The sequence below is a fragment of the Peromyscus californicus genome, unplaced genomic scaffold (assembly GCF_007827085.1).
Source record: "Peromyscus californicus insignis strain IS unplaced genomic scaffold, ASM782708v3 Scaffold_2__1_contigs__length_46816999, whole genome shotgun sequence".
Taxonomy (NCBI): domain Eukaryota; kingdom Metazoa; phylum Chordata; class Mammalia; order Rodentia; family Cricetidae; genus Peromyscus; species Peromyscus californicus.
Genome location: NW_026294540.1, coordinates 17,984,312 through 18,875,677, shown reverse-complemented (window position 1 = coordinate 18,875,677; position 891,366 = coordinate 17,984,312). Strand labels below are relative to the sequence as shown.

The window sequence follows — 891,366 nt, the reverse complement described above, 5'->3', positions numbered from 1 at the left end:
TGGTTGGGTTAAGTAAGTAGAGGGGATGTCATCTCACAACCGTTCACCCATATTTTTCCAGGTCTTAATGCTTTCCTGCCTTCTCTTCCGCCATGTTTCCCGAGCCTCAGAGGAGGTAGAATAAATGTCTTGTGTATGGCTGGGCCCTCAGTAAGTTGGGCATCCGTGCTTCTCTGAATACACCGCCTCTTAATGGAGAGAGAAGCTTCTCTGATTAAGGCTAGGAGCAGATTTGGCTATGGGGGTAAGCCCAGAGGTTTAGAAGACAGTTTGATGCTATGTCAATTTAGTTCAACGACAGTAGTAAGTGCTCTACCTGGACCTGCAACTTCCCAGGGCATGGGTTGTTAACTAACTACAGTACCAGTGTTGATTCCCTCCCATGGAACGGACCTCAAATTAAATCAAAGAACAGTTGGTTACCCCCAAAGCAACCCTTAAGCCCCACTTTTTACAATTTCTAGAACCTTCCAAAATAGCCCCACTACCCGGGTTATAACCCCTACAAACAGGAGCCTGTGAGGGTCATTTAATATTTAAGCCATAAGGGATATAGTTTGTTTGTTTGGTTTGGTTTCTCTGTGCAGCACTGGCTATCCTGGAACTCACTCTGTAGACCAGGCTGGCCTCGAACTCACAGAGATTCACCTGTCTCTGCCTCCCGAGTGCTGGAATAAAAGACGTGTGCCACCACTGCCCAGCTAGGGATATAGTTTTTTAAGAAGTGTAGCTTCTGAGGCCAACCTTCATGGCAGCCTGGCCAGGTTACAACAACACTTCCCCTGTCCTGTGGTAAAGGGATGAGGAGGTGGGTCTGCTTTAGCTGCTTTTCACATCACTGTGACAAAAACATCTACAAGCAACTGAAGGAAGGAAGGGTTTCCTGTGGCTCACAGTTTGAGGGTACACAGTCCATCATGCTGGTGAAGGCACGGCGGCAGGAGCGTGGGGCAGCTGCTCACATCACATCCACAGTCCGGAAGCAGAGAGAGATGGATGCTGGTGCTCAGCTCGCTTTCTCCTTTTTATTCAGTCTGTGACCCCGGCCCGCAGGATGGTGCTGCCCACATCAGTACAGGTCTCCGGAGCTACCTCATTATCCCTACGAAAGCCCCTCACAGACACACCCAGAGATGTGTCTTCTGGGTGATTCTAGATCTAAGCAGTTGACAATCAACATCATCCGTGATGACGTCATATGGGTGGAAACAGAATCCGTTTTCTCATAAGAAGGCAGAGGATCTTGTGCTTCCCAGATCTTTCTTACATGTGTGGTCCCAGCCAAAACCCTTGTTCAGGGAAAGGCTCTCTGGAACCCAGCCAGTCCCTACCTCAGACTTCAGGCCATCCACCGTGAGGAAGAAATGCCTATTGCTGGTTAAGTCGCTTCATCTATGGAACCTTGCTCTAGCAGCCTGTGTTGGATTCCAGGGCCACCCAGCTCAGGAAGGTCAGAGGTGACACGGTATTCTGTCCTCTGGTCAGGGCTCCCTAGCAATGGACTACGGATCAGTCACTGGCCAGCACATCCCTGCTTGGATCTTCTGTATGCCTCCTGGTACCCACCTGGATATAATTACCCCCACTTGGCAAGACAGGGAGACATGTTGTGGAATGTCTGTTGACCTCCACAGCCTGGTGCCCCAGGAGGAGGCAAGTTTAAACTTGGAATGAGCACGGCTGACTCCTCCTTGGGCCCTGCAAATCCCAGCCTCTTGAATCAAGGGCTTGAAGATGAGCTTGGCCAACACCAGGTACAGAAAACATTAGAAAATTTTATAGGGTGCCGTTGGGGGCGAGCAGAGCCTAGCTGATGCACAAGGTGGGTGTTGCTAATATTCAGGGCCAATTAGAGAAAATTATAGACTTTTACTCAATTGGACAGTCAGAGGAGTCTTTAATCACCCTGTAAATCACCAAATAGCCCGATGGCAGAAAGCTTGCTGCTTCTGCGTGTCAGGCCCACTACATCTTCGCTTTTCTTCACTCACGACTGAAGAAGTGACTAGCGTGTGCAATTCCCCTGAACTCGGCCTCATTCAGGAGTCTTCTAACTCTCAACCTACTATCTCCAAGGCTATCCCACCTGAAGGGACATAGTTTTCACACGTCCTTGTTACCCTGGAGACCAGCCTATGGAGACTCAGCTCATCCTTTCTCAGGCCAGCAAATAGATGCAGACAGGGTATCCAGCATCCCTGTTGTGTATCAGATTTTTCCCAGGGTGATGCAGCATGCACCAGTCTGTTCATCCCAGAAAGGGAACCCACAATAAATCAAAGTAAGGAAGTTGGTAGACCAATGGGTTACTATTGGGGTTCCTTAGGGGAGTGTGGGTGAGGGGTGGCTTCACAGGATGACACAAAAGCATCTGGGTCATCAAGAAGTCCACCCCAAAAGCTGCAACCAGGAAGCTTGCTGGTATTGTGGGGGGTATTGTTTTAACTAGCCAAAGATGTATCACATCTGATTATGCTGTGGACTATTACTTTAACTGTGTAAAGACGTGTTACATTTGTTTCTGCTGCGTTTGTTTAGTGATGTAAAGATGTGTTGCATTTGTTTCACCTTGCCTGCCTAAGGCACTTGATTGGTCTAATAAAAAGCTTGCCGGGTGATGGTGGCGCACGCCTTTAATCCCAGCACTCGGGAGGCAGAGCCAGGCGGATCTCTGTGAGTTCGAGGCCAGCCTGGACTACCAAGTGAGTTCCAGGAAAGGCGCAAAGCTACACAGAGAAACCCTGTCTCGAAAGACCAAAAAAAAAAAAAGCTGACCGGTCAATAGCTAGGTAGAGAGAGGGATAGGTGGGGCTGGCGGGCAGAGAGAATAAGTAGGAGGAGAAATCTAGGTGCCAGAGAGAGGGTGGGGGAGGAGAGAATGAGGGAGAGAGGGACACACTGTGTCCAGAAGCCAGACAGCCACCAGACAGACATGAGACAGCAGGAAAGTAAGATATACAGAAAGAAAGAAAGGTAAAAAGCCCTGAGGCAAAATGTAGATGAAGGGAACAGGTTAAGTTATAAGAGCTAGCAAGAAACAAGCATAAGATGAGGCTGAGCATTCATAACTAAGAATACGTCTCTATGTCATGATTTGGGAGCTGGTTGTGGCCCAAAAGAAAGCCTGTTATACTCTGGACAGTCTGCAGGCAGCTCCCTAGTCCAAGTACCTCTTCTCTCTCCAGTTCAGTTGGTCAGTCTCCTTTCCCAGCAGTTTACGCCTTTTTGTACCCTTGGAGTGTGACCCTCCAGAATCTTCCCAGTTCCTGTTCTTATGGATACATGACCTTTCCTTTACCCCCTCCCCCCAGAGGCTCAGGATTCTCCCCCCACTCCCACCTTCAAGGGAATATCTCAATATAGAGGAAAATACCATCCAACACTCCAGCACATCTGGCCTTGGTTGGGGGGGTCTGGTGCCCCTGAGGCATCTGATGGAGCAGTCCCACCATGATACCAGCTCTAAGAGATGTCCTTCTAGAAGCAGCCATGTTTAGCCTTTGCATGGTATGGAAAGGCAATAACTACAGCTCAGTAGTCTTTGGACTTTGGTACTGGCTTCCCTGGAATTCTAAATCATCCTCCAGTGTAGAGTTACAAACCAGAATACTTCAGGATTGTGACAGGGGCAGCAGGGGCTAGTCAGGTTATCCTGGCATATCACGCCAGCTTCCCAGAGACCCATGGATGTAATGCCTTGTCTCTAGGTCATTAATGTGCTAGAAGGATATACTCAGGTAATTCCTTCCCATGGCTTGAGGACTAACCTGAACACCACCCTGGCCTGAACATCCTGGCCATTTCCTCGGAACACCACCCTGGCCTGAACATCCTGGCCATTTCCTCCGTTCCTCCTGTTCCAGTCTTGAGTACCTCCTGAGCTCTGGGTGCCATACTGAGTACCGAGGGAGGATGGAGCAGGTCATCAGGAAGCATGTGGTATCCTGGGGGGTCTGCCTCCCCAGGCCTGAGTAGTCACAGTTGATAATGAGATTAAGCACTTCCTTTTCTGAGTGATTTGTGCTAGGTGATGGTCCAAGGGTCTAGCTTTCCTGTGCCCTGTGTAACTGTCACCCAGTGGAGACACAGTGAAGAGCCGTGGAGGTCAGAACCACATCCCTTCCACCTTCGGCTTTTCCCTGTCTTTTCTGACAGAGCCTAAAGGCTCCAGGATAAGCTTTTCAGAAAAATGTCATCTTTGACCCTCTCCAGAAGCCTTCAACCCAGGAGGGAGTTTGAATAGAACACAGATCGAAGGTTGTTCCAGGCTCCATCCCAGAGTCATGCTCCAGGCTTGGTGAAGTTTTATTTGGTAAGACACAATTTGATGGTGCTAATTTCCCCATTTGTAAAAGAAATTGGAGCTCTGGGTCTCTATATGAAATCCCTTAATTTAAAAAAGTTGGCGAAATGAGGAGATGAAAGTCAGGTAACATGTGGGCTTGAGAGAAGAATGAACCAGGACTGCCCTCTCCAATTTCCTGTGCAGCTTTCTACCAATGCCATCACATAGTCTAGCCTTAGCTAGCATAGGAGTCTAGGACAAGGGCTGCTTGGAGGAGGAGGTGGTGTTGTGGAATATTATTTTAAGGTGTGTTACTTTTGTTTACGTTGCATTTGTTTAACTCTGTGAAGCTGTGTTACTGTGCCTGTCTAAAACACCTGATGGTCTAATAAAGAACTGAATGGCCAATAGTGAGGCAGGAGAAAGGCTAGGCAGGGTTGGCACGCAGAGAGAATAAATAGAAGGAGAAATCTGGGAGGAGAAAAGGAAGAAGTAGCCAGAGGAGGAGGAGGGGGACTCCAGAGGCCACCCAGCTACACAGCCAGCCACAGAGTAAGAGTAAAGTTTGCAGAAGTAAGAGAACAGGAAAAGCCCAGAGGCAAAAGGTAGATGGGATAATTTAAAGTTAAGGAAAGCTGGCAAGAAACAAGCCAAGCTAAGGCCAAGCATTTGTCATTAAGAATGAGCCTCAATGTGTGATTTGTTTGGGAGTTGGATGGCAGGCCCCCAAAAGAGCAAAAACAAACAACAACATGGAAGAGGGGGAAGGGAGGGGGGAGAGGAGGAGGAGGAGGAGGAGGAGGAAGAGGAGAAGGAAGAGGAGAAGAGGGACAAGCTCTCACTAAATTGTCCAGGCCGGCCTTCAGCTCTGACTATAGCTCCGTCTGTTGTTACCTTGAACTTGCACTCATCCTACCTCGGCTTCCCAAATACTGGGATTATAGGCCTGCACTACCAGGTATAACAAGCATATATATCTTACCACAGTGAATGGTGGATGATCCCACATTATGTCGGATCCCCTTCTGGAGGGCTGTCCCCATCCTCAATCCGGGAACCTGAGAGAATTTGACTCCTCTATCCAGTAGTTTCACTACGATTCTGGGCACAATGGACCATGTGACCCCAGAAAGACAATTCAAAAAGAGAGGAACTATTTTTTTTAAGCAGACTTCCATATTCTAATGAATGCCCTATAAAGTCTTTTCTTTCAGCCCCCCCCAACCCTCCAACTCCCAAACGCATCATAAAGGTTCTGCCCATGGGGACAAAAGAGGCCAGCCCTGGGTGGCCTTGAATGGTCATGTATGGGTTGACCCTGGGTTAGCAGTTTCACACTGTCCACTGGGGAGAGACTGCAATGTGGCGTTTGCATATTATGAAATGTCTGGGTGGAGGTGTATAAAACTGGGGGCGACTCTGAGCATATGGCCACATCATATCCTTTAGCTAAATGACTTCATACTTTCATCATCCCTATTATGAAGAGTGCATATCACGCCTGGCCCACGCTACTGAGCCCGGTGTAGTCTCCAGATCTGCACCGGTGACCAGGTTGCAGTCTCTGCCGTGATTATGAGTGCAGGGCTGTTCTCCCTCGGGCAGGGAGCTCTCACCTGACCTCAGCATGCACTGTCCCTGGGCATCCCATTAATCGCTAAAGTGACTCTCCGCACCTCCGTACTCAGGGCACCAAAAAAGGACTATTGCTTCAGAATTCACTCGGCTCCACCTTCAGGAAGATGCTTGACAGCCAGGGAGAGTGACAGTGAAGCTTTGCCCTGGGGTCGTCCTATATTCTGGAGGACATTAAGCTGGATCTCTGATCTGTATTCACTTGGAGCCAGCAGCCTTGCCTCATAGAAATGACATCCACGCCTGAGATGCCCTCCCTCCCCCATCCCGCTCCACACAATCATCCTTCATAGCTGTCAGCGTGCTGGTCAGCACCCAGAGGCCACACCTGCTGCTCTGTGGCACTGTGGGAATGTCAGATCTGTGGAGCGAGTGCCTAGACATCTCTCTCACCTTAGGGTCAAGGACGCTTGTCCCGCCACGCACTCAACACAGGCCCCAGGAATGAAGGAGCAGGAGAGTGAATGGCTTGTTCAGCCAGGCAGTAAGAATGACTTCAAGAAAATGATTCTGCTGCGCCTTATATTTCCCTTCGGGAAAATGACTGATGGGCACAAGAATTCACACAGGGAGTTGGGAACACACAACTTGAACTTGAGTCCTTATTTCCTCTTTGCTTTACATTTTTTATTAGAATATAATTTTTCTTTCTTTTCTTTTTCCTTTCCTTTCCTTTCCTTTTTCTTTCTTTCTTTCTTTCTTTCTTTCTTTCTTTCTTTTTTTTTCTTTTTTGAGACAGGGTTTCTCTGTGTAGTTTTTGTGCCTGTCCTGGGACTCACTCTATAGCCCAGGCTGGCCTCGAACTCAGAAATCCCCCTGCCTCCGCCTCCCGAGTGCTGGGATTAAAGGTGTCTGCTACCATGCCCGGCCTTTTCTTTCATTTTTGTTTTTCTTTTTCAAGAATGTATTTTGAGAGTTATTTTTTTTTACTGTGCTATGCATTTATTTATTTAGTTTAATTTGTTATTTGAGAATTTAATATATGATTACAATGTATTATAATCATATCTACTGCCCATTTTACCCTCCAACTTCCCCAAGGCACCCTCCAACATGACTCCTTCCCCACTTTATGTCCTTTTTTTTTCTTCTTTTTAAATAACTCACAGAGTCCAGTTAGTGCTGGAGCATGGACAACTTATTAACATCTACACCCCAATGATTTTTCCCTCTCCAGAAGCCGTCTACTGTCAATAGTTTCCAGATTAGGGGTGGGGCCTGGTGAGTTCCTGCCCCATCTACACTGGCTTTTTGACTGGCTTGATCTTGTGCAGGTAAGGACAATTGCTGTGGGTCCCTAAGTGCAATGGCCATGTCATGTCCAGAGGCCAGCTTTTCATAGCTCTCCTCCCCATCCACAAGCTCGAACATGCTTTCCTCTGCTTCTTTAGTGACGGTCCCTTGGGGTGTTTATGGAGGTGTGCCCCACTTGGGGCTGAGTTCTCCAGCGAACTTAGGGGAATTTGATTTGGTGAGAAGAGAATTTTATGGAGGTGGTGAAATACACACACACACACACACACACACACACACACACACACACACACACATGCAGTGTTTTTGTTTTTCCAAGACAGGGTTTCTCTGTATAGTTTTGGTGCCTGTCCTGGATCTCACTCTGTAGACCAGGCTGGCCTTGAACTCACAGAGATCCGCCTGGCTCTGCCTCCCAAGTTTTGGGATTAAAGGCGTGTGCCACCACTGCCCAGCAGTGGTTTTTATTAAAAGGGAAATTCAATAAAGTTTGGAAAAAATGTAAACATCTACATCATCCTCATCCCACCAGTTGGGGGGACATTATCATTCCAAGAAGTTCCATTTTGCCCTTTAAAAGTCAGGGCCCCTCAGCCTTGACACCTGTCACTCTAACCTTGGACTTAGTTTTTCAGAAGGGAACCAAACTGCAGGTGTCACTTTGTCCAGCCACTCCCCTATGGCAGTGTCTCTGAGATTCATCCATGTGTAGCAACAGCTGGGATTCCTCTCTTCATCCAGCTGTGTCTTGCTTCATAGGCACCTAGAACCATGTCCACCCAGCAACCTGTTAGACATGGGCGGTCTACAGTTTGGGGCTACTGTGACTAACGCCGCTTTGAGCCAAGTTCATGAGTAATTCCAGCCCACGTACATTGTCTTACTCTGCTGGGAGCTCCATCTAGGAACAGAGGTGGTGACTTATGGGGCAGGTGCATACTCTCTCTTAGGGCTTGCCAGGTGAATTCTCATAGTGACCTTTATAGGCTCAGTCACCCCCTCCCCCATTCCTATGTGGAAGTCCCAAAGCCAACTGCCTCAGAAGTACTTGGCGCGACAGCTTTATAGAGATAAGTAAGGTAAAATGACATGATCACAGTGGCCCTGACAGGCTCTGACAGGTGTCCTTGCAACAAGGGACCAGAGCACAGACACACACAGAGGACCAGGCACTCAGGACTCAGAGGAAAGACACCAGCTACAGGCTCAGAAGGCACTCCAGAGGAAGCATGCAAAGCCAGGCTCCTGCCTCCAGCCCGGAGACACAGATGGCTGTCATTTGGGCCTTTGTGTGTAGGACTTTGTTGCAGGATTCTTTGCTGTCCCCAGGGCAGTGAATCCCTTTCCTGCTGTTGAGGTGAGGGCTTCAGCTGCCCTGTGTCAGCGATGCTGCGGTTTGTACTTTTCCGTTCTCTTTAGCTTTGCTGGGAGAGGAAGCATCTCAGAGTGGTTAGATTTTTCTTTACTTTTGCTGTGTGTGTGTGTGTGTGTGTTTAGTTGGTTAGATGATAAATAGATATACATGATAAATAGATGATAGATACACACATACATACATACATACATACATACATACATAGACAGATAGATGATAGAGGATAGATTAGAAAATAGATGATTGACAGATGGATATAAGATGGGTATAGATATAAGATGACATATAGATGATTGATTGGTAGGTAGCTGGTAGGGAATTCTGATTTTTCAGTCCTGGGATTGACATTGGCCTCATACCTGCCAGGTAAACACATTACCATTGGACCACACCCTAGACCTCCTTTAGCTTTATACTTTGAAACTGGATCTCACTCATTCACTCAGGCTTTTCTTGAACTTGGAATCCTCCTGTCTCAACCTCCCAAATACCTCAGATTATAGTATGCAACACCAGGCCTGGCTGGTGTGTGTGTATGTGTGTGTGTGTGTGTGTGTGTGTGTGTGTGTCCTCCAGAGTGCTCCACTATATCACCTTGGTGAATGCCTCAGGACATCGGCATCACTGTGGGAGGCACCCCAACCCTATACATCCACCCTGAAGCCACTGCCCATTCCTGGTCCCAGAGCCCTACATCCCTCGGGCACTTTCTGTTTGTGTGAATTATACTTCGAGTGGTTCCTTGTGTTCAGCTTTCTTTGCACATGTCACACTTCTGTAGTCCATCCACGGAGTGTCAGGCACCGGTACCTCATCCCTCTTCACAGCTGAGCCATATTCCATCATGTGCCAGACCACATTTGACTGGTCCATTCTCAGTTGATAGACATGAGATGGCTAGCTTTGGGGACTATGGAGAGTATCGCCTCTCTGTGATTCTAAGTTGATTTTTTTCTAGTGACAGACAATCCCAAGGAACTTCTCAGGGGTCTCCTGGAAGTCTGTAAATAGGTGGCTGTACACCTTGCTGAGTTATCATCAGAGTAAATGAGGAAATGGACATGGAGATGGCACAAGGCACCACTAATCAGACCAGCTGCCAGGCAGACTGACAGATGCCCAGAGCCTTGCTGGGAAATCTGCATTTGCAAGGTCTTCCATGCTCAGGGGAGCAGTTTTGAAAGTTAGAATCTGCGCCCTCCAGGTTGGTGGGTGATTCAAGGCCTGAGATGGTAGGAGCATGCAGTTCCTGACAGGGGTCCTCCTCAGAGACCTCGGTCTTTAACTGGTTGACCTACACACTTGTTTCCCTGGTTCTGACCATAAGCCAATGCCCCATCACAGACTGGCTGCGGTTATTTTGAGCTCATAGGCAGACAAAGGCTGTTGGAGAGGAAGGTGCCAGCGAAGACTCAGTATCCTGTGCAGACGTCTGTTGGGAAGAGGAAGTCAAAACAATAGCTCAATCCACTCCTCTGGACACAGAGGGATCAGATTTGCCTGAACCGGGGAGCCGCTTTCTGCCAGGCACGGGCGTCCCTTTTCCTGACAAATATCACTACCCAGGCATTCTGAACAATCTGGGATGGGCTCAGTGCTTGGGAGTAGCACAAGGTGGGTGGCTTTTATGAATGCCTGAAGCACATCGGTGAGGGTATTCTGAGAACCCTCACTGACCCAGTATGTGACTTCTGAGACAAACTGTCACAGAGCCCCCTGGGCCCAGGTTAGCCCTGCCCACCCACCTCAACAGGTGGTGTCCTGTCTCAGGCTCCGGGTACAGGTTCATCATGGTCTGAGCTGTCTGTGGGTCCTAGTTTGCTTTCTGTTGTGACAAATCTTGGGGAGGAAAGGGTTTATTTCCTTTACAGCTTGTGGTACATTATAAAGGGAAGAAGGAACTCAAGGCAGGAACCTAGAGGCAAGTGCTGATACAGAGGCCATGGAATGCTACTTACTGGCTTAATCAGCCTTCCTTCCTTCCTTCCTTCCTTCCTTCCTTCCTTCCTTCCTTCCTTCCTTTCTTTCTTTCTTTCTCTCCCTCCCCCTTTCTTTTTTAAATAATATTTTTATTCTATTTTATTCTAAAGTGCGTTAATGTTTTGCCTGCATGCATATGAGGATGTCAGATCTTGGGGTTACAGACAGTTGTGAGCTGCCATGTGATGTTGAACCTGGGTCCTCTGGAGGACCATCCAGTATTCTAGTCAGTGTTCTTAACCCATTGAGCTATCTCTCCAGTCCCCAGCCTGCTTTCTTACAGCACCCAGGACCACCTGCCCAGAGGTAGCACCACCCACCGTGGGCTGGCCCTCCTCCATCAATCATTACTTGAGAAAATGCCCCCACAGACATACCCACAGGCCAGTCTGATGGGAGCATTTTCCTCAATTGAGATTCCCTCTTCCAGGATGACCTTAGATTGTGTCAAGTTGACAAAAAGTACTGGCCAACACACTGCCCTTCCTCTGCTTGGACAGGTGACAGGGGACCCTGGCTGCTCTCTACATTTCCCAGGAGAGCCTGGCGGTATTCTGTGTTCTGGCTACACAATCTTCCCACGGTGTGAGCCCTTTCAGGCTGCACACACAGGACGGTCACATGACTGCCGAGAACGGGGGACACAGAGGCTCCCACAAGTTAGGAAAACACAGACACATGCCACTGGTGCCAGTGGGAGAGGCTGGGCTCCTCTCTCTCTCTCCCCCTTCCCTCTCCCTTCCCCTCTTCCTCCCCCTCCCGCTCCAAAAGCATAATTAACTCTGGGGCATTTTGGTCTCCGACCTGTGAAAACAGGCACAGCCCTGCCTCTTTATCGGTTTATCAGCAGCAGGTCTCGGGGCAGGTCTCTGGGATGCCCGGGACTTCTGCGGTTCCACGGTCACATCCAGGCCCCAGGGAAGCTGCCCGACTTCTGCATGGCTCTGATAGCTGTCTGTCTGCCTGTGGCACAGCCAGACAAGATAGGGAGGAAGTCAGTGGGTCATACAGAGGAGTGTCGAGTGTCGGGTTGGGCTGGGGGGCCCTGAGGCCTTTGATCTCGCTGGGGGGAACTTCACAGTGGTTCCGTGAAGCTCTGCTGTTGGGGCCTGGGAGACAAAGGGAGGGAAGTGTGAGCAGGACAGGAAACAGGAAACCAAGGGGCAGAAGCGGTGACTTTGAAGGGCATCTGGCCGGGGTGTTGTTGTGTGCACTGGATCCTTATCTGCTTTCCAGGAAGACTGTCTGTTCTCACCCGCTTTGAGCTGGAGATGTGTGAAGCCGGACTGTTGACGTGGGTGGGGTCTGGATGACCAGTCCTCATCTCTCCCCTGGCTACCTGAGGAAGAACAGGAAGTGTTCTGGGTCCCCTGAGCCCTGGCATCCCACCTCCCACCCAAGATTCTCTTGTCTGGCAGCTGCTGACCCGCTGTCTGTCCAACCTGTTTTATTTCAGGCTGGTGGGCTTGTGGTAGATTCCACTGTGGTCCATGGGCATCCTGTTGTCTCTGCCAAACCCACATTCTCAGGCAGGTACAGGTGGCCTGGGCTTGCCCTTCAAGATGCTCAGATTGTCACAGAGCCTCGGGGTAAGGCTAAAGCCTCTCCCCCCACCCCAAAGCAGGGGAGCCCTGTCCTGAGCTCAGAGTGTAAGCCTGCGCTGAACTTTCTGCTCTTTCTCTGCTTGGGTGGGTGGGAGGAGGCTCTGGGTGGTCTCTGCATCACAGAGGCTGTGAAGGGCAGGGGCAGTCTCTAAGAGCCTCTGGATGATGACAAAGGCAACACTTCAGGGACTCTTGGACAGAAAGTCCCTGTGGTCATTCTGTGCCCAAGACTCCTTAGTCCATCATCTCTTTCCCACCTCTCACTGCCCACCTGTTTACAGGCAACTAGACCTAAGGTGTGCCAGAGGCTTCCCAGAACCCAAGAGTTATTTTCTCTAACCTACAGACTCAACGCCCGAGGCTCCAAGGCAGCCAGGGCTTGGAGCAGGATAAAGAGGTGAATAAAGACAGGATGGTTTTGAGACTGACCTAGGGTGGACGCCTTCCAAAGTTGGGCTTTTCCCTATGATCCACAGGCCTCTCACTGTTAAGACTGGGGTATCAGCTTGGGGGCAAACCTGATGCTTAAGCCGAGTTTTTAAAGCTCATTTTCTTTTCTTTCTTTCTTTTTTTTTTTTCTGAGACAGGGTTTCTCTGTGTAGCTTTGGTGCTTTTCCTGGAACTCGCTCTGTAGCCCAGGCTGGTCTTGAACTCACGGAGATTCGCCTGCCTCTACCTCCCGAGTGCTGGGATTAAATGCGTGCACCACCACTGCCCAGCTAAAGCTCATTTTAAAACTCTTTAAAATTTTATCTGTATATGTGCATGTGTGTGGAGGAAGGCCAGAAGAGAGAGTCATACATGTTTTAGAGCTGGAGTTACATGTGGTTGTGAGCTACCCAGTGTGTGTGCTGGAACTGAACAAGGGTCCTCTGCAAGAGCAGCAAGTGTTTTTAACTGCTGAGCCATCTCTCTAGCCTCAAGAAACTTGTATTTCAAAATATAACTTTGACTTTATGATCTCTTGGATAGAATTTTTTTTTTTTTTTTTTTTTTTGGTTTTTCGAAACAGGGTTTCTCTGTGTAGCTTTGCGCCTTTCCTGGAACTCACTTGGTAGTCCAGGCTGGCCTTGAACTCACAGAGATCCTCCTGGCTCTGCCTCCCGAGTGCTGGGATTAAAGGCGTGCGCCACCACCACCCGGCTTTTTTTTTTTTTTTTTTTTTAAGGAGAAAGAAAACCCATTCCCATTTGATTCTGAACAATAGTAACCGGTAAAGTGTGATTTGCTTTTGTGATTCCTTGGATCCTTTTCTGAACCTTGCAGAACATCCCTTTAAATTCCTATCACGCAGAAGCACCCAGCTGGGCAAGGCAGTGCATGCCTGTCATCCCAGCACACAGGAGACAGAGGCAGGAGAATCAGGAGTTCATGGTTATCTTGGAGTGCATAAGGACGTTGAGGCCAATCTAGAGTACATAATGCCTTATTTCAAGATAAACAAACAAAGCAAACCCAGAAAAATCATCTACATCATGGGCAGCCATGCTATATGTTTTCAGGCATTTTTGGTACACAGATTCCTACTTCTGACACCAGAGATGGGTGAAGATATTTCCTGCCATTCTTTATGGATAAACAAAGCCAGCAACCAGGGAACGGAAAAAGAATGGCAAAATTCTGGAGGAAGCTGAGGAGACCAACTGTCTAGGGGCTGTGTCTCTGGAGGGAGGAGCAGGTGGGTCCCCCTCCATTCCCCTGTGGAGACCTTAATTGGCAGCAGAATTAGTGCCCACTGGTTGGTGTATGCAAGCTTCATGATTACATTCGGGTTTGGAATGCCTGCACAGGCCCGCCAGCCTCTTCCCTCTCTCGCATGTTCCCACAAGCTCTCAGAAAGACCACGTGTCTCTCTCTCGGGTCCCTGGTAGAGCCAAGTTTCTAGAGTAATAGCCTTTGGTGACCCGGAAGGAAAGGAAGCTAGGCACGCATGCATACTGTCACAGAGTCAGCAAAAATAATGTGCCCAGGGGCAGAGCAGGTCTGCATACTCTCCAGGGGTCATGGTCCCTCTCGTTGGGATTTTCCAGAATTCGTGACCCTCTAGGGGTGAGGAGACGATGTGGAGGGGAGACCTAGAAATGTCTTCATTTAGGGTTCTCTGTCCACGTCACATGTGACCTGTTACACTGATCTTTACAAGGCTACTGTTCCAGGCAACCCAAGCTGGAATCCCCCAAACTCATGTATTGAATAATGAACAAGGTAGGCTTTAATGTGTGAGCCACCTCCAAGGTTCACTTTCATTTCTTCCCTGTGCTTGGACTGTACCAGTGTTCTGATCCCAAGTAACCCTCTCTCTTATTTTGGCCACAGCATTGTAAAGAGTCAGGGGCCCGCTGTCCCTGTGGTCCCAAGGGAACCGTGTTAACTGAGACTCCCGTCTTTGACATGTACATCCTGGATAATCTCAGGCTGCCACTGTTCCGGTCAGCCACAAGGTGCAGGAAGCAAGGGCAAGGTCCAAGGACTGGGTCTAATGGCTCTTGCTCATTATTTTATGGGCCAGGGCTTGGGAACAGAACTAATTAGCATTGAATGGCAAAGGATCCTGGGAAACGCAGACCAGCTGTCTGCCAGGGAGGAGGAGGCAGATGAGTTTTGGTGAACAATCGCCTCAGGAATTCCCCCACATTGGTCAGGCTCTGGGAGTCTACTCCTCAAGTCCCCCTGCCTCCAGTCTTGGCCCAGGGTGTCTGGCCCACACTTGGCCAACTGAAAGTTTTCTCTCATGGCTTCTGAAGTTGAGTGGCATTCGCCAGGGCAGACGGAAAGAACAGACGTAAGCGGATTACTTCTGTGGCAGCCGGTGAAACCTTCCCGTTCCTCCGGCTGCAGTGACCCTGGGAGCCAGGTTCTTTGTTTACCAGCCTTCTGCTGCTCACCGGAGCGCTCTCATAGCAGCTGACGAGCTGTTTGATTAAACGAGACAAAGATGTTGCTAGAGCCGCGAGCAAAGAATGTTGACCCATAGGGCTGGATGCTCGGGGGTTCATGCTGACTCGTCTTGGTGATGTGTCATGCCAACAGAGAGCTGGCTGGCGGATTCTGGCCATCTCTCCATGTGTCCTGTTCAGAGGCCGCCTTCTGGGTCTTCTGGAGACCAAGAGCAAAAGCATGCATGAGAGAGAGAGAGAGAGAGAGAGAGACAGAGAGAGAGAGAGAGAGAGAGAGAGACAGACAGACAGACAGACAGACAGACAGACAGACAGACAGAGATACACAGAGACAGCAGCAGAGAGGGCAGAGACAGAGATCGGGAGACTGGAACAGACAAAGACAGAGAGAATATATGGGTGTATGAGAGAGAGACAGAATGAGACAGAATATATATATGTGTGTGTGTGTGTGTGTGAGAGAGACAGAGACAGAGACAGAGACAGAGGCAGAGAGAGAGACAGGCAGACAGACAGCGATTGGACAGAAAGCATTCAACCAAAATAAGAGTCTTCAGATGACTGGGAATTTGTTAGTCATGGAGCTCTACTCCCGTGGGCAGAGTTGGTTTCATGTATTTTATTCTTGTGTGTGTGTGTGTGTGTGTGTGTGTGTGTGTGTGTGTGTGTGTGTGTGTATGTGTGTGTGCCAGTGCAGGCCAGAAGAGGCCATTGGATTCCCTGGAGCTTGAATGACAGGTATTTGTGAGCCCCATGTGTGGGTGCTGGGAACCCAAGTCCTCTGTAAGAACAAGTGCTCTTATCCGCTGAGCCAGTCTTCAGACCCATGAAGCGTTTTTGTTTTGGTTTTTTTTGTTTTTTGTTTTTTAAGCACAAATGCTACACCAACGAAAAGTAATTTTGTTTGGAAACAGAGCCAGTGGGAAAGAAACGCAGGTGCAGCTGGAATGTAACTCACTGAAACAAAACAACCAAAATGCCAACTCTGTCTGCTCTGAAGGGGAACAGCATCCTCCGAGTCTCCCAAAGAGTGGTGGTGTGTAGTGGGTAGGGGAGAATACCGTGTTGGCACACGGCCAGACAGGTCCTCATGGGTCTGCTTAACGCCAGGCTCGAACTTTAAAACTGTCAAAATTTCAAAGCCAAGAAAGATCAAGTCCATGTTTTAAATTAATTTTTTAATATTTTTGAGAATTCCATACATGAATACTGTATATAATTTCTAGCCCCCTCCTTTCATTTCCAATTCCTCCCATGTCCCCCTCTTTCTCCCTCAGTTTCATGGCCTCATCTTCTTTAATTAATTATTGTTACACACACACACATATGCATATACAGACATATACACACACAACTCAGATCCCAGTTTTACTCATATGTCCATATGTTTAGGGCTGACCACTTGGGATTAAATAACCTATCAGAGGTTTGTCCATGGAGAAGACTGACTCTCCCTCTCAGCGGCCATTGATTGTCTATAGCTCTTCATCTAGGGGGTGGGGCCTTGGAGAATATCCCCCAGCCATGTTGGCATGGTGGTGTTGACTTTCTGCTTTCCTTGAACAATGGAGGATCCTGGTAGTTGACATGGCTTTGTTGCTCCATGGTGACTCCCAGCAGGAGAGGCTGGCTGTACCTGCAGGTCTTTAGGCAACCAGCCTATCCATTCATCTGTTACTAGCTCAGCCTGCATCTGCAATCCCAGGGGATGGGGGTGGGGGATTCTGTGAGGCACACTCTAGGAAATATGGCTGTGTACCTGAGCAATGAGGAGCCGCTGTGATCCATGGAGAGAGACGCCAGCTGAACACACCCCACCTCTCTTCTGCTTTTGGCCCTTTTGTGTGTGTGTGACTGAGAGGATTGCAAACCACATGCCCTGAGTTTCTGCTTCCTTCCTAGCTGCTGCAACATTTACCCGGTGTTCCCTAGGATCCTGTCCACAAGTCCAGGTGGAGGGCGGCCCCTGTAGTCTCAGTGGCGGGGAAGAGCGCCGTACAAATGGATCATAATTATTACCTGGAACCAAATTACTTTTAATGACTTCTGGTAGTTTCCCAGCCCAGTTCCAGCCCCCCACCCACCAGTGAGGAAAGTTTAATGGCCCCGAGGATAGTTGGTAATCCTGAAAGTATTAAACTGCTCGGCCAATGAGGAGGAGGGCACTTAAGAAGCATCAGCCGGGATAAGCATCGGGGAGGGTACCGGGTTCTCATGCAGATCCAAGGAGCCATTATTACAAGCAATGATATGAAAGGAAAGGCAACTTTGGGCTGCCTGGCAGGGCAGTTTTCCTGAGAGCGAAATCAATTAGCATGTGAAGTCTTGTTCTGAGGCAACAGACGCACTCCAAGCCTGGTTCAGAAGGACCTCTGAGGAAGGGACACACGTGCATGTCCCAATAGAGTGCAAGCCCAGGCTCCTAGGGTCTTTTTTTTTTCTCTCTCTCATTTCTTACATTCTCAAAGCAAATGTATTTGCTTTTTCTCCTCAAGGTCAACCAGTCTGATCCAAGTTTGCAGCCAGCTCCCGAGTCCTAAGAATTCTGTTTATGTTTAGTACCTCACAATTGCGACTCTGAAGATATCACCTTCTTCTTCTCTGCCCTTACCCACCCCTAGCCCTGGCTCTTGACCTCTGGGCCCTGACCCCTGGCTCCCGACCCCACACTTTTCTTTTTTTTTTTTTTTTTTTTTTTTTTTTTTTTTGGTTTTTCGAGACAGGGTTTCTCTGTGTAGCTTTGCGCCTCTCCTGGAACTCACTTGGTAGCCCAGGCTGGCCTCGAACTCACAGAGATCCGCCTGGCTCTGCCTCCCGAGTGCTGGGATTAAAGGCGTGCGCCACCACCGCCCGGCTCCCACACTTTTCTTAATCTCCTGATCATGGGTCCTTCTTGCTCAGTCTATCACGTGTCAAAACGGGCAGCCAACGTTGACTGAGTACCTGGTAAGCCGTAGACATGATAGCTAGTACCAGAGAGCTGAACAAGGTTTGGTCTGCCTCTCCACCCTCAGAGCAGTCCATTTAGTTCAAAACACCCAAAAGTACCTGAAGTACTCGGTTTCCCAGACTTCTCTGAAGGAGAGAAGGTCTTGTGACCCTGTCCTGTTAGTAACCCTCTTTTAAGGAGTAGCGGCTGCTCCTGCTGTGCCTTTGACCCTGGGTTATCACCGTTCTGAGCATGGATGCACCTGCAGTCATCTTGCAGCCGCAAGGACAAAGCCACATACGCTTGCAGGAGAGCTAAGGGCCTGGTGTCCTGCATGCAGGATGCTGCTGACATTAGAGAAATAAACCCCTCTGAGTCTTACTGTCATAAGATTGCTGATGGTGGTTGGATGTCTGCCTTGCATCTGAACCTAACTTTGATTGTGAGAATAAGTCACCCCCCCCCCCAAAAAAAAATCTACCATCTTGTTTCTTGCATTATTTCACTAAGGACATCTGGACATGCTGGTGAACTGCATCGCCAAATGCTCTTGCTCTGAAATATCCACTGCAAGGCTGGGCTCCATCCATCAGGCACCCTTGGGTGACATCTCTATGTCTTAGGGCTCCAACAGTGAAGGCTTAGCATAATGAGGAGGGAGGTCTACATGGGCTCTCTGTACCCCATCCCAGAGCCCCTTTGTGTTGGTATCCTTCCACTGTGGTCTGTGGAAAAAGTCACAAGTGGCCCAGATCCAAGGGCAGGAGATAACGACTCTCTATTACTCAGTGAGAAAAATCAGAGAAATGAGTCTGCTCTTAGACTTTATAGCCTCTGGGGTCCCTTTCAAGAGTCTCCCCTCTACACCCAGGCCTTCTTAGGTTTCCCACTGAGTAGCCCCAGAGACATTCATTTGGCCTTTAGTAATGCATTCATTTGACATTTGTACTCTCCACGGAACTACCCAGACTGTGGCGTGACTTCTTGTCTGCGGAGCCAGTCATCTTTGGGGCATAGATGCTGTCTCTTGTCTTTGTTTCTCCTTCCTTGTGTCTTTTTCTCTTTGCCTGTGGATGGGGATACTTTTAAAAGGACCAGGAGTGTGGATCAGCACTGGGCTCTTTTCTCTGCCTGGCTTCCCAGCTGTGTGACTACAGGCAAACAGCTTTGAGTGAGCCTGTTTCCTCATTAGGGAAGTCAGCATTGTGATGAGCATTAACGGCCAAATGTGTACAAATCTCTGCACCCTGCACAAGGCTTGAAATTGTGCTTGAGATGGTCTCTACTATCCTTGTTACCCCGTCACCACCACCAGCACCTAAATTATCATTTTGCTCCAGGTCCTCCACCAAGTATACATGGGAAATACTGCTTTGCCTGTTAATTTGGTCCCACAGTGTTAATAAATTGAATGTCAGCATACCCTTAAATATTTTTAAAGTTTAGATGTTGTTTCCCGAGGACCAAGTGCTCTGCCACTGCCGTGACCTTGAACAGGTCCCTCGACCTCTTTCAGATTGTGTCCTCACCTCAGCAGCAGACACCATGACAGGGCTGAACTCATAAGGGCGCAGGTAGAACATGATGCTATATGTTGTAGCTCTCGATGGATTTCCTATCACATGATTTAAAATGTAAACTGCACAGAAGTTCCTCCTTCCACCCAGGGCTCTGTAACCTGCTTACCAGTTGCTATCATCTGTCCTCTGATGATGAGAATCCTGGACCCATCTCTCCCTCTGTCACCCTGACCATGGGACAATAGCCCAAGCTGGTTTCTGTCCCTGTCTCTGCCTCAAAGGCTTGTTTTCTACCTAGGAGGCGGGGCAGGTCTTGTCTCTACCATCACCCACCATTGTTATAACAAAACTAAAGACATCACCATGTCTGCGAGGGCTCACGGCTCTTGTACTTCAGCCACTCAGCTTGGTTCTCTGTTTGGAAACTTAACCTGTGATTCAGCCCCTGTTGGCCCTGGCCCATACTGCATGCTCTACCTCCATACTGATTCTTCCAGTTTAGCCCCTAGTCACCTTCAGGCTTCTGTTCTAGGGCCACCTCCAGTGGTGTCCTGTCTGTAAACAGAAATTGCTGTGTGCCTTCCTGTGGCACCCATTTTGTTCACTGACACTATGTTGGAGAGGCACATGTTGGTCACTCCCATGTGTTGGGAGACTGGTCTTCCAAATTCTAGCCAGAGTATCTTGATCCTTTGCCTTTGAAGGTTTTTAAAATTGTGTATGTATGTATGTATGTGTGTGGTGGGATGTGTGGGTGGGAGGATGCCCTTAGAGGCCAGAGGTGGAGTTGAAGTTATAGGCAGCTGTGAACCAGTATTGCTGGGAACTGAACTTGGGTCCTCTGGAAGATCAGTGTAAGTTTTTAACCTCTGAGTCCTCTGTCTAACCCCAAGTGCCTGGCTATCACAGCCATGTGCCATTTAGCCCATGCCACATGACCGGTTGCTACAAAACAGGCCATTCTCACAGTGAACACTGCCTGTTGAGGTCAGCAGAATCCCATACCAACAAGGATTGAGTACATGTGAGTATACAACTCTCCCAGAATGTAGCCTTAGGCTGTCTGGGTGTGCTAGTTCATTTCTGTTGCTGGGATACAATACCTTGACACAAAGTACCTTAGGGAAAGGGAGTTTATCTGATTTACAATTCCAGGTTACAGTCCATCATTAAGGAGATGTCAAGACAGGAACTTAAGCTAGTCACATCACATCCGTAATCAAGAGCAGAGAGAGAGAGAGAGAGAATGAATGGGTGCATGCTTAGTGCTCAGTTAGCTCTCTCTACTCTCATACAGCCCAAGATCTAAAACCAGGGCATGGTGATGCCTACTTTCCAACTGGGACTTCCCACATCTATTAAGGCAATCGAGACAATCCCCTAGAGGCAGCCCTGAGAGTAATACCTCACTGAGACTCTCTTCCTAGGTAATTCTGGGTTGAATTACTGTTGACAATTAGAATTAACCATCACACTGAGCCTGTGGTCATCTCTACTGCCCTGACCCTAGCTAGGGTTCTGAGCCCAAGTTTGCATGGATTCTGCTGTAGACTTTGAGCCATATAAAATAGTAGGGAGCTCAGTAGGAGGGACATCGGAGACTCTTGGAAAACACAGTTGTCCACTGCCATCCACCAATCCACATCTAACGACTAAGAAATTCATTTTATTATTGACGATGGACTAAAATGAGCCATTCTTTGGACTGGTGGTCACATCCTAGTTTGAAAGCAGATGTTAATTGTTCGACTTGCCCAGATGCCGTACCTCAGCACCATTTAAAGTTTTCCTTACTTATCATTACTTCTTGTTTGTCACAGGCCATCGTTGGAGCACAGTGAGGTTTTACAGGGTAGATGTGCAGTCTCTAAGCACTTACAGGCAGCATGTATGGACTCTGGAAGTCTCTTCCCAACAGGAAATGTTCTGCTCAACCTGTGTGCTTCCCATGGCCAGGCTCTATGTGTTGTCTGATACACACATGCCAAAGAGCCACAAGGAAAAAATAGCCTTGACATGGCTGGTTGCCCCAAGGGTGGCCTTTTCCCCTTCCCTAAAGCATTGATGGTGGTCTTTAAATACACATTGAAATTCTTAGCCATTCCACTCTTCACTGGGCGGGACTGAACTCCTCTTCCTTCAGGCTGAATTTGAGTGGCTTCTAAGTAGTCAAGGATGATGGAAGTGTTGGAGTGTGACTACGTCATCAGGGACTCTATCATCGGAGACTACATCCTCAAAGCATGGGGGCCTCTCCCTTGCCTTCTTTCTTGAATTCTTCACCTAGGGAAAGCCAGACGCCCCGTTGTTAGAGCATTCAGACATCTCCTTTGAAAGGTCCACATGGCCAGAGCCATGTGAGGGTGCCATCTTGAAAACAGAGCCTCTGTCTCCTGCTGTGGCTCTTCAGCTTTAGCCAACATCAAGGGAGACACAGAATCAGAGCCGCTTCCTAGCACAGCCATGTGTCACCAAGTTCCTGACTCAGAAGCAAAGCTTTATACCAAGTTTTGGGGTACAGCGGTAGATAATGAACAAAAGAGCTCTACTTTGGGGACCCCAGGTTAACAACTGCCCCCAACTCCTTTTGAAGTTTCTGGCTTTGCTCACCCTCTAGAATGGGAGCAATGACTTCTATCCGGGTACAATGAGGGCCAACTTTAAAGCCTCCTGGAAGCCATTAGTAATGCTAAGTCATTTCATTCTTGGGCAGACCTCTATGCCCATCCTGCAGCCTTACACTCCCCATGTTCTCTCTGAGAAGGAAGGGCTTTACCTGTGTCCCCGCACCTGATAGTATACCCACAAAATGTTCCCACCTTTATTATTTAAGCCCTCCCTTCCCCCAGCTCCTTAAGGACATGAAGCCTCTAGACTGAACGTCTCTTAGGTATGCCATGTTGTGTCTGAATTCAAAGAGAGCATCTCCTGCTTCAGACTTCCTGTGTCAGGGTTAATGATAAACATGCAGACTGATGTGTGCCAAGGGGGTGTTGATCGGCAGGAGGAACATGGTAATTTTCTGGTGCTTCCTCCTGTTAGCTTTGGGAAATTCCTGCTTTCTCTTCCTCTGGCTCCATCATCTCCTCTCACACAGAAACATGAAGCACATTCAGGCTCTCTTCTTCCACGAGGGCATCAGGCTCCACGGAGTTTCCATGTGGAGGTTTTTGTGTCTTCTCTCGGCTCCATTCACAGGCAAGCATCGGGGACAAGGCTGATAGCGCTGTCTACAGAAAGTAGGGCAGCCTTTGTTATCGTCATGACCTACCCAGAAGTGGGTCTGAGCGGCACAGTACGCGCTCACAGCCCTCTGGGCTGCGTTGGAAGGCTAGTGAGGCACACGTTAGATCTGGGTTCCATTCAGAGGCAACAAACACATGGTACAGGACGCGTATGCGGCTTGAATGGCAAAGCTGGGTTTGAACGCAGTTTCTGTTTTGAACTTGGCACCTTTGTGACAATTAAGCAGAGATTTCTGCAGACTTTCAACTGGCTGTAAGCTGTGGTGGTCAGCGCTCAGCGCTCGATGCTGGGACTCTAAATAAACAGCTGAGGAGCTGGAACACTGGGCTTGTCTGTCTCCCTCCCTCTCTTCCTCCCTAGCCTCCTTCCTTTTTTTCTCTTTTTTGGGTGACGAATAGGCTCTCACTTCATAGCCCAGGCTGGCCTCAAACTCACAGCCATCCTCCTGCATCAGTCTCCTAGTCCTGGGATATTCTCATGCGAGGCAGTGTGCTCCTGGCTTGGGTCTCTACTCGGTACTCCCTGGACAAGTTACTCTACACACTTGGCCTCAGTTTCCACATCTGTACATGTTATGTGACAACAGCATCTCCCTTACAAAGGAAAGAGGTGTGGTCTCCCAGAGGTAATCCATGAGTGTAAACTTACGATGCCCGGCCCAGGGGAGTGATTTGAGGGTTTCGTTGATATTAACTCCTCATTGTATTTCTAGTTTTGGTGCTCTCAGATGATTGGCCATGTGCTCCCTCCCATTCTCATTCATTTTTTGGTGTCTATAAACACTACAGGCTCTGGCACTGGAGCCGGGTCTAACAGTGTGGCTTGACGGAGTCACCTTGTCATCGATGGGAGGTTACTAAAAAACAACAAACCTTGGTTTCTGTACTTTAGAATTTGGTTCTCAGCGGAAGGGGAACAGTAAGATGTGTAATGACACCTGTGTGATGAGATCATGAGGACATCCATTATTTTGTACGGTAACATAAAAATCATATCTTTAGAAAAGAATGTTAGTTCTTAAACACACTCTGCTGTATGATAAAAGCAGGATATGATAAAGATGATACATCAGTAACCAAATCAGCATGATTGGCAAGGCTTTGTCATGGAGGCCAAGGCTCTGCTGCAAAGCATGGTCCAGGCCCGCTCCCCAGAACCTCAGAATGTGACATTGTTGGGATAGACAGGATGATGTGTGGGCAGAAAGATGGATAGCCAATGAATGATGGACAGATGAGTTAGATAGACAATGGACAGAAAGGTGGGTGGGTGGATGATGAATGGGCAGATAAATATGAGAGATGGGTGGATGGATATGTGAATAGACATATATATATATATATATATATATATATATATATATATATATATATATATAGATGGATAGAAAATGGGTGAATGGATTAATGGGCAGTGAATGGATGAAAGAGGAATGATGAGTGGATGGGTAGCTAGATGGATGAATGGATGGATGGATGATGCATTGATCATATGTTGACCTGATCCATAGCCACTGCAAGAGACTCAGCAGGAATTGCCAACTACTTCTTTGTCTAGTCCCACAGGTTTAAGAAAAGGGGTCTTATCTCCATACTCTGCTTCCTAAGGGTGTCCAGTGTCCCTGAATCCTCCTCTGGGGCCCAGAATTGGCAGCAAGCATGTGTATGTTTTATGTGGGGGGTCAGACAGGCAGGATAGGTGAAGGCATTTATCCCATAAGATGGGTCCAAGATGTGCTGGTGCAAAGAGGAGGGGTGGGGGTTATGAGTCTCCTCAGCCTGGCAATGTCCATGGTCAACATTCTGGCCTCAGCTCTCAGTAACCATGTGTAAAGTTTGTGTGGTGGAGATTTCAAGAGGGTCTTGTCCGGAGACAGACTGTCTAGTCTCAAATCAGTTCTGGATATACTTATTGGGTCACTTGGGACAAATTATCTCACCATCTACTGTCTTAATTTTGGCATCTGTAAACTGGTCTCAAGAAGGCTGCTAAGATACTTGATAAGCTAATGAAAAAAATATAAACAAAAAAGAGATTGAACAGAGGTACCCAGTGTTTTGTGACTCCCCAAAGCCATAGGTTATATCGAATAAAAACAATGCAGGGGTGGGCTAGCTCCCTATAATTGTGGGTCAGGAGGCTCCTGAGACACCCCCTGACACAGGCAATTGCTGCTACTACTGTTTGCCCACCAGACAAGACAGCAAGACTCTACTGCTGAAGATGCCACTGTCCTTGGTCTCAAGACATAGAGAAACTTTCTCAATGATGGCTAGCTTTCATAGTACCAAAAGGTGCTGTGTAAGTTGCGGGGCAATATTGTCACCAGGGATCTTAGTCAGCTGTGGATCCTGTGTGTAATAATACTGACCATTTAGGCGAGACAAGCCCATTGATGCAACAGTGGCAAGTCTGTTACAGGCCAACCAAGCATTTTCTGGTTGGATTTGTGGCCCACTTCACAGAACGAAGGAATTTATGTCTAGTACCCCAAACTTAGTCACAAGCTCATGGGGGAAAGTCATAAGCCATAATGAGACACCAACTGCTGTTGGCTTGCTAAATGGGCATGATGTACCCATCAAATCGCTTTCTAAATATTTGTGTTTGTGTCCACAGATCAGCACTTTGGGCAGCTTGGGTCAAGGAAGCTTCTTCTTCTTTTTTTTTTTTTTTTGCAGTGAGTAGTGTTAAGTACAGAGACTTGTAACTAGTCAAAGGATTAAGAAGAAATGACCATTGAGTGCCCAGCCATAGATAGGACATCTACAGCATGCCTCTGAGGTTCAAGGAACATTGTGGAGGAAGAGGTGGAGGAATGTGGGGGAACGGAGTAGAATGCTGACTTCTGGGTTCGACACGGCTGTTGTATTCAGAGTAGCTGTGATGATACACAAGATGGAGTCATCAACATCCCATCCTTGAAAGTGGAAAGACTTTGGGGGCCCACCTCATACTGATTATTAATATACAGTTAATGGTTGATGGAGGAGAGGCGTTTTCTCTAATGGTATAGCCACTGGTGAGGTGCCCATACTCTTGAAAACAAACCCTCAATTAGCAACCCTAATTAAACTCACTGGGTCACGCACATTAAAAAAAAAAGTGGGGGCTGCAGTTAAGAACACACACTGCTTTCGCAGAGGACCAGGGTTCAGTTCCCAGCACCCACATGAGATGACTCCCAACTGCCTGCAACTCAAGTTCCAGGGGGATTCTGCCACCCTCAGGGCCCCGTGGGCACCTACATGTACATGATGCACATAAACTTATGCAGGCACGTATGCGTACACATAAATTTAAAAAAGTAGATCTTTTTTTTAAAAATGTCTTTAAAGTAGAAGCAGGGTTAGTTGGGAAGACAGGGGATTAGACGAGGTGGGATGGGGACAAAGGGTAAGAGTGACTAAATATGAACAGAATATATTATGGACACACATAAAATATCATAATGAAACCCATGAGTATGCATAATTAATATAGGCTAATAAAAATATTCAAAAGGCCGGTGAACTTACTCAGTGGAATTTGATGCGTACATAAGCTTGCAAAGGGACCTGAGCTCTCTCTCCAGGCACGCCCCCACATCACCATCACCACAGCTATTCCTCCCAGAGCCCTTCAGGACTGACTTCACTCTGAGCCTAATCATTTCTTCCTCTGACGGCCCAAGGGTACAGTACTCCACCTCCCTGGAGCCCTTGGCTGTGTGCTGCGCCAGGCTGTCTCACGGAGCTTCAGAATTAGATGGCGTAAGGGGACAGGGATCAGACAGCTTAGGCCCTGTGGCCACCACAACCACCGCTCGTAGTGCTCGGTGGCAGAGCTCCCAGGTCAAAAGAACTGCTAACAGTTCCACTTACTAAGTAATCATTTCTGACAGAACTCGCTCAGATGGTGCCTGACATATACTGTTTCCGTAGGCTCCGTGGGACCCCACAGTTCTAAGATTCCATCTAGCTTCAAGCTGTGGTGTGCACTTCCTAGCTGTGTAGACTAGGGTACAGCAGATTAAGCTCGTGGCTGCCTTAGTTAGTCCCCTTGTCTCTGCAGTGGAGTGGACACACGTATTTATTTCTCAGCGTGTAGAATGTGGAATCAAGGAAACTCCAGTATAGAGCTGGCCGAGTGCCTTGGGCCGTGTGCTTAGCAAGTGTCTTCATTAGCAAGACCTTTGTGCGCAGGGGCCATGGGCTGCAGGGCTCTGTGGTCAGAGGGACTTGTGTCAAGCTGGAGGAGGGTGGGTGGGAGGGAATCTACAGAGTTCTAGAAACTGAGGGACCCCTGAGAGAGCAGCAGAGGAGGGCAGTGAATCCATGAAAGAAGTTTCCACTCCCTCTTTTCCTTCCTTCCTTCCTTCCTTCCTTCCTTCCTTCCTTCCTTCCTCCCTCCCTCCCTCCCTCCCTCCCTCCCTCCCTCCCCTCCCAATCCTGCTCACTTGCACCCCCTGTAGGCCACTTGGGGATCTACATCGTGAGTCATCTCTCCTCAGAGGGGCTCCAGTGGTTCTGTTCTGTGACTACAGAGGCAGAGGTTTACAAACATTGATTCCTGGATCTCACCCCAAGCAGACGGATAAAATAGAAATCCTTTTTTTGTCTTGACTATCAGTGATTTTTAGAAAGTGACCTCCGAGGGGCGCCCATAGTCACCGGTTTGAGCTGTGCTGCACATTATCTGTCATGGCTGTGGTCCCCCGCCGTCCCCAATGGAACAGCTGACTTCCCACTTCACACTGCGGCCCAGGTGTGGGGCCTGTTGCTGACTGCATCTTGGAAGGGCCCTCAGTGACAATCCAGAGCTATGGGAGTAAAGGCATCCTTTACTTTCATTTGTCTTTATTGAGACAGGATCTCTTGTAGCCCAGGCTGGCCTCAAACTCATCATGCAGCAAAGGATAAACTCAAACTTCAGATACCCCTGCCTCAACCTCCCAAGTGCTAGGATTATAGGTGTGTGCCACTAATGCCCAGTTTATGTGGTGCTGGTGATTGAACCCAGGGCTTTGTGCATACCAAGTGTCTTAGTTTAGGATTCCTATTGCTGCGAAGAACACCATGACCATGGCAACTTTTATAAAGGAAAACATTTCATTGTGGTGGCTCTCTTAGAGTTCAGAAGTTTAGTCCATTATTGTCATGGCCAGAGCAAGGCAGCATGCAGACAGACATGGGGCTAGAGAAGGAGCTGAGAGTTCTTACATCTTGGCTCACAGGCAACAGGAAGTGGTCTGAGACGCTGGGTGTGGCTTGAGCATATATATCTCAAAGCCCGCCTCCACAGTGACTCACTCCCTCCAACAAGACCACACCTACTCCAACAAGGTCACGCCACTCTTTTGGGGGGGCATTTTCTTTCAAACCACCACACTAGGCGAGTACTTTACCAACAGAGCCACATACCCAGCACCCCGCGACTTGAACTTTTAATAGCTGCACCCAATTGTCTGAAAGCGCCTCTGCTCACTTACTTTTCCAGTGCTGAGGGTGGTCCCTCCCCTCACACCTGATAACATCCAACCTGGGTAACCTGAGTAGTTTTTCCTATCTGATATCTGATAGAGCCGTGTTTTGTTTTTGTTTTTGTTTTTTTTTTTTTTCCTTAAATGGAACCAGCTAAAACATAGTGATGAAGACTCTACCCACTGGTTTGGCAAGATCACCCAGATAAACCTTGAAGGGAGTGCAGCAGGTTTCAGGATGTCTAAAACCACACTGGAAATGGAAGAGACAAGTTACAGGATGGGGTGTGTCCCACTGCACCCCCACCATGTCCCTAGGGGCAGCATGCATACCGCATACCTCGGTGTAAATGAGGGAGGTGCTTTGTCGCCTGGGTGGTGGGGGTGGAACAGATGTGGGGGGGCGGGGTGCTCTCTTTGTCTGGAAATGGCAGCAGCTTTTGCAGAGAAGATGCACACTAGTTGAAGGCTGAACTCATGTACTGCAGACCCCATGTGCATGTGTGTGTGTCTCTGTGGCGTGCGTGTGTGTAGATATGCAGTGTGTCTGCGTGTGATATGTTTATGTGTGTGCAGGTGTGTGTTTATGCAAATGTGTGTCTATGTGTGGTATGGGTATGTGTGTTCATGTGTGTGTGGTGTGGTATATGTTGTGAAAATTCCTTCCCTGAAAGCCGGACAGTGGTGGTGGCACATGCCTTTAATCCCAGCACTCAGGAGGCAGAGCCAGGCGGATCTCTGTGAGTTCGAGGCCAGCCTGGTCTACAGAGCGAGATCCAGGACAGGCACCAAAGCTACACAGAGAAACCCTGTCTTGGGGGGAAAAAAATCCTTCCCTGAGGGAGACATAAATAATGTCTCCCCCTCCTTCTAGGGTCTCAACACACTGAGGCATGATTCCATCCAAATTCCTTCTGGGGTACCACTGTGTGTATTAGGCTTACTTACAGAGTAGTGGGTGACAGAGAGGAGCATGGGTAACCTCAAAGCAGACACACCTTGAAGGATCCTCGCCCAGCAGGGGTGACTCTCCCAGGGCTGCATAGATAGACCTTCCTCGCCCATCCTTTCAGCCTCTAGCCCCTCCCCCAAGACCGCGTGCAATTAGAGCAGAATTGCATACAGCTGGTTGGGAGGGGCGGCTGGTTATCCAGGTGAGGGCCCCATGACCTTCCCTACTCCTCCTTCTCTGAAGGAACGCCAAAGTCAACAGGCCCAGCTGTAACGATCTTCTGCAAGCAGGCCCAGCGGAACGCTTGAAGAGGGGGGCAGATTGGTTCAATGGACGGTCCTGTGCAACAGTGTGTGTGGGTATGTGCTTGCTGTGTGGTTGCAGTTGTGTGTGTGTGGTATGTGCATATGTCTATGTGTAGTGTATAGTGCACGTTTTTTTGTGGTGTATGTGTGTGCGATGCATGTATGTTGCACAAGTGTGTATGTGTATATGAAGACAGAAGAACACAGTATCTGCAATGTCTGAACAAAGGGGCCCTGCGATTTCTCTACAGCGTTTTGGAACATTTTGTAAAGCCCGAATGCATGCATATCAGAATCAAATACTTAAAACAGCCTTTAGTTTCACAGAATCCACCTTGCTGCCAATTGCTTTTAGTGCAGGTGGGCTCCAGCCTCAAGGTCAGAGGACCCTGGGAGAGGAGGCTTTTAGGGAAGGCCCGTGGGTAGCCGGGCAGAATGCTAGGGAGAGGGACTATGGCCCGAGTTCCCAGAGAGAGCATGGCTGCCCCGGCTAAAGCCTCTGGGACTGAAGTTCAAAGCCACTGCCCTCCAGTTCTGCAGGCGTGGCTGGGGATTTAGGGGATTACCCGGGTCCTTGTCAGAGGCAGTGGGTACCCAGGCCTCAGGTGCAAGGAGGTCTTTGATGAGCACCAGCTCTTTAGGGGCCCAAATAAAGTGAGGACAGGCCAGCTGGGCCGCCCAGGAGGGGGCCCCCACGGTTGATTCTTCTTTCTAGTCTTAGGAAAACAAATACTTGATATTCCAAAGGCTGAGTAAACTCATTAGAAGGATCTTGGGCTTCTGGACACTTCTGAGCCAGCTCCGTAGCAGGGGTGGGAGCTCAAGGCACGGCCCTCTTAGGCCGGGTCCCCCAGCTCTGCACCGCAATTCCTGCTAGGAGACACTGGGGCTGCAACTCCCCCAGCCTATCCTGCACGACCTGAATCAGCAGCTGCGTCCTGCATTTCGGTCCAGGCCAGCACAGGGCAGGGCCGATAGCTACAGCATCAGTGTGGGGACCGGCTCCGGGAAAAGGCAAAGTGATTACCAAGTCCAAGATGGGGCCTGGGCAGATTTAGATTACCAACCCCTGGGCGGGGCCACCCAGGCCCTCAAGAAGCCATTCTTCTGTGCTTTGGTTATCAGGAATCCTGCTATATCTTTCTCTCCTAAGGACAGTATCACTTTAGATCGGGGTCCATTCCAACAGGCGCATTATAAATCAACCACTTCTTCAAAGACCTTGTGCCCAAATGCTGCCAAAGTAAGGGTGCCAGGCCAAAGGTTCAGGTGGATCTGGGAGCAATTTGACCGTGAGGAGAGGTCTCCCTGGGACTCATGGGGAGGGTGCTGCTGGAAAAGAGGAAACTGGGTGTAAAGCATACAGATTTGAACTGGTGCAGACTTGCGCTGACCAGGGCTTGGGGAGCAGGACAGATGCCGAGGAGCGTGGGGTGGGAGAGCCACCTCCACAGCGGCCACCTCTGTGCAGGCCCCAGTTGGTTTCTGCCGCAGAACATCCCGCCTAGTTCAACGTGCTGGAGACAAGATTTTCCATGGTCACAAGGACAGTGCAGGCGTGGGTGGAGTCCATCAGTCTCTAAATGTTGACAACTCGGTTTATAAACAGTCAGTGGACCATACAAGAGACGTCTGTAAAGCAGGTGTGTCTCTCGACCCAGGTTGCAACATGTGGTCTCAGCAGAATTTAAACAGGAAATGGCAGGGCCAAAGGCCCGGCCGGGGAGGAGAGGAACCCCTACCAAGGTGTCATGCATCTGGGCACACATCAAGCAATTGTTATCTGTCCTATGAGATGTCGGCCTCTTCTCATGTGTGTGTGAGTGCATATGTGTGTATGAACTTCATACATATATGAGTATGCATGCGTATCTATGCATGTGTCTATGTGCATCAGACATATGCATGCATATGCTTATGTGAGCATGTGTGTGACAGTGAAGGTTGGGTTGCACATATATAGGAGTGTGTGCAGTCATGATCATGAGTATGCACATGATTGTGTGCTTGTGTGCATAGGCACATGTACAATTATACATGCTTGCTCATACTCATGGTGTGCATGTGCACAGATACTCACATGCAAGGACTCACTTGTGTGTGTGCATACACACATGTACGCATATTGGCAGGTTTCTGCAGTATATGTATGCACGTATGCGTGTGTACACATATGTATGCCTATATGCTTGTAGTAGCTCCTGAACTGGTGCACAGAGCACTTTGGGTCCATTTGCTAAATTTGGGCTGTGGGAAGAGGGCGGGAATGCGGAGGTTTCTGCTTTTATAGCTCAGATTCTCCAGTGATGTCGGGGAGGGGTGTGGGGGAGGGGAGGTGTCTCAAGTTCAGTTTAAACAGTGTGAATGCTGCCCCCTTGTGGCTGCTCACAGACACTGCAGACAATGGTCTCCCAGTGTCTGATGGGGAAAGTAGCTTTAGGATTGGACACTGTGGCGGGTCTGCAGAGAGGCCCCAATGGTCTGTTTGCAGGTTTTATGGATCTCAGGTTTCAGAGGCAGGCAACAGAGTCCGCAGCAAGTCTTCACACAGGGCGGTAACTTTTCTCAGAGTGGGCTCTGTGTGGCCTCTGGACTGGGCACACTTTCAGTCATGTCTGTGACTCTCTGGACAGAGCCTAGATTCCTCAGTGCAGCCCCGTGCCTTGGGGCATAGTGACTCACCGCATTCTGCCTCAGTTTCTCCATGCACAATGGATGATAATGGTTCAGGGTAGTGTGGGGACTGGGAAGATGGTGCCTCTGGAAGCTTCACTCAGGGCAGGCTCTTAGCCAGCCACTGAGAACATTAGGACAACACCATTCACAGTCTCCCTGAGATGCGTCCACCTCAGCTCCCAGCATGCAATGCGGACAGGGAGAAGACTGGGTGGCTGGCATTCAGTACTTCTCTCTGAGAAGGTTCCCACTGGTCGTGTCTGCTCAGGCTACACACTTTTCTTCCTTATACCCCTGGGTATGGAGGAGGGGACATTCTAGAAGAGGAAGGGCTTAGCTGTAAGTTGGCAGGAAAATCTGTATAATCTGTCATCTGTCATGTGTCTGGCTATCTATCTATCTATCATCTATTAATCAATCAATTTATCATCCATTCTTTATCTTCTATCTACCATCCATCATCTATTATCTATCTATCTGTCTATCTGTCTATCTATCTATCTATCTATCTATCTATCTATCTATCTATCATCCATCATATATCTTACACATACAAATATACAGATATAAACACACACACACACACACACACACACACACACACACACACACACACCCCTGCAGACTAATCTGCACACACAGAAACACAAACATACATATTAAAATGCTACATTCTACTGATACAGATCCTGAGTGGAAAAACAGAATGAGACACACAATTATGCTCTTTACAAATGCTACCGAATGCATTTAAGTCTCATAGACACTCTTGTCCATTTTTGCCATACTCTGGAATCCATAGCCAGCCTCAGGTCACAGTTGATCAGCAAGTGCCATTTTGCTGATGGGCAAGTGTCTTTCTAACATGACTGTGGGTCCATCTCATGTAAGTAAAACTGGTATCACATGGGGAGATGTGTTCTGGTCTGCTGTTGTGGAATGTTATTTTAACCGAGCAAAGATGTGTTACATTTGTTTATGCTGCATAATACTACTTTAACTATGTGAAGGTGTGTTACACTTGTTTCTGCTGCCTTTGTTAATGATGTAAAGATGTGTTACATTTGTTTATGTTGCATTTGTTCAATTATGTAAAGATGTGTTGCATCTGTTTCACCTTGCCTGCCTAAGGCACCTGATTGGTCTAATAAAGAGCTGAACGGCTAATAGCTGGGCAGAAGAGGGATAGGTGGGGCTGGCAGGGAGAGAGAATAAATAGGAGGAGAAAGCTAGGCTTAAGGAAAATGAAAGGAAGAAGAAGGAGGAGAGAATGAGGGAGACATAGAGAAGTAGTAAAAGTAAGATATACAGAAGTAGGAAAGGTAAAAAGTCCCGAGGCAAAACATAGATGAAGAGAAACAGGTTAAGTTAGAAGAGCTGGCAAGAAAAGAGCTAAGCTAAGGCCGAGCATTCACAACCAGTAATACGTTTCTGTGCCATGATTTGAGAGCTGATTGGTGGCCCCAAAGAAGCAGCCTGCTGGCTGGGTGGTGGTGGTGCACACCTTTAATCCCAGCACTCGGGAGGCAGAGGCAGGCAGATCTCTGTGAGTTCAAGGCCAGCCTGGTCTACAGAGTAAGTTCCAGGACAGTCAGGGCTACAATGAGAAACCCTGTCTTGAAAAACCAAACCAAGAAAAGGAAAGAAAAAAGAAAAGAAAAGAAAAGAAAAGAAAAGAAAAGAAGAGGAAAGAAAAGTAAACAAAAGGCCTGGTACAGTCTGCTCCTGGAGACAGAATCCCAGGGTTCAGGAGTCCTGGTGGTGAGCCTGCTTTAGGCAGGAGAAGGCTTCTGCACTTAACCGTCTCCTCTGGGGTCGACCTCAGGTGGAAGTTTGGGAGCCCAGCCTTCATGTGGGCCCAGGCATTCATTTGAGCTTCCTCCATTCCTTCTTGCTGCCTCAGTGTTCCCTCCAGTTAGGCTGGGCCCTGCCTCTCAGCACTCTGGCTGAGTCCACAATGAGCTGATCTGGGAGATGCCCCTGGGTGAGTACGTACTGGACTGATCTGGGCAGATCCCCCCAGATCAGTCTGCAGGGGTGTGTGTGTGTGTGTGTGTGTGTATTGTGTAAGCCTGTATGTGCATGTTCATGTATATACGTATGTGTGTATGTGCATATGTATGTATCTTCATGTGTATATTTGTGTCTGTGTATCTGTGTATGTGTACATGTGTATGTGAATGTGTGTAGGTGCAGGTGTGTGTGTGTGTGTATTGTGTAAGCCTGTATGTGCATGTTCGTGTATATTTGTATGTGTGTATGTGCATATGTATGTATCTTCATGTGTATATTTGTGTCTGTGTATCTGTGTATGTGTACATGTGTATGTGAATGTGTGTAGGTGTATGAGCCTATGTATATGTTTGCATGTGTGTGTGTTGTATGTGTATATTGTGTATATGTCTGTGTATGTGAGTGTGTGATGTATGAGTATGTATGTGTGAATGTGTGTGTATGCATGTGGTGTATGTGTGTATACATGATGTGTGTGCATGCACACATGCTCTGTTATTGCTTTCAGCATCTCTCCACACAACTGAAATTGGATTGGCAGGGTCAGGTGACTTATGGAGAAGCTTCCAAGTAGATCCTCGCAGTAGCAGCCGCTGCCACCGCTGCTGTAGCCCCGGCCCATCCTCCATGTCTTCCATCGTCTGTTCCCAGGGTTCCTGATCACTCAGCCACATGGCACTGGTTTCTTCTCTCCCACTGTCCCAAGGCATTTTGTTTCTGTTTTGGACAACATGGCTCCGCACGCTCTCATGTCATGGATGGGCTTTGCCTTCTGTGCAGACACTGTGCCCGCTGTCTCCCCTGTAGCAGAGAAGCCCCTAAGTTCAGGGCCCCTCCTCATGACCTGGGTCTCCTGTATCCATCCTTTGCAGGTCATCCAGGCTCTGGGACTCCCCTGGGGCAGGGAGTAGGTGGTGGTGCCCTCCACCCCGTCTGTGGCAAGGGCTAATGGTACCCGTCCTGCAGGCTGTCATTATGGTAGCTATTAAACCACGTTCCCATATGGGGAATCTGAGACACCTGAGGTACCCCGTCCCTTTGAGTACCTCAGTGTCCTGCAGACACGCAGTCAACTGCTAATATTTCTAAGTGTGCAGCGAGGCTGAGATGGAAGGCAACTCCCTGGTCAGGCCTGTTATTATCTAGATTCTTGCTTCCCAGTGAGAATGCTTTGGCGCTTCTCTGGGCTGGTGGGGCAGAGGCATGGGGGCCCCACTTGAAGGCTGGCGAGTCTCCTCTGATCCCATCGAGAATGCCCCCTGTTCCTTGCCTCACACCCAGCATTCCGTCTCTACTGAGAGGATGGCCGAGTCTGGGCCACTCACCTGAACCCTTTGCCAGTTCACAGGGTCCATTGTCTTCTTCCATTGCTAAGACGTTAGACTAAAATTCTGACACATTTCTACCAAACCATTTTTATTAATTAAAAAAAAAAATCCACACAAGGGAGGAGACGAGGGTGGGCAAACTGTGCTCAGAATATATTATACGAAAAGAAGATTGTTTTTGATTAAAAAAAAATAAAAGGGAGCAAAAAAATTCCATGTGGCCGGGCGGCGGTGGTGCACGCCTTTAATCCCAGCACTTGGGAGGCAGAGCCAGGCGGATCTCTGTGAGTTCGAGGCCAGCCTGGGCTACAGAGCGAGATCCAGGAAAGGCACAAAGCTACCCAGAGAAACCCTGTCTCCAAAAACAAAACAAAACAAAACAATTCCATGTGATAGTCAAATAGTGAGAAATTAACAAGACAGCAGCGACATCATCCAGGAGACCTTGCTGCTTCCTCGCCTGCTGGCTGTGTACCCACTCCTGTATAGAAGATGCTCTTCTCTTCACACTCAATTCCTGGGCTGCCAGCTCGTGACCTGGCACAGAGAGGCTTGAGAGACAGCATGTAGAAATCAGCAGCGACTTGTGACCCTGCAGACAGGGGACCTAGCATCGGATCCAGACCCACGATTCCTCAACTGGACGCTGCTGCTTAGCTTCCTGACCGGGGCACGTTTAGAGCAATCTGAAGGAGGAGACACATCTCCTTGGTACTGATCCGGTGAGGGAAGGACAGATGAGCATCCCGCTGTGGATCTGCTTTTAAACAAACCCCACACAGTATCGAAGCAGGTTTCTGCTGGAAACCTGAGCTCTGGACAGCCACCACTGTTGAGGAGTCCTGCTGGAGCCACTCAGATCCAGGAGGCCAAAGGGGAGTGGTTAGCTGGAATCTTGCACCCAGATATCCCTCCTTCCCCCCCAAGGAGTCCTTTGCACTCCCCATCGAAGCCGAGCTGCCCCAAAGCTCCTGTCAACATAGGGATCCACAGGGGATGAGCCATTAACTAGCACTCAGGAGGGCATGTGGTGGTCTCGTCGATAAGCAGGTAACTTAAAACTATCATGTCGTTGGTGACTATTGAGGTTGCGTGCCGTTTACCTCCTTCCCATTCAGCAGCAGCAAAAGAGCGGGATAACGGATGAATCTCTCTCCCTTTGATGGCTTCCTTTCTGAGCTAACTGTACTTTACGTGGGAAGCCGAGCCCTACCGAGCTCTGCCAGCCTGGGCGGGTCCTACTCACAGTGTGGGGAATTTCACACAGGCACAGAACAGAGGAACAACTTCAAGGCTTCGTGGCCCATCCGATTTCCATCATACAGGTCCCCCGGGGGAGCGTATCTGCGGCTTCTCATGAATCACTCGCAAAGAATCTCTTAGAATTAATACCCACACTCGCCCTGCATCTTCCGAGCGTGCACTGGGTCTGTAGCTTAAGCTGTTTTAAAAGAACACCCAGAACACCTTGGAAGCTTTTGTCTGAGGGGGACAGAGGGGATTGCCAGTGGTGTGCGCTCTCAGAGGTTGGCCATGGAGACAGCCGGGACACAGGCTGGAGGAGACGGCAGAGATACTGGGGGGAGATGTCTGCCCACCTGGTGGTGCTGATGCCATTCAGGCTGTGAGAGAGGCTCTGACTACATTGGGGACCGACCAGCTTGAGTGAGCTGGCCTTCCTTGTGTGTATGTGTATAGAGGAGCTGGGGTGCAGGGGGACTTCTATTTCTCATTGCCTTTTGACTAGGGGAGGCTTGCCAGTCAATTCTGCCCCTATAGCAGAATACACAAGACAAGTCAGCTTACAAAGAGTTGTCATCCCGGCATTGGAGGGTGTACTCCTGTTGCATTGGGTCTGTCGGGGTCAGCGTGTGTATGTGTGTGTATGTGTGTGTGTGTGTGTGTGTGTGTGTGTGTGTGTGTGTGTGTGTGTGTGTGACAGCATTTTGTGGGAAGGGACACACAGAGAAAAGCTGTACAGAGCACAGCCAGGAAGCAAAGAGGAAAAGCAGGGTGGGGTGGTACACACCTGTGATCCTAGCACTGAGGAGGTAGACAGGGAAACCAGGGATTCTTTTTGTTTTTTGTTTTGTTTTTTTAGAGACATGCTTTCTCTGTGTAACAGCCCTGGCTGTCCTGGAACTTGCTCTGAAGACCAGGCTGGCCTCAAACTCACAGAGATCTGTCTGCCCCTGCCTCCCAAGTGCTGGGATTAAAGGCATTTCCGCCACTGTCCGGCATATATATATATATATATATTGCGGGGGTGTGGAAACAGGATTCCAAGCCACACCAGAGTACATGAGATCCTATCTCAAGGGGTGGAGTGGGGAAGCTGGGGTTCCCTAACGTTGAAATTACTCTCCCATGACACAAAGACCTCCCATTAGGCCCCACCTCTTCAAGATTCTACAGCCTCTAGATAGGGCCTCCCTGGGTGGTGGTGGGGGGCAGTCCTCTAATGCATAGATATTTGGCGGGACGTTTCAGATAAGTTCATTCCAAGCAGCCTCCAAACACAGGGCCTTCAAGCTTTTTAAGCACCAGACACTTCAGGTTTCTTTGAGGGAAGAGAAAGTCATCAGCGCCAAGACATGGTGGAAAGCCCTGAGACCCAGCCTCAGAAAATCCACCATGTGGAGAGCAGTCAGTGGCTGTGGCCCTGCCCGAGGCCGTGGAGTCCCCTTCCTCTTCCTGGATCATCTTTGTCGTGGTCCCAAGGCGCTGCTGACAGCAATAACTGAGTCACTCCGTTCACTCAGAAGCCAGACATCACCAATGAATCCAAGATGCTCCAGAAATAATTTTGGGAGGAGAAAGTTAAGTTATCTTCAATACATACCAGTTCAAGGGCACTGTAAAGCAGGTTGCTGGGCAAATGCTTCTGGTTTTTCGAGACAGGGTTTCCTCTGTGTAGTTTTGGTGCCTGTCCTAGATCTCACTCTGTAGACCAGGCTGGCCTCGAACTCACAGAGATCCTCCTGGCTCTGACTCCCGAGTGCTGAGATTAAAGGCATGAGCCACCGACACGCTTCTGGAAGTTGGTTCTATTGCAGTCTCTAACTTAGTGGGGGAATCTCACACGCTGTAATCCGCTTATGTAGGTTCAGCAAGACTGTAAAACCACGGAGCAGAAGAGAAGCCGGGCTGTGATGATAGCAAATACAAAGTGCTGCTCTTTCCCTGGGACCAGGCATCGGCTGGAGCGACCAGGGCAGCCATGGCTAAGAGAAGCATGGGATTGAGATTAGGAGGAGGGGCTGCAGAAACAGCTGGCTGGTCTGAAGGTGGAGCGGTCCCAGCTGTGCATTGCTAAGGCAACAGGCAGCAAAGCCCCCAAGCTCTCCTACATCAGGGCTGTCCAGCTGCTGGGATGCTTCATTCGGTAAGGATACTTGCCACAAAAACTGGTCCTCACTATTTCCGTATACAGAAAGTGTTTGGACAGCATCTCGCTGGTCAGTCTCTATGTCCCCAGTGCTGGGATTTTTGGGGTGGGGCATCACAACTGGATTTACAATGCTGATTTGATTTTGATTTTATATGTATGACGGTTTTGTGTGCACGAAGGTATGTGTACCTTGTGAGTGCCTGGTAGCTGGAGTTATAGTCAGAAGAGAGCATTGGATCCCCTGGAGCTGGGATTATAGATGATTGTGAGCCTCCAGGTGGGTGCTTTGGAAGAGGAGCCTGTGCTCTTAACCACTGAGCCGTCTCTCCAGCTCTCTGGCTTTATGATGTGTGTTTTAAGGATCAAACTCATGTTTGCAAGGCAAGCGTTTTGCTAACTGAGCCACCTCAGCCCTGAAAACAGTTGATCTCTTATGAAGACTGTGCCGTCACGAATGATGATCTGGAAGAGTCCCCTACGACCTCTGCTTCGCACATCTTCTTTTTTTTTTTTTTTTTTTTTTTTTTTTGGTTTTTCGAGACAGGGTTTCTCTGTGTAGCTTTGTGCCTTTTCCTGGAACTCACTTGGTAGCCCAGGCTGGCCTCGAACTCACAGAGATCCACCTGCCTCTGCCTCCTGAGTGCTGGGATTAAAGGCGTGCGCCACCACTGCCCGGCTGCTTCGCACATCTTCTATGCTACTGCTTTTTAACCTTCCTAACGCTGCCACCCTTTAATACAGTCCCTCATGTTGTGGTGACCCCCAAGCATAAAATTATTTCATTGCTACCTCATAACTGTAATTTTGCTACTGTTATAAATCATGATGTAAATATCTTATATGCAGGATATTCGATATGTGACACACACACACACACACCCCCCGTGGGAGTCGCAACCCATAGGTTGAGAACCATTGTTCTGTATAGCGATTCCCAAGGCCTGGGGCCCGTGGTTGAAATCTTAAACGAATATGCAAAAGTCAAGATTCACGACAAATTATCGAAGTTGTGAATGAGGCCAGAGCGGAGAGTGGCGCTAGAGCCTGAGGCGGAGGGAGAAGCTGGAGCGGACACCGAAACTGCTTCTCAGCTCTGCTCCTGTGTTTGCCTTATTCTTCCATTGAGGGAGCTGCTCGCTATGTTTGGCCCTCTCCGTGCCGAGAAATGAGGCTTAAGCGAGTCTCAGGGAAGTAGCGTGACAACGTTTATTATGGAATAATGAACATATTTACACTTAGTGTGAGTCTTCATGCACCTGCCTTTTCCCTTCTTGCTATCTTCAGTGACGTCAATGTTCTAGAAAAAAAAAAATCATTAAAGCCAGATACAATCACATGTGTGAGACGCTCAATTTTCCTTTTGCTCCAGGCAAAATCAAAGCCAGCTCTGGTTACACACCCTTGTTTTGCCAAATGACAAAACAAAATTTGAAAACAAAATAAAACAACAAAAAAAACCCAAAAACTTTTTTTAAAAGTAGCTTTCTAGGACCGTGATCTTCAATGTTCTATTGAGCAATAAGTATTTACCATGCTTCCTTCTCTATCTAAAACAGGTCTGTGTGTTTGTAATGTACCAGTGGCAGCTGCTTCTTACCATCTTGTGGAATCAGAAAAACTGTGGCGCTCACAGTTTAAATCAAGGCCAAACTTAACTAGTTTGTAGAAAGAATTCAAGGCGCTCCAGTGTCGGTTCTCAGTGCTGCCACTAGAGGGCAGCATCCACCTCTGCTTTCCAAACCCCAGCACCAGTTCCTTAAAAAAATAAAAATAAAATAATAATGATGATGATGATGTCTTGAACATTGATGGAAGAGGCCTTTATTTTCAGATCAAAGGTGGAACATGGTTCTGACAACCTATTTTTTTCAAAGACTATCCCAGCAACACTGAAATCCCAAATGCTGGGTGTGTACTATTTGGACCCCAGCAAGCAAATTTTGAGAAGCAAAATATGCAAAGGCTGGAAAACTGTCACTCATGGTTCGGTCCTTTGTGTGGCTGACATCACTCTGGGCTAACAGAAAACTGGTTCCTTAATTTTCATTTGGGTTGTAAGTGGTACCCTTACAGAGCTGCTGAATTTGGGAATGCCCAGAAGCATTATGGGGAGTGAGAGTGGCCTCTTTCCCTGGTCATGTGTGATTCCCAATCTGGGAGAGCAGCAGATGGGGCTGTGTGCTGGATAGTTTTATGTCAGCTTGTCACAGGCGAACGTCATTTGAGGGGAGGAAGCCTCAATTGAGAAAATGCCTCCATAAGATCAGTCTGTAGGCAGGCTTGTAGGGCACTTTCTTAATTAGTGACTGATGGAGGAGGGCCCGGCCCCTGCCCATTGTGGGTGGTGCTACCCCCAAGCTGGTGGTCCTGGATTCTAAGAAAGCAGGCTGAGCAAGTCATGGGGAGTAAGCCCGTAAGCAGCACCCCTCCATGGCCTCTGTATCAGCTCCTGCTTCCAGGTTCCTGCCCTACTTGAGTTCCTGTCCTGACTTCCTTCAATGATGAACAGTGATGTGGAAGTGTAAGCCAAATAAACCCTTTCCTCCCAACTTGCTTTTGATTATGGTGTTTCATCACAGCAATAGAAATCCTGATTCAGACAGGCTGCCTTGGGGATTGAACCTGAGGTCCATCTGTGGCAGCAGCCTACTGGTCCACATCAGTTTCCTGGGTCAAATTCCTTCTCTTCCTAAACCAGCCAAACAGCCCTGCTTCTAGACACAGAACCCTTGACACAGACAACCTTCCCGCCCTCCACTGGGTCCCAGGAACACAGCACAGAGAAGGGTACCAGCTAGGCCCCCCTCATTACCAAGCAGCTCTTGTTGACAGTGCTCATCGGCTCCCCTTGCTGCCGACCACTAATTAAAATAACACCTTCCCTGTCCTCACACTTGGCTCCCCACGTGAGGAGAGCTCCCACCGTCTACCTCACGTGCTGCATTATCTCCAGTGAAGGACAAGCCCAGGGGCAGAGTGTTGTGAGTGAGATAGGATGGGGTAGAAAAAAGATCCTCATCTCATAGCGGGGGTGGCACCAAACGGAGCCCGTCTCTCGGTGACGTGGAATGTCCGTGTCTCCCTAAGTACTAATCCTTTATATGTGTGTCAAGAAAAGTCTCACATAAGAGGAAAAATCACTTGCCACTTAGACATGACCTCAAAAAAAAATATAAGACATGCATTTAATTTTTCCCACTAAATCATGGAGCCAGACATTACCATCAGGCCGGAAGTGAACACCCAGAACAGACATTTATAAATGGGGATGAGGGTGGGGGTGGATACGGATGTCTCCCCAAGTTTGTTCCTCTGGTGGCTGGAGGTCACTGGACCCCTCCCATCTTCCCCCACAGAAAGTCCATGATAAAGAGTGCATGTCTATAAAGACTTTTTCCAGTGTTGCTGTGGTTGTCATGGAACGAGGGGGTCCTAGAGACATCAAAGGCCATGGAAAGCTAATCAGACCACGTGGAGGGATGTTTCCATAGACAAATGACGTCTTCTACTGAAGCGCAATTTGTTGTCTACACACAACAATTAGACAGTATTAGATAAATTAATCCATCGGATGTGCTTGGCGCCGAGCTGACCTTGTTTTCTGTGACAGAATTAGAGAGCACAGTGCGGGGCTTGTAGCAGGCACTTGAGGAGTAAAGCCAGCAGACTAATAAATGCATGGCCTGCGTCCTTGACTCCCTGCCCAGAGGTTCCTATTGACTTCCTGCAGCCAGTCAGCTGCTACTGAGGCGGATGGAGTCATCTCAGAGCTCCAGGAGGTTTGTGTACACAGTGGCCGCCTCCAAACTCAGAGGAGAACAAGCCGTGGATTTGCTGAGACCCTGGAGCTGGCTAGGCTGGACGGGCATGTGTGGCTGGTGCTTGGCTTCCAGTGGGCTGTATTGTTGGTGTTGACCTGTGTCCTCTGCCAAAAAATGGGGGCGAGTGACTTTGAAGATGTTTCAGAGTGTACGCATGTCTTGAGTTGTGACCAAACCTGACAGGAATCAACTAAAGGGAGGGTCTGGTTTGGTTCACAGCTCAGGACACAATCTCTCATGACAGATGTGTTGGTAGGGCCAGCTTCTGCCTGCAGTGGGTGTGAGGGGGCTCATGCACACCTTAGTGGATCAGGATGTACAGAGACAAAAAGTGGGTCTGTTGCACGAATCCTAAATAGTCTTATAATAAAAATCTGGAGCCAGATATTGGGGTAAATGCTGAAAGATCAGAGAGAAACAAGCCACAGCCACTTCTTACCCTGCCAGCTCCTCAGCCAAAAGGGGAAGGGAGATCCTGTCTCCACAAATCCTCAGGCTGAATGCCCCTGAGTCTTCAGCCAAAAGGGGCCAAACTTCTGTCTCCTCCTGCCTTACATTCCTTTCTCCATCCAGCTATATCATTCTCTGTCTCAGCCTTCCTAGTGCTGGGATCAAAGGCATGTGACTCCCAAGTACAGGGATTAAAGGTGTGAGCCATCACCTCCTGGCTCTATTTCTCTTTTATACTGGATTAATCTTGTATAGTCCAGGCTGGCCTTGAACTCACAGAGATTCATCTGCCTCTGCCTCCCGAGTGCTAGGATTAAAGGTGTGTGTGTACCACCACTGCCTGGCTTCTATGGCTAACTCTGTGGCTGGCTCTGCCCTCTGATCTTCAGACAAGCTTTATTTGTTAGAGCATATACAAAATACCACCACATGGGTTCTCTACTAGCTTTCTCCTTTTCCTGATTCCTGTTCAGTTCAGGGCCAGGTCTCCTGGGAAAGCACGGGCCCACATCCTGGTCTTGCCTCTTCAGTTAAACATCTCTGGAAATTCCCTTACAGACATACCCAATGACTGAACATACTAACACTCTAGACGTTTCTCAATCTAGTCAAACATCCAGTTAAAATTGATAATCATAACTCCTATGGGTTAAGAGTTGTCGTACAGTGTGGTCCTCCAAGCGAAACAGCCGCCATCTTCAGATCGGCCAGGCTGCTAGCAAGGGAACATCCTCAGAGGCCATGCGGTTGATGTCCCCTCAGAGAAGAAGAGGGTGGGAAGAAGGCCCATTTTGTCCTCATTTGAATTTCCAACCACTCCTCCCAGCCACTTGTACACAACCCTGAGCTAACAGCACACAGCCTCCTGTCTCAGGGAGGGGATAGGGTATATTGGCTAGGGAAGCCTAGGGGAGGGGATTCTATTTGCACAGTCATGGGGGAAGCCATCATCCACACTGGGTGAAGACCTTTCAACGTATCTGCTTTGGGGTCACCCACACTCCTATCAGTAACCCCTCACCCATGCTCCCTAAGGGAGCCCAATAAACTCATTGGTGAACTTTGGTGGAATTGTACTTTGGTTTCTTCGGGGCCTTATGAAGAGGGAGTAGGCATTGTTCATTCCCATCTTGGTTTGGAGATCTCATGACGAAGGAGACATACTGATTTCTTCGAATGGAATGGAAAACCTCCTCCATCGTAGGGCAACCTCCATGAGATTTGTTAGCTGTCTGATCCTGAGTCACTGTCATCACAACACTGACTTCTTCCATCCCTCGCCATCAATCACCCAACCTGGGCTGTGGAGTACCCTCATCTGCCCCCTCCCTGTCACCTACATTGGATTTTCCACTAACGGAAGCTGACACTTAAGAGAACACTATGTTACATACACTTGCTTCGGCCTGTCAGCTTCTGTTCTCAATTCATTTTGTTGTGAGTTCAAAGTTGGTGTGGGTCCTGGTTTCATTTTTATTGCCATGATAAAATATCCTGACAAAACTTAGGAGACTTGGGGGAGAAAGGGTTCATTCCAGCTTCACAATTCCAGGGTACAGTCCATCATTGTGGGGGAAGTCAAGGCAGGAACTTCAAACAGCTCATCACATCACATCTACAGTCCAGAGCAGAGAAAGGTGAATGCATACCTGCTCACTTGCTTGCTTGCTTGAGCTCAGCTTTATTTCTCCACCCTTATAGAGCCCAGGACCCCCAGCCTAGGGAATGGTGCCGCCCACAGTGGGCTGGGTCTTCCTCCATTAGTTAACTAAGACCATTCTTACCGACATGTCCACAGGCCAAATGAGTATTGGCAATCCCTATATTGAGATTCTCTTTCCAATGATTCTAGGCTGTATCAAGCTGACAATAAAAAGCGAGCCAGCTCAGTGTGTTATTGATAAGAGAGTTGAGTGGGCAGCCTTGGTATAATAGGTCTTCTATTCATGAGGTTACATGAAGGTATGAGTCAATGACTATACATCTCCCTTCCTTCCTTCCTTCCCTTTTAAGACAGAATCATACTAGGTAGCTCAAGCCAACAGAAAACTCAATGCTCCTGTCTCAGCATCATGGATGCTGGCCTCACAGGTGTGTAAGGTGCCACGTCACCTGGCAGGATCATTCCTCAATTCAGCTCATCACTGCCAAGCTGGAGGCAGGCACATTCTGCCTAGAAGCACTTTCTTCCTTGTCCGTGTGGCATGCTTTATGCCTACAGAAAGTGTATCCGAAGAGCGGTGGACCCAGCGCCTGCTCTGAGGCCTTCCAACTTTATTGCAAGGCTGAACCAGCCATAAAGCAGATTGACAGAGAGAGGGGAAATGAAAGCCCGTATTTTACAGGCTAACGACATTATTTCACCTCACATTCCCACCAAGGGTGATGGATTGTCCTGGCATTTCTGAACGAGGACGGACCCTTCGGCTCCCGAGATGAAGGCTGGCAGCCACAGTGATGAGTGTCCATAGCCCAGCCCATTTAATCTCCCTAAATGGCTCCCTATTCATGTTTCTTTCAGATGGTTTGTTTAACGAGGGTTGTATTTCTAGGCTCCAGGCTGTATATGACACCCAGAGGCCAAACTGCTTGAAGTAAGTTATCAAAGGTCGAGTTGGGCTGATCCAGACATACAGCTTCCTGGATTTTTGTCCTGGGCTTTTGTCTAGATCGCTGATGACTAGAAGAGTCCACAGAGGCGGTAGTGACCAAACACCAGACTCGGTGTTTAGCCTCCAAAATACATTGCTTTCTAAGGACTGGAGGCAGCAAAACCAGACAGAAACCTTCTATTCTGTGTATGTATGGGGAGGGGTACATGTGTGTGCACATGCGTGTGGAGGTCATAGATCAACCTTGGGTATCATTTCTCAGGTGCTGCCCACTTCATTTTTTGAGACCGACTCTCTCCTCAGCCTGGAACTTGCCAATTAGGTTAGGATTGCTGGAGGGTGAGCCCCAAAGACCCACCCATCTCTGTCTCCGTGGTGCCAGGATTACAAACACATGCCACCATGCCTGGCTTTTCCACATATGTTCTGCTGCTCAAACTTAGGTCTTTAGGTGTGTAAGGCAAGTTGTTTATTAATTAAGCCGTGACCTCAGCCCTAGAAAACATTTTGACTTTCAGTAACTCGCTGTGATTTGCACAGAAGATCCTGGCTGTCACCTTGCATGGCCAGAACCCAGAAATCTCAGTTCCAGGAAATGGGGAGCCTTGTCCTGGAGCTTCCATGGAAGATGATCTGCATAGCTAATGAAGGGTGAAGACAGTGAGGAGAAGCTGCAAGTTAGTTACCTTTTTCATACCTGACGAACTCCTGGCCATCTGAAACTCCCATTCCAGGGGATCCAATGCCATCGTCTGGTCTCTAAGGGCACCAGGCACACACTCAGTACACAGACACACATGCAGGCAAATACCCATATAATACAAGTCAAAACAGACACCTGAGCCAGAGACATCATCTTAAGACCAAGCTGAGGGCCTTCACATTGCTCTTCATGCCCGCACAACCAAACAAGTTCCAGAAGTGTGCGGAAAGTACCCCTCCCCCCCGCCCCCTCCCCCAAGTTACAGAATGTCATCCTGACCCTCGCTCAGAATCTCAGCCCTCTCACCTGCACCGCCTGTTCTGGTCAAATGTGACGTGTCCCCACAGCCTCACTTGGTCTCTGGCTGGCGGTGATGTTTCCAAAGGTTGTGCAATCTAGAAGGCGGAGTCTAGCTGGTGGGAGTAGGTCACTGTGGGGGGTACACTTTGAGGTTTATATCCTAGCACTTGCTCTGTCTGTCTGTCTTTCTCTTGGCTTCCTGGTCTAGGAAGATGTGAACAGGCAGCTGTACTCTCCTGTGACCATACCTTCCCACCATGATGGATTGTCTCCCTTCAAACTGTGAGCCAAAATAACCCTTGGTCCTCACCTTCCCTGCTCTGAGATTATGAGCACATGCCACCATGTCCAGCTTTTTTATGTGGATCTGGGAATTGAACTCAGGACCTTCTGCTTGTATAGCAAGCACTTTACCAACAGAACCTCCTCCCAACTTCTCCATTGCACCTTTGATGGCTGTCCTTCTTCCCCGTGAAGGGCACCTTCCATTGAAGCCCAGTCTTGAGGCAAGGGTGAGGGTGCAGGGGAGGCATCCCTGGCTCCCACTCCAGCCCTGCCACTCCGTTTACCTGTTCCTCAATTTGTGATTAGATAGAATCTATGTGGTAGATGTGGATCTAGAAATAATTAGTTAGGTTCATGTAGCAAGTCACTAATATAGTGCTGGTGAGTATCTGCAGTGGTGTCTGGCACACAGGTAGCCCTCAAATGTGTTTTAATAATTGCGGTCATCAATCATCAGCATAGCAACATTGTCATTGTCACTTCACAGTGAGGCTGCAATGTGACAAGATTTATTTTCTCCATCCCTGGTGTCACAGCTCACGTATTTTGTTTTCCATTTCAGCAGATTCATTTGTCACAGGAACCAAAGGACTCTTAATTATTCACTGGCAAACACAAATGTATAATTGTGACTTGGCCCTTGGCTGTATTACTGATTGAAAGACAACAAGAGGGGCTGGAGAGATGGTTGTGTGGTTAAGGACCTTTGCTGCTCTTTCAGAAGACCGAGTTTAGTTCCCAGAACCTACTGTGGCTCACAACTGTCTGTAACTTCAGATCAAGGAGACATGATGCCCTCTTCTGGCCTTGGTGGGTACTGCACATATGTGGTACATATACACATTTGCAGGCCAACATTCATACACATAAAATAAAATTGAAAGAAAGCAATAGAGCTTCCTCATTTTTCATTGAATTGCCTAGACAGGGGCATCTAGCCTATAGCCCACAGGCTGCATGAAGCCAAGGATATTATGAACCAATATAAGATTATAAATGGGGCTGGAGAGATGGCTCAGAGGTTAAGAGCACTGGCTGCTCTTCCAGAGGTCCTGAGCCACATAGTGGCTCACAACCATCTGTAATGAGATCTGGTGCCCTCTTTTGGCCTGCAGTCATACATGCTGTATACACAATAAATAAACAAATAAATAAATAAATCTTTTAAAAATGATTATAAACGTACTTAAAACACTGGGTTTTAAAATTCCATGGTTTTTGAGTGTGACCCTTGTAGATGCCATGTCCCAATTTCACACACAATAAACATACATGCTCTTATCACCTGTGGACCATGGGTTGAACAACCTGGGATTTTTTTTATTCCAATGTAATATTTTTATTGATCACTTGGGAATTTCACATGTACCCTCATCACACTCACTTCTCAGTTCTTCCAGGTCCACCTACCCTTGTGACCTCCCCCCAAAAACAAGAAGAAGAAGAAGAAGAAAAAGAAGGAGAAGGAGAAGGAGGAGGAGGAGGAGGAGGAGGAGGAGGAGGAGGAGGAGGAGGAGGAGAAGAAGAAGAAGAAGAAGAAGAAGAAGAAGAAGAAGAAGAAGAAGAAGAAGAAGAAGAAGAAGAAGGAGAGGAAGAAGAAAAGAAAAAATATCCAATTTGTGTTGGCCCTATTCTCACTGGAGCATGGTCAAACTCCCTGTGGCCAGCCCCATAAAGAGAACTGAGTCCTTCCACACCTGTACCCCTGCCAGAAGCAATTCATTGTCCAGAGCTACACTTCAGCACCCTTACCACATTTTCTAAGAGTTCTCTCTGATGGCATTCTGTCTAGGCTGTTACTTCTTGGGGGTGGGATGGGGGTGGGATGGGGGTGGGGGTAGCATCCCTGGATTTGATATGGCTGAGATGATTCTTTGTCCATTGATGCACAGAATAACCAAAGGGTTGGATACTACTGAACTGGAGAACTATGCCAGGTATTCCTTGTGACCTGAATCTCCCTCTAGGTGCACTGGTGAGTAAGTAGTTGTGTATTTATTTAGGTGTTTTGAGTCAGGATCTCGCTCGGCAGCCCAGGATGCCTTTGACTTGCCAGGAGAGTCATGCTTCATGTTTCAGCCTTCCGAGTGCTGGGATTACACATGTGAGCCACACCCCCCCTTTCAGCATCCTGAATGATGGAATTACAGATGTGAGCCGCCATGCCCGGCTGACAGGTACATGTTTAAAGACTGTGTGTGTCATTACAAAATCTGCACCGAGCGGTCATTCTCTCCTTCGGAACAACATGGTCTGGAGATGTTTGTCTGCAGCCCAGGGTCACTGGGTTAGGAGGTGGCAAAGCTGGAGTCTGGAGGCCCTGGGAAACTTGCCCTGGAAAGCCTACATCAGTGGCCCAAGCACTGAGCCACATTGCAGACCCATTTTACATGGTACATATGGTGTTCAAACAAATCTCAGGGCGTTGAAAGAACTATGAGAGACCCTTGTTTAGGGACGAGAAGACTATCCCTGTGTTTAAGGTGCAATCCTGGTGTCTGTGTAGGAAGAATCACGTCTCTTTACATCACTTGCCCAGCCCCTGTGGCACTCCTGCTGCAAACCGTATATGTTAATTACTCACGGCAAGAGGCAGCTCTAGAAAAAGGAAGTGGAGAAGCATCCTATAATTCATCGGAATCTGACAAGTCTCGTAGCATCAGGGCGGACCCCTGGGACTCAGAACACTGACACAGCAGAGGCATGTGCCAGGAAGAACAGATGTCCCGCTCAACAGAACTGATATTGGCAGCTGAAATCTGAAGGATTTGTAGTGGGATGTGTTGTGTGAGGAGCAACCCAGGGGATGACGATGGCGATAGCGGTAATGGTGATGGTAATCATGGCCATCAATGATCGTGATAAATGTTAGATTATGGTGATAGTGATGTTGATGATGGTGATGGTGGTAGTGATGTTGATGATGATGATAAATGCTGGTAGAGATGGTGGTAGTGGCTGTGATTGGTGATGATGTTGATAATGATGGTGATGATGGTGATGGTAGACGGTAGTGATGCTAATGATGCTGATGGTGGTGGTGATGGTAATGGTGATGGTAGTGATGATAATGAGAGTGGTGATGATGGAGATGGTGGTGATGGTAGTGATAGTGATCATGGTACCAATGGTGATAGTGATGTTGCTGATAATAATGGTTATGGTAGCTACTCTTGGTTGTCAACCTGACTACATCTGGAATTAACTAAAAACCCAAGCAACTGGGCACACCTGTGAGTGATTTTTCTTGATTAGATCTTTTGAGTTTAGAAGACTCATCCTAAGTCTGGGCCACACCTTCTACATAAACAGTGTAGAAATGACATGGGAGAAGGGAACTTTTGCTTTTCTGCCTGTTTGTCCTTATTCTGACTGGCAAGTTCATATATCTTGCTTCTGAAGCATTCCTTCACTGGCATTGGAGCCTACTTCTTCAGGATTCTGACAAGCAGCCTCAAGGACTGAACAACTATTGGAATCTTGGCCTTTCTGTTGAGAGACACCCATCCTTGGATTAGCTGGACCACAGCCCATAAACCACTCTAGTCAATCCGTCTTTTAATATAGATTCATTCTCTCGGTTCTGTTCCTCTAGAGATCCCTGACTAATACAATGGTGACAATGGAAATGCTTTGGGCCATGGAAGTTTGATGGGAACTTTGTGTCTGGCCTGAGGTTTCCCAGGATATGTTTATGATGTCACTCAGTTTTAGCCCTAGTAAATTTGGGGCAAGTCACAGCATAGAGCTCATACAAAATGTTGCCTTATTTGTTCAGAAGAACTAACACAATTTTAACGAGTGGCATCATTTTTAGTTGTCCCACCCAGACAGTTATTCACAGAGGTCTGCATATGAATGATGGCTGTTGGACAAACTTGCCCTTGATACAAAACCTCGGAGCTGCAATATTCTCCAGGGACACGAGGGGGCAGCATTGTACTACAATTCCTGAATGCAATGCTGAGATGTTTCTGTTCCCCCAGCCTCTTCCCTCCCTCTTCACAAAGCTCTTTGCTTTGGCCAGACTTTGTGTCCTTCAAGACATCCCCCTTCCTCCTCCCTCCTTCATTTCCTCTCCACAGCCCAGGCAGTCTATTTCTGAGTACTGAGACTGACTGGCCGGTAATCAGTGAGTTTTCTAAGGGATGAATTCGTCCTGTACCTGACCTGAGACCTCCCATGCTTTATCTTCAGGTCCCCGCTGCCCACTAACCCAGACTGAAGATGTCAGAGCCCTGAGCTTACTGATTTTTATGTAGCTTGTGCCACACTCCGTTAAAGAAGCCACCAATGGCTTGTATGGTGTTGGTGCATTTGATCTATCAACCTGCAATGTGAGAGAGGTCTTCAGACAAATACTAGTCTAGATGTGAAGTTATTCATCTGTAGATGTGATTTGCATTTCAGTCCATTGACTAAGTAAATGACCCTCCATGCCATGGTGGGCCTCATCCAGTCAGCTGAAGTCTTAAGGACACTAAAACTGAGAGTGTCCAGAGAAAGAATTCTGCCTCCTGATTGCAATGTGGAATTCTTCCCTAAACTTTCAGCCTGCAGTCACTCCACAGACTGTGAGCCTGAGGCCAGGAAGGCAGGTCCTAGACACCAGAGCTGTCCTTCCTGTCTTCCTTCCTTCTCTTCCTCTCTTCTCTGTCTCTGTCTTCCTCCTCGTCTGTCTGTCTGTCTATCTATCTGTTTCTATATCTATCATGTATATTTATCTCTATCTATCAATCTCTATATCTATCTATGTATCTATCATCTGTCTATCATGTCTATTTATTATCTATCTCTCAATATCTATATCTATTTATGTATCTAGTCTATTAATATCTACCTATCATTCATCTATCTATCTATCTATCTATCTATCTGTCTATCTATCATCTATCATATCTATCATCTATCTGTCTACCATCTATTATCTGTATATGTATCTGTCATCTATCTATCTATCTATCTATCTATTTATCTATCTATCTATCTATCTATCTATTTATCTGTCTATCTGTCTGTCTATCTATCATCTATCTATTACCTGTCTATCATCTATCTATTATCTGTATATGTATCTGTCATCTATCTATCTATTTCATCTACATCATCTATCTATCTATCTATCTATCTATCTATCTATCTATCTATCTATCTATCTACCTATTATCTGTATATGTATCTGTCATCTATTTATCTATCTATTACCTGTCTATCATCTATCAATTATCTGTATATGTATCTGTCATCTATCTATTATCATCTACATCATCTATGTATCCTATCTTCCCTTTGCCCTCTACGTATCAGTCATTACCATCCAACCGCCTCTCCATCTGTCTATCCATGACAGTTCTCATTCCACAGGGATAGTTATTTTCTTTAATTTTTTTTTTGTTTTTTTTGAGACAGGGTTTCTCTGTGTAGTTTTGGTGCCTGTCCTGGATCTCACTCTGTAGACCAGGCTGGCCTTGAACTCACAGAGATCCTCCTGGCTCTGCCTCCCAAATGCTGGGATGAAAGGCGTGTGCCACCTCTGCCTGGATTTTCTTTAATTTTTAAATTTATTCTTCTCTCATATATTACGTCCTAACCTCAGTTTCCCCTCCCTTCTCTCCTCCCATCTCTTCCCCCCTACCTCCCCTCCTCCCCAATCCACTCCTCCTCTGTTTCCCTTCAGGAAAGGGCAGGCCTCCCAGGGATATCAACCAAACATGGCATACCAAGCTGCAATAAGACTAGGCACATCCCCTCATATTAAGGTTGGACAGGGCAGCCCAGTAGGAGGAAAAAGTTCTCAAAAGCAGGCAAAAGAGCCAGAGACAGCCTCTGCTCCCACTGTTAGAAGTCCCACAAGAGCACCAAGCCACACAACCCATAACATATATGCAGAGGGCCTAGGTTAGTCCCAAGCAGGCTTCCTGATTGTTGGTTCAGTCTCTGTGAGCCTCTGTGAGCCAGGTTAGTTGTTGTTTCTGTGATGTCCTTGACCCCTCTGGCTCCTACAATCCTTGCCTCTCTTCTGCAGGATTCCCCAAGCTCTGCCTAATGTTTGGCTGAGGGTCTCTGCATCTCTTTCCATCAGTTACTGGATGAATCCTCTTTAATGACAAATATACTAGGCTCTGTCTTTGAGTGCAGCGGAGTATGATCAGGAATCATTTCATTGACTTCATTTTTTTTTATTGCTAGTCATGATTCTATCCTAGGTCTCTAGGCTATCCACCCTCTGGATCCTGGCCCTCCAGCCAGTGTCAGGGGTGGGCTCCCTCTCATGGCATGGGTCTCAGGCTGGACCGGTCATTGTTTGGCCACTTCTGCAATTTCCACCCCACCTTTTACCCCAGCACATCTTGCAGGCAGGACAAATTGTAGGTCGAAGGTTTTTGTGGCTGGTTTGGTGTCTGAATTCCTCCACCGGAAGTCTTGTCTGGTTATAGAACATGGCCGGTTCAGTCCCGTGTCCCCCATTGCTAGGAGTCTTAGCTAGGGTCACCTCATAGATTCCTGCGAGTTTCCATTGCACTAGGTTTCTACCTCACCCCTGAAATGCACCCCCCATTCCAGTTGTCTTTCCCAATACTCTCTCCCTCCATTCTCCCCCAACCTGATCCCTCCTGTTCCCATTTCCACCCATCCCCCAATCCACCCACACTATCTATTCTATTTCCCCTTCCCAGGGAGATTCACCTGTCCCCCCTTGACCCCTCCTTGTTACGTAGCCTCTCTGGGTCTGTGGCATGGTTATCCTTCACATTTTCTTTATCCATTCTGTGGTTGGAGAGTTTATTCTTAAGCCAAATACAAGTGACTATGATCCAGGAATACAGATTCAGCCCCAAATAACTCATCCCAAGGTGGATTTTTTTTTTATAGTTACAGAACAAAAGGAAGTCATAAATCATGACATTTTTCAAATACAGTGATTGAGTAACCAGGTAGGCGGGTTACAGCCGACCAGGGAACTCTCTGCTGTAGACGTCAGATGTCATTTGAGGACATTACAGTTTGAGTGGTGGAAGTGACCCATCTGTTAGCACATCCCAAAGGTTTCACCTGACCATCAAAGGACGTTGGGTCCGTGTTCTAGTTTTCTTCCGGATACTGTGATAAATCACTCTGACCCAAAGCAAGTTAGGGGAGAGAAGGGTTTAGTTGGCTCATGTTTCCGAGTCACGGTCCATCACTGACAGACGTCAGGGCAGGAACCTGAAGGCAGAAACCACGGAGGAATGCTGCATGCTGACTCAGTCGCTCACTAGCCCATGCTCAGCTAGCTTTCTTACAGAGCCCAGGATACCTGCCTAGGGAGGGTGCCACTCGCTGAGTCCTCCTGCATCAATTAACGATCAAAAGAATTCCCTACAGACACGTGCCCACAGGGCAATCTGGTCTAGGCAATTCTTCAATGAGGTTTTAATGACTCTAGGCTGTGTCAAGTTGACAATTAAAGATGACTAGGACAGCCAGATGCAGAGGTGGACAATGAATGGTTATTAAGGGGACAAAAGATAACCCAAACTAATTCGGCCCTGGATCTACAATATTCTATACTCACCACAATCAAGGAAGATCTACTCTGCTGTGTAGAATCATTAACACAGATGTGGCTTATACAAAGAGAACTTCATGCCATCCCTTGTGAGCATATCAATTATCCATCTACCTGTCCATCTCTCTTCTACTAATTATCCATCTACCTAGCTATATCAATCTACCAGCCTATCGATAGCCTGTTAATTATCTGTGCTGGTCTACCCATCAACCCATCTATCTATAGTCTAGTAATGATATACCTGCATCCATTGGTCCTCTGATCATCACGTCCTATCTCTTCCTCCTTGGACACCCATATGCCGAGGAATCCTATCTGTCTCCATGGAGACCCTGAGGGATGTGGAGTTAGCACATTCCCTTTAGTAACTCTGGTGCTTGAGGACCCTGAGCTATGAGTCCCAGGGTCATGTTTGCTTTCAACAAAACCGCTCTTGCCACCTGGAGGAGGTTTGGAATGAGGCCATCAAATGACATGTTTTGTTTGATATGCTTTAAGTGCTCTTAAAGAAAGGATCAGACACGCTAAGCAAGAAAATACAGCAGTTTCTCTTTCATAAGAGTCATGGAAGCCCAGGGGTGATGGCACACACCTTTAATCCCAGTAGTCAACAGGCAGAGGCAGGTAGATCTCTGTGAGTTCAAGGCCAGACTGGTCTACAAAGTGAGTTCCAGGATAGCTAGGGTAACACAGAGAAGCCATGTCTGGAAAAACAAACAAACAAACAAACAAACAGAGTGAAGGTTGGTCTCAGCTGTCAATTTGATGATATATAGAATCACCTGAAGGAACATGGGCCTAGATACATCCTGTCGGGATTATCCCCATAAGGTCGATTGATGTGGAATTAACTACTTTCTTTTCTTCTTTAACCCCTTACACACTTGAGTCTATAAGTGCGATCTACTGAGTTCATTTAGTGTTGCTCATATGTACATATGTTTAGGACTGACCACTAGGGACTGGATAGCCTAGCAGAAGGCTCCTTCTGGAGAAAACAGATTCTCCTTCTCTCTGCCGCCATTAACTGCTTAGCTCTTCATCTAGGGGGTGGGGCCTTGTGAGACATCTCCCCGACCCCCACTGGCATATCTACTTGTGGTGTCCTTGTGTAGGTCTTGTTGAGGCCACCACAGCGTTGTTGGGATCCCATGCATGCGGCTTCTCCGTCATGTCTAGAAGACATTCTCTTGATTCTCTTGCGGCGGATGTTCCGGCCCGCTCTTCCTTGGTGCTTCCTTAGTCTCAGGAAATTTCTCTGTTGAGGGGCAAGAAGTCATCTAAAGATTTGGAGCTAGGATCCACAGATAAGAGAGAACACGCTGTCTGGCTCTGGGTTCCCTCGCTCAGCATGACGTTGTCTAGAAAGAACCAATGTTAACGGTGATGGGATCATTCCCTGGGCAGGAAGTCCTGGACTGTATGAGAAGAAAGCAAGCTGAGGACCAGCCTCCAGCCTCCACTTTCCGTCTGTGGGTGCCGCGTGTCCGGTGGCTTCAAACCCCAGCTGGCTTGATTTCCTGCTGTGATAGAGGGTACCGTCGTCCTCTGCGAGCCAAAACACACCCTTTACTTTTGTCAAGGCATTTGATCACAGCGACAGGAAAAGAAACAAAGACAATGAGGAAATGCCTGCTCCCCCACCCCGGGGCGGGGGCGGTGGATTAGGAAGAGGGGTGAGAAATGGAGCTTGGCTTTGGCCGCTAAGGACTAGAGAGATACCTAAGGAGGTGTTCTAATCCTTTCCAGTGAAGTCCAGAGCCCAATATCTGCCTCTCCCTCTCTCATCACGAGTTACATTGTGCACATGGCGCTTCTTTCCACAGCCTGGCGGGGCTCCGTCCCGGCACGAGCTCCTCAAGGCCCACATAGCTTCTTCTCTCTCTCTTCCGTTTGCCTGGGAAGTTGCTGGCTGGCGGGGTGGCTGGCTGGCTCTGAGCTTTGGGGGAGGCGGATGACGGTTCCGCAGCCCTTTTCTGCGAAGCCCTATTTATCACACGCAGATGCAGGAAGTTAGACTCTGATGAGGTGCTTGGCTGCAGGAGGCACGCTCCACAAAGGGGAGAAAACGAAGCATTCTTCCCCAAGAAAGGGCCCTGATTGGGCCGTCTGCGGATGGCAAGCTCTGCCAAGTTATGGAAGCCTTGTGTGCAGGGGGAGGGAGCTGATGGCGAGTGTTTCAGACCACAGCTCTCTCCCTGGGGGCTCCGTGGGCTTCTCTCCCAGGCTGGTGGTGGGTCCCTGCCGTTGTGGTCTAGTGAGTATGGGGTGAGCTGAATGAGCCTCTGAGGCAGAGTGGGTGTGGGGGTCCCTATGAAGCATGGGGGCTGCATAGGATGAGGTTTGGGCAGACCCCTGTAGGTGCCTCCAGGATGGGGTGTCTGATTCCAGATCCGTTATTGTGTGTGTTGTCATGCGCTGAGTTTCAGATATAAAGAGGCCCCAGCCTGACTGTTCTGGAAGAATATGGGCCGGGTTAAACAGCACCCACATGACAAGGGTCAGGGGTTAATGATGGAGGAGGGGTCACGTTTCTGGTTCTTTTTTGTTCGAGTCATTATAATATTATTATTATTATTATTATTATTATTATTATTATTATTATTATTATTATTATTATTATTATTATTATGTGTATGGTTGTTTTGCCTCCTCACCACGTGAATGAAGTACTGGCAGAGGCCAGGAGAGGGCACCAGATACTCAGGAACTGGCGATTATACGCGGTTGTGAGCTGCTTTGTGGACGTTGAGTTTCTGGAAGAGCAGCCCGTGTTTTTTGTCTCTGAGCCATCTCTTCAGCTCCGCACTGATCCTCTCAGCCAATTTCCTGTGCTGGCTGCAGTCCAGGGAGGCTTTTCATAAGATAATACCGTGTTGGGGCTAGGAAATGGCTCAGTATTTAAAGTGCATGCCTTGCGAACATTGGGACCAGAGTCTTATCCCCAAAACCCTAGTAAAAGGGAAAAAAAAAAAAAAAAAGCCAGGCACAGTGGTATGTGTTTATAACGCCAGCACTGGGGCATACAAAGACAAGAGATTCTCCGGGGTTCATTGGCCACCCAACCTAGCCTGCTTGGCAAGTTCAAGGCCAGTAATAGACCCTATCCCAGCTGTGTGTTCCTGTCTGGAGCCAAGGACTTCTCCGTGTAGGCTACACAAACAGCTCAGGGACGCGCTTCCCACAGGAAACCCAGAATTATAGTTGCTCATGAAGATGGCAATGAGGACAATAAAAAACCACAAACCCCATTGAGGGACCCCCATCTCCCACCCCCCCAGCATCCCTGGTAATTATGCAGTGTCAGCATAGGAATTGGGTGGATCACCATCAGGTCAGGTGCATGGAACCCAGGAGGCAGAGTCACCACCTAATGAGACACCACAGTCCCTGGTAGCATTTGGCCCGTCTGTCTTTGGTATGTGGTGAGCTTCCTTTGGTGAAGGGATGGCAGACACCATCCACATATAGAGAGGTGTGCGGCTGCCATGGCACTTTGCAAGCAAGGCCCCACGTTCCTGCATGTGGCCTCAAGGGGGCAGAAAAGACATGCACACTGTAGTAAAGTGAGACACTAGAACCTAGGAGGATCTCCCAATCTCACACCATGTGCGAGAATGCAACCGGTACCTGGGATGCTGCCCAGGGGGACAAGAAAGCAGATCTCAGCTGCCAAAGGCTGAGCAGAGAGAGCTGGTGTCTTAGTCACTGTTCTATTGCTGTGAGGAGACACCACGGCCAAGGCAGTTCTTATGAAAGAAAGCGTTTAACTGGGGGCTTGATTACAGTTTCAGAGGCTTAGTCCATTATCATCATGGTGGAGAACATGGTAGCATACAGAACATTGGAGCCGGAGCTGAGTGCTACATCCTGATCTATCTCCTGTTGCTTCTTGACTGTTGACTCAATTGTGATCAGCTGACCTACGCTCCTGCTGGTATAATTTTCCCCTGCCATGATGGACTGCACCCTGAAATTGCGACTCCCAAATGAACCTCTCTGTCCTTGACAAGGAAAGCAACTGATGTGGAACTGAAAGCTATAGGGTGCAGAAAGCATTGGGATGTGGCTTAGCCGGCCAAGATGGCTGCACTAAGGTCTGTCTAGGACTTAATCCCCACCTTTTGTTTTTACTTCTTTCATCCTTTTCTTTGAGGCTGTTCCTTGTAGCTGAGAGACTCCTTGGTAGGTAAGCTGTGCACCTGGAGCCTTCCACGTGCTATGCTAGAACCTTCTTTAGCCATGATGAGCTTAGGAGTGGGTTCTGTGGCTTCTGGATTCCGCACAAGCATTGAGCGTTTTAAAAAGTCCTCCCCTGGCCTCGGGTGGAATTTCTCACAGAGGAGTTTCCTAGGACCCAGGAAGGACCAACCTCTCTGAATGCACTTCTCCTTCCCGACCCTCACCATCCCTTACGCACGGCTTCCTTTCCAGGCTATCGATTGACTCTCTGTAGTCTACTAATGGTAAAAAGAGGATAGGCCAACTCTTTTAAAGAAAAAGAGGAAAGTTTCAGGTCGATACCAAAGCCACAATTTCCCTCTGATTCAGCACAACCGCCTCGATCCATTTAATGGCAGCTATCCGTCAGTTTCAGTAGTTTTATGAACCTCCATAAGAGGGAAGCCCTGCTTGGCTTTTATAGGCCCAGACATCATTGGTATTGTGATCCTTCAGAAGTAGTGAGAGAAATAGATCCTGGCTGCTGGGAGGGATGGAGGATGCAGATTTATTCAAGGTTCTATGAGAGCTCGGGGGGTAAGGCACAGGGTGTTCAGCTAGGCTCTTCACCCAGAGACACTAGAGAGAGTTGGGTGAGTCCAGAATGTAGCTAGAGTTTTCCTGCCTGGCCCACAGTCAGGACAAATCTCTCTCACCTGCCAGTCCCACAGCCACTCAGACCCAACCAAGTAAACACAGAGACTTGTATTGGTTACAAACTGTATGGCCGTGGCAGGCTTCTTGCTAACTGTTCTTACAGCTTAAATTAATCCATTTCCATTAATCTATACCTTGCCACATGGCTCGTGGCTTACCGGCATCTTCATATGCTGTTTCTCATCATGGCAGCTGGCAGTGTCTCTCTGACTCAGCCTTCCACTTCCCAGCTTTACCAGAAGACTATGAAAATGGGATGGGGTTGGGGGAATGGTCATTTGAAGGATATTCTGTGGAGACTTCAGTGAAGTTTTACCAAATAAGGATGGGGGTAGGTCTTAAGAGCCACCTTGGTCACCTGAAGATTGGGGGCTGAGTGGTTACTTATAAATCTCAGAGCCTAGAGAGATGGTTCAGCCAGCTAAATACTTTGCCACCCAAGCACAAGGACTTGAGTTTGATCCCCAGAACTCAAGTTAAAAAGTAGGGTGTGGGGGTGCATGCTTGTAATGCTGGCACTGGGCAAGCAGAGATGGGTGGACCCCTAGGGCTCCCAGGCCAGTCAGCCTAGCCAGATTGGTGAGCTCTAGGCAAGAGAGAGACTCTGTCTCAAAAGATGAGGTGGTTGGGATCTGAAGTTGACCACTGGGCTTCACATGCATGTACACATGTGTCCACACACAGGAACATGCACACACATGTGCACACATGCATCTCTACAAGTCTTAGGACATGAATCCCCAGTTGGATTTTTTTCAGCCTTCAGATTATAAAGGGGAGCCACACAAAGGTGGAAGGAAACTTGAAAAATCATAGTTTGGGGTTTTCAATTCCACCTCTATCTGAGAAGGGCTGGAGCACTGGGTTGAGTCGGACTCACCCGACATTCATCTTTGTGCCTTGAATTTGTTGGTTTGGGGGTGGTGTGCTGGGATCTCGATATTGACAGGGCTCTCTAGGTCATCTTGATGTGTGTTGTCAAATGAGAATCTTTGATAAGACACTTCCCTGTCAACACTCAGGGATCAAACCCTCTGGGCCATCGTCTTCTGTGAGGCTCACTGTTGAGTTGCAAGATGTCCATGGGTATCTTTGTATCCCCAGTCCCCAAGGTGGGGATCTCAAAGGCCAAGTCTTGACCAGTGAGATTGGGCAGAAGTGACATCACCCATTCCAAGTTCCCCTCTTCTTTTTTTTTTCTTTCTTTTTTTTTGTTTTTTGTTTTTTCAAGACAGGGCTTCTCTGTGTCGTTTTGGTGCCTGTCCTGGATCTCGCTCTGTAGACCAGGCTGGCCTCGAACTCACAGAGATCCGCCTGCCTCTCCTCCTGAGTGCTGGGATCAAAGGCGTGCACCGCTGCCACCCAGCTCCAGGTTCCCCTCTTAAAAGCATTTTGCAAGTTGTCCCCACTCTGATCTCACTATTCCCATACAGTCTGATGCCAAGTATTTCATAGGAAGGAGCCTGGGTGTAGCCATAAGTTTTCTAAGGTCCCACCAGGCCCCCAGTTCCTCGATGGGTCTCTGCCTCCCGAGTGACAGGATTAAAGGTGTGTGCCACCATTGCCTGACCTCTATGTCTAATTTAGTGGCTGGTTCTGTCCTCTGATCCCCAGGCAAGCTTTATTGGGGTAGGGTGCACAATATATTACCACACCTGGGTCCCTCCATCATGGAGGATAACCACCTGGAAATCCTATGATTTCCATTTGGCTGTGATGTGAGCATAAGGTCAAAGTTCACTCAGTGCCGACATGAGGATTTCTGGTTTGTTGCCTTTGAGCTTAGCATGAAGATGTCAGAGCACATGAAATGAACACTGGCTTTGTCTATGAGTGTCACCTTCAACAGCATGCACAGAAGAGAGCATTCTCTGCTTACACATTGGTGTTGAGTGTGACATGCTGCCATTAGACCTTCATCCTATGACTCTCGGCAATGTGTGGTGGGAGGTGTCACCAGTGGCTTCAGTAAAATAGGCTGGCTGAGCCTGCCAGGTTCTGAAAAAGAGCATGCATGTCTGGCCTCTGTAATCAGTCAGACCCCCCACCTCAAGTTCTGCTTCTGGCTGCTTCCTGCTGCTGTCCTCTCTCTCAACCTCTTATCTGGAAATGGGTCCATAAGCACACTCACCTCACAGAGATGAGGAAGACATGAACCATATATACGCAAAGTGCCCTGAGCAGAAGTCAGTTATTGGCATTTGTTGATTTGTCTTGACAGGAAGCCAGGAAAAACTAGTCTGCGTGTCTCTGCTTAGGTCTGCTGTATTGGGTTGGAGGCTCCTGGAGACATTCCATCAGCGTCTCAGTCCCTGTCATTCAGTGCTGGCCAGTCGTGACATCCATCCCAGCTCTGTGATAGCCCCCAGTTATAGCACACTGGTTAGTCTCCATCCACTGGATCGAGACGCTGTATTTATAGCGTAGAATGAGCCAGCTTCACTTACAGTCAAGAGCTGAGTTAACACAGCTGCCGTGTATTACCAGCATTCAACAGGTTGGCCAAGACCTGCAGTTCTTGACTCCAGTTCTGACAGCCGACTTCTCAGTGGTCCGGAGATGAGAACTCTCCATCTTTGAGATCAACTGTCACAGGGAGAGGCTGGAAGGGCTAAGTGTCCTGGTAAGAAAAATTACTTGACTTTCTCCATGTCCAAAAGAAAGACAAGTTCCTGCCAGAACTGTGCTGGTACAGTCCCATGTTCCCTACTAGAATCACCATAACAGGACAGCCATGTCCAGCCTTTTAGTTTCTTACCTTATTGATCTGTAGGAAATACTTAATATGTGAACATTGCTTTTTTTATATGTGATCTTACTGCTTTTGAAATGTAAGATTTTCTCCAGATTATTGTTTGTTTTTAATGTTCCTATCTTCAGATTGATGTACCTAACCTACAAAGAGTGTTCCTTGTTTGAGAACTCAGGACGCCCATTGCACGTGTCATAATTTCCATACCACACAGCTACTCATACGATACATTAAACATTGTGATGTTGGCTTATATGGATAAAGATTTCTGTTCCTCTGAGGCAGAGGAGAGAACAGAAATCTTGAATTCTGAATGCTGTTCTATTAAAATATATTCTTTAGGTATTTGGGGGTGATTGAGTTGGGATCTTATTAAAGTCCTCATGTTATTAGTATGCATGTCACTGACTCCATTTAAGAGAGAAATGGGCAAATTAGAAAAAAATATCGAAATCAAATAGCATTGGAAAAGCAAGCTCATAAACCAACAAGAATAGATCTGGCAGTATTGGTTTATTGAAGCCATCAACGCTCAGACAATGGGGACCTGTGAGGACTGCGGGGAACTAAAGAGAGGCCATCTTCAGAGAGAGAGACACTTAGGACTGTTGACAAGTGGAAGAGTCCAGAAGTACACATCGCTCTAGCTTCAGGTGAAGCTAGAGCTTTGTGTGAAATTGGTCAGTTTGAAAGTGTTACATCATGGGGAAACAGAACGGCCCAAATGTGTAGAGAAATTAAATGTCTGTGAGCTTCACTTGGTCTCTGCACTCTTGAGGGTGACAAAACTTAAATATTAACTAGTTACAGTGTGGATGACAATGAGAAAAATTGGCTTTCATTGTATTTCTCCTTCTGGGCCTCAATAATGGTGGCAATAACGGTGATGATGAGGTTGTTGGTGGTGGTGGTAGATGTGATGGTGGTGATGATAGCGGTGGTGATGGAGTGTTGATGACAGTGAGAAGTGGTGATGATGATGGCAATGGTGGTCATGGTAATGATGGTGTGATGATGATGATGTTGATAATGGGGATTATGATGATGATGGTAATGGTGGTCATGGTAATGATGGTATGATGATGATGTTGATAATGGGGATTATGATGATGATGGCAATGGTGGTCATGGTAATGATGGTGTGATGATGATGGTGGTGGTGATGGTGATATTGGTAACAGCAATGATGACAGTGAGGAAAATGATCATCTTCTGCTCCCATCCTTTTGCTTGTGTCTGTCTGTCCTGTCACCATCAAATGGTCAGTCCCCTACAGTGAGGGTATCCATATCCTTTACTAAAAACTCCACACCTGCATAGACCCTCTATCTCTGAATCGAGCAGATGGTGATGGCTGAACTCCTTAGGGTCACAGAAACATAAAGGACAGAGTAGCCCTGGCTATTGATGATCTGGTGCTTCAGCCTAACTTCCGTTGTGTGACATCCTGTGGCCTTCACTTCCTTCTCCCATCCACCCTCCAGAACAATGTTTTGAGTCTGTGTGAGGATCTCATAGGGTACACTCTGGCCCTGGGTCCCAAAAGTAGACTCTTATCTGTATTAGAACCTTCTCTGGGTGCCTTGGTCATAGGCTATGAAGTCTGCTTGATTTGATCCAGAGTTGAGTCCTTAGTGAGAACGGTGGTGCTTCTGGTGACTTCCAGATGAATGCCTCTAATGAGAGCAGCCCACACAGGAAAAGCCTCCGTGACATGCCCGTGGGTGCCTTCCTCATAGGGTTTAGGGGGAGACATCTTTTCTAAAGCAACCTGTACTTCTAGCACAGCACTCTGCATTTAATTGTTTTTAATCAGAGGCAAAATGCTAAGGCCCAACAGAACCCCCCAGACTCTGACAGTCAAATGCCAGCAGTGACAAATGGCTCCGTGGTCCGTGGCATTTCCAGTGCATCTGTCAAATGCTGTTAGGCTTTCCTAACGGCTGGCAGATTCATCTTTCAGAGGAGCGGTGGAATCACTCTGGCCTCTGAATTATGAAAAGTGATGATTTATCTCTTATGAATTATCATATATGGTGTGGCATCTATGGCTGGCTAATTCTATGGAATAAAGCACACTGAGAAGGAGGCATTGCTGTTTTCTGGACTGCCCTCCTCTGAGGGTTTTCTGTGAACTGAAGCCAGGGGACGCATCTGGACCAGAAGGAAAGAGGCAGTTTAATTTTCAGGGCAGGGGATGGCCCCGTGGCTAAGAGTGTTTCTCTTGCAGAGGACCAGAGTTCAGCTCCCAGCACCCACATCAGGCAACCCACAACAGATCGCCTATAACTCCAGCTCCAGGGGATTTGATGATGCCCTCTTCTGGCCTCTGTGGGCACTGCACACACTTAAATAAAATCTTAAAAAAAAAATTGTAGACCATTCATGGTGAGTGACCAGGATGTGACCAATGTTTTGAGGGTCTGATCTCTGCACCCCAGCTACGGCATAGATCCACATCTGTGTGCTGAAGGCCACTCTGCTCTGTGATCCTGAGGGCTTTGGCTTGGCCAGATGAAAATGAATAATTTATAGGATTTTTCCCCCTGGAGATTTTCAGCTTGTGAAATCTACTTAGAATGGGAATTTGTAGTCACAAATCAACATTTTAAAAAGAATGTAACATACTTACTTCCCCCACCCTCCTAAATTTTCTTTTCCTTTGCCACCCCTGGCCCTGCCATGACAAGCATGGGCATGTGACTTTCTTTAGCCAATGGACTCTGGGAAAAAAAATGAGTTTGCCTGTGTCAGGAGACATTCTGAGATTGGTGTGTATGGAGCTCTGCCATGTTTCCTCCACCTCTCAGCAGCTCCCTTAGTCTGCATCCCAGAGAGGAAAAACCCCCAGAGAGCCCTGCAGCTTACCAGGGAGCGGTATATTCTCTGGAGAGATTCAGATTTGTATCAGTGCATGGGGCTGTTTGTTAATGCAGCATTGCCTCGCTAGAGCTGACAGATACAGATACTCACAGATACCACTTCTCACCATAAGGAGTCAGACCCGCAGAGAGGAGACAAGTCTCTTCCCAGCCCCTGCCTGTGACTCATGTTTCTTGTCTTTCTTCCCCGCCCCCTTCAATCCATGGGACCTGTGTATAGCCTGGCAAGAGGGAAGGAGGCAAGAACTCACCTTTATTCCAGAAACCACACTTCAGTTTGCAGCTCAAAGCCTAAGCATCTAGAAGTCAGTATCAGTCCGCATCAGAACTGTTGGCAGGCAGCTTTTGCATGAAGTATAAGTGCTGGGCAGGTGTGATGGAAGGTGGGAACTGGAGAGGTGGGTTCCTACTGTTGTTCCCACCAAAAACTGAGTCAGGGTCCTTGAGACTGAACGTGTAGGGGGTGGGCCTTCGTGGGACAAGTTCCGCTGTTGGGAGGAGGAGGGAAGAGAGGAGGAAGAAATGTTCAAGGCCAAGAGGTGGTGGCATGTCATTGGTAGCGGGAAAGCTGCCTGCATGAGCAATTGAAAAGTCTTGCTCCTCCTGAGAGTATAAAATACACACACACACCCTTCCGAAGCAACAGTAACATCAACAACAAAAACAGGTGCAAATGACTTTTGTAATACTTTTTAGACCCATTTTTATCTTTGCCTTGTATGACCAAACTGAATCCCAGTGGACAGATGGGGGAACACACTTGCCGACAGCTCCCATCCTGGATTGTCTGCCTACAGGAATTCACTGCGTTCTGACTTATTTGGGTCCTTCACTAGATGTCTTGTGAACTGTTCTCTAGTTCAGCGCTGACGATGGAGACGGACTCCTGTTCCCACTGCTTCACAGGCTCCCAGACACGATGTCTCCAACCTTGTCCTTGTCGGGCAGTCTAGAGAGGAAGTCCCTTGGCTTGCCTTTCTCCAGGCCCCCACAGGTCACCTGACAGCTTCACCTTTGACATCTCGATCCTCCGCCCAAACTACCCGGACCAAGGAAGGATCAGGAGCCCTCATACCCTCCCTCAACAGCCACCGTCACCGCTTCTGCATCTGAGGACACAGCTGCCATGGATTTGGTCACTTAGAAACATTCCTAAAGCGAGGCTGGAGAGATGGTTCGGCAGTTAAGAGCACTGGCTACTCTTGCAGGGGACTCAGGTTCACTTTGCCGCACTCACAACCATCTGTAACTCCAGTTCCAGTGGATCTAATGCCGTCTTCTGGCCTCCACAGGTATCTGTATTCACGTAGTACACATAAACACATACAGGCACACACATACACATAAGTAAAAATAAATAAGTCTTTTTTTTTCTGTCTCCAAACATTACATTTTAAAAACAAAAAGGGAAAGCTAACAGTATCTCTGATGTTTATTCTCGTTGTAACACTCACCTCACCTAGGGTGATGTGTGTCTGATTCTCACTCTGGGAAGGTGAGGGTTGCGGGATGAACAATAAAAAGAGAAGCATTATCCTGCAACGCAAACCGCCGCTCACACCACGTACGATTCACAGGAAACAGCCCCTGGCAGATGCCGGAAGCCAGTATGGCTAGAGCAGGAACCCCGACCAGACACACAACTCAACTTCCTGTTTTGTTAGGAAAGTTTTACCAGAAGGGGCTCCGGCCGCTCTGGTCCACCCACGGGGAGACCGAGTGGCGGCGACAGGTGCCATGTGGTGTCGGAAGAGCCTAGGCATTCACTGTCCACCCTTTGCAGGAGAAGTGTGCAAACTCCCGACCCAGAAGAACTTTGTTGGCTTGTGTTTGTTATTGAGGGCAGAGCACAGCCATAGCGGTCGCAGGCCAGGCCAGCTGCACAGGCGTTGCCGGAATGCCAGCCAACCCCATTAGTCTGTGGTTGGCCACCTGTCGTCATGAATATCAGAACTTCTCCATCACCCTTTCAACAAATAGGCTATGGAGGTGAGGCCGGGCGGGCCATCTATTAGCTTATTAGGGAGCCCAGAGAAGAATGCTGGAATTCTGTTCTCTTAGGAGTTTTATGATGTGTGTGGAGCTTTTTATCATTATCTGGCTGACCTTCACACTGGCACCTGGGAGGCCTTTCCTAATGTACTTTCTTTAGAAAGATGATTAAAGACAGGAAATCGTGGCTTCGGTACGGCTGCTGTATCAGCAGCTTTGTCCTCCGTGGGGGAGGGAAGAGAGGTAGAGGAGGTTTGGGACTATGTAGCTCACAAAGTTGGGATGTCTGAATGCTAACCCAAATCGCCTGGGTCTCCATACAGCTGTGCGTGCTCTGGCCCGTGTGTCTTAACCATGTGTACAATCAGGAAAGATTGCTCTTTCTACTCGTTCATGAGAATCTCAGGCCTGAGGGAGGGAAGCTGGGGGCAGGCGGCGGGGGGAGGGAGAGAGGGAGGGACGGAGGGAGGGGGGGGGATAATGTATATATGTGAATATGTGAGTGTGTGTGTGTGTGTGTGTGTGTGTGTGTGTGTGTGTGTGTAGTGTGTGGTATGTGTCTGTGTGGTGTGTGTCTATGCGGTGTGTGTGTGTGTGTTGTGTGTATTCCCAGCCCTTGTAGGCATGGCTGTTTGCTTTCAAGTGATCCTTAGTGGAGATGTAGAGACCTGGCTAAAAAAGCCGTGGCTTTTATCATCTGATTGCTGTTATTGAGCTGATAGCCCATTTGGATAGATTTCTGGTGTTATCAATATGGCTAATTGCCTATCATTTTGTCTCCAAATAAACCCATCAGCCTTTGAGACCAGGCCTAGCAGGGGCCCCAGGGCATCTCTAGGTTGGTGAGGCCTGGCAGGGGCCCCAGAGCATCTCTAGGTTGGTGAGGCGTGGCAGGGGCCCCAGAGGATCTCTAGGTTGGTGAGGCCTGGCGGGGGCCCCAGAGCATCTCTAGGTTGGTGAGGCCTGGCGGGGGCCCCAGAGCATCTCTAGGTTGGTGAGGCCTGGCGGGGGCCACAGAGCATCTCCAGGCCTCCCTTCCATAGTAGCCTTTTGCTGGCTTTCACTTCTCAAAGTCCTGGAGGGTCAGTTAAGTTGGGCTTCTCTTTCCTTCTGGGAATTATACTTTAAAAGTCCTCTTACCCTTGCCTCGCCTCCTTCTTCCTTTGCTCTTTATTTTTATACATGTAAGATATAGAAATAGCCCTCCAGTGAGCATACAGATGCCTCCCGAGGCTGAACAAATGGCCGCACATTTGCTGTAGTCTCTCTCTCTCTCTCATCTCTGTCTTTTATCTCCATCTCTCTCACTGTCTCTGTCTCTCATCTGTCACTCTCATCCCTGTCTCTCTGTGTCTTTATCATCATTCTGTGTCTCATTTCTGCCTGTCACCTGCTCTTCTCTGTTTCTTTCTGTGTCTGTCCTCTCTCTCTGTCTCTGTCTCTGTGTGTTTCTCTCTCTCTCTCTCTCTCTCTCTCTCTCTCTCTCTCTCTCTCTCTCTCTCTCTCTCTCTGTGTGTGTGTCTGTGTCTCTCTCTCTCTGTCTCTCTCCATTTGTGTGTGTGTGTGTGTGTGTGTGTGTGTGTGTGTGTGTGTGTGTGTGTGTGTGTGCTTTTGGACCACTTGGAAAGAATCCTTCACCATTAACTGTCTGACACAATGATGGACATTTCCGTGCCTGGCTGCCGTGCACGGCTGTATCCCTCACCACTGTAACCGCAATTTCTCATTGTCTAATATCAGTCTGCACTCCAATTTCCCCCGAATACCTCCAAAAATGTAAAGATTTCTTCAGCACCCTTTCTGTTCCCTTCTTTCTTGATGAGAATTTAGAAACTGCTGCCACAAAGACAAAGGCACAGAGAGGCAGGGATGAGAGTGACAGATGAGAGACAGAGAGAGATAGAGATAGATAGATAGATAGATAGAGAGAGAGAGAGAGAGAGAGAGAGAGAGAGAGAGAGAGAGAGACACTGTGGTAAATGTGCCGCTATGTGATTTGTTCAATCTCAGAGAGTATCTGTATGCTCACTGTAGGGCTATTTCTATATCTCATATGTATAAGAATAAAGAGCAAAGGAAGAAAGAGAAGGATTCCAGATGCTCCCCCCAGCTGCTATTCTGCACAGCAGAATGACAGCAGCACCAGGCACCTCCAAGTTCCCTTGTTATTTTCCTGTGGGCGATGGGCTCTTCGGTTGGACCCAGCTGGGGGTTGACACAGCTCAGTGACCTCTGGGGCCCCAGATGAGAAGATTCCTGGCTGAGCAATGAAACCAACAAATCATTTGACGCCTTGGCCGCTGTCCTGTCCGTCCCGACCTCGAAGCCTGTGAAGCCCATGGCTATCACCGAGGCTTCTGATAGCCGTTCGGCACACATGCCGTAGTGGACCAGGCCAACTTGTCTCCTACCGGGAGATTCCTGCGTAAGGGCTTCAACAAATGCCCACTTGGGGACAGAGTCTGCAAAGTCACAGGACATAACCTCTACGCTATAGCTCAACCTTCCTGATGCTGTGACCCTTTAACACCGTTCCTCATGTTGTGGTGACCCCCCCCCCCCGACTATAACATTATTTCCATTGCTACTTCATAACTGCAATTTTGCTACTGTGATGAATTGTCATGTAAATATTTTTGGAGGGAGAGGTTTGCCAAAGGGGTCATGACCCACAGGTTGAGAACCACTGCAAGGGGAAGAGAAAACAGATCTCTTGGAGAGGCAAGATCAATTCGAGAAGGACACATGGTCTGTGGGGTGGGAGTCAGGGGAGGTCATGGCTTTCTGTGGAAAGTAGGACTCATCTCTATTGGAACCAGTGTTGCCTTGGGCTCTGATGGTCAAATGTCCACATTTAGTATGGAAGCAGCCATCTTCCTACAAGGTCGCTGTGCCTCCCATCAAATCCCCCCTCTCTAGTGCACAATGTCCCTTTCAAAGGTTCTTTAGAATCCTGAAGAGGCTCCCTGATCCCCCTACTCTGCCCTGCTTCCATGGAACCATTCTAGAAGTTTCTCAGGAGTGGATTAGTCCTGTGGCTTCCCTGATGCTATCCCCACCCTGAGTAACTCTGTATCCATTAAGCTGTACCTGGACCAAAGGAATGTGTGTTGTGAGCACTCATCAGACAGCCATGGGATTCACGGACACACAGCAGCACCCTGCTTCTCCTCCATCCTCAGAAGGCTGCTGTGTCCCATGTAATTAGAAAACACACTTTTTCATGCTATTAAAGTCAGTGTGGTGCTGTTGGTTGGCAGTTGGGGAATTTGCTGTGGACAGATTTCTTAATGGGTTTCGGGCTTTGGAAGTAAACACATTAGCAAGCTACAACTACTGCTTGAGAGAAAACATTTCCCACTGATGATTAGTTAAGACTTCCTGTACATACTTTTCTGAAGAGCTGCTGTTCTGGGTTAGACAGGAGAGACTCATTAATGATCGTGGCATTACAATCATTAACAGCCCCACAAGGAGCTGGTTGCGGCGTGTGATCACAAACCGGGCATATAGTTAGTGTCAATGTAACGCTGGTCAGACAGGCTCTGCTTGCGGGTGGCACAGTGCCTCCTGGTGACCTGTCCATTGCATATGTTCAAGGCTTAGGGGGTAAAAAATAAATAAATAAATAAACCCATCATGGATTGGGGAGTTGTGGGTAACTTGGTTCTGCTTGCTCCACATGTATGAAACTTCAAAGTGACTGTATCAGTTATTTTTGTCTTGTGGCTTTCACACAATGCTTGACGGGGCTGAAGAGATGGCTCTGCAGTTAAGAGCACTGGCTGCTCTTCCAGAGGACCTGCGTTTGGTTCCTAGCACTCACATAGCAGCTCACACTGGCCGGTAACTCCAGTTCTGGTGATCTAATGCCCTCTTCTGGCCACCACGAACACATACACTCACATGCACACACACAATACAATACACACCGGACAAAAGAAGCTTCAGAAAGGGAGGGTTTGTTCTGGCTTCCAGTACCAGGGCATACAGGCCACTATGATAGGGAAGGCATGGTGGCAGGAGCGTGAGGCAGCTGGCCACATTACATCCACAGTCAGGAAACAGAGAGAAATGGATGCTGGTTCATGGCTCATTTTCTCCTTTGCACTCAGACCAGACTCATGAGACGGTGCCACCCACAGTTCTAATGGGTCTTCTCACCTCAGCCGAACTTCTCTGTAGGCACCCTCGTAGATAGACCCAGAATTTGTCTCTTCCATGATTCTAGATCCTGTCAAGCTGACAGCATCAATCATCCCAGCAATCCTGTGGAAACCTATCCAAAAATCCACAAAGTGACATGTTATTATGACTTTTAACGGGTATGTGATCAGTAATCTTGGAGTGTTCAGAAACCTTGGTGGTAGACATGGAAGAAGGATTCTTCAGACTTCTCTCAAGATAAAGAAAAACACAGCAAATGTGTACAAGAGAAGCACTATCTTCTAGGACGGTCTGGGACAAAATGATGGGGTTGTTGGGGAGAGAGAGGAAGTCATTCTTGCTCACTCAATCAATGGGATTAACCTGGAGTAAAGCACTGTTCCTCCCAGGAGACAGCAACTTTTGGTCTAAGTGTACTCAAATGTACTTGGTTATCCATCAGTTAGCAGCAGGTTATTAGCTCATTGAGTTCTTCCTTTTCCAGGGAGGAAGGGAAAGGGATAGGAATTCCAACCACGCCCCCATGGTCGGGGGTACACTTAGTCATTTCTGGGTACGTCTTACTTAACCCATGCCCCGTGGCTGTGTGGTCACATAATGGCATGCAGCGTGACCACGTGATCTATGCGCATGCGTGGAGTACCCACACGGGCCTGTGTGCGCAGGTGTGAGCTGGCCCTTAAAAGACAAGTCCCATGTTCCCCCGGCCCCCTTCTCACACGTGTCCTTCCACAGGCCTGATCACATCCATCCCTTTCTCCTTGTCTTAATAAAGCTCTTGTTAGTGGATTCTGTTGTGTTTCATGACTTTTCCTCACAGGGTAAGAGCGCCGCTAAAAACCATCGGTAAGTCCAGCCACCTGGTGACAAGATGCTGGCTGGTCTCTTGAGTGCCACCATCTGCATTTCTACCAAGCAGAGGGAAGTTTCCTCCTTCTATTCTCTGCCAGGCTCCAGGCAAACAGCCCTCCCATGCCCCTTCCTGCTGGGAGCTGGGTGGAACCAGCTTCCCTCCCTGCCAAGGACCAAAGATGTAACATAATGTGTCAGCTGATTGGCTTCCGAGCTCGTCTTCAGAGCATGGTTTCTTTTAAAAAAAAAAAAATAATAATTAAAAAAATTTTCAAAGAAAAAGAAAATAGAACAAAAGAATGAGATTAGATTGTTTTTTTCTTTTGGTCGTCTCCCAACCCGCCCCCCCTCCTCCAGTCATTTAGAACCTGTTACGGCCACCCACAGACTTTCAAGTGGGATGGCTGAGAAATGCTTCAATTCATGTTTTAATGTCTTTTTAATTTTTTTTTCCTTTGCTCTCTTTCGAAACTCTTTTCTGCTGTAAACAGGAGGAAGGGTCCTAGCGTGTGGTGAGCACATGAGACACCCAAGCTTGTGTTGAAGGCTGAGTCCGAGAGGGGCTGGGTTTGGCCGTATTGGACTGGTTTGCCTAACGAAAGTGGAGTCTCTTCCCTGAGCAAAATGACCAGAGAGAAAGGCAGTGACCCTGTGTGGAGAATTGCTGCAAAGTTCTGGCAGAGCCTGCCTGGAGCTGCTTGCACCTGAGCCCCAGGTAGCTCTGCATTTACTCCCGCCCGCAGCTGGGGGCCTTTCTAATTAGCCACCTCCGTGTCCTGGCTGACCTCAATTTCTGCTCCCTTGAGAAGATGAATCATCTCCCTTGCCCCCGGCTGATGGCTCAGCCCAACCTTTGAGCTCATGATGGAACACCCCAGAAGCAGAGGCCGAGGAGCAGGACGAGGCTGGCTGAGTTTGGGAAGCTGCTTTGTAATTTCTTGTATTTGGACAGGAAGATGCCAACTGAGCTGAGCTTGCTTGTTGGCTCCACACTTGGTGAAATGAACGGAAACTGGCCACAGAGCAGTGCGCTTCTCAACCAAGAGGGGAAAGGAATCCCGTGGAGTTTTGCAGCCCACCAAGGTCACGAGGCCAGCTAAATCCATATCTTCAGATCTGGGTGGGGTGGAAGCCAGTGTGTAATGATTTCCCTCATAGAGCTGTCACTGGGCTTATTGGAAGACCTCCAACAGGGTTAGGGTTGTGTGCTCACTGAAGTGGAGGCTCACAGAGGGAGATGTATGGGTGCAGCAGAGGGCGGATCATTTAGGAGTGGGTGAGTTGTACTGTGTACCGCCTGTTTTAGGGGTTTTCACTTGGGATTGCTTACATAAGCAATTCCTGCACGGACTGGGCTAATGGCTTGGTGAGTAAGCACAAGATCCTGGGTTCAATCCCATGTTGCTCTGATTGATTGATAAATAAAGCACTGATTGGCCAGTAGCCAGGCAGGAAGTATAGTATAGGCGGGATAAGCAGAGAAGAGAGTTCTGAGAAGTGGAAGGCTGAGTCAGGAGATGCTGTCAGCTGCCGCCATGAGAAGCAAGATGTAAAGTAAGCCACGAGCCACGTGGCAACTTATAGATGAATAGAAATGGGTTAATTTAAGATATAAGAACTAGATAGCAAGAAGCCTGAGCCATTAGGCCAAACAGTTTAAATAGTATAAGTGTCTGTGTGTTTATTTGGGTCTGAGTGGCTGCGGGCCCAGGAGGGACTGGAGATAACTCCAGCTACAAATCTCTTAGAACCCATGTAAAAAAAAGCCAACCATGATGGTGCATGCTTCAAATCCTGGTCCCGGGGAGGCAGACACAGGAGGATCCCTGCAGCCCGGTGGCAAGACTAGCCTACTTGGCAAGTTCCAGACTAGTGAGAGAACCCCAGCTCAACAGAAAAGAAGGTGGATGATGCCTGAGGAATGATAGCTGAGGTTGTCCTCATGCTCATAGCTCAGTCCTGTGCGTGATGGCTTTTTCTCTGCTCCATTTTTCTCACAGTTAACCATCAACACTACAAAAGCCTCCCGTGTGCACTGAAATACCTCCCTCTTCACCTGTAACTCAGCTGAACATACCATCCCTTTTTATAATGGACATGGGCAACCTCCACATGAGTGTGCACACTCGTGCACACACACGCACACGCACACACACACACACACTCAATTGCTATCTAGTCCCAGACACTTTCCTAGGTGCTCAGGATTCAGCAAGCATGGAGCCGCCTTCTCTGAGGGTTATCAGCTTGGGATGTGAGGGAACTGAGCACAGGGACTGTTCCTTTAAGGGAAGGGAGACCAGAGAGGCAGGAGTCAACTGACAGCCTTGCTGTGACCTCTTCTTCACCTGCTTTTCCCCATCTCAGCCTGTCCATCCCTGTGTCCATCTCCGACTCAGGTAATGTATTGACTGATGAAAGAGACTACATCTCTCATCTAAGTTTGACGGAGTAACAATGGGATGGGTTTCTGTATGAATACTAGTCTATCAGAAGACCCTCTTTCCAGGAAATGAGACAACCCTGTGTTTATTATTTATTTTTCTTATTATATTTTAGGCTTCATGCATGCCAGGAAGGTGATCTACCACTGACCTGGGCTTTATCCTTACTCTTCTTTTTATGTTTTATTTTGAGAAAGGTTCTACTTGCTCTTGATTAGTATGTCTTTGACATAACAATATTTTTCTTCTTTACTTTCAACTTACTTATATACTTATATCTGAAATAAGTTTCACACAGACAGCATATTATTGGACCATTGTTTGCAATTCCCTCTGTTAATCTATCTTTTTAATTATTATTATTGTATGTGTGAATGCTTTGTACGTCTATGTGTGCATGTGAGAGCAGTACCCGCAGGGCCCAGAAGAGGGCGTTGGATCCCCTGGAACTGGAGTTGTAGAGGATTGTGAGTTGTGATGGGGGTGCTGGGAACTGAAGCCCTGACCTCTGCAAGAGCAACAGTGCTAACCACTGAACCAATTCTCCAGCCTCCAAATCTATCCTTTAATCAGTGTGTTTGGTGTTGAATGTAACTGCTGATATTAAGGGCTAATGTCTGCCATTTTATTTGTTTGTTTGTTTGTTTTGTTTTGTTTTCTGCTTCGGGCTTCCCTTTTCCGATTCCCTACATATGACATGAATACTTCCTAAAATGTCCATTGAATTTATCCCTAATGGTTTTGAGTGCATTGTTTGGCACAGATTTTTCTTAGTAGTTACTGCAGTAATTTCATTTTGCATAACTTACATCACAGTTCCTGGCTTTAAAGATTCAAGTCGGTCCCACCTCCCTTCATGTCCTTTATGCTCTCCTCCCCTCCCCCATTATGACATAAATGTCTCTGTGTCTCCCTCCCTGCAGGGAAACCATGCTGGTGTTACAGGTTTGTTGGTTTGTTTTTCGAGACAGGGTCTCTCTATTATGTAGCTCTGGCTGTCCTGGAACTCACTCTGTAGACCAGGCTGGCCTCAAACTCTCAGAGATCTGCCTGTCTCTGCCTCCCTGAGTGCTGGGATTAAAGGCATGCACCATTAAAACCATTAAACTACAGGTTTAATTTTTAACAATTTTTTTTTTTTTTTTTTGGTTTTTCGAGACAGGGTTTCTCTGTGTAGCTTTGCGCCTTTCCTGGAACTCACTTTGGAGACCAGGCTGGCCTCGAACTCACAGAGATCCGCCTGGCTCTGCCTCCCGAGTGCTGGGATTAAAGGCGTGCGCCACCACCGCCCGGCTTTAACAATTATTTTATTTATAAATTTTCTCTTGTTCTTTTCCCCCTTCCTTCCTCCCTTCCTCCCTCATTCTCTCTTTCCCTTGCTCCCTCACTCCATTCCTCCTCATCTTTCTGTCTGGAACACATCTCTCTGCCTCTGCTTCAGAATGCCCTCTTGGGAGTCCATTCTCTTGGTTTTGCTTTCTCTGTGAAAGCCTTCATTTCTCGCCACTTCCCAAGGATATTTTAATGACTGTAGAATCCTGACTTCGCCGTTCTTTCCTTTCTACCCTTACATCTACAGATGCTCGGCTCCTTCTCCGGCCCTCCACAGTTTCCAGCAAGATAACTTTTAAAAGTTATTTCTTCCTTACAGCAAGGTGTTGCTTTGTCTTTAGCACTTTCTAGAATTTTCCACCTTTGTGTTGTTTGAACTTTAATTTGAGGCTGCTTCTTCTTGGTATGAGGTTGTTTAGATTCAACGATTTGGGGGGCCAGCTCAGTCTTAAACCTGCGGATTTCTCTATCTTTTTGGCCAAAGTTGGGGAGGTGGGGGAGGGAGTGTGAGTTTCAGTGATTATTTCTTGCTGAGGGTTTTTTTAGCCTGACTATATTTCTCCCTTCCTTTGAGGCTCTAAAAGCAAGTGTTAAATCCTTTGTGATGCACCCAATGTGTCTGCAAGGCTCGTTTTCCTTTATTTTCCTTTAAACCTGTTTCCTCTGTGTCCAGACTGCGCCGACGTTTCTCCTGGCCTGTGTTATAGGGCCGGCTCTTTCCTCCCGGGCCTCCACTCTGGTCCATGGAACCTTTTGTTCCAGATCTTTTTTTTTTTTTTTTTTTTTTAAATCTTTCTGGCTCTAAAACCTGGCTCATCTTTGGGTCTTCTACCTACCTACTTGCCCACACTCGGTATTTGCTGTTTCTATTTATCGTCTGTCTCAAATGCTCTTTTAATCACCTACCAGCATTTCCACATGGCTGCTTCAATCCTCTCTGGATCATTCTATGAATGTGCCATCCATCTACTTTGGGGGGCTTGACTTCTCTTTTCCCATTGACGATTTCTGGTTTTTGTTTTTTTTTTTTTTCTTTCTGCAAGAGGAAGACTTCCTTTGCTTTCAACCTGGTCCCTTTAGCATCGGGCCGTAAGGCTCTGGGTTACCTACATCTTGTCTCAACAGGCCTCCTCGGTTGCCATGCCAGCCAGGGATGGAAGAGAAGTGTTAACCCCCTTATTACCCTGGTCCCTCCATCTCTCCTCTCTCTATCATCTCACCTGGGAGAGGGACTCTTGGTACTGCTGGGGGGGATGGAGAGCTCAAGGTCTAGGCTAATCATCCTTTACCATCTTCACAGGGGTGGGGTTGTTGTACCTTATCATTGCTCCTCCCAGCCTCAGGGAGGCTGGCCTTAATCTCCTGACCAACAGGTAGAACCAATTCAGGCTCTTGACTTGACCTCCCTGGACCACACAACTGTTTGCTGTCCTGCTACACTGGCTCTCTCCCTACACCCTGGCAGAAAAATCAGCTCCCCTTGGGGTTGTGTCTGGCCACGCCCCCTGGGGTTTCTGCAGTCAGCTAGCTCTCCAAGGTAAGAAAGAGCTCCAAAGCACAGCAGGACCCAACGACCCTACTACCTGGTTGTTGCCTGGGTCCTGAGATGTGGGTCGAGCCTGTCTATTTCCTCATCCTCCCTTCCAGGGCCTTCTCCTGTTTGCTGTATAGGTGGTGCCCGTGGTATCGGCTTTGCTTAGCAGGGAGGATGGGAAAAACATGGACGCTATCTTTCCTGGCATGGACACCTACATGAGCAGATTCAGAAAGTGCAGGTAGGGCAGGACCGTAATCTCACTCTGCCCCGTCATCTACTTTTCTCACTGCTGTGACCAAATAAATCACAGCAAGTTTATTTTTTTTTCTAGTGTGTCTGTACATGCTCATGTGTGTGTACATGCATGCGGTGGCCACGGGCCAGTGTCAGGTGGCTTCCTCTATGTCTTATTTTTTTGACACAGGATCTCTCACTGAAACTGGAGCTCACTGATTGGCTAGACTGGCTGGTTAGTAAGTGCCAGGGATCCTCCTGTCTCCAAGGTATCCTAGCCATTGCCTGTCTGAGGCTACTTTATTATACTTGTTTTCATTCAGGCTGTGGAAGACCATGGATCAGAACCCCAGGAGCACAGAATGGAGACATTCTGTTCCCTCTGCAGCCAGAAGTCGCTACAGTCTTGTCCCCTGCCTCTGGATGAACTCAGAAGGCTAAAAACTACAAACAGATGCTGTGGTGTTTCTGGTGCTTGGGAACATGGCAGACCGCCTCCAGCTAGGCAACATGTTTGAAACCTTTTTATTTAACACTGTTTATTTTTGACAGCCAATGTGTTTCTTTGTGCATTTTTGAGATGGAATGAGAGACATCCAGGAGGGAAGGAGACAGGAGCAGCATCCCCATTGGTGGACTAACTCTGGGACCCTGTGGGGGGATTACTGGTCCTGCTCATTCCTCTACAGCTTACTCATAAAGTCTGCATTAGAAGGATGCAGCATAATTCCAGTTTTGACGCCCTGGGGTGGCAACCAGAGACACATATAAAGGTCTGGGATGGTGCTGTTCTTTGGGGCTGCTTGCTGTGCCCTTAGACCTGAGACAGGGGATGGAAGATGGGGGACCAAGAACCAGAGAGTGTGGCTGAGAGAGAGCCATCTGTCTTTAGTATTAAAGGGTCACGGCATCAGGAAGGTTGAGAACTGCTGGTCTAGCAGGATGTCTGCTCACATCTTTTGCACGGGTCTGATATTGGATGTCTCCCTTTCAATAGTTCCTTGTGACGTCTTTTCAAAACCACCTTTTAAGATCTGCTTATTTTTATTTTGTGCAAGTGGGTGTTTTGCTTGCATGTATGTCTGTATACCACGTGCATGTCCGGTGTCTTCAGACGCCAGAACAGGGTGTCAGATACCCTGGAACTGGAGTTACAGGCAGTTGTGAGTCAGCATGTGGGTGCTGGGAACCGAACCCACGTCTTCTGCAAGAGCAGCCAGTGCTCTTAACCACTGAGCCATCACTTTCTTGACAGCTGACGGAAGCTGTCCCCCTCTCCCAATACTTCTGTACCCTGGTGCCAACACATTTTTCTGTGACACACATATCACTTTCTAATACTCTGCAATGAATATTTATTAATCCTATTCCCCACATCCCTAGGCCAATGACAACCTGGGACTATAACTTTCCTTTCCTGCCTCTATAACCCTATGTGTAGGCTATGTGGGGCTGGTTCACATGGTGTGGAACTGCCCCGTCAACAAAACTGAAGGTAAGTTCTAGCATGGCCTGACTCCTGTGCATTTTGCACACTGCCCCCTCCGCAGTGTGGAAGGAGATGATGTATACTAGGCACTCCAGAAACAGATCTTACATGAGAACATGCATTTTTTTTTTTTTTTTGGTTTTTCGAGACAGGGTTTCTCCGTGTAGCTTTGCTCCTCTCCTGGAACTCACTTGGTAGCCCAGGCTGGTCTCGAACTCACAGAGATCTGCCTGCCTTTGCCTCCCGAGTGCTGGGATTAAAGGCGTGCGCCACCACCGCCCGGCGAGAACATGCATGTTTATAGACATTAGCTCATCCCTTCCCTTCATCTTTTGTTTCTAGCCTGGATTCTGAGACCCACAGTCTCATGTGTTGAACTGAGACCCCAGGCGGCAATATCTTGAAAGCACTCTCTCGAGCTGTGAGGAGGTGGGACCTAGCTAGAGCTGATGGGTCACTGAGTATGTGCTTTTGAAGATTCTCCTGGATCTAAAGTCCTTCCCTCTCCCTCTACTTCCTGCCCATCAGTAGGCTCCTGTGCCACACCACATACTCCTGCCAGTGTGGAGTGTGGAGTCCCATGCCACCATGGGCCTAGAATCACTGGAGTCAACCGGAGAACTGTTACCTAAGATTATAGAAAAGTGGGAGTCCAAACAGACACTTCCTCCCTTGGTCTGTTTCCATCCGGTGATCTGTCCCAGGGAGGAGAAAACCAGGACCTTCCTCAGAGAACGGAATAAAATGGCGCTTTCTGGCCATGTGCATTGTGGGTACTCTAATCTCGTCATTCATGTCTTCTTCTCGGGCCGTGTCTGTCACCACTACCGTATCGACTTAAGGAGTTTGGGTGGGAGCACTTTAAATCCAGAGTGCTCATCTTCCTGTGGGTGCTCAGACATTTTGGAAAACTCAGTTTGCACAGCAGCCCTCTGTGTCGTTGGAAAACACAAACAACCCACCAGACTACAAAAGTCTCTTTCTCTCCTGTTTCCAGAAAAAAAATGCACACAAGGTTATGTTCCCAAGACGTTGGAATTCCATTTGTGTCTAACTCATCCATTATTGGCACAATCTATATTTCAGAAAGTAATTTATTGTTCCTCTGAAGGAAGTTCAATATTTGAAATCAGTCATCTCACAGTGAATGAAATAAAAATTTGAAGCTGATTTAACCTTTCTATTACCTGCAGCTGAGCCAAGGCAATTAAGACGCTTCTTTCAAATTAAAGTCGAACTGTGCTGTAATTGAATGGATTTCCTTCTAGGCTTCCCTTCCTATGACCTTACCTCAATGTCCCATTTCCTGTGGTGAGCAGTGGCTCTCAGCCCACTTCCTACAAGCCAGAGTGCTGTGGGCTCATGACCAGGAGAAGGTACAAACCGTGTGTCTCATTTGAACAAGGACACGGTACCCAAGGCTAACGTCTCTATATTGGGTGTGGTTCACAGCCAGGATGAAAGCCTTGTTACCAGAGGATGGCCCTCATGCCCATCCCAGCCCTCTATTAGGTGAGACACTTGGCAGGGGTTAAGCAAGAGTGCTCGGTAAAGAGCTATGCCCAGTCCCACATGATTCTTTCTGTAAAGTGAGAAACAGGAAACACGGTGGTTCAGAACACACCGAGTTGTGTGGTTTGATGGGCAGTGGGCTTTGTGTCCCCAAGTAGGGGACCATCAGACACATAGAGAGCAACATCTGTGCAAGCATAAAAGTTCACCCTAGACCGGGGGATGAGGGAGGACAGAAAGGAAGTAGAAATATGAGGCTATGAGAAGTGGGGGGAGGGGCGCTTACCCAGGCCTCTAGATGAGAAGGGGGGAGGGGCGCTTACCCAGGCATCTAGTTGAAGCCTTTCACCAGCAGCAGAGCAAGAATCCCAGCACCGGTGACCGTTTAAGGCCTTTCTCCTTCGCAGCTACAAATCCATAGTTCTCTCGGAATCTCACCAGGAGCCCCATTCACAGGAAAAGGACATGTACTAAGCCCCAAGTGCAACCCATGTCTCTCCTGCTTTCACCTTATCGTATCATAGCACTTCATCTGTCTTAGTTAGGGTTTCTATTGCGGTGAAGAGACACCATGACCACGGCAACTCTTATAAAGGAAAATGTTTTAATTGGGGTGGCTTACATTTCCGGAGGTTTAGCCCGTTATCCTCATGGTGGGACATGGTGGCACGTAGGCAGACCTGGTGCTGGGGAAGGAACTACATCTTGATCCCGCAGGCAACAGGAAGTGATCTGAGACACGGGGTACGGCTTGAGCATATAGGAGACCTCAAAGCCCACCTCCACAGTGATACCCTTCCTCCAACAAGGCCACACCTGCTCCAATGAAGCCACACCTCCTAATAGTGCCGCTCTCTATGAGCTTATGGGGGCCAATTACATTCAAACTACCCAGCCTCCAAGGCATCTCCAGAGTCACCTAGGGTGTCTCTCTTTTCAAAAATGGAAGAGGAGAAGATAACAAAGGTTCTTAACAATCATTGGAGATGGAACTGGAGAACTAACAAAAATGACTAAAGTTAAGCCAGATGAGCATAGCTCTCCCTTGGGAAGCACATACCCCCTTATGGTATGTCTTCCTTTCTTCTGAGTGCCTCTCAAATATCTTTCACAAAATCTCCAACTCTGCCTCACTATTCCAGCTGGACCTGAAGTTCCGTTACAGCATGGAAGCCACAGATCCTGGTTTGGCCCGAGTTGAGGTCCCAAGGAGTCTGGGGAAACTCCTCAGGCTAGTGAGGATGGCAGTGTAGAGTCATGTCTGTCCCTTCACTGATGCTGATGGGAGGTGGGGGTGTGTGGAGGGAACTGTCCATGATTAGGGTTAGATTGGAGGTGACCACTATTGCTGTGGATGGGTGAACACCTGTGGAATATGAGGGGGTCCACCTTGGGTGCTACTTGGAAGGACCTAGTTGGGTGACTCCCTAAATGTTAGTGGGATGCACCTGCAGTCTTTGAGACACCACAGTGCTCCACCAGATGCATGGGGTGACTGCAATGGAGAGAATAGCTTTCATTAAGATAACCAGAGACAACTGTGATTCCTTTGCCCAGATGGCTGCTCCCACAACTCTGCCCCTGCCTTCACGGTGCCTCCCGCTCTGTGGTGCGGTTTCCCTCCTCAGCACACTGACCCACCTGCCTGTCTTAGTTTCTTTTTCCTGTGCTGTGCTAAAGCACTCTGATAAAGCAACTTCAGTAAAAAAGGAGCTTATGTGGCTCACCGTGCAAGGGTTCATCCTATCGTGGTGAGAAAGATATGGCCGTAGTCAGGGAAAGCGTGATGGCAGACGTAGCAGGATGGCTGGTCACGTGGCATCCACACTCAGGAAGCAGAAAGGGATGAACACTTTGGTACTCTTCAGTTCCCTCCTTCTACTTAAGTGGGAATGGTGCCGCTCACAGTGGGCAACTCTTCCCACTTCAGTGAACATGATCAAGATCGTTCCCCACAGACCTGCCTAGCGTTCTGTCTTCCAGATGACTCAAGCTGGCAACACTAAGCATTACACAAGGCCAAGTCTTGTCTTTAAGAAGAGTCTGGGGCACAGGGTTTCCAGCCTTGGGAGGGCATTGGGCTGGGCTGACTTCTGGTCCTCCATCTTGATGGTCCATTCCGTGTTGCTTTATCTTATGATTGATAGCATCTCCCATTTAGTGGGACACGGGCTTCTCTGTCTAGCAGGGCCATCATTTAAAACTTGAATATTTCTAGAATAGAAATTGTGATCACTTCTACACTGGGAAAAATGCAATCACTTTTATACTGGACAGTCATTACATTTTATATTAATAAATAGAATTTAACCACAGGCCTAATTAATTCCTCTTAGATTCTTACTGTTGTCTGCCAAGGGCTGCAAGCCAATGACCTGTCCCTTTTTGCAGCTCCATGATGAATCCAGGCTTAGAGCTATCACAGTGATGTTAATGCCAAGGATGAATCTGACCTTAAAGAAATCAGGACAAACAAAAGGGGAATACTTTCACCATTGGTTGTTGTTGTTTTGACAGCCCATCTGTCACTCTAAGTCTTAGTTTTCCTTTCAGAGTTCAGGGTGCAAGCTGTTTAGAATCCATCTGACGAAAACTAAACAATTCTGAACCATCATGTTGAGGCTCTCAGGAAGAGAGACAAGACACACGGCTTGTGACCAAGCATCCTGGAGTTGAGTGAGTGACACAGGGTACTGGGGCTGGGGGATGTCTCAGTCTATTTCCTGTTGCTAGAACAGTTACCTGAGTCCAGGTGATTTATAAGTGAAAATTTTTCCTATTCATCGTTCTGAGGCTGGGGAAGTTGATGAGAATGATACTCAAATCTTCTGGGCATGAGCCACGGGGTTTCCTGCTGCGTACTCACACTGCAGAGAGCATGTCATGAAAAGAAAAAATAAGAATGCCAGCTCAGATCACTCCAGTCTTGCAGGTTTTTTTTTTCAAGATAGCATTTCTCTGTGTAGCACTAGCTGTTCCAGAACTCGCTCTGTAGACCAGGTTAGCCTCAAACTCACAGAGATCCGCCTGCCTCTCTCTGCCTCCTGAGTGCTGGGATTAAAGGTGTGTACCCCCACTGCCCCGTGTCTTGCAATGTTATTAACACAGACCTCTGTGACCTTCTCGGACCCTCACTGCTCCCCAGAGGCCCTTCCCTCACACTGCTAACCCTTGAACACGGCGGAATGAGGGGTAAGTTTTCAGCACATGAATGTTTGGGGGACATGCCATGTTTGGGATGCTTCTATTTCTTCCCGAAATGAAGCAAAAGTCTGTGACATGGTCAGCCTGAGTCACAGTGACGATGATTCAAGCTGGGACAGGGACCCTGGAGCCTGGCTGGTTCCCCCATCAGCCGCTGTCCACCCTGACAGTGTCTCACAGTGGTTTGGGCTCGCTCTTGAAGGTTGTCTTGTTCCCTGTTGTCCAAGTTAGGATTCTGTTCTAGTGAGGAAATACCATGACTCAGTGCAACTTGGGGAGGACAGGGTTTATTTGGCTTACAGGTTGTCGTCTATCGCTGAGGGGACCCACGCGGGGACTCAAGTAGAGTGGGAAGCTGGAGGCAGGAGCTGAAGCAGAGGTCACAGACAGATGCTATGAGGAATGCTGCTTACTGGCTTCCTCCTCCTGGCCTGCTCAGCCTGCTTTCTTTTGCAACCCATGACCACCTGCCCGTGGGTGGCACTGCCCTCCCATGTCAATCATCAATCAAACAAACACCCCAGAGACTGATCTGATGGAGGCTCTTCTTCAGTTGAGGGTCTCTCTTCCCAAACGACTCTGGCTTGTGTCAAGTGGACAAAACCAAACAATAAACAGTGGCCATAGCAACAAAACCAAACCTAATCAGCAGCCCTTCCCGCCCCGCCCCCCACTCTGCCACCCCCGTATCCCTCCCCCAGGTCTCTCTGTAGACATTCCCAGCACTGGTTCCCATCTCTTTCCCTCTCTGTCGGCAGCCACAAGAATCACTGACGGAATCCTGGTCGTGCTAACTTGCTGGACAAAACCTACTTCTCAACAGCCCCAGAGTGGACAGATGCTGTCCACCCACACCCTTGCCTCATGCTCCCCGAGGCATTCCTGGAGCTGGGGCACTCAGTGGATGGACTATGGTAGAAGGTTCCTTTCATCTGATTGGGCTCAGCGTCCTTCTGAGATGTGGCTGCCAATGGCAGACGGGAGGGAGATGTTTTCTATTGACGTGGCTTCTTGGGGGAAGAGAAGTGGTCAGTGATTCTTCCTGTGCGATTGGGTGTGGGCCTAAAAGCTAAATGGAAGCAGGGCTGGATGGTCTTGGAGGCCCAGGGGGAATGCCATGCCTCTGCTTCCCACCACAGGCTCAGAGACCCAGAAATGACAGGTCGAGGAGGTCTTCCTGTCTTGCCGCTTGGGTGTGTTTTCTCGTCTTGTGTTTCCCTGTCCCCTTTTTCTCTTCTTTCCTGCCCCAAAGATGGCGTTCCTCCTTTCTTCCTGCAGCCCACCACTGCGGCGCCTCCTAGCCATCATGTCCCTGCCTGATACCCTGCATAGAGTGACAGTGAGATCTCTCTCTTGCTTCTCAACAAGGGAGGACCCTGGAGCGATGGGAGCTACAGGGTCTCACCACATGACAGCATCACATGGCCCAACCCTTCAGGGACATGGCTTGATAAAGGCAGTGTGGTGGTTTGAATGGAAATGGCCCCCCCTTGACTCATAGGGAATGGCACTGTTAGGAGGTGTGGCCTCGTTGGAGGAGGTGTGGCTTTGTTGGAGGAAGTGTGTCACTGGGGGTGAGCCTTGAGGTTTCAGAAGCTCAAGCCAGGCCCAATGTCACTCTCTCTCTCTGCTGCCGGCCAGTTCGGATGTAGAACTCCTGTCTACCTCTCCAGCACCCTGTCTGCCTGTATACCACCATGCTTCCTGCCGTGATGATAATGGACTAAACCTCTGAACTGTAAGGCAGCCCCAATGAAACGTTTTCCTTTCTTTATAAGAGTTGCTGTGGCCATGGTGTCTCTTCATAGCAATAGAAACCCTAACTAAGACAGGCAGAGTCTGTCTCGAGTCCACAAGGCAAGGAACTGGGGGTAGCCTGGAGGACCTTGTGTCTGCTACCCCAGGGAGCAGTCCTCAGCCCTCATGATACAGAGATACAGTTCTCAGCGCGTGCAGCAAAGTCAACCTCAGACACCTGAGCCACAGAAATAATGAAGAGATAAGCACAAAGGAATGAATAACTACTTCAGTTCGCACCTGGTCACGCAGAATCGGTCTAGCATCTGTGACTTCCCCTTGTGTGTACAGTGCCTCATCAGAAAGGTTGCCACATTCTCCTAGTCTTTGCTTTCTCTCTTTTCCCCACAGTGCTTTGCCTTCAGCAGTTTTCTGGCTGGTTGGAATCTACAGAAAATAACTATTTTTGTGAATTAGAAATATCGTCTAAGAAACATGGAGCCCTACGTGATGGGGAGGGAGAAGAAACTCCATTTGTCTGAAGAGTCTAAGTTTAGGGGTCATTTGTTACGTAGCAGTAGCTGACACACACACACTTTTCTTGGTGGCCTCTGAAATGACTTCAGACCCAGATCACCCCGGGTCTAAACCCTGGTGTCCCACTCCCCCTTTGTCAGACTTTCGCCACCCTGAAGGGACAAACCAAGATGGACACGGAGCCTCCTCCTGCCAGGGATTCATGCGCAGCCCTCTTCCTGCTGATGCTGCACTCGGGCCTAATTTGTCTCAAACCGAAACCCTGGATAATTTGTGGGCCACCTTCCCTTTAAACTGCGTCGCAGGCAGCCGCTGTCATCGGTGGCTGACTTGGGCTTTTATAAATGAACTGAGTTATAAATCAACCAGTCTGATTCTTAAGTACACCGGGGTAATTTATGGATGTTATGGAGGGCGGCAACATCTCCTCCGACGCTCATGATTAAAGATGATGCTAGCCCTGAGTGGGAGGCCATCCCTCATGCCATCCTGCCGGCTCCCGCGACGCCCATTTCCCCGCAGTCTCTTCTCCCTGCTTTGCTGTGGCGGGCGGCGAGAACTACCCTCCAGTGGCTATGAGCTCCCCCTGAATGTTCTTCACTCCTTGGTCAGCCATTTCATGGCGGCTATCAGGGGCTCCACGGCCCTTGCATGCGTAGCTCACGTGACACCGGGCCAGAATTTGTCCCCCGCAGAGCAATCCCTCCCAGCCCTGTCATTTGGGAACAGAGCCCAAGTGGATTTTTCCTGGCTTTGTTTTCTGTTTGTTCTGAGATGGGCTCTCACGCTATAACCCTGACTGTTCTGAAACTCAACATGTAGCCCAGGCTGGCCTCAAACTCACAGAGATCCACCTGCTTCTGCCTCCCGAGCCGCTGGGATTAAAGGAGTGCACCGCCATGCCTGGTATCTTTCCGTGTTTGCCCCTCACACCCCTTCCCATGGCTCCATGCCCTAGGGGCTGAGCTTTAGTATTGACACCCTTTGTCCTGCGTTTTGGCTGGACTTGGCTCACAGGATCCTCTGGCAGGAGACAGAGGGTGGGAAGAGAGATACTGTGGGATCTATGCCACAGGCTCCGCTTCTGCAGGGATGCCTTGCATGGACCATATCCTTCTACAGCAGTGCTTCTCAACCTTCCTAATGTGCCATCCTTTAATACAGTTCCTCATGTTGTGGTGACGCCCCTAACCATAAAGTAATTTGTGTTGCTACTTCATAGCTGTAATTTTGTTACTGTTATGAATCATAATGTAAATACTTGTATTTTCCCATGGTCTCAGGTAACCCCCCCTGAAAAGGTCATTCAACCCCCCTCAAAGGGGTCATGACCCACAGGTTGAGAACCACTGTTCTACAGGCTCTCCCAGGCTCTCTACAGTTCTCTTAGGGCAGGCTCTGCCAACCTGTAGTTTTGGTACGATGCCAGGCTTCAGTGTGGCTATCCTGACTCCTGCTAGCTGTAGCCATTACATCTCCAACTCTGTCAATGGTCCCTCTCTTTTATTCATCTCCTCCATCAGTGGTCCCTTCCCTCCATTTTCCTCCTCCATCAGTGGTGCCTCCCCTCCATTCTCCTCCTCCATCAGTGGTCCCTCCCCTCCATTCTCCTCCTCCATCAGTGGTCCCTCCACTCCATTCTCCTCCTCCATCAGTGGTCCCTTCCCTCCATTCAACTCCTCTGTCTGTGGTCCCTTCCTGTCAGGTGCCCCATGGAGGGAAAAGCAGAATATGAGGTCCTCAATGAGTCTGACTACTAGAGGGAAGCAGGGCACAATATCTGCATGTCTGCGATGTCCACAGCCAGGGCGAAGCTAAAGATACTGGAGAATTGTCCTCCAGTGCCCACTGGGGGTGCCATTGTCATTCACACCAAGGACTCTCTGGTCCACTGGGAGGAAAGTGGAGGTTGAATTCATCTCTGAAAAAGCTGAAAGGAATGCTAACTAACATTCACCCCATCTCTGCACCATATAAAGCTGACACCCCTCTTCACAGACTGCCTGATTTCTCCCTTGAAACTCCATCCCAGAGTGTGACCCTCATCCCCATCTCTGCTCAGGGCCTCCTCCCTGACCTGTCTGCCTGAGCTTCTCAGATGGGCTTCATCTCCACAATGAGCAGGTTTCTTCCAGTCACTTCTGAGTGGTCCCCTGGTGAGGGTTTGTGTTTCCGTCCCTGGACCCAGAGCAGCACTGGGTAGACTTCAGGAAATGAGTTCTGGTTTGCTTGAATGAATGAGTCATTCTTAGACTGATTTTAGCTTCACTCAGATTCATCCTCTGCTTCCATCCATTCTGGAGCCACGCCTCAGGGTGCTGCTTGGACGCTCTAATGTACTTTTTGTTTGTTTGTTTATTGTGTGTGCACACACTCATGTGTACATTTGCATAAGCATGACTGTCTTATGTAGAGGCCATAGATCAATGTCCTTTCTTCCTCTCTTGCTGCCTACCTTATTCTTTGAGATGCTCTCTCATAAGTGTCCCCATTCAGTTAGACCAGCAGTTCTAAACCGGTGGGCCACAGCCCCATTGGGGGTCGCGTATGAGATATCCTGCATATCAGATACTTACATTACGATTCACAATAGTAGCAACATTACAGTTATGAAGTAGCAACAAAATAATGTTATGGTTGGGGGTCACCACGACATGAGGGACTGTATTAAAGGATGGCAGCATTAGGGAGGTTGGGTGTCACTGAGCTAGACTGACCGGCCTGTAAGCTCTCAGGGTCCTCCGGTCTCTGCCTCCCATATGCCAGGATTACAGGCACACATCAGCATCCCATGCCTGGCTTTTTACATAGTGCCAGGGATCATCCTCCGGTCCTTGTGTTTGCACAGGCAGCAGTTAACCAACTGAGCCATCTCTGCAGCTCCCCGCTCGGAGAACTGAAGCAGAATTCTATTCTTTTTGTGATCATGCAGCAGCTCCAGTCTCTCTCAGTTCACTTCCCTGTTAACTTGACACAGCCCAGAGTCTCAGTTGGGGGATTGCTGGGATAAGATTGGCCTGTGGGCATGTGTGTGGAGGATTTTCTTGATTACTAAGTGATGGAAGAGGGCATAGCCTCTTGTGGGCGATACCATCCCTGAGTAGGGGGCCTTGGGCTGTCAGGAAAGCAAGCTGAACTGAAACTGGGGAACAAGGCGGAAAGCAGTGTTCCTCTATGGCCTCTGCTTTAGTTCCTGCCTCCAGGTTCCTGCCATTAGTTTTGCTCTAACTTTTCTCAGTAATGGACTGTGACCTGGAAGTGTGAGCTAAAAAAACAAAAACAAAAACAAAAAAAACAACCCTTTCCTGCCCACATTGGTTTGGGCCATTGTATTTTATTTCCAATAACAAGAAAGCCAACTAGAATACCATCTGACTGTGGGGGACGTGCCTAAATGACACTGAGTTGGGAGTAAATACATCTGCACTTGTCAACAACTGGTAAGATCATTCATGTTATAGAGAACCACCGAAGGGCCAAACTGCACGTCAGGGGTTATTTGACTTGCTGATGAAGTTCTGTGCTTTTCCCAAACCCTCTTCATGTCTCAAAAGTACCAATTATCCACCTGCAGTGTGCAAACCCAGCGTGCCAGGGTCATATTTCATTTCTCAAAACCACCACCAAAAAGGTGATATCAAGTGCTGACAAGTGTCTCTAAAGTGGGTATGCACTGGTCCTGGATGGGAATCAGAGTTTTAAAAAGCACAGGACTTGACTGGAGACTTTTCTCCCTCCTCAAATCAGGGTGTTTATTTTAGCGCAAGTTTGTAAAGGGAATGGAAAACAATTGAGCGTGTTCATTAGCAGGGAGATGTATCGTTTTAACAGGGTAAGTTTCAAATATGTGGAAAGGTGTCTAAATGTTTCCAAGCTATATTTTTGGATAGAAATGTGACTTAATGGTACCAGAGCCTTGGCTCTTTGTGAAGTCCCCCACCCCTCAACACACACAACAGAGCCAAGCCTATTAAGATTTTTTGCTTGAACACCTCAAGCAGGTTCAGGGAGTGAGGTCTCAGAGAATCAGGATAAACAGGTGTAGCTAGAGTTTTCCTGCCTGGCCCACAGTCAGGACAAATCTGTCACCTGCCAGTCCCACAGCCACTCAGACCCAACCAAGTAAACACAGAGACTTATATTGCTTACAAACTGTATGGCCGTGGCAGGCTTCTTGCTAACTGTTCTTATATCTTAAATTAATCCATTTCTATAAATCTATACCTTGCCACATGGCTCATGGCTTACCGGCATCTTCACATGCTTCTTGTCATGGTGGTGGCTGGCAGTATCTCCCTCACTCAGCCTTCCACTTCCCAGAATTCTCCTCTCTCCTTGCCCTGCCTATACTTCCTGCCTGGCCACTGGCCCATCAGTGTTTTATTTGTACAGAAAGCTATCCACAGCAAACAGGGGTCTAGACAGTCTCTGTGGAAGGTGGAGAGTCTCTGTCTTGGGAGCAGTTGATGAGAACGTCAGCCTTCACCTTGAATTTTGATGTCTTCCCAAGAAAATACCTGAATTTATTTATTCCTGAGGCAATGAAAATGCAATCAAGTGATCCCACACTTTATACTTCACAAACCACAAGGAAGGGAGAGAAGAGTCACATAGCACTAAGGCCAAACACCCATATCAACTTTCTATGGGATGTTGAAACCATGTTCCACATGCTAGGAATGGCGTAGGGACATATCTTCATGCGTGAGTGGCCAGCAGGTCTCTGTAGATCACAGAGCAGCAGAGCATCCTGGATTCACACAGGAGCTGGCATATGTCAGCCTCTCACCTGGCTCTTATCTAAAGGCCAGGGGTAGAGCGTGCACTTTTATCTGCCTCTTGGCATCTCCCCTTGCTCTGACCATATTGGGGCCCTTCTGGCACCTGGTAAACCCCACCATCCCCTATGAGCAGCCACGTTTTTAATCCCCATCTCTCTGTCCCTCTGACATTGGGTAGGTCCATGGCTTAAACCCAGTTCAAGACATTGGATGAAACTGGGAGTTTTATGTGGCAGGGGCGCCATGGCTTTACAACCTAGGATCTGTTGCAGGCACATTTTCTACTCAACAAAGAATTCTGGTCCATGGTGAGTGAGGAGAGAATGAAGACAGATGGAATGTGATGAGAGATGCAAAGGAAGGGTCTAACTGGCCTTTCGATCCACTTCCCACTCTCCTGACTTTTGCTGGTCTTTAGTGGCCCTCCACTTCAGTTTCCACAAGCATTAAGTGCCACTCACATTAGGTTTCCTCAGGGGATAGAACTGAGACCACATCTGGAACATGTGCTCAGTGACTCAAAAGTGTGGGCCTCTGCAACTGTTCTTTTTCTTTGAATGGCTCCGATGTTGAGGCGAGGCAAAGCAACCACTTGTTTCTTTGATAATTCCAACTCTTTTTTTTTTTTTTTGGCACGAAAAAGGGTAAGAGAAGCCAGCCAACCACTTTAACACATTCAAGGGCGTGTATGTCTACTTCGAACCAAGATGATTTCATATTTATGAAAGAGATGTTGAATTATGCATTGCACTGCAAGGCTGTATCCAAGAGTGATTTCTGTGTCTACAGAATGTTTCACAAGTGCTGCGGTATAGAGACTGTGCTCGGCCTTATCGTAGCAGTAGTGGGGGATGCACGGCCCATTTCCTGTCTCATTCCATGGAGCTCAGCTCCTTTCCCAGCTCATACAGGCGGAAGGCAGGATGGGATTCCCCGACACCACGCTAAAGCCTCCAGGAAGGGGATAAGAGACCTCAGAACGGTAACTGTCTTCTAAGATGGGTACACTTCTGCCTGCTACCCACAGGATACCTTCCACAGTGCCTTTCAGAACACACTGGCATAGGGGATGGGTTAATCCACAAAGACACATCATCCCAGCAAAGCAGAAATGCCTGCTGCTAACCCCGTTCGACCACAAAGAATGTTCTCCAGTGACCTGTCTGGCTCACCTAGGAAAACATGCATCTCCCTAATCAGGACTGAACCAAAGCTGTCCACACATCTCTTTCTCTAGAGTGGGGTTTTATTTGATCGCACAGTCTCTAATTCAGACATACTGGATTTGGTGCCGGCACACATGCCTCTGCCCACACCTGAGAAGATCCTCAGCTCTCTCTCTCTCTCTCTCTCTCTCTCTCTCTCTCTCTCTCTCTCTCTCTTTCTCTCTCTCTGGGTTTCAGTTTCCCTCTCTGTAGCATGTGGATGAGACTCATAGCTGAGTCTCGTTATAAGTAAGTAGCAAGTTATTCTCAAAAGGTTCAATTTCTGAAGCTTTGCTTCAGTGTCCTGTCCAAGAGCAAATATCTGGGCCCCCTAATCTTTTCCTTGTGGTCACAGAATGGTTGCTAATGTGATCTTGTTACTGGATACATTGCATTTGGGGTCCATCAGCAGCATGTGAAAGACCCAGGGGCTCACTAGTAACTAATGGCTATTTTTTTTTGTGCTAGTCACACATCACCAGAGCAGTGCCCTGACTGCGTTGACCTTCACACATCATCTTAAGAGCCCCTTCTGTTCACATTAGCCGTACTTTTCTAGCGAACTCTTGCTGGGGGCACAGTTCCTGAAAACTAACCCTCCTGTCTCAGAGGATCTTTATCCTGTTGGAAATTTTGAACAGAGCCTGTCATTTATCTTTTCTCATGGAGTGAGGGGAGGCCAGGGTAGCTGCCAAATGCTGTCGAGTAGTAGCCTTCATGCCCGGCTGGGGCCCCAGCCTTGATGGAGCATGTTTTGTTCTGGGCAAGGTGTGCCCAGCACCTAACACCCATTGCTACACATCCTCTCTTCCATGGAGCGTTCTGCCCCCTGAAGCCCTTCTGTCTCAAAAATGTGCATGTGGGCGATACATCTGTATCACCTGTGAGCAAATGAAATCGCGTGTCCCAGGGAGTCTGTTTCTCCTCAAATCCTAGTCCCAGGGGATAGCTTGTCTCTCTTCCTGATAGACTCTCTGCAATCCGGTCTTCCCTTGTCCCTGGTCTGAGACCAGTAGGATGAAGAAATAGCCTTGCCAAGCCAGATTATTGAGAACCTCCTGGGGATGGATCACTGCTCCCGCCACCCCCCAGATATCCTCTGTCCTCATATACACACCCCAATTCCACTCGTGTGCGTCCCAGCTTCCTCTTCTGTGTCTGACTTGAGGTCTACATCTTTCTTGTGCATACTTCGTAAGCAGAGGTCAGGATCTGTGTGTTTCATCTGTCTGACCAGGCTGGAGGGATCCCCAAAGGGGCAGCTGGATCTTGGACAACTGTCCTGGGGTCTGACTTCTCGTAGAAATTTGTCCTGACTACTAGTAGTTAAAACGGTTGGAAATGCTCGATTCCTGTTTTATTCCTTGGCCTGGAGGCCAGAGGGGAAAGATAAATGGGGTGTGTGTCCTAAACTACCCAGACTGCCTTTGAATTTGCAATCCTCTTGTCTCGGTGCTTAGATAACAGGTCTGAATCACTAGGCTTGGCTAGACCCTGCCTCTTTTTAAAGAGTCTAGTGCACATCTCTGGCTGTACAACACCCCAGGACAGCGTTACTGGAGGTGACCGGGAGCATGAGAACCTTGGATTATCCAGGCTGACAAGATGACACCTCTGAGGATACGACAAAGGGCCCTCAGCAGAAATTGATGACCGTCAAGAGCGCCTGCCAAAGAGATGCTGGTGGGATCTGCCAGAAAAGCACTCGGCGGTGGACACTGGGCAAAAAACCAGTTGTCCCCAGCTCTGGTCAAGTGTCCTTGCTCAGAGTCAACACTTAATATTCTGTTATTTATTTTGAGATGAGATCTCATTCTGTAACCCAGGCTGTCCCCAAACTCCCACAAATCCTCCTGCCTCAGCCTTCCAAGTGCTGGGATTACGGGCTTGTGCTACTATAACAGCTTCAATACTTGGCATCAGTCTGTCCCAAGTGCTAGAGATTTAGATAAATATTGGCCAATAGACTCTGAGCTCTACGGCTTCAGGGAGGGCCAGGATGGCGCTGACCATTGGCTTAAGCATCTTTTCATTTATGAAAACAAGGACTGGCCACCACCCTCAGAGTCCAGAAGAGCTTTAGGGGCAGAACTCCAAACGAAGCTTTTCAGGGACTGCAGTGACAGCAGCTACATGTTGTCACCTCCCCTTATAGGAAGGCGATACGGGCCATGAAGCTGCTGTTAGCACATCCCATATAGGTAAGTGACACTCAACATGGTTGACCCTGCTGCCATTTGATAGATGGCATTGAGACCTACAGCTGACAGCTTGTCTCTATAGTAACAAGCATGCAATGTGGTTTCTACAGTAATAAGCACAGAGCGTGTCTTCTACAGTAATGAATGTCTGAGTGTTCTGTGTTGCGTGGGTCAGTGGGAGAAAGAGGTCACCCCAAGATGAAATTTTAAGGCCTGTGTGGCAGCGGGAACCCCGAACAGCTGTACAAAGCCGTATTTATTGATAGCTATACAAGGTTATTTTTTTGAGAGGGTAAAGTATCTCCTCATACCAAGGTGTTATCTAATCTCTATGTCTCTCTACAGGAAAGCATCACATGGCTCTGCTGTGTTAGTCTTTACCGTGTACTGTTTGCGGTACACAGTAACCCAAGAGCCTCAGGGGTGCCAGAAGCGTCTTGTGGCCAAAGTCATGCAAAGGCTGCAACACCCCTTTGGAAAAACAATTCTACAAATCCTGGGAAACAATCACTGTTGTCCACAAAGATTCTTCAAGGTCAAAGTACTTCCAGAAAACACCTATTCACTCTAAATGTTTATCTTAGATACAGTGAAAACTATTCACTCTTAATGTTTACCCTGGATACAGTGAAAACTATTCATTCTAATATCTACCCCCAGATACAACGACTCTGCTAAACTCCTACAACAATAAGCATGTGGTGTAACCCTTTGGGGTGGTGGAGCTTGGGGACTTGAATGGTGGTGATTGGGGGTGGTAGGAAGGACTGCTCAGTTGACTTGTGAGATCCCAAGGGCAGAGTTACTGAGTCTGGGAGGGTGACAGGCACTCAGGATGCTGAGTCAGTCATTTACCACTAGAGGGCATTGTAACAGCAGCTCCCAGACAAACCCCAAACCCTTAGTCCCCAGGCTACATTCTAGCTGGCTGAAGAAGGCCACAGGAGACTTGCTGCCGGGAGCTGATGACTTAAGACCCTCCTAAGAGTTCTGGGGACCAGAGGAAGACAAAGCTTGGGCAAGAAGCTAGCCATCACCCAGGGGATCCCCCAAGATGCACACATCCAGCAGGTAGAGACAGATGGTGGTCATCCTAGCTTGTAAGCCACAAGCTCACTCACTGCTCCCAACAGAGAGGAAGTCCCAGGTGTCGTGGTGGTGCAAACCATAAAACCCAGCACTCAAATGGAGGAGACAGGAACAGCAAGAGCTTCAGGCCAGCCTGGGCTACACGGCAGTCTCAGTCCAAAACTAAGAGGGAGAGAGACAGAGACAGAGAGACAGAGAGAGACAGAGAGAGAGGGGGGGAGAGAGAGAGAGAGAGAGAGAGAGAGAGAGAGAGAGAGAGAGAGAGAGAGAGAGAGAGAATGGGAGGGCTGACTTGAGTAGCCTGTCAGTGTCAGTCAGTGTGGGGGGAGGACCTGGCACTCCTCCTCCTCCTGGCTTCCGGGACCTGCCTTTGTAATGCAGATGAAGCCCAGGCTGCATCCACCCCCCTCCTAAGGAGAAGACTGTGCATAGAGAAAGCAGACAGCTTTTGGAAAGCTTATACTATCAGGCCCAAAGAGACTCAGGGTGCCCAGCCCAAGGGACACCTGTCTCCAATACTGCCTGTCCTCCCACTAGCGTTTCCGGCTGTGCTTTGGTTCCGTCTGCCTGGCAAGTTTGAGAGCAACCATCTTGAGGACGCTTCTTTTCCTTCTTATTTGTGGGAAGGCGCATACAGTGCTCAGTCTTGGCCTGAGCCAGAGTTGGGATTGTAAGGTCAGTGTTTCTGTGGGCCAGGTGCTCACTGAAGAATTTTGCGGGTGTGTCCAGAGAAGTCCCCTCTGAGCAACTGTTACAAGTTCACCTTCCAACACGAACTGTAAACAGGCAAGCTCTACTCACTCTCTCCCTCCCTCACGGCCCTCAAGTGTGGTTTAAAACCAACTCTCTCTTACATAATGGGATGTTACAGCCAATATTTCTTTATTTTTCCTTTCATTAGATAAATAGTATTAAACTGAGATCCTGGGGGAGGGGATACGGCAACGGTGGTACCCCATTTGAATGTATTTTGAGCTCCAAACTCAGGCAAATTTTTATCCCATGCAAATCACCATCATTATGCAAATAAGGACACCCTCCTTGGCATGCGAGTGTAAAATGGATGTTTGTTTTCATGATGATGGATTATCTTTCCTGGTAGCAGCCCTCTTTCAGAAATCTATGTAAGGGTTCGTGTTTGTTTTCTAGATGTTTCTGTAGGTTCTATCGGTTGCCAGCATGGGCAACATGGGGGTCCCTCTTTTCAGGTCTAGACTCTCCATCTTTCTATGGGAGCCTCACTGGGGTTCTGTAGTGTGAATCTGTTTCGCCGACTAGCAGTTAGAGCCGACTGCTAAGGCGAAGACTCGGCTTGTAGCTCTACCAGAAAGTTCCTTGCTGACTTCATGGTCTTCTCTGTGCTTGACAGAGAGCCCGGTGGCCTCTCAGAGTGAATTCGTACTTCATTATACCGCTGTGTGGCTTACTAATTGAATATGCCCATTCCAGCGTGTCATTAGCAATAAACATTTCCCGGACAGGGCCTGCTGAGGGCTCCGCTCTTGGCTTTCCCTTAAGGGAGTTGCTGATACTCACCAGCCAGTTTCACCGAGGCATCTGAGCTTGGAGACACTGGGTATAATCTCAGGGTAACATGGCTTGGGAGTGGTAGAAATGGGTTGCACACCCAGGTCGTGCATTCACAAAACTAAAGCTGCTGTAGACACCAAACATTTCCTTTAATTTTTTTTTTTTTCCTGGACCTCAGGACTGAATCCAGGGCCTTGCGCTTGCTAGGCAAGTGCTCTACCACTGAGCTAAATCCCCAAACCCCTTTAAATGTTTTATAATATTTATTTATTCGTTGGGGTGGTGTGTGTGTGTGTGTGTGTGTGCATGCTCGGGCATCACAGTACACTTGTAGAGGTCAGAGGGCTTTTTGGAGGATCCCATGCTCCCCTTCTACCATATGGGTCCTGGGGATTGAACTCAGGTCACTGAGCTTGGCAGCAAGTGCTTTTAGCCACTGAGCCATCTTGCCAGTCCCAGCATCATATATCTCTTAGGGGTAACGTAAGTTGGAGCCATGCATACTAAGCAAAGCAGATTTCCTGCCCAGGGGACAGTGGCTGGAAAGATCCTTAGGTGGAGATGTGTGAAGCATAATGAGGTTAGTTTTCATGTCATGAAATGATTGGTGTGGTGGTTTGAAAGAAAATGGCTCCCACAGGAAGTGGCACTATTAGGAGGTGTGGCCTTGTTGGAGGAGGTGTGGCTTTGTTGGAGGAAGTGTTCCACTGTTGGAGGCAGGTTTTGAGGTCTCCTATGCTAAGCTATGTAGAGTATGACACACAGTTGCTTCTGCTGCCTATGGAGCAAGATGTAGAACTCAGGGCTAAAGAGATGGCTCAGAGGTTAAGAGCACTGGCTGCTCTTCCCGAGGTCCTGAGTTCAATTCCCAGCAACCACATGGTGACTCACAACCACCTGTAATGAAATCTGGTGCCATATTCTGGCCTGCAGAGGCACATGCAGGTGAACACTATATCCATAACAAATAAATAAATCTAAAAAAAAAAAAAGAGCCGGGTGGGGGTGGTGCATGCCTTTAATCCCAGCACTCAGGAGGCAGAGCCAGGCAGATCTCTGTGAGTTCCAGGCCAGCCTGGTCTACAGAATGAGATCCAGGACAGGCACCAAAACTACACAGAGAAACCCTGTCTCGAAAAATCAAAACACAAACAAACAAAAAGATATAGAATTCTCAGCTTCTTCTCCAGCACCACGTCTGCCTGCATGCCTGCCACCCACCATGATGATAATGGACTAAACCTCTGAACTGTAAGCTAGCCCTAATTAAATGTTTTCCTTTATAAGCATTGCCATGGTCATGCTGTCTCTTCACGGCAATAGAAACCATAATTAAGATGATTGGTAAAGGCAGCTTAAGCCAGGAAGGATTTATCCTGACTCCTGGCTCTGGGGATCGAGTCTGTCGTGGTTGGGAAGACACAGTGGTGGGGGAAGCTTGGAGCATAAAGCAGCAGGTTACACTCAAGCAGAAAGCTTGAAGAGGTAGACTGGGTTATAAAACTCAACTCTATGGCCATGCACCAGCTAGCTAGACATCACATCCCAAATGTTCTACAAACTTCCAAAACAGTGTCACTCACTGGACGCCAAGTATTCAGAAATGGGAGCCTGTGGGGATAGCTCACATTCAAACCATAGCATGTGGTGCTTGTGCAGAATGTTCGGGGTACCAGAGTCCCCTCAGTAGCCACACAGTGTGACCACTGAGGCGTGTCATGGCTGGATGTGTCGGGGGAGAAGTAAGGAGGATGCTGAAGACCCACCTATGGGAACGATGCCCTCAGCATGGAACATCAACCTCCAGGACCAGAGCAAGACTGAAGCTGGGGGCACTTCCTGTTCTAGACTCTGGAAGACACTGAGGAGAGTGAAAGAGAAACTCACCACGGGTCCCACCATCTGGCCTTTCCTCAGCCACTCTTCCCTCAGCCTCAGGCTCTGTCAATTTTGCTTCGTCGATTGTCAATCTGATTCACCCGGGAAGAGGGAAATTCAGTTAAGGAATTGGCTCCATAAAATTGGTCCATGAGGCATGTTTTTGGTTTATGATTGATGTAGGCGGGCCCAGCCCACCGTGGGTGGTACCATTCCTAGGCAGGTGGTCCTAGGTTGTATAAGAAAGCAAGCTGAGCAAGCCCACAGAGAACAAATCACTAAGCTATGCTCCTCCATTGTTTTATGCTTTGAGCTCATAGCCTTGAGTTCCTGCCTCAGCATCCATCTGTAAGCCAAACAAATCCTTTCAACCCCCAAGTTGTTTATGGTTGTGATGTTCATCTCAACAACAGGAAACTAAGCTAGAACAGGCTCCTCCCTCCCTCCCATGGATCTTCATCCCCATCCATCCATCCCAGGCTTAGAAGGGACAGTGATGGGGTGAGTATCCCAGCTGTGTTGAGTGAGTGTCTTTCCCAGGCTGAAGCTCAGAAGTCCCTTGTTACTGTGTGGCATTTCAATTTTGGTTGTTCTGGGTCCTTTTATCTTCTTTTGAGGACAGCAGCCTAATTTTCTTGGTGGGAAATAACCATTTCCCCAATTTTCCAATTTTCTAGGCGACCTGTTCTTTCTGAGATTATGAGGGTCCGAAACCCTCCCTCCTTCGTGGAATTTAAACCTCGAAGACCAATCAAATGATCAAAGGAGGCATGACTTCATGCATTTCACAAAGATAAGCATCATGCTTTCTGCTATGGGACCTATGCAGGTGCCTTCAGCAAGATGAGTCCTCCAGGCTTCCTACTGACCCTCGGAGCATCTCAGAGTCCCTGCTGTGGGCCACCACATCTTGGTAGTCCCTATCAAGAAGACACAGGAAGGCTGTAGAGATGGCTCAGTGGTTAAGATCACTGACTGCTCTTCCAAAGGTCCTGAGTTCAATTCCCAGCAACCACATGGTGTCTTACAACTACCCATAATGAGATCTAGTGCCCTCTTCTTGTCTGCAAGGACACATGCAGGCAGAATACTATACATAAAAGAAGAAGAAGAAGAAGGAGAAGAAGGAGAAGGAGAAGGAGGAGAAGGAGAAGGAGGAGAAGGAGAAGGAGAAGAAGGAGGAGAAGGAGAAGGAGAAGGAGGAGGAGAAGGAGAAGGAGAAGGAGGAGGAGACACAGGAGAAAACACCCACTTCCTCTCAGGGACCAGGCTGGCAGGGTTTCTATGTGTCAATTTGAGGACAATCAGTTTATGGTAAGGACTTTGTTTTTTTGAATGAGAATGTTTCTCTAGGCTCAGGCACTGGAACACTTGGATCCCAGCTGGTGGCACTGTTGGTGTCCTTGCTGGAGGAAGTATGTCACTGTGGGTGGGCTTTGAGAGTTCATGTGACTTTTTTCCTTTTTAAAAATGTCCTTATATGTATGGGTATCTATCTGTGCACCATGTGCATGCCTAGTGCTTTTGGAGGCCAGAAGAGGGCATTGGGTTGCCTTGGACTAGAGTTATAAATAGTTGTGGGCCACCATGTGGGTGCTGAGACTTGAACCTGGGTCTTCTAAAGGATCAGCTAGTGTTCTTAACTACTTAAACATCTCCTCATACATACACACTATGTATGATTTTATTGTGAGCAGAGAGGGGTTGAGTTCTGTAGTTGGTTTTTTTTTTACTCTTTGCTCTTTTTGGGGCCCATCATCCAGCTCCCAAATAAATACACAAAGACTCATCCTTACTTTTGAACGTCTGGCCTTAGCTTGGCTTGTTTCTAGTCAAGTTTTCTTAACTTAAATTATCTCATCTATCTTTTCCCTCCAGACTTTTATCTTTCTCTATTCCTGTCTACCTTTCTTTGTTTCTTACTCTGTGGCTTGCTATGTATCTGGGTGGCTGACCCCTGGCATCTTCCTATCCTTCTCCTTTTCTTGATCCCCCCCCCTCTCCTCTTCCTATTTAGTCTCTATGCATGCCAGCCTTGCCTATTTCTCTCTCCTGCCTTGCCATTTATTAGACCAATCAGGTGTTTAGACAGGCAAAGTAACCCAGCTTCACAGAGTTAAGCAAATGCAACATAAAAGAATGCAACACATCTTTGCATCATTAAACAAATATCCCACAGCATACAAGAATAGAACACATCTCTAACTAATATTCTGCAACAGAGCTCACAGGCCTAGGGACCACAGCAGAGCAGCAACCATCACCACCACCTTGGTGGCAGTGGCAATAGCAGCAGAAGTAGCAAGAGAGGGACTGAAGTGTCCCAGAGAGAAACAGAAGCAGAGCCACGAGGAGCAGAGGTGGCAGGGATGACAGGGACAGCAGAGGCACAGGGACTGTGGGAAAGGACAGAGACCTGAGACCCGAGACCCAGAGCTGGAGAATGGAAACTTGGAAGAGGCAGAGATGAGAAATTACGGGCACTTTCCAGGAAACCTGTCCACAGCTCGCAAGGTCCCTGGGCTTGTTGGCTATGTCGTTTGAACTAGCCAGTGGCTAAGTTATCGTTGGACATTTGGCTTGAACAGCTGGATGAAAAAGAAAGGGGATGGCCCACCTCACCTGTCAGCTGCTCTAGTGTCAATCACTCTGAAGGAGCTGCCATGCCCCAGCCTCAGAGGGAATCATGCACAGGTGGCTCAGACATTGTTTGTTTGTTGTTTACAGCTCAAAGCAATTCAGCCACATGTGCGGAGCCAGGTTGAGTTCTTAACCTTTATCAGTAAGTGACAATGAGCATTGATTTGTTTTGCAAGATACAGGGAGAAGACGGTAGCCTCAAAAGGAAAATAATTAATACCAGCGCTCGGGAGCCAGGGGCAAAGGGGATTGCTGCAAGTCTGAGCTTAGCCTGGGCTACGTGGCTTCGGCTTCAGAAGTCTGAGCAGAGTCTAAGGAGCCCCTGACTAAGGCAGTGGAAGATGATGGCGTACAACATGGAGGGTAGTTCCATGACGGGGCAGGGCAAGATGTGTGAGAGGCCTTCTGCCAGGAGCAAGCAGGTATGTGTGGAAGGGAAAGGTAAGTATGTGAGCCATCCAAACCCAGGCCAGAAACCACAGGGTTTCATCGAGGGGGCGGGCGCTAGTTCAAACAGAGCTGCAGGAAGCCCAGAGAAGTGGAGCCATCCTAGGGGTGGGCGTGGCAGTTAGGAGGCGAAACTGGATGATGGAATTAACGGTGTGGGCCACCTTCCTGCCAGAGAGGAGTGGAGCTGAGCATCCCCCTGCCTCCTGCAACATCCTTCCTTCGAGTCTTCTGTGGGCTCACCTAAATAGAATGCCTAAAATGAACTTCAAGCACTGATGCTCACTGCTCTACTGAGCTGGGGCAGGACGAGTGTTGGGATACAGTGCTCCCCGACCCCCAACCAACCTGACATGGACCAGCATCCAGGCTTCAATCTGCTTTTCTTCCTCAAAGTCAGAGGCATGGTAGAATGCGTACGCTTAAAGAGAAATTACTTTTCCAATCCCTGTTACTGCCCACACGTTTTGTTATTAGATAATAATTAAGGAAGGGAGAAACTGTATTGATGCTCGTTCCTTACAAAGTGTGAGCACTGGCCCATGGGACCCGCATTTCCTTTTCTTACTTCGTAGAGGCCCTGAGCTTTTGGGAGGCAAATGCTGTTTATTCAATTGGTTAGGCGAAGCGATTCAAATTAGTTATTAATGGTGCTTATTAATTTGATATCTTGGGACTTTCTGAGCATGTCTGTTGTTGCTTGGGAAACAGACTCCATTTGTGGTCCTGTAAGCTGATTTGAGAGTGAATTATTCATGGGGTTGTTTAGTTTTCATGGAGTCTGATGGGGTAAAGGCTTTGCTTCATTTTCTCTTCCTTTATTAAGACTACCATGTGTCAACCTAGACCACGAAAGTCCCCTTAGGACTTGATTTCCCTGTCTCTTTTTTTTTTGAGCTTTACTGTTGTGGGAATAGCTTTTTTGAAAGTAATCAATTTTACAGATGTTTAGCAAGAAATATGTAGGCCTTGGAGTTGATGAAGAGGGCCTTGTAAGCATTTCCTGGACTGGAAGCAGCTTGTGGGCAAGGACCATTCGTCATCCCTCCTTTGAGGGATACTCTTTACATCTGAGGGGTGTAGAGATGCTGCAGTGTGATCTACAGGTGGGATCCAGTTGTAGTTTCACAAAAGGGTGGAGTCCATCCCCTTCCATCAGCATCTGCCTGCTCATCATCCCATCCCCTCCAATCAGCATCTGCCTGCTCATCATCCCATCCCCTCCCATCAGCATCTCCCTGCTCAACATCCCATCAGCCCAGCCCATCCTATTACCCCACCCCTTCCCATCAATCTATACCATCCCATCAGCCCATCCTTTTCCAGTAGTTCAGCCTCACCCATCTGTTCACAGTCATTCCTTGTCTAGCCTTGTACCAATGTCAGTCTCTGCTCTAATGTTGGGCCAATGAAAAACCCGTTCCCCCCACCCCCACCCCTGTGTCCTGTGTTCCTCTGACTAATGAAGAAACTCTCTTCCCACCTGAATCTGTCATCTTATCCCCACCCCCACCCCACCCCTCCAACAAACCATTGTTTTCCTCTTTCCCAAGTGCCTGGCACTTATGGCTCTCTTGAGAGAATGCATAGGTCACTAAGCTGTCCATCAAACACAGGTCGTGGGTGGAATAAGCAGGCGCCCCCTGAAGTCCTGTGGCAGAACAGCCCAGAGCTGAGAGACAGGGTATATGAGCTTTGTGGATGCTAATTAACATAAAATAGACCTTGGCATTTTTAAGTGCTTTCTATTGTATCGGGAGGGTTAGGTAAACACCACCCACCACCATGGATTTCAAGAATGTTTCACCGCTCCCACACAGCAACCTCGTCCATTGCCCCTCCCTTCAAAACCTGCAACTCCTGGTCTACTCCTCATATCTACTATTTACCTACAGGGTGTTTACCTACATGCCTGTTCATCATCCCATCCCCTCCCATCAGCATCTCCCTGCTCCTCATCCCATCCCCTCCCATCAGCATCTCCCTGCTCATCATCCCCTCCCCTCCCATCAGCATCTCCCTGCTCCTCATCCCATCCCCTCCCATCAGCATCTCCTTGCTCATCATCCCATCAGTCCATCCCATCCTACGCACAGCTATGGATAGCTCCTGTGCATCCCTACTTCCTTCAGCTTGTTTTCCAGATCCATCTAGACTGTGGCACCATGGGCAGCTTTTCCCTCCTCCCTACCACGATGATCAAAGCTACTTGTCTTGTTACCATAGCTATATATGTGATAAGAAGCAGCTACAGGGAAAATGGGTTTATTTGGCGGCGCTAGCTTGAGGATATATTCCATCATGGAGGGGAGTGGCTCCTGGCTGTGGTAGCTGAAGCTTGGGGGCTTCTAGCTTGCATCTCGAAGGACCAGGAAATACCCTGGGGAAATGCTGGTGCTCGGCTCCCTTTCTCCTTTTTCCCTTTTATTGGGACTTCAGCCTTAGAATGACACCATTCACATTCAGGTTGGTTCCCCCTCGGTCCCAGATATGCCCAAATGTCTGTCTTACCATACACTAAGCTTTTATTTGTCCAGAAAGAATGGGATGAACCATCATCCTCTCCATAATATTAACAGGTTCCCAAGGCTTCACTCCACCCCCCACCCAGTGGGGTGATAGCTCAGGTTATCTGTTGCTACCTTTAAACTTTATTGGGCTGGTCTTTAAGCTTGATTTTTAATCTGTTATTTAGATTTTTGGGTCTCTAAGTCTTTGGTTTTATGTTTTTGTTTTTGTTTTTTATTTTTCCAGCTTAAGCCATCATTGGTAGATACTGCTTTCTATTGCCAATGGGATATCTTCTGTGCATAGCAGTGCATAGGGGTTTGAGGGCTGGGGATGTAGCTCAGTTGGTGGCTTTCACAGATCCCTGGGTTCAAGTCCCGGCACCACATAACTGGGTACACCGGCGCAGTCTACGATCTCAGTGTGATGGCTAATATTCATTGTCAGTATCAGCACGGACCTGGAACCCACTAAAACCCAAGCAGCTGGCCACGGCTGTGAAGGGTTTTTTGATTGAATCCTTTGAGTTGGGAAACCTGGGCCATATCTTCTGGCGGCAGCCCATGTGAAAGGATGTGAAGTAAGGAAGCTTTTGGCTTTGTTCACTCTTGCTGGCAAGTTCAGCTGTCCTGCTTCTGAGGCCTTCCTGCACTGGTGTTAGAACCTACTTCTTTGCGATTCCAACATAGACTGAAGAGAGCAGTTCTCTAGGAATTCTGCAGGCCTTCAGCACCAGCCTGGGACGGCTGAACCACTATGGGACCTGTGGCCTTTCTATCTGGAGACAGCCATTGTTGGACTATTCTGACGATAAATCGGAAGCCAGTTTAATAAATACCCCTTTAATATTCTCTCCTTTCTTTTTCTTTCTTTCTTTCTTTCTTTCTTTCTTTCTTTCTTTCTTTCTTTCTTTCTTTCTTTCTTTCTTTCTTTCTCTTTCTTCCTTCCTTCCTTCCTTCCTTCCTTCCTTCCTTCCTTCCTTCCTTCCTTTGTCCCTTCTCTTCCCTTCTCTCCCCTCCCTCCCTCCCTCCCTCTCTCCCTCCCTCCCTCCCTCCCTCCCTCCCTCCCTCCCTTCATTCCATTCTTCATACTACCAGTTTTGCTCCTTTAGAGAACCCTGACTAATAGACCCAGTATTTGGGAGGTAGAAACAGGAGCTGAAACTTACCCTAGGCTACTTACTAAGTTCAAGGCCAGACCACATAAGACCCCATTTCAAGAGGTTATACGTGCATATACACACATGGGTATAGTTTCAGATTTGATATACCATTTGTAATAATTCCTTCTCAGCTAGCCTTAATGTCATCTCTATAAACACTCAAGTGAAGTCAGTCATCTTAACATGGGAAGATTTCTGTTTGCTTGGTTGGCAGCAACAGAAACCTCAGGAAAAACTAATGCAGATATGAGAGGTGCACACCATTCACAGTCTCACACCACACAGTCACACACACACACACACACACACACACACACACACACACACTCATACTCTCACACACTCATATGTACACACACATATTCACACTCTTGCACATTCACACATATTCTCACACACATGCTCTCTCACACACTTATACTCCCACATTTGCATTCATACATATATACTCATGTATATGCACACTCACAGACTTATACACTAACATACTCACACATGTTCACTCACTCACACACACTCATTCAGTCCTACATACTCACATACACACACTCTCATACACACTCATACAGACTCAAAGATACACATACACACTCATGAACTCACACATACACTCAATTTCACACACACACACATTCACAGTCATACCCTCACATGTTACACACATATACACATAGACACACTCATACTTACTCATACACCATCACACACATACACACAATCATACATACACACTAATGCATCTACGTACTTACACTCATTCACTCACTTACACACTCATTCATACATACTTACCCACTATTTCAGGAGGTGTAGTAGAAACCTCGAGAAAATGGGGTGCGTGTGTGTGTCCTGTTTACATGCTGTGCCTGTCCCATGCTCCATGTCTGCTAGCACAGATTCAGGCTGAATGCACTCAGCAAGTGTACTTCTCCAGGCAGCTAAAAGCTTTCCCAGGAAGCCTAGCCCCCTCCACTGTGTCCTTGCCCTCCACATGCAATTCCAGACTCTTCCCTGACATGTGTCCTCAGTTGCTCAGCTCACAGAGCAGATGGTAGACACATAGCCTACCTCAGGATTCGATTCCAAGGATCAGGCTGCCTGATCGTGTGAGTGGTCCATTTGGGAATAATGGCTCACTGCTGGTCTCATCCTCCACGGCTAGAGGAAATCCCATTCAAGAAGCAGTTAGAAAGCTCACACCCCTGCGTGGACTCCTCCACAGAGGCACACTCAAACTCCTGGGGGGGGGAGCCCAAGAAACAGGGAAGGGCAGATGGAGGAGAGAGAGAGAGAAAAAAAAAGGAGACTGGGCATGTCCACAGCTGGGAGAGTTCAGCTGGCAGCCTGTCCTGTGCTAATGGGGGGCGTCAGAAGGCACCTGCTGTGGCCTTTAGCATCTTGAGACACGTCTAGAGAGTCACAAAGGCCCGGATTATTCATGAGGCTCCCCAGACTTCTAAATAAGTTTCTCTCACGCACCACGTCTTCTGCAAGGCCAGTCTTTTCAGGCACTCAAAGCTCCGGGGGGAAAAGGGCACCTTTCAGTGAACCAAACAGAACCTCCATCTATTTGCTGAGGAACAAGGAATAAATAAATGGACTCGGAACTATAACTGCATAATGAATAAACTAACAGCCACAGGCTGACCTCGCCGGTTACCTGCTCATTCCAGCGAGAGCTCCTTTCCATACCTGTTGCCCGCTGTGCACGCAATCAGGATGACGTCTTTCTCCAGTGCCAGGCTCCCGCTGTTTGCCGATGACACTTGTACATTAGGGGAGGGTGACTACGTTGGGTTAAAACGTGACTATTAAAATTCTACAAGGCGGTTTTCCGGGAGAAATGGCGGTATTTTAGCTGTGGCAAAAGAAATGGCTTTGATTAGAGCTCCGTGAAACAACACAAATATTCTGTGATTATGTGCACAGGCTGGGTTCCCAGAAAAGAATGATTTACTCGGGGAAAAGAAACTCCCTGTATCAAGTAATCTTGCGTGTTTTATCGCGGTGGGGTAGAGGGATTTTGCTTAGGGGGCCTGCCGAGGCGGCTTAGCTAGCTGCCAAACCTAATGAGCAGAGTTTGATCCCTGGTACCGACGTAATGGAAGGAGAGAGCCAACTCCCAAGTTATCCTTTGACGTTTGCAGGTATGCTGTGGTGCTGCCCCATCCCCAATAAAAAATGTAAAGCAGCAACAATAACAAAGGGGTGGTAAGATGGCTCAGTGGGTAAAGGCACTTGCTGCCAAGCCTGAGGGCCCGAGTTTGATTCACATGGTGGAAGAAGAGAACCGACTCACACAAGTTGTTTTCTGATCTTCGTCCCACATGCGCTATTTCAGATGTGTGCCTCCCCCTGACATAAACAAATGAATAAATAAATGTAATTTTTTAAGTTCTTTAAGAGATTTTGCTAGATGCAGGTTAACTGCTAGATATTAAAATTATAATTATTCACTGGAGGCCGACTTCAGGAATTCCCTCAACGGAGTCTGTGATTATAATTTCCTGTGATTAAGATGAATGGAGGAAACTGAGGTTCATTGCATCAGACCATGATTTTATTATTACTTTTTGAGGTTTTATTTATTTTTTAATTTATGTGTATGAGTATTTGCCTGTATGTATGTATGTATGTATGTATGTATGTATGTATGTATGTATGCATGTACGTATACCATGTAGGTGCAATACCCAAAGAGGCCAGAAGGGGGCATTGGATCCCTTGTGCTGGAGTTACAGATAGTTGTGAGCTGCCATGTAGGTGCTGGGAATTGAATCCAGGTCCTCTGGAAGAGCAGCCAGTGCTTTTAGTAGCTGATCCAACTCTAGTTCCTAGACCATGATTATAAAGAAACATAGTTTTCCAGTCTTTTAAGAAGTTCAAGCATGCTGTTGATATTTCAATTCAGAGACTACACCCTAATCTCATACCACAATCAACTCCAGGCAGATGAAAAGCTACCTGTGAGAAAATACAACCACACAAATGTAGGCCACTAGTATTCCCTTGTGCAGTGAGCCTTCCCAAGGAGCTGTCCAGTTATTCCTGTTGGAGGAAATAGTGGCTTCATATAGAGGGTGACGATAGACTTGAACAGTGTATATTTTGGAGTCTTAATTCGTATATATGGTAAAGCTTGATAGTCATCATTAATCATTACTAAAGGCTTTCTTTCTCAGCAATATGTGCTGTCTTAATCACTGTTTTACTGCTGTGAAGAGATACCATGAGCAAGGACACTTATAAATGAAAGCATTTAATTAGGGGCTTGCTTACAGTTTCAGAGAGTGAGTCTGTGATCATCATGGCAGGGAGCATGGTGGCATGTAGGTAGGCATGGTGCTGGAGAAGTAATTGAGAGTTTACATCTAATCTTCAGGCTGGAGGAAGAGAGAGGCAAAACTGGGCTTGGTGTGAAACCTCAAAGCCCATCCCCAGTGACACACCTTCTCCAACAAGGCCACACCTCCTAATCCTTCCCAAAATAGTTCCACCAACTGGGGACCAAACATTTAAACATATGAGCCCATTGGGGGCAATTCTCATTCAAACCACCCCATGTCCCGAACTAGAAAGCAAATGTACTTCTGCTCGAGGCAAAAGGCTCTGCTACCCAGTAGGCAACTCACCTCCAGCTCCACATACCCCCAACCGTTCATCTCTAAGCCCCTGTCATTATTGGATTGTGCAATGTCACCTATGTGTTTGCGTTTTGAATGCTTAGTTTCCAAGTGGTGGTAATGGTCTTGAAGGCTGCAGAGGCCTAGCTGATAGAAACAGGACACTGAAGGTCACATTAATACTTGTCCCTGATTTGGATTTAGTTCCCGCTGTTTCTGTTGGCCACTATGTGAAGAGTCTGCTCCTCGCCCTCCTGCTGCCATGAGCTTAGCTGCTCCACCATGCTGCTGCCTCCACTGTGGTGGACTGAGACACCATGAGAGCCTTATTATTGATTAATTAATAATTAAATTAAACCCTTATTATTTCCATGAAGTTGTTTGTGCCTAGCATTTGGTCACAGTGATGGAACAGTAATGAACATTACCTTCTCGTCTTTTAATTCAGCCCAGTTGATAATGGGGTCTCAACCACTGCTGTTGGTCATGGCCAATATTAGCTTTCAGCTGTCACTGACCGGGCCCTGTGCTTAGCAGGCCACCTCCTCCCTGTGGCAGTCTCTGGAGGTTGCAAGTCCCTGATCCCAGCTCAACAGTTCACAGGTTTCAGAGCTGATAACCCCATGAGTCTTCTGGCTTTGCCTCTCTGTTGCAAGATGGCTGCAGGGCACTCAGGGTCACCTGCTGAGATTAGCTCACAAAGTTAAACGAAGGACACCAGATGCAAAAGAGCACAGAATAGAGAAGTGTCCCCAAGACACACACCCAAGACACACACCGAGACAGAATGCAGAGGGACAAGGGTTGTAGACTTACAACCAGAAGACTCTGAGATCAGGTGACTTAGGTCTATCCTGACTTGTCAAATATGCACATATCTAAGAGCTATGTGACTAGCCATGGAGGGCACTAAGACCCCAGGATGGGCATACACTTGGCAAATCACACCTTTTCTAAAGAAGTGTGCCAGCATGCTCCGAGCTTGAGACCAAGGCACGTGATGAGTGTTTAGAACGATCCAAGATGCTGAGTGTCCCTCCTCGTGGGTAAGCAGATGAGAGGCTCCTGGGGCAGATGGCATTTTGTTTAAAGCTACCAGGGACAGCAGTGGCCAAAGAAAACTTCGCTCTCTCTAAGGAACAGGGAGAGTGTATGCACAGGGGAGGAAGGGAGAGGCTGGTCCATCCAAGGGGTCTCTACTTGGAGAGTTTGGAAGTCTGAATATGTGGAAGAGAGGGGAGGAGATGGTTCTGGTAACCTATTAAAGATAACCTCAGTGGGGCGCCAAAACGTGGTAATGGCACATTAAGGAATGAAGACAAACTTCCTCTTGGATTAGTTTGACCAAGAGAAAGCATGACTCCTGGTGTCGTCTGTCAGTTTGCCATCAGTCTGTCATCTGTCTGTCTGTCTATCTGTAGTTTGTAGTTACTGGCCTGTCTGTTTTCTGTATGCTGTGTGGGTCTGATCTGTCTTTCCTTGTTGCCTCTGTGTGTGTGTGTGTGTGTGTGTGTGTGTGTGTGTGTGTGTGTGTGTGTGGTGTATGTGTCTGAGGTCTGTTGTGCCTCTGTGTCTGTGTCTGTGTGTGTGTGTGTGTCTGAGGTCTGTCGTGTCTGTGTGTGTGTGTGTGTGTGTGTGTGTTATATGTTTCTGAAGTCTGCCATGCCTGTCCCTCAAAGGACTCTGCTCTGTATTTACCACTAGGTACTAAGGAGCCACAGAACTTAGACAGAAAATGAATAAAGTATTTGTGTTTGCACAGTGGTAATCTGGTGTTAGTGTGGAAAGGATAACTAAGACCTTCCTGCTCCATCCTAAGTGAGAAACAGCCATGACCTGTGCAAGCAGTGCTGGAGAGATGGCTCGGTGTTTAAGAGCACCGACTGCTCTTCCAGAGGACCTGGGTTTGCTTCCCAGCAGCTGCACAGCAGCTCACATCTGTCGCTCCAGTCCTAGGGGATCCGACGCCCTCTTCTGTCCTCTGCAGAAACTGCATGCACCTGGTGCGTATGCATGTATGTAGGCAAAACACTCACGTGCATAAAATGAAATAAAAAAAACTACTCACAGCCAGTCAGGCACCTGCAATGCTGTGCGACGCTTCCACCTGCAAACACAGGAAAGATGGTACCAATCCAGCTAAGGAAGGGAAAACTTATGGCCTGTTGACGGAGAAAGACAGTTCCAACAGCAACCTCAAATGTGACAACGAAGAACGCGTAAGGACTTGTGCCCTGTGAGTAATGAACGAAGGAGCCCTCTGCTCTTAGGAAGATGGGATGTGAGCCAGACTCCCAGAGAAATGGCGGAAGCCACCAACAACGCCCAGTAGTTGTCGGGACTGTGGCTTCCAGTGCCATTTAGATGTCGGCACCCATTCTTAGAGGAGGTCAGTTACTGATGCAGAATGACGCTGCTTGGACGTGTGACACACACCAGAGAAAAGAACGTCTCTCATGAGAACTTCCAGGCTTCTGGGCTCCCTTAGGATTCTGTCTTCTTTTATTTGTCAAATATGAGCTTCTCTCTCTCAGGTTTTTTTTTCTCTCTCTCTCCCCAGTGGGGCCCTAGTGACTGCTGGCTCTCCTTCTTCGTTTTTCTCTCAAAGGAAAATGGACTCTCACCTCTATGTGCCAGTCTGAAGGTTCTCAGAGGGCCTGTAACTGCCCTGTCTCCATCCTCATTCATCTCCTAGACCAGCCGTTGCGGCCCAGGATAGATGGAGAGCTGACAAGGTGGGTGTATTCAGGCCCCTTGGCTGGTCAGACGCACAGAGAAGGTTCTGGAAGGACTCCTCTATTACAGTTCTGCTTTTGCCATCAGGAACTTGTGCAAGAAGCCTTCCTGGCCGGTCCCACATACATACAGATGCTTATACTCTATGCGTATTGGGTGCATCTGTGTCAATCTTAGGTTAGACTCCCTTATGGCTTCAAGCTCTGTCTGAGGTTAGGGTACAGGGTTACACAGGTAGATACTTGTGTGAACTGACCCTCCCTAAAAGCTGCCACCTGTGTTGAAGACGCCTCCGCCGAGATCAGGACCTCCTGACTCCGGAGAGTTGGAATGTTACAGATCCAAAGTCACAATTATCTTGGGCTCTCTCTAAACCTCCTTAGTAGCCATTTATTGTCTGCCTCCCTGCTTGACTTAACACCCTGTGGTTCTCAGGTACCACCTCTGAACTGTATTAACTTAGATCGCCTAGCTTCCACCAACCAAAAAGCTAGGAAATTCACCAGATAGCATCTGAGACCTACCTACATGAGAGATTTCTCTGCTTTGCTGTATGTACCCTGCTTGCCTGATGACCCCGCCAATGTCGCTGAAAAAATGCATTGACATGTGACTTTCTTTGTTCTATTACTATAAAAAGATCATGATTGCATTAGCCCTTTGGAACATGGTTCTTGGAACAACCAGAGTCCGTGTTCCTGAGCCTTGCTCACCCATATTTGCCACAAAAATAAACTCATTGTTTTGGAGAAAGAGCTGTGTCTTGTGCTGATAGCTGACACATGACTGGTTATAGTCACTCTAATAGGGACAGAGATTTGGGGCACCTTCCTGCCTCAGAGATGTTGTGACGAAGAAGTCGTCAGGGTTGAGTAGAAATTGCTCCTGGCTTATCCCCCTCTTTCTCTGAAGTTGGATTCTATTATCATGAGCCGAGGTCTCTTCCAGTTGGAGAGGGTCGTCAAGGCAGCATGTGCAATGTGTGGATGGTGTGGTCAGTCTGTGGCAGGCAGGAGAATAAACTGGAGCCCTGGTGACAGAAGATCTGCATTATTAGCCCTGGATTCCTTGGGGGGACCTGCACTAGCTGGGGCTTATTCTGGGGGACCCTGCATGACCTTGGCTTGCTTGCATTGGTTCTAAACCTTCCTAATTAATTCTGTGACCCTTCAATACAATTCCTCATGTTGTGACCTCCAGCCATAAAATTATTTTTGTTGCTAATTCATAATTGTAATTTTGCTACTCTTATGAATCTTAACGCAAACATCTGTGTTTCCAATCGTCTTAGGCAACCCCTGTGAAAGGGTCATTTGACTCCTAAAGGGGTTGTGACCCACATCTAAAGAACCACTGCTTTAGAAAGACATGCACGGACCTTGGTTTGCTCTAGGGGTGCTGTGTAGCAGCAGTCTTCTCTTGTCTCCCTAGAGTTTGTGTCTTGGTTTCTTGATCTCAAGATGAACAGACATCTAGAACTCCTGAATATCTGCATTCTAGAGTTTTTTTTCTGACTGTTCACAGGACCCCCAACACTCATTCTCCCCTCTAGAGCTTCTGTGGCTAGTAGATACCCAGAAAACATCCTTTGTGTGACCATGCACAGCATCTCCTGGTAAAGTGGCCTTTCCTTCACCACCCCCAACACACATACTCAACACCCCTATGTAAGTCACATCAGGTTCACCTGGGTAACCCACAAACTCTGGTCACAGGGATTTCTATAATCATTAGTCTATGGCCCTCTTCTGGGTAGCAGGCCAGGTTAACTTAATGAGGTGAAGCAACTTTATTTGGTTATGGTTTCAGGGTCTGTGGGTCAGAGATTCATGCAGTTGAATCAGCTGTCTTGCCTGTGGCACCCAGGACCACGGTAGGGGAGCTTTTAGAAGCCATAATGGTATGCTGGTGGATACAGGAGAACTCTGCAAGCTTATGGGTCTCAGCTGAGGGTCCTGCAGCTAGGACTATTCCTTGGGACACTCAAAAGTGGCCTTTCCATGGGGTCTAACTGTCTCTGCTTGAGGACATCATCAGCACATGGAGCCTCTGGATTCCAGCAAGCAAGGTGGACTCAACTCTGTCAGAGCCTCACCTGTCACCTCGTGTCACGTGGCCACTGTGCTGGTGACCAGTGAGGAATATACGTCCACTTAGATCCATGAACAGTGGCAGAAGCCCCCTGGGGTGGGGTGCGATGGTCACATTGAGAAGAATGTGGTTGGGAGGTCCCCTTGCCTATCTATCACTGGAGGACATGCTGTCCCCACTAGTTTGTATAAAGACAGTTATTTGGAGCATAAGCGGGATGGGCAGCAGTGGACAAAACCAATTGTTTACTATACATTTCTTGTGGGCCGCAAGAATATATTATAGAGATTCAGCTGCGTATGGAAGCTATACCTAGAAATTTCAAGGTGTTTTTCTAATGGGAAGCCATTTGTCACAAAATATTTGGTGTTATTCAGTTTTCAATATTTCAGCTGTCTTCTGCTATGAAATTCTTGCGGGCCCATATACTACTACCAGGCCATTTGGCAAACAGTTCGGCTTCTCAGACCTGCTGATCCACTAGATGACTAGGAGACGGGCGAGGCTGTAGATGCACAGCTTTGTTTCTTGTGCAAATGAAGCGCTGACCATCCCCTTCCTTCAGGCCTCAGGGGCACGGCAGAGAGACTGTCTGAGGACAATAGGGCTTTTTGCATAACCAGGTGCGGTAAGGACTGGAGCGGAATTCCGGAGGCAGACACAGAACGGCGGGGCCGGAGAATAAGGGCGGAAGACAGAGATTCTGGAGACGGTAAGGTAGGATGGCTCAGGCTGGGGAGTGAGGAGCAAGGAAGAGCTTCTTGTAGATTGTAGGTGAATCAGATCGGGAGAGGAGAAGAGGAGGAGAAGATGGAGGACGAAGACCAAAAGCATAAGGACTTAGTTATTACTAGGGCCATGAGGGGACAGAAAAAGTAGGTACAGAGAGGAACTGAAGCTGTATAGATAGAGTTTTGTCATAAAGGAATAAAGTAAATGGATGAAAGAGCGTAGTGTATGTAGATTCCTTTCTCAGATACCCCACACCTGACATAGGATTCTGAGAGGAATTTTCTCAGGGCTGAAACTTGGGAAAATTCTGTTATTCATTCATTCATTCATTCATTCATTCATTCAGGGCTGGAACTTGGGAAAATTCTGTTATTCATTCATTCATTCATTCACTCACTCACTCACTCACTCACTCATTCATTCATTCTCGTGCTAACATCTTTTTGAATTGCTTTTAAAAATGTATTTAGTTGTATGAAACCCACAGTGCACGTGTGGCGATCGGAGGACATCTCATAGAGACTGTTCTCTCTTTCCATCAGGATGTGGGTCCTGGGGTTTGAACCTAGGTCCCCAGGCTTGGCCAGCAAGTATGTTAATCCTCTGAGCCATTCCATAGGCTCTGAGCTTATTCTTGTTTTTGTTTGTTTTGAGACATGCCCCCAGTGACCTGCTTGCTGCAGCCAAGTCCTGGCCCATGTTTCTCACCAGTCCCATATGATGTTGTCATATCTTGATTCCATCAAGGGATGGGGCCCATGGATGAGTTCAGAGCCCTCAGAATCTACCCCTTCCTATCGAAATGCCAACACAAGAGCCCTACTGGGGACTATTCCACGTTCCGACTTGCTGTGAGACTCCCCAAAGCTGGTCATTTCCCAGCTCAATGTTGAAGCAGTCCAGCCGTGGGACTTAGAAAGAAACCTCATGCTGGTTGAATTAGGAAACTGTGCAACTGTGGCCAAGTTCCTTAGACCCCCAGAGCCTCTGTTCCTAGACCTCTGAAGCATATAAAGCCCATCACCACTCTGCTCATTGAGTCGTTAGACTATAAGCCTAGGGTGCTGGCAAATGTGCTCTTGAGTGGCTCCCAGCATGGAGCAAGCAGTCGGGGGTGGGGGGTGGGGGAGAGCAGTGGTTAGTGTGGGTTTTCTCCCGGGATGGAAATGCATTTTTACAAAACTGTGTTTTTCCCGCACCTGGGTCCCTGTCTGACTCTGCGTATAGCTTACTGGGCTTGTGCAAGGTCAAAGCTAGCATGGGTTTTCATAGCACCGTGTTAAATTGTTTCTGTGGGGAATGGGCTGGGAAGTGAACAGCCACGAAAGCGTGTTGCTCATCCAGGAAGCCAGAGCACACCGGTCCCAACCCATTAACGAACTCATCCTGAGGTTGGAAATAAGAACCTTAATTTTTGTTGTTGTTTTTGCTGCTATTAGAGTTCCTCTCTCTCTTTCTGCATAAAGGATGCTAAGATTTGGAAAAGGAACAGACACCTTTGGTTTTTGCATCTTCTCCGTGATGAGGGGCGGCAGGTGTGGGTCGGCTGCTGAGTCTTCATTTCCTTGCGCGGATGGAAAATGCTGACTGGGCTGTGAGCCACTCTGTCGCACATTTTTCAGAGTTTGTACTTGAGTTTGCTCGTTGCACCCCCAAGTTCAAGTGGAGTGCCAGACGTGCCGTTTTTAAAACAGTGTTGCTGGGGTGTCTGCATTACTGCCGCGTGGCAGATTCACCTGGCCGTGATTGAAGACAGGGCGACTGTCCTGGGATCAATGACTCCTAATCACAGAGGAGATCTTGGCTCCCCCTACAGGTGTACCCCGTTATCCTCTCCTCCGCTGTCTGTCCTTCTGCAGGTAAGCTTCTGTGGGTTCTGTCTTTGTGTCAGTCAGGGGGACTCAAGACCAGGGCAGCTGAGGTTGAGGACTAGGAACCATACACCTCTGATTCCATCTAGCAACTGACTTACTGAGCTGGACCTGGGAGCTCAGGACTTCATCCTGAGTGCCAGGGTGGCCGAGGCAGGAGGATTGCCTATCCAGGTTGGGCTATGTAGTGAGTTTCAGACCAACCTGAGAGACAGGATATGTGCCCTGTCATCATTCCTTCCTACATTCCTCTCCTCTCTGCCTTCCATCTCTGACATTAGGTGAGTCCCCTCTGCCACATCTCTCGTTCTCTGAAATGTTACCATGACTTCCTGCCTCCTCAGAGGAGCTGAGGGCTGTGAACTGAACCGTCTGAATCCAGGAACCAAAACAAATCATCTCAACCTGAAAATTTTCCATTCCAGATTTTGGTCACAGATAATCAAAAGTAATTAACACATACCAAAAAAAAATAAAAAAAAACCCCTCCCTGCCTCAGTTTCCCCTCAGAGAAACAGGAGGGTTGATGAACTCAATCAACTTCAGCCTTGGGTGCATCATTCTCTTCAATAAGTTGGACAATTGTTCTCCCAAGAGGCAGTAGCTTCATAATAGCAGAAGACACACAACGTTGGCACAGACAACCTGCCCCCTCAGATTGAGAGAGCCGTGGCAGCGGGGAAGAGGGACCGGCCATTCCTTAATTCAGTTTAGAAGTGCACAGAAGGCCTGCCTTGTTCTGTAGTGCTCTGAGCAGAGAAAACAGAACTGTCAATGAGAAAGACAAATCACCGGGGAAAATGCACACTCAGAATTAATAGTGCTGGTTCCTGTTAGGAAATCCAACCCCGGATTAGACAGTGCAAGATGAGGGCAGTTATTCACACATTACGTTGTCAGGAGGTGTTTGGAATGAGGCGCGTTCAACCGAGGCCTCAAGGAAATGGACAAACCGTGGTGGTCCTCGCAGAGGGAACTGTCTAGGCAAATGTTGCGAATACATCTGGGTTGGAAGCGGTACTGTGGGCGGGGATGTGGAGGGTGGTCACACAGCCTTGTAGAGCAATGTCAAGAACTCCAGCTTTTCACGTAGAGGGACGAGCAGACCGGGAAGCTTTCATGATGAGGACTATCAAGTCTGATTTATATTTTTCTTTGGTGAGTGTGTGTGTTCACGTGTGTTCATGTGTGTAGGTGTCCACATGTGTATGGAGATGAGCGAGTCCTCTCAGTAGTCAGGCACCATCCTCTGTGTTTATTGAGACAGAGTCTCTCATTGGCCTGGAACTCACCATACAGGCCAGGCTGGCTGACCAGGGACCCCCTAAGGACCTCCCTGTCTCCCCCTTACCAGTACTGGGATTCCAAGCATTTGCTATCACACCCAGGTTGTTTTTTTGTGTAAACTCTGGGGATTTAACTCTAGTCCCATGCTTTTAAGGTAATCGCTTTACTATAACTGTGTGGGTTCATGCCGGTCCATGCAAAAAAGACTTAGAGGCATCTTAAGAATGAATACAGCCTTTCATTTCTGCAGGGAAGTCCGGCCTCGAAGGACTGAGGCACTACCCCTTCACCTAGGGCATTTTTATTTCTCTCTAATGACAGTTTAGCCAGTAAATTTCCGTACCTTTAAAGCAACCCCAAAGGAGCTCCCAGAGACCAAATGCCAAGTGCAAATTACTTGATTTCTAGGTACCATGGTTTTCCGGGGTTCCTGAACCAAGTTTTGCATAGGCCTTTCATCCCTGGGAGACTCTCTGATCCTTGACGCTCAGACAAGATTCACATAGGGCGATAAGAGAAACAAAAGGTAAGAGAAACAAAAGGTGTGGTTAAGCAAAGGAAGGATTAGGGCTAGGTGCTACTCTCTGGAACCTGGCCAGAAGCTCAGCAGGAATACACTACCCTTTACCAACTGATCTCCCTCTTCAGCCACCACCCCCGTGATTTATATTTCCCAAACTACTCTATCCAAAGTGGACACAGAAGCCCAACACTGAAGAGAGACAATGAGTACTTTATCTTCTGTTATGAGGACTCAACTCACTGTGGATTTCTCCACGTGAGGTGTGTGTGTGGAGACAGAGAGGACTCGGAGCACTCTGGGATGAGGTAACACAGGACAGTGGCTGCCAGCCTTTTTCCATCTAGACCTCTCTGTCCCTTGTGAAAAACATCTGTATCATAAGAGCACTGGGGACTCACAGAAGCTCGAAAAAGAAAAAAAAAAACACACATTGTAAATGCTGACAGCACAGTCCCTTTTTCTTTTCAGGCTCACTGTTAGTCAGCCGGTATTCCAGGTGGGGGCAGGTGTGATTAACTCTAGCTTTGCTGACCCAGAAACTCCAGCCAGACTGAGAACTTCTGAAGGCTGATTTTTGAAAATATTTGCTAAATGTGTATACTCGAAGCCCAGATTTCTCATAATGGAATTTTCCAAAATTATTTCCAAAGTAGTTTCCCCTCCAGGAATGCCAGATTCAAAAGAAAAAGAAAAAAAGAAAAAGAAAAAAAAAAACCAACTCAACAGCTTGGATTCCGGTTCATGTAAAATATACAGTCGGATAACAGCCAGACACAAGTTGCTACTTGCAGATCAAGCTGGAGATGAACGGGAAGGGCCAATCTTGACAGGAAGTCCCAATGTGACCTTGTAAGGCTGTGTTTTACCAAGGTGGCAGGAAGGAACTCTAGGCCTCCCATCATTCTGCTTTTCAGCCATCTCCAGAGCTCCAAGGTTCTCTGTTCTAACTGGCCATTGTCAGAAACCTCAGCCCTCCTCCATGTCAGACAAATCTCTGGTCTGGAACTCACGGGCAAACACGCCCGAATCCAGGGCAGTCTGCAGCACCTCCCACACTCCCTCTGTTCTTCTTCTGCCATGATTTCAGCTCCCACCCCTTTCATGCCTTCACAGGGAAACCATTGGAGGCTGGAGAGCAGGTGCCATAGACCAAATGTGTGTTCCCCCCCAATTCATGTGTGGGTATCACCACTTCCATTCAGATGGCTTCAAGAGAGGCCTTTGGGAGGTGGTGAGATCATGGGGAGGAGCCCTCACCAGTGGGATTAACATATTTGTGAAAGGCACACACACACCCCAGGACCCCCCTGGGACCAGCTCTTTTTTTCTTCTTTCTAGTAATCTGCGGTATGAAGAGTAGTGCGGGAAGTCATTAGTTGCTTGGCAGATCTCAAAGAACTGCTAAATTTCCAATCAAGTGCAGATAAACTTGAAATAATTCAAATCACTTCTGTGATGCCTTTTTTCCCCTTTAAAACAATCCTTATGGCTATTTTCTGCATTTGAACTCACCTCCAACCTTTTCTCTCCCATACCCCTCCCTATTCTCCAGCGATGCATCTATTCTTCTTGTTTCCCTGACAATTTCACTTTTACCTCCATCCAACTTATACACATACGGCTTCATGTGACTCTATGAAATCTAGGAACCACAATAGAGAGGAAATGTGTGGCATTTGTCCGAGACTGGCTTAGTTCACTCAGTTCAATTATCCCCAGTTGCTTCCGTTTCCGGCAGATGGTAGGATTTCAATCTTCTTTGTGGCCCAATAAAATTCCATTGTGTGCATAAACATTTTCCGTATCCGTTCTGTTGGTGGACACCTACCCTGCTTCCGTATCTTAGCCACTGTGAATGGTGCAGCGGAGGAGACTGATGGGCGAGCATCCATGACTTAGGGTCCTTGAGGTAAATACCCATGAGCAGTGCCACTGCATGTTTTTAGTGGTAAAGACCCTTCTGTTACTCCATAGGCTCAGACACAGGGGTTCCATGATCTTTATTGCCTTGGTTACCTTCATTTGCTCAGGTGAGGTGGTGAGAAACCTTTACATATATATATTATATATATATATAAAACACTTGACTAACGTGTTACAGAGCATATGATGGTTACGAACAGATGTTGATCCATTTGTTTTCCGCGAGTCTAAACTGCTACACGCTACCACTAGGGGTCACTGCAGGCTCACTGATGTACCCAGCGCTGCACCTGCTGCTCTGACCAAGCCATCTGTGTGCCCTGGACCCACAGTGAAGCACAGCTGTGCTCTCCAGCTGTGCAAAATGAAACACTTGACATAGTCACTCCTCCTTGGCCCTTCACCACCTCTATAGCCATTAAAATAATAATAATGATAATGACATAGACCTCATGTTGCCCCCCCCCTTTTTTTTAAATGTAGGGAAATGTTTAAATTATCTTTTATATTTCCTCCCTCATAAGCAACTGTAGTGTCGTTATTGCCTCCGGATTGAAGCGGTCTCTCCTGGAAGGAGGTCGAAAGCTCACACAAGTCACGAGAACATTCCAAGACCTAGGAGGTGTCTTTCCAGAGGGTGATGAACAGCTGATGCGGGTGGGGGAGGGGATGGAGAATCGCTGGTCTACAAGGTGTATGGGAAACTCTCACAAGTCTGATTTGGGGGTCGTTGCTTGTGCTTTGTAGCGATGCAGTTCCCTGAGTCCAGCATGATCCCGATAAATGCACCGATCCCCATGCAAGCCAGTCTTGGATGGAATCATTCCTGTGGTCTGTCATCGGGTGGTTGGCACCCGATCTGGTGTGAGCGGATCCTTGTCCTTGTCTCCTTAAGAGAAGTCACACATCAGTTGCAGTACCACCTGGTCCCTGTATCTATTTTATTTCCAGACACAGAGAACTCACTCGTGAGTGAGTCATTAGTCACTAGTCACTTTTTGCTGAGACTGACGTTGCTTATGTGACAGACAAGTCAAATTGGAATTTACGAGCAACTGACTATGTGGAATCACATTGGAAGCATCCCATGTTGATCGGCTTAAGTGCCAAGCAAATGCAGACCTTTGTGATAAACTGAAAAGCTGGTGTGGACTTGCTAGAGCCTCCCTGAAGATGTGTATATCTGTGTGGGTGGGGCCATCCTGACTTTGAGTGACAGGTCGGTGCCAAATACGGGGCCAGCCAGGTGTATCCTTATCATTCCATCCCCACATCTCACACAGAGACTGACCCTGTACAGGAAGTCAGTTCCGCAAGGAAGCTGGAGAACCCCTGTATTAACTTGGTGGTGATGGTCGACTTGTCCTTAGTAACAAACACATGGGGTCCCACTAAGCGAGAATTCCCCCAAGCCTTATCACTTCAATATGTCTATTTCCCAGAAGCTCTTTCAGTCACTACAAGTTGGGCCATAGAAAATACCTCAGAGTAGCACACTGGTGAACGGCCATGACCACAACATAGCATGTTTACAGTGCTTTTGATGTCAGAAACTCACAAATTGGTGGCTGGAACTCCCCCATTTGTGGCTCTTAAGCCTTCCTCTGAGGTGGGCTTAACTCCCTGCGTGTCCATTTCATAAATGATTTTTGGTGTGGGCATGGGAATGAGGGGGGCATTTTGTATTGTGGTAAGTTTATATGCATGCCAGGTCGTGAGACACGCCCCCCCCCCCGCCCCCAGCATGCAGCCTTTCCGGCCCATTAGAAGATTTGATTTTTGAATGGACAAAAGAAACCAAGCCATTTGGATGTTTAGAGAGGGAAATGAATTGATCCATCCAACTCCTGTCAAATGTTGGGCTCGTTACGGGATCGTGGCTCAGGCCTCCTCAGTGCCGGTGCTCGCCTGTGCTTGTGACCCACTGGCTGGATGAATGGCAGCTACTGTCTTCTTCTGGGAAGGCTAGGCTTTGGCTGACCCCCTAGCTCCTCCAGGCTGATGGAGAGCTTCACAGAAGGTGGCCCAGGTCCAGCCCTCAGCTTGCAAAGTATCTGTTCCAGCCTCATGGCGGAGTTAAACCCTCCAAACTGGCTTGTTAGCTCCTGACTTTGAAATGACACTCTACCAAACACATTTCCCAGGATCAGCTGGACTCCTGAGCCTGTCAGCCCCACTTTCTATTTCCCCTGGTCCTTGAAAACAACGGTAGCCAGCGTGGGACCCTAGGGGAAGCATGCCACTTACTTATTGGTTGTTTGTCTAAAGAGAGCTTACGTCAGAAAGGACAGAGACCAAAAAATCAGAGAGAGTAAACAAGAATGTAAGAATTCGAGGATAAAGCCGGGCAGTGGTGGTGCACACCTTTAATCCCAGCACTCGGGAGGCAGAGGCAGGTGGATCTCTGTGAGTTCGAGGTCAGCCTGGTCTCCAAAGAGAGTTCCAGGAAAGGCGCAAAGCTACACAGAGAAACCCTGTCTCAAAAAACCAAAACCAAAACCAAAACAAAACAAAATTTGAGGATAAAAAGAATTCGAGTTCCTCTGCTAGGGCCAGTAAAGTCCGCCGTCATGGAACTCTGACAGGATGCCACGGACCCTCTGATTATCTTTGTGTGGGTAGCGCATAGCGTATGCCGTGGTGACACACTACCTCCAAGCCTTCCAAACTGAACATTCCATCTCCTTTCTCACCATTCAGGGAGCCACCACTTGGTCGTTGGCAAATGGGATGGTGTTGGTTTCGTCTCGTATTGATCGACATATGTGCCAAGCAAACACAGATGCGTTGTGAAAAAACAGAAAGGGGAGGTGGTCTCCCTGCATTCGGCTGGAGACTTTGGGAAGAACGGCAAGGTGGGAGGGTCACCCTGAGGTGTCCTGAGCTCCATGGGAAAGTCACATACACACACCTCCCACCTGCAGGCTTGGGGCCTAGTCACATGTCACCTTAGGAGGGCCGTGGTGTGGCATGGCTCTCTAGCAGGTAGGAGCAGCTGGTTTCGGGGCAGGGGGAGGGGCATAGACGGTTTCTGTCACAGACTTAGGGACAAATATGGAAGGCTCCAGTGGATTTTGGACAGCAGTCTTGCCATGCCGACTACCCGAGAGAATCCTTACGCTGTTAGCCGACCTTCAGTGGCAGGAAACAGTGGCAGGAATCGGGATTTATGTAGGCCCAGGAGCTCAGGGAGACTGTTTGGAATCTGACTTCCCGCACTGATCCTGATGGGGAATGGAGGCCCATGCTATGCTCACTTAGGGGCCATGTGAGAAACCTCAAACACCCTGGAGCCCTGGGAAGATATGAATGGAAAGGACTGAAGGAGAGCTCAAAACAGTGTAGATCGGAGCACGGTCACTGGGAAGAATGGAGGGTTGTGGGGATTCAACACAATATTTGGTTTCCTGCCAAATCTGCTTGTAGGTAGCAGAAGGCTTTGCTTCCCTCGTACCTGTGCTGGGCTGCGGGCTCAAGGGGGCGCCACCTGCCTATAAGAGCCACGGTTTCCATAGCAAGTGCAGAATGGGAAGCTACAGGTGGCTGTTGGCTGCCTCAGCTCAGTGGAGATCTTCGGCGCCTGTGGTCATAGCCCCAGTGGCCTGAGTGCTGGGAAGGACTGAGTGACTGATGGGCGGGACCTGCCCCCCACCTACATAGGCAATCTTTCTGCGTTGTGCCTGCTCACGAAAGAGGGCTGATCTGCTTTTCATAACTTCATCATGAAGTTTGGGAAGTCGTAAAGAAAAGGGAAGTTCAGGGGGCGTGTGGCCACCTTTCCCAGGTCTCCTTGTGCCAATTGCAATTTAGAATCTCCCATGCTTCTGAAACCGAGGGAACTTGATTTCAAAGGAGACACACCTGAAGGAAGGAAGGGGTGTCTGTGAAAGCAAAAATATTAATAACGTAAAACCTGTGAGCGAATTCCAGCATGACACTGCCCTTCGCACGGAAAGGCAAGCCTTCTGCATTTTACTCCATCCCCCCTGCCCCTCCATGCTGTGGACTGAACCTTCACACATATAGGTCGGCAGAGTATTTATCACGGTGTTTTGAAACCAACACACTGGTATTGCTCAAAGGATGCTTCACAGTGGTCCCCACCTGAGTTTCTCCTTGTGTCGTTGGAAGGATGGAGGGAGTGGGACTCAGCCTTAAGTGTCATGGTGTCTAGTGTCTATAGTGTCTTTATGCTCAAAATGGCACAAGTCTGCTCAACCGTGGACATTCACCAGGGGGCGTGGGGACCCAGCCTCTTTGCTATCTTTACCAGTTTCTTGAGCATACATAGCTAGTATTTCTTTAAACCGACCGGAGAGTGTTGTCTTTCTGTAGAACGGCAAGCCTGCCTTGTGTCAAGCTTCACACACCCAGCCTTAACTTTGCTATTTAGTCATCATAGAATTTGATTCATGGCTTTGCAGAGGAAACACAGATTCTGGGAGGAAAGCATGCTTGTGACAGCTGGTTTGGAAATGACAGGGCCCGTGGACCTAATAGGAAGGGGTCCCCCTGGCACCGGGCTGCACCTGAGGACCTGGCAGGCTGCCGTGAATGTCCGTAGGTCTTCCTAAGGAATGGCTCTCCCGCCATGAGCTGTGCTGATGGCCGACAGGGGAGTGGGCACACACGTTCCAACAGCTCCATGAAGAGAGTTGGAGGGGGAGTCATTGTTACTTCTTATTTTAGCTAATCATCGTGTTTGCACAGTTTGAAGAGAGGAAAGATTTGTCCAGATAACTAGGTATGATGAAGAAATTCCAGGCAACAGTTAGATGCTTTTATCTGAAGGACATAGATAGAGAAGCTGTGTGCGGTGATATGCCTAAAAGAGTCACCTGCTGCTTACAACTCGGGGGAAAAATGATTTAAGGAAAAAAAAGTAAAGTCATTTTTTAATAAAAAAAATAGAAGCCATTAACTTCTAGGAAATGAACTCAAGGATTGTCTTAAAAATAGACTTGAAACCAGGCAGTGGAGGCGCATGCCTTTAATCCCAGCACTTGGTGGTGGTGGTGGTGGTGTGCAAATCTCTGAGTTTGAGGCCAGCCTGGTCTACAGGGCAAGTTCTAGAACAGCCAGGGCTACGCAGAGAAAAACCTGTCTCAAAAAAACCAAAATAAAGAAAAATAGACTTGGGGGTCTGGAGAGATGGCTCAGTGGTTAAGAGCACTGGCTGTTCTTGTAGAGGACCCAGGTTCAATCCCCAGCACTCACATGGTGGCTCACCACAGCCTGTAACTCCAGCTCCAAGAGATTTGGCCTCTCCTGGTCTCTGTGGATACTGTACACATAGAATACAGACATGTTGGCCAGACACATACATAACCTAAAAATAAATAAATCTTTAAAAACTATACTTGAATATACCCAACTGGATCTGCCACTGAGGAGTAAAGGGGAAGCTTGGTTAGACACGAGGGGTCTCTCACTCAGAGAAATGTGTGTCAGGGATGAAGCCTCAGTTTCCCCCATCGGTCAGGGAAAGAAAGAAGTAATGCATACTGAGGGCTCCCAGCATACATTCTATCACAGTGGCCTCAGTGTGACCTGAGGCCATTTGTCAGTAAGGCAGCCTGGAGTGTCACCTGCCTCTGCCACATCAGCCTCAGGGATGGGCACAGCGGTCACTTCAATCAGCTTTCCAGCTGACGCTGGGGATGGCTCACATGTCAGAGGCTTGGGGTGGGTAGACTCCCAGGTTCTTTGCATCCTTAAAGTTTAGACAACACACACACACACACACACACACACACACACACACACACACACACACAGAGAGAGAGAGAGAGAGAGAGAGAGAGAGAGAGAGAGAGAGAGAGAGACTTAAGAACTAAACAAAAGAATGCTAGAAAGACAAAAATTAAGAAAGACATACAGAACCAAAAGGAAGCTGGCATCCCAAAGACAAGGATGCACAGACAGGCTTCGGGAGAACAGCCAGGCTCCTCTGACCTTCTTGGAAGTCAGGAAACTGAAAATGCTTAAAGCCAGGGGATTATTATTATTATTATTATTATTATTATTATTATTATTATTTTTGTAGCTCCCAGACATGGATTGGCCAGATTCTTTAAATCCTGGGATTGCTAATCTTGTCATAAGTTTAGAGTCACCATGGAGACACACCTCTGGGTGTTCCCACAAAGTTTTACCTGAATGTGGGTGTTTCCAGGGATGGTCTGGATGGAATGCAAAGGAGAATGCAAGCTGGGCACTAGCATCCATCCGTCTCTGTTTCCTGACTGTAAATGCCATGTGACCAGCTGCCTCATGCACCTACTGCCACACTGTCCTAGTTGGCATCTGTTGCTGTGATAAAACCCAGATCAAAGGCAACTTGGGGAGGAAAGGGTTTGCTTCATTTTACAATTTAAATCCATCATGGAGGGAAGTCAAGGCAGGAACTGACAGAGAAGCCATGGAGGGGTGCTGCTTACTGACTTGCTCTCCATGGCTTTTGCAGTCTGCCTTTCTTATACAACCCAGGACCACCTGCCCAGGGCTGGCACTGCCCACAGTGGGCCCTCCCACATCAATCATTAATCAAGAAAATACCCACAGGCTTGCCTATGGGCCATTTTGATGGAACCATTTTCTGTGTCAACTGGACAAAAAAACCTAACCAACTCACACGCCTTCCCTGACTGTATTTGAAAATACAATCTGTGTTCTCAAACTGGAGTCCAAACAGGCCCTTCTTCCCATGAGTTGCTTTTGTAACAAGAGAATTAATACAATCCGTTTTTACCCGCAGAAGTGAATTCACCTGTTGGAATGAGGCTGCGCTTCCTCTCTTGAATCCCCAGAGAATCTACTTGTTTCTGAGGCTCAGCAGAGCAGAGAGGAGAGCTTGGGCTCAGAACCCTAGCATGGGAATTAGATATCTTGGTGTGAGTTTGTCTTAGAGACTCCAGAAGTGGAGAGCCATGCCTGTTACTTTCTGAATGCAATGTCTTACCCTAACTGATCAATTTCCTGATACCCAAAGGCCATCGGGGAGCCAGGATAGAACTCTCCCAGGGACAGAAATTTGGGGATCATTTTGGGAACCCAGGGCTACATTCAAGAGATCACTGGGGACACTTAGGCTTATGTTAGGGTCCTGAGCTGTCCTTGCCTGAGGACCTCCTGCAGCCCGAGTCTTGAGAAGGCCGGGCAGATGGCCTTGCGACACCTGTTGTGAACGTGGACATCCATGCTGGTCCCCATGCGGGCTCCCGGGGGTGGGCGGGGTGTCCATTTCCTCCTCTGAACATCCCCCTCCCATTCGCGCACACAGAGAGGGCGACACGGAGGCTGGGCGCCCCGCAACCAGTAAGGTGGGACCTACTTTGTGGATTGGGGCTCACAGCTGTCACTCCAGAAGGGTGGGGCTTAAAAAAGAGAGAGAGAGAGGGAGCGGAGAGAGAAATTAGGAAGCAACAGCCCCAGCCCGCCTGGGCACGCTGCGCTTGGTGCGCTCGGATGCAGCCGCCCCGGGCCCGCGCCTCCTCGTCCGCGCGCCGCTCGCCCTCCGCCCGGGGCGCCGCGCGTCTCCGGAGCCGGCCGTGCGCCCGGCGCGCGTGGGGAGCCGGGCCGGGCTGGGGTGGAGCCGCAGCGCCCCGCAAACTTTGGGCTGCGGAACGCGCGCGCGGGAGCCCTGTGGCGCGGGATGGGGGCGGCGAGGCTGCGCGCCCCGGGTCGCCAAGCGCGCCTGGCCACCCGCCCGGGGACCCCCGCGCCGCCTCTGCCCGCGCCCCGGGCCCCGCAGCTTCCCAACCCCGCCGCCGCCCGCGCGCGCTAGCCCACCCCAGCCGCCTAGCCGGAGCCCCAGGAACGCTCTCCGTGATTGGGGACAGGGCAGCGGAGACCCCCCTCGTGGAGTGAAATTCAATTCACGAGCCAGTTCTCAGCGCGGTCGAAGCACTGAGGTGAGCCTGGCCTGCGCTGCGGGACACCAGAGCCCAAGAGGCCTGGCTATGGACCTGTGGGGACCCGGCTCAGGGCAACCCTGCTGCTCGGGTCCCTAGCCAGATGCGTGTTGGCCATCTAGCTCAGCTTCTCTTCTCCGGGGACCTGGCGACATCCCTCCTTCAGCCAGACGACACCACGGAGGAGCAGAGGACCCGCGCTCCAGGATGTGCCCGTCTGAGATGGGGACGCTGTGGCACCTCTGGTCTCCTGTGCTCATCAGCCTGGCCGCCCTTTTCTCCAAAGGTGAGGACCCTGAGGCTACCTGGGCCCTGGGACTTAACTTTGCTGGGAGTGTGTGTGTGTGTGTGTGTGTGTGTGTGTGTGTGTGTGTGTGTGTGTGTGTGTGTGAATGTGGGGCGGTCTGGGAGAGACGTGGGCGTGTGTGTGTATGTGTGTGTGTGTGTGTGTGTGTGTGTGTGTGTGTGTGTGTGCATACGTGTGTGTGCAAGAGGTTTGCGGAGCCAAGGTCTGGGGCAGGCCCCTGGCAGCAGGTGATTTCCCTGGAAGTCTTGGTAGGATGCCCCAGGAGAGTGTGCCTAAGCGACAAGGGGAAATGGGGAAGCCTATGCTGTCCTGGACCTGGAAGCTTCCTAGAATTTAGAGGGAACTACGCAACTGGCCCAAACCCTTTTGGAAATAAACCTGAACAGCTCTGCTGTATGGGAATGTCAGCTAGTGTACCATGGGGCTGCTAAGAACGGCAGTTGGCCAGAGTCCCTTTCAGCCCAGGGTCTCCTGGGTCCGCCTCCTGCAGCTGTTGTGGTGGGGACAGTTCTCCGCAGGATGCTCTGCTGTCTGAGTGACCCAAGTTGTTCCAGTGGGGTCCTGACCTGAAGCTGTGAGTAGAGGCAGGAAGCCCCTCCTACCCCCATTTACCTGCTCTGTTACCATCTCCCTCAACTCCCTGTCTGGTACAAGCAGTTTGGAAGCTTGGGACAGAGATGCCTTACAGAGCAATTGATATCAGTAGATGGACTCTATGCACTGTCCTGGTTGATCAGGTGCTTTCTATTTGTAGGTAGCTCCCTCCCCCCACCTCCTTTTCTACAGCGAAAGTCAAGATACTTTGCTGTCTCCCGTGTTCTGGAAAAATCCTGTAAACATATTTTTCTGTGAATATATTTCAGGTGACGCCTCTCTTTGAAACTTCCTAGCCAGTTGACAAGCACAATCTCTTAATGATATGTTGATTTTGGTTTCTGGCTTTTCTGGTATCTGGGAATCTAATTGCTTTGGATCTCATAGAGTTCGGCAGATCTCTTGCTGGGCTTTTGCGTGGGAATGGTTTGGCGAGGGAGGGGATTCGGTGTTTATCTACTCCACTGTCTTTTCAAGTGCTGTTGAAAGGGGCTCAGGTCTGCTAATGAGGAGTAGGCACCGCCCGCACCCCGGGAGCCACAGCTTTGGGGATGTGGAATACACTGGGAATCAAAGAGGTTGATGATATAGTCAGGCACTAGGTTAAAAACTTGCCTCCAGGACTGCGATGCCACTCCAGCATGACTGGGAGGCGTGCTGTGCTGTATCCTTGCCACTTGGTTTGATAAGAATACAGGTCTCTGTTTTTATTCTGTAACAACAAGATTTTATTAAGCAAGGTAGAGTGGCTTTGGATTCCACAACAACAATGGCGTTCCCTCCTGCCCTTACTGATTTCTTCATTATGAGCAGCAGCTGTGTTGAAGGGAGCTGCCTTTCCCTGGGTGCTTTTGAACTTGTCCTTAAACAAGATACTGTATGTTGGGGGCGGGGTGGGGGGAGACATCTCCTTTCTGAATGGCTAGAACCCAGCTTGTCAGTAATGTTCCTGGCCTGTCATGCAGGGCAGGTTCTGTGTGTGGACTTTGGACACTGAGCCTTGCTCCAGTCAGGCTGCTGAAGCCACTCAGCAGAATGAGGGGAACTTTCTGGGGCAGCTGGGCGTGGAGCTGAGCACGTGGGAGATCACTCGGTCATGGTCCTCAGCTGGGAAGAGTGAGGTGGGATGGTGTCAAGTTGTGTGAAAAGGGATTTTATGGGGGCAGACATGACATAAACCCCAGGACAGCCCAGTGTAGGTCCGTGTTTTCCTACTTCCCTCTCAACTTGTGTGACTGCCTGTAAGTTTTTTCTAAACACTTAATTGCTATGTGTATAGCAAGTATGTGCGCATGCAGTTTGCAAATGAGAGAGAGAGAGAGAGAGAGAGAGAGAGAGAGAGAGAGAGAGAGAGAGAGTGTGTGTGTATGTAGATGCGACTCTGTGTGCACATGCACATAGAGGCTGGAAGTGGACACCGGATGTGACTTCTTCGACTGTTCTCCATTTTACTTACTGAGACATGGTCTCCCCGCTGAACCCAGAGAACACTGACTTTGGCTAGCATCTCTGCCCAGCATACTTAGGGGATCCTCTGTCTCGGAGTCCATATTGCTGGGATTATAGGTGGTGGCTGCCATGCCTACCAGGCATTTACATGGGTGTTGGGGATTAGAACTCAGGCCCTCGCCTTTGCAAGCAGACACTTGAGCCACAGAGCCATCTCCCTGCTCGGTCTGCGGCTTCTAACTTACTTGAAAAGTATAGGCTATAATGGAGAGAATTTCAATCAAGTAAACACACACTCTAAAATGTCTAATTTGCCTGGGACCAAATGAAACGTGGGGTTAGTATCAAATATTAAATATCTACTTCATTATGTTACTGTTTTTACTCAATAGGAACCCTTGAATACAATAGAACACATATTTTCTGGTGCCAATGACCTTGGCTAATCAGCCCAGTGACCTTGGACTTCATGTATGTGTCAGTTTTAGGAGTAGATACTGAAAACTTACCCTCACATGGCTCTGGGAATTTAAACAGAAATAAAATGTTCTGTCTTGTATTTCTGTCTCCTCGGGAGACCTAGGGGGCCATGAAAAGAACCACACAATTTGCTGTGGACCTTGGTTTGTGGCCCCAAACTTCTCTGGAGAACGGCCTTCCACCGTCAGAAAGCTCATGTCTTGTGTTCGCACTGTCGTTCCGGTTAGAAACTTGATGTTGCTGCCTGCAGATGTGTGAGGACATGGCCCTGAGCTTTCCGAGGGAAGCAGGTATAAGGACACTTAGCTGAGAAGGAAAAAAAAAAAAATCTGCGGGCAGACTGGAGACAGCCAGAGACTGAGGTGGGCTTTAAATGCAGGGGCTGGAAAGCTGCCCCTTTGGGCCACTTGTCCCCACCTTCTCTTGCATTAGTCACTCTGCATTTTGGTCTCCGCCACAAGCCTGTGGGAAGCAGACATACCCATGGTGCGGGGAGAGATGCAGTGTTGTGGCGCTTGTGCCCGGGGCCACGATGCGATGCCGTGTGCGCTGCCTGCTGGGTGCATGGGAGGTCCTGGGGGCAGGGCAGGGCGGGGTGAGTTGGGGAGGGGGGTGAGGCTTGTCCTGGATTGCCTGCTTCGGTGGGTGTCAAGAGCTTCCCTTCTGTTTCAGACCGGGCCTCTGTCTGGGCAGTGTGGGAGCAGCTCCTGCTAAGGGAAGGTTGAGCTCCCGCAGCGTTGGATGGTAGAGAGAGAACCTTGGTGTATAGGGTTTATAGTGATTGTCCCATAAGAGGGGGTCCGTTTGGGGTATGGAAAACTTAGGAGAAGAGATAGCAAGGGAGTGTGTGTCTATATGTGGGGGAGGGGAGAAAGAAAGAAAGAAAGAGACAAACTGGCTTTATTGCTCCTGTTCAGTTCTTCTCTTCAAAATGAGAAGGCTAGGGGCTGGGGGGACAGGAAGCTTTCTTTTGTTTGAATTCATGATGTAATGGGATATGATTTTATTAAAAATAATATTTACACGTGGCTGGTTAGGTGTGGGGTATGCCTGTAATCTCCTCTGGCCAAGGTATGGGGATCATTAAGTGCCAGGCAAGCCTGGGCTGCACAGCAAGAACATGTTTTGAAAACAAAAACAATTTACATGCCTAAGGTTTGAAGAGTTGTAAGGTCTGTTTAGATGAGTTCCACTCTTAAAAAGCCAAGAAAAGGGACTGAACTATATATTTAAAAATATATTATTATGGAAACATGCATCACTGCAATATTTTTATTTATTTATTTATTTATTTATTTATTTATTTTGGATTTTTGAGACAGGGTTTCTCTGTGTAGGTTTGGTGCCTGTCCTGAATCTCACTCTGTAGACCAGGCTGGCCTCCAACTCATAGAGATCCGCCTGGCTCTGCCTCCCAAGTGCTGGGATTAAAGGCATGTGCCACTGCTGCCCGGCACTGCAATATTTCTAATTCATCCATTTGTCATCTATTTATTTAACTGATTATTATCCACCTATCCATTGTCCATGTAATCCAGTCAATCCATCTATCCATCCATCCATCCATCCATCCATCCATCCATCCAATCTTTTGTCTGTCTTATATCCATTTGTCCATTTCTCCATCCATCCATCCATCCATCCATCCATCCATCCACCCACCCATCCATCCTCTACCCATTCATCCATCCCCTGTGTTCTGGGGACACAGGGCTGGGTCCTCAAGAGTCCTCACACTGAACAAGTTGATGGCAGTCATCTCTCTCACATTCAAAGTGCCACACGCCGCTTTGTTTTAAGAGGCAGATGTAAACCTTGGTGGCTCTGTATTTAGCAACCCTCTCTTTCCGTTTGTCTTGTGGCTTCCTTCATCCCCTCCCTTTTCTAATTCATAATAATAATGTACTGTTCCCCGTCCACTGGATGCGGGGAATGTAGCAGTGAGAAGAAGGCTGTGCGCAGACTTGGTCTGGCTTCTCAGAGCCTGTGGTCTGTGGAGCAGTGAGAGAAAGCATACCCAAAGGAAACTGAGTTAGTACTGGGGCATGGACTTGCAGGGACAGGAGTGGTGCCTTGTGCACTGGCAGTGACCGAGTGACTCCCTGGGGACTTCTTTCTGATGGTGGCCCTCAGCTGTGGGCGCAGCCTGGGCGGGAATCTATGCAAAAAGAGGTGAGAGTCTGCATCATGGACTAAAGAAACTAGGATAAGGTGGGACAGAAGGGGTGATGGAGGGGGAGGGCAATGGGACCGAGAGAACTGGATGGACAGCATCAACATCACCTCTCAAAATTGTCCAGTGGATGGGAAACCTTGTGGTCTCTTTTTCATGAGAGGCTCAAGTGGTACAAACAAACAAACAAACAAACAAACAACAAACAAACAGAGGCAGCGAGATGGCTCTGTAGGTAAAGACATTTGCTGCCAACTGATTGCTGGGGTACACACAGTGAAAGGTTGTCCTCTGACCTCTACACATAAGCCGTGGTGTGTTCATGCCCACCCATGTATACGTACATGTAATAAAAAAATTTTGAAAAAGCATTCAAGGTTATCCTCAACTGTATAGTGATTTAAAAAACCAAACAAATAGCAACAAAATCAGGAGGAAGAAGAGACTGAGGGGGAGACAAGGATGGATTTTAGTACAAGTGAGTACTATGGCTGCTGTAACAAATGGTCCTCAACGTTATGGATTCAGACGGCAGCAGCTCCGGAGGCTGGAAGCCCAGCTTCAGGGAGCTCTGAAAAGGATGCTTCTGGCCCTCATGGTCCTTTGTGGCTGCTAGCCAGCCACACTAGGGCTTTTCCCCACCCAAGTGGCACACACGAGGTTCCTTCTGTGTTCCGGGGTCCCTCTTCCTTTTCTCTTTATGCTCCCTTTTCTTGCGGCATCTCCCATCACCCCCTGCTCCCACCTCAGGCCTCCATCCTGCTTTGTGTACTGTTCCCCACCCTCCCTGCCTTTTGCTAGAGTACATGCGGTTGCTTTCATGGCCACCCGATGATCCATGATTTCATTTACTCCCAGCCTGGTTTTTAATCTCCAAACGAGGTTATCAAATTCTTAGGACCCAGAGATTTGAATGCTAATAATTTTGAGAGGTTGGGAGATTTCCCCCACCTTCCACACGTCCGTAGGTATGACATTCAAAACCCATTTTGTAGCCCTTCTTAGAAACTTTAAGTTCCCCTAGGGTAACAAAAACCTATTTTTTTCCCCCTAACTTTGACTTCTCTTCAGTATTTAGCATAGCATTTTGGACATTGCAGAGGGTCAATAAAATTTTGTAAGTGTGCTTAAGAGTATAAAATATTGCCAGAAGAACCCTTGCCTGGCAGTAAAAGGCTCAGTGTCTTTTCCAGTAATTCAAACGGCTACAGGGATATACTGGTCAATAGTCATAATGGTTTATTTTGTGAGCAATTATTGATGACAGGAATCACGCTGAGAGATTTACCCAGGTGATATTTGCAAAGCTTGCAGACTAACTAGAGAGGTTGATGGTGAGCTTGAGGCTCAGGGAAGCTGGATAACCGGCCCAGGCTCTGATGAAGGAGAGCCACAGTGTCTGACTCCGATGCCCCCACTCTCTCAGCCATGCTCTGTGTTGGGGGTGGTTGTATTGCTAAGCTATCTGTCCAGCAGGAGGGGATTTGAGGTTTTAATGCAGTCTGCCTCCCTTTAGTGTAAGCTCAGAGCCCAGGACCTGCTACATGTTCAATATGAGTTGGGCAAACGACTAGAAAGGGACCATGCTGTTTGTTTTCCTCAAGCTTTATTTTTGTCAGTGGCAATCAGGAGTAACACCTCCTATCGACTGAGATCAAGAGTTGAGTTCCAGGACAGTTGAGGAGGTTATGTGATGGTAGGGGATGTGTTTGTGGGCTGCCTTGTAGATGTAATTCTGAACGGTCTTATTAAATAAGAAACACAGAGTCAAATGTAGAGTTAAAAGCCCAGAGATCGAGCAGCAGCCAAGAGCTAAGACCACCTTCTTACCTCTCGCTGTTGTCCTTCCCCGAGAAAGAGACCTACTTCCTGTGTGTCTATATTTTTATTGACTTTCTGTTCTGCCTTCTCAAGGGTTGTAAACCCAACCACATGACCTCCTTGTCACTGCCTATACAGACCTCCAGGTCTCTATGGTTGGTATTGAGATTAAAACCATGTGTCTCCAAGCTGGCTATGTCCTTGAACACACAAACTCTGCCTGCCATGTGATTGGATTAAGGGCGTGTGCTACCACTGCCAGACTTCTGATAAATGGCTTGCTCTTAACTCTGACCTCCAGGCAACTTTATTTATTAACATACAAATAAAATCACATTTCAGCACAAATAAAATATCACCATACTGCCTAGGACAGCTACTTGAAGAATATGGAGCTGGGGAGATGGCTCAGTCTGTTACTGTGTAAACATTAGGTCCCCAGTTTGATCCCCAGCACCCATGTGTGAAAGGCGTGCGGGTTATATGTGCTTGCTTTCTTCAGTGCTGGAGAGATGGAGAAGAGTGGGTCACCTTAGGCTTGACATCATCTAGCCTCACTGAGTTGGTGAATTCTGGGCTCTTGAAAGACTTTCTCAGATAATAAGGTAGATGGCATCCTGAGGAATGACATCCAAAGCAGTCCTCTGGCTTTGAAATGTGTGTACACACCATAGGATGTATACATGCATAGCAAAATAATAATAGTAATTTGCAGATGAAAACAGAGATTCATGGGTATGTTTGTATGTCCACTACACTTGTACACATGGCTTCCTGGGTAACACAAGGTCAACAGGTGGCCTCTTCTCTTCCAGGATTAGGGAATAGACGATCTTTAGTTGACTGCTGAGACGCTGACAAGAAAGGGGGAGGAACACATGGAAAGAAGACAGATACATGGTATTCCTGTTCACAAGAGGTGGGCGTGGGATCCTGTGAGCATATGGATTTGTGAGTTGGACTTTGGATGCCAGAATCAAGCTTGGGTGAGCTGTGGAAATAATATTGTGGGGGCTCAGGCAAAAAGAACAGGGAGCCAACCTGTTACGAAATGAGACCTGAGACTCAGGGGATCTTCATGCAAGTGTGCCATTTATTTATGAAATCTGCTGTAGCAAGAAGTAAAACAGAAGCCACATGTTTTAAGTGCTGGTTTTTGTAAAAAAAAAAAAAAAGTATTTAAAAAATATATGTGTATTTGTGTGTGTGTGTGTGTGTGTGTGTGTGTGTGTGTGTGTGTGTTTGTGTGTGTGTGTGTGTATGCAGTGCCCATAGATACCAGAAGAGGGCATTAGACCCCCTGGAGCTAGAGTTACAGGTGGTTGTGAGCTGCCAGACCAAATGAACTAGAGTCCTCTGCAAGAGCAGTAAGCACTCTCAAGTGAGCCATCTCTCCAGCACCTCAAATTGTTAATTTTTAAAGACAACTTAAAAAAAAATCTGTAAGAACATGGCATCCCATACCTGACCTCAGTTCCAGAAATTAAGAATCTATACAGGATGGAGAGCCCTCAAACGTGAACATGAACACGCTTGTGGCAGACATTTGAGAATGGAATCAAGGGCATGTGTTCAGAACAGGGAAGATGGAAGCCACCATGGAAAAGACAGCTTTTGGAAGAGGGTTCAACTCTGCCCCCCCTTTCTTGTCTCTTTCTCTGACCTCAAGCACAGGATTAGATATATACTATACAGAGGGTAGACTCAGATATACACATGAGAGCACAGAGTGGCTATAAAGGGTTTTCACTGGCATTGAGTTTTCTCATGTGGGCAGTGACATTAAATTGTCATGTTTATGGGACTCTGCACCCATCCGGTGTTGGTCACGTGTCACTATTTTTTTCGTTGGCTTGCTTTCAGCAAAGCCAGTGGGCTGGAGTGGGCGGGGGAGGGGAGAAGGAAGTCTCCAACTGAGATGGGAAGCATGATGTGACAATCTCAGGTCACCCCGGCAGTAGAATATTTTGGTTTCAAAGCAAGCCCTCTCTTACCAACACCCCTGTGTTCCCTGCAGCCACCTCTTGGGCAGGTGCGCGCCGTGTAGCAGGTGCACAGCATGGCAGCTGCAGCCTCTTACTAGAACCAAAAATTCAGGCTAGAACATTCAAAAGCCAAAATGCATCAGAAGTGAGAAAGTCTGGTAAACACATATGTTCCCAGGTATGTGGCTTTTGGGGCCCCTGTCTACTTTCTTGATTGAGTAAAGATGAGTAGAAATTTAGAGAGGGTTCCGATGTGGGTGTGCTTTTAAGATAGTGTCCCTTCAGGTCAGTGTCACAGTGGAAATGTCTAGGGTGTGTTTCCTAGCCTGTGGAGAGAATATGCCCCGGACTCTTTTTTTTTTTTTTTTTGAGACAGGGTTTCTTTGTGTAGCTTTGTGCCTTTCTTGGAATTTACTCTGTAGCCCAGGCTGGCCTCGAACTCACAGAGATCTGCTGCCTCTGCCTCCCAAGTGCTGGGATTAAAGGCGCACACCACCACCGCCCAGCATGCCTAGGACTCTTAAAACAGCAGGGCAGGTGTTGTGAAAGTGGGTGGCAGTCCCTGGCACGGTGCTTGGCACCGCAGGCTGCTTTGCTGGATGGCGAGTGGAGGTGTACATGTGTCTGCCGAGGATCAAGGTCAAGGCTGGGGAGGCACAGTAGTCTGAGGAGGAGACGCTACAGTCTCTTTAACATGACCAGTTGTGGGGCTGACTTGGGAGACCACCTCACCCACTTTCATCTGCATGGCCTCTGCCAGGAAGGATGTGCCTGCCTCCAGGGCTTCAGTGTTGGCAGGAGGTGGACAGACACCAGAGGAGGGCTCCACCAGTGGCCGGAAGTTGCAGGGCCAAGGGTTACTAAACACAGGTTACACTTAGAGTGGTCTTCTCACTTACTGAGTGTTAGTCACATACAAAGTGTTTTTTTCTGCTTACCAAATACCCCCTTGAGGCAGGCAGAGTCCTAGATATCCGACCTTTATTCACTGCTCAGAACCTCACCATCATCAGATTCATCACCCTGTCCACCCTACAGAGGGGAACCTGGGTACAGGAATTGCAATAACAGATACCTAGCCCAGGACATCAAGAAGAGGAATTTTGTTTCTAACCACAGTTTTATGAAGATGAATGAGACCATTTAAGGAGCTTGTTACTTTTGCATATCTCCTAGAGAAGGCCCTGGCGTTCTGTATAGGTTCTGTCGCTGGAGTACAGGATAGGGTGAGGGTGGGAAAGACTGCTTTCAGGGCTCCTCTGGGTCCCCAGGATCAACTCACAGCCCCAGTGGCCCCTTGAAATTCAGTGTAGGTTGGGGGAAGAAGTGGAGCCCAAATGTGAAGGTTGGGTATGCAGGGTTTTTTTTTTTTTTTTTTTTTTTTCAGTTTTATTTATTTATTATGTATACAGCATGTATGACAGCAGGCCAGAAGAGGGCACCAGATCTCATTACAGATGGCTGTGAGCCACCATGTGGTTGCTGGGAATTGAACTCAGGACCTCTGGAAGAGCAGCCAGTGCTCTTAACCTCTGAGCCATCTCTCCAGCCCGGGTATGCAGTTTTGATGAAGCCCTTTCCAATGGTCAATGGGAAAAGCTTTGTTCAGATTTTTACAGTAATAAAAGTGAAGTCTGGGGGTGTGGTGATAGAGATCTAAAGGTGATAAATAACAAAGAGGAGGAAGGGAAGCGGGAGAGGAGGGTGATGGAGAATGGGGAGGAAGGGGAGTTGAGGGAGGAGAAAGGAGAGAGGGAAGGGGAAGGAAAGAGAAAAAAGGCAGTGGTGAACAAGGAAGCAGAGAGGAAGAAGGGGAAAAGGAGGGAGATGGGGAAGAGGAAGAGAGAGAAAAGAGGAGGGGAGAAGGAAGGAGGAAAAGGAAAGGGGAGGGTGCTCGGCTTCTAGCATCTATACATACTGAGCCCCGTAGCTCTCTTCAGTAAGTATCTCTGGATATTTAGGACACACCCATATGGTGGTTTTTTGGATGACCCTATGCATTTAGACTCAGATCCCTTCTATGGTCTGCAGCACAGAAGTCCATTTCATCGAGTGCCAGAACTATGGAAAAGTCATGGTTTGCCCTTCTTGCCCTGTGAACTGGTGGGGTTTTTTTTTTTTTTTTTTGTGTGTGTGTGATCCAGGGTTGGTCTCTCTTTACCTGTGGCCTCTCAGGACTGAACTTGCTACTTGTGCTCTTGGTCTTTTTTTTTTTAAGACAGGGTTTCTCTGTGTAGTTTTGGTGCCTGTCCTGGATCTCTATAGACCAGGCTGGCCTTGAACTCCCAGAGATCCACCTGGCTCTGCCTCCCGAGTTGTGCGTTTGGTCTTATTAATAAGATTAATCCTCAGCTTTCTTTTGTTTTAAACTCTGTTCTTTTTCTTTCTGTTTGTCTGCTTATTTTACCCCACTGCAGTTACTTTGTTTCCCTATGTGTAGGTGTGTCTATGCTGCATGAGTGCAGTGCCCTTAGAGGCCAGAAGAGGGCATGTGATCCACTGAAGCTGGAGTGATAGGCCATTGTGAGCTCTGTGGGCATAAGGGCTAGGACTCCAGTGCAGGTCCTCTGGAAGGAGTCGTTAGGCTGTCTTAACTGCTAGCTTATATTTTCACGGCCCTGCAGTTATTTTTATTTATTAATTTCTGCGATAAGCTACTTCAGGTCATTTCAAAATGAGCAATAAAAAGAAACCGTCTCACTGCCTAATCCTGATGGCTTTGCATCTTTATGGTTTTTCTTGCTGGTTGCTTTTCTGAGTTCTTAAACCACTTATATATAGGGTGCACATGTAATTTATTTTCAAGTTTTTTTTGAGTTCATGTGTTTATGTAAGCATGTCCTTAAATTTTAAAAATATATCCTGAATATATATAATTTAATGCCTTGCCACAATTTAGGGCTTTCTGCCTTCGCTGGACAGTTATATAATGCAGCATCTTGCTATCATGTACGGCACGATTTTTGTTTGGTTACTTTCTTGAGTTGCACTTACTTGGTCATTGTAGACTGTTGTGAAGTTCTTTCCTGAAAGACTCTACCCCAAACTGTGAAGTGGGGGGGGGGGGGGGGCATCTGAGTTGCTGAATGACCCTCAGCTGTGGCCGTTGTCAGTTTCTGCCATTACCGGTGACCCTTGCTGATTACTTTGATGGCCTGTGAGTATGGTTTAGCCTTGCATACACACAGAGAGCTGTGCCCACAAGCGATGAGGCTTGGTTTCTCTCAGAATGTGGTCCTACACTCTGGCTGCTGACTTTTGAGGGTGGAAGGGCTGGGAAACAGGAAAGAACCTGGGGTGTGATGGAGATCTATTTATAACTGTGGTCCCAGTGTCTGCAGGGAGAGCATTGTGCCAATGCCAGTGGGCAGGCTGTGGAGAGATAGACTGTGACTTCATGGTTGTGAGGAGACAAGATGCATTTACATGTGGAATAGAAAATGCACACATGCTGGACGGTGGTGGTGCATGCCTTTAATCCCAGCACTTGGGAAGCAGAGCCAGGTGGATCTCTGGGAGTTTGAGGCCAGCCTGGTCTACAGATCGAGATCCAGAACAGGCTCCAAAACTACACAGAGAAACCCTGTTTTGAAAAACCAAAAAAAAAAAAAAAAAAAAAATGTACACAGGCGTACTTCCTTCAGATATCCATGTCAGGCACCTAACTCAATGCCACAGGTGCATATTCTTTCTTGGAATGAATGTTTCTCCCTGTAGCCTGCATCACATGCAAGCCCTTATCCCTACTCCCATACCCTGGCTACCTAAATAGTTGGATAACCTACCCATGTTCAGCTGAGAAATCTGCTTGGCTCTAGGTTTTATCTCAAATAGAGAATCTCAGATTATTTTTGAGGACCAACTATGAACACAGCAAAGCAGGCTGTGATTAGATATCCTGGTGAAATCACCTCTCAGGAGGTGACCAGTAAGTGGGGGAAACTCAGGCATGGGTGGTCCTCATGTTGGTGAGGCTGTGTAACACAAGTAGAGAAAAATGGCTTCCTCATGTGTAAAGGAGGCTGTCATCCTGCGTTCCCCTAAAGACCTTTCTAAACTCCCTCTGCTACCAGTTGGCCTTGCTTACTGTAGGCCAAGCTTATACTCAGATGACCACTATGGCAGAAGGTACCATATTAGGTTGTGCAGGTTTCTGGACACTGGGAGCAATTGGAAACTGTCCGTCATTGGAAATGCCTAGCCACAGTGTGCTCTTATTCTCACCTAAATCCCAGGACCTCTGGTGACTTGTGACCCTGAGCCTGGACCCTCCGCCATAGAGAAGGATTACTCCAAACCAACAGACACTGTATCATTGCATTCATAGTAGAGGCTGAACTGATGCAGGGCCAATCTTCCTGCTTGGTCTTCAGTTCAGCCGAGGCAGCTGCTCATGAGGACCCACCAGACCGAAGTTCAGACCTGAGTACTATCTGCATGTCTCACTCACAGGATCTTGGCATTCGGAGCTTGAGGAAGGGGCCCTGGCCCCTCCCTGGGCCAGTGTTGAGACCACAGGAGAATTCTTGTGGTTCAAATGGATTATTGACCCAAGTTAGCTCTCTGTTGCTCTGAAAACATGCCTGAGAGAATCCACTTAGGGAAGAGAAGCTCTCGCTGTGACTCGTGGTTTCAGGGTTTGGTCTGTGGTTCTACCTGGCTCTGGCAGAGAACTTGTACTAGGGAAAAAGAGGTTCATCTTGTGGTGGACAAGAGGCAGACAGAAAGGAACAGAGACAAGATACACATTTCAAAGGTACATCCCTCTTCCTCCAAATATTCCAAGTCTCCTATAGTTTCCATCCCTCCCCATTCAGCTACAGTCCCACCAATGGCTTCATTTCCTCATGAGTTCAAAGCCCTTATGATTTGGTTACTGCCCTCACCCCCAAAGTCTCTACCTCTTACTCTTACCATACTGGAGACTAAGCTCTCAACATGTTAGTCTTGGGGGTCATCGTTATTACACTCCTGATCTTACAGCAGTTGTGATTATCCACCATGCATGACCTCAGCAAGAGTGGGCCTGTCAACATCCTGTCATGGTGAGGAGAAGGGCTTATGAGTTTATCCCCAATCCAGGAACTATGGGGGGTTAATCAGAGCTGGGTGAAGAGTTCATGAGGCCCCTCCCTTTCCTGAGGATCCATAAGCAGCTGATGGAGAGATATTTTCTTTAGTAGTGTAACCATTGGTAAGAGCCCATGCTCCTGTTAATAACCTGTCACACCCATTCAGGTAAGCAACCCCCAGGAAACTGATTGGCTCACCAGAATAAAGGTCTCTAGGTGGGGGGGGGGGTTGGGGGGAGGAGAGGGGGTGTAAAATATAAGAAGGACCATGTAGGAAGAGAAAGGGGAGCAGCGGAGTGGGAGGAGAATGGGAATGGAGGGGTGGTGGTGGTGATGATCTAAGTATATAACATATGAAAATGTCTAATGAAATCCATAATGTGTAGTTGATATATGCTAACAAAAATGAAGACATTTCAGATCCAGAAGACTCCTACTGTCATGAAACATATGGCGACTGTCTCCTGTTACATTTTGCTTCCCAAGAGGATTATGGGAGGAGATTTAAGGGTTCTTACTTGGGTCTGGTTTGGTAGAGATCACTCAGTCCGTGGTGGTTTTCATGCGGCTGTTTCTAGGTAGCTGCTCATGCCTAGGCCTTTGAAGCATTCCTCATGACATAGAAGCCTTGGGGAAGAAGTGTCAGGTGTTTTATGAACTTAAAGGAGTCGATATTGCTGCCCTGGCTTAGCATTAGGGGATGCCACCTTACAGGGATCGTTGCAGATCTTCAACTGTGTACACCTCCAGAATCTGAAGCACCGTGTGAAGGAACCCTCTAGAATGATGAATTGGATGGAAGAATTCTGTCTGGCTTCATTGATTAAGCAGACACTTTTTTTTCCTTCTGACAATATTTTGGTAAGAGATATAGAAAAATCTGAACTTGTTGAAAGGTCACAGTAGCCAAGAGTGTATCAGATGAGTCCACAGCTGGGTGGATCAGCTCGAGAGGACTTAGTTTCATGTTTGAAAGAGCCCAGTTGGACCCTCTTCAGTTCATATAGCTGAGATGTTGGGAACAAGACTCGCTCTCAGGCAAGGCTTCATCTGGGGGCTTCAGTGAGACCTGAGGAACCCAGCGGATCTTTGATAGTTTCCCTTGGTCCTATGAAGGCCACCATCCGTCTGTCCATCCATTGGGTAAAAAGTTGCCCTAGTTCAGAGTTATATCTCCTTACCCTCAAATCAGAAAAACAGAAAGCTTTTTTTACTTAAAGGTTCCGTCCGAGTCTCAGCCCAAGCTTTTGCTCTGTGAGGGCTCTGTGAGGCAAGGACCACACTCAGTGGTGGGTGAAGGCAGCAGGGGCTGATGCTTAGGCTAGAGTGGAGCTCTAAGACTCTCACAGGAACACAGAGGGGATGCTGTGAGCATCAGAGAGAATGGATGCCAGTGACCAACAGGACACAGCATTCAGTTCTTACGCCTCAACAGTTTACAACCCAAACATTCAGCCTTTTCACTGGCTTTTAAACTTCCAAGAGATTCCATGTTTCAGCCTCAGTGGTGAGTCCCAGTCTGGAATCTTGCGGAGAAATTACTCCATCCTTTGAATGTGTATTTAAATGCAATGTAAGCTTTTGTTTCCAACGACTGTAATTTTTCCAAGTCCTTAATTAGATGTGGAAACTACACGCACAATGCAAATTACTGTGGTGAATAAATATTTGCATTATGCTCCCTTAAAAGCAAGCATCAAAACACACAATCGCTTGTTTTACAGGCATTCAGCGTTCCGAGACGCGGGATCTGTGGAGCTGCAGAGGATTCTTGGGGAGAGCGAGCAGTTTGAGTAATGCGATTAACATTCTGGGTGGGACTGTGTCAACAAGGGGTGTAGTGGAGGGGGGGAGCAGTTTTGACGTACAGACTTTCAAATGCAGTTTACAAAGAAGCCTGCCTCATCGTGCCGAATTCTGTGTATCTGTTCCATGAACATGTCTCGCTTGATTTCTCTAATTAGGTAGTACGCGTTAGGGAGCTGGGTTTTCGCCTGCAGTTTAGATAAATGTAATGTCAAAATGAGGAGGGAAACCAGCTTGGAAGACACACTGGTGTTATGGAGAGCCTAATCGTCAAACTTTGAAAAAACGCTTGCAGTACGCAGTGGGGCCAAAGGTCATGATGACGATCTCTTAGTTTTCCCAGAATGGCTTGGCAGGCCTTTCTTCAGTGCTGTAGATCATTTTGCCATTTAGAGTATGTGGGGTTACCTCAACTTTGGATGGGAAGAGGATGCTGGTATTTGCGCATGCCTGTGTAATGCGCATGCGCACGCCATAGTGCCTGTAGCCGTCAGAGGACAATTTTCCTTCTGTCTTTGTCTTCCATCTTGTTTTGAGGCAGGGTCTCTCTTGTTGCTTCCCCCACTGCGTATGATAACTGACCCCTAGGCTTCTGAGTGATTCTTGGGTCTCTGCCTCCCATCTCGCTGAGGTTGGCCGAGGTTACTGATGCTTACTTACCAGAGCATCCTACTTTTTACATAGGTTCTTAGGTCAGTAGGCTTGCTCAAGCTTTTACCCACTGAGCCTTCTCCTCAACCTCAGTTACTCTTTTATAATTTAAAAGCCCCGGTGAAAGAAAGGGGTGCAAAACGGATAAGCAGTGGGGTGAGGGGACCTGTGCAGGGGCAGGCCAGCGATAGGCAGACTGTTGTTGGATCTCTTTGAATTCTGTTACGTCAGAGGTGTGATTTTGGATTGACAGGTAGCTTGCTGTCCGTGTGTTTTGGGGTAAGGAGTGGGTTCAAGAAATGTGTATTTTCTTGCTGTTGTAGATTTATGAGCACACTGGCAGGCCTTCCATCCCACATTGGTCCTTCTATAAAGGGCATTCATCTCCAGGTGGGGGAGGGCAGCGGTCTATACAGGACCACCCCTTAGGATCAGCATGTTTTCCCTTTGTTCACTGCATGATCCCTGGGTGTGGGTTGCTGTGTGCCCTGTTAAGATATGATTTTCCGTATCTAGTCTCTTTCAGAAAGAGGGGGAATAAACACAGACAAGCGTACCCTGAGCTCTTGAATCCTGAGTGCATGGTTCAATTCCTGCCCCTGGCTCTGTGCAGAAGAAGCAAAGTTCCTTTTGATATATACAGTTTCTTTTCAATTTCATACATGTATGTAATATACGTACTGGGTGGCTTGTGTGTCAACTTGACACAAGCTAGAGTCATCAGAGAGGAAGGAGTCTCAATTGAGGAAATGCCTCTTTGAGATCCAGCTGTAAGGCATTTTCTCAATTAGTCATCAATGGGGGAGGGCCCAGCCCATGGTGGGTGGTGCCATCCCTGGGCTGCTGGTCTTGGGTTCTATAAAAGGTGGGCTGAGCAAGCCATGGGGAGCAAGCCAGTAAGCAGCACTCCTCCGTGGCCTCTGCGTCAGCTCCTGCCTCTATGATCCTGCCCTGTTTGAGTTCCTGTCTTGACTTCCTTCAGTGATGAACAGCAATGCTGAAGTATAAGCCTAATAAACCCTTTCCTCCCAGGTTGCCTTTTAGGTCATGATGTTTTATCACAGCAATAGTAACCCTGACTAAGACAATGTATTTTGATCATGTTTATTCTCTGTTGCCCACTCTTGTCTTGTCCCGTTGATCACTTTTAACTTTACATCTTGTCCCTCTTCTGTCCCCTTTCTACTTTCATGTCTTTTCTTGGTGACTGTCTTAGTCAAAGTTTCTATTGCTGTGAAGAGACACCATGACCATGGCAACCCTTATAAAGGAAAACATTTAACTGGGGCTGGCTTACAGTTTCAGAGGTTTAGTCCGTTATCATTATGGCAGGGACCATGGTGGCGTGCAGGCAGACATGGTGCTGGAGAAGGAGCTGAGAGTTCTACATCTTGATCTGCAGGCAGCAGAGGCAACTGAGTTACCACTCTGAGTGTAGCTTGAGCATAGGAGACTTCAAAGCCCGCCCCCACAGTGATACACACTTCCTCCAACAAGGCCACACCCACTCCAACAAGGCCTTGCCTACTTCAACAAGGCCACACCTCCTAATAGTGCCTTACCCTGTGGGCCAAACATTCAAACACCTGAGTCTGTGGGGGCCATTCCTATGCAAACCACCACAGTGACCCATTGAATTTCATGAGGGTTGCTTTCAGGACATGGGTGAGGGATTATTCACTGGAACATGGGCAGCTTACCAGCGTCCACACCACTGAAGAGAATCTCATCTCCCAGCAATCATTGACTGTCTGTAGATTTGAGGAGGAGCAGGCCCCCTAAGCTTACACACATCTCACTGTTTTCCTGTTAATTTCAAGGAACTTCTGGCGTTTTCTTCATGATCGATTTTACTTACACAGATTAGTTACATGGCTGTAGGCAATGGAGAAGCCACTTCCTTTTTTTTTTTTTTTTTTTTTGCCTATTTACTCTTTATTAAATTGTATTATGTTTGTGGTTTGAATTGCACTGTGATCACCCTTCCCATGTCAACTTACTGAAAAAAATTAAACAGTTGATGTATTTTTAATTTTAATGTGTATGAGTTTGTCTGCAAACGTAATCTGTACACAATGTATACAATGCCCGTGGAGGCTAGAAAAAGGCATGTGAACCCCTGGAACTAGGGTTACAGGTGGTTATGAGCCACCCATGTGGGTGCTGGGAGTAGAACCCAGGGCCTCTGCAGTGCTTTTAACCCTTGAGACATCCTTCCAGCCCCTTAATGAGATTTTTGAGTAATGAGAAGCCTACAGTAAGAAACAGCTTTAAGCTTGAGTTGGATATGTGAGATTAGGTTTTTCTTTTAGGAAGACACAATGGGATGACGGATGCTTGATTGTCAAGGTTAGAAGCATCTTTTGGGTTAAGGTAAAACTGCGAGGGAGAAGGCTCCTAAGCATTTTTGGGGGAAATGGAACAATGCAATATTTCTGATTGTTAGTGAAGACTTTCTCCTTGATTTTATAATGGATGGTGGTGGGTGTCTGTTATTTATATTCCAATAGATACATTCAAAGGAATGATGTAACTCCTGAACTTTCAAATGTCAAGATTTTTCAATACGCCAAACCTCGTCCCTAGCAACTGTTGAAACTCCAGTGGGGACGATTAGAAATCACTTTGGAAAAATGCAGGTGGGTGCTGAAGTTTGTGAAGTTTGCTTTTGGGGGAAGTTGGCAGTACCAGAAATACTGGAGAATCATTGTTGTTAGAGTCACGGTCTCAGCCTGGCTTACATATTAAAGTCAACGTGCCGGGACATGAGCCCCAATGTGCTTGAACAGATCCACCTGGGAGGTTTTATTTATTTATTTTAAATTACTTCTGTGTTTAGATCACCTAGTCTATCCTTTTTAAAATTATTTATTTTGTTGATGTTTTGCCTGCATGTATGTCTGTGTGAGAGTGTCGAATTCCCTGGAACTAGAGTTATAGACAATTGTGAGCTGCCATATGGATGCTGGGAATTGAGTGCAGGTCCTCCAGAAGAGCAGTCAGTGCTCTGAAACCACTGAGCCATCTCTCCAACCCCACCTGGGATGGTGAGGTGTGTTTAAAACAGGCTGAAGGCTGAGAAGCAGGAGGCAAAGTCACTGAGGAGAACCATCATGAAGTGTAATTGTTAATGTACAATGCAGAGCTCCGGCTGCCCACTACAATTGTGTGGTATTTGGAAGGAACTGAAACATAGTTTGAATGAAATAAAACTCACATATCGTGTGTGCACTTGTATATGGACCTGTGCATTCATTCACATGTATGCACATGTTTTGTGAAAGCCAGAGGTTGCAATGGAGTATTTTCCTCAATCACTGTCCACCCTGGTTTTTGACCAAAGGTTTCTCATTGACTCTGAAGCCCAATGATTTGACTAGGTGTGTTAGTCAGGGCAGCCCTAGGGCCCTCCTGTTTTCCCATCACCAAGATTAGAGAGACATGTCCTGCTGTGCCCAGCTTTTCATGGGTGTGCTGGTGAGCCAAGCCCAGGTTCTTGTGCTCTCAGGGCAAGTGCTTAATAAATCGAGCTATCTTCCTAGCCTTAAAATGCACTTTCTTATGGATACATTTTGATAAATGCATGTGATCTAATGACCACATCATAAGCAAAATATAGGGTCTTTCCACCTTCTCCAGGTGTCTTCGTGTGATACCAGGCCCCACCCCTTGCCCTCCAGGGAGGTCCACTCTGTCCTGGTCATTTTGCTTTTTACAAGATGGGAGTCCTGCTTTGTGTTATCTACAGAGCCCTGCTTATTTACCACCCCTCCTCCCCACCCCAGTACAACAATGCTCTTGGTATTTCTCCAGGTGGCTGAACATGAGTGTGGGTCTTCACACTTCCAAGTGGGCTGTCTCAAGACTTTGCTTAGCCCTCCTGGAGATAATGGATGCCTCAGCTATTTTTCCTGAAGCCACTGTATGGTTTTGGCATGAATATACTTTTTCTTTTCTAAGCAAATACTTAGGGATAGGATTGTGGGTTATGTAAAGGAACAACACTGGCTAGTTCACTCAGGCTCAGCTAGCATCCTTAAACGGCTCAGGCCCACCTGCCTAGGGATGGTGCTGCCCACAGTGGGCTGGGCTTTCCCACATGAATTAATAATCAAGACATCCCCACAGACATGCCCACAGACCAATCTGATCTAGACAATTCGTCAATGGAGGCTTTCTTTTTAAATGACTCCAGGCTGCATTAAGTTGACAATTAATGCTAACTAGGACATATGGGAAATGTGTTTGACATTAAAGGGACCGCCAAACTGTTTTGCAAATGGCGGGACCATTTGGCAACTCCTGCTGATCTGTGTGCCTGCCAACACTTGTTGTTTGCACCCTGGAATTTTACCATGTCGGGTTTAACATGGGTATGATAGCCCCTTGTGGTGGTTTAATTTTCATTTCCCTAATCACTAATGGGGTGGCACAGGCCTTAGTATGGTCATTTACCATCTGCAGACCATCTCTGTAAAAATGTCTGTTCAAACCTTTTACTGTTTTAAAACAAGCAACTAATTTGGGCCATCTTCCTGGGTATTGTCTGTGTATAATACTTTTTTTTCAGACGTATGATTTGAAAATAGTTTTTTTTTTTCCTTTCGGCATCTTGTTTAACGTACTCATGGGAGAGTGGATTACCCTTTTTATTTTGAAAACCTCTACTCCTCTTCTTTGAGAAAATTCCTTTTGTTGGAGTATCTAGAAGCCATCTTTTGGAAGTTTTGTGGCGACAGGTCACTTTGAGGTTTGTGACTCATGCTTGGTTATTGTTTAGTGTTTGGTGCAAAATGGGTCAAGATTTGCACTTTTTCTATAGGAATGATGAATTACTCCAGTATAATTTATTGTAAGACTGTTGTTTCTATTCTTTTAAAAAGATTTTTTTATGTAAATGAGTGATTGTATGCATGTACACCACGTGGGTACAGTACCCATGGAGGCCAGAAAAGTTCATGAGGTTCCCTGGAACTGGAGTTACAGATGGTCGTGAGCCACCATGGAGACGCTGGGAACCAAACCTGGGTCCTCACAAGAGCAGCCAGTGCTCTTAGCTGCTGAGCCATCTCTCCAACCCCATTAAGCTCACTTTTAGTTGACTTTTCTGGTAGGCATTTGGGAATGTTGTCCCTGGCTAATCTGTGAATTCCTTTGCTGTTGACATTTCAGCCTTTACTCCCTTATCCTTGTACTTCTCTCACCCGCTGCACTGGCTATGACCTCTAGAGTGACATTAAGCTAGAGCAGTCCTTCCCTGCCCTGTCCCCAAGGTTGGGTGCTCCATTTCATGCCTTTAAATCTGATGCTAGCTCTAGATTCTTGTAGATGCTCTTTGTGGAGATGAGAATATTCTGTGCCTCCCCGATTAGCTAAGAGGCTCTATGATACAAGGATCTCAACATCACCTAGCTGAGAGGCTCCATGATATATGGCACTCAACATTATCTAGCTAAGAGACTTCGTGATACAAGGTACTCAGCATCATCTAGCTAATAGGCTCCATGGTATAAGGTACTCAACATAATCTAGCTAAGAGATTTCAGGATACAAGGTGCTCAATGTCATCTAGCTAAGAGACTTCATGATACAAGGCACTCAACATCATCAGGTCCAATTGTTGGGTTAATTGGTTTTTTCCAGTTATCTTCTCTGGATATGGTGGATTCCATTAATTTGTCTTCAGATACTAACCTAATGTGTAGTCCTCTAGAAACCCAAATGACTCATGCTGTTACATTACTTATATATTGCTCTACTTAATCTGCTAATGTATAGAGGCATTTATGTTTTAATTCAGGACAGATATTTTCTTTATTTCATATGTGTGCATGAGTGTGCTTGAGAGTGAGAGAGAGAGATTGAGAGAGAGAGAGAGAAAGAGAGAGAGAGAGAGAGAGAGAGAGAGAGAGAGAGAGAGAGAGAGCAGGTACATATGTGGGAGTGCACACAGAGGCCAGAGATGGACGTCTAGTGTCACACTGCCCACCTTGTTTTATGAAACAGGATCTCTCACTAGCCTGGGAACTTACCCAGTAGACTAGGCTGGCCGGCCAGCTAGCCCCAGTTTCTCAGTGCTGGGTCACACGCATGCACTGTCAGGCTGGGCTCTTCATTTTTGTTTTTTTTTTAAAACATGAGTTCTGAGATTGAACTCAGGCCCTGGGCTGCCAAGACAAGCACTTTACTAACTCCGTTCTGCGGGTCTGCCTTTGCTTTTGTTACCTGGGTAAAGCTTGCTTCCTGGAGTGAGGTGAGGCATCCGCCACTCACCCCTGTTTGCATTTGGAGTTCATCATTCTTTAAATGTTTGGCTAGTCTGGTGAAGCCATCTGGGTTTGACTTTTTTTTTCCTTTCCCCACACGCTCTAAAAATTGTAAATTAAATTTCTTTGATCATTCTAGGATGATTCCAAGGGTCTGTTTTATAATGAGTGAAGATGAACTTTGGTAGTTAGCGACTGGTGACAATTCTTTCTGTGTCATCTAAATTGTCAAGTAGATAGAAATCAGCTGTCTGAGCTCTCGTGAGCCTTTTCCTGCCTTCCAGACCTTGGTGACAGGACCCATTTCATGCCTGCCATTTACAATATGTTTCTATTCTCCTTTTTCTTGGTCCGCCTGCCTGGAGTTTATGGACTCTGTCTGTCTTTTCAGAGAGCCAGCTTTCTATTGCTACTGAGTTTTCTTGGTTATCACTATTTTTTCTTTTGTCATCTTTTTAATTGATTCCTGTTCAAATATTATTTTCTTTTTCTGCCTTTGTGTTGAATTTTCTCCTCTTAGTTCCTTCATATGCACACTTACATAATTTGAGATTTTTTTTATTTTTCTGTACAAACCTCCACAATCTCCTGGAGGCCCTGTTTTAGCTTATGTCTCTCAGACTTTGTTATAATTTTATTGCTTGCAGTTTGTGCTTATTTTGCAAATGCCCACTGTGACTTGTTTTTGACTCATAAGTAGGTGGCTGTAGTTTCTACTGAAGTGTTGGAGGGCTCCTGGCCACCTTCCTGTTTGGTTGCGTATTGCATATTGAACATGGAGGGGGGTTACTCATTCTGTGCAGACATCTTCCTATGGAGCCTTGTTGCATCCCCAAGCTCTTTCCATCTCTTTGTTTTTGAAGTAGAACCTCACCAAGTTGCCCCAGCTGACTCTGAGCTTGTCATGTGGCCTAGGCAATCCTCACCTTGCCATCCCCCTGCCTCATTCTCCTGGCTAGCTAGGACCAGATTCTTTTCTGCTACACACTTCTGGTTTATCCCACGTTGCTCAGATAGTATACTTTGTTAATGAATGTGTACATTTAAGGAGTTCTCCTTTTATGATAGGATCTCACTGTCTAGCCTGGTTGGCCTTGAACTCCCAATCCTTCCTCTGTAGTATCTGGAGTTCTGGCATTACACGTATGCTCCAGTTCCACTGGCCTTTCCTGATTGCTTTAAAATAGGGTCTGTTGCCAGGCAGTGGTGGCGCACGCCTTTAATCCCAGCACTCAGGGGGCAGAGCTAGGAGGATCTCTGTGAGTTCGAGGCCAGCCTGGGCTACCAAGTGAGTTCCAGGAAAGGTGCAAAGCTACACAGAGAAACCCTGTCTCCAAAAACCAAAATAAAAAAAAAATAGGGTCTATCTTGCGAAATCCTCATTGTGCTCTTAATAAGGATGCTATTGCTGTTTCTGGGTGGTATACTCTGTGTCAGGTAGGCTGCATGGTTCATGGTATTGTCTAGCTTTTTCTACACCAAAATCACCATGAGGGTTTTTTTTGGCATTTCTAACTATTACTACAGATTTTAATGTTTTTCCTCAGAAGTCTGTGAGCTTTTGATGTTAGCTACATACATATTTAGCATTACTATGCATTCTGGGTAAACAGATCCTTTCCTAAGTATGTTTTGTACCCTTTTCCCCGGTTTTACCGCTTACTTAGAAATGTATTCTCGTGTTAGTATAAACACTTAAGTTTGAAAGATTGATGTGAGGATGGTAGATATTTTCCCACAGTTTTATTTTAGTCAGTTGCCATCTCGGGGCTGTGCCTGGGTGTGACACCCTGACAAGCTCTAATGTTCTAACCGGCGTTTTAACAGTTTGCATTTATTGTAATTTGGGTGCAGCTTGGACTGAGAACACTGTCTACCTGGTTGTGTGTGTGTGTGTTTAAAATAAAAAAAGCATTAGATGTATCTGTTTTATGTGTGTTTTGCCTACATATATGCTGTGTACCATGTTGTATGCCTGGTGCTCCTGGAGGTCAAAAGAGGGTGTTGGATCCCATAGAACTGATGCTATGGGTGGTTGTGAACTTCCATGTGGGTGCTTGGAATCAAACCCAAGTCCTCTGCAAGAGCAGTCAGTATTCCTAACCACAGAGCCATCCCAAGCCCCATTTGGTGGTGGTGGGGGATTCAGACTGGGTTTTTCTGTATAGCCCTGGCTGTCCAGGAACTTGCTCTGTAGACCAGGCTGGCCTTGAACTCACAGAGATCCGCCTGCTTCTGCCTCCTAAGTGCTGGCATTAAAGGTGTGTGCCACCAACTCCTGGCAGCTTTCTAAATTGAAAATTCATTTTATTTCATGTGTATGGTTGTTTTGTCTGCATGTGTATGTGCACCACATGCAGGCAGGTACCCCTTACAGACCAGAAGGTGTCAGATCCCCAGGACCGGTAGTTACAGGTCGTTGTGAGATGTCCGTGTAGGATGCTGAGAACCTGACTTGAGTCCTCCGCAAGAGCAGTAAGCACTCTTGACCACTGAACCATCTCCATCCCATACATTGGTTTTGAAATGATGGAAGAGCAGATGATGTCACAGATGACACAGATGAGTTGAAGAAGCTCAAGCATTAGCCACATAGCTGGCAGCTGCCATCTCTAGGATGATTGAACAATGGAGATGATGTTCCCAGAGGCCAAACAAGGAGCTTCCAAGAGAGACGGGAGCTAGGGTATGAGATACTGCCATAATATGATATGGGACAGAGCTCTGGCGGTGTCCTCCCCTGCCTGCTTCAGGTTCCTGCGGGTGGCTGCAGCTGACCCACTGCAGAAGGGAAGAGACAAGATGGAGATGCTGTAAGGCAAAGCTGTTCATCTCTCAATGGCCTGAGCACAGTTTCTTAATTAAGCAAAGCTAACTGTTACATTTTACAATAAAGGACAGGGCTGCCTGAGCCTCACCGTGGTGTCAGGGGACAGGGGTCAGGAGGTCTGTTTAGAGTTTAAGGGTCTGAGCCCAAGTGGCCTTAAGGCTGATTCTTCAACGTGAGGGTCAGCTAGACATGGCCAAGAGGGGAGACTGAGGTGACTCTTGATACAGTCTTTAAAAAAAAAATGTGTGTATAGCCCAGCTGAAAAACTACCTGTTGAAGCCAACTAATTTGGAGCAGTTTCCTGAAGCAACTAATGAGAACCTTTACTATTCTCAGCCTCATGTTCCTAGCAGGAATTTTCTGGAATGGGCAGTAAAAGTCGTTTTGATAAAGATGGTCTTAAGGCTTCAGTCTTGTCTGTTGAACTTTGTGGATACACGTGGTCTTGGTTGTCATGGAGAAACTTCTAGAAAGGGAGGCAGTCTACAGCACAGATTCTCCACTCCAGTGGTCTCTCTGCACAGTTTCGGTTTTATACCTGGTGGAGTGTATGTTACAAAGAGCAGTTACTATGGGGACGCTGGAGTGGCTTACCGTGGTGCTCTTGGAGGGCAAACCACCTACCTCGGTGCCAGTGCAGACATCGGGGGAGTCAGCGTTTAGAAAAGGATCGTTGGATCCCAGGCATGGTGGTGCATGCCTTTAATTCCAGCACTTGGGATTGGGAGGGGGCAGAGGCATGCTGATCACTGAGTTTGTGCTAGCCTGGTCTACATAGTTAGTTCCAGGCCAGCCGGGCCTACATTGCGAGACCCTATGGGTCGGTTGTCAACACGGACAGCTCTACGGGGAGCCTGCAGATGATGCTTCGGCTCCCAGCTGTGTGCACATTTAACAGGCAGCGCCAGGCTGTTGCAGGTTCCTGTGCCTGCTATTCTGACCCTCGGCCTTCCCAGCCTCTCTGAGGAGGCAGAGAAAGGGATGTCTCATGCCCTTTTCTGTCTTACACACTTGGGATGTTTCTCTGCTGAGCCAAAGGATGGCCCTTCTTCCTTTGCTCATTTTGCTGCATCTCTGATGTGACGTGTGTTCCTGCTGTGTGTAGGATTTAGGAACAGTCACAAGTCAGGCACTTTGCAATTCTCTTGCTCACAGTGTGGCCCTCCGAACATGCTTAGGTTCCAGATTTATTATGATTCTCCCCTCTGTTTCCGCTCTAGGGCAGAGTTCATAGTTTCCTGCCTGTGCTTTGGTCTTGTGTGGCTTGGGAGCTTGTTGCTTCATAACTGTTAGGCTTGTTCTGGGCTTTGGATGGGATTTGTTTTCCCTGTTAAGGACACTGATCTCATCTGGACATTCAGCCTCCACCTCGGCTTCCCGTCACAGCATCTTATTTCCTTTTGGGGAGCCATTCCCCATTAGCAGACTGCATGGTGAGGTCAGGCTCAGGGGATGCAGGAGGAAGGCAATGGGCCGTCTCCATGTGCCTGACCACAGTGAGTCAGAGGTTGGCATCGGATCCAGTCCTAGCAGAGGGAGGAGACACAGGCTTGTTCTTTTTGCTGGAGACTCTAAAGGCGATAAGGTCACATTTTGTGAAGACCAGTAGCAGTAAAGGTGATGTAGTCACAGTTGGGGCTGTCGCTTTGCTAGTAGAGTGCTTAGCGTGCACAAAACCCCCGAGTGTGATTCCCAGCACCAATTAAATAGCATGCTTGTAATTCTAGTACTTGGGAGGTGGGGATGGGGAAAGATCAGAAATTCAAGATCATCCTTGGCTACGTAGTGAGTTAGAGGTCAGTCTCAGTTATATGAAGCCCCATCTTAAAAACAAAATAAAACAACAACAACAACAAAAACAAAACAAAATGATGCAAGCTGAGGCTGCTGGGAACTTCAAGAGAGGCCTTGTATAAGGCTTGATCCAGCCGTGCCTGAAGTTAGCTTTACCACGAAGCTGTTTACCTACAGGAACCAATACATTGTAAATTTAAGCTAATAAGTTTGCCTCACTTGTGGTTAGAAGAGTTCTGACTGATACACCATGAGAGGAGCAGCGAGGTGTGAGCCAACTGCATAATCCTTCTGCCATCATTTTCACGCCAGCTCAATTACGCTCCCAGCCAGGGCACCGTGTCTGAGCTCCAGATACGAAGGACTGTTCTCTTCCTGGTGGGGCTTTGGTGCATTAAAACTCTGGGTGTCCCTGCCCTAAAATGGTTGGATCTGGCAGTGAGGATGTCACGGGTGACATTTGCACCAGCAGGTGATGATCTGATATGGGATCTATACACCTTACTAGTGTGTCACTTCTTTGGTAGAGTTCACATGGGTAATCTCAGGGCCTCCCTCCAGGTCCTTCTGCTCATGTGCTTGTCTTATTTCTCTCTTGTTTCTGGAGCTGGTGGTGAGTCATTTGTGACCAGGCAGTGTATGTGCCAGCACTCTTGAAGGGAGCCTGAGCATTTTAACCATGCTAAGGATGGAGCCTGAGGATACGTGAAGCCTCCGGTCAGTAATGAATGCTGGATGGAAGGATGCTGTGATGTTGATTACTCTGGAACTTGGAACTGCCCAGACTGGTGAGAACAAAATGGCAGCGATAGGTCAGCTGTTGCCGGTGGGCACAGGGCGCTAGGTCAAGTGTAGACAGCCTCCATTGCTTTTTGAACGGGAGTGTCAATATTTTCAAATCAAGAGAACTGGCATACAATTGGACTTCTGGTGTCTTTTGAAAATCAGTGGCAGAGTTGGCATCTCTGAGGCTCACTGGGGCCTGGATGGCTTCTGCCTGCTTTAGAGGAAGTCTGTGCTATCCCCTGTCTCACTCACCCTCTGCCAAGCAAGACAGCTTTGCTTGCTCATGTATCCTCTGAATAGCAGCCTAGTCTGCAAAGCCACCAAGGGCCACCTGTCTTCTCAGCTGTACCCATTGATTGTTCCTGTGTCTCCCCACCCCCCCTCTGTGTGTATGTAAACATGCGTGCTTGTAGAGGCCAGAGGTTGATGTCTGCTGTCTTCCTCAATTGTTCTCTTCCTTAGTTTTTGAAGCAGGATCTCTCACTGAGACCTGGAGCTCACCAATATGGCTAGACTGAGTGGCCAATGAGTCTCAGTCTCCTGTCTGTTTCCCAGAGTTGGGACTTAGTGATGTGCCCTGTCGTGCCCAGCTTTACCAGCTTTATAAATGTGAGTGCTGGGGATAAGAATTCAGGTCTTCATGATGTGTGTGTCAAGTGCTTTACCTACTGAAACACACCCCTAGTTTCTCCCTCTCACACTAACCTTAATTTTAACCCTCCGATATGTCTGTGTGTGAGATGGGGGCAGTCACACCAAAGAGGTAGAAAAGCACAAGTGTCCAAAGAAGTATCTACAACCCAGACATGGGTCTGTCCCTGGATGGGCTGTGCTTCACCTGGACCTGGGATGCCAGATTCCACAAATTCCTGTTGAGTTTATGCTGAACAGCAGGTTACATGACTAAGGGCCCAAGAGCTCTCTGGAATTTATATATATTAAAGACATATCATATCCAGGTCTTTCTTAGCATTCTTTCTCCAGAGTTTCCCAGCACAAGGCCTGGCTTGGGGAATGCAGCAACTCCATTTAGCTGCTCAACTCTGACCCTGTGTGAAAGCAGCTGGCCCACAGATGGACACATCTTGTCCAACAGTGTGCTCACAGACACTGAACTCACTTGCTTCAAAGGTCATGAATGAATTTCTAGAGTTTTCAGCTATTTGAAACTGTGAGCATAACTCTTCCTTTGCGGTTGCAGATACCGCATGTACCAGGCTTCTTCTGTGGGGCCACCAACCAGCTCCCAAATCATGACACAGAAACTTACTATTAAGTGTTGAATGCTTGGCCTAGCTTAGGCTCGTTTCTGGCTATCTCTTTTAACTTCAATTAACCTGTTTCTCTTTATCTACCTTTTGCCTCGGGGCTTATTACCTTTCTTCCTTCTGTGTATCTTACTTGTACTGCTTCTCTATGTCTGCTGGCTGGCATCTGCCTGGTTTCTTGCCCTGGGACTCTCCCTTGTTCTCTCCTCTCTTCTCTCTCATTCCTCTCTTCTTGAGCTTAGATTTCTCCTCCTATTTATTCTCTCTGCCCGCCAGCCCCACCTCTCCCTCTTCTGCCTAGCTATTGGCCATTCAGCTCTTTCTTAGGCCAATCAGGTGCTTTAGGCAGGCAAGGAGAAACAGATGTAACATCATTACATAATTAAAAGTAACAAACCTTTACACTGTTAAAATAATGTTCTGCAGCATAAACAAATGTAACACATCTTCGACTACTTAAAGTAACATTCTACAGCAGCCCCAGGAGTTTGTGTGGGTGGAATCTGGGCATCAGGGCTTCCTAACCCTTGTTCTTTGGTTGCCCTGTTTTCTTGACGTATAATTGATAGAAACACAGTCCTTAAAGTGTGCATGGGGTTGGATGCCTGTGTGTGTTGGGAAATGATCCCAGCAACTCACACACCCATCACTTCATAATTATTTTAAAACTTTTATTTGATTTTACTTGACAAGTAAAATCGTTTTTTTTTCTGCAATTTTTGAAAAGGTTTGTTTTCATTTTTAATTATATGTATGTTTTGGCTATGCACATGAAAGTACAGTTGCCATGGAAGCCAGAGAGAGGTATTAGATCCCCTGGAACTGGAGTTACAAACACACACACACACACACACACACTCATACATGTATGTATGTATATATATATATATATATATATATATATACATATACATACATTTGCACACAAACTCATATACATACATACATTCATACCCATATACCCATATAAACATATATACATATCTACATATCACACATATATTCACCACTTATACCACACACATAAACACACACCTGACGTGACCCACCTGCTGTGGGTGCTGGGAGCCAAGCTCAGGTCCTCTGAAAGAGCATCAAGTGCTCTTAACCACTGGGACATTGATCCAGCCCTGCCAAAATATTTCTGCATTTGGTTTAGAGGCCAATGCTTTGATACACGAATTTCTGCCCACTGGTTGAATCAGGCTGATGTGTTTCTCCGCACGCATTTATCACTTTGTGTGGTGAATTCGACATGAAAATCTGTCTTCTCAGCAAATCTCTCGTCCAGGCTCCAATAGCATTAACTGTGCCATGGGGATTTGTTTTATCCCTAGAAAGGAAGTGTGTGGCCTGAAGGCTGACTCCTGCTCTTAGCAAGTGCCCAGAGTTGGGAAATGGCTCCTACGAGGTGGAAGATGCCATGTTCCCATGTATGTGTGGAAGCTCACGAGGCGACAGATAGGTGGCAACCAGAGTCCAGGAAGGTGTGGGATTTCCAAGTGATCTGACCCATGGAAGGAGATCTGCTTCTGAGGCCCCGCCCTCCCTGAGGGACCCTTGGCAATTGGCGGCTGGGGGAGGGGCTGTGACTTTCTTCAGTGGTGTTGCCACCAGCAGGCTGTCTGTGCTCCACTCAGATTGGTTTTAGAATCTTCTACCTCATAAAGAGTTAAGCCAGCCAAGACTTTTGAAAATGACGTGAAAAGCCACAGTGAAGTTGGGCGATGGACAGTTGCTTCTGAGAGAAAGACTGTCCTACAGTCCACCTGGGCACTCAGCCTCGTCGCAAAGGCTGTGAAACTGGGCGGTGAAGATTCTCAGCGGGATGGCCCCTCCCTCTGTGGGAGCTTCAGGCTGGTCCAGGGTCCCGACCCTTGAAGTGACTTCTGCAGAGAGCAGGGATTCGGAGACTCCCGTGGCTGAGTTCTGACAAATCAGCTTAGGGTCCCCGTTGTTTGTGTTTGTAGTAACACAGGCGACAGCAGGCTGACTCTCTTTAATCGCCCGCATTTCTGCCCCCCATCCAGATGCAGTAAATCAGCAAAATGGGATGATCAGGACAGTTATCACAGCCCTCTCCCTCCTGGTGAGCCGTCTTCCCCTCCATTTTGTTAATTATGATGAGTGTAACACATCTGCTCTGCTCCAGGCTTCCTCACCCATCAGGTCTCAGATGTGAGGGGAGGGAGCTCTGAAGTTAGTCTTAGCTGTACATGTCTGATGCAATGAATGGAAGGAACAAGGAGTATCTCTCCCACAGAGGGGATCGGAGCACAGTGTGTTTCCTGGCATCCTCCTTTTCATATAGGCAGGACCTGGGACTCTTTTTTTTTTAGCATTTATTTTTGTTCTTTTGTTTGTTTATTTATAACTGATTGCCTGCATATATGTGTGTGCACCACATGTGTAGAGTACCCGAGGACACCAGAAGGGGGCATTGGATTCCCCTAGAACTGAAGTGACAGGCGGTTGTGAGCTGCCATGTGGGTGCTGGGAACTGAACCTGAGTCCTCTGTAAGAGCAGTCGTTGCTCTTAACTGCTGAGTCATCTTTCCTGTCCCTGTCTTTGAAGAAGTTGAGATTGAGGGATTTCCTGGGATTGCTACTCAGTCCCTTCTCACCATAGAAACATGCCTCGGCGTTAAGCAGGGATTTCTGATTTCCAGAGAAAGGTACTTGGGCCCCTCTCATCCTTCACCTGTGCAGAATGAAGTGTGAACAGCAGGGCTCCCAAGGTCTTGTTTCAGCTCCAAAGCACCCAAGCCTTGCAAAGATCATCTTGTATTAATGTCTTTGTAATCACTATTACCTTGACTGTTCAAGGAGGGACTTCCCACACCCTCCTCATCATTTAATCTGGAGCCTTTAATTTTGGGTCACAGACCATGGAGGAAAGAGTATTTGGGAATGGGGTGCCGAGAGCTCTTGTAGATTGTATTGGGAAAATATCATATTTCTGGCTTTTTGATGGATGCTCACCAACAATAACACTTTCTGGAAAAGGGGCACATATAGTACTTGTCCTCCTCCTCCCCAGAAAAAGAGAAGCAAGACTGGTCTGTCTGAAGACGTTACAGTGAATTGTTCCCAGTCAGGAGAAAAATCCTTCACAGCTCGTGTGATGGGGGTCCAGCCAGCTGGGTTCTGCACCGGATCCCTGTGGTGGTGGATGGCCACTTCCATTTGTAGTTTACCTCCTGGTACTGGAAATACCTGCCATTTTCCATTCCCGTTCAAACTGGATTCACTCTTCTGGACCTGTGTACATGTCCTATAAGGAACAGAATAGGAGAGCATTAATGGGGCCTCAGTGTTGACCTTGTAGTGAGGTTTACTCCTGTGTGTAACTGAGGAGGCCCATGTAGAAGTCACAGAGGGATGAATAGCCACAGATACTCATGAATTCCAGAGTGGAACTGGGTATGTCTCAGAAGGAAGTCTTTGTGCTGCCCATGTCCCTCTGTGCAGGTGAAGACACTATCTCCGTCCCTAGTCAGGTGACATCTCTGTCACCTGGTCAGTCCAGATACCAAGCCTAGAGTTGGAGCAGACCCCAAGGTCCAGGGCTTTATTCCTCAACGTGGTTGCCGCCTTTTAGCAGTGAGTGGAGTCCCCTGGCCCCTGTACTTCTGCTAGTGTATTTGGGACTTCATTCCTGTGACCCCAATTAGGTTTGATAACTCCCTAAATGACTCCCAGATCTCACTAGAGTCAAGCTGTACCTGTGCTTGCAGTCCAGTGATAAAGTTCAAAGCTCGGGAACACACAAATGAAGAGGCTGTAGGCTGAAGTCTTGTAGTAGAAAGGGAGGTGCAGAGCCGGGTGGTGGTGGCGCACGCCTTTAATCCCAGCACTCGGGAGGCAGAGCCAGGCGGATCTCTGTGAGTTCGAGGCCAGCCTGGGCTACCGAGTGAGTTCCAGGAAAGGTGCAAAGCTACACAGAGAAACCCTGTCTCGGAAAAAAAAAAAAAAAAAAAAAAAAGAAAGAAAGGGAGGTGCAGAGCTCCACATAAGATCCAGAACTGAATTCTACACTCTCAGCAGGGTCCTTAGAGAGGGCACATTCAGCAGGGTCCTGAGAGAGGACATTTGCGTTAGAAATGTACTGCCCCATTCCCCCTGAACAAAACAAAACAAACAAAAGAAGTCAAGGGGCTGGAGAGATGGCTCAGTGTTAGGAGAACCTGTTGCTCTTCCACAGGACCCAGATTCTGTTCCCAGCGCCCACATAATAGCTTACCACCTTACCTGTAACTCCAGTTTCAGGTCCTCTGAGGTCACCCATACACGTGTGGCATACACACATATACATAAATAATTAAATGTTTTTAATACTTAATTTTATCAGGATCATCAAGGAAGTAATTGTAAGGATGAAACCCGGTAATCTGCACCCCAGAGTGGGGTTCAGATTCGTGGATATGTGTGGCTGGTATACATCTTCCTGTAAAGTGGCTTGTCCTTCCCCACATAGCTAGCAGCTTTTTGACCTCTGACCTTTATGCCTTCTGCTGCATGATAGCCAGAGTCTAAGGTGCAGGATGGGTTAGGGGAACCACTTGGCCCTGAGCAGCTAGACAGAGGAACCCTGGGAGATTGGCTCATTCCTGGGCTTTTGAACCAACCCCCCCCCCACTCTCTCACTGAGTCTCTCTTGAGTCACTCCGGCAGGTGCAGACCTGGAGATGGAGGTGTGGGGTCGCTCATAGATGTTGGCATGCATGTAACATTCTCCGGTGCTGACCCAGGAAGATTTGACTCCTGCTTGTGGCTTCTGGGAGGTTCTGCTGGGGCCTGGGGTGGCCTTTCATTGTGTGGGGGGGCTGTGCTTACACAGGCAGAAATACGTCTCTCGTCGGAAGTGGGTGTGAACTTTTATGAACACCCCAACCTGTTTACTTAAGTCGTATTTGGCTTCAAAACCAAGTTGGTTTTAAGCGTGCATTTGGAGGGTTTTTTTTTTTTTTCTTTCAAGTGTGCACAGAGCTGTGTGAATGCTATCACACACAGACCCTTCCCATCACCCACCCAAAGCCCTCTGCTCCATTACAGTCATCCCATTCCCATGGTGGCTCAGGCGTCACTGCTCACCATCACAGCTCACTCACTTTTCCCTTAAAAGCATGTGGTTTTTTTTTTTTTTTTTTTTTTTTTAGTTTTTACACTTTCCCCAGCTTTGTGGCAATCTAAATACTGTTATTATACCGTCTGCAGGATGTGGTTAGCGCAGTGGCTGGAAGTACTTGCAGCCCCCTGTAGAACGGGCATCGTCAAAGAGCGAGCTGATGAATACATCCCCTTCTGCGTGATCCTTTCTCCACTTTTCTTCATGATGAAGATCCTGACTCTTGACAGACTTCTACAATAGAATCTGGTATCCTAAACCGTGGTCCCCAGGGTGCACATGTGACTTCTGGAAATAAATTACCCTATTACTGAGATGTTGAACTTTTGGACCAGGATCTCTCCCATTCTCCCACCCACTAGCTGCTGGCAGATGGTGTTATACTTGTATGGTGATGGAGGGGAAGAGCTGGGAGCCTGGCCTGTCACGGGGAAGCCATAAACCAACTGATGATGGCGGGCTTAGTGCTGTGCTCCACGGGAAGGCAGGTGTTCCTTTGGCCTTTTCGGAAGAGCCCGGTTCTCATCTGGGACCCACAAAATGGACTTTTCTGTAGCCCGAATGCTCTTTCAGCCATGGCTCACAACTGTCCTTTCCTGTTTGGTCAGAGTCACAACATGGCCCTCCAGTGTTCCTATCTCCTTGGAAACCAACCCTGTAAGTCCAATCTGAAGGTTGGTCGTCCGTGAGTCACACTTCCGCCCGAGCTACCATGATGGCGATCTTCATGTGACCGCTGATGTTTGTCAGGCAAGTCCATCGCCATTCCCAAGTCCACATTTCTCTGTGGTTCTCTGGAATGAACTGGCGAGTGGCCGCACGTTCCCACATCTATCCACGTGAGAACACTTCCACGCTGTTACCCCCTGGCAAGAAAGCACCAGGCCCGCAGCTTAGCCCCCTCACCCTGTGTGTTCTACAGCTCACCGACATGCTTGTTTTCATTTCTTCCACCTAAGCTGATCTCTGTGTGTGGAGCCAAGGCTGGTCTGACTCCCTATGTGTCCTCAATATCCTCAAGTGGAGTAGTTTTATTTTAAACAGCTAGCAGAGTGCTTTTGAGTCACAGACTGTATCCCTCACTTGAGTCCCTTTGATGGAATTCAGATAAATGGCTTTGTGCTAGAATATCCTCCATTAGATTGATTTCTAAATTCTTTCAGGGGTGTCAGTGTGTGTTCTAGGGGATGTGCGCTCTGTCCGAGGGCAGCTGCCATTCAATGCCAAGCATTGGTCCCCTGGTGCGGTGGGAAAGACTGTGTTTCTAGAACCTCGGGTTTTCCCTAGAGAAGGGATCTATCCAGATTTTTATGTAAAAGTCTCCAACACTTAAAATGCGGGCAACTAATTCATTGCAAGGAGACAGTACTGTCTTAGTTTGTTTGTAAGCGGGGTGACTTACAGATGGCAGGGCTCACAATGCTAGATGCTGGCTAGCCCAAATCAATGTGAAACAGAGTTGGTGCCCAGTGGGACCTTTCTCTGGCTCGCTAATGGTGGATTCGTACTGTAGCCTCACATGGTGAAGGAGGCGAGATGGTTTCTGGTTTTCTTTTGTAAGAACACCGTTATGGCTTGAGTGTGAAATGTCACCAGGGATTCATATGTTTGAACTCTTGGTACCCATTTGATAGTGCGTTTTTTTTGTTTTTTTGGGTGGAGGGGGGAAGGGGATCTTTAGGAGGTGGAGTTTTTGTTGGACAAAGTGCGTCACTGAGGGGCAGATCTTAAAGCTTTTACCCTGTATTTGGTTCTGGGCCAGGAGGTAGAAATCATGTTTGCTTTGTAAAATTATGTGCTTATTGTGTGTGTGTGTGTGTGTGTGTGTGTGTGTGTGTGTGTGTGTATGTGGGTATATGCACATGAATGTATTGCCTGTGGAGGTCAGAAGAGGAGGTCAGATTCCCTGGAGCTGGGGTTACAGTTGGTTGTGAGCTGCCCAATGTGGGTTCTGGAACAGAACTTGTGTCCTTTACAAGACAAGCTACATGCTCTTAACCACTGAGGCACCTCCCAGACCTGAAAACGAGGAATTTTTGAAACTTGGACCTTTCATGTGTTAGGCAAACAGGATAACCACAACACTATGGAAACCCACTACTTTTTTTTTTTTAAAAAAAAAAGCTTAAAAATTCAAAATACAATTATGACTTCTTTTTCTGAAAAGAAAATTATATGTACTTCCACTTTTAGTGTCCAAACACGAAGTCTTATTAAAGCGGAGCCAGTTCCCTCCACCAACATGTTGAGCTGCTTTTCACTGAAGTGGAATCGTTGAATAGCTGTGAAAAGACCCGGGGGCTTACAAAACTTCACTATGTACCCTTTCCCTAAATGTTGAGCTGGGATGTGAATGTCCTCTCTGGAATTTTGCACTGTACAACACACACAGCTGAAAAGAAGCAGGACTACAGATGAATGTGAGCGTGTGAGGTACCTGTGCATGTGTGTACACACACACACACACACACACACACACACACACACACACACACTCCTCTAATTATTGATGCTTGGTTGTGTCTAATTTTTTTACTATTACAAGTAAGGCTTCCGTCACCCCTGTCAATCCCTCACACAGTCATTTCGCTGTGACTAAAGTCACAATTATCTCCCACTGAGAGCAGTGTTAATGCTGCCGTGTGTGCAATTTAATGAACAATGTGGCGACTTGTGGTAAATGAACAATTTTTCAATTTAGTGTTTATGATGGCTGCCGGAGAGAAGAGATTCTGTTTTTACTGGTTGGGGGGAAAAAAAGTTCCTAATGAGTCAGGAGATTTTTGAAATTCTATCCATGAAAAGCGAGTCAATGAATTTTCAAATGGTGGAGAAACTATTCAACTTTTCCTGGGCTGGGACTAGAGACACATGCAAATCTGCCCTGGCTTATGTTCCAGAACTTTCCTATGCCCCGTTTCCTCTTTGTGCTCAACTGGGCTCAGTATTTGGTTTAGGAACTTTCTATCATGTTCTCAGAAAGGCTGCTTCTCTCGCAGGGTCAGCGTCAGCTCGAGCATCCCCCTTACTTCCTCCCTTAGGTGAGTGGGTGTCCATCACATTGGGCAACTCACAACCAACTGTAACTCCAGCTCCAGGGAAGGTGACCTTTCTTCCTGTGGGATGTGCTAGAAACAATAAAAATAAATGATGGGGTTGGGGGGTGTGGCCCACTTGATAGAGAGCTCACCCAGCATGCACAGAGACCTAGGTCTGATTCCCAACATCTCAGTTTGATTCTTAGCACGCAGCAGTGCATGTCTGTAACCTGGCACTCAGGAGGTTTAGGATCAGAAGCTCACGGTCATCACTGGCCCCATAGCGTGGAGACTGTAGCAGCAGGTAGTTCTGCTCCTCCTGTATCCCTTTCAGTGGCCCATCTGTGCTTGGTGAGTTGTTCTATAAGCTTTAAAGTACTCTATCTGCAGAGGGCGGAAAGGCCGAGGGTAGCATTGCTAGGGGCATGTTAGAGTATCCTCTACAAGACTCTCGGTCTGCTGTCTGGGTCACATGTACACTCTCTCCCCTACCCTGGGGCATGGGCTCTACCGCTGTTAACCTGAGTAGAGAAAGGCGGGCCCACCATTGCATCAGACTGTGGTCATCAGCCCCTTGGCTCTCACACTAGCACCCTAGAAGTTCATTCTGGAGGGTCACCGTTTTCATTTCTGTGGCTATGTATGGGAGTATAGAGTTTTAGCAGAGCCACCTATCAGGAGGAGGCAGAGGCCATTGCTGTAAAGCTGAGCCCTTTTTTTCCTCAGGCTGCTGTTGAGAACTGTTTGGCAAGGTAGGCAGTGTGGTGGGGAAACCATGGGCTTGGGCAGGTGCTCACATAGCCAAGGTCCCTGACTTAGTTTCCTTATCTGCATATCAAGGTACACTAATACAGATTAGATCCGGGTGCAATGACATGTATGAGATGCCTAGCATTGTGCCTGCAAGGAGGTACCTGGTACAGGGTTTGGCCACTCCCCTGCTACTACTACTCTTCTTCTTCTTCTTCTTCTTCTTCTTCTTCTTCTTCTTCTTCTTCTTCTTCTTCTTCTTCTTCTTCTTCTTCTTCTTCTGCTGCTGCTGCTGCTGTTGCTGCTTCTGCTTCTGCTTCATTGATTTATTTATTGTGCATACAATACTCTACCTACACGTATGCTTACATGCCATAAGAGGGCACCAGATCTCATTATAGATGGTTGTGAGCCACCATGTGGTTGCCGGGAATTGAACTCAGGACCTCTGGAAGAATAGCCAATGCTCTTAACCTCTGAGCCATCTCTCTAGCTCTTGTCCCTCAGCAGCTTCTGATACATGACGGGGACTTTTTAAGTGATGCAGACATTTCTTGCCATTCGGAGGTTATCATGTGTCTTTAGAGTGTCCCCTGTGGGCTAATGCACTGAAGGCATGGTTCATAGGTGCTGATGTTACTTTGGGAAGCAGTGCACACTTTAGGAGATGGGACACATCTGGAAGAAGCAGGTCAGTTGGAGATGTGACCTGGGAGCTTTTGCCTGGTCCTAGTCTCTGTCTGACTGTCTGATTCCTGCCTGCCACCAGGTGAGCAGGTTCCTCCACCATACACTTCCTCTATTGTACACATCAGACAGAGCCACCATGGCCACCACTGTAGACTCTCCTAAATCATTAGCAAGAGAAATCCTTCCCTTCTTAAAGATGTTTCCTGGAAGGCATTTAGCTACAGCTGTGTGCTGGTAACCCATAGTGCTATGAGTCACTAGGGAATGTATGTAAGGTACTCATCATGGGTAGCTGCCTACACACAGGTCTCTTAGAGGGTTCAAACTCAGTCACTGCACCTTTTAATTAGGGTATTTGCTTTTCTGTGTTGTCAAAGCCACCTGCCTCCCCAAGGCTTCTGGTTCCCTTTTCAGGTAGATGACTCAAATTCAAGTTTGCCTTTTCCCTAGAAAAGCAGAGATATGATTGCTCATATTTGTTTAGTGTTATTGATAAGAGGTTGCTCCTGTTCTGAAGGAGAGTGTTTGGAAAAGCTGCACATGCATATAGAACAATAAAAGAATGGAATGCGTCTGGGTTGAGAATATGGTAATTGGTCAAATATGACCATGCCACTTTGAGGGCTTGGGGATCCTGGCCTGTGGACGTGTGAAATGGCTCGGGCAGCAAATTATTCACCTTGCAAGTGTAAAGACCTGAGTTTGACCCACAGAACCCTGGTAAAAATGCTGGCTATGGTGGTGGACTCTCATAATCTCAGCATTGGGGAGAGAGACAGGTGGATCCCTGAACCGCACTGACCAGCCAGCCTAGTCTACTTGGTGAGGTCATGGTCAACAGCAAGAGATCCTGTGTTGAAAGAAATGGCAGATAATACTTGAGGAACAAAGCTGATGTTTTTCTCTGGCCTCTACATGCTTGTGTATACACATGTATGCATTTGTGCACACATGCATACATGTGATGTGTAGCCTGATTTTTCAGGGAGCCTGGTGGCCTTGTGGTGGCTTTTTTTCCCCCCAAATTGTGTAGAGCAAGCAGTTCTTCTCTGGAGCAATTTCCTTTTAATTACCAGGTCCATACTCCATTCTGGGTGAGAATGCATATGTCAGCCCCAAATGATGATTTGTAATTATGGGAGAGGCGGGAATGGGAAGTACTTGGCCAGCGGCCAACAGAGAGGGTGTTAACGGGAAACTTGAGAGTGAAGAGGCAGGTGAGTGCTGAGTAAGAATTCACTTCTCCATGCACATCTCACCTCAGGGACATGCCGACACACATCTCGTGAAAGGATTTGGCCTCCACTCTTCAGGCTTGAGAAACCTCGAGAGGCAATTGCTTCTTAGTAAGGATGGGAACGGCCCCTCAAAATTAGCCTTAGTCTTCTTGATTCATCTTGAGACATTTAAGAAACTTAAGTGACTAATTAAAGAAGTAGAGCTCAATGAAAAGACAAATAAGTTCAGATTTTCCTGAAAATAAGATACGTAATCTCCAATGAGCATTCTCTCTGTCTACCCGGTATACAGCAGCTCTGACTAAGAGGTTAGAGATGGTGTTTACTTTAATTTTTTTTTTAGTTTTAATTTTTAAATGATTTGTCTCCTCTGCATATGTGCACCACACGCATGCAGTGCCCATAGATACCAGAAGAGGGCATCAGATCATCTGGAGCTGGTGTTACAGGTGGTTGTAAGCTATCCATGCTGGGGGATGAATTTCAGGTCCTTTAAAAGAGCAGCACCCACTCTTCACCACAGAGCCACTCCTCTAGACCTTGCCTTACCTTCTTAAGGTCTCTTTCTATTCTTTTCTATTGTAAAATCATATAAAAATAGCCTTCTGAGATTAACATCTTACTGCTAGAACAAGCGTTTCACAAAGCCCACCATTTTTCTCTCAAGACTAAGCTACGGGGCTTATGCTCCCAGACACAGTTCCTGTGTTTATCAAGATCAGTCACTTGTATGTCCTAGATCCTGCAGATTTTCAGGGACAATCCTCCAGGGGTCACTTCTGAGCGAAATATCAATGCCATTTCTGTGATAATTTGTTCATCAGAACCATGAGGGAATGATCTTGGGGCATTTCCCATGTCAGATATAAAGTTCAGGCCCAGAGCTCAGAAGGAGACTCCTAACTCGGAGGGTTGGTGATCAGCTGGATCTCTTGTTTGTTGTGTTAGTTATTTCTCATTGTCAAGAAGCAGTTTAAGGGAAAAAGGGTTTGCTTTGACTTGTAATTCTCTATCATAGAGAAGACATGGCAAGCAGGTGACTCCTTGGCGCCATGAGTGTGCAGCTGAGGTACCTCCTTGATGCCCATCTGGGTAGATGAGAACAGGTAGAATGAATGGTAAAGAGCCAGTAGGCAGGAAGTTGGGATGGTTATATGATCTCAAACTGGGCCAGGAGGTGGTGGCACACGCCTTTAATCCCAGCACTTGGGAGGCAGAGGCAGATGGATCTCTGTGAGTTTGAGGCCAGCCTGGTCTGCAGAACAAGATCCAGGACAGGCACCAAAGCTACACAGAGAAACTCTGTCTTGAAAAAAACAAAACAAACCAAAAAACCAAAAAGCTAAAAACCAAAACAAAACAGGAAAGAAAACAAGATCTCAAACTCTGCCCCTAGGGATTCACTTCCTTTAGTGAGGCCCCACCTCCTAATGATTCCACAACCTTCTGAAATAGCTCTACCAGCTGTAGACTGCATGTTTATGAATGAACTTATGGGGGACTGTTCACATTCAAACCACAACAGTTGCCCTCATCGGAGAAGAGATTGGTCTACAGACTGTCGAAAGTCATATGTTATTGAAGATGTTTCATCTGGATCAGAAACATCTAATTTCAGATATCGTTTAAAGCACACACACATACACACACACACTAATTTAGTTGAATCACCTGGAAAGAGAGTCTCAATGATAGATTGTTTACATTGGTTTGGGCTGTGGGCATGTCTGTGGGGGATTGTGTTGATTGTTAATTCATGTGGGAAGAGCAAGCCTACTGTGGGCGGCACCTTTTCCTAGGCAAGAGTCCTGAACTGTGGAAGAGTAGAGTAATTGAGCTGAGCACAATCAAGAATGCATCATGCATTTGTTTCTCTTTGCTCTGGACTGTGGATGTGATGTGACCAGCTGTCCCAAGGAACTTCTGTTGTGATAACCCCTCAGTGATGGGTTGTGACTTCAGCTGGATTTGTAAGCCGAAACAAATTCTTTCTCCCCTAAGTTGCTTTTTGGCAGATTATTTTTTTTTTTTTTATCACAGCAACAGAGATGAAACTAGAATATCCACCATTTATTTCAGGCCAACATATAACATGATGCTTGTGACCATACAGATGTCACATCTTCTGTTGTTGGGAGCAATCTCTCACACAGCTCATCACCAGCCAAGAACCAAGTCTAAACTCCTCAGAAGGAAGAGGTAGCCATGTTAAAAGCCACTCCCGAACTACCAGCCCCAGAACATATTTCCTTTATAGGCATTATTTTCAATATGCATGCATTTCAATTTTGTGTTGATTTCCCTTGGTTCATTTACATATATTTTCCTTCTTACATATTGAGATAAAATCAGTGCAGGAGGTGATAGGTCTCCTCAGTTCTTCCTGTCCTGAGAGATGACTTTGGACCTCTTTGGAGAGAGCTCAGGAAGCCAGGAACTCAGTGATGTCTCCAGCTATTGCTAGAGTCTCAGACTGGCTCTCTTTGCTTTGTTCTGTGTAGCAGGTAGAGGTGCTGGGTGATGACCCAGCATAGTAGCCACATGGCTTAAAACCATTCTGTCCTGCCATTTAGATGACATCTGTCTTTGGTGGATGGTGGGAATGTGACTCCTCCATTTACTTATAGCAAGTGTTGTAACTCAGATTCCTGTTGCTGTTGGTCATTTAAGGATGGATTCAATTTCTCCTTGACGAACCTTGGACAATAGGAAGGAGGAGTCATGGCTATGTTGGGACTCTAAGCATGAATTTCACCACTGGAGCTGAAGACAGCTGTTTGTGCATTTTGGGGGCCGGGATTTTCCTCAAGACCCAATTACTGTTTTACTACTGAAGAACTTGCCTGTTTGCCCCTGACTCCTTCTGCTGTTCTCTTTCTTTTCTTTCTATCTGTACTTCTCTGCAACTTCATCTATTCAAAGGAAAGATCCGAGGGCAAAAGTTTGAGAAAGAGTTGAAATGAAAATCCCAACTAACATTAACATTTCCGTGCACTTCATTATTACGGTATCAGAGGGGAGGGCACACAAAAGGTAAAATTAACAAATTCTCAGCTGAAGTTCATGGCTTTGAGGAAAAAGTTTTCTCTGAGGAGTGATGGGGCCAAGGGTTGATTAAACCGGGATTTCGGCATCTCCCAGCCCCGGGTGTGTGAAATCAGAAATTGTCCTATCTAATTAGGCAACTCTAGCGGGGCTTTGAACCTCCCACCTGTGGTGGGTTTCTTTTTTTCTCCTTCTTCCTTTCTGTTTCTAATCTTATAAATAGATTTCCATAAGTAGAGAAGTCTTTCTTCCTTTGTATTGAAGTTTGCTACTTCCCAAGTAGAGCAAGTTTGATTTTGTCCTTGAAAACTGTGGTGACTCTCTTATTGAGACTTTAAAATGTGTACATAAGAGATGGGTCAGGAGTTAAGAGAACTGGTCGCTCTTCCAGAGGATCCAGGTTCGATTCCCAGCACCTGCATGCCAGCTCACAACTCTCTGTAACTCTGGTCCCAGGACATCCACCACCTTCTTCTGGCCTCCAAGGACACTGCTCACATGTGGTACACAGACGTGCATTCAGACAAAACACCCATACACATAAAATGAAAAAAAAAATGTATGTAAACATAAATAGCTTTTTTTGATAGTTGTACTGAAATACCACAAATACCAACTGGGGAGGTTTTTCATTTTCTTTAACCTTTTTATACGTGTTTGTAATGAATTTTGATCATTGTCGCCCATTACTCTCCCATCCCCCTTCCCCTTTGCTGATCTCCTCTGTGTTTGTTTATTTGATGACCCACTGAGGTTTTTTAGGGTTGCTTTTAGGAGGCTGGGGTGAAGGGTTCTTTGCAGAAGCCTGAGCAGCCTTACACCTCTCCTTCCCCCAGCTTGATAACCAGTCAGCACACTCAGGTCATTGATGTTCTTTTGGTTTGTCTGGTGTTTTAGAGACAGGGTCTCACTTTGCAGTCTGGGCTGGTTGGAACTCATCATGTAGCCCAGGCTGGCCTCCGTTGCCAAGCAATCCTCTAGTGCCTCATCTTGTCCCTAATAAGCCCCTGCTTTCTCCTCTTCCTAGTGACTGACTAAGGTCTGGGTCAGTGCTCACAGCCTTGTCAAGATTAGCTGTGACAACTCCTCATTACCACATTTAAATTCCTTTAATTAACCTAAAAAAACTTACTGTGTATGAGTCTGTGCACCACAGTGCATGTGTTCAGTCTTTTCTGGACAATAAGGGTCCACCCCGCCACACAACTAGAAGTGGGGAGTGACCCACCCCAGGCCAGTGAGTGATTTAAGGATGATGGTATTGACCTCCTGACTTAGGGAGAGTTCACCCTGGCTTTTAATTCTGATTTATGGTCCTTATTTAAGACCAGGAAGCTGGTGTAGCAATTTCTGTAATGGGAAGAGTAAATGTTCTTGAAAGGCTTGTTGAATGATCAGATTTTACTGGCAAGTAAAACTGTCTGAGGTTAATATCTTTGTTTGGCGAGACGGCTGTTTGTTTCTAAGTCTGGGCAGTTGGTCTCTTTTTTATCTGAAGCAGGGATGGGGGGGTTGGTAAGATGTTTTGGATTGCATTTTGTATGTAATTGTACATGACAGATGTATTAAATTAGCCTTGCCAGGCCCCTTTGGAGCTCTGCCTCCCAACTGTAAATTTTACTTGACTTTTTCATTTGTAGGTGGCACGGAACTGTTTCATGTATATTTCATGGACCACAAAGAGGCAGGGAGCCCGAGAAGCCACCCTGTGCTGCAGTCCATTCATTTGGAAGGAGACATGGGCATGTGCCTGTGAAATAAATTGTCTGCAGTTATAGTTGGGGATAAAAATATTAGCAACAAATCAAAAACTGCCAGGAGCTTTACATTTGGTGGGGAAAACTCCACTCTGAGTGAGGTCTGGGCAACAGTGGAAATTTATCCACTCCCCCTTCTTCTGTTAAATCCTGAATGCTTCTATTTGAGGACTTTCCTCGTTGAAGAGGATCAAATAAAGGTGGTGTCTCCTCCCCTCCTTCTTCTCTTCCCTTCCCCATCCTCTTCCTTTCCCTCCTTCCCATTCTCCTCCTCCTTCCTTCTCCTTTTGTTGAAGAGGAAAAATCCCTGATTTTACTACAGAAACCATTAAAAGGTATTTGTATACTTGTAAAGTTAATGACTTAACATTTGCATGTACAAGTTGTGTTATTCCATCTAGAGCTGCCTCCTCCTCTTCAGGGACACCCCAGATGTGAATTTTATTTGAGTATTAACCAACCAAGCAACCAGACAACCAGACAACCAAACAACAACAACAACAACTCTTGGGAATGAGTTCTTTTAGGAGGACACCAAATGTGACTGTTGTTGGAAGCATTTTCGTAAGATGCTGTGTGCTTAGCATACTCCTGGCCCTGGGTTCTGTTCTCAGCTACAAGAGTGAAGAGAGAACTGCAAGCATGTGCTGTGAATACAGCCAGTGGTACCTTGAAAGTCCATGTGGAATCTAGGTAGCACTATTTCCTTTCCAGTGTGCCTGATGTGGCCACTGATAACCATCTGTCACTCCAGTTCTAGTGGATCTGATGCCCTCTTCTGGCCTCCGTGGATACTACAGTCATGTGGAGTACACATAAACATGCAAGCAAAGAAACCTCATCCAACTACTGAGGGATCCGGATGCAGAGATCCATGACTAGGCCCTGGGTGGATCTCTGCGAGTCCAATTAGCGAGAATGAGGAGGGTTTATATGAGCGAGAATTGTTGAGACCAAGGTTGGATAAAGCACAGGGACAAATAGCCAAATGAATGGAAACACATGAACTATGAACCAATGACTGAGGGGTCCCCACTGGATCAGGCCCTCTGAATGGGTGAGACAGTTGATTGGCTTGATCTGTTTGGGAGGCATCCAGGCAGTGGGACCGGGTCCTGTGCTCATTGCATGAGTTGGCTGTTTGAAACCTGGGGCCTATGCAGGATTGCTTGGCTCGGCCTGGGAAGAGGGGACTGGACCTACCTGGACTGAGTCTACCAGGTTGAACTCAGTCTGTGGGGAAGGCTTTGCCCTGGAGGAGATGGGAATGGGGGGGGGGGGGGGGGCTGGGGGGAAGGTGAGGGGGACGGGAGCGGGGAGAACAAGGGAATCCGTGGCTGATATGTAGAACTGAATTGTATTGCAAAATAAAAACAAACAAACAAAAAAAAAACATGCAAGCAAACACTCTTGCATACAAGATAAAATTAACTTTTTAAAAAAGAGAAGAGAAAGATAATTACAGGGTATATGAAAATAATAGGAATATATCATATACATGTATGAAAATGTCAAGAATAAAACAAAGATTTGGCAGACATATATTTGAGCTATTGAGGGACATTTAAAAAAACATTAGGGCCACATTCATGATTTTCGGGGCAGGGTGTCTTTGGGCCACATTTCTTCCTCCTGTAAGTTAAGAACAGACTTTCAGAAGCATACTCTGTTTTCCCTCTGATTTGTCTTTCTTACTTTGCAAAAATTGCAATCAATTATAGAAGGATAGATCCAATAATGGTTATCTTAATTGGTCTGTTAAGAGCTATAGCTTCAAAGTATCTTTTAACATGCTGCCAAGATCTTTCTTTGTAGAGATATAAGGATAGTTGCATCGCTTTAGTTAATCTGCAAATATCAGTCATATCTAGGGAGTGGTTTACCAGTTTACCACAATCATTCATCTTTTTTCTGTGGGGTTAGGGAGCCTTTTTCTGATTTTAATGGTTCATCGGAAATGTTTATTATATGCACGTAGAAGGAAAACAGAGATGGTATATTGTTATATAAATACCACTTTTACTAGATAAAGAGACGATTTATACATTTTTACATTTATGAAATGTGGAATGTTCTTATGTTAGTTCACATTGTATGAAGACTACTTATGCGTGCGCGCATGCACACACACACACACATACACACACACACTCTTATGCACACACATCATCATCATCATCTCCATTCATAGAGACACAAGCCATTCATTCATTTATAAGGATTCCTTAATTAAAAATCAACAATTATATGGCCAGTAGGAAACAATGTGAAGACATTGAGACCCTGTGAATGTGTATCTCGAGGACTCCAAGCTCATGAAGGCCCAGACCCCAAATACCTGCAGAGATGGAGTGGGGCATTCAGGACAGAGGCTTCAGCCAACTGTGAAGAGGCAGTTAGGGGAGAGAGAACTGTTTTAAGGACTTCATAAAAAATAAATCTCTCTTCTTTATAGCTAGGCTCTGCTGCAGTGGTATTAAATGTGGGATGTGTGCTCATTCTATATTAGATATGACGGATAGGAAATTGTCCTACAGTTGACTTGATATTCAATTGCTGTCCTGGGAGAGTAGGCTAAGTTGTGAGTACTGTAATATCTCAGACTAAACACTCCAGGTTTCCTTTTTGAACCTGCTACATATTTAGGGTAGAATGGTAGAGTCCTGAGCTCAGAGATCTGACTGATGGGAACTCAGGCATATTGTAGTTCTGCCTTCTAGTTCTAGAGGGCTCTGCTAGCCCTGGGATAAGGGTGGGAGCTGCTGGTCTGTGGAATGAGTTGGCAACCAGGGATCTTGGCCATTTCGGCACTTGGTCACAGCTGGCTGTCATAGTCATTATCTGACAGCAAAGGCGCTGAGGGAACATGAGTGATCACAGGAACATCTGGTACATTGCCAGCATCCTGCTGGGTTATAGTATGAGAGACTCTTCCTGGGGGAGAAGCAACATACACAACCACTCACTACAGAAAGAGAACTGACAACAGACCAAAGTAATGACTGTATGAAAGTCAAACTTGGTAAACCAGTGATTTATTGGAGTAACTTATAGGAACATGAGTGAGAGGCTACCCTCTTTGGAGTAAGTCTTCATAGCAGGGGTGAGGGTTTTCTCACAGGGGCCTAGGTAAGGGGTTACCTACAAGAACATGGGTGAAGGGTTTCTCACAGGGGCCTGGGTGAGGGATTTCTCACAGGGGACTGGGTGGGGGAATTACCTACAGGAGTATGGGTGAGGAATTTCTCACAGGGGACTGGGTTGGGGGTTACCTACAGGAGCATGGGTGTCTTCAAATTGGTAGATTAACTCAGTGGTATAGATGACTCAAAAGCTGCTCCATCATCAAAAAAGCCCACGCTAACAGGGGTGAAGGCTCCAAAGAAAGTTGCAACCCAGGAGCAGCTTTCCGGCAGCTCCACAGGTGAGAGAGTGCCCTGCCTGAGCAGTTGTAGATTGTGTCTATAACAATAGAGAAGGACCCTGGAGAAGGGGAGACTACAAAATTATCCAAGGTAATCCCTCACCCAGGCCCTGTGAGAAACCCCTCACCCATGTTCCTGTGGGCAACCCCTCACCCAGGCCCTGTGAGAAACCCCTCACCCATGTTCCTGTGGGTAGCTCCTCACCCAGGCCCTATGAGAAATCCCTCATTCAGGCCCCTGTGAGAAACCCCTTAGACACATGAAGTTTATTTACCCCTCTAGTCTCACGAGCCTCTCCTCTCTTTTCTGAAGGGAGTGTTCACATCAGGAAGCTGGCATACAATACACATTTAATTAGACAACCCTACATGTCAGGGATTTTGCATTTTCCCAGAAAACACAAGTCTCTCCCATATTGCAGTATTTGGGGGTGGCTGTTATAAATCTAACAATTGAGTTAATCTACCAATTTGAAGACAAGCTGTGGTTAACTCAGCCAAACTCAGTTTTGTGTTATTTTCTGTTCGCCCTTGAGCTCCTCAAGCTGGTACTGTTTTTCTTCACCCATGGTGCTTTATGTGACACACATAGCAATGACCCTCAAACATGAATGCATCCTGTAACATAGGAATCCTCTCTCCATGCCCAGTGTTGAAGTTCAGCCGTGTTCATCTTCAGCATGTAAGACCTGGGCGTTCTGCTCCTGTCCATCAAATTTCAGTTCCCATAGTACCATGCTTGCCAGCCTGAGTGGCTGCCTGTAGAATCCCCAAGAGTTGCAGGCTCCACCCTCTGGCTCAGATGCCCAAGGGAGCACATGGCCCCAGTATGCAGCCTTTGCAGAGCAGAACATGTGGCTTCCACTCACCATGGTCAGCTGTGGGCTGTTTTTAAGCACAGTGCTGGCCTCAGCCCCTCTGTGTGGACTCAGCTCCATCTGTAGATCTACAGTGTTATTTTTAGGTGTGCAGGCATTTGGGGACAACAGCCAACATCCCCAGACCTAGTTATCTAATTTGGTTGAGAAGCAGTTCATGGGGGAGAGAAAGCAAAGCCAGGGCTGCAGTTGGGAACGCGTCTGCAGGGAAGGGGTGAGAAGGGGACAGGGTTGGTGTATGTGAGGGTGTGATGTACTCAGTCTGTGTTGCAAGCAGCTCCCTTATGGGCTGAAGAGATGGCTCAGTTGTAAAGAGCACTTGTCTTGTAAGCGTAAGGTCCTGGCTTTAGTCTTCAACACCACGTAAAAATATTGAGTGTGGTGGCTCTCACTTGTGTATTAGGACTGGGGAGGCAGAAGAAGGAGGGGACCCTGGAGCACCAAGGCTGGTCTAAACTATTTGGTCAGTTCCAGGCCAGTGAGAGTCTTTGCCACAGAAGAGGTAGATAGTTCCTAAGGAATGGCATGTCCGGTTGTCTTATAGCCTCCATACACATGCATATGCAAGTACATATGCACATGTTCACACACATACACCAGAACATATATGAGCATGCACACATCTCTACACACATACTAAAATATAACACAGCTTTGAACACCCCAAACAATATGAAGGCCATTCACCTGGAGTGATGTCTGAAAGGTCTAGGTGGAGTTGAGTTCAATTGGCTGTGCAATATGCACCTGAAACCAAGATGTTCTGTCCTGAGCAGGAGCAGTTTTAGGCAGAAGGATTCCAAATTTTCCAGAGCTTTTTGCCATTTGCAAAGGATGTTACTGTGAAGAATCTCCTATGTTAGGGGCAGGTGCTGATAATGGCCAGCTAGGGTTGATAGTAGAATGGGGTCCCAGAAAGTGCTAGACAGAAAGTGCCAGCCCACTTGCCCCCACTCTGAGACTCCAGCTTACAGTATGAGGCACCCTTGTCTTACACATTGGATTGAGTGATTTCTGGGAAGGACAGTGTCATTCCAGGTGACCCCAGTACACAGGGTCCACAGCCTGCCTCATTTTCTCACCCTGTGGCATGGCACAGGATCGCCAGCTTTGTCCAGCTCTGCCAAGTGATGTTGGGTGGGGCAAGGACCAACTCTCATTCCAGAGGCAGTGTGTCACCCAGGGTTGGCCAGGGAGGACATCCCTGTTTATGGAGTGTGGCTGAGGGTTCAGGGAACAAACCAGGCCAGCAGACTCTATTTCAACTGTGTGGTGGGACTGTAAGAAGTAAGGGGCCCATTGGCAGAGACACCTCAAGGGCTGAGCCGATGGGGGAGAGAGGAAGAGTGAGGAGAGGTAGGGTAGGAGAGGGAGGCAGGGGGAGAGATGAAGGGAGGAGAGAGGACATTTGAATTCTGAGTGTCAAGTGGTCCCCTCCTTAATCCAGGTGACTGATATCTCACAGGTCTCCCACACATCAGAGGATGGTCACAATGGTGGGTAAGGGAGAGGGCACATGGATGCCGATAGAGTTTGGGTCTATCTGTGTGGATAAATTGGAATTGTTTGTATTATTTATGAAGATAATAATTACATAATTTTTAAATTCACAAGCATAGTTTGGCTTAATGATTTTTAAATGTACATAATAGGACATTAGGTGGCTTTTATTAATTCTATTTATGTACAGAGAAGAGAGATGAAGAATCCTGAATCTTAACTATGCCCAAAGAGCAAGTTAATGGAGTCTTGTGACATGAGAGCAACTGCTGTCTGAACCCTGCCACAGAAGGCGAGGTCACTGTGCAGAACCCGGCCAAGGGTTTCTGCTTCCCAGGCTCCCTTGGGGGCCCCATATGGCTGTTGGGGGCACATTTGCATGTAATTTGCATATGATAATTTTTGCTGCAGTAGGAGAATCCAGTTATTAATGCTCCTGCCCCAAACTCGGGTGAGCATGAGCTTCCATTTACAGAGTCTGTCTTCGGGGCACACTTGGTTTCACTTAGAATAAATTATCATACATTTATCATTAGTTTGTGAGTTATTAACATTAATATAAACAAATACGTGGCATATCACTTCAGGAAGATTACTTTTTTAATCACTTAGCGAATGCAGAAAGCTGCTGCTTCATATTTTATTTCCGAATGGATCTGCTTTCTGGTTCGTGCTCACATTAAAGGCATCAGTCCTCACACTTTGCATCTGTTAGTGTGGAAGGCGCTTAATTGAGGTGTGTGTGGGGGGGATCAAAAATTAACTTTTCTCTTCCAATGAAAAACGAGAACTTCTGCAGCCGCCTCTTTACACTCAAGGCTCTCTGTAATCTGTTAAGTATGTCTCTGTCCGTGGTGGGGGAAAGTTTGAAGATTTAATTTAGTGAAATGTCACAGCAGGAAACAAAGTGAGCCTGGCTTCTTCAGCTGCACCTGCTCAGAACACAGGTTCTAACAACTGATAATTAGGAAGGACAGAAACGACTGGGGACTGAGCCTAATAAACCATGATGCCAAACCAGCATTGCTAGATGTTGTACAAAGAGCCAGGCATGGAAGGGATGAGCCAGAAGCTGTATGGGCACATGATCTCTCAGAGAAAGCTCTAGACCCTTGGAGATCATGGACCACCTTAAAGAGACCTAGCCCTGCTCTTGACTGTCTCTCGGGGATTTGGGGCTGCTTGTTTTGCTTCCTCATGCCTCAGTTTCTTCATCTTTAGAATGGGGATGGGAGCACCACTTGTTTCAGAGGTTGTAGGCAGAGTTTCAGGAGGCTAAGCAGGCAGAGAAGCCCCAGAGGAAAGGCTTAGTTGTAATTGCTCTGTTTAATGTTTTGAGTTTTCAAATGTTGCATTGCCTTCTGAACATCAATCAATGATGATGCAATACAATTCTGTATTAGTTATTTTCTTTGTCAGTGTGACAGAACGCCGTCAGAAACAACTTAAGGGAGGAAGGGTTATGTTGACTCATGGCGTCAGAGGGACTGCGGTCCACCATGGTAGAATGTGTGGCAGCCAGAGTGTGGGGTTGCTGCTTGCTCACGCCACAGCTGGTAGGCAGCAGAGACTGGAAGAAGAGGCAGATGAAACCTTCAAAGCCTGCCCCAGTGACCTGGCTCTGTCCATCACACTTCTACAGCCTCGACAAACAGCGCCACCTGCTGGGAACCAAGTGCTCAAACACAGGAGCCTGTGAGGACAGTTCACAATGGTCCATACTTCTATACACTGTGTGGTTCACCATACTCTAATTTCTACAATAGAGTTATTAGCACAGCCTCTCAGCTCATGGTGGAAGTATCACTGGGCACCTCAAGGAAGACATTGCCAAACTGTTCCTAACTCTCCTGTTTGACAGCCAGGTTGTGTGAGAGCTCTTCTATTCCTCTGTAATACTTCCCTCTGTCACTGCCATTGGCTCACTACTAGCTTGTCCCTGAACACTTCCATTTCTGGCAGTGCCTGGCTGGGCTCTCCATCACAGGCCATTTTTTTTTTTTTAAGTCCATGATATCTGGCTACATTTGTCTTTCCTGGGAAATCAAGTTAGATTATTGCATTTGGGCTTCATGTCAGCAGCTTTTCTGGCACTGTGATAAAAAAAGGAAAACAAAACAAAACAAACAAACAAACAAACAAAAAAACGACACATGACCAAAAGCAACTTGAGGAAAAAACAGTTTATTTTGGCTTATGGTTCCAAGGAGATAGAGTCCGTCACAGCTTAGAATGGCAGCAGGAGCCAGAAGTGGGCTGGTCACATTGCGTTCACACATAGGAAGCAGGAAGGGATAACAGGCAAGTGGGGTGAGGCGATAAACCCTCAAAGCCTACCTGCATTGACATTCTTCCTCCAGCAACCTCCCCGACCACCGCCATCTACTGGGACCAAGTGTTCAAACCCCTGGGCCTGTGGAGGACATTTCTTATTTCAACTGCTCCAGCCTTTGCACATTATTGTTGGGGCTCAGAGAGTGCTCCTGCTGGAGTCACCGTCCTGATGCAGGGACCTCAGCATCTCACAAGAGCTGAGTCAAGGTCAGGAAGACATGTAAAATTAGCCTTCGCCCACCAAACTAGGGTAGCACCAGTGCCCCATAGAAGTGATCTTTGGGGTTTATCTTGATGAGTTAAATGATCTTGTTAGGTGTTACCTGCTGTGGGATGTTCTGTATGGCAAATGTGTTGCTGATTAGTCAATAAATAAAACACTGATTGGCCATTGGCTAGGCAGGAAGTGTAGGTGGGACAAGGAGGAGAATAAATCTGGGAAGTGGAAGGCTGAGTCAGTGAGACACTGCCAGCCGCCACGATGACAAACAGCATGTGAAGATGCCGGTAAGCCATGAGCCATGTGGCAAGGTATAGATTAATGGAAATGGATTAATTTAAGCTGTAAGAACAGTTAGCAAGAAGCCTGCCACGGCCATACAGTTTGTAACCAATATAAGTCTCTGTGTTTACTTGGTTGAGTCTGAGTGGCTGTGGGACTGGCAGGTGAGAGAGATTTGTCCTGACTGTGGGCCAGGCAGGAAAACTTAAGCTACAGTTACCCATAGAATGGAGGATAGCCATAAATGGTTGCATGTTCTTGAAACCCCATCCCCTTTCTTACCAAGCTCCTTCTTTATTACATGTATGCATGTATGTATGTATGTATGTATGTATGTATGTATGTATGTATGCATTTACATGTGTTTTGGGGGACACAACACAGTGCACTTGTGGAGGTCAGAGGGCAGTTTTAGGAGTCAGTTCTCTCTTCCACCACATGCATGGGTCTTGGGGATTGAACTCAGGTCATCAGATTTGGTGGCAGGTCCCTTTACCCACTGAACCATCTTGCTGGTCCCCAAGCTCCTGTTTATTTGAGTGTAAGTCCACAGAGGCTTCAGTGCTACTTGGTGCTGAAGGTATGTGTTCCTTTGCATCCTACTCTTTCTCCTATGAGGGATCTGCTTATCTGGGCAGTCAATGTCTGAGTGCAGACTATAGAAAGGATGGGCTTGCTTGGCTTTCAGTTTAGAACAGCTAAATGGTGGTTTGTAGCTAGATATAGTTATGGCAGTTGGGATTTGATGCAAGACAGGGTAATGCTTTTGATGGAGTCGCCATCCTGGAGCATGTGAGTGGGGCCCTGGGATGGGATGCTGTTGTACCTCTTTCTGTCTTGCTGTGTCAATCATGCCCACTCCATCTCTCTCTCTCTGTCTCTCAATAGTTTCCTGCAGGGAATATCTGTTCTCACTTAAGCTGCGATCCTAACACTGGTCAGCAACACAGGTCCCTCACACCAGGATTGTTTAGAGACTCAAGCAGTAGAGGTTCCACCCTAGCCACTGGACAGCCACAGGCAGACTCCTGAGATTTTTTTTTAACCCCCAAATAGCTCCCAATACCTCAGCTTATCCATCCTGGATATACTTGTCATCCAGAATCTCTCAGTGTGATGTTCATGTCTAGGAGGAAGGCAATGCTTTTGGTGAAGTCACCATCCTGGGGCAGGTCAGTGGGGCCATTAGATGGGATTCCTGGCCTTTCGAGGAGACAGTATAATACAGAGTCACATGACTCAGGCTGTGTCATGCCATGGTGTACCTGTCTCTGGTCTGAAGGTGGTAAGTGAATACATCAAGTTCAGCATGTGGTGCTCCTGGGATGTGAAGAGGGACACTTCCGGGTCTCATGCTGTGCCAGGATGCAGGGTGCATGTGTTTCTTGTGGGTTGATCCAGAGGACACTGTGGAAGGTTCCTGGGCTTAAACTTCTCTCCAGCATTCCCAGGGACAGTCAGTGAATCCCACTGAATTCCCAGTGAATGAATGGGAGACTCCAGCAGCAGGAGAGAGAGGGTCACACTGCCAGGTTAAAGGAGACTGAGGAAGAGGTCGTGAGGGAAGCAAAAAAGGGGAGCAGGTTATATGGCTCCTGTGACATTTTAAAGAGCCCGGAGAGTAGCTGCCAGCCACCTGCCTAGAGGAAGTGACCGACAAGCCATGTTAAAGGGACAAATGACCAACCTATGAAACAGCTGCTGATGACTGACAGGAAACAGCCAGCTACCCAGGGACCACCCCTCAAAGACAGGCTCGATTTCTTCCTCCTCTGTATTCAGCTGTAGAGGAAATACCTCCTCAAGTTGGAGGGAGGGGCTGGAGGCAGCTGGACCCAGGCCCGACACATGACTCCTGGGTCTGTGGATCCTTGGCTACTTTAGATGGCGCAATGGTCAGCTTAGTCACAGACCCGTGTCTCGCTGTTCTTGGGGTTGGACAACCAAGATCAAGATGTTATTGGTTTACAAGTGGCTCCTCCCTAGTTGTGCACGCATGTGGTGGAGAGAGGGTACTGTTGTATCTCTCTATCTCCTCAGAATGGCACTGATCCCATCCTGGGACCCCACCCTTGTGACCACATCTGAACATGACCAGCCCTCATAGGGTCTCATGGGCCTCAGCAAACAAATTCTGGTGGCTCAAGTATCCAGTTGTAACACATGTTAGTGTTACCCTCTGATGGATTAGGACATGGTTGAAACTTTAAAAAAAAAAAAAAACAAAACAAACGAACAAAAACCAACAACAACAAAAACCCCCAGAGACAGGGCTAAATCGTCACAGCTGTAATAAACATTTTTAAAACACCAGAAAGTGTTAGGACAGTCATGTGAGGACTTAGCCAGAGATGCTGATGGAGGCTGTTCTGCAGACGGAAGAGCTTTGGCAGGGCAAGCTCCAGAGTATTTTCCCAGAAAACAACTAATTACTGCCTGACTCCATTTCACAAATTGAAAGTTGAGTGTGGGTGGAGGCCAGTGAACAACGTCAGCTATCACCCTTGAAGTGCCATCTGCCTTGGTTTTATTTTTTGAGACAGGGTCTCTCATTACTAGTGAGCCCTGGGAAATCTCTTGGCTCCATTTCTCTAGAGCAGAAGTTAGAAGCGTGCACTCCCATGGCTGGAGATTCTGGTGTGGGTTCTACAGATCGAGCTCAGGTCTTTATGCTTATAAGGCAAGCCCTTTAACAACGGGGGTGGGAGTGGAGTGGGGGGGGAGGGGATCTTTCTTGCTCCATGGGTTGAAATATGTAGTCAAATTGGTTTATCTTCTGTTTTCCGGGTTTCTTACCAAGTTCCCTTGCTGCTCCCAGCAGCTAGCTGTATGACCTCTTTTTGCAGTAGATCTTGGATTTGAGTCCGTGTCAGGGAGAGGTACCTGCGTGACCTCTCCTCAGTTAAGCCCAGGTGAAGAGTCTCTCTCTAAAGAGGTTGCTGGTCCCTTTGAGGCATTGGATGTATCTTGGGTCTCACTGGAGATGACCCCAGGGGCTCCTGTCTGGTGTCTTCTGGACTCTGCCTCATTTTGTTTATCTGCTCTTGCTTGTCTTTTCCTTGTAGTCTATAGTAGGTCTATGTGGGATCAACAGCTTCATCCCACGGGTCCTCCTACAGGATCTGGTCCTGAGTACTCTCTTAGCTCCTTTCCCAATCGGCCCCTCCTCCCTCCAGCATCCATGTCCATCCCCAGTATCCCCTAGCCTGGCCATGCCTGCATGACTGACCCCTCCACTTCTGCTCTCTGATGTGCCGCTTGCTCGTCTGTTCAAACCTCAAGCTTGTCTTTATCTCATACTTAACTGTCTGTCTGATGTACCTGTTTTCTGCCTCCCCACTGAGCTGGCTCCACCAGTCCAAAGACCACATCTGTCTTCGGCTCTGTGATGTCCTCAGTACCTAGCATGGTGCCCGAGCCATAGTAAGAGATGAAATACCCCTTCGATAAAGGAAGCCTCCACTCTGGCTCATTAAGCGGCTGTCATGACAGTGATACCAAAGAACAGTGTGTGTCAGGGTTGCCTAGATCTCTGCTGCTCAAACGTGGCCAGTGACCATCATCGCTGGGAGTTGGCTGGAAATGCAAGTTCATGTCTTTCTTAGAGGCTGAAGTCTGCGGTTGACCCAAGGTGGTACCCTGGGCATCAAGGTTTGAGGAGACCAACTCCAAATAGCCCAGGTGTGTTTTTATGCCATCTTCTGTTCCCATTTTTGTCCTCAGCTAAAGTTTGTTCGATGTTTTAAATTTCCTTTTTTTTTCTTTTCTTTTTTTTTTCCAGTATTCTTTTGGGGGATAGGAGTGTATGCATGTGTGTGTGCGTGCGTGCGTGCATGTGTGCGTGCATGCGTGTGTGTGTGTGTGTGTGTGTGTGTGTGTGTGTTATATGTATATATGCCTTTTCATGTCCATGTGGAGGTGTAGAGATCAGAGGCCAATATCAGATGTCTTGCTCTATCAATCTCCTACTTTATTTTTCAAGACAAGCTCTCTTACTGAACTTGGTACTGACTTATTGGCTAGCCAGGCTGTCCATCATGCCCCAAGTATCCAAAGGTTCTGCCTTCCCAGCCCTAGGATTATAGGCATACATCATCATCACTTGGCTTGTGTGTGTGTGTGTGTGTGTGTGTGTGTGTGTGTGTGTGTGTGAGAGAGAGAGAGAGAGAGAGAGAGAGAGAGAGAGAGAGAGAGAGAGAGAGTTATACTGTAGCCTTAATTGGCATAGAATTTACTACATAGAACAGGCTGCCCTTGAACTCACAGAGACGTACCTGCCTCTGCCTTCCAAGTGCTGGGATTAAAGGGGTGTGCCAGCACGCCTGGCTACACTTGGCTTTTTAAGTGGGTGTTGGGGATCTGAACTCAAGTCCTTATACTTGATCAGCAAGCACTTTACCCACTGAGTCTCTTGCCAAACCTCCAATATCTTACATTTCTTTAGCCCAGATAGACTGTATACACACACGAAGACCAATGTCTGCTATGGAATGTTCTGGGATCAACTTCCTAGTCATCTTGCAGTTTGGAAAGGAGGGCAGATGTCCATCACCTGGAGTTGTGAACCAAAAGGTCCATTAATGCCTTTGATGTCTCCTTGAGAGTCAGGCTGGAGGTTCCAGGTAGATTTGTCCCTGTTAAATCCAAACCCTGAGGCTGGGACCGTAGCTCAGTTAGTAAAGCGTTCCCCTCGCATGCACTGGGTTTAATCCTCAGCATCACATAAACCAGATGTGGTAGGACACACCTGTAATCCTATCATGCAGGAGGTGGAGGCAGGAAGATCAGGAGTTCAAGGCCATCCTTGGCTAAATTGGGGCTTGGAGGCCAGCCTAGATCCACATCCCATGGAAGAGCAGTCCTTTGAACTACTTCAAACACTCCCTAACCAAGGTGACCGTTTATGTGTACATCTCACATGTGAAATTATCCATGCAATTCACTCTGTCTGCTGGGACACATTTGGGAAAGGCAGGCTCACAGTACGCAGCATTATAATGAAGGCTCAGGGATCCCAAAGGGAGGAAATTCTGTGTCTATACCTTGAGTCCAGTGTCTCTCAGACACTTTTTGTCCAGTGTCTCTCAGACACTTTTTGATCATGGAATGTTTTTTGTTAGGGAATAAATGGTTCATTTCAGATTTATTCTTTAAACAGTTTAGGTAGAAGTATGGGACAGAAAAACCAGAAACAGGTAGAAGAGGAAGAGAGAGAAGGAGAAGGTTATGGGGGTAACCAGAGAACTGGAGTTATATTCACTGTCCTCGGGTTTTAATGGAACTTGGTTCAGGCCTCCTTCAATTCCTTTGGGTGTATTAATGAAAACTGGAGGGTCATCTAATTCAGTTTAGCCTTTTCTTCTAGGTTCTGTGTGCATAGTAATCGCATCTCTGTACTCAGAACATGAGCTAATTTGTGCTAGAGTCATTGTATTTTACAGTGAAGTCCCAAAGCCCTGTTGGAGGCATTGTGTGTAAAAACCCGAGTAGGTGCATTCTGAATTGAATGGGGTTCTGCTCTCTTTCTGTTTAAAGAAGAAGACAGTGTTTAAATTACACTGGGGTTTATTATTCCTGAGTTTAGAGCACGTGGGGAGACCCACACTGAGTGTGTGTATCCTGCACATCACACGCCTGCTCTCAGAGTGTAGTCTGGAGGTGCAGAAAGAACAGTGATGGGCAGGACTTTGAGGAGCTGTACCCGGGAACAAGAGTAGCATTCTAACTGCTGGACCTTATTTAGTGCAGGGACCACAGTCTTTGAGAAGATGCCCTGGAAGGATCCAGGTAACTGAAGAACTTGATCTCAGCTGTGGTTGGGACCTGAGAGATGGAGGCTGAGCAGTCCCATGGTGGGAAGGAGTTTGTGTTTGCTTCATGGAGAATGGAGTGGGAAGTTCAAAGATCTGGGGGTGGTGGGTGGGCAGAACTAGGTTCTCTGTAAATCGACAGATGGAAGTCCAGGTGCTGTGAAAAGATGCCCCAGAGCAAATGCTGTTTGGGGTTAGTGGATACGTCAGCCCTTTGGGCAGCTGGAATCCCTCTTACCTCAGCCTAGAATCCATAGCATCATCCATCACAATCCAATGCTTTGGGTGGGGAGTATTCTCCTGTCATTGAAGATGGTGAGAAACCTGTGAATGAGGAGAGAATGTGTAACTTGATAGTGTTGATGAAGAGGGTGATGATGGTGATAATAGTGATGATGATGATGATGGTGATGATGATGGTGATATTGATTGGTGATAATGATGGTAATGATTATAATGGTGGTAATGGTAATATTGGTGATGACAGTGATGGTGATAATGGTGGTTGATGGTGCTGATAGTAGTATTAGTACCAGTCATGGCAATGAATTCCTATAATCACCCTCTAACTAAGCTTCTTTGCTTGCAGATTCCAGAACAAAAAATTGAGGTTGATTAGTGGCAACTGGTTGAGTCTTTAGCTTAGCACATGCGATGTGTCAGGCCCTCTTTGTATCATGTCACAGTTATCAGTAACCCCAAGACATCCCTTAACCTTGCCTGAGAAGTTGACAGAGTGATGTAGAGATGAGAAGATTGTTGCTATTGCAGTTTATAGGCTCCTCTTTATACAAGTTCCCTACATGCCATGGAAAAAACTTGGCCTCACTTATACCTCCACGTGTGACAGAGTTGAGGGCTTGCTTTGATCATACTGAAGATTTCCCTTGCTCAGATCCATGTTAATTCAATATACTATTTTTTAAAACCATATTTTGTTTGTCCAGTTATTTTATAGCTCTACGTGTGAATGCATGTTCATATGTGCATATGTGCAGGTGCAGGTGGGTTCAGAGGTCAGAGGACAACCCTGTGTATTGTGAGATGCCATCCACCTTGTTTTTGGAGACAGGGTCTCTCACTGGCCTGGAGTGCACTAATTCAGCTAGGTTGACTGGTCAGTGTTTCTTCCTCTCTCTAACTCCCTAGTGCTGAGATCATAAGCACATGCCTCTGCATTGAGCTTATTTATTTACTTATTTGCTTATTTGTTTGTTTATTTGTTTTTAAGCATGGGTCCTAGGGATCAAACTCTGCTCCTTTGGCTTTTTACAAGGCAAACATTTTGCCAGCTCAGCAATCTCCCTCACTTTTGTCTGGTTATTTTAAGACGGAGAAAGGTGAAGCCAGATGCCAGCTCTCATCTGTTGACTTTCTCTTCCTGTGGTGGAGGCACAGTGTTGGCCACGTGGGGCAGGGTGGGGGAGAAGGGTGAGACCCGTCTCTTGTCTTGAAGGACTCGACAACCCGAGAAGGTGTCCTGTTGTTTAACAGCAAGCACCCAGGCTCTCATTCATTTTCAGCTTGTTCTCCAGCCAGCCAGGGGTCGTGATACCTCGCAGGAGGGGAAGAAAGAGATGGGGTGTCATGTCAGTTTCAGTGACTTCTTAGGAATGACAGCAAGGGGACCTTCCGTTCTCTTGTCACCACGCACATTCAGGAAGTGTTCAGCGGCAGCCAAGCTTGTGGCCTTTAGAGGGAAGGCCACCTGCCATCTCGGAAAACACGTATGCAGGGGTCACACACTCACCAGCTTATTTTACCTTATATTTTTTTCTCTCTCGCCCCCATGGCGTTCACAGCCAGTAAATGAAGGCTCTCTGAGACTGGGATAGACCGCCAGACACCCTGCACACAGTTAAACAGCACTTCAGGCTCGAGGCCAGCCTTTATTTCCCCAGTGCTCTTAAAAAACAGAAGCTCACTTTGTGAAGAACTTATCACAACACCTAACACTTAGTGGGTCTTCAGTCAATACGTATTAAACAAGGCTGGCTCATTCACTAAAGTGTTCAGTCCTCAGCACTCATCTTTAAAAAGCTGAGAGCAGCATGCTGTGTAAGCCTGGCTCTGGGAAGGTGGAGACAAGTGGACTTCTGGGGCTTGAAGGGGATAGCCAGCCCAGCATACTCTTGAGTTTAAAACATAAGATGTGGTACCTGAAGAATGACAGCTGGTGTTGTCTGACACACACACACACACACACACACACACACACACACACACACACACTGCATGAAAATGGGAAGGTGCTGTGGAGATTTTTCTGCAAGGCGTTTTAACTGCAGCCCTTGCATATTTATGAGAAGTGAGCCCACTGCACCAATTTCCTACATTACCAGCTTTAACCATTCTTTTGCAAGCCGTAAACAATTTTTTCATACAATCCATTTCTATTCTTATGAATGTCAGCTTGCGATTAAGCTGACTCCTGGCTAATTAGCCAAGTGCTATTCTTGGATGAAATTGGATGGCTGCAGTAAGAGCTGACTCATTATTTGAAATATGCTATCTATTTAGGTTCCTGTTTGCGATTATATTACAGAATTTCTGTCTTCGATAGAACTATGCTGGTATTTTAGAAGAATAATTCACTCACATGTTAGGACGTCATCTGACTTTGTTTGAGCAAATGCTGTGATCAGAAGCCTTGTACCAGCAAAAAAAAAAGTATCGATGCTACAGAGATGCCAGGGGGCATTCAAAGCCAGCCTTTGACCCCTGCCTTAGAAATCAGCCTTTTCCCAGAGACTTGGAAAGACATGCTTACAAATAGTCCTTTCTCCTATTCCATCTTAATTGTGCCTTCTATCATTTTCATCTTCTTTTTATAGGCTCAGAGGTAGAATTGACTTCTTTTTTTATTTCAGCTTTTCTACATCTGTGTGTTTTATTTGATGCTTACTTTCCTGTAACTAATATTGAGCTTTTTGTCTGGTCTGTGAAGATGGTAAGTCAAATAGGCTTTTTGCCACAAAATACCCTGTAGAGTTGAAGCAGGGACCATGAGTTGGCTTGCTCAAAAGAGTCAAGTGACTCAGTTTCCCTATCTGGAATGGAACTGATGATATGTCTTCTTGTTCCGCTCCACCCCAAATTGATGACCCATGTTAGACATTCTGATGGATGTCAGTCAACATCACAATATCGATGCTGGAGTTTTTAATCATGGCCATGTGAGTATCTACATTTGAATTCTGAATTGTCTCTTGCTACAGTCCCCAAAAGACAGACATGGCCCTAGAAAATATATTTTGAAATTTTTTTTTTTTTTTTTTTTTTTTGGTTTTTCGAGACAGGGTTTCTCTGTGTAGCTTTGCGCCTTTCCTGGAACTTGCTTTGGAGACCAGGCTGGCCTCGAACTCACAGAGATCCACCTGCCTCTGCCTCCCGAGTGCTGGGATTAAAGGCGTGCGCCACCACCGCCCGGCTATTTTGAAATTTGTAAATGGGAAGCTTTTGCCACATACCCGGTCCTGGTTATCTGCAGGCAGGTGTTGCTAGAAGTAATCAACAGATTAGCAGCACATCCCCGGTGCAGCAGCATCCTTCACCTGTGCCTCAGTTCCTTTTCTTGTTGCTGTGATAAAATACTCTGACAAATGCAACTTAAGGATGGGTGTGTCTCGGCTCACAGTTTGAGGGTATGGTCCATCCTGCTGGGGGGAGTCAAGTAGGCAGGAACCTGAATTAGCTGTCACTTCAGGTCTACACTGAATGCATACTGCTGTTCAGCTCCCCTTCTCCACTCACACGGTCCAGGATCCCAGGTAGGGAATGTCACCGCCCACAGTGGGCAGGACGTCCAACATCTATTAATGGAATCAAGATAAGGTGCCCCCCTCCCCAGGCCCATCTCTGAGGTGATTCTAGATTGTCTCAAGATGACATGAGCCACCATGACCAGTGGGTACCATTCACCATGGTAATGGAGAAAGGAAGAAGGCACACCCTGTGTCCTCAGGCTTCCAGCTGCTGCCTAAATATCTCTAGGCTTGTCTGGCTATAGATGAGAACTAAGCCTTGCCTGGCATATCCCAAATCAACACAGCTACTTAATCACAGCTTTTGTCTATATTTTTTTCCAGAGAAAAATAGCTTTAATTTCTAATTGTTAACGAAGTCCTTGAAGACAATTCGAACAACAGACGTCCCAAAAGCAGAAAATAACTGGTGTTTGGAATGCCATCAGGCAGAGAGAGAAAAGACTGAGTAAACTGGTTAAACCCAATTTGGGGGAAATCTTCTTTCAGTTCCTCAGATAGACAGACAGATGCGCACACATACCTTTGAAAACAAGAGGTCACATTAAAATGTGTTTAACTCATCAGCCATCAGGGGAATGCAGATTAGTACTACAATAAGAGTCCACCCCCCCCCCCTTCATTAAGAAAAGAGTAACAATGCATGCTGGTGAGGATGGGAGCAGAAAGAATCCTTGTCTATTGCTGGAGGGAATGTACATCAGTGCAGCCACTATGGGAAGCATTATAAAGTAGGGGTTAGAGAGATGACTCTGTGGTTAAGAGCACTGGCTGCTCATCCAGAGAACCTGGGTTCAATTCCCAGAGCTCACATGGTGGCTCACAATGATCATCTGTAACTCTACTTCCAAGGGACCCAATGTCCTCTTCTGGCTTCCATAGGCTCCTGGGCATGCATATGGTACACAGACATATGTACCATATGAGACCACTCATACACATAAAATAAAAGTTTTTTAAAAGTAGAATTTGTCAGACATGACTGGTCAACGTTAAAAAACAAAAATATGAACAAAACCCTGAAAGTAGACCTACTGTGTGACTCAGGTACAGCTCTCATAGATATTTTCTTAAAGGGCCCCCCCAGTCACCACATCTCAGAGACAACTGGCTGCTCGCATTCACTGCAGCATTGTATGAAGCAGCTGAGCTGTAGAGCCAACCTCCACAGAGCAGTCAGGAGTCAAAATGAGGGGCATATACACAGGGAAATTCTATTTAGCCACGAAGAAGAACCAAATTGCGGTGTTTGCAGGAGGATGGATGCAACGAGAGATGATTATTATATTAAGCATAGTCAGTCAGTCTCAGAAAGGGGAGTGTTATGTTTTCTCTCATCGTGGAGCCTAGATTTTATATAGACACGTAAAAGCCTGTGTGTCTAGACGAGGTGAAGGTAAGCAAAACTGTCTAGGGAAATAAAGGGGACTGACAGGTTAGAGGGGGGGAAAAAGGAGAAGGCGGGTTTAATATGCAATATATACTTGTATGAAAACTGTCCTTACGTGGGGTTGGAGAGAGAACTCAGTGGTTAAGAGCATTGACTGCTCATTCAGAGGACTCAGGTTCCTTTCCCAGTGTCCAGGTGGGTGGCTCATAGATGCCTGTCACTCTAGCTCTAGGTGATCTGATTCCAATCCCATGCTCCCTTCTGGCCTCCCCGGGGTACCTACACACATGTGGTAGACACACGCAAACACACAAATAAGAAGAAATCTTTTTTTTTTAAAGTTGTTATGTAACACAGTGTCATGTACAATGAATATATACCAGTTTTGGGGAAAAAAAAATAATCCCTGGCAGCTTTTTTATGTCACTAGCCAGAGTAGGCTGACTTAAAACGTGGGCTCTGTGTCCTTCTGGAAGAGCATTTGGTCCCCTTGGGGTAGGCTTGCTTCTGGAACAGTCATCTTGAGAGTGTGCGGTGCTTGGGAGTGTGATTTCTGTGCATGGGGACAGATCTCTGAGATACACTGGCAGGCTGCAGACACCGACTTACTCATGATGCTATTGTGCCTGGGAGAGTGGTGCATCCGCCCTGTTGAAACTTGCTGTTTTCGCTCCCTGGAACCTTCCGAGTCCCTTAGTTTCTGGGAGTTTCTTTTTCTAATTTGCAACACGGAGAGCTAGGTTGTTCTCTTCACCAACTGCGTATTAACCCTCGGAGTGTATGCACTAACCTTTGTTTAGCAGATGGCACGGGGTTAATTACTACACCGCAATTAACTTCCTTCGGCACATCTGAAAAATCTTCACAACAAATCCGCCAGTACTTCGTGGTGTCAGGAGAAGATTCCAGTCTTGTAGGGCCTCAGACTGCTGGTGGAGGAGGGTGGGGTAACAGTAGACACATTTGGAAACAGGTTAAAAAAAAGATTCCTTACAAATTGAAGGGAGTCTAAAGATTTGGTGGCAGACAGCTGGTGACAGAGGAGCTCAGGATAGGCTTGTTTGGAATTGTGTCTGTGAAGATGATGTTTGCGCTGCACCGGGGGTGGTGTGAGAAGGTGGCATCCGAGCTACTGGGTTCATTACTCTGGTCCTAAGCTTGGCAGGAGCTTGTGTGAGGGGGAAATAATGAGCCAGAGTAGGTTGAGTTTGGTTAGTAGAGAAGGGTGAAGCCGAAGGAGCTGCTGGGGGATGGGGGATTTCTGCTGTGCACAATAGGGTGCGTGTGCCAAGCACTTTAGATGTTATCAATCACAGAGAGATGGGAGGCAAGGGACTGTACGCTGGGAAGTGAGATGGTCTCGCGCTTCTGTTCTTTCACGTCTACACTGACAGCTTTGGAGGTGTGAGCTGGATGACATTGAGATCTGAGGGACAGGAGGCTGAGAAAATAGCTCGGTTGGTAACGTGGTTCCCAAGCAAGCATGAGGCTTCTGAATTTGATTTCTAGAACCCGTATAAAAAGCTGGGCATAGGGGCACCTGCTTATAAACCTTGTGGGGACAGGAGCAATCCTTGGGCTTGGTGGTCTACCAGCCTTGACTGGGTGAGCCCCAGGTTCCAGTGAGAGACCCTGTCTCAAAAATCAAGGTGGATGGTTCTTGAGGGGAGACATCTGAGATTGAGCTCTGGCTTCTACAGGTGTACACATGCACACAGACAAATACACACACAAATACCCCCGCCCCATAGACACACTCCCATAGACACATACACAGATACGCACACTCACACATACAGATAGACAAATTCATACACTCACACACAAAAGTTGAAGGAGTTTTTCCAGTGGGGAATGAGACAAAAGAGACAGCCTGAGACAATTGTGGTTGCCTGTAACAGAGGGTGACCCAGGAGAAGGGGTGAATGGGCAACAAAGGAGAAAAGCAACTGCATGTGGCCTCCGTGGTTCCAAGAGCAAAGAGTATGCCAGCACAGGGAGACTCACCAGGATGCCAGGCAGAGGCTAGGAACAGATGAGCATGATCATGCAGACATCTAGGACTGGTCCTGGCGCCTGCAGCCCCAGGCCAGTGGTGGACCCAGAGCAGACTAAGAAGGCTGAAAGATGGATATAGAGATAGCTTACAGAATAATCCTTGGGGAAGCTAGAAGAAGAGGTCTGAACAGTAGCACTAGGGAAAAGGGAAATTAATCAAGGTTAAAAAAATATTTTTGTATATGTTTTACCTATGTGTATGTTTATGCACCACAAGCACACAGTGCCCAATGGAGGCCAGAAGAGGGCATCAGATCCCCTGGAACTGGAGTTACAGATAGCTGAGAACCACTGCTTGGGTGCTGGGAATTGAACCCAGGTCCTCTGGAAGTGCAGCCAGTGCTCACAACAGATGATCTATCTCTCCAGCCCTGGGGTATTAATTTTTCAATAAACAAAATACCAGAACATTATTGTGTTAGTCAGATTCTCAGATAATAATAGGGTGATCTGTCCCACTCAATTTAAGAGAGAAACGAAGCAAAAGTGCTTTCCTGAAAAGACAGCATGTAGTTCAGAGAAACTCTGTGTGGACTGGAAGAGCAGGCACTGGATCTTCACCTCCAGAAAGGGCTGTTGATCAACACATAGGGGCTCCTTTGGGGAAAACATCGTGGATGGGGTAGAGAGAATAGAGGGGCGAGCTTGGTGATTAGGGACTTTTAAGATGAGGCACCCTCAGGATGTACCTATGGGGTGGAACTGCACACTGTAGGTTGCTTCATATGTGTATGTTTCCTTTGCTGATGACATGTGTTCACAAACTCCACGTTCTGTGGGCTGGACAGTTCAGGTATCCTTGGCTGTGTTTTCTGCTCAGATGACCCAAGGCCGATGTAGATGGGGCTCTTCCAAGATAGAATGTGCTTCCTGGATGCATCTGGCTGTTGGAGGCCTTCAGTTTCATGGAGATGTAGGAGTGGGGTCCTGTTTCCTGACTTCCTACACTCATGGCATATGTGTGTGTGTGTGTGTGTGTGTGTGTATGCGTGTGCGTGTGCGCGTGTGCGTGTGTTAGTGTGCGCAAGCTTCAGTGGTATCTGCAGAATCAAGGCTCCCCTGGAACTGGAGTTACAGCTCATTGTGAGCTGCCCTGTCCATTCCAGGAATGGAATCTCTCTTCTTCTCCAAGAGCAATGAGTGTTCTTAACTGCTGAGCCATCTCTTCAGCCACTTAGCATTTTGCCTTTTTTTTTTTTTTAAGGAAACAATAGTTCAGGTTTCTTAGACTGTCTTCAAAATCAAACATGGGGTGTACCTTTGTAAACCCAGAACTTGTAAGATGATGCAGGAGGATCAGGAATTCAAGGCAGTCTAGCCTGGACTAATGGAGACCCTGTCCCAATCAACCAACAAGTAAAGACTCATTTTTGTTCCCAGACAATGATACTTTCCTCCTGCTTTTTCTGACTCCATATCTCTCTTGTTTATTTTCTCTATGTCCCTCCCTAGACCTGGGATCCGGGGCTGATGCTGGCGGAGGCTCTCCTCTGAGTCTTAAGGATGGGCCTGGCTCTTATCTGCCGACCTGCACTCCTCCCCGCTCCAGCCTGGGTCAGCTGGGGTCTTCCTTTCTTCCCTTCTCGTCCCAATGCTTTTCCTTAGACCGGACCCCTTGCTCGTGAGTTCTGCTCTTCTTTGTAATTGCCTCTCTCCTGGTGCGTGGCTTTAGAATGTGCAGTTTCCTAGAAACATTCCCCCTTTTCTTTAGATTTCCAAATTTATTAGCATGGACCCGCTCACGTGTTGTTCCTTTAAACTCCCGTGTGGCTCTTTGCTCACCCTCCTCGCTCAGGTTGGAGTTTGATCTTTTATATTTTCTGCTTGTCCGTCCTATATTAGGCTAGCAGGAAGCTTGCTTCTTTTTTATCACCGGCCTTTCTGGAAGATTCATTTTAAAAAAACCTCTCCCTAGGGATTCAGATCTGCTTTCTAGGTGGGCCCCTTGGGGACTGAAGAAGCTTTGGAAAGGACGCCACCCTTTGGGGGGGGGGGGGGCGCAGCGCAGACTCAGCCTGTCTGTCAGCAGGACCCGGCCCTCCTTTGCTTTTGCATCTCAGCTCCCCCCACCCCCAGGCCCTTGTGGGCTGCTCTTCGGTTGGTCTTTCAGCATGCCCACGGGTCCCCTTCACTGAGTGAGGATGTGCCAGCCAGCCACAGGGCAGCTTTATTTATAACGTGACCCACGATGTCCCTGAAGACTCTGTGAATTTCCAAGCAACTGGCTTGAGGGCGTTACGTCCTTCCTATTTTAAAAATAAAGTATAGCTGGAGTTGGGGCCAAGCATTTCTTCAGTCTTAGTCTTCGGGAATTAACTGATATTTCCCGTGACCATTTCGACTTGTCTTTGAAGAGCTGAGCAAGTTTGTTGTCCGTGCGTTTTGGGAAGCGGTCTCTAGAAAGCTGTTAGCTTTGCTCTATTATCCCGGTTCTCCACAGCTCTTCCCTCTTGCATTCCTTCACACCTCTCCCTTGGTTTCTCTCCTTCCCCCCTCTTCCCTTCTTTCTCCCCTTCTCCCTCCTCCCTCCCCAGTTCTTTCTCTGCTCCTTCTTTCCTTCTTCCCTACTTCTTCACACTTCCTCCGTTTTGCATCCCTCCTCCTTCCTCCTCCCTCCCCCTCCTCCCCTTCCTTCCCCTCTCCCACCTCCCTTCTTCCATCCCTCTTCCCTCTTCCTCCCTCCTCCTTCTCCTCCCTTCCCCTCTCCCACCTCCCTTCTTCCATCCCTCCTCCCTCCTCCTCCCTCCTCCCCTCCCTCCTCCTTCTCCTCCCTTCCCCTCTCCCACCTCCCTTCTTGTATCCCTCCTCCCTCCTCCCTCCTCCTTCCTCTCTCCTTCCTCCCTGCTGGTTCGCGATCTGTCAGATCTACAGTGTGTTCAGTATTTTCTGTTCCCCTGTGTCTGGCCCACCTCCTCTTTTCCCACCTTTCCTTCACTGTTGGCACGCAAAGCAAGGACGCAGTGGGAGTGTGTGGCCCCAGTGCCTTCTCCTGACCCTTCTCCCTCATCTGCCCCTCTGGGTCCTCTGTGGTTTTCCTTATCTCCATCTCCAGGGGCCTCTTCTGGGGTCACTGCCATGCACCCAGCCCTGTGTGCTCCGGACATAGCTGTGTTCTGTCCTTACTTCCCCTTTCTGAGCTTTCAGATGTGGCTTTTGTTTTGAGCCAGCCTTCTGTTCCTTCATATATCTGTCATGGCAGCTTGGGGTCCTGCCTCACCTTATCCACATCTTTTCTCCAGGTCTAAGTGCTCTGGAGGCTGTGGATTCCATGGACGGACGGAGTGGAGAGCAGAGGAAGACAGGGCTATGAGCTGGGTGTGCAGGGTTTGACCGCACTCAGCCCTCTCCCGAGCAGTAATAATCAGCCTACACTTTGGCTGAGAATCTAAGTTGCTGTTTCCTAAATAGAGTCCTATATTCACTAATAACATTACATTAAATGAGAGGTTGGGGCCATCAGTCAGAGTCATATTAGCAAAAGTAATTACATTCTGTACATTTTTTCTCAGGCTAACTCCCAAGGCCTCATCCTGCTCTGGAGAGTTCATTGTTCTGTGGCCTCCAGAGAGCCCCTTGCCTGGTGCTGAGTGCTGAGCTTGTGGTATCTGAGGTAGCATTGGGCTGCTGTAGAAACAGCCAGAATGGGAGGGAGTTTCAGGGAAATGGTGCTGGCTGGGCTGCTGACCAGATATAGCTGAACTTCAATTAGGGGTGTTTGGTTGGGGTTTTTTTTTTTTTTTTGGTCAACTTGATACAGCCTGGGATCACCTGGGAAGAAAGTCTCAATGAGGGACTGTCTAGATTCTAGATTGGGTTGGCCTGTAGGTCTGGGGATGACTGTCTTCATTAAGTTGATTGACGTGATAAGACCCAGCCCACCCTGGGCGGCACCATTCCCTAGCCTAGGGGTCCTAGACTGTGTCAGAGTGGGGGAATGGAATCGCGCATAAGCCAGTGAGTGAGTGTGCGTTTATTGACTTACTCATTTCTCTCTGCTCTGGACTGTAGATGTGATGTGACCAGCTGTGCAAAGCTCCTGCCTTGACTTCCCCACAATGATGGCCCACAACTTGGAACTGTATGCAGAAATAAGGCCCGCTCCCTGCTAAATCGCCGTTTTAGTCAGATTATTTTTTCTATCACCGCCGCAGAAATAAAGTGGGGCACTTAGATGCAGCTATTGTCATCTGGCTCCTCCCAGCCCAGTCTTGAGTGGGTCCAGCCAGCTGCCGCTCCTGACCTGCAAGTTGTCTGTAGGCAGATGTCCAGGATAGCCTTCAGACAGATTTGCACTGTCAGGAACCACTTCCTCTCCGAACATCATGAACACACAGCGTGAAAGCCAAGCCCAGCCGTAGTGTGTGAGCACACCGGGGGAGAGTTCCAGGCCACAGGCTGTCATGCAGAGTAGCTGTTAGGGACTTTTACATGGTAGGGTCAGTGGAGACGTGTTCACCTGACAGAGTTTATGGAAGGACTGAGGTGTGTCTTGGTATGTTTTGGAGAAGGACTCTAGGGGAGGGGCATTGATGCTAGCTTCATAAGCTGGCCCAGAGGGCAGCAGAAGGCAGAGGGGTCAGAGGAAGGAGTCAGGCAAGTGGGGGCTAGCCTGTTCTTGGGGACATGTTGGTTCTAGCTTTGTGAGCCGCTGTCCCAGCCCTGCAGTTATTTATGATAACATCTGAACAGGTGTCCAGTGTAACTGAGACTCAGCACACCTGTGTGTGGGCCGAGGCTGTATCTCAGCTGGGAAGAGGGCTTGCCATGTAAGCATGAAGCTCTGGATTCCATCCCATAGTTCTGTATGACATGGGCCTGGTGCTGCCCACCTGCCATCCCAGCATTCAGGTGAGGAGGTGGAGGCAGCAGGGTCAGAGTTCAAGGTCATCTTCAGCTACATCGTGAGTCTGAGGCCAGCCTAGGTTACATAAGGCCCAAAACAATAGTGATAGCAAGGATTAAACCAAGCAAGTATTAAAAAAACAATAAAACAAACAAACAAAAACAAAACCTGTGTACACATGTAATTTCTCTCATAAGGAAAAGTAGTTTTCTAGTCACTTTAGTCCTGGCACAAATAAACCCAGAGCTTCAGTTGCCCACAGGGCAACATGCATGGCTGTCTTAGTTCTCAGGCTTCTCTATAATATTGTCTACTTACCATGTGCTGGACAAGCTCTCTGCTTGGTCATATGAACAAAGATAGAAACTCCAGGTTTATTATCAAGTTCACATCTGGTATATCAGTGCAGAGAAGGCAAGGACCCCCAAAGACCCCAGGCCCATGCAGGGCCTGTGATGTCATGTGTTGAAGGACAAATTGTATACCTTGCTTGCGGCTTCATCTCCCTGCACTCTGTGTGTGTGTGTGTGTGTGTGTGTGTGTGTGTGTGTGTGTGTGTGTGTGTGTATGGAGGCTAGAAGAGATAGAGGTTAACCCCGGGTGCCATTCCTCGCATGCCACTTGGTTTGACATAGGGTCTCTTACAGCCTTGGAGCTTGCCACGTGGACCAGGCTGGCTCAGTAGAAACTCAATTACCTCTACCTCCCCAGCTCTGAGATTACAAGTGTGTGCCAGTGTGTATCCTCATGCCCGGCTGTTCTACATGGGTTCTGGGGATGAAATTCAGATCCTCATGTTTGCAAGGGAAGTACTTCGCTGACTGAGCTGTTTCCCCAGCCCCAGTTCAGCTCTTGAATGTCACCCTCCTCTTACATCTTCCTGTCCAGCTGCCTTAATGCAGGATTGCAGGGCTTTGATTTTTTTTTTAACTTGAATACACCCTGTTCCCATTGTTTTCTCCTTAAAATATTGAGAGAGTATTATGAGATTTATGTTCCCCCGAGGTCTCAGCTGTGAAACAAATTCCATCCAGGCACGTGTTAAATTATATTGGCGAGGTTAACTTTGAGGGAAAGGCTCAGACATTGTAGAGCCTTGTGCTGGGGCTGGACAGGTCGACTGACACCTTTTTGAGGGTTGGCATGCCAAGGGCGATCTCAGCTCTAATTCTTGTGTAGAGGCTATGCAGATTGTGGCCAGGCAACATGGCCTGTGACCAGAATATTTTTAGGTCACTGTCTCAGAATGGCTTGAGTTTGGGCTGAAATGGGCTCAAAAAGGCTCATGGGAAGAGCCTTACAGGAAGTGCCAGTCCCTGCAGTGTGTGAAAGCAGGTCCCAGGGAGGGCAAATGCCATCCTCAACAACCTGTGCTCCAGTTCAGAGGAGCATGGCGGCAGCGCCATGCTGGTTATCTGCTCTTTCGTGCTGAGGTCCCAGGGTTCCTCATCAGAGAGGATGAAGTACACATGAGCCTCTGAGGAACAGAGGAGTGTGAGCCTCAGGAATGGGAGGGATAGGGATACAATGTGTTCTCCCAGCTGATTGGTGGCAGCTGGCAGCGGATGCTGCCTGTGCCAGGAGTCACAGAAGGGGTGGGGGTCCCCAGGCCTCACTGAAGGCTGTCTGTTCTTCCCAGAGTCGCTGGCTCAGTCACTCACCTGGGGATGCAGCTCCTTTACCCATGCTTCCCCTACTGATGTCTGTGGGTTTTCTGTGACAGACCCATTTCCAACATTGCAATGGACTGGATTTAATTTGACCTTCAGGTTACCAATTTACAATGTCCATCTGAGTCAGAAACCAGGAATTCATGTTGGGAAGTAGAAACCTCCACCCTGCTACCCCACTTAGCCTTCCCTGTCTCTGGCATCTTCTCGTCTATCCAGAGGACACACAGGCGCACCTCTGTGGAGTGGGGAAGCCCATTGCTGGTACCATGTTATGCCTCATTTTATGAATACAGCCCTCAGCCTCATGCTGTGCAGTACTTCTTTTTTTGGGGGGGGAGTATGGGGGCATATTTTCTTACCAGAATGCCCTTTTTGGTCTATGTCCATGAAGAGCTTCCTCTAGGGGATCTGGCAGGACCAGTTGACCTTGTGGTTTTGCCCTGGGAGCTCTCTTGTATCCAGAGATACAGGCCTACCACACTTTATGAGATGAGCATCCTCTTGTATAATTCTGAGGAGAAAGGCAAGCAGGACTGGGTGAAGGGACACAGTCCTAGAATTCCAGGTCAGAGGCTGAGGCAGGAAGATGGAGAAATCCAGGCTGGTCTAAGCTACCTAGCAAAAGCATGTCTCAAAAACAAATGAACACAGGGCTGGAGACACAGCTCATCAGAAAAGCACTGGATGCTCTTGCAGAGGACCCAGGTTCAGTTCAGAGCACCCATGTGGCAGCTGGAAACTAGCTGCCACTCCAGTTCCAGAGAACCTGACACTCTCCTCTGGCTTCTGTGCACATCAGGCATGAATGTGGTGCACAGACATACATGCAGGCAAAGTACTCATACAGATTAGATGGATGGATGGATGGATGGATGGATGGATGGATGGATGGATGGATGGATAGGTAGGTAGGTAGGTTGGTAGATAGATAGATAGATGGATAGATAGGTAGATAGATAGGTAGGTAGATAGATGGATAGGTAGGTAGGTAGGTAGGTAGATGGATAGGTAGGTAGGTAGGTAGGTAGATAGATAGATAGATAGATAGATAGATAGATAGATAGATAGATGATAGGTAGATAAAAGAAATAACCAAGATGGTCCAGAAACCCTTGGAGGTAATGCAATCAATCTGGAGAAGGCTCAGGGTTAGTAAGTGCAAGGAAGAGGGACTAATTCACCTATTCTGCTTAGACTTGGCTGCTGATGCTGTGTGTGTGTGTATGTATATGTATGTATATGTGTATGTGTTGCATGCACATGAGTGTGCAAGTACACAGTCCTATATGCATGCGTGAAGAGGTCAGAGCAGGATATTGATCTATTCTTCACCTTCTTGCCTTGAGACAGGGTCTCTCACCAGTCCAGAAGTTCACCATTTGCATAGGCTTTCTGTTCTATGATCTCATGATGTCTGTCTCTGCCCCTGTCAATGCCAGGTTACCGTCATGCTCTTATGTGCCCGACTTTTTACATGGGTGCTAGAGAGTCTAACTCAGGTCCTCATGCTTGCCCTGTAACCTCTGTTACCTACTGAGCCATGTCCCCAGCCCTACTAAATCTTTTAATGTAAAGCTTTTTAATATAGAAGAACGTTATCAAATAGTAACTTACTATCCATAGATAACTCTAACAAAAAATGACAGGAGTGTACTGGTTAGAATAGTCAAACAGATGTGTTCTGCCTGGCCATCAAAGAGACAGAGTGACTTCCCAGCAGCCTGCCTATCATGTGTCCCATGGGTTAATGGCATTCAGCATCTTCCAGAAATGCTTGTAGTGCGTGCATACTTTTTATTTACATAAGAGGAACATCATTATTTAGAGAGGATATGATTCTCTCTCTGGATAATTAGAGGAATATCCAACATCTACTAGAATGTCATGACAATAATTTCCCCAACGATAGCAACAATTATTTTTCAAATAATGTAGGGGAAATAGATTCCATCCATGAATAACAGAACCATAAATGATTTAGGAATAATATAATGAACATGTGCATAGCTGAAAGAACTGGGCAGCAGAATTAAAATCCGTAAGACACACAGCCAGAGAGAACACACATAAAATATTGGGAGACTCAATACCTCATAATATAGTATTCTGAAATTATAGTTTTCCCTTTCTGATCCAAATAGTGGTCTTCTTAAAAAAAAGAACTAATAGAAGAATTCTGAAGTCCATTCTAAAGTATAAATGCATAATTAGGAAGGCATGCATATTATTTTTTTATGTATATGTATGTGTGTGGGTATGGGTACCATGTGTGTGCAGTACCCATAGAAGCCAGAAGAGGGCGTCAGATCCCCTGGAACTGGATTTACAGGTAGTTATGAGCCACCATGTGGGTGCTGGGAACCAAACTCTGGTCCTCTGCAAGAGCAGTGGTGTACAGAAATACATGACCACCAAGCCATCTCTTTAGCCCTATGTGTACACATTTAATACAATTTAATATATATCATTCTACAAGGAAATATCCAGGGATGTGTGTACCATTTTCCCTCTTAGCAGTGAATTATGGTGATTGTGATTTTTTTCTTTGTACTTTTCTCTATTTCTCCTGCTATGAAAATTGAAATATAATAACTTATAGTCAGAAAATATATACCCAAACAGATTCTTCCTTCTCTTTCTTCTTGAGTTCTACTCAGCATTAAAAAAAAAAGTCTTACCTTTACTAACTGAAGTATTTTTGAGCACCCGCATTCAATCAGATTCCTCTGTAAGTCTCTCTAGGAAGTGTATTTCCTTCATAACTATTTTCACGGGCAGTGTTTGTGGATTTTCTAATGTCAGTTGTCCCCTCCCTGACCGTACACTACTATTTGGGACCCTGTCTGCTCTCATTTTATATGGGGGTTCCGATAGTAGGTGAACAGGGGCTTAGGAATGATGATGTGAAGGGATAGCTTACATGTTGAGTGAGAAATATCCCCCATAGGCTCATGTGTTTCAACACTTGGTACCCAGTAGGTGGCGCTGTTTGGGGGTGGTGGTTATAGAACCTTTAGAAGGTAGAGCCTTCTTAGAGGGAGCACATCACTGTGGGTAGGCTTAGAAGGTTTACAGCCTTGTCCCATTTTCTGTTCTCTGTGTGGATGGAGATGGGATCAGCCAGCTTCCTGTTCCTGCCGCCATGCCTTCCACACCATGATGGGCAATCTCTATCCCTCTGGTACTCGGCACCAAAATAAACTCACGTTTCCTTGTTGCTTTTAGTTATGGTGTTTTATCACAGCAACAGAAAAGGAATTATTCATATGCATAGAGTTATTTCCATGGCTGTTTGCCTGTCATGTCCTTCCTCATTCCTTCAGCAGCCCTGCATCCATTTATACCATCTTGCAGAGCAGGGGACCAGGCTCAGAGACTAAGCAACTTGTTCTGACTGGCACAGGAAAGCAGTGGTACAGTCAGGGTTTGAATGGCATCTAGATCCAGGGCTTCTGCTGCACCCTCCCAAGAGCCCCCTACATGGAGACAGGCTTTGTCCAGGACACCATCTGGTGCATAGAGATAGGTTTTGCCCCAAGAATCATTGAGGTGCATTTTTAAAGTTTTTATTTGTGTGTGTATGTGTGTGTGTGTGTTGGACATGGGTGGATGTATGTGCTTGTGTGTATACATGCATGTAGAATCCAGGGGTGAACCTTAGGGTGTCATTCTTTAGTTACCCTCTCTTCTCCCCTTCCTCCTTCCCTTCCTCCTTTCCTCCCTCCCTACTCCCCCTTCACTCACTCTCTCTTACTTTCTGGCATCATCTCTCACTGGCCTGGAGCTCACCAAGTAGACTAGACTGGCTGTCTAGGAGTCCCCAGGGATTCTCCCATCCTTGCCTCCTCAGCATTGGGGTTACAAGTGTACCCCACCAGGCAGACCCTTTCACATGGCTTCTGGGGCTCACGCTCAGGTCCTCATGCTGGTGTAGCAAGCACTTGGCCCATCGAGCCTTCTCTCTGTACTCTCCTTTAGCATTCTGCTCACGTAACTCCAATCTTCACTTTGGACTTTGGGTGGCACCCCAAGAATTCAACCCGGGATCCCTATAACTTTTGCATAGCCCCGAAAGTCACAGATGGGTTACATCTGGTACAAGGAAGGAGGACATCGGAGGATTTGGCTCTGCAGCTCCTCCTGTTTTCTCCCTCGCTGCTCAGGGAAGGCGAGGGGTGTGTTGAGCACGCTTCCAAAAACGGATCTATAGAGTGTCTAACTCTGAGGGTGGCTGTTAGAATATTTGCTTTACAAATTGATTTTTTTTCTCCCAGCCATGTTTCCAAGCATCAGTGACTAAAATCCCCCAAAGCTGGGCTGAAATGGGGAAGATTCGTTTGGTAATTAGATTTTGAGACATCATAACCTTGGTTCTTGGAAATGTGTGCAGGAGCCCAGATCTGTGACTGTGGTGGTTCCTTCCCAGGAATGTGATTGGAGGAGTGTGTGTGGGGGGGGGATCTAAATTAAAAATGTTTCTTTTGTATTCTAAAGTGGGAAGAGTTCAAGGCAATGACAGTCATTGAAAGTCATTGAAAATGCGTCACCACCCTCCTCCCTGACAATGACTCAGAATAAATGGTTTTCTTCCTCTCCACCACTTGGTTCTGGAATCAGTGTCTAATCTTTGAAGGGATAAAGCAGATCCCATAACTGTGTAGGCTGTCCTGCGCAGATGTACATTAAATGTCCCTCTGCAAAGTCAAGGTCTCTTTCCAGGACTCATATTCTCATTTTTATTTTTGATCAATCTATTTTCAGATCTTGGTTCCACCAGCAACTCATATTAAACTCTAAGCTTTTGTGATTCTGATGAGCTGAGCCTGGCTGATCTGGCCCTCTGGTCCATTCTGCCTCCTCCGAGCAAGACACTTCTAATTTGATTGTGTCTTGGTGAACAGTATTATGCAGGCTATTGAAATTAGAGAAATGCGTGTGATTTACATTGCACTTCAATCTCCAGTAGAGAAGAAATGGAGACGTCCTGGGACTACAGATGTCAGAGATGAAATATTAAACACCGCAGTGCTTCTGGCTTCCAACGACAATCACTAGCCTGAAAAATCTCCTTCCATTGAAAATAAATTCAGATTTCTAAATTATATTTATTTGTGTGTGTGTGTGTGTGTGTGTGTGTGTGTGTGTGTGTGTGTGTGTGTGTTTATGCCTGAATAGTGTGGAAATCAGAGAACAACTTGGAAAAATCAGTTCTTTTCTCCCACTCTCTTGTTTCTAGGGATCAAACTCAGGGGATCGGAGGCCTTTACCCACTGAACCATCTAGCTAGTCCTAAATTTAGAATTTTATAAATGTGGGTATTCTGGTTATTTGAGAAGCTGTTAAAATGCAATTTGGCAAGGGGTGGGTCAGGGAGCATTGGTTAAGAACATTTGCTGGGACCTGGGACCGATGGTCAGGGTCTCCTGGAATAGTCTTGATTGAGTTGGAGGCAGCAGAGCCCCTAGGGTCCAGTAGGGTGGGTGTGGGCCCTGGGGCTGAGGCGGCTTGTGTTACAGGTGGAGTGGACACTGAGCTAGTATCCCACCCACCCTCAGCCTAGAGGGGCAAAGATGGTGTCTGAGAAGAGGTATGGACGAAAGCGTGTGTGTGTATGTGTATGTGTGTGTGTGTGTGTGTGTGTGTGTGTGTGTGTGTGTGTGTGTGTCTATTGTGTCCCAAGTAAAGCCCACTGGTTTTCCTGGTTCCTGCTGGTTCCCACTGTTTTTTGCTGCTTCCCGCTGGTTTTCTGGTCTACAAAAGTTTGATGTTAAGAATCTGGATTTAAATGCGAAGGCTCAAGATTGTAGGAGCCCCTGGTGTGTTGATGGGATCAGAAATAATTCTGGCATGGAGTGGGCGACCATGTATGGTTCAACCACGATGAGCTAGAGACCTCATGACATCCACACAGGCAGTTTCTAATTTTAATTAATTAATTTTTGAGACAGATCCTTGCTATGTATTCCAGGCTGGCCTCAAAGTCGCTGTCTTTCTGCTTTTACTTTGCACGGGCTAGGATTAGAAGCCGATGACATAGTGGTGGGGGGGAATCAATGGTGTCTTGGTGATGGAACCCAGGGACTTGTGTATGCTAGGCCAGTTCTCGACCACCGAGCCCCAGCCCTGCCCAGGGTTTTGCAGCTGGCTCTCTATATTGTCTTCACTCACACTGGGAATGTGTCTGGGTGCTGAGCTGGTTTACATGGATGGCTTCAAGGTAAGGAGGGAGACAAGACCGAATCAGAGGAGGAGAGAGGTGTTTGCTATGGGCGGGTTGGCCAAGCACCTGCAGAGGAGAGCTGGTCTCAGCCCCGAGGACCATACCTGACGCCGCTGCTATTTCATAGGCCACCCTTATGAGAAGACATAACTTCCCCCCCAAAAAATGTAATGGAAAGTAAAATGGATTTTTCACAAGTTAATTTAAAAATTGGCAAAACAAATACGTTAAGAAATGAGACCTTTCCAACACCTGACCCTGCTTGTGCAAGCAGTGAGCTGCTTCCTCGGAGGGCCACGCTGGCATTTCTAGGTGGGATTTTTGTTTTCTTCTTGAAATATTGTGCCCGCGGCCGAGGTAGTTCCACCTGGGGAGTCCCCCAGCAACCGGCCGTGGCTTTCAGCACAGGAAGCCGATGTGGTGTGGGCGGAAGTAGGAAGAGTGTGGGTTGCAGTAAACCTGGACTCAGGAGTGGCTGGTCCCACTTCCGGCCCCCGCTTTGCTGAGGCCTCTGAGTGGCTCTCTAGACCCTTTTTTTGCTTCTCAGGCACAGCTGATGGAGCAAGGACATCATAGCGGGAGCCCTTGCAGGCCCCCCCCCTTTCCACAGTGTGACATTCCTGTTGATAGCGCCTGGGCCATTCCCCGCCTTCATTTTTCACAGACCCTAAATACAGAGGTTTTCATGCAACGGAATTCCAAACTGAACGCACCAGACATTGGTGTAAGGGGAAGTACTGTCAGACCTCGTGTGGATGATCCCCATTCTTCTAACTCAGTTCACTACTAACACTCTGTACACATGGTCCCTCCAGTGAAACTGGGAATATAAGTTTGGTCACCTGTCGTCAACCCAACGAGAAATGTGGCTTTTTTTTTTTTTTTTGGTCTGAGTAAAGAACTATGACCCCAAGACCAGGGCTGGAGAGACACCTCACTGAGTAAGTACCGGTTGCTCTCCCAAAGGAACAAGGTTCAATTCCCAGGACCCACATTGGTGGCTCACCTACCTGTAACTCCAGAAAGGCAATTTATTAACAGGGATACTTTGTAGTCAAGATGTCAGTGGCTACTCTAGCCATCCTTTGTACTTCTGAACATGGGAACGTTTTCTGCTGCATTAGGAACTCTCTGGCCTCTGGCTCAGTGATATGGGGGTTAGTAGGGGAGGGTCTCCTATACTTAAAAATTCTGAATGCATCAGACCATTCAGGCCCCCGGGGCTGACCTTGGTAGCTGCCTCATAGAAGGTAGAATGAATCTTCTCCTAGTAAAGTACTGTTCTTAGTCCTAAATTCCAGCTTCAGAACCCGAGAGGGGAGAGGCCTCTTCAGGGTCACAGACCCAGGCTACTTCCAAGCTCAGGGCAATACTTTCTAGACAGGACTTCACCCACCTCACCTATGGCTCTAAAAAGTTAAGGAGCTCCACTGAGACAGACAGATAGACAGACAGACAGACAGACAGACAGACACACACACACACACACACACACACACAGAGAGAGAGAGAGAGAGAGACAAAGAGAGAGAGACAGAGAGAGACAGAGACAAAGACAGAGACAGAGAGAGAGACTGACTGTCCCCTTGTCAGGACATGGAGGATCAGGAGGAGCTCAGATGCCATCGTGATCCTCCCTGCAGAGAGGTGAGGCTCAGTGACTAGTTTCTTGGCAGCGATATGAATGGAGATGTTGAGAACATGGACATCTAATGACTCTCTAGTCCCTTGGCCTGGCCCTTTCCCAGTGGGTGGCACCCAGGCAGGATATGGGGACCAGGTACGCCCTTGTGATCTCTGCCAATTAATTTCCATGATGCCCCTGCACCAGGGACCATTCCCACAATGTGGCTATTTTTTTTTTTTTTTGGCAAGCAAAAATCAAAAGGCCCAGAGGCTGGAGAGATGGCTTGGCAATTAAGAACATTTGCTGCTATTCCAGAGGACCTGGGTTTGATTCCAAACAACCATATGGCAGCTCACAACTGTCGATAACTACAGTTCCAGGGGGGTCTGACACCCTTTTTTTTTTGCCTCTGCGAGTACTCACTCCACCATGGTGACAAAATACTCATACATGTAAAATAAAAATAAGTAATAAAGCTAACAGAAAGGAAGGAAGGAAGAAACGAAAGAAAGAAAGAGAGAGAAAGGAAGGAAGGAAGGACAAAGGCTCCGAAAGGCATCCCATTCTAGGGCTCTTTGGCTTGTTTCCACATACTTACTCTTCACTGGGGTGCAGGGGGAGGTGTCCTTGTGATGTTCTTGCCTCCCACTCTTTAGGTAGTTGCTGGTTTGTTGAGAGCATCGTTATCCACAGTGTTGTGTTAAACCCCGGACATGCTGAGGAGATGCAGCTGCTGTGGTCCTGGAACTCTTCTCTTTGCTCTCAAATGAGAAGACTCCCAAGTCTGACCTGGCCACCGGGATACCAGCCACTGCTCTGTCTCACAGCTGCCATATAACTCAATGGGAGGGCTGATCTGTGCAGCTTTTTTTTTTTTTTTTTTTGAGACAGGGTTTCTCTTATGTAGCTTTGGTGTCTTTCCTGGAACTCACTCTGTAGCCCAGGCTGGCCTCAAACTCACAGAGATCCTCCTGCCTCTGCCTCCCAAGTGCTGGGATTAAAGGCACGCGCCACCACTACCCGGTGATCTGTCCAACTTTTAGCCTTTCCATCAAGACAACTGCGTGCATGTTCCTGAGACTTTGCTTTTTGCTAGCTGGAATGTAGAGAGGATGATGGTGGGGAGTGGTGCGGCCACTTTGGAACCTGAGATCGAAGCCACTCCTTTGAGTTTTAGATCTTCTAGACCAGCATACATCTACAGGGGAAGGGGAAGCTTAGATCTTGTATAAACCATTGTACTTTGGGGTCACTTTTTAAAGTAATTTGAACTGATAAACATTCTAGCTTTGCATTGCGCAAAACAGTAGGTTTTGAAATATGTTAGAGACACTTGGAAATGGCAAGCTGTCACACTGAGAAATCTGCCTCCAAGGTGACATTTCTCCAAATTACCTCAGTTTGCTTCATGGGGGACTGTTTCATTTGATGTTTAGAACTATTTCTATGATGTGGATATCAGAAATATTGTCACACACTCAAAGATTAAGACGGCTGAGCCATGCCCACGTTTGTACATGGGGATCTCTGTGTTGTTGGGTCTTGGGGGGTGGAGGGCTGGAGGAGACTGGAAACCAGACATCACACTCAGGATTTAACAGGTTAAGAATGTAAGTTATAACACTGCTTTCTATGACGTTAATTCATTGTGTAACCTAGTTTTCATTTTGTACCTGTTATTCTATTTGCAACCTAAAGCATGCGCAGCATCCCCAGACCTCCAGCTGCCTCCTTGGTCCAGGAGCCAATGACATCCAACTCCCTCCTAGCCTTCATAATCCAGGGCTGTGGGACTCTGCTCAAGGTGAATGCCTGCCTTGGGGGCTGTTAGTGGAACACTGCAGAGTTTCCTGTAAATCAGCACGCCTCCCCAGAAAGGTGGTTACTTCTGTCCCCTCCCTGTGGATCAAAGACAGATCCCAGCCATAGGCTCCATTGAAAGGCTGGAAAGTTGGCGAATCAACAGCCCTGCCATCCTGTCCTTTCTGTTATTTACCTATTATTTATTTATTATTTATCATCTATTCATTGTTCAGTGGATCTCGAGCGGGACACTCTTGCAGGAGCAGGAGCAAAGGGGCTGTGTCACCATGTTTCCGTTGGCAGGTCACAAACTCCCAAACTGCTGCTAGAACCAGGCAGCGGTGTGAGCTCCAGGGCCAAGCCAGGTGTGAGTGGGTCTCCATGGAGACGCATGCCGGGTGAGGAGGCTGCTGCTTCTTGATGGTTAGTGCTGGGGACTAGGAGCAAGTCACTGGGTCTTCCTCTCTCCTAAGGGCAGGTGACATTCAAACTTCTGGGAGATACCTCTGCTTTTGCAGGCTAATGCCTGGCTTCTCAGAAAGGTTTTGAACCACGGGAGGCCAAAGGACAGGAAAGCGTGGGCTTCTCCTGTGAGGCTCATCTGCTTACCTGGGAGTCCAGGGAAGGGAGGTCAGGGCTCTGGGCTCTGGTGGTCACTGATTTAGTGTTATTCTAGAGACCATGGTTGTTGCTACCCAAAGTGAGGAAATCAGTGTATTCTTGAGCTGTGCCTACCAAGGCAGGTGTGTGTTAGCCATTTGGAGCTCGTGAGGAAAAGGATGGATTAGTGGAGGGACCAGGAGGTAGAGGAGGAATTAGGGAAGAAGAGGAGGAAGGGGACAAGGAGGGGGAGTTAGGTCATTTATCATTGTCCTTCAGTTCTTAAATCCAGAACTTAGCTCTTTCACAGCAATCATAAATTTTAGTGATAATGGAGAGCCAGCTAATTCAGATCATCTGGAACATCTGTTTCCCAAAACAATATTCAGAATTGAAGTTCCACAATGCTGGGGTTCTGGCACTGTCCTATCAGTTAAGTAAAGAGGAAATCATGTTAGGCCCCAAGTTCAAGTTTCTGCTTTTCTTAGTCAACAGATTGAAGTGTATATTTGGCTTAACAGTCTCTGACTGTCTAAAACCAGCCCCATGCAATGGCAGCCTGCCGATGATTTTGGAGAAGGCTGGTGCCTAGGGTAACTGCACCCAGAGGTGCCCCAGAGTCGCAGCAGTGCCACCCAGATCGTGCCGAGTGTTCAGATGAGTCTCCCAGGAGCCGCAAACAGCTGGAGATAAACACCAAGCAAGCCCCAAATGTGCTTTCCCCAGCCAGCAGTTTGAGCCTTGGGCTCCGAAGAGCATCATCAGGGCGGTGGGAACCACTTGTGCAGTGAGGCAGGAAAGCTTGCCATTTAAAGGAGCAGTTCCTGCTAATCGTGTTTCTTTAGAGTAGGAGGGGAAGAGAAGGGGGTTAGTTTGTCTTTTTTTTTTTTTTAACCTATTCCATTTTTTTATTACATCGTTCAAAATGCTTTGAGTGAAACAAAGTGATATATTTTAGGCAGTTATTCCTACTTCTTTGGCTTTTTTTTTTTTTTTTTTTCATGAGATCGTATTTAAAGCGCGCCGGTGTCTTAGATTTTTCAGTTAGATGTTCTGGTGCCCCTGGCAGTTAGTGGAGGTGTATGTGTTCTGTGAAAGGTGGGGGAGCGCAGGCATGCCACAGCTTGGGGTGATGCCTGGAGCCGCAGTCCCAGTGTGGGACAGGAGATGCTCTGGTGACCCAAGGGAGGAGGAGGAGACAGGTTGAAGTCTGTGGAGACACTGTAGGTCAGAGTTCAGAAGTGGGATTCACAGAGGAGTCTCACTTTTCTCAGTCCCACGTGGTTTTGTTTTTGTTTGTTTGTTTTTTAAGGTGTGAGTTGATTCACAATGTTTTTTTAATTTAAAAAAATTTTTATTTTTTATTTTATTTTATTTTATTTTATTTTAGTCAAGATGTCATGTATATAGCTTTGGCTGGCCTGGAACTCAACTGTGTAGATGAGGCTAGCCTCAGACTCAGAGCTCCACCTGCCTCTGTCTCCTAAGTGCTGGGATTAAAGGCGTGCACCATCCATGCCTGGTATTTATTGATAATTTTTAAGTGCTGGGTGATGTATAAAGAGTGCCCATAGTTTTGCAGTGGCCAGTGTGGGGCCTGATTGTCGCATCATCGTGGCAATTGCTGCCTAGCTCTCTTTTTCTAAATATAGTGTCATTTGAGCTCCAGTCTCCTGTCGGGGGAACAGGCCCTTTACATCCTGCCAAATCGATGTCACATAGAGTAACAATTAGAAAGGTCTCCCAATAACACCTGCCCCGGGAGACGTGGACATCTCATGGCCCAGACTGGTCACAACTCTCAGCTCTCTCTAAAGCAGTTGTTCTCAACCTATGGGTCGTGACCCTTCTGGGGAGGGGGCCCTAAGATCGTTGGAAAACACAGATATTTACATTATACAATTCATGACAGTAGCAAAATTACAGTTACAAAGTAGCAATGAAAATAATTTTATGGTTGGGGGGGGGGGGTCACCATGACCCGAGGAGCTGTATTAAAGGGTCGCAGCATTAGGAAGATGGAGAACCACTTGTCTAGGGCTTTCAGAAACCATTAACCCAAGTGTACATGGCACAGATACTTAAGGGTGCCTTTGTTACTAAACAAGGCCAGATCACAGAACCCCGCGCGACTGCCGGGAACTCTGGTCAAAGGCACAGATCTGTTTTTCTGTTCAAAAGTGGAGAAGATGTTGATTAAAAGTAGCTAATGAGGGAACAGGCTTCCTAATAAGAAAACGATGCCTTTCTTCCTCCATGCAAAGGGCATTTTTCTTTGAAGCCTATTGTCTCGTACACGAGCCTTGGAGCAGTTAAGTCATCTCTGCTCCGTTTCCCTAGTTAAGAAGTGAGAACTCGCATAAATAATTAAGGAACACGCTCTTTGGCTTCATAAGTATCTAATTTAAATATATTTACTGCTAGGTACGCTGCTGCTGGGAGAAAAATGGATTAAGCAGTTTTCATAAAGTAGCTAAGAAAATCTAAGCAGCAAGCCGGAGGGTGTCTTTTTTTTTTTCCCTCCCCCTACAGTCTATCAGGAATAAGGTTGATGCATTCTTATCCCTTTGTGGGACAGTAGTACTCTTCCCCATTTTTGCTTCAGGTAGTTTCAACTCCCTGCAGTCAAGATTCATGTGAAAATATTACAATGGGAATTCTAGAAATAAATCATGTGTGCGCATTTTAAATTGTCTGTCTCTGGGGTAGCATGATGACATCTTGCTTGTCCAGATCATCCTGCATGGGATATGTATCATCTCTGCAGTGGGTCTCCTCTGTGTATTGGGCCCTCCCGTTAGTGCCCTTGACAGTCACTTAAAAGCTGTCTCTTTGATCAGATCCACTTTATCCTCTTATCAAAGTTTGGGGGTTGAAGTCATCACTTATTTTATTAATTGCCGTGGCTCCAAAGTGATAGGCAGTGACCTGAGGGGGCAGCAGGGCTTGAGAACTGAGGTTAGCTACAGTGTCATGTAGCTACACAGCAAGGCTTAGTGGGTGTGGCGTTGTTCAGTCTCTATGGGGGGTTTGGAAAGGATCTTAAGGGGGCTTTGGTAGCCAGTCAATGGTCTAAGGATCCTGTAAAGAGACACGATGGGAGACTGGGACAAGGAGGGGCTATCGTTATTTGACGGATAGAAGACAACATTGAACTAGGTGGGTTGGCACATGTCCATGATCATAGCATCATTCCGGAGGCAGAGGCAGAAAGCGCATGAGTTCAAGGCCAGCCAGGGTTAGAGAGGAAATTCCAGACTAGTGTGCTGGTCTAAATAGCAATACCCATGATAAAATCCATTACTTCGTATGTTAATCTAAAATGTTTGAATGAACAAGGACAATAAAAACATAAGACCCTGTGTCAAAACAATACCTCCCCACCTCCAAACAGACCACAAAAAACCAGACTAACAAAATCTACAACAGGGCCCGGAGAGATGGGTCCGTGGTTAAGAACACTGGCTGCTCTTCCAGAGGACCCGGGTTGGTTCCCAATACCCACATGACAGCTCATAACCATGTGTCATACCAGATCTGGGGTATCTGACACTCTTTTCTGGCCTCATCAGGCACCACACTCCTGTGGTCATAACCCCCCAAACATACATGTAATTAAAAATAAAACAAATATTTTAAAAAACCCTCCAAACCTAGACCAATACTATTGGAAGGCCCAGGCTTCTGGAAGTCCTTGCAAGTAGCTGACTTACCATTTCTTAGGTGGTGACCCTGGGAATCTCTCCCTTAGGTTGTTAAGCCAGCAAGCTTTCTACTTCTCTGTAGTGAGCAGATCTGATTCTGGGACCACTAATTCTTTTTTTTTTTTTCCGAGACAGGGTTTCTCTGTGTAGTTTTGGTGCCTGTCCTGGATCTCACTCTGTAGATCAGGCTGGCCTCAGACTCACAGAGATCCACCTGGCTCTGCCTCCTGAGTGCTGGGATTAAAGGCATGCGCCACCACTGCCTGGCCCACTGATTCTTTAGATGGGTCTGAGACACACAGCATAGCATAGCAGTGGGGGTGTCCTCCTCTGCTTGTTCCTCATGGTGCATTGGCCCCCCAACAAAGTGTTTAAGTGCAGACCCCATTCTCTTCAAAACACCAACACAGCTCAAGCTCATTAGGTGGTGGTTCTTGGTGTCTAGACAAGGAAGAGGAGAAACAGAGAAACCTAGGTTACAAAGTGTCAAATGGATACATAGGCAGGCAGGGATGGGTAGTTGGGTTAAATGCCTCATAGCGGATAATGAAGTGCTTTTCAGATAGATGGTAGGCAAGCCAACAATAGAACACTGTGTGCGGGTGAGCTGCTGTCTTTATAGGTTGGCATTTTTTTTGGCTTACTAATCACATTAAACCAGAAACTCAGCCTTAGTGTCCACCCTAGAACCGCCACTGTACGACTGTCACGGTCATCTTCCTGGACTGATTTCCCAGCATGCAGTTCACTGGAGACACACAGATGCATCCCTCACAGCTGGCTGCCATCCTGCTCTACCTTGATAGCAATTGCAAGTGGGTGGGGGTAAGCACTCCGAGACCTGGTTCTTGGCAGCCTTTGTAAGCCTGGGCTGTCATCCATCTCAGCACATGGCAGCGGCAGACAGCTGTAGGCTGCAGCAGGTGAACCCTCTTCGGTCACAGCTCTTGGGCAGTAAGCAGCTGCAACTGTGTGTAGCTTCCTCAAGATGTCTGTGGAGTGTTCAGATGGCTGCTCTTGGCACCAGGGAAGTTCATTTGGCTGTTTGATTGATGTTCTTTTGCCCTAGGTAGCCTGGCTATTGGGGAAGGACCCATAAGCTATCCATTAGGGAATCAAATCTCCCCATCGCCTGATGTCTTAGCTTATTTAAAGGAGCATATGCATGTGAATGAGTGCTTATAATAAATTTGTTGTTAGTATCAATATGACGTTTCACGGTGCTCAATACTGCTTGACTTGGGCCTGGTGCTCCAGGAAGAGGCAGATCTACCTTGTTTATTGACTGTAAAAAATGCATTGTAGACACAGGACAGACAGAAAATGTATTTATTTGTTTGCTTATGTATATATGCATTCACTTGTTATTCACATGTAAATTCATCCATGCACGTATGTGTGTGCACATGTGTGGAGGCAAGTGGTCATTTTTGGATGTCTTTCCTCACATGACCTACTTTGTTTTGGAAATGGGGGTCTCTCATTGGTCTGGAGCTTGTGGACTAGGCTAGATGGACTTGTCTGCAAGCCCCAGGGACCTGCCTGTCTCTGTCTCCCCAGTACTGGGATTACAGGTGTGCACCACCATGCCTAGCTTTTGTATGAGTTCTGGGGATTCAACTCAGGTCTTCTTGCTTGTGTGGCAAGCACTTTACCATCTTTGTGGCCCTAAGCATATAATGATGGTCTCACTGCCTTGTGGAGCTTGGCTAGGTGTGTATTTTCCCCTTTGGGTTTCATGTCCCAGGTATGGGCTGGGGCAGAGTAGGAGGTGTGGCTTCCCCCTCCCTGTGGCTCAGAGGTGGCTTTCCCTGCAGAGTCCTTTGCTTTCTGCTGGCGCCGATCTGCTGTCGACTCTCTGCAGGTATGAGTTTCTTCCCATCCCTTTGTTAATTGGCCTCCACTTCTGTCATAGAAATGCTAAGAGATGCAGAAACATGTCAGCTCTGAAATCCCTGCAGCCATCCTTACCCCCAAAGCAGCCAAAGAACACCGATCTGCCTGCTTCAGATTGCGGTTGCGCAACTTAAGCAAAAGGTTTATCAGAATTACGGTTTCTCCTTTTATGAGGCAGGAGAATATGGAATTCAAAAGCAGCCTTGGCTATACAGTGAGGGAGGGCTCAGCTTGGGCTACGGTGAGATTCCGTCTCAAAACAACCAATCAAATAGACAGAAATAGATATGGAGACAGCATGCTACATGCCCAGTCTGTGGCTCCTGTCAGAGTATCTGTCATGTACCCCGCATCTTCTGAATCCGTAATGATTAGTTACTGTTGTTGTGGCTGGGATGGAATACCTACAAAAGCATCTTAAGGAAGGAAGGGTTTCTTCTGGCTTTCAGTAGTCCATCCTGGAGAGGAAGGATGGCGGCAGGTACATGAGACAGCTGGTCACACTGCATCCATAGTCAGCAACAGAGAGAGATGGATGCTGGCGCTTGGCTTGCTATCTATCTATCTATCTATCTATCTATCTATCTATCTATCTATCTGTCATCTATCTATCTATCTATCATCTATCTATCTACCTATCCATCCATCCATCCATCCATCCATCCATCCATCCATCCATCCATCCATCCATCCATCCATCCATCCGGCATCTTTTTTGAGACAGGGTCTCACTAGCCCTGGCTGTCCTGGAACTCACCATGTACAGCAGGCTGTCCTCAAACTCCACAGAGATCCACCTGCCTCGACCTCCCAAGTGTGGGGACTAAGGTGTGTGCCAACACTTGTGCTCACTCTTACTTTCTCCTTTGAATACAGACTAGGCCCCCAGCTCGTGGGATGCTATTGCCCACATTCAGGATGGCTCTCCTCTACCCAGTTAAACCTCTCCTGAAGCATCCTCAGAGAGTCGCCCTGAGGTGTGTCTCCATGGTGATTCCAAATCCTGCCAAGCTGACAGTCGAAATTAACCATCATACCCGCTCTCGTCTCCTTCCGCTCACATTTGCTTATTAACCGTGTCCTCACGGTTCTGTGGCATAGGGGCTGTCGTAATACAGTTGACTGGTTAGGATCCCAGCACTCCGACTCCGGAGGCTCAGCTGACAGCTGTGTTAGTAAATACCACATCCCATTTCACACCTTCTCTGCTGGCCTTCGCCAATACTGTGGCACGTATGAGTTCTTTGCTTCTTCTGTTCATGTCACGTCTTAGCACCTACTTCGCCCTGGCGTCTGCTCTCTGACAGTCCACCATGCAAGGACCGAAGTCATGTATTTGGTGCCTTCCCAGGGTGAGGTTTCATTCCTGCTTATGACCACTAGTCCCTGGGTCCCTGTTACCTCCCCCTCTTCCCGCAGCCAGCTGGAGGCAGTGGGATCCTTTCCTGCTGACTCAGATGGAACCCGCTTTAGACTGACACCCGATTTAGTGGCATCATGGCCATCTCTCAGGAGAGCATAAGGCTTGAGCCCAGAGAATAGATGTTGGTGAGGCTGCACACCAGGCAGGTCACCTTGTGAGCTACAAGGTAGACCCACCCATCAGGCCGAGGGAGAGAAATGTGTAAGAACAAAGGAGGAGACTAGAGAGATGGCTCAGCAGTTATGAACACTGGCTGCTCTTGCAGAGGACCCATTCCCTGGCACCTACACAATGATTCACAACCATCTGTAACTCCAGTGCCAGGAAATCTGATGCCATCTTACGCCTCTGAGGGCACTGCTTTCTCACTTCTCTGTCTCTGTCTCTCAGTCTGTCTCTGTCTCTCTCTGTCTCTCTGTCTCTGTCTCTGCCTCTCATGCAAAGGTCATCTTAAAACCCAAGAACAAAGAAGGATGGAGCCATTCCCGCAAGAGGCAGAAGACATATCCCATGGTGGACGGGGTATAAGATGGCCTGTGTGGCCAGAGATAAACTTTAATTCCCCCAGGACACGTGGTTAATATCCTTCTGGTTTTGCCTCGCCCTGGCATCACCGACCTCATAGGAGGCCAGCCCTCAGTAGGTGTGCAGCCAGCCCCTCCCCCACCGCTGGACATCTTCCATTTAGCAATCCCAGTAACCCACTGTACCGGATGCTGTGTTCCTTGCTGTCTCCGTGACAGGCTGAGAATAAAATGGAGACAATAAGACCCACACCAAGCCACCCAGGCTGGGAAGTTGTGTGGCTGCTGTTTGAACAAATTGCACTCTGTGTTCCATCCAGTATATCCTAATGTGGGAATCGTCTCTACCACATGTGGAGTTATGGTTTATTGTTATATTTTTTTTATATTGTACTGGTTTTCATAAGGGTATTTTCATGCAGGTAGGGAATGACCTCAGAGCCTGTATCCCTCACATCCTCCACCCTACCATATCGCCCACATTCTTCATTGTTGGCTCCCTTCATCCTACCTGGACTGCTTCACCCCAATCACATTTCAGATCCGCTTTGGCATAATATCTAGGATCTGCCTTAATGTGCGTAATACGCTCCTCTCCAGGTGCCTCCATCTTCTAGCAAAGGACCCAATCTTGTTCTTCGTGGCTGCACGAAGTTCCATCGTGGTGATGTACCACCTTTTCTTCTTGCATTCCTCTGTTGGTGGACGCCCATGTGACATAGCCCTTGTGAATAATGTGGCAGTAAATATAGGCATGGGAGTGTCTGTCGGATCAACGCTCAGAAGCGGTAAGCCTGGGTCATACGGTAGAATTGTTTTGTCAGGGTTTGGAGAACCCTCCATGCTGATTGCCATGGTGCTGCACTAAGTTATATGAACCATCCTGACACCCACAGGTTAAGTTTGTTCTAGGTCTTCCTTGGTCCAGACAATCCTCTCTGCCCATCTTTAGGATGCTCACCACATATCTCCTGCCACATGAGCCTTCTCTCCTACCTCAGGGCCTTTGCACTGGCTCTTCCTAGACCTATCACCTTCTCTCTTTCCTCCCCAACCCAGCTCCTTCTGCAAAGTCAGTGTGTCTCCCATGGAGAAGTCTTCCCGGGTCCCCTGAGACCAGCACCGCACCCTGACTTGCAGCTCCACACAGCTCCCCTTTCACAAAAACACAGCTCCCTGAGTTGTCTAGCCTGCTCACCGGTCATGGTCTGACTCTCTGCCACACCCTGTCACCTGCTCACTGTGTCCTTGGCTCTGGATATCAGATGAAGGGAATGGCTGTGCCTTTCTTATTAGGCTATTTCACGAGGACAGATTTCCCCCGGGAATGGGCTTGTGTTCCCCAAAGGCCATTTGTATCCAGGATGCGTGGGTAATCAGAAGTGGCTGCCGCCCAGAGAAGTGGCCTGTGTTCCCCTAGGCTGGCTCTAACAAACCCCTGACTTCTTCTCTGAGCCGCTCTGCCGCACGGGGATGAAAAGGGTTCTGTTTGCCCCGGCTTCCTCTCCCCCAGTGCATCAGCAATGAATCTTGTGCCCTCTGTCAGCGCCTGCAACTTCTCAACTCCCCGAAGACCCTGAGAAAGAGGAGTGGTGAGCAGAGATGTCTACAGCAGGCCCGGCTCAAATGTATCCAGCTTCCGCCTCACGGGGTCCCAGGACCTGGGCTCAGCCAGCCTTGGGAAAGCTAGAGGAGCAGCTGGCCCTCCTGGTCTCGGCTGCTTTCAATGTCTCCTTTCAGACAGGCTGCATCCCTCCACTTCCTGTCCTGCTTTTTAGAGACATGGAGAGTCTGTTAGTAGGAGAAATGGAGACAGTTGGCAGACACTAACTCACAGGCTCACACGTACGAGTGGCTGGACCGTTGTGTTTCCAGAGGTATCCGCAGAGAGCCTGAGACTGGTGGCTCATGGGAAACTCACACGGCTGTGCCCTGGGTAGGAAACTCTTTCCCTAGGCAGCAACAGCATCAGGATCTGGATGGCTGAGATCCACGGGTGTAATGACTTTCTTCAAAATGACTCGGTTTCCTCTTATACTAGCAGTGATTTTTGCAAATTATTATTATTTTTTTTGAGCAGGGGTCTCATGTGACCTAGTCTGGCCACAGATTTGCTGTGTAGCCAAGGATGATATTAAACTTCTGATTCTTCTGCCTCTACCCGCCCCCCCCACCAGCATTGCGATTATAGGCAAACCCACCATGCCTCGTTTATGTGATGCTGAGAATTGAACCTGAGTCTTTGTATATTCTTTTCTTTTCTTTTGTTTTGTATTTCGAGACAGGGTTTCTCTGTGTAGTTTTGGTGCCTGTCCTGGATCTCGCTCTGTAGACCAGGCTGGCCTCGAACTCACAGAGATCCGCCTGCCTCTGCCTCCCAAGTGCTGGGATTAAAGGCGTGCGCCACCACCGCCCGGCTGAGTCTTTGTACATTCTAGGCAAGCACCCTACCAATTGAGCTACACCCCAGCCCTAGAATTCCCCAAATTAAAAGAACAAAATTCCTTACTAAATATGGAATCCACTTCATTACATTGAGAACAAATACAAGTTGTTTTCTCAAAAAGTTATGCTTTTCTTTTTTTTTTTTCTGTGAAAGCCTCAAATTATATGAACTGAATCTCTCATGCATATGTAACAGATTTGAATTCTTTGGGTAAGAAATGACTTAGCTGGTTCAGTTAGGTTTGTATTGTGCACTGTGCACACCTTGAAAGAGGCTGAGATAGATAGATAGCATCTCACACAGAAATGGTGATAAACTTCACTGAGGAAAAAAAAAGAATTCTGTGTCATCCTGTGGTACTGGTTGTGCCATAAAGAGCATGGTTTGGAAAGCTGTATCCCAGGATACTGCTGGGCTTTTATGGGGGAGATAGCATTGTGTCATCATGTCATGGATCACAGGCAGGTGCTTCTGGGTTTTGCATGCCTCAGTTTCCCTATCTGGTAATCTGAGGATATGATTCTGTCTAGGGAATGGAGAGATATGATTTCATCTGGTGAAGGGATTGTGGAACAAGCGTGAGACACCGAGTGCCGTCTCTAGCACCTCTGTACCTAGGTGTGGCTGTGAGCTGGTACCCCAGTACTGGCAGGTGGAGACAGGGATGTATTCCCGGGGTTTACTGCATAGCCAGTGTTGAAGAATCAGTGAGCTCCAGGTTCAGCAAGAGACTGTCTCAAAAGATGAGGGGAGCCATCAAGGAAGACATCTGGAACTGACTTCTGATCGCCACAGGCATGCACCTACCTACACACACCTGCCTGTTCATGCCAAACTAAGTGCATGAACAAATGAATGAATAAATAAAATATGCTGAATAATGCAGTAAACTTTTATATCAACAGTGTACTGTGTGGGCGTGGCTGTTTGGCATACCCCACTGTTAAGCATCAGATAACCTATGCTCAGAACTTGTGGAAACATCTCTCTGCTTGTGGCAGCATCCTGTGACTTTGGTTGTGCAAGGGGGATTTTGTATTCCTTTTGTATTGTTTTTGAGACCCTCTGGTGTTAAGGAATTTAGTGATTTAGTGGCATGCATGAGTGTTAAGGCTGCTTGGGAGCATTCATGTGGCCTGATTTTGCGGGTAGTTCAGAAGGTGTGGAATGATCAATTTCTGCACTGGTCTATGCTGTCTGCTGGTCATATCACACACTGTACAATGATCAGAATCACCCAGATGGTAAAATGCCAAAGCTAGGATTTGAACTCATGTCCTGTACTGCCCCTTAGGAATAAACAATACCCTGTCTGTGTGGGTACCCCAAAATGCCTAACAGAGAGGAGCAGTCCATCACAAGATCAATGCATTGAAGTACAGTGGTTGTGTGTGTGTGTGTGTGTGTGTGTGTGTGTGTGTGTGTGTGTGTATGTGTGTTTAGGAGAGAGCAATGCACACCTTAACATGGCTGCCCCTGCACCAGCTTCTGCCTATAGAGCCTATAGAGCCCTGGAAAGAGCTAGAGATAGATGTGAGGCAGGAATGGATGTGCCCCTTGGGGCCTCAATGCTGCTGAACATATTAAGAAGCCAGCAATACTTTATTGAACCCATGACAAGGGCTTCCCTGGTTCTCAGAAAAGCATTCCAGTATTGTGATTTGGAAAAAAAAAATGGCTCCTAAAGTGAGTGGCTACTATTAGGAGGTGTGGCCTTCTTGGAGTACATTTGTTCTTATTGGAGGAAGTGTGTTACTATGGAAGCAGGCTTTGAGATCTCATATATGCTCAATATACCACCCAGTGTCTCAGACCACTTCCTGTTGCCTGCAAGATGTAGAACTCTCAGCTCCTTCTCCAGCACCATTGTCTGCCTGCACGCTGCCATGTCCCGCCATGATGATAATGGACTGAACCGCTGAACTGTACGCCACCCAATTAAATGTTTTACTTTATAAGAGTTGCAATGGGGTTGGGGATTTAGCTCAGTGGTAGAGCGCTTGCCTAACAAGCGCAAGGCTCTGGGTTCGGTCCTCAGCTCCGGGGGAAAAAAAAAAAGAGTTGCAGTGGTCATGGCGTCTCTTCACAGCAATAGAAACCCTCACTAAGACACGTATCATCCCAGCAACTGAGAGATTGTGCTGAGCATGGTGCATACATGTTACTTGCATGGTCACACACACGCATCCACACACCTGTGAACATGTGCACATATGGAACTGCACACATATACACATGCACACACAGACGCACATATACATGTACGCATATGTACACACAAATGGAGCTGAAATGCAACCTTTGTCCTACCCCTGGAGGCTCTGGAATATGAGCTTGCAGCGTGTGAGTCTTTTCCAGATCAGTGGGCACTGCCAGGATAAAGCCGGCAGGGATTCAAAGGCCTTGCTGGTTGGCTGGTGCAGCCTCCTCCAGTGGGTATGGTCAGCACCCCTTTTCAGTGATCCCCAAGAACCATTAACTCAAGGCCTTATCTATTGGTGAAATTATTAAGGCCACTCCATGTAGTTAAAAGGGAGATTTATTTAATGGCGTAACTTACAAATGAAGAGATAGGTAGGTGGCGGGTTCTGGGAAAGACGTGGCACAGTCCGGCGGTGTTCTCCGGAGAACTCTCCTCGGTCTACGTCCAAACAGGAAGCTAGCGTGGCACATCCTGATCTTGGGTCTTCAGGGCCCTCCCTTGGCCCCACCTTGTAGGCGTGATAGTTATTGAAGCCTTAATGGGGGTTGGAACTTCCAGACCAAAGCTGGAATGGCTACCCACTACACTCATCATCTTATCCTGTGTGACCAAAGAGCTGTCAATGCCTTGGACAAAACCATCTTGGAAGAGAGCCTTCCATTCTCTGGCACTCAGAAGTCTCAAGGTATGTCTGCTAGGGTGGGGGCCTGTGAGAGTTCCCGCCTCAGTCCCTAGCGTTGTTCGTACACAATGCCAGCCAGCTCTTCTTTGCCGGCTGTGAATCTGCAGGCTTTTTCTCTCTCCTCAGCCACTGCTGCGCGGGCAGCCCCCATGCCCTGCACGTGCTGTACTCAAGGCATGTATGAGAGCGTCTCAGAGATAATTGGAAACAAATGTGATTCTTCTCCTTACCTGGGAATGGTAGAAACAGGCTGCCAAGCAGAAAGGAGAAGCCACTTGAGCCCTGGCGTGAGGTAAATCCTCAATAGATCCGCATTGCCTTGTGGGTATAAGGCTGCATTGGGCTAAGAACAATGGACGGCCCCGTTCGTCTGTGGCTGGACTTGAAGGCAGCTGTGTTTCCCGGCTTAGTCTAGGGAGGTTGTGACTTGGAGCTGGCACCAGGCTCTGCCCCCAGGGCTGCCGTGATCTTTGTTCTGTCCTTTTGCAGGCCTTGGTGGTTCACCTAAAGTCATTGTTTGCCAGGATGGCCACACACGCAAAGAAACGGAACATCATGGATGCTGACATGGGTGTGGAGAAACTGGAAACATGAAGCTGATATGGAGAATGGTTTGGGCTTTCTTTAAAAAAAAAAAAAAAAAAAAAAGCCAAGAACAGATCTGGGTTGATAGCACCCATCATAGAGTGCATGCCTTGCAGATCTGGGTTGATAGCACCCATCATAGAGTGCATGCCTTGCAAGTATGAACACTCCAGTGTGATGTCCACGACCATGTAGAGAAGCTGGGCATGGTGGCATGCAGTGGTAATCCCAGTACTGAGGAAGTGGATGCTGATCCCTGGGGTTCCTTGACCACTCAGCCTTGCCTGCTTGATGAGTGCCAGGCCAATGAGAGACTCTGTCTCAAAAGCCAACATGGATTATGCCTGAGGAATGATAATTGAACTGTGGCCTCCACATGCATGATCACACACATACATTTACACACACATGAACATGTGCACACATGTAGCCACACACATATATACATGCACGCACAGACACATAGATACATGTAGATGTGTGCACGCATGTATGCACATGCGTGCACACACATACATGGGCACATAAATTCATGCATGCATACACATGGACACACACACTTCGTGCGCACACACACACACACACACACACACACTGGCTTCTTTCCCACCAGTCAGGCGACATTGATTTCTTTGAGCCTGGTTGTTGGGGAAACTCTCTGTAGCCTGTCCGTGTGTAACGTGAGACAGCTGGGGAGAAAAGCCTGCAATTTTCTCAGCTCTTTTTAAATTCTTTTCCTGTTGTATTGAGGTAATTTTGCTTCTCAACCTTTCTTGACCCTCCAGTGGTGCTGTTGTTTGGATTTGGGTAGACTTCCAGGGGGAGAGGCGGCACACTGGGCCTCGGTAATTTCATTTCATGCCTTTCCAGGCTTAGGGGACTCAAGACAGGTTGTGTTAGATGTGCCATGAACTTCTAATTCTCCTGAGTCAAAGGAAGGCAAAATGAAAGGACACAATGGAATTATCACAGCGCACAGCACAAATGTGCAAGTGTTTTATGCATTTGTAAAGTTTTCTCAAATGCTTTACCGGGAAGAATGTTCCAGATGGACACATGTCTCAAAACCTAAAATCCTATAGCAAAAAAAAAAGTGCTTGCAGAGCTTGGATGAGAAGAAAGCATTGCCCACTCAGGCCAGTAGAGCAGGCCATGCATGTGTAAAGCAAGCTGGTAAGATGGAGTGAGGGCAAAGGGGCTTATCGTTGAAGGTCAATCAGCTATTGACATTCTAGCTCCCACCCTCCATATTGCTGAATTTGTATTTCAGAAGAAAAGCCAGACACTGAGTGTTAAAGTTTCTCAAGTTTTCAAAGTTGACATAAGATACAAAATTAAAAAAAAAAATCACATCAGGTTTGGTGGCATATACCTATAAATCTCAGCCTCAGAAGCCAGGAGGAGGAGGATCACAATTCAGAGCCAGCCTGGGCTATGTAGAGAGTTCAAGGTCAGCCTGAATGAATACATAGCAAAATCTTATTAGTTTTTTTTTTTTTTTTTTTTTTTTTTTTGGTTTTTCGAGACAGGGTTTCTCTGTGTAGCTTTGTGCCTTTCCTGGAACTCACTTGGTAGCCCAGGCTGGCCTCGAACTCACAGAGATCCGCCTGGCTCTGCCTCCCGAGTGCTGGGATTAAAGGCGTGCGCCACCACCGCCCGGCAGTTTTTTTTTTTTTTAAATGGCCTGGGTATGTGGTCCAGCAGCAGAGTCCTTGCTTAGAATCCCCCAGTGAGGGGCTGGGGGCTGCTCACAGGCTTGTCGGCCTAGCCTACTTGTCAAGCTGCAGGCCAGCGAAAGGTCTTGTCTCTAAAAATCATATGGATGACATCTGAAGTTGACTTCTGACCTACACACACACACACACACACACACACACACACACACAGAGAGAGAGAGAGAGAGAGAGAGAGAGAGAAAGCGAGTAGAGAGAGTACTGTCAAACCTTCCAGCCTTAATCATTAATCATTGCCTTAATCATTCTCTTGGTGCTTCTGAAGCATTTATTTCCTAACAGATTAAAGGAGAAGGCTCACGGACTTCCAGTAAATAATGGTTCCTGGAGCCCTCACTGCACAGGTACCGTGCTAGACACACCAGATCCACTTCAGTACATGGGTGGGGACAGTGCACTGGCCTTGTCACCCAGACTCTTCTGTTTAGAGCATGCCTTTGCATGGCAGAATCGCTCCATGTGTGCTAGCATCATAACCAACCAGCTCGATGCAGGATGTTAACCCTGGAGTGAATTTGACTCCATTCCCTTTGACATGTTTTTTTTTTTTAAATGATATTTAACTTTTATTAAGACATTAAATGTGGTCCATTTACAAAAGCTCCTGATCTCATAAGAGGCAATCATTATGAAATGCAAAAAAAATGAACAAAATAAAATGTGGTTATACTTCATTAGCTGTTAAAATTATTAAAATTTTGGTGAACATTGTTTCAGATTTTTTGAAATATATATATATATATATATATATATATATATATATATATATATATATATATATATATATATTTCAGTATAATATGACTGTTTGGGACCATCCTTATTTATTTATTTGCTTTATCAGTTGCTTTTCTTTTTTTGGTAAGATTTATTTTTATTATTTTTAATTGTGTGTGTGTGTGTGTGTGTGTGTGTGTGTGTGTGTGTGTGTCTGTCTGTCTGTCTGTCTGTCTGTCTGTGTGGTGCATGTGAGTACAGTTGCATTCAGAGGCCAGAAGAGGGCAGCAGATCCCATTGTAGCTAGAGTTACAGATGGTTGCGTGTCCCCTCATGTGGGTGCTGGGAACCGAATTTGGGTTCTCTGCAAGAGCAGTTAGTGCTATTAACCAAAGGGCCATCAATCCAGCCCCAACCATTTGCTTTTCTTGTTGCTATGATGAAGTACCTGACAAAAGCAACTAAGGAAGGAATGGTTTATTTCAGCTCACACTTTGAAGATACAGTCCATCATGGTGGGGAAGGAGTGTGAGGCAGCTGGTTCCATGGTCAGGAAGCAGAGAGAGAGATGTTTAGCTAGAGTTTTCCTGCCTGGCCCACAGTCAGGACAAATCTCTCTCACCCACCGGTCCCAAAGCCGCTCAGACCCGACCAAGTAAACACAGAGACTTATATTGGTTACAAACTGTATGGCCGTAGCAGGCTTCTTGCTAACTGTTCTTACAGCTTAAATTAATTCATTTCCATTAATCTATACCTTACCACATGGCTCGTGGCTTACCAGCATCTTCACATGCTGTTTGTCATCATGGTGGCTGGCAGTGTCTCTCTGACTTAGCCTTCCACTTCCCAGCTTTATTCTCCTCCTTGTCCCGCCTATACTTCCTGCCTAGCCAATGGCCAATCAGTGTTTTATTTATTGACCAATCAGCAACACATTTGCCATACAGAACATCCCACAGCAGAGATGGATGCTGAGCTCGCTGTCTTTGTATTCCGTCCAGAACCCTAGCCCATGGGATGGTGCTGCCCATATTCAGGATGGACTCTGTGTGTGTGTGTGTGTGTGTGTGTGTGTGTGTGTGTGTGTGTGTGTGTGTGCGCGCGCGCGCGTGTGTGCGCGTGCGCGCCTTATTTACATGCCCAATGACTTATTTTCATGGTGATTCTAGATCTTGTCAAGTTGACAATCTAGACTGCCCAGCAGGCTTGCTGTTTTAGTGTACCTGTATCTGTCAGTATGGGACTGGCCGTGTTGGGAGAACAAACCCTACAATATTAGTTAGCTCTTTTACTAACCAGCTGTTAATCTCATAGGTATGTGGGCTTCTTCATGGGAGTATCTAGTCGAAGGTTTTCCTGAGAGGAAGTCCTCAGCTTTGGCCTGGTCTAAGGCTCCTAGAATATGTATCTTTCAAGTTCAACATGAGTAGTAAGAGAGGGTGATGATGCAAAGATAGATTTTTTTAAAAAAGTGTTTAATATTTATTTTGGTTTATACTTACGAGTGTTTTGCTTGCATGCATGTCTCTGAGCCACATGCATACCCGGTGTCCACAGGAGCCAGAAGAGGGCATCAGATCTCCTCAATCTGGGGTTCTGAACGGTTGTAGACTGTGATATGAATGCTGGGATTCGAATCTGGGTCCTCTGCAAGAGCAACAAGTGCTCTTAACCGCTGAGCCATGGCTCTAGCCCTAAGACAGATAGTTTTAGAAGCCAATATGGAGGCAACTCATGTCACTTTTATGTATTTTTATTGATGAAAACTCAGTCACAAGATCTCATCATTTTTTCAAGGACCACAGAGAAAGGGGGCACTTTTGGAAGCTCCAAAGGGTGGGTGTGTTATGGTCAGCACCACACCAACATCTTTGGGGAGGCTGGTGGGTGTGGTTCACCTTGGTTCTCACAGTAGGTCGACTTCTGAAAGGGACTTTGCTTCAAGATGTAGCTGTCATGGATATGTATCAGTAACCATGGTGACAGACATCCAGGATTGACAGTCTCTGATTCTCTTTATAGGATAGACTTAGAGATATGGGGCAGATGAAAATAATAGGGGCACGTTGGGATTATGGTGTGTGATTATGAATGGGATGTTCCCTGCTGTCTCATTTGATGGACGAGAAATTATAATAACCCTCCTTAATGGAAGGCTGAGCAGGGGGCTGACTCTCCCACCTCCCACAGATCCTGAGAGCCTGGGCCAGCATCTGAGTGCCTTTGTGCTGAGAGCAGGGCCCATCTGTACTCTGCAGTACAGAGTCACAGGGCCTGACAGCCAACTCCTCTATCGTGAAGGCTGCACGGATTTGAAGTACTTTAGAAATCTTGTCTTATTTCTGTAAATTATATTTATGTGTGGTTATATGCAGGTGAGTACAGATGCCAGTGGAGGCCCGGAGAAGCCCATCGGGTCCCCCTGGAGCTGGCATTACAGGCAGTGGTGAACCACCCAGTGTGGGTGTTGAAAACTGAACCCAGGTCCCAAGAGTATATGCTCTTAACCTCTTGAGCCGTTGGCACTCCAGTGCTAATTCCTGCTTTTGTTGGGTGTATGGAGATGACGGTGGCCACCCTCTACCAAATCTGTTGCCCCCGTGAAGTAGTCCCATTCACTAACCTAGCTCAGTGGCTAAGGAGTTCAGTGATCCTGCAATGTGGAGGAATTCAGGTGTGACATGGTTTTGTTGGCTTTCTTTGTGCCTATGAACTTGACCATCACCTCAGTGGAGTCAAAGCTAGGTCATTATGCAACACTGCTCTGTTGTTCCCGAAATGTCCTCCAAAGAAAATAATAATAATAATAATTACCCAGTGTAGAAATTCCAGTATTGCTAATTTTGGGTTCTTCTAGAAAATATTTAGGTTGGAATGGTTTTAAAACAAGCGCAAACGCTGCCAGATAAATTAAATTTTATCTTTGTTATTAGAGGAATTGGCACCACCTGTAATACATTCTACCCATGTTTTTGCTCACCGACAAAACAAATCCACGTTATGAACATTGATTGCCAAGCACCTTGGACGCCCTAGGAATACAGAGTTAAGCGAAACAGGCATTCTTCCTCAGACTATTTATTCTAGTGTTAGAAACAGGCACCAAGTTAAAAAACAAAAAAAAAAAACAAAAAAAAACCGAACTGCATTAATAATTGACTGTAGTTGACTAAAGGGAAAACACGATTTCTTTGAGAGATTATGAGGAATCTGCTCGAGGCCTGAGGGAAATCAGCCCTCTCTCTGGGTGAATTCTGCTTAAATCAATTGAACTGTGGTGCGTTTTTTTTTTGTGTTCACACGTGCTTGGGTGTGTCCGTGGGTGTGTGCAGGTGTTCAGGCACATGTGTTGGCCTATGTGTGGAGGCTTGATTTGAGGTCAGCCTTTGGAGAGGCAGGCCATTCCCCCTGTGCTGTCCACTTTGATTTTTGAGACAGTCTTTCCTGTTTCCTGTGAACATGCTAATTAGACTAGACAGACTGCAGGGAGCCCCAGGGATCCACCTCCCTCTGCTTCCCCAGCACTGGGATTACAGGTGCACACCATCACGCCTGGCTTTTATGTGAGTTCCAGGAAGCCTCGGTCTTCATGCTTACATGACAAGGGACTTACTTCCCTGCTTCAGCTGTCTCTCCAGCCCTACACTGCATTTTAAGGGAGATAAAGTAGTTATGCAAGTTGAAGATGGAGAAGTGTCATGTTGGATAAAGGAATAACATTTGACAAAGATCTGAGGCAGGAAGGAAGGTGGTGTCACTGAGGAAAAAAAAATGTCAGGCTACAAAGAGGGCTGACATGATCATGGTGACGGGCTGTTGAGGCCCAGGTTACTGAAACCTTTGCATCTTTCCCAAATGATAGAAGTCAGAAATCCGTGAAGCTTTCTGGCAAGGCCAAGATCATGTTTGCAATGAGAAAAAAAACAAAAATAAGTTCTCTCGAGGCACTGAGTAGTGTCACAATTGCTTGAAGGGACCACAGAGCAGTGACTTGAGCCACTGTGGAGAGGAATGGGTGGAGGAGGCCTTTACATTTGATGATCTCTGTGATAAAACGAAAAAGGGTATGACCAGCATGTATCCCCCAGATCCCTGCCTTGGATGCAAGGTGGTAGTTAAGGTGGGCAGGCTCTTGTGGCTGGCTTTGGGGGAGCCAGGAGACATCAAGTGGGAGCTGCTGAGTAGGCAGCAGGATCCGAGGGTCCGGAGCTCTGTGGCAGGATTTTGGCTGGGGAATCTGAGTGTTTGAGTCATTGGCATATAGCTGGTATTTGAAATGACAAACACCTAGTCAGAACAAACTGAATTGGCAACCTTTGAGCAGTGAGCCCTCTACAGAAAGTCCCCAGTTAAAAGGGAACAGGCAACCACGGTGTGTAAGTCTCCGTGTCCCGTCGTCCCACAGACACTATTAATTTTTGAAATGACAGGTGGTGTACGCGACCATCTGAGGCTGCATCTTTAGCTCCCTTTTGATGCTAAACTCTTAGACACATTTCACGATCATAAAAGACAAATTGGATTGCAGGATCTAAGAAGGTTTTCTTTTCTTTTCCCATGACTCCTTCACTTTTAGATATTTGTCTTCATAACTCCTGCCGAGTTCCTTCTGTTTTTTTTTTTTTTTTTTTTTTTTTTACTGCACACAGCACACATGTGCAGCTGCAGGGCCCAGGCCTCTCTGGGGGAGTGGCATCCTTCAAAGGGGGAGATAAATGTAGCGGCTGAAGGAGGGAGCGAGACAGTGACCCTCACCGGGAGTGCAAGGTTAGATCCTGACTTTGCAACACAGAGAAGAAGAGAGGGAGGTGAAGGGTATGGGCGGGGCGTCTGAGCAATGGAGGTGCCAGGACAGCCCCCCTACCCCCCCCCCCCCCCCCGGGAAGCCAGCAAGGGACAAACCAGTGGGATCTGAATGCTTCTGGCACAGAACAAAGTGACTCCTTGGAAGATGTGATCGTCTTTAAGTTTTATTCTTCGTCATAAAATACACTTCCATGACCTTTTCTCAATGTGCATGGATGGCTTCAGGTGTATCCACAGTGCTGAGCAACCACAACCATGTCTGGCGTGGGGGTGGAGGTTTCTTCTTGCAGAACGGAAAATCCCGGTAACCATTGGATGACCCACTTCTGTTGTTGATTGTTTTTTTCTCTTTTTGGCTCTTTGGTCTTTTTTGGGGTTGGGGATCTGCCACCAAGTTCTTGAGTAAATCACACACAGAGGCTTATTCTTTTGGTTTTTCGAGACAGGGTTTCTCTGTGTAGCTTTGCGCCTTTCCTGGAACTCACTTGGTAGTCCAGGCTGGCCTCGAACTCACAGAGATCCGCCTGGCTCTGCCTCCCGAGTGCTGGGATTAAAGGCGTGCGCCACCATCGCCCGGCCAGAGGCTTATTCTTAATTGTAAATGCCCGGCCTTATCTTGGCTTGCTTCTTACCAGGTTTTCTTAACTTAAATTATCCCATCTACCTTTGCCTCTGGGCTCTTACTTCTATAAATCTTTCCCTCTTACTCCATGGCTGGCTGTGCGGCTGAGGGACTGGCCCTTAGCATCCTCCTCTCCTTGTTCTCTTGCTCTTTCTTCTTCTCCCAGATTTCTCCTTCTATTTATTCTCTCTGCCTGCCAGCCCTGCCTATCCTTTCTCCCGCCTTGATATTGGCCGTTCAGCTCTTTATTAGATCATCAAGTGTTTTAGACAGGCACAGTAACACAGCTTCACAGAGTTAAACAAATGCAACATAAACAAGAGAAAACAAATGTAACACACCTTAAAGTAATAGTCTACCACAGATATCCCTGTACCCAGTCCCAACCCTGACGTCCCCCCTCACACTCCCTTCCTCCCTGTCTCTTCTCCTCTTTCCTTCCTCCATCTTCTTTCCTATTTTTCTCCCAACAGTGTCTATAGCCCAGGCTGGCCTGGAATTCACTATGTAGCTGAAGAGGACGTTGAACTTCAGATCCTCCTGCCTCCACTCCCTGAGTAGTGCAATCACAGGTGTGTGCCACCACATCCAGTTTATACAGAGCAGGGGATCAAACTTGGGGCCTTGTGCTTGCTAGGCAACTACCCTGAGCTGTGTCCCAGCCCATTGTGCAGTTTCCTGTCTGCAGGGACTGGACTTCATGACTTCATTAGTGATCTTACGGGGCTGGGCAGGAGGGCGATCCCGCACTTGTCTGTTAGATCTAGAGTTGCTCACTGTGCTCACCATCCTCAAGTTCAATCCTTTCTCCAGCACAGGGCAGATTTTTATCCTTTCAAACACCAAGCCATGTTCAGTTGAATAGATGTGCCCCATTTGGTGTTCACCTTTGTAACATGAGATCTTCATGCTCAGCTGATTTCTGCATATACAAGAGTGTGGCTGAGGGTTGGCCAGGTGAAGTGTGGTCTTCAGAGCTAAGTCCTCTCACATACTGATTCTTAATCCCCGGGAGGGCATCTGTACCTCTCCCCTCCCTTCCCACTGCTACCCACATCCAGCTACCACCTTCCTCTCTCTGCCCTTAGGAGTCTGCCCCCTTGGGTCTCTCATATGTAGAGTGGAAGGAGCCTGTGGCAGATGGGTCCATTCAACCCCAGTCTGGATACTACATGCATTACCATCTGGCTCAGACAAAAATAAAATCATAAGCCTTCAGGTCACTGCAGAACCCCCAACATGGCAGCGAATTTTCCCCTACATGTGTTTTTAGGGGGAGGGTAGCCAGGTCAGAGTCTAGAGGGCAGCAGCTTCTGCCTAACTCTCTTCTTGTTGGTGTTCAAATTAGTAAGATAAAGACTGGATTCTAGAGTCACTTTCTATTCCCAACTACCACCTGAGAGAAGTCAGAAGAAACAGAAAAGACATGACAGGCAGCAGAATTGATGACTGTGGTTGGGTCATGTGGGGGCCTGAGAGACTGTGACAGCGGCTGCCCCAGTCACTGCGATGACCATCTGTCGATCTGAATCCAGGTCTCCACTGCTAAGCCAGGGTCTCACTTTCAAAAGCATGGAAACTCAGTGCAGGAGGATTACTAGTTCCAAGCCACCCTGGGTTACGTACGTAGCGAGACGTCCAAAATAAAATAAAATACAACAGTGAAAAAGTGGAATAATACGCTTTTTATAAAAATATATGCTTCAGTGACTTTAAGTACCCCACTTAAATGCGGGAACTGAGAATATGGTGGTGTTGACCTAAAGGGCCTGTGGTGAGCTGCAAATTAAATATGGAGCATCCCGGTGGCACTTGAGAGGTTAGGGACCTACCCCTCAACATCCCGTAGTGATCCTGTCAGGGTGATGTCATCTGGTGTTCCTAGAAATCCTCTTCCAATTTAAAGAATAAGAAGGCAGAAAAAGGAAGGCCTCAGTGTACAGCCCTGTTTTAAAGACAGCAGTACATACGGCAAAGGCCACAAAGACATTCTCTGATGTGGGTGGGAACTCCAAAATGGTGTCTAAGTTTGTCTGGCAGAGATGAAACTTTTTTGTGTTTGGGATGTGATCAGTTCCTTTCCTTTTCCCCTCAGAATTGACTAGTTTGGACTACAATAGGCTATTGGATAATCCAGACAAAGAGTGAGAATCTGATTGGTTCCTACCACAAGAGCCTACTTCCCTCTATGGGAGGTTTGGAAGTTCCCCTGAGTAGTTATCCCCTATGGGAACAATGCCCATTAAGTCTTTGTCCTGATGAAGGAAAAGAAACAGGAAGTTGACTATCTTCAACATTTAATTGAAAAGTACATGAATTTACCTGGAGTCCCTGTTCTCTGTCTTCAGCCTATTGGGGACCTGTCTGAGGTTAGTCCCTCGTTGGGGCCACAAACCACCATGATGGTCAGTCAAGTCTATGGCTGCCCTGTGCGGGGGAGGGACCTCCCATCCAGCAATGAATGAGTGTGCAGGAACCTCAAGTGATTCTCAGAGACAGACAGTCCCCTTCGAATGACCTGGGAAGGAAAGGTGTCATACCTGGCCGTGGTTCCCAGTTTGGGATACTGTTATAAGAAGATGCTTCAGGTCACTGCGCTGTGAGGGTGAGCATGTTGTCACGTTTCCCAATCCCACTTCCACTCAGTGTTTTGAAGATATACTAGGAGAGGATAAGGAGATGGGTCAGTCGGCAAAAGGCTCACCACACGAGCGTGAGGACCTGAGTTCGATCCCCAGCACCCATGTTACAGCAACAACAACATAAACTAGACCTGGTGACCTCTGCTGATAATCCCAGCACTGAGAAGGGATAGACAGGAGGATCTCTGGGGTTTGCTGGTCCAGTGAAAGATCCTGCTTCAAAAAACAAGGTGGAGAGACAGGAGAAATGATAGCTCAGTGGTTGACAGTGTATACTGCCTTTGCAAAGGACCTGAGTTTGTTTCCCAGCACCCGCGTTGGGCAACTCACAAATGCCTGTAACTCTAGCTCCAGGGTGGGATCTGATGCCCTGATATGGACTCCAAGGTCACAGTCATATACACATACTCATAATAAATAAAAATGTTTTCTAAAACCGAACAGCAAGGGGATGAGGGTCTGAGCTAAGACACCTGAAGTTGTCCTCTGACAAGCACATGTATGTGTACACATGTATACTCACACATGTCCACCCTCCAAACAAACGTGCACATACCCCCAGACCTTACAGGATGGCTCTGGTCATGAAGGAGTGGGCATCTCTCAGCCTTTGTCTAGACCACAGGGCACAGGAAGCAGAATCTCATCTCATTCTTTTAAAATTCTCATTTCCTGCTGGCTGTGGTTTTTCAGGCAACTTAGTTAAACATGGAAGCATTTTTATCCATAAACTTACTCTTAGAGAATTTTCTACCCCCCCCCCATCCTTTGGGAGGTGTCTGAGCCCCAATTCAGGGACCACAAAGCCTCCCACTCCTTTCCTTTTCTCTTTGTGTTCTGCAGGTATGGCTGCCTGGAGATATCCACCCACTTAACCACCCACTCACCCATTCATACCCCACCCACTCAGCCATCCACAGCCCCACCCACTCACCCATTCACACCCCACCCACTCACCCATTCATACCCCCACCCACTTAGCCATTCAGCTACTAACCCACCCGCCCGCCTCTCCGATCCATCCCCTCCCCCAGCTCTGATCCTGGCCTGCCTTCTCAGTTCAGATCCCATTCTTCATCTGGATGGCCCGATTCCATCCGAGGAGTCTGACTTCTTGGGAGTCAGCACTCCGATCTTCCTGAGGCCACAAGACCTAGCCTGCTGCCTCAGTGTCTCCGAGTTCCTGGTGTACCAGCTGTCTCTTTGCCATTATGGAGTGGGGACTCTTACGTGTTTTGAGTCCCAGGGTTTAACCTGGAAATGTAGGGAATGGATTCTGCTTTGAGAACTCCCAGCATTTCCAGAAAGGGTGTCCGGGAGAGAGTCTATCCATATTTTGCCAAGACTTCCCCAGGAGGTGGCTGAGAGGAGCAGGCGGGAGAGGCTCCTTCTCTCAGTGGTTCTTTCTGGCATTTTCCTTCACTTATCCTTGTCCCCAGGTGTCCATACAGATTGGTTCCAGATGCCACCTTCGGCAACAACATCTACAGTGCTCTAGTTTGTCATATAAAATCATATGGTGTTTACATACACTCTACACACTCCCTCCTGGGTACTTTCCACTCTCTCTAGCTGCCTATAGTCTCAAATATAATACAAATGTACATAAATAGTGTGTTTCTTAGGAAATACAACATAGAGGGGCATTCTCCTGTGTTCCACACAGCTACAACATTGCTGGCCTGATGTCGTACCGTGTGAGAATAACAAAGCTGGAGAGGAACTGAGGTCTACTGCATGGGGGTGTGTGTGTGTGCCAACTCTAGGCATTTGCTTTCCCCCTGCATCCAAAGGGACTCGTGATGTTTGATAGAGAGGACAATTCATGTTTGACTTTCTGAAAATGTCTAGCATTGTTCTCCAAATGTCCATTGAGAAAATTGGTTGGATTTCCTGGTGCAAGACCCAAGAATGGGGAGGGCAGACAGTCGCCTCACAAATTGAAGAGAGACAGCACGTGAGTTTCAGAAACCTAACATCTTTAAGGCTAAATGGACCTTGAGATTTGCTGGTTTGCATATTTGTGTTTAAGTATGTATATGTATGGAGGACAGAGGTCAATGCCTACTGTTTTCTTCCATCACTCTCCACCTTACCTATGTATTTACCTAGTTATTGAGACCGTGTCTCACTATGTATCCCTTGCATTCTGGAATTTGCTATGTGGAATAGGCTGGCTTCAAACTCACAGAGCTCTACCTGCCTCTGTTTCCAGAGTACTGGCGTTAAAAGCATGCACCATCATGTCCGCTTCACCTTATTTTTTGAGATAGGATCTCTCACTGAACCTGGAGCTCACCTATTTGGCTAGACTGGCTGGCCAGATGGCACCCCTATTATCTACTTGGTTTTGCACCACTGCGCTGCTGGGGTTGCAAACACACCCCAACACTCAGCTCTTATGTGGGTGGTGGGGAATGCCATCTCAGGTCCTCGTGTGTGTGCAACAAGCACTTTCTCCACTGAGCCATCTCCCAAGTGCAGACCTCAGGTTTCGATTATCAGAAACTGAGAGTCTTGTCTTTGTTGGGCAACTTAAAGGGACTATTTGAGGTCTGGAGATATCTGAGTATAGTGTGGTTTCCGTAGAAGGAATTGAGTAAAAGGTTATCGTAAAGAGAAGAAAGGAATTATGGGAAAATATCAAGTAGTCCTGAAAAACATTTCTTCTGCAACTAGCTGAGTTTTCTCAGCACACAGAGGTTTGTGTGCAGCTGAAGGTTGGACCAGTGTGCCTGGTGTCATAGGAACACAGGAAGTGCACATTTCTATTTCCTGTTGTTGATGGATGTTAAGTGTCTCTGCACTCACCTACTGTCCCGTAATTGTGCGTGAGTGTGCATGTCTTTTCTCAATTAACTTGTCACTGTGGCAGTATTTTTCAAGGAAAAGGGAAATCATTTTCAATTATCCTAAATTGTTTAAATAAATATGCCTACTGATCTATGGAAGTGAGGCTATTGTGGTCTGGGGTGTTATTACCAGAACCTCCATCTGCAGGGTACTGGGAAGTCCAATAATTTAAAACAATTCCTAATCGACTAAATTGTTTTGAATTTAGGGGAAAAGGCTCTTCCAATTCCTTTTAGCTCTTTGCATGACTTGGAATCCTATTGTCTGGATTTTTTTTTTTTTAATGTTGTAGCTCCTTGCACACTGTTCTGACAAAGACTTTGGAAAGTGAGGCCTTCCAGATGTGAGTCTGGGATGCTTGGATGTAACTGCCAGGCGGGGGTCAAAGGGACTGTGGGAGGGCATTACTCTTGTGTTCTGAGACTCGCTGAGCTGTCAGAAGTGCTGAGTCCATCTGGTTTACAGAGAAGTGACATTTAAGTGGCTATCTCCAGTCTTTCGAAAGGTTGCATTCAGCGTTCCTTGCTCTGAGCAAGCCCTGATCACCAGGCACTTTAGTCCTGAGTGTTTATGGAGCTTCCTTACAGGGTCGAGGGCATCTGTGACTTTTGTACACTCATCCTTGAAACCTCTGCTTTCCTGTGACTTCTTACCATCTTGCTTTGGGGGCACTGCCCTTCCTCCTCTGGGTGTAGTCTTGATAGGAATCTGGAAAGGTGGTCAGTAAGTCAGGCAGGACCAGCCCATGCCATTCCACCGAAAAGTGGTACACAGATGCCAACGAGTGTTGACCTTACTTCTCCACCTAGGGAATCTTGAAGATGTATGTTTCTGCTTCATATTCCTGCATTCCACAGCTTCCCTGGACCACCCACCCATCCAACCATGTACCCATCTACCCATCTATCTGTCCATCCATCCATCCACCCACCCACCAACTCATCCATCCACCAGTCCATTCATCTGTCCACCCATCTATCATCCATCTACCCTACCCATCCATCCACCTTCTCATCTGACTACCCACCAACTCATTCATCCAGTCATCTATCTATTTTGTCATTTGTACCTCCACTTACCCACTTACCCATCCATCTAACCCACCCATCCATCTACCCACCTATTCACCCATCTGCTCACATATCCATCCATCCATCCATCCATCCATCCATCCATCCATCCATCCATCCATCCATCCATAGTTTGTTTCAGTGACCCACCCCACAACCTTCTGGGAACAGCCCACCCTACAATAAGTTGGCCTCTCATTCAAGTTTGAGAGGGAAAGAGAATTTACAGAAGCCATTTCACCTGTGTCTCACAGCCCCAGAGACTCGTGTGCTTGGATATTTTGTGTTACAATCCAGTGACAGTATATATATGTATCAAGGTGGAGGCAAATTTCTGAATATAAGCATTGAAAATATAGCAAAACTTCACCACTCTTTGACATTTTATCACTTATTAAATATAGATGCCCTTGGGTTTCCCCCCACCTCTAAGATGATGGGACATAACCCTTTGAAAAAAAAAATCTTCCCAGTTGTTTGAGGGACAGAGCAGTGCAAACTGACATGTCTTTTCATTATCACTTGAAAGAATTAGGGTTTTGCTGAGTCAATAATAAAGTTTGTTAAGACATTATAAGAGATTAATTCTGTGTGAGTTGGCGTCTCTGGTGAGCTTAGTTTTAATTAAGGTCCCAGGAAGGGAAGCCATCAGGAGGGTGGTGATGGGAAAGAGTGAAGCTTGGCTGAACCAGCCTGCTTCCCAGCAGAGTTGCGTGGGAATTGCTGCTCAAGCTCCAGGAATTTTCCTGAGCAGAGTCAAAGTCACTCCAGGGGTTGGCAAGAAGCTATTGATCCCCCCTAGAGACACAGAGGTGGGGGTGGTTTTGTTGCTGTTTCTAGTGGCACAAAGGATCTAATTCAGGACCTCATTCACGCAAGCTCTTTACCACTGAGCTAGGACTCTAGAGATATAGTCTTACTAAGTTACCCAGTCAGGCCTTGAACTCACAGTGACCCTGCCTCAGCCTCCCAAGCAGCTGGAATTACACCTGTCTGATGTGATATGTTGAAGGCACAAACACCGAGCAGCTCTCTGTGACAGGCATGGCAGAACAGTGCCATGAGGTCTGTGACCTTAACCTTTGGAGTCCCCGGGTAAACATCTTCCAACGGGACCTTCGTGCCCTGCTAGTGTTTAAAGAGCAGGTGCGCAGTGGATGCCTGTTGGAATTAAATACCCTGGAGGCTGTGGATCAGGAGGAAGTGGTGTAGGGAATAGGTACCCAATCTGAGGAGAGCAATGGGTCCCCTGCCGCTCCTCAGATTGATGGATAGATGTGTAGGGGGATGGATGCATGAAGGGGTGGCTGGCTGGATAGATGGATGGAACTTGCAGCTTTTGTCAGCTGACCATGAATTTTGTTTCCTAAATGCGGTCCGGTCCTGTATCCTCAGAGTGTGGGTCTTCACCTCTGCCTGGACACACTGTAGCCCCCGGTGTATTCCCTGTGTCCCATCCCAACACAGAGTGTAAAACCACGGAGATACATGAAGGGCACTGAATTAGTTTTTTTTCCCCCTCATTGGTATGATCAAATGCCTAGCAAGAAGCAACTTGAAGGGCCAAGGATTTACTAATTAATGTTCACAACATAAGGAGGAATACAGTCCATACTGTGGGGAAAACACAGTGGTACAAGGAGAAGGGCTGATCACATTGTTATCCGCAGTCAGGCAGCAGAGGGTGAATTGGAAAATGAAGCCAAGCTCTCAGACCTCAAGGCTGGCCCCCAGCATTTCACTTTCTCCAGCAAAGGCTCCACCTCCAGGAGGTTCCACAACCTTCCAGAATGGCAACACCAGTTTGGGACCCAGTGTTGAAGCACATGAGCCGGTGGGAGGCATGTCACATTCGAAACACAACAGGCACTTGCCAGACTGAACTGTAGCTCTGCTCGTGATTTGCAACCCAGGGAGAGGAGACGACTCCCTCCACTCTCTAAAGGGCGCCCTCTGACAGCAGCTGCTGGGGGCCTTCAAGGTGACAGACCGTGAACTTTCCGTCTAAGTTGGGGAGTGATGGCAGCAGGCTCTCTTCTGCCTGCGTTAGCCTGTGCCGGGTAGCCATAACCCACACAGTGAAGAGAGGAAGGAGAGAGATGCATCTCTACTGTGAAGATCTATTAACTGGTTTCACTTTCACTAGTACATGACAGAAGAGCGAACCCTGAGGATCTGCACATGAATGTACTGGGTCTACATGCTGTTTGTGTGTCCTGAATAAGGTTGATGTATTTGAGAAAGGAGGGGTTCTTTTTTTTTTTTTGGTTTTTCAAGACAGGGTTTCTTTGTATAGTTTCGGTGCCCGTCCTGTATCTTGCTCTGTAGACCAGGCTGGCCTTAAACTCCCAGAGATCTGCCTGGCTCTGCCTCCCGAGTGCTGGGATTAAAGGAGTGTGCCACTGCCAACCGGCAAAAGGAGGGGTTCTTGCAGACTCCTTTGTAAATAGAAGTTCTGAAGTTCAAGCTTCTAATGCACTCGCAGAAGGGCTTGGCCAATGGAGGGACACATGGGCTGGACCTGCCTGGAACAGGTAGACTAGGAAGAACATCTAAGGGTAGGCGGCTGTGAGCCACACCCGTTTCTTGGCACTATGGGTGGGAGTGGTGGTTCCAGTGGAATCTTGCCTGCTGCCACCTTCTATTTGAGACCAGATTTAGAGTTAGATTTTTTTTTTTTTTTTTTTTTTTTTTTTTTTTTTTTTTGGTTTTTCAAGACAGGGTTTCTCTGTGTAGCTTTGCGCCTTTCCTGGGACTCACTTGGTAGCCCAGGCTGGCCTCGAACTCACGGAGATCCACCTGGCTCTGCCTCCCGAGTGCTGGGATTAAAGGCGTGCGCCACCACTGCCCGGCTAGAGTTAGATTTAAACTAAATAAATAACTGTTATTTGTTTGTGTCCATACAGAGATAATGAAATCAATTTGTCAACATTCTTAGAAATAGAATCAATTGACATTCAACAGCAAAGCCACTGCACAACAACCAACAACCTATGATCTGTGGCCATGGGCCAGCCTTGTCTTGCCTGTGTGTCTGCAGCTACTTCCCACGGTCACTCCTTTGTCCCCCTCTGTCATCAGCCTATACTGGCTCATGTTTTCTTAGCTCAGAATCAGCAACACAAATAGAGAGTGCAGGCAGGTGACATTGATGCCTGAAGTGACTAGGGCAAGAAGCCAGGGTTTGATGAACAGTTTCTGGACTCTTTATGGACATGGGCCTGCTCTTGTTTCTTTTTTTTCTTTTTGGTTTTTCAAGACAAGGTTCCTCTGTGTTACAGCTCAGGCTATCCTGGAACTCACTTTGTAAACCAGGCTGGCTTCAAACTCACAGAGATCCTGCTCTTGTTTCTTAATCTCATGACAGACATATATTACTTTTCCTCAGGACACATGGGCATGAGCAGACATGTGTTCACCCTGGGTAGGGCACCAATGACAGACTGTTGTAGAATACTAATTTAAGATGTGTTACATTTGTTTATGCTGTGGAGTATTTGTTTAATGATTCAAAGATGTGTTGCATTCTTTTGTGTTGCATTTGTCTAACTCTGTAACGCTGTGTTACTTTGCCTGCCTAAAACACCTGATTGGTCTAATAAAGAATGGCCAATAGCTAGGCAGGAGAGAGAAATGGGTGGGGCTGGTGGGCAGAGACTATAAATAGGAGGAGAATCTAGGGAAGAAAGTGAAGAATAGAAAATGGAGGCGAGGAGGATGCCAGGGGCCACACAGGATGCCACACAGCCAACCACAAAGTAAGAAGGAAAGAGAGAGATATTGAATAAAGAAAGGTAAAAAGCTTAGAGGCAAAACGTAGTTAAAGAGAAATGGGATAATTTAAATTAGAAAAGCTGGCTAGAAACAAGCCAAGCTAAGGCCAGGCATTCATAAGTAAGAATAAGTCTCCATGTATTTATTTGGGAGCTGGATGATGGGCCCCAAAAGAGTTAAAAAGCAAAACAAAGCAAAACAAAAACCAACTACAACAGGCCAAAGAAATGACTCCATCCAAGTCTAGCTTGTTGAATGAGTTTATTGGGAGTTTATTGGATTTATTAGGAGTTTATTGCATTTATTGACAGGTGCATGAGTGGCTCTAAGGCAGCTGCATCACTCAAATCTTACCCCAACATGAGTGACAACTCATGAGAGCTGTATCCTAGGAGCTTCCTGCCCAGCTTGCAGGCAGCTCTACCAGGGAAAGTCACCTCTCTCCAGTGACTGCTTGCTGTTTGTAGAGCATAGGGAAGGGTCTTGTAAATCTAGCAGCTTTCTGAACTTCCTGGGACTTGTAAGTTGTATGAATCTTCTTGAGTCTTATGAATCTCTCTCTTCCTTCCAGAGGGGAATTCCATGGTCAGTTGGTCTCTTGCTTTGGGCCAGTGGTGAGGCTATATTTCACTGTGGGAAGTGTGCTAGCATGGCTGCATACCCGCGGGCACAGAATCCAAGAAAGAGGGATGGAGGGCTCAGGCCCCACCTTTTACTTCAAGTGCAATTTCCTCTAACAGATCTAAAAGACCTGAAGACCTCTATCCAGGGCCCATCTCCCCAAGCTCCATCTCCTCCCACTAGTACCCACCTGGAGACCAAGCCTTCACTAAACAAGGGCATTTCAGACGTGAACCGTGACAAGGCCCAGCCATGCACTCAACTCCAGAACCTTCTATCAAAGTCCATATTGGACACTTCAGTTGGAATACCACCCAGATACTTCACATTCAGTTGTCCTCATAGGTTGCCCCTCTAAGATACTCTTCCTCCCATCTTTTGAATCTAGCTAGAGGCTGAGAGTTCCAGTTTGAACCAGTCCTCTCCCAAGGCCTTCAGGTCTCTGCAGTGCTCAAAGTCTATGTATTTGCCAATCCCCAGGTGCCATCAACTTTGTTTTTCTCAAGGCAGGGGCTCTTATTGTTCCACTGGCCTGAAACTCCTTAGACCTAATATGTATTTGCACCACGCTTTAATCTTAGTGGGCTGGGCATCGGGTAGGAGGTTGAGTAGTGTGTGGGGTGGGCATGGCCATGGCCGCCTCTGTGCCTGTACACTTCTTGGGCACTACCTGCAGCTTTCTGAATAGATAGCCACTTATCCTCCAGTACTCTAGACCCTACCCTTTCACGGTGGCATGAGTGCCATGCACCACGTCCCATCGCAGACCCGCAGGAACCCTCCCGTTCTTGCAGTCATGGAAACAGCGTGGTAACGAGGGAAGCAGAGGATGCTGACACAAGAATACAAGGGTGCGGATGCTGGGTAGCCAAATGTGCTCTATAGGAAAGTAAGTCAGGCTCTGTGTATATGTGCAGTGTAACTGTGCAACACAAGACAGTGGGGAGCGACTAGTCAGCCAAGCAGGTCTGAAGGAGGTCAAGGAGCTGTGAGAACTCCCAGCATTCCCCAGAGAGGGAAAGGCAGAAGCCCGTGCTGGTTGGCAGCTCGACTCTCACCATCACTGTTAGTGGGGGACAGTATGGTCTGATGGGTGGAGTGTGGAGACCTGTCACCAAGCTCTGGTGACCCAGGTGGCCGTTGTAAGGACCCATTTGCTCTGGAGGAAGCAGAGGCGACTGTGTTCATGGCTGACTTCTGTGCAGAGGCCCTCTGGCTGCTGGATGGGTAGGAAAATGTAGAGAAGGATGGGTTACATAGGAGCTCCCGAGACAAGCAGGTCAGCAATGCCTGTGCATCATAGACTGGAAGAAGTAGCATGTAGGTGTCTTGTAAAGGTGAAGCAGGAGAGACTGGATGATGATGGACAGAGAGAGGGGAGTGATGGATGGTCCCTAACACAATGAGAGAGAGAGAGAGAGAGAGAGAGAGAGAGAGAGAGAGAGAGAGAGAGAGAACTGCCAAGACCAAGTCAGGAATCCTGGCGCATCCTCATGAGAGGAAGACTAAGGTATGTGTGAGCTGCTTCTGCATGTCCGTTCCCACTCTTGTCTGTAAAGTATGCAGTGTTTTCCTATCTTCACCAGGTGCCTCAGCCTTGGGAAGCATCCCATGTGATTTAAGTTCAGGCTGACAACACTTTCCTCTTGCCGGTGTGGTTTGTGTGTTAGAAATGGTAATTCTTTATTGCGGGGGAGGGGGTTGCATAGAACCAGCTTTGTTCAAAGCAAACCAGCCCAGCCCACTGCCTGCCCGCCTCCTTCTTAATAATTCTTTTCAAGCCCTCAGCTGCCTGGGTGTATCGTGAACCTGGTGATGTCTTCCCATCTCCAGTTGTACCACCCCAGTCCGAGAGATTGTTCTCTGTGTCCTCACTGTAGTCTTAATGGGGTCCTGCCCGGTCTGCTCTTGGCTCCTTGCAGGTCATTCCCAGCCCAGGGTCCACCGTGATCTGAAACACAAATGAGATCGAAACACTCCTGTCTACATCCCAGGGTGGCTTTTCACTGAGGTGGAGACAAGATGGGGACCTTGACCAGCGGTGTCTTGCTGGCTTGGGACCTACCTCCCCACCTCTCTCCTTCTCAGCTGTGCCCAGGCTTTCTCTCATCAGCTCCAGCCTTTGGTTTCTCTCAGGCCTCTGTGCATGCAGCCTCTCCGCATGCTCAGGTGGCTCATGAGCTTGTCTCGCCCATCCCTACCTGGGGTTCCGCCCCCAGCTCTTCTGGTTTCAGCTAGTAAAACATGTCCCTGGCTGGATGTGCCCCCTCTGAAACTGGCCCACTTAGGAGCTGCCCCTCAGTTGCTCAGAACTCCCCTGTGATCCTCATTCAACAGGAGTAGGATGAGTCTGTTTGTCCGTGGAAAGCCTGGATTTAAGAGAGCTCAGATCCACCCGGAACACTTCATTATTTGAGCTTTCGCCCTTTGAAAGTCAGCTCATTTTGTACATTGGCTTGCTTTTTCTGTTTGTCTGTATATTTCATAGTTCCTGTATACGAAGCGCGTGCTGGGTTCTATATCCTGAGAAACCTCTCGTCTGGACAAAACAAATAATATTCCTTATGGTGACGCTGCTAGGTGACATTTCACAGCCCTTATTCATGAGCCTGACCTGTGTATGCACAGGACCCAGACATTGTCTCATTTAATCTTATCAACCCTGAGTGATTAGCTATTGTGATGACTTCCATCTCAAATGAAGACATTGGGGGATGGAGGGATTGGCAAGAGCTGGGGTTGGGTGTGGACTTAAGTGCATTTGGGTTCCCGCTGCCTCAGCTTCAAGCTAGCGAGGCCAGAAAATGTGAAGGACTTGGCTGGCGGGAAGGTCGGTGCACTAGATGGTAGCCATAGCCAGCCAAACTACTGAGAACCCCCAAGATAAGTAACCGAGTTCATCTGAAAGCTTCTAACAAGGACCCCAGATGTCTGTTGTTATGATCCTCTTTCAAAAATATTTATTTTGTTTTTAATTATTTGTATCTGTGTGTTTGTGTGTAGACATGTGCCTGTAAGTGCAGATGCCTGTGGAGGATAGAAGGGGGCAATCAGATCCCCTGGAGATGGGGGTCACAGGTGGTTATGAGCCACCTGATGTGGGTGCTGGGAACCCAATTTAGGTCTCTTGCAAGAGCACAAGTGTTCTTGGCCACTGAGCCATCTCTCAGACCCCTGGGTTTAGAATCACATAGGAGACGCACCTCTTGACATGTCATTGAGGGCTTCCCCAGAGAGCTGGGAAGGGAGGTCCCATCCTGAATGTGGGCAGCACCATCCCATGGCCTGGGGTCCAGGACTGAATAAAAATGAGAAAGTGAGTTGAGTACCAGCCTTCATCTCTCACTGCTTCCTGACTGTGGACGTCACGTGACCAGCTGCCTCACACTTCTGCCACCGGGCCTTCCCCAGCATGATGGACCGTCCCTCAGACAGTGTGCTCAAGTGAACCTTTCCTTCTCTAAGTGGCTATTGTTGGGGACTTTGTCACAGCAATAAGAAAAGCCACCGATGTAGTGACAGTCATAAGGAAGGGTGTAGAAATGAGTAAATACTGTGAAGTAGAACTTGGTCTCTTGGGGCTGGTTTGGAAGAATGCTGGTATGAACCCTTGTGATTTTCTGCTTTGGTGCTACTGTCCCCACTCCCATAGGAGACACTGATTCTATATCCTGAGGGCTATCTACTCATTTGTGAGATCCTGTCTGTATAGGATCTGGCTGCAGTGAGACCAAAAAGGCATCTAGCATATGGAAGCTTAGGGATACTCATGTCTAGGTCTGCAGTTCAGCGTCTGTGCCTAAGACTATCCTGGGCACCTCTTTCCCAGAAGCCTGGTGTCAGTTAGAATTAGCTGTCTTTGTCTGGTTCATCTGTGACTATACTTTGGAGGGATTTCTTCATTGGCAATAGAGGTAGGAGGGTCCAGCCCACTGTGGGGGGCACCATTCCCTCTGCGGATGGTCCTGGGGGTAAAACAGAAAAGAAGGTATCTAAGCACGGGTAAGTGAGGCAGCAAATAATGTTCCTGCTGGAGTTCCTGCCCTGACTTCCCTCAATGATGGACTGCGGCTGCAAGCCTCACACCACCCCCTTCCTCCCCAAGTTGCTTTGCATTGTGCTGCTTGTCACAGCAACAGAAAAAAAACTAGACCACGCGGAGAGCTTGGCGCTGTAGATGAAACAGGCCCTCGGCATTCAAGGCCGCTTCTTTCAATTACCTAGACTCAAGCCTCTATTCCAGGTTCCATTCCATCCTGTTTCCTCTAGCCGGAGGCAATACGAAGTCTCCCTCCCCTCTCACCTTTAATAGTTACATAGGAATCGGCCAGGCACATGCGATTCTGGGCCAGAAACCTCATCTTGAACAGAAATACCTCTTGTAAAGCTAAGCAGGTGCCTTTCCTTATGAAGCAGTTGGAAATGGTATCAGGTACAGTGGCCTTAGCCAGCGCTGCCTCTCTGGCTAAACACTTTCAGAGACGATGATTAGTGGGTTTGCTGTGGGGGTGCAGGCCTGTGATCCTAGCGCTTGGGGGCCTGACATCAGAAGATTGTCGGTTTGAGCTACCCCCACTCCCTTACCCAGGGGCCACATAGTGAGCTGGCCTCAATTTTTCCAAAGAGGATTTGTGGGCTGGGGAGATGACTCAGTTGGTAAAACATTTGTAATGTAAGCACAAAGTCCAAAGTGTGATCATCAGAAGCCATGTGAAGAATAAATGCTGGCGTATACTTGTGTTCCCAGAGGCTGGGGACATGAGATGTGTGGATCCCTCGGGCCGCCTAGCCAGGTAGTCTAGCTGAATTGAGTTAGTTTTCCAGGGAAAAACTGAGATACCCTGTTTCAGGAAATGAGGGGGAGAGTGATTGACACCTGAGGTTAACCTCTGACCTACACACACACACACACACACACACACACACACACGCACGCACGCGCTATTTATTATAAACCCACTCATGGCATCAAATTACTATACCCACTTTGCAGATCAGGAAATTAACTCACCTCCTAGCACATACAGGAAGTACTGTACTCACCTGCTGGAATCTGCTCCTGTGTGCTTTGGAACATGGACATGGCTCTAAGACCCCATCTCTGTCATGTGGCCACTGCCACTGGCCTAGCAGTTTCAAGAATCTCTCTCGGTCTCTCTTCCTCTCTTCCCCCATCTCTCTGTCTGTCTCTGTCTCTATGTCTCTGTCTCTCTGTCCCCCCACCCCCACCCCCCGCTTCTCTGGTGGTTCTGCAAGTCAGAGGGTAAGCTGGACCCACTGTGCTGACGTCTGTAATCTGGCTCCTTCCTTCTGGCAGCCTGGGGAAAGAAGTATCTCTTTTCTTTGCCTTGCTCACCTTCCAGAAATGTCTGGGCTGTTTGACTCTGGGCTACATTTCCTAGGAGCATCCTCCTCACCTCAGCTTCTGTTGTGTCTGCTCAGAAAGACCACCGTAGCCTCCAGTGAGCCGACTCTATGCCCAGGGCCTCTCCCTATCTCAAGGCTACCCCCAAAGTCCCTTCAAGCATGGAGGCTGAAACACAAGGCTTTCTGGGCCTAGGGCTTACATATGATTTTGTGTGGTTTTTTTTTTGTTGTTGTTTGCTTGTTTGAGACTGAGTCTCATGTAGCTCAGGCTATCCTTGAACTCCTGTGTAGATAAGAATAGCCTTCTACTCCTGGTACTCCTGTCTCTACCTCCCAGTGCTGGGATTACAAGCAGGTACCACCATGTTCCGTTCATCTGGTACTGAGGATGGAACCCAGGACTTCATTCATGCTTTGGGAGCACCCTATCAACTGAGCTACATCTTCAGGACTGTCTGTATCTTTAAGGAGGGTACTGTTCTCTCTGTCACAACCACTAAGAATAGGTTAGGTAGGAATCATCCAACAGGAGAGAGAGGCTGTGGGGTTGCGGGAAGATTTTGGAGGCCATGCGAGGCTGAGGAGGCCGGATGATCAGCCAGAGGGACAGATTTTATCCATGGGCTGGGGAAGTTTTCCTGAAAAGGTTCTCTGGGCTGTGTCTGCTCTGCAGTGTGGCTTCCCCAGGGCTTCAGGGACTGAGACAAAGAGCTATGTGCTTATTTTCTTAGGCTTGTCTGGTCAGCCTACAGGGTCTCTCCCCCCTGTGGATTCCTATTTTGCAAGCCAGGAGGTGACTGAAATCGGTGACATTCTTGCATGTTGTTGCTTCAAAGAGCAAAGCTTCTAGGGATGGGCCAGCAGGGAGCTGGAAGGCGAGGGTCTGTGTCAGGTGCATGCAGCTAACAATTTCTTTTAAAGGGTCAGAGGGAGGGCCAATCAAGGGCTCCCCAGGAGAGAGGCATGTGCCGAGCACTGTTTATAGCGTTAAGTTGTATTTCCCACAATCAAACCTTAATAGTTTATGGGCCTGGAAAGCCTGTGGATGACAGCCTGCTGCCCTTAGAGGTCATTATTGAAACTTCACAGCATTGAACCTTAAAAACCTTTCTCATTGGTGGTCACCCGCTTCCATAAGGAAAGGGTCAAGAGTGCCAGTTCCCCCTGGAAATGCCCTTCTCCTCGTTCTCACTTCCTGTCTCCTGTGATATGTTAGCGTTGGAGATGCTGTTAAGTTGGGGATGAATTGGGACCACATCACACCCTTGGTGTTGGTGTCTCTTACAATGTTTCCACAGCTGTCTGGCTGTAACTACTTGCTCTTTGTCTCAAGGACATAACTTCAGGGAAGCAATAGCTCAGACACAGAGAACAGAAAAATGGCACCACAAAGACAATTTTCCATTTGTAAATAGGCTCCGGAAGCCCCAGAATGTGGCAACAGCATTCAGTCATAAGGGAGACTTAAAGTAGTGTTTACTCAATCTCAACTCTGTGGTCCTTCCAGGAGCAGCTGTCTCAGTGGTCCCCATGGTCCTACAGGGTCATGGCAAGGACTTGCCAGCCCAGCAACAACCAGGCAGGCTCCCAGCCTTTCATTGTCCTGCCCTGCAGAAGATCGACTCTCTCGCTCACCCTGTGACTTCCTGATGTCCTCTGATGCCGTCCCAGAGTTGCTCATCATGATGCTGTTTTTCCCACTCTTTTCTTTTTTTCTCTGTAGGAGTAGCAAGTGGCTAATGAATGTGTTCTTCTTTAATAGTAACTACTTGTTGGAGACTAATGAGTGCCAGGCACTTATTTCCACTAAATACCATTAACCCGGAGTAACAGTCACTGTTCACACCCACAGGTGAGATGTGGGCTGTGAAGAGGGAAGTGAAGAGTGATCCCTTAAAAGTGGCGTGGAGAAGCAGGGCCGTGTGGCCTCAAAGGGTCCACAGCATGCACTCCTGGTCACTGTTTCCCAGACTGTCAGGGACAGGGTCTCAGTCAGCCCCATGCTTCTTCAATGTGTGCCCAAGGCTTTGTCTCAATTCTGGGGAATTTTCAGTGTGGTTTGTCTGTATCTAGAGGTGAGTGCCTGACTTGAATTGTTTTACTGTTCCCTGGGTCTGTTTCTTTTCTCCTGTGTGTACGTGTGTGTGTGTGTGTGTGTGTGTGTGTGTGTGTGTGTGTGTTCATGAGTATATATGCATATATGTGCACAGTGTATATATCTATGTGTGTATGTGCATGCATATGTATGTGTGTATATATATGCTTGTATATGTGTATATGCATGTGCATGCATGTTTCTATTCATTTGTTTTTTATATATGTGTATGTATGTGCTTATATATGTATATATGCATGTGCATGCATGTTTGTAGACATCTGTATATGTATATGTGTGCGTGTATGTATATGTAGGTATATAAATATGTGTATATGCATGTGTGTGCATGTATTTGTGTATATATGTATGCACATATATATATGCAGGTGTATATGTATATGTATATATGTATGTATTTGTATGTATATGCATGTGTGCATGTTTAGGAGTGAATGTGTATATATGTCTATCTATGTCATATTTGTATGTATATGCATGCATGTGTATATGTGGGTGGATGGCACCACCCAACCTCAGGAGCTGTGCATATTTATTTTGAGACTGGGTCTCTCACTAGCCTGGGGCTTGTCCAGTAGGCGAGGCTGATCCATGAGGCTGACCACAATGTCGGTTATGGAATTATAAGCATGCCCTCCTGCACTCTGCTTTTTGGTTTTAAATACAAGTCTGGAGATTAAACTCGGGTCCTTATGCTTCCAACCAAATCATCTCCCAGGGTCCTCAGTTCATTCTCTGTTGTCACTCACACAAGGCCCTGGGCCAGGCGAGTTCTAAAGGAAGAGGGCTGGTTTTGACTGGCTGCCTTGGAGGTCCCGGATGCGGAAGCGGCTTCATTTCCACTGTCCCTCTTTCCTGCCTCGATGTCTTCCTCTCTGTCCCCTGACTGGGAAGCTGTGTTCAGTGGTTGTCAAGCTTCAGAGATCGCCGAGGAATATGAGTGAGAACAGTGGTTCTCAACCTGTGGGTCATGACCCCTTTGGCAACCCTCTATCTCCAAAAATATTTACATTATGATTCATAACAGTAGCAAAACTACAGTTATGAAGTAACAGCAAAAATAATCTTCCGGTCGAAGGTACCAGTACATGGGGAAATGTACTAAGGGATGGATAGCAGCATTAGGAAGGTTGAGAACCACTGCTCTAGGGAGTTGTTCAACACACCTCACCCATAGCTGGGGCAGTGCTGTTCTGTGCATCTTGGAAGTCTCCAGGAGGGTGACTCAACCTAGTGTTGAGACCTTACTGCAAAAAAAAAAAAAAAAAAAAAAAAAAAAAATCAGATACGAAAACAGACACCTGACCCTGGGGGCAGGGGGTGGGGGTGCTGGGTGTCTGTTACTTCAACCATCCTGATGGTACCAGAGCAGTCAGCCGCCTTGCAAACTCATCTTGTCAACATCGGATGTGTCCAGCTCTGTTGTCAATTGCACCTCCAATACACCAGTTTAGAAGCACAGGGATGGAACTCCCTGGGTGATGCCTTCCCAATTCTTCCCACGTGAGATGGCAAACTGACTTTTCAAGAAAACGGAGGCCAAGCGCTAAGCAGCCCACAGATCTGCAGGCACTGGGGGCGTCATCTCTTAATAACTCAAAATATCTCCCTGTTCCATTTGCCACACATCTGTCTGCTCATTGGTCCTCTCTTAGTCACTTTTCTCCTTGCTGTGACCAAACGCTTGACTGAGGCAACTTCAGCATGAAGAGCTTCCTTCTTGCTCAGGTGTCCTGCTCCTGAAGAGCCTGGGGGATGTGGTCCATCTTAACCAGTTGGACTCTTTGCTGATCTCTAGAACCTGTATGTACCAGAGCAGCTCAGGGTGCTCACACCAGCACTCCCATGGAAGGATGCACACACCTCTGGCAAGAAGAGCACACCACTATAGTGAACCTGCTCTTCCCTCTTGAATGTCCAGGGCTTGGCAGAGGTTCTGAGTCAGCATGGGACACATGCTAAAAGTGTGATTAGTACCCTGGCCAGGCGGTGGTGGTGCACACCTTTAATCCCAGCACTCGGGAGGCAGAGCCAGGTGGATCTCTGTGAGTTCGAGGCCAACCTGGTCTACAGAGCGAGATCCAGGAAAGGTGCAAAACTACACAGAGAAACCCTGTCTCGAAAAACCAAAAAAAAAAAAAAGGTGATTGTTCAGTGAATGAATCATAGTAGGTTTTGAAGAAAGACGTGATTAACTTGAAGGCTTAAACTATGAAAGTTAACATCGTTCTTCCCCAGTGCTGAGCAACTCAAATCTTGGGGAGACATGATCACTGTCTCTTACGGATGTTTGAAGAAATCTTGGTGAAGGGAATTAGTGATGAAATAATCAGGGTTATATTAGGGTCTTAGGGATCCAGCCCTGTGGTAGCCACAGTGGGGAAGGGTCACTGAAGTTTGCCTGAAGTGGAAGAGAGGGAGGCCTGATTATGGGACCTGGACAACTGTGATACTTAATGAGAGGGTTCAGGCCTCTACTGCACGGCTGTGAGGTGAGGACATTGGCTTGGACTACAGCTGGAGTGAATGAGCAGCAAATACCCCATCCCTCTCCGATCCCCTTCTAGCACCTTCTACAGCCGGAAGCCGGAAGGTCTTGTGGCTGCTGCCATCCTGGAGGCTACCTTCCCGGCTTGAATCTGAGTGCACAGAACATTCGCTTTATGCATGGGACACGCTCACCAATGGGAACTACTGTGTTTCCTCCCAAGGGCCAGCTTCCTGTGTAGGAGTTTCCGTGTGACCCAGGTGTTGCAGGAAAAGCCTCGTCTGTGTCTTCTCTAGTGCTTCCGGCATTTCACAGTCAGAGAAGCTGCCATGGTCCCTATGTGTCCATTTGTTCCTCTCAGGCCTGGTGGTTCACAGGGCCGGCTGGCAGCTCTATCGCCTTTCTGTTCACTGCTCCTGTCTGGCCCTTGCTAGCCCAGCAGTCCACCGGGACCTGGGAGTCCCCATCCCCCACCCCCAGGATCCATCTGCCCCTGTCTCCCTTAGTGTGGACTTGGATGTGGGTGACAGCAATCATCGCTTTGAAAAGCCAGCTTCAGGAGCAAGCAGCATAGAGCAGGGTGAAGCAGGAAGAGGCAGGGACTCTTGTACCACCCAAGGGTGTGCTGGGGGAGGAGGCCAGACCTGGTTCTGCTTCATGCTTGAATTCCTGGTCTCAGACTGGAGCAGGTCTATAGAGCTGTGTCTATCCTGACAAGGTACAGTGCTGTCCATGGCTTACAGTTTAGGGGGCAGCCATGAGGGCTTTGATTACAAACAGGTCTCTCCACTTGGGAAACGACCCTTCCCTTCTACCCACCTTCCCCCAATCAGCTGAGCTGAACAAGCCTATGGGGTCTATGCCCATGGCTCCTGAAGATGGCCCAGCTTGTAGGGTATCCATGGTCCCTTTCCTAGAGCGTACCCGCAGTGTGCCTGGAGTTGGTGCCTGCCCTGGACCTGCTTCTCCTGTGAGGCACTGAAAATGAGTGAGAACAGGGTTGATGGAGTCATTCACTGGGAGAGTGATGTCTCCAAGTAGAGCGTCCGGTGAAGACGGACACTCTGGCCTGGGCGCATGCTTCCACATCTCATCTGAAAGGCGTAGGGCTTTCCTCTTCGTGGATCTGTGGAGTCTTTAGTGTGAGGCCACGTAGCTAGGATTGGGGGGGCTTGTAGTGCAGGTGTGGTCAGCTGCAGCTGCGGACTCTTTCTTTCTCCCATTTTTTTTCTCTGTTCCCCTCCCTCCCTCCCTCCCTCCCTCCCTCCCTCCCTTCCTCTCTCCCTTCCTTCCTCTCTCTCTCTTTTCTCTTTCCTCCTCCCCTTCCTTTTCTTCCTCCCTTCCCTCCTTTCCTTCCCCTCTCCCTTCTCCTCCCCTCCCCCCCACTTTCCCCCTCTTTCCCTCCTCTTCTGCACTCGTGTCTGTTCTGTGTTTGGTACGAGGCATGCACCCCGGAGGCAGATGAAGAGGACCGGTTTCTTTCGTAGCGGTGGAAGGACCGACATGGCCACTTAGGCTTAGTGGGGAGATCTCTAATCTCATTGATTTTTTTCCCCCCTGGTATTCAGTAGAATATTATAGCTGAGACAATTAAATCCGATCCTGAGGAATGAGTAGAGGAGCCATTTAATCTGCTTAACTTGTTCGGTAATAGTCGATCAATACCGGGCATTTTTTTTTTTGGCTACAGAAATGCTGTAGGCCTTGCTGTGTGATGGATGCCCTTAGAGATTCTTAGGGGGAGAAGGAGCTCTCTTTTTCTCTTTAGTTTTCTCGGTTTCAAATGAGTCTTTGTGACATTCTCCCGATGGCTATAAACTAGAGAGATGAACCTCCAACAAATGTGTGATGCCAGTTTTCACTCTACAAATCAGGTGGCCCTGGGCCTCCGTGCGGCCATGTCGATCCTGTCAGTGTGGAGTTCGGGGGTAATTTTCTTAGTTGTGCTTTGTTTTCCAAAGTGGCTTTTCTTGGTCCTAGGACTTTCCAGGTTATTCGCGTCTGGAGTCTGTGCTGCAGGGTGAGTTGAACTATACATATGAACTCAGATATCTCTTCACAGTTATAGTAACAAATCTACAGTAAAACAATGTGGCAAAATATCTGTGATGAAATGGGTGGAGGAAGGGAACTCTGGTTAGTTTTTATTGTCAACCTGAAACAACCTAAAGTTACTTGTCAAGAGGGAACCTCAGGTGAGGAATTGTCCCCATCAGATTGGCCTGTGGCCATGTCTATGAGAGACTGTTCTGCTTGATGATTGACTTGGGAGGGCCCATCCCATTGTTGGTGGTGCCATCCCCTAGGCAGATATGGTCCGGAGCTGTATAAGAAAGCTCGTTGGGCGTGAGTCAGAGAATGATCCAGTAAGCGTCTTCCTACACGTTTCCTGCCTCTGCTTCTATTCAGATTCCTGCCCCGACTTCACTCACGGATGGACTGGGACCTGGAAGCCTAAGCTGAAGTTCACCTTTTCCTTTCCAAGTTGCTTTTTGGTCATAGTGTTTATCACAACAGAAAGGGACACGTGACACAAAAGAGGTGAATTAGGACTAGGACACCTGGCTGGTGCTGCCATCCCAGGGGACGGTGTGAAGAGGGTAAGCTGCGTAGAACCTGAGGTGTGCACTGCCAGCTACTATCATGTCACAAGAGGTGTAGAGGCTGCTTACCTCCGGAGCTGTAAGGGAGTCAGGGTCCAATGGAAATCTCTCAAGATTTCAGTGATGCCACCTACTGGTGGTCAGGGGCAAACCATCAGTGGTTGAGCACTAGAAGGCTCACTGATGCTTCTTTTAGGTCGGTAGTTGTCAGCCGGAGGAGACCTGTCCACCAGGGAATCTCTGACACCCTGTGGATATGCTTTTGGTTGCCCTATCTGGAATGCCCCTCAAGAAGTCTGGCAAGTCAAGGCTGGATATGGTTAAATGTCCTGTTGTGTAAATGGATTGGTGACTCCCATGAAGGAGTAGCTTAGCTCAGAGTGTCGGAAATGCTGTCCTGAGAATCATATTTTAGGTCCATTTAATGCCACAAAAATATTAACATTGTACTATATTCTCCTAAAGCTTCATTTTTTTTTTACAAAGTGGGGACATTTCTTTTTCTCCTAAACCGTTTTATTCATGTGTGTGTGTGTGTGTGTGTGTGTGTGTGTGTGTGTGTGTGTGTGTGTGTGTGTGTGTAGAGGCCAGATGTCAGTGTTGAGTGTCTTTCTGGGTCATTCTCCATTCCCCCTTTTTTTTGAGACAGGGTCTCTCATTGAACCTGGAGCTGACTCTTACAGGTAGACTGGCTAGCATTCAAGTCTCCCAAATCCACCTGTCTCTACCCCACCAGTGCTGGGGTTTAACATTGTGATAGTTACTTTTAGATGTCAACTTGACACAATAGAGCATCACCTGGGAGGGAGTCTCAATGAAAGGTTGTCTAGGTTAGGTTGTCTGGTGGACATGTGTGAGGGGGATTGTCTTGATTGCATTAACTGATGTGGGAGGACCTGGCCCACTGTGGATGATGCCATTCATTGGGTTTGGGTCCTGGACTCTGTGTGTGTGTGTGTGTGTGTGTGTGTGTGTGTGTGTGTGTGTGTGTAGAAAGTGAGCGGAGGACTAGCATGCATGCGTTCATTCTCTCTGCTCCTGACTGTGGATGTGACCAGCTGCTTCATACACTCGTCTCCTTGACTTCCCTTCTGGGATGGACTGTGACCTGGATTTATGAGCCCCAATAAATCTCTTTAAAGATTTTATTTTTTAAAACTATGTATTTGTTTATATAACTGTATATATCACCTTTTTTATCTCTTTCAAGCCTAAGTATATTTTACACACATTGTAAACTATTACATCTGAATCTGTCTTATTGTGAATCTATTGCCTTAAACTACAGCAGCTGTGGCTGCTGGCTCTGCCCACCTCAGCTTCCCAACATTGTGGTGGTTTACTACCAGCTCTGGGAGCTATCATGGGTCTATGCTTTTATCCAAGCAGCGTGTAGCCCAGAAACCTCTTTTTTTTTGTTTTGTACTAGCAAAGGCTAAATCCACCACGCAGCTTAATGTGCCACTTGCAGAGGACTCATTCCTGCCATACTGCAGGTCGAGCACGCATGCTAGGAACCCACAAGTAGCTCAAACCTGCAGCTGCCGCTCATTTGAGAGAGACAATTAGGAACTGTTTTTAGCTCCATTTTAGAATCTTTTTTCTCAGTTTTTAGGTGGAAACTCTTGCCCCATGTTGGGTGCCATTTGTAGCTGGAGTTTTCCTGCCTGGCCCACAGTCAGGACAAATCTCTCTCACCTGCCAGTCCCACAGCCACTCAGACCCAACCAAGTAAACACAGAGACTTACATTGGTTACAAACTGTATGGCCATGGCAGGCTTCTTGCTAACTGTTCTCACAGCTTAAATTAATCCATTTCCATAAATCTATACCTTGCCACATGGCTTGTGGCTTACTGGCATCTTCACATGCTGTTTCTCATCATGGCGACTGACAGTGTCTCTCTGACTCAGCCTTCCACTTCCCAGCTTTATTCTCCTCCTTGTCCCGCCTACACTTCCTGCCTAGCCAATGGCCAATCATTGTTTAATTTATTGACTAATTAGCAACACATTTGCCATACAGAACATCCCACAGCAAAATCCCTTTGTCCCTCAGTTGTTCCGTCTGGCTATTTGATCACAACACATGGAGAGGCAATTAAGACACAGAGACACTCTTCCATACGCAGCTTGTACGTGGTGTAGGGGATCCAAACTCAGGCCCTCATGCTCACACAGCAAGCAGTTTCCCCGTTGAGACATCTCCCCACCCCTAGACCATTTTATCTTTGTTGTTTCCCTGGGGTAAGTTGAAAAGTTTTCATTTTGTTTTCAGCTCTAAAAGTTGCCCTTGTTTTAGTTGAAATGCAGTAGCTGAGGCTTCCTGTCTCTCGGCCGTCTCGCTCACCCGACGGTGGCTCCTGAGGAGCATGGTTCTTGGTCCATTTCATTTTATTGTCTTCACTTCCTTGGAATGTCGTGCAGTCTACTTGTTTCAGAATTATCCAGTATTTTATATTACGTTCAAAGTTCTTATGAAAATACTCCGGGAAATCAGTATTTCAGGCACAAAATATGTTTTTTTTTCTCCATGCGGGCTTTTTCTATAGCTGGTGCAATAATATTTACTTCCGTTCATATGAAACCCACATCAGGAGGAAATAATTCTCCTGTCTCATAAAGAGGAGGCATCACACTGTGAGAGATGAGAAAAGCTACAAGGAAGGTGACTTCTGGAGGGCACATTTCTCTTTGGAGAAATAACAGTAAATGCAATGTGTCATTAGGAATGTCTGTTACCAGAAAGAAAAGAGAAAAATACTGGAGAGAAGTGGGCGTCTGGAGAAGAGAAGCAAAGAGACATACATAGTGACAGAGAGCAAGGGAGACCAGTGTGCGACGCTGGTCTTCTTGAGCTTGGAATGTTGGGCAATGGAGCGGGCAGGAGTTGCCCATTGCTCTCCATAGCTCACGCTCTCCCTGCTTCGAGCCTCTGAATTCATGGAGGGGATTTATGGCTTGCAGTCAAGACATGACCGTGTGTTAATTACTTCATTTCTGTGACAAAATATCTGACCATAGCAACTTAGGGAAAGAAGGGTTGAGTGTGGCTCACAGTTGGAGAGGACACAGTCCATCGCGGTGGGAAAGGTGTGATGGGAGGGGGAGGCAGCTGGTCACATGGTATCCACAGGCAGGGAGCAGAGAGTGATGAAGGCGCGGCCTCAGCTCACGGTCTCATTGCTCTCGTTTTTTTTTTTTTGTTTTTTTTTTTTTTACTTATTCCAGGACTTCAGGCCATGGGATGATGCCACACCCACAGTTAAGATTGGGCATTATATCTCAATTAATTTAGAAAGTCTTTCCGCAGAGATGCCCAGAAGTTGTCACCTAGGTCATTATGGATCCTTCAGAAAGTACAAAGGGACCATGGGAGGAGGAGGGAGAGGGAACTTGAGATAGGTGGATAGTAGGACATGTGTGCTATGGAGGGGGATATAGGGATAAAGATGGTTTAACTGGGGAAGGAGGGGTAAGACAGAGGGATGGAGGAGGGATAAATAACGCTAAGGATGTTTGAAAAGGTCATAGGAAAACATGTAATTTTTTTATGCTTACTTTTAAAAATGTAGGTACATGGAGTTTAAGTGGAGTTTCACTGGATCACTTAAAAATTATTCATTGTTTTTTTGTGTGTGCCTGAGGTGTGTATGGGAACATGAACACATAGAGGTCAAAGGCAATTTTGGGGATCTGTTCTCGCCTCCCACCTTTGTGTGTGGATTGAACTTGGGTAGTCAGGCTCCTGTGGTAAGTGCTTTAACACAATGAACCATTCCCTGGCCTCCGTATGTCCCTCTTGGAGGATAATTCCTGCAAAGAAAATGGCAGGAGTGGACAGTTACCAGGCGACACATGCATGGAATGTTCTTGTACCCCAGAATCCTCTTGTCCCAGCAATTCCAGTTGTTCCCACAGAGGACCATGGTCTTGACTATCATTACTCTTGCCAGTCGTTAAATTTTATTTACATAGAGTCTTGCAGCCTGCTCTCGCATTTGTAAATAGCTAAAAAAAAAAATGTTATTTTAGTGTGTGTGTGTGTGTGTGTGTGTGTGTGTGTGTGTGTGTCTGTCAGTGTGTCAGTGTGTCTGTGTGGGTAAATCTACCACATTTGTGCTGTATCCCTAGAAGCCTGAAGGAGGCATCAAGTTCCCTGGAACTGTAGTTAGAGAGTTGTGCATCACTTGGTATGGTTACTGGGAACTAACCTTGGGTCCTCTCCCTGCAAGAGCAGCCAGTACTTCTAACTGCTGAGCCTTCTCTCCAGCTCTGCTCTCATTATTGTATAGCTTCTAGCATTCCACCTTATGTTAAGGCATTCATCTAGCTACTGTGTGTGTTTAAATCATTTGCCTAATTTGTTATAGGCTTTCTTATTATGCTATTATTTTCTCCTTTCAGCCATGAATGTTTGCCTAAGTGTGCAGAGTCCAGAAAAAAAGTAATATTATTGTCTAGATACATATACACAATAATTTTATATTATCTCAATATATAACATTACACTTTACACACACACACACACACACACACACACACACACACACACACACCCCACATAAATATTTCCAGCCATCTCATGGTTGAATTCTAAGATATATCTAATGGGCTACCAAACTTATATAACTATTCTGCCTTATTCGACTATTGAATACCACACAGGGGACTTCTAAATGCCAGACATTGGGCTGGACTAAACATGAGCGTGATGCAGCCGTGACCCTCCAGGTTTTGTTCTTGGATGATGAAGTCAGCAGTAATGCTGCATGGGATAACGTTGGCAGGATAAAGATAAAGATGTCCACGAGGAGTATGTCACACTCTCACTGCTACTTTCTCACCTCTGTGTAATGAAATAGTCTGTGCACAACTGCTGTGAAATCTGTGGGGTTTTCCCCCTGATTTTAATATTTTAACTCTTTAACTTTTCTAACCTACTTGACTTCAACTTTCAGTTTTCCATGTTGTGTTGAAACAACGGGTATTTTCAAAATTCCTTCTGCATCTAATATATTATGGGCTATGTATGGGAAAATGTTGATCTTAACACCTTAGAAATAATCACTGTTAGATTACCACCTTTTATATATTAACTTTCTTTTAAAATATTTATTTTATATATGCGTGAGCCTGTGTGAGTGTATGTGTATATATGTGTGCAGAACTCACAGAGGACAGAAGAGGGCAGTGGATCACACTGAAATTGGAGTTTTAGTTGGATTTGGGCTACCAGATTGGGTGCTGGGAACTGAACTTAAGTCATCTGCAAGAACAACAGGGGCTGTTAACCCCCTGAGCCATCTCTCCAGCCCCATATTCACTTTGCCTATTGTGTGGTTGTCTACTAACCTTTGTTTATTGCCTACCCTGAGAGATGGGGTGCTTAGTTTGAGAAATTTAGGTTGATGTTTTCAATATGAGACTAACTCTTCATTTAATGAAACCTGCATCTCTACAAGTTTGGAGTCCAAGCCTTCATTCATGGATATAGATTGCCTGAAACAAACTGGTGGGACCAGGAATTAGCATCTCAGTTAAACAGAACAATTTCCATTATTTTGTTAATAGGAGGTGTTAGTTCGTTTCACTCTGCTGTGGCCACAGTTCCTGATGGGTACAACTTAAGGGAGCGATGATTTATTTCAGCTCACAGTTTCAGTGGGGAAAGGCATGGAGAGTGGCTGAGAGTGTGTGGCAGAAACTGTTCACATCACAGCAAATCAGGAAGTAGAAAGTGTGGGAGGAACCTAAGGAAGTTAGGTTCTCAAGGCATGCTCCCAAGTAGCCCTGACTTCTAATGGTTTACAACTTGGCAAAACAGCACCACCAATTGGGGGAACATAATTCAAACCATGAGTTGGAGGATTGGGCATTTCAGATTCAAACTTTAACCACACTGAAGTTTTTTTCTTTGATTATGGCAGATGTGTTCAATTAGCAAAGGATAAGTTTGAGTGGACTTAATTTTGGTGGAGTTTATGGAGTTGCTGGGTTGATAAAGTATTGTGTTATTTGTAGCATTTAATGCTCTGCGCGGCAGTTCTGTGACCCCTGTGGCTGCCTGCACCCTGAGAGGAGCACAAGATAACTATTGAAAAAGTTTCGGGGGAAATGGGATCAAAGACCGAAGTTGTCAGAAAATGCATGTCCATGAGGAGGCGGAGCCTGACCTGAGCCTTAAGAGATGAATAGTGTTTTGGTGGGAGGGAAGAAAGATCCAGAAGCTCCATGAGACCGGACTCTAGAGACAATAGAGAAAGGCTCTCTGGATGGCCTGGTGGCCTCTGTAAACAAGCTGGCATTGTTGGTTTTTGTTACGTCCTGGTACTGAAGCAGTCAGAATGGGAAGGACAACGTAGCTCATTAAGGGCAATTAAGTATCTCAATTGTTGAGCTCTTCATGAGGAACTGGCCCTGGGTCTCACCCTGCTGGACAGCATTGTCCTCTCTCAATCCCACGCTGGCAAAATAGCCCGAGGGCCAAACTGCTTCTAAATTATTCTGTGGAGTCACTACCAGATTGACAGCTGTGATGGAGAACAGAGGCAAAGCTCCTACACTACTTTCCTCTTGAGTCTTAAAAAAAAAAAAATCCAGTGTTTTATTTATTTGTTTGTTTGTTTGTTGTTTTCGTGCATGTGTGTGCACGCGCGCGCATGCGCACATGTCCCTCAGCATGCATGTGGCGGTCAGAGGACAAGGGAGTCAGTTCTTTCTTTTCACTATGTGAGTCCTAGGGATTGGAACTCAGGCCCTTAGGCTTGGCGGCAAGCGTCTTTACCCCTCTGAGCCATCTGGCTGGCCCACCTTCTGATTCTTGCATTGCATTTTGGGATATAAGTTTGTAAAACTGGGCTGAGGAAAGATGAGGAGACCCACTCTCCACATCTGTTCAGTCCGCAAACCCTCCTGTCTGCACAAGACATGGAGGCTCTTTATATTATAGTTACTCATCACTTATGCTCCAGCGACTTTGGACCAGGGCACTGCCCTGTCTTGCTTGAATTATTCTGACAGCCTCCTGCCCTTGCTTCCCTTTTTCACCTTCCATCATCTCTTAAGCAGCATGACTGTCCTGAAAATTTGTCAGAGCCTCTCTGGTGTGGCTACTTATGTTCAACAGCAGACCCACACCAGCCCAGTGCCTGTCGCCGCTAACCATGGGTACGAGGCTTATGAATTTGTGATCATGGCCGGCCTTGCTGGGACAGCCTGTTCCCTTTCCAGCGGCTGGTGACACTGTAAGGCTGCTTTACCAGAGAGGGGCACCTTTGTTACTCGCTTTGGGAGCCAGGCAGAGTTATATCTTCTGTATGCTGGCCCATGTTGGAGAGAGCGGTCGGTGGCCTTGTCTTAACATCACCACAGACTTACACTCAAAAGTCCCTACTGGAGTAGAGTCTCAAAATATCCCAGTTTCTCAGAAGGCCCGAGTGCCTTCCAAGGCCACATTCTTCCTCGCACATGGGGTCCTGCTGTTCCTCTCACATACCCAGCGGGGCTTCCACAGCTCAGTGGTTCTGCCTGAGGCTCATTCCTCCTTGCATCCCCGCCTTTCCTCAAATGCTGACCATGTCCCCTAGGGTGCTGGAAACAAAGAGCATAGGGTCTGCGCTAACCCTCCTCACCTCCCCAGTCCTACCCTGCTCAGCTGCCAAAAGTATTTCTGTTTTCACCCACAGTCTCTTAACACCCGAGATACCAGGTGTTTGCCTTCCTTGTTGTCTGTCTGTCCCCACTGGAGAGAATGTTCAGAGAGACTTTATGTGACACGTCTGGAACATTGCAGTCTCTGCAGAGTACGACACTGCAGTCTCTGTAGAGTGCATGCTCTTGGTCAGTGTATTTCAAGTGATGGAGAAAGAAACCCAAGACAGAAAGGAGAAAAGAGGGAGGGGAGGAAGGAAAAAGAAAAGGAGATGGGGAAGAGAAGGCAGGAAGGAGGGGCGATGTTAAGGAAGTGGAAAGGGTTGATCTGCTCAACTCTGGGAAATCCACCCATCTTCCCCACTCCCTGCAACCTCACCCCACGGAGCCCATATTGGCCTCAAACTCCCCATGCAGCAAGACAATGACCTCGAACTTCTGACCCTCTGGCCCCTACCTCTAATTGCTGGGATGGCAGGCTTGGTTTATGGAGTGCTAGGGATTGAACTCGGGGCCTCCTGCATGCTAGGCAAGCCCTCTACCAACTGAGCCACATCCCGAGACCTACTGGGTCTAGGTGATGCTACCTAAAGATCCCAGCTCTCGGCTCCTAACCATTTCTCAGCTTTCCTCCATTTTACTCCAACTGTGCTGCTATGGGCTGTCAGGCTTTGGAGTCTATGCAAGAGAAAGCGTCTGATTGTTCCAGAAGAAAAAACATCTCCAAGTGACACTGAGTGGACTGCCCATTAATTATAATTTCTCCTATTAAAGAGTAAAAATACTCTCTTGCTCAGAAACGGGGTTTGTTGGCATCTGAAAAGAAAAAAGAGAGAGTTATCTGCGAGTTTCTGACACGGATGCTGCTTTAAATAAAACAGCTCACTTTATTTCTGTCCTGGTTGTAAGGAGCTTTCTGGGCTCGCGGATGAATTCTCCAGCTTGTCCATTATGCTACAACAGAGGGTTCTTCTATCCTGAAGGAGTCTATGAGAGACTCTAGGAAAGTGTTTCTCAACCTGTGGGCCACAGACACCTTTGGGGGTTGCCTACGACCATTGGAAAACACAGATATTTACATTGCAGTTCATAACAGTAGCAAAATTACAGTTATGAAGTAACAGTGCAAAGAATTTATGGTTTGGGGTCACCACAACATGAGGGACTATATTAAAGGGTCGCGGCATTAGGAAGGTGAAGAACCACTGCTCTAGGGAGAATCCCCCTTCTTCCTCCATCCAATGTCTTCAGGGTCACAGGTTTTTTTTGGGGGGGTTTCAGCTTATTGTTTATACTTGTGTATGTATGTGCTCATGTGTGTGCACATACATGTAGAGACCAGAGGTCATTGTAAGAGTGTCTTCTTCAGTTGCTCTCCTACTTGTTTTCTTTTTTTTGAGAGAGAGAGAAAGTCTCCAAATGAATCTACACATGTATTGGGCTGCATTCACAGCCGTCCTGTGATGCACCCAGCCTTCAGGTCCATAGGTTGGACGTATATGTCTGAAGCCAAGCCCTGTGACAAAATACCCAGGTGTGTGGCTGTCACTCCAATTGTCCAGTAGGACTGTAAGCCAAGCAGCAGATCCTGGGAGAAGCCATTGCTGGGACCCATGCTACTATGCAAAACACTGCTGGTTTTTCTGTAGTGTGTGTGTGTGTGTGTGTGTGTGTGTGTGTGTGTGTGTGTGTGTGTGTTTGTGTGTTTGTGTGTGTAAAACAGTGTTTCAACAAGGACCCTCTCCTCAGTGTGTGCCTGCACAGATTCAGGCTGGGCCAGGGCTCTAAGACATCCTCTACTATTACTCATTTGCTAACGGGACTTCCACAGACAGTCCTGGGTTGCTATTCTCAGATGTAGAGGGACCTGCCCCCACTTTTTCCCTCCAGGGTACTCTTAAGGAGTGAGGGATAAGAGATTTAGATAGAAATATAGAGGAGAAAGACAGATAGAAACACAGGATAGCCTTGGGAGGACCTGGATCCTTATCTGTGGGCTCCTTCTGGCTCTCCTAAAGGGCTTTTTAAAGGAATGCCAAGGGGTGGAGCAAAAGACTTCCCCCTCAGCATTGCCAAATGTAGACTCTTCCAAATACCTGGTAACCATGCAAGTGGTCAATCCATTCCCTTTTGCAGCCCTGCTGGGTAAAGCAAGCTCAGCTCTCACTAGGAAACCTCTGTGGGCTCCCACACTCAGATGAAGTTGATTTTGACAGAAGACAGTCAGAACCCAACCAGTTGCAAAGAACATCAGCTCCCTGCTCCCTGCTCCCCGGACTCCTCCCCATCAGTCTCCACCCCCTGGCATTGGGAAGCCCTCTGCTTTCTATGCAGGGTCTTCACCAAGCTCTAGTTTTGATAATGGTGTGGACCCTCCTGAACACCAAGAGAAATTGACATTATCAAGGCCATCACTTCCATTGTAGATTCAGTTCAAAAGTTCCGTCAAGCTCTGATCATATGACCTCAGGTCCTTCTGTGGGCAGAGTTGTCCTGGGTGTGGATCGTGAGAGAGGGACATGAAAGGAGGAGCAGGAGCCTTACTCAGGCTTCTGAGTCACCATGAGTATCCATAAGGCCCACATTCCTTTCTCATCTTTTGTTCTCAAACCCATACTTCCACTTACCCATCCCCATCTAAATATCCTACCAGCAGCCATCAGTTCCTCACCTAGTTGTCAGCATCCAATTCCAATGTCACATCTTCTGTGCAGCCTTCCACTTCTGAGGTTCTAACCACAGAGGCATGGCATGTCCCATTGGTGATGCTACCTCTCTGTCTGCTGCCATGGTTATCCCTCATTCCTGAAGATTTGGTCACTTGTCAGCATCTCAAGCAGTGGTTCTCAACCACAGGGGTCACATATCAGATATTCTGCATATCAGATATTTACAGTATGATTTATAACAGTAGCAAAGTTACAGTTACGAATTAGCAACAAAATTTTATGTTTGGATTCACCACAACATGGGGAACTGTATTAAAGGGTCTCAGTGTTAGGAAGGTTGAGAACCACTACACTAGAGCATGACAAAATCTACAGCCCAGAATATCTTTGTGCTTTGTCAGCATGTGTCCTGTGACATCAAGGCAGTGGACCACCGTAGCTGAAAGTTTTCCTGTGTCCTGACAGGTCCGCAGCCACTCAGACCCAAGTAAACACACAGAGACTTATATTAATTAAAACTGCTCGGCCATTAGCTCAGGCCTACCATTGTGTAGCTCTTACACTTAAACTCAGCCCATTTCTGTTAATCTATATGTCACCACACATTCTGTGGCTTTACCTGTGTGCCATTACATGCTACTTCCTGGACAGTGGGCTGGCATCTCTTCTTTCAGCCTTCCTTTTCTCAGAATTCTCCCTGTCTGCTTATCCCGCCTATACTTCCTGCCTGGCTACTGACCAATCAGCGTTTTATTAAACCAGTGTACGAAAGCATTATTCCACAGCAGACCACACACTGCATATTTGATAGATAGGGTTCAAGCTACATTTCGACCATTTTAGAATCAGTAAAGATATCTTTGGTTCCTTAACATCCACCAAATCATGGATAAGCTATCTTTGGTGGACAGGATGTCTTTGATGGACAGCCTATCTTCAATGGACAGGATATCTTTGATGGACAGGCTATCTTTATTGGACAGGATGTCTTTGATGGACAAGATGTCTTTGTTGGGCAGGGTATCTTTGGACAAAAGCTGCCTTTGATGGACAGGTATATTTGATGGACAGGATGTCTTTAACAGTAATTCAGCCAGATAGACTTTTCAACTTTTAAAGACATTGCCAAGCCATTGAGTATAAGATTATATTCATTTCACCAAAGGGACAATACCCCAGCCAAGCAATGCCAAGCAGGTTCTAGACCCCTAGATTTGCCCGGCCAGTATGCTGTAATTAATCAGCATTCAGACTTAATGCCTCTCCAATGCTCTTCCTGGTTGATGAGTCTCAGACAGTTTTACTAAGGACAGCACACCTCTGCCTCTTTCCTGTGAAGTCAGAACACAGTCATTTCAAGATCTTATTTCAATTTAGAATCCTGTTGTTATTAGCTGGGCACAGGGGACATCACCTCTGAACCTTCTCTTGGATGGTGTACTCCGTATCTATGGAAATCCACCCCTGAGTGAAGTCAATGGCATGACGCTGTCTCCTAGAATGCCCTGGAGGCTCTCTGGTTTTTGTTTTGTTTTGCTTTGCTTTGTTTTATTGGTGCACTTGAGACATCTTTCCCCTCTTGCAGTTGGATGAGGCACCAGGTGACTGGTTATAAAATTTGAATGCTAAATAGCAGGCATTAAGTAGCCTGAGGAAGGCAGCAGGTAGGGAAGCCAAGAAAGCTTAGTTTAGAAGACTCAGGTCATTGGAGAGCCAGATATTTCCCTTGGTAGAGTGAAGTAAACTCATCACAGACAGGTCTTAACATTGAAGTCTCTCATGATGATGGTTGCTGGGTTAAGCGAATTCTCTACTGCAGAAAGAAGGGCTCTGAAGTGAGTGCTCTCTAGCACAGTAATTTACTTCACCTTTTCAGAGTGACTCTGGTGTTGATAGACCCCAGCACGTGAAGGAGAGCACTCCATATGGGAATTCTATGTAGTTCTTGAGGCTCAGATTGGGATCCCTGTGCAAGTACCTGATGTGAAACGAAATGACAAAGCTTCTCTTGCTTCTGCCACTCATGGGGGCAAGGGTAGAAGGTATTCAGAGCCTCTTAGAAGGGACCCACAGAAAGGCTAATCACTTCAGCTACTGAGTACTTCAATCACAAAACTCCCCTGTTTTGTTATATTTACATTCCAGAGAGTTCATTTTCCTGTTGGAAAAGACACATCCTTTTTTCCCTTTACTGCCTCCAAGTAGATTTATTTTTGCCTTTAACTTCAGGTTTTTGTCTAGAGGGCACAGGCAGCCTTGGGTGGATTCTCATTAGGATGCTTACACTGCCATGTCTGAAAGTAGTAATGTGGATTATGTGCTGGCTAATCATCCTTACAGGGACAACGCACATATCTGCCCAGTAACGGTGAAGTAGCTTTGAGAATCATCTAATATTACAGATGAAGAGACTGGGGGACAAGTTCAGTTGAGCCATTTGCCCAAAGCCACAGTGTTAGTAAGAAGAAATGCCAGTGCAATGGCGTGCCAGGGGATGATTTCTTGACCTGTCCAGTGGGGATAAGTGACATGCAGAACAAAGCACTCTGGGAACACTTGATGATGTCATAGAATCAGGTGATTGGAAACACACAATAGATAACTCCCCTCCTTTGTCCTTTATTGTCCCTATTGGACACACTTAGAAGTAAACAGATGTCCAAGGCAAGCCAAAATGCAAATGTTGAAGCAGCATCCAAAAGAATGGGACACAGAGTTAGGGATGTGGCTCAGGCTGCAGAGAGCTTGCCACACACGCGCAGATCCCTGGGTTCCATCCTCAGCACCAAATGGAACAGGTATGGGGGATGCATACTTGCCAACCCAGCATGAGGGAGGTGGAAGTGGGAAAACAAGAAATTTAAAGCCATCCTCAGATACTCAGGGTGTTCAAGGTCAGCCTGGGCTGCATAAGACCCTATGAAAAGGAAGAAAAGGAGGAGGAAGAGGAAGTAGAGGGAGGAGGAGGAGGAGGAGGAGGAGGAGGAGGAGGAGGAAGAGGAGGAGGAGGAGGAGGAGGAGGAGGAGGAGGAAGAGGAAGAGGAAGAGGAAGAGGAAGAGGAAGAGGAAGAGGAAGAGGAAGAGGAAGAGGAAGAGGAAGAGGAAGAGAAGAAGAAGAAGAAGAAGAAGAAGAAGAAGAAGAAGAAGAAGAAGAAGAAGAAGAAGAAGAAGAAGAAGAAGAAGAAGAAGAAGAAGAAGAAGCAGCAACAGATAAAGCAGGACCATAGGCCCTTGTGATGTTCTTCTTGCCTTAACTGGGAAGAAACCCTCATAGTCACGGGCTACCAGGCATTTACGTCTCACCACACACCCAGAGGCCTCTTCCCTTTTCACCCCCTTAGTCAAGGCCTGGGTGTAGCCCACAGCATGGTGAGAAGGGGTCCAGGACTGGTGATGGACACAGCCCATTTTTCTGTTCCTTGTATTTAGTGATGGGCCCAGATTAGTATAGCACCCTTGACCTTCAGGTCAAGAGTAGAAGCCACTGTGGACAGGCCTGGGTCCTCACAGGAGTTGGGATGTACTCAGGCCTCCAAGGGCCTCTAGCATGAACTCCTTGCCCAGATAAACGAGTTGCTTGACTGTGGGAGAGGGAAGCCCAGGACATAAGCCCCAGAACCCTCTGGGCTCTTAGGTTTTTGTGAAACAATAAATTTCTTGCCTTGTTTAAGTTGCTTACATTTGGATTTTTCTGACAGCTTTTTTTTTTTTTTTTTACACAAACAGGCAAGCAATTGCTTCTCAGCCTTTTGGGTGAGCTCAAATGCAGAACTGCAAAGGCAATATATATGGAATGCTCTCTAGGGATGTCTCTCACTTACGGGCAGACTTTTAAATTGAAATGTAAAGCCTACATGTGTGAAATAGGAAAGAGCTGTATGCCATCTATCAGGAGGAGGTATACAGTGACGGGGTCTCATATGCATGAGGAACGAGGCCCCTGCTGCTCTTTCAAAGCTGAGCGTTCTCCCCATCTTTACAGAGGGAAAGGCATCTTTCCTTCTCATGGCTGCCATATCTGTGAACTGCATAATCGCTCTTCATAGGGTTAGTACAGGTCAATATTCCATTCAGTGATCTATGCTAGTTACAGTGGGGCCACAGTAGCTTTGAAAGCAGGATACTTCTGACACAAAAATGTCTGTTATATTTGTTGAGCTCTGAGAAAATGATTTCGACCCACCATGTGTGCCCACTCTGTTCCCACCTCAAGGCACAGGGTGTATCAGTTACTCATCTGATCAATGTGACCAGATACCCGCCAAAGAGAAACTTAAGGGAAGAAGGGTTGAGTTTGTCTCAGATTTTAAGGGTGTAGCCTATCACGTCAGAAAAGCATGGCAACAGGAGTGTTTAATGCCTGTGGCATCAGGAGCAGGAGCCTGCTTGCTGACATCTGGAGGGATCAGGAATCATCAGTGGAATAGAAAGCAGGGTCAGGCTCTGAACCTCATGACCCACTTCTAGTGATACAATTACTCCATCTAGGCCCCACTGTCTAATGATCCCACAACACCAGCCTCGCCAGCACCACTAGCTGGAGACCAAGCACTCAAATGCGTACACCTGTGCTGGATATTTCACACTTAAACCATAATGCTAGCGTGCTCAAAATAAAAAATCCTGAGTCTCTGCAAGCTGGTCTCACTGTTAGCTTTCTGTTGGGTTTGTGAGAAGTCACCACATACCCAATAGTCCAACAAGTTGGTTTATCACCTCTCCCCATTGTTCAGGCTCCATCTACCTCTGCCTCCAAGGTCAGCGTCAAGGACCTTGGATGGTTGAACCTCTCTTCCAGGTAATCCAGATGAAGCCTCCTGTATTCAACTCCTAATCACATCTATGGCCCCATGAGATAACAGATGCATAGATTAAGCAACTAAGTCATGGGTGTGTGTGTGTGTGTGTGTGTGTGTGTGTGTGTGGAGTGGCTGCATTCTGTGTGGCATGGCATTCTTAGGTAATTGGCCAGTTGTAGTTAGAATTCCCTCTGGTGGTGGTTTGCATTCCTGCGTTAAGTATGCCTTGCCATTCAGGGATGGTCTCTAGGGACATCTCAAGTGGAGCTGGTTCTCTCATACTTAGTGCTACTCTCCAGACAAATGAGACAATGTCCACATTGGCTTTGGTGCTGGGGCATTGTATCAGTTACTTTTTTGTTGCTGTGATAAAACCCCATGACCAAGGTGACTTACAGAGTTTTTTTTTGGGTTCTGATACTAGAGGGAAAAGGGACTGTCATGGTGGGGACACTTTGCAGCAAGGAGCAGGCATGGCAGATGGAATCGGAAGTTGAGAGCTCGCATCTCTCTCTCTGTAAGCAGGAGGCAGAGGGAGTGAACTGGAAATGGGTTGACTCTTCAAACTCTCAAGGCCTCCCACTAGTGATGCACTTCCTCCAACAAGGACACAACTCCTACATCTCCCCAAACAGTGCCACCAAATGGGGGTCAAGTGTTCAGATACATAAACCTTTGGGAGACGTCTCATTTAAACCACCACAGGTCCAGTGTGCACCAAGACTGAGGTTCTCAGTGTGGAAGGATCCCATGTGCCCCTGAATGCCCCTTCCCTGCAGGGCACAAGCTGTTTCCATAGCCACTGTTGCTTTCGGTCTGGATGAGTTTTATAGTTTTCAGATGGCACTCAACACTTCAGACTGTGCGTCTGAAGCAGCAGGGGTGGAGAAGGGACTCTTAGCATTTCTGCAAGCTGCATCTGCTTGGGTCTGTTCACTAGCTCCCCAGATACAGAATGAGGAAGCCACAGGACAGTGCATGTCTTGGTTTATCAGTCTTCTGTCACCATGGTAAACACCCTAGCAAAGGCACCTTAAGAGAAAGGGTTTATTTGGCTCAGGATCTTGGTTACAGCCCTTCATTGTGAGGCTGTCAAAGTAGCAGGAACTCGGAAGCCAGAGTGATACATGCATGTGAGCTTATGCTTAATCCTTTCTCCTTTTCCATATGCTCTAGAGCAGTGCTTCTCAACCTTCCAGATGCTACCACCCTTTAATACAGTTCCTCATGTGGCAACCCCCCCCACCATAAAATTATTTCATTGCTACTTCATAACTGTAATTTTGCTACTGTTATGAATTATAATGTGAATATCTGATATGCAGGATATTGGATATGCAACCCCTTCACTGGGGTCATGACCCCACAGTGGTTGAGAGACCGCTGATCAAGAACATGGTGCTGTCCACTTTTGGCTGGGTCCTCCCACATCAGTGGATTCCTCCGAGACAGCCTCCACACAGGCAAGCCCACAGGCCAACCTGAGCTAGACAGTCCCTCACTGAGACTCTCTTCCCAGTTGATTTTAGGTTGTATCAAGTTAACGAAACACACCATTGCAGCCCAGGTCAAAATGTGAGCTAGGTGACAGGTGACCATTGTCAGTCTGGGGACACAGCCCCCTTCAGAGAAGCTCTGGTGTTTATTTGAGGTCTGACCTCACACCTTCGTGAATGCCATGATGCTCATCCCCACCCTGCCTCCTCTTCCCTTGCTCTCTTTCTGTCTGTCTCTCTCTCCTCAATCTCTCTTGCCTCCACCTCTCCTTTGTGACTCATCCCCTATCATAGGCATGTCCCTAACTGGATTCCTCTAAGTAGAGATGAGAGACATAGCCACAGTGCAGATGTGACCACAAGAAGCCTAGAAATGCCTATAACCCAACATCCTCCCGGGCCTGCATCTACAGAGACCCTAGTGTCTTTACTCTTTGATGCTAAAGATAATTTTCATAACTGGGTAGAATCGTGGTTTGTATGTAGACATAGAGCAGACATGGGTTCTACCAGATAAGTGTTAGGACCTTTTCAAAGGACAGGCCAGATAGGCAGGACTTTCTGTGGAGTAGGGGTGTTGAATAGTGTGGGTGTAGGTTGGGGGTGGGGAGACTTGTCCCCCTTTCTGATGGAATGGTTTTGTGTGTCTGTAAATTAGGCTACTGTTGTATTACTGTCAGTCATCTTCCAAAGTGTAACACAGCTCCCTTTTCTTCAGAACTGGAAGAGCTGGGGCCAAGAGATACGGTGCATACCTGCAATCCTGGTATTCAGGAGGCTGAGGTGGAAGGATGGAGGGTATAGGCCAGTCAGGCTGTGTAGTGGCACCCCATCTCAAAAGAAAAAAAATAGGCCGGGCGGTGGTGGCGCACGCCTTTAATCCCAGCACTTGGGAGGCAGAGCCAGGCGGATCTTTGTGAGTTCGAGGCCAGCCTGGTCTAGAGAGCGAGATCCAGGAAAGGCGCAAAGCTGCACAGAAAAAACCCTGTCTCGAAAAACCTAAAAAAAAAAAAAAAAGAAAAAAAAAGAAAAAAAATAATAAAAGTAACACATTGGAGAAAACTGAAAAGCATACCTGCCTGGTCTTCTGTCTGCTCTGGAGAAGGGTTCTTTGTCCTGTTCCTGATAAGAATTTCCCTTCTACATGCCACTGCCCCTCTTTTCATCCCCACTCCCTCCCCCTTTCCTCTCTGCTCTGTCCCTTATCTTTTTAGGAAATATGGTGCATGGGTTATATCAGTCAAAATGATTTTGCCCTCAGCAAGCAGAGAAGAGAGTTATTTGTGTTTCTTTCTTTAAGCCGCTCAATCCCTGAACAAATTAAACATTAATATAAACAATTTAAACACTGATGAGATGTGACAGTCTGATAGTTTTAATATAAAGTCACTTAATGACTTATTTATTTATTTATTTATTGTATGCTGAGAGGTTTCAGTGGATTGAGTGCTGGGTGTGGGGGTCAGTTCCCTGAGGATCAGAGACCAGCAATCAAGTTAGATTAATTTCTGCATGGGGTCCTTTGCCCAGTCTCTGTCCCCAGCTCTGCTGATGGTTCTGCAGCAGGAAGCTTAGGTGTGAGTTTGGGTACCTAACAGCCGACCTGGGAAAGCCTCTTGAATATTTTCTCTAGAATCCTCTATTTCTCCATTTCTTTCTTTTCTTTTTACAAATTTCTTTACCAGGTGAGAAGAAGCTAGACAAAGGTGCAGCTGTAAGGAACAAAACAAACAAATAAACAAACAAAAACAAACAAAAATGAACCTGTGGAGCTTTCATTTCAAGGAGAATAAGATTCCAGAGAGATTCTGGAATCAAATATGAGTGACCATGACCTAGAATTCAGATCCATATCTGTGCTTGTTAGTTTTTATGTCACTACAAGCCAGGGTCATCTGGGAAGAGGGAATCTTAACTGAGAAAGTGCCTCCATTATATTGACCTGTGGGCAAGTCTGTGGGTCATTTTCTTGGCTAGTAATTGATGTGAAAGAGCCCAGTCCACTGTGGGTGGTGCCATCCCTACATAGGTGGTCCTGGATTATATAAGGAAGCTATAAGCCAAATGAACCCTTTCATCCCCTGTTTGCTTTTGGATAGAGTTTTATCACAGCATCAGGCCTGAGACTGTGCCATGTGGTGGTGGCGCACGCCTTTAATCCCAGCACTTGGGAGGAAGAGACAAGTGGATCTCTGTGAGTTCGAGACCAGCCTGATCTACGGAGCAAGTTCCAGGGAGACAGGTGGATCTCTGTGAGTTCGAGACCATCCTGATCTACAGAGCAAGTTCCAGGATGGTCAGGGTTACACACAGAGAAACCCTGTCTTCCAAAACAAAAACAAACAAACTGAATTCAGACTAGGACAAGGTCCCCCCAAATTCTACACTCTAGCAACCATTTCATGAAGTTTATAAAGTAGCAGAATGAAGGGAGTCCCGAATCAAGATACTTTTCAAGTTCATTTGGGAAACTTAGGGTAGGTGAGGAAATCTCTGCTATAGACCTCAGACATATCTGACAGCATTCTTAGCTTTGGGGTTGGGAGAAGGTAGAGGTCTGTTTGCAGACCGCCAAAGGACTTACTTGATAGTCACAAAGATATTATCTCATGCCAAGGTTGGCAATAAGTGCCTTTTGGGGATTAACATAGCTCAAGATAACTTTGCTCCTTATCTCTAATAATCATTGATACTTTAATAAGTTAACCAGTCTTGTGGAATGTTTAACACAGGAAGAGATTTTCTGGGAGCCTCAGTCACAAAGTCTTCACATTCATGACACAAAACTCCAGGTTCCTCTCCCTGCAGAGGTCTGGGGGCTCTGTGCGGTTGGTTGCATAGACTTCTCATGGGGTCTCTGGCTGGTTGCTAATTTTTCATTTTATGCCTGGCATTGCAGAGAACATTCTCCAAGCATTTTATTTTCTCAGGACAGGGTCTGAGTCACATAAATAGGAAAGTAGGAGGGGACATGTAAGCGATTTTGTGTGTCGTTGAATCATCCTTTCCCAGAAGCAGGTGACTCTCTGTGCGTCCCTTGAACTCTGCTGGGAGACCCTTGCATCTGGCTCTTGGAATCCTTCTTCCCTGTGATTCAGAAACTGTTAGAGTTCTATAGGCAAAAAAAGGACAGTGTTGTGTACTCACTCCGATTAGCAATGGGACCTGGTCCCATCCTCACTTCTCTGGCAGGTCCCTGACCTATATGGTCAGCACATTCACACTGCACATTCGATTTGGTCCTATGGGGTTGAACCGAGGGCCTCTTGCATGCTAGGCAAGTGCTCTACTTTTGAGCTACTAAAGCCCCAGCTCCACACGACCATTTGAACTATTGTCCCTTGAGTGTCCCCTGCGTACATACGGCCACCAACTGCATTAGGGTGGAGGAGCACTTGCTGTCAAACCCAAGTGTCTCTGTTCCCCAGGTGGGGTGGCTAGAGGTAGCAGTAAGAACACATGGTGTCTATTTCCACAGTTTTCATACAAGGAATGGATGCTTTGTATGGTGTTGGGGGCTATGGACATGACAGAGATTTGGTGTTACTGGCATTGACACTTACAAGGTGCCCTGGGCAGGTAAAGCACTTTCTGGGCAAGCATGAGGGCATGAGTTCCGATCCTCAGAACCTATGAACATTGGAGACAGTAAGTAGCACATGTTTGACATCTCAGAGCATCTATCGTGGGGTAGGAGCTGGAGACAAGAGGCTCACCAAAAGCTTGGCCACCTTCTTTCCCATCCCAGCCTGTTCTGAGTTTTTCATGGTGCTTCCCAATGCATGGAGACATCTTGCAAGCATGCATTTCCTAGTCTGATCTTTAGTTCCCCCCTTTTTCTCAGATCCTCAGCCTCCTGAGGCTAAACAGACATGGCTCCCGTGGGGTCCTTGAGTCCCAGCACAGTATGTTACTGACACTTGTGAAAGGCCCAGTGGGTTAATTGAGACAGAAATGTCCCTGGTCTTGCTATATATAACCTCATAGTCTCCAGATGCACATCTCTTAGCAAATTACCTGTGAGGCTCTTATGCTCTGTGCACTGAAGTGTTCATGGCCAGGTCCTGTGTCCTGCATGGGTTACCTTCCTCCCTGTGTACTTTGAGAGGCTTAGGTAAAGCGTGGGCTTCCTCAGTCATTCAGGCTATGAATGTGTCTGAGAAGTGAAGACCACCTCCCTTCACTAACACCTGAGCCATGAACCCAGTGGCATAGGAGAGTGTTTGCAATAACCGCGCTACGCCCCATCTGCGAGTCTCATTCTGATTAGGGCCAGGGTGGCCGTGGGGAAGGTGCTGAGTATTTTCTCACTTTATGCTCTGGGGATTCTAAAGATGGCCTCTGGCTTGCTGGGCTGATGTTTTCTCAGCTAAAGGGTACTAACATACCCCAAGTGTGTCTATCACTTCTGTATTGGTACAGCAGCCTGTGGTAGAGATAGGGTATCAGGAAGTGCCATCCTTAGTCTTAGCCTAAGGCCCAGAGGCAGCCGACCTATTACTTATGTCAGATATACCCAGGGATATCCAAGCCACAGTTCTTGTGTTGGGAGAGCATATGTTTATTCTGCATGGCATTGCAACATGATGCCGTGTGTGTGTGTGTGTGTGTGTGTGTGTGTGTGTGTATGCATGTGTGTTGTATAGTATTATGTGTGTGTACATATAATGTGGTGTGTAGTTTCTTTGCATTTGTTTGTGTAGTGTGGTGTGTGTGCTGTGTAGTCTATGTGTGTTTACATTGTAGTGTGATGTGTGTATATGTATATGGTCTATAGTTTGTGTTATGTTGTGTGTATGGTATGGTGTGTGTGTTATTATTATGTGTGTTTATGTGAGTGGTGTGTGTAGTTTGAGTGTAGTGTAGTGTGTGTGTTGTGTGTGTGTGTTTGTGTGTTTTCATCTAGTTGGGCATTCTCTGGCTTTGTGCTCTATGGGTAGAACACTATTTAAAATGCAAAGGGCATGAAATCACTCGGTGGGTCATTGAAGGTCACATTGCTTAGGGCTCAGTAGGTGCAATGGGCAGTTTGAATTCTACCTCAACAACATCATACCTGTGTAGTGGTTTTGGACAAGTCACCTGCCCTCTCTGGTCCTACTTATTGTGAAATGGGGATGAGGGCAATGTGCCATGGGTGGGGCCTCAGAGACTTGTCTCCTTCATTCATCACCAAGGAGCTGCTGAACTGGGTGTTAGCAAATGTGTTATCACTACATGAGTAATTCTGTAGGGATAATTCTGTAGGTGAGCTCCAGGTCAAAGCATGACGCACTCAAGCAGAAAAGCAATGGGAGATACTACATCAAGGTGGAAGTCTGGCTGGGCAGAGGCAAGAGAGGAGGACCTATTGGGTGCAGATGACTGGAGAGGAGCCCTGGAGGAGCCCCCTAACATGGCAATGGCCTAGAAGCTGTTTTATCCCTGAGGTCTGATCAAGGAAGAGTCCCTGGTGGGGTAGAAGGACATGCAGGATAGCAAGGAAGGTCTTGGGCAATAGAATCGCACAGTCCCTGGGTTGGGAAAGGAGGGTGGGGTGAATTTGAATGATTGTAGCTGAGGAACACTATGTTTGTTGGTTCTGTGCCCATTTAGATCTCTGCTGGGGTTTTACCCTCTGTGCTCCTGTGCTGGGACCCCACAGGGTAGGGGACCTCCTGGGCTGCTGCATGTGTTGTCTGTTCACAGTTGTTAGAATCACCAGGGAGGGACCAATTGCTGTTTCCGTCCCCTGAATCAGTGACTCACAGCCTGGGTATATGGGTGAGGATGTTCCCCCTGTTCTGATGTTCCTGGCAGAGGAGAGCTATGGCTGGGAAGTGCTGGCTATGGGTTGGTGACACTGTCACATGGGGGTCTTTTTTTTTTCCTGTTGTGTGTCCTAGTTAGCTTCAGCTGTCAACTCGACACAATGTAGAGCCAGCCACCTGTGGAGTTGGAACATCCATCAAGGAGTTGCCCAGGTCAGATTGGCTCGTGTCTATGCTTATTGGGGGTATTGCTTAATTGATGATTGATTTGGGAGGGCCCAGCCCACTGTGGGTGGCACCATCCCTAGACATCTGATAATAAATCTATCTGAGCATGAGCTGGTGAACAGGGTAGCAAGCTAGCAGTATTCCTCCATGGTTTCTCTATCAGCTCCTACCTTGGCTTCCTTCAGTGATGGATTATGACCTGTGGCAGATGTCTGGCCTAGGTCACAGTCCTTGACAAGGACAAGCCTCAGGGAAAATCCCTGGTGGTTGGGTTGAGTAGCATGGCCTCTAGACTCTGACCCTGTAGATGGCAAGCTTGTTGGATCCTCACATGAGTTACTTTCTCCCCTAGTATCTATGAGGGATGGAGTCTATGAGCCCTACACTGTCCCGAATCTGAAACCACTCCAGTTTCCTCTATAAAACAGAGGTGATTGGGTTACCAATAGGGTCTCCAGGTGGCTCAGGCCTTTGTTCTGACAAAGACTAGACAGTTCTACCAGGTTGACTGTTGGCGTCTCTACAACGAGAGGAGGGCTGCCAGACTTAGAACCAAAATTCCAAGCTGTCTCATATTTACACTCTGTCTTAGGAGACAGAAGAAATAATCTTGTGGTATATTTGTTTTTCTCAGCATTGCCTCGTGTGTTATTTGTACTTACTAGAAACCAAACCAGAACTAAGGCCCTGTGTGTCAGGGTGTGTGTGTGTGTGTGTGTGTGTGTGTGTGTGTGTGTGTGTGTGTGTGTGTGTGTATGTGTGTGTGTGTATTCTCTACATGGGATGTGTGAGTCCTGGTGGGAGTTCACAGTGTGCAGGACCCAGATTGTACCTTCTAGACCTTGCTGGTCTTTTTGCTACAATCATTTCCCCTAAGTTCTTCTTTTTTTGAACTATGCAAAGGAAGGAATAGAGTTCTATGTTTAGGTGGCCATCTTGGTTCTTAAATGTATTGGTTAAGGAAACAGTATGCACTCAAAAAAATGTAAAGATTAATATAAAATGTCTGTGAGTCCATTGGTGAGCAGGTCACATTCCATCCAAATCATGGCCATGATGCCCAAATGAAAGCCAGTTATTTTTCCCAATGGGCAACTCTTTTGCTTTTATTGGGTTCAGCTTCCTATTTGACACTCAGCTCATTTTTATGTGAAATAAAATGGCGTTCTTAGGCGATAGAAGGTGCCTTTCTGGGGATTAGAAATACAGTGGATGTCACAGCAGCCACTCTGTGGAATGAAATTGGTGCCATTTTGTAATTATAAGGCATGGGGAGGGAGAGAGGCAAGAAGGGAGAGAGATAGAAGGAGAAGAACAGAAGGAAGGAGAAAGATGGAGAGAGGGAAGAAGGGAGGGGCCTGCGGACTCAGTCAGTAAATCATTTGCTACTCAAGCTTGAAGAGGAGAGTTGGGATCCCAGCTCCTGTGCAAGTGTTGGGTGGGCCCACCTGCAAGTCTGCTGTGTAGAAGACTGAGCCAAGGGATCCCCAGAGCAACCTGGATAGATTAACCATATCAGCAAGTTCTGGGTTCAATCCAGAGGCCTTGCCTCAATGATGAACGTGGAGAGTGATTGAAGAGACTCCCAATGCCAGCCTCAGGCTTTTGCACATGTGTATAAACGCATATCCCTACATGCTCCCCACCACACATGCAAACACACACACACACACACACACACACACACACACACACACACACACACACACACCCCATACATACATACACACAGATACATGCAAAAGGAAAAAGAAGAAGTGATGGTTAGTTTTTGTTTAATTGACATAGGAGGAAGACAAAAACCTCAGCTGAAGAATTCCTCCATCTTATTGGCTTGTAGACAAGTCTGAGGGCATTTTTGTGATTAATGATTGATGACAGATGACCAGCCCACTGTGGATGGTGCCACCCCTGGACGCATCGTCCTGGATGCTATAAGAAAGCAGGTTAAGCAAATTATGGAGAATAAGCCAATAAGGAACATTGTTCCATGGCCTCTGCTTCAGTTCCTGCTTCCAGGTTTCTCCCTAGACGTCCCTCAATGATGGACTATGAACGGTATAGGATGTAATGAAGCTTTTCTACCCATAGACCTGTGAGGTGGTATTGGGATATGGAGGGAGAAAGGAAAGAAAGTTACGTGGGAGCTTTAGGTCTTGGTGAGGAATTTGTAGGCAATATGCACCTGGGTTGGATACCAGGGTGAGAGACCTCTAGATGGTTTGCAGACTAAAGCTGGAGTCATTTCCCCTCCAATGCCCGGCCCTGACCTTTACTTGCTTTACTATTTTCCTGAATAGTATCAGAGGACCCAGTGTGGCTGACCTGGTACCGTGTAATTAGCTGCACAATTAAGTTTGGTGTCCCTGAGCAGCAGGGTCAGATGTTCATAAGGGAGGTTCAGGAGGCCCGGGTGCCCAGTGCTGATGCCTGCCCTGTTCTGTTGTGCACTTTTGACCTTGGCAGTTTCTGGACTGCACGGTAAGCTGGCTTGAGGCTGCTCAAGGCAGTGGCTCTGTGAAGTGTTAGATGTGTTTTGAATAATCAAGGGGCACCTTGCAACATAATGGTGTCCCTTTAGGAATCTCCTAAAGGAGAGGTCCTGGGTGGGAGGGTCCTCTCCTCTCCTCTCCTCTCCAATCTGTCAGTGGGATTATGTGGTGCTCTCAGTGGAATGAAAGCATTGGGTAATCCTGATTACAGTCATGCTGTGCAGAAGAGTTCTTGCAAAATCCTGGTGGAAAATAGAATCTGCTATTTAGGATAGAAAAAGCATAATCCGTTTGTGCACCCATTTGCTTATCAAATATTCACCGATGTCTGATAATCTCTGGATGCTGTTCTAAAGACCCCACGTACTGTGGGACCACATGAGACCCCTATCAGATGGTGTACACCCTACTGGTCTGTAGAGGGCTCACAGGGAAGCCCCGAGTGATGGGGGATGTGGGTGCTGTGTAGGACACATGTGAGGACATAGTCTGGAGATGTCACTGTCAGTGAGTGCTCCAGAAAGACAGGTTTGACAGCAGACCTGGCTTGGATTGCAACCGGGCTGATGGAGGGTAGGGGTGGGTATGGCACCCAAGAGGAGGGGGCACACAGGAAGCTCCTCCCAGAGAACACGCAGAAAATGCCTGCTTGCTTTTTGTGCCGATGTTTAGATGGGGTTTGGGAAAAACACAAATCAGATGCCAGTTCTAGAACATTAAAACCTACAATGCTTCATCAGGTAAGGCATCTTATTAGGCTGTATTCGTGACTCTACACATTTCTGTGACACAATGCCAGTAATAAGCTACTTAAGGGGGAAAAGATTTATTTGGGCACACAGTTTGAGGGCGCAGTCCATCACAGTGGGAAGGCACAGCGGCAGAAGCATGACAGAGCTGGCCACATCATACCTGCAGCCAGGAAGCAGATGCATGCTGGTGCTCAGTTTGCCTTCTCCCTTCTAAGACCATGAAATGGAACTGTTTACATTTAGGGTGGGTGTTCCCTCCTCTGTTAAACTTTTCTGGAAACATCCTTATAGACATGCCCAGAGGTCTACCAGATGTCTACTTCTATTTCTATAATGAGTCTAATTCCATCAAGTTGAGAGTCACAGCTATAACATTCATAGTATCTTGATTTTTAAGAAAAATATTTATGTGTGTATGGTGTGTGTACATGTATGCATGTTGATATATATGTGGGCACATGTGCTTGGAAGTGCACAGGCTTGATATTGGTGTCTTCCTCGATTGCTGCCCACCTTTTTGAGGTAGGGTTTCTTGGTGAAGGGGGACTTTACCAACTTGCCTAGTCTAGCTAACCAGATTGCCCCAGAGATCTCCTGACCCTATTTCCAAGCGCTGGGATTACAGACAGGCCACTGTGTCCACCTGGTATTTTCAGATGGGTACAGGGGCATCTGAACTCCAGCTTTTACACTTTTAAACAGCTTATTCCCCAAGCTATCTTCCCAGTTTGCATATTTTGATATTTGAAAAAAAAATTCACATTCGTTGGGCTGTATCCTATAAAATTGCCAACTGGGTCAGTACAAATACACATGTATTAACAATTCTAGATAGTTTGTCTAGACATAAATGTGAGACTCTTCCTGCCCTGAGCTTGGTAATGACACTAGACAGGGAGATTTTGTCATTCTGGTATGTAAACTAGGCCTGAATCCAGGTGTCTGTCAATCTGACCTAGCTATAAACTTGTATGTAGCCTAACTTCTATGTTCTCTGACCTGAACCGTGGTTTTGATCGACACTCAGAAGCAAGGAGGATTGGCACCCTGCTGATTGTCCCACAAGCTACATGTGGCAAATCCAGGAACTGTCTGAGTTCTTGGTGGGTCCAGATTTGAGAGAGTGTTGTGCTTGGGGAGTGCTTTCCTAGGGGGTCACTGAAGCTGAAGCAGGTTATTGGAGGGATGCCAGTGACATTTCCAAATAACCAGGGTAACCAGGGTTCATCATGTAACTGCTGCTGGTGGTCTACAGTAAGGCAGGTATAATGGTGCCTGGACAGTAGGGGGCTACTTAAGCCAGTAGCTCCCTGTTCCAAAACTCTGTAAATGGCTTTTATGGGTTGTGTAATTTCTTTGTCTGGGTTTTTAATTACAGAAATTAAGACAACTGTAAAAATAACATGTTGGAGCTGAGTGGTGGTGGCGCACACTTTTAATCCCAGTACTCGGGATGCAGAGCCAGGCAGATCTCTGTGAGTTCGAGGCCAGCCTGATCTACAGAGTGAGATCCAGGACAGGCATCAAAACTGCACAGAGAAATGTTGTCTCAAAAAAAAAACAAAAATAAAAATAACATGTTTACTCTACTCCCACCCCAAAAAAGGATATGTTCCCTAAAGAGAAAAAGAAAAATATTTTTTGTCCATTGGTGACAGGATGGTCTTCACAGGATGTGGGTGTAGTGAAAGGTAGATGCTGCCTCTCATTCTAGGCTTGAGGGTTCAGGCTACTCAAAGGACCAAGACACAGTGTGGTCAGTCCATTCCCTGTTTCTGGAGGACTCTCACCAACTCAGTTTCCAAGTCTCTTCTCTGCCCTTAGCTTCACTCCAGGAGAAGGCATGGTGTTTGTGTGACTGTGGTCACTTATCGTATGTTCCTTTGTCCCTCATTCTTCATCATCTCTGGACAATGGTCCTTCTATGAGGGGTGTGAGGTTGCATCAGAAACAATACCAGGTATGATGTAGATGTGGGGATCAGACTATGTTGTGAAAAGGTCATTCCAGTTCCTCTTTGTTCTATCTGGTTGGTTGAGGGAAAACCCATTGTTTATCTGATGAGATGTTAGTGCCCCTTCAACCCTCGCTGGCATCTTCTCTAGCAAAAACAAACAAAACCCGAAAAGGATGGAAGCCAGAGATCCATATCAGGCTCTTTCTGCAATCTCCCTCCACCTTATTTTTTGAGGCAGGATCTCTCACTGATCCTGGTGCTCCCTGATTGAGCTACGCTGGCTGCTGCTGCTGTGGTCTACAGCAAGGCAGGTATATTCTCTCTCTCTCAGGGAAAGGACGGCAGTGGGTGGTAAGCTAAAGGGAGTCGTGGCTCTTGCTCTGATCTCTTAGGCTTTGACTCTGTATTTGGCTCCGTGTTTCTTATTTAATAAGACCATTTAGAAATTCGCCTACAACCGGCTGTCCAGCAAACTCCAGCCATCTTCCTATCTCCATCTCTCCAACCCTGGACTTAAGGCATGTACCACTGTGCTCAGCTCCTTTTTTTTTTTTCTTAAGAGAATTTATTTATTTATTATGTACCTTGGTATTTTACCTGCATGTATGTCTGTGTGAGGATGCCAGGTGCCCTGGAATTGGAGTTACAGTTGTGAGCTGTCATGTGGGTGCTGAGAGTTGAACCCGGGTCCTTTGGAAGAGCAGCCATCTTAGCCTCTGAGCCATCTCTCCAGCCCCATGCTCAGCTCCTTTTTAATGTGAGTTTGGGGAATTAGACCTCCAGGCTTCCTGCTCATTTATACTCTGAGGCTTAAGCCCCTTAAAGATATTGTTATCTCCAGGGGGAAAAAGTGATTTTGTTTGAGTTTTACTTGCTTACATGTTCAACATTTATGGGTGTCAAGTGACACGGGATTTTTTTTTTTAACCAAACACTAGTGACATTGTGCTGTATCTTTCCCTGTGGAGATGTAAACAAATGTCTCTTCACCCCAGGTAGGACACCAGTAACCAAAGGAAAAAAGAATTTCCACCCAACTGAGCTTGGTGAACCCACAAGTTGATTAGGGTTACTTCTAGAAGCACTGGTGACCAAAAGGCAACTTCATCACTACAGAGTGGTCACCATATGGGTAACAATCCACTAAAGCTCTGTCCCTGGAACTTTGGACACAAATTGCAGATACCTGTAGCTAGAGTTCTCCTGCCTGGCCCACAGTCAGGACAAATCTCTGTCACCCGCCAGTCCCACAGCAGCTCAGACCCGACCAAGTAAACACAGAGACTTATATTGGTTACAAACTATATGGCCGTGGCAGGCTTCTTGCTAACTGTTCTTACAGCTTAAATTAATCCATTTCCATTAATCTATACCTTGCCACATGGCTCGTGGCTTCCCGGCATCTTCACATGCTGTTTCTCATCATGGCGGCTGGCAGTGTCTCTCTGACTTAGCCTTCCACTTCCCAGCTTTATTCTCCTCCTTGTCCCGCCTACACTTCCTGCCTAGCCAATGGCCAATCAGTGTTTTATTTATTGACTAATTAGCAACACATTTGCCATACAGAACATCCCACAGCAGATACCACCATCAAAGATAATAGTCTCTCCTTCTCCTTTTTTCTTTTTCTTTTTTTCTCCCAAGACAGGGTTTCTCTCTATACCTGGCTGTCCTGGAACTCCCACTGTAGACCAGGCTGGCCTCGAACTCAGAGATCCACCTGCCTCTGCCTCCTGAGTGCTGGGATTAAAGGTATGCACCACCAGACTTGGCTGATAATATTCTCTCCTAGGCAGTGTTTTCTGCTAAAGAAGCTTGGACAGGTCCTGATGTGTCTTTAATTCTTATGATACTTTGTGAGTTTTGTGAGCATCCTGACTCCTAGGAAGGACTGTTTCAGTCTGGAGGAAATACCTACACAACACATCTGTTTCATCTATCGTGTGCACATGCATGTGTATGTACGTACTTGCTTAACACATGTTTTCTTAGTGCATACACACATGTGTGCACATGCATGTGGAGGTCAGAGGTCAATATCACATGTATTCCTCACTCTTTCCCCATGTTATTTTTTGAGACAGGGTCTCTCACTAATGAAGCTAGCCTGGCTGTCCAGTGAACTCCAGGAATCCTCCCTCCTGTCTCTATCTCTTCAGCCATGGACTTATAGGCATGTACCACTGTGTTCAGCTTCTTTTTGGTTATGAGCCTAGCCTTTAACTGCCGAGAGCCATCCCCTCAGCCTGATCAGCTTTTTAATATGGGTTCTGGGGTTTGGGGTTCATTCCTACCTGCTTGTGTGGCAGGCACTTTGCCAACTGAGCCATCTCCCCCAGCCCCTTTGCATGTATTTTCTATACACTGAGTTGATTCAAAGAAGAAACACTGGATAACTCGGAACAGCATCATGGGTCTAAAGGTGGGTGGTGGGTGGTCACCAATGTGCTCTCCGAATCTACAAATCTGGTGTCCCAGGATCACTAACCCCTGCCCTCGGTTCCTCCCAACAGTGACGGAAGGCCGAGGGATCCTGGAGAGCATCCAACGGTTCTCACTGCTGCCTACCTACCTCCCGGTGACCTACCACATCAACAACGCCGATGTGTCCTTCTTCCTGAAGGAGGCCAACCAGGACATCATGCGCAACTCCAGCCTGCAGTCGCGGGTTGAGTCCTTTCTGATCTACAAGTCCAAGCGACTGCCGGTGCTCAACGCCAGCTACGGGCCGTTCTCACTTGAGCAGGTGGTGCCCCAGGACTTGCTGCTGCCTTCCAACCCATTTGGATTCACCAACACATTCTCCCTTAACTGGAGGCTGAAGGCCTACATCTTGCAGGAGAAGGTCTACCTGAGCCATCCCAAAGTGCAGGTGCTCTTCCATATCGTGGGCCGAGACTGGGATGACCACAGGGATGAGAAGCTGCCCTGCCTGCGAGTCTTTGCTTTTAGAGAGACCAGGGAGGTTCGGGGCAGCTGCCGGCTGAGTGGGGCCCTGGGGCTGTGTGTGGCCCAGCTGGAGATGCTGCCTGGCTGGTTCAGTCCCCCTACGGTTGTTTCTGGGCGCAGGAGGCCCACGGAGCAGCCAGAGGGGAGCCCTGTGGAACTGTATTATGCTGTACAGCCAGGGGATGAGCGAGGGGACTGTACCAAGGAGGACTTGAGGAAGGGCGGTGGCACTCCAATGGGCCACAATGACGTTGATGAATCCAGCCCACCTTTGCACAGAATTGGGAGTGTCTTCCTTCGCGAAACCCCCAGCAGTCCACCTCTGAGGGAACTGCGTTTAGATAGCAACGTGGCCGTTCATTATGTCCCCAAGACTGTGCGACAAGGAGATGTACTCACCTTCCCCATCTCCATCTCCAGGAACTGCACAGAGGATCACTTTACTCTGAGGTGAGCAGGTTCCCAAATCTGTCTACAGCAGCCCTGGAGGTCCAGCCTGGCTACTGTTATGCCTCTAGCATGGAGCTCCTTTTAGATGTTCACATGCTGTGTTCTTACTGTGAAATATAAGGGCTAGTTTGATGGTCATGGTTGTCCACTTAATTATGAACATTTGGTGTGTGGTGGGGTGGGTGTACATGTGTATGTCCATGAATATAGAGGCTGCAGGTCAACTATAGGTGTCCTTCCTCAGGTGATGCCCACCTTGGTTTTATTTTGGGACAGGGTCTCTCACTATCCTGGAGCTTGCTGGTTAGACCAGTTGGCTGACCAATGAGATCCCAGGGTCCTTCTCTCTCCACCCTCTAGCATTTGGATCAAGAGACCACACTTGTTCTATGTCCAGCTGTTTTACATGGATTCTGGGAATCAAACTCAGGTCCCTGTGTTTTCATGGTGAATACTTTACTGACTAAGATATCTCCCAGAAAATGTTCTTTATTTTTTTTAAGATTTATTTTATTTTTAATTTTGTGTGTGTGTGTGTGTATCTATGTCTAGGTGTGTGCATGTGAATGCAGTACCTACAAAGGCCAGGGGGGGGGGCATCAGATCACCCTGGAGCTGGAATTATGGGTGGTTTTTAGCTACCAGATGTAGGTTCTAGGAACTGAATTAGGGTGCACTGGAAGAGCAAGCCATCTCTCCAGGACTATAACTACCGAACCTTCTCTCCAGGACCATACAACATTCTTTTTAATATTAATGAAACTCCGAGACTGTCGTGGATGAGCCGGGGATGTTGTTGGGATCCTTTAGCCTTCATGGAGGGTTTATCCACATGCTTCGGGCCACTGAGGGCTCCCCAAATCAGCCACTTCACAATCGGGTCTTTAGACACCTCACAGTTTCAGCAAATGTGCAAACGGTGGCGGCAGTTGTCAGAGAGGATGGAGAACGTGGTTCTGCCAACTCGGGAGCTATTCCAGACAGACAGGCTCTAAGTATAAAGTGGTACCAGCCTCAAAGTTATCCCTCTGTTTCCCCCCAGAAATAGAATGTGGTGTTTAAAAAAAGAATTAAAAGAGCGTAAAGGGTGGAGAATGCATGGTAGGATCTTGGATATCTTATGTAAGGTTGTAGCAAAGAAGAGGCATTCAAAAGAAGTACTGGGAACTTTAGAAAAAAAAACATTCTGGAATTTTCTTTGGAATATAACATGTGAGAGGAAACTTGCCTTGTGTCAACTGTGATGTAACTAAAGGCTTTAGCTTCGTGTTAAATGTAGATAAATCGGACTGTAATAATTAATTAGGACAAGCGTTGTTAGTCGAGCAGTGGTGTCCCAACAGCATGACATGACTTGGCCTGCTGTACAACACATTACTTGTTTTCTTCTTGCTTTATTATTATTTTTATCTATTAATTATTTATTACTATTATCTGTTTTTTTAAAATTTTTACTTATGTGTGTATATGTATCATGGTGTATGTGTGCGTGATACATGAGTGCAACGCACACAGAGGCCAGAAGAGGGCATCATATCCCCTGGAGCTGCCTGATATGGGTGCTGGGAACTGAACTCTGCTCCTCTACAAGAGCATCAAGTTCTCTTAGCTGCTGAACCATCCCTCTCTCCATCCCCCAACATATGAATTTTATCATACTCTTGTAGAATATGAATGTAACTGCATGTGGGGTCCCTGTTGCCTGTGGATTTTCAAGTTCATCAGCTAATGATCTGGTGTCAGTTTCTCATCCAGATTTGTAGCTCCTCCCCACCTCCGTACTCCATTCTCCTTATGTTTTGTTTAGGGGTAAAGAGCTCAAGGAAACAAACCGTTCTAACTCACAAATTTAAGTGGAGTTGATTCTGATCTGGCATCTGGGTTTCTTTTTAATTTGGACTAAAGCAGTAGACATTAGCGAACAACATTTGTCTAATGATTGAACTGGGAAGTAAAATCCTTGGCTTCATGTTCTGTGCATCTGGGGATTAGCTAAAGAGGCGGGGGTGGGGAGGGGTGATGGAAAGACATCTGTGAACCATGGCCATACTTGTGTTCATTTTGTCTGTCTGGCAAACCGTTTTTGCTGCAGCTGGCCACAAGCCCTCCCCCATGATCTACTAGTATGTACTTCAATTTGCAAATTCAACAGCCTTCCATAACATCTTTAAAGATGGCTGATTATGAGAGAAGTACTTTGCTTGGACACCATTGGAAAAGTGGGCCCCTACTATAATCCATATCATCCTCCCTTGGATGTTCATGCTGATCACTGACTGGTGGTTGGGTTCCTGGGCCAGGAGTGGAATCTTGCTGTCCCCTGGACTTTGGATTCAGGAAGTGAGCTCATCTAGCCTTTTCTGGAAACATCTCTATGTATGTTTGTGTTTTACAAAGGCTAGAGATCCTGTTACCATCTGTGATATAGTAAATGTGTCCCCTGGAGGCCTGGGTGAGATCAGCTGTCTTAACTCTCCAATAGAACCAACAGGCACCACCCCCTTTGCTGGGCTACACAGCCCATGGGGTTAGGCTTAGGCCTTTGTACATTCTGAAAGAAACACATTGCACCCTTGTACGTTTGCTGACTCTGGTTGTAAGTCAAAGATTGGGTGGTTTCGGATATAGCAAAAATGATACATTTATTTAGAATCCATTCAGTGTGAATTTAGTTATAAATTTTTCTTTATTTTTGAGAATTTCTGAAATACATTCAGTGAACTATATCTGCTCTCCATTTCCCCCTTCAAATCCCCCTCATATCCCCACAATATATGCCCTCCCGACTCCATGTCTTTTTCTTTATAGCCCACTGAGTCCAGTTAATGCTGTGTGCATGTGCATGGGGAGGGGGGTGCCATCCACTAGAGCATGAGAAACCTACCAATAGGATTATCCTCAAAAAAAGAATGACTCTGCCTCCCCTAGCAGCTATCAACTGCCACTAACTTCTCAGATAGGGGTGGGCCCTGGCGAGTCCCTCCCTCATTCATACTAGGACTTGTAACTAGATGGGTTGTGTATAGGTAACCATAGCTTGAGTTTATGGTTGCAGCATCCATGTCACGGTCAGAACACAGCATTTCACAGCTCTCCTCCCCATCCTCTGGTTCTTACATCCTTCCTACCTCCTCTTCTATGATGATCCCTGGGCTTCGGTATATGCTTGCTACACACTTAACATGCTCCAATGTTGAATGGATCCAATCCGTTTATATAAATAGACAATATAAACTTGGACCTGGTGATGTGGTGAGCCTGCCATTTGAATCTCCATAAGTAGGATTAGGATTGGGCTTGTGCCTGTGACCTTAGGGGAGATGCTGTGGAGAATGCATGGGTGGCTGGTGCTTCCATTCAGGGTGCCAAATTATAAGTCCATTTTAAGGAGCTCTGTGTGTGTGTGTGTGTGTGTGTGTGTGTGTGTGTGTACGGATGCAGGGGTGATTCTCATTGAGAACAAGAAAGCCCCCCATTAGACAGCTTGTTGACTTATACAATCTATCCAACCCTGCTGCTCTAGTCTTGAAGCCCATGTTGCAGAAGAAAAGCAAAGCGCTTTCATTTTGTGGACATCCAAGTTCCTTTGAATCTCAGAAAAACGTTTTCCTTCCCATGAAGAACTGAAGCACCCGCAGCATGTGTGCCCTTTGCTCTGAGATCCCACCCACCATCCCCTTTCCCATCTCCCTCCCCACCAGACATGATGTTCAGAAACCACCAGTGACTCGATTGCCCAAATGCCCCAGCTGGAGAAGATGAACATGGGGACCCTTTCTCTCCCTTCACACCAGCTGTTCCTTTATGTTTCTGCTATAGAGACTGAATTTCTGAGAATCCCTGGTCCTCATCTTGGACTGGGGCTCGAGTCAGATGTTTATTCAATGTCAAGGAAGCTCGTGGGGAGGACAGAAACCAGAGACATAAAAGACTGAACTAAGACAAATTAGGGCTCTTTCCAAAGTCAGGGCCATTCTTAAGTTCCTTGAATGAACAAATCCCTCTTGATAATAATGAGCATTATCAAAGACCACTTAGAGCTTGCAGAGGGCTCTGTGTTTTAAGTAACAGATGCCCAAGTACTCTTTGACAGCCTTGTGTTCACCACTTTGTCAGATGTAAGATGCTTTGGGAACTGGGGAGATGGCTCATGTAGGAAAGTGCCTGCCATGTGAACATAAGGGACTGAGTTTGATCCCCGGCACCCACAAAAAAAATGCCATATTTGGGGTGTGTGCATCAGTGGCCAGCTAATTTAGCTGAATCGGCACACTTCACATTTAATGAGAGAGACTGTCTCAATAAGGTGGTTGGCTCCCAAGGAATGACACCTGAGGCTAACCCTCACATTTGCATGCACAGATACTCACAAGCATGCTTACCCTCCCCCACAAACATGCAGGCATGCACACATATGCATACCTGCTAATTAAAATTAAAATATCAAAGCTGCTTTGGTTTAAGCCACTTCAGGAGATTTTTCTTGCTAAGAAAAGACCTATAAAAGAGAAAGCAAGGGTATAAAAAAAATTTGACATGTGATTGGAGAATCAGGATTGAGACGGGTCTGGGGATGCCCTTTGGGTGGTATATTAGTCAGAGTTCTCTAGAGGAACATATATATGAAAGGGATTTATTAGAAATTGCTTACAAACTGTGGTCCAGATAGTCCAATGAAAGGTCTAAGAACCCAGTAGTTGTTCAGTCCATGAGGCTGAATGTCTCAGCTGGTCTTCGTTATGTGCCGGAATCCTGAAGAAGTAGGCTCTAATGCCCGTGAGGTTTGCCAGCAAGATCAAGGGCAAGCAGGCAAAGAGAGCTAGCTCCCTTTTTCCCCTGTCCTTTATACAGGCAGCCAGCAGAAGGTGTGGCTCAGATTAAAGGTGGATCTTCCCACTTCAAAAGATTCAGATTAAAAGTGGGTCTTCTCACTTCAAATGATTTAATTAAGAAAAAAAAAAAAAAGAAAGAAAGGAAAGAGAAAAAAAATCCCTCTTAGGTCTACCCAGCTGCTTGGGGTTTTAGTTAATTCTCGATGTAGTCAAGTTGACAACCAAGGTCAGCCATCACAGGTGGCAAGCTGCTTTGCAGAGGACTTGGGGAGTTCAAAACTGATGAGTTGGTCTGCAACTGGCCTTGGGCTTCCTTCAGTCCCTTGGGGCTCCTGGGAGTTGATCTCCACCTAGCAGGACATCTCTCATTCTAGTTTAGGTGGAGGAAGCCAATTTGAATCCCAGAATATTTCTAGGTGGAGGCTACACATCCCACCATGGCTAACTTAACAAATGGCTTCCTGGGTGGTTACTGAATAACTCAAGGATTAATAACTGAGTGTTTGGGTGGAAGCTCTATCTAAACCCCTGGCACCCTGGCATCCCTATACCCAAAGAGTCTGGAATGTTTGGGTGGGAGCTCCGCCTCAACCCCTGGCACCCTGGCATCCCTATACCCAAAGAGTCTGGAATGTTTGGGTGGGAGCTCCACCTCAACCCCTGTCACCCTGGCATCCCTATACTCAAGTCTGGTAGAAGAGCTACCTTGGCTCCCCTCCCCATCTCTTTCCCTAAATCTGCCCCTTCAGAGCCCGCCCCTTCAAAGCCTGTCAAACACAGCTCCTCCCCAAGCCCACCCCTTCAAAGCCCACGAAACATAGCTCCTCCCCCAGAGAGGCTCAGGACATCTCCCACAGGAGATATATAAGTGGCATCCCAGAAAACAGACTCATGGTTCTTCTTCTCTCTGCAGGGGCAGGGGAATCATCCGGTCTTTACCCATTAAACCTGGGCTTTTCCTGATTTGGTCTGATTCGGTTTGTTGCAATGGCAGAGAGGCCTTCAAGAGACCTTAAAGACTTATCACTGAGGAGGGGTGTGGACGGAGCAGAGTCTGGCTGGGGAACAGAGGTTGGCATGGATATACACCTCTCCTACCTGTCATCATGAGTCCCCCAGCAGCTCCCTGCCATTGTGGTACCAAGCAAAGGCCCTTGCTGAGCCCCCTGACCTTGAATAATTCCTTGCCAGATGTGAGTTGCAGAGTGGAGACAGGCATGGCTTTTGTAAGGAGAACTAGCTCCTAAAATTACCTTCCTAAAGGACAGGGCACTTCCTTCTTGTAAAATTGGGGGGTGGGGGAAGGACTCTGGTGAAGCAGAGGGGTTTGGCATATGCCTAGACTGACCCTGTAAATGCCTAGTGACATCCGTTAAACTCCGACATCCCAAGAGGGAACATGTGCGCATGCCTAGGGCACCCTGAACCCCTGGCCATGCCAGAGCAGGGGGAGCAGTCTACCCTCTTTAGTGGCCCAGTAGGAAGCAGCCTCTGCATTTGCCATGGCGAAGAAATTAACTGAGTATGGGCAGGGGCCCCCATGATCTGGGAGTCCAGGGGTTCTCCAGAAGAGAGAGTTAGAACTAGGTCCCATGAAAGGTGTCTGCTGTAGAGGGTTGAGTTGCTGTTCCCATTGCAGGCAGGTGGAGACTGGAATTAGCAGTGAATGATGATGGTAATGCTCATGGTGGTAATGATGATGGTGATGGCGGTGATGATGGTGATAATGATGACCAGGGTGATGGTGGTGGTCATGATGATAGTGGTGATAATGACGATGGTAGTGATGGTGAAGATGATAGTGATGTTGGTGACAAGTGTGGCGGTGATAGCCGTAATGGTGATGGTGACAATAGTGATGCTGACGATATTGGTGATGATGGTGGTGGTTGCCATGATCCATGATGATGATGATGATGATGATGATGATGGATGTGGACCTTGGACACATGTGACTCCCCATTATTCTTTTCCATGCTGTGTACAGTGTTGCCTGAGCCTTTTTTTTTCCTATCTAAACTCAGCCTCATGTTGCACTGAAGCCAGCTGTGTGTGGTCTGTATCCACCAGGGCCCTCAGGAAGGGGAAAGTGCATGCTCAGAAGTCTCTTACTCCTGCTGTCTGTCTGTACAACCTGTAAGGGAAGTGGAAGGAGGCTGACGAGGATAATCCCTGCACCCTTCTGATGAGAACCAGCTAGATAGAGCATAGAGGAACACATTATCCACAATCCCTTTGTTACCCTAGAAAGTGAGTCAGGGCGGCCTCTGGGGCCTCTGTGGGGGATGAGCCTTGTTTATTCAATTCTTATTTATCCAGGAATGGGGGCAGAAAAAAAAAACATGAGTAGTGGGAACAAAAGTTGCTAATGGGGGGTAGCTTTATGAGAGACAGTGGCCTTTGCTAGGACGCCTGGTGTTACATTAGTCATTGCCAAAAAATAGCATTTTCAGATTAAAAAAAGCATTGTGTTTACCACTGGGACCCCCGGGCACTTAAGAGAAAGGACACAGCTCATGGAGTTGGGCATCGTGGGCACCTGCCTGAGTGCTGTCCCTCCTGTGCATCTTGGAAGGGTCCTTGAGACTCACTCAGCCCCACCTTGTGGGCACGTTCCTTGTTCACGTGCCACAGAGCATAAACAAAGAGCAAAAGGAACCTTAAACACAGGTTCGCAATAGATTCAATGCTCAGTAGATCAATGCAGCTGGCCACGAAATGCAGGGTGTCGGGGGAAATGCAAACAGACAACTTAAGGTCACTTTGAACTCCCAGCATTGATTTCTTTTTTTGAGAGTCCGCTGGTAAGTACATAAGTAGCAGGTTTCCTCTAACTTCAACTTCAAAGAACAAATACAGAAAGGAACATGCTGGAAGCCACTTAGGAGGCACTTTCTTTGATAATAACTCCGGAGGTATCCAACCCAGCATATTCCAGGGCGAGATGCTACAGTGAGCGGGGCCTCGGCTCTCTTCCCCTTCCCTGCATCTGAAGATACAGAATGCAATTTTATTTTCATTTTTCCCTTTTCAGGTGTGTGTTATGCACATGTGTGTTCATGATTTTTGGCACATGTTGACATCTATATGGGTGCACATACATGTGCATGTACGTGGAGGTCCAAGGCTGATGTCAGGAATCATCCTTTATCACACTTCTATGTATTCAAACCCAGAGCTCCCCAGCAAGGCTAGAGTAGCTTGCCAACTTACTCTAAGGATCCCCTGACACTGCCTTCCAAGGCTGGAATTACAGAAGGGCTGCCCTGCTTGCCCTGGCATTTATGCAAGTTTCTGGAATCCAAACTCCAATCCTCATGCTTGCATGGCAAAAGCTTTAGCTACTGAGCAGCCCCCAGCTCTGCAGATTTATTTTTAAAATGCAACAAAAGCCATAGTATTAGAAAAAGAAAAAAGAAAGAAAGGAAGGAAGGAAGGGAGGGAGGGAGGGAGGGAGGAAGAGAGGAAGGAAGGAAGGAAGGAAGGAAGGAAGGAAGGAAGAAAGAAAGAAAGAAAGAAAGAAAGAAAGAAAGAAAGAAAGAAAAGACTGGGAGTGGGGTTGAATAAAGATGTTTGCATGTCTCATTCTTCTCATCAGAGCTATGGAGTCTCCTTCCTGTATAGTCTTGTGCAGAGAAAATGAGAAATAGGGCCAGATCCCCTCTTTCATCTGTGCCTGGGCCCCTGGGAGGAATGGTACAGATGAGCTGACTTTGAACTCAGGGACTTGTCATAAAAAGTTTGGCCTGCCACTGCCATCCCCAGTAGCAGCCAGTCTTGGGTTCCCAAGCCACTGGTCCAGGCTTCTCCACAGATGCTGGTGGTCTCATTGTTTGACCCTCTGACCTTCTCAAGACACACTGTCTGCCCTCCCTGGTGTTTTTGTACCCTTGTCATGGTCCTCACACTAAATATCTGGCTTAGGTTAGTCTCTAGATATAGGTGCTGTTCGTTGAACCATCTCCAATGGGACAGTGATGTAGGAAGACAATTTTTGCCCGTGGAAGCAACGGTCCTCTCATGACCTGATCACCTCCACATTGCAGAGACAGGGCAGAACCCGGTGGAGGAGGGGTATCATCTCTCAGTCCCAGCTGGGAGCCAGGAGAGACAGGGCCGTAAGCAGCTTGAACTGACCCTAGCCAAAGAGAAGATCGTAAGTACGTTGGAACAACATAGTATGTGGAAAAGACCCAGAACAGCTAGAAGAACTGGGGGTTCAGGGTCACCTCTGCTGTGTGCTCATGTAAGGGTTTGGAGGCCCCTGTACCGCTGTCTCCAGCCACTCCTGTGTGTCCCTCATCTGGCTTCTTTCCCAAGGACCTTCCCATGGCGGGAGGCTGGCTCGCTGGCTGTTCTCTGCTCTAACTGCTTCTTCTCTCTTTTGCTGTGAACTGTGGTGGCGTGGGGCTCTCTTCCCAGGTACTCTCCACTGCAGAGCAGGGGCTGCTGGGGGCTGAAGCCCAACATCTCTCTTGACGGAATGATTTGCATAGTTAAAACCAAAGGCCACGAGATGTATAAAGGCACAGACTGGCTCCCAGTGTAGCTGAGTCCAGCTTTGCTGGTGGGAACAGTGAGTCATCTTTGAAGGGTGGTGCTGCCTCTGAGATTGTCTGGTCACATCCTTCAGCAATCTTACCTGGATACAGTTTCTCTTCCTCAACACACGGGCAGCGTGAACTGGCTAATTCCAGATCTCCATCCTGCCCGTGAGGTGTTCCTTTGGAGCGCCATAGGGTACTGAATGGCACCCCTGGTTGTAATTTTCTTACCACCATTCCCTCTTGAGCTGTGAGAATCCCAAATGGCTCCTTTCTTTGCCAAATACGCTCTCAGCCTCAGTCATCCTTGGCAGAGACCACAGGGGAACTGTCACACCTTACCCGCCGACTTCTAGATTCCTTTTTTAACCTTGGGAGGACACCACTGGGGCTGGCAGTTCTCAGTAACTGTGCTACGCTCTCACTGGGTCTCTCATTTCCTCTTCCATGCTGGAGGGAGTCACGAATATTCAATAGGTGGGCATATTTACCCACTGTCCAGCGGCTATTGAGAGAAAGCAAAAACAGCAGAGGGTGTAGGGTTGCCAGGATGCTAAACCTGACATGTTCAAAGCCACTACTATACCCAGCAGGGCCAGCTCTGGTCTAAAAAGATACATGCTTAGAATCTTCTGGACTAATGTAGCTTTGGGTTAAGACCTACAGCACATGCAGAAACAATGTAGTCCTGGCATGCACTTTCTTTCAAAAGGACAATCCCTTTTACTACTTTTAGCTATGTGTCTATGTATGGGGTATGTACACATGACTGCAATAGCCACAGAGTCCAGAGGAGGGCGTTAGCTCCCATGGAGCTGGATTTACAGGTAGGATTTGGTGAGCTGTTCAATGTACATGCTGAGAACTGAATTTGGGTCCTCTGGAAGAGTAATCTACATTCTTAACTGATGGGCCACTGCTCCTCCTCCCTGAAATATACTTTAAACCAAGAATTATGCAAACAAGATAACTGGATTTGCTACAGTGGACATAATTTCTTGGTCAGAGTCTGAAGATGGATAGCTTTTGTGAACCTAACCATATCTGTGCAGCAAAGCTTCTGACATTCTTTAAGTAAAATCAGAGTGTCAGCTTTGTTAGGAGGGACATTTTTGAAGCCTGCCAGGATTTTCCTGTATGCTATTGAAAAACTATGCCCTTTAGAGAACCTATTGCAGGGCCTTGGAGAATCCAAACTTACCACTCGCCACTTGCTACTCTTTCCGTGAATCTGAGAAAGTTCGTTATAATTCTGATTTCTAAACTCTGTGTGTGTGTGTGTGTGTGTGTGTGTGTGTGTATGTGTGTGTACATACACATGGACTCACATGTATGTGCTGGTGCATGCGAGTTCATGTGTGTAGGGGTGTCAGAAAGCGATCTCTGGTGTCGTCATCTGGAACACTGTCAACACCCTTTGGGAAAGGGTCTCTCAGTGGCTTGGAGCTCACCAAGGCGAGGCTGCCTGGCTAGTAAGCTCCGGGGATCTGCCCGTCTCTGTCTCCCCGGCCCTAGGATTGCATTCTTCCAAATTCTTAAACATTAACAGCAAAGAAAGCTCAAGGGTTTTCATTTCAAAGTTCAAACAGAGCCACCGTAGGAGATGAAAGGCCATTCCTGTCTTCATCACCGTGTGTGAACCATGGACATGAGAACCGTGTTCACAGCGCTGACACATGGCTGTCTTCTGGCCTAGAATAAGCTCCCTTCCCCTCACGGACTTGTGTCCTTTTTCAAAAGGAGCAAGACTCATTTTTGTACCCTCGTGTCAGGCAAGATGCAGTTTCTCTAACTCACTAGCCTGTGTCTGCCCTTTGAACTCTTGAATCCAGCCCATGGGGGCCCTCAGATGTGAAGGGCATTGAGTAATGGTTCCTGATGGAAAAGCAGGAAACGGAGCTTAGTCCCGTTGGCTCTGGAAGCTGTTGGGTCCTGGAGGCTCACATTTTAGACCAACACAAAGGCTGGACTGGCTGCTACTGCTCTTGCTGACAGATGAGTGTGTCCCTTTCCAGCCTCCATGGCTGCTTGGCCCTGCATGCTTGCCTGCCCTTTCTCCTCCATGCTTCCTGAGATTCTTCGCAACCCATCAAACTCCACTTCATTCTAGTCTGTAAATTGCTGGTCACAGAGATAACTTTTCCCAAATTAAAAATTATTATTTATGACTGAGATTTTTTTCAAGCTTGTAGATGCAGAGAGAATGGGGCCTGATAGCCCATGAGCCGGTTACCCAAAAATTATCAACTATCAATGATCAATTATCTTCTTCCAGACCACTGCCATGATTTTGAAAATTAACTTTAGAGGGTTAGAGATGATGGCTGTACGGTTAAAGACTGCTGGCAGAGCTTGTGGAGGACCAGGGTTCGATTCCCAGAACTTACACGGCAACTCACAACTGTTTGTAACTCCGGTTCCAGGGAGTCCAACCCCCTCTTGTGACCTCTATTGGTATTGCATGCCATAGTGTACAGACATTCATGCAGGCAAAACACTAAGATACATACAATAAAAGGAAGAAAGAAAAGTAACTCAAAAGGAGATACATTGAGTAAAAGTCCCAGCTGCAGAAGGGTGCCTGTGGCATTATTCCAGTGTGGTGGGATTTTCATAAACACACTATATAGTGATAGAGAGCCACTTGTGTCTGGATGATGTGGAGAGAGATGTTCTGTGGAGCCTTAGTGGGTGATTTGTTGCCCAAATAATGATGGTTACATGGACCTCTGCATCTCTGCATGTCTTAAGACTCCTAAAAATATATACTAACTTATTTGTATACCCACATACCTACCCATCCGTGTGTGTGTGTGTGTGTGTGTGTGTGTGTGTGTGTGTGTGTGTGTCTGTGTCTGTCTGTAGATTACATGATTATATAGACTTGTAAGAGGACCCAAAAAACTCTTAACATGTGACTTTAACTAAGAATTGCCATGGGTTTTAACTCCACCTTGGATCACTTTACATGAGCCAGTCTGCTATAACAAGCCAACCTCACTATTCCTGCCTCTTCTCAACCAAACAGGCCTGGGTTGACTCTGGTTCCCTAAGCTGTGCTGTTCCTTCTGAAACTGTTGGAGAAGGCAACACAAGCTGCTGTAACACACAGCCCTAAGTCTCATGTGCCTAGCACAGTCAGGACACCCTAGTTCACACTGTCAGTGATCCTGGGAAGACTGTCATGAGGAGGGACCTCAGGTGCTCCTGAGCATCTGCCATCCTATAGGATTCAAGTCCTTCACATCTAGCCAGCAGATAGGGAGTGAGAGATGGAGGACCATGACAGAAGTCTGCTTTATTCCTGAGTGGCAATCACTTTGGCTTGAATGCCCTTGACCTGCACATGGTCACCTGGCTAGAGGAAGTGGCCAGCTGTGGAGACCAAGGTCTGACTGAGGGTGCCTGGAAATCTCTCCTCTTTCCTCCTTGATTGATACTTGATCTTTAAAGGAAAGCCCCTTCCACCCAGCTCCAGATCCCTTTACCAAAAGGGTCTATCTCCTCCTAATTGATTGCCACCTCCAATGTATGTTTTCATGCTTACGCTGTCACCATTAGGTGGGAATGCGCTGGGGCAGCCTGGGGTCCCATAGTCAGAGACACAACTTGGACCTTCCTGGTCCTTATGACGTGCGTCGCTCAGCTTTCCTTCTCTGTAATAGAATGAGAATCGACTTAAATGGAGGAAGGACGTATTTGGCCCATTGTTTCAGAGATTTCCATCTGTGGTTCATTGTGTCAGCTGCTTTGGGGCCTATGACAAGGCAGAGCATCATGGCGGAGCGCATGGGATTGGCCACTTCTCACATCATGGTGATTGGGAAGCAAAACGAGAGAGAAAAAGATGGATGACCCCGATGACCTACTTCTCTTTCACCAGACCCTACCTCCTCCTAAAACTTCTACCGCTTCCCCAACAGCACTCTAACTGGGACGAAGCCTTTAGCACAAGAGCTTGAGGGAACATTCAAGATCCAAGCTATTGCCACATGTCTATGTGGGGAACCCTTCACCCTGTGGGATCTGTCCCGGCCCTGCTACACACTCTCTGGGGCCTGTTATTAACTCGGGAAGGCAAACCAACCCCCTGTGCGGTGCTGTGCTGTGCTGTGCTGGTCTGCTGGATGTAAACTAGCCATTGTTTATCATAATATCCGCAATGGCGCCTCTCCTTCTGCTTCACTTAAGTCCAGCCTCTTGGTGAGTATGAGCATCCAGCATGGTGCCTTTGGGAAGCCGACTCCCATCCTCACCGTGTCTTCCCTTTACACCTCAGTTCACCTGACTTCTCATTTCCCACCGTCTCGTTGCTAATTAAATTGTCTAATATCCAACTTCCCTTCACTTGGTTCCAATGAACAGTGCTCTGGGGGTGCTGAAGGCAGCTTCTGTGACCCGGGGGAGCCCACATGTACTTCTTCCTTGCTGCAAAATACTCACCCTTCATATCGGAAGCATGTTATAATGACCAGTTTACCACTGCCAAAGCGTGTCTTGTTCACTAAGCAAGAACACGCCAGCCATCTTCCTTCAATACTAATGCTGGCTCCCAGAGTTGAAACATGTTTCACTTGAGGCCAGGAATCTCTGCTTTTCTCTCCTATTTGGAAGGGCTGTTACACAACAATATTTTTATATATTCTCTCAATATTTACCTATTCTTTGTTTTCTCTCGTTCTCCTGCCAACAGGCATTTTCAGTGACTCCACAACCCTGTGAGGGAATCATCAGAAACATTTCCAAGAGTTTTTCATGAATGCTTCCAGATTCAGATGATTTCTCCCTTCCATTTTGCAAATGGGGGAGAGGTAGGATGCAGATTCTGCCAACTGTACATATGTGTGTTCTCGGGATCCTTCAGCTCTGGGTTCCCTCGGGCTTGCAGCCTACAGTGATGTCTGCTGGAGCTTGGGGCAGCTGAAACTATTGTTTCAAAAGCATACCCGCAACAAAGAAGTTTTGCGCTTTATAGAGCCTCATCAGGAGAATTAAAATAGAATGTATTTCATATAAAATGAGAAAATGATTAAATTTCCCTCAAGACCCCACCACTGCAACGTGACAGCTCTTAATTATAGAAAGGAGTCAGAATTTCAGATTGGCACATTTTCTCAAAATGAGCTAAAACATACTGTCACTTTGAAGTTTTTAATGATTAGGCAATAGATAAAATCAAAGCAGGCAAAAGATAAAAATCGGAGTGTGTGTAACATGCTTATTTTAGCTGAGTCTAATGGGATAGGTGTGTCCTCCCACCTGCTAAAGAGGCTGAGGCCGGGGGAATCACACATTCAAGTTTAGCCTGGTCAACTTAGTAAAACCCTGTGTCAAAATGAGAAGTAAAATGGGGTCTGGGGACATAGCTCAGTGTTGGAGTGCTTTCCCAGCATGCTCAAGGCCATGGGTTTAGTCCTTAGCACCCCAAAAGTGGCATTTTTTTTTCTGTTTTTTTTTTTTTTTTTCAAGATAGGGTTTTTCCATGTAGTTTTGGTGCCTGTCCTGAATCTAGCTCTGTAGACTAGGCTGGCCTCGAACTCACAGAGATCCACCTGGCTCTGACTCCTGAGAGCTGGGATTAAAGGTGTGAACCACCACCGCCCAGCAGGCGTGTTTTATATATGCAGAAAAAGCAACATGCACTGTGCATGTGAGAGGTAGACAAAGGTGTAATGAGTTTTAAGCCACCGAGATGCTTATCACTCAGTTTGCAAAGCCTAGAAACTCTCACGAAACTGTTTGCAAATATCTCGACAGGCCACGATATGCTAACTTATGCATCCCTTGTATAGAAGAGGTTGGCATTTTAAGTAGGAAATTAAAATGCTAATTTCCCTCACTGACTGCAAGAGTCCGAAACCCTTCTGCTTTCTTCTCTTCCTTCCGCCCCATTTCATCTCACCGATACCTTGGCTTCTGGCTCTTTGCTTTCCTGCATCTCCTGAGCCCAGCTTGCACAGCCTAAGGACTGCAAAGTCCATGGGTGGCTGGGGCTCTCCATGCTGATCTAGCTACACTCCATAGCTGCCTTCCTTCCTTCCTTCCTTCCTTCCTTCCTTCCTTCCTTCCTTCCTTCCTTCCTTCCTCCCTCCCTCCCTCCCTCCCTTCCTTCCTTCCTTTCCCTTTTAAGTGTGTGTGTATATGTGTGTGTGTGTGTTGTGTACATGTGAGTGTGTGGGAGCACGTATGCACATATATGGATGGGGGCTGGTCAATATCAGATGTCCTCCCCAGTTACCCTCTGAAAGGTCTCGCATGTGGGATGAAGTAGGTCACTGAAATGGGTTGTTGGGGGAAGGGAGTTTATTAGAAGAATACTTAATGCCACGAACAGATGGCCCAACAACAGCATGGTAAGGGCTCTGAGGAGAGCTAAGGTCCCAATTCCAGAGACAGACAAGAGAGCATGGCTGGGTGCTCTGAAGAGAGCCCAAATGGCAGAGTCAGGGTCTTTTCTTACAGCTCTCTGAGGATATTGGTTTCAGAGCACAAACCTAAAACCAGGTTCTCGGATTCCCTGACAGGAGGCAGGGAAAGGGTTGGGGAGCAGGCTTGTAGCCACTGATACCCCCTGGGATGTAAACTCCCGTTCCCAGGTGCAGAACCTGGAAGGGTGTTCATGAGGGATTCACAGACCTTTTCACAGCAGGTGCCTGTCAGTGTCTGTGAGAGGGGAAGGGCTGCTGAGTGTGTTGTGTTCTGAGCAGCAGCCGGAGTCTAACTTTACATTCAAGCTTTGCTCACCACGTCTTTGGAGACGGGGGTCTCTTGCGAATCAGGCCCGCTGGCCAGGAAGCTCTGCGCATGGCTGTTTCATCGGTGCTGGGGTTACAGCCACAGGCTGCCACTCAAACTTAGCTTCTGAGGTTTGTAGGGCAAGCAGTGGACTGACAGAACTGTCTCCTGGTCCTGAGCCAGCTCTCCTAGAATACCACTGCTGTTTTATGAGTGGTAGCAAGTTGTCACAGGACAGTTATCCTCTCTGCCTAGCTGAAGGCAACACTGTTAGGGTCGAGGTAGGGTAGAGTGAAACCTACCTCAATAAAGCAGAGTACACTTGTCATTGTAGGCAGAGGATGGCACTGTCTGCAGATTGCTGCCCTTGGCCCTGTTGCTGTGACAAAATGCTCTTACTAAAAGCAACTTAGGGGAATAAAGGTTTTATTTGGCTTACATTCCCAGACCACAGCCCGTCATTGGGAGAAGTCAAGACAGGAACCCAGGAAGGAGTTTGAAGTAGACACCATGGAGGAATGTTGCCTGCTGACTCCTTCACAAGTTCATGCTTAGCTAGGCTTCTTATAGAGCCCAGAACTACCTGCCTAGGAATGGTACCCGCCCACAGTGGCTGGGCCCTCCTGAATCAGTTAACTGTCTAAGCCATTCCCCAGAGACATGTCCACAGGCCAGTCTGATCTGGCAATCCCTCAGTGGAGAGACTTTCCTCTTAGATGACTCCAGGCTGTGTTAACTCAGTGCTAATAGGGCAGTTGTTATCAAAAGATAAAGCATGTTGCCTCAGTTAAGGTTTCTATTGCTGTGAAGAGACACCATGACCACGGCAACTCTTATAAAGGAAAACATTTCATTGTGTTGGCTCTCATTACGGTTCAGGGGTTTAGTCCATCATGGCAGGGAGCATGTTGGCATGCAGGCAGGAATGATACTGAAGAAATAGCTGAGTGTCTTACATCTTGCAGGCAACAGGAAGTCGACTGACACACTGGGCCATATCCTGAGTATATGAAACCTCAAAGCCCGCCCCCACAGTGACACACTTCCTCCAACATGGCCACACCCGCTCCAACAAAGCCATACATCCTAATAGTGTCACTCCCTATGAGATTATGGGATTATGTGATTATGGAGGCCAATTACATTCAAACAACCACACATGTCTATGGAAAGGAAGCTGAGATTAAAGTTACCCTACAGAGAAGGTTTATTAGAATAACGGTAGCATGAAGGACGTAAGCAGCCATGGCGGCTCCCTGGAGGAAAGAGCATAAACCTTTAGGCCCAAAGAACTAAGGGGTATTTCTTGTTCTTACAAGTTATTTTGGGGAGGGGTGGACTGGAGAGAAGGAAGTTACACACCGTACAACAGAGCCTATTGCTAGATATCAGGATCCCACTGATACAAGTCTAGCTGTACCACCAGGGAGAAGCTAGCAGGGTGGGCCTTGTTTGCAATGGCCAAAAGGGAGTGAGGGGACGCCATTCTTTTAAGATTGGCAAGTGTTGCTTATTAACTCTTTGGACAGAGCTGCAGGAGTGTGGGCTGACCTCTTGGAGGGAGAGAGGGGCAGCTGGAGGGTCTCTCACCTAATGCAGTACTGGGTGCTATCTGCATTACTGTGTAGAGGTGATAAGGCTGTAGAGTTAAGAATGCAAACCCCAGGGACAGGCTGCCCGATTCTTTTGCATCAGAGCCCTCTCCATCATACAAGGATGACCACAGAGTCTGTGGCTCACGAGAGTTCGCGTGTTCAAGTTGCCTAGAACAGAATCCCATGTTGTGGTGGCTCAGTGAGTATGGCTTATGGCTGTCATTGTTGATATTGTTGGACCAATATCTGAGGATTGACAATGAGTGACTTTTAAAATTTATTTATTTTTTTTTATTTTATCTTGCACGTATGAGTGTTTGTCCGTACATCTGTGCACTGTGTGTACGCAGTGCCTACCCAGGCCAGAAGAGGGCGTTGGATGCCCTGGAACTGGAGTTACAGGTGGTTCTGGGGCACCATGTAGGTTCTGAGAGTTGAACCTGGGCCTTCACGTGCTCTCAACTGCTGAGCCATCTCTTCAGCCCTCTGGTAGTCTTATTTCCTCATTGACCAGAATTAAGTGTTCTTACACTTTCTGAGCAAGCCTGCTCTCTAGGATATACTTGATGTTTTTTTTTTTTTCCAATGAAAATCACCGAACACTAAGAAGAGATGCATCTCAGAGGATTTCACCGTCCCTCATTTGCAGGTCCCCTGATGCTCCCGTCAATCTGGTTCTGAGACATTGCTGCTGTCTGCCAGGCAGGTAATATTCCCTCTTATGCTGAGGCTTTTTGTCCTTCAAAAAGCCCAGGGCTCATTTGGCTGGAGCTGTGGTGAGAACAAGACAGAACAGCATCCTGAGAAAAGCTGTGCTGTAAGATCTCATCTCGATTTTCCCTGATGGGCATCATGGGTCTTGATGTCATCATATCATCTTGCCTCCATTTAAGCCAGAGAGCAGCGATTTCTTCAGTCTTTATTTATTTGTGGGTGTGTGTTTGGTGTATATATGTTGTAACAGGCTTTCTTTTGGTCCACCAACCAGCTCCCAAATCACATCACAGAGACTTCTTATTAGTGATGAAGGCTTGGCCTTAGATTAGGCTTGTTTCTTGCTAGCTCTTAAAACTTAACCTCCTGTTTCTCTCCATCTACATTTTGCCTCCGGACATTTTACCTTCTTTCTGTATGTCCTACTCAGTGTCTATTGACTGACAGCTGCCTGGCTGGCCCTGAGCATCTCCCTTTCTTTCTCCCTGGTTCTCTCTTCCTTTCTTCATCTAAGCCTAGATTTCTCCTCCTACTTATTCTCTCTGCCTGCCAGCCCCACCTATCCCTCTCCTGCCTAACTGTTGACTGTCCAGCTTTTTATTAGACCAGTCAGGTGCCTTAGGCAGGCAAGGTGAAACAAATGTAACATATCTTTACATTGTTAACAAAGGCAGCAGAAACACATGTAGCACACCAGGACATAGTTAAACTATTATTCCTCAGTATAAGCGAATACAACAGATCGTTGCCTAGTTAAAGTAATACTCCACAACAGTATGTCTTCATATGTGAATCTCATCTCAATCACTGTCCACATCATTTTTTAAACCAGGCTTTACCACCTAACTTAGAACTGCTAGTGAGCTCCAGGGGATCCTCCTGTCTCTACCCCAGTGCTAGGATTCCAGACTTATACAGCTGTGGGTGGCTTTTTAACATAGATACCGGAAACTTGAACTCAGTCCCCATGCTTGACAACAAGCACTTCATCAGAGCCATCTCTGAGGCCCCTCTCCTTTTAAACTCCCGAAGTCAAGCCCTGGTGGAAGATGTGTGGGCATCATGCTTCTCCTCTCTGCCTTCCTCCTCTTGTAAGGACCTTCAAATAGTGATATTTCCTTGTGTGAGAATCTTCCAGCCCCACAAGATCTCTAGTAGCTCAGCTTGGTAACATGGAGGATGGGTTCCCTCTCCCGTATCTGGCACAAAGCGAATTCATTTGTGGACCATGGAGACAGTCACTACCTTGGATTAAATATCACTCTTCTCCTACTGGGTCTTTCACAGATGGACTGCTGTTGCTTTGCTATCAATTATTCAGAATTAATTCATGGTCATGCTGCCAGAAACTGCTAGTTGCCTAGCCAACGTCCCTCTTGCCCATTTCTTGCTAATAGAGTTGTGACTTGTCCTAAAGTCAACAGGTCCATTTCAGTTCTTCTCTCCCTTGAGTCCTTTATGGTCATGGTTGGCTGTTTAACCCACTGTGTTCTGTTGAGAGCTAAACAGAAGTTTCTGGATGACCCTCATTTAAGATACAAATTGTTGGAATTCCTGGCCACTCCCCCAGCTACATGACCGTACATGTGCTATTCCAGATGTTTAGTCATTCCAGGGCTTTATGTCCTACCTAATCCGTGTGCTGCGTGGTTGCATAATTTGTGTGCAGCGTGATCACACAATCTATGTGTATGCATGGTATAGCTCTATAAGCCCATATGCGCATGTGCGGGTGAATGCACAAAAAGCAGATCACAGACTCCTACCCCTTCTTCTTCTCCCCCACCCTCCCTGCACATGCCTTCCACAGGCCTGATCACATTCTCTTCTGTCCCTCCCATCTCCTAATAAAACTCTGATAGTGGGTTTTGTCATGACTCATGGCTTTTCTTGCACGGTAACAGTGCCACTTAATGAATAACATTGTGCCACCATGTAAAACCAACACAGATAGCTAAGCCACATCGCATACTTTCCTTGTTTCCTGCCTGATGCAACATCCCTGGTCCCTGAGCCCAGACTCAGACCTTGAGTCAGGAGACTGAGGGTTGGAATCTGAATGAGGCAGAGCAGGAAGATGGAAGGAATCTGGGTCTTTGATGGATGGTTTTTCATATTTCTAGGCTTCTGTAGCTTTCCCATATCAGAATTTCCTTGAGATGAGATAAAGGGGCCATCATGTCACTAAATAACCATATTTCTATCTATTCATTGTAACCCAGAGCAAGCCTGATTGTGACTAGCTCGTGTAGTCATTGTCATTTCATGTTAGCCCACTGGAGCCTCGCCTCAGAGCTAAGGTTATGGGTTCTGTCTGTGCTGTCCCTTAGCTTGCTAAGTAACAAGGTGACCTTCTCAAGCCTGACTTCTGTTTGTGAATAAAGCCTTCAGGAAAAGGAGAGCAGGTGGTGGAAAGTTCTGAGGTTACAGAGACACAGCCTGATGCAGGGGGTGGTGGTGGTGCTGTCCCTGCCCTGCAAAAGACCTTGGAATCCAAGCCCAGAGTCAGGCGTTTTCCCATTGCCTTTGAGAGAAAGTGTTCTGGGCAGCAAACAGCAAAAGCTTCAGCTTGCATTCAGTTTGTGCAGCTCACACTGCATCTGAAAGTCCAGGACAGGTTTCTCGCTGTTCCTCCTGTTCTCATTCAAGCAGGACACCCTCCCGCTTACAGTTCTGATGCACTTCTGATCTGTAGACATGCTCAGCCTTGATTGTCCCCTCTGTGTCAGATGTAACCACAGGCACCCTACTGTCATGTAGAACCCGTGAGGATAGGAACAGCCACATTTCATGCAGAAAGCCTAGACCACAGGATGCTGGATACTTAGCTGAAGATCTGGAGACTTCAAATCTGTCTGATTGAGCAGAAAAGGTGTACAGTGTGAAGGGAGGAAGGGAGGGAGAGAGAGAGGGAGGGAGCAAGCAAGCAAGCAGCATACTCACCTTGTCTTTACATAGTGTCTCTTACACTTCTCTTTATCCAGCTTCATGTTCAGAGATGTGCACCCATCTGACCAAAGCCAAGAGAGATGTATGGGTTGCAGAAAAACCAAACATAGGTGTACAAGAATTCCCTCGCCTGCATTTTTACTTGCTCTGTTTACCTCTGGTCGACTATAGCCTGAAAATATGGATCAGAAATTTACAGAAATAAACAGTGCCTAAGTTTCAAAGCACAGGCCATTCCAATCAGCCTAATGAAGTCTCATGAAATCCTGCTCAGCCTCACTATGGCTATCTCTTTATCCACTGAATCCACACTGTATATGCTACCTGCCCGTTATCTACACAGTAGCCATCTCAGTTATCAGAATAACTATCTGGGTATGGCAGCTCTGACTGTCAATCATGGCCCTGGTGTATAAACATAGAGAAGCTGTAAAGTAAGGGCAAAGAGTAAAAATATAGCTAAGTTTTTGTCTACTTACTGTTTTGTTTTATTTTAGAGATAAGGTGTTGCTATATCCCTGGCTGACTTCAAATTCACTATGTAGCTCTGTCCCTCACTGAACTCATCATGAGCCTCCTGCCTTAGGATTACAGGCATGTCTCACCACACCTTGCTACAATAAAATATTTTGAGAAAAAAAAACCATGAACGCAAGTTTTGTCAAAGCATATTGTCCATAATTATTCTATTTCTTGTTTATGGTTGTCCCTAATTTCTTACTGTGTCTGATTTCAATGAAGCTTTTTCATAGGGCTGTGTGGGAGAATCTATGTGCCTATGCATGCCTATGTCTGCTCTTGGCCTTCACTGGGGATCTGGGTTGGCTGTCGATGGAATAAGGGGGTAGCTATGTATCCGCATAGACACGCATCAAGTGAGGTTATGTGTCATTCAGATTGGAAGTAGGTAAGAGTCAAGTCACCTTGGAGAGTATGACTTTAGGGCAAGCACAGCCATGCCCCAGCCTAGCCTTCGAGCTATGTATCCATTGCATCAAATCACCCTTCAGCCATCCATCCATCAGCAGCAGTTTGGCCTTTACAGAGGTATAATAAAGACATTGTCTGCTTTCTCATCTGATGGAGCTACAGGGACTAATGGGCTAGCATGCCACCAAATCGTCGCATTTTCAGACCACCCAATCACCTCCCTGCCTTTCTGATCTCCAGCTCTGAAATGTGTTTTGCAATTTGTGGAAATTAGGTTTTCTGGAAACTTTTCTCTATTTGCTAAACCCTGAGTAGCTAAGGGAAGGATATGTCTACCGGCTTATAACTTCACTTCGCTCCGCACTCAATGGCTATTGGAGAACCACCCAACCTGTGTGTGTCCATGGCTTTCAGAAAGGTTGAAGAATTCCAGTTAAGTGGCCTCTGTCAGGCAACTACAGAGTGCATTTTCTAGAAGATGCCCCTGTCCCAGCTACAGGGAGGTGTGAAGCCAGGAAGGGTAGGAGAAATGAACCGTATAGAATAGATGATGGGGGAGAGCCGTATAGGAGCCTAGAACTTCTGCATTATTCTAGGTGGGGCAGATGGTGACCTCTGCCCGTGGAGTGTCCGTCTGAAACAGTGGACTGCATCTATGGGGACAGGAGGGAGGCTCCACCACACCTGCTGTGCGTCTGCAATGCTGGTTTACATTAGCATTGGGAACTGAGGAAGAAGTCTAGGAGGCTTAAACAGAACCAGGGCTGTTGCCTGATGACAAAGGCTAACACCACCATGAGCATCATGGGAATTTGTGGAAGCTATGCTGGAGAAGTGAAGAAAAGAAATTCTAAGATATATTCATGCCACTTTCAGTTGTTCTGAATGTTTATGTAAATGACCTAATGCTAGTGTGCCCCCCCCAACCAATAAGTCTGTTTCTACCTTCCTGATGCCCCTTTGCCCCTCCCCAAACATCAGCTTCCTGCTGTCTCAGCTTTCTCAGGAGCGTGCGCGTGTGGGCTCCTCAGACTCCCTGGCTGCCCCTTCTGGATCGGTCACTACCTGAGACAGCACACTCTTGGCTATAGTGTCTGCTGCCCATGATGGCTGGGCCCAAGCTGCTCCCTGGTGGGTTCTCCTCATGGGATCTGTCTGACTCCTGTCTGTATGCAAACCTTAGCCCATCCCTGTGCTCACTGCAGACCTGCAAGGTCACAGTCAAAGTCAAGTTCAGAGATGCTGAAGGTAGAGGATTAAGTGTAGGCACCCAGACACTGATGATGGCTGTCTAGAAGCTCCGCAAACAGCCCGTTCTTGGGGAGCATGTTGAGCATAGACTATCTGGGTTTAAGGTCACCCTCAGACATGTTTCCCTTCCTCTGGCCACAGCTATTTTTCTGCAGATCATTACTCCCCCCCACACACACTTATTTCCAAGTGCTATTGAAATGAGAGAGGCAAATGGTCCATTGCATTTGCCTTAAACATACAAGGTGTTTTGCTTCAAGGGGGGAAAGGCTGTCCTCTCAACCAGTGACCTTTGACATTTAATTTAACTGGAAAAGTGTGTAAATGATGGTTATGAGGCCGCTTACACTTTTACTTCCCTGCCGATGCTTGAAATGTGAAGCCAGGCCCATTCAGTCCCATTGTCGTGGAACATATTGGAGCCAGCTGTCTGTTCAGTAAAGGTTACAAGGGCTATGTGCACAGGGAAGAAGCATCAGGGACAGGCACAATCAATGTGTCGTCCCTAACTGGAAGCCTGGTGAAAGTGCAGATGGATACCCAGCAAAGAATCTTCATGAGGGTGGCCTGCAAAATTGGCTATTTGTGTATCACGAGACTAAATGACCCCTTTGTGTGGCTAAGCCAGAGGCTACAAGCAGGTAATACCAAAAAGACCTCCTTTAAGGGGACTGGGGAGATGGAGCAGTAGGTAAAGTGCTCACCATGTGAGCATGAGGACCCAGGTTCAATCCCCAGTACCCAAGTAAAAAACCAGGCCCAGTGGCATCCTTCTATAATCCTAGCACTGGTGGGGGCAGAGACAGGAGGATCCCAGGGGTGTGCAGTCCAGTTAATCTTGTTGAATTGGTGGATAACTATTTTGGTGAGAGACTCTGTCTCAAAACATAAGGTTAAGAGTGATTAAGGAAGACATCTGACTTGAATGTCTGACCTTCAGGTACACCAGCACATACACATGAACATATATAGATACCGACCCCCTACCCACATATGATAGGCAGGTGTCTTTCCACTACATCACAGTCACCAAGCATATCTGTACTTTACAGCAAAGAGGGATGATGAAAATCCACCCTGAAAACCTGTGGAAGCTGAATAGATACTGCGGGGACTTGAAATCTGCAATGTTCCTGGTGATGAGGGATTACATCCGTGTTCGTTTGGATGGGGCTAGTTAATGCTGCACTCACTGTGAGCTGAGAGAAACAGGTTCTTTAGTGGCCTGTGTCTTTCCTTCCCCTGCACTTGTGGACATGTGTGGTTTTAATATCAACCTTTTGTACCTTTTTATATCTGTGTATAACCCCCCACTATGTGCCATTAATAGTTCAATGTATTCCTCAAATGGGAGAGTGGGAAGTCACTGGAAAACAGGCTAAGAGATGAATCTTTTGTTTGGCCAAAAGAATCTGAAGGTCAGAATTAGCCAGGAGCCACAGCTATGCTCCTGGGTCCCAATAAAATCAAGAAAGGTGGAGAAAGTCCAGTTTCTAAGGGGTGATAGGTCTTTGAGAGTGAAGTGGTTCAGTCTGTGTTGTGCTATTTCTTTATTCATTTTTCTTCCTTCTCCTCCCTTTCCCTTCCTCCTCCTCCTCTTCTTCCTCCTCCTCCCCTTCCTCCTCTCCCTATTCTTCCCTGCCTCTTCTCCCTCCTCCTTTTCCTCCTTTCCCATTCTTCCCCCTCTCTTTTCCCTCCTCCCCTTCCTCCTCTCCCTATTCTTCCCCCTCCTCCACTTCCTCCTTTTCCTGTTCTTCTCCACCTCTTCTCCCTCTTCTCCTCCTCCTCCTTCTTCTTCCTCTTCTTCTCCCTCCTCCTCCTCCTCCTCCTCCTCTTCTTCTCCTTCTCCTCCTCCTTCTTCTTCTTCTTCTTCTTCTTCTTGACAGGGCCTCACTCTATAGCCACTCTATAGCTTTGAACCTTTGGCAATCCTCCTGCCTCGGCCTAAGTGCTGCAATTACAGGTACAAGCCAGTGAATCTGTGTGTTGTGCATTGTAGCTGAAAAGGGGGGGTGGTCAAAAGTCAGAATAGTGACAAGCGTGCAGGCACATCCAGAGGGGAGTACAGGAAGCCAAAGTCCCACTCAGTGCCCACCCTGTATGGGTGCAGAGGAATGGCCGCCATGTGCTTCCAGCGTGGGGGCTGCTGGCTGGCTTCCGAGTTGGTGAAGGTGCTTGCTGTCATTTTGAGAGCGCGGAGGGTAAGCCTGGCTAACTTCTTGTTTCCCTGTGTATCAGGCGTGGGTCAGTCAGTGGCTGCAAGGAAGCACTGATAGGTGAAAGGCCAATCTTCGCTGGGCTGTTGTGGAAAAGATTCACGAGATGATGGGCAGAATGCAAGAACAGGTGACTTATTGGCCAGAGGTGTTAGGAAAGATGCTGAAGTCCCACAGAGAAAGGAGGAGAAGTCATAAAAGTTTCAGAGTGTAACCCCAGAAAGTCCATTTCACGCACATCAAGTTGACAAAGACTGCAGCCCTGGCAGCCATGTGTGATGAAGGAAGCAAGGAGGACTCCTGTGGTCAGTCCGTCCATCCCCCCTTCCCCTTCCTCTGTTCCCCCCCCCCCCTGCCCCACCACCACACACACAGAGGGAGGTCACTCTAAGCTTGAGCTGCAATGGGCATCTGCTGCAGAGCTGAGGTGCCTGTGACTCAGCTGTTTCCTTCCAGCTGTTGACTGCAGAGGTTATGCTCATTCGTGGAATAAAGGCTCGGGCTAAATGTAAAGCCGCTCGAAACAGCCTGAGCGTTCACAGGAAACACTGGAAACAATGCTGTGCTCCACAGGGAACATGTAAAGATCGGAACTCTTGGCTCTTGCTCAACATACATTCCGCAGCAGAAATAACTAAATGAAGGACAGCTGGGTCCCCAGCAGGAGCTTGACACTGAGCAAAATGATGTGATTGAGGGTATGAGAAGATACTTCCCCATCTTTTGTATAAGAAAAAACATTCACTTGCAAAATAACAATATGTAAAACCTAAATACAAATATGTGTGTTGAAAATATAATTATAGCTACATAAATGGCAATGTACAGTTTATGTTAGAAGATACCTGGAGAGGGGCTGTAGAAATTGTTCAGCTGTTAAGAGCATTTGCTGCTCTTCCAGAGGACTTGAGTACAGCTCCTAGCACCTACAACTACTGTTCACAATCACCTGTAACTTCAGCTGTAGAGGATTAGACACCCTCTTCTGGCATCTTCAGGTATTGCACTCACATGCACAAACCCACACACAGACACACATACATATGAATAAAATTTTAGGCTAAAATTTTAAGAAAGTGAAAATGGGGGCTTCCATTTGATTTTTAATACTTTGAATTTTATTTAATTTGGGTCTTAGGTATATGAGTGTTCATTTTATTGATATGTACAAGTATGTGTGGATAATAAAATGTGTATAGACCTTTATTATATAGGATAATTCAAGTGAAAAACCTGAGAAATAGTGTCGACATTTCAAAATTCTTATGAAGATTAAATGACATCACTAACCACAGGTGCCTAGAATGGCACCTGTCAGTTACAAAGCTTTGCCCCTCATCCCAGAGCTATCTCCTAAACCACTTGGAATGTATTTACCATGAGACTTGTGAGATTGTCTGTTTGGTTTCTGTGCTGCAATCAGTGAATTTTCAGGGGTTTTTAAAAAGATTATTTATTTATTTATTTATTTATTTATTTATTTATTTATTATACTTATGTGTTTGTGTGTTTACCTGTTTATATCTACCAATTATGTTCAGGAGCCCATAGACACCAGAAGTTACAAGCAATTAGAAATTAATGTGTAGGTTCTAGAGACAGAAAAAAAAAATCACAGGCAAACAAACATAGCTGTGTCTCAATAAAACTTTATTTACAAAAGTAAATGGTTGCAGGATCAGTAGAAATGGTTCAAATGGTAAAGTGGCTTCCATGGACTCATAAAGAATCTGAGTTCCATGCTCAGAACTAATATAAAAAGCTGGAAATATGGGCTGGAGAGATAGCCCAGTGGTTAAGAGTACTGGCTGCTCTTCCAGAGGACCCAGGTTCGGTTCCCAGCACCCACATGGCAGCTCACAATCATCTGTAACTCTAGTTCTGGGAGATCTGGTGCCCTTTTCTGGCTTCCACAGTCACTGTACCCACATGGTTGGTACACAGATGTACATGTAGGGAAAAAAAAAATCTGGGTATGGTGAGCCACCTCATGTAATCCCAGCACGGGGGAGATAGAAATGGGTGGATCCCTGGGGTTCATTGCTCAGCCAGCTTAACCTAACCTACTGGGTGAGTCCATGGCTACTGAGAGGCCATGTCTCTATAGAGGTTGGCAGCATCCAAGTAATAAAACCCAGGGTTAACCCTGACCTCCACATACATGCACATATTTATACGCAGACCTGCTGCCTATGCACACAAACACACACATATGTGTGCACAAAAGAGGGTAGTCAGTGAGCTCTGTCTTGCCCACTAATGTGAAGTGAGATGTAGGTAATTTGGTATCAGACAATGCCTCTGCATAATCCCAGAGCCCCAAGTAAGGAAGGTGCCCCTTTTTCCACTCCGGTAAACCCTTTGGGCTATGTTTTAGAGACATCCTTGTCATCACAGTGTACTGAAACATTCTTTGGCAAACAGATGTTGAAGACAGTCCATTGCCCAGAGCTCTTGCCGTGTAGTGCTGTTGTGTTCAGACTTACAGAGAAGACGCTGAGTTACTTTTCAAAATGAATGGATCCGAGCATGATGGAGGGTCTCCTTGAACAGCTGAGATGTAGAAAACCTAGTTCTTGTCCAATTTCGCTGTTTTGTGGTGGATAAAGAAATGAGAGCTCAGGATAAGGGGGCCTGCCCCACATCATAGGTCCGCAGTGGGTCATGTGAGCCTGCAGGAAGGAAGTGGGACTGAGGGGAATCTGGAGGAATTTTGAAGGCGGAGGGAACGTCAGGAAGCCAGGCCCAGCATCATCACTAATGGAAATGCTGCAGGGAGGAAATAAAATGAGGATGCTCTGCATGTTTCGGGTGACAGATTGTGCATCTGATGTCACTGGTTCTGTTGGACCCTAAACAGCCTTGGACTCGCTCTCAGGGCTAGCAAGGACAATAACACCTGCTTGCCCCAGAGGCTGTTTTGCCTTTTATCCCTGGGGATTTGTTTCGGCCACTGTAGAAAGAAGAATTTAGGAGTATTTGTGAGGTTAGTGTAGGTGAGCTAATGGCTTTGCTCCTGAAATTGTTCAAAGGCTACAATCAAATCTCCATTAGCTAGTGCTCTCTCTCTCTCTCTCTCTCTCTCTCTCTCTCTCTCTCTCTCTCTCTCTCTTTCTCTCTCTCTCTCTCTCTGTCTTGCCTACCTCTTCCTCATCCCCCCTTCCCACCAACCTCCCCCCCATCATCAATTTATGTCTCAACTGGCCTGATCTAGCTCAACTGGTAGCATGCTTGTCTAGCATGCATGAGATTCTGGGGTCGATTCCCACATTAACAGAATGTGGTGGTACGTGGTGGCTGGAACTTCAGCACTCAGAAGGTGGAGGCAGGAGAATCAGAAGTTCCAGGTCAGTCTTGGCTATCTGGCAAATTCAAGGACAAGCTGGGATACATGAGACATTGGGTGGGTGTGGGGGGGAGCAGCCGAAATTAGTCAATCAGTTCATCCCAGTTTGACTTTCCTGTAGCCCCCTGTTGGCCAGCACCGACAGTATGCTTACAGTACTTTTGTCCCAGACAGACAGTATTCAGGTACCCCCCACCCCCATAGCCCCTGATCGGACAGAACTCCTGTTTTTTTTTTCAGCTTGGCTTAAGGTGGGATGGAGCCGTGTTGGTGTCTCTGAGGCATGTGCAGTTCATACTCGGAGAATTTTCATGAGATAACTCAGCTCAGTAAGCCATAAAATGAGACACAATGAGATGCTGGCACCATGAAAATCCAAAAATAGCATAATAGCCCCTTAAGACACACACTGCAGGACATTGCATTGTAAGAGGGGAGCTCATTCTCTGAGCAGGCCTGACAGAATTCATCTGGAAGTGATGCCTGATGGAATAGACTATAGTCAGAGCCTGCCCTACAGCACAGGCAGGTCCCCAGGAGTGTGTCCCACACTGAATCACTGGCCCCTGGCAGGGCAGGTACGCTGACAGAGAGGATGGCCATCAGTGTTTACTCTAGAACAGTGGTTCTCAACCTTCCTAATGCTATGACCCGACCCTTTAATACAGTTCCTCATGTGGTGGTGACCCCCACCCATAAAATTATTTTCATTTCTACATCATAACTGCAATTTTGTAACTGTTATGAATCGTAATGTGCTTTCCAATGGTCTTAGGCAACCCCTGCAAAAGGGTTGTTTAATCCCCAAAGGGATCACAACCCACAGGTGAGAACCACAGCTTTAGAATCATCTGAATGAAACTAACTCAATCCAGATGTGACTGGAGACATTTTCCTGTGTGGACACTGGGAGACCAATCAGAGATCACAGAAAAGGTAGAAAATAACATGGTTGGGCTCTGAGAGTCATGCAGATGGCCTTAGTGAATGCCTGTGGTCTCTGCCTGACCAGTCTTGCTTGTAGGAGTTATCTATCCATGCATCCATCCATGCATCCATCCATCCGAGTTCACTGGGAGCCTTGCACTCAAGCTTCTGGAGATACTAAGATGAGTCAGCTGGATGGGAGACTGTTCTGGGGAGCTGGACTTCCACATTGCTAGGAATGATGTAAGTGGGAAGAAGAGGGGCATAGTGGGAGGAAGAGGGGCATGGTGGGAAGAAGAGGGGCATGGTGGGAGGAAGAGGGGCATGGTGGGAGGAAGAGGGGCATGGTGGGAGGAAGAGGGGCATGGTGGGAGGAAGAGGGGCATGGTGGGAGGAAGAGGGGCATGGTGGGAGGAAGAATGGTGGGAAGAAGAGGACATAGTCACAAGCTAGTGCTATACCTTTAAGGGTCCCCAAATAACATCGTAGAAATGTTATTTGGAGACCCCTTAGGGATTTGCCAATGTGGTGGTTGTGGGAGGCCAGCTCCCACTTTTTTCCCCAGGGTACTCTTGAGGAGGAGTGAGGGATAAGAGATTTAGATAGAAATATAGAGGAGAGAAACAGAAAGAAACACAGGATAGCCCCAGGAGGGCCTGGATCCTTATTCACCGGCCCCTTCTGTCTCTCTTTTTAGAGGAATGCTGGGGGGGGGGGGGCGCAAAAGAGCTTCCTTCCCCCAGCACAGCCAAGTGCAGACCTTTCCAAACACCTGGTGACCACGCATGTGGTCAAGCAATCCTCTAGTGCAGCTCTGCTGGGTGAAGCAAGCTCAGAGCTCACTAGGAACCTTTGTGGGCCTCCACAGGTGGTGGGTGAGGGGTGCAATAGTTCAGGATGGGACCAGTTCTCCTGTTTCCCAAGGCCAAGGGGATCCATACCTTCATCGCGCTTTCAGATGTTTCCCCCCAAAGCTCACTGCGACACTCTGGTGGTTATGTTGGGACCATGTGGATGAAACAGGTGACTCTGGGTTTTCCTTTGAGTAATAGGAGTTACCCAGAAAGTTGGGGAGGAAGCAGGGTGCTCAAAGCCCAGGAAGGTTGAGTACCCTGAAGGGGTTGAGACTAAGGCTGTGGACTTCAGCAAGGGGTGGGCTGAAAGCTCTGCCCTACAGTTCAGGTGCCTTGCTTTCAAAAGTGTGTGTGTGTGTGTGTGTGTGTGTGTGTGTGTGTGTGTGTGTGTGTGTATGTCTTTTTGTGTCTGTCTCTATGTGTATGAGTGTGTGTATGTCTGTGTGTGTGTCTGTGTGTGTGTGTGTGTGTGTGTGTGTGTGTGTGTGTGTTGGTGTGTAAATCTATGTCTTAGTTTGGGTTTTTAGTACTGTGAAGAGACACCACGACCATGGAAACTCTTATAAGGAAAATATTTAATTGAGGGGACTCACTTAGAGTTTCAGAGGTTTAGTCCATTGTCATCATGGCAGGCAGCTTGGCATGCAGGCAGATGTGTGTTGGAAGAATAGCTAAGAGTCCTACATCTTGCAGGCAACAGGGAGTTGACTGATTGTCACACTGAGGGAAGCTTGAGCAAAAGAGAACTCAAAGTCCCGCCCCCAGGGACACACTTCCTCTAACAAGGCCACATCTCAGAATAGTGCCACTCCCTTTGGAGGCCATTTTCTTTCAAACCACCACAATGTGTGTGTGTGTGTGTGTGTGTGTGTGTGTGTGTGTGTGTGTGTGTGTATGTGTGTGTGTGTGTGTCAGAGTGTGTGTCTGTGTGTGTGTGTCTGTATGCGTGTGTGTGTGACTAAGTGTGTGTATGTGTGTGTGTCTGTGTCAGTGTGTGTGTGTGTGTGTGTGTGTGTGTGTGTGTGTGTGTGTGTTCTTGTTTCATGGAGAGAAATACAAGTGACAGCATTTTCACTGTGTAAATGTGGAGGATGATCATATAGCAGGTTGATAGCAGTGACTCTTAGCAATTTTCCATCTTATGGCTGTTTAAACCAGCTTTGCGGACCTAAGTTCCCTTCGTAACCATCCCCTAGGCCCGTGAAACTGTCAGAGGTTTGGACAGGTCTCCAAACAGGATAAAAAGTCACACCTGACCCATGATTTAAAGCACCATTTGCTGTGAGTGGTGCAGATGAATTCTGCAGTGCACTGTGTGCAGATGCTGAGCTCCAGGGGAGAGATGTCCCCCGAGGATGGACCACTGCAGACCTTGAGAGGAACATCCAGATGGAAAATGGGGTAGGGGGACTGCTCCGTGGTCAAGCGTGTTCTTAGCACATGCAAGGCCCCAGGTTCCATCTCCACCACCGGAAAGCAGGAAAACAAGAAAAGAGAAGCACTTGGCAAGATTCCACGGAGGTAGCCACTCAAAGAGCCAGGACTTGGTGAGATAATTACTTCCTGATTTCAAAGTCCTCTCAACATGAATGCTTTTTGTTGTTGTTGTTGTTGTTAAGACTTCGTTTTTTGTATGTTCCAGGGCTAAGGCCAAAGGCCAGCACCATTTTACAAGCCACCGGGCATTAAATCTGGACTCCTACCTGAGAGTGTTTTCTTTTATGTGTCTGCTGCCATAGGAGCTCAGAGCCAGAGGAGGGATTAGATTGCTTAGCAGCAGCGGACAACTTTGTGGGGCTCATGATGGGGATAAATGGAAACTAAGAGCAGAGGTGACCCCATGGTCCTTCTGAGACTCACTCTTGGAGCTGTTTGGGGCCAAAGTCTCCTTGGTGCTTAAGTCAAGATGGTAATCAAACAAGGAAGGACAAGTGGCTTCATGTAGTCTCTCTCTTTAGTCCCCGAGATTTTTCTTCTTTCCAGTCTGGTGGCTCCTCATGCACCATTCCGTCCCACGGGGACATATTGAGCACGGGGAGCCTCGTTGGGGCCTTTAAATGAAGACCAGGCAAGTTATATAGCACACATTGACGTTTCTAACCTCAAATTCGATGACAGAAAGTTTCTGTGCAATTGTCAATGGGGGAAGTTCTCTGAGTGTGAGAGCCGAGAAGCTCTAAAGATGGGTGTGGGCAGAGTAGCCAGTTCCTCTCCTTTAGTTTGTGTGAGCCAGGAGGAGACATTGCCGCGTTTGTACCTCATCTCAGTGTGAGCTTCAGCTGTTGCTCTGGGTAGTGTTAATCCCACAGATGCCAGGAGAAAGACTACAGACCCAAATCATTGTCAAATTAATTAAATCAAGCTTCTTTTTAATTCATGTACATGGACTGTCTTCCCCTAAAGCTGGGGTTCAGGAGATCAGCCTTGGACATGGGTGAGATAAGGGATTTTATAGTTCAGGAGTAGGGGTTTTCCAAATGAGGGATTGGCAGGCAAATAGGTAGGGTGACAGAAGCAGAACATAAGCATAACAAGTTGGTCATAACAACCTCCTGAAATAAAGACATGGTTGCAAGGTGGTCATAACAACTTTTTGAAACAAAGACATGGCTGCCATTTCTTGAAACGGGTAGTCTGAGACTTTTTGTAGTTAAGGTTACAGGTAGGACATAACCTGATTCTTGAGAAACAGATTTAAACATAAATAGGAGTGAACCTAGTTTGTCTTTACAATGAGATGTTTTTCAAGCCCAAAATGGAGGCAGGCTGCTCTATCAGTAGGACCCTGGGCACATTACTCTACTTGCCCTAAAGTGGTCAATTACAGTCTTCCCCTCATAGGTTCCTGTGGCAGTTAGTAGAAGAATGTTGCCTGGAACACAGGAAGACAGACTCCTTCAGGCTTTTGCATTCGGGAATTAAAGCCAGAACTGCGACCTTACTGGAATAAGATCCTTGGAGGGGATTTTACTTGCTTTTGTGTTTATTCTTGGTGGAGTATTCTGAATTAGCTATGTAGCTGAAGATGGCTTTGGATTTTAAAATTATGATTTTGATTTATGTGACTATGTGTGTTGGTATGCATATGTGCAGGTGCCTCTGGAGGCCAGAAGAGGGTATCAGATGCCTGGGAATGGAGTTGCAGGCAGTTGTGAGCTGCCAGGTGGGTGCTGGGCACCAAGCTCCAGTCCTCTTAGAGGAACATTGAGATCTGGTAACCACTGAGCCATCTCTCAATCTCCAACCTTGTGTAGTGCTGGGATCAGAAGCTGGCACCACTGAACCCACTACTTGCAGTTTATAGTCAGGGGTAAAGGAAGGTGTAGAGGGACCATTGTTTGCTAATCGAAAAGTTCTCACTTGCCCAGCAAATGGACAATTTTACAGTTTAAAGGGAAATTCCTCTGAGTTGTCTTCTTGCTCTCCGGTGGGGGGTGGGGGTGGGTTGGGGGGGTTGGGAGGTGTGGGGGGGGAGGGAGACTGGGTGGGCTCTGTCTTCCTTGGTGGATCTCTCACAGCTGGGTGGCTCTGGGGTCTTAAGAATGTGTCCTGGGTTATAAAGCTGAGTTGTAGAGCTGAAAAGAGGCCTTTTAACCTGATTTGCATCTCAAAGGCACCAGACAACAGCTTACTAGGGGGAATTTCTAGTGCTGAGACACTAGAAGGGAGGCATGGTGGGGGAGGTTTGATTCCTGCATTGAGTCCTGTGAGGTGAGATTGGGAGGAGGTCCAGGCCTCCAGCCAGGGGCATGGCTACTGTTTGGTCCAGTTCAGGGGTTTCTAAGTGAGGACTGTATACCCAGACTACTACTGTCACACGGCTCAGTGTAAGCTGAATTTGGCAAGGGTAAGTTGTCTTAGGGATGGATTCTGCCCAGAAAAGAAAACACTGGAAAAATCTCTACGTGACAGGAGATTTCTGGCTACACAACACACAGCTTTAACCTCAAAGGGAATAAGAGAGAGTTTACTCTTGAGCCAAATATATGTGACCATAGCCCAGGAATATAGATTCACTTGCCCCAAATAACACATTCTCACCTGGAAACAACTTCGTAAAATTTTTATAGTTATAGAACAAAGTCATAAATCAAAGCACTTCAAACACATCTGTGGAAACATCTGGCTTACAGGAAAGCAGGGAAATGTCTGCTTGAGGTCTCAGGTGCTATCGGCTGGCATTCTTCGCTACTGGGTTGGTGGTGTTGTGCCCATGTTGCGAATCCCCCAGAGACCACCAAGGAGCCAATTTCCGATGGCAAGCACACAAGGATCTTTTTATTTTCAGGTTCAAATCCAGACTGCCACACTGTGCTCCAACGCAGCGGATGGAGGGAAATGTGGCAGTGGTGGCGGGCTCTGTGGTAGGAGAGTTTTTAACGGGAAAAACAACCAGCTGGGAATTACATGCCTTGGCGTTTTGAGATTGGGTGAAGGGATATGGGTTGGGGTGATTTTTTTGAAACTGTTGGTTTAGACTTTTGGCGCGAAACCACATTTGAAACCAATTGGCTGCTTCTAGGCTCTGGGTTCAAGTTTCATTGTCATGGCACATTCCTGAGATTCTTCCTGGAACTGAGTACAGCCCCTGGTCACCAGGTGGTCTAAGATTGTGGCCCTTCCCTAAGCTGGAGTCTGTAAAGTCAAGTCTAGGCCTTTATATTGCCTGCACAGTGGCAGCTGAGAGTCTGCTAAATTAATATATTCTAAAGGTAAATGGCTGCTTAAGTGACAAAAGTCAGACAACAATCTAGCGTCCCACTAATTCCCTTTTGACAAAATTATCCTGAATTATACTGAATATTATTTATGACCTATTTCTTTTTTAAAGTATTTTTTTTTTAGAATTTCATGCATGAGTACTGTATTTACATCATTTCCACTCCATCCTCCCATCTGACTTCTCTCGTGTTCTCTTTACTCTCTCTCAAATTCATGACCTCTTCTTTAATTAGTTGTTTTACTCACACACACACACACACACACACACACACACACACACACACACACACACTCTCTCTCTCTCTCTCTCACACACACACACACACTCACACTCACACACTGTAATGTAATAGACAATATTTATATTTGTATGTATACATATACATATATAGATATATAAATATGACCTGCTGGGTCCACTTAGTGTTGCTCATATGTACATGTGTTTAGGGCTCACTATTTGGGACTGGGTAACCTAGCAGGGGCTTGTCTCTGGAGACGACTGATTCTTCCCAGCAGCGTTTCATTGCCTGTAGCTCTTCATTTAAGAGTGGGGCCTTGCGAGATTGCCCCCATGCACCCATGTGGGTGCTGGGAATCGAACCCTAGTCCTTTGCAGGAGTGGTTGCTCTTGATGTTCTTAACCACTGAGCCGTATCTCCAGCTCCACCAGTGTTACGTTTTTAAATAAGGGAACTACAAAGCCAAACTCATGGATTAAAATAATTTATTTGTATAATCTCTTAGGTGTTAATGAAACTGTAAAACACATTTCAAAAGAGGCAAAGCCCTGTTCTAAAACTTGATAGCGGGAGCCCAGAGAATACTGAGATGGCAAAATGATATTCCTCTTCGTATAAAGCAAACTGCTTCAGCATGCGTGTTCAAATAAAATGTTCAAACTCAGACATGCCAGGATTCTGTTTTCTTTGCAGCTGACATTTTAATTTATATGATATGCATAGTTTAGTATAGTCCAAAAAAAGATATAGACATCTTCAGGTTTATTTTCAAGACTTACTTGGAATTAAAGCTCTGTGGACGATTTGTAACTCCAGAGTCATTAGGTTTTGTGTGTGTGTGTGTGTGTGTGTGTGTGTGTGTGTGTGTGTGTGTGTGTGTGTGTGTGTGTACAAGCAGGCATGCACCCAGGGTGACCATGTGTGTCTCTCTGTGTGTGTATGTATGTAAGCAGACAAACACCCAGGTTGACCATGGGTCAACCTCATGTGTGGTTCCTCCTCAGATTCTGTTTCTAAGCCAAGTCTCACATTGAACTGGACACTCACCATTTCAATGAAGCTGGTTGTAACCAGAAGTTTCTCTGATCTGCCTGGTCCTAAGGTCCAGCAGTCACCTATAAAATAATCATTCAAAGGCTTAATATTAATTGCAAATTCTATGGCCTATTGGCTCAGGCTTCTTGTTAGCTAGCACTTTCAACTTAACTTGACCCATGACTATTATTAACCTATGTATCACCACATGTCCCACGGCTTTATCTGAGCCCCATTACATGCAGTTCAGCATCTCCCCTTCCTCTCCTTTCTCCCTTCATTATCTCTCTTGGATTCTCCCACCTGGCTCCATCCTGCCCTGCCATAGGCCAATGCAGCTTTATTTATCAACCAATCAGAGCAACCCATATTCACAGCACACAGAAAGACATCCCGCAGCAGCTGGCCACTGAGCTGGGAGTCTCTTGGCTCCTCCTCCTCAGCATTGCGAGTGGAAGCATACAACACCTCGCCTGGCTTCTGGAAATCAGACCCAGGTTCTCAAGCTTGCACAGTGGGCACTTTTCAGACTTAGCCATTCTCCCCAGTCCCCTCAGGTCAGCTTCTTAAACCCCTAGTTGGTACCAGGGACTGAACTGGTAGAACAGAGGATGGACACTCAGTGGTGTTCCTGCAGTGGTGACGATGATTCCTAATGGGCGAGCTCCATTTCTTCCTGGTCTAGCGGCATAGAGAGATAACTTGGGAAGAAAAAAAATTAGGTAACTTGTCCTATTAACTTATGTGAAAACAAAACCTCAAGAGTTATTGGCTGAACCCTTCCGACGGAATATTTTTAAGTTTTGGGGCAAAGGCTTTGAAAGCTCCAGTGTTTCTTCCTAGTTGCTCCCAAGTTTGTGAAGAGCCCATCTCTGGTTCTATAATAATGAGAAAATGAAACAATATGAAAGATGGCTGCCAAGCCTGGGCTTGCAAGCGGGAGATGGATGGGCAGTGTGATGGGCCCAGACAGCGCGTGAGCCGGGCTGTTTGTGGAGTTCCCCAGCCATCCATCACACTTCTTCTAGGCACGGAGGTGTCATTCTGATGTACTTCAAATCCCAGAGGGCTGGTAAAATGAATGCAATTGGGGGCACAAATTGAGGCTCCCTTGCCTTCAAAGGGTATTAACACAGACAGAGAAAGGCAAACCAGGAACCTCCACCGTCACTAAATTCTTAGCAAGTGCCTCCTGCCTGCTGCCAAGGATCCCAGTTCCACTCAGAGGCTTGCTTGCTCCCCGGTGACAGCCGTTAAATCCCTAACAAGTTTTCTGCCTGCTCTGGCATTGGCCAAGATCCTCACAAACTGCTTTCCCTCCTGTCTTCAATGTTTACCTAATTTGAACAAAGGTAATGCCAGGGGTGCTTATATTGCTCCTAGGATTTAGATGGATAAAAGTTGTTTGCAAGAACTGGGAACTAGATAACTTTGGAAAACTTCAGACTTTCTGGGTTTCTGCTTACCTATAGGTGATTCATCTATAATACATAAGGCTTATGAATCTCTGCAGAAATGTACAGAGGAGGTGAGCAGGGATTTCCAGAAAGACGTCCCTCTCTCTGTACACCGTTGTCTGAAGAGGGCTGTGGCAAGTGAAGTTTGTCTTCTAGGTCGGAGGACAGATGATGGGCTGGGCTGAAATGAAAACTTTCATAGTGTCAAATGCAGAACAGTGTTTATCATTCGGCTGCACGCTTATGCCTGTGTGAGGTCCAAAGTGAAGTGGGTGTGGTCGTGTTCCTGGGGTGATCTTCCTAGCTACTTACTGTGCTAACAGTAGACAGTCAGGGTAAGGAGAAAACTGTCTTAGATTGTGAATGAGTGAAGAGTGATTGAATGAATGAACGCAAGTGATTGAGATGTGGATAATGACATCTGCTATCCATAGTGCAGTCCAGGTTGATGCTTAGAAGGTGGGCGGTGGTAGAGAGGGATTGAAAGAGGAGTCATCAGGCCTGGTTAGTGGGATTAGCCTTGAAATCATCCTGCACAATTTGGTGAGATTGACACAGCTGACAGCCAAGGAGAAAGCAGAGGGGATAATTGTTGAGGGCGGGGGTGGCAGGTTGCCAGTTGGAAAGGCCCGCGTGTGCTGGTGGCTGAGACATTGCTGGGGGGGACCTTCTGCAGGAAGAAGGAAAACTGAGTCGGAAATGGATGAATTACTGTGCTCTCTTCACAATTCTAGTTTTCACTGTCTCAAACACTTCAGAAGGAATGAAACCCCTTCCTGCCTTTCCAGCCAGGCAGGCAGGTGGATTTTCTTTCAGGCTCCAGCATCTAGGGAAGACTTTCGGATAGTTACAGCTATGACCAAGCACAGCCTAGGCCTTTCCATTTCTCTGTGAACTTTGCTCGGGGAGCTAAATGGTGTTCCTAAGGATGATCTGCACACCCTTTGACAACATTTCAGGAGGTTCCGCCTCTTCCTGTCAGCAGATTTAAAAGATGTGTGGGATGGTTTATTATTGAGAAGAATGCTGTGTGCATCTTCCTGGGGCTTCGTTTGTCGTTATCTGATCCTTGAAATGGTGAATGTGGTGTGGTGTGGTGTGGTGCAGGGTGTGTGTGTGTGTGTGTGTGTGTGTGTGTGTGTGTGTGTGTGTGTGAATTAATGCTCTTTAATAAGGTTCTAATATGATACATTTGAAGATCTATTGAGCTTGCCTGGATACAGGAGTCATAGTTGCCTTTACATCCCATTAAGGCTGGCTGTGCCTCTTACCCCTCCTCTTCTTCCTCTTCCTCTTCCTCCTCTTCTTCCTTCTCCTTCCCCATGTTGCTCTTCCTCTTCCCTTTTCTTTCTTCTTTCTGTTCCCCTCTCCGCTTCCCCTTCCTCTTGGGCTCCCTCCTTCTCCTTTTCTTTCCCTTCCCTTCTTGTAGAGTTTACATATAATTAGCAATGTGTCTTCTGTGCCTGGCTTGTTTCACTTAGCATAACCTCCTTCTCGACATCACCCATGCTGCAGAGGGTTCCTAGAGTGTCCTTCCCTTGAAAGGCTGTATAATGCGCCACTGCGTGTATATACTGCATGTTCGTGACCTACTCTTCTGTGGGGGATGCTTAGGTATGAGGGAATGGTACTTTGTGAACGATCAATAAAGGGTGTATTTCACATTTCAGAATGCTAAGACAAATTTTTAAACATTTGCATTACGAAATAGCATATGAGGCGACGGGTGTGCAGCTGGCTTGGCGTAAATTCACATTATCGTCGTAAATCACAGTATCTTTGTATCCCATAGTTCTGTGAAATTATAAACAGTCAATTTTTATTGAATAATTTTTGAACAGGAAAGCCATGCCCCTCCCCCACCAATAGAGGGTTTTTTTTGTTTTTGTTTTTCTAGTCAGTAAATAAAAGGCTCATTCCATCTGTGTCCCTCTGTCAATCAAAAAGACAGGAGTGATTAGCCTGACTTCAGGGTGGGCTGGGGACTGCTTTTGACTGGGAGGGGGATGCAGGGAGCTGACATCTCCTTCTGCCTCCTGTGGTCTTCCCCCAGCACAGTTTGTGAGTTCCTCCCAGGGATCATCCACCCTGCAACTTTCTCCCACCTCTTCCCCCTGCTCCCTCCCGAACATCTCTGACTTTCTAAGTGTTTGAGGAAATGAATCAAGGCTTACAGGTGGTTGGGATGTCCTCCCCTCTGTCATTCTTAGCACCATGGTCATTAAACACCTTGTCTCCAGAGCCTCCTGATTCAAGAGCTCCCCCTGTGGTGTGAGCATCCTAGGTTCTCTTCTTACTCCTGGATTTTTTTCTTTTAACCTTTACTTAATTTGTTCTTTCTTATTCGATTTCATACATGCATAGAGGACATTGCAATTACTGGGATCCTCCGCCCTCTTGAGTCCCCTTCCTATCCCTAATCACATTCCTCTTTCCTATCCCCACCCTCTCTAGTTCACCCTCTCATCCCTAATCAAACCCCCTCCTCCCTAAATGCCCTTTCAAACCTATTTTTTCAGACCCATTGAGGGGACTCCTCAGAAGATGCACAACTGGCCAGGGCAGTGGTGGCGCACGCCTTTAATCCCAGCTACTCGGGAGGCAGAGCCAGGCGGATCTCTGTGAGTTCGAGGCCAGCCTGGTCTACAGAGTGAGCTCCAGGACAGGCTCCAAAACTACAGAGAAACCCTGTCTCTAAAAAACAAATAAACAACAACAACAAAAAGGCACAACTGAAGACAAGGCTGCCCCTCCCCTAGAGCCCCCCTGTAGCCCCTCTCCGCCCCCCTGTTTTGATGGCCACACTCAGCCTTTGCTGCTTTCCTCTCTCTGTCCTTTGACAGGCTTCTGTCAGAATTTGGGATTGGAGCACAGGGATGGACTGTGAGAAATGTCTGAACCTTTATCCTGAGCATGTAGGAGGGCAAGGTGCCCATAGCAGAAGGAAGAGCCGGGATGTCACCTCAGGATATCACCTTACTTACTCAGCTTTGGGTTGGATTCCTGTCTTTCACTTTCTACTCCTGTGGGTTTGGGGAAACTAAATTAGTGACTGCTCTCCAGTGTTCCAGCCTGCAAAGCAGGAATGATAATGATTATTATACTACCCCAGGTGGTCATAGTGAGGATTAAAGGGATCATTCAAGGGTCTGAGGAGATGGCTCAGAAAGTTATGATTGCTTGCTAAGCGAGCGTGAAGACCTGAGTTCAAATCCCCAGTACCCACAAAAGCCAGACATGCATTGTACCTGTGCTTGTAACCTTAACACTGTGTGGAGGGGATACAGAGATAGGAGGATCTCGGCACTTGCTGACTACCAGTGTAACTCCAGGCTCAGTGAGAGACCCTGTATCAGAGGAACAGGGCAGAGGGATGGGGCAGGACACCTGATGGCCTTTGCACACATGACATTTGCATATGCGCCCATGCACCACACACACACACACACACACACACACACACACACACACACACACACACACAGAAAAAGAAAAAGAGAAAGAAAGAAAAGGGGAAAGGTGATAATCTATGTCTTCCTAAACACCAGAAGCATCCAGACCAAGTCGACTTTATTCATTAGTACTCGGGTGGTTTGAATAAGAATGGCCCCTATAGGCTCATATATTTGGATGCTTATTCATCAGGGAGTGGAACTCTTTGATAAAATTAGGATTAGGAGGTGGCCAGGGCAGTGGTGGCTCATGCCTTTAATCCCAGCCCTCAGGAGACAGAGACAGGTGGATCTCTGCATTCAGTTCAAGGACAGCCTGGTCTACATTGCGAGTTCCAGGACAGCCAGGACTACACAGAAAAAACAAACAACAACAGCAAACAAAAACAAAACACACACACACACACACACACACACACACACACACACACACACACACACACAAAACCCAACAACAATAACAACAACAACAAAACAAAACAAAAAAACCCGAGCTGGGCGATGGTGGCACACGCCTTTAATCCCAGTCCTCGGGAGGCAGAGGCAGGCAGATCTTTGTGAGTTCGAGGCCAGCCTGGTCTACAGAGTGAGATTCAGGAAAGGCGCAAAGCTACACAGAGAAACCTTGTCTTGAAAAAAAAAAAAAAAACAACCCAAGGATTAGGAAGTGTGACTTATTGTAGGAAGTGTGTCACTGGGGGTGAGTTTTGAGGTTTGAAAAGCCCACACCCGACACAGTGTTTCTCTTTCTTTTTCTTGGCCTATGGATCAGCATGTAGCTCTCAATTACTTCTCCAGCACCATGCCTGGCATGCTGTCCTCCATGATGATACAGACTAAACCTCTGAAACTGTAAGCCAGCCCCCCATTGAATGCTTTATTGATTGAGTTACCTTGGTTACGGTGTCCCTTCACGGCAATAGAACAGTGACCAAGACAAGTAGTATAATGGCCTCTGCAGGGGCAGGCAGGCCATTTTGAATCCTTGTTCCTTTCTCTCTGTGTCCCATATCCTTTTTCCTCAAATGTTCTAGAATACTCTGTATGATACGGGACAAGGCCTGCCCCCTTCATTCATTTATAGCCAGTGGTTCTCAGATGTGAAGTGTCCTCTGACACCCCCCCCCCCACACCACCTACCTGCTTTAAACTCAAAACTGAAACCATCCAGTTCTACTGGTTTCATCTGTCTCTTCCTTGGACATACCCACACCACATAGAGTTTACATTCCAAACAAAAGCACTTTTAAATTAAAACTGGATAGTGTCTAGTCTGCATCATGGAAGCCACAGCAAAATGGTCCTCCTGGCTAGTGGGAGGGACACACGGAGCATTCCCATGCAGAGGATGGTGTGTTTGGTGCGTCTGTGGTCAAACATGCTGTGCTTTAAAGACCATGGAAGCAGATGCCCAGAAAATCCATCCTGAAGCCCTGCTTCGTGCAAAGCCCTTTGCCGATGCTGTGGATATCCAGAGAGATCTCAGGAGGGACCTCTGACCTTCAAGGCTTGCTTGGGCCACCACCAGCCGCACAACCTCAATAACTGAGCCTAACTGTCTGTGCTGGAGCAGCTTTGATACAGAATGCGCCATCTGGGTATCCTCATCGAGTATACCCTAAACTCAATGGCATACCCCTCCTGGTGGCAGTGGTCTGGGATCGGATCTTGGGTGCTAAGCAGCTGGATCGTTGGGTGATCATTGAGAAGGAGTTTTGATAGCAAAATTGTATTCCTGTCCAAACTGTGGCTATCAGCCCTAATCCTTATACAACACAGGACTGAAGGGATTGATGGGGCAGGTGCCTCCTGCCACCACTGCTCCCTGGGAGGATATGGCAGGACAGACAGTGGGTGAACTGGCAGAGGTGCAAGGAGGACCATCTAGGGTGGGGGTCGGAGGGCATTTTCTAGAGAAAATGCTTGACCTTGATGTTGGAAGTCTCAGTCACCGCACACCCGTCCGGTGTAGCTGCTCTGTGCTGTGATAGGTGCAGAGGCTGATGTACAGAGCAACAGACATAACAAGTAGAAATGCACACAGTCTTTATTGCTTTTCTACTCGCTGTGACAAAATGTCTGACACAGACAGGGAGAGAAGGAAACAGTCTCACTCAGGGTTCCAGGGTACAGTCCCTTGTAGCTGAACGTTTTTCTGGTCCCGCCTGTCTCCCATAGCCCTGCAATCCCAAGTAAACACACAGAGGCTTATATTAGTTATAACTGCGTGGCTATGGCTTAAGCCTTTTGCTGGCTAGCTCTTATATCTTAAATTAGCCCATAACTATTAATCTATGTGTCGCCACATGTTCTGTGGTTTTACCTGTGTCCCATTACATGTTACTCCTTGGGCAGCTCACTGGCGTCTCTCCCCATCTTCTTCCTCTCTCTTTGAATTTCCCACCCACCTCTAAGCTGCCTTGCCATAGGCCAAACAGCTTTATTTATCAACCAATCAGAGCAACACATATTCACAGTGTACCCCCCATCAGTCTGTACTGATGGGGAAGATATAGCAATGGTGTCAGTAAGCTGAGAGGGGCTGTTACCAAACTTGGGGTCACAGCCTGTGCTTACCACCACCACCACCCACCCCCGAAGCTAGGTGAGCCACTTGTCCTCAGTGAGTTCATTAGAACAGTCAGAGCAAACAGGAGGAAGTATAAAAAGTAGAACCATTCACTCTAGGCACTCTTTGGGAAGAGGGACAAAGATATCCAGTGATCCCACGACCACCCCAAGTTTATCTTCAGAGTCCTGAAATGGGATTAAAGTTTGAATAGAGGGCTGAGAATAAGCGTATCTAAGTGGAGGCACGTCTATGCTCAAAGACTTTTTTCTTCATTGATTCTCGATCTTGTCAAGTCGTTAGTCAATGTTGATCATCATATAAGCATAAAATTGCAACTCTGCTTAGTGCCACCAAGTGCTAAGAAGATACAGTTGGGATATGAAGATGGGAGCCAGTAGGAGCTTCTCTGTGACTGTAGCCATGGACCAGCTCAGAAAGGGATATAGAAGCCAGAAGAGTGGGAAAGGGGAAAATGAGGAAGAGTGAGCCAGAAGTGGGCAGTGGATGGCACAGAAGCCCTGTGATGAGAACACAGATGAGGGCCAGGGATGTATGCCTTAGGTAGTCATTATGGATGGGGTGGGCCAAGGTTGGGAAGGATAGATAGAGACGGACACTGAGAGAGACAGAGATAGACACAGCGATGGAGGGAGAAGGGGAAATGGGGAGGGAAGGACTCAGGAAGCAAATGCTTGAGGAGAGCTGACCCCATGGGGCATTGCTGTTCATAATGAGGGGCTGAGGATCTGTGACTTCATCCTACCAGAGCCAGGAGGTGAAGAAGGCCCACCACTGGGTGAAATCAGGGCCACCCGTGGCAAGTTCATTGGCGATCACATACTGCTGTTGCTAGGTTTATGCTGCTGTGGTAAACAGATGACCAAGAGCAACTTGGGGAGGGAAAGGTTTATTACATGATGGGGTAGAGTCCATTATTAAGGGAAGTCAGAGCAAGAAAAGCAAGAAAGCAAAAGCCTGATGGCAGGAACTGAAGCAGAGACCAGAGTAGAACACTGCTTACTGGCTTGCTCCCCATAGCTTGCCTAACTTGCTTTCTTATATACCCAGAATCACCTGCCCAGGGGTGGCACCATCCCTAGTGGCCTGGGCCCTCCCACATTAATCCTCAATCAAGAAAATGCCCCCCACAGGCTTGCTCTATAGGCCAGTTTTATGGACTGTTTTTTTCAATTGAGGTATCCTCTTCCTAGGCATGTCTAAGTCTGTGTCAAATTGATAAAAACTATAACACATGCTGTGTGTGTCCCCAAAGATAGTCAGCACATCTCACAACTGCTTCATGCCTTCCTTCTTTTCCTCTCATGGTTCAGCTTCTCTGGTTGGGCCACACAACCTTCTTGTGGGTTACTTAGTACCCAAAGTCAGGTGCTAGTACCTTCTAACAATCTGCTCCAATGTGAATCCACCAAAAGGATTAATCCTTTGATTACACTCATCATCTATTCCTCTTGAAAGGCTCCCTCAGACACAGCCAGTGTTAGGGTGTGCAGCTCACCTCTCAAGAGACCACCACTCATATATGCAAAAGCAAGAGCGTTTATTTCTTGAGAGAAGAATTCTTGCATGCAAGGGTCTGCCACACAACAAAATGATGACAACCCCCCCCCCCCCGGAAGCTCGCAGGCTCCTTTATGGACAACCAGGAGGGGATTAAGTCATCCTAAATATGATTGGCCAAGTGGGCAGCAGCCACATTAGTATGTTTTTGATTGGCTGGAGCTGTAAGTGCCAAATCATGCCTGGTATGCAATATCTCCTCCATCTGCCTTATCAGAAACCAAAACTGAAACAGAAACTGAAACTTAACTCAGACCTAGTGGAGGCTGGGGTGGGGAGAAGCCCATCAGAGTACTCCTGTGGCCTCTCACCAGGAGTATGCTTTAGTATCACAATCCAAACAAGATGACCATCAAGACAGACCATTGCAGGGTGCTGAATGTTTCAGGAGCAGGAACAGATTACATCATTAATTAAGCCAGAGAACCTGCAGTCTGCATTGCCCCAGGGCAGACTCACAGAGCCTTGCACCTATATGGTATTAAGAGTGTTTGCAAAGAAGAGGGATGGAATACATTTAACCAGTGTGTTGCAAAGTTAGTAGGCCCTGGGGCTCCCCTGTTTGGGCCTGAACACTGATTAAACTCCCATTAGAAGCCAGTGTTCCAAGAGACAGGATGTGCAAGCAGGTGCACCCGTCCCACTTGCGACTGCTGTAAATTCGTTGCTTCTCCACCTTAATTGGAAGAAGAATGCTTCAAGTTAAATTGTTTCAAGTTAGAATTACTTGTGTGATTTTCCACAAGAGTACCAAGCTCAGAACATTACAGATCGAGGCTTGGAGTACCCACCCTGAGCATCTGAGGGGATTAAAAGTTATGGTGTGCGTAAAATAACTAATTGTGTTGATGGTAATAAATCCTCCCCCCCCCTTTAAATACTGCAGCTACTGTGTGGGGCGTTCATTGAGACATCGCATGTCTGGCTGGTGTTTCTGTGGAACTCTGCATTCACTGTAGGAGAGGCAGCAACGGGTTGCCGGTCTGTGGGCTGAAACAGTCTGCCGGAGCCATGAAGAGGCTGCCGGTCCACAATTGTGAGTGTGTCTCTCGTGGGGGAGGAAAGAGCACAGAGATTGGGAGCGTGTTGGTCCTTCTGTTTGCTTCTGTTGTTTTGTTTCTTCATTGCTGTGGTAAACTACCCTGCAAACGCAACTTAAAGGAGGAAGGTTTAATTTTGCTGGAGAAGGTAGGACAGTAGGAGCTCGAAGCCGCTGGTCACATGGCATCCACGGGAAGGAAGCAGAGAGAGAGGAATGCTGGTCCTTGGCTCACTTCCTTCTCTTTGTTCAGTCCAGGACCCCAGACCATGGGATGGTGCTGCCCACATTCAGGGTGGCTCTTCTTACTTCTTCTTACTCTTTGGAAACACCTTCTTTTAGGCTCACCCAGAGGTGCATTTCCATGGTAATTCTCAATCTAATCCTTTCCCCCCTCTCCTCCATGCCCAGGGAGGCTGCTCTCACTGCAGCACAGCGTGAATTTGCTTTTTCCTTTGGTATCATCAGTCAGTGGGACCACTATGAGTAGACCAGAAGGCAAGCAGTTCCCTTCCCCCTCCTTGATTGGCAGCGAGGTGCCCGTGGTTGCCTCCTCCCTAGAACTGGTATCTGCTGTGGTCTTACCTTACTGGCCACATCCCCTCAGGTTCCATACCACTCCTAGCTGGTATCATAAGCTCTATCTGAGTTTAGAGCACACCCGCTGAGATTTCTAGGTTCTTGAAGCAAAGAATTGTATGGAAGTAGAGACAATCTAGAAAGAGAAGGGAAGCCTGAGAACAGAAGTGGGCAAGGGGGCTGGGGACAGATCTAGGCTCTAAAGCCTTGGGCCCTCACTGGTGGCTGTTTACAAGTCATTTGCATAGCACCCTCCTCCTCTTGCTTCCAGAGCTGGGGCTTTTCTTGAACTTGCTCCGTTTTTCTCATCTGAACTCTTGATGGGAAGGGGTGTCCAGCCTTCCCCTGACCACTGTCATGTGTTCATCTTGATGTTTCCCCATTCCCGCTCTCCTGCCGCACTAGGAAGGATCCCTGTCTGCTCCCCCAACCCTTCTTCACCTCATACACTCTGCCCAAGGATCGTGCATCAGGAAAGTTGGAAGTGGTGCAGCCCCCACCCCTTGAGTCCATTGTACTTGAGGAGAAGACTTTGCGTTGGGCTCTGAGGACGCGGATAAGGATATTCACCCGAGCAACTGGAATGGTGAAAAGTGGTAAATAGGCTACATACCCGTCAAGAGATGATTAGATAAGGCAGAGCAGGGTGTATTTGTGTAATCAAAAATGACATAGTCATTGCTGTATAGTTTCCCGAGCAATGAAGGCAGCGTTATGACTGGGTCATTTCACATATTGGCTCAGTCAACCAAAGATTTGATTCAGCAATGTCCTGTACGGAGGGCACTGTACTCTGCGATGGGGATGGAGAGGACAGGGATAAAGAAGTGTGCCTTAGGGTCTAGTCTTTTAAGAAGTCAAGGACCAGAAGCATGTGTGACCATGTAAACACAAACACACATATATACCTTCTCTCTCACCCATATATATACCCTCAGTTGTTCATAGATACACAGGGAGACACACAGACATACACACCCATACACATATATCCACACCCACACAGACACATATACACATACCTTCGCACATATAAACACATACATGTGTGTGCGCACACACACATGCACACATGTTTGCCTATGCATAGAATTGAGCCAGAGAGACAAGAACCCAACAATATTAAAATAAATTCAGTATGAAGTCATGAGGTAACCCTCCTCCTCTTATTCCTCTTCCTTTCCACCCCCCCCCCCCCCCCCGCCTTTTCCTCTTCCTTCTGGACAGAGCAGAGGGAAATGAATGCTATATGCCCACTTGCTTGCTTGTGTTAAGCTCAGCTTCTCTACTCTAAGTAGTTCAAGTCCCCTTGCCTAGGGAATGATGCTGCCCACTGGCCACAGTGGGATGGGTCTTCCCACATGAATTAACCTCATAAAGACAATTCCCCACAGACATGCCCACGGGACAATCCAATGTAGATAATCCCTCATAGAGACTTCAGTACCAGGTGATTCTGTGTTGATTCAAGTTGACCACCATAAGATGATTGGTAGATTTCTCTATAATTTGAGATTTGTTTGGGACAAGTATTATGATATGGCATGTTAGAGTGTCTTTCAGTTTAAACTTTTACCCAAGTAGCACATCTTCCTTTTAGTCTATTTATCTCTCTCTCTCTCTCCCTCCCTCCCTCCCTCCATCTCTCCCTCCTTCTGTCCCTCCATCCCTCCCCCCTTTCTTTCTTTTTCCAGATAGGGTTCTCTGTGTGGCCCTGACTGTTCTGGAACTCACTCTGCAGACCTCAGAGATCTCCCTGCCTCTGCCTCCCGAGTGCTGGGATTAAAAGTGTGCACCATCACCACCAGACTCACATCTCACCTTCTTACCACAGTAGATGTAGGGGGATTCCCTTCTGCGCCCCCCCCCCATCTGCTTGCAGAAACTTCCTGGGAGTCACACTGAATAGAAACCCTCCCACTTCCTCGTGCACCGGCCCCCTACCCCAGCCCTTTATGATGTTTGTATGGTTCTCTGTCTCCACAGTGGCCTGGGAGTCTTTTGAGAGCTAGGGCCCTCCATCCCCCTATTGCAGTCTGAACCCCAGGATCCGACAGCACCCCTCCTGACACTTCCCTTTAGCCCTTTTGGATGCAGGCTGCGGCTTACCTAGCCACTCACTCCTTTAGAGGGATCCAGGGTATGCATTTAAAAGAATGCACGGAATAAGTGTGTTTGTGGGGGAGGAAAACCTGCTGTGCTGAGGGGGGCAGCATTTGAGACTGCACCTCAGAGAGGAGAGCAAACCTTTGTACTCTCCTAAAAAGCATGGGAGGAGGAAAGGAGAGAAGAGGGAGGGAGGAATCAGGGAATTTAATATAAAATAGACCAGGGGCAAGAGCTTAGTTAGCCACAGACCACTAGGGTTCCAGGCATGCTTTTCCTAAGAGGCTGTGTGTCCTCTGGTGCTTTCCTTTGCCCCTCTGTGCTTCAGAAAATGAGAATAAATGATTGCACTACTTCATATCCTTGAAAGGCTTACCATGCTCATCTTTGGAAGTACTCCAAACAGAACAGGGTAAGCACACTCTCGCACAACGCAGCCTTTGCAGGACCTCACTTCCAGTAGAATACAAAAGCAGAGGACCTGCAGGAGGAGGTTAGCACGCATTAGACACTCATGGGACAGGTAAGTGGTACCCAGAGCCTGCTTTGACACAACACTCATGGGATAGGTAAAGAGGTACTCAGCCCAGCCCCATCTTTGACCCATGAGCCTCCACACTGAGTACAGACTTATCTCCGGCTAATGTGTAAGTTCTCCCAGAGAGGGAAACCATGGGCAGGATCATATGTCACATCTCTGTGCAGGGCACTTAGACTGGACAATAGCAGCATAAGCAGGTGATACCAGGGAAGGGGCTGGGAGCATCTCCTCTGATGGCAGAAGCAAGGATGTAGGGAGAAAACACTAGGCAGAAGCAGCCAATGGCTGAGGTTCATGGCAAGCGGGCAGTGGCACCTATAGAGCCGGACATCCAGTGGGGGCAGGAGTGAGTTAGGAGCAGAGGAGACAGTTGATGCCTGGGTGGCAGGAACATCAGGGCCACTGGGGCCAGCAAAGGGGATGTGGTCTTTTTTGCAATGTTCGAGTCACTGGCAGAGTGAATCTGGGGCAATGCCATGGCTTGATGTTTTAAAAGATGCCTCTGAGTTATTGTAAAGCATGGACCACCAGAAGGTGCAAGACTACGGGATGCGGGATGAGGGGGGAGGGGGCAGGAGGCATGGCCAAATATTTGCCTATGAAGCAGTGGGAGTGGAAATAATACTGTAGCTGAGTTTGGAAGGCTGAGCCTCCTGCCCTTAAACCTGAGTGGCTTAGGGTTTGAAAGGATAAACAGAGCTCAAACCAGTCCCATAGTTCTGGCAGAAACCAGAGCAGGCCACTTCTGTAGGGTGAGTAGGGTTGGGCCCAAAGTGTTTTGGATATGTGCTGATTGACCCACAGTCCTGCTGGCTTGGGTGGCAGGGTGGTCGGGCTCTCCTTATGGCACCGTAACCTAATACAGCTGCATCTGGTGTCTTTCTAGAAGACTCTGGTTGCTGTGCGTTAATTGTTCTCACGGCGTTAGGGTAATAGACTCCATTATGAAATGAAATGCCCTTCAAAAAAAAATGTTATGGTATTTAAATTAAGAGGTAAATGATTACAGGAACTCAGTCTGGGTTCAAAGAAAGTTGTTTAATGAGTTTGGAGGATACTGCAGACAGACCTTTAAAGCAAATGTCAGATGATCTTCCTATTGAAAACACTGAAGACAGGAGCTTATAATGGGCACATTAGGAGAGTTTCCTTCAGCAAATGGGACTAGGGTGGTACCTCTGCATTCGGAAGTTAATTGAGTTTAAATGAAGGCAATTTGGCTGATGTTGAAAAATCAAAGGGATGGGGGAGGGGAGTCCTTTGGAGTGGAAACACTCCGGAAAATGAGTTAGAAGTAGGGAAATGGGCTAAGTGTTTTCATATATAATCAGATGACAAGCCCTCCACTGGTGGAATCACGCATGAGTACTCGGTTCCTGGGGTAGGCTGTGCTGGGAGAGGTTTAGATATCATGGTGGAGAAACATGGAATGTATAGGGCTCGGTGCCCCGGAGGAAACTTCACAGGGGTGTGGGTCCATTTTGCTCTTGCATGTATGTGTGTGAATGTGTGTATGGGGGAATGTGCATATGCCTGTGAATTTGTGTGTGTGAGGGACCATGCGTGCACCCGTGAATGCCAGTGTATGGGTATTTGTGTGTGTGTGTGTGTGTGTGTGTGTGTGTGTAAATGCATTCCTGTAGCTGTGTCTGTGCCTACGAAAGTGTGTACGTATATGTTTTGCATCCATGATGACTTTAACTATCAAAGGGATTTTAAGGCAATATGAGTCTATTGGGTTTTCTTGTGTGTTTGTTTGTTTGTTTTTGAGACAGGGCTCAGCGTGTAGCCATGGCTGGCTTGAAACTTACTATGTGCACCAGGCTGGCCTTGAACTCACAAAAAGCCATCTGTCTCGCTGGGTGGTGGTGGCACATGCCTTTAATCCCAGCACTCTGGAGGCAGAGGCAGGCGGATCTTTGTGAGTTCCAGGCCAGCCTGGTCTACAGAGTGAGATCCAGGAAAGGCTCAAAGCTCCACAGAGAAACCCTGTCTTGAAAAACCAAAAAAAAAAAAAAAAAAAAAAAACCAAACAAAACAAAAATAAAAACCACCCATCTCATAATTACTGGGAAAAGAAAAGATACTGCCACACCCAAATAGTTGAATTTATTGAAGTTTAGTTGGAGTAGGGCTGGATAGATACAAATGACTGTGTCGGGTGTAAAGTCACAAACACCTCCTCTCTGGCTCCTTACAGAATGAGTTTGTGCAACAGCAGGACAGAGCACTGCCTGGTGCGCAATTCCTGTCCACAGGTCTCTGTTGAGTGAACACACTGGGGGCATTCTGTTGGGGCAGGAGTGCAGGCAGCTGTCCATGCCATCGCGCTAAACATTATGATTCCGCTCTCCGACTGTTTTCTGTCTCTCTGATTTTGTAAATCAAAAATGTTTTCAGAAATCGTGTTCAGGGGACAAACAACAAAACGCTCTCGCAGCTGTGGACTTGGAGACAGCAGCAGCATGTCCCCTTCTGAGAGCAAGCATTGTGTAGAAGCCCTCCCACCCACTGGCTGCGTCACAACCGCGGCGTTTCCCATTACCTCATGCGATTTAAAGTTTGCAGCCCGCAGGTGCCTTAACTGGCAGGTTCCCACGTTGTTCCTGGGCTTCACAGCAGTTACCACAGCTGTTTGGGAAAGATGGGGCTCAGAGAAGTGACGTGACAGTCGGGAGGATCAGAAGAAGCTGGCATGTTGTCTGCCATGAAGCCTAGGGGCTTCCAAAGCCACACTCTACCCCCCTATAGCCAGACTGTGCGTATACCCCTCGCCCAGTTCATATGTAAAAATTCTAACTCCCAGGAGGTTTACGTTGGGGGTGGTTTTGGGAGATGATTAAGTCCTGAGGGTGGGGCCCTCGGGGATGAGGTTAGTGGTCCTCCTCATTCAAGGGCCATGCTTGTCTTTTTCATGATGTAAGAAAATGCTGCCAACATCCCATGTTTGAGCTAGAATGGCTGCTTACTAAATGTTTAGTAGTCCACCTTGAGCCTGGACCTCCAATGTTCAGAACCATGAGAAATAACCTCAGCTACCGTGTTGTAGAATAATCTACCGGTGTGTAGTAGTTAGCTTTTCAGAGCTGTGACGGAAACCGTGGATAGACAATTTAGAGGTTTTGCGCGCAGTTTTCAAGGGCTTAGTCCATGCTCATTGGTTCCTATGAGCTTCAGAGCAACATTATGGCAGCAGAAGCATGGAGGGGAGGCTGTTCTCTTTGTGACCAACCAGGAAGCGGAGAGGGAGACCCAAAGCAACCAGGAATAAGTAACCCCAGAGCCCACCCACAGGACCTACTTTCTCCAGCTAACTGCCACCTCCGACATTTCCAGAGCATACCAAGCTAACACCACCACAGGAGGAAATGGTGGTGTTTTGACTTCATGAGCCTGTGGCGGATGTTACATATTCAAACCATAGCACCCAGCTATAACATTCTGTTAATGCAGTCTAAATAGACTGAGGTGCTGTCTTTTCATATGGACAATGGATGCAGTGGGGGTGGTGGACAGGTCTAAGCCTGTGTCCACGCTGAGCTGATTTAAGGGAGAAAGGGTTCATTTGGGCTTACGGTTCCAGAGAGAGAGTCTGTAATGGTGGTGGTGGTATGATAGCAGGTGGCCAGAGCAGGAAGTGGGGGGTATAGTCGAATGGTTTCTCTGGACCCGCCAGGCCTCTGCAGTCCCGTGGCCTGCTCATAAAATAATCACTCAGAAGCATATATTAATTATAACTGCTTGACCGTTAGCTCAGGCTTATTACTGACTAGATCTTACACTTAAATTAACCCAAAATTCTTATTTATGTTCAGCCATGTGGCTTGGTACCTTTGCTCAGTTCTGCCTTGTGATCTTGCTTCTTCTGTGTCTGGCTGGTGACTCCTGACTCAGCCCTTCCAATTCCCAGAATTCTCCTCATCTGCTTACCCCACCTATACTTTCTGCCTGGCTAGTGGCCAATCAGCATTTTATTTATCAACCAATCAGAGCAGCACATATTCACAGCATACAGAATGACATCCCACAGCATAGGAGAGCCTGTCTTCAACCACACACAGAAAGCAGAGAGAGCAAACTGGAAATAAGAGGAGGCTGTGAACCCTCGAACTCATTCCCTAGGGATGTATTTTCTCCAGACAGGCTCTACCTCCTAAAGGTTTCCTAATATCTCCAAACAGTGCCACCAGTGGGGACCACATGTTCAAATATGTGCACCTATGGAGGACATTTCTCATTCAACCCACCATAGATATCACTTTCTAGATGGACAATGGGGTGCCACAGGCATGATGGGCAGGTCTGAACCTGTGTCCATGCTCAACTGGTCAGCTACTTATAACCCTTTTGCCACTTATGACCTGGATCTTTCCAGTGATCCACACCATTCAGATACCGGCAGAAGTGGCTCCCTGAGAAGGGTTAACTCAGTCTTCTATCCAGACAAAATCCTCATTTCTCTACCTTGTGGCTTTGACCACAGACAGAAGCCCTGTGTTCACTGTGGCTCTTGTATCATCATGTGCCGAGCCTTAGACATCACCTGGAAACACTCAACAAAGCACATCTTCATCAGGCACATAATAAATTGGTTTATATGTGATTTTAATCTCAGGAGAGTCAAGCTCCAGGAGGAGGGCCTGAGAGTGAACAGATAGGTTAGGACTAAGGTTAAATATTTAAGATTCTTGGACAACAGGTGGGGGTTTAGTTTAATGTATGTAAGAAAAATTAACCAGCCAAGGACTATTTCCCACCCCAAGATAACCTAGAATTTAGTGTGCGTTTTTCTTTCTTTCTTTTTATCTCTGGATATGTGGAATTCCTGAGAACTATCTACCAAGTATAGAGTTCAGTTGTACCCAGTCCCTATTATCCTGTCCTCACCCAGGTCTCTCTCTCCAGGACATGAAGGATTTTAGGCATTTGAGTTCATAACTGCTGGGTTAGGTGTACCATCCCCTCCCCCCTCAAGCCAAATCTTGTACAATAGCTCACAATGGCAGAGAGCTTTTTAGCGACATGTAATTGGGACTCAAGCTCCAGGAATGGACCTGTTTGAATTAAGGAACAGAGAGCAGTGTCAGTCCCTGTCCCCATCTGGTCTCAGCCAGCCCATTATTGGCTTCCTTTACATCGGGCCTCTGGCTAACCTGGGCCATTGACAAGGTATCCATCCGCCGGCTGCCCCAGCTTCTCTACAAGCAGAGAATGGCTCATTCTGGCCGGAAAGACACCAAGTGGTGGAACCATCTCGAAAACAGCTCATACGGGAAAAGTTAGTCTGGTTTTTTTTTTTGGCTCAGCCATCACTTAGTCCCTGGTGTTTGTTGTGAGAGTTATTCCCCATTGGCAGAGTGTTCTAGAACCAGGTGGCTTGCCTTCTGCTGCTGGCTCTTCCCAGATGTTACAGGGTTCATACCACCTACCACGTGCTCTCAAATCCTTCCAAGGCACCCCTGTAAGCTTCTTTTGTACTCCAAGCTTAGGTCACGAGACTCAGTTCCTGCAAACAGTGTAGTGAACAGAAATATTACCATACTCCTGGACATGTATGTTGGTGAAACTATTAAGGCCACTCCACGTAGTTAAAAGGAGATTTATTTAATGGTGTAACTTACAAATTAAGGGATAGGTAGGCTGCGGGGTCTGAGGAAAGTGTATCGCAGTCCAGCGGTGTTCTCTGGAGCTCTGCTTGGCCCACCTCCACCATCCAGGGTCCCGGAACCGAGAGAGCACTCGCTGATCCAGATCTCAGGTCTCCAGGCGCCTCCCTTGTCCCCGCCTTGTAGGCGTACAGTTGCCGAAGTCTCAATGGGGGTTGGAACTTCCAGATCAAAGCTGGAATGGTTACCCACTACACATGTAGGCACAGGAGTATTTTTGATGATCCTGTGTTATTTGGCCACAGCAGAGCTGAAGATGCCCTTTTGAGGCAGCAGTGCCCACTGTGACTCTTAGTACAAGGTGGGTCATGGTGCAGGGTCACTGGAAGGAGTGAGGGTTCCATTGATCCTATCAGACTTTTTGCTGAGACACAGGGATGTGAGGTTTCTCTTAGGTACTTAGGATAAATCACCCTAACAGAAACTGGTCCCAGATGTCAGGGGTTGCCCCATCAGAAACCTGAACCAGGGCAGTGGCTTGATGACCAACTGTCAGGTGTCAGGGACCTTCCAGCTAATAGATAAGCATAAGACTTTAGTTTCATAGTCACAAGGTGACTAGTGACTGGTGATCAACCCTTAAACAAACCATAAGTCTAGGGGAAGTAATCGAATATCGTGACATCCACATTTTACACCCTGCAAGTTAGCCAAAGGATAGCTGGGTTTGGGAAAGAATTGTGTTTGGAAGAAGAGCTGAGACTCCTGGAATCCAGGTCCTTGTGACATTGGGAAGACTCACTGTATCTCAACCCCAGGATTAGGATAGATGAGTGACTAAGGCCCAAAGTAAGCCAGGGGCAAAGATGAGGCCAAACATATTTGGAGGAAATGCCTGGGACCAAGTTCAGTTCAGAGGTCAAGCCTACTGCTTAAAGGAAAGAGTTAGGGGGTGAAGACGTCATTAGCTCAGTATGCCAAGACTTTCGATTACTGGAGAGAGAAATCAGTCCTGGCTTTCATTGCTCGGGCCAGGCATCTGTGCATCCTGCTGAGGTGAACACTGTTGTTCCTCATTGTGTATACTGAGATGGTGGGGCTCAGGAAAGATGAGAGGCCTGGGAGAATCAAAGAGTCATAGACAGATGTGATGGAGGCGGGGGATTCCTCCCAGGTATCAGAATCAGTGAATGAATACAGAGCCATCTCCTGTGCTCAACAGAGGGTGATACACTGTGTCTGTCCACCAGAGCTACAGATGTAGCTCTTACACACTCTCCCGTGTTCTCCAGCTTTCCTGTTCTGAGTGATGTAGCTCACTCTGTCCCTGGCTCCACATTGCATGCTGGGTCTATCATGTGGAGACCGGTGTCCTCAATCTGTCCTTGGACCCCACTGAATGCTGGGTCTGCCACATGGAGAAGATGTTCTTCTCTGTCTTTGGCTCCCCATGACACACTGGGTCTAAAATGGGGAGAAATTATCCCTATTCTGTTTTTGGCCTGCCACACATGCTGGGTCTATCACATTAAGAGGGTATCCCTACTCTGTCCTTGCCCTCTCCCACATTATATGTTGGGTCTACCATGGGAGAAGATAATGCTATCATCCTTGCCCTGCCCCCAACTTCATACTAGATACAGTTATAGAAATTTATCCCTTTTAGATCATGGCTCTTTGAACCCAATGACGTACCTCTATACCTTGGTTCTCACCCACACTTCTGGGTGGAGTGAACGGATGATGTTTTTGGGTTTTAGTCTTGGGGGTGGATGGACTTGCTAAAACCATTGCTCATCATTTGGGAATAAGGGATCAAAGTAAAGACCTTGATGCTGCTTATCTTTCTTTACTCAGTAGATGTACTTCCCGCTCCATCTTGAAACTTCTTTTACAGTTGGGTCGGGACTACAGTGCCATGCTTTTGTAGCCAGGAGTATTTTTTAATGGCGGTGTCACCTCCAGTACAGGGACATCGGTATCTCTATGTTCCTTCATTCTTCTCTTTTCTGATGGGTGAACTTCGTGTAGGCTGAGCTGGTGACATCACAAGGTAAGGTAAAGGAGCTCGGATCCCTGTGTTGCCAAAAGCGGGGAGCCAAAGTCAGTGCACACTGGATTGCCTATGAGCAGGAAGGTCATGTGCTAAAGCCACCCAGACTTAAAAATGAGCCTTGGATCCCCCTCCCGGTCCTCCAAGAGTGATGAATAGGCTGGGAAAGTGATGTTCCTGTAGTCCTCAGCACTTACTTCAGATGTGGATGCAGAAAGGGAAGAATATGCTGGGGCAATGGTGGCACATGCCTTTAATCCCAGCACTTGGGAGGCAGAGGCAGGTGGATCTGTGAGTTCAAGGCCAGCTTGGGCTACAGAGTGAGTTTCAAGAAAGGCTTCAAAGCTATACAGAGAAACCCTGTCCAAAAAAAAAGAAGAAGAAGAAGAAGACGAAGACGAAGACGAAGACGAAGACGAAGACGAAGACGAAGACGAAGAAGAAGAAGAAGAAGAAGAAGAAGAAGAAGAAGAAGAAGAAGAAGAAGAAGAAGAAGAAGAAGAAGGGGAGGAATATACCAATGTCATAGCCAAGGACTATAGTGAGGCATCTATAAGGAATTCCTCCAGATGCAGAATCAGCACAAGACTTATGAAGTCAGTGTGTATGATTCATGTTGCTGTGAGGGCACTATGATGCCTCATTCACATCACTGTGACAGAATACCCTGTAGCAGGTCTTTCTTTGGACCACCAGCTCCTGAATAATGATACAGAGACTTCTTATTAGGTATGAAAGCTTGGCCTTAGCTTAGGCGTGTTCCCAACTACCTCTTAAAACTTAAATTAACCTGTTTGTATTCATCTGCAGTCTGCCACGTGGCTCATTACCTCTCCTTAGTACTGTATGTCTGATTTCCTCTGTGTCTGACTGATGAATCCCCTGCCTCAGATTCTTTTTCAGAGTTCCTATCTCTGCCAGAAGTCCCGCCTAGCCTCTCCTACCTAGCTATTGGCCATTCAGCTCTTTATTAAACCAATCAGAAGGTGCCTTAGGTGGGTGAGGTTAAATAGAGACATATCTTCACACAGTTTACAAAAAGATTGTCCCAACAATATCCCATAAAAAACAACTTAAAAGAGGACAGTCATATTTGGGATATCAGTTTCAGAGACTCCAGTCCATACCCACCTGGTTCCATTGCTTTTGGACTGATGTAAACAAGAATGTCGTGGGGGAGGAGGAGAAAGAGAGAGGACTTGGGGGAGACAGACAGGCAGACACATACACACAACAAGAGAAAAGCAGACAGATACCTAGAGCCAGACTGACTGACTCATTTTTATTACAAATATGGATCCCAAGGAAGTAGTGACCTACATCCCCCAACTCAGTCCCACCTCAGAAAAGTTTCTGCCACCTCCCTATAATGTCACCCAATTATGAATCCATCAGTAGGTGACTGCCACCAGAACATGTGGAGTCCAGTCACCTCTCCATGATGGAGCCAACATCTGAGGACGAAGCCTTCAACACAGGAACCATTACAAGCAGCTAGTGTCAGCTTCGCTCAGAAACCTACACACGCTGCGTACTTGGGCAACAAGCCAGTCACCGATCCAAGCTTCTGTGTTTTCAACACTGAAATGTCCACAGGGAAAGAGCCCGCCTTGCAGGCTCCAGGGAGGGCGAGAAGATGTATTTTGTGGGAACAAAATACATTCCCAAAATAGACTGCTGGGTAGTCTCTGGCTGTGGCAAGGGCAAATGGGAAGTCACGTTGTTTAGTTCCTAATGGTCAACATGACATAACCTAGAGTCACCTAAAAATTGAGAACCTCAGTTGAAGAATTGTCCAGATCAAGCTGGCCTGTTGGCATAGCTGTGGCAGATAGTCTTGATTGTTAATTGACCCAGCCCACTATGGGTGACACCACTCCCCTGGGCACAGGTCCTCGGCTAGTCCTAGTCCTAGAATGGAAGGGACTGGCTGAGAACTGGAAGCACGTAGGCAGGAGCATGGGTGAATTTATTTCTCTCCACTCTTGACTGTGGATGTGATGTGACTAGTTGCTTGAGTTCCTGCCTTGACTTCTTTCAATGATGGGCTGTGCCCTGGAATTGTCAGCTAAAATACGCCCCCATCCATAAGTTGGTTTTGGTCAGAAATGGAACTAGAACAGAAGACTTCCATGGATGCTTAGGACCTCTAGGGTGCAGCTGAGATCATGAGTTTGGGACTTTATGAGGACGGCAGGTCTTCCTGATGGAGGCGTTTGCACAGCACTCCCAGGAGAACAATTTGGACCAGAGCCTTGGTCCGTCCGTTATCAGGATGTTTGCACCATGTCAGGCTAATGCACTTTTGTTGGTACTTAACCTAATTGCCCTGTAAATCCCTGTGATTATATGCTGTTTACTTCCTAAGACATCCTTGGAACAAGTGTGTAATTCACTTATGGGTGAGCAGAGCTGCTTTCTGATCGTTATTTTCTGTTAGCATCATCGTTTACTTACCTGTTTGTAACGTGAGGGACTCAATCCACGTATTCATAAAATTCACACTTACATGACAGACTCATATCTGTGGACTGAAGGGTCAACCCTGTTCTCTCCTGTCCGGGTAGCTGAGCAGTTCGAAGGATGTATGAGGAAGTAAATAGCAAATTGCCTCTAATGAAAAGAAGGCTCAACCTCTCTGAGAAGTGTCAGGCTTCTAGAAAGAGAAAACTCGGGGCTGGGAGATGGCTTAGCCCATAAAGTGTTTGCTGTGCCAGCACGAGGGTCTGAGTTCAATTCCCAGCACCAGTGTGAAATGCTGGACATGGCAGCCCTCACTTATAATCATAGTGATGGGGAGCAGAGATAGGGAGATCCCTGTGGCTCTGTGGCCAACACATCTTGCCTAATCACTGAATTCCATGCCAGTGAGAGAGACCCTCCTCAAACAGCATGGATGATAGCTCAGGAAAGACACCTGAGTGAGGTTGGCCGGTAGCCTTCACATACATGTTCACATACAGACACACACACAACACACACACATGCACACACACATGCATACACACGTGTCTCCCCCACATGTACATTAGTACACAAACAAGCACACACAAGTCAATAAAAGAAAACAAGATGTTCTGATTTGTTTGATGACTTAAGGAGTTGAAGGTAGACCAGAAGTCATTCCTACTGAAACAGGAAACGGACTCATTAATGTATTTTGAGATGAAGTTTCTGGAGCCATTCAGGTGTGATCAGGGCATGAGGTCAGTTTTGAAATACACTGAGGCTTTCTCTCTCACTTTGATAAGTCCCTAGAGGAGGGTGGCTTGTCATGTCCACGAACAATGGTTATAGTTCTTGGCCAGAGCAAAGCCTGTGACCTTGGGCTGTTCCCTATCTGTGTCTGGTGATCCCAGCTATGACAGGTATAGGGCCTGGTACCCATTGCCTCCAGGGTAGGGAGGGGCAGAACAGAACCAGGAGGAAGGGCCTCCCCTGGGAAGAGAGTGAAGAAGTGCCAGTTCCCGGTGGAGGATGAGCTAAGGACAGAAACAACACCACGTGCAATCTATTAATTTGTGCCATCCCTCCACAGCCAGCCCTTGGAGTTAGAGCCCCACCCCCTCCCTGGTGTACCCCAGGCCGAGTTCAAGCCTATTCCTGATCTGGATTGATGGCTATGAGCATGCCACCATTGGCAGGTATCCTGTGACTTTCTAGGAGGGCGTTCTTTCATTTAAAGGCTGACTGCACAGGTTGCAGAAGGGTGGGAAGAACCTTCTCCAGGCCCCCCCGGGGCCGGAACTGAGCGTTGTCTCCTGCCTCTTCCTGTTTGCCTGTCATGTCCTACTCTGCGAGGGCTAGAGTGTTCTTTCCAGTGGTTGACTGGGAAACTCTGTCCAACTGCCTTGCAAACTGCTTCCTAAACGGCCGGTCTTCAGCATCATCTGGATCCTTAGTGATGGACACCGGGGGCCGCCTTGACCTTAATCAGGCTGGTGCTGGTAGTCTGTTTTAGCATAGCTGCCAGGTTATGGACTTAAGCCCAGATACTGAGAGCCATGCTCCCACACGTGGATCTGAAGCCAAGGTGGGAGATTGGTTGGAGAACTGTGAAATAGGAAGGACTGAGGATGGTGTAGATGACAGGGTACAGAGAAGAGATGGGTGTGTTAGTCAGTAGAGGCTCTTTTACAAGGCGCATTCCTTTTTTATTTTTATTACATTTTTAAAGTGTGTGTGTGTGTGTGTGTGTGTGTGTTTGTGCACATGTGCGGCTAGTATGTGTTGTATGTGGCAGTCAGAGGACAGCTTGAGGGAGTCGCTTCTCTTCTTCCTTCATGTGGGTTCTCTGGATGAAGAAACTCAGTCATCGGGTTTGGCAGCAAGTGTCTTTACCCACTAAACCTCGTCACTCATCCTCATGGCAGCTTTCTTCTGCTTTGTAAACGGCATTTACTCCCCCCCCCCCCAGAAACAAAATGGCTAAGAAGGTGTGTCTTTTCAGGTTTCAAAGGGAAACTGGACTGTGTTTCTACCCACAGAGAAACTGGCCTCATCCATAGCATCTGTCAAGGGGCTGTGCGAGCTTGCGTCATCCAAGTTCCACCTTACCTCTCGGCTTCCTTAGCCTTGCTGATAACATCTGAACCTGCTCCCCTTACCTGTGTATTCCCACAGATGAAAAGCAAAATCCCAGGCCCGGGCAGCATTAAGATGGACTTGTGCCAAAGGGCCTGCCAGGCTCTCCATGTCTGGACCTTGCCACCCACTCCCTGTAGAGAAGCTGGTATTTTGAAGATCTTTGCAAATCTCCCCGCTCTGCTAATTGAAAAGCCTATGCACACAGGAGAATGAAATTGGCGCCCCGGTTTGTAATGCTTTAGTGTGAAGGAGGCTGCGTTAAAGCTCTCCAGAACACATGGCACTTATCCTTCATGGTGATCCTAGTTTAAAAGCCAGGGACTTGTAGACTTTTTTTTTCCCTAGCGATGTGCCCATCCGTCTTTCCTCACAGTAAACAATATTTCACAGACTCCAGCACAGACGGCCAGACATCTCCTGCTCCTTCTCAGCTCCATCAGCGTGTCCGCTGGGGCTGGCTGTCATTTACGAGCTGCAGAGAAGCTCGGCACTTGCTATTCTTGCTCTGGAAAGCATATGCCGGATTGGTGAAACAAAAGCTGGAACCCTGCCATGAACACCCAGCAGCAGGCCCCCTCCCCAGCTTTGATGTCTGGGGGCTGGGGCTTGGGGGATGGGGGCTTCTGCTGTCCACAGGTGCTTACAAACACCGAAAAGGACACACACACGAATGTGTGGTGAATTTATTTTGGAACCGTTCGCCCCTTGTTCATTCAGTGGCAGTCACTCAAGGAGCCCTGGCTGTGTACGGGATTAGCCTTGCCCATACAGAAGAAAGCTTTGTCCCTTTGTCCCTGGGTCCTGGGAGGCAAACTTCTGAGCCTCTGAAAGCCCTGCCTGGTAAAATTGTTTCTGTTCTCCTGGGGATGTGGCCCATGTGCCAGTATTCCATGTTAACTCTACAATGTGTGGGAGGGGCTGCTACTCACACAGTGTCAGCAGGTTCTCTGGAAGGGCTGGGGATGGAGGCTAGCCAAGCACATGTTCACCATGGAAACAGTACACAAAGTCACCACTCAGGGGTCACAATAATTACAGGACATGATGCCACCACCCAGGGAGTCACTATGACTATAGGACACCAAGTCACCATTTAGGGGGTCACCATGACTACGAGGCATCAAGTCACTCTCTAGGGGTCACCATCACTAGAGGGCATCAAGACACTACCCAGTGGTTGCCATGACTACAGGACACCAAGTTACCACCCAGGGGTCACCATGATTATAGGATATGAAGTCGTCACTCAGGGGTCACAATTACTACTGGGCACCAAGTCACCACCTATGTGGTCACCATAGCTAGAGCATCAAGTCACTATCTAGGACACCAAATCACCATCCAAATCGTACTATCTAGGACACCAAATCACCATCCAAATCGTACTATCTAGGACACCAAATCACCATCCAAATCGTCACTATGACTGTGGACATGGAACCACCTCCCAGGGGGTCATCATCAAAACAGTTACACCTGGTCATCACCCAGGTGGTCACTGTGAGTCACAGACACCATGTATTTACTCAGGTGACCCATAGAACTCCAGGACTGTAGTAGGCATGGGGATTCAGGTGACATTCTTGTGTTGATAGTACACAGATGGCCACCGGTTTTTGTTGGAAGAAATAGTCACCATCTGGGAATCATCCAGTCACTCTACTGGGAACCTTCTTACCTGGTCCCCCGCAGGATCATCTCATTTTCCTTTTCCTATGGTTGGTTTTCATCTGGGTTGTGTCCCTGTGGTCACCAGCAGTGGTGATATCACCACTTTGCTGTACTGTATGTGTCCCTCCAGCAAATCAATGGACACAGTCATTTTGGGGACCCCTCCCCCCACCAGGGAGAGACTGCTCAGAAAGGGAATAATGGACACACAGAACGATGAGAACATGATGTCTCTAATTCTAAGACAAGGAGACTCACAGTTGTGGATAAACACTATTTAATGCTCCAAAGACCACAGCACACAAGGCTGCACTTGCCACAGTGTCCCTTCCCTTCTGTAGACAGGTGCATTCCCGGGGACAAGGTACCTTCTGGAAGCACCCCCCCATCCTAATATAAAGCAAGACTTTCCTGTAGAGGGCGCTGCTGTGGGTGATCAACACAGGTTATACAATTAATGTAATTTTGTTCCCTATTTAATTCAGTGTCTCTTTCTCATCTTCTTTCTATCCAAGTGATAGAAAATTCACCTCAGTCACTATTTAGACATACATTGTCACTTCTGTTTCCTCATCTCCCCACCCCGACCCCCAAGTAGCATCTAAGTCTATCATACCTGCACTGGGGCTGAAGTGATGGAGGGTGCCTTTGGTATCATCATCATTGGTCCACCTTGTCCATCGTGGTCTTCTACCATCATCCACTATACAAAGGCCGGGTCACCTCTGAGCTGATCCACACTGCCTAAGCAATGCAGGGGAACATGGCTTCCCCATGGCTCTCAGGCTACCTGGGAGTTTGCATAGCTGAGTACACCAGGTTTTAGTTGTTGTTCAGCTCTGTCTTCCTTGCCCATCCCCCAATTCTCATGGTGCCACGCTCAAGGGATCTGTGCTTCGGCTCAATCAGTACCCACCCCAGCCCCCTCTTAGCATTCTGTACTCCAGAGGAAAGAAAGGGAAGCATTGTTTCCTAAAGACTCTCATTACCAGGTATCCATCTAGAGCCCAGATATGGATGATGGATGTTCTGTCATGCAGACACACTTCTCAAGACCTCATGAAGAAGAGGGTTCCATCCAGCATGTGTCTAAAGTGTCTCTCTGGTCCTTTTACCCCAAGCTCACATGTTCAGCTACACGAGAGGTCATGGCTCTAAGCAGTGGCTTGGTGGCATACAGCAGAGTTGGTTTGCTGCCTGTGATTTCTCCGGCTGGCTTCATATCATCAAAGCTCATTTATTGACTGTCTTGCAGATTCAGTATGGCTGTTGCTGACCACAACCAAGACCTCTGACTTATAAAAGATAGGATATTAAAAACCTCACGGCTGGCTTCTTAATTTACAATAGGAACCGAGTGTCCTGGCTTCCAAATGCATGCTTGCCGATCAGCACATTTTTTTTCTCCCCACCTACATGTGTGCCTGGACCACAAAGTCCCCAGTATAATTAAAAACTGCTTAGGAAGAATTACACGGGGTCAATAGGATTGTCTGATGCTGAGATCCAAGTGTCGATCAAAGAGTTTTCAGGAGAATAATAAAGCCTGCAGAATCCCCACCCCCACCCCTAAGTATTCTCTCCCCCAACCCACACCTGTATTCAAGAACCTTCATGTATTGTTGGATATGTAAGCTAGGGTGTTATTCTTGAGGGAGTAAATTGCTTTTTAACCTATATTCTTTTATAGATAAATCAGCAGACTAGGAAAACTATGATGCTGTGATAAAAAAGTAATTCCCTACAAGTGTGCATTATTTTTCTAATCACACCCACCATGTTCAAAGATACACCATGACCTGTCGGCATGCTTCCAGTGTTCCAGAATACAAATGAAAAGCCAAGAAAACTGGAAACTCAAGCCATGATCAGAGCATTTCAGTGTGAGCCATCTTAGATATTTTTAATGACAATGGTCCATTTTTATACATATACGATGGAGAGAGAGAAAAAAATCCAAATTAACATGCTGATCGGTTCTCTCTAAAGAGGTAACATACTTGTTCTAAATTAATATCTCCCATCTCTTGTTTACCACCTCATCTTCCCCGAGGGTAAGGCTATTTTAATTAGGACTGTTTTCTTAGGAGGGCATGCATTTGTATTGTCTAATATTAGGTCAGTAAACAGCATTCTTATCTCTGTGTCTTGGCTGGGTACCTAGAACCCAGAATTCATTTGCAGCTAGTCAGGCTGAGCTAATGATAATGGTAATTAAATCTCATGCTTCACTATCTAAAGATGATGATGCTTCAGGCAAATGGGGGGGGGGTTGGTGCTCCCCATCCCTGCCATTTTCCGACTAGTTAGGTGTGTTACGATGATTCCAGTGCATCTTTTCTCTCTTCATTCGACTGAGAACAAGGACCAGAGGTTAGACAATTGGTGATGATACCTGTGATATTCTGAACTTTTTAAATGTCCCAAGGTTGTCTCTAGTCCAGCAGATGGTCCCTTGGAGCCCGTCTGTCTTAGTTAGGGTTTCTGTTGCTTTGACAAAGCATCATGACCAAAACACAAGTTGGAGAGGAAAGGGTTAATTTGGCTTACATTTCCACATTGTAATCCATTATTGAAGGAAGCCAGAACAGGAACTCATGCAGGGCAGGATCCTGGAGGCAGGAGCAGATGCAGAGGCCATGGAGGAGTGCTGCTTACTGGCTTGCTCCCATGGCTCGCTCAGCCTGCTTTCTTATAGCACCCAGGACCATCAGCCCAGGGATAGCACTACCCAGAAGGGCTGGGCCCTCCTCCATCAATCACTAATTAAGAAAATGCTTTACAGACTTGGCTACAGCCTGATCTTATGTATGGAGGTGTTTTCTTCATTGAGGTTCCCTCTTCTCAGATGACTTTAGTGTTAGCATTTAAGCATTACCTGGCCAGTCCCTTAGGATCCTTGCTAGTAAGCAGGCAGTACCTTTGCCCACTCAGGGTCCTGATGCAGCCCCATTTGCATATCCCGTTTGTGCATGCGCCAAGCCCCCTTTAAGGGGTGGGGGTGGGGGTGGGTGGGGGTGGGTCCCGCCCCTGGGTCCCGCCCCTGCCCCTGTCCCCGTCCCCGCCCCCCCCCCTCTCCGTCTCTCACACTCCCTTCCCTCTCTCCCTCTCTTGTTCTTTCCCTCTCTCCCTCTCTCTTCCCAGAGATCACGACTGCACCTCCTCTCTTCCCCTTTTCCAGTCTTTTCCTCTCCATTCCTCTCTTATCTCCAGAGGTGCACTCGGTGGTCCCTTCTTCCCATCCCTTAATAAAATTCTATATGTGAGTGCTGTCTCCGTGGTGTGTCTCCCTCTCACCTCCCGGGGGGCGGGAGGGGGGCAGCTTGGCTCTAACCTGCCAAGGCCGCCAGCCGCCTTGTTTTTAAATACAACATTTAGCTTGTGTCAAGTTGACATAAAACTGGCCAGGACACTATCCAAAGAAGCTAAATGTGTGTCCACAGAGAGGCCTGTGAGTGTTCTTTTATAACAGCTTTATTCATGATGGCCAAAGCTTGGAAGCAACCAACATATCCTTCAGTGGGTGAAGGGATAAAACCCCTGGGAATCCGAATATTAAATATTATCCAGAACTAGAAAGAAAAGAGCTATCAAGGACTGAAGGAAACTTCAAGGCATATGGCGCTGTGATGTGAAAGGACCAGGTCTGAAAAGATTGCCCAGAAAAGCCAGTGCTTGGAGATTGAGGATGGGAGAGGGATCGATGGGCAGAGCTCAGCGGCTTTGGGGATGCTGAAGATATTCTGTGCCATCTAGTGATGGGATTTCCATGGTGTTTAACCCATAGAATATACATTACAAAGAGTGAGACTAGGGATGGCTGGACTCTAACTGATGATGCTGGGTCTCTGTGGGTTCAACTTGTACCCCCGTCGTGTGGGATGTTCATGAGGTGGGCAGTGCATGCTTGGGAAGAAGGTGTGTGAGCCATCTCCATACCTGTTGCATAATACCATTGAGCTGCAGACCATACTAAAGGCAGTTTATTTTAAAGCATGTGATCATGTAACTCATGTAACAGCAGATCCTGAGAGCAATAATGATTTGGCCAACAGGTCTATGCCATGGGGTATATGGTGGTTGGCACAGAATGCATTTTACCTTAATTTCCTCCCCCCTCCCTCTTCCATTCTTCATCTCTTTCCCCCGTCTCTTCTACTTTTCTTTGCCATTGTGTCCTCCCCATAGTTCAATCAAGGCAGTGGCTTCCCAGGTAACTCTTCTGCCCTCTTTAGGAAGCACAGAGGAGAGCTTCCATTGATAATTGTGTCTCTTAGCATCTGTGTGAGTTGTGTACTGTGCTGCTGCTCTGTGGGCTGATGCTTGCATGCCCTCCACACACAGGTGGCTGTGATCGCTGCACATGGCGTCCTGTGAGATTTGCAAATGCTCTGTGCATGGCTTTAATGCTGCACATTGCAATCCTGTGAGGTTTGCGTGGGTTCCAAGAGCAAGCGGTTGTGATTACCACATACCTTGGGTTTTGCATGCCCTCTGTACACAGGTGGCTATAATCATGGCACACTGCAACCTGTTCCACCTGATGGCTTCTGGAAACTGCCTATCTGGTGCACAGTTGCTCTGCCATTGGGGTCCCAACTCTGCTGGTCTCCGTGCCATATTCTGTACCAAGAGCAGGAGTGAGTAGACACCACCAAAGAAATAGTGTGGTCAAACTCAGATAATAATGAAAGCACAAAGACAGGAGGCCAATGAAATCCTTGAGTTATAAAATCCATGACCTCTACTGGCTCATGATGTGAGAATTTTTGTGGCAACGCCACTATGGTTCATATACAAGGACTTCAGAGGGAGGAATTATGAATTATGGCAAATGAAAGACATGTGTGGAGACAGAAATCATTTTGAACTTAGATCTAGCTTTTTAAAAAAATAATTTATTTTTATTTTGTGTGCATTTGTGTCTTGCCTGCATGTATGTCTGTGTGAGGGTGTTGAATCCTGGAGTTACAGACAGTTGTGAGCTGCCATGTGGGTGCTGGGAATTGAACCCAGGTCTTCTGGAAGAGCAGTCATTGCTCCTAACTACTAAACCCTTTCTTCAGCCCCTTAAATCTATCTTGTAGCTGGAGTTTTCTCCAGTCCTGCCCAGCCCCACAGACCACACAACCGCTTATAAACTAATCACTCAGAAGTTTATATTAATTAAACTGCTTGGCCATTAGCTCAGGTCTACCACTGACTAGCTCTTACACTTAAACTCAGCCCATTTTTGTTAATCTATATGTCGCCATGTGTTCCGTGGCTTTACCTGTTGCCTTTACATGTTGTTCCCTAGATGGCAGGCTGGCGATTCCCTCCCAGCCTTCCTGTTCCCACATCTCTTCTCTGGTTGTCCAGCCTATACTTCCTGCCTAGCTACTGGCCAATCAGCATTTTATTTATACAGAGCGATATGCACTGCACTATTTTTATTTGACTTGAAGGGAATTTATGTATGCTGACTACATAGCCACAGGTATTTAGAACTTTTGTGATTTAGGGCCCCATGTTTGTTATTATTTAGGTCTTATGTTGTAAAGCAAACATTTCTATGGCTGGAGAGATGGCTCAGGAGTTAAGAGTACATGCTGCCCTTCCAGAGGACCAGAATTTGGCTCCCAGTACCCATGCTGGGAAGCTCACAGCTACCTGTAACTACAGATCCAGGGGATCTGATACCCTCTTCTTGCCTCCATAGCAGGCACTTGAACTCACATGTGTACACACACACACACACACACACACACACACACACACACACACACACAAGAAATTCAAAATAAATATTTAAAGAAATACAGGTATTGGTAATCTACTTACCAAGGCTATATTAAAAGTGAATATGTTGAGTGACAGAACACCACTCAAGCAGAATTCGTTAAAAATGGAGAATGTATTTGGTTCACAGAAATGGGCATTCCAAGGGTGGTTTTGCCATCCAGCACAACTGGATTCAGACTGAGTCACGGCTGTAAACCTCGCCCACCTCTCAGCTGTTTTCCTTTGCACCCTCAGCTCGGTTCTGTTTTTGGTGAATGTGTGCCCGAGGGACTCGAGGCTTGCATTCTATCCCTTGGCCATTTCACAGTGGCAAGGTAAAGGGATACAGTCCCTAGTCACTTCTATGAGTCTGGGGAACTGCGATTGATTGTGTCAAGTGCCCATCTCTAAGTCTGGAGTGATTGGCCACATCTTGGCCATATCCCTACCTTAGCTTAGGCTAGAATCAATGAAGCCATGCAGCTGCCCTCTGGGTGAGGAAGAGGCATGAATACACCTTGTGGTACCAGCAGAGGAAGGAATGGACTGTGGGCACACAGAAAGACAATTGTCTAATGCTACAAACCTAGAGCTGTAGAAATCTAGGCAGTGCATGCCTAGGCAGAGGCATGACTTCCACATACCTGTGTTTTCTTTTCTTCTCTCGTATGATTACAGCACACCCTGCTCAACTTCTGTTACCCTCAGCAGAAGGACTTGGAAGTGAAGTCACAACCATGGGAGAGACAAGCACACACAATCCAGCTCTGGAGTTTGTGGTCAAACTAGGAGCCAAATGATAGAAAGAGGAATGATTCTGTCTGTAAAAAAAAAAAACAACTGAGGGCTTGGATTCTCTGCTGGATGCCAGGCACATCTGTCAGAGGCAGGCTTGCTGTGTGCATATGATTTGGCCAGACTCTTACTCCTGTCATGGCTATTTGAAAGGGAACCCTGGGTCACTCAGAATTAAAATCAGTCATGCCTTGCAAACCCTGAAAGGCCGGAAGAGAACAGAGGACGTTTTGTTGTGCACCTTTTCATGTGAGAAGTGCAGCGTGTGGAAACTTTTCCCAAATTGCATAAGAATCTGCCTGAGGATTCTAACTTTTAACATGCTAGCATAGTCTGTCCTTCCAGGTGTGTGCGCGGTGTATTTGTGGTTGAATTCCTCTGTAGGCTTTCTTTTTTATCTTTCCTCATTTTGTATTTTCTATCGTGTGTGTGTGTGTGTGTGTGTGTGTGTGTGTGTGTGTGTGTGTGTGTGTGTGTGATATGCATGCATGCATGCACACACACATGTGCAGGTACACATGCAAGCAGGTCCATGTGTATATGGAGGTCATAGATTGACACTGGGTGGCTTCTTCAACCCCTTTGCACTTTAACTTGAATCAGAAGCTCGTGGAGTGGGTTAGCCGGCTAGCCAGCCAGCCCCATGGATCTCGCTGCCTGCCTCTCCAATGCTGGCACTACAGACAAATGCCATCGTGCCTAGCTTTTCCCATGGGTGCTGGAGAGCCATACTTAGGTCTGCATGTTTGCATGGTAAGTACTTGGCTGAGTTCTTTGCCCAGCGCCCATGTCTCTCTTTTCTATAGTCGTGTGTGTGTGTGTATGTATGTGTGTATGTGTGTATGTGTGTGATATGCCATGGTGAGGTTGCTGCATTCTCTCTTCCTATTTCCCCATTCAATATTTTGGATTGAATTCCATGTCTGAGTCTAATGGCATTTTTTCAAAGCTCATATTCGAATGGGCCCACCCTCTGCCGTCAATAAAGCACTTCTGAACACAAAACCCAATTTGGCGTCCAGAAATATCTACAATTGTCTGAGCCCCACAGGTGGTCCAAGCAAGCCCATATGGGAAATGACCTGTGATGCACAATGGTCAGGATCATATTTGGGATATTTTTAAATCTGCAGAGAATGACTCACCCCCCCTCATAAGCTCTCACCCCCCTCCCATAAGCTCCCTACCATACCTGAAATTCCAATGTGAGCATGAATATTACATTTGGATTCCTGCATCTGTTTTTCTATTTTTCAAAGGATTTCTTCTGTGTCCCATTTAGGAGAATGCATGTTCCTCCTCAGGTTGCCTGAGGCAATATGCTTACATGATGTGTGGAAAGATGATGTTCCCTCCTCCGGGACTCTCCCCTCCCTGCTTGTACTGCAGACGCAGTATTTGCTTTTGGGGACTCCTGTGGAAGTGGTGGACTGTGGAAGGCGGGGGGGGGACCTCCATTCCCATATAATCATTTTACTTATCATGCTGAGAAGTGCCACAGCTCTGCTTCATGCAAATACCGGGTGTTCATTACAGAAGATTAGAGTATATTTTGTTTGTAAGTGCGTTCTGAGCACTTTGGGATCAGGAAAAAAATATCTCATGATATCTGGTCGCTGGCGTGTGCATAGAGATGAACCAAGAGTGCAGAATCTCTCACGAGGATTTCCCCATGCAACCGCACAAGGTTTGGTTAGTACATCAATCATATGTGTACATGGTATAACTACTTTCATGTGTGTATATTAAGTATACACGGGGGTGGGGTAGCATGCATGCATGCTGTGGCTCTTCTGGGGCTTGAGGAGTCTCCCAGTCACCACTTCCACATCTCAGCTTCTGTTCTCATCTGCCCCTACCTTAATACCCATCCACAAGGTAACCAGAGCCTGGCAGTTTATTACGTACATTCCAGTGTCCATTGATGTCCTGATACGGTCTCTAGGAGCGCCATTAGGACCACACCCACCCAGTTCCTTATGCACCAGTCTGTAGTCATCTGACCAGTTAGGCATCTGCATCTAACCAGCATCATCCACAACAGGCTTTCTGTTCCTTAACCTCTCACTTGTGATCTCTTTGGACCTTCACACCTACCATTTCCTTTTATGGAACACATGTTTTTCCAAAACGCTCCTCAAGGTTGTCAGTGAACTACGACTCAGAACATTCACAGACAATGCTGAACATGAAGCCATGGGTGTTTCCTTTATTGTTGTTGTTTTGAGCCCAGCCTGGACTGGAACTCACAGCAGTCTTCCTGCCTCAGCCTCTTGAGTGATGGGGTTACAGAATGAGCCACCATGCCCAGCTGCAATGCACATTTGTATGGCTCCCATTCCTCTGGGTGGCTGGGGATGGGGCTGTACAGGCTGGTCTCTTTTTACTAAGCTCACCTTATGTTTGTAGCCTGCTGGCTTCTGGCCAGCTCCATTCCATATACCTACCCAGTCTTCTGTCTCGCTCCTGGGAACGGCTCTATGATATGTACCTGTACACATGCATAGATTCCATAAGAGCAGCATGCCAGACCTATTCAACTCTTGAACCTGACCATATCCCAAGGGTTCAGGCTCTGTTCATAGTTAAAGGATGGAGACCCCTCCCTTGTCCCCTTTGTGGGAGGAACTGCCCAGTCACATAAGGAAGATTGTGACTATGGGAGGCAGAAAAATCCAACCAACGTTTATAGCATCCATACCGGAACTGGCTCATTCTTATCTGCAGTCCTTGGCTCATTGGAGACACCCCAGGGATTTTTCCCCAAGTCCCCAAAGTAGCATCATAGCAAAGATATCTGTGTTACTTCACTGCATTCAATTTCTCAGATTACCTATTTACATACACACTTCCTGTGCTCCTCCCCAATGCTAGCATCTAAGATCCATAAATCTCCATCCAGGATCTGAAGCAGGTACAAGGTAGACACTCACTATAAAGCAGGGGAATGAATGCTAAGTTTAAATACCAGCTTCTGTCATATTCACTTTTTTTTGCATATTATCAGATTCACTTAGAATTAATTAGCGGGTCAGGTTTCTGATCAGGATCTGGTTGTAACATTATCTGTGCCTCCGAGTGGTTTCCTTCTCGCTCTCCCCCTCAGCTCTGCCTCTGTAAAACAAAGCCATTAACCTATATAGATTCATGCTTAGCTCTGGGCTCTGCCTGTCTGTGATGATAAACCCGAGTCCATCGAACAAGGTAAATTTGCATTGCTTTCATTCCTGTGTGCCAGGGGGAGCGATCTGTCTACACACCCTGCTACACTCCCAGGCACGGGCCGCTTTTCAGGGAACGTGTCAATTAAGTGTCTGTTATGTACATAGGCTGTGTCAGAGATGGACAAGGCAGACAGGCTGTTCAGGAAGTCGGGGACACTGCCACAGGGAGCTGACAGAAGAGCAGAGGTGATGGCTGGAGCCTCAGGCAGAAGTAGACAGTTTTTGAGACATGATTTGCTCAGGATTTAGCAAGGCTTAGAACACGCTGGGAAAGATTTTTTTTGTGCTTAATGTGTGATATCATTTTAGTGTGTGTGTGTGTGTGTGTGTGTGTGTGTGTGTGTGTGTGTGTGTGTAGGGGCCAGAGGTCAACACTGGGGCCATCTTCTATCATCTGCATTGCTTTCACCCTCACTTCTTATGTCAGGGTCTGTCAGTGAACCCTGGAGTTCACTGTGTCCCTGACACTGGCTGTCTACCAAGCCTCAGGGATCCTCTTGTCTCTGCTCCCAGAGCTGGGGCTACAGGAATGTACCAGCTTTTTATGTGGGTGCTGAACCTGGGTCCTTGTGATTATATGGCAAGCATTTGACCCCCCCCCCTTGGTGTGGTTTAGATGGGAAATGTCTTCAAAAGGCAATTGGTCCCGGGCTGGTGGTGCTGTTTAGGAAGGTTGTGGAATCTTTAGGAGGTGGAGCCTTGCTGGGGGAAGTACATCACTGAGGGAGAACTTGAGGTTTATCACTTGCTGTTTCGTCTGGTGTCTTGACTGTCTGATGCTGTTAACCTTCCTGCTTCATACACCTACTGCCATGCCTTCCCTGCAGGATGGACTGTATTCCTTACAACAGTAAGCCATAATAAATCCTGCGTCTTTTAAGTTGCTGCCCTGGTTAGTTTTTATGGCTAACCTAATACAACAGAGGGTCACATGGGAAGAGAGAGCCACAGTTGGAAAGTTGCCTCTTTCAGGTTGGTCCGTGGGTCGTTTTCTTGATTGCTTACCAATGTAGGAGGGCTCAGCTCACGGTAGTTGGTCCCATCCTAGACAGATAGTCCTGGACTGTATCAAGAAAGCTGGCTGAGCAAAAGCCTTTGAGCAAGCTAGCAAGCAGCGTTCCTCCATGATTCTTGCCTCAAGTTCATGCCATGACTTTCCTCAAAGATGGACCGGGAGCCAGAAGTCTAAGTTGAAATATACCCCTTATTTGCTTTTTGATCAGGGTCTTTATCGAGCCAACAGCAAAGCCACCTGGAGAAGTTGCTTCGGCCATGTGTTTTGTCCCAGCCTGGTGGAAAGGAGCTAAGACACCCGTGAAGCCATCTCAGCCTTTCCTTTTTCACATTGATTTGGGAGATGCTTAAAGGTGACTCGCCGCGCCTGGCGGAGGTCCTCTTGATAATCACTCTTCCCAATGGCTATGAAAACAGCACAGTAATTTCCAGGCTTTAATGTGACACTAATGACGTCCCCTTCTCTGAACAGGAGTGTGACAACTGTCAAGAAAATATCTGGACTAATTTAAATGTGCAAACCACAGAGGGGCAGATGATTGTCTTAAATGAGGCCACATGGCTTATGGGGTTGCTAAGCTGAATCAGCTGTTAAAACTCCATTCTGAATGCCGAGGGAAGGAGCCAGCAGGGCTGCGTCTCATTGGCTGAACTTATTTTTCTGTCCCTCATTGTCTTGCCTGGGTCAGTGTGCCATATGTTCACATATTTCTGGCCTGACCGTGAACCAAGGAGGTCCACAGTCAGGCCTGTATTGGTGTTGGAAACTGGTTACAGGCCTTGGAAATCTGCCCAGGTGGGACCTCTGGAGACTCACCTGAGCCCTACAATAAATAATATGTAACAGAAGATTGCCAATCACTGTGGTGATGCCTAGGAAGGTGAAGGAAATAGAAAGCATGGGTGGATTGCAATTGAAGTCACCCAGACTTCCCCAAACCAAGGAGCTTTAAGGAATCGTGTTTACAGACATGTACATATACAGACACAAAACCATACACATAATTAAAAAAAACAACAACAAATAGTTAATCTTCATTATGAACCGGAACCAAATCACCGTGTAGACATACCTGTTGGCGTGACTGTGATGGTGTCTCTAGAGAGGTCTAGTTGAGATGGGAAAACCTACTTTGACTATGGATGGCACCATTCTATAGGCTAAAGTCCTGGGGTGAATAAAAGGGAGAAGTCAACTAGCCACTGCCCACCCCCCCAACTCCATCAAGAGGTGAGCCGGAGAGTCATCCGCTTTGTCCACCATGACAGTGCGTACATTGAAACTGCGAGCCAAATTCAACCTTCCCCATCCTTAAGCTGCTGCTTCAGGTATTTTGGTCCTAGCAATGATCAAAGTAATTAACACATCAGCAGTGTTTGACAAAGGACGTTTGTTGCTGGCACTGTTCTCTCTGACCCATTGTGCTGGCTACTTTTTGTCAGCTCAACACAAACTAGGGTCATCTGGGAAGACTCGGTGAGGAATTGCCGCCATCTTATTGGTCTGTGGGCGTGTCTCTGAGCGTTTTCTTAATTAGTGATGTAGGAAGGCCCAGCCAACGGTGGGTGGTGCCATCCCTGAGCATGTGGTCCTCGGTTCTATAGGAAAGCAGGCTGAGCAAACTATGAAGAGCAAGCCAGCAAGCAGTGTTCCTCCATGGCCTCTGCTTCAGTTCTTGTCTCCAGGTTCCTGTCTCGGTTTCTTGTCCTGGCTTCCCTCAGGAATGGGCTGTGACTGGGAGGTATAAGAGAAATAAATCATTTCCTCCCAAGTTGGTTTTGATCAAGGTTTTCTCACGGCAACGAAAACCAAAGTAGGAAACTCATTCTTCACATCTTCCTGTCCGTCTGTTCCCCACCCACTTTCCAGTACATCAAAAATCGGCCCCAAACCCTTACCAGCTTCAGAGCATTTCAACTTCATCTATCCCATTGATAAAAGAAACCTGGATTGGATTAGTTTTACTTCTCTCTCACCCATGGAATAAAAAAAAAAAAAAAAGAATGTTTAGGGTCTTCAATTTCATTTCATTGAGTTGATGTAGTTTTACACACATTAATGAGGTTTCTTCAGCATGAAGAAAAAAGCCACCCAGATTTCGGTAGCTACAACTTGTGAGGCCGAATGAGACCTTCTCCAACCTTCTCTGATTGTCTAACTTCCTTGGTGTCTACACAGTAGATCTCTTGGTAGTAGCTGTATACAATGTGTTCTTTGACTTTGAGAAGATCTGAACCCCAAAGGAACTTAAGATGTCTTTATGGCAATAAGCCTCTTGGAGTTTAACCAGCTCTATTCCCTTTTCCATTTCTCTATTGTCCTGGTTAGTTTCATTCTTAACTAGACACAACCAAGAGTCACCCGAGTGTAGTGATATATTGTGTACACTAATAAAATTTGCTGAAAGATCAGAGAGACAAAGGAACAAGCCACAGCCCACTCTTACCTCTAGGGCTCTTCAGCCTGAAAAAGCTTCAATTCCTGTCTTTTCAGGCCTTATATACCTTTCTCCGCCCAGCCATCACTTCCTTCCTAGTGCTGGGATTAATGGCGTGTGTGCTCCCCAAATACTAGGATTAAAGGTGTGAGATCTCAAGTGCTGGCATTAAAGGTGTGTGTCTCAAGTATTGGGATTAAAGGTGTGTGCCACCACTGCCTGGCTACTATGTTTAATCTAGTGGCTTGTTCTGTTCTCTGATCTTCAGGCAAATTTTATTAGGGTACAACAAAGTATCACCACACTCAAGTCTCAACTGAATAGCCCAAATCAGTTGTTGGTTGATTCAAGTGGGAAGACCTAATCCATTGTGGTCAATGCTACCCCTGGGCAAGGGTTCCTAAATTATATATGAAAGCTAGTTCATGGTACTAGAGTGATGGGTCAGTGGTTAAGAGCACTTGTCACTCTCGTGAAGGATCTGGGTTCAGTTCCCAGAAACTGCAAATCAGCTCACAGTCATCTGTAACTCCCATTCCTGGGGGATTCAATGCCCTCTTTTGATCTCTGTGTACATGCACCCATGTGGCACACAGACATGCATACAAGCAAAATACTCATCCACGTAAAAGTGAACTAATTTTTAAAAAAGTTAGCTGAGAATGAGCAAGATGAAGTGAGGCAGTATCTTCAGTAAGCAGTGTGTCTCCATGATTTCTGCTTCAAGTTCTTGGCTTGCATCCCTTCCCTGGCTCCCCTCAGAGATGGACTGTGACCTGCAAGTGTACGCTGAAATAAACCCTTTCCTCTGCGAGTTGATTTTGGTCATGGTGTTTATCACAACAGCAGAAAAGCAAAGCAGGACATCTATTCAGATTTGTGACTTGTGCTGGATCCAGATGATCCTCCCACCATCGCACACGTTAAGGTGGCACCCAGAGATTGGTTTGCTCTCTTGCTTTGTGTCTGTTGATGCTGTGACAGGGCTGAAGCCACTTAAGGGAGAAAGGGTTTATTGAGCCTCTCTTTGAAGAAGGGATATGTGTGGCCCATCATGGTGGGGAAGGCATGCAAGGTGACTGATCACATTGCATCACAGGCAGGAAGCAGACAGAGCAGACGGGAAATGGATTCAAGCTTTCAGATCTTAAGGTCTGCCTCGAGTAGCCTATTTCTGTCAAGGCTGTACTTGCTAATAGTTCTACAACCTTCAAAACAGCGCCACCAGTTGGGGACCAAGTGTTCAAACACATGAGCCTATGGGGGACATTTCACATTCAATGGAGTTCCTTATCAGAATAGGAAGAGGTTTTGTTTTTGTTTTAATAGGTATACAGTGTTGTATAGGGGCAAGTACACCATGATTTCTTTAACCAGTCCCCCAACTAAGGTATACTTTGCTAGTTTATGCCTCCCCCCAAAATATAGCCTTTATTCATGTTCTTTCTTGCACATAGAAACATATCTCTGTCTAATGGGTGCTTATAGCTAGGGCAGGGGGTGAGACATATATTATCCAATTGCTTAGGGCTGCTGCATTATCCTGCAATGAAAGGCTTTAAATATGAGAAGAATTTCCTCCTTGGAATTGGCAGGAGAGGTCCCTCAGCTTTCTATCATATGGGAGTCTCCGTGGATTTCTCCTTTACATTTTGATCCATCTAGAATGCAGATCAGCAGAATCCAGGTATATAGGACCCGTGCTGGCGATGAAAGTGGTCCAGGGCCCTCTACTCTCCATCCTCTGGGCTCTGTAGCACATGTGTATGGAAATGAGCCCTCCTGGACCATGAGGATGTGTGAGCACAAACCAGTAACCGCAGAAAAGTAAAGGTACCTACCTGTGAGCACCAGGCTGTCTATACCTCGGCAGCCTCCGAAAAGTAAACTACTGTCTTATTTAAGCCACTGTTATTTTTCGTCTCTGCTCTAACAGCTGAAACTTCATCCTGAGTGATCTACTCCTTACCTGTCACCCGCACAGCAAGGGAAGAAGGATGGGAGAGGACTTCGTTATCCTGGGCTCTGGACAGGCTGCCAGACTCTCGCCAGATTTATGAGAAAGAAGGGCAGAGAGTGAAATAGCAATTGTAGGGATTTGCAGCTTAGCAGTGTATGGGCACAAATGATGGGTAATCGGTCGGAAGAGAGATCTTGCATGGCAGCTGAATCAAAAGGGGCTTCATGGAAGCAAGTATTCGGAGACAGCCTGCATCCGTGAGGCTGTTTCAGGCCAGATCATGCTGACCCTGTGTCCAAGGAACACTGTGGTGTGGCTGGGAGGAGGAGGAGGGGTTGCTCATCCCAGACTCAGGGATGACACGGCACCCACAAAAGTGCATTTTGTCCCAGATACCTCATTAGTAAGGAGCCATAAACTGTGTGGAAGGGGCTTGAGGTGGAAGACAGAAATGAAAAATAAAACCAGCAATGTGTACTGAAGGAAGCAATTCACAGAGGGATGAAGGAAAGTAAAAAGGCTTCTCTTGGGCAAGTAGAATTGAAAGGCATGAAAATACAACACAGATGGAAGGGCAGATCCAAGAAAGCCCAAAGCTGGGGTGGGGTGGGGTGGAGAGATGGCTAAGTAGTTAACAGCACCGCCTGCTTTTTAAAAGGACCCAAGTTTGGATCCCAGCACCCACATTGCAACTCAGAACTATCTGTAGCTCTACTTTCAAGGGATATGCGCCCCCTCTGGCCTCCATGGGCAATACACTCACAGGTGCATACTCCTATACAGATATACACATATTGCATCATTAAAATAAATAAATCTTTAAAAAAAGAAACTTTTAAAGGGAGCACCATTTAATTCTGTCTTGGAAGAGACTAAAACCAATGAGGTTTAGAAAATAGATATATTTGATCTAAAAGTATAGGGGTAATCTAGGTGTTGAGGGATGCTGGGCTCCCTCCAACAGATGCTTCATCCTGAAACTGTACAAGTCGACTCTTGGGAGTGAAGGAGATGCCTTTGTACTGAGAGGCATCACCCTTCCCTACCTCCTGGGGACCATGGTAGTACATTCACCCAGCACCCACATGGTACCTCACAACTACCTGTAACAATAGTTTCAAAGGATCTGATGCCCTCTCCTAGGCTCCATGGGCACCTGCATACACATGGTACACACATCTATACTCAGGTACATATAACTGAAAATATACTAAATTAATGTAAAAAAATTTTTTTGAAAGTCCTTAGTTATAAAGATACGCTTTCTCTCTCACACAAATCCCAGTGGAATTTTGACCACAATGCATTGTATTTATACCTTCCTTGTGGATAAATGACAATATCTGTATGTATTCCTCTATTCTGCCAGTCACCTCCCCACTGAAAACCAAAAGCATGGTCACGGTCACAATTAGAAGCTGATGTTAGTAATTCTGGGGACATTCAATAGACAATAAAAACTAAAATCAAGAAACCATTTTTAAGAGCTGAGCCTGGAAGTTCACATCAGCAAAGCCCACAGTTCAGCAGCCACTTGGGCACTTAAAAGACTTGCTGGAGTCAGCTGCTGATGTATCCATAATCAGAGGAATGGGCCAGTTACAGCTAATAACACCCAGGGATGTGGGCCAAGGTGTGCAGAATGGTAGCAACCTCTACTGCTGGCTGTGCCATGGGTCCGTTTCCAAATGTCTAGAAAAATGCTGATTTGAGGGGATCATTCATTCATTCATTTACTTTTTATGCAGATTGTCAATTGTGGTCCTATAAGGAACCAATGGTAGTACATACTCCTTCCTGTCTTTGTAAAACTCCATCCTCATAAACATGAGAGGCCATGTTCTGGGGGACGAGTACATCTGGCCTGCCCTTCTAGTGTGCCCTTGGCTTTTATTTAAAAGTGATGGTGATATTTTGTCTGACTTGAGCTTGTGCAGTTCTTATGAATAGTGTTACAACCACCATGAGTACATACATGTATCCCCCCCCCCCCCCCCATCTCCCGTGTCCAGACTCTGGCTCTTAAAATCTTTCCGCCTCCTCTTCTGACATAATCCCTGAGCCTTGAGAGGAGGGTTGTGAAATCCCACCGAGAGCTCCTGGCACGTGACAGCTGCTAAGAAAGGGGGAATCAGTTTTCCTTTAAGGGCGTGGCGTCTGGTAGGTCAACCCTGTTCCAGTGGAAGACCACACATTCTAGTGTAAATGGGCAGGACAAATTAGATTCAGTGGGCTTTTTGAGAAGAGGACAGAAAGTTGGGTAGTGTGCTGGCTCCTTACCTGTCAACTTAGCACAAGCCAGGGTCATCGGGGAAGAGGAACTCTCCATTGAGAAAAATGCCTACATGAGATTGTCCTATAGGCAGATTTATGAAGCCTTTTCTTGATGACTGGTTGATGTGAGAGGGCCCAGTCCACTGTGCGTGGTGCTATCCCTGAGCGGGTAGTCCTGGGTTTTATGAATAGGCTGAGCAAGGCAGGGGGAACAAGCCAGTAATCAGCATTCCTCCATGGCATCTGCTCTAGTTCCTGTCTTCAAGTTCCTGCCCTGACTTCCCTCAGTAATGGATTGTGGTTGGAACACATAGATCAAATAAACATTTTCCTCCCTAAGTTGCTTTTGGTCCTGGTCTTTATCATAGCAGTGGGGGAGGTTGAGTAAACACGATTAAAATGCACTGTACAAAATTCTCAAATAATTAATTAAAAATGAGAGAGAAAAGTAACAGTAGTAGCTTGTATACCACACTTCATGTAACTGAATATCTTAAATTTTTTTTTCTTGCTCTGGTGATTTTGTTTGTTTACCGTGTTCACAGCACTCAGTTTCCTCTTCAGTTAGTAGCAGTCATATTAAGTGACTATTTATTGAGCTGCTATTGACGCCAACATGGATCCAGTCGCTGTGTTGGTAGCTGTTTACCCAACTTTCAAGTCTGTGGTCACTGTCACTGTCTCTTTCTTTGCTGTCATTGAAGAAAGGAGCCATGTGATACCTCAGTGGACTTCACAGGCTTGCTCTGGGTTTTAAACAGATGCAGCCCCCATGAGTGGCTCTGTTTGCAACACACGGGCTTGTTACTAGATCACAGAGACACTCTTTGGATGGCTTATGCCCCTACGGCCAGCTGCTCTTTCTGTTCCTGTGAGCTACTCTGCATGCATTGCTGGATATCTGGAGAAGTCATTCAATGCTCTCCTCTGTAACATCTCAGTGTTTGAGGTGATATCTGTCCTTGGGAACCATGCAAGATCCCAGCACACAGTGTGAAGGCAAGTGCCAGTGAGCTGTGTGTGATAGGTATCTTGATTGTCACGTTGGCAGCCTGTAGAATCATGTAGGAAACCCGCCTCTGAGAATATCTGTAGGAGACTCTCTAGATTGGGTTAGTTGTAGTAAGAAGACTCACTCTGAATATCCATCCTACAGGCGGGCATCCTGGACTGAGTAAAAAGGAGAAAGTGAGCTGAGCACCAGCATCCATCTCTCTCTGCTTCCTGACTGTGGGTGTCATGGGATCAGCTGCTTCATGTTCCATCTGCCATGCCTTCCCCACTGTGATGGGCTTTATCATCAAACTATCAGTCCAAATAACCTTCCCTACCTAAGTTGCTTTTGCAGGTGTTTTGTAATAAGAAGAAACATTCCTGGTCTTGTCCAGCCAGGCCACCCTCCCCGGGGTCATTAGATCAGTCAAGAAGTGTTCTGCATGGATGGTGGAGGTGCAGAGAGGAAGACCAGTCATAACTTAGGACTTGGCTCATGTCTGGTCATATCTTACTGGCCAAAGAAAACTATACGACTAAATCCTAGAATCAGGAGTCAAGTAGTAGCTAACCATCCATCCCATGATTAAATATGGCCTCATAGCCATGTTCAAAGACCATCAAGGGGGCAAGAACTTCATTTTCTTGATGTTTTGTCTGTGAGGCCTAGCCTTGAATGACTGAGCTGTCCCTCCGGCCCAAAACTGAGGTTTTTTTCAATAGAATAAGTGTCAAGAAAACGGTGTCGGATTTCCATCACTATGACAAAACACCCGAGATAAACAACTTAAAAGAAGAAAATGTTTGCTTTAGCCAATGGCTTTAAAAGTCTGAGTCTATTGCTGCTTGGCCCCATCCCTTTGGGTCTGTATGAAGGCAGAATATCATGGCATGAATGTCTTCCGGTGGAAACTGGCTCATGGCATCTATGTAGCAAAGAGTGGGGAGAAGGGACCTTGATCCAAATATCATGTTCAAGGGCACACCCAACGACTTAACTTCCTTTCCACTTGGCCCATCTCTACCATCTCCCTCCAGTGGCCCTCCCCTGTCCCCCAGGATTGTGATAATATTAAGTGTCAATTTGCCACAACCTAGAATCAGTCACCGGAGAAGAGAGTCTCAATTGAGGAATTTTCTTTCTTTTTTTTTTTAAACAGATATGTCTGTTGAAGACTGTCCTGATTGTTAATTCATATAGGAAGACACCGCTCACCGTAGGCGACACCATCCTCTAGATAGGGCATCCTGAAATCTCTAGAACAGGCGAAAGCTACACAAAAGGAAGCAGACAACAGGGTTTCAGTCCTTTCTCTCTGCTCTTGACTGTGGATGTGATGTGACTTGGTGCTTGAATTCCTGCCTTGCCTTCCCCGCTATCATGGACTGTAGCCTGGAATTAAATCCTTTCATCTCCTATGTTGCTATTTGGTGGTGTGGGGATGGGGGAGGGGAGATGATGTTTGTCAAACAGCAACAAAACCAGGAGGGGAGTGAAGCTTTGGCACACGGGCCTCTGGGGGTCATTTAAGATCCAAACAATCACAGAGAGTATACTTGTGAACAGAAGTCATTGTAAGTCAGTTGATCTACATTAAACTCCGTTACTAAGTGGGGGAAAAAAATATCAACAGAGACGAGAGAAAACTTATTAAAATTCATGTTCATAACCAGCTAGAAACACAGGCTGCCTCTGGGAATAAGAATCAGAGCAGGGCTGGGGCCAGTGATATGGAGAAGTAGGTAAAGGTACTTGCTGTCAAACCTGAGGACCTGGGTTCAATCCCCAGGGCCTACTAGTAGAAGACAGCCGTCTGCCACAAGCTCTCCTCTGACCTCATATACACACTTGTAGCATGTGCATAACCTCTGCCCATCCTAAATCAGTTGAAATTAAATTTTTAAATTAAAAAACAAAAACAAAACCTCACAATGGTATGTTGGGTGGTCACAGAGACAAGCCTTGTTTGAGACCTTGGAGACTCTGGTGACCTTTGTCCCGTGGCCCTGTCGTACAGGATGCAGTGACAAATATGTGCTCTCGATGTGAGACCCTTGCCATCCTCGTCCCTCTGAGGCCACCACGCACCCTGATGTTCCTTCTCCAGCCTGCTGTTCTCTTTAGTTTCTTTGTCACCTGGTGCCTGGTCCGTCCCGACTGTCCTGCAGGAGCCACGGGCCAGGCTTTATGTCCACAGTTCCTGCAAGGATGTATGCTCGTTACAGGCCCCCACTATTGTTGTTATAGGTGCAGAGAGTTCACAAACAGGAAACAGACACCAGGCTTTTTTGTGTGTGTGTGGTTGTTGAGTTTCTGCAGATGTGCAGGTCTCTAATGCCCACATCCGTCAAGAGATGATGGCTGTACCATTCTAGAACTATCGTCAGGCTGTCATCCATCTATTCAATCTTCTCTTCCTCTCTCTGTCCCCTGAAGGATTGGGAACCAGCTCTCTGTTTCCCAACTTTCTATAGTTGTTGAACAAACCATTGATCAGAGAGGGTGAGTTAAAACCACCCTAGGGGCTGCGGAGACGGCTCAGGATAAAGCGCTTGTCACTCAATTGTGCAGATCAGAGCTTCGGTCCCTAAAATCCACAGAAAAGCTGGGCAGGCAAAAAGCTGTTTGAGGGACTGCCTTTAATGTTTTTGTATACACACCCTTAGGAAGTTCTCCCCTCTTTGTGTTGTGTTCTGTCACCCATTATTTGTGCTGTGAGATCCCTTAGGGAGTAGGGCAACCTTAGATTGGTCACGGTGGGGTTTTCCTTTGGTTCTACCGCCTCATGGAGTGCCATGACTAACAGCTGACCTTCTATCCCCGACCACTCCAAGACAGGGTGATGGGTGTGACCTTTGACCCTCTGTCCCTGGCCACTGCAGATCAGGGTGATGCGTATGGGCTCAGAACCCGTATATATAAAGTGCCTTCTGCACTGCGCACAGTTGCTGATTTCACTGATGTCCCCTGGCTTACCTCTATGGAAAATGGAAATGCAAATCCTGGCCTAGGTAATGTTTGAATTTCATTAGTGGTTTTTTTTTTTTTTAAATTGGGTGTTTGGGTACCCCAATGACTCTACTTCATAATGGAGAGAGCCCTTGTATATTTTCACAATTCAAAAAATTTTTCTTAGTGCTGGCGGTGAAGCCCAAAGCCATACACACACGGCAAATAGTCTACCACTGGATAGTCTAGCACTGGGCTACATCCCAACCCCTCAATATTAAACTTACTTATTTTTAATTTTTTATATTTACTCTCTCTCTCTGTCTCTCTCTGTGTCTCTCTCTGTGTCTCTCTTTGTGTCTCTGTCTCTGTCTCTGTCTCTGTCTCTCTCTGTGTGTTCTCTCCTTCCATTCTGTGTGTTCTCTCCTTCCACTCTGTGGGTTCTGGGGTTTGAACTAGAGCCATCAGACTCAGCAGCAAGCTCCTTTACCTGCTGAACCATCTCACCAGCCCTCCCTCAGTGTTTCCTTCTAAGAACTTTGGACAGGCAGTCGTGCTGATCAAATTGTGTTCTTGGCTCACACAGCCCAGTGCTGGCGTCCGCACCTCGCATTCCACTCACATCTCTATCATGTGGCAATCGAGTCTCCCTTCTGTGCATCTATTAATCTAGTTTACTTTTGATAGACTTCAAAGTAACCTGCAAATGTAAGTGCACTTGAGGCAAAGCCTGCAATGTGCATCTCATTAACTAGACTTCAGTCCTTCTCTGTAGCTCCCAGTGTAAAATGGCCATGGAATGGAATGCAGAAACCTTAAATCTGGAGACAGATCATTGCATAGCCCCAGGAGGTCCCATTATGTCCCTTCCCAATCAATTTCTATGCCTTTGATAGCCACCAAGGAAATCGTTGTTCTTTTTAAGTTAATATAATTCTTTTATTAATTCTTTGAGAATTTCATACATACATACAATGTGTTTTGATCATATTTACCCCAACTCATCCTCCTAAATCTTTCCAGATTCATCCCCATCACCTACCCCATTGCCCGCCCTTCCTAACTTCATGTCCTCTTTTTTTAAATAACTCTTCAAATCCAATTGGCGCTGCCCATGTGCTCTTGGGTGTGGGTTAGCAATCGGAGTGTGGCTGACCTGCCAGGGGTCACACACTTAAAGAAAATTGAGTCCCCTTTCATTAGAAGCCATCAACCCTCCATGACTCCTCGGTTATGGATGGGGCTCATGCACCCCTCACCACTCCATGCTGAAATGGAGTGGCCTGATCCTGTGCAGGCAACCATAGCTGCTGTGGCTTCATAAGTGGCGTGGCTCTGCCATGTCCAGAGGACACCACTTCACCCTGGTTCTACATTCTTTCTGTCTTCTATTCCACAATGTCATTGTTCTTCTTTAAAATCACAGAATGGATTTTTTTCTTTTTCTTTTTCTTTTTCTTTTTCTTTTTCTTTTTCTTTTTCTTTTTTTTAGTATGTCTTAGCTAGGGTTTCTAATACTGGAATGAAACACCATGACTGAAAAGCAAGTTGAGGAGAAATGGGTTTATTTGGCTTACACTTCCATATTGCTGTTCATTGTCAAAGTAAGTCAGGACAGGAACTCAAACAGGACAGGAACCTGGAGGCAGGGCCTGATGCAGAGGCCATGGAAAGATGCTGCTTCCTGGCTTGCTTCCCATGCCTTGCTCAGTCTGTTTTCTTACAGAACCTAGGACCACCAGCCCTGGAATGGCACCACCCACAATGGGTGAGGCCTTCCCCCATTGGTCACTACTTGAGAAAATGCCTTACAGCTGGATATCATGGAGGCATTTCCTCAACTGAGGCTCCTTGCTCTTTGACGACTTTAACTTGTGTCAAGTTGACACAAAACCAGTCAGTAATGTCCTTTTGGTGGTTGCTGTTACTGTTGATTTGAGACAGGGTCTCTCTACATTCCAACTGTGGTCCCAAACTCTTGATAACCCTCCTTCCTCAGCATCCTTCCCCATCAAGTGCTGGGGTTACAGGTGTGGGCCACCACCCCAGCTTCTGCAGCATTGTATAGAGGGTGTCACAGGATGTATGTTCTTTGGTGCATCACTTCTTTGTGGAATGGTGTTGGGGACTCATTCATGTAGTTATGTGTGTTGTGTCAGTCCTCTGTGCTCTTTCCTGGTAATTTATCATCGCTCAAGCCATACCATCTACCCTTTGCCAGTTTTTCTTTGTAGAGGTCTGAGCTGTTTCCAAGGTTTGAAATTTTACAATTAAAGTCATTGTGAATATTTGAATAAAATCTGCATATGAATAACAATTATAAACTCTAAATAAGCATAATCCATAGTTATACCTTGATTTTGGGGGTGGGTGGGAAGCAGGGTTTCATGTAGCCCAGGCTGGCCTAAATTAACTCTGTAGACAAGGGTGACCTTGAACTTCTGCTCTTCCTGCCTCAACTTCCTGAGTGCTAGGATTACAGATATGTACCACCAGGTTCTGTGTGGGGGATGATGGGGATGGACCTCAGGGCCTTGTATGTGCCAAGCAAGCACTCCAACACCCAAGCCACACTCACAGCTCCCCTAGTTATAATTTTAATGTCTTGGTGGAGGATTTGAACTTGAGGCTTAGAATTGAAAGTCTCTGACAATCTATAGTTCACCCTCAGAGAGTCTCTTGGTCTTCCAAGTCATCAACTAGACTCAATAGTTAGAAACTCAGTAGTCAGGGTCCCTGGTGGATGTTAGTAACTGTTACCAGGGCAACAAAATCCCAAGCTCCTATTCTTCTAAGAGGGGTCAGGGTTATGGTTTGCTTGTCTACACTGTTAGGTGACGGAAGCTTTAGTCTCAGGGGCCTCTGGAATTGTGTCCTGCTTGGTTCTTTCTGTTGTCCTTTTCTCTTTCATTCTCCCCCAATGCACCATCTCATCCCAATGCTAAAGCTGGCCAGCTGGCTGGAATAGGATCCCCTAGGACAAGAGCTGACATCACCAGGCGCTGCATCTCCTCCATGGCTCACGGCTACCCCTGAGCTGTGTTTGCTCAGCCCCTCCTCCACACACCCGGGTTCCATCAGACTAATTCACTTTTGTATTTATAGCCTATTATAAATATTCCAAGAAACCGCTTCCACCAATGTGTTTATAAAGTCTTTGCAGCATCCGATACGTCCGCTGGCTGAGATAACCCTGTTCTCAAGCAGCGTGTGTAAAAGCAAGAGCGCCAAGAAACATTTGCTTTTTAAAAATCAATTTGACTCCATCTTATTTTACTTTCCATTGGGCTAATTTAAAAGAGAAAATATTTCACCAACACTAAATTGCTTTCCCTAGAGTCCCAGCACAAATATCTAGGGGGTGATTATAAATTGGTTCTCTGTATCCGTGGGGTCCCTGTCTGTGTTTTCAAGCATTTTAGAATACCTTTTTTTTCTCCCCTAAATGCAGACTTTTCTCTTTGTATTACTCCCTAAACAATATGGAATAACAGTAATTTACACAGCACACCGCCATAGTATTATAAGGAGCCACGTGTCATCTAGACATGCCGTGATGTGTATGGGGTAGGAGTGGGGGAGCTGTGCATCTTCTGTTACTTATCTAAGACTTGAACTTGATAGATTTGGGTACTTGTGTAGGAGGAAGGGGAGTCTCCAGGAACCAGCTCCTCACAGATACCCATGGATGACTCTGCTTCCAAGTGGCCATCCAGTGGTCGGTTCCAGTTAGATATGGAAACCTACCCACCTGCCCTCAGTTGCAGCCTGTCTTCAGGATTCCACTTCCAGGTTCCAGAGTCAGACTCTGCATGCATTTGTTTGAGGCAGTGTTCCTGATAGGAATGACACAGAATGTCAAGTCAGTTATTCCAAAGAGGCTGCTTAAAGCGGAGGCTGTACGAATATCTGGTCCTATTTCAAATGTGCATGGCTTGTATCTGGGTCCTATCTTAGTTGGTATTGATTCTACTCAAGGGTATTTCAGGAGCCAGGAGCCAGGAGCCAGGAGCTGGCTCTTCTCTGCCCTAGCCTGGTTCCCTGTCTTGCTCTTGGTGAGCACCGCAGCATGTGTGGCCTGAGCCCCGTGCTGCTTCCCCTTGCTGGACTTGACCAATGAACATCTGCCTGAGGTCTCAGTGACAAGGATTGACCTCTGGGATTGTACTGCCTGAAGTCTGTCCTTAGTGATGACATTTATTCATAGCTTCTCCTCATCCTTAGTGCTTTTGGAAAAATTAATTGGGGTCAGAAAGGTTGCTTAGTTGTTGAAAGCACTTACTGCTCTTATAGAGGGTCTGGGTTCAGTTCCCAGTACCCACATGGAGGCTTACAACTGTTTGTAACTCCAATTCCAGAGAACTAGACACCCTCTTCTGGCCTCTACAGGTTCCAGGGATATATGTGATGTATAGACATAAATGTAGGCCAAACACCCACAGACATAAAAATTGAAAAAAGAAAACTCAGGCTGCAGAGATAACTGAGTCAGTAAAATGATTACCCACAAGCCAAGGACCCGAATTTGGTTCCCAGAAGACATGTAGAGGCTCAGCACGGTGCCCTGCATTGCTAAAACCAACACTGGGGAGGTGAAGACAGGTGGGTGCTTGGGGCTTGCTGGCCAGGCAAACCTAGCCTACTTGGCAAGCTCCAGGCTGACAAGACCCCATTTCAAAAGATAAGGTAGACAGTTTCTGAGGAACAACATCTACATTTGTCCCCTGGCCTCTACATACACGCATACCCACTTACATATGTGCACCTCAGTGTGCGTGTGTACACACACACACACGCACACGCACACGCACACGCGCGCACACCTATCTCTATGTACCATTCTCTTATCAGATAATGGGTAGTGTCTCTCTTCCCTTTCCCACTACAGCAGGAGATTAAAAATAGTGTCATGTTGTTTCTGATTGGCTTCTCCACAGACACGGGAAGAATCACTGGCCTTGGCAATGGTCATTTTTCAAAGCGACCGCCAAGAGCACACACAGCCACTTCGTCTGCTTAGGTCCTGACCTCCTTGTGTTGTTCACGCACGCTCCAAATCCACGTTTTTATCAGATCCTGAAGAGTAACATGCAGATAACCACTGGTATTTACAGACAGGCAGTGGTCACTCTGCTGCAAGGAGATTAGATTTGAGCCAGCAATACCTCTTTGGGGACAGAAAAGAACACAGCCCCCTTTGGCTACACTCACATAGGATCATATATTCCCCAGTGTGGCCTAATTATAAAACAAGGTTGAGCTCCCATTAGCATCATCCTGGTTCAATGTGGAGGCATCCCCGTTCCTGAGTTCATTCTAAGTGTCATCATATGTGGGTAAAGCAACTTCCTCCCCTAGCTTCAAGGGTAAGAGTCTCAGGTAACTGGGCCAATCTCAGGCAACCATAGATCTGTGTTCAGAGATGGCTTGTTTGTGGTCATGTGACCTGAGAAATTTCTTGAAATTTTTAAAAACATCATTAAAAAAAAACAACCCTGTATTTTATGTGTAGAAGTGTTTATCGACATACGTATGTGCACCACGTGTGTGCTGTGCTCATGGAGTCCAGAAGGGGGCATCAGATTTCTTGGAACAGAAGATACAGATGTTTGTGAACCAAATGTGGGTGTTGGCAGCCAAACTCAGGTCCCCTGAAAGAGCAGCTAGTACTCTTAACCACTGAGTTGTTTCTATATCCCTTTTTTGGGATTTCCCCCACCCCCCTTTTCTTGTATAAATATCATTGATACTGAGCTAAGGCTTCCTACAGACCTGTGTACATAGACGTTACCAGTGTGGAATGGGGGAACATGAGAAAGAGCTAACCAGCAAGAGGCACAGCAGCTTTTCTCATCAGCCTGTGAAACCGTTTCTAGGGCTTTGGGGAGACTGAAGGACCTGAGAATGTTTTGTGTTTTGATTGTTACACACTGTGTGTCTTTCAATTTTTTTTTTTTTAAATTTTACTCTTGTAATCTCAACCAGTGCCTTTCACTCTTGACTGTGGTCTGTGCCACCCTCCAGCCGTGAACCTGAGGTTCAGTCTGATCTCTGTGTCTACCCACCTGTCTGTTTTGTCCACCTCTAGGTCCTCCTTAATAAGTCAGAGTTAGAGGCACTCCTGGGCAGTGCGTCCTGTGTGGTATTTTAACCAGCAGTTAGAAATGAGGAGATCCATTTTAAACTGTCTAGTCACAGAGAAAAGAGCTTACTTCCATTTGGATTTGGGCATTTCAAGGGAGGGAGCTGTGTGGAATGAGAGAAGAGAAAGCCCAGAGGCTAGTCAGTGGGGTACGGGGCAAGCTGGGCTCCTTAGCAGGTAGCTGGCAGTAATCTGCATTAGATTCCTCCCTCCACCATGGCTTTGGTGATCAGAGTCTCCAGAATAGCTCTTGGGTCCTGGCTAGATGCTCCTGGGTTTAAAGAAGTACGTTTTAAAATTTTTGAGCCCTGATCAGTCAATACCTGTAAGGAGGCTGTGGTCCACCCAACAAGAGCGACCACTAAGAATCATGGCCACGTGGAACAACAGTCCTCTGACAGCATGCCAAAGGAATAGCCCCCATCTCATATCCACTGCAGTCTCAGGTAGCTACTGCGGGCAGCGCTTAGCTCACATCCTGCAGTGAATCTCTCAGAAGGAGGCATAGGTTCCTGGCTGTTGGCTTTATGAAGTCCACTTAGTCTGCTTTCACGGGTGTAAGAGCTGCAGCCGTGAACGGGAGCCATGCTTTTTCATTTCATGCTCATTCTGTTTGCAAATGTAAAAACCCAAATTAACTTGCATTGATGATTTTTACAGTCAAATTTTATAAAATTGTCTTACTTCTGCATACGACACAGAGGGAGGTTTTCATACACCCCCTCCCCACCCCCGCAACCTCTCTGGCGTCTGTATAGTGTTGAACACCTACTAGGGTCTGTGTGGACAGTTCAATAACAGGTTCAACCCCAAAGTCAATGGCGTTTGTAGAATAGCTGAACTTCAGGGCAGGGACAAGGCAGTTCGAGAACCCTCTTGGATGATTCATATCTCTGTGCTAGAATTCTCCCCCATGCCCAGACTGAATCTCTAATTTGACTCTACCCATAAGCCCTCCATGGTGCTTTTCACCTTCCCTATGGCTACATGATAGCTGAGTTGAGCTCAAGGGTCAGGAGAGCTCAATTAATTTGTGAGCTAGATTATCCATTTGGACTCTTGACTGACGGCCAGGGTGTGGAATTAGGAGTGTCTTCTCTCCATCCCCTCACGTCAGAGCTTCTTATCATGCCAATCACTCCTAGCTTGCAAGCGTTTGAGCAACTAACAGCTGGCCACGGTGTCTCATTCTACGAGACTCTCGGGCAGTGATTGTCAAACTGTGGACCCTGGCTCAGAGGTTCTTCGTAGACAGGGTGATGTTCCATACTTTTTATACCTATTAACTGGGAAACTTGGAAGTGCCCGACGTTCTGTAACACCATGACCTCTAGGTGATCCCTACCAGGGCTGGGGGTGGAGCACCATTGCTTTAAAAGAGGATGTGGTATTCATGTTTGCACTGAGGTCACAAAGCTCCTGTCCCATGTGCCCACCAACCCGGGAAGAAGTAGTGAAGTACATGTGCAGGTCACCAGCATTTTTGTTAAGCCAAACAATGAAAGTAAAAATTACCAGGGCTGGAATGATGGTTCAGTAGCTAAGAGCACTAGCTGCTCTTTCAGAGGACCTGAGTTCAATTTCTGGCACCTACATGGTGGCTCACAACTGTCTGTAACTCCAGTTCCAGGGGATGTGGTACCTTCTTCTGGCTTCCATGGGCACGGTACACATGGGGTACACAAGCATACAAAAATTCATGCACATACCCTAAAATGAACAAATCTTTAAAAATCCAGATTTTTTTCAAATATACTATAAGAAATTAAAGATGTAAGTAGGATGCAGAAAATAAAGTATAATAAAACTGTGAATCAAACACAAGAATTTGCATTGTTGACTAATGTTTCAGATACTTAAAAAAATGCTTTAGGAAAATACCCTAAGAAATTAGCTGCCTTTCCACAGATCTTTGGTAGGGACATCTTAGGGAAGAAAACTGGTTGATTTGAAATTTCTTTTTATTAATTTTATTTATGTGTTTTATGTGCACCTCATGTGTACTATGCACACAGAGACCAGAAGAGGGCAGAAGATCCCCGGAATCAGCATTACAGGTAGTTGTGAACCACCCACCATGGGTGCTGGGAACTGGGTGCCGGCCTTCTGGAAGATCTTACCAGTTGAGCCATCCCTCATCTAGTCACATGTGACAGTTGTCAACATGGTAAACAGATAATGCCTGGGAAGAAACCAGAAGAAATTACATGATGAAGTCATATCTGTCAGCTGTGAATTTATTTTTTCACCAAGTGAGTTGTGGGCAGCAGAGTGGAGGGATTTCAGCCAGGGCTAATGTCTAGGCTAAGTTTCAAATAAACATACACTAGCTGTGTTGGTTGGTTTTAATTGTCAACTTGATACAACCTAGGATCACCTGGCACTATTCCCAGTGAGAGACCGTCTGGATTAGGATTAGGATTAGGCTGGCCTATGGGTGTGTCGGTGGAGGACAGTCTTGACTGTGTAAATTAGAGTGAGAAGACCCACCGAAAGCAGATAGCACTCCCTCTCTGGTTTTGCTCCTGAATTGTGTGAGGAGAGAGAGAAAACTGAGCCTTTGGGCCGGCATGCATTCCTTTCTCTCCGCTCTTGACTGGGCATGCGATTTGACTGGCGGCCTCAAGTGCCTGCCTTGACATCTCCACAGTGATGGAATGTACCCCGGAATTGTAAGCAAAGAGAAATCTTCTCCCTTCAGCTGTTTCTGTCAGGGTATGTTGTCATCTTAGCAGCTGGGAAGGAAGCAGGACCCTGCCCTAACAGCATGAGGTCATGAGCCTTATGGAACCTGACATCCCAGAGCTGGGGCTTGTGGGGAGACTGGGGTCAGTGCTTCAAGCTGAATTCCAAACACTCCGCCTTGGGGCTTAGCTGCTTCCCTGAAGCCTGTGCCAACTCTGAGCGTGCCCTGTGTCTCTCCTTGGAGTTTATATACCAGAGGTCTCCTTGAAATCCTACATGGAAGGAAGTAAGCTGTAATTACTTTTCTTTCAAATGTTCCAAGAAACCCCTTTAACACTTGTGTTCCAATCACAGGTTTGTCCCTTGGCCACCCACTCCAGCCACACATTAAGAGAGGCTGACTGTCCTAACTAGTCATCCTCAGACTGGGATCTCTGACTCATTCTATTCATTCCATTCCATTCCGTTCCGTTCTGTTCCGTTCCGTTCCGTTCCGTTCCGTTCCGTTCCAGTCCATTCCAGTCCATTCCAGTCCATTCCAGTCCATCCCAGTCCATCCCCGTCCATCCCAGTCCATCCCATTCTATTCTATTCTATTATTTTTATTTTATATGTTTTGCCTGCATGTATATCTGTGCATGATGTGCAGTGCCCAAACAGATGAGGACATCAGATCCCCCAGAACTGGAATTACAGATGGATGTGAGCCATCCTGTAGGTGCTGAGAATTGAACCCAGGTCCTTTGCAAGAACATCCAGGGCTCTTAACCACTACGCCATCTCTTTAGCCCCATGGCTCCTTTTATTCTCAAAAGTTCTTGTGAGTTCTTATAACAAAAAAGGAACTGGAATTTTTGTGTGCAGTTTTACTTATTTATGCTTACATTTGAAACCCAAACTGAGAAAAGCATTAAGGATTTTATGAAGTTTAAAAAAAATAGTCTTTGCCATCATTGCACATTAACATGAATGATATAATTTTCACTAAAAACCTGTATTTTTTAGAACAATGTGAAAATGAGTGATCAGGGTACTATCTGCATTTTTAAACAATTCTTGAAGTCTGATGTAGCAGATACCAGCTGAGTTCTCAAACTGGCTTCTGCACTTCTCTGTGGCCATAGCATTGATTTATTAACTGACAGACTATTCCACACTCACATATAGCTAGACCACAGGGAGCGATGTAATGGCATTCCAGAGCGCTGTACTTAATCTTTTAGCATGATCAAAGATTGTCATGTGGCGGTGGTAGTGGTATCGATGGTATTGCAATTCAAACTCTAAAGCCTGTTGATCAGATTTAAATATATCTTGAATCATTCTTACCCCAGACCGATCACATAACATTGTAAATTGGTCATCTGGAGTATATTTATTTGTTAGCAATGTAGGACTACCAGTTCTTGACCCATTTGATTATACAATGTCAAAATTTCATATTTCGAGGATGGCAGAGATGGCGCCAATCAGAGATCCTTGCTTGCTGCCTGTGCCCAGCCATTCTTCACTCTTCAATAGTTTAGGGCCCAACTTTTGAAACTGTGCCACCCAAATTCAGAGTAGGATTTCCCAATGAAATTAGCCACCAAGAAACATGCCCACCCCTGTCCCCCCTAAATGCCCACAGGCCAAGCTGATCTGCACCATTTCTCCATTAACACTCTCTTCTAGGTGATTCTAGGTCATGTCTAGTTGACAGTTAAAACTAAGCTGCACAATCAGCCACTCGGGGATCCTGCGCACTTTCCCTGTAGTCCTCCAGGGGAGGACAACACACTGCATGACTGCTGTTTGTGTTTCATTGCTGGAGTGATGAAGGAGGTATGCACTCAAGGGCAGATGCTTAGTAAAAACAATCCTTTTGCCGCTTCATAGATGACACCCTTAAGGGACCGTGATATTTCCACATCACAGACATGTGCCTGAAGGACTCCTGATCAACACAGCTTACTTTCGTGTTGACTCATGCTGGGGTGAGAGCAAGTTTATCCCGCCCTATTCCCCACTTTACACCATTAATGCACACACAGAGCATGGCTGTGCAGCTGTTCTGGATTGTTGGGTCTAATGGCTAAGTATTTCAATCACCCATTTTAGACATATGTGTGAATGACATTTAGCTTACTTCTGGAAACAGGTTTGGCTTTGCAGGCAAGACCTTGGGGATGAGCTAGGGGGTTCAGAGAGGATCCTGGGAATATCCCTAACGTAAGCCACCATGAACCTATGTGGCTTAGAGTAGGGTCCTGTTCACACAGCACACAAGCCAGGAGAGTGAGTGGGAGATGTGAGGTAGCCGCATGTCTAAAGAATGACACGAGATCGGTATCTTGTGGCTATTACGTATTGAATATAGACTATGAAAGCCTATTACATATCTCCCTGTGGTCCAGCTATATGTGTGTATGGAATATCCTATCAGTTACTAAATCAATGTTATGGCCACAGATAAATGCAGAAGCCAATTTGAGAACTTAGCTGGTATCTGCTAACAAGATCATCAACAAAAGATGACATTCACGGTGCTTACACTAGCTGTCCAAGGAGGCTTCATATTTCCTTCCACCACATTATGGAAGAGGAGAAAGCAAAGACCTGACTCCAGATGCTTTAATTATCAGCTCTCTAGAAGGCTCTACATTGTCACGTCGCATTCCTTTTAGCTCATTACTTCCATGGGCCTTATGATCACATTGCGGCACTCTGTGTGTCTTTTATTGGGACTTCCATCCCATGACCCATCAGGAAAGATCCACTTTTCTCCTAAAACCCAACCAGGCAAGGAAACTTGGGTTTCATGGCCAGTGCTGCTGAGGACCAGAGTTTCGACATCAGGCCTGTCCCCTACTTCTCCTCGTGCCTAAAATAAACCAGGTGGCAGTCACATTGCCAGTTACTCTAGGGACAATCTGGCAAGAAGGCATAGTGTTCTGAAGACTTTCCAGTGTGTGCTTGTCAGTGGAGACATAGCACTCACTTCCTGTTGGTGGGATAGTGTCCCTTCCTGGCCTCACTTCCTACTGTCCTGTGTTCTCATGAACACAGGGCTCATATCCATCCAGTGCACAGCAGAGTGGCTGTGTCAGGGTCCCCGGCTGTCTGATGGCTCCTACACTTGTCACCTGCTGAGTATTCTAAGTGTCATCCCTGGGTGCAAAATCTAAGCTGCAGATCTGCCGTGTGCCCGCTCTTTGCACACTCCTACATCCTTTTTCACTCAGGCTGTCCTTTCCCAAGGGACCTGGATCCTTCCGGAAAGGACAACTTTACTGACCTTTAGATGTTCAGTGTAGGAAGAGCCTTTTGGTAGTTGGAATTCTTCAGACTAAAATGTCAACCAGATAAATAGATCTCTCCGGTGTTGCCTTCTTTGTGCGTTAACCCCGACGCCTTGTTCTTTCGAGGACACTCCATGTGTCCCCGTGTGGCCTTGCCAGGAAGCAAGAGGAGGATCAAAGGAAGAAGGATGAAAGAAGATACCCAGAGATCTTCTCAGTTGCACACAGGTGCACATGTCCCCAAACCAAGATCACAAAGCATCAAAAATACATAAAAAACCAAGGAACAAGTGTGCATTCCAGAAAGGCAAAAAGCTGTGTCTCACGGGCCATCAAACTAGGTCTTGGAGGTCTCACAGAAACAATTGGACAGGATAGTACTGTATGCTGAAATGCTATTCTGGAGAATGCTACCTGGTGGTTATAGCATGCTGTGTAGCCAGACTTTTCTTGGACCACCCTCCCACAAATAATGACATGGAGATTTGTTATTAATTATGGAGGTTTGGCCTTCACTTAGGCTTTTCCCAACTAGCTCTTATAACTCAACCTGCTTCTTTTAATCTATGTTTTGCCACGTGGCTCAGTTACCTCTGCTCTGCACAGTAGGTCTGATATTTTCGGCATCTTACTGATGTCTCTTACACACCAGATTCCTTTTCCTCTTCCTTTCTCTCCCTGGAAATCCTGCCTATCCTCTTCTGCCTAGCTATTGGCCATGCAGCTGTTTTATTACACCAATCACAGCAACACGTCTTCATTCTGCAACAGTGCTGATTAATGCCAGACAAACTGAGGCACCCCTCCAATAATGAATTTCTGTGTGCCATTAGTTCTGTCTGCTGAGCACCTCCTCTTTATAGGTTCTGATAGAAGCTGGGAGGGGGAGACGAGGGCTAGGGAAATGACTCGGTTTGTAAAGTGCACGCCAGACATGAGGACCTGAGTTAAAAACCCCAACACCCACGTACAGCCAGATCTGGTAGCATGCATCCAGAATCCCTGTGTTCCTACAGGAGGCAAAGACAGGAGAGTCCCCTGGGAGCTCACAGACCCCCTAGTCAGCATACAGAGTGGCAAGCATCACACAGACTCTGTCTCACGAAGTGGAAGGTAAGGACTGTGACACTGAGGTGGTCCTTTGACTTCCACGTTGCGTGCTATGGTATGTGTATGCCTGGCGCGTATGCGTGCTAGCGTGCACACGCGCGCACACTCATACACACACACACACACACACACACACACACGAGTGAGATAAAGGAGCATGCTGGGGGTAGGTGTCCCATTTGGGTACAAGGGACATTTATTTGATTTAGGAAAACCTAAATAAGAGCAGTTTTCTCAAGTGGACTTTCTCTTGCAAGTGGATTCTCAAAGAAACTCCACAAGTTTTATCCAAGTGTGCAGGAGTTTAAGGACATTTTGGACCAAGGAATCCCATGAGCAGGGCATGTAGATGTGTCTGAAGGTGTGAGTGTGACGGGAGGGGCAGGGAGCACAGGGCTGAGGTTCACACTTACAGTCTCAGCTGATCCATGGGATGCCCCACAGGAGGTGGACAGGCATGCTGTTACCGTTTTCCATGTCAGAAAAACCAGTGCAGGTGTGTCATGGCCCTGGGATAGAGAGCTAGTGAGCACATGGATCTGGAATGAGGCCCTTCGTCTGTGAGACGGGAGTTGCCTTCCCCTTTGAGCTTCCAGAATTGATGCTATGACTCAGGTCTGTTCACAGCCCTCTCTCATCTTCTGCTCTCTGTGGTTGGCTATCCACCCATTCAGAATGTGTTGGATCTCCACAGGAAGTAAGCCTGCTTGCTGGTAGGACACAGCCTTCTTCCTGGGTAAATTGGCCTCAGCAGCAATCTCTTCCTTCCTGGTGTTGGGTGTGCCTTGCATCCATCCCATGACATCATTAAGATCTGTCAGTGGCAAGGCGACTTTCTAGTACATGGTTCAGAAGCTGAGCCTAGCAAGGACCTGGAGTACCCAGTGGCCACTCAATCTCAGGCCTTTTTATACCCAATCAGACATGGGTACATTTGGGCTAGATGTCTGGGATTTTAGTCAAAACTTTTCATTTTTCCGGAGCCCAAATCATCTGGGAATTAATAAATACCATTGTGTTCTGTAAAGAGCTGAGCTGTGATTGTGTCGATTATCAACTTGGCACTGTCTGAAATCACCTAGGAGACAGCCTCCAACTCACCTGCTAGGGATTAATCTGGATTATCAGAGGTTTGCCTCTGAGATTGTGAAGGATTGTGTTGATTAGGTTAATGGACATCAGAAGCTCCACAGTGGGTGGTGCCATTCCCTGGGCTGGGATTCCAGATGAACAAATGGAGACAGTGAGCCCAGCACCAGGGTTTGTCTGTCTCTGCTTCTTGCCATAGGTGCGGAGTGGCCAGCCACACCACGTTCCTGTTACTGTGACTCCCTCATCATGAGACATTCTAACCAGGAGCTGGAAACCAAAATAAACCATTTTTGTTTCTTCTGTCACAGCAACTGAGAAAGAAGGGAGGGAGGGAGGGAGGGAAGAAGAAAGAGAGAGAGAGAGAAAGGAGAAAAAGAAAAGAAACTAAGACATGGGTAGCTTAAATCTAGAAAATCAGATACTGAGTCTTCTGTCTCATTTGCAGATTCTAGCAATTAATTTTTATTTATGTGTATTTATGTGGGAGTGAGGTGGACAGAGACCAGGAAACTGGAAAGGAGTCCATGGGAGGGGTTAAAAGGGGCCTTAAGTGTAACAGATGGGAAGGGTAATAAAACCCAAAATGTATAAAAGTGGAAGGGGGCAAACTGGAAGCGGAAGGGGACAAATGGGGGGAGGGAAGGGGGTAAACTTAGGGGGGTAGGGTACAGCAGGATGGGGGAAAACAGGGTGGCGATCAACCAAAACTGAGTATGTATGAAAATACCATAAGGATGCTTGCTATTCTGCATGCTAATGAAAAAACAAAGGAAAAAATATAGAAAAAAATCCCTTAAAATACTTAATTGCAAAACACTTCTTAAGGAATACTTTAGAAATACAGAAGCTTTAAAAGTAAGGTGACAGCGTCCAGAGGGACACAAATTCACAAATGGCTCCAAATGAATTTACAAGGAAATGTCACCTTCCTCAAACGCTGTAGCTGGTGCTGCGAAGGCCTGATGCTAGCTCACAGCACCAGCACTGGTGGAGTCCCTCTTGGTCTCCTGCCCTTTGGATAATTAAGTTTATTCCCGAACCCCTCCTGAGATTGATATTTTTAATATCTCCATTTGAATGAGGGTTGTCCTTGTGTGTGCGCGTGTGTATATCTGGGGGTGGGGGTAGAGTGCTTTCCTTTCTGAAATGTTAATTGGTCAGAGAATCCGGAGATAAACAAATTGATTTAATTTTAATCTGAATTCCTGGAGATGCATAATGATAACTGGTTTCTGTCTCACAGGGCTGAAAACCGTGGTCCTTAATAAGAACTTGTGTGGGTATATTATGCAGCTTCAGATAGCGTGTGCGGGGGGGCTCAGCGGCTCTCCATGAATTATTCTAACTCCAGCAGTGTCTAAGGGACTCCCAGTACTTGTCTGAAGCAGGTTTTCAATCAGAAAATCTATAGCATGACACTAAGATACCCTGAGCCCTTTCCTTTGTGGCACCGAGTTAGTTCTATGCCTGGCGGCTCACAAACAAGGCCCATTCTAGAAAAACCAGCTTTAGCCACCACTGTCAAGTGAAGGCAACTGCCAAGGAGGATTCCATACCTGGGCCTTGAGCGGGAACTCACATAGCAGGTGCTCAAATAATGGTTGAATGGGTTGTTTGGTGTTTTCATCCCGAGCTAGGGTCAGATGGAAAGGTTAATGCTTCTTGTTGATGAGCTGTCACATCCTAAAAAAGCATGGCCTCCTTCAAGCCCCTCAACCCACACTGCATGCCTTGTTTACTCTCTCATGGTATCATGGACTTCGATATCAGGACACTTGCCTCTGTCTGTCATTATGAAGTCTTGTTGGATGTCGGCACCATGCAGTGGCCATTACAGCCATTCACCAATGCCTTCAGAGAAGAGAATTGACTTGGGTTCCCCATCCCTGAAAAGCAAGGCTTCCTTATCACCTTGAGGCTGAGTTTCCTCATTACCCTGAAGTTGGACTTCCTTGTCACCATGAAATCAGGTTTCCCCATTGCCCACGAAGTCATCTAACCCATCAAAGTAAACTTAAGTTTCCCCATCACCGTGAAGTTGGCCTGAGGTCAGCCATGTTCATACAGCTTTTGCTGCTGAAAGAAAATAGTGCATATGGCCTGTTACTTCTAAGTATACACAGGAGAACTAGGTGAGGGGTTCTACCTTCCTCTTTCAGTGGCAGTGTTTGATGACATTCCAAGTGGTGACTGTTCTGCACTTTGGCTGCAGAAAGAGGTCAGAGGATACAGGACACTGAGAAATATGCACTCACTGCTCATTTTCTAGCTGTTCTTAGTTATCAGGGTTTAACTCATCCTCACCTGCTCGGCTCATTCCTTTTGCAGAGGGGTGAGCAGGATCATTGAGTTCATTGCTCTTTCCTGAGCAGTCATTGCTGAGGATGCAGGCTATGTATTCGTGTTTTAGATACCCCTCTGGTCCCTAGTCCTGGTGTCCATCAATGTTCCCACTCCTGGGAATACGAAATTTGCTGCACACTTCGTGCGTGTGCCAATTTAAGCTTCTGTGTGGGCTGCCATTACGCACTGTGCCCTATGCCTAGATGTCGCTTCTGTGGATGTTCCTTCATTGCACCAGCCTCTCCGTTCCCCTCTCCACTTAGCAGCCTTCCCATTTGAAGCCAGCAATTCCTCACCACCCGCCTGTTGTCATATTTGTACCAGGAGAGAGTCAGCACGAGGACCTTCCTTGTGTCCGTGGGCTTCGATTAAATTCACACGGCAGGTACCAAGGTGCGCTTCTTCTTCACACATCAAAAAATACCATAAAGAAATCAAAAGCCTTTGAAGGTGGCTTCCACATGAACGATCCCGGCAAGCTGACTTTTTTTGAGGGGTGCATTCCAGAATAGAGTCCAAAGTGGAAAGGTTTCTGATAATCAGTTCTAACTTAGGGAGTAAGACTAATTCTAGGTTAAGTCATGACATCTGTTCTAGAAAGAGAAGGATGGAGTGGGGTGGGGGTGGAGGGTTGGAATAGAAGTTTACTGTCTCTGGACTTGGGAGTTACTGCATGGGATCTTTTAGGTGTATGAGATACTGTACATACAGAAGAAAGACATGTTGTGTTCGTGAGTGTTTGAAAATTAGAGCTGGTGTCTTTAGACTCGGGCTAGTGGGTTATGGTCTAGCTACACATCAATGTCCTCTTGACCCTGGTTGGGTTTTAAACTCAATGATCTTGAGTTTAGAGCAGGGTCTTGCATGGTGCAAAGCCAGTCAGCAGGTGCATGGGCATCAGTGGATTACATAGAATGCATTTTCTGAGTTCCCTTTATATATAATAATAATACATATAAACAAATAGAATATACATATATATGTATATATATTCTATTTATTAAAGATAATTAAACACCTAGTGTCAAAATCTTCACCTTCATCACGTCCATATGCCAACTTTATTTTAAATTTATTTATTTTTATTTTTTGAACATTAGTGTTTTGCCTTCATGTATGTCTGTGTGAGGGTGTCCAGTCCCCTGGAACTAGAGTTACAGACAGTTGTGAGCTGTCTTGTGGGAGCTGGGAGCTGAACCTGGGTCCTCTGGAAAAGCAGTCAGTGTTCTTAACCACTGAGCCATCTCTCCAGCCCCTTGACTTTTTTTAAAAGGGAGATGGGGAGGAGAGAGCAACATGGGGGCATCCTGCTCACTTACTGAGGTTCTTCCACTGATGCTGACCTATGCAGCTGCCAACCCCGTGGGCCATCTGCTAATCCTGGTGTCTGAGAAAGCAGATGTATGCTGTGACTGAATATAGACCCACTCACAGGCTACACAGTGTCTAATTATCTGCTTTCGTTGATGCAGAAACAGAACCCAATCAAACTGTCACATCCCCAGTCTTTGCTTTTGGTGACAAGTCATTTTTGTCATGGATGGGGTTTGAAGGCTTAAATGGCATTACAATGAAAACATATGCTCCCTGAGTGTTTCTCAGAGCGCACCCTCCATAACTTGAAGCCAGGGATTTGATCCATGCTGCCCCATGTCAAAAATGGCCTCTTCTAACTTCTCCACCCAAGTCCAAGCCAGGAAGAGCAGCCCTGAACTTAAGCGTGAGTCTGTCACCTGGGCATCATAATGCCAGTCCCTACTTGTCCTAGTTTATTTCTCTTGCTATGATAAAATACTCTGACAAAAAGCAACCTGGGAGAGAAAGGGATTTCTCTTCTATTACAATGCAAAGTTACAGTTCATCATTGTGGGGAAATCAAGACAGGAATGTTAAACAGCTAGTCACATCACACCTACAGTCAAGAGCAGAGAGAAGTGAATGTATCCCTGCTTGCTTGTTTGCTTCTGCTCATCTTGATTTCTCTACTCATACATTGCAACCACACTAAGTTTAGGGAATGGTGCCACCCACAGTGGAATGGGTCTTCTCACATCAATTAACTTGATTAAGACAATCCTGCGTAGACAGGCTGAGAAGCCAACCTGATCCAGATAATCTCCCATGGGGACTCTCTTCCCAGGTGAGTCTAGGTTATAAATAAAAATAACCAGCATACCTATAGTCTCTTGGGAAGCTGTGCTATGTTTTACACACTTCCTCTCCCTTGTTGTCCTTGGTTGGAAAAGTGGAGATGTCATTGTCATCCCGGTTCCACAGACATGGCTGAAGTTCCATGGTGTGGTGAGATTGTTGGCTATGGCTTTGTGAGTCCAGCTTCCCAAATACCATTGTCTTTACTTCCTATGTCAGATATCCTTGACTGGGAATATTCTAGCACCACTTTAAAATTTCTGTCTATTTAGGACCTGTGATTTTTTTTTTTTTTTTTTTTTTTTTTTTGGTTTTTCGAGACAGGGTTTCTCTGTGTAGCTTTGCGCCTTTCCTGGAACTCACTTGGTAGTCCAGGCTGGCCTTGAACTCACAGAGATCCACCTGGCTCTGCCTCCCGAGTGCTGGGATTAAAGGCGTGCGCCACCCACCGCCCGGCAGGACCTGTGATTTTTAATCCTGTCAATCTCATGAGATTTAGAATAATGTATGAGACACATCTGTAGGAGCGCGCGTGTGTGTGTGTGTGTGTGTGTGTGTGTGTGTGTGTGTGTGTGTGTGTGTGTGTGTGTGTGTGATGTTTCCAGAAAGGACTAACTAAAGTGGGAAGACCCATCCCAATGTAGATAGTACCAGCCCATGACCTGGAGTCCTGGACTGAATAGAAAGGAAAAAGCAGCTGGGTAGTGGCAGTGCACATCTTTAATCTCAGTACTTGGGAGCCAGAGGCAGGTGGATCTCTATGGGTTTGAGGCCAGCCTGGTCTACAAAGCAAGTTCCAGGATAGCTAGGACTAACTATACAGAGAAATCCTGTCTTGAAAAACCACGGAAAGAGGGATGGGGGAGGGGAGGGGAAGAGGCAGGGAGGGAGGGAGGGGGGGGAGCAAATTAAGCACCAGCATCTCTCTCCTTCCTGACTGCAGACTTGATATGAGCAGCTGCCTCATACACCTGTCTCCATGGCTTCCCATCATGACGGACTGCACCCTTGACATAATAATAAATAAACCCTTCCTTCTTTCCTTCTTTCCTTCCTTCCTTCCTTCCTCCCTCCCTCCCTCCCTCCCTCCCTCCCTCCCTTCCTTCCTTCCTTCCTTCCTTCCTTCCTTCCTTCCTTCCTTCCTTAAGTTGCCTTTGTTAGGTATTTTGTCACAGCAATGTGAAAAGTAACTAATATAGGATCCTAGTGCACTATTATGCTCCCTTAATCCTATACGGTAAACTCAGATCATGTGACTCCCTTAGGCCGAAATGACATGTGCCAGTTCTATGTCCTGACTTCTTATAGGTCTGCCTTCAATGTTTTACGCAGTATATGTGTTCTTTGACCTTCATGGCTGGGTCATGTGATAGTTGTATTTTTAACTTTTTGGGAAACCTCCACATTGACTTTCATGGTGATGGTAACAACTTACATCTTCACTAAGAGCAGACAAGGGTTTCACTTTCCCCACACCCTCTGGCAGCATTTACTGTCGTTTGTTTTCTTGATGATAACCATTGCGACTAGGGTGACATGCAGTCTCAAAGTCGCTTTCATTTGCATTTCCACAATGGCCGAGGATGTTCAACATTTTTAAAAAATTCTTGCTGTCATTTTAAATTTGTTTATTTGAGAACACACAGTTCAATCCCATGGCCTATTTTTAAAACTGGGTTGTTTTCTCTGTTTTTTCTTTTGATTTGTTGTATATTTGGTGTTGGATTTATGGCTGACAAAGATCTCCCTTTACATATAGCATTTCTTCATTTGGTTGAAAGTTTCCTTTGCTGTGTGAAAGCTTTTTTAGCTTCATGAGACACATTTATTGATTTTCGGCCTCATTTCCTGAGTGATCAGAGTCCTTTTCAGAAAGTCCTTACCCATACCTATATCTTGACATGTACTTCCTACTTTTTCATCTAGAAAGTTCAGTTTTGTTGAGGGTCTTAATCCATTGGAGTTCATTTTTTTGTGCAGGGTCTTTCCATATCAATTAGCAGTTAAGAAAATATCCTCATAAACGTGCCCATGGGCCACTCTGATGGAGGCAATTCCTCAGTCGAGGCTCCTTCTTTCCAAGTGTGTCCAGTTGACAGCTGAAGCTAACTCTGACACTCTGTGTCCCCAGCTCAGGTCTCTGGCAATCATTCTTCTTTTTATTTCTTGGAGTAACTATTGGGAGGCTCAGGATCACAAGAAAAACAAATCTTTCTATGTGTTTTAACTGCAGACAATGAGACTGATCGATAAAAGACATTCAGAGATCAGCATAGAATTGGGGGAAGTGTCTGTGAACAAGATAACAAGAACGGAATGGGGGAAAGAACACAAATAGAGAATTTAACTCTGGTAAAGAAGAAACTATATATGTGAATAATGGTGGGTATCAAATCACCCTGGTATTTGGAGTCTAGTGAATACTTCTAAAAGAAAGATGTAACAGTTAATTTTGAAATGTCAATAGTTTCAATATACTGAAAATTCCAACCTTTATAGCTTAGGAGAGAAAATTTTAAATGTCAACTTCAAAATGTGCCCAGGGATGCAGAGTTTTGTCAAAATTACTCTAGAGCATTGCTTTCCAGTGGAATTTCCTAAGATGTTGGAAATATGATAAATTTGTGCTATCCAATGTCAGGATCCTCATCCACATGGGCTGTGCATCTGTGGCCCTTATCCATGTGGGATATATAACTGTGGTCCTCACCCACATGTGCTGTATACCAGTGGTCCTCATCCATACAGTGTGTGCATTCATGTTCTTCATCCATATAAGTTATGCATCTGTGGCCCTCATCCACAGGGGTTATCCATCTCCTGTCCTCATTCATATGGCCTGTGTATTCTTGAACTGTTGGTATGCAACCAGGGAATTGAATTTATTTAATTTTGTCTCACTAATTTAAATTTAAATAGAGCCACATGACCAGGGGCTATCTGATTGGACTGTGCATTTCCAGGCTGTACGTGAGCAAGGTCACTGGGTTATTGGACCGTCAAATATAAAAGTGGCCCATGGAAAATTGTAAAAAATATTTTCATTCACTGCTTAAAAAGGAAGTCAACCTAGCTGTCATTTTTGAAATATTTTCTGCCAATTTGGGATACCCTGAAATAGCTCCATTCATTTTACCAGAACACCTGTGGAAGACAGAGTTTCATGGCATTGATGGAGAAGAAAGATGAGCACTTTGGTGTAGTAGAAGACCTGTCAGGGTGAGCTTGGGTTGAGGAAGCCCCATGCCAATCCTGGTGTCAGGTGTAGTTAGGAGAAATGGCCAAGGCAGAAATGTCACCTTTTTCTTTGAGGTTGGAGAATGGACAATGATTGCTGAGTGGTGTGGTGGCCGCCCGCCTTGAGTGTCTGCTAGAGGTTGAAGATGTCACAGAGGAGAGGGAATGTTCTTCTAAGAGACCATACCATCATATACACTGTGTGATGGCAACTTCAATATGCTAGAGGAGGAGGCTCAGAGGAAATTGGACTCTATTGGCATCTTCTGAACTCTGGATAGCATCTAATGAAGGTGTGTTTCCTACACATTGGTGTGCAATGTGAAAACAGAAGACAATTCGTGCACATCCCTGAGAATCCAAGAGTTAATCAGCACATTTTGATCCAGCATTCTCATACCTACATAGATTGTGTTTTTCTGACATCTATAATTAAGGAGTAAACAATGGAAAAATGTGTCAGAAGATCCGTTCACTTTGAGAAACAATTTTTTTCTTTTCTTTCTTTGTTTTTTGTTGTTGTTGTTTTTTTCAAGACAGGGTTTTTCTGTGTGGTTTTGGTGCCTGTCCTGGATCTCGCGCTATAGATCAGGTTGACCTTGAACTCACAGAGATCTGCCTGCCTCTGCCTCCCGAGTGCTGGGATTAAAGGCATGCACTACCACTGCCTGGCCAGCCCAATTTTTTTCTTTAGTTTTGCTGTTTGCTTGCCATTGGGTGCAGGTTCTGTAATGAATGATGAGGCTCACACCGTGAACATTGAAAGGCTTGGATGACATCATAATATCTCACTGCTGTGACATACTACCTGATGAGAATGATTTACAGAAGGAAGGGCTTATTTTACTTCCTAGCTCGAGGGTACGGTCCATCATGTCAAGGAAGACACAGCGGCGGGAGCATCTTGCAGCTGGTCACATTGCATTTCCAGTGAAGAAGCAGAGAGACGAAAGGACCACAGAAGAAGCTTTAAGACATCTAAAAATTTTTTACCTTTAAGGATTGTCTTGTGGCTTTTGATACATCAACATCTTTGAATTGCTTCTCTTGCTGCTGTGATGAAGTATAGCCAGCCTCTCCTTTTCTGTTCATCAAACCGTGCTCATGCCCAAGCCACCACAGTACCGGGAAAGATGTGCCGAGATGTGATTCTCTGGCTACATACCCAGTCACAGCCTGAACTTTGAAAGGTATTGCCCACACCAGACCTACCTTTTCATTAGGGCACTCTCAAATTCAAACACGGTCTGTGGTAGGCTCGCTCTCTTCCCAGGCATCCATTCAGGCGAGCCGTGCGCAGCCAGCTCTGTGCTGAATGCCCCTGGGCTGTTGGCGCCAACCAAAGACGAGACTAAGTTCTGTGAAATCGGCTTCTCACTCCTCGTTGTAAAAGAAGCGTTGGCAAGAGATTCTGCAGTTTGTTCCCTTCCTATGATTGCCATTGTCTTTACTGACAGCCCGAGGATTGGCAGGGTACTCGGTGCCTTGGAAGCATAGAGTGAAATACCTATTGAGATGGGTGAAGGTTCCAGGCCACAGTGAGATGAGAGGAAAGAATTATTCAAATGAGTAGAGCTCCATCAGGCACAGGGAAACTGGAGAGGAGGCATCTAATAGGCATGAGTGGGAGGACAATAGGCCTGTGCTCCTGGTGGGAGTCCCTGTCACTGGGGCTGAGTTTCTGTCTCACCTACCTGAGGTGAAAGACACTTCCTGTTCTGCATCTTGCAGTGTCCAGATGTCGTGCCTCAGGTGGTCCTTCCTGCTGAGAGCCTGTCAGTGTCCCTGGTGAGTGTCCTACAGGTGCCCTTAGCTTGGTCTGGGCCATTGTTGTGGTATCAAGCACTCCACATCCATCACTTGCCTACTCTCTGGGGTTCTTTGGTCTCCAGGCTTTTCTCAGTAGAGGAGAGAAAGTGATCATTATGTCAAATTCTTTTCTCACTACTAAAGACCTGACAGAAACAAGTGAGTGAAGAGGTTTTAGTTTGTCTCATGGCATTAGAGCACACAGTCCATCATGGCGGGGTATCATCAAGGCATGAGGTCTAAGAATTATATTGTCTTTCAAGACAAACCAAAAATCTACATTTTTTTTTTAAACAGAGAGCTCATCATTTTGAGTATTGAATCAGATTGTGAAAATGGAGCAGTACTATGAGAGAGAAAATAACACAGATCAGTGTCCTATCATGGCCTGCTTCTTCATGGCTTCTGAGAGCACACAGACCTTCCCAAGCTGACTGAGCCTATGCTGGGCATCAGGGAGAGGTGGATGGGTGCTGGGGCCTCCAACTTCACATCAACGTCGCGTTGTTAACTTTTTCCACCCAATCCCATGCTCTGTACCCCAGCTTAAGAAGCTGCTGGTTACAACTAGATTGGGGTTTGTGTAACTCAGTGTGTAAAGGCAGGCACTAGTATCAGATTTCTGAAAGGGCAAATGACAAAATTTCGTTCAAAATCAAATGTGTAGTGCATCCAAGGTGTTCCGCAGCGTTGCTAACCCGTGTTGTCCTCTGCAACTTCACTGTGGCCTCCGTTCCCAGCACAAAGCCTCCACGCTTTGCACCGAGCAGGCAGTCAGACCATCCGACTCCAGTGAGGGCTGCCTGCAACTCTGCAGCTCAGACACGAGCCACTGTACACAGTGACTCGAGGTGTTTTTCCAGAACAAAGTTTTCCGTTGTTATGGAAACAGAAGAGTTTAATAATAGAAAACAAAGACTTTTTCATATTTTAATATTTTCCTACCTTCGTTCCTCAGTGTGTCAAATTTGTATATCTTTGGATGATGCGGTGTTAGGATGGTTGATTTAGAAAAAAAAAAATCCCTGCTGTTTGAGTTGCTGACTTGAATTTCATAAGGAATGATGAAATAATTTTGGCTTCGTATTGGAAAAAAAATTCCCAATAATTTCTGATATGGCTCTAAACATTTCTTCCATTGTATGCTAGACGTTTGTATGAAGCAGAATTCTCAGCACGGATGATTATAAAATCAAATTATCGATCAGCTCTGGAAAACAGTGAAGGTGCTTTCCATCCTGCAGTATTGGATATTCAACCAAGATTTATTTACTTGTGTCAAAATGAGCAAGCAATCCATCTCATGAATATTCAAATTTGCTCTTGGCTTTAACAAATGGCAAAATTATATGCAGTCCAAAGAATTGTTTTAAAATGAATTTCTTTATGATTTATGATCAATATATGCTTGATTTGTACACTTGTATTATAGACCTCCATGCCCAGGGTCCTATAAAAATTTCTTGGGTATAGAGGTAAAACTTGAATCTGCGTGATATCCGTGTCCTGTTCATACCATGTATCCAGGTCCATACCATGAATCAGAAGATTGGAAGCTAGCTGGAGTATGTACATGTCCATCTCTTAATTTCTGTATGCCAGCAGATGACAACTGAGTTGTGACAAAAGCATCTGTTTTTGTCAACTGGACACAAGCTAGGGCCACGTGGGAAAATGCAACCTTAACTGAGAAATTGCTTCCATCAGATTGGCCTGTAGGCAAGCCTGTAGGAGCATTTTCTTGACTGATGATTCATGTGGGAGGGCCCAGCCCACTGTGGGCGGTCCCACCCCTAGGAAGATGGCAGTGGGCTGTGGAAGAAAGCAAACTGAGCAAGCCACAAAGAGCAAGCTAGTAAGCAGTGTTCCTCCATGTTCTCAGCTTCATTCCTAGCCTGAGGTTTCTGTCTTGACTTCTCTCCAGGATGAGAACTAGCTGTACATTAGATTCTTTCCTGCCCAAGTTGCTCTTTGGTTTATGATGTTTATCACAGTAACAGAAAATGACTATATTGATAAAAATACATGGGTTTCTTTGGACTGTTTGTTAAGACAGTACCAGAGGTGAATGAATTCCTGTGAATGCCTGCGCCTTGGTCAGGAAGAGCTGAAGGACGTGGGAAGATCAAAAACAAAACAAAACAAAAAAAAAACCTTGCGTCCTCTGAAGGCTGACCCTAAGTGTTCCATGTGGCTGGTCCTGGTTCTCACCTGGAACCACAGACATGGTCACCACACAGAACACTGGCCTGTGCCTACACTCTGAGGTAGAGTCTCCACAGGGTGTGGTAACCTTGAACTTTAACCTGGGGCTCTATAAACACCAAAGCAAGAGTTACAGGAGGAGCCCTGAGGCTGGTCTACCTGTCCTGGCTTTATTCTTCCATCCGAGAGAACCATGCCAAGTACCCAGCATGCCTTCTCCTCCTTGACCATCAACACCGGAGGATGAGACTGGCCATGTCTGCAGAACACTAAGGGGACTTAGAGGAGGAGATAGATGGCGGCAGCTGGATGGGGACTCGAATCAATCAATTAAAAGCGCAGCATTCCTTCTTGTTTATCACAGTGTCCATCTTCACCTGCCTGTGTTTTCTTTGTGGTTTACGGCTGGCAGGGCACTTAGCTTTCAGCAGGTGTCATTACTGAGACTGGTAATGGCTGTGAAATCTTTACTTAAGTGTGTGGGATGTGGAACGGCTGGCAGCTGGCAAATCAGAGCTTCCGGCAAGGGGTCTGCTAAGTGCCCTGACATGGGGGCTGTTGAACGCTGCCTTGGAAGGGAGCTGCAAGCGCTGTGCTCTGGTGTCTGTCAAGAGCCTGAAGCTCAGGGAGAGAAAGCCTTGCCAGAGGGGCCATCATGGAGAAGCCATTCCTCTTCTAAGAAGCCCTCTCTCTAGTCCCCGAAGCGGTGGAGATGATGCTGTCCCCCAGTTCCTGGGATGGTGGCTGTCAAAGGTTTTACACAGACACAGGAAAATTGATATGTAAAGAATAACAATTCACTTTGGCAGAAATCGGCTCTTGTTTAAAAATAAAATAAAAGGCAAGGTGGACAATACCTGAGGAATGGCACTTGAGGATGTCTTCAGGTATCCACAAACTTGTATACACATGCATTCATGCAATACACATTTCGTTAAATCAGGGTCTCTCTGTCTGAAACTTGCCAAGTAGTTTTGGCTACCCAACCACCGAGCGCCAAAGCTCCTCCTGTCTCTGTATCCCCAATGCTGGGATCACAAGCATTTGCTACTGTGCTTGGTTTTATATATGTGTTCCAGGGGCCAAATACCTACACCCTGCACTGTACTGCCCCAGGGAAACCTTCTCCTGCCTTTCCTGCCAACAAATAAACATAGAACCAAGAGCAAGAGCAAAAACCAGTGGGTGTCTACTTGGCCCTGATGATGGACGAGACTTACAACTTTCAGTACACACACACACACACACACACACACACACACACACACACACACACACACACCATTTAATGGGACACAAACATTGATGAACCTTTTGACATCTAAAGAGTTGCCTACTTGGGATGGAAATCATAATTTTCTCATTAAAATAATGATATTTTAATCAATATATGTATTTAAATATATGTGTATATTTAAGAGCATTTCACTTAGCAGTGAAGTGTCAGGGATTAATTCAGGTTGCTCCTTGGCTCATCAGACAATCGTAAGTAGATGAGAGAAGAGCTATGTTAAGTGTTCATGAAGTAAAATTAATAAATAAATGCATAGTTGCAGACTGCGGGGCTGACTGCTGGGCCTGAGAGAAGTCAGGCCAATGAGAGACTTAAGTTTGGGTCTCCGTGAACGCCCAGATTGCCCCAGCCACTGGCTTCACAGAAGGTTCTAGAACATCCATTGTCACACAGTGCTAAAAGAGCTAATGGCCAGATCAGACGTATGATCTCCAGCCCAGAGTGGATGTCAAGGGGTCAGGACTCTGCGTGTGTCTGCCTGGCCCTCCACCTAAGTGTACCTGTTCCTGCTCTCATGTTCTCGATGGATTGGAAGGCACAGAGGCAGCTGAGTGCCTGTCACCACTCGATGGTCATGCAGAGCATTAGTACCAGAATGGAGCTGCCCAGCTGGACCAACACTCAGTTCGTCAACATCACTGGCTGCTTAAGTGAGGACGTGTATGCTGTAAAAATGTAAAGAAATTGCATTAGCTCTGGCATCCAAGATGTCAACAGCAGATGGGACATAAAATGACTGAACACACAGAAATAGAGTACAAACTTGGTTACCTTAGCCAGGGGTCAGGAAAGGGGAATCATGGGTAGGTGGACACAATTTTTCAATTACACAAGGTGGAACAGTTCACAGAGCCTCTGGGCATTGCAGAGGCTACAGTGACTGTTCACTAGACCTTGTTAGAAGTGGGAATCCTGTGTTAAGTGTTTTTCTTAATTTGGGGGACTATCACAGAATGCACAGAACTGGTTAAGTGATCAAGAACAGAGGTTAATTAATTTCTTACAGCGCTGGAGGCTGAGAGATCCAAGGTCTAGGCCCTGCAGCAATTTGCAGGAAACACAAGGGTATGCAGAGGACAGATGGGAGAAGGCTGAAGGCATGGTTTCCTACCAGGAAACACTCCTGTGATTGCTAACCCATCTCCTGAGGGCAGAGCACTCCTGACTTTATCATTTCTTAGAAGACCCAGTTTCAACACCAGTGAATTGAGGATCAAGTGTTTATTATGGGATATTTGAGACCATATTCAAGCCCGAGCAGTGCTCTTACCAAAATAATATAAAAAGGTAAAAATTTAAGAGGAATACAAGATGATGAAGAGATTTACAAAGGTTAGATGCTCTCTCTAACCTAAAAGACAGTTGCTGACTCTGTTTCAGGCTTGGTTGGATCCAGAGCTTAAGAGCAGACAGCAAGACTTAGTTCCTTCAACTTGACAGAAATCAGAGTCCTGGGGAAGAGGGAATCTCACTGGAGGATCTGCCCACATCAGATTGGCCTGTGACCATGTCTGTGTAGAGCTGTCTGGATAGATGATTGATGTGGGAGGGCCTAGCCCACTGTGGGCAGCGCCATCCCCAAGGCACCTGGCCCTGGGCTGTGTAAGAAGACAGGCTGAGCATGAGCCAGACAGCAAGCTATTAAGCACTATGCCTCCATGGTTTTTGCTCCCAAGTTCTTGCTGGAGTTCCTTCCCTGACCTCCCTTAGTGATGGACCGGGACCTGGAAGCTTCATCCCAAACAAGCCCTTTCTTCCTCGAGTTGCATCTGGTTATAATACTTTCCCAAGGTAACAGAAAAGCTAACTAGAACCTTCTCCCTTCACAGAAGCTCACCTGATGCTTGTTTTTTCTTTGTGGTGAAGTCCCAAGCCCTCACAAATCTTAGGGGGTTGGAAGAAAAAGGCGGTGGAGAGAGGGCTCCCTCCTCATTTCTAGCTCCTGGGGACATCCCTGAGCTTCATCTCTGGCAATGTTTCTTAACCTGTGGGTTGCAACCCTTTCAGTGGTAGAATGATTCTTTCACAAGGGGTCACCTAAGACACAGATATTTACATTATGATTCGTAACAGTAGCAAAATTACAGTTACAGAGTAGCAACAAAATAATTTTATGGATGGGGTGGGGGGGTGGTCACCACAACATAAGGAACTGGATTAAAGGGTTGCAGCATGAGGAAGGTTGAGAACCACTGCTCTATGGGACTGCACCCCACCCTGAAACTAGAAAGAGAGAAAAGGCTTATGTCTGTGTTCATCCTCATTGGGGACAAGGGTGTTGCCGAAAGTGTGGAAAACCACCAGTGTATACCCTAAGCCCCCGCATCCCATTCTTTGTGAAGGTTGCTGTGTGTGGAGTATCCAAGACAATCAACTCCAGGCATCCCCTGGGTCCTCCAACAGCACACTTAACCACTTGCCTTCCTGGGAGAATGACTGCTGTGGGCCATCACCCCATAATTGACTGGCATGTGCTACTTTTTGACTGGAGGTTGGCGTGGCCCAAACCTGGGAATGATTTTTATAACACTCCGTGCCCTATTTATACTCCTTTCTTCTTTCCTATCTCCTTTCTTCTTTTCTAAACTCAAAGTGCCTTTGAAAACATGCAAACGGAAATGGTTCCTATTGAAATATGAGACATCAAAATAGCTTCACTGCCCCCCCCCCCCACCTCCTCCCCTCCCCACCACCAAGAAAAAGTCATAGGAAGAAAATGGCCCTGTAAGACACTAAAGTGTGTCGCAAGGCATCCGGAGTAAGAGAAGGTCCTCAGACCAGTAACAGGGAGTTGCAAGACCAACCATCAGCCACAAAGCGCAGGGCAGGTTTAATATATTTTTAATGATGGGATTTTGTGTCGCAGGTGCTGAATGGACAGATCATTTAGTAAATATACTGATAAAAGACAAATAGAAACATAAAGCTGCATCTACACTGGAATGAACTCTAGGAGGATCCATAGATTGATTTCCCTAAATGGGGGCATTTTTAATACACAATAAACCCCGAGCCAATGTGATAACAGAGAAACAAACACAGGCTGTGAAAGTTTTTTAAGGCCAGAAAGAGATTAAAGATAAGAGTATGCAGAAAGGTTGAGAAAGCCCTTTTTAGGCATGATGTTAATGCCAGTAAATGTGGAAATGAGCAGAATTTTGTTGAATAGGTGTGTAACGGTTGAAGTGAGAAATGTCCCCCACCGGTTCAGCTGTTTGGACACTTGTTTTCCCTCTAGGTGGCGCTGTTTGGGGGAGTGGAACCTTTAGGAGATGGAGGAAGTATGTCACTGCGGGGCGGGAGGAGGCTTTGAGAGTTTATAGCCTTGCCCCACTTCCTGCTTGCCTTTGCTTTCTGCATGTGGTTGAGATGTGAACTCTCGGCTTTCTGCTCTGACAGCCTGCTGCCGTATCTCACTCACCATTATGGATTCTCCTTCTGGAACCATAAACCAAAATATACTCTTTTTATCCATCCGTCCCTTTGGGCCATTGTGTTTTTATCACAGAAACAAAATGAAACTACTAACAGTGGCCATTTAGCTAGCAAAATTCCACCGAAAATGAACCTGTGAACCTGTGGGGCTGGGGGATACTTCAGTCAGAGAAATGCTTATAAGAAAGGATGCAAGTGAGAAAGATCAAAAGAAGCCTGGTGTGGTGGCACGAGATTATAATCCTAGCTCTGGGGAGGTAGCAACAGGTAGATCCCTGCATCTCCCTGGCCAGTGAGCCTGGTCAAACTGATGGATTCCAGGCCAGTGGGAAGGTAATTTCAGAGCAAAGGCAGATGATGCTTGAGGAACACCTTCCTCCATTGCACATTCAAGATCAGTCACACACATACGTGCACACATACATACATGCATGCCCACATGTGCAAAAGGCACCTTCACACACGTGTACTCCCTCCACATGTACAATTGACCTGTGCATCTCTTTGACATGGTAGTTCCTTTGCTTGCTGTTCATTCTGTATTAGGGTTTCCTTTCTGTTTCTGTGATAAGACATCCTGACCAAAGGCAACTTAGTGAAGAAAGGTTTACTGGGCTTAATTCTTTTTTGTTTTAAACCCATGAGATAAGGTTTCTCTGTGTAACAACCCTGGCTGTCCTGGATCTCACTCTGTAGACCAGGCTAGTCTCAAACTCACAGAGATCCACCTGCCTCTGTCTCCCAAGTACTGGGATTAAAGGCATGTGCCGCCATTGCCTGGCTTGGCTTACTCTTGTAGGTCAAGGTCCATCACTGAGGGAAGTCAGGGGCAGGAAGTCAAAGCAAGAACTTGAACAACAGGTCTGCTTGCTCTTCCATACAGCATTACCTCCAACCAAGGGACTCACTTCCCAGCATGGCAGGAACCACAGAAGAACTCTGCTTACTGATTGCTCCCAGACTTATAGTCAACTAGCTTTCTTATACAGGCCAGGGCAACCTGCCTAAGGAATGGTGCCACCCACAGTGGGCTGGGCCCTCCTGTATTAATTGACAATCAAGACAGTTCCCACAGACAAGTCTAATCCAGGCAATCTGGCCATTGATGCAGCCCACTCTGTGCTTCTTGGCTAGACCAAGTTGATAGTTAAAGTTAGAGCAGGCTACCCTAAAAAAATACTTTTGAAGTGCATATGAAGAATCCTTGAAGCACTTGGCAGAATCCAGGATTGGAAATCACCCATTTCTCCAGCAAGGTGGCCATTGAGTAGGCTTGGCTCTAATTTCTCGATACCAAGTTAGCACACACAATATGGTTTTTACTCTGTCAAATCCAGACATCTACATATCTGACTCTCAGAATACACATAGCAAAGGACAGAGAGGTCAAGGACAGAAATTTGCAGGACAAGAATAGTCCCATTCATTCTGATTTCACTATTTACAACATCCTGATATTATTTTTACTATGAAGATACTGAAGATACTTAATTAAAAAATTGATAGCTCCCCCAAAGACATCCTAGAACATGTGCTTTTGCTGGCTGGAGTCCTGCTTTTGATGTGGAAAATGTCCCTCAATTAAAGTATATTTAAGCAATTCCCTTCAAAAATTGGACACCTTTAGAGCAGCAGAAACCAACCTGCAGTTGTAGTAAGTGTGTGGTGAAATTAGGTTTGCGGCTCTTCACAGACAATGAAATTATGACTTACCCCAAACCCTGAACAGCAGGCGAATCTCAGCCCCCTGTGCACTGAGATGCTCTGAGATCTGGGAGGGTAGGCCATGTTATGAAATCCTGGTGCTGGCACCATCACCCGAGAGCTGTTTCTTTGTAAATATCTGTCCCGTTTTCTACGTGGAGATTATTGGCTTGGCTAAATTTGGAACGTCTGTGACAGACTGAAACTTCAAGTCTGCGTCTGATATCTGACGGAGTGCAAGCCTGGGTCTTACTTGGTTTCGTTTTGTTGGGAAGGGTCAGAACTGGTTAGTAATTATTTCAAGATGAGCGAGGAAGAAAGTGAGAATTGATTCCTCGAGGCAATCCTTGTTTCGGATCCAATCAGCCTCAGGTCCCTCTGCTGTAGTCACACAAGGATCATGAGTAGATGAGAAACTTTGCTAGGGTTGACAATCCCAGGCCCCAGAGTGTCCCAGGCCTGGGGACTACACTGGCAGACCAGAGACTCACAGCTCCAGGCCTTGAGAGCCAGTGGCCTACTGCTCTGGGCTTTAGAGTCAGACTCATGGCTCTCTATACTCAGCTTGGTGACTTATTGCTCAGGACATTAATGACCTGGCATGTGGCAGCTGTTGAATCTTCAGCCTCCAGCAGCCAACAGCAGTGCAAGCATTAGGATGCTGTAGCCACAGCTACTGAATATGGGCTTTGGTGGGGCAATGCGCTACTCCCTAGTGGCTAGCGTCAAAGCCCTCGTGCCTACAGGGATTGGACCTTTGGCCCTCATGGCCTGGCAGCGCCTGTATCTCTCCAGTGACTGTCATCTCTGGTGTGTGTCACATCTTCTGCCTTGACTGCCCTGTCTCACCTTCTGGCCGCCTCCATCCTCATCCCTTACTGTCCCCGTTGTAGGTGGTCCCCATCCTCTCTGCTCCATCCTTTCTGCACCTAGAGAAGGTGGTTTGCCAGGAGATGCTGATGATGCTGGTAAACCCATAAGCAGCATATTCACTTAAGACCTAGTGAGGAGCTGGGAGATGACTCTGGGGGTAGAACTCCTGCTGTGCAACCACAGGGCCCTAAGTTCACATCCTCAGCACTCATAGCAAAAGCTGGGTGTGGCCTCGGGCCCCTGTGTCCCTAGCACTAGGGCAGGGACAGGAAGCTTGCTGGGGCTTGCTAGCCTCCCAGCTTAGCCAAAACCCAGTGAGAGAACCCATCTTCAGGGAATAAAGCTGGGAGTAATGGAGAAGTGAACCTGGATTTCTCCACAGGCATACATATTCACACACACACACACACACACACACACACACACACACACACACACACACGCACACACACCTGCGTTTACATGTGTAACCACATATGTACACCACTCACTATACACATCAAATGTAAAGCTGCTAGTGGTGGAATATTTGAACAGTGTGGCAGTCATCTTCATTATACTCAGTTGCCTGGGACAAACACAAAGAGGGATTACTGACTTTTGGTTCAGGGTCTTGGAGGGTTCTGTCCCTCACAGTAGGCAAGGCATGATGGAGCATCTCATGTCATGGTGGACAGGAAGGGAACGGAACAAGACTTAGCTCCTATGCACACATCTCCTGTGACCTACTTCCTCCAACAAGTTCCTGCCTCCTTTACCACAGTAAGGCCTTTCTATTATTGATAGATCAGTGTGTTAATCTATCAATCAGGTCCTCAGGATCTGACTACTTCCCCAAGCCCATAAGCTGTCAGTCAAGGCCCCCAAACAGGAGCCCGTGGGGGCTGCTTTACTTTCAAGCAATAGCAAATAGCCTCCTGAACTGCTGGGGGGTGGTTTCCCGTAGGGACCAGGGCAATTTGTTTGTTTGTTTTTCCCTACTCCAGTCCCCAGACAGAGAGCGAATCAAATGAGAAAGAGAGCCCTGAACCTGTCTGCATGTTTCCCTCTGCCCACCATGGCTTCTAATGGCTGCTTGGCAGGAATGTAAGCCATACGCTAAGGACGGTCTCTATGGTACTTTGACTCCCAGCCCCCAGCAACAACCTACAGGGGACTTAATCAGCATCACACCTGTGTAGGCGCATACATGCACACGTGTCTGTGTGTCTGTCTTTCACTAGTTCTAGGATGGTTGGCATATGGCTTCCTCTCTGTGCATTCCCAGTGCAGTGGAAAGCCCTTGGAAGCCAGAGGGGACCCAGGAGGTGTCTGTTGAATGGTTCACGGGGTGACCGAGCGGAAGAGTCGCAGCTTGGTTCCTGACCCTGCTCCCACATGCCACTGTCCTCTGGAGACAGTGTGTTCTGTTGGGAGATGGGGTCACCCCTTGCCAGCATCTACACTGTGGAGCTGACAACCTTCTCCGTCCATCTCTGTCACATGTCCCCTGAGCTTAGGTCAGAAGGGAAACGGGCCTTTCTTATTGGCTATCTTATTTGCACTGAGTTGTGAAGCGGAAAGCTGGGCCCGGGAGCGGTAAGACTGCAAGAATCTCTAGGCTCTGATGCAGCCTGAAAGAGTCAATGGTTGCTATACTGGCAAAGGAAGCCGCTTAGCATGTGCTGGGGCTGCAGAGGCTCTGATACCCAGAGGACCTCAGGGGTCCTCCAAGCAGGCAGCAGGCCTGAGAGGAGACTTCATACCACACAGGCCCGGCTGCCATGCTCTGTGGCTGGGCCTCTCCTTCCCTAAGTGTTGATTGCCTAGGTTGGTTGGCAGCCCAACAGCTTTCTGAATCAGGCTGGGTGAGTTATCTTTGGAGCTGATAAAGAAACCCGAATCATCTGTGATCACAGCAGCATGCCTCATACACAGCCATCACATGTAGATGTCCAAAGTGTGCAGGGCTTAACTCAAGGAGGCCCCATTTATATTATACTAACTTGGACCAGAACCTCCCTGGATGGTGAGTTTTCCAATTAATGGCCATGTGTCTAACCTGGGTTTTATCCTATTTACATAACATTACAGATAGTACACGAATAAAGAAGTACGTAGGAGAATGGTTGATAAAATGTTGATAGTGAGGGTGTAGTCATGGACATCTGGCTGTTTTCTTACTTCTCAGTGCATTCATTAACTGGTTCAATCACCCATCTGACACATACTTGACACACCGAGGTCCTACTAACTAAGGGAGTCTCAGAAGTGACTGATAACATTAGGCCAATTCTCTCAGCATGAGTGTATTTGTGCTTGCAAATTTTTGGGACGTCGACACAGTACCTTAAATAATGTGAAGGTGGTCAAAGCAAAGCTTTAAGTGGCAGCCTGAACTGGGAATGTCTGTACAACCGCCTTGTGAATAAGGGTGTGGGTGGGCTCCAGCCTGTGCTGTCTCCCTGGATTTCACAGCACAGACTCTACCTTTATGGTCTCTTTGTGTTTCGTTAATCCACACTCTACCCACAAGTTGTGCAATGTGGGACTTAGCCAGGGAGATATCTTTGTGGAAGCCACACCCACCATAAGACCACACCCCCTTCAGAAGCCACCATCCTTTTCAGACCACACCCTCCCCTGATGACACACCTGCCTCTTTTGTTGGCTCCACCCCCCTCAGGCATAGGGTCTCTCCTTCCTTGTGAACAAATCCTTCTAGGTCTTTGACTTTTCCCTTTTTAATCTCCAGCAGGTGGCAGCTGTTCTGGAGACACCTACCCCCCCCTTCCCCCCCCCCCCCCCGCCTCCAACCCCATATCTTAGAGTTTCTATTGCTGTGAAGAGACACCATAACCACAGCAACTCTTATAAAGGAAAAACATTTAATTGGGGTGACTTACATTTTCAGAGGTTTAGTCCCTTATCATCATGATGTGACATGGTGGCATGCAGGCAGACACGGTGCTGGAGAAGGAGCTGAGAGTGGAGAAGAAGCTCCATCGTAATCCACAGGTGACAGGAAGTGAACAGCGTGCCATACTGGGCATGGCTTGAGCACATATGAGATCTCAAAGCTCACCTCCATAATGACACACTTCCTCCAACAAAGCCACACCTCCTAATAGTGCCACTCCCTATGACATTATGGGGGTCATCACATTCAAACTATCACATCTCCTGTCACACTTGCTGAGATTGGAATACAATCTGTGGGGGTTTGAGCTCCATGTCAGCACATACCCATGTGTCATATGTAACAGAACATCCCTCTAATGTGTGTGCATCCTTGGGTATGGAGGGGGGGGGGGGTGCCAAAGGGCTCATAGGACTGAGAGAATAGCCATCCCTTCTCGACATATTTATTTTTCATTTCGCCTGTGATGTGTTGTGTGTCGCACACAGTATTTCAATAGTGAAAGTGCCAGCTTCATCAACACATATGCCGGCGTCAACACGGCACGTTCAAATATGTTTCCTGCTGGAGAGCATGCTATCAAGTTGGAATTGCCTAATGTTGAACGCTCTGTTCTCGCTCTCCCGTCTGTGTCTGCCTTAGCTGCATGCACGGATTGGCATAGTCCTTATATTAGTGGGTTTTCTGTTGCTGTAATAAAACACCATGACTAAAATCAACTTACGGAAGAAAGACTTTAGGTGGGTTATGGTCCCAGTGGGGGGGGAGTCTCCATAATGGCGAGGATGGCATGGCGGCCAGAGCAGAAAGCTGACAGATGATTATCTTCAATCACACAGCAAGCAGAGATGGACTTGGAAGGCTAGATGCTCTCAAAACCCACCCCCGGTGAAATATTTTCCCCAACAAGGCTCTACCTTCTAGAGGTTCCTTAGCCTCCTCAAACAGGGCCAATTACCTGAACCTGTTGCGGAGATTTCTCTTTCAAACCACCGCTGTCTCAGAGTCAGGATGGAAGAGGCTTAGTAAAGACTATCTCTACAGCCTAAGGTCTGGTTCTGTGCCACTCCATGGGAACATGGGGGCATTACTCTCACAGGATGGACAGTGGTGTCTGGGAAGGCTCATGCCTGTTGACCAGTGTCAAGACAGAGCTAGGACTGAACATTATGTGATGTATAGACTTCAGGGGAAGCGATGTAGTCAGATCTCTCAGAAATTAGAAGTAGACTGATTATCAACGGGGTACCTGGCTATTACCCCTCAGAAAATGGGAATTATTTTATTCTTGGCCACAGTTAATGAGAGAAAACAAGCGACAGGAAACATTTCCAAAAATTCAGCATGATATTGACTGGTCTTTGAACTGAGGAATGGATGTGTGTTCTCCTATATTGATCAGGAGGCGTGTGCAGCATCCATCCCATGTTTGGTGTCCAGCTGTGAGCATTCCTGCTGCTTTGCAGACAGGAGAGCCTCATGCAGCTGTGGGTGATGGGTGCTGGTGGTTAGCAGGACTTGGCGCCCTGGGAGATGAGGCTCTGGACAAGTTTTTCTCCTTTGGAACTCAAGAAAGGATGCTCCCAGCAAGCCTTCCCTCTTGACCAGGAGACATCCCGGAGGCCCATTCCTTCCTCCCACTGTTGGATTCCAGGGAATCCTAGAGCAGGTTGTGGATTACGGACAATGGTAGGCTGTTCATCTCGGCTTGGCAAGTGATCGTTTCTAGTTCCAGAACATTCCTCTGGACACATATACTGTACTGACCACCCAAGGTTTTCCTCTCATGCTCTGCACTCTGTATGCACTAAACTTCCACCAAAGTCTCACCCCACCCCGTGCTTCTTTGTCCCAGTTTTCTCCATTTTTTCTCTTCTCCATTCTGTCAGATATATGTGCCCTCACAGATTTTAAATAAACCTCACAAGGAGCAAAGATATTCAAATTTCTCCTTTTGAGTCCAATTTATTTCTCTTTCATCTCTTTTAACTTCCGTTTTTTGGGGCACCTCTTTTCTTGAGCATGCAGGCACTTTTAATAACTCATGTGTCAAACCATTCATAAATGTGCCTGCACTGAATGCTCACTGGTGGCTGTTCACGTGGGGCTTCTCTGTAGTAGTGGACCTGTGTGCGATGGTGCAGGGGGATTTAGCTCTGCCCATGGGTCTCTAGGATGCGGGACACGTTTAACTGAGGTGGGAATCCTAGCTCTCCTTGGGAATCACTGCAGGCAGGTTCAGTAGCCAGGTGAGGACTGGCTTCCCAGAAGCCTTTGCACCTGTAACCATATGTGGCCAAGACAGTCAATTGCTTTCAGTAAACTGTGAGCGCACCTGAGTTTGTCCTTCTGTCCTGCCCGTTCTTGGCCACTCCTTTCCTCCCAATGGCTGGGGCGCTCAAGGCAGAGGTGCTGCAAACCATGGCCTGGAAATAGCGGGAACAGGATCTGCTCTGATCCTTGAGTATCTGAGTGGATCAGAGCCCCATCACCAAGGAGGCCAGCTGTGAGCTGCTACAGCAGAGAAATGCAGTGTCTTATTCCAAAGCAAGCCTATTTTAGGGGTCTCAGACAGCACCTCAGTCAGCCTTATGGCAGATGAAGTAATCACCTCTGGTCCCGTTTTAAAAGGCACTGGATGGGAGGCTGGTGGCTATTTCATAGTCTAAAGGACAGCCTGAGAGAGCTAGATTTAGAAATATTTGCATAAGCTAATATCAGGTGAATTTGTATATATGAAGGACAGGGGCTATTTGTACATGATAGTGCTTGGGAATAATTTGCATATTAATGCAGGGGTCATTTGCATATGTTAATGCCTGGGGCCTGTCACATATGGTAGTGCTAGGAGATCATTTGCCTATGTCAATGCTACAGGCTCATTTGCATATGTTAATGCAAGGGACAACCTGTATACGGTATTAGGGGACAGTTTGCATATGTTAATACTAGAGGACTGTTTGTGTGTGTTGACCTCAATGGCCTGGATCCTGGATCATTTGCATATTTTGAGGCTAAATGATCATTTGCATATGATAATGAATGTCTCATTTACATATGTTAATGTCAGAGACTAGAGAGAAAGAAGCAAGGTGGCAGGGAGGGAGAGAAATAGGGGGGTTACCAGGGTACAGTGCTTCGTAAATTCCCAGGAGAGAGCTTTTGGGTAGGTTGGCTTGGGTTAACTGTCAACCTCCTTCACAAGGTGGTGGACAGATACCCTGAATGTAGAATCTAGGATCTAGGATCGAGTTCAACATTGCCAGAGGGCAGGCTGCTAAGCATTACCCAGAGTCAGAGGCTGGGATGTGGAGGGATAGGTGGAGGCACAAACACAGCCACTATGCCTCTCGGTTCAGTGTCCAGGCTGCCAGCTAGTCCTGGCTATTTCAGGTAAGTTCCTGAGTCCTGTGCTTGAGGCTGTGGGTATAAATTGTGCATATGCTATGTACATAATATAAACATCATACATAGCGCATGTATGTAGACTTCACAGCTCATTCTAGTACATTTTAAAAGCACACCATCCCCTAACCCCAAGCAGGTTTTATCTCTATCAGCCTTCACCGCATGGGCATACTCTAGGGAAAATTATGGCTTTTCCACTCTCACCATGGTGGATGTGTTATTAAATGTAAATCTACGATAAAGTGTCTTCGGAAATCAAGTGCTGTGTTTATCTCTGGTAATGAGGCTGTCAGGGTAACCTGTATTTATGGAACCACAAGTGGGTTATAAACTTCCATTAATGACTGTAAGGAACCCGCTTGTCATAAACAAAAATGGAACTAGCATTTGGTTCAGACCCAGTAATGCCGATCTCCACAGGTTCTAAGCACTGCCTGTGTGGTGGTGGTGTGTTCCCCCAAATATTGTGCACCCTAATAAATTTATCTGGGGTCAGAGAACAGATAGCCACTAGATACAGAGGCTAGAAAATGGTGGCACTCACACCTTTAATCCTAGCATTTCAGAGGTGGAAAATCCCTCTGGATCTCTGTGAGTTCAAGGCCACATTGGAAACAGCCAGACATGGTGACTCACGCCTTTAATCCCAGAAAGTGAGCCTTTAATCCCAGGGAGTGAGGCAGGAAGCAGAAAGATATATAAGGTGTGAGGACCAGAAACTAGAAGCATTTGGCTGGTTAAGCTTTCAGGCTTCTAGCAGCATTTCAACTGAGAGCCATTGGGATGAGGACACAGAAGTTTCCAGTCTGAGGAAACAGGATCAGCTGACGAACTGTCGAGATGAGGAAGCTGTGGCTTGTTCTGCTTCTCTGATCTTCTAGCATTCACCCCAATACCAGGCTCTGAGTTTCTTTTTATGAATAAGAACTGTTAAGATTCATGCTACATGCCTGCCATGGGCTCCCACATGCCACCACTTGTGTCATAATGATTAATGCAGGCTCGCCGTGTTTGCTAAACACTATGGATCCATCTCCAAGGAGCAGGTAGCCAACCTTGCAGATGTTTGTAGGTAATACTCACACATGGCATGGGCCTCTACCACACAAACATCTCTTTCCCACTCCGTGTCAGATTCTCGGGCTGTGTGTGTGTGTGTGTGTGTGTGTGTGTGTGTGTGTGTTCTCAGGAAAGTCTGTTCTCGAAAGAGGCAAATCCAGTGTTCTACGGTAAATCTTAGAAAGAATTTCCTCTTCAAAACCACAGTGGCTATAGAAACTTCAGGTCATTCATGGGTTAAATAAAGAACCCTGTACATTGGAAAAACCACTCACCGAGAAACAATCATCCAAATTCTAAATGACCTACTTAGGAATCAAATCTAAGCAAAATATAAGCCCATTATATGTCAGCAAAGGCCTAGGTGCCAGCACCTTCCAGACAATAAAAAGATTGCCAAAGCCGGGCTGATGACCTATTTATTTCAAGCAAATTTGGTTCAATAGAATTCTAGCACACAGTAATTGGGACAGCCTCTATAATCCATTCTAACATATCTCGAAAGAATAGCTGTCCACGGTGAATGAAGTTTTACACTAGTAGATCTGTGTGTGTGTGTGTGTGTGCAACACTGCACAGTAGCACGTGGAGGGCACACGCTCATCCCAGGAGTCTGCACTTATTTCACCTTGCTTTTGAAATTGCAGAGAGACCTGGAGCCCATTGATTTGGCTTAGACTGGCTGGCAAGCAAGCCCCAGTGATCTTCCTGTCTCCTCTTCCCCAACCCTGGAATTCCAAGGGTTTCCTCTGTGCCCAGCTTTTATGTAGGCACTGTGGATCGAACTCACACTTGCTCAGCAAGTACGTTCTGCATTGAGCCATCTCCTCAGCCCCTTCACCAGCATGCCTGGCTGCCTATAATTTTAGTCGAGTTGTACAAAGCAGAAGCCAAAACTTATTTAGCTAGAAGATTATCCTGAGCACACAGCCTTGTACATAACTCCTCACCTGTATGAATGATGTATCCAAAACATCTGCTCGTATAGTCATTTGAAATACAAAACATGGGCTGGGGATGTCATCTGGTGATAGAGTGCTTGTCAAGCATGCCTAAGGCACTGGGTCCCATCTTCACACCAGAAGAAACAAAACTCCCACAAAGCACATTCGTTTCCCCCATGGAAGCAATGCTGTACACTACAATCCATTTCTAAAACTACTAGTGTTAGCACCCAGGGCTATCCTTAAGTGGTCAATACCCCCTGTTGTTATAGGCTAATGTGTGTACTGCGGGGGAGCATTATTATTATTAGGATTAAAGGAGCTGGAAAAGGCCAAAGGGGGGGACAGTCAAGTCTGACCTCTAGGCAGGACTATGTTTATTGACTGAAACACAGTGTGGGGGTTCATCTCAGATCTCACCTACACGTGTGGATGGGCTGTAAGTCTCATGTCATGTGGGTCGATGAGAGAGAATTCCCACAGGAAGAAACTGGCTGTAACCTTTATAAGGGAGGAAATGATTCATATAGACCATAAGGGTATCTGGGATGTGTAGTCTTTCAGCAGGAAGCTCCCAGCTCTCAAAACCACCTCCAGGTCCAACAAGTCACTAGGAAGATTCAGAGGGCCCTGTAGTCGTGTGTGCTGCTCAGCTTGATGTCTCGAAAAGCACACACACTATAGTCAACTTAGGGGGAAAGGACCGTGTCCAGAGGAAGCCAGGCACAACTTCCCAGAATCCTCATCCTGTGAAGCCATACAGCATGACCCTAGCTCCCCCCAAACAAATGGCTGTGCAATGTTGTGTGCAGGGTTGAACATCGAAGGAGGGGGTGTCCCTCAGCCCAGAAGTGCAGGATTCTACTGGGGACTTGGCACATGGTGCCCTCTGTCTGGCAAGTTGCCAACACTCCCGGCCCTCCTAGGTTACCCGGTGCTGCCTGTGAATCATGGTGTCTGCATAGTGTAAACCCAGGAGTCCCACTCTTCTCAGCTAAGGAATGCTGGGAACTCTCCCAGGATCCTGTTCCCAGTGCCACTGCCAGTCTTCCTGATGTCCTTCCTGGAGCATGGCGACTCCCATGTCCTCTCCTGCAGAGTGTGTGTAAAATTGTCCCCAGCGGAAGTAGAAATAGTTACGGACAGGCATGTCTCCATTTTCTTCTATGCCCCATTCCTTGAAGATTTCAGAGGTGCCGACAGGAACTGGGCAGAGCATGTGACACAGACTGCTGCGAGTACTTCCATCTTCTCCCCAGGAGAACAGATGCCTCCAAGCATCCCTTTGGGACTTTAGCTTCTAAACTCTTTATTTTCTCTCCCAAGCAACAGGAAAGGGAAGACACAGTGGGAAACACACACTTCCTTCAGATCTACAAGGCAGTTTGTAAATCAAACTGTGAAAATTACTGTGTTGTCCTTTTGCCTTTTCCCATTGCATGTAGGCTTTTTTTCTTTTGAAATTTCTTAGAAATAGATAAGGGCATGCGTGCAAAGAGGGCCTCCATCATCCAGCTTCTGGGCAAGGGCAGGGGTATTTGTACTTTGCAGAATAGCCCGTGGGACCATGTGGTCCCCTTCCATGATGGAGGGAAGGGGAAAGGGAGGGAGAGATGATAAATGGAGTCTCAGATGGAAGGTGAACTGCCTTGGTGAATATGACCTTGGCTAAATCATGAGTAGACATTGGGTAGCAAGCCAACCAACGCTGAGCGAGTCGCAGAAAAAAATGGTTACATTTAGTTTTATCAGCTCCAACAGCAGTTCACAGTGATAACAGGGAGAGCCCAGAGTGTTGCCCTACCTGCAGCTCAAGGCCTGTTCCTCTACTCTGGAGCCATGAAAGAGATACGATTTCCCATGGCAACTGACCTAGCAGGGTATTTGAGGATGAACTGTTATAGAGCCATAATGACTTTGCAATAGCATCCAGCTGATGGTAAAGTAATTCATAGGACAGAGGATTATGATGACGATGAAGAGGATGGTGGGATGATGAAAGAGATGGTAGTTGTGATGGTAATAAAGATGGATGTAGTGATGATGATGATGATGATGATGATGATGATGATGATGACGGTAGGGGTTGTGTTGATAATGAAGATACTGTAGTGTTGCCGATGATGTTGAAGAGGGCTTTGTGACAATGAAGAAGACAGGGATTGTGGTGGTGATGATGATCAAGATGGACATTGTGGTAATGGGGATGAAGAGAGAGGTTGTGGTGGTGATGACGAGGATTAGGATTGTAGTGATGGATGATGATAATGATGAAGTATGTGGTGGTGATGGTGAAGGAAAGCTTTGTCATGGTGATCATGATGACTGAGTTGTGGCGATGAAGAAGAGATGATGATGATGATCATGGAGATTGTGGTGATGATGATGATGATGATGATGATGATGATGATGATGATGGAGGTTGTAGTGGTGATGATGAAGATGGGTTGCATCTATGATGATGATGGTGGAGGCTGTGGTTATGGTGACAAAGATGATAAGAATGTCAGGAAGGAACAGAAACGTAGAAGTTGGCTAGCCCTGTTCAGCCTAGCAGCTCTATGCATGGACCCATGAACATCCCCTCACCTGTCTGAGCCTCAGTTCTCCTCTGTGGAACTCAGACACTGCTGGGAAAAATCAGGTGTAGTGCTTAGTGTTCATAAGGTCTGCTGCTCAGGACCCTGCCGCTGCAGATGCTCCCTTATTATGAATGTTACCTCTGTAAATTTGGCTTACTTCCGTTTCCCATTCAGTTTTCTCACTATGAGGGATTTCAGGTAGGTTTTATTGTTGTTGTTGTTTTGTGTGTTGTGTTTTAATTAATAGAGACATTCTGTTTCCATATGTAACAGATGTTTGCTGAAGGCCAGCACATTTCGCTAGCTCCTTCTGTAAAAGCAGCGATAACTGAGGGATGGGATGGGGGACTAGACAGATGGATAGGAAGGTGGTTGCAAATTTGTGTTTAAATCGAATTCCCCACGAGCTCATACCTGCAAGGCTACCAGGTGCAAATGTTTCACCACATCCCTGGTACCACTGCTGACCTGGACCTGGGGACTTCCCCCGGGCTGTCTGAAACATTCACTTCCTGTCTCCCACAGGGCCAAGGTTAAGAAAGGAGTGAGCATCATTGCGGTGAGAGCCAGCAGCCCTTCCCTCTGGGATGTCAAGCAGAGCTCGGAGTACACTGGGAAGTATGCACCAGCTGTCATCATTTGTCAGAAGGTAGCTGTTGCCTCGGAGAAGAGGTAAGTCCTACCTGGCCTGTGCTATGCTCAGATTCTCTGCCTCGGTGGCTTCCTATTGCTCCGAAGTTTGCTAGCTGACTTCATTGTGATTTGTATGTGGTGTGTGCAATCTGCCATTAATGTCTCTGGGTAAAATAGGTGAAGTCTTCCAGATGGGGGCGGTGGGGGGGGGGGTCCTGTTCATAGAGAACCTATATAGGGCCATAGAAACGTTATCATGTGCAAGGACCTCTCCATGTAGTGGCATCTAACAGTAATTGAAGTTGTCACTTCTTTCTAGTTCATATCAGAGGTGTCAGAATGGTGGGGTATCTCTTAGACCGTATTTCCACATGTGTTAAACAAGGTAGCGTTCATTCTTTTACAGGCAGGGTGCATGCAGCCCACCTTTCCGGATCTGATGTCAACGTAACGCATGTGATTGTATTTGTGCACAGGCACTTTCTGATGGAACAGTGAGCCACCTGCTGTGGAATTACAGGCAATCGTGAATCACTCTAGGGAGAAATTAAAACCCGGATCTGCCTCTGATAGCCACCAAATTAGAAACAGGCAATTCACAGCTGGGCAAAGAACGGCTTGGCGACTTAGGAGTTCTTGATTTATTCCTTTCTCCCGGAACCTCATTTGGGGCTTCGGAGAATTCCTAGTCTGGTCACATACATTTTCTTTGTCACTTTACATTTCTTCTGGATCTTCGTATTACTGAAAAATTGAGCAAAAAAAAAAAAAGAAAAAAATTCAAAGGATGAATCTAGGAAGGTAGCCCATTGTTCCTGGAGTGCAGTTTCAAAACTCAGTGTTTGGAAAATACATCAATTTCCCATGATACGGAGGTGATGAATCTCACTTTGTGGCTATTACTGTTTTGTTTGATTACCCTGCCCCCCCCCATTACCAAAAGCACTTGAAATCAATTCAGGGATCGTTTGGCTTCCGTCTGTCTCTGTGCTTCTTTACCTGGTGTTAATTGGAGGAATCTGGGTCACCTACAGCAGTCTGTGTCCCACCCTTTTTTTTCCTGACTGGAAAAGAAAATGAAAAGAAAAGAGGAAGTCGGTGTTTGAGCTCTGCCCTGAATGTTTGCGTGGTAGGAGTGGGTGACACAGAGGGACTTGTGAGTCTTACATGTGATCTTGGCCCAGTGTCCCCGTGCGAGAGATCCAGTTTGCAAAATGAGCACCATCCTCACGTAAAGTGACTTTGTGTCAAGTAGCCAATAGCCATCTGGGGGATAGATAGGCAGATGTGTGTAAAAATGGATAACGGTAGACAGAGTGATTGGTGGATATGGAAGTCTGGATTGACTTATCAATGAATAGATAGATGGTATTGTGGTTTTGATGTGAAATGTCCCCCATAAGCTCGCTCATTTGTTTGATCAGGTGAGTCTTCAGCTGGTGGCCTGTTTGGGAGGTTGTGGGAAGTTCTGGAGGAAGTAGATCACTAGGGGTGGGCCTTGAGACTCTGTTTCCTGCTTGTTCTTTCCTTCCTGATTGCAGATGCAATGTGCCTGCCCACCTCACACTTTTGTTTGTTTATTTGTTTGTTTTTTCAAGACAGGGTTTCTCTGTGTAGCCCTGGCTGTCTTGGAACTCACTTTGTAGACCAGGCTGGCCTTATACTCAAATATCTGCCTCACTCTGTCTCTCAAGTTCTGGGACTAAGGACATGTGCCACTATGTCCAGCCCATCTCACACTCTTGCCTTTTCTACTGTGATGTACTGTTTCCCTACTTAGGAGTCAAAAGAAGTCCTTCCTCCCTTAATGTAAGCAGTTTTCCGTCCCAAGAGCTTCTTCCAAATTACCACACACAGGCTTATATTAATTATAAATGCATGGTCCATAGCTCAGGCTTGTTACTAGTTAACTCTTACACATAAACTAACCCATATTTCCTATTTATGCTCTGCCATGTGGCAGTACCTTTATTAGCATGGCATGTTCATCTCCTGCTCCTTCTGCTTCTGGCTGGCGACTCCTCTGACTCTGCCCTTCTTCATCCCAGTATCCTCAGTTTGATTGTCTTGTCTAACTTTATCCTGCCTTGCTATAGGCCAATCAGCTTCTTTCTTAACCAATGAGAGTAATACATATTCACAGTGTACAGAAGGATTATCCCACTGCACCTTAAGGTGCTTCTTATGGGGTATTTGGCCTCAATTACAAGAAAAGTAAATGGTACATATTTAGATAAATAGATGATAGATGGAAGGATGAAGGATGGATAGATGGATATATGGATGGATAATGGACGAATGGACTTGGCTGGTAAGATATCTCTGCTGGTGATGAGGATGGATGGATGGATGGATGGATGGATAAATGGAAGACTGAGTAAAAGGATGAATGAATGAATGATAGATAGATAGACAGACAGACAGATAGGTGAATGGATAAATGAGTGAAACCATGAATGGATGATAGATGATGGAAGAATGGATGGCTAGATGCTTTACTAGATAATTGCTTTTATTCTCTACCACAAGAGGAGAGACAAGAAGGGGAAAGGGTCCCAGCCAATGTACTTCCATTTTTCCCTTGTGCCATTGTTTACAATCTACCATGACTCATTGAAAGCAGCAGTAATGCTGTCCATGGATACAATGAGATTTGAACTGCCGTAAGTTTTCTTTTATTGTGTTTATGCTATGTATTTTTCCATTAAACTTGGCCGAGTTCTTCTTGGGCACAAAAGAGAAGAGTAGAGTGCTCTTACGGAGGCCCTGTACAAGCTGCCCAGCTCTGGCTCTGACAAACTAAGCCTTCTAGTGCATTGCATCTCCAGGCCATCTCTAAGCACTATACTGTGTGGAGCAGCTCCCGTCCTGTGCCTCTGTCAATGTCTCCTTTAAGAAACAAGACTCTGGATAGACTACTCAGCTATTTCTCTCTGAAGGATATAGTGTCATGATGCCACCCATTTGGAGAACTTTTCTTATTCAACACTTGGTTCATATTTATGTGGACAGATAATGGAAATAAAAGCATGCATGACCCTGTGTATGAAGTACCCTATATAAGTGTGAGGACACAGTATATTAAACATGTGTCTATGACATGCTAGTGATATGCTTGTACAACTTGTTAATGTACACCTTCTATAGGATGGCAACACACCCACACACCCACACACACACACATCAGTTTAGGGTCCTAATGTGACAGGTCTGCAGATGGAGCTTCATGAAGAAGCCTAGACCAAAGGCTCCTTTGGTGTCAGAATCATGTCTTGCTTGCAGCTACGTCCCCAACTTCTGTGGCAATGCCTGGCATGTGGGAGAATGCCTATAACTGCTTGATAAATTTTAATCAAGTCTGGAATGAGACTGTCTCTGTTCACACATGCATTAGGATACAAGTCTAAATGCATACTTATGGAGTGGTCTCTGGTTTATGAGTTCAAAGATGTCCACTCAAGAAAAACATAGAAGGATACTTATCTGAGCAGATGCTGTCCCAGAAAAACTCCAGAGGAGCTTGACACCTGGGACTCCTGCAGGCAGAGCTGGGGACCTGGGAAAGGTTGAATATGAATTAATTTCTACAGTGAACCATTTGGCTGAGGTTCCCCCCCCCGCCCACTCTGTGTCTGTTTTCTACTTAGCAAAATGTACATAATGAAAATAGATATTTTTATTAGGTACCACATATTTATTGGCATCTTCCATAGTTATCTCTAACTAACCCCCTTCCAAACCTTTCATTTTATACTTCTGTCTTCACAGAGTGGAATCAGGGGAAACCTTGGTCCATTATTTCAGGTGATGCTGAAGTGAGGCAAGGTCCTTTGTTTCTTGAGGATAATTGGAAAAGGTTTCATTGAGTTAACGCTTTGATAATGTTGGTAGGTTTGGCTTGAGGGGCTGTTTGGCTTTATAAATCCTTCCTTCTCTCTGGCCATTTCTCAGATATCTTAGGACTTGGAGCTCAGCTGTTGGCAGCTCAGGAGAGGCAGTCTTCATTAGCTGGAGAGTCATAGATTGTGTGTTGCTGATAATCTTGCTCGGATCAGGAAGCCGCCTTAATGAAGTGAAGTCGCTGTGACAGGTGCAATTTCATGGGTAAGGAGCCACTTTCGTATCAGCGATGAACTCAGCGGGAGTTAGTGAAGATCTCTTATCGGCTTCAAGTTCATATTCCTTGTTTGAAGAAGTTTGTTTGCTGAGAGTCTCATCTTAATGCTGTTATCTCGGCGATCAGATCTGCTTTGATTTGCCTTCTTGGATCCTGAAACCACAGCAGAATAGCTAATTGCTCTCTGCCCCCAGATCCCATTCTGCATTTTCAGAGACTCACTGTCCATGGCACTGACTTAGATAAATATGTACAAAGCCTGATGTGTAAAATTCTCTCATGGACGGGGGTTTCCCAGAGGTTCCTATGGTGAATCTGCAAATGATGTTCTTGGCACACAGACTTAAGTCTGAATAAACTTGAACGATACCAGCCTGCATACTTCTGAGTTCCCTAGCATGGCTGAAGCCTGGAGAGGTGTTCACCTCCAAGAGAGAGAGAGAGAGAGAGAGAGAGAGAGAGAGAGAGAGAGAGAGAGAGAGAGAGAGAATACGAGAAATGCTATTCATTGGCTCACTCTTTGGCTCATGCTCAGCTAGCTTTCTGGTCTTAGGGGACTGTGTGTCTTTAAAGCCTTGGTTTCTTGATGACATCTTGTAGACAGGCAGGCATGCATCACAAGAAATCAATCTTGCTCATAATGATCTTATATTTATTCCATGCAATACTGATTTTCCACTTACTGTAGGTAATGTGTTTCATTTTAAAACAAATATATTTTAAGTGATAGAATGAGCTGCAAAAAAGAGGTAATTGATGTTTAATTTGTATTTTAGATATAGATAGCTGTGTTTGAATTTGTGAAGCTGTGCTAAAGTGAGACCTGACAGACACATATCAAACTGTATTTGTTAAGATTAATGTTCTCATTTTCTGTGATAAACACCATGACCAAAAGCAACTTGGGGAGGAAAAGATTTATTTGGCTTACACGTCTCAGGTCACAGTCCATCATTGAGGGGAGCCAGGGCAGGAACTCAATCAGGAACCTGAAATGGAAACCAAACCTTGGAGGAGGATGCTTGCTGGTTCATTCTCTGGCTCATGTGCAGCTAGCTTTCTCATACAGCCCAGAACCCACCTGCCTAGGGAATGGTGCCACCCACAGTGGCACCTACATCAATTATCAATTGATATAATCCCTCCCAAGGATGCCCACCAGCCAATAGGATTAATACGTATTTTCATTTGAGAGTCCCTCTTCCCTGGGTGACTCTAGGTTTGTGTCAAGTTGTCAATCAATGGCTTGAAATACGATAACCATTCACTTCTTAGTCATGTAACAGAAGCAATGAAGACGGCCAGTTGGGAGAGACACTGCCATTCCTGGTACTGTTGGGTTCTTAGGCAACTGCTATGCTTGCACACCCTATCAACTTAGGGCTTATATCCTCATAGATTAAGATAGCTGCAGGATTGCCAAACATTGCATCAACACGGCAGGTCAAGAAAGTGTGACAGGAAAGGATCACTTTTAAAAAGTGACCTTCCTGGAAACTTCTGCCAACCTCCACCCTCTCTCCCTTGTCAGAATAGGATGACATGGCTATGCCAGGCAGCTGAGAAAAGTCAGGAACTAGTTATTTTTGTTTTAGACCATGTGCCAGGTCAGAATCAGTGTTCTGCCCCACAAACAAGAGCAGTATGGGTGGCATGGTGACCGGCAAACATCTCAGTAATTTACAAAGAAGAAACTTAGTGGGAATTCCAGTGGATGTTTAGATGAGGAGAGCATGCCTGCTTCTCATTCACCATCCCCATCACTTGTCACATTTCCATGGAAACCTACATCAGCACTGAACTCGGAACTCAGGGAATGCTCTCGAAAGATCAGACTGGAGAAGACAAGAGTCAGCCAATCTCAGTTGTGCCTTAAAGAAAAAAAAAGAATGTAACAGAATGTGAGTAGAGACCAGTACACAAAACATATCAGGAGCATGTACACATGCAAACAGATATATGGGAATTATGATGCCTGAAAGAAATACAGACTCCAACAAATCAGATTTCCCCACATGAAACAGCTCAGAGCCTGTCAGTGTTCTCAGATTCAAACTGAGTACCATGTCACAAACACAAGTCAAGCCTGTAGGAAAAAGAAACTTCTAGAGTTCGGGAGGATGTTAAAAGATAAAAACATCACTTGCTAGATTCACTTCTACAGGAAGCAAATCCATTGTAGTGGAATAAAGAGCACCAGGAGATAGAAACTTTAAGAACTGGAATGAGAAATATATAAAAATAAGAAAGCGAAAATCACACATTAGTGTAAAAAAAGAAAAGAAAAATGACAGTGGTAATATGATGTGGCAGATACAGAGTGACAATTAGGGTCAATAATTCTTGTATTAAACAGATGCCCAGAACAGAAAACAAGCACCCACAAGAAATGTGTGCATATGCATGTTTGCAGAGCCAGGCACTATGCTAACCAAAAGCTGGAAATCACTCAGTGATCTAAAATCCAAAGATGAGACAGATAGAATGTAGTAGATCCAGAAGGTGAAATATTATTCAGTAGAGAAAAGAGAGGATTGGAATGTGATACAGTTGGGCAGGTCTTGGAAACCTTGTGCTATATGAGTTGAAGTGCGCACTTTAAAATGGTGGCATTTGTGGTGCTCATGGCCCCAGAGGTGAACCTACTACATTTATTCTGCTGAATGGATGTAGTATCAAAATTTCCTCTAAATTCATCTCTTCTACCTATAGATCAGTGATGCTCTCCGAGAAGTTTATTTGTGGAGAGGGAGGTGGTTAATGGAGAAACTTGCAGTGCCTTTAGACATGACTAAATCTACACTCTTGAACTCACAATAGCTGTGGTTGTCTGTGCACAATTGAGCCAGTCATCATTCCAGCATGGAGTGGGAAGGGCTTCATGAACCCCTCACCCCCAACTGAGGAGCTATTGGCTTTTGATGGCTGATGGGGGAGAAAAAGTCAGTTTTCTTTTAAGGGTTTGGGCCCTTGTAGGTTGACCATGCTCTAGTAGATGACCCCACGTCCAGGAGTATATGAGAAGCACAGATTGGACTTGATGGGAGAGAAAGAAAAGGCAAGGGACACATGAAATATTCGTCAGGAAATACAGAGAGTCTAGTTCCCTTGTTGTTACATGGCTCTCCTAAGGAATTCTCTGTTCTCTTCTTCATATTGTATCGAGACCAAAAAATATCACATTTGTACACACACAGAGAACCCTGAGGACCATACATTGAGCATGCCTACAAGGGGAGTGTGGGTCTTATACTCAGATCCTTCAGGCTAGATCTTTTCTCTTTACTCTGAGTTTAAATTCTCCAACGTGAGCATTGAAGTAAGTTAGTCATGTACAAAGTCTATGTTGAGGATGGATGGTGCTGTCTCTATGTGTTTAAACTCAGAGTCCACCAGGAGCCTTCCCAGCCAAATGTGTTTTTAGTAGATTCTGCTAAGAATTGTTTCCTGTGCTCCTGAATGGCATGATCCCTGGGTGTATTGGCAGAGAAGATATGGATACAATAAAAGAGATTTCCTAGGATGAGGACAGGGATGATGCTGTCTCATACATTGCTGGAGAGCTGTAAGAGGATCTGTCCACTGGAGATGTATGCATGGGGATGCTGTTGTAGAGGCCTGTGACTTGAAGTCACATAGCCTATAGTGGTGGTCCTGGGCCATGTCTGTTACAGATGTAGGTGAGAGACATGGGGGCCTTGTTCACAACAGTGCCTTTTGGAAATAGCAGAAAGTTAAAGACTAGTGACATGTTCATCAGAGAGCAATTAGTTAAGAGTTAAGAGGGGTGAGAGGTGACCCCATCCTGTTTATCAACACCAGGAAATACCTGAACATGTTGAGGCAGAGAAATCTTGAATAATGACATTATCTTAGTCTGCTTTATATTGCTGTGACAAAGCACCAGGACAGAAAGCATCCTGGGGAGGAGAGGTTTTAGTTTACAGTTTATAATCCATTAACCAGGGAAGCCAAAGCAGGAACTCAAGGCAGGAACCTGGAAGCAGGAGCAGATGCAGAGGCCATGGAACAGTGCTGCTCACTGGCTTGCTCCTCATGGCTTGCCCAACCTGCTTTCTTATAGCACCCAGGACCACCAGCCCAAGCTGGGCCGCCCCACATCAATCATCAACCAAGAAAATGCCCCAAACACTTGTTGACGGGCCAATCTTATGGAGGTATTTTCTCAATTGAGAGTCTGACTCAACTTGATATAAAACTGGCCAGCCCAGTCATATAAAACACTATCTCTTTGCCTCTGTGTGTTCATATCTGTGAGTAGACCAACATGTATGTGCCTGTTCATGTTTGTCAGGTGCATGTACACATGTGTGGGGGTAGAAATCAGGTTAACCTTAGGTATCATTCCTCAGGGGCCCATTGTCTTATGCTTTAATTACATCTATGAGTGTTTCCTCCATGTATGTATTCAGGGTCTTCAAAGGCCAGAATAGGGTGTAGGATCATCTGGAACTGGAGTCACAGACAGTTGTGAGCTACCCGGTGGGTGCTAGGAGTTGAACCTGGGTCCCCGGCAAGAATAGCAAGTGCTCTCTGAGCCCGCTCCATCTCCATCGACCTTATTTTTTGAGACCCAATCTCTCATATAACCTGGTTCACCCAGTAGGCTAGGTTGCCTGGCCAGTGAGTCCCAGGGAGACACTTGTCTCTAAACCCCCCTCCCGCCCCCCGCATGCACCTTAGATCTTTTATATAGGTTCTTGGGCTCAATCTCAGGTCCTCATGCCCTGGGGACAAGCGCTGTCCTGAGTGAGCTGTTTCCCAAGCCCCTACCTCGTGGTGCATCACCACCTTGTGAACAGAACTCCACATGCAGATGTCATTTGAGAGCGAGAGATACCCTGTCTATGAGAAGAGATGAGATAGGGTCACACCTCTCCTGGAAATACCCATGTTTAATAGATGCACCTTCAGGTGGGGAAATATTTGGGGTTCAGTAAAGGACAGGGCCTCAGATTTGGTGACCACAGCCCCTTACTTTGGCCGTGCAGATACAAGCATTTCTGCATTGGCCTGTGAGAAACAGGCCAGGCTAGGAGCCATCAGGAATTCATGCACATAGCTTCCACAGTTAAGGGGAGTTATAATCCCAGCTCTCTTTGAAGTTATGCCTCAGGCTGCTGCAGTTACCACGCCCTGACATTCGCTCAATCCTGTTCTACAGCTCGTGAGGGAACTCATGCCTTGCCTTAATTTACCCATGCATTGCCCTTTTATTACATCCATATATTTGGTGTTTAATATCTCCCATTTCCAAGCAGGGAACTATATTTAGAGCTAAATTATTTAATATCATTTTTTTTTCCCGGTGGGTAATGGTGGTGAGTTATTGTGTTCAGGCAGAAGCTACCATTGTGGGTTCACGGCTTCTCCAGGGAGCCCTAGGCAGAAAATACCATTTTTCCCCTGGAGCTATACCATAGTAAATGTGGCATAAATGATAACCTCATATCCACCATAATTATATGATGCGGCTCATCAGATGTTTTCCTGGACATTTCCATGCTGTGGATCATGGTTGACATTGTGTTGTTCTGAAGTTAGAATTTCACAGAAAGCCGGACAACTGGCCTTTGTACCAGGGCAAGATGACACTCTTTACTGTCTGACTTACTAGAAGCTCCTGCAGTCTCTGTTAGGACCAGTGTGACACCTAGGAAACTGTAGGCTGCTGTTTGTTTTCCCTTGATGTTTTAAACCCCTGGATGCTACCATGAGAAGCATACATGTCCTGTGAGAAAAATTATCAATGCCTAGATTTATGCCCGTGTTGATTTCTTCTCGTATCTCATTTTTTCCTTCTATTTTCTCTTTGGATTTTTGGAAAGTTGCTGGGTGGGGGTGCATGTGTGTGAACAGATGTGTGGAAGCCAGAAATCAACCTCGGGCCATCCTCAGTCACTGTCCACCTTGCTTTTGGAAGACACAGTCTTTCAGTGGCCTGGAGCTCACCAGGTAAGCTAAGGGGGACCGCCAAGTAAGATCCTGGGATCTGCCCGCTTCTTCTTCCTCAGCTCTGGGATTGTAAGCACACACTACCAGGCCTGGCTTGTTTTAAGTGAATCCTGGGGCTCAGATAAGGTTCTTGTGTTTGAACACCAAGCACTTGACTGGCTGATCCATCTCCTCTTTGGATTTTTGTACAAGTTCTCACCCTGTCACTTAGGCTGGGTATTAGCTCAGAATCATCCTGCCACAGCCTTCCGAGATCTGGGATTCTGGATCCTTTCCCCTAGCCCCTGTCTGTCTCCTGTGTCTGTGTTTCTATATAGCTATGGCTCTAGTCTCATATTGGCTTCTTATCTACAGCTATTGTGTGGTCTGTTTATATTTTCTCACTGCAGAATTGAAGAGGATGCTCTTATTGTTTGCTGGTAAATGCAACTTTTTGCAATCCATTGGGTCTGATGCCTATTGATTCTGATATGTGTGGTCCTGATGTGTGTTGGTCCTGATGCCTGCGGTCCTGATGTGTACTGTCCTGATTTATAGTGGTCCTAAAATGCATCTGTCGTGGAGAAGAATGTATTCTGCGTTCCTTTTGAGGAGCCCAGCTCTCTCTCAGAGAGGGGATGCTACCTCACCACAGCCAGACCCAGCTGCCTTTGGGTCCCTTCAGTGCTCAGTGCATTTTGTCACTCTACAGCAGCCTGCACTGTGAGCATCACCTCACAGACCCTGAGCATCACCTCACACACTGTGAGCATCGCCTCACAAACTCCATGATCCAGGATTCCAGCGAGTTCAACTGGATGGAGCTAATGACAGATTTGGATCTTTTGCTTCTGGAGGGCCTGGGGAACAAGTTGGAATGTAACAGTGGTTCAAAGGGATATTGAGAGTTAAAAGAAAAGCGATGTGATCCTTTGAGAGAGGCTTGCTCAGAGTCCCACTGTGGGAAGCCCCACCTTGTCCCAGCATTCTGTAAAACTCACTCTGGTGACATTCTCCTGCCTGGCTTCCTTTACTGCTGGCATGGATGGAGTCTGAGGAATTGTTTGTTTAGGACTCTCCTTTTCCCTGATGGGTGCCAGCTGGTCCAAGGATGCTCTGGGTAACATCTGGGCTTGCATGGGGAGAAGTTGGCACTGGGGACATGAGACTTTCCATTCCTGCTGAGATCTTTACTTTCAATTCTCTTCGTATAAATCACACGCTATGACACTAGCCCTCTTCCAGTCTGTAGTCATGAGTAGTGTGGGGAAACGTAGTTGATTGTTTCGTTTAACGGAGAGGAAGGGAGAAAGAAGCAGAGACAGAGAAAAACAGAGATTCTTTCTTCCATTTTTTTTCTTTCTTTCAAGATAGGATCTCATTATATAGCCCAGGCTAGCCTGAAACTCACTATGTAGCACGAGCTGACCTTGAACTCTTGTTCTTCTGTCTCTGCCTCCCAGACATTAGGGATTACAGTCATGAATCACTATCCTTGGCTTGACTACAGTTTTATATAACATTTCACTGAAGAAATCTCCTTCTGTCTATCTGCACCGAGTCCCTGAGTTTACCCCAATTCTAGGCAACCAGGGTTCTCTTTCTATCTCTATAAATTTTCCTTTTCCTTAATAGTGCTTAAGTGAACAAAACCAATGTCTAGCAATGGTGAGTGGATAAACAGACTGTGATGACCTAGAAAAGGAACAAACTAGTAACTCATTAAAAAGCAGTGGTTAACTTCAAAGGGTGCTGAAAGAAGCCAGATCTTTGAGGAGACACAGTCATGACTATAGTTAAATTCAACCTCCAGATCTCATTTTAAATGAATAGATATTCATTTCTCATTTGGACCCACTGAGTTACCAAGTGCTGGGTTGCTATTATTATTATTATTTTTTTGGGGGGGGGGTGTTTGAGACAGGGTTTCTCTGTGTAGTTTTGGTGCCTGTCCTGGATCTTGCTCTGTAGACCAGGCTGGCCTCAAACTCACAAAGATCCTCCTGGCTCTGCCTCCCAAGTGCTGGGATTAAAGGCACGTGCCACCACTGCCTGGCTGGGTTGCTATTATTGAGGCAGAGTTTCATGTAACCATAGTTGGCTTCAAACTTCCTATATATCTAAGAATGACCTTGAACTCCTGGCCCTCCTGATCACCTGAGTGTGATCACATCAGTGTATGGGTCCTAAGGTTTGAACCCGGCACCTCCTGCGTGCTAGGCAAACATGCTATCAACTGAGCTACATCCTAGCCTCAACTTAAATGCTTTGACAGCAAAGTTGGAAGAAAGCCTGCTCTAGCCTGCCACCCTAACCACAGCAGCACTAGAATTTTCTCATCCCACTATTTTGATGAGGTCTGTTTCTTTTAAATTAAACTTTGGTCAAAATAAATGCAAGTGGCTGCTGGGCACTTAATCTTTGTCTCAAAGGTAGGACCAACTGTATTCCCATGGTAATAAGATGCCCGATGACCTCAGTCTCCATCGAAAGGTGAAGGACTTCCTTTCCAGTGGTCTGAATTCTCAAACGCTTCGGAGCAAACCAAGTTTCTCATTTGTGTGCAGAATACCAATATGAAATACAATCCCATCAGGTTCAATTTCAAAATGTGCGGAGGAAATCGATGGGGGACTTCCTCTGTGTGAGAAGCCACCTTGTGGGGTCAGTTGGCACCAGGCATGCTCTCTGGGATTGCTTTGTCTACGGTCACTTAGTATTGAGATTGGACAGCTCCTGGATGGGTACCAGTGAATGTGGGTCAGCTGATCCCTCACAGAGACACACACATAGCACTGGATAAAGGAACATTGTGTTTGATTTGTGGGTCGTTCTTCTAACATGGAGCAGAGCCAGGTGGATGTCTAACAAGTCTAAGGATGGAGCTTGATTGATGGAGTGCTTGCCTAGCATGCATGAAACCCTGAGTCTGGTCCCTAGTACCATAGCAATCTTCCATGGTGGGGCATGTCTGTCATCTCATCCTTTGGCAGGCAGAAGCATGAGGATCAAGAGATGAAGGTCATTTTCAGCTACCTAGAGATATTGAGACCAGCCTGGACTACAAGGGACCTTGATTTTTTGGTGGTGGTGGTGGTGGTGGTGGTGGTGGTGGTGGTGGTGGTGGTGGTGATGGTGGTGATGGTCATGGTTGTGGTCGTGGTAGTGGTGGTGGTAGAAATGAAAATCCATGTGGTGCCCTCAAGAGACAGTGAGCCATGGTTTTACTTATTTGAAGGGGCCAGGTAGGGAGCATGGCTTGGTGTTTAGAGATGGTTTTTAGCTTAGCTAGCTAAGCAGTTGTATGTGGTCATTATTTACCTGACTTCTTAAGGAGATGGCTTATGTATCAAGAATGGTTGTGATGGGTTCAAGTATCCCTATGCTCTGACAGCAACTTCATGCTTTCACAGAATACAGTATCTTAGCCCGTGAGGTCACTTATTCCTCTAATTGTTTTTCCATTTCAATGTAATTCCAAAAAGTTTATTTTACCACAAAACAGAAGAACTAGGGCCCCCTGAACTCGGAAGTTAATCGTTAAAAGATAAATCAAACAATAAAAGCATCAGTATGATTGAATCCCAGGAAGAGGCTGCTGCTGTAGCATGTTCTGAGCGCAGGGCTGTGCTGTCTGGGAGGGAGCAGATGGTCAGCAAACCTCTCAGGACTGCAATGGCTTGGATCTGAAATCCCCACCCCCACCACAAGTTCACATATTGGTGCTTGGTCCTCAGCTTGCGGCACTATTTTCTAAAGTCCAGCGACTTTAGAAAGCAGAGCCTAAATGGAGAAAATAGGTCCCTGGGGTGAATACCTGCAGGCATATTACCCCAGGCTTTTCTCTCTCTGCTCCCTGTCCACTCTTGCTGCCCAAGTTCCTTCCCAAGTATATATGGCCAAGCAGTCATGGGCAGAACCCTATGGCACCCTCTCTCCATTAAGTTGTGTTACGTATTTGTGTTACAGCAGCAGAAGTAACTGGCACTCCAGACTGTAGGAGTTTGTGTGTACAGGCCTGAGCCTCATTATTTCCCAGAGTTGAAGGACAGAAGGCCTGGTGGTTGGGATGAAGTGTTTTGCTGTGTGCCATTGGTTCCGTGTGAAATGACAGTTGGAGTCAGCTGAAAAGGACATCATGGGAGCTCTCACGAGGTGCTATCCTGAGATGGGACAGGTTGGGTCCCAGAGACAGAAGCAAGAAGGCCCAGTGGTCAATCCAAGGCATTTCTAAGGAGCATTGCACAGGATGGATGCAGTGCAGAAAGTCGGGCAAGAGCCCCGGCGCTGGGTATCCACAGGGAGGGTTTGTAGAATGTGACTCAGGGCCAAGGTGAGTTTTTGCAGTTTTAACATGTTGGTTCTGTCAGCATTTTGGACAACAACCTAAACAGCTTCATCACTGTGTGGAAAGTTCCCTGGTGACTTCCCTGCCCTGGCTTGGGTCCAAGCTTGCAGGGAAAACACACAGCCAACCCAGTCAGTCACAGAATGGGCAAGCCACCATTCCCTCAGCCAAGACGAAGGATGAAAACCGGGAGCTGGGGGCTTCATTAGTGAATCTGTGTTCTGTTGGACCCCTCAAAAACTCATTAGGTACCACCTGAGTCTTGCATAGTGACTATGGCACATGGTTTGTGCTAACAAAACAGTAATGAAGGAAAATGAATATATATATATATATATATGCATATACATATATAAATGGATATACCCATGTAAACATATATATATATATATATAAGCATATATGAGTGTGTACATGTGTTGCCTCTGTATGGAGGTCAGAGACCAACTTAGGATTTCTTTCACATGACCCCAACTGCCTTATTTATTTAGACAGGGTCTCTCACAGGTCAGAAACTCACTGAATTTGCTAGGCTGGTTGGCTGTTGAGTGAGCACCAGGGGTCCAGCTGTCTCTGTTAGTTTTACACTGGGATTACAGGTATGCACCACTGTGCCCAGCTTTTTATTATTTATTCACAATACATATGTCCTGTATTTCTAGAATTTCTCATAGTTTGCAAAGTGCTTTCTACCTGGGAAACATACATTCTCTGGTTACGGCTTCTAAAGACCTGTCACTGCATCTGGTTTGAGTGTGATGGGTACTTGACAGTTCTGTGATACTTGTGACTATTTCCTCAGAATAATATTTTTAATTTCCTCAAAATAAAATTCATAGACTGAGGGATATGATTATAGTGCCACTTATGTGTCCCTTAATAACAACATGAAAACTAAGCCTCTTTGAAACAGTTTTATTAGCCCTGTTATACTTTTCCATGCAAATATGTTGAAGATATTTAATCATCCTCAACCACTAAGGGCTAAGAGTCCTCAGATGGCATCAGTCCTATGAACAGTGTGAAAACTGGGCTCATGTGTAATATTTATATTTTGAAGATAAATCCCTAGAATAGAGGAGCGTGTTCTGTTCTTTATCGTTGCTGTGATAAAATACTAGACAGAAGTAGCTTGTGGAAGGGAAGCTTTGATTTGGCTCCTCGCTTCAGAGATGTTTCGGCCTGTCCTGATGAGGAAAGCATGGTGGGATTCATACAGCTTGAATTTCTTCTATCACAGCCTCGGGCCAGAAGAAACAGTAAGCTCTTTGATAACCAACGGCCATGACAGTGTGTGTTGGGTGCCAGATTCATTTTGGATGCTGAGCAGTATGGTATAGGAACTGGTGAGAGTTGCCCATCTCAGTGGCTCTTCCATAGGAGACTGTGCTAAATTTCTGTTCGAGGCTAGGAAACTGAAGGATGCATTTTTTCCTCCAATCCATGTTTATATCCCCTGAACTCTGAGTTCATAAACTTAAGACTGATAACCCTTGCATTAAAGGTGGCTCAGGGCTCTTGAAATGGTATGTGACCTATTATTCAAAGGGAAAGAGTGTTCTTAAGCTAAAAATCTCCAATCACTTTACTTTGCAACTGGGAGTGGTAGCCTGTGCTTTGGGTAATCATAAACAACAGAAAACCTGCAGGGAACTTTCTAGATAGAAGAGCAATGTGGTAGCAGGGGGAAGAAGCATCCTTTAACCGTTCAGTAAACCCTTGGTCCTTGTTATGCTCTTTATCTGAAATGCCTTCCCCCCAGGTCTTGTCACCAAACACCTGCACTCCAGTTGTTGGTGGTGTTTGGGCAAAGTTTGGGGGAACTTTGGGGTGCAGGGTCTGGCTAGCAGGAGTATATGGGGGATGATGACCTTGAAGGTGACACATCTGTGTGTTTCGGGCCTCTACTCCCTTCTTCTGGCCCGAGGCTGTGATAGAAGAAATTCAAGCTGTATGAATCCTACCATGCTTTCCTCATCAGGACAGGCCGAAACATCTCTGAAGCGAGGAGCCAAATCAAAGCTTCCCTTCCACAAGCTACTTCTGTCTAGTATTTTATCACAGCAACGATAAAGAACAGAACACGCTCCTCTATTCTAGGGATTTATCTTCAAAACCTAGATATTACACATGAGGGCAGTTTTCACACTGTTCATAGGACTGACGCCATCTGAGGACTCTTAGCCCTTAGGGGTTGAGGATGATTAAATATCTTCAACATATTTGCATGGAAAAGTATAACAGGGCTAATAAAACTGTTGCAAAGAATTACTGGCCTGAGGCCTGGAGAGATGGCTCAGTGGTTAAGAGCACTGGAGGCTCTTGCAAAGGACCTGGGGTTCGATTCCCATCACCCACGTGGCAGCGCACAGACACCTGCAATTCCAATTCCAGAGAATAGGTTACCCTCTTCTGACTTCTGGAGGCACTGCATGCAAGTGGCCCATATATATAAATATATCAATATATTATATATATATATATAATATATATTGATATATATATATATATCAATACAGGCAAACACTCAAACACATTAAATAAAGCAAATAAATCTTGGAAATAAAAAATAATCACTGGCACATGAAAAATGCTTCCCAAGACCTTGGAATACTTCATCCCGAATGGGATGTCTCCGTCAAACCCCTCCCCTCGGGGCTCAGATAGCTACGGGGAAGAGAAGGCAGAAAGATTGTGGGAGCCAGTGGGGATGGAGGACACCAAGGAAACAAGGCCTTTAGACACAACAGAACTGACACATAAAAGCTCAGAGACTGTGGCTGCATGCACAGGGCCTGCACAGATCTGAGCCAGATGGATTTCCAGTACTGAGAAGGAAAGTAGATACAAGCCCCATCACTAACCCGGAAGCTTTGTGAGTGATAAACACTCACAAAGGAGAATGTAGTTTTCGCCAATGGAGATCTCACTGGGTATCTGAACCACACTTAAGGGCAGACCCTCTACCCAGCAGTAGACAGCCAAACCAAAACCAACTCAATAGTATTTTCGAAGTGTTTTTTTTTTTTTTGTCACAAAATGCTTTGTCGAGGCATTTTTGTTTCGTTTTACCTGGCAGATCTTTTGCTTATGTATATTATGGTCTCTGACTTGGTTTTTACTGTTTTCCTGTATGTGTGAATGTGTGTGTCTCATGCTTTTTCTCTGGCTCTGTTTCTTCCTGGTTGTTTGTTCTGCCCTATGATAGCTCATTTGTTTTTATTTTGTTATTAATATTGTTTTAGATTTGTGTTTGTAGTCTAGTGAGAGAGAGAGAGACAGAGAGAGACACAGAGAGAGACAGAGACAGAGAGCAAGAGAGAAAAGGCGTGTGTTTCAGTGGGTGGAGAAGTGGGAAGGATCTAGAAGGAGTTACAGAAGGGGAAGCTGTAATCAGAATATATTGTATGAAAAAAATACTTTCAGTAAAAAAGAAATGAAGGCTAAAACCTCAAACAAAAAATGTTCATCTACCAGCATATTAAAGTAGCATAGAATAAAATACATAGATTAGCAAGCTCATTTCCGAACGACTGTAAATTATGTAAACATATATGTGTACACACGCCACATGGTTATGTGAGTGAAAGTGAGAAATAACACAATGTGAATGACAGAGAGACTAGAGTAATACATGTTTTCTCCTCAATCCAAGCCTTGAGGCCTCTCAAGAGCCCGTAGTGTACCAGGCTCTGTATTGTGCATGGGGGAAAAAAAAAGAAAGAAAGAAAGCTAAAACAGAAGACCTGAGTGTGCTCCTGATTGTAGAACCTTGTTTTTTTTCCATTTCTGGTCCCGTGACGCATCCTGTCATAAAGCCCCAGCCAGCTTTATCGCATACAAAATAAAACACGTGTGGAGGTTTTAATTCTTTGATTGTCCCTACAAACTTACCATGGAAAGATGCAAGCCTTCCTTTCAAGTGTGAAATTGGGCTTGGCAGTTGATGGGAAGCCGTCCAGATGGTGAGGCCGAAATCGTTGGCTTTCTATATAGATGAAACACTTTCTTCGAGGGGCCCTGCAGTCTGAGGATCTTGTCGCAGCAGATGTGAAACGTAGGGGAACACGGGACCAACTTCTCTCCCAGTGAAGAGTGAGAGGTGTCCGCCAAGCTTCGGGTGGGGGTGTTGCATGGCTAGGGATGACAACCTGGAGTGAAAACTAGCATGACTGTAGCCTCGGATTCAATCATCTGAGCAGATGTGTTAAAATCACGCAAAAAAAAAAAAAAAGAAAAACGAAAAATCACTACATTCTAAAGGCAGCAAACTTGCTTAGAAGTTGGGTTTTCTTTAAAGGAACCTATGTCATCAGAAAGAACAAAGTATGGGTCCTCCGGCCCCTTAGTCAACTGTGGGTGCTGCGTCGCAGATGGCCTGCAAACTAATTTCGGAGTGACCTTGTGATGGGGTTATGGGCCTGAGAAATTGCAGTGGAGGCCTCAGGCAGGATTTATGGGATGACTCGAATTGGATTTTGCATGAGGAAGGGAAAATGTCATTTAGCATTTATTGTCCGGTGCTGTGCTAACACCAGGCGAGGAGATGGCCGGACACTGTTGACACTGCTGTCCCCTGCCCACTTCCTCCGGAGGGCCTGTTGCTAGTCAAGGGGAAGAAAAAGCTGCATGACTTCACACCTGCTGGCCAGGACTTCTTCCTGCCCCTCCTTTCTTCCATCTCCAAATGTTACCTTTTCCTTAGGGCGTACACGAAGACCGCCACATTTGCTAATGTCAGATACCGTGATGTCCTGGTGCCCGGAGGATTGGGAACTCACACAAACATCTCACATCTGTTGCCAGCCCCTTCGAAGTCTTTTTTCTTATTCCTCTATTTTTAATTAATTAACTGCTTATATTTCTCATGTGTGCGTTCATGTATGTGCAGAGCTATATGAGCACTTGTGTGCAGTCTGGAGGCTCAAGATTGACGTCATGTGTCTTGCTCAGTAGCTCGACGCTTTGTTCTTTGAGGTAGGATCTCTCACCGAACCAGGCACTCATCTTTTCAGTTCGCCTTGCTAGCCCCGAGGAGCTTCCTAGCTCCCAGTTCTCCAGTGCTGGGATTACAGAAGCACGCTGCTATGCCCAGCGTGTCTATGTGGGCTCTGGAGGTCAAACTCAGGTCCTCATGCTTGTGTGTCGAGCACTTTACCGACAGCCATCTCCTCATCCCCCCACCCCACTTCTTCTGGATTTAACTCATTGGAGCCTCCTAATTTTAACGTTGGATAAATTCAAATTCAGGAAGCTGAAATCACTCCTATGGAAGAATGAGTAATATTCCCTATCCTACTTTGACCTTGACCTCTGCCCTTTGACCCTCCAACCCGAGAGTCTCTTCTTTACATTGTAACAGGGCTTTGCAAGTTCTGACCTTGGTGGTGAATGAAAGAGCAGGTGAATGAATGACTGAATGAATGAGCATATTTAGGACGGGCGATGATCCTGGGTGCCACCTTAGTCCCAGAGCGTGAAGCAGCTGTTTGGGGTGCAAGAAGCAAAGTACTGGGTTTGCTCTCGACGTTTCCAGTCCTTGTAGCATGTGGATTCCATCCTTTTGCACCTCCAGAACTCAGGAGAATCCAGATGTGAGGTTCTAGGTCCCTGTGTTTGTGGCAGTGGGTTTTAGCAGCCAGAGGAAGGCAGCTCTCCTTCCCAGCTCCTCCTACTGCTGTCCTGGGAGACCTGGGTTTCATGCCCCAGGAAGACAGTTCAGAGCTCCAGCTCTGGCATAGTCTGAATTTAACACCCATTTGAGGAGTGAAGTCCTTACCAAAACTACGTCAGAGTAATTAGGTGGCTCTATTGGAATCCACATGACCAAGGTCTATACTCCCCATCACTAGGCATTCTGGAATGTCGGGATCAGCATTGCGATTGGGGGTCACACTCCTGTCTGTGGGGGCCCCAGGTTCAAACAAATCATAGCCATCAAAAGAAAGTGTCCTAAAAGCAAAATGTCTTATAATCCCAAACATGAGCCATTCTTTCAAGTGGAGGGATCCGTCAGATCTGTCCCGCTCAGCTAATGACAAGAGGTGACTAATCAACACTGGGCCCTTTGTTTTCTGCTGAAGATGCAGAGATAAATAAAACAGGTTCTGTGTGTCCATGCAGCTCACACACACAGAGAGAAACCGTTTCATGGTTCTGAGATGGGTGTGATGAGAGGTGAGTGCTTGCTATTGATTTTCTGAGACATTTCAACATTCTACATATAACAAGCTCGGCTTTCAGTGTCGAAAAAGAGAGAGGAGAGAGAAACCACAGTTTGACAGCAGAGGCATACACTAGGAACACGATGTGCTCTGTGGAAAGTCTTGCTTTGTATTTCTGGATCATTCACAATTCTATCTATTAAAAATGACAGAAAGCCTCCAACTTGTTCATTCAAAGGGAAAGAGGGGAGAGGAGTAAAGAGGTTTGATTGAGATGTGGTGGTATTCAAGTTATTGGTTCATGAAAGAAAACTAGCCCCTTGTGAGTGATTGGCAGTGGTTTAAATGTCTTCGTGGAGTCTTTGAACACCTGCCGTTGACAGGTAGAGTCTAATAAACTTCTATAAGATGTGACTGGATTGGCTACTTGCCTGAAGTGAATGGGACAGACCAGATGCGTAGCCAGTGGGAATAACGTCTAAGGTGCCTGTCCACTCTGGCTTCGATCTCTCTAGAGACTAACACTGAAGTTAGTGGCCGCTACGACACAGGGACATTTGGAGACACACTGAGACCTCCTACAATGATAAGCCTTACCAGACTAGTAAGGACGCCTCCTCGGAGACCTTCCTACAGCCTATACCAAGTGACTGATGCCTGCAGTCCTGATCAATTAGAAAGGAGATTCGGAGCTCAAGTTACCAACCCCAGGTGCAGCTAAGTGTCCGGACTACAGAGGCACAGGGACAAGCCAACAAACTGATTTTCCTCTACCAGATAAAGATGGATTTGCAGCTCCAATGTAGGCTACATTTGCTGTTTGTCTGGCTTGCCTACTCCCTCTGCTGACTAGGTTCTTGGAAGTGCTCTGCTCTCTTGTGATGAATGGACAACAAGGATCCCAGAGGCAGCCCATCCCATTTTCAAGTCTAATTGAAAACACTCAACAAAGCCTGTCTCCTACAGTCCCTCTAGAACCACAGGACCACTGTGCTTTCCCCTAGCTTTGCCATTGAACCAACCCCACAGCCAAGATGGAGTCTAAGTGCTGGAGATGGAGGGGTAAGGTCAGGGTCACTAAGGCACAGGAAGAGATTTGGGAGAGACACGTTCTTGTTTTACAGCACTATGGTCTCCTTGGGAAGGGAGAGAGACATTTAGTGAGCTGTTACCTGAGTCACTGCTCTCTGTCAGGTGTGGTCGTAAGCTCTGGGTTTATATCCGGGAACTGTCAAATCCTGGACCAGTGGCTTCTCAGGTCATGCCCATCCTGCACCATGTCCCTCTCCATCCTCAGAGCTGATTCTGCAGGCTACCAGACTCCCTCCATCCTCCTACCACTCAGGAATCAGAGACTGACTGTGAGCAATTATGGACAATTGACCAATCACATGACAAGAGAACCCAACCTACCTGCAACACCTGTAAAAAGGAACCCCGCTTGGTCATGTGAGCCTCACATGTCTGTCCATAGTGCTAATACTTCTAATAAATCTCTTACCCCTAAGGACAATCTGTCTCAGTCTTCCCCTTTAATCCCAAATCTGAAACAGCTCACAATGATGTTGTGACTCAGGTTTTCCTACAGGAGACTATCCTATGGCGTGTGTGTGTGTGTGTGTGTGTGTGTGTGTGTGTGTGTGTGTGTGTGTGTGTGTGACTGGTGCCTACAGTCTTGATCAATCAGAAGAAATCACTGAGCCCAAGCTACTTACCTCCCAAAGCTGCTTCCAAGTGCTAGGTCTTCAGAGACATGGGGACAGTCAACAAATAGTTTTCCCCAAACCCTCAACCAGTGGTTCTTTACCTGTGGTTTGTTATCCCTTGAGAGTAACATATCAGATATCCTGCATATTAGATGTTTCCATTACGATTCCTAACAGTAGCAAAATTACAGTCGTGGAGTAGCAATGAAACAGTTTTATGGTTGGAGAGGTCACCACAACATGAGGGACAATATCAAAGGGTTACAGCATTAGGAAGGTTGAGAACCACTGACCTAAACCCTCCGTAATGGTGCAGTGACTTGGATTTTGCTCTTGACACCTAAACCCTAAAGGTTTCAGGAATGAAACAGCAAGAGAGCCAAAGCTGACCCTTTGCAGGGTTTAGATCCCAGTGAGCAAACTTGGATGGTGCAGACGCTGTGAGGCCAGGGCCTGGAGCTCAGTCTGTAGCGTGCTTGCTTCGCATGCACAGAGGCCTGGACTTGATCCTCAGCATTGCATGCAGCCAACTGTGATGGCGCATGCCAGAATCCCAGCATTCGGGTGATAGAATCAAGAGGGCTAGGAGCTTGAGGTCAGCCTTGGTGACAGAGAGTTCGAGGCCAACTTGAGCTGCATAAGACCCCGTCTCAAAGCAAAACAAAAACAAAAAGGTGAAAAAGAAGGGAATGGGGGGTGGAGGGATGGGAGAATTCTGAAGGGTTGGGAGGAGGGAGGAGGGGGATCTATGATTGGTATGTAAAATGAATAAAAAAATTCTAAAAAAGAAAAAAGGAAGGAAAGAAAAGAAACAAAGCGCAAACACTAGAAGCCCAGCTGGTAATGCTACCCTGCTCATCCGACCGCTCCGACATTAACTGGGACACTTTCTTCTAAGTCTTATTTCTCTCATCTGAAAAATTAAGATATGAAACATCTCTCTTTTCAGAAAGTTTTCCCCCCTGCCGATAAAATGGGGTGATTGATGTGTGAATGGCGCATAAACCACACAATATTATTGTTTTCAGTCTTAAAACCGAGAGGAAATACGTGCAAATCATCGTTCTGACAGAGGGCTGATGCTCGGAACCGAAGACAAATGACCCAGTTTAGAAGAATGGGCCGCGTGTTTGAACAGAGATTTCCCCAAAGAAGATATGCAGATGGTAAATGGCATGACAGACACTTGGCACCGTGAGCTGTCGGAGAAACATAAATTTCAATAGAAGATGCCAGGCTACAACCTGGAGTAGGGCTGAGTGCAAAACAAACATAAGCCAGGCATGTGGGCATGCCCCTCTAACTCCAGGACTTGAGAGACTGAGGCCGATGATCATTTTCAGTCCAAGGCCAGTCTGGGTTGCACAGTGAGGACCAGGCAGACGGTGCTACTGAGTAAGACTCAAAGCTAACGAACCAACAAAAGCAAATGAGTAAACAGGAGCTCAAGATTGACATGATCACAGCAGTCCTCCCTCCCTCCCTCCCTCCCTCCCTCCCTCCCTCCTTCCCTCCCTCCCTCCCATGTGTATGAGTGTTTGCTTGCATGTATGTTTATCACAAGCATGCAATCCCAACAGAGGCCAGCAGAGGGCATCAGATTCCCTGGAACCAGAGTTACAGATGGTTGTGAGTCACCGTGTGGGCGCTGGGAATCAAACCCGGATCCTCTGGAAGAGCAGCCAGTGTTCTTAACCGCTGAGCCATCTCTTGAGTCCCAGTTACAGCAGTTTGAATCATACTTCCCCACATGCCCACACTACATGAGAAAGACGTAAACGTACAAAGGAGTTAAGTGTTAATGTGCAGAGGTGAATCACAAAGCCATGAGAGAGAAGGCGCTGTTGGGAGATGGCTCGGATAGGGAAGGGGACAATGTAGAACACTGTAGGTCATCGTGAGAGACCCTATCAAAAAATAACATGGGTGGCTCCTGAGGAGTGACATCAGCACACACATGCACCTGTGTACATGCATACAAGCAATGCCCCCACGCAAATAATCAGACAATGAAAGAAGATGCTGGGCCAAGGAAGCTTAGCACAGAGGAGTTTGTACTGCAATGTTGTAATTACATGAAATTCCATAGAAGATAAAGCTAACCTATAGTGAGGAAAAGCATATGCAAAGCTAACTCAGGCAGCCAAGGACTGGGATCTAAGTATGCAGATGCTTGAGGGTCACAGCATCAGGGTGTGTGGACATAGTCCATATTTTGATCGCATAGACATTTGTAAAAAGTCACCCAACTGTGCAAGTGGGTGAATTGTGATTCAACCTATTTTATTTATAAATAAATTTTAATATTTTAATTTTTATGCATGTGTGTGCCTGCTTGTGTGTTTGTGCACCAGGTGCTTGCAGTATCTGTAGAGGCCAGAAGAGGGCATTGTATCCCATCGAGCTGGCATTACTGAAGATTGTAAGCTGCCATGTGGGTGCTGGGAACTAAAGGCAGTCTTCAGTCAGAGCAGGCTCTTCACTACTGAGCCATCATCTCACTAGCCCCTAGAATAAATGTTTAACTACAGCCTCACTGACCTTCCAAGGACTTAGAATGACACTTTGGAGGAGGTGAAAGAGGCTGAGTTCTTCTAAAAGTGGCCTCAGAAGTTTCCTGCTGGCACGGCACTCTGCCTTTCTAGACAGCAAGCTCAGACATTCTGAATCATCAATTGGCTTGATTGCCCAAAGTGCTGGTTCATAAATAATGAGTGTAATCAGGGTTTGCGAGATGGCAAGCTGCAGTCTTGATGTGGACTGTGGCTAGGATTTATTTCCCCCACACGGTGTTTGAAATTGGGACATTTCACATCCCAGTGTTGACGTCTGGGTTGTCACACACAATGATGAGGTCTGCAGCCCTGGGTCTGCCAGGCTGGTAGCGATCATGGAATGTCATGGATACCCTTTGCATGGAAGAACTGTACTTCAGTCTGTGTCTTCCATCTAGCATCTGTCACTCGCCTTCTTTTGAAGACAGGCTTTTGAAGTGCGATCCTGGATATCAAGGGTGAAAGCTGCAAGATCAAGAAGCAGAGCAGCTAGCTACCAGAGACTTCTTACCTCTCCAAAATCTCAAACCAAAAAGGCATCCTGTCTCTAGGCATCCTCAGACTGAATGGGCACTGTCTCCACCTGTCTTACATTCCTGCCTCCACCTCCCTAGTCCTGGAATTAAAGGCCCGAGACTACCCAATACTGGCAACAAGGCTTGAGCCTCCCATGTCCTAGGATCCAAGGTGTGCACCACCACCGCCCGGCTCCGTTTCTCTTTTAGACTGGTTCAAGTTCATATAGCCCAGGATGGCCTTGAACTCCTGCTCTTCCTGCTTCCTCCTCCCAAGGGCCGCCTGGCCTCTGTGGTTGACTAGTGGCTAGCTCTGCCCTCTGATCTCCAGGCAAGCTTGATTTGTCAGAACACAAACAAAATAGCATACAACAGGATTTCATGGAGCCCATGCTGACCTCAGCTTCTTCTATAGCCAAGGATGACCTTGGATTTCTGGTCTTCCTGCTTCTACTTCCTGGGTGTTGGGATTGCAGGTGTGTGCCACAATGCTGGAAGTCAAATACATTGCTTCCTGCATGATTGGCAAGTAGTAAGCCACACCCCCAACCTGTATCATTCATCTTTAACACTGGCTCCCTGCTCGTTGTCTAGGAGACCTGTTCTTTGAGTGAGTGTATTTGGGGAAAATTATTTACAGCTGTTTTGATCTATGCAGCACCTCTTTTAAAATTTCTTTTAGATTTATTTTACTTTATGTGTATGAGTGTTTGTTTACTTTATATGTATGATGATTTGAATGAGAATGGTCCTATAGGCCATATTTAAATACGTGATGCCCAGTTGGTGGAACTGTTTGGGAAGGATTAGTGGGTGTGACCTTGTTGGAGGAGGTGTGTCACTGGAGCAGGGCTTTGAAGTTTCAGTTAGTTCTCTTTCTCTGCTTCTAACTTGAGCATCAGGATATACTGATCCACTGCTATGCCTGCCTGCTGCCATGCTCCCCACCATGATAATCATTGACCACTGGAACTGTGAGCCCCCAAATTAACTGCTTTCTTTTGTACGTTGCCTTGGTCATAGTAGTTTTGTTATGAAAGTAGAAAAGTAACTAAGACCATGTTTTACTTGCATGTATGTATGTTCATTGGGTGCATGCCTGATCCCCATGGAGGTCAGGGGAGGGTGTCAGATTTCCTTCAACTGGTGTTATGGGTGGTTGTGAGCCACCATGTGAATGCAGGTAACCAAACCCAGGTCCTGCTCAGAGCAGCAAGTGCTCTTAACCGCAGAGCCCTCTCTCCATCCTCCTATGCAGCATCTCTTTAATTTTTTTTTTTTTTTACAACAGTTCTGCAGCACAGATGCCTTTATTGCCTTTTCCCAGGGAAGGGGATGTAAGGTAAAGGAAGGAAGCAACTTCCCCAGGGATGCTCAGCTAGAACCCAAGCAGTTTCTTATGCAATTCTTCCTAATGATGAAGAGGAGGAAGGAGAGAGGGGATGGGGACCAAGGGAAGAAGGGACAAGAGAGGAGGAGGGCAAAGAGGAGGGGATAGAGGGAGAGAAGAGCTATTATTCTGAAGAAGCCAGGCTGATTATCATTGTCTGGCTCCTTTGTTCTCCCGAACCTTGGATTTCCCAATGCTTCAGCTGGCAGGGTTACTGCCTAGTTGCTATTGTTATTGAACCGAATACATTCTGTCCTCAAATATTATCTGTTTTTTTTCTTTTTTCTTTTTAAAAAAATTAAATATTCCCTCCATGATATCTGGGGGGGGGGAGTCCAAAGTATTACATTGTCAGCACATTCTATTCTGTTATATTTTGTATGCGTGTGCATGTGTGTGCCTCTGTGTGTTCCTGTGCAGAAGTCAGAAGTCGATGTTGGATGGCTTCCTCTTTGGCTTTTTACCTTAGCTTTTGAGACAAGCTCTCGTTGTACCTGTGGCTCACCCATTAGTCTAGGCTGGCTGGCCAGTGAGCCACCAGGATCTGCCTGCCTCTGCCTCTTAGCTCTTGAGTTGTATGTTTGTGCCACCATGCCTGGAATTTTACGAATGAATGCTGGGGAGCTGAACCTAGGTCCAGATGCTTTGTTACTGGCAGTTTATCCACTGAGCCATCAATCCCACAACCCCTGTCTGTACTCTTTTGTTACCAAAAAGTCACATGATAAAAATTAAAGTCTTGGACTGGAGAGATGGCTTAGCAGTTAAAAGCATTGGCTGTTCTTGCAGAGGACCTGGGTTCTGTTCCCAGCATCCACATGGCTGCTCACAACCATAAGGCCATCTCCAGGGTATCTGATGCCCTCTTCTGGCCTCCATGGGCAATGCACGTAAGTTTCAAAAGCCACACCAGGCCCACTGTCTTTTTTTCTGCCTGTTGCCTGCAGATCAGGATGTAAAGCTCTCCATTACTGCTTCAGCAGCATGTCTGCCATGGTGGTCATAAACTAACCCTCTAGAACTGTAAGCGAGCCCCCAATTAGATGCTTCCTTCTATATATTGCTTTGGTCATGGTGTATCTTCGTCGCAATAGAACACTAAAAGGATGGTTTCTAAGAGTGCCTCTGCATTTGCATATGCAAATAAAGTACCCTTCTTCCGTGGGGCCTTTCTCTTCCTGGCCCCCCTCTCACAATCCATTCATTATTTTATTAATTAGTGTAAATGTCCCTCTATCTGGAAATCTCCACCTTCAATGCGTAAGCAATGAGGAAATCCTGTTTTCTCCCTTACACTGACCTATCTCTGGTTTCCTTGTTTATTTTGTTTTGTTCCTCACTCTCTAGGTTCCTGGGCTCTTTAGAGTTTTTTTGTTTTACATTTGACACATAAATAATAAATAATATGGTTCCAGCTATGAAGCAGGAACCATATAAGATCCTGTTAATGTAGCTTTGGTTAATGGAGAAGGGTGTGTGTGTCCATGAGATGTAAGCAGAACCTTTGAAGTCGTGACATGAATGTCCCAGGGAGCAAGGCCTTGTTGCTTTGGAAGACTGCTGTCAACACCCCCCCCCCCTTTTCTTTCATTCACCATGGATTTACTGAGCAGCTGTAATGTAGGGTTCAGTACTGTAGGAATCAGGGATTGAACAAGGAATTACAGGTCCCTACACATGGTCAGGTCCATTGACCTTACAAGGTCAATAACAAGGAATTGAGCAAGCCTTCTGGAATGGTGTATTCCTTCATAAAATGACAGACTGACTGATAAATGAGAACCTGGGAGCCGCTGTTCCCCCATGTTCAGATTCTTTGCTTAAACTGGCATTCATCCTACCTGCTGATCCGTGGGAAGGGGAAGGAGGACCCCATCTAGCTAATCCTCCTGGCCATACAGACTAATATATGGACCAATGGATGATGTATGGAGGTCTGATGAGTGTCCGTGCCCAGACTTGTACCCCAAGATGCTGTTTCTCTTTCTGTGTAGGTGAACTTGGGTACGCTGAGGGAAGTGGCATGGCCCCACCTGAATGTACGGCACACGGGACAAAGAGTCCAGCAGGTGCAGCAGTGTAACCATGTGTACTTGGGATCCAGCTAAATCTGGAGTCAAGACTTTGCCCTCGGTGTGAATTAATAGTATCTATTTGTTTAAAACAGCTGAGTCTGGGCTTCTTCTGTTTGCATACCTGCTGTAATCTCCGGGAAACAGTTCTGACTCTGAACTAGGCAAATAGCATAAAAATTTCAATTTTATTTCAGAATCCATATTACGATATTGCAGACTTGGGGCAACCAATAGAGGCTCTGGTTTCAGCCACTGAAGCAGGAAGTGAACAGAACTTGGGATACCTAGGCCCTGAGAGTTGACTGTTGTTTGTGACTTGGGGATGGGTTCCTGTAGGTCTTTGGAAGGCCTCCCTCTGGATGTCTCTTCATTTGACCCAAGTCTTCAAGTGGGGTTATATTTCTCCATTCTATTTTGATTTTCCTTCCCCCCATTTTGTCCTGTGGGGTTTTTGTTTGCCTGCATGTTCCTGTGTGTGTGTGTGTGCGTGTGTGTGTGTGTGTGTGTGTGTGTGTGTGTGTGTGTGTGTGTGTGTGTACCTATGGAGGCCAGAGTTCGACATTGAGTATCTTTCTTAATCACCACTTTTTTTTCATTTCTTAAATCTTTATTTATTTTTATATTGTATGCGAGTATTTATCTGCATGTATGTATGTATGTGGGCCACATGCATGCCTGGTGCCTGGAAGGCCACAAGAAAATGTTGGATCCCTTGGAACTGGACTTAGAGATAGTTGTGAGCTACCATGTGGGTGCTGGGAACTGAACCCAGGTATTCTGCAAAATTAGCCAGTGCTCTGAACCACTGAGCCATCTCTCCGGCCTTTCCATTTAGTTTTTTGAAATGGAATCTCTCAGTGAATCTGGGGCTTGCCAACTGAGCTAGGCAGGCTAACCAGCAGGACCCAGGGGTGCTTCTCGTTCTGCCTCCTTAGCTCTGAGATTCCAGGCTGGAACCATTGCATTGCGAGGGCTAAGGAATTGCAGGTCCCCTTAATTGTTCAGAAAGCACTTGACAGACTGAGCCATTTCCCCAGCTCAGTCCCCTTAATGAACGTCCCTGGTGGTCCATGTGTCTGTGATCTGTGTTTAGAAAAATCACAAATACTGAAAGGAGAGAGATGTGCTTGCAATGTCTAAAATGCAGTACAGATTATAGCCTGGAAAAATGATGAATCCATGACCTATGGAGGGTTTTGCTTTGAGCAAGATTGTTAGAAGTTAGGTTGTGTGACAGTCAAGGTGGGGATGATCACATGTGCTCATGTGGGTGTCAGTCAGTCCTTGTTGAGTTTACAACCAGTCTCTGCTCGTGCTACTAATTACTCTAGACTTGTGAGATCCAGTGCTCCAGACTCCACAGACTGTTGAGACCATTCATTGCCTTCCTGTGCCAGACACATTGCATTCATTGACCTTCAAGTTCAACCGTGTTTCCATAAAAGGCTGAAATTGGTTCTTTTCATGGCTGAATAGTATTTCACAGCGTAGACGTACCACATTGTCTTTATTCATTGAGTTGTCCACAATGACTTCATATCTTGGTTCTGATGCTCTGCAGCACTAAAGGGAGACTCTGGTTGACTCTGGCTCAGTGTATTTTATGGTGCTTAAAATGGGCGTGCAGATGAGCTCAGCATAGAGGAGTTAGTGATTGACATTTGTGGTGGCTACATGAGCGACCACGATGAGGTCATACCCAGTGTCTCCATCTTACTCTACTTCATTAATGAGCACAATCACCATAAATCAATTAAAATAAAAAAGACTTACAACGTAGAACCTGCCCCTAGGTTTTACCATGCTTTCCATGTATTCTGTGACAATTTTTGAGAAATCTGAAAGGTTTTAGATGAGAAATGAGTTTGACTTTCTGATACAATCAGTTTTTTTTTTCTGAATAAGAAAAATTGCTGGGTGTCTCCCTAAGCCACTTTCTTAACAGCCTTGGAAACCATGCGGTGTGAGATTATATTTCAGGGTTGCCCGTGTTAGCTCCCAGCTCTCCCCTCCTGCCTCTTCCTTCTAATCAGAGTCCATACATCTTGAGTCCCTCCATCTCGGTGAAAAGCTTCTCACTTGGTGTGTCATTTTAAGGACGTATTCTCCTCTAATCCTGCCAGCTTTATTGCATTTTCGCCTTCTGAGATAGCCTGGGAATTGAATTTGGGCTTGAGACTGCAGTTTCTAGGCTCCATTCTTTATGGATGGTGTTCTGCTTTGAGGTAGACAAAAGGCGCTCGAACAGTAAGCAACCTTGCTTACCGAGGAGAGAGCAGATAGAGAGAGAATGGGAGAGATGCAGATACCGATGTCCCTGACGTGGTAATGTTTCCCACCCACACCTGTTATCTGCCCAATTTTCTCACCTCTAGTATCCATTCTAAAAAAAAAAAAAGTTTATTGCAACTCTAGGTGGTATTTAGCAAATGCCCACAAAAGATGGGGTCTTTGGGACAAAAAAAAAAAATGAAATATGAAACAGTACACATGCAATTAATTAAGCATGCATGCCATTTCCACTGTTCACAATTTGTAGATTTAAACTTTTTCTTTTTCTTTTTGGTTTTTCGAAACAGGATTTCTATGTGTTGTTTTTGGTCCCTGTCCTGGATCTCGCTTTGTAGACCAGGCTAGCCTTGAACTCACAGAGATCCACCTGCCTCTGCCTCCCAAGTGCTGGGATTATGGGCGTGCGCCACCGCAGCCCAGTGAGGGCAGTACATTCTTAATGACCTGTAACCGACATTCCCTCTGCTTTGTGAAAGGAAGGACAGTTAGGTGGTGGATCATTGTATGGATGTGGAGCCCAGTCATACCTGGCGGCAGCGTGTTTTGTTGGTCAAGACTAGGTACAGACATATCCCACTGTGTTCAGGGAAGACCCTTACCCTGCTCCCTCAGGGCAGGTTTTTACCCCCTGTGTTTGCAACTGAAGGTGGAGATGATGTTTGCAAATGTAGGCTGTGAAGGCCACCCCTGAACCCTAACCAGAGACAGAGCAGTTGATTGGATACGAGAGGGCACCCCTGAGCCACACGGAGGATGGAGGCTCAGTGAGGCTCTGTCAGGTGCTCTCTGCCTAGATACATATTGCCATGGCATCCCAGAGGAGGGGCATTAGACCGCACTACCGCGGCTATGACTGGATTCTTTTCTTTGTCCTTTATTTTCAACTCAAACCCCTTTCTCCTGCTTGCCCTCACGGTTTGCCTAAAGCGGAACCCTGCAAACCACATATCCAGTGTCACGGGACACCTAGTCGTTACTGAGTTTCATTTCCGGTTCCTTGTGAGGTCACCAGCATGGGGCAGCGGCCTAATCAATATCTAGCATTCGGGGGTGGGGGTACCTGATCTGGGACTCTTGCCCTCCCTGTGTGTGCTCAGTCCAGGTGTTCTCTGAGCTACAACGAGTGGGAAACTGTGTTTGCCCTCATCAGTCACCCGGCTGACCCACATCAACAGGCAGATCTGGGAACACAATCACATCTTCATATATTCTCATTCCGTGTGCTAATTACTACCCCTGTTCTGTTCTGGCCCCCAGCCCCTCTTCCTAAACCACTTTTACAAGGTGTGCGGCGCACACCTCCCTCTAATTATTTTATTATTCTGCTATCTACGTATATGATGGCAAGTACAATTTGCAGCATGGGGCTAGTGAGATGATATAGTAAGTGAAGGCACTTGCTGCCAAGTCCGATGACCTGAGGCTGATCCCTGGGTCACCCCATGGTGGAAAGAGAAAACGGACTCCCACTAGTGGCCCTCTGTCCTCCACATACCCACAACAGAGGATCCCTGCATGTTTGTGAATGGACGAAGAATTAGCAGGCAGCTTACGCTTTACAGTATCCACCAGGCAGATTATCCTAAGGTCCAGGGGATGGTAGGGAAACCATGAGGGGTGGAGGCAAATGCCCTGGGGAAACAGAGGTGAAGAAAGTAAGAGCCCCAGGCATTTGGGGTTGATGGTTTTAGTTCTTCCTGGCGCCCCTTAACATGCCGTCCTTAGATTCCTTAGGCTAGGCCTGAATTCCTAGCTTGGCCTTTTTTTTTTTTTTTATCTTGAGCAACTTTGAACATAATTCTCTTACTTGCCTCCCATGATTTTTAGCTGGCGAAAGCACCCGGGAGGGTCTGGATACAATGATACCCCCCCCCCAGCTGAGTAGAATATTCTATTTCCTTCCATGTTCATCTGGGTTAGATACATGAATCTGAAACTCTTCATTCTGACCCATCTCTGCCAGCAGAGCCTTGAAGAAAGACATGGAGAGCGGCAATTAGCTTTGCTTGTATTCATTGCGGTTTTGGACAGCTATACCCCTTCTCCAAGCTTGTAGAGCAGCCCTGCCATTATTCATTCTGACCGTGCCTGGAGATGCTTATCCCCCAGAAGTCATTGAAACATTTTATTATCGTTTCTCTAGCCTGCTTGCTCTCTGGGCATGAGGGAAGGTGAGCCGCAGGCAAATGGTATTGATGAAGCTTATTTTTATCTTTGATTTTTCAGTGCTCAAAGTAAGAGGAGCGACTGAAACTGGAAATTTGTCGTTCTGTAGTTAAATAAAAAAAAAAAGATTTTTTTTCAAAGAAGAGGATAGTTCTAATGCATTTTCTAGAAATCAGTCATTTTCTGTTTAATCCTGGTTAGACATTTGGCAGGTCTCTAGGGAAGAGAACCTGGAAGAGGTCATCCTTATGGGTTATCACTGGGTGCCAAGGGGCTGGAGAGGCAGGCCTGGGGGTGCACACCTCTAATGCTAACACTTGGGAGAGGTAGGGAATATGAGAGTTCAAGATCACCCATGGCTACATTGTAAGTCCTAGACTAGCCTGAGCTACATGAAACTCCATCTGATAAGATCACCTCTCAATCTTCAACAAAAGAGAAGCTTCTTTTGTTGGTAGACGGTGAATAATGCAGAGGATCACAATTTGTCAAGCTGCAGAGAATAAGCATCTATGGAGTCCTCAGGCCTAAACAGGCTATCTATATCACACCCCCTCTCTCCAAGGCTTAGGAGACATCACAGAAGAGGAGGCTGGAAAGATTATAATAGCCAGAGTCATGGAGGGCTGTTATAATATAGTGTCTTCTGGAAAAGTCAGGTCACTGCCATCATAAACTCAAGCCAATCAACATCCAGCATGGATGAAGGCGGGGCTTCCGAGCTCCACCCCTACCTGAGGGGCTATTGATGGAGTCAGATGGCTGGTAGAGGAGGGAGAGTCAGTTTGGAGGCAGGGCTCCCGAGCTCTACCCCTACCTGAGGAACTATTGATATAGTCGGATGGCTGGTAGAGGAGGGAGAGTCAGTTTTCTTCAGTGGTGTGGTCCTTGGGTGGGTTAGCCATGCTGCAGTAGATGGCTTCACACCCATGCACACTTGAGCAGCTCTGAGTTTGGACTGAGTAGGTATCAATGCAAGGAATGAAAAGAGATGATATTGGAAGAGAGGCCCAGGGTGGGGGATCCATGGGAAGCGGATATGACCATGTTGTGTACGTGTGTGAAGTCCTTAAAGAATAAATAACTTTAGAAAGATATGAATAGAAGATGAATCTTTGGGCAAAGAAAGGGGACAGGTGACTTGGACCTTGACTTTCAAGGGTCTTCTCTCTTCAGGCTTGGTCATCAATAGTGTCTACTCTGAGGATGCCTTCAACATCTTTTAGGTTTTATTTGACCTTCATTTCTTCTGGCCCTTTATTGTATTCATATTTTTAAAATTCATTTTATATCAATTTCTGTGTGTGTTTTATATAAATCCCCCTTTGCCTCCCCCCCACCCTGTGTGTGTGTGTGTGTGTGTGTGTGTGTGTGTGTGTACACAAGACCAAGGACAACCTCAGGTGTCATCATTAGGAATGGTGTCCATTTTTTTTGAGCCCGGGTCTCTGGTTTTTTAAATTTACAGGCATTCACTCAGTAGTAGATTTATTCCACAAAATATAATTATTCACACAGACTATGTCAGAGACTGTGGTTAACCAAGTGAAGTGATGTCTTCATGAACCAACTTCCAGTTGGACGCCTTCCTCCTCATTCAAAATGAGAAATATCTGGGGTTTGGGGTGCAGCTCAGTGGTAGAGCATTGCCTAGCAGATATGAGGCAATGGGCTCTGTCCATTTCACCACAAACGTGTGTGGGCCTATGGGTGCGTGCATGCGTGTGTGTGTGTGTGTGTGTGTGTGTGTGTGTGTGTGTGCGCGCACGCGCGCGCGTGTATGCATTAGTGTACCTGTGCATGTATATGTGTGCATGTGCATGTGTGCAGGTGCCTGTATCCATGTGTGTGCAAGTACATTCCTCTGTTTGTGTTCACCTTAGCTTTCTGATCCTGGAAGCCTTGGGAGTTTGCTACTTAATTTATTCTCTAATGAATCTGTAACAGTGAAAATGGATCTCAAGCTTCATGGTTGCTCCCACAGCTGCTCATTGGAGACTGCATTCCAACCTCGGGCCGAGTGGGATTGAAAGATGCCCAGACATGGCCATCGGCCCACAGAGCCACAACATCTTCCTTTCTTGAGCAGACTCTACAAGCATCCCCGGAGTCAGTTCCAGTCCATGCCCCTCCCTCCCAAAGTCTTTCATTCTATCACATTTAGATTAACAAAGGAAAGACTGTGCACAATATCCAAGGAGGATGGAGGGGCGTCATCATAGGGAAGGAAAAGGGACAGGGGACTGGGTCTCTCTAGCTCACGTCTGGTGTCTGTTGGCCGAGTGCCCTGTCTTGGTTGCTCCTCCAGCAGGTTGTACCTGGTTGATGGAGATAGCCTTGGTAAACAAACCTGTATGCAATTCATGCTTTTGTAGGTCTGGCGCCCAGGAAGAGCAGCTTGGCTCTGTTAGCACCTGCCTAGGAAATGGAGATGTAGATGGCTGTGACAGCTTCCTTCCCTGCCCTGTGCACTGTGGGCACAGGTGGGAGGCCTCCAGGAAAACCTGGTCCAGGGCTCTGCAAGGTTAGCAGAGAAGCCTTGGATTCCTGCCCAGCAGCGCTGAAACAGACAGGCTATTGATCCTTCAAACCTTGAAATTAGGACTGCAGCCTTCATACCTGAGTGAACCTGACGGGGCCATTCCAATGCTTTTTTTTTTTTTTTTTAACCTGAGAGTTGAACTCTGTTCTGAAGAAACGAGGTTTTGCAGACAGGACACCAGCCTGCCTCTCCTGACTCCTCCTCCTCCTCCTTTTCCTCCTAACCAGGCAGCTGAGGCAGTGGCGGTGGGCAGAGCCTCTGGCCGACCTGCTCTCCCCAGGTTACCTGGACTTTGCCCTCAAGCCTGTCGCTGCTGCCTTAACGGACATCTTTCCTGCTCCAGTATCTTGACTTGGGGCTGCATTTCTTGAAGCATGTGCTTGGTTCCCCGAAGTTTTGCAGATATGGGGTGATTATCACTGAAAGCAAGGACACCTCTAAAGAGCTTGAGTGTTTTCTGGCATGTTTGCACAGCACATGAGTGCAGTGACTCACAGAGGCCAGAAGAGGGCATCAGATCCTCTGGAACTGGAATTAAAGACAGTTGTGAGCCGCCACCATGTGGGTGCTGGGAACTGAGCCTGGATCCTCTGCAAGAGCAGCCAGTGCTTTTCAGCACTGAGCCATCTCCCCAGGCTTTTCAGTAGCACACTTGGGGTTTTAACTTTCTGACTCTTATGTCAGCGTCTCATTTTCTTACAAACCCAAGTGGAGAGTTGAGATGTTACCTATTCCCGGTCCAGTGTATCAACGGAGCCGAGTGGCTGTTAAGGATGTGTGCTCTGACGGCAGCTGTCTGATTTGGGTCTCAGTGTGATCCTGTTCTCCACCCTGCTTCCTCATGAGTGCAGTGAAGACCTGATAAGGCAACAGAGGCACTGGATGGAATCATGACATGGAATCATAACCGGTTGACCCATGCCTTCTGGCCTTTGTGTTTAAAAAAAAAAATCACTCAGTGAGGCTGGAGGGATAGTGCAGCAGTTAAAAGCACATATTACTCTTCCTGTAACTGAGTTCAGTTCCAAGCGCCTACTTCAGATGGCTTACAACTACCTGTGACTCTAGCTCTGGGAGGTCTGTCTCCCTCTTCTGGTCTCTACAGGGACTTCACTCAAGTCCACACACCCATACACAGATACACCTGTACACAAAGACGCCCATACACAGACCCACCCATACACAGACACACCAATACACAGACATACCCATACATAGGCATATCCATACATAGGCACATCCATACATAGGCATATCCATACACAGACACACACATACACAGACACACACATACAAGACACACCCATATACAGACATACCCATACATAAGCATATCCATACATAGGAATATCCATACACAGACACAAACATACATAGGCATACCTATACACAGATACACCCATAACAGAAACACCCATACATAGTTGCACCCATATACAGACATATATACCCATACACAGAAATACTCACACAAGACACATCATTAAAAATAAATCTTTAAAAAAAAACCCACACACTCAAATATGTGAATCTTCACATTTAATAATGCCTGTTTATGTTGGTAGACTATTTCCAAAAGAACACAGTAATCAGTGATGGAAATGAGATACAGAATGGCAATGAGACGTTTAATTTTACACTGTTTGTACTGCTTTTTTATATATTTTTTATAGTACATATGTACTATTACCATACAAATCACTTAATCAAAGCCTCATATATAGTAATCACCCAATAAATGCTATTTTCATCCCCAATGCTACTTTTGATATTAAAGCTGGTCGCATTAATTACTTCACTATGTGTGATGCCTGTGAGAGATGAGACAGAGATTGCTATAAGCAAAGCTTTCCCCATTAAGTGATGGATTAGTTTGGACCCTGGTTGCCGGATACAGAATCAAACAAGATTAGACAAGACATGGAGAGGAATAGAGTGAGATGGAGAAGCTGGATTGATTGGCTTAAGGATCGGGAGGTCCGTGGGGATCTTTGGCTTCCGAGTCCAGCCGAAGGGCACAGCTGGGGTAAAGGGGATTGGATTGCACTGCACAGTGACCTAGAAGTTCCCATTCTGTTCTCTGAGCTGGCTTGGCACATGACTGCTCTGAGCCTGGGAGCATGGGACATGCTGAGCCTTTCAGCTTTGCTGGTAGGAGATCTGCTTGAGAGTGGGGCACCTTTACATAAACCTTTACTTGAGGGTGGGAAAGATACTCCCCAAAATACTTAGAGCAGTATTGCCAAAATGAGAAAAGGTACTGTTGTTGGATTAAAAAAAAAAAAAAAAGGAAAACTCTAACCAGAGTCTGACATAAACGCAACATGATATTTTCTTTTTTACTTAATAGTGTGTGTGTGTGTGTGTGTGTGTGTGTGTGTGTGTGTGTGTTTGTGTGTGTGTGTGTTGGAGTGGGTATCTGTGTCATAGCTTTCATGTGGAGCTCCGAGAACTAATATGGCTTTGTGGAATTGGTTCTCTTCCACCTTTATGTGGGTTCCGGGAAATCAGACCTCAGGCCAGCCGTTTTGCTTAGCAAGGACCTTTTACCCCCCGAGCCATCTCACCAGCCCCTCCACTTTGCCCTTTTGAAATTTGTTCATTTGGTACATTTTCGTATGAGTTTATCTGTGTGTTGACCATATCTCCCATACATCCCCTGTCATCCACAAGACAGTTTCTCTCCTAGTTTCGTGTGGCGTGTACATACATGAGAGGCACATCTGGTGTTTGTCATTCTGCATCGGGTTTAATTCACCTACTGTGGTTATCTCCAGTTACATCCATGTTCCTGAAAATAAGATGATTTATTTATTTATTTATTTATTTTTCCGTTTTTCGAGACAGGGTTTCTCTGTGTAGCTTTGCGCCTTTTTGGGACTCGCTCGGTAGCCCAGGCTGGCCTCGAACTCACAGAGATCCACCTGGCTCTGCCTCCCGAGTGCTGGGATTAAAGGCGTGCGCCACCACCGCCCGGCCGTGATTTATTTTTTTTTATGGCTGAGAAAAAAAATCCATTTTACACACACACACACACACACACACACACACACACACACACACACACACCACTTTTCCCATTCATTCCTCTGTTGACGGCCCCCTGGGTTGGGTCCATAGATCACCTACTGTGCATAGAATTAGAATGAACATGGACATGCAGGTGTCGCTCTGATGCATGCATTCACTTGAAGTCCATCTTGGGGTTTTATTGCTCTAATGAAACACCATGACCAAGAGGAACTTGGGGAGGGAAGGGTTTATTTCATCATACAGCTTATAGTCCAATATCCAGGGAACTCACGGCAGGAACCCGGAGGCAGGAACCGAAGCAGAAGCCATGGAGGAACACTGCTTACTGGCTTGCTCAGCCTGACTTCTTATAGAACCCAGGACCACCTGCCCAGGGGTGGTGAGCTTGGTCCTCTCATATTAACCCTCCATCAAGAAAATGTCCTACAGTCTTCCTTACAGGCCAATCTGATAGGAATGTTTTCTCAACTGAGGTTCCCTCTTCCCAAATGACTTTAGCCTTTGTCAAGTTGACATAAAACTGACCAAACACAGAGTCTTTTGTGATTAGCCAGGTCATTTTGCAGAATGACAGCATTCAGAAGAAAAAAAAAAAGTAACAAAAATCCTGGGAAGGATGTGGACTCACAGGTTGTTGCTGTGGTGCAATTTAGTCCAGCTACCACAGAAATCATGATGGAGAGCTCTCAAAAAAAACCTGTAAGTCAATGTTGAGTATATGCACGCTGCGTTTTCTCTGGGCTTCTGAAAAAGCAGAATTGCTAACCAGCAAAGCAGAAAAATAAGATTATGAGATGTGATAAGGCCACACCTGTGTGTAGTGTGCTGGCTTTATGTCCCCAAGACTCACGGCCACCATTTGCTCCTGGTGTACTATAATTAAATGTTCTCCACCCTGAGTTTAACAGTACTTACGTTCCCCACACTGTACAGACAAAATTTTTCCTTGATGTCCTTGCTCTGTAAGGAAAAGCTCCCTCTTGTTTTCTTAAAACTTGTATTAATTGCTTTTCTACAAATCCTGTGAGCAAGCGGATGCCATCTCCCAGGAAGCATTTCGTAACTGCCCAGTTTCCAAGTGCCACATGGGTAACCAGACGTCTCCATTGGCTTGAAAGTGACACCCAGTACTTTTCCTCACTAATTTTAACTTAAATAAGAGATTCTTGAGACAAATCCAGGAAGTTTTTCAGTCTGGTGTTCTCTTGGATGTTATAAACTGTTACTATAAATGATGCTGAGTGCATTGATGGATCCCAGGTTGATCGCAGCTCTGCACCATTGAAAGTTCCTTTTTACAGATCAACTCCAAAGGTTTTGCTCTTGATAACTGACCGTTCCATGAAGGCTTGGGACCCCAGTTCCTTCCAATGGTGGTTCCCTTGTCTGCAACAAACACATAGTTCACCAGGAAATCAAAGTAATGGGCATCCAATGAGGGGACAGGAGATCAATGATGGGCTCCTGTTTGCTGACAGACCTGGAGGGGACATGGATCATTTTATATAAATCCATTGGCTGGACTGAGCACAAGGTTCTCTCTGTTGCAGGATACCCAGGATGTTTGGTCTGGCTCTATACTATGAAAAAAAAAAAAAAAAGAAATGGGTATTGCTAAATATCTGACACATATTGGAGGATTTTCAGTTTTCGTAAAACTTTCAACGTGAATTATTGCACTTGATATTTACAAACTGCAGACGATAGCCCTAGATAAGAAAATTCAGTTTCCAAGACACTCAGTTTCCTGAAGTTTCACTTCCGCTGAGTTCAGAGTGGGAACTCCACATCTTGGCTCCAGTCCTACAGTACAAAAATTGACACGTCCGTCACTGTGGATGGAAGCATGCCTAGAAACCAGCAAGGCTCCCACAGAGATACTCAGGTGAGACAGGCAGAGGCAGAATGGGAGCCCAGAACTGAGCCCCTGGGGGATTGCAAGAGAGACCGTGGCAAACAGTGGTGCCAACTAAATGTGAACAGAGTCTCAGATCCCATTGATTGTTGCCATTTGGAAGTGTTGGTCCCTCCAAGGTTGTCATAATTCTTTACCCAGAATGAAGAAATTCAGGCAAAATGTTCAGGCAGCGATTAATGTTATCTATTTGTTATTGTTGTTGTTAATGTTGTGGGAGCAAGCCAGAGCTTCATGAACACTCGGCCAATGCTCTTACCACTGAGCTATAATACCCACATCACCTCGAATATTTAAAACATCAAACCAGGCACACCTGCCAGTGGTCCATTTGCAAACTCCAGCTCCGTGTTTGAGTGGCTGATTCTTGGTGTGCTTTAGAAACCCAAGCAGATCTGCCAGGTCTAAATTGGTTGGTTTGTCAAACTACACTGAATGCACTCAGGTGTGTAGAAAGGTATTTATTTTGAGAATATCATATGTAATAGTTTGGGACTGGAAATGCTCAAATATCTACAAACAGAGAGTTAAGTCAATGAACTGTAGTAGTCATAGTTAACAGACCATCACGTGGCCATCAGAAATTACAGCATGATTTGGGAAAGGCGCCCAAGATTTCTAGTCATACCTAAACATTTTAAGACAGCATGATTATTACTATTCCATGAGGCATATGGATTTCGTAACTGTCTCTAACAGGACCTGGTGCCTGAACACACACACACACACACACACACACACACACACACACACACACACACATACCCTCACACACCCTCACACACCCTCACCTTCACTCAACCATTATATTTTCCACAGAAGGACTTTCATCACCTTTCAGTGTAATTATCTTTGGTGGAACTATATGGATGGTGATTTTCCAATCTGACTTACCCTCTATATTTACAAACTGAACTACTGATTAGGGTCCCTGTAAAGGTTCAAAAAGGGACAAATGGCCTTCTGAGCATAAAGAACCTAAAATCCAGCATCATCTGAAAGGCCAAGACCAGGGGACACTTAAAGCTGCAACCCTCAATGCCATGGAGGGAGGGGGGAATCAGTAACCATGTGCCACTTCACATCTGTAAACATTCTTGGACATTTATTTATGGTCCTGAGATTGAGCACAGGGCTTTTCACCTGTCGGGCAAGAGCTCTTTCAATGACCTGCCTCCTCCCCCAGCATGTGTGTGTGTGTGTGTGTGTGTGTGTGTGTGTGTGTGTATACACACCACCCTAAACTGAGAGACTCAGGCTCTGTGCACACCAGTCGCAAAGTGAAGGTGTAGCCAGGTAAAGCCAGAAGTCCAGAGTCCAAGAAGGGTGGGAACTGCAGTGGGGGATAGAAGGGGCTTAGGAGGGTGACGCCAAGGACCATGAGATGGATGCCAGCAGCATCGGCTCCACATGGCCTTTCCTGAACATTCCAGAGTTATAAATGAAGCTCACAGCTGGTAAGTGAACGGTGCTCTGGTCTCCCGTGGTGACAAACACACCTTCCGAGGCATCTGGATTGCCAGGCAAGGGTGCAGAATTCTCAGAGTCTACCCACGACGTGGCTTTCACAGCTGCCAGCTCAGTGAGAGCCAGCCTGAGCCAAAATTTCTCTCCTGGTCTCTTTCTGCCCTCAACTGCTCCCTGACCTCGAGACCACATATGCCATTGGGAGACGGGCCCTTCGAGGGGAGTTCCCTGAGTGCGCTGCAGCCCCCTCTGACTTTACCTGTTCCAGCAGTGGACGTCTTCAGAAGATAAAAAAAGGGATGGGGATACACAGACCTGAGCTGGGTTTGCCCCATCTACTTCGCATGTTTTGGGACTCAGCTGCAACGGATACTGATGCTCCCCCCCCCCCCAAGGTAGCCTCACAGTACCCATTATACACTGGGAGGCCTCCCATGAACAAAGGCCAGAATGGGTGGCTTTTCCTGGGGTTGCTTTGGTTGTTGGGATCTCAGAGTTCAAGCCTGCCAAAGAGCTGCGTGCCTGACAGGGGTCAGCAGGGAATTCCATGACAGCCACTGTTGGGTTTTCTGGAGCCTCTTCTACACCATCCTCTGAGGTCTCCAAAGGGAGAAAGCCCCAGCCGTCCACAGTGATTCACATGCTCAGCCAGGCACCACTTATCCGCGTCTCTCTTCCTCTGTCAGTTCCCTGTCTTCTCGGGTGGGTCCTGTGAGATGGCTGGAGTGCTGTCCATAAGGGTGACGCGCTTCAAGTGATTGTGCCTGTCTGGCCCAATGGACATTTTGCCCTGTGGGAATAGAAATGGGTCCAGACCTCTGAACGGTCTAGCCTAGGACAGCACCTCCTGCAACTCAGCGAGAGCCCCACAAGTAATACCTGGATTAGTGTCATATAAAAAGAGGTAATTTGAATTTTCACAAAGTATTCTTTCTTATGAACGGCAACTATTTTTTCCCCCTAAACAAAAGTAATCAGTGTGTAGACATGATTATAGATGAGGTGTGAACACCACACTCGCTTCTGACTTGCACAGAAATGCAGCAGAGAGGAGAAGGGGGAGCAGAGGGATTGTCATGTTCTCTCTCCGTGCTTAGAGCTAGAAGAAAGCATGGTAGATGCTTTTAGAGAAGCAGTAATGGGAGTCAGCTTTGCCCAGGACCCAGGCAATAGACTCTGCTCAAATCCCTGGAGGACAAGGCAGAGCCTCCTCAGACACATTGGAGTCTGTGGACTTTGTGAAGTGGGAGGTCATGAGAGGATGGAGCTAACAAATTCAGAGCAAGAATTTGAATCAGAAGAGGAGACAGGGACCTCCTGTGTGGAGCCCTGTTGCAGGTTTTAGAGAAGTTCATGCACAGGCTGCTGAAGCATGCATGGGAACAGGATATACCGAGCGAGGCTCAGTCCTGAACAAGTGTGAGTTGTGAATAGTTTGCGTGCATATGGACCGGCATGTGCGAGCCAAGTTAGAGCTAAGGTATGGAGAACTGACGATATCTTCAGGGAGGGTTTCTCCAGGGAAGGACGCTTTTCCATGGACCTGGGTAAATCATCTGAAATTTTCCAGCCTAGCCCTGGAGCACCAGCCCCTTTTAACCCCAGCCCTACGCCAGTGTTCTTCATCAACATGACGTGAGTGTTGACAGGGCTGTTTTGGCAGGAAACAGACATGTCTGCTTCCATACAAAGCCCCCCGGTTTTCATGTTTATACTCATCTCAAGTGTCATACCAGGCTGAGCGTTTGAGATGAAATGGCATTTTTAAAACCAATTTTCAAGTGTTTCAACTTCAGTAGAGTGCGGTTCACATTCAAATGATGGGGAATTTAATTTGTCACTGATTCAGATGTCACAAGATCAGAGAATCGTACGTGTTCATTGAGAATTCCAATTAGTCCTGCTCCTCAGGGATCAGCGGTTCTTATGCAGGTTCCCCATCCTTCTGTCCAGGATCCATATAGATTAAATAGGATTCTTAGGGTGGGAGCCAGGCATCTGGATATTTTTTCAACCAATATCAGCATAGGGTAACAGAGAGGATGCGGAGCACATTGGGATGAAGTTATCCTTCAAAGAGGAAACATCATGATGGGTACCTGAGAACATTTTTTTTTTTTTGCCCTTTATTTAATGAGGTTGAAGAGAGAATCCATTTTTTAAGCTTTCAGGTTATTTGAACCTCAGAGTAAAGGGAATTTCTGGAAATTTGAGCATATGAGGCACCCTGTACTATATTCATTCATACAAGTACACATATACATACATGTATAGACACACATGCACGCACACACACATATAGTCATATACAAGCATACACATGTATAAATGCACTCACGCACCCACATGTGCTCACACACATGCATACTTATGTGCATATACAAGTGTGTTCCCAGGCATATGCATGAATGCACATGTGTATATGTTTACACACACATTCATACCTCCTCACTTGCACTCCCACACACTCAGATATATGAATACACACACATACACACACACATACACGTGCTCCCACATATATACATACATTCTCATTTACACTCATACATGCACTCAGACATACGTACACACGTGTACACACATATACACACACATACACAGTGTATTTGTTCTCAGCGATAAGATTGGATGTCTGTTCTCTCAGTAAAATGTGCCTGAGAAGGAGCCACATAACCAGATTCAGTCTTAGATATGAAGGATAGCAGATAGCGAAGGCCCCTGAAACTTTCCACAGAATTTACCAGGTCTAACACGGCAAACCTGAGGTTGCATTTTAAAGTCAGACAGAGAATCCTGGGAGCACCACAGAGTTCTCAGAAACAGGCGGGTGAGCTCCCGGACTGATCTCTCTTGTCTTGCTGGACATTCACTGCATCTCATTTTCAAGAGTGTTGCCTGAGCTGAGGGAATTCCTTTCAAAGTGCATATAAAAAGTCAGCGATCTGCACTGACTCCTCCCATCAGCTCAACTCCGCCCACCCCGAAAACCATTGCAGTCCGCCTTCTAGTTTCTGAGAGGCGCTTAGTTAGGTACGTTGCACGCATCTCTGCATTTGACTGTGTCTCTGGGAACTCCGGAAGCCTACGCGATACTTCTGCCTGCTCTTCCGCTTCCTGTCACGTGATCGCTCTTCCAGGTGGGTGGACAGAACACTCCCCTCAGGGCACGCCTCACGCATAGCTCTACTATGAAACCAGTGCTATGAATTCCAGGATTTCTCGGTGGATGGACATTCCGGCTGCTTCTGGATGTTCACTCTGCACACGGTGACAGACTGTCACTGGAGATGGCTCCGTGATGGAAAGGGGCTCAGGTCAGATAGATGGCTTGCACGACTGGGAGCTGGCCAGAACAACTAAGCCATGGTCATGTGTCTGGGACTTGGTTCTGGGTATCCCCTGGGTCTCTCCGTTCTCCCATGTGGCTAGGGCCGCAGGGTCATGAGGGTCAAGGGGAAAAATAGGCTGGTGTTCGGCAAACCTCTAGTCTCCCATTGGCCAGAGAAGATCACATGGCCAAGTTCAGCTCCCCTGTGTGATGGAGGGTTACGCAAGAGTGGGTTGTATTTCACAGCAGCCTCCAAAGAGAATGCTCCCCTGTTGGAAGACTAGGTGAAGTTCAGATTTTTATAGGCGACACCAATTTAATTTCCCTGGAAGCTGCAGCAATTAACATTATCCCTGCTAACAAATTCAAAACCTCATTTCCCAAATCAATGCCCTAGTAAATGTTAATTTTATAAACTTGACAATATTATGGCTGAAAACTGTCTTTTAAATCCCCATTTCCTTCATCACTAGTAAGACTAAAAATCTTTTCCTATATCCATTTGGCAAATCATAATTCATCTTCTTTATTTTTTTTTCAGTATTAGGATGGACCCAGTATCTTACATGTGCTAGGCAAATGTCTCCTGCTGACCTGCACATCCAGCCCCCTTTGTGCTTTTTGAGACATGGTCTCACCAAGCTTCCTTGAACTTACGTTGTAGCCCAGGCGGCCTTGCAATCCTCCTGCCTCAGTCTCCCGCTTAGCTGGGTTGGCAGGCCTATGCCATCGGCCCTGGCTCTGATTTTTTTTTTTTCAGTATTGTTTTAATTATTTTTTTCTGTTCTGGGGCAAGCTCGTTGCCTAGTTTTCTAGTGTCTCTTTGTATAGTGAATTGCTCCTAACTTCTGCTTCCATAAACATCACCTGCTCTGGGTTTCCAGACGTGGGATGTGGCCTACACCTGGGTCAGCCAGCCTCCTCTGCTCTTCATCTGCTCCTGCCACTTGCAGGCTGACCCATGTTTCAGAGTGTCACTGGCCAGTTGTTTCTTGTGATTCCTGTAGTGTCCCCTGCTGTGTCCCCCAGCACCTTGCTATATAAATGATGACACACGGTCAACCATTGCCCACGTGCCTCTGTGGTCCTTCGTGAGAACACTTCCAGAACGTGTCATCTCGGAAGTGACTATGGGGACCACAGGAGATTTGAAGCCTTGATGTGAGCACCTCCTGACTGCTGCAGCATCCTAGGGAGCACCACCTTCTCTATGTCCTGGCTTTCCTGTGGTGTTTGCTCACTTTTCTCACATTAGCATACCCGGCCCCTGGGAATTCTGTTCTTCCACTGTCCTGCCGGAGATGACTGACTATGTATTTTTCAGGAAGGTGTGAATCAGAACCAGATGGCCATGTCTCATATAACAGTCCCTTCCCTCCAGCGAGGCTCTTTGCTGGGCGAGTATTTAGGTGTCCACAGAATATCTCCGACCTGGGTGGCTGGATAGCCAATCTCCCTCCTATCAGTGCTCCTTCTCAGTGGAGTGCAGCAGCAGAGGGACTCTGCAAAATGCTGTGACACCTATGTTTCCAAGCTCTAGTGGCCCCTCACCTCACGCCAGAGAATTATCAATGCCTCTCTACCTGCCACACTGATTAACCTGTGAGGCGTTCTCAGTTTGGCTCCTCACTCACCCTCTAACTCTGCTCCCTCTTGTGGGCTCCCTCATTCCCTCTCGGGCTTAGCTCTCTGGTGCATCATGCCCCCTCTCTGAGCACAGAGTGAGAACTTTCCAGATCAGTCTCAACTCCACCACACCAGAAACTCCTTGTGTCTCACATTCTCTGTTCCAGGATGCGTTCTTCTTCGCATTCACTTTCTCATTTTCCCCTTTTAATTCAGTCTGGACTCCTAGCCCTTGGGATTATGCCACCCACATTCAAGGCAGATCTCCCTCTTTACTTAATCCTCCCAGGAAAAGCTCTCATAGGTACATACCAAATGTGCCTATTAATGACCCAGTGTTTCTTTTTTAATTTATTTTTTTTATCCTTTTGAGAATTCTACACTGAGTATTTACATCATTCCCCCCTCTCCAGGCAACCCCACCCATGCCTCCTACTCCTCCCAAATTATGACCTCTCCTCTAATTATTATTATCACATATGTACACGTGTATGCATTTTCTATTTTGTTCATTATATATCCTAAATACTCCAGCATCCTCAATACCCATCATATGACAGGAACTCAGTCAGTATTCAGGTTAAGGACATCAGCAAGTCCCACCAGGACCCCACCTCCCTGGAATTCTAGATTCTGGTCTTGACTCTTGGGTATTCAGCCAGCAAGAGTCTCCATCTCTAGCATTCTGAAATCAGGATACTTCTACAGTAGCTAATGGCCTTAGAATGAAAGCAAAAATTTAAAAAGACAACCTAAACCTTCCCATTCTGTTCCTTTTAATAAAAAGGGAATGGTCTCCAGCAGATCTGACAACTGAAGTTGTTCATTCTTTTTTTTTTTTTTTTTTTTTTTTTTTTGGTTTTTCGAGACAGGGTCTCTCTGTGTAGCTTTGCGCCTTTCCTGGAACTCACTCGGTAGTCCAGGCTGGCCTCGAACTCACAGAGATCCGCCTGGCTCTGCCTCCCGAGTGCTGGGATTAAAGGCGTGCGCCACCACCGCCCGGCAAGTTGTTCATTCTTAATAGTGATTGGTTGTCACAATTAGGTGTTTTAGATAAGATAGTTAGTTGGTTTAGACAAATCAGCTCATACTGGCTTTAGAAGGCGGTTTAAGTTTTGTTTGTGATTATCAGGCTTTTAAGAGGGATGCTGACTTTGTTTCCCTTGCAACTGAGATATAAGATGGGTTAAATTGTATTCACTTGTCTTAAAGGATGGTATTTGCCTGAGTTTCTCAAGCCCAGTCTCCCTTTAATTGTGTTGGGACATCTGTGGTCATTTAGAAGGCCCAACTTGAAAACTTCCTCATGGGATATTAATGTGGCAAAGTTAGACGTGTGCTATTCCTAGTTGAGAGAGTGCTAACTGCGGCCTGGAACTGAATAGAAAGTGTCCTAAGTCATGCTGGCAACCACGTCAGAGTGGCCTGGCTCAGGGTCCCACTCACTTCTTCCATTCTCATTTCTGTTGCTGGGATAAAACACCCTGGCCACAAGCAACTTAGCAAGGAAAGGGATTGTGTGGGGCTTAGAATTCCAGGCTACTATCCATAATTGAGGGTAGATGAAGGTGGGAACTCAAGCAGCCAGTCATATCATATCCCCAGTCAGCAGAGAGAAATAGATCCTCACTTGCTCACTCTCTTACAGCAGTCTCCTGCCTTATGTAGATCAGGACCCCCTTGCCTGGGGGAATGGAGCCTCCACAATGGGCCTAGTTGTCTCTTCTTATACCAGTTAACAATGAAGACAGTCCCCCCACAGATGTCCCCACAGGCCAAACTGATGAAGACAATTGCTGACTGTCATCTTAGGTGAGTTTAAGTTGTGGCAAGTTGACATTTAAAACTCACGAGCACAACACCCAAGTGACTGTCACCTAAGCAAGGTGTGGAACACACAGAGGAGAGAGATAGCCTGTGAGGAGTTGTATGGGACTTGCGTAAGGGACCCATGATTATATTGAAGTATAGCCTTGATCACTTGATTGGGAGTGTCCTGTGTCCTTCACCTTGATTGCTACCAACAGTACTTCGCACCATGATGATTCCTGACAAAAAAGAGTTAGCACACACATTTCCAAAAGTATTCTGCACACATGTAACATGGACATGTTCAGACATGCATGCATGCAGATATGCAAATCCAGTCACCATCTAGGGGATGCTTTATTAACACAGAGTCATTCTCTTTGCTTCCCACATTTACTGAGATGTGTCAGTTAGTATTCATGGGTTGGAGACCAGAGATGTTAGATGCCCTGTGATTATGAAGGGCAAATTCAGTCAGCATAGAAAGCAGTCATGCATCCCACACATTCTCCAAGTATCCTCCCAGGAAACTGGTGAAGGATGAAAAGCTACCTATAGATAGATGCTTCTCAAACTCAACTTCGTTTCATTCCTTAGTCAGAAGTATGTCAACATAGCTTTAGTATAGATGAAAGCGTTTAAGGACTCCAACCATTGGTTAAGTCAAGGAAAGGTACAGGCTGGAGAAGTGGCTCAGCAGTTAAGACCACTTGCTGTTTTTTCCAGAGGAACTAAGTTTGGTTCCCAGACCTCATGTCCAGTGGCTCACAACTGCCTGTAATTCTGTAGTTCCGGGAGATCTGATATTCCCTTTTGGTCTCTGTGGGAACCCACATTCATGTGTACATTTCCACACATAGATGCACACATACGTGTAATTAAAAATAAAATATTTTTTTAAATGAAGAAAAGTTTGCATTTGGTCTTTTCTGGATGTTTCAACAATTGTCCAGCATTCCAGACAATCCTACCAGTTCACATAAAAACACACTCCTGGCTCTCTGCATGGTAAGAAGTCTCGATTGCCTTGTTATATCTTTCAGAGCAGTTACACGCTCATCTGCATATCAAAATCTATGCTGTCTTATTATGACTCTTTCCTCCTGTCTTTTCATCTTTATTATGAGACGTTATTATATTTCCTTTGCATTATGCATGCAGATAATTGTGTCATCTATGAGTTTTGTCTTAGAGATGAAAGAGGTCAAAACAGAATCTTTATTATAAAAGGGTGGCCCTGGGTCCAATTAGTTTAAGATGAAAGTTCAATGACTGTCTTCAAGCTCCGACCACATTATCTTCCTTTTCTCCCCTTTAGAAACATCCTTCATGTCTTCTCTAAATTGAGGACATAATTTGTGGAAAGAAGCTCTTTTCTTTTTTTCAGTATTTTGAGTGTGTGTGTGTGTGTGTGTGTGTGTGTGTGTGTGTGTGTATCATGTTTTTGCATTTGTGTGGACACACACATTTGTGGAAGTGTGTGTGCACATGCATTTGGAGGTCTGAGGTTGATTTTAAGAATCACCCTCAATGGCCCTCCCCTCTTATGCATTGAGGAAAGCCAACACTCCTGACCTGTGTTCTACAGGCCATTGTTATTGCTATGGACATCTGAGTTGACATAATGAGAGGCCAGGCCAAGCTCTGGATCCTGACAGTGGTCAAGAGATCTCAGCTTGAGCCTGTACTAAAGGAGTCGGGTCTACAGACTTCAGTGTCAGGGACCTTGTTTGCCACCACCAGTTTCTCTGCTGGTCTGTGAATAATACTTATCTCCGAGTTTTACTGTGTGCAACCCTAAGCAAAGAATGATTATAGTCAGGTCACCCCACTGATGGACTGATGTAAGCACCTAAGAGAAATAAAATATCTGAAATATTGAGCATGCTCATAGTGTCTTTGTTCATGGCCCCGAGCAAGTACTGCTCAGTTGATACATTCACTGTCTTAGGAGAGGCTACAAGCATTCAGGCATCTATCTATCTGGAGACTCTGTCCCAAAGCACTCTGTTACAATGCAGATGCTTTTAGAAAGCATTATTCAGGGGGCAACAAGATGGTTCAGCCTAGTAAAGGTGCTTGCTGCCAAGCCTGATGACCTTAATTTTATCTCCAGAACCCAAAGAGTGGAAGGAGAGATGAGGGGAGAGGAACGAAGAGTCTAATTGTAGCCCAAGTTAGGAAGACAAGCAAGTGGTTGACTTCACTACCTGCCCAGAGTGAGTAGAGGCTAGTCTAGCCTAGACAACTGGTTGACCTTATTTCTTAGTGTGTGTATTGGGGGAGATAGAGGAAAAGAAGAGATGTCCTCTAACCTGTATATATGCCATGGCATGTGTAAATTGAGTAAATGTACGTACACTGGTGAGTTACATTTAGTAGAATTGTTTTAAGAGAAGAAAGTAAGACAGGATGGTCTACCTTGTCAAGCAATGCATTTTAAAGGCTAAATGCCACTGTTGGATTTCCCAGAGTTCCCCCCAGCAAGCAGAATTCATGGGCCAACATTGGCTCAATGGTTGTCAGTTCAGATGTGTGATTCAACATGTATCCAACAGGTTGATCTACCAGCATTGTAGTCATGTATCTCAGGACTGAACAACTCAGGATTATTGTTGTTTATCTAAGGGGTTGACTCACTCAGTATTAGAGCTATTTATCTAACAGGTTGACCCACTCAGGGTCATGGTCATGTATCTGGGGCATTTGACCTTCTCAATGTCACAGTCATGTATCTGAGGAGCTGACCCACTGAGGGTCACTTGTCATATATCTGAGAGGTTGGCCCACTCAGGGTCACTGTCATGTATCTGAGAGGTTGGCCCACTCAGGGTCACTGTCATGTATCTGAGAGGCTGACACACTCAGGGTCACTGTCATGTATCTGAGGGGTTTATCTACTCAGGGTCACTGTCATATATCTGAGGAAATGGCCCATTCAGGTTCACAGTTCTATTTAGGAGCTGCTTTGTAATGGACAGGGAGAATGGACAGTGCTGAGTGAACAGGAAGTAGCTCTAGCTTCTCTGCACTCACCGATCAGGGCTCCATCTCCAGTGGGCATCTATCTGACCATGAGCTGGAGAAAGTTACCTTTCCTTTCTTATGTCATAAAGATCCTGATAATGGCTGGATAATGGTAGTTCAGCAGTGAAGAGCTCTTCCTACTCTTCCATGGGACCTGAGTTCTGTTCCCAGCACCCACATCAGACAGATCACAACCACTGTAAGTCTACCTCCAGAGGATCTGATGCCCTCTTCTGAGTTCCTGCGTGCGCGCGTACACACACGCACACGCACACACACACACAGTCCAGATAATGATAAGCATTAGTCAGAGATGATGGTTTGCACTCATGGGGTGAGAACCCCAAGCCACAAACAAATTGCTTTTATAGTCAAAACTAAAAATTTGGCCCCTCGATCAATAGTCCCTCCTTATGAGCTGTCAGTAGAGAGACTGGAGAAGGTACCTTGCTTGATTGCCTAGGAATAACAATTGATTTTCTAATATCAGTCCACATTTAGATCTGGACTTGAGTCACATACTAGACTCAGGCTGGGCAGCCATACTCCATCCCTCTTCAAAATGACATAGTCAATACCTTTTCCACTCACCGGGTCTTATAAAATGCAGGAAAGGGAACATGACCCTGGTCAAAATACTGCCAGGGGGCAAGCCTTTCACAGAGGTTGGCTTTGTATCCAGCAGACACCCTGGGGTCACAGTTCCGAGCTTCTAGGTAGCACAATGCGAAATGTTTCCCATGACTCCACTTTGGCGGTGCACCTGCCGCTTTGATCATCCACAGGGACAATAAATGATAGCATCGAATGATGTAGACACACCGGCCAAAGTTTGCCACTGTGCTTTTGAAAACCCGCATTTCCTCCTTACACCTGATTGCCCAGGTGGGAAGCCAAGCCTTCGGCTCTTTGTAATTGAAAGCTTTGTGTTACACTTCAGAAGCACGCCAGGGCTGCTCTGGAGTTCCAGACAAGGAGAGCTATGCCAGGGCAGGCATGCTGAATAGTGCCTTCCCTCTTGGGGCTTTGAGGCAGATGGATGCAGTGTTTGGGACAGACAGAACAGGTGCACCAGTGGTTGCTTGAGCCCTGGCTGGAAGGAAACATTCCATTCTCTTAAAGACTTGCGGATTTTACATTCCCACTTACCTGCATAAGCGGCTCCCAGGGTTTGGCATTGTCTTCAAACATCTGGAAAGCAGTTTGAAACACAGACTGCTGGCACCCCTGGGACATTAAAAATAATTATTAGTACATATTGATTGTACAAAGTGATGGGTACCATAATAACATTGTCACTCAAATATATCATACTCTTTAACAATAACCCCCTACTAGCCTTTCTTATCTTTCTACCTCTTTTGCTAGTTTTCCTCCCAAAAGGTCCCCCTCCAATTTTCAAGCTGTGTGTGTGTGTGTGTGTGTGTGTGTGTGTGTGTGTGTGTGCATGTGCATGCATGTGTGTCTGTGTGTATGTGTCTGTGTGTGTATGTCTTTGTGTGTGTTTGTGTGTGTTGTGTTGTGTGTGTGTTTGTCTGTGTGTGTATGTCTTTGTGTGTGTGTGTTTGTGTCTGTGTGTAAAATCTCAGATTCATGTATAGGAGAAAACATATGCTACTCGGTGTCCTGGTTGGTCTGTAACTGTCAGCTTGACACAGCCTTGAGTCACCTGAGAGGACAGCCTCCATCAAGAAATTGTATAGATTAGACTGGAGTGGAGGAATGTCTAGGGTGGATTGTCTTGACGGTTAATTGTTGGAGGAGGGCCCAGCCCACTGTGGGCAGCACCATTCCCTGGGCAGGTGGTCCTGAGCTGTGTTAGAAAGCTAGCTGAGCATGAGCCCGCGAGCCGGCAAGCAGTATCCTTCATGGTTCCTGCTGTACTTCCCTGGCTGTGAAATGAATTCCTCAGTCAGAGGTAAGGCTAAGGAATAGCAAGCAGGGCTGCCATTGGGTGCCTACTTTGAGTTCCTAGCCCGACTTCCCTTCAACAATAGACTATGACCTGGATGTGTAAGCCAAGTACACCTGTCCTCCCCTAAGTGGCCTTTGACCAGAGTTTATCACATCCACAGGATAAATCCAGAACACTTGCTTTTCTGAGTCTGGCTAATTTCACTCAATAATTCCCAGATCCTTCTATTTTCTTGCAGATGTCATGATTTCATTTTTCCTTATATCTGAGTAAAACTCCACTGTACGTGCATACAGCACATGGGTGGATGGATTCTATAACTAGGCTATTGTAAAAAGGGCTGCGGGGAACATGGATGTGCCTTCTCTGTGGTATGCAGACTTCAGAGTCCTCCTGGAGGACTTCAGTGTACTCTGAGGAGGGAGAGAACTGGGAGACCCGTGCATGGGATGGAGCATTTGTATTCCAGACAAGTTTCTAGTGCCAATAGGGCCTCACCCTGAGAACAGTAATTATGTAGCTGGCCTTGCTTTACTTAGTCTGGGGCCTGAGGTATCCAAAGTAAAATCTAATAAGCAGTGAAACCGAAACAGAGAAGCATCTTGGTCTCTTCGTTTGAAGCACCGTGGACAGAAGAAGGAAAGGACCCTGTTGTCTTGGTGTCTCGGCAGGACAGATTCGAGATACCTTCGGGATACAGAGCTGGGCTCTCTCTTCAGTTCTCTGTTGGCTGTTTGTTTATGAGCCAGTTATCTCGATCAAGCTGGAAAGAACAAGTTTTGTTTTGTTACCCTGGCAGCCGCTCCCGTCTCAGGTGATTGTGGGTTTGGGGCACAGCCCAAGAGAGAGCATTCTATGAAGCAGCCTGTCCTTGCCACCTCAGCTTCCTTCAGAGAAGCCACGTGGAATGAAGCAAGCCCCGTCAAAGAGGGCAAGCCAGCTGCTTCCATCTGGGAGCAGCCAGATTTTAAAAGGGAAAACATTAGAATTGATGTATCTTATCATAAAGAGCAAGTGAAATAAAATGCAGCCAGCGCCCTTGGCCTGGGGTAATTAGAAATACATGGTTGTTGGGAGAAGTAGTTTATGAAATATTTTATGGAAAATATTGCTTTATGAAGTGTGAGTGGAGAAGCAGCTGCTTGGGGTGACTGTCCAGAAGTATAAAGACGGAGATAAACGTGCAGAATTATTTATGTATCAACTTGTGGTTTTGATTCATCTCTTATGCTTTTCAATGAGGTTAAGACAAACAAAATCCCCTTGACCAGGCTCTCTGATGATTGGCAGCCTGGCGGAGCCTCCTCTAAGGCCAGATGTGGGGACGAGATCTTTCTGTTTCACTGTCCACCCGTGGATGACTGAATGGCATTGGCCTGCATATCATCCAAGTCTCCCGACCCACAAGCGCCATGTGGAGAGGTGTGCGCTGGCAAGGCAGTCAGGGCTGCGCTTTCCTGACTTCACTATCTGTAGGCACCCTGGCTTGCAAAAAGAATTGGCCACCAGTTGGCTTCACCGGAGCTCAGTGTTCAGGGAGCCATGAGGCTTGCTCTCTATGCTCCCTGCCCTCCTTTCTACAAAAGAGAAGAAGCCCAGCCAAGGCGGCAACCAGGCAACAGAAACCCAGTACCTTGTGATGACAGACCTTGAAAACCTCTTTGCAGGGGCCAGTGAGATGGCTCAGTGGGCAATGGAGCTTGCTGCCAAGCCTGATGACCTGAGGTTTGATCCCTGGGACCTGCACAGTGGAAGGGGAGAACCAACTTCTGCAAGTTGTCCTCTCATCTCCACATGCACAGCGGCACAAACACAGTCAAGTGGGCAAGTACGTGCACACACACACACACACACACACACACACACACACACACACACACGCTAAATAAATCATGGTGTGATAAAAAGGTTTTTTTAAGAAAAATTTAAATGTCTTCACTTTATCTCAGAAATGGCAGCTGCAGATGCAGGTGGCTGAAGTGGTCGGCCACTACTCCTCATCTCTCAGCTCAGCCACAGCGCCACCCTCTCTATAGCACCTAGCATGGGTGATGTACAGCTCCATGGTTGGGATTTCTTTTTTTTTTTTTTTTGATACAGGGTTTCTCTGTGTAGTTTTGGTGCCTGTCCTGGATCTCGCTCTGTAGCCCAGGCTGACCTCGAACTCACAGAGATCCGCCTGGCTCTGCCTCCCGAGTGCTGGGATTAAAGGCGTGCGCCACTGCCGCCCGGCCTGGTTGGGATTTCTGTAACAAGACTGCTGACCTGTGCGGGTGATGCGTAGCTTCCTGGTCGGGCTTTCTGCGACACAACTGTTATCCTGCTTCATCCCCAGGGAGAGAACATCAGAGGTCTCCTTCCTTCTTGGCCAAACTTGGCTCCTGCAGCCCGGAAGGCCGGTATATTTCCAAACACGGAGCCCACTGTGACTGCTCTACCACAGATGACCCTTCTTCAGCCCACTGCGTCTTTCCCAGTCCCCAGCACATAGTTCAGTTCTTCATGGGCTTCCAGACTGAATCCAAGACCCTTGATGCTGCAGGCTGCTCTGTTACTCATTTGCCTCTGAGGCAGCCTCATGTGGCTCATGGGCTCTGAAGTTAGACCCTAGAACTATCATCCCAGAATCCTTTCTTCCTCTGTTGAAAGCTGCCCACTGAGGGTTGCCTTCATTTTTCCCATCCTACCCTAGAAACAAATATAAACAGGCATATATGTAACCCAGCCTGGCCCATCAGAACATGCAGCCCACTGAGATATGTGATGCTTGGCTGAGGATGGTCACATGAGTCGAGCGTGGAGCCAATGAGGTTCCATCTGGAATGAGGAGACTGGGGCTTCCTGGGAAGTGGCTTATTACAGAAAGCCATGGGAGTTGACGTTGTGGAAGTGGTGGGAGAAGAAGCTGAGACATTGACATTTGGATGGCAGGCCAGGGACGTGTCCTGAAGACAGAGTTCCCTCCCCAGATGCAAATGGGTGGGTGGGCTTAGACCTAGCATCTAAATTTCCCTGGCAAGCTGTCCAATGAATTATTATTTGTTAGGTCTGTGCAAAAATTCTGTTCCTAGCCGGGAGTGGGGGTGGTGCATGCTTTTAATCCCAGCATTCAGGAGGCAGAGGCAGGTGGATCTCTGAGTTCAAGGCCGTCCTGGGCTATAGAGTGAGTTCCAAGAGAGGCGCCAAAGCTACACAGAGAAACCTTGTCTTGAAAAAAAAAAAATTCTGTTCCTTTCTTTTCTTTCAAACAGTATGTTTCCTTTTGCAATTATAATTATGGGTACATGCTTAAAATTTTATTCCTATGTATTTATTAAAGCGTGTATTCATTAAGCACCTACCGTGTGTACCTACCATGCTAAAGGGAGTAAAGTAGTTCAGTGTACACCTTGAACAACCTTCTCTGCTCTTGCAGCCTTGGATCTGTTTGAGCAGGCATCTCAGAGACGGTGGCATTTGAATTGGGTAGCGAACGAGGAAATGGAGTTCTTCCTATGTCAGCTTCAAGGAAAAATCCGAAGCTTATGAAATAGAGTGTAAGAACAGTATGAGCTCAGTGGGTCTGGGGTGGTGGCAAGTATTTTGTCATAGCTGAAAGACTGTCCAGGGTCTACTGTACAGGACAGGGCACCATGAGGGAACACACTTTGTGGATGTTTAGTGAATATGCTAAGGTGTGAATATTCTAGGCAGTAGATGACTCAGGACAGTTGTTGTGATGAAGAATGACAGGGACAGAACAGAAGAACCACTAGCTGAAAAGGAAAAGTGGAGCCTGGGTTGTCGCCCGGTGGCTAGGTGTTTGCCCAGCACCTGTGGGTTCCTGGGTTTCATTTCACAACCATGTCCCGAGCCAGGTCTGGCCACCCACCTTCAACAAGCTAATTAAAAATCATATTAATAGTAACAGCAGAAAAAGGAGATTAATTCATTTTGGTCACATTGGGAAGCAGGACAAAGAGATCCAGTCAAGCCCCCAAGTCCATCTTTGGGGTTGTGAAATGAGGTTGAGATTTAAAAATATAGGGCCAAGGATGTACATATCTAAGCAGTCCCACTAGGGTGTGATCCTGCCCACCATGGACCATCACTGTCTGGGCTTCAGTCTCTTCCTACAAGGTCTCTGACAATTTGCTAGAACTGTGTAAAATCTCTTCCTGGAAGACAAGTCACCCCTCTCCGGCTGGTGCCTTTTCCTTCTCTCAACACAAGACTCCTGGGGGGAAATTCCCATTTTGGGGGGCTGTTGTTTCAATAGTTTGAGAGACAAGTATCTCGAATACCTTCATTTCCTCCAAGTTGGTTACAAAGTTGGTGCCTTGTAATTGTAATTCCAGCACCCAGGAGGTGAAGACAGGAAGATCAGAAGTTCAAAATCATCCTTGGGTACTTAGTGAATTTGAGACCAGCCTGGGCTATGTGAGTCATTGCTGACGGCAAGGGATGAAGAATTGAAGAAGTTGGGAGGGGAGGAAAGGTCTATTCAAACAGCTAACCTTCAGTCAGCTCCTCCTCACAACACCCACTTTTTTTTTTTTTTTTTTTGAGTTCTTTATGAAGGAGAAGACATACCAGTTTCTGTTACTCAAAGATTTACCCTGGGAAAAACAACAGGGATGCTAATGTGATATGTTCACCGAGAGCAGTCTACCATGGTCTGCACGAGCTATTGTGTACATTGTATCGACTGTCTAAGGCTAAAGGGTACCACATGGCTTCTTGCTGAATCTAAGAAAGAGAGAAAACCAGAGTTCCATCCCAGGCTGGCTGCCTGTGCTCTGTGGTTTTGTCCAACACCATCCAATCCCTTAGACTGTGTTTTGGAATCTGCCTGGACTCACTGCATGGGAGGCTGGGAATTCACGGGTTAATCCCCGGGGGCTTGACCCCACATTTACACGGTCCCACTTGCAATCAATTTGAAATCATTAATTGGACAAAGTAACTCTTTATTACCATATCCCAAGGGTGGCCAAAACAGAATTGCCAGGCCTTGTTTGTGCAGGCAATTTCTGTTTAACAAAGAAGAATATTTAGTGTCATTGTAAAATTAATTGGGTGTGTTATGCTCCGAGCCCCACCATGGTAACAGGGCTGAGAGTGGATACACGTGCAGTATTTATTAACCATGGCGCTGTCGAAACAGTTCCTTCTACAAGGGCAGTAATAAAACTGTCCAGGGCTCTGTGTTATTTCTAGCCTGGAAGTATGAGAATGCAGAAGTAGGACACTTTTTAAAATCGTGCCTGGTGGTGCAATGGCAGTGTGGAAGGTCTGCCCAGCATGAGATGAGAACAGGCTTCCTTCCTGGTCTTTGGGTTCGTTCTATGTCTGTCTTGCTGGTTTTCTCCCTGGGCCTCCTTCTGTCTGTCCCTCCTCTGTGTCACTCTGTCCTGGGAGTGTGTCTGCCCCGCATTTCTTTCCTCCTCTCCCCATCCTGTGATTGACAGCGGGGTGCTCAGGATAAGAAACTCTTACTGCAACCTCACTGTAGAGATTCACACCGCCTCAGTTTCTCCGTTTCTCCTATTTCTCTACCTCTGGCAGTAAGGCTTACCTATCTATACTTGGTCATTTCTAAGTGGTGATAAAGAGTTCATCATTGCATTGTGACTCTGTGGCTTGTTCTGGGTGGCTCTCCTGTTTTCTTTTCCCAAGCTCACTTAATCACACACAGACTGATCCCACTCCTACAAACACCACGGACAGCTCAGAGAGCCCATGTGCTGTGCCGAGCTCCATCCCCAGCCGCTCGATGTGGTACTCAGATGTCTCCGGGGCACCTTTTTTTTTTTTTATAAGATCCAGTCTTGCTGAGTAGAGTGGTCCATGCCTATAATCACAGGACTTGAGGAACTGAGGCGAGTGAGTCACCAGTTCCAGGAGTTCACAAAACCAAAGCAAAACAAAGCCAAGAAACAAACAAAAAATTCACAAAAGAGCTTGCATCTTTGGAATGTAACCAAATCCTGTTAAAAGGTTAGAATGGCTTTAATATTAGTTTTTAAAGTGTGTGTGTGTGTGTGTGTATGTGTGTGTATGTGTGTGTGTGTGTGTGTGTGTGTGTGTGTGTGTGTGTGTGTGTCTGTGTCTGTCTGTCTGTCTGTGGGCATGTGCATAAGAGTGCAGGTGCCTCTAGAGGCCACAGGTGTCACATCCTCTGGAGCTGAAGTGACAGGCACTTATTAATGGTTCGGTCTGGAAACAGAACTTAAGTCCTCTGCAAGAGCAGTACATGCCTGTAACTTCTGAGCCAGCCCCCCACCCCCAGCCCCGAGAACTGCTTTATGGGAGCTGTAGGATCTACAGCTGCTACTTAGCTACAGGTTCTAATTTCAGTCTTGGGGCTGCTTTCCAAGCAAGGAAGTGGCATGATAAAGCAGTTCGGCACCTTCCCCAGGCTCACAAGACAGCTAGTGTTAGCGCCGTAAAATAGCCAGTGAGATCCGTGGTTGCCACTCAGACCTGGGCAGTGTGGGTTCCTGTTCCCAGGGAAGGATTCCTCCCTGGTATTTCTCAAGAGGTTTTCCCTGCGTTTAAAGTCTCCAATGCAGAGGTGAAGAAACCGTGCAGAAAAAAAAAAAAAAGTACAAAGTGGGGTCACTTGGGCATGGTGGGACATGCCTTTAATCTCAGCACTTGAAAGGCAGAGACAGGTAGATCTATGTGTTCCAAGCTAGCCTGGTCTACATCAAGAGTTCAAGGACAACTGGGGTTATATAATGAGGCCATGTCTGAAAATAAATAAATAAATAAATAAAATAGTACAATTTCCATGAGAGAGATTATGCTTTGTACACAGAAAAAGCTTCTCTGCAATGGCAGCCATGTAGAGACTCAGAATCAGTCAGAGGGCCAAGAATAAGTAACCGTGGAGTGCTCGACCCTCAGTGGGACGTCTTTATCACCCCTCCCCTGCCAAGGCTCAGGGAACATTGTGGTGGGAAGAATTCAAGAGCTGGAGAATGGGGAAGAGAGCGAGCGGTGAAATGTTGTCTTCTGGACATGGCGCGGCCAGTGCACTCATGGGCTCACTGCAGTTACGGTCACCTGCACGGGATCAGGTCAACCAGACCAGTCAACATTCCAGCAGGCGGCACTCACTGGACTCCGTGGGTTACAGAAAAGAAGAAAAGGAGAGGGCATGAAGGTGGAAAGGGATGTGTTGGGAGGATGTCTGGGGGAGTCAGAGGAGGAAGGTGGGGATGGCTGTGGCTAAGATAGATTGTATGCCTGTATGACATTTCAACGAATGAATATAAGGTATTTAAAGGGAAAAAAAAATGAAGCTTAATCCAAGCAGAGATTGCCCAGGGTGTGAAGCCTTCACGGAAGTCAGGGGGAATGAAGGTCGAGATGACGGAAGGCATTGAGGGTCCAGTCGGACTTTGGCGATGCTGGCACAGTAGACCATGGCCAGAGCTCCCATGAGCTCACCTTGCTTGTAGCCTGACTGTGTTGTGACATTTGCTTGTGGCCCAGTCTCCTGCCAGCCATGAGTCATTTCCAATGATCAGAGTCTACAGAAGTCCTAGGAGTGTTCTTACAATAACGCACCCCTGAAACATTCCCATTCCATCTACTTCTGCTCATTCTGACACAAAAACCTAATACAACTTTACCACGACTCTAACCAGTAATGCTTGCAGGGCATTGGCAGTTCTTGAGTGTCATGTGCACTCCATAACTTGTGGATACAACCGAAACCAGAAAGAATTTCTTACATTCTAATTAGCTTTATACATTATCCATCACAGCTAGTAAAAAGATATGAAGGATGTAGAAATATTTTAAGAAAACCTTTGCTTTTTAGAATCTTTGAGGAGCCTTGGGGATTTCTCTTTTCCAAACACAATATATTCATGCATATGAAGAATCCAGGAAGACACTCAGTACCTGTGACTGTACCCTGGGACACACTTGGTGTCCCTTCTCTTGTTGTTGCAAGTGTGGTTTCCATCTGCAATGGAGAGGCTTTTCTTTGTGTCCCTCCTGCCTTCTCAGAAGAGATACACTGTTCTCTAGTTGCCCATGAGGGTCAACACCCTGGATAACAAGGGCTTTCCCACCTCATTAGCCTTCTAAAGGATAAATGGCTGAGAATCAACAAGGAAATCTTAAGAGCATTCAAAGACAGCATTCCAGGAAGGCTAAGACTGAGCTGAACATGGCTATTCAGCAAAGCAGACGCTTTCTTGATTTTTGACTGCAGGAAGCCGCCTGAAAAAAAAAAGCCTGAAAGCTTCTGGGCCTTGGCCTGCCATCATCCTAGATGCCCTGCCGGGCTGCTGCCCCAGAACTGTCATTAAGCAGGGCTGACTATGAGCCACGGCAAGGAAAGTCATGAAGACCTTCAGGGAGCATGTTGGGAGTGTTATGGCTGCCATTATAACCCAGCCAGCAGAATTCAGTGTGTTCATTCAGGAAGCATGTGACAACCAGACCCAGGTCAGCAGGGAGTAGCCTTGGGATCTTTCTGAGTAACTGAAGGGGAAAAAAAAAATGTTTTCTGCACATCAGAGAAAGTAGAGTCTGAGGTGTTTGAAACTCCTCCCAGCTCTGCCAAGATTCTGTGGGTCTCAGATGCCCCTCTGAGCTGGCTACCCTCTTTCTCTCTTTGCTACCTGGAAAAGCTATGCCAGAAGTGGAGATCAGGGGCTGGAGGGGGTAGCTCCGTGGTTAAGAGCACTTGTTGCTCTTGCCGAGGACCCAGGTTCAATTCCCGGCACCCACATGGCAATTCACAACCACCACAATCACATGGCTCTAACTCCAGTTTCAGGGGATCTGACCCCCCTTTTCTGGCCTCCACAGACACTACACACAGGTGGTGCACCTATGTGCAGGCTAAACACCTGTACACATACAATTAAAATGAATTAAAGAAGCAGAAAGCAGATTCCTACCTTCCATGGCAGCTCCTTCTGAATGCCAAGGGTAGTGTCAGCCTGCCTGGGATGCCATTAGCACCTGTAAGGGACCCCATCAGAGCCCTGCTGTGGATTCTCTCCCAGGTTCCCTGCCCTCACTGAGTCCTGGCTGGAAGGTTAGCAGCTACCTTCCATCTAGTTCTCTCCCTCTGCGTGATTCCTGGAATCTTCCTATGTCATTATCCTTATCAGATGCATCTGATTAAGCCACTGCAGAGGCTCCTTTCACAGAAAATACTGCAAATTGTCGTGATTTCTCTTGTGTCTCGTGTCTCGCTCATTATCCGTGGGCACCAACTTCGTCTAACAAGACGAAACTCTCTGCCCACTCAGATGCAGGTAGACACGAGCCCCACATCCACCGACACCAATATTCTTTTCTCTCCCTTTTTCTTATCCACTGCCGTGAGAAGGAATATGATGGGTCAAAAGGTCAGCAGCCTGGCTGAAATTCTGTCCCGGGCCTTGCTATTCTATCCATGGAACCACCTGGAAACTAAGGGACAGGAAGCAGTGTCAGAGAGGGGCCGTTTATAAAGGTGTGAGTAGGAGGTCTAAGGAGGCTGCAGAGACTGTCGCTACTGCCTCCCCAGATCTGAAAGGATGAGGAGAAAAAGGAGCAGCATCCTGTAGCCCATGAGCACCATGTACCTGCAGAAAGGGGTGTGGACAGGATCTCTAAACACGACATCCATACAACTCATGTCAGATCCGGTAATCAGGGAGAAAGAGAACACACCTGCCTCCTCCCCTTCTCTACCCTTCTCCGTGCAGATGGTACTTCCCTTAGCCTCAAGCCAACCCAGGAAATAAATAAGGGCCCCCCCCCCCCGAAGATGTGGTTCGTGGAAGTGAGAGTCGATTTGGAATTGTCATTGGGTGGGAGCAGGAAGGGCATTCGGGACCAGCAAGCCCTTGGGTCATTTCTTGTTAAAGAAAGAAGATAATGACCTTTAAAAAAGGATGTTGTGGAGCTAGAATGATGGCTCAGTGGTTAAGAGCACATATAGTTCTTGCAGAGGACCTGGGTTCAGTTCCCAGCAGCTACATGGAAGCTCACAACCACCAGTAACTAGTTCCAGGGGATCCAATGCCCTCTATTGACTCCCAGGGGCTCCTTGCTGGTGAACACCGTGTAGGAACACACACAGTCACATAAATGAAACATAAGTAAGTAAATCTTTTCAAACAGAAGGGAATATTTGGTGGCTCATGTAACATGAATAAAATCAAACCTGAGGCCAGTTATTGGGGTGAATGCTGGAAGATCAGAGAAGCAGAACAAACCACAGCCACCTCACCTTGCCAGTTACTCAGCTGATCCTGTTTCCTCAGACTGGATGCCTCTGAGTCTTCATCCAGAATGAATCTCAGCTGAACTGCTGCTCAAAAACCTGAAAGCTTAACTGGCCAAATGCTTCTAGTTTCTGGTCTCCAAGCCTTATATACCTTTCTGGTTTTGCCATCACTCCCTGGGATTAAAGGCTCACTTCTTGGGATTGAAGGCGTGTGTCACCATGCCTGGCTGTTTCCAATGTGGCCTTGAACTCACAGAGATCCAGAGGGATTGCTGCCTCTGGAATGCTGGGATTAAATGTGTGTGCTACCACTGCCTATCCTCTATGTTTAATGTTATGGCTGTCCTGTTCTCTGACCCCAGATAAGCTTATTAGGGTGCACAATATTTTGGGGAACACAATACCACCACAGGCTCATCCGTATCATACTTCAGGAAAAAACAGGTTGCTAATTTCATAAAGAAAATTGCTTGTGTTGCAACCGCGACAAGAGAGCTGTGTAGAAAGCCAGGTCCCTTCCTGATGGAAGAATCTGGATGTCTGGATCCCTAGATGTCAACATGGGAAAGAAAGGATAAGGTATGGGGTTCGAGTTGGTCCATCTTCAGCCAGAAAAATCTATTAAGCACTTGGAGTGGACGACTGGGGGGGGGGGGGGGGGGTCCTGTCACCTCTATCTTATTAAGGATAACAGCAGTCATCTCAGGGAAGCCACAGGTATTGTTTGCTGAGTGGTCAGTATATATTTAGGACTCTGCTCATGAGTCTTTGTGTGTTCTTTTAGCTCGCCCTCATGATCGTCCCAAGAAAGCCATCTAAATCAGCTCTAGTTTACAGCGAGAGAGCAGTGCTGGTGTGCCTGAGGACAGGGTAATGCAGAGTTAGGAAGCAGCAGTGTCGAGATCTGCTATCAGGTCTTTCAGGCCAGAAGCCTTTGCTTTCAATTTCTCTGTTATCCTCTTTGATTTCAATCATGAGCTGTTCTGTCTGCTCATCAGGTGTTTAACCTGCTGCCTTCTGCTTTCCTAGCATCTGCTCTTATCTGGATTATTGTAGTAGCCTGGGAAAGAATCCCCCCACTGCCACAGCTCCTCCTCTAGGGTTTATCCTACACAGGAAGGGGAAAATCATCCTTTAAAACATAACAAGTCAGTGTGCACCTGCATTAAAATTGCTGACTCTCAGCTCCCTGGAGAACGTAGTTCTCTTTACTGTTCAGACTGGACAATGTCCTTTATGGCTAGTCTACAGCCCCGTCTACTGATACTGCTCCATGCTGTGCAAGCTCTCCTGTCCACTAAGCTTCCAGAATGCACAATGTTTTCTTAACCCGTGTGCTTTTGTAGATATGGCTTCTGCCTCCATTCCCTGCTCCTGCTCCCTTTCCTCTCCATTGGGGAATTCCCAATAGTTCAACACCTGATGACATGGTGCTCTCATAGATGACCGTCCTCAACCCCCACAAAACTATTTTTCTCTTTTCGTGTTCTTTCAACTTTTTATACATTGTCATCAAATTCTTTGTAATGGGAACTGGAGTGGGGTTATGGGTTACGAGCAGACCACCCTGGGTGTCATTATTCATGAGATGTTCACCTTTTTTTAAAAAGCTGGGTTCTATCACTAGTCTAGAACCCTCCAAGTAGGATAGGTTGGCTGGCCATTGAGCTCCAGAATATCTGTCACTTGTCTAGAACACTCCAAGTAGAATAGGTTGCCTGGCCAGTAGCTCCAGGATATCTGTCTGTCTCTGCCTCCCCAGTGGTAGAATTATAAGCACATGCTACCATGCCTAGCTTTTGTACATGGTTTTGGGGGAATCAAACTCGGGTTCTCATGCTTGTATGGCAAACACTTGACTAACTGAACGGTCCTCAGTGCCATGGGTTTCTTGGGTTCACATTTAATTGTTCTTCACTGGAGGATGATTGCCAACCATAAAGTCCCCAAGGAAGGCATGCTGCAGCCAACAGTCATATATACCTGGTTTCTCAGTAGGATTGGATGAGGTTAAGATGTGCAGAAAACTCAAGGCAGCATTGCTAAAAGCAAGAGCAGTGGGTACAAACAGCATCGCTTCATGATCATTGCAGAGCAATGCAGCCCCTGCCTCCTCAGAAATGGCCCCGGAGAGTAACTGACCAATTCCATAGCAAGTTTGATGGTCTGGTTCTCAATCTGCTGATGCCAGGCTTGGTTACTGCTCCCGTCACCATTAACAGGGGCACGCCTTTATCTTGACATTCGGCATGCCATTTATGTATAGTTTCCCCCAAGGCAGGTACTGTTACACAATGTCCCTTTCTCAGGCAAAATCTAATAATTAACTGCACGGGTCTAGAAAGTGGACCGAATGGGATGAGAGGGAGGGACCATCCATCATGCTTCTCGAACAGAGTCTGGAAGGAAAGGAGGAACCGGTCCAAATGCATGGCATCTCAGAGACTTCACTCTATCTCCCTAGCCTGACCTTGGAGGCCAGACACAAGATAGATCATCCCCTCCCTGCCCCCATTCCATGACATGATGCTGTGTACTTCTCTAATCTCCATTGTCCCTACAGACCATTCCAGCAGCTTGAGTCAACAGCACTCCAAGTCACCCTCCGGCAGCCTTTGTGCTGCAGCAGTAACATGACCAGATCTTACGGTGCAGGTGGGACTTTCCGGGATGGTTGTTCTAGGAGAATGCTACCAGCATCAATTTTTCATTCTTTGCCTCTTCCTTCCTTCCTGCGTACCTGCCAGCTTCAGGAAGTCTACATCCCACACTTGCCCTGTAGGAGCTTTCTCTGGATTCCTCCTTACACAAAACCTGCCCCACTATGTGCATGCCTCTGTGGACAGGCTTCTGACCATGACACTTTAATCAACCCTACTTTATACAGTCAAGGATAGGGGGCTTGTTCATTCTTAGTGTGCTGGTCAGCCTCCTTCGTAACATGTCAATCATTTACATGATTGATTTCAGCAGGCTTGCTACCTAAGCCCGATGCCACCCAAGCACACAGTAGCTGTAACTGTCACTCAGTCCACGCCAGATAGGCAGCCAAAAGTTCACACGAGTTGCTTAAGTGGGTTCAGCTCTGCCAAGTGGGTCTCAGGTCAGTGGGTCTGAGTTTTAGCAATGCAGTGGTGAACACTGCTTACCAGAGTGGTGGTTGATGGTCGTCTGTGTTTTGGCGGGCTTTTCTGGTGGGTGTGTATGGAAACCTTCTGTCCAGCATCAGAGGATCAAGGCTGACTGGGGCATGCTTCAGCCTTGCTGTGGAAAGCTTGTGAAGGGAACCTTTTTAAAGGTTCAGATGCTTAAGCCACCTTGTGAGGTTTGGGGCATCAGAGCCCAAGTTTTTCTAGTGCTCAGGAGAAACCTAGAAAGAAATCAGGTAACTTCTAATTGCTGCAATTCACATCTGAAGGCAATGCCAGTGTTCTGATGAGTTCAGATGGCCACACCAACTAGCAAGTCCCAGTTACGTGGCCAAAACTACCGTCTGTGCACTGAGTATCATGCTGTCTGCAAATAGCATTGCTTTTTGTTTAAAACAAAAAAAGAGGTTTGCTTCAGGGGCCAGGGAGATGGTCCAGTGAGCAAGGCACTTGTCATACAAGTGTGAGGACCAGAGTTTGGATCTCCATAGTCCATGCAAAATCAGGAGCAGTAGCATGCATCTTTAACCCTAGAAATCCAATGGCATGATGGAAGACAGAGACAAGACAGAGGTTCTCTCGAAGCTCAAGGACCAGTGAGACTTCCATATTCAATGATAAATAGCAAAGAAGATATCCTGTTCCAAATATGGGGGAAGGTGAGGACCAATAATCCAGGTTGTCTTCAGATTCACCACACACAGGTCCTGGCACCCACACACCTGCACACAGAAACATGCACACACATCTCTCACACACATACGTGCAAAGATAAATAGGAGTGTTTCAGTTGGGGAATAATGATGCATTTATTGTATTACGTATCCAGGAAAGTCTGGTCACCCCAGTGTCCCCCAAAAGCAGCAAGCCAGCATGCGCAAAGGGGAGCATAGTCATACAATTCCATCCCTCTCTCTGTTTTTCCTTTTATATTTTGTAGAAATGTACATGCGTGTGTGTAGATACATGTGGTGTTCATGTGTGAGTGTATGCGTGTTTTTGCACTTGTGTGTACATTCATGAGGAGGCTGGAGGTCAGAAATATTCCTCCATTGTTCTTTCACCTTATTCAATGAGTCAGGGTCTGCCAATCAAATCCAGAGCTCGCCCATATGGCTAGTCTTGCTAGCCCGCTTGCTCTGGGGGATCCTCTGTCTCCATCTTCTAAGGCTAGAATTACAGGGGTGGGGAGTCACACTCCCCTGTAACTGATGTGGGTTCTGAGGATTTGAACTCCAGGCCTTAGGCTCACATGGCAAGCTCTTTAAAGGGGAAGTTCTGTGGGATATCTTTTTGTGTGCTGTGAATACTTTTGCTCTGATTGGTTGATAAATAAAGCTGCATTGGCCTATGGCAAGGCAGCTTAGAGGCAGGCAGGCAATCCAAGCAGATATACAGAGAGCAGAAAGGAGAGGGAGAGAGACACCAGCCGTTGCTGAAGGAGAAGCCAGGTGCCAGGAGACCGGTAATGCCATGGCCACTTGGCAATTTATAGATGAATAGAAATGGGTTAAGTTATAAGAGCTAGCTAGCAAGAAGCCTGCCATAGGCCATGCAATTGTTAATTAATATTAAGCCTCTGAATGATTATTTTATAAGCAGCTGAGGGACCGTGGGGCCAGACAGAACCTGAGAAAACTTACAGTTACCACTGAACCATCCTACCAGCCTGCAATGATGTACCTCTACAAAGGAAGTTTCATTTTGCACTTCTAATGCAGTCTTATCTCAAGGAGAATGGCTACTCATGCGATTGTGTCTTTAAACAGTATTGTTTGCTCATATCATTTTTGCACACCCGAGCACCAGTCTAGATACGGCACCGTTGGCAGGCGGTAGGGTGTGGATGGACTCAGCGGCGTGGCTTCCTTCTCCTCCTGCATGTTTGTGGCTGCCTTCTGTTGATAGCAAGTGGTACCAGTTTGTGCCCAATAAAGCTTCCTTTCAAAAGGATGTGTTTTAAGTACAGAAAGAAAGTGTGTTTAATCAGTGTGGCGTTGCATAATAGAGCTGGTATCTTGAGCTGGAGCAGGGTGCTGGATGACTTAGAAAGAAGCTTCGGACCCTAGTATGTGAGATTGAAATCTCTCAAATAAAATACTACTGAATAAAAATACTAGTGCTTTTTGTTTTTGTTTTTGTTTTGAGACAGGAGCTCATGTAGCCCATAATGGCCTCAAACTCTCTAACTAGCTGAGGATGACCTTGAGCTCCTCATCCTCCTGCCTTCACCACCTAAGTGCTGGGATTATGGTCCATGTGATTCTGGGGATTGAACCTCCAGGGCTTCATGCCTGCTAGGCAAGAACCCTACTAATTTAGCGGCATCCCTAGTCCCGTGCCCTTTGAGACTGTGACGATGCACTAACTTCCTCACACGCTTTGATGGCCTCAGAGGAGGAAGAGGGGTGGGCGGCACAGAGGTGGGGGCGGGCCCCCCCTCTCTCAAGAAGAACAGGTGCTTTGTGCTTTGAGGAATACCAGCCAGCACCAGGGTAAGAACAGCCCACCCTGGACCTGAAGTGGTAGATAAAAGATGCTGAGTGCTGTCCACTCGGGGACTCACTGCCGCTAACTTCCTTAAGACAGTGGGCACCAGCTGAGTCTCACAGCCAGGCATGTTGATTAAAACTTGGCTGGCACAACTGCTGCTCCCGGTAAGAAATCTCCACCATACCACCCCCCCTTCCTTCAAGTCACAGAAGAAATTGTAAAACACGGACGCCTCAAATGTATCATTAACGGCGGCATTTAATTTTCCATTTTAAATCAGCTTTGTGCTGCACCTGCCTTCTCTGTGACCCAAGATGCTATCATGCTGTGACTGTTTTCATTCAGTATCATCACTCAGGATGCTGGAGCCCTGAGCTCTACAGAGCAGAGATGTGAGTAGCGGGGAGAAGGAGACAATAGATGTGGGATATCAGTGAGTAAAGATGGAATTGTGGCATGCTGGTTGAAGGTCTTCATGGCCCCACAGGGCATCGATCTTGCCTGTTTTATGTACAGCTTTCCCATTAGGTCCGGGACATCATATTCTCAATAAACACTGTAAAATTCGTAGCAGCCAAGACCTCTTTCTGTGTAGGACTCAGCAGGGAAGATCTGGTGTAGGGTTCTGTGGGGCACTGGCGTGGAGCAGGGTAATAACTACACATCAGTGTGTTGCAGAGATGCTCTGCATTCCTGGGTGTGAGGGATGGATCAGAGTCAGCCGCATTCTGCAGGTGTGTGTAGGGAGCAAGGGTAGGTCACTAGCCTTTCCAAATAGAGGCATGCACAGTAAGAAGGAATCCAGATTGCTCTGGATTCTCAGGCTAGATGTAGGGACTTCCTGATGTCAACAGGCATCTGGGAAGGGGGAAAGAGTCATACAGTGAAAGGTTGATGCTGAAAACATTCTCCTACAAAATCTACCCAAGAAACTCCCACCTGCACTGGTTCACATTGTTATTGCAGCATAAGGGTGATGTGGGTGTAACCAACCACTTTCTGACTGAACCACACTTGCCTGGTACTGTACATCTGACCAAGAACCCATAGTCGGGGAGCTCACAGGCCCCAGGGTGACCCTCCTACCATTATTCTGCCAAATGGACACAGTATCAAATGGGCTTCCAAACTCAGCTCTCTAGACCCATAGAACAGTGGAGCTCTCAGACCTCAGCAGAGACATTTCTTTGTGCAGAGGGCAGTGGCTAACGCGGAAACACACAACTGGTCCATGTGCAGATAGTAGGAGTCACTGGAGTGCTCAGCTACAGTGGGGACACCTGTATCACATCCTGAACATCATGGACCTTTGAGGAAGAGGGAACAATGGAAAGATGGTAAGAGTCAGCAGTCAGCAAAGATCAGAGCAAAAGTGTATCTTAGAGATACAACAGGACCACTTCACTCATGAACTCTTAGCGGCTGTGGTTGCCTTCCCAAGATCAAGCCAGCCAGCATCCAAGCATGGAGTGGGAAGGGGTTCATGAGCCCCAACCCATAACCAAGGAGCTATGGACAGTTGATGGCTGGGTTGACTGGAGAGCATTAGATTCCAGGCGTCCCTTACTCCTCTGGGGGAAAGAAGAATCAGTTTTGTTTTGTTTTTTTTTTGGTTTTTCAAGACAGGGTTTCTCTGTGTAGCTTTGCGCCTTTTCCTGGAACTCACTTGGTAGCCCAGGCTGGCCTCGAACTCACAGAGATCCGCCTGGCTGTGCCTCCTGAGTGCTGGGATTAAAGGAGTGCACCGCCACCGCCTGGCAAGAATCAGTTTTTTTAAAGGATCCCAGCAGATTCACCATGCTCCCGTGAATGGCTCACACCTGTGAGAATATTGGGGCATGGGCACTAGAGTAGATATGTTGGTAAAACTTTTAAGGGGCATGGAATTGGGGGTAGGGAGGTAGAGGTGAAGGGATTATGTGGAGAAGGTGGGGCTGAATATGATCAAAATACATTGTATAAAATTACCAGAGTTCATCTAAATATTTTTTAAATTATAGACATTCTGATTAAGATCACCCGGGTCACATGTTAAAATTACAGTCTGTCCCTGTGGATAGAGAATGTGAAGCGTGTGTGTGGCCAGGCTGGATTGGGGGCTCTTTTCTAGTTCAAGGAGGGAGGCATAGAGTGGAGAGAAGCTGGCCTTCCGAAGGGTGGTTGGAGGTCATAAGCAGGAACCCTGAGGGGAGTACAGTCAGGAACTAGTGACTTTCACCTGCTTGCGAGAGAAGAGAGAAAGCCAGATAAGGCAAGGTTGGAAGAAGGGATAAAGAGAGGGAGAACATGAGGGGTCAGATCTGGGGTAAGGATGGACAGGCCACTGGGGTTTGGCAATGATTGTTGCCCAGACACCCTTGAGTGTGGAATCCTTGGCATGAGTCACCTGCGCTCACTGTACGGCTTGATCTCACATTTATCATTAGATTAAAATGCATATAAAGCAGGTTTTGATGATACCAGAACAGGGCTGAATGGTTCAGTGGATCCCACCGATGGCTCAGACCTTGAGGTGAGCCCAGCCAGAGGCAGATCACCTTGGGAATCTCATTAAAAACTGGCAGCCTCCCCTTAAAGGAGGGGCTCACTGGAAGCTGCTGTGTGATGGTAATGTGTATAGAGGAAGCTTTAAGATCCAACCCTGAGGAGCAGCATGGGGAATAAGTAGGAGTGGGCAGAGGAGAGGATGGGGCTTATGTGGTTCCAACAGAGGCTGGGTTGACTGGAGAGCATTAGATTCCAGGCGTCCCTTTTGTCCTGCTACGAGGAGGCACCCTGCTTCAGCAGTGCGCTGACCAGCCTTGGATGAGGGAACACAGCCCTGGGAGGGAGGCTCACTTCAGCCAGGGAAATTTCCATGAGTTTACCACCCCCAACTCCCCAAGTAGCTAGGACCCTGCTTGCCTCCATCCTGGGGATAGATAATGGCCATGTCAATGTCAACAGATGCCTGGTAGGAGGACTCAAAACTTAATGCTGGAGGGACCTGGGGTCATGCTTGTGGTGGTTTTGACCTTTTGCAGATCCTATTCTGGCCTCTTATTCAAACATGTTTCTGTGAAGTTGGTATGATTAAAAACATTTGCCATTAGGAAAGTGTATGTTCATGTTTGTCTTGGGTTTTTTGTTTTTTGTTTTTGTTTTGTTTTGTTTTTCAAAACAGGGTTTCTCTGTGTAGCTTTGTGCCTGTCCTGGAACTCACTCTGTAGCCCAGGCTGGCCTGGAACTCACAGAGATCCACCTGGCTCTGCCTCCCGAGTGCTGGAATAGAGGTGTGTGCCACCACTGCCTGGCTGTCCTGGGTTTTAAAACTGTGAGCGTTCCTGGGATCCATTCCATGTTGGTCTACAGATGACAAGGTAGAAGGAGAAAGTTTCCCCCTATAACTTGTGTTTCATGCCTTGGCAAATGAGGGTTCTTGGGGAGGGGGGAGTCATGATTATTACACTAGGAGAACCGCACACCTCCCCCTCCATGTTGGGCTGTCACACACGACCATGGAACCTTCTCCTGGAATGCCCATACCAGTTGCCCTGCAGGATACAGACATACCACCCTTCTCCATACTGCCATTCCCCAACTAAGCTCTAAATCACAGGGGCTGGATCATTGCAAACTCCCCTTGGAGCTTCTTGTTCCTCTGCTTCTGGGAAGACATAGCCAGTGGAGGAAACAAAACAAGACAAAACAAAACAGGTATTTTGAGAGAGAGACTAAAGCCATGCCAGGTTATTTCTCTCTCCCCATTTCCGTTCTCCTGTTCTCCCCCACATCACCTCTTTCCTTTCTCTTTCTTCCTCCTCACCATTTTCTTCATCTCTTTCTCCCACCCTCCTCCCTACCCCTGATGTTTCCTTCCCATATATCCAGTGCCCAAGATTTCAGCTTCTACCAGGGCTGCAGTCTCTGGCTTGGGGAGATCCATCTTCGCGGCTGTAGCTGTATCCTTTCCAGATGGCCTCCTTTGATGGACGCTCTCTCCATGCCTCACCTTGACAATCCCCCTGTGGTCTCCAGTTCTACCAACACCTTTAGGAGGTGTTTCTGTGATTGCTTTAATGACAGTCGGCATTTTGAACATCTTGGCCTACATCTGATGTCTTCTCAACTACCTTGATGCTGATGAAACTTGTCTTCCTGGCTGGACTCTGCTCAGTACCACCGACAACGTAGAAGTGCCAATCAAAGATGGATAGATAAAGACTTTGAAGATGAGAAGCGACTGCTGATACAAGTCTGACCTAACAGCCATGGGATCCGAGTACAGGGAGGGGCAACTTCCTTCTTTAATTCTCTCCTTTCTGCTGGCTGAATGCTCAGCATGCAATCAAATCACACCCTCTCTGCACCGTTATTTACAAGTCTGAGTAGTTTGCAGGGGCCATAGGTTTGAGAAGTGGGTGTTGGGGCCCTGAGCCTGGGCATCATGGAGCCAATTGACAACCCCTGCCTGAATGAAATCTACCAGAGGCTTCACCTGTGGGTCTGCACAGGATCCTCTGCCGTTATCAAGACATCTTTCTATATATCACCTTGAAGGTCAGCAACCTCTTAGCCACGCCCTTGCTTTCTTATGGCACATTAAGAATCTTATTTTACTCACAAACCACAGAGCTTGGAAGAGGTCACATGTGTACCTCTCTAAGATGATTGCCCATGACACACGGCACAATCATCTAGTCTCCGGAGTCTACTACCTGTTCAAGAAATGCATTCTAGTTGATATCTCTCTCCTTGGTCTCTGGCATCCTCTCCCTGAGGCTAAGTAAGGCAGAACTGGTCCTGTCTTAGTCCACACATAGTCTATCCATCCCTGGCTGCTTCTTGGAACCACACAAGGATCCTTTAAGCATCTGGCTCATGGGCTCATATCTCACTTGTCTTGTGCCCCAGGTACACTAATGTAGGCCACATGCCCTAACCTGAAGTTAATAAATAGGGACACACAGTCCATCCACCCCAAAGGGACCAGAATGCATTTGAAAAGAAAATAGTACAATCCACTACACTTTAGAATTTTAGTATTTGGAAAACAGCTTGCTGAGCATTCAGAATAGAAACACACACACACATACACACATGAGAAAGAGAGAATAGAATAAATCTTAAAAATTAATTTTTTATTTTAATAAGATATTTTATTTTAATAAAATAAGAAACTTAGCCTATGCTTTCGTGATAGAATGTAAGCAAGGAGAAAAGGGGAAGAAATTAATTTAATAGTTGTGTATTAATTTGCTATGCACTGCAAATGGGAGTTAAGCTATTATTTAGAAGTATGGACTCTCTGAGAATGGTGATGCCTGAGTTAGCATTGGAAAAAACAAAAATGCTGACTCACTCTGAAAAGCTGGGCAGCCACCCAGTACGCAACTGGATTACCCTGGGTAGATTTGCTCGCCACCAGATGAGGCTTTCAGCCCAAACAGCAGCGCTCTAACTGCGTTCCAGAACCCCACAGAAGAAGTCCGCTGCCAAAGGGAAACTTGTTTCCCTTGTGCATTTCCGGTTTGGCATATGTTGCCTTAATCCTCACTGATGCAGTCATTCCCAAGCCTCAATTTCCTCTCTCCCTGACTTCCTGCAGACAGTGTATTTGAGGAACCCCTGCAGGGACTATGTGGCTCATGATCCCAAGCCGAGCATCAGATCACCAGCTCAAGAATGAGGAAGTTCTGGCTGGCAAGGATATTCAAGAAAGACTCTACATGCTGTACTGTAGACAGGCTCCATGAATTGATGACCCAGCGACCCTGCCGCCCTGCTCTCCTCTGCACTACGGTTTCTTTCCTTCTCATACCTCACTGGTGGTGTAGGGATATTTAACAGCTAATCCCCACTGAATTAGTTACACATGAGAAAAAAAAATATAAAAGCCTAAAGTGGATGCCAGTCCAATCCCCCACATCCTTGCTCTAGGCCTCCACCAGCCAGATGTAAGCATGAGAACTTTCCTAAAATGTGTTCTCACACTCTTGCTTGCTCATGCTTAGTCATCCCAAGGAGAAGAATCTCTCTGTCCTTCACAACCGCAGGCTGGGGCTTCCTGAACCAGACGCATGTGAATAAAGCCATATTGCTTTCAATTCTTTTTACCAAACTAATGCCAGTGAGACTCATCTCCGAAGTCATGGGACATTGTTCTTGGCATCCATCATACAAACACCTCTTCTCTTTTATTCCTCATTCACTTTCTATTGTGCGAGCCTAAGATACGCTGGTCTATTTTAATTTAAAATCTCTTCTCTCTCTCTCTCTCTCTCTCTCTCTCTCTCTCTCTCTCTCTCTCTCTCTCCCTCTCTCTCTCTCCTGTGCGTGTATGTTCATTCTACTTTGAATGTTCATCAACTTGTTTTCTAAATACTAGAAAAATTTTAAATGTAGTGGATATTGTCCTTGGCATCCATCATACAGACACATCAAATGTTGCGCATGCATCCCTTCAAAGACTAAGTAGGTGGTTTGCAGTTTGGGACTCTGAGGTGTAACTCCCCTTAGATCACTACTGCACCCATGTTTGGTGGTCTTGAAAACTTGTTTTCTGAACATATGAACCCAGGAAAGCAGTGTTTGTGCTCCATGCTAGGTCTGTTGTCGGCTCTGTTCCTAACAGGCATTTTTCAAAGTGCTTACACACCCCATGTAGGAGTACTCCACCAGCAGAGTGTGAGAATTCTGTTCTCTTTCATCTCTTCAATAGAAGCCCGTTGTTATCAGAAAGTCTTGTGTGATATTTGTTATCAAAATTTAAGAGCTACGAAAAAGTATAAAAGAGACATGAATGCTGGCCATATTCCTTTTAGACTTGACTTCTAACAGCATTTCAGGGATATTTATTTAAAACCAGCTGAACTGTTACACACCCAAAGGTTGTACACACAGTGGCTGGAGTGCAAAGTGATGGTGACACACATTGGTTCCATATATTTATGGAAAATACTCACAATAAAAATAAATTTGCTATACAATCCCGGAATCCCACTTCTGGAATGAAATGAAATGAACACCTGGAAGTAACCCATTTATAAAACACAATAGCCAAGGTACAGAAACAATCCAAATTCTCCTCAGTGAGCCAGGGAAGAAAAATGGAATACTGTTTACCCTTTACAAAAGCAAGGAAGGTCTGTCATATATGACAGCATGGGATTCTCGTTTCATTTCTATGGCTTTGATTAAAATAAAAAATACCCTGCCCCAAAGCAACTTATGGGATAAAAGGGGTTTTATTTCATCTCACAGTTTCCAGTTACAGTCCATCATAGCAGGGAAGTCAAGGCAGGAACTTCAAACAGCTAGTCACATCACATCCACAGTCAGGGGGGCAGGAGAAATGAATACATGCATGCTTGCTTGCTTTCTTGTGCTCGGCTTGATTTGGCCACTTTTATACAGGACAGGATTTCCTGTCTAGGGAATGGTGCTGCTCAGAGTGGGCTGAGTCTTCCCATGTCAATTAACTGTATTAAGACAATCTCCGGTGGACACACGCACAGGCCAGCCTGATTTAGATGATCCCTCCCCCAGTTGAGACCCTCTCTCAGGTAGTTCTAGGTTGTGTCAAGTTAACAGTCCAAGCTAACCAGCACAATAGTGTGTCCAGTGTCTTTTCATGATTCACGTGTCTGGTCCACATCATTCACTCAGGCCGCTGTCTGACCATTGTGGGTAACTTCATGTCATGCTCTGATAAACACTGAATATGGAGTCTTGGCCCTTTCTCATACTGGCTACTGTTAGGTGTACTCTCGCGATGAACCTGATTAGTTAGGCTTGCCTCTTCTGTGGGAGCATCCTGGGAGTCCTTGCCTGTAGGACTCTAGAGCAATGTTTAAAGAAGCATGCCTCACACTGTCACAGGACAGTCTATGGCTTGTGTTGCCTGCTAAACTCACAGCTAATGCCTGTCATGAAGTTTGCCTTAGAACGTATTAAATATCCATAGTCACCCCAGAGAAGGGTCACACTTACCCTTCTTTACGTTTCGGTAAACTGAGGCACAGGGACTTAAGCGACCAAGTTCATCCACCTAAGGGACTGAGTCAAAATGCTATCTCCCCTCACTTATCACCTGATACTTCCTCTGAGCACCTAGGTTTATGTAACTGTCTCAACATTAAGAGGATGAATCTTAGAAGGGAGAGAATTTGTGGCTCTTGACCTCCTATTGCTGAATCTTCTCCTACAACCTTTCTAGATACGGTTCCTCCTCAGGTAACTCAACTGGATTACAAAGGAAATCTCAGAGTGCTGGTTTCTTTGGAGTGTTCTGCAAAGATGATGTGATAGTCAGTTCTGGCTGTCAACTTAACACACCTGGCAGGGGGTAACCTCAACTAAAGAGCTCCTTCCATCAGATTGGCCTGTGGCCATATAAGAATTGCCTTGGCTGATGATTGATGTGCGATGGCCCAGCCCACTGTGAGCAGCACCATTCTTTAGGTAATTGGCCCTGTATAAGAAAGCTAGCTCAGCATGAGCCAGTAAGCACCATCCTCCATGGTTGCTGCTTTAGTTCCTACTTGGGTTCCTGCCCCGATTTCTCTCAGTGATGAACTGTGACCTGGAAGTATAAGATGAAATAAAACCTTTCTTCCTCCCTTTAAGTTGCTTTTGATCATGGTGTTTATCACAGCAACAGAAGGGAAGTGAGGACAGATGGTCTGTTGCCCTCAGGATATCTTGTTCTTTAGATACAGAGGATGGATCGTGCCCCAAACTCAAGTGTACAAGAAGTATCACTTTCTGTAGCTGGAGTTTCTCCAGTCCTGCCCAGCCCCATGGAGCCCACAACTGCTTATAAAATAATCACTCAGAAGCTCATATTAATTAAACTGCTTGGCCATTAGCTCAGACCTACCACTGTCTAGCTCTTACATTTAAACTTAGCCCATTTTTATTAATCTATACCTTGCCACATGGCTTGTGGCTTACTGGTAACTTACATCCTGCTACTCACTGCGGCGGCTGGCAACATCTCCTGACTCAGCCTTCTTCCACCCAGCATTCTCCTCTCCCCTTGTCCTGCCTACACTATTCTTCCTGCCTGGCTACTGGCCAATCAGCATTTTATCTATCAATCAATCATAACAACATATATTTACAGCATACAGGACATCCCATAGCACTTCCCATTTTCTGTTTCTGCTTCTCACAATCCTCATTATTGTGACTCCAAACTCCATTTATCTATCTGTTTGGGTGTCAGTCAGTCCATACCCTCTGACGCTCAGTTGCGTTCTTGCTAGGAGCACTCATTCCCCGAGACTAGGAAACCCATTCCTCATTGAGTTGCTCTCTGGCTTCACCTCAGTACTACCCTCCCTGGGTGGCCTCTCCTGGAACTTCTGGAAGTTATGCACTTGCTTTGTCTTTGGAGATGCAGGCTCTTCTCTCCTCACTCAGTCCTAAGATTTCTAAAAAAATGCTATAATTTATCTAGATGTCTCCTATAGTGGTTCATTTCTATAAAACTCAAGGTGGAAGAAACAAGTAAGGGGAATTTTAATCTTGCCTTCCTCTCTGTCTCATTGCAATCCCCTGTATACAAGGGAGCATGGCTTGGATGAAAGGAAGAGGAAGAAGGAAACAGAAGAAAACAAAAATTGATCAAAAAAGATTATTAATTTGTAAGATTTAGTAATTTGCTCAAAAATGCTTCTAAATATCTAAATTGGTACCAAAATTTAGAAAACTACAACACTTGTGAATATAGCATGAAAAAAATGTGAAAAATACTGCCCATATGAAGTTCATATTACAGTGAGAAGAAATAAAACCCACTTATCTGTGCATCCATCTATCCATCCATTTATTCATCCTTATATCCATGCACTCAGGCTTCTAGGAACGAATCCATCCATCCATCCATCCATCCATCCATCCATCCATCCATCCATCCATCATCCATCAACCTACCAATCTATCATCCATCTACCTGTGCATCTGTCCATCCATATACCCACCCATTCATCTATCCACCCATGTATCCATGCATTTATCCATCTATGTACCCATCTACCCATCTATGTACCCATCCATCCATCTATCCACCCACCCACCCACCCACCCACCCACCCACCCATTTATGCACACATCCCTGCATCCCTCTCTCCCTCTTCCCTAACTCATTTTTATCTCCCTTCTTCCCTCTTTAGGTAATGTGTTAGCTGTAATGAGATGGGTAAAGCTAAGTTATGAGATGGTGTTGTGGTCAAGGTATGACTTTCTGTCCAGTGGTAGAGGGAGTTTACTCTGGCATAGACCCAAGCAGAGATCCAAGAGATCTATACATGGAAGAAGAGAGCTGAAGACAGAAGGCATGAATGTCCAGGGCACCATTCATGGGGCAGGAATGTACGTGGTGTGCAATGGATACCTTTTAACCTATGACCTTGAAGTACCAGCCCCTGGGGCGTGGCCTTGGGGCTACCCTTAAGACCTGAGAGGCAGTATGGCAGCTCTCTTCTCTCCCTCATGGACTTGGATGGTACAGACTGACTCAGGCACCAGAATAGCATGGGACAGAACCTCAGCCTTCTAGGACCCTGCGACGATTCGCCTATTCTGTTTAGAGAGTTGTCTTTTCCAATTTATGTCCTAATAAATTCATTATACCCCTTAAGCAGACTCTCTTGGATTTCTTGCTATACATGGTGTGCTCATGGGAAGGAAAATCCAGTGTGGGTTCAGCAGAAGAAAAAGAGGGTGGCATTGGAGATGGGCCAGAAAAGTAGCCAAGGACCAGACCATACAGCAGTCGCTGAAGCAAGTGACAGGGACCTAAGCTTTTAACCAGAGGGAAAGCAGCAGGTTTCTGCTGCATGCTTGGCATGATCCAAGTCTATATGACTGGTGAGTGTGCAGTGAATGATAGAGGGCAGAAGCAGAAGCAGGCCAGCCATTGGGTACTGATAAACCCAGGAGGGCAGATGGTGACAGAAGGTGGTGGCATGTCTTAGGACCTGGGTCCACTTTGTCAAGTAGAGCCCTGGATGAAAGTTACCCACAAGGCATCTGGCATTTATGGCACTCGAGGATAAGAGCCGATCCAGCAGCTGGCACCTCTGTGCTCAGCCCAGGCGTGACAGCTGTGAGAGGTAATACAGAACATCTGGCCTTGGGAGAATCTGCAGAAGAGGAGCTGGGGGTGGAGGTTAAAGAGAGAGAGGCAGGCAGTGTTCTGGGGGGAGCCTGTGCCAGGCTCAGGAGACCCTGTAGAGCACATCCTTGGCTATAATGAAAGGCAATTGTTGTTTGAATATTAAATGTTCTTATAATAATAATAATAAAAAAACCAAAACAAAAAATGAAACACCAGAGCCAGATATTGGGGTGAAAGCTGAAAGAGCAGAGAAGCAGAGCAAGCCACAGCCAACCTCACTTCACCGATCCTGTTTCCTCAGGCTGAAAGCATCTGAGTCCTCACCCAAAAGGGTCTCATCTGAACTGCCTTAGTTCCTGTTTCCTCAAGCCTTATATACCTTTCTCCACCCTGCTGTCACTTCCTGGAATTAAAGGCATGTGTGCTTCCCAGTACTGGGATTAAAGGTGTGTGCCACCACTGCCTGGTTTTGTTTCTAGTGTGGCCTTGAACTCACAGAGATCCAGAAGGATCTCTGCCTCTCGAGTGATAGGATTAAGGGTGTGTGCCACCACTGCCTGACCTCTATGTCTAAACTAGTGGCTGGCTCTGTCCTATGATCCTCAGGCAAGCTTTATTAGGGTACACAATATATCACCACAGGTACTGTCCTTGACCAGTGATGGGGACATTGCAAGAACTACCCAAGGACTAAATGAGACAAGCCAGATGACATCACCCCAGTCTCTACCATAGATAGAGTTCCATACTTGCGTCCTTCCTGGAAGTTCCTGGCCTAAGACAAGAGGCAGCAAGGCTGGGCTATGGGGTTGTCCTCATCAGGTCTGACAATCACTGGTGGCTTCTCCCTCTCTGAAGGTGATCTTCTTGTCTCCTCTCCTACAGGTGGCAAGTACCGAATCTGCCATTTTCTGATGAAATATCTTCCTCAAAAAATACTTACTGTATTGCCTGAGGATAGCTCAGGATTTGGATAGCATGCGTTTGTTTCTTCTCATTGAATTTGATTGTGTGTGTGTGTGTGTGTGTGTGTGTGTGTGTGTGTGTGTGTGTGTATGTGTATGTGTGTTTCTAAGAAAACTTATATGTAAAAAACAAAAGTGTGCCAAAATGGAAACTTTTGATGTTTAATAAGTGAGCACTTGGGGCTGGAGAGCTGGCTCAGTGGTTAAGAGTACTGACTGCCAGAGGACCTGGGTTCAATTCCCAGCACCCCCATGGCAGCTCACAACTGTTTGTAACTCCAGTTCCAGGGGATCTGACACCCTCACACCAATGCACATAAAATTAAAAAAAAAACAATACATTTAAAAGAGAGAAAAAAATAAGTGAACATTTGAGAAACACATACACACACACACACACACACACACACACACACACACACACACATGTCCTTAGTCACCTGTCATTCTTCATGACAAAACCTTCAAAACCCCTTTCTCTACTGCTTTAGACATATAGAATGTGACAGCTAATCTTAAGTGTGAACTGGATTGGATTGATGGTGTGTTAGACAGTGGAGAAATGTCACTCACCCTGGACTTGTCCGTGGGGGCGTTTCTAGAGATGAATCATGAGCGCTGTGACTTATGGATGGACCAATCCTTTGATAGATTTATAATATGATGGAATTGTCAGGAGGTGGTAAAAGGCCAGACCCAGTTAGGGAAAGTGTGTTACTGGGGGGTTGTCTTGGGGCTTTATCTCACCCTCACCCCTTCCTGTGTGCCTTCCTTTCTGCATCTTGGCCACCATGGCGTGAACTGCTGTGTTCTTCCAGTGGCTGAAGCTTCTTCCATAACTGTGATCTCAAATACATCTCTCCTCCCTTGAATTGTTCTGTTGGGCATTAAGTGACGGCGCTACAGAAGAAGTTGATACACAATACTTAAGTGTAACCACCCAGTGCTCCTTGCTCTTGTCTGTAATTTAGAACATATCAACCCAGCTTCTTCCTCCCTCCCTCCTAACACTCGTCCTCCTTGTACCCTCTGGTAACTCCTCCACTCCCAACATTTATGAAATCAACATTTTCATCTTTCTCATTCAAGTAAGAGCCTGTGGATAGTCTTCCTGTGCCTGGCTTCATTATTAATATTATTATTATTATTATTATTACTTTTAAAGAGTTACCCAATTCATTCCATGTCATTGCAAATGGCAAGATCCATTCTTTCTGGGGCCGAGTGGTATTCGGTTGTACACAGTGCATCCCGCAATGTCTTTGCCCATTGATCAGGTCAGTCAGTGGGAATGTTGAGTCTGTATCTTGGTCATTGCTTGTGAATGCTACTGTAGTGAACACAGAGAGTTGGTATCATTTCAACAGAAAGATTTTACTTCACTTGGCTATAGACCCAGTGTGTGTGTGTGGGGGGCTGCTCATTGTACCCCAGCTCTATTTTTCCCTCTTGGTATGTGTTCTTATTTAATAAGAAATTATCATTTTATTAATTATTAATTGTATTAATTATTATTAATACCACCGAATTATTAACAAATTTTATCAATTATTAATAACATCACATAATTATTAATTAATTCTATTAATTATTATATGATTGTTCATTAATTTTATTAGTTATTAATTCTTTGAGAGTTCCATACAGTGAATTTTGATCCTACCCACTCCAGCTCCTTCCAGTTTCACGCCTACCTCCCTACCCATCTGACTTTATGCCCTTTTTTTTTTCCTTCTACACTCATGGAGTCCAGTGTGTGGTGCCCACATATTCTTGGGTGTGGGGCCTTCCCTGGAGTGTGGCCAACCTACCAGGGGCCACACCCTTAAAGAAAACGGACCCTCCCTCCTCCAGCAACTGTCAGTTGTGATTAGCTACTCAGCTGGGGGTGGGACTTCCTGCTCATCTCCCCTCTCCACGCGGAGAGTTGGTCTGGCTTGAGTTTGCACGGATCTCCTGCACACTTTGCAGGTCTGCCGCGTGTTTATACCTCACGGCTTTGAAGAGCCTCCGTTCTGTTTTTCATGCTGGCTATACTAATCCACACTCCCCCAACACAGTGTGGGTTTCCCTTTTCCTGCATCCCTGCCTGCACTTGTCAGTGTTACTCTTAGATGACAGCCATCCCCCCTACAATGAGATGATGCCTCACTCTGAGTTTTTATATGGTCTCTGAGGCTTGGTGATTTTGAGTATCTTTTCACATACCTGTTGATTGTTTTGTATGTTTTTCTGAGAAGTGATGATAATTTCTTAGGTCTATTGGTATTTAGTTTTAGGGGGTTCCCTGTACTAGGCCTGAGTAGAATTCATATATTGATCAGTTTGTCTGAAGATTGCACATCTCCATAATTCTCCTGAGCTTTTCCATCTGCTCCCTGGACCATGGCTGTATGCACAGGAGCATCCCTCTCTCAGCTGGCACACATCTCATCGACTACACTTGCAGAGCTGAGACTGAGGATCTGTCAATCATATCTTCTTATGGATTTTCTAGAGGACTGGGGATCTGTTAGTCACATGACCCCATGACCAGATGGGAGTGGGGATCTGCTGCTAGCCCTTGCAGTCATACACCATGATAACTCCATCTGGGTTGACAAGAATCAAGTGTTCTTGCAACTTCACATTGGTGTGGCTATGCAGAGCCACAGTGAAGAGGCACTCCCAAGATGCGCAAAGGTGGATTCTGAGTCAGCCACAGGAAAGTGGCGTCCTGATGTCCCTATGTATTTTTGTTAGACCCAGCAGCAATATGGTTGTCCTCTTCAGCAAAGTTTGCCTAGAAGTCAGTTAAGATTTATTTATTTAAAATGTGTGTGTGCGCACATGAGTGTCATACCCACAGAGGCCAAAAGAGGGCATCAGATCTCCCAGAACTAGAGTTATAGATGGTTGTGAGTTGCTTGACATGGGTGCTGGGAACGAACTCGGGTGCTGATACAAGAACAACAAGCCCTCTTAAACACTGAGCCCTCTCCGTCCCCCCTAACCTAAGCCCCCCGCCCCGACCAAGCATTCCTGAGTCTGTGTCAGCCACAATACTGCAGAGCAGAGAGGAACATACATTATTTGTTCCTGTGTTTTTGAATGTTCTGGTGATTAGGATTCTATTGCATCCCAAGGTATTTGAAGAGTCTCACCTGGACATGGAATTATCCAATTTAGACCATGATTTAAAAACAATCAACTGAAAAGAATCACTTTGTAAATAATTCATAAATTGCTTCTTTTCCTCTGATTACATCACTCACACCCCTTACCCCCATCATCTCATTTCATTGGTTTGTTTTTGTTCTCACTTTTGTCTGGGTGGACTTTTGTGGTTTTGTAGGGAAGGTGAAATCATGGGTATTATGTACAGGTACTTTTACTGGGGTGTAAGTGCCCTATTGAGAAATCTCAGTTAATCCTGCAGAGGATTGAAACAGTGTAACTAGAGAAGCCATGCTATAGAGACCGAGCTTTGGGGCCTCTCAGTGGAACTTAATACCTGAAAACTCTGTTACTGCAGCAATTAAAGCCAACTGTCCCTTTTAGTAAAATCAAAGTCTTAACCCATTATTTCCTTTTTCCTCCCATGAGAAATTTACAAGATTTACCTTTTCCTAAGCATACTAGATTTTTCTTAAAAAAAAAAAAACAAACAAACCACAGTTTAATTTTACTGCTTTCCAACAAAAGTGGGAATGTACACTACATCTAAATAGTCAGGATCTAACACAATGATTCCTTTACAGACACTTCCTCAATACTAAGTTCCATATTATGAGAAAGCCAAGAAACAGTGGAACATTGTTGGTCTCTTTGCCATGATGCCTCAGCTTCTCTCTTTATCCAGCTTCCAGTCTTTGGGTATTCACTTACCTTTGATCTTTCCCTAAAATTCAATCCACACAGCTAATCAATGAGACAGCAAGAATGTATCTACATACTGATATATTAGTCGGTGCTGCAGTATTACTGCCGCAAGATACCTGAAGTGGATGATGTTAGGAAGAAAAGGGGGCCGCAAGATACCTGAAGTGGATGATGTTAGGAAGAAAAGCTTAACTCACATTTTAGAGGTTTAAGATCTTGGTGCCTACATGGGTTCAGGGCAAAGGGCAGGCGAGAAGAGCAAGCTTGTAAGTTAGAACAAGTGGTATGATCTTGAGCCTGGAACCTAAGAGCCTGGGTTCCCTCAAGGATACACCTCCAGTGACACATGGCCCTCCCACTAGGCTTAACTACCCAGAACTTCCACCACCTCTCAGCAGTGCCATGCAAGCAGAGTGTTTCCTATTGAGGGGATTTTTGTCATAATCTCCCTCAGTTACATTTACAAAGAGCTTTTTGGAGAGCGAGCCATCTACACACATAGATGCTTTCTGCATCTCCTTAGAGTGGCGGGTATTGATTGAGTGTTATGATGCTGGACAATACTATTTCACTCATAATACTCAGCCCCCATTAGCATACATACATATTCATGAAAATGATGAATGGGTCTTTGTGGAAACTATAACAAATGGTCAGAATGACTTTAGGCAAAGCCCTGAAAATGTTAACTATCTTCTCAGCCAAAGTCACCCAGGAGATCTGCCCTCAGCAACTGATGGAGAGGAAAGGAATTTGGGGCTCACAGTATTTGTTTCTAGTGGATTGATTTCTGTACTCTTAATCACTCTCATCCAAATGTGCATATACTCACATATATGTGTATATGTACTAGTTAGTGTGGGATGTGTGTATGTGCATGGGTACACACGCACATGTGTGTGTTTGTATGTGGAAGCCAGGAGTTGATAGTAGGTATCTAGCTCAGTTGCTTACCACCTTTATGTTTTGAGTCACTGTCTCTCTCTGGCCTGAGTTCACCGTGCAGGCTATACTGGCTGGCTAGTGAGCCCTGGGGGTTCTCCACCACCTCTCCGTCCCAGGACTTGGGTTATAGACACACTATCACACCCAGCTTCTTATGTGGGTTCTGGGGATCTGAACTCAGGGTCTCACATTTGTGCAACAGACACCATATTGACTGAGCCCTCTCTCGCTAACCCCAGAAGATATTTTTTATACATAAAGATGAGGATGCAGGAGGCATTTGGAGTCCTTGTCCAAGGCTATGATGCTGAGTGAAGGCAGAGGCTGGCATTTACATGCTGTCAGTGTCTGACCATGTTACTGTGCCCTAACTCCTCACTGGTGGTCACAGACCTCTACTTCCAATCTCAGAACACATCCAAAGTAGCATCTAGAACCAGGTGAGTGACCTGTGGAAGACACTAGCAATCAACTATAGTGTCTCTTTCCACCCAGCCTTGACATGGCTTCAGGCAGCCAGTTGTAGTCAGCCATGTTTGGCTTTTGAAATGACACCCACTTGCTGACCACATGCTTGAGGACCGGGTACCCAAATGAAAATCCCATGCAGATAATGCTAAGGCACAGTGGGTGCAGATGTTGGCCACAGTCAAGGGATGGTTTTGTGGCAGCCATTTATTTCATGGCCGCTCCCTCCAGCTTTGGTTTTAATTCTAGTTGTTGAGAACACTGTTTATGTCGATGTACAGGAAATGAAAAACAAAAGAAGGAAATTATCAAATGATGTATTTCAGGCTGAAAATGTCATCCACATCTGTCTAAATGAGGGTGAGCATTCTTTATTTTAGTAAAATGAGATTGACTCATCTTTGTTGCTTAAAAATCTTGTGTGTGTATCCCTCCAGATGTGTGCATGGGCTGAATTTTTTCAAAAAAAAAAGAAAGTAAGAAAAGAAGAAAGAAACGCTACATGGAAGTCATCAATGTAGGCTTTACCATAATTCATTCAACCATTCACCCATTGGAAGGCTATTTCTTCCTAATATTTTTATAAGCTTAAAATAATTCTCACATACTATTTTGTATGTGTGATTGATTTTATTTATGTGCATAGATACCCATGTGAGACTCACAGTACAAGGAAAAAGTCTGTTTTTTTATAAATTTATTTCTTTTTTTTTTTTTTTTTTCGTTTTTCGAGACAGGCTTTCTCTGTGTAGCTTTGCGCCTTTCCTGGGACTCGCTTGGTAGCCCAGGCTGGCCTCAAACTCACAGAGATCCACCTGGCTCTGCCTCCCAAGTGCTGGGATTAAAGGCATGCACCACCACCGCCTGGCCCTATAAATTTATTTCATTATGAGTTTGTGTATGTACCCATGTGTGCCTGTGTGTGTGTGTGTGTGTGTATGTGCACATGGGTGTGCAGTTGCCTGCAGATGAGGGCATCATATCCCTTGGAGCTGAAGTTATAGGCATCCATGAACCACCTGATGTGGATGCTGCCTTATGGTTGCCTCTTGCATCAACTCACAACTACTGAGCATCTCTCAGGCACTTATCCCCCTCCAGCATCTCCTCTTCTGAGACATGCCTGTCTCCAACCTCCCCTGAGTCTTTGTTTTGTGGAGTCACCTGTCTCTTCCTCAGGACTCTCTTCCCATCCTTGCAAAGAACCACCCATCCTAAAATAAAATCTTTGATTTTGCTTATGGCAATTTCCACCAACAAAAGTAATTTCATTTATATGGATATTGCTTTCTAGATTCCCACTTGTGGAATTTTCTTATAACCAAATAGGTACATTTTCTCTTAAAGTACAGAAAAGTAGGGGAGAAATTTTTTGACTTGCCTGTGTGTGTTGGTTCACTGAAGTTAGCATGAATTAATTTTATAAGTAAAGTATGGCTTAACATAGAAGATGGGTAATTGGTCATGAAGGAGTAGGCAAAGTGATGGGGAGGGCAGTGGAAATCTGTTGTGTCTTCACTGTCTGGACCACATAATTGTGTTTGTGAAACACAGATGCATAGCAAAAAAAATGGTAATTTAAAAATGTGTTTAAAAAGGAAACTTTTCCACACTTGACAGTAGCTTAAAATTAAATGACAGTACTTGCTAAGTCAATTCTGCACACAAATACAAACATCACATGTAAAAAGTTAGCAAGTCGGATGTGAGCGTGTGTCAAAAAGATGGTGGTTTGAGTTATCTTGGAATGTCCCGGGCCATGGTTTGCTTTCTACTGCTGTCATAAACGCCAGGACCAAAACCAACTTGAGGAGGAAAGGGTTTGTTTGGTGTGCATGTCCTGACCACAGCCCATCATGAAGGGACATCAGGACAGGAACTCAAGGCAGGGACCTGGAGGCAGGAACTGAAGCAGAGGCAGTGGAGGAGTGCTGCTTACTACCTTGTTCCTCATGGTATACTCATCCTGCTTTTATTATAGCACCCAGGACCACCTGCCCAGGGGTGGTACCGCCCAAATGAACTGGGTCTTCCCTTATCAGTTGTCAATCAGGAAAATGCCCCAGGGGCCAATCTGATGGAGGCACATTCTCATTGAGCTTCCTCCTCAGATGACTATTTTATATAAAATTCACACACACACACACACACACACACACACACAGAGAGAGAGAGAGAGAGAGAGAGAGAGAGAGAGAGAGAGAGAGAGAGAGAGAGAATGAACCAGTTGGTATTCAGCAATAGAAAATATGGGTCAGTGCCAAAACCAAACAAACATATAGATCCGGGTTCCAAAGCCTGGGCACTCTTGTGGTTTGAAATCCATTGTTGGTGGAGGCTGTGGAGGGTGGAGTTCTGGAAATGTTACTGTCAGAGGACATTGCCTGGGGGAGGTACCATGGTCCTGAGCAAAGCAGATCCCACTGTTAAGCCAAGAGTAGCCAGTGGCTAGCCAAAAGCAAGGAGGGCTGACCTTCTGGTCCTCAAGTCCCTGAGAGAGATGAAGGTGTGGTAGACACTGCTGTCTCTACCCCTTTAATGTCTGGTCACTAGATCTCACAGTAGTAGTTCTGTATCTGGACACAGCTTTCTCCTGCCATCCCAGTGAGCTTTGGTTCTTGGTTTTGTTTTTTTTTTTTTGTTGTTGTTGTTGTTTTCGTTTTTTTTTTTTCCAAGAGAGAGTTTCTCTGTGTAGTTCTGGTGCCTGTCCTGAATCTTACTCTGTAGACCAGGCAGGCCTTGAACTCACAGAGTGCCTGGCTATGCCTCCTGAGTGCTGGGATTAAAGGCGTGCGCCACCACCTCCCGGCTTGAGCTTCAGTTGTTGACTGGAGCCTGTCACTGCAGAGAGGCTGACCATGGGCACCCTTGTTTTCTCTCTTTTATGTAGTCTGGGGACCAGCCATGGAATGGTGCCACCTCCATGCAAGAGAGGTGTTCCCTCCCCAGTGATACCTTTCTGAAACCCTCATAGTTATACCCAGTTGAGTGTCTCCATGGTGATCCAGTCAAGTTGACAAGTTCTAAATCCAGGCAAGTTGACATTGAGACTTGGCCATCACAAAGGCTGTTGTCAAGAGGATGGGAGTTAACTGTTGGAAAGTATGTAGGAATGGGAAAACTACTTTGTTAGTGAGACCGGAAACAGTAGAACTACCTCATGGTTCCACTGTTCCCATGGGGAGAACACACAAAGAGGAGACACTCAGGGTTTGTGTATTATTTACAGGCACGAGACAAAGAAGCTACCTATGAGCACACTAATGAATGAATGGATATAAAAAAAAGTGACTGTATGAGATGAAAGACTTTCCATCCTTAAGAAATGGGGAAGGCCTGCCTCCTCCTGAAATACCCCAGTTGAACCTGAGGGACATTATATTAAGTGAAATAAGTCAGATGCAGAAAGGCAAATACTACAGCAGACTCTGGACCTAAAAATACTGATGTCACGAAAAAGAGAGTGGAATGCTTATTGCCAAGGAGCTAGGGTGGGGAACCATGATGGTTTAAAATGGCAATCACAAACTGAATCAGTTCTAGACCTTGTGTGTCCGTTGCTGTGATTGCATTTCGCAAATCCCACTGTCCGCTTGAAAACTACTGGAAGAGTAGAGTAGATCACTGGTATTCTTATTAAGTATGTACACACACACACACACACACACACACACACACACACACACACACGGATGTAACCAGCCTCTTCGTTACAAACACCTATACTTGAGAATATGAAAACGCACTGTGCATTTGAAATCTATGTCATTTTTGTCAGCTGAACTTCAGCAACCCTGGAAGACACAGCTTCTACTATGGAGAATCAGACCCTCGTTGCTGTCCAGGGAGTGACTGCAGTGAAGTTAGCAATGATCACCACAGCCTTGTGGTGTCTTCACAGGTTCCTTCTTCATGTAACATGGAGCAACTGATAACTTACAACCTGCTAGATACTCTGAAATTATAATGATCCAGGAGCCATTTCTTCCTTCACAAAGACATCTACATAATGAGGGCCATAACCACAAAGCCTATGTAATACATATTAATATAAGAAAGGTATATGGTATTAGGTAGAGTACCCTGGCGTCTTGCCTTATGCCTAGATGTTCAGAGGGTCTTCAGGGTGAGGGGATGACTCAGTGGGATGACTCAGTGGGAGTCATCCCAGTAAGCAAGATCCTCCCCCAGACTTCTCCTGTCTTCATAATAAAGCATAGCAGTGGGGTGTGCCTATAGGTGTGTGTGGGTTGTGTTCCAGCTCAAGGGTGCTATCAAGTGTTTTGATTTCATTTAGATGCTCTTGTGTGAATAACTGTGGAGTGGGTGACATTGTGGATTCATGGCTGGCTAAGATGTTAGTTATGATAACTCAGGCTGCTTTCTATGCAAGCAGTAATTATTCTTTTCTGTGTGTCTCAACAATGCACCGCCCAAACCTCAATGATAGATTTTTCCATATTGTTTCAATGCCGGCTTCTTAGGGTGGGTAAGCTTTCCAAGGTCAAGATTTCTTACCCACTTTGCACTTAGCCACATACTTGGCAGGCAATAAATATTTGTGAGACTCACAACCTTGAGGAATGAATCACCACCCTGAAGACAGTTGTCCCCAGGAACTGTGACTACTAGAAAGGAGGACAGATTTAATTGTAGTCTAGCATCAACCTGTTTTACTCCAGGGCCAGAAAAGAGCTCCAGACTTCCAAACTAATTGCATGCCCAAGGGATGGGGAATGAGATACCTTAGATTCTATAGGAATTTTCAGTCTCAAACTAATGACTTGGAACAATTCTATAGAAAATTTCCATCTTCAACTACTGAATATTAAATGAGAGGCAAGGAGTGTATTGGTTGGATATCATTTGGTTCTCTGTGGTAAAAACTGGATGGTGATAATTTGTGCTCATTTAGACTATGTTCTCATGATTACCAGGCTGAATCTACCACCAGTGTCTGAAGCTGGCTGTGCTGTTCTTGTCTTGCATCATAAACAGGCGAAATCCCTTCCCAGGGCATGAAGATAGTTGTTCCCTCTCCTCTAGAAAGAGCAGGAAGGAAGAGATGCCCAATTAACAGGAACACAAAATGTCTCCAGAAGTTACAGAAAGCTCCACTACATTTTTATTTATTTGTTTCTATTTCATATGGATGAGTTTGTCTGCATGTATGTCTGTGTTCCACATATGTGTCTTGTGTCAGTGGAGGCCAGAAGAGGGTTTCAAATCCCATGGAACTGGAGTTTCAAATGATTGTGAGTCACTGTGTGGGTGCTGGAAACCCAATCCAAGTCCTCTGTAAGAGCAGCAGGTGCTCTTAACCACTGAGCCATCTCTCCAGCCCTAAACGTCCGCATTTGAAAACTTAAGCAGAGCCATGTACTGGCCACTCTTAGACACGGGTGGAGTTGTTATCTGCTTCTCCCCACCCCCTGGTTCATTGCCAACCCCACCTCCCAAAAAAACCAAAAACAAACAAAAACAATCCCAAACAAACAAGCAAACAAAACCCCCAAAGTTCTTTTCATCTGAGGGAAAAGGAGAATAATGGATTTGGGGTAAACAAGTAACCATGTCCTTACCAGAGAGTTCCTGAATAAACAAGTCAATTCATTGTATCTGGGTGTGTTGACTAGAGCCCAAGAATCATGGGGAATTGGACTCTACATTAGCAGTGAGAGTTCAGGGTAAGTTTTAACAACACAGATTCTGTCTTGGCTCCTTTAGAATGCCTATGAAATGAAGTCTTCTGACATTTCAACGCATTGTTCTGTCTCAAATAGGCTGCTTTTAAAAACAAAATTAACAACAGCAAAATGTTGAGTGATCATGATACTGTATTTGGTTGAAGTGCACATTTGGTAATTTCTAGATTAAGGGGAAAGGTTGAACACATGTGTTCACATCCCACTCTGCAAAGTGGACACTTAACATCAGGAAAGAAATGAGAAAGACAATAAACTGATGTGGGGAGGAAAGCTGGAAAAGGCAGAAGGGTCTGTGGCTGAAGAGAGGGGAGCCAAGCAGGTAAAGCCTGGGATGGAGCAGATGCAGTCACCCCCAGAATCTCAGAGCAGCTCTGGGCTCAGATATGCTGATCTGGCTGGAAGCTAGCAAGGAAAAGAACTGCTGGACTGAAGGAGAAGAGGCTGCCAGAGTCGTGAGGAAAACAGAGGAGCCCAGTTGCCCACAGCCACCTTACACTGCACAGTGATATGGCAACAGTTAGACCATTGAGAGCAATGAGAGCACAGATCTGGGGAGAAAGGAGTGAGGTATTGTGTGGCGATATTTTATTTGTGCTGAAATGTGGTGATATTTTATTTGTGCTTTAATAAATAAAGCTTGCCTGGAGATCAGAGAGAATGGCAAGCCATTTTAAGTAAACAAAGAAGTCAGACAGTGGTAGTATATGCCCTTAATCCTATCACTTAGCTGGCAGGATCTCTGTGTGTCCAAGGCCACACTAGGGAACAGAGCCAAGTGTAGTGACACATGCCTTTAATCCCAGTACCAACCATAGAGGTCTGGAGGTCTGTACAGACAGGCAGAAAGTGGCAGAGCTATGTAGGAAGAGGAAGTGATGGAGCTGGGTAAGAGAGCCAATAGAGAACAGAACAGAAAAGGCATATAAATGTGAGTATATAGGAAGAAGTTCTTTGGAAGCTGCCGAGTTGGTGAGGTGAGGTTAGCTCATGGTTTGTTCTAGTCCTCTGATCTTTCTCTCAGGCTTTACCCCAAATTTCTGGCTCCGTGTTTTTTTTTTTATTTATTAAGGCCATTTAGAAATTCGTCTACACTGTTGTCTTACAGATGACGTAACTGTACTCTGGGAAATCCAGGAACTGATGTGGGAAATGAAGAAAGAAAAATTAAAGAAATAATGGATTTATGAACCACCATAAAATTCATAGCTTTTTGGCAAAAATAGAACAATATATTACTTTTAGAATATCAGAAAGAAAAAGATTCAAGTATAAACTCTTATTATGGAAAATTACTTAACACCCTTAAATATAACTCCACTAAATTACTAAATAGGAAAGACTTACTATGCCCTTGAATAATGTACTAGTCAAGGTTTTCTAGTGTAACAGAACTTATAGAATAAATCTCTCTCTCTCTCTCTCTCTCTCTCTCTCTCTCTCTCTCTCTCTCTCTCTTTCACACACACACACACACACACACACACACACACGCATACACACACAAACATACACACACACAACCACACAGTTTATTAGAATGACTTACAGGCTGTGGTCCTGCTAATCCAACAATGGCTGCCTATGAATGGAAGGCCCAAGAATCTAATAATTGCTTACTATTCTGGTCTTCAGCAACACTGGAATCCCAAAGGAGTAGACTCAAATGCCAGTGAAGTAATGGACTTGCTGGAGAGGCAAGTGCAAGGAGGCAAAGAGCAGAAGCTTCCTTTTTCCATGTCCTTATAGAGGCTTCCAGCAGAAGGTATGGCCAAGATTAGAGGTGGGTCTCTCAAAGATCCAGATTAGAAGTGGATCTTCCCACTCCAAATCAAGCAAAAACCCCTTGCAGATGTGTCCCTCCATTTGGGGGATTTTAGTTATTTCTAGATGTATTCGAGTTGATAACCAAGAATAGCCATCATAAATATTCTTAATATTGAGGCTGGAGACACTGCTCAGTAGTGAAGAGTGTTTTCTACTATTGAAGAGGACAAGATCAGTTTCTAAAACCCATATATGGAGGTCACAACCGCCAGTTATTCATGGTCCAGTGTTTCTGATGCCCACTTCTGGCTTCCACAGGCCCAGCACTTACAGGTACATACTCACACAAGCCCATAAGTGAAAATTAAATAATGTCTAAAAGATGAGAATGTATTTCTGGAAAGCAAGTGACTCCTAAGACTTAAGTGTATTTATAAGAGAAAATGTGTTCACAAATGCAAGAGCTAGCAGGTAAAAACTAAATCCCTTTATTATCTGAAAGTAAGGAAAATGCAGTCAATTGTGACTCAGAGTTTCAGAAAGAAAATATCGCACCAATGTGTGACATAAACAAATATGGGTCTTGAATAAAACCATGTTACAAGGGCATAAAACACATAAAAGCTGGAGAAATATGTCTTGCCCATCAGACAGCTGCAGCCGATCCCACCACATTAGCTGTTATGGATCAATAACTCTATGAGAAAAGGACCAGAGATAAATAATTTGCAAAAAAAAAAAAAGTAAAGGGAGTTTTGAAAGGGCTATTTATATTATTCCAAACATGAGAAAAATATTTTTAAAAAGTGAAAAAGCAGCTAAAGGAAGTAACTGTGACCAATGTCAGGAAACAGAATTAATTGTGGGAAGGGAGGGGTTGTTTTCATATTATTTTATCCCTTTATGTATTATTTAATGTCTTAAGCATTTACCTGAAATTGCTTAGTAAAATATTTGAAGTAAAATTTAGCTGAGTAGCTAGGGGTATAACTCAGTGGCAGAGCACCTGCCCATTGTGCTCAAGACCCCACGTTCTACCCCCAGCAGGAAACCCAAATTGTGTACAAATAGAAATCTCAATTTTAATTTTTTGAGGGCTGGAGATGACTCGGTGCTTATGTACTCTTACTGTTCTTGCAGAGAACCAGAGTTTAGTTCCCAACACCCACATGGTGCCTCATAACCTCCTGTAATTCCTGATACCCTGGTCTCCACAGGCACTGCACTCCATGTACACACACAACACACACGCACACAAACACACACACGCACACATACACACACACACACGTATACATTGATTAAAATAATTCCAAAAATCTTTTAAAAGAATATTATTTTTTCTTTGGCAACTGAAAAAGACATCACACTCCCTTTTGTTGAGATTTATAATGGCGTATGCCAATTATATTAAAGGTTAATAATGTACATTAATTAAAAAAAAAAGCAATTGTTAAAAGTTAATAAGAATCTAAAAAGAGATGCATATAGAAATATAAATAAATATGCATTCTTTGTTAAGTAAAATAGTGAGCCTGGAGAAATGGCTCAGCAGTTAAGAGCACTGACTACTCTTTCAGAAGACACAGGTTCAATTCTCAGCACCCACATGGTGACTCACAGTTCTGGGGAATCAAATGTCCTATTCTGGCCCCCATGGATACCAGGTCTGTGGTGCACAGAAATACATGCTATCAAAACACCCATACACATGAAATAAAATAACAAAAATTTAAATAGTTAAATATTTCAATAAGGATTAGGACTCTCCGTTTAAAAAAATTCTTCAAATTCATTTCATCTAGTATTGGCTTTTCTATTTCTAGCTACAAAAAAAGACCCAATTTCTTCTATTTTCTTTTCTTTAATTGTTAGCAACAGCATCTAACTAAAGATGCTTATTAAAAGAATATTTTTACAGGAAGATGATGAAGCATTTGTCTGTGGTTATTGCTCTGTGGACCGGCAGGGAGAGAGACTGCAAGTTTCCTTTGTAAAGTGGTACTGGAGGATGCTCTCTTGTAGGTCAGTCGGGTTATTCCATTACGATGCCTATAAATCAGATCTGCGTTCTGTGAAATTAATACCATCTGTTTTGTCACGGCCCCTGAACGTTTGAAGTCAGGAGAGTAGGATGCAGACAGTGCAACATATTGTCTCTCTCCAGCTTATTTTTTATGAGGATTGAATACCAATATTTTCCCCTAAACTCCATGTTAAAGGAGAATACTCATCTGCAGGGAACTATATCAAAGGAGAAAAATATAACGAGAGTAGGAAATGTAGGGCTGGATGGGGTAGTGCATGCTTATGAATGCAGAACTCAGGAGGCCAAGGCAGGAGTATTATCACGAGTTCAAGGCCAGCTGGGAGTAAGTAGGAAGTTCGGGCTAGCCTGGGCTACAGTATAAGACCCTTCCTCTAAAATGAAAAGAGCCAATGTTTAAAATACAAGGCCCTGCAAGAACTCAGGCCACACGAATTCTCAGCATTGAGAGGGGAGGTGGACATGAAGTCTCCCACTCCTAGCGGCAGAGCTATTGATAGCTGTTGGGATTTTCTGTTTTCTTTAAGCATGGGACCCCTGATAAGTCCACTACACTCCGTTGGGAGGCCACACAGGATGGGCAGCACACACTGGACTCAGTGGGTTTAAAAACGAAAAAGAGGACACAAATTTGGGTCAGTAGGGGAGGGTCCAAGAAGAGCTGGAGGAAGGGGCCGAAATGATCAAAATGTACTGTCCGAAATTTCAAAGAACTAACAAAAACAAACAAAAAAAAACTATCTTTTCCTAGGCAACTTACGAATATGTAAGCATGCCGTCCTGCACAATACAATACCTCATTGTGTTAATGCTACTGTAATGTATCCATCACTGAGATCTGTGGTGGCACAAGACAGAGAGGAGCTATAAATGCACAGGGTTTCACCAAGCAGAATATGGGAATCTGGCTAAAGTTGGGGTTTGCTGAGCCCTGATTATTTTACCTGCATGGGCCGATGAACTCACAAGGGGCACAATTCTATGAGAATGGCATAATAAATTAGGGAGAGTGCCACCTGGGAAGGGGGCTGAGAAGGTTGGGACATGCTGGGGGAGAATGTGTAAGACCCAGTCAGAAGGATTCTAAGAGTTGAACTGATAGGAGCAAGAGCACCTGTGTGCTGGGAGATGCCAAGGGGAAGGTGCCTACTTTCAGTCTTCCCCACAGGCATTATGTATGATCAGCTTGATAACCGGTATTAACAAAACTGAGAGGTCCAAGATTCACATGACTCCCTTCACTAATCCCTCACTGTTGCACACAAGCAAACTCTGTGTCAGTGTGTCCAAAGCTGAAACCACTGGCTGGCTGGGATTGCAGTGAAAATACACTAGTCACACTTGGTGCTCTATATTCACCTGTGGCTTATGCCATCCACACTGAACCATACAGATGCTGTAGACACCAGTTCCTGAGAAAGTTCTACAGGGTAATGAGCCCTGAGGCTCACAGTCTGAGTATCCCATGGTTCTTTTTTAAAACATGAATTCTTTGAGAATTTCATACATGTCTGCAATATATTTTGACCATGACCACCCCTTCCCCCTCCAAGGCCTTCCAGACACCACTGGCCACATCCCCCTCCCAACTGCATGTCCTCTTTTTGAAACCTATTGTGTCCAATCTTTATGTGCATGGGTGTGGGGCCATCCCCTTGTAACATGGGCAGTATACCATGGGCCATGCTCCTGAAGAAACCTGACTCCCTCCCCAAGAAGCCAACTACTGCCAAAGTTCCTCATGGGGGTGAGGGTTGTGATCCACTCCCCCATTTGTGCTGGGATGTTGAGTAGTTTGAGCTCCTAACCACACCTGCTGGGAGTTCATGTGTATAACAGCTATACCACATCCAGAGGACACTGTTTCTGTCCCTCCAAAAGCTGTAAATAGGTCTACCATATAACCCAGTTCTCCCACTCCTGGATATCCATCCCCAAAGACTCTACAGCCTGTTACAGAGATAACTGCTCATCCATGCTCACTGATGCTCAGTTCACAATAGCCAGGAAAAGGAAACAGCCTGATGTCTATCAACTGAGGATACATAGTGTCATTCAGTTGCCCATAAAATTCATTCTTCAGTTGCAAACAAAATTGAGTGTACAGTTCTAGTCTGGAAGTGTTCTTTCTTGTGGTTAACGAATATGAGAGTGTGCCTGCATGTCTGGGCACCATGTGCATTCAGCACCTGCAGAGGCCAGAAGAGGGCATCACATCCCCTGGAACTGGAATGGCAGATGGTTGTGAGCTGTCATGTGGGTGCTGGGAACTGAACCCAGGCTTTCTGCAAAAGCAGCCAGTGTCTTTAACCGCTGAGCCATTTTTCCACACCCAGAGGGTACATCCTCTAGTGGAAGACTAAGAACTTGAACGTGACTTCCTAAGGAGGCTAGAATTTAAACACCTATGTTACTAAATGGTACTCTTGAGGCAGGAATCTTTGCTAGGCTTGCACATGAGACAAATCTTACTGTTCCTTACTATAAACTTGCAGGACAAACAGAAGAATTTGCAGTTGCCCCTCTGGGCAGTGGGAGCTCTTTCTTTTTTTTATTGTTCTTTTAAGAAATTTTCATTAACATATATATATATATATATATATATATATATACACGTGTGTTACATATAATGTATATAATGTATTTTGATCACACTTACCTTCTGTCATACTCTCTTGTTCCCCCTCTCACTCCTACTGATCTCCATCCTCTTCCCAACTCCTCCTCCTCCTCCTACTTCCATGTTATTGTTTTTGGTGACCCTATCAATTTACCTTGAGTCTCCTACAGAGTCACAGAGTCATGTCTGAGGGGATAGTCACAGAAATGTGGTTACCTTATCAGTAACTTGATGAGGATGCTGTTCTGTATGTTATGAATATGTGTTGCTCTGATTGGTTGATAAATAAAGCTATTTGGCCAATGGTGAGGCAGAATAACTTTCGGCAGGACATTCTAACTAGAGAGACAGGAAGAAGGCAGAGACAGACTCCAGCCAGCTGCCCAAGGAGCAACATGTAATGTGATGCAGGTAAAGCCACAGAAAACGTGGCTAAACATAGATTAATAGAAATGGGTTAATTTAAGATATAAGAGCTAGCTAGCAGGAAGCCTGTCACGGCCATAGTTTAAAAATAATATAAGCCTCTGTGTATTTACTTGTCTCTGAGTGGCTGTGGACTGGGCAGACACAGGAAAACTTTTAACTACAATAACTACACCTTTGAAAGACGTGCCTCTTCTTGCTTCAGCAATTAACTGCCTATAAATTCTCAGGATGAGGCAGAGCCTTGTGAGCCTCTATCCTTTTACTGTAGTTTGCTTTTTCTGCTGCTGTGATTAAATGCAGACGAAAACCAACATGAGGAAAGGATTTATCTGGCTCACACTCCCATGACACAGTCCATCACTGAGGGAAGTCAGGGCAGAAACTCAAACAGTAACCTGAGGCAGCAGCTGAAGCAGAAGCCATAGAGCAACTCTGATCTCTGGCGTGCTCCCCATGGCTTGCTCGGCCCGCTTTCTTGTAGCACCCAGAAAGACCAGCCCAGGGGTGGCACCACCCACAGTGGGCTGGGCCCTCCCACATCAATCATTAATCATGAAAATGCCATACAGATTTGCTCATGGACCAATCTGATGAAGGCAATTTTTCAACCGTGGTTCTCTCTTTCCTGGGTGACTCTAGTTTGTATCAATTGACCAAGACTAACCATCACACCATCCTTGACAGGCTGTTGACATGCCCCCAACTTGTGCAAGTCTTAGTCCCAGGTACTGGGAGTTTAAGAGTGCACAGCTGTGTCATGACTGGATAATAGCATTTCTTAACACTTCCCCCTCCCTTTGACTCTTAATGTCCTACAGGATGAATAGCATGAAGATGCTGGAGTTCTAGGAGGGACTGCCTTATACCAGGGCATAGAGCAGAAATGGGAGGCTGCGAACTGACTTCTGTCCTTGTGGTATAGTAAGAAAAGCACAAGTTTGGAGTAAAATAAATTCTTAAAGAAGAATTAATGGCCCTGGTTTACATGAGCAGGAACAAGGTGCACACTCCATAGTACCCTCCCTGCAAATACACACACACACACACATACACACACACACACACACACACACACACACACACACACACACACACGCATAAATATGGTGTGTGTGTCTGTGTGTATCTCTTCCCAGCATTAGAGGGATGAGAGACTTTACTTCCTCTAGGTTTGGTTTGTGTGTGTGTCAACATCTCCAATATGGGCCACTCAGTGTTTGGGTGGCATTTCTGCATTCATCTCTAATCAGCAAGGATGCTTCCTACTGTATTTGTGGTATTAAGCTCCCCAGTCTTTGCTCCATAACAGACGAATGCATGTTTACTGTTTATAGGCACCTGATGTTCACACTGCATATGTAAAGAAACACTTCTGTTTGTTTCTAGGAGTAAGAGCAACACAGGAGGCTTGTAAAAGGTTGTCGAGGAATCAGCTTTCTTAGTTGGCACAAGGGGCAGAAATGATTCATGCAGAGATTCACTCCCTAGGTCAGGCATCCACAGACTGGGTGCCTTTTTACCCAACTTGTTTTATTGCTAAAATAGCAATGACTCAAAAGTATAGAAATGTTTTATACAACACCAGGAGTCTTCTCCAAGAGTATCTGTGAACACTCACATTCCCACATTTTGCTCTATTGTCTTCTGAAGTGTGAGTGGAGCGTTGTGTGAGTGGTATGTTGTGTGAGTGCCCTCCTCAGCTACATAGCAAATTTGAGGTCAGCCTGGGCTACATAACAACCTTAGCTCTCCTCTCAGTCTATCAGAGTAGATCGGAACATAGGCAAATGTACATTTATGATCTTGGTTTTACATTAAAAGTTATTAATTGATTTTGTGGTGGGGCTCTGTGTATGGAGATCAGAGGATAACTTACAGCTGTAGTTTCTCTCTTTCCATCATGTGGATCCTGGAAATGCAATTCAGGACTCTAGGCTTGTCTAAAGGTGTCTACTTGATGAGTCATCTCACCAGTCATGATGATCTTTTGGAGTACATAGAATTGGCACATAATTTGACTATGGAGCAGCTACCTAGCATGTACTGATTATTAGCTTTGAGCTCCATCTCTGCAAAATGAATTAGTGAACAAATCAATAATAAATAAATGGTAAACAAGTAAGACTAGGCATTAAGTGTATTCATTAGGCTTTCCTAACTTGTGGCCATTGAGCAGTGCTAGAACCCATGAATCTGACTCAGTGTGGTCTGCCCACAAGGTTGTAGGAATCCATGTGTGTATATGCGGAGATATCTGCATCCACTTATCTTCACATACTTTTGATGACTGTCACAAGCAATCACATCCCCAAAGGCTCATTATCCTTGAAATTCTGGAGCCTCTGACTCAGAGCACATGCTATTATCTCTCCCAGCTCTCAGTGTTATATGCACACTGCACTGTGTAAACATCCAGTACCCAAGAGTCTACAGTCCCAGCCTGATTGCTCTCAGCCTCATCTAATGCACTCAAAAGTAAACTCAAGAGGCAATCAAAACAATAGAAGAAAAGTTCCAGGCTTTACAGAGGGGTGGGGGGAGGGATGGGAGCAATTAGACTGGCCTTCTATCACATTAGCAAGAAAGGTAAAAATCAAACATCTCCTCACCACAGAGGACTCCAAATGCAATACTGCACTCATACAAATTCTCACAGTTCAGTGTTCTCTCCGTAATATAAGGAGAAATGCTAGAGAGGTGTTTAGAAAAGTAACAAGATAATCCTAAAATCCAGCTACATGAAGAGCTGCTTAAAAATACCTAAAATAGTTAGGAGAAGAGAAGTGATGAAAGATAATCCACCAGGCAGACACAGAGCCGTGAGCCTAGGGCAACAAGTGGTTTGTGGGGAGATGAGATATTAAACATCCAGCCAAGTGTGCTTGGGGGACTGGGGGTGGGGGGGGAGCTTAGGCTGGTGCTGTCCGAGGTCCTGACACCAAGCAGATGTACACAGCAGCTGTTTGTGGGTATCTGAGGTTTCTTTCCACAAGTCATATATAAAGAAAAATTTTGTTTAGTTACTAGGAGTTAGAACATTATTGCTGTTCTATTTTAATTAATGGTATGGTGGAAACACCCTGGCCAAAAAAATAACAAGACTGGGGAAAGTTTTTATTTGACTTACACTTCCAGGTTTCAAACCACCCTTTTGGGGAACTTAAAGCAAATAGTCACTTAATATCCATAGTCAAGATCACAAAGAAATAAATGCAATTGTGCTGCCTGCTTTCGGCTCAAGCTCAGCTCACTTTCTTTATTTGTACGTAATTCAGGGCCCTGTCTAGGGAATGGTGCCTCCCACAGCAGGCTGGATCTTCCCACATCAATGAACAGTCAAGCTAATTATCCACAGCCATGCCTACAGGCGAACCTTATCTAGATAATTAACACTCTCTTCCCCAGTGATTGTGCATTGTTTTCAGTTAATAGTTAAGACTAACCAGCACAGAGATTTTCATAAAACTGGTGGCAGTCATTCATCAATCATGTAAGGGGCTCATTCTCCAAGCCTCAGCATCCACAGGGTGAAAATTTCTCACTGCCTTGTTCTATTGCTGGAATGAAAATGACTTTTTAAAAAGCATAAAAATCTTTCATTCATTTTGTTTGAACGTTTTAAGTTTCCACAACCACAAGGGATAAGTTGCTTTTGTTTAGTGTACTCAGAGTCTGGGATTGTTGGTCTAGCTTCCTGGGCTAAGATATGAATACATTTATGTTTAAGACCATCAGGATAACCTAAACAGATGTACACTGAGTAAGTGTGTGGCTCCCATTTTATTCACACCCACCCATCATTCTCAGTTTGTTCTTATTTCCATTTTTTGGCAAGTGTATGTATATGTGGTATGGCTGAGTACGTGTCTGCAGGTTGGCGTGTGTGTGTGTGTGTGTGTGTGTGTGTGTGTGTGTGTGTGTGTATGTATGTGCATATGGTGATCAGAGGTTGACACTGGATATCTTCTTCAGTTGTTCTTCACTTCATTTACCAAAGCAGGGTTGTCTCTTTCTGAACCTGGAACTTTCCAATTTGCCTAGTCCACCTAGCTCTCTTTCCCTGGAGATCCCCTGTGTCTGTCCTCCGAGTACTGGAGTTTCAGGCATGCCAGTTTGTGTAGTGTGAGGGATCAAACTCAGGGTTTGCAAATGCTAGGCATACACCATTGCCTGAGCTACAGCCCTAGTTCCTAGATGATCTTTTTAGGTTTATTTGTTTTATATTATATGTATGGGTGTACGCCTGCATGTATATCTGTGCACTACATGTGTATAGTACCCACAAGGGCCAAAGGGGACATCTAATGCCCTGAAACTGGAGTTACAAAAAGTTGTGACCCACCAATGTGGGTGCTGGGAATTGAACCCAGGTCCTCTGGAATAGCAGCCAGTGCTCTTAACCACAGAGCCATTACTCCAGCCCCTTAACCAATTTCTTAAACATGTAACTTGAAGGCTCTCCTAGTTACTCCCCATTTAGGATAAAATCCTAACTCTTTAATAAACTAATCAGAAACTCCCCTGATTCTTGACCATGACTCTCTGGTCCCCTCGTATACTGACCCTATCTTTACTTACGCTTTCCACCTACACAGGTGTCTTCACTGTCCTTCAACATGTCAGACATGTGCCAAGATCAAAGTGATTGTTCCAGTCACTCCTTTTGCCTGAAACTGGCTTCTCATTGGTTGTTCAGGTGACCCTTCCACTGTATCCAGGACTTTGCTCAAATTCACCTCCACAGATGTACACCAGGCCCCTTCATTGGCTCTCTACTATGTACAAGCACCACCAGCATGAATTAGCTTTGGTCATTTTTGTTGTTGTTGTTGTTTTTGGTTTTTTTTTTTTGAGACAGAGTTTCTCTGTGTAGTTTTGGTGCCTGTCCTGGATCTCACTCTGTAGCCCAGGCTGGCCTCGAACTCACAGAGATCCTCCTGGCTCTGTCTCCTGAGTGCTGGGATTAAAGGCATGCACCACCACCGCCCAGCTAGCTTTGGTCAGTTTTATAACCCTGTCCCCGAAACTCAGTACCCGTCACAGGAGCTCATATCTCTCACCCTCCTCTTTCTCCCCTCAGTCCATGTAACAGGACCCTGGCCTGCCTCAGACAAGGGCTCTGGACGGTCCTCACCTTGTCTGATTTACATATCTCCCTGGAACACATCACCCTGCCTACAGCAGACATTGCTCCTTAGACCCCGTTTTTAAATTACAAATCTGCTTTTCTACCTGAGATTTCTCATTCCGCCCAGATGCTCTGCATCACCCAACATCTAGTTTGTGAATTTAGTCCATGTTCTGCCGTCTTGTTTTGGGGAGTTTTGTGTGGGTTCTGAAGTGATGGTTTTGCTCATCCTTAAAGAGTCATGCCTGGGCTCTTTGCCATTTCTCAGCTCCACAGATAAATGTCCTAACCATGATGGTCTGTGACAACATCCCTGCTTGACAAGCCTTTGGTAACAGGCAACAGAAATGAATCAAGTCATGTGACCTTTGTCCTATAGGGACTGAGCCTGTTTGTAAAGTTTGTTATGGGCAGATCCTTCTGTTTACATGCAAGGGACTCTCTCTGGTAATTTGCCCCTACCACTGAGTCTGAGTTTATAAGGTGCCAAGCACAATCCTACGGGACATTCCAACTAACTGGGCCTCCTTTAGTGTCCAAGACAGAGGACAGCCCCTAGAGAGAAAAACAAGGCAGAATTCAGTGTAACATCAGGTTCTGTAGTGAAGCCAGCTGTCTGTGCACAGACAATACCCCAGGTCTCAGCTCTTCATCTCAGGTCCACTCTTCATCTCGGGTGGGTGCTTCCTGCTTCAGGGGCCAGTGTCCTGCTGACTGCCTACCTCTTGGTATCATGCCTTTGAGCAAGAGAGACTCCTCCTCCCTTTCAATTAGCAAATTGACCCTGCTCTGTGGTACCACTCTGCCAGCAGAGGGTCTCGGTATGTTGGCTACTTCCTATGGAATGCTGCCAGGTGAGCACAGAAGGGGCATGCTGGCATGCCTGGCTGGAACAAATGTGAGAGTCAGAGTTTGATTTCTTCTGAAAACCTTAAGAATGGGGCTTTAGGTTAGCTCTCAAAGCCGATGGATGCTCCCCAGAGTGTTTCTCTCTTTCCCTCCCTGTAATTCGTTACCTGTGTGCTAAAGGCAACTCTTCAATGTATGGATGGGGAACCTGACCCTGTAGCTAGCATACTCCCCACAGTCTAAGGGGGGGGGGGGGACTGATGTCTTCTGAAAATCTGGAACTGTGGAGATGGATATAAATGTAGCCTGGGAACCTGGCTTCCCTGTAAACCTGTTTCCTTCCCTCTTCTTCTCCAATTACTCTGAAACTCAGGTACTTACTGTCATGGAGCTGGAGAAGGGAGAAAAAGCATAGACTGGATCCCATAGACTGGATCCCATAGACTGGATCCCATAGACTGGATCCCATAGACTTGGAGCTGGAGTTACAGGCAATTGTAAGCCACCTGACCTGGGTGTTAGGAATCAGACTCAGATCCTCTGCAAAAGCAATCATTGGTGCTGTTAATCACTGAGCCATCTCTCCAGCCCCTAAAATAAGCCTTTAAAAAAAAAGGTAAATTGTGGTCAAGCAGCAAACAGGTATGGCGTGCTTTGAACACTATAGCTGACAATGGCATTGGGTGAAATCCTTGGGGTGTTCCAGAGGTAGAGCACCAGCTCAAGTCCGAGGATGGGGGGATACTTGCCAGATCTGGGTGGGTGAGGGCTAAGTCTTTACTGTTGGGAATGCAGGCACAGACATATGATGTGGCATAGTTTGTTCACTGAAATGACCAACCTGGTGACTCACTCACTCCCCGCTGAGGTGTTGGTAGTTTTCCCACTCCGCATGGAACAGCTTAGAGTTAATTTTGAAAAATATTATATATTTCGCTTGGCATTAAGATTATATATATTTTCCCCAAGAACCATTCTTCCCAAGAAAGTACGAATTATACCGTTCCCTTTTCATTGTGGTGAGTTGAAAACATCAGTGTGTAGATTGGACCCTGTGGTCCATTTGTCAGATCTTCAAGGTTCAGATGGGATGGTTTCTGCTGTCAAAACAGTCCAGGGTGGCTCTCCTTAAGAGGACAATTGAACACAAGGGCCTGCTGGCAGGCCACAGGTGTACAGAGATGGAAAATCCGGGGTCTGCTCTGACTCTACACTCATTGCATGCTCCTGACATTGGGTTGGGCATCTGACCGATAGTTTTGAAGTTTGATGATATGCATCTATTCTAGTTACTTTCTGTTGCTGTGATTAAAAACACAATGACCAAAACTAACGTCTGGAAGAGTTTATTTTCACTTAGGGTTCTAGAGGGAGAATCAACCGTGGTGGGAAAAACATGACAGCAGAAAGTGAAGAGATTACAGTTTTCTCCCCATGCAGAAAACTGGGGTGGGGGGACAGGAAGTGGGGTAGGGCTACAGTCGCTCAGAGTCTGCCTCTAGTGACTAACTTCCTCCAGCAAGGCTTCACCTCCTAAACAGCGCTACCCGCTGGGGACCGAGTGTTCAAACCCATAAGCCAGTGGGGGATGTTTCTTTCTCAAAAAAATGCAGCATCTTTCTCCTTCACCTCCCTACTGTGCTTCATCTTGAACCCGACGTAATTCCTGAGATACCAGCTTGAGCCCTGAGACCTCTCCCACCCTCATCATCTAACTTAGTTCTCAGAAAATAATTATTCCCTATTTGGAGTTGTTATTGTTTATGACCTGAGAGGACTAAAACTTTATTTTCATATAATAATTTGCCATCACCAAAGTTCATTCATTTTTTTACCATGGATTTTTAGGTCCCTTCTTGATATGTACATGTGTCTACATCTGATACCTTCCCCCCTTATCCCCGTGATGGTTCCTCTGTGCCATATTTTTGCCTATGATTGATCTGTGGTGTTGTGAGTCCCTCTTTGCTCTATTTCCTAATCAGCTGTCATTACAGCTCAATTTTTACATTTAACTTTATCATCACACTGTATACATTGTTTATTAAAATGTACTAGAATTTTGTATAAGAGATCTGATCCGTTGCTAGACAGACAGATGAACTGGTGGTGAGAGGGAGGGAGACAGACAGAAAGAAAAGGAGGCAGGAAGGAGATAGGTCATAACATGGTAGAAGATGGATAAATAGGTGGAAGTTGAGGAGATTATGTAGATAGATGTTAGAAAGATGATTGATAGATGGTAGATAAGATAGATGATAAGATTAGATAAATAGATGATGATAGGTGATTGATCATGATGACAGATGATTATAATAGATAAAGATAAATGGATGATAGAGATAGATAGATAGATAGATAGATAGATAGATAGATAGATAGAATCCCCAGTGATCCCCCTGAGCTGAGGACCATTTACCCACAGGCTCATTTGAATAGCTCATATCTTTCAGCCTTAACTTCATTTGCAGACTTCGTCTTGCTTGCACCCTAAGTGTCAGATATGGGCAGGGTCCTTGTCAGTGTGCCTACAAGAGTGTCTTCTCTTCTCACCATTGTGCTTTTCAATGTTAGAGCGTAAGAACCATGAGAGTGGTCGGGGGCAATTGAGCAGGCACATGCACAAAACTTCTGGGTCCTGCATATACCTGCTTGCTACCTCAGGGCTTTGTCATATGGCAACTCGGAGTTTACCACCCCCAACCCCCGATGGTTTTATCTATCTGGTAGCTCTTGGCTTCCTGATGGCTCTTTGATTGCACAATCTGAGGGGAGCAAATATGAACCTCAGAACAGTGAAGTTGCTGTGAGTTCTTGGAACCAAATGCTTCCTGAGTGCCGCTTCCTACCTTGTTTGCACAGTTTAGGGGATGGAAATCATGGGAAAATAACAGGCTGTGGTGTTATCTGTAGAAATCAGCAATCAATAGCAATCCCTGGTTATACCAGACACTTCCCTACACCCTGGGAAAGCGTCAAGGGAATAATAATGTCTTTAGCTTCCTGAACCCCCAACTCCCAGCTCTCGCTGTTTATCTTATTCTCGAAATAGGTTTTCACCATCCCTGGTGACATAGGTATGTCATCTCAGCTACTTGGAAGCCTGGGGAAAGAGGACTACCATTTCAAAGCCACCCTGGACTACAGAATAAATCCAAGGCTGGTCTGGGCAACTTTTTGAGAGCGTGTCTCAAAATAAAAAGGAAGGGCTGGGGGTCAATGGTAGAGTGCTTACCTAGTGTTCACAAGGCCCTAGACTTAATCCCCAGCTCTGCAGAAATCAAAGATGAATTTCTTGTTAATCATGTGCATCAAAAGGAGAGGGAGTTTGGTTTTCTACAGCCACCCCTCAGATCACCTCTCAGGATTATATATCATTTAGTTTTATAGAGTGAGTTGGAAAGGTTAAGTGCGCACCGTGATTTAGAATGGGCATGCTTTCAAGACCCTGCAAGTCAAGAGCACTGTGAAGGCAGATTTCTGACCCCAGGTGATGGCTACACACCTGGTGAGTGGCAGATGATGAATACTCCATCTCCCACACGAGCATGAGTCTGGGAGCTCCTGGGTAAAAGGAGATTTGTAGACAGCCATTTATTTGGAGAGGTGGGTAAATACCTGCTGAGATTCCTGTTCTGAGATACACTGTGAAGGGGGTGGGCACTGAGAACAGCAAGCCTACTCTGTAGCTTTGAACCAGAGGCAGGGACAGCATTGCTAATGTCACTTTAATGATAAGATGGCTTTTTTTCCTACTTGCAGCTCTGGAGAAGATATAAGACATTAAATAGAACAATAAATGTGTTTATATGGTGTGTGTCCAGCAGGAGCAAATCCAAATTAGGGACTATCTCCATATTTTTTGCATATATTTATGTCTTAGGAAAATATAAAAATGATGTAAAAGTAAGTATACAGACAGCTCTATACAATAACCAGAGAGGTGATTTATCAACTAGCCCTTGCATGTTGTTTTAAGAATTAAAAGGTCCATATTTAAAGTCATCTTTAAAACTCTTCTGTCTTTGGGCAGAATGTCAATGTACGTACTATATGGAAAATCCATGGGGCTGGGGAGAGGCTCAGCAGTTAAAGGTATATAATGCTCTTGCAGAGGACCTAAGTTCAGTTCCCAGTACCCACATGGTGGATCACTCTTAACACTAGTGCCAGGGGATCTGTCGCCCTCTGTTGGCTGCTGTAGGAACCTCACGCACATGCACATACAGACACACATACATACATACACACAAAACAAAAAAGACAGATGTTCTCTTAAAGCTCCATTAGTAACAAATAAAGATGACAAGTGGATTTTCCCATCTCATGAAAGTTCATACTGCTAGGCACCCCAAGGCAGATGTGTGTTCCTCAGAAGATTCTCATTCTTGTGTCTTACTGCTCACAATTTCTGGGGTCCTTGTTCCCAGGACCTGGGAGATACCATCAAGCCTTCTCTAAGCCACAGAAAATGGAAGAAGGGGCAACAAAGAAGCAGCTGTCTCTTATGGACGTGATCTTGGAATTGTACAAATGAATTTTTCTCATTTTCCACTGTGTTTCTTGATTATATGGAATGCCATGGAGACCTTGAAAGAAAGCCACAACTGGATTAAACTGCAGAGAACAAATGGTCGTGGAGTGCCCAGCACCAGTTGATACATCTGCAGTACACCGACACTTAAGGCTCAGGGAACATAGTGGAAAAGGGGGGGTGGGGTGGAAAGATTGTAAGACCCAGAGGACTGGGATGGCTCCATGACAATGTTTTCTATGTATGATGGGGAAGCTGCACCATGAGTTCAAAACAATGTGGTCACCAGAACAAGACCTGAACAAAGACCACACAAATCAGGTGGGGTAACTGCATAAGGCTCCATCCCTAGATGTAGAGCTACATGCAAGCAGTGGTTGCTGGGATGGGAGGATCAGCATTTCCTCCCCCTCCTTTGATACTTCTGAGTGGTTAGGTATACATTGACCTCAAGCCTCCTTTAAACTCCATAGTCAACACAAACTTCTAGTTTGCATTTCCCACTCTTCCTGGAAGAGAACTTCCTGGGGTTAAGGCATGCCGTGGCGCCCTCACCTGGGGGCTGGCACAGTGGAATGCGGGGGGGGGGGTGGTGTGTCATCCATGGACAGAACGAATTTCAGTTGTTTTCGCCCCCATTCTCTTCCCTCATCTCCATCCCTCTTCTGCTTTAACCCTTCTCTTTACCAAGTCTGCCTTTCTGTCTACTTTCATGTCTTATAGTTGCGCATGCCTTGTTGAGTTTAGTTAAGACGTCCCCTGCCTGAGCATGGGTGTGAGGTTGTTTACTAGATCAAAGGCAACTCATCAGTACCGACACCACTGAAGAACACAACACCTGCTCCTCCTACAACCATTAGCAGCCAGTAGTCCCTCCAAGGAGTGGTGGGACCTCAGGGGCCCTGTCTCCCCCATGGATCTGATCTTGCACAGATAAGTTCATGAGTAAGATGGCTACCACTTCCAGCTGATGTCTTTTTTTCTTTTCTGCACCATCCTCTGGCTCTTACATCCTGTCCACTCCCTCTTCCATGATGTTCCCTGAGCCTTGAGGGAAGTGACACAGTTGTCCCATTTGGGGCCAGGCATTCCAGCACCACCACCGATTCTCGTCACGTTGGCCAGTTACGCGTTTCCTCATTGACTTCCACCCATTGTAGCCTTATGCCAGGAGAGTCCATAAAACACACACGCCCTCTGTGCACAGCTGAAGAATACCTGGTGTATTTACCAAGTCATGTGACTGACTATCACCACCGTTCATCACTAGAACATTCCTAACCCTATATATTAGCTAATTTTCTGTTGTTCTGGTAAAACATCATGACCAAGGCGACTAAAATAGAATTTATCTGGGCTTACTGTTCCAGAGAGGGTCCATAATGGCTGGGGAGGCATGGCAACAGGAAGCTGAGAGGTTACATTTTTAACCTTACGGGGGATGCCGAAAAAGAACAGGAAGTGGGGTGAGGCTGTGAACGCTCAAAGCCCACTCACAGCAGCACACATTCTTGAGCACGGCTCCACCTCCTAGATGTTCCATAACCTCAGTCAGCACCACAAACCAGGAACCATGTGCTCAAATACACGCAGAGCTTATGGGAAATGTTTCTCACTTAAACTACTACATTCTAGAAAGTTCCCTTCTAACCCCCAAAGCCCATCCCTGCCACTAGCCCTCAGAAAGTGCTCTCTCTCTCTCTCTCTCTCTCTCTCTCTCACTGTCTCTATAGATTTAGCCTTCTGCAAACATTCTAATGTGAATATCTTCTCAGCTTTGCTTGGCTGGCATGGTGCCCAATGTCAGTACACACAGTTGTGAGCATCCCCTGGGCACAGAGTAGCAGGGCCCCCAAGCCACCCTTGTCTTTACCACCATCCCCGAAGCCCTTCCTTAGTGATGTCCCTTCTGCCTTCTCATATCCAGATGGCCAGTATTTGAGAATCCTTCATCTTATGTGTCAGAGGAACCTCATCAGATAGAGTCCCATCCATAGATGGTTGTTTCCTTAGCAGAGTTTTGGCGGGGGTGGGGTGGGGGGGGCACTTAATATTTCTTCACTGATTGGTCTCAGTAATTTTATCCCCCAGCTGGGTCTGGCCCTGGAGGTCTGGGGTGGGGTCATAATTCAACAGGAAGGATCAGGTGATCTCCCATGTTCCCGCTTTGCATTCCCAGTTCTCACAGAAGCGTGCCGGGAGAAGCGGTACCAGGCCGGGAGATCTCCCCAGTGTTGCTGAGCAGAAGCCGTAATTGACAGTAATAGCTACAACCGCTGGCTGAGAAGCCGCTTTCTTTTCCTTTCCTCCCCCTGTCATGGAGAATCACACAGCTTGATCAACGGCTTAGGATTCTCAGCTTCTTACTGAAAAAAAAAAAAAATATGTGTAGTGCCGGCAAAACCACTCCGAGTGTGGAGTCATTTAATTCAATTTGTGATTTTTGCCTTGTTGCGGAGAAGACGGTGATCATGAAAGACGCTGTTGCTCTTTAAAATTGTAAATGAGGCTCTTGCCAGGAAAAATGTGTCTATTCCCCTAGGAAGTGGAAGACTTTTCATTACGGGGGCCCTCGCAAGTTGGCTCTGAGTGCTGGGATTATGCCACAAGGAAGAGGCCCGGTGATGGGGTTTTGGTAGCATCCCCTGTTCTTCATTGTATCCATGGCTTTGCAAGTTGTGTTGATGTTTAGGAGTGATGACCGTCACCTCCAGGAAAGAACCAGTGTCCACCTGCATGAGCTGCTTGCCTCTGGGTTTTAGCCACCCGGACTCTCTGTCTTCTTCAGAAGCTGCTGAGGCCTTTTAGGAGGGGAACGAGAAAGTGAATGATGCTCAGCAAAGCTCCTGGTGTGTAGTGGAAGCAGTAACAAAGTTTGAATGGATTGAAAAGGGAGGAAATGGGGCTGATGAGATAGCTCAGTGGTTAAGAGCACTTGCTGCTCCTGCAGGGGGTTCAGTCCCAGCAACCCACATGGCAGGTCACAATCTCCTACTACAGTTATGGGTTATCTGGTGCTCTCTTACGGACTCCATGGCCACCTACACACACATGGTACACATCCACATACGTATATGCATAAATAAAAGTAAAGTAAAAAGTGGAAAGAAACCTGTAAGGACTGTCTGGTGAAGCCCAAACTGAGAATGAGAGTACTTAGTATTCTTAGTATTCTCCAGGCCTGCTTCAGCATAGCCCTCCCCCGGTCCCAGAAGGAAGCAGGAACAAGTCTCCAAGAAGCCGCTGTATCTGCATTTTGGTCACTCAACAGTTACCCCATCAGAGATTGACTTTTCAAATCTCTCTGGAACCCAGAGCCCCATTGGTGCTAGGAAAGTGATTGTCTAGCTGAACCACGTGCTCTGCCCTGTGTTGATGTTGCTAATGAAAACCGGGGTGCTTCCAAGTACCATTCATTCATTCATTCATTAATTCACTCATTCTTCCATGTGTGTGTGTTCTAAGCCTCCACAGTCACACATGGCATGTTGGGCAAAGTAGATGACCCTCGCCTCCATGGCTCTGAGATAGAATTGTAAATCTGTAGGCAGAGACAGAGTCTATTGGCTAGATAGAGGTTAGATTGGTCCATATGCTATGGATCCAGCTTTAGGTTAACATAAGCTCCATGCCTTATGGAAACAACAGGCTATCACTTACAACTCTGAGCTTCTAGCACCCTAAGTCTCTGAAAAACTTATGTGTATGTATACATATAAACATTAATGTACGTATACATGTGTGTTTATAGATGATGCATTTCTTCTACACTCCACGGGCTCCTGCCTCTAACACTCTAATATACCATTGATGGTTAGCAGTTATCCCCTCAGGGGGACCACACCCTAAAGTCCACCATCATCCCATCCTCTTACATTCATCTCTCCAACACCAAAGGGTAACAGGTAGCACTCATTGTTGGTACTGTCTTGAAGTTTATTTTTTGTTTTGTTTGTTTTAATCTGACTTAGTCTTTTTTTCTTGGGTTTTCTGCCTACCTGGTCCTCATAGGGTTTGAATTTTCTCACATTGGGTATAGGGGAGATGTTCTTAAATGGGTGTGGGTACCTTCCCAAGGACCTTCAACTCTATAGGCACCCAAATCACCAGGGTTAGGGTAGAAGGGCTTCCCCTCATACACTACAGATGGAGGTGGTTTCCTTGGAGTTCCTGGCTCATATATGAGGCAGGGACCATGGGCTTGGATGGCTTTGCAAGTTCCCAGGCTGGCCAGGAGACAGCACTTGCTTAGCAAGCCTACGCTGCCTGTGTGTACATACACAGACCTGTGAGGTCAGAATCCTCTAGAGAAAGAAACATCAGAGGTGGAGGAAAGAGACTCAGGTGTGCATCACCTGACAGCTTGACTTCCAGGTACCTGGGACTTCTACAAAGTGCCACTGCCAGAACTCTACCCCAGGATGACTTCATCTAAATCACTCTGAAAAATCCACCCTGAGCATCTTCATGTGTGTGTGTGTGTGTGTGTGTGTGTGTGTGTGTGTGTGTGTGTGTGTACACACATATGCCTAGAGTGACTGCTTTCTCGGATTTGATAAAACCTTAGTCCACAGGGTCAAGGGAATGCTGGGTGCTGGCCCTTCATGGAGCTAATCCTGTTTCTGCCTCTATAAGACAAGCCTGGCTAAGGAAGGAAGCCTCCTACCCCACCCCATCACTCTCAGTCTCTACCTGAGTGTGAGCATTTCATCAAGTTCAGGAACCTAGTCTTCAAATGTCTCCTCTCCTTCTAGCCCTCTAATTAGAGATGTCCCCACTCAGTGTTCTGTGTCTCTCTCTACACTCTAGCTCAGTCTCCCACAGCGTGTGTGAGACTTGAGTCAGTTCTGCATCCAAAATGTTTAGGATAGGTATACCACAGATCTAAGATGTTATCTCCTAGTGACCACATACTATGATAACATCATTGTTGACATTGTGACAGTAAAAGTCAGGCCTTGGGAATAAATATGCATACCTAAGGAAAATTGTGTATTGGTAATACCCTCTCAGCGATGATAGAGAAAATGGGAAGACGTTACCATGAAAAGAGCAAGGAATGCTGGCACAGAGGCACACACCTGCTGTCTCAGCTTCTCGCGAAGCAGAGGCAAGAGGATTGCTTGTGGGGCTGGAGCCATGGTTCAGTAGTGAAGCCGATTCCAAGCATCCACATGGCCACCCACACCCCGCTGTAACTCTAGTGCGGGCATTGGTGTTACTGTGAGTCTTGTGGTCAGTTGTGGTGTTGGTGTCTGTGGTTGTTTTGGATGAGATATCCCTTGTTGACTCTGGCGTTTAAACACTTAGTCCGAAATCGTTGGCACTGTTCAGGAGGTCTAGAGATGTAGCCTTGCTGAGGGATGGATGTCATTGGGGTCAGGGTTTGAGGTCTCAAAGCTCCATGTCAATCCCAGTCACTCTCTCTCCTTCCTGCTTAACGTTTGCTATGTGAACTCTCAGCTACTCCCCACCAGCCTGCCGCCACACTTCCCCACCCTGATGGCAGTGGACTCTTATCCCTCTGGAGCTATAAGCCCAGATAGGCCGTTCCTTCTGTAAGTTGCTTCGGTCTTGGTGTTTTACCACAGCGATGGAAAAAGAAGGAAGACAGCATCAATCCTGGTGTTTGTGTTGGTATCCCCAACATGTTAGTGCCACTGTATTCACACTCCCCTGAGCCTGAGAAGCACAGTCACTATGTTTCACTATGTGCTTTCTTACTAACAGACACTTTTCCCAATGAGTTGGAACATAGATGGCTCCTGGTTTCATTCCAGTATCAAGGATCCCAGTGTCAATAGACTGACATGTGTGTGCCGTCCATATGCCAGGCCTGTATACTAATAAGCTATCTAGAGAGTGTGCCTTGAGATGGAAGAGACAGCTCAGTGGTTCAGAGCACTAGCCACTCTTCTAGAGGATCTAGGTTCAAGTCCCAGCACTCACATGGCAGCTCACAACCATCTGCAGCTCCAGTTCCAGGGGTATCCAACGCCCTCTTCTGACTTTCAACCATATGCACGTCTGTGCACCATGTGGGTGCCTGGTGCCCTCAAAGGCCAGAAGAGGGTGCTGGATCCCCTGGAGCTGGACAGTTTTGAGCTGTGCTGGGAGGAATCGAAGTCCAGGTCCTCTGGAAGAGTAGCCAGTGCTCTTGTCCACTAAGCTGTTTCTCTAGCCGCCACCACCCCTTCTGACTTTCAAGGGCAAATGTATGCATGTGATGCACAGACATACATGCAGGCAAAAATACCCATGTACACAAAATAATAAGTACATCTTTTAAAAAAAAATAAAATAAGAGAAATGTCATGTGCCTCCCAGTTGGCCAGTCTGGAAGAGTAAGTACTCCAGAGGCAGAGTCCAGGGCAGCCTGGAAACTGTTCCTTGCTAAGTACCACGACTCCAGGAAAAGTTAATTGGGAGGGTCTGAGGCTCACCCTCGGGTGCTGATCCCATCTGAGCCTCTGCCTCGGGTATCAGGATCGATCCCCGCCTCTTCCCTAATCGCTCTCTCCAGAGAATGGTTAAGTATGCACTGGCGGTTGGCTGTGGCTTCTTGCGCTCTGAAACGCAGTCATAAAATATGCAGCACAAGATATTGTTTGCCTTCTGTGTAAACAACCCAAGCTCTAAATTATTGAACCTAAAGATGAGATGGAGAGCCATCCCGGCAGTTAATCTTGTCTTCCTCCCGTCCTGTCAGAACGTCAGAGGTTTGATTTGTGTTCCCAACTAATTCCGGCTGCATATTTAAAAGAAAAAGGAGTTTTTTTTTAAGCCTTGTTCTCTTAAAAAATCAACCAGACAGTCAGATAGCAATTACAGGGCTGGCAGGTGGGTGGGAGGTAAAGGAGCAGTCTGCTTGCTTTTGGGTCACTGGGAATAAAGGTACAAAACTCTCCTTTCATGTCCATATAAGTCTACGGTGCAGGATGCTTCCAGAGCACCCTGGCAGTTTTAAGTGCTCATTAGGAAGATGGGTGGGCAAGTCTGTATGTTGGAGGGTGTTTACCTATTAGGGAGCACTTTGATATGCACAGATCTGCCTCAGACTGGGGATAACCAGAGCATCCTCCTGTAAGAAGCCTGATTACCTCCAATCTAGTAAGCTGGAGAGCTAATTTCTTTTTAATATCCCCAGTTCTTAAATAGGAACGAGGCACCGTGACATATGTCTATCCCCCCAATACTCCAGAAACAAAGGCAGGAGGGTCAAGTTCATCCTCGGCTGCATAGAGAGTTTGAGGCCAATGTAAGATACACGAGACCCCCGTCTCAAGCAACAGCAGTGACATAATTCTTAAATAGGATACTTCATTTTAAAAGGCCAGCATGCACACAGATGGTCTTACAGGACAAGGAAGTCAGGGAGGCTCTGGCTGGGGCTTATGAGACCTCAGTGAACACACAACACAGCTGGATGGAGTTGCTCTCAAAATGTACATCTTCCATCAGGAGGCCCAGGGCAGGCCAGCAACCCCGAATCCAAGACCTCCATCTTTGCTTAAGAAGCAGGTGGATCTTGTACTTCAAGTAAGAAGAAGTTAGGAAAAAACCATCCCAGAAGCCCTTACTCTCCAGAAACAGCCAAAAAAAAACAAAAACAAAAAACAAACAAACAAAAAAAAAAAAACCTTAGTGATGTCATTTCATTTGTCCAAAATTGGTGGCTTTTTCTTGGGGGGGGGGGATCTGGGGAGAATGGATGAAGCTTAGAGTCAGCTTCTCCTAGTTTATCCTATCTTATTGGGGTGAGGTTTGCTACCAGCTGTCTTTATTTCCACTTGTTGGATTCATTTTAATTCATTTTTTGAGACAATGTTTCACTATATAACCCTGGCTTTCCTGGAACTCACCACATAGACCAGGCTGGCCTCGAACTCACAGATTCCCCCAGCTTCTGCCTCCTGAGTGTTGGTTATGAAAAGCGTGTACCACTATGCCTGGCTTGGTTGATTCACTCTTAAAACTTCCAACAAACTCTTCTAAATTTCCGACACGGACCTGGCACTTTTATTTCTTACACAGAACTCTCTGCTTTCATTTATTTAAGATCAGGTTTTGCTAATTAAAATATCCCCTGGGCACTTTCAGTACAAATCCTATCAGCCCTTCCCTCTGCCCCTGTGGAATAAGTTGAACAAGACTTGAGAACCTGTTCTCAGATCCCTCTTTCTATGTGGAATTTGGTGCTGGGTTCAATGGGAATTTCCCACACAAGAGCCTACGGTGTGCATCTGTAATTTTGCTACTGTTATGAATCGAAATGTAAATATCTGATATGTAGGATATCTGACATGTGACCCCTGTGAAAAGGTCATTCAACCACCCCAAAGGGGTCACCACCCACAGGTTGAGAACCAATGATCTAGACCTTCAACACTAGATTCAGACTTGGAGGCACCCAAACTCATGAATTGAGCAGCGACGAGGTTCTCAGTCTCTTCAGCGTGCAGATGGGCATTGCAGGTGTATGTGCATGTGTGTGGAAGTTGGAGGACTACTTCAGCTGGATTCTCTTGTCATTTGAGACAGGCTCTCTCATCTTTATCCAACACATTCTAATTCACCTAGTCCAGAGAGTATCAAGCATCTATCTGTCACTTCCTACACAGAACCGAGATTTTATTTATATATATATATATATATATATATATATATATATATATATATGTGTGTGTGTGTGTGTGTGTGTGTGTATGTGTGTATATATATGTGTGTATATGTGTATATATGTATATGTATGTATATGTGTATATGTGTGTATGTATATATGAATATGTGTATATGTGTATATGTGTGCATATATGCATATACATATATGTATATGTGTGTATATGTGTGTATATGCATGTATATATGTATATGTGTGTATATGCATGTATATATGTATATGTGTGCATATATGTATATATGTGTGTATATATGTGTGTGTATATATGTATGTATGTATATGTGTATATGTGTGTGTATATGTATATAATACACACACACACACACACACACACACATATATATATATATATATATATATATATATATATGCCACTGTGCTCAGTCTTTTTAAACACAGATTCTGGCCTTGACCTCAGGTCCTCATGCTAACAAAGCAAGCCATCTTTCCTTTCTACTGATAGAGCCATCTCCTCAGGCTCGATATCTGTGTGTGATTTTAGGTTCTGGGCATGAATATGCAGGGAATCATTATTCTAATGAGAAAAATATCTCACCTTCAACAAAGGGTGTGTATAGAATTGATGATGTTAAAAGAATAGGGGTTTTCAAGTGTTAATAAGCGATCCTGTTTTGTTGATCGTGTACTGAGAGCTTACATGCTTTGTAGAGTCAGACCCTTCCAGACTATCCCAGTTTATCAAGGTGATGTGGATGGGATGGTGGGATTGGTATTCTTACATCCTTCTTGTGAACAGCTGAGACTCACACTTCCCAGAACCCCCAATGGAGAAGATGCCTAAGTGTGAATTGAGGTGCCTTAATCAAATGCACCCATGCAAACTTGGACTTGGGTTATCCATTTGGACATAGGCACCTGGGATTGCTGGTGTGGACTAGAGTTGATGGATGTCATGGATGGTCCCTGGTCATTTTATATCCTGCTGAACTCCACAGCTCTGAGTTGAGACCAGGGCAGGTCTGTAGTGTGGTTTGAGCATTTGTTCCTAGAGGCTGGTGACTCAGCTTCAAGTCTACTGTTTAGCCACTTCAGCGATCTCAAATGTTATTAATTCTCTGCAATAGATGGAGGAGCCCTTGGGAATTCAGCCTTGACCAATAGAAACCAGATCGAATAAAACTTATACAAAAATCCCAAGAGGGTAATAGATTGCCCTGGGGCTGACAGCTATAAAAAAAAATCCAAACATCTAGCCATGGATGGCTCTTGGGAGGTTAGAGGGTGATGTCTGAGCATACGTTCACCATGATTCTCATTTTTACTGTTTCAAACCCTATAGATAATTTTCAGCAAGAGACTTGGGGACATCTATATCAGCCAGGGTTCTCTGAAGGGACAGAACCAACAGAATGAATATATCAGGAGGGATTCTCTCAAATGGCTTGTATATTACAGGCTAGGAAGTCCTACAAAGGCCACCTGAAGGTTGGAGAGGCTGAGTAGTTTCTCAGTTCATGAGGCTGGGTGCCTCCACATCCTAATCTAGTGTTGAAGGTCCAGAGCTGCCTCTGGGTTGCAACCCCTTGGGAGGGTGAAACCCTTTTCTTAGGGGTCACACATCAGGTATCCTGCGTATCATGTATTTATATTACAGTTCATAACAGTAGCAAAATTCCAGTTATGAAGTAGCAACGAAAATAATTTTATGGTTGGGGGGAGGTCACCACAGCTTGAGGACCTGTATTAAAGGGTTGCAGCATTAGGAAGGTTGAGAATCACACTGACCTAGAGGATTCCTAGAGAGGGGTTGATATTTAGTCCACATTAGAAGGCCAAAGAAGTTGGGTTCTATTGTCCGCTGAGGACAGCAGCAGCAAAAAGTTAAAGATGGGGCCCCCAAAGTAGGAGATCCTTCTTCATGTTCGGGCTGCTGCTGGAAGGTGCCTCCCACCCTGGGGGAGGGTCTTCTCTCCCGCTTAATCCTTTCTGGAAATGTCCTCACAGACCCACCCAAGGGTACATCTCTTAGTTGACCCCAGATCCCTTCAAGTTGACAGGGAAAGGAAGCTATATCAGCATCAGAGTGGATTATAGAAGTGCTGGGCTATAACATCCTACATAGAAGTGACTATTACCAGTCTTTGAACATTCCAGAAAGGTACTTTGACCATGAAACAGATGAAGCATGTTTATATGAAGTCTGTGAAAGAAAAACAACAGTTCTTTTAATTAGGTTTCTGTTGCTGTGGTAAACACCATGACCAAAATGTAACTTGGGGAGGAATGGGGTACAGGTTACTTCCAGCTTGAGGTCCATCCAGGAAAGTCAGGGCAGGAACCTGGAGGTAGGAACTGAAGCAGAGGCCATTGAAGAATGCTGCTTAGTGGCTTGCTCTCCATAGCTGCTCAGTCTGCTTTCTTATAGCACCCAGGACCATCAGCCCAGGGTGGTACTGACTTCAGTAAGCTGGGCCCTCCCACATCAGTCATTAATCAAGCAAATGCCACACAGCCATGGACATAGACCAAGCTGATGGAGGCAATTCCACCAGTTAAGGTTCATTCAAGTTGACGGTTGACGGTCACTGTGACAACTACCTGGTTACAAAAACTCTTTTACAATTCTTTACAAGGCAGACAAAGTTGAGGTGTGAAAATTGCCCTGTGCTTGTCACTTACTTACCATAAAGACGGTGCATGTGCTCGTGGAATACACTTGATATTCCCTATCCTGAGATTCTAGGGCTGAGAGTCAGTTCTCCCCCGCCCCCCTCCCTTCTCCTTTCAATGACTTCCATCCAGTCAATATTTATTTAACAGTGGAGATTCACGCCTTTGTGTTGTCTGTCATCAAACAACCCAGCCACAATGGTTGAGCTGGGTTCTTACAGTGCACCGTCACCTGGGGGCCGTCCTAATAGAGGAGTGTCTGTCTAGCTCTGTCTTTCAAAACTATGGACAACCAGGGGTTAGTGTTTTGCTGGAGCAAACCTCCAAGCTGTAAGTATTGCCTGGAGACACTTTCCCGTGATGATTACAGTAATACTTGGTAATTGAATACCCCTTGTCAACTTAATGGACTGGAAGGAATTTTAGTGCCCAGAGAACTGTGATCGGGTGTTCTAGTCTTGATTAAAATGGCTAGGGCTTGAAAGGTGGTAAATTCGGAGAAGGAGCCTTGTAAACCGGCTTCTGAGATGATGTTTGATTACGAGATGGGCGTGGGAGGGCAGAAATGGATTGTTTGAATTTTAGCAGAATGGAAACTTCAATCATTCCTGAAATTTAAGAGGATTCCATAGTGCTTACACCGCTATCAACAGCTTTCCAAAGAATACCCTTGTATTTCAGAGTAGAGCAGTTATACTGCTAAGTAAGGCTGGGAAGAGACAGGTGTTAGCAAAAGTTGCCTCTAGGATGCCCAAGTAAAGACCCACTTGGGGAACCCTGCCATGCTTACCAACAGGAAAGTGTAGACCTCTGCTGTGGTCCATTCTCACAATGGAGTAGTATACAGCAATGATTGATGATGGTGTACAACTGCGTGTGACAGTAGCTTGTGTTCAGTGAAAAGGGCCAGAGACAGGAGGGTGCAGTCTAGATTAATTTACATAAGAAACCAACGCAGACAAAACTCACTCATGCTGAGAACACATAAGATGCCTTTGCTAGGCTATGGCGGGATCCTCAGGGATGCTGTTAAAGTGTTAAAAGTTTTGTTGTTTATATTAGTTACTTTACTGTTGCTGTGATTAAAAAAAACTTATGGCAGGAAGGGTTTACATTGACTCACAGTTCATCATAGTGGCAGGAGCATGAGGCAGCTGGTCCCATAGCATCCACAGTCGGGAAACAGAGAGAGAGAGGGATGCTGGTGTTCAGCTCACTTTCTCCTTTTTATTCAGACCCTAGCCCATAGAATATGCTGTCCACATTCAGGATGGATCTTTGAACTCCCCTCCCCGCCTTGTAGGCATACCCAGAGATGTGTCTCCTAGATGATTCTAAATCAAGTTAGCAATGAATACCGACCATCAGGTTCCTTAGTTGTGTACCAGGAGTCTGTGGGAGGAAAGATGCAGGAAATGAAGCATCCTGTGGCATGGTTGCTCTTGGTAGCTGCACTGGCTTGAAAATAAAGGATGCTTGGGAGGAATATGTGGAGATGTCCAGTGCAGCAGGCTTTCAGGAATTGCTTCTGTGTGTGTCAACCGTGTCTCCCTCCTCTTCCTCGCTTATCGGAGTGAACACATGACCATGTGGATAATGACTTCTCCTGGTCCGAGGGAGCTCTTTTGAAATGGACATAATGCACCTATATCCTTTATACCCTTACTAGATGATCCATTCAAACCACTCCCAAGTCTTTCAGGATCAATGTTGTTTCTTAAAAATTTTAAATCTGACATTCCCAGAAGCCACACCGATGAAGCCTTACCAATGTGACTGCTTAAACATGAGTCGATCAAGGACAACTACAGCAGACATGCTGACGTGGACTGGGGGAAGCTCTTAAAGCCTCAACCATACACAAAGAACTATAAGTCACTAAGGAGTGCTGAGAGTGGGAGAAATGGTCTTCCCAGGGAAAAGAATGCCAACTGGTTATCCAAACCAAATAGTTAGCCCTGAGGACATACATACAAGCAACATTATATAGACTGAGCAGGTTATTTTTAGGAGTATATATGTATATACAAATACATATATGTATGTAGCAGCCATTAATGAAAAAAGAGGCCATGAATTTGAAAAGGGGCAGGGAGGGGTATATGGAGGACTTGGAGGGAGCAAAGGGAAAGGGTGAAATATAATTTTATTATAATCTCAAAAGTAAAAGTAACAGCCCGGGTAGGTGGCTGTGGCGCACGCCTTTAATCCCAGCACTCGGGAGGCAGAGGCAGGCGGATCTCTATGAGTTCGAGGCCAGCCTGGTCTACAGAGCGAGATCCAGGGCAGGCACCAAAACTACACAGAGAAACCCTGTCTCGGAAAACCAAAAGAAAAGAAGAGAAATGAAATGAAACAATAAAAAAAAAAAACCCTGGGAATAAGAGGGAATGAACTATGAATATATCCAGAAGCTTGGAGGATGCTCCAAACAATTGCATTTGTTAAAAAAAAAATTAGTTCTAGAAGATCACCTCCTGTACAATCCCACCTGTGTCACATTTGAAATTGTGAGGGTTTGGATATTCAGGAGAGGATAGTGGTTCCCAGGGATGAGGGGTTTGGGGCACAAGGAAATGGGGTTCAGCTGTGAAAGGGAACAGGAAGAAATGGAAATGAAGGGCCTGGATAGCAGTAATGGGGCATGCATGTACCACCTGTCATGGTACATAAATACATATATGACCACATACACACAGAGACATGCACACATGTTTGCATACCCGTACACATATACACATACAAACATGTGGGCACATGCAGACATTCATACACATATATACACATACATGAGCACAAAGGCATGCTGACACATGTACAGACATACAGGCATGGACGTACACACACACACACACACACACACACACACACACACACACACACACACACACGTAAATGTGGATAAAACTGGGAGACCCTGAATGGGGCCTGTGCTGGGCCCGCATCTACCTTCTGTCTGGGATTCACTCTGTGAAGAGGCACCACGTTGCATCAGGATGTTCCAGCCAAGGCTGGAGAGACTGTGCTCTGGTAACCACAAGGGAAATGGCAATCATCTTTGTCAAAGTTCCGATGAAAAGTCTTAATTATTGATAGGATGACAGAGGAGGCTTCACTGACAGACCTGCTAAGGCCATTTCCTGTAGGAAATGAGGAGTTTCTTGGAAAATCTGTTTGTTGGGTGAATGACCCCAGAGGTAATTTGTAACAACAATTCTTAAAAGGTCTTATTAATAAAAAAAAAAAGAAAGAAAGAAAAAGCTGGAGCCAGATACTGGAGTGAAAGCTGAAAGATCAGAGAAGCAGAACAAGCCACAGACAACCTCACCTCACCAACTCCTCAGTCGATCCTGTTTCCACAAATCTTCAGACTGAAAGCCTCTGAGTCCTCACCCCTGAGGGTCTCAGTTGAACTGCTGCTTAGTTCCTGTCTCCTCATGCCTTATACACCGTTCTCCACTCAGCCATGTCACTTCCTGGGATTAAAGGCATGTGTGCTTTCCAAGCAAAGGCATGAGATCTCAAGTGCTAGGATTAAATTCATGTGCTACCACTGCCTGGCTCTGTTCCCAGTGTGGCTTTGAACTCATAGAGATCCAGATGGATCTCTGCCTCCCAAGTGATAGGATTAAGGGTGTGTGCCACCACTGTCTGGCTTCTATGTCTAATCTAGTGGCTGGCTCTGTCCTATGATCCCCAGATAAGTTTATTAGGGTATACTATTAGTGTACACAATATATTGGGGTATACAATATATTGGGGTACACAATATATCACCACACTAATTAGTTTGCTCCTTGTTTGTGTGATTTTTTTAAATGCATCTGACTCCTCCAAGTCTGATATAAATGATATGTTACTATCATATTCTCTTAGGTCCAGATTGCAAAGATTATAAAGTGCATTTTGACTACCTGTAAGAAAATGCCTTCTGAACTTTTTTTTTCTTTTGGTTTTTTGAGACAGGGTTTCTCTGTGTAGTTTTGGTACCTGTCCTGGATCTTGCTCTGTCTACCAGGCTGGCCTCAAATTCACAGAGATCCACCTGGCTCTGCCTCCTGAGTGCTGGGATTAAAGGTGTGCAACACCACCACCCCGGCTCTGAACTTTCTTAGACTCAATGACAGATCTCTTTTAGAATCAATTTTTAAAATTACACTTATTTAATGTGTGTATGCACACACGTGTGTACACACTACATGTACCTATGGAGGTCAGAGGACAACTTTAGGAGTTGGTTCTCTCTTTTCACCATGTGAGTCCTGGAGATGGAATTCATGTGATCAGGCTTGGCACCTAAGGGTGTAGCCGTAAGGACCTTTACCTGCTGAGCTATCTCGCTGACTCTGGTTTTAAATCATTTTGTCTTAGTGGCTGTTCTCACTGATGTCATTGAATAGATGACAAGAATCAGCTAATAGATTATCCTTTTTTAAAAAAGCTATATTCTTGGAGAATTCCATACCTGTACACAGGATTATGTGTACCCTCTTACCTCCTCCAGCTCTCCCTGGATTCCTGGACACATCCCCTCCCCAATCCTTTTCTTCTTTCTGTCTTTAATGTACACAAACCACAGGGCTTGCCATGTAGCTGATTCTGTGATTGTATGTGTGTTTGTGTACTTATGTGTGTGTTTGTGTGTATATGTATTTTTGTGTGTTTCTGTTTGTGAATATGTTTGTGTGTACATGCATGCCTATGTGCATGAGTGATGTGTGTGTGTGTGTGTGTGTGTGTACACACAGCCCTGGACTTCACAGTCCAGTAAGGAGTACTGACTAGTAGTAACTATGTAAATGTGATAACTCACATGGAATGAAAGCCATCCCTGAAAGACACATTTCCATGGTATATCACCATAATTAGCATCATTAAAAGTAATCCAGGGATGGAATTAAGAGGATGTTCTCAGGGGACCCATCTGATTCACTGCACCCCCATCCCAGTGATCTCCCTATCTCCCTCCAGCATCCCCAGGCATGCTGTGATGGAAATATCACTTAGCTGCATCAGACATTGGTTTTAAAAATTTATTCCATCAAAGCCAGCCATTTATGTTGACTATATATATATTCCAGTGGCTTGGGAGTCCCCACTGAAAAAGAGCAGCAGGCTATTATGGCGCTGGTAGCCACATTTTAAAACAACTCCCCCCCCCAAGCTGCAGTTTGGCAGCCTCTCTCAATAGTAAATCGAGCCCTGCAAGTAGCTGGATGGAAAATGGGGGTGGCATGCTTCCATCTAAAGCCAGCCGCCAGGAACTGTGGCCAGAGTTGTCTTAGGGTAGGCAGCCTTAAAAGGGGGCTGGTGAAGCAGGATGGGACCCCATTATTTAGTTTCCTGTTTTAGTGAAGGCTCCTTTTGAAATGGTCTGTCTCAGGTTTCCTATAAAACTTTTGATGAGCTCCTGAGAAAATTACTCGCAGCTATGCAGAACTTTAAATGTTATCTGGGGGTCAGAACACAGCCTCACAACTTTCAATTCTTTTTAAGAGTGCTCGGTAGCAACTGCTCCCGGACAGCTGGAAAGCCCAAAGAGACAGGAGATATAGTCATATTGGACGTAGAAGTCAGCCTCAAAGGCTGGGCCTGGGTATGTTCTCACCCTTAAAACATCTTTTAATTATAGTCTCTTTGAGAGCCAAAGCCCTAATTGTTCCCAAGTATATCTTGAAGTTTCACTTAGGAGGAATATTTCCATGAGGCTGTAAAGCAGGCTATAGTCATTCAGTATCTTTCAGGGGATGCCTTATTCGTCAGGAATGTGTCCAACACACCAGCATGGACCAACAAGATTGCAGAATAATGATACATTGACATTGATCAAAATTGCTACAGAAAAGGAGCTTCGAGATGGTTCTGTGATTAAAGCACTTGATATGTAAACATGAGGATCTGAGTTTGGAGTCCCCCAAAAAATATGTAAATGCCAGGTGGGTGTGGCGGCCCACCTGTAGTTCCAACTTCAGAAGGCAGAGACAGGGAATCCCCAGAACAAGCGGGCTAGCAAGACTAGCCATATTGGCGAGCTCGGAGTTTGATTGAAAGACCCTGCCTCAATGAATAAGGTGGAAGATGGGTCAAGGATGATTCTCTACATCAGTCTTCAGACTTTCACATACATGTAACACACACATGCACACATACACACACATGTGCCCCCATACATGCTAATGTGCATACATATATGGACACTATACATACACGAAGGAAAAATAAACTACAGATAGTATTTCATAACTTGTTTGTTAGTTTATTCCAAGATGACTTAATGGGTTTAATTACCATGTTTAACCCCTAGAAAATAAGAGCAACTCATTAAAGGAGGTCACATGAAAAGGATAATAGAGATGGAAAGGGGGGGAAAATGGGTTAGCTTCATAGTGGGAATTCATCTCATGTAGTTCTGCACAATTGTCGAATGTAAACAACTGCTCCTTCTTCATGCTTACCAGACAAAACCACATAGTGATGAGACAGTTTAGTGGCCATGGGATGAATCCAAACCAGTTACCCGACAGACACACAGCAGAACGGGAGGGAATTCCTTTGACTGTGAGCATGGACAGAAAAATGGTGCTCCTTGCCTTTGATGGTTTTCCCTCTGTGTGGGTCTGTGTTCTCATCTGTCTTCATTAGTGTTTGTTGACTTGATACAAGACGAAGTTGTTTGAGAAAATACCTCCATCAGATTGACTTGTAGGCAAGTCTGTTGGGCATTTTGGTGATGAATGATTGAGGTGGGAGGGTCCCGCCCACTGTGGGTTGGTGCTCCACCCGGTCTGGTGGACCTAGGTTATATGAGCAAGCCATGCAGAGCAAGCCAGTAAGCAGCTATCCCTCATGGCTTAAGCATCAGTTCCTGCCTCCAGGTTCCTGCTCTGGCTTCTCTGGATGGTGGGCTGTTAGCTGTTGAAGTGAAATGAACCCTTTCCTCCCCGAGTTGCTTTTGGTCATGGTGTTTATCACGGCAATAAAAAGCAAAGCAATGTATCATCCCTTCTAAAGATCTGCCAGTCAAACACACTAGGACATGGTTAAAAGGGAAACAGAGTCATAATAAGTATTTTGTCTTTATCCAGCTCATGTTTTAAGGCTATGGAAATACTAGTCATCCTCACCTTTCTGGACTGTTGAGTCAGAAAAAAATGTGTTTGTCCACAGCTCTGCTGTCAGATTCATGCATTCTTAACCCTATAGCCAGCACTGGATGAGGGACTCTGCAGGGAGAACACGGAGGAGTTCATAGGCAACACACGAAAGCAAAAAAGGTGTGTGATTGGACAGGAAGGTGCTTGGTGGCTTAGTTGTCCAGTTGGCCTTGTTGGTCTGTCCTGTTGGAACATCCCTAATTCGTATTATGATCTTTCTGTTTGTAGTTTCTGATTCAATGGGTGATAGTTCAGCTCTTCCTTAAGACATCCATTGCAAGAAATAGTCAAATTTTGCTTATGTTTACAAAGTACTCTAGTTTATTTTCCTGTTAATATGATAAGCATCGTGACCAAAAGCAAACTGGAGAGGAAAGGGTTAATTTGGCATACATTTCTGGGTCACTGTTCATCATTGAGGGGATCCATAAAGAGACTCAAGCCAGAACTGAAGGCGAGACCACAGAGGAATGCTGCTTACTAGCTCACTCACAGGCATATATGCTCAGCTAGCTTTCTTACACAGCACAGGGCCACCTGCCTAGAGAATGACACCGCCCACAGTGGCCTGAGCCTCCCATGTCAATCACCAGCCAAGACAGTCTTTTATAGGCTTACCCACAGGCCACTCTCACTGTGACAAATCTTCAAGATTCTGTGCTCTCTGGTGACTCTAGTTTGTGTCAGGTTGACAATAAAAAGCAATCCAGGATACAACTCAAGCAAGATTGAGGTCACTTAGGATGCATGGGTGGTTTTGTCTACTTGGGGACTCTTTCATACCTGGTCTCTGATTTAATTTGACTATAATTTCCCCCCAGCACCTCACCAATCTCCTCTGTGTACCCTTGATTATGTCCATCTCCAAATTGTTAAACTTTGAGGCACTCAGCGTGAGCTTTTCAGTATGTGAATTTGGGGGCCCACAGAGTGCACCTAACACCTTTCCAAGTTCCCCTTTCCTCAAGGAACCTCAGTGAAGAGGCCCACTTTTATGCTGGTTTCCCTCCAAGTGTCTGTGTCTACCCTGAGTTTAGACCACAGGGTGCCAACAGTGAGTGCTGATAGGACACCCTGGGAGGTTGGAAAGACAGTTGTTAGCAAGGGTGCATATCAAGTCGGTTTAAAATCAAATCCTCTCAGACTCTGAAGACCTGGAGTAACTACGGTGTAGATGTAACCAACCGTCTTTTAAAATAAGAAACACAGAACCGCCGGGCAGTGGTGGCGCACGCCTTTAATCCCAGCACTCGGGAGGCAGAGGCAGGCGGATCTCTGTGAGTTCGAGGCCAGCCTGGTCTACAAAGTGAGTTCCAGGAAAGGCACAAAACTAGACAGAGAAACCCTGTCTCGAAAAACCAAAAAAAAAAAAAAAAAAAAAAAAAAAAAAAAAAAAAAAAAAAAAAAAAGAAAGAAAGAAAGAAACACAGAACCAATGCAAAGAAGAAAGCCAAGAGGTCAGAGCTAAGAGCTAAAACCTTACCCTTCCTCCTGCAGTGGTCCTACCTCTCTGAACCAGAGCTACTTTCTGTGTTAAAGTCTTTATATAGAGTTTCTGTTCTGCCTTCTCATTGGTTGTAAACCCAACCACATGACTGCCTCGTCACGGCCTGTCTGTATAGACCTCCAGGTTTTCTATGATTGGTATTGAGATTAAAGGCATGTGTATCCAATACTGGATGTATCCCTGAACACACAGAGACTTACCTAGCTCTGCCTACCAAGTGCTGGGATTACAAGCATATGCCACCACTGCCCTGCTTTCCTATGGCTTGCTAATAGCTCTGACCCTGGGCAACTTTATTTATTAACATACAAATAACATTTTAGTACAAATAAAATATCACCATACTACAGCGTGTGAGTGAGCAGAGGACTCTGCTTTAAACAAAAACACCATGTGAATGCAGGCAGCAGCTCTGAGGAGGAGGTAATGGCAATGCCCAGTTCTTGTCTGTGTCTGACAGTTAGGTAGGAGGTCAGAATTCAAAGGCACACATGAAGTCAATCTTTAGCCTTCCCATGGTCCTTCATAAGCACTAAATGAAGCTTATTTGAAACTTGATATGTGGTTTCAAATGCAAGCTATCACACCCAAAGTCTAGACCACCCTCACAATACATGACCCTAAACACTTGGCACACTGACCTCATTTAATTAGTGCTGCTTGTGACAGGGTGGCCTCATACAGATGTGCCTGTCACCACTGTGCACTTTAAGCGGGTGTTGCAGTAACTATGTGAATGATACCCCCTGGAGTTCACTGTGCACTCTGCATACCATATACCCTGGATGCCTGGAATCTGAGTGCCTGGGGAGAACCTTGGGCCAGTGGGCCAGAACTTCTGGACGGGATTCAGGTGACTGCCCCTCACCTGAACAGGGCAATGGGCTCAAATGGCCCATTCTCCATACATCTTCCCCTGTCTGATGGAGTATCCATTGCTCCATACTAGTGGTTTTCTGCTGCTCAAAATTAGCTCTTCTCCGTGGTGGCTTTACAGTGGAATCTTGAGAGGAATGAATGCTTTGAACACTGAGTTCGTGGCCATCCATCATATATCCCAGACTGAAGAGCTAACCTACAGTCTGTGGAGACAAGACCCTCCCTCTCAGTATTTGTCTGGAAACATCGGGTGTTGCCAATGTATAGCTTGTCTTCTGAAGTATCTCCTGAAACACCAGGTTTGTGTGTGCTGTAGACCCAACTCCATATGTTAATCCTAAGCCAGAATGCTTTATGATGGGGCTGTTTGTAAACTGTTCCACATTTACTGATTGCTGTGCTGAATAATTGATTGGGTTATTATAAGGCTGAGCATGATATATATATAATGTGGATTAATCTTCTCTTTTACATAAAGTGGTAAATTGCTGCTGAACTTGTTGTAGCAGGAATGACAGGACAGATGGGCCACAGCCCAGACCACACTCCTGAGCAGAACATGTTGATGGGGATTTGGGCCATTGAGGCAATTCCTCTGGTCCACCAGGCAAGGACATGGCTAAAGAAAGTGCTTAGAATGGGTCCTTTTAGTAGCTTTGAAGTAGGCTCTTTGTCCTGTTTCCAAGAATATTGTTCTAATCATTTGGCCCTTTGTGGGGCTCCTCCCACTGTAGAACCTTCCACTGGCTTCATCTAGTGATGACTGTCAGGATTGCATTTAGAGTCACACCTGTGGTCCAGGATAATCTTATCTCAGGACCTTCAATTTACTACAGAGTCCCTTTTGCCATATAAAGTGGCAGCGATAGACTCTACAGATAAGGACATAGGCAACTTTGCTGCCCCTTGATTCTTTATTAAGAGAAGAAGTGGAGAGATGACCAGCCCAGGGAGGTTGAGTTTACCTTCTGTCTCTTTTCCTTGAAATCTGATGTCCCTAAGAGTGTGGTCTCCCTGGGAGCAGAAGCCTTGCCCAGTGTGCTCACTTGGCACCATGGACAGCATCCACAACAGCGTGTGGCTCACAGGCGGCTGCTCCAGTTCTTGTCTGTGACCCAGAGTTGGGGAAGGAGGTCGGAATTCAAAGTCACACATTGAGAAATTGATCTTTAGCCTCCCCCCCCCTCAGACCCACACAGGCATTAAATGGAGCTTATGTCAAGCTTGATACCCAGTTTCAAGTGCAAGCTATCACCTCCCACATCTTGGCTATAGCTTCATATACATATAACCTTAAACCCTTAGCATAGTGATCTCCATTAATCACTAATAGGATAGCCTCATACAGCTGTGCATGTCACCATTGCAGTTCAAGCAGGTACTGCACTATAGGATTGATGCCACCTAGATGTATCAATGTATCCGGTACACACCATATCCAGAGGTCTGACAGGCACTCAAAATATAGTCCTAATTAAGAGACATTGTATAGTGTGCAAATCTGGGGCCTTCAAAGTTCTGTTTTCCTTCCCAGTTGCTATATTACAGAAAGCAACTTAGAGTAGAAAGGGATTATTTCAACTTATAATTGCAGGTTTACAGCCCATCATTATGGGGACGTTAAGGCAGGAGCTTAAAAAAGCCAGGCACATCGCATCCAAAGTCAAAAGCGGAAAGTAATGAATGCATACATGCTTGCTTGCTTACTAGTGCTCCACTCTGTTTCTCCATTCTTACACAGTTAAGGACCGACCCCATGCCTAGGGAATGGAACTGCCCACAGTGGACTGGGTCTTCCCACATTGATTAACTTAATGAATACAATCTCCCGCAGACATGCCCATAAGCCAGCCCAGGGTAGACAGCCCCTCATTGAGACTCCGTTCCCAGTGATTCTAGGTGGTGTTAAGTTGATAATTAAAGCTAACCATTGCAGGAGTTAAGTCTGATGCACCCTAATTAGTGCCATAATCAGGATTCTCTACTGGGTACATTTTGTTCTGAAGTCCATTCTGTCAACTGCAACACAAACTAGATGTCAAAGATGGGCCATGAGGCTGGAGAGAAACGAAAGGACACTTACTTCTGTTTCCTTCTCGTGCTACTGGAAATGAACACACATAACTTGCTGGATGAGATAAAGCAAATTCCCCCCCTGGTGGCCTCATGGGATTTTTAGTAAATCACTCATCATATCCCAAACCAAAAAGGCAACGTTGACTTGAAGTTTATCTTTAATTATATTTAAATCACAAAGACTAACTGAATGTATTGACATTTATACCAAGAAATTAATTGACATTCCATTAACCTCAACCAGCAAATTAATTCTTCAGCCTCAGACCGGGGGCACTAGAAGCCTGAAGCACAATTATGTATTGATCATGGGCGGTGGCTTGACAGTCTCCCATGGAGGTTTAAAGAAACAGAAACCTTCTTTTGTAGGAGGAATTACCTATATACATATTTGAATTAATTTTATTACAGGATAATAAAACATCTGAGCCTGTGAGTGCTGCCATTTGTCATGTCAGATGGGAGCTGAGAAAAACCATTAGTAGATTTAGCGCTGGTCATCACTATCAATTAATAACCCCTTTTTGAATTTTCATGCAAACATAAGAGCTTTTTCAGTCCAGCAATTCAATTCAATGACATGCTTAAAGAGACAGTGGATAGAGAACAATAATGTCTGTAGGTCTTTTATTTCAGTGTGGCACTAATGCTGCAGAATGTATACATGCTTGAAGGCCTGAAATACCAGGTATGCTTTGGCTATTGGGTGCAGGGTGTGTGTGTGTGTGTGTGTGTGTGTGTGTGTGTGTGTGTGTGTGTGTGTGTGTGTGTGTGTGTGATACATCTTGATTTTTCTGCTGAGGATGTCACACAGCCATGGCGAGGCTTTCCCACATCCAAGCACCAAGATACTTGTAAAGACACTTTAACCTCCCTCCACATCTGCCATCCTTTGACCTGCCTGGAGACATTCTGCTTCGATGAAGTGTAAAGAAATTCTGCTCAGTTTATTTTAACTTAAAAACAACAAGTAACTTGCAGTGGGGTCTAGGAAGCAGAGTCCCCAGACACAGTAGTAGAAATGGTTTCCATTAAAATTTTGTAATGGGAAATCTTTACAAGGCACACATTCATAAATGCCTGCTAGAATGCTGACAGTGTCTTCACACAAAGTTGGGCCATCACAGACCCTTCTCAAATCCCCAAGAAGGGAGGCTCAGACATTCAGGAACTAATGGCTTGTCATTGGCTTGCTTACATTTCTTGCCACTTCCACTGAGTCTGTGCTTCCTGCACAACTTCCACTGAGGACCAAAGTTTCATCCCGAATGCTGGGTACCCAAGGTCCCTGTTTCTGCAGACAAGATGTGGTCTCAAACAGTCTGCAGCCCTGGAAACGATACTAATGTGTCTGTGGCATACGGATTAGATTTCTTTCTTTTTTAGGGGGAAAAAAAAACCTCCCAACAAAAAGAAATGTATAAAAATAAAATATCTCTCTATCTCCAAGCGAATATGTTTAAGAAAATGTCACGAAGTGGAGATGAAAGATGTAGTGTTATTTTCTCCCTCTGTTTGTCTGCTGTAGTGATTCCAGCTCAAGTGGAAAATGCCTTCCCATTGGGAGTGGAGAGAGCTCCCCAAAGATGTCAAGGGCACTCACTGCTTTTAGATAGAATTTTGCCTTTTGCAAACAGCTGATTTCCCATCCCCCACCTTTTGCTCTCAATCTCTCTCTCTCTCTCTCTCTCTCTCTCTCTCTCTCTCTCTCTCTCTCTCTCACCACTTTGGAACATGGGAAAGCCTTCTTGAACTATGTATTAACAGGTGAAGTACACCATGAAAGATCACTTAGGTCAATCCAGGTAGGACAGAGGTGGAAATACAATTAAAATAGGAACAAAAGAGGTCAGATTGAAAACTTGCCTTTTAATAAATGAAACTTAAAACCTAGGAGGTGAGGTTATTTCATCTCAAATACACTGACCATGTAATTAGAATGTTGCGCTTGTTCTTAAAGATTGATGTGAACATTGCCTAAGTGGGAGAGGTTTGCTCTTGCAAAGAAAACCCCTTCCCTTTAGAACCATTTTGAATGAGTAACAGTGTTACTGGGTAAACTTTCCTTGGGTAGACTTGGACAAATCTATGCACCCTAGATAAGGAACCCCAAACAGAATAAATAAGCAATTGTACTCAAGCCTAGCTGAAGTTCAACTGGGGTAACCCACACAAGTAAGGGTGAGGGGTTGCTTACAGGAACATGAGTGAGGGGTTACTTACAGAAGCATGGAGGAGGGGTTCCCCACAGGAGCATGGGTGAAGGATTGCTCACAGGAGCACAGGCAACTTACGGACTGCTATTGCACCAAAGCAAAGCTCCCTCTTGCCAGCAATAGCTACCTGCTTGTGTGTTCTCTGCAAAGTGTTGGTCCATGGGAGCCCTCCCTTGCATCACCAAATATCAATGGTCCAAATCTTGTGTGGGTCTTCTCCAAGGAACCACAGCTGCTGAGGGTTCAAGAAGACATGGACCATGTCCTTTCCGGAGGACAGCATCCCACAGTATACGTCTCTCTCACATTTCTCTCTGGGACTTCTGCTTCCTACTTGGAGATGATGACATGAGCCGCAAAGGATCAAACTGGTCAAACTTTGTGTTGATTTTCACCTTTTAACACGGCCATATCCCTACTTGTCAGTCATTTTGTGTATCAGTCATGAAACAGAGGCAAGTCCTCATCTGGAGACTTGGTCCTATCCTAGATCAAGTCTGGCTGTGTCTTTGTCCATACTGGTTAACTGGGGTTGCTGCTCTGCATGCCAGTACAAGGCTTGAGATGACAGATGTATGAAGGATGCTTGCACTTAAGAAAGATTCCCCCACTCTGATTAACATTCTAAGGTTCTGCAGAGATTCTTGTGAAACCCATAACTCATCTGAAAGGATGTCCCTTTTTCTTCTTTTATTTTTTCCCCTTTCTACTGAAACTTGGTCTATTGCTCCATTTCAGTTGAGATCATTTTGTACTTTTTAGTACCTTAAAAAAAAAAAGCCTGGTACATGCATTCTCACCCTAATGGCAGCCTTTGTAATAGGGCCCGCCTATGCAAACTTCTATCATTCCAGTTCTCTTGTTGTTCCAATTCAGAATAGCCCCGGGTCAGTCTTACATACGAACTTGCTCATTAGCAGTGGGGAGAAGTACTTGACTACTTCGTGTTCTCGTCTAGAGAAGTATCTATGTAATGAAGTAAATATCATTTTATTATGTTTAAAGGGTATTAATTTGTCATTTTTTTTCTCATGATAAAGACCGGGAATTGGCAAGCTTTTCCTGTAAGGGGTGAGATAGCATTAGCAATATGCCAAGCTTTGCAGACCATGCATGTTCTAAGCTACATAATCTTTGTTTTTTTTTTCAAAAATTAACAATCTAAGGCTTCATTTTTAGCTCAAAAACACTGTTGCATAAGCAAGCCATGACTCGTAGGTGACGGACTAGCCATAGTTGGCTGCTTTAGGGTGATTTTAAAGACTTGCATGGGCTTTCTACCAACCACTCACCCACACCTTCTGCCCCAGTTAGTCCCAGAATTCTTGAGGATTCCAGTCACACCTCAGAGGTTGCCTCAGTTTCCACTGTACCATCTTGTTCTCTGCACACACAAACCCTGGCCCATGAGTTCCCCCTTTTTGGAGAGCGAGCTTTCTATCTGTCCGCCCATCCGTCCATCCATCCATCCATCCGTCTATCCGTCTGTCTGTCTGTCTATCTCTCCTCCTCCATACCTATGCTTCATAGAGACCTCAGCCCAGGCTTTTCCCTTTGACACTGCCCTGGACCTCCCTGGCCACACGCTGTCCCCCTGGGAGGCTCTTGTCTCAGCAATCCCTTAGGCTTTTCACCCACTCTTACAGCTGTAGGGATCTGCTTATTAGGATGATGTTTTACTCAATGTCCTCCTGTGGATTCCGCTTCTGCAGTGAGTCCTTTGGATTGGTAGCTGATGCCCTGAGTAGAGGTAATACTGATGGATACTCCTCCTGTGGCCAATGTTGGGCTAGCAAGGACTTCATCTGCATGAAGTGTGGGAATCAGTGCAAGCCCAGCTCAGGAGCTACTATAAGGCCACTAATTGATCATAACCTTCCATTGATAACTCTAGAATCTAAGTCTCAACAGCAGAAGAATAGAACAACAATGAGAATTTCAGAACTAATATGGCAATTGCTGACTGACAAGTAACTGGTGGTAGACTGAGGGACATAATGGGAAACTTGTCCATTGGGGAAACAGTCCATTGTGGCTGAAGGCTGAATCTCTCTCTCTCTCTCTCTCTCTCTCTCTCTCTCTCTCTCTCTCTCTCATATATATATATATATATATATATATATATATATATATATATATATATATATATATATATATATATATATATCAGAATGACTCTGGTCACAAGAGAGTTCATGAGACGACAAATTTGTAGTGACAAAAAAAATCTCATTATAAAGTACATACATTAAAAGAGTTGTGCATATTTTACTTACTCATAAAAGGTCTCATACTGAAAATGGTAATGAAGAAGTTAGAAAAAAAAAAGTGCCAGTAATGGAAAACTTTAATAGCATGATAATGTCTAGGGAGAAACAATTTGTTTGAGTAATATCCCCATTTTAATCTTGAGAATGAGACACGAAAGAGGATACAGGAAAGGAGGACAATGGTCCTTCCATGTGGGAGACATCTGGCCACTCGTGTCTGCCTCAGATGCAAATTTCCCAAGTGCCACTGCAGGCGAGGACCACAGTGATGTGGGGAGTCCTTCTAAAGTGGAGCTGAGCTTGGAGGGAGGCCCCCTGTACCTTCACTCACTCCCCATGCCTGTTTCTGCAGAACATTTATTAATGGCCCCTGATTTCTGTCCAGTTTTGTTTTCATGAAACATTGACCAAAAGCGATCCGGAGAGGAAAGCATTTTTACTGGGCTGCACCTCTGATCACAGACCATCACTGAGAGAAGTCAGGGCAGGAACCTGGAGGCGAGAACTGAAGCAGAGACCATGGAGGAGTGCTTCCTACTGACTTGCTCCCCATGGCTTACTCAGCCTGCTTTCTTACAAGGACAAGGACCACCAGCCCGGGGATGGCACCAACCACAATGGGTTGGGCCCTCTCATATCAAGAAAATATGGGGGGGGGGCCTGGCGAGATGGTTCAGCAGTTAAGAGCACTAGCTGTTCTTCCAGAGGTCCCAAGTTCAATTCCCAGCAACCACATGGTCGCTCTCAACCATCTGTAATGAGATCTGGTGCCCTCTTCTGGCCTGCGGGCATACATGCAGACAGAACACTGTATACATAATAAATAAATAAATAAATAAATAAATAAATAAATAAATAAATAAATGTATGGGTTTTTTTTTAAAGAAAATATGTCACAGGCTTGCCTTCAGTCCAATTTGGAAGGGGCATTTTCTCATTTGAGGTCCTTTCTTCCTAGATGACCGCAGCCTGTGTCAAGTTGACAAAAACACCTAAATTTAGGATTCCTATCCTAAATAGGATGATATCCTCCTAATTTTGAAAATTCCTTCATTTTCCGTAGGAGGGCCAAGATAAGGATTTATTAGTGTATGAATGTGTGAAGAAGTGTTTGTAACAATCCATTGAGGGCTTTAGGTGGGAGGATCCAGCCCAAGACAGTGACCCTTCCCACAAAGTGTAGCTTCCACAAGGAGTGCTAGACTGTAAGTGTTGCCCTCTCTTTGACTCCTCTAGGGATAAGGGCTAGATCATCCAACCTCAGCACCCATGGTCTCTCCTAAATTGTGAGGCCCCAGAAAGTAACCCCCCCCCCAAATTCACATCTTATAAACTGGCTCTAAAAACTCCAAAAGAATTATCCTAGTTATTTTTCTCATTCCTGAGAAGTTTATCACGGCTCCTTGTCTCAGGGACTATAGTCTGTTATGGAGGGGAAGGCTTGTGGCAGGTGCCTGTGTTCTAAATGGTTCAGATCCTGGCTAATCAAGAAGCAAAGGCCAGAAGTAGAGGTTACCATTGAGGCCCAACTACTCACTTGCTAAGGACCAAATGTTCAAACACATTCAAACCATAACAGGAACTATCCAAGGAAAGCCAGACACACATCATTAGCAATAAAAGCATCGAGAGCCTAGGGTTCAGACACAGGGCAACAGTGGAATGGATGGGGGAATCTCTGAACCACCGTTTCTAACTTAATATGACACATCTTGCACCTTTTAGAAAGTGAATGGAAAGGGGTACTGGGAATCTATCTCAAAGCGTTTCCTAAGAAAAGAGTCACTCGTGACCTAGACCAGTCCCCCTCCTCTTCACCTCTGGCTTTATTTTTGTTTCCTAAAATTTCACCAATTTATACTTCAGAGAGCCATCTGGAGGAGCTTAAGTTGGGAGTGGAATTTCACTCTCTGTCTCCCCCACCCACTTCACCATGCTACCACAGCACTCACACACACCCCGGAAGCAAGCCGGTCGCCCATGTGGGGGTGGCTACAGAGTGAAGCTGGCTCACCAGAATGCTTCTTAAAGCCATACCGTAATATATTGGTTTCTAACCCATAATAAAGAAAAGCAAATACAGGTATTATTAAGACGTGTTATCTAGTGTCTTGGTTAAATTGTCAGCTTGACACACCTAGAGTCACCTGGGAGCAGGGAACGTAAACTAAGGAATTGTCATCATCAGATTAGGCTTTGGTCATGTCTGTGTGAAACTGTATTGATTGATTCTTGATGTGGAATGGCCATGCCCTCTGTTGAGGCACCATCCCTAGGGAGGTGGTCCTGGGCTGTAAGAATGCTAGCTGAAGCTAACAAGGAGGACCCAAAGAGGGTTGCATGGATTGTCCTGGGAAGGGGAAACAGATGAGATCTCCATGAGTAAACTGGGGACGAGGGATGGGCAATGGAGGGTAGGGGATGGGGGATGAGAACATAAGGGAATGGGATGGTCAAGCTGTAACAGGGATGGAGTGGGAAAGCAATGAAAGAGATACCATGATAGAGGGAGACATCACGGGGATAGGGAGAAACTGGGTACTAGGCAAGTTCCCAGTAATCTTCAGCTTAGACTACTAGCAATAGTGGAGAGGGTGCCTGGACTGAACTGGCTTACCCCAGTGATCAGATTGGTGAATACCCTAACTGTTATCATAGAGCCTTTCTCTAGTAACTGATGAAAGCAGATGCAGAGATCCACAGCCAAACACCAGGCTGGGCTCAAGGAATCCAGCTAAAGAGAGAGAAGAGGGATTCTATGAGCAAGGGGCATCAAGATCATGATGGGGAAAGCTACAGAGACGACCAAACCAAACTAGTGAGAACTCATGAAATTTAGATCAACTGCTGTGGAGCCTGTGTGGGACTGGACTAGGCCCTCTGCATAGGGAGACAGTTGTGTAGCTTGATCTGCTTAAGGGGCCCCCTGGCAGTAGGATCAGAATCCATCCCTGGTACATGAGCAGGCTTTTTGGAACCCACTACCTATGATGGAACACCTTGCACAGCCTTGAGGCAGGAGGAGGGGCTTGGACCTGCCTCTGCTAAATGTACCTCCCCATAGGAGGCCTTACCTTCTTATAGGAGGGAATGGGGGGTGAGCTGGGAGAGGGAGGCTGGAGGGCTGGGAGGAGGGAAGAGGGGGAATCTTTGTTATATAAAGTGAATAAAAAAATTCTTAATAAAAAAGATATGTGTTATTGTATATCAGAAGAATTATAATATGGTTTAGAACTTTACCTTCAAAAATAGACTGAACAGAATAAAGTCACTAAAGAATACTGTCAATTGGTGACTAGTACTCACCAATAAAACACTTGCCTTGTTAAAAAAAAGAAGACTGCTAGCTGAACATAATCTCAAGAGCAAGCCAGCAACCTACATTCCTTCATGGGCTCTGCTTCAGTTCCTGTTTGAATTCCTGCCCTGACTTCCCTCAGTGATGGACTGTGACCTTGACGTGTAAGCCAAGTAAACCGTTTCCTCCCCAATTTGCTTTTGTTCAGAGTGTTTTAGCAGAACAGTAGAAAGGAGACTGGGAGACTTGGTAACTTGAGCTCTCAGTTATTCATATTGCTCCCACTCAAGGGTCGATGTCTATATGGTGTTTGATCTCTCCAAATGCAACGTGTGATAAAGCATTCACAGCTCATGCTCCAGTTTTCATGCCTCCACTTTGATTTACGGAAACATCACAGGACTCAGAGAGTTGGCAGGGGACCCTGAAGGCAAAGTTGATTTCAAAGTGTCTTGAAACAAATTCTCTCTCTCTCTCTCTCTCTCTCTCTCTCTCTCTCTCTCTCTCTCTCTCTCTCTCTCTCTCTCTGTTGTGGATTGCAGAGTGTATTTGAAGGGTCTATGAAGTAGCTTCAGTTGTCAACATGGCACACCAGGGAAGCAGAAACCTCCTTTGAGGAATTGCCTCCATCATATTTGCGCGTGAGCAAGTCTATGGAGGCATTTTATCAATTTAAGTTGATTGCAGAAGGGCCCAGCCCTCTTAGAGTGTACCACCCTTGGGCTGATTGCCCTAGGCTGGATAAGAAAGCAGGCTGAGCAAGCCATAGGGAGCAAGCCAGTAAGCAGCACTCCTCCATAGCCACTGCTTCAATTCCTGCCTCTGGGTTCCTGCCCTGATTTCCCTCTGTGATGAACTGTGACCTGTAAGCCAAATAAAGCCTTTACTCTCCACATTACTTTTAGACAGTGTTTGATCTCAGCAACAGAAAAGCAAATGAGGACAGCTAGATTATTGATAGTTTTTTCTTTCCTCCTCTTTGCTATTTGATGTGTTGTATTGATACCTTCCCAGCTCCCCTCTTTCCGTCTGTTCCTCTCAGGAGATGCTAGTATGTCCTGTGTTCTCATAGAGAAACTGTCACCTTCCTGTGTCTATAATCTTCCTATATGGATGGTCTGCCCTGCTTCCTTGATTGTCATCCGTTTCTTTGACTTCTGCTTGTCCTGAAATGGTCATATTTCTCCCCCGATTTTACAAGGTATAGCAACTGTGGTTAACAGTGATTTGTTTTAGTGATTGAAACATGCTGTTTATTCCATGCTTTCCTGGCTTTTAGGGTTGTTGGTGAGACATCTGGTATTATTCTAATGTTTCTGCCTTTGCATGTGAGTTGTGATTTGTCCACCACAGCTGTTGGTGCTGTTTGTGTTTTCTGTTGTATGTTTTTTGTCTTGTACTGTGATGTGTCATGGCGCAGTTCTTCTCAACATATCTGTTTGGCTTCCCAGTATCTCCTGTGTTTACATGTCCATCTCCTCCTCAAAGTTCGGGGAACTCTCAGCTCTAATTTCATCAAATTAATTATCTAAGCCCTTTAGACTTTGTTCTATCCTTTCTCTACCTCAGGGATTCTTAATTTGGTTTCTTGAGTGTTTCGAAGAGTTCTTGCACACTTTAGTTATTTGTGTTGATTTTCTTTCTTACATATGTCTATGCACTGTCTCAGCCTTGTCCACCAGTCCTGAAATCCATTCCTCTGACTGCGCTTGTCTGTGTCCAGTGCTTTCCATTGTCTTTTCTTTTAATTTTATTGATTCATTCTTTCATTTCCAGAATTTGTGCGGTTCTATTCCAGCGTCTCGATTTACAACCTGACTTTTTCCTCTGTGTGTTCAAATCCTCATTCCAAGGTACTGAGCATTTCACCCACACTGATCACTTTCTTGTCTGGGTCCTGAGTGGATTTTCTTACTTCATTCCACTGCTCATTGGAGTCTTCTGGTGGTCCTTGATTAGTTTTTTTTTATGATCAGTACATTAATTATTATTTTTAATATTTTTATTTTATAATTAATTTAATTTTACGTATCAGCCATGGATTCCCCGTCCTCCCTCCTCACACCCCCTCAGCCTTCCCCCCAATCCACCCCCCATTCCCACCTCCTCCAAGGCAAGGTCTCCCCTGGGGAGTCTGCCCAGCCTAGTACATTCAGTTAAAGCAAGTCCAGTCCCCTCCTCCTTGCACCAAGACTGAGCAAAGTGTCTCACCATAGGCCCTAGGTTCCAAAAAGCCAGCTCATGCACCAAGGACAGGTCTCGGTCCCACTGACTGGGGGCCTTCTAAACAGTTCAAGCTAATCAACTGTCTCACTTATCTAGAAGGCCTGGTCAGTTCCATGGGGGCTCCTCAGCTATTGGTTCACAGTTCGTGTGTTTCTGCTAGTTTGGCTATTTGTCCCTGTGCTTTTTCCAATCATGGTTTCAATATCTCTTGCTCATATAATCCCTCCTCTCTCTCGCCAATTGGACTCCACCTGGGGCTCGGTCGTGGATCTCTGCATCTGCTTTTATCAGTCACTGGATGAGAGTTCTATCATGACAATTAGGGTGTTCGGCCATCCGATCACCAGAGCAGGTCAGCTCAGGCACTCTCTCGACCATTGTTAGTAGTCTATAGTGAAGGTATCTTTGTGGATTTCTGGGGACCTCTCTAGTTTTTAAAGTAAGACTCTGATATCTTTGCCTGGAATTTCAACTATCTTATCATCTCTGTTTTCTGGTGTTGAGATGTCAGCTAGTGATGCCAATGTGCATTGCTGGTTCCTGGCTTTTGTTTGCTTTGGATGATTTACTCAGTTGTTAGGATACGTGTGTTCTTTAGGACATAGTTTACCTTTTATTAGTTGTGTTCTTCTTTCTTTGTTTTATTTTATTTTATTTTTTTCCAATGGTGGGGATTGAACCCAGAACCTTATACTTTCTAGGCGAGGACTCTGTCACTGAGCCAAAGCCCCCCACTTTCTTTTGTTTTCTTTTCTGTGAGTCTCCTGATGGGTTACCTTGTCTTTGTGTGGATTTAGGTTGGAGGTGGAGCTAACTGCAGTAGCACATAGAGTGGGTTGACTGTGGTCCCAGGAATAATAGCAGCATGGGAAGACACGTGCAGCCTCCGCCTGCATCCTCTAGAATGTTCAGATACAGTATCACTGGGGTTCCTATTGCAAACAAAACAACAACAACAACAACAAAAAACCCACCACAGCTTGTTTTTTTTGGAGTTTTTTTTTTTTTTAGCGCTAATGGTCTCAATATTTAAGTGGTGAAGTAAAAAAGGAACAGGCAAGAGAGGAAGAAGAGGTATAATCAGAATGAGAGAACAGTGTGCGGTTAAGTACATAATGAGTAGCAAGAAGAATATTGTGTATTGGATGTAGAGGAAGAAAGGGAAAACAGTACAAGCTTTTCCAGTGAGATACAAATTAAAACACAACGAACAACCAAAAGACAGAAGTGGACATTCTATGACCCCCCCCCCCCCAAAATTAGTCTGAATTAAAATAATAGAGCTGGAGAGAGGCGTTGGTGGGTAAAGCACCGGCTACCAAGGCTTACAACCTGATTAATGGAAGGAGAGAAACCAACCCCTGCACTTCCATTGACTTCCACATGTATGTGGTAGTGTACATGTGTGCACACACGAGCACACACATACACACAAATAAATACATGCAATTCAAATACAATAAGTAAACAAACAAAAATTAAACAATAAAAATTAAATGGATAATAAAATAGCTAGGCTCGGTGGTACACATCTTTACTTCTGGTATTCAGAAGACAGAGGCAGGGTGATCTCTGGTTTTGATGCCAGCCTGGTCTACATAGCGAGTTCCAGGCTGTTCAGGGCTGCACAGTAAGATCCTGTCTATATGGAATTATATCAGAAGATAGTGTACCCTCAGTCTGGATCTCTTCCTGCTAGGGAGACGCGCTTTCTCAGTTGCTGACAGGGTGAGGGTGCTGGTATCAGGCATTAAGTCAGAGACCACCTCCACCAGTGATTCCCTGTCTGATTTCCTCAGGTGGCAAACTACACCCCATCTCTGGTGCTATTGGGGGGGGGGATCTGAGCAGTGCAGGGCTTTCTGTACCTGAGGCTCTGAGGGAATGTGGAAGAGCCACTGTGCTTGTCCTTTCCAGTCTGTTAGAGTAACTGTAGCACACCCCACCACATACTTCCCATGCTCCTTCCTGGAAGAGTTCATGAGGGTGGGTGTTGGGGAGGTGGAGGGTGTTGAGAGGAAACCGCCCTGGTCACCTTCCTGGTACTGTTACCTCTGTGTGTGCTACTGAGCATCTACGACATCCATCAGGACTCTGCCCCAAGTTCTGCTTACACTTCCACCAACCCTGGTTTCCGTCCTGTCCAGGCGATGGGCTGTGCACTTTGGATCTCCCTACTTTAGACTCCTCTATCTGTCTTCTGGTACTGTGTCCACAGTCTACTGTGCTCTGTCCACCTCCCCATCCCCCTCCCCCGAAACACTGAATTCAGCTTCTGATTTGAGTTTCCGGCATCCCAACTGCCAGGCTCTTGCGATAGCTGGGACCCACTGTTCTTGAATACATGCTTTGAGCAGGGCCCAACACAGTAAGAGTATCTTGGCATGGAATGGGGTGGGAGTGAGGTGGGGGTGCCTTCTTCTGCCCCCCCCTTGTTTCTGTTCTCTGTGGGTGTTTCTCTTGTTTCTGTATAGGTGGCTTTTATCTTGGCTTTTGTTCGTTCCATCTCGTGATCTCCAATCAGCCATCTTAACCTTGTGTGTTCACGGTGGCTCTTTCCGAGCTTCCAAGTGAGAGATTACATGTCGGGTGCTGTCATTGACACGTGTCCATAAATTGGTCCTCTATGAAAAAGCACCTCGGATGATAATAGCAAATGTTGGTGTTCAGAGGCACCTTTGGGAAGATGTAAAACTTGAGTCGCTAGATACATACCTGTTGGCTAATGTTCCTTTAAGAGCCCCTCTCAGATAACCTCTCTGAGTTCTCACCTACACTTCTTTCATCTTCCCCTCAAGAAAGGCTGGCATGAAACCATTTTCTTTCTCACCTGCCACCTCGAAGAGCAGACATTGTACTCGAAAGAAACCTTGAAAAGGCGAAAGGAGCCAGTTAATGAAAGTAGCCAAAGGCTGTTAAAATAGTTCTGGTCATTGAGCCTGGATCCATTTCCAGAGGTGTACTTATGGGAACTAAGATGTCTAGAACTAGCCTCTGTCACAGCCACTCCTGTCACCAGGTGATAGCTGATGATGTTTATCAGCAGTGGGCTGATCCCTGAGCCCACACCTTTGCCTGTCTTCTGTTTCTCTACAATGCTGCCCTACCATCAGTAGAATACAAGGCCATGGCACCCTTAAAATTCTGTGCATCTGACTGAATGGGCTGTGGCTTTGAGCTAAGACCAACATAGACAGTGCAGATGTTTCTGGAAGATGGAGAAAGAGCCATTCTTGGTGGAAAAATGGGTCAGAGAGTGTTTAGGACAGCCACTGTCCTGGGGACGCTGAATAACTTAAAAGTAGGACCTACCCTTAAATGATGATGTCGGAGCCCTGGCAAGGGCTGGCATGCATGCAGATGGTGGGCACACAAGCACAGGTGCCGGCGAAAATCCACACCGACCCAGGTGAGTCCCGCCTCTCAGTCACTCACCTCTGTTTTCCTTCGTTCCTGCTCCGTAGTGTGGATGATGCCTCCTACGAAGTCATGCAGATTGACATCGAGATTGAAGGACCCAGTGACCCACCCACCACACAGCTTGTCACGTGGCAGGTTGAATACCCCGGAGACATCACGTCTGACTTGGGAGTGTCCAAGATCTATGTGAGCCAGAAGGACTTGATTGGCGTCATACCACTGGCAATGGTAAGAGAGCACTCGGGGAACTGGGAACAGGAAGGCTCCACGCTGCAATCCAAGCTTAGGGGTCAAGGATGTCAGTCAGTAAGGGTCAAGATGGGGACAAAATGGGAGCATGAAGCTCACTGCCAATAGCCCACCTTAAATATGCTAACTGATATTCCTTAAGTTGCATTTATAAAATGTAGTCCAGTTAGTAGTTATGCGCCCATCTTTATATGACTATTATAGATGATGGGATGAACGTGTATAATATAATGTGGATTACTTAAGGATTTCAAATGTATGCAACTGTCCAGAGTGCTTGGTTTAAGTGTGCATGTGCTCATCCTGAGATGCAAAGAAGGCTGGGTTCTCTATTCAACAACATCACAATGACTTAGACACCGCCACAAGGAACCAAGAGAACAGGTTTGGAAAGGTAATGGGGTATCCCTGCAAGAAGTCCTTATCTCTACAAGAGAAGAATGGGGTTCAAAGAATCACTCATCTTGATTCTGAGGGTCTAGTGTCTTCCAATGGCATTAGCCACTTTCCTGTAAGGTAGAAAAACACACTCAGTTCTGGTCTCTATTTACAAGTCATGTGGCCTAGTGTGATTTCTATTCCTGTGATAAATACCAAGACCAAAGGCAACTTGGGGAGGAAAGGGTTTATTTTACTTATAGCTTACAGTCCATTACTGTGAGAGTTCAGGGCAGGAACTCAAGTCAGGAACCCAGAGGCAGGAACTGAAACAAAGGCCATGGAGGACTATTTCTTACTCTCTTATTCCTCATGGCTTGCTCAGCCTGCTTTCTTATATCATCCAGGACCACCCGCCCAGGGATAGCACTACCCTGGGATAGTGGGATAGACCCCACCTACATCAATCATCAATCAAGAAAATGGCCCTCAGACATGCCCACCAGGCCAATCTGATGGAGGCATTTTCTCAATTGAGATTCCCTTTTCTCAAATACTCTAGCTTGCATCCAGTTGACAAAAAAACAAACAAACAAAAAAAAAAAAACCCCACCTAACCAGCACACCATACAAACATATATTACTTGGTCCTCAACTCCCTTTTCTTTAGAGGGTAGATGAAAATCATAGCCAGTAGTTAGTTGGGAGAATGAAACATTCACTGGGCCCAAGGCTGGAACTCAGTGGTAGAATGCTTACCTGGCATGTGCCAGGGCAGATTTCAATCGTCAGCCCATAGCCAGGTGGTGGTGGCGGCGGCGGCGGTGGTGGTGGTGGCGGTGGCGGCGGCGGTGGCGGCGGCGGCGGCGGCGGGCACACGCCTTTAATCCCAGCACTCGGGAGGCAGAGGCAGGCAGATATCTGTGAGTTTGAGGCCAGCCTGGGCTACCGAGTGAGTTCCAGGACAGGCTCCAAAACTTCACAGAGAAACCCTGTCTCGAAAAACCAAAACCAAAAAAAAAAAAAAAAAAAAAATCAATCATCAGCCCAACAAAACTTAAGCTAAATAGATAAATAAGTAACCCATGGGTCCTTACAAGAACTCCAGCCTCTTGCAGACATATAATAAATATTAGCTACTATTATGGTTGTTCTGTTATTGAGAGCAGGGTACAAAGGATGCTCCACAACAAGGCTGTACATTCTCTAAGGCAAGGGCTTGTTCACAGCCCTGTTCTTCACAGTCTGCCAGCCAGGCAGCAGGTAGGCATCACTGATCATTGAACTGGACTGAATTAACCAGATTCAAATATGCTGGGTTTGATGAGCTCCCAGCAGCCTCTCTGAGAGGCCACTTCTGAGCCCAAGAGAGAGTTCTGAGTTCTGACTCCCCTGTCTTGTATCTAGGGCATTTTGTCGGTTGATAAAATAATATTTCCCATGGGGGGGTGGCGTGTTACCATTATGAAATGATTTTGCTTCTGCTAATTTGTATGCCCACCAAGGGATATCTGAGAGAGAAACAGAGATCTGTAAACTAGGGTGAGGGTTTGAAGTTAGAGGCATGCATACCACAAGGGGGCTTGAAGAGTCGGGGTCTGATGCTGTGGGAAGTCACTGCAGGGAGGGCTGTGGGGAGTTGCCTAGGATTATTATTATTATTTGTTGTTGTTGTTGTTTTCAGAAACATTCTGGCTATATGTGTAGAAAGAATTGTAAGGCAAAGGGTAAACAGAAGGTTAGTACATGTTCTCTGTCTGCTCTTCAAAAGACCTTGTCATACTGGTTTGCTGGGCCTGGCATCTGCTCTAACTTTACTCTCTTTGTGTGCCCAGAATGGAGCTTGTCTGGTGGCTCAGTGGCTTGGATGTTGCATCCGGTAGCTGAGTGACCCCAAGCATATTATTATCCCCGTGACCCCCAAATTAATAACAATCATGTTGGGACTGGAGAGATGGCTCAGCCATTAAGCGTGCATGCCACTCCTGCAGAGAACTGGAGTCAAGTTCCCCTCAAACCCACCGGGGTTCTCAATAACCTTTAACTCTATCAAAACCATGTCCACCTGGTATCCAGCAGGCTGAGGGACAAGAGACGGGATGTGATCTTTTACTCAGCCTGACACTTTCCACCCATCTTCTAAGCCAAGAACTCAGCCATGTGGCGAAGGAGGCCAAAGGGGGTGGAGTTCCTTCTCAGAAGCTGTCTGTCTGGTTAGGTGGACGTAACAGTGGAAGGAAGGAATGCCCAAGGCTGCCCCTCACCCAGGGAGCTGTCCCGGTGGTGGGAAAGCAGACACATGCTCCTCATAGGCCCTCAGACATTCCTCCGCATTAGAAATAGGAATGAAAGAAAGACAGCAATAAACCACGAGTCTAAAAATCCCTACCATAACTCTCTAACGCTATAAAGATGCTTTCTATTATAAGATACATTGTGGTTTGTGTTCCGATAGAGAAATCTTCGCACGTATCTCCCATCGATTCCCCTGAGGTAAACTTTTAGAAATAAATTTTAATTCAAGGATGTGAGTCAGAGGATGTGTTAATTTTGTAATACATTTTTTGTAATGCCTATAGAAGTGCCTTCGGGAAGTTTTAACTAATTTACAAATTCTACCTGCTGTGTGTAAAGATACCCATTTCCCTGCAACTTTTCCAACAGAGGATATTAATTTTTTTTTTCAAATAGACAATTTATTAAGCAAACATCTTATCTCGGTGTCTCCTTAATTTGCCCTACTTGGGTTACATTTTTTTATTTCATTATTAAATATTTGTCCTTTGCCCATTTTATGGCCCTACTGGGACTTCAGCATCTTATTTTTTTTTTTTTTCGAAAGCTAAAAAGTTGTACGAAGAGGGGGGAAGATCAGATTTTAAAGGTAGGGTTTGCTGGCATTAGCTATTCTTTTTTTTGTTGTTGTTTTTTTTTTTTTTTTTTTTTGGTTTTTTCGAGACAGGGTTTCTCTGTGTAGCTTTGCACCTTTCCTGGGACTCACTTGGTAGTCCAGGCTGGCCTCGAACTCACAGAGATCCGCCTGGCTCTGCCTCTCGAGTGCTGGGATTAAAGGCGTGCGCCACCACCGCCCGGCGGCATTAGCTATTCTTACGTTCTTGTTTAACAGAATTGAACCCCTAGGGTTACTGAGTCCAAATCCACTTCCTCCTGGGTATTAGTGATATCCATCTGTTGGTTGAGCTGTCACATGGATCTTACCAATTTACTCTTTGCCTCCTAATTTCACATATTAGGGGGGTGGTGCAGGGGATTTTGCCTGTTTGTATATATATACACACAATATATATACTATATATATATATATATATATATATATATATATCCTGGGAAGGACTCAAGGCCTTGCTGGTGCTAAGCAAGTGCTCAGTGTCTGAGCCACGCCCCCAGCCCCTGGCTGGGGTATTCTAGGCAGGAGCTCTACCTCTGAACCACACCTCAGCTCCCCACTAGAATCTAGGGGATTCTAGACAGGAGCTTTATCACTGAGCCACACCCCAGCTCCTCACTGGGAGATTCTAGGCAGGTGCTCTACTGCCGAGCTATGCCCCTAGCCCTTGCTTAATTTTTAATGTGGTCAAATCGATCGATCTTTTCCATAGTTAAAATCTCTCATCTTCTCCTAATGAATTCTAAGAGGAAAATGCACACCTGCTTTATTTGTTCTTACAAAGCCTGTGAATAATACAAAAGCCCAACTCAGCACATCCAGATAAGCAGGAAGAAAACCAAGATGGGGCCGAAGGCAGGTGGCCCTGTGACACCTGGAAAGCTTAAAGATCAGCTTAGGGCAAAGGTCACGCCCCTGCTTCTCAGTAATTCTGTAATTGCCCCTCCAGGAAATCTTTAAACTGAGACAAAGTCTCCCCCATGTCCAGGGCCCTGAAACCTTTTGTACTCTCTTAGTCCAATTACGCATTTCTATGAGTTTAATTTTTGCTATGCAAGAAATCATGCTTTGCTGTATTGAAGGTGAAGTATGTTTCCCCCACTCCTTAAGGAGGGACATTCTTAGAGAAAAGCTCACTAAGCATTCATCTTTCTGTTAAGTGTATGGTGAGCACACAGCAAGGTCTGGTATGAGGCACGCTGTTTGCATTTCTCAGAAGAGCTGGGAGGCTCCTTCATGGCACACAGCTTCAAGATGGTAGCGGCTTCTCCTCATTGCCTCCTGAACTTGCGGTAAAACTAATTCTGAGCTTATCCCAGGCTTCAGAGACAGAGACACTGGTCTGCACTTCCGTGCTGGGAATGAAATGCTAGTGAGTCCTTAAAGAACTCACTAATAAGTGCTCTTCAAAATTCAATGAACTCTTCTTTCCACTCCTTTGGGGCAGCGGCTGTTCTGCGTGTTGTCACTGTGGGAATTGCTGTCAGCTCAGCCCATGGATAAGGGGCTTCGTCAACTCTTTCTTGGGACTGGAAAAAACAAGTCTCCCGAGACCATTTCCTAACCAGGTTCTTGTTTTGCTTCCTGTCTCAGATTCACCTCTGAAGTTTTAAGACTGACTATTATTGATCTGGGGCTTGAGATAAAACTCAATCCAGAGATAACGGTTAGAACAGAAAGCACATCATCCTTGACAATAATCAGAAGGAGGCTCTAATTCCAAGGAAGTTTGGTGTGGTGATGTCTCATGATAGTTGCAATGGTGGTGCAAAGGATTTTGCCTGTTTATTTATGTGTGTGTGTGTGTGTGTGTGTGTGTGTGTGTGTGTGTGTGTGTGTGTCCTGGAATGGGGCTCAAGGCCTTGCATGTGACATGAAGGTATAGATGTGACTGCCAGGCTTGAAGGTCCTGAGGGGTGTGCCATGGAGATTCAGGGTGAGGAATCAAGAGTGAAAGGTATCCGCCCCGTGGTAGTTTGAATTTAATTGCCCCCCGTAATCTCTCATAGGGCACTCTAAAGTGCCCTGTAAAGAGGTATGGCTTTGTGGAGGTGCTCATGGCTTTGTTGGAGGAAGTGTGTCATTGTGGGGGTGAGCTTTGAGGTTCCCTACGCTCACAATACCACCCAGTGTCTCAGTTGACTTCCTGTTGCCTGCATGATATAGGACTCTCGGCCACTACTCCGGCACCACATCTGCCTGCACACCGCCACGCTCCCGATCATGATGATAATGACCTGAACCTCTGAAACTGTAAGCGAGCCACCTCAATTCAATGTTTTCCTTTATAAGAGTTGCCATGGTCCTGGTGTCTCTTCACAGCGATAGAAACCCTAAGACCCTTTGTGAAGTGCAGCTTGACAGCACATTTCTGACTTTTTCAATGCTAACTGCAGGAATCATTGATTCCTAGCCCACCTGCCATGCTACCTCATTACAAAGGTCTTCCTTGATGTCTGTAGTCAAGAGGACCTTGGTTGATGCTGCTATTTTCTTGAGATTGAAGGGCAGCAAACAAGCCCTTGCTTCTGCCGGTTGGGTTTTTATAATTATCAGCAGACAAACTTGAGATGCTTTAGGAGGACCTAAGCATCACTTGGATGAAAGCTTCTAGTCCTTTCATTCTGTCTTTTAAAAACTCGCCTAAACCCATTCAGTCTCCAGCCTTTCTCTCAAAGCAGAAGCTACCAGACTCCAGTGCAAGGCATCTGGCACACCATATTTCATAGTTAAATGCTTTTTTCTCATCAGCAGGAGCGAACAGTGGAAGCAGTGAGTTTCACAACCCACATAAGTAGGCATTAAGTACCTCTGTCCAGCCAGGCCCTACACAAACTTCGTGAGGACTGCTGAAAGCTGAGAATTTTTAGAGATGTATTTTTTAAATAACATGTATAAGTGTATATGCGTGTGTGTGTGTGTGTGTGTGTGCACATATGCGTGTATGTGTGCAAGCACACATAGGCACAGCAACTGCAGAGACCAGCCAAGGGCATCAGATCCCCTGGAACTGGAGTTATGCATGTTTGTGATCCTCCGTGTGGGTGCTGGGACTGGAACCCAGGTCCTCTGGAAGAGCAGTCAGTGCTCTTAACTGCTGAGCCATCTCTCCAGCCTCTAGAATGCCAAGTGATTTCCTCCTATGGATGATTTTTGAATTATGAGAAAGTCCTCATCTTCTCTAACACGTGTGTGTCCTTAAACCCTCTCTGAAATTCCCTTCCATGGAGCAAAGCAGACAAAACCTCCCCGGCTTTCAGAACATTGTAATTTTAGCTCATAAACTTCTCAGGAAATGCATTTTTAAAAAATTCACTCTATCTAGTACATTTCTATACTTAAGTGAATAAAACTTTATATCGACTGGTCCTCGCTTTACCACCAGAATCCTGTCTAGTACATCCACTTTGCTGTGTCTCTCTGCTAAGGACTAGCATGGCCCTCAGCCCAGGGTCTTCTCTCTCTCTCTCTCTCTCTCTCTCTCTCTCTCTCTCTCTCTCTCTCTCTCTCTGGTTTTTCAAGACAGGGTTTCTCTATGTAGTTTTGTGCCTTTCCTGGAACTTGCTCTGTAGCCCAGGCTGGCCTCGAACTCCCAGAGATCCGCCTGGCTCTGCCTCCCGAGTGCTGGGATTAAAGGCGTGCATCACCACCGCCTGGCCCAGGGTCTTCTCTTATCTATACACCCAACAGAAAGCAGCACAGAATCCACCCACATAGATACCCAAGACACATGTATAAAACAAGTCCCACTGTCCATTGCACCCATACACCTGTGGACAGTCTGTAGACAGAGGAACTCAATCATCATCTCTCAGGAGTTCTGAAATTGGTCTACGTAGCACACCGTGGCCATCAACTGCTGAGATCAGGACTTGGGAAGGAGCCTTAGATGATAGAAGGAATCTTTCTTTCTTGGCTCCAATAATGAGAATTCCTTTTATTTGGGCATAAAAGCGGATTCCGGCTTCTTTCTGTTTGACTTTCCGTGGTATTCTTTCCCCATGTCGGCCTGTTAATTAACACGCCAGAGCCCCTCCGTTGTTTTACTCAGACTTTTTGAAAATCCGGTCACAATGCAGAGCACGCCGCCACTTTCATTTTCATACTTCTGCCACCAAGTGCAAATTAAGATGCTGCCGTGGCCCTTGAGGAAAGTCGCTGCTCTAAGGCACCTTATTTCTTTTTATGTGTGTCGAGTGCTGCTGTTCCCCAAACAGGCCTGGATAATTAGAGGCAGCATTTAACTGCTGCTTGGGTACCAGGTGCGGCCTTCCGTGCTCCAGAACATACTTCGACTCAACGCGATTTCCATCACGGCTCAGAGCCGTGGCCGCTGCTTCTGGCTCACATTTCCCAGGTGGAAGGGGATGTACCAGAGCCTGCAACCTGCCCTCAAGATGTACAGTTAAGGTGCAGAGCCAAGTCAGATCCTAGAGAGATGGAGTCCAGAGTCCAGGCTCATGACCAGCCCACAATGCTTCACCCATAGTGAGAACAGAGGGGCATGTGTAGACCAGTGCAAGGGAGGAGGGGGTGTTGATTAGTACAAGAGGGATGTGAATCAGTGCAAGAGAAGGGGTGTCGACAGGTGTGGAAGTATCAGTCAGTGCCACAGGATGTTGGTGGGTGCACAAATGTGCAAGGAGATGGGTACAAGCAGAGATGTTGATAGGTGAAAGGGGCAAGTGTTGATTTGTGCAAAAGGGTATTGGCCGGTACGTAAGAGGAGTGTATTGATAGGTGCAAGGGTGGGTATTGATCAGTGTGAGGGGGTATCGATTTGTACAAGGGGAGGGTGTTGATTAGTTCAAGGGGGTGTTGATAAGTGCACTGCTCAAAGGGATCTTGGAAAATGCAAATTCAGAGACGCACAAATGCAGTAAGAGACAGGGAAATCATGCTGAACTCGGAGAAGCCCTTTGGAAATGAATTCTTTGTTATGCACAGAGCCACGGCTTTCTCTTCACAGCCCCCTGAGCTGCCTCTGGTGCTCCTTACTTAATGAACTGTCCTCTCCAGAGGTGACTATCAGTAAGGTGGTTGCCGAACCACAGTGCCTTTGTAGGTGCGTGATACTAAATGAACACGGGAGGGCTATTGCTGTTACTGACTGCTGTGCAGTTATTACAGCCCCAGCTGTTGTATAACCAGTTGGTCTCCACGAACAACTGCTCATGATGTGATTCATTTTGTAGACACCACAATAGTGCACACTGCTCAGGGAACCATCTCCAGAGTCCCCCACTGAGTGCCAGGCACCGGTGTTGGCCTTAAAGAGATAGCAGAGCACATGTTCCACCCAGCAGAAGCAGGTGGTAAATAAGTCAAGAATAATTGAGCAAGATGACTTCAGAGCCAACATATGTGTGCTGCAGAAGAAATACCAAAAGTGCACTATGAAGGGCCAAGTGAGGTGGGCACCTGCGCAGGTGATATTTGAATGAAGACATGAGGAGTGCTAGGTACCCACAAAAAAAGGAAAAGTAGATACCGTGTCCCAGCGAAGGACATGGAGTGTTTTGAATGGCATAAATCTGAGGTGTCTGAATTGTGAATTGGGAAGACAGTGCCAGGAGTTAAGGTCAGAGCTGGCAAGAGCCGAATGACGTGTGTCCTTACCAGCTTTAGTTCATGGAGTGGGGTTTCTGGTTGTGGATGCTTGAATCTTATCTGGCTCACTGTCTATTTGTATATGGGTATGTAGTGTGTGTGTGTATGTGTGTGTGTGTGTGTGTGTGTGTGTGTGTGTGTGTGTGTGTTATGTGTATGTGAGTGTGCAGGTGTGCACCAGTGTCATCCTCTATCACATTCCACTTGGTGGCTTTGAGACAGTCTCTCACTGAGCCATAATCTCATGGTTTCCTCTAGGCTTGATGGCTAGTGAGCTCTCAGGATCTCAGGGTCGATATTGCAATTACAAAGACCCATAGCCATGCCTAGCTTTTTATGTGGGCACTTGGAATACAAACTCAGGTCCTCCTGCCTATCACTCTGAAGGCCAGGATGAGAATATATTTTTTGGAGGGGAGGCCAGTGGTTGAAATAGAAAGACTACTTCATCCATGAAAGGATGACAGAGTTCAGACAGTGATGACGATGAGGTTAGTAGCGTCAAATGGAATGTCTCAGATGTTTCCTATAGAGTCATTGAGACTTGCTTGGAGAACGGACAAGATGTATGTTTGAAGCAAAGGTCAAACATGATTCTGGACTGGACAGGAAAACGAAATGAACTTTTTGATATAATGGTATCAGTGTTCTGAAGCCGAAGCCATCCAATATGGCGGCCATAGCAGTGTCCGGTGACATCAAGTGCTGAATGCTCAGAGTGGAGTTGAACAGTGACCTTTGAAAGATCAGTGTCAATCTGAATCATTGCATTAGTCACTAGCCAATTAGATGGGGCATCTCTGATGTTTCAGTTTGGGGCTGCAGAAGGCAAGACCATGCTCTTTGCAGAGACAGTCATTAATTTCCTTCTTCACTGTGCGTCCATTGTTGGTCTTCCTGCCCTGTTCCACACCTCTGGAATCTTTCTTTTATGATGCTTACAGACAGGCTTGTTGTCCACCAGCATCTCAGCAGACAGAAGCTCTTGGTAGGTGTTGCAGTTTGTTCTCTGTCTCTGTGATTAAAAAAAAAAAAAAACCAATGTGGCAAGGAGAAGATTCACTTGGCTTATACATCCCAGTCATGGTCCATCAGTGAGGGAAACCAAGGCAGGGGCTGAAGCAGAGGCCATGGAGAAACACGTACTGTTGGCTTACTTCCCATGGTTTGCTCATTTTGCTTTCTGAGAGGGACATATGCTGAGGGGTAGCGCCACCCCCAATGGGCTGGACCATTTCACAGTCATCATCAATCAAGAAAATGCCCCAGTAGACTTGTTCACAGACCAGCCTGAAGGAGGCATTTTCTCCATTGAGGTTCCCTCTTCCCAGATGACCCTAATGTGTGTCAAATTGACAAAAACTAACCAGCGAGCAGAGAGACGTCTTATGCTGCTGATCACCATTTATCACAATGGCTGTGATCTCTGTCAAGACAGCCAGCTACTGACAGCTGACTCTATCAATTAAGTACAAGCGAAAATACAAACTGTGATGTTTGTGACTCCCATACAAGCACCCGGTCATCTCCTGCTATTCCCATCGCATCACAGTGCAGAGATCGAAAGGAGTGATTTCTGCCCCTAATGGATGCATTCAGAGAGGAACAATTTTCCTATAAATTATTTGCTTTACAATTCAGTTAAAATCATATATTGATTTTTAAGTACATGCATCAGTGGATTGTGGTGTAGCCCTTAATGTGGTTCTTATTTCAGAGTAATTAAGTAAGTCCTGTTTCATTTCCTACATAAATATTTATTGGGGAGGCTGGAGAGATGGTTCAGCAATTAATAATCACTTGCTTCTCTTAGAGAGGACCCGAGTCCAGTATTCAGCATTAATATCAGGTGGCTCACAACCATCTATAACGCCAGCTCCAGAGGATCCAACACTTTTGGCCTCTAAGAGCACCTGCACTTATGTATACATTCTGACACAAAACCCATGCATACTCGCAATTAAAAATAAAACTAAAATATTAAGAAAATGCTTTGTAAAAGAAGGTTTAGCTCAAATAGGGTTGTCACAGTAGGGTTGGTATTGCGTGACCTTTTCTGGGAGAGACGAATGAATGTCCACTCACTCCCAGGGAGGGTACTGATAACAGACCAAAGCAAAGATTCCATCCAAGTCCAGCTTGGTGAAGCATAGTTTACTGGACTTACTTGTAGAGCATGGGTGACTCAATGACAGCTGTATCACCAAAAAGCCAGTCAGTAGGGTCACCAGTATATGCTCCATCCTTGGAGCTTTCTCTGCCTGACCTGGAGACAGCTGGACCAGTCTGCCTTTTCTCCCTAGCAACTGTAACTATGTGTGTAACCTTGGAAACAGTGCTTTGTAAATCTTATTTCATTTACTTCCTGGGCCTTGTATGTTTCCTTTATTTTCTGAGTCTTTAGGGGCACATGCTTCTCGTTTTCAGGAGATAGCTATGGGCAGTTAGTTGGTGATTGCTCTCTGCAAAGCAATAGGTAGTAGATATTTTCCATCTTGCAGGTCCTACCTTCTCCATCACAGCAACTCAACTTGAATGAATGAGCCTTGCTGCAAAATAGTCAATAGCAGTTGAGAAAAGAGACCTGCGAACAGACTTAAGGGCCAATGTGAGTGGCTGCAGGTTCTCCATCTGCAGATACAGCCAGCTGTCTGTGGATCCAAAATATAGGGGGAAAGCATTGCATGCGTGTGGAATACAAAGGGACTTTTGATGCTGTTGTGCCTCCATGCGTTGATGTGTAACAATGACTCTCTCAGCACCTGCTCTGCAACATGATACTGGCTGCCAGGTGGATTCATTGTCTCCATCAGTTAAAGAATTAAAGGAAGGGAAAACACCCAAACCCAATGCATTAATGTAGTCGGACTTTCTTGTGGAATATTCTTTTGACTGCCAGTCACCAGATAATGACATGGAGACTTATTAATTATAAAAGCTCGGCCTTAGCTTAGGCTTGTTCCCAAATAGCTCTTATAACTTAAATTAACCCATTTCTATTTATCTATGTTCTGCCATGTGGCTCTTTACCTCTCCTCCATTCTGTATATCTGACTCCCTCCGTGTCTGGCTGGTAAATCCTGAGTGCCTCCAATTCTTGCTGAGTTCCTCTCTCTCTCCAGAAGTCCTGCCTATTCTCTCTTGCCCAGCTATTGGACATTCAGCTCTTTATTTAACCAATCAGAAGGCATCTTAGGCAGAGACACATCTTCACAGTATACAAAATGATGATCCCACAACACATAAATGTCTACTGGCAAATGATACAAACTTCTCAAGGGACTCCCAGAGCTGGGAAGCCTCTGACTGACTCTAAGGGATCTGGGTTTTATTTTTGAGTTTGAATACCCATTCCTGTAATTGTCTTCCTCTTATCTGTGGGTTCTAAGGTGCCCAAGCAACCCTTGTGATGCTGGGATTGGGTGTCCTGTTACTGTCTACAAGCACAGAAATAGCTGTTGATTAGTTGGGGTTTGTCACTAACTAGGGTGGACACGTGTTACCCCTTTTTGGTGTTGTAATAACCAAGAAAGGGAAACTTAATAGGGAAGGAGGAACTTAAGGCAGGGAAGGGAAAGATGGCAATTCAAATCCCTCCTCTTGTTTCTCCGTGCTTTGGATCCAAAGAAATTCTCAGAGGGTATACACAGGCTAGGTGTAAACATTGCACCTTTTATAAAAAAGGACTTGAGTATCTGTGGATTTGAGCCCCTTGGAGTGAGTGCCTGAAGTGCCTCCTTACAGATACCAAGGGATGGCTGTAACTTCCAGATTGCTCAGAGTCAGTCAATGAATTACTGTATAAAAGCTGACCTGCTCCCAGTGCCCAGGATCTTGACAGCTAACACCAGAAGGTGAGGTCATTTTCAGAACAGACACATTGCATGGAGAGCCTGTGTACATTTCAGGCATTCACACTACCTGCCAAGTCCACCACCATGTCATCTCTATGAAATCTGTATTTTGCAACAGAGACCACCTGCCTGAATCACTTTCCTTTTCCGGTGCTAAGGCACCCTGAGAAAAGAAACCTAATGGAGAAAGGGTTTACTTTAGCCCACGGTTCCAGGGGGAGAGAGTCTGTGGCATGGAAGGCATGGCATTAGGAAGGAAAAGCATGGTGGCAGGAGCAGAAGCCTGGCTGGTCACATTGCATCCACACTCAGGAAACAGGGAGAGAACAGGAAGTGGGGTAAGGCTATAAACCCTCAAATCCCAGTGATGTACTTCCCCCAGCAAGGCTCCACTTCCTAAAGGTTCCATAACCTCCACAAACAACGCCACCTACTGCTCCAACACTAGGGTCTGTGAGGGACATTCCTCATTCAAACATAGCACCTAAACTAATATTCAAAATTATGGAAAACCCATACTCAGACACACAGCACTTATACACAGTATTAAAAATAAAAATATTTTTTTAAAAGAAAAAATCTGGTCTTTAAAGGCAATGTGGAATACATGAAGACCAGCACCCAATCAGAACAATGGTTAGCTTTTTTTTTTCTGATACACATTAGGTGTCACTCACTGCTCACCTAGTCAAAGTCTATAACATACATCACAATACAGAGCACCCAAGTTCAACTTTAAATAATAAGAGCCTCGATCTGTGATAGTGTTGGCAATGGTGTCTTGATCCAAAAGTGAAAATGCTTCCTAGTGAGAGAAATAACCACTTTCAAAATACCTTTGAAACCAATACATGTGTATTACCAACCATGTCTCCATCAGCACAGAGGGCAGAACATCAGCTTCACATGTTTATCGACTGGTCTACTGGGGTTGACCTTAATAATTTTTCTCTCACACAACATTTTTTCCAGTAAGTATACTTTTCTTGGTAAAGGCTAAGAGCACTGAAAATTTCAATGGATGCTGAAGTCTGAATTTGGATATATTAGCAAAAGCAATGTCTAGTTGGGTAACAATTGGACAAACTTTTTTTATTAGCCTTTGATTGGAAGTTGGTGCTCCTAACATTCCAGCCTGGGAGAAACGCTTATCCAAGCGATTGTGTATTTTTACAAGTCAGTCAATGAATGGCTAAGACATTGCATTCATTACTGTTACTGTAGCAAAATTTCTGACAGATGCAACTTAAAAGAAGAGAAGGGTTTATTCGGGCCCAGGGTTTCATGAGTTTTAGTCCACCCTGGTGGGCATGGCCGGTGGGCAGCTGGAGTGTGAGGTGGAAACCCCTCACCTAGTGATGGGACCAGGAGGTGAAAAGTGTCTGAGGGGGCTATTAGAAGGCATGACCTTCAAAGATTGGTCCCATACAGAGTCACTTTCGCCATCCACGCTATACCTCTGAAAGGCTCCACAGCCTTCAATATAGAGAAACAAACTGAGGGCTGTACACTGAAATTCTGAGCCCCTGGAGAGTTTTCCAGAGTTATCTGTGAAACTTACCCTAAACAAAAATGATTGTATATCCTTTTTAAAATTTTTCATATATATATATATTTATATACATATATATGCAATGTATCTTGATCATGTCATACCCTAGTCCCTCCCTCTGGCTCTCCCCAGCTTCTCCCCTCCATCATCTCTCCCATCTCCTCAAGAGCAATTTCCATTTTGCTTTAAAGAGACCATGGATATGGACATAAAAGTCATTTCCTCCTCCCCCTTACAGGGTAGAAAGCACCCTCTTGTTCCTCCTCTGCTCCCATCTCCCCCCTCCCCACAGATTCTCCCACTTCCTCCCAGCTGATTACCTCTCTCTAGCCCCCAAGCCTAAGGGCCTGGTTCTTATACTCACCAGGCCTCAACTGCCACACCTTCAGAATTCTGTAGGCAGGAGCCCCTTCAATACACTCACACACAGAGCTGACCTCCCACCTGATGAGATGATGTCTCCACGGGGCAACAGGCCCCATGTGTGGGGTTCCATTCTCCCCCTGCTTAAGCTCCCTTCCCTGTCTGAGATGCATCTCCAGCCACTGATGGCTTGGTCATCTCTTAAGGACTAGCCCTTCCCCAGCTGTGGGGTGAAGTCCTTCCCTTCGTTCAGATGCTAACAAGCCAGGCTGCTCCCATAATTACTAACAAACACAGACCCTTGACTAGTCCAGGGACAGGTCTCCTGGGCTCATCTTAGCCAATACTACGAGATCACCACAAGCCAAGTAACAGGAGATACTGCTAGCATCCCATGAACCCTCAGGCTGTCAGGGTGGTTGGCTACCTGAAGAAAGGCAGGTTACTGATGCAGAGGGTGGAAGGTGGCCTGGAAAATCCTTCACAGAAAAACCAAGGGCGAGTGTGACTGTACAAAAGCCTTAGGTGAAGGAGTCAACTGCTTTCCATTTTATGTACTTAACAACCCTAAAACCTTCAAAAGAAAAATAGTAAAAAAAAAAGAAAGAAAACTTCCTACAGAAAAGATGCTTTGAAAAACTAAGATAATAGAAACCCAAGTGAAGCCAGGGCCCTTCCTCCACTCCTCGTTAATAAAGCACACACGCATGTATAGCTGGAACACATTACTCCCGTCTTCAGCCTTCATACCCACTGTGATGTGACCACAGGTGAGGCAGACATGTCCATCCAGCAAAGCCGGCTGTCAGCGGTGAAAGGAGAGTTGGGCTGGCGGTATTAAATGTTGAAGATTATGCTTCAGACAGGAGTTAACGCTCTGAAATGTATTTATTTGTAACCTGCGACCTTCCCTTCAGAAAGGATTTAACCAACATTATTAGGGTGACCTGAACATCTTCTTAAATCGAAGTCCTAATGACTTCTAATCATGCCTTCCTCCACAATCACGCCAGATTTCAGAATCAATTTCATTTTTCTTTGGCTCGCCACTTAGCTTCGCGCCAGCTTGTTAATTCTTCTGATGTAGGATGTTTCTCATCTGTCTGTTTTTCTGTTTGGATGTGTGGAAGGCGCTGGGTTGTTGATGACCAATGCCCATGTGAATAGCTGCGTAACCAGTGTTTAATGGAATGATCCTGACTGTCAAGGAAGTTTATGACTCCATCAGAAAAGATAGAAAAGGGTGGCTGGGCAGAGTGCTGGCCACATATTCATGAAGACCTGAGTTCAGACCCCCCAGCATCCACATAAAAAGCCAGGGATGTCTGGAATCCCAGTCCTGGGGAGGCAGAGACAGCAGATCCTTCATACTCACAGGCAAGTGGCCTGGCTTTATCAGTGAGCTCCAGGTTCCTGGAGACCCTGTCTCAAAATATGAAGTGAAGAGCGATTGGGGAACCACCACTGACCTCCACATGTGCATGCACCTGTACATACGTGCACACAAAGACGAAAAGATGGAAAAGTTGCTACTCAAGGTTTAGTAATAGCAAAACCATGAGAGACATGAGCTAGGGTGGGAGGGAGTGGTTCTTTAGGCCCTGTGGACAACAGGACTTTAAAACAGGAAGAGTGTTGCCCTATGAGAGGATACACAGGAGCCACCCTTGAGGGACGCGGCAGGCACCTTTCCAAGTCACAGTTCACAGATCTCAGTTTATCCTCAACCTTTCAGCAGCAAACATGGGAGAAAGCATTACTTCCCGTGTGGAAGATCCTGGGTTCCATCCCCAGTGTTGAAAAAAGAAAGAAAGAAGAAATGGAAAGAAGCAGACATTGTCACTCTCCAGATATAAGGATGGCACCATGACCTTTGTCTTTCTAGAAATTTCTGTCTTTGGGGGGCAGTGAGATGGCTCAGCAGATAAAGATACTTGCTGCCAATACAGGTAGGTGGAGTTCAATCCCCAGAACCCACATGGTAGAAGGAGAAAACCAACTCTCTCAAGTTGTCCTCTGTGCTCTACATGTGCACTGTGGCACATGCATCCCGCCGCCCACATCACATGAATAAATAAGTGTAACTTTTTTTTTTTAATCTAAGGGAGTGAACTGGAGAGATAGTTAAGCATTTAAGCATGTCTGTTGTTCTTGAAGAATCCCAGCACCCACATCAGGCAGTTCACAGCCACCTGCAACTCCTACTCTATGTGATCCAGTGCCCTCTTCTGGCCTCCCCTGGAACTGCACACACATGATACAAATACTGACACTCGGACACAGAAATGAAAATATAATCTTTAAGAAAAAAATCCATCCTTTGTTTAAAGGAATTCCTTTTGTAGTAATGAAATCATAATAATAATAAACAGTGAAACTACTGAGAAAAGATGTGAGTATCAAATAAGCTGAGGAGAGTCCTAACAAGGGCCAAGGTGACTTGTACCATGACTACTTTTCATATGGAAAAACTGAGGTTCCTGGAAAGGAATTACTGAATAACACATGACCAGAAGGAGCCTATCAGATTCCCAGACTGGTACTTCTAAACCATCTGGACTAAGGTCTGTGTACACCTGTAGAGTCACCATAGCCCTAGATATACATGTGTAATACAGCATGCCTGTATGCCTCAGGAGAAGCAAGATGCAGAAGTCTAGTCCCACCTTTGGGTGATGGTGATCCTTCTGGAAATGTTGATCCTCAAAGCAAGATGATAAACCAAAGCCATAGCTCAACTCAGTGGAAGATATGTGATGTCAGAAACTTCTGGAATAGCAGGACCACATACATGAGACCCACAGAAAGGAAAGTCCATGCTTCTGACAACTCCATGCGTGGCAACTATGGCAAGTTTCTGCCTCTTCCTGTCTATGAAAAAGCACTATGCCAGCCCTACCAGTTTAATAGAATTCTTGACATTTTGCTAAAAATATTAGCCAGAATGTGTTTTGAGACAGCCGGTGTATTTTCCATATTTTGGTTCAGTTCCCTCCACAACACCTCTAGTAGGGATCATCTGGTCTTTTACTCTTCTTTTGGGACAGAAAGTGATACACAGGCTGTTGGGTAAACCAGGACTCCCTACACACAGAGCAGATAAGCAGAGGACTGTGAAGGCTGTGGCTGTGGATCAGGGAAAGAGAAAGACAACACAGCTACAGATGCTGTATAGATGTGGATAGATGACAGACAGATAGGTGATAGAATAGATGACAAATGAATAGATATAGATACTATGGTAAGGATATATAGATTGATGATTGATAGATAATATGAACTATAGATAAATAGTTGATAGGTAGGTAGGTAGGTAGATAGATAGATAGATAGATAGATAGATAGATAGATAGATAGATTCTAGATCATAGACGGAATGATGAATAGGTGGATAGACCAAAAATAGAAATAAATGATAGGAAGGTAAATAGATAACTATGCAGATAATAGAAAGATGGTAGATGGTAGATAAAAGATAGCTTGATAGATGATAGTCTGAATAACATGTAGGTAGCTAGACCAAAAGTAGATGGAGATACCTGATTGATAGATACAGGTAGATAGATAGATAGTTGATAGGAAGATGATAGAAGATACAGTAGAGAGATGATATATAAATAGTGAATAACAGATTAATTAATATATAGATAGTAGATAATACGTGGGTGATAGATATGTGATAGAAGAGATTAACAGTGTTGAGTACATGATTGACAGCCGTCCCTCTCAAGTTGCCCTTTGAATCTTCTTTCCCATGGCCTTATCTCTAATCCAGCTACACATTTTGCTGATTTTGCCTCCCGTCTATGGTGAAACCATCTTTCTTTCCCTTGTATCCAATGCTGATGTCCTCCAAGCTGCCCCACCACATTCTCACTCATACATGTCTCACTGCCCTCCACCCTCACCATCCTCTTCTCTCCACTAAAGATGGTGACCTTTTAGAAACTTCCTCTGGATGTCATTATCTCCTATTTAAACCTCACAGTTGTTGCCTGTGGATCTTCAGAAGACATGGGAACACATAACAAGGCATTTAAGTAAGTCTTGCTATGTGTGCCCCACCCTGGCCTCTTCCAAGACCATGTTTCAACCCTTCCTGACTGTAAGACACTGGGTAGCAGGGTTACCAGATGAGAAGGATTAAGAAAGCTCCAGCATAGTACTGTGCCTCTCCAGGAGCCTCCTGGGTGTAAATATCCAGTGCTGAGCACCCTCAGAAGAGATGGCTCACTGTCTTCTCATGCTCAGTTCAGAGTCAGTCTCCCAAACTTAATTCATTTATAGCCACAGAACTGTTCTGTGTTAGGGTTGACAAAAAAGAGTTGCTTTGAGCCTGAATGTCTCATTTTTGGACTTGTATTTTCATAAAGATCAACCAGCTTGTAGGGAATCTTCATGGGAATTTCATTGCACTGATCCATTGTACAAGTGTCTTTTGTTACAAAAAAAATTAATTGTTGTTTATGTTTTGTTTTCTTGAAACAGGGTTTCACTGTATATACCCTTGGCTGACCTGGAACTTATTGTATAGGCCAAATTGGCCTTGAAATCATAGATATCCACTTGCCTCCACCTCATAGGTGCTAGGGTTAAAGGCATGTGCACCACCATCCCCAGATTTATTCTTTGAAGGTTTTGTACAATTTTACAATTTATTTGTAATTATTTATTTTATTTTTGATAGTAAAATGTAATTATATCATCTCCCTTCCCCCTTTTCCCTCCAAACCCTCCAATATACCCCTCCCTTGTGTCTTTCAAATTCATGGCCTCTTTTTTATTAATTGTTGTTACTATTTTAATCATATCTATCCACATTACTTTCTCCAACTTTCCTTAGTGTCCCCACCCAACTCCCCCCGAACTTCACATCCTCTATATTGATTGTTATTCATGACTGGTGGTTTGAATAGGAATGCCCGCCCCCAGGCTTAAAGATTTGAAGGCTTGCTCACCAGAGAGTGGCACTATTAGAAGGTGTGGCCTTGTTGGAGGATGTTTGTCACTGGGGGTGGGCTTTGAGGTTTCAAATGCTCAAGCCAGGCCAAGTATCTCTCTTTTCTTCCTGCTAGCTGGTGATCTGGATGTAGAACTCTTGGCTATCTCTCTAGCACTGTGTCTGCCTGTGTGCCACCGGGCTTCTGGTCATAACAAGAATGGACTAAACCTCTGAGCTGTGAGCCAGCCCTGATTAAACGTTTTCCTTTATAAGAGTTGCTGTGGTCATGGTGTCTCTTCACAGCAATAGAAACCCTAGCTGAAATAACAGCCCTCTCAATTCCATTCACATTTCCCATGTACACATGTATGTGTGGTCATCCACTTACACATGAGCTACCTTCCAGCAGTCACATCCCCAAATGAGAATGATTCGTGCTCCCTCATCAGCCCTCAACTGCTTATAACTCCTCAGCCAAGGATGGGGCCATGGGGACCCCTCCCCAACTCATGAAAGAATTTTGATTGGCTTTGTCATGAGCAGGCAACCACAGCTGCCGTGAGTTGAGGTTGTATAGCATCCCTGTCACATCCAGAAGTCGACATTTCACAGAACTCCTCTCCACCTGCTGGCTCTTACCTTCTTTCCACCCACTCTTCCTCTCTGGTCCCTGAGCCTTGGATGGGGAGAATTTTGATGTGGATGATTCATCCACAGCTGAGTATAGACTCCATCACCATGTCAACCCAGTGAATTTCTAAGGATCCCAAGGCTCTAATGGGACATGTTGATGAGATTAGCTATGATCAGTGTTGGTTCATTGACCGACTGTCTGAGTGGAACAGGGCCTGACATCCTGTTGGAACTCAAGGCTCTGGGATAACTCACACCTAGAATTTTCTTCCTTGCTCACAGCCAGCTCCTACTTCATTCTCTCTCCTCATCCCTCACCACCAGTCCCTTGAACAGTGTGCTGCTCTGAGGAAATAGCTGTGGGTTTCTTTTTTTTTTTTGTTTTTTATTTTTTTGCTAACTTTCATTTCTTTGGCAATCTCATGCTTTTTTGTGACTTTAAATACCATCTCTTTGTTGATAATCCCCACATGTGCGTCTCCCTGCTGGAATTCCTCCCAGAACTCCAGGCTCACTCATTCCTTGTGCCTGCATAGTAGGCAGTTCAAACCAGCACGTCTTAAACCAAAAATCACGATCTTCACATTCCAAACACATCCCTTACGGTAACGTTCCCATCCCAGCCCAAATATTCCATCATTCCAATTGCTTAAACCAAAACTGTAATGTCTGTGTGTTCAGACCTCACATCCCCTTTCTCATTTGCTCTCAATGACTCCCTTCATCAGGTTCATGTCCCGATGGGAGCTGTCTTCTGACGCTGTATATATCAGCTAAACTAAAGTACACAGTAGTAGGTGAACTTTTGTCTATTTTACTTCCATATTTATTTCCTAAAGAAATCTAAGAAAATTCTTTTAAAAATAGTGCATCTATTATACTTCAATGATTTTGTAGCTGTCAACAATGTATCTTGATCATATTCACCCATAACTCCTCCCTCCTACCCTTAGGCACCCTAACATATCTTCCTCCCTCCTTCATGTCCACTCTTGTTTGCTAATAGCCCACGGAGTCCACTTAGTGCTGCCTGCTGAGATATTGACCGATCTTGTTGACTTGATCCTGTGCGGGTACCAACAGCTGCTGTGAGCTCACAAGTGCAGCATCCAAGCCATGCCCAGAAGACAGCATCTCCCAGCTCTCCTCCCCTCCTCCGGCTCCTACATCCTTTCCACCCCCTCTTCCAAGATGTTCTCTGAGCCTTGGTGGGGAATATTGATACAACTGTTTCACTTAGGGCTAAGCACTCAGCAGTCACTTATCCTCAAGTGCATTGACCTGTTATTTGGAATCTCTCCATTGCTGTCCACTCCACAAAGAGGCCCCTCTGGCCAAGGAAACAAATTCCTCATCCCAGGGATATGTCAGTGGTGTCTTCAGATAAACACACAAGTGGACGACAAACAGAAGTGGCCTCGTTCAAGGTCACATCACATTTCATTGCACAACTAATGTTCTGGATATATCAAAATACTAAAAGCCAATTCTTTACTTCTAAATGATTTTTTTTTTTGCCCTGGGTTTCACTATATCAGCAAGTGGTACTTTCTCCACCCTGGCGCTCCAGCCAACAGTCTGGATGTAGGTGGAATTCAACTGTTCTTGAACCTTTCCTCTTTCCTCATCGTATCTGTTCTTATCCCAGACTGGCCTAGAACTCATAGCAATCCTCCTGCATCTGCTTCCATAGTGCTGGATAACAGGTCTAGGCAAGCACACCTTACTTTTGAGAGGACTACAATAAGATTATGGACTTAATTAACTTTTATATCAATATTAATATATTAATATGACTTGTTTTTTTCAACTTAAATACTTCGTTTTTCCTAGTTGAAAAGATGGAGTGAAGAGGCCACCAAGTCAGCCCCCCCAAGACAGTCTGGCCTTCTGTTGCTGCCGAGGCCCCTTGCTCTGTGGAGACCTTGATCCTGCCCCAACCCCTCTATGGATTCGCCCTGAGCCATCCCCGGCAGTTTTGAGAATCCTGTTGATGACCCTTCCTACTTCATCTGTCTGTCGATGTAGTATCCAAGTTTTAGTATCCCTGCCTGTCTGGCCTTATCCATTTATTCTGGCCATAGAAACCTTGGTCCGGCTGTGACGGAAATCTCGCTTCTGTCTGTGAGCACACTTTGTAACACATGACTGTTCTCCACTGGCCACTTCCCCCTCAAGAGTGCTGGGCTGCAGGAGTGGGACTTAGAAGTGGACAGAGTGACTCTGGTATAGCTCTTATGGGTTAGTTGTCTGCAACTTTATATTCCTTTTTCCTTAAGATTTCTATTTTCTTCCCCCCCCCCTCAACATTACCTGGCTTGACTACCTATTAACCTTCTGTGAGTTTGAATTGTTTCCTGCTTCTCTTCCCAGCAAAACCAGCATTGAGCGTGTTTTAATTGCTCTGTCTGTAAGACAGGCTACCTCTCCTGATGTTTGCAGGCTGATTAGCCAATATCAGCAATGGGCAAGGAGAAGGATACATCCCACAGATAAGCAGAGAGATCACTTCTCTCCTAAATGGTGACGGATGGGGTGGGGCTGTTGTATGTAAAATTGGGCTGTAAGTTAGATCAGCTTCTGCACAGAATTCATTCCATCCTACAGAACTTCTATTAACTGTGGATTGCACCCACCCCATACCTGTGCCCTGATAAGTTAATGTGAGAAAAGACGGTATTAAAGAGACACATCCTTGGGGAATGTAAAGAGAATTCTGGAACGGAAACTATCTAGATAATTTGGTGCCTAAGTAGTGATAAGGTAATTACCGAACTAGTAATTAGATCAATGATGAGAAAGCCTCTTCCCTCTGGATTTAATAACATCTAAAAGTCATCAATAATTGCACAGAGTAAAGGTGACCAGGCACTAGGTGAAAACCCATATGCGGCACAGTGGTCAGAACACCTGGACAAGTCAACTAGAAAATGGGCGATCTGTGTTATGGTCTTAAAACTTCAAAAGGAAACAGGATGTGTACTGCAGGGGGTCAAGAGAGCTATTTCTCTGAAGATAACATCGATAACGGTGTGTTTCTAGCCAGATAAGTGCCTTTTAAGAGTGTTTGTTCAGGTGGATATGCAGGCGACAAAGAGAGAGGGTGGGGGGGGACTGGATTTTCTGTAAATAAGTGGGTAAATAGAGACTGTGACTAGACCCCATGTGCCCTGAATACCAAGGTTCATGCTTCCCATCCACATAAGCAGCCCTACCTTGGGAAACCCTTCTTGCAGACGTCAACTAAAAGCTACCTGCTCCCCTTTTAGCAGCAGAACATCTAAGTACAGTTGTGAGCTGGTCAATAACCCCCCACAGCATCTCATTTTCTCTTCTGGACAGATAAAGCCTTGAGCTTCCGGGATGTGTCTTCCTTCTGCCTGACCATCTCCCTTTCTGTGTCTCCAAACTGCCTTGCAGGAGTGACCGAATTAAGACAACTCTTTCTTTTCCCAAGCTCTAGTTAATAAATCCACGTGAACGTAACTTGCATAACTTGCATGCACGATTTGTTGTGCCCCGTTATTCACTTCAGGATTAACTAAGGGGTGTTCTGCCGTGTCAGAAGGATCATTTAGTTTCCTTACTCTATTCAATTTATGATTTCTAAACAAGGCAATGGGTCATTGATAATTTTAAACATGAAGGATTGTAAACAAACGCTGTTTACATTTTGATATGTCGGCCAAGAGGATTTGGTAGCAGAGAAATGGAAGTAAATTAATGAATGAATTGGCATTCTGTGGGTGTTTTGTGCGATACTTATGTAATTTATCCTAAATTAAAATTATGTTGCTTCTTAATGAAGACCGCTTTGTAGAGTTTTCCTCATCCAACCATGCGTGTGCTCTCTATAATCATCCTGGCTGACACTCCGTGAATCAAGTTTAGGGTTTGGTTAAGTAAAACAGTTATGCAACACGCCTCCCATGGAGATTGGCAAGCACACAAGGAACAGGGATAGAGTTAAACACATAAGTGAAGAAATAAACCAGAGAGGGCAGGGATCTGACCACAGATTATGAAGGCACCCCACGGAATTTTTTGGTAAATCATTAAAGATTGGGGATGAAGGGAGCCTTTTGTTTTGGAAGATCAGAGAGGATATTGAGGCTCCAGGGATGCCAGTCAAGTGATAGGCTGGGATGAGGATTGAACCTTCTGTCAAGTTCTAAGAGAACAGATCCCAAGGAGCCAGAAGGATGGGAGCAACTCCGATAAATGCCTTGGAGGAGCTTGGGGAGCATTCTGGGATTGTTCTGGAGATGATGGTCAGGATATAGGAAACATGGACTAGAAACTAAGAAATATGAGTTTGAAGTTCTTTGTGAGTGGAGATTATATTGAGAGATCAGATACAGACCACAGAAGGACCCACTGGGGACACTGGGAATGAGGAGAGCAAGTGATATGCAGTGGGAAGAAGGGAGAACTCCTGCACCTTGATTTAGATGGTCCTTCAAGGATGCTGACCCCACCTCACTCTCTTAACCCTGGGATGACAAGACAGGTCAGAAAGTTCTAGAAGAGACCAGGCATCTGCGTTTGGATATGTGAAATTATATTTCGAGACAGGCTCTTGCTGCCTAGCCTAGGCTAGCCTAGAACTTACTCTGTCTCTAGCCCAGACTGGCTTCAAACTCACAACAATCCTCCTGCCTCAGCCTCCCTAGCTCTATTTCCTGTGGTTGAAAGACTGCATTCTCCTTGCCTGTCGCCTCCATACCTGAACTCACAAGCCCCGTTTGCGTTGCTCCTGTGTGCTACATAATGGAGCTTCCACGCATGAGAACACGCAGGATCTCCCTTTCCATACCTGGCTCATTTCACATGTCATCATGTCTTGCGGACTATGAAGGTGGCTGCAAAGGGCAAAATTGCCCTCTCGAATTTCATTTAAATTGAAGTTTCACAGATTCCCGTTCCCCAAATCTCCAGGCTTGGATTGACTCCTGGGAACAGTGTGGCTATGCCTGCACAGTCCTGAGCATGAGATAGCCCCTAACAATGCTGAGTGTGAGATGGCGTCTTCGGACCCAGTTAATACTGGGATGGGAGAACATTGATGGTCCTTACATTGTGGCGGGCATTTCTACAGCACTGTAAAGCCAACAACAGTGGTAGGCATGACAAGAAGTGGTGGTAGTTATCCAAACTCTCATTTGTGGGTGAGCCCAATGTTTTTAGGACTCTGTATACCACATGCCCACACTTTCCATGGAAAGTTCTAGTTTGCAGTCTTCTCCGGAGCCTAAAAATCTCTCTGCATGAGCAAACACGACTCTAGAACCCAGCAGCCTAATTTTAAAGCACATTTGGATAGCACCTCTAAGAACGTCACTAGTTATGTGTGGGATTGCTAAATTCACTGGGCCCAAAAATATTTTCAGAATAAGTCTTTTCATTATTGTCCCGTATCGCCACTCTTTATGTCAAATATTAATGTCTAAGGAAGTGTAATCATTGAAAACTGCACTCCTGGCTCACTTGGTTCCATAACTGCTCCCACCAGGCCTTCACCTTGTCAGGAGGGTATCCATTGCCATGTCCAGAGCCTGCCTCAGCTTAGCCCTGGCTGACCCCACTGTCATGACGTTTCCTTGTTCTCTCCCTTACATCATCTCCCAGGCAGGTGAGCTATGGAACCCGGCACGAGTTTATGTTTAAAAGCCATCCTGCTTGAGAACATGAAATGCCAAGTTAACCAGCCTCAGAGGCTGTCTGCTCCAGGCGTATCCAGAACTGTAAATAATGCTCATTTTCCACATGAGGGGAACTGGGAAGGAATGTACCCTGGGCTTTCTTTGATGTGGACTCCTGTCTCCAGTGAGGCTCTTAGTTTCTAAGTGTGACAGCCAATGTCTGCTGTTATTTCAGGGTATTCATTTTGACACAAGCCACATAACCTGTGAATTGTACCGCTGATTGCTTTGGTGCATGTTCCTTGGTGGAGGGGCATGCACATTTGTGCGTGCATGTTAAATGTGCATGTGAAGGCCAGAGTTCAACACCAGGTGTCTTCCTCTGTCGCTTCTCCAGCTTAGTTGGATAGCCCGTTTTCAGATAATCTGGCTAGCCAGGGAACCCCTGGGGCTTCTCTGTCTTCCCCGCCATACCAGGGTAAGGGTAATAGGTAGAAGCTCTACCATGCCCAGGTTTTACCTGGGTGCTGGTGTCTTCCAGCTTATTCCGCAAGCATTTTACCAACTGACCCATCTCTATAGTCCTGATATTAATTCTGTTCTGTTGAAGAAGGAGATGGAATCAAAGCAAAGAGCCCAAACTTGTTCATTCAGACAATATAGTGCAGGCTGCCCTGTTGTTTGTGGACAGGACTTCTCTGGCGGGGACGCATGAAGGAACCACTTGATTTTCTTCTAATCTTCTTGTCTGTAAACAGACTATTGCCAAAGCCTCCCCACTTTTGCACCAACCTTGTACAAACAGACCTAAGTACGACACTTAGCGGTGCTTTCTCTCTGTCAGTGGCTAGGGTGTTATGTAAACCCCAGGCCTTGTTTACAATACAGTTATAATAAGCAGGGCATCATCTCTGCTGGGTGGCCCTGGGATAAGATTGTCAGGGAAAAGAGAACGGCTGTTCAGAACACTTCCCCGAGTTAAACCCATCCCAGACAGCTGGCGGGTGGGTGAGCCGCCGATCTCCACGCTCCTGAAGCTGCGTGTGTAGAAGGCTTTATTTCCAGAAGCCTCTATATTTTCCAGAGAAATTATAACACGTCTTCTTTTATGCCTCTAATTATGATCTCTCTCCTATCTATAATTTGATGCAAATTAATATTTATTTATACTAATAATAGCAAAGGCAGATGGACTCTTACTATACACTGCACCCACACAGGGCTCTGCAGGAACTGACCTGGTGAGTCCCCAGGAGAGTCCCCAGGGGTTTTGCTGTTATTTGGCTCCATATTAAAGATGGGGAAACTGAGGCTCAGAGAGGTTTGGAAGCAAGTCTGAAACTCTGATATCTAGAGCTAGATCTTGAGCTTTTTTTTTTTTTTTTTTTTTTTTTGAGACAGGGTTTCTCTGTGTAGCTTTGCACCTTTCCTGGAACTCACTCTGTAGCCCAGGCTGGCCTCGAACTCACGGAGATCCATCTGGCTCTGCCTCCCGAGTGCTGGGATTAAAGGCGTGCGCCACCACCGCCCGGCTTGATCTTGAGCTCTTAACATGCTATGGCTCTCCTCCCTCTTCTTCTCTCTTCTCCTCCCTCCCCCACCTCTGTGTATCAGAGGTCATTCTTGGATGTTGTTCCTCAGAACTTTTTGTTTGAGACAGGGTCTCTCATTGGCCTGGAACTTCACCGAGTAGACCTGCATGCCACAGCTATCCTCCTGTCTCTGCCTCCAGTCTCCTCATTGCTGGGATTGCGTGTGTTATTGCATTTGCTGTTCTAGGTGGGTTCTAGGCTCAGAACTCAGGTCTCCACATGTGGCCTTGCCCTCTTCTGTCACTGACACCCATTTCCCTCCCCATATGCCCTGGAAACCAATGTGGGATCTGAGGTCTCCTTCTCCAGTGTTACACAGGACCCTCTGTCATACCTTCAGAGAGACAGCAGCACAGGGACCCTTGAAACTCAGCCCAGCCTCCGTTTCCCCCCAAATCTGAGGCAAGTGTCGGGGGAGGGACCTTTGTGAATCACTGGTTCTTACAGAAGAATTCTCCAGGTTTGGACTGTCTTCCTTCAACTTTTTTGGAGTGAATTTTGAGTTTGTGTTAATTTTTCTCTGATACATACATATATAATAGATAAGTATATATATGTATGTATGTATATGTATACTATATAATAAGGCTGTTTTTATATATCCATATAATGTACTTTGAGCATATCCCCCCGTTCCCCATGGTCCTCCCTTCTCTGGCCTTCGCACACAAGTGCACACGTGCACATGTACCTGCAAGTAAGCACACCTGTGTACACATACACACACACACACACACACACACACACACACACACACACACCCTCCGAGAGAGAGAGAGAAAGAGAGAGAGTGTGTATGTTTTAACTGTTTTACATTGGATTGATTGATTTTTCTCCAGAGTTCACATGGGTCCACAAACAATTTAAGGACTTGTTTACAGTGAACTAAGGAAGTTCAGAGAATATTCTGTGGGCGACAGTCCACAGCAATGCCCCCTCCCCTCCCCGCTTTATGGAATCTGCAGATACCATTAATAATAAAATATCATGTTAAGTTCTTTCCTGACACTAAGTTTAGCTCACTGCTGAGAGGGACAGGAAGTGGACACAGTGGCATTCCCAGAATGTTCTCGCCGCTGCCACTCTGAAACAGCAGAGGTGAATCTTTTCTGTGAGCCTTTTATGCCACAGAGCCAAGCCTACGTCTTCAGTGAGCCATCTTACCCAGCTGCTTCCCGGCCTGCTTAATCATTTTCAGAGGCAAGCTTCAAACCTCACACACTTTCCTTGTGCTTTTCAAACAGCAAAATTAGACACACACGCGCACACACACACACACACACACACACACACACACACACACACACAAAGATATCTTTAGTACTTAAAAGGTTGACAGAAAAGGTGGCAAAATGAAAAAAGAAATAAAACTTCACACCTCATCTTTTGTGAGTGTCTGCACATTTGGAGTTTGGGCACAACGACGTGGAGAATGACAGCTGTTTCGTGGGGGGTGGCGGGAGGATTTCAAAACGTGTTGGGGGGTGGGTCACGTCCTCTGGAGGAGATGTTGAGAATTTCAGCCCAGTTGTACAATATACGTGAGGAGTGTGCAGCCTAAGCCTGGAACTCCAGATGCCAGTTCGTGTGCAGAAAAGCTATTAATCTGGGAGCCAGGCCAGTTGTCGAACAGTTAACCCCATAAAAGAGAAGATCCCGGGAGTCATAAAAACAGGGCCGCCATTGACGCGTTAAGGTAAAAAGACATTTGATGTCATCTCAGTGGCTGCCACCAGGGACAGAAGTGTGCTCACCTGTCTAGCTGAAGAGCTCACACAAGAACACCATATGTCCCGAGGCTACTGTACCAAGTCAGTATACACCTTGGAGATGGGAAGTAGGAAATACGCTTGTTGCCTGAGCCTTGTTGCTTCTGGAAATCCTCTTGTCTTTTCCAAATCTAGAGGCTGCTTCCATCAATTCTGGTCCCTTCCTTACATCTCGTCAATCTTTCTCCTACCCTCGTCTCCCTGCAGCCAGCATGGTGACTCTCTTCTCTGAGAGCACACAAGCTCTTACACACACAGCATTAAGGGTATGGCATCACACATTCCCAACACCACCACAGTGTCCCTTTACTACGGAAGCCAACGTTCCCAGGGTCCTGGGTTTTGGGTATGGGCGTTTGGGGGTTACGCTGGAGGACTTTGCCCTACCACGGGTGCTCTTGACAATGACACCCTGTAAAGGAACTCTCTCACTGGGGTCACCCAGGGTCTAGCTGAAAGTGACTAAAAAAAAAAAAAAAAAAAAAAGACCTCCGGGAGGTGGTGGCGGCGCATGACTTTAATCCCAGCACTCAGGAGGCAGAGGCAGACGGATCTCTGTGAGTTCGAGGCCAGCCTGGTCTACAGAGCGAGATGCAAGACAGGCTCCAAAGCTATACAGAGAAACCCTGTCTCGAAAAAAACAAAAATAAATAAATAAATATGACCAGTCTCCTCCTGAGGACCCCTGTTGGTCTCCTAACAGTACAGATGTGGGGCCTGGAGAAATGTCTCTAAGGTTAATGGACACTGCTCTTACAGAGGACTCAGGTTCAAATCCTGGCACCCTCGTCAGGCAGCTCACAACTGCTTGTCACGTGCTTCAGAGGAGTCTGATGCCCTCTTCTGGCCCCTGAAGGCACCCAACATGGCGCACGCTCAAACAAATACACATAAATTTAAAAAAAAAAATAAGCAAATTAAAAAAAAAAAAAACAACAACAAGGCTTGACTCTCAAATATAACAAGATGTAAAGAATTCTTTAGGAATGTCCCTGGGTGAGCCATTGGTGAGCTTGAACTCCAAAAGCCTGAGACACGCTGGTCCTCCTCGAGTTGAGCACTACTTATAATAGACACTGATTATGATAGATCACTGTGTCTGCCTGGTTTGTCCCTTGTCATCCCCTGGGAAATGACCCGCGGCCCTGGGTGTGAGTGATGGTAATTTGTGTTGTTCTTGGGAGACTCCCTTTGCTTTTTGCTTTCTGGATTGACTAGAGTCAATTGACTTGTTCTTACTGAAAGAACACTTGGTTGCCTGGGCAGAATCCTGCAGGGAAATTTGAGTATCTAAAATGCTCAGCTGTACTGGCTGCTTCTGTAGTCCTGGTCTCAGGTTGTAGATGAAATCTGGAATGTACAAGGGACATGCTCCTCTACTCGAGCTCTAAGACTACGGGGATGCTTGTTTCCCGGCACAGCATCTCTTACCCGTGCTGATGCAGGATGTTAAAGGAAACATCATCTACCTCCCACCGTCCTGCACCCCGGCTTCAGCTGAACCATCATGGCTGAGAAACTCGTCATGTGAGTTGAACTATTCAGGCTGCCGATAATTTTTAACTTGACGGGAAAACCATTGCACCAGGAAGCCTTTGAAGCTAATTCTCACTAAGGCAGAGAGGCGTGAGTTTAGGCTGCCCAACTGCTCTTCATGCACACTGTCCGTGCCCTTTTGAGACTTACTTTCCGTGAGATTCTTTTGATCCGGGAGTGAGTATTCCACGTACCTTCCCTGTAAATCTCTGCATCAGCTAAATTACCTGAAGTGTCGTTCTACTGCTTGCTGTGAACCTTTGCCCTGAACCTGCTGTGAGAGTCACCCAGGCTACAGTCACCCAGGATGGCCTATGAGAAAAAGGGGCTGAGGAATTCACATTCCATTTACCCCATTCTTATCCTCTCAGCCACACTTGGTTTCAGGGCCTTTGGCTAGCTTCCCATCTTCAGCTGTTGCCAGGGAAACTGCATCCCGTTGATGCTAATGACTTCGTTGGGACCCTGAAGCAGGTGTCCCCTCTGTCCATGCTTCCCGCCCAAGGGCTTTAATTCTCAACAGAAAACTTTTTCTAGCCAAGCACACATGCTTCTCAAAAGCATGGAAAAGCTAGGCTCAGCCCCACCCAGGGCCTTTGTGGCCCGGTTCTCTGAAAGATTCACTCGCCAATGAGCCCAGCACTGCATACACAGAGCCAGCTCGGTCCATGGTAGCGAGTCCAGCATCCCACACATGTGTTAGTTCTCTGCAGGCCCCTTTTCTTTTCCTTCTTCCTCCTCCAGGGCTAGCACCCTCCACATGTTTGATGAGCACATGACTTTTCTTCACCAGGCTCTGCTTTGAGGGCCCAGGTTGAGCTGCTTTGTATGGTCACATTAGCAGGGACCTTGCACACCTTGTGTGCAGAGACCCTCTAGGCCATATTGAGGAAGGGGCAGGGAACTGGCTTTATCCAGACTGTTAGCCACTTAGACATAGAAACTATGATCAGAGGCATCTATGGTATCTGCTGGTCTTAAAAATAAAAATGATGGGCCAGGTGAGGTAGCTCAGTGTGTAAGGACACTTGCTACCAAACTCAAAGTCCTGAGTTCAATCCCCGAAACTGACATAGCGGAAGGGGAGAATCGACTCCCACAAGTTGTCCTCTGATCTCCACATGAGCCTCAGGGCACACACGTATGTCCTGACCCCCACCCCCCAAATAATAGATACATTTTTAAATGCCAAGGCCAGCACAGTTGTCTCTTATTATACCCAAAACCTCCCGTTCCTTCTAGAACAGTGGTTCTTAACCTTCCTAATGTTGCTACTCTTTAATACAGTTCCTCATGTTGTGGTGACCCCTCCAGGCTAAAAATTATTTTCATTGCTACTTCATGACTATAATTTGCTACTGTTATGAATCATAATGTAAATACCGGTGTTTTCTAATGGTCTTAGGTGACCCCTGTGAAAGGTTTGTTCCGCTCCAAGGGGGTCACGACCCACAGGTTGAGAACCACTTGTTGAAGAGTGTACCACAAAGGTGCCAGAGATGTGATCAGAGAGTCAGCTCTCGTAAAAACAGATCTGTCCTTAGCTCCCCACCCTGCCTTTGCCCTTTGTAATCTTTCCACCATGCCTGGCATGTCTGCAACACCATGGGCAAGTGTAAGTTAGGAGATGTGTCTGAGGCCTCCTGAACCATGGAAAGCCATGGAGAGAGAGGATTCTTGTTACTGAATATAGAGTTGCGTTTAAGGAGAGAAGGTCACGGAGTTTAACAACTACAGCTGTGTCAGAGATCTCCGGAGAAGCAGCTGGAGAATGTGTGGGGTGAGGGCAGGGGCAGTTGGCTCACACCACGATACAAGTGGGCAACTCCAGGGTCTGCAGAGCTTTGGAGGCACAGTTCAGTTTTTCTGCTTCTAATTAGGACCCCTACTGACCCCAGGTGCTATGGCAAACTCCAGGCTTTGCAGTGAGGGCTGGGAGGCTGCAGACTTGGGGGCAGGTGTTCCAGAGTTCAGAAGTCGCCTCCCAAAGACCAGAAAGAGCTGATGTTGCACATGAGTCTGAAAACGGTCTGCCAGGGAATCGTGCTTTGGAGGTGCATTCCCCCCCCCTTCTAATTAGGACCTCAACTGACCTAAGGAGAGCTATCCCCCATCCATATTATGAATGGGATGTTCTTTATTCAAAGTTCACTGTTGTATAAGTGCTTATCTCAGCTGAAAGTATCCAACAGAAACATCCCAGGAACGTTTGAGCACACAGTTTGGCGAACCATCACCGTGGTAAGGGGTGGATTATTTTCCCCCCAAAATCCCACCAAACAGAAGTGGGGAAAAAGGAAACAATCACAGAACAGATTTCAACAGACATTAAGAGTGGATTTTTATTGGGTGACTGAATACACGGGGCAGAGGAGTGGTGGCATCCAGTGATTTAAAAACAGAGTAAAGAGGGTCAGTCAGTACAGTGCTTGTCGTACAGCCGTGAGGACCAGAGTTATACCCACAGCCCCCACATGAAAGCCAGTGTATAGTAACTCAGCACTGGCGAGGAGGAGACAGGAGGAGTCTTGGGGGCTCTCTAGCCAGTCTATCTGGCCTAATAAGTGACTTTCAGGTCCCAGTGAGAGACCTTGTCTCAAAAAACAAGGTGGACATTGCCTAAGGAGGGGTGGCACAGCCCCACCCCACCTCCAACCCCTGTCCTATAAGATTCTACCTCCCTTTTTTCTTTTTGAGGTGTATTTATGTCCTGGGAAGCCCCGGAACACACTCCTACAGCCTGTGGAGCTGGACGCATGTGACAACAGACAGTGTGTTCGTATGAGCTGCTTCTGAGATTCCCATCATGCTCTCTGACTCTTTATCCCAAGGCAGGAATCCAACTGTGCCTCTCTTCTCCACACCTAGGCTGAAGGTGCGGAGCATACTCTGTGGTAGAGTCTCCTTTTAGGCTCAGGCTTTCTTGGCTACTTGCCAGTGACTCTGGGGCCCTCAAGCATCTTTCCCACAGCCTCTTCCCTTGCCTGGGATGCAGGAGATAAAGATGTTTCATATAGTTCATTTCACACATGACTTCAGCTCTTCCCCCAGGAGACCCTCCTCCCACATCTCCAGGAACCTTCTCAAGGAGCAGATAACAGGGTCCTCTTGGCAGATCTTGGTTCTGCCAGGCTTGTGCTGAGAGACAGACCACTCCACTCTGTACCCACAGCCCCATCCTCCTGTCTCCTTGGAGCTTGAGGACCAAAGGAGCAAGTTGGTTGGTTGCTACTGTTGCTGAGTCCTCCCCAGGGCTTGCAATGATTCCCAGATCTTTTTCTTTTCTCTTCCGTTATAGTCCCCATCTTTGGAAACAAAACCCAGGAAATGGTCCTTGTAGTAGGCTTTCTCCTGGGCCACCAACCAGCTCCCAAATCATGACATGGAGACTTATTATTAGTTACGAATGTTTGGCCTTATCTTATGCTTGTCCCACTAGCTCTTATAGCTTAATTTGACCTGTTTCTCCTCATTGATGTTTTGCCTTGGAGCTTTTTACCTTTTCTTTCTTTCTGTATGTCTTACTCTGTGCCTGTCTGTCTGTCTATCTGGTATCTTCCTCTCTTTCTCCCTTGTCCTCTTCTCTCCTCCAGCCTAGATTCCTCCTACTACTTATTCTCTCTGCCCAGCAGCCCCGCCTGTCCCTCTACTGCCTAGCTATTGGCTGTTCAGCTTTTTAATTAGACCAATCAGGTGCCTCAGACAGGCAAGGTGAGACAAATGCAGCACATCTTTACACCATTAAACAAATGCAGCATAAACAACTGTAACACATCTTTGCCCAGTTAAAGTCACATTCCACAACAGATCCTTTTTGCTTGCTTCTCTGCTTTCTACCCTCACACCTCACCCCCATGCAGTGGAATGACAAGTTATGTGTGTGTGTGTCTGCATTCCTGATGATTGTAGTTTATTAATAATAATTATTTCTTGGCCCATGCCTGTACCCCAGCTACTTGGAGACAGGATGATCACCAGTTCAAGGCCGTCTTAGAAAACTTAGTAACATTCTTAAAAAACCAAAAATTTGAGAAGGGATGATGAGCCAGAGAGTTAGCTCCGTGGAAAAGGCATGTCACTTACCCAGATGGCTTCAGTTTGATCCCTGTGACCCACACAGTAGGAGAGAACTGACTTCTGCAAGTTGTCTTCAGACCTCCACATGTTTGCTGTGGTATGCACACCCCTCTACACACAAAATAACTAAATGGAGGAGGAAAAAGATTAATTTAAGAGGGGGCTAGTTCAGGGCTGGAGAGAAGGCTCGGCAGTTAGGATCCATTTGCTGCTCCTCAGAGCTCACATCCCAGCACTCCCATAGGACAGCTCACAAATGGCCTTTAACTCCAACTCCAGGGTATTTGATGCTCTTGCCCTCTCTGGCCTCTTTGGGAACCTGTGCACATGTGGCACACACACACACAGACACACATACACACCCACTTACATACACACAGAGACACAAACACATACACATGGACACACATACATACACATGGACACAGATATACAGGCACACACACACACATATATGCACAGAGAGACACAGACATATGTACACAGACACACACATAGACATACACACACAAAGAAAAATAAGTCTTCTTTTTTTTTTAAGGGAATGGTAAGGTGCTTGCTTAGCATGCTCAAGGCCCTAGGTTCTGTCTCCAAGATGGCTGTCGTGTGTGTGTGTGTGTGTGTGTGTGTGTGTGTGTGTGTGTGTGTGTGTGTGCGTGCGTGTGTGTGTGTGTGTGCGTGTGTGCGCGCGTGTGTGTGTGTGTGTGTGTGTGTGTGTGTGTGTGTGTGTGTAAGTAAATATCTTCACAGTATCTTTTAGACTTTCCAAGTAACCACATACACACACACAGAGATCCATGCTCATCCACTCACAGCATGGGCAATGGGTCAGGAGCCAGAGATCCGACTCACTTATTTGGGACTGAGCTGAGATGCGCATGACTGTGGTTGCAGTTTGTTGGTCTCTTTCCTCTGTGGTTAAATAATTCCCCTTAAAGGATAGATTTGATCTGTTTGCCTCACAGGAATACCTTGATTAGCAAGAGGGACTGGCCTGGTTCCCTCTCCTCAGAGGGCCTCTGGTTACCCCAGTACCAAGATCCAGGCAGGCTGGTGGGGAGGGAAGTGATGGGATTCCTCCACTGCCCCTCGGCAGGCGGCAGGCCACGTACATGCTGTACTGTGGAAGTCACCACAGATCCTAAGCTCTCTGTCATCACAGCAGGAAGGAAGATTTAATTCACACCTACAGATGAGAGTCAGTTTATTTTGCTAAGTCATCAGGAGGCAATGAAAAGGGCAGGTCCATATGAAAGTGGAAGCTAATTAAACGTTCTTACAGCGGGACCTCATGGACCTCATCTAACAAGGTGGGCTTGCCCAGCCGCATCAGCTGCAGTACTCCCCTCTGCCATAGGTGGCGCTGTGCGTTCACCTTAAACAGCTCCTGTTGTTTCACCTCCCATAACCTTCTGGCTTGGGTCGCGGCCTCTCTTCAAACCCACGATCTCTTTGTCTTTTTATTCCTTATAGCAAGCTCTCTTGTCTCCTACCTGTAAATTTAATGACTGCTGTGTCCTTCCCTGACTTCCCAGCCTCCACTCAGATCAAGGTTAAGGATTTATTTCCATTGACTTTCTGTGGTCTGGTTGTCAGCCTCACACCAGCTTAGACCAGTTCGGGGAAAGCTTCCCCATTCCCAGCGCCACCAACAGGATACCCCAACCCAGAGGGAACTAGGAGGACCCCAGAGGCTGGAGGAAACTCTGAACCGTGTGCTACCAGATGTCCAAGTGACCCACTCTGGAGAGTCTGGATTCTAACTCCACAGCCAGTGTCTTCAGAGCGTCCAGCCATCTACTTCCACTGTCCCCATGCTGCTCCGAAAGGAATGGGCATCGTGTGTGACTTTTCCTGGAAAGACATCCATCACTCAAGATAGGGCACCGGTGACAGCCAGAGAAACGATTCCACCCAGGTCTAGCATGGTGACCCAGTAAGGTTCCTAGGGACCTACCACTAAGCCCACTCAGGCATGGGTGACAACTATGCAACTTGCAGGCATTCCACCAGAGACAGCCTCCTGCGTCCAGTGATTGTTCACAGCTTATACACCTTGGCTTGTGAACCTTCTGAGTAGCACCACCCACCCCCCCTTTGTGTGTGTGTGTGTGTGTGTGTGTGTGTGTGTGTGTGTGTGTGTGTATGTGTGTGTGTGTGTTGTGTGTGCATATATATCCTTTGCATGGATGGGGTACATGTGGATATGGTGGGGCATGTGTCCACATATGGTTTTGTACATGTGGAAGCCTGAGGTTAGTGTTCGGGAATCATCCCCGATGGTTCATTCCATCCATGTTCACTGAAACGTCTCTCAGCCAAACCCAGTACTCACCAATGTGGCCAAACTTTCTAGCCAGCTTGCTCTGTGGGCAAGACCCCATCACTACCACCACTACCACCACCACCTCTTTCATCTTTCTAGGCTGGAATTCTAGATGGGGCATCATGTTTACCCAGGAAGTGCTTTAACTACTGAGCCATCTTTTCAGAGGGACTGTTCCAGTTCAGAGGAAATTACTATACTACAGGCTTGTATTGAACATCGGCTCATCCAAGATGAGAGTATGAGGGTTTTCAGTGGCAACCTAGTAGCTCAGAGTGAGACACATAGCCACCCAGAACAGGACAGGACAGGACAGGACAGGACAGGGTAGAGAGGAGTGTAGTCCTGGAGGTCTTTGCAAGGAAGAGCAAAACAGAAATGTTCTAAGCAGACACAGGCTATAAACTGACGACATGACCACTCCAAGGTATGGTTAAGGGGGAGATTTTTATTATAGACAGACAGAACAGCCAGAGGCATCTAGAAGAGTCCAGAGCAGAGAGAAGATAGTAGACCGAACATGTCCAGCAGACTATATCTGACCACAAGAGAAGCAGGAGCAGAGCAGAGAGAGAAAAGGAGATGTGGAGCAAAAGATGAAGGACAAGAGACTGAGGGCAAAAGAGAGGACCAGGAGAGTGTAGCTGAAATAGCAGGGCTATAAGGAGAAATGGGTAGCTGGGGGAAGGGAAGTCCAGGAGCTGTAGAAGTTTAGAAGAAAGAAGGGCCAAGATGCCCACATAGACTCGGAAATGCGTCACTGGTGCTTGGGATAGTGTGAGAGCCTGGGGGGCCAGCACGTACAGGTAGCTACTTGTCTGACACACGCCTCATCGTGTGTTGTAGTCATGTTTAACCCACGAGCTGCCTTTAGAATGGAACCCTCAGAAGAAGGTCCTTGGTTCTTTGATCTCACACTCCGATAATGGACACATCCATTATGGAGACTGGTTAGCTGGTGAGTTCTTGTTCTCCATGAGTTAAAGAATTAGAAGATGGGCAAACAGGACAGGGTGAGGTCACAGTGTCAAATGGCAAATGATACAGGCTCCCTGGTAGATAAGAGGCCCCTAGAGCTGGGAAGGCCATGGACCCTAAGGAGTCTAGGGTTTCATTGGGCTTTAGGGTGTCCTACCAGGAGAGTGCCCACACTCCCCTTTCCCAGTGATTTAAAGGTGCCCGTGCACCTCTCTATAGCTGGGATTGGGTCTCTGCCTCTGTCCACAAGAATGAAAATGCACCACGTGTTCCCTGCCTGGAGTAAGAGTGGGTGCCCCAACCTCCTCTGCTCTCTGTGGTGGAACAGTGCATAGAGACCCGCTGCGTGTGAGAACGGGCTACATTGCGGAGAAACTTACTGCTGGGAGCAAAGAGCAGAAGGAGATAGAGACTTACTGCCTATTGCTGGGGACAAAAAGCCATAAAAAAAAAAAAAAAAACCTCAAGCTGGGGGTGTAGCTAAAGTTTTCCTGCCTGGCCCACAGTCAGGACAAATCTCTCTCACCCGCCAGTCCCAAGCCGCTCAAACCCAATCAAGTAAACACAGAGACTTATATTGGTTACAAACTGTATGGCCGTGGCAGGCTTCTTGCTAACTGTTCTTACAGCTTAAATTAATCCATTTTTATTCATCTATACCTTGCCACGTGGCTTGTGTCTTACCGGTACTTTACATCTTCCTTATCCTGATGGCGGCTGCCAGTGTCTCCCCCACCCAGCTTCCTGTTCTCTCAATTCTCCTCTCTGTTAGTCCCGCCTATACTTCCTGCCTGGCCACTGCCAATCAGTGATTTATTCATTGACCAATCAGCAACACATTTGACATACAGACCATCCCACAGCATGGGGGTGTTATGTTCTCCCTTCTCCCATCCTAGAGGCCCATGGTGCAAACCAAAATCAGAGGTGCATGGTTTTCAAAGAAAACAGAGCAAGCCCTGAGGGCCTGTGTCTCCCACCGTGCACGCTGACTAGCCGAGAGTTTACAATCAAGCAGACATCACAAAGGTGATGTCTTGACGCCTGCATCTGTCTGGTTTCTCTCTACGTCGGCCTAATGGCATGTTAGCATTCAAATCTGTGAAAAGCAATTTTTTTTTCTTGCATTGACCACATTAAACCATGTGCACTGCACTTTGGGTGCAATTTAAGGGAAAATGTTAAGAGTTACGAATTTTACTCAATTCCTACCTTCAGCGCTGACTCTGGACTCAGATCTACAGAGAAATGAAACTTTATTAGCTAATGAGTAGCAAATGGGGACTTACCAAATTAGAGAGGTTTATATTGAAAATGTCTTTCTTTTTTTTTGCCCTGGGTTTACAAAGCATTTAGTAGAGGTCAATGATTTAATACACTGCCTGCTTTTATTGTGAGTTTTAATTATACAAATTACTGCTGAATATATTACCATGTTTAACGTAACACAGTTGAGGCTTCTATACCACCTCACCAGAAATGGCATAATTTCAGGTTGAACACACTCTTCCGTCTTCTCCCACCCTTTAATGCACACTCGTGCCCACAAACCACCTGTCTCATAGTGTGCACCTGGAACCCCAGCTCTGGGGAGGGGGAGACAGGTGGATCCCAGCGGCTTGCTGGAAAAACAGGGAATCGGGGAGTTCCAGCTTCAGTGTGAGATCCTTTCTCAAAATACAGCTTGAGGGCCAGAGAGATGCCTCAGCAATTGAAGGCGCCTGCCACCAAGCCGATGTCCTGAGTTCAGTCCCTGGGACTCACATAGCAGAAGGAGAGAACCAATTCATGTCAGTTGTCCTCTGACCTCTATATGCACACAAACCTTGTATTCTGTGATTTTTATTTCAACATAAATGGATTCTTTCTACAGCTTTTTGTTTTGCAATGTGCTTTTTTTTTTCAACAGTAATTGCCAACCCATTCAGGTCTGAACACATGGAACCAGCTTCTTGCTGTTAGCTGCCCTGGGGTGTGCTCATCAGAATAGACCAGCCTTCCAGATCTTAGCTTCTCACTCCTGTGACGTTTATACTAGGCTGGCTATGACACTGGTTGCTACCATAACTCAAAGGCTCAGGGTTTCCTGCCTCATGGTGCCCTTACCTGGTTTCCAAGACCTGCCTGGAAGGGAGATGGAGAGGAGAAGATACCCTGACTCTGCGGCTTGCTCACTCTTCATTCTGAAGAAGTTGAGGCTTACATGGACATCATAAGGGCTGGAGATGTGGCTTGGTGGTTAAGAGCCCCAGCTGCTCTTGCAGAAGATGGGGTTTGATTCCCAGCACCCACCCACATGGCAGCTCACAACCTTCCTCATCTCCAGTTCCAGGGGAATCATACACCCTCTTCTGGCCTCTGTGGGTACTGCATGCGCGTGGTGCATAGACATGCATGCAGACAAAACACTTGTATGCATAAAATAAAAATAAAGAAATCTTCGTAATATGTATATACATCACAAAATAATAGTAAGACTTCCCATAGTCATTTTTTTTTACTGTTTTACTAAATAGGAATGTTATAATAATATTTTATGTTATGTTATTTTAATGTTATTATTTGGTATAACCACAAACCAGGAAATACATATACATTGATATTAACCTTTACATGTGTAGGTATCTATTTGAACCCCAATATGAATCACTAATAACCCTTTCTGATGTGAAGGGTTACCTCATTGTCCCAAATCGCCCCAACTGCCCTTGCATTCTTCGTTTTCGAAGGACATTCTTTTTCTCTTATTTTTAGAATTTATTTTTAAATGTTCTATAGGAGTCAGGAGTATGTGTACATGAGTACACCACACATGGAGGCCAGAAAAAGGCATCAGATTCCCCTGGTGCTGGAGGTTGTGAGCCACCAGGTGGATACTGGGAACCAAACCTTGATCTTCTGCATAGATCAGCGAGGACTCTTAACCACTGAGCTCTCTCTCACGCCCCCCCCCCCCATTTTTTTCCTTAATGAATACCATCCAGTTGTTTTGTAGATTGCCCCTCATCTTAGGCTTTGGTTGAATCTGCATTATGCTTCTTGTTGTTTTCTTTCCTCACTGAGACAAGAACTAGGCACGTGCCCTTTACCCTCAGCCTGTGCACCCTGTGTTGCCATAGCTACAAGCTCAGTATCGCAGCGTGCTCCTAAGATTTACTCAGCTTGCATGACTGAAATTTGTACATATCCCAACACTTCTAATTTCCCTCTATGGAGCCCTGGCTTCTATCACCCTCCTTGCCAGTGCCCGTGTGTTCCAGACTCTTCCTCTAAGTACTCAGACACTGTTTGTTCTTCTGTGATTAGCATGTCACGTGCCTCAGTGTCTCAAGATTCATCTTGTTCCCACATATGGCAGGATTTTCCTTCCTTTCGTGGCTAAATACTATGCCATGGCATAGCTGTACCACGCTTTGCTTATCCACTCATCCATTGGTGGAGATCCATGCTGTTTCAGATCTTGGCTACTATGACCACTGCGGATGGAATGTGGAGGTGTCAACCTTTTCCCAGGTGTTAATGTCAATGATCTTGCATCAATGCCCAAGAGTTCTATTTTGAGTTTTTTTTTTTTTTTTGAGGAGTTTCCATTCTGTTTTGATTAGTGGCTGCACGAGGTTTGAGAGATAACAATTCTTTTCTTTACACCCCGACTTTAATGATTTGTTTCTCCCTTTCCTCTCCTTCTGACTCATTTCCATACTTACTGCAATCCCCCTTCCCATCTCTTCCACTCTTTCCCACCCCTTCCTACTCCTCCCCTCTCTTTCCTCCCCTTCCCACACCTTTCTACCCCCTCCTTCTCTTTCTTTCTCTTCTCTCCCTTTTCTCTCTTCCTTTTCCTTTCTACTTCTCCTCCACTTTTACTTCTCTGCTTCCTACTTTACCCATCCTAACAGCAGGAGCAAGGCGGCTTCTCACCATGGCTTTGATTTTCCTTCCCCTGCCCATCAGTGATGAACATCTTCCCATGTACCTGTTGGCTGTTGGTATGTCTTTTGTGGGTGAATGTCAATTTAAATATTCAGATGGATTTTTAAAATTGGGAATTAGTGAGCAGCTTTTATTTCTTGTTTGTTTTGGCTACTGAACATGAACAGTCCTGCATATATTTCATGAATTGACTCCATATCTGATATACAATTAACAAATACCACCACTGCCCCTTTATGGGGTACCCCAGTCACTGTTGATCTGATACTCTTGCTGGGCAGGAGCTCTTTGTTCGATATAATCCCCTCGTCTACATTTTGCTGTTGTTGGCTAGAGTTTTGGGGTCATATCCATGAAATCACTGTCTAGACCACTGTCATGGAGATTTCTCCTTTGTGTTCTTCTGGGAATTACAGGGCTTCCAGTATTAGGTTAAGTCTTTAATCTATTTTGAGTTGATTTTTTTGTAGAGTGTAAGATAAGAGCCCAATTTCACTCTTCTGTGGGTGCCTATCCAGGTTTTAAAAAGTCCTACAGAACCACAAAGGGCTGTGAATAGTCAGAACCATCTTGAGGAAGAACAAAGCATCCTTCCTGGTTGTATAATGCATCTGAAAGTGACACAAATTCACACAGGGTAGGCCTGGCATAAAAACAGACATATTAGCAGTCTTGAAGTAAATGCTCAATTGTACATTCAACTTATCTTCCACAAGGATGCCCAAACACATCAGAGAAACATCAAATCTTAGGAAACCCGGGCGCCCTCACAGAAGGTTATGCCCCTTGAATGTGGGTCCCCTGACAGCTCTGCTGGTGTTTTCGAGGTGTCATGGAAGGAGCTAGAGAGCACTAATATGTCCTATCACCAGTCATCAAAGCTTTGAGCAATTGGCCAGATTTCTCCACCAGGAGGCTTCTGCTTTCCCTGTCTCTTAAGACCGCACACCTCTGGTTTGCCACACTTAACCCAGACAGTGAAGTGTCTGTTCATGACTCTAACCTAAAATCCATCATTGTACTGTTTGCCTACAGTCACACTGTTCCCACCATTCCTCCAGTGCCCACTGACTCAAACTGACTGATGGATTCAATTATGTCTGCACATTAGCTATGACTTCCCGTTATTTTCTTTTATTTTACAGATGAGAACTTATTGTCATCGTCATTTCTTTATTCCAAGTATTCCAGATTCTTTTTCATAGAATTGTTTTGTTTTGAGACAGAGATGCATCCCGTAGCTCAGGCTGGTTTGGAACTCACCGTACAGCCCAGGTTGTCCCCACGTTCATTGTGATCCTCCTGCCTCAGTTCCTGGAGTTCTGAGATGATAGGCATGGGCTACCAAGTCTGTTTGATTTGCCTTCCTGCAAGATTTCAAATTGATTGCTGTGTTCCCATACATCTGTTGTTTGGTTGTTTGTTTGATTAATTGTTGTTTGACAGTGTTACACAGTACCCAGGGCTTCACGCTTGCTTGGAAAGTGCTCGACCAACCCCACCCACATCCACCCTGAACCCCTCATTTCTGCCATATCAGCCCCCCCATCATCAAGTGCCTGTCTGTCTCAGGCAGAAGTGAGCTGATGCTCCAAGGCCCCAGGGCACCTTACAGTGGAGAATGATTTAGATTCTTCGTTCTGAATGCTCAGGGAACACACTGGCTCTTGTGTACTTTTAAAAAAGACTTATTTTTTTATTATTTTTAATTGTGTGTAGGTGTGTGTCTGCATGTGGGTTTCTGCACATGAATGCTTGTGCCTGAGGAGGCCAGAAGCCTTGCTTCCCACCCCTACCCCAGAGCTGGAGTTACAGGTGGTTGTGAGCCACCGGATACAGCACTAGGATCCAAATACTGATCTTTGGGGAAAGCATCAAATGCTCCAACCTGCTAAGCCATCTCTCGGGGCCCTCTTACCCACTTATAAGCAGAAATACTGCAGCAAGCCCTTCCCTGACTCCTGACATTCCCCCGCTTCTCTGCATATGACATAGGTTCCCAACATGAGACTGAGGGAGGCTGAGAAACCCCACCTCTCAGGGGCTCAGGCAGAGGCAAGCAGTGTGGCAAACAGAGGGATTCCGTAGTGGGATTGCTTTCCAGGTATTCAACCATGAACTCTACCTTCCACCTGTCACTTTTCAGCAGAACCTGTCTCACTGTTCATGTATGCGGCAGACTGCTTACACTCATTGTCCCAAGTAATGCCCAATGAACTATCACCTGGTTGGGATGGGGGCTCAGGGTACCCAGTGCAAAGTGTTTGCCTCATCAGCACCAGGACCTGAGTGTGAGCCTCTGCACTACACAAAAAGCTGGGTGTGGCACTGGGGAGGTAGAGGTGGGTGGATTCCTGGGCCTCAGTGACCAATCATTCTAGCTGAATATATAAGCCCCCGGCCAGTAAAGAGACCCTGTCTCCAAAAACAAGGTTGGAGAGTATCTGAGGCATGACACCTGACCATCAACCTCTATTTACATGTGTACACACCCAAAAATTTAAAAAAGAAAATTTCCACACTGTATTAAACATTGCACATGAAACTCTGATACCCACATGTAGCTTAAGTCCATGCTCTATCTGGATTTGCTGGCAGCTGTTCCTCCTGGATAATGATCAAAAGCCCCAGTGGAGAGCTGGTGTAGCTGAAACTCAGATTCTATCTTTTTTTGTTGTTCCACTTTCTCCTTAACGAAGCTAACACCAGAGAAACTTCCTTTCCAGAACCGGGCTCCAAGGAGGTTGGCTGACACAGCCGTCTTTCTATAAGCTGCTCATTTAAAATAAATCTTTTTGTGGTAGCAAGAAGAAAATCATGGGCTTTAATAACGTATTTTTATTTTACAGCATCTTACATGAGTCTCCGGAAACGGGAGGTTGAGAGAATTGCCCACAAAAGTGGTGTCGATTCTACAAATGTGGCTAAGGAAGAGCTGGAATGGAAGTCTCCTTGCTGGCCTGGTTGTATGGAGGAAAGAAGTAGAGGATGGAGGGGACCCTGTGGAGTGGGAAGAGAGTCCCTAAAACTGAAGAAAGCAGAGGCTGGGACTAGAGAGTTGGCTCGATGGTTAAGAGCACTCACTGCTTATGACTCAGGTTCAGTTCCCAACACGCATATCAAGTGGCCCACAACCATCTATAACTCCAGCTCCAGGAGATCTGATGCCCTCTTCCGGCTTCTGTGGGCACTTACACTCATGTGCACATACCTCCTCACCCATATATGTAATTAAAAGTATATAGAATTTTAAATGGTGGATGGCTGTTGAGGAACAACACCCAAGATTGTCCCTGCCCTCCTAGTCTCCACATGAATGTACACACACATGCATGTGCACTACACACACACACACACACACACACACACACACACACACACACACCCCTATATACAGGAATATACACATATATACAATAGATAAGTGTTTGTTACTTGAATTGTTGGGTTCCTAAAGAATGATTTGTAGTTCCTGTCTAGTAGGGATTTTCTGTAAACAAAGCATCATGAAAACTTGGGTACCATGGGCTCTTTGTGCTCTTGTATCCGGGAAGTCATATGATCTGCCACTAACATCTGTAAATAGAGGGGAGATGGCCAGAGGTCTTAATAGAACCTGTGCCTTCACTGGCCTCACAAAGCAGGAAAGGCCACCACCAGCTGTAGCTTCTCATCCATCACCTGTGGGTTTGGGCCCGTCTACCCAACACATCATATTCTATCATGCTTCTGAGGTCTCCCAAGTACGTCTACCACCTCAGTAACTCCTATATGCCAGGAATGTCAATTTCCCTAGTTTTCTGATTTTTCACCCCAGTTTCCACTTTCACCTGCATCCCACCTACATTTTCCCCTGATGCTCTCAAGTCTGAACTCACACATCCCCCGGGGTTGCATAAATTCTTTCCTGATTGCCAAGTCTTGCACTAGGTTCAGAGGAGGGTCACCAACCCTCTAGTACATAGTTTTGTGTTCCTGGCTACTGGTTATACATCACCCAGCTAAGCCTCTGTCCACCTAGGTCATTGGCATCTTTAGATGCATCTCCTCTGTGGGACACATGCATATGTGCCCTTCCTACAACAAATGTCGCTCTTGGCTTTAGGAAATCCTGGCTGTGCCTCAGACCTACTTTCCATGCAGATGCTTAAGCTTCTGACCTCAGGGTTCCTTTGAACCCTTGCTAGTTCAAAGGCTTTACCTGGAATGGAACTGGGGAAGGGGACACTCCCTGAGCTGTGTAGCTATTTCCTCCAAATTCAAATATTCCATGATGGGAGAAGATGGGAGGTCCAGGAGGCTCATGGAACTCACTAGAAACATAACAGACTGAGGATTAGGAAACACACACATTGCCCTTTCCCGAGTTATATAAGCAGTAAGCAGTTTCTAAAGGAGGCAGAGAGTTCTCTTGATGGAGCTGCCTTTAACATGCCCAGGGAATTCCACTAGTGTAGCTTTTGATCACTCATGCTGGAGGATGGGTGGAGGTTCCATGATGCGGCTGTCTTTGAGTCACCCGTGTCCCTGTAAGGAATTCCGTCGGCTCATCTCCCTGGATTTTCATGGAATTATTTCTTTGGCCTGTCGCTGCCCTCTCTATCTGGGGGGAATAGAAATAAATAGTCTCCCAAGGAAAAGTCAGCAGTACTCTGATCAGTTCCTACTCCCAGCCTCACCTGCAGCTGTGTTTACTCCTGCTAGCATTCTGCCTGAGGTGGACTCCTGCTGTAGCTGCCTTTCCATAGTCCCCAGCATTTGGATCAGTTGTCTGACCCCTGTTCTGTGGGTCCAGTAACCCCAACAGTGTCCTAGGCTGGGTTTGGTAGAAGAAGCTGAGTTTCTTGTGTAGATGGTTGCTTGACGGGTTTGTGTCCGAATATTTCAAGAAGAGAAGAGGAGGGAGAGGAGAGGAGGCAGAGGGGAGGACGGAGAGGGGAGGAGGGAGAGGGCAAGAGGGGGCATTTAGGTTCAGCTGAACCCTTGATACTCTGGATGTCATTCTGAGTTGATCCCCTCCCCAGTGGCAGTTCTTGAGAGATGGGTAATCTGTGAGCTTCCACATTTCTTTTGTGTTTCCTTCCTTGGGGAGACATTGACAAACCTCTCCTCACCCCAGACAGGACACCAATAATGCACAGTTCTTACGTAGGCCAGGTTGGAAAACCGGTGAGTTTGTTGGAGTGTGAACGTGAGTCAAAGAGCTGCATCATTTCTAAGTCCCACCTCATCCTAATGACCGCATAGGAGCTGCATCATGGAGATTCACCCTCAATTGCCCCTCACTTCCTAGATACTGTGGCACCTCCCAAAACCATGTGCAGCTAGGAGAGAATAATGGCTGGAATCTCAAATGAAGCGCCTGCAACCCTCCTTACTCTCCTGATAGGGAGTATCGAGAGCCCCATGACAGTTATAGTAGACATGGCTGTGACCAAAGGGTTTTGCTTATTTCTTGTCATGGTGGTGGGGCCATGGTTGTCTCTGCTCTATGGTGGTGATGGGTGGTCTATTATTTACTCTCCTTAGTGCTGTGACAAAATTCCTGACAAGAAATAAGGAAAGAAAGGTTTATTTTGCCTCACAGTGTAAGGGTCCAGCCCACCGTGATGGGGAAGGTAGGTCAGCAGGAGTGTGTGGCAGAGGGTCACGTGACATCCACAGTCAGAAAGCAGAGAGAGAGGAATGCTGGTTCCTAGCTCACCTCCTCTTTTTAATACAGTCCGGGTCCCCAGTCCATGGGATTATGTCATTCACATTTGGAGTGGGCCTTCCCACCTCAATCAACCTAATGTAGTGCTTCTCTCATAGACATGCCCAGAGGTGTATATTCTAGGTGGTTCTTGATCCTGTCAAGTTCACAGTCAATGTTAACCACCACAGGTGTCATGTTACCCAGGAAGAAACATCTGTACTGTGAGACTTCTCCGTGCATGCAGACTGGGTGGAGAGAATGTGACAGCTTTGTTCATCCTGTTTGGAATCATGCCTGGTTGTGAATAAGTACCGTTGTCTACCATATGGGTATTGAGAGGACTCTGTCTGTCCTCAGTGAGGGCTGATCCTAGATCACCCACATAATCCCAAAGAGATCAGGGCAAAGGGTACCCCATCACCAACACTCAGAACCCTGGGAAGTGGGTGTCCATGTATATAGCAGCCATGCCATTAACCCTCTCATCTGGCTCCCCGATTTCTGCAGTGGGGCAAACAGACCCAAGAAAGAAGAATAACCTTATTTTCCTTCGCGTGTGTGTGTGTGTGTGTGTGCGTGTGTGTGTGTGTGTGTGTGTGTGTGGTGTGTGCGTGCGCGCGCATGCGTGCGCTGAATTAATCCTACATCCTGGATCCACCTCAAATGCAATTAGTCACTTTGTTTTGAAGAGCATCTGCAGTTGTAAGCCGGCTGTGTGTGTTTCCAGCGTCGATCCGTCTGTACCACATAGATCAGAGCTTTTACGTGACGACAGCCCCACTCGACTGTAGTGCCTCTTATCCTGTGTCTATGTGCGAATCAGACAGCTGAGCACGGAGGAGAGAATCAACGAGAAGGCACTCATTGTCCATGTCTCTACCGCACGTTCTCCTAAACTCGGCTTTAGTCAGAGGCCTTAATTAGAGCGTTAAATACTATAGTTTCCTTTATGAAGCCAGCAGGGTTTTTCTTTGCTGTGAAATGAGTGATTCAATTACCTCCTCCTAATTGATAGAGTGTAATTAACATTGTCTCCAGGCTAATTTTCATTTATGCCGCCATTCCTCATAAGCCGAACATCATTCTCAGCAAAAGTCAATGTGTCGTTTTTATTAGCCTCGTTTGCACTTTAACACCGGGAAAATTAATTCAAGCCACATTAGCGGACTGAACTTCAGATACGATGGACTTGTCTGGCTGTCTTCGATGAAGCCACGTCATTTAGAAGCAAGTCGCACATGACCACATGAAAATGAGATCGTCACTGGACGCTCGGCCATCGTCGATCTAAGTCATCGTCCTGAGGCAGTTCTGGGGGGAAAAGGAAACCAAATGTGTTCTCGCGATGTCTCAGTGTTTTCTGTCGAGATGAAATGGTCCGCGCTTAGGAATGGTGAGGTCCCCGTGAGTGGATGCCTTTTGAGAACTCTGATTCCTTGTGACTCTGTTCTTGAGGATTTTCATTAGAGCCACCAAGACGGCTGAGCAGGTAAGGGTACTTGCTGCTAAGTCTGAATGCCCTGAATTCAATCCCCAGAACCCACACGGTGGAAGGAGAGAACCAACTCCCACAAGTTGTCCTCTGACCTCCACTTGCGCACATGCTCTCACATGTGAATATATAAATGTATAAACACACTTATACCTTTAAAAACTCATATTAAAGAATGTCATAAGCTTTGGATTTTTTATAACCCCCCCCAAAAAAAATATTTAGAGCCAGCAAGATGTTAAAGGTGCTTGCTGGTAAGCCTAAAAACCTAAATTTAATCCCCTGGACCAAAGGGAGTAGAGAGAGAAGTCATTACTGGAGATTGTTTTCTGACCTCTACACCCATGCCATGGTGTATATGCGCTTGTGCACACACACACACACACACACACACACACACACACACACACACACACACATGTATGCACGCACCCTTAAAAAAACATAACAGAATTGTTACCAAATATCATAGCACATAGCTGGGGTTCAGGGAGACAGTTCAGATGGCAAAATGTCTTACAATTATGAGGACCTGAGTTCCATCCCAGAAGCGGTGCTGTGAGCTTCCAATCCCAGCACTGGGGGAACAGCACATGTGGGTTCCCAGAGACCACTTAGTGTGTTCCAGGCCAATGAGAGACCCCGTCCAACAGGAAGGAGGATGGTGTCTAAAGAATGACAGCTGAAGTGGTCCTGACTCCACTACACACACACACACACACACACACACACACACACACACACACACACACACACAGAGAGAGAGAGAGAGACAGACAGACAGACAGACAGACAGAGACAGAGAAAGAAAGAGACAGAGACGAGAAAGAAAGAGACAGAGAGAGACTTAGGGGGGAAGAGAGAGAGAGAGGGAGAGAGACGAGGGAGAGAGACGAGGGAGGGAGGGAGGGAGGGAGAGAGAGAGAGAGAGAGAGAGAGAGAGAGAGAGAGAGAGAGAGAGAGAGAGAGAGAGAGAGAGAATATAGTTATTAGGGGCTTATCAGAACTCCTTTCTAGGCAGCGTTCAGTCTGCTTTCCACTTGTTGCTATTCTTTTAAAAGTTTGTTTACGCCTGTTGGTGTTCTGCATGCCTGTATGTCTGTGCCCTGTGTTTGTGAAGTGCCCACAGAGGCCAGAAGAGGGCGCCAGATTCCCTGGAACCGGAGTTAGATGGCTGTGAGCCTCATATGGGTTCTGGGAACTGAACCCAGGTCTTCTGCAAAAGGAACCAGGGCTCTTAACAACTGAGCCAAGGCTCCATTTCTTTCTATTCTAAGTTTATGTGTCAGCCATGGCCTGTCAAGCATCCCTGGGGGCCGGCTTTCCACCTTCTCCTGAGTAAAATGCCCTTATTTCTCAAGCTTCTAGGGAAGTGGGGCACTAATTCCTTCCCTCGGGCCCAGGGAGCTTCTCTTGCTGAACCAGTGCTCCATGGGATGCTGTGGACAGACTTATCACCCACAAGTGTCCTGCTTCGTAGGCGATGGTGACACTTCCTTTCAAATAAAAGACCCAGGTTGTAGTTAGGTTACACAGGGTATTGTGTTTGACTTTCAATTAAATTTCACTGCTAGGTTTAACATTTGGGTATTTAATAAAGTTCTGGATTTCCAGGCGCTCTTGTCAAACTGGAAATTGCTGCACAGGTTACATGCTGCTTGGCAACAGATGGTTGAAGCCTCAAGGCATGTTGGCAGATCCCGCCTCCTATGTAGACTGGTATGTCTTCACCGATCCCTACCCTGGTATATGTGTGTGGCCTCCAGTGTCCACAGCACCAAGAAAGTGACATCTCGTCCGTGCAGCCAAATATTCAGCCACAGATTCTGCAGACTCGTGTGCAGGGTGCATCCCCTGTTTTCTGTTAACCCCTTAATGCATGTGTGCATGCATGTGTGTGTGTGTGTGTGTGTGTGTGTGTATGTGCCTGCATGCGTGCATGTTTATACATATCTGTGTGCCTGTATCCACATACATGGGGAGGTGAGAACCCAGCCTCAGATGTCATTCTTCAGGTACCCACCTCCTATCTTTTTTTTTTGGAGACAGAATCTCTCACTGATGTGAATTCATTAAGTAAGCTAAGCTGGCTGGCCAGTGAGCCCTGGGATCCTCCTGTCTCTGCCTTCTCGGTGCTAAGATTGCATGCACACAACACCATGCCTGGCTTTTGGCATGGATGCTGGAAGATCAAACTCAGGTCCTCAGACTTTACCCACTGAACTTCCTCCCTAGCCCAGTACTCTTTTTTTTTTTTTTAATTAAGTCCCAATTTTTGACAGTTTGGAGCTGGCTGTCAGGACTACTTAAGTGATTTTGGTTTTGGTTTCTATAAAACAAATATAGTTTTTCTTGATTTCCCAAAGAGCAAGTATTTACTTCCTTTTTCATTGTTCATATTCATGAGAGACACAGTGGGGACAAGAAGAGAAAAGGATATGGAGACATTTTAATTAATGAGATACATACGAATCACAGTGGCTAATTCGCAATATTAACTTCTAATTGCCACTTATAAAGTCACTGTCTCGTGGCATACTTTAAAATCTCATTATAAAATCTGCACGCCTTTTTTTTTTTTTTAACTACAGCCAAATTCTCTTCACTCCTCCTGGAGGCAAAGCCCTAAGTAGCTCTTCATGACAGAGGGGCCTCTTGAAAGAGCGTGAGCTCCTGCTTCCTACAGAGGAAGTCAGAGGCAGTAGAGTGGCCACTTGACCCTGGGCAGTCAAGAGCTGTGTCCTCTCCTGAGGTGTCTCAGAGGAAAGGCTGGCTAAGGCAAGGCTGGAGAGCATCCAAGGCCATCGCCCCTGACTCTGAACTAACCCCTCTCTTAAGTAGTCACTCTCCGGGGCTTCCATTGACCCTGTGCTAAACCATCAGGGATAGATCAGCATGACCTGGGAAGGCCTGGCAGGGGCACATTCATGCATCATTCTCAGGCCAAGAGACAGCCATCCCCTGGTTCTTCTGCCTCAGAAGCCTATCACTGGGACATAAGAGAACCCCCCAAAATGCCCTGCACTGGTTTTCCCCAAGGTTGGGAGCTTTGGGAATGCAGAAAGGGGAAGTGGCTGAGACCTGACCCAAGCTGGCCCAGGACCAGGTGTACCTTGAGGAGACACTTTTTCCTACACCTGCCTCCCTCCTGTCATCCCTGGCCTGTCGTCTGATTCCTTGCACAGGTGGGATGGATGGGGAGAGCACTGATGGTCCTTGGAGCCTATGCAGCATGATGATGATGATGATGATGATGATGATGATGATGATGATGATATGTCAACAAGAGCTGTCCTTAAACGGGGTCAATGCTTCACAAACTTTATCATGTGTCTGAACATGAGTGATTTTTTGCAATAGATGGGATTGTAGAGCATCTGTGAGAGATTCATGAAAATTTTGTCTGGGGATTCAGCCCAGGACTTTGTGTGTGTGTATGCAAGCACTCTACTACTGAGCTCCATCCCCGGGCCTCTTTACCTTTTTTTTTTTCAAATTTAAATTTTTATTTTTTAAGATTTCCACATGGGAGTATTGTATTTACATCATTTCTTCCTGTCTCCCACCCTGAGTTTGACTCCTCTTGAGTCCCCCTTCCTTCTCAAATTCATGATTTATTCTTTACTTATTATTGTTGCACACACACACACACACACACACACACACACACACACACACGGGTGTACACATGCATAACGTGCTGAGTCCATTTAGTGTTGCTCATATGTCTGTGTGTTTAAGGATGACCTCGTAGAATTGGACAACCTGTCGGGGGGTTTGTCCTTGGAGAAAAATGGATCTCCCTCTCTAAAGAGCTATGGATGGCCTGAAGCTCTTCATCTAGGGGCGTTGGCATGTCAACTAGTGTTGGCATTGTGCTGGTCTTATTTAGGCAACCGTTGAAAGAAGCCTTGGGAGAAAAGCAATCAATGCTCCTACCCAGCTGTCAGACCTATAGGGCACACAGCATGATCAGCCTAGCAAGCTATCCCCATTGATGCAATAGTGGTACTTGTATCTTGGGGATAACCAACTGCTGTCTGATTGGACTTAAGGCCTGCTCAATCATAGGAAATCCTTGCCTAGTACCATAAGCACAGCCAACTACCCACAGCTGGGGAGGTCATAGACTCTGGATGAGAAATGAACTACTACTGCCATTTTCGTGTGTGTGTGTGTGTGTGTGTGTGTGTGTGTGTGTGTGTGTGTGTGTGTGTATGTGTGATTTTGAACTATATTCTAAATACTTATACCCACCGAGAAATGTAGCATTCCTCCCTGCTCTCTCTCTCTCTCTCTCTCTCTCTCTCTCTCTCTCTCTCTCTCTCTCTCTCTCTCTCTCTCTTTTAGATAGGGTTTAACTAAGTACTCAGGCTGGCTTTGGACTCACTCTGTAGCCTGGGCAGACCTTGAACTTGCCATCTACCTGTCTGAGCCCTCTGAGTATCTGGGATTACTGGCCTGCACCACCAGGTCTATCCATATATCTTTATATTACATAATTACAGTAAGAAAATACCCAGTGCCAGCAATGAAGAAATATATTAGATACTAAATTTGTTTATAACTTCCAAATTCAATCTCTTTTAAAAAGAAAAGTTCTAAATGAGAACTGAGCTCACATGCCTGAACACGACTTTTAGATATCTGGTGGTGTGCCTGAAATGTCTGCATCAAATCTCTATAAATGCTCTTTTCAAATTCTTGATAGCATCAATAAATAGGCTGGGGAAGGGTTTTTAAAATCATTTTTATAAGCATTCAAAACGACAACCATTGGAGCTGTGTCCTTTTCTGTCCTTGACAAATGTAGTGCTGAAATTTCATGTGATGACAGACAGGATTTGTAATAAAATAGAAATACTCCGTATCTCACATTTCAGAATAATGGTAAAAAGCTTAAATGGATGCAAGTGTCTTAAGAGTGGATCTTGTGGTGAAGGAAGGTAAATCTTAAGTAGACACATGGGTGACTGGAGAGATGGCTCAGTGGTTGAGAGCACAATTGCTTCTGCAAAGGACCCGCGCTTAGTCCTCGGCATCCATATGCATGTCTGACAACCAGCTCTAGGGTGTCTGATGCCCTCTTCTGACCTCCATGGGCAACTGCACTCACGCACACATGCACATCATTAAAAATAAAAACAGAATCTTTAAAAACACACATGGGCCTACACCATCAAACTGCTATAGCCAAAGTACAGTTAAATAAAGGATTTCAGACTTGTTGCCAAAGCCCCACCCACCCCACCCCTGCCCCTCCTCCCAGCTGCGCCTGATCTTAGACCAAGATACTGATTTACGGTTTTCATGGCAGACCCCTCTCGGAGTTTGTCTGCTTGCTGGCTTTAGAATCGCTACCCTCTAGACCGAATCAGCATCTCTTCCTGCGAGACCTGGCACTTTCTTGAGTCATTTTCTTGCTTTGAAGTCTCAGACAGTGGGACACGGACGGCCCTGCAGCCAGTTGTGGAGGGCGCCTGGCGCGCTAGCGCTGACACACGGAGAAGCATTCAGGTGAATAACGATGCTTTTTGATTTTGCATAATGAAGCATGGTCTCTCCAGAGTGTGACGCTCAATAGAGAACAATGCATCATCTGGGCCTCATCGTTAAATCTCAGCGCAGTGCGTTAGGTAAACCAATGCTATGCCATTTCGCTTTAAAAGTTTGTAAGAAAGCAGGGACTTTGCTACTGCGCTCTTGTAGACTATCATCACTTGGGAATTGTGGCCAAAAAAAAAAAAAAAAATGGACTGTGGTTCGTGTTTGCTCCCTCCTTCTCTCTGGTGTTCAGGGACGATTCAAAAAAAGCCTCCTCCACAGACAGAGTGGTGGCGTGCCTGAAGCTGATAAATGTATCGCGGGCCTGCACAAATTTATCTGAGAAGCAGATTTTGATAGCTCGCGAGATCCGGGTCAGTGGATAATCCCACGCAAACATCAGATCTTAATGCTGTTGACAAAAGAAGGGACACAAATAACCAGCAAATTCCACAAATCCCTGGCTTGTAAGTAGCTCTCTCTTTTCATAGATTTATCATAAGCGCCCTTGAAATCTATCTAAAAAAAAAAAAAAAAAAAAGGTCTGCAAGCAAGCGTGTTTGATAGTATAGTGTTTGGAATCTTTGATAAGTGTTCCCCTCCTCTCCCAAGGCTGCTATTCAACAAAACTGTGCTTTGGATAGCAAATGGTTTATCTTTGAGGTAACAATACCAGGAGAAATTCCACATAGAAAAATGGCCAATGGTTTGCATCAGTATCATTCTCTTGAGTGGACGCATCTTTGAAACTTTCTTTTAGAGCCTGGGGAGGGGCATGCATCGTCTAGGCTGAGGATGGGATCTGACCGTTGATGGCTTGTATTATCAAAAGACAAGTCCTGTTTCCTAAAGAAAATTGTGTGTCTCAAGAGAGGGGGCAAGGTGTGCATTAAGAGGCTGCCTGCCTGATAAAGAAGTCCAGCCTGCCTGCAGCTGGGGACAAGCCATCCACATCCCTTACCAACTCTCAAGTCCCATTTATTCCCCCACTAGAGCCCACTTGGGTCTCTAACAGGATTCCGGTCATGAAGGTGTCCCAGTGGAGGGATGCCCCCCAAATAAAGTGGCCCTATTCTTGTGTCTCTGTTGGACTTACTTTCACCATTTCAAGTTGCTGATCCTTCAGAGTATATCAAATCCTCAATGTCTTGTTAGGGTTTCTATTGGTGAAATTATTAAGGCCACTCCACGTAGTTAAAAGGAGATTTATTTAATGGCGTAACTTACAAATTAAGGAATAGGTAGGTCGCGGAGTCTGGGGAAGGTGTATCACAGTCCAGCGGTGTTCTCTGGAGCTCTGCTCAGTCCACCTCTCCAGTCCAGGGTCCCGCAACAGAGCGAGCGCCCGCCGATCCAGATCTCGGGTCCCCCGGCGCCTCCCTTGGCCCCGCCTTGTAGGCGTGACAGTTGCCGAAGTCTCAATGGGGGTTGGAACTTTCAGATCAAAGCCGGAATGGCTACCCACTACAGGTTTCTGTTGCTGGGATGAAATATCACGACCTAAAGCAACTTGGGCAGTGATCATTGTCGATCACTAAGGGAGTCAGGAGGAAACACAAGGTAGGAACCTGGAGGCAGGAACTGAAGCAGAGGCCGTGGAGGAACGCTGACCACTGACTTGGCCTTCCCGGCTTCTTCAACCTTTTTCTTATATGACCCAGGCACCGATCACTAATTGAGAAAAATGCTCTACAGACTTGCCCATAGGCAGATTTTATAGGTGAATTCTCTCAATCGAGAGTCCCTCTTCCACAATGTCTCTAGCTTGTGTCAAGTTGACATAAAACTATCCAGCACATTCACCTTCAAGCCAGGCATCTGCATCTCTCCTGGGAGAGGCCAGAAAATGAATGCTAGACCAGCATACAGTACTTATATACATGGACTTGACTCCATGGTCTCCCGGCCCTGACATGGAACATTTGAGCTGCCCTCTCTCTACCTAGAGTGATTTATTTTGTAGATCTCAGCTCCAGGGGAGGACTGGAGTTTTCTGAGCATATAAATTATGTTTCAAGTCCCTTTTCAGGGTTAGAAGGCGACACAGAATTCCGCCAGTGCTGGGCAGTAAGGAATCTATTCCTGCTTTATCACTGTGACCTGGCCTAAATTTATATTTTTAAGTAAAGCCATCTCAATGTTCGATGTTGTTCTCTTGCTGTTCCTGTAATAAACTTAATGGTCTCGTTGAAGTGGACTTAGTCTGGTCAAAAAATACATTTATAAATAGACTTTACCCTGTTCTTACTACTACTATTGTTCAGGAAATACAAGATACAAAAAAAAAATGAGCTATAAGATAGAAAATTCCAGAGTACCCTTTTTTTCATTTCTTTAAAAAAATGATTTGTGCCAGGTGGTGGTGGCACACACCTTTAATTTAACAGCACTCGGGAGGCAGAGGCAGGCGGATCTCTGTGAGTTCGAGGCCAGCCTGGGCTACAGAGTGAGTTCCAGGAAAGGCGCAAAGCTACACAGAGAAACCCTGTCTCGGTAAAACCAAAAAAAAATGATGTGTGTGTGTGTGTGTGTGTGTGTGTGTGTGTGTGTGTGTGTGTGTGTCTGTCTGTCTGTCTGTCTGAGTTTATATGAACCATGTGCATTCAGGTATCTACAGAAGTCAAAAGAGGGATCAGATCCCCCAGAACTAGAGTTACAAGAACATGGGTAGGGGGTTACTTATAGGGGCATGGGCAGTTTATGGATAGCTACCCATGTTCCTGCCATGTGGGTGCTGGGAACCAAATGGAGGTTTTCTGCAAGAGCAGTACATGCTCTTAATGATCGAGCCAGCTCTCCAGCCACCCTCCCCCCTCCTTTTAACTTTTGAAATAGATTCTCAGTATGTTGTCCAGATTTGTCTTGATATCAAAACAGTCCCCCTGCCTCAGCCTCATAGATACAGGGACTGTAAGTACTCATAATCTCAGAGCACCTTCTTACAAGAGAAAGCTGCCCGTGTCATTTCAAAGTGTTACCCACGCACTAACCCAGTGGTTCTCAGCCTTCCTCATGCTGCAGCCCTTTAATACAGTTCCTCATGTGGTGATGACCCCCAACCATGAACTGATTATTTTCATTGCTACTCCATAACTGCAAATTTGCTACTGTTATCATTTATAATGTAATTATCTGTGCTTTCCGATGGTCTTGGTCGACCCCTATAAAAGGGTCATTCAAACCCCCAGAGGGGTCATGACCCACAGGTTGAAAACCACGGCACCAACCTGGACCTATTTCTCACCCCATCTGAGACATACCAGACCCTGGAATCCGGGTGCAGAGACACCATTCCGAGGTCCAAGCACTGCCTAACTTTCCATCAGTTTGCAAGGCCAGCAGCATCCTGCTTCCTTGCTGTGCTAGGGATGGGGCCCAGAACCTTGCACACAATAGGCGAGCATGGTAGCACTTTGCTACATTCCAGCAGAGCTGGAAGATTTGGAAGAGGGGTGTCTATGTGGGATGCAGAGGCAGAGGGAGATCTCTCAGCTGCTTTAAGACACAGGCGCCCGCAAGCCTGCCCTTGTTTTGGTGGCATTGAACCATTCCCGGTTCACTGTCCATCCTCCACAGCCATGGGACTCACAGCAGAGGGAAGAGGTGTTCTCTCAGTCGTGGGGAAGGAAGGCCGGGCAGGTTTAAGATCAGGATGCTTTTTAAAGTAACAACAACCCACGGAAGAAAAAGCAAGCTGTGTCTCCAGAATAAAGAAAATCTGATTTGTTAAGCATCTCACGGGAGCACATTGTAAAATCTGTACTTTTGGATTATGACCCTCATTAATCATGTTTCCAGTGAATTCATCTAATGAGGCTTGCATGTGATCCTCTGGAACTGTAGTTAGGACTTACTGATGTCCTGACACGCTGGTCAGCCCCAGGCAGAATTCTTGGACCCAGCATACGTGTGGACTTCTTGGAGATCCACTGAAACAGTTTCCACTGAGGAGGTCAAGGGTCGGCCTGGATGCTGCATTGCCAGCCAGCTGCAGGGAAGTGGTCCTTGCGTGGTCTAGTGTCATATATGATGTAGCAAAGAGTCATTATTCCTTCCCTCTGTCATCATTCATGAGATGTGTTACACCCTGGCATCCAGCCACCCCTGCTTTGTGACTTTTCCCATAGTGTCTATTTCTGTTCCTCCCAGATATAGAGGATACAAATCAGCCAATCAAATGATGTGTGGCTTAGTGAACCAATGAACTTATTGGGGTGACTTACAGGAACATGGGTAGGGGATTACTATAGGGGCATGGGCAATTTTGGGGTAGCTACATAACTGAGGAGTCTCCCTCCATCCCTTCAATTGTTAACAGCTTATATATCCGAGGGAAGGCACAGAGCCTTATTACCCTCACGTATGCCCCTTCTGCAAAGGAACATTAGTGAGCCTGGTCTCTCGAGGGTCTCATGCACATACTCACAGACAATGGCAACAGCCATGCCATGCCCAGAGGACTCCGTGCAGCAGCGGTCCCCATTTTACCAAAGCATGACAGGAGCTAGGAAAGGGTTCAAAAACTTCCTGGTTTTGGTTACAAAGCTGGAGGTTACACTCTTCTGTAAAGTCTGTTGAAGGGAACTAGCCTCCGTGTCTCCCCACAGCAGCTTGTCTGAGAGTCTTTTCTTTGCCCCTATCATCATTCAATCCCAGGAAAACAACTGCCTGATCTTTCCTTTCAAATCAGTTTCACACGCATTACTTAAAAGCTAAGTGCTTCGAGGGGAATGCACTCCAAAAGATAAAAATCTTTATGTGCATGTCTACTACGTTAGAGAACGCTGTTTTTTTTTTTCTCTGCACTCAGAAGTGTTGAGGCAACAGTCACAGAGAGCTACCCCCAATGGCAAATATGTCTCTGCCTAAAAAAAAAAAATCAGAGCCTGTGGGTACCATCACAAGATATGCAACAACAGTCATTTCTTAACGAATCCAAATTCAGCTTTGTCACGTCTGTGATTATCTGTGATGAATCCTAGAGGGATGATAATATTTTGACACGTGATCACATTTGAAGATGAACAATAGTTTGAAAGCGTCTCAGCCTTTTGTTGATGGAAGCTTTCAGGAGGCCAGGTGCAGAGAGAGTCAGGAATATCTGTTTTCATGTTGTAACTTGAGTGGTGTGCTACACACATCCACTAGACACACACATCCTCACCAAGTATGGGATTTGACCATGAAGTGTGTAATGATAAACTGTCCTAAAGGCCAGTGTGAGACCCTGCAAACACACGACTGTATTCCACCTGTCACTTGTTGGAGCTTGTGGAGGTGATGGTATCTGAGATGGCACACTGAGGTATGAATTTTCAAGGGAACGTGTGATGAGACCTCTACAACCTGCTTAATGACTCAGGTGGTTCCAGGATAAAGCTAAGTAGTTTGATTTTCCAGGAGTCCTCTTTGACTCCTGAGTTTTGACGGTGTAAACTCAAGTGGCACCCAGTGTGATGAGAGGTTTCCATGACAACCAGACCAGCCTATGGGCCTGGGTATCTGGTATGGGATCCAGCTATTTAGCTTTGGTTAGAAGAGCCTGCTCCTGACAACACTTACCTTCCTAGCAGAGATGCTGAGGATAAATCATGGCTGATGAAGTGGAGGAAGGGACGATGCTTAGCTGTCTTATCTGCATACCAGATACTGGAGCCAAAGATGGACTCAATGCTTAACAGCCCATGACTCTGAAAATCCAGGGCTTATTGGATTTCTAGGAGACCATTCTTTTTAGCCCAGGGTCTTTTCTCAAGTGGTGATGGATTTTTCCCAGTTGGAGTTGACCATCAATGTCAATGCTTCACCAGACACAGCCCCTGCCCTCCAGCTCACAACACTGCCATTCCTTCAGGGCCCCCAGTGGTATCTCCATCTATCACTGAGTGGCAGTACCCAGCGCCCTGTTATCACAGCATCTTTACTAATAAGATGCTAGCTCTGCATCCGGCATGCACAATTAGACCAGCCTCTGCTCCAAGGAATGCTACAACTAACTCAGATGGAATAATGAGGCACAAGGGTCCTCAAGACAGTGGGTCTAAGAGGGGAGGGCGGCAGCAGAACAGACCCTAGGGTAGGCAACAGGGACTAGAGAAGCTTAATATTTCATATTAAATATAGAGGTCTCCAGGTTGACCTTTCTGTGCTCTTTGTTGCTCTGTTTTGAAAGCCCACTGCTCAGTTCATGTTTTCACTTCTCTGTTCTCTAGCTGTGCCTCAGGAGGGCCAACAGATGGATTCATTCGCTCAACAATCCACTCATTCATTCACTCCATAATCCATCTATCCCGACATCCAATAGTAATCATCTACAAGCATTATTCTAAGCCTGAGAAAAACAGAGACAAGAATAAGCAAGATCCCCACTCTCATGTGAGTGACAGCCTGACTGGGACAATAGAAAGGAGGAGCGGGGCGGGGAGGATAGAGAGGGAGGATTGATTCTTTCTCCATTGGAAAGAAGAAAGAAGCACTGGAGGAAGAAATACTGGAAGGGAGAAAAGAGGAGCAAATGTCATACTAAATACAGGAAGGATTGTAAAAGTGATGGGAACCAGCTTAGACTAGGTTGTCTCAAGAGATAACATGCAAGCTGAGTTATAATTTCCTTAGTTATGATAAAAGATAAGTGAGATATGAAACCTTAGACTCAAAATTATAGTTAAAACCTTCCTTTTCGAAAAAAAGAAAAGGGGAAGTGCTGGGGATGCTGAGAATGTGTTGCTCTGATTGATTGATAAATAAAATTCTGGCCAGCAGCCAGGCAGGAAGTATAGTGTAGGTGGGATAAGGAGAAAGGAGAATTCTGGGAGGTGGAAGGCTGAATCAGGAGATGCTGCCAGCCGCCGCCATGAGAAACAACATATAAAGATACCGGTAAGCCACGAGCCATGTGGCAAGGTATGGATTAATAGAAATGGGTTAATTTAAGATATGAGAACTAGATAGCAAGAAGCCTGAGCCATTAGGCCAAACAGTTTAAATAATATAAGCATCTGTGTGTTTATTTGGGTCTGAGCGGGACTGGAGAAAACTCCAGCTGCAAGCTGAGGCCTGAGTAAAGGAGAAAGCCAGTGGGTACAGAGATCAGAAGGCAGCTTAATAATAAAAGGGGCTATGGCTATAGCTCTGTTGGTAGAGTGCTTGCCTAGCACATGCAAATCCCTGGGTTTGATCCCCTGCATTACATGAAGTTGAGGGGTGGTGGTATATGGTCTAATCCCAGCTGGGAAGGTAAAGCAGAAGCACAAAGTTCAAGGTCACCTGTAGGTCTATATTGAATTGGAGACCAACCCGGGGTACATGAGACCTTGTCACGGAAAACAACGATGAGGTGGAGGAAGAGGAGGAGGAGAAAGGGGAAGAGGGAGGAGGAAAGAAGGAGTGGGCTGCAAATGCCAGTGCTGTTCGGTGTAAATGACAGTTGAAGCAATCAAGACTGATGTGTAATAGAGTGTAATGAAGACAGAACACAGAGACAACACAAGATCAAAGACTCAGGGGCCAAATCAGGACTCCTATGGCCTTGAGCTGGGTTCTGTAGTGTGGCCACAGCTCTGGAAGGTGTCATCCAGGGAGCAGGGCTAGTTTGAAGACCTTTCTGATGCTGGAGAAGCATAGAGAGGAACAAGATATCTTCTGGAGGGAGAGGCAGAGCTGAGCTTGGAGGTGGTTCTTGTAGTTGGGCTGTGATGGGACTCGGTTGCTGATTGTAGAGCAGGAGCTGACTTCAGGGTGGTTGGATCCATGGTACAGTAGGAGGTCCATCTTGGTGTCTCGTGGGTGATCTGGATGTGGGGAGGGTTGGAATCAGAGACTTCTAGGAACTGAGGCAGGAGTGGATTGATTTTAGACTCATTGGGTGAATGGTCACATCACAGCTGTGGTATGAATGGAGCCCTTAATGGGAAGACAAGGAAGAAGAGGGAAGGGAGGAGGGAAGAAGGAACGAGGGGAAAAGGAGAGAAGGAAATAAATGGGAGGGCAGAGAGGAGATGCTATAGGGAAGGGGAGCTGAACTCTTAGGACATGGCCAACCAGGTGTGCTTTCCAGGTCCCAGAAAAAAAAAAAAGTAGGTAGACACCTGAGTTGGGTCTCTCAAACAGATTATGATGGAGAGGTATGTGGAAGTCACCAAGCCCAACATAGACATGAGGATCAGCTGAGGAGACCTTTCCATTGTCAGTTCTGAAGGGATAATATGCTGGCCAGAGAGACAGACATACAGTGGGGCACTGGTCAGCATCAATGCCCTGTAGATGAAGGATACATCCGCCTGGAGTAACACTACAGGGAGTGTCTTCATGCCTTTCACCTTCTTTTCTCTTGCCTCTATTGCTAGAGTCCCCCATTGGCCAAACCCAAATAGAAGTGGCAGAGGAGGCAAGGATACTCTGTGCTGCCCCAGCCTCTATCACAGAGCAGGAGGAGGAGTCATGAGATGGCCTCCAAAAGATGCCCACCCTGTCAGGCGGCGGTGGCGCACGCCTTTAATCCCAGCGCTCGGGAGGCAGAGCCAAGCGGATCTCTGTGAGTTCAAGGCCAGCCTGGTCTACAGAATGAGATCCAGGACAGGCGCCAAAACTACACAGAGAAACCCTGTCTCGAAACTGTGCCATCCACTCCCCCAAGAAAAGATGCCCAGCCCTTGAGCATTAGCTGCTGCTGGCCTTTGGTCTGGGGCTGACCTCCCCACATATGCGTTCTGCACCACCCTCCTCCACACTGACCCAGGAGAGAGGAACAGGAAAGCCCATGGTCAGAGGCTGCCAATTAGAGAGTCTGGGGATGCCACAGTGAGACAGGTGTATTTCGTTTGCCTTTTCCAAAAAGTTGAATTCCTGATAGATATGCATAACTCCACATATAACTCATAAGAATGAAGATCTGGGGCTGGAGAGATGGCTCAGAGGTTAAGAGCACTGACTGCTCTTCCAGAGGTCCTGAGTTCAATTCCCAGCAACCACATGGTGGCTCACAACCACCTAATGAGATCTAGTGACCTCTTCCGGTGTGCAGGCATGCATGCAGATAGAATACTGTATTCATAATAAATAAATAAATCTTTTTTAAAAAAAAAAAAGAATGAAGATCTGAGTCTCTCTAAAGAGACCAGGCAGACTGGCCTGAGCCTGCATCTCCCCTTGGCCATGGCCATGTCTCTGAACTCATTCGCCTACCTTCCCAGCTCAGCAGACCCTTGAATTTGAAGCCCTGCCCAGACCTTTATAGTGACCAGAAACTGAGTAGGTGACCAGGGAGCTAATGACGTACCTATTAGGGTAATGATTTCATACTCAAGCCCAAGACAGCGGACTGTTCCAGCTAAGAGCCATCAGCAAAGTCATTTGTTATGCCTCTGTGTGTACTGATCATTTCAAAGATAATCGCTTATTCAATTAAAGGCTTTTGTCCTGATCAAGGGTATTACCATAAGAAATTAGCCAATATTCTGCCTTTCGGCAAATAGTACAGGAGCAGCTGGGAGAGGCTGGGACACACGAGCCAGATGCCACAAATACAAAGTTTCAGTAAGGGCTCCATGGGAGACCCGCTCATCTTCGAGTGTGCCAGAGCCCAGACTCTCACCTGCCTAGAATTACTTCTCTCAGGCACCATCTATCTCTTTCTGTTATCAAGGAAATATTTCCTGCACCCACATGTGGACTCGAGTGTGAGCCTCCTGTAAGGAAAGATGGCTCAGTGGTTAAGAGCACTGGCTGTTCTTGCAGAGGACCTGCATTCAGTTTCCAGCACCCACACTGGAAATTTCATGACTGCCTATAACTCCAGTTCCAGGAACCCTCTTCTGGCCTCTGTAAGCACTGCATTCATACACACACACACACACACACACACACACACACACACGCACGCACGCACGCACGCACATCAATAACCTTACTAGGCCTGGCACACATACCTCTAACCTCAGCATGAGGCCAGCTTGGGCTATATAATGACTTCAAGTGCTTCTACAATAGCCTGTCAAGTCTGTCTCTGTCTCTGTCTCTCTCTCTCTCTCTCTCTCAAAAACAAAACAAATCCAACAAATAAAAACAATACCTTCCACTCAAGGATCTCTCTTCTTCTAGCTGAAGCCATATTCCTGGAAACACAGTTAAGTAAATTTACCACAGCCTTTGGTCAGTTTGTCCAGTGCACCCAAATCCTTCCCTCCTACCCTCACACCACACTTCTGGGGAACTGTACATATGCCACACACAGCCTATGCTCCTAGGACTTCTAGCACTTAGGGCTGTCTGAACCTATCTAGTAAATTCACCTGTCGCTATTTTCTGTCCATGCATTGTAAGTTATTTTAAAAAGTCTGTGATTCATGTTGGATGCCCTTCAGGCTCAGAATAACACTTGGTCCAGGCTGGGAATCCACAATTATTACCCAAGAAAATGAATAAATGAATGAACGAGTGACTGACTGACTGAGTGCAGGCAGTGTGTCTTCCACAATTAAGAAGTGAAATGACTGTTCTCTGGCATCATCACAGATGTCACCTTCGACCTAGTATAAGATAATTATATAAGTTTGACATTTAAAAAATAAATATGTCTCTGGGGCTGGAGAGATGGCTCAGCAATTAAAAGCACTGATTGCTGTTCCAGAGGACCTAGGTTCGATGCCTAACACCCACATGGAAACTCACAACCATCTGTAACTCTAGCTCCAGGGGGTCTGATGCCCTCTTTTAACCTCTATGGGCACCAGGCATGCACATGGTGCACAGACATACATGAAGGAAAAACACCCATACACATTAAATAAAAATTTTAAAAATAGATTTCTCTCAATAGTTTTGCATAATCCAATATATACTGGGAATGATTTATTCATTAATTTGAGGCTGAGAAAGTTTTAGAAATGGAATGTGTGGGTCCTTTCTGCTTTTTCTTAATCTATTATCATTGTGTGTGTGTGTGTATGTATGTGTGTATGACAATGATGCATGTGGCCTGTGTGCCACAGCATGTGTGTGGAGGTCAGAGGGCAATTTAGTGGAGTTGGTTCGTTTCCTTCCACTGTGTAGGCTCCAAGAATCAAGCACAAGTGGTCAGACTTCCATGGAAAGTACCTTTACCTGCTGAGCCATCTCACCAGCCGCCACTGCCTCTTCCTCCTCCTCCTCCTCCTCCTCCTCCTCCTCCTCCTCCTCCTCCTCTTTTACAGAAATGATCAAGGTTAGTGCCATTACGCAAATGTGTGTGCTTGCTGCTCTCCTGAGCATGAGAAAGAATAATGATACCCCTTCTAGAGCATCTTAGTTGTGGTTTACATCTGTGCTCTCTGTTTTGTGTGGACTCTCTCATTTCATCCTTAAACCAGCCCTGTAAGATGAGTGGCATCTAGCCAGGCTTTGCAAATGAGAGCACAGAGGCAGAGGGAGTTGGAATGGCTTGCCCAAGTTCAGCCAGACAGAAAGGACCGAGTCAGTAACTCAAGCATGTGTGTCTCGTTTTTTTGAACAAGTATGTTGTCTTTAGACAGAGATTGGAGGAGTATTGGGGGATTTATTAAGGCAACTCCACGTAGTTAAAAAGGAGGTTTATTTGGGGGTAACTTACAGCTAGTAAAGGGGTTGGTTTACAGTGTCTGGGAGAGGTGAGGTGCAGTCCAACGGGGTTCTCTGGAGAACTCTGCTCGGTCTACCATCCAGCATCCAGGATCACAAGGAACCAAGAGAGCCAGCACATCCGGATCTCAGGTCTTAAGGGCTCCCGTCTTGGCCCCACCTCATGGGCAGGTCATAGGTAGGTGTGGCAGTTACTGGAAGCCTCACTAAGGGTGGTACTTCCAGGTCAAAGCTGGAAGAACTACCCACTACAGAGGGGTTGCACTTCTCACTTACAATTACTATTGACAGTTAAGACTTTTTCTATGGCAACAGAAAGGTGACCTCTCCCAAAGTGACTTAAACAGCAAAAGGAGTATGTGACCATGCATTTCAGTTCAAGTCATGCCCAACTTCAGGTGCCACTGGATCCAGGAGCCCAAATGATGTTGTTAAGATCTGCGTTCTCTCCATTTCTCAAACTGCCTCTGCTTAGCCAGCTCTCCCCTTATGGTGTTAGAATGTCCACTAGAGGTCAAGGTCACCTCTTCCTAGATTCATAGCAGTTGGAATTCCTAGAAACCCTTCTTCCTTATGTCTGTGTTAGTCACAGCTCCATTCATAAATTAAGCAGTGGCCAGAACCCCAAAATGTAAGAGTTCTGACTGGCCAGATATGAGTCTCATGCTCCCACCCAAACCAATCCAAAAGATGAGGAGGAATATTACCTCATTGGCAAATCTAGATGTCTTTAGCATTAAAAAAAAAAGAACAGTTGCCAAAAACCAGGGATGTTGGTGGTTAAAAGTACATTCTTCTCTTCTAGAGAACCTGAGGTTGATTCCCAACACCAATGTCAGGTAGATTACAACCACCTAAAACTCCAGCTGTAGCCTCCACAGGCATTCATACTCACATTCACCTACCCCCATGTGCATGTGCACATGAGTACACACACACACACACACACACACACACACACCTCTTTTTTATATAGCAGAATAGTGGGCTGTACTGTGATCACAAGGGACATATCTTCAAGATTTCAGCTTTTTTTTCCCCATGACCACTCCATCTCCTTCTGGTTTACAAACGTGTGTGTGTGTGTGTGTGTGTGTGTGTGTGTGTGTGTGTGTGTGTGTACTCGAAAAACCAAAAAAAAAAGAGGAGGAGGAAGGGGAGGAGGAGGAGGAGGATGGAGAGAGAGATGGGGGAAGGAAGGGAATGGAAAAGAAAAGAAAAGAGAGATGTGTCCCTTGTCAGTTCCCATTCCAGAAGTGGACAGAGGATCCTGAATCTCTGACATGTCCTGTCATGAAAAATCATGTTCCAAATACCCATGAGTCCTTGAGTGTCAAAAGCTGCATTGAGTTCTTTGAAGGCTTAATCTCATTCAATCCTTGCTCCAAATCTATACTTTAGATACTCTTGTTTATCCCTATTTGATTACAGAGGGATCTTGGACTTAGAGAAGATAAAACAACTTGCCAATGACCTAGTTAGTGGCAAGATGGGGGTTAAACCCAGGCGTGTAGCTCCAGCCTCCTACTGAACACCTCTGCATGGAGAAGGGCACCATGATGCACAGGCTCCAACCATCAAACCCTTCCTCTGCGCACAGTCCCCAGATGCATGGCTTCTCTCTGTCTTCCCCTGAAATGGACACCCTGGCTGGAGACTGCTAAGAGCCTGGGCTGCCCACTTCCCACAGGAAATGTAGGCAACTGCGTATCAAGACATTGTCTCTTTGAGCTTCAGAGAAAAAAGTCCATCCCTCTCCATCCAATGGCTTCTGATGCCCATTGACTCCCCATTCATTTATCTTCTTTTTTCTATCAACACATAATACTTTTGCAAAATATTGCAATTTGGCCGTGGCATCTTCATGCATATGTACAGTGTACTTGTGCATGATCATGCTTAGCTCTCCAAGAGCTCCCCTTTCTTCCTTTCTACTATCCCATTTCACTGCCAATGCCCCCCTCCTTCAAAGAGGCTTTTTGATCCAATGGCTTCAGTAGGTGTTAAGTCTGAATATGTACTATTCCCTCCTCCATAGGCTCATGGCTTGGGTGCTTGGCCACAGTAGTGATGCTATTTTGGAATGTTCTATACAATTAGCCTGGAACAATGGCAGCAGTTCAGGTTGAGGCCCTATGTCTGACCATGTCCTATCTTACTCTTTACATCCTGGCCCATCGTGAGCTGAGCTGTCCCACCAAACTTTCCCCACCACTAGAAACCGTGAACAAATATGGATCCTTCTTCCTTTAGGCTATTTCTGTCAGCATTTTGTCATGGCCATGCAAATGCTATCATGGGGAGATTAAGATCATCTAAGCTATATCTACAGTGTATTGGTTCAAGTGAGCATCTCTGAGATAACAAAGGGTTAGGAAATCAAACCACCAAATCAGAAGCCTGAATCCCACAGTAGACGTGATGTAGGTAATCCCACTCTCCTAGAAGTCTTCTCCTTGGCTTGACAAGACCAAAAGGCCAACTAATTTAAATTCTCTTCGGTGAAGCATCTCTAGTCTAGTTGGGGTGAACATAAATCTCAAGCATCAGGCACCCTTGATCTAGAAATATTTCTTCATTTCTCTGTAACTCAACCTAATTACTTTTTCTAGACCCCATTTTTTATGAGTGGACAGGGTAATTAACCCCAGTCTCCCTCCGTTTGTTTCTAAGGTCAGGGAGAAGGTCTTGGGAATGAGCTCATAGCTCTCTGTGCAGGGTGAGGTGATTTTGTCTGGCCCTCAGGCTTCAACCCCATTAGGTAACTGAGGGGTGGCCACTGCCTTAGTCACAGGCACCTTTGGGGTTCCAGGCAATGCTGAAGGACCTAGGCTCTTCCTGTGAGGGAGGCAGGTTGTTGTCCATCTGCCTTCACTGCCAGTTCCCTCTTGAAATATATTCTCCTAAGTGTGTCCAGGGAGCCAGAGGAACAAATGCACACTTCTCTGTTTTCTTCTCCAGAGAAATTCCTCCTCTGTCTCAAAGTCCACATCCAGTCTCCCGGTTCTGGACAAGGCCTCTGTCATATCGGTTTCATAATTTTGAACATGAACAGCTACCATCCCTGTGTACAGTCATTGAATGTTTTCATGATCTGATGTGTTTCCTAAGTTGATAACAACTCAGCAGCCCCAACAAGCCCAATGACTCAGGGACTCAAATAGAACACAGACTCACTATTAACTTGAATGAAAGGTTAGAGTACCAAAGTGATACAGGGGCCCCAGTTTCTTCTACCATAGCTTAGCACCCCCATAAATGTCTGGGTGGCCCAACAATCATTTTGTCCAAGATCCAATCATCAGAGGCAGAAAAAGACCAAGTGCAGTCAGACTCGCTCTCTTAAAAGTGTAGTTCCAGGAAATCACATGACCCAATGGAGGCCTGTTTTTAGTCACATGTCTGCACTCAGCAGCAAGGGAAGCTGGGAAACATCATCTAGCTTTGTGTTTTGGGGAAAGGGGGCAAACTGCAGTGAGGAGAATAGTTTTTGTCAAAGACAGTTTTTATCAAAATGCTGACTCCTCATTCTATGCTATGTGCTGTTCCTCTGTCCTCTAAGGTGTTTCAGAAGAAATAAGAATATGTTTTATAGCTCATAGGCTTAAAATAAATAGAACAGAGAAAATCCACAGGCAAACAGAACACCTTCGAGTACTTTACCCAGCCCTCATCCATGCAAGAAGTTTGAAGGCTAGCTCAGAAACTGGAGAATCATGAAGACCAAGCATATCAATGGGATCCTTCCCCTTTTCCTCCTTCCTTTAGCCTTTGAAATCTCCATGACTTCTAATGTTAGCATTTGGTTTCTGTGCAGGACTCTTCACAGGTACACTGAAATTTATAGGCAATTAAGCAGACTTCCCAAACAAATTTTGATTCTTACATGATTCAGTGCCTGCTGACATAAACTGCCTCCTAAGTAAAAAAATATTCCTCCTCCTCCTCCTCCACAGAAGAAAATCCTGGGGAGATGTTCTAGTTTCATTTCGGTGGCTGCAGCAAACACTCTGACACAAATCAATTTAGGGAAGAAAGGGTTTGTTTGACTGACAGTCTCAAGTCCGTGACTGTGGGGAAGTCAAGGCAGGAACTTAAACTGTCACATCCATAGTTCAGATCAGAGAGAGAACAAAAGCATGAACCCGACATTGTTTGCTCTTAGCCAGCTTCCTCATCTCTTAATGCTATTTGGGAACTCCTGCCTAGGTCATGGTGCCGCCCATAATGGGCTGAGTCTTCCTACATCGGTCAACAACCAAGACAGTGCCCCAGAGATCCCCAAGGGTTAACTCGATCTAGGTAATTTCTCATAGAATATCTTCCCGGGTGGTGTCAAGTTGAAACTAACCAACATAGGACACTAACAGCCTAACCTCATGTCTTTCTGTATTCTCCTGGCCCATGGTATAGGGAACATGAGTAGAGTTTGAGAAAATGGGAGTTGGCCTCCAGTCAAGCTATATTCTTATCTGCTAAGAGCATGGACATTCTCCCTCAGGGTCAGCCATTATTGCTAGCCCATCTGTGTCCCACACACTCTTGAGCGGCAGCTAAGCCATGTTAAGCAAGTCCATTTGAAAAGACACAGAGTGACTCACAGAATCAGAGGTGCTCAGGAGATAACATGCGAGAAACATGTCTGAAAAAAATGCAGAGTGAACCAGATCAGTGACAGCAGAAAACAGATAACATCTTTGAATTAAGAGAAGGGCAATAATGGCGGCACCAGGGGCCTGTCAGTCAGAGAGGAAAGAAGCGGACAGCTCATGGGAAGGACTCAGCACAGAGAAGCATGCTTTGTGGAGATAGACATGGTTCATTGAAGGAATGAGCCAACCAGAAGAAATCATTCTAGGGTAGACTGGGGAGGCCAAGCACCCTGCATGGAGCCACCATGGAAAACCCTAGAAGGAGCAGATCAGATGCCAAGCATCCAGCCATGTTCTGTTCCTTCATTCTGTCTTCATTGTCCCTTTTCATTATCTGAGACCGACCAGAAGCTAATGGGTCAAGGCACCCTCCATAGTCCAGGCAAGTCCACAGCAACCAGCAAGATCCCAAGTGAGGGATGTTTCCTGGAAAAAGGAAAACCAAAAAGGCAGCTAAGGAGGCTGGGCAGCAAGACCCATAGGCACGGCCCGGTCACAGAGAACCTCTCCAGGTCCCCATGGCTCAGTATTGGCCACCAATATCTTTCCACCCATATAGATTCTACAGTCCTTCCTCATGTGTGCCTCATGGGGCAAGACAGAACACAAGGTGATCATACATGACCATGGTGGATGGTGTTAAAGCCAACAGGATCTTGTCCAAAGCCTGCAAGATGCCTGAATGAGAGGCTCTTCAGTGTAAGAGTCAAGGAAGGTGGGGAAAGTATCCCAGGGTCGGAGCATGAGGAAGTTGTACTCTAGTCAGGGTGCATTCTTATCTTCTAAGGGCATGCATGATCGTTCAGGGTCAGCCATGCCACCAGCCCGTGCATGTCCCTCATACCCTTGGGAAACCTGGAGAGCTATGCTGTTAAGTCATGCTAAGTCGCACCCCAGGAATAATGAAAGTGCTAATTGTAGGCAAGTGCTAATTGTAAACATGGATTTTTTTTCCTTTAATTTGGTTTCCATTCAGTATTCTCAAACATCATGGAATACCCTGCAACCAGGCACTGGAAAACCCACAGCTGATTTCATCTTAGTTTTCTGAGCTCTGCCCCTGCATCCTGGTACCATAAGGAGGTTGGTTCTATTTTGATGGCTCTCCAAAAAATCAATCTTAAAACAAGAATTCTCATAATGAAAACCCACCTCCGTTCTATATTATTCATTCCCAGGCTCATTGTGTGAGACTAAATAGCAATTTATTGGTTCTTCTCCAGCATTTCAAAGTGAGTTTTATGCTATGGCACCCAGAGGGTCTGCATTGGTTCTGAAAAGGAATTCATTATAGCTGCCTCTGTTTTACTTGCAGGATGAGTTTTGGAAGGAGGAATGGTCACACCATGCCGTAATTCCGAGAATACATACAGCCCCATCCTGGTGGCTGAGTTAATTAGTGAGGGGGCAACAGGTCACATCGAGTTCATTATCACCAAGTTGATGGGCAGATCCGCTCCCTGTGACCCTGCTTCTGCATCACGGGAACAAATACGGTTTCCTTCGGCAAACATATTCCAACAAATATGGATTCCTCTGTGGTAATTCTCAGCCCCAAAATGCAAGGTCAAAAGTGTTTCGAGTTAAGTGACATTTCAATTTCATGAAGAAGTCATTTGCCCCATTTTTTGGCAGCAAAAGATTTAAGCAATCAGCTTCATGACATCAAGATGGGGGACAGGCTTAGACCTAGCTTCGATCGTATGTTTATGGCGGGCTTATAAATAGCATCGGTGTAATTACATTCAGCTACTTCTCCAGCTTGGGTTTTTGTTGCTTCCAAGTCCCCAGGTGTCCACCCTTGTGAGTGTCTCACTATGTAGAAGCCACTCTTGGGGTTGGAGATGGAGCTCAATTGGTAGAGAGCGCTTGCCTAGCGTGCACTAAGACCTGGATTCCATCCATCTCCTCAGAACAACTAGGCATAGTGGTGGCGTATACCTGTAATCCCAGCACTCTGGAGGTAGAGGCAGGAGGATCAGAAGGTCAAGGTCATCAACCACTACATAGCAAGTTTAAAGCTAGCCCAAGCTACTTGAGAACCTGTAGCAACAAAAATATAACCACTCTTTGGGTCTGGCAGCTTCCTTCTTTGGGGAATGTTGTTCACCAGGCAGAGTTAAGGTATGTAGTGTAGCTAAAGTTTTCCTGGTCCTTCCTGGCCCATGGTCAGGACAAATCTCTCTCACCTGCTAGTCCCGCAGCTGCTTAGACCCAACTGAGTAAACACACAGAGACTTATATTACTTATAAACTGTATGGCCGTGGCTCAGGCTTCTAGCTATCTAGTTCTTATATCTTAAATTAACCCATTTCTATAAATCTATACCTTGCCACATGGGCTCGTGGCTTACCAGTATCTTACATGTTGGTACTCATGGTGGTGGCTGGCAGCGTCTCCTCACCCAGCCTTCCTGTTCCCAGAATTCTCTTCTCTGCTTATCCCGCCTGTACTTCCTGCCTGGCTACTGGCCAATCAGCATTTTATTTATACAGAGCAATATCCACAGCAATGTAGGGTGTGTCATATTCTGTTCCTGTGTAGTTAGCTCACTTGGACATCAGATGGTACTGAGAGACACCCATTGTACAAGGGGAAGTGTTCTTTGGGTATAGGACTTTTCCTGGGCATGAGACAACAGTCTTCCCATTCCCAAGTATGTGCAGTAACCACCCTTTATTCCTCACCTGTTCACATCCTCTCAGAGTGACTTGCATTAAAATTGGGTTCCCCATCTCTGTCTCTGTGAAGATAGAATAAGGAACCTGGGCTCAGTATCCCAGGAGAAGCGGCAGTTGCAGACCGGGCCTTTGTGGTCATGCAAATGCTAGCAAATGTCACTTAGCTGTCAAGTTCAGAGCCTGAATTATTTTGCTATCCCCAAGGTGGGTGGAACACTATGCATTGAGAATTCCGTAAGCCAGGGTGGGGTGTGGGATTGCAGTTTGGTCTAGGCATCCTTTATAAATGTCATCATTTAAAAATAGACTCTGGGGGTTGGAGAGATGGATCAGTGGTGAAGAGCACTTGCTGCTCTTGCAGGGGACTCAGATTCAATTCCTGTTCCCACAGGGTGGCTCACAACTGTCTGTAACTCTGGTTTCAGGCAGAATCTCATGCCTTCTTCTGGCCCCTGTCAGTATCACACACACGGTACACAGGCATACATGCAGGCAAAGCAAACATAAAATGAAATGAATTTTAAAAATAATAATGGATCCTGACACCAACTGCAGACACAAGGTCCATTCATTTCTGCTTTGAGGCCTGAAATGCAGACAACTACCATCCCAACCCCATGTTTGAGGTTAAAACCATACCCACAGCAAACTGAACAGTTAACAGAGAAAATCTGTGTGTAGCTAGAGTTTTCTCCAGTCCTGCCTGGCCCACGGTCAGGATAAATCTCTCTCACCTGCCAGTTCCACAGCTGCTCAGACCCAACCAAGTAAACACACAGAGACTTATATTACTTATAAATTGTATGGCCATGGCAGGCTTCTTGTTATCTAGTTCTTCTATCTTAAATTAACCCATTTCTATTAGTCTATAAGTTGCCACGTGGCTCGTGGCTTACTGTTACCTTACATCTCCCTTGTCAGGCGGCAGCTGGCAGCATCTCTCTGACTCAGCCTTCCTGTTCCCAGAATTCTCTTCTCTGCTTGTCCTGCCTATACTTCCTGTCTGGCTACTGGCCAATCAGCATTTTATTTATACAGAGCGATATCCACAGCAATCTGTAGGCTGGCTTCTAGATTCTTCTTCATAGTGATTTACTAACGTACATTTTTAGAAAAGTAAAATAAAATGAGCTCCTGTAGAGAAGGCTTCAGATCCACCTTTTTGATCAAAGAGGGGATGATACGGTGAGAAAGTCGTTTTCTAGCTTGTATGGGGTTTCTCTCTCTGATAGCAGCTTAATGAGCAGAAAGACATTGTCTGGAGGGCGATAGAATTTCTTCACCTTCGGTTCCATCAAATCAACAGGGATGGTGAGGGGCTGGATGGTGGGGTTGTTTGACCTGGGGCTCCCTGCTCCCTTCTACTGGAGACCTCCTTGAGCTCCTGCCCACCCCCATTGTTACTCTCAATTTCATTTATTCTTTTCTGTTTTTCTTCATGAACTTTGCCCTTTGATGAATTCATACATGTATACTGTGTATGCCGGTTACTCCTCCCTTCCTTTTTTCCCTCCCACCCCACCAGCCATCCCCCTTCCTTACAAACCCCTTCCCTTTACTTACTAGCTCCTGTGTGACGGAGTGTCACATGGGGTTAAGTAGAACCGTCCGTGTGACTCTGAGTTTGGAAGGCTCCATCAAAGCCTGGGGGACTCACCAGTGAGTACACAACAAGGCGATATACCTCCCTGCCTCCCATAATCTGTTCATCGTCTACTGACAACTCAGAGTTCAGTGATAGAGCCTCATGAGCCCCTCCCCACTCCGTAGCTGACTGGTAGGGGCCAGAAAGTGCAGCTTCTTTGGTGTCGTGATGGCAGTGGCTGTGACATACTTAACAGATGACATTTCAAAGCTGCTCTTCTGTCTTCTGGCTCCCACCCCTTCTTAGGTCAAAGGAAGAGCCACCCCATTGTCCTAGGGACTATTATGCCAGCATCTCCTCCCGCCTACCCCTTCGACACAGAAAACTCCATTCCCCTCCTACCTTAGAATGGAAGACTAGCACATATCTGATGTTGGTGACTAGGAGATGGGTCTACGGTGGTGAGTGCAGGCACTAACAAGGTCCACTCTGCAAATTCGCATTAGACAACTTCTCCCTGGACTCTCTGTGTAAGGTGAGAAACTTGAGATGCAAGATGCAGAGCCTGTGGGATCTGCTGCAACCGACAAGGTGGGTTTTCTGGAAGAACACAAGCTGGGGAGTTCCCATGGCATCCAAATGGACACTGCCTTTGAACTCAGACAAATTACCTCCCATAAGAACTCTACCTCAGAGTGACAGCCGCTGCAGCTTTTCAACAAAACCCTTACTTACGGATTTCATGAGAAATGTCTTGATTTTTGAAGGCTCATAACTAATTCTCTTTTCCTTTCAAAGCATGAGCAGGACAGAACTGGCATTCCAGCCGCGGGTCCTCATGTTATAGTATCTATTCTCTTTTTCTCCCACCATCTGTCTTCCTGTTGAACTGAGGGCCTCCACAATGTTACAATCATACCACAACCCTGTATAAACAAGGGGGAAGGAAGTTATTCATTCACTGGGTGATATCCGGAGTCTGGTAAGGAAATATTCTAATGTAATAAAAAGCATAGTCCCTGCACATAGACATTTATAGCAGCCTTACACAAAGTGAATAAACTGCAGAAACAAACAAGATATCCCTCAATGGTGAATACATAGACTGTGGTATATCTAGCCAATGAAATAATATACAGCACTAAAAAGGGATGAGCCATCTAGCATGACCGTACCTTGAAGAACCTGAGAGACACAGCGCTGAGGGAAAGAAGCCAGTCTGAAAAAGCCATGTGTTGTGTCACTCCAACTACGTGACATTGTGTATAAGATAAAACAACGAAGGCAATAAAAACATCAGTGACCGGCAATGGTTGGGAGGAAGTCACATCTGGAGTATAGAGTTTGGGGATGGTAGAGTTGTTCTGCAAGATACTATGATGAAAGTCTGTGATTTGGTGCATTTATTGGACACACAAACCCTGGCAGGACAGACAGTGAGCCTTAGCAGCAACTATGGGCTTCTATTAATAAGAATGGGGCACAATGGACTTTGGAGTTGGGAGGGGTTGGTGTGTGTGTGTGTGTGTGTGTGTGTGTTGAATCTATCTAAAGATAATTCTAATTAATACTCATGAGGTGTTAATCCTGGCTCCCAAACTGAAGAAAGTTGTGTGCCACATTCAACCTGTGAGACTCAGAACCTTGCTAAGGAACAGCACCATGTTTTGTGAGCACAAACCACACTCACTGGGCATTTGAACTGATGGTCAGGACCCCAACCCCTTCTGTCCTTCTGGACAGAGTGGAGGCCTTGTGTGTGCCCAGGAGCAGCAGAACCAATGAATGGATGGCCCACTCCTTAACCCCCTACCATGAAGGTCTCCTAAAATTTGATTTTTGGCATGGTAAGCAGACCCAGCTGGAGCAGCTTCTCTGTCTTTCTTCTCTTCTAGCTTGATCTTCTCTATCCTTACCTCAAGATTCAGGAACCGAGGCAACAAGCCCCCTCTGACTGGTGGTGCATGTGGGTCACTTTCCTGGACTTCTATCCCTGTCTCTGGCTCCTCATTCTTATTCTCCAACCCTGGGCAAAGTTACTTTTCCTTCACAAGGGAGAGCGCCTTATTCCAAGTAGAAACCCAAGCCAGCGTCCCACTTTGTTTATTCAAGAAAACAAAGCCAATCAAAATGCGGACATCCAAATGGTTAATTAACATCCCAAGGTGTGCCATTAATAGAAGCAATTACCTAAGAGATGCGTTCCATCTGCTGTTAGCTAAACCCATAAAAAATTTTAATCAAGAACAATTTGCTATTTAATATTGGGCCTTTTATATTCATCGCTCATACTAAAGGAAACTCCATTAAAGAATCTAATTTACTTCACATTACACTCACCTTTACAAGAATTGAAATCAAATCTTGTCAGGTAATAGTACAAAAACTGTAGAATTAAGGATGAAGGAACAGCCAGGAAGGCAAAAGGTCGAAGGTCAGACTCTTCCAGGTCTTCTCATCTGCTTGGCAAAGATGTATTTATTCAGCGGATGCGTGCTTACCCAGAGTGTAGCACTAGAGTCCCCTGGCATCCGACCTGAGAGCACCTGATCCCTCCTGACTCTGACACGATGTCCTCGTGCATATGCAGTGTATGCAAATTCATGCAAATTGCGCTCCGCTTACCCTGGCAGTGTAGTATGGACAATATTGAACTGGTTCAAATCCCTGTTCTAATTATAAATAGAAGTTCTCTCATCTATAAGTGGGGTCAGATATGCAGCAGATGGTTGCAATAAAGGGAAAGGGTTTTAATTCCCAGCCATAGAGGATTCCATTTGCTGACATCAGCTCTGCAAGGATGGATGAGTATGACGCAGTCACTCTATCTTGACCTGTGTATGTGTGAGTGTATGTACGCTCATTTGTGTGTGAGCATTTATGGACACATTTGTGTGAGGTGTGCATGGCTTGCTTGGCTCTGTTGGAGTGAAGGGCTAACCCCTTTGTTGTTGAGTAGCTGATTTGTTGGTTGGTTTTTTGGTTGGGTTTTGTTTTGTGGGTGCCAAGGTTCAAACAAAGACTTGTGAGTATCAGACAAGTGAGCTACTCCCTTGCCTGTTATATTTGGTTTCGTTTGGGGGAGGTGGATTAAGTTTTTGTATCTTGAAATAGAATCTCACTCTGTAGCACAGGCTGGCCGAGAGCTCACCATGTAGCTCAGGCTCGGCTCAATCTCAGGGTGCTCTCTATGTCAGCCTTCCAAGTGCTGGAATTATAGGTGTGAGCTGCCACACCAGGCTCCCAGCCATTGTTTGTTAATAGTTACAAAAGTAAGTCTAGATGTTACAGCAAAAGTGTGGCACCCATTATCAGTCCTTCCATGAACTAGAACAGGGGCAGGCAGCCCTGGGGGCGAGCTTGCAGACTTCTGGATTAAAAATATGTTCCTCTCTGTGGATGAAGCAGGAGTAACCTCTCGGCCTCATTCCTACAATTTCTGATGACTCAATGATCACTGAGTGACTAAAGAACTAATTGGTGAACCTCATTACATATGAAAATGCCGAGGTTAACTGCTGGAAAATGAAGGGGGGGGGGTCTGTAGCTTCCATAAAGAGAAGGAGAAGGGAAAACAAGAGGGGAAAATTTTCATCCAGAAAAATTTTCAAAGGCAAGAAAGCGAAGAAATAAAAGACTTCCGATGCAAAGAGAAAGCAAAAACACATAAAACAAGACAGGCATGAGCTGAAATGCACAAATCTGACCACCAAGAAAGATAATTAAGTTCTTCAGTTAAAAGACCTGTGTCATCAAGGGGGGATAAAAATGTTAAAAGGTAAGGACTCCAAAAGATTGGAAAGAAAAGACTGGGAAATTATATGGGAAACAAATCCTAGCCAAAAGGAGGTTGGCGCGGATGCGAAACAATCACACAAAATAGGCTTTAATGTTAGAAGCCTGCATCAAGATAAAGAGGTCACCATCCCACTGCTGAGCTGTCTGCCTGCAGACGAGCATCCTCCGGACTCGGCGTGCATAAATATTTAACCAGAAGCAATATGCTTCGCAAACTTCTTCTTCCTTGAAAAATAACTTCATTAGGCAGAAAGGGGGGAAGTTAAACTACAGAGCTGGCTGGTGAGAGAGGCCATGGGAGTTTATTCTTGGGAAGCCTAAAAGACAGTTCAACATCCATTCAGAAGAGTTTCTTGATTGATGGACTCTGGGTGTTGACTGAACTCCTGGAAGACACTTGGTGTGCATCTCACTAAAGACCCCCTTAGACAAAAGTCCAGGGGGCAGTGGGTGGGTCTTCAAGCAGTATTTTTTTTTCTTGCAAGAGTCTTCAAAATGCCAGGCTGTAAGGGCTTGTGCATTTTTATTTCTGCTTAATAGGTTTGGGCTCCCTTTCTACATAGTCATCTGGTAACTAAGGGTCCAGGGTAAGCCCAGGCATGTCATGATATGTATGTTCCATCCACTCAGTTAATATATCTGGATCACGTGCTCCATTCCCAAGTGCTTTGATGGGAGCTGAAGATAAAATCTACACAAGTCACGTGTGCTCTCAGCCGCTGTTTTTACAGCTTTTAATCTAATGGTTACAGAAGTGAGTATAGACTATTATGTATGACAAGTGCCATGAAAGCACATGAAGAGCGGAGAAGAGCTACAGGAAGTAAGGTTTGGCTCACTAAAGGAAGTCTGAAGAACCTTCTCCCAGGATGGAGGGATACATGTCCACACAGGTACATGTGCATATGTGTGGACAGATGCCAACCTTGAGTGTTAGTCTTCTGGAGCCATCCATCATAGTTTTCAACAGTAGTTTTATTAGTTTTGAACCTAGTCTCCCCTCCCCCAAGCCTTTCCCCATAACCACCTCTCTAACCCTCCCCACCCCACTTGGAGACTTCTTGGTTTTTCTTTCCCCATTGAGTCCAGCTTATTTGGTACCCAGCTAGTATAGGAGTGGGGTCCGCCCCCACATGTGGTTGACCAACCAGGAGGGCACCGCGTCAAAGGAAACTGACGCTCCCTCCCTCAGCAGGAATGAATTGCCAGGAGCTCCCCAGTTAGTGGTGGGGTTTTGTTCCTGCCGCCCCACCCCCGTGTTGGGCTTTGTCTGGCTTGAGCATGAGCAGGTCTTGTGGATGTTGTCACAGTGGCTGTGCGTTCATTTGTGCCACTGCCCTACTGTGCCTGGAAAGCACTGTTTCCTTGAAGCCCTCTACCACCACTGGCTCAGGGGAGCACAGTGAGTCACCTGTAATGCCAGTGCTCAGAAGCTAGACAGGGAAGCACCAAAGCATGCTAGCTAGCAAGACCAGCCATATTGGCAAAGCTCTTCGTGTAAGAGAGAGATCCTTCCTCAAAGAATAAGATGGAGGGTGATCAAGGAAGACTCCTAATGTCTGCTTCCACACATGTCCATACATGTATGCACATGCATACAAACATGCATACACACACACACATACACACGCAAAAAATTATTAAAATAAACAGAAATCACATATTAAATATACAGATCAACAAATCCCAGTTCCCCAACCTGAGAGAGTTCTATTTGGCAGAAGAAAATATCCATAAAATGATCACGACAGGTGAATTTTACATTCAAAATTGCAAAGTACTTTCATAGCATTTAAATTACAGAAAAAGAGATTATTCGCCGTGCTGATTCCAGTAACTTCCCCCATTCTGCTCTCCAGCACGGTAGTTTGTGAACAATATACAGTCTAAGTTGATGCATTATCTTAGAGGACTATTTTGAGTTTCTTAATTCATTCAACAAAGTTCTTCTGAGAATTGACTGTATTCCAAGTACCCGGGTCTGTCTTTGGTGCATCGTCTACCTGGGTATCATGACAATTGCTACCCTGGGGGAAATTCAAACCAATTTACTGTAGCTCAAGACTAGCATTGAACAAACTTAAATTATCAACAGAATGGGAAATGGAAGGTATCCATGGCGACATGGAAGGGAAGCAAGGAGTCATTTCATATCTTTAAAAAAAAAGAAAGAAAGAAATGCTGCTGGGAAAGAGCCAGAGAATGCAGAAAACATGGTTTTAACAGTGTTTCTGTCTGAGTATCAGGGTTGCCACCTACTTCTGGGTGCTTCGATGAATCCTCTAAATGTTCTACAATAAGCCAAATTCATCTTTTATCCCTAATGCAAGAAAATAGCTGCTCGTTTATTTGGACTGGGAAGGAAACATCATCAATTGCTACCTAACAGCCCTGTCTCCCTCTTCTTTACTAAAAGGAAACTACTTTGGAGATGGGGAGGTGGCTCAGTGGGTATAGCAAAGTGCTTGCTCTGCAAGCTGGAGGACCTGAGTTTGATCCCCAGAACCCATACAAAAAGTCATACATGGTGGTAGGTACATGCCTGCAATCCCAGTGCTGGGGAGAAAAGATGAGAGAATTCCCCAGGGCTCTATAGCTAGACAGACTAGCCTGTTTGGCAAGTTCCAGATCAGTAAAGGACCCTGTTCCCACTCAAAAAAAAAGAGGGAGGCACTTGAGGGACAACACTCGAGGACTCAAGTTTGGTCTTCATCCTCTACAAGCGCCTCTGTCTACACACACACACACCAGATAAAGTGGGGGGAGGGGAATGGAAGGGAAAAAAGGGGGGACAGAGAAAGAGAGATAGACTAAGGCTCAATAGATGAAGACCCAGTTTTGTCCTAACATTGGGAGGAAATGTGTCGCTGAAACCTGGAGCCAGACTCCGGAACCGTAATCACAGCCCTGGGAAGTCTACATGTTAGAGCAAATGTCCACAACCTGAGATGGCTCCCGGAAACATCTTTCCTCTGCTGTTCTGAGTCAGCACATCAGCAGGACAATGCTCCCTCTCTGAAGGCCAGTGCCTGATGTCCCCTTGCTTGTCTTAGTTAGGGTTTTCCATTGCTATGAAGAGACACCATGACCACGGCAACTTCTTATAAGCAAAAACATTATTTAACTCGGGCTGGCTTACAGGATCAGAGGTTTAGTCCATTATCATCATGGTGGGAAGCATGGCAGCATGCAGGCAGACATGGTGCTGGAGAAGGAGCCAAGAGTTCTGCATCTGGTTTGGCAGGCAGCAGAAGAAAGTATGATCCACTGGGCCTGGTTTGAGCTTCTGAAACCTCAAAGCCCACCCCACCCCACCCCCAGTAACACAGTTCCTCCAACAACCACAAATATTCCAATAAAGCCACATGTCCCAATCCTTTCAATAATGCCCCTCCCCATGAGCCTATGGGGCTATTTTTATTCAAACCACTATATCTGGCTTCAGGATTCACACCCTCTGTAGGATTCCCTGGAATAGAAGATGTGTCACTCTGAAATCTTTGCCTTTCTGATCACCTAGAATGCTCTGTGTTCTCTGTCTAAATGACTCTTTCCTAATATAAGAGCAGTCACTGGGTTAGGGCCTTGATGACTTCCAGAGAGACTATATTTTGAAGTAGGTCATATTTACGGGCACTGAAGGATAATCTTCACATATCTTTGGGGGAACAAAGTAGGGCCACAAAGTTGTTATCAAAGTTGGTTGTGTTGCAGCCATCCCAAAGGCTTTTGGGCAAATTCAAGACCACACTATGCACCAGAGAAATGGGTAGGGTACCTGCAGATAAGAAATGAAGCCTAATTCAGCTCCCTGGTGACTCTGACATGCAGCCAGATCTGAGTACAAATGGCTTCTTGAATCAGAGAGCTAGTGATCCTGAGCAAGACCCCACTGTTCACTTTGGTCAACTGGATGTCTATAGAACCACTCTTCCCTGGAACTCACCCCTGGGCTCTGGTTTTCTTATTCAGGTTTTCCTCAGTGATGGACAGGTAGTGACTCTGGTTGGACATGTTTGAGAACCTGTGGTCTAGGTCATTTGAAGTCATCTCTCTGTACTTGATAAGTGATATGTGTGGGGTTAGGCATATGATATGATGCTGTTCACGGTAGCCAAGTGTGGTTGCATGTGTCTGCAAAGAATCTTACCATGGGCTGCATGGTTTAGGAGGGGATGTAATGTTCTTCATGTACACACTGATGCTCACTTCTGGCCAAACAATAGTGACTCCATATAAGCTTTTTCTACTTAGGAAAAATTTTCTGTTTTGTATAAAAGTGCTGCATATATCAATTGAATAATTTTCTCTCAACAGAGGACAGATTCAGGTAGGAAATAACCCCCTTGATTTTTGAGTCTTTGTGGTTCTATGAAGATGTGTCTGGGACTCTAGCAGCCATTCTGTCATGAGGTGTTAGAAACCAGGCAGAATTCTGAAGATGGCAGAGATCAAGAAAACAGATGCCTGGGACCCTGAAGTGTTGTGCATTGGCTAAGCAGGCTACCTCTTGCTTTGTGTTTTATGCTTTGTGTTAATATATCTAACAAGATCTAACTATCAAAAATTTCTTTGCAGTTAGCCCTTTAGAGTCACCAGACTTGGAAATAGCTGTAGGAAGAACTTTTCAGAGAGCAAGTTCCATGGAAAGTTCTAGAATTTGGGTGAAGAGTAGCAGAAGGACAATTTTATATGGGAGAATAAATATAAAATGGAGAAAATTTAACAAACATATTAAAAGAATGATATTGTGAAGACCACATGCAAATGAATCTAGGCTTTCACCTCACACCACACACAAATTCAACTCAATATACATTAAACAGCTAAGCATGAGGGCTAAGACTGCACATGACAGTCTTATATCCATTATATCCAGCATTATATCCAGCAAGAATTTCTCAAAAAATTAACCATCCAAGAGTTAGTCCAGAATATGCAAACAACTGTGCCCAGAATTCTAACACAAAAGTAAACAACTCAATGAACATGGGCAAAGGAATAGAAAAGATATTTCTTTGAAGATATCAATGATGGCCAACCACCATGTGACGATATCTAACATCATTAATCATTAGATGCAACAAAACCATAATGAAGTTGGGTGAGTTGAGGCATACCTATAATCCTGTCACTCAGGAGGCAGAAGTGGGCTGATCCCTGTAAGCCTGAGGCCAGCCTATCTATATAACAGAGTTCCCAGACAGCCAGGGCTACATAGCAAGACCCTGTCTTAAGAAACAAACAAGCAAAAAATTAAAAATAACACACACACACACACACACACACACACACACACACACACACACACACAATGAGATCTCACTTCATATCCATCACAATGTGGGGAAAAAACCCCAAGAAATAAGATTGGAAGATACTGAACACTTGTACAATTTGAGACTATCTAACTAAGCAACCTCTGTGAAATTTACAACCATTTCTCAAAAAAATTAAAAGTAGAACTACCACATATCCTAGATATACAGTTGAAAACACTGTCTCAAAGAAATATTTATGCACCCCTATTCTTGGATCTTATTTATAATGACAGGTTGGGACATTAGTGGATGATGGACAAAATGTGATATGTCCTCCATACAATAGGATATTATGCAGACTTTAAAGGAAGTGAATTTGAGTCCCTGCTGCAGTACAGATGAACCTTGAGAATCTTATACTAAATAAAATGAATGAGCTGGTTGCACAAAACACATATATTACATCATTCTAACTTCATGGGGTGTCTAGAGTAGTCAAGTTCCTGGGAAGAAAACATAAAGGCAAGGTCACCAGGGAAAAATTCAAGTCATTGATTAATGGATGTAGAGTTTTAGTCTTGAAAGACAAATGTTTTCTAATGATTGGGTCACAACAATATAATAGTACGTCATATTATACATTTGAAAATAAGTTTGTGTTGTGTGTATCTTACGGTAATTAAATTTTTAATCAATATCCCTGATGAATACAGTTGCATAAGTTCTTGGGAAAATACTAGCAAGCCAAATCTAATAATAATGAAAAAGATTATTCATCATGACCAACTGAGATTCATCCAAGGAATGCAAAGAAGTCTGGCTCACAAAAGTGAACAGTATTCAGGAATAAAAAAGAAAGAAGTGTTGATGCACACAGGAACTAAGATGAACTCTTTTTCTTCTCTTGTTTTGTTTTGTTTGAGACAGGATTTCTCTGTGTATCCCTGACTGTCCTGGAACTTTCTCAGTAGACCAGGATGGCCTCAAACTCACAGATCCACCTACCTCTGCCTCCTAAGTGCTGGAATTAAAGTCATGTGCCCCCACTGCCCAGCCTAAAATGAAAATTTAAATAGTTCTTATCACTGGAAGTCAATGAAAATGGTGCTTTCTGAAATTATTTTAGTTATGTATGAGTCTAGAAAATTCAAACTAATTTAGTGACATAAAATAAATCAGCAGAGAGGTCTGAGATGTCACTTACCAAGGGCCACAAGGAAAACGTGATAGCTGGTTGATGTGCTAATTACATTGGTTATGCTGATGTTTCTGTTAGTGTTTACATAAATACTTAAGTCACATACTTTCAATAAGAGTGGTTTATTACATAATATATATAAACTTATATGATATATCTTGATATATTTATACATGTGTGTGTAAAATAAGCCCATGGCTAACTTCTTATGGTGAAAGGCTAAATAAAAGATCCTGTAAGATCAAGAAAATTAAATGCCCACTTCTTATACTAAAAGTTGACAAGATATTTGTCTTAGTACTAAGACTGTTCTGTTGCTGTGACGAGACACTATGACCAAGGCAACTCTTATCAAAGAAAGCATTCAACTGAGGTCTTGCTTACAGTTTCAGAGGGTTTGTCCATTATCATTATGGTGGGGAGGGTGGTGGCAGGCAGGCAGGCATGGTGCTGGAGCAGTAGATGAGAGCTACGTCCTGATCCACAGGTAGCAGGCTTAGAGAGAGAGAGAGAGAGAGAGAGAGAGAGAGAGAGAGAGAGAGAGAGAGAGAGAGAGACCACTGGAACCTGGCATGGGATTTTGAAACCTTCAAGCCAACTCCCAGTGGCATACTTCCTCTAACAAGGCCACACCTCCTTTGACAAGGCCACACTTCCTAATCCTTCTCAGACACCTTACCAACTGAGGACTAAGCATGCACATATATGAATCTATAGAGGCCAATCTCATTCAAACCATCACAGTATTTCTCCAAAGATGATATGAAATATGGCCAAGAGTGTTGTGAAAAAATTCACCATCATGAATCATTGGCAAGTCAAAACCACAAAATATGCCATCTCAGGTCCATAAAGATGTGGCAAGAGGGGTGGGGAAGCAGAAAATATCTAGAGAGCTACTTAAGAAAAAAAATCAGAAGGAAAGAAAGAAAGCTATCTCTGCCAACAAACAAAATAGCCTGGTGTGTGAGAAACCCTGCACATCTCACTGCTGGAACTGTTAGATAAGTTCAGAAATATGGCAGGGCTCAAAACAAGCACCAATAGTGAGTTATCTGGGGAAAATAGGGAAAAGAAAGCCAATTTACAGTAACATCTAAAGCAAAATATTTTGGGGTATATTTAACCAAGGAGATGAAAATTCTGTGCACTGAAAATTTGAAGACAATAATGAAAAAATTAAGGTAATGCAAAGAAATAGAAAGTATCCCATGCTCATGGATTAGAGAATTTAACACAGTTAAAATATTCATATCACCCAAAGTAATCGACAAGTTTGCAGTAACCCAGAATTTCAACAGTGTTTTCTCCAAATGTTTACAACAACTCTAAAATTCATATGGGACCTAAGAGGACCTCAGGTAACCAGGGAACGATTGAATATAAAGAACAAAACTAAGGGCCATGCACCCCCTGACATTTGTAGATTCTTCAATTGCATCATTTCATCTGAGCCAGCATTTTCTCCCTCCAAAGAATCAAAGGCATATGTCCACACAAGGGTTTACACCTGAGTTCACACAATCAGCACTTCTTAGAACAAATACAGCCCAAATGCCATTAAGTGATTGAATATGCAATTTGACTGTGGTATATCCACATAATTAAGCCATGAGAGTCAACCTTAAAACCTCATGTTAGGATCTGGAGAGATGGCTCAGAAGACTGTTCTTTCAGAAGACATGGATTCAGTTCAAAGCATCCACACAGCAGCTCACAGCCATCTGTAAATCCAGTTCCAGGGGGATCCAGTTCTCTCTTCTGGCCCCCATGAGCAGCGTCACTCACATACACATACATGCAGAGAGAAGGACACACATACTCAAAAGTAAAAGCATTAAAAATTTCAAACATCATGCTAAGAGAAAGTAACAAGTCAGAAAACATATTGTCATATGTTATATGATTATGTGTGTGCGACATTATCAAAAATACAAGCCTACACTGAAAAAGTAATAGAGCATTAAAGAAGAATTAACTACAAAGGAACATTAGCCAACTTTGACATGAAAGATTCTCCCCAAACTGGATTGTGGTGATTACTGTGCAATTGCATATGTCTAGTAAAAGTCATTGAACTGTGCTTTTAAAATAGGCACAATTATTGCGTGTAAATCGTATCTAAATGGACCCGTTAGCTAGCTGAGACATAGCCCAAACAAGGCTGGTCCCTGGTGGTGGCAAGGTTTCTTCTCCAAGATCAGGTGGGAGGGACATAAATCCAAGTTTTAATTTGACTAGAATTTGTATTTAAGTTATGCAGGAAAACCCACCGTGTTGCCCTTAATGAAGTGTCTCAAATGTGACTTCAGTGCACACTTAATGTACGTCTAATGAGATTCTTTGGCCAGCTAATTATTAAGCATGTGTAATGGGGTTTAACAATTGCATACGGATGCATAGAGCTTTTTACATAGATTTTTCCTTATCAAAATACCCTTAAGATAATGGATTTATCCCACATAGATTATCTTTGAGAAGAAAAAAAATCATTAGATACTCCTACAATAATGGTGCTTATATTTCTAACAGTTATTAAAAACCTATCCTATTAACATACGTAAGTCATTACTATTGACATTACATAAGGATTTTGTGATTTCGAGTGACTATAAAATTTTAAACAGATTTAGGCAAAGCAGGACATTTTATGAAACCTACTTTATTTTAGAAAAGAAACAAGGAGAAAAATCCTAGCTTTGTGTTTGGGGCAGACAGGAACAAGCCTGCAGGTCATTACAAAAGAGATTTTACAAAAATGTAGCTATTTGGAGGCAAAGCCTTAGTCAAAAGGAGATTTATCTTCTGGAGTAATGGAGACTGGGCATTAGTGTAAATTCTCTTGATAGGAGCCTGAGAAAATGAGAGTTACAGCTGAGCCTCTGACAGGCGAGGACTCGAGTCCTACACTTGCCACTGATTTCTAAGGATTTGTAACAGGCAGGTCGTGTCTCATCACCCCAGTGACTCCATTTCCTCCTTTCCAAACCTCCCTAGGTCTGCAAATGAGCAGGCTTGCCCCCGCCCCTTTAATTTCTGTGCTTTCGTTTTATTAGCATCCTTCCTACATGGCATCATAGATACTGTGGCACATACTCCTGGCTCCACGCTCCTCTTCTGGAATCACTTTTATGAATTCTTTGGAAATGGCCTAATTCTTAAGTTAGGTTTTGCTGCAAGCCCATGTAGAGTTCCATTTCTGACCCTCTGTCTGGTCACATGCCCCATCCAGTAGGTGAGAAAATGAAGTGGTCTTTATAGACCTCATTCACAAAAGAAGGGGTTGGTCTGAAATGTTCTCATTCAATTTCTTTTTTTTTTTTTCTGTTTTATCTAGAACCTTCTTTCAACATGTTGGACAAGTTGTAGCTCTTATAATCTAGACTTTGCTGCTTTTAATTGAATCCCCTGAAAACAGAAACTTGATTATGTAAAAATAGTATTGACAGACTGGAGAGATGATTTGGTGATTAAGAGCACTTGTTGCTCTTACAGAGGACCTGAGCTCCGCTCCCAATGACTACATTTGGTAGTTCATAACAGCCTGTAACTCCAGTTCCAGGGGATCCAGCACCTTCTTCTGGCCTCCATAGGTACCTGTTCCCACATGCACATAACACACAAACATACATAAAGAGATATGCATGCATGAATAAAAATGAAATCTAAACAAATCATCTCTTTCCACTCATGTTATGTTTTTCTTTATTATAGAGTTTCTTGTCCTACACAGCTCTCTCTCTCTCTCTCTCTCTCTCTCTCTCTCTCTCTCTCTCTCTCTCTCTCTCTCTCACACACACACACACACACACACACACACACACACACACACACACGTATCTGGTAATGAGATAGGAATACAGGAGCATGCAAAGAGTCCATGGTAGAACAGGTTTGCTTGTTTTCGTTTTTTAAATTATCTGTGCTGTATTCACTTCATTCTCCCCATTCTCTCCTCTCTCCAACTCCTCCTGCCCTCCCTCCCTCCTCAAATCCATGGCCTCTTATTCTTTAGTATTGAATCTACTGAGTTCATTTGGTGTTGCTCTAACTATGGAGGTGATCACTTGGTCTTTTTTTTAAATTTTTTTATTTTTATTTTGCAATACAATTCAGTTCTACATATCAGCCATGGATTCCCTTGTTCTCCCCCCTCCGCCCCCCCATTCCCACCTCCTCCAGGGCAAAGCCTCCCCTGCGGACTGAGATCAACCTGGTAGATTCAGTCCAGGTAGGTCCAGTCCCCTCCTCCCAGGCCGAGCCAAGCGATCCTGGATAGGCCTCAGGTTTCAAACAGCCAACTCATGCAATGAGCACAGGACCCGGTTCCCTGAATGGGTGAGACAGTTGATTGGCTTGATCTGTTTGGGAGGCATCCAGGCAGTGGGACCAGATCACTTGGTCTTAGATAACCTATCAGGGGGCTCATCCCTGCAGAAGACTGCCCCCCCTCTCTCAGCAGCCATTAACTGCTTGTAGCTCTTCAGCTAGGCATGGAGCCTCGTGGTAGTCACCACATTCATATTGCCACATCAGCTGGTGTTGTCGTTACTCAGGTATTGTTTCATGGTTACAGCTTTGCTATCATATGTAGAAAACTCTATCTCAGAGCAGATGTCCTGAACTTCTGGCTCTTACAATCTTTCTGAGCCCTCTTCTGCAATGTTCCCTGAGCCTTAAGGTGTGGTGGTTGTGTTGTAGATGTACCAACTGAGGCTGGGTACCCCACGGTCAGTTATTCTCTGCATTCTGAGCAGTTGTGGCTTTTTGTCATCGTGGCCTGAATGACCAACATGAGCAGTTTATCAGCCGGGGGAACAAGTCAAGGAGAGAACAGAACTTTTTCTAAAACTGGGGTGACCTGCTTCTGAGCTATCGGGTATGATGAGCAGCCACACTATGCCCATAAGGGAAGTCTGCGGTGGTCCACCCTCATCCATCTGTGATCTGGAACAAGGAAGAGATACCTTTAAAAATGACAAATGAGGGCTTGGAGAAATGCCTTAGTTAAGAGCACTGACTTTTCGCCCAGAGGATCCAAGTTTGATTCCCAGCACATGCACAGCAGATCACAAACACCTGTAACTCCGACCTCAGGGGATCCGTTCTCTCTTCTGGTCTCTGTGGGCACTGCACACACATGATGCACAGACATACATGCAGGCAAAACACCCATACACAGAAAATAAAAATAAGTCCATCTAAAAATGACAAAGGGGATGGAAAAGTAAGACCATTGCCACCTGTTTCCATATCCTGTGGAAGTGGAAGAGGCATTGGAATGCGGGAAGAGGTTGCTGGCCTGGGACCACAGCAGACTGGTGATGCTCAGTGGTCAGAGAAAGCACAAGAGACCATGACAGCAAGCTGAGAAGTGACCATGGAACTTTTAAAAGTCATTCTGGTATTGAGTCTCACTTGGGGCACAGCTGAGAATCTATGAGCTACTGTGTTGTTGACCCTGTAAGTCAGTTCCTATGGAACTTCCTGTTTCCTGAAATAAAGTGTGTGTGTGTGTGTGTGTGTGTGTGTGTGTGTGTGTGTGCATGTGCATGCGTGCCTGTGTGTACATACATGTGTGTGCCTCTTTGTGTGTGTGCGTTTGTGTGTATGTTGGCTTAAATATGTGCCATGGAACATGAATAAAGGTTAGAGTACAAATTACAGGACTCACGTCTCCCCACCCAACATATGGAGCTTAGGATCAAACTCAGGTCCTCCTCAGTTTTAGTGGCCATTGCCTCTACCCACTGAGTCATCTTGCCAGTCCATAACCACTCTCTTTTAATACTCCTTAACCATCAAGCACCATTCAGTCTTTTTGTCTGACTTGAGTTTCTTGATTTGTCAGTATGTCGACTGATCTATCTTGGACCATGTTTGTGAGTGCATATGTTTATAGGCCTAAACAGGCCTAATGGGATCATCTTTGAAGATACCCACCCTGCAGAATTGCAATCCATAATAAACAATCCAGAATCTAAACCTGGGACTGAGGTCTAACCTCCTCGGGTGATTTCAACCTATCACTGTATTTGAGGGACCACTACAAGGACATGAAAACTGATTGCTGCCTGTGTCTCCCTCCTGGGGGGTTCTGATATCTCAGACAGGAGTTGCGTCTGGCTGGCTGATGCTTCATCAGCCGGCGTTTCAAATCATTCCACAGTCTCCAACCTCAGGAGTCCCGGGATCTCAGAAAGATACGATGATTTGGTTTTGATGTGCCTGTGGTTTCTCATATAATGACAAAGCTTTTGGATAGAGCAGGTGTCACCACCCCAGCCTGCTAAATTAGAGCAAACCTGTAGCCTGGTGTGACTGAACCCACGACCTTGGGCTATCCAGCTGAGAGAATCAACCATAGATGCTTTGTTGACTGCATCAGGCTTCCAGCCCTCCCGTAGAGTCCAGCTTAATTAAATGAAAAAATAAAAATAAAAGCAGCAACAGAAAGCGGTGATGGTGTGGACATCTCACTGAAGGAAGAAGATCCTGCCACTGATGCTCCTGTACTGAGCCAAAGCATGAAGGAGTTTAGTCACTGTCAATCAGTGACTCATTGTGCACACCATGCCTTGTGGATTTGATGGGATTTTCTTGATGTAGCTAGGAAATGTGGGGGATCTGGAGCTGTCTACAAGGACCTACCAGTGGTATAGTTTGCAACATGGAACAAAGTTCCTTGAGAATAAGGCCATGGTGTAGATTATCTGTTGAGAGATGGGAATTGATTAGAAGGGACTTCATGGTGGATTCAAGAAACTTGAGTTAAGTAATGGCATGTCCTTCAGTCTGACAGGCCAGGAAGGCTTGACTATCCTGCCTGGGCTTAACAGTAGCAGTGAGGCAGGGGCCAGAGAGATAGATCCAAGATTCCCCTTGCAGCAGCCTGCGGGGGCGGGTGCTCTTTGCAGGGATCTTTACTCAGGTAAAGCTGGGCTTCTTGACTTCCCAGCAGAAAATAGCTTGAGGATGAGCCAGCATGAGACAGAGTTTATTATGAAAATTGTGTGTGTGCTGAGTTCATATGTACAGCTTTCCTGCTGGGTCCAGAAGAATACTGTTTCCTTGTGGTTATCCACTGCCTCTGGCTCTTACAATCTTTCTGCTCCCTCTTTCTGCCATGATGCCTCATCCTTGAAAAGGTACAATGTAGATAGTCTATTTAGGGCTGAGCGTTCTGCAATCTCTTATTCTCTGCAGCTTGGCCATTTGCTGGTCTCTGTGTTAAGCACCATCTATTGCAAAAAGAAGCCTCCCTGATGAAGGTGGAGAGGTGCGCTAACTGATGACTCTAACCATGTATCTTTACCAGTGGTTTGATACTGTATCCATTTAGCAGGATGCCACCAGAGGTTCTCTCTGGAAGGGCCTCTGACCTGCCTGTCCAGTTTCCTGCCTCCAATAACAGTGCCAGGAATTTGTTTCAACTTATGGAGCATGGCTTAAATCTAATTAGAAAGTGGTTGGTTACTCCAAAAACATTCATGCCACTTAATTTTCTTATTTAAAAATATCTTTCTCTAAGGAACAGTTCTATGTCAGTGGGCTTTGTAGCATGTAAATCCAACTGGAATTCTTTTTTTTTTCACATGAGGTATTTAATGTTTCTTATAGTCTCTTCCATTAAGCATTTTAACATTAACATTGTTAAATTTTGTTGAAAAAAGCATACATGATGGGAGTACATCATCTATCTACCTTTGGACTTGTACTCAGACGGTGGACACATAAGGATCATGAGTTCAAATGTATCCCTCAATCATTACTGACATCCAAGCCAAACAGAATTACAAGCACATATCTCAAGGGAATTTGTGAAAATATGAAAAACAAAGCCAGCAACAAAAACCCACCACCATTTTACAGACAACCTAACTTGAATAGTATGATCACACACTGCCTGATGTTTAAGTAAATACTGGATCGATTAGTGTGTCAGGATGGCCAAGTGGTCTAAGGCGCCAACTGGAATTCTTGACTCAGCTTCTGGGAGGCTCCAACCAGACTCTGAAGTCAGGAGCTCTGTTCCCTTCTAGTGTTCCCTTAATGTTTCTCGTCTTTCTTTCTGACTTTCAAGCTTGGCTATGGATGTAAAAGGCAGTGATGCAATAATGAACGGTTCTTGTTTTGTTTTATTTTTAAGTATGATCCTGAGAGGAATAGATATTATGGTACAAGTCAACCAGACCTGGGCTTTCCAAATGCTTTTTTTTGTGTGTGTGTGACTTGGCTACACCTCTCATGGTGGATTGATTGGCAGTACTTAGGATGGATTGCAGGAATGCGGCTGCATCTGTGGTGCATGTTGGCAGTAGGGGCAGCAGGCACTCTGATAGGTGTGAGACTGGCATAAGGAAGAAAAGATAGATGATGACTGTGAGGGCTGGGGCTTTCTCAGTCAAGTAACTGTGGGTACCACTTTCTTCATCTGGCATGCCGACAGAGAGATGGCTTCAGGAGAAGCATGTGAACCCAGAAAGTATGAGACACCCCAGCTGTGATGCATTTGAGGATGTGGAATATAACACTGGAGTTCATGGGCGATATCTAAGGAGAGTCCCAAGCCTGGAACCAGCCAGAACATCAGTGTCACTAGGTTGGCTGAAATGGTCCTGCCAGCTCTTGTCTCCCACAGCAAGGTCACCTACCCAGCCCACAAACAATTGGGAAGCATGGCTGCCTTGCCATGGCAGGCATGTCTGTAATTAGAGCAAGACCAGCTTCCACCACCGCTAACAGGGATCTATGCCTGAACTGGATGTTCTGCCTTCTTAGCATCTCGTCCAAAGAACTGAAGCAGCTCATACAGAGAGCAAACTGGTAAGGAACTTTATTCACAAGGAAAGTGATAGTACTGTTCGAAACCATTGCTAAAGAGCCAGAGTACTCAAGAGTCCCTGGTACAGCTTCCAGGTTCTTTTCATGGGACCAAGAGAAGGAGTCAGTTGCTTGTGATGGGGTATACGTGATGCTTTGATTTTGATTGGCAGGTCTGGGTTACATAAACCTCCATTAACTGAATATGTCCCTTCCCATGATGCATCTGTTTGTAATTATAGGCATACACCATCATCCATAGACATAATACTGTAAATAGAGGGCTTTCTCTGAAACTTTACACAGAGTGTATATTTTATCTTGCTGTGTGAGCATCCAAAATTGGGTCAGGCTGGATCGGCCCACTGTGTCTAATTCCCAGATGTGTTTGAGTCTAAACCGTGAGTTCCTGAAGGGTAGAGTCACTTGCTGCATGGCTTAGAGTGGGATGCGCATGGAATGGGATGCAGGTGGGGGAGTCCCAGGTTGACACATCCATTCGTAGGAAAGGGCTGTAAGCATAGCTCAAATGGAGCGCAGTCTTGTGTTGCTGAGCTTTGTCTGTGTTTTGTATTTGTTACTTTTTTTGCTGCTGTGATAAAACCCCATGGCCAAGGCAGCTTATACATGACATGAAAGAGTTTGTTTGAGCTTATGGGACCAGAGGGAGAGTCCATGACAGTGAGGGAGACCTGGCAGCTGACAGCTGTAACCAGAAGCTGAAAGCTCACATCTTCAACCACAAACAGGAAGCAGAAAGAGCAAACTAGAAGGGGGTGAGGCAATAAACCCTCAAAGCCCACCCTCTCGTGATGTATTTCCTCTAGTCAGGCTCTGCCTCTTAGAGGCTCCATAACTTCCCCCAAACAGCACCACCTTCTGGTGGCCAAGTGTTGGAATACATGAGTTTATGGGGAATATTCTTAAACTGCTATAGATTGCCTGCCTCAATACCTTGATTAGGAAGAGGGGTTGAAGGATTATTTTCCTTTTCTTGAAAGCCTATGACCTTCATCTGACTTCTACTTTCTCCGGTGTGAGGACAGTGGTAGTTCAGGCTCAGGAAGTTGCAAAGAAGGTTGACTTCTCCCCCCACAGTTGTCCCATCCCAAGGAAGGGCACGATGGCTGACAACATGTTCCCTTGGTCAGTGGCCCAGGGTGCCACATGGCTGACTCAGCCCTGAATTGATTTAGCTGCGTCTTCTGGAGTAAGCTTCATGGCATTCACCCTCCTTCAATTAGTGTGGGCTGCAGACATGCAAATTCATTTTTACATTAGCCTAAGAAAAACATAATTAAGAAGTTGTCTGCTGAAGAGGAGGAAATAAAGAACATAATGCCTTCGGGGGCCAAGCTGAAGATGACTTTTGCACTTGGCACGGTTGGGGATTAGCCACGCCTCGGCACCCTCATTAGCATAGATGATCGGGCTGTGGTTCTGGCCCCAACATGGGGCAGGCATGCTGAATCCTTGGGTCTGGCAGGTCCCATAAAAGGCTGCAGCTCTCAGCAAGGCCCACTTTCAAAAACGGCCCCCTTTTGCAAAGCACAGCCTCGGAGCGACCCTTTGATGTTTATTAATTCTGTCTGCCCTTCCCAAACCAATTGAATTAATTCCTTAGTCTCATGAACCGTAAAACTGATACGCTTCTCCAGGCGTACGGAAAATTCTGTCGCCTTTGACAATTTGACATGCATTTTTCTGTAGCAATTGAAAAGTGGATGAGAGCCCTGCTTGGTTAACGGCTGCGGGCAGAGCTTCCCCCTGGCTTCAAAGAGTAAGACTTCACGCCATCAGGAAGGACCTATCAACACAGATTAAGTACTCATGCCATGTTTTGTGGTGCTGCTGTTTGCGAGTGAAGTAGAGACTTCCTTTAAGAACTATTGTCAATATCCACAGCTCTCAGCCCGTGATCTGTATCAGCATGCTTAACAGCCGTTAGTCATGTTGTTAGTTTCCTTATGAATCATTGCATTTAGTGTTTCAGACACAAAGGGCAGAGCTTGCTTAAAAACAAGATTGGGCCAGAGAGACAGTTCGGCAGGTAAGCGTACTTGTTGCTCTTACAGAGGGCCAGAGTTCTGTTCCCAGCACCCACATGGCAGCTCACAGTCCCCTGTAACTCCAGCTTTAGGGGGTCCGACGCCCCCTTCTGGCCTCCAAGAGCACCACACTCACATGTGTATGAGTATACACACACACACACACACACACACACACACACACACACACACACACACGTCAAAACTGTTTAAAAGGGAAAGAGATGAAGGAAACTGAGTTCTTATTCTCTTATCCTTTGTATTTCTTACAGACTTCAGCCTTAGCTGTTGGTTTTGGGTATGGTTTGTCTCCTGGTGCATTACTTACATGGTACTATTCTAGAAGCTTCTAAACCAGGATCCCAGACTCAAAACATCCTAGATAACCTTGAATCTCCCCATGCAAAGAACCATGAGGCTCATGGAGAGCTTCCCCACCTGAACCAAAGCCTGGATTCCTGAATCCCAGCATGTCTGCATGAACGTTTCTATTTTTGCCCATTTCTCAGATCTTAAGTATATGGTTTTGCTGGCTATGTTTTGTAAACTTAATACAAGCTACCGTCATGTGGGCAGGGGGAGCCTCAGTTGAGGAATTGTCTCTTAATCATCAAGTTGACCTGTGGGCAAGTCTGTAGGGTATTTTCTTGATTGATGATGATATGGGAGGGTCCAGCCCACTGTGGGCAGTGCAACCCCTGGGCAGGTGATCTTGGGTTGTATGTGAAATCAGGCTGAACAAGCCATGGGGAGCAAGCTAATAAGCAGCATTCCTCCATGCCTTCTGCATCAGTTCCTGCCTCCAAGTTCCTGCCCTGCTTGAGTTCCTGCCCTGACTCCTTCATGATGAACTGTACACTAGAAACTGAAATAAAACCTTTCCTCTCCAAATCGCTTTTGGTCATGATGTTGTATCACAGCAACAGAAAGCAAATCAGGGCAGCAGTCCATTGAAAAGAAATTCAGTCTGAAGGGTTAAGGAATCATGCCTATGGGCTACATTCAGTAAACAGAATATATGTTATTTATAAACTGAGTTTGCCAGCATTGGGGGGGGGGGGACAATTGATGTTTGTTCATCAGAAATCTAGAATTCTCTTCTACATTTCAAAACACAGCAGAGTCAAGCATTGTAACAGCAGGGAGGAGCTTGGAGGCATCAGGCTGCATGGACTCAGCCAGACACACAAAATCACAGTGTGATTCACTTCATAGGACACAGGCATAAAGGAGAAATCCATGGGCAGGAATTAGGTGACCAGCTGAGGCTGGAGGTGGGGATGTGTGACACTAGCCAAAAGATACATTGTTTCTTTTGGATATGATAAAATTATTTTAAAATTGTGGCAGTGTTGCCCGGGTCTGTGCATAGGTTAAAAGCCAATAAACTGTTCACTTTAAATGAGTGGACTGTGTGCAATATGCATTTGACATACAACTAACTGTCCCCATATCATCAGGATGGAGCTGACATCAGCTGGCCCCCAATTCAGGGGTACAGTATATCCTCAAAGTATCCGAAAAATACCTTGGCAAAGCGCAATTCAAAAGTCAAATTTAGCCGGGCGGTGGTGGCGCACGCCTTTAATCCCAGCACTCGGGAGGCAGAGCCAGGAGGATCTCTGTGAGTTCGAGGCCAGCCTGGGCTACCAAGTGAGTCCCAGGAAAGGCGCAAAGCTACACAGAGAAACCCTGTCTCGACAAACCAAAAAAAAAAAAAAAAAGTCAAATTTATGTCACACCCCCCCCCCCAAGAGCCTCCAGGGAGATATGGGAATTGTTGTTTTTCTTCAATTGTTTGACTGGGTTGGTTTCTGTGCTGTTTTTTTATGCTGTTTTGTTTGTAAGTCAGGATCTCATGTAGCCCAGGCTGTCCTTGAATCCCTCTGTAGCCAAAGATAGTCCTGAACTTCTGATCCTCCTGCCTCTACCTCCCAAATGCTGGGGTGACAAGCTTGCACCAGTGTACCTGACTGCCATGTTCCTTTTTGACATCCTGTTCATCCCTCCCACCAGGTTTTGTGGCCATGCACTCCATGGTGCCACTAAAACTTAAAAAGGAAAGCATCTATTCCTCATGGAGTGCCCTGGGGCATCATAACCCACCTCAACCTCACACATACAGGCAGAGGAATATTGGGCTTCCTCCGTTCCCTGCTGATTCCTCTATACAACTGTGATCTTGAGAATGAAATTGACTTAAACCCTTAAGCTCATTAACTTGATTTTGTCTTATTCATGGAAAGGAATGTGCACGCCCATTGTGTGGGGAGGAGGCTGATCCTGACCAATACAAGCAAGCACACATGTTCAGACAACATACTAACAAGCCGGCGGCGGCGGGGGGGGGGGGGGGGGGGGGGGGGGGGGGGGGGGGGGGGGGGGGGGGGGGGACCCATCTTGGTGCCATAGCTTTATTCAGAATATGATTTCTTGGCAGAGCTGAGGTTGTTTTTACTATCCTCATTTTTGCATCTCTTGTAGCAGCTAATACAATAAATAAAAACACATGCTTGACCACACCCTTGAGGACTGCAGTAACAGCTTTCTAAGCTCAGCCCACCCCACGGCAGTAACCTAGTGCCCCCAGGTTCTCCCCTAAGTCAGAAATTCCTTCTGAAGGGATTTCGGTAGTACTATCTAATCAGCTTAAGGAGCTAATTAAACAGCTGTCACTCCACTGCTTAATTCCAAAACTAGATGCTAAGATTTGAAAGTAGTTATGCAAAACCAAGACTTGCCGTAGCGATGCTGGGGGAGTTGTCGGGCAGGCCGGGATAAAAGGAGCCTGAGTCCCTGAGAGCCGAGGATGCTGGGAGACCCAGAGGGTCCTGCGGGAGAAATGCCTGCTTCCCTCTGCTGAGGCTGGGCAGCTAGGTAAGGGTTCCTAGCACCTCTGTCCTTGTCAGACATGAGCACAGTCTACCTGGGAGAGTCTCACAGTGGCACCTGCAGGTAGGTCACTGTGCATCTGTTTTATTCTAGTTTTCACAGGAGGTGGGCCAAACAGCAAAGTCAGGGTTTCCGCATAAAAAAGAAAGTTAACTCTCAGCTCCTCTGCAGAAATCCAGACATGAGCAAACTGTCCTCATATCTAAAAGGTCACAGTTGGCTGGAGCTGAAACTGTCCCCTTGAAGCTGGGTGGTAGTGGTGAACGCCTTTAATCCCAGCACTTGGGAGGCAGAGGCAGGTGGATCTCTATGAGTTCGAGGCCAGCCTGGTCTACAACATGAGATCCAGGACAGCCAGGACCACACAGAAAAACCCTGTCTCGGAAAAACAAAAACAAAAACCTGTCCGCTTGGAATCAGGTGTGAGAGTCTCCTTACCAAGCGACGTGATCACTTCCATCCCCCAGGTACAGCCTGAGTTGGATCCCAGCTCAGCCACTATCAAAGACAAACTGTGTACGAGTGTTCTAGTCCTTTGAGATGCTCAGGCTGGGACTTTGGGGCTCTGAGTACCCCATGGAGAGGCCAGGAGCGGAAGCCGCTGAGGAAGATACCCATCTGCATGCTCCTGAGAAAAGGCTACTGTGGATTTGATGGGCATGAAAGAGGCCAGGAGGTGATGTCTTTGTGTGACGTTCACCCATCTTCACTGGGGACCACTAATGCTCAAGATGCTGAAGCAGCACTTACTTACCATGCACAGCTGGGGAGCCTAGGTTCCGTCTCCCAACTTGAGCACATGATGCCACAGTGACACACGGCTGAGAGGACTCTCACAAATCCCAGGCCACTCATGCAGTGCAGCCTGCAGGGTCTGAAGCCTCCAGCTGCTCATCTCTGATGAGATATTATCTGTCCCAGGTTGAGTACCAAGTCCATGGCTTGGGGGGGATGGAAGCTGTGAGTAAGAAATGCTTGTTTTTAATCCTAAAGTTGACATCTACCTGAGCAGTGTCCATGGATGCTGAGAGCCACCAAGGGGACAGGGAGGTCCCATCCCCATCCTGACCTAAGTCCTCATGGAGCATAAGCCCTCCTGAATGTTGCAATAGGTTATATCTCTTTCATGGCTCCTTTCTTCTTCCTCCTCCTCCTCTTCTTTCTCCTTCCTTCCCTCATCTCTCTAGCCTTTTCCTTTTGCCAGGAACATACTGGATCCATATAAGTCATTGCATACATTATGATACAGTTAATAATAACCAACCTTATTGAAAACTTAATAACATCAATCACTCTTAAGAGCTGAGCTCATTAACTCACCCCGTTCCAATGGATGCAGTCTGGAAACCTGATGCCCAGGCTGATGAGAGCAAGGTGCAGAGAGATTCAGAGACTTACAAAGTCAGACATTCAGGAAAGGGCAAAGCAGGGGCTATATAATACAGGAAATGGAACCCAGAGGCTGCACACTGACATATGAACAGACTCTGCTGGACTATCCTTGACTTTCAGAATGAGGAAACTTAGCTCCCAAGAGCTCACAGTACCTCAGCCAAGGTCATTTGGCTAGCACTTTGTTCATAAAACCCCCAAGCTGGGATTCCTTCCTCCATACCAGCTCCCAGAGACCAGGCATGGCTGAAAGTCTAGATGTCAGGTAGAGTAGGTGAAAGCAATAAAGACCAGCACACTTTGGGCTATCACCAACGTCATATCCTAAGGACCTTCACATACACAGCCCTCAATTCAACACGGTGACTGGGAGCATTTGTGAGCTTTGTTCTACAGATGAGGAAACAGAGGCACAAAGCTGCCACTCATTTGCCAAGAGTCACAGAGGAAGCAGGAGCAGGAAATTTGGCCCCTGCAAGCTGGGGCATCAGCAGGTGACAGGCTGAAGAATGGCCAAGCACTCTCATCTCTCAAGGTGGGCAGAGCCTCGAGAACCATTATACATGCTCACATAAAACACCAGTCATCCATTTTCATTTCTTCCCTAGTTCTGGCTAGGTGGCTCCTGACCAGGGTCCCTTGTCTGGTACAATGAGGTGGTATTTTGGGATCCTTACAGAGACCTCATTAGTCCCATATCTGGTAGGTTACTATTGGGCTTCCACTGAGCCTGCCAACCAGATCCCTCTGTATATGACTCAGGATTCCCCTTGGCATGGCAGCTAAGTCCCAAAAGCAAGTACCCCTGGGAAAAAGCCAGGCGGGACCTGCATTGCCTTGTATGGCCTCACCTCAGAAGTCACAGTTTGCTAGACTTCATCCATCTGTTCCTGAAGCCAGGTATCACTGAAGGATGGAAGTCAGACTCAAGCTCTCTATGACAATACCAAAGAATTATTTGGAGGTCAACACATTATCTCATTTCCTCCTAGCTTTATTGAATTTTCATGGACAAGAAGATGCTCTGAAGTGTGTAGGATGGTGTTTTGGTTACATTCTGAAATGGCTGCCATCATCAGAGTAGACAATTGAGCCGTCAGCACACATAGGTTGTTTGATATTTGTTACTGGTGTTAGGACATTAAGCCCGACTCCCTTGACAAATTTCAAGTATCTAGAATGTTCTCACCAACCGCAGTCACCCTACTGCACATCAGATCTCCAGAGCATAACCATCTCCAAACTGCTTCCGTTCTCAGATCTCCCCAATACCTGATTGGAACAGTTTCCTTGAAATAATAGGTGTAGCCTGTAAAGAGACCCAACCAAGAATCTGTAAGTTGACTAAAAGAGAGAGAACCAAATACAGTAGAGACAGCATCTCCTCTATCACACTATCAGTTGGTATTTATGTGATGATGAATTCCAAATATCAATTTGACACAACCTAGAATCTCACCTCAAAAGACTGAATAAGGGATTACCTTGAGGAGGTTGGTCTGTGTGCACATCTGTGAAGGACTGATTTTTCTTAATTGAGTTGAATGAGGTTAGAAGACACAGCCCACTATGGGCAGTTCTATCCCCTAGGCTTTAGTCTTGGGCTGTGTATGAGTAGAAAAAGTGAGCTGAGCACTAAGCGTGTGCGTGTGTGCATTCTCTCCCTGCCCTTGACTGTGGGTGTCATGTAATTAACCATCCATCTTAAAGATCCTACCTCTATGATGGACTAAAACCAGAAATTGTGAGCTGAAATAAACCATTCCAGCCCTAGGTTTCCTTTCACAGAGTATTTATTACAGCAGCAGCAATGAAACTAGAACAGTAGATTAGATCTAAAGTGGCTCCATGGAGACCAGGTTATAGAGCACATTATTTCAACCCATAGGAGAATGTTCATAGTCTGGGTAGGAAAGTTGGGATTGAAGAGGCAGAAATGGGCATGGGGAACAGGATGCCTGTGAAATACCTTTTCATGGACTATCGAGCAAGTGTGATATTTTTAACAGTGAACATGTGCGGCTTTGATAAAACAGTTACATTCACATTAGGAAGAAGGAAAAAAGAGTATAGCCAGGTGTGTCTTGTTGACACAGAGAAGCCAGCCTGAGTGGGAGGCTGATGAGCAGGCTGCTCTGCTGGTCAAACTCCTATTGCTCCCTGTGAGGTGGAGGAATGGCCTTATTTCAGGGTGACTGCTAAAATGCAGAATTCTCTATGCTATGCTCCTGCCACTAAACCCAGGCACCCATGCACTTGATGAAGCAGAGAGCGGTTTGTAAATCTGTATGTGTCACAGGCATCAGACTGAGTGATGTTTCCCGCTGGCTGGAAGAGGCATGGGGCTTATTTATGGCCCTGCAGTCTTATTGCTAATTAGATCTACTATCTCTGTGGTCATCTAATAACTCTCCGTGTTTAATGTGGTAGCCGTGAAAACCTCCCGACTCAACATCCTGACAGTGTTTATTGAGGGTGTGCGAGTCCAGGATGGTGAGAGCTTCAGAAAACAAACAAAAGGCAAGGACAGGGTAGTGAGTGATCACTCTGCTTGTTAGGTTATTTTTCCTCCTCTTTTATTTATTCCTTGTGTCTTTCATGTCATGCATCTCCATCCCATTCATTTCCCCCATCCCTTCGTATCCACCCTCTGCCCTTGCAACCTCCCCTGCCTCCAAAAAAAAAAATAAAATTTAAGACAAAAAATGGAAAAATATCAATCTAGTTATGGAAGCTGTAGTGTGATATAGTGAGTAAACCCTTTTATCTATACATCTTTACTTGCAAGTGTTCATTGCGAAGAGTCATTGGTCTGGTTCGAGGCCCCCGGTTTGCTGGGTTATTGATCTCTGATGGGAAATGAAAAGTTTTAAGAAATCAACCACACTTAGGAAAAGCAGAGAACACCGGGCCACCAAAATGACTTAGGCTGGGTCTACCCAAGAAGCCAGGACAGCAGGCCATCAACCACTGCATGGAGCAAATTCTGAGGTTAGGTATTCTATCACTCAGAATAGATCAGGTTATATGGCAGTAACAAGTCACTTCCAAATCAGACTGCAACAGAACAAGGAAAACCTGGTCACTCCTCCTCTTGCCTACTGAGGTCAGCAGGAGGGTCCTCTCCACACAGTGACTCAGGTGATCTTGGGGGTGGTCCTCTGGAACCTGATTCTTCAACCTTGTGGATTTGCCACAGTAAACATTTTGGTAATTTCATACATGTATAAAATTTATCTTGATCATATCCATCCCACCCCAATTTCTTTCCTCCCCTAGTATGTCCCCACTGGCCTTTAAAAAATGACCCTCTGTGTTCAATGAAGGCTGTCTACATGTTCATGAGTGTGGGGCACTTTACCAGTGACCATATTCCTGAAGAAAAGTAACTCTCTCTCCTCCAGAAGTCATCAAGTACCAATAATTCCTCAGCTAGGAGTGGGGACCTCATGGTTCCCTCTCCCATTTAAACTGGAATGTCGTCTGGCTTTGTTTTGTACAGGTCCTGTGCAAGCTACCCTAGCTTCTGGGAGTCAATGTGTTCATCAGCCACGTCTTGTCCAGAGGACAGGATTTCACAGCTCTTCTCTCCATCCTCTGGCTCTTACATTCTTCCTTTCTCTCTTTTCAATATCCCCTGCACCTTATGGGGTTGATATTGCTGTCCCATTTAGGGCTAAGCATTCAGAGTCTCTCACTCCCATCACTCTGGCCAGTTTATACATCTCTGCGCTGACCGTCGCCCACTGCAGAGAGAAGCCTCCTTAACCAAGGTTGAGAGCAGCCTGGTCATTCTCCAGCCAAATGCAGACAGCTATCACTTCTCACAATTGAAAATAAGGCACTCGACCCCAAGAGAGATATCTGTAGGGTAGATCTGGCAAGATGGCTCTGCACACAGGGCTTATGGCCGAGTCTGATAATTTGAGTTTGAATCCTGTGCTCCACATAGTGGAAGGAGAGAACAGCTTCTCAGAAGTTGTCCCCTGACCTCCACATGCACACCATAGCACACATGCCCACTCCACCCATATTCACATACACACACCTGCACGCATGCATGTATATGCAAATAAATAAATAAATGTACATTTGAAAAAATTAAAGTGTGTTCAGTGCGGTTTGGGGAGGCCTGTGCATTGAGTTCGGGAACGTTCCAAAGTGGAGCCTTGTCTTTTAGGACGAAAATAGCATATGGCAGAGGTCACATCTCAGCCAAAGGAGCCGACATGCTGTGAGCCTCGCGAGGGAGAGAAGAAGTGTATCACATTAGAAGCAGGCTTGCCATGAGGGAGGTGACGATGTCACTTGGGGACAACTGCTACTCTGTCTTCTGGTAAGCTACTCACAGGCAGTTGAGATTCGGCGTGAAAATCAAATTCACAAGACTATTTACAAGATTTGTCCCCATGGAAGATGCCTCAGCTCTCCAGAGCTTGAGTTTAGAGCAGGGACACCCTGATCCGGTGGCTGCAAGTCAAAGTATAAGGGCGGCTGAGTCACGTGGCACCCGGCTGACCCTGCCCGTATCTAACCGTCCTCTGTTATTCTATCAAGAAGGGCCAGGCCAGCTCTGACTTTACAGGATGCAAGCAATGGGGCTTGTTGCTGAAAGGACCCATGGGGACACTGTCAGAGAAGGATCAGCTGCAGCGACACAGACATGCCAGGAACTAGGACGTGGAGGATGTGGCTGTGCAGAACCTGAGAAGGGTGTGTCCTGTGTAGGGAGCAAGTGAAGTCCTGAGTGAATGTGTGTTGTTGACATACGCAGGGCCATGTCAAGGACCTCGGAGCCTTGGACTCAAGGAAAAATGGCACAGCTTTTCCAAGGATGAGGCTCAAGGGAATTGTAAATCCTTCTGGTCCGTGTTCAGATGTTGACAGTGTGTGCAGAAAGGTCCACCGTAGCTTCCCCTCAATATTTATGGCTGCTCCCCTACAGAGATTCATCCTACCGAGATTAGCTAAACCTGCCTCCTTGCTCAGATGTAATAACCCCACCTCCCTGTTCACCGTTATATAAACATGTATATTGTATATATAATAAACAGGGTGCTGCAGCTTGTCCATCAGCAAGCCCAGTCCATGTGACCCCAGCTTTACTCTGTGTCTGTGTATCTATCCTTCGCGCTGTCTCTACCCCTGTCAGGTCAATCCCTGAAACCATGTGGCCTGCACAGCACCTTCCTAACACCATGAGGGACAGCCAGTCTGATTTTCAGCCCAGTTCCCACCCGATTACACCGCCCCCTGCAACTAGACCATGGGGGGAACTAAAGCCAAATCTTTGGTCTAATCCCTCAAAGAAGAGTTTGGTGGCAAAATGTGTGTTTTTCATGAGTTTGCAGGAGCGAGGGAGTTAGTGTTATACATGCACATTCTGCATGGGAGGGGCTGTGGGGGTGTGGTTTCAGCCATAATAGCATTCAGAGGCTAATGCCCAGGAGAAACCTGGAAAATTGCAAGGAGGTGAAAGGAAGACAGAGAGGAGCAAGGCCACTCGTCCCCAGTCTAAGCTCCTCTAAGTTGGATTCATTGTATATAAGGTTCAAGCGATTTATGTCACCAATGCAAGGATTCAGAAGCTGGAATTCCCAGTTGACGTCTCCCCTTCATTTCTTCCTTAGCCTTGTGGCCTTGGGCAAATCACACACCCTCTCTGTGCTATTTAAGGAGCAGGTATGTTGCCTGTCTCCTCTGGTGATGTGAAGATTGCTGGGTCAATACTTACAAGGCTCTGAAGAGAGTGCTGGATCCATAGTAAGATTCATATATGTGCCGGGCGGTGGTGGCGCACGCCTTGATTTCCAGCACCTGGGAGGCAGAGCCAGGTGGATCTCTGTGAGTTCGAGGCCAGCCTGGTCTACAGAGTGAGGTCTAGGACAGGTACCAAAACTACACAGAGAATCTCTGTCTCCAAAAACAAAAAAACAAACAAACAAAAAGATTCATATATGTTTGCCAGACACAGTATTTTAGTTCTGCATTTACTCCATCACCATCCCTATCGCATCCTCCCTACAAAATACAGGTGTTGACAGACATGGTCACTTGGCATCTGGCTGGTACCAAGCACTCGGCTTCCTGTGCCCAGGTGAAAGGCCGTTTGCAGGGAGGCAGGAAGAGGCATCAGCACATGCCAGGGTCTGGTCATTTGAGGACTGGGTAACAGACAATGTGTTTGTTCTTCCAGGAGGCTGAGATACTGAACACAGCCATCCTTACTGGGAAGACGGTGGCTGTCCCTGTGAAGGTGATCTCGGTGGAGGAAGATGGCACAGTGCAAGGTCTGTCGGACTCGGTGGAGTGCAGGTCAGCAGACGAAGACGTGGTTAAGGCAAGTGGACAGTTCCTCTCCGCCGCGGAAACCCATAGTTAACACGGGTATGGGGGTTTATCCCCAGCTGGATCTGCAGGGTTCCTCCCATTCTGGTTTTCCTGCTACTTAAATCAGGAATATCTCCCAGCCCAAAGCCAAATAGGGCAAAATACTGCTCTAGCCCATGCCTGGGCTGTGAGGCTTTTCTTCTGTGTCTTTGTTGCCTGATACTGATCTTTTCCCAGACCCTGGGAGGTAGCAGTGGGATGCAGTGACCATACACGCCCCCCCTACACACACACCCCACGTGCCGCCCCGCAGACTGACAACAGAGGCTTCTTTCCACCCACTTGGACTGTAAAAGAATGGGAAGGAGAATCAGGACCCGGACTGGTGTACATGCAGCCATGCTCCACGATGCATTTACAGGCTTGTGTGAAATCAATAAAGGAATCAAGTTTATGATTACTACCAACTTTGATTTACAAAATCAGCCACTGGAGAGAGGAGTTGCCTCCCAATCCCTGGCCCTCCCACACAGTTCCACAGAAGGGAGGGATGCCACACACTGTGCCCATCCCTCTGTTCCGTTCCTGGACTCCATCCTTCCTCCCAAGCTCTTCTTTGTCTTTTCAAATTGCAAGCAAAAATGATTCAAGGCAGAGGCATGCTGGGAGAAGCCCGAGGCCAAGGACTCCAGTCTGGCTGTGCCAGGAATCTCTCAGCAAGGTTCCAGACAGCAGGAGGGAGTGGATTTTTGTAGCTGCCATGACCCACTCCACAGTCAGAGCCATGGTGACAGATGTCTCACCACGTCCTCGGAGTGAACAAGGATGGTGAGGGAAGTTTCTAGACATTCCTGGGGCTTCCTTCTTACCAAATCCAGAAAGAATATCACACAGGGCCCCAGGGCTTCTGGACAGGAGTCACTGTAGCCTATCTTCTCCGAAGAGAACCTCTAATGAACCACCATCTCTAGCAATTTAGGAGGCAATCAATAAATGCAAATAGAATCTTTGCCTGGTACTAGTTCCTTCTCAGGAGGCCAGGACCACCCAAGCCAGGAGGCACACTTAGCCAGACCCGAGAGAAGGCAGATCTGCAGGAGATGGCACAGTAGTGTGGTACTTTACATAACATGCCACTCCAACCTACTTCTTCCAGAATCTTCTTTACAACATACAGCCAGCCAGTCCTTCAGTGTCTCTGGCCAATGTCTCAGCTCATCTTGATTTCTCTCTTTCTGTCTCCCACATCCAATCTTCTACAAACCTTTCTGGGGACTCCTTCCCAGACATTCACATTCAATGGCTCTTCTCCGGGATGGGTCTCATCCTGGTCCAGGACACTGTGGATTCTAGATCAAGGGGTGGCCCTCTCATCTCACCCCTACACTCAACCATGCCCATGTGCTTTCCCCACCTCTACTCAAATGCAGCAGCCAGGATGGTCGGTGACAACCCAACAGCATCACTCATCAACTGAGCACATCCACTAGCTTCCCTTCCAGCTCAGCGGTACCCAGACTGTGCACCTCACACCAGCCTCAGACTTGTCATGCACCCTTGCCATCCACCATTCCAGCCACCCAGAGTCTCTGTGGCTTTTGTGAGGCCAAGAACCCCCTTTCCACCTCTACATCTCTCTCTCCCCTCGATAACTGTGTGCCCTGTGACCTCACTTAGCTTCCCACAGAGTCCTTTGCTTTCCAGCATTCATGAAGTTGTCATGGATACCCAGCATTGCCTTCCCCACCTGCTTACATCCGTATTCATATGTCAATACATAATGAAATGTGTACCTATATGATACATATCATGTTTAGTTATTCATACATATTACATTATGTATAATGTAATATATATATACACACAACTATGTTCATTGACTTCCCTCATCAGAATATCCGCTCCATGAGGGAGAATGTTCTGGTTTCTTCCGATCATTGTTATAGTCCCAGCACCAGCGATACCTGACCCAACCTGAATAACCCACAAGTACTTGCAAGGTGAGCGAGTGAATGACACACAGCTGTCCCTCCAGTGGTGATGGAGTTACCTCCTGACCACCCCTTGCTTCCAAACAGCCAGCTGGGATAGTTCTCAAGAGAGAAATCATGAGTGGCTCAGGGAGGATTGGGGCTGGCTGTCCTGGGCTCTTGAGTGCCCAGGGCAGACCCAGACACCCGCATCTCCAAGCCCCAAGAGCGATAGACCTGTTGCTGTAGCCTGGAGAAGCCAGAGACTCAAACTGTCAGGACTCGATTTGGAGGCTTCTTACTGTAGGCTTTAACCACCAGCTGCCAACCACTGTTGGCAGCTGGTGGAACCCTTAGCTTTCAGCAGCAGCAGCAGCAGCAGCAGCAGCAGCAGCAGCAGCAGGCTGCCTGCTCATGTTACAATTCCTGAATAGCTGGGAGGCTTAGCTCCTGCAGAGAGAACTCTTGAATCTGGTGTGTCCAAAACCCCAGGCCCATAAGGCTTGCCAATTCTCTGGGATCTGCATGGCCACCGGAACCTACTGTTTCTCCTCTATGACTCTCCACAGCCTTCCTACCTTCCTTCAGCCTTGGCTGTCTCCCCTCTCCCCTTCTCTCTACTTCGGCCATTCCTCGTTGCCTCTACCACCTCTGCTTCCTACAGTTTTTACCCCAGATGCTCTCTAGAACTCTGAAATCACCCTGTTGTTGTTGCTGCTGCTGCTACAGCCACTGTTATCACCACCTTTTCCCTCGTACTACCTCTCTACTGCACCATCTCCACTTTGCATGACCAGCTCCTTTTGCCCTACTAAAGACTGAAAACAGGCAAGAAAACACCACTTATGAAAAGCCTTTGAATGAGCCTAATGTTGCAACACCAGGGGACGGCCCAGGAATGGGGCTTCCGAATGACTGGATGAAGGAGTCCAACCTTCTTATGGAATCACAGAGTGCTCCCTCTGGTACTCCTCTGGCCTGGTTGGGAATGGCTACCAAGGTTGACTGAAGCTTGTGACAGCAGGAAGCTCTTGCTCAAGCTGTCTACACAGTTGCGCCTGGGGCAGCGCCCCCTGGAGCCAGGTTTGTGCATTGGCAGCGAGCAGCTGTGGTTGCTATGCAGCTTCCTCAAGAACGTGTTGCAGTGTCCAAAGCAGCCTGGCTGTCCTGAAGGCTGGCCTCTCAGCTGATAGTCCTCTGCTAAAGCAAGCCATTCAGGACACCAAGAAGGGGCCTGGCAGCTGTCAATCAAGGAGCCTAATTAGCACAGCCTCCAACATCTTGGCTTCCTTAAAGGAAATATAAGCATGAAAAGGGTTCTTACTGTGAGGGCAATTGACTTAACCAGTGCTTTGACAATCTTCAACAACACACTACTCTTAGCTAAGAATCCTTGGGGAAGTGGCTTCATTTTATCTGTCTCACCATCGTTAAGTTAAGAACATCTTGGGTTAAAACATATTTAATATACTTGATCCGAACAACAGGCCCTGTCCCTGCCTACCTGAGCATTCACATCAATCCACAGTTGGGCAGAACCTTGGAACCCAAACGCTATCTGTCTTATAAAAGCGTGTTCAGTATTTTACAGAACATATTGGCTACCTTATAAAGTAAATGTGCCAACTAAACAGAGCCCTGTGGAAAAATGAGTTATATACTCTGTGACAGCTGAACAGGAAACTACATGGCATCAATAGAGTACCATGTCACAGACTGCCAGCCCAGGAAAAAAAATCAAAATTAACATTTAAAGTAATACTTCTATTGCGTGTGTTATCACTTCCCCACTATTATATAGTCAAAGAATCCTTAGGCAGAGCATCCTTCAGGTTGACTATCTGTAATAACAAACAAGAAACAGTTACTGAAGTTACAAAGCAGTCCTCAGAGGAGGGGCTTTAAACTAAGACAGAAAGGATGCTGTGTTAGTGACTGTGGACCAGGACAAAAAGCAACTTAAGGGGGGGGGGCACTTATTTTGGCTCACAACATGAAAGGACAGTGTGTCATGGTGGAGAAATTTTGATGGCAGGGGTGACAGCTGGTCACATTGCATGCACAGTCAGGAAGTAGAGAGATGAATGCTGGTGCTCAGCACCATGGGATGGTGATGCACACATCCAGAGTGGGTTTTCTCACAGTAATGAACCCGGTCTAGAAGCTCCTTCATGGACAAGCCCAGGGGCTTGACTTCTAGGTAACTCTAGATCCTATCAAGTTGACAATCAGCATTTTAAATTTTGTATTATATTTATTTATCATTGGTGTATGTATGTATGTATGTATGTATGTATGTATGTATGTATGTATGTGTGTATGTGTATGTGTATGAAATGTGTGCATATATGTGGAGGTCATATATATGACAACTTGCAGGAGTTAGTTCTCTCTTCCCACCGTTTGAGTTACTAAGACAGAACTCAGGTTGTCAGCCTTGGGGACAAACATCTTTACCTGCTGAGACATCTCACCAATCTGACAATCAGTATTAACCAGTCTGCCAAACAGACTAGGTACCAAAAGGCATTGCAGAGAAAGGGCACGGCATTAAGATGCTCAGGGCACACTGGTCACATCTGCAGCCTGCAGCAATCATGAGCGAGTCCAGATGGTCAGCCAGCACTGGGTCCTCCTGGTCCAGCCATTGGCTCAGAGATAGACAGAGTAACCAATCAGAGCAGCTGAGATGCAGCCTCGATGTTCTGGGATGAGCCTAGAGAAGGATGGGGCTTCTATCCCTTTGTTCTTGGGAAAGACTCCTAAGCCACTCTCAGAGACGCAGAGGACACAAGGAAAAATGGCAAACTCCGAATTCTATTTCACATCCATCAACAGCTCTTTGCGACCGGCACACGACACAATGCTCCAGTCCCCCAGCCTCCCCCAGCTGCCACTGTGCCACTCTCCATATCACAGATGGTGACAGTCACCGGAACACACAATGCTTCGGTGTCGTTTGGGATCCTTAGAGAAGCATCAACCCACCTGTTCAGGCTCTTGGAAACTTCTGGGTAGACACACTTTCTCCCTTCAATGCCTCAGACCCTTTATCTCCATTAGCGTCCTCCCAGCCTCAGTCAGACCCAATAAACTCCAGCATCTCCCCTTAAGCATATTTGAGCCTCCTTTGGGGAAATCCACAGGCAGACTCACTCAGAGTGCTTTGTAAATCACACAAGGGCCCTGTTATTACCTCCCCCCATTATCTCCCCAGCTGTGGCCTTCAAGGATGCCTGGGGTTTACTGTTTTAGAAATCATGGATTTCCCAGAAGAATTAGCTCTGATATTAGTAATAACATCCAGTGTGACCCTCAGGGTTTGAAAATCATTCAGAATCCCACCCACACTAATTTTGTCACACACACACACACACACACACACACACACACACACACACACACACACACATGTCAACATAGACAATAGAAAAGGTCAGAGTTGGGACTACTGAAGTGGAGTCTATGAGAGCATAAAGATATATTACCAGATATGCATTCTCCCTGCCTCCCTCTGACTCCCCCAGTTCCCTCCTCCCTCCCTCTCCTCCATCCACCCCCCCTCATGTTTATTATTTTCTTCTCTACTCTTTCATCTATATGGTTTTCATTCTTTTAAACATTTTATTACATCTCTATCCATTTTTTTTTTATGGAGGTGTCATGCCTATGTCATGGAACATGTTGGGGCGGTCAGGGGCAACTTGAAGGTGTTGGCTCCCTCCTTTCACATTTTCAAACTCTAGTCGCCAGGTTCAGTGACAAGAGTCTTCACTGGCTGAGCCATCTTGCAGGCTCCGACTTCTTACAAAAGCTGCCCACCCTTGTGGGTGCCTCTGAGCCAGCTCATAGCTAACGGGAAGAAGTGTGCCTTCCAAAACATTCCTATATAAAGCCCAGAGTGTGTTCTTATCATGAGCGTTCAGGTTGCCTCTTATCCCTGAGCAATTCAGTACATCCCAGAGATCCCACCCAAACACCAGCTGTTCCGACCCACATCATCTCAAAGATGCAGTTGGAGTGGGGTCTCCTGGGCAGATCTCTGAGCTGAAGCCCCTAAAGTAAAGCAATATAATCAGAATGTCCCCTGTAGTCGCTCAGTGGGGAATGGATTTGGGGACTGGGGGGATCTTGACAGAATCTAGGAAGTGGTAGAGTAGGGTAACCATGTGTGGGAAGGCAGCCGATGGGAGCTCATCACCTCCTCCAAGAGCCCGCACTGTTTATAGGTTCAAGTATTCATTTCCAGTATGGGCCTCCTTGCTCACCAGTGTCTCCTGGTAGCAGCAAAGGGGTCCAGCTCCAGCCAGTCCCGGCTGGGCATAGACCACACTCAGTCATGTTAGAACAGATCAGAGTTTTCAGGCTCGCCCTGGCTCCTCCCCAGAGATGTTCACAGCAGGAGACTGTGGAATAAAGCTGTAATATTCTCCCAAAGCAGGCCTATGTGGACATCTTTTTCCCATGAGAAGGACGACCTGCTGTGAGAAGTGAGGTGTGGTGCTAGGGACCGGAGTGGGGCACTTAACATGCCAACCACGCACCTGTGAGGAACAGAAGGGGGTGGGGCTTTCAGGAGAGTGCTCAGTACCCTCCATGGGGTGCTTTGGAGTTGGGGCTCAAAGAGCCAGCCTGTCTGCACAGTAGCCTTGTTCCTGGGGGAGAAGAAAAGAGGGAACCAGCCCGCTGAGCGGCTCGCTCGCTCTCTGAAACATCCAACTAGACTTCCAGTCATCTGAACAGCCACAGAGATGGCACCAGGAGAGACAGAGCTCATTAGTTTCTTCTCAGTTGGAAGGCTCTGTACTCCGCTGTCCCCACTGACGCCCCCTCCTTAACTATCCAACCGGAGATGGGGCCGTGTAGGGTTTGGTGTCTTCCCGAGAGTGCCGGCTGCCTCCTTTGAAGACCTCCTCTGTCATCAGCAGCAAGGAGCACAGGAAACCAGGTTAGAGGGATGCCTGATCACCTTTACATTCCAATGTGATGCTCGACACATCGTGCCAGACGATGAGTCTCTCTCGAAGTCTTCCACCTGGCAGAAGTGATGAATTTGTCTGTCATCCATGTAGACGGTCTTCCATCCATCTAAGCCAAGGGTGTTTATTAATTCCTGGAGAACTTTATAATATATTTTGATCCAAGTCTCTCCCCAGTTTCTTTTCTTAGCTCCTCCCAGACCACAGCCACCTCCCTACACCCAACTTTCTGTCCTCTTTTTTTTCTTTTAATTCAACAGTTTTTCAACCCCAGCTTGTGATATGAATATACTCATGGGCATGTGGCCATCTGCTGGAGCCTGACTGACCTGTCCAGGACCTTAAAGAAAACTGACTCTCCCGTCCCCAGGAGCCACCAACGGTAAAAGGCTCCTTAGTTATAGTGTGAGGGATCATGACGCCTATTCCCTCCATGTTGGTATGTTTACTGGCTTGGTCTTGTGTGGGCAAACACAGCTGCTGTGGTTCATGAGTGTAGTGACCCTGTCATGTCCAGAAGACCCTAGTTAGCTGTGGCCCTCCTGACTTCCGGCTCTTGCAATCTGGTCCCTCTTCCAAGATGATCCCTGCACCTTGGAGGGTGGCTGATTGACCCAGATGTCCCATTTATGTCTCTGCTGACACTTATGTTCTGCACTTGGACCAGTCGTGAGTTTCTGCACTAACCACCACCCATTGTGCAAAGAGACATCTCTGAGATCTGAGAACTTGCGTGAATCTATGGGTAGAAGATGTGAATTTAGAGACACTTTGATGCTATATACACTTAAGTCTAGTTGTTCATTATTTGTGTGTGTGTGTGTGTGTGTGTGTGTGTGTGTGTGTGTGTGTGTGTGTTCCTGCGTTTGCAGGTGCACGCGTATCTGTGTACACATTTGTGTGGAAGACAGAGGTCAACTTTCCATGTCATTCCTTGTTTCTTGAGACAGAGACTCTCACTCACTAGGACCCAGAGATTATAAACTTGGTAGGCAGGCTAGCCAGTGAGCCCCAGGGACCCATCTGACTTCATTTCCCCAATGATAAGATGGCATGTGCAAGCCGCCATACTTAGCTGTTTACACAGGTTCTGGGGATCAAATGCAGGGCCTCATGTTTGCAAGGCAAATATTTTACCCACTGAGCTATGTCCCCGGCCACAAAGAGTGGTCATCTTTAAATACATCTCCAGCACCAGTGTGCAACCTGTGGCTACAGAGTGGGGAGGACCGCCCCACCTGCTGAACACAGGAGTCCACCATGCTTGTCTCCCTCCCCTCTCGGACCGACTCAGCAGATTCACAAGGTGGAGGGTTGGGACGAAGAAAACCATAAGCTAGGCTATGCAGGTTTGCACCCAGTTGGATTCTTATTCGCATTTGAATCCTGCCATTTCATGAGGACACTAAATCGAGATACTTTTTCAGGAGTGGCCTAGTGACACCAGGTTGCTTTAATCTCTCCATTGGAAAACCACATTTCTCCCCACATTGTGACCCATTTGAGAATCTCCTTATTCTGCACCTACCTGTCCATCAGTTTCTAAATTTCTTGTGCAATTTCAGAACTGCTAGTTAACCATTTGACCCAGATCTTACAGAGAATAAAGGGAGGCAAAGATGTCAATAAAATAATGAAAACTGGTTTAGTGGCTGTTTAATTGCTGGAAACTTACTCCATAGAAAATAAGCATCTCCTATTTTACCCTCACAACCACACCATGAAATAGCTTATTCTCATATTTCCTATAAGAAAAGTGAGGCTCAGAGGGTGTTGATACATCACAGCGATGTATCAACCTTCACAGTCCCCATTCCCAAGCTGGGCAATGGGAAACCATGTCTGCCATGGAACAAAGCTGGCATACTCTTCTTGTAAATTTAATATGAACTTTTCCCATGTAGGGTCATGCTATTGAACATCTGGTCTCACAAATGGTGGGATGCTCACCTAGAAGGTTGTGGGACCTTTCAAAGGTGGAGCCTCACTGGGGGAAGTGGGTCACTTGGACAGACTTTAAGGTCTTTTTAGCCCAGACCTGGGGCCTGGAGAAGTGGCTCAGTGGGTATGAGCATTTACTGAGGACCAGCGTTCAGTTCCCAGAATGCACCGCAGGCAGCCCATAACCACCTGTAACCCCAGATCCAAGGGTTCCAACACCCTCTTCTGACCTCCACAGCTCCTGCGTGCTGTGCACATACATCCACAGTCAGACAAACATACCTACACATAAGTAAATAAAAAATGTCTAAGGAAAAACAAAGCAATAAAAAAAAACCCAAACAAAGCAAAATCGAGGTCAGTCCCATTCCCTGGTTACTCCCTGCTTCTTGACTGTGGACGAAGTGTGACCAGTCGCTTCCCACGCCTGCCGCCATGCCTTCTCCACCATGACAGAATGTATCTCCTCAAGCCATGAGCCAGAATGAACCCCCACTTCCTAGAACAGATTCTTGTCAGATATTTGATTGTCACTGGAGTGTGAAAGGACATAATCCAGCCCTGAGTTTGCTGTGATGGCAGAGTCGATGTGAGACATGCTTGAAGTCCAACTTCACTGGCCTTAAAAAGTGTGTCCTGGGTCACACCCAGTGCCAGAGAAAGCTGGGGAGCCTCAACAGAAACTGTATCCCATCAGCCAAATTCTGACCCAGTTCTCCATGGGAAATCCCTACTCAAGGACTCTGAGGAGACGCTGTCTCCTGGGAGGGGGAGACTCATTTCCACATCACACTGAGGCCCCACTCCTCACCCAGTAGAGCTCTGCCACAGATGCTGAAGTTCACCCAATAAGGCCCCAGGTCCATGGATGTCCCAGTTAGGGTTCTACTGCTGAGATAAAACGCTCTGACCAAAAGCACCTTGGGGAGGAAAGGAATTATTTGGCCTACATAGTCCATTGAGAGAAGCCAGGGCAGGGCAGAAACTGAACCAGAGACCAGGGAGAAATGTTTTCTTAATGGCTTACTCCCCATGGCTTTCTCAACCTGCTTTCCTATATAACCCAGGACCACCTGCCCAGGGATAGCACTGCCCACAGTAAACTGGGCCCTCCCACAGCAATAGAATGCCCCACAGGCTATCCTGATGAAGTCGATTCCTCAATTGAGGTTCCAAGATGACCTAGCTTGTGTCAACTTCACAAAAAAAAAGGAAGGAAAAGAAAAAGAAAGAAAGAACAAACCAACAAAATGGATTAAGTATTTATCTCCCCTTGAAATTTCTTTGTTGAAGTGAGTTTGTTCCAATGTAAGACTGAATATATCAATTCCTAGGAATATATTTTTCTCCTCAAATATCAAACTCAAGACAAGCAGAGATTTCACCTTCTTGGAAAATATCAAAGCATAGAAAACGAGATAAAGAGAGTTATAAATGGCCTAAAGTTTCCCTACATTCTAAATTAGCCTAGACCAGCATCCATCCATAGAGACAAACTTCACTCAAGGCATACCTCCTAATGCCATACTCATGGCAGACATCACCAATTGAATGAACAACAGAGCAACTTTCTATGTAGTATTTAGTCAGATTTGACAATCCTCAACATTACCAGTCATGAGCCTATGGGACAAAACCTTTCTATCATCTGGGACCTAGAAAGAAGCCACATCCCCTCCCTATATCACCTCACCTACAGAGATTATCACAGGAATGTCAGAGAATGGTAAGGCCAGGGATATCAGGCTAAAAGACCACCAAAATCAGATGACCATGGACATGAGTTAAAATGGAAGGAAGTGGTAGAGACTGCAGCAAATTGTAGAGTGTGTCCTTGTATGAAGTACAGCCCTACTGTATCCCGTGGGACTATGCAAGGTGAATGAAACACAGTGTACTGAAGATTGGGGGCTCTCCAGTTGAGTTGCCTGGATCTAAACCATGGCTCTGGGGCTACAGAGATAACTCAGTTGGTAAAGTGTTTCCTGTACAAACACAAGGGCCTGAGTTCAATCTCCCTAGTGCCCATGTGGAAAACCTTGCCTGGAGGAACAGGCTGTAATCCCAGAGCTGGGGGAATGGAGACAGGAGGCTCCTTGGATCTTACTGGCCAGCCAGACTAGCTGAACTGGTAGGCTCCAGGTTCCGTGAGAGATCCTGTGTTTAAAAAATTAAGTGGAGAGCAATTGAGAAAGACACTCAGTGTCTACCTCTGCCCCTCTGCCCAACACAAACATGTACACACACACACACACACACACACACACACACACACACACACACACACACACAAATAGAAGAAGTGCTGGCTCTGTCGTTTTTAAACAACAATAACCAATGTACAATGCCTAAACTCATTGTGCTTCCACTTCTTGCACTTCAGCATGGATATGATTGTCATAACAAATTTAGATTTTGCCTCATGTTGGGAAATGAATCCATTAGTTACTTCGATCGCTTGTAAATTCACTCCTAGGTGGGAACATGCCTTTAGCAGTGTTCTTAATTACAAGAATGTCTGCACAAATTCTTCCTAGGTTTAATTATTTAGAACTAGGATATATGTGGTCAAGGTTAGATGGACCCATAAATTTTCCATGAGTCTGCTCTCTGGTATAGTGGCTTTTGACTCTGTGCCCTGCTCCAAAACCTGTTCTCAACCCAGGACTCAATGGGATCCTTTTAAAAACATGGGTCAAGAGACGATGAGATGACTAAGTGGATAGAGATATTTGCTGCCAAGGCTGATGATTCTAGTTTGATTCCTGAGTCCTATGTCGTGGAGTGAGAGGACTGCCTCCTGCAAGCTGTCCTCTGACCAACTTTCATATGTACATATGTATGCATACATACACATGTACACACATATGTAATAGAGAATTTTTAAATAATTAATTAAAACACAGGTCATATTAGTTCTCCACTTGGTTCTTCCATGGCTTCCCAATTCCTTCAAGGTAAATTTCAGTATTAATAAGTGAAGGCAAATGGCTTGCAATTGCCTCTGGGGCTCACCCCATCTCACACACCCCTTCTTGGCCCTGTACCTCTCTGACATCACTTCCTGTGCCTTCTTTGCAGCCTTCCTGCCCTTCCTGATAGGCCTGGAGCCTCCAAGGCAATGCTCCTGCCGCCAAGCCTCCCAGATTGTCCAGGGCCTCATGCTTTGTGTGCTGCCTATCAGTATTTCTTAAGAAAGGAGTCATAGCTAAGAATTCACAGAGAAAGAGGATATGGAGAGCCAACCCTGATGACTGTCATACAGAGGACTAGGATTATATGGAGGGAAACCCTGCTTTTCATAGACCATGCCACCACCTCCCCCTCATTTAGTGAGGAAACACCCATACACTTCCTATGTAGTAGATTTTCCCCAAGCCGCTACATAAAAAGAAGAGTTATTCCAAAGGTGGTTGGTGGGAAATTACATCAGCGGTTTAAGAGTTGAATTGATAGGTGATGTTTAAAACTGTGCTATATCTTCCTGCTTCTCCCAGTCAACAGGAAGAGAAGGGCCATGGAGATGACTCCCTGCTCCTAAAAGCAAGAGAACCGAGCTCTCTTGGGAAGACAGAAATGACCCTCAAGCTTCCCCCATATTCTCTGTCTTCTCTGGGAATGGAAACCAATAGGACAGTGAATTAGGGTTCTTGGGCAGCTTGGATGGAGCAAGAACAGGCCTTGGGTAGGTAAGAAGGCCAAGCTATGGCAGATTGTAAACCTGCCTCCAAGCCCTGCAAAGTCCCTGCTACCCAAAGTTGGAGTTGAATGATCAAGTCATAGACATCGCCAAGATCTTCAGTTGAGATTTTTCAGGGAATGGGCCTTTCCTCAGACTTAGGTATCAGGTGGGCTATGCCCTTGCTGTACATAGAATGTCCTGTCCTCGATAGATCAAACACAGATCCACCTGCATGATTTGGTGGAATTCTGTACTCGGGCATGTATGTCTAACTCATCTACTCTGACTAACCTAAGACATGGCAGCTGCTTCATAGTAGTTAAATTTTGAATGAATGAGAGTGATGAATGACTAAATGATCACAGGTTTGATTAAAATTTAGATTCATTGGGCCGGGATGATGACTTAAAGAGGAAATAACCCAACCAACATTCACGTGAAGGTGCAGGAATCACAGCACTCCTGTGGCAAAATCGGAGGCAGAGCTAAGAGGGACCAGCAAGGCTGCTGTACTCAGTGTGTGTTCCAACAATGTAGAAGGCAAGAACCAATACCTGAAGTTGACCTCTGACCTCCACACAATTGCTTTGGCACATGTACTTCTCTCTCTCTCTCTCTCTCTCTCTCTCTCTCTCTCTCTCTCTCTCTCTCTCGTACTCCTCATATGCACACACAAAAATCAAAAAATCAAATAGTAAAGCTTGAACATCTCATGGAGTATACTGAATCAGAGCCCTCATTTCTTTCCATGGTGTTCTGGTCAAAGTCTCGTGGCTCACACCCATGTGTGATGTTTAACAGGTTGCTTTCCCAAGACTCTGTCTCATATTTGTCATTTGCCAAATGTTCTGAGGCACAGTGAGGGAGATACACCTGATGGAACAAGTGTTGATGGACAAGTACCCCCTGCTGACAGCTCAGAGTCAGGTGTAATGTCTTCTGGGTTTCCAACGTCTTCAGGTTGAAACTTTCCGATTCTCCCCCATTTCTGGGCTGGAAAGTCTCTATTGGATTGGACTTCATATTCCATTAACTGCAAGCAGTGCTGCTAATCTAGAAGAAAAAAAAAATCTACATACCTGATCTGTGCCGGAGCAGGTGTTCTAAGCCATACATTGTCTGAGATGTATCAACTTAATGTTCATGAAAGGAAAATGCTGTGTGTTGTAGATAAAGACCTTGTGATCAGTACAGGACTGCCATGTATTTCTTCTTTGGAAATCCAATGTTAGAAAAGAAGCTTTTGGCATGATGGCCTAGGACTGAGTCCTCACTGGTACTGAGATGAGGCCTGGAGCTACCACCTTGCACATCATGCTTAGAGTATATCTATGTGTATCATACCTGCTGTGACTCAAGCCCCTGAGTGCAGCAGAAAATCTCATTAATTAGACAGTGGTGGATAATTAGTACGCAGCCAGAAGCATGTTCCCTTCCTGTGATACGGTGGAGCTAAAATTAATCAGGGAAATGATGACAAGTGTGTGTGTGTGTGTGTGTGTGTGTGTGTGTGTGTGTGTGTGTGTGTGTGTACAGCTCTGAATTAGAGGCTTTGCTATTGTGATGGGGCATTTTGTACTGTTGATCTTTCAGGTCTATCTTTCTTATAGAGTGGCTGCAGAATCTTGATTTTAATTTTAGGGTGACACAGAGAAGCCTCTGCCATCTTCCCTCAGGGGAAGGTCTTTGATCCAGAGAGAGAGAGAGAGAGAGGTACCAGGAGTCTTAATGAGTGTTTGAGAATGAGATCGGAATCCTGCTGTGCAGGTTGATTTTTTTTATCATCAACTTGATACAACCTACAGTCGCCTGGGAAGAGAGAACCTCAGTTTAAGAATTGCCCGCATCAGGCTGGCTGGTGGGTGCTGTCTTTAAGAGACTGTCTTGACTAATGATTGATGTATAAGGTCCCAGCCCGTTGTGGTAGCACCATTCCCTGGATAGGTAGGCCTAGGCAGTTTAAGAAAACCAGCTCAGGGCAGCATAAGACAGTGAGCTAGCCAGAAAGCATCAGTCCTCCATAGTTTCTGCTCCAAGTTCCTGCCCTGACTTCCCTCAATGATGGAATGTGACGTGGAAGTATAAACCAATCAAACCCTCACCTCCCCAAGTTGCTTTTGGTCAGAATGTTTCATCCCAGTAACAGAAAGGAAACACCTTCTCAAGTCCCCACAAAGAAATGCAGAGAGGATAGATTCTTCACTTTGAAGGAAGGGGTTTTAGACAATGGGAAGCCATATACTCTAAATCCTAGGCAAGAGTCCTTGGTGGAGCCCTGTGATCCTAGGTATCATTGATCACTGCCTGTGCTGGTTGGTTTTAACTGGCAAGTTGTCACAACCTAGAGTCACGAGAGAAGGGAGTCTCAGTTGAGGTGTTGTCTAGATGAGGTTGGCCTGTATGCATATCTGTGAAATGATGTCTTCATTGTTAATTGACCTGGCCCACTGTGGGCAGCACTATTCCCTAGGCAGAGAGTCCTGGCATATATAAGAAAGCTAGGTGAGCACACGCAAGCAAAGATGCATTCAGTTCTCCCTGCTCTTGACTGTTAACTGCTTGAGTTTCTGCCTTCATGCCTTTCAATGACAGACTAGAATTCTAAATAAACCTTTTTCTCCTCTAAGTTGCCTTTGGTCAGGGTGTTTTGTCACAGGCATGGAAACAAAACTAGAACACTACCAATAAGCCAGGAAGGTAGGCCCAAGGGGCTACCTCAGCGGGTGTCACTAGCAAGACAAGGCAATAGGGAGCAGCGGGGCTCCTGTCCGAGGTAAGATACAGATTCTGGGGAAGAGAAAGACAGAGATGCCCAAACTTTCTGAAAGCTGCTCTGCTCTACGATGCTCTTCCTCCTGGAGCCACATTAGGACTGTAGACCCCAAGTTCAAGCAACATCGTGGAAACTCCATACAGAATCCAAAATGAAAACCCCACTGTGTTCATTATTTTCCTTCCTGTTGCGGCAAAATGCCTGATGTGAAACAACTTAACTGACTTGAGTTTGTTCCAGCTCAGAGTTCAAGGGTACGGTCTACCATGGTGGTAAAGGCCCAGTCTCTGAGCCTTGGGGGGAGGGGTGTGATAAAGGCACCCTGTGTAGGGTTGAGTACCCTCAGTCCTTTGCTCACATTCCTAGATTACTTGAAAATATTGTGTCTAGCATGTATGATGGATTTAGTACTAATCTTTAATGCATTCTGAACATTCATAAAATATTAGTATTGTACAAAAATCAGTTCTGAGAAAATGAAATCGTCCTTTTAGTATTGGATTTGCCGTCACTATGATAATTTAGCAAGTAATGACAAGAATGCTAGCTCCTATGGAGATCATGCTGGCCCCTCCATGGTTCTGGGTTGCGGAAGAAATGGGGGCAGGAAGAGATTGAGTAGGAGCCGTAGTGGGCATCCAGGCAGCCTGTCCATCACAGTGAGCCAGGAGAGGAGGACAGAGAACAGAAAGTAGACCCATTTGAAGTCAGGCTGTTTGCAGAGACAGAAAGGATGCTATGTGACTAGAACTTGGCAGGAGAGGGAAGCCTGGCTGGCTCTGTGGAAAGTGTCCGGGCCCCTTTGCACTGGAGCTCAAGGGGGCAGGGCCCTGCGAGCTATGAGAGCCATAGTCCCTGCCCTGCAGAGGGCAGGCAAAGGAGAGCAGCAGGCAGAGTCTGATGGCTGTCAGCTGCAGAGGCAAGACCTGCGCTGCGGAGTCACCTGGCGGGCTGTGTTGCCACTTGAACCGTTACTATGCAAGGTTTCTGCATGCTCCATAGGTGACCGTGGATAGACTCTTACTACTTCCCACCCATGAACAGCCTGGGGGACCTGCAGCAGGGTCCTGCACATTTCAGACCTCGCTGAGGTCTGTAGTCAGCAGGAAGAAAGCAGCTCAGGGCTGTGTTCTGCTTCTTCAGTGAAGCCCCTCTGGCAGGTCTACAGAACTGTGGGGTGCCAGCTAAGTTTAGAGCGTTCCCAGAATGTTGTCAGGGTGGAAGAGCTTCATGGAAACAAGACTCTGTCCAGGGCCTCCAGGTCCTGTCAGAAGATCCAGCTAAGCAAAGCTGCCTAAATGCTGGGATGAGAAGAAAGATGGGTTGAAGCATGAAAAGGTGTACCATAGACACATACATAGAACACAGATAGATGGATTCATAAACAGATGATGGTGATGAATAGGTAGATAAGACAGAGGAATAGACGTAGGTAGATAGATAGATAGAGAGATGATGATTGGTAAAGGATAGATGATAGATAGATAGATAGATAGATAGATAGATAGATAGATAGATGATAGATAGATAGATAAATAGATAGATAGATAGATAGAAAGATAGAAGATAGGTAGATAGATAGATAGATAGAAAGATAGAAGATAGGTAGATAGATAGATAGATAGATAGATAGATAGATAGATAGATAGATGTTTCATAGATACATAGATGATAGATAGATGGATTGATGATAGAAGTCAGACTGATGATTGAAAAGCTGCACCATTGTGAACACTGGCCATACTCTATTATCTGTCACTGACAGCTGTGAGGACAGCTGGAGCAAAACATTCCATTTGGGTTTACAATGCATCACACATTTAACTGGTCTCTGCTTACTTCATTTTGCTGTTGTTTTGTCTTCTCCTTTCTTCTGAACTGAGAACGTGAGGATCCTCCCCACCCAGCACTGCACAGAAGACAGGAGCCTCCATCTGTCTGAAAGCTCAGAAACACCTTTTTTCCACTGGGCACAGACAACCTGCTCACCCTCACATCCCTGCCTTTGCGCGGAGCAGATGGGCCCCAGGTCTGTTCTCCCTGGAGGGAGAACTAGGGAGTTGAATCCACAAAGTTCAGCTTTGAGTTCAACTCAGACCGCATTCTATAATTTAAGAAATAAATAGGTTCAGCTCAAGTTTAACCTGGCTCACATTAACTGGCTTTAGCTTCCCCGTTCCTCCCATGCAGTCATTCCCATGGGCGTCGTTTGGTTGGTTTCGCTAATCGGTTCCAGTTCCTCTTATGTGGGTTAGCTCAAATCTCTTGGATTCTCAAGCCTGGATCTCGAGGCAAAAAGACACAGACCCACCCCATTTGCACCCCAAACACTCATCCTCCTACCCCACCCTGGTCTCTTCCATATCACATTGCTGATGAACAGAAGATGAGGAAGAAGATGAGGGTCTGCTGGGTCGGACATGAGCTCAGAGCCTCCGATAGATGAACTGACCCTGGACTTCAGGGAGCCAGAGATTCAGAAACACAGCTAAAAGGAGGGAGCAAGGTAGCAGCTGGTGGTGGCTCCTTGAATCGCCATGCGTGAGATAGAGGGATCGTCAGCTTCTGCTCAGAATGGGTGCAAAAAGGCACTCGCCCTAAGTGTGAGGTGCATCCCCCGCCTCTGTGCACAGCCCTGTACTACTGATGTTATGGGGAGACAAGGAAACAGCCCAGCCACGGTAGGACCTCCAAACCAGCAAAGTCCCCATAGTCAGGTACTCCTTTCCTATGCTTGTCACCAATCCATGCCCAGGACAGCCTGTCATCTTCTGTTTATCCACACACAGGGACAGGTACTCTGGAAACTCACCCACTTTCCAGACTTGATATTGGTAGTTTGTGGGCGGCAGAGAATTCCGCAATCGAGCGGGAGGGGTGAGAGAAGAAGGAACCTGGGGGGATCCCAGCTTCCCTGGCACTCATTTTTAATGGCCGTGACCCACAGTTTTCTGACCTCATTTAGAGTCTGGCTTTCTGTTGGGGGCAGACCCTGGTAACAGGAGCAAGCGGGGAACATCAGTGAACTCAGCGGGGTGTGCAAAGAAGGGCTGTTCTCCAAGCCTGGCTTTGTTTTCTCGCTTATAATAAAATGTGATCACAGGGAAATTCGTCTCTCCTGAAAGAAAGGTGATAGCATTACCCCATTGGCTAAGGATGAGGGACACATTGCCTTGGTCTCAGAAAAGACACAGGAACAGCTGAGTCGCTATTGCCTTGAGAGAAGGTTCCTACCCAAGGGAACCAGCCCAGCCACTCAACTCCAGGAATCATCCCCGAAGCCAGTCTCTGTCCCTCTGCTGCGTGTCAGAGCTGGTGACTCTCCCAAGAGAGACCTGAAACCCAGGTTTTCTGGCAAACTCTCCCACCTTCTAAATGAGGGACATGGATGCCTATTGAAAATAAAACAAGCCACATGAGCACGCTTGACTCAGAGGCTGTCAGAGTTCAACCTCAGGCTTATGAAACACAACGGAATCTCTGCTAAAAAATCCTGTAGCCTGTGAGCACAGATGCTCAGGGGACTAAATTATATTTGGGGTTCAAATTAGAAGGAGTGGACAGACAAGACAGCGCAAAAATGAGAGAGGTGGGTGGAGGGAAGGGAGGGAGGCAGAAGAGGAAGGGAAAAGGTTTAGGAGCTGGGGAGATGGTTCACTTGTTCAAACATTTGCCATACAAATGTTAGGACTGAGATTCGGACCCCCAGAGCCCACATAAATTCCAGGCAGGTATGTCAGTCACCTGGAATTCCAGCGATCAGAAGGCAGGGACAGGGAGTCCCCAGCTAACTAGACTAGTAGTATTGGTGAGCTCTGGGCTCCACTGAGAGACCCTGTCTCAGTGAATAAGGTGGATAATTATTGAGGAAAGCACCTGACATCAACCTCAGGCTTACACATACACACACACACACACACACACACACACACACACACACACACACACACACCACATGAATATATACATATGTGAACATACACACAAACACAAATACATACATGCATGAGCATATACATACACCACATACACCTGAGGAAAAAGGTCATTTGGAAATGGCATTTTGGACAGAGTGCTGGCTTTGGGGAAAAGGCAATGTCAGACAAAAGGTCCTTTTGGGGCAGGAACAAGACATTCCTGGATGTTCATTGACAACAGGCCACTTAAATGGCAGGGGTCCTGGCTCAGCTGGACATTGGCTTTCTCTGTATATATTATTTTGTATTACAGAATACTCACAGGAGGTTTGATAGTGGGTGCCTTGGGCGTGTTCTTGGAGCATCTGCTCTTGGAACCCACCTAACATGTCAAGAGGGCTGGTTTAGCTCTGAGGTGAGAGCGAAAGCATCCCCTGATTCCTTCTTCTCTGCCATGTCCCATAAGCAGCTTGGATGGAGGCAGTCTCAGACCACCACATAGATCATGAAAAAGAATAGGATTATAGCCGGGCAGTGGTGGCACACGCCTTTGATCCCAGCACTCAGGAGGCAGAGCCAGGCGGATCTCAGTGAGTTCGAGGCCAGCCTGGTCTACAGAGTGAGATCCAGGTCAGGCACCAAAACTATACAAACCCTGTCTTGAAAAAAAAAACAAAAAGACTAGGATTATTAAGCTAGAGAGATGGCACAGTGGTGAGAAACACTTGTTTTTGCAGAGGATCCATGTTCTATACCCAGCATTCACATGATGACTCACAACCATCTGTAACTCCCATACTGGGGGATCCAGTGCTGACCTTTGAGGGTACCATGCATGCCTGTGGTGCACATGCAAACATGCATGCCAAACACACATAAAGTAAGTAAATCTAATTGTAATATTTTTTTTTAAAGAGCGGGAGAATTCCTTAGGAGTCCCCTAAGCTTTGATGAGATTTGTCTCAACAACTTATAGGATAATCTAATTCTCTTGACTCATGACTAATTTTATGAGTCAGCTTGGCTGGGTCACAGTCCCCAACTAGTTAGACATTATTCTAGAAGTCTCTAGGGTGGTCTTTCTTTCAATGTAATTCACATTTAAATCAGTATACCTTCAGCCAAGTAGATGACCCACCCCCCTCTCCAAGAGGCTGTAGTCCAACCTGTTAAAGTAATAGGAGGTAGAGAAGCAGGGGTGTGGAGAAGAGGGTGTGTTTGGGTGCTGGAAGTGAAGTGAAGGGGGGCTTCTCAGAAGCAATCCAGAATTCTGGCTTGGAGGCGATCATGAAAGATAGCAAGAAAACAGAATTTAGTAAGAAAAGGTTATTTCTGAAGGGAAGGCAGAACTTATTAGGTTGCACCTGAGTAGAAGGCACCTACCTGCTGCCTGTGTCTGTCCACGCTTGGACCTCTGTGACCGATCACAACCACTTCCTCCTGTCCAGCCTCCCTGTCTCTTCTCTCATCCTATATCCTCCATCACAGCAAGTGGTCCCTCCCCTGAAGCTCTTTATAGTCTCTTCATCCACCCCCTAAAGGGCTGGATTTCTCTCCCAGGCTTCTGGCATCTGTCCCTCTCCAGCCTTGGAACCAAGGGACCTTCCATGTTCCTTCTCTCACCACAGTCCAGCTATCCTGATCTTTCTGTGTCTACTCTGTGTCAATTCCTGACAGACTCGAAGATGTTTGCAGAGTTTTCCTGTCTCCTGTCCCCTCTCCTCTCCCCAGTGATCAGGAGGTATCCCCCTTGTCCACTCAACACATGTAGTGTTTGGCTCAACATCAGCCGAGACCATGCAGGCTCAGATGTTTCTTTTATCATCAAGAAGGCTTAGCTCACACTTTCCAAAGATGGGCTCAACATTCCAGAGTAAGAGGTGAAAGCCCCTCATATAGGTATTGCATTTACTCATGGTCCTCTGGTTAAAGCCCGTGTTCAAAGTGGAGACATCCACCATCTCCCCCCTGTTAGGATGATCTACAGAGACCCACCCCTTCACCCATTACCCACAATCAATCTGTGCACAGCATGGCAGGAATCCATAACTGTTTCCATCATGGGCCAAATCACGTGTTCTATAATTTATAATTTTGACTACACCCATTTTTCACCCTCTTCAAGTTTTGCTCAAACGTCACCTCAAAACATCCTGTACCATTCATCTTACTTAAAAATCTTAATTGCTTTTAAACGTGGAACACTCCCAACCCCTTTGCCCCTATCCAATCCCTCATCCCGTTCCTCTCCTCTGCCCTACGATGTAAATTATTTACTATTCTGTTGGTTTCCCCGTCGCTCATACATCTCAGAGAATACATGTCTCCTGAGAACAACGATGTTGTTTGTTTTATTGACTGATAGGGCCCAAATGGGAATCCATCTTAGTAAGAACTCATCAGGCCCATAATAAATACTTGGGTGATTTTAATGGATGAGCACACTAACTTTAGGAGCTTAGGAGTCGGAACAAGACACTCTTCCTTATAACCCAGCTTTAAGTATTTAATGTCATTTTTCTTCTGTCCCATTAATTCCTCATTTCCTGAAACTTTAAGCTCACTAGGTCTAATTTGACCAAACTACTGACTTTCAAGAATGCAAGTGCCTCTGTAGGGAAGAAATCCCCAAGCTACGCTACATTAATGGGGAGATGTTAACTGCAAAGTTTAATCAAAACAACTGAAGGCTGGCCTTCCTGCCACAGCTTTCCTCTGTTGTTTTTAATAGGACTTGGTGGGCTAAACACCCCCTCAGTCCCTGGCACATCACCTCCTAACTGCCATGGCTAGGCGATGCCCAGGACATATGTCAAGGGAACTAGTCCTGTTTCTTACACATTGTCGCCAAACTTGGTCCATAACATTCGTCCCAAGCTATGGCGGACCTCAGAAGTTGGCTGCCCTTCACTGAAGGTAACAGTGCACAGTGAAGTATCTCCTGTCCTCTGGCAGCCACAGCAGAAGCGCCCGGGGATGGATTTTTAACTCACTGTCATTAAAAGGCCTGTGATCTTTGTGGGGTTGTAAGTTGGGGAGTCAGCAGATAGGCTGGGCTGTTACTCGTCTTATGAAGTAAATCCCCCCTCTGAGGCAGAGAGGCAAGACTGAGTGATCTGGGTAATCTGGTTTCCCATCCAGGACACACAGCTTCTTCCATGGCCTTGGCAACATGGAGGGGAGGTTCCCTCAGCTGCCAGGAGCCAATGTGAATATTCCCAAGAGCTGGCAATGGGAACAGGTGGTAGCTGCCTCTCTTTCATTCTTTTTGTGACTACAAAACAGTCACACCCTCTCCTGAGTTTTCGAGGGAGTCACACAGCATGTGACCTCCTTGTGGGAATCCTATCACTTTGCCTAGGCCTAGAGGGAAAAATATAAATGGAGAGAGAGAAACAGCCCTCAAATGATAAGGTTTGGCCCCGTTCATAGACTGAGACTTACACTCTGGCAAAGGTGTGGAAGGCACCAGAATCAGCTCTCTCGCCAGTCTTCCTTCCCAGGTGCTTTTGGGAGTGGGACCATCTCACTGCAATGGCCTTTCAAAAGATGTCTCCTCCCATGCACTATGGTCCCTAAGTTCTGTCAATAAATCCAACGTTCAACTGGGGGAGCCATGACCAGGAACTAACTTTCTAGTAGGGAGCATGGCAGTAGGGTAGCGGGGGGGGGGGGGGGGGGGGGGGTTCTGACTCCATCCCCAGACACCACATCGTGTTGCTCAGAGGGATTGGCGAGAGCCGTGAAGAACTCTGCAGGAGATCTGTCAGACACTCTGTATAGTCAGCTTCCTGCGGCGGCAACAAAATAGTTGGCGTGGCGGGCTACAGGAAGAAAGGTGTATGGGGTGTCCCACTTAGCTTGAACTGTCGACTTGACACGGTCTATAGTCATCTGAGAAGGGAACCTCAGTTTTGGCATGGCCTAGATCAGACTCATCTATGGAGGTGTCTGTGGGAGATAGTCTTGGTCGCCAGGTGAGGAAGGAGGACCCAGACCACTGTGGGTGGCACCATCCCCTAGGCAGGTGGGCCTGGGTTGTGTCAGAAAGCTAGATGAGCATGAGCCTCTGTGTGTGTGTGTGTGTGTGTGTGTGTGTGTGTGTGTGTGTGTGTGTGTGTGACAGAGAGAGAGAGAGAGAGAGAGAGAGAGAGAGAGAGAGAGAGAGAGAGAGAGAGTCAATAAACAGTGTTCCGCCATAGTTTCTGCTTGAGCTCTTGTAGATTTTCCTCGGTGACGGACTGTGACTCATGAGCAGAAATGACCCCTTTCCTCCCCTGGGTTGTGGTCGGGGTGTTTTGTCACAGCAGCAGAAAGGAAGCTAGTACATGCGCTATGGGGTCCATGTTGAGGCAGAGCTTCTTGGAAATTGTTAATATCAAATGTCCTCGCAAAACTGATGAGGGTGTGAGATAATATACAAGAGAGTCAGTTTTCTTTAGCCATTCCGCAATATATACATAATCATAATATATATGGTCATATGCATAGCAAGACATCATGTTGTGTGTGATAAATATACACAACTTGCTTCCATTCAAAAAAATAATTAATTTTAAAAAGAAGCTTTAAAAAAAAAAAGGAAGCGATGGATACTAATTATGAGAAGTTTGGTGGTACAGACACCATCGCTGTTGCAACAAGAATGCTTGGTGCCCAGTGGGATGCCAAATTGGCTCAGCAGTGGGTGGTCTTGCCCTGCTGTCCTGGCTTCATTTGCACAGCATGGCGCAGGTTTCTGAAGAATCTTCTCATAGATTCTTTCCATTTAAAAACACTTGTCCCCAGCCAGACGAGTGGGGCTGAGGCTGTGGCTCAGACAGTCAAGTGCTTGTCACACTGAGTTCAGGTGCCCTGCACCCAGGTGAAACGCTGGGCGTGGCAACATTCGCCTGCAACCTCAGAGCCCGGGAAGTGGAGACAGGCAGATACCTAGAGCTTGCTGGCCAGACCATCTGTCCCAACTGGCGAGGCATTTATATAGTGAGAGACTTTGTCTCAAAATCTCAATTGGAGAGCCATTGAGGAAGACACTCAGTGTCAACCACACACACACACACGCGCGCGCGCGCACACACACATGCACACACACACACACACACACACACACACACACACACACACACACGGGCAGAGTGGCACAAGCCTGTAATCCCAGCCATTCATGAGGCTGAGACACTGTCTTAGTTTCTATTCTATTGCTGTGAAGAGACACCATGACCAAAGCAACTCTTAAAAATGGAAGCATTTAATTGGGGGCTTACTTAGAGTCTCAGAAAGTTAGTCCATGACCATCACTGTGGGAAGCAAACAGCCGTGGTGCTGGAGCAGTAGCTAAGAGCTCACATCCAGATCCACAGGCAGGAGGCAGAAAGAGCTAACTGGGAATGGCATGGGCTTTTGAAACCCCAAAGCCCACCTACAGTGACATACCTCTTCCAACAAGGCCACACCTCCGAATCCTTCCCAAACAGTTCTTCTAGCTGGAGACCAAGCATTCAGATATATGAGTTTATGAGGGCTATTCTCATTCAAACTGGTATAGGCAAGAAGGTGACAAGTTCAAGGCTTACCTTCAGTAAGTTCAAGGCTAGCCTGGGCAACTTAGTGAGACCTCCATCTCAAAATGTTTAAAATGTAAAAAGGGGACTGAAGGTGCTGCTCAATGCTAAGGTCTCCCTGTCTCCCTGTGTGAGGGTCTAGGTTCAATCCCCTGTACCTTAAGAACAAATACATTGATTAAAATAAAAGTATTTGTAGACAGAAGAGGGAGTTGAGGCACACAACATTAAATGCCATTGTCAGTATCAAATACAACTGCATGATAGCATCAGAACCCCAGGCTCTTTTTCTCCCACAAAGACAGCTGAATCAGTTCTTACAGTGGTCCAATTATTACTTTGAACAAAAATCTACTGGTAGCTAAGGATGGCCTGGTAGAACTTTCCTAAAATACGTATGCTATGCATTCCCCTTTTCTTCTGAACCATGTCTTAAAATGCCCCAAGAATTCAAGCAATTTTAAGCTGGTCTTGCCTTCCTGAAAATATGAATGTGTGTATGGGAGGCGGATTACTGATTTTTATTTCCTCTTCAGTATATACAAGTGAGCATGAAGCAGGAGATGGGATGTCCTTGAGGGACAGTGTTTCTCCCAAAAGAGCCAATCAAGGCATTAACCATGGTGGACATTCACAGAAACAGCTGTATGCTTTGTGTGGTACTTTATAAACAGGAGGCAACAGCCTGGGACTTGGCTCCAAACCAATCTTACCAAGATAAAGGGATGGAGAGGAGGCTGAGGCTGAGAAGGAAGCTAGTAGAATTGAACATGGGCATAAACACAGATCGCTAAGGAAGATTGGCTAATAAGGTGCAGTTGTCGGAAGCAGACATTGAAAGATGTTCCACACCTCAGAGGAGAGCTCCCTAGGCTGGAAATCTTTGGTGGAAAAAGAAAAAGCTAGGTTCTGTATTAAAAAAATATATCCAGCTAAGCTGAAGGCTGGCTGAGCTAATATGAGAAATTGCCTACCATTAGGGAGCATCCTGGTTTGTAAATTTTAGGGGCAATAAAAGAAACATCGACTGGGAGCATGGAGGATCACGCCCTCCATCTCTAAAGGAGTTTTTCTTAAAAACACTCCATTTGGAAGACTCTCAGAGGCACCAAGCCTTATTGATCTTATACCCATAAACCCTTGCGGGGGCTTCTTGGTTTGCTGGACACACTGCAACACACACAAGTGTAGGGGAGAATTAGAGGCTGCTCCCGGCCTCAAGTCCCATCATCTTTTATTAATCTGCAGTCTGCATTGGTCACAGCACTAGGGACTAGTCTCCACCCTGTGCCTCACCTCTGACCTTCAGGGAATGGCTTTAAAGGAGACAGAGGTTTAAAGGATTCATGATTATTCATGAAAAGCCAGAACACCGTGGACCTGATTAAGCACTGGCTGTGGTCCAGTGTGGACACCTGAGCAAAGATGAGGACTGTAGGTGGTACCCAGATCTTCTTTTTGAAACACAATATATAAGCATTTTATGGGATGTGTTAAAAACATAAGTAACAGGACAAAAACAGGGTTGTAAATATTTTGCTTAGAAGGTTGAGAGCGTTTGAAAAATTTGAAAAAAAAAACATTGATGGTAAAAGTGATACTGAGAAATGTGACAAAGCATGGTGCATGAAAATGATGAAGAAAATTTATTCATTTACTCATTCATTTGTTCACTCATTCATTTGTTCACCTGTTCACTCAGTCAGTCATTCACCCATTCATTCATTCATTCATTCATTCATTCATTCATTCATTCATTGTTTCTTAAATCCCCAACTACATCAGCCACCTCCAGATGCTGGAAATAGAGATAAGCAAAAAATAAATAATTTCTCATGTTGCGTTTGTACCCTAAGGCAAGAGAGAACTGTTCTTGTAAATATCTTAAAATCTTCACCTGTCACACAAATCTTGAGTGTTTTGAGATTGTCTTGAGACCCTAAGAGAAAGCCAGAGGGGAAAGGCGCACCTCCAGCATCTTTCTTCCAGAGATTCACTCTATCAGTTCACAGACCTTTGGTGAGTCATGGCTGTACACTGTCATGCTCCTCAGCATCTTCTCATTGGTCTGGGGGAAAGGATGTCTCATCCAGGGCTTGGGTAGCTCTAGTCTGCATTCAAAATTAGACTATGTGAGAATTAAAGAGACAACAATCTGTTGACCTGTTATGTCTTGGTGTTGACGTAGCTTAGATCAAACCCTACAGTGTCCTGTGTCCATGCAAAGGAACATGGAAGAGTTACGGAATTCATGGAAGAGTTATGAATCAGAGATGTGCTAAGGCCAGCCAATGACGACAGACAGGAACTGGATCTTGGGATGCCAGTTTGGTGGACAGGCAACTGTGTGTGTACCCACAGTCAGGCTTTAAATGACGAGGGTTGGTAGGACTTGTTTGAGAAAGTTAATCCCCATTGACTGGGGATGTTGGATAAATAGAAAATTCCATCCCTACTGTGAGGGGGACCAAGGCAATAACCCCATGATATGTGAGCTCCAGGGCAATTCCTCCTATGGCCCCCTGGGTAACCCTGTTAGTCTCAACGAGTCTGATATCCAGGATTTCAACATAGGGCTCCCCTGAAACCAGTTTGCTCCCCATGTAGGCAGTGAAATGGGATACAGGATACTGAGTGACCCTGGGACACCAGGATTGTATGTGGGGTTAGCAATGTTTTTAGGCTGGCCCAGAAGCTTGCACAGTTCTGTCCCAAGCCTCGGTATATTTCAAAATATCATTCTGGGTTTGTTTCCATCTTTAACCATCCTATAAAATCAGCCAAGCACAGTGCTTTAATCCTCAACTGCCAATAGCTAAATAGTTCATTTGACCTTGACTTGAGACACTACTGAGCTTGCGGCCCAATCCCCATTTATGCATGCCAAGTATCAGCTAGAACCCACATACATCTGGCTCTTTAGACAAACGGAGGTCTCCAATCAGCCACAGAGTCGACCCATCCTTATTTGCTCTCCCAAGTCCCAAATCAATGAGAGTTAAGACAACCATTAGGCAAACCATTTTGCACGAAGCTCATGTTATATTACATATGGTTCCCTGACGATGTGCTGTGGGCTTTTGACTTTAGGAGGCCTGATTTTCAAAACACAAACCAAGATACTTGCACTATGGCATGCATTTTTACTTAGTTTTTTGTTCCTACTTAACATACTAGCTGTTCAAGGGCTCACTGACCAGCAAGAAACTGTCCAGCTGAAACTCTTAAAGGAGCCATATCCCATTTTTTTGTTGTTGTTGTTCAGCTTTCTCAGGCTCTAGATGGATATTCTAGCCCCAAATTGGTTGCCAGTTGTCCTTCTTTAAATTGTTTCTGCCTTTTAAGCCACAGTTGTCTGAATCAGCAACTGTAATTCTGCCACTAACACCAGCGGTTAGGCCACCCACCACCAGTCTCTAAAGAACTCAAGATTCAAAGTTTAAGGTGGAATTCTGCTCTTTAGAGAGAGCAAGTAGCTCACCTCCTCTCCTTGCTCATGTCCTCCAAAAAGCCCTCATGCTTCTCCTCACTCCTCCTTATTAACCCTTTTTCATCTGGCTCCTCCCTACCACTTCCTGTCAGCTAGTTGCTGACTCACCTCTTGACCACAGGTGAATTTTATTTAATCAAACACATCTTTCCATCATTAAAGGAATGTTCCAGACCATAAACAAAAGTAACACGCCTTGAAATAATATTCTACAACAGGGTTTTTTCTCTTACAACTGGGGAGTGACCAAGGGTTTTGCCCATTTAGCAAGTATCCTAATCAGGAGCCATAATCCCAGCCCTTGAAAACTTGGTGTCAGGAGACCACAAAGTTCCCATTGGTTCTTCCCCTCAGGACAGTAGACACTTGGCCATGCAACATTTTTAGGCTTACGTGATTCTGACATGGCAAAATAGGTCAACTTCAGGAAGAAGCAGGTAATGGCTGCTACATCTGGATGTGGGAGAGGCTGGCATACCACCGTGACCCATTTAAATGGCTCATCAATTTAATCACTGCCTAGCAGAGGGGCCCAGGGAAAGACAAAAGCCGTATCAGAGAAGACAGGTTCAGGGGAACTGCATGAGCACATTTATTTTAAAAAACGTTTGGATTGTTGTTCTGAGTACAAAAAGCAAACCCGTGCCCCACTCCACCCCTCAACTCTCTGTTGCTGCTGATATCTTCAACAATAATGAGAAGCAGGGCCTGGAAGGAGAGGAAGAAAATTAAGCCATACTGTACCACACTCAGTGTGATGGCTAATGTTGGTTGCCAGCCTATTGGGATGTAAAGTCACCTAAGAGATGAGACTCTGGGTGTGTCTGTAAGGGAGTTTCTAAGACGGGTACATTGAGGTGGGAAGAATCGCCTTAACTGTGAACTGAAACTATGCATATACTGGGGTCCTGGACTGAATAGAAAAATGAAACCGAGCTGAACAGCAGCTGCATCTCTCTCTCTCTCTCTCTCTCTCTCTCTCTCTCTCTCTCTCTCTCTCTCTCTCTCTCTCCTTCCTGACCATGGACTCAATGTGACTAGCCTCACATGCCTTCCTCTCCAGGATGCACTGCACCCACCAACTGAGATCACAAATAATCCTCTATCTTATTTAGGGTTTCTATTGCTGTGAAGGGATACCATAACCATGGCAACTCTTAGAAAGGAAATTGGGGTTGGCTTACAGTTCAGAGGTTTAGTCCAATATCATCATGGCGGGAAGCATGGTGACATATAAGCAGACATAGTGCTAGAGAAAGAGCTGAGCGTTCTACATCTGGAGCAGCAGGCAGCAGGAAGAGACAGTGAGCCACTGGGCCTGGCTTGAGCCTCTGAAACCTCAAAGCCCACCCCCCACAGTGACATACTTCCTCCAACAAGGCCACACCTACTCTAACAAAAAGGCCATACCTCCCAATAGTGCCACTCCCTGTGAGCCTGGGGCGGGGTGGGGGGGGGTCATTTTCATTCAAAACACCACACTTATCCCTTCCTTAGTTGTGTTTGTTAACTATATTATCACAGCAATGAAACAGTAACTGAGTCATGTTTGAGGAAATAATAGTAATTTGGAGGCTAGATATTAATAACTGGAAGGTACAAAGAGAATTCTGGAGGCTATGTAGTTCAAAGGCCAGTAGGCATACCTTCATTGTGCAATGAACATAAGTACAAAGAGAATTTGGTGGCCAAGTCCAAAGCTACATCTGACTTCTGGCACAAAGGCACCACCCTGCTGCCAGTGTCTCTTCATCAAGGCAGCTCCACTCTCAGAGTGCACATCAGCAGACTCCGCTCTGCCCCCAGTACAATAGAAAGAGACTGGGGGGGGGGGGGGGTGGAGAGATGGCTCAACATTTAAAAGCACTAACTTTTCTTGCAGAGGACCCAAGTTCAGCACCCACCTTGGACAGCTCACAACCACATTTAGCTCCAGCCTCAGGAGATCCCACGCCCTCTTCTGACCTCAATGGGCACCTGCACTCACATGCGTAAAACCACAGAGAAACATATACACAACTTTAAAAATCTATAGTCATAGATCTAAAGCAAAAAAAGAAAGAGGCCTTTATAGATACTAATACTAAAGTAAGGTCCTGGAGATCCATCTGATTGGATCAGTCTGTGAACTAAGCAATGCAAGCAGATGAGTGGGGCTTCCTGATTGGCTAGGCTTGAACCACATGCCACCTCTTCAGCCAGTTATTAGAGCCATGTGGCTTGACAGCAGGATAGAGATAATCTCCCCCAGCGCATACATGGTCTCTCCAACAGATATCATGTGTATGGAGCAGCCATCACCCCAACAGACACATGCCAGGAACTGGTGGTGCTGCAGCAAAGGATGATTCTCTCCAACACAACACCCTGTGGTCTGTTATTTAATTGATAAAGGTCCCATTCTATCAGCTGGAGCTCTTCTAGTCAGTGTGTTCTTTGCCAGTGGCTACCCATGAGTGTTTCATTCTTCTCCATGTGTATTTAGTCTACCATCCCACCTCAGCTCTTCTGTCATAGAGAAGTCTGACACTGTAGGGGAAAAACAGAATCTGGGTTGTAATGGTGAATCCTTGGCCATAAACTTGATGGAACTGAGAAATGCCTAGGAGATGAGGAAAGTCCACTGTTGGGTGTCTCTGAGTTCCTTCCAGATAGAGCTGGATCATGAGGGCTCCAACTTAAAGATCACTTTTCTCCTCTGATGGAGGCAAAATGTGAAAAGATCACTGGATGGCTGTGAAACTGTGGAAGGTAGGGCTTAGTGAGAGGGGGTGGATCATTATCATTGCGGGTGTATTAGTGACATTTTGTTGCTATGATAAGAAAAAAATAGTATGACCAAAGAGGCAACTTCAACGAAGTGTTTATTTAGCTTACAGTATCAGAGGTACAAAATCTATCATGGTGGGAAAGGAATGGAAGCAGAAGCAGGAAGCAGAAAGATCACAGTTTTCATCAGCATGCAGGGACCAGAGGAGACAGGAAGTAGAATGAAGCTGCAAACCCTCAAACCCTGCCCCCAGTGATGTACTTCCTTCAAGGAGATGCCATTCCTGAAGGTTTCATAAGCTTTCTCAAACAGCGCCACCTACTGGGCACCACGTGTTCAAGCACCTGAGCCTCTGGGGGACATTTTTCTTTCAAACCACCATGGGGCATGTTTCCTGGAGAGTTATATCTTTCCCTGACCCCTTCTTGTTCCTTCTCTCCTGTACTTCTTGATTATCATGGTGTGAGCTGCATTGCCACACCCTCCCCACGATGATGGACTAACACCGCTGAAGCCAAAACCAAATAAACCTTTCTTGTAATTTGTTTCTATCAGGTATTTCATCACAGCAGCAATAAAACTGATCCACACGTGGCCACCCACCACCAGTACACAGCTATTCCACCTTTCTTCTCACTCCCAATAGGTGAGGTCCCTCCTGCTACCTTAGAACCAGAGCAACATCTGCCTTTTTTTGGTTCTCAACTTCCCATTGTCTTATCACTTATCTATTCTGTATGCATCACCCATTCCCTTTATAAGTTTCTCTTCCAGGTGAAAGTATGTTCAGATTCCTTCAAATGAAAGGAAAGGTCTATATAAAATATTCCTTCAACTACTTCCAAAGGTCAGGTTTTTCAAAGCTCAGCCATTGGGGCTGGAGAGCTGGGTTGGTGGTTAAGAGCATTCATTGCTCATGTAGAGAGAAGCTGAGTTCAGTTCTCAGCACCCACATTGGGCAGCTTACAGCTGAGTGTAATCCAGCTTCAGGGAATCTGATACCTTCTTCTGGCCTCTGTGGGCACTGTGCCCACATATATGCACACATATACATAATTAATTTTTTTAAAAAAAATCATCAAAACCTAACCTCGTGAATATTCCTGAAGTGCTTCCTACTCTATGTTCACAGACAACCTCAGACCAAAGGGGTTTTACTACTAGTTGGAGTGACTCACACCAGGTAGCAAAGAGAATCAACAGATATGTTTTCCACCTACCTCTCACTCCAACTCTCAGCAGCTTCCACAAATCTCATCACCCTCTCCTCTTGAAGAGTCCCTTTCCTGGGGCTTCACAGCACTCTCGCATCCTGTCCTCTCACTGCTCCAGCAGGGCTGTCAGATGCCCAAGACTTCCAGCTCCAAGTCCTCATTCTCATAACAATGCTCATTCCGCCTGCCAGATTTTGTGCATTTGCATGGAGCCAGTGGACTACTGATGCAACTCCAAGCCAACTCACAACTCCCCGAGCCGTGTGTTCTGAGCTTTCATTGTCCACACTGTATACTAGCCTGGTAACATGTGGATAGCTTCAATTCAAGATGTTCAAAGTACATGTGTCATTAAAGAAGAGGAGGAGGAGGAATCCTATTTGCCAACCTGTATTTTCTTCAGAAACAAAGAGCCATTCTCAGTCCCTCCCTCTTCTTAGTTTCACCTCCTACACATATGTGGATATGAACATGGAATCAATAAATAAGTTCCTACAGATAATTTCCTTGTGTATATCTCCCCTCCCTTTTTCTGCATCTCTCTCTCTCTCTCTCTCTCTCTCTCTCTCTCTCTCTCTCTCTCTCTCTCTCTCTCTCCCTCTCCCTCTCTCCTTCTCTTTCCCTCTCTCCCTTTGCATGTCTTTTAAAAACTGGAAATTAAATCCAGGGCTTTGCATGGGATAGACTGTTGTTTTTTCATTGGCGCAGAAGCTGCACTTTAAATCTACTGCTGTTTCAGACAATAATCGGGGCTCCACAGTTACTGACCTGCCTCACTGGCAGCAGCCTGACCACTTCCTTAGGCCATGGTCTGGTGGGAATTCTGTTCCCACAGGCACTAGCTCTGTTGCTGCCACCAAATATAGCTTTTAATTGAATCTCTGTCATCCTATTTATCAATAAGACTCAGGAGTCAGAGGCTGGGGTGAAAACCTGCTAGCTCAGAGAGGTTGAGTAGCAACTAGCTGATCTTCTCTCTTTGCCAGCATCTCCAAAAGAGTGTCCTTCCACTCCACCAAACAAACAAAAAGCCCACATCACTCAAAGCCCCTCCCTACTACTTCCTGTGCATCTCCCTATCCGTCTTCCAAACTCCCTGACTCTCTATGATTACTTTCTGTCAACAAGTTACTCACTCAGCCTCCTGACCCAAGGTTGATTTTATTTAATTAATGCAAATGCAGACTCAGGGTTCACAGTGTGATCAAATATTCTGCAACACTAGACAAATGATTTACTACAGAGCTACACTTCAACCCTGGTGTCTTTTTATAACTCTGGGTCTCAACATAGCCTAGGCTTGGTTCAAACTCACAGCACAGCCAAAGACAACCTTAAACTGCTCTGAATCTCCTGCATCTACCTACTGAGTGCTGGGATTACAGCATGAGCCACTTTGCCTAGTTTTATATAGTACTGGAGGTTGAACCCAGGGCCTCCTGTCTACCATGGATATACATTGTACCAACTGAATTACATCCCCAGCCGACATCCCTTAATCCCTTCCCTTTTTTATCACTATTCTAGACCATCATCTTCTCCTACTTGAACTCTACATCTCCTTCTGTAGCCTTTTGGTCCTTAATGTTACCATCTTCAGATCACACTCCTCTCAGTAACCTTTTCCAAACATATATTCTTTACTTGCCCCTCTCCTAGTCTTGAAGAATTTCGTGATAATGAGTTAGAGGGGTAGCTCGGGAGTTAAGAGCACTGGTTGCTCTTTTCAAGGACCCAAGTTCAGTTCCCAGCACCCACATGGCAGCTCACAATTGCCTGCAACTCTAGGGGACCTAACCCTACTGTCCTCTCCTTCTATGGCTACAGTACACTATATATATATATATAAATGCAGGCACACGCAGGCATATACACAAAAGTAAATAAATAGTTAATTATTTTAAAAAGAACTTTATGAGTTTGACCCTACTTCCCCTCTGCCTGCATCTTACTTCTCTGCTCTCTCGAATTCTCTTTTTCCAGCCACATGGACTCTAGGTCCACAGCACTGCTATGGTTCTGACTCTGCTCACTGGACCCCTCTTCCCCACTAGATATTCTAATAAGTAATGTGACAGCTGCTGGGGGGAAAGCAACGAAATTCTAGACATCATGCAAGGAAAACAGCAATTAATTATGATCGTCTGAGAAGCCACATTATGTTCTTAATAATCATTACAATCTTAAAATTATGTAGGCATTACAGAGACCAGATGGTTTGGGGTTTTATTTAGAGCTAGCATTCAGTTACCAGGGAAGGACTGATAACAGCTAATGCATCTTGATGAAATCTACATGTTTTGCTTTGCATTTATTAGCTTTGCAATCGCTGTTATTTGCATTGTGTTTGACATCACAGCCCCAATTCATAAAAATAAATCAATGGCCTGGTGCAAATTAATTGATGTGTAAAATTGGTGATTATGACAGCCGTATCAGCATTATATCCATAATGGTGATATTAATATAAATGGACACAACTCAAGCGTGAAGCTAGATGCACCTTGGAAAGTGAAATCTATAAAAATGAGGAGGGGAGGTGGGACTCCAGGTAGACTGCCAGTCATGTTCTGAAAATTGGATTTTATCAGGTTGCCGTGAAGCCAAGGAAACCTTTGCAACATTCCAAGGGAGTATCACTGATAAAGCAACAAGCACACAATGGTGCTTTTTATCCTGAGGCATCATGTGGTTAAAGGCAGGGAAAACAAAACTCACATCTCCATTGAAGTGTATTGCTCCCTCACATCATAAAATGAGTATAAACAGCCAGAGCCTAAGCATCTTGCAGTCAGGTGTAAAGTGAATGGTCCATGTAAGAAAGAAGTGGGGTGTGGTATTGGTAAGCTATGTTATCCTTTGGTGTAGAAAAGCAACTACTTGCATTCATGTATTCTGTGTGTGTTATACCAAATGTGCCCCTCTCTCTCTCTCTCTCTCTCTCTCTCTCTCTCTCTCTCTCTCTGTGTGTGTGTGTGTGTGTGTGTGTGTGTGTGTGTGTGTGTGTGTGTGTGATTATATATGCATGCAAAAGCCGGAAATTGACATCCTCGATGGGTCACCACTTTGGTTTTTGAGACAGGGTCTCTCACTGAACCTGGAGCTCTCCAGATGGCTAATCTGATTTGCTGACAAGCCCTAGGGATCCTCCTGTCTCTACCTTCCTCCATCCACCATGGCCAGCTTTTTATGTGGATTCTGGGAATCTGAATTCAGGTTCTCATGCTTGCAGGGCAAACACTTTCCCACTGAACCATCTCTCCAACCCCCGAATCTATGTGTCCTTGCAAATATTTTATGTTAGCAGTTGCAAGGAACCATGGCTGTGTGTGCTTTGTAAGAAGTGGCACTGGGTATAAGCTTCATGTTTCTGAAGAGGAAACCCTAGGTGAACTCACGGTCTGCTTGTTCATTTGTGGTTAGCAATTTGCTTCCTTGATTCTGAAAAGCTGGAAATGAGAAAATGTAATCAACACCAAACTGAGAATAAATCATTTCAGTGGGGTGCACACCGAAAAATGGATAGCCATCACAGAACTCTCAGAACCCAGTTGGTGCTTGTGTTTTGAATGTGAAATGTCCCCCACAGGCTCATGTGTTTGAACATTTAGACCCCAGATGGTGGCAATGTTTGGGGAGGTTGTGGAACCTTCAGGAGATGAAGCCTTGCCTGGAGGAAGTGAATCACTGGGGCCTGGCTTTGAGATTTTATAGCCAGGCCCTACTTCCTCCCTACTTTCTCTCTCTCTCTCTCTCTCTCTCTCTCTCTCTCTCTCTCTCTCTCTCTCTCTGTGTGTGTGTGTGTGTGTGTCTCCTTTGTCTCTATCTGACTGTCTTCCCATCTCTGTCTCTATCTGTCTCTCTGTCTCTTTGTGTGTCTCCCTGTCTCCCTGTCTGGGTCTCTCTGTTTCTTTCTGTCTTTCTATCTCTCTCTGTCTATCTGTCCTTGTCTGTCTCTCTGTCTCTGTCTCTTTCTCTATCTCTGTCTCTCTGTGTCTCTTTCTGTTTCTATCTCCCTGTCTGTCTCTCTCCATCTCTCTCTGTATGTCTCTCTGTCTCTATCTCTGTCTGTCTCTCTGTCTCCATGTATTTCTCTCTCTAGCTCTCTATCTGTCTCTGTCTGTCTGTTTCCATCTCTTTCTCTGTCTGTCTCTATTTCCTTTGTCTCTCTCTTTCTCCCTGTCTCTGTGTCTCTGTTTCTCTCTGCCTCTGTCTCTCTCTGTATGTCTCTGTCTGCCTCTCTATCTCTGTCTGTCTCTCTCTTTCTCTCTCTCTCTGCTTCCTGACTGGATAGGGTGTGGCCAGCTATCTCCCAGTCCCCGCTGCGATGGACTGTGCACCTTGAAACTGTGAGCCACAATAAGCCCTTCCTCCTTTAAACTGCTTCTTGCCGGGGACTTGTTCCCACTGTGATGAGAGAAGGATCTGTTGCAGCCACTGACACCCATCCCAAGTGCCGTTCGCCTGTGGACATTCGCATCACCCAGAACTCATACCAACAAATTCCGGATGTCGTCTCTAGTGAGTCAGAAAGTTCAGACCAAAAGAAAGAACTAGGGGAGAGGGAGGGAAGAGGGAGAAGGGAAGGGGAGGGAGGGAGAAAAGAAGGAAAGGTGGGAGGGAAGGAAAGAGAGAGAGAACAAGTAAAGGAGAAAAATGGCTTACCGTACCTACCATCTGTTCTCAAGCCAGATATAGACACCATGGAACATATCACAACAATATGATCCTTAGGGAAAAAAAGAATCATTAGAATAAGTTCTCAACTATTATGTTTTATTTATAAACTCACGAACTTCTATCCAATCACCAAAATCCTATTAAAGGATTCGAGGCTGCTGAATGTCAAGGCAACAGGACCCCAGAGGAGAGCACATCTTCCCTCCGATCCTGTACATCTTATTATCATGCCGGGTGCACAGGAGTCAATATTTGTGGATGTAATGAATAAATCAGTGTCATCGCACCCAGCTCCCTACTATAATTTTCAGGCTCTGGGAAGCTTGTGTGGAGCTTCGCAGCCCCTGAAAGTGAAGCTGAGCTGCCCTCCTCAGTGTGAGTGGTATGAGCCACCCTGGGGCTACCATCCTGTCTAGTCCCTGACATGTCACTCTGTGTCTCACAGAATCATGATGCCACACACGGACCTTGTTTTTCCTCTCCTCTCCCTGAGTCCATAGGATACCCCTTGAGTCTTGGAGTGGCTCACCGCCAACCTAGCAAGCCATCCCCAGCTGCCAAAGGTGAGGTCAGGAAATGGCACCGCTCAGCCTCTGAAGCAGTGGAGAGCGGGGCAGCGTCTCCGCGCTGTCGTCACCATTAAACAGTGAGGACTACTGTTCGCTGTCCGGACTATCAAGCAGCTTCCCTTCTCCAAACCAATGTGCACTGCTCACACAACCTGGAAAACTTTTCAGTTTAACATGTTTCACAGATTTAAGTTCAATTGGTTAGATTTAAATGTTGACTGCAAACTTCATCATAATTTTCTAAGCCTGGAATTCAAAACACAAGCCTCATCTATCTTTATAGAGACTTTAAATGCTTTAAGGAGCTGGCAAAACACACAGTAAGCAGAGGGATTTAAACCAGTCCATGAACTCCACAGAACAGCATGAATCCCACTCTCCTGGAGTGAATCTCCTAATCATCCCTAGGACCTCTTTTGTCTCATCTGGGAGGTGTGACATTGTCCCACTAACCGGGAGGAACAGGGTTGCCATCAGGAGGTAGGAAACACCCACTAAGCCAATGGGGAGTGCAGAAAGCAGGATGGCAGAAGATTTGGGTGTGGTTCCCAGGGATCCCAAACAAATCCACCAGTGGTTGGATAGGATTAGTGGTGTAATTATCGTGATGGATGGTGCTGTCAGTTTGACAGATTCTAGAATCGTTGAGGAAATGGACCTCAGAGTATGCCTTTGGGGGCTTATCTTGATTGTAGTTACTGAGGTGGGAAGACCTGCCCACTGTGGGTGGCACCATTCCCTGGCTGGGATCTTGGACCCTGTAAGTGGAGAGAGGGGGCTGAGCAGCAGCATGCATTCATCCCTTTCTGTCCCTGATTAGGAATGTGATGTGAGCAACTGCTTCAAGCCCCTGTTACCTTGATTTCCTTGCCATGATGGACTGTACCCCTGAACAGACAAACTCTGAGCCGAACAAGCAAAAAACAAACAAACAAACAACTCCTCTTCTTTCCTTAGGTTTCTTTTATCAGGGTGTTTCATCACAGAATCAGGAAAAGAAACTAAGACAGTTATAGTTGAACACTATGAGAGAATGTAGAATTCATGGCTCACGGCAAATCCTTTTCAACTTGTCTAATAACCTTGTATTTTCCATCAAAATGGTACTTGTTTTGAACGTTGTTACATGCAGGCCAACATAAGCCTAATTTTCAATCACTTGTTCTGGATAAGGCTTGTTCTAATTTTAGCCTAAAAATCTTGCCAACTTGCCAGTCTGGGGAGAAAAAAATGTTTGTCTTGTAAGCATGAGGACCAGAGTCTGATCCCCAGAATCCATGTGAATATTCCAAGCATGATCGTGCACACTTGTCATCCCAGCACTGGGGAGGCTGAGGCAGGGGGATCACTATGTGCACTGGCCACCCAGACTGGCTTAATTGGTGATGTCTGGACTGATGATAAATTCTGTCTCTAAAGATAAGATGGAGTCACCAAGATGGCTCATTGGGTAAAGGTGCTTGGCACCAAGCCTGATGTCCTGAGTTCGATACCCAGGACCCACACATAGTGTAAGGTGAAAACTGATTCCTACAAGTTGCCCTCTGACTTCCACAAATACACTGTGACATGCACACCAAATTTTTAATTAATTAATTAATTACAGGAAGGATGGTATTTAAGGAAGACATCTGAGGTTGTCATCTGGCTCTTACACGCATGCACACCCACAAACACATGCGCACTGGCGCACGAGTGAGCACACACATGCACATTCATCCACACCCACCCCTTATCTACTTGGACCATGATGCTCTCACTTCCTTTCCCATGGATGTTCCCAGCATTTTCATTTGCAGACTAGAAAAAGATCTTGTCATCTAATTCACAATCATGCCCCCAAATTCTAGACCCGATCATGACATTTAAAAAAAAAAAATGAAGCCACAGGCCTGCTCAGCTGCTGGAGACAGACACACACATGCCCACCTAGAGCAGTTTGCTCGGGGGGTGGGCAAGAAGAAGCCATGGGCCTACCTGGTGCCTTGTGGTGCTGGGTGGTTGGGCCAGCAAATGTATAGTGGGGTATGGAAGGGAGAGAGAGGCAGAGATAGGTCCATGTACTATAGAGAGAAGCAGATCTGAAGACGGGAAGGCTGTGAAGAACAGGCTGATGTGGGAGGCCTACTTGCCACCCAGGGACATAGTGTCATCTGGTCCTGGACTGCTGCCAAGGGCCATGTCTGGGTCCATGGCCCTACCATGGTCAGGGTCTGTGTTGATATCCATGGCTCCTGTTACCCCACTGCAGCCAGAGACTGCGACGATGTCCAAGGCTCCAATTACCACTAAAGGCAGTATAGGTGACCGCTGTCACAAGGACCATGCAGATTGGGGTGGCCTGTGCTGACAACCAGGGCCATATTGACACCCAAGCCTGAGCTGTAGCTAGGGGCCATTTCTGGGTCTGTGACCCTGCCTCAGCCAGTCTGTGTTGAGCTCCGTGCCTCCTGTTGCCATGGGGGGGCAGGGGTGAGTGGGGTCACGACTGCCCGGAGTCTGAAGCACCACATGGGGCCAGGTTGGATCCAGGGGATTATGCTGCCGCTGGGCCTATTGGGATCTGAGAGGCCTGCAATGTCACCAGAGGCCATAGTGACAACCAGCCCCAAGTTGCTGCCGATGACCACATCTGGGTCTGTGGTCCTACAACAGCTGGGGTCTGTGTGGACATCTGTTGCCTGTGTTACCACAGGGGCCCATGCAAACCATGTGTTGAACCATTTGTTGGAGTACGAGGGCCCTGCTGAGCTGCCACCCCTCACTGGCCAGGAGTGACATGCCTGCCCCTCCCGCCCCCCCACACCTCATAGGAGAGCTGACTCTGAACCTCTCCAGCCCTGGGATAATGGACCCTGATGATGCTGGCACAGGAAAGCTGAGCCCGCCCCCTAATAGGACACACACACACACACACACACACACACACACACACACACACACACACCACAGTCACCCCACCCCCTCAGCATGGGCCTGGGAGAGCTGGTTCCAACCCTTACCTGAGAGGAGAGGTCCCAGTGGCCTGGACAGACCAACTCAGCTTCCACCCAGGCACACATTCAAGGTGTAGAGTAAGCACACCCCAACGTCTACCCCATCTGTGACCTGCTGGAGTGTGTGAAGGGACTGGTCCTGCAGAACCATAGCCACAGGGTCTCCATGATTCAGAGCAACAGCAGGATGTCTGAGAAGAATGTCTGTGGGGGTCCAGGAGGGATGGTGTACTAAAGCCTGAACCTGACCAACAACTCATTACACAATGAACATTGGCAAGTAAAGCTGTGTGCACAAAAGGGTATACTGCTTGATACCACAACTCCCAACGCCACTGAGATGAATGAAGAGGCGATGGAGTGCTGGAAAAAACAGAGGGAAGCATTTTTCTTTTTCTTTTTTTTAATTATCATTTATTTTTATCTTATTTTTATTCTTTTTAAGTTTTCCTTTTGGGGAGCACTGCAAGAGAAGGAGGCAAATACAGAGGGACTGGGAGATGAGTGGGATCGGGGTGCGTGATGTGAAATGCCAAAGAATCAATTAAAAAATGGCCATCTGATTTCTATTGGCTGGATGAAAAAATGATGGAGTGCGCATCTGCAGAATGTTTTTTTCAGATGCGCGTACCGACTTGGAGTTCAAGAAGGATCTCAGAGATGGAGGTACAGATTGTTTGTGGCTGCTGCAGGTTCCCTGCCAGCCAATCTGGCAGCTGCTTTAAAGTCATCTAGACGGTGCATAGTCCTAAAACTAAAAGAAAAAGCAAACTCCAGAGCTGGAGAGATAGCTCAGTGGTTAAGAGTACTTATTGCTCTTGCAGAGGCCCTGGGTTTGAATCCTACCACCCACATGACTCTTCCCAACCACCTGTAGCTCCAGTTTCAAGGAAACAATGCCCTCTTCTGGCCGCTGGGGTTACTGCAAGCATGTGGTGCTCAGACCAAAAAACGCAGGCAAAACCCCTATCTATACACATAAAATAAAAATATATTGTTTAAAAAGCAAAACCAGAGAGAGAGAGAGAGAGGCCTGAATGTCTCAGAACTGCTGCGTGAAGGGACAGATCCAGGTACAGTCAGGCAAAAGGATGCTCCTTCTCCACCTAAAACGAAGAGCTGTGGAGACCCTTGGTGTTAGGAATGATTCCCAATGCCAGAGGCCAGACGGAGTCATTAAAAGAGTCTGTGGTGGAGTTCTACCCCTGCGGGCATTTTCTACAGATTTTCCTTTCATAGCCTGTGTCTTCTGGGAACGACATTGTCCACCCATGCAGGGCACCACTGTTCGAACTCTTTTCAATTTTATTTTAAAATTCACCTTCAGACTCAAGGTTTCCATAAGGTTTTTTTCATACGTTCTTAGTTTTGGTTGGCCCACCCTCTCCCTCACGCTGGCTCTCCTCCCTGCTTAGTCTTTGAACCCCTGGTGTCCCCGCCTCTTCTTCTTCCATATTGCGTGTATTCTACTGTCCCTCTAATTATATTTTTAATCAGGTCGTGTTCTAGTAATTTCCATATGGCTTTTTCATACAGCCTTCCTCTAAGCTTCCCCCCGTCCCCCGCCTCCTGTGTCATGTATCTATTCTGATATGAGGGAATTTTGGAAAGGGAAAAAGATCACATATCTTTCTTGGTTGTATATTAGGGGAACCAACAGGATATTTTCACACACACACACACACACACACACACACACACACACACACACACACCATGAAATGATAGCAACTATCAAGAAAAACTCATATCTATCACAATCTAGAGCTTCCATGTGTTTGTGTATCTGTATTTGTGTGTGAGTGTCTATGTGTGTGTGCTACTGTGACTGTGTCTGTATGTGTCTGTGTGTATGTGGGGGGGGGGGGGTGTCTGTGGTATGTGTCTGTCTGTGTGTGTGTGTGTCCATATGTGTGCGTGTATCTGTGGTGTGTGTATGTATATGAGTATGTCTGTGTGTCTGTGTCTCTGTATGTGTGTGTGCATCTATGTCTGTATGTGTGTTTGTCTGTGTGTGTGTGTGTGTGTGTGTGTGTGTGTGTGTGTGTGTACCACAACTAAAATCATCCAGGTAACACTTTTCATACAGATGCAACTGATTGTTGTAGTGATGATGGTTATGGGACTCTGCAGTTTCCAACATTAATCAAACCGTACGTGGAAGGTCGAGTCTTACCATGTAAGACGGAGGAAAACTCAAGGCTGGTTGGAATACTTTAAAGATGCTGAAATAGGAGCTGGGAGATGGCTCAGTGGTGGGTGAGGACCCGAGCACATATCCCCATCACGCATATAAAAACGGGGCTGGTGTGCCAGCCCCCTGTAGCATTTTATCGCCAAACGGGGAGGCAGAGCCGACATCACCAGAGCAAGCTCGTAAGCTAGACTAACTGGATCAAAGAGGTCCGAGTTCAGAGAGGGACCCTGTCTCAATAAATAAGGTGGAGGGCAACCAAAATAGACACCCAGCATCAACCTCTGGCCTCCACTCATATGCACACCCGTGGACCCACACACACACACTGTGTGCACACCACATGTCCATACACATGAGAAAAAAAAAAGATAATGAAATATGTGTGCCAGTTGTAGTTAGCAGCAATACATGTCTCCAAATTACAACATTAGATTCTCAATGTTCCCGCCACACACGCCAAACAAGGGTGTGAAGTAATAGATACATTAATTATCTTGATTTAATCTTTCCATAATGCGTACACATATCAAAACATCACATCAGACCCTGTAACTATATGCAATTACCACAGACTTCAAAAGTGCTAATGGAACAGATTTCAAATGTCTCCCCGAGAAAATGATAAGCATGTGGAATAATGGAGTCACAAACCTGTGTGATTTAACTGCAGCACAGTGTTAGGACACACGAGGACATCATAAGGTACCCCAAAACTGTATGTCGTATACAAGTTTCCTTTGCCACAGAGGCAAAAGGTGAGGCTTGCTTATGCCGCTGTGCTACGTGAGTGAGGCCCAGTCGGTCCTGCCTGAACACACACTCAAATGCCCTCAGATGAATACACACACAACCAGACCCCCACTTGCCTACACACACACACACACACACATACACACATACATACACTCGCTCACATACTTCCTTTCTTTGAACTCACCAACTTTACATTTGTGTGTGTGTGAGTGTGTGTGTGTGTGTGTGTGTGTGTGTGTGTGTGTGTGTGTGTGTGTGTAGGTCCAAGATCAACCTCAAGTACCATTCATCTTATGTATTCTTGTTCTTGTTATTGTGTGTATGTACTGTCATGGGTGCGGGTGTGGGCACATGTAGGCTTTACCTTGCCCATGGAGGTCAGAAGACAACCATGGGAGTCAGTCCATGCCTTCCACCTTGTCGGAGTTCACTACTGCATGCTCCTGACTAGCTGGACCGCAAAGGTCCATGAATTCTCTCATCACACTTATGGGAGCGAGCACACTGCCATACCCAGCTTTATGTGCTTCCCAGGGACTTGAACATGGGTCCTAGCACTTGCACAGCAAGCACTTTTACCCAGTGAGCCAGCTCTCCTGTCTCTAAACTTGGGCACTTTCTATCAGACTATTGGCTTGGGAGTTAGAGGTTTCTCCCCTTTCTGTATGTATAGTGGGATTCCTCGGTCCCTAAGAGCCTCGAGTGATACTGCAAAACCTATTTCAAAGTTGGAGGTGGGAAGCTGGGAAGGACTTTCATGCTTAGGCAGATCTGGAAGTCCTGAGGTCAAGGTTGCAATCTGGACTTACCATCCTTCAGCAGCGCCGGGAGGGATTGTTGGCATGGGGCAGAATTAGAGATGTTGTGTGGCAGACTCCCACCCTCATATTTCATGGCCCCCCTGTCTCTGTGTTGGTGATCAATGGTGGTGTGAGGAGACCCCATTTCTTGGCTTGTTTTTGTTGTTGGCTTTTGATTACCAGTTCAAAGATCAAAAACAGCTCCTAGCCTGCTTTCTTGTGACCTGCTCCTTCTTCTGTATCCCCCCAATAAATAAATATCATGAGATTAGCTTTTTCTTCTAAGTCAGAGGTTACAAATTACAGGTCTTTTGGTCACATCTGGCCTATGCATGATGCATTTGGTTTTAAAGGCTTTGAGTGGTAACCAGTATTTAGAAATCAGAGACCATTATATTAAAATTCATGTTAAAATCGGATATGTAGCTTCTCTTTGGAAATTGACTTGTCTGGCAGGACTGAGCTCTTTCCTAGGAGGTCACAGCCAGGTCATCTATCAGTGCTCTCCCGCAGCCATGGAGGGTCCGTTCTGGTTCATCTGATTCACACTAATTCATTTGTTTGGTCTTTTGCCCTCTGTTGTCATTATAGCGTGACTACTCAAAACAAAAGTTAAATGTTAGAAAAACTTCGGACATAAGAAAGCCTCATCTTAAGCAGAAGGGAATTTTTTCTGTGTTTAGAGCTCAAAAAGGACCTCCTATGATGTGGATACATGCCTCCATGGGTAAGAATGCCTGCTGGACAAGCGTAAGGACCTGAGCTTGAATCCCCAACAACCATGTAAAAGCTGTGCATGGCCATGCATGCCTGTAACCCTATCAATGGAGATTGGACACAGGACAGTAAGGAACTCTTGCTTGCCGGCTAGCCTAGCCCAGTGGTTCAGTAAGAGATCCTATCTCAAGTGCATAAGGAAGAGAGCAATAGAGGAAGACATTTAGTATCTTCATCTGGCCTCTGCAGACATATGTACAGCCGTACATGTGTACATGCTCACATATGCACAAGATAAAAATAATTTTTAGAAAAGATTTCACATGGCTGCAAATAGTTGGATAGTTGTAATATCTGACAATAGCAACATAAGCATGAACAGAACAAGTGAGAACTTATTGGTAACACAAGGAACACAGGGCTGCTGTGGCTGCTCAATGATGCTTATACAGAGATGGCTTTCTCCTTTCACTCTGAAGTACCTTTTTTGCTGTTGTTTTTGAGACAGGGTTTCTCTGTATAGTTTTGGTGCCTGTCCTGGATCTCACTCTGTAGCCCAGGCTGGCCTCGAACTCACAGAGATCCGCCTGGCTCTGCCTCCCAAGTGCTGGGATTAAAGGCGTGTGCCACCAGCGCCCGGCCTGAAGTACCATTTTTATCTTGTTTTCTTGCTGACGTCACTTGCTTCATGATTACAAGAGAGCTGCCCTGGCTCCAGCAACATGTCCGTATTTTAAATAAGATGAATGAATCAAGGAGGGCTAGGGAATATATCAGGAAAGTAAAATATTCCCAGAAATCACAAGCTTCTTTCCCACTGCATCACAATGGATCCAACCACCTTAGGGGGTATGCAGATATAGAGCTATCTTTGCGCTGAGCATCAGATTGAAAGAGGGATGAGCAACTGTGGGATCTACAGTCAGTAAGAAAGACTAGGGTCTGCCTTAACCAAAGTTACCAGTGGGGCCTTGGCCCTCCTTGATCTCAATTTCTTACTTGGTAAATGGAATGGTCAGTAGTAGTACCTTATGTGTAAAAGGTGATGATGATGATGGTCATGAGAATGGTAATGGTGATGGTCATGGTCATGATGATGGTGATGGTGATGGTCATGATGGTGATGGTGTTGATGGTGATAGTGATGGTGATGGTCATGAGAAGGGTTATGATGATGGTCATGATGATGATGGTAATGGTGATGGTATGGTCATGATGGTGATGGTGGCAATGGTGATGGTGATGGCCATGATAATGGTTATGATGATGGTTATGATGGTGATAGTGGTGATGGTGATGGTGATGATGGTGATGGTGATGATGCTGATGGTGATAATGGTTGGTTGTTGTTAAATAAAAACGACTGACCTTTAAAGTAGTTTCAGAAAACCTCCTTTTCCTTATTATGTCAATTGACTGCAGTGTCTTTTCCTTCCTTGGAAATGGTTTTTAAATTATTTATTATGAATAAAACATGACAATGAGCGGTAGGATAAAACTTTGAACTCAACTCCTCTGTCAACAGAAGATAATTGCTTAGTCCCGGCATGTTTCTGTAGACTCGGTGTCAACAATTTAGGATGGCTAGATTTTTAAAAATCACTCAGAAGAGGCCTAGCTCAAAATTCGGCATGTGTGTGTACAGATGTGTTGGTGTGCACGTCTGTGTGTGTGAATGTGTGCGCACACACACACATATGCGTTCTGAAAAATTCAAGATGATATTAAGAAAACATTTGCTTTTAATTTTTATTTTAATTTAATGTTTCCAAGAGCTGAGAAGTCTATTTTGGTAGAAATTTAATTATTAGAATTAGTTCCCAGGGCCTAATGGCTTCCACTGAAATCCTGAGGCCAGAGAGCTCACACTGGGTGTGAGGTAGGAGGCTGGCCTGTTCTTTGTGCTTGCAATTTGATTTTTAAGATTTTTTTTTCACTCAACATGTCTTTTGTACGGCCTCTGCCACCATTGCCCAACTGAATCAAAAATCTCTGCATGCAGGCCAAAGAGATGGCTCCGTGGTAAAGTCACTGGCTGCCAAGTCTGACAAATTGAGTTCAGTCCCTGGGACCCACACACAGGGAGGGAGAGAACTGACTCCAGTAGTTTGTCCTCTGGCCTCCAGACGCAAGCCACAGCACCCTCACACACAAAATAAATAAAATGTAAGACCAAACCAAAAGCCTCCGAATGGGCCCTGGCAGTTGACGTCTCCCTGGGTGATTTTGCTGGGCAGATAGCCACGTGTTACGAACTCCGCAATTATGCAGTCTCCTCTTTAGCTAGACTGTGTAGCATGCAGGCGCTGCTCTGTTCCTTTCTAGAACACACAGTCTGTTTACGGATGATCTTTACCTGGGGCTGCTTCTCATGGTTGTGGCATCCCCAGAAAGCACCCTGGCCCTCAGATGAGGCAGCAGCCCCTCTCTCCACCTTCCACCCCCATTTCACTTCTTCCATTGGCCTCACAGTTTAAAGAGTGTGTTTCTCCGGTGGTTTGTTTTTTTGTTTTTTTCATCTCCTTTCCTAGAATGTGAGTTTCTTCTAATCTGGTATTGTCTCATGTGCCTGGAAGGGTCTTAGAAGAAAGTGTTTGTGCTGTATAGACTCTTCAGGAGGCAGCCTGATGGCATGCAGGACTGCGATCCAGGGCAGCACTTGAGACCCACAGGTGTCTCCTCAGAGATCTCTTCAGCTGGAAGACGGCACCAACCCTCCACGTCCCCCGTTCTGATCCCTGCTAGGTGTAGGACCCCTGAAGAAAAAGCACTCCAAGACACAGTGATCATCAGTTGAGATTGCTCAAGAGGGCTGTCACTGGGGGATGGATGTCTCCCTGCACCTTTCCTTGCAGATAGGGCACGCCACCTCCCCCTTAGAGACAAAAAAAAACCCTGGAGATCTCATGGAGTGACAGATACATGATAAAATCACAGCAAGCCTGTCAGTCACTGAAACTCCTCCCCAGTCAGAGGATGGGTCTGAACAATATTTACCCCTCCTCACAAGATCCAAACTACACACCAAAGTAGGATTCCGCCGAGTTCACCCTGGAGAACCAATGAATTTATGAGACTCGCTTTCAGACGATGGGGGAGGGGCTACAACCGGGAGCACGGGTGACCCCAGAGCAGCCACACTGGAGCGTCTCCACCCAGCATGGATGATGGCTTCCCTGTAACTGCATAGATGAATCTCCTTCCCCGGTCTTCCTTAGCTATGTATTCTAGCCCCTTCCCTAGACAGACACCACGTGTAATTAGAGTAGAGCTGCCTTACAGATGACTGGGAGGGGGGCCGGGTACGCAGGTGAGGGTCCAGTGACCCTCCTCACCCCTCTACCTATAAGGGATATCAACAGTCCACAGGTCTTGTCATGATGGGCTCAGACAAGTGGGCAAGAGCTGATCTCAAGAACGTGACTGCAGGTTCCTTCAGAGCATAGACTCCGACAACTTGTTTCTTGATTTTTTTCTACCCAAAAGAAATAGAGCTTTGACTTGGCAGCTTGCAAGCGGATCCTTCTTCATTTTGGAAAGTGGCAGCAAGGGACAAGCTTAGGAGCTAGGGATAGGTAAGGGAGGCATGAGGGAAGAAATGTGATGCTAACACTGTCTTGTACCGAGCCCTCTAGGGATGCAGCTGTAACACATCTTAGAATTTCCTGAAGATGCACTTGGCCAGGGCAGATCAGCCCAATAGCACCTGTGCCTAGTGTTCACAGGCCTCTCAGGGTTGTAAACCCGTATCTCCTCCACTGTGCATATACGTTCAGATGGCAAAGCAGGAAGCAGCCAGCTGTCATAAATCATCCAGGACTGAGTCAGATGGAACACTGAAAGTTCCATCACCCGGGAAACCCTGCAGGCCCAGGCTACCCAGGACATTAGGCATGGCCTCATGTCACCTTCCTTCAAATGCCCAGGTGACTGATGCCCTAAAGCCACGGGACAAGGTGGGGTACAAATGCTTCATCAATCTATGGCTGGCGCTATTGATAACCACTGCAGTTAGAAGATGGATGGGGAAAGTAAGAGACACATGTCAGTCTGTGTCAGCATCTTAGTCAACCAGACACATTCAGAGGGCACTTAGGAGCCCTCATCTGGTCAAATACCCACCATAACTTTGCCCAGTTCGTTCCTCAGTTCTTAGCTCTGATGAGCGTTCCTGTGGCCCTCTCCTTTCATCCTGTCAGAAGCCTGGGGAAGAGCTGGAGGTGTCTTTTAAAATCCCCCAGCATTTAACAAATGCTAGAGGATGGTTTGGTCCTATGACCTTCCCATGGCAGATGTGTCCCGTGCATCTGGCTGGTTTGCTATTGTTAGTACGTTGTGTGGATGGAAATGCGGCCCTCGAGACACCTTGGGGACCTGCAGGAAGCTCTGTTATTAAGTCTTAGATGCTACAATAAAATCATCCCTGGCCATTCCAGGCTTCCTCAGATTAGGAGGCAAGGAGATATCTGGTGCACAGAAAAATGAAAACTTGGTGGGCTCAGCATCCTGCAGAAATGTGCTACATTTCCTCCAAAAGACAGCATGGCGGACTAGAAAAAGGCTTGCCGGTGTGGATGATGGAGATACCACAAATTGAGGAAATGTGTTCGCTGGTGTCCATATCACGGGAAGCCACAGAGCAAATGCACTTGTTCATATCCCTATTTCCTGTCTCTTTCAAAATTCAGATGATGAATGTGTCTGCTGCCCACTGGTCTTTCTCCAACAGTCGCTCTGAAGTGAACAAGTCACGGGGGCTGCATACTCTTTTCTTCACACGGCCCTTGGCTGTGGGCCGTCACAGGCCCAGTGTTCCTGGAGATGGGGCATCTGGCTTCTAGCTCCAAGCGTTTCACTGTCCCAGTGACAGATCTGTTAGCGTTAATGGCATAGCCCTTCCATCATGTAAAACCAGCTACTCGTTTGTAACCGCCTGATGCTAATCACGAGCAGACGAGCTCTTTGTGAATGTAAGACCTTTGTGCTAGCCAGGATGGACAGAGCCGTCCGTTGCCGGCTCATTCTATCAGACCCTTGAAATCTGTTCAGAAGAAAGCCCCCAGTGCTAACTCTGGGTAGGCAATACTTAGCACTAATCCCTACCAAGCGCACACACACACACACTATAATGTCATTATCCCACACTGCTCCCCTCCCACCACAGTGCTGGCATGGTTTTGTTCTCCAATTAGCCAAACCCTTCAGCTTTGGATGGGGTGCTGCAGCCTTGAATGGCTTCACATGCTAGATATGTTATCCGCACTAATTAAATGAGAAGCAGGACAAAAGTAGCTTCTCCCCCATGGCTGCAACGTTCATTCAGCTTTCTATGCAGTCAGTGCTAGGGAATGGCAAGGGGGATGTTCCAATAGGTAAGACATGCCAACATCATTATGCCCAAAAAAGAAACTGAGACCAAAGGAGGCCAGTGGTAACCGCAATGTTGCGCAGCCACTGAGACATCTTAATTGGCTGAAGATGCCACCAAGGAAAGGCCACAGACAAGATATAAATATGAAGGTTGGGGATTTAGCTCAGTGGTAGAGTGCTTGCCTAGCAAGCACACAGCCCTGGGTTCGGTCTTTAGCTCTGGGGGTAAAAAAAGATATAAAAATGTAGTCATAAATGTATAGAAGTATAGATATTAATATTGGGGGATTTAACTTCCCTCTGTTTTACCTGGGCTAATTTTAAGGATGTGCCTCCATTGACAAAGTGGCTGCCTAGCACACATGAAGCCCTGGATTTGATCCCCACACCGTATAAACCAGGTGTAGTGGTGCATGCCAATAGTGAAGTAGAGGTAGGAGGATCGGTGGTTCAAGTCATCCTTGTCTACATAGCCAGTTCAAAGCCAGCTTGGACTACATGAGACTGTCAAACAAAAACACCTCGAGTGAGCTTGACTTAGGCACAGTAAGCTGGGACTCAGGAACGTTCCCCCACAGAGCTCCTGTCTCACTAGGTAAATTGCAGGGTGGCCTTTGTACTGTGTGTCTCCAGGGGAACTTCCTGCCATGGCTGGTCAATGTCCTAACCCATGAGTGTTCATGCCTGTAATCCCAGCACTCAGGATGCCAAGGCAGATGGATTGCCCAAATTCGAAGCCAACCTTGGCTCCATAATGAGTCCCAGGCCAAAATCACTTCAGGTCTATGAAAGTCACTACTGTCTCAATTAAATGGGACAGAAGCCATAATAATTATGCGGACAACAATCCACATCTTTTATTTTATTTTATTTTACAAATGTGATCATCTCCACAAGGCTGGAAATATTTTTTAAAGGTTTATTTGTTCATATTTTATGCGCATGCATGTTTCATCTGTATGTATGTCTGTGCATCATGTGTGTGCAGCGCCCACAGAGGCCAAGGTGTCAGATCTCCTGGAACTGAAGTTACAGGCAATTGTAAGCCGCCGTATGGCTGTTTTTAATCTGCTGAGCCATCATTCCAACTTCCCAGAATTCTTATTTGCAGATAATAGAATACAACCTTGACTGGTTTATGCAGATGCCAAGTTATTCAGTTTCTTAAAATGGATAGTGAATGACTTGGTTACTGGGGAGGCAGGAGCCAGTGTGTCAGGGATGGAGCGAGTGTCTCTTGTCTATGGCCCTCTCCAACCTGTCCCCTAGGCCAAGCCATAGGGGTTTCTGTGGAGACAGCAAGGGCCCTACTCTGAGGACCTCTACATCACCACATCATTCATGAGTAAGAGTGACCTGGCAAGCGAGTTCCACTTGAAGTGCATGTGTAGGTGCTGCTAACTTGCCTTCCTCCCAAGAAGGCTGGCTGTCTCCTGAGTTGCTCAGCACTGACAGAGAATCCTCTAGCTCACAGCCACGGGAGAAGGCAGGCTCTCTTGGAGAGATTGAGAGGGAGGAAACTTCCAGAAATGGCTCTCTTTCCCTTAGAAGATGAGATTGAGCTGGAGCTCTCAGAAGCGATGGGTGATCTCACTTTGTATGAGGCTTTTTTTTTTTTTTTTTGGATACCCTTTGCAGACAGCAAGGATAAGAGAATAGTTCCCTGGGCTTGGGACCCAGGCTCTCCCAGCACTCAGTGGCAGTTCAAACAAGTGGTGTGTCACAGGCAGACTTTCAAGCCTGGTGGAGAAGGCTAATGTAGCAGGTGTTTAGCTTTCTTGAGCTGCCACAAACTGGGTCATCTTCTGAAACCAACGTTCACTCTCTCACCACCATGAGGGATGGAAATTGACATCCAGGTATCCACAGCACTCATTAGGTGGAGCCTTCCTGCCTCTTCTGGCTCCTGAGGCTCCAGGTGTTCCATGACTTGAGGCCCGTGGTCCCTTCTTCCCTGTTCCCTGTGGGTGCTGTAGCTTCTCCTGTGGGTCCTTCCAGAAGTTTTATACACATATGAAAATGGTCTTTCTTTTTCCTCCACCACAGAAGTTCTTTGCACAGGAGCCCTGAGGAAACCTCTTGAATACATAAGCCCCTCATGAGGAGCTCTTGGGCAGCTAAGGGTAGGAGCTGCCTGGGAACCAACAGAGAAGGCACTGTGCTGGCCAGCCTGGCTGTGACCTGTATGTCCGGCTGCCAGCTTTGGTTTTGACAGGCATGTTCTGATGGTCAGTTTCACTGTTATCAGTGATGCTCTATTACAGTGGTTCTCAACCTTCCTAATGCTACAACCCTTTAATACACGCCCTCATGTTGTGGTGATCACCCCCCACCGTAAAATTATTTCATTGCTACTTCATAACTGTAATTTTGCTACTGCTAAGAATCATAATGTAAATATCACATATTCAGGATATCTGATATGTGACCCCAAAATGGGGTTGTGACCCACAGGTTGAGGACCACTCTTCTGTCCATTAGTTTGGCCTTTGTGGTGGGAATGTGATGCTAAAATTCATTACCTGGAGGAGACATGAACAACATCTTCCCTTCCTCCTAAGACCTCAAAGGCAAACTGAGAGGTGAATCCACGGAGGTTCACTTTGGGAAACCAGTGATTTTTACCAGGCTTCCTTCCAGAGCATGAGTGAGGGGTTATTGGCAGGAACATGGCAGCCACAGTAGAAGGTCAACACACAGCAGGGATGATGGTTGGTCCATGGCTGTGGAGAGCTCCTCTGCTCATCCTTCTCCACCTCTATCCTCTAGCTCAGCAGTTCTCAACCTGTGGGTTGTGACCCCTTGGGGGTGGGGTCAAATGACCCTTTCCCAAGGGCCACCAAAGACCATTGGAAAACACAGATATTTACATTACAGTCCATAACAGTAGCAGAATTACAGTTATTAAGTAGCAATGAAAATAATTCAATGGTTGGAGATCATCACAACCTGAGGAACTGTATTAAAGGGTCACAGCATTAGGAAGGTTGAGAACCACTGGGTTAAGCCCTCCTTGAAACTCTGAAGTCACATGCAGTTGGGGCAAAATTAGCTACAACTGGTTGGGAAGGGCAACTGGATACTCATGAAGGTTCCATGACCCTCCCTACCCTCTCCTTCCGAGAGGGAACATCAATCACCAACAGGCCCAGCTGGACTCCTGAAGGTGGTGGCTGTTCATACTAGTCCTATAAAAGAGAATTGGAAAGCCCTAGCCTGGGAGTCATGTGCCAACCTCCTCCCTTCAGGATGAATCCTTGTGATCGCTCAAACATCAGGAGCGGAACGCTTGCTTGATCGCATTCATGGCTGTATAGTCAGGAAGTCCAATGCGGTGCACACTGGCCAGCTCCCAGCGACTAAGAGACACAGCCACGAGCCCACACTGCACCGTGGCCTGAGCACCACTGCCCACAAGGTGCTGAACCCCTTCTTGAGCCATGTTCTTCCCTGCTCTGCCCCACTGTTCCCTGCCACCATGACAGGCTGTATCCCTTGTCAAAGTGTTAGCCATGTTAACTCCTCCTTTCCATTGACCTTGTCAGGTATTTGGGCATGTTGATAAGAAAGATAACTACCATGTATGTTTAATGTTTATTTGTATACATGTTATTTTTTTAAGACCCACGTTTTGTTTGTTTGCTTGTTTTTTGTTTATTTTGTGTTTTGAGACAGAGTTTCTCTATGTAGCCCTGGCTGTCCTGGAACTCACTCTATAGACCAGGCTGGCCTCGAACTCACAGAGATTTGCCTGCTTCTGCCTCTGCCTCCCAAGTGCTGGGGTTAAGAATGTGCGCCCACCACTACCTAGCTTAAGACTTACTTATTTTTAATTTCTGTGTGTGAGTGTTTTGCCTGCATGTATGTTTGGGCACCACAGGCTTGCAGTACCCGCAGAGGCCAGGTGAGGGCGTCAGATCCCTGGAACGAGAGTTACAGATGGTTGTGAGCTGCCATGTAAGTGCTTGGAATCAAATCTGGGTCCTCTGCAAAAACAGCAAGCGCTCTTACATGCTGATCCATTTCTCCAGCCCTGTTATTTTTATAATTTAAAGAAAATAAAGTTGATTTTTTTTACATTATTTTTTTTTTTTTTGGTTTTTCGAGACAGGGTTTCTCTGTGTAGCTTTGCGCCTTTCCTGGAACTCACTTGGTAGTCCAGGCTGGCCTCGAACTCACAGAGATCTGCCTGGCTCTGCCTCCCGAGTGCTGGGATTAAAGGCGTGCGCCACCACTGCCCGGCTCTACATTTTTATTAATGTAAGGGGAGGCATAGACCTCTCATCTGGAGGTCAGAGGGTAACTTATAGAAATCATTCTTTTTTTCAAGCATGTGGGTCCTAAGGATGGAGCCCAGGCTCTTGAAAGGAGAGGCGAGCACGCTCCTGTCACCGGCTGCCTTCATTAGCTGAAACCTAAATGCAGACGGTGTGCCTTCCTGAGTAAATACTGCATGGAGAAAGTCCAGGGACTTTACATACAGTAGCTTACTGGGTCTTCAAACAGCCTGATAAAGCTGGGGCCACCCCCATTTCACAGATCGGGAACTGAAGCAGAGAGGTGAGCCGTTCACAGTCACGCAGCCCGAGATGCATCAGAACACCTGCCCAGTGGGACCCAGTCAAGCTGGAGGGGCTCACGCCATATACACCCAATGTCCTGTTTCTCCTGCCCGTGCTTCCTTTTCACCTGCTTGGAGGTTAAACAGTTAACTTTACTGTTGTCCAGTGGTAACAGGGTCCTCCCCTGAAAAGAGTCCAAAGTGGTTTGTTTGGTTACATTTTTTTTTTTTTAATGACTGTTAAACTCCAGTTAATAGCATGTGATCTGAAGCCTTTGGGGGCATGGGAAGTGGGTGTTTGTGGCTTCCTTTGAGATGGATTACAGAAAAAGCAGATGGACAGAGGGCTGTGAGGTGGACAGATCTGTGATAAAGCAAATACTGCAAGACGTTAATTATGGAAGTTAGGCGGTGGGCATGAGTGCTCACTAAACAACTTCAATTTTCCCCTGATTAGTGCTTTTCATAATAGAATGTTGGTAGAAACAGGTCAGGTAGAAACAGGGGTAGGCAGGGCTCGCACATGGCTCATTCTGCAGGGTGAGCGTGCCTGATATTCAGGAAGCACCACGCATAAAGATGTGAATTCCCAGACGTGGCAGAGAAAACAAGATAGCTCAGGGCTCCTGGGAATCTACACAGTCTGGGGTATCCAGAGAGAAGTCAACCCGAGCCCCTTGGTCTCCCACCTTGCTGCTGGATGTCACAGCTGCTCCACCAGAACCCCGGACATGTGTCCTCGGAGCCTGCAGGATCTGAGTCATCTCCCCCGACCACCACCAGGAACCAGGTAGGGAAGTGAGCTAGATGGGCAGTTTGCCAGTGGATGCAGAGAAGGTGATATAGAAATGGACGGTATACAGTCTGCCAGACTGCTGCAACAGCAGAGGAGTTCATCCCTGGAGAAGCTGAGCAAGAGGAGCCCCTGATGCATTAATCAAAGAAGGACCATATGGGATGACTTAATGTTTTCCAATGTTAACAAGGACTGTCTTCCAAGACAGCTGTGTGTGACTGAGCAGGGTGACCACTGCAAAACTCTAGTGGATGGGGACTGTCTTAGTTATTTTTCTGATGCTATGATAAAACAACGTGACCCAAAGGAAGCATTTAATTTATGGTTTGGGAGGGCCCAGAGTCCATGATGGCTTGAGCAAATGCATGGAGATGGGAACATCTGAGAGCTTGATCTGCAAGCAGGAGGCAGGCAGAAAGATAGTGGGGATGATGTGAGTCTTTTGAACTTCAAAGCTCGCCCCCAGTGACACACCTCCTCCAACAAGGTTATAGCTCCTAATCCTTCCCCCAAATTCTCACTAACTGGGAACCAGGAATTCAGACATATGAGCCTACAGGGGCTATTCTTATTCAAACCATCACAAAGGCCATTCACACCGGCTATCCAGTCAGGAGGAAAACCTTCCATTCCTCTTTTAAGGAAAGATCGGGAGCATCCATATGGTCAAGCCTTGGGCATCTCCTACCCATAGGTCCTGCTGCTACAGGGCCGACATGGACCACTTCCTGTTACACAGGATGCAGCCAGCTAAAGAGAGGTCACCGATGGCCTCTTTAAAGAATGGACTGTTGTGGAGTTGCTTTGTGCTGAACACATCCAGAGAGAGGTCAGCATGGTGATGGATGAGAGAGGTGAGCTACCGATAGGAAGGCTTTGACCCATTACCACCCAAATGAAGGAAAAGTAAGTTTATCTCCTCCATTCCCAGGGAGGATCCAGTTCCTCCTTTCCCAGTCACCGGGCTGGAGGAACACGGTAATGCTCGGCCTGCTCACCTTATGCTGACAGGCTGAGCGATAAGCATATCTCAGTAAGTCCTGGAAGCTGTTGCTTCTTCCTCTGTCCTCCTTTGGTTGCTGTGAGGACAGGGACAAGGCAGGAGACCTTGACCATGGCCATCATGTGCCCTCTTTGAGCCCTGGCCAGACGTGTTGGTGCACATCTGTAATCCCAGAGGAATGATGTGGCACACAAAGATGAAGCTGCCATGCTCCCTCATGAAGGGTCTCACTCGGTCTTGGGGAGTATTAAGGAAAGATAGACTCCAGTAAGTGACTCTTGGGGACCCCTCTGTTCTAGGTGGTCTTTAGGATGACTGTAGCTGGGAACTAAGACAGTGAGACTAGGGCTTGGCTCTATCCAGCAGAGAGAACCCCCTCTAGTAACATCCCTTCTGCCAGATCTTTATTTCCAGGCTCCATTCCTTATCTTTGTCCTCCACTAGTATTTCTACCCAACACTCTCTCTTACTCAACTTCTATTACTCAACTTCTATTTCCATGGCCTCACTCACTGGAGGAAATAGCCTAGACACAAACACCTCAATTCTAAAACATTCCCAGCCATATATTCTAGTTTGATTTCTGTTTTCTCTTTTTAAAGAAACCTAGTGCCAGGGTAACTCCCAGGATCCACAAGGATGACCCCAGCTAAGATGCCTAGCAATAGCGGAGAGGGTGCCTGAGCTGGCCTTCTCCTGAATCAGATTGGTGACTACCCTAATTGTCATCAGAGAGCCTTCACCCAGGAGCTGATGGAAGAAGATGCAGAGATCCACAGCCAAGCACAGGGCCAAGCTCCCGGAGTCCAGTTGAAGAGAGGGAGGAGGGATTGTATGTGACAGGGGGGTCAAGATCATGACAGGGAAGAGAGGGAGGAGGGATTGTATGTGACAGGGGGGTCAAGATCATGACAGGGAAACCCACAGAGACAGCTGCCCCAAGCTCATAGGAGCTCACAGACTCTGGATCGACAGCTAGGGAGCCTGCCTGAGACCAACCTAGGTCCTCTGCATGTGGGAGACAGTTATGTAGCTTGGTCTGTTTGTGGGGACCCTAGCAGTGGGACCAAGATCTGTCCCTAGTGTATAAGCTGGCTTTTTGGAACCTATTCCCTGTAGTGGGATGCCTCACTCGGCCTTGAAGCCGGGGATGGAGAATACTCATGCCTCAACTTGATATGCCGTGCCTTGTTGACTCCCATGGGAGGCCTTACCTTTTCTGAGGAGTGGATGGGGGAGGTAGACAGGAGGTAACGGGGGGGGGGGGGGACGACAGGGAAAGAGGAAGGAGGGGAAACTGTGGTTGTTATGTAAAATAACTTTAAAAAATTAACAATAAATGAATAAGTAAACAAATAGATGATGGATGGATGGATAGATGACAGATAGATAGATAGATAGATAGATAGATAGATAGATAGATAGATAGATAGATAGATTCACTGCCTGATGGCTTCTGCTCATACTCAGCTAGCTTTCTTCACTCTCTGACAGATCAGAGCCCAGCCTAGGAAATGGTGCCACCCATATTCAGGGTACCACCTCAATTCACAGTCCACACACACACACACACACACACACACACACTGATAAACCCACAGGCCAACCTGATCTAGACAATTCCTCAGTTGAGACCCTCTTCCCAGGTTGTGGCAAATTAGCTTTTCAAAGGAACCAGAACACCGGGTGAACTAGAGACACTTCTCCATCTTGGGTGCCTCTCTCCTGTTGGATACAATGGTGCTCTTAATGCTTGCCACCTCACTGGAATACCACAAGAATCAAATAAGCCAAAGTGGGCGAGACCTTGGGAAGGCTCTAGAAAAACAGCCGTCCCTGAAGCCAGATTTCATTTGCATTGATGCATGGAGCTTACTCAAGAGGCCAGTTTCCCTGAGTCCCTAATGGCCTCTTCTTCATTCAAGCTGGTAACTGTCTCCTGAAATAGGAAAATGGCCTCTAGGGACTTCTTAGATTTCTGTGCTCACCTGTACTGTCAACTGCATGGTTTTCTGGGGCTATTCATAATAAAATGCCATGGGGTAGGGTGAGTGGCTTAAGTAGAAGAAATCTATTCCCTCACTTCCATATATACATATAGGAGCAAGGTCAAGGTGAAGGCAGGATTGATTTCTCCTTTGCCTCCTCCCTTGGGGTGTATGTGGCCACCTCCTCACTATCCATATCTGGCCTTCCCACTGTATGCACATCTTCCATCCCTATGTCTGGACTGACCTTCTTATAAAGATTCCTGTCAAACTGAACATAGCCTAGTCACCATTTTAATTTAATTCCTTCTCATGGTGTGTGTGTGTGTGTGTGTGTGTGTGTGTGTGTGTGTGTGTGTGTGTGTGTGTGTGTGTGTTGTCTGCTCTTATGTGTGAGTACGGAGACACCACAAGTGCCACAACAGACACGAAGAGATTGAAGAACAACCTGGGGTTCAGTCCAAACCTTCCACCCGAGATGAGGTCTCTCGTTCTCTGCTGTGCACGCCAGTCTAGTTGGCCCTCAGGCTTCCGAGAGTCTCCTGTCTCCACCTTCCACCTCACTGTAGGGCTGTGCTGCTGTGTCCAGGTTTACATGGATTCTGAGAGTCTGAACTCAGGTTCCTATGCCTTCAAGGCAAGTGCTTACACACTGAGCTATTTCCCTAGTCCAAATAGATAATTGATTGATAGATAGATAGATAGATAGATAGATAGATACAGACAGACAGACAGACAGACAGACAGACATGATAGATAGATAGACATGATAGATAGATAGATAGATAGATAGATAGATAGATAGATAGATAGATAGATGGATGGATGGATGGATGGATGGATGGGTGGGTGGGTGGGTGGGTGGGTGGGTGGGTGGGTGGGTGGGTGGGTGGGTGGATGGATGGATGGATGGATGGATGGATGGATGGGTGGGTGGGTGGGTGGATGGGTGGATGGATGGATGGGTGGATGGGTGGATGGATGATAGACAGAGATAGATAGATAGATAGATAGATAGATAGATAGATAGATAGATAGATAGATAGATAGATAGATAGATAGATAGATAGATAGATGCAGAAAAGTAGAAAGCTCAGGCCACAACATGAGATGGATTCTACCCTCAAGGCTCACTACTCTCAATGATTCATTTCTGCTAGCAGGGCCCCAGTCCTTAAAGGTTTCACAACCTCCTTAAACAGCACCACCAGGTGGTAGTCAAGTGTTAAAACACATGAGCCTCTGAGTAGGGAGCCGGGGCTTTAACATCCAAGGCATATTATTTAGTGTATTTACCACGAAGAACAGATGGAGTAAGGCTTTAGTGCTACACACAGTGCGTTGCATTAGCAAACTTTAAATGTCAGCTGTGGTATTTACCTCTACCATCATCACGAATGCTTTGTTTTTTTTTCACCCAAGATAAAGACCTACCACAAGAGGGTCCCACCAGCCTGAGACTCAGATGCCAGCCTCCTGTGGAATGTCACTGTTTGCTCAGTTTGAAGCAGGAAAGATAAGAGTTCATTATCCTTCATTGTAGCGTTTGAAAGAAAGGAGAGGGGAGAGAAAAACATCCAGAGGACATAAATTTTTGCCACAGATGTGATATTTAGATAAGATTTAAATCCAGCCAGCATTTAACCAGAAGCGCTAGAGCTAGCATTAAATTCACATAAGTGCCAGAATTATGCACATGAGAGTCAGAAATATTAGCTTTGTCTCCGTCACGGAGCAGGGGAGATTGGCTGGAAATGGATTACAGAGGGGACTCGAGAGTGTTACTTGATCATTCCTTGAAGCCGCCAACACGGTAAAGGGCTAGTTAATAAATTATTCGACGTGTACCCGTTAGTCATACTTGAAGGAGAAGTGATGAAGTCTGACAGCTCACCTAGATGGTCGAATCTCTCTGGTTCATCTTCCAGAAGGGGGAGTCTGAGGTCTAAGCACCTGGTGCTATGGATGGAAGGAGGGAGGGGACCTGCTCCGGTGGATTCCCTAAGAACAAGCCCCGTGTGTGCCTATCTCCCACCCCCATGTGTGGGGAGCCCTGTCTACTTAGGAACTGAGACTCATGTTTTGGCAGCTGAAGACCAGCCCAAGTACAGCAGGTCTTCCGGAGCTGGGAGAGCATAGAGGAGACTACTTGGGACAGAGCTGGTAAAGGATAATCATGTGTATGCGCCCTCCTGAGGGCAGACTTGAGAGAATCAAGGCAGGAAAAGAACCAGGAGAGATCAGGCAGGAGGTAAAATCAGAAGGAGGTTTGAGTCCCCCATAGCCACTGCAAGTAACGACCATGAGCTTGGTGACTTCAGACACAAGGCACATGTTCTCTGTGAAGTTACACTTCCCAGGGGGTTCCCGCAGAGGCCAGCTGTTAAGGCTTGACTCTGAAGTCCTGGTGAAGGAGATTCCAGCTGTTCCTGCCACAGAAACAAATGTTGGCTGCCATGCAAGACAGGGATACATTACTTTCCTTCACTGTATTAATGTCTCCAGGATCCACGTTAACCCCCAAAGTATCATTTTATAAACCTTAAATGGACACAATGAAATATATTTGTAAAAAGTTATTTTAAAAGAATCAATCCTGGGATTGATGGCTCAGTTGGTAAAGTATTTGTCTGAAAAGCATAAGGCCCTCAATGTAATCCCCTAATCCCACATTTTTTAAAATTTGTTTTTATTTTGTGTTCACTGGTATTTCGCCGGCATGTATGTCTATGTGAGGGTGTCAGATCCCCTGGAACTGGAGTTGCAGACACGTGTGAGCTGCCATGTGGGTGCTGGGAATTGAACCCAGGTTCTCTGGAAGAGCAGCCAGTGCTCTTAACCACTGAGCCCCCAAGCCAGGTATAGTGGTGCACACTGGTAATACGAGTGATGGAGAGGAAGAGACAGGAGGGTCCCAGGGGCTTGCTGGACAGCAAGCTGAGCCTCGTTGGTGAGCTCCAGAGCAATGAAAGACTCCATCTCAAAGGAGGTGAACTGCATTCCCTAGAAGGGCAGCTAAAATTGACCCCTGGCCTCTACACACACGTGCATGTACATGTATGTGCGCACACATAAACATTTTCTAAGTGGATAAAAAGCATGATTCATAGCCACTGATGTCTCTAGGATGTATCCAAAACCTCCCAAACACAGGCTTAGGAGAACTGTGTCCAGGAACCCACCACCAAAGTCCCCCTTTGAGGCTAGACCACCATCTGTGTGTCCCGCCGGAGCACTTCCTTCCCCAACCCATCCCCTTGATGGGAAGCTGTCAGGCTACATTGCTCCCCCTGTGACTGGTATTTCCTGTTTGCCTCCACTTTCTCTCATGGACTGCCTGCCCTTTGTGTTAGGAGAGCCCTTCCTGCAACCTGGAGGTTGGAAGTGATGTGTGTGAGGTCACTTAAGACAGAGACCCCTGCTCTGTGGGGACCCCAATTACATTCTTGGCTCATTCTGAGTTTTTGATAATTAGAGCTGGGTGAGCTCGTCTGTCTTCATCTGTCTCAGTCAGCCAGGCTTAGCCTACTAATGCCATCGATTTGGCAGGTTCTGACTTATGAATATAGCCCTCCGAACACGGCCCCTATGTATTGCAAACCGTCAGGGTGATGGCTTTGGTGACTCACACCAAGCAAGGGCTCTTCTCACCTGTATCTCTGACCCCTGCTTGTGCCGGCAGCAACGTGTAGCTCCAACTCTGAGGTCTTGGCCTGGCATCAGCCACCATCTTGCCAACAGCCAGGTAGCAGCTATAGGGCCGCAGGTAAACTTGGTCACTCATTTGGAGAGTGATAGTCCCAGCAAGAAAGAGATGCCTGTCACTGGTACTCACAGCTCACAGCCTATGATGGTCACGTCCTCACTCAACAGCAGGAAAGGCAGAAGGCAAGCCCTGGCATCCTGAAGAACCAGAGATCGCTAATTGAACAGCTCTTTGGACTCCCTCAGAGTCCAGGATGTGGACTGTACCACATGGGTGTCTTCAGAGAGGCAGATTCTCAAGCCTCCAGCCTCACTCATGGTGGCTTGTCTGTACGCTTAGCTTAAATAATACTTCCCATTCCCACATGTGAGTTCAGCCATAGATCTATGATCTATGGAACACAAGCTGTTCCATGCACAGCCCTTGCCCCATGGACCCAGGACATCATGGGTCCTGTGCACAGCCCTGTTCCAATGTCCCCTGACCTTGTGTGCACAGCCCTGCCTCACAGCCCCAGGTCCTAGAGTGCACGACCCTCCGAAGCCTTCTCATCTGCACCAACACTTGTCACTGCGTTTTGCCACCTCAAGGAGTAAACATTGAGTCAAAGAGCCATGGTGAAGGTAGTTTTGCACTCAAAGCTGCGATTAACGTACCCCGGCCTACACCTTGTTCAGTGCAAAGGCATGCTGTGTGGCTCTCACACCTGGGATGAGCTCCAAGCTCCTTTAAATGGGTCATCTGCTTGGCAGGAAGGCCCTGAGAGTCAAGGTCATGAAGGATTCATTTGCTCTAAAGATGACTCTTACAGCAATTTCTCATGGTATCCTTTTCTTTTTCTTCTTCCCTCCACCCTTCCCTCCTCCCCTTTCTTCCTTTCCCTTCCCTCCCTCCTCCATCCTCTTCTTCCTCCTTCTTGTCTCCCCCTCCCTTCAACCTTTTCTTCTTTTTTTTTTTTTTTTTTTTTTTTTTTTGGTTTTTCGAGACAGGGTTTCTCTGTGTAGCTTTGCGCCTCTCCTGGAACTCACTTGGTAGCCCAGGCTGGCCTCGAACTCACAGAGATCCGCCTGGCTCTGCCTCCCGAGTGCTGGGATTAAAGGTGTGCGCCACCACCGCCCGGCTCAACCTTTTCTTCTTTCTTCCCTCCCTCCCTCCTTCCCTTCCTCCCTCTCTCTTTCTTCTTGCCCCTTTATGCCAACCGCACTCTCTCTCTCTCTTTCAAGGAGTCTGAGCTTCTGAGAATGCTCACCCTGCGTATAAGCGGAGATCCTGAAAGAGAAAAGGTCTTAAATTAAAAACTCCCTGGGCCCTGAAGCAAAGCATGCTCTGGCCAGACCACAAATTATAATAAACTAGCCGTAGCTAGTCCCGCTGGACAATGCAATCAGATTTAAGTACTTTTGCTATTGGCAGACATTGAAGATGACAAAGTCGTCTTCAGTGGAGCTGGGTGCCCATTTCTCTTCGCGCTTATCGATCGGCCTCCCCACCCAGGCTGAGCCTCACAATAGCCTGTCCTGTGCATCCTGCATCCGCGCTGTCTCTAAAGCGGACAAAAGCGCTTTCCCTGGAGGGGCCTTTGTGATCTTTGCACAACCTACTCATTTTGGTCTGCTTTCTTTCACACCCCTTTAAGTGTTAAAAGTAGGCTTTCCGTCCTTTAAGGTGGAAAGTAAGAACCCTGGGGCTGAAATGGCACCTGGGAGGGGGCGGGGCAGACAGAGGGACAGCGAGCCCTGTCTCTTCTTACTCTTCAACATGGTCCTGGGGTGGCTAGAGTCATCCGTGTCCCTTGGCCTTGGGTTCGTCATATGTGAAATGCTGCTGATAATGGTGCCTGCCTCCTGTGTGGTCCTGAGGCTGAGATGATACTTTGGGTGAGCTCAGCAGGCATCCCTGACCTGTATTGTATATGGTGGTCAGTGAATAGAGGTCCTTCACACCTGGCTTCCTCTCCCTGTGTGGACAAGCAAGGCACAGGTGAGGGGACTCATTCTTTCCCCAAAGTCTATCCTTCTATTCCACTGTGGGTCCACTCTCTATTGAAACCAGTGAACCACAAACCAGCGGTCTTTTGGAAGAATGTGTTTATTCCCTTGTGGTTCTGCAGGTCAAGGGTCTGGAATCTGGAATCAGGAATCAGTCTGGGATTCTTCAGCTTCCAATCTGACTTTCCCCATTCCCAACCCTCCCTGACCTGCATGCTGGCAGCACAGCTTCCTGCCCCCATGGCCACAGTATCTGCTTCCTTCCTGTAAATTACCAGTGTCCCTCTCAAAAGGACAGCTGGAACACACCCAGGAAGAACCCAAATAATCAGGGCTAATCTCCATCAATCAAGATCCTTCACTTTGCGGCTACAGAGATGGCTCAGGAGTTAAAAATGTTTGTCCTGAGAGTCTGAGGACCTGAGTTTGGATCTCCAGAATTCAAATAAATACCAGGTGGGCATGGCAGCCTGTCTGTGATCCCAGCCTTGGAGGGCAGACACAAGGGCTACCCAAAGCAAGCTGCCTAGCGAGAATAGCCATATAGGTGAGCTCTGGATTTGATTAAGAGCCCCTGCCTTAATGAATAAGGTGGAAGGTGGATCAAGGCCGATTCCCAGCATCAACCTCGGTTTCCACGTGCACATGCATGTACACACACATGCATACAAACACAAATGCATACCACAACAATAGAAAAACAGACAAATGTGTACAACTTTACTTACCAAAACAGCTTATCAAAGACCCTTAGTCCCATCTGCAGAATCCCCAGCAGGATCTGATCTGTCATCAGGTGTTTCATTCAAAGCAACTGCCTGTGCCTGCCTGCTCTACTTCACAATGATGAGTCCCAAACATGGCCACTGCCCTGTTCCCTGGTCTGTGGATTGTGATGATGCTCACCTCCCACCTCCCTGCTTCTCTCCCTCCTCCCAACCAGGTTTCTGACAGATGTGACTACGTCTTTGTCAATGGGAAGGAAATGAAGGGCAAGGTGAATGTGGTAGTCAGCTTCACCTACCAGCACCTGAGCAGCCCCCTGGAGATGACAGTGTGGGTGCCACGGCTGCCCCTGCAGATTGAGGTCTCAGACATGGAGCTGAACCAGATCAAGGGCTGGAGAGTCCCTGTTGTCTCCAACAAAAGGTAGGTGGGTATGAGCTTGTATGTATCGTGTGTGTGTGTGTGTGTGTGTGTGTGTGTGTGTGTGTGTGTGTGTGTGTGTGTGTTGTGTATTGGGCATCCAGAGCAGAAAGTCATGTCCATTGTGCTGAGGCTGAAGAAGGAAACATGTAGGTAACTAACTACCTGTGTAGGCAAGAGAAAGAGTAGATACAAGGTTTCACTTGGTGATTTACTGGAACTAAGTGCCTAGAACCTGCCTTGTGAGCAGCTGGACTCCAGCCACAAGACTCCAGCTAGAGAAAGATGAGCTTGGGGGGAGAGGGGGAAGTCACATGGATGAGGTTTGGGATCAGAAGAAAACTGACTGACTTTAGGAAGAAGCAACAGACGCCACTCCACAACCCAGGACAGGAGCTCTGAGCACTCGGCCCTGGTGAGAAGTCTGAAGCTTGTCTGACTTAATGTACCTGTTGCACACTTGGGTGGAGTTTGGTAGAGAGCTAAGCCTCCTGTCATCCATCAGAAATCCAGGTGAGGGCCAGAGAGGTAAAGTCACAGAAGTTCAGCCTCTCTTTTCTGACCGTCACTGCAGGGACCTCCATGCATACACGTGCATGCACTGGAGACGTTTCAAATGTCCGAGTAAGTGAGCACGTGCCATCAGACAAGGAAAGACTTCCACGGGCTGTGATGTAGCGGAGGGTGGGGAATTGGTTGTCAATGGGAGGATATAGCTTGAAGAGGAAGTTGGTGCCATGGACAGTGGGAAGATGCTTCTTGGAGATATTTATTTGGAGAACTGGGTTTCTAGGGGCTGGCATAGATGGTGAGTGGATGTTGTTGTTGTTGTTGCTGCTGCTGCTGCTGATGATGATGATGATGATGATGATGATAATGATGATGCAGGCAGAGAATTAACCAGGTCTGGTGCATGTTCATCTCAATGCCACCAAAGCTGATAGACTCGCATAGGGCTATGAGCTCTCTGAGAAGCGGACAGCTGATATGTGAATGGAGGCTGAGATGATGGCAGGAAGGGGCCACTGTATACAAGGTATCAGACAGTGAGGGAACAGCTAACATCTGTCTGTTTGAAGCCATCTGTCCCTGTCTGCCTTGATTATGGCATCTCACTAAGCTCAAGGTAAACACTCACCTCTTCTGGATGCTGGCTTAGAGGACTTTGCCAGTCGTCACAACTCTGTCTTATTAACTACATATTACTGTATGCCCTGGTTGTCCTAAATTATTAACTTGACACAGCCAAGAGTCATCCTAGCAGAATATCTCTATTGAGGAATTGTCTAGATCAGATTGGTCTATGTGAATGTTTGTAGAGAATTGTCTTAATTATTAATTGATGCAGGGGGGCCCAATTCACTCTGGGCAGCGCCATCTACTAGAAAAGTGATTGTGGGCTGTATAAGAAAGCTAGATAAACATAAATCATAAAGTCAAAAGACAGCATCCTTCATGGTTCTTATCTTCAAGTTCTTGCTTGAGTTCCTGCCCCAACTTCCCTCAATGATGGATTCTGACCTGGAAGTGTGAGCCAAATAAACCCTCCCTACTCCAAGTTGCTTTTGGTCAGAGTATTTTATCAATGCAACAGAAAGGAAATCAGAACACTGTATGATGCAGGACCTTAATCTAAAATTCAGTATGGCTTGAAGAACTATATGCACAGTCTCTCAGAGTCTGTGCAGGAGCAGCCAGGTCCTGAAAGCTGAGGTCTACCAGTGAGGCTGGCACCCCATCTGGAGGCTCCTGCAGAGAAGGCTCACTCAGGCATTGTCCATAGGGCTCAGCTCCTTACTAGCTACTGAACAGTAAGTAGACAAGGGACCTGCCAGATGGGTGTCTCCATAGGGCAGCTCAGAACACAGCATCTTGCTTCATCAGAGAGAGCCAGTGACAGAAACCATAGAATACAAACTACATTGATGTTACTGTCTTTTTTTTTTTTTTTTTTTGGTTTTTTGAGACAGGGTTTCTCTGTAGCTTTAGAGCCTGTCTTGGATTAGCTCTGTAGACCAGGCTGGTCTCGAACTCACAGAGATCCACCTGCCTCTGCCTCCAGAGTGCTGGGATTACAGGCATGCACCACCACCACCCGGCTGATGTCACTGTCTTTAAACCCAATCATGTAGCCAGGCATGATAGAATGCATCCTAGGAAGCTGAGGCAGGAGAGTTGTCACCTGGCCTACATAGTGGGACCTTGTATTAAGGAACAAACAAAAAGGTCTTGTGAACTCTCCCACCCAGCAACCGTTACTTGAGTGTACATCTTCAAGGAGCCTTTGACCCTTGATATCTATTGGCAGGTAATGGTTGCTGGAAAGAGAGAGGCATGGTCTTCAGTGGTTCAGCCACAGGTAAATGTAAAAGTGATACATAGCTTCTCACATTTGTCCCTGTAAGCAATCCTAGTGAAACTCCTTGGTCCACCCCCCAAAACAACAAAAGACACAAAAGTAGAAGGGGCTGGTTAGTAAAAGGAAGGGCATCAGCAAGAGTGGGAGGGGATGAGAGAGGAAAACAATGGGGATGAATATGACCAAAATACATCATGGACATTTATGAAAACGTCATAATGAAACCCATTATTATACATTGTTAATATAGGTTAAGAGAAAATGTTTATTAAGGGAAGGACTGTCCAATCACTTTTGAATAGAGTCATAAAACCCATTCTTCACTTGATGAGAGAAGGTAGTACAGAGTAAATGCCAGGAAGTGGGGGGTCTTTGGGGAGATCTTAACCACCTGTCATACCTCTCCAGTCTGTCCGATTAGAACTCTTGTCGCACCAGTGGTTAAACACCCTGAATCTCCTGTGTGTGCCTGAGCCCTAAGCAAGCTGGACTCTTTAGAAGTAGACTCATGGAGTCCCCGACAGTTGCCACAACAAATAAATATCTTTTGACAGGCCAGCTCGAGACAGTGAGGAGGAAGATGATGATGAGAAGAGAGGCCGAGGCTGCACCCTCCAGTACCAGCATGCCATGGTGCGAGTCTTGACCCAGTTTGTGGCCGAGGCACCTGATCCCGGGGGACACCTGGCCTACCTGCTGGGCTCTGACTGGCAAGTGGATATCACGGAGCTGATAACTGACTTCATGCAGGTGGAGGAGCCCAGGATTGCCAAACTGCAAGGAGGGCAGATCCTGATTGGCCAGGAGCTGGGCATGACCACCATCCAGGTGAGGCATCTGCAGAGTTGGGCGGGGCTTTCTATTCCATTGCTCTGGCAGGTGGACACTCAGCTGTCTGCCATTGTTCCAAACAGATGTACACAGTTTGAGTGTGATATACAACAAGGATCCTGAAACCTGTCTCATGATACATGAGACACACAGGGTTCCACCTCTTTTTGGTCATGTCTCCTAAGCAATGGCAGGTCTTATCTTGAGAAGCAAAACCCTAACACAATATGTGGAGACACAAGGCTCCGCCTCTTCTTGATCATGCCCCTTAAGCCATGGCAGGTCTTACCAGCTTGAGAAGCAAAACCCTAGAGAGAAGTTCACCCTGCCTGGGTCACGGGCCTGGCCAGCTCTTCCATACTGGCCATGGTCGCTTGAACCTGCCACCCTAGTAAATCAGGGGAAGCAACATAGAAGCGTTTGGAGGGAGGAAAGGGATGGGAGAAATGATGTAATTATATTATAATCCCCCAAAATTGTTTAAAATGAAAAATTAAAACAGAATTAATAATAGAGTCATCACTACTCCTAAGAGTTGTCCCCTGACCTATATATACACAATAATAATAATGATAACTAATAATATAATAATAAATTTAAAAAAATTTTTTTGAGTCAGGGTTTCTCTGTGTAGTTTTGGTGCCTGTCCTGGATCTCTCTCTGTAGACCAGGCTGGCCTCGAACTCACAGAGATCCACCTGACTCTGCCTCCCAAGTGCTGGGATTAAAGGCGTGTGCCACCACCACCCAGCCTGAAAATTTTTTTATAAAAGCCAAGGAACTGTCACAGCAGGGTATCCAGTCCTGAGACCATTTCACTCAGGTCCACTGAGTTCCTGAGTGATGAAATTGTCCATTCACTTCCTTCTGGGGACTGTCATCTCATGCCCCCTGCCATTTGAATGGCCACAAACAGATAAACCAAAGGTGATGGTTGGATGGTACTTGAGCCTGTAAAAATTGGTTTGTCGAAATGCTGCCCTGCAACTCGAAGGTCAAAAGAGCAGGTGGACGGGATGCAGACCTAATTCACCCAGAGGTCTGAGGATGCACAGAAAGTGGAGGAAACCAGCTCTTCGTCCTTCAAAAGCTGGACTGTGGCTAGGGAAAATCATGTTCCCTGGTCCTTAGCAGTGTGCAGAGGAAATTGAGATTGGAACATCAACACCAGGCTGGACTCAGAAGCGGGGTCCGGGTGGGTATGGGTGGGTGTCATGGGAGGCAAGACAAAGCCTGATGTGCTGGTGAAAGCCTTTAACCCCAGAACTCAGGGAAGTAGAGGCAGATCTCTGTGAGATCTATATAGCAAGTTCTGAGCCAGCTAGAGTTAGACAGTGAGATCTTGTTGGGAAAAAAAGTCAAATTATGGAACTGAACATCCCAGGACAGGAGATAGATTAGATAGTATTTGAATCAGGAAGTCTTACATTTTTTTAGATATTATTTATTTTTATGTGTATGAATATTTTCCCTGTATTCATGTCTGTGCACCACATACATACCTGGCGACCACAGGGGCCAGAAACTGGAGTTATAGATGGTTGTAATCTACCATGTGGGTGTTGGGAGTTGAATCCAGGTCCTCCATAAGAGAAGCTATCACTCTTAACTGCTGAGCCATTTCTCCAGCCCCAAGAAGCCCTACTTTATAGTTACATGCTGGCTTTCCCATGTGAAACAGAAGTAAATACACAGAGTGTCAAGTCATGGTTCTCTGGGGCATGGGGAGGCTTTTTGGAAGTTGAATGATTTTAAATAAAGGTGCACTGGTAATAGCAGAAATGGTCCATGGTGTATACAAGAATCACCACATTCAAAAGGACAATGACATTAATTCCTCTTAAGGATAAGAGTGGGTCACAGTGAGCTGGGCAGCAGTGGCACATGCCTTTAATCCCAGCACTCAGGAGGCAGAGCCAGGCAGATCTCTGTGAGTTTGAGGCCAGCCTGGTCTACAGAGAGAGATCCAGGACAGGCACCAAAACTACACAGAGAAACCCTGTCTCAAAAAAAAAAAAAAAGAGTGGGTCACAGTGACAATCAGAGTTGGTCTGTGGGTGTCCCTCTGCACACCCCTAGTATCTGCTCCATGTTGTTGTGTAGAAGTACATCACACCATTGCATTCCCATGATCAAAGCTTAGTCTTAGAGGAAGCCTGCTTCTGCTCCGATGGGCTCATGCGGGCTCCTTTCCTCCCATTGCCCTGCATGCCCTCACACATGACAGGTGGTGGATGAAGTGCTGTAACCAGAGAGAAAGCCTCCCCCTTGTCATGTTCTTCTGTCCTTCAGATCCTGTCCCCTCTGTCGGATGCCATCCTTGCCGAAAAGACCATCACTGTGCTGGATGAAAAGGTCACCATCACAGACCTCGGGGTCCAGCTGGTCACGGGCCTTTCACTGTCCCTGCAGCTCAGCCCCGGGAGCAACAGAGCCATTTTTGCCACTGCGGTGGCTCAGGAACTTCTGCAGAGGCCCAAACAGGTAAGGGGGTAGAACTCCGGACACACAAGAGCTGAGACTTGCTCCAGGTGAGGTCACTGTACACCAGCTGAGGTCAACATGCACCAGGTGATGTCAGTACAACTAGGTGAGGTCACCATATACCAGCCGAGGTCAACATGCACCAGCTGAGGTCAACATGCACCAGCTGAGGTCAACAGGCACCAGGTGATGTCAGCACAACTAGGTGAGGTCACCATACACCACCTGAGGTCAACAGGCACCAGGTGAGGTCAGCACACACCAGGTGAGGTCACCATACACCAGGTGAGGTCAACAGGCACCAGGTGAGGTCAACAGGCACCAGGTGAGGTCACCATATACCAGCTGAGGTCAACATTTGGACATGAGGAGAGTGTGACCCACCCAGGTCCCCAGGTGAGGTCAGCATACACTGGAGTGGTCACACATTAAGTAGACTTCACACCAGGTGAGTGTCCCATCGTGAGAACCCCATGGCAAATGGCAACTCTTACCAGGAGATTCACATACTCCAAACGAACATCACATGACCTGTGTTTCTTGACTGCAAAGGAGCTGCTAACAGGTGATTGCCAAGCCTCTTGCCTTCTAGCTCCCTGAAATAGATGGCAGAACACTACAACAGGTGACCATCAGCCACTCAGAGTAGAGGCACCAAAAGGATGCTCCCCTGTCCTCCACACTCAAGCATGCTGGGGTGGGGACCTGGGCGGGTCACACTCTCCTCCTGTCCAAATAGCCCTCCCTGACTGGCATGCTGGCCTCACCAAGCAGTGGGAGGGAGGTGGAGGTATGGGCAGACTGAGAATTACCACAGCCTGCAGCCAGGTCCCAGCAGGTTTGGAAGCTGACGTAGAGCATATACTGCCTCTCCTTATTGCTCAGGCAGAAGAAGGGAACTGACATGAGGTCATATTGCCCTTTTCTCTTTATTTGAATCCAGTGTACTAATAGGCTGCATTATGCATTCATGTTATGTGTATGGACGTGTCTTAGGTCTCTTTTGCTGTGAACCACACTAGATATAAAAGCAGCTTGCATAGGGAAGGGTTCATTTGATTGACAGTGCACAGTCCATCATTGAGGAAAGCCAGGGCAGGAATTCAAGGCAGGAACTAAAGCAGAGGCCATGGAGGAATTCTGCTTTTCTGGCCATTGAGGACCACCTCCCAGAGGTGGCACCACCCACAGTGAGCTAGACTATCCTACATCAATCATTAACCAAGAAAATGTCCTTTAAGCCAGGTGGTGGTGGCACACACCTTTAATCCCAGCACTTGAGAGGCAGAGCCACGTGGACCTCTGTGAGTTTGAGGCCAGCCTGGTCTACAGAGCGAGATCCAGGATAGGCACCAAAACTACACAGAGAAACCCTGTCTTGAAAAACAAAACAAGATGTTAAAGAAAATGCCCTTTAGACTTGCCTAGAAGTGTATCTGATGGAGGCGTCGTCTCAATTGAAGTGTCCTCTTCCCAGATGACTCTGGTTTGTGTCAGGTTGACAAAAGTTCAACCAATATAGGACACATTTGCAGATGTGCCAAGCTGTGTGTCTTCTATGTGCTCATATATGTGTCTGCATGTGGGTCTATATGGATCTTGTGTATTGTATTGTCTGCTGTGTACATGTTTGTGTTGTACGTGTACTTATGTGTATGTCTATGTGCCTGTGTGAGCATACTGTGTGTTGGGTGGATCTTGTTCATGTATCCTGCGTTGTGTCCATGTTTGTGTATGTGTCTGCATGTGTGCTGTGTACTCTGTGTATGGATGTGTATATAATGTGTATTGCTTGTGTTGCATGGGCATTGTGTGTGTGAATATACTCTGATGCATGCAGTTGTATGGTGTGGTGTGTGTGTGTGTGTGTGTGTGTGTGTGTGTGTGTGTGTGCGCACGCACGTGTGTGCATGCCACTCAGTGGTTTGTGCACTGTAGATCTGCAGATAGAATATGCTTACTCCTCTTCAGATGTTAACAAACATGATTTCTTAGATGGAACATGGAGGAGGAGATGAACTTTGCAGCAAAGGACAGCAATCAGTTCTCTCTGCATGGGATCATCCTCGTCCAACCCACAGAAAGACTTTTCTGGAAGCTTCCCTATCCATCAGAAACCCTTCTTCCACCACAGCAGGGAGAGTTGCCAGACCCAGCCTCCCTCACAGCACCAAGCATCTGCAGAGACTGACAGAGTCCAACTCACTACCTCCAGCCTTCTGTCTTCCAGCTGGACCTGCACCTCAAATTCCCCTCTCAGGTGCTAGCCAGTCATTGAGTCCTGATAGCACAGTCTTATGTGGAGGATTTGGGGTTAGAAAACATTGGAGAGCTGATGTTCCTAGTAACAGATATGAGTTCTTGGCAAAAAATCAAGCCTCCTTTTGTCTAGAAGGATGGACAGCAGCCTGCAATGTACAGATAGGAAGGGAGAGAGATGAGCTTTCCTCCTAGCTCAGTGGATGATAAAATCAGACCACAGCCAGTTAAGAATTTAAAATGTGATAAGACACAGCCAGAATAGAGCTAATCCATCCCTGACATGCAGAGTGTCACCTGCCCCCCTAAGGGTAGCTCTGGGGTAGGTTGCATGGCCCTCAGTCCCCTTGTGCAGCTTGGGGATGACCTGACGACTTCAAAAAGCCAGTTGTCCGGTCCATATGCGTCCCCTACTGAGATCTCCTGACACAACAGAGCGAGCTGGCGGATCAGTGCTGGGTCCTGTGGCTTTTGCACTGCATCCTGGCCCATTTCCCACGGAGGGGCTGGTTTAAGCCAACATCTAACAAAAGAAGGTGTGGAAGCCACCCACCACCTTTGAGGGTCTTGCTTTGTTTCTTCCGGAGTAAACATCACCCAGGAAACGTTTACTTCAGTCACTAGTGAGGGCTGTTAGGATGGGGGAAAGGAAGAATCCCAGTCAATCCTAGGGAAGTGGGTAGAGGACAAAGGAACTCTCAGATCCTGGCTGGGAGACCCAGATCATCTGGCTCCCATGCTTGCTTCCCTGAGATCTTGTCATTTTTTAAAATCTTACATAATTACCCACACTCATATCTTTGCTTATTTGTGAGCTACCATGGTGTCCCCCAAGGGGGCCTAAATACCTCATTTTACATAAGTTCCTTCCATTCATCTTTTGTGCTACAATCTGAGTCTTTCTTCTCAAGAGAAAGGGGGAGGGGCATGACCCCACTCAGTGATGCTCAGCTTCAGGGCTGTCATGGCAGTCTCCTTTTTAACTAACTGAGGCCAGCAGGTAATGCATGGGTCTCTAGGAACTGTTGCCCAGGCTGGGCTTGAACTTGCAGGTCCTGGGAAATAGAGACAGGGCTTGGGGTGGAATAGGCTTTCCAGAGAACTGGATGAGGAAGAAAGCAGGGGGAGTGCCCATCCACGGACATAGCCAAGATCAAAGGCCTTAGTTAAAATGAAGACATCAATGAGCAATGAAGATATCAATGAGCAATGAAGACATCAATGAAGCCACTGGCTCATGCCATGAATGGATGAAGATGTCTGAACACAAAATGCACAAGGCAAGAGATGGAGACACACAGGGACCTCGGCTGTAGACGGCCTTTGTGTCCCCAAGTTTCTTCCCATTGGTTGAAATGAAGGGTGGGGGAAATAGAGGCAAAGTCTCCTACAATCTCTAGCCATTTTCACAGCTACCTTCATCCAAGGCTTTGTCTCCAGGTGAGCACAAGCCAGCTGTACCCCGGAGAAGGTCGAGCCAGTGACATCACACCCTTCAGTGACCCTGAGGGGTTTCTCTTTCTGTCTAGATCAATGTCCTCAATCTGTGTTATGTGTGATAATGTGACTGGATGCTAAGATGGTGTCAGATGGCAGGGTACCACATTTAATTTACACCTGTGACCCTTGTGAAGGAGCCCGCTCACCAGCCATACTGTTTGATAAGCCGTTTAAAATTGTGCAGGAGTAGATCATGGGGAGGCTCTGAATCGGTTTGTCTGCTAACAGATCAGAAAATAAGTCAATCTTAATTTTTTTTGCAAGACAGGGATGCCTCAGAACTTATTACATAGTCAAGGATGACCTAGAATTCCTATTCTACTGCCTCCGTTTCCCGAGTGCTGAGATTAGAGTTGTGTGCCACTGTACCTGGGTTAATGTGGTGTTAGGGATGGAGCCCAAGGCTTCACACTCTCTAGGCAAGCACTCTACCAGCTGAGCTATGTCCCCAACCTCAAAAGCCAATCTTATTTTGGAAGGCTTAATCTGGTCCCATTTGCCCGCCCCCTCTTGGTTCTTTATAGGAATTCACATCCCTCCACGTTCTATGGTAGAGCTGCTCAGGGCTTTCTCTACATTGTCTGATTTTCCTTGAAGCCCCAAGAAAAGTTCATCCCCTGTGCCGGCTTGCCTCTTGATGCATGTTGACCCACTTCTGTTCTTCCACAGGAAGCGGCCATCAGCTGTTGGGTGCAGTTCAGTGATGGTTCTGTCACACCGCTGGACATTTACGATGAGAAGGATTTCTCCCTGATGGCCACATCCTTAGATGAGAAGGTTGTCTCCATTCTCCAGGACCCCAAATTCAAGTGGCCTATCATCGCTGCAGAAAACGAAGGGCAGGGGGCTCTGGTGAAGGTGGAGATGTTGATCAGCGAATCTTGCCAGAAATCTAAGCGGAAGAGTGTGCTGGCGGTGGGAACAGCCAACATCAAGGTGAAATTTGGACAGAATGATGGGAACCCCAACAGCAGTGAGAGCGGACACCTTGGGGCCGGACTTCATGTGGAGAATATCAATGAGAGGAGATCCAAAAAGCCTATGCAGGAATGGGGAAGCCCCGAAGGGCCGTACTACAGCAGCTCATCCATGGGGCTCATGGAGGGATGGGGCAGTACAACCAAGAGGCCGACGTTCCAGAAGAAGGAAGGCCAGGAAAGCCTGTTAGATGACATCATCCTCTCACAGACCATGGCCACAGACCTCACCAGCTTCCCAGACCAGGTGGACCTCCCCAGGAGCAACACAGGCTCTGAGGAGCATGACCCAGATCAGGCAGCCAAGGGCTTGAGTGACCTGGAAATTGGGATGTATGCTTTGCTGGGGGTCTTCTGCCTGGCTATCTTGGTGTTCTTAATTAATTGTGTGACCTTTGCCCTGAAGTACAGGCACAAACAGGTTCCTTTCGCTGAGCAAGAAGGTCTGAGTCACTCTCATGACTGGGTTGGGCTGAGCAACCGGACAGAGCTGTTGGGGAACCACATGAACTTCGCCTCTTCCCAAGAGGAGCAGATCACTGCCATTGACAGGGGTCTGGACTTTGAGGAGAGCAAACTCCTCCTCAGCTCCAATTCCCAGAGCAGCATCAATGGACAGCTGTTCAGGTCGGCAGGAGCCATGCTCACAGATGGGAAGGAACAGAAAAGCGAACCCCCCACATCCCCTACCTCCAAAAGGAAAAGAGTGACATTTTCCACATTCTCTGCCATCTCCTCAGATGACGGGTGTTCTGCTGGGAACACCATGGTGTTGAGTAATGAGGATGACATTAAGTGGGTCTGCCAGGCCCTGGACCCCGGGGAGTGCCCTGAACCTCACGGTTGCATGGAGAGGCTACACGAGCATGTGTAACACAGACTCCAATGTTATTCTTACCTTTCAGCCTTTAACCCGCCCGGGTATGGAGAGTACACATGCAGCCCAGGGGGAAATGAGACAAGAGGACACCATAAGGGTGACACTGTCTATGGAGCCTTGGGAAATGATCCCCGCTTAGCCGGGGAGGCCCAGAGTCGGCACCCATGCCTATGCCATGGCGCACAATGTTTCGGTGCGACCTGAGAGGTTTACTGTGCATGGCAAAGTGTTTTCACACCTGGAACAAAGAGGCGTGTTGCAGGGTTCGCAGGGAAGAACTCTCTCCCCCTTTTCATCTAAGCGATTTGGTTTTTGGGGAGATCCACGCTGCTCTGAGAGTCAGTATTTCAGACCATGACAATAAAAATTTAAAAAAAAAAAAAAGCAAGGCTCGGAGTGAGCATGCGTGGATCAGTGGGAAGAAGCACGCCACCTGAGTGGCACAGTGGGGCTGGCTATGAGTGTGCTCACAGGCAGAGCCTAGTGCTGAAGTTGGCTGCAGGAAGCAGGGTAGTGAACTGGTATTTCCCAAAGATGGGCTCAAAGTTGGCCAGGGATTATCAACAGGCCAAGGCAGAGATTGGCAGGGCAAAAAGGAACTGAGTAGCCCACAAATATCTTTGTAACTACGTGCCAAGAAACACACACACACACACACACACACACACACACACACACACACACACACACACATCATTAGAGCAACTCAGAGAAGCCTCCTGCCTGTAGGACACTGGGCACAAACCACATGGCTCCTTTATCAAGTTCACCACATTTGAACTTGATCTCTCCACGCCACTGACTCCCATACTGCAGCCATTGGTTATTTACGAGTGAGGAAGGGAGGGTAAATTTTCTCCCTGCCCCTCTTTCCCCTGGGCATTGTGTCAACTTCAGGTGGCATTCCATAGAGGAGGTCCCAGGGACAGACATCCCTCTGAAGAGGCTGGACTCCAGAGTGTAAGCAGGACTTGGGGTGAATTCCCCACCCCACCCCCTGCTTTCCTAGAAACCATAGAGGGCTGTTTGGGGAGTGGGTCTCCCTCCTGTCCAAGAATTTGCCATCAAGGTATTAAGACAAATCCATTTATTCAAAGTGAGTGGACCATTCTGAGCTGTAGGAGGTGAGTGTAGGGAAGGTGGGCTTATGCACGCTTGGACAGCATGAGAGAGATAAAGGGTATGTGTAGGGGTGTGTATGTGTGTGTGGGTGTGTGCACGCGCGCGCGTGCACCTGCATCTGCAACTGTGTGTACATGTGTGCATATAGGAGGTATATGTGTCTATGTTGAGAATATGCGTATGTCTGTGGGTGCATATGTGTTGTAAGCACTTGGACCCAAAGTCAGCCCTGAAAGGATTACCAATACTTAGAATCACAATGATTGGTCAATGTCACTAAGATCCCTCAGATGCTGAGCCTCTGAAGATGGAGGGGGAGGCATGATCAAGGGATCCCTACCCCAATCCCGGTCTCACTGTGAAGTGAGGATGGAGGACTGAAAAGTAGCCATGGCCTTGAAGGGTGAAGGAGGCTGGTCTCTCTGTGTATTTCTACTGCCATCATTTCCTCTTCATCATTCTGCTCTCTCCGACTTTTTTCTCCTCTCTCTGGGTCTTTCTGTCTGCCCTGAACCTATTTCTCCGTTGTCTTTCCCATTACTTTCCATCTTTATTACCTTGTCTCTTTCCTTACCATACTCCCCCTTCCTCCTCTTACTCTCATTCCCCACCCTATCAGAGAATCTCCCTGGAGGACTGTGAGTCCCACCTCCCCTTCCCCTCGGGCCCTCTCCCCTCTGATTGTGGTGCTAATCCTGTTGTTCTGACAGCCAGCAAGCCACCCAGCTCCTGTCTCCCAGTGGACTCCCCTTGTTTGGGTGGGCGATGAAACTCTTACCCCTTTACCACCATAATCCTTCGCTTTCAGTTGCCTCCTTTCTGATTTCTTCCCGCCCTTACCCGTGTGACGTTTCCTGGACTACTGCAGCAGATGCCTGTTCTCAAATCCCTCCCCGTGTAGAATGTATTGTAGATTGTAAGAATGTAATATATATTTATAAACTTACTGACTGTAAATATAAAACATGCACTCTGCGGCTTTATGGCTGGCCTTTGTCTTTCTGCACGCTGACCCCCCTCCCACCCCCAGCTCCCAGGGCCCCAGCATCGGTTGCAAATGGCTCTCCCAATGCTATGGCTTTTGGTAAATGAAAATGTAGATTAAGGATCCAGTGCAATCCAATTACACCCTGACATCCTGTAATGCTGCTCCCGGCATCGAGGGGATGTTGACACACGATGACAGAGTGTACCGTGTGCTGAGTGTCTCTCCTTCAGGACCTGAAAGGATTTGAAAATAAATCACACATGTAATTCTCTCCTAAAAGCCTGCTGACAGATGGTAGATGGGAGCCTCAGAGGCAGGCACTTGGCCCAGCCTCCCTGTGTGCTGGAGCAATGAGGGCATTCTGTCCTCTCCTTGGGTCTCCTAGGTATTTACACACAGCTGTATTCAAAAATTGACCTTGAGAGAGGTGGTCCAGATCTCCAGAACCCACATAAAAAGCTAAACACAGTGTTGTGTATCTGTAAACCCGGTGCTGTGGAGGCAGAGACAGGGGGATCCCTGGAATTCACTGGCTAGCTAGCCTAGCTGAATCTGTGAGCCCCAGATTCACCGAGAGACCCTGTCTCAAAAAATTAGCGTGGAGAGCAACTTAGAACGATGTCCGATGTTCCCAATGCAGGAACACACATACAGGCTGACGTGGAGATTCAGACTTTATTCACTGTGTTCCCAACATGGTTCTTTATAGAGAAAAGATGGCAGAGCCCTGAGATGCACGCACACTGATGAGTGCTAGCCATCCAACCATTTATGGAGCAACTACTCTGCAGTGGAATGGCACTGGCAAGACACATGCCCCTCTCACAGACCTCGCTTATATCTGGGGACAGAGATTAACAAAGAGAAAATCATTTGGGGATAGCCGTAAGCTTCACAAAAAGCAATACAAGAAGCAGCAGAAGAAAAGGTTGAGCAATATTTAAAACCCAGTCCCTTTTGCCTAAAAGTATCCAGGTTCTACTGTTCCTTACAAATGCATTACAGCATGAGAAAGGGCATAGTCAGTGTGGATAGAGGAACAGATAACGTAGAAACCCTTGACCCCCAGAGTGGACTTGGAACAGAGCGTCATTTCCACCTGCCCACATCTTCCTACAAGAGAAACGATTCTTGAAGCCATCTCCACCCCAGATGGAGAAAACGACAGAGGAAGAAACTGCGTTTTTAGGACAATTACTAAAGGATGTGTTACTGTGAGGAAGACTATTCTTTTCTGAATCTCCCAGGCAAACACAGAGCGCCTGAAGAGCACCATGGAAGGGCTGAGAAGATGATGGCTCTGTGGTAAAGGACTTACCACACAAGAAAGAAAGCCTGAACTTGATCCTCAACACCCACATCAAAAAGCTGGGCATGGATCCCTGCGCTGGGAGGTGGAGATCGATGGGTCTCTGGGACTCAGTGGCCAGCCAGCCTGGCCTACTCAGTGAGCCCCAAGTCGCAGTGAGGGACTCTGTTTCCAAAAACAGGATATGGGCTGGGAAGATGGCTCAGCAGCTAGAGGAGCTTGCTGCACAAGCCTGACGGCCTGAGTTCAAACTTGGAACCTGCGTGAAGGTGGAAGGAGAGAACACTCTTCATGAAGTCCTCTGACCTCCATACACATTCCAATGGCATACATACACATGCGCACATGCACACACTCTACTACTACTACTACTACTAATACTACTACTACTACTAATAATAATAATAAACTTTTTAAAATTATGAAGTTGGGGCTGGAGCAATGGCTCAGTGGTTAAGGCTGTTCTTGCAAAGGATCCAAGTTTTGTTCCCAGCACCCACAAGGTGATTCACAACCTCCCATAGCTCTAGCTCCAGGGGATCCAATACCCTCTTCTGGCCTCTGTACCCATAAGGCATGGACATGCTGCTCATATATGCAGGCAAAACACTCAGATAACAAAATAAATAATAAAAAATAACAAGGTGAACAGCATGAGGGTAACGACATCCACAGTTGAACTCTGACCTCCTCACCCACGCGCACACAAGTGTATGTGTCCATATACACACATATGCACCTATACAAACAGGTGCACCTGTATAAACACACGCCCAAACAGAACACAACAACTTAAGACACACATTCTGACATGATCTATGTGCCTAGAATTTGAGCAACAACCCAAAGTCTGGATGAAAAAAACAATCCCTACAGGTACCTTTCAAGTGTAAAGAAAGCCATGTCTTCTCTCTCGTACCTGACCTATATGCACATTATACTACCATGTGTGCCCGGGAAGCAAAGAGCTTCCTACATGTTGGGAATACCATCCCCGAAGGCGCCATTACCATCTCCTCAGCATCTCATCCTGAAGGGTGTGCCAGCTCTTTGCCTCCCAGGTCTCTTCTAGCTGTCCAGCCACAAGGCTTTGGACACGCCACTCCCTCTCACCTCTGGAGGGTGGAGTTCTGAGGTCAAAATGCTGTTGGACTCCACCCCGACTGAGAGTTTCAAGGCAGGAGGCTATTCCCTGACTTCTGTAGTTTGCTGGAGGTCTTCGATGTCCCTTGCTCTCAGAAACAGTGCCTTGGGGCTGGAGTGTGGCCCAGTGGTAGAACACTTACCTAGCATGTACAAGGCCCTGGATTTGATCCCCAGAATCTCCCTCCTAAAACGTCACCCTCTATCTGCTTCTATCTTTATGTTAGTGCTCTCTCAGTGTGGCCAAAAGGTCCCTATAAAGAAATCTGCTGATAGGATTGGGTTTTACCTAGTCCAGTGTGCCCTCCGCCTACCTGAGTACATGGGCACACAGTTTGCTTTGAAAAGAAAAATTACATTCCATCACTGGGATTAGACCTTCCTTTTACAAAATTTGTAGTTCAACCCATGCTGCCAACCTTTGGTCCCAAAGTTCTAGAAGCTATTAGTAGGACTGGCTTGGGTTTGGGGCTCAGGCTCAGGCAGTCCCTTGGGGTTTCCAGGAATGTCTCATCCCCCCCAAAGCTGTCTTCACCCTTGTTTCTCCATTTCACACCCACTTTACAAGTAAGGCTGTGTTGGGGGCACCCTGGGAGTGCGAACCAGTAAAGATATGTGTGTTTCCCTCTGAGGAAGCTCAGAGCTGTGCCCTCACCACCCATTTGACACCTCCCAAAGAGCCCTCATTAGCTCCTTCCCACCTTGCTTCTGCCTTGGAAGCAGCAAGACATTCAGTAAGAAGAGTGCGTGGACCAGGGACACTGTCCCAGGAGAGGCACATCCTCCAGGCCTGTGGTCCCTTGACATCCAAGGAGCATTCTGGGTGATGGAAAACAACAGGGTTGCTGGCCAGAGATCCAGATACAAGATTGACTTGGCTCACTGGAGTCCCTTGAGAAGACTTTGTGGGGCCCAGTTGACACACGTCTATGTGGAAAATGTGAGACTCTAGCAGGATTCTGCGGGCAGGGAAGTGAAAGACTTACACTTTGATGTGTGTGTGTGTGTGTGTGTGTGTGTGTGTGTGTGTGTGTGTGTGTGTGTGTGTGTGTGTGTGGTGGGGAGGGGTTCATTTCTGGGTGTGTGGAGGGGTGCATGCCTGCAGGGCTGTTGTATCAAATCACCACTGACCATATGACCTGTTCCCTGTCAGGACTTGTTCCCTGTCAGTGTTGGAGTCTGAAATGAGGGCATCTCCAGGTTCCTCCTGAGGTCTCTCATGGCTCCGGGCCATGCCCCGGCCTTCTGCTGTGTCTGGATTTTTCATCTTCTCATAAGGATGCAGACTTGTCCCACTCTAGTATGACATCATCTTACCTGCATTACATCTGTAAAAACCCTGTCTCCACAGGCACTGAGGGTAAATTAGGGTTCTGATGGTTCTTGAGGAGGACACAATTCTATCCACCCCATAGAGAAAGATGCCTCTTGGGAAGGAAGAATTCCTATATTGGTTGTGGGGGGCCAACTGGGAGACCAGCTCCCACATTTTACCCCAGGGTGCTCTTAAGGAGTGAGAGATAAGAGATTTAGATAGAAGGATAGGGGGAGAAAAACAGATAGAAACACAGGATAAAAAACACAGGATAGCCTCAGGAGCCTGGATTCTTATCCACCAGCTCCTTCTGTCTCTTCCAAAGGACTATTTATAGGAAAGCCAAGGGGTGAAGCAAAAGACCTCCCCCTAGCTCAGCCAAGTATAGACCCTTCCAATCACCTAAAAACCATGCACATGGTCAAGCAATCCTCTAAAGCAGCTCTGCTGGGTAAAGCAAGCTCAGATCTCACTAGGAAACCTTTATGGGCCTCCACAGTTGGTGGGTTTTTTGTTTTTGTTTTTGTTTTTGTTTTTAATCTTTCCACAAGGCACGGTGGCACAAGCCATTATTCTCAGCACTTGAGAGGCAGAGACAGGAGGATCTCTCTTAGTTCAAGACAGACTGGTCTACATAGTGACAGTCAGAGCTACCAAGGGAGGCCCTGTCTCAGACCAAGACAAAACAGAATACTTCGAACACACGTGATTTAGAATAATACATAGGAGCTGAAGTGATAGCTCAGAGGTTAAATGTGCTTCCTGGGAATGTGCACATGAGTGCAGGTGCCTGCCGAGGCTTAAGATCCCCTGGAAAGTGGAGTTCCAGGCAGTTGTGAGCTGCTCAACATGGGTGCTGGGAACTGAACTCTGGTCCTTTGCAAGAGCAAGTAGTATACCCCAAGTGGCATAACTTAATTTAAATTATTTATGATACACACTTACATATATATTAAATATGTATTTTAAGTAAACATAAAATAATGTTTCCCTGTGGCTTTTTCAATAATCCTTACATCCTTAGTGTTATCCATCCCTCATCCCTCCCTCCACCTTTCCCCGGACAAAGGTGGGGGCCTTTCCTGTGCCCTCCTTTACAGAACCTCTGTTCTTCTATCCCCCTCTCCAAAGCTCCTTCTCCCCCTCCACACATGGTCCCTTTTTACTTTCCTGACTTCTGCACAGATAGAGCTTCCTAACTAGTTCTGGGCAACGGCTGTGGACAGTGGTGACAGATGTCACTTCCTATGAGAAGCCTTTGTGGAGCTTCTACGTGGGCGTTGACACATGGATCCCTGAGTCACCCTATGGAGGAGGCTGGTCTCCATTGCACCTCCCATAGGCCTCTCCTTGAAAGGCAGACCTCGGTGGCTCTTGCTCACCACTGGCACTTTGGGTTCTTACCTTGGCAGCACCCACTGTGGCCCAATTACCGTAGTTATTGATCAGATGCTGCTTGGCTCATTATGCAGTTGGATTCCCCGGAGCACATCCTCATGTCAGAGTGGGAACTGAGGTGTGCAGCCAGGGGCCAGATTCATGCCACAATCTATTTTTTTTCCCCCTTTAAGGATCAGCCTGACCCAGCTTGCCAATGCAGGCCTGGCCCCGAGGAGCAGAACTCACAGGCTGTCTTGAGAGTGGAGAGATCCCTAGAGGCTTAATTGTGATTCTTATTATGAGGAATGATGAGACTTGACTGTCCCTCTCTCCTGGCTCGAGAGGGCTCATTAGCCAGCTGGGACTTGGACGTATGTGCCAGCGCTGCCCAAGCGCCTGGCTTTTCCCCCAAAGACCTCTGGCTGCCTAGTTTCTCCAGCTCCCTGATGGCCTACATCCCCATCTGCCCCTTGGAACGTGTGTTTTGTCATGACGAGGAGCTCCTTGGCTCTAGAGAAACAGGAACCTCTCTGCACCTACCCCAGCCCCTTTAGACGTTCCACACAGCTTAAGGTCTGGAAACAACAGCAGGGCCGAAGCCCACCTCAATGCATGGTCCATCTCAGAATGGCAGAGCTGGGCAACCCTCCAGACTAGAGCCTGGATGGGACTTCAGCTTCTCAGAGGAGAGCTATGGTGAGCGAAGCCCCATCGGGCTCCCTGCTCCTCTGAAAATGCTCTCCAGTGCCCAGGCCTGATTCTGCAGTCATGTTGGAAAAAACAGCACAAGCCATTGAATCCTCCTGACCTGTAAGTTTGTAGCTTGCAGTATAAGTGTCTCTCTTGGCCTGGGCAACTTTAGATCTGTGAATAGGAAATGCCAGCTTCTACCGTGTTTTTGGCAGGCTAACAGCACTCTGCCGAAAGGCTCTCCCTGAATCCCACCTCTGCTTTTTGGTTGGCAGCTCTTGCTGCTCATTAATACGCTCTTTACTCACCCATATGTCCAAAGTGTCCTCCCTCCTCTTCCCTCCTTCTTTCTCCTTCTTCTTCTCCTTCTCTCCCCTCCCTCTCTGCCCTCACGCTTCTCCTTCATCCTCTTCTCCTTCCTCTCCTTCTCCCTCCTCCCTGCTCCTCCTCCCTCCTCCTCCTCCCCTCCCTTCTTTATCCTTTTCCTTCTCATCCTTCGACTCCCTCTTCCCTCTTCCTTCTCCTCCTCCTTGACTTCAGCTAAGCCCCAGATTTGAACCTGTGCCTCCGCTCCAATGTGCCTAGAACTAAGTGATCAGGTGAATCTCGTCCCATGAGCAGAGCCGGGCCAGCTCACAGAGATGACTAGTGACCACACAGGGCACAGTCACTAGGCAGCCTCTTCCTGGTGTAGATACAAGATGAAGGTGAGAAAAATCAGTCATCCTCAGGTCTTTACCTGGGGGACCCTTGGGAACTTTATGTCAGACTCCATGTCTGAGCATGGCTAAAAGCCTCGTCCCATCTTAGACCACCTCTCTAGCTCAAAAAAAGTCTATAGAGAAACTATAGCTCATGGCCTCTAGCCAGGAAGCAACATGCACCTCATCACTTCTACCATAGATGGTCTCTCAGCCTTAGGAAGGGTGGTAACTACTACACCTCAGGAGAATGGTGAGCAGCAAGGTAAACACAGTTCTTATCCTTGCCCCGCTAGCAGGCAGAAGCCCCGGAGTGGACATCACCTCCTATTCTTCGCTCCCATTTTCTAAGAAGAAACCCAAGAACATCATCATTGGATAAAGACAGCCCACTGAGTGGACTCAGAGATCCAGAATTCCCACTGGCCACCAAGAACTTGTCAAGAAGGGGTTTCCTCAGATCCTTGGGACAGGCTGGCAGCTTCCCACCCACCTTCTCCACATGCCCTGCTGGGAGTCTCTTTTCAGACACCACACGAGGCAAACCCAACAGCTCTTTCCCTGTGGTTGCTTCTTTCTGTTTCCAAGAGTGGTTTCGTTAGCCAAGACCATCACCTCTGATTTCCCACAGGGAAGACAGTCATGGAACCTGGAGGGGCCCCAAGGTATAGTTCAGACACCACAAGTGAGAAACTTCCCAAGTTAGGCTTTTTCTTAAAATAAAATCTTAATCCTGTTTTTGAAAAGCAAGGCTCTCTCTCTCTCTCTCTCTCTCTCTCTCTCTCTCTCTCTCTCTCTCTCTCTCCCCCTCCCCCTCCCCCTCCCTCCTCACTCCTCCCTCTCCCTCTGTCTCTGTCTCCCTGTCTCCTTCCCTCTTCCCCTCCCCCCTCTCCTCCATAGAGGCAGAGATGGAGACCCAGCCAGGCAGGACTGTACGGGAGAAGAACTTAATGGCTGGATTGAAGTTTAGGTCAGTGTTTTAAACTCATGTGATTCCCATGCGATCCCCTGTTGTGTGGGCTAGTCCGGTTAATCTGCTTACCAGCTATCCATTGATGCTGCTGTTTCCTGCCAGACTTCTTTACATCGGGAGTGACTCAGGTGGGCCGTTTCCACTCAGAGTCCCCTTGAGGATGTGGTCTTAAAGATTCCAGCTGGGGCTATGATCATCTGGGAGTTTAATTAGAACTAAAATTCGTGCCTCTAAGGTAGCTCACCGACCAGTCTAGAAAGGAAAAAAATAAGAATTTGTTGTTCAAAGGAAGCCTTGCCACCTGCATCTCAGCGAGGTCTAATAGCATGGCATGTCCTCCTGACATGGCTGTCAGCTTCTCCCAGCATGAGTGACCCGAGAAGGGACAAGGAGCGTGTCGCCATGGCTCTAAGGATCCAACTACAGAACTTATACATTATAATTGCCACTGTATTCTATTGCTTGAACAGACTAGTCTTAATCACTGTGGGAGGGAACCACAGAAGACCCTGAAAATGAGGAGGAGGGGATCATGGGAACCACTCTGAGAGTGGATGCTGTGACTCTCTGAGTAGCCCCGAAATGATCTTCCCCGGATGACAGGCTGACATCAAAGAGCTCAGTAAACTGTTAAAGAAACAATAGCCCTCTAAGTGTCTCTAATAAAAATCAAAGAAATCGAATTCTGGTGTTCCAAATGGAGTCGGGAAACACACCGGATTCCACTGACTGCTCTCACCAAGAGTTCCGCTGCTCACCTCTCCAGCCCGGGGTAAAATCTTCACCTCACATAGCTTGAGGTAGGGAAGAAAGTACTCTTCCGTGAGAAGTCTAGACTTCCCTGTTTCCACAGAAAAGGGGGAGGAAGAGCAGGAAGGATCAGCCAACATCAGTCACAGACTTCGGTCACTCCCTTGGAACCTGAGTCTCTCCACAGAGAGGGCAAACTCAGCTGGGGAAACAGAGCCCGCATTAAGCTGTTTGTCTACAGGTCTTCCCAGAAGTTAGACATGAGATCCATCAGAGATGAGCAGAGGTAAGTCAGCCCATGCCCTCTTGGCACTGTTATTCAGTATCAGACCCAACGGGCTGTTTTCACGGTGAAAACTCAGGGGGTTGGGGGTGGTCTGGACCACATTGTGTGATTCTTGTCAGCACCTCTCTGGGGTAAAATGGGTTATCATGATATGGTAGGTTCTGTTTGTTTCTTCCCAACTATTTTAAATTACATTTATTTGTTTATCTGTGTGTGTGTGTGTGTGTGTGTGTGTGTGTGTGTGTACATGAGGGGGTTGTGTTTGTGTGCCTCGGTATTAGTATGGACATCAGAGGGGAGTCAGTTCTCTCCTTCTACCATGTGGGTTCTGGGGATCGAACTCAGATTGGCAGGCTTGGTGGCAGGCTCCTCTATCTGCTGAGTCCTCTCACTGGCCTTTCTTCCCAACTTTTGAGATATTTCAAAGTATATGAAGAGGTTTGCAAACAACCCCTTCCTCTCAGATAACTGAGACAAAACCAAAATCAATAATTCCCATTTGTTGACATGAAATTGGATAGACAAAGAGCCGCGTGTCAATATCTAGATCTTGGAAAAAAGGATAGTGTTACTGAGAGTGTTGATCAAATTATAAACCTGCTTGAGTGGATCTGGATCACAGTCGCTTTCCAAGGGAGGGGATGGGTCATTAGAGAGTCTATTCTTGAGGGCGGGGGAGACCACTCAGACAGTAAAGTGATCTCGGGCAAGCATGAGGACAAGCGTTCCCCAGCATCTACTTTAAAAAGCCAGGCACAGCAGTGCGTACTTGTAATCCCTTGCCTAGAGAGGTGAGGAGTGAAGGATTCATGGGGCTAGCTGGTGCATCGGTGAGCTCCAGGCTCAGTGCGAGATCCTGCTGTCTCAACAAAAATAAATTCAAAGGTGGAAAGCAATTGAGGAAGACCCCCGATCTTTGACCTTTGGCCTCCCAATGCATGCACAGAGTCCAGTCTTGATCTTCAGGTCTTCCGAGTTCCAAGGATTTTTCCTCCTAGTCACATGCATAGCCAGTAGCATGGTCTGAACCTTGATCACTGGCTAAGACCACAATGGCAGCCAGTCAGCCCCAAATAAGGCCTGGAATTTCTCAGAGAGTCACCTCATCCCACTGTATGTCCTGGTGGGACAGTAGAAGCAAGGAGGGGAGCTGTAGTCACAGAAAGGAAGGTAGCACCTGGAGACTCTGCTCATAACCTTCCTAGTGCCCCTGGATGCCTGGCCAGCATGTGGGCACACAGCCTAGACCTGCAGGTCTGGATAGATGCTCCTGCTTAGGTTATTGACAGTGAAGCATATGATCCAGGGTCAAAGAAACAGATGACATGTACTATCACTCAGAAGCTGTCCATGGACCATCCCTCCAGGCTTTCTACTTCCAGCCTCCAAAGCTGCTCTGTCCATCTCCAATCTTCCCACCCATTGGCCTCCTAGTAAATTATATCTCAGAGTAGCAGTTGGTTGGTTTCGTGCTTGCGAGCAAACACCTTATCAAGATTAAGCCAGCCTTCTAGAACATGCTTCCCAATAACAAAATAGCATTCCTAATCTCCTGCCGTACATAGCCTGTGATCACCTGGAGGTCTCTGTGGCTAAGCTTCTGATATGGCCCCATATCAGATGGCACACAAACTAAGCATCCAAGGAGGAAAAATAATAGAAGTGTTTATTTCATTCTGAAATAATAGTTCAGAGGATGAAGGTCCAAGGTTAGTTGGTGGCTTTTGTTTCTGGCTTATGAGGTCTCCTAGGATGGCTCCTTTGACCTCAATTTTCTTCTGGAGTGCTGTCCTCATCTGCAACCCCGCTCAACTTTGGCGCTACTAACATTTGGGGGCTAGGTGATTGTTTGTTGGGAGGGGCCCTACTTTGCTTTGTATGGCTTCTAGCAGTGCCCTGGGCCTCTGGCCACTAGCTACCATAGAAATCCCCTCTGGTGCACGAAATCCTCTTTTTAGCCCACTGTGTGAAAGGAACGAGATAAATGCCCTCCTAAGGAATCTCCATTCAGAATGGTGTGACCCTGATACTGTGCAACCTCTCTTCCATTCACACACCATTAGCACAAACTTGACCTTGCTCTACCCTCTGCTGTCAGGGAGACTGGGCAGTGTCTCCACCTAAGTGTCCACGTGCCTGGCTGATGCTCAGAGGTTCCTTTAGTGAAAGGAGGTGGGAAGAATAGCTTCTGGGGACCAGGGCAGCCTCTGTCTCCATCCTTAACAAAACACTACAGAAGGTTGATTAGGAGCAAGCAGAGCAGAAAGGACTGTGGCTTTCCAGTCACTGAGGTAGGATGTGTGGTGACAATTGTGTGTGTACACACACGTGCGGTATACATGACCGATAACACGATGCAGCATATATGCACGTCCATATACACACTATTTTATTGTGATATATATAGAATTTATGGTGTTCCTCAGGGATGAGCACCTGGAGCAGACAGGAGGTGTAGATGAAGTCAAGGGTACGGTCTTCAGAAGGCTGCTCTTCAGGGTTGCTGGCAAGTCTGGGTCACAGGGATTGGCCTTTGAGCCAGCAAATGCTGTTGAACCCATTATACAGAAGAAATAACTGGGAATCGAAACTAAACAGAGGCCTGAGAGCATGACAGTGTGAACCTGTTAGGCCAGCACCCAGGAAACTGAGGCTAAGGAATCAGGAGTTCCAGGCCAATGCGGGATACATGGTGGAGGTTTAGTGGTCAGTCTACGGCTTTAATCTATGCTTGGCTGCTTCCTAGCTCATGGTTTTGTTGATTTACTCAATAATTCTCAGTTCCTTTATATGCAAACTAAGACTAGAGGTGTCATCCCTCCCAGGGTCTGGAGATGGGAATGATGGCAAAATGCCTACATCCTGGATACCACAGGCTCTTGAGATGCACTCAGAGAACATTCCCCAAGTCCCGAGTGAAAGGTCCATCTCCCAGATAAACAAACAAAAAACAGATAATCAGCAATCTCTTCACCTGGGAGTCAAGCAGCCAGGAGGTTGAGGCAGGAGGATTGCTGAAAGTTCAAGGTCAGCCAGGCTCCATAGGAAGATGATGTCTTAAAAAAATTTTTTAAAAAAAGCAACTTGGGTGTGGTAGTGCATGCCTTTAATCCCAGCACTTGAGAGACAGAGACAAGTGGATCTCTCTGAGTCAAAGGACAGCCTGGACTACATAGGGAGACTCTATCTTGAAGTGTGCGGAGTAGAGAGGAGAGAGGGAGGAACGGAGGTAGAGAAGAAGTGAGGGAAAGAAAGAGAGATGGTGAGAAAGGGAAAGAGAAGGGAAGAGAGAGAAAGGCTCACCTCCAAGAAGTTTTGAGTAGATAGATGTGGGACAAAGTGCAGGCGTTTGTATGTTTGAAGCCTTCCCTGGTTGATCCTGATGGGTCGCAGTGTTGAGCAGTGGCCTCCAGAGTCTGGGATTCTGTATTCCAGTTTCCTCCCTTTTCGGTTTGTCCTTTTTTTGCTTCTGCTAGCCATTGCAGCCTCAGCCCTTTCTCCAGCCGGACTTTGATAAGCATTTATGACTCTCGGTCAGCCTCCCCCACCCCACGCCCGTAGTTCTGATCCAGAACGTTCCTCTTAGTTCTTGGCTTTCCTCTGTGGGCACTGAGTGGGCTTCTGGGCTAAAGCGTGGACAGGGTTCTTCTCTTAACATTGATCTGTACAGTCCTGCCTTACTGGACCACCCCACCACAGGTGGTTGACCCCGCCCTTTGCCTTGTGTGCAGAAGGGTAATGTAGTCTCAGTGGAATGCCTTGAGGAAGACTGGTGACAGCTGTCCAGGAGTAGTGAGCCAAGGGTCGCAGGACAGAGGACACCGATGTTCAAGACACCACCACCATTGATGGTGACATTTCCAGGGCAATTTTTGCAAAGCTCAATTCCTTTGTGGAGCCTTTAGACAGCTGCTAAGGTGCTGAGCCAAGTGACCCACAGAGAAACAGAAGGGATTTCTTCTCCGGAACCCAGTAGGTGATTCACTCCATCAGTGCAGCTGCACATTTGTGCAAAGACAGATCTCAGCATAAGGCTATTTGCTCCAGCACCAACAAGGCATCGGAAACAACTGGGTCACGGCTAGCTTCTCAGCACAGGTGCACAAGGCTCTTGAAGGCTGGCTGGGCTCTGCACACTGTTCATGGACCTTCCGTGTGTCCAGGAGTGTCTGGGTCAGGGTGGACTCTAGAGCCCACAAGGGAAGACGGATAGGTCACAGAAATGATATTCAATCCTCCTCCTCATGTGTACACTGTTTTCTTTGTTTAGCTCAAAATATTTCCCTGACAAATAAAGCTTGTCTATGTGCAAGGCAGACAGTGTGATGAACTGATTTATATGCTTATGATGTGATGATGAATATGTATGCTATGTTTGGTATATAACTTTGCATTTTTCCTTTCATGGGGTAGAATGTATTCCCTCAGGCTTTGAATCTGCAATGGCTTTGTCACCTGAACTAGTCCTCAGAGCATGGTGGAAGTCGTATGTGACAGTTCCAAGACTCAAGAACATTTGCATGGCCATGCTCATCCTTTGAACAGCTTGCCTCTGAATCACAAGCCCAGGCCAGCTTGCTGATAAGTTAGTCATGTGGAATGGGTACCTTTGTTGAATGCCCCATGAAAAGGCCTGGCCAGAGTCAGCAGCATAAACCTGACCATGAATACACCAACTCATCACGGATTCATCCATGAGCTCTGACAGATCTGGAAGAGTCCTGTCCAGTTGAGTCTAGCCAAGGCACATGTCCAAGAGGTTAAAAAAAAACTAGTCAGATTAGCCTCTGGGACTTGTGCTTTTGTGTTCTGTAGCAACAATGGCTAGCAAAATACCTGGCTAAAGCCATTATAGGTAGGGCTTGCATCTCTCAGAGTCAGTGTGGTGTCTTGTCATTGTCCACAGGCTCCTACAGGCTCTGTGGTTTTATGGTGTCCTTCAGGTTGTCTCTCTGTGTAGGAAGTCATTGATCTCAAGGAGCCTCAGAAACACTCAAAGAACAGAAGATACAGGCGTGGTCATCATCACTGCAGCTGTGTGATGGACCCTAGGATAGAAAACAGAGACAGCTTCACCGCCAGAGGCATCTAGCAGTCAGCATTGCACTTAGCTTTGGAAAAATATCAATACAAGTATCAGCTGAGCTGCCCACCTCTTGCAAAAATCCATAGACATGACATCATTCTAGCAGAAGTACCCTCCCCACGTCTTACTCCAGGGGCAGCTCCACCCGATGGGAGAGTGTATAGAAAGGAACATGGCACTCCGTCACATGGTATGGGACACTCTCTGACAGATGACTCTAAGTAGATATGTGAGATCAGACTTTCCCATTCAAAAATCTATGTACTGAGATAACATACAAATCACTAATAATTATGCTCTGGAAATAACCAAAGAACCAAAGGCGGAATCTAAATGGCCTGGATGTGTCTACTTGGCCTGCCTTGTGGTTTATTGGCACACTATGGGAGGGGTATAGTGTTGTAGTTGAAGATAGAGCCATGGAACACACCAGCCTCAGCTTGAATTCTCACTCGGCTGCTTCAACAGTTAGATATAACACGAACCTCCTCACACTAGTAGTTTCTTCCAAAAAAGTAGTATTCACCTGACATGGGTCATTGGAGGAAAATACACAAGTAAATGACAAGTGCCTGGCAGACATGGAGTCCCATGTGAGTGTTGGGATCATGATATTGCCCCTGGGAGACTCTCTTGGGCCACACTGCACAACACAGTACACATAAGACCCTCATTTCAACCGGCCATGCACCCTTACACAGTTGTGGGATTGCAGCATTCAAGTTAAACAAGATAAGCAGTTGGTTCCATCTCAAAACAGGTTGTACAGTGACTGTATCCTCGTGTTTTTCACTGGGGTTGTCAAAGTCCCTGTCTTCAGGTTACACTGATGTTGGTATGTGGCAGCCAGGACTGGACTCCGGCTGACTCTGCTCTCTCCACACCATCAATGGCGCAGAAACTCAAGCGAGTCAGGCACGTAATGAAATGTGTGAGCCACCATGCTTGGCTGCCTCTCCTTCTGCATTGATGTAGTTCGGTTGCATATTAGACAGATGTTCAGGGTAGTTACTTATAGAGAATTGCCCTCACTTCCATGGTTCCTGGAACACAAAACTGACTGGATTCCTCCAGATTCTTCTACAAGAAATACAGGTGTGCATGCCTCCAAATATATTATAGTACTGATTGCTGGGCTCAGTGCTAGGAGGGGTAGGGACTAGGGGGACTTTTTTTTAAGGGGAGAACATTCCCTAGCATGAAGCAAATTAAGATGAAAGTTAAATTGCATGGTTTAGTGAAATTTCCAGATAGAGAGTGCTTCGTCTCAGGCTCACAAGATAAAAGATGTTGAAATTGCAGGAAACAAAGAGTAAAGGGAGGGGCTGGAGAGATGGCTCAGCGGTTAACAGCATTGGCTGCTCTTGCAGAGGACCTGGGTCCAATTCCCAGCACCTACATAATGGTGCACAACTGTCTATAAATCCAGTTCCAGGAGCTCTGATGCCTTCTTTGGGCCTCTGAGTGCACCAGGCATGCACATGGTACACAGACATACAGGCAGGCAAACTCTCATACACCTAAAATAAAAATAAATCTTTAAAAAAAAATTAATTGGGCATTGATGAGCACCGTGTTAAAAAAAAAAAAGAGGAGGAAAAGATAGAAGTCGGGCACCCAAAAAGTGTGCTGGGTTTATGTGAAAGTCAAAAGCAGGCAGAAATATCTTATAATGATGAAGATCAGAACTCTGGGTGCAACTCCAATGAGGAGGTGACTCAGTGGGCAAAGATACCTGCTGCCATGCCTGATGACTTGGTTCTTCTGGCAATACCTTTGGGTAAGGTTACAGTTTAGCAGGGATGTGTTTCTAAGTTGACAAGAGGTAAACTTCGGCTAATTTGGGTTGTCAGGTTGACACACTCGGGAAGAAGGAACTTCAGTTGGAGAATGGCCTCCATCAGTTTGGCCTATGGGGATGTGTAGGCAAGGTTTTCTTAATCACTAACTGGTGTAGGAGGACTCAGAACAATGTGGGAGGTGATGGGATGCCATCCACGGGCAGATGGTCCTGGGCTATCTAAAGCTAGCTGAAGATGAGCCTGTGAGTGAGACATCCAGCAGCATTCCTCCATGGTCTCTGCTTCAAGTTCTTGCTTGAGCCCCTGCCCTGACTCCCTTCAATGATGGACTGTGACCTCTACGATGAAAGAAACCCTTTCCTCCCCAACTTGCTTTGGGTCATGGTGTTTATCACAGCAGCACTGAAAAATACCAAGAAAACTAGGACACCCACACCTAGCTCTCCTATTCCGTAAGAGCGATTGAGTGGCTAAGTTTCTGCTCTTACCCTCTCTGTATTAGCACCTTGTTGCTGCTACAACAAAACACTTGACTGAAGCAATGGAAGAAGCCAGAGTTTATTTCAGCTCCCAGTTCAAAGGCACTGTCCATCATGGCGGGGAAGGCATGGCAGCAGGAGCGTGAGGTGGCTGGTCACATAGCATCTGTAGTCAGAGCAAAGAAAAATGGACACTGGTACTCAGTTCTCTCTCTCCTTTGTATTGAGTTCAAGACCCTACTTCATGGGATGGTGCTGCCCATATTCATTGTGGGTCTTCCCACATTAATTAACTCAATCTAGAAATTCCCTCACCGGCACGCCCAGAGGTTTGTCTCCTAGGTGATTTTAGTTCCCATCAGGGTGAAATCAATATAACCATCACATTCACTTTTCCTGGTTTCAATAATGACTGCTTAAAGATTATTTTTATTATGTATGTCTTAGTCAGTGTTCTATTGCTGTGAGGAGACACCCTGACCATGGCAGCTCTTATAAAGGAAAGCATTTAATTGGGGCTGGCTTACAGTTTCAGAGGTTTACTCCTTTATGATCATGGTGGGAAGCATGGCAGCACACAGGCAGACATGGTAGCTGAGAGATCTACATCATCTGAATCCCACAGGCACCAGCAAGAGAGAGCCACTGGGCCTGGTGTGGGCTTTTGAAAACTCCGAAGCCCACCCCTCAGTAATACACTTCCTCCAATAAGGCCACACCTCCTAATCCCTCTCAAGTAGTGTCACTCCCTAATGACCACACATTTAAATATAGGAGCCTATGGGGGCCATTCCTATTCAAACCACCACAATGTATTTATGGCATGGGAGGCCAGAATAGGTTGTTGGATCCCCTCTGGCTCTGGAGTTACAGGCTGTTGTGAGCTGCCTGACTTGGGATTCAGGAAACTAAACTTAGGTCCTCTGCAAGATTAGCAGGTGCTCTTTACCATTGATCCATCTCTCCATCCCTTGACGGTGAATTTTAGTAAGCTCAGCTCCTAACTGTGACACATCATCTTCAGTAAACTCATCTTTCCCCACGTGGTCCACAAATTACAGGAAAATCGCAAAGCAAAGCCTGCACACAGTCCCACTTCAGCTATTACGTGACGTCTTTGAGCAGAAAGAATCCAAATTCTTTGAGACTTGAGAGCAGGTAGGCATCCCGGCAACACCTCCTCCATTTTGCACCAGACAAACAATATGCCTCGCCTACATTGCTGTCTGAGTAAGGAGATAACACAGGGTGTAGACATGGTGGGCAGCAGGAAAGTGGAATTGCTCTCGGGTACTCAGTGTGGGAGAAGATGCCTCAAGAGCTCCAGCAGCAACAAAAAGCACCTTTAGCCAACCGACCAGGATGCTGCAGCCACACAGAAAGTGATAGCCCCATCTGCAGGTGGCTTGTGATAATTTTAATTATCAATGTTGGTTGGCTTTGGACAAGACATAGAATGTGGGGTCGAAGGGGTTAAAAGCTATAATCCAACTCCCTGGGTTCGATTCCAGGCCCTCCCACTTTCTAGGTGTCTATGTAACAAGGAATTATTTACCAAACTTCTGTCTTCGCTTTCTGTTCTGGGAATAAAATACAATGGTGAAGACTGAATTCACAGATACAAATTCTTCAGTGCTTAGCACTTAGAAAGAGCCCTGGGGACTGGCTGAACAGTGCTTTTTTTTTTTTTTTTTTTTTTTTTTTTTTTTTTTTTTTTTACTTTTAGCTGCATTTATTTTATGCAGAATTTATTCCCGTGCCATAAGTTTTTGTTTCTTCAATTTCTTCTGGGATATCTTCTTCTTCTGCGCAACCTCCTCTTCTGGCTTTGGAACAATTTGTTCCTTTTCAGTGAGGATCATCTCGATGTGGCAGGGGGAGCTCATGTATGGGTTAATCCGGCCATGAGCTCTGTAAGTCCGTCGGCGCATCTTAGGTGCTTTGTTCACCTGGATGTGTTCAATGACTAGAGAATCCACATCCAAGCCCTTAAGTTCAGCATTACTCTCTGCATTCTTAAGCATGTGCAGCAAAAATTCAGCACTCTTTTTAGGCCACCGGCCCTGCGTCCAGCCCCACTGTTTGGCCTGGGCGCACCTACCGACTCCACCATTGTACCGCCGGAAAGGCACACATTGCTTCTTTAAAGTGACATCTTTCAGATATTTGGTGGCTTTTCGGATATGCATACCCTTGATGGCCTGGGCAGTTTCACGGGTGTTCTTAAAGTGAACCCGAAGATTTGAACCTCTTGATTTGCATGATTTCGTAGGGTTTTCTGGGTCAAGCGAGTAGCGAACCATCTTCACAGGTCACCTTGGGCCGCCTACAGGAAGAGCTGAACAGTGCTTTTTTATCCTCAGACCCTGTGTGTTTGCAAAACACATTGCTTTTTTTTTCTAAGACAAAAAAAAAAAACAATATTTGATGATGCAAAGCTTGTTTGGAGATTGTCAGTGTTCCTGGCTGCAGTCAATAGGGATTTCCCCCTCATCAGGGCATCAGGGTCTCTGGGAAATAACTGGGACTGAGTATAAAGGAAGTGAACAGAGACCAGGTGGACCACAGAGAGCAAGAGACTGGATGACACAGCTGAAACCATCTTTCTCCTTCCCACAGATGTAACCCCGCACCTCTCTTCTTATGTATCCTGTGTGTGTGCACACCCAGCTTTTTTGCTCATGGGTCCTGGGGATCAAAATCAGGTCCTCATGCTTGCAAGGCAGTTCTTGGCTGACTGAGCCATCTCCCCATCCTCTCCCTGTACATCTTATTCAAGAATCAGAATTCCCAGAGAAAGCCTCAAGTCGGACAAGCCCAAGCTATGCACTGATGCCCAGCTGTGAAAGAAGAGTCCTCAGTCTTCAACTTGCACAGCAGACAGCTGCACATAGTGATGACTTTCCTGACAGGATCCCTGGCCTTGACCATCACAAGATGACACATGTCTTCCCAACAACGTTCTTCCTATAGACGTTTCCCACGGGACTCTTTCAAGGGGACTTGAGTGTTATTTAATCCCTCCGTGGATTCCCACTTCAACCCCACTCCTGTCCCATTTAACCCATCCTGTTCTGCTATTCCCTTTTAGCCCTTTATACCACTCTGTTCTGTCTGCCCTCCTTTGAGACCCATTTCTCGGGCTCCTTACTGATTCTCTGACCTCCGTGGGGATTCCAAACGAAACACACACATCTGAAGAGCCAAAGCTAACATCCACAAAGGCGAGAAAGTGAACGGCACTTGTCTTTCACGAGAACCACCGCCCAACCTGCGAGAGCTGAAATCCCAGACCTTGCCTGGCCCTCTCATGCAATTTTAAGCAAACTTTGAACCTGACAGGTGTTATCTTTTCCTTTTTCCCTCTTTTCCTATTCCCTCCCAGTTTCCAGACCCAACGAATCACTGACACTAAACACGGGCACCGAGGCCACCTGTGGCTTCCTGGGATGAAATGAGCAACCCCAGCATCTTCAAGCCCAGCCGCTGCCTGAGCATCCGCTCTCACGTCATAGAGGAGCTGCTGTTGTAACAGGATGCAGAATGACTGCTTGCAGAATGCACCTCAACTGCAAGAGTGGAAACTGCTTCATTAGATTTGTGTAGAACACGCTGTCTTTTTTTTTTTTTAACGTCAGCCAGCATCTGTTTCACACAGATAATATACCATAGCATAAAAAAAAAAAGGTTTCCTGTTTCGGGGAATAGAAATTATTTAATATGATTTATAGATTGGTCTCTCTCCCTCCCTCCTCCCCTCCCTTTCTCTCTCCCTCCCTTCTTCCCTCCATTTCATTAGTGGATATTTCAATGCATAAATTACTAAGCGGCTGCAGACATTAAGCTATTGTTTTTGTGGTTTTTTTTTTTTTTAATTGTTGGACTGGAAAGATGCCTCAGTGGTTAAGAACACTGGCTGCTCTTTCAGAGAACCAGGGTTCGATTCCATGTGTACAACCATGTGTAACTCCAGTTCCAGGGGATCTGGTCTCCCAGGCTCCACACAAGTACACAGAAGAAAATGCAGGCAAAACACCCATACACAAAAAAACAAATGATTTTTTTAAAAAAGCAAACAAAACAAAAAACCTGATGCCCAGCTTTGTTAGGCAGACAGGGGTATGGACAAGCAGCTCTAACAGAAGAAATATTAAACAGGGACAAAGATGTGTGAACTTTTAATGCTTATCGGTGTGAGAGATGTTTTCAAGTTCTTAAAATTTTAATCTTTAAGAAATTCATATATGTGGACAATGAAATATTGTCATATGTACACACACACACACACACACACACACACACACACACACACACACACATTTCCCACTAGCTTCATTTGGATCTCTCACCACACTAACCCCTCCTAACTTCATGTCTTTTTAAATAACCCCCTGAGTTCAATTAGTGCTTCCCGCGTGTGCATGGGTGTGAGCCATCCAGCAGCCATTAACTGCTAATAGCTCCGCAGAGAGGTGTGGGGCCTCAAGAGTTCCTCCTCGATCCGGGTTGGATTTTTGACTGGTTTGATCTCTCGTCGGTCTTATGCAGGTAACCACAGGAGCTGTGAATATGCAGATATGAGTTTCTGCAGTAGCCATGCCATGTCTGGAGGACAGCACTTCACAGCTCTCCTCTCCACTGAAGCGTGAATCTGATTAGTCTTTTTCTTTTAATTAAGAAAAAATTTTTATTCATTTTACATACCAAAGATCCCCCTCTTCCCTCCTCCTGCCTCTCTAGCCTCCCCCTCCCAACCCCCCACTCCCTCCTACAAGAAGGCAAGACCTCCCATGGGGAGGTACATTCAGTAGAGGCAGGTCCAAGCCCCACTCCTGTCTCAAGGCTGTACGAGGTGTCCCATCATAGAAGTGGGCTCCAAAAGGCCCGCTCATGCACCAAGGATGGACTCGGATCCTACTGCCAGGGCCCCCCCCCCCCCCGCCGCCCCAAATAGATCATGCTACCCAAGTGTCTGGCTATGCAGAGGGCCTAGTCCAGTCCCATGCAGGCTCCACAGCTGTTGATCTAAATTTCATGAGTTCCCACTAGTTTGGTTTGGTTGTCTCTGTAGGTTTCCCCTTCATGATCTTGATGCCCCTTGCTCATAGAATCCCTCTTCTCTCTTTTCGACTGGACTCCTGGAGCTCAGTCTGGTATTTGGCTGGGGATCCCTGCATCTGCTTCCATCAGTTACTAGAGAAAGGCTCTATGATGACAGTTAGGGTATTCACCGATCTGATCACTGGCGTAAGCCAGTTCAGTTCAGGCACCCTCTCCACCACTGCTAGTAGTCTAAGCTGGGGTCATCCTTGAGGATTCCTGGGAACTTCCCTAGCACCCAGTTTCTTCCTATTCCCATTATGTTTCCCTCTATCATGGTATCTCTTTCATTGCTCTCCCACTCCATCCCTGTTACAGCGGATTAGTCTTATCAGTAAAAACCAGGAGTCAAATATTGGGGTAATAACCTGAAAGATCAGAGAAGCAAAGGAGCGGCCACCAGTGACTTCCTACCTCTCTAGATTCTCAGACCAAAAGGGGAGCTGAGGTCCTGTCTCCACCCGACTTATATTCTTGTCTCCGCCCCCCTTGTATTCTTGTCTCCACCAAGTGCTGGGATCAAAAGTGTGAGCCTTGCAAGTGCTGGGATTAAAGGTGTGAGCTACCACTGCCTGGCCTCTATGGTTAACTAGTGGCTAGCTCTGCCCTCTGATCTCCAGGCAAGCTTTATGTGTCAGAACACAAACAAAATATCACACAACACTCCATCCTCCGGGTCTTACATTCTTCCTATCCCCTTTTCCATGATGTCCCCTGATCCATGATGGAGGGATATTGATATGGATAGCCTGTTTAGAGCTGAACACTCACTCTCTTGTTCTCCACACTTGGACCAGTCAGGAGTCTTTGCCTTAACTGCTGCCCAATGCGCAAAACAGCTTCTCCAACCAGACTTGGGAGCAGCCCTGGTCTGTGAGTATGAATGTAAAGATTTAGAATGCCAATGGACAGCATGACTATTAAGCAAAATAACACTAGTTGGTTCCACCTCCTGGCCATGGGCTTTGGGCTATGTTTAAATAAAGTCTTCAAGTTCCAGGGGTTTTGTTTTTCTGCCTTAAGAAACAACCAGGAGTGCAATGTGGTGGTTTGAATAGGAATCGCCCTCAGAAGCTCATAGATTTGAATGCTTGGTCACCAGGGAATGGCACTATTAGGAGGTATGGCCTTGTTGGAGGAAATGTGTCACTGGGGGTGAGCTTTGAGGTTTCAAATGCTTAAGCCAGGCCAGTCTCTCTTTCTCTCTCTCTGTCTCTCTCTGTCTCTCTTTGTCTCTCTCTGTCTCTGTCTCTGTCTCTGTCTCTGTCTCTCTCTCTCTCTCTCTCTCTCTCTCTCTCTCTCTTTCCTCCTGCTGCCTACAGATCCAGATGTAGAACTCACCAGCTCCTTCTCCAGTACCATGTCTGCCTGTGTGCCGCCATGCTTCCAGCCATGACAACAATGGACTAAACCTTTGACCTGCAAGCCAGCCTCAATGAAATGTTTTCCTTTGTAAGAGTTGCTGTGGTCACGGCGTCCCTTCACAACAATAAAACCCTAAGACATTGAGGAGATACCTCAGTCAGCCTTGCAAGCAACGGCACCTGGCTTCAATCCCCAGACTACACATTAAAAAAAAAAAAAAAAAAGCCAGGTGTAGTGAGTACATGGTTATAATCCCAGCACTGGTGAAATAGAGACAGATGGCTAAGGTTTTGCTGGTCAGCCGGTCTGGCCTACTTGGTGAGTCTGTCCTTGAGGAATGACACCCACATGCACACAGGAATACACAAAACACGCATCCCGCCCCACCCCCACACAGAGGCAAACAACCACTGGATGAGTAGCTGTCATCATCAGGGATGGTCTCATAGTTTGCAGTTGATGAATTTATCACTCGTTACCACCGAGAGGCTGGGCAGAAAGGACCATAAGAACTCAACCACGGTCCATCAAATGCAGTTGGGTCCAGAGGCTCAAAGCAATGAGAAAAACCAACCAAGATAACACAAGAGGAGTGTCTCCGAGAAGACTGACTGAAATGATGGTGCCCTAGTTCCTAGTCAGTGCTCTTTCCCGTTGGTCACAAAGATTCCAGAGACAGAGATCAATATACATGGAGCCGGGGGTGAGGGAGGGTAATAAATAAGACACTAGCGTGAAGGTCTTTATTTTACTTCCCCAGTTCTTAGCCAGGGATCCTACAGAGCCCACCCAGTGACTCACAGCCAGCTCTGCTGCACTCCAGACCAGAGGGATGCTCAGGCCACACCACTTGGAGCCCTTCCCCTCCCTCAGACCTCGTCCGGTTCCCTGTGGAGAGCGCTGTCTAGAAATCTCTAGCCAGCGGACTCCCAGGTGTCTGGATTTCTCACTTGGAGGATTGGGTTTGCCGGTTCTGACCCAAGAAAGGATTGCCAGTGGCTACTGGGGCCACAGATCACTCGCTTTCCCTAGGCCCTCCGCTCTCCGTTGGAGAACCTGGCCTTGGGTTTGGCTCCCGCTATGAAACCAGCCTCCTTCCTCAGATACCTTTGAGAACGCATTTGTGCTCCCCTCTCATGGGTCTGATTCTTCTTCAGTACCCTCCCCCAGCACCCACCATGCTTGTCTGTGGCACCGTGGACTCAGCTCTCCTCGGAGTCGCCAGCACGTGGTTGTCTGTCTCTTTGGCCATTGCATTAATTGCCAGTCTAATAAACTTCTTGCCCCACAACAATCCGGTTCAGTGTCCCCCTTCCACCTCACATCTTAGACCTTAAAGGTCCATTCTGACGGTTCAAAGTTCGTTCTACTTACTAAGTGCTTTGAACTCAATCTCTGCCCATCAAGACGGCCTCCACCAGAGGGCACAGTCACTGTCCGCTGTTGGCCACCTATATCTCGTCCCCCTTTTCTTGACAGCAACTTCCCAAACCTGCTCAGGGAAGGGAGGAGGCTCCTTTCCCTGGGGTGCAACCTAGTGGAGTGATGACTTCACCCCTTCCACTCAGGGGAGAGGTGGGGATCCTACATCCGTGCCCTGCGGGCCCAGCCAGGCACTGTCATCTGCCCTGTTCCGAGGCCATGATCTTTCCTGGCCACTTTTAGCCCAGTTCTCAGCTAACTTTTCTATTTTCTAAGATACCCAACAGCCCCTAACAACATTCATTCCCAATGGGTGAGTCAAAATCCCTGGCAACCAGGGGACTTTGGATAACCTCAAAATATGAGTTCCCTTAATCTTCCAGAAATGATATGTCAGTCCAGGAGATTAACACCGAGCCACTCTGCAGAAGGAATCAGCTGTGTACAGAAATGCTTCCCTAAATGTCTCTGTAAATACAGCCTGGCAAGGGTGGACTGTCTATGAGATGAGTGCCTCTCTATGCCTTCGGGAGGAATTGGCCAGGGGGAGAATTCTCTGCCTTTAAGATTCCTTTAAAACATATTTTTTTTTTTTTTTTTTTTTTTTTTTGGTTTTTCGAGACAGGGTTTCTCTGTGTAGCTTTGCGCCTTTCCTGGAACTCGCTTTGGAGACCAGGCTGGCCTCGAACTCACAGAGATCCGCCTGGCTCTGCCTCCCAAGTGCTGGGATTAAAGGCGTGCGCCACCACCGCCCGGCTATTTTTTAAAAATCGCTTGAAACAAAGGTGAACCTTTGCCCCCCTTGCTCTGGTCAATGTCTTCTAGTCCTTCGTCCTCAGAATCCAGGGAGTGAAGTGACTTTTCACAGTTCACTGTCCCGTGAACAACCAGAAAAATCTACCCAGACATGACCTTTGTTTGAGAAGACAGACTTTTCTTGATCATTTAAGGGGAACTGATGCATGTAGGTGTGAGGCGTTCAGTTACAGGGCGCATGTGACCGTTGTTTGGGTTTTAGGCCCTTGTAGAGTGGAGTTTGACATTTGGCATGGTCAGCCCCAGACCACTTCCAGGAGTCATGGCCCAGAGGTGTCCCTCAGCCCTTTGGTCAGGTCAAGGGGTTTCATGGGATGGGCGAGTACCGGTCTTCTACTAGAACATTCTGTTAGGTCTCCTTCTGTGGGTACCAGTACCTTCTAGACACTGTGGGAAGGAAACCCCTGTGTCCTGGCTGAGCTCTCTGAATTCACTCCTGTGAGGTCCTGTGAGGTCCACAAGGTACTCAGAGATCTATGAAGGCCATAGACGAACGCCTGGCCAAACCTGGAGCTGATTGCTGCATTACAATGAAATTCTAGTCCCTGCCACAGTTATAAGCCCCTGGTCATGTGGTCTGCCCAGGGTCCTCATCTCCCAGCACCACCCCCTTTACCCCTGTCAGGTCCTTCAATCCTATGGATAGCTGCTCTGGGTCCTGGAAGGCCTGTTTCCTCCTAGGCCCTCAGGGGAAGTTTGTGGATGTGACTGGGGGTGGGGTTAGAGCTAGAATCTCCCAGTGAGAGGCTGGGGGTATGGGCTGAGAGGTAAATGATGGATGTGGAGGTGCTTTGAAAACACAGGATGGTGGAGTCACTTTGATGTCTGGGATTTCCTGGATGAGGGCAAGGATCCGTGAGGATTTGAGGGTCAATGACTACCTTCTGTGTCCTCTTCGATATTCAAGTCAGAAAATCCATTATCACTGGACCCATCTGCACATGGCAGCAACAGGCTCGTCCTCCTGACAGATTTGTGTCTCTGTATGCAGCCTGTCATGGCCCCACCATTGCTCATACCATACTAAATTTTGTATTAGATTTACTCCATTTTGTTTTATGTGTGAGTGTTTTGCCTGCATGTATGCATGCACACCACTTGTGTACCCAGGGTCTCTCAGAGATCAGAAGCTGGCATTTGAATCCCCTGGAAGTGGGGTTACAGATGGTTGTGAACCACCATGTGAGAGATCTGGGACTCAAATCCCAAGTCTCCTTCCAGAAGAGGAGCAAGTGCTCTTAACCACGAAGCCACTTCTCCAGCCCAAGGAGTTCCTTTTGAAGATTTATTTTTACTTTTAATGATGTGTATGAGTGCCTGCAGAGGCCAGAAGAGGGCATCAGGTCCCCTGGAACTGGGATTATAGGCGCCTAACAGGGATGCTGAGGACCAAACCCAGATCCCCTGCAAGAGCAGTATGCATTCCTAACCACTGAGCCATCTCTGCAAACTCCTATTATGGTTCCTTCATACCTGAAGGTGTGAGCAAGTGTGTGTGTGTGCACGTGCATGCATGCAAGTGTGCACACATGCACTAGCTAGAGGTGGACCCAGGGGCCTCGTTCACGCTGAGTAAGCGCTGTACTCCAGAGCGTCGGTGAGCACTTGGGTTTGCAAGGTGGGTGGGCACAGGGTGATTGCAGTGAGACTTGGATTTTTTTTTTTTTTTCTGGTATGTCAAGACAGGGTTTCTCTGTGTAGCTCTGGTGCCTGTCCTGGATCTCGCTCGCTCTGTAGAGCAGGCTGGCCTTGAACTCACAGAGATCCACCTGGCTCTGCCTCCTGAGTGCTGTGATTAAAGGCGTGTGCCACCGCCGCCTGGCTTGGAACTTTGGCTCTTAAAGCAGTTATGGGGAGGAAGCACAATGACCTTGAGCTCCCTTCCCCTCAGTTTCACCAACTAGGGTGGGGCTCTGGTCCCTCACAGGTCTCCCCTTGATGGAAGCCAGCCTGGGGCCAGCGGGCATGGCTAACACATTTGTGTTGATGCTGGCAGGACACCTACCCTCCAGCAAGCTGGCCAGCCATCTGCCCAGGCTATGCCAAAGATGGCTCTTGCCCTTCCTGGAAGGCCCTGCCTCTTTCCAGTTCTCAGCCACTGAGAGGGGCATCTTCGCTGGTAGCCAAGCCTGACATCCCACGCTCCACAATAAGGGTGGAGGAGGAGATGGATGGTACGTGCGTGCTGGGTGGGAGATCTCTGCGAAGCTCTTGGAAGCGATGGTTCTCCAGCATCTGCAGCCAGGACCTGTCACCCCTCCAACTCATCCATGAAAGTCACAGATCCCATCTAAGAACTCCCAGCCTCCACTGTGGCTCTAGATACCCACACATGAGCCAAGCCAGCCTCTGATTGCTGAATGGGAGGGTGGGCGTGGCGGGGGGGGGGGTAGTCTTTCTTTACACACACTGGATTTGAAATTTGCTGTCCTTCATTAGTACTTCTGCTTCTGTGTGAGTGGCCTGCAATGCCATTAGTATGAGCAGGCAGCTGGCCGCCGTCGCTGGGGAAATGTGTGCAGCTTTAGGATGTTGCATTGGAGCAAGGTTGCAAGGGTTTGCCCCGCCCCTCTCCACTGGGTGCAGTGCGGGGGGTGGGGGGGTGGGGGGGGTGCATACTGCTGAGTCATCCCTAGGTCTGGGAACCTCTCCTTGTCCCTTTGGGAAGTAGAGAGGAAAAAGAGGCCTCAAATGTGTTCCCTCCTTTATAAAGGGCTTGTTACAGTTGACCAGGTAACCACCAGAAGTCTGCAGCTGCATGGGTGGATAAGAAAAAGCCTTGATGGCTGAGAGGGTGTCCTAGGTTCCTACCTGGGCAGGAGGAGAGCACGAGACACAGCCTCAAAGTCATCATTCCCTTGTGCCTTGTGGCTTTGTCTATGATGTGGTCCCTCCACATGCCTGACAGTGAGTGAGGGCACACTGTGTGCGCAAACGCACCCATGCACGTGCAAACACATACACACGCATAGCTAACACCAGAAATCAAAGGGATCTATAGCCAAACACATTTCTCCACGTGTTAGGTTACTCCACTCTTAGACACAGCATCAGCTTTCTTATCTTCACGTACACATGCCTCTCCTCACCCCTGCACACTACCTCACAGGGTCTGCACTCCAGACAGGGTCTCTCATTGGCCCTGGTCTCATTGATTTGGAAGCCTAAGGGGTCTGCCCTCCTCTGTCTACCCAGCACTGGGATTCCAAACATGTGCCATTACACCTGGCTTTTTTTTTAATTTATCTATTTTTTAAGATTTATTTATTTTAATTTTTAAATGTGTATGGCTGTTTTTATTTTAATGTGTATTGCCTGCATGTGTATCTATACATATGTGTGCCTGGTGCCGAGGGAGACCAGAAGAGTGCATCAGATCCTTTAAAACTAGAGTTACAGGTGGTTGATGGTTTTTAGCGGCGCTCTTACCCTTCCAGGAAAAGTCATGAAACACAACAGAATCCACTAACAAGAGTTTTATTAAGATAAGGAGAACAGGATAGATGTGATCAGGCCTGCTGAAAGGACACATGTGGGGGGGGGGGCGACACATGGGACCTATCGTTTTAAGGGCCACCCCGCACATGCGCACACAGGCCCACGTGGCTACTCCACGCATGCGCATAGATCACGTGGTCACACCGCATGTGCGATTATGTGACCACGCTGAGCGTGGGTTATGTAGGACATATGACCTGGAAATGACTAAGTGTCCTGCCGGGGCATGCAAGACCTTAGGGGCGTGGCTGGAATGCCTATCAGTGGTTGTGAGCTGCCATGTTCCTGGTGTTCCGACACCTTTTCCTGGCTTCTGTGGAAACCACATGCACATGGCGAACATACATGCACTCAGAAACACATACAGATACATAAAAATGATTAAGTAATTCTTTTCTTTTAAAAAAAAAATATTGCGTGGACCTTCTTTTCCTTCAGCTCAAGACCAGCTCCATCCAGACTAGAGTTACTGATTCACACAGACCTGGGAAGGACAGAGGGACATGACATCTTGATACATCGAACCCAAGAGCTGAATGAGGTAAGCCAGCAAATTGTCAGTCACTGAGATCAGTGCCCTTGGCTTCTGTGGTGTAAGTGGACAGAGAACCCACTTGATTCCAAGGGCCTCTGCTGAGGCGCTCTGGACTGACTCCATTTCATACCTGTGGTCCCTAAAACACAGAGATAGACGGTCATAAACTTGCGCGGGGTCGCAAAACTGGGTGCCAGGGGACTCTGTCCTCCAATTGGGGAGATCTCACTGTTCTGACCATCACATTGGCCCTCACCTGCCTCAGAGCCCCCACCCACCCTCTTCCAAGACGACATCTTCCACCCTGAGAAGATTCTGGCTCCCTTCCTTCTTCCTGCAGCCTCGAGGTTCTGAGAGGACTCCAACACTTCAAGGGCTTGAGTAAGTCTGCTGCGGCCACTACTGCCATCTTCAGACCAGCCCGGCACCCCCCGAGGAGTCTCTTCAAGAACTCACTAACTAAGGGAAGACTCTCTCCACTGAGTGGATTTATTTTCTTCCCTCCCGAGGTGCAAGCCGTATGGGTCAGAATAACTTACTCCGTTCTGCTGAAGAGGAATTACGCCTGGACGGCTCCCCGAAGGACAATCGCGGCCCCAGTCCATATGTAAAGCAGCCTCGGGAGCTCCGCTCGGCAGCTGCGCCCTATTATCACAACGGCGGCGGGCCGCCTTCGTCTTTAACTGTAAACGCTCCTGACAGCTCCAGCGGAGATAATTATGATGCTTAAGGGAACTTTCGGCCTTGCTAAAAATACTGCGCAACAGTTTGAGGCGAGGGAGGTGCTTAGGCGTGATCTGGTAAAGACTCTGCAGCTGACGGCTGCAAGTTACGTGTGGGAACCGCGTGGCTGCCTGGCCGCTGCCATTTTCATCCATCGAAACCGGTGCTCAGTCTCACAGCTGAGCCTGGTCCTGGTCCTGGTCCTGGTCCTGGTCCTGGTCCTGGTCCTGCCGGACAGGAAAGAACAGAAAGGAGCGGAAACTGGTGAGTTTCATGGCTGAGGGAGGACTGAGGGAGGTCATTCAATCCCATGGGCTTCTCCTGGGGACACAGTTCAACTCAAGCTCCCAGGGTTCTGGAGGCTGAGACCAGGCCACTGGACTGCAGAGGTGTCCAGTGCCAGAATATCTGCCAGCCACCATCTCTCCGTGCCCCCACCAGCTGAGACGGGGAGAGAGGGAAAAATGAAGACAAACTGGCCCTCAAGACGCCATGTGGGGGGAATGTCTTCCACACACCTGTACTTTATTTACTTTTACAGGAAAGGGAGGCATACTCTTGAGCACACTCTGCACCAGCTGGTGGCCCTCACTTTAATCCTGGTATTGAAGAGGCAAAGACAGGGGAATCTCAGTGGGCTCACTGGCCAGCCAGTCTAGCTAAACCCATGAGCTCTGGGTTCAATGAGAGACCCTGTCAAAAAAAAAAAAAAAGATGGAGAGCCATTGAAAAAGGTACCCAACATCAACCTGTGACCTCAACATTCTCGCATGCATGCACACCAACACACACACACACACACACACACACACACACACACACACACACAATGTGCACACATACACATAAAAGGAATGGGGTAGGGGAAAAGAAATAACTGGTTTGTCACCTTGCTTGTTAAGGTGGACTACAAGGAAGACGGAGAGTTGAATGTGACACTCAGCAGCATGGATGACATTGGCAGTCTGGACAAAAATCTGTGCTGTTGCGAGGGCTGGGGCATCAAAAGAGAGGTACAGTCGAGGGATGGAGGAGAGAAACATCAGGGACGTCTTTCTGAAGGACAAAGCAGAGGAGAGCGAAGAAAAGAGGTAGCCTGGGTACCTCAAAAGCCAACTCTTCCCCCAACATTTGCATGGCTCAGCCAGCAGAGGAGGGAAAAGTAGCAGAAGGACATGGGGCAGCCTGTGGGATGAATATCCTCCAATAGCTGATGGAGAGGAAGGCTGATTGTCAATCAGAGCAGAGAAACTCATTCCAACTAAGGAATGGACCCCTCTGTAAGTTTGTAGATGTGGGGCTCGGAGCTTAAAAGGTCCTTTTCCCACTGCGTCTGATTTTCTCGGTGAGCAGGAAGCAGGTAGATTTGGGAACCAGGAAGGGGCTTCTGGGCTGCCCTGAGGATCCATCAAGTAGAACGATCAGGAAGGTAGCTAAGACTCGTGGGCAAGTTACGTGTTTCTGTCAGCAGCTGGGTACAGGTGTGAGGCAGATGAATAGTTGGGGCAGCTTGTGTCAGCGTGGAGGGCTGCTGGGGACCATGGCGTTGAAGCATGGAAAGGAAAGAAGGGACTGAAAATCAGTTGTCCTCCCGGCCAGGATGGGAGACTGACAGAGAGGTCTTAATAGAATGTAGCACCGAAGGGTAACTGGAGGGCTAGGAATGTAGCACAGGTGAGAGTTTGTTTGCTGAGTACTCACAAAGCCCTGGGTTTAATCCCAGCCCTACATAAATCAGGGTGCTGGCACCTAGAATCCTAGCGCTTGGAAGGCAGAGGTAGAAAGGACAGAAAATCAGCTACTTAGAGAGTTCAAGGGTAGTCATGGCTCCATGAGACCCTATCTTGGTAAAACAAAACAAGCCCAACAGAAAAGGGCTTGCTGGAGCTGAAGAACAGGGAGCTAAGCCGGTGAGATTGGAGGCCGGATCAGTGAGGGGGAAAGTGATGGGCAGTCCAGAAAAACATCTGCAACACAGTCCTCATCATGGGTCCTTCAGAATGTCTCAGCATTAAAGGCCAGTGTCAGACCCGGAGGGAAAGCTCAGCAGCTATGAGCAGTTGCTCCTCTTCCAGAAGATCTGAGTTTACCCAGGACCCACCCATGTCAGGTGGCTCACAGTCATCTCTAACTCCAGCTTCAGGTGGCTCTGACAGTCTCTTCTGGCTTCTTTGGTAACTGCACTCACATGAACACACACACACACACACACACACACACACACCCACACACACACACACACACCCCAAATAAATTTTAAAGAGAAAATGCTAGCATTAATGACAGAGGGCCGTGACCATGCTTTGAAAGCACAGGAAATGGGGTGGTTAATCCTCACTTCTTCTCAGGCTTTGTAAGTGTGGGGAACTTTTGACTTAACTCCGGAAGTAAGAGCAGAATTTCAATATGTGGTTGTTAGTGACAGGGTATCCATTTTCAGAGGAAGTGTTTCTCTCCTGGTGTGTGTGTGTGTGTGTGTGTGTGTGTGTGTGCTGTGAAGTGGATCTCAGAGCTTAAGAATGCCAGGCAAGTCTACCAGGGAGTTACACTTCGAGCTTCTCATATTCATTTTGATACACAGCCCAGGCAGCACCTGAATTTGCATTCTTCCTGCCTCAATCTCCTAAGTGCAGAGGTGACAGGCATGAACCACTGTGCCTTGGTCGTGATTGCTTTTGACAGACTCCTGGGAGGTTACCTCTAAGCCTTTGGGATGGCCTTCCTAATGCAGGTGGCTTTGTTTACCTGGGACCCTTCCCCAACATCAGATAGTAAGTGGGATTTATGGTAGAGAAGAGAGCATGCGGTTACCAGCTCAGCCTAAGGAGGAGCAAATGATACAATCAGCCATGAGTGTGGATGAATATGAATGTGGTCATCACTGACCACAGTGAGTTGTGAGTGAGATCAGTCATGAGCATGGCTAGCCATGTGGTCAACAGTGAGTAGTCGGATGTGAACATGGTCAGCTATGAGCTTGGTCAGATTTGAGTTTGGTCATTGGCAAATGTGGTCAGCCATAAGTGTGGTCAGTGGTGGGCATTGGCAACTACGAGTACAGTCGGTGGTGATCACTGTCAATGGTGATCACTGTCAATGGTGGTCATCTGTAAGTGTCTGCTAATAATATCCGATGAAACCTCCAGATAGCAAAGCTAGGACTTTTTAATACCTTTGGTTTTCTCTGGGTAAGACACAAAGGCTGGCAACAGTCTGCGTGCATTGGCTGTGGCTGTCCGCTTGACTCTGTGGAGAGCTTGACTCTCTTGGACCTGCCACAGCATCTCTCCCATCTGCTATCTTTGCTCTGACCCTCCCACATCGGTAAACTATAACCACTAACGTAAAAGTTTGCTGAATTCTGAGAGTCTTCCTAGTGGCAAACTCCTCCTCAGAGTAGTCTTGAGGATTGTGGTTAAGGGTGAGGACCAAGGTATTCTGAGTAAGGTGAAAACTAGAGCATACTGGGTAAGGAGAGGATCAGGACATTCTCTCTAAGATAAAGACCAGGGCATTCTGGGTAAGATGAGCACTGGAGCATTCTGGGTAAGATAAGGACAGAGCATTCTGGGAAAGATGAGGCCCCTGGCATTCTAGGGAAACACCTGCTGTGGAAAAACAGAGAATTGGAAGTGTCATTTTCACAAGGACAGTAGGAAGAAAGAAAGGAAAAAAAAATCCCAAACACGTGAAAAGAGGTTGAAGCAGCCTCCATAACGTCCCAAGTGTAAATTAAAAGAAGGCAGCGGCAGCGTGTTTTCTCCCCAGCAGACTGGCACACATCCCAACGCACGGGAACACGCTGTGTTGGAGAAGCTGTGGGAAGCAAGGCCTCGCACGTCGCTGCTGGAAACACAAACCGATGCAAGCTCCGTATGGACAGACTTGGCAACAGCCATCCGCTTACAGATGTACCTACCTCTGACCCTCCCACCCGCACCTGTGAGTTTCCTTCACCTGCAGCCCTGCACGTGTGTGGCGTGTGTATGAAACTATTTAATTGCTGCGTTTTCTTGTAAAAACAAGTGATGGAGAAAGACCATATGCTCATCCATAAGAGACTGTTTGGGTAAAGTGCATTGAACCATTCACGGGAATATGGAATAGCGTGCTGCGTATCTAGAAGAAAAGGTGGGGTGGGGGTGAGAAGATCGCAAACTGATGGAGAAAGAGAAGCAATTCAGAAGGGGAAGTGGGATGCAATACAGTTTAGACAGCAGGCAACTGTGTGTAAATAAAAGTAGAGGAATAAGAATATATTTTGTGCCAGGCGGTGGTGGCGCACACCTTTAATCCCAGCACTCGGGAGGCAGAGCCAGGCGGATCTCTGTGAGTTCGAGGCCAGCCTGGGCTACCAAGTGAGTTCCAGGAAAGGCGCAAAGCTACACAGAGAAACCCTGTCTCGAAAAACCAAAAAAAAAAAAAAAAAAAAAAAGAATATATTTTGTGTCTGATTCTGTCTGCATGAAGATACTCAGATACTCTACGGCCTACAAAAAAATGAGTCAAAGGCTGTGACTGGCTTAGAATTGAAAGGAGTAGGCCGTATGCAGGTGTGAGTGTGTTGTTCACTCAAGGGATTCATTTTAAGAATGACTTGTCTGTAAGTGGCAGGATGTGCTGATGCTCCTGAGGATGTGGGCTGCAATTGGCCATAGAAAGCTGTTTTATGCTGCTGTGTCCACCCTGTGGAGTTGGTCTCTAGGATTCTCCCCCGATCCCTGCTACCCACTGTTTACACAGGGAGCCATACCTCTTTGCATGGGAGCTGCAATTAAATGCAGCAGAAGTGATGGGGTGGCCGGGCGTGGTGGCACATGCCTTTAATCCCAGCACTTGGGAGGCAGAGGCAGGCAGATCTCTGTGAGTTCGAGGCCAGCCTGGTCTACTAAGCAAGTTCCAGGACAGGCTCCAAAACTACACAAGAAAACCCTGTCTTGAAAAAACCAACATCAACAACAAAAAGAAGTGATGGGGTGTTGTTTCCATATTAGGGTATAAAAAGATGAGCCATTAGGTAGCGTTATGTATTTGATTGAGTACGCACCAAAATTCCTAAGTAGAAGCCCTAACTATAATTATATAACTCCTGTCATTATTAGATGAAAAGCAAGGAAACAAAGAGATGGCTCAGCCATTAAGAGTACTTGTTGCTCCTTCAGAGGATCCAGATTTGATAGCCAGCGCATACTTGGTGCCTCAAAACCATTCATAACTCCAGTTCCAGGGAATCTCATTCCCTATCCCAGCTTCCACGGGCACCAGGCACAAACAAGGTGCATATACACACACAGGCAAAACACTAACATGTGTAAAAGAAATCCATCTAAAGGACAAAGATCTGAAAGAGACATCCAGACTCCATTCTCTTTCTCTCCCTCCCTTCTCCATCTCTTCCGCTCTTTCCTTTGGCTTTTTCCCCTCCTCTCTCTTTCTGTCCCCCTCTGTTTCTCCTGTGTGTGTGTGTTTCTCTCCTTTCTCTTCCTTTACCCCGTCTCCTCCCTTAACTCTCTCTCTTCTCTTTCTTTCTCTGTCTCTCTTCTTTGGCTCGCTCTCCCCATGTCTGCCCATACCCTCTCTCTCTCCCTGCACCATGTAAGGAGACAAGAAATACAACCATCCTAATTTTAGTAAGACACCCTGAACCAGACATACTCTGACCTTGGGGTTCCGGAACATTACTGAAGCTACACAGTCTAGGAGAGCTGTGAAGAAAGGGACACAGAATTCACTCTCTCACTCTCGTTCTCTAGAGGGAGCCAGGAGCCATTGTCACAAAGCAACGTTGTGGAGGCCCCTCCAACAAGAAAGCAAGGTTGATCAGCAGCCACCTGTGTGACCCTGAAAAACCACTGTCTCCCCATAGGCGTGGAAGTGGTTATAGGACCAGCAACCATGGTGGCAGCCTCACAAGTGACCCTGCATCACAATGTCTGAATAGACCCCTAGTACTGGTTTCCAGCTGCTGTATCTGAATAGACCCCTAGTACTGGTTTCCTGCTGCTGTACTCAGGACACTCGTTACACAGCAAGAGGTAACCTACACAACTGTAGAACTGAATTCCCAAAGTTCAGTCTCCTGAAACCACAGACGGCTCCCACGGTCAGGAACCAACCCTGGCTTTGTCTCTCTCAAGGCCTCAGTCAAAGTATGCCTGTGTTGGCTGATGGCTTGGGGACTGGAAGATGCTCATAGCTGCTAGAAGGCCTTTGATCCATCCAAACTTCAGGCAAAGGCCATCCTCCATCCACCTTCAAGTGAACCAGTTCCCTGTGGTCGCCTGGGGTCCTCTCAATAGGACAGCTGACTTCTCCCAGAACAAATGACCCGAGAGATCACCCTGGTGTGGATTTGAGAGTCTCACGCTGTCATTGTCATGATGACATATGGATGACACAGTTGGGGATAGTCTACACATCAGGGCACAGCTGGTGGAGCGGCTACTGATACTGAGAGCCTTCGGTACCTTATTGGAGACTTCCTTGCAACATCTGTAACAGACTGGAGGTTCAGTACGGCCTCAGCCTGGGGGTGGGATGAGAGTGGGGAGGAAGGGTGATGGGTGCAGAGTGGGAATGAATGCAGGCTCGCCCTTGAGCCTTGTGGGTAAGCCACTGTTGTCTGTCTGATATGCATCGCTTCCATCCTCTTTGTCTCTACACCGAACCTATAGAAGGGGGTGGGAACAGGAGTGACAGTGGACTCGGAAGATCTGCCCGCATCCTCCAAGGTCTACATGTCTGCCTTTGCCAGCAAAGACAGCTCCGGCATATGCTGTGTTTCCACGTCTGCATGGCAGGTCACAGAGTGCCAATAACTATTAAAGAGTTTTCCTACTGCTGTGCTTTTAAGTTAGATCCAATTTTGCGCTATTAGTAATAATCATAGCCAATCTCGAAGCTTGACGACCACATGATTCCATTTCTGTAATGGCCTTTAAAAATAAAACCCTTGAAATCTATACTAAAGGAGAGCAGGTGAGGAATACGAGAGGTAAGGAGCAGGGACGAAAGATAGAACATGGAAATTTCTGGAATCCTGATCACAGTGCAAGTTAGAATGTGTGTGGTATGTCCATAGAACTCTGTGTGTGTGTGTGTGTGTGTGTGTGTGTGTGTGTGTGTTGGAGTGGGGGTGGGGATGCATATTGTGCAATGCCCACAGAAGACAAAAGAGGGTGTTAGATTCCCTAGAGCTGGAGTTACAGCCATTATGAGTCATCGAACATAGATGCTGTGAACTGAACACAGGTCCTCTGGAAGAGCATAACTACTGAACCATGCCTTCAGCCCCATGAATTTAGGTGTACCAAATGTGTGTAGGTACCCACAGAGACCAAAGAGCATTTTGTCACCAGACCTGGAGTTATAGACAGCTGTGAGCTGTCATGTAGGTAATGGGAATTGAACCTGGGTCCTCTGCAAGAGCAGCCAGAGATCTTAACTGCTGAGCCATCTCTCCAGCCCTGATACCTTCTTAAGTTGTTTTGCTGAGACGGGGTCTCATTGTTGTCTGGGATATCCTAGATCTGAAACTCACTAAATTAATACAGGCTGGCATTGGCCTCCCCAAATGCTGGGATTACAGGTATGAACCACTGCACCCAGTTTTATTTGTTTATTGCTATTTTAAACAGGATTTTCTATAGTCTACACTGGCGTCACACTTTCTCTATAGCCAAGGATGACCTTGAATTCCTGATCCTCTTACCTCTACCTCAGTGCTAGAAATACAGGGCTATGCCAGTTTCATGACTCCTCCGGTCTGGGTTCTAACCAGCGGCTCCCTGTTTTATGAACTCACATTCACAATGGGGCGAGGGGTGGCATGGGAAAAGGAAGGACTCTCAGCCCAGGAATGAACAACCTGAATTGTTGTTCAGTATGGGACCCAGTGTGTTCCAAAGAAGACAACAGCCATGGTAATAATAGTGGAGAGGGTTCCAAGCATCAAGCATGGGCCAGCCCACCCTTTGTGCCATGGTTCATCTGGTCTCAAAGAAACAACACAGAGCTGGGCTCACATATTCAGGGGAGAATTAAGAACCATCTGTAGGGTGCCTGCAATAGTCCTTCTGTAGCCCTGTACCTGACCCCAGAGGCAAGGACCAGAGCTAGCACCATACAAACTCCACAGCCAGTTCTCAGCTCGGCACATGGCTGCCCTTGGGGAATACATTGACAGATCTTTCCTTTCTTGAAAGAGGTTGAAACTGGGATTTCTTATATGAAATGTCTCAATTTAAAAATATCGACTCAGCTTGTTTCTTATAAGCGTATAGATCCTAGTTCAACTTCTGCATTACAAGTCAACAGAGTGACTGCATTTGAAAAGGTCCACAGCAGCATGGCATGTGACTTTTTTTTTTCTTTCAGAATCTGGCTGAAGTAGAGAAAGAAACCATCTTTCCCTCACCTGTTATTGCACAACAAACCATACAACATCCTAGAACAGTGGTTCTCAACCTTCCTAATGCTGCAATTCTTTAATACAGTTCCTCAAGTTCTGGTGACCCTCCTCCCCCCACACACACACTATAAAATTATTTTCATTGCTACTTCATGACTGTAATTTTGCTATGTTTTGAATCATAATATAAATATCAGTGTTTTCTTGTGGTGATATTGTGCACCCTAATAAACTTATCTGGGGTCAGAGAACAGAACAGCCACTAGATATAGAGGCCAGGAAATGGTGGCACACACGCCTTTAATCCTAGCATTCCAGAGCCAGAGATCCATCTAGCTCTCTGTGAGTTCAAAGTCACACTGGAAACAGCCAGGTGTGGTAACAAGAGCCTTTAATCCCAGGAAGTGATGGCAGGAGCAGAAAGTTATATAAGGCATAAAAACCAGAAACTAGAAGCTTTTGGCTGGCTAAGCTTTTAGGCTTTTGAGCAACAGTTCAGCTGAGATTCATTCTGAATGAGGACTGAGAGGCTTCTAGTCTGAGGAAACAGGATCAGCTGAGAAATTGGCAAGGTGAGGTGACTGAGAAGCTTGTTCTGCTTCTCTGATCTTCCAGCATTCACCCTCAATACCTGGCTCCAGGTTTGTTTTTATTAATAAGACTCTTTAAGATTCATGCTACATTTTCTGATGGTCTTAGATGACCCCTATGGAGGGGTTACAACCCACAGGTTGAGAACCACTGTCCTAGAGACTTGGACTGAACTGCTTCACTTGCTGTTGACAGGTAATCGTGACTGTCAACTTCATAGGACTTAGAGTCATCTAGAAGACCCAAACATAAGGGAAGGCCCATTCTGAAGGTGGGTGGAACCAACTGAAGAACTGGGGTCCCTGACTGAAAGAAAAGGAGAAAGTGAGCTGAGCACCAGCATCCATCTCTCCATGATTCCTGACTGTGGATGTCATGTGACCTACCTTGCACCTGTTAGACCCATGTCCATGATGAACCATGAGAAATGAGAGAGACACTACTTACGGGTTCCAAAGATTTTAATAATTCACCACGTTAGTGGGTCATGGATTGATCTGGGCTGCAGGACAAGGACTCGTGAGTCTTGTTTCTCCTGAAAGCCCCAAGCAGGGGCAGAAAGCGGGGTTTATAAGCACAAAAATCACAAACATTTGTTACCAAGTTACGGTCACAATTTTCACCAATCAGTCAAAGATTAGGGACTTTCCTAGTGTGTTTATCACTGTCAACCAACATACAGTGCAAGCCTTCCAGTCCAACCAATCAGATTGATTTGTTCCTTCTGTGGTTAGGAACAGCCATCGTTTCTAGAGAACTAAAGATGACATAATGACTATTGGTATGCTTTAAAAAGAGGTGGATCAGCTGTTGGAAGGTTCTCAGCTCCCCTCGGGCTTGGGAACTGACACTTTGTTTCACCCCTGTAGGTAAAATGGAGTCTGAAGTCAAAATGGCGGTACTCAGCCCAACGTCCTTTTGCCTGCACCCTTCAATACCTTCCTCACTATGATGGACTATGCCCTCAAACTGTGAGTTAAAATACACCCTTCCTTCCTTCCTTCCTTCCTTCCTTCCTTCCTTCCTTCCTTCCTTCCTTCCTTCCTTCCTTCCTTCAGTTGCTTTTGTAACAATTTGTCATAGCAACAGGTAACAAAGACTTAAAATTATCATTTGTTATTGTAAGTTATTTGTGATTGTATAGTGGAGTTGGCTAATTATAATTTATTGTAGTAGCTTATGATGATTATAGCTCATGAGTTTGCAGTTCTGCTGTCTGAATCAGGCTTAGCTGATAGTGTCCAGTCCTGCTCAGAGATCTGTCAGCTGCCTGACCTAGGTTGTCCTTAGGTGGAGGAGTCTGTGTCCCCACAAGTATTCTTGTCCCCCATCAAGCCATCCTGGGCTCCTCCACAATGAAGCACGGGTTCATTCTGGAACTTGGAGACACTGCTTGTCCTCCTTAGCTTTGATTGTCAATTTGACACAGCCAAGAGTCACCTGAGAAGGACTCTCAATTGAGGGGTTGCCTAGATCATAGTGACCCATGGGCATGTCTGTGGGGATTGTCTTGGTTGCTAATTGATACAAGAGGACTCAGCCCACTGCGGGTGGCAGCATTCCCTAGGCAGAGGGTCCTGGGCTGTATAAGAAAGCTAACTATGCAAGTGCATGTGAGTGAGCCAGCAAGCAGCATTCTCTATGGTTTTTGCTTCAATTCCTGCTTGAGTTTCTGCCCTATTTATAAGCTGAAATGTACCCTTTCCTTCCCTTGGTTGCATTTGGTCTGAGTGTTTTAGTACAAAAAATAGGACATTGTTCTCACTACATCCCATTCCCCAAGGCAAGTCTAGAGGCCGTATAGCTTTTCTTACTCCACATGGCCCAAGTACCAAGAGCAATGCCCAGGCTGAGAAGGATACAAGGCTACACTCCTACCTCTGTGGCTTGCCATTGCAGCTATACCATCTTTCTGCCTGGACTCCATGCTTCAGACTTTGCTGACTGCAGCCCCGAAACCCCAGGTATGAAAGAGAACAAAGAGACTCACAAAAGAGCACATCAGTGAACTACTTAGTCACCACTAGTGTTCACCTGTGCCCCTGTGACCCAAGGAAGCTGGGCTTTCGATTCCAATACCGCCATGAAGTTAGCTCTATGGACTGCATACCCTACATGGGATGGAGGAAGAAAAAATACCTCAAAAAATTGTTCAGCCTTCATGAACATCGTAGACCTTCTGTGAGAGCTTGCCCCACATCCTGCAGGAGTGTGTGGGACCATGGTACTACAGTGTGCTACCACTTGGAGACCAGTGCCTGGAACCAAAGAAGAATGGCCCATAGTTTCAGCAGCTTCAACGAGTGTCACTGGCTCCGTTGCTCCTGGGACATAGTAAGAGAAAGCATCATGTAGGCAATATGTAGAACAAAGCTGCTTAATTCATGACAACCAGGAATCACAGACACAGGAATGGGCCAGAGAGGGGGAAAAACCACCCTTTTAACATATACTTCAGTAACCTACCTGCGCATGCTCATAACTCCTGCATCACGGTGTTCACAGAAGGATCAAGCAAATTCAAATGTAGGCCGTGCTTCTGGTTCCCCACACTCCACACGACTAAGTAATATATATGTAGGAAATGTGCCCTGAACCTCCAGGGTCCTTCACACAATTTTTAGGCATCACAAGCTAAATAGTAACATCCTATATTCCCATTGTCAAGTGAATTTAAGAAAACAGTAGTGGTTTGCATAAGCCTATGTGCATGCAGTCTCTTTGCATAAGCCTTAGAGACTCCTGTGACTACGTGTGTGCATGGGCCAGCTTGCATGCACACACTTCAGTGGATTTCTATGTTAGAGTATTTATTGCATCTTACTTTAGTCTCCCCAGACACCAGCAACAGCAGGGGCCTCACTGTGTATGGTATGAGTGTTTAGAAATGGTTCAGACACCCCCACTGAATGCCTACTAAGGCTCGAATGGGTTAAGTTTGAGCAACAAACACCCTTTGGTCTAGAGAGAGAATATCACACAAGAAAAAGATTGTCATGTGACACTCTGGATACTGTGTTGTTTTTCTTCTCCCTAAAGCCCCTGCAAATCTAGTTACATGTGAACACACCTTCACACTTAATTGATGCCCACCTGTATCTCTAGAGAAGTGGAAAATTTTTCTGAAGCCTGCAAGGGAGGGCTCTCTAGGAGTCCTCTTATTTTTCCACTGGGTCTTTTGCTCTTGTTCTCTGACCTGAATTCTGGCCAGTTCTGCCTAAAAGAGATTGCCCAGTCCCTGGGCATATGCAGAAGAGGTAGTTGGCTGATTTATAACAGCCAGGATGGTAAAACATGTTTGCTTAGAGCACTGTGTCCAGTTTCTATTCTCCAATTTCAGAAAGCTAATAAGAAAATTGATTTTCTTGCAGGGCATAGGAAAGACTTATTTCTTATATGCAGCACAGGGATTAATAATTCATTAATGAGCTCTATGTGTCTGTGGGGAGACCCATTTGACAATGCTACAGTGACATTTAGAAGGCTGTCTGACTCTTCCTTAGGCACACAGATGATTGGCCTCTTTCCTACCGTCATCTCTCACTTCCAGAACAAGGTCAGCTGCATAGAACAGAAATCTCAGAATGACAGTCACAAATGAACGAAATGAGCTTTGCTCTACTATCATGACTTAATAATAGTCTTCAGACACCTAAGTCACTTCTCACTCATGGTCATAGGATGACTTCTGAAGCACCTCTGAAGCGATCACATGGTCATTCCAAGCAACAGGGAGAAGGTAGAGAAAGGAACTCCAGCCTCTCTCAATTGAGTCAGACCTTCCTAGAAGTTCAAAGAGGTCTTACCCTGATCTGCCCAGAACTTGATCACCTGCTCACACCTAGCTGCAAGGGAAGCCACCAAAGCAGACCTGAGCAATTGCCATCTGTATTAGTTACTTATCTCAGTAATATGACAAAATACTTGACAAGAAGCAACTTAAGGTGAAATGGGCTTGTTTCAGCTCACAGTTTGAGGGGCTACAGTCCATCATGGTGGGAAGGCAGGGCTGCAGGAGCATGAGGCAGCTGGCCACGTGACATCCATCATCAGAAAAAAAAAAAACAGGTGCTGGTGCTCAGCTCCCTTTCTTTCTCCTTTTTATTCAGTTCAGGACCCCACCCAATGGGCTGATGCTGCCCACATTTAGGGTGGGTATTCCTTCCTCAATCCAGACTAGAAACTTCCTCATAGACATGCCCAGATATTTGTCTCCTTAGTGATTTTAGATCCTGTCAAGTTGACAATCAACATTAATTATTTTATACTTCTTGTGCCTGAGAATGAAGGAAGAAGAGATTTTAGAAATGCTCTTCACACCTCAATCTTTGACAACGGTACTTCCCCACCCCCCATTCAGCAGCTTATCTTACAAAACCCCAAGGCTCATTTTCTATGTTGTGTTCCATACCTAACTTAACATGTCCTACCTGCTCTACCTCCAAATGCATTCAGAATCTGTCTGTCTCCTCTGAACTCCACTCCACAATGCTACACACCCACACTGGCCCTCCACCACTCCCTTCACAGTGGAAGAACGTGATTCTGCCACTCTCTTGCTTGATATGACCCAACAGCTGTCTCTTACACTGGGAGTGAACACCTGAGCTCAGTGCACCCCTGAGTTGAGACTCTATGACTTCAGTCTGAGCTCATGTCCTACCTCTGAACCTCAGTGGCAGTTGACTGCCATTCCTCCCACACCTTAGTCCCTTTCCACCACAGGCTCCTGCATTCACACTTTCATCAATTTGGGCACCATGGTCACCTGACATTTGTGAACTACTATCATGGTGATAATGAACTAATCTCTGAAACTATCCTTCTAGAGAGTCCTGTCTCAGTGCAGATGTCCTTCCTCACAAACACCTCCCATCACCCAATATCTGGATATCAGTCTCTTCATGCCCTTCTCCAGGCACTCCTCAGCTCTGTTCATCTTCTCTTCCACACTAAACCACCATTGAAATTGTCTGATGTACTTCTTGGCTGCTGAATAGACTGACTCTGCTCACTAGAACCCAGTCCAACAAAGAGAGCTGCTACCTTTAAAAAAAATTTAAAAATTTTATCCTCTAGTGAGTTTATGTATAATATATGCACATATAAATATACATACAATATTATAATATTCATCCCTAAATTTCCACCCCTACTCTCCATGTTCCTCCCCCAAGAGCACTCCTTCTCAAATTAAAACATATTGTTTTATAAATGAAAAAAATGTTATTCAAATTAAAAAATAATAATAAAAAACATTGTTTTTTGATAACCTTCTAAGTCCAATTGGTGTTGCACACACATATGTGCATGTGTGTATGCCCCACCCCCCACTGGAAAGTGGGAAGCCTGCCGGAGGCTGTACCCTCAATAAAGAGTGATTCTCTCTCCCCTGGAAACTACCAACTGCCAATAGGTCCACCAGTGAAGGGTGGGCCTTGGAGAGCACCTTTACCCCCACCTCCATCTATGCCAGCCAGAATTTTGACTGACTTGATTCTGGGCAGATAACCACAGCTGCTATGGGTTCATGAATGCAATAGCAATACTAAGTGTAATACCAGGCTCTAGTGCTATGCCTGCCTGCCTGCCATGTGCTGCCACACTCCCCACCCTGATGATAATGGACTAAACCTCTGAAATTGTAAGCAAGCCCCAATTAAATGCTTTTTTAAAGTAAGAGTTGCCATGGTTCTGGTGTCTCTTCACAGCAATAGAAAAGTAACTAAGACACCACCAACCATCCTCTGGGAAGAAGCAAACCGTAAGAAAGACAAACCCAGGAGTCAAGTAGGAGCAAATTTGTAGAGAGTGGATCTTGGGAGCATCTTCCAAGACCCATGCACCAGCCGCTCAGAGCTGTTGACTTTCTGATGATTTTCTGTCCAACCCAAAAGAACCTAGGAAAGAGAGCTGCTCCCGCCATGATGAAATTGTACCAGACAACTTAATGAAAACTCCTCAGCTCCTGCTGAGACATTAAACAGTTGATTTCCACACGGAAGCCCCCATCAGCTGTGACAAACGCATTATAAACTATTTCTTTCTCTCTTTTTTTCATGGAAATGTGAAGAATGACAAAGATTAGCCAAAAGATTTTCTCCCAAATACAGCCTTGTCTTCGGGCTTCACCACTCACCAGCGGAGACGCAGCAATGGGTGGAGAGACAAGAATGTGCAAGATGGATTACACTCTCACTTCCAATTATAATGAGCTATTAATTACACAGCTTGGCATTAGCTTGGATTATAAACCACTCGTACAGAAAGAGAGCTATTTTTCTCTTTCCAGCTGAGTACCCCACGATCACCTTCCAGCAAGAGAGATGAAGCCTCCGCTTAGAGAGTTTTACATCCCGATGGTTAACATTGCAAGGGAAGAAAAAAAGCAACATTAGCTCCCAGAGATTGAAAATCACCTGTATGTGGCTAGTAACTCCTGGGCTGCCCAACAAGACTTTACATCTCTGTGGTTGACCTCGGATTGAAGCTGGCACCTCAGATGTCTGCAGTTAACCTGTTGAACATGCTTGCTACCAACTGTCAGGATTCCACGGCACACTTCCTGTGCTGATCAGCTATGGAGACACTGATTTCAGCTGGGCTAAGAATGGCCCACACCACGTTTGAGTGGGACTTGGCTCTATATTTCCTTCTTAACACCCTCAAGACTAAAGCCATGTGCTCATCTGGCATGAAATGAGTGGGTCGATAATCTCAGGCTACTGTATCTGAGGTGTGCTCAGCTTTTAGACTCAACTCCTGCACTGTCACCATTTTATTAGTATGTTCTAGAAAACCAAAGTCGGGCTTTAGCCAGAAGCTACTGAGATTTTATTGCTGTTCTTGTAATTGTTATTATTTGAGACAGGGTCTCACATAGCTCAGGCTGGCCTGGAACTCACTATGTAGCCAAGATTAATCTTACACAAATGATCCTCCTGCCTCTACTTCCTCAGGGTTACAGTCATGTGCCACAATGTCCGATTTTATGTGGTATTGGGGAATCTGTAAAAAAATAAAATCTAAAGGTTCATTTAAAATTAAATGTACCTTGAGTCATCTTAGTCTAGCTACAGACAAACAGAAAATACAGAGATCCTGGGAAGCCAGCTAACCCACCCCAACCTCAGTTAGTCTACCCTCCCACCCCCACACACTCCCACACACACACAAACTAAAAGCAAAAGACCAGGAAGACAAAAAAAAAAAAGGCCCAAATAAAGCAACATGAGACAAAAAGTCTACCAAAGTATCATTGAGTCCACTATGTTTCAGCCGTCTAGTGCCGGGCATGTGGCCTGCCTTTAAGTGTGATTTATATACTCAGTGAGACTCCATTGGAGAAAACTTTTTCCTTTGCAAGTGAGTGTCAATTGGAGAGAGCTTCTTGGTTAGGGTTGGGGACTTCCGTCCACTTCCCCTCCCAGCACTGGAATGCCTGTTAAGTTTTAAAATAAACAGGATGTAAAAGAGAGGCGGACTCACACAGAGCTTTTGTTGATGGGAGGAAAAAGATAAATGAGCAAGAGAGGGGAAGAGAGAGACTCAGTTGATGCTGGGTTGCACTACCCTTGTTACTCAGATAATGAGGATGGAGAGGAAGCAGGCTGCCTTAGGGTTACAAAGTCTGTTCTCTGCCTCAGTCTACCCCAGAGCTCATGCAGACTTTGTAAAGATGTAAAATAAATTGCCTTTCTTTCAAGTCTCCAGGGCTCTTATGATGCAATGAGGGCCTGGACTTCTGCTTGGATCAAACCCATGTGCATACCAGGCAAGCACTCTATGAAATGAGCTGCATCCTAGCCCCACCCATGAAATTCTCAAAGGAAACTCAGTTTTAACTTCCCGTGAAGATCTCAAGGCCTCTGGGAAGAGACTGTCTCCAGTGAGGCACCTCCAAAGCAGGTGTTGTATTCCATGCCTACAGCTTCTTCATCCCATAAATGGCATGTGTCCTTGGGTCAAGGTCACTGAGGAATAAGGCAATAGGGAGTTAGTGACTATTTTTCTAGATTTGTCTTCTTTTATTTATTGTTATCCTTGTTTTTTTTTGTTGTTGTTGTTGTTGTTGTTGTTGTTGTTGTTGTTTTGTTTTGGGTTAGTTTTGGTTTTCAAGACCATGTGTCCTGGAACTTGATTTGTATAGGCCAGGCTATATGAAAGGTGTGCATCATTACACCCAGCTGTTGTTTGTTTTTTGAGGCAGAGTCTTGCTACTTAGCCCAGGCTGCTCAGGAACTTCCAATCCTATATGCTGGGAGAGCAGGCATGCGTCACCACACTCAGCTATTTGCTTATTCTTTTTAATATAATTTGTTTTCTTTGTGTGTTTGTGTGTATGGTATGCCTGCCCTTGTGTATGCCTGTTGGAATGTATGTATGCATTCCCATGGATGCATGTTGGAATGTACATGCACACGTATGTGGAGGCCTAAGGTTGATGCCAGAAATCTCGCTTCTTGGTTTTTTCCATCTTATTTTTTGAGTCAAAAATCCACTCATCAAACCCAGAGCTGGTCTTGACATATCCTCATTTCAAAAGCCTGTATTTAAGAAATTAAGACACCCCCCCCCCATCCCACACCTCGTCACCTAAATAACCAGGGTGGCCCTGTGAGATCCAATCCGTGGGCAGGAAGTGTCATGTACCATGAGACAGTCCCACCACACACACACATACACACCCTGGTGATGTTTCTCCTTTTTGGGTAATGCCATTTATAACACAGTAAAAAAGACTGCACACAATCCAATTTTATAACCACACAATTGCTTAATTAAGGAATCTATTTCTGACCATGTGCATTGTTGGAAATCTCCTACCATTGTAGTTGACATCGCGATGGGGCCATCAATCTCTCTAATCATCTCTGATTGCATCCGTCGGGTAAGTCCCAACAAGCAAAATGGTTAGGCAGAAGACAATTCATATTTTTAAGGCTTCTGAGGATGGGTGTATTGGGTTATACATATATGTGCTTAAGTTTTTATTGCCTTCATTATTTATTTTGCTATTTATGCTATGCATTTTAAAACCATCGTTTACAACTTTATAAATATCAGTTAAATAGTTATGAGTTTGGAAGCTGAGATAAATTCTGCATTATAAGTTCTGGTGTATGCATTAAATATAGATTTATACATATACTTAGATAAATATTTAAATGTTCGTCTATTTTCTCTATGTATACTATATGTACATTGTATTCCTGCAACCGTACTGGCAGCGGGAACATGTCAGTGGCACAGTGTTACTTCGGAGAGTACACTGCCTTGTGCTCTGATGTGTGGTTCACCCCAAATTGGAAATTACAGCCCATGAGGTCATGGGAGCTGGCAATGTTTGCACCCTTAGTATTGTTTTGAGTCACTAAAGTTCTGGCCATCTGTCATGGAAGCCTTGGGGACAAACCCATCTGTGATGTCCCTTCTGGTCTCACAGGGCAGAAAGTGAATGTTTTAGCTTAGTCTGTTAGGATTAAGGATAGCATGTCACCTGCTGCCCACAAGTCCCTGTCCCCACAACCCCTGAGATTTTATTCAGTATTCCTTGTACACAAAATGGCAGAAAATCCTGGGTCTTGTGTTCATTCATCTGGTCTGTAAGCATCCCGGGTCTGATGGACACATGAAAAGACAATATTAACTCAACAAGGGAGCTGCCTTGAACTGTGGTCCCTACAAATGCATGTCCCAAACTTCAGTGCACAGTGATGTTTAGAAAGGAGTTATCTACAAACAACATAGGTGGCATCCTCCTGGAGCAGAGTGGACCCCAACAAAGGTCCTTGTCAGACAGAGGGATAGGCAAGACAGGGACACACAGGGAAAGATGCCAGGGATAGATATCAGAACAATGGGGCCACATGCCAGGGATTGTCTAGTGAAACTATGACCTGGCTGAGGTTGGAGTATCCTCCCCGAGAGCCTGGGATGGAACACAACCCTGCCTGCACCTTCATCCCAGGCCTTGACTGCCAGAACTGTGAGCAGATAGTGTCTATTGTTTCAGTCACCAGAAATGTCCTCACCAGTCATGGAAGTCTTAGGGATGAATTAAGCTGAAAGACTTCCATTCATTCTAGGCTCACACAGCCCTCTTTCTGCCCCACAATTTGCCCATAGGGGCTCCTGGCACAGATGGACCTGCCTTGCTTTGCCGTGCCTTCTGAGTGGGTCTCACTGGTGGTGGCCCAGTGGGAAAACAGGATGAGGAAGGAGAGGGCGAGTCCATGGAGTCAGAGGACTTGCGCATGCTTGCACATGCACACACACACACACACACACACACACACACACACACATAATGAAAAAGCTGCAGCTCCTTGAAGGGCCCCCTGCACATAGCTCCCCTCCAGGCAATCCACATCCCTGCTGTGTCTTCAGGTCTATGGAAGGTACATGTTTCCCCCACACTAGCCCCAGGCACGTGCAATTGGCTGTGACTTTCCTATCTGCAGTCATATCTGTGTAAGAAATCTTTTTACAATACCTTCCTTAGTATTGATGGGCCACTTGTTTCCATGGGGCTATGACTGACAGGCATTTGTGGGTGATGAGTGACAGTTACATGGACACAGTGTTGTATTATTCCATTTGCTATTAGGTATGCTCAAATGTCTCTATGACAACTAAAAAAAAAATTACATGAGAATGGATTTCTTTTCCCTGGAAGCGGAAAGGTTATAGTAGCCATGGAAATATACCTCTAAATCACCTATCTGTGAGAACATCCCAGCCATCACCTCTCTCTGCCCTAATGCCTGCAAGATGGCTGCTAGAGTACCAGCCATCACACCTGAATTCTGTCTGGCAAGAAGGAATGCCTCCTGTCTCTCCTAGTGTCATTCTAGGGAATTCTATTTGAAACTCAGACTGGAGATACACAGCATTGTTATTTAGGCACATTGCCTCTCTGAGCAAAGCCACACTTATGTTGACAAAGAGAGAGTAGATACTTGACATCCATGTGCAAATAGCATTCTTCACCCATGACCAAGAACTCATTCTCACAGGTCTCAGACCATGTGAGGTCTAAAGCACAGAGGTCTCGCCAAGGTTGAGAAAGCTGTATGAGTTTGCTGAGTTGCTGTCCAGGACACAGCCTGAGTCAATGGTCAGGCCACAGCCTAGAGACCTGATGTGACTTATTAAGCCCCATGCTTGATGGAACTCAAGTGGAGAGCTGTCACTTGTGACCTGATTGTGCCATACTAGTGAACTTTACAACTCTCATGGCCTAGCTTGTCCCAACTGAGTTACTACCAAGTGTGTCCAACCTTTGACGTTTCCACATCACGTCATCATCTACAAAATTCATACTCAAGAACTGCACAATCAAGTCACAGAGAGAAAAAGGAATCTCAAGATATTTTGAGTAACTTTGTGGTCTGGGGTTCGGCTGCACTGGTAGCCATCCTTGGCTCTGTGCAGCCCAGAGGTTGGGCATGCCTACTAGCCTCTCTCACCACAGTCCAGCCCAAACTGGCTGAAACAACAAAGATAAATTATTCTAGAGATAAGATGGTGGTGTAGTAGGGAGCCAAGGCATAAGACTGGAAGGAACTGCCAGGTCTAAGAAATGGAAAACCCTGTCTGTCTATCTATCTATCTATCTATCTATCTATCTATCTATCTATCTATCTATCTATCTATCTATCCATCTATCCATCTATCTATCTATTTTGAGATAGGGTCTCAGTATGCCTACTATGTAGCCCTGGCTGTCCTAGAACTCATTGTGTATAGACCAGGCTGGCCTGTCTCTGCCTCTTAAGTCCTGCCATTAAAGTATATACCCCCAACTCCTAGGCCAGGGTAAGCTTTTAATCTCTCTCTCTCTCTCTCTCTCTCTCTCTCTCTCTCTCTCTCTCTCTCTCTCTCTCTCCTCCCTCTGCTGACTGTGGATCAGATCCAAGTTCTCAGCTACTGCTCCCGCACCATGCCTCTATGAATGCTGCCATGCTCCTGACTATGATGGCTGTGGACCAACCCTCAGAAACTGTAGCCCCAATAACCTCTCTATATAAGTTGGTGTCCTCACAGCAACAGAAGGGTGACTAAGACAGGGACTTTCATGTCTTGAACCTGTATTTGAATTTGCTGATTTTCCCACTGGCTTCCTCCTTCATGTGTGAGGCAAAACCTCAAGTCATTTCCTTTGCATGACATGTTGATAACTCTTGGAATGTTTTAAAGATTTTTTTTTTATTTATGTGTCTCTGTGTGTGTACATGAGTACAAGTACCCTGGAGGCCAGAGGAGGATGCCAGGTACTCTGGAGCTGGAGTTAAAGGAGGTTGTGAACCACCTGATATGAGACCTGGGCACCCAAGTGGGGTCCTCTGTAAGAGCAGTACACATTCTTAACCACTAAGCCATCTCCTCCAGTCCCAGAATCTGGAATTTTATGTGTGACATACTGTTCACCCTTTGATTGGGGGTAGTGAGTGGGACAAATAACCCAGCCTGGCAGTGGGTCAACAGGTCCAGAGGATACATCATGCCCAGCCTGCACGTGCATGATGATCATGTGTGAAGATGATAAAGAAAAGCAGGGCAGGAACATGGAATCCTGCCTCTTACCTGTATATGGGACCCCAGGGGGCAAGAATCTGCTTTTGCTGTAACATTTTCTCTAATGAAAATTCAGAAAGTTTTTTTTTTTCATTTACAAAATTCCTAGGTTATTTTCAAATTACCTCAAGCAAGGACAAGTTGAAGGTAGTGTATGTGAGTGAATTTCTCCAGCCACCTTTTCATGTGTAAGAAAGAGAAAACCTTTTGTTTTATAATACACACACACACACACACACACACAGAGAGAGAGAGAGAGAGAGAGAGAGAGAGAGAGAGAGAGAGAGTTTCCCTTCTCTCCATTCTGACAATTAAAACACAGATATGCCTGAGGCCTTCCAGACAGCTTCTGAGACACATCCAGACCTTGCATTTGAAGGCCAAAAGCTTTCTTCCCCAAAGCCCTACTTTGCCATTCAGACTTTGGTGTTCAGGATAGCTACTCTTTCTGCTGACATTCAAAAGCCTCTTCTGAAGTCCAAAGTCAGGAACCCGACTCCAGGGGCTGGAGGGACAGCCCAGCTCAGTGATGAAGAGCATATGCAGCTTTTGCAAAAGACCTAGGTTCAGTTCTCAGCACCCACACTGGGTGCACACAACCCCCTGGAATTCCAGCTCCAAGGAACCTGACACCCTCTTCTGGCCACAACAGGCAATGCACACTCACGCATATACCCACACACATACACATAAATAAAAGTAATAAAATTAATCTTAAAAAAAATAGAAACTGACTCTGGTATCAGAATGGACGCTGCTCATTTCAGCTCTCAACTGTCAAAAACTTGTGCGTTTGAATTTTTCACAGTGAACCACACTCAGGTGTGAGGGTACACAATGCAAAAGTACCGAGGTTAATGTTGATGTATTATCCTGCACTCAAAAGTAAACCTTTGTTTTCACAGATACAGTAACACAGTAGGATAGCCTATGAGGTCTGTCCAGACAAGAATTCCAGTCTTATATTTAATACTCATTTGTCAGAATTTCTGCCATGATATTCTCAACAGGCTATGGTCCTTATACCATACAAGTTGCACTTCAGTGTGTGTGTGTGTGTGGTCCCCAGGGGGGCAGAAGAGGGCATCAATCCCCTAAAGCTAAAGTTTCAAGTGGTTGTAAGCTGCTGGATATGGGTGCTGAGAATGAACTCAGCTCTTCTGTAAGAGCAGTACATGATCTTCACTACCAAGCCATCTCCCCAGCCCCATGCATCTCATTTAAAAAAAAAACTTTTTAAGATTTATATTGTGTGTATGGGTGTTTTCCCTACATGTATTACTGTGCCCTAGGAAGTCAGAAGATGTTAGATCTCCTGAAACTATAGTTATAGACAGTTGTGAGCCACCATATAAGTGCTGGGAATCAAACCTGGGTCCTCTACAAGAGCAGCCAAGGCTCTTAACTGATGAGCCCCATGCATCTGTCCAGCCCCATGCATCTTTTTTTTTTTTTTTAATGTATAAGAGTGACTTTAGTAAACACTGGCTGGTAGATCTCTTTGGAAAAGCTCTCAATGTCCCAGAACCCTTCAACACATACAACAAAGCGCTGACTCATTCCACACTGTTGTGAGGTCTTTCAGAGGGAGCCTGTGTGTATGTGTAATCAATACATCTCATTTATTGCTTCCTGTGGCCATGCTTCACCTGAAGCAAAGGGACATTTCATGCCACGAAAAGTCTCTTTCTCTCTTACACTGAGTTTTTAATTTAGGAACGGCAAAGTCTGAGGTGCCGATCGATAGGATGCGCTGGCAGAGAACTTGGACGATAAATGATCATCTGATGGAGAAAAGGTGAGTGGTGACCTTAAAAGGCTAAGTGAAAGCCCAGAAAAACACTGTTCTTGACATTAAAAGTTATTCAGTGATTATGCAAAGCAGGCTGCCTGTAGCCACAATCAGGATCTCAATTCAGTATATCTCAATGACTGCTACTACAGCAGGGCCACCCTATGCAGGGTCACCTTCTTTTTCCCCAGTCAGATTCCAACTTTTCCACTGGACCCAGGAATTAGTATATCTCAGCATCCCTTGCAGCTATATGTGGCTATGGGATAGAACCCAAAGTAAGAATTATCTTGAAGAGAAGGACAGGTATTTTTGTTCTTTCCTAGAATTTGGGCATAATGGAAGAACACAGGCAGCCTCTTCATACCATGAGCTAGTAATGGCCACCTCCCCCTTGATGAGGGGGGAGGAAGAGCCAGATGGAAAAAGCATGTGGGCCTCTCACTCCATAGAAAACTGGAATCCCCAAGGGAGTCTTGTTATTTGAGAGGGAGAGAATTAATTTCCCTGTTGTTTAAACCACTACTCATTTGGGGATTTTATGGTGTGTGTGTGTGTGAGAGTGTGTGTGTGTGTGTGTGTGTGTGTGTGTGTGTGTGTGCGCGCGCGCACATGTGCGCGCACACGTGTGCCCGCTGTGTGTACATACCTGTGTGTGTGTACTGGGAATTGAACTCAGGACCTATAGAAGAACAGTCAGTACTGTTTACCACTGAACCATCTTTCCAACCCCTGCATTATTTCTTTGAAACAGTCTCTTACTGAGAGCCTGGAGCCAGTGTGGTGGCCAGTAAGCCCTAGTGACTCTCCTGTCTAGGATCCTCAGAGCACTGTGTGTATAGACATATATAGCTGTTAAATAGCAATTTCCTCTGAGTTGAAACAGTCTACCAAGAAGCAAGCAATTCACAAGTCTCAAGAAGACCCTGAAACTGAGCAGTCACACAAGCCCTCTCCTTCCCCAAGATTATATAGGTAAGGAGAGCAGCTGAGGAAGAGGAGACTCTCTGACCTGTAAAGCTGCCTGCATCTCTTGAGGAGAGGCACCCAGGCTAGCCTTTGCAGAGAGTAATCTATGCTCTTATGCAATTCCTTGCCTGCACTCCTGTGCATAACACCAGCAAACTCACTGGTTCACCAAGCTGGACCTTGGTAGTACTTGTACATTTGTGTGCCATGGATTCCCTAACTGGGGCAAGTAGTTTGTTTTCCAGGAAAAGTCACACAACAGTGGTCAAACCTGGCTTTTTTCATAGGTACTGGGATATAAACTCAGGTCCTCGGCTCACCTAGCATCTCTGAGCCATCTCTTTAGGCCCTATTTTTTTATTTTCCTGTTGTCAAACACAGTGTTCCCAGAGTCCTCCTCCATATCCCTGTTAAGTTGGTCCCTCTGATGAATGTTTAAAATGTTTTAAATACCACCACAGGGGCCGGAGAGATGGCTCAGCAGTTAAGGATATATGTGCAGATGACCAGGGTTCCATTGCCAGCAGCTCACAGTCATCTGAAACTCCAACTCCAAGGACTCTGATGCCCCCTACTGGCCTCTGCGGGCTTCTGAACACACATGAACCCATGCAAGCTCATTCATAGGCACATAAATAAGAGTAAATCTAAATAAGTAAATAATGTGTTGTTTGGACTGTAAAGCAGAGTTGCAAATGTTAAGAAAGAGACAGGAAGTGCTGGGGTTGAACAAATGGAGGTTGGGGAGTATTTCAGTAAAATGAGAAGCTATCCACAATGGCTCTTAGGTTGGGCAACCCAGCTGATGGCGCTTTCTGGAGAGGCTGTAGAACCTTGGGGTTAGAGTCTTGGCCAATGGAGGGAGCCATTGGAAGCATGCCTTCAAAGAAGATAGTGGTCTAGCATAGCTTCCTACCCCAGCTCTCTGATCAGCCAAAATGTGAACAAGCTAGGCCAAAGCCCCCACTGCCGCACAGAGTCACCACAGCCTCCAGGGCAGATTGAGTGGCCCAGCAGATGAACCAAAGGAAACCTGACCTCCCTTCTGTCACTTCTGTTAAGGATTCTGTTGTGGTGACTAGAAAGAGAACGGATACAGAAAGGGGCCAACATGATGGAACTGTCATGAGTGCTGGGAAGTAGTGATAAGACTCACAAGAGCCCAGCGGTACAAGGTGCCCGCTAAGTGCTCCAACATTTGCAAACCTCCCTCCTGGGCCTGAGTGGTGAGCGTGTCTCCCACACACAGGCCTGTGGCAGCCCACCCCACACGCCCCCTTGAAAGGACGGCTGCAATGTGCCCCTCTGAGGAGGCGGGATCTTCAAAAGATAGGGCCTACTCTGTGGTCTTGAAGTCGTTATCAGCCTTGAGTAGGGTTCTAGGACCACTGCCTCTCCCGTCAAGAGGCTTCTTCACCACAGGCCCAGAGCAATAGAAACTCCAACCTGTGAGCCTGCATAAACCTCTCTTTACCACTTACTACAGTGCCTGTTATGGAAAGGGAAAACTATCAAACTTTCGTCTAAGTCCATGTCAAACTCCTCTGATCAGACACTCGAGTATCGTATTTGTTGTCTTGGGGACCATAAGAGGTGCTCCTGGGACGAATAAACAGCGGCTGTTTCTGTATGGCTGATGGTGGCACGCTTTATTAATTAAGAACCCTCCCTTCCCCAAAGTGCACATTGCGGAAGATGTGACGCTGGCAATGTGGGGCTCCGGCAGTGATGTCATCACCAGGCCAAGGAGAGGCATGCATTCCAGAGCATCCCACTTTGTAAACAATGACACCTGACCTCTGCACACCTCTCCCGAGGTGGGTTTGAACTCTGGGCTCAGAGGAACCTCCCTCTCCTTGTACCCAGAGAGGTTAAGACCCCAGCTCAAGCCAGGGGTTAAGGAAATGGGTACATCACTCAGCCGGCCTCCGGACGCTAGGAGCTCTGTGGAATTGCTGCTGCCTCGGGCTGGAGCCTTCATGAAAGTGACTGTGCTGGATCTGAGGTACGGAAATGGGAAGTCAAATGATACCCTATGGAATGGTGCTCTGTTCTGATCCCTGAAGTACTGACTTACACAGTTTACTTCCTTCTAGCCCGCTTCTCTTAAAAAGAGATGTTGCTGATAGTGTTTCTTTCTGTCTGTCTGTCTTTTTCTTTCTTCCTTTCTTTTTTCTTTCTATTTTTTGTAGAAAAGCAAAAGGCCCAGGATGTGCCTTCAGAGTTGGAGCAGGGACAACACGGGTGCTGAGTCCTCCTCAGTTCCCTCCAGAACCTGACACTTTCTTTGCATGTGTGGCTCTCGGCTGGTCTCCTTCTCTCCTCCTCCAAGCTGCTTGCTTTAGCACAGGTGACTGTTCCATGTCCTGCTCACAGTAAGTAGCACAGCACAGCCTTGCTGGAATTCAGCAAGAGGGCACAGGAAGCACGGTGTGCTGGTGTGGGGAGATCCTACTGACCCCCAGGCTGACCTCCCCATACCCCAGTGACCTCCTGTCACAGTCTTGGGTGCCACCATTGTTCAGAGTCTTCCAGTCCTATCATCTTCCAGGCTCCCTGTGACATGATACAGGTGGGCAGGACCCGCAGGGCAACCTGGCCTCTTTTGGAAAGCATCCCTCGGGTGCACCAGTGAGGAGTGACATGTTCTGACACAACCCATTCACAGCCTCTCCAGGGCTTTAATAAGCATGCCAGCCGCAGCCTGGGCCCCCACATACCCATCAGAATCCCGTGATGGGCCACAGGTCAAGATCTGTTTACAGTCCTGACCTTTTTGTTTCTTCTTTGTGAACTGGTAAGGATAGTCAGAGCTCACCCTGAAGTCAGGAGAAGGATCTGCACTGTGGTTGCTTAATAATTAACCCCCATAAGTTGCAAAAGCAGTTCTTGGAACACTTCCCCAGAGGCCCCTGAGATGCACCCCCATCACCTACACTGAGCTGCAAACATTTCTGGGGACTGAGTCCTAAGCACTTTCAGGAGTGAGCTATAAGCCCATCCAGAACGGAGCTGTAAGCACTTTTGGGACTGTGTTCGCCACACAGGAGAGTTGGGGGTGGATATATTCCTGGGGACTCTAGGATTCCAGTGGTCCAGGACTAAGTCCCATCTTTTGGCATCTACCCAGAGCTGAGCACCGGATGGTTGTTGGGATAGATGTGGTAAGCACAGACTTCCATCGTTTAATCCTCCAAGCTGGCCTCCAGCTTCTGGATGAGGCGCTGGTAGGTGTCTCTTTCCACCTGCCAGGAATGGTGTGTCCTCACATACTCCCTTCCATTGGTCACGATTTCCTTCTCCAGTGCAGGATCACTAACCAGTCTCTTTGCCAACTGAATGAACTCCTGAAAGACAGGAAGTGAATGAGAAACACACATGAGCGATGAGTGGAGGGGAACCCGAGGACCCGTCTGAAAGCCTATGTCTGCACCAGTTCCTGGTCATCCACGACCACTCCATCCCCTACGTCAGACTCACAGCCTAGAGAAACAATACTTCAGTGCGGGACCAGGGCGGTGCAAGCATTGGGATTAAGAAACACTGTATAGGTCGGGCTGGAGGGATGGCTCAGTAGGTAAAGGCGCTTGCCACCAAGCTTAACAACCTGAGTTCAATCCCCAGGATCCACATGGTGGAAAGAGAGAACCGACTGCCATACCTTGTCATTTGGTCTCCATGTGTGTGCTGTGGTATGATCACACCCACACTCATACACACACAAATAAAAATATTTGTGTGTTCGTGTGTGTGTGTGTGTGTGTGGACACAGACACAAATATGTGTATACACACAAACACACACATGCATATGCCATATCTACGACCATATGCTCACACTGTTCTGGCAGTTTTGCAGTGGCCAGTAACTATAAGAAGCAGCATGCACGAAAACACACACACACACACACACACACACACACCCCTATACAAATTTGTGCCCATAAACACCTGCCGTGAACGCCCAGGGAAAAACCCTAGAGCTGTCAATCATGTCTCTCTCCAGTCTTCCCTAGTCCAACAAGAATTATCTCTTAAGCCTATTTCTGCAGGGGGAGGTAGTTGCACAGAGACTCGCTCATGGTCAAAAGTGCTAAGGATAAGTGACTCAGCCTCAGATGGGATGTGTTTATCACACCCTCCAGGTTCAGGGAACACGGTGTGGGGTGTTAAGATTGTAAGAGCTGAAGGAAGGGGTACAGCGCTGTGAAATGTTGCGGTTGTGGAGCATTTTCTAAATTATTGCTGCTTAATGTGAGAGGGTCCAGCTCACTGTGGGTGGTGCCACCCTTGGGCATAGTTGCTGTAAGAAAGCAGGCTGAGAGCCGGGTGGTGGTGGCAGCTCATGCCTTTAATCCCAGCACTCGGGAGGCAGAGGCAGGTGGGTCTCTGTGAGTTCGAGGCCAGCCTGATCTACAGAGCGAGTTCTAGGCCAAGCCAAGGAGCAAGCCTGTAAGCAACTTTCGTCTACGGTTTCTGTTTCGGTTCTTGCCTCCGGGTTCCTGCCCTGCGCGAGTTCCTGGCTTCCCCCAACGATGGACTGTGATCAAGATTTAGAAGCCACAAGAATCCTTTCTTCCCCAAGTTGCTTTTGGTTCATGGTGTTTTATCACAGCAGTGAAAGTTAATATGAGAAAGAGAGTTATTGTCCTTAGTGGTGTCGCCACTGGTAAGGAACCCATGCTCATGAGAATAACCACTGGGTCACACAGAGGAAGGGGAAGAGAGGGAGAGAAAAGGGACTCATTGGGAAGAGAACCAAATGGGAGTAAAGGGGGACAGGAGGGTGTAAGTGAGGAGTATGGTCCGAATACATTAACTATATGTAATTAATATATGCTAATGAAAGAACTTTAAAAAAAAAAATCCTGTCTTCTTTCTTTGCAGTGACCCAGGAGTCATGTTTTCTTCCCTCTTTTTATGGCCACAGCCAGAGACCGTCACCTCACACACTGGACACAGAGAACCTCTTCCTACCACAGGCAACGCCTGGTGCAGAAGGAAGCTCTCAGGTTCAGGGTCAAGTCTGTGTTTAAGTTCTGCACTACTTCACCCCCATGTGTGGCTCCCAACACGCTAGTTACCACCTCTGAGCTCACACTGATCCTCTGGGAAGGAGCAAAGGCCACTGTCCCTGCAGGCCGAATGCAGAGCGTGGGAAGGACCTGGGTTTTTGTTTTGGCCCCTGTAGCTTCCCTTCAGACCATGTGTGTATTATTAATTGAGACACTGAGAGGCTCCTGCTGACCAGTCCTTCATTTCAAAGCCTTTCAAAATTAGAAAATTAAAATGTATTCTGATAGCAAAGCTTGCTTAGGGAGAAGAAGGGAGCACTCATTATTGATTCTGCTTGCATGGAGTTCTCAGGAGTGCTGAGCCAGGAGGCCGGGGTTCAGTTCACAAACTCCCCTTCCTGAAGTAGACAAGGAGGCTTGAGGATGGGGCTCAACTCTCCACTACAGTAGTGGCAGCAATTGCTACAGAATCTCATGCTGAGAGGGCTGGGGCAATGGCTCAGTCAGGAAACTGCTTGCCTTGCCACCATGAGGGCCTGAGTTCCATCACCAGCACCCCACGGGAAGGAACCGCCACGTGGCAGCACACAACTTTGTAGTCTCAGTGCCAGGGAGGCAGCGACAGGTGGATCTCCGGGGCTCACTGGCCAGCTAGCCTAGCCTACTTGTGAATTCTAAGTCAATGAGAGACCCGGTCACAACTAAAAACAAACAAGCAACCAGGTGCAGTGTCTGGGGAACAGCAGGGAAGGTCATCCTCTGACCTCCACATGCACCCCACCACCTGAATGCATATTTGTGCCCACAACACACACAAACACGCACGTGTGTGCGCACGCACACACACACACACACACACACACACACACACAGACTCTCATGTAGGCACTCATAAACACTTAATTACTATTATTCTCTTACTCCCTCAGCTCAAGTAAATTCCAACCAGGAGACAGTGCCTCAGAGTTTACTGTCAAGAAGGAACATCCACATATTCTCAAAATTATTGTTAATTAAATGTTGAATGCCTTTTATAGCTGGCAATATAAATAGCAACATTTATGTGGGTGGGATTTTATTTTTATGTATTATGTTACACATTTTCTAGTAAATTGGTGCTCTTTTCACCATAAAAACACAACATATTTATTCTCACTGCGTAGCAGAACAGCATTCTTATTAAAATTATTTGAGGGGCTTAGCACTTGGGAATATTACTTTACGATGCCGGCCATATCTGTGATTTATCTGATGTAGAGGATTGGGGCTGAAGCTGGGGCCCTTGCTTACTACTGCTGCAAAATGCAGGGCGATCTTAGAGCAAAATCCTGAATGACAGGGGATAGGTTCTGATAAAATACCCCTTTGTTTGTTTGTTTATTTGTTTATTATTTTCTCAGCAATGACGTCTGGGAAGAGGGCTTGAAGCAAGAAAGATCAGAGGTAGAAATCGGATGTACCTGATGGCTGCCTTAATGAGAACTAGGGAAAGGGGTGGAAAGAAAGAAGAGAAATAGCCAGACCAAAGAGAGAGAGAGAGGGGAAGGAAGGAAGGAAGGAAGGAAGGAAGGAAGGAAGGAAGGAAAGAAAGAAGGAAAGAGAAAGAAAGGAAGAAAGAAAGAAAGAAAGAAAGAAAGAAAGAAAGAAAGAAAGAAAGAAAGAAAGAAGGAAAGAAGGAAAGAAGGAAAGAAGGAAAGAAGGAAAGAAAGAAAGAAAGAAAGAAAGAAAGAAAGAAAGAAAGAAAGAAAGAAAGAAAGAAAAGAAAGGAAGAAAGGAAGAAAAGAAAGAAAGAAAATCTTACTCCTGGTTCTGCAGTGACCATCTCCTGAACCAGGATATCATCCCTGTGAGTGGATGAGCTACCTGCCACTCAGTCATTTGCTCTTGGTCAAGGACTGTCTGCTAAGCCAGCTGCCACATGCCCCCATCCCTCATGCGAGGGTCTTCTTTACATTGTAGATCTCTCACTCCACTTGTTGGAGTCAAGTCCGATTTCCCCTTCCCGGAACTGCCAGTGGACAAGACCGGGACCTTGCTTTTATCGGCACGGGGCGTCAGAAGTGATGTTGTTTTGACTTGCAGGCAAAGCTTTGAAGAAGGAAACTTCAGTAGACTTTAGAGGTAAAATCTAGCTTTAGTTTTTGCTTTACTCTCTCAAGTCTCCTTGGAAAACGATGCAGAAAGATGCTTGGGGCAGCCACATCAAGGATACAGATACAATGCCACTTCAAGAGGAACGCCATCCTGGACCACCCGGCCTCCTGATCAGCTATAGCAAAAGTGGACTCACTGGGCTGGCAGCTGGCCTCAGCTGGCCCAGCAGCAGTACCTCCATGGGACCCAGCTGCGTAATCAGCCATGAACACGCCAGCCTGCAGCCCAGTCCTTACTTCCTCCTTCCTCTCAGATGAAATAACCAGTTTCTAATGTAATGTGGTCCAGGGAGAAGACTCAAGCCCAGCCGTGTCTGTCCATACTGACTATGGTGCCGTGCGTGGCAAGCACATCATGGGGTAAGCCCAGCCCATTCCTTTGACTCAAGGACAGAGAAACCCTGAGAGTCACTCCCAACCAGCAGAAGCTGCCAAAGGTCAGGAGCTGGGATGCCTTTGACTGGTCCACACTCCATGGCCTCCCATGAGTCCGGGCTATGTGTGCGACATCAGACTGCCTCTCTGAAACCTACCAGGGGCCACCACAGCAAATAGACCAAAGAACTGCAGGGCAAAGGCCACAGCAAGAGGTCTGTGGAGTGCGCACACCAAATCGGGGCAGAAGCCGATTTGCAGTCAGTCAGCCTGGAGCAATCACAGGTTCCGCACGGCTGTCACCCCAGAGCACGCCAGAGTGCTGACTTAACCAGGTCAAGCGGCTTCGAGGGAGACGCTTTCCTCTAGGACCAAGGATACAATCTTGAAAGCCACCAACGGAGATCAGCAAAAGGCAGAGAAGGTGTGCCCACTAAGACAATTAAAATAAAAACCATGTACAGAAATCTGGTTCCTCGGAGAGCTCAGAAGTGAGTGATCATGGATGCTTACAAATCGGCCTTGGGAAAACCATGTGCCGCCCATCCCCAGTGAGTAGCCAGGAGTGGCACAGGCAGTGAGTCACTCAGAAACACAAAGAACACAGCCAACAAAATAAAATGAAGGTGCCGGCCAGAGCTGCCCCCAGGGTTGCAGGTGTGCGGAGCCTGGCTCAGACACCTGCATAAAGTTGTTTGTTTGTTTGTTTGCTTTGTTTTGTTTTTCGAGACAGGGTTTCTCTGTGTAGCTTTGTGCCTTTCCTGGAACTCACTTGGTAGCCCAGGCTGGCCTCGAACTCACAGAGATCCGCCTGGCTCTGCCTCCCGAGTGCTGGCATTAAAGGCGTGCGCCACCACCGCCCGGCAAGTTTGCTTGTGTTTTAAGTGGTACAAACAAGCATTGTTTGTCTTCAGATAAGTAACTGTTTTCTGTTCGCTTCCTTTCCATGTCATCCTCTATTGCTGGTAGAGACTGTATCCTTTCTTTTTTTAAAAATAATAATAATAACATTTTTAATTTATTCTTTGCAAATTTCATCTACGTATACAAAGTATCTCAATCCTATCTACTCTCTCACCCCAGCTCTCTCTCATGGTCCCTCAACACATCTTTCCAGCTTCATCTACCTTTAAAAAAAATATAATAATAATGGGGGGGGGGTAAGGGGAGCACACCTTTAATCCCAGCACTCGGGAGGCAGAGCCAGGCGGATCTCTATGAGTTTGAGACCAGCCTGGTCTACAGAGCGGGATCCAGTAGAGGCACCAAAACTGCATGGAGAAACCCTGTCTTGAAAACAAAAACAAAACAAAAAGAACTCATTGAAATTAGTAGCACATGATTCAGGGTCATCCACGAGGCTTTGAGCAACCTACCAGTAGCCACATACTCCCTCCCCCACAGCCATCAACTGCCAATGGATTCTCAGCTAGGGCTGCAGCCCTGGGAAACCCCTACCTGATCGGTGCTGGAGTTTTGATTGGCTTGATTGTGGGCGGGTCTTATGCCGGTGACCACGTATGGTGGCTTGAATGAAAAATGTCCTTCACATCATGGGTGATGCTGTTTGGGGAGGTTTAGGTGACACGGCCTTGCTGGAGAAAGTAGATTACTGGGGGCAGACTTTGAGATTAAAAAGGACTCCACTACCGCTACTGATTTGCTCTCTGCTTCATGATTCCAGCCAAGGATGGGCGCTCTTGGCTTCCTGCTCCTGCCCTGTGCACCACACTGTCCATGCCATTATGGACTCAAACCCTTTAGAACTATGAGTCAAAAAATAAAATAAAATAACCTCTTTCTTCTATAATTTGCATTGGTCATGATGTTTTATCACAGCAATAGAAAAGTGAGACGCATATCCCTGTGAGTCCTTGGGTGTAACAACCATGTCCTGCCCAGCAGACAGCATTCCACAGCTCTCCTCCTCAGCTCCTGGCCCTGCCCTCCAGGAGCTTGGGGCTGATGAGGAGGCAGCTGGCTCGTTTACAGATGGCTAAAAGAAGAAATTAAAACCGCGCATCTGGTGCTGGGGTGGGAACCTGGCGGTTACCTCGGCCAAGGAGAGCTCAGCAACCAAGAAGCTAGCAAGGGAATGGTATTCTGCTCCCGAGACCAGCCCCTGTGGGCCACAACCAGTGGGTCTGGGCAGAGGAGGGCATGGTGGGCACTAAGCAGTACCCCCCAGCCTGGCCTAGCACATGCATCACTACCTATAGGTGATGGGAAGCACAGAGGGTTCTCAGACTTGGTGGATGGAACTAAATTTTCATTATTTCAAACAGGTTCCTTTGGCTGCCCAGGACCTGGAAAGATGCTGCAATGGAGGTGGCTGCTGAAATAGACCAGGTAGGACCAGGTGCTGCTGCCTGGCAGAGATGGGACACAGTGGATATTGGGTTCGGCTCTGTCTTGGAGACAAAGCCCACAGGAAGTGGGGACAGTGGGAAATGAAATGTAAGCAGAGGCAGCAGGCAGGTGACTGGGCCCATCTTCCCCTCTAGCATTACCCTGCCTGCGACAGCCCAAGGGCATCCTCTAAGGGATACCCCAGACACCTGCTGACTTCCAGGGTACTCAGCAGCCAGCACCTTCTTTACAGTGAACTCCCACTCAGAGCAGCACTGTTCTGCTCCTATTCAGGGACACCATTCTATCTGCCACACACCTGGGTATCAAAGCGGTCCACCCACCTCTGTGCCTGGTGAGGGATCTTGCAGTGGGATTGGGTGAGCCCTCATAGAACATAGGCAGACAGAAAGAGTAAGGGATGGGAGGAAAGAGAACCCTTCCTTTCAACCCCTCTGAGCCACAACTGGCCCCTTCCCCAGGAGGCAGATCCATGTCCAACTCATTTTTGTTTGGGCGAGAATACGGAGGAGGCAAGCTTTGCACGTCAGCTGGTGACTGTGCAGAAGCTGGGATAGTCGGGGGTCACCATGGAGCTCACTGGAGAAACCATGCACCCTCTCGACCTCATATTTTGGGAGAATTCTTGACTAATAGGGTTCTCCTGATGGTGCCCCCACTCTCCTGACAGCTAGGCCCACACTGAGCCCAGGTGATGCTGAGGTCTGGGCCTGAGCTAACCCCAGGTGCAGCTTCTGTTTTCCTGAGGCGTGAGCCCCATCTGGTGGCTCTTTCCACCCAGCCACACTCATCAAGCCCAGGCTCCATGGGTCACTAGGGGCTTGATTCCCTTCAGCCAGACTGTGCCCTCTGTCTCCAGCAAAAGGGCGGGGGTCTCAGACAGGAATAGTCCCTTCTCCTGATGAACCTGGGTAAATAAAGGCAGAGAGAGAGAATCCACTGTGGGGGGCTGCTAGGTGGGACAGTGCCAGAATTCCTCTCGAAAGGAAAGCACAAGGGGAGGAAGGGAGAAAGGGAAGGAAGGAGGGAAGGAGGGAGGGAGGGAGGGAGAAGAGGATGATGGGATGGAAGAAGGGAGAGATGGAGGACAGAGTCACAGGGATAGAGAGAGGTGAAAGCAACTATCTGCATGTGTTCGGAGCAGAGTGTGTATGCGTGCGCGCGTGCGTGTGTGCGTGCCTCCATTTCCGCATCTTTCACCTGGGCTGGGCTCTTTGCAGGACCTCAGTCCCTGGGGCACAGATTCACTCTCCCAACCCTCTCATGGTAGGTGTGACTGTTAGGACTCACAGAGCTAACCCTGCATGGTGCCTGTGCACCACACCGAGAGGCTGAGCCGAACCCCTCTGACAAGCCCCGCCAAGGCTCTTCCCTGGCCAGAGCCCCTCTGTCCAACATTGGAGCCCTGGCCTACTCCTGCTGGGGCCTCCGAGCCTCCAAATGCACAGGGACTGGGATCTGGATGCTTAGTGGCTATTCAACTAACTTCTATTTATTTTTGTACACCTATTATTTGTGTGTGTGTGTGTGTGTGTGTTTTTTTAAGGCATGTAGAAATCAGAGGACAAGTTGCAGGTCGGTTCTCTTCTCCTACCATTTAGGTCCCATGGATAACACTCAAATCTTCAGGCTCGGTGGTAAGTGCCGTTTTACCATTAAGTGATCTAAATTTAAATTTGAAGATTTTTTTGAATAATCAAATCTAGAAAGTATCAGTTTTCGAAGCACTTGGCATGGCATTTTCTACTTCCAGAGAGTCTTGCCTCCATCTTCTGGATGAAGGAGCAGCATGCAACAGAAAGAAAGCCATAGTGCGTTTCAAATGGGAACAAGACCCCTGAGCACCACCACCTCCCAGCCTGGACAAATTCCCTCTGTACCGGGGAGACCGGGATGGGGGGGGGGGGCGCGGGGCAGGAGGATCAGGCATTCGAAGTCACGATGGCTATATATAGTTTGAGAACAGCCTGGGCTACATGGACATTGCCTCAAAAAGAAAAATTATATATATATGAAAACATAAGCTGGTCAGGCAGTGGTGGTGCATGCCTTTAATCCCAGCGCTTGGGAGACAGAAACACGTGGATCTCTGTAAGTTCGAGGCCAACATGGTCTACAGAGTGAGTTCCAGGACAGCCAGGGCTACACAGAGAAACTCTGTCTTGGGGAAGAAAAGAAAACAAGCCATGTTACCCACTAAGGATAAGAGCTGGCGTATAACACGCCCTTTATAAACATTAGCCACTGCCCTCATTAATATTCCAAAATTTATTTCTCTCCAGTTGTCTAAAGAACAAATAGAAACCTTCTAGAGGATAAGCATAAACTTCCCTTGAAGAGCCCAACCCTGTCAGAATATGAATTCACAGTTTCTATTAAATGTCGTATGGATCTTAATTTTGAAGCTATAAAACTAAGCTATAAAAAACACTGAGGAAAGTCACTGGACTCATTTCTTCTTAAATGGAGAAATAACCAGATTGTTGAGGTAATGAGAAATCAATGCTGAGCGGGTTTGGAAACCTTCGCTTAATTGAAATTTTCCAGAGGTGAAGTATACAAAAACAGAGATTATTCTGTGCTCACAACCATGAAATACGTTTAGTCATCAAGTTTTTAGATTAAAAAAAAAATAGATACAGATAGAGATATAGATAGATATTAGGTAGAGATAGAGATAGATATTAGTTATAGATACATATAACTATAGATAGATATATAGTTATACATATAGATAGATTTACATATACATAGAGATATACACATACATTAGATAGACATATAGCTAGATAGCGATATTAGATATAGATAGATAAGGACACAGACAGATAAATATAGATGATCCTGTAGGCTCTCCTTTTAAGGTTCCCTAAGCAAAAGCCCTGTGCCACTTAGTTTTTGACACCTTGACCCAAACTAGAGTCACCTGGGAAGAGGGAACCTCAACTGAGGAATTCTCTCCATTAGACTGGCCTGTGGGTATGTCTAAGAGTTCTCTGAGTTCGAGGCCAGTCTGGTCTACAGAGTGAGTTCAACCCTATCTCAGGAAAAAGGAGGAGGAGGAGGAGGAGGAGGAGGAGGAGGAGGAGGAGGAGGGGGGGGGGGAGGAAGAGAAAGCAGACTGAGCAGGCCAGTAAGCAATGCTTCTCTATGGTTCCTGTTTCTGCTCCTGCTTGAGTTACTGCCCTGGATTCCCTCAGTGATGGACTGTGTGAGCAGGATGTGTAAGCCACATAAAACCCTTTCCTCCCCAAGTTGCTTTTGGTCATGGCGTTTACCACAGCAATAGAAAACAAACAAATACAGCCCTTTCCTTCCAGATTCCTCTCTATGCTCCTGCAAGTAGCTGTCACAGGGTCGGGGGGTGGGGGGACGCTGGTACAGGGTCTGGCTTTAACCATTCATTGTCAAGGAACAAGGGCTTAGGGGCAGGTGCTGTCTCAGAAGCTAGAGAACCACACAATGTAGAGACCCAAATCCTGAAAGTGGGCATCAGATCTCCATTTCACAGTGGCAGGAGTCACTCTGAAGGGTTGAGCCCTCTAAAGGGGGCAGAGAAGAAGGCTGCAGACAGAAAGGCGGCCACAAATAAAACCAGTGGCTGAGCACCCAGTTCCACGTAGCTGTCACCAAGGATGAACTTCTGAGCCTCCTAAATGCTGGATTTATAGACACACACCGCCATGTCCGGTTTCATACTATGCTGGCGCCTAAACCCAGAGCTTCATGCATGCTAAGCTGGCAATCTACCAACCGAGCCACATCCCAGCATCTAAAATGATCCTCTTTCTAGAGGTCAGTACAGCCATGGTTCTTCCATCTCCACACCCAGCTATGCTGCGTGGTCCATGGGTTTCTCATGCCCTCTTCCTCCTTCAAGTTTATATGGTGTCTGGCCAAATTCAATGTTTATATTCCACACACCAAATCTCTTTCTTCTGCTGCCCGTCCATTGGAGCTATTCTGAGTTCCCAAACTCTGCCCAAGGTTCCTGGCTATATACCCCACGCCCTTACACAGGCCCGACCTTCCCAATCTCTCTGAACTCTTCAGTCTTTTATCTTCAGCCCTACATGGGGAGATCATGTTTCTTTATGTTCTCAATGAAGAAATAACAGCTAATACAGAAGGAGTAATTATATTTAGCTTGGATTCAGAGAGCATTTGTGCTTACACATTATTTATGTCCTATGCATTTCATATATATATTTTAACTCCCAAAGCTGGTGGTCTGACAGGACAGTTCTTCTTAATAAATGAAAAGCTGATTCTCATACATATTTGAATGCATATTTGAAACTACATTTGCCTTCTCTGCAGCCAACCAGTGAGTGTTTAAATCTGAGTTCCGCAGCAGTTGAGATGAATACAATGCCAGCCTGGAGTTCCTTAAAATGTGCATTATTTGTTTTTCAGGCCATGTATCCCACCACGCACTGGGTATAAAGTCTGACGGAGATGATGAGGACAACGAAGTATGTGCGACATCCGTGTCTCGCGCACCATTTCAGAGTGTGAAGAATCACAACTCTCCCCACATAGAACCAGGAAAACCTGCTGTTCTAAACATCCTTGGTAAAGCCAATGTGAAGACGCTGAGTTGAAACACATCTGCAAGTAAGTTCTGTTGTGTGTGTGTGAGTGTGTGTGTGTGTGTGTGTGTGTGTGTGTGTGTGTGTGTGTGTGTGTGTCGGGGGGCGGGGGAGGCTGTGTCTGTGGTTCTTAGTGGCTTGTGCTGACCTGAGAGGACTCATGAGAAAGGCGGGGAGCTGTGCCTCCAGACCCCAGAATGCACATAATGTCACAAGGTACCTACCAGGAGGCTAGAGGTGCTGTTCTTCTGCTCCACTTCTGCTCCCCAGACAGTCACTTAAGAGAACTCCTGTGCATTTGTTTTTTGTATTTTTGTTTGTTTATGTGAGGTTAGTTATGTTTTGTTTGGGTTCTTTTAGAGAAAGTGTCATGTAGCTCAGGCTGGACTCGAACTAGCTACATAGCAGAGGTTGACCTAGAACTTCTGATGCTCCTGCTTCTACCTCCTGAATGCACTTGGACAGGTGTGGACTACCATACCTGGTTAATGCACGCTGAGCAAGCCCCTCAACCAACGTAGCTAAAATCCTCAGGTCAGAAGTAACCCTGGATTTCTAAAAAGCTGCATGTCCCTCCAGGGTGAGAACAGAAACCACAGAGCTTGGCTGGGCAGCTCTACCTCCACCTGGAGCTGGGAGGTTTACAAGGAACCCAAATTTACAGCCGTCCTTCATACAGGCTGATGGAAATCACACCAATAAGGCAAACACGGGAAAAGGACTCTCTACCTGAGGATTTGAAAACAGCAGTCCTGTGACTCCATGCTCCACCACAGCCGAGTTCCCAGGGATGTTCCTAGCCAGCACGGGAACTTCTAAATCCATGGCCTGTGAAGGTGGGAGGAGAGAAGATGGGGGGGGCGTCATTTAAGGGTCAGACAAGGGGGGCCGGAAGATGGCTAAGGTCGTAAAGTGTTTGCTCTGTGAGCATGAGGACCCGAGTTCAGTCCCCTAGGATTCGTGCTAACAACAAAAACATAGCCAGGCATGGTGGTGCAGATCTGTAATCTCAATACTGGTTATGGGGTTGGGAAAGACAGGGGGATCCCTGGAGCTTACTGGTCAGCCGGTCTAGCCTAATTGTCAGGCTTGAGGTTGTGAAAGAGTCTCTCTCAAAAAAAAACTAAGGTGGATGGGACTGAAGAGATGGCTCAGAGCTTAAGTGTGTTTGCTAGTTCGACTCCCAGCACCCAAGCTGGACAGCTCCCAAGCACCTGTGACTCTAGCTCTGTCTGGGGGACCCAACGCCCTCTTCAGGCCACCATGGCCACTCCCACACAGGTGCACATATCCCCACATAGACACACATGAGTATACATAATTAAAAATAAAAATACATCATTTAAAAAAAAATTGGCAAATTCTAAGCGTTAGACAAGCTCCGAGAACATGAGCACACTGAGAAGCTGGTCCCGGTAGCGCTGCAGCTGGCAAAGCCATGCGCTAGACCGTGTTTGGAAATAGGCATGCTCGCATTCCGAGCAAATCCGCCGAGTGAGCAGGGAAAGACGGAGGAGGGGGTGAGCTTGGCGCTCGGGATCGACACACAAAATGTCAGAACTCAAGACACGCCAGCCTCCCTTCCATAAACAGGCCCACCTGGCCTCCCTCGACCAGCTCAACTTCTTCTTGTGGGGTGGACAGAACCTCCCTGTATGGCTCTCTAAAAATCCCGGCAGCCAGCCTCCCACCCTTATCAGAGCGGCCTGGGGTTTCTAGAAACAGTCTTGATTTTTCATGGCTGAGAAGTCAGGAGAAACTCAGCTGCTGGAACTCTACCCCCAGAACAATACCGAGGCTTTGGAGATACACAGCTCCCCTGCGTGTGTGGCTTGTGAAGGAAGTTTGCTAGTCAGTCTTGGGTCACACCCCTGAGGTTAGACACGGCCCTACCTAGATGTTCTTGAGGGGGGGTTTGCTTTGCTTAGATTTGGGTGGCATGGGTGATCATTCTGAGTGATCACTGCTAGTGTGGGGGAAATGGCTTGATCTGAAGATGCCCATACAGATGCACAGACTGAGCAGAGGGGGTTTTTGGTGAGGCTGGCCAGTGGCGGGTAGTACGGTGACTGTACAGCCCCTTGCAAAAGTCCTCATCTCCTGCAGCTTCCACGGCCCAAATAAATGCCCTGAGCAGCTCTTTCTCATCCTGACATTTTCTTTTTTTTTTAAGTTTTTCGAGCCAGGGTTTCCCTGTGTAGCTTTTGCACCTTTCCTGGAACTCACTCTGTAGACCAGGCTGACCTCGAACTCACAGAGATCCGCCTGCCTCTGCCTCCCGAGTGCTGGGATTAAAGGCGTGTGCCACCACCGCCCGGCTAGGTCTGACATTTTGTAATAGCTTTGGCTTTTCAAAAGGGTAAGTGATGGCCCTGCCCCATGAACCCACATAAAATTTTCTCTCTCCCTCCCTCCCCCCTCCCCCCTTCTCTCACACACTCTGACACTAAAATGGTACAAGTGTTTTGAAACACTCCTACAGGGTCCTTCAAGGGTCTCCCATCACTATAGCCGGTGCCGTTCACTCGGGTCAAACATTCTCCTTCTTGCTCGTAGCTTTAGAGCATAGCCCCTCCTTCCACCCAGGTTGTCAAAACCTGACCCAGAAGGTCCGGTGTCCGTCCGTGTGTGACTGCACCTACGGTTGGTACTCCAAACAGGAAAACAGATATGAAGACAGTCCTTTACATCCTTTGTGTGTAGAGGGGTCCGTGGGGATGTGTAGAAGACAGAGGAAAATTTGAAGCAGTCCTCAGCAACTGTCTACCGTGTGTGTGTGTGTGTGTGTGTGTGTGTGTGTGTGTGTGGCCTGGGGCTCAAATATTCTATTAGGCTGATTGTCCAGCAAGCCCCAGAGATCTATCTGCCTGTCTCCCCTCTCCACTGTCACCAGCCCTGGGATAACACTCAGAAACATCCATGCCTGGCTTTTCCTGCAGGTCCTGGGGACTGACCTTAGCGAGTAGGGATTGGAGACCCTTGAAGGACCCTGTAAGAGCGTTTCAAAACACTTGTGCCATTTTGGTGTCAAGAGTGTGTGTGAGAGGAGGGAGGGAGGGAAGGAGAGAGAGAGACAGAGACAGAGAGAGAGACAGAGAGAGAAACATTTTACTGACTGGGCCATCTCCCCATCCCCTTCCTTTAAAGTTATTCTGTGGGGCTCAAATCCACAATATGTTTGAATGGGAAATGCAGGTTTTAGCGTCTGTGCGTCTGGCCAAAGATTTGCTTTTGAGGAGTTTTCAGTGAGAAGCTGTTTTTAGCCAATGGGCATCTGTACTTGCTTGCTCCGGAAAACAGATTCAGAAAGGTCAAAAGGTCACCTCCCTGACCAGTGATGGGCATGTGCTCTGTGATTAACTGCCCTGGCCATCTGAAGTGATTCTGACGAGAAAGACACGCTAATCCCTCCCCCTAAAATCAACTTCATTCAGAGCCCTTCACCCAAAGGTTATTTTGACGTCTCAAAAGACCGCCACATCCACATTCATTTCAAGGGCATCAGGATTGCTAACAGCTGCCTTTTCTGTGAGGCAAGCCAAGACTGAGAGCAATTCCTCCACAGAAAAAGCTGTCTGTGCTGCTTATAAAAACCACTCAGCAGACTCCAGGCTCATGACCTCTCCTTAAGAAACAGGAATTTAAAAAAAAAAAAAATAAGGGCTGGAGAGATGGCTCAGAGGTTGGGAGCACTGCTTGCTCTTCCAAAGGTCCTGAGTTCGGTTCCCAGCAACCACATGGTGGCTCACAACCATCTGTAATGAGGTCTGGTGCCCTCTTCTGGCCTGCAGGGATATGTGCAGACAGAACATTGTATACATAATAAATAAATAAATCTTTAAAAAAAATAAAATAAAAATAAAAATAAAAATGTGTGTTTACATACAGAAGAGCAATTGGGCACCTGCTCTACACTGGTTTAAAAGTTAGTTGCTGAGGGGACAGAGTGCCCCAGTGGCTGGGGCTGGGTGCACAATCAAGGCTGACACTTATCACAGAGCACAGGCCGAACTGGCTTCTTTGCCAAACACAGAGATGACGCGAAGCCGGGTCACGTGCTTTCGGAACAGCTGATGCAAAATTCACACCCACATGGGGTGGCTTACAACCTCCTGTGCGGGGCGTTTACCCTCCAACCCCACAGTTCCCCAGAGTTTTCTTGAGTGCGAGCAGCAGGAAATATTAGAAGGATTTAGAATGTGGAGATAAACAGATAGAAAATACAGGATAGCCTCGAGAGGGCCTGGAACCTTTTCCAAAGGGCCCCGACTGCCTCTGCCCCAGGGTATTTGTTGAAACTCCAAGGGGTGGAGCAAAAGACCTCCTCCCCCAGCACAGCCAAGTGCAGACCATCTCAGACACCTGCATCAGGCCCGGGGTCCAATCATCCTCTCTATGCAGACCTGCTGGGTAAAGCCACGAGGAACCTGAAAACGGGTTCCCACACTCCTGCAACTCCGGCTCCAGGGTGTCTGGACCCCCTCTCTTTTGGTCTTCACCCACAACTGCTCTCACTTGTACATACTCCCACACAGACACATGTGCATACATACAACTTAAAATTCTTAAATAAATCTTAAAAAAAAAGAAAAAAAAAAACAGAGAAGAACAAGCCAGTACCCAATCATCAACATTCGAGCGTCACTTACCTCCAGGATGGCGGCTGACATGCCCTCGGAGACTGAGCTGTTGACCAGCGCGAAGCAGCTCTTCACCACTGCGTGCAGATCTTCCTGGCACATCTCTCGGATCAGCCGCACCCCTGCAGCCCTGAAAGAACAGAGCGGGGATGGCATGGCTGTTTCAGCCCTTCTCAGAGTGCCGCTCAAATTTTAGGTGAACAATTGAGACTCAACTTGTACAGCCAGTGAAGCTGGGTCCCTTGTTCCTGGCAGAAAAAAAAACATGCTATTTAAACAGATACACTGATCAATTATCTCCAAAGAGGCTGTAGATGTCAGCCAAACACATTTGTTCTTCCAGATCTTTTTATTTTTATGTGTATCAGTGGTTGTCTGCGTAGATGCATGTGTACCATGTGACTGCAGTGCTCACAGGGGCCAGAAGAGGGCATCAGATTCCCCTGGAACTGGAATTACAGGTGGTTGTGAGCCACCATATGGGTGATGGGAACTGAACCTGGGTCCTTTACAAGAGCAGCCAGTGCTCTTAACCAACAGAGCCATCATCTCTCTAGTCCCCACATCTTTCTTTTTTTAAAAATCATTTCATTTATTTGCCAGGGTCATCAGTAAAAATTATCATCTTCAAGCAAGCAGTCTTCACTAAGCCAAGCAGAAAGGCACATACCTAGAATCCCACCATATAGGAGGCTTCTGATTCCAGTCCGGCCTGGGGTATGTATGCAGTGAGACATACAAAGTGGTTTGCTCTGGCCTTTCAGCAGATGACTAGGGAGGTAGGGCATCTTACACTTTGAGTGCATTTATTTATTTGCCTGTGCCCTGGAGCCCAGAGCATGACCTTGAGGGATCATAGGCAACACTAAAGGGCGCAGTACGTGCAACCTGCTTGGAGCAGAGTCTGTGATGGGCAAGGTGGGACGCGTGAACCACTCTGCCACTCAGGATTCCTAACGTGCAAGATGCCACCCGCCTGCCACTCTTACCTCCTCACCCGGTCCTTCACTTCCCTTGTAAATGCTGGATCTACCTGGAAAAAAAAAAAAAAAAAGAGGGACAAAAAACACTTAGAAACTCTGACCCTGGGGGCTGGCCCATGGCCCAGCAGGTCAAGGCCCTTGCTGCAAAAGCCTGAGGACCTGATTTGATCCCAGAAACTCACATGGTTGAAGGAGATAACAGACTCCCCAAAGTTGTCCTCTCCCTTCCACACATGCACCATGACATGTACACACACACACACACACACACACACACACACACACACACACACACGAATGCACACACAATAATCTTTTTAATGCTGACCCTTTAGGTGGGGACAGATGATGGAGCAATTAACTAGCATGCATAAAGCCCCGGGGTTCAAATCCCCGACACTGCATAAACGAGGTGTGATGACGAAAGCCTGTAATCTCAACACTTGGAAGGAGGCAAAAGGATCTGGAGTTCATCTTCTGCTGCACTGGCAAATTCCAGGGCAGCCTAGGATATTTGAAAGACCCTGCCTGGGGCCAGGGTGAGCCTGATCTAAATCTTAGTCTCCAGAGCATACATTGTAACAGGATGAAAGTCCACCCTGTAGTTTAGACAGGAAGAATATAGGGGGAAAAACAGAGGAACAGCCCAAGTCTAGCAGTAACACAATGAAGACAAGGATGGAAAAGAGCAGTGAGCATGTGGACTGTGTGTACCACCTTTAATGAGAGTCTCAAGGTTTCAAAGGACACTGGAGCGTGCCTACACACAGGACAATTTACCAGTCCAATCCTGCAGGGGAAAGCCTTGCTTTCTTAAATGACGCAGATGGAATTTGTCATAAAAAGCAATCAAGAGGATGCGTGGGCAGCCTTAGTAAGCCTCAGACAAAGTAGTTTGTGGAATTAAAGTTTGTTTTTAATGGGGAGCCCTCTCAGAAATACAGCTTTAAAATCAAGGACGCTCCCCTCAGCTGATGAATAACAAACTGTGTTTATCCACATGAGTATTATTCAGACACAAAGAGAAAGGACTAAATTATGTAGTAACATAAACGAAGCCAGAGAACAGTATGCTAGGGCAGGCGTAGTGATGCACACCTGTGATACAGCCCACAGGGGCGGAGGCAGGAGGATCAGAAGTTCAAGGTCATCCTTGGCTACATACATAGAGTTCAAGGTCAGCTTGCTGCCATGGAGCTGCAGAGTCACTCATCAAGCCTCTTTAAACTCACCACAAACTCCTCCCTGAGAAATCTGACAAACTGCATCAGACAGACTGGTCCCTCCGTGTCTCCCGCCTGACTGCGATTACCAACAGTGCATGCAATTTTAAAAACAATTGAAAAAGCTTCCCTCAATACAAAATTCTCGAGTCAGCAAGCTGAAGATGGCTCCGTGGGTCAAGATGCTGGCCAGCAAGCCTGGCCGAGTGGGATCTCCAGGACCCACATGCACCATGGTTACATGGGCCTCCTCCAAAACAAATAAGTAAATAAATGTGATTTTTAAACATGAGAGGCCAGGAATAGTGACATTGGCCTTTAATTCCAATACTCGGGGAGGCAAAGGCAGGTGGATCTCTTGTGAGATAGAGGCAAGCCTGGTCTAACATAGTGAGTCATCCAGAGCTACATAAGGAGATCCAGTCTGAGAGAGAGAGAGAGAGAGAGAGAGAGAGAGAGAGAGAGAGAGAGAGAGAGAGAGAGAGACTTATTTTAGGTCAAAAGATGGCTCAATGGCATCTGCATGCAACACATAAATAAAATTACATTTTTTAAACTTTTTTTTTGAAAATCCTAGACATTGTTTCAAAGACACAGCAAGGGTGTGAACCAAGTTCACGAATGCCGGGTGCCAGCAGCCCCTCCTGCCACTGGCTCCAGCCAGGCTGTGAGGAAAGTAGACTCCTGTTCTCATTTACACATTGCCAATAGCCATCATGAATTACAAGCACGCTGGCTAGCTGAAAGCAGATGCCGGAACAGCGAGCTTATAAGGGCAGGTGATAGAATGCCATCTTCTAGAAACTCAGTTTCACTTTCTCCGGAGAGTAAGGGCTGTAGGGTGCACCTTGAATCCTTCCTACTGCTCAGATGCCTGCCCAAGATCCCAAAGGGCTGGTGGTGTAAGTTTACTAACATCCCTGGAGCTACTACGTGGTTGGGAGTCTGAAAGGCTACATTATATCAAACATGAATGCATTAGAATTTGTAATTATTCCTAGGAAGATCTGTGCAGAGAGAGACTCATAGTTATGAACAACAAATTGCTGTGGTTTCAGCTCTTAATAATTAATACTCTGTAGCCACTTAAGCCAGAAGAACATGTGCTAAGCCTTTTACAGTCATTAACTTAGTTCTAGCAACAATGTTATTACAGAACATTTCCATACAGGAGGATTGAGACGGAGTCCTGTAACTTCACCAGAGTGCCAGAGCAGAAAAGCTCTTGGGTCCGCGTTCCCATCTGGGCAGACGGGAAGCCAAACTCTCTTGGTTCTGCTTGATTTCTTCAGATGACTCCCAGAAAGGTTGAGGGACAGAGGCTGGAGAGATGGCTCAGTTGGTAAGTGTTTGCCTTGCAACCATGAGGACCTCAGTTCAGTTCCCCAGAACCCACATTTTAAAAAGCAAGGTGTCAGGGCTGGAGATATGGCTCAGTGGTTAAGAGCACTGGCTGCTCTTCCAGAGGACCCGGGTTCAATTCCCAGCACCCACATGGCAGCTCACACCTGTCTGTAGTTCCAGTTCCAGGGGATCCCACAGACATGCAGTCTGGCAAAACACCAATGCATATAAAATAAAAAGAAGTAAATTATAAAAAAAAAAAAAAAAAAAAAAAAAAAAAGAAGAAGAAGAAGAAGAAGAAGCAGCAGCTAGGTGTCCATACCCATAATCCTAGCTTGGGGGCGGGAAGTGGAGGATACCTGACCCTTTCCCGGAGAGTTTGCCTAGCCAGATCTGTGAGCCCCAGAACAATGAAAGAGTCTGTCTCAAAACAACAAAGAAGCAAACACACACACACACACACACACACACACACACACACACACACACACACCACACACACTACACACACACTATAAAGGCTCTTGAAATTCATGCCACCTTCCTTACTATTCCCTCTCTGGCCAACCTGTGTCCCAGTCTCCAGGAGTCATCTTCCAGGATGCAACTGGCGCCATATCTCTGAAATGCTTTTAATCCCCCTGACGATCCTGGCTCGAAGCACCACTTCCTCCCCAACGATCCTGCTACCTGCCACCGAGGGTCACCGTCTAGGGGAGCTCTGCCTCTCTTTCCTCTGCTCCTGTCTCCTTGCCTGGATCCCACACAGTGACTAGAACATAGTCCTGTGCATGAGGACTCCCTTTCCACTTCCCATTCCCGAGCCCTCATCCTCCAATTATCCTAAGCAACTAGACCCTATCACAACCCTCCAGTGAGAGCCTCCTTCTAGACTGGCCAGATGTCTCAATGGCCAGGGTGCTTGCCACCAAGTACAACGACTTAAGTTTGATCCCTGGGACACCCCCACCCCGGAAAGTTGTCCTTTGACCTCAAGACACGTGCACCATGCCATGCACACACACAAACACACATACGCACACAACTAAAAATAAGTAAAAACTGAAAGCCTTTCACGCTACGTGTCAATTTTCATGTTACTATTGTACGTGGGGTTAGTTACTTCAGCCAGGCCATCTTCTTTTTGTCTCTATTAACATGCTTTGGCTCTCATGATGGACTATTTGAGGGAAAGATAATTTGTCAAAGAAACAAGTTGTGTTCTGAGTCATTGGCTGAAATGCAAAGCTGGAGCGTAGCTAAGGAGCCAGGAGCGAGTCGTAAGATGAAACTACAATTGGCTGGCTTTCTCTGGGTTTACTTTCCACGTCAGTTCATTTTCAAATCTCTTAGTGAAGCCGCGTGGAACAAAACACAAGGTAAAGGGGAAAGGAAGAGGGGATGTTGTTAATGAAATTTTTAAAGGAAAAAAAAAAGCATTGAAATCAGCAGAGAAAAATTCTCATTTCCTCCTTCCAAGGGTGTTTATTTCCTAACAAAATATATTGTTTCAACTCTCGGGCTTAGGGGAAATAATCTTTGCTGTAAGAAGTTACTGGGCAAAGTCATTAAGCTGGCATGCCCAAAGCAAACGTTCCGGCCTCCAGTGCGCCTTATCAAAGAGCCGGGGAAGGTACCAGACAAGATGCTTTGTGAGCAGAACACATGCTCCTCTCAAACGGGGGAACTGAGAGATCAAAGGAGCATTAGAGAAAACCCAAGCTGAGCTCAGAGCATCCTGTAGCGTCCCAGCAGTCAGAGCAGAAAGGGATCCCGGCAGTCAGAGGATCCTGGCAGTCAGAGCAGAAAGAGAATGTTGGCTATAACGGTCCCTTCTGCCTTCTGCATCCACAGGACACTACCCCGAGGACAGGAACTGCTTTTTTATGAGTTTTCACCCATAGCAAACTGGGAGGCAGGTACTACTATCTTCAGTCATTCATTCCTGCTTTGCAAATGGGGAAACTGAGGCATGTGGTTAACTCAGGAGCAGCCAGGTAGTTGTTCCCAAAGTCAGTGAGGGGCATGTCACCCTTCACCATACAGCCACATGGCCCAGCTTTTCTCACGACACAGAGACAGCAGTTAATAGCAGTGAGACCTCGGCAAGCACCCGACATCCATATGCTGCACATACATAATGCAGGTCAAGCACTCATATGCATAGGCAATGAGGTAAATCTAGAAAATAAAATGTGTATACATAAACAGTTTTGAATCCTGTTGTGTTGTGACAGTTGCTGTTCAGCCCCGCCCATCTCATCCTGCCTGCCCATGACTCATCCTCCCTTCCCAACAGGATCTGGTGAGTGGCCTCACACCATGGTCCTGTCCCTATGAAAGGACAGCCTGACACCCTTTGGTGGGAGGGGCTCTCTTTTCCCCAGGCACTCAGCCTTGAGTGACAGTTTTGTCACAATGAGCCGCCCTGTTATGCTCATTTCTAGGCACTCCATCCTTCCAGGGATTTCTCCACTGAGCTTGTAAGATGTCCTCTGGCAGGCTTTGGGCTGAGAACCTTCTTTAGTGATTGCGGCCGGCTGAGGCACGGGCACGTGAATGAGCCTACTCAGCGTCTTCATCAGAATCTTCTACATGAACGGGGCTCCAAGGAGCGAACGGGCAGAGGTAGTCCCTGCTGAACTCTGCAGTGACTCCGCAGTCTCCGCCGGGCTCTGCTTCATGGGCCAAGATCTAGCCAAGTTGACACAATGTTGCAAAGAGCCATGGGACGTGACCTGGAAAAGCTAAGTAAGCCTGCCGAGCATCCCACTTAGACCACAAGTGCTCATTGAGACACGAGTTCTGCAGAGAGCAAAGGCAGAAATGGACCAAAGGAAAAATGCACTCGTTTCAATGTCCAGACAGGAAGATTCAGGAGGCTTGGCAAGGGGGAGGGGCAGTATTAATGTATGCTGCAGCCATTGAAACAAGAATATTAATGGGCGCAGACACTTGGCCACTCGGCAAACCCACCCACCTCATCGGCATGGGAGCCCCTAACACCGCACGCAGCAAATACTCAGAGTCAAGTACAAAATGGCTTACGCCTCCTCCTCCTGTTCCAGATTCAGAGCGATGATGGTAAATTGAGTGCTTGAGAGTGACCGTTTTCGACGTGTGGAGGTCTTGAAATGGTAAAGGCTGAGTTTGTATAGAGAGGTCAGAGAAGAACATCTGAGAAGGGCCCCCGACCCGAGCCAGGCCCGGCACTGAGGAATCTCATCTCAGGAGAGGTAACTGTGTATGTAGACTGGGGGGGGAGGGGGGGGGGGAGGCGTGCCACTGACCCGTGGACAAGTCTGCAGGATATTTTCTTGATTGGTGATTGATGTAGGTAGGGTCCAGCCCACTGTAGGCGGTTATCACCCCTGGGCAGGTGGTCCTGGGTCATACAAGAAAGCCAATTGAGCAAGCCGTGAGGAGCAAGCCAGTTAGCGGCATTCCTCCGTGGCCTCTACTTCAGTTCCCGCCTTCGGGTTCCTGTAGCACCTGAGTTTCTGCTCCGGCTCCCCTTCATGATGGACTGTGAGCTGTAAGTCAAAGGAACCCGTCCCCCGTCTAAGCTGATTTTTGTTATGGTGTTTATCACAGGAACAGAAAACACACTAAGGTAGGAAGTCGTATCAGAGAGTGGGATCTTGATGTGATGGAGCTGACCGTGTTGTTTGGGGCAGGGGCAGGGGGATTATGGAAGGATTTGGGAGCTTTGGGGTGAAGGTGCTGTTAAGTCTGCGGGGCTTGGTAGGCTGTGGTTGTAGGAGACTGGAGGATAATGCTGAGGGCAGTGCAGATGATAGAGACCTGGCTTATGGGTCTCTGAGGGGAGTCTGAGAGTCTCTCAGAGGCTATCAGGACCATCCCTTCATGTGGTGTTTTAAATTGCAAGTCTGGTTTCTGGTTTGCCGGGACTGAAAAGTAAGCTGTGATTAATAATGGTGATTGATGTAGGCTAGCATCATTCAGGAGGAATCTTCTAGAAAGTGTTTCCTTGGAGTTGGCGCACAGAAGCAGTGTTTCAGAAGGTCAATGCTGCATCTCAAGCTGGTGGTCAAACTTAGGTGTAGAAATCCCCCACATATTCCTGGTTTGAGGGTGTAGGGGACTCATGACAGCAACCTGTGGCCGCCAGGGCTGGAGTCCCTTCAGAGAGGTCAGGAGGCCATTGATGGAGGTATAGCGTCAGCTGTAATGGAGGCTTCAGGCTTGAAGGGGTCATGGAGGGAATCTGCGGCTTGATGCCATGGGGGAGGGGGCAGAGTCAGAGTCCCTAAAGGGAGCCCAGAAAGAAGATGCTGGGGAAGGTGCAACCTGAGTTGCGGGTGGTGACCCCAGGATTGAGGGGTTCATGGAGAGAAGCCGAGGCTTGGCAATGGGAGACACCACCGGTGAGGGTGAAGCCTTAGTTTCGAGGAAGACCCCAGAATATTGGAGGTGCCAGATGATGGAGTGACCACTAGGGATGGTGGCAGGTGTGGGGTGAAGCTGACTGGAGTATGCAGGTCAGGCAGTGTGTCCTGTAGTGACAGAACCAAAGAGCTGGGACTGTCCAAGCCCTTTGGGGCCTGGTTCATGATGGAGTCCCAGAACTATTTATACTGCTGGAGTCTGGTTTTGCTTTGGTCCGATTCTAACTGTACCCTGGTTCTTCCCTCTTGAAATAAGAACTGTGTAACTTATTTTGAATTTTATAGGAAGCCACAGTTTAGGGACTCGGAACTTTTAAAATGTTGGGATTTTTCTGAAGACTGCAGGACTTCCAATGCTGTACGGTGTATTATATCATGAGATTAACATGAGATCTCTCTGTGGCCTCTGGCATGGCTATACAGATCCTAGTCCTTGATTGTGTGTGTGTGTGTGTGTGTGTGTGTGTGTGTGTGTGTGTGTGTGTGTATGTCTGTTTTAAATTTGGCTGCACATGTACCATCAGACAACATTTGGGATTTGTTTCTCTCCTGCCATTTATGTAGATTCCCTGGAATTGAACTCAGGCCAACAGGCTTTAGCAGCAAGCACCTTTACCCACAGAGCCATTTTACCAGCCCCTCCCCATCTTGTTTGCCTTTATTAGCATCCCTGGCCTCATTCTAGGTAAACACAATTATTTCCAAAGGCTGTGAGAACACGAGGAACAGCTGTGCATGCTGGGAAGGTCTGCGGGGCACTAGAATAAGACAAATAAATGAGGCTCTGAGAAGTATAAAGTGGTCACTAGACACGGGGGGCGGGGGGGGGGGGGAGGGGTGTTTCACCAGTGAGTGAAAGTGAGGCCAGCTACTTGATTAATACAATGGAGAATCTGTTTCCTTCCAAAGCGCTTCCTCTTGGATGGAGGCGGGAGGCTTAGGAAAGACACAGGGGAGTCACCGTACTCACTGGGCCTCCTGAGGTCCCAGAAGCAGGGAAGCGGTAGCCAGGGAAGAGAAGACTCTTTGGAGGAGCTGTCTGCAAGCGGGGCAGGAAGCCTCGGGGATGCATCATCGCCCAGGCTGGGTGGGATTGTTGGCGTTGGGACTAGCTGCCTTTGGGCCACCTATGTTCCTGTCAATCACGCCCATAATCTCACTGGTTGGCCAAGAGGGACTTGTATACATGAGTTTCCTCGGTTTGTGAACACCCTCTCTATCAGGGTGTCAGTTAGCCTCCCAGCTTGCCTGTCACCACCTGGCCAAACAAAACAAGGTGGCGGGAGAGGCGGCTCGCACTGCACAGACGAGAACCTCACTCAACACCACAGACGGTTTCTCCCTGTCTTAGCTCAGATAAGCTACTGCTGTGATGTGCTACAACTTGGGTGACCAACAAACGTAGCGGACGGTCGCAGAGGCTAGAAGCCAGGATCAAGGCATTAGCAGGCTGAGCATTTGATGAGGTGTGCTTCCTGGTTCATAGGTGGTGGTGGCCTCTTGCTGTGTCCACACGCAATGAAAAAGTCAAGGCAGCTCCCCTGGGGCTCTTCTATAAGGGCACTGATGGCACTGCTGAGGGCCCCCTCCATCCCCTTGATACAGTTACCTCCCAGAGACCTCCTCTCATCACACTGCAAGAAAGGATTTCAGCAGAGGAATTTGGAGGGAAAGGTGCATAGTGGAAAGCCTGGAGCAGAGGCCGCATGAAGGCAGAGTTCTCATGGCCATGCGGATCCCGTGAGGCTAGGAGCATGGCGTCCACTCTGTTTTTTTAAACTGCGTGGGGCAAATGAAAGTCCACAGAGGCCAGAGGCTGGATCTGATGCTGGGGTTCAAGAGCAGTTCTGCGTTCACAGTTTGAGCAGTTAAAGGGTTTCAAAATACGTCGGACCATACATAGAGTTTGGCTTATATATTTTTAAAATACGTTCCTCTTTACATGAACCACCAGTTTCCCCATAAGAATTATCCAATTATCCTTTGCAACAGTAAATTAATTTGAATTAATTGTAATCTTTACAGTAAGTCAGCCATAAAGGTGAACAGCAGCTATAATCTTCAGCTCGCGCTCTCTCTCTCTCTCTCTCTCTCTCTCTCTCTCTCTCTCTCTCTCTCTCTTTTCTCTTTCTCTCTCTCTCTCTCTCATCCACGTGGTTCTGGGAACTGAATCCAGAGCCTTGCACATACAAGTTTGACAAGTGCTCTACCCCTGAGATGACCTAGGTGATTTCCATTTTTTTAAAATATTTTTACATATATACATGTTTTGCGTGTATGTATGCATTACATCCCATGTGTACAGTGCCCAAAGAGCCAGATGAGGATGTTGGACCCCTTGGAACTGAAGTTACAAATCATTGTTAGCTGCCATGTGGGTGCAAGGAACCAAACCTAGGCCCTCGGGAATAGTAGCCAGTGCTTTTAATGGCTGAGCCATCTCTCCTGCCCCATGCTTTTCATTTTTAAAAAGACAAACTATGGGCCAAGGAGACAGCTCAGTAATAGAAGGGCTTACCACAAAGCCTGACACACCTGAGTTCAATCACTGGGACCCACATGGTAGAAACACTCCCTAAGGTGGTTCTCTGACCTCTACATGTGTGCTGTAGACACATGACCACCCCTGCACAGAGCATAATAAATAATAAAATCTCATAAAAAGGCAAATTTACTTCAGTGTCTCAAAGAGGACAAACACCTAGATATATAGAAGAGGAACATAAACTAGTTTTAGAAAATACATTATAAGTCGATAGAAGAGAGGCCGGAGAGGTGATTCCACAGTTAGAGTGGGTACTGCCCTTACAGAGAACCCGAGTTCCATTCTGGGCACCTGACAACCACGTTTGAATCCAGATCGAGGGGATTCAATGCCCTCTGCTGGTCCCAGTAGGAACTGCACTCACATACAAGCATACACACACACACACACACACACACACACACACACACACACACACACACACAAATAAGAAAACAAAATCAGGAAAAAGCAGCCATCAGGTAGGCATTCACAGCACATGGACTCACCTCAGGACCTACAATCACCATGTAAACGTTGGGCTCTTCTTGATGCCATTCTTGGGAAGAAAAAGAAAGAAGAAAAAAAAACTTTGAATGAACCTAACATGGCTTTAGGTCATAGCTAAGAAAACAATTCAGCTAAAACTACAAATTACTCCAGGCTATGTGTTGTACTCTTAGGTCATTAAGCATTCAACCACGCTAAACAGGATCAATTTCATTTCTTTAGAATGCCTATATGAGGTACTGTATGCTTTTACTTGAAGATTTGTTTCTTTTGGGGCTGGAGCAATGGGTCAGTGGTTAAAAGCACTTGCTTCTCTTGCAGAGGATCAGAATTTGGTTCCCAGCACCCACACGGCAGCTCACAACTGCCTGTAATGCCAGTTCTGGAGTAGGGGAGTCCCAATACCCTCCTCTGGTATCCACAGGCACTGTGCACTCATACACAAACACATAAAAATAAGGGGATATTTATAACAAAAAGTGATAGGATTTTTAAAACACTCTTTTGCCTTATAATTATTTCCAATTTTTCTGCCATCCTTCATACCTGAAGCTACAAGTCTACAATAAAGTAATCCAATAAATTACCCTTCTGGCTGTCTCCAAAGTGATCATCTAGAAACGGTTCTGCTTATGTGCAAAGAGCAAAAAAAAAGAAAAAGAAAAATGATCCCACCAGGCAAGATGGCTCACAGTGTCATCCCAGAACTTGAGAATCTGAAGCAGGAGGATTGGGTGTTCAAGGCCAGCTGGGGACAGCCAGTAAGAACACAAGACCAAGCAAGACACATCTCTATTCACATATAGACACAAGGAAGGGAGACACTGGACCACATACCTGAGAACGCATCTACCAAGTACAGAGGGTCCTTTACAGGCCTGAGTCCGCATATTACCAGGAACACATAAAGGTTGTCTGCACTTTGGTCAATCTCTGCAACATAAGAATGGAGGATACAGCTAAGTTATGCAACAGCAGTGACATCACTGTGACATGCAGACCAGAGGTTCCCCACGTTGACCTTCCTACTTCTTGCGTGTCCTCTGACTGCATTGCCATGCATTAGCTTCTCCAAGCATAGGTAAACCTGAGCCTCACCCTGCCCTTGAAATGCAAGGTCTCTGCCATAGAGAGGGAGGGATGGGGCCTGGGAGAGCTGACCCAGTCACTGGGGATAGGAGCCAGCAGTCCCGGGAAGGACTCGAGCACAGTTCCCATTGAGAAAAGTGTTCTTTTTCTTGATGCAGCTAGAAAAGTGGCGCATGGATGAGCGTGCTCAAGAATTCACAGATGCACGGTAGGTATGAGCATATGTCCCTGGGAATAGGAAACACACACATACGTCCTGCCATCCTGTTGTTTTTTTTCTGCATATGCCAGTTGGATTTGTCAACTATACCTCAGAAAATTGTAACAGTTCTAAAAGTAGATGTATATGTTTATAGAGTGGTTTGGGGTTTTTTTCCTCATTTGTTTCTATTTTGTTTCTCAGGGATAGTATATGAGATAGTGTCACCTATAATAGTCCAGGCGGGGCCTCAAACTTGTTAGGTAGCTGAGGACCTTGAACTTATGACCCTCTTGACTCCACCTCTCAAGTCTAGGACTACAGCCGTACACCGCCATGCCTAGTTTAGGCTGGGATCAAACCCTGGCCTTCCTGCATGTTAGGTAAGCACTCTAACATGCAGGAAGACCAATGGAGCTGTCTGCATTAGCTTTGAAAAAGACACAGAGGGAAAGAGTATGGAGAGATGATCCAGCAGTTAAGAGCACTGGCTGCTCTTGCAGAGGAACCAAGTCCAATTCCCAGCACCCACATGGTGGCTCACAACCATCTGTGACTCCAGTTCAAGGGGATGTGATGCTCTGATGCCCCCTTCTGGCCTCCATGGGTACTGCATAAATGTAGTGCATAGACATACATATGGGCAAAATACCCATACACATGAATAACAACAACAATAATAATACAGAGAAGGCCTAGGAGTGCCAAATCAATGATGTAGGACCAGCGGTGGGCACCAGTCTTGGTGACTCTTCTCATGATAAGTGAAGCTGACTTCCTCACCTCTGGCCTCTAGATGGAGTGAGAACCTTCCTGGCCAACAAAATGCAGGCCTGTGTCTATATGTGACCTTTGAGCCTTGGTTGTGAGAGGCCTTATCACTCCCTGGTCATCTGGCCACACAGCTTTCTTGGGAAAAAAGACTTCATAATGAGGCTCATCCTGGCAGCGTGAAGTCCCAGACCTGATGTGAGGCTGGGCATCAGACACATGAGAGCATGAAGGGAACAGCATTGATGGGCCTGGAACAGGCAGAGGCTGCCCAGCTGAGCCACAAAAGTACAACAGTTCACACCTACAAAAATCATGAGAAATGACCATAGTTGTTTGAGACCAGGAGATGTTGAGGTGTTTTATGGCAACTGGTAGATAATTGATTTAATAACAACTATTAATAGACTCAGAAAAAAAAAAGCTGGTCTAAAACATAAGCTTTTACAGCCTGTGTAATTGGCCATAAAACTATGCACGTGCAGGGCTATCCGTCCGAGGATGGGTATTTGCGGTTTTTTTTTTTTTTTTCATGCAAACCATTTTCTGAGCTAACCTAAGTCTTGAGAATGAAAATGGTATATGAGTCATACATGTAGCTAAGTGCATGAAGGTCCCAGGTCAGCAAAGAGGACAGACAGCAAGAGTGACTCTGGACAGAATCACACTGACCTTGAAGACTCTGAGCCCTGTCTCAGCAAAGCTTTAAAAGCTTTAATAAATAATAAAACATGGCCAGGGTGGTGGTGGTTTATGCCTTTAATGCCAGCACTCAGGAGGCAGAGGCAGATGGATCTCTGTGAGTTCAAGGCCAGCCTGGGCTACACAGTGAGTTCCAGGACAGCCAGAGCTGTTACACAGAGAAAGCCTGTCTCAAAAAACCAAAATAAATAAATAAATAAATAATAAAATATTATCTATGTATGAAAATGTCATCATATATAATGTCACATACATACATTTCATGCATAATTAATATAGTTTAAAAAGTTACTTCAGTCCCTGAATTAAATTTGATAATATCACTAAGCTGTTTTGAGGGTTCTATATTTTTCCACCAATACTCTGGATTTCCTACCTAATCTTAGTAGATAAACCTTAGCAAATGCATATTTGACTAAAGTCTGAGCCAGAAGCTACGGATAGAATGTGGTCTCAAGGTCGGAGAATTGGAATTCAGGCACTGGAATCCAAGGTCAGGAGTCAAGTGATTGTCTTTAATAAATGATAAGCTATTCTCCTTAATAAAATCTAAGGGGAGGAGAGGTCAGGATGAGAAAGCAGCCCAAGCCTTCATGCCCAGGGAAGAGCTGCTAGTGTCTGCCTGAGCCTCAGACTGAAGGTCTGCTTGGGGACAGAGATCAAAGCACCTTAAAAAAAAACTTGCTTATTAATTTCAGAGGAAATATAATTCTGTACATGGGGAAAATGGGGAGGATGCTTTTTAGCTAAAGCAGGAGGTCTTAGTCCAACACACAGGGGCTATGTATTCACACACACAACCCAATTGCTACATAGATGTATCTACAGCGTGTGGGCATGCACAGGCATTCATATATTCAAAAATGACAATCAGCAACTGTAGATATAACCAACCTTCTTATTAAATAAGAAACACAGAACCAATGCAAAGAAGAAAGCCAAGAGGTCAGAGCTAAGAGTTAAAACCTTACCCTTCCTCCTGCGGTGGGTCCTACCTCTCCGAACCAGAGCTACCCCTGTGTTAAAGTCTTTATATAGAGTTCCTGTTCTGCCTTCTCATTGGGTTGTAAACCCAACCACATGACTGCCTTGTCACGGCCTGTCTGTATAGGCCTCCAGGTTTTCTATGATTGGTATTGAAATTAAAGGCATGTGTATCCAATACTGGCTATATCCCTGAACACACAGAGACTTACCCAGCTCTGCCTACCAAGTGCTGGGATTACAAGCATACGCCACCACTGCCCTGCTTTCCTATGGCTTGCTAATAGCTCTGACCCTGGGCAACTTTATTTATTAACATACAAATAACATTTTAATACAAATAAAATATCACCATAAGCGACAGGACAAGCCATCCAACTCCAGAGTGAAACACGACTCCAATCTGCTCACACTCTCGATGTAGGAAAATGAGTTCAAATCCATGGGAGGAAGAAAAGGGAAAGGCAGGCAGGCAGTGGGGAGAGCCGTGAGGACCCCCAAGATGGGAAAGTGGTCTCATTGAAATGGGAGAAAAAGGGGGCTCAGCGGTTAAGAGCACTGGTTGCTCTTCTAGAGATCCTGAGTTCAATTCCCAGCACCCACATGGTGGCTCACAACCATCTATAATAGGACCAGATGCCCTCTTCTGTGATGCAGAAATACATGCAATTAGAGCACTCATACATGTAAAATACATAAATAAATATTTTTAAAAAAAGAAATGGGAGAAAAATATAAATATGTGCGCCAAATGCTGCACCAAGATGACATTCTGGGAGCTCACGTAATTGCTTGGGAAGACCTGGCACCTGGTAAAAACGACTCTTCTGTGTCCCTGTGTGACATGGGTGATGAGGACATTAATTCCTTCCTGTTCACGTGAATCTCCTGCTCGGAACAACTGCTTGAACACCCTCTTGGCCCAGTTGGGAGGTACTGGGGAAATCTAGCCTTGTACCTTCTGAGATGACCCAGATGGCGTGGAAAGACAGCCCTGGAAAGAGGCTGGTCCATGGACCTCATCTCTGATTTCCTCAGGATGCTACCTGTTAGTTAGAGGAAGATATGCACCATATTGCAGCTGAGAACCCATGATGCCTGTGTGTCACATGCAGTACTTACACACAATAAAAACTTACTGTAGGGGCTGGAGAGACCCCAGTGGTTAAGGGAACTGGCTGCTCCTACAGAGGACATGGGACAAGTTCCCACTACCCATATAGCCGCTTACAACCACCTGAAACTCCAGTTTCAGAGGATCTGATGCTCTCCTCTGGCCTCTATGGGCACCAGGCAGGCACATGGTATCATATTCACACAAAGAAAAACACACACATAAATAAAAATATATTTATTTATTTGAGACAGGGTTTCTCTGTGTAACAGGCCCAGCTGTCCTGGAACTCGCTTTGTAGACCAGGCTGGCCTCAAACTCACAGAGATCTGTCTGCCTCTGCCTCCCAAGTGCTGGGATTAAAGGCGTGCGCCACCACCACCTGGCTAAAAATAAAATTTTAAAAACTTAAACGTACACACACACACACACACACACACACACACACAACACACTTTAGACTTCAGGTGGATAATGATAGAATTCGTCGCCTAGAAACGGGGTTCCTACAAGGTGACCACTATCTTGCTGGACCTTGCTTGGTCATCTCTTGGGAGAGCCTGTCTCGCCTTGAGCAGGGCAACTCTGGGAGGCAGGAACTGCAGGAAGGAAATGTGAGCTACACTGTACAATTCTTTCTGCCCTTTTTTCCCTGCGAGAAAGAGTCTGCCCCCTCACTGTGTGCGTCAATAAACACAGTCCCATTTATTGAAAGGTTAGAATCCTGTCTCCTTCGGTCCCCCTGTCTCTTTAAAACTGCCTCCAAAATCTAATAGATGGGACTACAGAACAATTAGAGGGCTTGTCTAGCTTGGAGGAAGCCCTGCATCCACTCGCCATCAGACTATAAGCCGGGTACGACGATGTATGCCCACAATGCTAGCACTCAGGTGGAGGCAGGGTTAGAAGTTCAAGGTCATCCTCAGCTACACAGCAAATGTAAGGTCATCCTAGGCTACGTGAGACCCTCAAAAATAAGTTATTCAAACGAAAATAAATAAAATAAAACTGCGTACTTCAGACTGACGACAGGCAGTGTACCTTGATGTTTTCTATTCAGTAAAGTGCTCACCCCCAACTCTCTAAATTGATTTCGAGCCTCCTGCCCCAGAAGACCCTGGAGGGAGACGGAGTTAATCCTATATCCGTTGCGCCTCTCAAATCTTTTTGCTGGGCTGGAGATGAAATGTAATGAGAATTCAGGAAACTAAATTAGAGAATGACAGGCGAGGGCATTCCATGCCTGGTCGTCTTCAGGAAATAAAAAGGTGGGGGAGGGAATGAAGAAAGAAAATTCAGAGAAGTACCTGGTGTGTCCTGCCCACAGATAGAAGGCTCATTTTCAGACAGATGAAACGCTCAAAAAAAAAAAAACCCAACCACAGAACCAAAGCCTAGAGTCCAGCACACTTGGACTCCAGTGCCGTGGTTCTCAACTTGTGGGTCGTGACCCTTTGGCAAGCCTCTCTCTCCAAAAGTATTGCCGTTACAATTCATCACCGTAGCAAAATTGCAGTTTACAAAGTAGCAACGGGAATAATCTTGAGGTTGGGGGGGGTCACCACAGCAGGAGGGAACTGTGTTAAAAGGTTGCAGCATTAGGAGGGTTGGGAACCACTGGTCTAGTTAAGTGACTTGGCAGGCACCCCCTAGCCCTTGGTGGCTTTAAGGGGAAAGTGTTGTGCGTGTTCCTAGTTTTTCAAAGGGAGCACAAGGAGATTGGCTTGCAGAGGCATGGGTAAAGCAGGCGTTACCTAAAGCTTGAGTGGTTTCTGTTCACTGTTTTAAGTCAGAGCCTGTGCTTATAGCCTGCCTGTATCCTCCCACACCGGGTTAGGCTGAGTGCAGGTGTGAGCCCAGCCCTGGCATGTACACAGGCGTGTATGTATTTAATTCAGCTCGATGGCCAGCAGAATGGTATTTTTAGCTTTAAAACAAAAATACATCTTTTTTTTTTTTTTTTTTTTTGGTGGTCTAGCATCCGCTTCCAATGACAGACGAAACACGATGCTATCTGATCGCACATGAGAACAGCTGGGAGAGTGACATGCCAGTTGCTGGGGCTTCCTGTCCTCCGCGTTAACACTTCTTCCATCGTTTTTCTGTTTTGTTTCTTGAGGCAGGGTCTGACGTAGCCCTAGCTGGCCAGGAACTCATATAGCCTAGAGTAGACCCGAATTTTTGAAGAACCTTCGGCCCTCGCTTCTGGATGGCTGAGATCAGTCCAGAATACCCTGCCGTGGCACATCTCCTACCCCTCAACTGTATGCGTGAGAAGGAAAGGCTTGAAGAACTTCAGCCAAGGGCAGGATGCTGACTGGAGTCTAGATTTTAGAAAAAGTATCTTGATTCATGGCTGCGTAAAGAATGGAGATCCAGTAGCACCTTCACCCCATAGGAAAACCAAGTGGCTTTTCTTAGGTTTCTTGGGTTTTAGGATGTTAGGGTCTCCATCACATAGAAAAACAAATAGGGTTGAGAGAGTCGGGGGAGGGTGGGAGGAGAGTCAGTCGTGGTGGTACACATCTGTCATCCTAGCACTTGGGAAGAATCAGGGGTTCAAGACCAGCCCCTACTGTATAGCAAGTTCAAGGCCACATTGGGCTACCTGTGATCTTGTCTAGAGGAAAAGGAAGAGGAATAGGGAGCGGGAGGAGGAAGACAGACAGTGAATAACACATGCAGGAGTTTGTGGGGTGTGTGTTTGGAGAGGGGAGAGATGAGATAAATAAGTAATATAATGAAATAAATAAAATGCATGGTGGTTAGTCTGGCAACTTGACACACTCTAGAATGTATCTTGGAAAGAGTCTCAGTGGGGGTTGTAGAAGCTGGCCTGTAGATATATCCGTGGGGAATTGTGTTGAGGCGGGAAGACCCAGCCCACTGTGGGCAGTACCATTCCCTGGGCTTGGCTCTTGGACTATGTAGAGAGGAGAAAGTAAACTGAACGTAAGCGTCCAGGCATTCTTCACTCTGCTCTTGATGGTGACTGTGGTGTGATCAGCTGCTTCAAGTTCTTCTATGATGTCCCCCTCAAAGACCGGCTGTCACCTGGAACTGTGAGCTGAAATGAGCCCTTTCTCTCCTAAGCTGCAGGGTTTTTGTTTGTTTGTTTGTTTTGTTTTGTTTTGTTTTTCTGGGTGTTTTCTCACAACAACAAGAAATGAAGGTAGGACAGTGGAAAACTGAAATCTAGAGAGAGTAGCCTTGTGAATCTAAGCCTTCCTCTTTCTGTGGTTCTGGGTTTGATGGCCTGTAAGGTCCTTTAGATGTGTAGGTTCTTTTGTTTGGTTGGTTGGTTGGGTTTTTGTTTTTTTCAAGACAGGGTTTCTCTGTGTAGCTTTGCGCCTTTTCTGGAACTCACTTGGTAGCCTAGGCTGGCCTCGAACTCACAGAGATCCGCCTGGCTCTGCCTCCCGAGTGCTGGGATTAAAGGCGTGCGCCGCCACCACTGCCCGGCCGATGTATAGGTTCTTGCCAGTTATAAGCAAAAAAACGCAGAACACTGTGTCATAACAACACTGGGCATGTACTTGGAAAGGAACAGGGAACCTCACTGACCACGTGAGGAGCTTGGTATAGACACCCATAGCCTCATCAGAGGAGACAGCCATAAGGAGCACAGGGAAAACCACTGCAATTCTGTGGATGGCCCTTAAGCCACCTAACTGCTAGTGCTCAGTTGATCTGTTTGAATATGGAGTCTTGGTGGCATAGAACTGGCTTGATGTTCTGAACAGATGCAACATTGATTTGTGAGCTAGGGCTGGGAGATCCGTGACTGAGCAGTGTCAGAAACTGCAGCGTATTGAATAAGGGACAGCACTATGAAAGTGGTATCAGGTCAGGTGATGGTGGCGCACGCCTTTAGTCCCAGTACTCAGGAGGCAGAGCCAGGCGGATCTCTGTGAGTTCGAGGCCAGACTGGTCTACAGAGCGAGATCCAGGACAGGCACCAAAACTACACAGAGAAACCCTGTCTCAAAAACAAACAAACGAACAAACAAAAGTGGTATCAGGGTCCAGAGAGATAGCTCAGTGGTTAGGAGCACTGACTGTTCTTCCAGTAGACCCAGATTCAATTCCCAGCATCCATATGGTGGCTCACAAACATCTCTAACTCCAATTACAGAGATCTGATGCCCTCTTCCCTGAATTCTACATGTACTGTATGCACATGGTACTCAGACATATATGCAGATGAAGCATTCATGCACATAAAATAAAAATAAATAATTTTTTTAAAATAGCATCAGATGACCAGGCACAGTAGTGTACGCCTTTTAATCCCAGCACTCAGGATGAAGAGGCAGGTGGATCTGTGATTTCCAGGCCAGCCTGGTCTACAGAGCAAGTTCCAGGACAAGTTCCAAAGCTACACAGAGAAACCATGTCTCAAAAAAAAAAAAGAACTTAGAGGGCATTTGATCACTAAGAGCCCATATCAAATCCTCCACATCTTCTGACGCACAAAGGAGTGGCAGGTCACAATCTCAGGTCACACAAACACCAGAAGCCCAGTGAGACAGAGCAAGGCTAATAGGCCAGGCCATCGCCCCCAAGACCAAAACTCAACAGAGACGATCACTTGTACAAATGGGAACTCACACCTGATTGTCCAACCCACAGAAGAATTCTAATAGCTCCCCTGCTTCACTGTCTTCCTCCTGCAATCAGCTACCCCAGCCACAGTCAGGGTCTCCCTGCACCCATGGATTCCCAATGGACAGAATTTCTAATGGTTCACATTGAGACGGAGCAGTAGCCAAGTCAGCCTGTGGGGAAAATGCCTTCAGTGGAGTATTTTAAATCTCTTGGCTGTTCTGTTGCTCACTCAACGGCAAGCCCAACCATCAGCCCTGAGACTAAGGGGTTTGATGAAAAGCCACTCGGCTTTTGGGAATTATGGGTCTCAGTTACGCCTCCATCGTGTCCTATAATATATTGAAACTGAAATAACCTTAAGGCAGGCAATTTAAAGCCACCCCCCCCCAGTCTTGAAGAATTGCACCCACATGCTGACATGAAGAAGCAGTGGGGTCTCAGGGGTTCATTTGTAACGCCGAGAACAGCCACACTGCTGTCATAGGGATTGATGAACGTGCTACGGAAATTTTTTCTAATAAAATGCTTGGGATTTTTCTTTTCAACTGAAACTAAGGCTGACATGCAATCTGTGGTGAAGATTTTAGGTGAGACTTTGGGAGTGGAAATGGGCTTGGGGTGTCCTTAATGTCCACTGTGGATGGGGAGCTGGTTTCAAATTTTGAGTCTTGGAAGTTTGTAGCAAAGTCTCTAACTTCAACTTTCCCCTCCGGGACCCCACAGTTTAAATCTTGTAAACACTATTAAATACGGGGCTGGGGAGATGTTCAGTCAGTAAAGAACTGACTTGCAAGTATGAGGACCTGCGTTCCATCCCCAGAACCCATGTAGAAAAAAAAAAAAAAACGCCAAGCATAGGGTTGTGTGATTTTGTTTGTTTGTTTGTTTGTTTGTTTGTTTTCGAGACAAGGTTTCTCCGAGTAGCTTTAGAGCCTGTCCTGGAACTCGCTCTGTAGACCAGGCTGGCCTCAAACTCACAGAGATCCTCATGCCTCTGCCTCCCGAGTGCTGGGATTAAAGGTGTGCGCCACCACTGCCCAGAGGGGTGTGTGATTTTAATCCCAGTGCTGGGGAGATGGAGACAGGATTCCTGGGACTCACTGGCCAGCCATCCTGCACTCTTGGTGAGCTCCAGGCCAGTGAGAGATACTGTCTCAAACAACAAAGTGGACAGGTCCTCAGGATGACCTGAGGTTGTGCTGTGGACTACGCACATACCTAACTGCGCATACTCAAAACACCACTCAACAGCGTTGTCGTCTCTGGGAAAACATGTTGGGTTAAAACAGGAATTCTTGTCCTCAAATCTCATTGTCAGTAGACAGTTTTACCTTTTCTAGCACTTATGACCCAGAATAACTGGGGGTGGCAATCTAATTGGAAATTTTGATCCTTAAAAAAAAAAAAATCACATACTGCAGGCCTTGTTTATGGACAGCCTATATTTAAAAGACTCTGCACAGTAACCTTCTGTTCAAGCATCATTGCTGAGCTTATTTCACACCATGAGTGGGAGCCCAAGTGGTTTCGTTTCTCTGAATTCCACCAGAGGCTGGGAAAAGCCCCTCCCCCACACCACCATCCGGCTGTGTCCTGATGCCACCCTACCGGGTGACCGTCTCGCAAGATGCCTGGGGAGCTCAGATCAAGTGTACAGTCTCTCCCAGAAACCAGCTGTTGGGACTGCCTCCTAAGAAAACATCTGGGCAAATGCATGGAGAAAGGAGGTCACACCAGCCCCATTACTGTGGACCAAAAGCATTACAGACAGGGAAAAGCAGGGTCCAGCAACATGGTTCCAAGCAGGGGACAAATGGCAGATGGCGAGCATCCAGGATGGGAGCCATACCTTACCTGATTGCTGGAGGAAGGTGTTCCAGTTAAAGTTGGCATTTGGTATCGTTGCAATTCCTGGTGGAAGGAATATGAAAAAAAAAGAAAAGTGAAGTTTTGGTTCTTAGGAATCCATTCAACTTCCTGGGCACTACAATGGAGTTTCATGGGCCCCTCAGCAAAGAGACTGGGTGCATATATGAATGCCAGGGACGCCCCATCCTGCTGGACCGGCATCCCACTGGGCGGTACAGACTTGAGCTCTTTGAAGAGACTCTGGGAAAGTCTTCTAAAACATCCGCACTTACTCTACCACACTGGGTAAAGGCTCAGCTTCACCTCCAGTTCCTCAAATCACCATTCACTCTGTCATTTCCTCAGATGGATTTAAGTTAAACTTTTTGTTGTTGTTAAAAAAAACAAAAACAAAAACAAAAAAAAAACACATACATTTCAGCCAAGAGTGATGGCTCATGCCTGTAACCAACACCTAGGAAGCTGGAGGCAGGAGGATTGCATCAAATTCCAGTGGAAGCCTGGTGTACAGAAAAGGGCTCTGAAATAAGGGAGGCAGAGAGAGGAAGGTTGAAAGAGAGAACCAAGTTAGGTGGTGATAGTGCATGCCTTTAATCCTAGCTCTGGGGAGGCAGAGGCAGGTGGATCTCTGAGTTCGAGGCCAGCCTGGCCTACAGAGCCAGGGCTACAATGAGAAACCCTGTCTTGAGAAAAAGAAAAAAGAGAGAAAAAAAAGAAAAGAGAGGAGAACCGAGTCCTGAAAGTTGTCCTCTAACTTTCTCGTGTGTGCAGTGGTGTGTACATGAACACAGATGAGTGAAATAAATGCAATAAATTGTATATGTATTGCATATGCATTTTAATAAATTACACACACATATACATATATACATATATATATATATACACATATATGTATGTATGTATATTTAAAAATTCTTACCTTGACTCTGGACAAAGATCTTCCCAGTAGCATGTGGCTTTTGAAAGGGAAGGAAAAGGGGGGAAGGTTAGTTTGATGATCCAACCATTCTATGCTTTTTAGAGATCAAGATAATTAAATACCCCTTTGGAACCATCTCGAAGTCACCCACAAGGGCTTGTTAGGGGTACAGAGTTACTTCCACTCCTAAAGGGTTTTGTGTCTCTAAGAAAAACAAAGAAAGAAACTCCACTTAGTGCATCCTCAAGGGGGCTGTCAGCAGGAGAGTCTCTGAGGCACAGGAATGCAGCGGCGGCTGCCCAGGCCGAGGAGGATGGGGAAGTGGCATTCGGCCAAATGTTGTCCCTAACTGGAAAGGGGATATTCCTCATCCCTCAGGACCAAGGAGGAGGAGGAAGAAAAAAAGGAGAGAGGACTGGGAGAGAAAAGGAAAGGGGAGGAGGGAGAGATATGAGGTGGGGAGAGACCCAAAGAGCACAGTGGTGGCCAGTGAGAAGAACAGGGTGACCTCAAGACCTAGCAGTGCCCTCGGTGTTTCCGGAATCCAGGCAGAGGCAGGGTCCCTCTTCTGCTCCCTCCCTCCTTCTCTCCCCCTCCCCTCTGTTCTCTTCCTTCTCTTCTTCCCCCTTTGTGCCAAGATGCCAACTTCTCATTCTTTGTGGCGTTCCCTGGTGAAAGGGCACAAAGCCACTAGAGGGCAGAGAGTCCATGTCTCCAGGTCCTGGAGACAGGGGGCTAATAATCGTTAAATGATACATTTGAACACCGAGGTGGGAGCTGGAGAGGGGCAGGAAATCCTCTGTCCCGTGGCAGAGGGGACTCGAAGATGCCAATGGTTGTGGTCAAAACTATTTCCCTGGAGGAGAGCTGTGGGGACCAACACTGTGTAACTTTTTATCTTGTAACCTAAATATTCTGATGAAGGCAGGAAGGGACACCTGAAGCCGGAGGTCACCATTCCTGTCATGTGTGTACATACTACACACACACATACAGGCACACACATACAGGCACACACATACATATATGTTGGGGGGCACAGTGCCACTGGTAACAAAGCAAGGCCTTGGCACTGTAAGGGGTACACATACTGGTCCTCAAACTAATTTTCCAGTTTGGAGAACATGCGGTGGTGATACAGACCAGCCAGGCAGACATTCCGTGGAAAGATGGGGAGCCAGCCACAGGTGTGAAAAAGAGCAGCTTCCGTTCTAGAACACTGAGGTTCACTACAATTTAACACTTTGAGCCACTGGCCCACCAAAGCTTTCGCTGTCCCACTCAAGACACTGTACAGAGAATACGGGTATCCCTGAGGGGATCTCTTGAAATCCCAAGCCTTTAAAGAGGAAGTATTCAAAAAAAAATTGCTTCTCAGTTTGGCACAGTGGTGTCCTGTCTGTAATTTCATCACTTTGGATACTAAAAACAGGAGGGTCACCTCGGGTTTGAGGCCAGCCTGGGCTATAGCGAGACCCTGTCTCAAAGCAAAACAAAACACAATGAAAATCTCCTACTTAGAGAAGATAATAGAGACCTTTCACAAAACAAAAATAAAATGAGGAGCGGAGACAGGCAAGTTACCCTGTGGCACCCTAGCCCTCGCTAGCACATAAATGTGAAAATAATAACAAGCTCAAAGGTATGCTAGGTGAACCCACAGTGCAAGTCTTGGGGACTTGGTGCTTCAGAGCAGGGGCTTTCTCAAGACTGACCTTCCTGCCCACAACCTCCATGCCTGACTTGTCTCCATAGACCTGTGCCATGCCCTGGATCCCAGGCTTATGCCAGGATCCCAGGCCTCTCATCTTCAGGCTCAGAGCCTCTCCATATGGGATTCCATACGGAGGACCATATGTCTATCTCAGGCTGTTTGTTTAAGACGGGACCTCCTGCCCTGCGGTGGTGGTGCACTCCTTTAATTCCAGCACTCAGGAGGTAGAGCCAGGTGGATCTCTGTGAGTTCGAGGCCAGCCTGGGCTACAGAGTGAGTTCCAGGAAAGGTGCAAAGCTACACAGAGAAACCCTGTCTCAAAAAACCAAAAAAAAAAAGATGGGACCTCCTGTAGCATGGCAGAGGAGCACCAAGGTTTTGTGGAGCTGGGGATGGAACTCAGGGTTGAGCACGTGCTAAGGAGCATGCTACCTACCGAACTACATCCAAGCCCAGTTATAAACACCTTCCATGTCTCACTCGGGTATGTTTTCGTGGTGAAACCCCGCCTTGTTTTAACAGTGTTATTTTCTCTCCTTGCTTGGTAAGAGATTTTATACAACAAAGAGTAGGAGAAGGGTAAATAACCTCCCTGAGAAGTGCCAATCTGTGTGTGATCTGCACTAATACAACGTGTGAACATTGTGTGTATGGGTGGTGATTTCCTCTTAGCAATTCGTTACTGTTCTTCTAAAAAAGCTGCAATCAGGAGTCATTTTTGTAATTTCAAAACGAACGTGGAGCCCTGGATTCTGCATCCGCTACAAGAACATTTAATGTGGTTTCCACGTGCAGAAAGTATAATACCAAAAGATTAGCCTTTTTATTATATTAACCAAAGAACAGAAGGTCTTTTTGTAGCTGTGGTCTGGTCTTTCTTTTCCTTTGTCTTTTCCCTTATCTTGTGATGCCTACAGTCGGAGATCAAGTGCTATACCGCTGAGCCATGCCTCCACCCCTCATCAAGTACTGTGACAGCACCAAGCTAAGCCCCAGGCTCTCCTTGGTGGATTCTAGGCAGGTGCGCTACAGCTGAGCCCACCCCCGAACCTTGTCATCCCCTCTCTGCCCCCTTTTCCGCTTTATTCTATAAAAATGGGTCTCTTACAGAGACATGCCTATTTGGGAGCATGTGCCTAAAAGGATGCTGGCTTTTCATATCAAATAATTAGTCATATTAAGTAATAAGTCCTCACAGGTATTAAAATGGAATCTTAATATTCTCTCCCTTCCTCTTAAAATATCACATAAAGCCTTTTAGATTTTTCATTAGATCCCAGAGAAATAGCCCTGAGAGATGAGTGAACAGACACATTCACAAGTCTCCAGGTACGGCCATTTCTTCCCGCCACAGAGTTCACTTGGCAGCTTAATTAATTTTGGGTAGAAAGGGGGAACCGAAAGGGTCATCTTGACTTTTTACACTTGTATTAGAACGTGTATTTCTCATGAGAATCCTAGCAAGATTGTGCTGGGATTAGCCTGTCACTACACCCAACTTAATTACCTCTCTAGAAATAAAGGTGGAGAAAATGCAGGGTTAAGGTTTGAACTGGATTCTCTGCTTAAAAGCACATTTAAATACATTATCTCTGTGTACATACATATTATTATCTCCTTTTTAAAAGTGTGTGAGGAAGGGAGGGAGAGAGGGAGGGAGAGAGGGAGGGAGAGAGGGAAGGAGAGAGGGAGAGAGAGAGAGAGAGAGAGAGAGAGAGAGAGAGAGAGAGAGAGAGAGAGAGAGACTGCGCATGCAGTGCCCAAAGTCGCCAGAAGAGGGCATCAGATCTCCTGAGACTGGAGGTAGATGGTTGTAAGCTGCCACATGGGTATTGAGCCTGGAACCTCTGCAAGAGCAGCTAGTGCTCTTAACCACTGAGCCATCTCTGCAGCCTCCATATTCTCTCTTTTAAAGCCACAAAGTGTCAGGCACGGTGGTAGGGTAGTGGCTTCAAAACCTATCCCAGCACTCGGGAGGCAGAGGCAGGCCCTTCTCTTTGAGTTCAAGGTCAGCCTGTTCTACATAGTAAGCTCCAAGCTAACCAGGGCTACAGGGTGAGACACTACTTTGGAAAAAAAAAGGGGAGGGGGAGGAAGAAAAGAAACCACAAGAGCATTAGAAGCAGGTCCTGTAATCTTTCTAATCTGGGATTACTGATATTTGATCACACTTTGGTAATAATTAGGCAAGATTAACAAGGCTACAGCCTGAGTCAAGCCTGCCTCCAAAACAGAGAACATAAAATTAAAAACCAAAGCTGGCTTTTCCTCCGGGAAGATTAAGACTGCGCTGCTCAAAACACATTATCACCGTTCACAGTCCGTGAATCAAAGTCTCCCCTCCAAAATCAAAAAGAATTCTATAAATACAGCTGAGTCAGAAACCTTTATATTATTTATACATATTTGTACTTGAAAAAAAATCAAATCAAATAAAGGTATTGGGCTGAACTTTATTGGAAAATCCACCCACCAATCCTGTACAAAAATGTGTATTAAAAACAACTTTGCTTTCAAATTTAATAACTATCCCCCAGCCTTTAAGATATGAAAACAAGTTAGTCTCATCTTTTATTAGGTTTATGCCAGTATCTCCTACATCCTCATCCGAGACAAGGCCATCGAAGCTACCTCACAATGTTTTTCTTCCTTAGTGGGTCTTTTTATAATTTATAAGATTTATTTTTAATTATACGTACGTGTGAAGAGGTGTGTGTGTGTGTGTGTGTGTGTGTGTGTGTGTGTGTGTGTGTGTACATGAGTGCAGGTGCCCATGGAGGCCAGAAGAGGGCATCAGATCTCCTAGAGCTGGACTTACAGGCAGTTGTGAGCTAATTGTTGTTGGTGCTGGGATCTGAACTCAGGTCCTCTGAGAGAGCAGCATATGCTCTTCATTGCTAAGCCATCTTTGCAGTCCTCGTTTTTTTTAAATTTAAAAAGACTTGGCTTAGATTTATTTATTTTACTTTATGTGCATGACTGCTTTGCCTGTAGGGATGTATTTGTGCCACATGCATGCTTGAGGCCTGCAGGTGTCCTAAGAGGGCATGAGAGCCCCTGGAACTGGAGTTAAAGATGACTGTGAGCTGCCATGTGGGTGCTGGGAACCAAACCTGGGTTTTCTGGAAGTGGAGTAAGTGCTCTTAACCACTGAGCTGTCTCTCTAGCCGCTAGATGTCTGCTTGCTGGTTTGCTCAGATGCCTACTATTCTTGGAAGAGGACTGTCCAAGCACAGAGCTGGCTGACCCAGGGTAGTGTTTAAATATATTCAGTAGCATATACATATCTGAGGCAGGTGTGGTAGTACACGCTTTTAATCCCAGGACATGATAGGCAGAGGTGTGTGCTCTCTGTGAGTTCTGGGCTAGCCTCGTCTACATAGTGGACCACGGTTATACCCATACATTAGTACACCTCTCAATTCCCACAAAAGCATCTTTTTGCTGTAGATGGTAATGAACACAGAGACCCACAACTGGTCACAGTGCAGAGAATGAGAGTCTGTGGAATCCTCGGCCCTCAAGAGCACAGCTGTATCGCATTCCTTCTTCCCAAGGCTCAGGCATCATTGCAGAAGAGAGGGTGGGAAGACCGTAAGAGCCAGAGGCAGGGGAGAGGGGGTGACTATAAGAAAATAATGTTTTCTTACATAGCAGGGCAGTTGCCTATATTAACTCACAGCAGTTGAGACAATGTGCGTAAGACCCGTGCAAGCTAAAACCAGACAAGATCTCAGCTTGAGGACTGGAGAGATGGCTCAGTGGTTAAGAGCACTGGCTGCTGTTCCAGAGGACCCAGGTTCAAATCCCAGCATCCACATGGCAGCTCACAAACTGTCTGTAACTCCAGTTCTAGGGAGATCTGAGAGTCTCACACAGACATACATGCAAAGCACATAAAATAAAAATAAATGGAGGGGGAGAAAGGCACAAAGTCTCATCCTTAGCTGATGACTCCTAGGAGAGAAAGAGTCCATTTTCTTTTTGCATGTGGCCCCTGGTAGGTTGACCACACTTCATGGTAGTTCCCACATGAAAGAGTATATAGAGGGGCCAACTGGACTGAGGAGGTTTAAAAAACAAAAGAGAACACAAAGTTGTGTGGGTAGGAGAAAGAGTTGGGGGTATGAACATGCGCAATAACATTGTATGGGACTGGAGGGATGGCTCACTGGCTAAGAACACAGTTTTTTTTTTTAAGATGTATTTATTTATTTTATGTATATGAGTGTTCTATTGACTTTTTACCACCAGGGGGCATCAGATCCCACCATAGATGGCCGTGAGCCACCATGTGGTTGCTGGGAATTGAACTCAGGACCCCTGGAAGAGCAATTAGTACTCTTAATCACTGAGCCATCTCTCCAGCACATCAGACAGTAAGTTCTTGCAAAGGACCTGGGTTTGATTCCCAGCACCAACAAGATGGCTTACAGCTATCTGTAATTCTGGCTCCAGGAGGCTCAGGCACCAGACGAGCATGGAGTACACAGATATACATGCAGGAAAAAAAAATACACAAGATTTAATTTTAAAAAGTTTTTTCATACATTGTATGAAATTATCAAAGAATTAAAGAAAAATTACAAACATCGCTAAACTTTTTAGAGTAGCCACAGTGGAGAAAGGCAGCTCACAACTGTGCCATACCGCCACGGCCTAATAGACTTCTTCCCCGTCCCCAGGCCCCTCTAAAAAGACATCGGAAGAACACATACCCACTGCGCCTGTGCTGTGCCCTTCATTGCCTCTGTGAAAGCCACGGCAAACCTAGTCAATGGACAGAGATAACAGTCAATTAGGCTGGAATTCAATTAACACAACTCTGAAGCAGCACTTCCTAACGGCCCATGAGAGACGGACAGGACAAGGTTCCATCCACCGTCATTACTCCCGGTCACTGCCCATTAGGCCCCATCTCCACCCACACCAGAAAAAGTTGTGTGAGGGAAATAAACTCAACGAAGCTCAAAACCCCTTATTTCTCTTGTTCCTTTCAAATAACGCTAGAAAAAAAGCAGAGATTTGAAAAATTAAAGACTGGAGCTGGGGAGGTGGCTCAGTAGTTAACATTTACCACTCTTCCAGAAGACCTGGATTCAGTCCCCAGCAACCACGTGCATGCAGCGGCTCACAGACGCCTGTAACGAGCTCCAGGGGACCTGACACCCTCTTGGACACCCTGCATGCACACTAACATACATTTACATTTTAAAAAAAAAAAAATCAGAAGTCAGAAAACAAAACTCAGTAGGTGACATAGTTAATATGCTATGAGCACTCCAGGACAAGGGTCACGTGACACAGGAACTTGACCAGGGAATGCTGTGTGCGCTATAGTGCCTATATCTGCCCAGGATGCCTGCATGATAATGGAAATACCTACATCTTAAATCCACGGCGTGCACACACATACATTCAGGTTTATATATACAAATACATTAAAAAAAAATAGAAGAAAAAGTAAGTCCGAAGGGGCTCCAGCGCTAAGAAAATGGGGAACCCCTATTTAAGACTGTTTGCCAGGCCAGCAAAGATGGCTGAGCAGGAAGAGGCTTGCTGCCAAGCCTCATCACCAGAGTTTGATCACCTGGAATTTACCTGGTGGAAGGAAAAAAACCAGTTCCCACAAGTTTCTCCCTGACCCCCCACATGAGAGCTGTAGCACGGACACACACACACACACACACACACACACATACACACACACACACATAAATAAATAAATAAATAAATAAATAAATAAATAAATAAATAAATGTATTTAAAGAGATTGCCTTTGCCATGAAAAGAACATTAACAGATACCTTTTAACAGAATGGTATAGAACATTTCTTGCATAGGAATTGTATAAAGATGTTCTTTTTTTTTTTCTTTTTTTTTTAACCAAACCAGATGAGACACACCCACAACTGAGTTATCATGGCATCAGACAGATGGTAGCTTTAAGGATTAATTCTATGACAGTCACACAGAAAGATTTTAAGAATGATTTCAGAGTTGGGATATCTCTAAGTGTCCTGGTCACTCTTAATCACCATCCTGATAGGATATAGAATCATCTAAGAGACAGGTCTCTGGACATACCTATAAGAGAGTGTAATCAGAGGTGGAGCTTTCTGTCCCATATGCCTGATTATACCAGGCAGTCACTTCCCAAATTACCACACAGAGGTTTACATTAATTATAAATGCTTGGCCGTTAGCTCAGACTTATTACTAACTAGCTCATACAACTTAACTCATTTCTATTAACCCATGTACTATGCCAAGGCCCATAGCCTTTACCTCTATCCCATTTTGTATATGTGGCTTATTCTCTGTCTGGCTCGTGACTCCCATGACTCCGCCCTTCTTCTCCCTGTATCTCTATCTGGCTTTCCTGCCCAGCCTTATTCTGCCTGGCTATATATAGGCCAAATCAGCTTTTATTATCAACCAATGAGATCAACACCCATGCACAGCATACAGAAGGATCCTCCCACAGCAAGGGAGTATCTAGAGTAGGAACACAGAGGTGGGGAAACCCACCCTAACTGTGGGCAGCACCATGCTAAGGGGCTGGGGCCCTGGGCTGAAAAAAGGGGAGTGAGCTGGGCATCAGCGTCCATTGTTCTCTGCTTCCTGACTTGGGGACACTACATGACCAGCTGCCTCATATTCCTGCCACCATGCCTTCTGCACCAGGACGGACTGAGTGGTACCTTCAGACTATAAACCCTTCTTTATTTATTATTATTATTATTATTATTATTATTATTATTATTATTTTTGAGATGGGGGTTTCTCAGTGTAGACCTGGGCTGGCCTTGAACTTAGAGATAGATCCTCCTGCCTCTGCCTCTAGGGTGCTGAAATAAAAGGTGTGTACTGCCGCCACACCTATGTCCTTCCTTAAGTTGCCTTTGTCAAGGATTTTGTCACAGTAGTGACAAAAGTAACTGACAGAAACTGTCCTGGATAGTGTCATGTCATCCTGACACAAGCTAGAGTCGTCAGAGAGGAGGGGGCCTCAGTTGAGACAATGCGTCCATGAGACCCAGCAAGCCTGTGGGGCATTTTCTTAATTAGTGATGGATGTGAGAGGAAACAGCTCATTGTGGGTGGTGTCATGCCTGGGCTGGTGGTCCTGGGTTCTGTAAGAAAGCAGGCTGAGCAAGCCATGAGGAGCAAGCCAGTAAGCAGCACCCCTCCATGGCCTCTGCATCGGCTCCTGCCTCCAGGACCCTGCCCTGCTTAAGTTCCTGTCCTGACTTCCTTTGATGATGAACAGCCATATGGAAGTGTAAGCCAACTAATCCCTTTTTCCCCCAACTTGCTTCTTGGTCATGGTGTTTCATCACAGCAATAGAAACCCTGTGACTGGGACAGAATGCATGTCACTGAGTAGCAACCATTCCAGATAAAGTACGCGGAGCTGAGACTCGTATTCCACACTGACCCATATCCAGAGTACAATGGTTAAAACTGGATTGGCAATGAGGAGAAGAATGGGAGATTGCTGGGTGGTGGTGGCGCACGCCTTTAATCCCAGCACTCGGGAGGCAGAGCCAGGCGGATCTCTGTGAGTTCGAGGCCAGCCTGGGCTACCAAGTGAGTTCCAGGAAAGGCGCAAAGCTACACAGAGAAACCCTGTCTCGAAAAACCAAAAAAGAATGGGAGATCAAAAGGGACCGCAAGGCCAGGCGCTGACTCAAAACACATCCAAGAACTTCGTACAACACAATGGCGGCAGAGAATGGGTTAAATACACCAGAAAGGTTCCTACCTTCCTACGCAGGATATATCTGAAAAGACGTGATAATGGTAACAGACTGGGGCTGCCTTGGAGAGATGGCCTCAGAGGCTAAGAGCACTGGCTGCTCTTTCAGAGGACCTGAGTTCGATTCCCGGCACCTACATGGTGGCTTACAACCATCTCTATAACTCCAGTTCCAGATGATCTGACACCCTCTTCTGGCCTTTGAGAACATTGCACACACATGGTGCACAGACACACATGCAGGAAAACACCCAAACACATGAAATGAAAGTAAAGGAAAAGCATTTTTAAATAAACCATAACAAGTGATTAGTATTATTTTTCAAAAATATATCCAGAAGCAACATGATACCGATTTTCAGATACATTTCATTTAATTTTGATATTTATAATATAATTGCCAAGCACTTACTCTGTCATAATTCTTAGAAGCTATAAATCTAATCCAAAATTAAAATTGAATACTGCACTGCAATGGGATGAAAGTTTAAAATACTGAAAAAGTTCACACAACCCCTATAGGAAAAAATACACCAATTTAAAAAGTGTTTGATCAAAAATGAAATGCTCATTATAAAGCCAGACAAGGCCAATATCTCGGTTATAGAAACATGAGTTGTGTGGTGTCAGGCAAGAAATCCATGAATTGTGCTTCTCTCTTGCCCACTGGCCTCAATCAATACCCCCCCCAAAATTTAAAAAAAAAATCAATATTTGTTTTAATAACAATGCAATAAATAACCCTAAAGATAATACTGCAAAGATGGATTTGTTCAATAGTGTTTCTAGTAAACAGAATTACTTTTCTTCCATAGGACTGTGAAGACTGAACCATGTAAATAGAAAGGTAATATGTTTTTAGAATGTGCAAGAAGTAATAAGGAACATTCACTAATAGGTCACCTTTTTTTAAAGATGTGTGTGTGTGGGTGTGTGGGTGTGTGGGTGTGTGGGTAGGGGGCAGTGTTTGCACTGTGTGAGTGCAGTGCTCATAGAGACCAGAAGAGGGTGCTTATAGCCTGGAGCTTGAGTTATACTCCAGCTATATCAGGAACCACCTGATGTGGGTACATGGAAGAAAATTCAGGTCCTCTGCAAAAGCAGCTATTGCTTTTGTTATTGTTGTATTTGGGGTGTGTGTGTGTGTGTGTGTGTGTGTGTGTGTGTGTGTTCCAGACAGGGTTTCTCTGTGTGTTTTTGTTTTTGAAGATGTATTTATTTTGATTTTCTGTGTATGAGTGTGTTTCCCGTGTGTACGCATGTGCGCCACATTCACACACGGCCCACGCAGGTCAGAAGGTACTGGCCACGGCTAGTATCTGGGGCAGGGGCTCCCACACTATCCCCACAGAACTCATGAATGTGTCATCTTGGAGAAGCACCACCTGCAGGCAACAGAGCCATGCTCTTGGAGGCTCTCTGGTCCTGGATGGCTGGGAGTAATGTGTAAATGGAGGACTAAGTGCCAGGGTCCAGAATCCCCGCTGGCAACGGCACTCCGAAATGGTTTGCAGAACTCACAAGGCGACAGAGACAGGAGCCATACTGAATAATGAGTACCCATACTAAAGAATCGTTACAAAGATGACCCTTGGGTTGGAAAACCTTACTGAATAATGAGTACCCATACTAAAGAATGGCTACAAGGATGACCCTTGGGTTGGGAAACCTAGCACAAACCTGCTTTGTTCTTTTAAATCATCTACTCAGCCCTACACTGTGGCACATTCCTGTAGTCCCAGAACATGGAAGGTGAAGGCAAGAGCAGAGTTCAAGGTCAACCTCAGCTACCTATAGTAGTCAAGGCTAGCCTAGGCTACAAAAGACTCTCTCAGCATACACACACACACACACACACACACACACACACACACACACACACACAAACAAAAGCACATGCTAGCTGTCTTCCTACCACACAGAACCTTCTAGAATGTTCACGTGATATTACCATTAGGCCAGGTATGACTTACTTGGTTTACAACGAGAAATGGTAGCAAAATAAAACTATAGTGAAGGACAGTTTTGTTTGGTGGGCTTGTTGTTGTTCTGAGACAGGGAACTTGCTTATGTAGACCAGGCTAGCCTTAACTCTCAGATATCCACCTGCCTCTGTCTCCCAAGTTCTGGAATTAAAGGCATGAGCCATCACGCCTGGTAAGGGTCTTATGTTGATGGTGTGAATTTGCTTTCCCTGGTAGGATGAAGGCCCTCCCAAAGCAGAGCACCCCTGGCCTTACCTGGCTTCCTCCAGAACTTTCCCCATGACTTCATTTTTTTCTTTATGATGGGCATCTTCATTTAAATCCGTTCCACCAAAGATGACCCCGAAAGGAATGCCATGACCTGCAAAATGATGACAAGTGGGACAGACTGGACATCAGGAGGCGTCCCGTGACAACTGGCCCGCAGCCAGGAAGCAAAAAAGCAGGAGTTCCCATGACACAGGAGTGTGTGGCTTGTTTACTTGTCTGTTTTGAAAGAGAGTTCTATAGCCCAGGTTGGCCTGGAACTCTCAGTGTTCCTGCCCCAGCATTCCCAGGGCTAGAATTATAGGTGTGCACCGCCACTCCCAGATGTGTGTGTGTGTGTGTGTGTGTGTGTGTGTGTGTGAGATATGTGTGGGGGAATGCATTTGCCACAGTGCTAGGATGGAGGTCAGAGGACAACTTTGTGGAGTCAGTCCTCTCTGCCTTTATGTGTGTTCTGTGAGTTGAACTTAAGTGGCCTGGCTTTTGCCTTTACCTGGGGAATCATTTCACTGGCACAGTGCTGTTTTGGAGGCAGGTTGAACCTGAGCTTATTTCCCTGAAGATGACCCGGGACTCTTGATCCTCAGGCTTCCACCTAGGACGGGCCAGAGGGCTGCGATTTCCCACAAGCGCTGCCACACCCGGTTTATGTCCCTCTAGAGGTTGAAAACAAGGCTTTGCGCATGCTCAACAGACACTCCGCCAGCTGAGCTCCAGCCCCGGCCCCTAGGTGTGGGGTGTTTGGGTGTCAGTTTCATCCCGTTCAACTCTCCAGAGGGATAGCAGACATCGCTATTAGAAACCTGCACTGAGGGCCAGCGAGATGGTTGAGCAGACAAAGGCAAATGCCACCGTGCCTGACGCTCTGAGTGCCATCTCTGGGACCCACATGGTGGAAGGAGATAATCGACTCCTTTTAAGTTGTTCTCTAACTTTCACAAGTATCTCTCTCCAGCGCTACCACCATCCCCATAACCAGGCCCACCACCACCATGACCAGGCCCACCACTGTCGCGACCACGCCCACCACCGCCGCGACCACGCCCACCAACACCAACACCACTCCATACATACAAATAAATATATATACAAAGAAAAAAAATCATGCCAAGTCCCACCCATGGTCCTCGGAACTAGTTTTCAGATTAATTTGCTTTCAATTATATTCACAAAAAGTATCGTTCACCACCATCTGTCAAAGCCAAGCTCACCAATCCTGGGAAGAAATCAAAGAGCTCAGAGAAAACTGGTGACAGGAGAGAGCCCTGTTTATCATCCTCCCGCCGGCAGCTCGAGAAGCCTTGAGGGAGGGGCAGCGCTATATAGACACTGGTACCTGGAAGTCACCAGGCATGGCCCCTCCCTCATGATCACCAGCTTCTAAAGCCAGCCATTGAAACTGTGGGACTCTGAATAGGATCTGAGTGGCATCCCTGGCCCTGGATGCCAACACAACATTCTGAACTGAACTTCCCACGTAGACCTGGCTGGTCCAGAACTCAGAGATCTGCCTGCCTGCTTCTGCTTCTGGATTGCCCCATCACGTTCAGCCTAAAAGTATCTTTGAATTCAGTTCATCACATATGGGCTGTGGTGGCACATCACATGTCTTTAATCCCAGCACTCTCTCTGAGTCTCAGGCCAGACTAGTCTACATAGCCACAGAGTTCCAGGTTCAGGATCATGAGGGAGGGGCCATGCCGGGTGACTTCCAGATACCAGTGTCTATATAGCGCTGCCCCTTCCTCAAGGCGATATGGTGAGACCCTGTCTCAAAAACAAAAACAGTTCATCACGCACTGTGTCTGAGACAAAATATGGAAATAAGATGTCATCATTCAGGGCTGGAAAGATGGGTCGGTGGTTAAGAGTATCAGCCATTCTTCCAGAGGACCCAGGATTCCTAGCACCTATTTGCAATTCAGCAGTCTGTAGCTCCAGTTACAGGCGCACTGATGACCTCTTCTGGCATCCATCCACAGGCCCAGCGTGCACATGGTGTACAGACACACAGACCAAACACTCACACATAAAAATAATAATGGGGCTGGAGATGGTTCAGCGGCAAACAGCACTGCTGTTCTTGCAGAGGAGCCAGGTTTGATTCCTAGCACCCACATGACAGCTCACAGCTGTCTGTAACTCCAGTTCTAGGAGATCTAATACCTTCTTGTAGATTCTGTGGGCACCTGGGATACATGCGGTGCACATCTGTGCATGAATGCATTCATACACGTGAATTTTTTTTTTTTTTCAAGACAGGGTTCTCTGTGTAGTTTTGGTGCCTGTCCTGAATCTCACTCTGTAGACCAGGCTGGCCTTGAACTCACAGAGATGCACTTGACTCAGCCTCCCAAGTTCTGGGATTAAAGGCGTGTGCCACCACCACCTGGCTCACGTGAAAAATTTTTAATTAAAAAAAGTAACAAACATCTTTATAAAAAATATGTCTTCACTCCTGATTGCTGTGAGAGACCTGGCAAAGAGGGAGGATTTTTTTTTTTTTATCTTATTTCAGGTAAGAACAGAAAACTGAAGCTAGGTGGACTGCCTCACACTTGTGAGCCAAGGCAGGAAGATTGTCAGGAGCTCAACCCCAGCCTGGGCTACATAGTGAGTTCTAAGCTAGCCTGGGCTGTAAAATGTAAGGCCTTGTCTCAAAACTCTGAGTGTATTGGTGCCTTCTGTAACCTCAGCATTTGGGAAGAGGAGGAAAGAGGAGCAGCAGGTTAAGGTCAACCTTACCTACATTGTGAGTTCAAGGCCAGCCTGGGCTACATGACACCCTGTCTCAAAAACCTAAAACAACGATAAAAATGACAGACAATTGTGGGCCAGTGAGATGGCTCATCAAGTAAAGGTGCTTCCCACCAAGGCTGATGACCTGAGTTCGATTCTTGGGACTAGCATGGTAGGAGAGAACAGACACCACACAGTTGTCCCCTGACCCCCACATGCGTGCTGTGGCACACACACCCTACAAAATAGATCAATATAATTTAAAACTTAAAGACAACCAAACTATAAGACGTACATAATTTCGATTTTAAAAACAACACGAACTAACAAGCAATTATATGGGGGCAGGCATTTGAATTGGATCCATATGAGTCATGGGGTGTTATCATAGACCGGTTAATCTTGTTCTTGGCCACCTGACCCTATCTGCTTCCACATTAGGTTCCAGCCTAAGGCATATTCGTAAGACTTCATTAAAGCTCTGCAGCCAACATTGAATTAACTTGCAAGTTGTCTGTTTTATAGGCTAGTTAAAGCATATGAAGAGTTCTCAGAATGCACCCTGCGCAGTACCCCAGCTATGGTCTCTCTTAGATAAGGACAACTATAAAGTTCTGTCATTAAACACTTGAAAAATTGATTGATTTGTACACAGGAAAAAAAAATCTTTTACACTCATCCCCAGGAGGGAGGAATAAATCCCTTGAGTTAGTTCAGAGTTCCTCCCAACTCAGAAGCAAACAGAACTGTGACATCTTCATGTTTATTTGAAGCAGAGGTCAAGAGTGGTGGAATTAAGCACATAAATTAAAAGAACAAAAACAAGTTAGGTGGTGGTGGCACATGTCTTTAATCACAGCACTTAGGGGGCAGAGGCTGGTAGCTAGATCTCTGTGAGTTCAAGGCCAACCTGGCCTACAGAGTGAGTTCCAGGACAGCTAGAGCTACCCAGAGAAACCCTGTCTCAAAAAAACAGAACAAAATAAAACAAAAACAAAAAATCAAAACAACAACAACAAAAAAAAACAGCAAGTGGACCAGAGTGAGGTGCAGCAGGACCCGCCAGTCTCAGCTGAACTTCGATGGCAATTTTGTCAGTGCTGATCAAAACAAAAAACTGGCATAGCCCTTTGGCCTCCAGGCTAACCTAGGGGCTGGAAGCACAGACACTCACCTTGCCATCAAGAACATATAATTCTCCTGGTGTGGCGGCGCATGCCTTTTATCCCGGCACTTGAGAGGCAGAAGCAGGAGGATCTCTGTGATACCAGCCTGGCCTACATAGTGAATTTCAGAGCAGCCAAGGCTACCTAGTGAGACCCTGTCTCCAAACAATAACAACAGAAAGGTATGATCAAAGATGGGGCGGCACGCCATAGGGCCTAAATTTAAGGTTGTGAGCACAGAGGAGCCCTACAGTGTGATGCGGGTGGAGCCTGCCTAATCCAAAACTCCAAAATGGGGGGTGATCCCAAACTGGAAAGTCTCTGAGGACTGAAATGAGACCACAAGTGAAAAATTCCACTCCCAGCGTCATAGAGCAGGTCACTGTCACCGGAGAGGCACGTTGAAAATACGGGATGATATCATTTCAGAAGCTGAGGATGCCTCTTAGCTGGCTGAGTGCTTGCCACCCTGTCTGAGGTCCCGTGTTCATTCCCCAGCCCCACGTAACTTGACAATAACACGTGCCTGTCATCCCAGTACTTGGAAAGTGAAGCCAGAAGGATGAGAAAGTCAAGGGTATCCTCTGCTACATAGTACGTTCCAGCCTGGGCTACATGAGACTGCCTCAAATAACAAACAAACCTAAAGGAGTCTAGGACGTGTGTACAAGGGAATGAGGCACATAAATGAACTTTGTATTTTAACCTAGTATTCTCCAAATAGCTCACTACCCATGTGAAGAAACAGAATTGAAATGTAGAGAAGCAATTGAGAAAAAGACGCCAACCTCAGGCCTACACAGAGACCCGAATATACACCTGCCTGCTCATGTGTGCACCACACACACACATACACACACACAAAGAGAAAAAAAGTAAAGGATGGGTGATGTGTACGTGTGCCATCGTGGGAGGGAGTCCTCAGATCTATCAGGTGTCACGATCACGATGCAGAACATGTATGTGCATGCCCTCAGTTACGCCATGTACAGCCGGAGCTGTGCATGAATATATGTATGAGTGAGTGTTAGCCATGGCCAAACTCCAGGGTGGTCACCTCCTCATGCTGATGGCTCAGCTTAGCAGCTCCCACCTAGATGATGACAGGACACTACGAAATTCACTGGGAGACTTTAATTTTCATTTTTTTGAGTCCTTAAAAAACTTACTTTGTACTTGCCTAAGCTGGCCTCAAAATTGGAATCTTCCTGCCTTTACTTCCCGAGTGCCAGGACCTATAGGCACCTGCCCCTATGCCTGGCATGTTAGGTGATTTCAGAGCCTGAGTCATAGAAGGGAAAGTGGCTTCTAATTTTGTCTCCCTGGAATGTTGTTCTTTTTGGTTTTTTCGAGACAGCGTTTCTCTGTGTGTTTTTGGTGCCTGTCCTGGATCTCGCTCTGTAGACCAGGCTGGCCTCGAACTCACAAAGATCCACCTGGCTCTGCCTCCCGAGTGCTGGGATTAAAGGCATGTGCCACCACCACCACCCGGCTAGAATGTTCTTTACAAGAGAAGCTGGGCACTATGTCTAAAGCTACTTAAACTACCAGTGATGGTTCATTTTAACTGTCAACTTGACACAACCTAGAATTACCAGGAAGAGAATCTCAGTAAGGGTTTGTCTGAGTCAGATTGGCCTGTGGGCATGTCTGTGTGGAGATAGTCTTGGTTTAATTGATGTAGGAAGACCCAGACCACTGTAGGTGGTACCATTCCCTAGGCAGGGGATCCTGAGTGATATAAATATAGAACAGGGGCATTGGTAGGAAATGTGCGTGCATTCATTTCTCTTGACTTCGGATGTGATGTGACAGACTGCTTCAAGTTCCTGCCTTGACTTCCCCCTCAATGATGGACTGTAACCTGGAACTGTAAGCCCCCAAAAGCAAACCCTTTCTCTCTTAAAGTTGCACCTGTCAGGGTGTTTTATCATCGCAACAGGGAAGTAAACTGCAACACCCCACCCATGGAGAAGCCCAGGTAGGGAGGAAAGAGGCCTCCTAGCCACAGCTGAGTGAGTGAGCTGCCCTAGACACATGCTCTGACCAATGGCAACCACAGCTTTGTGAGAGACCCCATGCTGTGAATATGCGCAGGTACCACCACGGCTAGCCTCAGGCTGACACTCAGATATTTCTACGGTAACGATATCATCAATATCTACCTGTTCTGAAGTGGCAAGTTTACCAAATTTAGAAAACTTTGCTTAATATACATAATAAAATAAATGTTAAGAAAAAATAAAATTAAAAAAAAAAAGAAAAGAAAAAATGGAGACCTTGTATAAGCCTTCAGTTTGTCTTTGGGGAACAGGATACTACATCTGGTATTTTTCAGCATCCCCCACCCCCCATGTGACATTGAAAGCTTGAAAGGGGTGTACCTTGCAGAAGTCTGCCTCCTCGGTAGAGGTGAAGGGCCAGGGCTGCTTCCAGGTTCTCCGCCGCGATGAGCTTGGCAATTTCAGACGGGCTTTCAAAGTCAAAGGCGTCTCTCAGAACGCACATGTGGCCTGCGGCTTCTAGGTGGTCCCTTCATTTAAAAAAAAAAAAAAAAAAAAAAAGAGAGAGAGGGAAAAGTTGGAGTTGCCATTATGGTTAAGGCTTCCGAGACGGTCTGTAGGGAAAACACAAATGGGAGCTAAGGCGGTGACGGTCACCATCCATTCCGCAGCCTGCGAGACCTCGGACTGTGGCTGGGATCGAGGTCGATGTAATCAGAACGTTGGGACAAGCCACTCACCACCTTCAGTGGCATTGGACTACCTCAGAGCTCTGTCTGCCCTTCTCCAATTCCGCTGTGTCCTTTGCCCACCGTCCCTTCACTCTAGAGGGTGCCCAAAAGGCATCTTCTAGCTGCTGTCACTCAAATTTCTTTTAGATTCATTGATTTCATTTGAGGCTTCTGAGGGTTTTGCCTACCTGTGCGTCTGTGCACCACGTATAATGCCTGGTGCCTGCAGAGGCCAGAAGGTGTCAGATCCAGCAGAACTGGAGTTCTACATGATGGTGAGCTGCCGTGTGGGTACTACGAGCCAAATTCAGGCCCTCTGCAAGAGCCACCAATGATCGATCTTAACCACGGAGCCATCTCTCCAGCCCCTGTCACTCATTTCTTGAAGTGAGAAAGATTTTGAGGGGCAGGCATGATGGCTGCATGGTGTAAAGGCCCTCGCTGCCAGGCCCAACAACCTGATTTTGATCCCATTGCAATCCACGTGATGGAAGCCGAGAACCAACTGTCCCAAGTTGTCCTCTTACCTCCATATGTATGCCGTGGCATATGGCATGTGAGGTTTCTCCCGACACTTCCTGCTCTACATTTAATATATAAGTAAATCAATAAAGGTGATTTAAAACATTTTAAAGACTGTCCCCCAGTGTGGGCCCCCACCTTGAATCTCTAGAAATAGGAGCTCAGTGAAGCCTCTTTTCTTTATAACGTTACTCAGCCTCAGGTATTTTGTTACCGTAAGCAAGACTGGCCTAGCATGGGTCATCTGCTATCCAAACGCACTGTGGAAAAAAAAAAAAAAGAAATGCCTCAGGTAGAAGCAGCAGACGGAGTCCTCCAGTGCCACGCTCACTCTGGGGGATGGGGTGAGACTCATCCCCCGAGCTAACATCTCTTTGTATAAGGTAAATACACGGCCTGCTAATGGCACTGTGCAAAGAAAGTCAACTCTGGAGCTGGAGAGATGGCTTAGAGGTTAGAACACTGGCTCCTCTCTCAGAGAACGTAGGTTCAAATCCTAGCACCTATCTGTGGCTCACAACAGTCTGTAACCCCAGTTCCAGAGGGTCTTATATACCCTCTTCTGGACACCGTGGAAACTGCAAACACTCAATGCGTACATGTGTACTGAGCGTGTGTGTAAGTGCGTGTGTGCATGTGTGCAATAAATATTCTGAAAAAAAGAGTTCTAAAATAAATTCCACACATGGGTCTGAAGACTTAAGTGCTCCTAAAGTATATTGTATTTTTATTTTTATCCTTTTATTGATTTATGTATGTATTTATTTTCTAGTGTGGGAGATTCAACCTATGGCTTGGCACAAGCTAGGCGAGACTCAGTCATCATTGAATTACATACATTCCCAGAGCCTCACCAGGTTGCTAGGCTGGCCTTGAACTCACTCCATAGCCCAGGCAGACCTTGAACCTGCAGTCTTCCTGCCTCCGCCTCCCAAGTAGCTAGGATGACAAACCTATGAACTATGCCTAGCTCACGTTGTGTAAGTTGGCCGTACCATTTTCACTGTTCAATTTGACCGGTCATTGTAGGTCAATAGCACTGCCCTCCTCCCCCCCACACACACACACTCTACTCTCTGGGGAGTGTAGAAACACTGGGGGCCGCTGGCCAGCACTCCAGGAGGAAGCCTGCTCACTCTGCAGCTCTTGCTCACCTCAGCCTAAGAGTCAGAATGCTACGTGCTCATCTGAGCAGACGTGAGTAAGGACTATTCCATCTCCCGAAAGCCGTAGGAAATGAGAAGCTGTTGACAGAGGGCAAGGAGTATAACCTCTGCTGGAGAATGAGTGCCTGAGAGATCAATGACCTCTGCTGAGTCCATATGGAAGAAAGGGAAAGGGAGCCTTGTCATGGATAATGAGAGTCATGATAGCAAGTTGTTCTTCATCTACTAAACGTCCTTTAAACAGCACCGTGACACTCACTGCATGATCTCATAAACATTCTAAATTAAAAAAAATAATGTTTAATCTTAATGCGCTGTGGCTGTGGACTGAAATTTTACCCTGGTGGCTAGCTGACTTATCACACTTCTAAACTGCTTTGTCCTTATTCCTTCTGTCAGATAATGACTCAATTCAATAATAAAGTCACAAAGTACCTATTATGCCTAAGGAATTGTGTTTTTCTTTCCCAGCAAAAGGTTTTAAAGAAAGGAGTATATGAGAGAGAGAGAGAGAGAGAGAGAGAGACAGAGACAGAGAGAGAGAGAGAGAGAGAGAGAGAAACTTTAATAAATGGTTCATCATTTCCAGGAAGAGAGGGAACCAATTTACATATTCATGACTTAAGATTAGAAATCACTCCATCCACCTCAACCCAACAACATCCCTATATTTTTTTTAGATTTATTTATATGATTTTTTAAATTATGTCTATATGTGTGCACGTGTGCTATATGTGTGCACGTGTGCCATGTGTATGCAGTACCCACAGAGGCCAGAAGAGGACATCAGACTCACTGGAACTGTAGCTACAGGTGGTTGTGAGCCACGATGTGGATGCTGGGAACTAAACTCAGGTCCTCTACAAGAGCATTAAGCACTCTTAACCGCTGAGCCATCTCCACAGTCCCTACAAGTTAATTGCTTCTGTGTGTCATGGATGAGAATTTCCATAATCGACAATACCTGTGTTTACAAAAAAATACTAGCACAAGGAAATTAAAACCAGGCATGGAGCTACATACCCAATATCCCAGAACCTAGGAAACTGAGGCAAGAGAGTTTCTGTTAAGTTTGAGACTCATCTGGACTAAATAATGCCTTTCAGGATAGAGGAGACCATGGCACAAAACAATGACAAAAATAATGGACTGGGGTTGGGGATTTAGCTCAATGGTAGAGCGCTTGCTAGCAAGCGCAAGGCCCTGGGTTCGGTCCTCAGCTCTGAAACAAACAAACAAATAAATAAATAAATAAAGGACTAGGCACATATCTCAGCAGTAGAGCACTTGCCTAACATGCATAAGGCCCTGGAGTCTACCCCCTGAATTATGCACTTTCTTTTCTTTTCTTTTTTTTTTTTTTTTTTTTTTTTTTTTTTGGTTTTTCAAGACAGGGATTCTCCATGTAGTTTGGTGCCTGTCCTGGATCTTGCAAATGAGCCGGGCGGTGGTGGTGCACACCTTTAATCCCAGCACTCGGGAGGCAGAGCCAGGCAGATCTCTGTGAGCACTTTCTTTTTTTATATTTTAGATTTATTTCACATGTATGAGTATTTTGCCTGCACATGTGTATGTACACCTTACACATGCAGTGCCCTCAGAGGTCAGAAGAAGGCATTGGATCCTATGGAACTGGAATTACAGATGGTTCTTTGTCGACATGTGGGTGCTGGGAACTGAACCTGGGTCCTCTGCAAGAGCAACCAGTGCTCTTTGCCTCTGAGCCATCTCTCCAGCACCATGAATGATAGACTTTTAAAGGGTGGGATTTATGGTGTGGCAAAGGTGTCTTAGATGGACCAGGATGGGGCATTTCTACAAGGAGGCCTTCTCATCGGCTGCTGTAGCACATGTCACCTCCCTTTCCCAGGTTGTCATCACCCTGCACTTCTGTCAGAGGGTCACATATAACTAGGTAATGCTTTGTGCATTAACACGCCAGAACCTCCTTCGAACTGGCTATGCTTGGTTCTGACAGATCTGCACAGCTCTGGTTGCTTGGCTGCTGGCTTCAGGCATACAAGAGCTGCAGGGGTCAGCTCCGCTACATGAGGACCCACCTTGCCTTTGATACTCACTTGCCAAATGTCTAAATGCTGAGTGCCTTCCAACACCTGTTGCTTATGGCAGAAAGATAAGTCTCTTTCCCTGTGCTTCCCAAGCACTCATGATTTTCCTGAGTCCTTGTGTTGTGGTTTGGGTGTGAGATCTTCCCCCTGGAAATTCAAGAGTTGAAGGTGTGTGTGTGTGTGTGTGTGCAGGTGTAGTCTTTGGGTGGTGACTGACTCATGAAGGCACTAATGTTACTGATGGATCAATTTATGGATCATAGCTTATTGGGTTTGGAGGAGGGCCAAGCCCTCCTCACTCAGAGGTCTGAAACCTTCATCCAAAATTCTGCTTTCCTCTTCTGACCTCTCTCAGGAATTTTGTCACAGAGATTTTAGTACATTCCTCTAGAGCAGAAAACTTGAAAACTTCCCCCTATGGATTCTTCAAAAAGTTTTCCTACCCAGCCAGGCAGTGGTGGGGCGCGCCTTTAATCCCAGCACTCGGGAGGCAGAGGCAGGAGGATCTCTGTGAGTTCGAGGCCAGCCTGGTCTACAGAGCGAGTTCCAGGACAGGCACCAAAGCTACAGGGAGAAACCCTGTCTCAAAACAACCAAAAAGAAAAGAAGTTTTCCTACCCACAGGCCTGGCAATTGCAGCAGAACTCAGGAGGGAAGAGACAGAACTGTGGTGAGGAAAGGGAGGGTGATTCCTGGCTGCAGATGGTGTCTTCCCCAGGAGGCTTCAGATTTCTCCTTTCCCTAAGGTATCTAAGGTATCTCATCTCAAGGTTTGGCAAAAAAAAAGAAAACATGTTTGCTCACCAGCTTGCCCTGGGTGAGGTAAGAGCAGCTGCCACCCCCTGCACAAAGTCCACTTCTTCCCGTGACAATTCTGGTGCAACACTCTCTCCCCTATGCCAACCTGACCCTAATAGTGTTGTGCTCCTGAGAGCTGAGAGTACTCGGCACTTGGCAGCATTTCCCAGAAACCCTCAGGAGTGCCACAAACACTGTGCTCCGTGGGGATCTCAGGTGTGGGGCGAGTACTGCATGGCATGATTCAAAGCAAAGATCAGGGAAACTTTTGTGGTGGGATGTGGTAGCCCACGCCTATAATCCACACACTTAAGAGGTAGAATGAGAATGATCAGAAGTTCCAGGTCTTGCCTAGCACGGGCCAGGCCTGTTCCCATTGTGGGGTGGGGGAGGTGCTCAAGGTCACTCAGCTACAGGGCCAACTGTTTCGAAAATGATGATGACGGTGGTGGCGGTGGCTGGAGAAATGGCTGGGTGGTTAAGAGCACTGGATGCTCTTCTTCTTCTTCTTCTTCTTTTTTTTTTTTTTTTTTTTTTTTTTGGTTTTTTGAGACAGGGTTTCTCTATGTAGCTTTGGTGCCTGTCCTGCATCTCGCTCTGTAGACCAGGCTGGCCTCGAACTCGTAGAGATCCGCCTGCCTCTGCCTCCCGAGGGCTGGGATTAAAGGCGTGCGCCACCACCGCCCGGCATGCTCCTCTTGAAGATACAGATTCAGTTCCCAGTACCCACACAGTGGCTCACAACTATCTGTAACTCCAGCTCCAGGGGATCTGATGCCCATACCCAGAAAAAAACTAAAAAGAATAACAAATTTTAAAGTGCTAGAAAAGCCCAGAATGGAAAGCTAAATGTCTTTGGGTTTCTGGCCTGTCCTCTTTGTCTCAGCTCCTCAATTTAAGTACTGCCGTGAGAAAGCCTTTCCCTTACAATGGAGTACTTTGGGGTTTCATTATAAAAGAAGGGGTCAGCTGCAGATGTAGCTCAGTGGTAAACTGTCTGCCTAGCACCCACGAGACTCTGGATTCCTAGTCTCTTAGGACTGCCAAAGAGGGGAAGGGAGGTTTGGAGGGAGGGGGAGAAGACTCCTGCTACCCACAGAAGCAGGGACTGATCCAGGTCGCTGTATTAAGATTAACTTGAACTATTGAAAGATTTTTGAGAATCAGCCACCTTTCCATGAGAGGAGGGGCTCTTTGAAGGCCTTGGCCCGGTCCTAGCTGGACACAGTGACTGAGGACACTGCTCACATCACATCCACTTCCTGTGTCACTAACTCCACCGTGACGACGAAGTGGTCTGTTCTCCGCATTACATTTATTTTTGAGACAGGTCTATGTAGCCCAGGCTGACTTTGAACTCACTGAAATCCTCCTATCTCCGTCTTCTAAATGCTGGGACCAGAGTAGGAGCCTCTGCTCTAGGCTTCTGACTCTACGATTTTTTTTTTTAAGTTGTAGGGGGTTTTGTTTGTTTGTTTGTTTTGGTTTTCTGAGACAGGGTTTCTCTGTGTAGTTTTGGTGCCTGTCCTGGATCTTGCTCAGTAGACCAGACTGGCCTTGAACTCACAGAGATCTGCCTGGTTCTGCCTCCCGAGTGCAGGGATAAAGGCATGCGCCACTGCCACCCGGCTTAAAGTTGTGTTTTAATTATATTATAATATATTATATATTTATTTATGTGTATGTACCTGTGTGCACGAGTGTGCACAAGTAGGTGGGTGCCCAAGGAGACTAATGCTGGTATTAGATCCCCTAGAGCTGGAGTTACAGCTGATTGTGAGCTTCCTGTTGTGGGTGGTAGGTACTGAACCTCAGCCCTCTGAATGAGAGGCAAGTGCTATTAACTGCCGAACCATATCTCCAGCTTCTTTTTTTAACTTTTTTTTTTTTTTCCACAGAGTCTCATTATGTAGCCCTGGCTGGCCTGAAACTCACTTAAGTAAACCAGCTAGCTGGCCTTGAACTTACAGAGATCTGCCTTCCTCCACACACAGCTTGTTTGTTTGTTTGTTTATAGGCAGGGTCTCATGTAGCCCCGACTGGCCTTGAACTCATTATATAGCAGAGAATTACCATAAACTTCTGAGGTTTCCACATTCAGAGTGCTGAGATCAGAGATAAGTACCACATAAGTTGGCCCAAGGCTGAGGTCCAAACCCAAGGCCTAATGCCTGCTAAGCCAGCATTCTGCAAACTGAACCAACAAGCACTCTACCAACTGAGCCACAAGCACTCTACCAACCGAGTCATAAGCACTCTACCATCAGAGCTACAAGCACTCTGACAACTGAGCCACAAGCACTCTACTAACTGAGTCATAAGCACTCTATTCACTGAGTCATAAGCACTCTATCCACTGAGTCATAAGCACTCTACCAACTGAGCCACAAGCACTCTACCAACTGAGCCACAAGCACTCTACCAACCGAGTCATAAGCACTCTACCATCAGAGCTACAAGCACTCTGCTAACTGAGCCACGTCTGCAGCCGTCCCCATTGCTTAAACACACGAGACCCACAGATTCAGTCTCTCTTACCTGCCATCATACATGCAGCTATCACTACCTTCCTTTTGTGGCTATTCTTGGTCTTTGGTGACCAGAGTCCTGCCTACATCTCTAGCCTTATCCTCAGCCCTGACTACAGCAGGTTTGTTGGCGTGGCACTGCTGACACTTTGATGTTGGGACCCAGAAAATGACACCCCCATGTAAGGCCTCTGAGGCTGACCTCCTATTCTCCTGCCCTGTTCCCTTTCTCATGCAAAGCAAGCAAAGGACAAAACACTGAGAGAATTTCTCCTTCCCGAGGTGATGGTAGAAATCTGAGCTCTCCCCAACCCCGAAACCAATCATAAAACCTGAAAATTACACACACACACACACACACACACACACACACACACACACACACACACACACACACGTTCTTGTAAAACTGGCCATAAGAAATCCTCTGCTACGGGATATAAACTGAAGTTCCAAGCCAAAAGTCACACCTCGGGGTTTGGAAAGATGGCTCAGTGGATTTGGAGGAAGACTGCTTGTTGCATAAGCATATGGACCCCAGTACGCACGTTAAAAAGAGGGGTTCAGGTGTGGAGAAAAGGTTCAAAGGTTCAAAGCACAAACTGTTTTTGCAGCACCTATGTTTGGAGACTCACAGCCACCTGTAAATCAGATCCAGGGGACCCAGTGACCCCTTCTGGCCACTTTGCAAATCTATACTCACATACACATATCCCTACAGACACATACAAGCACACACAATTTAAATATATATATGTTAGTCAGGCACACCTTTAATCCCAGAACTCAGGAGGCAGAAGCAGGTGGATCTCTGAGTTCAAAGCCAGCCTGGTCTACAAAGCAAGTTCCAGGATAGCTGTGACTACACAGAGAAATTCTGCCTTGAAAAACTAAGGCACGCACACACACACACACACACAAATTAAAGTCACACATGTGACTGAGTAAGTAGAACTTGGTGGTTCTGATGCCTTTAATTGGCTTATTAAGGACAGGTTGTCACTTATGGGGAGCTCCCACTGTGATCCCCAAGTCCCGTAAGAGCCCTTTGTCATATCCCATTGTGTCTGAGTTTGGCACTGTCCAATAGTACTAGGAATCATTTACAGCCATTCACTGTTCTGTGGGTCTACAACTTCATCCCAGGGCAATGTGAGCTGCTCTGAGGCCACCAAGGCCTCCCCCAAATTATTTACTAGTCCCCTTAGGAATGGCACACATTCGCCAGGCCCTCTTCCCTCATAGAAAGGGGCATGCACACTTTTGGGTTAATGAGCAATTGTACTCCTCGCACATCATAAATTTGCGTATGTTTTCTACTGTTTCGTTAATCAGTGATCAGTCCGTTCCAGAGAACCTGGGACCTTTTCCCACCCATGGAATCAAATGTTAGCTAACATGTGCTTAACGTTTAAATGCTTATCTTAAACACAATCTGTTCTTCCCACCATGTGTACAAGACAGCTGGATGACTCTCACCAACCTTCTATACCTTGAATAGCTCAGAACAGAACCTCTGGACCTGTGTTATCGTTAGCCCTTCCAGACCTGTCTTCCCAGGTCTGGGTGGACGCCTCTCCCCTGGTCTTAGCTTGCATGCTCCTTCTACAGAGAGCACAGCCTGGACCCTATTGCCTGAAGGAGCCCCTCCAACACAAAAGTCATATTATTTCGTTTTTTTGAGATACGATCTCAAATCCGACCTGGAACTTGGTAGTGGCAGAGGATGACCTCAAATTTCTGATCCTTTCTGCCTTCACCTCCAAATGCTGGGGTTATAGTCTTATACCACCATACCTAGTTTATGGGTGCTGGGACTAGAACCCAGGGATTCAAGAATGCTTGTTTAGCAAACAGTCTACCAACTTAGCCGCACTCCCAGCCTGGTTTCAGTTGCTTGAAAGCACCAATCACCCTCTGGAATGATTTACCTCTCTGTTTATTCTCCTTGTCTCTCTTTCACTGCAAAGAGCTCTGTCTAAAACCAGTCCACAGAGAGGCAGATGAGTGACTGAACTAGATCGAGGGGAAGCTCAAAATCCAAACTCGTCTTTTTGCCAGTATATTTCAGGAAAGCATCCACCCTCCATTGGTTCTTGAGAGGAACTGTAACATTTTCTAGTTGAATGTGGCCTGTGAGGGCTGGAGTAGCCTCAACGGCTCTTTCCCATGATGAGGAAACAGACCCACAGAGAAGAAAGCCATTGGGAAATTTCATGAAGCAAGTGAAGTGTGTGTGGGGGTGGGGGGGTAAAACAGGGGAGAGCAAGCTAACTTCTAGGCCAGTGGGCTTATAAGCATTTACCTTCCCCTGATACAGCCCAGCCCTGCTTGATCCAGGCAACCAGATGGCCAGAGGCGAATGGACCCGCCTTCCCCGCCTTGTCCTGACACCAGGCTTCCGTCCCAGGTAAACACAAAGCCAAAAGACCTAACAAGATAAGCTGAGCGTTCAGAAGAGAACCAGATGGGAGGTACTGGCAGGGAACAGCAGCTACAGAACGCGGACCCTGGATCCCTGCACGTGCTGGACCATCCACCAGGACTCTGCCCTTCTCAAACCATGTAGGTCTGCCTTTCACTAGGACTCTCTGCCTTTCTCCAGCCACGTGGGGCCCCCCTTCGAATTTCAAGGCACTCTACCCAAACCTCACCTCTGCATCGAGGCCTTTGCCGAGCCTCTGAGTCTTCCCCCCCAACCCTGGCAGCGTTGGCCCAGGCTGCCCCTCTGCCGCATCCTAGGGCACTCACAATCGCCAGATAGGGTAGCGGCATCTGGGATCAAAGCTGCAGCCCCCCTCGCGCGCGCGCGCGCGCGCGGCACCTGCACCCACCGCCCAGCCGTTTGTGCACGCGCGGCTCCGGCGCCCGGCCCAGCCCCCGGCATCCCCAGGCGAGGGATGCTCAGGCCCCACAACATACCGCAGGCGCTCGGCCGTGACCGCGTTGCCGGTGTGTGGCCGCAGCACCGCCAGGAACAGGAGCCGCATGTCGCTGCTGCCAAGGACTGAGCCACCAGGCCCCGGGCCGCGGCAGGGTCCGGGTGGATTCTTGTCCCGCCCGCCGCTCCTAGGCGGAGCCGCAGGTTCAGGAGCAGGGAGGGGAAAGGGGAGAGTAAGAGGGAAGGAAAGAGGGAAAGATAGGGAGGGGGAGGGGAGGGGAGGGAGGAGGGGAGAGGAGGGAAAAGGGAGGGCTGGGGACTGGAGGGGACCTAAGAAGACTATCGGGTGGGGAGGGGTCACGAGCCCAGGTGTCAGGCATCCACGAGCTCAGGAAGTGGAGGGGTGTCCACTGTTCTGGGGACACAGAACACAGTTGGCCCTGTGTCTCCTCCCATGGTAGCCTTGAGTGGGCTCCCACATGCAACCTGGTGGCTAGAAAACTGAGACAGCCCCCCCACACACACACACACACCAGGACCAGGTGAGATGTGAGGTGCAAGCCCACATACAGAGAGGGGGTTCGAGCCTCACTCTGCACAACTTCATCTTTGAGGGGACCCTGAACCCCAGGATGCCCTGGACTCTGAAGCCTTAGGGCACAGGGCAAGCAGTTCATCCTTTTTTAGACCCTGGCATCCCTGAACTAAGTTCAGTGAACTTTCAGAGGAAGAGAATGGAGCCAGGTTGGTTCGGGGATGCAGGTTTGCAGTTTCAGCAATGTTGAGGTTGAGGCAGGAGGATTGCTGCCACAAGATTCTGAGGAAGGGAGGGGAAAGGCAGACTCCAACAGTCCAGGATTTCTTGCTTGCTAGCCTGTTATTCTGTGCACTGAGCCATATCCTCAACCCCAGAAAGGCAGCTTTTGAGGACTATGATGTGAAGCCGGGCTAGGTTTGTGGGGAGCCCAGGGCTGAGAGCCTCTTGAACTAAGTGTACCTCAGCAGTAAGCAGGAAGGGTGGGACAAGACAGAGCCCTCTGACAACATGACATGTGGGTGAATTCATGGTGTTTCACAAAGACATGTGCAGTATTTAAAGCTGAGCAATATTTTTTTTTTTTTTTTTTTTTGGTTTTTCGAGACAGGGTTTCTCTGTGTAGCTTTGCGCCTTTTCCTGGAACTCACTTGGTAGCCCAGGCTGGCCTCGAACTCACAGAGATCCGCCTGGCTCTGCCTCCCGAGTGCTGGGATTAAAGGCGTGCGCCACCACCGCCCGGCAAAGCTGAGCAATATTATAGAACCAATATTTTAAACTGAATAACCCCTGAAATCAAATTCTTCCTACCCGAGAAAACACCCCAACAGCTTCAGAGGGGAAAGGGTAGATGCCCGAGACCATTGTGTGGATTCTCCCAGTCCAGCTCTGCAACACACTGGCCTCTGATTTGCCAATGGACAAAGCTTGCCCTGCAGGGGAGAGTGGGGCCAGTTGTCCTGCCTCTCCACAGGGAGGGAGCAAGGGAAGATTTTTGTATTTATTTATTATAGAGAATTACCCGTTTCTTTTCTAACTTTTCTTTTCAAAAAAAAATTTATTGCTTGTGTGTGTGTGTGTGTGTGTGTGTGTGTGTGTGTGTGTGTGTGTGTTTAGGTGCCTGTGGAGGCCAGAAGAGGGTATCAAATCCTATAGAGCTGGAGTTACAAGTGGTTATGAACTGTCTGGTGTAGGTTCTGGGATTCGAACTCAGGTCCTGAGCTTCCCAGAATTAATCTTTGAATTTGGAGATCAACCATCACGTTCATATTCCAGGCAGCAGGAAAGAAGGAAAAAAAAATGATGCCCTCAGAATACTGCATTTCATTTTTAAGGCATATTCCTGGAAATTCACAGGATCCGTGATGGTGTTTTTTTTAATGACTTCATGGGTGCTTTGAGGATACGAGGAAGCTGGGAAATGCTGCCCTTGTGGGACCCACTGTCACCTTCAGTGAAGCTCATTTATCAGAGAAAAATGGGGGAGGAGGTTTGCAGTCCCCTCTGCCACCATAATCTAAATCTATAAATAAAAGAAAATGTATATGACCTCAGTTAATGCAAGCTGAGTATGATGACACACACTTATAAACCCTTCTGCTGGTCAAGATGCTGATGCAGAAGGATGGCAAATTCAAGGCCAGCTTAGATAACTTTCTGAGATGCTTCTTTTTTGTTGTTGTTGTTGTTGTTTTGTTTGTTGTTGTTGTTTTTGTTTTTGAGACAGGGTCTCACTATGCAGTGCTTCTGTCCTGGAACTCACTCTGTAGCCCAGGCTGGCCTCAAGCTCAGAGATCTGCCTGCCTCTGCCTCCCAAGTGCTGGGATTAAAAGTGTGGGGTTTTTGTTTGTTTGTTTGTTTGCTTTGGTTTCTATTGAAAAACTCTTCAATACCGGGTTTCTCTGTGTAGCCAGGCTGGCTTTGAACTCAGAGATTTGGCCACCTCTGCCTCTCAGGTGCTTGGATTAAAACCGTGCGCTGCCGCTGCCACCACCACCACCTGGCTTAAGGCTGTGTTTTTAAAAGGAGGATTGAAGTTGGGTATAATGGTACAGGCCTTTAATCCTAGCACAAACAAACCAAAAACCTGAGCCCTTTTCTACACATAGGCTTGCTTTGGAGTCTTTCTGTTGTAGAGAGACCTTCTGGGTTCTAGAGAATAAAGCTGTGTCACTGTGTCATCTGGGTAGCGCCCCCTCTGGACACTCTAGAACAGTGGTTTTTTTAACCTTCCTGACCCTGAGACCCTTTAATACAGTTCTTCATGTTGTGGTGACCCCCCCCCCCAACCATACAATTATTTTGTTGCTTTTTTATAAGTGTCATTTTGCTACTGTTATGAATTGTAATGTAAATATTGGATAGGCTGGGGGTCAAGACCTACAGGCTGAGAACCACTCCTCTGGGCATCCCTATTGGCTCCTTGCCGCTGGTGGCTGTCAACATTCCTCCTCCGGTGGTTGCACCTCCCTGGCTCCACCTGGTGTGTGGCCACTGTCTCTGCTGGCTGTCCCTTGGTCCTCCCTCCATATGGCGTCTCCTAACACACTGGGGAGATGCCTTTTAATAGGATGGTTGGCTAGGCTGAAGCTCATCGTGGATATTTCTGGAATAGGAGTGTTCCATCAGGCGGGACAGGCTGGCATATCTTTTGGGACCCATAACTTGGACAGGCCTACTGTTTCAATTTATTCACTCATAAAATGAGAAGAACTATAAACAGTATCGTGGCCAATGAGCTCATTTTTCATGGAGTATTTTAGGATTGTCTCAAGCAGGGAATAGAAAAGGGCACACCCGTTATTGTGGAAAATGTAGAAATGATTATTGGGGAGGAGGGAGACTGTTGAGATTGCTCCAGCTGCTTCTAACATAAGGGGCTTCAAACATATGCTAAGAAAAATCTGGTTTTTTTCTTTGATCACAGTGTTTGCTTAGGTTGTTTCCTAGTTCCTAGGACCAGGGAGAACAAAACTTTTTATCGCCTCCTTCGGTAAAGATGATAGAATGTTCCAAGGAGAGCTCCGAGGGCCTGCTGCATTTAGAAATGGCTCTGTTGTCAGACTCAACACTTGAATTGTTTTGTCTTTTTCTTTTCTGCTCCTAATAGGCCAGACAGCCCCGTCTCTGCTGCTATCAGAGTTTCAAGACTTTGTGTCACTGTTCTTCTCCATGACGTTGCAGGGTGTGGGTTGCTGGGTGCCTGGGTCCACGAGTGTGTGAATAACAGAAGAAGCAAGGGAGATAGGAACAGAGAAAAGATGAGGGAGGGGAATGGGGGAAGAAGAATGGGGGGAATATTTTGAACACATTCGTATGAAAGAAGAAGAGTCAAAATCACATACAATCCCATGGCCCTGAGAAAACCACCGTGTTGTTTTGGATGTGAAAGGTCCTGCACCGGCTGGCTTTCTTGAATGCTTGATCCCCAGCTGGTGGCGCTGTTGCTGTTTTGTATGATGATGGAACATTTGGTTTGAAATAGAGCCTCAATGGAGGAAGTAGGCTTCTGAGGGGTGAGAAGGTGGGCAGGCCTTGAGGTGTACAGCCTGATCGTATTTCCTGTCAGTCTGTGCTCCCTGACCTGTCTGTGTATCAGCGGGCTCCCACGGCCATGCCTCCCCCACTACACCTTCCTGATCAGGATGGGTTCTTCCTTCCCTCAATTGCTTGTTCTGCGTATTTTTATCACAATGACCAGGACAGTAACTGACCAGAACTCTGTGTTTTCAAGTTTTCCAGATCTTAGATCAAGTTCATATTCCGCAGGGGGATGACTGTGTGGACCTTGTTCCAGATACTGAGCTGTGCTCTGTCCATTCTCCCACAGCCCTCAACTGTAGTTTCTACTCTTTGTAGCCTTTACACAAGAATCTGAGCATCAGGAAGTCTTGGAGCCTCCCATTGCATTGGGTGAACTTCTATACTCTGTCTTTGACTTCATTATAAAAACATGTATTTGTTCATATATTTTGTAGAAAGGGGTTCATGTAATCCAGGTTGGCTTCAAGCTCACTATGCTTATTAGTTTTGTTTTGTTTTGTTTTTTGTTTTCTTGTCAACTTGACACAAGGTAGGGTCATCTAGGAAGAGGAACCTCAACTGAGAAAATGCCTCCATCAGACTGGACTGTAGGCAAGTCTGTAGGGCATTTTCTTGATTGATGACTGATGTGTGGAGGGTCCAGCCCACTGTGGGCAGTGTCACCCTTGGGCTGGTGGCGCTGGGTTGTATAAGAAAGCAGACTGAGCAAGCCCTGAAGAGCAAGCCATGTTCCTCCATGGCCTCTGCTTCAGTTCCTGCCTCCAGGGTCCTGCCCTGACTACCCTGCAGGATGGACTGTGACATGGAAGTGTAAGCCAAAGAAACCTTTTCCTTCCCCAATTGTTTTTGGCCAGTGTTTTAAAACAGCAATAGAAAGCAAATGTCTTAGTTCAGATTTCTATTGCTGTGATGAAATACCGTGACCAAAAATAAGTTGAGTAGGAAAGGGTTCTTTTGGCTTACACTTCCACATTGTAGTCCATCATTGAAGGAAGTCAGGATAGGAACTCAAACAAGGCAGGAACCTGGAGGCAGGAGCTGATGCAGAGGCCATGGGGTAGTGGTGGGAGGTTGCTGTTTACTGGATTACTCCTCATGAGTTGCTCAGCCTACTTTCTTATAGACCACTTGCCTAAGGGTGGTACCACTCACAATGGGCCGGGCCCTCCCATATCAATCACTAATTAAGAAAATGCCCCACAGGCTTTCCTATAGCCTGATCTTATTGAGGCGTTTTCTCAACTGAGGCTTTCTCCTTTCCAGTGACTCTGGCTTGAGTCAAGTTGACATAAAACTAGGCAGCACAACAAATAAGAACACTTACTAAGCCTCCAAGGATGACCTTGAACTTGTGATATTCCTCCATTCACCTTCAAAGTACTAGGATTATGGGTATGTATCCCCATGTCTGATTTTCTGTGGTGCTGTAGATGGGACCTGGGACTTTGAGCACATTAGGCAAGCACACTACCCACTGAGCCACATCCCCTGCCCCAAGGATAAAACATTTTTGTTGTGATGATCTTTGTTCTGCTTTGGTTCTTACTACAACAGAAGGAGGAACCATAGATGTTTTTATGTGCAATATGTTCCGTTTTTATTTAGTCACCATGGTAGGTAGGGATGTCTCAGTGGGTAAAAGCATTGGCCACCAAGCCTGATGACCTGAATCCAGTCCCCAGGACCCACATGATGGAGTGGATTGACTCCTGTGAGTTGTCCTTTGACCTTCTCATGCATGTCCTAGGGGCTGGAGAGATGGCTCAGTGGTTAAGAGTACTTGCTGCTCTTGAAGAGGATCCAAGTTTAGTTCCAAGCACTCACATTAGGTGGCTCACAACTTCCAGTAAATCCAGCTTAAGGGGATGTGATACTCTTGCCCTCCAGGGGCGCCCGCACTGATATACATACCTACACACAGGCACATAATTAAATACAATTTTTAAAATCTTTAAAAAAAATTTTAGGTCTGGGGAGCTGACTCAGGAGTTAAGAGTACATGCTGTTCTTCCATAGGATCTGAGTTCAATTCCCAGCACCCATGTCAGGTGGCTCACAACTACCTATAACTCCAGTTACAGGGATCTGACACCTCTGGTCTCTGTGAGCATCTGCATTTATGTATACAAACTTATACACACACACAATAATAATAATAATAATAATAATAATAATAATAACAATAATAACAATAATAAAATTAAAAATTTAAATAAACTTAAAATAATTTTGGTAGCAAAATTATACACCAGGTCCCGATGGACACATACCTTCTCCTGGTGGTTCAGGCAAGTCCCATGCCATGAATTACCAAGAGGAGGAATTGTAGCTATGTGGTTTCTTCACCTTGAACTAGGAAGATAATGTCCCAGTGGGAACAATAAGCCAAAGGCTGGGAGGAAAGTATTTGTCAGGCCAGAATTAGTACAAAAGTTGTAATAAAAGAAGCTAGAGAGAGAGCTCAGCAGGTAAGAGCACTTACCCCTTTTGCAGAAGACCTGAGTTCTGTTCCCAGCACCCATGTTGGTGGCTCACAGCCACTAACAACTCCAGGTCCAAGAGATCCAATGCCTGTGGCCTCCACGGGCAACTACATTCACGTACACATAACTCCACACAGACATATGCACATAATTAAAAATAAAAATACATCTTTGAAGTTATAATAAAACTTAGACAAGGTTGACTGAAACACAGTGGGCAGATTCTGATGGGGATGGGGAAGGAAAGAGAGAGAGAGAGAAAGAGAGAGAGAGAGAGATCCTTCTGAAAGAGAATGGAGCCCTTTTGTAGCAGTGGGGAGAAGTAACCTCACTTTGTCTCATGGGCCATTTGTGCGGGGTGGTGTTTGAACAGAGTTTAAGAGTGCAGTTCACTATCCTGGGATAGTAAATTTCATAAGGGCATGTGTCCCCATTGATAGGACATTTTTTTTTTTTTGGTTGAGGTCAAAGGGCTATAGGACTCAAATTCTAATTGTTTGAATAAAGGTATCACGCAAGTCAGGCTTCGAGCATTTGGGGGTCTATTTGCTAAACACTGTGGTATTTGACATTTTATTTTAGGTCTTTTAGTCTGTATGGGTTATACAGAGTGAGTCTCAACTCACGCCTATCTCTTTAAAAGGAGTGAGCGTTCCCTGACTTGGTGGGCAACTCCAGCAGGTTCTAGGACCAAGGCAGATGGAGGGGTCAACTTCTAGATAAAGGATGGGAAGGAAAGGAACGTCAAGGAACTACATTGTATTGTACCCTGAGTTCCAGGTGAGGTATCCGCCACCCTTCTGTAATTTTAGGTCCTGAGCCTGTCATGGCAGTGCCCAGACTTCCAACCCACAGAGCTGTGTGTTGATAAACCCCATTTGTTTATGAGCAACAGAGGTTTCTCGTTCTATTACATAGTGATAGAAACATAAAAACATATATAGAGAGAATGTTTCCACCTACCAATCTCAGTTCTACAAGATTAGTTGACTACAGAGTATCCAAGCATCCAAGTGGCTAGAATTCATTGTATCAGTGCCTTCTTGTCCCCAGTGCTCTTTTCAGGCTTTGGGGATGCTTTTTGGCAACATTAGAATGAACAATTTAGAACCCAATCTCCCATCAAAGTTCACAACCTGTAATTGGGCACAGAGGGCCTGTCTCAAATTCTCCCCAGGAGGGTTCTAACCTCAAGCCTGTCCACTCAACACACCAGCTGCCAAAGTGGCACCAACACCAGGGGTTTTTCCAGGTGAAATTACAAAAAGTACCCTCCTTTAGAATTTTAACTTTTTTGCAGGGTGGGTGGAGGTGAGACAGGGTTTCTCTGTGTAGCCCTGGCTGTCCTGGAACTAGCTGTGTAGACCAGGTGGGCCTCTAACTCACAGAGATCCACCTGCCTCTGCCTCCTGAGTGCTGGGATTAAAGGCATATGTCACTATGCCGGGCTTTGAATTTTAGATGTATTGTATTTTATTTCATTTTTTCATGAAAGGCTTATGTTTTCTCCCCCTCCCCCAGTGTACACATTATTTGTATGGGTTTAGAGGGGTTTTGTTTGTTTGCTTTTGTTTTGTTTTGCTGATTTTTTTAAAACCAAGTCTCATTATGTAGAACAGGTGGGCCTTGAACTCACAGAGATCCAACTGCCTTTGCCCCCTGAATGATGGGATTAAAGGCATGCACCAGTAAGCACGGCTGGATCATTTATCTATCTACCTATTTATTTATTTATTTATTGGCTTTGGTTTTGGTTTTTCAAGACAGAGTTTCTCTGTTAACAGCCCTGGTTGTCCTGGAACTTGCTCTGTAGACCAGGCTGGCTTCAAACTCACAGAGATCCGCCTGCCTCTTAAAGGGATGGATGTGCCACCATTGCCTGGCTAACACCGCTGGAATTTTGTATCTGGGGTGACCTGTTCATGTCTCCTCAGAAGAAACTGTGCAATGTGGCTGCTGTTGGCATCAGGCTTAAGAAAGAATCCTTCCTCTGAGACTATATTCCCAACTTCTTTAATTTTTTAAATATATTTCTGGTCCTTTCATTTTAATTTTTTTTTTAAACCGGAGCTGAGGACCAAACCCAGGGCCTTGCACTTGCTAGGCAAGCGCTCTACCACTGAGCTAAATCCCCAACCCCATTTTAATATTTCTTTTACCTGGAATTTGGTCAGCATAAAACATGAAGCTGCTTTCCCCATGTTCAGTAGCTTTCCCAACAGAATTAATCGAACAGTTGTTCCTTTCCCCCTTGGGTTGCAAATCTCTTTATTGTTTGGGGCTCAGTTTTTTTTTTTATTTCACTTTTAAATCATTCATTCGTTTATTGTGTGTGTAGGCATGCATGTGCCACAGTTCATGTGTGCAAGTCAGAGGACAACTTGTGGGAGTCAGTTCTCTCCCTCCACCATGTGGGTCCCAGAGGTCCAACTCAGGTGGGCAGGGTTGGTGGCAAGGGCCTTTACAAACTGAGTCATCTTACTGGCCATGGGCTGAGTTATTTTTATGAGTGCTTCAAGTTTTCTTCATTGTCTTTGTCCGCATTAATATTTCCTAACAGTCTAACCCCAAACAGGCACACTTTTTAGCTGCAAATTATCTGGGCTTTTATTCCAATATAGAAATGCGATTAAAAAAAAAATTTTTTTGAGACATCTCACGTGGCCTAGCATGGCCTCAAACCCTCTCTGAATCTGAGAATGGCTTTGATGTTCCTCCCTCCAACCTCCAAGAGCTAGATTTACTGGCGTGTGCCACCATACCAGTCATGAGGACGATTAAGCTTAAGAAATTATAAAGTGATAATTAGGGGGCTGGAGAGATGGCTCAGCAATGGGAGCACTTGCTGCTCTTCCAGAGGACCCGAGTTCAGATCCCAGCAGAGCTTAGATCCTGAGTTCAGACCAGCTGCTTAGGGCTGCCTGTGACTCCAGCTCTGTTGGGAACTTGGCCCACTCCTCCCATTCCAGACCCGCCCAAAGAAAGTCCCACAAGCAGTGTCTCCTCCCCACAGGGTATTTAAGGGCTGGTCCATTGTCTTTCCACATGGTTTCTCCTTTTCCCCTGAGATCACCCAGGGATGCTTTGCTCATTAAATTGGCTTTATTGCATCATCGGCAGAGTAACCCACTACTGGGGGATTTTCAAAATACTTACCAGAGACAACATTCTCTTCTGGCCTCCAAGGGCCCCTGCACGTACAAACACAAATATGTATAAACAAAAGTGAGGCAAGTGGATCTCTATGAGTTCGAGGTCAGCCTGGTCTACAAAGTGAGTTCCAGGACAGCCAGGGCTGTTACACAGAGAAACTCTATCTTTAAAAAAAAAATACCCACTTTGTGTTGGGCAGTGGTGGCACACGCCTTTAATCACAACACTCCAGAGGCAGAGGCAGGTGGCTCTCTGTGAGTTCAAGGCCAGCCTGGTCTACAAAGCAAGTTCCAGGACAGACTCCAAAGCTACAGGGAGAAACCCTGTCTTCAAAAACAACAACAACAAAACACACACACACACACAACACAAAAAAAAAAACAAAAAACAAAAAAAAGTGAGGCTGGATGTGGGGAGATTAAAGGCCTCCTTTGATCTTGGCACTGGGAGGCAGAGGCAGGTGGATCTCTGTGAGTTTGAGGCCAGCCTGGTCTACATGATGCTCAAAAGCAATAGTTAGTATGTTGGACCCCAAAATTTAGGGTCTCAGGTGGGCGCCCCAAGAACCCAGACTCCAGTCCAGTTGATGCAACAGCACGAGGATTTTATTAAAGAAACATCTGTACAGATGGGCAAACCCTGCTCCAAAGAGCAAGAGTTACATCTTACTGCAGCCCCATAAGGGCTTTTAAAGGAAAAACCCACAAAACCCACAAGATTATAATTTCCATAGTTTCATGGCCTGATCACAGGGTGATCACAGAGGGGGTACAGTTACATAAACCTCAAGGGGGGTATCAGGGCGGGAGTGGAGCTTACACACAGGTCACAGTGGTCCTTCCTGGAACACCTGCAACTATCCCAGTCACAGTTGAGCACATCTCTTAACAGAAATCTTTTTACATTGTTATATTGTTACAAGGGTGATTGAGTAGTGGCTGAGTCAGGTTGCCCTGGGAACTAGATTTTTAGTTTCTCATTTCCTGGTGCTTGAAGTTTCTCTCTTTCTGAGGCTTGGGGGTGTAAGCCTGAAGGGCTAGGGTCTTTCAAGTAGAGGGTGGGTAGGCATGATGGCACTGTTACCATCTTGAACATCTTATGACGCACAGAAGTGGAAGTTGCTTTTCTTTCACTTACGCCCTTGTCTGCCCATTGACCTTTCCCCTTCTAATGACGAATGTTTGATGTTCACAGACGTTTTGTGGGTTTTAAAGAACAAGAGAAAAAGCACCAAAGAAGCACAGATTTCTCCCCAGAGGATCACATAAAATGAGAGCTTGAAGTAGCTCACTTCTCTAAGTAGACACTCTCACATCCTCTATTAAAAGGAACCCAACGTCATCCTGAGAGCAGGGCTAATACATGAGAGTATAGAGCACAGACTGCTTTATTTTTTTTTCTTATATCTTTTGCTTCTATTCAGGTTGTCAGGAATCTTAGCTGCTACTACTACTTTGGAATAAACAGAATTCACAATAACTGTCCGCACCTAAGAGGACTCCGAAGACAGCACTGCCTATGGCCACGACGTGGCCTGCTGTAGGGAGCTGAGCAGCCATGCCAGCATCACTCCCTGAGGAAAAAGACAAGTCCAGAAAGGTAGAAGTGGCCTGAGCGCCAAGGCTGAGCAGCCATGACATGCTGCTTCTAAAACACTTTACCTGGAGAACTTAAATGCCTTCCCCCTTATGCAGGGCACCAATGATAAACCAAAAAATGGTTCCATCCAAGTCCAACCTGGTGGACCAATGAGAATATTGGGTTTGCTTACTGATGTGGGTGGACTTTTCTGTCCTGCCAGCCAGTTACCAAATGACCACACAGAGACTTAATATTATGAACGCTTGGGTGATAGCTTAGGCTTGTTTCGAGCTAGCTCTTATAACTTAAATTAACCCATTTCTATTAATCTATGTGCTGCCCGAGGCTTGTTTACCTCAAGTACTCACTTCCCATCTGCTCAGTCACCTCTTGTGACTCTGCCCTTCTCCACAGCATTCTCTCTGGCCTGAAAATCCTGCCTAGCCATCGGCCAATCAGCTTTTTAATAAGAACAATAGAAACATGTCTTCACAGTGTACAGGAGGATTATTCCATAGTATACAAATCATGAGTGAGGGGTTATTGGCCAAATCAGCCACACTGGAAAGTTTTATCTTAATATGAGTGACTTCCATTGCTGAGGTTTCTACTGTCTGTATACTCTAGCAGCTCCTGAGACCACACAGCCACATAGCTAGGTCAGAATTGCACACAGATACCTGGGAGGTGCAGAGGGAAGTGGCTGGAGTCTGAGGGGGAAGGTCAGTGACCCTCCCTACCCATTCCTACTATGAGGGACTGTCAGCAGCCACACCCTCCAGTGTACTCCCCTCCAATCTTGCTCTCTTTCAAATGCATGGCATCTTTTTATTTATTTATATTTTATGTGTATCAGTGTTTTGCCTGCATGTATGTCTGTGTGAGGGTGTCAGAAGCCCTGGAACTGGAGTTGCAGACAGGTGTGAGCTGCCATGTGGGTGCTGGGAATTGAACTCAGGACCTCTAGAAGAGCAGTCAGTGCTCTTAACTGCTGAGCCATCTCTGCAGCCCCCTTATTTTGTTTTTTTTAAATTGCCTGTGTATGTATGTGTGGACACACATGCAGAGTGTCTACTCTCTTTCCATCATGTGGGGCTCCCCTGGGGATTAGAACTCAGGTTACCACCAGGCTTGGCAGCAAGCCCCTTTTCTTTTTTTTTTTTTTTTTTTTGGTTTTTCGAGACAGGGTTTCTCTGTGTAGCTTTGCGCCTTTCCTGGAACTCACTTGGTAGTCCAGGCTGGCCTCGAACTCACAGAGATCCGCCTGGCTCTGCCTCCCGAGTGCTGGGATTAAAGGCGTGCGCCACCACCGCCCGGCCAAGCCCCTTTTCTTGGTGAGCCATCTCTCTGGCCCAGACTTAGCAGTCTTTTTAGCAAACACTCCAAGATTCAGCCTCCTTTACCAGCAGGACTAAGAATCAGTTACATCCTCTTAAAAAGGGATTTTTTTTGTTTCTTTTTTCAGTCATGGTCTCACTTATGCAGCCTTAGCGGAACTCACTATGTAAATCTGCCCACCTCTGCCTCCCAAGCGCTGGGATTAAAGGTGTGCACCAGCAAAGATTTATTTCGTTCTATTTTATGTGTGGATGTTTTATCTTCATGTAGGTCTGTGCACCATTTGTGTGCAGTGCCCATGGAGGTCAGAAGATGGCATCAGATCTGCCTGGAACTGGAGATGCAAATGGTTAGGAGCCACCATATACATTCTGGGAATCAAACCCAGAACCTCTGGAAGAGCAGTCAGTGCAGAGTTATTTCTCCAGACTTAAAAAAAAAAAAGGAAATAAATTAAAAAAAATTTTGAGACTGATAGGTTTCTGTACCCCAATAATAAGTTTCTCTGCTGATGCAGTAAGCCAGATCAAGCCAAATTATAAAGTAAAGGACCAGGTTTATTTGGGCAAAGCATTCCTGGGTGACTCTCCAGCCCCCAGAGATGGGGGGAGGGGGCAGGAGAAAAAGAGACAAAGATGAATGAGCCAGACACAAGAGCAGATAGGCCCTTGATCAGAACATTTTGGAAAAACGGAGGGTGGAGGGTCCCAGTTACTGGACAGACCATTTATCCTCCATAGGCGCCAACTTCAGCCTGGAGAGGTGGTACCAGCACTCATGTCCCAGGAGTTTGGCTGCTGAAGGGGTGGTGTTTAGACCCTGGGCTGAGTTGAACTCGCAAGTACACAACAGTGGGAGAGCAGAGCTGAGCCTTAGGTGGGGAAACACAATATCCCAAGGAGCCGAGGTAGTTGAGGAGCAAAGAGGTGGCCCATTGGGACAGAGACACGGAGGGACTACAGAGAAGGAGGTCATCTACCTACTGGAGGAGTGTGCTAGGACTGGGGTCAATAGTGGAAAGATCCCAAGGGCCAAGGCTTAGCCAAAGTAATGGGGGCTGTCCTGGAAACCCTGAGGAAGAACTGTCCACGTAAGCTGTCTGGAGGGTCCTCCAGGTGAAGGAAAAGAGAAAATATGAGTCTGGGTGTAGAGGGACCATAAAAACAGGCAACTTTCGGGTCTTGGATGGTAAAGTGGGAAGTTGTAGGAGGAAAGTTAGAAACAAGGGTGTATGGGTTGTTGACCACTGGGTGGATTGAAATAACTGCTTCATTAATGAGGTGGAGGCCCTGAACTAAACCGTAAGCGTGGAGAGAATGGGACTGTTGCAGGACAAGTTGATAGGAATTAAAAGTCCCTGAGATAAAAGTCAGGTAATAATGGGTTTGAGGCCTCAGCGATGGGTTTCAGAAATAGGAAACTGGGGTCTGGAAGGGAAGGAGGAGGGGTCCTTAAGGTGAACTAGGACTGGCTGATGGTGGCAGCAACCACTGGGGCGGAGATATCCCATACTTGGGGGTTGACTGGACATGGAAGAGCAGGCACGGGACAGGAAATTAAGGAAAGATGGGAGTCAGGAGAAGAGTGTGGGGGCCAAGGTGAGGGTCGCCCAAAAGCAGCTGAGGATATCACAGACAAGCAGAGGCACAGGACAGATGGTTATGGCTAGAAAACGGTGAGAAGAATCGTCCTGCAAGAATGCAGAGAAATGGCAGGGTCTTAAGTGGAAAGGAGGGGGTCCTGTCCACCCCTATGACAGAAATTGGTGAGATAAGTGTGGGACCCGAGTGAGAGGTCAAGACAGAATAGGTAGCTCCTGTGTCCACCAGGAGGGTGATGGACTTATCTGCTACCTGGAGTGTTACCCTAGGCTCGGCAAGTGTGGTGGGAGCCTCCAAGTCTGGGTGGCATCAGTCCTCTGTCAAGTTGAGTAGCTCAGAGGCTGGAAGAGTCTCAGATGCCTGTGCTGGTGAGGCTGGACCTCCATGGCGTGGCATTGAGGACGAAACCCCATGGGGCATTTTGATTTCTAGTGGCCAGGCTGCCAGCAGATGGGGCATGGCCTTGTTGGTAGCTGAAGGTCGGGGTAGCACTGGGACCAGTGGTCTTCCTGGCCACATTTGAAGCAGGCCCCTGGTAGAGTTGGCTTTGGCTGTACTCCAGCGGTATGTGGCCCTGTGGACTTCCCTTGTCCCCCTTGTGCAGGTGCTGATGGCCTCAGGGCAGCTGCCAAGGTATGAGCTTGGAGCATAGCTTTCTGTTGCAGCCGAGCCTGTTGGGAAGACTCTGCTGCCTCCTCTCTGGCATTAAAAACCTTAAAAGTCATTTTTCACCAATTATTGTATGGGGGATGGGGACCTTCCTCAGCCTTTTAAAAATTTCTTTCTAATATCTGGTGATGTAATGAAATGGATGGCCAGGACTGTGGTTCCCACTGGGGAGGCTGGGGCAAGGTGGGTATATTGAACCACAATCTCTAAGTCGATTTAGAAAAATGGCTGGATTTTCATCAGCTTGCTGTAAAATCTCTTGCAGTTTATCGAAATTAACAATTTTGTTTGAGAGCATCTCCATCTCCTGAAGGAGGCAGAGGACCAAGAGTTCCCTCCTCTGGTGGCCATTTTGACCTGGCTCATAACTCCAGTAGGATTCTGTAGCTGGCACCGCCAGGTCACCCACAGGGACCGTATTGTCCACTAGGTGGGTTTGGTCTGCATATTGTCTAGCTGCTGCCTGAATCCGACTTCACTCCTCAGGAGTGAGAGTGAAGGCCTAGATGACATAGAGGTCATACCAGGACAGGTCATAGGCTTGGGAAAGATAACAGAACTCCTTGATATAGACAGAAGGATTAGCAGAGATGGAACCCAACCACTTTTCTATCTGTGAGAGTTCCTAAAGAGAGGAAAGGACATGGACTTGAACAATTCTCTCAGTTCCAGCCACCTCTTGGAGGCAGAGGACGAGAAGGGTCTGCCAAGACTGAGTATGGGAAGGCGCCGGGGAGGATTCAGGGCGAGTGGCCAGTGTGTGGGTGGGAACCAGGGTGCAGGTTGTGTCAATGAAGGACAGGGAGGGGATAGGGAAGGAGGAGAGAAGGGGAGAGAGGAAGGTGGGTAAGGGGAAGGAAGTTGGCCCTCGACCTTTGTCCCAGAGGAGGAAAGGGAAGAATTTGTCCCAGAAGGGGTAGAATGGGGGAAAGGGTGGGTAAAGGGAAGAAGGTTGGCCAATGAATGGAGCATGTAGCAGTGTAGAAGGGGGAAAGGGAGGTAGGGTTAGGGAT

The 891,366-nt window shown here is 46.5% G+C and overlaps 3 protein-coding genes and 2 long non-coding RNA genes across 8 annotated transcripts; 3 read left to right on the top strand and 2 right to left on the bottom strand.

Annotated features, from left to right (window-relative positions):
• The first annotated feature begins 127,926 nt into the window (after positions 1-127,926).
• Tmem132d (transmembrane protein 132D) lies at positions 127,927-751,005 on the top strand. Its single transcript, XM_052755497.1, has 9 exons — positions 127,927-128,549; positions 286,805-287,690; positions 418,013-418,159; positions 564,762-564,945; positions 671,910-672,053; positions 737,408-737,613; positions 740,524-740,797; positions 743,093-743,284; positions 747,713-751,005. Exons 1-9 carry the CDS (start codon positions 128,471-128,473, stop codon positions 748,892-748,894), a joined length of 3,294 nt encoding a protein of 1,097 aa, XP_052611457.1. The 5' UTR covers positions 127,927-128,470; the 3' UTR covers positions 748,895-751,005.
• A 17,632-nt stretch (positions 751,006-768,637) lies between these two features.
• On the bottom strand, positions 768,638-769,262 carry LOC128120598 (60S ribosomal protein L17). Its single transcript, XM_052754754.1, has one exon. It carries the CDS (start codon positions 769,225-769,227, stop codon positions 768,673-768,675), a length of 555 nt encoding a protein of 184 aa, XP_052610714.1. The 5' UTR covers positions 769,228-769,262; the 3' UTR covers positions 768,638-768,672.
• Positions 769,263-781,192: 11,930 nt separating this feature from the next.
• LOC128121081 (uncharacterized) lies at positions 781,193-807,029 on the top strand. The gene is made up of 6 exons (XR_008222059.1): positions 781,193-784,325; positions 789,580-789,655; positions 790,254-797,292; positions 803,680-803,761; positions 806,405-806,729; positions 806,917-807,029. It is a non-coding gene; the product is annotated as an uncharacterized LOC128121081 (long non-coding RNA).
• On the bottom strand, positions 806,359-875,654 carry Glt1d1 (glycosyltransferase 1 domain containing 1). 3 transcript variants are annotated; one of them, XM_052755494.1, is made up of 12 exons: positions 875,492-875,654; positions 865,137-865,285; positions 858,836-858,941; positions 853,552-853,603; positions 847,120-847,156; positions 846,183-846,239; positions 835,699-835,794; positions 834,861-834,910; positions 824,858-824,901; positions 823,878-823,998; positions 819,958-820,056; positions 806,359-808,071 (listed from the first exon to the last, which is right to left on the bottom strand). In XM_052755494.1, exons 1-12 carry the CDS (start codon positions 875,557-875,559, stop codon positions 807,910-807,912), a joined length of 1,041 nt encoding a protein of 346 aa, XP_052611454.1. In that variant the 5' UTR covers positions 875,560-875,654; the 3' UTR covers positions 806,359-807,909. The 3 variants fall into 3 exon arrangements, with proteins under 3 accessions (XP_052611454.1, XP_052611455.1, XP_052611453.1); XM_052755495.1 differs by lacking the exon at positions 875,492-875,654 and adding an exon at positions 875,321-875,341; XM_052755493.1 differs by lacking the exon at positions 875,492-875,654 and adding an exon at positions 875,224-875,307.
• Positions 808,078-819,951, top strand: LOC128121082 (uncharacterized). Of its 2 annotated transcripts, none has more exons than XR_008222061.1 (6): positions 808,078-809,392; positions 809,611-809,735; positions 814,552-814,615; positions 816,238-816,273; positions 819,053-819,253; positions 819,808-819,951. It is a non-coding gene; the product is annotated as an uncharacterized LOC128121082 (long non-coding RNA). The 2 variants fall into 2 exon arrangements; XR_008222060.1 differs by having other exon boundaries at positions 816,183-816,273.
• Positions 875,655-891,366: the final 15,712 nt, after the last annotated feature.

Bases quoted from the DNA above. Each gene is read 5' to 3' on its own strand.
- Glt1d1 (XM_052755493.1), bottom strand. From the start codon at position 875,306: ATGCGGCAGAGGGGCAGCCTGGGCCAACGCTGCCAGGGTTGGGGGGGA. The intron at 853,604-858,835 runs GTAAGGCCAGGG...TCCATTGACTAG, and splicing joins AAAGTTCTGGAGGAAGCCAG to GTTTGCCGTGGCTTTCACAG. The intron at 820,057-823,877 runs GTAAGTGACGCT...CCACCTTCACAG, and splicing joins TGTCAGCCGCCATCCTGGAG to GCCATGGATTTAGAAGTTCC.
- Tmem132d (XM_052755497.1), top strand. From the start codon at position 128,471: ATGTGCCCGTCTGAGATGGGGACGCTGTGGCACCTCTGGTCTCCTGTG. The intron at 564,946-671,909 runs GTAAGAGAGCAC...TTGTTCTTCCAG, and splicing joins GCGTCATACCACTGGCAATG to GAGGCTGAGATACTGAACAC. The intron at 740,798-743,092 runs GTGAGGCATCTG...TCTGTCCTTCAG, and splicing joins TGGGCATGACCACCATCCAG to ATCCTGTCCCCTCTGTCGGA.
- LOC128120598 (XM_052754754.1), bottom strand. From the start codon at position 769,227: ATGGTTCGCTACTCGCTTGACCCAGAAAACCCTACGAAATCATGCAAA.